The sequence below is a fragment of the Schistocerca serialis genome, chromosome 7 (assembly GCF_023864345.2).
Source record: "Schistocerca serialis cubense isolate TAMUIC-IGC-003099 chromosome 7, iqSchSeri2.2, whole genome shotgun sequence".
In the NCBI taxonomy this organism is placed as follows: Eukaryota; Metazoa; Arthropoda; class Insecta; order Orthoptera; family Acrididae; genus Schistocerca; species Schistocerca serialis.
This window is the reverse complement of record NC_064644.1, coordinates 350,243,415-351,360,204: the sequence shown is the minus strand read 5'-3', so window position 1 is coordinate 351,360,204 and position 1,116,790 is coordinate 350,243,415. Positions and strand designations below refer to the sequence as shown.

General features: G+C 42.5%; 1 long non-coding RNA gene and 1 pseudogene across 1 annotated transcript; one reads left to right on the top strand and one right to left on the bottom strand.

Moving 5' to 3' along the window:
• Positions 1-143,230: 143,230 nt before the first annotated feature.
• On the bottom strand, positions 143,231-742,822 carry LOC126412457 (uncharacterized). Its single transcript, XR_007575288.1, has 4 exons — positions 742,748-742,822; positions 624,114-624,160; positions 344,779-344,901; positions 143,231-143,846 (listed from the first exon to the last, which is right to left on the bottom strand). It is a non-coding gene; the product is annotated as an uncharacterized LOC126412457 (long non-coding RNA).
• Positions 742,823-893,291: 150,469 nt separating this feature from the next.
• On the top strand, positions 893,292-893,409 carry LOC126413522 (5S ribosomal RNA; annotated as a pseudogene).
• Positions 893,410-1,116,790: the final 223,381 nt, after the last annotated feature.

Here is a 1,116,790-nt window from a genome sequence, read left to right as displayed (position 1 = left end):
ACGTGTTGCAGCGTTTTTGGAAGTTCAATGACTTTGGGGGTTAAACAGTCGGTGAAAGTTTTTTTGGAAATAAATCATTATTAATGACCTTTAAAGTTACATCTACGAAAACTGGTATTTGACTTCTCGGTTAAAATTACTTGTTTCACTGTTTTTGGAAATTCAACTCCTAAGGGGATGAAGTAGGGGATGAGAAGTTTTATGAAAATATTTCATTATGAAATTATTTTTAAAGCTAATTCTATGAAAATTTGAAGTTGACTTCTCGGTTGGAAATAAAAAAGTTACATGTGTCAGTGTTTTTGGAAATGAAAACCTAAAAACTTGAAATTTGGTGAGAATGTTGATCTTACACTGGTGGGATATTTTAGCTTTTGATGGTTCGAAACTACACCCCTAAGGGCGTGAAGTAGGGGATGAACGGTTTTTGAAAATATGTTGCTATTTAGGAAATTTTGAAGACTGGTATTTAGTTTCCTGGGCAGAAGTAAAAAAAAATGGTGTTTCAGAAATTTTGGAAAGTCAACCACTAAGGGGGTTAGACAGCTGAAGGTTGTTGTGGAAATATTTCATTATGAAAGCATTTTTTAAGCTAAGGGTGTGAAATAGGGAATGAAAATTTTTGTGGAAATATTTCATCACGTTAAAACATTTTTAAGCTAAACCTATGAAAATTTGGTATTTCACTTCTCGGTTAGAAATAAAGAAATATGTCTTGGGGGCTGAAAGTTTATTGCCACAAGAACTCAAAAGGCAGGATTAACAAAGATTCTCAGAATCGCTTTTCGGTTAGAAGTACATTCGGAAAAGACATGCTACTATGGTCTTAATTAGCGTGAAAAGTTTAGAAGATGTTGTAATTTGTGAACTAAATCAGAGGAAGCTCTTTATCAGTCACCACGACAGATCGGTATTGTCAGAATTGTATAGAAAAAGAAACGCCTTTTTAATAAATTACTTTTTCAGTAGGTCTATTATATTCGTATGTTCATAAAATTAATTTTGCTGTAGTTAACACGTAAAGTGAGCGAAGCAGCGATCAATAAGCTCGTATAAAATAAGACTTAGCGGAGATATTAGAAGAAAGTCTATCGTCAATTCTACACTACCATACTGCACTGAACGCTTAAAAGAAAGCGAGAAAACTAATTTCACAATTATGTCAGGACCGGTTTAAAAATAATTCAATTGATTTCATGCGGCAGTTTGTCAATGTGGATCCACCAATACACGTCAGAAACGATGCCGCTGGCAACCTTGCATCAAAATGGCATATTATTTTTAACTGACGAAAACGTAGCGGATAGTGTTTTCTGAAAAGCAAACGAAGTTTCTAGTAAATCCAAAATGAATCCTTCGCTGTGCAGAGGAGCTTGCGCAATTTGAAACTTTCTTGTAGTTTATAACTGTGTTCTGGACAAAGACAGTAACTAGAAAACTCTCCTCCTGCGGGCCTGCTACCCAGGCACTACTAACGCCTCACGGTCGCTGCAAATTTCTTGTAATAGCTCTTTTTAGAGTTCCGTACCTCAGTCGGAGAAAACAGAACCCTTATAGGAGCATTTCGTTTTTCATCTGTTAGTCCTATTGTTGAGACTCCTTTTTCTCAAGAATGTGTAGAGATATCAAGTTGAAATTTATGTTACATATTAGGGTTCAAATGGCTCTGAGCACTATGGGACTTAACTTTTAAGGTCATCAGTCCCCTAGAACTTAGAACTACTTAAACCTAACTAACCTAAGGACATTACACACATCCATGCCCGAGGAAGGATTCGAACCTGCGACCGTAGCGGTCGCGCGGTTCCAGACTGTAGCGCCTAGAATCGCTCGGCCACCCAAGCCGGCTTACATATTAAGGTCTACGATTCCTTGGCTGTGTAAGAAGTTTAAGCTTCTAAGTCAATGCAGTCAAAAGGTACGCCTATTTTTGTCACATGTTTAGATACTCGCAAATTTACTCATCAAAACCGATGGGATACTTCCTACTTACCTAGACCACACAATTTGACAAGAAGCAACGTCTCACAGTACAAATAGCTGAAAAAATACCAAAATTGTTAATTTGTAACTTTATCACACAAAAGATAATTTTTGTCCTTCGTTATCCATCGCTCTGTTACGCATCCTTTTTTCAAAAACAGGTCTAGGTATCATATTGAAATTAATGTCAGGTATTAAGGTCTACTGTCGGTTGGCGGTGTAAATAATTGAAGCTTCTAAGCCAACGAAAAGATACAGCCATTTATGTGACATGTTTTGATACTCGCACTGTCGCTATCGATACCTGTTACATGAATCACTTACCGCAGAAACGAAAGTAGTTGATGGTTCTGAGTGGATCAATGAATTGTTTACCGCAAAAAGGAAACCTATATGCCTAATAACACCGGACATGTTGCCTCTGTGCAACAAGCAATGAGAGTGGTCATCCCCGAAGATCTGGTGCATTAGCGCAGACTCAAACAGTTGTACACCCTCCCCCCCTCCCCTTCGCCCCATCCTACGAAAATCACCGCCAAATATGTGAAGGTAATGTTGGAATCTGTATTGAATTCATTGCCAACGTCTCTCCATTTTTCATTCCCATTCAGGACACCTATTACTTGAGGCAACTGTTTTGTGTGTGCATAACATGGCTTCACGGAAAATGAAGTTTTCATCTACCATGAAGGTGAGGGAGGAAAGGGCTCAAATGAAGTGTGTACGATGTTGAACCAGTACATCGAACATAAGATCGACAAGGACGAGAAAATTTTGTATGTGTAAGGGGCCAGAACAAAAACAATGCTCTGGTTAGGATGACGATGACGCTGCATAAAATGTTAACATTCGGTGGCATGAAAGTTATCTTTCCCATTAGTGGTAAGTCGTCAGTGTCCAACCTTGGGAACTTGGGATAGTTATGGGTGTTGTGTACTACCTCGTATACAACGGTAAGTAGACGTGGACTACAGAGTGGTGCAGCAACTGTTGTCATAGGGTAGCTGGACAGGAGCAGAAATGATCAGCGAATACGTAAGTACAGTAAACAGAAGTTTTACTTAACTTGCACCTTCCTCCAGCTGTCACAGTTCGTAGTGACAGACGGTAAATCATCGAGTAGAACAGAAGTGATATCTGGCATTCCGCAAGGTAGTGTCATAAGCCCTCTGCTGTTCCTGATTTATAAAATGATCTAGGTGATAATCTGAGCAGCCTTCTTAGATTGTTTGAAGATGACGCTGTAATTTACCGTCTAGTAAAATCATCAGATGATCAATTCCAATTACAAAATGATCTAGAGAGAATATCTGTATGGTGCCAAAAGTGGAAATTAGCAGTAAACAAAGAAAAGTGCGAGGTCATCCACATGGGTACTAAAAGAAATCCGATAAATTTTGGGTATACGATAAATCGCACAAACCTAAGGGCTGTCAATTGGACTAAATACCTAGGAATTACAATTACGAGCAACGTAAATTCGAAAGACCACATAGATAATATTGTGGGGAAGGCGAAACAAGGACTACGCTTTGTTGGCAGAACACTCAGAAGATTCAACAAATCCACTAAAGGAACAGCCTACATTACGCTTGTCCGTCCTCTGCTTGAATATTGCTGCGCGGTATGGGATCCTTAACAGGTAGGATTGACGGAAGACATAGAAAAAGTGCAAAGAAGGGCAGCTCGTTTCGTGTTATCGCGCAATAGGGATGAGTGTGTCACTGATATGATACGCGAGTTGGGGTGGCAGTCACTGAAACGAAGGCGGTTTCTTTGCGGCGAGATCTATTAACGAAATTTCAATCACCAACTTTCTCCTCCGAGTGCGTAAATATTTTGTTGACACCCACCTACGTAGGGAGAAATGGTCATCATAATAAAATAAGAGAAATCAGAGCTCGAACGGAAGGATTGAGGTGTTCCTTTTTCCCACGCACTCTTCATGAGTGGAATGGTAGAGAAGTGCTATGAAAATGGTTCGATGAACCTTCTGCCAGGCACTTAAGTGTGAATTGCAGAGTAACCGTGTAGGTGTAGATGTAGAAACTTAAGAAAAGAACGGAGAGTAGTAGAGTCCAGCTATCACAAGAAGCAATTAAAAAGCGTCGTGCGCCCACTACTAGTGCACGAGCGAACTGTCGAAGACTCCGACTGAGATTAGGCCATGTGGCTGGTGCAGGTCATTCTATATCGCGGCGACTGAGGGCGCTCATAGTCGAAACCTCCGAATGCATGCCTCAGCAGGCGCGCATCAATGGATCCACCGGGTCCCAACGCGATCGCTATTGGCGTCTGCAGGAAACGTGCGTTTCTGTTGACAACTATGAGACGCTGGTGAGGGTAGTATCGATCTATAATATCACAAGGAGAAAGCTGAAGAAGGAGGAAAATACCATCCAGTGGATGACCATGTTGGACTCACAAAATATTCCCAAAAAAACAGTAACAATGTTCCCACTGTTCAAATTAAGTACTATTCTTTTATCGACTACTGTTCCTGCTTTCTACGAAATAACCCGCCTGAGCGATGATTAGTAAGGTAAAGCCGATCCTAGACACCTGAAAAGGGTTCTCACTATTTCAAAATACCATTAGATGACCTTCTCAGCTGAAACTCCGCTTTGTGTTACGAACCAAAGAAATTTTATTGGTTTGAGGTTGGACGCTTTTAGGATGAGAAAAGCTGTACAACCTTTGCAACTACTTTCAAAGAAAGCCTACATATCTGTAGTGCCTATAAGTGACAACAAAATGGATGACATCAAGAAATATTTGATCTACATCCCTCAATACAGTTTTGGAATTCATTCACTTCATGGCCGGTAACAACGGCATCTCATGATGTAGATGAAGACATCTTAGTGATGCACTCGAACAACGTCAAATATCGTTCAAAAATATGTAACAATGTTTATTGCAATAAATGACGCTGATATGTACACTTCTATGCTAAGTAACTTAAAAATGTTTATTGCAATAAATGACCTTTAAATGTACAGTTATATGCTAAGTAACTTAAACCTAAAATTAATTTGAAATTCCAGTGTACTACAGAAAGGAAACATGTCCAAAACCACCAAATTCGTCCCCTCTTCCCACTTATGTCCTGCTTGACTTTTAAATGTATGTAATACGCCAGTATACGTACATAAAAAATCGGAAATAAATGTCACGAGATAAACTGCATTAAACCAGTTTTATTTAGTTTTTTGTCTCTACTGTAAAAGCAAGAAACGTAGAGACATCGCCTTGCTGCTGTACACCTATCTGGTCTGGTGGTCTAACCAGCACGGCAGCTCAGCGTGCCCTGTGTAGTAAAAAAAAATGAGTGAAGTTTGCATCGTTATGTCATTCGACACCCGCTCAGAACTGCTGATGAAAAATGACGATGAACTATATAAATTGTATAAAAATAGTGGTAAAGCGCATGCCTGGAAACCGAGAGTTAGCGACATGGCATCTAGCTCGGACCACGGACTTTTTCAGTCTTCGTTTTTAACTAAACTTTTCCTCTCAAGGGAGTGAGAAGTCGCCAGAAACAACAAGTGGTTCGGTTCCACGTTAAACAGTATGTCCCCCTTCCTCGGTTGGGTCACTGGGGTGGGATGGCGACATGCAAATCGCTGAAGTCCAATAGAAAGGCTTGCACCAGACTACGGAGTCACACGTAATTATAATTATTTTCTATATACATGCCGACGCCCCTTCCGCAGTGGTAACACCCGCTCCCGTCAGACCGCCGAAGTTAAGCTCTGTCGGGCTGCACTAGCACTTGGATGGGTGACCATCCGGTCTGCCGAGCGCTTTTGGCAAGCGGGGTGCACTCAGCCCTTCTGAGGCAAACTGAGGAGCTACTGGATTGAGAAGTAGCGGCTCCCGTCTCGTAACTGACATACGGTCGATAGAGCAATGTGCTGACCACATCTCCCTCCATATCCGCATCCGGTGACGCCTGTGGGCTGAGGATGACAAGGCGGCCGGTCGGTACCGTTGGGCCTCTCTGGGCCTGTTCGGACGGAGTTTAGTTTAGTTTTTTTCTATATACAGAATTATGTTTCTACGAAACCCTCGAACGCGAGTTATACTCGCAATTGCCTGTTTTTCTTTACTATTACTTTTCTAAGCGCAATACAATGTGTGGTACACATTAGTAACTACTGTGTACCATCTTCACAAAAAAAATTTGAGAAAACACCTGGATAGCAAGGGGAAGAAATCATATTCGATTGGGAAGACATACCTGCCCACAAAGAAGTTTTGGCAGTGGGAAAACTGAGGCGTTTCAAATAATTGGAACACTCCGACTTTCAAATATGTTACTGATCAAAAGTATCCGAAGAGCCCTATGCAATGCAGGACTGGCCACTGGGTATTACGAGAGACGTATCTGCCAGTATAAAAGGAGGCGGAGAGCATCGTGATAGTAGAGAAGTGGTACCAGCAGAATGGGTCTGTTAGGAGAGCTCAGTGACTTCGATATGGCCGGCCACTGTGGCCGAGCGGTTCTAGGCGCTTCAGTCTGGAACCGCGCTGCTGCAACGGTCGCAGGTTCGAATCCTGTCTCGGGCATGGATGTGTGTAATGTCCTTAGGTTAGTTAGGTTTAAGTAGTTCTAAGTCTAGGGGACTGATGACCTCAGATGTTAAGTCCGATAGTGCTCAGAGCCGTTTGAACCATTTGAACTTCGATATGGATTAGTCACTGGATGTCACCTGAGTAACAAACCCACAGGGAACACTTCAACCCTCCGAATCCTGTCCAAATTGCCTCTCTGAGATGTGACTGTAGAATGGAAAAGCAGAGGAAGAACTGTAGCTAAACCAAGACCAAGCAAACTTGACGTACCGGCGATAATGGGCCGGCAAACATTGTGGAGGGTGGATGTAATTGTAAATTTGTGATAAGATCTTATGGGATCAAACTGCTGTGGTCATCGGTCCCTAAGCTTACGCACTACTTAATCTAACTTAAACTAACTTATGCTAAAGACAACACGCTCACCCATGCCCGAGGGAGGACACGAACCTTAAACGGAGGGAGAAGGGGGGGGGGGGGGGAGTAAGCCGCCCTGAACCGTGACGAGACCACGTGGCGAGGGTGGATGTAACATATCACATGTACTGAGAGGAAGCAGTCACTGGCGAGTCCCAAAGTGCTGCCAGCAATCCAGCTACCACTATCACTACGTAAGAATTAAAAACAATGGGGTACAACGGTCGAGCAGCTCCTCATAAGCCACACATTACTGTAGTCAATGCAAAGCGACGCTTGAAGAGGTGTGAAGAGTAATGCTATGGGACAGTCGATCATTAGAAGCGATTGTTTTGGAGTGATGAATCACGTTATACCCTGTGGCAATTTAGAAGAGGAACAGCCCGGATACATTGTTTGTTTGTAGCAGCATGATAAAGCATGCTATCATAAAGTAGCGTCTGTGAGACAATGATTTGTGGACAGTAACGTGCTTGAAATGGAGTGGCGCGCCTGGAGGCTAGCAATGAATCCAATGGAATATCTTTGGGAAGAGTTAGAACGTCGACTTCTCTCCAGACCATAGCGTCCAGCATCACTATCCTCTCTGTGCTTCGGCTCTTGAGGACTGATGGACCGCAGAAGACTACTGCTACCCCAACTCTTGATGCACCGGGTGGTAAGAGAATAGATATAGCAGTTTGTGGCAGCCAGAAACGTCGGACCGAGTACACATCTGCCATGAATGTGTACGTACGTCAGGAGGTAATAGAGACTGTTAAATAAGAGGATCATCAATCTCCACCACCAGTCCAAAGACTCGGTCAACTTAACGCCGCAACCACCAAACGACAACGCAACATCCGATAAAATCAGTCACAACCATCTCCTCCGCCAAGTACGAGGGTTGGAAACTTAAAAGTGGCAACTATTTATTCACATCTCGTACAAAATAGGTACGTTTTTCAACTTTTTACTGACCTTCAAAGTAGCCATCAGCATTATGTATAACCTGTTGCCAGCGATGTGGAAGTCGTAGAATACTCTCATCAGTGCCAGTTATGTTGACGGTTCGAGCGGCGCGGTCTATTGCCCGTCTATACGAATTTGTAGCAGTTTTGAAGCTAATGCCGTGAAGTTTTCTTTAAGTTTAGAAATCGAGTTGAACTCACGAGGGCTTAACTCAAGGGAGTGCAGCAAGTGGTATAGCACTTGGCAGCCCCATCAGTCAAACAAGTCGGTAACAGCTTGCACTGTACTTGCTTGAGCATTGTGCTGCAAATTGATGGTCAGGCCTTGCAGAAAGTGTCATCACTTCTGTCTCTGTGCTGTTCATTTTTGGAACACAACATACGACCAGCTTCGAGAGAAGTGATGACGCTTTCTGCAGGACCTGACCATCATTTTGCAGCACAATGCTCAAGCACGTACAATGCAAACTGTTACTGACTTGTTTGACTGACGGGGCTGCCAAGTGCTGTACCACCTACTGCACTCCCGTGACTTAAGCCCTCGTGAGTTTAACTCGATTTCTAAAGTGAAGGAAACATTTCACGGTATTTGCTTCAGAACTGCTACAAATTCGTCGGGCAATAGACCGCGCCGTTCGAACTGTCAACATAACTGGCACTGCTAAGAGTATCCTACAACTTCCACATCGCTGGCAACGGGTTACACAACGCTGGCGACTATATTGAAGGTCAGTAAAACTTTGAAACAAGTATCTATTTTGTACGAGCTCTAAGTAAATAGTTGCCACTATTAAAGTTCCAACCCTCGTATAACCTCCTGCAGAAGAATAGATGTTCGGAAGGCGGAGTATAACACGCCGGTATGTTTCCACTGTGGGCGCCCTGGAAGCAGAGAAAGAAGACGAATGTTGACAACTCTTGCGCCGCAAGACGTCACCCGTCACAACACTACTATTCACGTCACTCAAGTGCAGATGACTATAGTCGGCCTGTGGGAATAAGCCCATCGCCGCACTCTGAACAATGTCGCTCCCCAGTACGTCGTAGTTGTTTACTGCCGTCGTACAGAGGCTCTAACTGCTCCCCTAGCCCCGGAAAGCTAAGCAAGGCGACTATCTATGTAAGTGAGGCCGCCACAGGTAAAAATCCTGCATGTACGCCAGTTACCAAGATGTCAGTAAATGTTACCGACGTCTTCGTCGACGCCCAACCTCTCTGTGCGCTTGTCGACTCAGGGGTTCCTTCTTCTGCGAAATCGAAGACTGAGGTGACAAAAGACATGAGAGACCTTCTTTTTCACGGCGTAGTGCAGCAACTAGATGTGGCGTGGACTCAAACAATCGATGGAAGTCCCCTGCGGAAATAGTGAGCCGACAGTAAATGTGAAAGTATTGCCGATGCAGGATTTTATCGACGAACTGACCTCTCGATTATGTGCCACGAATGTTCGATGAGATTCATATCGGGCGATCTGAGTAGCCAAACGATGCGCTCGAATTGTCCAGAATGTTCTTCAAACCAATCGCGTGCAACTGTGGGCCGACGATATGGCGCATTTTCATCTATATAAAATGTCTACACATGGTCTCCAAGTTCATTTAGACCAGAGGACCCACATTGTAAACACAGCTCACTCTGTTATGGAGCCACCAACAGCTTGAACAGTGCATTGCTGACAACTCGAGTCCATGGCTTCGAAGGGTCTGCGCCGCACTTGAACCCTACCGTCAGCTCTTCCCAACTGAAACCGAGGCTCACCTGACCAGGCCACGGTTTTCCAGTCGTCTAGGGTCCAACCGATATGACCAGGAGAGGCCCTGCATGTCGTGACGTACTATTAGCAAAGGTACTTGCTTTGGTTTGGCTGCTGCCATAGGCCACTAACCCTAAATTTCCATGTATTGTCCTAACGGGTACTTTCGTAGTACGTTCCACTTTGATTTCTGCTATTATTTCACGCACTGTTAGTACTGACAACATTACACAAACTCCGCTGCTCTTGGTCATTAAATGAAGGCAGCAGGCCACTGCGTTGTCAACTGTGAGACGTGAGGCCTGAAATCTGTGTTTTTGGCTCTCTTTTTACACTGTAGATCTCAGAATATTGAATTCCTAACGATTTACAAAATGGAATGTCCTATTCGTCTGATTCCATCTACCATTTCGCGTTCAAAGTCTGTTAATTCCTGTGGTGTGCCTGCAATCACGTCGGAAATTTTTTCATGTGGATCACCTAAGTACTAATGACAGCTCCACCGTGCACTGCCATTTTACACCTTGTGCACATGTTACCACCGCCATCTGCTTCTCGCGAGCCATCTAACCCCGCTCCCCACGCACCACGTGCCTTCCTTGTACGTCGGGCGACCACGACTCAAGCATGCAGACTGGCTATCGGTAAATCGAAGTTGGCGAGGTTGTTCAGGGAAAGGCCACCGTCATAGTCGTTATGAAGCTAAGGTGTTCCATTTTCGAGCGTATGACGGACGACATTCTTCTACACCTGAAATGGTAGGGTGTCTTTGCTATGAGGATGACAAAGTCGTTTTTTCAAAGATGTTTGAAGTACGTCTAAGGCATCCGATGACAATACTGTATTGTGTTCGAATCCGAAAAAGTGCCTCTTCGTTACCCAAGAAATAAAATCTTTGGGCACCTAGTTAACGTCGATGCAGTTATGTCGCGATGCAGTGAAAGTAAGAGCAGTTGCGTGTTTTCCAACTCCTTGGCACATTCGTGATATGAAAATTTTTCTCAGAATATGCTCATACTGCTGATATTTGCTAAAGGACTTGCGTACGAAGGAACATCTCTTTTAACAACTACACTACTGGCCATTATAATTGCTACACCACGAAGATGACATGCTACAGACGCGAAATTTAACCGACAGGAAGAAGATGCTGTGATAAGTAAATGATTAGCTTTTCAGAACATTCACACATGGCTGGCGCCGGTGGTGACACCTACAATGTGCTGACATGAGGAAAGTTTCCAACCGATTTCTCATACACAAACAGCAGTTGACTGGCGTTGCCTGGTGGAACGTTGTTGTGATGCCTCGTGTAAGGAGGAGAAATGGGTACCAGCACGTTTCCGACTTTGATAAAGGTCGGATTGTAGCCTATAGCGATTGCGGTTTATCGTATCGCGAAATTTCTGCACGCTTTGGTCGAGATCCAATGACTGTTAGCAGAATATGGAATCGGTGGGTTCAGGAGGGTAATGAGGAACGCCGTGCTGGATCGCAACGGCCGCGTATCACTAGCAGTGGAGATGACAGGCATCTTATCTGCATGGCTGTAACGGATCGTGCAGCCACGTCTCGATCCCTGAGTCAACAGATGAGGACGTTTGCAAGACAACAACCATCTGCACGAACAGTTCGACGACGTTTGCAGCAGCATGGACTATCAGCTCGGAGACCATGGCTGCGGTTATCCTTGACGCTGCAACACAGACGGGAGCGCCTGCGATGGTGTACTCGACGACGAACCAGGGAGCACGAATGGCACAAGTCATTTTTTCGGATGAATCCAGGTTCTGTTTACAGCATCATGATGGTTGCATCCGTGTTTGGCGACATCGCCGTGAACGCACATCGGAAGCGTGTAATCGTCATCGCCATACTGGCATATCACCCGGCATGATGGGTGACATTGGTTACAAGTCTCGGTCCCCTCTTGTTCGCATTGACGGCACTTTGAACAGTGAACGTTACATTTCAGATGTGTTACGACCCGTGGCTCTACCCTTCATTCGATCCCTGGGAGACCCTACATTTCAGCAGGATAATGCACGACCGCATGTTGCAGGTCCTGTACGGGCCTTTCTGGATACAGAAAATGTTCGACTGCTGCCCTGGCCAGCGCATTCTTCAGATCTCTCACCAATTGAAATCGTCTGGTCAATGGTGTCCGAGCAACTGGCTCGTCACAATAAGCCATTCACTACTCTTGATGAACTGTGCTATCGTGTTGAAGCTGCATGGGCAGCTGTACCTATACACGCCATCCAAGCTCTGTTTGACTCAATGCCCATGCGTATCAAGGCCGTTATTACGGCGAGAGGTGGTTGTTTTGGGTACTGATTTCTTAGGATCTATGCACCCAAATTGCGTGAAAATGTAATCACATGTCAGTTCCAGTATAATATATTTGTCCAATGAATACCCGTTTATCATCTGCATTTCTTCTTGCTGTAGCAATTTTAATGGCCAGTAGTGTACTTCAGGGAGATTCAAAATTTTCCTGGAATGAGCTGCAAGAAAAAACGTTCATTGTCTTTAATAACGGGATAAGTGCAGTTCCAGCACAAACTGGAAGAGTGTGATAGCTTATCCTCACAGGGCACTCTCCAAGTCCGAAATGAACAACTCTACAACGGAGAAATAGTGTCTTGCAGATATTTGGGCCATCAAGTTCCGCCCATATTTATTTGGCAAACCATTTATCGTTTTGCCAGATCGCCATTCTATATGCTGGCTGACTAGTCGGACGGATTCGTTGGATCAACTAACGAGGTGTGCTTTAGGATTTAGGAGTACGACATCATAGCGGTATACAAAAGCGGGTACAAACATGACATCAACTGACTTTTAGGGAGTCATTTGGCGGTTCACAGCAGTGAGAAAGAAATCTCAGTAATCGGTGCGTGATGTTAGTGTGATACAGCGGTACTGAGAACCACAGAAATCGGGAAGAAGCATGTGACATGTTTTAGAGCACTAAACGGCAAGATAATCGGCACCATTTAAAGAAGAAGGAACCGACCAAAGAAGAATTCCAGTTAATAAACGGAACATTGTGTAAGAGAAACTTTGATTCAATGGTGTGTAAATCGTTGTTAGGCATCCCAGCTCATCTACTACCAGTGTTAGTTATCCAGTTTTTCCTGAAACTGTCACCAAACATATTTCAGGATATTGTTATGCTCTTTTGCCTTGGTCAAGTAGTTGAGAACGAACGCCACGTGATAACTGCAATCAATATTCAGTACCTCCAGTGACTGTTACTTTTATTGTTTTCTGTTCATTTATATTTTTAATACGATGAAGGGACTGCATAGCTGGGAGCCTAAAAACGTACCTGCAAGAGATAAGCCCTTTTAAGAGGAGCTGGCTATCATAAAAATGTTTTGAGTCTGAGACAAAATCACGGCCTCAGGCAAACAGACCAGCATTCAGTTCCCTCACGATATGCTTTTCAGGCGGGACATGGGACGACCCTTTCTGTTGAAAAAACACCGCATTGTTCGTAGAAGCCTTTTAGCAAGATACGGTATCTCTAGCCTGGTGTCGATTTCCAGAAGTTAGCATGTGAATCTTCGTTACCTTAGAAGTGGCGCCATGAAATAACGCTTAGTTTGAAGTTTCAGACTCCAGCGCTCTGGTTGTTTCTTATTGTTATTTTCCGTAGAGCACACAGTTTGCGAACTGTGCCTACCAGTCAGCTATCTCGTAGGTCTGTTTCAAAACTGTTATAAGTAGTGAGAGAGATTTTCTGCCTTCTTTCCCACTCCAGAGCACTATTGGTTGGAAACACCAAAGATCCACAAGAGTAGGAGATTCCTTTACACGTCTGTACTTGAGTTTTACAGGACAGAACTCGCAATGTCTGCCGCAGTTAACTGGCGAATTCCTGCTCTGGCGAAAAACAGCAAAGTTACAGGGCGTCCGGAAAGAGGACACTTTTTGCTAGGCTTTTGGAGAGTAATGAGTTCTTGCCAGGCGACGGAAGGGTAATGATTTCATGTTAGGAGTTTGAAGGGTAATGGTAGAGACTGTTGGAAGATAGATGAGGCGAGGCTTCTGGTAACAGTGAAGGGTGTATTCACTCGAGCACCAAGTAAAGAAAGGGAGTTGAACTCGGAGCATCCTGTCGCTACTGCGACTGTCTTCCGCATTACACTACGTGGTAAGATGGGCCATCGTTGTAATCAGCGGTTCCATAAGGACGTCATATTAGTTCACTCCATTCAGCAGCCAGTTATTCCCTTTTAATGCTTCACAGTCCGCCCCGGTAGCTGAATGGTCAGCGTGACGGACTGCCGTCCTAAGGGGCCCGGGTTCGAATCCCCGCTGGATCGGGGACTTCCTCCGTTTAGGGACTGGGTGTTGTGTTGTCCTCGTCATATTTAAGCCCCATCCGGCTCACAGGTCGCCCATTGTGGGTCGAATGTAATAAGACCTGCACCAAGGCGGCCGGACCTGCCCCGCAAGGGGCTTTCCGGCCAATGACGCCAAACGCTCAATACTTCACAGCCAGATAGTCAGCTTTCAATATGTGCTTTGGTGATCTCGCTGGTGTTCGGAACTACGATACTATTTTTCCGTGTTTTTCCCGTAATTTACTAACTGTGCTCACCACACAGCATTCGCGTATTATCTGCATAACTTTGCGCTTATCGTGTTCATCCATTTGAACCAAGGCTTGATTCCACCATTAGAAAAACTTCGTCTAAGAATTTAATGTTCAGTTGTTTTTCTCAGTGGGTAACTCATGTGTTTTACTTTTCCACAGTAAACATGACTGTTGTTGTGACCGTTTCTTTCTATTATAGATTGGATAATTCTTCCTCATATTAATATTTCCATGTACGTGGTGTGGTACCCATATTGTCGTGTTTGATTGGGCCCGTCCTATTAATTACCACATCGTAAGATGTTTCCTTTGTGTGAGTTTATTATTTACTTTAATTAACTTGCATGATCATTTAGGATGCTTCCCTTTTCTGTAGGTCACGAGAGATCGATCTTCATCACAGGGAAATACAAAACAGCACAACCAACACCCCACACCTCGTGTTCTGAAGTACTTCCAAAAAATTTGGTCAGCTGAACACGAAAAAATTTCGAAGGCTGGCTGATGGATACGAACTGTTTCATAAGCAAATATACTGGCTAGTTTGCATCAACAGACATCCCTTGTTTCCGAATAGGCAGAAGAGCGCAAAGTGCCCCAAAAGTTAGAGGAAAAGTAAGGCATGATAAAGTTACGAATTGTACTAAGAGAAAAGTAAACTTCTGACACATATTTTGCAACTTTGTCACATGGAACCCTCAACTGAAGGTATTCTAATATCAGAAACATTAACAATTGTTGTTAATGTCATTGTCGCTGTAGTTGGGCAGCAATGGAGAGGATGCGTCGGTGTTCACAACACGGCTGAAATCTGAAGAGATCGGACGTGTTGCAAGAGAAAGCCCCACAGTTATCGTAAAAACACTTTGTCTTTGTAAATATTGCATAAATCATGTACCTGCAAGTCAATTCGCGTAGGAAGCGAATACTTTTGGTTTACAGGAAGGTATCGTCATTGATTGACTGCAGGAGGATAAAAGATGGCTTAAATAAAATTTCTAGGTGGTGTGGCCAATGGCAGCTAGTTCTAAATGTAGACAAATGTAAGTTAATGCAGATGAGTAGGCTATGAGTAGCATTAGTAGTGTACTGTTTGACACAATCAAGTCGATTAAAAATGTAGGCATAACGTTGCAAAGCGATACGAAATGGAACGAGCATTTAAGGACGGAAGTAGGGAAGGTGAATGGTTGACTTCGATTTATTGGGAGAATTTTGAGAGGGTGTGGTGCGTCTGTAATGGAGACCGCTTATAGGACACCAATGCGACCTATGCTTGAGTACTGCTAGTAATGTTCCAGTGTTTTTGGATCCCCAGCAGGTCAGATTAAAGGAAAGCATTAAAGCAATTCAGAGGCAGGCTGCTAGATTAGTTACTGGTAGGTTCGAACAACGAGCAAGTATTATGGAGATGCTTCGGGAACTCAAATGGAATGGTCTTTTCGAGGAATAATACTGAGAAAATTTAGAGAACTGGCATTTGAAGCTGACTGCAGGACGATTTTTCTGCCGCCAACGCAGTTTTCTCGTAAGGACCACGAACATAAGAGAAATTAGGGCTCATATGGAGGCATATAAATGGTCCTTTTTCCTTCACTCTATTTGCGATTGGAACAGGAAAGAAAATTACTGGCAGTCGTACAGTGTACCCTCCGCCACGCACTGCACAGTGGCTTGAGGAGTATGTGTGTAGATGAACATTATAAGCATTTTTGATTTGCGACAAAGTCGCTGGCTTAGACGATGTCGTGCTATGTGCAAAGCATCTGTTAGTCGCGGTGCCATTACTGCAATTTTTATAGGTAAGTTAAATGTTTCCGCTATCCCAATGTTTGCTGCCTCAGAGTTGTTACTTTATCGTCGCTGCTGATCATTTGGTTATGACGGATAGAAAATTCAGTTATTTTTTATATATTCAGAAAGTTCCAGCATGTTCTGACCTAACTGTACAGGCGGTGAGGAAGGAAGATCTTCTTGGCGGGTATAGGTTTCAAAGCAGATTAGAATTGTGACAGGTTAGTGTTGTGCTTTCGAGGACAAGTAACTTTCGCTTGCGTGTCGGGGCAAGAGTCAAAAGATATTAGGTCTACAAATTTTTCCTCCAGCGTTTTTCACTAGATGGCAGCGGCGCCAAGAGGTGGTGTTAACGGTAAGTCGTAACTGAAAACAAGAAGCTTAAGTATTTGTTAACATAAAACCGTCAAAATGTTACTACGTCTACAACTTTGCTTGCGCCGTTTTGCGCTAGATGGCAGTAGCGACAAGAGATGGTACAGGCGGTAGGTCGTAATTGTCATACAATAAGCTTAGGCATTTGTAAACATAAAGCCATCGAAATACTAGTTAATTTGTGATTGCATCATGAAGTTATTGTCGATTGAAAATGTCAACTTACGACCCCAATTCTCGTCATTTACACGCAGTTAAAGTTTTATGCTTTAAAGTGAAGAAATCTGGGGCTGTGATACATAAAATGATGGGTAAGACCTGTGACGAGGAAACCTCCCCCTCCTGTTTATCTTCTCCAGTTCGCTGATGACACCGCCTTCCTAGCCATTTATCCTACCCTTCAACGGTCCCACCTTGACCAATTCACCGCTTGGTGCAACCAGTGGTTCCTCCGTGTTAATCCCTCCAAGACCCAGGCGATCATCATAGGCCGCACCACCCGTTCCTTCCACCTCCATGATTTCTACCTCACCATTTATGGCCGTCCTATCCACCTCACTCCTACCCACAAATACCTTGGATTCACACTCGACCGCCACCTCACCTGGACTCCCCATCTCCTTACCATCCAAAACAAAGCTCACAACCACCTCCTGAAACTCCTGTCCAGCTGGACGTGGGGTCTGCATCCTTCCACCATCCTTCACACCTACAAATCCTTGATCCGCTCCATCCTCTGTTATGCCAGCGTAGCTTGGATTTCCGTCCCTCCCCGGTTCTATAAAGCCCTCCAAATCCTTGAACACCATGCACTCCACCTCGCCTTCCGCATCCACCTTTTCCTTGAACACATCCGCACACTATATATTGTCCGCCGCCCTGATCCCCCTCACCCCCTGGTGTCTCCCTTCCTCTCCACCCCCACCCAGTTGCCGCGCCTTTACTGTTGTGTCCCACCCTCTCTCCATCTCCACACCCTCCATCTCGTTTCCCAATGCAACTTCCACAGTCTACACCTCCCGGATGATGAGCTTCACCCTGACATCTACCCTTCCTACCAACTCTAACCCCATCTTCCTGCCTCCTCCTCATGGCTCCCTCTCCTCCCCCTCTCTCCTCCTGAGCGGCTTCCCCCTCCTACTCCCCCTCCATCTCTTGTGCCTCCTTTCAGTGTCTCTGTACTCCCTCCTGCCCCGTCTTCCCTCTTCATCTCCCACCCACGTGTCTCCTGCCTCTTCATGTACCCACTGATGCCCCTCCTCTCTTCATCCCGCCGCTTCCCCTGCTGCCCCTTGCTCTCCCCTCCTTTTCCATCCTCTCTGCCATTTCCCTCGGCAGGTCCCGCCTTGCAGTTTTATTCTTCGTCGTTTGTGCTCCACGTGGGTTTTAAGTGTGTTGTTCTGGAGTGTTTTTACTACTGTGGCCGACTTTTAACGTGTGCATGTCCATTCAGTGTCATCTCTGAGTTTTGAAGAATCGCCAACTGTGTTTTTTAACTTCCGGTGACTTTTTTTTAACTGTCCTCCATGAACGTCTCCATGTTAGTCTATTTTTTACATCCATTTTCTCCCATTATTCTGTTTTAAGTTCCCCTTTATCACCTTACGTATGTAACATTTTATTCTTATTTTAAGTTGTCATATCACTCAGCTGAAGAGTGGCGGATTGTGCCACTGACAGCCCTCCCCCGCCCATATGGGGCAGGGGAATGAAATCACAATAAAGAAGAAAAAAACTGTGGCGAGGCGCCTATTAGTGCAAGAACGTGCAAATAATGGTTTCAACGCTTCATGGACGGTGATGAAGTTGAGAACCGACTTGGTGGTGGAAGAGAGGTTTTCGAAAGTGCTAAAACCGACGGAAACAATCAAAGGAGATCGTTATAGACGCCGACACCAGTAAATGTATGTATCAACAGAGTGATTTCGTGATTATGTTTCAGACTTTCATGGATAATGGAGACGGATAAATGTATCTCTCTCTGAGTTATGGGTCCCATGTTCGGAAACGAACGAGTCGAAAGTTACAAGCGAAAATCATTGTGATGCCTCTGAAAATGGAATACAGGTACCAGTACGGTTGTCACTAAGAATGGATGGTGTGCAAGTTTCAGTGGTGGTAATATAGACCACGATAAAAAAGCCGAGTAAACATGGGTTCTAAAATGCATACCTGAGGACCAATGAGCACTTATTCATCTTCACTAGTGTGAATGTCATCTCATCTATCGAGTAAGTCCTCATAGCTCTTAAGGTGTTCGCTACAAATTTTTCATTGCTTTAGTCCATAATACCACCTCTGAAAGTTGCCTACTCTACAGTCTTAGCAACAATAGACCCTACCGGTATCACTTTCAGAGGTATCAAAACGGTTTTCACAAACCACGATTTAGTGCCGTTAAGACGATCTATTTAAACGTCACAAGACTGCACATAGGTGCAATCGATTTCGAGGTGAAAAGTGTTTGTTATCTTACTTTTGTGACAGGTGGGAATAAGTGATTTCCAAAGACTTTTTATTTTACTGAAAAAATATTTTGTCACAAAGTAACAAGGTAAGTGATTTATTCGTATCTATTTTGTAGGAAACTGTAATCGTGATAGAAGATTATATACCTGAATGTTTGACACAACTGGTAGGAGAAAACGCTGCATATTAACCACACCCCGCGCCTCCTCACCGTATCCTCCTATGACACGAACACGGGATTCTCCTCGCATACCGCTACAGAGCTGTTCCTAGCACAGCTGAGAATTGGCAACATCGTCACAAACATTAGGCAACACTGTGACAGGGCAATCACTTCCGCGTGTGGTACTGAATTGACTAGCTAAATTCACTTGATATTTCCTTTCCATTTGAATGACTCGTGCTATATAATCCTCATGTAAACTAAGACACTGAGACAGAAAATTCAGTTTTTTGCCTAAAGAAATGCTATTCTTCACATAAGTGACAACTTTTATTATCTTTCACGATGCGTTATGAGGCTGAGCGTCCAATACCACGATGAGAGCGTCGTAGAGACAGCAATGGGTACGTAGACCGGTCGTACCGCCCGTGTGTCGGGTCAGAATGGCTCAATCAGTCATCAGTTCTAACCGTGGTAGGGGCAGCGTGTGCGAGATTTTTTTTCTGATATATTATATGGAGCTGCGAATTTCCAGAAAAAATTCTGTATCGAAATCGGAAGAAAACCTTTACACATCAAATCCTCTTGGTAGTTCGACTTAGTAAGTTGTGTTAATGGTCATAGATCTTGGCTTTGTGACTGCCAAGCTGCTTCGCAATACCAGCGTCTCTGAAGAAATTCGAATCGACCATCAGCGATGCGAATTTCAATACCGTTCTTCACTGAAGACTCACATGCCTGGGTGATAAGTATGAAGGGAATGAATCTCTTGATTACTATAGGGCCTCTATGCTAAATTTCCACGGTAGCAATTATGAACTCCCTGCAGACATTTGCTAACAGCGGCTCTAGCAACTTACTTTTTCTCTGGCTAGCTTCAAATATGGGCAATTTTGTCGCCTTAAATCCAATTGAATATTTTAAATATCGCTTGTGAACAGCGTTCACTTCTCCATTAATTAAGGTATAGATCTCAAAACAAGCAATTTGCCTGAGTAGCTATAGAGCAGGTTCTGATAGGTATCGACACAATCTTTTGCATCCATTTACCATAGAGAATCAAAGAAAGAAACCAAACACATTACATTCCATTTACTCTCTGTGCATTGACTAAGACATATGAATCCATGACAAAAATAAATTATTTGAGGAACCTCCCGTAAAAGGAAAAAGAACAGAATGCGACGCTTTAATTGTAGTGCACTGGATCAGAAACAATGAAATTAATTCTGTGTCACATTGATGTATTGCATTCTAGTATAATAAAATAATCATCAAATAAAAACGGTTTTGTGCCTCCTTTGCTATCAAGAGTGAAACACAAATCGTAGACAGATTTTATGGGTCACCACTCCACACCTTTAAAGCATTTTACATGGTCGAGAGTGCGGAGTGGAGCAGACGTTGTCGGCAAAAGGCGACACAATACAGTGCCTCAGCCCCCGCCGGTAGGCAGTAAACGGGTCCCAGAGAACTCAGACGCATGCGGTGTTCAGAGGCAGATGGTCGGCAGAGAAATCTTTCGCTAAAACATTGTTGGACCAAACTATTATTACCAGTGTGACAGAAAGCGAAATCTATTGTAGATTCTCTTGAATTACACTCATAGCTTCAGCACCGAGAGGAAAGGGGCGATAAAAACTTTGTCGACGTGTGCTTTTAGTTACCAGACGTCATATTAGCTAGTCTCGCGTTTTACCTCAAGATTCTGGTCGTAGTCAAGAATAAAGTACTAAGACTGAAGTCAAGACTTCCTCTGGGATGTGCCGCAGTCTAAAATGTTGCCAGATCGAGCATATTGCCGGACATAGGATTCTGAGAGGAGCACAACTGTTTTGCCCACCTTATGTGAACGACTCGGCTGTCAATTTATTGCTCTAAGACTGTATCTACAACACATATTGCACGCTGAAGACCCGGAAGAATTAAAAAACAAAAGTAGTTTATGGGAGCAACGTTAACTATAGCGTTCGAAGTCTTCATAGTATTGTATACGTGTGTGTAAACGCCTTCCAACGCCCACTCAAGGAAGACAAGGATACACAGTCTAGCTTCAATATTATAAATTCGCCTCAGTTTGCGGATGAACTCATAATTATGTTGATAATCATTTTGAATATTTAGCAGTACTGTGCCCATTGGTGTTAAACTCGTTTTCAACCAATGATTCCCACAGCTACAGGAACACTACTTGTGATACCTCATAGACAAAATACTTACACAGAAAAGATCAACCTGAAACAAACTGTGGGAAGTTTGTTTTACAACCTTCGTACCTGGATAATGAGCTTTTTCCTATTTGAGATGTCTGTGAACGTTGTTGCTTGAGATGATTTAGGACGAAACTAAATTCCTTCAGCTACGACAATGTTTAAAGAAATCGATTTAACGGCACTAAATCGTGGTTTGTGAATCATTTACCGGCCGTACTCTACCGCATTTCACTGGTTGAAAGGCAAAAAGCTTAGTGACAAATTTCACAGAAGGAAAAGGGGGGCGAAATGTCTCCCACTGGAAGGTCATGTTGTTTTATTCAAATGATTACAAAATCAGATAAAACAAACAGTAAGGTTGTCGGTATAAGCACTTTACTGTTGTCAGTATGATTTTTCACTGCCCACGGCCTGTAATGACAAAGGGAACGCTTAGGTCAGGCATATCGTATACAGAAGTGGAAGAGAGAGCACCACTAAATTCTAATCCGTATGCATTGCATACACACAGAAATTACTGTTACAGTGTACCTATGGAGCCCAATGAGTGAATTGCGTATTTCCCGGTGAGAAAGAGCACTAGCAAACAGTCTTCGCTACATTACGTTACTTAAACTGGTGTCACTCTGAGCTAGAATTTATGGTCAGCGACTAAGTGTAAGGTCAATGAGTCGGCTGCGAGTTTTGCAACTGTGAAATACTTTCCTACATTATAAAAGCGAATATTAAATTTGAACTAATATTGCGAAAATTATGTAGTTGCAGCGCTTAGAATGAAAATCTTTCTGTTTATTGCAAAGGAAAACAATTGATTTTCTAAAACATTGTCTGTCATACACAACTTGAAACAGGTCATGTCGACCAAATCATATGGAAGGACTGACAGCGACGTATATCGGAAGGCAGTAAGATCTCTTTGCCTTTTGGCAACACACACACACACATACACACACACACACACACACACACATTCTTTCTTTTTTATTTGTTTGTTGTTCTGGACTAACGGCGAGGCACGAAAACGTCTGTGAATGAATTTCTTAGTTTGGAGTACACTTACGAAACAAACATAAAAACAACTATGAGAGTTACTGATTTATGATGCTTAGTTTGCAGTCAGTTCTGAGTATTATTAGTAACTACTCTCCAGTCCGTAAATCTAGTTACAGAAATGCGAATCAGACGCATTACGTATTCCAGGCCGTACCAGCCGCGAGTTGGAGACACCAGCTATGGTCACTTCCCAGCCCACTGTAAGATCACATCGGTTTGTCTTCTCCCTGCTGGTATTGTAACATAAATCCGTAAGAGTACGAGAGGGTGGAGATCTCTTCTGAACAGCACCTTGTAAGACATCTCGGATATCCTCAATAATGTTCATGCCTGGGGAGGTTGTTGGCCAGCGGAAGTGCTTAAGCTCAGAAGAGTGTTCCTGGAGCCACTCTGTAGCAATTTTGGACGTTTGGGGTGTCGCATTGTCCTGCTGGAATTTCCCAAGTCCGTCGGAATACACAATAGACATGAATGGATGCAGGTGATCATATACGATGCTTGCGTACGTGTCACCTGTCAGAGTCGTTTCTAGACGTATCAGGGGTCCCATATCACTCAAACTGCGCACGCCCTACACCATTACAGGGCCTCCACTAGCTTGAACAGTCCCCTGATGACGTGCTGGGTCCATGGATTCAAGAGGTTGTCTCCATACCCGTACACGTCCATCCGCTCGATACACTTTGAAACGAGACTCGTCCGACCAGGCAACATATTTCTCGTCATCAAAAATTCAATGTCAGTGTTGACGGGTCCAGGCGAAGGGTAAAACTTTGTGTCGTGCGGTAATCAAGGATACACGAGTGGGCCTTCGGCTCCGAAAGCCCATATCGATGATGTTTCGTTGAATATTTCGGACGCTGACACTTGCTGATATCCCAGCATTGAAATGTGCAGAAATTTGCGGAAGGGTTGCACTTCTGTCACGTTGAATGATTCTCTTTAGTCGTCGTTGGTCCCCTTCTTGCAGGATCTTTTTCCGGCCTCAGCGATGTCGGAGAATTGATGTTTTATGGGATCCCTGATACTCACGGTATGCTCGTGATATGGTCTTAAGGGAAAATCCCCGCTTCATCGCTACCTCGGAGATGCCGTGTCCCATCGCTCGTGCGACGACTATAACCACACGTTCAAACTCACTTAAATCTTAATAACCTGCCATTGTAGCAGCAGTAACTGATCTAACAACGGCACCAGATATTTGTTGTCTTACATAGGCGTCCAACTGCAGCGCCGTATTCTGCTTGTTTACATGTATGTATTTGAATACGCACGCCTATACCAGTTTCCTTAGCGCTTCTGTGTAAATGAATTTGCTGTCCCTTGGCAGGCTATGACATTGACTATTTGTCTGAAAGTAGTTATGCAGACACCCGCTTGAATGAACGTACTGCTCCGTAAAGAGCGACTGATAAGTCGGAACTGTTGTCCTCTGAACGGAACTCGTGGCACTGCACTCCATCGCACAATGCAGGAACTGAAATGAGCTGGCAGCGGGCACTGAACTGTCTGGCTACGAGATCGAAACTGTGAGTGTGTCCGTGGCATGTCGTCTTTTCTGCCTGTTAGAAGAACAATTTCCATCTCTGCTAGTACTAGTGGAAGTAAAATAGTCCCCAGTTGACAGAGCTCTCCTTGGCAGCTGACAACACTATGAACACCATGCGCTGATGGACGTCGCATCGCATCGCAATTTCAGGGAACATCAAATTCCGGTAAGTTGTAGGATGAGCTGACGACGCCTTTCCTACTTCGCCCTTGGACTGATGGACTTATTCATCTCCTTGAGGATAATCTTCTGGGTTGCGTAGCAGTTGTGGGGCCTTATCTTCTCTTGCTGCAGCGTGTGGTTACGCCAGGAACAGGTTAGGCCATATCGTGGGTGGGCGACAGTGAACTTGGTCGCCCAAGCCACGAATGAGGGCGTTCTGCGCTTGCTGCGCGGCCGCGTAAAATCGTTACGCCGCTTGCCGGAGTCGATCCTTTAGTTTAGGGATTCCTGCCAACCTGTGGAGTTCTCCGATGCTGAAGTCACATGGGAGGTGTAGCGCTATCCTAAGCTGGTTTCGCTGATGGATGTGGCGCGGAAGCAGAAAGTGGTCCGGATCTGTGAGCGCCATCTGGAGACTGCTTCGCGGGATGGAGAGAAGCCAAACGAGTGGTTGCGCCTGTGTCGTGGCGGCCTCTCGCGGTATTGTGTACCCTTGTTTGGTACTCAACACTACGCTAGAGCCTGACTGATTTACCTCTTCATTCTTTTCCGATCTGAGTTCGTGCCCGAATAATTTCCTTGTCGATGGGACGTTAAAGTCTCATGTCCCTGATTTGTGTAAACACTTAGAGAACAAGTGTTCAGGGACGCTCTGCTCAGACGGACATAAACAAACTCGGCATCGTCATAGCTCACTGGTCTCGCTGGAGTGCTGCCAGAAGCATTCACAACCTCCACATTTTCTGTTCTATTACTTGGCGCTGCTCACCTCTTTGAAGTAATGAGTGCTCTCCGAGCCAACAGCAAGTGACCCAATCGCTTTCCGAGAACAGAGTACGCTCTCCCTCTCCCCCCCCCCCCCCCCCCTTCCTTCCTTTTGCATGTTTGCCATATTTAAACTGGCAACAATTGTACTCCATTTTCCTAAAAGAGTGTCTCATGAAGTTCCTCAAGAGTTAACTTCTTTCCAAGAAATACTGTTCCTTCTATGTTTTCATAGTACCTGGCACGGTCAAGTCTGTGGAGTGGGTGATCTTAATAGTTTGTTTTGATCTCACATTTATAAAGTGATGACGCGTTTTGATTGCTCAAGCAGTCACCTTCGGTTCTAAAATAGACGGAAAAAACCTTGTTTTTAAAGAGATGTACCTATTTACAATAATTTCTGTATGGAAAGAAAAGGGAGTGACAGAAAACATACTCCTTAAATTTCGTTACAGTAAGTAACTTGTCTCATAGGGCATAAAGAAATACTGTGTCATTAAAACTACTCTGGGTTTTATGATGCTGCTATTCTGCAAGAGGTCCCAACGATGTTCACTATTATATGATTATATTTGAAGGGCTTCTTTCAATAGTGGTACAAGTCCAATTTAGTTGATTTTGAGATACAGAGTCCTAAAGTTAAATGAGCGCTGAAAAATCTGTAGATGAGGCACCAGATATATTCAAGTATATGGCCTCTTGCTAGAGATGAACCTTTCTTTCTGTTTGTTTGGATCATTAATTTCAGAAGCATTATAGGCAGAAAAGTGGAGGTAATGGACTTGTACCACTATTGAAATAAGCCCTTCATTTAACGTACAAAAACAAAAGTAATAAAAATAAACAGAAGAAGAGCGTCCGAAGTTTAACTTAGGGTAGTACGAGTAAAAGAATTCCACAACTAATAAAATCTGGGAAGAATATATGAGAAGATAGAACTCATATTCTACATGAGCAGGCTGCCATTTGATAATGGAAAGGCGCACATCAGTAAATTATTAAGTAATTTAACAAATACAATACAAAGCACGAAAGCAGAGAGATGGAACGTTGCATCACCGATGAACTCTTGTCGCCGATGGGCTGTAGAAGAGAGCAGAAGGAGCATGCTGAAGCTCTCTCGGCGTCTCCTTAGTTTCTCACGTGGTAATGGGCATCAGAAGCAGCCTTGTTGCTCTATATTAATGCACCATATTGTAACCCACGACATTAAAATTCTCAAAATTGTCGAAGTGCTATTTTTGATGAAATACGTATTGTTAACTTAAATTCTGCTCTGGAGAGAACGTTCTGTTGCTGCAGACTTAAATTTCCTTTCCCTCATCGAGCAGTCTTCCATTGGTTGACGTATGTAGCACTTGCATGTTGTGTTTTGTGTTTGTTGTGGGGTTTTCATTTTCAGCAAGGTGTGTACCGAAAGCCGTTTTATTTTGGGAGCACGTATGGTCTTTAATGTGTATTTTAAAGGAACTTCCTGCTTGATCACAACTAGTGCAGTTTGCCTTACACACCACTGAGTTCAGGAACTTGTCAGTTTAGGTGCAATCTTTTGAAGAACACGTAATCTCAAAGCGTCGTTTGTTTCGAAACTGTTGTATTGTTTGATATTTTGAAACATTTCTCAATTTTTTTTGATATTTCACTGTTATATGTCACAGCAATATGCTGGATATTTGTTTTATGGTCCCTATTCGTGCTGGCGTAGCTCTTTATCATTAATTTAGAATCGCAATTTTTCTGTGAATGTTACTAACATCAGTGTTATTATAACAATTCGCTCCGGCAGTTTGTTTCAGTAGAGAGAATTGAGATATAATGAGGCAGCTAGGGAAAAGCCAAATAACAATGACACTTTTGATTGTTAGGACTACAGATTTATTTCAGTGAAAGATAAAAAAGGGTGAACAACATACAAGAACTACAAGATTATTATTTTTTGTTAGTTTAAATTTTATTCGGTACAACTTCACACAGGGTTATAAATATAAAATCAAATACTGGTAATGCAGGAAAAGGACCGAGGGAGGTGACACTGTAGTTAGAACACTGGACTAGCATTCGGGAGGACGACGGTTCAATACCGCGTCCGACCATAGTGATTTAGGTTTTCCGTGATTTCCCTAAATCGCTCCAGGCAAATGCCGGGATGGTTCCTTTGAAAGGGCACGGCCGATTTCCTTCCGCGTCCTTCCCTAATCCTATGATTGGCTGTTTGGCCTCTTCCGCCCAAACAATCCAACCCACCCGCAGCAATAGGTTTAATAATAAATAAAGAAACTGGAAAGCGGACAAGCTACTTTCAACATCATAGTGAACGCATTATTGTAACCAAGATAGACACGGAGCCCACGCGTACCACAGAAGTACAAGTTTATATGGCAACTAGCTCCGCAGATGAAGAAGACATGTATGATGCGATAACAGAAATTATTCAGATAGTTAAGGGGGTGAAAATTTAATAGTCATGGGGGACCGGAATAAATTGTAAGAAAAGGAAGAGAGGGAAAAGTAGTAAGTGAATATGGACTAGGGCTTGGGAATGAAAAGGGAAGCCGCCTGGTAGAATTTTGTACAGAGCATAACTTGATCATAGCTAACACTTGGTTTATGAATCATGAAAGACACTTTTATACATGGAAGAGGTCTGGAGACACTGGAAGGTTTCAGACAGATTATAGAAGAGGTTTAGGAATCAGATTTTAAACCGTAAAACATTTCCAGGTGCAGATGTGGACTCTGATCACAATTTATTGGTTATGAACTGTAGATTCAAACTGAAGAAACTGCAAAAAGGTAGGAATTTAAGGAGATGCGACCTGGATAAACTGAAAGAACCACAGGTTGTAGAGAGTTTCAGAGAAAGTATTAAGCAACAGTTGCCAGGAACAGGGAAAAGAAATACAGTAGAGGAAGAATGCAGAGCTTTGACAGATGAAATAGTGAAGGCAGCAGAGGATCAAGTAGACAAAAAGACGAGGGCTAGTAGATATCCTTGGGTAACATATTGAATTGAATTGATGAAAGGAGAAAATATAAAAGTACAGTAAATGAAGCAGGCGAAAAGGAATACAAACGTCTCAAAAATGAGATCGACAGGAAGTGCAAAATGGCTAAGCTTGGATGGCTAGAGGACAGGTGTAAAGATGTAGAAGAGTACATCACTAGGGGTAAGATAGATACTGCCTACAGGAAAGTGAAAGAGACCTTTGGAGAAAATAGAACCACCTGTATGAATATCAAAAGCTCATATGGAAAACCAGTCCTAAGCAAAGAAAGTAAAGCAGAAAGGTGGAAGGAATATATAGAGGGCAATATTATGGGAATGGAAGATGACGTGATGAAGATGAAATAGGAGATATGATACAGCGTGAAGAATTTGACATAGCACTAAAATACACTAGACTAAAAGTCTAAACAAGGCCTCGGGAGAAGACAACATTTCATTAGAGCTCCTGATAGCCTTGGGAGAACAAAACTCTTCCATCTGGTGAGCAAGATGTATGAGACAGGCTAAATACACTCCTGGAAATTGAAATAAGAACACCGTGAATTCATTGTCCCAGGAAGGGGAAACTTTATTGACAGATTCCTGGGGTCAGATACATCACATGATCACACTGACAGAACCACAGGCACATAGACACAGGCAACAGAGCATGCACAATGTCGGCACTAGTACAGTGTATATCCACCTTTCGCAGCAATGCAGGCCGCTATTCTCCCATGGAGACGATCGTAGAGATGCTGGATGTAGTCCTGTGGAACGGCTTGCCATGCCATTTCCACCTGGCGCCTCAGTTGGACCAGCGTTCGTGCTGGACGTGCAGACCGCGTGAGACGACGCTTCATCCAGTCCCAAACATGCTCAATGGGGGACAGATCCGGAGATCTTGTTGGCCAGGGTAGTTGACTTACACCTTCTAGAGCACGTTGGGTGGCACGGAATACATGCGGACGTGCATTGTCCTGTTGGAACAGCAAGTTCCCTTGCCGGTCTAGGAATGGTAGAACGATGGGTTCGATGACGGTTTGGATGTACCGTGCACTATTCAGTGTCCCCTCGACGATCGCCAGTGGTGTACGGCCAGTGTAGGAGATCGCTCCCCACACCATGATGCCGGGTGTTGGCCCTGTGTGCCACGGTCGTATGCAGTCCTGATTGTGGCGCTCACCTGCACGGCGCCAAACACGCATACGACCATCATTGGCACCAAGGCAGAAGCGACTCTCATCGCTGAAGACGACACGTCTCCATTCGTCCCTCCATTCACGCCTGTCGCGACACCACTGGAGGCGGGCTGCACGATGTTGGGGCGTGAGCGGAAGACGGCCTAACGGTGTGCGGGACCGTAGCCCAGCTTCATGGAGACGGTTGCGAATGGTCCTCGCCGATACCCCAGGAGCAACAGTGTCCCTAATTTGTTGGGAAGTGGCGGTGCGGTCCCCTACAGCACTGCGTAGGATCCTACAGTCTTGGCGTGCATCCGTGCGTCGCTGCGGTCCGGTCCCAGGTCGACGGGCACGTGCACCTCCCGCCGACCATTAGCGACAACATCGATGTACTGTGGAGACCTCACGCCCCACGTGTTGAGCAATTCGGCGGTACATCCACCCGGCCTCCCGCATGCCCACTATACGCCCTCGCTCAAAGTCCGTCAACTGCACATACGGTTCACGTCCACGCTGTCGCGGCATGCTACCAGTGTTAAAGACTTCGATGGAGCTCCGTATGCCACGGCAAACTGGCTGATACTGACGGCGGCGGTGCAGAAATGCTGCGCAGCTAGCGCCATTCGACGGCCAACACCGCGGTTCCTGGTGTGTCCGCTGTGCCGTGCGTGTGATCATTGCTTGTACAGCCCTCTCGCAGTGTCCGGAGCAAGTATGGTGGGTCTGACACACCGGTGTCAATGTGTTCTTTTTTCCATTTCCAGGAGTGTATTATATTCTTCTTGCAGTCTGAAGATACACTCCTGGAAATGGAAAAAAGAACACATTGACACCGGTGTGTCAGACCCACCATACTTGCTCCGGACACTGCGAGAGGGCTGTACAAGCAATGATCACACGCACGGCACAGCGGACACACCAGGAACCGCGGTGCTGGCCGTCGAATGGCGCTAGCTGCGCAGCATTTGTGCACCGCCGCCGTCAGTGTCAGCCAGTTTGCCGTGGCATACGGAGCTCCATCGAAGTCTTTAACACTGGTAGCATGCCGCGACAGCGTGGACGTGAACCGTATGTGCAGTTGACGGACTTTGAGCGAGGGCGTATAGTGGGCGTGCGGGAGGCCGGGTGGACGTACTGCCGAATTGCTCAACACGTGGGGCTTGATGTCTCCACAGTACATCGATGTTGTCGCCAGTGGTCGGCGGAAGGTGCACGTGCCCGTCGACCTGGGACCGGAACGCAGCGACGCACGGATGCACGCCAAGACCGTAGGATCCTACGCAGTGCCGTAGGGGACCGCACCGCCACTTCCCAGCAAATTAGGGACACTGTTGCTCCTGGGGTATCGGCGAGGACCATTCGCAACCGTCTCCATGAAGCTGGGCTACGGTCCCGCACACCGTTAGGCCGTCTTCCGCTCACGCCCCAACATCGTGCAGCCCGCCTCCAGTGGTGTCGCGACAGGCGTGAATGGAGGGACGAATGGAGACGTGTCGTCTTCAGCGATGAGAGTCGCTTCTGCCTTGGTGCCAATGATGGTCGTATGCGTGTTTGGCGCCGTGCAGGTGAGCGCCACAATCAGGACTGCATACGACCGAGGCACACAGGGCCAACACCCGGCATCATGGTGTGGGGAGCGATCTCCTTCACTGGCCGTACACCACTGGTGATCGTCGAGGGGACACTGAATAGTGCACGGTACATCCAAACCGTCATCGAACCCATCGTTCTACCATTCCTAGACCGGCAAGGGAACTTGCTGTTCCAACAGGACAATGCACGTCCGCATGTATCCCGTGCCACCCAACGTGCTCTAGAAGGTGTAAGTCAACTACCCTGGCCAGCAAGATCTCCGGATCTGTCCCCCATTGAGCATGTTTGGGACTGGATGAAGCGTCGTCTCACGCGGTCTGCACGTCCAGCACGAACGCTGGTCCAACTGAGGCGCCAGGTGGAAATGGCATGGCAAGCCGTTCCACAGGACTACATCCAGCATCTCTACGATCGTCTCCATGGGAGAATAGCAGCCTGCATTGCTGCGAAAGGTGGATATACACTGTACTAGTGCCGACATTGTGCATGCTCTGTTGCCTGTGTCTATGTGCCTGTGGTTCTGTCAGTGTGATCATGTGATGTATCTGACCCCAGGAATCTGTCAATAAAGTTTCCCCTTCCTGGGACAATGAATTCACGGTGTTCTTATTTCAATTTCCAGGAGTGTAATTCCAATCCCAAAGAAAGCAGGTTTCACAGTTGTGAAAATTACCGAACTATCAGTTTAATAAGCCATGGTTTGCAAAATACTAACACGGATTCTTTATAGACGAATGGAAAAACTAGTAGAAGCCGACCTCGTGGAAGATCAGTTTGGATTCCGTAGAAATGTTGGAACACGCGAGGCAATACTGACCCTACGAATTATCTTACAAGATAGCTTACGGAAAGGCAAACCTACGTTTCTAGCAATTGTAGACTTAGAGACAGATTCTGACATTGTTGACTGGAATACTCTGTTTCAAATTCTGAAGACGTCAGGGGTAAAACGCAGGGAGCGAAAGGCTATTTACAATTTGTACAGAAACCAGATGGCAGTTATAAGAGTCGAAGAGCATGAAGGGGAAGCAGTGGTTGAGAAGGGAGTGAGACAGGGTCGTAGCCTATCTCCGATGTTATTCAATCTGTTTGTTGAGCAAGCAATAAAGGAAACAAAAGAAAAATTTGAAGTAGGAATTAAAATCCATGGAGAGGAAATAAAAAGTTTGAGGTTTGCCGACGACACTGTAATATTGTCAGAGACAGAGAAGAACCTGGAAGAGCAGCTGAACGGAATGAACAGTGTCTTGAAAGGAGGATATAAGATGAACAACAACTACAGCAAAACGAAGATAATGAAATGTAGTCGAATTAAATCAGGTGATGCTGAGGAAATTAGATTAGGAAATGAGATACTTAAAGTAGTAAATGAGTTTTGGTATTTGAGAAGCAAAATAACTAGTGATGGTCGAAGTTGAGTGGATATAAAATGTAAACTGTGTAAGTGGGCTGCTTCTGTCTTGGCAGCTCTGTGTAGCGCTTTGCATTGGATCTCTGATTGCGCTTTATTTGTAAGAGACTCTAAGATGGTTGGACTTGTTGGAAGTTAATCGCCAGTAGTGTTGGGCAGTTGGAAGTTAGTCGCCAGCAGTGACGGAAATACTGTTGAGTAGTTGGAGGTGAACGGCCAGTAGTGATGGATGTTAGATGTTTCCCTTCTTCAGAAGAGCTGTTTACTTCACACGTCTTCTGACAATTTTTGGTGTCAAGGACCTGGAGTCCTTCAAGAATTTTCTCTTACCTTGCTGGAAAGATGCTTTTGTTGCATTCAGTTAGCTGTTGTACAGAGACTCCGTGGTCAGAGCGCATTTCCAATTCACCTGGTTGATGACGGTCTCTCGTAATGGGGAACAGGCGTTACACTCTCCGGTGACACAATGGATAAAGACCTTGTCTGCAAGTCAGTCGACGGACCAGGTTGTGGAGGAGAAGCAGTGACTGACTCTGCTGTGTTCAGGGAAGCTGGCATTATGATTTCGTCGTGTCTGGTAGCGCAAATTAGTCTTCGCCAAGGGCATTTGCATTAACCAGGAAAATGAACGGCTTTTTAAGCCCAGTTATAAAATTTCGCATTGCTGCTACTCTAGCACATTCAAGTCCGAACAGCTGAGCTATTTGATAGTGGGTTACCATTTTTCCCGGATGAGTGATAAAACATGTCTTAATTTCGTGACGGTGGAAAGTGCTTAGAGATCCCACGAAGCTGAAGTCGAGCAACTTGCGGGTGCGTGTTATCTTGCAAGGTCGATAACCTCCAGTTTTGCACGTGAGCTGCATGGCTGTCGAGCTGCAGAAGAACTGGTTCCTCCTTGGAAGCTCTAGTGTGAGAAACAAGGGATACAACCATTGGACGAAGATGTCAGCTTGCATCCATCCACTAGGACGATACACTGCTACTTTTCCTGGCTTTCCCCCATATAAAAGTACCTCTTTCATCCTAACTCTAGGAAATACTATAAGTGGAGGAATATAAAGGTCTGCTGCAGAGAAATAAATTGCTGTAGTTACCAACTCCTCTAGCTCAGTTGACGTCAAGACTTCCACCTGTCTGCTTCCTTTTTGGGCTATGATTCTTAAATGAGATTTTGGGGCTGTTGTCAAAGTATAAACATTGTTGGGTAGTAATTTGTACTTTTCGAAGCATTTTAAGATTTCAAAACGTTTGCAACACATGTTTCATTTACATCTATTGCAAACGAAGCCGAAGTTGGCTTTCAGAGTGTGAATAGTGAAATTGTGCTTGAGATTATACTTCCCTACCAGTTCATACGCCAGGGGCCTGATGTCTTTCACTGACAGTCCAAATAAATGGCATTCCATTAACTTGATGTAGGACACCAATTGAGCTAACTGATCTACAGTGAAGACTGTCTTCAAACAATCCAGCCCTTAAAAGACAAGAAAGTACAATTAATGCTCAGACTGTTTAAATTATTTTAATAAACAAATTACGGCACTTAAACTGACAAAATACATCTACCTTTTTGCTGCTTCTTCTATAGGTGTACCGTTCCCTCCATTCTTAATTCTATCTCCTAATTTCGACTACCTTTTTGTAACTCATGTTTTTTTTTATAACTCCATCAACTGCCCTTACCGTGTTCTCCTCTTTCCAATTCTGGCGTTGCTTTGACGTTTGTACGTCATTGGCATGCTGAAAATAGACTATTTATTCTGAAATGATATTAATAATAATAGCAATAACAACAACATAGACGAAATTGCGAATTATTCTTTAGATACCCTAAACAAAATGAAATATACCTCTTCAACAAGGAATAATTAATCAAAGTATTAATGACAACAATAATCCAAAAATCACGCAGTATAATTGTAAATTTTATATGTATTATTAAACTGTAGTTGAAAACGAGTACACACGATTAACACAGTGTTATAATGTATAAACTTCGTACGTCACTCTGTGAGTTATATGCATTGCACTCACGGGGGTGATATTGACTAGTTTCGGCTGTATCCCGTTGCTCCTGCCTGGTTTCACCCCAAATCTGCTATTTCTGTAAAATGTTTTCGGCCTAAGGAACAAGGTTAATAATGGTTTAACATAGCATATATCCACGAAACCTATTTCAAGTATTATTCATTGCAATTACCAGTTACAACTTGTAATACGGCGGTATAAGTTCTTTATGGAACAGAAAAAGTCACAAAATAAGATATGAAACCATAAAATTCTTAGAAATTATTTTGCTCTACAACAAAGCGTGTGACGCTACCGAGCCTCATGACGTTAACGAAACAGCCAGCTGCTTTCAGGGTCTAACGCCAAGATACAATGCTACCAATTCGCAAAGAGATAATGAGGGTTCCCAGTTTCACCCTCATACCCGATTACACCCAAATTCCCCCTATATCGAGTTCTTTGTTCATTTCGCTTTATTGTAATGTTAAACGTGATAGATGGTGTATCGTGGAAATGAAAAAGGCTGTTTTACAAGTTTGGGGATTACATGAAGCGATCATTATCATAACGCTCCAGGTTGCTTTTCTGTAAATTTCGTTGATTACTACTAATCCAGAAAGTCAACGCAGTTGTCAAGCTCTAATTCAAGAGTGAAGTTGATTTTAGGGTGTGTAGAAGTCGAGTATGTCTGCCATACTACCTTTAAGGAGTAGTTTCTGTACTCCGAATCGTCAATGAATATTTCTGTCAATGTGCCGGTTACACTAGGATTAACACACGTCGTAGATTTTACGGACAATCCGCGATTTTATGCTATGAGACGAATGTCCTGGACGAAGAGATGAAAGTCCGCTAAAGTAGTGAGGATTAAAAATTTCTTTTAGTGACTTGAGTTTTATCGCCATCCGTTGTTCAAGATGTTGGCGAATTTCAATACCGTGGGTGACGAAATAATCAATATTACTTTACTCACTGATCGAGACCATCGATACAGCGCCGATTTTCCGCTAACAGTGACGACTAAAACTATGCAATTATCGACACTGTGAATTTTGCAGTTTCTGTTTCCTATATTTCTGCCTGCCTGGTGTTTGCATATCGTTCTGCGGTTTGAAAGAGGTTAGCTTTTCAGCCGTGTGGAATATAATGCTGAACCTGAACGCAATCCAGAGTTACTGAAGGCATCATTATATGGAATTTTAAAATCAAAATGTTTACGAAACGGAAAGCTCACTTCCGTGAAGAATGTTTCAAGCATGAAACATGAAACAAATGAACAGGAGGAAGTGTGTTGTGGATAAGTAAGAACAATAAACACACTAAAAAGTAAGGCTGTTTCATGTCTATTGAAATCAACAAGTAACATTTAATTACGAGACTTTTCTATTATAATTGGCAGGGAAAACAACGCAAGAAATAGTATATCAAAACTGAATTATGTCGGGATCAGTACAGATGCCAGTAATCAGACGCATGTAACAATGTTTCCTGTTCTGGACCAATATTTCGATATCGCAGAAGGTATTCAGAGTAATTTGTTACACTTAAATGAGTGTGTCAGTGAAACCTCCAGTACAGCATCTGAGTAAATATGATATATAAAGTAATTTCTGAATTCTGCTTTAGTGATTAATATAAAGTAATTTCTGAATTCACCTTTAGTGACTGTGTTTGTGTTACTTGTGGGGTAATACTAACACTAACATTGGAGGCGTTTGAAGAAAAGGGGAAAAGAACGTATTCACAAAATACGGAAGCAAACTAAGTAAGTCTATAGGAGGGGTATGTTGCCCAGTCTATTTATTACATAACGCGATAAAAAGTGGAACAACCATACTTTCACAAAATAATCAAAGTATAATTATTAAAGTGTATAACCACTTATTAATTCATACTGTTAGTGTAGCAGCACTAGTGCATTTTTGTGATTTCCTGGATATGACACACGGGATTATTTCCTACAACTGAAAGGATCATATGTATTTTTCAGGCTCTTAAATCATGCCTTCTATCTCTTGATAAGTGCCCATGTCGTCTCAAGGCACTTTTTCTGATTCTTGTGGAGAAATTTATCTAAACTTTATGACTGCCCGGACGAGTCCATTTCAAAAAGCAAAGAAAGAGGATATACACTGAGGTGACAAAATCCATAGAATGGCGATAAGCACATACGAGACACAGATAGCGGTAGTATCGTGTACACAAGGTATAAAAGTGCAGTGCATCGGCGTAGCTGTCACTTGTACTCAGGTGATTTATGTGAAAAGGTTTCCGACGTGGTATGGCCGCACGATAGGAATTAACAGATTTTGAAAGCAGAATGGTAGATGGAGCTGCCGGCCGTTGTGGCCGAGCGGTTCTAGGCGCTTCAGTCGGGAACCGCGCCGCCGCTACGGTCGCAGGTTCGAATCCTGCCTCGGGCATGGATGTGTGTGATGTCTTTAGGTTAGTTAGGTTTAAGTAGTTCTACGTTCTAGGGGACTGATGACCTCAGATGTTAAGTCCCATAGTGCTCAAAGCCATTTGAACCATTTTGTAGATGGAGCTAGACGCGGAAATCCTTTGGGGATTCAATATTCTGAGATCCACAGTGTCAAATGGGTTACGAGAATGCCAAATTTCAGACGTTACCTCTCACCACGGGCAACACAGTGGCTGACGGGCTTCACTCAACGGCCAAGTGCAGGAGCTTTTGAGTAGAGTTATCAGTGCTAACAGACAAGCAGTAATGAGTAAAATAACCGCAGAATGTGGGACGTGCGACGAACGTATCCCTTAGGACAGTGCGGCGAAAAGTGGCGTGAATGGGCCATGGAGCAGTCGCCTGACTCGAGTACCTTCGCTAAAAGCACGACGTCGCTTGCAGCGCCTCTCCTGGGCTCGTAACAGTATCGGTCGGACCCCACACGACTGTAAAACCGTGGTCTGGTAAAATGATCCAGATTTCAGTTGGTGGTAGGTTTAGAGTGTGACGCAGACGCCACGAAGGCACGGAGCCAAATTGTCTACAAGGCACTGTGCAAGCTGGTGGTGGCTGCATGATGGTGTGGGCTGTGTTTACATGAATGAGCTGTGTCCTCTGGTCAAACTGAACCGATCATCGACTGGAAATGGTTATGTTGACCACTTGGAGATCATTTGCATCCATTCATTCCCAAACAGCGATGGAATTTTTATGGACGACAATGTCCCGTATCACTGGTCCACAATTATTCGTGATTGGTTTGAATATTATTCCGGACAGTTCGTGCAAATGATTTGGCCACCCAGATCGCCCAACATGAGTCACATCGAACATCTGTGGGACTTCATAACGAGCTCAGTTCGTGCACAAAATCGTGCACTGGCATCAGTTTCTCAATTATGGACCGCTACAGAGGCAAAATGGCCCAATATTTCTGCAGGGGCTTCCAAAGATTTGTTAAGTCTATCCGACGTCGAGTTTCCATACTACCCCAGGAAAAACGACATGTAATTAGGAGGTATCCCATAACTTTTGTCACCTCAGTTTAAAGAATTAATGTCTTATTGACACAATATCAGCTGTCAAAATTTCAAGAGGAAGTCATGGCATTTTACCAAACGGCTGTAGATTGCCTGATGAAATTGAGCAAGCCTTTATCCCAACTTGACATTTTGACTGGATACTATTGAAGGTTGTACCTGATTAGGAAAATGTAGTTTCTTCATTGAGCCGCGCGGGATGAGCCGAGCGGTCTAGGGCGCTACAGTCATGGACTGTGCGGCTGGTCCCGGCGGAGGTTCGAGTCCTCCCTCGGGCATGGGTGTGTGTGATGTCCTTAGATTAGTTAGGTAGTTCTAAGTTCTAGGGGACTGATGACCTCAGAAGTTAAGTTCCATAGTGCTCAGAGCCATTTTTTGCTCTTAAAACCAAAAGAAAATGAGCTGCACCTATTTTCGTGGAAAGAGGGAAGGAAATCGACTGCTCCTTTTTTTCGTGGAAAGGGGACTTTTGTTATGATCACGATTATGTTTTCGTTTTTAATAAATCTTGATTATAAGAGAAGTGTTGATGTTGAATACAATTGTTACAGTGCAGCGTTCTCCCCCCCCCCTGACCAGAACGGTGTGCGCCTTGCTCTCGTCAGGACAGTCCTCATTTATCTCGTTTTTGTTCTGAGGAATGCCGGCATCGTGCTCTATTGTATGTGTAGTTTTTGTTGGCGTCGATAACGCTGCCCATCCAGCCTTGTGCTTGTCAGGGATGCATTGTACTGAAGACTCTGCAACCAGATCGGTAGGAGGCTGCTCCGGGGTCTGCGGTCGCTTTAGGAGAGAGAGGTATTCTTGTTTACCAAGCAGCGGACATTTGAAAAAGCGATCTGGAGAGGTCTCTGAAATTCCATTGTTGTTGCACGGGGTGGCAGAAGGGGGATCCCGTCTTTCTGAGAAATACTTTTGAAAGATCCCTGAAGTGTCTTGCTCTTGCCTCTTGTCTACCTGTGACTGATTTCCAGTTTCTCAATGCAACCAGAAGGATCTCTTTTTGGACTACCAGCAACATGATAGGACAGGCATCTATCCATACCTATGATGTGGAGAGGGAGAGATGAGGTTTGGAAATTGAGGGTGGGGGAGGGTGGGGGGGGGGGGGGGAGGGTAAGTTGGTTAGTTCTTGAGCATCCGTCGAGAAAGACACATGTGCAACTGCTGCCCCTCTGCAATCTTTTGGGGGTCGGTTTCTGCAGTAGTTGTGTTATTACGATGACTTTTTTCCCAATCCCCAGTACATGTGCTGCATTCTGACTTGTTGACTATGAGCGCAGTTTTTTCACAACAATTTCTATGTGTAATTAGAACAGTGATGCATTTTCCATCAGTTGTGGTAGTGTGTATTGGATTTGATTACCTGGGCTGCAGGATGATTGTCGAGCAGTCGTCTGTAGCGAACTCTGACGTCAAACAGCAATGGATACAGTCCTCAGCTGTATGCTTACAGGTAATACACTTATTAAACTCTTCTCTGTCCAACACCAGCATCTCATCAGTCAAATATATTTCCCACCAAAAAAAATAAAAAAATAAATAAAAATAGTACGTAACACACCGGCCTTTTTCCTGCCAGCTTGTACATGTAGGGCAGAGTTTGAATGCGTCTGCCATTAGTTTCGAGTCGTATTGTGAAACTTTTTCCCAGGAGTATAATACAACTGGGCGGCGTTGTCAATTTTTGAGCAGTATTGCGATTTTAGTCAGTCTTGTGTAGAGCTAAGCAAATACTTGTGTAATTAGGCCCAATCTTTATGACTAATTACATAATTGGGATATTGATCTTTACTTCAGTTTCCCAACCAAAGTACACTAACCTATCCTTCCTCTCCTGCATCTGGGTAATTTCCATGTGTTTGGGGGAGGGGGGGAGAGATAAGTGCACTTGGGCTTTCCATCCAGAAGGACCAGGGTTTGAATCCCAGAAAAGGAACCGCAATTTTGAATTTCCCACCAATTCCCTGGTGTGTGTGTGTGGGGGGGGGGGGGGGGGGAGAGGTGGCGTGGGATGTCAGCACAGCCTAGGGAAAAAAGAAATTCGTACAAAAATTCGAAATTCCCATCAAAATTCGAAGTTTCCACCAATAGAGTAGGTGGGGGTGGGGAAGGAGTGGGATTGGGGGATGCCTGGGGGTACTTAATTGATCAAGTTAATTAATTTGCATATCAATTTGATATTAAAATTGGGGTTCTGCCGCCCTGACCCGAGTAGTGACATTTATGAACAACAAGAACCTGTCTATAAAACAATTTAACAAGATAAGAAAAAGATACATTAAACATCTACACGACCAACGGAAAAAATGACAAAACCTTACAAGAAGTTGTGCTATAACTACAAGTTAACGGAGCAAGAAGAAATGGACGGGGGAATGAGGTTCAGGTAATTAGAATAAGTTTTAAAACAATGACAAACAGAAAGGCGGTTGCATTAGAGGACATTAACAGCAAATTATTAAAATGTAGTGAAATTCTCCTTAAACTAGGATTATTTTACATTTCCTAACTTTATGCTGGGCGAATGCAAGAATACCGAAAATCTGATCAGCAGTTGCTGTGTTTTCAATTTTTAAGAAGGGGGGTCGAAAAGACTGTAACAGGTACAGCTGAATAAGAGTTTTAACATCTGGATTAAAAGTTTATGCAAAATTTTTAACTCTAAAGTTCAGGCCAGTAGCTGGAACAATTTTAAGTGAGGACGAGTGAATTGAGATTTGGACGAATAACAATTTACCCTAGTATATTGATTAAAAAAAGAAAGAGAATGCAGTAATATTAGAGACACATAGCTTTTATCGATTGTGTCAAAGCGTTAGACTCAGGACAAAACTCTCGTCAATATTAGAAGAAAATGGGATACAATGACTCTTGATATGATAAATAAGAAGCTTTTACAGTGTAACTAAATTTGTAATAAAAACAGTGAAAAAATAAGTAAGAATGGCATTATAACTAATCATGGAGTTAATAAGGTTCCAGTCTTCAGTATTATTCAATTTGTATATAAATGACATGGTTCAAAAATGAAATGAAGAAACAAAAAACAACAAAAGGATAAAACTAGTTAAGGACCATTATGTAAAAACATAAATGTATGGTGACGCCCAGGCTATAATAGCCACATCATAACAAGAACTAGAAAGATTTTTTAAAAATTACACTGAACTGTCAAAAATTATAATTTCAGATTATCTATAGAAAGGACAGAAGTAATGTCACTCTGAAAAAAACAACAGGTGGGTTCAAAAACAGCGATAAAAAAGATAATCATCGATCAAGCGAATCATTGTGAGTATTTGGGGTGCTGTATTTCTTATGATTGTGATAAAGGCATAAAAACAAAACGGCAAAATTTGAGGTGTCTGTGAAACAATAGTACGTACAATGACAGAAAAAAGTCAAGACATATAACCAGAAATGAAGGCAATGAAGACAGAAAGCATCAAGGCAGATAACCTTAAAAAGATTTGCAATATACGCTCAAAGGTGTAAGGGATGCAGTTCGGCCCAGGAAGCGATGGATCTAAGACTTTGAAGCCGGCACTGGTTCCTTGAACCTAATCCATGAATGTATATGAAGGTGATTAATAAAATAAACAACTAATTAAGTAAATAATTGTGCACAAGCGTGTTTTTTTAACTTACAGTTACGTTTTAGTATTGTACTAAGCTGACAAGTCTAATGTAATTTTAAAATGATGTTTAGATGAATAAGCAATTAACTGACTATCAAGTTATGAGTGCTGTTCTCGTGAATTTTTCTCGTTGTCTTGGTCTGTGTATTCCATACGTCCATAGGTGTCTGACTTAAATACTGGGTAGTTAAATTGCAGACACCCACAGCCACACACCGTTGGGTGGCTTGCGGAGTATAAATGTAGATGTAGATGTAGGTGCAGTGTGGCTCGTAATTATCGTATGGCAGTGAAACTTGATGGGTATTTCAATGCGTTAATGCTGAACCGACTTGCGCTGAAAAAAATTGGATCCAATTGGGCCACCAGCAGCAAATCTGGCACTGTGAATCTAGAAGACGTACAGAAATGTTTCTGTATGTAATGGATTAGGAACGGGACCTGGGTAGAAAAGGTAAAACAAGTGGATAAAGGCATAATTTTGATTTTATTGTTAACATCTGCTTACACATTTTGTTCAGCATTAGCACTGTAAACGTCGACGAGATGGTGCAACCGTGAAACAATGTGATCAACAGTTTCTTGCAGCAGTTCCGGTGGAATCTGTGCAACGTCTTTATGTATGCTGTCCCTCAGATCAGGCAGACACCTAAAACGTCCCTAATAAACTCGTTGTTTTAGATATTCCCAGAGCCATAAGTCACATGGATTCTGATCAGGTGATCTTGCAGGACTTGCATCTGAAAAACATGCAGAGATAAAGCGTCCGTGGAAGATTGCATTTAAGCAGATCTTTCGTTGGACGAGCAACATGAGGTGTTGCCCCATCTTAGATCTTCGAAAGCAAGATACACCTGAAAGCCATCTGGGTGTATACTCTCGAAAGAAGAACAGTGCTTGCGAACCCATACCACACAGGTCATGTACAGTAATTGCAATGACTCTTCGTGCACAACATGCGCTTTAACAGAGCCGCAAATTTGGCATTCCTGTGTAGGCCTATTCATTGCACCGTGTAGTGTAAAGTGTGGCTCGTCACTCCTAGAATATTGCTTGTGCACATGTCATCAACTTCAGTCCATGCCAGAAACCGAAGAGAAAGTTCAGAATGTTGCTGCGGATTATGACGTCTCAGCTGCTGCACCGATTGAATCTTGTACAGGTACCAGCGTAAAATAGACCACAAAATTTTCTGTGCTGTTGATCATGGGGTGAACAGTTCTCATGACACTACACGAGCAGTAGCACTACCCAGGGCTGCATGGTCATTGACAGCAGCCTCATCAAAAAAATGGTTCAAATGGCTCTGAGCGCTATGGGACTTAACATCTATGGTCATCAGGTCCCCTAGAACTTAGAACTACTTAAACCTAACTAACCTAAGGACAGCACACAACACCCAGTCATCACGAGGTAGAGAAAATCCCTGACCCCGCCGGGAATCGAACCCGGGAACCCGGGCGCGGAAAGCGAGAACGCTGCCGCACGACCACGAGCTGCGGACCAGCAGCCTCATCAATAACTTCCTTGGGGGTAGGGTGCCTTCCTCTTCCAGGTGTCACACCGAGCTCAAACGTGTTTTCGGATGTCATTATCATCTTCCTTAAACCATTTAGTGACACCGGCCCTCTCCTCATATTTTCAGTCGGTGATACTCTCCTAATGGCATATTGTAATTGCTGCATTTTACACAAAACCGTTTCACTAACAGTTCACGGTCTCTCTTCTCGATAGCCATGATGTTCTCTCGCGTTATCGCTTGCCAAATGACGGCGTGGATGACAGTCGTACAGAGTATGTACGGCGCCAGATTTGCACCTGGTGGCCAAATTTGGAACTATTTTTTTCCAGCATAAATCGGTTCGGCATTAACGCATTAGCGTATCTAACAAGTTTCGCTGCCGTACGATAATTACAGCCCACGCTGGTCCTCCGTGAACAGCTACACTTTAATTAAAAGCAGCCGGTATCTCCTAGTCGTGGGTGTTATACCGTCTGTTACCTCATAACGAGGAAGCCAGCCTGCAGCTGTCCCGTTTGTGAGTCCCCGCATTTCTTCATCCCGAGTCTCCGGCTGCCGAGAGGTGAGTTCCGCAAGCCTGTCGTGGTCAGATACAGACAAATTGGTGCCGCTTGAAACAGCGTGACGTCAGGGCGTCGGGAAGTTGGACCGCGGTCTGCAGCCGCACACGCCAGCGGCGAAGATTCTGGGTGCGGAGTGAGTGCACTCGTAGAAAGTGCTTGTACAGGTCTTCTGTGAGTGCATCCGGCGCGAAGACGGGAACATTTAGGCCAAAATACCAAATTACGTGTACCAAAGTGATTCACCACGGAAGATCACAACACAGCCCCTACTTTATACCACCTGCATCTACATCTACATCTACACTCCTGGAAATGGAAAAAAGAACACATTGACACCGGTGTGTCAGACCCACCATACTTGCTCCGGACACTGCGAGAGGGCTGTACAAGCAATGATCACACCCACGGCACAGCGGACACACCAGGAACCGCGGTGTTGGCCGTCGAATGGCGCTAGCTGCGCAGCATTTGTGCACCACCGCCGTCAGTGTCAGCCAATTTGCCGTGGCATACGGAGCTCCATCGCAATCTTTAACACTGGTAGCATGCCGCGACAGCGTGGACGTGAACCGCATGTGCAGTTGACGGACTTTGAGCGAGGGCGTATAGTGGGCATGCGGGAGGCCGGGTGGACGTACCGCCGAATTGCTCAACACGTGGGGCGTGAGGTCTCCACAGTACATCGATGTTGTCGCCAGTGGTCGGCGGAAGGTGCACGTGCCCGTCGACCTGGGACCGGACCGCAGCGACGCACGGATGCACGCCAAGACCGTAGGATCCTACGCAGTGCCGTAGGGGACCGCACCGCCACTTCCCAGCAAATTAGGAACACTGTTGCTCCTGGGGTATCGGCGAGGACCATTCGCAACCGTCTCCATGAAGTTGGGCTACGGTCCCGCACACCGTTAGGCCATCTTCCGCTCACGCCCCAACATCGTGCAGCCCGCCTCCAGTGGTGTCGCGACAGGCGTGAATGGAGGGACGAATGGAGACGTGTCGTCTTCAGCGATGAGAGTCGCTTCTGCCTTGGTGCCAATGATGGTCGTATGCGTGTTTGGCGCCGTGCAGGTGAGCGCCACAATCAGGACTGCATACGACCGAGGCACACAGGGCCAACATCCGGCATCATGGTGTGGGGAGTAATCTCCTACACTGGCCGTACACCACTGGTGATCGTCGAGGGGACACTGAATAGTGCACGGTACATCCAAACCGTCATCGAACCCATCGTTCTACCATCCCTAGACCGGCAAGGGAACTTGCTGTTCCAACAGGACAATGCACGTCCGCATGTATCCCGTGCCACCCAACGTGCTCTAGAAGGTGTAAGTCAACTACCCTGGCCAGCAAGATCTCCGGATCTGTCCCCCATTGAGCATGTTTGGGACTGGATGAAGCGTCGTCTCACGCGGTCTGCACGTCCAGCACGAACGCTGGTCCAACTGAGGCGCCAGGTGGAAATGGCATGGCAAGCCGTTCCACAGGACTACATCCAGCATCTCTACGATCGTCTCCATGGGAGAATAGCAGCCTGCATTGCTGCGAAAGGTCGATATACACTGTACTAGTGCCGACATTGTGCATGCTCTGTTGCCTGTGTCTATGTGCCTGTGGTTCTGTCAGTGTGATCATGTGATGTATCTGACCCCAGGAATGTGTCAATAAAGTTTCCCCTTCCTGGGACAATGAATTCACGGTGTTCTTATTTCAATTTCCAGGAGTGTACATCTGCATCTACACGATTAGTCTGCAATTCACAATTTTGTGCCTGGCAGACGGTTCATCTAACCTTCTTTAAGATACTTGCACTCTCGAACGGCGCCCGGGAAAAATGAACACTTACATGTTTCGGTACGAGCTCTGATTTATTTTGACGATCATTTCTCCATATGTAGGTGGGTCCCAACAAAATATTTTCACACTTTGAGGAGGAAGCTTCTGATTGAAATGACGAATAGGAATAAGCGGGGGCGCAATCGGAAAACAGCTCAAGACGGTGAATGGAAAGAGAAGAAGATGATGGTTAACCTCCAGCGGAGCAAGGATAATACGAGGACGAGGAATGATATCGACAATGTCTTTTATTCAAATCATCCCAGTATTCTGTTTTATCGATTTAAATTAACCACAGAAAATCAAGACGTCCGGCGATTTGAGGTCTGATCTTCCCAAATTACACTTCAGCGCCTTGTTAAAGTAGTTTTCCATCTAACTGAAGTTACGAAATGCAGAAATACTTGTAAGATAGCCGTAACTTGGAGCAAAAACTAGCACCTCACAGCCAACATACTTAAACTTTTGGTCGACGAGAAGACTTGATATCGCTGGGACGCTGGGAAAGATCGAGGATCGGTCAGAATCGTAAGGCGTCTAGGACTATATTGCTATCGATTTAATATCGGACGACTTAAATCTATTCTGGTGGGGGAGGAGGGGGGGGGGTGCCAGGTCTCAGAATGAGATTTCGCAAGAGTCCTAAAGACATGTGATACATCGACGAAGAAAACACGGTAGCTTACAACAGTCTCATTCAGTCAATGTTTGGGTACTTTTCGGCGGTTCATTTACTGAAAGAGGGAACATCAAAAAGAAATGCGTGCTTTGTCAGAGGTTTGTTTAAGCGGCAAGAGATTGTCAAATAAATATTCAATAAACTCTACAAGTAACGCGCTTGATTTCTCTGAGAGATTTTGTTCCAAACAGCGAAATTCAATATCAGTCAAGAAATTTTCTCATACGTCATGTAATGACCACGGAAGGAAAAGTAGAGATTAGTGCGTTTACAGACGGATACAAAACAAATTTATAGTCCGCGCCCCATTCACTAATGAATGGGAAAGGGGTAACCGGTTCCATTTCATTATGTACACAAACCATAGGGTAGCTTGCGATGATTTTTAAACTACACAAAAAGTATGCTCGTATTTGGCACTTTATTAGCCGAGAGCATAAGCGGGCCCATTACTTTTAAACAATAAAGTTCCGTATAGTAAAATGCTAGCGTAAATTTTTTCGACTGTCCAGTCATTATCAGTAAATATTGAGTACACCATGTCCTGGTGTAGCTCTCGGCCTAGAAATACTTATTGGCCGCTGATAACGACTAGCCGATCGAAGCCGGTTTAACTATTAAAGAATTTAACGATGTTGTTCATATCTTACATACACTGTTTGATCCAAGGTATTCGGAGACTCCTATGTAATGTGGAATTGGCCTCTAGATGGCACGAGGTACGTACCGGCCAAAATAAAAGCAAACGGGGACCATCGCGTTGTCAGCAAAGAAGCAGTAACAGGAAAAAAAATGAAATGATCGTATGACATTGTTCGCCGGGAGACCCCATCCGGGGAAGTTCGGCCGCCGTGTGCAAGTCTTATTTCAGTCGGCGCCACACTGGGCGACTTGCGAGCCGGTGATGAGAATAAAACGATGATGAGGACAACACCCAGTCCATGAGCGGAGAAAATCTCCAACCCGGCCGGGAATCTGACCCGGGCCTGCTGCATGGGAGACAACCCCTTTACCACTTTTTTGTTTGTTGATCTCATTTTGTTCGGTATTGTTCATAGCGGACGTCCCATGACACCTGTTCAAGTTCATTGTTGATCCGTTCACTCAGTTTTTTATTACGGAGGGTAGCTAACCCTTTGAGCGAACACGGTGAACTACCGTGCCGGCCACATTGAGCTAAGCAGGTGGACTAGTAACAGCAAAATGGGTCGGTCAGCAGATCTATGAAGCGGATTTTAACCCTTATAAAGCAGCCCATTACAAGGGTTAAAATCCGCTTAATAGATCTGCTCTTCCGACCGACGCATTCTGCTATTACTGCTCCTGTGCTGACAACGCAATTCTCCTCTCTTGCTACTAACTAGGCAGCAAAATAACCAATGGCGAAAGGAGCAATGAGGACATCAAATGGAGATCAGCACTGGCGAAAATAGCATTCGTGGCCAAGAGAAGTCTCCTAGTATCAAACATAGGACTTAATTTGAGGAAGAAATTTCTGAGAATGTACGTTTGGAGCACAGCGTTGTATAGTTGTGAAACATGGGCTGTGAAAAATCCGGACCAGAAGAGAATCGAAGCATTTGAGATGTGGTGCTACAGACGAACGTTGAAAACTAGGTGGGCTGATAAGGTAAGGAATGATGAGGTTCTGCACAGTATCGGAAAGGGATATGTGGATAGCACTGACAGAGGGGACAAGATGATAGGAAATCTGTTAAGACATCAGGCAATGACTTCCATGGTAATAGAAGGAGCTGTAGAGGACAAAAACTGTAGAGAAAGAGCCGGCCGCTGTGGCCGAGCGGTTCTAGGCGCTTCAGTCCGGAATCGCGCTGCTGCTACAGTCGCAGGTTCGAATCCTGCTTCGGGCACGGATGTGTGTGATGTCCTTAGGTTAGTTAGGTTTAAGTAGTTCTAAGTCTAGGGGAAAGATGACCTCAGATGTAAGTCCCATACTGCTTAGAGCCATTTGAATCATTTTGTAGAGAAAGACACAGTTTAGAAAACATACAGCAAACTAGCAAATAACTGAGTACTTAGACTGCAAGGGCTACTCTGAGATGGAGAGGTTGGCACAGGAGAGGAGTTCGTGGCGGGCAGTATCAAACCAGGCAGATGGTTCATGACACAAAAAAAAGAAAAGAAAAAAGCCGTCTAAGTTGACTGTTGGTGATGTAATTATGAAGTAGAAATGCGGAGGATGAACCCCAGCTAAAGAACGGTCAGGCAGACCTCATTTATTGAACGGACAGTGACCGTCGAGCGTTTAGGAGGTTGGTTTTAAAAAATCGCATGAAATCGGATAAAGAAATCACTCTCTAGTTCCAGAGAGCTGCCAGCGTGTAACATGCCCAGGGGTACAAATGGGTGGGGTACTTTAAACTGGTTGTCGTTTCGGACCGTGCGCCCTGTCCACACCACGTACCTGATAATCCCGCGGCGGTCGTACTGTTCTGCTCCACACTGCTGCTGGCTTGCCTGAAATTATCTATCGAAATAGGCAAGCGGGTTTAGGGGAGCCACTCAACGTTAAATCCAACACTGTCCTATGTCTGGTCAGAACATCTATATTCTGAGACGATATGGAAACCACAGGTTGCACTGTTTACACTCTAAATCGTAAATGTTTATCCCAATTAACAATCTTGATGATTATCTGTCCACAATATCATTTGAACGAGCGTACGCGTAACCGACACGACGCGGGTGATTGTTGATGATGCGGAAGCCGAATGATCGCACGAAATTCTTACGCTCGTCAGGCATAATCAGACATCTGGTACAAGTGCTCCTTGACACTAGTAATACATTTTAACACTGTTCACAAAGTTAAGTTTTACAGTTCACAGTTCTCAGTTGTACGAGCGTGCGCGTAACCCTCGCGGCGCAGTCGATTGTTGATGATGCGGAAACGCGATGATCGAACGCACGTCCTCACGCTCGCTACAAGACACTGGCACTTAAATGCTCTCTTTTGTGATAAATAGTATTACTGATTCACATTAGTTCATTCTTGGAGACCGAACACGGCGCGGATGATTGATACTGTACGGTACAACACGCAACGAGAGGATACACAAATACGTTATCGGCAGCACTTTCCTCTGAATCATTTCCATATTTCATCACTTTACTGTAATAGCACTTGTAGCAACACTTCAACTTCCATACTAACAATGCCTCTCGCATGCAGAGCTACCCACAACACAACATAATAGTTCCGTGTCCCGCGCTCGGCTCTGCAAACGCGCTGCCCGCAAAGATACTCCACAACCAAGCCAGCGATATGACAATACGCTTGCAAGCTGACCACCTACAAGTAGGTGTAATGGTCGAACAGCTCTTCATATGCCACATATTTCTGCAATCAGTACTAAACTTTGCTTGAAGTGCTCTAGAAAGCGACGCCAGTGGACGTGCTGTACCCTGTCGCAATACGAGAGAAGTGTTTAGTTTTGGCGAATGCCTGGAGAATGTTACCTGCCGTCGTCTGTAGTACCAACAGTGAAGTACAGAGGAGGTAGTTTTCCTGTGAGGGACTGGATTTCTAGGTTAGCGCGTGGCCCTCTTAAGAAAACGCTAATGTGGACCAATATCAGCACATTTTCCAGCATTGTGAACTACGTACAGTAGAGCAGCAGCTCGTTGACGATGGTGGTATTAGCATGATAATGCGTCCTGTCATTTAGTAGCATATATGAGGCAACGGATTATGAACAGCAACACTCCTGATATGGACTGACATCATTCGATGGAACATCTTTGAGATTGGGTAGGAAGTCGACTTTGCTCCAGACTACAGCGTTCAATATCACTACCTTCTCCGGTTACGGCTCTTGAGGCGAAATAGGCTGCCATTTCTCCACAGACATCCAGCACCTTCATTGACAATGTCCCCAGTAGAGTTCAAGCCGTCATCAAGGTGAATGATGTACACAACCCCCACATTAAGGTCCACTAATAGGTATGCTTACACGTTTGATCAGATACTGTGAGTACTCGAAAGCTGACCACTTTATTTAGCACATGGTATTTATTTTATACACACATCAAAAAAACCTGTACAGAAAATTGGAAAAGAGATCAACATAAACATCATTTCCGCCCTTTTTATTGCTCATGAAAACCACACATATGATGTTGTACCATCATGTAGCGGGACCTTCAGAGGTGGTGGTCCAGATTGCTGTACACAACAGCTCTAATACCCAGTAGCACGTCCTCTTGCATTGATGCATGCCTGTATTCGTCATGGAATACTATCCACAAGTTCATCAAGGCACTGTTGGACCAGATTGTCCCACTCCTCATCGGCGATTCAGCATTGATCCCTCAGAGTGGTTGGTGGGTCACGTCTCCACAAACAGCCCTTTTCAATCTATCCCAGTCATGTTCGAAAGGGTTCATGTCTGGAGAACATGCTGACCACTCTAGTCGAGCGATGTCGTTATCCTGAAGGAAGTCGTTCACACGATGTTCATGATGGGGGCCCGAATTGTCGTCCATGAAGATGAATGCCTCGCTAATATGCTGCCGACATGGTTGCACTATCGGTCAGAGGATGGCATTCACGTATCGTACAGCCGTTATGGCGCCTTCCATGATCACGCTCGGCGTACGCCGGCCCCACATAATGCCACCCCAAAACATCAGGGAACCTCCACCTCGCTGCATTCATTGGGCAGTGTGTCTAAGGCGTTCAGCGTGACCGGGCTGTGACAAGTGTCCGACGGTTGTCTGGGTGAAGGCATAAGCGACACTCATCAGTGAAGAGAACATGACGCCAATCCTGAGCAGTCCATTGGCCATGTTGTTGGGCCCATTTGCACTGCGCTGCATGGTGTCGTGGTTACAAAGATGGACCTCACCATTGACGTCGGGAGTGAAGTTGCGCATCATGCAGCCTCCTGCGCACAGTTTGAATCGTAACACGACGTCCTGTAGCTGCACGAAAAGCATTATTCAACATGGTGGCGTTGCTGTCAGGGCTCCTCCGAGCCATAATCCGTATGTAGCGGTCATCCACTGCAGTAGTAGCCCTTGGGCGGCCCGAGCAAGGCATGTCATTGACAGTTCCTGTCTCTCTGTATCTCCTCCATGTATGAACAATATCGCTTTGGTTCATTCTGAGACGCCAAAACACTTCCCTTGTTGAGAGCACAAATTAACAATGCGGACAGGATCGAACCGCGATATTGACCGCCTAGGCGTGATTGAATTACAGACAACACGAACTGTGTACCTCCTTCCTGGTGGAATTACTGGAACTGATCGGATGTCGGATCCCCTCCGTCTAATAGGTGGTGCTTATGCATGGTTGTTTACATCTTTAGGCGGGTTTACTGACATCTCTGAACAGTCAAAGGGACTGTGTCTGTGATACAATATCCACAGAAACGTCTATCTTCAGGAGTTCTGGGAACTGGGGTGATGCAAAACTTTTTTGATGTGTATATTTTCATCGTTGTAACGACGTTGTCCACCTTGAGAAAAATATTCCTTGCCCAGGGGTCGTATTGCGACTGTGAACTTTATCACGTTCAGAGGGCACTCGATTCTGCTAATTCTGTCTGCCACACACTGGTAGTTACAATCGCTAAGTAAGCGCTGTCCAAGACCAAGCTAAGTGGTTCTTGCAGTGTTGCTACTCGGTTTACTGTAGTATGTTGTATCATAGCAAGTCGGTCAATAATTTAAATAAAGGAACAGAAGAACAGTTCGCTAGAAGATTGTCTAAAGTCTTGTCAAGTGCTCTTCACGCAGATGTATTGTAATGAAATAAACTTGATGAGGGACGGAGGCCTCATGCTGGAGGCCACAAAGGAGTGAATAGGATTTACTGAGGGACTGTTAAGAAAATGAGGTCGCACCATGCTGGGCACCAAAATGTGTAGAGCTGAACTGAAAAATGCTGAATACATGGAAAAAAATTACGTTATTATTGTAACGCATTACTTGCGTTTAATTAATTTGGATGGAAGGACCGAGCCTTAAGGGATTTAACATCACTGGTAACGACTATACACATAAACATTTATTAATAGCATCACAATTTTTTATTACCTTACAGTTGACTTATTGAGCAAAAATGATTAAGCAAAATCAATCAAGGAAGCAAAAACCGGAGCATATAAATAGGTTTCTTAGACTTTCTTCCCCTATTTTCTTAAAAAAGGTTAACATAAATTTTGCAACCCCTTCAAATTTCACAAGTTAAACACAGTTTTGTGGGTTTTACAAAATTCACAAGTATTCTTTTAAAAATTCATAAGCGAAACACAAGCACTGCAAACTTTCGAAATTTCGATCGACGTAATCAAATTAATTCATGACGAAATTTACAACAAACATGACAATTTGACACACACCAGCAAAATGTGACATAAATGTAACAAATAAGGAAATGGTTGGGACTAGAGGTACCAGCCCGATGTCATAGGAGAAATTAACAGCATCGGCAACCTGGTAGAGCTGGGAGCTACCTCTCCTGCAACACACAGTAAAATATCCTTTAAAGCAGAGGCATTTTAACATTAAACGCCAACGGAAATGTAGGAAATACACAGCACATATTAATTACAAGGCTAAAGGATTTCTTCACTTCCCGCTTAAGCTCAAACCACACTACTACAGCTTAAGATAAATGGCACAGGCCAACAGCCCCTTTAAATTCTCTTAACAGTGTGCTCAAAGAACCAAACAGTTTCCCACAAAATGACAATAGCCCTTTAACCCACAATACACTAAGGAAGTATACTGAAAACAATTAATGAAAATAACTTAATAGAGTAAAATGTCAGTTAGGCCGTAGATCCAGTTTAATTAGCAGGGAAACTTATAAACGTTAGAACCTTTTACTATTTAAAGGTTCCTAAAGACCAAATTATGCAGGCTTACAAAACGAGAGGCTGAGCAGAGTATGTAGCAGGCTTCGACAGTCGGTTTCAACACGACTCAAGACAACGCCGGGCAAATGTGCGCAAGATAACCTGGCCCCAAAACTATTCCAGACGGCAACGAATTGACTGACTGGCTAACATCAAAATTTTGGGAAGGTTAAGCAGCTCACAAATCACCAAGCAGTACAGAAAAATCCGCTCACCTAATAATCAGACGCTGTGGCGACGCTCAGACGCTCAAGACAGGATAGAACCGTGCAGAGGACACAGGCGCTAAGAAGGTGCAGTTGACAGCAAGAAGCCACGGCGTAAGACGGCTGAAAACTCCTCTGGGAAGGTGGGAGTAGTGCAAGCTCGGGCGATGTAGCCTTCGTCACGTGCCCAAGGCGTGGCTCGCACGCCTCGACTCACAAGGGAAGGCCCCCAGCAGTGGGACCGACATTTTGAATACAACCATACGCTGATGTAGGTGAGGATCCCTGTTATCACAACCTGCAGCTGTTAACCCGGTTGGGTCCCCGTTAGCGAGTAATCGTCGAAAAACGTTTCGGGGTTCACATGCCGCGCTACAGCTTTAAAAATGAAACCCAAAGTAGATTGGTTCAGTAGCATAATGGTTATACTATAAACCTATTACGCAAGAGGTTGTAGGTTCGGATCTCATTCTTATCAAAATTATTTTGATCGTTACTTTGTATTCAGTAAATTGGTTCAAGTGTATTTTTTATTTCTATTCCTTTGTCACATCATTTTAATCACCGTATTAAGTTTTTAACCTGTTCTCATTTTTCGTTCCTATAATTCATTTTGCACGGAAACTTTGTCCATGTAATTTTAATTATATCCATATATTGACCCCCCCCCCCCCCCCCCCCCGGTAGCTGAGTGATCAGCGCGACAGACTCTCAATCCTACGGGCCCAGGTTCGATTCCCCGCTGGGTCGGAGATTTTCTCTGCTCAGGGAGTGGATGTTGTGTTGTCCTAATCATCATTGTTTCATCCCCATCGACGTGCAAGTCGCCGAAGTGGCGCCAACTCGAAAGATCTTCACCCGGCGAATGGTCTACCCGTCTGGAGGCCCTAACCACACGACATTTCCATTTCCAACATCGATTTAATTTCTTACGTTTCCTCATCCTATATTTTCGTCTGTGTTATTGTATTCGTTATTCCTAATCATTATATCTTAATTTCGTTTCACTTATAACCCTTTCTGGCGTTTAAAAGTTCGTCTGTGCTACTTTGACCACAGTGCAATAAAAGTTTGTTTTAAATGTTTGTATGACAATTACAATCCACGAAAATGAACATCTTGTAAAGAAAATTGCATTTTTGACACTACTGCATAGTCAGTATAAATGAATTATTTCATCTTTTGTTTTTTAACCGATCGCCTATTTCAAGTGCTTAAATACTACAATAGATGAATAAAAATAATTAAATTCACATGCACAAAGATTCCAGCTGTAAGAAGAGTAATGGGAAGAAAAAATGAGAGCAACTGTAAAAGGTAATATGGTGATTAAAACGATGTGACGAAGGAATTAAATAATGAAGTTATATTTAAACCAGTTAATTGGATAAACTAATGATCAAAGTCGTTTTGACAAAAATTTAACTACAAAAAAATTCAAAACAGTGGAAGAGATTCGAACGTACAAGCTCTTGCATATTATCACCAACTGCGACATAATCGCGTGTACAAACAGTGATCCAATACTGTAAAATGATTTTTTATTCCAATCTCTGATCACAAATGAATTCTTTAGACGATGACCGGTTTCAGTCTGCAGTGACCTCCTCAGATCTTTTGTACACTTTAGGACATGGTGTAAAGAGATATGAGGATGGTCATTACAGACTGAAACCGGTCATCGTCTAAAGAATTCATTTGTGATCAGAGACTGGAATAAAAAAGCATCTTGCATGTTAGGCTTGTCCTATAACTCATATGCTACCGAAACAATCCGCGTAGTGCTTCTTTTTTAAAGTTCTAGAGGCGCATGCAAAATTTTCGAAACTTCTTTTCGTCAATTACTGGCAAACGAGGACCCACCAGGCTGCAGGGTGTATTACCAGCGGCCTTAACCGACAATACTGCATAGATGATTAAAAAAAGTCGCCCCCACCAGCGGAACCTCTCCTTATCAGTAAGACCCCGGACGCGCCACTGCCGGCGCCGCACAGCCAACTCAGCTAACACGCCGTAGCCAGGACTGCCTCCGTCCACTTCCTACAAGCCCGCTACTAACCAATTGAGAGCCGCCGTCTCTGCTTACTGCCCCGCACAATTTCCTCCTCGCTTACGCAGAGATTTTATTTATGGCGTGACGCGACTATCGATGGACATGGCACACCTAACAGAGCTACAGTATAAATATAATCTCAGGACCAACTCAATGGACACAGAAAGGACTCAATAACAGTCTAAGAAAAGGGTGGGGAGAGCGTTGCAAACCACTTCAGGTCACCATCCGACTAAGTCGATGTTACATGAAGGTGTGTGTGGCTGATACGATGTTGGAACAATATATGAATATCCTCATAAGTCGTATGGCTTTGATTGACTGTCAGCAGTGTTTACCTACCGTGTCCTACGTATCTGTGGCGGTGATCCGAGCGAGGTCAACCCCTTCCTGCCTGGTCAACTATCAGAGGTAGTGACACTTTCGTATTTGGAGGCTCAGGTCACACAAGGAATATACAGTTGGAAACTCAGACTGCGACATAGGATCCAAAGAAAGTCCATTTGACATGGTTCTGAAAATGGGAACGCCACAAAGTGGCGATAGACACTGGAAGGAATGTAAGGACCCAACTCACAGTCTGAAAACCATACCAACGATGTAAGCTGACATGCCACTTGAGGGATGTTGGAAGGTTTTGTGCGAAAAACTACGTAAATAATTTCTTCTCAGACAGCTCTGAGTTTGTCAGCGACATTCGTTATCCTCTCACTGATTGTCTGATCTCGCCGAATTTCACATCGACTATGCTTTGTCACTGGTAGACTCAACCTGCAATCTCCCCTACTGAAAGATCAACACTGCGTAACAACGTCTACCAATATTCGTGCGGGACACAAACTTCTGCTCCCGTGATTCAAAAAGTTCCCAGCCGCCTGCTGGGAACTTCTGCATTGTTTTCTTTTCTAAAAAAATTGACGTACTGCGAACTGGAAGTAGGTGACTTTTGTAAATGTTTATATAGTAATTTATTACGTCACTATCACTTTAAAATCTATTAAACATTCGTGTTACTCATTTCGGGAAATATCGTGACATGAAAAAATGACTAACAAGAGGGACATCTGACATGTTAGCCACAGATATCGATTACTCTTAGCCAGTTCAGTCAACGAAGGAGAATTAGGGGAAAATATCGTGTAATTGCAAATTTTTGTAGAGGGCTGGGGTGGGGGGTGGGGGGAGGAGGCGGAGTGTAATGAATCCTGAGTGATAGGGCACGAGCGTGAGGGTGGGAGTGCGGGCTTTCAAAGGTCACTTTTTTACATTTTATCGACCATCTTGAAAACAGCGTTTTCTAGCGAAAATAATACTCAAACCAAATTAAACTACACTGAATTCCTACAAAAATGGTCAATTCATTTTTTTTCTCTAGGGTTAATAGTTTCTGCTCTGCAGGGAATCGAAAGGTCGCAAATTATTAAAAAAAAACCTCACCAATATTGTTAAATAGCGTGGATTAAGAACAAATGTTAAATGTCTATAATACAGTCTAAGTATAGTAAAACTGTATTAAGGAATAAACTGGGTTCTGGGAGTGTAACAAGGTGGAAAGGCGGGGGTGGAGGTTAGAAACGTGAGGCATGGTATGTCGCTAAATGGTTGTTATGCGTTTCCCTACAAAACTTTTGCAAAATGAATAGCGAACGAGCAATTCTTCATTCTCTGTACCACACTACGACACAAAAATCAACTACAGAGTGTTTTGCAAAGTTATGTCAACCGTATCTCGTCTTATGGATCACTGACGACGCAGTGTGCAGATATGTCCGAGGGCGTCTGTTATCCACAAAGTACGTTAGCGCTAAATGGATTCAGGTATGAACTTCTAATAAATCTAGCGCAAGAAACACATACGTACAGACTCGGCATAAATCTCTGTTCACTGTTCTACTGTACTGGAGGAAAATTGATTCTTAGTCATCCTGTGAGGCAGGTGCATCGTTCTTCCAGGAAAGGCAATTCCCTCAACACGAGTGTTGCTCACTTTTCAGTTTACGGACATTGTAGGGAAGCAGCCTACTCACGCTGTAGTAAATTCACATTAGTTTCCATTGTGTGCCAGCCAGTCTGCTGTAACTAGCTCTGACGTCATAAATGTTGCGCAATACCTTAAAAATCAAGCAAATGACCTAAAACTTTTCTAGCATGTCAGGAATAATACTAAATTAATGTGTGTTAAATATCAGTTCGATAACTTCAGCCATTTTCGAAATTTGGACGTTTTTCTGAAAAAAATCATTGGCGCAACAGAAAAGAGCTAGAGACTTCAAAATTTATATTTAGATTCATCTTTCATAATGATTTAATAAAAACAGTACTTTGGCTTTCACAAATTAAGATTTTAGTGGAAATTCATGATTTTCTGGTTTTCATCTCAAAACTGAAGGAAGCAAGATAGATTAAGTAGGCTAATAAATAAGGCTAGGATGTTTAGATTTAAATAGGTTGGAGCTCCTCTATGACTATGAAGATGTGAAAAGTTTCTTTTGAATACCTATAAAATTATAGCGATAGCGGATCTCAAAAGGGCCAGTTCAGAGCTCATCTACTGCGTGCAGTGTAATTAAATTAATTCTCTCGCCCAAAATATTTAACTTAATTTTATTATCAATACTTACCTGCGTGCTGAATGCACGTTTAAATTAAGAGCTTCATCGGCCATCAGCAAAAGAAGCTATAAATTATTATGTAACTTGAAGTGGTGCGTTACTAGCCCAGCGGCTAGTCGGGAGAGCCGACTTGATCAGGCGTTCCCTTAGCCGTCCGCACCGCGGCTTTATATATAAGAACGCTGCGCGAGGAAGAAAAGGCCCCAGTTCTCTCCAGACGCTGAATGACACGCCATCTGTGTCGGGAGTCGCGTCGCATCGGTATCACTGCTACAAACAGCCTCGGGTGCCGTATGAAGTTACTAGAGATACGCGGAACCATGAAAACATTTCAAGTGAAGTGTTAATTCTGGGATGATTTTCATTATCTAGCAGTTTGCGTATTGTCGTATTTTCACGTGCCGTTGCGGGACAGACATTCTACCAAATATTTAGCGTGGCGTTTGATGAAATATTTTCATCAAATTATGGCGAGCATTCTTTTTAACATTTAATTCGGACATTTATAGTTGCATCAGCGCATTAGACTCTGAACTGCTCTGTTAGTTAGGTTGTAGGGATACTTGTGTTTTTTATCAGTGAATTTCAGAATATACTCAACTATTTTGGAAAACCGTTTTTGATTAGAAATCCCGGACAGTCTCCTAATTCCTCAGAGCTATAAGCTGCAGCTATAATGGTATTCTCAGATGAAGTGGGCACTAGGATCTCTAAGTACTGGCTTCACGTTTTGTTAAATCACTTTCTGGGTGCTAAAAAGTAAATAGAGAGCCAGTGTTGAGAACGGCGAAAGACAGCATTAACAACATTCTAAAAGCCTGAAACTGATTCAACATGCAAACATTTATACAGCAATTTATTTTTACAACTTATTCGCCGCCCCACAACATGTTATACCTCCTCAGCACTTACCACCCAGCTCTCCAAGGCGAGTACTCAAAAATTCACTGAGTTCTTGTTCATATAGTGTATTAAGCGAATACTTGAAACGCCTTTGCATTTAAAAACTTTAACCAGACCGAGCACTCCTGCAAGAAAGGATACTACAGAGACACGGCTTAGCCACAGCCGGATGATATTTCCAGAACGAAAATTTCACTCTGCAGCGGAGTATGCGCTGATCCGAAACTTACTGGCAGACTAAAACTTTGTACTGAACTGAGACCTTTTCCTTTCACGGACAAGTGCTTTGCCGACTGAACTACCCAAGCGGAACTCACGACTTCTCCTCACAGCTTGTATTCTGGCAGTACTTCACCTCCTACATTCCAAACTGCCTTCCAAATTAAGCCATGCCTCGCCAGTGTCGTTTCTTCCAGGAGTACTTCTTCAAGAGTCGAAGGACACCATATGTGAAGTTTGGAAGGTAGGAGATGAGCTACTGGCGGAACTAAACCTGTGACGATAGGACGTGAGCCGTGCATGGGTAGCGCAGTCAGCACAGCAATTGAACGCGAAAGGCAATGGTCTCGAGTTGGAGTATCGGTCCGGCACACAGTTTTAATTTTCCAGTAAGTTTCACATCAGTGCACACTCAGCTGCAGAGTGACAATTTCACTCAAGTGCGTATTTACACTACTGGCCATTAAAATTGCTACACCACAAAGATGACGTGCTACAGACGCGAAATTTAACCGACAGGAAGAATATGTGATATGCAAATGATTAGCTTTTCAGAGCATTCACACAAGGTTGACGCCGGTGGCGACACCTACAACGACCTGACACGAAGAAAGTTTCCAACTGATTTCTCATACACAAACAGCAGTTTACAGGCGTTGCCTGGCGAAACGTTGTTGTGATGCCTCGTGTAAGGAGGAGAAATGCGAACCATCACGTTTCCGTCTTTGATAAAGGTCGGATTGTAGCCTATCCCGATTGCGGTTTATTGTACCGCGACATTGCTGGTCGCGTTGGTCGCGATCCAATGACTGTTAGCAGAATATGGAATCGGTGGGTTCAGGAGGGTAATACGGAACGCCATGCTGGATCCCAACGGCCTCGTATCACTAGCAGTCGAGATGACAGGCATCTTATCCGCAAGGCTATAACGGATCGTGCAGCTACGTCTCGATCCCTGAGTCAACAGATGGGGACATTTGCAAGGCAACAACCATCTGCAAGAACAGTTCGACGACGTTTGCAGCAGCCGGCCGGTGTGGCCGAGCGGTTCTAGGCGTTACAGTCTGGAACCGCGCGACCTCTACGGTCGCAGGTTCGAATCCTGCCTCAGGCATGGATGTGTGTGATGTCCTTAGGTTAGTTAGGTTTAAGTAGTTCTAAGTTATAGGGGACTGATGACCTCAGAAGTTAAGTCCCATAGTGCTCAGAGCCATTTGACGTTTGCAGCAGCATGGACTATCAGCTCGGAGACCATGGCTGCGGTTACCCTTGACGCTGCATCACAGACAGGAGCGCCTGCGATGGTGTACTCAACGACGAACCTGGGTGTACGAATGGCAAAACGTCATTTTTCGGATGAATCCAGGTTCTGTTTACAGCATCATGATGGTCGCATCCGTTTTTGGCGACATCGCGGTGAACGCACGTTGGAAGCGTGTATTCGTTATCGCCATACTGGCGTATCACCCGGCGAGACGGTATGGGGTGCTATTGGTTACATGTCTCGGTCACCTCTTGTTCGCATTGACGGCACTTTGAACAGTGGACGTTACATTCCAGATGTGTTACGACCCGTGGCTCTACCCTTCATTCGATTCCTGCGAAACCCTACATTTCAGCAGGATAACGCACGACCGCATGTTGCAGGTCCTGTACGGGCCTTTATGGATACAGAAAATGTTCGACTGCTGTCCTGGCCAGCACATTCTCCAGATCTCTCAACAATCGAAAACGTATGGTCAATGGTGGCCGAGCAACTGGCTCGTCACAATACGCCAGTCACTACTCTTGATGAACTGTGGTATCGTGTTGGAGCTGCATGAGCAGCTGTATCTGTACACGCCATCCAAGCTCTGTTCGACTCAATGCCCAGGCGTATCAAGGCCGTTATTACGGCCAGAGGAGGTTGTTCTGGGTACTGATTTCTCAGGATCTGTGCACCCAAATTGCGTGAATATGTAATCACATGTCGGTTCTAGTGTAATATATTTGTCCAATGAATACTAGTTTATCATCTGCATTTCTTTTTGGTGGAGCAATTTTAATGGTCAGTAGTGTACTTAACCATAGCGCGTTAAGAATCAACTGTAGTTAGTGCAGAAAGCTCTAGAGCAGAAACACATGATTACACACTGAGTTGGTGGAGGTGTGACTCACTTGGAAAGAGGACCTGATTGTAGGAACACAGTTCCAAGTACTTTAACTGCGTACCCGTTGACTGTAAACGCAGAGGTCAGATCGACAAAAGTTCAGTGTGTGGGTATCAAGCGAAATTTGGCCTCAGTTGAGGACTTTTTGGTATGAAGGGAGGACCCTAACCGATAGTTCTGTAACAATCCTTAATTTTCTTTCCCATTCTCTAGTATTTTATTTTTGTCAGCGATTTGTTTGTACCCATGAGATGCTAAGCTAATTGTGCAATAGCCGTTGCAATTAACTGCTCTTGCTAAAAATTGTGAGGAAGATATTTTACTGAGAATCTGGTGGTGTGTCCTCAACCTCACAGTTTCTATCCACAGAATTGAATAGTCACTTGGTTTCCACTTATCCCAATGATTTTAGAAATTCAGAAGGGATGTTAGTTTTCTATGCTTTCCGTCTTATTTGACTGCAAGCCTTCCAAAGCTGTCTTAAACGCTTACTCTTATACTTGATCCTCTATGTCTTTGACATCGATTTCTCTTTATTCTTCTGTCACGTCAATAGTGACGACATACCGCTCGTAGCTGCTGAAATGTATCTTGTAAAAGAGGTATTATTTTTATTTTAAAAGATATATTATTATTCATTTCTTAAAAACTCTTACGATGAAATGATTTCTCCGAATGAGAACTGTGTCATAAAAATGAACAAAATGGCAAGGATAAGAGAGCTAATGTTGGTTATAATTCACAGCAAGTGTATACGACAAATGTTAAAGATTAAAATGGTTCAAATGACTCTGAGCACTATGGGACTTAACATCAGGGGTCATCAGTCCCCTAGAACGTAGAACTATTTAAACCTAACTAACCTAAGGACATCACACACATCCATGCCCGAGGCAGGATTCGAACCTACGACCGTAGAGGTAGCGCGGTTTCAGAGTGAAGCGCCTAGAACCGCTTGGCCACACCGGGGCTGTTAAAGATTATATCTACGTCTCTTTCTATTGTAACTTGATAGTTTGAGAAGCGAGGACTTCCTCTTCTTGTACTACACTTCAGTTGTACCTGCCAGACGATAAGAGGTAAGTGTAACTGGCTTTATGTACAGTCTTACTTACTGCCGGTCGGAGTGGCCGAGCGATTCTAGGCGCTACAGTCTGGAACCGCGAGACCGCTACGGTCGCAGGTTCGAATCCTGCCTCGGGCATGGATGTGTGTGATGTCCTTAGGTTGGTTAGGTTTAAGTAATTCTAAGTTCTAGGGGACTGATGACCTCAGAAGTTGAGTCCCATAGTGCTGAGAGCCATTTGAACCATTTTTTTCTTTCTTACTGGATAGTAATTACATGAATGAGTGGTGTCTGTTCTTTCAGACATAACTGATTCTCCCCAATGGGCAATAATCAACAACCTTCAGCCCGGATGCACATCAACGCTCGACCTCCGGCGGAAATCTAAAACTAGCGAGCATGGGGGTATGGACAGGGGTCGGTAGGTGGGAATGAGTGGCGACCGACGAGCTTGCCGAGGTGGTCCATGTAGTTGCCATAAACACTGCGTCCGGATGGCGCAGTGGTTAACGCAGGTGCCAAGCTAGCAGGAGAGCGCGGGTTCGAGTCCCTGTCCGCCACACGTTTTCACTGGTCGCCGCTGATTCTGCATAAAGTCTCGTTACAGCTGATATCGTTAGTTCCTTCGGTATCCTTTCCTTTCTCCCTTCTCCACCTTCAATTTACATACTATGAATAATAACTATCACTTTTCTGGTAAAAATGTCTGCAGTCATTGTAGGATCCTTTTAGAGAGAACATATTATTTTTTTAATGTGAATTTCATATTACAGGTCGAGGTATCAGGACTGTGAACATATTGTTTGAGAGCGTAATGAGTGAAAACTTGTCGCGTCTTGTTGTTTAAATACTACGTTCATACAAAGCCGTATTAATACTTATTTCCACTTTTTCGTGTAAATCAGTACAGTATTTTATAGGTCAAAATGTTTTTAAAAATTTCCTTCTGATACATCAGAAGGAAAGCTAAAATGCGATGGTCTACGAAAGTCAAAGAAGGTAGTATAATACAACGTGCGCGTGTCTGACTAGCGGTCATTCTTCGCCAGCTGATGATGCTTTGACCTGGACGGGTTTATATCGACAGTATGTGGGTGGTCATAATAATCTGACTGATCAGTGTAATATAATAAGATAAATGATTATGATTTTATGTGTGTTATAGTAGCAACCGTGTTGTTCCACCCTTTTAATACATTACATACATTTTACAAGATTTAATGTTTTTTCCTAGTTTTTATTCTGCCAATAAGGACTGATGTGTTACATTACATTCGGTGTACCCTTTCCACCTATTTGTTTTTTCCTCTGCTATTAATAGTGTAATTCATCTGACTCTCTTAATGTTGACGCCTATGCTTTTAATTCCATTGAAATTACCTTGGCCCGCATCTCGTGGTCGTGCGGTAGCGTTCTCGCTTCCCACGCCCGGGTTCCCGGGTTCGATTCCCGGCGGGGTCAGAGATTTTCTCTGCCTCGTGATGGCTGGGTGTTGTGTGCTGTCCTTAGGTTAGTTAGGTTTAACTAGTTCTAAGTTCTAGGGGACTTATGACCACAGCAGTTGAGTCCCATAGTGCTCAGAGCCATTTGAACCACTTTTTTTTTAAATTGCCTTGACTTTTTTATGTGTTACATTACTACTTTTGACGACCATTTCTTTTTCCATTTCTTCGCATTTCTCCTGCAGATATATCGCCTTGGCTTTCCTGCACTTCCTTTTTATTTCCTTCCTAGATAATGTATTGCAACAGTCCAGTGTTCTCCTGAACTATTTTCTGGTTTCTTATTTCATCGATCAATTGGAGTATTTGTTCCGTTACCCAAGGTTTCTTCGCAGTCAGTTGTAACTATATTTGTTGAACTTCAGTGATGAGCTTTCTAATGTGGTATTCATTGTCGCGGTATGTACAGCCTTAGGAAACTTCAGATGAACATCATTCCTCAGTACTTAACTATCTCATCTCTTTCCACATTGATGTTTCCAGATGATTTTCTTAAACTTGAGTCTACTCTTCAAACATTACTAAATTATGATTCGAGTCTATATCTGCCCCTAGATACGCCATACAATCCAGTATCTGATTTCGGAACCTCTGTCAGACGATGATGTAATCCAATTGGAATCTTTCCGTATCTCGAGGCCTTTTTCTAGTCCATCTCCTTCTATTATGATTTTTGAAGAGTGTATTTTCTAATTCAATTTTACTGCACGATTCATTTACTGGTTCTCATCTCTCATTCTATCTACCGAATACCTATTTTCCCGTATGACTTCTGTTCCTTCCTTCTAACGCGTTCCAGTCCTCGTGGCTACTAGATTTCCATGTCCTTTCATACTTTTATATACAGAACTGCTTTTTCAGTATCCTCATTTTTTTGTCGCTTTTGCTCATGCTTGTAACGTCGGCACGTTGGCCTTATTTTGCTGTCGATTGTGACGAGAATAATCCTATCCCCGGACTGTTCACAGTACCTCACTCTTTGCCCTGTCTTCCTGTTCCTAACGAATCCTGCTATCATTATTCGATTTTCTGAAACTGCTGATATTACCCTGTCTTCGTCTCACCAGAAATCCCTTTCTTTACATTTCTCTTCACTCAAACCCTCTGTATCTATGCTTAGTTTTTGCATTTCCCTTTTCAGGTAACCTAGCTTACGACTTCTAAAATTCCACGTTCCGAAGCGTACAATGTTATCTTCGGTCTATGATTCAGACTCCACCTTGGTAACGATTTCCCGTAAATTCCAATGGTCGACTATTAAAGAATATTTTTCCAGTGGAGAGATCATCGTAAGCCGCCCGGAGTTTCAGTAGTTCTAAGTTCTAGGGGACTGATGACCACAGCAGTTAAATCCCATAGTGCTCAGAGCCAGCTAGATCATCGTAAAACTATTCAGTTACAGGCTACATGTCATCTGGATATACTTTATGTGTCTTTCATGTAGCGGTTTCCATTGCGATCTGCATCCTCACCTCGTTGGTCGTTGCCAATTCCTCCTTCTTTTAGTGGCAGTTTCGTACCCAAAGAGCGAAAAGGGTGCCCAGAACCTCTATGCGAGCCTCCGTCCTCTTTGACATTCGATTTCTAATCATAGCCTCTAGCCCAACACGAGGGTAACGGTATCGAATATGTTATGGAAATGACACATAAGCTGCTAAAAGTAGCTCAAGACGACGATAACGGTATCGAATACGTTGTGGAAATGAGACATAAATCACTAAAAGTGTGCCTCTGGAGCAAATAATTGTATGGAAATGTTACGTGGGGCACTAGAAATTAAGAAAAACAAACTGATAGTTTTGAAATCTGTTGCTACCGAAGAATGTTATAAAGCAAATAAAAACTCCGAAATTGAGACACAGAAAATAGAGTAGCAGGGGAAATGCCTGCGGAAGCCCTTTGACTGAAGAAGGGGTCGGTTTGTCGCACACCAGCTACGACATTCAGCTGGCGCGCTGGAAGCGGCAGTGCAGAGGGAAAGTTGCAGGGGTGGACAATGAGCAGAATATATTAAATCAATAATAGAGGATGTTGGGTGTAGTTGTCACGTACATTTGAAAAAGTGGCGCAGGGTAGGAAAATAATGACGACAGCATCAATGTAGTCAACTTAAAAAATGGTGTCAGATCGACAGAATAAAAATTCTTACGTGACGACAGGAGCACAACCTGTATTTTAGTTTTCACCTTTATGAAAGTCAACCGCAGATGCTTGGTATGTGAAAGCTAGGAGATTATATGACAACCACGAGTTGTGTATCAGAAGCTGCGTTTGTACATTTACGAGTAAACCAATGGACAGTCAATGGTCGTATCGATGAGGAGGCTCAGTTGGCAGCAGTTGTCTGTTTACGTACGTCGTCAGAGCAGTCGCTGCCTGTTCTCTTACGAAAAGCATACAGCGTGATTCACGCAGCTGACGCGTCCCACGACAAATGATCGGCAAACAGATAAAGCGCGTGACACACGTACAAGGGAAAGTCCCTCGTCATCGTGGTCGGTGTTCACATTGCACCTACGTGCTGAATGATTAGCAGACGCAGAGGGCGCTGCAAGTCTGTGTTCACAACCTGTTATGACGTCTTTGAGTCTCACAATTAGGGAAGCACCGTAAGAGTGTCCAGGGAGAAACGAAGTTCACCTTGTTTGAAGATCGGATAGTCAAATGATTCTTGGAAATTTGTGGTAAGGTCTTATGGGACCAAACTGCAGAGGTCATCGGTCCCTAAGCCTACACACTACTTAATCTAACTTAAACTAACTTGCACTATGGACAACACATACACCCATGCCCGAGGGAGGACTCAAACCTCCGAGGGGGAGGAGCCGCACGGACCGTAACAAGGCGCCTAAGACCACGCGGCTACCCCGCGCTGCTTCAAATGATTCTCACAGGAGCGGAGTTGCAGGTAAACATGAGAACGGCGTCTCTACTTCAACAATCCGCACATACTACGAAAACCAAAACTTCATCGAACTGGAGGTAAATAGCGACTGATTTTTTAGCTAAAAGTTATATTTGCAAGTTTAGCTCGTGCATTCACAACAGACGCGATCGCTTGGATGGGATATTTTGTTTGGGACTCTCTCTGGACGATTTTTTTTGGAACGTCCTCTAAATCTAGCAAACTGTGCGGGTAATCTGATTCCACACTGAAGAGACAAGAAAGTGGTACATCTGCCTAATATCGTGTAGGCCCTCCGCGAGCACGCAGAAGTGCCACAACACGACGTGGCATGGACTCGACCAATGTCTGGAGTTGTGCTGGAGGAAATTGACATTATGAATCGTGCAGGGATGTCCATAAATCCGTAGGAGTACGACGGGGTGGAGATCTCTTATTAACAGCACTTTGCAATGCATCCCAGATACGTTCAGTAATGTACATATCTTAAGAGTCCGGTGGCCAGCGGAAGTGTTTCAATTCAGAAGAGTGTTCCTATAGCCCCTCTGTAGCAATTCTGGACGTATGGGGTGTCGCACTGTCCTGCTGGAATTGCCCAAGTCTGTCGGAATGCACAATGGAAATGAATGGATGCAGATAATCAGACAGGATGCTTACGTACATTACAGCAGGCGGAGTCGTATCTAGACTTAACAGGGGTCCCACATCACTCCAACTGCACACGACCCACAACATTGCAGAGTCTCCACCAGCTTGAACAGTCCCCTGCTAACATGCAGGGTTCACGGGTTCTTGAGGATGTCTCCATACCCGTTCACGTCCATCCGCTCGATACAATTTGAAACGAGACATGTTTTCAGTCATTAACAGTCCAAAGTCGATGTTGACGGGCCCAGGTGAGGCATATAGCTTTGCGTCAAGCAGTCATCAAGAGTACACGGGTCGGCCTTCGGGTCCGAAAGCCCGTATCGCTGGTGTTTCGTTGAATAGTTCGGACGCTGACACATGTTGGTGTCCCAGCATTGAAATCTGCAGCAGTTTGCGGAAGGGTTGGGCTTCTGTCACGATGAACGATTCTCTTCAGTCGCCGTTAGTGCCGTTTTTCCAGGGTCTTTTTCCGACCACAGCGATGTCGGATATTTGATGTTTTACCGGATTCCTGATATTCACGGTACATTCGTGAAATGGTTGCACGGGAAAAATCCCCACTTCATCGCTACTTCGGAGATGCTGTGTCCCATCCCTAGTGCGCCGACTACAGCACCACGTTCAAACTCACTTAAATCTTGATAACGTGTCATTATAGCAGCAGATACCGATATAACAATTGCGCCAGACACTTGTTCTCTTATACAGACGTTGCCGTCCGTAGCGCCGTATTCTGTCTGTTTACATATCTCTGTATTTTAATACTGATTCCTATACCAGTATCTTTGGCGCTTCAGTGTATGTATTTAATTCAGATATAATTTATACAGGTTTTAGTTAATTTTTACATTAATATTAAGTCTGCTAGTGAGAGCGATGTCAGAGTTATGACACTAAGTAGATCTATCTGTCGCTTTATCGAAGTGATTGAAGTATTCCACAGAAAATTCCATGCTGAATGGTGGCATCGAATTTTTTATTACGTTGTATTTTAAAAATGAACATTTATCAACAGATAAGGTAAGAAGTATTTATACTGTTTCCTCTACGCTATTGCGCGTATAACTCGAGGCAGGCTACGTTTTCCTTGAGAACATGTGTGGGCGCTTGTATAAAAAGAGAGCAATTACAATTACTGGTAGGTTTTATTCTGTGTCGTCACTTGCTCGCAGGTATCAGATTGCATTTCTTTTTGCGCTTAAAATGGGAGTGATTGTTGGCACGTTGCATCAGCTTTTAAATGGTTCTTCTAGACAGATCAATAGGTCAGCTTTAAACCCTGGAACTACGTGACCGTCATGTGATACTTTATCTTACAAGGTAGCTGTTTCACTGTATGAGTCGTACTTGAGTGAAACGTGAATACTGCTCTCGTTTCGTGTCGCTGGTTACAGTGGTTGTCGTTCGTTGTTGAGAAGATCCCTGGTTTTCGAATTATATGGATACTTCATTTGTGAACTACATGTCCTTGTTAAAAGTAAATTTAGGGCATAATTAGACTACAAAAAGAGCTCGGGTGATGGGACACATCGCGAGACGTTAAGGATCACCAGTGTCGTATTGGAGGGGGGTACAAATTGTACAGCGAAACCAAGAGATGAACACAGCAAGCATGCTCGAGAGGATGTAGGCTGGAGATGTACTCGGAGATGAAAAGACTTGCTCAGGATAGACTGGAGTGGAGAGCTGCATCCAAGCAGTTGTACTGAAGCAAACAAGAACAACAACAACAACACCATGTCCAACACCAACAACCACATCACTTCACTGCATGCTGTATAGTATTGTGAGAGGGGCCTTTACTGTACGTGCATATAGGCAGTTCCCAATGCTGTTATCATGCATAAGGAACTAGCCGTAGTGCACTAGTGCGTATGTATAAGTCCTAGATCATTCTGACTTTATGATCTTAAATAGCCAAGTAAGTTTAAGTAGCACTGCAATATATACGCAATCGTTCTATTAATATATTTATTCTTCCAGTTCGAAGCTAACAAATTAATATTGCAGACTTTTGTTTTCCAACCAGCATGTGTTACATAAATCCAGTTCATGTCGTGGAAATTTTGCGAGTCTATGTGGCACAGTCAGCAGTCTATCATAATGCGGTGGGAGATGGAACTGGAGACTTTCCTTCTGCGAATGAACTATTCGAATTCATTAACGACAAGTTCTTTGGAGAAATATATCTGATTGTAAATGATACATTACATATTTTCGATGAGAATGCCTTTAAGGGGCCGCAACAGTTGAAAGTGGGAACTGTACAAGCGCGTATGAACCATCAGCACCAGACAGATCTAAGCGAAACAAAAAACACTATAAAGAAGTATAAGAAAAAGTATGTACATGCATAAAAGTTGAAAAAGAAGTGTAACAGAAAATATGTATCGGCGACCTCAAAGAAGTGTAATTGTACAACGAATGTAGTTAATATAGCGGTAAAATTTTGCAACAGCCCCCCAAAATCACGTCAATATTCTTTAGCAAAAAATAAATATTTGAAATTGGTCTATTACTTCCTCAGCAAAACGCCTTGCGTCGAAAACTGTTGTAAACATTTAGTTCCCACAAAAAACAGAATTTGTCTCTCGAAAGAAATGAAGGACGAAAAAGACATGATGGAGTCTGCTGCAGCATTTGTACACAAAATCAGTGCCATAATCTCACGTGAAGAGTGTAGTGGAAGCAGTGTTTTCAATACAGACCAATCACGACATGAATATTAAATGACAAGTGGACGAACTTGTCTAATTCAGGAGGAAAGCATTATGTCGTGAAATCTATTTCATCTGTAACACATTCTTATACTGTCCATATGTCATCTAGTGGATTTCTTGGTACAAAGATGTACATGTGTTTTCAGGAAGAAAATGGACAATTCGGATCAAGAATGAGACAGCTAGTAACACGAGAAAAAGTTTACCAGAGGCTAGCACCTCTGGTAAAGTTACACGGAACCATGTCATCCTTTGGTTAAAAAGTTGTAATTCCAGATTTAAAAGACAGCATTTTATTATTGCTTTCCTATTGGATTGGGCAAACCGATGAAGTCACATTTCAAGAGCCAGAAATTCAGGAATCCTTAAACGGAGAAGATATTCGCACTGTTCACGAATCACTAAATTCATCCAGCCGTTATATGTCTATTTCTTCAGATAATATAAACGTGTTGTTCGCAGTCCTGAAGATTACGTTAGAAATAAATTTATTTTGGAGGCATGGCAAGCGACATTACATGACCGAGTATTGATAATGAAAGTTCATTCAGTTGTTTGGCCGGCCTTTGTGGCCTTGCCGTTCTAGGCGCTTCCGTCTGGAACCCCGTGACCGCTACGGTCGCAGGTTCGAATCCTGCCTCGGGCATGGATGTGTGTGATGTCCTTAGGTTAGTTAGGTTTAAGTAGTTCTAAGTTCTAGGGAACTGATGACCACAGATGTTAAGACCCATAGTGCTCAGAGCCATTTGAACCATTTGAATCAGTAGTTTGTCACCACATGTCTTTGCTAGTTTTCACGGACATGATCATTCATGCTTGGCATACCTGTGGGATAGTGACAAGAGGAAACAGTAACGAATTTCAGTAGCTTACTAGAATCAATGTTACTTTGGTGATTTTGGTATCAAATATTCTGAAGACGGCACTTCTAATTGTTGTACACTTCTCAAAAGTTCTGCTCGGAACATTTTGTTACAAGACCTCATTATCACATATGAACACCATTGTACGATGTTGCAAAATACACCAGTATAGAAATCCCATTTTACGATAGAAAAGTACACCTCCGAATTCGAACGTTATAATCTTTAATGATTGCAAATGAACATAATCCTTGTACGTGTGATTATGCGTGTATTTATCTACGTATTTGTGTATGAATGTACCAAAATAAATGTGTCCGTTAGTGTTTAAACAGTTTTTTCCGTTACAGAGTGTACAGCGTATTGTGGAGTTAACAGTGAGGCGACAAAAGTTATGGGATAGCGAAATGCACGTATATAGATACGATAGTATTACGTAAACAAGGTATAAAAGAGCAGTACGTTAGCGGAGCTGTCATTTGTACTTAGGTGATTCTTGCGAAAAGATTTCCAACGTGCTTATACCCGCACGACGGGAATGAACAGACTTTGAACGCGAAATGGTTGTTGGATCTAGATGCATGGGACCTTCCATTTCGGAAATCGTTAGGGAATCAGGATCCCGAGACCCACAGTGTCAAGAGCGTGCTGAGAATACCAAATTTCAGGCATTACCTCGCACCACGGACAACGCAGTGGCCGACGCCTTCACTTAGCGACCGAGAGGAACGGCACTTGCGTAGAATTGTTATTGCTAACAGACAAGCAACACTATGTGAAATAACCGCCGAAATCAATATGCGTCGTACGACAAACTTATCCGTTACGACAGTGAGGCGAAATGTTGATTTAAAGGACTATGGCAGCAGACGACCGAACCGAGTGCCTTTGTTAACAGCACGACATCTCCTGCAGGGCCTGTCCTGGACTCGTGACCTCTTCGGTTGGTCCGTGGACTACTGGAAAACCTTAACCTGGTCAGTTAAGTCCAGATTTCATTTGATATGAGCTGGTGGTAGGGCTCGGGTGCGGCGCAGATCCTACTAAGCCGTGGACTAGGTGGTCCACAAGGCAGTGTGCTAGCTACTGATGGTTTACATGGAATGGACTGGGTCGTGTGATCCAACTGAACCGATCACTGACCGTTTGCAGCAATTCATGGACTTCATGTTCCCAAACAATTACGGAAATGTTATGAATGACAATGCGCTATGGCACTGGCCCACAGTTGCTAGTGGTAGATTTGAAGAACATCCTGATCAACTCTAGCTAATGATTTGGCCACCCAGATCGCCCAACATGAACCCCGTCGAACGTTTATGGGACAGGACAGTTCGTGGACAAAGTCATCGCTCAGTATTTCTGCAGGGGACTTCCAACGACTTGAGTCTATGGCAGATTGAGTTGCTGCACTGTGTCGGGCAAAAGGAAGTCCAACACGATATGAGGAGGCATCCTAGAACTTTTGTCACCTCAGTGTATTTTCTTGAGGGAGTAACCCTGCAATTTTCCTGCAAACCGGGCATATGGCACTTGAATGCATAGGCTTATTGCTCGAAAAACAGGCACTTCCTTCAAAACGGATCTTCGCCACAGCGTTCACGGACTCAAAATAAGCCTGATATACGTGTTTCATCCAAATACGTCTTATGAAGTTGAAAGCCTGCCTCGTTAGTGTATTTCTTCTCCCGAGAGGAGAATAAAGGAAATAGTTATCTTCATTTCTTAGTTCTTCTGCTTCCCTCTGAATCGTAACTCCGTGTAGTCAGCGTGAGATTTTCCATTCTGCACGCTTTATGATTAATTGTGGAATAAGCAGAAAAGTGTAAATATTTCCGTATAATTTTCGTAGTTTTCATGCATCATGCGTACATAACACATTCTTATGGGCAAACACACTACATTCATGTGTATTTATGCGACTCCCTATTTTCGAAATTACTCTAGTCGTTATGGGAATCAAGAGAAACATTTACTGTTTTGAATTTGGAAGTCTTCTCGCCATGGGTTTGAGTATAAGTAGAAACAAGCTTTGAATGTTTGCTTACCTTTTCTACCTCAGAAATTGTCAAGTGTAAAAAATTCATTTCGCAGTGCTTATGCTAGCATTTGCGGTAATAGTAAATGTGTTTCATGTGTTGTATGACATAATACGCAGATAGTAGAGAATCTTCAACTTCGTTTAAAACCGTATTGTTTCATAGCGAGTCGCGCACACGTACACACACACACACACACACACACACACACACACACACACACACACACACCACCTTATCATGAACAGTCCTTGGTTGTAACCGCTCTAATTGTCCCTTGTTCTTGTTTGTAACTGGACGTTACTTTGAACCCTCTGACGGCAAGGACGCGTGACTCAAAGGAGCAAGGGCTGTGCCATCACAATCCCGTAGCAAGGAGGTCGCGGGTGACACAGAACGTAAACAGGGGCACGTATCTTCTGCAGACTGAATGGGCCTCAGGTCTTTGCACAATTTCCAACATTCGTTTATCAAAAACTGTATAACTCCAACTACGTAGTATGTGAGAAAAGGAAGAACAAATCATCATGGTTTTTTCTTCACATCTTCGCTGCAGACAGGAGCTGTGAAAAGAGCACTACAATCGAGCTTGATGTGAAGTGAAGAGAAGAAGGCGCAGTGTCTACATCTACATCTACATCTACATTTATACCCCGCAAGCCACCCAACGGTGGAACTATCCACTTCTATTTCACTACAGGATAAACTACTACTAACAGCGACGAACACTCCACCACCGGTTGCATGCAATCTATCCTTTCTAAATACCGTCTGTACCTTTGTACAGAGTGTGCTCCGTGCCGTCGTTGGATAAGCAGCTGCAGCAGCAAGTCGTTTACTCCTAGCTCACTCATTTGTTACATAGTTTAATTCTTACTTTCTTTGCGTGTTTTTGGTACTTGCATTGTTTAATTCATAAATTTCGGGCGTATTATAGTATTTGAGAGTTGTAGCATCGCGTGGGTGTGGGTGTGTGCGTGTTTTTTTTTTTTTTTTTTTAAGGTTGTGGAGCACCTCCACGCCCACACCGGTATGATGGGCAACTCAAAAGTTCTACTGCCAAGGGCGTCGCAGGATGTGGATACTATGTTTATTTACGTCTGGTTAAGGTTAACCATTAATACGCGCTCATATAGAGATAGACGGGGTCGAAAGTCGAACGAAGGGTAGAGGTTTGAAGGGCAGAGGGGAAAAATGCCAAGGCAAGAGCCAACAGAAAGAAACTTCTGCGATAGTTAGGTCGGGTAGTAAGAGCAGTAGCGGATGTCTTGCTGCCTGCGACAGGTCATGCAAGGGTAGGCTATGTTAGTAGTGGGTATCATGCAGTTTCCCACAGTAAGGATGAAAGGATTGTTCGAGTGTCTCGAGTTTCTGTATATCCATTTGGCGTGTTTTTTGAATACTTCTTTGAGGGTTTCAAGGCGGTATTCATTGCGAAGATCGACGGTGCTTGTGTAGCGTGGAGCGTTGCTAATGATGCGTAGCATTTTGTTCTGTATGATCTGCAGGCGGGGCAGGCGTGTAGAAGCTACGTATCCCCAGACGGGAGCTGCATACGTCATCAGAGGTCTTATCAGTGTCACGTATATGGACATCGATACCCTCCTATTCAGTACACTTTCCCAGTAGAGAATTGGGTAGAGTTGTTTGAGCCTCGCGTGCGCTCTGTTGGCAACGTATTCGATGTGGTCCCCCTACGTTCGTTCCGGTCCAGCCAGTCACCGAGATGTCTCTTTCTCTCGGAAACGTATTGGACGTGTATGTAGTGTTACCTGACTACAGTGCTGATGTTTGCGCAGTAGTTTCGGTCTGCGTGTGAACAGAATTGCTTCGCACTTTGTCGACGTTTACTTTCATACGCCATCATTCCAAGCAAGGCTCGGCAGTTCTGAGAGCCTTCTGTATGCGTCAGTTAATGTAAAACGGGATCCAGTCTTGCGTAAGGATGGCTGTGTCGTCTGCGTAGACGGCTAACGTCGTGTTTTGTGTTGCTGGGAAGTCGTTAATGTACAGGCTGAACAAGATGGGCCCTAGGTTGCTTCCCTGGGGTACTCCAGCTTGGATACCGTGTTTTATCGATTGGTTGCCGTGCACGTCAGTGTTAAAACCTGTTCGTGAGATATGAGTGTATGAGACGCACGAGTCAGTTCTGGTTAGCTTCGTTTAGTCTGATTATAAGGCCGTTGTGCCAAAGACGGCCGAAAGCGTTTTCGATGTCCCGGAACACGGCCCCTGTGGCTTTGTTCATGTTGTAGCCGTGTGGCTGTTTCAAATGGCTCTGAGCACTATGGGACATAACATCTGAGGTCATCAGTCCCCTAAAACTTAGAACTACTTAAACCTAACTAATCCATGGATGTGCGTGATGTCCTTAGGTTAGTTTGGTTTAACTAGTTCTAAGTTCTAGGGGACTAATGACCCCAGAAGTTGAGTCCCATAGTGCTCAGAGCCATTTGAATCATTTGAACCTAACTCATCTAATGACATGACACTCATCCATGCCCGAGGCAGGATTCGAACCTGCGACCGTAGCGGTCGCGCCGTTCCAGACTGAAGCGCCTAGAACCGCTCGGCCACACCGGCCGGCTAGCTGTGTGCTATATGTTCGACTATGCGGAGGAGTTGTTGTGTTGTTGAGTGGTGATTCCGAAAGCCGAATTGCTCCGGTCTTAGTGTGTCGTTGGCGATGCAGTGCCTTGTGATGCGTTTTAATCGTGCCTTCTCAACAATCCTGCTGACCGAGCACAGCAGACTGATAGGTCGGTAATTTTATGGCAGAGAGTGGTCTTTCCGTGGCTTCCTGAACATCAGGAACTTGTCCGTCTTCTAAAAGTCAGGGAAGCGTTGGTGTTTTAGGATGGCATTCGTTATGTGTGCAAGGTCTTCCACGGCTCTATGCGTGAACTCCCGGAGGGCTCGTTTTTGATCTGAAGGAGCCAGATTCGGCGTGAAGGACGCTGCTCTGCCTTCTCCGTCGCGGAGTAAGCAGGGCCGTCTGGTCCTTGTAGAGTGGGAATGTAATGTTTCTCCCTGGTGGAGTGTCTGGCTACCTACCACACGCCAGGACGTGTGGTATCTAGCCCTGCGAGTTTCTGTCCCCATTGTTCGACGAGAAATGTTTGTATTTTGTCCCGTATTACACCCTGAAGTTTATAGAAGGGGCGCCTGGTACGCTGCCAGAATCTCCTGAGGCGGTTCCTCATCGAGATAAATGGTTCAAATGGCTCTGAGCACTATGGGACTTAACATCTGAGGTCATCAGTCCCCTAGCACTTAGAACTACTTAAACCTAACTAACCTAAGGACATCACACACACCCATGCCCGAGGCAGGATTCGAACTTGCGGCCGTAGCGGTCGCGCGGTTCCAGACTGTAGCGCCTAGAACCGCTTGGCCACCCCGGCCGGCTCATTGAGATAGGGCCAGAATTTACTGGGGCAGGGCCGTCAAATGTTGTTTTGGTGCCGTGCGTGGTATGGCGTCAGTCACTGCGTCTTGCACGGCAGTAGTAAGAACCTCCACCACCTCATCAATTTGTTGCGTGTTGTTAATTTCGTGGGTGGCCGGAATACAACTATCAAGCGTTTCCTTGAATAGATGCCGTTGATGAGGGCTATGTCTAACTCGTCAGACATTGTGTCGGGCCTGTGTAGGCACGTACGTGGGAACGTTGGGCCCAAGTATAATGTATTGTATTGTTTGATAACCGGGGACCTAGAAACGACGGAGAGGCTCCGTCCCCGCCGCATCCGCTGTGGTCCACAACCCCACGACGACTACCGCAGTCCACTTCACCCCTCCGCCGCCCCACTACGAACCCAGGGTTATTGTGCGGTTCGGCCCCCGGTGGAGCCCCCCAGGGAACGTCTCACAGCAGACGAGTGTAACCCCTATGTTTGCGTGGTGGAGTAATGGTGGTGTACGCGTACGTGGAGAACTTGTTTGCGCAGCAATCGCCGGCATAGTGTAACTGAGGCGGAATAAGGGGAACCAGCCTGCATTCGCCGAGGCAGATGGAAAACCGCATAAAAACCGTCCACAGACTGGCCAGTTTACCGGACCTTGACACAAATCCGCCGGGCGGATTCGTGCCGGGGACCAGGCGCTCCTTCCCGCCCGGAAAGCCGTGCGTTAGACCACACGGACAACCGGGCGCGCTAAGTATAATGTAGTTTCGGCGTAGTGCACGTTCGTATAGATTTTTGCCGTTGGAGGTACGTATTCTTGAGTTCCAGTCGGGGTGTTTTGTGTTTATATCTCGAGTGGTGATTACCCGCGGTGCTATGTTGAGAACTGTGCTGATATCGCGTGTTACTATGTTTTCAGGAGGGTTGTACTGCGATACCAGTGCGGTGTTGGCTCCGTTGAACTTGACTCTGACGGCCGTGGCCTCTAGTCTCTCAAGCGCAGCGAGCTCGATGTTCATGTGTTATTTGTCTTTGTGTATGATGATCGCTGTGCCTCCTCCCCTCCTGCGACCACAGCGGCTGCGGCGGGACGGAGCCTCTCCGTCGTTTCTAGGTCCCCCTTCGGTCGATACGATAAAAGCAATAGCCTGGCTTGTTTACTGTTCGTGAGTCGTAAGCAATGTTCCGTTCACCAGGGCGATTCGGATACCCTTGCACTTCATGAACGCAACCATTTCGCCTCTTTTGTTAGTGATCCCGTTGACATTCCAAAACAGGACCTGTTAGTTTGTGTTGGCGTCTCTGTTTCGGGGATGGTCTGACGTGTTATCCATGAATTGGTGTGATTAGTGGAGTGATAATGGCTTGTGTGCTAGTCCAGTTGAGCGAGCCCGACATGAACTGCGTGAAGAGTGTGAGACACACCCCATAATCTTCATGACTACTTCGGTGGTCGTGAGTCCGCGGAATAATGTCTTCGGAGTGTTGACGTAATTTTGGACATGTCGGCCTGTGGGTTGTTGGTTATGCTGGCGGCCGCTGGTACTTGTGTTGGCGTCTCGTGTGGGCTGGCTTGTGCGTTAGCTGTTTGAGTGACGGTTGTGGGCGCCTGAGTGGTCTCTGTGGTGAGTGGGTGTGTTTTGTGGGTCGTTGTGTTGGAGTCCGAATTGTGTTCGTGCGTGTTGGTGTCATGTTGTCTCTGTGCTTGTTGTGGTCTCCTGTTCCGGTTGTTTCTTCTTCTCCTTCTTTGGCGTTGTGGCTTTCTCTGTGTCGGTGCGCCTACTGTAATCTGTGGTGGGCTGCAGTCCAAGATCTCAGGGGATAGGGTGGTGGTGTTATTTTGGTGTGTGGTGTATCTGGTGCGGGTGTGGTGTTGGATGTTGTATGTATTGGTTGCGAGTCTGTTGCTGGGGATGTTTGTTGTGCGTGTGCGGAGCTCCGAGGTTCCTCTGACCATCCTGCGCTTCTAGGGCTATCAGCGACAACTCCAGCAAAGCATATTCTACTCCTTACCAGGCACGGGGGCGGTAGTTTTAGTGTTTTTCGCCATTTTGCGCCTCAGAGCTTCTTTGTACGCATTACACCCCTTGTAGTTAGCCGGATGGGCCGCACCACAGTTGGCGCATTTGCGTGGTGCTGTGTTGGGAAGTTTACTCCGTTGTGTCGTGTAACCACCAGCGCATTTGCGGTAGCAGATACCCGCGTGCGCAAAGCGCTGGTAGTTGTGGCATTGTTGGGGGGTGGGGAGCGGGGGGCGCGGCGTGTTGTAGATTTCTACATTGACGACCATGTGAAGAAATAATTTTAAGCTCAGCAGGTCCCGGGGCTTGACCGTGTCGGTATCTGCGGTATCAGGACACCAAATCTTCAGTTACTGTGCAGTGAAATTTTCAAAGACAGCGGAAGCACCTGGTAGAATGGCTATTTTCGCGTCGTAGACGAAGTTTAAACAGATCGACAGTGTGATTTTCCGCGGACAGGGCGGCCTCTGTGATCTAAGTTTCATGAGGTCCGGATAAGACACATGTTACAACCAAGTGATGGGACTTGTCAAGTAACTTTTGCGACTGAGATATTGGCACGAATCGACATCAGCAAATAATATCATCAACAGATTTGTTTTTCAAGTGAGGCTAGTTTCCACATATGAGGTAAAGTTAACAAGCACGATGTGAGGAAATGGGGTTCGGGAAGTCCACACGCTGCCTTAGATGACGTTGGGAGGTTCCCCTAAACTGAATATGTGGTGCGGTTTCATGCACAGTAGGGTCACTGGCCCTTTCTTTTTTGTCGAATAATCAGTGACAGCTGCTTGTTATTTGGATACACTAGAACAGTGTGCGGAAGCGCAAGCGAGAGACTTACAGCCTGATGTGATTTTCCAACAAGATGGTGCACTATCGCATTAGTGATTGGACCTTAGAAATTTTCTTAGTGGAACATTTACCGACAGGTGGATTAGACGTGCTGGTTCCACTGCTTGGCCAGATCAGCAGACATAACGCCTTTAGATTTGTTATTGTGGGACTACGTAAAAGACAAGTTTACGCTACACAAGTAACTGATGTGGATAGAAGAAGGATGACAGATGCAGTTGGTGGTGTTACATAAAGATTGTTTCAATCGTGCGATGTGAAATCGGATATCGATTAGACATACTTCGAGAAAAAATGGCTCACATGTTGAAGTAACAAAAACTTGGCGATCTACTCTTTCCTACATCACAGACAACAAATTCGTAAGTCCCATACTTTTTTAAAACTAAATATTGATAGCTGTGCAAAGACTTTAGGCCCTCCATGTATTCTAGAGTACTCCTATATCCAGAAACCGATTTCTTGATATGATTAGAAGAAATTAATAACCATTCTGAGTCGCATCGACATCGGAAATCTTAGTAGCAGATTTGACTCCTGACGCGTGAACGTTTTAATTCATGTCTAACTTTAGAGAATGCGGAGGTTGCGAGACCGTGATGGTCTCTTCATGCCGAGGTTTCAAATATTCCTGGACGGTGTTCTCTCGCTGTATTTGTTCTTTGAAAATGAGAGGGTCTGCACTTGTCAAAATATTGGAGGTTGTCAAAGACGTGACTCGGCTGCAACGTTTGAACGTTTTGTACTGAGGGAGGCACTAACGTTTCACAAATGAATATAAGCCTCCCATCTGCTTTACCTACGGCTTAATATATGCGATCATTCCATTTCATATCCGTACAAATTGTTATACCCAGACATTTTCAGAGCTTGACTCGTTCTAGTTGTAACCCTTTGAGGCCGTAGTCATATTACGTCTTTTCGTTTGTGAAGTAACACGTATGTTCGATACAGACATACCTATTTCATTAGCGTATCGTTTAATGTGATATCGGTGACACTATGTTCTTTGGTTCAACCTCTAAGTAAATTTTTGTTCATATTTCCTGTAAATTATTTCACAAGAATTTATGTATGTATATAGTTTTAAGCCGGCCGGAGTGGCCGTGCGGTTCTGGGCGCTACAGTCTGGAACCGAGCGACGGTTCGAATCCTGCCTCGGGCATGGATGTGTGTGACGTCCTTAGGTTAGTTAGGTTTAATTAGTTCTAAGTTCTAGGCGACTGATGGCCACAGAAGTTAAGTCGCTCAGAGCCATTTTGAGCCATATATAGTTTTAAAACCTGTGTTCTGTTAAGATGTATGTTAAAACAGTATTTGTAGAACTGATTTATGCGTAGGGCATATAGGTTTGGAGGCAAATCTCTCCGCTATGAAACACGATAGGTGGGAATAGAAAATGTGTATTTGTCGGTAGAATCACAAAGAGAGAGTGTGTGTGTGTGTGTGTGTGGGTGTGTGTGTGTGTGTGTTTGTGTGTGTGTGTGTGTGTGTGTGTGTGTGTGTGTGTGAATTCCTAAGGGGCCAAACTATTGAGGTCATTGGTCCCTGGACTTACATACTACTTTAACTTAAACTAACTTATATTAAGAACAACACACACACACACACACACACACACACTCATGCCCGAGGGAGGACTCGAACAACCGGCGGGACTGAAGGAGCGTTTATGGCACGAGAGAATCGATGGCAATATAGAGTAATAATACATCGAATGTGGAAGACGTCTGGCTATTTATTCTTGGCATTTATTGGTTGGCTCTAAATCACAAATCCGGCGCCACGAAGATAATTTCCAGAGAACTTATACCCCAGAGCCATGTGTACGTATGCCGCCTTTACTTTAGCGACAAAAGAGCGCCACGGTCTCCACTTTCTACATCTACATCTACATGGATACTCCGAAAATCACATTTAAGTGCCTGGAAGAGGGTTCATCGAACCACCTTCACAATTCTCTAGTATTCCAATCTCGTGGAAAGAACGAACACCTGTATCTTCCCGCACGATCTCTGATTTCCCTTATTTTATCATGGTGATCGTTCCTCCCTATGTAGGTCGGTGTCAACAAAATATTTTTGCATTCGGAGGAGAAAGTTGGTGACTGGAATTTCGTGAGAAGACTCCGGCGCAACGAAAAACGCATTTCTTTTAATGATTTCCAGCCCAAATCCTGCATCATTTCAGTGACACTCTCTCCCGTATTTAACGATAATACAAAACGTGCTGCCCTTCTTTGAACTTTTTCGATGTACTCCGTCAATCCTATCTGATAAGAAGCCCACACCGCGCAGCAGTATTTTAAAAGAGGGCGGACAAGCGTAGTGTAGGCAGTGTCCTTAGTTGATCTTTTACATTTTCCAAGTGTCATGCCAATAAAACGCAGTCTTTGGTTAGCCTTCCCCACAACATTTTCTATGTGTTCCTTCCAATTTAAGTTGTTAGTAATTGTTATTCCAAGGTATGTAGTTGAATTTACGGCCTTCAGATTAGATTGATTTATCGTGCAATCGAATTTTAACGGATTCCATTTAGCACTCTTGTGGATGACCCCACACTTTCCGTTACTTAGGTTGAACTGCCACTTTTCGCACCATCCATATATCTTTTCTAAATCGTTTTGAAATTTGTTTTGATCTTCTCATGGCTTTATTAGTCGATAAACGAAAGCGTCAACTGCAAAAAACCTAAGACAGCTGCTCAGATTGTCTCCCAAATCGTTTATATAGATAAGGAACAGCAAAGGGCCTGTAACACTACCTTGGGGAACGCCAGCAACCACTTCTGTTTCACTCGATGACTTTCCGTCAGTTACTACGAACTGTGGCCTCTCTGACAGGAAATCACATTTCCAGTCACATAACTGAGACGATATTCCACATGTACGCAATTTCACAACAAGCCGCTTGTTTGGTACAGTGTCAAAAGTCTTCCGGAAATCCAGAAATACGGAATCAGTCTGAAATCCCTTGTCAATAGCACTCAACACTTCATGCGAATAAAGAACTAGTTATGTTTCACAAGAACGATGTTTCCTAAATCCATGTCAACTGTGTGTACATAGACCGTTTCCTTCGAGGTAATTCATAATGTTCGAACACAATATATGTTCCAAAATCCTGCTGCATATCGACGTTAATGATATGGGCCTGTCATTTAGTGGATTACTCCTACTACCTTCTTGAATTTTGGTATGACTTGTGCAACTTTCCAGTCTTTGGGTACGGATCTTTCGTCGAGCGAACTGTTGTATATGATTGTTTAGTATGGAGCTAATGTATCAGCATACTCTAAAAGCAACCTAATTGATATACAGTCTGGACCAGAAGACTTGCTTTTATTAAGTGATTTAAGTTGCTTCACTACTCCGAGGATATTTACTTTGACGTTACTCATGTTGACCGCTGTTCTTGATTCGAATTCTGGAATATTTACTTCGTCTTCTTTTGTGAAGGCATTTCGGAAGGCTGTATTTAGTAACTCTGCTTTGGCAGCAGTGTCTTCGATAGTATCTCCATCGCTATTGTGCAGAGAAGCCATTGATTGTTTCTTGACGCTAACATACTTCAAATACGACCAGAATCTTATTGGATTTTGTGCCAGTTTTTGGGACAAAGTTTCGATGTGGAAACTATTACAAGCATCTCGCATTGAAGTCCGCGCTAAATTTCGAGCTTCTGTAAAAGTTCGCCAATATTGGGGACTTTGCGTCTCTTTAAATTTGGCATGTTTGTTTCGTTGTTTCTGCAACAGTGTTCTGACCGTTCTGTGTACCAGGGAGGATCAGCTCCGTCGTTTGTTAATTTTTTTGGTACAAATCGCTCGATTGCTGCCGTCACTATTTCTTTTAAATTTCGGCTCAAGTCAAAGTTTAGAATTTTATTTGCTTGCATGTACCAGCAATTTGCTTCAGATGCGTGTAATAAGAATTGTATGGTCACCTTTTTGTGGACAATATTGATCGTTTCTTTAGTCATTTTACCTAGACAGGATCGTTTTCCTGATGATGCAATACAACCGAGTGTCGTGTTTTACAGTGCTGCAGAGTAATTACAGCTTTAATTGTGCTTTAATAGCGCTCATTAACTTTTGTGTAGTAGTAAATTCCTTACGTTAGTTTCAACGAGGCGCCTGGTTCGGTGAAACAGGATTTTGCTAGGATTCGTAATTCAACAGAACAAGAGGGCAAGTTTGATTCCTTGGCGATAACTTTTTGTCATAAACGTCGATATTCAGGAAGGCGTTTAAGAAAGACTGCCTTCATAGAATGAGTTTAGGGAGTAAATGCATAATTATAACCTTCTAAAAGCAAGCATCCTCTTTCACCTCATCAAGTGAAATTTGATTTCGATATGATGCCTTTACTAGAAGGAACGGTATTCAACTAGTCTTCGTACGCGCAATGGTCGGAACAATTCTTTGAAATGTAACGAACTCACAGTTGCACTACAAAACGCGAGATCCGTGACGACAGTACGAAAACCAAATGCTATTTTTACGAATTTACTTGTTTTCCTTTTGGAGGCCACCACAGTTGCTTTGCAAATGGTTGGAGTTGTATGTCATTAAAATAAGGAAGTTCCAATATCCGTTTATTACAGCAAACCTCAGTGTTGATTATAAACGGAACTTGATTAGCGTACTGCAGTTTAACATCATATCTGCATGAAAACTTATTTACGCAGTCAGATCCCTCAGTAAGGAAGCGAGTAACATAAAGGCGAGGATGACAGAGCTTGACCGTTTCAGCGAGAAAATCACGTTATTGGTTACAAGGAAATGAAGATTAACGTGTAGACGCCATGAAGATAGATACACCGGGAAATAAGTCGCTACAAGGAAGGAGAAATAATAAATGAGGATCTTTTCCGCATGCGAGGTAAATTACCGGAGCAGTCTTCACACGATCTGTAACTTACTACAGTGCACATGATGGGTTCCTCAGCCACTTATAATTATTGTTCTATTATGTAATATTGAAACCAACAGCTCGCTACGTATTAAAATCAGTAATAAAACGAAAAGCTCATGTCTTGCAAAGAAGTTAACAGTTCCAAAAATATTCGCTGCACTCACGAAATATGTAACCATACAGGTCGCTGAAGGCGGAAAGCGGATGAACTAACTTAACATGGTTATCAAGCGTCTTCACGTGCATGAGATTTAACTAACGGACAGAGTTTGGTTGCTGAGTTCCACACAACTCAACATTCAATTAATTTCACACGCAAAAGGATAAAAAATTGGGGTAGCAACAAGAAAGCGCTCATGTTTCCAAGTACACGGGATTCGTGACTTGATACACGCATCGCGACTTAATCACAATCTGTGTCCACTAGGAACGCATGGGTACCCTTCGCAGGCAGGAACACAACTCCTCTACCGAAGTCAACCTCTCTGCCCCGATTCAAACTGGAGTCGCGACTTTGTGCAGACAGAAAGCGGCGCTTGCCATTCTGGCTAATGATGGCGCGCAAAATTGTCGCGAGAACTACAAGCTGTTCCGGGAGTAGCCCGAATGCAGCAAGATGGCTCGTGATTCGCCAAAATTTCGGTAGGAGGAACTTTTTGCGTCACCGAACATACAGGTGAGACAAGTCTCGTAGGTTGGTACTGCTATTTGTGACCGCAAGACCGCTACGGTCGCAGGTTCGAATCCTGCCTCGGGCATGGGAGTTTGTGATGTCCTTAGGTTAGTTAGGTTTAACTAGTTCTAAGTTCTAGGGGACTAATGACCTCAGCAGTTGAGTCCCATAGTGCTCAAAGCCATTTGAACCATTTTTTTGCTATTTGTGACAGCAGGTAAAGGGACTTCTTTCGCACATACAAGGCACTCATACGAACAAGCAACGCTAAAAAACTAAAGAGTCTTGGCAGGAAAAGGACTCAGTTGTGGATACCTGAGAGAGACTGCAGTTTCCAAGAAAATAACACAGAAATACTAGCTAGCTCCCATCCTCTTTAAAGTATTAATGTGTTTTTAGGTGTAGAAAATAATGGTCCAAAAAGGCATGACATTGCCAGATCAAGATGAAAAGATGCCATTGCAGATTACAGATTATAAAAGATATGAAAGGAGTGCGAAAATCGTACGTTTTTAAAGTTTCGTTTCCGAACTACTAAACGTGACCTGCATAGGTAAATATTTAAAGTACTGCAAAAGAGTAAACGCCAAGGAAGGAATTAATTGCTTTGTTTGATTTTCATTATTACGAAAATCTAAGTTCAGTATTAAAAATAAGTAAATATAGTTATCATGAAATGCGATTATTAGCGATTACAATTTAAGGGCTAACACGATGAATAAAAGCTTCACAGGTTTGTAAAAGTGTTATTTTTCATGTATTTGTGTTTCTATGTATCGTAGCCAACACAGCAATGTTTCGCAATCGGAAAACGTGCATGAGAATTGGATGTAAGTCCTATCTCCGTCTCCCCCCCCCCTTTTTCTGTCCAACTCCTCCTCCTCCTGTTCGCAGCTCGTGGTCGTGCGGTAGCGTTCTCGCTTCCCACTTCCGGGTTCCCGGGTTCGATTCCCGGCGGGGTCAGGGATTTTCTCTGCCTCGTGATGACTGGGTGTTGTGTGCTGTCCTTAGGTTAGTTAGGTTTAAGTAGTTCTAAGTTCTAGGGGACTGATGACCATAGATGTTAAGTCCCATAGTGCTCAGAGCCATTTGAACCATCTTCCTCCTCCTTTCTTCGTCGTAAGCCTCCTCCTCCTCCCTTTCTCTGTCCATGAGCTCCTCCTCCCTCTCTCTGTCGTTACCTTCCTTCCCCCTTTCTCTTTCCATCTCCTCTTAGCTCCTTTCTTTGACTTTGAGCCTTGATTATTGGAATTGCAAAGGTAACCTTGAACTGAAGTTAAAGTCGCTTATAATGACTGGTTAAATGGGTTGGGATCACTGGTATACCGGATATGCGAGAGAGAGAGATCTCTCAAACGGCTGGATCTGTGAGGATAGTAGCTTCAACAATAGTATTTCTAATGGTTTTAATATGCGAACGGGTAGGATTACAAAGTTTCGAACTACTCAGATCCCGTAGTAGTATTCTAAACGTAAGCCAATAAACCATAAATACAACTTTTCTATTTTCTGTTAAAACCTACAGCCAGGAATAAAAAACAATATATTGTTGTTTACGAAAATTTTGTTTAAAATTATATGTAAGCAGAAACAATTTATTTAGGAGAAACAAATTGTCTAATGTTTTAAATGCACTTATGTCGTAGTTCAAATAGAATACGAGAAAGGCCGGCCGAAGTGGCCGTGCGGTTAAAGGCGCTGCAGTCTGGAACCGCAAGGCCGCTACGGTCGCAGGTTCGAATCCTGCCTGGGGCATGGATGTTTGTGATGTCCTTAGGTTAGTTAGGTTTAACTAGTTCTAAGTTCTAGGGGACTAATGACCTCAGCAGTTGAGTCCCATAGTGCTCAGAGCCAATACGAGAAAGAAAATTTTTACAGCGTAGCATTATTTCTTGCAGTTTAGTAAAGTATCGACTAAAAATTTGAAGTGAATGGGTCAGGAACTTTTTGAGATTTTTGGCAACAACATTAAACATTGGCCTGTCTTTTTGTAGTAGTACAGATATACCTGCATGCATTAAAAATATAATTCCTATGTCCATCCAAATGTTTGTTAGAGTACCGTATAAATTTGAAGTAAATTGGTCAACAACTTTAACAAGTTTGTTTGTGTGGCCATCCTCCGCAGCAAGCAAAGAAATACTTGTTTTGCAAATCAAACTACCTTTTCCTGCTGCTAGTTACTTTATTTATCCCATACGCGTTTCGCCTTCTCCTGTTCTAAGGCATCATCAGTGGGATCTATAACGATACAGTTTTGTTAGTTATAGATTATCAAAAAGTTCACTTCGCGATTTTTTTGTAAAAAAAGTAATTACTTACCATTTGCTGATCTGCGTTTCCTGACATCCGGTTCGGAGGTCGCACTACTACTTTTATCACTGTTCTATATTCACATCTTTGTGTTTTCACCATCCTCACACTGTTCACCATGTTTCTCACATTTTCCACCACAAAAAGGGTGAGAAACGTGGTGAACAGTGTGTGATGGCGAAAACACAAAGATGTGAATATAGAACAGTGATAAAAGTAGTAGTGCGTCCTCCGGACCAGATGTGAGGAAACGCACATCAGCAAATCGTAAGTAATTACCTTTTTTTACAAAAAGTCGCGAAGTGAACTGTCTGTTTGATAATCCATAGCTAACAAAACTGTATCGTTATAGATCCCACCGCTGATGCCTTAGAACAGGAGAAGGCGAAACGCGTATGGGATAAATAAAGTAACTAGCAGCAGGAAAAGGCAGTTTCATTTGCAAAACAAGGATGGTCAACAACTTTTCGGGATTGTATCTAATGTTCCTCCTTCCTTCCATCCAAATGTTTTTTAGAGTATTGTGTAATAATGTGCAGTAATTCACTTAAGAATATTACGAGATTTTTGGTAAGGACGTTTTTATGACATATTTATACATTATATATATTGAAAAGGATATACTCTGTGTGCGCCTGAATGCTTGTTAGTGCATTGTGCTGAATGTGTAGCCTATGTCTGCCCAAAAATATATTAGAGTGACATGGTAAAACATGAAAATAAATCGATTAAGAACTTTTCGGGAATTTTGGTAACAACTTTAAACTACAACTTTTATATAGTAGTGTAGATTCATAGTCTGTCCTACCAGATGAGTTCTGCTTCCAGTCACATGAAAAGGTAGTTTACAGGCAAACCATACTAAATGTCGAACCAGTATAACCATTACTACAGTAAAAGTACTTACGAAGTGCAGCAGTCATTTTTGAAGATCTTGTGTTCTTAAAAGATTAACTGACTACAGCTTGCTCAGACTATAATAGATCCTAAGCTCCCATTTTTCACTCATGCTCTACTTAATGCAAAGAAGTATGTGCTCCATTTGAAAACACACAGTAATCATATCATTCAGTACAACAATTTTAAGGTTATTTCTATGTCCGTGGTAGAACCTCCAGTTTAGTCGTACTCCTCCATTATGTACTGACAAACTGCAGTGAATATTAGCTTTCTTGGTTTGACTTTCTTGCTTCGAACACAGAGATTATATGTTACTGAGAGACGATTTGTTGCCACAACATTTTTAGTTTATAAGTGTACTGATCATGACACAACTTTTCGAATACCTGTTGTATTGTGCTGCTTGAGCCATGGCACTCAGTTCGATATATCACTTGCAGTCTGGCTCGCAATATTTGGATAGAGTCCAGCTTGCTGTGATATAGGTAGAGCACGAGAGGTATGAGTGTTAGAGAGGCTAGTGAGGCCACGGGAGATAGAGGGAGCACCATGCTGCGAGAGGAGGCCTTTTCTGGACTGTCAGCCGATGTGGTGGGTTGCAGGCGTCGAGCCGCAAACAGGTGCTGTGCTGTAGTCAGTCAGTCACGGCCTTTGTGTTGGCATGTGTGGCTCTGGTACGCCGATATTGCCACTGGGAAGAGCGACAGCCTTCTGCTTCAGCCTTTCCATCAAGAACTTCTCAGAACGAACTGTGAGCATGTTAATGTGTAAAGGGAACGTCCTGTAGAGTCGGCACAAAATACTGTGGCTGGTAGATGTGCAGTCCGCAGGGCAGGCGTGGGGAGAGCGGTAGTGGTGGGGGTTAAGGGCAGGCGCTTTAGGGGAAATGCTGAGCGCTGGAGGCAAAGTGCCATTCTAAACAGATGCTCACATTTTTGGTAAGTATTAAGTGGAGCGCCTCCACACTCCTAATTGAACGGTGACCATTCAAATATATCTGTCACCACTGCTTTTTTAGTATCTAAAAAGAATTCCTCTGAAAATGCAGTTATTTATTTTCGCTTGGCTTGTTACCTATTTGTAACTTTCAGAAAAGCGTCATGAGTGGTGAATTTTATTGTCAAGTTAAAATTTGCTTCTTTTGTCAAAACACAGCGGAGTTTAGAAAATGTCACTTCACTGACATATTGTGCTAACATAGCTGTGAGAGAATTCTGTAACAATGGTTTATGAAGTGAGGAACTGAGGAAAAGTAGGTCAATAGCCTATGAAAAAGCACATCCTTGGTACAAAATAAACATGTAATACCTTCAATTATGTGGTTCCCATACCCATAGCATTTCTCGTTTCACCAGCTATTGATGGCCCTTAAAAATTATGAACTCTGGCTTCACAGGACAGAGCGGATCAAGTTGTGGAAAGGGGCCAAGGTGAATTACTGTTAGTTATACAAGAACACACACAACTTTATTCCTCAAACCAATGCACAGTTTTCTCTTTAACACAACAAAGATCAATTCGCAGCTCAGGGCCCAAGCAACTTCTCCAGAATAAGTTTAAAAGATTGCGTTTAAAACACCAGGATTTAGAGTACCGGCTGAAGGCCTTACTTAAGTAAAATTGCGATATCTTCTCAGCTGAAATAATATTTCAGATAAGCTAAGGAAATTTTTTAGAAGCCAAGCATTTTCAATTTTCGGGTAAAGGCCATATTAAGGGAAAATTCAAGTAAATTCTTCGGCTGAAAGCCCAATAAAATTTTTTATATAATAAAAGAGAGGCTTTAAAGATAAGCCTTTACACAGTACCATAAAAACATCTTAAGAAAACTTGAAATAACTTGTTGGCTGAAGGCCCAAACAATTACTCAAGAATAATTAAAGACTACCTTAAGATGAACATTTACAGAACACGGCTGAAGGCCGTTTCAAGAATTCAAGATAATTAAAGTGAAACCTTACAACCAAGGATTTACATATTAAAGCCACAGATTCTGAAACAAACACGTCTGAAGTCCTAAATACAGAGCAACAAGAATAAAACATGGATGAAGGCCTATTCTTAAAATAGTTGTCATGAAGTCGGCTGAAGCCATATACTAAACATAAAACAGACAATATTAATACACGGCTGAAGGCCGGGGACAGTACCTGCCACCAACTAAAATGACAATCACAAACAACAAACAGTGGTACTCAGAAGTGTTCCAAGGGTCGGCTTGGGGAGGAGAATCTAACCACAGTTTAGGTGAGACAGGCAGCCAAGCGTAACACTAAACAATCGGGTTTCAACACGACCTAGGGACGGCTGAAGAACCAACCAACAACCTAATCACTTCCTTCTGTCGCAACCGACCAACTGCCTATTCCAGCACGCAGACAGCATTCATGTGCTCAGTGGAAATCACAGAAGCTACACACAGTTCGACGTAAACACACTTGTTCAAGAACTCGAACAATCGTAAAAGCAATCACTGTGGAACAACAAGGACGAATCAATTCGACACACAGATAGTTTCTACAAGCGGTCGGCGACCAAATACACGTCGTCCGATGAGACGACCGTCCGAACGACCAACCCAGGTCGTTCCCACTCAAGTTACGTGTGTCAGCAACGGTCAGGCGAGTCTTGGCTGTCCGAGGCTGACTACAGCTCCAACCCGACTCAACTCCATGTCCATTCGGAACTCGGCGACCCGTGCACCCTGGCTCGGACCCATCCATGCAGAGGTAACTCTTGCCCATTGGCCACGACATCTCTGCACAAGGAAGGAACCGACCTACGTCCGGCAAGATGACTAAGTGACAAGGCCCAGAAACGGTCAAAAGATCAAATACACGTCGCCCTATGAGACGACCAACCGAACGACCAACCAACGGTCGTCCCGCTCCAATCTCCTTCCGTCGGACAGTTCATGTGAGTCGCCAGCGGTCGGCGAGCACTGGCTGTCCGCATCTCACTGGCGCTCCGTCGCCGACTGACTGCTGCTGCGTCCCGACTTCACTCCTGCAGTGTCCGGACTGAGCTCCCAACTCCACTCCAGACACACGACGACCCGGAAATACTTTAAAATGGCTCTGAGCACTATGGGACTTAACATCTTAGGTCATCAGTCCCCTAGAACTTAGAACTACTTAAACCTAACTAACCTAAGGACATCACACACATCCATGCCCGAGGCAGGATTCGAACCTGCGACCGCAGCAGTCCCGCGGTTCCGGACTGCAGTGCCTAGAACCGGAAATACTATCGGTCGCTCCAGTGCACTAATCGATAAGCGCTTCTGCTGCCATTGACGGGCAGGTAAGGCAGGAAGTTAGTGATGCAAGTAAATGGAATAAGAAAACGAGGCGGCAGTACCGTTAGAGAGGATGACAAACAATAAACGGGATGAACACGAGCCGCGCACGGCTCAAATTAAATTCTCTCATTAAAAAAGTCTGCAGTTAGTGGAATAACATGGTAGATAATGAAGTATTCCTCTTTGTGCGCTATCATTTGCCAAAATATCTTTCCGCTGTCTCAAATCTATGAAATGTGAGGAATGTTGTGGGTATTTCACTCTAGTTGTATCACTGGCGCAGCCCGAACGCAAATGGGTGTTCTACATCAGATCAATTTTCTGGAGACTGGTGACAGATTAAGGTCTCCATTCAAGTCTTAAGAAAAATTCCATATGTTGGCTAACTTTCATATGCAGTCACATATTATGTAATATGCAACAAACGCAAAATCTTATCGACTCCTATCTTTCATTGCGAACTATTTCAAATTTATTGCAGTGTTTTACTTGCATGTACATATCACAATAGCTATGAACATTAACGAAATGATGATCACATTGTCATGGACCCGACATACACAACTATAAATAATGCAAGAATGAAATTTTTTTCTATAAAATCGTTTGAGAAACATTGCAAGGTGTGCGCCTCTATTACGTCATCGCCGACCGGCCGAAGGGTGGTAAACACCGTCGGACTTCACTTCTGAACAAACGAACAACTCGCCTAGCACTTTGAACGAATATTGGTCACTGTGCATCGGCCACCGTATCTTGCGCGAAACCTACTCCTTGAAGTTCAAGGGGAGCTTGGGGACAAGCAAGCCAAGTATTTAGTACTGATGCAGTAATCCAGCCCATGAGATAGGCAATGTTCCAAGAGAGTATTATACGAGGTAGTTCGGAAAGTAAGTTTCGTTTGGTAATAAAAAAGGAATCGAATACAGATAAGGAAAGCAATTTATTTCACAAAAATCGACAACACTCACACTATTTTTCAACAAAGCCCCCGTAATTTTCCAGGCATTTATCATATCGTGGTAGAAGTTTATGTGTTCCTTCATCATAGAATGTTGCCGCCTGTTGTCCTAAGAAGTTTAGGCACCCAACATGCGAACGATTTACGTAAACTCAGTTTTTCAGTAACAATCTCGTAAATTAGTGTTTGTGAAATTTGTGGAAGTTGACGAGCAATAACATCAATCGTAAACCTATGGTTTTTCTTAATCATTTCTTCGACTGCACTACTCAGTTTATCAGAAATATGAACATCCGCTTCCTTCTTCATCATGCACTTGATTACACCCTTCCTGAAACTGTCGGAGCCATCTTCTCACCACTGAATCACTCATTGTATTTTCTCGTAAATCTCGCAGATTTGTTGATGTACGTCACTTGTTTTAATATTCTTAGAACTCGGAAAATGAAATACAGATCTCAATTCACAGGCGGCGGGATTGTTGATAAACGATGCCATTATAAGCAATCTCTACGAACTTCACGCAAAACACAGCGAGCTCGAAATGGCGTCATTTCGTTCTGCTTGAACCAGAGATATTACTGCGCATGACCAGACCTGCGATCATAGCAGTGCCGTGGAGAAAAATCGAAACGGAACTTACTTTCTGGACTTCTCTTGTATTTGTGGTGACAACGATATATAATCGCGACCCTCAGGCTGCTTGCAGTGCCTATGTAAGCCTACTATTACACTGCAAAGTTTTGTAGCCTCCATTAGTATTCTGGAGCGAATTTATTGCCTGATTTGTGGTTTGAATTTTTCCGTCTCTTGTAAATTTAATTCTAAAGATTGGTTATTTGTAAAGGGGCTTTTCATATGATCTATTACAGGAAAGTAATTGTCATTTCCTTTGAGGTGAATTGGTCTTTATTCCCCATTTGAAATTGTTCAAACTTGTAATTAAGAAACAACTAATTTAGAATTTAGAATTTAGTCTGTTTTAGGTGAGTCCCAGCTGTCGGCCCGTGTCATACCCCTGTAGACAGACAAGCATTTGCGGCGTTTTCCGCTGTCTGGTTGGCCATGAGTTTAGTGGTGCCTCCTTGCCTGTTTGAAACGGCCAAGCGATCTCATGTCGATCCACCAATAGCTCAAGGCCGGAGCCATAAACCTGTATCTCATAATTTTGTCGTATGCTGTGTCTTATTTCTTAAACGTATTTGACCTTATTTGTGCGGTCGTTAGTTCTTATATTTCAGACTTGTTTAACATTGGCCAGGTCACTCTTACTTACTGGGGTAATGTGAGCTGTGGCGCATTTTCCTTAAACACAGTTTTCAATTAAATTGTTATGAATAAAATAATCTAGTGGGCGTGTGGCGCATGTTTCATAAATACTATTTTGACTAAATTGTCATGAATAGATTTCTGTGTTGGACAAGTTAAATTAGTAGTTAATGATGTAATGAACCCACTGGCACATTTTTCTAAACTAGTAATTATATTTAAGGTGTTCGCAAATCTTCATGTTGGGCGAGTTACCCTTAGTAAATAGCGATTCTGATGAGCTCTGCGACGTATATCTTCCAGGAACACAAATTTGATTTAGTCTCCTGGACGTATCTTCCTGTTGAGTAAGCTACGCATGGTAATTAGTAATTTCGTGAGCGCTATGGCGCATTTCTCTTAAACACAAATTTATTTGAGTAATTCTGGAGAGATTTCATGTGGTTAAAGTTATGGTGACTAATCAGTAATTCCATGAGCAGTGTACCCTTTTAGAAAATATTTTTTCTTATCTGGAATTGCTGTTAATACTAAAATTATAGTCAACCTTCAGGTAGGTTAAACCATTGCTGGATAATCAATAATTTGACTATTGTGGACCATTTCGTAAATTGTGCGACATAAGTCTGTACGACTCTTATATTTTCTTAGCCATTTTACTAGAAAGAAATTTGCATAATTCGTGACCGCATAATAACTGATGAAAGTTATGTGAATTAATTTGTGTTGTAACGCAAAATGTGAATAATGTTACTGTTTCTGGGGTAACCCTTCCACCCCTCAGCCTTGTGCGTTGACCATTATGATCTGCTCTTCTTAGCATCATTTCACTACCGTTTCGTGTCCTACTTGCAGAACAGATTTTTGTACCAAGTAAAGCAATATACAGTAGTTAATTTTCTTGATAAAGTGTATAATTATCTGGTATCCCTTTGCCTAATTAGCCTGGCAACTGTCTTTTCATTTACATAATTACAATTTACTTTCAATCTACCATAACCTTGTTTCGGTCCCCGTTATTCAACTACTGCTCCCTGTCAAAAGTAACAGTTCAGGTAACGAAACTTAGTCCGATACCTTAACCATTAGCACTGAAACACTGTCGCTGTAATCCCTTCCATAGGAGTAACATTAACGGCAAATTGCTCATGTCGTAGTGCCCACTAGTTCTATAAAGTGCACAATTCCACATTTCTTAACATATAAAGCAAGTTACCAGTATTTGCAAAAATTGTCAACAACAAAGAAGCATAGAGGAGGAAAGCGGAAGGAATAAGAGGAAGAGCTAGGAAATGAACTGGAATGATGGATGACATTAGAAGAGGACGAACATAGAAACAGATCAAGAAAGATGCTCAGAACAAGGAACGATGTAGAGTCTCCAGTTGAAGCTCGTCAAAAGACAGATACACCGAAGAAGAAGAAGAAGAAGAAGAAAAGAAGAAGCGGCTAACTGCACCATCTACAAAGAGTCTGATGTTACTGGTATTGTCCAGCTGGAAATTAATATAAGTATAAACAGCAAGGATCAAACCACACCTTTGTGGTGTGCATTTGAAGTTACTGCTATTTCTGTCGATGACTTTGCATCCAAGAGAGCATGCTTCGTCCTCGCTACCAAGAAATCCTAAGCTTAGTCGCTAATTACGTGTAATACCCCATATGATTGTATTTTAATTAATAAGAATTTTATGGTACTGAGCCAAATGTCAAGAAATACTGCATCTCCCTGATTGCCTTGTTCAACTCGCGAATTGGGTTCCCCGTTAGCGCTGTTTTCGGAATCCAAACCGGTTGTCATGGAGGAGGCAACTCTGCACGAGGTGCCTCACTGCCTATGAGGGAATATCTTATGAGAGTCTAAAACACATGGCTGTCAACTATGTTTCACGGTAGTTACTAGGGAGACTTCCCTTACGCTTCTTGGGGACGTGTAACCTGTGCATCTGTTCGACAGGTCATTTTTTTTTTTGAGGGATGTACCATTTATTACTACTAAAAGACGAAATAAGCTGTAAGTTCTGTATATAATCTGATAGGGATTCCATGGTTCTATGAAGCCCTGTTCAATTTCAGCGATTTCAGCTGTTTCTCAACGCCACCCCAACACTGGTACTTGCAGCTGTGCGAGGATTAAACTGGGGCAGTACTCCTGGAAATTCCTTTGTTGGACACATCAGAACATGGAGTTCAGCATTCCTGATTTCACTGTTCTGTCCTAAATCACAGTACATGTGTCATCCAAGAGTGTCACGACACTAAGTTTCGTACCACTGACAATCTGTGTGTATTACCAGAGGATCTTTGGATTTAATGAGAGATCTTTCGGGATGATTATGCAACGGTAGACATTGAAGGCTCCACGCATAACCTTTTCGTCTCTGAAATGCGTTTCGCTTATTATTTTACATCTGTAGCCTTATGTTTTGTTTTAGACCTAATGTGCAGCACCTCAGCCACAGTTCCTTTACGTACTCTTTTCCACATTGCTCGTCATTAAGATATTGTCTCTTTTCCAGTTTTCTCATCATATAAATCTTTCTATTTGGTAAAGTTGTCTTCTGTAATTTGGTAATCATTTTTCTACAACCGCCTCATGTTCACTGATTGTTTCAAAGGGGTATCCACCTGACGGAAGATTGCCTTTATATCTAATATACACTGATAAGCCAAAAAATTATGACTACTGCCCATCGCAAACTTTGGATGCCACCTGGTGGCGCTGCGACCACGTGACCTAGTTACAAAAAACTGTAAGCGGAGTAGATACGGATGGGGGATCACTCTAAAGAAGATATGGGCTGCAAATGGGAAAATACATTGAGATAAGCGACTTCGACCAAGAGCAGATTACTATTACGTAGAGTCTGTGAACGAGACCAAGCTGGTCGAACGTCCACGTGTTACTGCGCGAGCATTTAGAGAAAAGGAAGAAGGACAATGAAACTACCACTAGGCGCTAAACGGTTGGACGCCCACGACTCTTCACAGAAGGTGGGGTTCGGATACTTGTCTGCTCTGTAAAGTAGGATAGATGATGATTATGGCATCTCTGCCAAATGAGTACAATGCTGGTGTACGGACAGGTGTTTCGGAGCGTACCGTTGATCGTGCATTTTTGAAAATGAAGTTCTGCAGTTGCAGTGGGCACGGGACCACCGAGGTTTGAACGTCGTTCAATGGAAACGTGTCGGCTCTTCGGATGAACCATATTTTTGCTACACTAGGTCGCTGGTCGTCCCCAAAAACGCCGTCATCAAGGTGAACGGCGGCTCGAAACGTGTAGCGCGCCACGGATACAGGCTAGTGGGAACAGTATTATGCTATGGGAGACATTCTCTTGCGCTTGAACGGGACCTGTGGAAGTAATCGAAGACACGCTGACAGCTGTGAACCACCTGCATTCTTCACTCTTGATGTCTTCCGCGACGGCGATGCCATCTTTCAGCAGTATAATTGTCCGTGCCTCGCAGCCAGAACGATGCTACAGTGATTTGAGGAGCATTATGGTAAACCTACGTTGATGTCTAGGCGAATAGATTCGCCTGATGTGAAACCTATGGAGCCCATATCGGTCTCTATCGGGTGCCATCACCGCCTACTCAAATCCGCGGCCCGTTATTTACGCGTATTACATGAGCTGTGGGTAGATATTTAATGCCTCATACTTCCACAAACCTACCAACAAACTGTCGTACCCCTTATAAGCGGAATCAGTGACGTATTTCGTTCCAAAGACAGACAAAGAAGTTATTAAGCAGGTTCTCGTAAATTTTGGCTCATCAGTGTATGAACGTCAAGAGTTGGCCTTTCGACGTATCTGAAGTTTTCAGAACGCTTTTAGTGTTGTTCCACAGATTCTCTTATCACGTCAATCGCTTATAAAATTTTTAACTATCCCAAGTGGGTGCATGTGGGATCCCTTAGACGTATGGCTGGCTGCAAGGAGGGAAAGGAATCCAATGCGCACGCTGTGTGCATACCGAGAGTAATCATGCCAGATGTGGAACGGGTGCTTCCGGATGCCATGAAGAGCGCACGGTGCAGCCAACTGCAGGTGGAGGCTCATGTCGATACCAACGATGTGTGTCACTTCGGATAGGAGTCCGCCCCAGTAGCTGAGTGGTCAGCGTGACGGATTGCCGTCCTCTGGGCCCGGGTTCGATTCCCGGCTGGGTCGGAGATTTTCTCCGCTCAGGGACTGGGTGTTGTGTTGTGTTCATCATCATTTCATCCCCATCCGGCGTGCAGGTCGCCCAATGTGGCGCCGAATGTAATAAGACCTGCGATATGGCGGCCGGACCTGCCCCGCGAGGGGCCTCCCGGCCAATGACGCCAAACGCTCATTTCATTTCCACTTCGGATAGGAATAGATTTTCTATGGTTTCAGGCAGCTAGCTGAAGTAAAGACTGCCAGTCTTGCTTCCGAGACGAAGACAGAGTTCACCATCTGTGCTTCGTCAACACAACCGATGACTTTTGGCACAGTGCCGACAGGAGGATCTGAATCAGAGGCTCAGACGGTTCTGCGTCCGTCTAGGCTACAGATTCCTCGACTTGGGCCCTAGGGTGGTGGTTTTTAGATGTCCGCTTAGTAGGTGGGGGATCCAGTACACAGAGGAAGGGGCTACACGGGAGTAGACCGGCGGTTTTTTTACGTTAGACATTTAGAGGGTCGCGGGAAACTACAGGAAAGAGTAACGGTCTAAAAAGGTGCGGGACAAACACAGGACCTAGCAACAATCGGTATTGTTCATGGTCGTAACCATGTTAGGGAAGAACCAGAGCTCCAAGCGCTAATAGCACTGAAGCTCAGATCGTTATCGGTACTGAAAGCTGGCTAATGCCGGTGATCAGTTCAGCCGACATTTTTACAAAACACCTGATCAAGTTAAGAAAGGGCAGATTAAATACAGTTGGTGGTGAGTGTTTCTTGGTCTCAGAAGTAGTTTTCCTTGTTGTGAAATTGAAGTAGATAGCTCCTGTGAGTTAGTGTGGGTAGAGGTTATACTTGACAACCCGAATAAATTAATAATTAATTCCTTTTACCGACCCCAACTGAAATGATACAGTTACTGAACAGTTCAAAGAAAACTTGAGACCCATTTCAAATTGCCATCCGACTCATACAACTATAGTTGGAGGTGACGTTGATCTAACCTTGATATGTTGGCGAAAATGCAGACTCAAACAAGTGAAAAAGAATCGTCCGAAATCGAACTGAACACATTCTCCCACAGCTGTTTAGAGTGATTTGTTCAGGAATCCGTCCGGAGTGTAAGTAGTTGTGAAAGAATACTTGACCTCTTAACAACAAATAATCCCTAGCAAATACGGAACATCATGAGACATTGAAAGGTGGCTACACTGAGCCACAGCGCCAGAGATTGCGCCAAAGAGTATTATTCAGCCGCCTCCACTGGCAGTACTTGTTGAGAACTCGTAGTAGTCTGTGCTTGCTGAGATGTCGTAGTGAAAAGTTCTCGTCGAGAAGTCGTAGTGGACAGTGCTTGTTTCATGTTTTATGCAGTTGTTTGATGGGATAGACAGCAGATGTTGTTCTAATGGAGATATTGTAATGATTAGGGTGCTTTTCATCAATATATATGAAGGTAACAAAACTCGCTTTATTTTTCATTATTTTAATGTCGTAAATAATGCGTCATTACAGGTTCAGTCAACAAAGCATCTGGCTTGTGTTCTTGTATTAGAGTGTAATTCTGGTTTTCTTGCGCAATTATAGTATTTCTAATTTTTTTATCACTTCAGTATAAATGGTATTTTAAGTTTCTTGTCTTATTGAAGAGGAACCGTGCCAGATGTGTACGTTGAGTCATACTTCCACACACAGAACAGTTATACTTGTGCTTTGGTTTCGTAGGTTTTATAGTTGCTGGGGACTTAATTAATCAGTTGTGTTAACGAAAATTTTCATTTCATTCTTTGTTGTTGTTCTATGCAGTCAGATTGCGTACAAAAACTAGTCAGGGCCAACCGTTTACGAGACTTCGTAATCGGACAGACGACAACTACTAAAAATTTAAAAAGTATTTGCATTACATATTTATACAATTAAGCCCCTATGCACGTGGCGACCGCTGTTTCGGATCGTCCCTTGGAATTCTTCTGATTGTAAAAATAGTAGTAGTATTGTTGTAGCAATTTGTAGTTTAGTAATTGTAGTCTATATTGCATGTGTAGATTTGGTAATTGTCTTTCTTCTAATGGTATTTTTTTTTTGCAGAATTTAATTTTGTTGTCTTGTCTACGGGTTTGACAATTTAGTGCAATTATTTCAATTGTTTGTTAATCGTGTTTGAGGGAAACATTTCGTGTGAATGGTATTGTTGGAGATAAAGAGTCATTGTGTGTAATTTTCGTACAGTGACGAGTTTTGTACATTTTGTAAATGATTACGCGATCGATGAAAAAGGCAAAAATGATGGATAGTGTGAATGACGAAATTGTTGACATGGCGAACTCGCCAACACAGGACAACAGTATGATGAATAATGAAGTTGAAAACAATTTAATAAGTCGGGAAAATAGTCCGGAACCAATTCAAATTTTTTCACAATCAAAAAATTTTCAGAATACGAGATTAACGACAGAATATTCTGGGATAGTATCGAACACAGATAGCTTTACAGCTATGACAAAGGAAGTTAGTTTTACGGGAAATGTTAGGGGCGAAAAGAATTTCGAACAAGTTAATATGGAGCAGTTGATGAGTGCAATATTAAATTTTCGATCTGAATTAAAAACACAAATAGGAACAATTAGAACTGAGATGGGAACAATGGAAACACGGTTAGACTCACAAATAGGAACAATTAGAACTGAGATGGGAACAATGGAAACACGGTTAGACTCACTTGGATCACAGTTAGGATCTGAATTAAAAACAGAGATAGGAACAATTAAAACTGAGATGGGAACAATGGAAACACGGTTAGACTCACGAATAGGGACATGTTTCGAAAATATGAAAGATGAATTAAAGAAAGAAATCAGAGAAGAAGTACAACCGATTTTGAATTCTCACAATAATAGATTAATTGCAGTAGAGATTAGACAAAAGGAACAGGATAGAGAACAGGAAGAAAGAGATCGCCTGATAGTACAAAAATTTTCAGAGTTAAATTTACAACGTGCACACGATAAGGAAGAAATATTTGAGAGAATCGAGGAATCCGTACCAAATGACAGATTAAATAACTTAACACAACAATATGAACAGTTAACTACCAAATGTGTCAATACTGAAACCCGAGTCGCGACACTTACGGAAGACGTAAATAAACAGAAAGAACAATTAGGTGACTTATCGGAAAGAGTTGAGGAGATTTCAGATAAATTGACAAGTCTTAGTTTAAATGGGGACAGAGATTCAGATGATACAGCACCATTGCCATTTGCAGAAACCGAAGAATACCAGAACATAAATAAGCATGTTGAAAATCAGGGAAAATTTAATGAACGCGTTAAAAGGGAAGTTGAGGCATTACGAAAGCAAGTCAAACAAATTGAAGGCGAAATCGTAGGAAAAGACAGCAGAAGAAATTTAGAATCACAGATAGCAGAGGGCTTTGAAGAAAATAATTTATTTCATTTACGGGATGCAACAAGGGAGCGCCAGGCGCGTGAACTTGACAATAATCGACATCCGGACTGGGACAGACGCGGTAGATCTTTGTCGCCACGAGGAGAAAACTTTGACTATAAACACTTTTTGACTGTTCGGAAATTTAAGATCTTTCGCAATTCTAAGAATGACATACATCCATGTTCATGGTTAGATCAATTTATGTACGCACTTCCACCAAATTGGCCATTAAGTCACAAACTGGAATTTATTTGTGGATATTCAGAAAACGAACTGGCGACGCGGATGCGCGCATTCATTAGAGATTGTAATAATCTAAATGATTTTTATCATGCATTTCTATCGGCATATTGGTCAGAAAACACGCAAGACAGAGTCAAACACAGTCTTATTATGCAGCGTAATTTTAAACAGTCTGAGTTCCGCACGCCGGCAGAATACTTTGAAGACATGATTCGAAAGAATCAGTTCCTGTCCAACCCTTATAGCCCGACTGAATTAATTCGCATTTGTTTAACTAAGCTGCCACAATCAATAAGACAAATTGCTTTAGCCGGAAGATGTAAAGACGACATTGAGACTTTTAAGACTTTGCTACAAGAACTTGAGTAGGACAACGTCGACGGGACTTCTTGTAATTTTTTCAGTAACAGTAATTACAATAGATTTTCAGAGAAAACGGATAGTGATCGGAACGGACGTTATAGCGGTAATTTTGAGAATGACAGACGAAACAGACAGGACAATAGATACCAGCCTTATGACAATAACAGACGTTCTAACAGAAATTACACAGTCAATTATAATAACGGTAATTCCTACCGGAATGATCAATCATACGCAAACAGTAATCGGTATCATCAAGACAGAAATTATTCATACAGTAATAGAAATTCTTACTTCAGAAATAACCAGGGTAGTAGGTCTAACAGTAATTTCAGAAGTGACAGTCGAAATTACACAAGAAATAGTTATGCAGACAGACAGGAAAACAGAAATTTTAATAACAGACACAACCAAGAATTTGCATCTAACAGACAGGAAGGACCTAATTGGCATCCTCCACGTGACAGAACTTCAGAGAGACAAGTGCAAATAGTAGAAACTGATCCGCGAAATGACGCAAATTATCAAAGACGTGACGCAAGCAATCGACAATGACTTGTAGCTTCGGCTTCTGGCAACAATATAGACGGTTCAGAAAGTAATGACACTACGACCTTACACTACGTACGCCTGGAAGACATGAGAGACATTTTGCTAGACGAAAAGGAAAATAATGTAGACGCATTTTTACATCCTGTTATTGAAGTATGTGTGGGTAAGAATAAGTTCACTGCAGTTTTATATTCTGGGAGCCCACTGAATGTCATCAGTGAATCAGTTTTTCGTATATGTGTAAGAACTATTGCTTGTCCTGTGTTACCTGTTTCTAAAACTACAATTCGAGGAGCGATTTCTGGAAAAAGTGTGGAAGTTAAACAACAGACCAACTCAAATTTCACTTGTCAAGGATACGAATTTTCTGCTAATTTTATTATTGTTCCATTACTCAGTACACAAATTATATTAGGTATGGAGTTTCTTAACGCACATAAGGCAATTTTGAACTTTAAAGAAGGAGGTGTGAATTTGACTGTTGCCGGGATGCCGATATGTTTGAAATTTTTCGAGTGTTTAACAAGATCTGAATCAGATACAAAATGTTTAAGGTTTCTTTCTTCTGATGTTTTCGTTGAGCATTATGACGACAGTGTGTTTATTCATGACAATGACAATAGATACAGAGACGCGATGGATGATATAATTAATAGCGAAGAATTAATTAATGAAAAGGTTAAGAAAGCTGAAGTGCCAGATGACGTTGCAAGAGAAGAGCTGCACCACATTTTGACTTCACATGCTACAGTATTTAGTCATCACACAGGAACTATACAAGGCCTACAATATTTATTTAAAGTAAAAGAACACACACCATTTCAGGGGAAAACGTACGCTATTCCTTTGGCTTACAGAGACAAGGTTAAGAGTGAACTTCAATACATGATAGATCAAGGCATTATTGAGCCAGCAGTCAGTCCTTATACCAGCCCATTACACGTTGTTCTTAAAAAGGATGAGTCAATTCGTTTGGTTCTGGATTCCAGACAGATAAATAATATCATCATTCCTGAAACCGACCGTCCACAAAATTTAGATGAACTTCTTCAACATTTCCATTGAATTAAAGTTTTATCCACGATTGATATGCGCGCAAGTTTTTGGCAAATAGAACTCGACCCTGATTGTAGAAAATATACTGCCTTTTTAGCCTTTGGTAACTGTTACCAGTTTCGGAAATTACCGTTTGGACTTACTGTATCTTCTGCAGCATTCATTCGTAGTTTAAACGAAATCTTACCTGTTTATCTTCGTGACAATATTACTTCATATGTTGACGACATTCTTATTGCTAAACGTTCTTGGAGTGAGCATAACAAAATTTTGGATTCATTATTACGTATTTTTGCAAGAGTAGGCATTACAGTGAACTTGGAAAAATCTGAATTTGGTCGTTCTCAGGTGAAATTTCTCGGTCACATTATTTCTACAGAAGGTATTCTTCCTGATCCAGAGAAACTAGACGCTATTCGTAATTATGCTGTTTCTACTACAAAACGTGATGTTCGTAGTTTCCTTGGTGTCTGTAATTTTCTTAGACGCTTTGTTAGATTGGACAATTTGGCTACACCTCGTTTATGTGAACTATCTGGAAAGAAATATAATTGGTGTTGGGATGAGGAAGCTCGGTCAGAATTTGAACAACTTCGTGATGCTTTAGTTGCTGCTCCACTTCTTTCACATCCGGATTTATCTAAAGATTTTTGTTTGGCGACGGACTCATCATACAAAGGCCTAGGTGCACATTTATTTCAAGAGATAGAAGAAAACGGGGTTGTAGTGCAGAAGACTATTGCATTTGGAAGTCGTGTTCTCTCTAAATCCGAAAAGAATTATTCGTTTACGGAACTTGAAGCTTTAGCTGTTGTTTGGGCTTTTGCAAAATTTCGGACATTTTTGTTTGGCAGACATACTAAGGTTTACACCGATCATCGAGCTCTGGAATTTCTTATGTCAACAAAATTAACTCATGGCAGATTGTCACGATGGGCGTTGTATCTACAGGAATTTGATTTTAGTATTGTTTACATACAGGGCTCCTCAAATATTGTTGCTGATGCTTTATCACGTGCACCTGTGGGTTTGAAACAAAGTGCTGAAGAGGACTGCATAGAAAACAATTATTGTTTGATGTATATTCAAGGTGTTGCGTTTGAGAACTTTATTTCGTCTTCGCTCCAGGACATCGCTAAGGAGCAAAATAAGGATCCAATCTGGAAGGACATTAAGGAGAAGTGGAGTAAAAAGGAAAGCGTAGCGATTAGACAGCATTATTTAGTTCGCAATGACAGTCTTTTTAAACGAAAATCGGTTGACAACTCTGTTTGGTTAGTTTGTATTCCTGATGAGTGGGTCAATAAATTGATTTGGTACACACATTTCAGTTATGCACACTTTGGTCCCAGAAAATGCTTTCACAAATTACGAGAAAATTGCTACTTCAGTAATATGGAAAAACGTATTCGGTCTGTTCTTGCCAAATGCAAATTATGTCAAAAGGCTAAGCCGCCAACTATTTCTCACAGAGCACCGTTGTTTCCTATCATTCCAGCGAAATTAAAGGACATGGCTGCAGTCGATTTCTTCGGTCCAGTGGTTCGTTCTACTAATGGTTTTGCGTACATTTTCGTAGCAGTGGAACTGACATCAAAATATGTGTGTTTTACACCTTTACACAAAGCAACAGCTCGTTCAGTATCTAAAGCTTTCATTAAACATTTTCTTAAAGAAGTGGGTCATGTTGATAAGGTTATATCAGATAATGGATCACAGTTTCGCTCTAAAATTTGGCTTCGTACTCTACGGCGTCGTAAGATTAAACCAATTTTCATTTCACTTTTTCACCCTCAATCTAACGCTTCAGAGAGATGGATGAAGGAAATCAATAAATTGTGTCGTCTTTATTGTCATCAGAATCACAGAACGTGGGATCAGTATCTTCATATTTTTCAAAACATTCTGAACGAACTCCCTAATGATTCAACTTCTTTACCGCCTATATTGATATTAAAAATTAAAGCACCGACAAATCGCATTTCTGAAATCGTTCCTTTTCCGCCTACACGGAAACTGCGACATTCTGAAGTTGTCAACCTGGCTCTACAAAATATTGTGTCTGCGGCTGCTAGAAGAGAGAAATCAGCTAAGCGTCCTGGTCGTTTAAAAACTTTTTCAGTTGGCCAAAAGGTGTTAATTAAATCTCATCGTTTGTCTCACAAAGGAAAAGGCTTGTGTCGCAAATTTTTTCTGCTTTATAACGGTCCATATAGAGTTCGCAAAATTATTCATGGTAACACTGTCGAAGTAGAAACTCTTATATCTCGGCGCTCTAAGGGAATACATCATATATCTAACGTTAAAATTTTTGTGGAATGACATACTTTAGAGAAACTAACAGCTACGTGTAAACATGCAGAGAATACAAGGATACCGCGCTGTGTTTTGGCGGCGGCACATACTCAAAGCAACAGTCAAGTCTGCGCGCCGCACAAGGCAGTCGTTGACCGCAAACAATTACTTCCTACGTCACGCGCCTACAGCTGATCGAGCGCTCAGTGCGAATGCACTGACAGCCGTAAACAAATACACAGTCTAATTTCTCCGATTAAATTCAGTATAAAACTATAGTGACTTGATGAATTATGTTATTAACGTTCAGTATTTTTCAGGATACGGTTCTATAATATATTTAAGAACTTCAGGTAAATTCTGTGCGTGTCCGACGTTAAGACGACTTGCTATCGAGAAAATTTCAGGAAGAATGTAATTTCGAAGAAGAAACTAATAAACTAAAAAGTTAACTATTAATTGAATTTATTTTTCAGGTAACATATTTCCGCTTAGGTACGTACTTTAGACGTAATTTTCTGCTCGCGATTATGTGATTCATACTTTGTGCTAAATTTCATGTTCTATGAATTTACTTGTGAAGCGACGTGCTTGCGTACATTAACTGATTTTGACAATGATTGATTAATGAACAGTGTTGTTGTTTGTATATATTATGCATCGCTTGGCTGCACTGCTTTTTCACTGATGTCATATTTTTTTTTATTATTTGCCTGCTGTGCTTATTTATTTAAATTATGATTGTCACCTGATTAATTGTGCTGATATGGTTATGTATGTAAGTTATGCTTTGTGATTTATCTGCTTGCGCCTTCATGTTTACTTATTAAGATTACGTATGAACATTTATTTGCTTATGCTGATATGATGCTAATGACCTGTTTATTATGTAAGATATATATTTGCTGCTTTGCGTATGGATTGCATATTTATACATTTCTGTTTGTTGTCATAACTACTCTTTAATTTGGTATATAGAAATGCTGATATACTGTGTACAAACATAGAGTTTAGGTCACACTATGGTATTAATTATAGATTGTTCACTTGGCAGAGCCTCGTTGGAGGAATTGTGCTGCATACACTTGTTGACATTCTGTTCTCTACTGGTATATTTACTCGCTATTGCATGTTTTGCTTATGCTCAGTGCCTTATATTTTTAAGATAAGAAAATGAACTGCTATAATTCTACGAACGACATTAGTACAAGAAACTTCATACAAGTCACATGAGCTGGAGGTTTTATGAAAGCTGTATAAATTTATGCTAATAGGAAGGAAGCTAACGAAATGACATACCAACACTAGGGTTAGACCATTGACAGTTGTTACACTGCATTCTTCGTGAGCAATTGAAATAGCAAGTGACACTTGACACAAAAAATACTCCACATGTTTGCTTCTGCCATAATTCTTGAAGTTGTGTACCCACTGTGAATTATTACTATCATTCATACTCCGTACTCGTACTTACTTACTGAAAGTTATTCGAACTAAAGGCTGTTAGAGGTCATGTATGGATTTCTCTTATTTAATGATGGACAAGGTAACCAAAATGTATTTTATAATTCATAATCAGTAGAAGATATGGGTCAGATGGATTACACAGAGGTTGTGTGTGGACATTGTGTCTACGGATTGTATGGGATGATGAATTGAAGTTTGCACTAGAATTTTATCTGTACTTGTTCGAGGAGACTGACTAGAGGAAAGAGTTGCTATGGAAGTGAAATGATATTGGTAATAAGGTTTATATGTATCGATGTATTGAAGAGGTATTATTGAGGTATTGAGATTATGTGAAGTTGATGATTATTGGAGTTTTGGTGGACAAGAGGTAAGGTAAATGATATTGATGATAAGATTTATATGTATCGACGTAAGAGGTATTGTTGAAGTATTGAGATTATGTGATGCTGGTGATTATTGGAGTTTTGTTCCATGAGAGGTAAAGTAAGTGAGGAGCATATTTTTTTTTTTGTTGGTCTATATGGAACAAGGAGGATGAAGATAGCAGACAAGAACACTAAAGTGGAAGGAAGATTGTCTACACACACTTTGTTAAATCAATAAGCAGTACATACCTTTTTTTTCGGAGAGAGGAAGTAATTGCATATCTTGGCTCACTGGCAGTTGTTCAGCAACCATACATTTTGATCTGGCTTGGCAAACATTGGTCTTGACATGATGACTATGACGTTGACTAACTATTATTGACTGTTATACATTGCTGCCACTACTACTTGATACACATGATGGACATCAAATTTTGACAGAATTGCATTTACACAGTTAACACTATTCAATTACACAGTAGCACTAATCTGGACGAAAGATGAGTGAGTGTGTTTTGTGTGTTTTCCTTTCCCAAACCCAAATTGGCACCGACCTATCTTCTAAATATTATTTTACTTGTTTGTTGTGGCTTGCACTGACACCCATAAATATTATAGGTTTACTGTTATTTGTGTATTGTATTAGTTAATATGACAATTATCTGATATCATTTGTGTGTTTATTATAATTTGTATGTTTAGAATAAGAGCATCGATAATAATTTTGTAAAAGCAATTGTGTGTGCATTCAAACTGTTGTTCCACACCTGCACCTGTTCAACATTGATGTGTGACACTTAGAAATGTTTAATTTCTGCTGATGAACTGTCTGATTAGTGATAGGGAATATTATGGACTGTTACCTGCACTTGTTCAAAATTGGTGGGTGCCACTTAGAAATGTTTAATTTCTGCTAATGAACTCTGATGAACTGTCTAATTAGTGATAGTGAATATTATGGACTGTTACCTGCACTTGTTCAACATGATGAGTGCCACTAGGAGATGTTTAATTTCTGCTTATAAACTCTGATGAACAGTGTGATTAGTGATAGTGAATATTATGGACTGCTGTCTGCACCTGCTCAACATTGCTGGGTGCCACTGATGAAACTGTTTCTACTGACATAATGTCACTTGTTGCTGTCTGCACCTGTTCAACAATGCTGGGTGCCACTATTGGAACTGCTTCTACTGAAATGGTGTTACTTCCTGCTGTTTGCACCTGTTCAACATTGCTGGGTGCCACTAATGGAACTGCTTCTACTGAAATGAAGTCACTTGTTGGTGTCTGCACCTACTCAACATTGCTGGGTGCCACTAATGGAACTGCTTCTGCTGAGAAATGTGACTTGTTGCTGTGTGTACCTGTTCAACATTGCTGGGTGCCACAGATGGAACTGCATCTACTGAAATAATGTCACTTGTTGCTGTCTGCACCTGCTCAACATTGCTGGGTGCCACTGATGGACTGCTTCTACTGAGATAATGTCACTTGTTGGTGTCTGCACCTGTTCAACATTGCTGGGTGCCACAGATGGAACTGCTTCTACTGAAATGAAGTCACTTGTTGGTGTCTGCACCTGTCAACATTGCTGGGTGCCACTGATGGACTGCTTCTACTGAGATAATGTCACTTGTTGGTGTCTGCACCTGTTCAACATTGCTGGGTGCCACAGATGGAACTGCTTCTACTGAAATGAAGTCACTTGTTGGTGTCTGCACCTGTCAACATTGCTGGGTGCCACTGATGGACTGCTTCTACTGAGGTAATGTCACTTGTTGGTGTCTGCACCTGTTCAACATTGCTGGGTGCCACTATTGGAACTGCTTCTACTGAAATGATGTCACTTGTTGCTGTCTGCACCTGCTCAACATTGCTGGGTGCCACTGATGGACTGATTCTACTGAAATGAAGTCACTTGTTGCTGTCTGCACATGTTCAACATTGCTGGGTGCCACTGATGGACTGCTTCTACTGAGATAATGTCACTTGTTGGTGTCTGCACCTGTTCAACATTGCTGGGTGCCACTATTGGAGCTGCTTCTACTGAAATGATGTCACTTGTTGCTGTCTGCACCTGCTCAACATTGCTGGGTGCCGCTGATGGACTGCTTCTACTGAGATAATGTCACTTGTTGGTGTCTGCACCTGTTCAACATTGCTGGGTGCCACAGATGGAACTGCTTCTACTGAAATGAAGTCACTTGTTGGTGTCTGCACCTGTCAAGATTGCTGGGTGCCACTGATGGACTGCTTCTACTGAGATAATGTCACTTGTTGGTGTCTGCACCTGTTCAACATTGCTGGGTGCCACAGATGGAGCTGCTTCTACTGAAATGAAGTCACTTGTTGGTGTCTGCACCTGTCAACATTGCTGGGTGCCACTGGTGGACTGCTTCTACTGAGATAATGTCACTTGTTGGTGTCTGCACCTGTTCAACATTGCTGGGTGCCACTATTGGAACTGCTTCTACTGAAATAATGTCACTTGTTGCTATCTGCACATGTTCCATGTTCAACATTGCTGGGTGCCACTGTTGGAACTGCTTCTACTGAGATAATGTGACTTGTTGCTGTCTGCACCTGTTCAACATTGCCGGGTGCCACAGATGGAACTGCTTCTACTGAAATAATGTCACTTGTTGGTGTCTGCACCTACTAACATTGCTGGGTGCCACTAATGGAACTGTTTCTGCTGAATGATATCACTTGTTGGTGTCTGCACCTGTTCAACATTGCTGGGTGCCACTGATGGACTGCTTCTACTGAGATAATGTCACTTGTTGGTGTCTGCACCTGTTCAACATTGCTGGGTGCCACTGATGGACTGCTTCTACTGAGATAATGTCACTTGTTGGTGTCTGCACCTGTTCAACATTGCTGGGTGCCACTAATGGAACTGCTTCTACTGAAATGATGTCACTTGTTGGTGTCTGCACCTGTTCAACATTGCTGGGTGCCACTGATGGACTGCTTCTACTAAAATGACGTCACTTGTTGGTATTTTCACCTGTTGACCATTGCTGGATGCTACTGCTGGAACTATCAGCTACTTGTTTTTTTTTTTTTTTTTTTTTTTGAATCATTCAAAGCATTTTATGTGTACATTTGTATAAACTGATTTTTTGTGTATTGTGTGAACTATTATGTAAAGTCACATGTATGAAAGAATTGTATTGCTTACTGTATTTCATATATTAGATTATTGAAAGGTCAGTGCAAAGCCAAAAAATTTTATCTAATTATGTGATATTTGCATATTAATATTATCTTTTATTTTTGTCTGTATTTTTGTGGACGAATTTGGTGGTATTTTCACACCAATGCTGGCAAAAATACCATCCAATTCTGGCCCGTGGAGGAGGGGCATATGAAAGGTGGCTACACTGAGCCACAGCGCCAGAGATTGCGCCAAAGAGTATTATTCAGCCGCCTCCACTGGCAGTGCTTGTTGAGAACTCGTAGTAGTCTGTGCTTGCTGAGATGTCGTAGTGAAAAGTTCTTGTCGAGAAGTCGTAGTGGAGGCTGCTTGTTCCATGTTTTATGCAGTTGTTTGATGGTATAGACAGCAGATGTTGTTCTAATGGAGATATTGTAGTGATTAGAGTGCTTTTCATCAATATATATGAAGGTAACAAAACTCGCTTTATTTTTCATTATTTTAATGTCGTAAATAATGCGTCATTACAGGTTCAGTCAACAAAGCATCTGGCTTGTGTTCTTGTATTAGAGTGTAATTCTGGTTTTCTTGCGCAATTATAGTATTTCTAATTTTTTTTTATCACTTCAGTATAAATGGTATTTGAAGTTTCTTGTCTTATTGAAGAGGAACCGTGCCAGATGTGTACGTTGAGTCATACTTCCACACACAGAACAGTTATACTTGTGCTTTGGTTTCGTAGGTTTTATAGTTGCTGGGGACTTAATTAATTAATTGTGTTAACGAAAATTTTCATTTCATTCTTTGTTGTTGTTCTATGCAGTCAGATTGCGTACAAAAACTAGTCAGGGCCAACCGTTTACGAGACTTCGTAATCGGACAGACGACAACTACTAAAAATTTAAAAAGTATTTGCATTACATATTTATATAATTAAGCCCCCATGCAAGATACAGAGATTAGTGACGTTTGACAAAGACTGAATACTGTAACATCCAAATCCACCAAAAATAAACGCAAAATACATCTATTTAAAAAAGCAGATAAAACTTCACGTCTCTCCCTCCTAAGACACAATTTCCATTTATTTTCAAACTGGCTGTGTAAGCCTAAATCGGACGTAGAGAAATAATATCTACGGCAGTTACGGGATATATACGGAGCAAATTAATAAAAGATGTTTCTGATTCCCCATTATACACAAAACAGGTCAGACCACTGTTGCAGAAGCCAAAATCTTCAATCAGGTGGTGTTTTATTGAAGCTCGAAACTTAGCATGGACTTCAAAACGAGATACTTTTAATAACTTCCACAACGAAACACTGCGTCGAAACACGACAGAAAATCCAAAGATATTCTGGTAGTGTGTAAAGTACGAGACCTTGGTGAAAACCGAGTCGCCAAAGTGGCTGCCGAACGACCCCAAATGGGGTCTCCTGGCGAATAATGCCATATGATCATTTCATTTCGTACATGTGGAGGTGGACCTGCGGTGAAAACGGCAACGACAGTCTATGACTATTAGTTGAGTCTCTAACCCTGCACGCGAACCACAAATGTGCGAGTGTCGATAAATGAATTAATAATATTTGAGAAGTGATAGAGAGGTGTGTCACATATGGAAGTTTAGGTCGGACCGAAGCGTGTGCTCGGATACCCTAAATAGTACAGCGACGGCTCGTGGTAAGCAGGAAATCCGGGTTCGAGTCCCGGTCAGGCACAAATTTTCACATTTCCATTAGCTAGCACATATGTATACGTATTACAGTTAAGTTGACTTTCAGGAATAGAACTCAAGCATATCACTGTGGTTAGTAATAAAAAGTCAAGTGATGTTCTTAACGAACATGTACAAATTCACAAACTATTACGGAAGAAACGTGACGTGAATACCTTCTTTTCTATACCTAACAAGTCGTTATCTGAAACTCTTAAAGTGCCAATTATTTTTCAAGGTATCACATGATCATCAATTTCAATCATTAACCGGTAGGCATGTCGAAAATTAGGACCGCCTAAGTTAACAGACTTTAAAAGTTCACTGTTCAGTTACATTAATTAGGAGATTTCAGTGAAAGGACAATTTTCAACAGATGTTATGTATAAACAGTTTACGAAAGTGGCTACAAGCATGTGTTGTAAATTCAAATAAGGTGACGAGTTTTTTAGGACTGGATCTCTTCAATGCTACGGGCTATACCATTTCGAGGGAGCAAATCATATTTATAGTGACATTCTGAATGGAACGTTAAATCAGTTGATGTAAAAATATAAAATTTTTTTGGAACCAACAAGCAGTAGCAAAGATTACGAGGCCCATATTGTGCTGAAGCCGAATGCTGTGCCGAAGTTTTGCTTTAAAAGGTCAAGTAAAGCACGAATTCGACCGTCTTGGACATTATAACCAGTAAATAATGGGCAATACCGATCGTAGTCGAACAGAAACCAAACTGATGGTTAATTCTCAATTATTTTTTATTCATACCCTATTCCTAAGACAGAAGAACCAATGTCGAAATTAGGTGGTGGTTTTTGCTTTGCCAAGGTGGATCTTAAAGAAGCGTATTTGCAGATAATTTTAGACGAAGACACCAAAAATGCATGGTGATACATAGTCTATTTGATCTCTGCCGATGTAAAAGGTCGCCATTTAGAAGAGCCAGCGCACCGAGTTAGTTCCAGCAGTATTTAGAACAAATAATTCGGAAAGCTGTGATCGCTATGAGAACTGGGCGACATAACTGTCTAAGGCACAACTCCAGGGACGGTTACAGTATTTGGAATCTGTTTTCTAGATGACCCAAGCGGCAAACCTGAACTAGAGCAAAAGACAAGTGCATCTTCTTTCCACGCGAAGGTTAGTACTGTATGCACATGGCATCAAGCCGACGCAGCACCATATTTGCGCCATTAAAACATTCCGGCTTCCAAGAACAAGCAACTACGTCCCATATGAAGACAAATAAAGTACTCTCTGAAGTTTCTCCCCCATCAGTGAACCACTGCAGTAGACACCAAACGGAACAGGACCCGTGAATGCGAACGCGCATTTAACAAATTAAAATAACACTTGCTTGATGCCAAACGTCTTCACGATGTATGATCCGGGTAAAATGATTACAGTTGCTGCAGATGCTTTAGACTCTGGTATGTCGCATTGATATGACGGTTTTGAAAGACCAACAGGATTGGCCTCAAACACTATGTCAGTTGCACAAAGAATTACAGTCAGATCGAGGAGGAGGATCTCGCGATTATATTTGCAGTCAAGAAATTTTTAATTAAATTTATGATTGCAATTTACCCTCCTCACGGAACAGAAACCTTTAATGGCCATCTTTGAGCTGAATAATACTTTGCCACACGGACACCTCAACTTTTGAACCACTGGGCGCTATTTCTTTCAAATTACGACTATGAAACTGTATTCAAGGCCACAACGCAATTCGCATACGCAGATTTGATTTCACGTCTGCCAATAGGCCATGTGTGTTTTACAATGTGTGTAGTCAAGATACTGTGGAAAATTCCCCTCTAAACTCAAATAGATTCTGTTTTGTCTGAGATCAAACAGTACATGCAATCGGAGTGGCCTAATGATCAGAAGTCACTTAATCAGACATTAAATCTCATTATAATATGAGGCACGCACCTATGGTGTACAAAGGTGTCATTCTACACTCCTGGAAATTGAAATAAGAACACCGTGAATTCATTGTCCCAGGAAGGGGAAACTTTATTGACACATTCCTGGGGTCAGATACATCACATGATCACACTGACAGGACCACAGGCACATAGACACAGGAAACAGAGCATGCACAATGTCGGCACTAGTACAGTGTATATCCACCTTTCGCAGCAATGCAGGCTGCTATTCTCCCATGGAGACGATCGTAGAGATGCTGGATGTAGTCCTGTGGAACGGCTTGCCATGCCATTTCCACCTAGCGCCTCAGTTGGACCAGCGTTCATGCTGGACGTGCAGACCACGTGAGACGACGCTTCATCCAGTCCCAAACATGCTCAATGGGGGACAGATCCGGAGATCTTGCTGGCCAGGGTAGTTGACTTACACCTTCTAGAGCACGTTGGGTGGCACTGGATACATGCGGACGTGCATTGTCCTGTTGGAACAGCAAGTTCCCTTGCCGGTCTAGGAATGGTAGAACGATGGGTTCGATGACGGTTTGGATGTACCGTGCACTATTCAGTGTCCCCTCGACGATCACCAGTGGTGTACGGCCAGTGTAGGAGATCGCTCCCCACACCATGATGCCGGGTGTTGGCCCTGTGTGCCTCGGTCGTATGCAGTCCTGATTGTGGCGCTCACCTGCACGGCGCCAAACACGCATGCGACCATCATTGGCACCAAGGCAGAAGCGACTCTCATCGCTGAAGACGACACATCTCCATTCGTCCCTCCATTCACGCCTGTCGCGACACCACTGGAGGCGGGCTGCACGATGTTGGGGCGTGAGCGGAAGACGGCCTAACGGTGTGCGGGACCGTAGCCCAGCTTCATGGAGACGGTTGCGAATGGTCCTCGCCGATACCACAGGAGCAACAGTGTCCCTAATTTGCTGGGAAGTGGCGGTGCGGTCCCCTACGGCACTGCGTAGGATCCTACGGTCTTGGCGTGCATCCGTGCGTCGCTGCGGTCCGGTCCCAGGTCGACGGGCACGTGCACCTTCCGCCGACCACTGGCGACAACATCGATGTACTGTGGAGACCTCACGCCCCACGTGTTGAGCAATTCGGCGGTACGTCCACCCGGCCTCCCGCATGCCCACTATACGCCCTCGCTCAAAGTCCGTCAACTGCACATACGGTTCACGTCCACGCTGTCGCGGCATGCTACCAGTGTTAAAGACTGCGATGGAGCTCCGTATGCCACGGCAAACTGGCTGACACTGACGGCGGCGGTGCACAAATGCTGCGCAGCTAGCGCCATTCGACGGCCAACACCGCGGTTCCTGGTGTGTCCGCTGTGCCGTGCGTGTGATCATTGCTTGTACAGCCCTCTCGCAGTGTCCGGAGCAAGTATGGTGGGTCTGACACACCGCTGTCAATGTGTTCTTTTTCCATTTCCAGGAGTGTAGTATACTCTGAATCAGGCAAGAAACGGATGGTTATCCCTGCGGTTCTTAAATCAATGCCATTGGGGCATAGTTCATACAAAACGCATTGCCAGAGAGCGTTGTTACTGGAAAAAAATTGACAAAAAACACTGACATGATGTTGGCTAACGTTACTTATGTCAAAAATGCGATTCAGCTCAGTCTTCGCAGTTTTTTCCATGGATACAGGTATCACAATTCACATCACGTCTGATTTTGCGGGTTTGTTTCTCGGAAGCTACTGGCTCATTCCTATAGATGTTTTCTCCAAATTTCCGTTACTAATATACAGGGTGTCCCAGCTATCTTGTCCACCCAAAATATCTCTGGAACAATAACAGCTATTGGAAAACGACTTTCACCGGTATCAATGTAGGGCTGGAGCCCATGAATGTACATATTTGGAAACATTCTAAAACGAAAGCATATGTGTTTTTTAACACAAACTTATGTTTTTTTAAATGGACCTCCTATATTTTTTCTTCAGCTATCCATAGCATGACAAAGCACATACACAATGGCGTTGATTGCATCGCAATATTCCCATTACATCCCGAGATATTGAGACGCGAAGTTGACGCTTGAAACACCCGACATGCGCTGCTAGCTCACGTCCTGAGGCTCAGGCGTGAACTCCATGCTGCCCGTAATCGCGATGTGATTGACATCTGGCACACAGTGTTCACTACAACTGTGCGGACTATGTCGGCACACCTCACAGCCGGCCCACCAAGCGTCACATATCGGTAGTCGCTGGCCATTTCCTCCGTTCTCGCTACCCAGAGATTCCCGCAGGGGCTCGGACGCACTGAAGGAGGTGGATCCATTGCTCATATATCAATTATATGAATGCGTGGTGTTCGTGCATTCGAACTGTTTCGCCTGCGGGAGTAGAGAGTATGGAGGAAATGGACTGTGGATAGGTGGCACTCGGTGGGAATGTGGGTCGAGGAGGCGAGCTGAGATAGTCCGCGCAGTTGCGATGAACACTTTGTCCTGTATGGTGCAGCGGTTAACCTACCTCCCTTGTAAAACAGGAGATCCTGGTTTCGGGTCCCGATCTGGCACACATTTTCACTCGTTGTCGCTAATTCTGCATAATATCCTAATGCAGCTGACATCAGTAATTCCTTTCATTTCCTTTCTTCCCTCCCCACCTTTAATGTACATATAATGCAACACAGCTGCGGATTCTGCGTCGTGACTGTTCTTTTGGAAATGTCTGAAAGAACAGACACCACGCATTCGTATGTAAGATACATCAAAGTTATTTCGATTTCATTGCATTAGGTATAGGACATCAAGTGCCACACATCAAACAACACCAAATTTAAGTGCTATATTGTATCATAATTTTTAATAAATGTTTCTGATTATTTTTCTCTTTGTAGTGCCACATTTCTGTTCTAGTACCATCGTGTCAAGCAAGTGTTTGGCAGTTACAACGCGCAATACGTGTCATGTAAAGAACCATTGCAGTAAAACCACTTTTCTGCTGCCGTGAACATTTTGGGTTGAATTAATTGAAACCTTCAGATACAACATTCCCAACATGCAGAAAAGACCTGAAGAAGGTTGACGATTGGCGCAGAATCTGACAGTTCTACACACAAATCTAAATAAAACTCCATAGGGAGCACCACTAGTAGTCATTTCCTTTCCTGTGTCATTCGAAAGAGCAGTGACAGGAAAACTACTGTTTGTATGTCTCCGAAAGAGCCCAATTATCTCTTATCATTTATTCCAAGTCTTCAAGAAAATGCACATTCGCGCAATAAAATCGTTCTGCAGACAGCTGCAGGTGCTGGTTGTCTAAATTTTCTCAACAGTGTTTCGCGAAAGGACGTCATCTTTCCGCCAGGGATTACTATTTGAGTTCACGAAGCATCTCCGTAATACTAGTGTACTGATTGCCAGCTACAAATCTAGCAGCACGCCTCTGAAGCGCTTCGAAGTCTTCGTTTAATCCGACTTTGTGAGGATCCAAAACACTCGCACAATATCCAATAACAGGTCACTCTAGAACTCGATAGGTGGTCTCCTTTATAGATGAGCTATGTCTTTCTAAAATCATCCCAATAAATCGAATCCCGTAGCCTTCTCGACTACCGACCTTACACACTTGTTCCATTTCATACCGCTCTGCAATACTATGCCTAGATATGAGGGTACGTGAATTATTATCGCAAAGTAGTTATAATATTTTATTGTAATCAAATAGGAAACTTACAAGAACATCATTTTTCAACGCACTTGGTCCATCGTTGTACAAGCTTCTTGATGCCCTCATAAAAGAAGGTTCTCGGTAGAGATGCGAGCCAGGAATGCACCGCTTCTTTCACTGCTTCATCCGAGACACATCGACGGCCCCTTAATGCTTGTTTGAGTGGACCAAACAAGTGATAGTGAGAAGGGACAAGATTGGGACTACTTGGAGGATGATCCAGTACTTCAAATTTGAGTTTCTGGAGCGTTTCAGCAATGTGGACAGCGGTATGCGTACGGGCATTGTCGTGCAACAACACAACACCTTTTGACAGCAGTCCTCGGCGTTTGCTTCTAATTGCCAGGCTTTAGCCTGGCAGTAAGCATCTCACTGTAACGTACACTGTTTATTCTTGTGCTCCTTTCCCCATAATGTTCCAATACTGGACCTTGTGCGTCCCAAAAAACCGTAAGCATCAGTTTTCCTGCGCACGGCTGGGTCTTGAACTTTTCTTGCACGGTGAATTTCGATGTTTCCATTCCATACTCTGCCGTTTAGTCTCCGGTTCGTAATGATGGATCCACGTTTCGTCACCAGTAATGTTCCTGTCTAAGAAGTTGTCGCCTTCATTACCTTAGCGATCCAAATGTTTTTTGGAGGTGTCCAAGCGCGTTTGTTTATGCAGCTGTGTGAGTTGTTTCGGTACCCATCTTGCACAAACTTTATGAATCCCAAGTCTGTTGTGGGTGATTTTTTAGGCATAACCGTGACTCATTTTCAGACCGTGTGCCACTTAGTCAATAGTTAATCGTCTGTCTAAGAAAATCATTTCACGTGAACGCTCAATGGTTTCTTCATTTGTCGTGGTAAAATGTCGTCCGGCTCCTTCAGCGTGCGTAACACTTGTGCTTCCATTTCGGAAACCGAAAGTCTTCGATGAATTTCGGCCCCTGATACGCCTTCCGAGCACAAAAAACGGATCACAGAACGTTGCTCTTCTTTGGTGAAAATAGACAGCGGAGCAGCCACGATTAACAGCACAGCAGCGATAACGGAACTAACCTAGCAGCTTGAAAATTGCGAATATATAGCAACAAATAAACAAAGCAAGCGTCATAAACGTAAAACGACAGTACTACCAAAATAAAAATATAACCCCAATTGTGGATAATAATGGACTTACCCTCGTATTTAATCGACGTGTCTGTCTCGAGCGGGACAACATGCGAGCTGTGTTCGAACAGTACAGGCTTGTTTTTCCTATTCGTCTGCATTAACTTAGATTTTTATACATTTAAAGCAAGCTGCCATTCACCACATCATATAAAAACTCTGAATCCAACTACACGCACTCAACAATTATACTTTCCCGTGTACAGCGTCACCCGAAAACAGTCGGAGATTGTGGCTCACTCTACCCCTCAGATCATGAATGCACACTGGTGTCCAACACGCAAGGACAAAGGTATTATCGCATGATGTGGCATGGGATAGGACCGTAAGTAGAAAGAACTGCTACAGTGCTGTACAGTACCTGAAGTAACTTAGCAGTAAGACGGACGGAAATAGCACTTTTATTCAAAATAATAATTACTGTTGTAACCTCCCCCTCACTTAATGACAGTGAAGAATTAAACCGCGTGTACCTAATGGAAATTTGGGAAAAACAATCGTCACCAAAGTTAATCTGTCGGTGAAGAGGGAGGAAGGGTTACATCTAAATGAAAGGAAAAATGCAAATGAAATTGGTGGAAATTAATTTTGAAAAAGGGTAAAGTTAATAAAGAAAGTAAATGTGCGGTCGTTACGTAATCAAATAACTGGCGTTAATTAGATATCTGAGATTTGGGGAAAATTACGGTCGCCAGTCCTATGGACGACTACAATAATAACTGAAAAAGAAAGGTTTATGCACATATAATTAGCACTAAAAGCGTGGCAACTGAAGGGTGACACGTGTTGTGTGAAAACTGAAGGTTTGTCAAAAGTAATAAATTTCGCTACACTCTGACTTAATTTAGCAAAAGAATTAATGAAACTGGAATATTGAAAGTTGATTTAGTGACTGAAATTAGTAGTGAACTTTGTATCTGAAACACTAAGAAATAAAATAAAATAAGGTTAGTCTTGGGCTACCTCAACAATAATCTCAAAAGCAACTTGTATCTACGCAATTTAGAAATAAGAGATTTAACTTTGAACTTGAATTAAATGATTTTGAACAATTAACAATAGTAAAATTTAGTACGTACCAAACTGAGCTGCAGTCACAGGTAAGCTAAAATATGATAACAAAACTCACACTCTTAATTTGTGCTTGTGTAATCTAAATATAGTTCTGTTTGGTTATTGTAGCCAGCTATGAATACTTTAACTGAACTTTGAAATTAAAGCAGTGAAATGGAATGATATTACTTCAATGCTGGCGTTTGAATTTCAACGACACTCGGGTTCATTTCGGAAAAGGAAGGGATCCTGCTTGGTAATGCAGTTGGGACAATGAGCAACAAAGGTTTATGCTAAGTTGCTATATTTTAGTGATACAGATGGAACAGTTTGAAAATCTGAGGTCTGCCATACAGTTCTAAAACTCTACGTCCTTTCAGTCTTCCTTGCTGTTTGACTGAAGATTTGAAGTCGTCGATCGAGGAGGAGGCGACAATAGTAGGCCGTCGCTTTTCCAGAAGCTGGATGTTGGTGCGCCTTCTTCTCGACACGGTCACCAGGCGAAACGGGCTCTTGATGCGTGCCAGCTAATGTTTCCCGTTCTCGACACCGTGCCAGAAACTATCGTAGCAAGTCGAGCGCAATTACATGCTGCCAAACCCCGAAAGCCGCGGCAACTCGCGGGAGCGTTACTCAACACGCCTGCTCCACCGCCCTACTCCAGCCAGACTCTGCTCTGCCCGCGCTCCACGCGGCAGAGTTAACAGTACCCAAGATCCTAAACACTTTGGTTCTTCACACAACCTATCGATGTAATCGTTCGGTAACATAGTTTTCCCTAGGCAAGTCCCAGCGTAAAATTACAAATAATATTTACAAATCAAACCAATTATATATCGACATAAATGCATAAATATATATACACAAATTGTAAAACAATCACAATATATAAAGACTCAGAAATGTCATATCTTCAGGTAACATAATAAGGAAAAAAATTTGTAGTACAGTAGATGGAAATAGGAGGATATGCATTTCCGGCGTTACACACTGAAGTCCCTGTGGTTCCCAGGACATTAGAAAAGGCGGGGCACGGTTCTTAACTCTGTGTGTGATCACCACGGACGGCAGTGCATGCTCTGCAGCGTGCTCCCATACTGGCCACAATGTTGGTAAGGCGTTCTTACGGTAGGGCGTCCCATTCCCCCACCAAAACAACTGACAACTGCTCAGCGGTCTTCGGCGCATGTCAACGTGCTGCAGTTAAGTCTCCCAAACGCATACCCCACGTCTTGGATCGTTTCTCCAGGAAATGGCAGGCCAATCCATTTGCCGAATATCCTCCTTTTCCAAGAGCTCCATCACCTGCGCTGTTCGATGCGGTCGCGCGTTGTCATGCATAAAACGGAAGCGGAATGTACCCCAGAAAAGACGCACATGGCGAAAGAGTACAGTATCAAATACTATTGACTAGTGAGTGTACCGTGTTCAATGATTTGGAGCTCAAAACACCCATACAGCATTACGGCTCCTCATACGGTAACACCACCAAAACAACAATGTTGTGCAATCTTCCTGGGTGCATTACGTGTTCCTACCTCTCGCTATATGAGGACACCTCCAGAATCAATAAGACTGAATCTGCTCTCACCCGAAAAGAGCTTGTGTCCATAGTCCTCGTTGGTCCAGTCGGTATGGTCTTGGCACCATCGGAAATGGTGCCGCAGATGTGCGGGTGTCAAAGGAACACAACATACTGGCCGTCGGGCAAGTGGACCAACCATATGCAGTCGCCGTGCCACTTTCGAGCGTGAGACTGGGTGCCTCGCTCTCCCGTTAAATGTGGCTGCAATTGCACATGCTGTTTGATGTGGATCTCGTCTTCCCTGCTGCACAATGTAGGGGTCACCTGCTGCGGTAGTTGACCGCGGTCGACCACCTCCTCTCTGATTTGATTCATTATAAATGGTTCTGAAAGCCTGCGACTGTGAAAACAACAGGTTTGTTTGTAAACAACTCATCTGCACCAGTCACGATCTTCTTTATTTTATTTTTCGCACGACGCGTTTTCAAGTGAGTTTTTTGTGTTTGTTATGCCATTTCTATGTGATGTTGTCGATGTGTAAGAGTCTGCTTCATTTCGTTGACTTTACTGTAATACATAAGAAAATAGGCGATTTTTAGTTGGTTGACGATCTTTTTGTGAAGTTAGTGGTGAAGATTAGAAGAAAACTGCAAGTACAAGTTCTTCTAAATTTCGCCACTAACTTAACAAAAAAAGGCGTTTTTTCTTATATACGGCAGCAAAGTCAACGGAATGAAGCAGACTCTCACACATCGACAACATCACATAGAAATGGCATAACAAACACAAAAAACGCACGTGAAAATGGGAATCATTGCCCAAAACGCGTCGTGCGAAAAGTAAAATAAAGAAAATCGTGACTGGTAGCAGATGAGTTATTTATAAACAAACCTATTGTTTTCACAGTCGCAGGCTTTCAGAACCATTTATAATGAATCAAATCAGAGAGGAGGTGGTACCCATCTTTCAAATATTAATAGTTTTTCCCTTTCTCGCTTAGTCATGCTCCACGTTTCTGCACCGTACATTACTGCTGGGCATGTCCCTGTATTGTAGATTTTCATCTTCGTGTTCACTGAGATCGATTTAGAGCCAAGCGTCTCTCTGAGGGTATGCATGCATTTCGTTCCCACAGCTATTGTTTTCTTGATGTCCATTTTTATGTTGTTGTCCGTGGTAAATGAGTGCATAATATTTCGAACAGGAACTCATGTCCGGAAACGTACCGTTTCCGTGCTACAGCCGTTTGAAAATATGTTTGCTAAGTAGGTATGCAACAAGGTAGTCATGATGGCGGGCATCGGCTGTAGTCATTTGAGGTCTATCTTATCTCTCTGACGTGGTTAGAGCCTTATTCACGTGTCTGTGAGTGCTAGAGCAACATGGTTGAGTACACATTTGTAGAATACCTTGTGAGTGGCGAAGCTCACGGTAATGGAAGAGCTGCTTGTCGCCTTTATCGAGATCGTTATCCACAACGCCCAACTGCATTGCATACCATTTTCGCAACAAGAACCAGCGGCTTTCAGAAATGGTACCTTCACGGTCAGCAGGCGTGACTGTTGTACTCCAAAGAGACTGTACGATTCCGGGCATGTGTTCCAAATGAAAATTTTATCTACTCACTCCCTCTACAGGACCTAAAAGTTTGTGACGGGAATTCCCGAACACACTGTATAAATTGACTGCCTTGTGGTTCCTGATCGCCTTCTGCAAGATCTATTCTCCTGTTTTTAGAATTTTCTTCAGTGATTTTAAATAGTTTAGCTAATGAATTTTTGATTAAAAATTTTTTGTAATTGTGTTAAAACGCCTCCTTCCTTTCCTGTATTCATTTTGGAATTTTCTTCGTAGGTTTAAAAAGGTTATCTGCTGATTTATTGATTAAAAATTTTGTAACTTTGTGTAAAACAATTGTCAATAAAATATTGTTCATTGTTCCTGGCAAATAAATGTACCTCTGGTAGTTTCCACTCTATTTCTGACCCCCTCCCCCCCCCCCCCTTTTCACGTGTGTAATTCTGCGGGTGCGTTGTTTTTCCTTTCTATTTGCTGTCGTCAAGTCTTTCCGCTGCTTCTCTCCGCCAGAGATGTCTGTTACAACGTCCTCCACACGGGAGTCGGAGTGACGGTCAAACGACGGTATGTTTATGCGATCCTGCAGCGTAACTGATTTCTTAACACGAAATTAAGAACTCTAGCTTTCGTTTCGCTGTCTTCTTTTGCCACACTACACGGGGCAACGCGTGTGTGGAGAGAAGCCTTCTAATGGATCTGTTTATAGAAGCACTAATTTCAGTTGACCATCGTTACAGTATTGTATTGCGCATTAATAGGCAGAAAAAAGTTTATGTTCAATTACAGTGTTGGCAACGAGTAATTGGAAACAGCTGCAATTGAAAAACCTCTAAGATCACCCTCCCGCAGCGGAACGGCCATAGAAATCTCGTTGTAGGATAATCGGAGTATAGGTAGAGATTTAAGGGGGAACGACAGGGTGGCGGACGAAAATATTGCTCAAATTCAGAATTTTTTTTTCTCCGTACTGGAATGTAGTAGACAAATGGGGTTTCCTGCAAGGAATAAAATGTACGCTTAAGTTTGTATTGATATTTTTTATTGAAAAATAGTAATATAATCACTGTGTAATTGGGATTTTTCCGAGACAGCTCTGTACTGGCTTTTGTTGAAGTTTCGAGAACATATCTTCACCGAGGGGTCAAGCAGTATATTGCTCCCTCCTACGTATATCTCGCGAAGAGAGCATGAGGATAAAATCAGAGAGATTAGAGCCCACACAGAGGCATACCGACTATCATTCTTTCCACGAACAATACGAGACTGGAATAGAAGGGAGAACCGACAGAGGTACTCAAGGTATCCTCCGCCACACACCATCAAGTGGCTTGCGGAGTATGGATGTAGATTTAGATGAAAGGAGGTAGATCGATGGTTGTCGTTGCAACTCCGGTTGTGGTTATCTGAAAAATGAAATTAACATATCACCCTGATCCTTACAGATGTAATTTTAGTTCATCGTAGTGTTTTGCAAAAAACTCTTTTTGGCGAAATTATAGATATTTGGAAAATGGACATTTTTCGGACCTCTCTTTGTTGGTCGAAAAAATATTAAATACCAACATAAAAAAATCGGCTACGATGAAATGAAGAGAATTCAGTTTGCTTCCAGGCACCACCAAAAATCATTAAAATCGGATGAAAATTCAGCGTGGGCGACGACAATCATGCTGAAAAGCATGATTTTGAGATACACGAGTTTAAAGCTTGACAAGTATTTATCATATAAAGAAAGGGACAAAGCTTGAAACTTACGTGATATCATCGATACCTGCTCCATTATAACTATCGCCGCGGCCACTGGACGGCCGCTTTCTGCTACTTTGACCTGATAGCACCTTATTTTCGTCCTCAACGCCCTTTTCGTCACTGAGCGCATCGCCGCCGGCATCTCTATCTTCACAGAACCAGAGCATTTCATCGCCGATTTTGATCTGAAGGGCATTTGCCACGTGCATTAATGCAGGATGACCTACAAAGAATGGACATAATGCCGAAGTTGTAACAATGTTGACAGTTTCGGTTCGGCTGGATGCTATTTTTGGACCGTATCTCCAAATGAGACTGTTGAAACTTTCGTTCACATTCGTTCACATTTTGAGTAAAACCGCCCAAACAAAGTCTCAAGAAATCAGGTTAATTAAGTCGGTATAAACAGGGAGCGCGAGCGAGGAACCGGTTCTCTAAAGCCTAGGGGTGCCGTGCACGCTCGGCTCCAAATGCTCACAGAATCGTTACTTTTTGGAGTTCGCGCATAGCATTTTGGGGACTAATTCTTCAATATACATACATTCGAATACCGTAAGAAAAAATTTCGGTTTTTTCGACCGTTACCATGTCGTTTCCCCTTAACGGAAGAATCTGAAGGGAATGTACGAGTACATCCAGTCCAAACATTCGTTCGACCAGTTCTTCATTATTGCTTGTCAGACTGGGAGTGATGAAGTAAATGGAGAGGATCCGAGAAAAAGCGGAATGCGTTACGGAGGCTCAGAAAGCTCCAGTGATAACGCTGCAAGCAAGACGTGGGACACGGAGAGGTTTACAGTTTACGTTGCAACAAGTTTCAGGCAGCATATTACTTCATTGCGCAATGTCAGTTACGCTAAAATCAGAAAAATTAGAGCTAATGCAGATGATTACTGGTAGCTATTCCTTTCACGCAAAATAGAAGAGGAAATCGGGGATATCATAGTAATGATATTTACGTCTACCTTTATATTCTTCATGTGTGGCGAAGTGTAGTTGTGTTCCACTGTCACTTCACCCTTTTCCTGTTACAATCGCGCGTGGTTCCCGGAAAGAACGATTGCAGATGAGCCTGCTTGTGGGATCGAATCGCCCTGATTTTTTCTACTGGTCTTTTCGCGAGATATACGTAGGAGGAAACAATATATTGGCTGACTTTTCTAGGAACGTACACTCTCGTAATTTTAACAGTAGACCGTACCGTGGTGCAGAAAGCCTCTCTCGCACCGCCTGCCACTGGAGTAGGCTGAGCTGCTTCGTGGAACTGGAGGTTGCAGCTGAGTGTCACTAAGAAGGAAGTCTCAATGTTTCACCCAAACAACAAGTCGGCTAAAAAGAACCCACAGTTTACTTTGAAGGAAGGCTACTCAGACATAACAGAACCGAAATATTTAGGGGCCACACTTGATAGAACGCTCAACTACAAAGAGCACCTATTAAGAACAACCATCGACATTGCATACTGAAGCTCTTGGAATGGTTTTCCCAGCAGCATAATATTGCTTTCCAGCTTGGATTGACAGTACTCGCCGGCCACGGTGGCCGAGCGGTTCTAGGGGCTTCAGTCGGGAACCGCGCTACTGCTAGGGTCGCATGTTCGAATCATGCCTCGGGCATGGATGTGTGTGCTGTCCTTAGGTTAGTTAGGTTTAAGTAGTTCTAAGTCTAGGGGACTGATGACCTCAGATGTTAAGTCCCATAGTGCTTAGATCCATTTGAACCATTTTTTGACAGTACTTGCACAAGACTATGTTGACACACAGTAAACACACAATGCGTCTTATAAATGGTACAATCAGATCTACACCTACTTTCTGGCTACCCCTGGCTCGACACGTGCGGTACCGCCTCCATCTCCTTGGTGGGAAAACGGAAAACCTAAAGAAAAAGCTTCAACTCCCTGTTCATGCAGACGTTCCAGCTACATGTAAAGGAAGTCTTCACTCACGCAACCCACCTCTGGAAACTGTAAGGATGTTAGTTGGCAATAGCTTTAACACCAGTGACTGATGGAGAAACACACGGTAGGTTATTGCTATAATTGAACAATTTATGACACCGTATATATAGACCAAGCCACCTGGCTTTGATTTGCCACGCAAGATCTGGTCGGTTCTCGATCGAATAACAACTGAGATTGGTAGGTGTTCAGGGTCTTTGCACTGGAAAATAATAATTTCCTCCAAATTGATAATGTGACACTGAAAAGAAGACTGTTTATCAAGTAATTCAGAGACCTTTCCCTGGCGACTCAGTACAGTTTTTGGTAAAGACGAGGGATAAATTGACCACATTCGTGGCCTGGACAGTAGTTTGTAACTGAGATAATTGTAATCTGTAATTTACTCAGTCAATAATAAATCTCTTACTTGGGTTATCCTATCAATTTCGTTTCCCTCGAATTCGGTCCAGTGCCTTAAGTTACTAGATCTCAGAATGTGTCCTGTCAACCGGTTTTTCTTTTAATTGGTTCTCCCACAATTTTTCCCCAATTCGGTCCAGCACTTCTTCATTAGCTACTCAATTTACCAATATATTGTTGAGCATTCTTCTGTATCACATTTCGGAAGCTTCTATTGTTGTCTGAACTACTTATCGTACATTTTTCACTTCCATACAGTAGATTTACAAATAGCTTCATGACATGCAACTTTATATTAAATATTAACAGGTTTCTAACTATAGATATGTTTTTCTGATAATCTACATTTTATGTCGTCTGTAACTCCGCCATCACGCGTTTTGCTGCCCAGATATATCTTAACTAATACTTTTAGTGTATTTTCTAATTTAAAATTCTCATCATCATCTGCTGTAGTTTGACTACATTCTATTTTTCTTGTTTTACTTTTGTTAATGATCATCTTATGATCTATTGTGAAAACGCTATCAACTGCTCTTCCAAGTCCCTGGTTGTTTGTGACAGAAGACATTTTTGTTCTATCTTTCTGAACTTTAATTCGTTTCCCAAATTTGCCCTTGGTTTCATTTACAGCTTGCTCAATCTACAGACTGACTTATCCTGAAAGATAAAGTCGTAGTATGAGTACTTTTCCTATAATTGGTTCAAATGGTTCTGAGCACTATGGGACTCAACTGCTGTGGTCATAAGTCCCCTAGAACTTAGAACTACTTAAACCTAACTAACCTAAGGACATCACACACATCCATGCCCGAGGCAGGATTCGAACCTGCGACCGTAGCGGTCGTGCGTTTCCAGACTGGAGCGCCTTTAACCGCTCGGCCACTCCGGCCGGCTTTCCTATAATTCTCCGGTGGCCAGGATGACCTTCCGTGAGGTCGGCCTTCGCCACTTTTTCCATTCTTTTTGAAGCACAGCTATGAATAGAAGCGGAATACTGAAAGACTTAAATTGCGTCATGGGCCCTGGAGTAGATGACATTCCACATTAATTGTTGGGATCCCTGAGAAATCAAGCCATGACAAATCTACTCCACCTGCGTGCAAAATATATGTGAGACGGTTGAAGTGCCCTCAGACTTCAAGAATAGTGCAAAAATTCGAATCCCAAAAAAGGCAGGTACTGACAGGTTCTTTTCCATAGCTTGCAGCTTACGTCCTCAATTATTTGCTGGATATATTCCAATATTTGTCTTCCTTACAATTTTTAGCCTCTACAGCTCCCTCTAGTACCATGGGAGTCATCCCCTCGTTTCTTAACAGATGTCCTATCATCCTGTCCCTCTTCCTTATCAGTGTTTTGCACATATTACTTTCCTCTCCGATTCTGCGCAGAACGTCCCCATTCCTTTCCTTATTAGTCCACCTAATTTTCAACATTCGTGTGTAGCACCACATCTCAAATGCTTCGATACTCCTCTGTTCCGGTTTTCCCACAGTCCGTGTTTTACGACCATAGAATGCTGTGCTCCAAACGTACATTCTCAGAAATTTCTTCCTCAAATTAAGTCTATGTTTGATACTAGTAGACTTCTCTTGGGCAGAATGTCCTTTTTGCCAGTGATTGTCTACTTTAGATGACCTCCTTACTCCGTCCGTGCCGGCCGCGGTGGTCTCGCGGTTCTAGGCGCGCAGTCCGGAACCGTGCGACTGCTACGGTCGCAGGTTCGAATCCTACCTCGGGCATGGATGTGTGTGATGTCCTTAGGTTAGTTAGGTTTAAGTAGTTCTAAGCTCTAGGGGACTGATAACTACAGCAGTTGAGTCCCATAGTGCTCAGAGCCATTTACTCCGTCCGTCATTGGTTATTTTACTGCCTTGGTAGCAGAAGTCCTTAACTTCATCTACTTCGTGACCATCACGCCTGATGTTAAGTTTATCGCTGTTCTCATTTCTGCTACTTCTCATTTTTTCATCATTCTTCGATTTATTCTCAATCCATACTCTGTAATCCTTAGACCATTCCATTCAGCATATCATGCAATTCTCTTCACTTTCACCCAGGATAGCAATGTCATTAGCGAATTGTGTCATTGATATCCTTTCACCTTGAGTTTTAATTCCACTCCTAAATCTTTCTTTTATTTCCATCAGTGCTTCCTCGATGTACAGATTGAACAGTAGGGGCGAAAGACTACTTCCCTGGCCGGCCGCGGTGGTCTAGCGGTTCTGGCGCTGCAGTCCGGAACCGTGGGACTGCTACGGTCGCAGGTTCGAATCCTGCCTCGGGCATGGGTGTGTGTGATGTCCTTAGGTTAGTTAGGTTTAAGTAGTTCTAAGTTCTAGGGGACTTATCACCTAAGATGTTGAGTCCCATAGTGCTCAGAGCCATTTGAACCATTTGAACTACTTCCCTGTCTCACACGGTTTTTAATCCGAGCACTTGCTCTTCCACTCTTATTTTTTTCCTCTTGGCACTTGCACATGTATACTATCCGTCTTTCCCTATAGCTTACCACTATTTTCATCAGAATTTCGAACATCTTGTCCCATTTGACATTGTCAAATGCTTTTTCCAGGTCGACATATCCTATGACTGCGTCTCGATTTTCTCTAGTTTTGCTTCCATTATCAACTGCAACGTCAGAACTGTCTCTTAGGTGTCTTTACATTTCCTAAATCAAACCTGATCGTATCTAACATTTTTTCAATTTTCTTTTCAATTTTCATTTCCATTTTTCTGTATATTTTTCTTGTCGGAAACTTAAGTGCATGATTGTGCGGTAATTCTCACACATGTCGGCTCTTGCTATCTTCGGAATTGTATGTGAAATATTTTTCCGAAAGTATGATGTTATATCACCAGTCTCGTATGTTCTACACACCGACGTGAATAGTCGTTTTTTTGCCACTTTCCCCAATGATTTTAGAAATGATGAAATGTTATCTATCCCTCCTTTCTTAAGTCTTGCAAGGCTCTTTTAAATAATGATTGTATTACTGGATTCCCTTTCTCTTCTATATCGACTCCTGTTTCTTCTTTTATCACGTCATCTGACAAGTCTTCGCCCTCAAAGATACGTAACGTTATCTACAGGAGCTTACTGTATACCGCCGAGGTGGCTGTGAGCCTTCAGAAAGTATAGCACATGCTTTGGAGCATTGCATGAGACCCTTTACAGTCGTTGTTGAGTGGTCCGTGGAGAATCGTGGCGCCTCAGCGTACACAGCTCTGATAACAGCAACTTCCGTCAGTCGAGAGGTCACACATTTTGCTTCTCTCACTGATCTCACAAGTATGACGAAATACGGCTTGCTTGAAAACTACGACCTGACCTCTCACAAATACACTACTAACCCGTTGCGGTTACCCTTAAGTAATTTTATTCACAAAACGCATCGTTATCATATTACAACTGATTGCCTCACTTGACCTCTCGAGGGAATTGATAGTTGCACATTTTCCCTGATTAATGGCCGCTGGTAGCGCCGTTCGCGTATCTTTGGCGTAGAAAACTCTTTACCCTAACTGCAGCCGATGGAGAATGTGATCCGAAACCTCTGAACGCCTCGCTAAAGGTGCTCTGTGTGACTCCAGACTTCATGTGGTACGGAATGGAAGGTAAAGGCATTTTGTGAGACAAATGAATGGAAACAATTGAGCTTTTTTTATTTTTTGAAGGACGATATTATTTCTGCCAGCACAGTATATTTTTCGTAAATAGTCTTTATTTGTGATACTATTGGCCTGTTTTGGCTATAGAACGGTATCCAGGTCGACCTAAAAGATTATATCTAATGTAAAATAGTTTTTTTACAAAATTTACGTCGCATGAATATCGTTGAGTATTTAGAAGTTACCAGGTAAGATCGTGCAACGAACTGTTAATCAAGATACATATGTGTGTGTAATACTTTGTAATTACAATAAAGAAGCTATGTACGGCAGCAGATTAAAATGAATTTTACAGCTATTTCCCTCCGTAATTTTATATTTAACAAAGAACTATTGTTCGTCTCAGTATATACTTTGGGAAAGGCTTATATCATTATACGCCAACTTTCAATAGAAATGTAGATGCTTCTTTGAATATTAAAGATGTTATTAACGCCTTTTTTCATTTGTAATTTTGCTAAAGGTTTTTAAAATTTTGTGAGGAGAACCCTTCGAGAAGATTTTTTAAATATTTTAAAAATATAGTGTTGTAATTAGCATGTAAGTGTAAATGCACAGTCACGAGGTGTAATTCCATTTGGTTGTTGCAATAAGATTTTTGTCTGTTTCTATGTAACAAATGCAATTACATACACTGGTGTGCAAAACTTGGTGTGCGAAACTAACTTCCGCATTATGTGTCACTGCGAAGTGACATAACTCGATGAAACGTGGATCACATATAAAAGGAACTGCTAAAGTATGTACCAAAGATAAGTGAATAAGAAAGTGATGAGACGAACAGAAATGACACTTTTATTCAAAGACAATAAATGTACCGAAATAATCATGATTTATGATGGTTCCCTAGACATTACAAAATGCGGGACATGGTTCTTAATAGGATGGGTGATCATCACAGGCGTACCAAAACTACTCCATCTGGCCCGTCCGATGCGGTTGCGCTCTGTCAGCTACAAACATGAATTTAGACCTGAAAAGAGGCGCATGGTGAAGGAGTACGCTGTCACTAACTTTGACCGATGAGTCTACTATGTTCGAAGATTTTTAGGCCAGCACGCCCATGCGACATTATGGCTCCCCACATCACAACAACTGGACCGCCAAAACGATCACGCACAACAGTGTCCCATGGTGCATTAAGTGTTCCCACCTCTGCCCGCATAAGGGCACGTCCAATATCAGTACTCAGACTGAATCTACTCTCATTCGATAAGAACGCTCTAGGCACCATCGCAGACAGTCTGCCGATGTGCGAGTGTCAACGGACCACAACATACTGCTCATCGAACACTGTGGAGCGTGAGATGGCTTGCCTTCCAGTCCTGTTAAGTGTTGCTGCAATTCCACCCGTTGTTTGGCGTGAGTCCCTCCTTCCCTGTTGGACAGTGTAGAGGGCTCTAGTTGTCCGTAGGCGACCGCCTCCTCTCCTTCGAGCAGCGATGGCTTTGATTCGGAATGCCCTCCACAACGGTGGGAGCAATACAAAACACCTGGACTACATTCATCGGACTTCGTCATTTTTCTAGTTTCCCTATGATTCTTTGCCGTGTGTGAACTCATCCAGAGTTTGTCTCCGGGTCAAGTTGTAATGAAGTCATCGTAACTGCTCGCTCATTGACACACGCTGCATTTTGCAGTTCCTTCAACTGCCTCGTGTTGCAGGGTCAGTCCCGTTTGGCTTTATAGTCAGGCTGACTTCACGCCATGTGACGTCTCACTTACTGTGCCCCATTGCGTGCTTCTGGCAACATACTCCCGCACCTTCATTCATTTCCACCTAGTAACATATTTTACGTTACTTTGTCTAGCTAGTAAAGTTTTGCACCGTGGTGTTTTTTATACTTAGACAAGTCTCTGCTTCACTATCACACCAACTTCCTGATATTGTTCCAAATGTTCAGCCGGTCGGAGTGGCCGAGCGGTTCTAGGCGCTACAGTCTGGAACCGCGCGATCGCTACGGTCGCAGGTTCAAATCCTGCCTCGGGCATGGATGTGTGTGATGTCCTTAGGTTAGTTAGGTTTAAGTAGTTCTAAGTTCTAGGGGACTGATGACCTCAGAAGTTATGTCCCTTAGTGTTTAGAGCCATTTGAACCATCCAAATGTTCAATTGTGTGTGAATTATTAAGGGACCAAACTGCTGAGGTCATCGGTCCTTAGACTTACACACTTCTTAAACTAACGTGTGCTAAGAACAACACAGACACCCATGCCCGAGGGAGGACTCGAACCTCCGGCGGGAGGGGCCGCGCAGTCCATGACTAGGCGCCTCAAACCGCGAGGCCCTGATTTTGTCTTACCCAACATACATACGGATTCCGTTCGTATGGTTAAATCCATTTTACGCTCGTCAGCCACATTTATGACCTCTATATGTTGTGACTTTGTGACTTGGGCATGTCAAATAGTTATTTACACGGCGTCTCTGTAGACTATATACTAATGTTAGAATATTATTGTCATAAGTGCACATCTCTGCGCTGTCTGCTGCAGTGCACGGGCAACAACGTTTTGCTTAACCCCGCGACGGAGAGCGTGACTGCTTAGGATTAAATTTTACATGACGTTTACCGACTGTGACAGATGTTCCATTATTTTTTACATGCGCGTTGTATTCTCAGATATATAATGTTAATTGATACCGACAATGTTTAGTTATGCCAGTAACTACAAATGGCTCGGAGCACTATGGGACGTAACATCTGAGGTCATCAGTCCCCCAGAAATTAGAACTACTTAAATCTACCTAACCTAAGGACATCACACACATCCATGCCCGAGGCAGGATTCGAAACTGCGACCGTAGCGGTCGCGCGTTTCCAGACTGAAGCGCCTAGAACCGCTTGGCGACAACGGCCGGCTTGGCGGTAACTACATGGCATTTTGGATGTAATTTGACCCGTGTTCGTAGTCTTGTATATATAATAAGTTTCTTTTAACTGCTAAATTGTCAACGATTTTGACGTTTCATAAATTTTATACACACCTATTGTATACTGGGCGTAATTTTTTGTAAGTCGACGCGCCTTCATAGCAGAAATAGGCCAAGAGTGCTACAAATATAGACTATTCTCCGAAAATAAACTGTACTCAAGGAAATAAAGTCGCCCTTCAAGTTGTAAATCTTTTTCAGTCGGTTACTCGTTTTGAAAACTAACCAGTGATACGAGAAATGAACTATTTTGATTCGTTTTCAATTCATAAGACAATCCTCAGATTTGTACTTCTTAAAATAGTCTACTTGTGACCTTGTTTGAAAAGACTCCGAGACTGTGTAATCTTGTAAATTTGACAGACGACTCTCTTACGGTTGCGATTTCACTATCAGTGTCCGCGCGATTTCTTGGCACACTTTTTGTTGATCATATTTGGGTGACATCGTTAAGAGCTAGCTTCCGAAGGATCTCTAATTCGTATTCAGTGTCACTTTCTTGTAACTGAAAGACTGCGATTTTATATAGCGTTACAGGGCAAAATAACTACAGTTTGCGGATATGGCAACACTCAGAAGGAATAGTCTCAACTACTCCAAAATCGGAGGATGTGTAGAACAGACGAACCATAGAAAGTGACAGACTGTAAAGAGATGACATCCACGTAGACCCAGCAGCGGTCCGAGTTGTGGTACCGGTCAGGATAGTGTTGCGCCACGCTCAGCTGGTGCAGAACCATCAAACGAAGGGGAAACCAGTAAGTACGTGACGGTATGCCTCGTGATGTAATTTGTGGGGAGGGAGCTGAAACGGAGCAGAACGACTGGTTCCCGGAGAACGGGTTTCCTGTGCGGTGACGTTGCGGCTTGTGCGTGTCACACTGCCATGACAGTTATGCGTGTGTGGAACCAGTAGATAGGAGAGGATCATACACAGCGACAAGTGGGTACTGGAGCACGCGTTGTGAGGACAGTCAGGGATGACCACCATCTTATCAGCACGGCCGTGACCGAGAACAGTTTCGTCCACAGTGTTCAGTGGATCACCGCAGCGGGCGTGGGCATTTCAGCGTCGATGGTTAGACGCTGTTTACTGGGGGCTGGCCGCACTGATGCCAGGACCATGAATACCGTGACTGGCATGCTGAGTGGTAAACCGCAATGTTTTTGCGCGAGTTCCACTTCAACTTTTCCTAAAGTGACGACTGTGAACGTGCAGTCGCTACTATGGAAAACGCGGAGCGGCAGTCTCGATTGTGGAGAGGTACAGCGGTGGTGTGGTGGTGCGGGTCCCGACTGGTCATAGCATGTTATCTCGTCCCCTACTTAATTGGGCGAAATCTGAATAGCAACAGCTATATCACGGACGTTTTAGAACCCTAGGCATTGCCTCTTTTGCACTTGCTGTATGCCAGCAGGCCAGTGACCAGCCACATGTGGTGAGAAATGTTCAAGTGTTAGAACGACGGGTACCACTGCTTCCCTGAGTTGCACGTTCGCCTCACACGACGCCCATAGCACATGTGTTGGATGCGGTCGGTCAGCAACTTGGTCCTTCTGGTCCTCCCGCGATTACTGTCGATCCCTCGTGGACACGCCTTTAAACAGCGTAGCAACGTGTTTCCCAATGCATATCCCGGCCGCTTTTCATTCGATGTCACGGTCTCTAGCGGCCACCATAAGGTCCAATAACAAGAAATGATGGTCTGCGGTACTATTTGCTTTTATAGCAGGACCCCATCCACGCCACCCTTACAGCGCAGCGGTATGTCGACGATGTTCTACGATTCGTTTTGTTTCCCATCATGGCACGTCATCTTGGGCTTGAATTTCGGGAAAATAATGCCCGCCCGCACACGATGAGAGTTTTTACCGCTTGTCTTCGTGCCTGCTAAACATTACCTTGTCCAGTAACATCGCCGAAAAGGACCCTTCAACCAATTCGGGATTTTGACGATCTAACGATCCAGTTGGACAAAATTTGGTACGATATCCGTATGAAGGACACCCAACAACTCTATCAACCAGTGTCAAGTCGAATAACTGCGTGCATGAAAGCCAGAAGTGAACAGACGGGCTATTGACTTTTGTGAAGCTCTTTCTGCTGAATGAAAACATCCCGTTTTTCTGTCATTGCAGTCATTTATTTGTGTGTAGATGTGCATCACACCTGTCGTTTTGCGTCACATTCGGATAATTCCTCCGAGGTACGTCTTTTCTTTTTTTTTTTTTGTCTCAGAGTGTAGTGACGATATAAGTATTGCAATCAATCCTAAGGCAGGACCCCTAATACTTGAAAACGTAAATAACATTGTCTTGAAAATCAACAACTGGGTATTTGCAAATGCGCTGCCGCTAAAATTGAGTAAAAGACATATGCGCAATTCAGCATTGCGCAAATCCTGACCACATCTTTAAAAATAATGTACCAGGGTAAACTAATAAATGAAACAAAATACTCTATATCCTTGGTTGTTTATATTGATAAGAACTCTAACTGGAAGTATTATGTTACAGAGCTTCTTAAATGTCAAAGCTCTGCATCTTTTGCGTTACGGATGATATCAGATTTTGGAGTTTAAAAAGTAAAAGTAGTTGAGTTGCTTTACCTATTCTGACTCACTAACGTATTATGGTCTCATGTTCTGGGGTAAATCGTAATTGGTGAAGAACTGTGTAATAAGGATAGTGTTTGGTGTCCGCTCTAGAGCCTTTGTAGGCAGCTCCTTAAACATTTAGGCATTTCCTCCTTTACCAAGTTTGTTATCAACAACCACGGTTTCAAAACAACAACATTAACTCATTAGTCCCCAAATTGATTATCTGTTTATTTTGTCTTTACATATATTACATTTACCTTAAGTGTTACACTGGAACAGAGGTATATAAAGTGAAAACAATTTCTGGTTTTAAATTAATATGCCGCACCGTAAGAGTAACGCTAAGCACTATTGAGGCAACATTCATATGACAAGATTACATATTTTTCGACTGATGAATTGAATTAAACATGAATACTAATTACAAATCAAGAACACAAACAATAAATTACTTTATATGATAAGTCGTGAAACACGTATGTAACGTAGCAGCGATGGTGAGGCATGATAAAATCTTTGACCAGAGAGCCATTTATCGTGGTTAGTCTGCGCTTGACCGCGCGAGAGTTGCGAGCAGTACTCGAGTAGTCGTCGTGCAGTGCACTCTGTCGGTAGCAGTAGCTCAGTTCAGTTGCGTCCAGTAGTCGGTCGGTAGTAGTCGTGCAGTACAGTTGCGAGCAGTCTGTCAGTGGGCAGTCTGTGAGCAGGGCAGTATGTCGGTAGTAGCAGTCGAGTGCAGTTGTGTGTGAGGAGTCGGCGGGCGTCGACACGGCATTCTGGTCAAGATTCAGGACGAGGTATATTATATTTTAAACAAGGTAATGAATCAGAAATGCGCTCAGCTAATAATGTAAATTAACTGTAACTAATTTGTGCAATAATCGCCCCAATAATAATTTTGATTTCAAAGCAATCTTTTACAAAAAAAAACCATTTAATTGAACCAATGATTTCCTTCCATTTCCCTTAAAGAAAAGTTTCAATTAAATTTCAAAAAAAAAAAAATATATATATAAAAAAAATATTTCTTGCGATGCAGTTCCTCCAAGCCGTGCCCAACAATAAGAGCAGAAATTTGACAAGCAATTTCAATGAGGTAAGAAATTAATTCTGATTTTTGCACAGGGCCAAAGACCGATATTTCGGTTTAATTGAGTTATCATTATCACTGAAGTTTCATTAGCATTAAATTGTCTTTTATTATTTTTTTTTTGTGGGAGCTTACACCAGAGTCAGATTGCGATTCTCATTTTTATTGTCATTAAATTTAATTGCTAAGGAGGTTACGCTTGGCTCCCATTTATTATTTCTGTCCTTTTAAAATTTTTGTGGGGAGGTTACACTTGACTGCTCACAGACTGCCCACTGACAGACTGCTCGCAACTGTACTGCACGACTACTACCGACCGACTACTGAAAGAGAACTGAACTGAGCTACTGTTACCGACAGAGTGCACTGCACGACGACTACTCGAGTACTGCTCGCAACTCTCGCGCGGTCAAGCGCAGACTAACCACGATAAATGGCTCTCTGGTCAAAGATTTTATCATGCCTCACCATCGCTGCTACGTTACATACGTGTTTCAGTGGTAGAACATTCAACTCACAGTCTTACATTACATTTCTTGCACTCGGTATGTTCTGATACCTTAGGCTTTACTACAACACATTGTCTTCTTTTTTTTATTTCTGGTATTTTCACAATCAGGTGCTTCATTCCATTAAACCAGAGATCACGTGCTGCAGTACTGGTGCGCATGAGTCGTTCAGGCACCTTCGGTGGCGTCGCCCACCTCAAGCGCAGCTGCGGAACTTCTGTTCGGAAAGTTACATGAGAGATTGCATTTACACTTATGCGGCAGAGTATCAAGACATTGTGTACGGAGGCATCCAATAACCAAATGAAAATAGCCGAATACTGTTTCCTGATGAGAATATTTGTCTTGCACTGATCCACATCTTTATCTATACAATCATATCCGCCGATGTGTTATTGTCGTATTCTGTCAGGATTGAGGGTCGAGGAACTTTGATGTGTTTTCTTGACCATTGAGAATATCTTTTAACATTAGTCGCTGGGTTCACACCAGTTGTATTTGATGCACAGAAACAACGGAGTTGTCATGCCATTTATAGAGAAACAGAACATTTTTGTTTTGTATGGCGAAATGGATAGTACCTCTTTAGTATAATTCATTTCCTTCTTCAGTATTATGAGAAGGGCAGTTGCTACTCACCATATAGCGGAGATGCTGAGACGCAGACAGGCTCAACAAAAGGACTCTCTCAATTAAAGCTTTCGGCCATTAAGGCCTTCGTCAACGATAGTTACACACACACACGCACACACACACACACACACACACACACACACACACACACACATACAAACACGACTCACACACATGGCTGCAATCTCAGGCAACTGCTATGGTTTATCTTTCAGAATTCAAACTACATGGCTCAATGAACATTTTCAGGTGTATCTACACTTTTCATTTGTTATGAAGTCCTGGTATATTCATACACAAGAGACCATTGCAGTTCTTAAGGTATTTTTAAAACTACATCTAGGGAAATTGGTATTTGACTTCTCGGTTACTACTAAAAGATACATGATTCAGTGTTTTGGAAATTCAGCACCCAAAGGAATGAAACAGGAGATAAATGTTTCAAGAATTTTTGAAACAATCTACGAAAATATGAATCTGGCATGTCTGCTGGAGATAGAGAATACTTGTTTCACTGGATTTTCAAATTCAGCCCTTATGCGAGCATTTTTTAAAGCTAGACCTACGAAAATTTGGTTTGGCAACTCTATTAGAAATAAAAAATATGCATTTCACTGTTTTTGGAAAGTCAACCACCAAGGGGTCAAATGCAGTCAGACTGATTCACTGACTCATCAACGTCTAGCCCAAACCGCTAAGGATAGAAATTTGAAATTTAGAGAGAATGTGTATCTTACATTTTCGTTTAAGAAGGGATTGTTCGAAGTTCCTCTCCCAAAGGGATGAAAGTTGCCTGAGACTGCAGTCGAGTGTGTGAGTTGCATCTGCTTGAGTGTGTGTATGTATGTGTGCGTGCGTGTGTGTGTGTGTGTGTGTGTGTGTGTGTGTGTGTGTGTGTGTGTGTGTATTGTTGACGAAGGCCTTAATGGCCGAAAGCTTTAATTGAGAGAGTCTTTTTGTTGTGCCTATCTGCGACTCAGCATCTCTGCTATATGGTCAGTAGCAACTTTCCTTATCATTTTTTTACTTTCCATGCTGGATTTTCTATTGTTTGATTTCATTTCCTTCTTCTTTGGAACGAGACCATATTGGAGAATACGATTTTCTTTCACAATCCAAGTGACCACGAAACCTTGTTCTCCAAGGAAAAATTAACAAAATGGAACTTGTAAACAAGCTGTCAAAATAGAAGTAAAATTATTGAAGTGCTTTCATGTGTGCTTACTGTTACTTGAATGTAACGCTGAAAATGCAGCACATGTCCCTGTGATAAAAACTATGTTGCATCAGTTTCAGCAAAACGGCCTGTGAATGCTAGTTTATTAAGAAACTATTCGGAGTTTTTCATTCCATGGAATGATGAGATTTCAGCTGTTGAAAAAAATGTTTGAATTCTATTGCTAATTGTTCTCTGTAGCGGACTGCGTCTCGAAACTACTGACTCGATGCTGAAAGAACAGATGTTAAACAATCCTTAAATGAGCATAAAAAGATTATAGAAGTTCATTGTTGTGCAAAAAAACAACAATAAATGTCCTGTAACGCTGGGCACTAATGGGTTAAAATACATAATACTAGGAGGAGAAATGACTTACACCATCTATCACTCAGCCTTAGTGTGACACAGGAAATAGTGAATTGTTCAGCCGGAAAAATCTTTAAACTGACTCGAAACAAAAAATGAAGGTACATTGCTTGACAACTTCTACACCGTAGAATAATGTTTGAATGTGTAGTAGTATGGTTTTAATATGTGTGTATGTTTGAGAGAGAAACACTTAACATAATTAAGCATAAATGACCACAACCATGTACATCGTCAACATGTTACTATTTTTTCACTCGGAAGATGTATTATACTTGTAAAATTGGCTCATTACATATCGTAGTAAGAGGTTGCTGTTATGGTTATTTCATGGATGATAAAACTATCTTGCTGTTCGCGAATATGCGTCCAGTATCTGACACCTACACCTGTTCGATCGGCATGCTTCCACGTAATGCGACATCTGCAATGTAACACTGAATGTTACGCCTTGAAAACAGATCTGAAAGATAAAATCGAAATTAAGTTTGATTCACTTAATACAATCCGAGTACTGTTTACTGAGGTCAGTTGTTTATGTAAAGGGTACCGCTAAGAAATCCAGTCGGCCATCAGGCTGTTACATAACTCCAGCTGGTTTCCGACGTTATTGGTTGTCGAACGGAACTAGTTGGCCGGGTAGGGAAGTCACAACGGAACATGTTTCAGCGTTCAAGGATCCAGTCGCTCTCAAGTGAAACAGCGCCCAAGCGGTACGTGCACTGTTTTTAGGGCAGTGTGTTTACCCTAAGTGTTCGCCCTGCTTTTCATAGAGCATGGAAGCAATTTGTCACGCTCAAGTGCGGAATCTGGATGCTACAACTAAGCTACGCCACAAAGTTGCGGCCGTACTAGACCGTTGAAGATATTCGTCAGAGATGTTTTACGAAGCATTTTATAGAATTTTGGACAAAATACTGGAAACTTTATTGTCTTTGGGGGCATTCTTGCTTTTATAAACGCTTAGAGGAAGATATTAAACATTATAATAATGCTATTAAACGTATTTAAATTCCGTCGGCGAAACTACCAGAAATTGCACATGTAAATCACTATAACCGTTTCGTTTTATTGATATAAAACGTCATTCGTGTCTGTAATAAAATGCTTTTTCAATTCTAGTGAGCTCTCCAGATCTAAAGCCGTTTGTTCTAAAAGATATTAAGCTGTGACTTTTCAGTTCGTTTGAAGCAAGAAGTGTCATCTTCTTCCGTATTTTTCAGGTATTCCTTCGTTTGGCATTGATTTATTTTATCTGATCTCATGTCTGCAACAGTGTATATTTCCTGATGTTAAATGCATGAAAATATGGTACCGATAGTGACAGTTTGCATACTCCTGATTAATTTTGAGTATGCTAACAAACACTAGTGGTGCTATGTGGTGTTGTGTTTCACATAAATACTCGTAAATACGTAGTGTTGAAAATAAACGTGCGAGTAGGCAAAACCCATCAGAAACAAAAGCAGGAATGCCTCAAAAATGTCCATGAGGGAGGATTACACTTCCTGACTTAAGCGAAAATTCGGTCATAAAATAAGTGAAAAACCGGAACTCAATACCTTTTACAACGAAATGTTTTAGGTCTAAGAAGCTAACCGGAATTATAAATATGTTTCATTGGAAACCACTGTCGTTGCGTTATATCAATAAAGGCAATCTGTATAAAAGTCAGTCACCTGACTGAAGGGCTCATCATCGCCCAGCTCAAACCGCTCAGGACAGAAATTTCAAATTTGGAATGGGTGTTGATCTTATCCTGTAGTCGTCATTTAAGAAGGGATTTTTCGAAACTCCACTTCTAAGGGCTGAAATAGAGAATGAAAAGTGTATAGAAAATATGCCGCTATCAAGGCAATTTAAAAGCTAGACCTAGGGGATGAAAGTTGCTATAGAAGTATCATCAGAAGAACGCAAAAGGTGTGGTCAACAAAAACTTTAGATTCTAGCTACTAGAACTGCTTTTGGTCAGAAGTGCATTCGGAAAAGATCATGCTTGTACGGCCTTCATTAGCGTGAAACGTTTAAAAGATGTTTCAGTTTGTGAACAACATAAAAATTCATTTAACTAAATACAAGAGAAAACAGATCATACAGTCCTTGCGAGCTAACCGCCAGGAGCTAAGCTAATGGAGATATACATACGCTTTTTCTGGTAGTTACACAGTCGGAATTTAAACACCTTTAATAATTGTAAAGCAGCTGTGGACAATATCGTCACACAACTGAAATTTGTAACAAAGATGTACGACGCTTTCGGTAATTACTGTCATGCACTCGAAGGAACGCAGTGCTGCAATTACTGGAAGTACTATGGCGAAGTGTGCGAAGAAGACTGCATGAAAGTACGGTTTAAAATTATGGCGATGACAGAAGATCGTAATCTAATGGAGATAAGAAGCTAATAGTCGGGGATGAATATTTCAGGTGATAAGTGGTCTTGAATGAATAATGTGAGCGTCACTGCTTGTGTTTCATTACAAACAACAGCCTGCCTTATCGACGTTGGTGGCGGTATGTTCAAAAACAATTAACAGTCCTCTGCGCTACGTCTACAATGGAATTTAGCACTGCTGGCAATTCATGTATTGTTGTGGAAGGTGGACCATTCCTCTTTACAGAAAGTTGCAGGCATATATTTAATGTATGGTGCAGCAGTATGTACAGTAGTTGCCAGAAAACGAATCTACAGCGAAAAGGTTTGGTATAAGTCGAATCTACGCAGTTCAGAGTTCAAGGGACCGCAGAAAAAGTTCGAATAATTGAGAGTTTGGTTTAATGAAAGATTAACGGAACTGTCTGGAATCAAGAACTAAGGGCACCAAGTTCAAAAAGATTAAAAAAGAAATAAATGATCTTTCCTGTTACAATGACCTTCAGAGTGCTTGGCCTATCACATTTTTTATTGCGACCAAAGCCGAAAATACATCATCGTTTACTTTATTTCTAACTATGTATCGTCTAAGACAAAAAAGCACAATGAAGGTCGTATCTAAATGGGATGGAAATTGGTAGATGTTATGTGCATGTACAGACATACAAATGATTATGATTTCAGAAAAACTGTATGATTTATTCAAGAGAAAGAGGTTCATACATTGGGCAAGTCAATAATGCGTTGGTCCATCTTCGGCTCTCTTGCAAGCTGTTATTCGATTTGGCATTGACTGATAGAGTTGTTGGATGTCCTCTTGAGGAATAATGTGCCAAATTCTATCCAACTGGCTCGTTAGCTCGTCAAAATCTCGAGATGGTTGTAGGGCTCGGCCCATGATGCTCCAGACGTTCTCACAACTGGGGAGAGATGCGGCGACCTTGCTGGCCAAGGTACCGTTTGGCAAGGACGAAGACAGGCAGTAGAAACTCGCGGCGTGTGCGAGCGGGCATTATCTTGCTGAAATGTAAGCCCAGGACGGATTACCATGAAGGGCAACAGAACGAGGCGAAGAATATAGCAGACGTACTGCTGTGTTTTAAGGGTGCCATGGAAGGCAACCAAAGGCTCCTGCTATGCAGAGAAATGGCACTACACACAACCATTCCTGGTTATTGGTCCTTATGGCGGGCAACAGTCTTGTTTGGTATTCCATCGCTGTACGGGTCTTCTCCACACACTTCTTCGCTGGTAGTAGTGGCTCAGTACCACGCGGGACTCATCACAGAAGACCTACTCCAGTCAAAGTCATTCCAGGACGTTTCTGTTCCATTCGGATAATTCCTTCGTGGTGCGCCTTTACTTTTCGACTTCGTCTGTTCTTCCTCCGCTTTCAACAGAATCGTTAAAATGTACCTGAAATGTCACATCTGTATGACTAAATGACTAAAATGGCCATCCGCTTCCAGTTCCAGGTTATCTGTCTTCGATGTTTGATACAAATTATTGAACGAATCTATAAACTTAAAATACTACCATAATCTACTCATTGAAGAAGTGTACTCTAACGTTACTCATTTAATAAGCAACTCAATTATTAAAATTAGAAACTGTTCCTACGTCTTAGGCAGTAACTTACGCATGCAAATTATCCAGTGTTTGAGAATGAGATCATTTAGAGACGTGCAACAGACTTTACAAGTAATTTCAAACCTTTACGGAACTGTTTCTCTGTGAAACGTCTTACAAAATACTGAAAAGAAAAAGTTTATCGCTCGCTCATTTTCACTGTTCATGCAGTGAAAAAATCCCAGTATCAGGCATAGCGTTTTAATTCATTACCTTTTTTTTACCACTATCTTAATAGCAACATATCTGGCAGATGGTATCCACTTGAATCACTAAATACGCCTGCAAAATTATATCACTGTACGACACAGTTCAGGAGATATGAGTTTTGTACATGGGAGTTCGAATCCTTAAGGAATCGGAGGCGTGATTTACTGGTTTTCTCCTCCATCGGGAAGATAGCTATGGGAGAGGAAGAGATTTGTACTTATTTGAAGTCTTTTTTCAACACGTAGTTCGATATCGTTGCTTGATTAAACAAAAGAATGTCACGAAGAGTTGAATGCATGACAAAACAAATGCCGAAACCACTGACGAAACTTTCGAATTGCCAAGCGATAGATGGTCGCTGCCTTCGAATTGTAGATCGTTTGCCGGTGTAATGTCACGATAATCGCTTCGATTTATCGAGGATAACAAAAATTATTCAGCATATCGAACCATTTTTTTTTTTTTTTTTTTTTTTTTTTACAAGACAGGGCTGTTAGTTCTATTTATGCAGAAATTCGATTAATTGAGGACTGAATTACAATCGACTGTAGGTGTCATACAAATTTGAAGGAATCGTCAGTGAGCTGCTTAAGGTTCTCTAAAAAAAAACTGTTTCCTCAGCAGGTTCTGAGGAAATGTTCTGTACTAGAAGATTCGTCATTATATCCATATTATTGCACACTGCGAAGAATACAATGTGGGGAGTAATGGCAGAGCAGCAATTACACCGATATCACAGACAACTTTAACAATTAATGGGGCCAACTGGTTTCGAGACCCGAGTCAATTCTGTCAATGGATTATCCAGCACTTGGACTCTGAACAATCACTGAAATCCTGTTTTCGATGTAAGCTGCTTATTCCAAAACGAAAGTGAATAATAATTTTAGACAACTTCCTCGTTGTCTCCCCTAGTACTCAGTCTGTAAACAATCAATGTTTTTTACAAACATATAATGTAATGTATTTATGTGATTGCTGTAAAACTACGTAATTAACCCATGCTGTGTCCCAGTTAATTAAAATTTGTCTCAATCTGTAAACAATGGGACTTGTCAGGGCATAGGATCTCTAAGGAAAACGGTTAGGAGATGGTCTTTCGAAGTTGCATGTAAACAGAACAAAAGGACTCTGAGTGACCTACACCAACACTTTACCGCTTTTCATTCGGATGAAGTAGGCTCGAGACACTCGCCAATGAGTGCGAGGTGTGCAGAAATAATTGCGAATCAATCAGTTTTTTCTGTTCATTTGCGTTCACTGTCCTGCAGTACTTTAGAAGTAACGTTTTACGCTTCGGCTGTAAATAAATGTAATAAAACCATTTTTCTTAGATACTCCATATTTTACTAAATTTCAGTTACGTAAAATCATGTAAAAACACCGTCCTGTCACGTTAAGGTGACCACCAACTATGTTCAACGTCAACGTGCGATAACCACTGACAGATGGCATGAGGAAACACTAGCAGAGGAGAGTATATAAAATGTGTCCAATGGAAGCCGATAATAGTGCAGTCGTTGTCGTAATGCGAAACGGAGCGCTTTATCTTATGTGCAGGAGGGCACGAGCACTCCATTTCGGGCCAAGAGCGGCAGCATCCCCGAAAAGGCAGAGTTTTTAAAGTGTTCGGTTGCCACCGTGGTTAAAGTATACCGTGCATGGCAGAATGGCGCTATCCGCAACTGGCACCGAGGCAACTTTGACGCACCACGAGCCATTGATGACAGGGCTGAACGACGGCTGCAGAGAAGTGTTTACGTGAATAGACGTGCAATTGTTGAGTAACTAACCACCCAGATGATCCAAGCATCTATCAACAGTGCCTGATCAACGACAGTTCAGCGAACGTTCATGGGTGTGGGCCTCTGCAGTAGGCGCCTGGTTCATGCACCCACTCTGCTGTTCACCGACGACGAAAGCAGCAGTTTGCACACCGGTACCGCAAATGGATTTGCACACACGGTCGACTATGGCCATCGTATGTTCAAATGGTTCAAATGGCTCTGAGCACTATGGGACTTAACATGTATGGTCATCAGTCCCCAGAACTTAGAACTGTTTAAACCTAACTAACCTAACACAACACCCAGTCATCACGAGGCAGAGAAAATCGCTGACCCCGCCGGGAATCGAACCCGGGAACCCGGGAGTGGGAAGCGAGAACGCTACCGCAGCCATCGTATGTTCAAATGTGGCTGAAATCTAATGGGACTTAACTGCTAAGGTCATGAGTCCCTAAGCTTATACACTACTTAACCTAAATTATCCTAAGGACAAACCCCCCCCCCCCCCCCCCTCCGTGCCCGAGGGAGGACTCGAACCTCCGCCGGGACCGGCCGCACAGTCCATGACTGCAGCGCCTTATAGACCGGATGGCCATTGCAGATTAACCGTTTTTTGTGCTCCATGGGATACATGGCCGTTGGCGTCTTCGGCGTGAATCGTCTGAAAGCAAATACCCTGCAACAATCGTTGGAAGGGTTTAGGCCGGAGGGCATGACCTGGCTCGTCGTTCTGGAAGGTACAAAGGATCAGTACTAGTATGCATCTACCCTTGGGGACCATGTCCACACCTATATGCAGTTTGCTTCTCCTCAACACGAGGATTTCTACCAGTAGGACACTGCAACGTGTCACACAGCTCACAGTGTACGTGCGTGGTTCGAAAAGTACCAGGATGGGTTTATCGTACTCCCCTGGCCACCAAACTCTCCGGATTTAAACCCAGTCGAGAACTCGTGCGACAACCTCGATCGGACTGTTCGCGCCATGGATGCTCAGCCTAGAAGCCTAGCTCAGCTGGCCACGGCACTGGAGTCGGCTTGTCTCCACATCCCTGTCGGTACCTTCCACAACCTCACGTCTCGCAGCGGCTTTCGCTGGAAAATTCAGGCTTTCACAGTGGGTCGCAGTGTTACTGGACATTGTACACTCATGCTCATAAATTAAGGATAATGCTGATACATGGTGAAACAACGCTCTGGTCGGCGGTTTGCGGGTTTAAATCACCTCGGGGTACGACCATGTTGTGCATCTGACCTGCGGTCGTCGCAAGGCAGCAGTCCACAAACGTAGAGGTATGTTGGTGCATGTCAGAGTGTGGTGCAGCGAGTAAGTGTGCAGACGTTTTCAGCCGTTCTAATGGTGACTGTGTGTTGAAAATGGTTCAAAGAGCACATACTGACGGCGTTATGAGGGGTAGAATACTAGGGCGACTGGAGGCTGGTCAGACACAGCAGGTCGTAGCATGGTCCCTCTGTCTGATCTCAAGATTATGGCAATGATTCTAGCACACAGGAAACGTGCCCAGGCGCTACAGTACGAGACGTCCACAGTGTACAACACCACAAGAAGACCGATATCTCACCATCAGTGCCCGCAGACGGCCATGGACTACTGCAGATAGCCTTGTTCGGGACCTTACCGCAGCCACTGGAACAGTGGTCTCCAAACACACAATCTACAGGCGACTGAACAGACATGGTTTTTTCGCCCAGAGACCTGCAAGGTGTATTCGACTGACCTATGGTCACAAGAGAGCCCGTAAAGCCTGGTGTCAAGAACACAGTACATGGTCATTGGAACAGTGGTCCCAGGTTCTGTTCACGGACGAGTCCAGGTATAGTGATACTCACCGGGTTTTCGTCTGGGGTGAACCCGGAACCAGATACCAACCCCTTAATGTCCTTGAAAGGGATCTGTATGTAGGTCGTGGTTTGATGGTGTGGGGTGGGATTATGATTGGTGCACGTAGACACCTGCATGTCTCTGACAGAGGAACTGTAACAGGTCAGGTGTATCGGGACATCATTTTGCACCAGTATGTCCGCCTTTTCAGGGGTGCAGTGGTTCCCACCTTCCTCCTGATGGATAATAGCGCTCGGCCCCATTGAGCTGCCATCGTGGAGGAGTACCTTGAAACAGGCGAATGGAGTTCCCTGCCTGTTCTCCGGATTTAAACCCAGTCGAGAACTCGTGCGACAACCTCGATCGGACTGTTCGCGCCATGGATGCTCAGCCTAGAAGCCTGGCTCAGCTGGCCACGGCACTGGAGTCGGAAGATATCAGGTGAATGGAGTTCCTTGCCTGTTCTCCAGACCTAAACCTCACCGAGCACGTCTGGGATGCTCTCTGTCGACATATCGCTGCACGTCTTCAAACCCCTACGACACTTCAGGAGCTCCGACAGGCACTGGTGCAAGAATGGGAGTCTATACCCCAGCAGCTGCTCTACCAGCTGATCCAGAGTATGCCAACCCGTTGTGCGGCCTCTGTATGTGTGCATGGTGATCACATCCCATACTAATGTCGGGGTACATGCGCAGAAAACAGTGGTGTTTTGTAGCAAACGTGTTTCGGGACGGTTTTCTCAACTTATCACCAATACCGGGGACTTACAGATCTGTGTCCCGTGTGTTCCCTATGTGCCTATGCTATTAGCACCACGTTGTGTGGCACCACATTCTCCAATTATCGTTAATTTATGAGCATGAATGTATAAGAGCAAATACGCAAGTGTCGAGTGCTTTTCATTTTTAATCTATAGACTATTTTGGCATGAGGCAACGAATCAGCCAATAGACGTCAAATCATGTAATATAAGAGCATTACAGATTCTGTCAACTCTCGTGTTCTGACTATGTGAAACATGCCTTAGATAAATCAGGCAACGCTAACGATCTGCGTTATTCGATGTGGGAACACGCTCGTTACGAGACCAAGATACAAGTCTGGGAAGAGGAAAGGGTGAAATAGGTGAAAAGATGACGTTATACTAGGTACTTACATTAATTTAAGTAACTCTGTCATAGGAGCTTCCGGATTTCCAGTATTTTGCTGGTAGACGATTTGCTACATTGAAAGCGGAAAATGAAGACTTGGGTTGAATAGCTCTTCGAAATGTGTTGCAGGCAGAAGAATCAGCTTGTTCAATCAACAGTATGTACTTATACTTCAGTGAAGCTTGCCGCATCGAAAGCTTCACAACATCCATTTCTTTACGGCAACTCATTGTTAATAAGGGAGGACAACGCTGTTCTTTTACTTCCCCTTAGTTCCTATTAAAGAAGGCATAGTCGTACTTGAGTTGGTCGAAAGTTGGCTTGGAGCTGTCGTGTATTGATTATAGGGCAGTATTTTAGCCTGGGTTTACATTACGTGGGGATTGCTATAGATATCTATGCACTTCAAATACACTTTTTGATCGGATTAAACTTATTGTGTGAGTATATGAAAAAGTATTACTCATCGAAGCAAAACAGATTTCGGGTTCTGAGTAATATGTTGTGTAGAGTAAGTGACCGTTAGGTGGCCACTAACGAAAGCGCATGTCGAACAAACAAGGGAGCGTTCCAAAGGTCAATATGCAAGCTTGATGAAACTTGGCGGGTGTGCATATGGGGCAAAATATTGCAATATGTAGGCCTATTGTTTACTTTGTGCCAAATTTCACTTCTAAGAGCTTAAAAACACCCAGGAAGGTAAGTTGACATTTCAGGTTTAGAGGGAATATCTTAAAACGATGATATTTAAAAAATGTTTTTATATGGAATTTGATATGTAATTAATGTTTTTGAAAACTGTATCAACTTCTGTAATAATTTAAAATATTGCAAAATACTCCATCATTAATTAATTTTGAAAACCGAAAATTCATTTACTACATAAATTAAAGAAATTTTCAACGCACAGACATCCCTGTATAATAAAGCTGGTTTCAGAAATCCATTTTTTGAAAATAAGTTGTACACAATATGCTGGCGAAGTATTTTCAAAATCCCTAGTTAAAATATCTAAACATCCATTGTTATTCTAATTGTTTATTTTGCTTATATTTGTTTTATGTTTTAAACTATTCTTTTACATTTGCCATTCATGGTTTTATGTTTTTTTCTTAATTTATTGTTTCCCATACGTATAATTTGTTAATGGAAAACAAAAAGTAACTAATTATTAAGCTAGAAATTAATTAAAATAATGATATTCTGTTCTGAAATGCTTTAACATAAGTTTCTTTTACACCATGCAATAAAATGCCAAATTTCTTCACGTAATATACATTACAGTGAAGTCAACGTAAAGCAGAATTTCAGATCGTCATGGACGATCCTCTACACATCCTGATTTATATCAGGCCTTTTTCAGTACATTGGTAGGCCTTTATCTATATCTTTCAAAAAAACAAAAAAGAACAACAGAATATGACAGATGCAAAGAATGCCCTGTAATAACTGAAAACTGCTTGTGGAAGAATAAGAAAGGCTACAGAAATAGAACATCTAGGTGAAATAACAAAATCAGATGCTTTGCACTGGAGCGTGGTGCAGGACCATATGGTAGAGCGGTTGGTTGAGTTCCGTGACATTTGTCCAGTTCACTTTTAATACACGCCATTTCGTATAGCAACACGTTTAGAAGCAGTATCATATAGAAAACAAGACATTAGAAAACAATCATTTAACAGAAAGCAATGACCCACAGTTACGAATCAGCATGATAGCAAAACTAATTTAAAATTCAATAACACGTGACTCCTGCCCCATGCGCTAGGCTGAGGTTAAGATGTGGGTACCACACTTTGCAGTAACTTAAACAGTAAATAGAAGAACGACCATTGGGATTAAATTTGAAAAAAGACGAGAAGTCACTTAATCAAAAACCAAGAGAAGCTACCTCACACCAAAGTTTTACATTTAACTTATTTAATCTTGACAATTCTCAAATCTCCCTTAGTTTGCAATTTTACCAAATTAAAAAAAAAAATAACCCAACCATAAGCATCCCTCCCCCCTCCCCCCCCCCCCCTCTCTCTCTCTCTCTCTCTCTCTCTGCGCAATCACATAGATTTAAAAAACGAAAGACAGACAGTCCTTGAAATCTAGAAATATTCAACCTTTTCTTAAAAGAAAATATGGCATGACCACGTGTAAAACAGTTAATCCTGACTCCAGTTTTAGACTAAGAGGTGTTCAAACAATGCTCGACAGGAAATATTTAACAGGGAGACTACAGCCCCTGCCTTAATACTTACAGTAGATATCGAAGCCTATAAGAACCGGTTTTTTCCCTTATTTGTCAGACGGTTGGCATCCCTGGTTGCATGTTTTTACATCTAGTCCTTTGGCATCCCCTCTCAGTGGGCCGTTCAAAACACCGCAGATCCCACCGAAACAGGTCAATGTTAGACCCAAGCAACACACAGTATATTGGCTCTGGCGCTGCCAAGAACAAATAAAGAGCACCAAACGCAAGTCAGTCGGCACAGCGTACATGAACGTCAAAATGAAACCTCATCATAATAGAGAGGGCAGCAAACCAGGATCATACCAATCAAAAAACCACATCCCACCATCAAACTGAGGCCACAGAACCGGTGAGAACCGCGGAATTTTTATAATATAAAAACACAAAACAGGACAGCCATCAAATCGTGCCGCACTGTGGGTGAACGAAAGACAGAAATTGTGGGGACGTGGCCACCTGTACACAGTCATGAATAACACTGCACAATCCAGATGCAATGACGACACCGGATTTCCTGTCTGGTGGAATATTTCACGTGCAAGTATTTTCATTCGCAGTCTCCTCGTGCTCCAACTGTGCATCACCATGCGACGTGCAGCGTCTAGCTGCCTCTTTCCACGGGCACTTCAGTAAAACAGACTGTCAATTTGGTGCGCCGGGCAACAACTTCCACCTCCTAGTGCACGCGGCCGCCACCCTTCCTGTGCTCGTTTCAGTTACCTAGCTTCGTGCTCGGCCAGATAAACCGCTTCTGGCCAGAGAGGTCGAAGACACAGTTGGGAGGAATCGTGGTAAACTGGGCGTCTAGTGCCAGTCCAATCTGATAATGCAGAGACGCTAACTTAAGAGTATCAAGGGGAATGGAAGTGGATGTTTAATTAACAAATACCAGTATAACAAGAAATCTCTGTTCACAAATGTCGAACTTTGGCACTACAACACTGTCATTTGGCCAGAATACCTGTATGCGTCTGAATGCATTTCGTTAAATACAGCCAAATAATTACATGAACTAGATAGGAAAGAAAGGAATATAATCAGAAAAATCTAGGATCCAAAATATGGTAATAGGAAATGGAAATTAAGAAGTAATAACCAAGCTTATGAAAGAATAGAACGACTATTAGACACAATGAGGAAGAGATAAGTTGTGTACTATGCACATCTTAAAAGGCTAGATGGAAAAAGAATAACAGTAGGTCTTCGTAACTATTTTGACAGAAGCACAAAAACATCAGCGACGTGGCTCACAAAAAAAAAACAGACCTGGGGGAAATGAAAATAACCGAGGAAGAAATTAGAAAGAGAAAACTTCAGAGCAAAAATAAAAACGTTTCGAGGTCTTCCAGGAGAAAACAAGGAAAAAAGGACAAGCACTAGTGGACAGAAGAAAGAGGACAGCAACACAAGAAAAGAACGAAAAATTTCTGGAAACATAGAAGGGAGAAGAGAAACAACGCGTAAGGTGTTGCATGTGGTCCTTGGTAGGCCAAACCAAAATATACAAGGTGATTCTTGAGCCGTGCGCCACTCGTGTTCATGCCGTTTCTTGCTTGACAGCTTCTCTTTACGGAACTGTCGCCTCGTTTCTTATTCTATTTACTGGCGTCACTAAGTTGCTGGTTTGCCTGCCCGTGAGTGGCAGCAGCAGCGCGCTTCGATAAGAGCACTGTCGTATTATGTTTGACGCGATCGCTAGTATTTCCGGCTCGTCGTGTGTCGGGGGTTCAGTCGGGACGCAGCGCCAGTGAGGTCCGGACAGCCAATACTCGCCGACCGCTTGCAACACACATGCACTGTCCGACGGAAGGACACTGGAGCGGGAACGACCGTTGGTTGGTCGTTCGGTCGGCCGTCTCATCGGGCGACGCGTATTTGGTCTTTTGACCGTTTCTGGGCCTCTTCAGTTGGTCATCTTGCCGGACGTGGGTCGCTTCCTTCCTTGTGCAGAGATGTCGGATGGCCAATGGAGAAGTGTTATCTCTGCATGGTTGGGTCCGAGCCAGTGTGCCCGGGTCGCTGTGTCTCCGAGTTCCGAACGAACATGGAGTTGAGTCGGAATGGTGCTGCAGTAAGGTCCTGACAGCCAAGACTCGCCCGACTGTTGCTGACACACATGACTTGAGTGGGGACGACCTTGGTTGGTTGTTCGGTCGTTCGTCTCATCGGATGACGTGTGTTTGGCGCCGACCGTTTCGGGTTCTCTGTGTGTGTCGACTTGTCATTCGTCCTGGTTGCTCCACAGTGATTGCTTTTACAATTGTTCGAGTTCTTGTGGAAGTGTTTTCGTGGAACTGTGTCTAGCTTGCGTAACTTCGACTGAGTAGTTATGTTAATGCTGTCTGCGTACTGGAGTAGGCAGTCGGTCGGTTGGGACAGTGCAGTGAGGAAGTCTCCGCGGCGAGGGCATTGCGTAGTGTTCCGCAATGTGTTTTTCCTCGCCGTGTTGATGCTGTCCGTACCTCGTCTAGTTTGACGGCCTTTAGTGTTGTTCATATTTTTGAGTGGTTATTGTGCCTTGGCTGTTTTTAGACGCCAATTTTGAAGACGTAGTGCTGCTGGTATCTTTGTCGTCGGCTGATATGTTACGTTGTCGTGCCGTTGGTCGGCGCAGCGGAATTGATCAGGTTGTTGGTCGGTCCTTCAGCCGTCTCTGGGTTGGGTTGCCATCTGATTACTAACAAGGGAACCTCCCCATCGCACCCCCCCCCCCCCCCTCAGATTTAGTTATAAATTGACACGGTGGATAGGCCTTTAAAAACTGAACACAGATCAATTGAGAAAACAGGAAGAAGTTGTGTGGAACTATGAAAAAATAAGCAAAATATACAAACTGAGTAGTCCAAGTGTAAGATATGCAACATTAAGGACTATGCAAGCTGAAGAGCGCCGTGGTCTCGTGGTTAGAGTGATCAATTGCGGAATGAGAGGTCCTTGGTTCGAGTCCTCCTTCGAATGAAAATTTTACTTACTTTACTTTCGCAAAGTTACGATCTGACCGTTCATTCATTGACGTCTCTGTTCACTGTAATAAGTTTAGTGTCTGTGTTTTGCGACCGCACCGCAAAATCGTGCGATTAGTAGACGAAAGGACGTGCCTCTCCAATAGGAACCGAAAACATTTGATCGCAAATTCATAGGTCAACCGATTCCTCCACAGGAAAACACGTCTGAAATATTCTATACGCCACTGGTGACGGCGTGTGCGTCACATTACAGGAATATGTTGTCGACCCACCTAACTTGCACACTTGGCGAATGGGTAAAAAGATTCTTCTACCTTGCCCGATTTAGGTTTTCTTGTGGATGTGATAATCACTCCCAAAAAAGTGATGAAAACATAAGAGTTTGTCACATAAATGGCAACAAATGAATGCAACAGTTTCACAGTCGCACAGTTCTCCCTGTGCTCTGTCAAAACATACGTTTTTAACGTTTTCAAGTTTTTCCGTGTGTAGACCGTCAAATCCTGCATGTGTCCAAGCAAATCTGAACATGTCCTGCAATTTTGGAGAGCGAAGTTGATCATTTCTGAGTGCATGAACTTTGATAATTGTCTGAAAATAAAAAATTAAAACTTTTCACTCGAGCGAGGATTGAACGAGGGACCTTCCGGTCTGTAGCTGCTCACGGTAACCACGGGACCACGGTGCTCCTCAGTGTACACGTACCTTGATGCGGCTTATCTTGCACACGGACTACTCAGTTTGTATATTTTGCTTATTTTTTTCATAGTTCCGTACAACTTCTTCCTGTTTTCTAGATTGATCTGTGTTCAGTTTTTCATGGCCTATCCCTGTGCCAACTTATAACTAAATCTGAGGGGGTGCGATGGGGAGGTTCCCTTCTAAGTCTTATTCTTGGCTACCTATCTCACCAAACCTTACGTTAGAGTTACCTTCTCAGGCCGACCCTTGAACACCTCTGAGCATCATTGTTCTGTTGTTTTTAGACTGTGATTTTTGCCTCAGGTACGGTGCGAGGCGTTCAGCCACCTATTATTTTAATATGTTTTAATTTTAAAATAAGGTCTTCAGCCGTCTTAAGTTAAAACTTTAAAGATTCTTGTTTGAACCAAATTTTGTTAAAAGAGAGAAAGGGGTATTTTGCGTTACTGCAAATTCTTGTTATCCAGGCCTTAAGGCGTTCTATGTTCAGTATGTGGCCTTCAGCCGAGCTTTTATGTCAAATATTTTTAAGATACAGCCTTCAGCCGTCTTAAATTAAAATTTGAAAATTCACTTGTTTAAAACATTTTCATATTTTCTTCTCTATTCGAAATTCTTGTTATCCAGGGCCTAAGCCTCAGTTCTTCTGTATCCAGTGTGTAGCCTTCAGCCGAGAGTTTAAGTAAGATTTTCTTTTTTAAGTAAGGCCTTCAGCTGCGTGTGTTCCTTAAAGCAACTGTAATAACTCGTGTTCGGGCTTTCAGCCGTATTGTATTGAATCTTTTTAAGGCATGTGTGAGTAAGTATTTTTGGAAAATAAAGTTTGTGTGTTTTGTGCAACTGACAGTAACTGATTTTGGCCCCTTTCCACAACATGATGCACTCTGTTCTGCGAAATTCCAGATTCCAATTCTTATTAACGTTTAAAAATATCTAATGCGACGTAGGTGATGCTGACACAAGAAATTCATTATATAACAGATGGAGCCGCAAATGTCGGGAAATATCCCAAAAGAGGCTGACAAATGTTCAGCATTTGACGTCACCGTCAAGTGGTTGTCGACAATACCCTCGACAATAGGGGCTAGTGCTTCTCTTTCCGCCGCTAGGGCACTCTGTATTGGTTCTTGCATTATCCGAAGTTGTATAGTAGTGTTCGCGATGGTGGTAATACAAGACTCTGATGAATCGCCTTACATTCCCGATGTGTGCCCGACAATCCTACTAGTGTGACGTCACTTGTTTGGTGCAGGGCCCGTATATCTCGTTGGTCTCTGCCGAACCCCTTCGTTCACCGGCTCTGGTAGAGTTATATCTGAAATAGGCTTAATGTTGCTGCATTATTTAAAAGTTTATTTAATAAATATGAAGAGATGGTTCCAATGTGGAAACGGAATGCTACTGTTATCTATGGAAAGCAGAAGTTCATAAATTAATTTTGCAAAGAGAATTCCATCTACCATTTATTTCAAGACGTTTGAAATACCGGATTTTAGGTACTGATTAAGCAGAGAGATTTTATTTATTTATTAATTTATTTTACTCACTGGTAGTAATCCGTCTCTGGTTTTGGAGTTTATGACAAACGTTTGCAGTTCTAAGATTACCTTTATTTGGCCGTACCTTGCTAAGAGACATTGTAACCTTTACCGCTTGGTTTTATATGAAGCTGTTGCCCGCATCTCGTGGTCGTGGGGTAGCGTTCTCGCTTCCCACGCCCGGGTTCCCGGGTTCGATTCCCGGCGGGGTCAGGGATTTTCTCTGCCTCGTGATGGCTGGGTGTTGTATGATGTCCTTAGTTAGGTTTAAGTAGTTCTAAGTCCTAGGGGACTGATGACCATGGATGTTAAGTCCCATAGTGCTCAGAGCCATTCGAACCATTTTATATGAAGATTTTGTCGGTTGAAAAAGATATTTGGTGACAGGCTCAGAGCACTATGGGACTTAACATCTGAGGTCATCAGTCCCCTAGAACTTAAAACTACTTAAACCTAACTAACCTAAGGACATCACACACGTCCATGCCCGAGGCAGGATTCGAACCTGCGACCGTAGCGGTCGCGCGGTTCCAGACTGAAGCGCCTAGAACCGCTCGGCCACACTGGCCGGCTTGGTGACTGGGCGCGCCATCGCAGCGTCACAACAGGATTTCATGCTACTGCAGCTGGGGAGTCAGTGCGGATAAATATTGTGAGATACCTTCAAGCAACGGAATATAACGCACGTGGAGGAATACGAGTAAATGCGACGGCTTAGAGGCCACCACTATTGTAATCTACCACTTCCTCCACACCCTCCCTCACCCCCATAAAAAAATCAGAAAATCGTGGTCTAGTGATTGCACATGCGCTTTTCAGAAATATGCGCTTCCACCAGGGAAACTTTCCTTGTCAGTTTGAAGTGGTGGATGTCCGGAACTCCCAAAACTTTGTTCGTCGACCCATAATTAGAAGGTAAAATTTTTCTCATACCTTTGTTCAGCATCTGCGCAGAGTCGGCATGATTATTAACGGATTTCGCAGTTAGTTTACAGGGTGGCCGGACGCCCTTCCTGTCGCCACCATGTTATCCCCCAGGATGGAAAATGTGTACACCATGGTCAGCGTGAAGTGTACTCATGTGAAAGAGAGCTAAAGTATTCTGAATGTTTGCGAATAGTGGAACTGAGGCGGCACTTGGGAACCAACCCTGTATTCACCTAGTGGGATGTGGGAAACCACCTGAAAACCACCACCGGCTGGCTGACACACCGACTCTGGCCGTTAAGCGCCGGGCGGATTCGTAATGAATCGGCGCACGGCTATGTGGACGGGTATGAGAACAAAGTGATACAAATCACATACTAATTTCGTTTACTTGGCATCACGAACTGCTTCATCTATTTCTCACTATGCTGAAACCAGAAAATGCAGTAACTTACAGACCTTCACTTCCTTAGGAATAACAGCCAACTAGTTGCAAAATAAAGTTTTATTAAAGCTTGACCATGGTTTCGACGGTTGTAAAACCGTCTTCTTTAGAAGATATTGGACGTAAAATCACATTATCTATGGTCAAAGTGGGAGTTGTTGACTGTTTAGTACATATCATTCACTTAAGATGTAATTATATGCCGGCCGGTGTGGCCGTGCGGTTCTAGGCGCTTCAGTCCGGAACCGCGTGACCGCTACGGTCGCAGGTTCGAATCCTGCCTCGGGCATGGATGTGTGTGATGTCCTTAGGTTAGTTAGGTTTAAGTAGTTCTAAGTTCTAGGGGACTGATGACCACAGGTGTTAAGTCCCATAGTGCTCAGAGCCGTTTTTTTGTAATTATATTATATACAAGTAATAGCCGTCTACTGTCTTAAATCTTTTAATTTTTTAAAATATCACATATTTGACGCAGGACACAACTATATATAGTAAGTAACTTGAGAGATTTGTATAAAACGTGGCATCAGATCATATAGAGCGTCATTGTGTCACGTTTAGAACTAGCGTACCCTGCGTGACATATGTAGTACATAAAAAAAATTTAAAAGTTCAAAGACAAGGTCCTACAGAAGACGGCTATTACTTTTATATAATGTATTTACTTTGTGACTAAGTGGATAACATATATTAGACAGTCAACGACTCCCACATTGACTACAATGTGATCTTACGTCCTACATCTTCTGAAGAAGACGATTAACCGTCGAAACCACGGTCAAGGTTTAATACACCTGTAATTTGCAACTGGTCGGCTGTTATTTCTAATGCGATGAAGTTCTTGCATGCATAGTTGCTGAAGCGCAACCATGTTCAAAATCTTGTAACTTACAGAACTTTTTATGACATTGTTATTGAAAAAAAAATTCAATACCTCTGTACTAATGTAAAAGGCATTACAGTTTTGTAAATGAATATCTGATCCTTTCCAAACATAGGACACCATCGTCAAATGTTACGATATATCATAGCATCTGTGATACTCATATGTTTGTAAGCTCTTTGTATGTATCAAAACATGTGGTGCGTGGTTGAAATGATCTCAGCGACAAATCTAAAGTGTACAGTGAGAACTACTACGTGTACAACAATGAGGATGCAGTGGGAATGCATTTACATCGATTGGACGAACGTTATGAAAACAAACACTCGAAACCGACGTTTCACGTAAGTCACATACAACGAAAATCTGTAACGCAACCATCTGTGTGTGGCGTGTTTATAATTATGTTTTATTTGTATTTTAGGACAATTAAACTATAAAAACACACCAAATGTCATAAAGGAAGCGTGTAAACCGTCTGATGATGAATCACGACGATTCGAAACCGGTAACGGTTTCCTTTGAATAAAGGAACTCAAAGTAAATTTGTGGCTGGTTGCTGTCGTAACACCATCAACATTTGTCTTCAAACAACAGCCACGGTCTCCAACATGTCATCATGTGACAAAATTGCATATTTGAATAGTTATTTACCGTCTTTTTCTCCAAAAGAATTGTATTGGTTTTCTGTTAACATTATGTAATAGTGATAGATTTACTTATCTGTGAATAACTTTTACAAGAATACTGGACACGACGCGGTAATGAACTTTAAGAGCAAAAATCATGTATTATCTATTCCGGCATTTACATGCTTACTGGGCCGGTTTGATAAAGATGAGACAAGCAGTCGCCAGTCTGCCGTCGCCTTATTACCCTCATTGAGCAGAGGTAATTTAAAGGAAGCACCGAAAACCTATAGGATGGCTGCATATGGATTGTAGATTCCATCTTACCGAATACAAATGAGCTTGTTTCAAGCAGTTCGAATTCGTTTGGTGTATCCTTAGTCTACAACACTGTTTTATTTAGATTTTCTTGGAAAGAAGTTATCTTATGATGTAAAAAGCTGTTGTTACAGTTTGCAATTATTTTGAAACACCAGTGTCTGAACATCATACACTCACTCACTCACTCACTCACACACACACACACACACACACACACACACACACACACACACACATACGTACCATCAGCTAATTTCAGAACCACGAACACGTTGCTATTCATTTTGTGATAGTACTATATATTTCAGAATAAAAACACCCTTGGTTGCGAAGTTATTTAATATCAGTGACACGTTTCACCCTTTTGGGGCATCATCAGACTGTGTATAGGTAACTGGATGTGTAACCCATCAGTCATAAAGCCATATAAAATGGAAAATAGACGCTACAGTAAATGGATATGAAACCCATCAGGATCTAGTTACCGTTGGGTCCATTTTCTATTTTACATATATGGCTTTATGGGTTATATAATCAGCTACTTTCACACAATCTCATGATGCCCAAAAAGGGTGAAACTCGCAATTAATGCCTAATAATTTCACACCCAAGATTATTTTTATTCTGAAATAATTCTAAACTGGTTGCTGTAGCACCCTGCCATACTAGAAGGGGAAATTTTTTGTATTACTATTGCTTTGTATGTAAGTACATAAATTCTAAGCAGTACCACTTGCATAATATGGTAGACCTATTCACTGCAGGGAATGTATATGTATCCCCAAGAAAACTTATATAAAAAAGCGTTATACGTCCATTCAAGAAATTCTGATTTTCCACGGATCTACACTCCTGGAAATTGAAATAAGAACACCGTGAATTCATTGTCCCAGGAAGGGGAAACTTTATTGACACATTCCTGGGGTCAGATACATCACATGATCACACTGACTGAACCACAGGCACATAGACACAGGCAACAGAGCATGCACAATGTCGGCACTAGTACAGTGTATATCCACCTTTCGCAGCAATGCAGGCTGTTATTCTCCCATGGAGACGATCGTAGAGATGCTGGATGTAGTCCTGTGGAACGGCTTGCCATGCCATTTCCACCTGGCGCCTCAGTTGGACCAGCGTTCGTGCTGGACGTGCAGACCGCGTGAGACGACGCTTCATCCAGTCCCAAACATGCTCAATGGGGGACAGATCCGGAGATCTTGCTGGCCAGGGTAGTTGACTTACACCTTCTAGAGCACGTTGGGTGGCACGGGATACATGCGGACGTGCATTGTCCTGTTGGAACAGCAAGTTCCCTTGCCGGTCTAGGAATGGTAGAACGATGGGTTCGATGACGGTTTGGATGTACCGTGCACTATTCAGTGTCCCCTCGACGATCACCAGTGGTGTACGGCCAGTGTGGGAGATCGCTCCCCACACCATGATGCCGGGTGTTGGCCCTGTGTGCCTCGGTCGTATGCAGTCCTGATTGTGGCGCTCACCTGCACGGCGCCAAACACGCATACGACCATCATTGGCACCAAGGCAGAAGCGACTCTCATCGCTGAAGACGACACGTCTCCATTCGTCCCTCCATTCACGCCTGTCGCGACACCACTGGAGGCGGGCTGCACGATGTTGGGGCGTGAGCGGAAGACGGCCTAACGGTGTGCGGGACCGTAGCCCAGCTTCATGGAGACGGTTGCGAATGGTCCTCGCCGATACCCCAGGAGCAACAGTGTCCCTAATTTGCTGGGAAGTGGCGGTGCGGTCCCCTACGGCACTGCGTAGGATCCTACGGTCTTGGCGTGCATCCGTGCGTCGCTGCGGTCCGGTCCCAGGTCGACGGGCACGTGCACCTTCCGCCGACCACTGGCGACAACATCGATGTACTGTGGAGACCTCACGCCCCACGTGTTGAGCAATTCGGCGGTACGTCCACCCGGCCTCCCGCATGCCCACTATACGCCCTCGCTCAAAGTCCGTCAACTGCGCATACGGTTCACGTCCACGCTGTCGCGGCATGCTACCAGTGTTAAAGACTGCGATGGAGCTCCGTATGCCACGGCAAACTGGCTGACACTGACGGCAGCGGTGCACAAATGCTGCGCAGCTAGCGCCATTCGACGGCCAACACCGCGGTTCCTGGTGTGTCCGCTGTGCCGTGCGTGTGATCATTGCTTGTACAGCCCTCTCGCAGTGTCCGGAGCAAGTATGGTGGGTCTGACACACCGGTGTCAATGTGTTCTTTTTTCCATTTCCAGGAGTGTATATTAAGTCAGCTTCTTCAGTGACTCAAACAGGCACTGAAAAATTACTTTTTTTGTCAAATGAAGAACTGCATAGCATCATGGCATAGTGATGACATATCTCGACACGAAGGAGTCATACTTTTGGCTGATGGGAGGGAAAAGTGGTACACTGTTGCTTCATATGTCTCAAGCACAGTGATTATGTTGTCAAGTAATCAATACCCCTATTAGGTGTCTGTATAAAATCTGTCACACTCGTCTTGAGTTCCCAAGCTACCGAAAAATAAGAGAAGTATCTCTCTTATCTCGTTGCCAAGGCAGCACGGAGTGGGCGTTCCACCGAAAAACCATGCAGTATCTATATGAGAACGTAACGGGAAAGTGTGTAACGTATCATAATGGGTTGAATCTGTCAAATTGTGTCTATCAGTAATTGAAGGTGCTCTGGCTTATGAATAAGTGGTACTTCACCGAGTAGGTGAGTACTTTTCCTCATTCTTAATTCCTACACTTGTCAGTCAAGATACTCAAGTCAATGCTGGTCGATAAATGGATAAAAGGACTGTTTTAACAGAGTTAGTACAGAAACTTAATAACAATTGCTGTCCAATCGTTATTGGAATAAAAAAGGAATGATTAATGTCTGTGGCACCCTCCACGTACGCTACGTGGTAGTTTCTGGTGTATTAGAGCTGACAGACACCGACGAGGGTCTGATTTAAATGGGAACATATTTTCGGAGTTGGAGACTGAGACCAAACCCTACAAAGACAGAGACGGCTTGCTCTCATCTTTGCAACAGAGCAGCGAGCAGACAGCTCCAGGTCCATTTAGCTGGCAGCCTACTCACCACGATAGCCACCCAAAATATCTAGGAGCTTCACTGGACCGGACACTGTCCTACTCGAAACATCTGGAAAGCACCACAGGAAACACACGAACCAGGACAGTATCCTACACAAGCTGTGAGGAAAAACCCGGGGCTCCGCTGGTGAAACTCTGCGCACCTCACAACTTTGACTAGTGTACTCTGCTGCGGAATACGGTGCCCCTGTTAGGCTCAATAGCGCGCGCACACACAAATGAGAATTATCAGTGGTACGCTAAAGATCAACGCCCGGTGAGTATCTGTCCATATTGAGCCATATTCCACCCCCTGCCCTTCGACGGAAAGAGCTATTTAAACGCATACAAGGCAACACGGAACTCCCAGTCCATCAAGACGCGGCTGTACTAGAAAGACAGCAGCTTTAATAAAGAAAACCATCCATGAAAACAGCCGTGAACTACACATCTCAATTCACTTAGCCGATTCACGGGAACGAGAATGGACAAAAGTTTGCCCTCCACATTGCCAAAACTTGCACTCCATAACAAACAATACTCCAGCCTTCGACCAATGGCGCGGAAAATGGACAACGGTTAACAGAAAAGACACGCGTCATGGCAGAAGCTCCGGTTGCTGAGGAGCAGACATGCAAGCCGTTCCGGCATATCGTGGAATTTTCTACGATTTCATGGCGCCTTCGAATTACGCAGTGGATTACATCAAAATCTTAAATGACTGCAAATTACGTGTTATATGTGTTTTATTTAATATTATGCTTCAAACAACAATATGACAAAAAATAAAACAAATGGCATTGCGCTATCTTCAGTGTATTTGATTTAATAGTGAAGCTTTACCTAGTAAATATCACTGAAAATTCGAGTTTGACATAACTATCCATGGATAGGAATGTAAAGTTTGCCTAGCTTTGACAGTTCAGCTGAAAGCATTATCTTCAGCTAATTAAACAAGTAATTGAGCTCTTTAGCATAACAGGTAATAGCTGGGACAAGTTAGTTTCAACGCATAGACCTCCAAGCGCTCTTTGCTGATTGGCCGTATTTGTGGTGACAGCTTCACAACGGTTCATTTCCTACCAACGGTTATTTGAAAAGTTTTGCTCAACTGGACGTCGCTTGTCCCGCTCTGGCTTATCACCAGGACGTTTATCTCCATCCTAGATATGTGGCCGACCTACATTATGGTAATGCGTATTTCCAGCGTTCCTCTGGAGGAGAAAATCCGAGAAATTAGAGCTAATACGGAGGTGAACTCGGATATTCGAAAAATAAAAGATGGTTATTGGGAGCGATATACAAATGGTATGGAACGAGACCTTTATGGAACGCAAAAGAAATTGTGGTAGGTGCTCCGAAAGCAAAAGAAGGATATCACCGAACACAGTCAGATGCAGAATTGGAAGCAAAATACGGTGGCATAATTATTTTAAATTATAGTATAAGGACGGAACAAATGTGGCAATTGAAAGTAGACACCAAACGCGGGAAATCACAACCAAATAGACTTCTTAATGGACGAAAAATACACTGCAATAAAAAGACTTAAAATAAAAAATCTCTATGACCAGATAGCGTATACAATAAATTAATAAAATACGGGAGGCAGGTATTGTATCAACAGCTCGGTAGTTTATTTAGCAGCATTACGAAGGAAGATAAGATGCCAAGGGAATGGAAAGAAAGCATTACAATTCCAGCTTGCCCAGCTCTACGCACCTTAAAACTGTTAACATTAGTAATAAGACACAGAATACAGAATAGTACAGATATACCAATCACTTTGTACGAGGCGCAATCAAAACTCTGATGATACATTTAAAACGATGAAAATTGCAACAGCTGCGGCAAAATGATTAATTAATCACGACTGGTTTCACGACATTATAGGTACATCTGCAGGTAACAAACTGTTGACCTTTCAGTACATAATGCCCTTAAAATCTCCTTAAGGGTAAATAACAGAGCCCTCCCCCCCCCCCCCCCAACTCCTGTACAGAAGTAGTGTCATAAAGTACGCAATCGTCATGAATAAAATACCCAGTGGAATTAGACGTAACCCGGATATATGTGGTACGTCTTCTCAGGTACGATGGCCAGCACCACTACTGCAACACAGACCCAATAACCATGCCCCGTCCTACGAAGACATTATGTGTTGAATGATCAACAGTTTTTCGTCCGCAGATGTGACTGTAATGAAACTAATCTGGATCAATAAATCATTTTGTGCATTTTCATCATTCGAAAGGGTATGAAAATAACAGAAGAACAGCAAGGAGTCAGGAAAAACAAGAGCACAATAGATACTATTTTCGCTCTAAGACAGATTATAGAGAAATCCATAGAATTTAGTAATCCAGCGTACTTGGGGTTTGTTCACCCATCAAAAAACCTTTGATGGGTTTAGAAAAAAGATGTAATTTAAACTTTAACAAATAAGAGAGTGTCAATAGCTACAGTAATAATCGTATACTGTAGATACGTAAGGGGGAGTCAAATTAAAATGAGACAGATAGAAAAAAGTAAGTAAAACGTTTATTATTTCAAAAGTAATTGCTAATACATTTATCCCACTGTGAGACAAGACAATCGATGCCTTCATGGAAAAATGTTTGCGGTAGCCCACGGCCCATGATTGTACCCAAGCGTACATCTCATCGTAGGGAGTTACATGTTGCCAAAGTTGTTTTGACTATGCTGCAGAAGGTTCGCTTTGAAGCCGTTACACACCCTCGGTACAGCCCCGATCCCTCCCCATCCCTATACCACAGTCTTGAAGCCCAAAAGAAAGACACTGGTGGTCGTCGATTTGCTTTAGGTGAAGAGGTGCACGCTTAGCTATACTCATGGTTCCGTGTGCAGCCGCCAACGTGTTTCCATGAAGGCATTGACCGCCTTGCCTCTCAGCACGATAAATGTATTGAGTCAAAGCGACTACTTTTGAAATAATAAATAGTTTACTTACTTTCATTCTATCTCTCTCGTATCCATTTGGCTATTCTTTATACAGAGGGTTAAAAGATGAGACTGTTTGTATGAAACAGGTTTTGCTAGGATTCGTAATTCAAACAAACAAGAGGGAAATGTTATGGTACCTTGATGAAAACTTTTCGTCATAAACGTCAATATTCAAAAGGGCGGTTAAGGAAATCTGCCTTCAAAGAATGTTCTTAAGGAATAAATGCAGAATTATGATCTTCCAAAAGCAAGCATCCTCTTTCAGCACATCAAGTGAAATTTTATTTCGCGTCTAGCAATAAGACACAGTACTTCTTTTACTAGAAGGAACAGTATTCAACTAATCTTTTTCATGTGCAATGGTCGGTACGGATCTTCAAATGTAACGCCCTGACCTCTAGGTTTAATTTAGCAAAACAGTAGCACAACGACAACTCGAGATACGTGACGGCTGTACGAAGACCAAATGCTATTTTTATGAATTTATTTGTTCTCCTTGCGGTGGCCATGACGGGTTCTTTGCAATTCGTTGGAATAAGGAAGTTCTAACATCAGCCGGCCGCGGTGGACAAGCGGTTCTAGGCGCTTCAGTCCGGAAACGCGCGACTGCTACGGTCGCAGGTTCGAATCCTGCCTCGGGCATGGATGTGTGTGATGTCCTTAGGTTAGTTAGGTTTAAGTAGTTCTAAGGTCTAGGGGACTGATGACCTCAGATGTTAACTGCCATAGTGCTCAGAGCCATTTGAGCCACTTTCCGGCATCAATTTATTACAGCAAAACCTCAGTACTGATTACAAATGGGACATGATTCGCCTGTCACAGTTTAACATTATGTCTGTATTTACACTTACTTAAGCATTTAAGTCTCTCAGTAAGGAATCGAGTGAGAAAAAGGGGAGAATGGAGGAGCCTGACCGTTACTACAAGAAAGTCACGTTAGTTGTTACAAGGAAATGGGGAGGATTAACATGCAGCCGCCATGAAGATAGATAAACCGGAAAATTGGAAATTTGTGGTAGGTTCTGTGGGACCAAACTGCTGAAGTCATCGGTCCCCAAGCTTACACACTATTTAATCTAACTTAAACTAACTTTCGTTAAAGACAACACACACCCCCATGTCCGAGGGAAGACTCGAACCTCCGACGGGGTGAGCCGCGCGAACCGTCGTAATATGCCCTCGACCGCGCGGCTACACTGCGACGGATAAACCGGGAAATAACTCACTGCAGGGAAGGAAGAATAGCAAAGGCGGATCCCATCCACATGTTAGGTAAATCACTGGAGCATTCTTCACACGATCTGTAACTTACTACAGTGCACGTGATGGGCTCCTTACCCACGTATAATTATTGTCGTGTTAACCAGTACTAAAACCAACCACTCTCCACGTAGTTTTAAAATCAGTAATAAAGCAAAAAGCTTATGTCCTGCAAAAAGTTAACGCTTCCAAAAATATTCACTTCACTCGCAAAATACCGAATCATGAGGTCGCTAAAGGCAAAACAAATGCAGGAACAGCCGATGAATTTACTTAACGTGGTTATCAAGTGTCTCCACGCACATGAATCTAACTAAAGGACAAAGTTGGTGTGCTGAGTCCCACACAAGTTACCATTCAATGAATTTAACGCACAAAAGGATAAGAAAAATTAGATAGAAGAACAAGAAAGCGCTGATGCTTTCAAGTTTACGGGATTCTTGATATAATACACGCATCACGACTTACTTTCACTCTGTATTCACTAGGAACAGATGCGAACCCATCGACGGCAGGAACAGAACTCCTCTACCGAGCCGGCCGAGGTGGCCGAGCGGCTCTCGGCGCTACAGTCTGGTACCGCGCGACAGCTACTGTCGCAGGTTCGAATCCCGCCTTGGGCATGGATGTGTGTGCTGTCCTTAGGTTAGTTAGGTTTAAGTAGTTCTACGTTCTAGGGGACTGATGACCTCAGAAGTTAAGTCTCATAGTGCTCAGAGCCATTTGAACCATTTTTTTCCTCTACCGAAGTCTGCTTCTGTCCCGTGGTGCAAAGTATAGTCCCGACGAAGCGAGAGGCGGCGCTTGCCATTCTGGCCAATGATGCCTCGCAAAATAATCGCGAGAACTACATGGTGTTCTCGCAGGTAGACGGAATGCGGCAGGATGGCTTTTGATTCGCCAAAATTTAGGTAGGGGGACTTTTTTTGCATCACCAAACATACAGGAGAGACAAGGTCTCGGAGGTTAGTACTGCTCTTGAGAGAATAAGTCAAGTGGTTTCTTTGGGCCATACAAGACATTCACACGAAGAAGCCATGCCTTCAAGCTAAGCGATCTAGGCGGGAAAGGTACTCGATTATGGCAACAGCAGTTTTTAAGACAAAAAACAGAAATACCTTGCTCCCATCCTCTTTCACGTATCAGTGTATATTTAGCTATAGAAAATTAAGCACCGACAAGATACGACATTGCAAGATCAAAAATTATAATGAGAGCACATTGCAGGATTAAATATCATACGCAATATGAAAAGAATGCGAAAACGCACGTCTTTCAGGGGTCAGAAACAGTCTGCAAAGCTTGTAAACATGTTGCAGGGTGGGTTGTTCTGAGAAATAACTGTTAAGGAAAAAAAGTTTCCGAGTTAATTAGCACTGAAGTCAGCAATCAGGACGTTGCGCGTGCAGATTCAAGCGGTCCGCCAGAGATGGTGTCGCGAAATGTGTCCTTCCTTTGGTTTCCTAAAACCGAACCAAGAGCAACAGAAAATTGGACATGGGACTGTAGTAAGGATCGAAACTGAGCCAAAAGCTGCCCAGTCTCGTGCGCTGTCATCTACGCTATGAGAACAACTAATTGTGTCTGGCGGGCGCACCGATCTGATTGGCTAACTTGAATGCTAAATAACTCGGAAATGGCGCAAAGCATTGATTTTTTTTCTTAACAACTACTGCTCAGACAGTACACCCTGCTACATCCTTACTAGCTTTTCAGACTGTTTCTGACCACCCTGCATATACGGGTAATAAAACGAGAATTAAGACAAACGAAGAATTGACAGACGGAATTATAATAGGTAAAAGAATTAGACAACAATGGACCGCATTATTGACACCGTAAGACAGAAACCAGGATATGACACGGGAAATAAAGTGGTAATAACGTAATGTTAGTTGATGACGTTGTACTGGTAGCGGATAATCAAGATAATTTACGAAGGTTACTTCACAAATTCAGTAAAACAGCTGAGCAATAGAACCCCGAAACTGCATCTAAACAGTCAAAGAGCACGGTAATATCAAAAAGACCCGTAGATCGTAAATTAGAAAATGATGGTGTGTCAACTTAATTATTTTAATTTCATTATGTAAGCATTGCTATCACATGCTGTCTAGATTTAACCATGGAAGTGGAAAATCAAGACACAAAGGCAGTAAGGTAGCCGGATGCCTGCGAATTAGTGTATGGAGAAACAATTTTCGTGACAATTAAGGGCAAAATAAAAATATGTAGTACAGAGGCGCGTCCTGTTACTACGTATGCAGCAGAAACTAGAGCAGAAACGGAAAAAATAAAACTAAAGATAACAGCAGGGGAAATGAAGATACGAAGGCAGATACAAGGTGTTATTATGTGGGACAAGAGAACAAATGCATTCGTAAGGGATCAGTGCGGAACACAAGAGGTAAATAAATGGATGAAGTCATGAAAAAGGACCATGTGGAAAGGATGCAGCCCACAAGACTAACTAAAATTTGCAATCGACTGCCCGCACGACCACTCAAAAAGTGCGACGAGAGTTGGTCCAATACATCAAAGGAATGAGGCCGACAAACAGGGGAAACTCTAGTCAGCAGGAGAAGATGGAGACCAACAATTATTTTTCCCATGCGCCATTCTCGAATGGAAGAGAGGAAAGGGGATCAGATAGTGGTACCACACGTAATAGTGGTACCAGATACACGCTCCAACACACACTGTAAGGTGGCTTGTGCAGAATAGATGTAGGTGTAGATGTAAATGAAGTTTCTAGACACGATTGCCGTACCTAAATAGGCAGGACACTCCATCAGCTCCAACAGGTAGCAGCTTTATTCCGGGAGACTGTGATGGTAACAGTAGTCGAAAGCTCAAGAATGTTACTCGTGGTGACGTGGTCGAAAGCTCAAGAAGGTTATTCGTGGTGACGCGACTTGAATAACTAAAAGGCTGTCTGAGGCCGGTCTGTGAAAGACTGCAGTTAGCGGTTCATTTACCCTCTGTGCAGAGGACACGAATTGATTCCTACCGAAGCGCCACACGAGAGAATTCTGCCACATTCCCAGGCAAATGCTTCTCTTTGTTGGGTGTAGCTGGTCGTATGCAGTTCCGACCTGCCCATATCTGCTAGCAGGTTGTTCGCAACGTACTTGGAATGTCGCACATGTTAGCTGATAAACGCTCGCACGTGATAATGCGTCTCGTTATTGCTAGAGCACGTACCGCACTCGGAGCGTCGCCCCTTGAAATGATAAGAGCTTCGTTCTTGCATAACTGCAGCGGTCCCCACAAAGAGAATGAGCCTACCGCTCTTAAACCGTCGGAAAATAATCTGGTCTGAAAATAATACATATGATAAGAGCGCCTAAGACCAGTCAGATTCAGGGCAGCTGTAAATGATGGATTCTTTTTCAAACTTCTATATTCTCCGAAGTATGACCTATGACTGATGCTTGAATAGAACATTAAAATCACCAATTCTGCATTTTGCACTCTACAAATGTTCTGTGGTCGCCGCTCTGGTCACACGATACACGTCCAAGCGGTAATCAAGTTCGTCCCATACCTAATGTAGAAACATCCTTTCAGAGGTCACCACAGCAGCATTGATGTGTTCTCTGAGCTGATCCAGTGTTGTTGGTAGGGCGAGTACGTAAACACGTTTCTTAGTGTACCAAATGGTTCAAATGGCTCTGAGCACTATGGTACTTAACATCTGTGGTCATCAGTCCCCTAGAACTTAGAACTACTTAAACCTAACTAACCTAAGGACGTCACACACATCCACCGTAGCGGTCACGCGGTTCCAGACTGAAGCGCCTAGAACCGCACGGCCACATCGGCCGGGTGTACCTCCAAATTAAAATGCCGCAAGGCATTTGGTCAGGCGGACTGGGGAGGTGGTTGTGGTGATGGAGAACCCACATCAGCTTCACCACTGCCTCTGTCCAATGACGTTCGTTGTTTAGGTAGCGACGAACATTCATGCTCTAATGAGGGAGTGACCCGTTCTGTTGGTAGATTCTCGGAAACGTCAGTCAGCTGTCGAAACAACCACAACTGTAACACATTAATGTAAGAAGTACCGGTCACACCCTTCTCACAGAAGAAAAATGGGCCATACAGCTTCGCTGTTACGTTGCACAGAAGACATTAGCTTTCGGCTTATCTCCTTAATGAACTACAGTTTCATGACGATTTCCAGTGCCCTACAGTCTAACATTGTGGCGACTAACCTTTACAGATAAATGGAAAGGTGCTTCGTTGCCAAACATCAGCTTGGATGAGAAATATTCATGCTCAAGTGCTCCTAGCATTATGACACAAAATTGAAAGCGCCACCCATTGACTTTCGGATTTAATTACTGCACGAGCTCCAGACGGTACAGTTAGAAATGTAGCCGTCGTCGCAAAATCTTCCTCACACTTTGCTGTGGTGTTCTAAGTTCGGTGAAATTAAAAGCAAGGGTGATAAAATTAAGAGGGCAACAGGAATTCCACTGAGAGACAGGGAATAGGTAGGAAGAGTGCGTTGAAGGCATGTATGAGGGGGAAGATTTGTCTGACGTGTTAAAAGAAGAAACAGGACTCGATTTAAAAGAAAGGGGGTTCCAGTATTAGAATCAGAATTTTAGAGAGGATTGGAGGACTTACGATCAAATAAGGCAGAAGGGACAGATAAAATTCCATCAGAATTTCTAAAATATTTCGGGAAAGTGACAACGAAACGGCTATTCGCGTGGTCTGTATGAGTCTGGTGTCATACCATCTTACTTTCGGAAAAATATCATCCACACAATTCCGTAGACTGTAAGAGCTGACAAGTGCGAGAACTATAGCACAGTTAGATCAACAGCTCATGGATCCAAGCTGCTGAAAAGAGTAATGTACCGAATAAAAGAAAACTGAGGGTGAGTTAGATGACGATCAATTTGGCTTTAGGAAAGGTAATGCTACAAGAGAGGGAATTATGACGTTGCGATTGATAATGGAAGCAAGATTAAAGAATAATCAAGTCACATTTTTAGGATTTGTCGTCTTGGAAAAAGCGTTCGACAGCGTAAAATGGTGCAAGATATTCGAAGTTTTGAGAAAAATAGGGGTAAGCTATAGAGAGAATAAGCACAAGAGCCAAGAGGCAATAATAAGAGTGGACGACCAACAACGAAGGGTAAGGATTAAAAAGGGTGTAAGACATGGATGTAGTCTTTCGTCCCTACTGTTCAATCTGTACATCGAAGAAGCAATGATAGAAATAAACGAAAGGTTCAGGAGTGGGATTAAAATTCAAGCTGGAAGGACACCAATGAAAAGATTCGCTGATGACGGTGCTATCCTGAGAGAATTATGTTATGTTATCTTCTGAATAGAAGGAGCAATCTAATGAGAGTAAATCCTGACAAGGCGAAGAGACAGGATGATAGAACATCAGTTAAGACACCAGGGAATTACTTCCGTGGTATGCTACAGAGCTGTAGAAGGAAAAAACTTAGAGGAAGACAGAGATTGGAATACAGGCAGAAAATAGTTCAGGACGTAGGTTGGAAGTCCCACTCTGAGATGAAGAGGTTGGCGCAGGAGGAGAGGAATTCGTGGCGGGCCGCATCAAAACAGTCAGAAGACTGATGACTAAAAAAAAAGAAATCCAAGTTCGCAGCTTTTTTTTTGGATTGCGCACGAAACTTTCCCTCACCCTCTCCACGGTTGCACCTGTCACAGTAAGTCAACAGGTACTGTCCTGTTTAAAGGGACTACCAGTGTCTCTAAATTGTGGATGCCAACGCATAATGCTCTACCTACATGGTGGTTCTTTTCGATGCACGCTGGACTGTTGTAACACATAAACATCTTACAATGCACAAAAGCTCTTTTCTTGCTGTGTCGTCGTTTCGTCAACGCACAGCAATCATAACGCCAACTGGTGGGCACAATGAAAACTCTATGAGTTTATGGTTCTCACATCAGTCGTATTTGTGGATATAATACTTTGGTCATTTATAGTAGCCCTGTATATTAAAATCTTATTTGCTAAACGTTCGGTGGATGAGAATTTGTCACGTTAAATCAATAAGCCAAACTTCTCTAACGGATGTAAATTTGCCTTTATTTCAATCAGAATGCTGTAAAATTCTATTAGTTCGAAGTTAAAGGACTATATGGTAAATAGTGACCTCAACAGAGTTCAGCAAAGTTTCTACAAGCAATGTGTAACCGGTTAGTTCTTTTCATACTCAATAACCAAATGCAACTGATACAGGTATATTGCCGGTTTAATTTCTATTTTGGCCCACCGAAAACCTTCTCATACAGTACCATACCAAAATATTCTCAATAAAACATATTTGAATGGGATTTTAAGGAAGGCTCCCTCGACTGGAGAATTTCCGAGAGACAGAACTCACAGCGTTATCCAGATGGACAGTGATACAGTCATTCACTTACGTAGAAGGAATATCTGGTCCAGGTAAGTCACACATTAACTACTTATCAGACAGTGCTAATTATTGTCCCACAGATTCCGTAGTTAATGCAGTTCCTTATCATGAAGTTTAATGGTATAAAATACTAGTAATATCTAGTTATATCTCGAATAAACCGTGAACGAGATTAAAACAATGCCACTTCTTGTTGTTGTTGTTGTGGTCTTCAGTCCTGAGACTCGTTTGATGCAGCTCTCCATGCTACCCTATCCTGTGCAAGTTTCTTCATCTCCCAATACCTACTGCAACCTACATCCTTCTGAATATGCTTAGTGTATTCATCTCTTGGTCTCCCTTTACGATTTTTACCCTCCACGCTGCCCTCCAATGCTAAATTTGTGATCCCTTGATGCCTCAGAACATGTCCTACTAACCGGTCGCTTCTTCTTGTCAAGTTGCGCCACAAACTCCTCTTCTCCCCAATTCTATTCAATACCTCTTTATTAGTTATGTGATCTGCCCATCTAATCTTCAGCATTCTTCTGTAGCACCACATTTCGAAAGCTTCTATTCTCTTCTTGTCCAAACTATTTATCGTCCGTGTTTCACTTCCATACATGGCTACACTCCATACGAATACTTTCAGAAACGACTTCCTGACACTTAAATCTATACTCGATGTCAACAAATTTCTCTTCTTCAGAAACGCTTTCCTTGCCATTGCCAGTCTACATTTTATATCTTCTCTACTTCGACCACCATTAGTTATTTTGCTCCCAAAATAGCAAAACTCCTTTACTACTTTAAGTGTCTCATTTCCTAATCTAATTCCCTCAGCATCTCCCGACTTTATTCGACTACATTCCATTATCCTCGTCTTGCTTTTGTTGATGTTCATCTTATATCCTCCTTTCAAGACACTGTCCATTCCGTTCAACTGCTCTTCCAAGTCCTTTGCTGTCTCTGACAGAATTACAATGTCGTCGACGAACCTCGACGTTTTTATTTCTTCTCCATGGATTTTAATACCTACTCCGAATTTTTCATTTGTTTCCTTTACTGCTTGCTCAATATACAGATTGAGTAACATTGGGGAGAGGATACAACACTGTCTCTCTCCCTTCTCAACCACTGCTTCCCTTTCATGCCCCTCTACTCTTATAACTGCCATCTGGTTTCTGTACAAATTGTAAATAGCCTTTCGCTCTCTGTATTTTACCCTTGCCACTTTTAGAATTTGAAAGAGAGTATTCCAGTCAAAATTGTCAAACGCTTTCTCTAAGTCTAAAAATGCTAGAAACGTAGGTTTGCCTTTCCTTAATCTTTCTTCTGAGGTAAGTCGTGAGGTCAATATTGCCTCACGTGTTCCAATATTTCTACGGAATCCAAACTGATCTTCCCCGAGGTCGGCTTCTACCAGTTTTTCCATTCGTCTGTAAAGAATTCGTGTTAGTATTTTGCAGCTGTGACTTATCAAACTGATAGATCGGTAATTTTCACATCTGTCAACACCTGCTTTCTTTGGGATTGGAATTATTATATTTTTATAGAAGTCTGAGGGTATTTCGCCTGTCTCATACATCTTTCTCACCAGATGGTAGAGTTTTGTCAGGACTGGCTCTCCCAAGGCCGTCAGTAGTTCTAATGGAATGTTGTCTACTCCCGGGGCCTTGTTTCGACTTAGGTCTTTCAGTGCTCTGTCAAACTCTTCACGCAGTATCGTATCTCCCATTTCATCTTCATCTACATTCTCTTCCATTTCCATAATATTGTCCTCAAGTACATCGCTCTTGTATAGATCCTCTATATACTCCTTCCACCTTTCTGCTTTCCCTTCTTTGGTTAGAACTTGGTTTCCATCTGAGCTCTTGATATTCATACAAGTGGTTCTCTTTTCTCCAAAGGTCTCTTTAATTTTCCTGTAGGCAGTACCGCTAGTGAGATAAGCCTCTACATCCTTACATTTGTCCTCTAGCCATCCCTGCTTAGCCTTTTTGCACTTCCTGTCGATCTCATTTATGAGACGTTTGTATTCCTTTTTGCCTGCTTCATTTACTGCATTTTTATATTTTCTCCTTTCATCAATTAAATTCAATATTTCATCTGTTACCCAAGGACTTCTACTAGCCCTTGTCTTTTTACCTACTTGATCCTCTGCTGCCTTCACTACTTCATCCCTCAGAGCTACCCATTCTTCTTCTACTGTACTTCTTTCCCCAATTGCTGTCTATTGTTCCCTTATGCTCTCCCTGAAACTCTGTACAACGTCTGGTTTAGTCAGTTTACCCACTTCTTAATGTAGAGAAATGTAAAGCCTTGATAGACACTCCCATTTATACAGAGCATAGAGGCCACCACCATATGTCACGTGATGCTGACTGTGTATCTCTGGATGGCGTCATCGTTCTCGACTAAAAATAATTAATTGACATTCTCTTGGCACAAAGTCGACATTCTATTAAAATTGTTATGATGTTCATGAATCTCTGTTCCTCTCTACATCCGTATATGATGATGCGATGTCCTTGCTAAAGCGTTGGTCTCACTGAATGTTATTTCGTGGTTCCCACCTCGAAAAACATGTTCTGCTACAGCCGATTTTTCGATATGTCACAGACGACAGCCCCTTTTGCATTCGGCTGTGCGTATATTGAAACTTTTTTCGAACTCTCACTTTATACCTGTCCACAGATGCAAGGAATTTTATATGCCCAGGTTGTGCTGGGGTTGCCTTGAAACTTTTTTCGTTCTTAAAAATTCATTTATCTTTAGAACGACAAAAGTTGCAAGGCAGCCGCTAGCAATACCTGGGCATATACAATTCCATGTATTTATGGACAAATGTCTATTGGTACTGTGCAGTAAGTATCAACATACACTATGTGATGAGAAGTATCCAGACACCCCCAAAAACATACGTTTTTCATATTAGGTGCATTGTGCTGCCACCTACTGCCAGGTACTCCAAATCAGTGACCTCAGTCGTCATTAGAAATCGTGAGAGAGCAAAATGGGGCGCTCCGTGGGACTCAAGGACTTCGGACGTGGTCAGGTGCTTCTGTGTCACTTGTATCATACGCGAGTTTCCACACTCCTAAACATCCCTAGGTCCACTGTTTCCGATGTGATAGTGAAATGGAAACGTGAGGGGACACGTACAGCACAAAAGCGTACAGGCCGACCTCGTCTGTTGACTGTCAGAGACTGCCGACAGTTGAAGAGGGTCGCTATGTGTAATAGGCAGGCATCTATCCAGATCATCACACAGGAATTCCAAACTGCAACAGGATTCACCGCGAGTACTATGACAGTTAAGGTGGGAGGTGAGAATACTTGGATTTCATTGTCGAACGGCAGCTCATAAGCCACACATCACGGCAGTAAATCCAAAACGACGCTTCGCTTGGTGTAGGGAGCGTAAACATTGGACGAATGAACAGTGGGAAACGTTGTGTGGAGTGTCGAATCACGGTGCACAATGTGGCGATCCATTGGCAGGTTGTGGGTATGGCGGTGAACGTCATCTGCCAGCCTGTGTAGTACCAACAGTAAAATTCGAGACGGTGGTGTTAGGGAGTGGTCGTGTTTTTCATGGAGAGAGATTGCACCCCTTGTTCTTTTGCGTGGCACTATCACAGCACAGGCCTACATTGATGTTTTAAGCACTTTCTTGCCTCCCACTGTTGAAGAGAAATTCGGGGATGGCGATTGTATCTTTCAACACGATCGAGCACCTGTTCATAGTGCGCGGCTTGTGGGGGAGGAGTTACACGACAATATCACCCCTGTAATGGACTGCTATGTACAGAGTCCTGACCTGAATCCTATAGGACACCTTTGAGATGTTTCGGAACGCCGACTTCGTGGCAGGCCTCACCGAACGACATCGATATCGGTCCTCAGTGCAGCACTCCGTGAAGAATGGGCTGCCATTGCCTAAGAAACCTTCCAGCACATGATTGAACGTATGCCTGCGAGAGTGTAAGCTGTCATCAAGGCTAAGTGTGGGCCAGCACCACATTGAATTCCAGAATTACCGATGGAAGGCGCCACGAAATTGTAAATCATTTTCAGCCAGGTGTCCGGATACTTGTGATCACACAGTGTACGCATAGCCGAACACAAAAGGAGCTGTCTTCTGCGACATAACGAAAAATCGGCTGTAGCAGAATATGTTTTCGGGACTGGGACCATGAAACGAAATTTAGTGAGACGAGCGTTTTAACAAGGACAACGCATTATCATGCACACATCTAGAGACAAATAATAGAGAACCACACACACCATAATAATTTTAATAGTAAAGGAGAAGATTTGTAGTTAGATAAAATTTGGATATCGACTTTGTGCCAACAGAACGACTAGATTGTTTTTAATCGAGAATGACGACGCCATCCACAGATAGTCATACAGTCTGCATCATGTGGCGTATAGTGGTGCCCTTATGCGCTCTATAACTGCGAGAACCCCTCGAGGCTTAGTGGCAGTAGCCGTTTAACCTCGGAAGATGTCTCCTGCAATTGGAGACCAAACGTTAGGATGTAGCTTTATACATCGACCACAGCCTCTCGGCCTGGAAGCCTTAACTGAAGAAACCGTTGAATTGTCGAATCATTTGTCACATGGGCTAACCTGTTACTACGATCGTTTGCAGGCTCGCTAGCTGAAGCTTGTAAGGTCTGTGAGACAGGCACCTGGGTGTAGGCTTAAGCTGCAGAGCTACACCTCCCCTACCGTCCTGTCTTGTCTAGAAGGGAACCCCCACCACTACCATTGTCCGGAGTATTGCAGTCTACCTATCACACTCGCATATTCGTTTGTTGGTATCTTGTAATGGCTGAACGAACAAATGTACTGCTACTGCTATTTACATACACATTTATTTTCACTTGCACTTGTTTTCGATCACACCATATTTTCAATTTAATTCTGGGACAATGTACCCCAGCCCAAAATGTCAAGCCTAGAGTATGAGAATGTTGATTTTTCAATGTGCACACAGAGGAAAGGCAATGAATTGCTCGATATGTGAAGTGTAGCTACACCGCCGCCGATCCTGGCTGTAGCGTCTGAGTGACCAGAGTTACACAGAGTGTAAAGAAAACTATCCATACAAAATAGCGATGTTTTAGAGTAGATAAAAAGAAACGCATTTTTTTTTATATGACGAAATTGTCACAAGTGCATCATTTCGCCGCTATTGGTTAATGAAGGTTTTCACATTAGTGAAGTTCAGAGACGACGTTCGAACGGCCTTGTGATGAATATTGCTTCAGAGATGTTTCTGAAAATGTCCGTTTACAGTATCGCAGAACTATCATCTGTCTAACACACAAAATTGTTTCACGTATAATGGCTGCAGCTTCACTAGCATCAAAATCTTCATGAGACCCTAGCGGTGAAACGGCGAACCGGTGAAATTTTTATCACATAAAAATGTTTCTTTTTGTCTCGTCAAAACTCTCTGAAATTTAGTGTACATAGGTTTCTTCCACCCTACATAGGTCGCACAAGCAAGAAGTGACTGAGAGCTTAGCTGGCGGCAGTGTGTATTGAACTGGGACCTAGAAACGACGGAGAGGTTTCGTCTCGCCGTAGCCGTCATTGGTTCACAACCCCACAACAGACCACAGCAGTCCACCCGCCCCAGCGCCGCCCCACACCGAACTCAAGAGTTATTGTGCGGCTCGACGCAGAACTGGAAGATAACAGCATACGGGTGAGCGGCAGGAAGCCCAATAGTCAAGATGTGGTATCGTTCCCAAAGAGTGGCAGTCAGTCGGGTTAGATTAAAAAAAGAATAAAATCCCTGCCTCAATAAAATTACAATCTCGATAACAGTCGTCATTTCGTCGCAAGGGAAACAGCAGCTGTATAGTGCGGTGTGTCTCAGTTACATAAGTATCCGATGACTAGTTTCGATCATAATTATAATCTTCAGATGTTAGTCTTGACAACTGATGATCTGTCAAACTCGAAATCTTTCTCCCATTTCCAATTGAATTAACATATGCTAAAAGCGCCTTAGTCCTTCCAACTTAATTTCGAGAAAACTAATAAAAATGCAGTTATACTTAAACCATTCTTTGTTTTCTCTTGAAAAAAAAAATGTCGGTAATGCTAAATATTGGTGTGAATACCAGAGTTCGTGTCACATTGAAAAAAAATGTGTAAACTTCATGGTTGATGTCCTTTCAAGCATGTTTCGAGATTTTGTATAGAACACACACACTCTGGAAGATGCGAGGTGCAGCGGGCTCCAGTTATACTTAAACCATTCTTTGTTTTCTCTTGAAAAAAAAAATGTCGGTAATGCTAAATATTGGTGTGAATATCAGAGTTCGTGTCACATTGAGAAAAAATGTGTAAACTTCATGGTTGATGTCCTTTCAAGTATGCTTCGGGATTTTGTATGGAACACCCACACTCTTGAAGATGGGAGGTGCAGTGGCCTCCATTGCCTCCCATGCGTTGAGTCTGGCATATCTGCCAGCGGACCCCTATTGGTTCTCAGTGCAGCAAGGTCCTTACAGTCAATATCTTGTTATCTCGTTCCCAAGGAGCGGCCGTTTACCGCGTCAGACTAAAAAAAAAGAATAAAATAAAGTCCCGGCCGTCATTTCATTGCGAGGAATGTGGCAGCTGTATTGTGTGTCTTAGTTACATTAATCTCTGATCACTTGTTTCGATCATGATGATCATGTTCAGATCATAGTCTTGACGATTGATGATCGGTCAAAGTCTATATCTTTTGTCCGACCTCCTACTGTGAACCCTCAGATCTCGATTGATGCAAGAGTTAACAAATATTGTACCCCCCAGCATACTGTATTTTGGGGAAAGCACCGTTTCGGCATCTTGAAATGAATTCGATCATTTTTAGTTAGGTTTTACCGTGACTATTTCTGCCATCGAATGAAACAACAAGTTTAATCTAACTATCGACTATTTACTAAGCTCCACGATTTGTTTGGAAGCTTAAACCTTCATCACCGGATGAATATATGTGGTCTGAAGCGACATGTGTGCGTTGGGCTACAACTGTGGGGTAATTGTGTTATATCACAAATATCATTTACCTTGTTTCTTTTGATTGAAAATCCTCTTTTGTGTTATGTAACACGACAGGAAAAGAGCCTGCGACCACTTCAGACTATGTACCAGGTCATCTCAAACTCGTAACAAAAAACATTCACATACACCATCTGATCAAAAAAGTCTGAAACTGATTTTAGTCCTGGAGTATAAGCAACGTTAGCGCGGTAAGTAAAGTGGCAGCTTGAACTAACAACTTTATGCAACGGATTGAGTCAGAAATCGCAATGCAGTAACATCTCCCAGACAAATGTTCAATATATTGTCCATAACGTTTCGAAAAAGACAAAAATGTGAGCAAACGCAGTCCTGTACGCCTTGACACTCTGAAACATAGACGTCTGCTGTGACTTGATTGAAATGCAAAACGCGGACAATTTTTTTCTGTACAAAATCATTATGGGTGACGTGACTTAGTTTTATCAATAAGAACCTACTCAAAACGACAAAGCGTAGAAATTCACATTAAGGGTCAGCGCTTTGAGGACATAAGTATTCAAGTCAGATGTGACGCACCGCCAGTTGAACAACAAACCCAAAGAAGGACTTTTCTGACAATTTCGTACGGTTCTATGAACGTTCTGTGCGTTGAACCCGAGTTGGGAGCGACTATCTAGAGCATGATTAAATCCATCATCTTAACTTTTCTCCACTTTTTATCAATCCAGTCTCGAAACATTTTGGGCTGATGTGGTGTATCCACCTGACGGCAGACGTTTAAACCAACGAAGCGCGTAGTGGAAACAAACTGCGACTGCCAATGGTAAGGTTGTTGTTTCAGTCAATGGGTATCATTCATTTAAGCTCTGAAACACGCTGCAAAAATGAATTTTTCTTATAGTCCCAATCACATAAAGTTTTCTCCGAAAGCTCGCCCGTTCACGCTCGGGATCGATATATTACTAAAATTTATGTGATTCGTTTGTATACTGTATTGGAATCTGCGCCCAAATGGAAGTGCGCTTATGTCGTAAAAGAGAGACTGAAGGAATAGCCCCTGCAAATGAAATGAGAAACGGCCGTTGGAAGTATCGCGGCGTATCAGCCAACTGAATCATTCTTTAGTGCTACTCTCGTCGTTCTTTATTTGTAAAGTATAATAAAAGGGCAATACATTCGACGTCAATGTGTTCGTTTTCCAACTGTGAGTGTGTGGGTTTTACTTTGTCAAGTTGCGCAATGGACTGATCCAACAAGTACCCTTTGGTTCCTGCAAGAAACAATTTCCACCTCACACTACTACAGAAGTCAGACAGACGCTCCTAATGTACCAACAAGAAGTGCTTGAAAAGCATTCAACAACATATATATCTTCTGGAGTCGTCCGCTGTAAGGAAAAGACACAAAAATATTCTGTATTCTTACATAACTAGTGGAATAGTTGGGCACTGGAGTATTGCTAGTTAGTGTAAGAAAAACATTAAACGAACAAAAAATATTATTTATTTCAAAATATTCTGAGAAATCGAGTGAAAGTTTTTCTTATAAATTAATAAATTTCCGGGTTCTTTTCAGAACAGTAGGTTGCCTCTTGTGGATAGGAATGCTATTATTTTACAAAGTATGGAAAGGTTCTTTTCTCCTTTTTCTTTAGGAATGTTATTTACTTGGCAGAATGGCTGAGAGCCGCGCCTACTCAACTTGAATAACTTTTCTAGGTATGGTCAAGGCTGTCGTGTGAGAAATGTAATGGAGTGTACCTTTATGGAGGACAGATGGGGCTCACATACGCTGTAGCGCACAATACCGTGAGCTGCAACGAATGCTGCCTGCGTCGCTTGCTGTTGACAAATAACACAACTATCTCTTTGTATCTGGATTGAATGGCTCTGAGCACTATGTGAATTATCTTCTGAGGTCATCAGTCGCCTAGAACTTAGAACTAATTAAACCTAACTAACCTAAGGATATCACACACATCCATGCCCTAGGCATGATTCGAACCTGCGACCGTAGCGGTCGCTCGGCTCCAGATTGTAGCGCCTAGAACTGCATGGCCACTCCGGCCGGCATCTGGATTGACCTTCGCCAATAAAACTCTCCCTATGCCTTGATGAAGTAAGGGACTCCTATCCGCCCCTAGTGTAACTATTGGTACACCTGTCAGATAACTAGTCCACCGCGATGCTACTCAATATTTGCTCGCACGCATTTAACTAGTACTCTGTCCGTGCTCACACCGCACAATAAGTGTGGCGGCCAACACGTGAACAACGCTTAATATAGAGTGTCACTCCGATTCTCTAACGACAGAGGTGCTCTCCCAGTGAAGTACTGAGGAGAGACTTTGTTCCTCATACTTTGCGTACACATACAAACGCACTCGCTCTCGTTACGTGTTCCCGCTGCAAGAGCGACAACGGAACAGCCCCTTTTTGTGGAAAAGTTGCAAGGGTATATCATTCGCGGTCTTCCCTCACTACTCTGGCTCTTTGCATCAGAAATATTCCGCCAATCAGCGTTGCTCTTTTAGACGGGAGGATGACTTTTCGTTTAAGTCGACCAATGTAGAAATATGTAGCGTCTCTGTTAGGTGTATACTGTTCTCCTGTGAAAACTACGCAGTTGGTCCGTGAAAAAATGTGTCTCCTGGGTGCTCCCACACAATGTAGCGCAATTTGCTTTTAAGTCGAACACGGGGGTCGTTATCCCTTCGCTCTGGCAAAAGCTGTCCTCTATCTGGGCGGTCGAAGCTGTGCTCTCTCTGGGCAGTCGCTCCAGCTGACCCAGTGGGCTGGTTGCCTCTTTAGAACGATAATTTCTGTGGCCGTCATATTGTGTACGCCAGCCTCGACTTTTTCAACTTCGGTGCGCACTTGCGAGTTGCTTATTAGAATTGCATATCGCTTACATGAATTCATATGAAATTGACTCTACCTTATCGAGTTTGGGTTCGAATGAAGCGTCTTGATGTGCGGAATACGATTGTGAGGACGAAATATGTAAGAAATGAAGGTCAGGAGACCACGCCACCTTACACAACGCTAAGGCAGTTACAATTTATGTTTTCACAAAAGCCTGCTGCTAGAGAGTCTGTAAAATGAACATATGTGCGCCGTCTAATAGTACACAATATATATATATATATATATATATATATATATATATATATATATTTTAAATGCAGATACTCTTTGAGATGCCACACTAGACAAAACCACATGCAAAGCAGATATGTATGTTCAGAGACAGTAAGAGTACAAGATATTACCAAATGGTTCAAATGGCTCTTAGCACTACGGGACTTAACATCTGAGGTCATCAGTCCCCTAGAACTTAGAACTACTTAAACCTAAATAACCTAAGGACATCACATACATCCATGCCCGAGGCAGGATTCGAACCTGCGACCGTAGCGGTCGCGCGGTTCCAGACTGTAGCGCCTAGAACCGCTCGGCCACTCCGGCCGGCCAAGATATTGTCGCACACAACTCCAGACAAACATGTTTTGCGACTGAATGTGGTATTTGCATACTCTAAAGTTTCCCAGTTTAACCACTTCGAATGAAGGTGACAGCAGAATTTATCTATTCCCCTATAATTCCCCATGGAAGTTACTACCTTCGTCTCTCCATCAACGAAGTAGCAGTTACTGAAGTAGAGTACTGGAGTCAGCACTGAAGGAATGATACAAAGGGCCAAGATTCGGAACAGAAGTGATGTTTAATTTGTGCGTTGCAGAGCTACTTAGGGATGTAAAGGCTTATTTCGGCATGGGACTTATTTCGTACGGACACAAAAGTGTTGTGATAGCATTAATCATGGACATAGCAGTATTCACTGAAATTAAACCAAAATTGAAACGGGTGTTTAATGAAGCCTAATGGCTATAGTGAGCATGTAAAATAAATAAAAAATCAAAGCAGCAATAAGAAAGCAAACGTTTTATTACGATTTTTTAACTCTGATGAGAACAATTTCAGTGAGGTATCTGTGTGTCAGTGGAGGAATGGCAGTCCATTCTTCCTCAGGGACCGAAACCAGCGAAGTTAGTGATGTTGGCCACATTCGGAAGTCTTTCCATTAGCGTTCAGAACGGGACACTGGGCGGTCAATCAGTTTCAAGAATTTTACTTTTCTTAAACCGTTGCCTCACAGATGCTGCCGCATGATAGGGTGCATTGTTACGGTGATATGATCATAGTGTCTGAACTGTTTCTCCGCTGTGCGCAGTACACAGTCCTGTAAGACGTGTTAATATCATTACGAATTTAGCATTTTCTTAGGCGCAATTACGAGATCAGACTGTAACCAGGAAAAACTCCCCCATATACGGTAACATTACCTCCCCTGTACCTCTCTGTTGGCATTGTACATGGTTGACAGGTAACAGTCTCACCAAGTCTGGATATAAGGACACGGAACAATAGAGCATTTGTTTGGTGTGTGGCCCCATACAGGTATGAATTTGGTAAACAGGAAAACAAGAGAGAAGGCGGATAGAAACGCTAAAAATTTTGTTCTACACAAGGATTTTAAAGATCAGATGGTGACACAGAGTTACCAATGGAGAAGTGCCATGAAGAATACAGGAAAAAATCTCTCTCTAAACAAGAAGAGACAAACTCGCAGCAAACGTTTTAAGACACAATGACATCATTGTTGCAAAGAACTATTGAGGGAAAGGATCGCCGTGGACAAACAATGGTGTCACACATTCAGCAGATTGAGATGTAGGATGTGATACGTACTCGGAAACGAAGAAGAAGGCAGAAGGAAAAGAGGAATGGCAAAATGTTGCAAACCTACCTCCGAGTTGAAAGCTAAAGATGAGGAGGAGGAGGAGGAGGAGGAAAAAGAAGGAGAAGCTTTAGGAATAAAAATCCTCATTCTCCCGTTTTTCAGTTAATGTCTCATATTACAAAATGGTTCAAATGACTCTGAGCACTATGGTACTTAACATCGGAGGCCATCAGTCAGCTAGAACTTAGAACTACTTAAACGTAACTAACCTAAGGACATCACACACATGCATGCCCGAGGCAGAATTTGAGCCTGCGACCATAGCGGTCGCGCGGTTCCAGAGTGAAGCGCCTAGAACCACTCGGCCATGCGACCGGCTTTCATATTACACATTACAACTATAAAACACTACGACAATTACTTTTTTTGCCCTGCAGATATATCAAACTGTCATTAGGTTGTATACCTACAAGATAAACACAAACCTCGTACTGATTAATTTCCGCAGCAGAATAGGGGAACGATAAAGAACCTAAGCGGAATATATAACATGAACTTAAGATGTGCTGGACGGAATTCAGGTGTTTAGGCTTCTGGTAGGACGTGGCATACCGAAGATCTAAAGTGTATCATAAAAATTAAGAAATTAAAAAAATAGAAGGAATGCAATTCATACATTAACAAAATTTCTAACTGAATCTTATTTTGTCTTCCATTATTAACAATCCTCTTCATATAGGGCGTACTGAAAAGTAATGCCTTCGAATTTTTTATTCTGTTCTCAATACCAGCTGTGGCACTGCATTTCATGCATATTACTCTATCGACTTTCCCGCTACACTGATGCAAGCTTCAACCCTCTTGCGCAAGAGGACTCCGAATTGTTGCGTGTAGCGTGGCGGCGCGTAACGTAATTATTTCGGCGTGTGAGAGATCCTCAGAAAACTGAAAGCACGAATTCGAACACATGAACCTCCACATCCTTCAGCATGAAAATGCTAAACCATACCCGAGCGCCCCGCCAACAGACTGACGCCTTGGGTTCACTTGGCCACATGCGATTTTCAACTTAAAGAACGCCTTCGAGGACTTAACTTTGACCGTGATGGAGCGGTGTAAGCAGAGGTGAGTTTGTGGCTCCATCAACAAAGTTAAACATTCTACAGGGACGGTATCAATGTTGAGAAATAGATATGTGGACATGAGGAAAGAAAATAAAGAATATTAATAACGTTTGGTTCATTTCAAAGGCCTTAAGAGTTTTCACACACAAAATCCAGAGGCATTACTTTTCAGCACCCCTTCGTATATACACCATCTCTATAGCAAAAATCTACTGATACCAGTATTGCTGGCCCCTGTTTTGATCACAACCGAGGTAGAATCTCCCTACACGTCGTTCAGGGGCCTGAATATGGCGTAGTAAAACGCTGAAATTGGTTGCCAAATAAAATAAGGTTGGAAACTACACGGCTGGAAGGTGTTTAATTTGACATACTACACACAGAGATAATCCGTAATATTTAAGGGCAAAGTATCTGAGGTCACCGAAACACATTAAACGTCACGGTTGTGGTCGGTTTTCGAATACCTCTTGAATCGGCACAACTGTGTGATGTGACATAGTATTAGTAGTGCGCTGTTAACTGCATTCACAGCGTCTCTTGTTGTTACCTGGGTACTGAATATTGCTTAGGCATTGGATTTGAGCGCACAGTATAATACCAGAAGACGATTCCTTCTGGTCAAAGAGATAACATAAGGATGTATCAAATACTCATGTATCATATCCTGTATCAAATAGCGCACAGTAAGACTGAGTAGTATTAATTCAAGTTCCTCCTCCGAATAGTTTAAACAGCCATTAAGCTATTGGATATTCCGTACCTCAGTAATTAGTAGTGGTATGAAACTACCAGTTACAAAATAGCTGTTCTTGCTTGATCGTGCTATAATTGTTGAAAACTAATTTGCAATAAATTTTATTGCTTGATCAATGAAGTTTCATGGTACAACATGCCCTAGAACGTACTCGTCACGGACACTAAAACCGGGAAATCCACTTGGTTTCTGTTCTTGAAAATCCTGACGGGCCTCACTATCTTTGACGCACTTAAAATTTAAAACAAAGAAGCTCTGGAGGTCGAACATGTCTAACCATGCAGAACCCTACAGCTACGATGATGCCAAATGGAAGTATTATTTTTCTTTATATGGATGAATAGTCTGTATTCATTCTAAAACAGCTATAAAAAGTTATTTTAAGGCTTTTGGAAGCATGTGTGAAGGATTCCTAAAAATCCGTGAGAAGCGCTATACATGAACCTTACAGTAATTTCCACAGTCAGATACTCGCAAAAGATCTACTAGGAAATTCTAGGAAATTCTGGTCATGTGTGGACGAATCCAAACGTTCCATTCAGTCTCTCGGGAATCAGTATGTTCCTGGAACTGAGAACAGGGACAAAGAGCCGAAATATTAAATTCCATATTTAAAATTATATTCACCCTTATCAACGTTTGACCGCAGCACACTCTCACAAAAGGGAAGTATCGAAATTAGAGCGCTGAGGATAGAGAACAAGATTTCTCAAATCGCAAATAGTTCGCTGCGGAGTTAGTCCATTTTTTAGACTATATCTATTGAGAATCGTTAGCTTGAGACACAACTTGCCCTAATTTTGCTCGATATCCTGCAAACACTAGCTGTGTGGACAGATAGTGTCTCTCTTCCCAGATATCCAGAACGTGTCTGAAACTGCACTGCGTCACAGTAACTGTTTACGATGGAGGGTCCCTCCCAGCATGCTCCACTCGCTACATATCTATCAAACGCTTAATCAGCTAATTTTGTCAACTTGCGCCAAAGTTTCTCTACATGTCATGCCCGGAACTAAAGGTTTCGGGTTATTTCTTGAGATATGGTGGATTCGAGAAATTTGCGGCAAACTGGACGAATGCAAACGTACACGAGGATGCTATTTTGAGGAAGATTTATTCAGGTAAAGACAATCTGAATTACTGTTCCTTATAAAGTGAATTGTAAAAACTGATTTTCTGTAAATAAATTACTTTTTTCGTGGTTCGTTAAAATTTTCAGAAGTTTCTCGTCTTTGCTTCTCTCAATCTGTGCACTTCCAGACATCAAGTTCCTGCAATGTGCAACACAATTAAAGGACACTGTTTCGAAACCACGTAATAGTCTCCTACTGAGAAGCAGAAGATTGAGATGTGGTTCTAAGGTGCCTACAGCGTTCCTGTGTAATGATGCAAAAGCGTGAGGCCCTACGACTCCAACCCCCAGTGTCGACACATACGAAAAAAAAGCCCAGAGCTCAGACGTTCAAGTGAGTTTTAAGGTGGGTGGAGAGAGATCAAGATTGTATGGAGGACGTGTAAGGGATTGCCAATGAAACTTTTGCATCATAGTCAAAACTACCTTGGAAACGTGTTGTTTCGATTACGCTGCAGAAGTTTCGTTGGGAATCCCTAACACCCACCATACAGTTACGATCTATCCCGATGCAATTTCCATGTTTTTGGAATCCCGAAAAAGACATTCGGGCCGTCGATTTTCTTCGGTCCGCGCCTTGGTAGACTGATGATTCCGTTGGCAACCGCAAACATCTTCCCGTAATGCCGTGTGCATGTGTGTTTGGAACTTACAGGGCTCAAAGGCGAGGTTATCAGGCTTATTTTCAGGCTTACTAACACAAACGAATGTGGTTACAGTCTCTAAAATTGTTGCACACAGTGGGATTCACTGAATCCCACCGCACTCGCCTTGAGACACACCACGACTATCTATCTTTCTCACATGCCTGAAGAAAAATGAGGAAGGGTGAATGGTGCTATATGTGGAATTAAAATAGATGTAAAACCATAGAAAGCCATTGTCTTGTCTCTTTGTGCGATAAATGCCTTAACACTTAGTTTACTCATTTTTTAAAAATATATCTTGTTGTCATTTGACTGTGCCTGATATATGTCAGGTGTCACATGAGTTAGATCAAAATTAAGCAAACGACAGAAGATTCCAGACTGAGTAAAGTGAAATAAGAAATTGATTACTGGAAATAAATATTCATAAAATCATCTTTCAGATTCAACAAGTTTTACGAGGGTGGTTTGAAAAGCTCTCGGAACGGAATAGAAAAAAGTACTTACATCACTTAAACTCTTTTTATTTTTCAATGTAGCCTCCTCGAATATTAATGCACTTGGCCAACGATGTTCCAGTGCCTCGATCCCATCTCGAAAATGAGGTTCCTCCAGGCCTGCAAACTAGTCGTCAACTCCGGGTATCGATTCTTCGTTTCAAGTGAATCTTCATCCACCAAGAAAAGTGTTCAGTTTTGGGAAGAGATGGAAGTCTGATGGACCCATATCAGGTGAATAAGGTGAGTGTGGCAACAATTCATAACTTAGTTCGTGTAATTTTGACATGGCGATGGCACATGCGTCTTTGATCCAGCGTCAAGAGTCGCGGCATCCAGTTTGCAGATAATTTTTTCATTTCTGATTCTTGTGTTAAAATGTGACATACCCTTCCAGATGACATCTGGCGAGCATGAGCAATTTCAAGCATTTTCAATCGGTGATCCTCCACGACCATTTTGTGCACTTTTGCAATGATTTCTGGAGTAGTAACACATCTTGGTCGACTACTGCGCGGATCATCATCTAAGATCTCCCGACCAAATTTATATTCATTTGTCCACTTGGCAATAGTTGACTATGAGGGAGCAGGGTCCCGCATTGTATTCTGGATGTCGGCATGAATGTCCTTTGCTTTCATACCTTTCTTTACGAAGTACTTAATCACTGCTCGAATCTCGATTTTTTCCGTCTTTGCAAATCACTACGCGGGAACAACAACAGAACCCAACCCACCGTCACAACTCTCTTCCATGAGAAATGGCGTGTCACGTGTTTACAGGCAACAGTCCAGTGAATATCATGTGAACAACTCACTGCGCTAGCGCTGACCTTTCATGGTGATTCCTAGAACTTTTCAAACCACCCTTGTATTTACCAAAACATACTGGCGCAACATCAGATGGCGAGAATTCCCTAAATCCGGGATGATTTCTTTGAAAGGGCACGGCCAACTTCCTTCCCCATTCCTCCCTAACCCGATGGGACGGATAACCTCGCTGTTTGGTCCCCCCCCCCCCCCCCCCCAAAAAAAATTAACGAATCAATATCAGACGCTTTACAGTTGAATGTACGTTAATTTTGATTAATAGTGTAGTGAGTTTTGAGTTTTATTTACTTGGTGCCAGTGACGTTATGTTTCCAAGTTTGTCCCTGTCCAAAAAGAATGATTTATTGCAGTTTGGACTGTTATCTGTGTTGTATGTTTAACTAATGTCAGCGATTACATTTTCGGCGGAATATCCTTATCTGGTACACACAGCACGAGAACAAATACTACACCATCACTTCTTACTGTCACATATGGTTGTTTACATTTTAAAGATTCTTAACTGTTAAGATAAAACGTATTTAAGTTAGTAAGATATTACTTACACTAAGAATACAGAGTTTCTTTGCACAGGCCTAATCATATTTTCGTCATGGCACACGTTACGCTGTATGATTGTTAAGAGTTTATTCATTTATTCATTATTATTTGTAGCTTTTTAAATACAGATGTATAACAGCTATGTTAAGGGAGTATGGGATATTATTTACCTTTGATATCACTAACACTCTTTAAAACTGATAAAACAAGCGCTCCACATAGAACAAATTTTTGAAGAAACTTAGAGCACTACTTTGTAGCCAGTCATTTACCAACTTTATACATTGTCGAATGAAACAATAATGACGGTAAAGTCTATCCTAAAACGTTCCCATTTCTTCTTACAATGTACCAAACCACAGATGAAAATTTCTAGTTCTTCGTATAAGCTGATTTGGTGTCCCTCCTCTGTTTTATATCATACACGAGTATGAAGCGCATTCACTACTATCCATGAAAGTGTGGTCAGAATCTTTAATGTGGGTGGCTACCGGTGATTTAACATAATTATTTGTATGGTAGGCTAAATGAATATTTAGTTTTTATTGATATAAATAACTTACATACATAACAACTGTACAAAGTAACGACCGACAATCTCGTACACATAAAATTTTGTCATACTCTTTGCAGTATCCCCGTTGTTCAGTGAGGCATGCAGTTAAGACCACTTCAACCAGTTCCTCTGAGTTTTCACACATCAGCGACTGCTTATAACCCCCGTGAAAAACATCCATCATGGGCACATTATGTATTGTTTTTCGTGGTAGCCCTACAACTTCTATATAAGAAATTGTAATAAACAGCAACGTTACAGAACAACGTGACAAATTCTTACATTAAATGTACAGACAACACAAAGCAAATAAAGTAAGAGCACTGCGAAAGTCACGGAGCATTAGAACCCGTTTCCAATAAAGTGATTGTCCACTGCTGCTGAGCGTACCATTTCTGATGGAATTACTCACAGCGTAAGAGCACAGTTAAACGTCGCTCACCAACGAACCATAACAAATTGTATCTTAATATCGAGAAGAGTCCCATTCCTTTTATCTTTGATGAGAAGCGCTTGCAGTGGTGACCGAAATGGTAGTTCATATCGGGTAAAGACCTGTTGAAACAGCTTGGAATACTAGCTCCACCATGTGAGTGCATCAGTCAAACTGTTATGCGCATTAGGAAGAACTCTAACAATTATGTCACAAACATGAAATAAGAGCGAGACTCAAAATTTAGCAAGAGTAAACAAAGAACAAAAATCTGCATTCCCTAACTGATAATAAAATTGTACAATAAGTTATCCAATGAGATTAAAGAAACAACTACACTCCAAATATTTAAAAAGGCAGTTGAAGTATTGCTCTTAAATAACTCATAGTACAAGGTCAACGATTACACAGATAACAAAGAATAGGTACGGTAAAAATTGACATTACTTAAGAATAAATAACTGTCATTTTGCAGTAAACTGTCATGATTTTTTACTGTAAAATACTATGTCTGAGGCCTGTGATCGGCAGTTCTAACTTACTTCCATTTTCTTGAGCTCGACGTCCCATCTATTGTTTTGATATGCTAACTCCTTTTTCAGGCGGGCGAAGGGGACAACAAGAAGTCAGTAGAATGGCGGGTGTATCATCAAGGTCCTGATGAAAACCGAAAGTGTGGGTACATGTACCTGTGTGTGCGTGTGAGCGCGTGAGCGCCTGTATGTGCATTGTGTGTGTGTGTGTGTGTGTCTGTGTATATGTGTGCAGTGCAATGCGGTAGAGTGTAGACAGTGTTTGTGACTAGAATGGGCAGTGACCAGTCATGTGATACAAATGAATAATTTTTTTCGTAAGATAATATTAATGAGTGCATAAACTGGAATTTTTTAAAAATTGCTATCGTTTTCAGTTAAGGTGACGTGCCTGATATCATTTTGTAAATGATATCTGGATCATTAAACAACTAACAAACTATTTATGATACATGGTTACACACATCAGCCACATGGAACCATTTCTTATGAGCCCTGCGGCTACTGCAATTGGCAATCAATCTAGACACAAATGATCTCCTTAGACGGTGAAATACATCAAGTTTGTTAATAGATCCCTTGCTTTTCTCGGGGTACAAGGCAGAATGTTTTTTTATTCTATATTTATTCTGAAAAGGGTTTGTTTTACATACAACCGAGAAACGGTAAGAGAACTTACGGCGAAATATTTGACAACATAGGAACACCCTCTATATTTTTTTGCAATTTCTTTAACCAAAGCCGAAAATTAAAACAGAATATTCTTGCGTATTTGAGTTAAAAAATATGCATAAAAGCTGGTCTCGAAATCTGCGGCTTGAAGGCATCGCTTCACTGAGTTGTTCCAGTAATTTATGCTAATTAACCGATGTGACAAGCAACCAGTTACTCACTCTACCCTTCCTGATACCCCGCTTGCTGGTGATAAGCAGCTATTGTCGATAACAAGACTTCCCCGGCCCTATCTGTCGAATGACCTTACTTCGTCGTAGAGAAGTTCTTATCCGAGTAGATCTGTTTCCATATACTCTACATAAGGCAAACTAAAATGATTATATCGCGAATATTTACTAAACCATGTATTTGTTCCTGACATTTTCTGAATCCTTTCCCTAAATACACGCGGCAGGGAAAAACAACTTCTGAACTTCGCATGTCGATAAAAATTTTGCAAACGATCACATGTCGGAACTACACATCTATGGCCGGCCACTCAGCGGCGATGGCGCGGGCAAATGTCTGGCAAGCGAACGTTTTCGGGTGTGTCTAGTAGCGATATTCTGCTGACTAAGATACTGTTGGTGTTGTGTTGTGGTTTTTGTGACTGTCAACTTTGTAGCGATGTTGCAGGCATGAACTTCGTACAAAAAAGTAATTTCGGCACACAAAAAGTTTAAAATTAACTTATGTGGTATTTTTTACCGTTGCCTTAATTCAAACTTATTGATGTATTTCTTACAATAAAACTTCATTAATTCTCTCTGTATATTATGAATAATTAAAATGAAAGACATATTTGTCAACGCTATCAGATGTTATAAAAAATGTTATAAAAAATTTAACCTATATCGACCATCTTCGGACATTCGACAGATGTCTTAGCATCTTGCATTCAGATGTAATAATCATATTTACCTTAGTATTGACTGAAATGGGCAAAGGTCAGGAAGTTTATTTACACGAAGGTGGATGAAAAGTAATTCCTCCGAATTTTCTTATGTGAAAACTGTTTAATGAATTCAAATTAAACAAATGTCGTTATCATACTACACGTTTATTCTTCATGTCTGCACATTTGCAACCCTCGACTGCTGGAGAGCTCCGAATTGTAGGGTGTAACATGACGATGTGTAACGCAACTATGCCAGTGCGTTAGAAATAGCGTTCTGAATTCGAGTTTCAAATTCAAAGAGTTTGCCCGCACGTGGAGAGCCCTCTCCTTTAGAATAACTATGGCAGACCACACACGAGCGACATCTGAAAAAATCCGACGCCTTGGGTTCAGTGTCACTGATCACAGTCGCGACTTGGGCGCATCCGATTTTCGTCTTTTGAAAGACATCATGCTTACGCCAGTGACTGTTAAACTTCCTACTTCCACTATTGCAATTTCGGCCTAAGGCCATTATCAAGTGCAGATGTTTTGGCTTTAAGTCATGTCAACTTTATACAGGCTGACGCATTTACATATCATTGTCATTTTCTGACAACGACATATAAATAATCACTAACTTCAGTGTTCGTTTGAAGGAAGTTAGGAAACGAAATGGTGGACATATTGAGCATGTGCTGAGTTAGAACAAATCTCCATGGACGGCTCTTCGTTGTAGTATATGTTCCTTTCAGATTGTATTGACAATAAAGTTTACATTCAAAAACAAAATGGTAACAAGTTTCGTGCGCCACCTTGTAGTTTAAATTGTGGAAAGAGCCAGAATAAGCGGCTGCCAGTTACACTCGAATATATAACTTTATTTATTTGACCAAACATTACAAGAACGAAGAAAGTTAAAAAAAACCACAACATTAATTTCTTGGAACTTAATTACCAACTGAATGAGCCATACAGTCTCGTGCATTAAGGGCAAGAGCACTTTAATTTAAAATCGGCTAAAAGCCTTAACTTAAGACACAAACAAAATCAGAAACGTAAAAGGCAGAAGGCCTTATCTTAAATCAGTTCTTTCAATTAGGCTGATGGCGCAAACAATCTTACACCTAAAGGAAAAAAAAAAAACCTTAATTTAAAAATCGGCTAGAAGCCATACAAATACCAACAACAAGAACAAATAAGAAAAGGCAGGAAACCCAACGGCACTCAAAAGTTTCCGAGGGTCGGCCTGGAATTGAAACACGAACGCTCGCTTAGGTGAGAGAGGCAGTCGGCTCGACCATTCTCGATCCGACGACAACCCAACCGACAGACAGTCAACGGACCCACCGACAAGATATCTTCCGCTCCACCCGACCAGTACACAATAGGGAGTTCAATGGAACAACGTAGAAGGTATTGGCGCCCACAACCAAGTGTACATTGAGCTGTCAAACTACACACCGTGCTGGACAACGACAACACGATGAGGAAAATACACTGGCTGAATTTACGTCAACGGCCAGGGCAGGTAACCGGAACGTTAACGGCCACAAGGCAGAAGATTCCACTGGTGCACTTCAATTCAAAATAACCAAGCACAGTTAACTCCACCGGAGGGTGGCTAAAATTTGCCAACTTGAAAACACACGTTGTTGCTCGCGGCAATGTCCCAACAGCCGACAACGAAATCCAAACGACACAATGTGAACGGTAGTGACTTGCAGGCAGATTAAGTCAAAACACAACTTGCGTGTCCAGGATCGGTGAGCCACGAACCTCGTAGCAATGGGAACAGCACCGCACACTAGGACCGCGTGTGGACGCCGGCAGAGGCCTCGGCCAAACGACGCGCTGCGGAGATTTCCTCGTTGCTCCACGCCAACCGACCAACTGTCCAGGCCCGGAAACGATGAAAGGACTAAGTATACGTTGGCCGATGAGACGGCCAACCGAACGACCGACCAACTGTCGTCCCGCTCCAATCTCCAACCGTCGGACAGTTCATGTGTGTCGCCAGCGGTCGGCGAGCACCGTCCCCCCCGACTTCACTGCTGCTGCGTCCCGACTGCACTGCTGGTCCGTCCCGAACTGACTCCAGACACGCGACGACCCGGAAATACTATCGGTCGCTCCAGAGATGGCACGACAGTGCACTTATCGATACGCCGCTGACGGGCAAGTAAGGCAGGAAGTTAGTGACGCCAGTAAATGGAATAAGAAAATGAGGCGGCAGTACCGTAAGAGTAGATGACAAACAATAAATGGGATAAACGCGAGCCGTGCACTGCTCACGTAGTTTATTCAGCAATGAGGCTTTACGTAGTGTGGGAAACTCTGCGACGCACAGCCCATGACCGGTGTACTGCTCTGACTGTGCGTGCAGTTACGGCCTTTCTTCGTCATGGCACTAGGAGTGGGAGGGGGCGGGCTCAACGCCCTGGCCGCCAATAAAGATATGCGGTGTTCATTTGATTGCAGGCCGAGTGGAGAGTCCTGGAGGGACTGCAACGACGAAAAATCTCCACCCCTACCAGGTACTGTAATTAATCCAGATCACAGCGATAACCCTAAGGCGCAGCGGTTCAAACTTATGCCATACAACACGCGATACGACGCAGAGGCAACCCACATCGGCGGAGCGCATGGAAACATAATGGAAGCGACTTAACTGGTCTACACTGAGACGACAGTGGTAAGACACAGACAAGCATCCCTACCGCATCAGCCGCGCGCAACACGGATTGCTCGTCAATCCATGCAACTCGTATCATACGAGACGCGGTAAGTGAAATTTTAAGTCATCCGATTTGCTTCAAAAAAATTCTTATCTGTAGCTATATCCATCTTTGCAATTTATTTTCAAGTAAAGCTTTTACTTTTAGCGTGAGAAAATAAAAACTCTATTTTAAGATTCGAGTCCGTTCTCCGGTACGTATTTTTCTCGTTCGATTGTGAGGAAGCTGTTCCGTAAAAAAAATATTTTTCTGCATCTTTTGTCCACGCATCACAGCTCACAGCTTTACAATGAACTGGTTTTCTTTTCTTTATTGCCCGTAGTTATTGTGATTCTTTAACTAAAATGCAGCACCGCGCCTATTTTGAAACGTTTGCGGTGAAAAATGTAGTCGCTGGCCAGTTTAGGTCTGGTGCATTTTACGGCGCACAAGGAGTCTCCATAAGAGCGTGAAAAAATGTAACAGGATATAGAGAATGCTCCATTGTACAATTAGGGGTAGGAAAGCCGGGATCGGAGAAGCCAGTTTAAGGAAATATGGAAGTAACCTTGTCTACTGCTTTGTCTAGCATTACTGTTTTCCAGTCCGCAGCTCGTGGTCTTGCGTAGCGTTCTCACTTCCTGCGCACGCGGTCCCGGGTTCCTGCCTCGAGATGACTGGGTGTTGTTGTGTTGTCTTCATCATCATCATTCATCCCCACTACGGTCGGAGGAGGGCAATGGCAAACCACCTCCGCTAGGACCTTACCTAGTATAACGGTGTGGGTCTCCCGCATCGTCGAATACGCTCCTCGGAGTATGGGACGTCATCATCATTACAGATTTATGGACAGCCCTGCAGGATTAATTGTGTCAGTTCCCTCCAGCACTACTTCAGACATTAGTCGAATCCATGACACGTCGTGTTGAGGCTCTTCTGTGTGCTCTCGGGGGCCTTACACGATATTAGACAGGTGTACCAGTTTCTCTGGCTCTTCAGTGTAGCTGTAAGTCTGTGCTTTGCAACGGCAGTTAAAGAAGGGACATTTGCATATAACGTCGCTTTTTAGGGTTCCGTGCCTCAATGCATAATCACGTAAGGAACTCTTATAGCATTATTTTGTCAATAAATTCGTTTCTCAAACCCAAGAAGTCAAATATAAATTAAACGTAGATCAAAAGAAACGAAGCAATTTCGTTAAGATTTTAATTCACAAAGCTGAATCAGTAAATCCGTACACCCTAACCAAATATTGTTGTATTTGTAAAGGTAAGACTGCGGCACAATACTGTCACTGACGTAAACTTCCGAAGAAACTTCTGTCACTGAACTAAAAAAAAAAAGGAAGAGCGCCATCTAATGATTCTTGTATACTACGGCGTGATGATCGTGACACCAACGTAAACAAACATCTGAACTACTAATCTAAGTAACTCCTAAAATGTTATGTTACAATGTATTTTTTTCGTAATCCAATTTTTTTTTTACTAAAGCATATACAGAACAGTGGCAACGGCCTTGCCACAGTGGATACACCGGTTCCCGTGAGATCACCGAAGTTAATCGCTGTCGGGCGTGGCCGGCACTTGGATGGGTGACCATCCAGCCGCAATGCGCTGTTGCCATTTTTCGGGTTGCACTCAGCCTCGTGATGCCAATTGAGGAGCTACTCGACCGAACAGTAGCGGCTCCGGTCAAAGAAAACCATCATAACGACCGGGAGAGCGGTGTGCTGACCACACGCCCCTCCTGTCCGCATCCTGACCTGAGGATGACACGGCGGTCGGATGGTCCCGATGGGCCGCTTGCGGCCTGAAGACGGAGTGCTATATAGAGAACAGTGTATTTGAGCTCCGCCTATAGCTGTTGTTTCTGCAAACCGCAATGTTACGTCGCCTTCAAAAATCACGTGGGAGGTATTCATATTCCCTCGCTCGCTAGGCGCGAACTACTAGTTCCACAGAAAAAAAATCAGGACTTTTTTTGGAGGAAATTTGACATGGTTAATTTTTTTTACCGGAATACGTTTTCGCTAGAATCCTTAGATTTCGAGTTATTGAAGGAAAACCAACACCCACACTCCCACACTCAGTTAAAACCGGTATGGATTTCTAGCACTCTCTCCTACCAATGTACAAAAATACGCCACTGCGCGAATTATTTCACGCATTCGACCTTTTTTGGTCCCCATGGATTGGCCTTACTACACGGTGACAATTATTGAATTATATGAAATAAAATCGTCATAACTTCTGAACGGTTTGCGTTTAAACGTACAAACTGCACGATTGGCAGCAGGGCATGATGCAAATTATTATGGTTTGGTTCAGCGAAGAAGTCCACTTGAAAGAGTTCGTTAATAAGCAAAATTGACACATTTGAAGGACTGAGGAATGGTATTTCGAGATCGAGAAGTGTCTTCACCCTCAACGGGTGACTCTGTGGAGTGCTGTGTCCAGCCACGGAATGATCGGTGCGATATTCCTTGATGGCACTGTGACAACCGAAGAGTACGTGAAGGTTTTGGAAGATGGTTTCATCCCCATTATCCAAAGTGACCCTGATTTCGAAAATATTCGGTTGATCCAAGACGTAACTCCACCCCATCGCAGCAGGAAAGTGTTTGATGGCGCAATTTGGCTCTGGGGTACCCAGAGGCCACTGGTATGGTCCTCGATTGGCCGCCATATTCTCCGAATCTTTGGGACTGTATTAAAGGCAGGGTGTACAGCAATAGCCCCAAAACCATTGCTGAGCTGAAAACAGCCATTCAGGAGGTCATCGCCGGCATCGATATTCCGACACTTCAGCGGGTCATCCAGAATTTCGGTATTCGTCAGCGCCACATCATCGGCAATGATGGCAGGCGTATCGAACATGTGATAACCTAAATCGGAATATCTGTAGTGACGTTTACATGTTGAACAAAGTGTGTGCACGCCGTAGTTTGAAACTAATTTACGTTTCTTTCGTATAGTTCAATAATTGTCAGAATGGTTCCCTGTTTCCAGATTTCCGTGAGACTTTTCTCACCGTTCCTAAAAAACGACTCTTAATCAAATTGTATACATCTGGAGTATCGTCTCAGTTATGCGACTAGATTCATGATCTGTTTCAGAAAGGCTACATTTCGTGGTGACTGACGGAAAGTCATCGAGTAAAACAAAAGTAGTATCCGCTGTTCCTCAAGGAGGTGTTACAAGCCCTCTGCCGTTCTTAATCCGTATAAACGATTTAGGAGACCTGAGCAGCCCTCTTAGATTGTTTTGCGGATGATGCTGTTGTTTACCGTGTAGTAAAGTCATCACAAGATTTAAAGCCAATAGAAAATTGGTTTAGACGTCCAAAAAATGGCAATAGACTCTAAATATTGAAAGGGTGAGCTCATGCACATTCCACGATGGAGCTCGTAATTGTAAAGTCTGACAATTCAATTAAATACCTACGGATTAATTACGAATAACTTAAACTGGAACACAAAGGCGAACCATAGACTGTGTTTTATTGGCAAAGCACTTAGAAAATGCAAGAGGTATGCTAAAGAGACTGCCTAGCTACGCTTTTCCGACCTCCTCTGGAGTATTGCTGTGCTTTACAAAAACGTTTCGGCAAATTATTTTCGAGAAATTTCAATCACAAACGTTCTCCTCCTATTGAGAAAATACTCTTGTTTGTTGACACCCGTCTGTGAACGGAGGGATGATCACCGTAACAAAGTAAGAAAAATTTAGAGCCTGCACGGAAGGATTCAAGTGTTGTTTTCCCCACGCGCTATTCCGACATGGAACATAGTAAACTACACCGGTGTCCAAAATTGAAGCAACAAGCCGCTATTCCCCTGCGTCTAAAAATGGTTCAAATGGCTCTGAGCACTATGGGGCTTAACTTCCAAGGTCATCAGTCCCCTAGAACTTAGAACTACTTAAACCTAACTAACCTAAGGAATCACACACATTCATGCCCGAGGCAGGATTCGAACCTGCGACCGTAGCGGTCGCGCGGTTCCAGACTGTACCGCCTTGAACCGCTCGGCCACTCCGGACGGCTCCCTGCGTCTAATTCAGGATATAATCAACAGGTGTCCGTACGATCGTGTTCTACACGGAGTATGGATTCCGGTCCACGGACAACCACGCCAACTATAACGTGAGGCCCCCTATCAAATGGAGTAATGTTTGCGGGCTAGGCTCACATCCACAATCACTGTGTACACAATCACAGACGGTCCAGTATGGCACAGAGAAGATGCCTAGAATGCTCTCTGCGGTGGAGGGCCATAGGAAGCAGGACATTCGGAAACTGATGTGGACCGATTGTTTAATGTAAATCTACTTAGATACACCGTAAATCACATTTCAGTGCATGGCAGAGGATTCATCTAACCACCTTCAAAATAATAATTCACTATTATTCCAGTCTCGTACAGCGCGCGAAAAAAATGAACACCTATATCTTTCCGTGTGAGCCCTGATTTCCCTTATTTTATTATGATGATCGTTTCTCCCTATGTAGGTTGGCATCAACAAAATATTTTTGCATTTGGAGTAGAAAGTTGGTGACTGGAATTTGGTGAGAAGATTCCGCAGCAAAGAAAAGCGGATTTGTTATAATAATGTTCACCACAATCCTGTTTCATTTCAGTGACACTTTCTCCCTTACTTCGCGGTAATACAAAACTGCTGCCTTTCTTCGAACTTTCTCGATGTACTCTCTCAGTCCTATCTGGTAAGGACCCCACACCGCGCAGCAATATTTTAAAAGAGGACGGAAAAGCGTAGTGTAGGCAGTCTCATTAGTAGGTCTGTTACAATTTCTAAGTCTCCTGCCAATAAAACGCAGTCTTTGGTTAGCCTTCCCCACAACATTTTCTATGTGTTCCTTCCAATTTAAGTTGTTCGTAACTGTAATTCCTAGGTATTTAGTTGAATTTACCGACTTTAGATATGACTGATTTATCGTGTAATCGAAGTTAATCGGATTCCTTTTAGCACTCAAGTGGATGACCTCTCACTTTTCGTTTTGTAGGGGCAACTGCCAATTTTTGGACCATCCAGATATCTTTTCTAAATCGTTTTGCAGTTCGTTTTGGTCTTCTGATGACTCAACTAGTCGATAAACGACAGTATCATCTGCAAACGTCAGACGGCTGCTCAGATTCTCTCCTAAATCGTTTATGTAGATAAGGAACAGCAAAGGGTCTATATCACTACCTTGGGGAACGCCAGAAATCACTTCTGTTTTACTCGATGACTTTCCCTCAGTTACTACGAACTGTGACCTCTCTGACAGGAAATCACGAATCCAGTCACATAACTGAGACGATATTCCATGTGTACGCAATTTCACTACAAGCAGCTTATGTGGTACAGTGTCAAAAGCCTTTTGGAAATCTAGAAATAGGAAATCCCTTGCCAATAGCACTCAACAATTCGTGCGAATAAAGAACTAGTTGTATTTCACAAAAATGATGTTTTCTTAACCCGTGTTGACTGTGTGTCAATAGATCGATCTCTTCGAGGTAATGCATAACGTTCCAATACATTATATGTTCCAAAACCCTGCTGCATATCGACGTTAATGATGTGGGCCTGTAATGTAATGAACCACGCCTACTACCTTTCTTGGATATTAGTGTGACCTGTGCGACTTTCCAGTTTTTGGGTACGTATCATTCGTCGAGCGAATTGTTGTATTTGATTGTTAGTATGTAGCTATTTTATCAGCATACACCTAAGTGGTGTACAGCCTGTACAGGAAGATTTTCTCTTGTTAAGTGATTTAAGTTGCTTCACTACTCCGAGAATATCTATGGTACTCATGTTTCCAGCTGTTGTTGATTCGAATTCTGTAACATCTACTTCGTCTTCTTTGGTGAAGGAATTTCGGAAGGCTGTGTTTCGTAACTCTGCTTTTGCAGCATTGTAATCTGTTGTTTCTTGTATGTGATAACAGGGAAAGTATGTCCCGAAGACTCCACGTGTGACTTCAGAAAGAGAGAACCGTTATTTGGCTGTAAGGGCACGACCGCCTTAGTACTGAACGGCAACTGGCATCTTACCTCGCAGTATCCACTGGACGTGTTGTATTGAGGCAAAGTGGCCCTTATAGTCGGAGGCCTGCTGTATGTGTATCTCTGACGCGTCTTCACGGAAGGGAACGTCTAGAATGGAGTCGTCAACATGCTAGCTCGACGATAGAGCAGTGGACCAATGTTCATTTCATAGATGAGTCCTGATTTCGTCTGGAGAGTGATTCACATCTGGAGAGACCATGGAACTCGTTTTCGGGACCCAAACATCGTGGAAAGAGACCGATATCGACAAGGATCCCTAATGGTGTGAGCAGGGATTATGTTGACCACTCGAAAACCCCTTCATGAAATTGAATTGTACGAGTGAATTGACAAGGTTTAACTGTTGTCAGGTAACGTGACGAGATCTTGGGACCTTATGTGCGGTTGTTGCGAGGTGCTGTGGACCAAGCTTTCGTATTGATGGTCAATAATCCTCGAAGAGCACAGGTAGCTGATGTGTTCTTGGAAACGGAACATATTGCACCAATGGGGTAGCCTACACACATTCCCATAGGAATCCTATAGATGGTGGCTCAGATGCACTAAGAAGATGGGTTGCATCACGTCAGTATCCACCAACCGACTTCCAAGACTTGCGAGCACCTCTGCAGGACGAATGTGCGTTATTGCCTCAAGATGAAATTGATGACATCAATCACAGCATGCGCTGTCGTTGTCAGGCCTGTATTGCTGATAGATGTGGTCACACTCCATACTGACCATATTAACCAGTTGTGCAAATTTGTTCAGTTAGAAAGAACGAAGAATATTTTTGTCTATCGTTGTGCATGTTGCATTGTTTGCATTTTGTATTCTTTACAATTTTTGCTACTTTGTACTATCACCCACTTATACTGTTTTGTGGAAGAATAAACGCAACCTTCCAAAATTTCGGTTTGCTGATTTTTTTTTGGACACCAGTGTAATTTTAAGATGGTTTGATGAGACCTCTGCGTGCACTTAATTATGTATTGCAGAGTAGTTGCGTGTGTGTATAGGGAATCCAGAAATTATGAATCAATTTTGTTGAAATAATTATTGTGTTCGTATTATTTATAGTGGTACACGTTTACAACATGTCGCGTTCAACATGAGCACCATTCACACCCCGATACAGCTCCCACCTGCTGACTGTGGACGAAAGACATCCCGGAGCACTTGTGGTGTTATACCAGCAGCAGCTTGACTAATTGGATCTCGGAGCTCCGCCAACACATGTCCCATGATAAATCCCCAGACGGAGAAGTCCATGCGTGTGTGGTCGGGAGAATGCGCCTCTCAGGTCACAGGTCCCGTCCGCTCAATGTATCTCGCAGGAAACACATCATTCCGGAACGTACGTACATTTCTAACATAATGGTATGGTCCTCGGACATGGTAAACGAAACTGTTACAGCATGTCCAGGTACTTTGTCCCATTGATGGAGGTTTCGGTGAAGAAGAATGGCTGTAGATTTTACCAGTGGACATTCCTATCCACACACTAATTTGAGCGAGTCTCGCTGGATTTCCTACGGTAGTGTGTCAGCCCAGATGGTGCAGTTATGCCGGCAAACCATTCCACAACTATGGAAAGTTTCCTCGTCGCTGAATAGGATGTGGGTGAGAAAGTTGTGATTTGCATCTGCTTCAAGCAAATCCTGGCACATAGTACGCTTTGCCAAATCCTCGTCATATAATTGGTGGAAAACCTGAAGATGGTACAATACCTTACGTACCGCCGAGCGTGGAATGTTCAGCTCCACCGACAGTCTCCTCACCGATTTTGGACTGCGTTCAATGGATGTTCTAATGCCTTCAGTTCCGTCAGCAAAAGTTGATGGACAGCTCGTTATTAACGATACTAATGCTCTTAAATTTGTTCAGTAATTGTTGAATTGTCTTATCTCTAGGTTCAGGTTTATGGAATCAGGGATCAAATCTCATCCGAATTTCACTGTTCGACAACCTCTTCAATCAACCCACCACAATGGCTATCATCTGCTGCACAGCTAACATCACGCCTGTTCCCTTACCTGCAACAAACTATGTTTAGTTGTGACAAGAGGCGAATCCATCGTTTTCAGCAACAGTTACAGTTTACGTCTACAATGTACTTGCAATGCACTAGCGTATACATTGTAACCTTACACCATCATTTTCTACACAATTAATGTTTCATTTCTGGATACTCTGTATGTGCAGACACATTTCATGTGCATTTTGTGTGTAGGAGTTAAGCTTCCCAAGTAAGTCTGTACATCCTCATTGCATGTGCTGCGCCTGTAAGGGTGGTCACATTACACTATGAATCATGCCATGGAGTTACAAGGTGTAATCGTGACCTTGTATTCATTCAGATCTTCGTTCAAGCTTCATCATTTATATATTTATTTTGCGCAATGGAAGCTGTTCCTATTTCTGAATAATTCAATGAAACAGTGTACGAGGTTCCTCTTATTTTGGGCAGTATTTTATTTTATAAATTTTACATTTAACTGGGACACTGCAGCTAGCAGAAGTAATTCGCTTCCTTACGTGGCACTGAAGAATTCAACAACAGTGCAGGCATCGGTAAGGGATGTACCACGTGGGGCGGTAGTGAATCAGTGGAGTGAGGCGAAGTAAGTGAGCCATGAGAAGAAATCTTACCTTCGATTTATACATCGGGGAGCCACCACTTCTCGGGCATGAAAACTAAAACTTTTCTGTAATAAATATAATCAAAGTCCACGTTTGGCAGAGTAAATGCCAAGAGGAGCCCAACTGCAATGAAAGCTATGATACTAGTACAGCATTATAAGTTAAACCCTAAATCTGAAAACAAATGACAATTATTCAGCTACTGAACACATACAAATATCTACGAAATTGTATCAAGTTGTAAGTAGGCTGTTTAGGTTTTTATGTTGGTAACGCCATGTAGCGCTCTATATGAAAATCACTGTGTTGTATGCAGTCTGTGGCTGGTTTGCATTGTTGGAATTAACTATTGTAGTGTTGGGCTGTTAACAGCGCATAGCGTTGCGCAGTTGGAGGCGAGCCACCAGCAGTGGTGGATGTGGGGAGAGAGATGGCGGAGTTTTGAGAGCGGATGAAGGTAAATACATTGTTTGTTCTCTATCAGAGTCTTTCATTTGCTAACTATGCCTATCAGTAGTTAGTGCCTTCAATAGTTAGAATCTTTTATTCAGCTTGCAGTATTGGCGCACGCTGTATTGCAGTAGTTCGAGTAACGAAGATTTTTGTGAGGTAAGTGATTCATGAAAGGTATAGGTTATTGTTAGTCAGGGCCATTCTTTTGTAGGGATTTTTGAAAGTCAGATTGCGTTGCGATAAAAAATATTGTGTGTCAGTTTAAGCACAGTCATTTATAATTTTTTAAGGGGACGTTTCAAAGTGTACATGGGATTTCTGCTGCGTGCCAGTCTCATCAGTAGACAATAGGTTGAATCTGAGTTGGAATCTGAGTCTGCTCTCTCTCTGTACTAGTCGCCCTAACGTGCTCTTGATTTTTAGTAATTTTTGCGATTAATTGTTTCGACTACTTGTATATAACTTAAAAGTATTTTACGGTATTCGTTAATAGACGCGCCGTAATGGCACCCCGAGACTTATTTCAAACATGTTAGGTACCCGTATTCACGAATTACAGCCACACAGGAGGTCTGCTTGCATCCCTGAGCGAATCCAGTGTGCTATATGAACTGCTTAAAGGGACTACATCAACGACAGATCTACAGGTAACATGTAAGAGGAAGTCACACGCGCCGATTCGTTTATGTAACACAGGAAAGGATTAACTTTCGCCGCCTTGAGAGGGAAGACACGACCAGTTATGCTGTACGTTGTCTACATCGTTTTCGACAGGCTCCTGGCTAAACTGAGAAACATTTAAGGAGGTTTGCTAACACGAGGAGATCATGGGAGTGGTTAGATTGCGTTAACAGTTGTTCTTGGAATGTATATATATCGTGAATGTTTTCACGATAATTTACTGAAATCACTTGTCTTATGTCTTCAGTGAATTCGAGGAAAAGGAGTAGGAGGCGTTCAAGGTGATAAACTGAAATAATTAGTTGCACAGATGAGACCTCTCCACACGATAAATGCTGGACCAGTTCGTGACTCATCGAGAACCTCTTTTCCTAATTATTTTTATAGTTAGACGTAGGTCACATGATCGGTAACCCTATTTCATTTAAAGAAGTAGATGGAATATTCTTGTAACGCCGCACTGTTCGGCTGTGTTCATCAATGTAAAAGAAACAGTTTCCTCATCCTCTGAGCCTGCCGATGGAGCTCCGTCGCTGAGCAGACTGCTTTTTCTTCTTCTCTGAGTGTCTGAACCTTCCTGACGAACCACTGGTCACTGCCAGCCTGCAGTGCCACAGCAATGGGGCGACCTAGCGGTTCAGCACTTAACTTATCGGGAAACAGATAGCGCACAGGCCGAGAAGGCCGTCCGGAACACATTAGTATAATTGTGTGAGCAACGCAGCAGTCATCGCCTACGTTACAAGCAAAAGGCGGGGCCAAATCTCTTTCTCCAGTATAATGTATGTGTGACGTAGGAATTATGTACTTAAAATTACTTATAAGGTGATTCTGTAAGTTGAAGACTTTGACGCTGTTAGTGAGCTACGTGTGTAAGTCACGACCCGCGTCCTTAGCCAAGGGCATCACTGCACTCTATTGCATTATTACTCAACCCGCAAGAAGTGGCTGGAGTCGTATCCACTGAAGAAATTGACATCAGAATTTTGCTGGCGAAAGGTAGGGGGTTAAGGGTGACGACTTTTGTTAGATGTTCATCCACTTCACGGGTTCAATTCCAAACTTCTCGGCAGTGTTCGCCGGTAGGATGGACACACTAAGCTCAGTCTTGGTGCAACTCCAGGGTAAGCTAATACAGTTTTCGTTTACTTTCAAGAACCCATTCATCTTCTACACTAATAATAAAACCGTAAAACCGTCGTGTGTGCCTGTCTGTTTGAACACGCTAATCTCCAAACTACTAGACGAATTACCACGGAGCTTTCACAGGTGAGTACAGCGTAGCTTGGAGTAACATATGCTGAACTCCAAGGAAGTCGGACTTCCTTTTGCTCAGCAAAGGGCAGCAGATCGATGCGGCATAGACTCAACAAATCGTTGGAAGTCTCCAGCAGAAATATTGAACCATGCTGCGTCTGTTGCCAGTGCAGAATTTTGTGCACGAACTGACCTCTCTATTGTGTCCCAATACTCTGCTCAAGAATCACAAGAGAAAGAGGTAAACTTGGAAAAGGCCGGGAAGATTTTTTAGATTACCTAATGGTCAGATAGAGATTCCAAAATCGGTTACTGGATTGTAAGGCATACCCAGGAGTGGATATAGACTCAAATCACAATGCAGTAGTCATGAAGAGTAAGCTGAAATTTAAGAGATTAATCAGGAAGACGTAGGATACAAAAGTACCAAAGGATAACGAAGCACACTTGAAGTTCTCTAAGACTACAGAAACAGCAATAAGGAATAGCTCAGTAGGCAGTACAGTTGAAAAGGAATGGACATCTGTAAAACGGCAATCACAGTTTGAAAGAAAAACGTATGTACAAAGAAGGTAACTGCGAAGAAATCCTGGGTAACAGAAGAAATACTTCACATGATCGATGAAAGAAGGAGGTACGAAAATACTCAGTGAAACTGAAGTACACAGATAGTCAAGTCACTGAGGAATGAAATAAACAGAAAGCGCAGGGAAGATAAGACGAAATGACTGCATGAAAAATGTCAAGAAATTTAAAAAGAAATGACTGTCTGAAGGACTGACTCAGCATATAGAAAAGTCAAAACAACCTTCCGTGAGTCCGCAGCTCGTGGTCGTGCGGTAGCGTTCTCGCTTCCCACGCCCGGGTTCCCGGGTTCGATTCCCGGCAGTGTCAGGGATTTTCTCTGCCCCGTGATGACTGGGTGTTGTGTGATGTTCTTAGGTTAGTTAGGTTTAGGTAGTTCTAAGTTCTAGGGGACTGATGACCATAGATGTTAAGTCCCATAGTGCTCAGAGATAGAATCTTCGGTGAAATTGCCACAGAGGTGGCAACATTAAGAGCGCTACGGAAATTCCACTGTTAAACGCAGAGGAAAGAGAGAATACGTGGAAAGAGTACACTGAAGGCCTATTTGGTGGGGGAGATTTGTCTGATGTGGTAGAAGAAGAAACAGCAGTCGATTTAGAAGAAATAGGCGATCTGGTATCAGAATCAGAATTTAAGAATGCTTTGGAGAACTTAATATCAAATAAGGTACAGGAGATAGATAACATTCAATGAGAATTTCTATAATTGTTGGGGGAAGTGGCAACAAAACGACTATTAACGTTGGTGTGCAAAATTTATGAGTCTGGTGACATACCATGTGACTTTAGGAAAAATATCATCCACACAGTTCCGAAGACTGCAAGAGCCGGCAGGTGAGAGAATTATCGCCCAATCAGCTTAACAGCGCATGTATCCAAGCTGTTGACAAGAATAATATACAGAAGAATGGCAAAGAAAACTGAGGATGTGTTAAATGACGGCTGGCCGGGATGGTCGTGCGGTTCTAGGCGCTACAGTCTGGAACCGCGTGACCGCTACGGTCGCAGGTTCGAATCCTGCCTCGGGCATGGATGTGTGTGATGTCCCTAGGTTAGTTAGGTTTAAGTAGTAGTAAGTTCTAGGGGACTGATGGCCTTAGAAGTTAAGTCCCATAGTGCTCAGAACTATTTGAACCATTTTTGTTAAATGACGACAAGTTTGACTTTCTGGCTTTAGGAAAAGGAAATGTACCAGATAGGCAATTCTGAAGTTGCGGTTGATAATGGAAGCAAGATTACAGAATAATCATGACGTGTTCATAGGATTTGTCGACCTGGAAAAAGCGTTCGAAAATCGAAAATCATGGAAGGTGTTCGAAATTCTGCGAAATATAGGGGTGAGCTATACTAAAAGCCGGGTAATATACAATACGTATAAGAGCCAAGATCGAATAATAAGAGTGGGCGACCAAGAACTAAGTGCTCGGATTATAAAGGGTGTAAGGCAGGAATGTAGTCAAGTATGTAGTCAGTATAGCAATGTCATCAGCGAATCGTATCATGATATCCTACAGTAGTGTAGGATATCATGATACGATTCGCTGATGACATTGCTATCCTGAGCGAACGTAAAGAAGAATTATGTGTTCTGCTGAATGGAATGGACTGTCTGATGAGTATAGAATATGGACTGAGAGTTAGTGGAAAGAAGACGAATGTAACGAGCAGTAGCAGAAATGAGAACAGCGAGAAACTTAACATCACGACAGATGGTCACGGATGAAACTACAGAATTCTACTACCGAGGCAGCAAAATAACCAATGACGGACGGAGCAAGAAGGAGATCAAAAGGAGACTATCACCTGAAAAACGGGAATTCCTGGTTAAGAGAAGTCAACTAGTATCAAACATAGGGCTTAATCTGAGGAAGAAATTTCTGAGAATGTACGTTTGGAGCACAGCAGTATATAGTAGTGAAACATGGACTGTGGGAAAACCGGAACAGAAGAGAATCGAAGCATTTGAGGCGTGGTGCTGCAGGCGAACGTTGAAAATTTAGTGGACTGGTAAGGAAACGACTGAGGAGGTGCTGCGCAGAATCGGAGAGGAAAGGAATAAGTGGGAAACACTGACGTGGAGAAGCGACAGGATGATAGGACGTCTGTTAAGACATCAGGGAATGAGATCCATGGTAATAGAGGGAGCTGTAGAGAGAAAAAACTGTAAAGGAAGACAGAGATTGGAATTCATCCAGCAAATAACTGATGACGTGGGTTGCAAGTGCTACTCTGAGATGAGGAGGTTGGCACAGGAAAGGAATTCGTGGCGAGCCGCACCAAACCAGTCAGAAAACTGATGACTAAAAAATAAAAAATAAAAATAAAAAAAACAAAAAAAACCTATATTTATGTTCGATTACAGCGCCATCTGTGGCGAGTCGAAAAAAATACTTCAGGAAAAACGTATTTAGATTTTTCCGTAAAATCGTAATCTGCAGTCAAAACGAGGATTCCCATTGAGTATTTCAAAGTTGCCACCCACGCATGGGATGAAATGGGGCCATTGGGTGTCCGCCTCCGGAACAAACAAATTGGAATTATATTTCTGATCCCATATTTACTTTTCGAGGTATTTTAATGTCTCCAGTTAAAATGAACACCCAGCACACATATTTGTAAAAAAAGACGCTCTTAATCAGAAGCAACGTTGTGTCCAAATTTCATAGCAATCGCTGAAGAACTTTTTGAAAAAACAAACATTTACAATTTTATATAAATAGATAACGTACATAGGACTCTAAGTTATCGTCTTAAAAGTCCCGAAAGGACAAAATACTGTAGGTCATTCAGAAGGCGACCCAGAAAATTGAACAATTTAGTTAGTTATCAAGTCGGAGACTCAAAAATGTTCAAAATTTTCTACGTATACTGCTACAAAAACATGAATTTTTCGAATGATGGAGTGTCCCAGTCTTTCAAACAGTTGTCTACCGTGTCAGCTAGGTATCAGAGATTCCACGTTAATTCTTGAAGCTTCTTTGCCCTAGAAATATGAGCTACGTGAGTTAATTGTTTTAGTTGCTCCCACAGATATTGCTCCTTGGACTGAGGTTGGAAGAAAAAGTGTCACGGTGCTCCTTCGCTTTTCAATCCACGTTAGATATACGTTGTACCTTGAATTTAGGCCTACTGAAGCTTAGTGATGTGGGAACGATAAACTTCCTTTCATTGATTGGGGTACAGGCAGTAATATGTCTGAAAGAGTGTTATGAATAGATTCTTCGTATGTAACATGTGTAAACGTGGGAGAACATATAAACGTGCCAAAAGTCTACATATTACTTTTAAGTTTCTGGTGACGTCTAGCCTGATTTGCACTTTGAACTAACGTTGAATAAGTTCGAATACTCGATCTCTTCCAAATTTTGACTGAGCTGCAAACATTACTGGAGACAGTATCAACTGAATACAATTCCAACAACAAAGCCTCCTCAAAAGCTGTCCTAAAATCTGCTATTGGAAAGCGAAACATCCTGTACAGTATCGAGATAACACGAATACTTTTTCTCCCCGTGAAGTACCGATCATGCTGTACCATTAAATGTACCACGTGCTACGGCGAGTAGAAAACATTAAATGTACCACATGCTACTGCGAAGAGTTGTGCACTCATAACTTAATGTATAACCTCTGCCTTAGAGAGCACTGTACACAAATAGACAATGCACGCATCATACCACACAGATCAAAGTTTATACGATTTACATAAAGAACAGATACACAACTTTCCTCCATTATGTTAACTGATTACTAGGGGCTGTGACAATCGAAGAAAACAATCTCCAACAATGACGCAGCGCTTGGTGGCAGTAAAATTACCTCTTCAAACATTTGTGTTGACATTCCTGGCGGCAAGGGGCTACAAGATATGTGACTAACCCATTCTCTTCCTGTGTGCAGAGAAGCTTAAAAATGGGAGAGAACTTACAAACGAGAAACTGTTGAAATAAAAGTGAAGTAACTTGTAAATTTTAATTTATCCGTTAATTTACACTATTTAATACAGAGCAGTCACATATTGGCTGATCCCCCTCCACCCTTCCCCCGTTCACCAACTTTACCAACATTAGCAGTTTATAGAATTAAAAAAGAATTTTCTTTGATCACATTTATTTTTAGAAAGACGAAAGATAAATGATCATTTAACTTCTGTAGATTCTTTGTTGAATCACGAACTAATGAGTCAATGAGACAATTGATACTGCTGATTTATAACAAACTTTTCTTACTGGATGAAGAGCAATGCTCATGCATTTTGAGTGCTACCTGCACTCCTTCATAGAGAAGAAAGGTATCTACGCTGAAGCTAGACACTTGTTACGAAACGTACTTCTTCTGCACCACTTCTCTCCATACCTTGCGCTCTGATTTAAAAGCAACCACGTTAAAATATGTGCAATACGTTTATTCTTCGAATACCATTTGGTTACTGGCTTCTTTACTTCTGTACTGATAGAAACTGAAAAATGTCAGTCTGCAAATGATTCATGCCTGACCATTGCCACTAATAATAATAATAATAATAATACAGTGTAGGCCCTCCAGCAGTGTGGTAGCTATTACATAGTTCCTGTTGTACTGTCAGTTCGTTTATCCTCTGTGAAGTGAATAATGAAACAATTTTTGAAATTGCGGGAACTACCTACAGCACGAAGTAGGCATTTTCGTGAGGTTTTTAATCATATGTAACGTATATGTCTCAATCTTATTGTCATAGATGCACGATACGAAGCAGAAAGTAGGTGTGTAGTGGGTGGACCATGTGAGGAAGATGTTTGTACATTTGTTTCACAAGCTGTAACTTCCAACTCATTGTGTCACACATTGATTGTATTACTTGTGAAAAAAATGTAGTTATTTGCAACTTATGTAATCAGTATTATAGCCTATGAAACAGTAATGATCTTTGAAAAATAATGTAGTTTCGTGACATAAACGCAGTCGAACCCTCTAGTTTTTAACCCGGGGGGGGGGGGGGGGGTAATTACCCCTAGGTTGAAAATCACTGATTTAGTATGATAATGATAACTACAACTGACTCAAGTAGAACGTATGCAACATGCATATTTCAAGTACTTTTATACCGATATAAATCTATTAATTATACAGCTACGTAGCATGTGACTTACATGACGGTATTACCTCTGTCGCTTTGGATCTCTCATTTGTTAAACCGACTTGACACAATACATACTGACATTTCATTTTTACTTTCGTTTCAGTTCATTACATATCTCGCCTCGCGGTTAACCAAAAGATCAAGAGATTTTTTTTTTAGAGGAAAACAGGACTGTGGCGGCAAGAAGAATATACGAACACAAAGATGGCCTAACAGAACCTTTATAATTGATGCCCAGCCGTGCTACTTACTGTCTATGCTGTATTCGTTATGTATGATCTTAACTTCTGGTCATTATGATTGACCTTTGCTCTCAATTCATCGGTCTCCGTGTTTCGAGACAGATAATGGATAGGATGACAGAACATGTTATAAGACGCTACGGAGCAGCTTCCGTGATTTTAAAAGGAGCTGAAGAAAGCAAAAACTGTAGAGGAGGATAGAGACTGGCGTGCATACAACAAATAATTGATATCGAGATGAAGATGTTGACACAGAAATGGAAATCTGATGGCAAACAAATCTACGGTTGTAATTGCAGATGAAGCGGTCACTCCGGGGAAAATAACTCCGCCAGTCGATTGTGAACAACAACAGCAACTGATTGCTTTTCAATCGGAGTACGCGCAGTATGGGTGAAGCAAGCGTCTCCCGGGAGAGAAGTAGTGCAGAATAAGTATGTTTGTAAAAAGTGGCTAGTCTCAATGTAGGTACCTTTCGTTTCTGAGAAGGAGTTATAGGTAACACCCAGGATGCACTGAGAAATGTTTCTTCATTCAGTAAGAAAAGATTGCTAGAAATCAGCAGTGCCAATTATCTCACTGACTCAGATACCATCCAGTATCGCTACTCGTTAGAGAAGCCACCGCCTCACCCGACTACGACTGCTCCAAGTATAGACGCAGAAACATAGTCATTCGACACTCGCGTCATGAAGTCCGGATCTCTTGCGCTATTACTAGGTGGAGCTGGATTTACATTCAGTAAATTATAGGGACAGAGAATACAAGGCGCCACGATGATGCTGTACAAACATTTTGCTCGTATGGACTTGATGAATTAGATTACACATGTCTGTCACGCTGAGACTATTGCGCAACAAGAGTGGCGGATTGCTTCCGGTTTCTTGCAGAGACAGTTCTGCTGCGTTACGGACAACAGGTGCGCCACAGCGTGCGACTGAAATGGCTCGGCGACTGGCAACGTACTCCGAAGTTGAAGAACGTTGGGCAGTAAGTTTTTTGTGGACAATAGTCTAAATTGAACACAGATTCAACCTTGAAATTATGGCGATGTGTGTGCCAAATGCAGTACCATCTGTTTCAACAAGCGCGCACTGACATGGGAGATGTTGATTGGGATGTACAGTGCTTCTATCACGTGATTTCCATCTTTTCGGCAAGCTGAAGGAATGTCGAGGGGGGCGGGAGGGGGGGAGGGAGGGGGATTTCCCAATAATGAAGCGTTTCTAGAATGGCTCTGTGACCAAGGAACGGATGCCTTAACGTCAAGGAAACAAACAACTGGCAGAACGTTCCGACTGCTGTTTGCAGAGACCTGGTGAGTTTGAAAAACAGGGTGATGTATCTTCGTAACTATTAGGTGTAGCACAACATTCATGTATCTGTGTCACTAGCAAGTGTAGTATAGCATTGGTAAAATATATTTGGTCTACTATAATAATGGTTAGCTTACTTTTTCCATCTACGTGGATACTCCGCAAATTACATTTACGTGCCTGGCAGAGGGTTCATCATCACCTTTACAATAATTCTCCCTTATTCCACTCTCGAACAGCGCGCGGAAAAAACGAACACCTGTATCTTTCCGTACAACCTCTGATTTCACTTATTTTATTATGATGATCGTTTCTCCCTATGTAGGTTGGCGTCAACAAAATATTTTCGCATTCGGAGGAGAAAGTTGGTGATTGAAATCTTGTGAAAAGATCTCCCCGCAACGAAAACCGCCTTTGTTTCAATGATGTCCACGGCAAATCCTGTATCATGTCCGTCACCCTCTCTCCCTTATTTCGCGATACAAAACATGCTGTTCCTCTTTGAACTTTCTGGATGTGCTCTGATAACCATGTCTGGTAAGGATCCCAGACCGCACAGCAATACTCCAAAAGAGGACAGACAAGTGTAGCGTAGGCAGTCTCTTTAATAGATCTGTTACACTTTCTAAGTGTTCTGCCAATAAAACGCGGTCTTCGGTTTGCCTCCCGACAACATTTTCGGTGTTATTTCCAATTTAAATTGTTCGTATTTGTAATTCCTAGGTATTTAGTTGATTTTACAGCATTCAGATTTGACTGATTTATCGTGTAACCGAAGTTTAACGGATTCCTTTTAGCACTCATGTGAATGACCTTACAATTGTCATTATTTAGGGTCAACTGCCAATTTTTGCACCATACACATATCTTTTGTAAATGGTTTTGCATTTTGTTTTGATTTTCTGATAACTTTACTAGACGATAATCTACAACTTTACTAGACGATAATCCACAAACCATCTAAGACAGATGCTCAGATTGTCTCTTAAGTCGTTTATATAGCCAAGGAACAGTAGAGGACCTATAACACTATTTTGGGGAACGCCAGTAATCACTTCTGTTTTGCTCGAAGGTTTTCCGTCAATTACTACGAACTGTGACCTCTCAACAGGAAATCACAAATCCAGTCACATAACTGAGACGATATTCCACAAGCACACAATTTGACTACAAGCCACTTGTGAAGTATGGCGTCAAAAGCCTTCTGGAAATCTAAAAATACGGAATCAATTTGAAATCCGTTTTCGATAGCACTCAACACTTCTTGTGTGTAAAGAGGCAGTTGTGTTTCACAAGAACGACATTTTCTAAATGTGTGTCAATAGACCGTTCTCCTTGAGGTAATTCGTGATGTTCGAACACAATATACGAGGTGTGACTGTAAAATTTTAAGAATGGATCCGCCACTGCTAACTGGTTTGGCGGGCAGGTACACGGAGAGTGGGGAGTGAGTCATTGCCTTGTCCTTGAACGCCCTCTGACATCAGTTCGTTGTGGCAGCTGGTTGAGTGCGGGTCTGTTAGGGCTTGTTGCCGGATTCTGTCCGCGTGAAAATGGATGTAAAAACGGAGCAACGAGTTTGTGTGAGATTTTGTTTTAAAACGAGGAAATCAGCTTCTAAGACTTACAAACTTTTAAAAACTGCTTTTGGAGATAATTGTATGAGCCAGTCAAATGTTTTTGTCTGGTTCGCGACTTAATGCGCTCTGATCGTAGACTTACAATTAGGGAGATGGCCGATCAACTTAATTTAAGTTTCTATGAATTTCAGGCAATTTTAACTGAATATCTGAACATGCGTCGAGTGTCCACAGAATTCATTCCAAAAGTTTTGTCAAGTGACCAGAGACAGTACCGACTTGAAATGTGCCAAGAACTGATTAATCGGACTAAAAATGACCCAGATTTGTTCAATAGGGTAATTACAGGTGACGGATCGTGGGTATATAGATATGATCCTGAAACCAAAGTGCATTCTTCGCAGTGGAAGACTCCAGGTTCACCACGACCGAAGAAAGCACTGCAAAGTTGGTCGAAGGTGAAGACAATGTTGGTGATTTTTTTCGATTATACCGATATTTTGTATCATGAATTTACCCCTGGAGGACAGACAATTAACCAGGAATACTACAAATGTGTCCTTGAGCGTTTGCACGAAAAGGTGCAGAAGAAAAGGCCTGCATTGTGGAATCAAATGGTTCAAATGGCTCTGAGCACTATGGGACTTAACTTCTACGGTCATCAGTCCCCTAGAACTTAGAACTACTTAAACCGAACTAACCTAAGCACATCACACACATCCATGCCCGAGGCAGGGTTCGAACCTGCGACCGTGGCGGTCACGCGGTTCCAGACTGTAGCGCCTAGAACCGCTTGGCCACCCCGGCCGGCTGTATTGTGGAAAGACAGCAGTTGGGTGCCAAACCATGACAATGTTCCGGCTCATCGTGCCTTCTCCATCGTTGAATTTTTGACCAAATTCAAAGTTCCTGTGCTTCCACAACCGCCATATGCCACTGATTTGGCCGCTGCAGTCTTCTACCTGTTTCCTAATCTAAAATTTTCACTGAAAGGGAAGCGATTTGACTCGACTGAAGACCTCCAGGCAAATACAGAGAGCGCCCTTAACACACTCCAGGAAAAAAATTTCCAGGAATGTTTCCAAAAGTGGAAACAACGTTTGAATCGGAATATTCAGTAAGAAGTGGACTATTTTGAAGGAGATGAGTCATAGTAGCATGTAGCACCATTGTACAATTACAAGCCCATTCTTAAAACTTTCCAGTCACACCTCGTATGCTGCAAAATCCTGCTAAATTCGACGTTAATGATGTAGGCCTGTAATTTAGTGGATGACTCCTGCTATCTTTCTTGACTATTGGTCTGACTTGTGAAACTTTCAAGTCTTTGGATACGGATCTTTAGTCGAACGAGCGGTTGTATATTAATGTTAAGTATGGAGCTATTGCATCAGCATTCCCCGAAAGGAACCTAATTAGTATACTGTTTGAATTATAATCGTAGCTGGATGAAATGTCACATTGTGTTGCTGAATTCTGTATCCTGTTAAAAGAAGGCAACTATTATGTCGGACAGTGTACTGCCTACAAATATCCAACCAACAAATTCCATGCACGGGATCGTTTTGTGACAACTCATCATAGTGAGACATCCGCTCCTCGTAGATTTGAGGCAGATAATCTCGGGTGGGACTGAGCAAAGGGGAAGCACAGGCATGCACATAGGTGTCACTCAGGACAGACGTCTAACATGCTGCCAACATGTCAAAGTACTGATGGGAAACAGGTGGGCCAGCTGCGGAGTCATCAGTATTCTGATTGGTTCGATGCAGCCCGTCACGAATTCGTCGCTTGTGCCTGCTTCCCCATCTCAGAAAAGAACTTGCACCCTTCTTCCTCAATTGTTAGTTGGATATATTCCAGTTTATGTCTTCCCCTATAGTTTTCACCCTCTACAGCTCTCTCCAGTACTATGGAAGTTACTTCCTAATTTCTTTGAACATGTCATACCACCCCGTTCCTTCTCCTTGTCAATGTTTTCCACAGATAGTCTCCTCATTCCTTATCAGTTGACTCAATTTTTAAAATCCTTCTACAGCACGACATTTCAGACGTTACAGATTTCTTGTTTTCCGGTTTTCCTACAGTCCTTGATTCAGTACATACAATGCTGTGCTCCAGATGTGCATCCTCAAATAATTCTTCCTTGGACCGAAGACTATGTTTGACTATCAGATTTCCCACCCGGGAATGCCTATTTGCTCGTGGTAATCTGCTATTTATGTCCTCCTTGGTTTGTCAGTCTTGTGTTACTTTCCTTCCAAAGCGGCAGAATTCCTAAACTCTCTGTACCGCATGGTGTCAACTATACCCGCTACTAAATCCGACGTCCACGATTCCACACGTCCGTGGAGTTGTGTACAATAGGCTTCTCCACCCAGTTCTGGGGTACGCTTACGTCGTTTGGGAAAACGCGACCATACACAAATCTATCGCTACAGCAGAAGCAAAATCAATCGCGCAAACTCACTTTGCACCTATATCGGGATTTCCCTACGGAGGAACTCAGTCAGGTAGCCGGAATAACTTGCCTCCGGTAAAAGTTTAGGCCTTCGTCGGTGACTTCTAGGAGAAATGTAAGCAATCACACAATCGACGTATCTGAAATCTCGCCACCAGATTACAACACCAGGCGGCCTTACATGATATCAGAATAACATGTTATTGTAACATGTTCATCTAAATCTTTTGGGATGTTCGAGACTCACATCCGTAAGGAAGGGAGAAGAAGAAAAATAATGGACGTCGAATGACTGAAGGAACAGCCCGGAGGGCTAAGACTTCGCCGAACATCGGGAGAAGCGGATTTGCCATTAAAAAGATCGAAGAGTTGTGCCAAACAAAGTGACGGAAACATACTTCAGACCAGAACATGCCGCCGTCTTCTTCAAGTGATGTCTGACCCGTGTGATGAGGATGGAAACAGAAATATATCCAATACACTGAGACACTGTTCTAAAATCTGAAGGAAAGAAGATTATGGTTTAACTTGAGGCTGACATCGAGGTCTTAATACACGGAGCACGAGTTCTTTCAAGGATGGAAAAGGAAAACGGCCGTGCACTTTCAAAGGTACCATTCGGGAATTTGCTTGGAGAGCTTTAGGGGAATTGCGGAAACACTGGCCGGACGCGGATTTGCACCGTCGTCCTCCCGGATGTGAGCGCCGTGTGCGCCAACCACTGCGCCACCTCGCTCGCTCTCTTTAACACTTGAGGCATCAAAATATGTGTTGGCTAGTATAATCTCTAGTGATTTAGTTTAATGTCGCTGTGTGTGTACTGTCGTCACACTGTAGTGCTACGTGATCCTTCTCGGGATGCTGTTCTTAACATTATCATTTTAAATTCACCAGACCGTTGAGATACTGAGTCTGGTACAGATTCATCTAATCCACATCTACAAGAGTACTCTGCAACTGACAGTTACGTGGTTTAAGGGACTCCGGAAAGGCTCAAAATCATGAAAAGTTCAATTTTTACTTTTTTGCGTTTTCTGAATCTGCAGACTATTACCTTTTAATAGATATATAATTTATTCAATTCCGAAGACTACAACTATTTCTAAATTTTTTTTGAAATGTGTTCTACATGGGCGTGACCCACTGTGGCGCTGTTAAACTGCTGTCAAATGGTGTTATTATTAACGTCCGTGTTCATCAGGTACATTTTAGTGATGTGAGATAAAGTATGTGTTATGGCTAACCTGTGATGGTTCAATATATATCGCTGGTGTGATAGTCGATTGTTACATGTTTATTTACTCTGTCGTTATCTCGAAAATATTCGTAATTAATTCTGTTTCTTGAGTCTCTGTTTTGTTGAAGTATAATAATGAGTAAAAGTAAAGTTATTATAAATCCTCTGAAGGCTTTTAAGAAAAGGAGAAATGTTGGAAAGCCAAAGGTATGTGTTATAAAGACGATAACCAAGTGAGTGAACCTAACCTCTCAAGTACACCTGCCCATAGCAGTCAAAGTGGGAAAGAAAATACTTCACAGAAGAAGCTTGGATCAATGAGTGAAAACTATGAATGTTTTATGGGCGAATCGGATGTGAATGAAATATTTGATATGTCGGTTCTCAAAGGAATTTTTTCAAACTGTGTAAGATGTATTCATCGTAGTGAAGTTGGTCTGGAACTCTCCATAATAAAGCACGTAGGACTTGCTAGTGCAATACAACTGAAATGTGATAAGTGTTCATACATGACCACCTTTTGGAACAGTGTTGCAGTAGCTGCAACTGAAGAAAATGGTAGCAAAATCTACGAACACAACAACGAGCGATGCTTGCTTTAGACAAGGAACGCCTTCGGGCTGCAGACAGGGCTGTAAAGAGTCTAGAAATACAAGCAAGAGTAAACAGGAGGAGGAACAAGAGGAAGCTGGAGGAGGAGTTTGCAGAGGATGAAGGTAATCCATCCTATGGACCTGGAATGCACTAAAAAGTTAATCAAATCTTTGTCGCTCTATTCCCAAAACTTTTATTTTCTCATACTAATTACATGTTTTCTAAGGATCTTCCAAACATATTTGTTTCAAACTTTCAGTAAATGTTACACAGTACCTTCTGCATAATTTAACACAGCCTTTTTCCAAAAAACTGTATATTTTTGAATATATAAATAAAAAATTGCAAAAAAATGTTGTGAATTTTCATTACAATTGAAAAAAATCATCTTTAATAACTGAACTAAAATTTTGTAAAATCCCTGTGTTAAGTTGTAGCCCATATTCCAATAAATAATTTGTAAGAAGTTCAACTTCCTACCTCAAATACTTTGTGAGGAAAGGCGTAATTTATAAGCGTTATTTTAACATTGCAAGTATAGAGCGTTCCGGAGCCCCTTAATCTGCTTCGTCATACCGAGGTCATCAGCTTCCAAGATACTCATGTTGACAGTTAAAAACTGTTAATTAATCATTTCTCCCCTATCCTGAACAGAAAAGTCCATATTAAGACAATAATACACTAATTCTCCACAGAAGTTTTATTACGGATTTTTCATTTTGAATTAGTGTAAAATCCTAGGAAATAATTTTGCTGACGGTAATTCCTAATGCGTGGATTTGTCCTTCGGTAGCTTTCTCTTTACCTTCGAAGTTTGAAAGATCAAAATGTAAACTGGGCGTAAAGGTTTACATTTACACCAACTTCTATACCATCTCTGTCGATGTCTTTCTATTTCTATACGCTCCCCTCGACTAAAAAAATAATCACGCTCTCTATACCAAAACACCTCCACTATGTTCTTTAATGCCAGTGTATAACGTGACTTTACTCAAAATATTACATTCACTTGCACTGAACGGAGAGCTTCAATTGCAGTACCCTTATGTTGCAATTTCCTATACAGAATCGCAATGTCGTAAGTATCCATCTCGAAGGAAGGTAGCAATTGATCTTGACTGTAGATAAAATAATACATTTTTGTATGTAGTTTTATTGAATTTTGGCTGGAAACAACACATCCATTACAACTGCTTATTAAGCTTAGTGAAGAGCATTTCACCATAAGTACACACCTATTTCATACATACATAAATTACCTGTGGTCTAGGGGTAGCGTCTGTGATTCATAATCGAAACGTCCTCTGTCCCGGGTTCGAAACACGTCACAGCTTAAATACTAACTAACAATCAGCATTGGCGGCCGAAGAATAAGAAGTTACCCTCATTCTGCCAACGGCCTTGCCAGAGATGGTGGAGGAGCGGACAGAGGTTCAGGGCACTCTCTTGGCCCTGGGGTAGGAAACTGCCCCTAAAGGCGGAAGAATCAGCAATGATCAACGGCATGGGGGTGCAGAAGGCAATGAAAACGACTGCATTAAAGACACGTAACGTGTATCCGCAGGACATGTGGCCTCTAATTGAGAAAGTGTCATGATGATCACTATATTGCAAAATATTCCGGAATAGTCCCCCATTCGTATCTCTGGGAGGAGACTACCAAGGGGGAGGTGATCATGAGAAAAATATTGAATAATCAAAGGAAGGATGACGTTCTACGAGTGGAATGTCAGAAGCTTGAATTCGGTAGTTAAGTTAGAAAATCTGAAAACGGAAATGCAAAGGCTCAACTTAGATACAGTAAGGGTCAGTGAACTGAAACGGAAAGTAGACAAGGATTTCTGGTCATATGAGTGTAGGGTAATGTCAACAGCAGCAGAAAATGGTATAACGGGAGTAGGATTCGCTATGAGTAGGAGGGTGGCGCAGAGAGTGTGTTACTGTGAACAGTTCAGTGATAGGGTTGTTCTTAGCAGAAACGACAGCAAACCAACACCGATAACGGTAGTCGCAAGCTGAAGATGAAGAGATAAAGTATATGAGGATATTGAAAGGATAATACTATACGCAAAGGGAGATGAAAATGTAATAGTCATGGGGTACTGAAATGTAGTTATAGGGAAAGGAGAAGAAGAAAAGGTACAGGAGAATATGGGATTTTGACGAGGAATGAGAGAGGAGAAAGACTAATTGTGTTCTGTAATAAATTTCAGCTAGTAATAGCGAATACTCTGCTCAAGAATCGCAAAAGGAGGAGAGAAAAGGCCGGGTGTTAAGGGGAAATTTCAGTTAAATTACGTAATGGTCAGACAAAGATGTGTAACATCCACGTGATAAATTTCTGGCTACAGTGCGACGAGAGGAAATTATGCCTCTAACAGTTATAAACATTAACTATTCGACGTATGAAAAAACAGTGAAAACGATGATAAATACTAATTATTTATATCATATTCTATGATGTAATTGGACATATCGATGTGTACCATACAAAGACAATGATAATTGTAAATTACTTTTATGATCTGCGTTTCTCTTCCTTTGTTTTTACCTTTTGTTGGTTGGCTTTTGTAGGTTGCGGACGCATATCGAACTGAGGTATGTTAAGAAATTGTAATTACTTGTTAATTATTACTTGAAATATAGTTAATTATTATCATTAATATCAGTGAATAATTATTTGTAACTTTAATTCCTCTCTCAGTAAGCATTATCTGTGTTAATTATTTCTTTCCGCTGCAAGGAGCGCAGCCATTGATGATAGCGATTTGTATCGCATTTTTGTCTGTGTTTTCCTTAGAAACAAATCAAATGTTTGCTCGATGAAGTCTAAATAGTGCACAATACGAAGGTAGATTTTATAGCGTTTAATAAGCATTTTAAATATTTACTTATTTGCTCTAACAATAGAAAGTCTCTATCAATTGTCTGCCGCCATCTTAACAATTATCTCAGCGGCAAATTCAAATTTAAATTACGCAACTCTGCAGAATAAATGCCGAAGGTAATACAAATGTGTAAAAATAAATGTGCACCGGTGGTCCCGAACTCATTTGAATGAAAATGATTCGAATCAGATTGGTTCTTTAAAAACAGTGCTCATAGCACGATCCTTATAAGAAACTTTTCTAGCTGATGTATGGAGCCGAAATTAATTACGCACGAGTTGCGAAGAATATTGTTTCAGGTAACATAAGTCAGTGTTGTGCGCGGCTGATATTCGGTGGCTTTAATGATCATTTTGCTGAAGATAACTGCTTCCATCTTAATCAATAGTTGTAAGGAATCTGTTGTATGAACTGTGATTTAGTGACACTTACACAACTTACAGACAACACTTTAACACGACGTTAACTTGGAGTTCTGTAGCAACTTGATCAAATCTTTAGCCGGGAGAAAAAATTATTTAGTAATTACTCAATGTAATAAAATAAGATTATCATTTCCATTTACAAATTAGTTAAATACCAAACCACTGAATAACACAACAAACGCCACAATTGCGAAATCGGATTCTGGATTGTAAAGCGTACCCAAGAGCAGGCATAGTCTCAGATGATAACGAAGTAGTGATGAAGAGTAGGCTGAAATTTAAGAGATCAGTCAGGAAAAATCAATACGCAAAGAAGTGGGATACGGAAGTACTTAGGAAGGACGAGATATACTCGAAGTTCTCTAAGACTGTAGATGCAGAAATAAAGAATAGTCCAGTAGGCAGTACAGATGAAAAGGAGTGGACATCTCTAAAAAGAGCAATCACAGAAATTGGAAATAAATACTTCACCTTAGCGATGAAAGAAGGAAGTACAAAAATGTTCAGGGAAATTCAGGAATACAGAAATACAAATCACTGAGGAATGAAATAAACAGGAAATGCAGGGAAACTAAGACGAAATAGCTACATGAAAATGTGAAGAAATCGAGAAAGAAATAATAATCGGAAGAACCGACTCAGCATGTAGAAAAGTCGAAATGACCTTCGATGAAAGTGAAAGCAAGGGTGGTAACATTAAGGGTGCAACCGGAGTTTCATTGTCAAATGCAGAGGAGAATGCAGGTAGGTGGAAAGAATACATTAAAAGCCTCTATGAGGGGGAAGATTTGTCTCATGTGACATAAGAAGAAACAGGAGTTGATTTAGAAGAGATAGGGGTTTAAGTATTAGAATCAGAATTTTAGAGAGCTTTGGAGGATTTAAGATCAAATAAGGAAGAAAGGATAGACAAAATTCTATCAGAATTTCTGAAATCTTTGGAGAAAGTGGCATCAAAACGACTATTCGCATCGGTCTACATCATCCACACAAGACATCCACTGTAAGAAATGACAAGTGCGAGAGCTATCGCACAGTTAGCTCAACAGCTCATGCATCCAAGTTGCTGAAAAGAATATCATACAGAAGAATGGAACAGAGACTGAGGATGAATTGATGACGATCGCTTTGGTTTTAGCAAAGGTGAAAGCACCAGAGAGGGAATTCTGACGTTGCGACTGATAATGGAAGAAAGACTAAAGAAAAAACAAGACAAGTTCATAGGATTTGTCGACTTGGAAAAAGCGTTCGACACTGTAAAATGGTGTAAGATATTCGAAATTCTGAGAAAAACAGGGGTAAGCTACAGAGAGAGATACGTACAAGAACCAAGAGGGAATAATAAGAGTGGATGACCAACAACGAAGCGCTCAGACCACAAAGGATGTAAGACAGGGATGCATCCCTTCGTCACCACTGTTCAATCTGTACATTGAAGAAGCAATGATGGAAATAAAAGAAATATTCTGGAGTGGGATTCAAATTCAAGATGATAGGACACCAATGATACGATTCGCTGATGACGTTGCTATCCAGAGTGAAAGTGAAGAAGAATTATATGATCTGCTCAATCGAATACGTAGTCTAATAAATAAAGAATACGGACGGAGAGTAAATAAAAGGAAGATGAAAGCAACGAGAACAGCGAGAAACTTAACATCAGGATTGATGGTCACGAAATAGACTGAAGTTAAGGAATTCTACTAACTAGACAGAAAAATAACCACTAACACACGGAGCAAGAAGGACGTCAGAAGCAGACTGTCACTAGCAAAAAGGGAATTTATGGCCAAGAGAAGTCTACTAATATCAAACTTAGGCCTAATTCTGAGAAAGAAATTTCTGAAAATGTACGTTTGGAGCTCAGCATTGTATGATAGTGAGACGTGGGCTGTGGGAAAAACAGAACAGAAGAGAATCGAAGCATTTGAGATGTGGTGCTACAGACGAATGTTGAAAATTATGTGGACTGATAGGAAATGAGGAAGTCCTGCGCAGAACGGGAGAGGAAAGGAATATGTGGAAAACACTGACAAGGTGAAGGAACAGAATGAGAGTACATCTGTTAAGACACCAGGGAATGACTTCCTTGCTACTAGAGGGAACTGTAGAGGGAAAAAAATTGTAGGGGAAAAGTGAGGCTGGAATACATGCAGCAAATAATTCAGGACGTAGGTTGCAAGTGATACTCAGAGATGAAGAGGTTGACACGGGAGAGGAATTCGTGGTGGGCTGCATCAAACCAGTCAGAAGACTGATGACTAAAAAAAATTGCAAGTTCGCAGCCTTCATGGACTGTTGATTTTTTGGATTACGCACGAAACTTTCCTTCACGCTCTCCACGGTTCCACCTGTCACAGTAAGTCGACCGGTACTTCCCTATTTACAAAGACGACCAGTGTCTCTAAATTTTGGATGCCAACGCACAATGTTTCATCTACATGGCGGTTCTCTACCATGCATGCTGCACCGTTGTAACACATAAACGTCTTGCATGTTGCAACACACAAAAGCTATTTTCTTGCTCTGTCGTCGTTTTGTCAAAGCACACCACTCATAACGCCAACTGGTTGGCACAATACAAACTTGGTCAGTTTATGGTTCTGTTCACGCATCAGTCGTACTTGTGCATAGGGGATCCAGTACTACAGTCATAATGTAAGAGAGCTGTGGAGGACTTAAGATCAAATAAGGCAGAAGGGATAGATAACATTCCATGAGAATTTCTAATATCGTTGGGGGGAGTGGCAACAAAACTACTATTTTCGTTGGTTTGTAGAATGCATGAGTCTGGTGATAAACCATCTGACTTTCGGAAAAATATCATCCAAGCAATTCCGAAGACTGAAAAAGCTGCAAAGTGCAAGAATTATCCCACAGTCAGCTTAACAGCTCATGCATCCAAGTTGGTCACAAGAATAATTTGCAGAAGAATGGAAAAGAAAACTGAGTATGTGTTAGATGACGATCATCTCGGCTTTAGGAAAGGTAAAAGCACGAGAGAGGCAATTCTGACGTTGAGGTTGATAGAGGAAGCAAGACTAAAGGAAGGCTAAACTTGTTCATAGGATTTGTCGACCTAGACAAAGCATTCGAAATGTAACACGGTGCAAGATGTTCGAAATTCAGAAAAAAATAGGGGTAAGCTATAGGAAGCGGTGGATAATGTACAGTATGTACAACAACCATGAGGGAATAATAAGAGTGGACGACCAAGAACGAAATGCTCGGATTAGAAAGGGTGTAAGACAGGGGTTTAGTCTTTCGTCCCTACTTTTCAATCTGTACATCGAAGAAGCAACCATGGAAATAATACAAAGGTCCAGGAGTGGAATTAAAATTCAAGGTGAAAGGGTATCAATGATTACGATTCACTGATGACATTGATATCCTAAGTGAATGTGAAGAAGAATTACATGACCTGCTGAATGGAATGAGTACAGAATGTGGATTGAGAGTAAATAGAAGGAAGACGAAAGTAATGAGAAGTAGCAGAAATGAGAACAGCGAGATCAGGATTGATGGTCACGAAGTAGATGAAGTTAAGGAATTCTGCTACCTAGGCAGTAAAATAACCAATGACGGACGGAGCAAGGAGGACATCAAAAGCAGATCAGCACTGGCAAAAAGGGCACTCCTGGCCAAGAGACGTCTACTAATATCAAACAGAGGATTTAATTTGAGTAAGAAATTTCTGGGAATATACGTTTGGAGTGCAGCATTGTATGGTAGTGAAACATGCACTGTGGTAAAACCGGAACAGAAGAGAATCGAAGCATTTGAGATGTGGTGCTATAGACGAATATTAAAAATTAGGTGGACTGATAAGGTAAGGAATGAGGGGGTTCTGCGCAAAATCGGATAGGAAAGGAATGTGTGGCAAACACTGACAAGGAGAAGGGACGGGATGATAAGCCAGCTGATAAGACATCAGGGAGCTGAAGAGGGCAAAAACTGTAGAGGAAGACAGAGACTGGAATACGTCCAGCAGATAATAAAGGATGCATGTTGCAATTGCTATTCTGAGATGAAAAGGTTTGCACGGAGGGTAATACGTGGCGGGCTGCATCAAACCATTCAGATGTCCGATGACTCAAAAAAAAATTAGGAATGTCAGTGTTTGATACTTCTCTTCTTTAACTCAATTAGTAGATTGTCCTGTTTGATTAGCATTTTCAATTTCATTTTTTTTTTTTGTTGAGAATTTAGGAACAATCGGCAACAATGTCGCAAGTAGTCGAAATCTGTTATCGTCTTCTGACTGCAGACTCGCACCGTGCCATCATCTAGCAGTCAGCTACTCGCCCTGTCTCTGACTTGCATAGGATGGATTTCAATCCGCCGCTTCGTTCGGTGAAGCACGAAACAGAAAAACATGCTTAATAGCTGTATAAAATACACTACTGGCCATTAAAATTGCTACACCAAGAAGAAATGCAGATGATAAACGGGTATTCATTAGACAAATATATTACACTAGAACTAACATGTCATTACATTTTCACGCAATTTGGGTGCATAGATCTTGAGAAATCAGTACCCAGAACAACCACCTCTGGCCGTAATAACGGCCTTGATACGCCTGGGCATTGAGTCAAACAGAGCTTGGATGGCGTGTACAGGTACAGCTGCCCATGCAGCTTCAACACGATACCACAATTTATCAAGACTAGTGACTGGCGTATTGTGACGAGCCAGCTGCTCGGCCACAATAGACCAGACGTTTTCAATTGGTGAGAGCTCAGGAAAATGTGCTGGCCAGGGTAGCAGTCGAACATTTTCTGTATCCAGAAAGGCCAGTATAGGACCTGAAACATGCAGTCGTGCGTTATCCTGCTGAAATGTAGGGTTTCGCAGGGATCGAATGAAGGGTACAGCCACGGGTCGTAACACATCTGACATGTAACGTCCACTGTTCAAAGTGCCGTCAATGCGAACAAGAGGTGACCGAGACGTGTAACCAATTGCACCCCATACCATCACGCCGGGTGATACGTCAGTATTACATAGACGAATACACGCTTCCAATTTGCGTTAACCGCGATGTCGCCAAACACGGATGCGACCATCATGATGCTGTAAACAGAACCTGGATTCATCCGAAAAAATGACGTTTTGCCATTCGTGCACCCAGGTTCGTCGTTGAGCACACCATCGCAGGCGCTCCTGTCTGTGATGCAGCGTCAAGGGTAACCGCAGCCATGGTCTCCGAGCTGATAGTCCATGCTGCTGCAAACGTCGTCGAACTGTTCGTGCAGACGGTTGTTGTCTTGCAAACGTCCCCATCTGTTGACTCAGGGATCGAGAAGTGACTGCACGATCCGTTACAGCCATGCGGATAAGATGCCTGTCATCTCGACTGCTAGGTCGTTGGGATCCATCACGGTGTTCCGTATTACCCTCCTGAACCCACCGATCCCACATTCAGCTAACAGTCATTGGATCTCGACCAACGCGAGCAGCAATGTCACAATACGATAAACCGCAAACGCGATAGGCTACAATCCGACCTTTATCAAGTCGGAAACTTGATGGTACGCATTTCTCCTCTTTACACGAGGCATCACAACAACGTTTCACCAGGCAACGCCGGTCAGCTGCTGTTTGTGTATGAGAAATCGGTTTGTAAACTTTCCTCATGTCAGCACGTTGTAGGTGTCGCCACCGGCACCAACCTTGTGTGAATGCTCTGAAAACTTAATAATTTGCATATCACAGCATCTTCTTCCTGTCGGTTAAATTTCGCGTGTGTAGCACATCATCTTCGTGGTGTAGCAATTTTAATGGCCAGTAGTGTACATTTTTTCGATCTCATTCGTTAGAATAAGAGTGCCGAATTTCCCTTTTGTGACGCTGTAATATCGTGGAGTGTTGCACAATACTTCACAGCACAGCGACACAAATAAAAGAAAAAATATGTTCTGCAAACACAATATCAACAACTCTCGACAAGTGAATCCACACAGAGAATCAATACCCATTTGTGCAACTATTCCGTTTCATTAAGTACCTTTCTCAGGTATGCTATAAGGAAACTTGAACGGGTCTACGAAGTACTCCGTGTAGTGATTTTCGTGGTACTGAAGGAGGAAAAATTGCTTCAGTTGCTCCGTCTCGCCGGACGGCTAGCAGAAACTTGAATCCGAGGCGGCCTCTGGGAATCCCCCCAGTAGCGGCCGCCAGAAGCGCTTAGCGGGAAGAGCCGACCCGCGCCTTCTGAGTCACTTCGCGGAGCCTGCCGATCCGGTACGAAGCAGATCCGCGAGTGTCAAAGTGCTGCTTCACTGCAGCCGGCACAGCATCACGAATAGCGCCGGACAGGACAGAAAGAAGGTCAACACCGGTCGTAATATCACCTGAATTTTATTGTAGATATAGATTTCAGCTAACAGCGTGGCTATCATCAGTGCGATGAATACAAAATAACACAGGAATCAAACAACAACGAAAAAGCGTACTAATCAAGAGCCATGTCACAGTTGTACAACATACCAATTGCACAATTACATAATGTTACAGGTAGTCATGTAGGCTCAGCATAGTCATCACGACACATATTACAATATAAATTCGGTATGTTCGAGAATCAGTCAACCTCAGGCCGCTGTTTATAGACCCACACAGCTAACGTCGGTTTTGCCAAGTTGGACGGGCAAAGTCCTCTATTTCCAATCCCATGTATAAAAATATGGCTTTACATGAAATTTATACGTAAGAATAAAGTGGATTCAAATAATAATTATAGTAAAATATAATTCTGTCAGGAGGCTTATGAATTAAAACAAGTATTACGACAAACATTGCAGTACATTGAATCCATTATCGTGAAATACATTAAAATGTGTATGAAATTTATATTCGATAAATATTAAACAGGAGTAACGTACTGGCATAAAAATTATAATTTTTCACTCTTTTCTTTATTTTATAATCTAAAAATATAAGATGTAATCACCAATACAAATTTCTGTAGACAGTACAAAAGGAAATTTTGAAACCAGTGTCATGATTGCCTAGTTAAAGTGAAAACAATAAAATATTTATAATATGCTTGTTATCAAATTTCATAAAAGATAAGCAGCATACATTGATGATAAAAACTGCATTGTAATGTATACTATCTGTAAATACTGGAAAGACCACCGAGATTTTTTAGTTCGACAGTTCGTACTCATATGCTACACTGTCAAACTTTATTACTTACGGATGGCCTATACACTTCATCAAACTCCCTATCCCAGACGATGAGATCCGCCCCGATATTTAACCCTCCTACCATCTTTAACCCTTCCCCACCTATCCCAATCCACATCAGCGCTCCTCCCTCGTTTTCCCTCTCTATCCATCCCCATCACTCGCCTCTTGTAACCACTACCCTACCCGTACACATCAGTCGTCATCCCCTGTCGTTCCTACAGTCTGTATTCCCACTATCCACCTTAACTCCAATCATCTCCATAGTTTTCCAAGTAACTAACCCCCATTTTTTTACCCACGCCCCTCACCCCCAAGAAACCCATCCTTTCCTCCTGCGATACTTCGCACAGCGCAGATCGTTCAGATTTTAAGTGAAAGTGCATTGCTCTAGAGCTTTTTTTGTAGAAGAATGTCACCACGTTGCAACTGCGTTTTTTTAATTGTAAATATTTTTCGTTCTTTTAGCTGCCCGTCTTTAATCTTTCTAATTTAAATACGAAAGACAGTCCTCATATTTTCCTCATCTTTGTCATAGTTTTAAGAATGCTGTTGGCTGAGAGTGGAATATTGTACCGCCCAAATGAGGAAAGGGCTGTGGACGAGCGGTTCTAGCCGCTTCAGTCCGGAACGCGCTGGTGCTACGGTCGCGGGTTCGAATCCTGCCTCGGGCATGGATGTGTCTGATGTCCTTAGGTTAGTTAGGTTTAAGTAGTTCTAAGTCTGGGGGACTGACGACCTCAGATGTTAAGTCCCATAGAGCTTAGAGCCATTTGAACCATTTTAAATGGGGCAAGTAGGATGAAACAACAACGAAGGAAAATAATAGGTTGATACGCCCCGCCTGGATCGCCACCAAGCCTACTATCAAAACCGAGCGAGGTGGCGCAGTGGTTAGCACACTGGACTCGCATTCGGGAGGACGACGGTTCAAACCCGCGTCCAGGGATTCAGATCTAGATATTCTGTTATTTCCCTAAATCGCTCCAGGCAAATGCCGGGATGGTTCCTTTGAAAGTGTACGCACTATTTCCTTTCCCCGTCCTTGACACAATTCGAGCTTGTGCTCCGTCTCAAATGACGTCGATGTCGACGGGACGTTAAACTCAATCTTCCTTCCTTACTGCTATGAAGAAGGCGGCTTTCAAAAAGTATCCATAAGTATGTGCTTTTTATTGCCACTTGTTTACTGATTAAGACTGTTCGCCTGCTTAGCTGGGTGGTAGCGTGCATGCCTTCCATGCACTGGACCCGCGTTAGATTCCCGGCCGGGTCGGAGATTTTCTCCGCTCGTGGACTGGGTGTTGTTTTGTCCTCATCTTCATTTCATCCTCATCATCGTCCACAAGGCACCCAATGTGGCGCCGAATGAAATGCGATTGGCGGCCGAACCCGAATGGGACAAAATGGTTCAAATGGCTCTGAGCACTATGGGACTTAACTTCTGAGGTCATCAGTCCCCTAGAACTTAGAACTACTTAAACCTAACTAACCTAAGGACATCACACACACCCATGCCCGAGGCAGGATTCGAACCTGCGACCGTAGTGGTCACGCGGTTCCAGACTGTAGCGCCTAGAACCGCTCGGACACTCCGGCCGGCCGAATGGGACATCCTGGGCAACAATGCCATACGATCATTTCATTTCATTCGGAGTAAGACAGCGGGAGGAAATCTCTGATGGCAAAAAGTCTCCATCTCCTCAAGCAAATTTAAACGTCTGCCCTTCTCATCCCAAGGAAGCTGGTTGGTACTTCTGTCCTGGATTACATCACGGTCGTGGCGAACAATTATTCGCACGGAAGCAAACCTGATATTGTTTGTTTTGTTTTGGGAGTGTATTCATCTTAGTTTGGGTCACCAAGGCAAGCCGGGAGGAGCAAGGAGAAGAGTACATATTTTGTCCATACATTAATTTCGAAACTTCTCAGCTAAATTTCAGAGAATAAAGTGACTTGATGATTAGAAATTAGCAAGGAATTTTAAAACATGAAAGCTACGTTTAACACAGCGAACTTTTCAGTTGTGTAAAGGGCGTGGTCTCGTGGATGGTTCTGCGGCCTGCGTGCAACGTTCAGCCAAGTAAAGGCGCCCATTCACCGGCTGCCCAACCTGCCGTCAACGACAAACCCAACACGGTTCGTGGGTCGACAGGTGGAACTTGCAGACCACAGTAAACAGAGAGTACAACAAAAGCGGGAAGACTCTTCACTACGAAGAACAAGTAATAGGTCGAGTTACGAGGATCGTCAAACAAGCAAGATTCCCTATTTCATTTCTCTGAAAAATAAACTGTGCCGTGGTATGTGTGGGCTGGCGAGGTTGGCTGGAAAGTGTTGATAACGCTCACACCGGCTTACGATGCGTACCGCACTATCTTCCCAGTACGCTGCCAACCGGCATGGAGCTACCACTGCCATGTGTGTCCTCTTGTGAGCTGCGCTCTGTCATTAGTTTTTTAGCAGCAGAAGATCTGCTGTCGGTATCCGTCGGGAGTTAACCTCTGTCCAAGGGGAGGGCGGTACGAATATCCAAATGGTTCGACGCTGATGTGTACAGTTGTGGAAGGGCGAGAAGCTGTGTATGACGAACAATGCACGGGGAGACCCACTACAACGGCATGTGATGATGTTAACACTGCAATTCGCAGTGTTGTGGAAGAAGATCGTCCCGTTACCACTGACAAATTGCTAAAGTTTCTACCTCCTGGGGGTGCGATTGGACTCTCATACATCGAAAAGAGTCTGACAGACCATCTACACCGCCATAAAGTCTGTGCAAGATGTGTGCTATGTTTCTGGGTGACATCCACAAGCGGATGGATTTGGCCGAAATGTTTCCGAATGTGCATCAGAGAGAGGAAGAGATGCATCTCAAACGGCTTGTCACTGGGTCCATCATTGGACTCCTGAGACAAAAAGTCAGGCCGCTTTGTGGAAGAAACCTTATCCGAGCTGCCGAAATAATTCAAAAGCCAAGATCGCTTAAATACTGTTTACTGGATAACCGGTTTCAACACACTAACGGTGCCATAATCGAATCCGTGACGATATAACATGACAGGTTTGAGGGAGGGCTCACATGAGTTACACCATATACATTATTATTAGTATAGTACCACATACCTGAATGTAGATTAAATTTTAAAACTATTTGGATATAACGATACATGAGGTAGACCAGCTGATATAAAATCAGTTACAAAAAAACAGCTGCCCTCATTGTTATTCTTTTCCATAAGATATAGAAAAACGAAGTCACAAGATAAAACTATTTGGTACATGATCGCCGCTCGACCAGCAGCGGTCCGCACCACACTGCCCTATTCCGCACAGGTATCCCTGCTGCGATTCTAGTGTCTCACAATCGGCCAGTAGATAGCGCTGTCCAAGAAGTGCACATACAGTCCCACGGTATAACCACTCATTACTACTACACTACAACTTTACTGTTATTGCTAATCAAATACCCACGCAAAGAACACTTTCGCATACACTTACTGTACGTACTATACATGCTATGCATACTATACATACTATACACAATATATAGTACGTCAATTAAGAGAAAAAACATCTGAAGCAAAGGCATTGTGCATATTAAAAAAAGCACTCGTCTTCAGGCCAGATGTGGCCCATCGGGACCATCCGGCCGCCGTGTCATCCTCAGGTCAGGATGCGGATAGGAGGGGCGTGTGGTCAGCACACTGCTCTCCCGGTCGTTATGATGGTTTTCTTTGACCGGAGCCGCTACTATTCGGTCGAGTAGCCCCTCAATCGGCATCACGAGGCTGAGTGCACCCCGAAAAATGGCAACAGCACATGGCGGCTGGATGGTCACCCATCCAAGTGCCGGCCACGCCCGACAGCGCTTAAATTCGGTGATCGCACGGGAACCGGTGTATCCACTGCGGCAAGGCCGTTGCCATTATGCATATTAGCACTATTCAAAACTATACATTATAACTTACCCTTATTCATATATGGAAGTCAGGAATTTACGCATAGTAAGCTGACATCTTGGGTTGTTGGGTGTTCTGCTGGAGACAACTAGTCACCTGTCTTAATCTAGTGTGCCTAGAGGCACACTAGATTAAGACAGGTGACTAAGTCAGCCATTGCTGAACACTGTCTAGATCTAGATCATGCCATGAAGTATGAGGATACCAAGATTCTAGCACAAACACCCAGATTTTGGGACAGTGTTATAAGAGAATCGATAGAAATTAAAATGGGTGACGATCTTATGAAGCGTGACACAGGGTACCAGCTAAGCAGAGCCTGGGACCCGGCTCTGGAATTGTTAAAGGAGCAACGGAGCCAGCTGCAACACTACACAAACAGAAGAACCAGAGCATGGGGATGGAAAACGAGGCCCTGACGGACTGCCAGGCACACCAGACCGAAGATGGAACACCCAGAAGTGGGACTGGTGGGCGCGGACCGCAGAGGAAACATCCAGAACCGCAGCGGACGAAAAACGGAGCGGCAACGCTCCAACAGGTCGTGGTGAGCGGGCGCGGACCGCAGGGGGAACGCTTGGTACCCCAGACCGTGGATGAAACCCCAAGGAGCGGGTTTGGTGGGCGCGGATCGCAGAGGGAACACCTAGAACCGCAGCGGACGGAAAACAGAGCAGCAACGCTCCAGCAGGTCGCAGGGAATGGGCGCGGACCACAGAGGAAGCGCCTGCAGCCGTTGGTGTAGGGGGAAGGCCATAGGCATAAATACTGGACCAGGTCCACTCGAGGAGCAGTCTCAGGTCGCACCTGATGAAGGTCACGAGCTACGTGACCGAAATATCGTGCAAGTACGACGCTGATATCCGGCGGAACACCCGACAACCCAAGATGTCATTAGATCGCCGGGAAAGCCTGAAGAGTTACATAGTAAGCTGTTCATAATACGACTTAGATACACTGCTTGGACAGCGCTATCTAGTGGCTGATTTTGAACCACTAGAATCGCAGCAAGTAAACTTGCACGGAATAGGGCAGTGTGATGCCGACCGTTGTTAGTCGAACGGCGGTCATGTACCAAATAGTTTTATCTTGTGACTTCGGTATTGTATATCTTATGGAAAAGAATAACCATGACAGCAGTTCTTTTTATTTTTTTGTGACAATGATTTCATATCAGCTGGTCTGCCTCATGTATCGTTATATCCAAATAGTTTATAAATGTTAATCTACATTCAGGTATGTGGTACTGCGCTAATAGTAATGTATACAGTGTAACTCATGTAAGCCCTCCCTCATACCTGTCATGTTATATCTTCACAGATCCGATGATGGCCCCTGTTGAAACTGGTTATCCAGTAAACAGCACCTAAGCGATCTTGGCTTTTGAATTATTTCTACAGTTAGGAAGTGTTGCCACATTAACCATGTTCACCATATCTTGTCCCAAGTCATTTTCATATGTTCCCCCAACAAAGATGTCATCTCGGAGCTAAGCACTTCAGTGCCGATGATGAAGTCGCCTCAACAGCGAACAGCTGTTTACGAGCACAGGACCGAATATGGCACAACACTGCTTTGGAAAATTTGTGTCACATTACAAAAAGTGCTTGGAGGACCATAGCGACTATGTGAAAAGCGCAGAAGCGTTGTATCATGTCAATAAAATCATTTAAGCATGATAAATTGTGTGTAAAATAGCCCTCTTACATCCCACATGTAGGCAGAAATTACTGAAAGAAACAACATTCCCCTAATTTACGTGCTCGTATAACTATGGCCTTCAGACCATTGTTTCTAGTCGCAGCGCTTGGTGAAGTACTGACGAGTTCCCGAGGAAGCCCAGGTGAATGTCCCCCGTAACACTATATCAACCCCAGTGGCCTGCGTCCGTGACACAGCCTCCACGTTTTGGTCATCCGTTCACTTGGCGTCCGCAGCTTGTGGTCGTGCGGTAGCGTTCTCGCTTCCCGCGCCCGGGTACCCGGGTTCGATTCCCGGTGGGGTCAGGGATTTTCTCTGCCTCGTGATGACTGGGTGTTGTGTGACGTCCTTAGGTTAGTTAGGTTTAAGTAGTTCTAAGTTCTAGGGGACTGATGACCATAGATGTTAAGTCCCATAGTGCTCAGAGCCATTTAAACCATTATTTCACTTGGCTGACTGCGTATCCGGCACGACTATCGACCTGGTGTAACAAGAAACGAGATTCATCCGATCAGCTGACACGTTTCCACTGATCCACGATCAAACCTCGGTATCGTGCCTACGAGGATTTCATTGTGTGAGCTTGGAAGGCCTTTTGTATCGTCTGTTGCGAAGCATCATATTCAAGGAAGTGGGCCGAACGATGTGCTCCGAAACAGAATTGCACTCTGTCGTCAGAATTGTCCTGCTTTAGAGAGTGGACCTGTCTCCAGCCTCCAAATTGTGTGAGGAGGGACGTCCAACACCTAGTCGCCCACACTTGGTTCCGTTGTCATTCAACCACATCCCACAGACTCTCACGGCAGTAGCAACCGAACAACCGACCAGCTTCTCTGTTTCCGAGAAGCTCATTCACAGTTGTAGGGTCTCGGCAATCTGCGCTTTGTCAGAGTCGCTTATGTCACTGGATTTCCCTACTTTCAGCGTATTGTCGCTAGAATAATGCCCACTCCTCTCTCTTCTACTTATAAACTTTCCTTATTACCTTGTTACGTATAAGCAAACCCCTAGGCGACATTAGATCTCGCTGTGGATGCTGGTCGCAATGTTTCGGATCATCAGTGAGCATCTTATTATGGGGTTGTTACTCTACACAATGGAAGAGGAAGCTATACCGGCCGAGGTGGCCGGGCGGTTCTAGGCGCTACAGTCTGGAACTGCGCGACGCTACGGTCGCAGGTTCGAACCCTGCCTCGGGCACGGATGTCTGTGATGTCCTTAGGTTAGTTAGGTTTAAGTATTTCTAAGTTCTAGGGTACTGATGACCTCAGAAGTTAAGTCCATAGTGGTCAGAGCCATTTGAACCATTTTTTGAGGAAGCCATGAACGATCTCAGACAAGAAAGCTAAATCCAGTGTTAAATAATATTTGTTTCTATAGGAATGAAGGCAGACTGCACCACATGTCTTCCGAATTCACAATTCGGTGCGAGCTCGATATTGAATAACACTTTTAAATCACTATGCTCAGTGCCAGCAGGAGAATGCGGATACTTAATACGGGGTGTTCAAAAAGTCTCTCCGCAGTGCCGTACGATTGTTAGCCGCGCGTGCCGTATGCCGCTATGAATATACCGAAATGAAACTCTGAGAAAAACAAGTTATTAATTTATTGAATATTCATTTTTACTTAAACATTTTCACATTAAATGTTGAAAGTGGCCCCCCTGTTGTTGAATACACAATTCAATTCGCCTAATCGTGTGTCCAAACACAAGCTGTAACATTTCTTCTGTAACAGAAGCAGTGAAAGTGGATATTGCAGTTTTCAATTCATCGATGTATTTTGGGCGGTTTTTATAGGCAGTTGCTTTCGCTGCACCCAAGAAGAGAAAGTTAAGTGGTGTTAGGTCAGGCGATCGTGAAGGCCAAAGCCCCTGTGACCTGTGAAATCATGCGATCACCAAAAACATCAGCAAACGGTGACACTGAAACGGGAGATGTGCGCACGGTTGCACCATCTTGCTGAAAATAACCGTTCAGTATTTCACGTAACACAAGCTCCCCTGTGAATGGGTACAGAATATCACTGCAGTATCGTCGTGCGTTTATTGTTTCGTTGAAAAATATAGAACCCACAATCCGGCGTCTAGAAATTGCAACCCAAACTCCTATTTTTACAGCATGAAGTGATGCCTCATGAGTACACAGTGGATTTGCAGTACTCCACATACGAGAATTTTGCGAGTTCATGTATGTGGATAAATGAAACCACGCTTCATCAGTGAAAAACCTTTCATTAAGAATATCTCTTCCATTTTGTTGAACGAAATTTTTGAACCATTGACAATAATGCAGTCTCTTGCCATGATCAGTATTTTTCAGTTCTTGCACGACTGTCACTTTGTATGGGAAAAGTTCTAATTTTTTCCTTATAGCTGTGTGGGCCGTTCCGATACAAACATCGATTTCCTGACCGAGTTTTCTTCCTGACTTGTTCGGACTCATGGACATTTTATCGGAAATATGGAGTAGTTCATCCTCAGACAAAACGGTAGGACCACCATTTCTCGGTGCATCTGCCACTGAACCCGTACTTCGAAATCTATTAATCAAATCTCGCACAGTATCGCGATGTGTGAGTGTTGTCTCTGGGAAAACTGAATTACATGTTTGACGAACTGAAACTGTGTATTTACAGCCAGCTTTGAACACTTGTTCGACTGAAAACACACGTTCTTCCATGGTTAGCATTTTAACAGTGACAAAAACGAAACAAACGAACAAAGCAACTAAAAAACGTTCACGTCAACACGTAACGACACACACCAACGATACGGCCGCGCTTCTAACAATCATAAGACACTGCGGAGAGACTTTGAACACCCCGTGTTTTGTTTGCGGATGACAATCGAACGCATAATCCTTATTGAGTGTGCGATAATAATATTTTCATAACTTATCCATCTTTTTTTTCGGGTTTTGTACTTCAGTCGGTAAGAATGGTGCCCCTATAGGAACACTTTATTGTGCATCCGTCAGTCATTCTGCCTGTCTGTCGGACTTGAGACACCTTTTTCTCAGCAACGGGTAGAGATATCAAGTTAAAATTTATGTCACATACCCAACGTCTACGGTCTCTTGGCAGTGCCAAATGGAATCAAAAGATAATGTGATTTACGTCACAAGCAAGACCCGGTCACACTAATGAGACCAGCGCCTACGTTCGACGACAACGTGTAGTAACCACTCACAAGACGGCTGATGACAGCACAAGTACTGGAGAGCACATAAAGTGCGTTGGAGAAACGGGGATAATGTTGCGTTCGTTGTCGTAATTCTGATGTATCTAACGTCCAAAATGGCATGCGCTTTGGCTTTCGGGCCAAGGGCAGAAGTGCCACCGAAACAGCTAAGTTCGTAAATTGTTAGCCTGCCACGGTGGTTCATGTATACGTGTTTTGTGCGTGACAAAATGTTGTGATCCAAATCCGGGGCTGAGGCAACCTCGGCCATAGATGTCAGGGGAGAACGATGGCTGTGGAGATGTGTACATGCGTAATATACGTGCAACTGTTGAGCAACTGACCGCCCAGATGAATTAAGAGCCTACCAACAATTTCTTCTCAACGACCGTTCGGCGAACGCTACTGCGTGTGCCCATCCGCAGCAGGCGTCTGGTTCATACACCCACGCTGACGGAGGCTTTTTGCAGATGAAATGCTGTAGTATGTTGAGAGGTTGTAACAATGGAAAATTGTATTGAAATGCAGGAGGATCTGCAACGAATTGACGCATGGTGCAGGGAATGGCAATTGAATCTCAATGTAGACAAGTGTAATGTGCTTCGAATACATAGAAAGAAAGAACCTTTATCATTTAGCTACAGTATAGCAGGTCAGCAACTGGAAGCAGTTAATTCTATAAATTATCTGGGAGTACGCATTAGGAGTGATTTAAAATGGAATGATCATATACAGTTGATCGTCGGTAAAGCAGATGCCAAACTGAGATTCATTGGAAGAATCGTAAGTAAATGCAATCCGAAAACAAAGGAAGTAGGTTACAGTACTCTTCTTCGCCCACTGCTTCAATATCGCTCACCAGTGTCGGATCCGCACCAGATAGGGTTGATTGAAGAGATAGAGAAGATCCAACGGAGAGCAGCGCGCTTCGTTACAGGATCATTTAGTAGTCGCGAAAGCGTTCGGAGATGGTAGATAAACTCCAGTGGAAGACTGCGCAGGAGAGACGCTCAGTAGCTCGTTACGGGCTTTTGTTGAAGTTTCGAGACCATAACTTCACCGAGGAGTCAAGCAGTATATTGCTCCCTCCTGCGTATATCTCGCGAAAAGACCATGAGGATAAAATCAGAGAGATTAGAGCCCACACAGAGGCATACCGACAATCTTTCTTTCCACGAACAATACGAGACTGGAATACAAGGGAGACCCGATAGAGGTACTCACCGCCACATACCGTCACGTGGCTTGCGGAGTATGGATGTAGATGCTATTCAACGGCGATGAAGACAGGAATTTTCACGGCCGCAGCTGGACGGCTACTGAGTGGCGACAGTTTTCCATATTATAATGTTTTATGCACCATGGGACATGACCCGCCAGGTTAGCCGAGAGCGCTACTGTGCTGGTTCCTGGACTCGGACAGGCGCGTCGGCCCCGGATTGAATCCGTCCGGCGGATTAACGACCAGGGCTGGTGCGCCGGCGAGCCTGAATGTGGTTTTTAGGCGGTTTTCCACGTTCCACTAGGTGAATACTGGGCTGGTTCCCACGTCCCACCTCAGTTACACGACTTGCAGGCAGTTGAAATCGTTCGCACTATTTCATGGTTTACACTAGACACAGACAGCTGGGGTACACTGATTCTGTCTTGGGTGGTATGGGGTGGCGGCAGGAAGGGCATCTGATCACCCTCTGACACTAACATCGCCAAACTCATAGTAACAGTGCCGACCCCGCGGGAAATTGGGACAGAGGTCCAAAAAAGTGATGATACTCCATCAAACATATGGCCGTTAGCATGTACGGTTGAAACGTCTGAAAGCAAACACCTTGCATCAATCGTTGGAAGAGTGCAGGTAGGAGAGGGCAGCATTATGGTCCGGCGAATGTTTTTGTGGCATTTCCCGGGTGATATCTTTGTGTAACGCAAGGGGCTCAACACAAGTATGGATCTATACTTGAGGAGTGTGACCACCCCCACATGCAGTTTGTTTTTCCTCGGCACCATTCCGTACAACTTGTCACACAGCTCGCAATGTATGTGCGTGGTTCGAAGAGCACTAAGATCCATGGACCCTCAACTGAGAAACCTAGCATAGTTGGAAACGGCACTGAAATCGGTATGGCTCCACATCCCTGTCCTGTCTGTACCATCCAGAACCTCATTGACACTCTTCCTGCACCCCTCGCGGCGGTTCGTGCTGTGAAAGGTGGTTATTCAGACTTTCGACTGGTGGTCCCATTACTATGATGGACAATGTGTTTCGATACTCGCAGACTCACTTATGAAAACCTATATGATACTTCCCGTTGACATGGAATCATAAAATTTGGCTAGAAGCATGGTCTCACAGCATAAGTAAAGGAAAAAATACGAAAATTGTTGACTTGTAACTATAGCGCACAAAATATTTTATTGTCCATTGTTGTCCGTCTGTTTGTTATGTTAGACCCCTCTTTCTCATGAACGGTTAGAGATATCAAGTTGAATTTTATGTCAAATACTAAGCCCTGCAGTCCCTTGTCGGTGTAAATGATTTATGCTTCTAAGTCAATGCAGTCACGAGATACGGCCATATATGCCATCTACACTATTGGCCATTAAAATTGCTACGCCAAGAAGAAATGCAGATGATAAACGGGTATTCACTGGACAAATATATTATACTAGAACTGACATGTTATTACATTTTCACGCAATTTGGGTGCACAGATCCTGAGAATTCAGTACCTAGAACAACCACCTCTGGCCGTAATAACGGCCTTGATACGCCTGGGCATTGAGTCATACAGAGCTTGGATGGCGTGTAAGGTACAGCTTCCCATGCAGCTTCAACACGATACCACAGTTCATCAAGAGTAGTGACTGGCGTATTGTATCGAGCCAGTTGCTCGGCCACCATTGACCAGACGTTTTCAGTTGGTGAGAGATCTCGAGAATGTGCTGGCCAGGGCAGCAGTCGAACATTTTCTGTTTCCAGAAAGGCCAGTACAGGACCTGCAGCATGCGATCATGCATTGTCCTGCTGAAATGTAGGGTTTCGCAGGGCTCGAATGAAGGCTAGAGCCACGGGTCGTATCACATCTGAAATGTAACGTCCACTGTTCAAAGTGCCGTCAGTGCGAACAAGAGGTGACCGAGACGTGTAACCAATGGCACCCCATACCATCACGCCGGGTGATACGCCAGTATGGCGATGACGAATACACGCTTCCAATGTGCGTTCAGCGCGATGTCGCCAAACACGGATGCGACCATCATGATGCTGTAAACAGAACCTGGATTCATCCTAAAAAATCACGTTTTGCCATTCGTGAACCCAGTATCGTCGTTGAGCACACCATCGCAGGCGCCCCTGTCTGTGATGCAGCGCAAGGGTAACCGCAGCCATGTCTCCGAGCTGATAGTCCATGTTGCTGAAAACGTCGTCGAATTCGGGCAGATGGTTGTTGTCATGAAAGCGTCCCCATCTGTTGACTCGGGGATCGAGACGTGGCTGCACGATCCGTTACAGCCATGCGGATAAGATGCCTGTCATCTCGACTGCTAGTGAGTGACACCAAGCCGTTGGGATCCAGCACGGCGTTCTGTATTACCCTCCTGAAACCATCGATTCCATATTCTGCTAACACTCATTGGATCTCGACCAACGCGATCAACAATGTCGCGATACGATAAACCGCAACCGCGATAGGCTACAATGCGACCTTTATCAAAGTCGGAAATGTGATGGTACGCATTTCTCCTCCTTACACGAGGCATCACAACAACGTTTCACCAGGCAACGGCGGTCAACTGCTGTTTGCGTATGAGAAATCGGTTGGAAACTTTCCTCATGTCGGCACGTTGTAGGTGTCGCCACCGGCGCCAACCTTGTGTGAATGTTCTGAAAAGCTAATAATTTGCATATCACACCATCTTCTTCCTGTCGGTTAAATTTCGCGTGTGTTGCACGTCATCTTCGTGGTGTAGTCATTTTAATGGCCAGTGGTGTACTTGCAACAGATCATTGGGGTACACGAATTTGTTATTGTTATTATTATTTACGTCGGTAATTAAGTTTTGTAAGGAATCCCCAGACCGCGAGTTCTATTCTTCTAGCTAATACGTTAGCAGCGTCAAAAACTAGCTTCCACACTCAGTATTTATGCTTATACGGAGTTTTTTGTGGCCTGTGATCTGCGGTGAAACGTGACGAATACTATTATTATAAAGAACTTCGAGAAACGAAAACCATTTTAGAATAGCTGCTCGCCAGTAATTTAAGCCCGTAGAAGATACAGTGAGGCAGCGACAGTTTCGTTATCCTGTATTTCGATTTGAAGAAAGACAAATTAAACTATACTTTTCGCAGTCTTTTTGTGCGAATGAATCAGTATTCCATGCACTCAATTATCAACTGATGCTTTCCGATGTCACTGAAAAGCCACTGAGAAAAACGAACGAAAAGGTAATTTGGGCAGCGTTGTCTTCGTTCGGACATTTACTTTTGAAACGTACAGGATACTCGAGGAGTCTCTATCAGTTTATAGGAAGGATCACTTTAATTGAAATGAAACGCTTACAATATGAAACAGTATGAATGTAACATGGGAGAAGACAGCGTAATTCGGTGTAATCACTGCTGTTCGACATGACTGGCCTGCATACCGAAGCAGAGTTGCTATCCTCACCTCGGTACACGTCAACAAATGCTGCAACACTGCTGGGGTAATTCTACACACCGCTGTAGAAATGTTTTCACTCAGGCGCTGGTCGTCACCAGGTACACCAGACTCTTGAAGGGGCCCCATGTGTAAACGTCCAAGGCCGTTACGTCAGGCGATCGTGCTACCGAGAAACGTGGTGAGCCTCGTCCAATCGTGCCTTCTGGGAACTTATCGTTGAGGTAATTACGGACACTGAGCGCAAAGTGTGGTAGGGCGCTGTCCTGTTGAAACCGGATCGGTTCTAGAAAGTTGCCGGGAAACAGTTGGTGGCGCAGGAATCGCTCAAGCATATCCGTCTATGATGTGATTGTTGCATCTTCAAAAAAGAATGGAACGTAATTGCTCTGTTGGGTGATGCCCAGCCACACATTTACCTTTGGAGTGTTACGTTCAAATTACATGGCAATAGGTGGATGAACAACCACCAAGCTCCTGCAGTTGGGGTGATTGAGGAGGCCACAGGTATGAAAGGTAAGACTCATCATCGGATGTGTGACAACAAATGGCTCTGAACACTATGGGACTTAACATCTGAGGTCATCAGTCACCTAGAACTTAGAACTATTTAAACCTAACTAACCTAAGGACATCACACACATCCATGCCCGAGGCAGGATTCGAACCTGCGACCGTAGCGGTCTCGCGGTTCCAGACTGAAGGGCCTAGAACCGCTCGGCCACACCGGCCGGCTGTGACAACAAATGTTCATTGCTTATTGCCTCAATTAAGTCGTGGAAAATCTCCAGGCGTGACTCACATTGCTGAGGTTCAAAATCATGGACCACCTGGATGTGATAAGCCTTTTTCTTCAGTATGATATCCAAGCTTTGCCGCACAGTGGGGTTTCAGATGTCGTGTTCCCGACCGAAAAGACGTGTCGACGGTTTTTGTCTCTGCTCGATAACCTTTCGTATAGTGTCCACAGCTTCCTGCAACGACGATGACCGACTAGAATATTTCTCGACAGAGACATCTGCAGCTTGCTCGAACTTGTTGACCTAACCACTAATGGTTTCTCGCGTTGGGAATTCTGTACGGTAACGCAGATGAAACCATCCTTGAACCTCAGTTAAGGGTACTCCACGGAGTCTCCAACTTACAGCGCCGATACGTTATTCTGTGGTCACCTGCAATAAAGAGAGAAAAATTAGCGTTGTTCCGTGAACGATTACCGACTTCTAGGGCATTATGCTTTTTGTACACACCCCTTCAAAAATGTCAGAACATTTTTTCTATGTTAGCCTACTTTCGTTTATGTTGTTAGCAGGTTCACTGATGAAGGTGAGTTTAGGCGAAGAAATGTAAAGGCGTAGTTACATACGTTTTTATTTTTTTTATTTGTGCGACGGTAAAATATTTATTTCAGATAGAAGAAAGATACTGATACGTGGTGAAATAAGGGGTGGCAAATGGAAAAAATGTCGTTTTATCAATGTTCTGATACATAAAGCCGTCAAAACGCTACAAATGACTAAGGTGAAAGTGGTGGAGATGTGAGACACTCATCTAAGAGGTGACATCCACAATTCAAGTTTGTCACGAAAAAGAAGACAGCTAACTGAAGTGTGTATTCACCAGTCTTAGCTTTCTATCCACTGGCGTGCTATATGTTTGGGCCAGGCTAGGGTTGCTGAACTTAACTGATTCAGTACGGAAGGTAGGAGATGAGGTGCTGGCAGAAACAAAGCTGTTAGGACGGATCGTGAGTCGTGCTTGGGTAACTCAGTAGCCAGAGCACTTGCCCACGAAAAGCACGGGTTTTGAATCTCGGTCCGTCACACAGTTTCAATCTGCCAGCAAGTTTTATATCAGCGAGCACTCTGCTGCAGCGAGGAAGTTCTTTCTGGAAACATCGTCCAGTCTGTTCCTAAGACGTGTCTCGGCAATATCATTTCTGCCTGGGAGCTTCTGTGAAGTTTGGAAGGTAGAGGCTGAAGTACTGGTGGACAAGTGGTGAGTCGTACTTAGGTAGATCAGTGGCTAGCTCAGCATGTTCATTCGGTAAGAAGGGTGACCACCATCTGTACTAGGAAAAAAAGGACCTGTTTCGAGTTCGAGTCTCCGTCCGGCACATAGTTTTAATCTTTTAATCTGCTAGGAACTTTCATATCAACAAATACGCAGCTACAGAGTTTATATTTCATTCTGTGGATCGATTCATGTAAAAAAACTGCTAGGAAGTACAGTTCTACATGGGACAGCGCCTGTATTCTTATCAGATTTTGTGCTCAGGGGTACCTCGTTTCCTTTATATAGTGAACTGAACTGAAAATATTCTAATTTAGTATCCAGTAATGCAGTGTGCATTTTATTTATTATCAATTACATCACGCAGCTGGGACCAGTATTTATTCTTAGTTTTTCATTTTGTATTCTTTTGGAGCTCAGTCATGGCCAGAGCGCATTTTGGGGCACCTGTCATGATTTTTATTCTGGTAAGTTAATATTTCCAGGAGTTTTATTTAGGCCCCTGACAGCAACAGTTTACCCGATTCAAATTATAAAACTTCAACTCAAGAACTCCGATCACAAGCGTTATTCAGTTTTTCTTAGGACAGTGCCGCCACAGCGCAGAGTAAAAATCAGTGAAACTTGATTCGCGCGAAACCTTCGAATCCACTGAGCATTGAAATTAAAAGCCTTATACCTGAGCACCTCATAGGACTTGAAACGACATATTTTATCGAAGGTTTTGGCAATATCGCTCTCATTAATGTCTCACATTTACAGTCTTGTAATTACGCGGCAAGGAGGTGACGGGGTGAAAGCGGCGGACGGGAAAGGGGAAGGACGGACAGAGCTTTGCGAGAGGTGTAGAGAAGATTCAGTTCCATTATTCTTTCGAGGCTCTCCCGTTTTTTTTTCCTTTTTTTCAATAGCGTCTCGCTGATAAATATGAAACTGGCTTTCAGTTACTTAGACTACTCTTATCACAACTGTCGTTCAAAGTTAATTACATTCCTCCGTAATTTCTGCTGGCAGTTTCGAATTACCATGCACACGCTGTGTGACTAGCGACTACAGGTATTTGTATGAAAACATTTCTAACGAACGTTGTACAAAACCTAACTGAGAAGGTGTGCGTGAGAGAAACATTTACAAGATGTTATTACGGCTGTTCTTAGGTCAGAGGCTTCTGACGAAGGATTCACGCACATGCGGTTCACTTGTTCGTGATTTCTTATTCTTATTGCAGATGCTCACACCGCATTTTTTTTGGAACAATTCAGAACACGCATCATGTTTTTTGTGAAATTCAGTCCGAAGACTGTGTTGGCGTAGTTTCCAAACTACCCTGCATAGCTACAAAAGCTTAGATACACATGAACCTTTTTGCTGTTTAATTATTCCTCAATACCCTAGGAATTGGTTCTTTAATTTATCCCGTATTTGAGCCAACTTCTACCTTGAATCTCATTTTCCTCCGTTACATTTCGTATCTCTTCAGTACTTACTCTATCTAGCCATCTAATTTCTAATGTTCTTATGTAACACAACATTTCAAACTCTTCTGTTCTTTTCTTGTCTGTGTTGTTATCGTCCACGTTTGACTTACATTTATCGCTGTTGTCTAAATTCTTTCAGGAAATGTTCCCCTAACTGGTATTACACAGTACTGTTAAGACTTCTGTTGTAAAAGTCTAAGACTACCACGTTACTCATACGAGATTCCTTAACTAACAGAGGCATCAGTTACTTTCCCCTCAGTGACTTGACCTCCCTTTATCAACGTTTTAGGTAAAGATCCAAAACTTCAAGTATGATCCTCTGTTAGAGCAAAAATATTGCCTGGTATACTGTACGACGTTCTTCACATTAAAATGCTTCGTGTTCTTTGGTTTAAATTCTAGTTCAAGCTGTAGATCACCACATAACTTGTGTTGCGAACAGGTTCTCTAGTTGTAATATATTCAGCAGTCTGTATAAGTTAAAATGTCATCATTAATCGTTAGTTTCCTCACTACAAAATATGATACAAAAGCTGGTTCCGGAGTAATAAATCTTTGGACTTCGGTTTAAGAGAAAATAGGAATGCAGTTTCCAAAATGAGCAAAACAGTGATTCGTGTAATTAGACGCGGATGGCACATCCTCATCATATCGCCGAACATAAGCTTGACGGCGATAATAAACTGCTGAAACGTTAAATACGTGGTTATAAATAATCATGGATACTGAACAGATACGTTTAAATACTATTAACTCACAATATGTGAATATTATGGTAATTATTCCATTCAATTTAAGACCCTTTGAATTGCTACATCATTCTGCAGTAGCCATTCAAAGTGCCATTAGGTGGGTCGTTTCACATAAGATAGGAAAATATACACAGTACTTACATCATCTTAAAATACATTGGACTATGCTTTTTGTTAATCAGAAAATATTCAAAATTATTAGGAAATAGAATTCAGTTCTTTGTGGAAATGCGCAATACAGTGTCTTTCTGTTTATCGTTCATTTAGTTAAGCAAGATGCTCACCTTTTATTCGTTTAATGGTTTATGAATAACATTTCTTTTTACAACAAAATATGCAAGGATATATGGACCTGCACTTCATAGTCTAGAATGTTCACCAAATACGTAGTTAGTTTTAAATATTTTCACAATTCGTTTGTACTGGTTACGTCTTTCATCTGTTAGAGTCATGGTGCATAACAAGGGGATGTTATTTGCTTTTGGTAAGGCGAGTAACGTTATATTTCATGTGCTGCAGGATGTCAGGATCGGACACGCAAAGGAGGGTACCAAAGGAATGGCTCAGGCAATGTTATTCGATGTGTTAAGGCCCATCTTGGAAGCCAGTCTATGGATTAAAGGCTGTAGGCTGGAACAGTACGCAGGAATCATGAATACGTTTTGTTCGACAACTCTTGTTCATCCTAGTTCGTTCAGCAGCTCGGCGTGCATGAGACAGGCGTGCCACAGAATTCCTACCACGTAAGGCATGACCTGAGCAAATTACAGTAAAACACAGATAATACTTTACACAAAAAGGAGTGAAAACATACAGTGCGACGCAAAACAGGTGCTAGAAAATTTTGTCTTCGACGTAACAAGTGGTGATACACTTATGCATTCTTGTTGTCGTATTTGTGCTGCAGCAGATAACCTGAAACAGAATACAGAAGGTTTTCAAAGTGGTTTCCTTTTGCCGCAGTAAGTGTGCAGCACCTTGAACTGAATTCTGCAATGACTTTCTGAAGAATAGCATTTCCGGTTACACGAATCTCTCTGGAAATTGCAGTATGAAGATCCTTGAATGTTGGAGATTCTGTCCTTGAGATATTGTTGTTGTCGTTGTCTTCAGTCCTGAGACTGGTTTGATGCAGCTCTCCATGCTACTCTATCCTGTGCAAGCTTCTTCATCTCCCAGTACTTACTGCAACCTACATTCTTCTGAATCTGCTTAGTGTGTTCATCTCTTGGTCTCCCTCTACGATTTTTACCCTCCACGCTGCCCTCCAATGCTAAATTTGCGATCTCTTGATGCCTCAGAACATGTCCTACCAACCGGTCCCTTCTTCTTGTCAAGTTGTGCCACAAACTCCTCTTCTCCCCAATTCTATTCAATACCTCCTCATTAGTTATGTGATCTACCCATCTAATCTTCAGCATTCTTCTGTAGCACCACATTTCGAAAGCTTCTATTCTCTTCTTGTCCAAACTATTTATCGTCCGTGTTTCACTTCCATACATGGCTACACTCCATACAAATACTTTCAGTAACGACTTCCTGACACTTAAATCTATACTCGATGTTAACAAATTCCTCTTCTTCAGAAACGCTTTCCATGCCATAGCCAGTCTACATTTTATATCCTCTCTACTTCGAGTAGCATCAGTTATTGTGCTCCCCAAATAGCCAAACTCCTTTACTACTTTAAGTGTCTCATTTCCTAATCTAATTCCCTCAGCATCACCCGACTTAATTGGACTACATTCCATTATCCTCGTTTTGCTTTTGCTGATGTTCATCTTATATCCTCCTTTCAAGACACTGTCCATTCCGTTCAACTGCTCTTCCAAGCCCTTTGCTGTCTCTGACAGAATTACAATGTCATCGGCGAACCTCAAAGTTTTTATTTCTTCTCCATGGATTTTAATACCTACTCCGAATTTTTCTTTTGTTTCCTTTACTGCTCGCTCAATATACAGATTGAATAACATGGGGGAGAGGCTACATCCCAGTCTCACTCCCTTCCCAACCACTGCTTCCCTTTCATGTCCCTCTACTCTTATAACTGCCATCTGGTTTCTGTACAAATTGTAAATAGCCTTTTGCTCCCTGTATTTTATCCCTGCCACCTTTAGAATTTGAAAGAGAGTATTCCAGTCAACATTGTCAAAAGCTTTCTCCAAGTCTACAAATGGTAGAAATGTAGGTTTGCCTTTAGATAACCTTGTAAGAAATAATGACACGGGCTGAGATCTTGACTATAACTGCGTCGTTCCATATCTTGTCTAACGAATGCCAAGGTGTCCAGAGCGATTACCGATGTCTGAATGTCGCATAAAGAAAATGGAAGACGTCTGCATTACGGTACGAATGTGTTCCATCCTGCATGAGCCAGTAGTTTCACAGCATTCGGCAGCGTCGTGCATTCGGTGCAAATTCATGTTTCAGGACTTGATGTATTTGTCTTCTGTAACAGACTCCTTAATAAAAGTGAGACCAATAATGCACTGTGCGCTAATTGCGCATGCGAACAGTGACTTATTGTGAATGAACTGGAGCAGCAGCTTGGATATGTGTATTAACAGTACCGCTATTTTAATGTTAGTGCTTACATTCTGACATGTGAGTTGGGACATCAGTGAGTGAGCTGTTGAATTTTCTGAGCCATAATAACGACAATATCACAAGCAGAATCTTTTACGGCATACGATTACCCCACAGCAGACAAACACTTCCTAACACGTATTTACATACACAGTTATTATAGACACGATAAATCCTAAGTAATTGTGGGAGGTACTTAAGTTCATTACAATCAGAGCGGGACATCTTGTTTTTTAGGTAAAAATGGAAACGTCGTGTGGCTAGGGCCTCCCGTCGGGTAGACCGTTCGCCTGGTGCAGGTCTTTCGATTTGACGCCACTTCGGCGACCTGTGCGTCGATGGGGATGAAATGATGTTGATTAGGACAACACAACACCCAGTCCCTGAGCGGAGAAAATCTCCGACCCAGCCGCGAATCGAACCCGGGCCCTTAGGATTGACAGTCTGTCACGCTGACCACTCAGCTACCGGGGCGGACGTTTTTTAGGTACCTGACATTGTCAGAAGGCGAAAACTTGCAAAACAGGACGTTTTATTGGCCGGATACATATCCTGATTACTTGTTTCACCAAAGTTACACCAACATCATCAGATTATCGGATTTTTTGCTTTGTATTATCAAATAGGCTACGCAACATGCTATTCATGTTAGATCTGAATTCCGTTAACGAATGAGCATGCGCAGTTCTAGCGTCCCTGCTGAACTTCTTATGTGGTTTTATTCCGAATTTAAGTCAATAACAAAGGCGCGACAAGTAAAGGCACCGACAATCAGAGCTGACGTACAGTAAGTGGAGTGGTTGGCTCAATCCACTCGCAATTGTCTCACGCTTGACGGCTGCGCGGAAGTCTGTAAAGAGTGCTCGTGACTTCTTCGAGTTCAGCACACATCATTTCCACGTGACAATAGAAGTAAAATATGAGTCCCTAAGTACATCATAAGGTAAGTGCCGTGCAAACACAGTGCATACACCAGCGACACAATTTGTCGTTCGTAATGCAATATTGCAACACCGCAGCCGTATCGTCGAATTTCACACAACATTCGTCCATCCCAATTTCTTCAGTTATCGTATTCACTATTACGGTAACTCTTTGACATTTCACTTTAATACAACACAATTTGTCAGTAGACTACATAGATGATGCTCTGGTCAACTCTCCCACGCGAATTCCAAGATTTTCTCTTCAAATATTTCTGGGCGACATATTTACAAATTCATTATGTGCATATCTTCAAATAAGAATATTTTCCTGAGATTAATTTCCATATTTACAATCATTTCTTAAATTACTTCAGCGAACCTGACCTGCTTACCAAATCCTACATCAGAAAAGTGTCATGTTACCTCAGGACAGGACAACACTGTCTATCACAGGTTAAAATTCAATTTCTGGACAGAGTGTCACCTGTAGAATAAAATACGAAAAACGACGGAAAGCGATAAAACAAACGCTCGAAGCTCAGCAGAGGTTATATGATCGTGAGAAAAAGAAGTACAGTAGTCATTGAATGCTTGCCTAATCTCTAATCCTAATTTGTACAAACCTTTGACATGAGTGGTGTTGATATGTGATGTACATACACCAATTAGTGGGTTCATCCACCTCTCTCTCAGTTTTACGTTTGAAATAGTGATCATTCGTATGACTATTCTACTCCCATCTCTACTATTTACATACTTATATACAAATTAGTAAATATTATGAGGCACTTAAACGCCTAGTAATGAGTTTCTCTGCTAGTCTGGAGTTAGCACACTTCGGTTAGGTTTAACTAAATAAATATCTGTTGCTTCAAGCCTCCTTTTGCCTCAAGTACTTGAGGATTACCCTCGCCCTTGCGATAGTGTCCTTCCTTGTGGAGCAAAATTCCTGTGAATGTCACGACTTAACTGTTTACAAACTACCTCAAAGTCATATTCATAAGTGATATCACATGTAAATATTCAAGACTCATTACTTATTAAAATGTTTCTTTAAATATTGATGGGAATATAGTCCGTTAATTTTGTCAATTTCAGGATTAGCTGTAAGATAGTTCCTTGGATGTGGTATTTGTACAGTCCTGTATTGTAAGGTCCAGTATATAGAAATTGCCACTTGCAATTCCTCTTGTGCAGAAGCGATGATACAGGGTGTGTTCTTAAGGACAGACATAGTGCAAAAGGCATTCTTGTCCTTAAACATATATAGGGTGGCCCATCGATCGTGACCGGGCCAAATATCTCACGAAATAAGAATCAAACGAAAAAACTAAAAAGTACGAAACTTGTCTAGCTTGAAGGGGGAAACAGATTGCGCTATGGTTGGCCAGCAAGATGGCACTGCCATAGGTTTTTAAAAATAGGAACCCGCATTTTTAACACATATTCGTGTAGTACGTATGAATATTTTTGTTGGACCACTTTTTTCGCTTTGGGATAGATGGCGCTGTAATAGTCACAAACATATGGCTCAAAATTTTACACCAACAGTTGGTAACAGGTAGGTTTTTAAAATTAAATTACAGAACGTAGGTACGTTTGAACATTTTATTTCGGTTGTTCCAATGTGATACATGTACGTTTGTGAACTGATCATTTCTTAGAACGCATGCTGTTACAGCGTCATTACCTGTAAATACCACAGCAATGCAACAAATGCTCAAAATGAAGTCCGTCAACCTCAATGCATTTGGCAATACGTGTAACGACATACCTCTCAACAGCGAGTAGTTTGCCTTCCGCATTGTTCGCACATGCATTGACAATGCGCTGACGCATGTTGTCAGGCGTTGTCGGTGGATCACGATAGCAAATATCCTTCAACTTTCCCCAATGAAAGAAATCCGGCGATGTCAGATCCGGTGAACGTGCGGGCCATGGTATGGTGCTTCGACGACCAATCCACCTCTCATGAAATATGCTATTCAATAGCTCTTCAACCGCACGCGAGTTATGTGTCGGACATCCATCAAGTTGGATGTACATCTCCATTCTATCATGCAGTGAAACATCTTGTAGTAACATCGGTAGAACATTACGTAGGATATCAGCATACCTTGCACCATTTAGATTGCCATCGATAAAATGGGGGCCAATTATCCTTCCTCCCATAATGCCGCATCATACATTAACCAGCCAATATCGCTGATGTTCCACTTGTCGCAGCCATCGTGGATTTTTCTTTTCCCAATAGTGCATATTATGCCGGTGTACATTACCGCTGTTGGTGAATGACGCTTCATCGCTAAATAGAACGCGCGCAAAAAATCTGTCATAGCCCCGTAATTTCTCTTGTACCCAGTGACAGAACTGTACACGACGTTCAAAGTCGTCGATATGCAATTCCTGGTGCAAATAAGTATGGTACGGGTGCAATCGATGTTGATGTAGCTTTCTCAATACCGACGTTTTTGAGATTCCCGATTCTCGCGCAATTTGTCTGCTAATGATGTGCGGATTAGCCGCAACAGCAGCTAAAACACCTACTTGGGCATCATCATTTGTTACAGGTCGTGGTTGACGTTTCACATGTGGCCGAACACTTCCTTTTTCCTTAAATAACGTAACTATACGGCGAACGGTCCAGACACTTGGATGATGTCGTCCAGGATACCGAGCAGCATACATAGCACACGCCCGTTAGGCATTTTGATCACAATAGCCATAAATCAACACGATACCGTCCTTTTCCGCAATTGGTAAACGATCCATTTTAACGCAGGTAATGTATCACGAAGCAAATACCGTCAGCACTGGCGGAATGTTACGTGATACCACGTACTTATACGTTTGTGACTGTTACAGCGCCAACTATGACAAAGCGAAAAAAGTGGTCCAACTAAAACATTCATATTTCTTTACGTACTACACGAATATGTAATAAAAATGGGGGTTTCTAATATAAAAAAAATTCGCAGTTGATATCCGTTTGACCTATGGCAGTGCCATCTAGCGGGCCAACCATAACGCCATCTGGTTTCCCCTTTCAAGCTAGACGAGTTTCGTTCTTTGTAGTTTTTTCGTTTGATGCTTATTTCGTAAGATATTTGACCCGGTCTCTATCAATGGACCACCCTGTATATCCTCAACAATATTACAGCTAAAACAGTTAAAACTTGAGATTATTATGTACAACATAATGCTTGATGTTCTATGCAAATTTTGTTTGAAAATGCGCACCGTCATACATCTTACAAGGATTTGAATTTTTAATTACCATTGTTTCTATAATGTACCACTTCTCGTAAACTAATTAAACAATAAAACTGGATTTTCACAGTTTTTCCCAGAAAAAGAGGCTAATAAAACGAGTGGAACAGATTTTTGTTTAATGTCATAGTTACTTTGAAATTAATATTTCAGTTTGTGCTACCTGGGACTACTCTATTTTTCTCAAGTTTTAAAGGAGAGCTTCTACCTTGTAAAAGGTAACGGGATAGTGCTACACAGGATTATTCAGTAAGTAATTCTTAAGAACTATGCCAAATTTCAGGATTCTAGCTTGTATAGATCCTGAGAAAAGGTACACTACAGCTCAATGAAATCAGTTTACAGCAATTCGCATTTAAAGTTTTTATTTCAGCTTTTGACAATATTGCTGTACCTCTTAGTGACATTATCTTTATTCTCTTTCTTGTCTTTCTGGAGTAATCTCTTCCCATGGCTACTTTGCCTGTCCAACTTTTGCATGTTTTCTTCTGCTGCCTGAGCTTTGTTCAGTCGCATTTCATCGATGATCCTGCGTGTCTTCAGTGTGAATGCACCTGGATCGAAGACTAGTCTCTGCAGGCACTTAATCCTATTTACACTTCCACTACTGAACACTAGACAGGCATCACATGCAACTATCTTTTCAACAATCGAGTACACATTGTTTTGGACAACGTACCCATATAAGGTGATAGTACCTCTCATTTGTATTTTGTGTTTTCCTATATACACATTTTTTAAGGAGCTCGGGATTGGCTTGCTACCTGAAAATTGGTTTTATAACATCTAAAATAGCAAGTGGCAAACTATGTTTAAAGGTTATGGCTTTCTACTGGTTTCTGCCTGAAGATATTTGCAACATGATGTCACAAAGAGAATGTTGAGGACTATCATCTGTGGACAGTTAGTGAAAGAATATTGCCCACACCGCTTGCTGCATTGTTTTCACGAGATGCAAGTTACCTCTGGTACCTTTTCCATAGTACAGAGTAGGCCAGAAAAAAATGTATACACACTTTAAGGAACGAAAAGTATTACTTACTTGTTTATTTTACAATAAATCATTGATCTCACTCAGTTTAGCACATGGTTACTTTAAATGTTCAAAAGGTTCACCGTTGGCGGATATACACATAACAGAACGACCTGCGGTCGCTGCAACTACGTTAGTCAATGTTACAGTGGAGATCGCTACACATGTCACTGTAATCTCCTGGCCAAGTTCCTCCAGCGTGAGTGGCTCACGTCGACAGACGTTATTTTGCACAGTTCGTCACAAGTGAAAATCCATAAGTGTTAGATCTGGCGACCATGGAAAGAACTCAATAGGTCCTCTTTGTCCAATCCAGTGCCCCGGGAACTGTCATCCAGGAAAGCTAGTCCGGCTACGTGGTAGTGTGGTGGCGCCCCGTCTTGTTGGTAGAAAACCTCTGCATCAGCTCCATAGAGCGCACGTATAACTGGTAAAATTTATGTGCGTAACATTTCCAGGTACACTTCTCCAGTGACAGTAGCATAAGAGAAAAAGGGTCCTACTAAGCTCTATATGATAGTCCAGACCACAAATGAATCCGTGGTAGACTGGCCGCTTTATCAACATAAACATGCGGATTTTCAGGTGCGCAGTACACACTGTTATGCCGATTGACTGTTCCATTAAGTTTAAATTGTGCCTCGTCACTCCACATGACCTTCGTCACAGATTGTTCGTCATCAGTTACCATTTGCTGATACCATTCGCAAAATTGCATGTGGCGATCAGGGTCGTCATCATTAATCGCGTGCAGTAATCGGGGAATGTAAACTTTCTACTCTGCAGCTTTCAGAATTCTTTGACACTTCTACCGCTAATCCCCGTTTCACGCGCACATTGCGCAGCAGACTTCTGCGGAGAATTAAGAAACGTTTTCAACACGAGAGCCGACGAAGCACGAATTGTAGCTGTACGCTGTCTTCCTGATCTTCCTTTGTGAATATCACAAGTCTTTCCATACAGTTCAAACTTGTCAATGATGCGTTTAATTGCCAGGTGTGTTGGCGTTCTGTTTCAACCTCCTGCCTCCACTGATGTTGCACTTCAACGACATTATCAAACTTGAAAAACTATTTCACAACACATTTTCGTTGCTCGAATGTCAAGGGTGCTCCAGCCATCTTGTTGTCTCAGTACCGAGATGAATGTACTAACATCTGTTGAGCCAAAGAATATACTACAACACACTCATAACTCAAATCGAACGACAGTATCGATATCTCGATAGAGTCTGACAAAATAGTGTAGATATTTTTCTGGCGGTCTCTGTATATTTGTGAAGCGTCAGTTTCCATGTCTGCCAGTTTGTTAACAGCTCCCAGCGATGTTCCATCTTCTAATTTCTCTCCTCCATTTCATTCTTCATTCTGAGAAGTCCGCCATCCATTCGCTTTTGAACAAGCCCCACATGATCTAGTTTTTGAGTTTCAATTTGTGAGCGATAAGGATTGCTTTCTAAAAGAGTCTTAAAAGCACTGGAATCTCCAGCACCTAGATACTTCACGTATCTAACACCATACTGCCCAACTGACCTTTGGAATATTAGTTTCATTCCAGCTGCTTCCATCCTATCACTTGACCCCTGGTAATTCTTGCTGCACTCTTCCTTGTGCTCTTGCTGTCACCTTACTTCTTCACTGCCATCATTGTTCTTTCTTGTGTCACTCAGAGAGATATTTGTTCGTTACTTGGAAGTCTAAGATACCGCATGAAATGATGTGTGGCCCTCTTCATCCAGTTTCCATCATAAGATCTGTCTTCACTACAAGTACTCTTCTTCCCCTTCATTGTTAATATCCACAGCTTCCTCAACAACTGCTTTCATGTCCTCTTGCACTTAACTTCAAGAGCACTGAGGAGTGTTCTGTCACAATCACTGAATCCAGTCACTGATGCTGCCATGTCAATCAAGCCACAAAGCAAATTTGTGCCTTCTCTACGCACACCTAAGCATCTCATGGCGTAAGGCAATCTTGTGTTCGCCTCATACATCTTCCCATGGAGAGCAGAAGTCTTGAAATTAACATCATATTTAAAAACTTTACACATAATATGAATATTACTTGCAATGCTAGTTCTGTCACTGTCATCATACATTCTAAGCAACTTTGACCTACAATACCAAATACTCACAAAAAATTAATCATATGGACAAGTAGTTCCAAATCGGTTAACCCAAATCCACTGGAAAACTCATGTTTGGCACTGTTCACAGCATCACCAACTCCTTTACTAATTTTCTTCTTGATGAACTTAGGAACTCTGTCGAAAATTTTTCTTCACACTTAGGAGCAACATCTACAACACTATTATTTAAATTTCCTGTACTTCTTCACGTGAAATTCAACGTTTCCTGATTTTTTTTGAATATGTCTGCGCTGTTACGAATCATTTAGATCAAAACATGTTTATATATGCAAAACAAAAATCTGAAATGAATTTGTAGCATGTACTGTTAAAAGAAACGTTGTAAACAAAGGAACAAGCAAAGGTAAAGTTCCTTACAACCTTCTAGAGTCATCTGCAGTTCGTTTCGACTGTGTAAACGAAAAATTAACGTACAAAAAATTTCTAGCTTAGAGAAAGTGTGGATCACAGTATAGAAAAAGGGGGCTTGGAGGGCGCAGACGTCCAAACAGACTTTTCAATACGTATTTCTAGGCAGAATTCGATTATGAAACTTTGCGATGTTATTCTTAAAGAATCAGTCTAATAAATCATGAAATAAAAACTTCGAATTTTTTGCAGTTTTGGCCTACATCTGCCTTTAAAATAACATATTCTGCTGCTTTGTATGTCTGTATCTAACGTATTTTCCTGTCATAGTGTAACTTAGGTAAACGTGCCTGTTGTGTGATGGCAATTAACAATTTCCTTATCTTCCCCTCCCAGGGACATTCTCTGTATATACTGCGGGCAGTGGATCTATCAATTTATTCTTCTCCCTAGATTTACTTATCAGATCAGTTTCAGTAAACTGTGTGTTATGCAAGAGGAGATTGTTTCCCACTAGTTCGAAAAGTTCCCTACATGCCACACAAACATCTATTTTGTTTCAGTACACACTGCTGCTTACTTTGACCATACATATGCATGCATTTATACGTATACAGCGATCGCAGGCTCTGCTTCCACAAACTGCCTCCTTTCCTTTCTGTTTTGTGCTCGGTTCCTCCAGGTGCCTTCAGTCCCTCGACTGCCAGGTCCTTCGCCAGGTCGTTCATGGAGCGCCGTTTTGGTCGCCCTTTAGGCCGTCTCGTGTCTGGTTCCCATTCAAGTGCTTTCTTCACCTGTCTTTCTTTTAATAATTTTTTCATAATGTGGGGCCACAGTCATAATATATTTATCTAAAATAATTGAAAAGCCACGATCGCTTCAGTCGTTTATTAGACGACCGGTTTCAGCACTCTGAAGGTGCCATAATCAGATCTGTGAAGGTATAACATAACAGGTTTGAGGGAGGGCTTACATGAGTTATCTATATACATTACAATTATTACAGAACCACATACCTGAAACGTGGATTAACATTTATAAAACCATATGGACATCATGGCATATGAGGCAGACCGTCTGATAAAATCATTGTCACAACCAATAAAAAATAATAAAAAACTGCTCTCATGGTTGTTCTTTCCATAAAATATGAAACTGAAGTCCCCAGATGAAACTACCACTGCTCTCCTAACTCCGGTCGGCATCATCACTGCCCTATTCCGCGCAGGCTTACCTGCTGTGATTCTAGCGGTTCACAAACGGCCACTAGATACCGCTGTCCAAGCAGCGCATGCGCAGTCCCACGGTGTAACCACTCACTACTACTAAAACACAACTTTACTATAACTGCTTGTGACATACCCATGCAAAGCCCAAATTTGCGCTTACATTTCCTGTACATACTACAATCACTATAAAGTACGCCAATTACAAAATAAAAGCATCTGAGGCACAGACATTATCCATTAGAATCTTACAAAACTACATATTATAATCTGCCTTTATTCATATAAGGACGTCAGGAATATGCACACAGAAAGCTGTTCATAACACGACTTAGGTACAACGTGACGAGCGATTAAAACCTGTATGCTGGGATTTACGTGTCTAGGCACTATTGTCTTAGGTATTGTAAGCGCTAAAAAAGAACATATTCACTTGCTATAAAGTCTCGCACCATCTATACATTCGTTATGAGCAAGGTACGAATCAACTACGAAAACCTGCATAGGCACATGGAATTAAGGAATGCCAGGTCAGAAGCAAACCGAAGGGCACAAGAACAGGGGGGAAATGACATGCGGACCAAGATGCACAGTGACTCCACGTACGCTCCCATCGGCGTGGCACTCGTTGCGTCCATGGGCCTCACCGAATGGGGAATAGTGACGAACTATATTACTTTGGTGGCCAGTTGTGAACCGCTGGAATCACAGCAGGTAAGCCTGCGCGGAATAGGGCAGTGATGATGCCGATCGGTGTTAGGCGAGCAGTGGTAGTTTCATCTGGTGACTTCAGTTTTATATTTTATGGAAAGAACGAACATGAGAGCAGTTTTTTATTATTTTTTAATCGTTGTGACAATGATTTCATCAGATGGTCTGCCTCATATGCCATGATGTCCATATGGTTTCATAAATGTTAAACCACGTTTCAGGTATGTGGTATATAGTTAACTCATGTAAGCCCTCCCTCAAATCTGTTATGTTATACCTTCACAGATCTGATGATGGCACCTTCAGAGTGCTGAAACCGGTCATCTAATAAACGACTGAAGCGATCGTGGCTTTTCAATTATTTTAAAAACAGAGTGATCGCCCCACGACACACCATGTGTTCATTGAAAAATATTTCTTTATGGTCAGTACAGCCATTAGACTGTTTTTTTTTTTTTTTTTTTTTTTTTGCACGATCATGATTTCGGCTTTAAATTGCCATTATCAAGCGTTTAAATGTTATACAGTGCCTAAGATGGCATACTGTCGTATTTAAAATACACTATTAGACACATTGTCTATGGGTCATTATTTATGGTAAGAGCCTATTGCTTTGTTTTATCACTGAGTATACCATCTTGACTGAGTGCTATGCGTGTTAATGTTTACTTTGTTAATGAACACCTGAATTATTTCATTGTCACACAGATAGTCATCGAATAATGTTAATTGGGCAGAAAGCACTGCCCATACACCATATGTTAATTACTTGGCGAAGGACGTATTTGATGAGTTTTGTGTATGAATGATTCCCTGAGTAGCGCAGCATAAACTTCCAGAAGGCAGCACATCCGATACCATCTGTTTCACATCGGACGGTTCTCGGTGTACCCTACGGATTTGTTCTGCATCTGACGTTGGTTTGGTAACATTTCGCTTAGTACACTTTCAGATGGTTTCACTTCAGGCTTAAGAAGTTTATCCGACATGTCATACTGAGTGAAAAGCTCAGCAGCGGAAGACTGCAATATTTGTGTCGGTTCTGAATTTAATTCTGCATTTCTGGTATTTACCATTTCATAGCTTCTAATTCAAGTTTCAATGTCTACAATAAGAAGAGATGGTACTGTATCTAACTGTTGTTTAACATTAGCCTGCTGTTCGGTAGTGAATTTTTCTACTTTTAGATTTAATTTACATACATACTTTTCAGTATTTTTGTGGACTTGAAACAATCGTCTCATTTTATAAGGCAAATCTTTGTATCTTTCAACGTAACTACTTTAGCACTAATTTCATTTTGCCGCATCAATATCTCATTTTGTTGTCAAATTATCTACATCAGTTGCGGGGGTATTGTAGTGTAACGTTAATTTTGATACGTCCGTAGACAAATGAGCTATTTGTGTAGAATTTTCGTTACGAAACTCGTCATGTTTCGTGGAAATTTCATTTTATAACTCAGCTGTCAATTTATCAGACTTATAAGACAAATCAGCAGACAACTTACAGGAAATTTCGGTGGACACTTCACTCCGTAAAGTGGACATTTCAATTTTTACTGCACATTTTACTATGTAAGATGGGCATTTCTCTTTCGATAGTGGACATATCACCACCTAATTCAGAAGACAGATGTTTCAAAACATTCACCAAACTGGATAACTGTGCAACGCTCGTAAGCTGTACCTGACTAGCTGTTGAACTAGCCATAGGGTTCACTATGGCTGTAACTAGAGAATTATTGGTATATTATTCAGCCTTCGATTCACAGTCGCGTGCTGAAGCGGTCGTGTTATCTACGACTATATAATAAAACACCACTATGTTGTCAGGTTACCTATTTTGATTTGTAAATAATAGATTTCAGCTATGACTCGTCCTTTAGAATATTGACCAAAAAAGAACAGTGCTTTGAGAATGGCTAGTTGCTAGCCGAAAACTAGATCTGCCAATAAATATTCCAAAGGACAACTGATAGCTGAAATCTATTATTTACAAACCACTATGTTGTGTTGCTGGATCCATATATGCCCGCTCACCAACCGTCGTCGCGACTGCACAGATATCGCTTCGAAGTTTCCCCCCCGGCAGCTGAGCTGATCTCAAAAGTTTGTGTATATATTGCCCCGGCTAGTTAAGAAAAATTCCCAGCCGTGTGAGTCGGGCATAAAACATTTCTGAATCACGTTGTGATTCTAGTCGTGTGAACTAGCAGTTGAAAACTGATCGCGTTTTTCCGGAGATAATTCATGCACTTTCAACCATGACGGATCCAAACACAGTTTTGTTTTTTATTACTCTGAGTCCCAGTCTATTTTGACTAATTTGTTTCCCTGAGTAATTTGATTTAGTTACTTTAGCAGTCTGTATGCATTCGTTGAATCCTATTAAATATGTTTGTAAAACATTTATCAGCATCCCTCAATAACCATTGAATGTTCACAGATATTATTTTCTGTGTATTAGCTGATTATGGAATTTAGTAAACACGGGGAATGTCTCGTATATTTATGTTTTATTGACACAATTAAGTTCTTAAATTAATGAGAGATGGCACTGGGGGATCAATGAAAGGAGAGTTGACCTTAGTATATTGTTTTGGTATGATAACAGTCAGTCAGGACCACATTCCTTCGTGTACCTATCGCCAAAGATATGATTTCCCATGAAACTGTCTTTTGTAATAAATGTCCGATAAATTATAAATATGTCTCTGGATCTTACAATGTCTTAGCTTCTCAATTCTCACGGCACGATATTAATTATGGGTTCGAATCCTTACAATGTCTATTCAGCACAAGTTCAGTCTTTCAACGGGCACTATTTTTCACTTCTCGTTTATTAGAGGAATCACCTTGACAACGAGCGGCAAAGATACTAGTGTGAAAAGTCCAAAATATTTTCGGTCCCAATACTCTCTAATAATTCGCATACAGCGATAAAGTCCCCATAAAAGCTTCTGTATTGTCAATAAATCTCTTCATAAACCTAAGTATACCATCGTAGCGTTTAGTTTAACACGTACAATCACCATTCACGTGAATATCAATGTTCGTACACCCAATCACCTCTAATTGACTTCGTCTCTAAATTTATCCCAAAATGATCTATTCTCCACCACTCCAATATCTAATCCAGTTCCAAGAAAGCAATTTCATTGGGCTTCTAATCCAAAAATTCCGACTGCCACGGAAGAACTGCGAACACACTCGCCATCCCTGAAAACAAAAACTCAAGAGATCTAACAACGCTGCACATTGGTTTATATATTACATTCAAAACAAAATGCAGTTCTGTTATGTCTTCCTTGTATTCCCTTTGTACTACTTAGCGTTACTATATTTCGAATATCTACTCTTTGTAAAATTTTAACTAACTATTACTTCGAAATACTACTACCGTTTTTTTACTCTTAGGTCGTTTCGTATTACATAATTTAATCTAACACTCGTTTCTGTATAACCACTCTCTAAAGAGCGGTTATACATAGCAGTTAATTTTCCTATTTTTCCCACAACAGTGTAATATTATTGAAATTTACGTATTTCAAGAATAAGAGAGTTAAGTGAATTTATTGTCTTAAGTATTGGGCACGAATGATGCAAGATGCTTAAGCTAAAACAGTGAAACATCGTCGCGCCGTTACACGCTCCCATGACATGAATTCCTCCACGTTTTTCTATCCATTACTTGCTATTGTTAGCAATTTGAAAACAAAATTGTCTAACCTACGGCCATAAACAACCAGCCTAGGGAGTAAAAATGGCTGATAAAAATTTTCTAAAAGAATGAGGTATGTGTTCGTACGAAATTCCCCCACAATCGGTTCTGCGCTTTTTCTTGTTACCCTTGATGTTCGAGGAAATGTGTGCAGGCGCAGAGCACGTTGTGTAAGTAGGCTGTTTAGGTTTTTATATTGGTAACGCCACGTAGCGCTCTGTATGAAAATCACTGGCTGTGCTGTGTGCAGTCTGTGGCTAGTTTGCGTTGTTGTCTGCCATTGTAGTGTTGGGCAGCTGGATGTTAACAGCGCGTAGCGTTGCGCAGTTGGAGGTGAGCCGCCAGCATTGGTGGATGTGGGGAAGTGAGATGGCGGATTTTTGAGAGCGGATGATCTAGAAGTGTGTCCATCAGAATCAGTACATTCGTAAGAATGGATGTCATGAACTGCTATATATATTATGACTTTTGAACACGCTAACTATGCCTATCAGTAGTTAGTGCCTTCAGTAGTTTGAATCTTTTATTTAGCTGGCAGTAGTGGCGCTCGCTGTATTGCAGTAGTTCGAGTAACGAAGATTTTTGTGAGGTAAGTGATTTGTGAAAGGTATAGGTTAATGCTAGTCAGGTCCATTCTTTTGTAGGGATTTTTGAAAGTCAGATTGCGTTGCGCTAAAAATATTGTGTGTCAGTTTAGTGTTGATCAGAAAAGGTAAAGAGCGAAATGTCTGAGTACGTTCAGTTTTGCTCAGCTGTTTGAAAATCAAATACTGTAAGAGATTTATCAGCACAGTAATTCAAAAATTTTTTAAGGGGACGTTTCATATGTCGACCCTTAGCCGAGGATACTTCACTGGAATCTTCTGATTTGTTCTTGTAGTTTGTGTAATTAGTGTAGCTTTTGTTTATTGCTGGCGCGTAATTGTAGAGAGAATTTCCTTTGTAGTTGCAGTCTTTCATTGTTGTACAGTAAAACAGTTGTGGCATGCATGTAGATTTGCACCAAGTGTTTCGCAATTGCTCTTGCAATTAACTAGATATTATTTTCAGTGCTATGTTAATGTGTTCTCTTATTTTTTCTCTACAAATTGTGCTTTTCTGTGTTATCGTGTGAAATATTGTGACAATAATGGCGTGTGAAAAACGTAACACAAGGCTCCACAGTAAACTGAGAAATAATAGTGACGACGAGCGTAGCTTATCAGCACCACTGTGTAATGAATTGACAGACATTCAAAGCAGTAATTTTGTAATAGTGCATAGGGAAATGAAGCGGGTCAGGAATTCGAAATGACAGAACAGAATATTGCAAATACTGTAGACTCAGGTTTTGGGTCCTCACCGTTTTCTCAAATGAGTCAAGACACATTTTCTGCTTGTCAAAATGTGAATGTTGCCGGTGAAAATGCACTGACAAAAAGCATAGGAAACAGATTCCGGACACTAATACATTATTATTGCAATTAATGCAACAAATGGAACAAAAACAGAGACAAACACAGCAACAGCTTCAATAGTTAGACACAATGGAACAAAATCTTCGGAAGTTAGACACCACGCTTGAACAAACACGTGAAGGTTTAACTACTGAGTTACATAACATTGAATCGAAATGTCAAAAAGTCTGTAATGACGTAAAAACACAAATTTGTGAGAATTTTCAACTTATTCTCTCGCGGCATGAAAATGCATTACAGAATCACGAAGCAGCCATAAAAGAACTACAAACTATTGTTCATGACAATCATGAGACCTTGAAAGCTAAAATTGACTCAGTTGCATCTATCGATTCGGTTACACAACTTGCAAAAACTCAGGAAAACTTAAAGGACACAGTAGATACTCTGAAAATTGGTTCAGAAAGACACATGGAGGAAATTAGTTCATTATCAGATAAAGTAGTTGAACTTTCGGATCAGCTAAATAATTTATCTACGAAGGTAGATGATAATCTGAATGACACAAAACCGGTAGTCTTTAATGGCACAGAAGAGTGCGAACAAATTAGGAAATTCAAACAAAATCAGAATCAAATTAATACGCAACACCAAAGAGAAATCCGGGAAGTACAAGATCAGTTGACACAGGTAATACAAGAATTACATATTTTAGAGGACACTCGCGCTCCAGTACGGGAAGAGGGACATAGAAATACGGAACAGCCACTAAATAATAACACGGGGTACTTCGGAAATTATGAAAGAAATTCGCGAGGTACACCGAATTTTGAGATAGAACCGCCGAAACGAAGTAACAATGACCGACATGCGACTCGCCGACATGATGATTTTGACTATAAGCTGTTTATTACTACACGTAAATTCAAAACATTTAAGTATTCCGGCAACGACATTCATCCACAAACGTGGCTTCATCAATTCTATCGTTGTTTTCCTCCCAACTGGTCATTAGAGCACAGATTAGAATTTATGTGTGGCTATTTAGAGAATGAACCAGCTGTAAGAATGCGATCGGTCATTCACGATTGCCACAGTGAAGGAGAATTTTATCATGCCTTCCTGTCAGCATACTGGTCTCAAGCTACACAAGACCTAGTAAAACATAGCATCATAATGATGAAACATTTCGAACAGTCTGAATTTTCCAGTCTTGTGAAATATTTTGAAGACATGTTGCACAAGAATCAGTACCTGTCAAACCCATACAGCCCCTCAGAACTCATCCGCATTTGCTTAATCAAATTACCTGAACATTTACGACATATTATTTTGGCAAGACGTTGCAAAGACGACATTGAAGCTTTTCAGGGACTCTTACAAGAATTAGAAATTGAAAACAGGAACACAATTACAGGTCACATCCGTCACAATTCCGCAATGAAATAAATAATAACTGGACACGACAAGTCTATTCTTACAACGCAAATCGTGACCAAAACAGACAGCACCTGCATGACAACCGTTGGCAGAATAATAGTTACAGAGAAAGATCGTATTTCCATAGTAATGAATGTGACAGAGACAACCATAGAAACAGAGAATATGATAACCAAAACAGTTCTTATCAAGGGAGACAGAATAACTTCAGACACAACGGTCCTCCCCGCAGTTACGACTCAGGGAGAAGTTCTCCACCATGAGACCGACAAGAAATTAATTACAGGAATTACCGACATAACGACAGACGATATAATCATAACGACAGACCTGAATTGCATCAGAACTGACGGGATTCAAACAGGGCAGGGCCCTCTTGACAAGGTGAATTTGTAGAAGTTAGGTCTCCTAACCCCAATAACGACACGCGCCAACAAAGAGACAGACAATGACTCGCACCGCAGACAGCTACGTGCGCCTGCTGGCTCAGAGAAAAATAACATAGACGCTAAGCTTGAAAACTGTTAACATGCGGCAATGTTTTGAAGTTAACTATCCAGTCAAGAACCAAGAGAACTCATTTAAACAGAAATTACGAATGCATTGTTATAGTGAACAGACGACACACTGTTGTTATTTGTATATTCTTGCTTGTTAGTTGCACAATTACGTAACGACTATCAGGCTTACATACTTAGAACATATACTTCTAATGAGATTATAATGCAACATTTTGGTTTACTTGAACAGACATTCTTTATTTGAAATACATTCTGTGAGATTAAAGATGACTGAGCATTTGGTTTCTCTGGCAACTACATGATTATATCACGATGCTACTAATGTGTGACACAATTTACATTGTTGCTTTTGCGGTGTATCTGTTTTATATCTGCACAGTTTTTCTGTATTATTCTGGAAAGTAAAACATGTTTTAGTAGTAACTTTTGTGGTATAGCTACAATGAGACAGCCTTTCCCGTAGCACAACAATAGATTACAGCACAGTACTTTCTCCATCATGGAAATAAGCGTAATAACTACGTTATCTATAGGCAAAGCAATTCGCTTTGTTTATTACAAGGTAAGTACATTGACTTCTACAGAACTTTGCTTATGGACGACGATAATTACGACACTTGGCACATTTTTTTACCCTTAAGTAATGACAGAGATTATCTTACAGCAAGACGCACATTTAGCGCTACAGGACACACATTTGAGTAATTAATTTTGTACTTAAACCGTTTATTTTTCAAGATTTTTGAATTACAAAGAAAGTTTTCCATGATACATTTCATTCCAGTGCTGGAATCTGTAACACCTAAGGGTATAATTACATTAATCCTCAGGGGGGTACACACTTACTTTGTGTATCATGTGTTTGGCAAGCAGAAGGAACCCTAGCTAATATGGTATTTGCTTATACAACATTATACATCGGTACCATATTTCTCTAACATATAAATTACACAGCTATCTGATAATTTAATTGAGAGAAACAAACATTTATTTTACTACATCAGTGACAGATGTTTACGTAATTACACCGTTGGATAACTTCACACATATGAAATTGTATTTTGTCTGTACTTTGTGAACTCTTCATATTTTTTCAGAACCATTGTGACACTATGAGAGCTTTGAATGATGTATTTGGTATGAGATCATGATTTTTAAAGTACGTTTGAGGTAGATGACACTATTGAAATGAGCAGAGAATATTTTTTAGGGTTTGAAATTATTGCAGAAAGCTACGACGTTTTTGAGATTTGGCTGAGGTTTTATGATGTTATTATTTTGATGACAATGTATATTATGCTGTTGAGGTATGTTTACGATCAATAAACTGATGATATATGAGGAATTTGATTATGCTACATATTTATTATGATGAAATATTGAAGAATTGTCGACGAGTATGTACACTCCTGGAAATGGAAAAAAGAACACATTGACACCGGTGTGTCAGACCCACCATACTTGCTCCGGACACTGCGAGAGGGCTGTACAAGCAATGATCACACGCACGGCACAGCGGACACACCAGGAACCGCGGTGTTGGCCGTCGAATGGCGCTAGCTGCGCAGCATTTGCGCACCGCCGCCGTCAGTGTCAGCCAGTTTGCCGTGGCATACGGAGCTCCATCGCAGTCTTTAACACTGGTAGCATGCCGCGACAGCGTGGACGTGAACCGTATGTGCAGTTGACGGACTTTGAGCGAGGGCATATAGTGAGCATGCGGGAGGCCGGGTGGACGTACCGCCGAATTGCACAACACGTGGGGCGCGAGGTCTCCACAGTACATCGATGTTGTCGCCAGTGGTCGGTGGAAGGTGCACGTGCCCGTCGACCTGGGACCGGACCGCAGCGACGCACGGATGCACGCCAAGACCGTAGGATCCTACGCAGTGCCGTAGGGGACCGCACGGCCACTTCCCAGCAAATTAGGGACACTGTTGCTCCTGGGGTATCGGCGAGGACCATTCGCAACCGTCTCCATGAAGCTGGGCTACGGTCCCGCACACCGTTAGGCCGTCTTCCGCTCACGCCCCAACATCGTGCAGCCCGCCTCCAGTGGTGTCGCGACAGGCGTGAATGGAGGGACGAATGGAGACGTGTCGTCTTCAGCGATGAGAGTCGCTTCTGCCTTGGTGCCAATGATGGTCGTATGCGTGTTTGGCGCCGTGCAGATGAGCGCCACAATCAGGACTGCATACGACCGAGGCACACAGGGCCAACACCCGGCATCATGGTGTGGGGAGCGATCTCCTACACTGGCCGTACACCACTGGTGATCGTCGAGGGGACACTGAATAGTGCACGGTACATCCAAACCGTCATCGAACCCATCGTTCTACCATTCCTAGACCGGCAAGAGAACTTGCTGTTCCAACAGGACATGCACGTCCGCATGTATCCCGTGCCACCCAACGTGCTCTAGAAGGTGTAAGTCAACTACCCTGGCCAGCAAGATCTCCGGATCTGTCCCCCATTGAGCATGTTTGGGACTGGATGAAGCGTCGTCTCACACGGTCTGCACGTCCAGCACGAACGCTGGTCCAACTGAGGCGCCAGGTAGAAATGGCATGGCAAGCCGTTCCACAGGACTACATCCAGCATCTCTACGATCGTCTCCATGGGAGAATAGCAGCCTGCATTGCTGCGAAAGGTGGATATACACTGTACTAGTGCCGACATTGTGCATGCTCTGTTGCCTGTGTCTATGTGCCTGTGGCTCTGTCAGTGTGTACATGTGATGTATCTGACCCCAGGAATGTGTCAATAAAGTTTCCCCTTCCTGGGACAATGAATTCACGGTGTTCTTATTTCAATTTCCAGGAGTGTATATGTGTAATAAGGTAAGGAATAATGAGTAGTGGTTAGGGACTCTTATTTGTGAAAAAGGATGTTGAAAACCAAGAATCGTACTTTAAGAGTTATGAAATGTGTGTAAATGATTGAATATATCACAATTCCGGCGAAAACTTTTTGGGCACTGTTATATTTAAAGGATTTTGTTTCTGCACATTTCTACTGCAATTTCTCGACTTGTGAAATTTTATTTGTATCAAACTGTCACTGTAGCAGAAACTTCTGTTGTAAATTTCGGTAAGAAAGCTAAGTGACCTGGACGTAATGCGTCGTTGACGCCCAGCTGTGCGTCGCCTGGAGAAAAAGCCATTAGGTGGAGAAAAAAGAGGCCATTAACCTCGACATTGACAGTTCTTTGTAGAAAGCATCGCAAATACGACACGCTCAAACTTGAAAACATGATTACACTGTAGAGTTCTTAATTTACGATATTTACTGAAATGAAATGATGAGAAACATTTCACGTCTATTATCTTGCTAGTTGAAAGATTTTTTACTCCAATATGAAATGCCATATGGCTAGTGAATGACGTTTCACGCCTTGCTTTGCCTATTTTGTTTAATTTCTAGTTTCTAGCTGCACTGCAGCATTGGTTAAAATAAAATTTTATAGATGTACTAATATAAATATTATATGCCTACAGATCCAGTAAATAATAACTTTATGATCTACTTCCAAAAAAAAAAAAAAACGAGGGAGCACAAAAAGACAATTTCCTTCACAGGAATTGCATACATAATTTTCTTTTCATGTACTTGGTAATTTTTTGTAGAATAAGTTTTTGTAGTGCACCACTTTAATTACATAGACATTAAGATGTGAACAGACATTTCCCTTATCTGCATTATTGTCTTTAGTGTACTATTTTTTCTGCTTGAGCTTTGTCATGTTTAGATATAAGTTATTGCATTTGCTGCTGCTGTTTGTCAGGCATAGTGCTACTGAATTTCACTTTGTATTACTCTGTTAAGCCAGTTTTACTACTGATTTATTATTCTTGTTGCTGCACATGGGCTCATATTAGTTATAATGTTGCATTTGCTTTGGTAATTTATGTTTATTGCTGCTAACTTTGCCAATTTGCATTTTTTTGTCATTGCTGTTTGTGTTAATTGTTCTGTGCTGCTGCATTGCCTCGTCCCTTAATTTATGCATCTGAGCTCAGTAGATTTAAGTTAGCTTAAGATGAGGTAGGCTATATAAGAGAACGAGTTGTGATGAATTGGAATAAATGCATTGAGAAGCTATAAGAAAATGGTTTGGCGTAAAAAGTGTTTTGAAAGAGGATATGAACAAAAAAGTAGGTTTTAGGGACAACAGGTTTAGGTAGGATTTTCTTGGAAACAAATGATGAGGTAAGATAATGGAAAATAAATAATGAGGTAAGAAATGTGTGAACATATAAATACAGAAAGCATGCTTGGATAGGATTTTTTGGTGGAAACAAATGTTGAAATAAGACGAAAGATCTATGTAATGAAGTTTTGGGTTGGACTGCAGTACCAAATGTTACACTGAAAACGAACCCTGTCCTTTCCTTTTGAGTTATTCCGCTATGTGTTTGTGTACCCTTGTGTATTTGTCTTTTTCCTGTCTTTATGTGTTTAGCTAATAAGATTTATGTTGTAGAATTTTTCAGATAATATGTTATTTACTTTGTAAAGATGTTTACACATTATTTATTCTGTTTTGTTCCTCATGTGTGAAGTTGATGTTTCAAAACTTATTCTGATCTTTTATGTATGTACTTATGTCATAATTCCTGTGACACTCATGTATATGTTATTTCGATTCTTTTGTTAAGCCCGTATTACTACAAATGTTATCTGTACTGTTCTGTTCTTTAATGATGTATTTTGTACTTTTGTAGTGGTATTCTTATGTTGTAAATTTATAATTGTATAGACACCAGTTCTTCAAATTAAGTTACATTTCACTGCACATTTTCTGTTGGTCATAGCATATGCACAGTATGTGAAACATTGGGACTGTTAGTGTTTGCACATGTGTTGATAATTCAGCAAGGGACTGATTGACAGCATTGCTGGTTCTAAGGACAATTCCAAAAACTTTGTGAGTGCACAAATGGTGGTTTATGTACTTGCTATATTCTCTGCAAGACTCTTCGATGGTGATTGTGCACCTGCACAGTCGCAACAGATGGCTGCTGGCCGTCTCTACAAGGACTACAGTGGGTCTGTACCTTTGATGGCCCACCAATACAATTATTTCTACAAGGACTACAGTGGGTCTGCACCTTCGATGGCCCACCAATACAATAATTTCTACAAGGACTGCAGTGGGTCTGCACCTCTGGTGGCCCACCAATACCATAATCTCTACCAGAACTACAGTGGGTCTGCTCTGTGATGACCTACCTACCAATATTCTTCAAAACTTCGACTGACTCTGGTGTGGGTTTGCTCTGTTGTGGCCCATTACCTGTCTACATGTCAAGAGTCAGCACTGTCTTCCCGTTGGAAGGACAACACTACTTCTTCAAGACTGCTTGGAAATCCACAACTTCCGTGTGCATTTTCTTTTACTGCTTAGACTTTGAGAAAAACACTGCAATCTTACTGTGATGAATGATTGGGACTGTCTTTATGGACTGTGAGAAAGTTTTAGCTTTTGACCAACATTGTATCAATAAGTGTGTGCATTTGATTTCTTTGTTATTGTAATTGTGAAAAAATTTTAACAAATATGTATTGGCCAGTGCCCAAAACAATTTGTAAAATTTTTTGTGGGGAGCATGGGGGCTATGTAAGTAAGCTGTTTAGGTTTTTATATTGGTAACGCCAAGTAGCGCTCTGTATGAAAATTACTGGCTGTGCTGTGTGCAGTCTGTGGCTAGTTTGCGTTGTTGTCTGCCATTGTAGTGTTGGGCAGCTGGATATTAACAGCGCATAGCGTTGCGCATTTGGAGGTGAGCCGCCAGCAGTCGTGGATGTGGGGAAATGAGATGGCGGATTTTTGAGAGTGGATGATCTGGACGTGTGTCCATCAGAAACAGTACATTTGTAAGTATGGATGTCATGAACTGCTGTATATATTATGACTTTTGAACACTATTAAGGTAACTACATTGTTTGTTCTCTATCAAAATCTTTCATTTGCTAACTATGCCCATCAGTAGTTAGTGCCTTCAGTAGTTTGAATCTTTTATTTAGGTGGCAGTAGTGGCGCTCTCTGTATTGCAGTAGTTCGAGTAACGAAGATTTTTGTGAGGTAAGTGATTTGTGAAAGGTATAGGTTAATGTTAGCCAGGTCCATTCTTTTGTAGGGATTTTTGAAAGTCAGATTGCGTTGCGCTAAAAATATTGTGTCAGTTTAGTGTTGATCAGAATAGATAAAGAGCGAAATGTCTGAGTACGTTCAGTTTTGCTCAGCTGTTTGAAAATCAAATAATGTAAGAGATTTATCAGCAAAGTAATTCAATAATTTTTCTGAGGGGATGTTGGACAGCAGTAAGTCGGGTGACGTGCAACCGTGTAATAATGCAGTAGAAAACGACGAAATGCGTCGCAATGCACAGTAATAAATCTTCGGACTTCGTTGTAAGTGCAAATAAGACGTCAGTTTCTAAACTAGCAAAGTAATGATTCAAGTAATTATACGCAGATGGCGCGTCGTCATCACATCACTGATCTCACGCTTCACAGAGATAATAAGATGATGAAACATAAGATCATATAAGTAATAAAGAATAGAAGACAGGTATGTCTGAATAACATTAACTCACATTATTTGAGTGTTATGATAATTATTTCATTCAATTTAAGACTACTACAATAGACATCTTACATGTTAAACATGCAAAGAGAGAAAGAGAAGTCTGAAGGACTCGCATGTGTGTTCATTTATCTTACAAGAGTAAAGACGACTGATTATTGTCTATGAAGTGAGTAGATACAAGATTAACACTTTACAGAGAAGTCGAAAAGGCATGCCATCATCAATAGAACAATATCGAGTTGAAGGAAATTGCTTTTTAAATTGTAATGAGTAACGATGTCTGATGAACGTTTCAAGGTGGAGTAAAATTGATAGCTACAAAATAGTCTTGTGTGTGGAAAAAAAGAATTCCTTACCCACACAATTAGGTGAGTTGTTAGCAACGCCCCAACGGGTTTCTTTTCATACCCTTGTTTCACTTTAGGACTATCTGTGCACCTCGCAATTAAAGGGTTTAGCGAGTAGTATGAAAATTAAAACCAAATATTTGTCTTGTGTTGAGAGAACTTGCACAACTAGGAAATCATTATAATGCAAACTCTATCACTTGACTCTCTACAAGGCATAACCTACATTCCTAAGATATAAGTTTGGACGTATCGTTAACCTTGAAGAAGTTTAATTTTTCAACTTTCATGTACGCAGTGTTATCTACACGGAAAGAAAACTGGTTGACGCTGATTTTGCAGCGTTCTTTTGCTTAACGAGAGTTTTGGAATGTGCCTTATCAGAACATACTGAGGAGCTAGAACTTCCACGTAACATCAGTGTGGGCGCTGTTTTGATTCGTGCGTGTTCAGTGGGCTGGATGATCTTTGTGAGAGTGGTGTACGGAAAAACCAGTTGGTCCGAGATGGATGCGAACATGAACTTGAGGGTTGCATATGTAATAAAGTCTCCATATTTGTGAAAAGCTGTGAATAAACTACTCTAGATGACAAGCCTCAAATGGTAAACAATGAGTCAGCAAATAGTTTGTCACTTGCTTCGTGTGTGTTGGGATGGTGAAAGAGAACCATTAGGCAAAAATGCAAAATAGTTTCACGACCCATTGGAGCAAAGTAATATGTAGAATTCGTACTCGTTAGGTGTCGACTGGTTTCTACATGAGAGTTCGATTCTGTACAGAATTGGGGGTGGGAAGAGGATTGCTGGTGTTATTGCTATAGGACCGCGTGTGGGGAGCGATATAACAGTAAAAAGTGAAACCTCACACTGCAGAATCATAGCAGGGTGAAGATAAAACCGCCGGGTCCAGCAGTCTGCGGTGAACACGTATTCTTGCTGCGACCTGTTTTCACTTCAATGCAGACGCCACAATCGCCATGAACAGCCTCATTTCAGAAGAAATACTGTTTTGTATTCCATCATTACATACCCTCATTTATGATTTCGACAACAGGTGTAGAGTGCTGCCCCGTGTCCAAAGTACAAAGAGCCAAACACATACAGCGACGTACAATTTATGTGATGTTGCCTGCAACAATTTTCGCGAATTAAACATGCAGTGCACATAAAAAAAATAAATTCATTTCAAGGGAAAGTGACAGGAATAAACTGAGTAGTTGAAGTGCTATGAACTTTTTGACTTCTTTCTGTGCTGTAAACGAAAGGAAAAACCCGTGATATTAAGTCATGTGAGAAAGAATGGTTGCAAGTAATGAACTCTGTATATGCCTCACTAAAACAGTAAAACACGTATGGTGAGAAAAAAATATTTATTTGCAGATAACCTAGGAGGAAAAATTACTCTTTTTCAGCTGTTCAGCTTCTATAATTCTCACCTACTTATTCATTTCGAATTTCACTTACTAACGTAATTGATTAGATGTTCGACTTTTATACTTTCAGGGAACGAAACTTTTATATCATAGGATTGTTCTGTCTCATATCTTTGGACAAACTTGTTCTCATCCTCGGTAATCTTTAGTTATTGTATATTTCCGGCTCAGAAATGGAACTCACACAAGACAGCCCTAAAACATCACTTTTCCACTCGATAACACTGTAAAAATATGTACATGATCCGTGAAATTGTAAAACATTCCTAAATTTTCCGGAATGGAGAATATTTACTGGGAATTGTGACCATACATCTGGCAATAATTACGAAAAAAAAATGAGACCAGGCAACAGAGGTAATGGTGGCACAACCAAGTCGCTACATGTTATACATATGCTTGCCCAACCGTTCATTCCATGTCATAATGTAGAATAAATAAAATCTACACCAGAGTAAAAACTTCCAAAGATTCTTACAATGTGTCCTGCTATGACACAACGATCGTATGACTGATATAAATTCACAAGTCGTAATTCAGCAATACAATCATATGGCTGACATAAATCTTCAAGTCGTAAGTCAGCTATACAATCGTTGTGTCACAGCAGGACACATTTCAAGAATCTTTGATAGTTTTTACCCTGGTGTTGTTTTCATCTATTCTACATTAGGACATGGAATGAACGGTTGGGCAAGCATGCGCGTACCTTGTAGTGATTTGGTTGTGCCAGCATTGCCTCGGTTGCCTACTCTCACTATTTTTCGAAATTGTTGTCAGATGCATGGTCACAATTCCGATTATATATTATCCAACTGATGTTTTGCAATTGAAAATGACGATGTAGTTCGTTGAAATCGTTAATGTAACCCTTTCCTTAAAGAAAAAATTTATGTACTCTGACTGTGGCTACACTGTTGTTGCGTCAAATAAATTTTTACCTTATATTTTAGTCACATTCCTTTACGACAATTATGTTGGAATATAGAAAAACTTTGAGATTTGCCGATGACATTGTAATGCTGTCAGACTTGGAAGATCAGTTGAAAGGAATAGACACTTCTCGAAAAGAGTATATGAAATGAACGTGCCCGCAGCTCGTGGTCGTGCGGTAGCGTTCTCGCTTCCCACGCCCGGGTTCCCGGATTCGATTCCCGGCGGGTCAGGGATTTTCTCTGCCTCGTGATGACTGGGTGTTGTGTGATGTCCTTAGGTTAGTTAGGTTTAAGTAGTTCTAAGTTCTAGGGGACTGATGACCATAGATGTTAAGTCCCTTAGTGCTCAGAGCCATTTGAACCATTTTTTTGAAATGAACGTCAGCAAAAACAAAAGGAGGATAAAGGAATACTGTCGAATTAGATCAGGTGATACTGAGAGAATCAGATTAGGAAATGACAAAATTGAAGTTGTAGATCAGTTTCGCTATTTTGGCAGTAAAATAACGAATGACTGCCGAAGTAGAAAGGATATAAAATGTAGTCTTGCAGTGGCAAGAAAAGTGTTTCTGAATACGAGAAATTTGCTAACATGGAGTATAGATTCAAGCGTTAGGAAGTCTTCTATGACAGTATTTGTATGAAGTCTAGTCATGTATGGAAGTGAAACTTCGTTGATAAACTGTTTAGGCAAGAAGAGAATACAAGCGTTTGAAATGTGTTGCTACGGAAGAGTGCTGAAAATTAGATAGGTAGATCACGTCACCAGTAAGAAGGAATTGACTAGAATTGGAGTGAAAAGAAATTTGTGCCACAACCTGACTAGAATAAGGGATAGGTTTTTAGGACACATTCAGAGACATCAAAGGATCACCAATTCTGTACTGGAGGGAAGTGTGAGTGTTAAAAATCGTAGAAGGAGACCAAGAGATGAATACAATAAGCAGACTCAGAAGGATATAAGTTGAAGTAGCTATTCAGAGATGAAGAGGCCTGCACAGGATGTAATAGCATGGAGAGCTGCATCAAACCAGTCTTCGGACTGAAGACCGCATAGTTTATATAAAGCTATCATTTTCGATAGTACTGCTGGAAACTCCATGGCCCATCATTTAAAATAACTTCAATATGCTGTACATTTTCCTTTCCTTCCTTTCTTAATAAATGACGGAGTACATAATCTGAGCAGTGAAAGCTGTGAGTGTGACAGACACCTTTCTGTTAGTAACACTTGATATTTCACGCTTAGGTAGTAGGTGGATATCGCATGAAGTGAGAAGTCGAGGAAAAGGAGTTTTGTATGTACTAAGGAAGTGTTCCTTTTTGGCGGCAACTGCTGTTGAGCAGAGCGATTTATGTATGAATTACGAAACGATAGCCGCGCGGGATTAGCCGAGCGGTCTAGGCGCTGCAGTCATGGACTATGCGGCTGGTTCCGGCGGAGGTTCGAGTCCTCCCTCGGGCATGGGTGTGTGTGTGTTTGTCCTTAGGATAATTTAGGTTAAGTAGTGTGTCAGCTTAGGGACTGATGACCTTAGCAGTTAAGTCCCATAAGATTTCACACACATTTGAACATTTTTTTTTGAACGAATCGATAACAGTTCCGATGAAGTTTCTGCAGATTAGTTGATTTCAGTTGGGGGTTCGAAAATTGCGATTACCCGCAACATAAATTAATAATCCAACAAGTGGTCCTGAATATGGAAAGATATTTCCGGCAGCAAATGTAGACAACAATTTTCGCTGTTACCAAGAGCGGAGCATTGATTGGTGTTTGAGCCACGCTCCTATCAATCTTGCTCCCTACGGATGTCTTTATCTTTGAAGAAGTGTCACGCTAGGGAGACTAGAGGGCGTGTGTGGAGGGCGAAAGGTGGGATAAGCGAATAGTGTTCGGACTGACGACGAGCAGTCATGAAGTGGTAGCTTTGCCAGGCATCAGGAAGTTAGCAGCAATGCCGAGTGGAAGCGCGGCCAGCCCGGGCCAGTTGCTGTGGGGTGGCTGTAGGTGTATGTTTTAGGCAGCTGGCTGCCCGGGATCCTACACCGAGTCACCTGCATGGTTAATGGGATGTACCACGTGGCCATCGTCGGTGGAACACCTTGCTCTGGATTTCATGCACATTGATGTCAATTGCTTGTACATGAGCGCTGCGCGGGGTAGCCATGCGGTCTATAGCGCCTCGCCACGTTTCGCGTGACTCCCCCCGTCGGAGGTTCGAGTCCTCCCTTCGGGATGGGTGTGTGTTGTCCTTAGCGTAATTTAGTTTAAGTCAGATTAAGTAGTGTGTTAGCCTGCGGACCGATTGCCTCAGCTGTTGGGTTTCGTAGTACACATCACAAATTTCCAAATTTTCCAAGAATGAGCTTGTATTAATTCACTTGGCTTTTTTCAATTCTACAAAATAATTTGGTGGGAAGTTTTGTTGTTTGTGTAACGCGGCACCGCGTTCTGCATGTGGTTTGCAGGTGTGTGACTCAGATTTCGGTTGACGGTGAAACCTGCTGTGGCATCTTGCTCTGTTTCATGTTTTGGAAAACACTGCAAATTTAAATGGCATATGATTCCGCTCATGTCTGAGTTCTAGCGAAAGTTGTTTGGGTGAATGTAATGCATGGAATATGGATGGTAGCGTTCGCCTGTTTGTTATTTAGTAACTAACGTGTAAACATGAATTGAGACCAAGCTGTTGAGCGAATTTTCTCAGTGTTGATTTCAGGTTTCATTGTGCTTAATAAAGTTTATGTGTTCCGTTAGCTGAAAAGCTGTTGTGGAGTCTGAATCAGATTTTGGTGTCATAACAGAGCGCTGTGCTGTGTGTTTGATACCTGTTCCGTTACGTAGTTTAATTCACAAACGGCAGTTGACACTGAAGGGCTGTTATACGGCATTTTTCATTTAATTGTGGGTAATCAGATCAGTATAATATCTGCTGCACAGCTAGCAGTTGCCGTCCTGAGTTTCTTATAGTTATTAAACATCAAACTGGTGTATATTCTTAAGTTAACAATTTTAGTGATTTTTCAATACATTTATTATGATCAGAGCCGTTTAGAGGCAGAATTAGATTGAAACTTTCTTAAAAAGATTAAGTTTAAAAAAACTAGATCTAAATTATTTGTGGTCATTTATGCCAAGCCAAGCTCAATTAACAAAATTTTCTTTTATTTACCTGATTTTTCTACTGTGTTGTGGCTTAAGATTTTAAAGCGTATTAGCCTTCTTGGTCAGAAGAAAAGTTTTGTTGGGGCTCTGTTTGTGTTTGAAATGTAATCTTAGATTTTAGTCAGTTGTAGTGATTTGACTGAGAGTGAGAGCCCTTATGCCCGGGCTCCTGGGTCTTGTTGGGTGATGCTGTTATGGCGACTGGCACAACTGGACTGTTAGTATCTTAGATGGCATATATTTAAAGATTCTTGTTCTAAATTTGATTATGTTTTCTCAAGGAAAACGGTTACAGACAAGATATAAATAATTTCATTACAAGTAATGGATAAAATACCCTTTAAAAAAATTGTTTATTGAAATTTGTTAATTGATTGTTAAGAGTGCCTGAAACATAATTTCCGTCTACTACTTGCGGCCTGGCACTCCCACCAAACAGCTAATTATGCTGAGCAAGTGGCCATCAATGTTTCACGTTGTTCCGATGCAGAATCTAACGATTACAGAATTTATTTTCTTTTCGCGTTTTCTGCCTTCCGACGGTGGTTACCATTAGATTAATTCATTTTACCGAACCTAACCCTACAATACGACGCAAAAATGTTCGCCAGTTGTTCCGAATTATACAGATGCTTATTGTTTTCAGTCATCGTAGATTACCTACTGAAGCTGGAGAACGACTGTAACTTTCAGCGGGTAGTTACCATGGCAGTAAGAGGCAATAAAACGAAAAAGGTTCGGTTAGAGAAAGCTTTTATTTAACGCCTACATTCCGGATTAAATTTTACCAAGATAAAATCTTTAAAACGTATCGTCACTACTTTCGGAAGATTCGCGAGAGTCATATCTTGAAACACTACAGTGACGATCGACATGAATTTGTCTTCAGTTTCTACCATGCTCTCTGATTCATTATCATTGTTTACTTGTCTTCCTTCGGGCTAAGGAATGTACACTGACGAGCCAAATCATTATGACCACCTGCTAAATAGCTTGTTTGTCCGTCTTTGGAACGGAATCTATCACTGATTCTGCGTGTCACGGATCTGATAGGTCGTTGGTAGGTTTGTGGAAGTACGTGGCGTTAGTTGTCTATGCACAGGTCATGTAATTCGTCTAAATAAAGGGCCGCTGATTTGTGGACGCGGTGATGGTGCCCAACAGCGACCCAAATGGTTCAGAAATGGTTCAAATGGCTCGAAGCACTATGGGACTTAACATCGGAGGTCATCAGTCCCGTAGACTTAGAACTACTTAAACCTAACTAACCTAAGGACATCACCCACATCCATGCCCGAAGCAGGATTCGAACCTGCGACAGTAACAGCAGCGCGGTTCCGGCCTGAAGATCCTAGAACCGCTCGGTCACAGCGGCCGGCGACACAAACGGGTTCCGTACGATTAACGTTAGGCGAATTTCCTCGCCGAGACATCAACGTGAGTTCACTATAATGATTCTGAAACCACTACAGCACGATTCAGGTTCCGAGACACGGACAATTGTACTGCTGTAAAATAACATCGCCGTCAAGGAAGACATCAGGCATGAAGGACTCCAGGTCAGGTGGTTCGCAGCTGTCGGCGTGTTTTCGATTATTGCCACAAGTCCCATGCAAGCGGAGGAGGATGTCACCCGTAGCACAATACTACTCCCACCAGCCTGCGTCCGTGGTGCGCTTCACGTTACGAGTTTCCGTGTTCCTAGATGACGGCATTTCTGGAGACGACCTTCGACCAAGTGATGGAAAAAGTGAGTCACCTGAAGAGCCGATACGGTTCCTTTGATCAACGTTGAAATCTCGATGGTTCCGTGCCCGCTGCAATCGTAGTTGATGACGTCGTTGGGTCAACATGTGGACATGTAGGGGTGGTCTGCTGTGGAGCTTCATGTTCAACAATGTGCGATGAACGGTGTGCTCCGAAACACTTGTGCGTGCTCCAGTGTTTTGTTCTGTCCACAGAGACGGCAGGGATCACCATTTATCCTGCTTAACAGAGCGGACAACCCTCCGAACCCCACGTTCTGTGAACAGTCGTGGTCGTTCAATCATTTAGCTCTTAGTTATAGTTTCACTGTCCTTCTACCTCTTTCCGTAGGTGGCCACATCAGCAGCAAGTGAACATTCGTGATAATCGTTCAAGGGATCTGCGTAATATAATCTGCCCTTTGCGAAAATCGTTTATCTGACATGATTTCCCCATTTGCAGCCGCATCTTCCCTAGGGTGATGCCCCGTTCGTGTCTGCTCCACTTATACAACTTCTCTTACCGCGTCACGTGCGGGATGCATCAAATGTCGCGATGGGCAGTGATCATAATGGTCTTTCTTAACAGGGTACGTTACGTCCTTGTTTTCTACTGGAAGGGAACGCTTATGAGAAGCTAGCATTCTGGTTCAGTTAGTAGCCTAATTGTTTCCCAGAAAAATAGTTTATTGTAATCCAAGAGGACAAATTCCATTTTTGAAGCAGTAAATCAATAATAAGAGATATGGCTATTCTTGGGAAAACAGATGTTAGAGATTTCGATTCTCATATTGCACTTTTTGCTTAGATATTACGGCCCGGGAAATACCTCGTATGTTTTCAAGTATTGTCTCCAAATGGACGCGTTTCAGTGATCATAACACAAATTTGGTAGCACTTAGTAAGTTTATATCACGAGATTGTTGACCTCTTGTTGGTGATGTGAAGGAATATGGCGATATTTTAAACATGTCATTTATTAACAAATTATTGATTTCGCTAGTCTGAGAGGATAGGTGCGTCCATACAAACGCTGATATACGACGAAGAACAGAGGTCGGTGCAAGGCAAATATCCAAGATGCATATATGGCTAAGAGTTCAATACGCGCCACCATCTACACATGGCTTACTGCAGTAACGCCGCAGTTACATGTATGAATACCCAGTTTTCAGTGTCGTCACTGCAGTACTGCCTCTTTCAACACGGTCACTAAAAGCCAGAGTCGGTTGCACTTAGCAGCTAACCTTCGCCAACCACTGAATACCACTGTTCGACTGTTCGCTGGTGTTTGTATTTCGAAACACCGGCATTCTGTCCCAGTTGTCGTGGATAATAGTTGCTGTGGTCCGTTCGATAGTAGTGCGTTTTCATTTTGTTATTGGTCAGCAAAATAGGAGAGTTGCAGGTAAAATTTTCCGTAACTAAATTGTTGTTTAATTTTATGTAGTAGTAATTGTGTCTGTTTATGTGTGCATTTGTATTCCTGCGCAATATTTTTAAACTAATGATGAATCCCGCAATATGCAAATACCTTCTAATGACTGAATAAAATATATGTGAAACTGAAGCAGTGAGTCATACGAAGACTGTGTCTGGTGACCCCCGGACAGCTGTGGTTACCTATCTGACAGTCGCCCGCTATACTGCCCAACAGTCAGGAGTCAGCCATCCTGGGTTTACAATTCAGGAACATAGTGCCCGCCCACATATGGCGAGAGTTTCTATTGCGTGTCTTTCTGTTGGGCAAACCCTCCCTGGGCCAGCATTGTAGCCGATCTTTCCCAACTAAGAAATTGTGTAGTATTATAGTGAGGGCCCTCCAACCAGCTCGGAACTCTGACGACCTAACGAGTCAATTGGTCAGAATGTAGCACGATATCCTTCAGGAGGCCTTCCAAGAACTCTGTCAGTCAATGCCAAGCCGAATAACTGCTTGCATAGGAGCCGGAGGTGGATCAATGTGTTATTGACTTGCTCAGTTTGTGAAGTTCTTTCTCTTGAATAAGTCTGAGAAGTGGCGCCATTAATTTAGTAGAATCTTCTGTCTGGTGCCACTAGCTCAGGGGCAGTATCGACTATCTCTCTTGCGGCCTCGTTGCCAATATCTATGATGAAGAGTTAGTATCTGTGGGTTGTGCCCTCAGAAGCTGTTTGCTTGCCGATATACATACACTGGTTTGCTGGCTAGAGAGAGGAGGCACCAAGTTTGGGGATTGGCGGTAGCATCGCTACTAGAGGTGGTCACGAAGTCCGAGCGGCCGAGGGCCTGCGCAGAGGAAGCATACCTGAGTACTTCACCGGGGTCAGCGTCGACTACAAGCAGCAGGCCGACATCCCGTCGGTTGGTCGGCAACATTAGTGTAGGGTGACCGCTCTTGGCCTGGCTGCCCGCTTCTACCTGGCTGTCATCGGCACCACTCAGCAACCGCCACAACGCACCGTGGATCCATGGAGCTGCTTGCTAATAAAGGGGAGTAACATTCTGTAATCGTCATGGTGATTGGTGTCATTGTCTAGCCCATCTCACAATTAATTTCTGGTTTGCACCAGACCCTCAGAGTTTTACTCGGTCGGCTCTTTGGTCGTAAATATTGGCCGTAGTATTGTACTAAGACACTGGCTGTCGTTTAAAAATTTGCCCCGTTACTATATTGCCTTTCCTTATTACTTTCTGGTTTGTTCCGGACCCTCAGAGTTTTCCTCGGTCGGCTCCTTGGTCGTAAATATAGACCATAATATTGTAGTAGACACTAGTTGTCGTATGTAGATTTGCTACACTAATGCTAATAAATTAAGGATAATGCTGATAAATGGTGAAACAACGCTCTGGTGGGAGGTTTGCAGGTTTAAATCACCTCGGGGTATGACCATGCGGTGCATTTGACTTGCGATCGTCGCACGGTGGCGCTGGCAGCAGTCCACATACGCAGAGGTGTGTTGGTCCATGTCAGAGTACGGTGCTGCGAGTAGGTGTGCAGACGTTTTCAGACGTGCTAATGGTGACTGTGTGTCGAAAATGGCTCAAAGAAACATTGATGACATTATGAGGGGTAGAATACTAGGGCGACTGGAGGCTGGTCAAACACAGCAAATCGTAGCATGGGCCCTCCATGTGCTACAAAGTGTGATCTCAAGATTATGGTAACGATTCCAGCAGACAGGAAACGTGTCCAGGTGCTAAAGTATGGGACGTGCACAGTGTACACCACAAGGAGACCGATATCTCACCATCAGTGCCCGCAGACGGCCACGGAGTGCTGGAGGTAGCCTTGCTCGGGACCTTACCGCAGCCACTGGAACAGTTGTCTCCAGACACACAGTCTACAGACAACTAAACATATATGGTTTATTCGTCCGGAGACCTGCAAGGTGCACTCCACTGACCCCTGGTCACGGGAGAGCCCATAAAGCCTGGTGTCAACAACACAGTACTTGGTCATTGGAACAGAGGTCCCAGGTTATGTTCACGGACGAGTCCAGGTACAGTCTGAACAGTGCTTCTAGCCGGGTTTTCATCTGGCGTGAAACAGGAACCAGATACCAACCCCTTAATGTCCTTGAAAGGGACCTGTATGGAGGTCGTGGTTTGATGGTGTGGGGTGGGATTATGATTGGTGCACGTACACCCCTGCATGTCTTTGACAGAGGAACTGTAAAACGTCAGGTGTATTGTGACGTTATTTCGCACCGGTATGTCCGACTTTTCAGGGGTGCAGTGGGTCCCACTTTCCTCCTGATGGACGATAACGCACGGCCCCACCGAGCTGCCATCGTGGAGGAGTACCTTGAAACAGAAGATATCAGGCGAACGGAGTAGCCTACCTGTTCTCCAGACCTAAACCCCATCAAGCATGCCTGGGATACTCTCGGTCTACGTATCGCCTCACGTCTTCAGGCCCCTAGGACACTTCAAGAGCTCCGACAGGCAATGGTGCAAGAATGGGAGGCTATACCCCAGCAGCTGCTCGACCACCTGATCCAGAGTATGCCAACCGATTGTGAGGCCTTTGTACCTGTGCATGGTGATAAAATCCCATACTGATGTCATGGTAGATGCGCAGGAAACAGTGGCGTTTTGTAGCACATGTGTTTCGGGACGGTTTTCTCAACTTATCACCAATACCGTGGACTTACATACCTGTGTCGTGTGTGTTCCCTATGTGCCTCTACTAATAGCGCCAGTTTTGTGTAGTGCCACGTTGTGTGGCACCACATTCTGCAATTGTCCTTAATTTATGAGCATGAGTGTAGTTCCTACCCGATCTTTAATGTTTCAACGAAATACAGTCGGAACAATTGTACCAAGGCACAGGATGCCGTTAGACAAACAGGGGTCTTGTGGTTAGATTGTACTAAGCTGTGCGTTACTGTCTTTGAAAGACCGGGTCACTATTGGTGCATGTTTAACTGGATGTTGTGGTTTCGTCGAGTGAGTTCTCTTGTAATAAGTGCTTATACGTAATGTTTTAAAAAGTTCCTTCAGAGCGGCCTTCATCACTGAGAAGCAATTTAACATTTTATACATATTAACAGCCAACCGTCACCAGGGCTTTAGTCAGAATAAGATTGTCAAAAGAGTCGGGTGGGATCCAGCAGCACCTTATTGGTGATTGAAATCAAAAGGTTGCTCGCTTTGAAGCAAGCCTTATCATTGTCATAATTGTTTCCTAATTTCTTTAACCTTTAAGCATAGGTGCGCATCTTAATCCCGAATCTTTCGACATACAGTTTACAAATAAAAAAATTAAATTGAAACACTCTTGTCATCAATATTACCTATATGTTTTCATGTGTTGCAGAAGAGCATTTAAGAAGAGAAACTGTGGCCAGCGCGGTAGTAAACACCGCGGTTTCACCCGATAACGGGTGGGCTGCAGGTCCGGGACTTTGTAATTATTTTCATGTTGTTCTTATTTTGCTTTCTCTTGTAAAAGCTTATTCATTTCACAAATTTGTTAATTCTTAAAGAAAACAAATTTATGATTATGTATTGTTAAATAAACAGGTTGTGTGAGAAGAAAGTTACATAGGTGGGTCCTCCCTTCCACGTTTTCCTTAATACCAGTAAATACCACGTCTCAGAGTCATCAAATTTTTCTGAAAATGTAATAATTTGTTTCTCTGTAGCTGTACATCATATCTAGCGATTTTCGTCCCATTCGGGTAATTCATTCATGGTGCCACTTTTTCTTATCTCTTAGAGTGTATGTACAAGGCAGCTGTTGCTGGTTTATCATTGCTTTTTCGTCGTCGATTATTATTTCGTTTATGGATGTGTTTATTGTCCACATTTTATTCCTGCGATAAAACTAATTACAGGCTTAACTTTTCGCGTTATTTTCCTTGTATTTGATTCTTGCGTCGATTCTGTCACCCTAAAGTGCACCATGTCCGCGCGAATGACCTCAGCTGACGCCATACTGGAAATTTGTGTCATTACGTAGAATCTGAAGGAGAAATTTCAGAAGATGTACTTTAGGAGCACAGCTACAAGCGGTAGTGAATCATGGTGTGTGACAAAGCCGGAAAACGTGTCTGCGATGGGATGTTATAGAACGTTGTTGGAATTAGGACTGATAATGAATGAGGAAGTTCTCTGTAAAATCTGTAAAGAAAGGAACATATTTAAATTGCTGACAAGAAGAAGATACGGGATGTTAGCGCAGTTGCTGAGACATCAGGGAATAACTTCCGTGGTACTGAACGGAGGTGCAGAGGGTAAAAACAGTAGGGGCAGACAGAGATTGAAGTACACTTAACAAATAATTGAGAACGGAACGCTCGTCTGTTGTGCAACCTGCAACTATTCGGAATATTGATCTGACTGTAAGAAACCAAATTTCATTTAGCGTAGTTTCGATGTGCAATGCAAGACGTAATCTCACCAATTTTCACAAAAAAGCCTGTGCAGCACACAACTCGCAGTATGCAATGCGAGTATACAAAACACATGCATAAAGGTAATGAATGAAAAATGAGGAACTTAACGACTGATAAATAAGAAAAAAAACTCCAAATACAACTATACTTCATTAATCCGTAACAGCAACATACTATTTTATGGAGTTCTTACAACTAAACAAGTTTGCAAAATATTTCTTAATAACTTTCCTAGACACTATTTCAATTATAAGAGAAATCCACATGCTCCACTATAAAATTTTTACAGTAAACTTTAACCATACACAATCTTCTAACAAGAAGAAACTATACAATTACGAATATATTAAAAACTAGATCACCTTATAAAACTCCTTTCTAACATCCTTGCATGCTTATCATCTCAGTTCCACAATTTGTTTTTCTCAGAATATATTAATACCAAATCCTTTTTAAGTAATGCTGCCTCCACCACACGGAAGGTCGTTTCCATCCTTTTCAAACCAAGTACATCGCCAAATAGTCTAACATGCAGTGACATGGTGGTCCTTCGAAAGACGTAACCTCACTGACCAACATCTGTGGTCCCAAGAACAGATTTACAAGGAACATGGTTGAGCACATTTATCAAGTTCACATCTTCCTTTACAATTATGGTCAAAATCTCCTGAAAATCGACATTGCAAGTAGGACAGTTACACTTTGCGTATATGTTCACAGACAGTTCTACTCTGTTGGCAAAATATCGACGACAAATGTATGTGAACGTTTACGCAAAGTGTATGCCAATCTGAAGATGACAGCACGATTCTGTCGAAACTAGTAATTGGTATCAATGTCTTAAAATCAAGCGATCTTGGCTATCACAAAAATTTATTGAAATAAATCTTTTACTACTGGAAATAAGCATGGCATAAAAGACGCTCTAGTACTCGTAATAACCCCTATAGCGGCAAATTGCTTACACGTAGTCCCACATGGCAAATAAAAATCCAAAAGTGTTCTGAATGCAGAGTGCTAGAGCAAAACTTGCCTTCTGGCTTTCACGGATGGATATATTTGCGACGATCCCTAATTTGGGCACAGGCTGAATCCCGAATTTGATAGGATGTAGCAGTACTTGGTACCGAAACCAGAATAAAGCAGCAATTTGGAGTGACAAGATAGGACACTTTTGCTCCTGCAATCTTATCGGAGGAACTGCCGTTTAGGCGTCGTGTAAGAAGGGCTGTTACTGTTGCACTCACGGAACACGGGGATGTGGCTAAAGTTATGTGATACCAACTGATCACTTTGTTTTTCAGTATGGCTAGAAATTTTGTCTACTTACGAATGGCGTTGCCTTGGTTCAAGTCTCAGTTAAATACTCTGTAAGTTAGAGGCACCACATAGAATACCGTTTCCCTGACTAAGGTTCATGTGCATTAGAATGTACTTATTTTTCTTAGATTATTGGCGTCTGTTGGCGACCCTATCATTTAACATACTCGTAAGTGTTGTTTGGGAGTTACCGCCATTATCTCTTTCGGAATGTACATTTGTTACAACACAGTAACTGCGAGCCACGTGAAGTAGACATTCTACCGCGAGTACATGCAAGCCAAGGACAAGTCATTCTCCGCATCTACTCCGTTATCTTCTAGTGGCAAGAATGCCGTGTAAAACTCTTAACAGTCACGAGTTAGTGGAAGTGCCACATACTCACTTGGTAGCCTAGAAGATGCCTTCACAAAAGAAGACAAAGTAAATATTCCAGAATTCAAATCAAGAACAGCTGCTAACATGACTTACGTGGAAGTAAATACCCTCGGAGCAGTGAAGAAACTTAAATAGCTTAATGAAAGCAAGTCTTCTGGTCGAGACTGTGTACCAATTAGGTTCCTTTCAGATTATGCTGATGCAATAGCTCCATACTTAACAATCATATACAACCGTTCGCTCGACGAAATATCCGTAGCCAAAGACTGGGAATCTGCACAGGTCCCACCAGTATTCAAGAAAGGTAGTAGCAGGAATCTGCTAAATTATGGGCCCATATCATCAACATTGATATCCAGCAGGATTTTGGAACGTATATTGTGTCCGAACATTATGAATTACCTAGAAGAAAACGGTCTATTGACACACAGTCAACATGGATTTAGGAAACACCGTTCATGTGAAACACAAATAGCTCTTTACTCGCATGAAGTGCTGAATGCTATTGGCAAGGGACTGCAGATTGATTCCGTATTTCTGGATTTCCGGAAGGCTTTTGACGCTGTATCATACAAGCGGCTTGTAGTGAAATAGCGTGCTTATGGGATATCGTCTCAGTTATGTGACTGGATTCGTGATTTCCTGTCAGAGAGATCACAGTTCGTAGCAACTGACGGAAAGTCATAGAATGAAACAGAAGTGATTTCTGGCTTTCAGCAAAGTAGTGCTGTAGGCCCTTTGCTGTTCCTTATCTATATAAACGATTTGGAAGAGCAGCCATCTTCGGTTGTGTGCAGATGACGCTGTCGTTTATCAACTAATGAAGTCATCAGAAGATCAAAACGAACTGCAAAACGATTTAGAAAAGATATCTGTATGGTGCGAAAATTTGCAATTGGCCCCAAATAATGAAAAATTAGCACACGAGTGCTAAAGGGAATCCATTAAACTTCGGTTACACGATAAATCAGTCAAATCTAAGTGCCGTAAAATCCTCTAAATACCTAGGAATTACAATTACGAAGAACTTAAATTGGAAGTGTGTTATATTGGGGACACTTACAAAATGTAACAGACCTACTAAGGAGGCTGCCTATACACTACGCTTGCGCGTCCTCTTTTAGAATACTGCTGCGTGGTGTGGAATCCTTACTAGACAGGTTTGACGGAGTACATCGAAAAAGTTCAAAGAAGGGCAGTAAGTTTTGTATTATTGCGAAATAGGGGAGAGAGTGCATTGAAATGATACAGGATTTGGGGTGGACATCATTATAACAAAGGCATTTCTCTTTGTGGCGGAATCACTCACGAAATTCCAATCAGCAACTTTCTCCGCTGAATGCGAAAATATATTGTTGACTGACCTAAGTAGGGAGAAACGATCGCCTTGATTAAATAAGGGAAATCAGAGCTCGTACGGAAAGATATAGCTGTTCGTACTTTCCGTGCACTATATGAGATCGAAATAATAGAGAATTGTGAGGGTGGTTCTATGAACCCTCTGCCAGGGAATTAAATATGATTTGCAGAGTATCCACGTAGATGTAGATGTAGATGGTAACAAAGCAAAAAAAACTAAATTCCACCAAATCTGTGGGGACTTACATATACGTTAGAGATTTGTAAATATCCTAAATGTAGCACTTATGACAGGAAGAATGCCATAGAAGGAATACCACACGATCCAGCTCTTTCACGGCACTGAATGATAATGTTTCTGCTTTTCGCACTCTGTATTATTAAAAATAATTACAGGAATGTGCAGGTGATAATGGGATGAATCTGCCTTTCTGTAAGACTCAAACTTAAGCGTTTAACAATGTCCGGAGACACAATTATTGTTACCACTTTTGATGGGTGATAATTAAGCGAAATCCTGACCAGAAAATTCAAGAAAAAAGCCCTGTCAACATAGAACTGGAATGTTTTACACGCGTCAACATGTCGCAGTAATGTAAAATTGCTTCCGATTACATTAACACAGGGTGATAAACACTTCAATCAACTGTCATAATGTCCAGGAGCTAGTCATTTCAACTTCTGCAACGGTTCTGAGGAAACAATGAAACACGCAGCCTGGCTCACAATAACTAATGTTTACCAAGCATATGGAACAATTTATTATTGGAACACGTGAGAATCCGTCAAAAATTACGTTTAGTCGAACGGAGATTTTAGTTCAGGGAGGTATATAAGAATGTACGTAAATTGAAGGGGGATCACTGCTGTCAGCTACAGCGGAACATTAAGCAGAATCATCGGCCATGAACGAAAATGTGTACCGGACCGGGATTAGAACCCGGGATCTCTTGCTTACTTTTGGGGATGTGGTCCAAGGTATGAAACATACTTTTTATATTTTTTTTTTATTTTTTTTTTTTAGTTTTTTATTTGAGCTCTTTTTTAAGTCTATTGATTTTTATTGTCTTTCATAGGTGCTAAATACAGCATACCGAAACTAAAGGTGCCATTCAACACATCCACACGTGAAAACGGCTCCTAACGCCGACTAGATTTAAAGAGTTCACTAGAAAAAGAAAGAAAAGGAAATGGGAGCCTGCAACGACCCTTTTGGCGTGTATCCACGTCGGCTTCTTGCTAACTTACAAGCTGTATATAGTCCCCTGAATACATCAGGCTTGAACGTCAGTTCCTGAACGTTGAGTTATCTCCTCATTTCACTTCTCATACGCGAAACACCTCAGCTAGCCGGAGGGTCCGTGAAAAACGAACCTAAGTAATTGGAAAATCATGTTCTATATTTCACGGGTCGCCGCAAGATATCATGTTGCTCTTGCAGTATGTTTCAGAAGTGCCGGCGGCGGTGGCCGTGCGGTTCTAGGCACTTCAGTCCGGAACCGCGTGACTGCTACGGTCGCAGGTTCGAATCCTGCCTCGGGCATGGATGTGTGTGATGTCCTTAGGTTAGTTAGGTTTAAGTAGTTCTAAGTTCTAGGGGACTGATGACCTCAGATGTTAAGTCCCATAGTGCTCAGAGCCATTTGAACCATCTTCTAGAATCTGACACGCTGTCCCATAACTTAAATGGAGGAGCTTACTGACAATTCCTGTAGACCATCCTTCCTAAACATCTGAAAAATCTGCTGCTCACTGGGCGCAGAGGTCTCTGGTACCAGCAAGAAGGAGCTGTTCATTGTTGATGCGTGGCCACGCCTCAGTTTACGCCCCTTGATTACTTTCTTTACGGACATTTCAAGAGCAAGGTTTACGTTACTGCGATTGCTACTAGAGCTGATAGACCGAATTACTGATGGATTCCACCAAATCCGACAGAATACTGACGTATTCTCCAGGTTTGGACGGACATTGATACGAAGGTGTATAGCATCTATTGAGGCACCACGCGGAATGTTTGAACCATTCATGTAAATTACTGTCAGAACATGCCTAACAATAATAAAAGGTACTTTTGGTAAGTGTAGTTACTCATACCTCTTATTTGATCTTCATATATTCTCTTTCTATAATATTGTTCTGGAGTTTGTTTTCCTTACATAGACTCTTTGTTCATGGTGTTACCGAACCTCACCGACAAACTTTGAGGGATGATAGATCACACAAAAAGGATCATTTGCTATTAGGGAACTTAGTCTTAAACGCGTCCTTAAAGTTATAGTAATGAGTAACTACAATTACCAAAAGTACCGTTTATTGTTATTAGGCATGCAAAAGTGACTTTAGATAGCCCAATAGGAAATTATCAACGGGACTCAGGCCATGAAATAGGACCTCCTCTCCCAATCCAGTGACTGGGAAATGCAGCATTCAGATGATTGCGGACACCCACTCTGAAGTGAGGCGGTGTCTCGTTGTGTTGCACCCATATCATCTCACGAACAGCCAAGGGTACATTCTCCAGTTACTCAGGTAGAGGAGGTCATTCAGATGGCCAGGTAGAAGACATGGTTCAATGAGATTGTTGCCTACAGTGCCGGCCCAGATACTCAGAGCAAAACGTAATTGATGGCGTTACTCTGCTATAGAGTGAGGGTTTTTCACATCCTTCACACGGCTGTTTCTGCTGTTCGAAACACCTTCATGTGTAAGGTGTCAGGCAAATCCAACACCTTCCATGAAAACCCTGACATGATAGCAAATTCGGCAGTATGTCACATAGCTCCGAATAAATCCTGACATTAAATTAACCAAAGTAATACGATCAACTAGTGAGCAAATGGAATACCACAGACTAACACAATAACGCCTAAATGCATGTCATGCCTTCCCACTGTGAAACAGACGCAGTTCCGAGGGGAGAAACGAGAACAGAAGCCGAGAGCAGAGTCGTGTAAGCTAGAAGGCCCTACGATAAGTGACACCCACATCCCCGCCGCCCACCAAGACCACCCCCAGCCCATGTTAAAAGATAGAGCCCTCGAGAAGAACAGTATAGATCTTACGATAACAGTAAAAGGGCCACACCTGCTTCAAGTTTTAGCGTGAGACTATACGCGTCTCTGTTACGTTGCAAACATTAAAAACATTGCCACACCACGAAAAGTATAACGTTTCCTATTGCATAGACAGAATTTTTGCAGGCGGAGCTTAAAGTTAACATTGAGACGCTGATTGGTCAGTTGAAAACACAGCCAGACACCTTTTCTTAAACCAACTTCGGCAAAATTGTACTAAGGAGAGGTTAGAGAGGGTTGCTTCCGTGACGGCGAGGTGTGTGGAGCTGCGCCGCCCGCCGCCCCCTGACGCTGACTAATCACCGACAAGGTAATTAACGCACGCAATGCCGCGTAAGAGCGCATAAGGCTTCACTCAGAACTGCAGAAGTCTCATCTGTTACACCCCCTTTATTTCGTAATACTAGTGTCGATCGTCAATTAAACTTCGTGGTATTCACATTTACTATTAGAAGTTAAAATCTGAAATGCAATGATTTTTCTGTTATATAATTATTGAGAAGCCACATCAGCCACTGTAATTTACGACAAGTTAAATAAGTAATTAAAGATAATTGAGGGTCACTGTAGACCATTTTGATAGTTTTCTCTTTTATGAAACTTAGCTTAAACCTAGATTATAGATGTGCTATGGCATAGGTCATCCTTAGATCCATTATAGAACTTGGAAACACATTCAGGGAATATTCGTTCACATTTTTGTTGAACGCAGTTGGTTTTTATCATCCTGTATTAAAACATTTCCTTTTATCAATAGTGCAATTTATAAACAATGTTTTGTGAGTAGAATAAAAATTCCAATGGTAAACTTAACTACTTTCTCGACGTTATTTTACCAGCTAACTAAAAATAGGAAAGCCTTGAACCCCTTCTACTAAATTCAGTTAGTATTAAGATTCTTTTACAGGGAGTGCAGTGGAGCTGACGCTGAAATCATTAAGTGTTTGATTTTATCATCGCTAGTCTCATTGAACTCTTCTGAACTCTACATGTCATGTGTGGCCTGGCGTCTCCTTACCAGCAACAGGTCCCAGGTTCAAACTAGACAATTCTCTAAAAAATACGCTCAGAGCGTCGTTGCGCGAAAGTGGTAGGGAGACACGACTTAGAACAAATAGACACCACGCAGAATGTTGGACATGATCATATGAGGCCTCGTCAGTAAACAGCACGATTTGGAGGAAATATGGTCGATCAGTTCATTGTTGCAGCAGCCACTGACAGAACACGACCGTTAGTGCAGTCAGTCACAAGCATTGCAAGGACTCCACACGCTAGTATGTGCAGTGCCCATTTCACGTGCAATTCGACGAGTACTAGTAGTGAGGTACACTGCAACACGTTCCAACATCTCTTAAAAATCGGGTGTGCGAGTGGTCCTCATGTTGCCAGGTCCCTCGTTTCTTCTTTCCAATGAACCAGTCTCCCGCATTCACCTATCGAGAGAAATAAATACTCGTCGTGACGGATGACGTATGTTGGGAAATCGTTCCCTACACAGTCTTTGGGCAGCGAGAGTACTGCAACGTACTTCACCATACACAAGGTGTATGTCAGTAAGCTCTGCGAAACTGTAGCGGTACAGCTCCATGGTATTGTACTGTACATCCCTGACTAGCACTGGGAAATAAATGGGTCTGTCGTTGATTCATAGCACGTTCTGTCATGGGACAATGTAAATACGGTACAAAAGAGTCACTTTATGGACAATTAAAGTAAACAAGACCTGCACCATGACTACGGGACTTAACTTTCGAGGTCATCAGTCCCCTAGAACGTAGAACTACTTAAACCTAACTAACCTAAGGACATCACACACATCCATTCCCGAGGCAGGATTCGAAAGTGCGACCGTACCGGTCGGGTGGTACCAGACTGTAGCGCCTAGAATCGCTCGGCAACCCAGGCCGGCCCTACTAATCAGGCTCATCTTTCTTGTTTCCTTGCAGAAAATAAAGACTATACATGTAAATAAACAGCACAGTACGTGCAAACTTGTAAGTATGTTAGTTGTAAATAAGCTGGAAAACAGTAATGTTAGACAACGCGTTAGACAAGTTTAGCCGCGGTCTCTGCCGCTGGAGGTTCGAGTCCTCCCTCGGACATTGGTGTGTGTGTTGTTCTTAGCATAAATTAGTTTAAGTAGTGTGTAAGTCTAGGGACCGATGATCTCAGTAGTTTGGTCCCATAGGAATTCACACACATTTTTTGAACAAGACTAGTTTACTTCCATATTTGCTTAAGCTGGCTTCTTCGAACCCAGGTTCCCTACCTCAAATTGTTCAGTGGAGCATTCTCTATGTACTGCCACATTTCTGCATGTTGTTACAGAAACACGCTGTATATTGTATAGCAGGAAAACAGATTACGGTTTCTCGTGGAATGAAAACGTCTATATTTAAAAAGTTTTTATTTTTTAACGTACAATTTATTTCTTTCCCGAAGCGTTGGAAAGCTTAGACAGAACGAGTGAGTGTAGGTAGTGAAATGGGGACAGTGGGTGGAGGAACGACCATCTCTAGGGTGTGCTAAGGTGGCTGTGTGACGGCTGAAAGCAATAAACTGCGGTGTTCATGATTGTAGGCCACGGCGATGCCACTGCTAATTAGGCAATCCCATTAGCGTGACGTCACTTCGTGGCGCATGCGCCCATCGGTAGCCAGTGGCGCACAGCGGCAAGATTCACAGCCGCTGTATAGAGTGCACCAAGTGTAAGCTCCAGGCGCGACTAATTTCGAGCCGGGAGTGGGCGACATCTGTTAATCCTGGCAGCACTGCTGCACACACTGGCCGTGCTCAGTTTAGTGCCCGTTTACATACTCTGTGAGTCACGGCTGTTGTTAACCTCAGAATTCACATATGCGTGGAAGATATCAAAGCTACCTTTCCAACAAGTAACATTAGCTAAACAGTAGAAAAATAGTTTTTTTATTAACAGGCAAGGTTATGAGAGCCCTGAAAATAGCAGTATAGACTTGTTATTGGCGTGAAGTGAAACAAGACGTAAAAGAGCCAAGGACATGAAAACAACAGCACGGTATCACTTATCTAGCTGCTTCAGCATCAGGTAATGGCGGCGAAACATGAGTAGGACCTGTAGTCTCGCGTTTCATACTAACATATTACCTGTCCATTATGCGAAATGTTGCACAACAATGGCTTCTGGTGAGTAATACAAGGTGTACAAATTTGCTTCCGCCGTTTGCCGATAGGCGGCGACAACGGTAAGTAGTGGTCGAAAGAAACAGATTGCAGACGTCAGGCAGTTAGCTTGGACCTCGGTCAACATAACCTCATTGAAACATTAGTCGATTTGTGTCTAAATCATAAAGTTGTTCTTCATTGAAAATGTCAGTTTACGAGCCTAATTCTCGTCATTTGCGGGAGGTGCTACTGTTTTGTTTCAGTATGAAGAAAACAGCAGCTGAGTCTCATCGAATGCTCTCAACTAAGTATGGTAAGAACGCTATTAGTGAAAGAACGTGTCGTGTGTGGTTTCAACGCTTCAAGAACGGTGATTTTAACGTCGTAGACCGGCATAGTGATGAAAGAGAGAATGTTTTCGAAGATGCAGAATTGGAGACATTGCTGGTGAAGACTCGCGTAAAATTCAAGAAGAATTGGCACGATTAGTGGGGGTGACACAGCAAGCCATTTCAAAACGTCTCAAGGCTGTCGGCATGATTCAGAAGGAAGGAACCTGGGTCCCGTGTGAGCTGAAACCAAGAGACGTTGAACGGCGTTTGTGCGTTTGTGAACAGTAGCTTCAGAGGCAAAAACGGAAGGGATTTCTGCATGGCATTGTGACCGGGGACTAAAAATGGGTTCATTACGAAAACCCTAACGCAAAAAGTCATGGGGCTATCCCGGACATGCTTCTACGTCGACGGCCAAACCGAATTTTTACGGCTCCAAGAACATGCTCTGCATTTTGTGGGACCAGCTCGGCGTCGTGTACAATGAGGTGTTAAAACCATGTGAAACAATCACAGGTGCTCATTATCGTAAGCAATTAATGCATTTGAGCAGAGCAATAACGGAGAAACGGCCGCAACACAGCGAGAGGCACGATAAAGTGATTTTGCAGCACGACAACGCTCGACCCCACGTTGCAAAAGAGGTCGGAACGTACTTGGAAACGTTAAAATGGGAAGCCCTACCCCACCCGCCGTATTCTATAGACATAGCTCCCTCTGACTATCACTTGCTTAGATCAATGACGCATGGCCTGGCTGACCAACACTTTCGATCTCATGAAGAAGTCACAAATTGGATCCATTCGTGCATCGCTTCAAAAGATGAACAATTTTTTCGACGCGGATTCGTACGCTGCCCGAAAGATGGAAGAAAGTAGTGGCCAGCGATGGAAAATACTTTCAATGATACTTGTGTAACCAATTTGTTTCATTAAAGCCGCAAATGTTGGAGTAAAAACGGTGAAAGCAAAGTTGTACACCTTGTAAGTGAAATTTGTTTCCATAAAATATGAGAGTTTTTTTTACGGCGTATACAGTTCACAGCTTCATCTATATACAAACTCCACAAATCGCCGTACGGTGCATGGTGGAGGGTACGTTGTAACACTACTAATCATCTCTCCTCCTGCTCCACTCGCAAACAGAGTGAGGGGAAAACGACTGTCTATATGCCTCCGTAAGCCCTAATTTCTCTTATCTTACAATCGTGGTTCTTACGCGAAATGTACACTGACGGCGATAGGACTGTTCTGCAGTCAGCTTCAAATGTCGGTTCTCTAAATTTTGTAAGTAGTGTTCCTGGAAAGGAACAGGAACGTCGCCTTCTCTCCAGCTATTCCCATTTGAGTTCCCTATGCATTTTCGTAATACCTGCGTGTTGATCGAACCTACTGGTAAAACATGTAGCAGCCCTCCTCTGAATTACTTCGAAGTCCACCGACCCGTGTGACTGAGCGGTTCTAGGCGCTTCAGTCCGGAACCGCGCTGCTGCTACGGTCACGGGTTCGAATCCTGCTTCGGGCATGGGTGTGTGTGATGTCCTTAGGTTAGTTAGGTTTAAGTAGTTTCTAAGTCTAGGGGACTGATGACCTCAGATGTTAAGTCCCATAGTGCTTAGAGCCATTTGAACCATTTGAACTTCGAAGTCCTGCTTTCATCTGACACAGTGGGGACCCCACACACTCGAGCATTACTCAAGAATTGGTCTCGCTAGTGTTCTGCGTGCTGTCTCCTTTAACGATCGACCACACTTTTCTAAAACTCTCCCAATAGACCGATGTCGACCATTCGCCTTCCCCACTACAATCCCCATTACACAATGGGGTGTAGTGTCGTAATTCACTTTATCTTTGCTGTTGACAGTGTTTTGAACACACCTGCGATGGGTTACTCATTGCCGTCAAGGGTCTCGTGTGAGAGGAAAACCGCCTGTCGCAAGGACAAAGCGTCTGTCACGACAAAATGTGGCCAGACAGGGAGCAGCTTTCTTTTCTTTTAATTTTTTTTTTAATTTTAGAAAAGTGGTACCCTTTTCAAGAACCTGAACCGTATCCAGATTAGATTCAAACGCTTAAATTACGCGTTGAAGTCAACAGTTTTAGTGATAATCGAAATAGCAGAGAGCACAGATTTGGTAAGCTGCTGGTGATACAAAAATTGGAGAGAGCTACTAGTTATACAAAAATACCAACTTTTAATCTCTTTATTTTATCCAGCAGCATTAAGTATTATGAAGAATACGAACTATTAAGTTGCAGAAAATGGGAGTAATTAAAATGACCAGAGGTATTTAATCAAGAGTTCAGCTTCTAGCAGATTCTTAAATTACATCAGCATTAAAAACTTGGTACTGTTAACAAGTATTCTGCCAACTTGCAAAACAAGCGTTACGATAACTACAATCCTAATGACACTTTAACATGAAGAAAAATTTTAAGATTCCGAAAACAAGAAGCTCACGCAAACTGACTAAGAAAATAACTGTTAACATGGTACAAAACTTTTGCGAGAATAATCACAAAAGAACAAAATAAGTATTTAATTAACAAAAAAAAATGGTTCAATTGCTCTGAGCACTGTGGGACTTAACATCTAGGGTCATCAGTCCCCTAGAACTTAGAACTACTTAAACCTAACTAACCTAAGGACAACACACAACACCCAGTCATCATTTAATTAACAGATTTGGAGCAGAATTGATGGGGAGCCAACATATTACCAGCTTGAGCTCAGACCACTCATTACAAAGTAGCTTGGTGCAGCTCAGAGTCTGAAACACACATATTAAAAGTACATAACAGAAATAAATTACAGATCGCTCACGGTTCTTTGGCCTTCCAATAACGAAAAAGTCCGAGAAACTCACAGTTATTTTAAAGCGAACGAGCTGTTGGAATTACAAATGTTTTACAATAGTTATAACACCCTAACACTGAGGATAAAGCGCACTTACAATTTCAGGGAATCCATGCACGCGTGCTTTAAGGTTACCAGTCAACTGAAAGTACAGATGTTTTCTTAACACTTTGAGCACGTGAGCATTCGGAATAAGACACACAGAATTTTAAGGAATCAATTTCTAGGCATTATAAAGTAAAACTGAACTATGACTGGGCCATATGTGAAACATTTTACACCAGTCTTAAGAATAACTCGGGCACGTTCCGATTACCATGAATACTGACCCACATTAAGAACCGGCCAAAACAACGGCCACCAACGAAAGCTACACAAAGCTACAGACAAGAACCCAAAACAAAACTTCAGTGACAAGGAGTAAGCAATAGAAGAGTCGTTTTCGCGAAGCGCATCCGAGACTTAATCACACATCATTGTTTATTTCGACGCGGGACCTAGGTGAATGAGGAATGTTAGCAGGACCACATTCACCAACCAAAGCAGCAGAAATGGGAAGACTCAGTCCGCTATCGCCTAGACAAACGGAACCAGTGATGCTTCAAACATTATCTGTACGTTCTCCACGGTAAACGATTGGCAGCCTCAATACGGAGACCGGGCCTCCGACCTCGGCGAGCGACCCTGTTAGCTCATGGAACAGCTAACAAATCAAGACCACTCAGAGAGCCACACGTACCATTAAAGGCCTTCAAAGAACTGCAAGGTTCCCCCCAATCCCGCGCCCCTCCTCCCCCCCCCCCCTCCGAGGCATCACGAAAGTCATTGCTAATAAACGAAATTCAACGAGCAGCCAGAATCGATATGAGCACACGAACGCCTCAGTGATCAGTAATATTAACTGAAACGTATACCTGGCAACAAAAAATGATAAAGGTGTTCAGCCCAAAACTGTTATGTGCTAGTACTGCAAAACTATTAAAAATGTTCTGACTATGTAAGCTTTTCTAATGTCTTAACTGATATATTCTTATTTATATTTATTTGTATATTTATTTGCATATCCTTTCTTGTAATAGATGTCTTCGACTGTACAGTATGAGATGAAACTTAAAACACCTTCAGTCATCTCTTTAGCATATAATTTATTTATGTAACCACTTTCGGTGTTCTATTACATCACCTTCGGCTACTGGTTATTTATGTTGGTTCCTGTTACGACTGTACACGACATTGGTTTCCACCAAATTTACGTTGGCCAAAGAGCGTGAAGAACGTGTAATGGACCACCGAAACTGGTCGCGTAAACAAATTAAATACGAAAGAAACGGCTACAGGTGTTTTAATTTTCATTTCGTATTCTTATTTCGTCTGCATCCGGATCGCACAATAATCTTGACACGGTATCACAATGGTTCATCTGGCAGTCATCTTTAGGTGTGAATACTGTTTGCTAAATCTCCTCGGATCCGATTCCTAACACAACCACCGACCATTATACGCTCCGCCGAATGATCAATATCCAATCATTAAGTTTACCATGGACGTGGAAAAGGATAGGGAATTTATTTTTCTGAACGTTGCAAAGGAAGTCTTACACTATTTCGGACGCCGAAACCTTGATACAAGAACTAGGAAACCTTAAGTTTGCGTTCAAGCAGAGTGGTTACGCTGAGAAATGGATCTGTCGTGCTTTGAAGTTTGGACCTTAACGGGAACCAGCAGAAGACGAAAATGCCGTAGAATGGTCGACTTCCTGCTGGAAGCTTCAAAACTGGAGGCGATTTTAACAATATATAATATTTGAAGCGTGTTTCATCTGCCAGCCAAGGTTAGAGCTCTCTTTGACTCTGTTAAGGATGATCTAGGACAGAGGAAGTCCCGTGTTTAAAAATTCCTCACCATAGTGACAAAATGTATATTGACCAGACAATTTGTACCGTTCATGGATTGAGCAGTATTGCCAAATACGTTTACCACAACCTGGGAAATCAGGGACACACAGAATGGTGAATGATGACTGATGACACACTCGCAGTTACTTCTGGGACATAATGAAATCAACTAAAATTAGGCTACCGGATAATATTACAAATAGTCAAAAATGGTCCAAGTGGATCTAAGCACTATGGGATTTAACATCTGAGGTACTCAGTCCCCTAGACTTAGAACTACTTAAACCTAACTAACCTAAGGACATCACACAAATCCATGCCCGAGGCAGGATTCGAACCTGCGACTGTAGCAGAAGTGCAGTTCTGGACTGAAACGCCTAGAACCGCACGACCACAGTGGCCGCCTACAAAGAGTCCCCTGGGCTATATTTTAAGTATAAAACGTAACCGTATTTTATCGAATACTAGCTTTTTACTCACAGCTTTGCCTGCAATCGTGTTTGTGACGTATCCTGCACACATCTACATCTCCCTTTGTCTGTTCTCATACCTGTCCCCCTTCCCTTCTCTGTGCCCATCTCATCCTCCTCTCTCTGTCCATCTTCTACTCCTGCTTCCATCTCTCTGTCGTTTCCCCTCAAATGTCTGCCAGTCTCCACCTTCTCCCCCCACCTCCTCCTCCCACCTCTCCCTCTCCTCCCCCTCCTTCTGCACCTCCTCCTCACTCTCTTCCTTACTCCTCTCTCTATACCAATCTTCTTCTGACCTCTGTCTGTTTCTTGCTCTCACCTATCTCTGTCCTCCTCCTTCTCTCTGCACATCTTCTCTTCCTTTTACTATCCATATCATCCTCCCCCCCTCTCTCTGTCATTATCCACCTCTCTCTGCCTATGCCCTCATCAAGTCTGTCTATTTCCTCTTACATTTACTCTCTATCCATCTCCTGCTTCCCCCTCTCTCTGCCCACAACCTCCTCCCCCCTCTCAGGATCTCCTCCAACCACTGTGTCAAATCTTCTAATCTCTCTATCCACCTCTCTCTGTCCTCCTCCACTCTATGTTCATATCCTGGTCCCTCTATCCATGTGTGTCTCCATCTCCCTCATGTCAACCTCTCCTTCCCCCTCTCTGTCACTCTCCTCCTTCCCCCTCATTCTGTACATCTCGTCCTCTCTCCTCTCTCTACCAATGTGATGCACACTTCCCTCTCTGTCCATCTCTTGTTCCCTCCTATCTCTGTGCTTCTCCCCCTCTCGCTGTCCATCTTCTCCTCTTCTCTCTGTCCATCTTCTGTACCCTTCTCTCTCTCTGGCCATCTCCTGCTACCCAGTCTCTCTGTCCCCCTCCCCCTCTCTGCCCCTTCCTCACTCTCTGCGCATCTATCCCCTCACTCTAACCATTTCCTCTTCCTACTTCTCTATGCGCTTTACCTTCCCCTGTGTCCGCCCCAGTAGCTGAGTGGTCAGCGTGACGGATTGCCGTCCTCTGGGCCCGGGTTCGATTCCCGGCTGGGTCGGAGATTTTCTCCGCTCAGGGACTGGGTGTTGTGTTGTGTTCATCATCATTTCATCCCCATCCGGCGTGCAGGTCGCCCAATGTGGCGCCGAATGTAATAAGACCTGCGATATGGCGCCCGGACCTGCCCCGCGAGGGGCCTCCCGGCCAATGACGCCAAACGCTCATTTCATTTCCATTTCCTTCCCCTGTCTGTATTTCGTACTGCTACGTTTATCTCCTCCCTGCTCTCCATCCATCCTTGTCTCTCTTTCCTTCTTCCCCTCCCTCAGTCTTTCTGAAACATCATATCCATCACAATGAAAACGAGGTTTTACTTGGTCCATAGTACTTTTTACCAGACAATTAGCGTTATGTGTACCAAGCTCCAGTGGTTTAGGAAACGTGGAAGTCACATACAAGCACACTTTTTGAGAGTCATTCGTCTCCTGAGCTTGCCACGAATTCCTTTCCTGTGCTAGTCTCTTCCCTTCAGAGTAGCACTTGCAACGCACATCCTCTATTTGCTATACGTATTCCAAGCTCTGTTTCCCTCTACAGTTCCCTCTAGTATCATGGAAGCTATTCCCTGAAGTCTTAGCAGATGTCCTGTCATCCTGGCCCTTCTGGTCAGTGTTCCCTTACATTCCTTTCCTCGCCAATTATGCGGAGAATCCATTCATTCCTTATTCTACCAGTCCACCTAATTTTCAACATTTCTCTGTAGCACCACATCTCAGGGTCTTCGATTCTCTTCAGTTCTGTTTTTCTTACAGTTCATGGTTCACTACTACGCAATCGTGCACTCCAAACGTACATTCTCAGACATTTCGTCCTCAAATTATGGCCTATGCTTGATACTAGTAGACTACTCTTGGCCGGGAACTCCCTATTTGCCAGTGCTAGTCTGATTTTCATGTCATCCCTGATCTGCCTAACACTGCGTAGGTAGAAGAATTTCTTAACTTCATCTACCTCGTCGGCTCCATCTCTGATGTTAAATTTCTCGCTGCTCTGATTTCTCCTACTTTTTATTCTATCGTCTTTCTTCGATTTACTCTCAATACACATTCTGTAATCACTATACTACTCATTCCACTAAACATATCCCATAGTTCTTCTCCACTTTCACTGAGGGTAGGAATGTCATCAGCGAATCTTATCACTAATATCCGTTTTTCTTGAGTTTTAATCCCCCTCTTCAACCTTTATTTTGTTTCCATCGTTGTTCTTAGATGTATAGATTGAACAGCACTGGCGAGAAAATAGATTCCTGTCTTACTCCCTTTTCAATTCGAGCACTTCATTCTTGATCTCTCACTCTTAATGTTCTCTGTTGGTTACTGTACATACTGTATATTACCCGTCTTTCCTATAGCTTGTGCCCCTGTTTTTCTCAGAATTTCGAACATCATGTTTTATTGTTCAAGAATCAAGTTAGCGAAGATCATCAGCAATTTTTCTTATTACTACGGCCAGTCTAAGCTGTCATCATCATATAATATTATTAGTTGTACATGATTGGCTAACATCATTCTTCAAGAATAATGTAGCTCTCAGATCGCCTCCAAACTGACGCAGTGTCAAACATATCGAACATCCTGCACCATTTTGCATTGTCGAACGCTTCTTCCGGGTCGACAGATCCTATGAACATGTCTTGATTATTCATCGCTCTTGCTTCAATTAGCAACCGCAACGTCAGAACTACTTCTATGGCGCTTTTACCTTTCCTAAAGTCAAACTGATCGTTATTTAACACATCCTTAATTTTCTTCTCTATTCTTCCGTATTGACTATATAATAACTGTCATTGACTATATAATAACAGATCAGGAATTCAGGAAGGCTGTGAGGGACACACGTGTATTCAGGGGATTCTTTGATGACACTGATCATTATTTAATCTGCAGTAAAATTGGGATTGTGAGGCCGAAAGTGCAGGAGGTCAGGTCCATATGTAGGAGGATAAGAGTGGAGAAACTTCAGGATAAGGAAATCAGGCACAAGTACATAACAGCGATCTCAGAAAGGTACCAGTTAGTTGAATGTAGTCAATTACAGTCATTGGAAAAGGAATGGACAAGGTACAGGGACACAGTACTAGAAGTGTCTAAAGAATGTCTTGGAACAGTAGTGTGTAAAAGTAGGATGAAGCAAACAGCTTGGTGGAATGGCACAGTCAAGGCAGCCTGTAAAAGGAAAAAGAAGGCGTATCAAAAATGGCTACATACCAGAACTCAGGTAGACAGAGAAAGTTATGTCGAAGAAAGAAACAAAGCCAAACAGATAATTGCAGCATCCAAGAAGAAATCTTGGGAAGACTTTGGAAACAGGTTGGAGACTATGGGTCAAACTGCTGGAAAACCATTCTGGAGTGTAATTAGCAATCTTCGAAAGGGAGGTAAGAAGGAAATGACAAGTATTTTGGACAGGTCAGGAAAACTGCTGGTGAATCCTGTGGATGCCTTGGGCAGATGGAGGGGAATATTTTTAAGAGTTGCTCAATGTAGGTGAAAATACGATCAGTAATGTTTCAGATTTCGAGGTAGAATGGGATAGGAATGATGATGGAAATAGGATCACATTTGAGGAAGTGGAGAAAATGGTTAATAGATTGCAGTGCAATAAAGCAGCTGGGGTGGATGAAATTAAGTCGGAACTCATCAAATACAGTGGAATGTCAGGTCTTAAATGGCTACACAGGATAATTGAAATGGCCTGGGAGTCGGAACAGGTTCCATCACACTGGAAAAAAGCAGTAATCACACCAATCTTTAAACATGGAAACAGAAAAGATTGTAACAACTACAGAGGTATCTCTTTAATCAGTGTTGTGGGTAAAATCTTCTCAGGTATTGTTGAAAGGAAAGTGCGAGTATTAGTTGAGGACCAATTGGATGAAAATCAGTGTGGGTTTAGGCCTCTTAGAGGTTGTCAGGACCAGATCTTTAGCTTGCGGCAAATAATGGAGAAGTGTTATGAGTGGAACAGGGAATTGTATCTATGCTTTATAGATCTAGAAAAGGCATATGACCGGGTTCCTAGGAGGACGTTATTGTCTGTTCTACGAGATTATGGAATAGGAGGCAAACTTTTACAAGCACTTAAAGGTCTTTACATGGATAGTCAGGCAGCAGTTAGAGTTGACGGTAAATTGAGTTCATGGTTCAGAGTAGTTTCAGGGGTAAGACAAGGCTGCAACCTGTCTCCCCTGTTGTTCATATTATTTATGGATCATATGTTGAAAACAATAGACTGGCTGGGTGAGATTAAGATATGTGAACACAAAATAAGCAGTCTTGCATATGCGGATGAGTTAGTTGTGATGGCAGATTCTATTGAAAGTTTGCAAAGTAATATTTCATAGCTAGATCAGAAATGTAAGGACTATGGTATGAAGATTAGCATCTCTAAAACGAAAGTAATGTCAGTGGGAAAGAAATATAAACGGACTGAGTGCCAAATAGGAGGAGGAGGAGGAGATTAGCGTTTAACGTCCCGTCGACAACGAGGTCATTAGAGACGGAGCACAAGCTCGGATTAGGGATTGATGGGGAAGGAAATCGGCCGTGCCCTTTCGAAGGAACCATCCCGGCATTTGCCTGAAGTGATCTAGGGAAATCACGGAAAACCTAAATCAGGATGGCCGGACGCGGGATTGAACCGTCGTCCTCCCGAATGCGAGTCGCCAAATAGGAGGAACAAAGTTAGAGCAGGTGGACGGTTTCAAGTACTTAGGATGCAGGATGGCAACATAGTGAAAGAACTGGAAGCGAGGTGTAGCAAAGCTAATGCAGTGAGCGCTCAGCTACGATCTACTCTCTTCTGCAAGAAGGAAGTCAGTACCAAGACTAAGTTATCTGTGTACCGTTCAATCTTTCGACCAACTTTGTTGTATGGGAGCGAAAGCTGGGTGGATTCAGGTTACCTTATCAACAAGGTTGAGGTTACGGATATGACAGTAGCTAGAATGATTGCAGGTACTAATAGATAGGAACAATGGCAGGAGGGTGTCCACAATGAGGAAATCAAAGAAAAACTGGGAATGAACGCTATAGATGTAGCAGTCAGGGCGAACAGGCTTAGATGGTGGGGTCATGTTACACGCATGGGAGAAGCAAGGTTACCCAAGAGACTCATGGGTTCAGCAGTAGAGGGTAGGAGGAGTAGGGGCAGACCAAGGAGAAGATACCTGGATTCGGTTAAGAATGATTATGAAGTAATAGGTTTAACATCAGAAGAGGCACCAATGTTAGCACTGAATAGGGGATCATGGAGGAATTTTATAAGGGGGCTATGCTCCAGACTGAACGCTGAAAGGCATAATCAGTCTTAAATGATGATGATGATGATGATGATGATGATGATGATGATGATTCTTCCGTAGATTATTCTTGTCAGTAACTTGGATGTATGATCTGTTAAGCTGACTGCGATAATTCTCGCAGTTGTCGGTTCGTGCTATCTATGGAATTGTTTGAATGATGTTTTTTCGAAATTCTGATGGTACATTGCCAGTCTCATACATTCTACACACCAAAGGTGAATAGTTGTTTTGTTGCGACTTCTCCAAATGATTGTAGAAATTCCGATTGAATGTTATCAATTAGATCTTAAGTAGTCCAAAGCCCTTTTTAATTTTAATTCTAGTACTGGATCCCATATCTCCTCCCTGTCGACTTCTGTTTCTTCTTCTGTCACGTCATCAGGCAAGCCCTCCGCCTCACAGAGGCCTCCAATGTACACTTTCCACCTATTCGCTCTCTCCTCTGCATTTGACAATGGAATTCCCATTGCACTGTTAATGCTACCGCTCTTGCTTTTAATCTCACCGGAGGTTGTTTCTACTTTCCTATATGCTGAGTCGTCCTTCCGAATATCACTTCTTTTTTTCTAATTCTTCATATTTTTCATACAGCCTTTTCACCTTAGCTTCCTGCACTTCTATTTGGTTCATTCATAAGTGACCGATATTTTTCGCTGTCAACCTCGATGCTGAGCGCCTGTAAGTTCTTCCAACCTGTATTTCTGTATTCCTGAATTTCCATAAATGTTTTGTACTTCCTTCTTTCATTTTTCAATTGAAGAATTTCTCCCATAGTTCCTTCACAGTTACCTACTTTGTACCTATTCTTCTCATTCCAGCATTTATGATTGCCCTTATTAGAGATGTCCGTTCCTCTTCAACTGAACTGATTACTAAACTATTCCTTGTCGCAGTATCTATAGCGTCAGAGAACTTTAAGCGTATCTCTTCATTCTTTAGCGGGTAGTACTTCCGTATCCTATTCATTGGCGCATTAATTCTTCCTGGCTAATCTCAAACTTCAACCTACTCTTCATCACTAATAACTTGCGATGTGAGTCTATATCTGAACCTGGGTACACTTTAAAATGCAGTACCCGATTTCGAAATCTCTGCCTGACTATGATGTAATCTGACTGGAGTCTTCCCGTACCAACCGGCGTTTTCAAGTGTGCCTTCTCCTCTCTCGATTATTGAAGAGGGTATTCGTTATTACTAACTGACATCCAACAGAGCTTCCCTACCACGTAAAAATTTCTGACATTGCACGCCCCGACTGGTAGAAAGTTATCCTTTCGTTGTATATTCGATCTTTTTCTTATGGTCATCTCCTACTTGGCACTCCACTCCCGGAGATATGAATTCGGAACTAGTCCGGCATATTTTGCGAAAGAGGAGAGCATCAGGAAACTATTTCAATTACAGGCAACATGTCCTATGGATACACATTATATGTCCTTAATTCAGTGCTTTCTATTGCCTTCTGCATGCACACACTGTTGATCATTGCTGATTCTTCCGTGTTTTAGAGACAGTTCCTCACCTCAAACGCAAGATACTGTCCTGAATATCTGTTCGCTCCTCCGCTCTCTTTGACAATGCCGTTTACAGAATCTTAGACTTCTTATGCTGACAGTCTCCGGACACCATTCCTGATGATTTTTGTTAAAAAAATTATGCTAACGCAGTGTTCGATTGCAGAACCGTAGACGTTTTGCTATCTAGGCAAAGACATTGCTCCGTTTTTCTGCTGGTCGTCCCATGAATCCAGTTTAAGTTCATCGTTGATCAAGTATTTTTTTATTAATGACGGCAGCTAACCCTCTGACCGAACACGCTGAGCTACCGTGGCGACATCCCCTATACAATATTTTTCTTCTTTTTTGAAATTCTGTTATGTGCTAAAACATAATGAATTACGATGTTATGTAAAATTTGACACAATCTCAAACACTATGAACCCATCTCCAAACTGTACGTTAATGAAGGAATTAATTTTTAAAAACAAAATAAACAAACAATAAATGAAGGACAATGTCAGCCAGTATTCCTATCCACAGCGTGTATTTATTTCAATTTCTTCTTGAAGAATTTATTCACTATTGTACATTGATGAGTTACTTGAACTACATTTAGATGTAAATTAGGGAACAGAATTTTAAAAAAAAGCCACAGTCACATAATACACTCCTGGAAATGGAAAAAAGAACACATTGACACCGGTGTGTCAGACCCACCATACTTGCTCCGGACACTGCGAGAGGGCTGTACAAGCAATGATCACACGCACGGCACAGCGGACACACCAGGAACCGCGGTGTTGGCCGTCGAATGGCGCTAGCTGCGCAGCATTTGTGCACCGCCGCCGTCAGTGTCAGCCAGTTTGCCGTGGCATACGGAGCTCCATCGCAGTCTTTAACACTGGTAGCATGCCGCGACAGCGTGGACGTGAACCGTATGTGCAGTTGACGGACTTTGAGCGAGGGCGTATAGTGGGCATGCGGGAGGCCGGGTGGACGTACCGCCGAATTGCTCAACACGTGGGGCGTGAGGTCTCCACAGTACATCGATGTTGTCGCCAGTGGTTGGCGGAAGGTGCACGTGCCCGTCGACCTGGGACCGGACTGCAGCGACGCACGGATGCACGCCAAGACCGTAGGATCCCACGCAGTGCCGTAGGGGACCGCACCGCCACTTCCCAGCAAATAAGGGACACTGTTGCTCCTGGGGTATCGGCGAGGACCATTCGCAACCGTCTCCATGAAGCTGGGCTACGGTCCCGCACACCGTTAGGCCGTCTTCCGCTCACGCCCCAACATCGTGCAGCCCGCCTCCAGTGGTGTCGCGACAGGCGTGAATGGAGGGACGAATGGAGACGTGTCGTCTTCAGCGATGAGAGTCGCTTCTGCCTTGGTGCCAATGATGGTCGTATGCGTGTTTGGCGCCGTGCAGGTGAGCGCCACAATCAGGACTGCATACGACCGAGGCACACACGGCCAACACCCGGCATCATGGTGTGGGGAGCGATCTCCTACACTGGCCGTACACCACTGGTGATCGTCGAGGGGACACTGAATAGTGCACGGTACATCCAAACCGTCATCGAACCCATCGTTCTACCATTCCTAGACCGGCAAGGGGGCTTGCTGTTCCAACAGGACAATGCACGTCCGCATGTATCCCGTGCCACCCAACGTGCTCTAGAAGGTGTAAGTCAACTACCCTGGCCAGCAAGATCTCCGGATCTGTCCCCCATTGAGCATGTTTGGGACTGGATGAAGCGTCGTCTCACGCGGTCTGCACGTCCAGCACGAACGCTGGTCCAACTGAGGCGCCAGGTGGCATGGCAAGCCGTTCCACAGGACTACATCCAGCATCTCTACGATCGTCTCCATGGGAGAATAGCAGCCAGCATTGCTGCGAAAGGTGGATATACACTGTACTAGTGCCGACATTGTGCATGCTCTGTTGCCTGTGTCTATGTGCCTGTGGTTCTGTCAGTGTGATCATGTGATGTATCTGACCCCAGGAATGTGTCAATAAAGTTTCCCCTTCCTGGGACAATGAATTCACGGTGTTCTTATTTAAATTTCCAGGAGTGTATTTGTTTGTCTGAAGATTTTTGTTGTTATCCTGCGCCTATTCTTTCAAAAACAATTTTAAGCATGGTCATTTTTGTGATCCGAGTACTTGATAATTTTATGTAATTAATACTTCATATACACGTGGAATTCAGTTATATTTTCATCTCCCAGATAATTAGTGACGCGATTCACATACTTTCCCATTAACCAGTGAATGGAAGTGTTTTTAAAACGGGAAAGTATCGACTCTGCGGCCTGTCGAGCATTATAGATATGAAAAGGTCTGCTGAAGATCCTGTAAGAAATGCTATCTTGTACCTGAGCAATAACCAGTTTTATATGTTGCCGGCGCATGTAAATGTATGTACTATTGTATCTATAAGATCCACTGTGCAGTATGTCTTTGGCCGTTATCTGTTGCGAAGTAGTGATATCCTTGTTGAGGTGTCTTATTTCCACAAAATATGTCCTTAAGTGCTGCAGCCGTCGGTTTATATTTTTGCACATCTACCGGGACTTGGAGGCTGTCGGGCCTGAAATTTCATATAATTTAGATGTAATGCTGTCTGCTTTTTCTTTTGAAATAACAGCGATTCTTTTATAAAAAGTGCAGAAGCCTTGTTTTTTATGTCAACTAATCCTAAACCTCCGGTTTTGGTATTCAGAGTGCCTGTTCTTGTGTCTACTCTGATTACTTCTCCTTCCCACAGGTAGTTGGTGAAGGCTGACATAATCTTCCTGGCTATCATTTTGGGAAACGGAAAATGTTGCACCGTGTAGAAAGCTTTCGAGAGAAAGCAGTTGTTAATTTCATTATGTGCGTTTGGTTTATATTACGACGTAGATAATCTCTTGTGCCTCCCTGAATTTTCCATAAAGTATTTCTCCAATTAATAGCTGTCATTTTCAGCGACCGCTACAGACGCAGGTTCGAATCCTTCCTCGGGCAAGGATGTATGTGATGTCCTTAGGATAGTTAGGTTTAAGTAGTTCTATGATCTAGGGGACTGACGACCTCAGAAGTTAAGTCCCATAGTGCTCAGAGCCATTTGAACCATTTTTTGTTATTTTCATTGGACAAGTGGTGAGAGTTGTCCCAAGTGCCTTACATTGACTTACTGTCTTTGCCGATTCTATGTTAATTTGGTGGAAGACCCGTAGATTTTCTTTTATTTCCACTGGTATTTGCTCCTGACACAATACAGTAATTTTTTTATAATTATTTCTAATTTGGAAATATCATCGCAATTTCCCAGTACGACCTCTACATCATTGGCATACTCTCTTAATATTGTCTGGTACTCTGATAACTTTATGCCTGCTAATCTGACATGAACATTATGGAGGAATGGATCTAAGTATAGGACAAATAAGAGCATAAGGAGAGGGATTCATTGAGGAACTCCACGTCTTAACTCTACCTGTTTCGTTTTCTGACAGTTTACTGATATATTAGCACTGATTCCCGTTGCACAGTTCTTGATTACAGTTAGGACTCGTTCCTGAAAACTCATTTTCCTCACAGTTTCAATAAGAAACCTATGGTCCAACTGGCCAAAACTTTCTGAAAATTAATAAACATGAGTTTACATTTTCTATTAATCACGGAGGTTGCTAAGCTTTGGAATATGGCCCTGCCACATGCACGCGACTGATATTGACTTACAATCTTTTTGGCCAAATGTGAAAATCTGCTGTGTATTATTCTTGATATTATTTTACAGTCGGAATTAAGCAAGTAAACAGGGCGAAAATTGTGTAAGTTTATGTTTGCTTTAGTGTTTGGGACTAATACTGTTATGCTCTTTTGAATTCATCTGGTATCGATTTTCCCTGAACAACTTCATTCGCCATCTGAGTAAATTTTTCACCCAGTATATTCCAGTACCGTTTACAAAATAGGCAAACCACCTGGTGCTGGAGACTTTTTTAAAGGTGAGTTGACCATCCGGTCATGGAGATTTTTGTAAAGCTGAGTTGCAGACGGTCCCGTGTATTTCCTCCTCACTGAATTCAGTAAGAATATCTTCATTTTCCTCTTCTGACAACTGTGGGAAAATTTAGGATATTTAATTTCCCAGGCATTCTTAAGTTTTTTATGTCAGTAATTAGGCGCTTTAATTCATCAGAGACAGTAAAATTCGGAATCTGATCTTCGTTGTTTAAATCGCGATTAAAATCATCTTCAATTAAAAGATGTTTCTAATTTAGTCGTAATAAATGAATAATTTCTTCTTTAAAACATCTTGCCCTGTCCTTTTTGTTGGAGGTTCCAGAAAGAGCATACAGATTAACAAGGGTGAAGTCAAAAACTTGTGAAGTCAAAAACTTTTATACCGATTGCTCTACCGGATTCTAATCTTTCAGTTTCAGAAACAGATATCCCTTCGCTGATTAAAATGGCAGTCTCCACGTTTGTTTCCAGTGCATCATTAAGTATTTCAACATATCCTGCAATTTTTAAATCAGACATCACAACTTCTTGCAACACGGCTGTATCTATCCGTGACTCATATAAATATTCTTTTAGAGCAGTAACTTTTGGTTCTGACGATATCCTCCTAAAATTTAGAGTTGTAATCGTATCGTCTAGCGTCATTTTAATTTCGTTTTAGAGGTGAAAGATATACAAATCAGCAAGAAAACAAATAAATAACTTCTCCAATAATAAACTAGTATATGAGTACATGAACGATTAAACAGAAAAGTTAATAAATCAGAAATCCAGCTGGCACTTAAATTTTCAGTAAGATTTTCTCGAAGAAACATACTTCATTTTTAATTTACTTTAGATGTCTCTTTTCGACGTTGATTTCATCATAACGAGGGATTTCACGTCGCTAACTTGTTTTGAATTCCTCTCTTGATATCCTCTCCCCCTATCTCGTAATGTAAATTTTTAGACTTCGTGTTGTCGTTCTCAAGTTTTTGTTTCCCTTGATTAAGACAAATTTTGGAATTAGGTTGCGATCTGATCTTGAGTCGATCGACTTCTTGCGTCACCGTGTTTGCCTTCGAAGTCTCTTTGTCTGATAGTGTTTCCGTAGTGATCGCTACAGCTTCGTATTTGGTTGTTCTCTTTGGCTGTTAATTTTCTTTTGCAATTTAGATTGGAATGGCTCAAATGGATCTGAGCACTATGGGGCTTAACAGCGAGGTCATCAGTCCCCTAGAACTTAAAACTACTTAACCTAACCACCATAAGGACATCACACGCACCCATGCCCGAGGCAGGATTCGAACCTGCGCCCGTAGCGGTCGCTCGCTTCCAGACTGAAGCACCTAGAACCGCTCGGCCACACCAGCCAGGTCGATCGGAATGTCTGGGACTGATTCGTGTATTTCAACCACAACCCGAGGCTGTTTCTACTCTATCGTTTCTGGTTCTTCTGAGCACGACATCCTCGTCACAGCTTCACGCATTATTATGTCTTCGGCCACGTCTTCCGTGTTTGTATCGACAGCTGTCAGTGACTGGGCTGCCTCTGCTCATACCATAAGTACCACTCGTGTGCCCTCTGTATCCTCAAATTCTTCCGCATTACACTGTTTCTGTTTACGAGCGGAATGCTATCTGCTGGAGGAGTCGTCATCTGAATAGCGCCATCTAGCGGGCCAACCATAGCGCCATCTGGTTTCCCCCTTCAAGCTAGACGAGTTTCGCTCTTTGTAGTTTTTTCGTTTGATGCTTATTTCGTGAGATATTTGGCTCGGTCACTATCAATGGACCACCCTGTATAGGTGACACAAAGATGTAGAATTCTCATAGGCAAATGATTTCGTCTTAAAAGTTTAAATCACGTACCATATCGTTCAAATTCAGTCTGGCATATGCCGGATTGTTTCTCGATGTTTATCAAGAACCAATGAAGGTGGAGCTGGATCAAATGACGGGAGAGCTGCGGCGCGAGCAGATCAAAACCGAAACTGGAACGCTACAGTACGAAAACGTTTAAGAACGTTACAGAGTCCATCTAGCAGACTGTACAGAAAACATGATTATAATTACCTTTACATGATATAACACTGGTGACGAAAGGAAGGCGTCAAATTGTCCGGCTGGTGGTGCGCTTTTTGACTTCTAGGCTCCTAACACCTCCAAAACGCAAATAACTGGCCAATTCCTGGGAACCTGTTAAAAGAAAGTACTCTCGAATTTGCTTTTTTTGAGATAGTTCGTAGTTTTAGTACATGCCTGAGAGAAGAAGTTCGCCGCACCTTGTAAACTACAGAAGTGCCAATAATTGTTTTTAAAAGTTGATTCAGTTCTTTATATTAATTACCAATGGTACTACAAAAAATAATACCACCACATGTTTTTTATTTTCTAGGATAGACACAAACTGCATTGAAGAAGCAGCAAAGAAGCATGCTGCATTTTTTATAACCAGTCTCAGAAAAATCACAAAGTGTGGATAATTTACTTTTATCTCCTAAAGACTTGCACTCAAATTCAGAAACGAATGAAGCTTCAAAATCTCCATCTTCGCCAAAAGTACAATTATACTTGTCGAGAAATGAATGTCTGAAGGTTGAAGTAATTTGAGCAATGTAATTCTGTGAATCAAATTATTCTTTTCAGTCATGTACAAATGTTTCCTCTTCATTTATAAATACGTTTGCTTATTGCAAAATAGCGAAATATTTCAGTTCAGGTGCCTATCTCTTTTGTTTTGGTATTGCACTACATTTGAGACAAAGTTTGTTTAAATGCTTAAATTCTGTAGATGAGTACACACTTTCGTATTATGGAACTTAAAGTACGTTCACTCAGTCTAAGCAGATGGACATTTCATGAGCTGAACGAAGAGGTTCAAGCATTAGACAGCCAGATTAAATGCAAAACTGATGAACTTAGAAACATGTTATGATTCACTTTTTATCTATAATGTGGCTTTTTAAATTTATTATTTAGTCTTTGTAAGTTTTCTTAATGACTATTCAATCTCAATTTCATTGAAATTCACACATGTGGAATTACTTTTATGCATTATTGTATGATAGAAACTGTCAGTAAGCATACGTGAAATGAACGATATTGTTGGTAAGTTTTTAAAGAATTTGCCTAATTGGAATAAGGCAATTCTGTCAAGCTTTATTATAGTGATATTATACTGAAGTTATCATATATTTGAGCAGGTTCATTTATTCTTGACCTCACTACAGCACTGAATGAAATTGTCAGTAAAGGAAAGGTGTTTGTTTAAAAGTCCTTAATTTTTAGTTTGTAAATTCAGTAAAAATCCTCGGAATGCTGACTGAAAATGTTACGGGCCTGACAGAACAGCAGAAACAGTTTCCTTCATTTCATCAGAGGTCATAAATGTAGGGTCTGTCAATGCAGGTATACAAACTGTAAGTAATGGTGTTAATGACAATACTCTGACTGTGTGCTTTAGCAGCTCGTTCTAATATTTGTCATCGTCTCATCATCCAACACTAAAGGCAATGCATTGCTGATGTAGCCATTCTTTTCTGTCTCTCGCCATCTGTACTATTTTGTTGTAGTTGCTGCAGTTCATTCCACTGATGACGTTGTATAATATGGATGTTCTGAGCTTACCTCTTCATTATTTTTCCTGTGTGTTTCCTTCCAACACGTATTTTTATGAAGCTGATATGACAAATTAGGTGTCCAATTAATCGACTTTTCCTTTTCTGAATCATGTCAATCAGTGCCCTTTTCTCCATAATTTCTTTTAGTTGTTCATTAGATATCTTTTCACTCCAGGGAGTTTTGTGGCTCTTCTCCATAACCGCATTTCTATTGCTTCCAATATTTGTCTTGTTTTGTTTCCCCAAAGTCCACTCCTCACAATCATAGCTTAAAATGCTCCAGATAAACGTCTTGATGAATTTCTTCCTTTTTCTGTATCAAGATGGTCGTTAACAATTTGTTCTCATTTAGAAATGCTTGTTTACTCGTTGCAGTCTTCTTTTAATATGCATTACCGTTGCTAAAAGGTATCAGATAGATTATATAATGGTAAGACAGAGATTTAGGAACCAGGTTTTAAATTGTAAGACATTTCCAGGGGCAGATGTGGACTCTGACCACAATCTATTGGTTATGACCTGTAGATTAAAACTGAAGAAACTGCAAAAAGGTGGGAATTTAAGGAGGTGGGACCTGGATAAACTAAAAGAACCAGAGGTTGTACAGAGATTCAGGGAGAGCATAAGGGAGCAATTGACAGGAATGGGGGAAATAAATACAGTAGAAGAAGAATGGGTAGCTTTGAGGGATGAAGTAGTGAAGGCAGCAGAGGATCAAGTAGGTAAAAAGACGAGGGCTAGTAGAAATCCTTGGGTAACAGAAGAAATATTGAATTTAATTGATGAAGGGAGAAAATATAAAAATGCAGTAAGTGAAACAGGCAAAAAGGAATACAAACGTCTCAAAAATGAGATCGACAGGAAGTGCAAAATGGCTAAGCAGGGATGGCTAGAGGACAAATGTAAGGATGTAGAGGCCTATCTCACTAGGGGTAAGATAGATACCGCCTACAGGAAAATTAAAGAGACCTTTGGAGATAAGAGAACGACTTGTATGAATATCAAGAGCTCAGATGGAAACCCAGTTCTAAGCAAAGAAGGAAAAGCAGAAAGGTGGAAGGAGTATATAGAGGGTCTATACAAGGGCGATGTACTTGAGGACAATATTATGGAAATGGAAGAGGATGTAGATGAAGATGAAATGGGAGATACGATACTGCGTGAAGAGTTTGACAGAGCACTGAAAGACCTGAGTCGAAACAAGCCCCCCGGAGTAGACAATATTGCATTGGAACTACTGACGGCCGTGGGAGAGCCAGTCCTGACAAAACTCTACCATCTGGTGAGCAAGATGTATGAAACAGGCGAAATACCCTCAGACTTCAAGAAGAATATAATAATTCCAATCCCAAAGAAAGCAGGTGTTGACAGATGTAAAAATTACCGAACTATCAGCTTAATAAGTCACAGCTGCAAAATACTAACACGAATTCTTTACAGACGAATGGAAAAACTAGTAGAAGCCAACCTCGGGGAAGATCAGTTTGGATTCCGTAGAAACACTGGAACACGTGAGGCAATACTGACCTTACGACTTATCTTAGAAGAAAGATTAAGGAAAGGCAAACCTACGTTTCTAGCATTTGTAGACTTAGAGAAAGCTCTTGACAATGTTGACTGGAATACTCTCTTTCAAATTCTAAAGGTGGCAGGGGTAAAATACAGGGAGCGAAAGGCTATTTACAATTTGTACAGAAACCAGATGGCAGTTATAAGAGTCGAGGGACATGAAAGGGAAGCAGTGGTTGGGAAGGGAGTAAGACAGGGTTGTAGCCTCTCCCCAATGTTGTTCAATCTGTATATTGAGCAAGCAGTAAAGGAAACAAAAGAAAAATTCGGAGTAGGTATTAAAATTCATGGAGAAGAAATAAAAACTTTGAGGTTCGCCGATTACATTGTAATTCTGTCAGAGACAGCAAAGGACTTGGAAGAGCAGTTGAATGGAAAGGGACAGTGTCTTGAAAGGAGGATATAAGATGAACATCAACAAAAGCAAAACAAGGATAATGGAATGTAGTCTAATTAAGTCGGGTGATGCTGAGGGAATTAGATTAGGAAATGAGGCACTTAAAGTAGTAAAGGAGTTTTGCTATTTGGGGAGCAAAATAACTGATGATGGTCGAAGTAGAGAGGATATAAAATGTAGGCTGGCAATGGCAAGGAAAGCGTTTCTGAAGAAGAGAAATTTGTTAACATCCAGTATTGATTTAAGTGTCAGGAAGTCATTTCTGAAAGTATTCGTATGGAGTGTAGCCATGTATGGAAGTGAAACATGGACGATAAATAGTTTGGACAAGAAGAGAATAGAAGCTTTCGAAATGTGGTGCTACAGAAGAATGCTGAAGATTAGATGGGTAGATCACATAACTAATGAGGAAGTATTGAATAGGATTGGGGAGAAGAGAAGTTTGTGGCACAACTTGACCAGAAGAAGGGATCGGTTGGTAGGACATGTTCTGAGGCATCAAGGGATCACCAATTTAGTATTGGAGGGTAGCGTGGAAGGTAAAAATCGTAGAGGGAGACCAAGAGATGAATACACTAAGCAGATTCAGAAGGATGTAGGTTGCAGTAGGTACTGGGAGATGAAAAAGCTTGCACAGGATAGAGTAGCATGGAGAGCTGCATCAAACCACTCTCAGGACTGAAGACCACAACAACAACAACCGTTGCAATCTGTTGTTGTTCTTTCCAAGTAGCAAAATACATTTTCCTGCATAAGCATTTTATTTAATATCTCAATGTTTGTTCTAATTTGTCAATCCAATTTATCTATCGCTGTTATTTTAGTGTAGTTTCCGTTTATTTTCAGTTTATAGTTATGGAAGGTGCCAGACAAAATTTTTAACATACAGTTCATGTCCTATTCAGAATATGCTAAGGTAGCTACATCATTTGCAAGATGAAAATAATGTATTTGTTTGTCATTAGTTTTGACCTCTTTATTGCTGCTTTTCATTCTTTGTATTCATTGTACGTATTAAATAAATAAGGAGAGAGAGAACATTCTTGTTGAACACCTGTTTATACCCTATCTCCTTTCTCAGCACCGTTGACATCTGCTTCTGTGCTAATGTTTCTGTATGGATTTTAGTCAATCTTTTATCCTATCTATTGCAATTTTATTTACTTTACCAAACAGTATCTTCCGGTCCATCAAATTCCGGTGTACGTCAATGAATGTAGCATATGTGTTTCTGTTCGTTTCAATTCTTATTTCTAAGAACATTAGTTGCGCCGTCATTGCTTCCCTGGTTCCTTTTCCTTTCCTAAATTTAAATTGGCCTTCTCCTAAGTGTTTATTAATTTCAACTGTTAATTTGTTCTTAACAATATAGAGCAGATTTTTTGAAGCATGGCTTAGTAACTATCGACTCCGGCAAGCCATTGCTACGGAAATTAGTACAACCACCTCTGCTACGGCTACTTTCAACGAGTTCACACCGATGCCTACAGAGGGCAGCCTACACATAAAACTTAAAATATGCCTGTTATTACGTTTCGTTATTTTAAATAGATTGATAGGATTTGTTGGGAGCAATTATTTATGTAATTATAGGATCTTTTGCGAGCCACTATGCATGCAAGTTTTGTTTGTTTTTTGTATCCATTTGTTTTCTAAATTCCAACTATACCATTCAATGCAAGAGACGTCACGTAATGAGTACAATATTGGTTTTCAATGAGACAGAGCCGTATATTGTAGGCGGAGCTTACTGTGCATACTCTCGAGTAATGCTGCCTTATCTAGCCGTTGACGTCCGTTTTCTTAGGGATCTTGCTCGTCCATCACCACCAGCCGCCATCGTAGGTATAAAGTCTTTTATTTTAGCTTTTATTCTAGATGTTTTAGGCAATGGTACCATCTCTCTGTATAGAAACCCCCTGATTATGTATTACTATCGTGCTTGAGTGCATACCCCCTCCTCCGCCTCCCGCACTCTCCCTTCTCTCTTTCCTCTCTCCCTCCCCTCTGACCCCCACCCCCCCTCCCTTGGCAGGTCCTTCCACTTTTAATTCAGTTACTCTCGGTCGTATTTTGGTGCTCGCGCTGTATGTTACATAAGTGCAGTGTGTGTTCAGTATCGTCGTCCCATACAGTGAAGGCCGTTTTTAATTGGACTATTCGTGCCGCAAGTGTTTAAGTGCTAGATCTTCGTAGAAAGTCATTTTAATTATATGTGGATTTTATGTAAACATGTCTCGCCAAATTACACCCTTTATTGCATATTTTAACTCTAATTGTTTCACTTCCTCGTGTGTAAACTTAATCTTTTATCCCCGTATTTGATATATGTACCTGTGATATTTTTTATAGTCCCTTGACTGAAGAGCGGCGGAATGGGACGGTGAGAGCCCACCCCTACCAACATGGAGCAGGGGTATGAAAAAAAACTGGAGTGATTATGGCCTGCAGATGGTCCAAATTACAGACCGAAACTGGGTGCCAGCTATAATAAATATCTGTAGCGACTGAGACGGTTTTACTGAATTTTAATGTGTTAATGTAACTATGCTAACCTTAAATATGCCGTTTCATAAAGTGTCCGAATTGGCGTGTACTGTCGATAGTGTGGTTGTTGCTGTAACATCAGTTGCTGCCAGTACTGCAAAAAACAAAAAAAACAAAAAAAAACAAAAAATGGTTCAAATGGCTCTGAGCGCTATGGGACTTAAATTCTGAGGTCATCAGTCCCCTTGAACTTAGAACTACTTAAACCTAACTAACTTAAGGACATCACACACATCCATGCCCGTGGCAAGATTCGAACCTGCGACCGTAGCGGTCGCGCGGTTCCAGACTGTAGCGCCTAGAACCGCTCGGCCACCCCAGCCGGCCGGTACTGCAACCACAGTATCCAAATTACAATGGTTCAAAACGAAACGCCTTTTGGGTGCTGCACATTAAGGTTTTTTGTGTATCTTGAGCATTCAGACGCGTTTCGCCTCAAATACATCTTCAGTGGGAGTCCTGAAATCTCACACGATTTTTTCGTTTGCATGGAAGTTAAATTTCTATACGTTGAAATCAGTGACAAAAAGGGAAAATGCAAACTTTTAATTAGTTTGCCACAAGACGGAAAGCTGTATGGCTTAGAAATAATAAGCTGATCTGTGAGTACCTTTCCGTTTTATTGCAAAACTCACAACGATCTGTTTTCAGTCTGTAACCTCTAAGCGCCCTGAGAAGATAGTTTTAGCTAGTTTGCGTATTGGTCACTGTCTTTTTAGCCATCGCCATATGGTAAGTGGTGCTTCCCCACCACTTTGTGCTCAATGCCCTCAATATTTGACGGTTCGCCATTTCCAGACGAAATGCCATTTTTTTAACCACTTACGTTATCATTTATGTTTGCAACTGAGTTGGCGGCCGTTTTAGTTAACGACACGCGTGCATTCGACCGCCTTTTACTTTTTATCTGTCATAGCACTATGGCGAAGGACATTTAACATTTCCTTCAGGACCTCCGTTTCCCTATATCGTATTTTTGGGCCTTTCTCCAAGGCCCTATTTTAACGGTCTTTCCTTCCGTCGACTGGGCTTAACGTGTAGTCGTTTGTTAAGTCCTCCTTTTCTCCCCTCCCTTATTCTACGGTTCTGATATGGGCGCGTATGACCCTAGTTGTTTTAGCGCCCTAAAACAAAACACAACGATAACTTCCACGTTTGATATTTCAGGACATCCACTGAAGGTCCCTTGTAATAAGGCGAAAAGCATGTGGGTGCTCAAGAGAAACAAACTTAATGTGCAGCACGCTAAAAGAGCTTTCTTTTGAACGACTATAATTTATATAGAGCTGCTGTGAAGATGGCCAGAACAAGAAACAATATGAAAAATTTTACTTCGATGATGGACTGATAAATGCACAAGGCTTTGTGTCCTCACCGCTACCTAAGGTTCTGTTATTCATAAAAGAAACACACGAAGCAGAGTCAAGACCAGTGGACCGTGTGGAAATCCTCCCAGCTCCTGTCCAGAGCAGGAGAGACCGATGACGATAAACTGCTGCCAGCACGTGTCCAATCAATGGCCTAGCACACAGCGAAGCAACTTCTATCGCCACACACACCTAATCCAAATAGAGATCTGTAAACAAGTCTAAGTCCAAGAAAGGTTGATATCAGTAAGTGAACGTCGGTTGAATAAATATCCATGAACGGCTATTGTTTCCTGTCGAGAACTTGTGGGTCTGCTAATGGTAAATACTTACGTAGATCGCGTTTTATTGTATCTGATGTTGGGGTAACTGCTGCCCATTGTGGTGAAACGGGTCTTTTTTTAATGATAAGATTTTCATAAAAAATTTCCCACAGTGAGTTGTCCCGCGATCCCCACAACCTCGTCTAATACTTGACACAGTTTCAGTGAATGTCGTTAATTTCTAAGCTATCTTTAGATTAACCCCATCTGCGGATGGCAGAGAAAGCAAAATTCTTGTCTATGGCCCCTTTCGGATCTTTCCGTAAAATTCGGTTATTGGTTTTCTCCGTTGCCCGGACAGCCAGAGATGCATTTCAAATAGGCACTCAGCGTGAACGGTGAATCGTTGGTATGTGCGCCAGCAGTTTCACTTGAAATTAGTATTTCCCAACATTAATATACCACCGGAATATTTACAAGGAAACAGAAGTGTATATTTTTCAACCACTTACAGTTCGTAGAGTCCCAGCACCCGTAGTCTAGGGTTAGCGGCTTTGATTAATAAACAAAACGTCCGAGGTCCCGGGTTCGAACTCCGCCACTCACAAATTTTAAGTGAAATTCATCAGAATTAGCGGTCGAAGACTTCCGGCATAACGAGTCACACTCATTCTGCCAACGACCTTTTCAAAGAGGGCGGAGGTGTTGACAGAGGTTCAGGGCACTCTCTTGCCCTTGGGGTGGAAACTGCCCTAAAATTATTAACAGCGTGAGGATGCAGAAGCCAATGGAAAAAACTGCATTAAAGACACATACAGTGTATCCACAGGATATGGTGACTATAATTGAAATATTGTCATGATGATCTCTCCACTGGCAAACGATTCCGGACTAGTCCCGAACTCGGATCTCCAGGACGGGACTGCCAAGGGAGTGGTGACCATGAGAAAAAGACTGAACAACCAAGTAAAGGATAACGTTCTACGAGTCGGGGCGTGGAATGTCAGAAACTTGAACGTGGTAGGGAAGCTAGAAAATCTGAAAACGGAAATGCAATGGCCCAGTGTAGATATAGTGGGGGTCAGTGAACTGAAATGGAAAGAAGACAAATATTTGTGGTCAGATGAGTTCAGGGTAATATCAACAGTAGCAGAGAATGGTATACAGGAGTAGGATTCCTTATGAATAGGAAGGTAGGGCAGAGAGTTTGCAACTGTGAACAGTTCAGTGATGGGTTGTTCTCATCAGAATCGAAAGCAAACCAACACCGACATTGATAGTGCAATTATACATGCCGACGCCTCAGACTGAAGTGATAAAGTATATGAGAATATATCCAGTATGTAAAGGCAGACGAAAATCTAGTAGTCACGGGGGAATGGAACGTAGTTGCAGGGGAAGGAGCAGAAGAAAGGGTTACAGAAGAATGTGGGCTTGGTTCTAGGAATGAGAGAGGAGAAAGGTTAACTGATTTGTGCAATAAATTTCATCTAGTAACAGCGAATACTCTGTTCAAGAATCGCGCGAGGAGGAGGTATCCTTGGAAATGGCCAGGCGGTACGGGACGATTTCAATTACAGTGCATCATGGTCAGGCAAATATTTCGAAATCAGATACTGGATTGTAAGGAATGCTCAGGAGCAGATATAGACTCAGATCACAATTTATTAGGGACGAAGAGTAGACAAAAGTTTAAGAGATTAGTCAGGAAGAATCAATGTGCAGAGAAGTGGGCTACGGAAGTACTAAGGAACAAAGATGTACGATCGGAGTTCTGTGATGCTGTAGATACTGTGATTAGGAATAGCTCAGTAAGTAGTTTTGTCTAAGAGGAATGGACATCTCTAAAAAGGGCAGTCACAAAAGTTGGGAAGAGAAAAATATGTACAAAGAAGGTAACTGTGAAGAAACCATGGGTAACAGAAGAAATATTTCAGTTGATCGATGAAATAAGGCAATACAAAAATGTTCATGGAAAATCTGGAATTCAGAAACAAAAGTCGCTGAGGACTGAAATAAATAGGAATTGCAGAGAAGCTAAGGCTAAGCTGCTTCATGAAAAAATGTGAAGAAATCGAAAAAGAAATTGTTGTCGGAAGGACGTACTCAGCATCTAGTCAAATCAAAACAACCCTCTGTGAAACTAAAACCAACGGTGGTAACAATAAAAGTGCAGTGGTAATTCCACCGTTAAATGCAGAGCAAACAGCAGATATGTGGAAAGAGTATACTGAAGGTCTCTATGAGGGGGAAGATGTGTCTGATGTGATAGAAGAAGAAACAATACTCGATATAGATGGGGGATCAAATGTTAGAATCAATCTGAAAGAGCTTTAGAAGACTTATCGTCAAATATGACAGAAGGGACAGATAACATTCCATCAGAATTTCTAAAATCATTGGGAGAAGGGGCAACGAAACGACCATTCACGCTGGTGTGTAGAACGTATGAGTTGCAATATAACATCTGACTTTCGAAAAAATATCATGCACAAAATTCTTAAATCTGCAAGAGCTGACAAGTGTGAGAATTATTGCACACTCAGCAGCTAATGCATCCAAGTTGCTGACAAGAATAAAACGAGAAGAATCGAAAAAAAATTGACAATGTGTCAGATGAGGTGACAATCAGTTTGGTTTAGGAAAGTTAAAGGCACCAGAGAGCAGTTCTGACCTTGGGGTTGATAACGACTAAAGAAAAATCAAGACACATTCATAGGATTAGTAGAGCTGGATAAACCGATGTCAAATGATGCAAGATGTTCGAAATTCTGAAGAAACTAGGGATAAGCTATAGGGAAAGACCGGTACTACGCAACATGCACAAGAGCTGAGCGGGAATAATAAGACTGGATGACCAAGAACGAAGTGGTCGGATTAAAAAGAGTGTAAGACAGGGTGTATTGTTCAATCTATGCGTCAAAGAAGCAATGATGGAAATAAAATAAAGGTTCAAGTGTGGAAGTAAAATTTAGTGTCAAAGTATATCAATGATATGATTCGCTGATGACATTGCTGTCCTGAGTAAGGTGAAGAATAATTACGTGATCTGTTGCCTGGAATGAACAGTCTAATGAGTACGAAACATGAATTGAGAGTAAGTCAAAGAAAGACGAAAGTAATGAGAAGTAGCAGAAATGAGAACAACGAGAAGCTTAACACCAGGAATAACGGTCACTAAGTAGTTGAAGTTAAGGAATCCTGCTACCTAGGTAGTAAAATAACGAGTGACAGATGGAGCAAGGAGGACATCCGATGCAGACTAGTACTGGCAAAAAGGGCATAGGGCATTCCTGACCAAGAGAAGACTGTTAGCATAAAACATAAGCCTTAATTCGAGGACGAAATTTCTGTGAATATGCGTTTGGTGCACAGCTATGTATGGTAGTGAAACGTGGGTTGTGGGAAAAACGAAACAGAAGAGAATCGAAGCATTTGAGATGTGACGCTACAGACGAATGTTGAAAATCGGGTGGACTGATAAAGTAAGGAACGAGGAGATACTCTGCAGAATCGGCGGGGAAAGGAATATAGGAAAAACACTGACAAGAATAAGGGGCAGAATTGTAGGATATCTGTTAAGACATCGCGGAATAACTGCCATGGCACTAGAGGGATCTGTAGAGGGTAAAAACCTTAGAGGAAGACAGAGTTTGGAATACATCCAGCAAATAAATGAGGACGTAGGTTGCAGATGCTACTCTGAGATGAAAAGGTTGGCACAAGAGAGGAAAGAGAGCAATTCCTGGAGGGGAATCAATCCAATCGGAAGACTGATGACTCAAGGAAAAAACGGTTTATAGCTCCTTCCGATACTTGAAACACCAAAATATACTTCTTCTAAATCCACGTCGTCGATATATTAACAAGTTAAGATTTCCATCTTCTAGCACTTCTGAAAATTAAGTAACTTGTTTGTATGAATCTAGACAGTTTATTAAAATTTTCTAATACCTCAACTACAATAATCTTCGACTTAATTATATAAGGAATTACACGTCATTTAAGAGGGTAGACCAGAACAGAAAATTTTTATCTTCATTTTTATACTGGCTTAAAATGTTTCTAGGTTAAAATTCCTTCGTATAAAGTGTTCCATAAATGTTAAAATATGTCAAAACCGCGTATTACAGCATGGGGTTCTGGCGCATCCGAGCGCTCGAAGGCAACCAATGTAATACTACCATAGTTACCACCGGAATAGGTGCCCTATTAGTTTCGGATAGAATAATAGATGGCACTAGTATCAACTAAAGTACCGTTCTGAACACGATTTCTCTTCGAACAAGATTGGTTTGTGGTAAACAGTCTGAAACGTGCTTGCCTCGCGTCAGCACGTCATTTCGCTTGTTATAAACGAAGTACAACGTGAATGCTTGAAAATGAGAAACAAATGTATTTATACGGATAGAAAACTTTCGGAAAGTAATCCCAGTTTTGCGAAAAACGCTGCTATTTGTAAGCGGAAGCCGGTTAATCGATATAATCTGGAGCGTCTCGACATCGGCGAGAGAAGGCCACCTGTACGGTGCTAGCACTCCTGTTTAAAAGTTTGTTCAGTTTCAATAAGAACACAAGTTGATACTTAAATCGCTTGTTTTTCCACAACAATTTTTAAACTGGCAGAAGTTATAGCTCATGGAATATACGTGCAATTACATAATACCTTTCCGTAACTTGAGTGAGCGTTTTTTCTACTGTAGTAAGTAGGATTTTTGCAATATATTTTAATATCCAATTTGGTTCACATTTTTATAACGAGTTCTTTGTCGAAAATATTGACTTATTTCAGAATGCCGCCATTTTGTTAAAAACAATTTTTTAAATATCTCTATGTACTAAGTCAGACAATATCATTGTTCTCGGTTGAAAGCTATGTCGTCCAGAGCTCCCACCAACCGCCCACAAAGGACTGTAGTCGAAGTCTTGTAATGCCATATAGGTACAAGTTTCTTGCTTAAGAAAATACATAATGCAATCTGCAGCTTGTACAATAAACATCTAACGTCAGTTTTATTATTTGTTTATTATTTATTGGAAAACGTAAATATCGGTTTCAAAATCGGGCGTCACCCTGGTCTACCCCCTTAAAGCATATTACTTATTTTTCATAAAAGACTTGATTTATTTCCACTAGCGAAAATAAACTGCATTCGATAGTGGCCAAGACTTGACTGAATACATTTTAAGAGAGGTACTTGAATATTCATTCATTTATTTCATAATAAGATTATAATCGCTCCAGGAGCGTGGTATAATTTCACGTTTCTTGCTGCAGTTTACGGCCATCGACCACACGGCTAACTGTATAGGGCGAAATGATAAACTTGTGCCACGCGATGTATAATACTCAGCACTCACGACATCCCCCGTCGTACACTCCACACCAAAGGAAATTAGACCACTGTAGACAAAACTGCAGAAATTTGGACCATTTGTTAATAGCAGCAGGAAAACCGGTCCACAGAGTGACGTCAGACGAAGCGAGTCGTTGATTCAGGAAATACGAGATATCCGACGCTCACTGTGTATTCACCTATGTCCCGTGTGCTAAGGATTGCTTTCTAGACTGGCTGGCAGAGGACACTGCTCCAGATCATCTTGTGGCTGCGAGACAGATTATGGACCTGATGACGTTTCAATCAGAGTGACAGCAAACGGATTCCAATAAATATGCGTCGAGAAAGTGTAAAACAGGGCTCGCTGCCTGTCATTCGCGCGTAACTAATGCGTGATAACTAAGAATGAATGGCTAAATTTACCTAAATTTCTCTGTGGGTTTCTGTGTCTCAATCGGGAAAAACTGAACACTTATAGCATCACTTTGTTGTCCGTCTGTCTATCTGCCCGACTGTCCGACTGTTAAAATCCCTGTTCCTCTGGAACACGTAGTGGTATCGGGTTGAAATTTGTCACATACTGAGGTCTATGCCCCTTCGTTTCTGAGTCAACGCAGAAAATTCGGCCTACTTTGATACTAGTAAACTCAACGTTTCACAGTACAAGTAAAAAAAAGAAATCCAAAAATTGTTAATTCGTAATTATGTCACATAAATAATTTTTTTGCCTTTACAAACCATTGCAAACTTCCAGTGAATTCCTAATGCGACAAAAATCTCATGAGCTACTGTAGATATTTTGATCTGTTTTGGGAGTAGTAGGTAGAGTGATTCACGAGGAAAGTTTGTATGTGCAATTTACAAATATTTCGTACTAATTGTCTGAGCTACGAAGATATGAAGCCCCTACAATTCTAAAAATTATGACACCGCCACCGAGCAGTGATGGGCAATAGGGCACTCAAATACCCTGCCATACCGGTGCGAAAATCACAGGTTCTTTACGAACTGCTCTTTCTATGCACAAGGCAACGGCCTTGCCGCAGTGGATACACCGGTTCCTGTGAGAGTACCGAAGTTAAGCGCAGTCGGGCGTGGTCGGCACTAGGATAGGTGACCATCCAGGCTTCCACGCGCTGTTGCCATTTTTCGGGGTATACTCAGCCTCGTGTTGTCAATTGAGGAGCTACTCGACCGAATAGTAGCGGCTTCGGTCAAGAATACCATCATAACGACCGGGAGAGCGGTGTGCTGACCCCACGCCCCTCCTATCCGCATCCTCCACTGAGGATGACACGGGGTCGGATGGTCCCAGTAGGCCACTCGTGAGCAGAAGACGGAGTGTTTTCTACGCGCAAACACACTGATGGTCTATGCCTACGACATATGCAGCATCTCTAATGTTTCGAAGCAAAGTAATACTGGCAATTGATGGAAGAGTACAGTTCCATCATTTGGGATGAGGTTCTGATATCCTATAAAATATCTGTTGAAACATTCTACAGAACAGCTCGACATTTGCGTAACAACACTTGCCGTATGGTCGGCTGTACCCAAATTTCGTGGCTTATAGACGTAAAGAAGGATTTACCGAAGTTGGGAATGATACAAAAACTCAAGCGAAAGGTACAAAAATGCAAGGGTTTCCAGAAGAAAAAGCAAGAAAAGTGACACAGGAAAGAAGACAATAACAGATACCAAGAATGAAGAAGCACTGGGAAGCCAGAAAGAAGGAAAAGAATATTGGAACTAGTGCGTTTGTCGTCTCTGGTCAGGAGGGCAGCGAGCCCTTGACCTGCATTATGATGTGACGTTGCTGTGTAAATGTTGTTGCTGATTACCTCTGAATACTGCAAGGTCGTTAATGAAATTATCAGGAAACAACACAGCAAAGTTATAATCCTAGGGGAAGTTGACACAGCTCTCCCTAGTCAACAAACAAATCTGTAATCATAGAAGAAAAGCGCGTGCAAATTCGCGTTACCTTCACTGAATAATAAGTAACATCTAACGTCAGTTTTATTATTTGTTTGTTATTTTATTGAAAAACGTAAATATCGGTTTCAAAATCGATCGTTGAGTTTGGACACTGTACACAACGATAACGTCGTCACAGAGATAACAAGAAAATTGGGTGAAAAAAGATTGTATTTGGTGGTGGTGGTGGTTAGTGTTTAACGTCCCGTCGACAACGAGGTCATTAGAGACGGAGCGCAAGCTCGGGTTAGGGAAGGATTGGGAAGGAAATCGGCCGTGCCCTTTCAAAGGAACCATCCCGGCATTTGCCTGAAACGATTTAGAGAAATCACGGAAAACCTAAATCAGGATGGCCGGAGACGGGATTGAGCCGTCGTCCTCCCGAATGCGAGTCCAGTGTGCTAACCAGGTTGTATTTGATTTGATCCATTACAAATGGTTCTGAAAGCCTGCGACTATGAAAACAATAGGTTTGTTTATCAATAAATTGTAACTGGTAGCAGATGAGTTATTTATAAACTAGCCTAAGGTTATATTTGTTATTAGTGGGTCGCTCAACCACGGAAAAAATGTAGGGTAGTTAAAGAATCTTGAAATTTTAGTCAAGCACGCCTGTAACAAATTTTTATGTGCTATATTTGATGGACGTAATTCACAACAGAGCAAAGTTCTCTTAAATCTCGATTGAATTCTCATATAATAAGCGTAACACGGAAGGGATGTATCAGATTTATGGAATACTGCACAGAGAATGCAACACCGTATCCTTCTCTGGGCAGTTTAGGATTTCAAGATCAGTGAGACAAAACAGAGCAAGAAATCAAATCGGCAAGTTGCTTAACAGAACAACTAAGTAGCGAGCTGCTCGGAATATGAATCGTGCTACCGTGAATTGACACACATTTCTCCAAAATCAACAAGGTATGTGCCTGTCAGTACCAGATAGAGGCCAGAAGATGAAGACCCAAGAATCTTAGTTCTCCTGCCTCAACTATTTACCATGTTGTTGTTGTTGTTGTGGTCTTCAGTCCTGAGACTGGTTTGATGCTGCTCTCCATGCTACTCTATCCCGTGCAAGTTTCTTCATCTCCCAGTACCTACCGCAACCTACATCCTTCTGAATCTGCTTAGTGTATTCATCTCTTGGTCTCCCTCTACGATTTTTACCCTCAACGCTGCCCTCCAATACTAAATTGGTGATCCCTTGATGCCTCAGAACATGTCCTACCAACCGATCCCTTCTTCTAATCAAGTTGTGCCACAAACTTCTCTTCTCCCCAATCCTATTCAATACTTCATCATTAGTTACGTGATCTACCCATCTAATCTTCAGCATTCTTCTGTAGCACCACATTTCGAAAGCTTCTATTCTCTTCTTGTCCAAACTATTTATCGTACACGTTTCACTTCCATACATGGCTACGCTCCATACAAACTTTCAGAAACGACTTCCTGACACTTAAATCTATACTCGATGTTAACAAATTTCTCTTCTTCAGAAAAGCTTTCCTTGCCATTGCCAGTCTACATTTTATATCCTCCCTACTTCGACCATCATCAGTTATTTTTCTCCCCAAATAGCTAAACTCCTTTACTACTTTAAGTGTCTCATTTCCTAATCTAATTCCCTCAGCATCACCCGATTTAATTCGACTACATTCTATTATCCTAGTTTTGCTTTTGTTGATGTTCATCTTATATCCTCGTTTCAAGGCACTATCCATTCCGTTCAACTGCTCTTCCAAGTCCTTTGCTGTCTCTGACAGAATTACAATGTCATCGGCGAACCTCAAAGTTTTTATTTCTTCTCCATGAATTTTAATACCTACTCCGAATTTTTCTTTTGTTTCCTTCACTGCTTGCTCAATATACAGATTGAGTAACATCGGGGAGAGGCTACAACCCTGTCTCACTCCCTTCCCAACCACTGCTTCCCTTTCATGTCCCTCGACTCTTATAACTGCCATCTGGTTTCTGTACAAATTGTAAATAGCCTTTCGCTCCTTGTATTTTACCCCTCCCACCTTCAGAATTTGAAAGAGAGTATTCCAGTCAACAGTATCAAAAGCTTTCTCTAAGTCTACAAATGCTAGAAACGTAGGTTTGCCCTTCCTTAATCTTTCTTCTAAGATAAGTCGTAGGGTCAGTATTGCCTCACGTGTTCCAACATTTCTACGGAATCCAAACTGATCTTCCCTGAGATTGGCTTCTACTAGTTTTTCCATTTGTCTGTAAAGATTTCGCGTTAGTATTTTGCAGCTGTGACTTATTAAAATGATAGTTCGGCAATTTTCACATCTGTCAACACCTGCTTTCTTTGGGATTGGAATTATTATATTCTTCTTGAAGTCTGAGGGTATTTCACCTGTTTCATACATCTTGCTCATCAGATGGTAGAGTTTTGTCAGGACTGGCTCTCCCAACGCCGTCAGTAGTTCAAATGGAGTGTTGTCTACTCCGGGGACCTTGTTTCGACTCAGGTCTTTCAGTGCTCTGTCAAACTCTTCACGCAGTATCGTATCTCCCATTTCATCTTCATCTACATCCTCTTCCATTTCCATAATATTGTCCTCAAGTACATCGCCCTTGTATAGACCCTCTATATACTCCTTCCACCTTTCTGCTTTCCCTTCTTTGCTTAGAACTGGGTTTCCATCTGAGCTCTTGATATTCATACAAGTGGTTCTCTTCTCTCCAAATGTCTCTTTAATTTTCCTGTAGGCAGTATCTATCTTACCCCTAGTGATACTCGCTTCTGCATCCTTACATTTGTGCTCTAGCCATCCCTGCTTAGCAATTTTGCACTGCCTGTCGATCTCATTTTTGAGACGTTTGTATTCCTTTTTGCCTGCTTCATTTACTGCATTTTTATATTTTCCCCTGTAATCAATTAAATTCAATATTTCTTCTGTTACCCAAGGATTTCTACTAGCCCTCGTCTTTTTACCTACTTGATCCTCTGCTGCCTTCACTACTTCATCCCTCAGAGCTACCCATTCTTCTTCTACTGTATTTCTTTCCCCCATTCCTATCAACTGTTCCCTTATGCTCTCCCTGAATATCTGTACAACCTCTGGTTTAGTCAGTTTATCGAGGTCCCATCTCCTTAAATTCCCACCTTTTTGCAGTTTCTTCAGTTTTAATCTGCAGATCATAACAAATAGATTGTGGTCAGAGTCCACATCTGCTCCTGGAAATGTCTTACAATTTAAAACCTGGTTCCTAAACTCTGTCTTACCATTATATAATCTATCTGATACCTTTTAGTATCTCCAGGATTCTTCCATGTATACAACCTTCTTTTATGATTCTTGAACCAAGTGTTAGCTATGATTAGCTTATGCTCTGTGCAAAATTCAACAAGGCGGCTTCCTCTTTCATTTCTTAGCCCCAATCCATATTCAGCTACTACATTTCCATCTCTCCATTTTCCTACTACCGAATTCCAGTCACCCATGACTATTAAATTTTCGTCACCCTTCACTATCTGAATAATTTCTTTTATTTCATCATACATATCTTCAATTTCTTCGTCATCTGCAGAGCTAGTTGGCATATAAACTTGTACTACTGTAGTAGGCATGGGCTTCGTATCTATCTTGGCCACAATAATGCGTTCACTATGCTGTTTGTAGTACCTTACCCGCATTCCTATTTTCCTATTCATTATTTGACCTACTCCTGCGTTACCCCTATTTGATTTTGTGTTTATAACCCTGTAGTCACCTGACCAGAAGTCTTGTTCCTCCTGCCACCGAACTTCACTAATTCCAACTATATCTAACTTTAACCTATGCATTTCCCTTTTTAAAGTTTCTAACCTACCTGCCCGATTAAGGAATCTGACATTCCACGCTCCGATCCGTAGAACGCCAGTTTTCTTTCTCCTGCTAACGACATCCTCTTGAGTAGTCCCCGCCCGGAGATCCGAATGGGGGACTATTTTACCTCCGGAATATTTTACCCAAGAGGACGCCATCATCATTTAACCATACAGTCAAGCTGCATGCCCTCGGGAAAAATTTACCATTCAAAAGAGAAAATCCGCATTAATGGTATGAGGTTGGTGCCAGCTTGGAGCAGTGTTACTTGAATTAGTTGGTTTCTGTACGCCAAACATGGTGGCAAGAGTGACATATTCGATTAGATACACCAAAATATTTAGGCTGAAAGCAAACGACTTTCTTGCATTGGCCAGCCATGCTGCGACATCTCGTCCTTTGACGTTCACGCAGAAAAGGCAAAAAAAGTCATGCTCAGTTATTCTCTGGAGCAGCCAGCGGCGGCACGGTATCCTCTACCCTGAGTGAAGACAGGGACCAGCTCTGCCCACTAAAGCACGAAGCGGGTCACAGCGCCACTCCTGTGAAAACTGTTTGTCTCCATGGGGAGCCTCTCCTCTCCTTATAAGATTCGTTGACTGACCTCTGCTGACAAACAGGAACACGTACCATACCAGAACTGCAGCTTCCCAGTGACGAAAAGCCAAAATGCCCCCCCCCCCCCACCCCCAAACCTCCAGCACACATCTCCAGTACTCTCGTTAAAATAACCAGTAAATAGTGGTAGAAATATGGAATTATATCGCTAAGCGATGTGTGACAGTAATGACAAAGTATGATATCATAAATCAGGTTTCGCTTAGTCCTTAGTTGGGCGAATTCGAAAAATAAAAAATCTTTTGATTAATTATATACAGTACTATACACTGTGGAGACCACCAAGTTTCCTGAGATAATGTGCAACATACATATCACTGCACCTTCTACTCTGTCAAAATCTATGAATGGCAGGGATTTTTTAAAGGTACCAGTCGTTCGACTGGTTTCATTCTGATCTCCGTTTTCCGTATCTTGTGTTAATGTTTTGATACCCTTTCAGCTATTACCATTAAAACATTACACAATGTGTCACATGTTCCATTCTTGGCCTGCCTCTAGTACTTACGCCCACAGCTGTTGCTCCATCGACAGTTGGTTGCTTTAGGGCGCAAAACAGCTGAAGTCATTATTGCCCGTGTCAAAGCTTAAAATGGTCAATTACCAAATGACTTTGAAGTCTTATAATACTCAAAGCCTATCCGACTGGCGTAGAGGGATAGCTAAAAACGGTCACTTTCCCTTTGAGGAGGTTGTTCAAACGGTTGAAAATTAAATTTCCTTTGCTATATTACTGTGGAGAATAAAAAGTTAATTGCGATCTACAGCTCGTGTTGTATCTGCTAAACTATTCAGATGGCAAACATACATTAAAACGTTATCGGTTATAACATCGGCACCGTGTCAGAAAATGGCGCACTGCCAATGGTTGGCTGCAGCAAGCACTAAGTGGTGCGGGATCTCCACTTAACGAACGACGGTGGGCCAGCCGAAGTGGCCGTGCGGTTCTAAGCGCGTCAGTTTGGAACCGCAAGACCGCTACGGTCGCAGGTTCGAATCCTGCCTCGGGCATGGATGTTTGTGATGTCCTTAGGTTAGTTAGGTTTAACTAGTTCTAAGTTCTAGGGGACTAATGACCTCAGCAGTTGAGTCCCATAGTGCTCAGAGCCATTTGAACCATTGAACGACGGTGACTGAAACGACAGCGCCCAATAGGCAGACCATCTAAAGGCATCTCCTAGCGACGAAGGGGGCGAGAGGAGTCGTCCAAGCCGTTGGGAGGTGCCTGTTTCTCACTGTATGTCCCATATAGAAAAGACCACTGTTCATACTAGAGTGAAACAATGTTCCTACGTGGTGACAGAGATCGTCTCAACGGGCAGAATAGCTAAAACGTCTAGGTAGTCGGACTGTAGTCTTAGCAGTAGCAGGGGCAGCTAAATTCCCACTCTCTGACGTGACCACGGACCCACATGCACATCACGTTGGCTCCATAATAAGCGAGCGAGTGGAGGCGTTCTCGGATTCGATGAACTAATGGGCGGCATGTGTATAGCACACAGATGCTCTGGAGGACACTAAGTGAAACGGAAGATAATATAAAATTGAGAACCCTGTGTCGTCGGATGTACTGGGTGGCCTGATAGAGTGCGAGAAACTCTGCTGTAAAAATCGAGCACCGTTCTAGAAGCCGGTATCTGAAATGTTTGACGCCAATGACAAATTCGCATCCGACACCACGGTCAGTCATAGAGCCATCAGTGCAGACGAAGGTGCTGCCTCTGTGTTGCGTGCAACTATCGAGAAACGTAGAGCGATAGGTCGAATATAGACTAGCGTTCGTGGGAAGCGAATTAAGTGGAAAATGAACGCTGACCTCTGCACGAAGCCATGGCGGTGAAGGGCTCTCACTCATCGGGAACGTGGCAGGTAACGCAAGGTTAAGTTTCCTAAGCAGTATACGAAAACGAACTCTGGGAGGCAACAAACAAGTTAACAAGTACTGGAGGTTAAGCGAGTCATCAAAAATGAAAGCATAGCATGGAATATTGGCCACAGAGGACAGGCGGCACGCGTATCTGCTGAGCAGAACATCACACCGGCACGACGGCGGTAGTTCGGCGGCGTCTGCATAGAGACTCACAACGAGGCTAGTGTAGAAAGCTCCAGTGGCCAAACGTATGCCTCGATGGTGGGTTACGTTGAGACGGCGTAAAACAGACGGTCTTTCCGATGATAAGTCCGTTTTTGATCGGATAAGAGTTTGCTGTGAGCGGAACAGGATTTTACGATCCGCTCCCCGTGAGGTACCGGTTAAAACACGTAGGATATTTAGGGTACTCCATCGCTAAGTTGACTCTCCCTCGAATGAGCAGAAGATGCTCCAGTAACGTGTCCCTCCTGGTGAGATCTTCCATAAACTGCTTTACTCACCGAGTCTTTTTAGTGTGTACTTCATTTCAGTCTATCCACTTTCACACACCACATTTCAAATGGTTCCAGTTTCTTTCATCTACCGATTCTTGATCACCCACATTTCGCTTCCGTCCTGTACGAACCCTTGCTTTTCATTTGCATAATAATATTTTGAAAAATTAGAGATCTTTTACTGCGTCAAGCTTTCTTTGCAGAGTTACAAAGGCCATAATGAGGATTTGTTTGTGGGAGGGTACTGCAATCTCCTTAGTGGATGAGTCACGCTTCCTAAAAAAGCACGGGATTTGTCCTAACAATAATTATAAGTCTACGGTGATTTCACGAACTGTTTCAGATCGGTTTAAGGAGGTGCAGGACTCCTGTCGTGCCAGTGCATACTGGCGACAGTGCAGTAGAAAAGACAGAATCTTTTCACTTGCTTATGTGCTTCAGCTAGATATTAATAGCCAGTGTCTGCACCACTGGTTTCTCACTTGCAGTTCTCCGTCAATATTGTACCAGTTTTCTAATGAGACCAACTTGGCATATAAGATAGCGTCAAAGAGCTACCAACTTTTATCGTAAAGTGAGCTATCGGAAATGTCCTTTAGGACCATGTGGGTAGTGATGATCTGTTTTAACCTAAATGAGTAGGCACAGGGCGTGGCGCTAGTGGTATTCAATGAACGAAATGCTGTAGGGTGGAGAGTCTCAGTCGAATCAAAGAGAAGTAATTGAAAAATTGCTCTGTTACCGCTTCCGTATCTCTAGATGAAAGCTATCTTACCTTAATATCTGTCATCTGACCATGGCAGATTCGGAAATCAAAGCTACAGTAGGTGTTACAGCCCCATGAAGTTATAGGATAAGAGACAAAGGGAAGGCCACAAACTCGACGATGAATCAGTGGAATAATAATACACTCTAGGACAATAAAAACGACACACCACGAAGGAATTATCCGAGTTGGACGGAAATCGGAAGATGTGATACACGTATGTGGACAAAAGATTACAATTTCAGAAGACTTGGATGATTCATTCAAGAGAAAGAGCTTCACAAATCGACTGATTCAGTAACACGTAGGTCCACTACTGGCTCTTATGTAAGCGTTATTCGCCGGGCATTTATTCGTAGAAGTTGGACGTCCTCCTGAGGGATGTCGTGCCAAATTCAGTTCAATTGGCGCGTTGGGTCGTCAAAATCCCGAGCTGGTTGGAGGGCCGTACCCGTAATGCTTCAAATTTTCTCAGTTGGGGTGAGTTTTCCAAGCACGAAGACAAACTGTAGAAACTATCACCCTGTGTGGATGGCCATTACCTTGCTGAAACGTAAGCCCTGGATGGCTTGCCATGTAGGAAGGGGTGCAGAATGTCGTTGACGTACCGCTGTGCTGTTACGGTACCACGGATGACAACCAAAATGGTTCTGCTATGAACAGAAATGGCACCCCAGACCCCCAAATCCTGGCTGTCGGGCATTAAGGCGGCCGACCCTCGGGTTCATATCCCATAGCTGTCTGGGGCGTCTCCAGAAACGTCTTCGGCCTAGAACCTCATTGACTTGAATATGTCTTCAGCGATGAGTCAGGCTTCGTACTGAACTCCGATGATCAGCGAAGACGTGACTGGAGACCCTCGGGAGGACTTTCAACAATTCTCTCCATCAATAAAGAGCCGAGTAACTGCTTGCAGGAGGGTCAAAAGTGGACTAACACATTTTGACATACTTCCTCTTGAATAAATCATTGCGTTGTTTTGAAATTGTAATCATTTGTTTGCCTGTATTTGTACAACACATCGATCGACTTCCGTCCCATTCGGCAAATTCCTTCGTGGTGCGTCATTTTTGGTCTTAGAGCGTATGTCAGCCATTTAAAACACAGCAACGAAACATTTTAAAGCATGGGACGACACCAACCCACAATTCTGGATTACCCATCGAACAACCAGTCTCTCGCGGAAATTTGAAGTTACAAGAGGAAAGCAATTAAACAAGAAATAAATGTTCGTCTAGCCTCTAGACCTACGTAACTAGCAAAATGTGGGAAACCATCTTAAGGAAAGATGGGGGATATTGTTGACCATGAGAGATGCGAGACTCGAATATGGCTCTGAGCACTATGGGACTTAACTTCTGAGGTCATCAGTCCCCTAAAACTTAGAATTGCTTAGACCTAACGAACCTAAGGACATCACACACACCCATGCCCGAGGCAGGATTCGAACCTGCGACCGTAGCGGTCGGCGGTTCCAGACTGTAGCACCTACAACCGCTCGGCCACCCCGGCCGGCAGACTCGAATACAAACGTCAGCAAGTGTGGCAACTCTCATTCCATCATAGGTGAGTAGCGTCAGTCAGCTAGCAGAACAAGCTGCGTGCGTGTCGATCGAGAAAGCCGCATGCACTCTCTTGCGACGAGACCGGATTCCTACCAACGTGATTCTGCAGGCGACTGAAAATGGTTCAAATGGCTCTGAGCACTATGGGACTCGAACATCTGAGGTCATCAGTCCCCTAGAACTTAGAACTACTTAAACCTAACTAACCTAAGGACATCACACACATCCATGCCCGAGGCAGGATTCGAACCTGCGACCGTAGCAGTCGCGCGGTTCCGGACTGCAGCGCCTAGAACCGCGCGGCCACCGCTGTCGGCTGCAGGCGACTGACTACAGAGTAATGGAGGCCACTACATATTCCTTAAATACTAGAAAGGTCTGCGTTAAAACCTGCATCCACATTGTCTGTTTCAAGAAGATGTGTCAGAATGGGCTTCGAGTGTTCTGAAAAAAAAAAAGTTGTTCCTTTAGCCAAACATACCAGGAGGCAGCGCTGCCGATTCCTGTGACATTTTAACCAGAGTGGTGGGGGAAGATTCCCTAGCACTTAAGTTGGTCATTCTAAGATGGCATCACGGCACCCCCCATGAAAAATAGTCTCCATCCAGCGTAGCATGTCTGCACCACTAGTATGAATGCAATGGCTCAGTTCTTTAATGATTTACGCCGTCTTGTGACTTTCTCAAGCGATCGATGAATATTAAAATTACTTTGCCGCCGCCATCCGATGATCCGCGCAACACATCGATCGGTCCAGAACACAAAGAAAAATCCGTATTTTAATTGAAATATGCACATAAATTTTTCCCCACTTGTTAAATATTCACGCAATTGGCCTGTGATTGGAGTAATTGTATTTATAATTTTTTTATCCTGTATGAGTCCGTGATTGGAAGTATTGTTAGTCGAACAACTAAGTAGTATTTCTTTGGAAAGGTCAGACGATAGAGTCGTCGAGGCCTTTTCGATTGAGGTGATACGTGACAGACAAGCCTCACGCGTACAAACGGAACGATAATACAGTGGCCAGTGCACTATCCATGCCCACTTTTTCAGAGATGACAATCCCCCCACTTGGATCCTTTCACAACTACAAAAAATGGTTCAAATGGTTCTAAGCACTATGGGACTTAACATTTGAGGTCATCAGTCCCCTAGAACTTAGAACTACTTAAACCTAACTAACCTAAGGACATCACACACATCCGTGCCCGAGGCAGGATTCGAACCTGCGACCGAAGCAGTCGCGTGGCTCCGGACTGAAGTCCTAGAACCGCTCGACCACTGCGGCCGACTTCACAACTACACTCACATTTAATCACGGTAGTTTCTGCAGACTTTTATTAGAATGTGCCCTAGGTAACTCTTTCACCTCAAGTGTACTTTAGCACTGTAAGGATATATTTTGATATGCTGCACATCGTAAATAAACATTTATCTTCTTGTGGAGAAAATGGGTTTAAAATTCGGATCGAGGAGGGAGCATCCCATTGTAATCCATGCAGTTGTGCGAACCGCTATGCCAACGCGGCTCAGTGGCTAGCACACTTGCATTGTGGGCAGGAGACCAGGGTTCGATTCCCGGCCTTTGTAGAAATTTGCAGTCGCCGCCTAGGATACCTACATAAATTTTAAAATTGCGTGTCCTGACGAAATCACAGCATTTCTGTTACACTCGTGGAATCAGAACATCCGACCAAAGGTGGAGATCTGTATGACTACCCAGTTAGCAGTGCATTATTACAGAATTTACGGCACGTTCTTTGGATACACTGGCACCGTAGGCATACCTACCTGACAGCAACATAATGCTTTTAGAAGACTGAACGAAATCGTTTTGTAATATTTTAATTTAAATCCTTTGCTCGCGTTGTTTGACTGGTTCGTAAATATAGGTGATTTTTTTTTTTTCGTTCCTTGGTGTAATTGTGTGCACAAAAGCAAACATTCAGATTAATGGTCGGAACATGCACATAAACTCTGTAGGTTATATTATGGATAAGCTGACTGTATGGGGCCTGCTGTTAAAAACAAATTAATAAATAAAGAGACTATTTGATTTGTCTGACGGAAAATTACAAGATCAATATGCCTTTAAAAATAGGATTCTTTTATCATTTTTGTCTGAGTTGCACTGACTGACTGTTCCGTCGGTTCTTCGTAGAGTGTTTTATACATTATCAATAAAAGATACACAACACTGGGGAAAATATTGTATAGTATTTATTATTTACTTCACAAACCGGTTTTCGACTGTATTGCCACCATCAGGGACAAATATATTTATCTTTGTATTTGATGATGGCATAACAGTCGATAACTGATTTGTGAAATAAAAAATATTGTGGAGTACTACACCAGTGTTGTGTGTTTTCATTCACTGTTTTTGTGATAAGTTAAATCGCATGCCTCTCGGACGTCGCTGTGACTCCTTGTTGCCATTTCACACTGATGAGAATTATGTGTTATCAATGCTAATATGAAAAGGGTAAAAACGCCGTTTCTGTTCGTCTGATCTCCAGAGCTACTAGTCGATTTTTCCTGAAGTTTCCAGATGTAACTCAACCATAGTTTGAGGTAATATGTAGGCTTTATTTCTCAGACTCAGATCACGGAAGAAAAGATGTCTTCATTTAAAATTTTATCTAAGACCGTCGTCTCTGAATACGCCAATCTCCAAAACTACTAGATAAATTTTCATTGGGTTTCATACGTAAGTTGAATGTAGCTTAGGGCAATATACAGCCTTTATTTAATGAAAATCGGAACACGAAAACAAAATTATAATTTTAAGCTTCATCTAAAATCATCTGCTCTGCTTTATAGCTCGGCTGTTTAATCATCGTGATGTAGCACACCGAAGAAACAATGGCTGAGTTCAAATGACTCAAATGGCTCTAAGCACTATGGGACTTAACATCTGAGGTCATCAGTCCTCTAGACTTAGAACTACCTAAACCTAACAATGGCTGGGGCGATTAGTTTTTTAACTCAGTGACGGATGTGTTTTCAGAAGATTCCGTTAGTGACAGAATAAAAAACGCGCATTTACATGAATAGGATACATGGATTTACTGATTCCGTTTCGTGTACTAGGTACTTAGCGACATTGCTTTGATTGTTTCGAAAGTTTTTATTTATATTCTTTGCTGGGAAAAACGAATTTATTAAGCTATATTTATGATACGGGTGTTTAGTCATTACATTTTTATTTTATTTTGTGTGCTAATGAAAGTGCCTAAAAAGCAGTTGAGTCTTCCTGAATACGTCAGAACAGCTAAAAGACTGAGGACTATGCGATCCCAAGAATCCAATGAAGATAGTGAGACGGGAGAACATGAGTCATTAGCTCGCTCTTTGGAAACCCCTTGGGAAAGCGAGGCAATACGTAACTCTGATAGGCGGAAGTTTTGACGGGAAGTGGCGCAGGTAAGCGAGTTTTTATACCTTGTGTACCACATATTCATAACAATTCACTTTCAAAGTGTTGGCTTGTAATATGTCACGACCGTAAATAAATCACGAGGACAGACGCTGTGTATTGCGAGCGCAAACTTCAGCGTCAGTTTCTTTTCGTTCTGGCAGCCCTGTGTGGTTCCCTCCCGTGTTAGTGAAGCAATCAAATGGTTCAAATGGCTCTGAGCACTATGGGACTCAACTGCTGAGGTCATTAGTCCCCTAGAACTTAGAACTAGTTAAACCTAACTAACCTAAGGACAACACAAACATCCATGCCCGAAGCAGGATTCGAACCTGCGACCGTAGCGGTCTTGCGGTTCCAGACTGCAGCGCCTTTAACCGCACGGCCACTTCGGCCGGCTAGTGAAGCAATCAAGCTGTTTTTCATGTCCCCAATCATATTACTTCAAACGTTCTATAGAAACAAGCTCTGTAAGTCCAAAACAAGTTCCATGTATACGGTCTTAGTCACAGTTGTCAATAGGTATCTGGGTAATGCATGTAGTAAGACATAAACATAGAATAGGTTTACCACAAGTATCAACGTCTCCGAACAGAGAACATCACACCAGATTCTCTTAACCGTATCTATAAAGCATGTTTAAAGCTTTCCAGTTTCTGATACCCGTGTTAGGCCTTGCATCTATCCTGGACGATATTCATTGTCAAGTAAATATTGTATAAACTGGTGAACGGTGCTACAGAAAAACAATCTTTCACTCAGCAACTTCATACGGACAAAGTAACTACATTCCTGAAATAACTTATTAGGAAGCAAGGCAAAATATGGATAGCTCCATTTGAAGAAAGGAGAAAATTGGAAAAAATGTTGTTATCTCTATATTTAATTATTATGACGTTGCCAATGACGATAAGGAAAATGGTCACCATCATTTCCATTACCATCACCATCACAACCATCATCACCACCACAATCTCAATCACCTTAATGTCCATCACCGCAGGTGTTCTCCCTGCGCAGATGGACCTGTTCCACGCCAGGGACTCTTACGTTCACTGAGGAATGTAAGATCCGAAGACGACGTCTTAAAAACTCGATCCAGTCACCTGAAAATAAAAATAAACAACTTCAATGCGATCGCGACTCTTTATATTGAAGCAAGTTGTAATGTTATACAGAACGCTATTTTTCCCATAACAATTTCCCAAAAAATTTTGAGGTGATAGTTTTGTTTTGATCCACCAGTGTTTGCTGAATCAGTGTCCACTTTCTGTAAGGCTGTTACCATAGATTTCGTTGAAACCGAGTCAAGTGTTTCGAATATCTATAAATCTCAGACAAATGATGAATAATATTGAGTGCCTCGTTCTATAATTTTGTTCGCAACTAGAAAATTGGTCACTGTAAAGTTTCTCTTAGTAATATACAAAGACTATTTCACAATTCTGTTGCAGACTGGTAGTGGACGGAGAGGGGAAGTAGCAGATAATAATTGTGATAAGAAACCTACAGCCAGAAATGTGCCAATAAGTTTGTAGATTGGGTCAGTTTCAAATCTCCCACTTCGCCGTTCGCACACAAGCTGAGAAGAGCACGCCGTCACCTGTCCCTGTTTTATTTATGACGTCACATACCGTGCCATAACCCGAGAAACTGATTCGTTCGCAAATAGGAGAGTCGACTGGGATGCCCCATGGACGCGCTGCACTCTCGACTTTGAATAGGACGTCCTTTGTCACTTAGAAGATTTCCCAACGACGAGTTGTAGAACAACCGTGCTTGTCATGGGCTCCTGCAGAGCACACAGGTGAGGCCACATTATCTCCACTCTGTGCGTACCGTGAAGTCGGAGATTTCAAAGTCATCCGACATTCAAACTTATTTTCCTCAAAACGGTACGTTTCTAGACAAGGAATTCTCATCAAAACTTGTTCTACGAAGATCCCTTTACGGCTCCCAGGATTATGTAACACGAATTGTGGAGGATGCTGTATGTAGAGGGTGAATCAAAACTCCATCGACAAACTTTCAGAGGTTGTCCAGGGATAACTCCTGCGAATTTTGCTTGAAGGGATCCATAGTCTCCGACGGCTTGTCACGGATTTATTGAATTTTGCTTGGTTTCTTGCCGTAATGGGTTTCGTATCTGTATTGCACTGAAGAATGTGCACAATAGTGCAGACGTCGACGGTAACCACTTTGGGTCTTGTTTCCGTTGGCGCACGGTACCTGCTGTTGACCTCAAGTTTGTATTCAGTACTGCTCGCTTCTGTCCACGGTTAAGTTTTCCGGCAGTGCAAGTTACACGCTAATGTGGTAAAAAGCTAAACTACAAACAGGTTTACTGATTAAGAGTTGACCGATATGCACCTCGTGTATGGGCTCACAGAATGCAATGGGACGGCGGCACAATGACGCTTTGGTGAGCTGTCGCTGCCCCAAAGGCAACCACTTAGCGGTAGTTTCGCATCAGTACACAATCGTCTATGAGAAACTGGATCCTATCGTGTTAGAGTGGAAGGTACTGGCTTGTAGAGTATGCTGGTACAGCCGATATGGAAGAGAATGTGTTACTCGCGATTGGTGGCAATCTTCCCTCTAGCATTCGTTACGTTACACGAGGTCTTGCGTGATTTCAATTAATATGAAGCGGTGTTTTGGCCCTCAGCTACGTACCCACATACTCAGAGGTCAAATATTAAAAGTTTTGGCTGGGTTCGTTGTCTAGTGGTTGGGATACGTAGCTGCCGCATTACAAGCCAATACTGCTGACTATAGAGTATACCATATGACTGTACACATGAACACTTATTGCAGTCGGTGGTCCAGCAATTAAATAAAATATAAGTTGAATTACAGGGAACAATAGATTCCTACTTCACGTAAGTAGTTATAAACAACAACACAGCTCGCGAAATATTCACTTATAAACTACGTCTTCATTGCAGAAGCCACGGAAATCTCACAAGTGCACTAGTCGGCACTACGAAATATTTCTATCTCCCGCGGCCATGCGCAAACCGCTCCACACCCTCCAAGTCTCTCCAGCTACCGTCCCCCGCGCCGCACTGTTCAGAACTCTCCGTGTCCCGTGCCGTACTGTCCCTCGCGCTGCATCGTTCAGAACTGCCTCCCCCACTTCCATACATTCTCACCACGTGTCCTTTTTGGATCGATCGCCTGTGACTGGTTAGAGTGCTCCCGCCCTGTCTCCAAGCCAACACACATCTACATCTACACCTACGTGATTACTCTGCTATTCACAATAAAGTGCCTGGCAGAGGGTTCAGTGAACCACCTTCATGCTGTCTCTTAACCGTTTCACTCTCGAAAGGCACGCGGGAAGAATGAGTACTTAAATTTTTCTGTGCGAGCCCTGATTTCTATTATTTTATTGTGACGATGATTTCTCCCTATGTAGGTGGGTGCCAACAGAATGTTTTCGCAATCGGAGGAGAAATCTGGTGATTGAAATTTCATGAGAAGATCCCGTCGCAAAGAAAAACGTCTTTGTTTTAATGATTGCCACTCCAATTCACGTATCATGTCTGTGACACATTTCCCCTATTTCGCGATAATACAAAACGAGCTGCCCTTCTTTGTACTTTCTCGGTGTCATACGTCAGTCCCGCACAGCAATTCTCCAGAATAGGGCGGACAAGCGTGCTGTAAGCAGTCTCTTTAGTAGACCTGTTGCACCTTTTAAGTGTTCTGCCAATGAATCGCAGTCTTTGGTTTGCTCTACCCACAATATTATCTATGTGATCGTTCCAGTTTAGGTTATTTGTAATTGTAATCCGTAATGAAACACATTCGAAATACTGGATTTACATTTAAACAACTTAAAATTAGATAAATATTCCTATGGCTGGACCATAAACACGCTCTAACACACATTATTAAATACATAAATAGATTAAATAAACATGTATCAAAGGAATAGGACAGAAGTAATCCAGTAGCCTAATGTCTCTGTGCTTTCTAAAACACAGTAAATATTTGACTAATTTGTTCATGAATAGTATATATCGGATATAAACAAAGACGTAGACCAGTAAATATATTTATATACATGCTGCTACCGTTCTTTCGTGTCACTATGAGGTACTTACGGCCTGACGTTATCGTTAGTAATCGCCCACTTTTACCTCCAACAGCTCATGTACTGTTCAAGTTTCATGCCTGTAATTTATAGCAATTTAGGTTTATACTAAGATGGTATCTGTTCTTTCGGACAAGTCCGAAACCATCGGTGACCCTGCAGCTCGTTAGAATGAAATTACAATGAAATGAACACCCTTAGCTGCTTACAGGCGTTGACATACGTCAACGGGGACAGATGAAAATGTGTGCCCCGGCCGGGACTCGAACCCGCGATCTCCTGCTTACATGGCAGACACTCTACCCATCTGAGCCACCGAGGACACAGAAGATAGCGCGACTGCAGGGATTTAGGGATTTATCTCTGGCACGCCTCTCGCGAAACCCACATTCTCAACATAGGCGGGGGCACTACGAATGTAGTATGGGACTATATGTTGAGAATGTGGGTTTCGCGGGAGGCGTGCCAGAGAAAAATCCCTGCAGTCGCGCTATTCTCTGTGTCCTCGGTGGCTCAGACGGATGCCGGCACGGTAGCTCAGCGTGTTCGGTCAGAGAGCCGGGTGGCGTCTGTAATAAAAAAACAGAGTGGAAGGATCAACCACCGAACTTGAACAGGATGTCTTGCGACGTACGCAACGACCAAACACAACGATTAAAAAAAAAAATTGGATAGAGAGTCTGCCATGTAAGCAGGAGATCCGGGGTTCGAGTCCCGGTAGGGGCAAACATTTTCATCTGTCCCCGTGGACGTATGTCGACGCCTGTAAGCAGCTAAGGGTGTTCATTTCATTGTAATTTAGGTTTATACTAATAGCTTTCTAAAGACATGTCGATCGACAAAATCGAATGAACCGTAGAGATTTTGGAAATTCGTTGCTGGGTGTTACTTGTATAATTTATCGTCAGGCACTAAACTTTAAACCAATAAAGATATTGAAAATCTTATTACGCCATCAGAATCGTCGTGCAAATAATGGTAAGGTACATGTTTCTTTTTGAGGTATCATGATTCATCTGGCTACTATTAATTTCTATACGAAATGTGAAATGTCTGCCATTAAGGTTTCACCAAGTCCGCCATCTTTGGCACTCCCGGCAAGTCTCCTTCATTGACAAAGCATCACCGTGGAATTCCCAGCCACACGGTCCCTGGACCCCGGCTAACATTCAGCACCACGTGGTCGCCGACGAGCTACTGCCCGCCGAGAGGCCCCAGCGCGGCCACGCCAACTCCTAACTTAGAATATTTTCAGGGCGCCACAACTCGCCAGTACCTCACAGTCTGAACACAACCCAACCAACTGTTTTGAGAGCCTTACATGAATAAAAATTGCACCCTTATTATACACGGAAGGTGTAATCATTGTAGCCATCGGAATTGTCATTTCGAGTGTCATTTGCAAACTGGTTGCTTCATCAATTTCCCTACTTTCGCGTTGTCTTCAGGCGAGGCAAGAGAGGGCGTGCACAACAGTTGAAATAGTTGTGTATGTTATGATGAGGATCCGCTCACACTGATGTGTCGATCCTAGCAATAGACGTTTGCTGTGGATGTATGGGCTGGTAACGATATTGTAGCGTATTTGATTGGTAATCAAAACCTCAACCGTACCGTGTTCGAAACCAGCCACCGCTTAATTTTGATTAATAATCAGCATTGACGGCCGCAAACTTCCAGCACAGAAGTCACCCACATCCTGCCAACCGCCTTCTCAAAGAGAGTGGAGGAGGTTCAGGGCACTCTCTTGTCCTAGGGGTGGGAAACTGCCCCTAAAGGCGGAAGAACCTGCCCTGATCAACGGCATGGGCATGCAGAAGTCAATGGAAACCATTGCATTAAAGACACATAAAGTGTATCCACAGGACATGTGACCTGTAACTGAAAAAGTGACATGATGACCAGTCCATTAACAAAAAGTTTCCGGATTGGTTCCCCATTCGGATCTCCAGGAGGAGGCTGCCAGGTGGAGGTCGTCATGAGAAAAGGATTGACTAACCAACGAAAGGATGACGTTCTATGAATCGGGGCGTGGAATGTCAGAAGCTTGAATGTGATAGGGGAGCTTGAAAGTCTGAAAAGGGAAATTCATAGGCTCAAGCTAGATATAGTAGGGTTCAGTAAAGTGAAATGGAAAGAAGACAAGGATTTCTGGTCAGACGAGTATAGGGTGATATCAACAGCAGCAGAAAATGGTACAACGTGAGTAGGATTCCTTATGAATAGGAAGGAAGGGTAGAGAGTGCGTTAAGGAGAACAGTTCAGTGATACGATCGTTCTTATCAGAATCGACAGCAAACCAACACCAACAACGATAGTTCAGGTACACATGACGACTTCGCAAGCTGAAGATGAGGAGACAGAGAAAATTGTGAAATAAATAACTTGTACAGACATCGGTGAATGTGATGTCGTTAAAAAACTTAGATAATGTTGTGGAGAAAGTGAACCAAAGACTACGATTTATCACCAGAACACTTAGAAAATGCAACACGTCTACTAAAGACACAGCCTGTCCGTCCTCTTCTGGAGTACTGCTGGGTGGCGTGGGATTGACGGAGGACATGGAAAAAGTTCAAAGAAGGGTAGCTCGTTTTGTATTATAGCGAAGTAGGGGAGAGAATTCTATGGATAAGTTGCATTGTTAGTTGAGCAGAGAGTTTCACAGTGAATGGACCGTTGTTAAGAAGTTGCAAACTGTGTTATTTTGGGTTGTGTCGTTCTTTGAACTGGCCACTAAATAGCAGCATCACACTTCTATTTGGGTTACTTTAGTCAATCAAAGTAAGCGTAGGACTGCTTTAAATGATCATTTCAAGGAATTTTACGTTACGTCAGTTTTAATGAATGAACTGAAATGTTCCATATCTGAGCTTTTGTCCTAAAAAGTTTGTGATTTTCTACTTCAATGATTGCTAGCCATTCTAAGTAAAGAGGATATCCTTTGCTGAAGTGTGATTTGTAGTATTTTCGATGATGTATGGTTGTTATTTTGAGTTGTTTCACAATAGAAGAATTATTTTAACGTTCTCAGTTGCTTCGGTTTTCAAGAAGTAGAGTAGGCCGGCCGCTGTGGCCGAGCGGTTCTAGGCGCTTCAGTCCGGAACCACGAGACTGCTACGGTCGCAGGACCGAATCCTGCCTCGGGCATGGGTGTGTGTGATGTCCTTAGGTTAGTTAGGTTTAAGTAGTTCTTGAAGTCTAGGGGACTGATGACCTCAGATATTAAGTCCCGTAGTGCTTAGAGCCATTTGAAGTAGAGCACGATGTTTTGAGTTGTGTCATTTTTCAAGAATATACTCATCTTTTCTGTTTGCTTCTCGTGGAGAATAATGATGTTGTCATATTGCAGGAAAATAAGGAGAAGGGACATTATGCTAATCTGAAAAGTGAGTGGAGAATAATGATGTTGTCATATTGCAGGAAAATAAGGAGAAGGGACATTACGCTAATCTGAAAAGTGAGTGACCGCGCGGTCATGGATTGCGTGGCCCTTCCCGCCGGAGGTTCGAGTGAGGCTTGGGTGTGTGTGTTGTTCTTAGCATACCTTAGCTTAAGTTACTTTACGTAGTGCGTAAGTTTACGGACCGATGACCTCAGCAGTTTGGTCCCTTAGGAATTCACACACAGCTGAATATTTTGAACGCCCATGAAACAAATCCGAATGGTGAGGTAGCAAACGAAGAACATAATAAAATACTTCACCAACTACATTGCCATAGAAATGCGTCACGCGTAATGAATTCCTATAATGAAATAGGGATCAACTGTTGCTGCTACCAGTTCCGATGGGGTTCATTGAAGTGACATACGTACTGTTACAAACAGATCAGAATGTTGATTGTTTAAAGCTTACTCTAACCAGTTTCTTCTGCCTGAAAAATCTCGATAAAAATATCATTCCAAAGAATTCTTATAAAGATGTTCACAGATTAGCTGAATATTTGAACTGTTCTTTATAATTCCAACAGTTTAACGTCTGATAACTGTTCGATTAGTATAACGCTAAATGACAGACTATCATTTGACTTAAGAGTATAGGTCTGCGTTTGTGAAAGGTTTGGTTAAATCTTCGTTTGCAGCAAAGAACACCAAAAACCTAACCTACGCAATACGCAAGGTAATTAGAAATTAAACATTAATAAGCACAAATGGAACATTAAAAGTGACAGACTTATAGGATTTATTTTAGAAAACTGTCAAAACTCTAAATAATAAAAAGCCATATGCAAGGTGACAGAAGTCATGAAAGTGTCCCATTACTCCTTTAACTTCAGCATACAGCTGTTTATTGTTTAGAGTTTTGACTATTATCGAGTTGGACCTCCTTTTGCCCAGTGTAGCGCAGCAAGTCGACGTGGCGTGGTCTGAAGACGCTGGAAGTTTCTGGCAGAAATACTGAGCCACACTGCCACTATAGCCTCCTACAATTGCCGGTGCAAGATTTTGTACACGAACTGACCTCTAGATTACGTCCCATAAATTTTCAGTGCGATTGATGTCGGGCGATCTGGGTGGACAACTCAGTCGCTCTAATAGCCAGGAATGCTCTTGAAACCAATCGCCAACGATTGTGGCCTGGTGACATGGCGCATTGTCATCCACATCATGAAATCTATGGATGGTTCAAACTGGTCTCCAAGTAGCAGAGCAGAACATGACCATTTCCAGTTAATGATAGGTTAAGCTGGACCAGTGGACTCAGACAAGTAAACACAGCCCACACTATTACAGAGACAACCCCAGATTGCACAGTGACTTGCAGAAAACTTAGGTCTTTGGCTTCGTGGGGTCTGTCCCAGTCTCGAACCCTACCACCAGCTCTTACCAACGGTAATCAGGACTCATCTGACCACGACGCAGTTCTCCAGTCGTCTGGGGTCAAACCGATATGGTCACGAGCCCAGGAGAGGCGGTGCAGGCGATGTGGTGCTGTTAGCAAAGGGACTCTCGTCGGTCGTATGCTGTCATAGCCCATTAACGACGACTTTCACCGCACTGCCCTAACGGATACGCTGTTCGTACATCCTATATTGATTTCTGCTATTATTTCTCGCAGTTTTGCTTATCTATTAGCACTGAGAACTTGACGCAAACGCCGCTTCCCTCGATCGTTAAGTGGAGGCCGCCGGCCACTGCTTTGTACGAGCTGAGAAGTAATCCCAGACATTTGGTATTCTCGGCACACTCTTGACACTGTGGATCTCAAAATATTGAATTCCCTAATGATCTCCGTAAAGTCTCGTGCGTCTAGCTCCAACTACCATTCCGGGTTCAGTGTATTACGAGGGTCACTCCAAAAGAAATTCACACTATATTTTTTTAAATCTATCATTTATTCTACAGCTTTGAAAGTTTTACAGTGTGTAGATACATCCTTTAGGAACAATATTTTCATTTCTCCACATAGTTTCCATCTCTCTCTCTCAACTGCCTTACACCATCTTGGAACCAGCGCCTGTATACCCGCATGGTAAAATTCTGGGCCAAACTGTTGGGGCCACTGTTTGGCAGCGTGCACAAGGGAGTCATCATCTTCAAACCTAGTTCCACGAAGAGAGCCTTTCAGTTTCCCAAAGAGATGATAGTCACATGGAGCCGGGTCAGGTCTGTAAGGCAGGTGTTTCAGTGTTGTCCGGCCGAGTTTTGTGATCTCTTCCACGGTTTTTTGACTGACATATGGCCGTGCATTGTCGTGCAACAGCAAAACATCCTGCTTTTGCCGATGTGGTCGAACACGACTCAGTCGAGCTTGAAGTTTCTTCAGTGTCGTCACACGTGCATCAGAATTTATGGTGGTCCCACGTGGCATGATGTCCACAAGCAAGAGTCCTTTGGAATCGAAAAACACCGTAGCCATAACTTTTGAAGCAGAAGGTGTGGTTTTGAATTTTTTTTTTCTTAGGTGAATTTGCATGATGCCACTCCATTGATTGGATCTTCGTCTCTGGTGAAAAATGATGGAGCCATGTTTCGTCACCTGTCACAATTCTTCCAAGAAATTCATCTCCACCATTCTCGTACTGTTCCAAAAGTTCGCTGCATACCGTTTTTCTTGTTTCTTTGTGAGCCACTGTCAACATCCTGGGAACCCACCTGGCACAAGCCTTTTTTAACGCCAACACTTTCAGTATTCTGCAAACACTTCCTCCCCCTATCCCAACGTAGCGTGACAATTTGTTCACTGTGATGCGTCTGTCAGCTGTCACCAATTCGTTAACCCTCTGCACATTGTCTGGAGTGTCTGCAGTACGAGCCTTGCCACTGCGAGGACAATCCTCAATATTGCCGTGCGCACTTTCATCACGTAACCTGCTTGCCCACCGACTAACTATACTGCGATCGACAGCAGCATCTCCATACACCTTGTTCAACCTCTTGTGGATGTTTCCCACTGTCTCGTTTTCACAGCACAGGAATTTTATGACAGCACGTTGCTTCTGACGAACGTAAAGTGTAGCAGCCATCTTGAAGACATGCTGTGACGGCGCCACTCACGGGAACAGGTTGAACTAAGTTTGAAAACAAGCGGGAATGATGTATCTACACACTGTAAAACCTTCACACATGCAGAATGAAAACTGTATTTTTACAAAAATAGTGCGCATTTCTTTTGGAGTGACCCTCATAATTCCCGTCGTCAGACCTTTTCACGTGAATCATATGAGTACAAATGACTGCTCCTATACTGCGCTGCCCTTTTATACCTTGTTTACGCGACACTAGGGTGACCAGATGCAATTGTTTAAAAAGGAGGACAAACAGCTTCGAAAAGGAGGACGAAGGAAGAAAAAAGAGGACACATCAAACGGGTCAACTGCAGAAAAGGATACCACTCGTCAGCTTTGGACAAGTCACATGTCTGCCGGGAATTACCGGTAAAACTAGTAGTTAATTGTTACTGATGGCCAGGTGGTCGTTAACTTAACAATATAAAAACAATTAAAAACATTGATTGTGGTGACAGTGTGGCGTCAGTTGTTTTATTATGTCAACAACACGGAATTGTTTACAAAGCGAAAAACATAAGACCATTCACCTCCCTTCATTCGACGCACCGCTACCAACATCTACAATTCAAGAAGCAGCTGACCACATGTAAACTGCACTGTAACCTTCCGAATACAAACAAATTGAATGACCATAAAACAATGAAATAAAACCATGACAGTTAATCTGTCGAGTTATTTCTTACCTTTATTGGCCACTGAGACGTACGTTCCAGCTCCACATATCTTACATTCCGATTCAAATTCATTTTTCCCTTTCTTGAAAGCCGGATATTTGCAGGAAAGGACATCAGAAAATGTACACTTTCGTTTAGGTTGGTTGGTTGGTTGGTTTCGGGGAAGAGACCAAACAGCGAGGTCATCGGTCTCATCGGATTAGGGAAGGACGGAGAAGGAAGTCGGCCGTGCCCTTTCAAAGGAACCATCCCGGCATTTGCCTGGAGTGATTTAGGGAAATCACGGAAAACCTAAATCAGGATGGCCGGACGCGGGACTGAACTGTCGTCCTCCCGAATGCGAGTCCAGTGTGCTAGTCACTGCGCCACCTCGCTCGGTACTTTCGCTTAGGCATAGCCAAATACACTCCTGGAAATGGAAAAAAGAACACATTGACACCGGTGTGTCAGACCCACCATACTTGCTCCGGACACTGCGAGAGGGCTGTACAAGCAATGATCACACGCACGGCACAGCGGACACACCAGGAACCGCGGTGTTGGCCGTCGAATGGCGCTAGCTGCGCAGCATTTGTGCACCGCCGCCGTCAGTGTCAGCCAGTTTGCCGTGGCATACGGAGCTCCATCGCAGTCTTTAACACTGGTAGCATGCCGCGACAGCGTGGACGTGAACCGTATGTGCAGTTGACGGACTTTGAGCGAGGGCGTATAGTGGGCATGCGGGAGGCCGGGTGGACGTACCGCCGAATTGCTCAACACGTGGGGCGTGAGGTCTCCACAGTACATCGATGTTGTCGCCAGTGGTCGGCGGAAGGTGCACGTGCCCGTCGACCTGGGACCGGACCGCAGCGACGCACGGATGCACGCCAAGACCGTAGGATCCTACGCAGTGCCGTAGGGGACCGCACCGCCACTTCCCAGCAAATTAGGGACACTGTTGCTCCTGGGGTATCGGCGAGGACCATTCGCAACCGTCTCCATGAAGCTGGGCTACGGTCCCGCACGCCTTTAGGCCGTCTTCCGCTCACGCCCCAACATCGTGCAGCCCGCCTCCAGTGGTGTCGCGACAGGCGTGAATGGAGGGACGAATGGAGACGTGTCGTCTTAACGATGAGAGTCGATTCTGCCTTGGTGCCAATGATGGTCGTATGCGTGTTTGGCGCCGTGCAGGTGAGCGCCACAATCAGGACTGCATACGACCGAGGCACACAGGGCCAACACCCGGCATCATGGTGTGGGGAGCGATCTCCTACACTGGCCATACACCACTGGTGATCGTCGAGGGGACACTGAATAGTGCACGGTACATCCAAACCGTCATCGAACCCATCGTTCTACCATTCCTAGACCGCCAAGGGAACTTGCTGTTCCAACAGGACAATGCACGTCCGCATGTATCCCGTGCCACCCAACGTGCTCTAGAAGGTGTAAGTCAACTACCCTGGCCAGCAAGATCTCCGGATCTGTCCCCCATTGAGCATGTTTGGGACTGGATGAAGCGTCGTCTCACGCGGTCTGCACGTCCAGCACGAACGCTGGTCCAACTGAGGCGCCAGGTGGAAATGGCATGGCAAGCCGTTCCACAGGACTACATCCAGCATCTCTACGATCGTCTCCATGGGAGAATAGCAGCCTGCATTGCTGCGAAAGGTGGATATACACTGCACTAGTGCCGACATTGTGCATACTCTGTTGCCTGTGTCTATGTGCCTGTGGTTCTGTCAGTGTGATCATGTGATGTATCTGACCCCAGGTGACGTGCAGGTTTCCCCTTCCTGGGACAATGAATTCACGGTGTTCTTATTTCAATTTCCAGGAGTGTATGTTACGTAACTCACTCGGTTAAAAATTACACTCACAAATCAAAGCGAAGATACGAAACGAAAATTTTAAATAATGGAGATTTGCATTCGCTTATAGGTCGATCAACGATAACATCGACGATCCTGGTGCCACCTACTAACACCGCCTTCGTGCGTGTTTATCACGAAGGCTGTGCCAAAAGTTAAAGCATTTAAGAAAAGAACAATAGAACGGGACGAATTGTAAATTTAACTGTATTACGCTCAACTTTGCGAAAAAGCCGGACACTGTAAACATCAATGGTTCAAATGGCTCTGAGCACTATGGGACTTAACATCTATGGTCATCAGTCCCCTAGAACTTAGAACTACTTAAACCTAACTAACCTAAGGACATCACACACATCCATGCCCAAGGCAGGATTCGAACCTGCGACCGTAGCAGTCGCGCGGCTCCGGACTGAGCGCCTAGAACCTGTAAACATCCGCCCGGACCCCGGACAAAGAGCTAAAAAGGAGGACATGTCCGGATTAATCCGGACGTCTGGTCACCCTACCGGCTTGACTACAGCTTTCAGTACAGCTGCATATCGCCATACCAGGAGTTTTGTGACCGCAGTGTTTGTCTGATAAAGTCAACAAAAGTGATATAACTAAAATATAGGGCATTTCTTTGGAGTTAATGCTAGAAATTACTAGCACACAATTTGATCTTGGTATTTTGTCCGTTGTCGTTAGTGCTGAAAATTTGTCTGTGTTAATAATATGTGGTTATTGCCAAAAAAGTTTATTCCTGATTTATGAAAAACTTGACATTTGCGTTGTGCTGCTTTTGTAGCCAAGAAGCCAAGTAGCCTTATTGTACGACGAACAGCCGGCCGAAGTGGCCGTGCGGTTAAAGGCGCTGCAGTCTGGAACCGCAAGACCGCTACGGTCGCAGGTTCGAATCCTGCCTCGGGCATGGATGTTTGTGATGTCCTTAGGTTAGTTAGGTTTCACTAGTTCTAAGTTCTAGGGGACTAATGACCTCAGCAGTTGAGTCCCATAGTGCTCAGAGCCATTTGAACCATTTGTACGACGAACGCATGACCTTGAGAGTACCCCACGAAATAATCTCGAGATCTACATCTACATCTACATGATTACTCTGCAATTCACATTTAAGTGCTTGGCAAAGGGTTCATCGAACTACAATCATACTATCTCTCTACCATTCCACTCCCGAACAGCGCGCGGGAAAAACGAACACCTAAACCTTTCTGTTCGAGCTCTGATTTCTCTTATTTTATTTTGATGATCATTCCTACCTATGTAGGTTGGGCTCAACAAAATATTTTCGCATTCGGAAGAGGAAGTTGGTGACTGAAATTTCGTAAATAGATCTCGCCGCGACGAAAAACGTCTTTGCTTTAATGACTTCCATCCCAACTCGCGTATCATATCTGCCACACTCTCTCCCCTATTACGTGATAATACAAAACGCGCTGCCCTTTTTTGCACCCTTTCGATGTCCTCCGTCAATCCCACCTGGTAAGGATCCCACAGCGCGCAGCAATATTCTAACAGGGGACGAACGAGTGTAGTGTAAGCTGTCTCTTTAGTGGACTTGTTGCATCTTCTAAGTGTCCTGCCAATGAAACGCAGCCTTTGGCTCGCCTTCCCCAAAATATTATCTATGTGGTCTTTCCAACTGAAGTTGTTCGTAATCTCAACACCCAGGTACTTAGTTGAATTGACAGCCTTGAGAATTGTACTATTTATCGAGTAATCGAATTCCAACGGATTTCTTTTGGAACTCATGTGGATCACCTCACACTTTTCGTTATTTAGCGTCAACTGCCACCTGCCACACCATACAGCAATCTTTTCTAAATCGCTTTGCAACTGATACTGGTCTTCGGATGACCTTACTAGACGGTAAATTACAGCATCATCTGCGAACAACCTAAGAGAACTGCTCAGATTGTCACCCAGGTCATTTATGTAGATCAGGAACAGCAGAGGTCCCAGGACGCTTCCCTGGGGAACACCTGATATCACTTCAGTTTTACTCGATGATTTGCCGTCTATTACTACGAACTGCGACCTTCCTGACAGGAAATCACGAATCTAGTCGCACAACAGAGACGATACCCCACAAGCCCGGAGCTTGATTAGAAGTCGCTTGTGAGGAACGGTGTCAAAAGCATTCCGGAAATCCAGAAATACGGAATCAACCTGAGATCCCCTGCCGATAGCGGCCATTACTTCGTGCGAATAAAGAGCTAGCTGCGTTGCACAAGAACGATGTTTTCTGAAACCATGCTGATTACGTATTAATAGATCGTTCCCTTCGAGGTGATTCATAATGTTTGAATACAGTATATGCTCCAAAACCCTACTGCAAACCGACGTCAATGATATAGGTCTGTAGTTCGATGGATTACTCCTATTACCCTTTTTAAACACTGGTGCGACCTGCGAATTTTTCCAATCTGTGGGCACAGATCTATCGGTGAGCGAGCGGTTGTATATGATTGCTAAGTAGGGAGCTATTGTATCGGCGTAATCTGAAAGGAACCTAATGGGTATACAATCTGGACCCGAAGAGTTGCCCGTATCAAGCGATTTGAGTTGCTTCGCAACCCCTAAGGTATTTACTTCTAAGGAACTCATGCTAGCAGCTGTTCGTGTTTCAAATTCTGGAATATTCCATTCGTCTTCCCTGGTGAAGGAATTTCTGAAAACTGCGTTCAATAACATTCCTTTGGTACTTGGTAGGTACTGCTGTAGGCAGTAGGACGGCAGCGTGGTTCTGCTCCGGTGACCGGCTTTACGCGTTCCGCGTGCGCGCACGCTAGTCATGGGCAGAGCGGCGCGCGGCCACGGCGTGGCAGCCGGCGCGTGCACTGCCGACGCAGATAAGCAGACACTGATAAGCGGCGTGACGCGGCGGCCGGGCCCGTATCGCCGACCGCGGCTGCACCGCCAGGCCGACCCACTGAGCCAGCGGCCACGCAATATGCTCGTCGCTGCCACGTTACAACATCTTCACATACGTTCGCCTGAAGTTTGGACTCACGGAAACTGATTCACATCATAAGTTTAAAGTGATAGACACCCAGTGGGAGGGGGCGGGGGCGAGGACGGTATGCGCAGTTGTGGTCCGCGCCATAGGTTACACAGGTCCGGAAAAAAAGAAAGAAAAAATTTAAAATTGTTTGAAATTTGGTAACTGACTTTTATGTACTTTTCAGTGCTGATTTCAAAAATGCAATCCTTTTTTTTCCATCCCGTCAGGTTTTTCTCACAAAAAAGGGGTACAATAACAAAATTCGAGAAATTTATCACTTTTTTCAGACGTTATAAAATTTTATTAATAAAACATGTTCTAAAATTTCCAGTACACTTACCTTTCTCTTTAAGCTCGTAAGTCCTTGGTTCAAATGGCTCTAAGCACTAACATCAGAGGTCATCAGTCCCCATGAACTTAGAACTACTTAAACCTAACTAACCTAAGCACATCACAAACAACCATGCCCCAGGCAGGACTCGAACCTGCGACCGTAGTGGTCGCGCGGTTCCAGACTGTAGCTCCTAGAACCGCTCGGCCACTCCGGCCGGCTCATAAGTCCTTGTAATAACGCTTTCGCTTTCTATCGAAGCTTCTTTTATTGCTTTTCCAGCTGTGGACTCGTTGAGGATCATCTCTTTTTATCATCCAGCAGTAGTCCGCTATCATGTTGACGTTCCATCTTCCTTGATATCTTCTTTCCATTTGTTTGCCGGCCGGAGTGGCCGTGCGGTTCTAGGCGCTACATTCTGGAGCCGAGTGACCGCTACGGTCGCAGGTTCGAATCCTGCCTCGGGCATGGATGTGTGTGATGTCCTTAGGTTAGTTAGGTTTAATTAGTTCTAAGTTCTAGGCGACTGATGACCTCAGATATTAAGTCGCATAGTGCTCAGAGCCATTTTTTCCATTTCTTTGATGTCTTGGTGGAATCTTTCGCCCTGTTTTTCATTTACCTACTACACCAAGGTTTGCAGGGAAGTAGTCAAGATGTGAGTGGACAAAATGAACTTTAATGCTCATGTTGCAGCCCAGCTTCTTAAAGTTGTCGAGCATGTCTGCGACGGTTGTCTTGTAGTTTGGAGCTCTTTTGTTTCCTAGGAAACCGGTAAAAACTAATTTAAAAGAAGTCCGCGCTGCCTTTTCTTTTGTTTCCATTTTGTCCACAAAGTTGGGATCTGTCATGAGGTTTCTAATGTCTGGTCCGACAAAGATTCCTTCCTTTAACTTTGCCTCGGATAAACCAGGAAACTGTCCACAAAGATATCTGAAACACTCCCCTTCTTTTGGCAATGCCTTAACAATTAATGTGAATTGGTGGAAGTAACACCTTTTTGGGATCCACAAGGCTTTTCCTCTCAACATTTTTAACCCGCACTTGTAAGTTTTTTCTCAAGGGCCAAGCTTTTTTATGCAGTTTTGCTTTCTGTCTCTACTGCACTATTCACAGAGAAAGTAAGCAAACTTTGTATAGCCACTTTGTTGACCAAGCAGCATTGAAATCACTTTCAAATCACCACGTAGTGTCCATTAGTGGTCTGAATAGCATAATTTGCTTAAAACCAGTTCAAGGTTTTCGTAAAACTAAAGCAAGCCGAGTGTCCAACTGGTATAGAAGCACACTTATTGCCATTGTGCAGAAGTACTGCTTTAAGGTTCTTTTTGAAGAACCAATAAAAAGTCTCCACTCACCAGGAGCATATTCTATTTTGAAACGTGCCGTAAGTCCAGGAACATTACTGCAAAACACCAGGTCACCTTCTTGAAAGAAGAAAGATAAAAACTCATTTTCCCTGGATCGATACCAAGAAAAGGATGTACCCGAAGCCAACATATGTTTATCTTTCAATTTTGATCCTTAAACCTCTGCCAATTCTTTAGAAAGGCCTAGGTCTCTAACTAAATCGTTCAGTTCAGATTGTGAGAATGGAATGGGATCGGTTGTGCCAGGATCCTAGCAATCTCTGTCTTCTTCACTATCACCCTGCTGAGCCAATGGCTCGTGATCATCCATATCATGCAAAGAATCTGGAGGAGAGGGTATTGGTACTTCAGGTCCATGAGGAACAGGGCGAATGGCTGATTGAATGTTAGGGTAAGAAAATCCTTTTCGTTTTTCAAATTGAATCCTCGTACGTTGCAAGAACAAAAATAGCAGTCATTACTATGATTTTTGGGCTCCCTCCAAACAATTGGTATTCCAAAACGTCAGGACTGCTTTTTACGTTGAAACCGTTGCCTCAGTTCTTCAACACACACTGAACGAACTTTGTGTAGGGCCCAAGGCTTATCTTTATCGCCTAACTTTATACCAAAACAGGGGAAATATACTTTTTGAACAAAATCGGAAATGTTTCTTTGTTGCTTTTTAACGGTATAGTTATCACAAATGTAGCACAATCAATCTGGTGAGTTTACACATCCTCTGGTAGCCATTGTCCATTGTCGATAAAACAACTTCACAACACAAGAAAGCAGCCACTACTATAAAGCACTAGTAACAACAATACGTGAACAGCACAGTGTGAAGAGGTACTGTGAACTGAAGGACAATAGCAGAAGCTCACTGCATGGTGATGGCGGGGGAAGGGGCACCGCGACAGACAGGCATTGACAGGAAAATACTGCTAGTTTCTCCTAATTACTCTTTGTTTTACGTATACCTAGTATAAAAATGGCTAAATAACAATTTATGGAGATCCTAAAACCCAAAATTCAAACTCACTAGAGTCTTGAAATATTGAAAACCGCTAAAACTATACAAGCAGTTTGTGAAATAACTGTACGTGATGGAATTTTTTCACTATTTTTCCCGAAATCAACGTTGAAAACACTATAAAGATCACTTAATAAATTTGAAACCATTTTTATGTCGCAGACCTGTGTTATCGGAATAAAATCGTAACAAGTGTTACGTATTAACAGTGTGTTGTGTCCGCTAAAAGGAGATAACTATACTGCTGATGAACATGAAACTAAATCCAAGCGCAGTTAGACAGACAATGATACATGTGCTGCGCAATCTACCAGTTTTAAAGACATGTTGTGATGAGCGTCGATTAATAAACGAACTTTTTAGGCTACTAATGGCCAGTTCCTACCCTTATACACTGACAGAAAAAAAATCACAGCATCAAGAAATAATAACGTAGAGTAATGAAATTCCAGGAATACATGTTTCTAGGAAATATTCCCAGCTCCCCTTAAAACGGCCTTTCCTATTGACACTGTCGAAAGCTGCTTGAAAGTCCAGAAACTGTAGCGTACCGTTGCATTGTATTTGAAATAGTTTTCCATAATTAATGTAAGGGAAATCATCTGATACGATGGTGCTACTATACCCGCACTGATGTTGCCCAGCCATGGCTTCTACGTATGGTCGTAGTTTCTTGTTCAACCCCAGAAAGTTTTTTGTAAACTGTACCCACTAATGCCATTCCTCTACGGTTAATGCAAACTGTCTTATCGCGTTTCTTACGTACGGGTATAATAATGGAAGCGTTCCACTTCGTTGGCATTTTTCACTTCTATAAGCATGGGGGAGTGGAATTCGATAGCAGGAAAAGGAAGAGAAGGAAAAGTAGTACGTGAATATGGAATGGGGGTAAGGAATGACAGAGGAAGCCGCCTGGTAGAATTTTGCACAGAGCATAACTTAACCACAGCTAACACTTGGTTTAACAATCATGAAAATACGTGCAAGAGGCTTGGAGACACTGGAAGGTTTCTGATAGATTATATAATTCCAAGACAGATATTTAGGAATCAGGTCTTGAATTGTAAGACATATCCAGGGGCAGATGTGGACTCTGATCACAATCTATTGGTTGTGAACTGTAAATTAAAACTGAAGAAACTGCAAAAAGGTGGGAATTTAAGGAGATGGGACCTGGATACACTGAAAGAACCAGAGGTTGTACAGAGTTTCAGGGAGAGCATAAGAGAGCAATTGCCAGGAATGGTGGAAAGAAGCACAGTAGAAGAAGAATGGGTAGCTCTGAGGGATGAAGTAGTGAGGGCAGCAGAGGATCAAGTAGGTAAAAAGACGAGGGCTAGTAGAAATCCTTGGGTAACAGAAGAAATATTGAACTTAATTGACGAAAGGAGAAAATATAAAAATGCAGTAAATGAAGCAGGCAAGAAGGAATACAAACGTCTCAAAAATGAGATCGACAGGCAGTGCAAAATTGCTAAGCAGGGATGGCTAGAGCACAAATGTAAGGATGTAGAAGCGAGTATCACTAGGGGTAAGATAGATACTGCCTACAGGAAAATTAAAGAGACATTTGGAGAGAAGAGAACCACTTGTATGAATATCAAGAGCTCAGATGGAAACCCAGTTCTAAGCAAAGAAGGGAAAGCAGAAAGGTGGAAGGAGTATATAGAGGATATATACAAGGGCGATGTACTTGAGGGCAGTATTACGGAAAGGGAAGCGGACGTAGGTGAAGATGAAATTGGAGATTTGATACTGCGTGAAGAGTTTGACAGAGCACTGAAAGATCCACAGTAAGTCGAAACAAGAACCCGGTAGTAGACAACATTCCATTAGAACTACTGATAACCTTGGGAGCCCTGAGAAAACTCTACCGTCTGGTGAGCAAGATGCATGAGACAGGCGACATACCATCAGACTGCAAGAAGAATATAATAAATAATTGCAATCCCAAAGAAAGCGGGTGTTGATAGGTGTGAAAATTACCGAACTATCAGTTTAATATGTCACGGCTGCAAAATACTGACACGAGTTCTTTACAGACGAATGGAAAAACTGGTAGAAGCCGACCTTGGGGATGATCAGTTTGTATTACGTAGAAATATTGGAACACTTGGGGCAATACACACCCTACCACTTATCTTAGAATACAGATTAAGGAAAGGCAAACCTACGTTTCTAGCATTTGTAGACTTAGGGACAGCTTTTGACAATGTTGACTGGAATACTCTCTTTCAAATTATGAGCGTGATAGGGGTTAAATACAGGGAGCGAAATGCTATTTACAATTTGTACAGAAACTAGATGGCAGTTATAAGAGTAAAGGGGCATGAAAGGGAAGCAGTGGTTGTAAAGGGAGTGAGGCAGGGTTGTAGCCTCTCCTCGATTTTATTCAATTATTGAGCAAGCAGTAAAGGAAACAAAAGAAAAATTTGGAGTAGGAATTAAAATCGGTGGAGAAGAAATAAAAACTTTGAAGTTTCCCGATGACATTGTACTTCCGTCAGAGACAGCAAAGGACCTGTAAGAGCAGTTGAACGGAATGGACAGTGTCTTGAAAGGAGGCTATAAGATGAACATCAACAAAACCAAAACGAGAATAATGGAATGTAGTCTAGCTAAATCAGGTGATGCTGAGAAAATCAGATTAGGAAATGAGTCACTTAAAGCAGTAGATGAGTTTTCTATTTGTGGAGTAAAATAACTGATGATGGTTCAAGTATGGAGGATATAAAATGTAGACTGGCAACGGCAAGAAAAGCGTTTCTGAAGGAGAGAAATTTGTTAACATCGAGTATAGATTTAAGTGCCAGGAAGTCTTTTGTGAAAGTACTTGTATGGAGTGTAGCCATGTATGGCCATGTATGTGAAACGTGGACGATAAATAGTTTAGACAAGAAGAGAATAGAAGCTTTCGAAATGTGGTGCTACAGAAGAGTGTTGAAGATTAGATGGGTAGATCATGTAACTAATGAGGAGGTACTGAACAGAACTGGGGAGAAGAGGAATATGTGACACAAATTGTCTAGAAGAAGGGATCAGTTGGTAGGACATGTTCTGAGGCTTCAAGGGATCAGTAATTTAGTATTGGAGGGCAGCGTGGAGGGTAAAAATCGTAGAGGGAGACCAAGCAGATTCAGAAGGATGTGGGGTGCAGTAGTTACTGGGAACTGAAGAAGCTTACACAGGATAGAGTAGCACGGAGAGCTGCATCAGAGCAGTCTCTGGACTGAAGACCACAACAATAACAACAAGCTTTTCGAACCAGTCCATGTATTTTCCTTTGAAAAAAAAAAAAAAGAAAAGCTCCATATCACCATACTTAAATATTTCACTTGGTATCTTATCTTCCTCGACAGCCCTGTGGTTCATCTCATTAACAGCTACCTCTCCACTGTTATTGCTAAAAGCTTGTTCCAGCTGGTCCTCGTCTTCAAATTCCCGGATTTCCCCAGATTTCAATAGTTCTCTAAAGTATTCTTTCCATGTTTCTATAATTCTGGTTCCACGTCCGACCAGATTTCCTCCTTTGCTTTCCTGCATATCGTTGCCGGAGGCTGTCATCCTAGTTTTTATTTCTATTTTACAGTATATCCTTAAAATTCTAACGTTCTTTTCATTTCCGAATTCATCGGTCTTTTTATGTATTTTTTTTTTTCAAATTCTCTCTTTTTTCCTTCTGTTAGACAAAACGCACATGCGCCTACGGTGGTACGGTGAAGCCATATCCAAAACAAACACTGCTCGACAAACACGTACAGACATGACCTACCCATTGTAATCTCAATTGTTGTTTATACATCGTTAGTATAGTGGCTGCTAGCGATTCAAATCTGAGCGTATTTCGGCACAAAAGAAATCTTGAATAGAAGGTTTCACGTAAAAAAAAAGAGAGAAAACAAGAAGAAAGCTTCAAGTCGTCACACCAACGTCAGAAGTCAAAATGACAGATATCGAACTGTGCATCACGGGATAGAAAAGCAACTGAAGTATCTCAGAAGAAGAAAGGCCATTAACGGGATATCAATACTATTCTGCATAATACGAAAGAACTTGCTCTTTTCATAGTAGAAGTATATCGTAGTTTGCTAGAGGAGCAAAGCTGAAATGAATATACTTTTTTTTTTAGTAACTTGTTTCCTTCGGTCTTTGTATACAGTAATTTATTCAATCTCCAGTTTTATTGTGTAAAACGTCTTTCATATTGTTAATGTATGTTTTGTGAGAAACTGTAGAATTATATTTTGCTGTTTTTCACACTGGCAAACAGCGTCTAGCTTTTGATTATAACATGATACGAAAATATTATTCTGTATGTAAGGTATGTTAGGTAAGGTAAGGCGTTGGTCCATGTAGGGATATATTTTACCATTATAACATGGAGATGGAGGACATTTTGGTTGGAACGGGAGAATCGGGGTTATTTTTTCGGACGGATGACTTGCACGAGAGTTGCAGAAGCGCTACGTGGACATTTTAATTTGACTCTGAAATAATCTGGTAACGGATTTGGCCTTTAACTGGCAGTAGTTTCTGGAAGAATTCCGCAGATACCCTTTTGGCAATCCTTGATTAAGTGAAGAAGACGTGGATTCTGTGAAATAACACTTTCGTACGGCACATCATTGTGGAAACAGAGGTTTCCGATGGGTTAAACACGAAGATTATTTCAGCGTTTCGCTCGTGAATTGTAACTGTGTGGGGGTCAAAGTTTAATAAGAGAGAATTTCTGATAAGAATTGTGAACTGTGTTAATTAGTTGCTGAAGTACATCGACCTGTGATTTGTCCATTATGACTATTTTCGGAGAGACTAAGATTTTAAGCAATCGACGGAAGTTTAATCAGAAGGTGACCGATTATATGGACAAATCGGGGATTTTTACATGTTGTGTCTGTGGAATATAATAAATGCGGGCGCTTTAATAAAATAAACTTGGAAACTGGCGTATACTGTTGGGTATATTAACCATGTTTTCCACTAACTGAACACCAAGCTCCTATCCTAGCATCCATCCGTGATTGTTGAAAATTCCAGAATTCCACATTGAAAAACGATGGACTCCCTGCGCAGAAGCACATAACACTAAAATTTACCTGTTTTTTTTTTTATTCTTATAAAACAGTGCAGAAACGGCATTACCAAGATTTTGTCTTGGTGTAATAGCGGTCATAAATTTTGTTGTAGTACCACCGAGGCTACTTCGTCGCCATTTAGTCTTCTCTGATGTCTTTCTCGTCTTTCACGGAACTCATCGGTGACAAGAAAAGACGGTGCAGCTATTGACAGCTTTGTACGTCACTGTATATTTGTGAGAATCTGTAAACAGATACTAAAGTACAATAAGAATCAAAGATAGCAAAAGACTAGAGAGGTTATCACCGTCTAGATGAAACTCATTTCTAATAAAAAAATAACCCTTCTATTGTAGAATGTTACGTAATGTAATCAGTCACCTTTTGCGCGGAGAGCGAAGTGTTTGACTGACAACTTGACACTATCATTCGACAAACCATTCATACTGAATAGGACTGCAGTATCGTTTATTTATTCATACAGATGGCTGCAACATAGCAGAAAACGTGATTGTTTATCACGTAGTTCTGAAGTGCCAATATTGAATGTCATATAAAATTATTTCTCACAGTTGTCTGCTCTCACGACTCATTAATCAAGCAAGCGTCAAAATTACATTCAAGTTGCTTAACAGTTTTCGTCTCTAAACTTTATCTCTTACTTTCTTAAATACGCCAAGTTATTTGTATACCTTATTGCGTAGTATGATCGTGATGGAGCGTATGTGCTGCGTGACTGTGCCACTCACGCTTATGCCTAACAGGTAATAAGTGACTCAACTCGAACCTCCGACGGGTGGAGGGGGGGAGGGGGGGGGGGGGGGGAAGCCGCGCGAACTGTGACAAGGCGCCGCAGACAGCACACAAGGCCTATATCGTTGACGAGTACTGGAAGGTACGAGAAAAGTACTCAGTGTAAGTGGTAAGTGTAGGTTCTGACTTAAAGTTTTCACTGTTGTTTATGTATAAGCGTGGCTTGCAGGAAGTAAATGGAGATTACGTGGCTCCAGTTAGTGTGGATAATTTTAGCTCTGTCAAAGGTATTCAGTAGAACACATGTGCAATACTGCAAAGAAAAATAAACTAAATGTGGCAGCACAGGTCCAGTGGAAACAAATGGGCGGAAGCCACACATACCTCTGAAATTATTCTACTTATTTACTGACTTTGCTGACTACTGAGAGTGAAGAAGAACAATCTTGTGAAGTTAAAATAAAAGTATTGTCAAACAACTGCCTCGTAAAGCTAGCCCAATAGGCCAACCGTGAGACTGTTGAAGGCAACATCAGCAAAGCTAGGAGAGTAAAGGTGTTTGATCGAGCTGACTGGCCCACACTAGCATTCTACTTACAAGACTATCATTTATATCGAATATGACTATGGTTAACGTTCAGATACATCGTATTTGCCACTTTAGAGAAATATGAGGGCGTGCTGGAACGTAGTGCCTCCGAATTTTTTATGTGAAATCACTTAAAGCTGTTTAAATAAAACGACCGTTATTAACATTTACATCTCTATTCCTCGTGTGGGTTGTAGCGCTCTGCCGCTAGCGAGGTGCAAATTGTAGCGTTTAACACGTCAGTGTGCAACATAACTAAGTTGGTGCGTGAGAAACAGCATGCTATAATCGAGTTTCGAATTCGAAGAGTTAATCGACAGATGGAGCACCGTCTCCTTCAGCACAGCAGTACCAACCCAAACAAGAGCATTGCGACAACTGCAACAGTCTGACATCTTGTGTTCACTGTCGTCGCTCATTCTGCATACTGCCCAGACTTGTGCCCATCCGATTTTCATCTGTTTCCAGAACATAAAGGAGTTCACTTTGACAGTGACGAAGTGGTGCAGCCAGAGCTGAGGATGTGGCTCCGTGAACAAAGTCGCACATTCTACAGTGGCGGTATCAACAATCTGGTCTATCGTTGGAGGAAATGTGTTCCTCGTCAGAGTGACTACGTTGAGGAATAAATATGTAGACATGAAGAATGGAGATGTAGAATGATAATAACGTTTATTCCGTGTAAAAAGGTTGAAGAGGTGTCACAAAAAAGACTCGGAGTCTTTACTTTTCGGCACACCCTCATACACACTGAGCGAGCTAATAAAAGATATGAAAGACCAATTTTGGTTTAATGCAGCTGTTCGACGAACGTTGCCCACAAATAAATTTCTACACTTTCGCTATAAAAGATAACTTAATAGAGCGTTAAAAACTTGAATAGCAGATCCTGCATAAGCAGGAGTGGCTAATCATGTACATGACGCTCCACTTGACGCTTTACTTGCCATGACTGAATGGGAGATAGCTGCGGTCACGGATAAAGTGTCATACTGCTGGAAGCGGGTCAGACTGGGGCCGGTCACAAAATTTAAATCAGAAGTAAGCTGCTGGACCAACCACTGTTACCACTCCGTCGAATAGTACCACACAGCCTGGCTTAGTATGGGGAACAGAGCTGTACCATCATCGATGCAGAAGCAAGGCAGAGCCACTGTGGCGTGGGTAACCTGACGCCACTCGTCCGAGCCGTGGTTTACAAGATGGGAAACAATGGCTTGGCAAAACAAGAAAGGGCCAAGACAAAGCAGATATTCCATTAAGTTTCGGGTGTGCAGCCGCAAGAAATCTCCTTCTTCTTCTAATATTTCGGCTGTAAAACGTTCAGCCATCTTCAGAGTGAGCCGCAAGACTGCCGCTCCAGTTTTTTTTTTCTTTATTGAGTTTAGATTCCGCCGAAAGGGGGCGGGCTGGCAGCAGCTTATTACGCCGCTCTGCGGCCTACAGAATTTGTTTTAAAAAGATAAAGATAATGAAAAAATAATAACAGTTGGCGATAAAATCGGTGACTTAAAGGTAAAATGGCAGAAAATTCTGGAGCTTAAAACATAAAACACAGGGTTGATGATGCTAATAAAATACACAGGAAGCAGAAAAATAATAGACAGACAATTAAAAAACACGGCGACAATCTGGGTTCTGTTCGCAAGAGATATAAAATGCACACCCAGCGACAGCATGATTTCTGCTCGCAACACTGTGGAAAGACGCACAACACTGAACACTCACGTAAACACTGCATTAAAAAGTTGGCACAAATATGACATACCACACCCGAGAGTAGGTGGTCAGATGACGGGAAAAAAAGGGGGGGAAGGAGAGGAAAAGTGAAGGGGGAGGGGGGAAAGGAGCCAATGGAAGATGATGATCCATAAGAGGGGTGGGGGGTGCTGAGCAGACGTGCCAGGTTGTGGGGAAGGCAGAGGAGGGGAGTACAAAAGGACTCGGAGGGGGAGGGGGGAGAAAGGAGATAGGGAGAGGGTAGGAAGGGAGAAAACACAGGATGGAAGGGGGGAGGAAGAGGGAGCCCAGGGAAAGGACGGAGGAAAGGAGGGGGGTGACGATCAGAGTTGATAGGAGGGACAAATGGAGGGAGAGAGGGCACCATCCGGGAGGGGGAGTTGATGGAAGCCACCTTGGGAAAGGAGATGTAGGGTGAAGAGATGGAGGGTAGGGGGGATACAATAGTGAAGACGTGGCAGGGGGCGGGGATGGGAGAGGAGAGGAGCAACCAGGGGGTGAGGGGGTTCAAGGTGGCGGGAGGTGTAGAGGATGCGGATATGTTCGAGGAAGAGGAGCAGATGGGGGAAAGGAATGAGATCATAGAGGATCCGCATGGGGGATGGGAGGTGTATACGGAAGGCGAGGTGGAGTGCATGATGCTCAAGGATCTGGAGGGACTTATAGAATTTGGGGGGGGGGGCAGATATCCAGGCAGGACTGACATAACAGAGGATGGGACAGATTAAGGATTTGTAGGTGTGGAGGATGGTAGAGGGGTGCAACCCCCACACCCGGCCAGAGAGGAGTTTGAGGAGTCGGAGGCGGTTGTGGGGTTTGGATTGGATGGAGCGGAGATGAGGGATCCAGGTGAGGTGACGTCAATGGTGAGGCCAACGTAGGTGAGGGTGGGGGTGAGGCGGACAGGACGGGCGCAAACAGTAAGGGAGAAATCCAGGAGCTGGAAGGAGCGATTGGTATGACCTACGATGATTGCCTGGGTCTTGGAAGGATTGATTTTCAGGAGCCACTGGTTACATCATGCAGCAAAAAGGTCAAGGTGATTCTGGAGAAGGATTGGGACTGTTGGAGGATGGGAGCGAGGGCGAGGAATGCGGTGTCATCAGCATATTGCAAGAGGTGTACTGGAGGGGGGGGGGGGGTTGGGGCATATCTGCCGTGTACAGGAGGTAGAGTAGAGGGGAGAGGACAGAGCCCTGGGGCACACCCGCAGAGGGGTAGAAGGTGTGGGAATTGGCATTATGGATGGGCCGCTCCAGTGCTTGCTTCGTTCCTTTATACTGTTGTACCGCGCGACTGCACATGCGGCCACAGATGCAAATGCGCCAGAGACGTTGGTCGGCGGCAGAGACGTGCATAATGTGCGAGTTGTATCTATGACTCCACAGTTGATCTTTGTTGGCATATCGATATATCATTGTGAGCTGCACTGTGACGACGTCTTTGCGAGTTTATTACAGCAATTGCCGGATTCCAGGATTTATCAAGATTGAAACCACTGTATCTGTTAATTAAGTTCGTCGTCAAGCGAATTTCAATTGCCTCCTTTACTATCGAGTCCCAAAATGACGATGTAGTTGCCAAAATTTCGACGTTGTCATACAACATATTGTGACCATTATCAATACAGTGCTCTGCCACGGCCGACTTGTTTGGTTGTAAAAGTCGTGTGTACCTCTGGTGTTCTGTATATCTTTCTTGGACAGTACGAGTTGTTTGTCCGATGTAAGAGAGGCCACATTCACGTTGAATTTTGTAAACTCCACATATTTCTTATTTAACAACGAATTTTTTGAACAGACGGACGGAGTCGCCATGGGTAGTCCCTTATCCCCTCTGGTGGCCAATTTATTTATGGAGGACTTCGAGGAGAAGGCGCTTGAATCTGCTGACTTGAAACCCACGGTATTCTGGAGGTATGTTGATAACACCTTTGTAACTTCCTGGCAGATTAAAACTGTGTGCCCGACCGAATCTCGAACTCGGGACCTTTACCTTTCACGGGCAAGTGCTCTACCAACTGAGCTACCGAAGCACGACTCACGCCCGGCACTCACAGCTTTACTTCTGCCAGTACCTCGTCTCCTACCTTCCAAACTTTACAGAAGCTCTCCTGCGAACCTTGCAGAACTAGCACTCCTGAAAGAACGGATATTGCGGAGATATGGCTTAGGAGGGATGCCTTCCATTCTTGGATGTTTTAGTTCGGCGCAGAGAGAATGGCACTTTGGGACATGAAGTGTATAGGAAGCCGACACACACCGATCTGTATTTACGTGCAAATAGCTGCCACCATCCTGCCCAGACAATGAGTGTTCTCCGAACTTTGACTCACAGAGCGCATATTATTTCTGACGAATGCAGTCTGCAAGATGAACTTTCCCACTTACAAAGAGTGTTTGAAGACAGTGGGTACTCTCCACAACAAATACAGAGGGCACTGAAAATGAAACCGAAAGATGCCACAAAGAAAGCAGAAGAAGATGAAGAAACCTTTAAATCGATGGCCTTCCTGCCATATGTGGGTAGCCTCTCATCAAAAATAGGACGCATTCTCGGCAGACACAAAATAAAAGTGATTTTTGTCCTCCACCTAAGACAGCTGCACTCGTGGGCTCCGTCAAAGATGATTTGCTGCTCCGAAAATCTGGAGTTGACAAAATTCCATGTGAATGTGGCCTCTCTTACATCGGACAAACAACTCGTACTGTCCAAGAAAGATGTACAGAACACCAGAGGTACACACGACTTTTATAACCTAACAAGTCGGCCGTGGCAGAGCACTGTATTGATAATGGTCACAGTATGTTGTATGACAACGTCGAAATTTTGGCAACTACATCGTCATTTTGGGACTCGATAGTAAAGGAGGCAATTGGAATTCGCTTGACGACGAACTTAATTAATAGAGACAGTGGTTTCAATCTTGATAAATCCTGGAATCCGGCACTTGCTGTAATAAACTCGCAAAGACGTCGTCACAGTGCAGCTCACAATGATATATCGATATGCCAACAAAGATCAACTGCGGAGTCATAGATACAACTCGCACATTATGCACGTCTCTGCCGCCGACCAACGTCTCTGGCGCATTTGCATCTGTGGCCGCATGCGCAGTCGCGCGGTACAACAGTATAAAGGGACCAAGCAAGCACTGGAGCGGCCATCTAGATGGTTGGATCCTCTCCTTCGTAAGCGGCCGATTGCATAGCCTGGGCTACTCTCGGGGTGGAATCTCTGTCTTCGAAGATTGTGTTTGTCTGTCTGTCTGTCTGTCTGCCCGCCGCTTGCTGCTATCGCTGTTCGTTCGTTCGTCCATCCGCCTGCCTGCTCGCTGTCCATCGCCGTCGTCGTAACCACTGCCGCCGCCGCCGCCGCCGCTGCTGCCGCCGCCGCCTGCTGTTCGTCCGTCTGTTCGCCGCCGATCATCACCGCCGCCGCCGCCGCCGCTGCCTGCTGCACGTCCGTCTGTCCGTCGCCGTTCGTCTGCAATGAGTACTCCCACCTCCACCGTCATCTACACCTCCCCCTCCCCCTCTCCCACAGTCACTTCCTGGAGTGCCGCCCCTGGCCTCCCTCCTTACACCTCCCCTTCCCTTCTCCACTTACCCATCCCCCAATCTCCTCCCCTGCTGTATACCCACACCTCTACACCCTTCCTCCATCCTCTACACCCTCACCAGCTCCCACTACCACCCCCGCCCTCACGTACGCCTCTGTTGCCGCCTCTGCTGCCGCCCCTCAGGTGGTTGGCTTCCCCTCTCTCACCGACCCCGTCGCTTCGTTTTCTGCATCTCCCGCATGCATCATGACGCGCCGAGCCACCATCGCCACCACTGAACCAGCTGCTTCTCCCGGTGCCTCCACTACGCCACAGGGATCTGCCACCCGCCACCTCTCCTCCCCATCCCTCTCCCCTCCTCCCAGCCTCCCGTCTCCAAAAAACCCCAAAAGCGCGTCCTTACCGACTCTGCTCCCGCCACTTCCCACAAAAAATCAACACCACCTCCCCCTCCCCCTGCCATCACCATGGACACCACCCCTCCTCCTGCCACCCATACCTTGGCCCCCACCCTCCACACCTTTGTCCTGTCAACTCCCGATCCTAAGTTCCTCGACGCTCGTACCCTCACCAAGGAAATACGAAAGTACTTACCTGGTGCTCCCATCTCCCAGCTCATTCCCCACAGGGACTCAGTCCTTATCAAGTCCCCGTCCCCATCCTTTCACACAGACCTCCTGCGAAAACTCCCACGAGTTATGTTTGGCTCCCACGCCTCTCTGACACCCTTCCTTTCCGCTTCCACTCCTCGTCAGCCCCAGCCTCCCCATCGCCCCCCCCCCCCACCTACACTGCTGTGATCACCAAGCTCAGCCCGGTGATCACAGAGGATGAAGTGTTGGTAGAACTGAACTCCCACCCGGACTTGGAAATCCGCTCTGCCCACCGTATCCACAATGCCTCTGGTCCCACCTACCTCATGTGGGTATACTCTGAGTCTTCCCCATCCATAGACCATCTCCTCACCCAGGGTGCCTTGATATACCCTGTTGAATCCTCCAAATCCCCTCCCCAATCCTACCGTTGCCAGCGGTGCCTGATGTACAATGACCACATGACTCCCAACTGCAAAAACCCCCCACCTGTCCCCATTGCAAGGCCTCCTACTTTCTTAAGAACTGCCCCAACCTCGCTGCTCCTCCTTCCTGTAATACCTGCAATGGCCCCCATCCCACATACTCCCACAAGTGTAAAGCTAAACCCCCTCCAGCCCCCCCTGAACTTACAGTCCCAGTTCGTCCCGTCGATCCCCCTGTCCATCCCAACAATTCCCTCCGTCCACCCCCCACGGCCGAGGGCATCATCAGGTTCATTACCGTTGTACTCCAAAACATTCACCCTTTTCAGCGCCCCCACACCTTCCAACAAATTTCCCTTGCTGCTCGCTCTGTTTTCCACCTGAACACCTTCGCCACTTACTCCCACAACCACGCCCACTTCACCTTCACCCGCCTCGACACCCTAGTTTGTCTCTTCCCTTCCCTCTCTCCCCCCCCCCCTTCCTTCCCGTCATGGCGCGGCACGAGTCTCGCATCCTCTTTCAGAACATTCGCTCCTTCTGCTCCAACAAATACCTCCTCATGCACACCCTCTTCCACCACCAGGTCGACACCTTCCTCTTGAACAAAACCTTTCTCCAGCCCCACCATTCTATCCGCACCTCCCCCTATATCCTCCATCACACTGACGCTCCTGGTCCTCGTGCACAGGGTGGAGTCACGATTGGCCACCTTAAGCATATCCCCGTCCGGCCACAACCTCTCCTCAATGACCCCACTGAACACCTTATCCTTAGTGTCTTCTTCCCCTCCATCACCATTACATGTGCTACCATCTATGTCCGCTCCACTGCTCCTCTTCCTTATGACTTCATCTCACACATTGACCACACCTTCTCCATCTGTGTGATTGCTGCCGACCGCAACATCCATAGCTGCACTCCTGCTGCCCTTCGGCGGTGGCATCAGTTCCTCTCCACAATCCAAGGTGACCTTGTTCCCCTTCCCCAGCACACCCGACCCGAAAGTGACACCACCCCCGATGTTGTCATTGCCTCCGCCAACCTCCTTAGGTGTATCGCTGTCGCCGTCCTTGACCCCACAGGTAGCGATCACCTCCCTGTCCTTCTCACCAGAATGTCTGCTCACCGCCCCCCTCCGGCTCCGCACCCTGCACCCCCTCCCAAGGTCGTCCATGACTATCGCCGTGCCAACTGGGATGCCTACAGGGATTCCATCTCCACCCAGGTCGAAAGCCACCCTCTTACCCATCGCCATCCTGACAACATCATCCACGCCTCGTCCTTCCTTCAGAAGGTAATTACTGACGCCGTGGAGGCCCATGTTCCTACTAAAACCATCCAACCACACCGTCCCACTCTCCCTCCGTGGGCTGTCCTCCTCCTCCGTGAATCCCGCCGCTTCTATCGCTCCTTCCTGCGCACTCGTGACAGGGATACACTCCAACGCCACCAGAAAATACAGCTACACGTACGGAACCTTATTACAGCAACGAAACGCTGCGACTGGCGCCAGACCTGCATGCGACTCAACGCCACCCTCCCTATCAACTCCTCCAAATACTGGTCCGCCTTCCATCGTCTTACTGGTTCCCTTTCCGCTCCCCACTACCCCCTTCTCCATAACGATCGCCCCCTTCCTGACAACCTCAGTAAGGCCAACCACTTCGCTTCCCACCTTTCCGAGGTCTTCTCCATCCCTGATGATCCCCACTTTGATTATTCTCTTTTCCCCACAGTCATGGAACGTACCGATACCTCGGTCGCTCCACTTGCTCCTAGTCTTCAGTACTTGGGGCAGTTGCCCCCCTCCGACATAAACACTCCCATCACAGCACACGACATTAAACTTATCCTCCGGTCCAAATGCACCACGGCCCCTGGTCACGACTGTGTCACCTACCGTCACCTTCGCGAAAGCCCCTATTCCTTCCTGACTGTCCTCGCCCATCTCTATAATGTCGTCCTCTCTACTGGCTTCTACCCTGACCTGTGGAAGACCTCCCACGTCCTCTTATTCCTCAAACCCAACAAACCCCCTTATGCCGCCTCTTCCTATCGTCCCATCTGCCTCACCTCTGTCTTCAGTAAGGTCTTTGAATCCATCCTCTCCCACCGTATCCATCAGCACCTTGCTCAACAACACCTCCTCCCCCCTACCCAGTGTGGCTTCCGACCCTCCTTCTCTGCTGACGATCAACTCCTCAACCTTGTTCACCTTCTGTCCCTCCAGCTCAACTCCTGTCGCTCCGCCATTTTTGTTTCCCTTGACCTCCAAAATGCCTATGACTGTGTCTGGCATCCCGGTCTCCTCTTTAAACTCCAAACCTACGCCCTGCCTATCAATTTTGTCCGTCTGGTCACTTCCTTCCTCTCGCACCGTCCTTCCTATGTCACCCTCCACAACACCAACTCCCGTATCTTTTGTCCCACGGCTGGCGTCCCCCAGGGTTCTGTCCTCTCCCCTCTCCTTTATCTCTTGTATACAGCTGATATGCCCAAGCCACCCCCACCAGTCCACCTTCTCCAATATGCTGATGACACCGCCTTCCTGGCTCTCTATCCTACCCTTCAACAGTCTCAACGTACCCTCCAAACCCACCTTAACCAGTACACCACTTGGTGTAACCAGTGGTTCCTCCATCTCAACCCCTCCAAAACCCAGGCAATCATCATAGGCCGCACCACTCGCTCCTTTCGCCTCCATGATTTCTACCTCACCCTTTATGGTCGTCCCATTCAGCTCACCCCCACCCTGAAATACCTTGGCCTCACCCTTGACCGACACCTCACCTGGACCCCTCATCTCCAGACTGTCCAGCAGAAAGCCCATTCCTGCCTCTGCCTTCCGAAACTCCTGTCCGGCCGGACATGGGGATTGCATCCTTCTGCCATCCTCCACACCCACAAATCCCTCATCCGTCCTATCCTCTGTTATGCCAGCATTGCCTGGATCTCCGCACCCACCCGCTTTTACAAGGCCCTCCAAATCCTTGAACGCCATGCACTCTGCCTTGCCTTCCGTATCCGCCTTCCTTCCCACACACGGCTCCTGTATGAACTGATCCCCTTCCCCCACCTCCTCCTGTTCCTCCAACATCTCCGCATCCTTTACATTGTCCGCAGGCTTGATCCCCCCCACCCCCTGGTTTCCTCCTTCCTCTCCACCCCCCACCCGTTGCCGCGCCTCTATCACTGTATCCCTCCCTCTCTCCACCTCCACACCCTCTATCTCCTTCATCAGGGCAATTTCCAACGCGTCCCCCTCCCGGATGACGAACTTCGCCATGACATCTACCCTTCCTTCCAACTATAACCTGGCCTTGTTCACCCCCCCCCTCCCCAGAGCCCCCTTTTCCTCTTTCCTCCTTCTCCCAGAGCGGATTTTCCTCCCTCCCCCCTCCCCTGAGACCCTGCACCCCATACTTGCCTCTCTCCTTCCCACATCCCTCCCTACCTGGCCTTCTTCCGCACGCCCCCCACTCACCTCCCCTATCTCTTCCCCTCATTCCCTTCTTCAGGTCTTCTTCATCTCCTAGCGCCTGGTAGATCCTCTGTATTGATCATCATCAGTGTGCCACATCAGTGTTGTGTTTAGTGCTGTTTCTCGTGTGTGTCTAGAGGTATGATTTTAATTGTGTACTGCCTTGAGGTTCTCCGTCAGTGTTACGTTATGTGCTATGCCATCCGTCGCTACCTTTATGCTCCTGTCGTACTGTGCCTTGTGTTCTTTTAACCGTCGCAGTGTGTGGCTTTTTGTGCTACTTCTAAACAGTTTTTTATCTCCATTTTACAGTCACCCCGTTTTTTGTCTATTGCCTTCCATGATGTTCCCCCTTTTATATATCTATGGTCACCTTATTCTCTCCTTTGCTGTTTTTAAATGTCTTCTATTGTTTTGTTCTATGTCTTTCGGCTGAAGAGCAGCGCCTATGCTGCTGCCAACCCGCCCCCAATGGGGAATTGAAATACAATAAAGAAAAAAAAAACTGGAGCGGCAGTCTTGCGGCTCACTCTGAAGATGGCTGAACGTTTTACAGCCGAAATATTAGAAGAAGAAGGAGATTTCTTGCGGCTGCACACCCGAAACTTAATGGAAGTCTTTGCGCCGCCAAAACCTGAAGATTCACAAAGCTGATATTACTCACTTGTAGACAGAAGTATGTAGTCAGCAGCCACCAGCTCCCAGAAGGAACCTGTGACAGTTTACGAGTCCATATGGATCAATTCCTCCCCCCATGAACCATGGACTTAGCCGTTGGTGGGGAGGCTTGCGGGCCTCAGCGATACAGATAGCCGTACCGTAGGTGCAACCACAACGGAGGGGTATCTGTTGAGAGGCCAGACAAACGTATGGTTCCTGAAGAGGGGCAGCAGCCTTTTCAGTAGTTTGTGGGGCAACAATCTGCTTGACTGACCCATCTAGCCTTGTAACTTTAAACAAAACGGCCTTGCTGTGCTGGTACTGCGAGCGGCTGAAAGCGAGGGGAAACTACAACCGTTATTTTTCCCGAGGGTATGCAGCTTTATTGTATGGTTAAATGACGATGGCGTCCTCTTGGATAAAATATTCAGGACGTAAAATAGCCCCCATTCGGAGCTCCGGGAGGACGTCGTTATGAGGAGAAACAAAACTGGTGTTCTATGCATCGGAGCGTGGAATGTCGGATCCCTTAATCAGGCAGATAGGTTACAAAATTTAAAAGCGGAAATGGGTAGTTTAAAGTTAGATATGGCGGAAATCAGTGAAGTTCGATGTCAGGAGGAACAAGACTTCCGTTCAGGTGAATGAAGGGTTATAAATACAAATTCAAACAGGGGTAATGCAGGTGTAGGTTTAACAATCAATAAAGCAATAGGAACGCTCATAAGCTACTACGAACAGCATAGTGAACGCATTATTGTAGCCAAGATAGACACGAAGACCACTCCTACCACAGTAATACAAGTTTATATGCCAACTAGCTCTGGAGATGACGAAGAGATTGTAGAAATGTATGAGGAGATAAATTATTGAAATAGTTAAGGGAGATGAAAATTTAATAGTCAAGAGGGACTGGAATTCGATAGTTGGAGAAGGAAGAGAAGGAAAAGTAGTAGGTGAATATGGAATGGAGGTAAGGAATGAAAGATGAAGCCGTCTGGTACAATTTTGCAGGGAGCATAACTTAATCATAACTAGCAGACAAGAAACATGAAAGAAGGTTATAACCGTGCAAAAGGGCTGGAGACACTGTAAGGTTTCTGATAGATTATACAGGGTGAGTCACCTAACATTACCGCTGGATATATTTCGCAAACCACATCAAATACTGACGAATCGATTCCACAGACCGAACGTAAGGAGAGAGGCTAGTGTAATTGGTTAATACAAACCATTAAAAAATGCACGGAAGGTTGTTTTTTAACACAAACCTATGTTTTTTTAAATGGAACCCCGTTAGTTTTGTTAGCACATCTGAACATATAAACAAATACTTAATCAGTGCCGTTTGTTGCATTGTAAAATGTTAATTACATCCGGAGATATTGTAGCCTAAAGTTGACGCTTGAGTACCACTCCTCCGCTGTTCGATCGTGTGTATCGGAGAACACCGAATTACGTAGGGATCCAAAGGGAACGGTGATGGACCTTAGGTACAGAAGAGACTGGAACAGCACATTACGTCCACATGCTAACACCTTTTTATGGGTCTTTTTCACTGACGCACATGTACAGTACCATAAGGGGTGAGGTACACGTACACACGTGGTTTCCGTTTTCAATTACGGAGTGGAATAGAGAGTGTCCCGACATGTCAGGCCAATAGATATTCAATGTGGTGGCCATCATTTGCTGCACACAATTGCAATCTCTGGCGTAATGAATGTCGTACACGCCGCAGTACATCTGGTGTAATGTCGCCGCAGGCTGCCATAATACGTTGTTTCATATCTTCTGGGGTTGTAGGCACATCACGGTACACATTCTCCTTTAACGTACCCCACAGAAAGAAGTCCAGAGGTGTAAGATCAGGAGAACGCGCTGGCCAATTTATGCGTCCTCTACGTCCTATGAAACGCCCGTCGAACATCCTGTCAAGGGTCAGCCTAGTGTTAATTGCGGAATGTGCAGGTGCACCATCATGCTGATACCACATACGTCGACGCGTTTCCAGTGGGACATTTTCGAGCAACGTTGGCAGATCATTCTGTAGAAACGCGATGTATGTTGCAGCTGTTTGTTACAACACGCAACTGAACGTCGGAGGTTTCAAGCGTCGACTTTAGGTTACAATATCTCCGGATGTAATTAACATTTTACAATGCAACAAACGGCACTGATTACGCATTTGTTTATATGTTCAGATGTGCTAACAAAACTAACGTGGTTCCATTTAAATAACATAGGTTTGTGAGAAAAAACATACTTCCGTGCATTTTTGTATGGTTTGTATTAAACAATTACACTAGCCCCTCTCCTCACGTTCGGTCTGTGGAATCGGTTCGTCAGTATTTGATGTGGTTTACGAAATATATCCAGCGGTAACGTTAGGTGACTCACCCTGTATAATAGTAAGACAGATATTCAGGAATCAGGTTTTGAATTGTAAGACATCCAGGGGCAGATGTGTATTCTGACCGCAATTTATTGTTTATGAACTGTAGATTACAACTGAAGAAACTGCAGAAAAGTATAAATTTAAGAAGATGGGACCTGGAGAAATTGAAAGAACCAGAGGTTGTAGAGAGTTTCAGAGAGAGCATTAGAGAACGATTGACAAGAACAGGGGAAAGAAATACAGTAGCAGAAGAATGGGTAGCTTTGAGGGATGAAATAGTAAAGGCAGCAGAGGATCAAGTAGGTAAAAAACGAGGACTACTAGAAACCTTGGGTAACAGAGGAGATACTAAATTCAATTGATGAAAGGAGAAAATATAAAAATGCAGTAAATGATCAGGCAAAAAGATATACAAAGGTCTTAAAAATGAGTTCGACAGGAAGTGCAAAATGGCTAAGCGGGGATGGCTAGAGGGTAAACGTAAGGATGTAGAGACATATATCATTAGGGGTAAGATATATTCTGCCTATAGGAAAATTAAAGAGACTTTTGGAGGAAAGAGAACCACCTGTACGAATATCAAGAGCTCAGATAGAAAACCAGTTCTAAGCAAAGACGGGAAAGCAGAAAGGTGGAAGAAGTATATAGAGGGCTATACAAGAGAGGTGCGTGAAGAGTTTGACACAGCACTGAAAGACCTAAGTCGAAACAAGGCCCCGAGAGTAGACAGCATTCCATTAGAACTACTGATAGCCTTGGGAGATCTAGCCCTGACAAATCTCTTCCATCTGGCAAGCAAGTTGTATGAGACAGGCGAAATACCTTCAGACTTCAAGAAGAATATAATAATTCCAATCCCAAAGAAAGCAGGTGTTCACAGGTGTGAAAATTACCGAAATATCAGTTTAATAAGTCATGGTTGCCGAATACTAACACGAATTCTGGACAGACGAATGGAAAAACTGGTAGAAGCCAACCCCGGGGAGGATCAGTTTTTCCGTAGAAATGTTGGAACACGTGAGGCAATATTGACCCTACAACTTCTATTAGAAGGTAGATTACGTAAAGACAAACCCACGTTTCCAGAATTTGTAGACTTAAAAAAAGCTTTGGATGATGTTGGCTGGAATATTCTGTTTCAGATTCTGAAGGTGGCAGGGGTCAAATACAGGGAGCCAAAGACTATTTACAATTTGTACAGAAACCATATGGCATTTATAAGAATAGAGGGGCATGAATGGGAAGCAGTGGTTGGGAAGGGACTGAAACAGGGTTGTAGCCTATTCCCGATGTTATTCAATCTATATATTGAGCACACAGTAAAGGAAACAAAAGAAAAATTCGTAATAGGAATTGAAATTCATGGAGGAGAAATGAAATCTTTGAGGTTTGGCGATGACATTGTAATTCTGTCAGAGGCAGCAGGGGACCTGGAAGAGCAATTGAACGAAATGGACAGTGTCTTGAAAGGAGGACATAAGATGAACATCAGCAAAAGGAAAACGAGGACAATGGAATGTAGCCGAATTAAATCAGATGATGCTGAGGAAATTAGGTTAGAAAATGTGACACTTAAAGTAGTAGATGAGTTTTGCTATTTGGGGGCCAAAGTAAGTGATGATGGCCGGAGTAGAGAGCATATAAAATATAGACTGGCAATGGTAACGAAAGAGTTTCTGAAGAAGAGAAATTTGTTGACGTCGAGTATAGATTTCAGCGACAGGAAGTTTTTTCCTGCACTGTTGCCATCCGTGTAGTATCAACAGTATGAGAGTGATGAGTGAATTGTTTGATTTTTGAGACTTCTTGTTTTGTTTTGTACGTACCTATGACGGCTAGAATCGGTGTGCATAGAAACATGAACGTACAATTTGTGAAACCTGAGGGATCTGCCGATTTGTCACAATGTAAGGAGCAATCACCAATTATACGACATTGCAATGCCTGTGTTGTTCCGAAGTATGATGTAATGTTCGTTTGGACTTGCATGCATTGTCAGTGAGATATTAAAATTGTAATTTGTTGAAACACTAACTACAGTGTACGTAGTCAGTACCAGCTACATGTAGTACATGACAGTGTTATGGGTCTGAGCTATATCATTGTTGAGGATCTAGATGGACAATGATCCACTGTAATAATTAAGTTCTTTTTTTGTCGTTCTCATATCCTGTTGTTAGTAGTTGCTGACACTGTTTTGATAATTTGTGGTGTACTTCTAGAGTGTTACGTTTGAGGTGCATAGATTGTGAACAGATGCTAGAATCACAAACATGATCCATGTCGACTCAGGAAGCAATTGAATACTTGCTTACTTCGTTAGTAGAGCTGAAGGTTAGTAATTCCACTTTGCTAAGAGAAATGATAGATGACATACCTATGCAGAAGAGGAAACAGCTTCATTTTGTGTATCCGTTCCTTCTGTGGATTCAACTGCAGCTAGTGAACCCTTTTTTTAGATATGCCAGTGTTACTCAACACTCTGGAAGTTGCTACGAGTCTAGGTGATTGGTTGGACGAAGTAATGTGTCACACTACCAACAACTTTAATCTTAGCACAACTGAGTGGACCTGTTGGTGACGTGACGCATTACTATAGAAACAGAAATAAAGTATCTGTCGTTTCCTTGAGAAAATAAAAAATAATAAATATTAGACGACAGCAAAAAAGAAACCTATTTGGTCACGGTAAATGACCCATCCCAAGTCATCCAGATACTGATTCACCAACAGACACTGACATCTCAGGGGAGCTTTCTACATGGCCAAATTACGATTGCCAGGAGAGGCAAAAATTTACATGATATGTCATGAGTGGTTGCTACACAGCTAGAGGAAGCAGGCACAGCAACATGGGTACAGGACAAATGGAGTATTTTTTCGTCAGAAGGGAAGTTTAGTAGGCGTTGATGTGTGTACCACATTCAGAACCATGGCGTCAACCACACCAGTACGAGTGTGAAATTGTAGGACACTATGTGCGAGATTGTCAGAAAAAAAAGGAAAATGGGCGACATCGTTCTAAGGATCCTTTAAACGCCAATGGGAATTATTCAATTGCTAGATAGCATCCCCAGTGAAACGTGCTGCTACAAAGGTGTATGCAGAGGTGGATTGTGGCTTGGTGGGCATGATATATGGAACGGAACGAGAATTTTTGGTGGACACAGTGGTTCATGTGTCAATAACTTGTCTGTATCCCTTAGTTAGGAAGAGATGAATTGTCTATGATGTGATTACGTGAACTAGGGGACATGATGTGGCATCATTAGGGTCAGTGTTGCTCAGTTTCTGTTTTGGACCAAAGGATTTTAGGAGATGTATAGAAGTAGTGTCCCATGTTGGTGAGGGGTACTGCACAAACTTGCGGCTGAATTTCATAAATAAGTATCACGCAAAAATAGCTCTTTTGCAGCACACTGTAGAAGTCAGTGGGACATTGTTCCAGCTGGAAATGGTCACTGCAAATGACGCACTGTTGCGAGGTTCGCCGAACATGAAGATGGGGCTGAGTAAGCCATTTACACAATCATCAAAGCTCAGTTCACATGATAGAATAGCAGAGGGTAAGGGGATTCTACCCTGGGTAAGTGGGGGTTCTCACCTACTGAATGATGTTTTTTGTACTGTAGAGCCACTGGAATACAAGGAAGAGTTGAATACGTTTCACTGTTGTGTGAATACAAGCGTGGAATGAAGGACGTGAATGGAGATTATATGCTTCCAGTTAGTGTAGATAATTTTAGTTCTGAAAAAGTGGATCTGCCAAAAGGATTACTGATAGCCAATGTGGAGATACTAGATGAGGACGATTTAAACTGATTGAGTGGAGACCTTTATCGCAAGCAAACCATCAATAAATCCGCATTATGAAATAAAATTTAGCATTTAAAACGGAAAGATACGACATCTATGAAACTCAGGTTGTACTCACAGATTTCTTCAATCCTAGTGAACCCTTACCAGCGACAATTGTGACAGAGCACAAAATTCTGTGAGGGGATAAATCACCTGTCTTTAACAAACCATACAAAATAACATGGCATTTGCAACTGACATGGGGGAATTTATCAATAAGCAGCTTGCTGTGAGTTATAGCCCATGGGAAGCATATTTGGCATTGCACCTAAAAAAAAAAATTATTAGATGTGACGAAGAAATGCAGGTTGTTTTGGGATTATCAATATATGAATGCAAGACAATGAGGGATAGATCTATAATACCCACTGCATAAATTCATCATTGAGAAATGATGAATTTATGCAGTGGGTACTGTAGATCTATAGTTTTTAACAACAACAACAACTCACAGCCGTATGCAATAGAAGTGAGCCAAGCACGAGAATTACACAGGCGTGAGAAAACATTAACTGGAGAATAAAATTCCAGGTAGAGTCCGATCACACGCTATGTCGACCTGTAATGACATGTAACTGTCCAAGTGTGTGAATAGAAACTTCGTTCAGCACGGCTGATACACAAGAGAATGAAATCGTGCTGGTGATGTGCTGCTGAGAACACTCGTCAGGCTGTGGCACTGCCAGTGGGTCAAGCAGATTCCCTTGTATTGCTTTCATGCAGACCGTGCCGAATGTGAACGTTGTTGTCATTATGGCGTATTATGTGGGCATGCTGCCACATCTCTCCCATCCTCCAGGGAGTCAACAAGGAGGGCGTCAGTGAACAAAGGTGGCGAACCAACCAAACAAGTCCGCCAGCAATGGGCTGGAATTGCTGAGGGGCCACAGGGTCTGCCCAGGTCCCCCATCGGCAGCTACCGTGGTGATTGTCTCGATCGGCTTGTCTGCACCTGAGGCAGCGTCACCATCGTAAGGTTGCACTGTCAGATGTTTGCAGTCCGGTGAGCCACCTGGCCAGAAGTCACCAGGACAGTGACGGGCAGGGCGCAGTAACGACTCTGCAGTTGGTGACAATTTAGCAGAAGAGCCAGAAAGAGATTTTCACTCTGCAGCAGAGTGTGCGCTGATATGAAACTTTCTGGCTGATTAAAACTGTGTGCCGGACCGAGACTCGAACTCGGGACCTTTGCCTTTCGCGGGCAAGTGCTCTACCAAGGTTCGCAGGAGAACTTCTGTAAAGTTTGGAAGGTAGGAGACGAGGTAAAGGCAGAAGTAAAGCTGTGAGGAAGGGGCGTGAGTCGTGCTTGGGTAGCTCAGTTGGTAGAGCACTTGCCCGCGAAAGGCAAAGGTCCCGAGTTCGAGTCTCGGTCCGGTACACAGTTTTAGTCTGCCAGAAAGTTTCATAGCAGAAAAGCGACGGTGGTGATGAGCGAATACCACGATGATAAAGAAAAGGAGGACCAGTGGCCCCGTGGGAGGGCAGCATCCATGCAGCTGTCGTCGGACACTGGCAGAAGGCCCAGAGGGGCAGTTGTGTATCGAGGTCTCCATCGTCGAACAGGACATCAAACGGAGGTGGTGGTTTGGCACTAGCAGGAGGGCCCACTGGCTGCTGCAGTAGCTATGGAAGAAGTAGTTCAGGACCCCAACGAGACTGCAACTGTTTCTGAAGGCGGGAGAAGGCCACTCTGCAAACTGTATGTCGTATGCACTGACTCCACTGCCCAAGCAGGCCGCCAGCCAAAAGTGCGCGCCCATGCAGGTCACCGACAGTATAACGAGAAGGACGCGATCGTACCTCAGGTCGTGGCACAGGGCTTCAACCACATGAATTACAGAAGTGGCCTGTCAAGTCGACATGGACCTAGTCCTGTAGGACAGAAAGCGTAAGTCTGTTCTGGTGCTGTGTACTGTTTGGTGCACTGTTTGCGCTCATGGAAGAGTTTCTCAATTCCGAGTCAATGCCAGATCAGTAGGCAAGCTGTCATGCAAGGATTTTCACAAGGATTTTCACGTGGTCGTGCCCCAGTAATCATAGTGGCACAAACTTGCAGAGCTGGAGGGACAATGATGCGGAAGTCATCAGAGTTGGTGCTAGGGAGTAGCCCATCGTCGACGACTGTCAGCCAATGGCGGAGGCAGAATTTGTTACGTAGCAAGCCAGACATCTTGATGGGCCAATGTTCGGGCTAACCATCACACACAAACTGAACCCCTGACAGAGCACGGGATCCTCACAGGTGGGGCATGCAATAGGCATTTAATGGATGCTGGTCAATCGCTTGCTGCAAACAATCATCGGTCAGCTTTCTCGAAACTGAGTCGTGTCCCGTGGGCAAGCACGACAATGCGTCTGCATTCACATGCTTCGCTGTCGATCTGTAATGAATCTCACAGTGATAAGCCCTCGGAAACAAATCTCAACGCTGAAACTGTTGTGTAGTCCTACCAGGAAGGTGCGAACAAGAGCCTAAAAGTGCCACAAGCAGCTTGTAATCAATGATAAGATGGAATTTGTTGCCATAGAGGAGGACATGTAACTTTCAAGCTGCATACACAATGGCCAGGGCCTCCTTCTTGCTTTGAGAATAATTCCGTTGTGCGGCTGTCAACCTCTTCCTTCTCCATCCCTCACTCCTTGTCCATTTTATCCTGCACTTCTCTCTGCCTATCTCCTGCTGCCCCTTCTTTTGCCTGAATGATCTTTCTCCCTGACCATCTCCTCCTCCCTCATTCCTCTGCTGACTCTCGATACGCAATGTTGTTGTCCGTTCAGCTCCAGAGGACGTCTTTATTTGGACTTCGTGTCCTTGCGTGTGTTTCCACAGCCTAGGCGTCGTTCACTGACGGCCACCTCGTGCATACAGTTTCGCGCCATTTGCAGTCAGACGGAGCCCCGGTCTGACACCGGTTCCCCTTGTGTCCAGATTGTTTCCGTTAGTACGCCCGAAGTCTCTGTCAGCACCGCACGTATGGAGCACAGCTTGTCTTAAACACAGTGATGGCAGCTGTTTGCCATAGCTATCCATGCATGTTACACCCATGCATGGCCAGACTCTAGCATTCCCAACAAGATCTATATTACGTTGCATATTTAGCAAAAGTCGTTACTTTCCAGGTCGATACCGGGGTCACTGTGTCTCTAGCGAACCTTGAAACCTATCATTGCTTTGATCACCTGATCACCTTACTTTTTCCCTAACATTCACCATTTGGTCGGGTATGGCAAGCAGCCCATTCCTGTTCGTGACCAGTTCACGATCGACGTTAGGTGTCAGCGTATCACGAGGGCGATCAGGTTTTTGGCAGTCGACAGTGCGACGTCAGAAAACATTTTTCACGGTTTTTGCAATTTGCATTTAGGATTCTGTGCACCTTGTTTCTGACTGCATTCCATTCCAGGCATTGGACGAACTCTGCCGCAAGTTCAGGACTCTGTTTTCGCCTGGGCTGGGCGCCGCAATGGACTACGAGGCTTACATCACCATCAAACCTTCGGCCATACCCAATTTTTGTCGTGTTAGGCATATACTTCTGCTCTGCGACTGGCTGTCAAGGCTGAATTGGACAGGTTTGCGAGACATGGTCATTATTGAATTGGTCCCTTCTAGCCAATGATCTACACCTCTGGTTGTTATTCATTAGCCTGTGGGGCCGCTTCGTTTGCGTGTGGATCTTAAGTCCACTATCAATGCTCAGGCGATAGCCGGTAGCTGCTCAGTTCCTCACATCGACTATATTCTCGCGAAGTTGGCGGGCGATTAGCGTTTTTCGAAAATTCTCTTGTCAGAGTCGTACCTGCAGGTTGCTCTCGATTCTGCGTCTAAACAAATTATCGTCATTAACATTCCCTTCGGGTTTTACCGACCGCCAGTGTCCCCGCCATGTTTCAGAGATTTTTGGAACAGTTAACTTGGGGTCTACCGCGCTGTGCAAACTATCTTGATGATATCCTTGCCACTGATCGCTAATGACAGGAACATCTCGCTAACCTTTGTATCACGTTCCCAAAACTGCAAGGCGCGGGCCTTAAATGGAATTTGTAAAAAGTTGAAGATTTTACAGACTGAAGTCGAATATCTGGGGCACTTTCTTTCGGAGGGTGGCGTCAAACCTATAGAACAGCACGTGGTAGCGTTTGCCAACCTACCTCCACCATTGAACCTGAAAGAACACCAGCTGTGTATGGATGAAGTCAGTTTTTATTCCTAATTTCTCCACAACGCAGCAGATATAATTCATCTACTCAACGACTTGCGTAAGAAAATGATGTTCCTTTTATTTGATAGGCAGACTGCGACAAAGCATTCGCCCAGATCAAGTCGCTGCTCAAGTCATCGCTGTGGCTCGGCGCTTTTATGCCAAGTGAAAAGCTTGTTCTTGCCACAGATATCTCACCATAAGCTGCTGTGTCAGTTTCTCTCACTTTGTTAGTAAATTCAGTGATATATTTAAATGATGTCTGTAAAATGTGTCGCGAATACATTTAGGAACAAAGAAGTAATAAATTAAAATGGCATGCTTCATGCGTCTTTTATTACTGCATGAACGGCGAAAACATAGTGGGTAGTAAACGTTGTTTTTTTCCCATTCTGTGGGGATTGCCAGCAAGGAAAAGTTTCGAAAAGGTTTGAAATTATGTGCAAAGTTCGTTAGAAGTCACTGCGTACTGTTATTCTCAAATACTTGATAAATATATGGCTATTTGCGCGTCGTGAGCTACGCCATGTTTTCACCCCCACCTCCACTCCTTTGGTAGGCAGATGGCTCTTACCCATAAGTGATTCGTTCTAGCCAGTAAGTGATATGTGTTCCAAGTTTGGTTGAACTCGGTCCAGTGGGTTAGGCGGAGATGTGGAACATACATGTATACATGCATACATGCATACGTACGTCCACTTCTGTAACGTGTATGGATTTATCAGATAGGGTTTGCAGTACTCACATATTGTTCGCTGACGATGCTACAGTTCGCAATAACGTATGGTCGTAGGTTGATTTGGGGGGAGAGGACCAAACAGCGAAGTCATCGGTCCCATCGGATTAGGGAAGGATGGGGAAGGAAGTCGGCTGTGCCCCGTCATAGGAACCATCCCGGCATTTATCTGAAGCGATTTAGGGAAATCACGGAACACCTAAATCAGGATTATAATTGAAATAAATGGGCCCTCGGTCACAATTTTTTAGTCTTATTAACCAGGTTTCAACACTTCTAAGAGTGCCTTCATCAGAATTTAGACACTTAATGTGGTCTATAACAATTACAAACTTATGGTAAAAAAAGTTTTATATAAAAAAAATTAAGTACTGACTTACAATACAAGACAGAGACAGTACTTGCATGTCACGAATAAAATAAATAAAAGGACAGAAGGGCTTTAGTCACAAAATATTTAAAAGGAATCTGTGAAGGCGAGCCTCAAAGGGCTGCTCGTACCTGTACAGCCACAGGTTGCAACCTGTCGCTGTACAGGTGTGAGCAGCCTTTTAAATATTTTGTGACTAAAGCCCTTCTGGCCTGTTATTTATTTTATTCGTAACATGTAAGTACTGTCTCTGGCTTGTATTGTTAGTCAGTACTTGCACTTTTAATATAAAATTTTTTCCCATAAATTTGTAATTATGTTCTAGACCGCTTTGAATGTATAAATTCTGATGAAGGCTCTCTTAGAAGTGTTGAAACCTGGTTAATAAGACTAAAAAATTGTGACCAAGGGTTGATTTGTTTCAAGTTTAATTTATAAACGGTCACTGAACTAAGCAGCCGTGTTCAAAACTTTGCTAAATCATGATGGCAGGACGCGGGTTTGAACTGACGTCCTCCTGAACGTAAATGAAGGCTGATTTGAAGAGAATTTTCACGTGGTGAGTGGAGTGAAAACTCGTTTGAAAAGCGGGTGTAGGATGAAAGTAGTCGTAAACAGAAAATAATCCGGTAGCATTGGATTCCAAGATCAGTCTTTTACTTCAGAAGCTGTTAGCAAGTCTTTTGAATGTTTAAGGGGACTTCTAACAAGCGAAAAGGAAGGATTCTGTAAAATGGGTCGCATACATGTCGCTGCTTCACCTGACTAACATAAGTGATCTTGCGTTTGTAGCCGTTATTATGTATGCACAACAGTGGACATTGAAAGAACTCAAGGAAGTGCTGTTAGGATGCGAAACAGCCGAATAGGCCATGCGTGTATGCTCAGAGGAAGTGAATCGGAAGTTTTCGACAAAATGCAGCAATGTTATCGTGAAACTCCATTGTATAAACTTAAAGAGACCGTTTCAGAGTTAAACTGTGCCACAGATATTCTACCACCACAGTAAAACTCACGTACAGATTATAATATAAGAGGGAGTAGGTCACAAACGGAAGCTATAGACATTCACCCTTCTTTCGATTAATGAGAGTGTGAAATAAGACTGAAAGTAACGAAATAGCCACCATTATTCGTCCTTCACGAAGTACGTGCATAGATCCAGAACAAAAAAAGAAATTATAAGAATGCAAGGAATAAGGTAGGTCGCTTATAAATGATGGTGATGACGATGATGGTGAGGTCCCATACTCTGAGTAACGTAAGGGACGATGGGGAGACCCGCACCGCTATACTTATAAGTGAAACTGACAAAAGCACAAACAAGAAACTTCACAATGAATGAGACAAAGCCAAAGAGAAAAAGTTGACCATAGGAAAAATTTACGCAGAGTATAGGCAGTTTAAGTACAACTTTGGAGGAATAACAAGTAAAAACGTTGATCTACAAGATGCAAATTGTAAACGCTTACTTAGTCACAGAAAAGGCAAATAGGGAGGACTCCATAAAGCTCTGGAAAACTGTCCTGACATGTAATACAAATGTGAAGACAATTAATATCCAGAAAATTTAGTAATCGTGGCTAAAATACCTTGAATTCAGTATCCAAAACCAGGTTTTAATGAGATACCTATAGCACACGAAACGGCTAAAGCCTTTCGAAAGTTAGTAAACATCGCAGCTGCAGGAAATCTTGAGCAGCAGATGCGCGATAATGCAGGACCAATGAGCGGAGGCCGCTCGCCTTCGCAGCGTGGTTGTTCCGTTTAACAGGCACAGATGTGAAGTTCAATTAGTCAAGTTAAATGTCACGCCTCTGGGGCTCCTGATACCCGCTGTTTACGACAATGTTATTGGCACAATGCCCGACTCGGCTAGTGGAAACCGATAAAGGAACTCATTACACTGTTCTCTGAAGCCAGTCCAGTAGCCGAGCAGAGTTACTCTAAACTAGTGTTGAATGAACCATTTAACCTGCCAATTTCAGTCTTAGTGTAGATAAATCCTCATAAATATTGCACAGGTTGAATCTGGAAATAGCTTGAATGTTACCACTTGAATAAGACGACCTAAGGTAAAATGTATGCCTACCTGAAGGGAAATAAACTATCTGATCAAAAGATCACGGATACTCCTATGTGAATATACCACTAGATGTCAACAGAGGCGGAGCCGCCTGTACAAAAGGCGTTGGGATATATTGTGTCAGCAGGGAACTAGTAACAGCAGAATGGTGCGATCAGGAGAGTTCAGTGAAGGTGGAGTAGCCATTGTGTGTTACCTGAGTGACAAATCAACCAGAGACATTTCATCCCTTCTAAATCTTCCAACGTCAACTGCTGGTAATGTGATGGTCAAGCGGAAGCGCAACGGAATAGCAACAAAAAAAGAAATGTGTGTGAAATCTTATGGGACTTAACTGCTAAGGTCATCACTCCCTAAATTATCCTAAGGACAAAGATACACACACACACCCATGCCCGAGGGAGGACTCGAACCTCCGCCGGTACCAGCCGCCCATTCCATCACTGCAGCGAATAGCAACACCTACAATAAGACTTTAAATATCATGTACTGACGTGTCGGGTGTATCGTGCATTCCAAAGAGCGGTTGTAAAATATGCATGAAATCAGAGGAAGTATGAAACGTCCCCTTGGAACAATTTATACAAGACTGTGCTTAAACTGACATACAATATTTTTTAGCGCAACGCAATCTGACTTTCAAAAATCCCTACAAAAGAATGGCCCTGAGTAACATTAAACTATACCTTTCAGAAATCACTTACCTCACAAAAATCTTCATTACTCGAACTACTGCAGTACAGCGAGCGCCACTACTGCCAGCTAAATAAAAGATTCAAACTACGGAAGGCACTAACTGCTGATAGGGATAGTTAGCAAATGAAAGATATTAATAGAGAACAAACAATGTGTTTACCTTGATAGTCATAATATATACAGCTGTTCATGACAAATTACAAAACTCCGCCATCTCTCTCCACATCCACCACTGCTGGCGGCTCACCTCCAACTGCGCAACGCTACGCGCTGTTCACATCCAGCTGCCGCTGCCCAACACTACAATGGCAGACAACAATGCTAACTAGCCACAGACTGCACACAGCACAGCCAGTGATTCTCACACAGAGCGCTACGTGGCGTTACCAATAAGAAAACCTAAACAGCCTACTTACAGAAGGAATCACTGAGTTCCGAAGTGCTATCACCAGTCTGTCTAGCACAATTACTGTGTATAAGGAGTTGAAAATAATGGTGCGCAGTGATCCGGTAGCTACTCGTAGGCCACAGATTTCTGCAATCAGTGCTACTTGACGCTTGAAGTGTTTAAAGAGCGTCGGCACTGGTCAGTGGATGACTGGAAATGAATGAATCGCGCTATATCCTGTAGAAATCCGATGGAAGGGTCGCGGATTGGCGAAGGTTATTTTCCATCAGGTTTAGCGTCAACAGTGAATTTCAGACTAGATGGTGTTACAGTGTAGTGATATTTTTTGCGGTTAGGGTGTGGTCTCCTTATTGCGCTTCAGAAAACGCTAAATGCGGAGTAATATTTGCACGCTTGAGAGCGTTATGTATTGCATTAGAAGAACAGTCTGGAGAGTGTATCAGCTCGACAATGTGTCCTCTCATACAGCTGCGTCTGTGAGTCAATGGTTTGTAGACAATAACATTCATGAAATGGACTAGCCTGCCCAGAGTTTCGATCTGAGCCGAATGGAACATCTTTGGTTAGAATGTCGACTTCGCTCCTCACCCATGCGCCAGCACCATTACATTCTCTGGCTTCAGCAGCTGAGAAACATTGGGCTGCAGCTCCTTCACAGACATTTCTTAGAGCTGATTGAAAGCGAGCGCATCAGAATGAAAGCCCTTATAAACTTGAAGGGTGGGCACATCCCATATTAACGTCAATTAATATATGTCCAGAGAATTTTTATCATACACTGTACGGTCTTAAGCGCAGGAAGAAGTAAGACATCATTCGTCCTTTCTTCCTCTACCATATTCACAGCAATATTCAGTTTCAAGGTATGTGCAGAAGTTACAAGCAGTAGCTGAAATATTGGATTACTTTTTTACTATTTTTTACAGACGATTCATTTTCAGAAGAGGAGTGTAGAACTTTATATAGTGTAGCGTGGGATTTAGGTGCACTGTGGTTTGGGGGTGGGTGTGTGCAGTCGCAGGGCTCACTTTAAGTTATTTTACCAATCATTCAAAATTTCAGCTAACAAAATACTAACTGCCTACAATAAAACAAAAGATATATTTCTGTAGCCCGAAAGAACTTTAAATAGGGCTAAATCAACCAGTAGCACTAGTGTCCTTATAACAATAGTAGAACATGAAGTGCAAGGTTGTGGAGTGTTAATAAAGTCTGTTTTATTAAGCTTTAAGAATTTTCACAGAAAAAATCTGAGGCATTACTTTTTAGCACACTCTCATATTCTTACTACTGTCACCAGATAATTAAGACACCAGCAATCCACAACACAGCCAAACCACCCATGGTTATGTCTCAATAACTCCTTGTAGAATAGCACATGTAACAGTTCTTTCACAGAAAAGCACCTAAAAACAAAATTTTAATACAACAGGGATGGACCACAGGCTCAATCACATGAAATCAATAACACAAACGCTTAAAAGCACTGGAGTAAACAACTGATAGTAAACAACTGATTTACTTTTTGACTCAACAGCAGTCTTGTCTGGAATTTATTCTTTTATTAACAACGTTTTTCGTGGTCGTGAAGCATCGTCAATTTATCAATAGGGATAACAAAAATAACCAAAAATTGTGGTATGGTCCCATGATGCACGATTCTAAATATGAATACGGAATTGTTGCTACAATTAAAATTTACCTTTAACAACATTGTAAAAACCATGAAAGTGCTCTTTACTGGACTGAAACACGCAGAAAACTCGATGAACTCGCAGAGGCCTAGTCAGAAACGACTAACGCGTAATGGTGTCACGGCGGAACAGAATGTTAAATAAATAATCTAAGTGAATGGAACATAAAGTAGTAATGTCATGCCAGCAGGCCAGATAGGAGCATACTCACAAAGAAGTATGCACATTTAAACAGAATAGACAGAGGTGCCGCTGCAACTCACTGCAGGAGCGTAAAGCAGCACTCTGGTGGGCAATGGAATGAGATTTTAAGGCACTGGATGCTGAGGACTCACACTGGTGGCGCTCAAGACAGATATATAACAGTCAGCATTTTTAATTTTTACAAAAACAATCTCAGAATGGTTGAATCACTGTAATGCCATTAAGAGAGTAGATTACTCAAAATATAGTCGCACATGAAGGGAAACTTTAAAAAACTGCAAATAAATAAAATGGTGACACCAACTGTAACTAAATAAAACCGTAAGACAACCACAAAAGATGGGCGCCATGCCGATATAAGGGGATAAGACAAACTCTTAAAACATAAAGTTCCCACTCGATCTGAAAAGTATAATGTCTGAGAATGAAGCTATTGGGTGTGGAGGGGGGAGATTAATAACCGGAATAGAAACCCATTAGGAGACAATAGCCGAATTATGTAAAGGATTTAAAAACTGACATCCTTAATCGTAACAGCCTTGGTTCCTACTAGAGCTGCTCGGCCAGCAATTGTTCTTCGACTGTACGTGTATGTTTAAGGATTTCCAGTTCTTCCAATAAATCAAGCTTTTTACCTTTAGAAGCACAATGTAAGATGCAAAGATCATCGACCCTGAGTGGCTGGTACTCCGTAGTCTTGAGGTGTTCAGCAAATGCAAAGTGCTGCTTTACTTTGCCTGTTTTGGTTGACAAATGGTCGCTAAATCTCGTTCTAAAGATCCTGCCAGTCTGACGAATGTCGAGTTTATGGCAGACATTGCATTCCGATTTGTAAACCCCAGAGGAAGCGCACTAATCTCTAGTAGGCTGCTCATTATGCACCTAAGAATTATGAGTTTCATTATGTGATGAAAAGGGCAACGGCCCTACCGCAGTAGATACACCGGTTCCCGTCAGATCGCCGAAGTTAAGCGCTGTCGGGCGTGACCGGCGCTTGGATGGGTGACCATCCAGGCTGCCATGCGCTGCTGCCATTTTTCTGGGGTGCACTCAGCCTCGTGATGTCAAGTGAGGAGCTACTCTCGACCGAATAGTAGCGGTTCCGGTCATAGAAAACAACCATAACGACCGGGAGAGCAGTGTGCTTACCACACGCCCCTCCTATCCGCATCCTCAACCGAGGATGACACGGCAGTCGGATGGTACCGATGGGCCACTTGTGGCCTGTAGACGGAATGCTTTTATGTGGTGAAAAAGCTACACGGACCCTGAGTTACGCAGACAGTGATAAACAATCAAATCAGATTAATACAGTCACACCTACAGTGCGTAATAACATAATTAAGCCTGCTCTAGCTCGAAGCACGCACTGTAGCAGGCACCACATGCCATAAATAGGAGCAACTAGTGATGCAGCACCCATGAATGTCCGTGTATGAGGTTCTTTACGTAAGGCTACACTCGATGCACTGTTCTCACATAACGTAGTACATCGCCTCAATCACATTGCTATCAGGATTCTACCGTTAGCTGCAAGAGCACTCGGGTAGTGGTCCTTATGACACGCAGAACCCGTTCTCTCTCCTCCACTGGAATCCCTGTGCATCAAACTGCGAAAGACAGCTCCCACTCCACGAAGTTGTTATGCACACCGCAGCCCCGCCTGTCCTGACTGACGTCACGTTCAGCAACCGTCCCCCACAACAGCCCCTTAGGCCCTTGGAGCCGTCTCTGCCCAAAACTGTCTTCTTCGTGTCACTGCAGTGCCTGGTAACGCCTCTATCCATCACGTGACCACGCCGTTCTAACTCTCGTGGCTCGAGGGCGACACTAGACTCGAAAAGAGTCTTCTCGTAATATCGAAATCGACCACTGAACACTGAAAGTTACTTCACTATGACAAGTTGCTTCACTGTGACAAACCCGTGGTCTAGGGGTAGCGTCTTTGGTTAGTAATCAAATGTCCTCGGTCCCGAGTGCGAAACTCACACCACTGAAACTTTCATTAATTATCACCATTGGTGACCGAAGACGTCAGGCATAAAAAGTCACCGTCTTTCTGTTAATGGCCTTGTCAAAGAGAGCAGAGGAGCTGAGAGAGGTACGAGACACCCTCTTGTCCTTGGGGGTGGGAAACTGCCCCTATGGGTGGAACAATCAACAATCATCAAGAGCATGAGGATGCAGAAAGCAGTGGCCGCCACTGCATTAAAGACACTTAATGCGTACCCATGGGATATGTGGCCTGTAATTGAAAAAAGTGTGATGATGATCTCTACATTGGCAAAAGATTCCATACGGATCTGTGGGGGGGGGGGGGGGGGGGTGGACGACGACTGCTAAGGGGGAGGTGACCATGAGAAAAAGACTGAATAACCAACAGAAGGATAACGTTCTACAAGTTGGGGCGTGCAATGTCAGAAGCTTGAACGTGTTAGGGAAGCTAGAAAGTCTGGAAAGGAAAATGCAAAGGCTTAATCTAGATACACTAGGGTCAGTGAAGAGAAATGGAAAGAAGACAAGGATCTCTGTTCAGATGAGTACAGCGTAATATTAACAGCAGCAGAAAATGGTATAACACGAGTTGGATTCCATATGAACAGGAAGACAGGGCCGAGAGTGTGTTACTGTAACCAATTCAGTGAGAGGGTTGTTCTTATCAGAATCTACAGCAAAACGACACCGACTCCGACAACGATAGTACAGGTATACATGCCGACGTTGCAGGTTGAATAGATAAAGTGCATGACGATAATGAAAGGGGAATACAGTACGTACAGGGAGTAGAAAATTTAATGATCATGGGCGACTGGAATGCAGTTGAACGGGAAGGAGTAGAAGAAAATGGTGCAGGAGAATATGGGCTTGGCACAAGGAATGAGAGGGGAGAGAGACTAATTGAGTTCTGTTCGAGAATCACTAGAAGAAAAGGTATACTAGAAAAAGGCCGGGTGATACAGGGAGATTTCAGTTACATTACATTATGGTCAGACAGAGATTCCGAAATTTGATAATGGACTGTAACGCGAACCCTGGAGCAGATACGAACTCACATCACAATGCAGTAATGATGAAGAGTCGATTGAAGTTTAAGATTTTAGTCAAGAAAAATCAATACGTAAAGAAGTAGTATACGGAAGTACTAAGAAATGACGAGATACGCTTAAAAGAATCTACGGCTATGGATATTGCAATACGGAATAGATCAGTAGGCAGTACAGTTGAAAAGGAATGGACAACTCTAGAAAGGGCAATCACAAAAGTTGGAAAGTAAAACATGGATAATAGAAGGTAACTGCGAACTAACCATAGGTAACATAAGAAATACTTCAGTTGATCGATGAAAGAAGCTAATACAAAAATGTTCGGCTAAAATCAGGAATACAGAAATACAAGCGCTGAGGAATGAAATAAACAGGAAGTGCAGAAAAGCTAAGACGAAATGACTGCATGAAAAATGTGAAGAAATGAAAAAAAAATGATTGTCGGTATGACTAAGATATATCCAACCTCGCATGAGCAGCGCCTCTTAGACGCAAGGGGTCCGACAACCGATCAGTTCCAGTCATGCCCTCAGGAAGGAGGTACACGGCTCGTGTTGTCTGTAGTTCAACCATGCCTAGACGATACCGTCCGCATTGTTACTTTCTGCCAGGAAGGGCTCTCAACAAGGGAACTGTGCAGGCGTCTCGGAGAGAACCAAAGCGATGTTGCTCGGACATGGAGTAGATACAGAGAGACAGGAACTGTCGATGACATGCCTCGCTCAGGCCGCCCAAGGGCTACTACTGCTGTGGATGACCGACGGATTATCGCTTGAAGGAACCCTGACAGCAACGCCACCATGTTGAATAATGCTTTTCGTGCAGCCACAGGACGTCCTGTTACGACTCAAACTGTAAGCAATAGGCTACTCCCGTCGTCCATGGCAAGATCCATCTTTGCAACCACGACACCGTGCAGCGCGGTGCAGATTGGCCCAACAACATACCGGATGGACCGCTCCGGATTGGCATAACATTCTCTTCACCGATGAATGTCGCATATGCCTTCAACCAGACAATCGTCGGAGACGTGTTTGGAGGCAGCCCGGTCAGGCTGAACGACTTACACACACTGTCCAGCGAATGCAGCAAGGTGGAGATTCCCTGCTGTTTCGGGGTGGCAATAACTGGGCCAACGTATGCCGCTGGTGGTTATGGAAGGCGCCGTAACGGCTGTACGATACGTAAATGCCATCCTCCGACCGATAGTGCAACCACATCGGCAGCATATTCGCGAGGCATTCGTCTTCATAGACGGTAATTCGCTCCCCCATCGTGCACATCTTATGAATTACTTACTTCTGGATAACAACATCGCTCGACTAGAGTGGCCAGCATGTTCTCCAGAAATGAACCCTATCGAACATGTCTGGGATAGATTGAAAAGGGCTGTTTATGGACGACGTGCCCCAGCAACCACTCTGAGGGATCTACACCGAATCTCCATTGCGGATTGGGACAATCTGGTCTAACAGTGCCATGATGAACTTGTAGATAGTATGCCACGACGACTACACGCATGCATCAATGCAAGAAGACGTGCTACTGGGTATTAGAGGTACCGATGTGTACAGCGATCTGCCGGCCGAAGTGGCCGTGCGGTTAAAGGCGCTGCAGTCTGGAACCGCAAGACCGCTACGGTCGCAGGTTCGAATCCTGCCTCGGGCATGGATGTTTGTGATGTCCTTAGGTTAGTTAGGTTTAACTAGTTCTAAGTTCTAGGGGACTAATGACCTCAGCAGTTGAGTCCCATAGTGCTCAGAGCCATTTGAACCATTTGTACAGCGATCTGGACCACCACCTTTGAAGGTCTCACTGTATGTTCGTACAAAATGCAATGTGTGGGTTTCATGAACAATAAAAAGTGCTGAAATGATGTTTATGTTGATCTCTATTCCAGTTTTCTGTACAGATTCCGGAACCGAGGTGATGCGAAACTCTTTTTGATGTGTGCAGCAGAAGTAGTAGTTTCATGTTCAATCATTTTCACGATAAATCGCAATGACAGTGAACGAGTGATTTTACATTTACATTTCAGATTATTAATAATAATAACAGTTGTTGTAGTAGTAGTATAATTATTCGTTAACAGTTCTCTTTTGAAGGATATTGGACATGTCTTTGTATTCCAACGAACGACAGAAATAAAGTGATGCTCATATACAGACACTTATAGATTTACAGGACTAGCATGAAAAGGTTGGGACGAGCAGTCGGCCGTGGCCTTTAAGTAGGAACCATCCAGGCATTTGCTTGGACTAATTTACGTAAATCTCGGAAAGTCTAGCTCCACATGGCTGGATGAAGTTTGGAGCCTCCATCCTCACCAATACAAGGCCACTCTGTTTGCAACAGTGCTGCCTCATTCGGTTTACCCTGGTCTACAATACTGTTTTACAAAAATATTATTTAATAGTGAAAATGGCTAAGATGGAGCGCTAACGATCTGCAGTTCACATCTTCCAATTTATTTGCAGATGAAACTGCAACTGCTGTGTTCGGATGCAGGCTGAGTTGGCATCCCTTCGCTCCCAGCTTCAGGCAGTGTTGGCTTCGGTCACACAGCTTGAGGCTGTTGCCAATGGGCATCACTGTGGGGGTCGGGATGGGGGTTTGTCGGGGACGGCCAGCTCGTCCCACGCATCCCCTGATCGGACTACGACTGTGGTTGCCCGGGATACTGCCCGCATTGAGGCTGATCCCTCACCTGTGGTAGAGTGGGAGGTCGTTTCAAGGTTTGGCAGGGGGCGAAAGACATTCCGGAGGGCTGAACGGAAAGCCTCTCCAGTTTGTCTGACGAACCGGTTTCAGGCTCTGTCTCAGGCTGATACTGATCTTCGGCCTGACATGGCTGCTTGTCCTGTTCCAGAGGTTGCCCCTCAGTCTGCAAGATCCGGGCAGTCGCAGAGGGTGGGCTTACTGGTAGTTGGGAGCTCCAACGTCAGGCGCGTAATGGGGCCCCTTAGGGAAATGGCAGCAAGAGAGGGGAAGAAAACCAATGTGCACTCCGTGTGCATACCGGGGGGAGTCATTCCAGATGTGGAAAGGGTCCTTCCGGATGCCATGAAGGGTACAGGGTGCACCCATCTGCAGGTGGTCGCTCATGTCGGCACCAATGATGTGTGTCGCTATGGATCGGAGGAAATCCTCTCTGGCTTCCGGCGGCTATCTGATTTGGTGAAGACTGCCAGTCTCGCTAGCGGGATGAAAGCAGAGCTCACCATCTGCAGCATCGTCGACAGGACTGACTGCGGACCTTTGGTACAGAGCCGAGTGGAGGGTCTGAATCAGAGGCTGAGACGGTTCTGCGACCGTGTGGGCTGCAGATTCCTCGACTTGCGCCATAGGGTGGTGGGGTTTCGGGTTCCGCTGGATAGGTCAGGAGTCCACTACACGCAACAAGCGGCTACACGGGTAGCAGGGGTTGTGTGGCGTGGGCTGGGCGGTTTTTTAGGTTAGATGGCCTTGGGCAAGTACAGAAAGGGCAACAGCCTCAACGGGTGCGGGGCAAAGTCAGGACATGCGGGGACCGAGCAGCAATCGGTATCGTAATTGTCAACTGTCGAAGCTGCGTTGGTAAAGTACCGGAACTTCAAGCGCTGATAGAAGGCACCGAAGCTGAAATCGTTATAGGTACAGAAAGCTGGCTTAAGCCAGAGATAGATTCTGCCGAAATTTTTACAAAGGTACAGACGGTGTTTAGAAAGGATAGATTGCATGCAACCGGTGGTGGAGTGTTCATCGCTGTTAGTAGTAGTTTATCCTGTAGTGAAGTAGAAGTGGATAGTTCCTGTGAATTATTATGGGTGGACGTTACACTAAACAACCGAACTAGGTTAATAATTGGCTCCTTTTACCGACCTCCCGACTCAGCAGCATTAGTGGCAGAACAACTGAGAGAAAATTTGGAATACATTTCACATAAATTTTCTCAGCATGTTATAGTCTTAGGTGGAGATTTCAATTTACCAGATATAGACTGGGACACTCAGATGTTTAGCACGGGTGGTAGGGACAGAGCATCGAGTGACATTATACTGAGTGCACTATCCGAAAATTACCTCGAGCAATTAAACAGAGAACCGACTCGTGGAGATAACATATTGGACCTACTGATAACAAACAGACCCGAACTTTTCGAATCTGTATGTACAGAACAGGGAATCAGTGATCATAAGGCCGTTGCAGCATCCCTGAATATGGAAGTTAATAGGAATATAAAAAAAGGGAGGAAGGTTTATCTGTTTAGCAAGAGTAATAGAAGGCAGATTTCAGACTACCTAACAGATCAAAACGAAAATTTCTGTTCCGACGCTGACAATGTTGAGTGTTTATGGAAAAAGTTCAAGGCAATCGTAAAATGCGTTTTAGACAGGTACGTGCCGAGTAAAACTGTGAGGGACGGGAAAAACCCACCGTGGTACAACAACAAAGTTAGGAAACTACTGCGAAAGCAAAGAGAGCTTCACTCCAAGTTTAAACGCAGCCAAAACCTCTCAGACAAACAGAAGCTAAACGATGTCAAAGTTAGCGTAAGGAGGGCTATGCGTGAAGCGTTCATTGAATTCGAAAGTAAAATTCTATGTACCGACTTGACAGAAAATCCTAGGAAGTTCTGGTCTTACGTTAAATCAGTAAGTGGCTCGAAACAGCATATCCAGACACTACGGGATGATGATGGCATTGAAACAGAGGATGACACGCGTAAAGCTGAAATACTAAACACCTTTTTCCAAAGCTGTTTCACAGAGGAAGACCGCACTGCAGTTCCTTCTCTAAATCCTCGCACAAACGAAAAAATGGCTGACATCGAAATAAGTGTCCAAGGAATAGAAAAGCAACTGGAATCACTCAATAGAGGAAAGTCCACTGGACCTGACGGGATACCAATTCGATTCTACACAGAGTACGCGAAAGAACTTGCCCCCCTTCTAACAGCCGTGTACCGCAAGTCTCTAGAGGAACGGAGGGTTCCAAATGATTGGAAAAGAGCACAGATAGTCCCAGTCTTCAAGAAGGGTCGTCGAGCAGATGCGCAAAACTATAGACCTATATCTCTTACGTCGATCTCTTGTAGAATTTTAGAACATGTTTTTTGCTCGCGTATCATGTCATTTCTGGAAACCCAGAATCTACTATGTAGGAATCAACATGGATTCCGGAAACAGCGATCGTGTGAGACCCAACTCGCCTTATTTGTTCATGAGACCCAGAAAATATTAGATACAGGCTCCCAGGTAGATGCTATTTTTCTTGACTTCCGGAAGGCGTTCGATACAGTTCCGCACTGTCGCCTGATAAGCAAAGTAAGAGCCTACGGAATATCAGACCAGCTGTGTGGCTGGATTGAGGAGTTTTTGGCAAACAGAACACAGCATGTTGTTATCAATGGAGAGACGTCTACAGACGTTAAAGTAACCTCTGGCGTGCCACAGGGGAGTGTTATGGGACCATTGCTTTTCACAATATATATAAATGACTTAGTAGATAGTGTCGGAAGTTCCATGCGGCTTTTCGCGGATGATGCTGTAGTATACAGAGAAGTTGCTGCATTAGAAAATTGTAGCGAAATACAGGAAGATCTGCAGCGGATAGGCACTTGGTGCAGGGAGTGGCAACTGACCCTTAACATAGACAAATGTAATGTATTGCGAATACATAGAAAGAAGGATCCTTTATTGTATGATTATATGATAGCGGAACAAACACTGGTAGCAGTTACTTCAGTAAAATATCTGGGAGTATGCGTACGGAACGATTTGAAGTGGAATGATCATATAAAACTAATTGTTGGTAAGGCGGGTACCAGGTTGAGATTCATTGGGAGAGTGCTTAGAAAATGTAGTCCATCAACAAAGGAGGTGGCTTACAAAACACTCGTTCGACCTATACTTGAGTATTGCTCATCAGTGTGGGATCCGTACCAGGTCGGGTTGACGGAGGAGATAGAGAAGATCCAAAGAAGAGCGGCGCGTTTCGTCACTGGGTTATTTGGTAACCGTGATAGCGTTACGGAGATGTTTAATAAACTCAAGTGGCAGACTCTGCAAGAGAGCCGCTCTGCATCGCGGTGTAGCTTGCTCGCCAGGTTTCGAGAGGATGCGTTTCTGGATGAGGTATCGAATATATTGCTTCCCCCTACTTATACTTCCCGAGGAGATCACGAATGTAAAATTAGAGAGATTAGAGCGCGCACGGAGGCTTTCAGACAGTCGTTCTTCCCGCGAACCATACGCGACTGGAACAGGAAAGGGAGGTAATACCAGTGGCACGTAAGGTGCCCTCCGCCACACACCGTTGGGTGGCTTGCGGAGTATCAATGTAGATGTAGATGTAGATGAAACAGGATTCACGCAGAATGGAATAACGTTTATGTGGATATAAATACTTTAGCGATCATGGAAGTAAGGCGTCAGATTTTCGTTAGAATCAATGCATGCACACGATCGTAGGTGATAGACTCGAAGCACTATGCACATTACCGGAAAAAATGATAGATGTTATCATGAAACTTCCGAGCGCCAAATTCGCTGCGCTGTTAGAGGTCGTTACCCCCACGGAAATACTACGGATGTGGTTTATTTTGTACGTTTAATTAGCAGTGAATTGAACTCACCGCTCATCTGACTTTATTCTCTTAAAATTTTTGCTAAGATCACACGAGTTTGTGGTTTATTGAAAAGGTGATCTGAAGATTCTGTAAGAATATGTGACAAACATGTTGTGACGGTGTCAACAGAGAGACGGTTATCATAGGACATAATGGTCGATATCTCAACAAATATTTGTTTCCTGGCACATGTTTATGAATTTTAATCTGTTCTGTCTCCCGTAAAAATATGCGATATTTTTTTTTTGAACACCAAAGATATATGTAAGTAGGAACACAAGAGATATGAAGCAGTTTCATTATTTCAGCATTAAAAAATAGTGAAAACACGTTGTTATTTTCTGTACGCTATTAACATGTTTATACGACGAAATTTGTAGGTGGGTCGTAATGACTTAGCACACTTCTTGTGTCCGCTGTTCCCTCAGGGTCAACAGTAAAATCATGGATGGTTACTTACTATGGTTTTCTCCATTGTCATTTTCCTTTTTTCTCATAAAAATATGTTTTCGGATGGCATCACACAGCTGTATATGCTAAGCAAGGAGCCAATGTGAACGAATGGGTTTATAAACCTGGGCTGTTTTTTCCGAAAAGGTTTTGACCTGTTACGAAGCTGCGTCAGGTCAGGAAGCATAACTGTTGACCTTTCTTCATGGGCGCCAATTACACAGCACACTGCGTTATCAATGAGACGCAAGCAGCGCCTGCTTACCCGTATTTCAAAACAAAAACAATTCTGCGATTGTGAATTACTTGAACTGAGAAAAATCTAGGGCACTTGACTGTTTGCGTCATGGGGCCGCCCAAAATTCTAAGAGAGATAGAGATAGCGTGAGTGAATCACGGAGCACTGCTGCTCCGACACCGACTAATAGCCAGCTGACTGAGTCTGGGTGGCGGGGCGTGGTGTGGGGAGGGCAGCTCTGTTGGGCTCTCATTCGATCATTTTCCCAACAGCTCTACGTCGAGAATGACCTGTCCACAATTAGCATTCTACGGTGTTGGGACGTAAATTTATCTACATTATTTTCTTTCTCCGAAGTGTACCTATAATGGTTGCTATCCAAGATCCCATATAGTCCAGAAAATAAGCATGTTGCCCGTGTTCATCACAGTGAATTCTAAATACCTAGTTTCCTGTCCACTGCCCGTCTACCATTGTTATTCGCACCACTGTTCACTTCCATTCGGAATTTCCTAATGCTCAGTTGCACATCGATCAACACTTATGCTCTCCCTCAATTTGGAATTTTCTACTGGTCTTTAGCACATGAATTAACACAATCGCCATTACTTTTTATAGGCCATTCTTGTCTGTCTAGAATGATTTCGACTGTTTAAAATGTCTCACTTGTTATTCAGTTTGAGTATTTCATCTTACTGCCTATAGTGATGAGTTACTTCTCTACTACTTACGCTACTGCACTCGTAATACAGCGGTTCGCTTCAAAATGTAAGATTGTATAAATAGTAGGGAAGCTTTGGTACAGAACCAATGGGCCTATTGTTCTTCTGATGTAAACATTGACATCACTTGGCCTTGGTCCCAAATTACACACATGCTCTTCCTAATGTAAATAATGATATCACCTATGTAAACAAACGACTCAGTTGACTGAGACCCTTTTACAAACAATAAAATTACTTATGTAAACAAAATGGACACTTGTGCACTCTGGTGTACCCATCGTTTATTAAAGTCATGATGTTCATCCCCTCTGAACTGCTGCCTCCTACGTTCCTCTGTAACGTCTCCTGGAAAGCCCTATAAAAATTATACTAAACCTATACCAGACATGTAAATGAGAAGAGTAAAGAAAGTATAAAACTGAGTGTATTTGTGTCGATAAAGACTGTAGCTAATACGACGGGTAACTATAAAACCTAGAACCTTCTAATAGGATATTTTTGTGGCAAAAATGTTAATAAAATATTATTTTAGTATCAAATCGTTAGTATACAATGTAAAGACATTCTTTTTAACCTTGGATATCTTATCTCATTAAGGTTAAAGGAGACTCGGTTCAAAAATTGGATATTACTTTTGTCTGCTGTCGAAGAATTAAGTCGCTTAGCTGTTCTGACGCATTTAGTGTTTGATGTACGTATTTTCTGTTACAATATATGGAAACAAGAGAATTTCTCCTGCTCTTATTCAAAACCTCTCTCCTTGTGGAAATATTTAAGAGAAAATAAGTATTTAAAGTGAGTTGTACAGAATATTGCTCATGTGGCTTTCTTTTGTTGTAATGGCGCACAGGCGGCCATTACGTGGAATTTAATGAAAATGAGGTTGCAATTAATTATTTCTGTCAAGGAAATGCTTAACCTTAAATGAAGCCAGTGAGATTTCAATTAATTTATTTATCGTTAGTACAAATCCTTGTGCTATATAGGTGATTATATCGGCTCTCTCTTCGCAGCAGTTATAATAACTGGCAATAGCACCAACAGTTTCATGCCACTTCTGATTGTTTTTGAGATAGCCGCGAATTTGGATAGCGTAATTAAACCGTTACAAGCAAAACTGTACCAATTTTTAGTGATATATGTGCCTGCATAGCAATCTTGATTATAGTCCGCGTATATGTCAGCCGCACATACGAGCGTGCAGAATACATGCAACGCCAACAGTGTACGTGTTAAATATCCGTTACCCTTTTCCCAACAGTCCTGGCCACATCTTGCATTAAAATAAAAAAACTTCAATACCAAAGAAGAGAGAGGGACGATTTGCCTCCTCTATCTCATTCCACTAGCCCAGTTGGGTGATGTATATTTGGTATGACAAGCTGAATTACTATGATTTGTGGTGCCAGACACTTTGAAAGTTGAGTGTATCTATGAAAAAAACGGTAAGGCGCTATCCTGTTGGCTGAATTACTAAAATTTAATGACGTCAGGCGCTTTGACTCTACAGTGGATGTGTCATGAAGGATGCATCGACCAGCACAGTGCTACTGACAGTTTTGGGGCTACTTGTTACAATACCCACAAGACCGTCTTCGCCGGCCGGAGTGGCCGTGCGGTTCTCGGCGCTACAGTCTGAAACCGAGCGACCGCTACGGTCGCAGGTTCGAATCCTGCTTCGGGCATGGATGTGTGTGACATCCTTAGGTTAGTTAGGTTTAATTAGTTCTAAGTTCTAGGCGACTGATGACCTCAGAAGTTGAGTCGCATAGTGCTCAGAGCCATTTGAACCAAGATCGTCTTCCAAAGACACGCTTTAAATGTTTTAACTATTACCACAATGCATTATCGAAACAAATAATCCTGATATTCTGCCTTTAGAACAATTGACACTTTATTGTGACCTACAAAATGAATACTTAACATTGATTAAATGTGTACCAAGGTAGCAACTTGTTCTTGGATGATTAGTGTGTTGAAATACTTCACAGTACACTTTCTAATGCGATAAAATATATTAGTATTCACTGTACAGCTATAATTAAGACCGTTTTAATGAGATTATTCTCTCACAAATGTTTAAGCGCGTAACTGAAAGTCTTGCAAGGTCCACACAAACCTGACGAGATAGATGTTGGCAGAAAAGAAGGAAAAGAAGGCAGACATACTATTTGAGATTTCATTAAACATTACAGTCATTGTAAGATATATGGAACATACAGTGTCAGCATGGGTCCACCGTATATGCTATAATTTTAACGAAGTATGCAGCACAGGTTGAACATCGGAAGAACGTCGGGTTTCGTGGAAACAATGTTCTTAAAACCTTCAAAACTCGACAAGAATATTGTGAAAGATACAGAAATGTATGCTGGAATATTACATATAACTAATGTACATACACTGTTAACTTTTCCAAGCAGAAGATATGTTTTGTTGATGCAACACAATTTTGAATGACATTAACTGAGGCTGTAGTGTTCATCTGTGGCACGCCAGCACAGAATTTCTTGCAGAATCAGCTAAGAAAAATTCTGAGCATTTTGTGTCCTTATTTACAGACCAAAGGAGAATTCTGAAATTTCCTTTCTGTGAGACAGCCTGTGTCATATTCGTTGGCCAGTTGTAAATTCTAGATTCTAATATTTTTCAGTTTGTGTCGCTTCTGCACATTCTTTCACTGATTGTGTCGGTAGTTGCGTGCATCGTTATATTTGGGAAATTTCGAACATTTGCTAGTGCTGCACTACACTCATAGATGAATTTTAGACCTAAAATTGCAAACTTTTACAAAATGTTGGCAACAGTAGGCCAATTCTTGTTCAAAAACAATGATTGCCTACTTTCGTTATATAATCACGTGAGAAATAACTTTAATTTGAGAATTTTTGGACACTTACGAAGTATACTTGTGAAAAATATCTTTAGTTCAAATGGTTCAAATGGCTCTGAGCACTATGGGACTTAACATCTGAGGTCATCAATCCCCTAGAACTTAGAACTACTTAAACCTAACTAACCTAAGGACATCACACACATCCATGCCCGAGGCATGCAGATCAGCAGATCAGCGTGTATGACTCACTGTTACTGTCACATTCTGTTGTAAATCAGTATGAATAAATGAAGATTTTTGAGAATTTTCGGAAGTTACTATTGTTTGGTGCATATGCTATTTCATAGTAGATCAGTGTTTAGTTACTGTAGCACATATTATAAGTAGCATATCATGTTGGAACTAATTTTTTCTTTTCAAGAAGAGTGTGTATTATCTACATTTATCGTAAATAAAAGCAATTTTCGAATTTGTTTGCTACTGTAACCTAAAGAAGTTTTAGGAGACTTGTATTTTACCACAGGTTGTTCTGTTGACTAGATAGTAGTTCGTTTTTTGTACTAGTTGCTTCACTTATTAAGGGCAACCAATAATATTTTTAGCTCAGCAGATAAAAAGGTAACAATCACGCTTAATTTAAAGCTATTTGTTCACTATCCTGTATAACATAGCACGAGCCACAATGCAGGAACATACGAATGCTGGTCTAGACCACGGTATGAGTTAGGTGACGTTCGTAAGCAGCTAGAAACTTCCCTCTCTACTGTCGGAAAACAGCTGCTGCCAACTGTTGTGTTCGGAGAGCTCCCAAGCGTCCTGCACCACACGTACCACAGGTACATCAAGTACTATTCCCTTTTCTGAGGCTTCTCTTGACATGGCAGCGTAAAGTGGAACGTTGACAGCAGTGTGCCTTGTGGCAACAACGAACAAAGTAGTGGCACCACATCGGCTTTTCTGATGAACCCCAGTTCTGCATACAAAATCATGACGGATATCTCCATGGGTAGAGGCTCCAGGGAGAATAAACGTTGAGAGATTGTATTCGTGACCAACATACGGGATTCAACACCTTACGTCATGTTACAGGGGTCATTATTATTTAGATTGTAATAACAATTATTTTAGTACAGTATTTAGGGTTTCACCTTTCTTTACGTAATAGCCCAGAAAATGTGAAAAGATGGAAAGTCGGATGGTAGTCGTATTTTGGTTTATGTTTGTCGTTTGTTTACCTTATTGGCGCAGTAAACTCTCAACATACTAGTGGACGCCCGGCGTACTTTGCATGCATCCTAATAATAGCTGTCTTTATGATACCAAGATAAACATGTATGTGCAAAACCACAGATTAATCTTAGCTTAATTAAACAACAATAAAATAAACTTACTTAATGTCAGTTAATGCACTGTTTAATTAAACAGTAATTAAATGAACTCTCCTCATATTACTTTGTTATAGCAGCTAAGACTGCCAGATAACAGTTGGGAATAACCATGTCTGGCAGGTAACCAGCCGTAGTAACTATGACTCGCACCTAACCGGCAGTAGTAACTATGACCGGCAGACTCAGATGAGGAAAAGAATTCAAAATGATATATATGAAAAATGTACATAATGAAAAAATAACTAGAGTTATGTATAAGAAAATTAGGACAAGTCAGAACCATGATCCTAGTTGGAGACTAGTAAAAATCGGATTAGGTAGAAAGAACTATGAAAAATTAGACAAATATTGCATTGTATTTAGGATTAACTTTTTAGAAGAACAGCTCCAGATTCTGATAACTTATTATCCCACAATAATGACACACTCGAAGCCTTTAAAAGCTGGATTCCATTAGATCACAGCCAACGCCATAATCGATTACTAATTATTTCGCAGACAACTGCCTCATTACGGGATTGTGCTGCTGGCTCGTAATCTGAGTCATTTTGTTGCACAGGTTGTAATTTTTTTCTCACTTACCTTGCTGTTCCTTTTAATTACTGCAGTTCAGTTGGACATACGACAATAAAATTTGTCACTTTCTTGGCTGAAGCAATAATGAAGGAATAGGTGTGAGCTCGCAACTGTGAAACAACAATGAATTGGTACAAAACACTTTATACATAGGCGCACCCGCTCGAGGGTTAACTGTTCTGCTTTTCTGTCCAGCAATATACATAGTGCCTCTCCTTTCATTATTAAGTTCCTATATCAGGAAAGTGCGTAAAATATTAGGTTGTTTGACTTACAAACTTTTGTACTAATACACCGATTAAAAAAATCACAACACCAAGGAGGAGATGTGCGACATAAACGAAAGGTGGTAGGCCTTTTCTACATCTGAAAGATGATAGCTGTTCCAGTTTCGCACCGGTCCCATAAGAGTGACATTAGTAGCGTTACTACACTACCGGCCATTAAAATTGCTACACCGAGAAGAAATGCAGATGATAAACGGGTATTCATTGGACAAATATATTATGCTACAAATGTGATTACATTATCACGCAGTTTGGGTGCATAGATCCTGAGAAATTAGTACCCAGAACAACCACCTCTGGCCATAATAACGGCCTTGATACGCCTGGGCATTGAGTCAAACAGAGCTTTATGGCGTGTACAGGTACAGCTGCCAATGCAGCTCCAACGAAATACCACAGTTCATCAAGAGTAGTGACTGGCATATTGTGACGAGCCAGTTGCTCGGCCACCATTGACCAGACGTTTTCAATTGGTGAGAGATCTGGAGAATGTGCTGGCCAGGGCAGCAGTCGAACATTTTCTGTATCCAGGAAGGCCCGTACGAGACCTGCAACATGCAGTCGTGCAATATCTTGCTGAAATGTAGGGCTTCGCAGGGATCGAATGAAGGGTAGAGCCACGAGTCGTAACACATCTGAAATGTAACGTCCACTGTTCTAAGTGCCGTCAGTGAGAACATGAGGTAACAGAGACGTGTAACCAGTGGCACCTCATACCATCACGCCGAGTGATACGCCAGTATGGCGATGACGAATACACGCTTCCAATGTGCGTTCACAGCGATGTCGCCAAACACAAATGCGACCATAATGATGCTGTAAACAGAACCTGGGTTCATCCGAAAAAACGACGTTTTGCCATTCGTGCACCCGGGTTCGTCGTTGAGTACACCATCGCAGGCGCTCCTGTCTGTGATGCAGCGTCAAGGGTAACCGCAGCCATGGTCTCCGATCTGATAGTCCATGCTGCTGCAAACGCCGTCGAACTGTTCGTGCAGATGGTTGTTGTCTTTCAAGCACATCTGTTGACTCAGGGCTCGAGACGTGGCTGCACGATCCATACAGCCATGGGGATAAGATGCCTGTCATCTCGACTGCTAGTGATACGAGGCCGTTGGGATCCAGCACGGCGTTCCGTATTACCCTCCTGAACCCACCGATTTCATATTCTGCTAACACTCATTGGATCTCGACCAACGCGAGCAGGAATGTCACGATACGATAAACCGCTATCGCGATGTGCTACAATCCGACCCTTATCAAAGACGGAAACGTGATGTTACGCATTGCTCCTCCTTACACGAGGCATCACAACAACGTTTCACCAAGCAACGCCGGTCAACTGCTGTTTGTGTATGAGAAAACGGTTGGAAACTTCCCTCATGTCAACACGTTGTAGGTGTCGCCACCGGCGGCAGCCTTGTGTGAATGCTCTGAAAAGCTAATCATTTGCATAACACATCTTCTTCCTGTCGGTTAAATTTCGCGTCTGTAGCACGTCATCTTCGTGGTGTAGCAATTTTAATGGCCAGTAGTGTATGATAATGCAAATTAGGTTGGCTTTTGAGCCACACCTTAGCAGTCGTGAGCGTTAATTACCATTGAGATTGGACGTGGTGAGTTGATGTTATTCAAGAATGTCCTTAAGGTGAGAAAAGTGCCATTATCAACACCTCATTCAGTTTGACCGAGATCTTGTAATAGGGCTACAGGAAGCTGGATGTTCCATGTGTGAAACTGCAGAATCATTTGGCAGAAATGTAGCCACTGTACATGATTGCTGGCAGAGGTGACCACGAGAATGTACGGTCGCGTGAAGACTGGACTCCGGACGGTTACATAGCACTACTGAGAGAAAACACCATCGTATTCGGCATATGGCTCTGGCGCATCGTACCGCATCTGCAGCAGCAGTTGACACCACAATGACACAACTAATTGTTACAAATAGGTTATTTCAAGGACAGCCCAAAAGGCGTCCTGAAGTGTGCATTCCACTGACCCCCAAACCACCGTCAATTCCGACTTCGGTGCTGTAAAGCGAGAGCTCACTGGAGGGCAGGGCGGAGGTCTGTTGTGTTTTGTGATGAGAGCAGATTCTGCTTCCGTTCCATCACTGTTGTTTAGGAGGATGTCAGTTGAGGCCCTGCAACCAATCTGTCTGGGTGCTAGACACACACGACCTACACCTGGAGTTACGGTCTGTAGTGAGATTTAGTATGACAGCAGAAGCGCTCTCGTAATTATCCCACGTACCTTGATTGCAAGTTTGTACATCAGTCTGGTGCTGTCATTAATGAACAGCATTCCAGGAGGTATTTTCCAACAGGATAACGCTCGCTCACACATCGCTTTTTTAACCCAACATCCTCTACACAGTGTTGACATGTTGCCGTGGCCTGCTCGATCACCAGATTTATCTCCAATCGAGCGGATATGGGACATTAGCGGACATCAGCTCCAGAGTCATCTACAAACAGTATTAATCGTCCCAGTATTGACTGACCAAGTGCACTAGGCACAGAACTCTATCCCGCAAACTGACATTCGGGACATGTACTACACAATGCATACACGTTTGCATGCTAGTACGCAACATCATCGCCGTTACACAGGTTATTAATGTACCAGCATTTCACATTTGCAATGGCTTGTCTCGCTGTTACATTAACCTGTGAACTTGCAATGTCAATCACTGAAATATATCACCTAGACGAATGTATTCGCGAAATGTCGTTATTCTTCGTTAATATTTTTTTGGTGTTACGATTTTGTTTTCCGTCAGTTCTCTTTGTGTACATACAGTTTTCATACCATAAACTTACGTTAGGTTACATTCTATTATGAATAAGTTAATTAACAGATGCCGCAGTTACGTTGGTGCTTAGCTATTGTGGTTAGAGGAAATAATTAACTTTTTACGTTATATTGTACGCCTTTAGACCGTTTTCGGCTCGTAAATCGCGAAACTCATGTAGTGTAAAGCGTATTACGGGATTTAATTTATTCTAATCGTGTAATCAGTGTTGCATTGCGTGATAAGTGTGGTTATTACCGTAGAATGCACTGAGAAGGACTGGTATGTGTAGACTGTTGGTTGGAATTTCACTTGGGTGACTGTAGCGGGTAACTGAATGGCGAGCTCAATGAAGCTCTCTCATGAACCAGTAGGCTCTGCAAAAAAGACAAGAGAATCACTGAACAGGAGGAAGAAATTTGTGCCGTTCAGGTTGAATTAGGACACGTGAAAATTGAAATAGATGGATTGAAGGGGGAAAACATCATGGGAACTGGATAAAGGAGACAAGAAATCGGCGAAACGGGAACAACTTTTCTATTTCACCTATATTTCAGCTTACAATATTGAGTAAGTTTGTCTTGTTACAGTAAGTAGGAGGAGAAGGGCTCATCTAAATGTAGACCACAGTAGGGTGCAGCAGATTTCCAGCAAATAAATTAACTTTAGGTCGCTATCCAAAGAGAGCAGGAAAAAAAGTCTTGCTACCAGATATTAGCCATGGGAGGATGTAGTCTAGATGGCACAGGGCAAATGGAGGACAAGGAACCAGATCACTAGTACTGTGAACCAAATTGTTATCCTTAGCCAGGTGACAGAGGACATAGGAATTTGTGTAACTATTTTGACAAGAAGGATTGGCTTATTGTAGTGTGTGGAGCAGGGAACAGTCTGGCTAAGGACAATAGTTACAGCATTAGGGATTGTTAGGACCAGATGAAACTAGAGTCATCCAGGCATAACTGTGTGTTCATTGATTGCTCTAGGAGAGGGATCATCGATCTACAAAATATGAAACATTAGTTCACTTTATTACATGAATGACAAAAATATTTACTTAAATTCATACAATCCTTTACCATAGGAGTGCCTGGTAATTTGAAAATGCCATTGACTATTACAGCATCTTTTGACGCACATAATTGCAGCTCTTCTCTTGAAGTACAATGTTCAACATTTAAAAAGTGCACTTCCGTATGAGACTTGAATAACTCTTCAGTCCTTCTTGATAATGTTGATTGCTTCAGTTGACGTCACGAACCGGGGCAGAGTGCTTCCAAGCTCTACTTCATGTTAACCTCCATGCGAGGGTGCGGCATTGCTGAGAGATGGGTCACATGCTCCTTGCCCTCTCTCATCAGGCGCTGCAGACCGCAGCAACACATTGCTAATGTCTGTGGCACTGACGCACGTTGCCGAGGTACTGATGCACATTGCCGACTGTGGTGTGGCATCGCGATCTTTGGACGATACCACAGGAGTTCAATGTTCAAATGTGTATGAATTCCTAACGGACCAAAGTGCTGAGGTCATCGGTCCCTAGACTTACGCACTACTTAAACGAACTTAAACTAACTTATGCTAAGAACAACACACACACTCATGCCTGAGGGAGGACTCGAACCTCCGGCGGGAGAGGCCACGATATCCGTGACATGGAACCTCAAATTACGCGGCCACTGCATGTGGCACCACAGAAGTGACTTGGATGAAATGCGAGTAGCAACTACACACAAAACTGTGAGCTTTGTTGTCGTCTAGCACCATGACCAGACATAGGTGAAGTGCCTGTTGATACATTTAGGAGATGGAGATATACTGGGCACTGTCTGCACTTGAAGAGGAGAGGGAAAGGTAGGTTGGCTGAGTATTTTGAGTTAATTGCAGAAAATATCTGGGAGAGGGGGGGGGGGGGGGCACCATCACACAAAGCAAGAGCTCTGTGGTCACTAGCGTCAGAGAGGTACCTTCTTTAGGTCAGAATCTTGATTGAAGCACATTTGTTTTTAAAACAGTCAAAATAACAGAAGAGCCCCACAAAATGCTTAAGAATGCACAGAAAAGTAAGTTTAGTTTATTTCATCAAATTATCAGAGGATTGGATGATAAGGTAGTAGAACTTCTTGTCTGTTCGGAAAATTTAGAGAGCTCTGAAAAGATACACTTTTGTCCCTATCGGAACAAGATTAGATAAGTTATATATTAAAGATTACACTCCACTATCTTACTTATGCAGAACTAATGTGGCGAAAGGAGAAATTGTCACCTATATTAAGACACAAAACAAATTAAAAAACACTGAGACATGCAGATTTGTTAGCGATCAGCACATAGAAGTGTGTAAATGTGAATTAATTTTGAAAAATTGTTCACTTTTAATTGAAACTGTATATAGGGCCACACTGAGAAATTTTTAACTATTTATGAGGAATTTAAGTTCCTTACGATGCCATCTGTTGGATAGCAGTAAGTAGCTCATAGTCCATGATGATTCTGTGTAGATTCTTTAAAGGAATCTGATAGGAACTTGGAAATTTGTGGTAAGTCCTATGGGACCAAACTGCTGAGGTCATCGGTCCCTTGGGTTACATACTACCTAATCTAACTTAAACTAACTTACACTAAGGACAACACATATACCCATGCCTGAGGGAGGTAGTGTGCAAACTATGACAAGGCGCCTCAGACCACCTGGCTACCCTGTGTAGCAATCTGATACGAAAAATGATCTGGAAACGTTATTTTCATCCAAAAATTTGACCTCAGTGACTAACATTCCAAGACAGGTGGATAAAGATAGTAGGTAACTATGAATTGATAATGATTTTTTTTTCTTTTTTTGGGTGAAGCTCAGAGTAAGAAAATAACTCTGTACCCTGCGAGAAATGCTCTCAAATAATGACAGACAATTAGTTAGGATACAGTATTGTTACAAATCAGTGGAAATATTTTAGAATTATTATTGATTGCAGGACAAGTGTTTTAAGAACAGTTTACATGAGATCTAAATGAACGAAACACTAGCATAAAATTCAATTTGTTCCATGGTAAATTCATAGCGTTATTTGAAAATAGTTTTCTACATAAGGTAATCAGAAAAGATATTAAGCAACAGCGTAAAAAACTTTGGGTGAAGAGGGGGATTAATGTACACTACTGGCCATTAAAATTGCTACACCAAGAAGAAATGCAGATGATTAGCGGCTATTCATTGGACAAATATATTATATTAGAACTGACATTACATTTTCACGAAGTTTGGGTGCATAGATCCTGAGAAATCAGTACCCAGAACAACCACCCCTGGCCGTAATAACGGCCTTGATACGCCTGGGCATTGAGCCAAACAGAGCTTGTATGGCGTGTACAGGTACAGCTACCCATGCAGCTTCAACACGATACCACAGTTCATCAAGAGTGGTGACTGGCGTATTGTGACGAGCCAGTTGCTCGGCCACCATTGACCAGACGTTTTCAATTGGTGAGAGATCTGGAGAATGTGCAAGCCAGGGAAGCAGTCGAACATTCTCTGTATTCAGAAAGGCCCGTACATGACCTGCAACGTGCGGTCGTGCATTATCCTGATGAAATGTAGGGTTTCGCAAGGATCGAATGAAGGGTAGAGCCACGGGTCGTAACACATCTGAAATGTAACGTCGACTGTTCAAAGTGCCGTCAATCCGAACAAGAGGTGACTGAGACGTGTAACCAATGGCACCCCATACCAACACGCCGGGTGATACGCCAGTATGGCGATCACGAATACACGTTTCCAATGTGCGTTCACCGCGATGTCGCCAAACACAGACGCGACCATCATGATGATGTAAGCAGAACCTGGATTCATCCGAAAAAATGACGTTTTGTCATTCGTGCACACAGGATCGTCGTTGAATACACCATCGCAGGCGCTCCTGTCTGTGATGCAGCGTCAAGGGTAACCGCAGCCGTGGTCTCCGAGCTGAAAGTCCATGCTGCTGCAAACATCGTCGAACTGTTCGTGCAGATGGTTGTTGTCTTGCAAACGTCCCCATCTGTTGACTCAGGGATCGAGACGTTGCCGCATGATCCGTTACAGCCATGCGGATAAGATGCCTGTCATCTCGACTGCTAGTGATGCGAGGCCGTTGGGATCCAGCACGGCGTTCCATATTGTCCTCCCGAACCTACCGATTCCATATTCTGCTAACAGTCATTGGATCTCGACCAACGCGAGCATCAATGTCGCGATACGATAAACCGCCATCGCGATAGGCTACACTCCAACCGTTATCAAAGTCGGAAACGTGATGGTACGCATTTCTCCTCCTTACACGAGGCATCATAACAACGTTTCACCAGGCAACGCCGGTTAACTGCTGTTTGTGTATGAGAAGTCGGTTGGAAACTTTCCTCGTGTCAGCACATTGTAGGTGTCGCCACCGGCGCCAACCTTGTGTGAATGCTCTGAAAAGCTAATCATTGGCAAATCACAGCATCTTCTTCCTGCCGGTTATATTTCGCGTCTGTAGCACGTCATCTTCGTGGTGTAGCAATTTTAATGGCCAGTAGCGTATCTTGTGGAAGGGGAAGGGAAATGTATCTGTTGGCAAGAACATGTAAAGTACCTGAAGTAGCTGCACACTACAAAAACCACGCAAAATTACCAAGAGAAGTTATTGGGAAATCAAGGAATATACCGTGCACATAATGTCAGCAATCAGTGATTCCAAGAAGAGACTTAAGGTTTTATTGATTGTAATGAAACGAGAGACAAGACAATCAGCCGCATAACAGGATAACATCACTACTGAACTGACAGAAGGGCTGTAAATGACAAGCCACACGTAACAGATATATTTAACAATCATTTCTTAAATATTTTAGAAAGTATAGAAAAAAACAATTCAAGAGAAAAATCATAGCAGCCGGCCGCGGTGGTCTAGCGGTTCTAGGCGCGCATTCCGGAACCGCGCAACTGCTACGGTCGCAGGTTCGAATCCTGCCTCGGGCATGGATGTGTGTGATGTCCTTAGGTTAGTTAGGTTTAGGTAGTTCTAAGTTCTAGGGGACTGATGACCACAGATGTTAAGTCCCATAGTGCTCAGAACCATTTGAACCATTTTTGAAATCATAGCAGCGTGCTGAAAAACAGTGCCCATAAGATTCAGTCACATGAATGTTTCACCAGCTTTCCCTTATAAAATTAAGAACATTATATACTCTCTCAAAAATAAAAGCTCATCTGAATTTGATGGCGTTATCAATAGGTTACTAAAGATTTGTTCCCTTACAATAAGTCCTGTCTTACACAAAGTACCTGACGCATCACTAAATGAGGACTTTTTCCAGAGTTCCTGAAATATGCCGCTTTCAAACCTCTCTTTAAGAAAGGTGGTAGGAGAGATGTCAACAACTACTGACCTGTTCCACTACTGACATCATTTTCCAAAATATATGTGAAGGTGATGAATCCTAGAATAGCATCTCACTTGAGCAACAATAATATCTTCAGCAAATCACAGTTTGAATTGCAGAGGAGTTACTCTACTGAGAATGTCATTTACATGTTCACTCACCAAATTTTACTTACATTAACTAATAAATAGGCCACTTGCTATTTTCTGCATTTGACTGTGTGAATCACAATATCACTCTACATACACTGAAGTTTCGCCAGGATGATGGTGTAACCAATCAATAGATAATGTTATATCTAACCAAAGGAATGCAGAGAGATGTGCTTAGAATTACACAAATGTAGTGTGGGGGCATTATTCTGAGTGAAGAGAAGTCACACATGGGTTCCCAAACACTCTGTCTTGGATCCGTTAGTTTTCCTCACTTATGTAAACGATCTTCTGTTAAACATACAACAAGGAGAATTAGTTCTTTCTGCAGGTGACACTACTATTGTAATCAATTCAAGAATATATACAGCAACAGAAAAAATGGTAAACAAGTTTCTTAAAAGTACCATTGACTGGTTTTCTGCCAATGGTTTCACAATCAATTGTAAAAAGACACAGCACATTGAGTTTTGCACATCTATGGGTATTACACCACTGATAAGTGTAACACATGGTGAAGAAATGTTAAATAGATTGGAAACTTAAAAATTCTTAGGTTTCCATACTGATGAGAATTTAAACTGGAAAAAGTACGTTTTGGAAGTCCTAAAACAACTTAGTTCAGCCACTTTGCACTTAGAGCCACTGCAAATGTTTGGGGAAAAGTAATCACTAAGTTGAAATGTGTTGCACATTTTCATTCAGTAATGTCATGTGCAATAATGTTCTCTGGTAACTAACTTATCTTAAGAAAAGAATGTCTTCATTGGTCAAAAAATTTGCTATAATATTTACATGTGGTGCTCACTCACAATCATTTTGTAGACATCTGTTTAACGCATTGGCGATTCTGACTACCACTTCACAATGTATTTATTCCCTCATGAAGTTTGTTTTAAAGAATCACTATAATTCAAAAGGAACTATGATAGACTTAATTACGACGCCAGAACGAAAAATGACATTCATTACTCCACATTAAGGTTTCCTTTAACCCAAAAATTGTGTACATTTTGCAAATAAAACGTTTGCTAAATTACCTGGAGTATAAAAGTACAAATCTGATAATGAACTGAATAAGTTTGCCTTCGACAACTCCTCCTGTTCTGTAGAAGTACTTCTATAAAGTTCAACATATAGCCATATTTACAAACTAATTAGTGATGTGAATGTAAAAGACAAGTTCTACTTCATTATGGTTTGTCATGCATATGACCTATGGAAAACGAACTGAGGGAGGTACAGATTTATCATTACTAGTCCACTTTATTGCCAGTGGTGTATCAATGGTAGTTCTAGGCACTCTGTGCAGATTAGAAAAATACCAGGGAGGACTCAAGAGGATGCAAATGCAAAAGAGTGGAGGGTCTATTAACTGAATGGGAATATTGAGAAAACCCACATGTCCATTTTTTTGACAAAAGTGAGTTAGCAATGATTTTGTACTTTAAACATATAAGCCCATCACAATATAGAGAAACCCCATTTGTTGTGACATTTTATGTGTTGTTAGGCAGCCACTGCGTTATCTAAACTGGAGAGAGACACAACATATACAAAAGATTTGGGCTATAATTTCATTTGAAAAGTTTCCATGGACAGTAATTAAAAATTTGGGAAACCACAAGTGCACACATGTTCTACCTGTGAGTATCTCAAGTAAAAATCAAAAGCCTTTCTCTGAATAATGCTGCTAAAAGAGCAGCAACATCTGAGTTATTAACGCACAAGAGGTGTACTGATAAATTCTTCATGAAATTACAAGCAGTTAAAGAGAAACCAAACAGATCTACCAAAGCATTTCTCTCATCTGATTTTATGCAGAACCTGCAGTTGTCTCACATACCAGAACAAAACAAGTTGTATGTGCATCAGCTTTCAGTAAATGTCTATAATGTGGATGAGCCAGGTTTTAGCTCTTGTCACGAAGGAATAGCATGAAAAAGCCCTCATGGACTCTGTTCATTTCTTTTTGATTACGTAATTTAAAATGTTGGTAAACATGTTAAATATCTACACCTATTCTCCGATTCTTGTGGAGGCCAATATAAAAACATTCTATGGTGAGACAGTGTTTAATGCTTGTGGCACAAGGACAATTTCAGTTCATCACTAGCTGTTCTCCAATAAGCGACTGCTTTTACCTTCCATGTGATAGATATTTCAACATGGGTATATTTGCTGAAAAAATATGTGTGATTAATAACACAATCCAGCAAAAAGATGAATTTTGAAATGAAAACACAAAAGCAAAAGACACTAAATCTTAAGGAACAGTGACCAAATTTCTACCAAAAGAATGCTATTTCTGTTGACCCTCAAGGAAGGGTTGCAGAAAGAAATAATAGTGTTCTTATGTAACACATTTCATGTGGTCCTGTTATTCACGCGAACGTCTTGGTGTTGTTTAAGTTAGGCCATTCACTGATGGAGCAAAAGAGCATACGTTCCTACTCGATGACACATCTATAATTTCACCAAGCCCTGTAAGTCCGGCTTATCAAGATCATGTGCCTATAAATGAGACGAAATTGCATGACCTAAGTCGATTTATACCACGCCTACCAAAAGAAGAAATCCTACAGAAATTCTACTCTGTTGTATACAATTGAGCAACATTTGTGAAAGAATTAAACATATGCGGAGTATAACACCAAATTGAATGTAAAGTATTCATAATTTCTTTGTTTTTTGTCCACATTGGCAGTAAAGTATGAGTTAAGTGATGATTGATGTTTATTTATTACAACATATTGAAAACGCCCGCATATTCACTATATAAATTTTAGCTTAATGTCAAGAAAAGTATCAGGTTTGTTTACATTGCTTTGGCAGTCATCCCTCTACATTCATTTTAACAAACTACAGGAACTAAAACGAAACTTCAGCGTAACTTGAGGGCTGGCATGCTTTTAGTATCTCCTGAAAAGTTAAGTTTTATGGACAAGTGGGGTTTCTCAATATTTCCATTCACATATCAGGATTTCAAACGAATGGTGAATAATGGTACCCCTTGGGGAAATGGCATTATGGGACAGAAAGGAATACCATGTGCATTGAATGTGTATGCCTTGGGGCATCATTCAACATGTTGAAGAGGCTATTCCGATAGCCACTGAATGATCAATTTGCAACCAACTGCAGTTTGTGGCGTACGTTGGAACAAACTATACCTGTCGTCTCGGCTTCGAGTTCATACTTCGATCATTCCAGTGACTAGCAAAGAAGTTTAAGAAGATCAGCCTTGCACATAGAGTTGCAACGAAGCTCACAATTTGCAGCATTGTCCTCAGAACTGTTCATGCTCTCCTGGTTCAGAGTCGAGTCATGAGATCGAATCAGAAACTGCGGAGGTTCTCTGACAAACTGGCCTGCGACTTCCTGAACTTAACCACAGGGTTGAGAACTTTAGGGTCCCCATAAATGGGTCTGGTGTGCACTAAACATCAGAAGCTTTATCCAGGTTGCTGACACAGTGTGCAGGGTTTACACAAGGGAATATTAGATTAGGAAACTCTCTATCTGGTCCAGATAACGACAGCTGTAGGAGACCTGGCTGTATCAATGTAAGATCCAAAGGAGTGTCCTCTACCCCTATAGGTGAGAGTATTAAAATCCTTGTAGTTAACTGTCGAAGTATTCACAACAAAATGCCAGAGTCTGAAGCGCTCCTGAAAAGCACTGAGGCTCACATAACGCTATGTACAGATATTTGGCTAAAACCTGAAGATGACAGCAGTGAAATATTTGGAAAAAATTGTGTATCGAAAGGATAGGCTAATGGAAAATTAACTAGGTGTATTTGTCATTGAAGACAAGATATTCAAATTCACCGTGACAGAAACTGAAGCTACATACGAGATTGTCTCGGCAAGACTGTCTATCAATTGGATCCTTCAGTCGACCACCAGACTCAACTCCAAATGTAACCTAAAACTTTAGCGAAAAGGTCAGTTCGCTGGTTCCACAGTCATACTGCCGTCATTAGTGGAGACTTTAATTACCAAACAATCAATAGAGAAAATTACAGTTTTATTAGTGGTGGATGCGGCAAGACGTCGTTTGAACATTATCAAATGCCTTCTCTGAAAACAGCCCTGAACGGGTGGTTAGAACCCCATTCATGATGGAAATATGTTAGATGTAATTGTAAGAAATAGACCTGGCGTCATTGAGAATGTCCACACCGATACTGGTAACAGTGACAATGGTACAGTTGTGGCAACAATGATTAATAAAGTACAAAGATAACTAAAACAAGTAGATAGATATATATCTTCAGTAAGACAGATGAAAAAGCGTAGGTATCATACCTCAATTAGGAACACGAAACTTTTAGCTCTAAACTTTTAGTTTAAAGGAAAAATCTACCTTGCTCTGGACAGATATGAACCCAGTAGTACAAATCATAATGAGAGGCACCGTACATGGTATACATCCATTGTAAATAAACTTCTAAAGAAACAGAAACTATTGGATAACGGGTGTAAAACAAAGCATTGGGCTACAGATAGAGAGATACTGAATGAAAGGTGTTTAGCTATAAAGAGAACAATGCAAAAAGCTTTCAGTGAGTGTCGGAACAAAATTCTGTCAAATGATTTCACAAAATACAAAGAAATTCTGGATGTATTTGAAGTCTATTTGTGGTGCCAGTCACTAGCGGATGAGATAGGAACTGAAACTGAGGACAGCAGAGCAAAATCAGGAACGTATAATAGTGTTTTCAAATGTTCCTTTACAAAGGAAAACTCAGGAGCATTGCTCCAGTTTAATCCTTGTACTACTTAAAAGATGAGCGAAGTAAGTATATCTGCCATTGGTGTTGAAAACAACTGAAATCATTAAAACGTTCATACTGACTTTGCGACTGAGTTAGCCCTTTTCTTGACTTTAATCCATCGTAGATCCCTTGAAGAACGAACAGTGCTCAGTATTTGGAAGAAAGTAATGGTCACATCTGTTCACAGGAAGGATGGTGGAAGTGATGCACGAAAGAACTATCCAAATGTTCTTGACATCTATTTGTTGTGGAATCTTAGAATATAGGCTAAGCTCATACATAATGAGATATCTCGACTATAATCACCTCTTCTAGGGCAACCAGCATGAATTTTGAAAACATTGAACATGTGAAACCCACGTCATACTTTTGTCACTTGAACTACTGGAAGCTTTGGATCATGGTAGTCAGATAAATGCAATATTTCTTGATTTCTAAAAGACGCTTGACTCAGTACCATATCCACACTTAGTATCAAAAGTACAATTATTTGGAGTATCGAGCGATATTTTTGACCGTATTGAAGATTTTTTTTGGTAGGGAGGACGCAGCAAGTTAATTTGCATGCAGAGTCATTGACAGATCTGGTAATAACTTCAGATGTGGTGCAGGGAAGTGTGTAGTGAACCTTGATGCCCACGTACTATATTAAAGATGTTGGGGGAAAATTTTAGTAGTAATTTCAGACTTTTTGCAGATGATGCAGTTATCTATAATGAAGTACTGTCTGAATGAATGTGCACAACGATGGGCGACTTGTTTTAAATGCTCAGAAGTGTAAAATTGTGCACTTTACAGAATGAAAAAAAAACATAGTATCCTATGACCATAATATCAATTACTCACAGCTGGAATTGATTAAGTTAACAAATCCCTACACTATGTAGGGGTAATAAATGAAATGATCACATAGGCTCAGTGTAAAGCAGGTGGGGACATATAATCAGCTACATAAGAGACAGCTTACAAATCACTTGTGCGACCCATCCTAGAATAGTACTCAAATGGGTTGGACCTATACCAGATAGGATTAACATGGAATACTGAAGATATGCAGCACAATTGGTTACAGTGTGCCATTAGTTAATTCAAGCACCCTACCCAAATTGCCATGGCTCATTAGGGCGTTAGAACAGAAATACAAACAATGATATGTGATATCCTCTCATGGCATCCGGTAATCATGTGTATAAAATAGTTTGTTCATTAAAAAACTCAACTACTCCTCCAAAATTAACACACATCTATATATTTTTCGAAATTGAAAATTATTCCCCATAAAAACTAAGCCAAGAAATTCTTAACATAAATATAACTGTACAGTTCACATATACTGGTCAATACACCTAACAATGCATATCTTGCACAAAACTCTGAAAAACTTCCACAGTGTCTCAAAAATTTTAAAATTCCTCCAGATGTTAATTACTAGAATGGGAACAAGTTTTAAAATAAGAAGCATAAAACAGTTTCTAAAAGTGCAAAAACATTAGGTAAGCCTGTTCAGTTTTGATAACAAAATACACAACCATTCAGTAGTACAATAACAATTTTACAAACAACGACAGAGTGACTGGAAGGCAATTTGATCTATCGAAAAAACAATACACTTTACATTATTCATTCCATATATGCTGAACGTCTCTTAACGATCAGAGGGCTAGTGATAATTGTTTTTATTACAACACAAAACAGATTCACAGTATAACTTTGAATATGATTTAATCCATTTCCTGAAACATGCATACTTTAGAAACAGGGTAATGGTAGATAATACAAAAGCGAGAGATTGCCAGTACCGCTTGCTGGACAGCAATAACTTTTTCAAATCTCGTCCACATATGTGAGAACATCAGTCTTTTAAGATGAGGCGCAATGGTTCCAGTATATCATCATAAGATCCAGCGAGACACACAAAACACTTCTAATGACGCCTCAGAAATATATATTAAAACCTCAGCCGTAACACAAGCCTTACATTTACTTGATAAGTTTTATATTAGCTGCGACAGTACAGTTCACGTGCCACTGTTTTACCTGGTGCCACAGTAATATTGTACAAAATAAAAAATACAATATTCTTAAAATCAGTTAATATGAACCATCATTATCCTTGTGCATCTTGAAGCAAGCAGAAGTAATTACTACTTTGATTACAGATGTAATTGCGGCATTATACTTTAGACTAGACACACATGCGCAAGAGTACACAGTAAATATTTGTAGTACCTGCCCACAGAATACCATAAAACAGCCTCCAAAGCCAGACCCCCATGATCACATCATCATCCAATTCAAATGTGACCTGACAAGCTTCACACAAGAGAGCCCACTCGCTGCTCCCCAGCGCACCACTATTTCTCGAATGTGGCTGTAACTTTCTTGTGGACACACAAGCACATGCACACTCAGGCACTCCATAATAAGTATCTGGAAATAATTTTTCCCACTTTGGAAGCACTCGAATTTCGCTGCCGACCAGGAAATATTAACCAGGTGCTGTTTACCACAATGCAGCTAAACGTGGTTCTTTTCGACGGTGTAGCAACCATTGCCATTCCCTGAGCGTTAACACCCTACCCTCGGCACCATTTCCATTTAAGAGACCAGTAAACACAATTCTTATGAGTGGTGGGCTCCATGTGGTTCCCAAGTCGTGCACCGACCGTAAATGATAAAACCTTTATGTTTGACCTCTGCTTAAGACAGTATTACTACTCAAGGCACATATTCGTTGAAAGCACCGATGATGGCCGTTAATCAGTTGAAATTGATTTGCAAAAGTGAATAAATAAAACATGATTTTGCGACTGGTTGCTGCGTATTTGGTAATTTTCAACACAATTCTGTCACTCCAATCTGAACGTCCACAACCATCTGTTACTTGTTCATCACTCCCACTCCTCAAATAACGTGTCTAAGAGGTCACCTGACCTCACGTCTTTGACATGGTCACAGTCTGCTGCAAAAGTGCCAACTAATGGCACGTGATACCCTCCTTATTAACGATCAATGTCGCTTGACAGAAACTATTCCTCCGCACAGGTACTAGGTTTGATTTGGGAAAGGTGAGCTGTTATAATATTTTCCTCCTTATGTTTCACTAAAACCACTGCGACTGGCGTTATAAAGCTTTTGATTTCAAATTGCCCAGTAAATAGTGGTAGGAGCTTTCTGGCTATGTTGTAAATGTTTTTGCTAGAGGCGTGGAAGTTCTTAACGAAAACCTGATCTCTGTGATGTGGGTTTGGTTGTTGTCCGCTATTGTAATGCTTTGCTTGAAGCTGATGTGCCCTAAGAATATCCTGTTTTGCTCTCTTTCATTAGACCACTGGCCGCCTCGTAACGTGCGGCGACAGCAGCACTCATAGCGCATGAAGTAAGTGCTACAGCATCCGTGATGTCAATGTTTTCGATCGATATGAAAGATACCAATTTCCCGACACGGCACATCAACAAAAAATGGCTCTGAGCACTATGGGACTTAACATCTATGGTCATCAGTCCCCGAGAACTTAGAACTACTTAAACCTAACTAATCTAAGGACAGCACACAACACCCAGCCATCACGAGGCAGAGAAAATCCCTGACTCCGCCGGGAATCTAACCCGGGAACCCGGGCGTGGGAAGCGAGAACGCTACCGCACGACCACGAGATGCAGGCTGCCCACCAACAGATCGTGGTTCAAAACACGCGTTTTTGAGAGTACATTCAGTTTACGCTGAGGTGACAAAAGCCATGGGCTGCCTCCAAATGCAGCGTCGGACCACATTCTGCGCGACGCAGTGCAGCTGCTAAACGTGACTGGGACTCAAGAAGTCATTGGAAGTCGGCTGCATGAATATTAAGCCATGTGCCTCTATAGCCATCCATAATTGTCAAGGTGTTGCCGGTGCAAGATTTTGTGCACAGACTGACCTCTAGATTACGTCCCATAAATGTTCGACGGAATTCAGTGGCGAAACCATTCGTTCGAATTCTCCAAGATGTTCTTCAAGCCAATCGTGAACAACTGTGGCCCGGTGACACGGCGCATTGTCATCCACAAAAATTCCATACATGTATGGGAACACCAAGTCCATGAACGTCTATAAAGGGTATCCAAGTAGCCTAACTTCCAGAGGTCTCAATCTATTCCATGTAAACGTGGTCCACACCATTATTGAACCACCACCAGCTTGCACAGTGCCTTGTTAACAAATTCGTGGGTCTGAGCCACACTCGAACCCTACCATCAGCTCTTACCAACTGAAATCGGGACTCATCTTGTAAGGTGTCAGGGAAATCCAACACCTTCCATGAAAACCCTGACATGATAGCAAATCCGGCAGTATGTCACATAGCTCCAAATAAATCCTGACATTAAATTAACCAAAGTAATACGATCAACGAGTGAGCAAATGGAATACCACAGACTAACACAAGAACGCCTAAATGCATGTCATACCTTCCCACCGTGAAACAGACGCAGTTCCGAGGGGAGAAACGAGAACAGAAGCCGAGAGCAGAACCGTGTTAAGCTAGAAGGCCCTACGATAGGGGACGGACACCCACGTCGCCAGCTGATCGCCAGGACCACCCCCAGCCCATGTTAAAAGATAGAGACCTCCAGAAGAACAGTATAGATCTTACGATAACACTAAAAGGGCCACACCAGCTGCAAGTTTTAGCCTGAGGCTTTTCCGCGTGTCTGTTACGTTGCAAACGTTAAAAACATTGCCCCAGAATTTTGTAGGCGGAGCTTAAGGTTAACATCGAGACCCTGATTGGCCAGTTGAAAACACAGCCAGATAGCTTTTTTTAAACCAACTTCGGTAAATTGTAGTAAGGAGAAGTTAGGAGAGAGTTGCTTCCGAGATGGCGAAGTGTGGAGCTGCACCGCCCGCCGCCCTCTGACGCTGCCTAAACACCGACAAAGTAATGAACGCACGCGATGCCGCATTTTTGAGCGCATAAGGCTTCACTCAGAACTTGATAAGTCTCATCTGTTACATCCCCTTTTTACGTAATACTAGCGTCGATCGTCAATTAAATCTCATGGTGTTCACATTTACTACTTGAAGTAAAAATCTGAAACACGATGATTTTTCTGTTATATAATTATTGAGAAGCCACATCAGTCACTGTAATTTACGACAAGTTAAATAAGTAATTAAAGATAATTGAGAGACATTGTACACCATTTTGATAGTTTTCTCTTTTTATGAAACTTAACTTAAACCTAGATTATAGATGTGATATGGCATAGGTCATCCTTCGATCCATTGTAGAACTTGGAAACCGATTCAGGGAATATTCGTTCACATTTTTGTTGAACGCAGTTGGTTTTTATCATCCTGTATTAAAATATTTCCTTTTATCAATAGTGCAATTTATAAACAATGTTTTGTGACTAGAACAAAATTTCCAATGGTAAACTTAACTGCTTTTTCGACGTTATTTTACCAGCTAACTAAAAATAGGAAAGCCTTGAACCCCTTCCACTAAATTTAGTTAGTATTAAGATTCTTTTACAGGGAGTGCAGTGGAGCTGACGCTGAAATCATTAAGTATTTGGTTATATCATCGCTAGTCTCACTGAACTCTTCTGAACTCTACATGTCGTGTGGTCTGGCGTCTCCTTACCAGCAACAGGTCCTAGGTTCAAACTAGTCAATTCCCTAAAAAACACGCTCAGAGCGTCGTTGCACGAAAGTGGTAGGGAGACACGACTTAGAACAGACACCACGCAGAATGTTAGAATCTGACCAAGCAACACAGTCATGTAGGGTCCAACAGGTATGGTCACAAGGCCAGCAGAGGCGCTGCAGGCGGTGTCGTTCTGTTAGTGAAGGCACTAGCTTTGGACTTCTGCTGCCATCGCCCATTAGCGCCAAATTTCGCCGGACTGTCCTAACGTATGTGTTCGTCGAATGTCCCACATTAATTTATGCCATTATTGCGCGCAGTGTTGCTTGTCTGTAGCACGAAACTCTACGTAAACGCCGCTGTTCTCGGTTGTTAAGCGAATGCCGTTGCACACTGCGTTGTCTGTAGTGAGTGGTAATTCGGTATTCTCGATACACTCTTGATACTGTGAATCTCGGAATATTCAGTTCTCCGAAATGGAATGTCCCTTTCATCTAGCTCCTACTACCGTTCCACATTCAGAGTCTGTAAATTCCCGTTGTGCAGCATCAATCACGTCGGAAACCTTTTCACATGAATCGCCTGAATACAAATGACAGCTCCACCAATGCACTGCCATTTTATAGCTTGTGTGTATGATGCTACCGCCATCTGTATAAGTGCACATCGCTACCCCATGACTTCCGTCATCCCAAGGTATGTTCACCTCACCTTCAGATCTCTTCATTAATTTCCTTGCTGTAAACGTTGTTTATTTACGTAAGACGTTTCACAAATAGCTTTTTTAAATGTTTGCACAGCAAAATTCTATAGCGACTCGCCATCCCTTCCACACATTTCTTCCGCGGGCCGGACTGAAACCAATCGCAAGACCAATCTGCCAGTTGGCCACATGTGAGCTAGATCTGTACTTGCTCCGTCACAAATCATACTGAAAATTCAACACATGTTATAGAAACGACGGCTGAAGATGACATCCGAACAAATCTGTTATTATAATATTCCAACGAACAAAAAAAGACTTGTCAATGGTAGAGGTGTGTTGACGGAATGAAAAGCTCCAATGTATTTGGTACTTAGACTAGATAACGGAGCCACTTCAGCTATCTTCTAGCAGCTAAAGAGAGCTGTTCTTGAGCCGAAAACCTATTAGCCAGAGCAGCAAGACGATACTCATGTTATCTTGGAGATAAAGATTCGGACACCCGCCAACAGTAAAGAACTTTTCCTATGACGACAACTCAGCTGCCAGAACAATTTACAAGTAACTAACTATAAGAAAAAACATATTCTTCTTATCTTCCTTATTTCTGTAGGGCAATATAATGAACAGTATGTAAACGATCTTGTTGTATACAGGTTACAACTCCTCTTCCTGACAGACTTATACGTACAGATGTTACTGGCGATCCTTAACAGAATACTCCGAGATGACCAAAGTCATGGGATACCTCCCAATATCGTATCGGACCTCCTTTTGCCCGACATCTCTACGTGACATGGACTCAATAAGTCGTCTGAAGTCCTCTACAGAAATGTTGAGCCCTGCTGCCTTTATAGCCGTCCATAACTTGTCACGGTTCGCACCGCTACCCCCGTCGGAGGAGGTTCGAGTCCTCCCTCGGGCATGGGTATGTGTGTTGTCTTTAGTGTAAGTTTAAGTTAAGCTGTGTGTGTAAGCTTAGTGATCTATGACCTTAGCCGTTTGGTCCCATAGCTCTTACCACAAATTTCCAAATTACAGTTTAGGTCCATGGCTTTGTGGGCTCTGCGCCATACTCGAAACCTACCATCAACTCTTACCACCTCAAATCGGGACTCATCTGACCAGGCCACGGTTTTCCAGGCGTCTCGCGTCCAAATGGTTCAAATGGCTCCAAGTACTATGGGACTTAACATCTGAGGTCATCAGTCCCCTAGACTTAGAACTATTTAAACCTAACTAACCTAAGGACATCAGACCCATCCATGCCCGAGGCAGGATTCGAACCTGCGACCGTAGCAGCAGCGCGGTTCCGGACTGAAGCGCCTAGAACCTCTCGGCCACAGCGGCCGCCGTCTCGGGTCCAACCTACTGAGCCCTGGAGAGGCGCCGCAGGTATACCTGTTAGCAAAGGCACTCGCTTCGTTCGTCTGTTGTCATAGTCCATTAAAGCCAAACATCGCCGCACTGTCCGAACGAATACTTTCGTCGTACGTCCCACATTGATTTCTGCAGCTACTTCGCGACAGTGTTGCTTGTCTGTTAGCATTGACAATTCTTCGCAAACGCCGCTGTTCTGGATCGTTAAGTGAAGGCCGGTGGTCACTGCATTGTTGCCCCTGGTGAGAGTTATTGCCCGGGAAGTTGATATTCTCGACACAGTCTTGACACTATGGATCTCGGAATATTGAATTCCCCAACGATATCCGAAATGGAATGTCCCATGCGTCTAACTCCAGCTACCAATGTGCGTACAAAGTCCGTTAATTTCCGTCATGCGGCTACAACCAAATTGGAAACCTTTTCACATGAATCACCTGTGTACAAACGACTGCTCCACCGACGCGCTGTCGTTTCATACCTGGGACATACGATACTACTACCATCTGTTAATGTTCACATTGCTGTCCTATGACTTTTGTCACTTCAGTGTAAAGTAGCAAAATAATAACAAAGAAGGATTAACATATCCTTGCTGCTAGGATTTAAAAAAAGCCTTGACGTTATGTACAGCGTAAAAACTTTTAGAGCTTCTAGAGGGGAGTGACTATTTGATATTTTGGTTAGGAACCCATGTGCGTTCTACGACACTTTCAGTTCAATGTTTAACTCGTTCGCTTCTGCTTGAGGAACTGAATTTCTCGCATGACGCAGTACAATTATTAGGAAACAAGGCAGACGTCATCCTGTCTACCCTATTGCATACCAGGACTTTTGTCTTTCCTTCAGCAGGCATGGAGGCGTTACACGTATGAACTGAAACCATCGTAGAGAGGAAATGGTACACTTCCGGACACGGGTTCCTATTCAAAATACTTTTGTACTCACTCCCCACTACAAAAAATGGTTCAAATGGCTTTGAGCACTATGGGTCTTAACTTCTAAGGTGATCAGACCCCTAGAACTTACAACTACTTAAACCTAACTAACCTAAGGACATCACACACATCCACGCCCGAGGCAGGATTCGAACCTGCGACCGTAGCGATCGTGCGGTTCCAGACTGTAGCGCGTAGAACCGCTCGGCCACTCAGGACGGCCCCCACTACAAGTCCTAGAAGTTTGTAACGGAGATTTCCCAACACCCTGTATCAAAAAACTATTCGTAGCGAGGAACAGTGAAGATTACCAACAGAATAGGAACTCGGAAGCCGTATCTGCATTGCTAAATGAAATATTAAATCAAAAATTTCAGATATTTCTGATATGGGAAATATTGAGCAGCTTTTGACTGTGTGAATCGTATTCAAGTACAAAGGTAAATTACTATGAAATTCTCTATGCAGCATTTTCGTGATTTGTGTACTGCTTGTATTGTAGATAGTATTATGTATCAGTTTTATGTACATCACATAGAAATCAACTTGAAACATTCGGGAATGCTCTACTATAGGACATTGTCTAGGGCCATTCCCTTAGTAACTCTCCTTCTCTCTCTTTATATCTTTTCTCATACGGCGTAAAAAATTCAAAATTTGCTCATAGTCTCGTCTGAGAATAAGTATCTCAGCGGAAAATTCGACGCAGAGATTCGTAGTACTGTCCTGTCCTCATCTTTAAACGTACTATTTTACAAAACGAAATAAACTAGCCGGACTATCAACTGCATTCTCCGCTGGTGCTTCACACAACATCAAATTAAAACGAAGAAGGTAACAGTTTCATGATGCCCTGCAGAATACTCTGAATTTTAATCCAGCTATTGAACTTCCCTTTTATTTCCGTTATTGCTTCTTCGATGCGCAAGTTAAACAGTACAGGAGCAGGATTCTATCCCTGACATACAACATTTTCAATCCGAGAAGTTCTATCTTGGTCTCCTACTGCTATTTCTTCCCCCGCTAGAAATGTCTTTTGTATTATTTATCACTATGTGAATTGCAGGTCACTAACGCGGTTCAAAGACTGTTATGCAGCGGTTTTATCTGGGAAGGAAATCACATCTCTGGTTGTATAGTGAAGCATATATACATGCTGTACATTGAAGCTAGAGCCCTGTCGACGAATCAGGTGACTAGACGGTTAAGTTCCGTGTTCGGATGGCCTATGAGAACGCAGAACAATACACTCCAATGCGGGACTCTGCATGGGGGCTTAATTATTATTAATGGAAATACTTTCTATTTTTCGTATCTGTCTGTCCGATTACGCAAGTCTCGTAAACTGTTGGCCCTGACTAGTATTATTACGCAATCTGACTGCATAGAATAACAACAAAGAATGAAAGAAAATTTTCGTTAACACAAATAATTAATTAAGTCCCCAGCAACTATAAAACCTACGAACCCAAAGCACAAGTGTAATTGTTCTGTGTGTGGGAGTGTGACTCAACGTACACATCTGGCACGGTTCTTCTTCAACAAGACAAGAAATTTTAAATATCATTTATACTGAAGTAATTAAAAAATAGAAATACTACAATTGCGTAAGAAAACCAGAATTACACTCTAATACAAGAACACAAGCCAGATGCTTTGTTGACTGAACCTGTAATGACGCATTATTCAGGACATTGAAATAATGAGAAAAAAAGAAAAGTAGTTTGTTACCTTAATTTATATTGATGAAAAGCACTCTAATCATTACAATCTCTCCACACCGACTCGTTACTATCACATCTCAACCAGAACTCTCCAATATCACATCTCAGCAAGCACTGCCTACAAACACTCTCTGCTACGAGTTCTTAACAAGTACTGACTGCTACGAGTTCTTAACAGGCACTGTGGAGGCGGCTTAATAATACTCTTTGGCGCAATGTCTGGCGCAGTGGCTCAGTGTAGCCACCTTTCAACTCATGCTCTTGCCCTGGTCTTCGCGTGAGTGGCGATTGTAGCAGTAACTTGGTCTACGTGTTGAGTTCAGAAGTTAACGTGTTGTGTATTAGACAGATGGGCATTTCAGAGCTGCAGTATTTCGAATTTCTGTTGAGAGCGTTACTTGCAGACGTTGCATTGACGTAATCCTATATTACATGATTTTCCAGCTTTGTGATGCGTTTTCATTATACGCGAAGTTACATCTCTTTGTCCCGATCGAGGCTTTGTCCAGAATATAAGGGTCACATAGCGGACTTGAATTAATTCGCCCTTGGATCTAGGTCGCGTTTCATGTTATTTTCCCACTGAATAGTATTGCGAGGATTTGAGAACATATGGGGTGCTTTTCTGATTTTGAGAAATGTGATATTGCATTTACACATGCTCCTATGGCGGCTACTTATATCTACTGGTTGTGAATTTTCACTGTTACTTGTTGAATAATAATGAGAGTTAATCTCAGGTTTGTCCTTTATTATATTTCCTTCCCTAGTCATTTCTAAACTTTGGTGTTCAATCCACAGGTGCGTGTTTATCCCTTGTCCACGTTCGTAGCTGATGCGAGCACAAATCAATGAAAAAAATCTGCCTACCGCGGTCAGCATGAGATACTACTTTCTGCAGAGAGAATGCTTTTCTTCTTTTCGTGCATATATCAGCCATAACAAGGCAAATTTGAACCGTATAGAGCTTCGAGCCAAGAGGCGCAGTCCTCAGTCTGTCAAGAGTTGATTTTTTATGAGCCGTGCTTCTTGTTATCGGGTTTTACGCAATAGAAGGTGCAGTTTATATATACATTGCACAGCTTTTCTCTACAAGAGAAGACCAACTACACTTATGGATAGTGTGAAAATGACTAAACACATTGGTCATAATTTTGTATTATTTTAAAATACGTAAAGGCCCCTTCATATATTCCGTTGCGCTAGGAAATTGTCCTTTTTACGCAATATTTAATCGGTGGAAGTCAGCTCGCGTGCTCATTCATGAGTCAAGTTTTTGGACGAGAAGGGGAATATTTTCAGGGAATTAGTACCAGAGACATAACAGTCATACATTCACTGTTAGGTCTTGTAGATATTGTTTATCACTAGTTTTTCCTTATAGCTTGTACCCATTTTCCCGACAACATGAAGTTTATTGCAACATTTGATATTGTGGAACGCTTTTTCTAGATCCCTTGTAACACCATAGCTCTAATGTTGTACTGATATATTTCGCCTTTGTTTCATTTAATGTTACATCGCTGAGCTTTTGTAAATGTGTGTGATTGAATCGATAGCATAAAACTGTATATTTCTTTCTTTGCACAAACTTTGATGTCATGATTTGGTTCTATGCAGTCGTTTAAATGCTTTGTCCCATTTGGAGGGAACAAAACTTACTGTATATAATTGTAATTTTGTGTGAATAATTTTTTGTAGAAATGGCTATATGTGCAAATGTTCTGTTTTGTTTAAAATGATTGTTTGTTGTTATGTAAACTGCTGATCCTCACTTAGGGTTCCTAGTTAGTTTGTATGTAAAAGGTGTAGTGGTTCCCCTCGGGAACGGAACTGTGCAGCGCGCGCAAATTGTCGTTGGCCTAGGTGGAAAAGGTGGAACTGATAGTCAGTCGGGGACGAGCCACCGGTCGGAGACGAGCTACGAGTCCGTGCACTGCCATGTAAAAGATGCATATTGTGCTGGTTCCGAGAGAGGCTTTTCCTGCTACTTTCCAATGCCTCGGATGGATGGATAAATAACTGGAACTATTCTGGAATTTGTATCTATCATCGCCACAAAGAAATGACAGAGTCCAGCAATTCTGTCTGCGAATCCACCTACCAACGTGCAGTTGTCACCACATTGCGCAATCATTGCATCGTAATGCTATAATGATGTACAGTGAAGGATCAGCTTAATGGATGTGTTATTGTGCTCAAATATAAGGTAATTTATATCTGAATTTATGTACCTACCTTGATTTCTCTCCTTATCATAACACCTCTCAGGTTCCTCTTCGTTTGAACTAAAGTGATATCCGAGTGTCCGTACTAAAAGAAATTAAAGCCTAGAGTTTTGCTAATTAATGCCTCTTGAACTTAGTAAAAAGAAAGTTAAAGTTAATGTGGCAAGAGAGTGAAGAGTGAGTTAAAGTAAATGTTGTTTGCTGAAAATAATTTTCCTATTAAAACTGCTTATTAAAGTGCTGTTGCTAACTTCAAAATTAAAAGTTCTTAAGACTGAGGCTTATAAAGCAAATGATCACATTGCTGTCTGCAGTAAATTCTAAAAGGTGAGTCAGTTTCTTGCAATTTTGTCAACATTGTTTTTCGCTGTAGTAAAAGTGAGAAAGCTGCAGTTGTGAAACGTTATATACTCATGTTTGCTAAGTGTTTGTCTCCCTTGTGTATTAGAAGTGCATATTAATAGTAATGTTATAAAAACCATTCACTTTGTGTAAGCCCTGAAAGTAACAGTGTGTTTCGGTATCTGTTATAATTTTGCAAATAGTTTCTGCTGCTCTAACTGCTAGCTTCATTCTTAACGTAAACGAATGTATGTGTCAGAGTTCACTCTACTCCCGTGTGACAAAGTATAGGTTGTGTTTATCCACTAAAATTACTAATAACTATTTTCTTGAACGAGAATGTTAATCATTCTCTTGCCTAGTTAGGCTGGCGACCGTTTTCTTTATCCATTAAACAGTGCAGATAAACAAAATTTTGCCCGCATCTCGTGGTCGTGCGGTAGCGTTCTCGCTTCCCACGCCCGGGTTCCCGGGTTCGATTCCCGGCGGGGTCAGGGATTTTCTCTGCCTCGTGATGGCTGGGTGTTGTGTGCTATCCTTAGGTTAGTTAGGTTTAATTAGTTCTAAGTTCTAGGCGACTGATGACCTCAGCAGTTGAGTCGCATAGTGCTCAGCGCCATTTGAAACAAAATTTCGTTTGTTACGGTTCAAATATTTACGTATTTCTGACTTTCATTTCCGATAAGCCACCTCCGTTAGGTACAACACGGTCAACATAACAAAATTCCTCTCAGAGGGTAACACTGCTCTGTTGCTTTATACCATAATTGCTTCAACAAAATAATCATATTTTACGACCTGCCTCCTACTTTAAAGTTATGGTATAGCAGTAGCAGACAAGAAGTGTTATACCCTCTTGGGTCTTATACATTTTATATATCGTCTGTAGGTTACGATTACTAGCATTTAATGAGTTCCAGAGAGATTTGTTGTTGCTCTTATTGTCATACAAACTATGTACTACAATCGTGAAGAAGAGGCATAAAATCGATGACCGACTAGTCAGCTCGCTACTAGCCTGCAGTGACTAATCACAGAGCTATGACTGCTTAATCTTTTCTCGTGAGTCCAACGTCAATCTGGAGACCCTCAGCATGACAGTGCTGAATCAGGCGAAATATTTTCTAATCTAATCTGTTACACTATCGAAAAAGTAAACAAAAACGACAACTTCCTGTAGATGCCGTGGATTGCAACTGCGGTAACAAATTCACATAAAAATTTTCTTGTGCGCTATGTCATTAGCTCTGTGTTTCTTCGCCCTGTTGCGTAAGGAACGCAACCGAATGTCAAATCGACGATCGCAGTCGTGTGTCAAAATTTAAGTCAGTTTTCTGGCGAAGCAATGTGCCCCACTCTAAGGTATGTGGAAGCGTCAATCAAGCATTCAGGTGTCACGTCATGGCACGCTTGCATTTGAAAAGATGACATTTCGCAGATCGTATTGCGTGTAGTTCAACATCTGCAAGATACAAGGAGGCTTTCCTCCAAACATCCACTGCGGAGCTTATCCCTGCCAATGAGCGATCATTTTCTCCATTTAGGACGCAGTCATATGAAGGTTAGCAGTAGGAGAATTTGTTGATCAATGTTAAATTCTGTTTGTAACGTTGAGTTTCAGGTTACTGCGACTATCGTTTGTATAGTTCCAGATAAATTTACGAACATACGGAAACACAGCTTGAGCAAATGCTGGAATATAAGTGCAGGTGCTAGGGAAGCCTCCAGTTTGCGCTGTGTATTTGAACATGAAATGCACCTATGTAATGTCCTCAATACGTTGCAAGTGTTATTCGTGATCAGAAGACTGTTCTTTGTGGTTCTGAGTGTGTTATTTTTTCCGTGCTAAGTGAAGTCGAACGTTAGCATATTGTCGGAGTTCGTGTAGCAGATGCTTCCGTAACCAATATAGCCACAGTGTTTGGTGTTTTAAGAGGAAGCACATCGAAGAGGTAAATCTCGTACGGTGAAAGCGAATACACATTATCCGTTACGTCACAACACGGACGGAAGTGCGAGCTGCGTGAACGTGACAGACTGTCACTGAAGAGAATTAAGACGAAGAACAACAGGACGACAGCTGAAAAAGTCACTGGAGAGCTGAATGTCGCTCACGCCAACCCTGTCAGCAACAAAACAACGCGAACGTATCTCCACGGGGGGAGGGGGGGGGGGGGGGGGGGAATTGCAGGGCGATCATAAATTCCAAAAGCACACATCAGCGATGCAGAGGCCCGTAACGAGAAAGCGTAGTGCCGAAGTGATAAAATCTGGACCGTGGAGCAATGGAAGAAAGTAATCTGGTTGAATGATTCGTGTTGCACAGTGTTGCCAACTTCTGGGTGAGTTTACGCCGCAACTGTAAAACATGGCGGGGGTTCAGTGGTGGTTCGGGCAGCCATATCGCGGTATTCCATGGACACTATCGATACTGTGTAAGGACGCATTTCTTTCACGGATTGTGTGACCATTTTGGCTGATCAGGTGCATCCCTTGGTGCAATATACACTACTGGCCATTAAAATTGCTACACCACGAAGATGACGTGCTACAGACGCTAAATTTAACCGACAGCAAAAAGATGCTGCGATATGCAATTGATTAGTTTTCAGAGCATTCACACAAGGATAGCGCCGGTGGCGACACCTACAATGTGCTGACATAAGCAAAGATTCCAACCGATTTCTCACACACAAGCAGCAGTTGACCGGCGTTGCCTGGTGAAACGTTGTTGTGATGCCTCGTGTAAGGAGGAGGAATGCGTACCATCACGTTTCCGACTTTGATAAAGTTCGGATTGTAGACTATCGCGATTGCTGTTTATCGTATCGCGACATTGCTGCTCGCGTTGGTCGAGATCCAATGACTGTTAACAGAATATGGAATCGGTGGGTTCAGGAGGGTAATACGGAACGCTGTGCTGGATCCCAACGGCCTCGTATCACTAACAGTCGAGATGACAGGCATCTTATCCGCATGGCTGTAACGGATCGTGCAGCCACGTCTCGATCCCTGAGTCAACAGATGGGGACGTTTGCAAGACAACAAACATCTGCACGAACAGTTCGACGACGTTTGCAGCAGCATGGACTATCAGCTCGGAGACCATGGCTGCGGTTACAATTGACGCTGCATCACAGACAGGATCGCCTGCGATGGTGTACTCAACGACGAACCTGGGCGCACGAATGGCAAAACGTCGTTTTTTCGGATGAATCCAGGTTCTATTTACAGCATCATGATGGTCGCATCCGTGTTTGGCGACATCGCGGTGAACGCACATTGAGAGCTTGTATTCATCATCGCAGTACTGGCGTATGACCCGCCGTGATGGTATGGGGTGCCATTGGTTACACGTCTCGGTCACCTCTTGTTCGCATTGACGGCACTTTGAACAGTGGAAGATACATTTCAGACGTATTACGACCCGTGGCTCTACCCTTCATTCGATCCCTGCGAAACCCTAAATTTCAGCAGGATAATGCACAACCGCATGTCGCAGGTCCTGTACGGGGCCTTTCTGGATACAGAAAATGTTCGACTGCTGGCCTGGCCTGCACATTCTCCAGATCTCTCACCAATTGAAAACGTCTGGTCAATGGTGGCCGAGAAACTGGCTCGTCACAATACGCCAGTCACTACTCTTGATGAACTGTGGTATCGTGTTGAAGCTGTATGGGCAGCTGTACCTGTACACGCCATCCAAGCTCTGTATGACTCAATGCCCAGGCGTACCAAGGCCGTTATTACGGCCAGAGGTGGTTGTTCTGGGTACTGATTTCTCAGGATCTATGCACCCAAACTTCGTGAAAATGTAATCACATGTCAGTTCTAGTATAATATATTTGTCCAATGAATACCGGTTTATCATGTGCATTACTTCTTGGTGTAGCAATTTTAATGGTCGGTAGAGTATGTTCCCCAATGATGATGCTGTGTCCCAGGATGATCTTTCGCATCTGACCAGAATATTATTAACCTTTGCGATCTATTTTTGATATGAGGGTGCGTGATCGCCATTCACCTCGATCATCGTTACTTGAACTTGCAACTATTTTGGTATACTGTTTCTTTGAAAATCATGTAGGACCTGTGTCTATCCGTTCCAGGGCGACGGGAAGCTGTTTTGAATGCCAGTGGCTCTCCGACTCTGTAATAGTCATCGTAAAGTGTTTCCTTATTTTTGTTCACTGGTACGTTTTGCGTAATTGTTTGTGCAGCTTCATTCATTTCTATTGAAACACCGTTGACTGTGGGGCACTTTTTTCATTCTTCGGACGGTTTATGAACTTCATATGGCATTATTTCCAAAATGTCACCATTTCTATTGCTAGGTATCTGTCTTCCTAAGCCTTCTCTTGAACCCTCAATAGCCACTTGTGCTTGCGTAAGGTATGTGTGTAACATCTGGTTCGTTGATCACGTCGGTCATTCCTGTAAGCGGTGGACAAAAATGTGGAAACCCCAACGACACAACACATTACCATGTCTAATACTATCTAGGTAAGCCCTTGGCACTCAAAGCAGCTTCCAGCCGTCTCGAAATGAATAAATACAGGTGTTCAAGGGAGTCTTATAACATTCTTCCTGCAAGACAGTGGCAAGTTCAGGGAACGATGATGGAGGTGGATAGCGATGACCCACGCATCTCGCATACGTAGACCACAAAGGCTCAGTAACACTGATCTGACGACTGCTGAGATGAGGTACGACAATTCATCTTCATGCTCACAAAACCAGTAATGGACGATGCGAGCTATGTGAACAGGGGCCTCGGCGTCTTGGAACACAGTGTCACCATTGGGGAACAAGCACTGTACATAGCATGGGATGGATCTGATAATCCAAATTAGTCACATAATTCTTGACAGTAACGCGATCTTGCAGAGAACCCATGGGCTCATGGAATACCAATATGGCTGATCAGATCTTCACCGATCCCCTGCCATGTTTCACTCTTGCGACGCAAACTCGGCCAGTAGTTGGAAACAATGTGACACAGGATTCATCCGACCAAATGAGTTTCTTCCATTGCTCTTTGGTCCCGGTTTTATGGCTTCGGCGATGAGTGGTTTTGAAAATCGAGCTTGCCCTGCATTTCCCTACTTCTGCAACTCCCTTTGTGTTGTTTCGGTCCTGACAGGATTTTCAAGTGCGACACAGAGTTCTGCAGTGACATTTGCAGCTGTCATTTTTCGTCACAATCCTCTAGACGGACCGTCTGTCACGATCAGTCGGCACAAACTTTCGTCTGCATTGTGACTTATCGGATGATATTGTTGAGGCCACATGTAAGCGTTGCTTCACGCAGTGGAGAATGGCAACACAGAGGCACGCCGGCGACCGAGGCGTTCCGAAGTAGGCCGGCACAGATAGCCTTGATGACAGCAGCAGTCTACCAACAGACTGATGCAAGGACGCACATAAACCGAGCGTCGAGCGAAGCCTGGAGAGTGCTGAGTAACTGGAAGTGAGGCCAGCACGTTAAGTTTCACTGCATTATACTGCGGGAGCAATAACAAAAAGCTACCACCGAGGGTAAAAAACGTCCTCCTGCCGGATATAAATGGTGGAGCGCAGGCAGCAACAGACAGAAGCTATTAGGAAGAAGTTCGGATCTGAGGACGGACGTTGTCCGTGTCCGAATGTTCAATCTTCACAGGTGACGATTCCGGAAGTCTGTTCCAGCTCGCAGGAGTCATCCGTTCGCCGCCAGATGTTAACTTCAGCTCTCGAGGTCGGCCCGAGTTGTGTCGGCACCATGGCTGACTAACTACAGCGAGAACTTCCAGCAGGACCGGCCGCAGCGCGGTCTTGGTCACGGGCGCCGCCGAGGACTGACGCCCGGACTTCACAGTAACCTGGTCCCACGGCGCGTGGTCCGTCCATGGCGGCGACGTGGCTCCGTGGGCGTGCCGTAATGGGGCGTCGGGCGGCTACGAGTTCATCTCAACCACAGGGCATCCCGACTTCAGCGGAGCACTGGTGGCCTGAGGCTCCCGAGTGCGATCAGCGGCGCGCGTTGCGCGCATTATCGGAGAATCTACACAGCAGCAGCCAGGCGGAGGGATCCGCAGGGCTGGGCAGCGACGACGAGGGAGAAATTGTAAAGAAAGTTCGATAAATAATTGTAAAACTCCATAGCGTCTCAGTCTTTGGCACAGCCACTGTGTCTGCTGCTAACAATGTTTTTGGGCTTTCCCTGTATGCGGCAGAAATCTTGGATACTGTGCCCCTTGAAACATCAAACAGTTCCTTTCCCTTGATTATGGAAACAGCCACCTTATGAGCAACAACAATTTTCCCACGTTCGAATTGTCTTAGCTCTGACATAATTCACTCACAACTGCACAGAACGCCGTTCTGACCCCGACTGACCCCTGCAACGTACTGAGGACACTGCGCAGGACCCGTTGGTGGTCAAATAAAACTACGCAACCTGCAGGTTTGGCAAGAATCTGGATTTATATTCAAACACGCATTTCGCGTGATGTGTCCATATTTTTGGCCAGCATTGTACGTCTGTTAGAGTGGACGCGACGGGATAGGCGATGTGATCTCCACAGACTTTTTTATACGGTTTCTTAGTCACTGGCGTCCTCGATACTGCTTCTCAAGTTCAGGATGTATTCTGATACATAACAATAAACATTTCGCCATCCTCTTCTCCATTTAAACTATACTGCACTGGAACAGTCTATGCAGTCACGTCTTATCCAAAGTCCCTCTGCATTGCAGAGCAGACTAAAACTTTATCAGCTCCCTATGGATATATTCCAGATCTATTCTCTCTGTCGAAAAACAAACTAGTATTTCTGCCACATCTCGAGTACTTTATGCTTTCCTTATAGCTGTCTATATCTTTTTTCTCTCATTCACCTCATTTGGAAAGCTTACTCTGTTAATCATCGATTTTCGCGGGACCAGTTTCGTTATACATTTCTTGAAACCTACGGTATATCTATTATCAGTTTTTCATTATTATTATGTACTGTTCAGGTACCATGCATCTTCTGATTCTAACTCAATAAGAGTATCTGATTCGATGTAAGAGGGGCATGAAGGCCTTAACTTTACCAGGTGAAATATACGCACAAGTAAAAATACAGAGCCTCGCGGGGTAGCCGCGCGGTCTAGGGCGTCTCGTCACGGTTCGGTCGGCTTCCCCCGTCGGAGATTCGAGTCCTCCCTCGAGCATGGGTGTGTGTGTTGTATTTCGCCTAAGTTAGTTTAAGTTAGATTAAGTAGTGCGTAGGCTTAGAGAGAGTTTGGTCGCATAAGACCTTGCCACAAATTTCAAATTTTAAAAATACAAACATTTGAAGATCACGTGAATTCCTCTAAAATGTCCTCTTTGTTAATTTCTGTGCCGTCGTAACTTATGTACTGTGATTTACATTGTGCTTCGTGCCGCCCTCTCCAAAGAGATATGTATAATTTTCATCTGCTTGAGCACCCACGTTTCAAGGGTGTCGACAGACGCAGAAACCGTTTCTGGTAAACAAGCGAGCACCAGCTAGCCTTTCACGAAGGAACGCGCTCTAGTAATTCGTACCACTGTTTTTGCACGCGTGTTAGACGACAGTCTGAACAACTCCTGTAGTCACGTGTCTCTCAGTGTCATGGTTTACATCGTCCTGTGCCTATCTTTGAGACTAATAGAAATCATTCGCTTCCGTGTAAGATGTTTTTTTAGGGGACCAAACACTTGGAAGTCGTATGGCGGCATGTTAGTACTGTAACATGGATGCTTAACTTGGGCCTCTGTACTTTGTGTGACCTCGGAGACGTATGGTTGCGTCGTCTTGGAGCAGTCCGCCCCCGGTAGCTGAGTGGTCAGCGTGATAGAATGTCAATCCTAAGGGCCCGGGTTCGATTCCCGGCTGGGTCGGAGATTTTCTCCGCTCAGGGACTGGGTGTTGTGTTATCCCAATCATCACCATTTCATCCCCATCGACGCGCAAGTCGCCGAAGTGGCGTCAAATCGAAAGACTTGCACCCGGCGAACGGTCTACCCGACGGGAGGCTCTAGTAACACGACATTTCCATCTTGGAGCAGAATCACTCGCTCCGCGATCTTGGAAAACATTAATTGTTTCCACACGGCTCCACTATACAACGAGAACACTGTGCTGGTAAAAATACTGCCTTTCTTTAAAAATTAATCGCCCTTCTGGCGAAATTGAAAGTGGCTAATTTTCGGCTTCTATACAACCGTTAAAAAAGCCAATGGTAGCAGCTTAACTAATTTACCGCACTGTCCTTGCCTAGTTGGAAGTTACGTATTATTTCTCTTGTTAGGTTTCGGTCTGTCGTGTGACAGTTAACGTACTTATCGGGTCCTAATAGTAGTTCTGAAATAATGACGGACTTCGTTAGACAGCCCTACTGCGGCCTATCGCTGTCTCTTACTTGTAAAATCAGCACTCGTGTGATACCTTTGAAGCAGTCCGTACTTTCTTTCTCGTCAATTTATGAAGCCTGTCCGGTTTTAGGCGCGCTGCCGGCCCGTTAATTCTCCAGCTCGCCGAGCTGCGTGCAACTTGTCACCTCTGCTGCATAATGTACTGCGACCGTAAGCAAAGCTCTGTTTTCTCTTCTTTATTGTTGTTTCGATTCTCTACACATGAGCAGGCAGGCAACAGTTTAAGTTTTCGTGTTTGCTTGCTTCACTGTGGTGCCAGTTTACCAATTATTTACAGCAAGTTAAACTACCCACACAGGTAGTCTTCTTCATTGTTAGAAGAATGTATGTGATACCGCCGGCCGGGGTGGCCGAGCCGTTGTAGGCGATACAGTCTGGAACCGCGCGACCGCTACGGTCGCAGGTTCAAATCCTGCCTCGGGCATGGGTGTGTGTGCTGTCCTTAGGTTAGTTAGGTTTAAGTAGTTCTAAGTTCTAGGGGACTGATGACCTCAGAAGTTAAGTCCCATAGTGCTCAGAGCCATTTTTTGTATGTGATACCGATAGCAATTTGTTATAGTCTGAGTAGATTCTTCGTACTCTTGTTTTTATTTTTTGAGTCATCAGTCTCTGGTTCCATGCGGCCGCCATGAATTCCTCTCTCTTGTGCCAACCTCACAGTAGCATTTGCACTCAACGTCCTATATTAGTTTTTGGATGTATTATAATCTCTGTCTTTCCCTACAGTTTTTACCCTTTAAAGTTCCTTCTAGTACCATGAAACTTATTCTCTTGATGTCTAAACACATGTCGTATCATGCTATATCTTCTTCTCGCCAATTTTTTCCATACATTCCTTTCTTCATTGATTCTGTGGAGAACCTGTCCATTCCTTCTCTTATCAGTCCACTTAATTTTTAACTTTATTCTGTAGCACCACATCTTCAAACGGTTCGATTCTCTTCTGTCCCGGTTTTTCCACTGTCCGTAATTCACTACCACACAATGCTGTAGTCCAAACAAACATTCTCAGAAATTACTTCCTCATATTAAGGTCTGTGTTTGGTACCAGTATACTTCTCTTGGCGAGAAATGCCCTCTTTGCCTACGCTAGTCCGCTTCTCACGTCCTCCTTGCTTCGTCAGGCATCGGTTACTTCGCTTCCAAGGTAGCAAAATACCTTAACTTCATCTGCTTCGTAATCACCAATCTTGATATTAAGTTTCTCGTAATTCTCATCTCTGCTACTTTTTATTACTTTTGTCTTTATCCGGTTTATCCTTAATTCATTTCTTGCACTCAGTAGACTGTTCATCTGTTCAACAGATCCTGTAATCCTTTTTCACTTTCACTGCGGAAAGCAATGTCATCGGCGAATCTAATTACCGATAGCAATTCAGTCTGCGTTTTAATCCCAATCTTGAATATTTCATTTCCATCATTGCTTCTTCGATGTACAGATTGAACACTGTACGTGGAACACTGTCTTACACACTTTTTAATCCGAGCAGGTCGTTTGTGGTCTTTTATAACAATTGTTACGTCTTGGTTCTTGTGCATATTCTATGTAATCCTTCTTTCCCAGTAGCTTACTCCTAGTTTTCTCAGTATTTCAAACATAATACACCATTTTACACTGTCGAACGCTTTTTGTAGGTCGTCAATTCCTACGAAGATCTCTTGATTTTTCTTCAGTCTTGTTTCCTATATCAAGCGCAACGTCAAAACTGTCTCTGGTGCCTTTACCTTCCGAAAGCCAAACTAATCGTCAGCTAACAGATCTTCAATTTACTTTTTTATTGTCCTCAGTTCTTAGATGCATGGGCCATTAAGCTTATTTTTCGACAGTTCTCGGACGTAGCATCTATTTGCTATCTCCGCGATTATGACGGTAATATTTTTTCCGATATTCTGATATTATGGCTCCAGACTTATTCTTATTATCAAGCATACCGTGGCGGAATTAAAGGCACTGCGTTCTTTTAGGGTGGGAACGCTGATAATTACCTTGTAAGATTCCATTCGCACCGTGGCACACGACGTGGAAGTCGTATTTTCTGCCCATAAGTTTAAAGACTTCCAGCCTCTCCCAACAGACGTATCATTTCAGCATCATTCTGAAGAATACAGAACATGCAATAGACACTTACTACTAGCAACTCACCACTCAGTCCCACCTATAGTTCGTGCAACTCAATGCTAAACTCCATTAAACTCCCTCAGACTCGCAAATTACTCATTTTATAAGTATGGAACTTCCTTTAATGTGTCCAGGAAGAGCTGCACTATGTTTTTATTTTAGTTTTGTTTAAAATAAACATATTACTAAGTTCACGAAAATGCACATTTTGACGACGTTCCCGAATTTTTGACATGCAGGAAAGTCAGGTGAACACATTAAGCCACTATGATCTTGGGAATGTATCAAATTTTCATCTACTCCATACCATAAATCTGCCAGGGCTTTGTAATACGTGATAATTTCAGTTAAATATGACGCACAATGGTCCGCTCGCGCGTCAAGTACTAAGAAGTCATCCGTATGGTGTTGTTACGAGAAACGGATCGACAGTTTTGTAATTAACTTGTTATTAATTTTTATGATCCACTAATTACTTCTAACATAAAATATAAGATTTATGCGTGTTTATCACGGTGAGAAAGCGTTATCTTAAAATAGAACCTCTGTAAGTCCATCATGGTTGAGGGACGTTGTTCAGTATTAAATGTAAAATAAAAAAAACATTCAGTTACATTCGAAACATAGATGACTGAGGGTGTTTATTTAAATTTTAATTTTACATTTTTTCTTAAAATAGGCCAACCCGTGCTGGGAGAAACTACAACAGAGATACAAAAAAAAAAAAAAAAAAACATTACTTTACTATTGCAGCAATTGTATTGTACATCTCATGTTGACACGAACTTCGTTTGGAGTTATTTGCTGATAAGGTCTTCTTATTACTATGTCAAAACTTATGAAAATATTATTTTGTTTGAACCTACTTACCATTGTAGATTGCGCACTTCAAATTGGCAGCTGAATCTACCTATACTTAATTTCAGTGGTGATAACGGAAAAACTCCACTGACGTCACTGTCCTCACTATGACAGCTGCTTGAAGTATCACTCTAGCTGTCATTGTCCTTATTTAGCGAAACGAAAAAACTGTGCCGCGTGGGATTAGCCGAGCGGTCTCAGGCGCTGCAGTCATGGACTGTGCGACTGATCCCGGTGGAGGTTTGAGTCCTCCCTCAGACATGGGTGTGTGTGTTTGTCCTTAGGATAATTTAGGTTAGTGTGTAAGCTTAGGGACTGATGACCTTAGCTGTTAAGTCCCATAATATTTCACACATTTGATTTGAAAAAAACTGTGAGCGACTAACTTCAAAAAGATCAAGTTCCTTAGGGATGACCAACAAGTTGGTCAGTGTCGAATTTTCCTTTCTAACGAAGAATTGCGCCCTCAGCAAATAAACTACATTGCCAATCCACTTATTCATACTGCGATTTTCCCAGGAGTTTCAATCTTCCACGTTTTCCCGGCTTCCTTTTACTTCTCGACTACTTCCTTGCCAATCTTAACAATATTGTTATAGTTTAGGTACAGATTTGCAATAGTTCTATCGATAACATTGTTAACGGAGAGCACGTAACGAGCAAACTATTTCTCGACTGACCTCGTACGTTAATCCGCTGTCCAAGAGAACGATGCTGGTCGGCCGGTGTTGCCGTGCAGTTCTAGGCGCTTCAGTCTGGAACCGCGCGACCGCTACGGTCGCAGTTTCGGATCCTGCCTCGGGCATGGATGCGTGTGATGTCCTTAAGTTAGTTATGTTTAAGTTGTTCTAAGTTCTAGGGGACTGATGAGCTCAGATGTTAAGTCCCATAGTGCTCAGAGCCATTTGAACCATTAGAACGACGCGGAACTTTTGCTCTCATACCTTTCGACGAACTTCAGTCTGAAATTGTTCAGTGCCACACTACAAATAACGGGAAAAATAAATAAAATAATAAAGCCTGCAATAGCAAAAAAAAAAAACAATAAAAAACAGGGTGCAACGATCACACAGGACAGCAAGCTGCCTGCAACAGTGTTGTGGTAGTGAGGTGAAGCTTTGACAACTTAAGTGGTTACTGTGGCTACATGTCTCGGAGGATTAGCGGAATACGGTCCCTGCCCCCTCCGTGGTCTCACGGGCTACTGCTTCCGTTTTGGCTGTAATTCCTAAAGTGATTTTGAACAGATATGATATATTCTCGAGTCACTCAGAAAGCTGGATAGATGTTCGGTATCAAATTGTTTTGTTCAGTTGACGTGGAACTGAATTTAAAACATTTCTAAAGCCTAGTATTACGGAGTCTCCACTATCGCACTGATAATATCAAATGTGAAGAATGGAAGTCGAATCTCGCATAATCAGTTTTTCCGGAACGTAAGTTAGTTTCCATGTAGAATGTTATTTTGTTCCAGGCAGGTGATGGTGTTTGACCTCTGTATAAACTCCTCCCGAACAGGACATGAAGGCCCTACGGTTTCGACCGAACGCCGTGTCATCCTCAACCATAGGCGTCACTGGATGCGGATATGGAGGGGCATGTGGTCAGCACACCGCTCTCCCGGCCGTATGTCATTTTCCGAGACTAGAGCCGCTACTTCTCAAGCAAGTAGCTCCTCAGTTTGCCTCACAAAGGCTTAGTGCACCCCGCTTGCCAACAGCGCTCGGCAAAGCGGATGGTCACCTACCCAAGTGCTAGCCCAGCCCGACAGCGCTTACCTTCTGTGACCTGTGGGAACCGCTGTCACCACTGAGACAAGGCCGTTGGCTGACCTCTATATACACTGGTGAAAAACAAAGAAAAGTACTATAGCGAGTCGATTTTGATCCGATGACGGCATATGCTGCCTGGGGAATAGTAGATGTACTGATAATGATTTCAACGACGTGCAGCAAAAGATAGCGTAGTGGCACAGGTACCAGAGCGCCGTTTATGTTTCCTCGTCAATAAGGAATGCTCTCAAGGAGAAGACTCGGTATGGTGCAAACATGTGAAGCAAGCCAAATGAGTGACTTCTGAAAGTGGCCAGATGGTGGCCTTCCGAGTGGCGGGATGGTCCTTTCGGAGAACTGCCACACTAGTTGGACGTGCTGGGTCAGTTGTGCAACGATTCTGGTATCAGTGGTCACGGGAACATTCTCACACCTGTAGAGGAGGACTGGACATCCACGCAGTACAGATGCCCGTCAGGATTGGCGTACTTTACGGGGAACAGTGACAGATCGTACAGTTACCGGAGCACGGATAAGAGAGCTTGTGAGCCCAGACATGTCAACACGAACTGTCGTGAACCGGTTATTAGCAGTGGGATTAAGGGGAATCAGACTCGCGTCACAGCATCGAAATGCGCGGCTCAACTGGTGCCGTCAGAGAGTCATTTGGAACGGCGTGTCGTAGTCTTCAGCGATTAAAGCAGATTCTGCCTACGATGTAGACCTTGTGAAAGCTGTATCGTGGAGTACATTCGTCTCAGACACACTAGCCCATACCGAGGCATTAGACCTATAGTCTATGGTGCTATAAGCTACAACTCTGGTTCATCTTTGGTGTTTCTGGAGGAGACGCTAACCAGAACTCGTTATGTGCAGCATGTTGTTAGATTCACTCTTTTGCCGTTATTCAGACGGAAAAGTGATGTGTTGTTTCAACTGGATGTTGCTCGGATTTGTCTGCGATCGAGCACGTGTAGGATATAATGGGACGTGAACTGTCTCTTGAGACTCATCAACCAACGTCTCTTACATAACTACATGACTAGGTCGAGCAGGTGTGGAATAACGTATCCCAGGACGGTATTCGTCATCTGCCAGATCGCTTGGATGCCACAGACAGCACATGCACTGCTGCCCGAGGAGGCTGCATCACGAACTAATGTGCGTCTTTCAGTATATACACTACTGCAACAATAAATCCTGAGTGAATTGGAAGCCTCTTAAAGAGTGTACTATTTGATTTTCGTCAGTGTATATCCTATAATTCTGCTGAAAATACATCTGATTGGTACGAGGCGGTAGTTCTTTGTATAAGATGGGTGTGACCTGTGATTTGCAACAGTGACTCCATTAAGCCGGCCGCTGTGGCCGAGCGTTTCTAGGCGCTTCAGTCCGGAACCCCGCAGCTGCTACGGTCGCAGGTTCGAATCCTGCCTCGGGCCTGGATGTGTGTGATATCCTTAGATTAGTTAGGTTTAAGTATTTCTCAGTGTAGGGGACTGATGACCTCAGATGTTAAGTTTCATAGTGCTTAGAGCCATTTGAACATTTGAACTCCATTAAGGTCTTGCTATTTCTGTACCAATAATAATACGTAAGTTTATAGTATTTGTAGGTTTAGTGAAAGCTTACGACAATGTTGACTGGAGAACTCTCATTGAAATTATCAAGGTATCAGTGATAAGATGCAGGGAACGAAAGGTTATGTACAACTTGTGCAATTATAAGTGCCGAAGAACATGAGACCCAAGCAACAGCTGTGAGGGAAATCAGGGTTGCAGTCTATCACTAGTTTTCTTTAGTCTGGACGTTGAGGAAGCAGTAAAGGAAACCAAGACGAAATTTGGAAAGGGAATCAAGGGTCAGGGAGAACAAATAAACGTTCTACGGTTTGCCAATGACGAAATTCTGTCAGAAGTTGCAAAGGTCTTAGAAGACCAGATGAATGGAATGCATAGTATCCTGAAGAAGACGCTGTCATATGATTATCAATAAGAATGAAACGAGTGTTTGAGGTGGAGAGACTATCTACATGGTCGAGACAGTGGCTTCTTAAACGGTAGCGGTTTTTTCTTCGCGAATGGACGTAGAGGCAGATAAATCCTCTATTGACGCCCTTAGCTCCTCGTACAATACGGCAAAATACTTGTTTGAGCAGAGCATTTTCACATGAACGTCTGATAGTGACGCAGCGATTCCTGGCAAGAGGAGGAAATTACAAGAATTCAGAATATTTTCCACAGCAACGTCCAAACAAGCACTTATACACAACATGTACGAAGCTATCGTATATTGTCCTGAAGAAGCGTTACATGAAGGCAAATAAAGCACCTCATTCATGTACGAGGGTGAGTCAAATGAAAACCTTAAATTTTTTTAAAAATATTATTTATTGTGCAGAAGTGGTACAAAGCTGTATCACTTTTCACTGTAATCCCCCCACGCTCAATGCAAGTCCTCCAGCGCTGAAAAAGTGCATACATTTCTTTAGAAAACATTCTTTTGGTAGTCTGCGCAACAACTCATGCACCGCGTGGTTTACCTGTTCATCAGAATGGAACTTCTTTCCTCCCATTGGGTCTTTCAGCGGTCCGAACATATGGAAATCACTTGGGGCAAGGTCTGGTGATTATGGTGGATGTGGAAGACACTCAAAATGCAGGTCTGTGATTGTTGCAACTGTTGTACGGGCAGTGGGGGGCCTTGCATTGTCATGTTGCAAAAGGGCACATTCTAACAGCAATCCACATCGCTTTGATTTGATTGCAGGCTGCAGATGATTTTTTACATCTGTGTATAATGCACTGGTGACAGTGGTCCCTCTAGGCACGTAATGCTCCAAAATGACGCCTTTTTCGTCCCAAAAGAGAGTCAGCATAACGTTCCCTGCTGATGGTTCTGTACGAAACTTCTTTGGTTTTGGCAATGAGGAATGGCGCCATTCCTTGGAAGTGAACGCAGGTTTCGTCCCCAGTGACGATTCTTGCAAGGATTCTTGCAGACACTTTGTGAAACTGGAGCGCATCATGCACAATGTGGTGTGCTGACCCATGACTAATCTGTAAACATGCTGCAATGTCATTCAGTGTTACTAAGCGGTTTTCCTTCACTATGGCTTCAACTGCTGCAATGTTCTGTGGAGTCACAACTCGTTGTGCCTGACCTGGACGAGGAGCATCTTCCACTCAAGTCACACCATTTGCGAACTTCCTACTCCATTCTTAGACTTGCTGCTGTGACAAACATGCATCACTGTACTGAACCTTCATTTGTCGATGAATTTCAATAGGTTTCACACCTTCACTACGCAAAAACCGAATAACAGAACGCTGTTCTTCCCTGGTGCAAGTCGCAATTGGGGCGGCCATCTTTATACTGATACTGCGACGGTATGTGTGAATTTGCCCTATGCTCTCACCTACTGGCCATTCTGCACGCTGTTTGTAGCACGCTTACCAACTTACAGGATAACGGCGCGAAATTTCGATTTGTTATTACAAATTTAAGGTTTTCATTTGACTCGCCCTCGTATATTCTAGAATTCTGCTGCAAATATATGTGATTGGTAAGAGACCGTAGTTCTTTGTATAAGATGGGTGTGACTTGTGATTTGCAACAGTGGCTCCATCAAGGTCTTGCTATTTCTGCACCAATAATAATACATAAGTATTTGTCGGTTTAGTGAAAGCTTACGACAATGTTGGCTGGAGAACTCTCATTGAAATTATCAAGGTATCAGTGATAAGATGCAGGGACGAATGGTTATGTACAGCTTACACAGTTATAAGTGCCGAAGAACGTGAGAGGCAAGCAACAGCTGTGAAGGATGCCAAGGTTGTAGCCTGTCACCAGTGTTCTTTAATTTGGACGCTGAGGAAGCAGTAAAGGAAATCAAGAAGAAATTTGGAAAAGGAATCAAAGATCAGGCAGAACAAATAAACGTTTTGCGGTTTGCCAATGACGCAATTCTGCCAGAGATTGCACAGCTCTTCGAAGAGCAGATAAATGGAATGGATAGTGTCCTGAAGAAGAGGCTTTCATATGATTATCAAAAAGAATGAAACGAGGGTAACTGATGTAGTCGAATGAAATGAGGAAATAGCACACTAAAAGTAGTATCAGTAGATGGGTTTCATTATTTGCAGTGCGAAATAAATGCTGTTGGCCGAAGTATACGTAGATCAGCAAAGGCAGTAAGCGTTTCTGAAAAAGAAATATTGGGTAACATCGGATACAAATTTAAATCTTTTCCGAAGTTATATGGAGCGTAACCTTGTACTGAAGCGAAACGTTGACAATAAACTGTTCAGACGAGAACTGAATACAAAGATTAGATGGGACAACTGACGAAAAGCTACTGAATCGAACTGAGGAGGAAAAAACGTGTGGCATGATTTGACTAAAAGAGTGGATATTTGATGGGACACATCCTGAGGCAGCATGGAATCGTCAGTTTGGCAATGTAGGGAAGTGTGAAGGCTAAAAATAGTAGACAGAGTCCAAGATTTGACTACTGTTTAGTACGTAATAACGGATGTACGTTGCAGTAGTCATATAGACACTAGAGGCATGAAGAGAACACAATAACGTGGAGAAATGTGTCAAACCGCTTTTCGGAGTGAAAACAACAACAAGTAAGAAACGTAACGCCACACAATACCATACCGTCATAGAAAATTTCTGGGGTTAGCAAACATGTTGGTATGCAAAGACGAAAGAATGAACTCTTAGATAGGAACATAATTTTACAGAGCGTTCTTGGAATATCTGCCTGGGAGGCAGATAAGGAGTTGTAACATCTGCTTTTGAGACGAATATCGCTTTTTTCTGTCTTACATTAGTCAATTGTTGAGTACTGAGATGAATCTAAAAATTTGATTCTGACATATATTAATCAGTTGTTGAATACTGAGATCTATCTAAAAATGTGAAATGAATGGAGTGTTGAAACTAGAAGATTTTTTTTAAGTTTCAGAACGAAAATTCATCAGTCTCATATGAAGTATTATCAGTCTTGTACAGTATTATAGCTGTACAGAAATTACGAACAGAGTTGATCCGTAGCCGTGAGATAAATTAACAGAAGAATACGGAGTGTGTGTGAATTTGGAGGGTCAATTTCCGTGTTAAACGTTTCTATAGTCGCGCTCTACGAAAACTATGGTTCGGTAATTTAAGTGCAATACATAAATGTGGCAGTAGATGGTGGGTTTAGCAGTAGTATTGGTAGCATTCGTAGAGAGTGAAACAGAAATGAATGTGTTAGAGAGAAACTGGGACACGACAACTTCTCCCTGTTTTACTGTTTGCCTGATTATCTGACCTGCTCATAATAAGCAATGCACTTATACACACATCAAAAAGTTTTGCATCACCTCGATGCGAGAGTTCCGAAACCTGTTCAGAAAATTGGAATAGAGATCAACATAAACATCATTTCCGCCCTTTTTATTGCTCATGGAAAAGACACATTGCATGTTGTAACACCATACAGTGAGACCTTCACAGGTGGTGGTCCAGATTGCTGTACACACCGCTACCTCTAATACCCAGTAGCACGATCTCTTGCTTGGTGCGTGGCTGTATTCGTCGTGGCAAACTATCCACAAGTTCATCAAAGCACTGTTGGTCCAGATCATACCACTCCTCTACGGCGATTCGGCGTAGATCCCTCAGAGTGGTTAGTGGGTCAGGTCGTCCATAAACAGCCATTTTCAATCCATCCCAGACATGTTCTAGTAGAGCGATGTCGTTGTGCTGATGGAATCATTCACGAGATGTGCACGATGGGGACGCAAATTGTCGTCCATGAAGACGAATGCCCCGCCAATATCCTGCCTATATGGTTGCACTGTCAGCCGGAGGCCTTCCATGACCACCAGCGGCGTACGTCGGCCCCACATAATGCCACCCCAAAGCAGCAGGGAAACTCCACCTTGCTGTACTCGCTGGACAGTGTGTCTAAGGCGTTGAGCTTGACCGGATTGCCTCCAAACACGTCTCCGACGATTCTCTGGTTGAAGGCGTATGCGACACTCGTCTGTGAAGAGAACGTGATGCCAATCTTGACTGGTCCATTCGGCATGTTGTTGGGCCCATCTGTAGCGCGCTGCATGGTGTCGTGGTTGCATAAGATGGACCTCGCCGTGTATGTCGGGGGCGACGTTGCGCATCATGCAGCCTATTGCGCACAGTTTGAGTCGTAACACGACGTCCTGTGGCTGCACGAAAAGCATTATTCAACATGGTGGCGTTGCTGTCAGGGTTCCTGCGAGCCATAATCCGTAGGTAGCGGTCATTCACTGCATTAGTAGCCCTTGGGCGGCCTGAGCGAGGCATGTCATCGACAGTTCCTGTCTCTCTGTATCTTGTCCATGTCCGAACAACATCGCTTTGGTTCACTCCGAGATGCCTGGACAATTCCCTTGTTGAGAGCCCTTCCTGGCACGAAGTAACAAGGCGGACGCAATCGAACTTCGGTGCTGACCGTCTAGGCGTGGTTGAACTACAGACAACACGAGCCATACACCTCTTTCCTGGTGGAATCACTGGAACTGATCGGCTGCCAGACCCCCTCCGTCTAATAGGCGCTGCTTATGCATGGTTATTTACATCTTTGGGCGGGTTTAGTGACATCTCTGAACAGTCAAAGGGACTGTGTCTGTGATACAATATCCACAGTCAACGTGTATCTTCAGGAGTTTTGGGAACCGGGGAGATGCAAAACTTTTTTTGATGTGTATACATAATTACGAGTCTTTTGTACTCAATAGAATGTTCATCATGATTGAAGACAAGAGTTTTCTATTGTTATAGATAAATGCGTAAGTTGTTTATGAATAAAAGGAATATGTTTATATAATTTCGACGAAGTAAAGAAGTGTTTTTTAATATAATTTTGTGTGTATTGATATTTTACCTTTTTTGTGTGGAAGTTGCATTTCTAGCGTTGTATGATAACGCTGTATTTTTCTTCAACATCCCTCTCTCCATTAGAAATCAATAATTTTCGAGTTCAACCTCAACTAAGCACTGATAATTTCAATTTTGTTGTAAGTACCGTGCCGGCCGGAGTGGACGAGCGGTTCTAGGCGCTACAGTCTGGAACCACGCGACCGTTACGGTCGCAGGTTCGAATCCTGCCTCGGGCATGGATGTGTGTGATATCCTTAGGTTAGTTACGTTTAAGTAGTTCTAAGTTCTAGGGGACTTATGACCTCAGCAGTTAAGTCCCATAGTGCTCAGAGCCATTTGAACCATTTTTGTAAGTACCGTTTATTTCTATGGAACAGGCATGAGGATAACCGCGTAGAACAAAAATGCCCCGAAGGCTACTCAGCCCTTGTTTGTACTTTCGCTCGGTTTCTAGATGGGAATCTAGTAAGACTGATTGCATAAATAAAAAAGCGATGTTGTAAGGTATTCAACACATCTAACATACAAGTAACGTGGGTAGGACCTTAACTGACCGAAGCTACCAGGAAAACTACTGTAGTGTACACTTTCTTATGATAGTTTACGGTAGTTTTATAGCTCTGTATTTGACACATTATCATAGTTGAGATTGCTCTCTTTTCAGTTGGGTGGTGTTGGTTGGCTTTAGTAGTAATAGTTCAACTCTCTTCATATTCAGTATTGTGATCCAGTTCGTTTTCGGATATTTCTGGACCTGTGTCGTGTTCTACCGTTGACAGATCGATTTCATCAGGAACATATAAATCACTGGAGTCCAGAGTCTTCAGAAAACATCACTGTCATTTGCATAATTCACAGACACATATGCAGGTATTTTCCAGCCATTATGAAAGTTGCTAGCTCTATCTTCTTATCTCGTGTTTTCTACTGAAAATCTCGTGCTTGTACTCTTGTTAACTTTACTATTACAGAGATCGCCTAAACCTTATTTTTTATTGATTGGTCCTGTGTGCAACAAATAACTTACTTGGTCTTTCTGCTGCCACTGCTTGATCTACTGCATTCCATTACTTAACAAAAACATAAGAAAACCTATTATTCTTGCTGAGTGCAATGCATGTTCTGTATGGCGGCTCCTGCTGTTGCTGCGGCTGCTGCTGCTTACTACAACTACATATAACTCAAGAGAAAGGGTTTAGTCAAATCTAAACTGGATAAATGATAACCGAAACACATAACTCTTTTTTTCTCCACAACTATATTCTGAAAGCGATTCTTTCTCATTCAATTCAAAACGCTATAAGCTCTTTGAACAATCGCTTCGTATGTAAATCTGCCTCCAGTGGCATTAAAGCAATATTGCAAATTAATCAAACTCTTGAGACAGACTGAAATACTTGTCAATTAAATACATAGTGAAACAATTCCCTGACAATTACAAAAGAAATCAATGACAAAAATCAATACTTAATCTAACAATGGTTTCCCTTAAGAATTCAACTCCTATCATTATCAAAATTACCGTCTGCTGCTACGCACATACACAAACCCTTTTCTTTAAATTAATAAGCGCGCTGCAAATTATAAAAAATATCAACTAAATACCAAATCCTGTGTCGCTGCTGGCGGACACGGCAGTACGGCAGCTCGGCGACGACCCCTCGCCCAACACACGTGTGCACCAGAGCAGGCGGGCTCCTACACTGGCATACAATTTGCTACTAGTTAATCCGTGCGCTGCGAAGCGCGACAACAATATCTTAGATTCCAGAGCTTGTGTATGCGCACTGTAGCCAACCTTTACATCCTAAGAGAGTATTGCCAACTCTCACTTACACTATATATATGAAGGCCTTAGCAAGGAACCAACATATATTAGTACTGACTTGTGGAATGTAATTAATCACACGAGTTGTAGAAGAAATAGCTACCTATCTTCACAAATTAGCGATCAGTCAGGAAACAATGGTAAAATGAATAAACCATAATAAATCAGACAGAATTGATACTCTGTAAAGTAAATAGCTGTATACAGAAAATATTCCGAACGAGTACAATTGTGGTTATAAAGAAGTAGAAATAACCTAAAACTAACTGAAACCACACTTAAAAGTAATTAATATTGTGGTTTCGATTTTATGAACAAAGTTATTCCCTCCAAATTTCTCTAAGCAAACTCAATAAATTGTAAAGTAAGCTTTAGCACAGTCAGGTAACTAAAAATGTCATCTAAATGAAACTCTTGAAGTTGGGTTATCCACCCGTGAGATGCAATAGGTCGAGTTCAGGAACACCACTCTGGAAGGTGGGTGAATATTTGCTCTTACGTGGAACAACTACTTATGAGGCGATCTGGATCTGGAATGGGAGCAAGTGACCTCCACTGCATTATGACTAAATACCAAATGAGGCTCTTGTAGCTTGCTACAATCGTATGGTGATTTTCAGTGCCTCTAGGAGAACGAACAGAAACATTCCAACAAGGGAAACTCGCCCTCGCATCCCTCTCAGATTTAGTGGTAAGAAGACCCTGTGGATAGCCCGTCAGAAACTGAACACAGATCAAGCATGAAAGCAGGAAAAAACTGTACTGAACTGAGAACGAAAATCAAAACAGAAACAATGAATGGTCCAAGAACAATAAGTGCAATATAGAGTAGCTGGAAAGAGAAATGGCATTGTGGATAAGTGGTCACGTTGTTGGAGTGCCAAGTGAGCGAGCCGTGTTCAAAATTCCCTTTTGCCTTTTTTTTTTTTTTTTTTTTAGAGCCTACAAAATAAGCATTTCAAATAGGATTTTTTTACAAAGAACGGTAGGAATACGTTTAAAACGTGCATGCATGTTTTATTTTACAATACTGGCTGTATTTATTAACAGTCTTTGCTTATTTTTGCAAAAATTCATTCTATTTTACGCATGTAAAGTACTGTATACAACTAAAATTAAAATTCACTGGTATTTGCAGTTCTGCTTTTATGAGCTCAGGGGCACATTTGTGGAAAATTCAGTCTTTTTACGGTTCGTTAGGGAGAAAATACTTTTTGCCTCAGCTTTTGAACTAGGAATAATTCTTAATACCATGTCAACTACTTTTAGCAGATTTGGAACCTGAGCATTTATGGCTCTCAAGATAAAGAAAAGATTAAGCCACCTTCTGTTTGCACTCCCTTCCATGCACAATCCTTGATTCAAAATATCTTCTGCATTACAATGTTCATCATACAGACTATATTCAACCACATCATCTAACCGAAATGAGGCAATTACTTCCTGAGAATGCTTAAATTTTAGCTTGGACCATAGGCAAAGAGGCACGCAAGATTGTACTGCCATTGGCAAATGATCTTCAAATTTGAAGTTCTTGACTAAACATGTTTTCAGTTAGACTTAAAAGTCCATAAGCTTATCTTCAAGGCGTTTTGTGAAACAGTAACTTATTAAAAACTTTATTTGCTCCATTACCAAAATATCTCATTCTTTGCTCAGTTTTACTAATCAGAGTCTTGGCTGCATCAGAAATTTCCATTATACTAACTTCAGAGTGTTCTAAATAGTTAGAACATTCTAAAACAACTGCACCAATATAGGAAAAGTGTTGAATAAATGTCTGAGGTTAACTGTGTTTCAATGTCGTCAGAATTATTTAAAAGTAACTTCAGAGCTTTGGAACAACCATCACGTGACTTTTAATGGGCTCCCAACTTGTAATGATTCTGACCACTTCTCGTATTAAAGATAGCCTTCTGGTTGGTAAATGTAGGAGAATTTCATTGCATTCTACATCTACAAATTCAGAAATGGACTTTAAAACTTCCCTTCGCTTTGCAGAAACGGATAAGTGACCATACAGATTTAGGAATGGTTTACTTGTTCACCACAGGGGTAGAGATTGAAGAGAAGCCATGGCGGGTCAGGCGAAATACATTAGTTTAACTATCATTGCAAAAGTTAGAAAAATGAATTAGAAGTGATTCGCGGCACGGTATCTGACAAAAAGAGCCGAAATGCGGGAAATACGGGATAGTTGTCAACCCTAACGTTACCGTTGGATGTAACTGTGATTAATAATGAGAGCAGGCTCGATACCACACAGACGTCTCACAGAAATGAAAACAACAAATAAACGGATATGATGTAACAGTAAAGGAATTCAAGAGTCAAGGCTTGCAAAACGGAACGCAACTTCGAAAACGTTAAAGACGTATGTTTTAACAGAGCGCAGACAAACTATGTGATTGTGAAACGGTTGCGTTCATTTGTTGCAGCTTATGTGACAAACTGTTATGTTTTGATCATTTCCTTGGGAGTCATCACATTCACGTCCACACGAAAACCTACATTGGGCAAGGACGCGTATCTCACTCACGTACCGGTCGTACAAATTAGGTGAGTCGATAAGAGATTTCTGTCGAATGACACACGCACTGTCACTAATGCCGTTTTATGATACACCAGACGAGTTTACCGGTGGAGGAGTCGGTTGGCTTGTCGCCTTTTCATCAAAAGTCTGCAGTTCTCATTCGAAAGCCACTTCCTTTCGGCTGCCAATAGAATAGCTGTGCAGACTCAACTGTCATTATAGGTCCCTACCTTACACCTCCCTGTTGTAAACGGACTTTACGCCACACAGATTTGAATAAAGCGAACAGCGAAAAAAAAAGGCAAAACGAAGGTTTGAACACGACCCGCTCGCGTGGTCGCCCATCACCGTAGCCACGTCAACACGATGTCATTTCTCTTACCAGTTGCTCTATGTTTTTAGGTTTCATCTGTGTTCAGTTTTTGACAGGCTGTCCAATGGGATCTCTTACAACTAAATCTGGTCGGTAAGCGATTAAGACTTTCCCTTTATACGGTAGTATGAGACGCAATGAAGTATCAAACAAGCATCTGATGACTGTGGGAGAAATCATTTTGGTTCCGTAATTCACGACACATCTCTAACCACAACTTCCCGCAGCTCGATACATGAATCATCGAAATGCAGGAGCGAGAACTTTATCTGTGAAGTACCATCTTGCTCTCATTTTTATTGAGATTGCTGATACAGTAAGTGACGAGCGCGAGTAATCCGAAAGCCGGAAGACTGCCTCAGCTTCCCGTCACTGCGAGATACGTGGGTGCCACGCTGGCTGCCATGGCCGCCTCTGACCGCGCGTCACGCCCGAGCCCTAGCCGACGAGATAAGCGCGTGTGCGCATGCGCGAGGCGGCAGCTGCCTTTCTCGTGAGTCTACACTCTCGTGTCAGCGCCGTGCACATCGGCGCGCACTCCTGACCTACCTGCATCCGCTGCAGAGTCCGCGAGGTCCAGGACAGTAGCGTGCGCTCAAGGACGTATCACCGTAGCTGCTGCAAGTTTTATTACAGAACCTGACAAAGCAGCTACGTCTCAGCATTCGAGCCAGTACCGAAAATACACTGAAGCGCCAAAGGAACTGCTATAGGCATGCTTATTCAAGTACGGTGATGGCGTCCTCTTGGGCAAAATATTCCGGAGGTAAAATAGTCCCCCATTCGGGTCTTCGGGCGGGGACTACTCAAGAGGATGTCGTTATCAGGAGAAAGAAAACTGGCGTTCTACGGATCGGAGCGTGGAATGTCAGATCCCTTAATCGGGCAGGTAGGTTAGAAAATTTAAAAAGGGAAATGGATAGGTTAAAGTTAGATATAGTGGGAATTAGTGAAGTTCGGTGGCAGGAGGAACAAGACTTCTGGTCAGGTGATTACAGGGTTATAAACACAAAATCAAATAGGGGTAATGCAGGATAGGTTCAATAATGAATAGGAAAATAGGAATGCGGGTAAGCTACTACAAACAGCATAGTGAACGCATTATTGTGACCAAGATAGATACGAAGCCCACACCTACTACAGTAGTACAAGTTTATATGCCAACTAGCTCTGCAGATGACGAAGAAATTGAAGAAATGTATGATGAAAGAAAAGAAATTATTCAGATTGTGAAGGGAGACGAAAATTTAATAGTCATGGGTGACTGGAATTCGAGTGTAGGAAAAGGGAGAGAAGGAAACATAGTAGGTGAATATGGATTGGGGCTAAGAAATGAAAGAGGAAGCCGCCTGGTTGAATTTTGCACAGAGCACAACATAATCGTAGCTAACACTTGGTTTAAGAATCATGAAAGAAGGTTGTATACATGGAAGAACCCTGGAGATACTAAAAGGTATCAGATAGATTATATAATCGTAAGACAGAGATTTAGGAACCAGGTTTTAAATTGTAAGACATTTCCAGGGGCAGATGTGGACTCTGACCACAATCTATTGGTTATGACCTGTAGATTAAAACTGAAGAAACTGCAAAAAGGTGGGAATTAAAGGAGATGGGACCTGGATAAACTGAAAGAACCAGAGGTTGTACAGAGTTTCAGGGAGAGCATAAGGGAACACCTGACAGGAATGGGGGAAAGAAATACAGTAGAAGAAGGATGGGTAGCTGTGAGGGATGAAGTAGCGAAGGCAGCAGAGGATCAAGTAGGTAAAAAGACGAGGGCTAATAGAAATCCCTGGGTAACAGAAGAAATATTGAATTTAATTGATGAAAGGAGAAAATATAAAAATGCAGTAAATGAAGCAGGCAAAAAGGAATACAAACGTCTCAAAAATGAGATCGACAGGAAGTGCAAAATGGCTAAGCATGGATGGCTAGAAGACAAATGTAAGGATGTGGAGGCCTATCTCACTAGGGGGTAAGATAGATACTGCCTACAGGAAAATTAGAGAGACCTTTGGAGATAAGAGAACGACTTGTATGAATATCAAGAGCTCAGATGGAAACCCAGTTCTAAGCAAAGAAGGGAAAGCAGAAAGGTGGAAGGAGTATATAGAGGGTCTATACAAGGGCGATGTACTTGAGGACAATATTATGGAAATGGATGAGGATGTAGATGAAGATGAAATGGGAGATATGATACTGCGTGAAGAGTTTGACAGAGCACTGAAAGACCTGAGTCGAAACAAGGCCCCCGGAGTAGACAACATTCCATTGGAACTACTGACGGTCTTGGGAGAGCCAGTCCTGACAAAACTCTACAATCTGGTGAGCAAGATGTACGAAACAGGCGAAATACCCTCAGACTTCAAGAAGAATATAATAATTCCAATCCCAAAGAAAGCAGGTGTTGACAGATGTGAAAATTACCGAACTATCAGCTTAATAAGTCACAGCTGCAAAATACTAACACGAATTCTTTACAGACGAATGGAAAAGCTAGTAGAAGCCGACACGGGGAAGATCAGTTTGGATTCCGTAGAAACACTGGAACACGTGAGGCAATACTCACCTTACGACTAATCTTAGAAGAAAGATTAAGGAAAGGCAAACCAACGTTTCTAGCATTTGTAGACTTAGAGAAAGCTTTTGACAATGTCGACTGGAATACTCTCTTTCAAATTCTAAAGGTGGCAGGGGTAAAATACAGGGAGCGAAAGGCTATTTACAATTTGTACGGAAACCAGATGGCAGTTATAAGAGTCGAGGGACATGAAAGGGAAGCAGTGATTGGGAAGGGAGTAAGACAGGGTTGTAGCCTCTCCCCGATGTTGTTCAATCTGTATATTGAGCAAGCAGTAAAGGAAACAAAAGAAAAATTCGGAGTAGGTATTAAAATCCATGGAGAAGAAATAAAAACTTTGAGGTTCGCCGATGACATTTTAATTCTGTCAGAGACAGCAAAGGACTTGGAACAGCAGTTGAACGGAATGGACAGTGTCTTGAAAGGAGGATATAAGATGAACATCAACAAAAGCAAAACAAGGATAATGGAATGTAATCTAATTAAGTCGGGTGGTGCTGAGGGAATTAGATTAGGAAATGAGACACTTAATGTAGTAAAGGAGTTTTGCTATTTGGGGAGCAAAATAACTGATCATGGTCGAAGTAGAGAGGATATAAAATGTAGACTGGCAATGGCAAGGAAAGCGTTTCTGAAGAAGAGAAATTTGTTAACATCGAGTATAGATTTAAGTGTCAGGAAGTCATTTCTGAAAGTATTTGTATGGAGTGTAGCCATGTATGGAAGTGAAACATGGACGATAAATAGTTTGGACAAGAAGAGAATAGAAGCTTTCGAAATGTGGTGCTACAGAAGAATGCTGAAGATTAGATGGGTAGATCACATAACTAATGAGGAGGTATTGAATAGAATTGGGGAGAAGAGAAGTTTGTGGCACAACTTGACCAGAAGAAGGGATCGGTTGGTAGGACATGTTCTGAGGCATCAAGGGATCACAAATTTAGTATTGGAGGGCAGCGTGCAGGGTAAAAATCGTAGAGGGAGACCAAGAGATGAATACACTAAGCAGATTCAGAAGGATGTAGGTTGCAGTAGGTACTGGGAGATGAAAAAGCTTGCACAGGATAGAGTAGCATGGAGAGCTGCATGAAACCAGTCTCAGGACTGAAGACCAGAACAACATTCAAGTACGGAGATATGCAAACAGGCAGAATAAGGCGCTGCGGTCGGCAACGCCTATATAGGACAACAAGTGTCCCTGGCGCAGTTGTTAAATCGGTTACTGCTGCTACAATGGCAGGCTATCATGATTTAAATGAGTTTGAACGTGGTCTCATCGCCGGCGCACGAGCGATGGGACACAGCACCTCCGAGGTAGCGATGAAGTGGGGATTTTCCCGTACGACCATTTCACGACTATACCGCGAATATCAGAAACCCGGTAAAACATCAAATCTCCGACATCGCTGAGGCTGGAAAAAGATCTTGCAAGAAAGGGACCAACGACGACCGAAGAGAATCGTTCAACAGAAGTGAAACCCTTCCGCAAATTGCTGCAGAGTTCAATGCTGGTCCATTAACAAGTGCCAGCATGCAAAATATTCAACGAAACATCAGTGAGATGGGTTTTCGGAGGCAAAGGCTCACTCGTGTACTCTTGACGAATGCACGACACAAAGCTTTATGCCCCGCCTGGGCCAGTCAAAGGCGATATTGGACTGTTGATGACTGGAAACATGTCGCTTGATCGCACGAATCTCGTTTCAAATTATACCGAGCTGATGGACGTGTACGGTTATGGAGACAACCTCATGAATCTTTCGACCCTGGGCGTCAGCAGGGGACTATTTAAGTTGGTGGAGGCTCTGTAATGTTGTGGGGCGTGAGCAGTTGGAGTGATATGGGACCCCTAATACGTCTAGATACGACTCTGACAGGCGACACTTACGTAAGCATCCTGTCTGATCACCTGTGTGCATCCATGTCCACTGTGCATTCCGACGGACTTGGGCAATTCCAGGAACAGTCCACTGAGTTCAAACACTTCCACTGTCCACCAAATTCCCCAGACATAACATTATTGATCATATCCGCGATGCCCTGCAACGTGTTGTTCAAAAGAGATCTCCAAGCCCTCGTATTCTTACGGATTTTTGGACAGCCCTGCAGGATTCATGGTGTCAGTTTCCTCCAGCCCTACTTCAGACATTAGTCCATGCCAAGTCGTGTTGTGTCCCTTCTAAGTGCTCGAGAGGGCCCTATACGATATTAGGTACCACTTTCTTTGGCTTGTCAGTCTATTACCCGATAGTTATAGTAAGGGGCGTTCAAAAAGAAACGAACCAGAGGCTATAAAATGAAAACTGCTCAATGGATCGTATTGCCATTGCCTACTGTGAGGTCCCCTCTCCGCTGCGTGCTGGTGTTGTCGACGCCGTGGAGCTGTTACTGCTGCAGCTCGGTCGGTGGAGTCGAGACGCGATGCGCGATGATGGATGTCTCCGTCGGTTAACGAGAGACAAGATCTGATAAAGCTCTTAAGAAATCGTTCCTCGCCTATTGATTAAAGTTTTATTGCTAGTCCGCACAGTTTCTTTATCAATGCGAACTGCGCACTCTGATTGTCTCTTATGGTTTGTTGAATTAATATGTGCCCAGTTAACACTTTAGTGCCGTGATTGATGAATATTCCCTCATGCACATCGTCCACATCACCAAAAGCTAGGAAAAAGTTCAATTGCAGATCGTATTGGTCGTTGTTTGTTCGTTGCTAAGTAAAATTGTTCGCTCCATATGACGCGAGGTTCACATTATGTATGTCCATACCTTCCTTGTCGCAACTGACAGTCCACGAATTTACTTCCAAGTTAGTCACTGTTCATTAACTTTTGATGAGCGATTACCAAATATTCATAGAATGATGGAGGCGACACGTTGAATTTCTACTTTCGATGAACAATTTTAATGTTCCTTTTCGCTAAATACTTTATAAACTTCACGCCACACGCACACACTGTTAATTAGCCCTGGCAGTTCTGTTAGTTACAAGTATCGTGACAATTACGACAGCTTTAACCCTCGGCGTAATTGTATCTTCTTCATGTATTCGTGTCAATGTCTCCTTCTCGAGACTAAAGGTGTATTATAGTCTTTTGAAACTTTGTCCATTCCTTTCTATAAGTTCACTTATATGAATTTTGAGTCCAATATTGCCTACTTCCGTTAATAAGGTCCAACAAGTCGGTATACACAGTCAGCATACTATCTCGGTTCAAGACTCTAGTCTGAATATCAGTTCACAGAATCCGTGCGTCTACGTCACTCAACAACAATCTCGTCGCGCTCCGTTCGCTCGCTGGCCGGGGTGGCCCAGCGGTTCTAGGCGCTACAGTCTGGAACAGCGCGACCGCTACGGTCGCAGGTTCGAATCGTGCCTCGGGCATGGATGTGTGTGATGTCTTTAGGTTAGTTAGATATAAGTAGTTCTAAGTTCTACGGGACTGATGACCACAGAAGTTAAGTCCCATAGTGCTCAGATCCATCCGTTCGCTCAACTATAGCAAGAGCTGCTCTCGTATGACTTGATAGCACGATAGCTAGCAAGCGACTTAATTTTTCCGTGAATGAGTATTGTAACGCATTGAATCTCTTCGTTTCGTTTACAACTCTCTTCCACATAAAAGTTATCTCTGACCGACATTTCTTTGGACTTAACTTCCATGGTATTAATTTGCAATTATTACTTAGATGTTTGGCAAAGATGACTTTTCTTTCTTCTTCCTTTCTACCAAAACACACTCTGTAATGCTTAATGTTGGTGTTTATCAAGACTTTCTGGTGTTATATCATCGGCAAAGTTGTCGAACATGTCAGGATAACTTTTCCCTACTTTACATCATGATGGTCTTTCCTAATTGCCGGCCGCGGTGGTCTCGCGGTTCTAGGCGCGCAGTCCGGAACTGTGCGACTGCTACGGTCGCAGGTTCGAATCCTGCCTCGGGCATGGATGTGTGTGATGTCCTTAGGTTAGTTAGGTTTAAGTAGTTCTAAGTTCTCGGGGACTGATGACCACAGCAGTTGAGTCCCATAGTGCTCAGAGCCATTTGAACAATTTTTTTTTTTTTTCCTAATTGGGTTTTGGGGTTCATTAGGGTGTTACACTACGGAAGGACATAGTGGTCCCTATAAAAACGCTGAGGCCTCAGACTCGTTGCTGGAGGGACGTGGACACACATCCCCGTGACGACAAACAACCATAGTGCACTCGTCGACCGTCTGCCGCACCCAGTTGCACTGATAGCAATGGAGGCTTGAAAACTAGACGAAAAGCATGTAGTGCGTATTCTGACAGAGGAAGGATTTCGGGGAACGGAAACCAAACAAATATTCTGTTCATCGTAAGAATAAACCTGATGTAAACATTAAGCTATGTATTCTACTGTGTTTGCTTGAACCTCATCGGATTTCGTTTCACGTGGAGTGGAAGTCAACCTGTGTCGAGTACCGTCAAGTACGATTATAAGGATACGTTTTACTCTGTGTACCACGCACATAGACAGAGCGGTAATGCGAGACGACACCTATACTGGCGCATTAAACTTGGACAGCACTGGCCAGTCAGCTGGTCCAACTATCCTGCAAATGATGTGGACAGTTAGAGTTCAGAAGTAAAATAAGACGGGCAGAGAAAAAATATGTTTTCGAATGTCACATAATTTTTAAAGAGAATGAAATAATATTCGGCAAAACTCCACCACTAACGCAAGCTTCTTAGGTGACCCTACGGAAAGCATAAAAATCTCTCGTTCTCACCTGACGTAATATTCTAATTACAAACAAGCGTGACGAAAATTCCTAACTTAAACACAAAGTATCTTTTCTGAGCGATCTATGAGCGATGCAAAAGCATACTGCAGAGATTTCACCGTACTGTTGAATACTGAAGCCACTGAAGGTATTAACTACAGTCAGATGTCTGGTAATCTCTTAGCTCCTTCCTTATCCGAGAAATACATTTCAGTTTTGGAACTCTTATCTGGTACGTTGATAAAAAGTCGGTCAACAACAGAATCCACGAAGCCATTCAGGCGCCGCATTTTCTCCCCTTCTTTTACGACGCGCCGTTCTACGGGTATATCCCGCCATCGTTCGACAAAGACATGTGAAAAAGCTGCGTGCATTCGTTCCGATATGTCTGGCAACTTAACAATCTTGTTATTTCTCGTGACAAATCCCTTAACTTGACTCCAGATCGGTTCTGTTGGGTTCAAATGGTACAGAGGCAAATGTAAAAATGCAACATTTGTATGGTGCGCCCAATGCTGTGAAAATGAATGTTTTTCGTGCTTCTACGACGCTAATCACTCTCGTTCGTGTGAAACTACATCTGTGGTATAAAACTACTGCCATAGTCCAAGTAAAGAGTGTTTTGTTTTTCGTTTTTGCCCTGCAAATTTAACTGTAATGTTTTCTTTGTTTGAGCACCCTTATTAACAATCTTTCACAAAATATCGATAGTTAATAATCTATATTTGAAATGAAAACAGGAATTCCGCGTGCAGTGTATAATTAGAAACGAGAAGACGTACATTACTCATAAAAAATGATGAATTTTACAATTACGGGATGTAGGTATTTAAAACTGAACGTAAAAAATGACTCGAAGGCGATTCTAACCAGCAATCTACGAACTGCGCTAGATTATCTATCCACTACGCTACCGATTCCCCTATGCATACAGTTTGTGTTTGTGACTCAACTGTACGACATACATTCCACTGGGAAATTTCAAAGACCATTTTTTCTGTAAGTTTTATGGAAAACGTTAAGAATAACCTATTTCTCGACATTTTTTAAATAAGCTCCACAAGCGTGTTTCTTCACGAAACAGGAAGCTGCCTCAGCCATTTTCATACTGCGACAATCAGAGCACAACAGTGGAGAGACCGTGACTGTATACGATTTTTGAACTAAAAATTACATTGCTAAAGCATGATTAAGAAGCACGTCGATGGTTGTTAATACATTATATCTTAAATTTTCATTTAACGTAGCTTAGTAATGTCTAATACATAAGTAGGACCTACTTCCAAGAGCGTAACAACACCAATGTACGTGCGCTACGGCGTCTGACCAATCACTGCCTTTGTGTTTGTTTACATCAGGTTGAACGCAGTATAGTATACTGTGAGCACTACATGTCCACTGTAATTTCGAAGCCCAATCGGACTTCTGGGGCAACGGCTGCCGATGTAACTCGTGTGTCTTCAGTAAGTAGAGCATCCACTTTCTTGGCAGTGGTACCGGTAATGTGGTATGGCGTTCCAAATCGTGCGTCATATACCAGCGACATCCGCCCTTCCTTGTGTGGCTTGCGCCACGCCTTTATTCTTGCAATGGACATACGAGGTGTGGCTAGAAAAAAACCGGACTAGTACTGGTGAAACAATAAAACGAATGCAATAAGGCTGAAAGTCGCGTGGCCTGTCACGTGACTCTCGCTCCGCCTACTGCTCGAGTTTCATCTGCCTCCTGCACTCAGTCTGCCCGTGGCGTCTGTTTTAAGTAGTTGACGTTTTGTCTGTGCGTCGGAAAATGTTAAGTGTACAGAAAGAACAGCGTGTTAACATCAAATTTTGTTTCAAACTAGGAAAACCTGCAAGTGAAACGTTTGTAATGTTACAACAAGTGTACGGCGATGATTGTTTATCGCGAACACAAGTGTTTGAGTGGTTTAAACGATTTAAAGATGGCCGCGAATACACCAGTGATGACACTTGCACTGGCAGACCATTGTCAGCAAAAACTGATGCAAACATTGAAAAAATCGGTAAACTTGTTCGACAAGATCGCCGTTTAACAATCAGAGCAGTGTCTGAGTTAACAGGAGTTGACAAGGAAAGTGTTAGGCAGATTCTTCATGAAAGTTTCAATATGAACAAAGTGTGTTCAAAAATGGTTCCAAAGTGTCTCACAATTGAACAGAAGGAACGCCGAAGAATGATTTGTTCTGACATCCTGGAAAACATTGAAAGTGATCCCACCTTCTTACAAAATGTTATTACTTGCGATGAATCGTGGTTTTTTACTTACGATCCCGAAACTAAACGCCAATCGATGCATTGGAAAACTCCTGGTTCTCCACGACAAAAAAAAAGCTTGAATGTCAAAATCGAAATTCAAGGCAATGATGATTGTTTTTTTTTTTTTTTGACATCAAAGGGATTGTGCACATTGATTGGGTACCAGAAGGACAAACAGTGAATCAGCATTACTACATTAGCGTCCTGGCTACCCTACGTGAGCGAGTACGGAGAAAACGGAACGATTTGTGGAGAAAAAAGTCATGGATCCTTCACCAAGACAATGCCCCAGCTCACAGTGCGTTGTCAGTGAAGACGTTTTTGGCAAAACACAACATTCTCATCTTAGATCATCCACCCTACTCACCTGATTTGGCCCCCTGTGACTTTTTTCTTTTCCCTAAAGTCAAGTCAGCTTTGAAAGGAACTAGATTTGAGACTGTTGAAGCAGTAAAAGAAAAAGCGACGGAAGTAATGTATGGACTTCCCGAAAATGATCTGCAGCATTGCTATGAACAGTGGAAAATTCGTACGGAGGAGACCGAGAAGGAGAGTACACTGAAGGAGATAACATGAAATTGTAAATAATTGTAAATAAATGTTTTTTCCAGCATCAGTCCGGTTTTTTTCTAGCCGCATCTCGTACAGAGCTCTGCTTAAACTTGCCCCATTCTTCGATAAGTTTCGATTCCTCATACTCCTTCCGCTGTACGGGAATCCAGTGCTACGCCCCTTACCTCTTCTCAATTTTGAAGCCTCCATTTCTCTGTTTTCAGCACTACTGAGTGCACCTGACGGTTGAAGCGTGCACGTACCCGCTCTGTTGGCACGTGGGTGTTCGACGCGTTCCTCTAGCGGAGAGTTTGGGACCTCAGCGCTCATACACCGACCACACCTTTGTCTGTAGGCAATGGTCTTAAGATGTCCTCTTCAGCTTTCATTTTACAGCCTCCGGGTAGTTTGTTTTTTTACTGCCCTTTATGTTTACCACAACATGTTTTATGACAACATTATCCCATTATCAAGATCGTAAAGTAAAACGCCCTTAGGCCGCGTCCTACGTAATCGACAGAAGCGACCGACAGCGCGTGACAGCTTCAGACGACGAAACACCACCGCAGGTGTTGTTACGGAAGTGTCCTACGTGGGCGACTTCCATGGCGCTGCCTATGCTTTGCTACAACTAGGCGACGTTTGAATTCAAACGTGTTTGAATCTCGCCGCTGCAACACGCGCGACATAGAGAACGGTGACTACGTCTTCTCGGCAGAGCAGTGGAACGGATGCGCAGGCAGCTATGAAATACATATCATCCAATTTTAAGGAATCTATTCGGTGAAAAAAATTGGTTCTTCCGTGTCCTACAGTTTGATGTCTTCGCTCGAAAAAGATCTGAATTTATTTTCGTTATTCGTCATAGTTACTGTGTTGCACAAAACCGAGTACATGGCTGCACGAAATTTTTAAGTTTGCAAAGGTAAAATCGCATCGTATAGACTTTCCGTATAGGTCATTTTAGACCATGCATTATTGAGTATGAAATGTAACCAATATATCTAAATTGTATTTAAAGTTGAGAGCGGAATGATATCTCTTTTCATTCTTGAGATATTGGTTGAGTTGTTATATCCGCGGACGGGTCGCTCGCGGCGCGTCCGAATCCTTTCTTGCTCATCGAGATCAAGTGGTCGTAAAAATCATCGTTCAAGATACGGTTCAAGATATCGAAACGACGTTTTCTTGGAAATGAAGCACGCAGAAATGACTGTGTTATCGTATGATTAACAATCGATACGTGTGAGCAGAGCGAAAACAAGACCCCCTAATTGCATCATGAGGTTTTGTCCGAATTTTCATAGCCAAATGAAGAGAGAGAAACATGCAAACGGGGTATAAAAGTGACCAGCATTAGATCTACTCTTGCATGAAAATATTTAATTGCCTGAAAGTAATCAGGGTAATCAAGGGAAAACTTAATTACTGAATTGAGGAAAAACTGAAATATTTCGCGAAAAGCTGCTGCAAAGCTATGCAAATGAAGTGGCGAACAGTTCATCTGCTCGAGGCCTGGCTATTGTTCACATGAAAAGATACATTGGTGCGATAGTTAAATCTCGAAAAGGCTTCCTTCGTATCAAGTACCAAAGTTAGGATTTTCGAGAACAGAGGACGTTAGGAAGGCAAATGAGGTGTCAGTAGGATCGCGCATTTTGAATAAACCTTCGAAATGAAAAATGAAAGAAATGAGTCAAATATTTTGTAAAATGCTTTGTGTGAAAGAAATAAATAGATCAAAGAAACATTCTACGTGCCTTTGAACGATGTTCGAAATCATCAACAGAAAATGAGGTGCACCAAATATATCTCTAATATTATTTATTTCATACTTTTAGACAAATTATTTCACAAAACGTTTGACTTTCTTTTGAAAAATTTTATATCCTTTACTTATGCAGACTATTTAAATTAACTGAAATGCTTGGCCTCAACAATGACTGCTGATGAATGACGTTCGCAAAATCAAATATCTGTAAAATTTCATGGTTGTTCATTGGGAATTTAATGTATGTGATATACTGGGATACGTGTGTATACACTTAAAGATCAAGTACTTTGGCATACATAAAACTTCAGTACACAGAAATGTAGCTGAGTCAGTTAAAATATAAATAGCATCTGTGATCGAACCCAGGTCCTTTCATCAACCGCAATTATCTATCCGGGAAAGCTACTGTTACACCACAGCTACCTCGCAAGTGCTGTCCTCATTCTCTTATATTTAAAGTAGTCACTCGATCTTCTGCATTTATCGGCTGTTGAAAGTTCTTGATCATGTAAAAAAAAAAAAAAAAAAAAAAAAAAAAAACATTGGTCCTTAATTTATTGATGAGATAATCGAATTCTCCTCTACTCATTCACGTGTTCGAAGAATTTGTCTGGTGATCTTCGTAACTGACGATATAAATTATGAAATTCTCCAAGAAGATTCCTTCCCTTGTAAACTTCATGCACGGCGTTGATTTCGCTTTATTTTGCCGAGTAAAGCTAAATTTGTAGCCTTACTCTCGAGCTACAGTATTGTACAGTTTAGGGGCGCCGTTTTATAGAAACAGCTGGTCGGGTCTAAGTAGGCACCTTGTAGCGGGAGGTGGCCGCTCGCACGCAGGACACCAGAGCTTTTCGCCCGGTGCTGCTGCTTGTCGCTCGAGTGTCGCGTATCCAGACGTCGCTCGCTGTCGGTCGCTTCTGACGCTTACGTAGGATAGGAATGGTAATGGCCCCATACATACCACTTCGCCAGGAAGCAATTGAGTCCTTGTTTACAACATACGAAGAATATATGATTAGATGACTTGCCAAAAAAAAAATACTTAACTTGTATATTTTGCCATTAAACTTATGATCACAGGCTCAATAACAAAAACAGGCCTAGAAACAATTGTCCCACTTAGTGGCTTACCCTCTCCAAAGCGGTACACACAATCGTGACAATTTTAGACAAACGAGGGTACATCAAGATTTAAACATTAATACAGTGATGAATAAATACCCAGAACATATCACCATAATTTATTGATGAGATAATCGTATTCTTCTCTACTCATTCATGTGTTCGAAGAATTTGTCTGGTGATCTTCGTAACTGACGACATAAATTTTGAAATCCTCCAAGAAGGTTCCTTCCCGTGTAAACTACGTGCACGGCGTTGCTTTTCGCTTTATTTTCCCGAGTAAAGCTAAATTCTTAACTTGTATATTTTGCCATTAAACATGGTATAAAGGTATAAACTTATAATCAGAGGTTATATAACAAAAACAGGCCTAGAAATAATTGTCCCACTTAGTGGCTTATCCTCTCCAAAGCGGCACACACAATCGTGACAATTTTAGACAAACAAGGGTACATCAAGATTTGAACATTAGTACAGTGATGAATAAATACCCAGAACATATCACCATATCTCTCTTTTTAAAATTCTTTGGAAGTAAAGCACAGATGCGAAGCCCCTCTCAAGACGCCCATCTAGACGTCAAACCCTATCACACAAAAAAACAGCTGGCCGCGCAGCTCACTTTCGCCCCACTGCCCGTTCTCTTCCCAATCGACTGTCTCCACGCCCACGGCCCCTTGCTCGATCATGTGGTCACCGACTTCCTCCAGGCCACCACCATCCAAATGTCGCCGTCGCTGTCCTTATATACACATCAAAATCACGAGGCCGCACGTCCCCTGACTCGAGACAAGAAAAATCGATGCTTGCAAAAAAAGAGCCGAATCTCGATGGGCAGGCATCAACCTGCTCTCACCCCCCCCCCCCGGGCCTCCGCTCTTCCCAATAAAACCAATAACCAGAAACAGCACCAAAAAGGTAGGCACAGCTGGGCTCTACTCCTCCATCCCCCCTTACCCAATTTTATCTGACTGTTGTTGTTGTGGTCTTCAGTCCTGAGACTGGTTTGATGCAGCTCTCCATGCTACTCTATCCTGTGGAAGCTTTTTCATCTCCCAGTACCTACTGCAACCTACATCCTTCTGAATCTGCTTAGTGTATTCATCTCTTGGTCTCCCTCTACGATTTTTACCCTCCACGCTGCCCTCCAATACTACATTGGTGATCCCTTGATGCCTCAGAACATGTCCTACCAACCGATCCCTTCTTCTGGTCAAGTTGTGCCACAAACTTCTCTTCTCCCCAATCCTATTCAATACTTCCTCATTAGTTATGTGATCTACCCATCTAATCTTCAGCATTCTTCTGTAGCACCACATTTCGAAAGCTTCTATTCTCTTCTTGTCCAAACTATTTATCGTCCATGTTTCACTTCCATACATGGCTACAATCCATACGAATACTTTCAGAAATGACTTCCTGACACTTAAATCAATACTGGATGTTAACAAATTTCTCTTCTTCAGAAACGCTTTCCTTGCCATTGCCAGCCTACATTTTATATCCTCTCTACTTCGACCATCATCAGTTATTTTGCTCCCCAAATAGCAAAACTCCTTTACTACTTTAAGTGCCTCATTTCCTAATCTAATTCCCTCAGCATCACCCGACTTAATTCGACTACATTCCATTATCCTTGTTTTGCTTTTGTTGATGTTCATCTTATATCCTCCTTTCAAGACACTGTCCATTCCACTCAACTGCTGTTCCAAGTCCTTTGCTGTCTCTGACAGAATTACAATTTCATCAGCGAACCTCAAAGTTTTTATTTCTTCTCCATGAATTTTAATACCTACTCCGAATTTTTCTTTTGTTTCCTTTACTGCTTGCTCAATATACAGATTGAACAACATCGGGGAGAGGCTACAACCCTGTCTTACTCCCTTCTCAACCATTGCTTCCCTTTCATGTCCCTCGACTCTTATAACTGCCATCTGGTTTCTGTACAAATTGTAAATAGCCTTTCGCTGCCTGTATTTTACCCCTGCCACCTTTAGAATTTGAAAGAGAGTATTCCAGTCAACATTGTCAAAAGCTTTCTCTAAGTCTACAAATGCTAGAAACGTAGGTTTGCCTTTTCTTAATCTTTCTTCTAAGATAAGTCGTAAGGTCAGTATTGCCTCACGTGTTCCAGTGTTTCTACGGAATCCAAACTGATCTTCCCCGAGGTTGGCTTCTACTAGTTTTTCCATTCGTCTGTAAAGAATTCGTGTTAGTATTTTGCAGCTGTGAATTATTAAGCTGATAGTTCGGTAATTTTCACATCTGTCAACACCTGCTTTCTTTGGGATTGGAATTATTATATTCTTCTTGAAGTCTGAGGGTATTTCGCCTGTTTCATACATCTTGCTCACCAGATGGTAGAGTTTTGTCAGGACTGGCTCTCCCACGGCCGTCAGTAGTTCTAATGGAATACTGTCTACTCCCGGGGCCTTGTTTCGACTCAGGTCTTTCAGTGCTCTGTCAAACTCTTCACGCAGTATCATATCTCCCATTTCATCTCCATCTACATCCTCTTCCATTTCCATAATGTTGTCCTCAAGTACATCGCCCTATATACTCCTTCCACCTTTCTGCTTTTCCTTCTTTGCTTAGAAATGGGTTTCCATCTGAGCTCTTGATATTCATACAAGTCGTTCTCTTATCTCCAAAGGTCTCTTTAATTTTCCTGTAGGCGGTATCTATCTTACCCCTAGTGAGATAGGCCTCTACATCCTTACATTTGTCCTCTAGCCATCCCTGCTTAGCCATTTTGCACTTCCTGTCGATCTCATTTTTGAGAAGTTTGTATTCCTTTTTGCCTGTTTCACTTACTGCATTTTTATATTTTCTCCTTTCATCAATTAAATTCAATATTTCTTCTGTTACTCAAGGATTTCTACTAGCCCTCGTCTTTTTACCTACTTGTTCCTCTGCTGCCTTCACTACTTCATCCCTCAAAGCTACCCATTCTTCTTCTACTGTATTTATTTTCCCCATTCCTGTCAATTACTCCCTTATGCTCTCCCTGAATCTCTGTACAACCTCTGGTTCTTTTAGTTTATCCAGGTCCCATCTCCTTAAATTCCCACCTTTTTGCAGTTTCTTCAGTTTTAATCTACAGGTTATAACCAATAGATTGTGGTCAGAGTCCACCAGGCGGCTTCCTCTTTCATTTCTATCCCCCAATCCATATTCACCTACTGTTTCCTTCTCTCCCTTTTCCTACACTCGAATTCCAGTCACCCATGACTATTAAATTTTCGTCTCCCTTCACAATCTGAATAATTTCTTTTATTTCATCACACATTTCTTCAATTTCTTCGTCATCTGCAGAGCTAGTTGGCATATAAACTTGTACTACTGTAGTAGGTGTGGGCTTCGTATCTATCTTGGCCACAATAATGCGTTCACTATGCTGTTTGTAGTAGCTTACCCGCATTCCTATTTTCCTATTCATTATTAAACCTACTTCTGCATTACCCCTATTTATCTGACTGGAGCGGACTAATTCCCTTGTGCTTACATGTGTCCTCCACCAGGCTCGTGATCGGATCCACACTCTTAACCACCGGATATGGTCCCACATACGTCGGCGACGTCTTATCAGTCAACCCCTTCTCCTTCTTACTTTGGTCCCAAACATTACAAACAAAAATATGGTCTCTTACTGCAATATGTGCCACATGCCAGCCTCTGTTATGGTAGTGCTCTTATTTTTGATGGGCTAATAACATATCCCTTCTCGCTGCCTTCCACTTTGCCTTAAGATCGTCGCGGTTAACAAGCTCTGGTATAATGTCATTAATGGGCCACAGATTACTTAGAGAGTGTTCACCTAGTACGGGGGCATTAATTCGCACGGGGTGCTCTTATGCCAAACTACAGATTCGTCCCACTTCCTCTGCGAGCTAGAATAATAAATAATCGTAACAGCTTTCAAATTCCCGTAGATCTGCTCAGTGAATGAAGGCTGAGGGTGATATGGCGTGTTGGTAAAATACCTAGCTCCATAACGAAAACAGAAACTTCTAAAATTGGGGAGGTAAATGCCGGGGCGTTATACTAACCAATTCCTTACGCGGCCCAGAGTTGGAAAATATAAGAGACAGATGTCGGACAGTATTGGCTGTCGTCACGCCTCGGCTAATTAAAAACCACACAAACCTGGTAAATTCGTTCACAGACACGAACGCATAACATTCGTTCACAGCCACGAACACATAATAATTCCCATCCTTCGTGCATAGGAGAGAGCACAAAAAATAGACGAAAATTTAATCGAGCGTCCAGAATGCCCTTGTGGGTTGCAAGCTGCCATAGCGTGGACCGGTCTTCTGTTTCCCGATCTTACAATCCCAGCACCTCTGCACCAGATCGTGAATGTCATACTTAGTACACTATCAGGTCAAATGTTAACCAATATTTGTATACGTCTTGTGTGCACCTAAGTGGTCACTACAAACCGACTGACAAAAATACGCCCAAGATAAACAGTTCCTGCGCTTGCCATCACCAAACGTTCGAAGACAAAGCACCCCACGTTCAATAGAATATCTATGAGCCGGATGTTCCTCCCTAATGCTTCTACGAACTTCATCCAATTCTGTGTCCCTCTCCTGCTCTTCCTCTAAATTAATATACAGTTGCAGAACCTCGATGAGAATGACTTCAACTACCGGGAGCTGGCGTTCTTCTGAAGTGCCTGTGGACTCGGAGCTTTGCTTTTCTCACTTGGCTCTATTTCTTGCTCCTGTGAAAACATCTGGTTGAGAGCATGGGCCACCTGATGCTCACCTCTGCTGATGTGTAAAACATCAGACTGGAACAAGAAATCCTTATTGCTTGAAGCGCGCTGTCCACCTGGTCCTGGGGGGACGTGTCAAAACGCAGCTCTACGCTTGATTATTCATTGGAAGTCTAAATCTCCAATATTTGAGATAAAGCTGAAATCGTTAAAGTGTGAAGAGAACCACGAGATCCCGAAGCTCGTCTACAGAGTACCGCGCCCCTAGACCAGTTAGGGAGCGTGATGTGAAGGTTAACGGCCTCCGCTTCGACCCACTCCCTTGCTCTTGCAAAAGAACGCCTGCAATACCGGAACAGGACTCATCCGTCTGGGCAATGAAGAGACAGTTCAAATCGGGAGCGTTACTAACAAGGGAACCTCCCCATCGCACCCCCCTGAGATTTAGTTATAAGTTGGCACAGTGGATAGGCCTTGAAAAACTGAGCACAGATCAATCGAGAAAACAGGAAGAAGTTTTGTGGAACTATGAAAAAAATAAGCAAAATATACAAACTGAGTAGTCCATGCGCAAGATAGGCGACAACAAGGGTAGATTGAGCTCACGAGCGCCGTGGTGCCGTGGTTAGCGTGAGCAGCTGCGGAACGAGAGGTCCTTGGTTGAAGTCATCCCTCGAGTGAAACTTTTACTTTCTTTATTTTCGCAAAGTTATGATCTGTCCGTTCGTTCATTGACGTCTCTGTTCACTGTAATAAGGTCAGTGTCTGTGTTTTGCGACCGCACCGCAAAACCATGCGATTAGTAGACGAAAGGACGTGCTTCTCCAATAGGAACCAAAAACATTTTATCGCAAGGTCATAAGTCTACCGATTCCACCACAGGAAAACACGTCTGATTTATTCTATACGATACTGGTGACGGCATGTGCGTCACATGACAGGAATATGTTTTCGACCCACCTAACTTGTACACTTGGCGAATAGGTAAAATGATTCCACTACCTTGCCCGATTTAGGTTTTCTTGTGGATGTGATAATCACTCCCAAAAAAGTAATGAAAACATAGGAGTTTCAAAATGGTTCAAATGGCTCTGAGCACTATGCGACTTAACTTCTGAGGTCATCAGTCGCCTAGAACTTAGAACTAATTAAACCTAACTAACCTAAGGACATCACACACATCCATGCCCGAGGCAGGATTCGAACCAGCGACCGTAGCGGTCACGCGGTTCCAGACTGAAGCGCCTTTAACCGCACGGCCACACCGGCTGGCTCATAGGAGTTTGTCGCATAAACTGCAACAAATGAATGCAACAGTTTCATAGTCGCAGTTTTTCCTTTGCTCTGTCAAAACATATGTTTTTATCGTTTTCAAATTTTTCCGTGTGTAGACCGTCAAATCCTGCATATGTCCATCGGACGGACGGACGGACAGATAATAATTGACTGAAAATAAAAAATTGAACCTTTCACTCGAGGGATGACTTGAACCAATGACCTCTCGTTCCGCAGCTCCTCACGCTAACCACGGGGCCACGGCGCTGCTGAGCTTTATCTATCCTTGTTGTCGCCTATCTTGCGCATGGACTACTCAGTTTGTATATTTTGCTTATTTTTTTCATAGTTCCACAAAACTTCTTCCTGTTTTCTCGATTGATCTGTGTTCTGTTTTTCAAGGCCTATCCACTGTGCCAACTAATAACTAAATCTGAGGGGGTGCGATGGGGAGGTTCCCTTGTAAGGACACGTTGCGGGAGCGGTACTAAGGGTCCTCTTCAGCCCTTCGAACGCCGCTTCTTGACTTTAGCTCGAGATAAATTTTCCCCTTTGCATCGTAGCTGGTTGAGGGGTGCCGCTGTACCAACAAACATGAAAACAAACTTACGAAAAAAAATTGTCATACCTATAAATCGTGCCACGTCCTTCTTTTTGAAAGGAACGGGGAAATTGTAAACATCTGATTAGAGGCTTGGTTAAGGTCCAAAACAGAGAAAATTCGTGCCCTCGCAAACCATTTTCACAGCACTGAGCGCACAATACAAATGCTACATTTTCGCCGGCCGGAGTGGCCGTGCGGTTCTAGGCGCTACAGTCTGGAACCGGGCTACCGCTACGGTCGCAGGTTCGAATCCTGCCTCGGGCATGGATGTGTGTGATGTCCTTAGGTTAGTTAGGTTTAATTAGTTCTAAATTCTAGGCGACTGATGACCTCAGATATTAAGTCACATAGTGCTCAGAGCCATCTGAACCCCCTCTGCTACATTTTCACAGTTGCCACTGTACTATTACAATAGGAACCCAACACAATTGATCTGCAACTAAGTTATGGGATTTGTCACGAGAAATAACAAGACTGTAAAACAGCTATGTAAGTGCGCTACTGGAACGGATTTGAGGACAACTTTCTGGTTAAGACGCCAGTAATCCACTACTGGGCGGTACCAAACCCTATGGGCGAAGCGTACAGAGACACCGAAGGCCTAATGACACCATCTTTTCAGAGCTGCTCCGTAGAGCATTTTGGGCGGCGAAAGCTGCTAGAGGGTCTGCCTGAACAGGCTCTGATCATTTACTTTAATCTTTATTTTGTTGGTCAGACCCAGTCTATGAGAAATCGCCGCAACAATTTCAACAAGCGCCCCCTTTCACCTGCCGGCAGATTTCCTACCCAACAATCGGCTTCCTCTTTCTGAACATTACAAACACTAGTAGATGTAAGATGCTGACACAAACCTTGCTTCAGGACAGAAAGTAAAGAATAAATCTCATTTCCCGTAGTTTAACACAAACTGAGTACGGACTAGGAAATTATATCTTAACAATAACCTAACCACAAATTAACCACGACGTAAACTCCCCAGTACCGAGTTTGATTCGGCATTGCCCAATGATCTCAAGAGCCTCTCTATCGGCGGTAAAAACGCCCCTCTTTCCCTGATTGCAACTGGGACAACTCCGCCACACGCCCATCAGCCTCAAGCCAGTCAAAATCAAAGAGACACTGCTTCCAGAATCTAGCAAGATACACACTGGATCGATAACCACACCAGCACATACCGAGCGCAAGTGCGTTCCAATGACAACACAGACCTTCCAGCACCCACGCGATGGGCGGGCCGTTTTGGTTGCCGGCTGCAATGCCTGGCGTCATGGACTGTCGTCCCGTTCTCGCGATACTCGCCCTGTCTTACTAAGTGTTCAGCACTCCCACACCTGGACAATACTACAGCCTCACTTCACGCCCCTTGGATTTGGTGTCAGGTTGCCACACTGATTCCCGGTGATAGCTCAACTCTGACGCTACCTCACGTTGTTCGTCACAATATACAATGTTGCCAATGCTAATAACCATTTTATCCAGATCGGAGAACGATATTGGTTTCTCACCAAAGACAACACGCAAACAATCAAACGCATCCCTTCCAAAATATAGTGGACGGCGTCGGTTTCAAGAGACCTCAAGAGACAGGGCAATACAGGCTACCCGCATCCTCTTGACATACTGTGCCAGTGCTTCATCAGTGGTTTGCACTCTATGAAGAAAACTAATCAGAAAAGTGCTTTCTCCGACGTGAACACAGACACTGCTCCATAAATATCTTCCGGAGAGCCATTACATCCATTTCTACTTCCGGTACTTCGACAACCAAATGGCTTAACGCCCTGTGTTAGCGGATTAATTGCACGACAAATCACTGTACCAAAGCTTGAAAGACGGCCATCTGCAATTTAACGGTGAACCACATTATCCTTTTTATACTACACTCCTGGAAATTGAAATAAGAACACCGTGAATTCATTGTCCCAGGAAGGGGAAACTTTATTGACACATTCCTGGGGTCAGATACATCACATGATCACACTGACAGAACCACAGGCACATAGACACAGGCAACAGAGCATGCACAATGTCGGCACTAGTACAGTGTATATCCACCTTTCGCAGCAATGCAGGCTGCTATTCTCCCATGGAGACGATCGTAGAGATGCTGGATGTAGTCCTGTGGAACGGCTTGCCATGCCATTTCCACCTGGCGCCTCAGTTGGACCAGCGTTCGTGCTGGACGTGCAGACCACGTGAGACGACGCTTCATCCAGTCCCTAACATGCTCAATGGGGGACAGATCCGGAGATCTTGCTGGCCAGGGTAGTTGACTTACACCTTCTAGAGCACGTTGGGAGGCACGGGATACATGCGGACGTGCATTGTCCTGTTGGAACAGCAAGTTCCCTTGCCGGTCTAGGAATGGTAGAACGATGGGTTCGATGACGGTTTGGATGTACCGTGCACTATTCAGTGGCCCCTCGACGATCAGCAGTGGTGTACGGCCAGTGTAGGAGATCGCTCCCCACACCATGATGCCGGGTGTTGGCTCTGTGTGCCTCGGTCGTATGCAGTCCTGATTGTGGCGCTCACCTGCACGGCGCCAAACACGCATAAGACCATCATTGGCACCAAGGCAGAAGCGACTCTCATCGCTGAAGACGACACGTCTCCATTCGTCCCTTCATTCACGCCTGTCGCGACACCACTGGAGGCGGGCTGCACGATGTTGGGGCGTGAGCGGAAGACGGCCTAACGGTGTGCGGGACCGTAGCCCAGCTTCATGGAGACGGTTGCGAATGGTCCTCGCCGATACCCCGGGAGCAACAGTGTCCCTAATTTGCTGGGAAGTGGCGGTGCGGTCCCCTACGGCACTGCGTAGGATCCTACGGTCTTGGCGTGCATCCGTGCGTCGCTGCGGTCCGGTCCCAGGTCGACGGGCACGTGCACCTTCCGCCGACCACTGGCGACAGCATCGATGTACTGTGGAGACCTCACGCCCCACGTGTTGAGCAATTCGGCGGTACGTCCACCCGGCCTCCCGCATGCCCACTATACGCCCTCGCTCAAAGTCCGTCAACTGCACATACGGTTCACGTCCACGCTGTCGCGGCATGCTACCAGTGTTAAAGACTGCGATGGAGCTCCGTATGCCACGGCAAACTGGCTGACACTGACGGCGGCGGTGCACAAATGCTGCGCAGCTAGCGCCATTCGACGGCCAACACCGCGGTTCCTGGTGTGTCCGCTGTGCCGTGCGTGTGATCATTGCTTGTACAGCCCTCTCGCAGTGTCCGGAGCAAGTATGGTGGGTCTGACACACCGGTGTCAAAGTGTTCTTTTTTCCATTTCCAGGAGTGTATATGTATCATCAATTGAAGGGTCCCTGACACTCTGAATGACTGGTAAAAGTGGACTGGGAAGCTTCGCGAACTGAGTAGAATAATAACCTCTTGCAATGCCTGTTTAGAGGGCGCATCTTTACGATAAACATCTAACAACTGAAGGTCATTCATTCTATTTATCACCTGGTCTATCAGAGTGTACAATCCCAACACCTGGGCCTTAGTAGGCGTAGTACCTTCCAACGAAACTACCCCCTCGAGCATTGCGCCCAACACAGTGAAGCATGCGGCACAGGAGGTATTCACCTCATCTGCTTTTCTACTGCGACCCGCAAGTGTAGACACAGGTCACCGACAGTGCCGTGGTCACACTACCCTAAGCTATACCTTCCTCGTGTAATTTATCCCGAGAACACTTCTGGCTGGAGAACACTAAAAACACAAAAGAATTTTACAACTGGAGCTAAACAGAAGTCCACCACATTGAAACAATTTAACAGTTAATCCCTGTCTTAATTAAATTATGTCCAAATGTCAAGTGCCACACTTATATGTATATAAAAAAAAACAGTACCATGCTCTGCTATCATTTGATATCCCTTCTGTAGGGCAAAGGAAGTTGACCTTAGAGCTGGTCAAGCTACGAAACAAGATTCGTGAAATGGAGGTGGCAGGATGTTTCGACAATTTTTTTTTATTTGTAACACTTGTTACTATATTAGCATTGGTCATAATGATTAAGGAAAATACCTTTCATCAACACTCAGCACTAGCCGTACAAGCTAATTCTTTAAATTAAAATTTACATTCCAAAATTAAAAACAATTAAACCATGCAATGTAAAAAATTGAGCCTCTTGTGGAATTAAATTATTACTTGCTCCAGATCCTCAAGAACGACTTCTAAAAGTTTAAATTTAATAACAACAGAGCAAGCACACCAAAATCGGAATACCAAAGCTTAATTTTCAAACTCTGGCAACAAGCTCGCCCAGTATTCTTGCTAAGCAATAACAGGATGAAATGGAATGATCGTGTGCCATGGATGGCAGGGATAAGCCATCCAGGGAAGTTCGGCCGCTGCGTTGCAAATATTATTTCAGGTGACTTGCGTGTCGGTGATGATGAAAGGATGATGAAGACAACACAGCACCCAGCCCACGAGCGGAGAAAATTTCCAACTCGGCTAGGAGTCGAGCCCGGTCCCTGTGCGTAGTAGACAAACACATTACCACTCACCTACGCAGGCGGACAATAACAGGATAACTATTAGGTTTACATTGGAATCCAGCCCGGTTGTAGCCATAGACAACGATTTAGGTACGAGTTAATATACCAGAGTTTCAACAGATACTTCTTATTAGCAACTTGTTGTTGTTGTTGTGGTCTTCAGTCCTGAGACTGGTTTGATGCAGCTCTCCATGCTACTCTATCCTGTGCAAGCTTCTTCATCTCCCAGTACCTACTGCAGCCTACATCCTTCTGAATCTGCTTAGTGTATTCATCTCTTGGTCTCCCTCTACGATTTTTACCCTCCACGCTGACCTCTAGTACCAAATTGGTGATCCCTTGATGCCTCAGAACATGTCCTACCAGCCGATTCCTTCTTCTAGTCAAGTTGTGCCACAAGCTCCTCTTCTCCCCAATTGTATTCAATACCTCCTCATTAGTTATGAGGTCTACCCATCTAATCTTCAGCATTCTTCAGTAGCACCACATTTCGAAAGCTTCTATTCTCTTCTTGTTTAAACTATTTATCGTCCATGTTTCACTTCCATACATGGCTACACTCCATACAAATACTTTCAGAAACGACTTCCTGACACTTAAATCAATACTCGATGTTAACAAATTTCTCTTCTTCAGAAACGCTTTGCTTGCCATTGCCAATCTACATTTTATATCCTCTCTGCTTCGACCATCGTCAGTTATTTTGCTCCCCAAATAGCAAAACTCCTTTACTACTTTAAGTGTCTCATTTCCTAATCTAATTCCCTCAGCATCACCCGACTTAATTCGACTACATTCCATTATCCTCGTTTTGCTTTTGTTAATGTTCATCTTATATCCTCCTTTCAAGACACTGTCCATTCCGTTCAACTGCTCTTCCAAGTCCTTTGCTGTCTCTGATAGAATTACAATGTTATCGGCAAACCTCAGAGTTTTTATTTCTTCTCCATGGATTTTAATACCTACTCCGAACTTTTCTTTTGTTTCCTTTACTGCTTGCAACTTAACCACATTAAATAATTGTTAGTTGCATAGGAGTTAAGTGGCCTCTTAGGACAAACTGCTATTGGAAAAAGGGTGTCACAAGAACACTAGCTCCACTTCTTAATAACAAGATACGATGACGTGCGTGACAGGCAACACTCAAGATTAAGCAGAATGCTAAATCACGTTAAACCATTAAACACAATACAGTTACCGAATGCGGTCGTCCTTACAGCACTGGCTGACAACAGTTTGACTGCCTAACGCACTGGTAGGAACGGCACTGGCCCCACACACATCACTTCGCCAGGAAGCAATTTAGTCCTTGTCTACAAACATACCAAGAGTACATGATTATATTGTGGTATCGATAGTTCCGATGCCACAGCATAGGTGCACGCTGGTAGGTTGGCACTACGAGAGCGGACCACCTACGCCGATCACAGCGCCCTCTACCCGACGCTGTGGAGCTCAAAGAACGCCACTCCGTTTTCCGAGTTGATCAAGAGCAGACGAGCTAGCAACTTATCTTCTACTTGTAGGGGGGCTAGCGATTATAGACTTTGCCTTTGTAACTTCTAGTAACTGTTGGGTTTGATACATGAACGGCTTCGCACCTACGTACTCATCTCTACCAAAAGTTAAGTAACGTGTTTGTATATGTTTATACACCAGTAAAGGTGCTTTAACTTCACTTGCACTACCGAAGTACTTTACCTCACCTGCTCCTACCGGCTTCCTTCATTCGGCCTATTTTACAGATCTCAGGAGAAGACCCACGCGCCGCCTTCCAGGTGGGATACAAAATAAAATATATGACTTGCCAAAACAACATTTCTTAACATGTACTTGTTCATGGATACGCTATGTAACTTCTCAATAACAATAAAAGACCGCCGGCCATTGTGGCCGTGCGGTTCTAGGCGCTCCAGTCTGGAACCGCGTGACCGCTACGGTCGCAGGTTCGAATCCTGCCTCGGGCATGGATGTGTGTGATGTCCTTAGGTTAGTTAGGCTTAAGTAGTTCTAAGTTCTAGGCGACTGATGACCACAGATGTTAAGTACCATAGTGCTCAGAGCCATTTGAACCAATAACAGACCTAGAAATAATTGCCACACTCTCCAAAAGGACATACAGAATCCTGACTATTTTAGACACGCAAGGATACGTCAAGATTTAAATATTATTACTGTGATGAATAAATAGCCAGAACGTCTCACGACATTTTTCTTTTCAAAGACCTTTAGAAGTAAAACACAGAGGTGAACTCCCTCTCAAGACGTCCGTCTAGCCGCCAAACGCTGACACACAAACAGCTGGCAGCACAGCTCTCTTCCGTCCTGTTGTCCATCTTCACCACGACTGACTGTCTCCACGATGACGGCTCCGCGTTCGTTCAAGTGGCCAGTAGTTTTCTCCAAACCGCTACCACCCAACTGTTGCCATCACTGCCCTTACATACACACGATAATCTCGTGGCCCCCGCACTGCGTACGCCGCCCCCACGACCACCCCTCGCCCCCCCCCCCCCCTCCGCCGACGCTCGAGACAAGAGAAATGTCACACAAAAATCTATTCTTTGAACATTTCATGCTGGCACTTAGCACTCAATAGTTAGGTGAGTCGTTCAGTGATACGTGCTTACATGAGACGTTCAGGGAGCTCCAGAAACACTTCACCGTCTTTAAAATAAAAGAACAGTTTTTGGGAAAGTGTAAATATTTCATATTTGATAAAGAGAAATTATCCTTTTTATGGAGACTGAATGTTCATCCCTATTTCTTGAAAATAACATTTGGTACGTGCCCATCATACCAAATAAGACATTTGTGAGAGATTAATCTGGAAGAGGTAACGTAACTCGCCGCAACATTTCGTTTGCAATAGCGCACTCACAAATATTATATTTCAGGTCGTATACACTGATTGGGCGTTGCACATAAATTTTGTTTCTGAGATGGCACCACAAAAAATATTGAGGTCCTGTCAGGTCGGCCGAAGGAGCAGACCAGTTGGTGTCTGTGAAGCCAATCTCAGATGTCTTGCCTGTTCACGCGATAGTTCCCTTGAGGTCTCTGTCGTGTACTAGCCGGGTTCCCTGCAGGGATCTCTACATGTTTCCCGTGATAGATTCGGCGTTATTTTTCTTGTGACAAGTAGCTGGATTCCTTGCATGCTGCCTGTGCACGCTAATCAGGAATCCTATTAGGCAACTGACGTCACAGCTTATAGGGCGGGAACTGCGAGACAACGCCAGGTACCCCTCGAGACCCAACAGAACGTTACGTGCTCGCCGGCAGCACTGGGATTTTCCTAGCACTTCTTTAATGATCATACACTGAAGCGCCAAAGAAACTGGTATAGGCAAGCGTATTCAAATACAGAGATATGTAAACAGGTAGAATACGGCGCTGCTGTCGCCAACGCCTATCAAGACAACAAGTGTCTGGCGCAGTTGTTAGATCGGTTACTGCTGCTACAGTGGCAGGTTATCGTGATTTAAGTGAGTTTGACGTGGTGTTATAGTCGGCGCGCGAGTGATAGGACAAAGGGGCCGCAGCTCGTGGTCGTGCGATAGCGTTCTCGCTTCCCACGCCCGGGTTCCCGGGTTCGATTCCCGGCGGGGTCAGGGATTTTCTCTGCCTCGTGATGCCTGGGTGTTGTGTGATGTCCTTAGGTTAGTTAGATTTAAGTAGTTCTAAGTTCTAGGGGACTGATGACCATAGCTGTTAAGTCCCATAGTGCTCAGAGCCATTTGAACCATTTTGATAGGACAAAGCATCTCAGAGGTAGCGATGAAGTGGGAATTGTCCCGTACGACCACTTCACGAGTGTACCGTGAACATCAGGAATCCTGTAAAACATCAAATCTCCGACATCGCTGCGGCTGGAAAAAGATCCCGCAAGAACGGGACCAACGACGAGTGAAGCGAATTGTTCAATGCGGCAGAAGTACAACCCTTCCGCTAATTGCTGCAGATTTCAGTGCTGGGCCATCGGCAAGTGTCAGCGTGCGAACCATTCAACGAAACATAATAGGTATGGGCTTTTGAAGCCGAAGGCCCGCTCGTGTACCCTAGGTGACTGCTCGACACACAGCTTTACTCCTCTCCTTGGCCCGTCAACTTAGACATTGGACTCCTCATGACTAGAAACATGTTGACTAGTCGGATGAGTCTCGTTTCAAATTATATAGAGCGGATTGATGTGTACTGGTATAGAGACAACCTCATGAATCCACGGATCCTGCATGTCAGCAGAGGAATGTTCTAGTTTTTGGAGGCTCTGTAATCGTGTGGGACATATGCAGTTGGAGTGATATCGGACCCCTAATAGGTCTAGATACGACTCTGACACCTGACACGTACGTAAGCATCCTCTCTGATCAACTGTCCATTGTACATTCCGATGGACTTGGGCATTTCCAGCAGGACAATGCGACGCCCCACACGTCCAGAATTGCTAGTGGAGTTGCTCCAGGAACATACTTCTGAGTTTAAACACTTCCGCTATCTACCAAACTCCCCAGGCATGAACATTATTGAGCATATCTGGGATGTCTTGCAACGTGCTGTTCAGAAGAGATCTCCACACCGTCATACCCGTACAGATTTATGGAGAGGGCTGCAGGATTAATGGTGTCAGTTCCCTCCAGCACCACTTCGGACATTACTCGAGTCCCTGGCACGTCGTGTTGCGGCACTTCAGCGTGCTCGCGGGGGTCTTGCGCGATATTAGGTAGGTGTACCAGTTTCTCTGGGTTCTTTAGTTTATTTATTGTGACGTTTCAGGATTAAATAAACTACAGCAAGAATTTCGGAATGTTTGCAGCGAAAAACAGAAATCGCTGCAGCATTTGTTACATGTTAGGCCATATGTTGCTGCATATGAAATGTAGCTAACATACTGAATTTTTCTTCGAAGGATACTGCTATCTTTCACCAATCTTGAGAAAATGGATCCTATATAAAATGCTTCATCCAGAGGTCGCGCACCAGAGAAAAAACCGGAATGGAATATTCACAAAATTCCTTAGATCTCATAAACGGTTTCAGATATCGAAACAAGATTTTCCCAAGTTACAGTATGCAAAGAGGAGAGAAATTTCGAGATATCATATGCGAAACTTCCAAATCTACCGCGATATTCAGGCAACTACAGATTTTTTTCAATCAAATGATGTGATGTTTGTGTGACATCGACAGTGGTGAAATGAGAATTACTGTGGGTTTGGAACAAAATGTGTGTGAAGAAATTACCGTTTATTTTTATATTAGGAATGGATATTTTCTTAAGCTACTTTCATGTCCTTACATCAGCCTCTTTTTTTTATGATTCTGTCGCAAATTTCAACTGCATTAGCATGTTAGTCGGATGCATATTTACAAACAAAGCTGTTTTTTTGGCGAAAGAAACCAGTTAATATGGCAAAAAGGAGTCTTACATGTTACTCAAAACTCGTCACTGGTAACGTTTTCCCGAAGAAAAATAAAAGTGATGATAAAATTAGGGGAAAATAAATCGCTATTTCTGTTGAAATTTCGGAAATTATACTCCCCAAATTTTTTACCAAGTAGGACCGTTACAGTATTGCACTCATTAAAAAAAATTAAGACCGCTAATGCGATCGGAGGAAATGGTGCGCTATACTGCCTCTTTTGCCGTACGCATACGACGCTCCAGAGATTCACATGGTATGTGTGGCGCCCAGTACTGGCAGTTCTGATGGTTTACTTTCCCAAACAAGTGAAAATGAGCCTATTGCGACAGCAATAACCCATTCAGAATGCCCTCTTCAACTTGCAGAAGCTCTAAGAAATCGTTACGAAAATGAAGTCTCTTCGTTTTTATCCGTTTATCTTGTAGGTATGGTAGTGAAAATCTTTGTGTAGGACACAGCATCACGTTTTCCGGTGCATGTGCCGAGCGAGGATATCCTGCAGGCATACTGTCTTTCGTCGTTTCTTCTTGACACCATTTCGATACCCATAGCAACAAAGTATTACGACCGGGTGCGTCTCGTCAGCCAAATTTAAGTCGAAAGTTTCTTTTTTTTTTCAACGTAAATTAACTTCAACACCAGCCGTATACTTTAAGATATTTTATTTTATTTTGTTCTGAAAGCAACCAGTTCCGGCAATTGTAATTTTGCATCCTCTGGACCCATACGCTTTTATCAAAATAAACGAACTTATCGTATAGTGCCATAAAGCACTGGATATCATGAATTTCAATCGTTATGCAAATGCTTCATACGAACACGTGACAGCAACTGAGCCCACCTACATTCCATGAACATCGTTGGATCACCAGTTCACAATATCCAGTGTTTCATGGCGTTATACAAGTTCGTTTATTTGGATAAAAGCGTATGGGGCCTGAAGATAGCAAAATTAATTGCCGAAACTAGCTGCTTTCAGAATAAAATAAAATACAGGGCTATTACAAATGATTGAAGCGATTTCATAAATTCACTGTAGCTCTATTCATTGACATATGGTCACGACACACTACACATACGTAGAAAAACTCATAAAGTTTTGTTCGGCTGAAGCCGCACTTCAGGTTTCTGCCGCGAGAGCGCTCGAGAGCGCAGTGAGACAAAATGGCGACAGGAGCCGAGAAAGCGTACGTCGTGCTTGAAATGCACTCACATCAGTCAGTCATAACAGTGCAACGACACTTCAGGACGAAGTTCAACAAAGATCCACCAACTGCTAACTCCATTCGGCGATGGTATGCGCAGTTTAAAGCTTCTGGATGCCTCTGTAAGGGGAAATCAACGGGTCGGCCTGCAGTGAGCGAAGAAACGGTTGAACGCGTGCGGGCAAGTTTCACGCGTAGCCCGCGGAAGTCGACGAATAAAGCAAGCAGGGAGCTAAACGTACCACAGCCGACGGTTTGGAAAATCTTACTGAAAAGGTTAAAGCAGAAGCCTTACCGTTTACAATTGCTACAAGCCCTGACACCTGATGACAAAGTCAAACGCTTTGAATTTTCGGCGCGGTTGCAACAGCTCATGGAAGAGGATGCGTTCAGTGCGAAACTTGTTTTCAGTGATGAAGCAACATTTTTTCTTAATGGTGATGTGAACAGACACAATGTGCGAATCTGGGCGGTAGAGAATCCTCACGCATTCGTGCAGCAAATTTGCAGTTCACCAAAAGTTAACGTGTTTTATGCAATCTCACGGTTTAAAGTTTACGGCCCCTTTTTCTTCTGCAAAAAAAAACGTTACTGGACACGTGTATCTGGACATGCTGGAAAATTGGCTCATGCCACAACTGGAGACCGACAGCGCCGACTTCATCTTTCAAAACAGGATGGTGCTCCACCGCACTTCCATCATGACGTTCGGCATTTCTTATACAGGAGATTGGAAAACCGATGGATCGGTCGTGGTGGAGATCATGATCAGCAATTCATGTCATGGCCTCCACGCTCTCCCGACTTAACCCCATGCGATTTCTTTCTGTGGGGTTATGTGAAAGATTCAGTGTTTAAACCTCCTCTACCAAGAAACGTGCCAGAACTGCGAGCTTGCATCAACGATGCAACTTGATTATCGGCTTGATGTCTGCCGAATCACTAAAGGGGCACATATCCGGCATTTGTGAATGCCAAAAAAAACTTTTTGAGTTTTTGTATGTGTGTGCAAAGCATTGTGAAAATGTCTCAAATAATAAAGTTATTGTAGAGCTGTGAAATCGCTTCAATCATTTGTAATAACCCTGTATATTAACGTATACTGTTGTTGGTGAAGTTTATTGATATTGAAAAGTACTTACCAGCCGATGTCCCCTGGCCGTTATGGAACAACGGAGAATAAGTCGAAAGCTGTGCAGCTGTGATAAATTCCACAGACTCCTCTACCACTGTGTAACATAGATCAGCGCTCCACCTCAACTCGAGTGATGAGTGACCAATATAACGTGTAGTATTACAGCGCCATGTGGTGAGTGTCCTGCAAATGAGAGTATAAAGACAGGTATTTATGAACGAGGAAGAGATTTATGTATTTGACAATATATGTCTCGTGCTCGCTTTTTATCTTTCACGTTGCCCAATGACATAACTTAAAGAACTTCATAATGGGGTAATGTAGTCCCTAAACATCATGTGGTAAATAAATCACGCAGTTACAACTGCCGCTTGATATTCACAGTGCTGATGTACTATACAGCTGTGCGAGGGTTAGCCGGCCGAAGTGGCCGTGCGGTTAAAGGCGCTGCAGTCTGGAACCGCAAGACCGCTACGGTCGCAGGTTCGAATCCTGCCTCGGGCATGGATGTTTGTGATGTCCTTAGGTTAGTTAGGTTTAACTAGTTCTAAGTTCTAGGGGACTAATGACCTCAGCAGTTGAGTCCCATAGTGCTCAGAGCCATTTTTTTGTGCGAGGGTTACACTGCAGATATCAGCATTAAAAGATTAGATTCACTTTACATAGATGAGTATTTCACACGGCCATTGAATAAGAAATAATTTAAACGAAATATCGGATGCAGACAGTGTTAAGTTTTTGAAAATCCAAATACTTAAAATACTAAACTGTAAATTGGACTTTATGAACAAGTTGTTATAAGTTTTATGTTCAGGGGTTGGATAAAAATATGGAAACATCACTGACACAACACATTAACATGCATGAGAAAGCTCTTTGACAATCGAAGTATCTTCCAGTCGTCTCGGAATGGAAACAAAAATAAAAATGGGTTTCAAGGAATCTTATACTATTCTTCCTGCGAAATAGTGGCAAGATCAGATAACGATGTTGAAGGTCGATAGCGATCACATACCTTTCTCTCCATATACATCTACGTTATAGTCCTTCTGGTCAATACGCGAGATGTTTGTGGGGGGAAGTAATATTGAAAGTATCATGCCCAAAATTATCTTTAAAAGTGAAAGTATCTAACCAAAAATTGTTTCCATTTTAATTAGTAAAAGTATCAAAGATAAAATTGTTCCAAAATAATTATTCAACAAACGCACATCTGACAACGTCTGTGAACCTGTTTCGTCCACTCCTCCATTTTGCCAGTAATGAAACACGTATTTGACTCAGCAATCAAGTTTAAGAGAATAATGCCATTTGTTCAGTGGCATTAAGATGGTACTGAAAGTTTAACTTTTGGCCCTGATGTTTACTCAATGAGATTTTATCTTGACTTGAATAATGCCAGTTGTGCAATGGCATAAAATTAGTTATTTGAAATAACTTTGCTCTGATAACTTTCGTTATACCAAAATCGATTTCAAACCATGAACTGCACATATACAGAGTGGTCAGAAAATGTCTGAAACGCTTGTCGTGATGTTGTAGGGCACATTGTACTGAGACATAAATGTTAAGAAAAAAATGCGATACGTTGCACCGTTTCCGAGTTATTTAGCATCGAATTTTGCCAATCGGGGCGTCGCGCGCTCGCATTCAAGCGGCTTGCCAGGGGCGGCGTTGCCCAACGAGTGCTCTGTCTCGTTAGCTGAAACTTGAATTCGCGCGCGCAGCGACCTTATTGGCTAACTTCAATGCTAAATAACTCGGAAACGGCGCAACGTATCACATTTTTTTCTTAACATTTATGTATCAGTACAATGTGCCCTACAACATCACGACAAGCGTTTCAGACATTTTTTGACTACCCCGTATATTGCATAGAAGCCTCATTTTCTTTACGTTCTTTCATTTGGTGGGTAACTTTACAACTCATTTTCATATTCAATACAAGCAAAGGATGTGGATTATGATTCAGGCTGTTAGATTTAAACACAATGTTGATCATTGTTAAAAATTTAAGTCATGTACAAAAACTACCATTTCCAACATTTTTGCAGCACGAACCACACTTACAAAAAAAATTTCAAAACGCTTACTGCGTCAAAACTTGGACATACATTATCTAACAAAAACCATTTTGAAATCATTTTATAGATTCTTTTATTAACGTGCTCAAGTTTGCTCAGTGTACAACCTGAAAACTGCATAGTGCGAATCCTACCTTAAAGCTGTCACCACACGTTTACTTCCTCCTGGCACCTAGCTGCGACGACCGAGTTTTTTACTGCGCGCGCCCGGCTCTCTTAACCATCAAAGATCCTCCTACTCAAAGATATTATAGTCATTCTACCTTGCTGTTGGCAACTATCGACTTTATTTTCTGGATCTAACCTGATTTGACATTAGCACATACCTTTCAATATGTTGTCCGATTCCTCCTGAAAAGCGCTGTCGCGAAATTTCAATTATAAATCTCTCCGTGATGCACAACGACTCTCTTGTAACGTTTGCCAGTGGAGTATGCTTAGCAACTCCGTAGCGCTCTCTCGCCAGCAAAAGATATCGTGACGAAACGCGCCACTCTTCGTTGGATCTTCTCTATCTCCTCTATCAGTCCAGCCTGATAGAGATCCCAGATAGATGAATAATACTCAAGAATCGGGCAAACAAGCGCCTTATAAGCCACTTCTTTCGTGGATGAGTTACATTTCCTTACGATTCTTCCGGTGAGTCTGAGTCTGGTGTCTGCTTTTCCCACCATCTGTTTTATGTGGTCATTCCACTTAAGGTCGGTCTGGATTGTTATGTCTAGATATTTTACGACAGACGCTGTCTCCAGCTGTTTATCATCAATAGTGCTGTTGTACAGTAGTGGATTTCTTTTCCTATCTATGCGCAATATGTTACATTTATTTACGTTCAGGGTCAACAGCAAAAGCCTGCACCATTCACCAGTTCTCTGCAGGTCGTTCTGCAAATTTTTACTATCTTCTGGCGTTGCTACTTTCTTATAGACAACTGCGTCATCTGCGAATAGCTCTGAAGAGCATCCGACGCTTTCCACTAGATCATTTACTTATATTGTAAACAGCAGCGGTCGTATCACACTTCCCTGTGGTACTCCGGATATTATTTTTTCATCTGTCGATTTAGTTCCGTTAAGAGCTACGTGTTGAGTTCTGTCTGCAAGAAAGTCTTGAATACAATCGCAAGTCTGCTCCGATACTCCGTAAGCTCGTTTTTTTTTTTTTTTTCATTACACGGCAATGAGGGACGGTGTCAAATGCCTTACTGAAACCAAGGAACGCGGCATCAACCTGAGCGCCGTTGTCCACTGCGGTGTGGATCTCATGGAGGAACAGAGCGAGCTGAGTTTCGCAGGATCTCTGTTTGCGGAATCCATGTTGATTTTTATAAAGGAGATGTTCATTCTCCAAAAACGTCATAATTCTTGAGCGTACATGTTCCATAATTCTACAACAGATCGACGTCAACGATATAGCTCTATAATTGTGTGGTTCTGTGTGACGGCCTTTCTTAAAAATGGGAATGACCTGTGCTTTTTTCCAGTCGTTGGGTACCTTTCGTTGCTCAAGCGATCTACGATAAATTACAGTTAAAAGGGGAGCAAGTTCTTTCGCATAGTCTTTATAGAATTTTGTAGGTATCTCATCCAGTCTTGACGCCGTTCCACTACTAAGCGAGTGTAGCTGCTTTTCAATTCCGCAATCGGTTATCTGTACATCTGCCATTTCGACGTTGGTACGTCGATTGAAAGGAGGGACTGTGTTACGACCTTCCGCGGTGAAACAACTTCGGAAGACCGAATTCAGTACTTCGGCTTTGTCTCTGTTATCTTCCGTTCCGGTGCCAGTGTGGTCGTTGAGAGAATGAATAGATGATTTTCACCCACTTACTGATTTTACATACGACCAAAATCTCTTAGGCTTCTTACTCAGGTCGGTTGACAACGTCTCACTTTCAGAATCATGGAACGCTTCTCTCATTGCTCTCCTTACACTCATTTTCGCTTCGTTCAGCTTTTGTTTGTCAGCTAGGTTTTTACTTCTCTTGAATCTGAGATGAAATGCTCTTTGTTTACGTAGAGCTTTTCTAACACGGCTATTAAACCATGGTGGATCTTTCCCGTCCCTTAAAACCTTACTCGGAACAAACTTGTCTAGGGCATACTGAACGATGCCTTTGAATTTTTTCCATTTGTTCTCCACATCTTCGTCCTCATCACCGAATTTTTGAAGCTGACTGCTGAGAAATTCTGAAATTTGTATCCTGTCACCCCTGCTGAGCAAATATATCTTCCCACCTTTCTTAAAATTCGCTGTAGGACCCGTCGTCATAGATACTGTCACAGCCTCATGATCACTAATACCTTCCTGTACGTTAACTGATTCGATAGGTTCAGGTCTGTTTGTTGCCATGAGGTCTGAGACGTTACCCTCAAGAGTTGGTTCTCAAACTATCAGCTCAAGGTAATTTTCGGACAGGACATCCAGAACAATACCACACGAATCCCTATTTCTGGCACCAGTTTTGATGGCATAACCCTCCCAATCTATAGCTGGCAAGTTGAAGTCACCCCCTACTACAACGGCATGATCGCAAACATTAATAATGATTTTCAGCTATTTCTGTCTGAAGCGCTCTACAACTACAGATCCTGATCCAAGTGATCTATAAAAGCGTCCGATCACTATTTTTGACCGTTCTTTGATAGTCAATTTCATCCGTGTTAATTCACATTCGGAATCCGCGATAACCTCGCTAGATTTTATGTAATTTTTTACTGCAATAAGCACGCCGCTACCATTGGCGACTAACCTACCCTTACGATAAACATTCCAATCTGAACTTAAGATTTCGTTGCCATTGATTTATGGTTTCAACCAGCTCTCTGTTCCTATTACTGTCTGTGCATTACAACCTTCAGTAAGCAAAGCAAATTCTGGGATATTTCCTTGGATGCTCCTGCAGGTTACTAAAATCATATTAATCTTTTCTATCTCTGATCTGCGAGGACCAAGATTCTCTGAGGTCACCGCCGCTGATTTAACATGAAAATCGTTTGTGATCCCAAGGGAGACGTTCTGTGACCTAAAAATGCCACGTGTGCACGTCACACGTACTCTGATACCCTAGAAGCCGCTTCGGTCTACAATTCTGCACCCAATAGCGGAGGTCGAGAAATTCGCATCCGATATCGTCGCGGAGTCGTCTCAGCCTCTGGTTTAGACGCTCCACTCTGCTCCAAACCAGAGGACCGCGATCAGTCCTGGGTACGGTGCTACAAATAGGCAGCTTAGCCTGCACCCCGCATGGGTTGCTATTTGCCTTCACCAGATCAGCCAGCCGACGAAAGGAGTCGAGAATGGCCTCAGAACTCAAGCGACAGGCGTCATTCGTGCCGTCATGTGCCACTGCATGCAGCCGGTTGCACTCAGTGCAGTCGATAGCCGCCGGCAGGGCCTCTTCCACATCACGGATGAGACCTACCGGCAAACATACGAAATGCACACTGGAATTCTTTCCCGCTTTGCCTTCTATCGCCCTGAAGTGTTCCATCACCCATCTAACATTGGAGTTCCCAATGACAAGCATGCCCACCCTCTGTACTTGTCCAAAATGGCTCTGAGCACCATGGGATTTAACTGATGAGGTCATCAGTCCCCTAGAACTTAGAACTACTTAAACCTAAGTAACCTAAGGACATCACACACATCCATGCCCGAGGCAGGATTCGAACCTGCGACCGTAGCGGTCGCGCGGCTCCAGACTGTAGTGCCTAGAACCGCTCGGCCACTCTGGCCGACTGTACTTGCCAGCCATCCGCCTAGTGACACGTGAACCCACCACCGTCTGCCATCCAATCTGGAGTGAGGACGGACCGGTCTGATGTTGCATATCAGAAGCCGCAACGACGTCCGGGTCACCAGGGGATTCCAGTGGCATCAAAGGTGTAGCAGGTCTCGTTACAGGCGCCCCGTTGTCACCGCAACTTTGAGTATTAGCTAGAAGCTTGTCGACGTCAGCCAACGCAGCTTCCAACTGTTTATGGACAGCAGCCAACTTTACTTGCGTCCGCTCACAACAAGCACAACCCCTAGCCATATCGTACAGTGTATAAAACAGATATATGGTCTAAAATGGCGTTACTGAGTCTGAAATGTATACAAAAAGATACCAATGGAGAACGAAGCAACACTAAAAGTTGCTGTGCAGATTTCTCACTGTACTCTGAGACCGCAAGCTATTAAACAAAAATAAATTTTGCTACTGAAGTTGATGTATTTACAGATATCTGTTATTAGAAATCCTATGTGAATTTTAAAATTTTCCCGGCGAATTGACTGTTCAAACAAATTTCGGGCTTGCAGCCGGTCGTCGTTCAATACTTCGCACGATATTTCAACTGGGCACCTGCCAGTCATCTTCAGGTGAGCCGTCGCAGACTGGCGAAAACGCTACTGCACGGAAGATTACTGAGAAGGCTAGTCATGCTATTGTCAAGGAGAGGATACAAGGCGAAGGTTAGATGCTATTTCAGCAGAACTTTACCAGTTACATCTGAAGGTTGCAAGGTATCTTTCTCCTGTATCATGGGACTGGGTTGATGGAGTGACTTCGGCCAAGTTCGAGTGGATCCACAATGAAGCTAAATGTCGGCAGATATCAAAATTTGATCGACTGTTGCCACAGAAGCCGTCGCCAGAAGGGATAATGGTACGACGTTCCGTTGTCAATCTCACGGAGAAGAATTTGGACGACGCTACGCTGTCTGTATTAAGCAAGGGACTCAATTTTGCACCTACACCTACAGCACCGCCATTAATAAGTATTTTGAGTGGTGTTGAAGAAGCTGTACGACGTCTTCCTTTGGATGCTGCAGACGAAATAAGAAGGGAAACTTGCCGTGCTCTGTTGAAGGCTCCTACTCAACGCAGTAATTTAACCTCTGCAGAAAGGGCTGCATTACGAAATCACACTGGACTCGCATTCGGGAGGACGACGGTTCAATTCCGCGTCCGGCCACCCTGATTTAGGTTTTCCGTGATTTCCCTAAATCGCTCCAGGCAAATGCCGGGATGGTTCCTTTCAAAGGGCACGGCCGACTTCCTTCCCTGTCCTTCCCTAATCCGATGAGACCGATGACCTCGCTGTCTGGTCTCCTTCCCCGTAACAACCAACCAACCATTACGAAATCTGAGAGAGGACCCTGACGTAGTGGTATTGAAAGCTGACAAAGGTAATGCAACTGTTTTGTTACCTCGTGGTGTGTATAAAGATAAGATGTATGGTCTGCTAAGTGACTCTATCTATAGGAGGATTGATTACGATCCTACAGGACGTGTGCAACGAAAAACTTCAGCACTATTAAATTCCTCCTCCTTACCGCAAGAGACCATCAAGAGGTTAAGACCACATGGTTGTGTACCTCCAAGACTGTATGGCCTTCCGAAGATTCACAAAGAGGGTCTTCCTCTGCGTCCAATAGTGAGCAACATTGGAGCTCCTACATATGATTTAGCTAAACATCTCGCTTCCTTACTGAGACCTTTCGTAGGCAAGTGCCCACATCACATACGAAACTCAGCTGATTTTATCAATAGACTGGGGGCTCTTCGTCTTAGCGGTGTAGACCTTCTAGTAAGTTTGGATGTGGTCTCACTTTTTACAAAAGTTCCTCTTGCAGGTTCTTTGACACTGATTGGTAACATGTTTCCTGTTGATATCACTGCTTTGTTCAGGCACGCTCTTTCCTCAACTTATTTTATGTTTAATCAAGAATATTTTGAACAGACTGACGGTGTCGCCATGGGTAGTCCCCTGTCTCCTTTGGTGACCAGCCTTTTTATGGAGGATTTTGAAGAGAGAGCGCTTGAACCAGCTGCCCTGAAGCCAACAGTCTTTTGGCGGTATGTGGATGACACCTTCATAGTGTGGCCTCATGGAGAAGATAAATTAATGGAGTTTCTACATCACCTCAACTCCATTCATAGCAACATCCTGTTCACCATGGAAGTAGAGAAGGATGGTTGTTTGCATTTCTTGGATGTCCTGGTTCGAAGGAAGAATGATGGTTCTTAGGGCATTCAGTTTACCGGAAACCCACTCATACTGATTTGTACCTGCAAGCATCGAGTTGCCATCAACCATCGCAAACCATGAGTTTGCTTAAAACACTTGTTCATAGAGCTCATACTGTCTCAGATCTAGATAGCTTACCTCAAGAACTTGCTCATCTAAAGACAGTATTCAGCGAAAATGGGTATTCCATCCGGCAGATTAACAGGGCACTAACAGTTAAAACTAAGAAGCAGGAAGCGAATAAAGAAGAGAACATGCCGGAACAATCTTTAGCTTTTCTTCCTTTCGTTGGAAACATTTCGTTTAAAATAGCAAGAATACTCCGAAAATTTCAGGTAAAAGTGGTTTTCCGCCCACCATCGAAGATTGCGGACCTTGTGGGATCAGTTAAGGACAATCTGTTACTACGAAACGCCGAAATTTACAAGATACCGTGCCAGTGTGGTATGGCTTACATAGGTCAAACCACACGCACCGTGAAAGAACGCTGCACTGAACATCAACGTTACACCCGCCTTTTGCAGCCAAGCATGTCCGCTATTGCTGAACATTGTATTTCTACTGGACATTCAATGGATAATGAGAAAACAATGATTTTGTCCACAGCAACGTCTATCTGGGACTCCATTATTAAAGAATCCGTAGAAATACGACTGGCAGAAAATCTGTTAAACCGTGACAGCGGCTACCAGCTGGACAGTGCATGGAGTCCCATCATCTCCACGATTCGCTCAAATCGAAGACGACAGGGTGCATCGACGGCCGTAGCAAACAGCAACGCAGAGGGCGACTGAGTTCCGCTATTCCACCAGTGAGGGCGCTGCCGGCGGGCAGTGTGGTTCAACTATCAAGTTTTCCACGCATGCACAGAATAGTTACATACACTATATATTGCGGAACGGAGGACGTTTTCGCCTTTAAACTCCAAACCTACGCCCTGCCTATCAATTTTGTCCGTCTGGTCGCTTCCTTCCTCTCGCACCGCCGTTTCTATGTCACCCTCCACAACACCAACTCCCGTATCTTTTATCCCATGGCTGGCGTCCCCCAGGGTTATGTCCTCTCCCCTCTCCTTTATCTCTTGTATACAGCTGATATGCCCAAGCCACCCTCACCAGTCCACCTTCTCCAGTATGCTGATGACACCGCCTTCCTGGCTCTCTATCCTACCCTTCAACAGTCTCAACGTACCCTCCAAACCCACCTTAACCAGTTCACCACTTGGTGTAACCAGTGGTTCCTCTGTCTCAACCCCTCCAAAACCCAGGCAGTCACCATAGGCCGCACCACTCACTCCTTTCGCCTCCATGGTTTCTACCACACCCTTTATGGTCGTCCCATCCAGCACACCCCCACCCTGAAATACCTTGGCCTCACCCTTGACCGACACCTCACCTGGACCCCTCATCTCACAGACTGTCCAGCAGAAAGCCCATTCCTGCCTCCGCCTTCTGAAACTCCTGTCTGGCCGGACATGGGGATTGCATCCTTCTACCATCCTCCACACCTACAAATCCCTCATCCGTCCTATCCTCTGTTATGCCAGCATTGCCTGGATCTCCGCACCTACCCGCTTTTACAAGGCCCTCCAAATCCTTGAACGCCATGCGCTCTGCCTTGCCTTCCGTATCCACCTTCCTTCCCCCACACGGCTCCTGTATGAACTGATCCCCTTCCCCCACCTCCTCCTGTTCCTCCAACATCTCCGCATCCTTTACATTGTCCGCAGGCTTGATCCCCCCACCCTCTAGTTTCCTCCTTCCTCTCCACCCCCCGCCCATTGCCGGGCCTCTATCGCTGTATCCCTCCCTCTCTCCACCTCCACACCCTCCATCTCCTTCATCAGGGCAATTTCCAACGCCTCCCCCTCCCAGATGACGAACTTCGCCGTGACATCTACCCTTCCTTCCAACTATAACCTGGCCTTGTTCCTCCCCCCCTCCCCAGGGCCCCCTTTTTTTCCTCTTCCCTCCTTCTCCCAGAGCAGATTTTCCTCCTTCCCCCCCCCCCCTCCCCTGAGACCCTGCACCCCATACTTGCCTCTTTCCTTCCCACATCCCTTCCTACCTGGCCCTCTTCAGTGCGCCCCCCCCGCTCATCTCCCCCATCTCTTCCCCGCCCTCCCTTCTTCCAGTCTCCCTCATCTCCTTGCGCCTGGCAGATCCTCTGTTTTGATCATTATCAGTGTGCCACATCAGTGTTGTGTTTAGTGCTGTTTCTCCTGTGCGTCAAGAGGTGTGATTTTAATTGTGTACTGCCTTGAGGTTCGCCGTCAGTGTTTGTTATGTGCTACGCCATCCGTCGATACCTTTTATGCTCCAGTCATACTGTGTCTTGTGTTCTTTTAATTGTCGCAGTGTGTGGCTTTTTGTGTGTGCTACTTTTAAACAGTTTTCACAGTTTTTTATCTCCATTTTACGGTAACCCCGTTTTTTTGTCTATTGCCTTCCATGATGTTCTCCCTTTTTTATATCTATGTTCACCATATTCTCTCCTTTGTTATTTTTAAGTATCTTCTATTGCTTGTTCTACGTCTTTCGGCTGAAGAGCAGCGCATATGCTCCTGCCAGCCCGCCCCGATGGGGAACTGAAATACAATAAAGAAAAAAAAAAAAAAACGTTTTCGCTAGTCTGCGACGGCTCACCTGAAGGTGACTGGCAGGTGCCCAGTTGAAATATCGTGCGAAGTATTGAACGACGACCGGCTGCAAGCCCGAAATTTGTTTCAACATTAGAAATCCTTTTTACTGAAAAGTTACTGCACGAGATAAATATTCAAACTACACACATCAAAGAAAGTTTTGTATCACCTCGGTTCCGAGAGCTCCGGAACCTGTACAGAAAATTGGATTAGAGATCAACATAAACATCATTTCCTCTCTTGTTGTTGCTCATGAAAACCACACATTGAATATTGTACCACCATACAGCAAGACCTTCAGAGGTGGTGGTCCAGATTGCTGTACACATCGTTACCTCTAATACCCAGTAGCACATCCTCTTGCATTGATGCATGCCAGTATTAGTCGTGGTATACTATCCACAAGTTCATCAAGCCACTGTTAGTCCAGACTGTCCGACTCCTCAACGGCGATTCGGCGTCGATGCCTGACAGTGGTTGGTGGGTCACGTTGTCCATAAACATACCTTTTCCATCTACACCAGGCATGTTCGATGGGGTTCATTTCCGGAGAACATACTGGCCTCTTTAATCGAGCGAAGTCGTTATCATGAAGGAAGTCACTCACAAGATGTGCACGTTGGGGGCGCGAATTGTTATCCATGAAGACGAATGCCTCACCAATGTGCTGCCGAAATGGTTGAACTATCTGTCGGAGGATGGCATTCACGTATTGTACAGCCGTTGCGGCGCCTTCCTTGACTACCAGCGGAGTACGTCGGCCCCACATAACGCCGGCCCAAAACAGCAGGGAACCTCAACCTTGCTGTACTCACTGAACAGTGTGTCTAAGGCGTTCAGCCTGACCGGGTTGCTTACAAGCACGTCTCCGCCGATTGTCTGGTTGAAGGCATTTGGGACACTGATCGGTGAAGAGAACGTGATGCCAATCCTCAGCGGTCCATTGGGCATGTCGTTTGGGCCATTTGTACAGCGTCGCATGGTGTCGTAATTGCAAAGATGGACCACGCCATGGACGTCGGGAGTGAAGTTGCGCATCATGCAGCCTATTGCGCACAGTTTGAGTCGCAACATGACGTCCTGTGGCTGCACGAAAGAATTATTCAACATGGTGGCGTTGCTGTCAGGGTTCCTTGAAGAAATAATACGTAGGTAGCGGTCATCCACTGCAGTAGTAGCCCTTGGGCGGCAATAGCGAGGCATGTCATCGACAGTTCCTATCTCTCTGTATCTACTCCATGTCTGAACAACATCGCTTTGGTTCACACCGAAACGCCTGGACACTTCCATTGCTGAGAGCCCTTCCTGGCGGAAAGTAACAATGTGGAGGCGACCGCGGTATTGAGCGTCTAGGTATGGCTGAACTACAGACAACACGATCCTTGTACCTCCTTCCCGGTGGAATGACTGGAACTGATCGGTTGTTAGACCGCCTCCGTCTAATAGGCGCAGCTCATGCATGTTGTTTACATCTTAGGGTGGTATTAGTGACATCTCTGAACAGTCAAAGGGGCTGTGTCTGTGATACAATATCCACGTCTATCTTCTGGGCACCGGGGTGATGCATAACTTATTTTGATGTGTGTAGAACACACTGATCTAGACTGCATGCTGTCTACTAGCACAAAATTAAAACTTAATGAAGTGATGGTGTTTTTGGCGACGGGAAAATTTGCTCTAGGAAGCCGCCCTACACAAGGATGCTCACAAGACCTACGCAAAAGGAAAAACTACCGTTAATTTTCTAACCACTAGTCTACACAGTAAAATACACACTTATAGTTCACTTCCTTGCAGAAGCACGTGAAAAAAAACAAAGACTAAATTACTTTACTGTTGATCATACAAGTGCTGCTGCTGCTGCTGCATGTCTTCTCGGCTTTTAGACTACAAAATTCAATGATCAGTAATACTGAAATCTGATGACTGTGGTGGACAGGCGAGACGCAGCAAATCGTGGTCGTGCTCACAACACCTGGACGATGCGTGCTGTGCCGCTGTCGTTTTGGAATAGAGCATCACCATTGGGGAGCAAGCACTGTACCACGAAATCGACCAGATCAGTCAAAATGGTCGCGTAATCCTTGGCAGCAATGCGACCCTCGGGGCCCGTGGTAACACGCATCTAATGAATTCGAACACTCTTGTATGGAGGTGCTGTAGGCGTGGCTCGGCGGGCACGCACCATTGAGTACACCAGATCGCACGGGACCGTTACCGGCATCTGACAGACACTTGCAACTCCGCTTCCAGTGGGGTCATATCAATACGTGATACCAGAGACTCTTTTACAACTTCTCTAGTCGAATGTTGAGAGACTAATGCCTAGATAATAGCTCCATGTCGAGGAGACTCCATTATTCAGTTTCTGTAGGTACTCACCCGGTGTTTTTCCTGTGGACCTTTCTGCGAGATCCGTATCTCTTAGGATCGAGGAAATATTTTGCCACAGTGGCAGAAGTGGGCCACCATGGCAGGACGCCCTCAACACTGTTGCTGGGATAGCTGTTGCGTTTTTTAACTCACTTAGACACCCACACCAAGCTGCTTCGTGCGCGAGCGGAGAAACAGCGTCTGATTTTGGGACGCTGGGGATGACGCCAGAAGACGTACCGGCGGGCGCCTGTTACATGTAATGGAAATCAACAGGATTGGAGGAACGGAATTTGCCCGTCTTCTGGAGGGATACTGTACTGAGAGCGGAGAATTAGGCGGCTGACATATTGAAACATTGTCGCATTGTTATTGGTTGTTTTAGCTTTCCGAGGCTACTCCATATGGAACTTTCTGGAAATCATAATGGAGAGACTGAGAAGTGGAGAGAGAGAGCTTCGCCCTCTAGACACGAGTAGATCGACCCACGCTGTGGCCTGGTGTTTTTGTTCGCTCTGGTGTCGGCTGCGAGGCAGGTCTGTTTGTATATTCGGGTTTGATCCGGAGCGATGGCCGCGGATCCTGGGACGAGAGAAGGAGACGGAAATACATAGTTCGAGTTAACGCAGAGGCGCTATGGTGGAGGCACTGCAGTTTCTTGCAGGTGTACGGTGACCATTTCGCAGCTGCGGTGGATTAGGAACCTTTAAGGTGAAGTTTTGCTGTCCGTGGCATGCTTCTTCAAATAGCAGCATTCGCTCTACCGCTTATGCCTATCATGGTAGCTTGAAGCTTGGCAGTTCACAATCAGTGTCGTTCTTGTGCTTTCCATAAAACAGATACTTAGAGAAAGGAAATTGGATATATGTATCAGAATTTGGGAATTTACATTCTTTGCATATGCCAGATTACTGGCTAGAGAACGAAATAGATGATTGAAGTGTAGATTTAAATCATAAGTTAAAAATTAGTCTGTATGTTATTAGGACTACATCGAACAAAATGAGTCGTTTTCTGTGTGTAAATATAAATTCAAAAATTAAAAAGTTTTTGTACGAGAATAATTGCTCCGTTATTCGAGGTCCCGCCAAAAATCGTATAAAGTGTCCTATTTACTATTGTTTAAATGTATGTTTTTTGGATTGGGAGAGGAGGAGGGGAGGGGGTTGATCTTGAAAAGAAGATACTAGGCAGCTCAAAGTGTAGTGAGCCCCTTTTTGTACCTACATGAAGCGACTGCATCAACGAATGATGATATAATATTACAGTAACTGTATTAAGGAATGATAAATGTATCAGACAAAAAGCTGCTACTGAATAAACAGTAATATCAAAGACACCCATGGGAAACGTGGTATATAGATTCCCTTTTTTCGTGTTGCTAGTAATAGCATAAAAAAGTATCTCTGTATACGTTTTTAGTCATTCTCATTAAAGTATTTTTGTACAAAAACAAATTTATACAAAAAAATGTTAGATATTGTGGGTGTTTCTAAAACTGTGACCAAGAAAAAATAATTTACAAAAAGAAAATTGGTGCCAAAGAGAATGTTATGAATAAATGAAGATTTGTTACACCACTGCCCTGTTATTGTTTGCAAAATCATTCCTTTATCCCTAACAACCCTGCCATACTGGCAGTTCCTACTGCAAATAACTGCTACAAAAGGCTTTCCTACTGCGTACAAAGTAATGTATAAAAAAAGAGAAAAATAAGTTGATGCGTGTGTGCAGACAAAATTAGAGACAGAACTCAAGTGAGGAGTCAGTCTGACGTGGCAAGAGACAGGTGGGAGATAAATCCTTATTTTTTGGACAATAAATCTTTATAATTAGGCATTAAAAAGTTACAGTTGACAATTTTACATGAGAAAAGGATGAAGACTGGAGGACTTTGACACGTGGCCTTGAAGGAGGACGACTTTAGCCAGCAGCTTTGAAAGACAACTAACTGGTTCAGGACAGTGATCCATGAACTTGACCTTAGTTGTTGACCATTCATTGGGGTCAGACGAGCATGGCCCCCCTACTGACGTTCCTCAAAATAGGATGTAAACTTGCTTCAAGTCCAGTATCACGAAGTTCTAATTGATGTCAAGTTGAGAAATTCTGTTGATACATGAAGGGGTGTAGTCTCTGTAATACAGTGTGTTGAATTCTGCTTAGTCGTCAATTCTGGGGTGTCTAGTAACCTACTTTCTCGGATCGCTAGACCAGAATTCAAGAAAATCGTATTAATGAGTTTTATTACGAAAATAAAATTAGAGTACTCAACTTTGTGTTAAACAGATGTGCCGCAAGCAAAGGGTGACAGACAAAATAAGCAAGTTTCTTCAGTACGTACAATTCCTAATACAATTGAAGTAATACAGTTGACGCTTCTATTCAGGTCGCTAGTCTAGAGGCTTCTGTGGAACGTATGTCGTCTTCGCATAGAGGCCGCTGCTGCCGCATTGTCGTCCTGGAGAAGGGTCGATCAGCGTGCGATTGGCTGACGGCCCTCTCTGTTCTCTCGTTCCCGACTGACGGGCTGGCGCTTGACTTTACGCCGTAACATAGTACTCTGTGATGGCACATCTTATGGTGGTAAATAATTTTTCTACCACGCTTCATGTTTCATAAGACGAAGCTAGTCTTATGAAGCATGAAGCGTGGTAAAATAATTATTTTATTTATTTTGTTTATTATTTTATTTGTTATCAAAACTGCATACTCAGAGTAGGTTGCGGGAATAGTTCATTCACCTTAACACGTCCGACATTGGAACCCAGTCTTTTGAAACGCGTAATACATGAAGAAATTAAAGCATAGTAGTAGAGGCTGAATATTCCCTTTAGAACTGCTTATTCTCGGGGTGTCATGGCGGTCATTTCACCGTTCCAAGATGGTTAAGCTTGTCAGAATGCAAATATTTTGCTTTATTGTCACCAGTTTGAAATTTATCGTTGTATTACTCCCTTCCCCATGAACCATGGACCTTGCCGTTGGTGGGGAGGCTAGCGTGCCTCAGCGATACAGATGGCCGTGCCGTAGGTGCAGCCACAACGGAGGGGTGTCTGTTGAGAGGCCAGACAAACGTGTGGTTCCCGAAGAGGGGCAGCAGCCTTTTCAGTAGTTGCAGGGGCAACAGTCTGGATGATTGACTGACCTGGCCTTGCAACATTAACCAAAACGGCCTGCTGTGCTGGTACTGCGAAGGGCTGAAACCGAGGAGAAACTACGGCCGTAATTTTTCCCGAGGGAATGCAGCTTTACTGTATGGATAAATGACGAAGGCGTCCTCTTGGGTATAATATTCCGGAGGTAAAATAGTCCCCCATTCGGATCTCCGGGCGAGGACTACTCAGGAGGGCGTCGTTACCAGGATAAAGAAAACTGGCGTTCTACGGATCGGAGCGTGGAATGTCAGATCCCTTAACCCGGCACGTAGATTAGAAAATTTAAAAACGGAAATGGATAGGTTAAAGTTGGATATAGTGGGAATTAGTGAAGTTCGGTGGCAAGAGGAACAAGACCTTTAGTCAGGCGAATACAGGGTTATAAACACACAATCAAATAGGGGTAATGCAGGAGTAGGTTTAATAATGTATAAGAAAATAGGTTTGCGGATAAGCTACTACAAACAGCATAGTGAACGCATTGTTGTGGCCAAGATAGATACGAAGCCCACGCCTACTACAGTAGTACAAGTTTATATGCCAACTAGCTCTGCAGATGACGAAGAAATTGAAGAAATGTATGATGAGATAAAAGAAATTATTCAGGTAGTGAAGGGAGACGAAAATTTAATAGTCATGGGTGACTGGAATTCGAGAGTAGGAAAAGGGAGAGAAGGAAACATAGTAGGTGAATATGGATTGGGGCTAAGAAATGAAAGAGGAATCCGCCTGGTAGAGTTTTCCACAGAGCATAACTTAATCATAGCTAACACTTGGTTGAAGAATCATGAAAGAAGGTTGTACACATGGAAGAATCCTGGAGATACTAGAAGGTATCACATAGATTATATAATGGTAAGACAGATATTTACGAACCAGGTTTTAAATTGTAAGACATTTCCAGGGGCAGATGTGGACTCTGACCACAATCTATTGGTTATGAACTGTAAATTAAAACTGAAGAAACAGCAAAAAGGTGGGAATTTAAGGAGATGGGACCTGGATAAACTGAAAGAACCAGAGGTTATACAGAGTTTCAGGGAGAGCATAAGCGAGCAATTGACAGGAATGGTGGAAAGAAGCACAGTAGAAGAAGAATGAGTAGCTCTGAGGGATGAAGTAGTGAAGGCAGCAGAGGATCAAGTAGGTAAAAAGACGAGGGCTAGTAGAAATCCATGGGTAACAGAAGAAATATTGAACTTAATTGACGAAAGGAGAAAATACAAAAATGCAGTAAATGAAGCAGGCAAAAAGGAATACAAACGTCTCAAAAATGAGATCGAAAGGAAGTGCAAAATGGCTAAGCAGGAATGGCTTGAGGGCAAATGTAAGGATGTAGAGGCTTATCTCACTAGGGGTAAGATAGATACTGCCTACAGGAAAACTAAAGAGACCTTTGGAGAAAAGAGAACAACTTGTATGAATATCAAGAGCTCAGATGGAAACCCAGTTCTAAGCAAAGAAGGGAAAGCAGAAAGGTAGAAGGAGTATATAGAGGGTCTATACAAGGGCGATGTACAAGAGGACAATATTATGGAAATGGAAGAGGATGTAGATGAAGATGAAATGGGAGATACGATACTGCGTGAAGAGTTCGACAGAGCACTGAAAGACCTGAGTCGAAACAAGGCCCCGGGAGTAGACAACAGTCCATTAGAACTACCGATGGCCTTGGGAGAGCCAGTCCTGACAAAACTCCACCATCTGGTGAGCAAGATGTATGAGACAGGCGAAATACCCTCAGACTTCAAGAAGAATATAATAATTCCAATCCCAAAGAAAGCAGGTGTTGACAGATGTGAAAATTACCGAACTATCAGTTTAATAAGTCACAGCTGCAAAATACTAACGCAAATTCTTTACAGACGAATGGAAAAACTGGTAGAAGCCGACCTCGGGGAAGATCAGTTTGGATTCCGTAGAAATGTTGGAACACGTGAGGCAATACTGACCTTACGACTTATCTTAGTAGAAAGATTAAGTATAGGCAAACCTACATTTCTAGCATTTGTAGACTTAGAGAAAGCTTTTGACAATGTTGACTGGAGTACTCTCTTTCAAATTCTAAAGGTGGCAGCGGTAAAATACAGGGAGCGAAAGGCTATTTACAATTTGTACAGAAACCAGATGGCAGTTATAACAGCCGAGGGGCATGAAAGGGAAGCAGTGGCTGGGAAGGGAGTGAGGCACGGTTGTAGCCTCTCCCCGATGTTATTCAACCTGTGAATTGAACAAGCAGTAAAGGAAACAAAAGAAAAATTCGGAATAGGTGTCAAAATCCGTGGAGAAGAAATAAAAACTTTGAGGTTCGCCGATGACATTGTAATTCTGTCAAAGACAGCAAAGGACTTGGAACACCAGTTGAACGGAATGGACAGTGTCGTCAAAGGAGGATATAAGATGAACATCAACAAAAGCAAAACGAGGATAATGGAATGTAGTCGAATTAAGTCGTGTGATGATGAGGGAATTAGATTAGGAAATGAGACAATTAAAGTAGTAAAGGAGTTTTGCTATTTGGGGAGCAAAATAACTGATGATTGTCGAAATAGAGAGGATATAAAATGTAGACTGGCAATGGCAAGGAAAGCGTTTCTGAAGAAGAGAAATTTGTTAACATCGAGTATAGATTTAAGTGTCAGGACGTCGTTTCTGAAAGTGTTTGTATGGAGCGTAGCCATGTATGGAAGTGAAACGTGTACGATAAATAGTTTGGACAAGAAGAGAATAGAAGCTTTCGAAATGTGGTGCTACAGAAGAATGCTGAAGATTAGATGGGTAGATCACGTAACTAATGATGAAGTATTGAATAGAATTGGGGAGAAGAGGGGTATGTGGCACAACTTGACTATAAGAAGGGACTGGTTAGCAGGACATGTTCTGAGGCATCAAGGGATCACAAATTTAGCACTGGAGGGCAGCGTGGAGGGTAAAAATCGTAGAGGAAGACCAAGAGATGAATACACTAAGCAGATTCAGAAGGACGGGGATTGCAGAAAGTACTGGGAGATGAAGAAGCTTGCACAGGATAGGGTAGCATGGAGAGCTGCATCAAACCAGTCTCAGGACTGAAGACCACAACAACAACACGTACTCTAGATGCCTAGCTTGCTCATAATGTTGTATACATGTTTCCCAATTGACCTGCTTCGAGAAATGCGATTATGACGGGTTTGGATATAATAATGGAAGTATGTATGACGCAACGTTACTGGTACAGGAGTATACATAGATGCAGGAAGGAAAACATGTTATCACGTTAATGTAAATGAGCTTGTTGGCATCCAGACGGCCTTTAAGGAGACCTTCTCACGGTATACCTAGAAAGTGACGTCGTGTCACGGGCACTGCTCCAAGGGAGTGCATTTCTCACGGAGGGTAGCGGCGAATAAGTAATTACGGTAGAACAACTGCCTGATAGGTGTACTGCGTCATCAACGCGTGAAATGTCCTTCAGGACAGACAATCTTCGCAGTTACGCGCTTCCATATATAAGAATCGATATTGCAAGTTACCTTTGGACAATTTTACACAGAATTCAGGATGACTTCGCAAGCACAGAATCCCTCGATGAGATGGCGCAGTGGTTAGCACAGTGGACTCGCATTCGGAAGGACGGTGGTTCAAACACGCGTCCGACCATCCAGCTTTAGGTTTTCTGTGATTTCCCTAAATTACTCTTGGAAAATTCCAGGGTAGCTCCTCTAAAAGGGCACGGTCGATTTCCGTCCCTATCCTTGACGCAATCGGAGTTTGTGCTCCGTCTCCGATGGTCTCGATAACGACGGGACGTTAAACATAATCTTCTTTCCTTCTTCCCGGACTACCACAAATTTTCTTAGCTTTAACGTAGAAGCTCCCATCAGGTGCACAACTCCATTAACAGCACTGCTGGACATTAAAATTGCAGTACACTCAAGCGGCATGCATCGAACATTAAACTGGGATGATGTGTGGTACATGTTTAGGTATGCTGAGACTGTTTACACAACGCTTGTCCGCCCTATTCTGGAGTATTGCTGTGCGGTGTGGGATCCGCATGAGGTGGGACTGACGGATGACATCGAAAAAGTACAAAGAAGGGCAGCTCGCTTTGTATTATTGCGAAATAGGGGACAGACATGATACGTGAATTGGAGTGGCAATCATGAAAACAAAGACGATTTTCGTTGCGACGGGATCTTCTCATGAAATTTCAGTTTTCTCCACCGATTGCGAAAACATTCTGTTGGCGCCCACCTACATACGGAGAAATGATAATCACGATAAAATAAGAGAAATTAGGGCTCGTACAGAAAAAATTAACTGCTCGTTTTTCCCGCGTGCCGTTCGAGAGTGGAACGGTAGAGAGACAGCATGAAAGTGGTTCATTGAACCCTCTGCCAGGGACTTTATTGTGAATCGCAGAGTAATCACGTAGATGTAGATGCTGATGACCAGCATCTGAAAGCCTCCTCCGTCGTATTTAAATTTAAACTGAGTACGTAACTTATAGAACTTCAGTATTTATGTCCTAAAATATAATCTCCTTGAATAAAATTTTGATCCATAATGAATGCCAACACGATCTGACTTCTACTGACTAAAATATTCGATAGTAGGCTCGACTTCCATGGCACTACGCAAAAGATAAGATCTTCCACCTGTGTTTAAGTAATACGGAACTATGAACAAAGCGAGCGATCATTCTAACACGATCTGAAAGTGTGAATGTGCTCTCCCGTAAAGAAAGATATTGACTGATCTTTGTATAGCCTGACATCCATCCATAAATAGCTTGAGTGACAAAGAGTCGGTCCCTACATATTCAGAATGGCAGTACGTGTCTCCAATATTTCAACAGGTCAAAACTACCGTGTATTTGCTGTAATGTAAGTGCAGAGATGTAGATATTTTATATGTCTGACAAAATTTACTGTAACTGCGGCTCCGCTGAAGACAGCGTGACATATATAAAGGATAAGTGAGCAAATGTAATTAAGCATAAAAAGCTTCATAATTCAACCCTCCATGAACCATGGACCTCACCGTTGATGATGTGACTTACGAGCCTCTGTTTCTTTCAGTCATCAGATTGGTTTGACGCGGCCGTTCATGTATCCGTATACTGTGCCAACCTCTTCGTAGCAATTACAACCAGCATCCTCAATAACTTGGTGGATGTATTCCAGCCCCTGTCTTCCTCTGCTTCTCGCAAATTTATTCCTCAAATTGTATCCTATGTTTGATATTAGTAGACTTCTCTTGGCCAGGAATGCCCTTTTTGACAGAGTTAGTCTGCTTTTGGTGTCCTCCTTGTTCCTTCCGTTATTGGTTATTTTGCTACCTAGGAAGTAGAATGCCTTACCTTCATCTACTTTGTGTCCATCAATCCTGATAAGTTTCTCGCTGTTCTCGTTCCTGCTACTTTTCATTATTCAAGTCTTTCATCGATTTACTCTCAATCTATATTCTGTATTCATTAGGCTGTTCATTGCATTCAGCAGATCATGTCATTCTTCTTCACTCAGGATAGCAATGTCAGCATTGAATCGTATCGTTTATATCCTTTCATCTTGAATTTTAATTCCATTCCTGAACCTTTATTTTATTTCCATCACTGCTTCTTCGATGTACTGACCGAACAGTAGGGGCAAAAGACTAAACCCCTGTCTTACACCCTTTCTAATTCGAGCATTTCGTTCTTGGTAGTCCACTCTAATTATTCCCTCTTGGCTGTTGTACATATTGTATACTACACGTCTCTTGTAATGCATATATCCATTCCCTTCACGTGTTTAAGCGAAGTATTACGCACATTTATGCGATCGGGAATGCTCAGTAGCAGCCAGGCTACATGTACATTTGACAATTAAGCGTCAACAAGGAGCATTAGTGATGAAATCATAGGAGGCAATGTTGTGTAACCTTAGTAGGGACAAGATCCGTCTATTCGGTAGTAGGATCTTACAATCTGAGACAGTGTTCCGAGACAAACGTCTGTCACAACGTCCGAAAACGTGACGTCAGATCCGCCTAGCAACAGCGAACGCCCCGTCGACATCGAGGTCATTAGAGATGGAACAGAAGATCGGATTTTGTCAAGGATGAGGAAGGAAATCAGCCGCGCTCTTTCAAAGGAACCACACCGGCTTTTGCCTGTAGCGATTTAGGGAAACCACAGAAAACCAAAATCTGAATGGCCGGAGCTGGGTTTCAACCGTCGTCCTCTCGAATGCGAGTCCAGTGAGCTAACTAATGCACCACCTCGTTCGGTGGAAAGACAGGAGAAGGAAGGAAAGTTAGTTTATTGGCGTATTAGTTGGCCTGAATGATGAGATGGATATGAAGGAGAAGCTCGGATGGGTAGCGAGGGGAAGGCAACCGGCTTATTCCTTTCAAAAGGGAGCATTCTGATATTTGCCTCAGGCTGTTTAGAGAAACCACGGTAAATAAAATGTGGAGGGCCAGATGGTAATATAAATCCATGTGCGCCACCTCTCTGATTGTGGCTTAATGAAAGAGACATTTACCAACGCTAAGCAAAATTTCGATCCTCAATTAAAGTGAGAAAGAATAACAGGACCTGCTGAGTGGAATGGACAGTCACATGCATTCACACTTCGAGTATGGAGTAAATAGTAAATGAGGCTCTGGACGTCCACGCAGCACAGTCGCCTGCCAGGATCATCGTACTTAAAGGGCAGCAGTGGCATATCATACAGGCACCGCAGCACAGATAAGAGGGCTCATGAACTCATCACTCACGCTACAGCGTCGTCGTGGACGGCTAGACTGGTGCCGTCAGATGACCACTTGGAAGATGAAATGGCGCGCCCTGGTCTTCAGCGATGAAAGCAGATTCTGCCTGCATTCAAATAATTGTCGTTTGCGTGTAAGACGTAGACCTGGTGAGTGCTGTTTCGTAAAGTACAGTCGTCGAAGGCATTCTGGTCCCTCCCCAGTCCTTATGGTCCGGTGTGTGATGATAAGCTACAGAATGAGATTCTCACTCTGCAGCGGAGTGTGCGCTGATATGAAACTTCCTGGCAGATTAAAACTGTGTGCCCGACCGAGACTCGAACTCGGGATCTTTGCCTTTCGCGGGCAAGTGCTCTACCATCTGAGCTACCGAAGCACGACTCACGCTCGGTACTCACAGCTTTACTTCTGCCAGTATCTCGTCTCCTACCTTCCAAACTTTACAGAAGCTCTTCTGCGAACCTTGCAGAACTAGCACTGCTGAAAGAAAGGATACTGCGGAGACATGGCTAAGCCACAGCCTGGGGGATGTTTCCAGAATGAGATTCTCACTCTGCAGCGGAGTGTGCGCTGATATGAAACTTCCTGGCAGATTAAAACTGTGTGCCTGACCGAGACTCGAACTCGGGACCTTTGTCTTTCGCGGGCAAGTGCTCTACCATCTGAGCTACCGAAGCACGACTCACGCCCGGTACTCACAGCTTTACTTCTGCCAGTATCTCGTCTCCTACCTTCGCAGAAGAGCTATTTAGAGTTCTCCAGAAACACCAAAGGCGAACGAGATTTGTAGCTAAAACTTCCTGGCAGATTAAAACTGTGTGCCCGATCGAGACTCGAACTCGGGACCTTTGCCTTTCGCGGGCAAGTGCTCTACCATCTGAGCTACCGAAGCACGACTCACGCCCGGTACTCACAGCTTTACTTCTGCCAGTATCTCGTCTCCTACCTTCGCAGAAGAGCTTCTGTAAAGTTTGGAAGGCCTTTGGTGTTTCTGGAGAACTCTAAATAGTGTTATTAGTTGTTATAGTGTTATGTTGTTAGACTCGTTCCTTTGCGTTCTTACAACAGGAAGCTGATATGTTGTTCCAACAGGATAATGCTCGCCCTCACACTGACCGTGCTCTGCAAAACGTTCGAGTGTAATGACTTTTCTGGAGACTAGAAATCTACTCTGTAGGAATCAGCATTGGTTTCGAAAAAGACGATCGTGTGAAACCCAGCTCGTGCTATTCGTCCACAAGACAGAGGACCATAGACACGGGTTCCCAGGTAGATGCCGTGTTTCTTGACTTCCGCAAGGCGTTTGATAGTTCCCCATAGTCGTTTAATGAACAAAGTAAGGGCATATGGACTATCAGCCCCGTTGTGTGATTGGATTGAAGAGTTCCTAGATAACAGAACGCGGCATGTCATTTTCAACGGAGAGAAGTCTTCCGAAGTAAGAGTGATTTCAGGTGTGCCGCAGGGCAGTGTCGTCGGACCGTTGCTATTCACAATATATATAAATGACCTTGTGGATAACATCGGAAGTTCGCTGAGGCTTTTTGCGGACGATGCTGTAGTATATCGAGAGGTTGTAACAATGGAAAATTGTACTGAAATGCAGGAGGGTCTGCAACGAATTGACGCTTGGTGCAGGGAATGGCAATTGAATCTCAATGTAGACAACTGTAATGTGCTGCGAATACATAGAAAGAAAGATCCTTTATCATTTAGCTACAGTATAGCAGGTCAGCAACTGGAAGCAGTTAATTCCATAAATTATCTGGGAGTACGCATTAAGAGTGATTTAAAATGGAATGACCATATAAAATTAATCGTCGGTAAAGCAGATGCCAGACTGAGATTCATTGGAAGAATCCTAAGGAAATGCAATCCGAAAACAAGGGAAGTAGGTTGCAGTACACTTGTTCATCCACTGCTTGAATACTGCTGACCGGTGTGGGATCCGTACCACATAGGATTGACAGAAGAGATAGAGAAGATCTAACTGAGAGCAGAGCGCTTCGTTACAGGATCATTTAGCAATCGCGAAAGTGTTAAAGAGATGATAGATAAATTCCAATGGAAGACTTTGCGAGAGAGACTCTCAGTAGCTCCGTACGGGCTTTTGTTGAAGTTTCGAGAACATACCTTCACCGAGGAATCGAGCAGTATATTGCTCCCGCCTACGTATATCTCGCGAAGAGACCATGAGGATAAAATCAGAGAGATTAGAGCCCACTCAGAGGCATAGCGACAATCTTTCTTTATACGAACAATACGGGACTGGAATAGAAGGGAGAGCCGATAGAGGCACTCAAAGTACGCTCCGCCACACACCGTCAGGTGGGTTGCGGAGTATGGATGTAGATGTAGATGCAGACGTGCAGCAACTGTACTGGCCAGTGCGATCGCCGCACTTGTGTCCAATCGAGCACATGTGGGATATTATGAGACGAGAACTGACTCGTCGACTCGTCAGTCAAAAACTTTTACATAACTGCGTAAACAAGTCGAGCAGGAATGGCGAAAGTTATCGCAGGACAGTATTCACTATTTGTACAATCCACTGAATGCCAGAGTCAGCGCCTGCAGAGGCTACACCACGTACTAATAGCCGTGGTTCAGCATGGGTCGATACCTACCTAGTACCTCAGAACCACTCGTGCTATTGATCTGTAATTGTAATCAGTTCGGTCCTGGCGGAGGTTCGAGTCCTCCCTCGGGCATTGGTGCGTGTGTTTGTCCTTAGGATAATTTAGGTTAAGTAGTGTGTAAGCTTAGGGACTGATGACCTTAGCAGTTTAGTCCCATAAGATTTCACACACATTTGAACATTTTTGTAATCAGTTCCTGTACTTCACATGCACTGTTGCCTCAATAAATCTTGAGTGAACTGGGAAACTACCCAATAATTTTTTTTCCGGCCGTGTATTCCTACTTAAATGAAGATATTAATGAAGGTTTACGTTCAACGCCTCACATAGTAAAATCTGACAAGTGAAGTTTGTTTCATATTTAGTGACCTTAACCCCTTAACACACAACTACGGGTGAAACTCGTGACCCCGTACTCGGGTAAAATGTGATTATCGGGAGTGTGACCCGTGCGTGGTACGTCCATCAGGCGAAATGTAAACATCAAGGGCCTGGCCCGTGGTACAACGGTCGCGACTTGTGATGTGTCGCTCCATACACAGCAAAGGGCAGGCTCGTGATGGTTTCTTATTATCTCTTCGTGTCACTCTTAGTTACATGTTATTCTTGTTCACGTTCGCACGCCGAAATGTATATTCTTAAATATTAGGTATGTATCACCACAGAATGTTTTCAAAACGAAAATATTTTGGTCAGAACTGTGAGCATGTTGTTGGTATTTCTGCTACCGACAATGCCAATGCGAATATCATACGTCCTGTATGACGAAAATGCAGGCGGTTAGTTATTGAGCATTACACTGCTGAGGAAGATCAACTTCCAGAGACCTTCAAAATCTTGATGTGTGACTCCTGGCATAAAAGAGGAGGAGTAAATAAAAGAGAACTAGATATATTTAACATATTTAGTTAACATTTCCGGGAGAATACTGTAAACGAAACAATGATTAAGAAAATATTAAAAGATTTTTGCACTATTCATAATAATGACGCAGATGAAAGAGCAAAGAAGTCAACCGAATAAGTTGAAGAATGCTATTAAAGAAACGCCCATATTTAGAAAAATAATGCCGTTAAAGATATCCGAAAATTACAAGATTTTCAACTTTAGCAATTATTGACCTGGTTGCGAATACATAAAAACTGAGGGAGATAAGGTCTGTGGATAAGTATGTGAACCAAAAATTTAAAGAAATATACACAATGAAACAGGACAGTATTATCGATGAAGATCTCATGAAATTTAAGGGACTCATATCTCACAAAAAACTCAATACAAAAGGGCACGATCCGGTATTAAATTTTAAAAATTATGTTAATCAGATTCAGGTTGTTGCTTTGGCTTTAAAATATATACGGGCCATGATAAAATAAATTGTGGTCATAGCGCCTTCGAAAGTATTGTCATAGACCTATCACATTCCGTGTTACGCAAAGGACACACTTTATACCTAGATGGTTGGTGCTCTTAACCAAAATTATTTATGAAACCATCGCATAATTATAGAACAAATGCCACTGGTACAGTAATTTTGAATAGAAAGAATATGCCTAAAGATATCTGTAAAGTAAAATTAAAGAGGGGGGGAAATACAGAATGAGGGGCTGCTGTCGAGTATTTGTTGTAAAATGGAAAGATAAGCAAGATGTTGATGTTAAGACGACACAACACGAAACACTAGTAATGATTACACAAGGATCTAATCGTACTTCAAAATAATGTTCTGTTATTGAATACAAGCAGGGAAAGACTGGAACTGAACGCAAGCCCAAATACTAGCATGCTTCCCAACCATGAGAAAATGTATGGAAGAAAATTGAAAAAATTTATTTTATCTGTTCGATATTGGGCTTTTCAGTTCGTACATTTTGTTCAAAAAAGTAAGTAACGGGAGAAAAGAAAGTTACGTTGATTATAATATTCAAATAACCGAATCATAACTGAAAAATACACCAAAACAAACGAAACATTGGACCCATTTTCTAAGCGTATTGACCCAACTGCATCAAAACTGAGGCCATCAAGACTCAGTAAAGTTCGCACGAAAATTGAAAAATACTATAGAAACAATGTGTGAGTCCAAGTGAAAGTTCCGTTACATGTGGCAGTATGTTTCGAACAATAACCTATCCTTGAAGATTACTGATTTGTGTTGTTGCATTTTGCAAAAGTGCTAATTATGTGAATTGTGAATACATTCAGGAATTGGAGATACATAGTATTGATTTATATTATATTATATTGATTGATAATAAATCTCTTGCGGTATTTGTAACACAGTTATTACATGAAGTTGTAATTAGTTATCTGATTGTTGTGGTCTTCAGTCCAGAGACTGGATCAAAAATGGCTCTGAGCACTATGGGACTTAACTTCTGAGGTCATCAGTCCCCTAGAACTTAGAACTACTTAAACCTAACTAACCTAAGGACATCACACACACCCATGCCCGAGGCAGGATTCGAACCTGCAACCGTAGCGGTCGCGCGGTTCCAGACTGTAGCGCCTAGAACCTCTCCGCCACCCTGCGAGAGACTGGTTTAATGCAGCTCTCTACTTATCTGATATTTCACAAAATTAAACCAGTTTGATCTTACACACGCACTTTCATTCCGTAAGTCTTGCGCGACTGGTAGAATGTCGGACTGATTTGGCGAACCGTGGAATGGCTCGGAGGCCGGGCGAACGTTTATACATTTTGGACCCCGGCCGTCGGAAATTAAATCATAACTTCAGAGTTTAAGCAGTCAAGTCAGTGTTCTGAAGAATTCGTTACATCCTTGGTGGTAATGTGTTACCATGGACACATGTTTGTATTTGATGTTAGTGAACATTTGAGGTTAGTATGTTTGGCATGTTTCACGTGTGGAGTGCGGTAATTTCAGTGAGACACGTGAAATTGGCGCTGCTGTATCAAAACGCTTTTCCACACAGAGAGCAGCTCGCGTTCGTGAGACAAGATCCGCAGTACCAGAAACGGTGAATCGAGGTAGGTCGAGATTTGTCACATGCCTGACCATGGAGAAAGCGTTTTGAAGGCTGTCAGTGATATAAAAACGGGTATCAACAGACGAGACGTTGGCAAGCCATGTGTGTCTTAGGACCACTAGGCAGTTCGTGTGTTATTATTTGTAACGTGTGCAGGTTCTTTTTCTCTTCGAGTATCGAAAATAGAATAACGTTCGACGGTAGTTCTTTTTTAATTTTGGATATATTTTTTTTGCAGATGAAACAGTATTTGAAGCATGTCGAATAGAATTTTTCGAGTAACTTATATAGGGAAATGTTAGTCATTGTAGAATTCGGGCTAGATACCAGCAGGAATTTAATATTAGTACGTGATATGGAATCGTGCTTGAATGGCTGGTATAAGGAGTGGAAAACATGGAAATATGGAAACACCACAAACACAACACTTCACCGTGCTTAATACGGCGTAGGAAAACCGTTCTGACGTTCAAAAAAGCTTCCACGCGTCTCGAAAAGCATGGTTTCCAGGTAATTCGTATACCATTCTTTCTACAAAACAGTCGCAAGTTCTGGTAACTATGATGGAAATGGATAGCGATTAAGCGCTCTTCTCTCAATAATATTGAGATCTAGCGACCGTGGTGGCCGGGAGAAACGCGACATTCATCCTCGCGCTCACAAAACCTGGATTAAGCGAGCTGTGTGACGAAGAAGCCTCTCGTCTTAGAACATAGTGTCACCATTGGAAAACAAAAATTTCACCATGGGATGGATCGTATCAGCCAAAATGATCATATAATCCTTGGCAGTAACGTGACGTGGCAGGGTAATCATGGGACCATGGAATACTGCGATATGGCTGTCCAAATTCCACTTTTGGAACCTAAACTTGGACAGACTTTGGAAGATAGACTCAAACGATCAGATGACTTCCTTCTGTTGACACTCAGTCCAGCTTTTATAGATTCCGGACCACGTTTTCCAGCTACGAACGTTTGCAGCAGCTGATGACTGGTTTTGTAGTTTCTGATCGCTTCTCGTTTCTTATGGAGCTCCCTTGTGTTGTTTTGTTGCTGACAGAGTCCGCCAGTGTGACATTTAGTTCTGCAGTGATTTTTGCCGTTTCGTCCTTTTATTTTTTATGTGAGTCGTCTTCGGTGACGGTGCGTCACGATCACACGACATACACTTCCATCGTCATTGTGACTTAGGAGATGATGTTTTCCTGCTTACGGTACGAGCGGTAAATCTTCCATGCGGTGCTTCCTCAGACACTCAACACTTTGGAATAGTTGGTTACAGAAGCACCCAACGTACGAGCACGATCAATTTGTCCACGTTCGAGTTCACTTATCTCCGACATTATGCACACACGGCTATGCAGAACACTGTTGCCCACGCCTGACACTTGCAACTTGCTGAGAACATTCCGCAGACTCTGTTGGTGGTTAAATACAGCAGCACAAGCTGCAGGCTTCGCTAGGGTCTTCATTTATGTTCCATCATGCATTTATCGCCGTGTTTCCATATTTTGTCCAACCTCTGTAGGTCAACATGTTCTCCTACCACACTTTACTTGTATTGCCTATGCTGTGACCGAGTGGTGCTAGGCGCTTCAGTCCGGAACCGCACTGCTGCTACGGTCGCAAGTCGAATCCTGCCTCGGGAACGGATGTGTGTGATGTCCTTAGGTTAGTTAGGTTTAAGTAGTTGTAAGTCAAGGGGACTGATGACCTCAGATGTTAAGTCCCATAGTGCTGAGAGCCATTTCAACCATTTTATTGCCTGTGAGGACACTGTTAAACACTTGTTGGAGAACGTGAACCAGTGAATAAGAGAAAGCATGCAGGTAATACACGATGGGAATCCATCACGTTTCAATCGTATTGCTCGGGACACACAGTGTGAGATCTACTGTAACGTATAAACAGGGAGAGAGAGACTGTTTTCAAGGCTCTGTCATTTATTGTCCGTGGATTTATGCAGCCGACATTCCTAATTGAATGTCGTTCCATCAACGTTTTATGGTAGCCTGCAAAAAATTCGACACCATTCAAAGGTGTATGAGCAGGTGCAATAGTGAATGATGCGACGAATGGATGCATCCGTAGAGGGCCGCGGAGGACATTTTGAACATACGCGTTGTCGACCTGAGAACTTGGAACAATGTTACCGAGGGAAGTGCCGCAGTGTTTCCACACTGTACACGTGTTATGGAGTACGGATATTCAAGTCCCCAACTGGACATCTAAGTTTACGTTTCAAATAGTTTCCCTAAAAAGCTCAAGGCAAATGTCCCAATGGATCTTTTGAATGTGCACGGCCACCCGTCATCAATCGGAACATGTGCCCCTTGTTCGTCCCTAAATTTATTTCTTTATTTAACCTGACAAGATCAGGGCGATCAGTCCGCTCTTACACCTGACTAGGCGTCCTACATATTCACATTGTACACAGACCGGGATGCTGCCTGTAGCCCGTACTGTTCAGTCTGAACCTCAAAGAAGCAATGGAATAGTCTGTTGAGTAAAGAATATGGACTGACAGTAAATAGAAGAAATACGAAAGTAATGAGAAGCAGCAGAAATGGTAGTCACGAACTAGAGGAAGCTAAGGAATTCTACTACCTAGGCAGCAAAATAACCCATGACAGATGGAGCAAGTTGGATATAAAAAGCAGACTGGCACCGGAAAAAGGGCATTCCTAGCCAAGAGACGTCTGCTAGCATCAAACATGGACCTTAATTTGAGGTAGACATTTCTAAGAATGTACGTTTGGAGCGTAGCAGTCTATTGTGGTGAAACAAGGACTGTGGGAAAACCGGAACAGAAGAGAAGCGAAGCATTTGAGATCTGGTACTACAGACGAATGTTGAAAATTAGGTGGACTGACAGGGTAAGGAATGAGAAGGTTCTCCGGAGACTCACCAAGGAAAAGAATATATGGAAAGCACGGACTAGACTTAGGGACAGGATGATAAAACATCTGTTAAGACATCAGAAAATAACTTCCATGATAATATATGGAGGTTACAGGGTGAAAACTGTAAATGAAGATAGAGATTGGAATACATCCAGCAAACCATTGAGGAGTTACGTTACAACAGCTACTCTGAGATGAAAAGGTTGGCACAGGAGAGAAACTCTTGGAGGGTCGCATCAAACCAGTCTGAAGACTGATGACTAAAAAAATATTGCAGTAAGCATGTTATACTAAACTCAGAAAAGTTAAAGTTACAATATATCAGAGATGAAAGACACAGTTATATTCATACCTGGTAAAAACAACAATAATTACAGATGACAGTAACGTAGGTTTTTAACTACGAGTGCTAGCAGTAATGGGCATGGAGAATGAGACAGACGAGTGGGGGGGGGGGGGGGGGAGGGAGATGAACATGATAACACACAGTTAAACAATATCAGGAAGGAAGGTGGTGTGACAGAGAGAGAGAGGAAAACAAGTAGGAGCATAATTGGGATAACAAAGAGCATTGGCTTTGCTATTTGACAGAGGGGAAGTTTGACATGCATTTATTAAGTGGTATGAGAATGACAGGAGGCATTTCTTCAACTTCTTCTGGAAAGTAGCAGGACATAGAATGTGGCGAAGACTGCAGGACAGCTTGTTTCAGAGGCGGACAGCAGTGACAACGAAGGAGTTTGCAAATCTTTTTGTTCTATGAGTCGGCACAGCTGGAATAATAGATAGGTAAGACCCCGTATTTATGTCACGATTGCTCGAAAGATGTTTAATCTCTGAAGCGAGGTTCTGGGCTGCTGGTGCACTAAGGTGCCTGTGAAGTAGACTGAGAGGCTGGTAAAGACATAACTTATCTGATCGCAACCACTCTAACTGGGTGAACAATGCACTGCTACGGTCATACTGAAAAATTTTGCAGATGTAACACACGCGTGCATTCGTGGTTAGCTCTAACCGTCTTGTGTTTTCACTGCTTGTACCGTACTGGATGACATCACAATAGTGGAGGTCCAGTAGAATGAGTGATTGCACGAATTTACATTTCACATCCTGTGGAAATACGTTTCGAAACTTTTTGAGGGCATAGAGGTAAGCGGAAGTCTTCCAGCGTATGGTGACAGTATATGTCCCAATTAAATGCCCACCCATAATTCTGATACGGTATTGGGATGCTGTCAAGCTAAAAGGGAGGAAGCTGATCGTGGAATTCTGGACATAATAATTTTTGATAGGGTAGTAAGATTACCTGCGGCATTTTTCCATTAAGTTTGTGTCTCAGGTTTTCGCCCATGTTACCACTGAAGACAAGTCATAATTCATCTAGGCAAACGCAGACATTTGGGCCTGGTATTAACGTTGAGCTGGACGTCGTCGGCATAGAAACGATATTTACAAGAAGACATAACCGATGAAATGTCATTGACACACAAGGAAAACAAAAGTGAGTCTAAGACTGACCCTTGTGGCACTGGTGAAAGAATATGTTTCCTAGAAAATTTTTCATTTTCACAGACGACACTTTGCTGTCTGTTTTTCAAGTGGCTTTCAAACTACTTTAGCGCACTATCTGAGGAACTCAGGTGTCGTGTTTTTCTAAGGAGTTTATCAAAGTTTACAGTGTAAAAAGTTATGCTGAAGTCAAGTCGAGCCAGTATTGTGGCCTCAAGATTGTCTACGGCATGCTCCAGTTATCATAATTAGCACATTGTTTGTGCTATTGTGTTTACGAAAGCCGGACTAATATTTGTCAAAAAAGTTAAATTCTCACAAATGCTCTGCAATTTGGTCTTGAACAACATGTCCCAGGGCCCTGGAAACAGCAGGTAATGTCCTGGCTTATCGGTAATCACAAGGCTACTGTGGGTTTTCGATGTTACAAATAGGTCGCCCTATGCTTCTTTTCGGTGAAGTGGGATCTGCACTATCGGCTACGTCCTCAGTCATGGTTAATGCTAATACCATCGTTGCCTATCACTTCAGAAGAGGTTCTCGTTATTGGTTTTATTGTTATGTGTTTTAGATGTCGTGATTAGTTCGTAGATTCTTGTGGGCACAGTTCTCTGCGGCATAGGGGTTGATAGATGCAGAGAAAAATTCATACTGTTCGTGGGCTGCGATCTGAAAAGTAGTTTCCGATTTTGTCTTTCAAAACCCAAACACAGGGACGCAGGTGTCGTGTTGCTGCACACAAAGGAAGGATCGTGCCTGATTTTGGCGTTGCGAACGCATTGGTTTAGTTTGTTATATCTCATTCTGTATTCTTTTTCGGGTTGCGGATTTCCCTTGAATTGTCTATGAGAAGCATCCCTATTGTTCACAATTTGAAGTAATTCTGTTTTCGTGGAGCAGGGGATTTTCTTACACTGCATGTTTGTCGCATAGAGCAGTGAGATTATTGGTAAGTTCATGATTTTTACTATCACTTGTGGGTCCTCTGATTATTTGATACCATGAGGTTTCTAAGCAGCCGACTGTTAGAGCACCATAACCATGCTTAATGTTCCTACGTGTTATAGAACGCGATTTCAGCTATGGGGGACGCGTGGAGGAGGTCATAAATAATACATCGCGTGCTCAGAGGCCTCGAGCCGAAGTTTGACCTACATCTGTTACCGTGTCGATCTTTTTCGTTGCGATCAAGTCTATAAGAACGTGACTGCGCGCCGTAGGATGTGTAGTTTCTCATGGAAGTATGTTCATGTTGTTGCATCTAAAGAATCTTCTTAGATTTGTTGTGGAGGGAGTGTTTCTCAAAAAGTCTAATACAGGTCTCACATTATGATGACGTGTTCGTATTGACCATGGGCATCACCACTGGCTGATGGGACTGGGGGTTGGGGGGGGGGGGGGGGGGGGAGGGGGCGACCGGGACGACGTATCCTCTCCAATACTTTCTGAAAAGCAATTTCAGTTTTTTTGAGTTATAGTTGAAAAAATACACCATTGAACGAAGTACCCAAGCTTAATTAATTTCACATACTAAAACCTCTTGTGTATTGAGAATTAATGGGTTGCAGGATATCCTAACTACCCAGTATTTTCGATGCGGCCCGCCACAAATTCCTCTCCTATGCCAACCGCTTCACCACAGAGCAGTACTTGCAACCTACGTCCTCAATTATTTGCTTTATATATTCCAATCTCTATCTGCCTCTACAGTTTTTGCCTCTACAACTGCCTCTAGTACCATGGAAGTTATTCCCTATTCCCATTCTTAACAGACATCCTATCTTTCTATCCATTCTCTACATCCGTGTTTTTCACACATTCCCTTCCTTTCCGGTTCTGCGCAGAGCCTCCACATTCCTTATCGTACCAGACCACCTAATTTTCGACATTCGTCTGTAGTACCACACCCAAATGCTTCGATTCTCTTCTGTTCCGTTTTCCCCAGAGTCCACGTTTCACTACCATACAATGCTGTGCTCCAAACGTACATTCTCATAAATTACTTTCTCAAATGTTTGATACTAGTAGACTTCTCTTGGCCAGGAATTCCGTTTTCGCCAGTGCTAGTCTGCTTTAGAAGTCCTCCTTGCTCCGTCCGTCATTGGTTATTTTATTGCCTAGGTAGCAGAATTCCTGACTTTGTCAACTTTGTGACCATCAACCCTGATGTTAAGTTTGTCGTTGTTCTCATTTCTGCTACTTCTCATTACTTTCGTCTTTCTATATTTACTCTCAATCCATACTCTGTAGCCATAAGATTGTTCATTCAATTCAGCGGATCATTTAATTCTTCTTCACTTTCACACAGGATAGTAAGTCATCAGCGAATCATATCATTGATATCCTTCCACCTTGAATTTTAATTCCACTTCTGAATCTTTCTTTTATTTCCATCATTGCTTGTTCGATGTACGGATTGAACAGTAGGGGCGAAAGACTACATCTCTGTCTGATACCCCTTTTAATCCCAGCACTTCTTTGTACGTCGTCCACTCTTATTATTCCCTCTTGGCTCTTGTACATACTGTATATTACCCGTCTGTCCCAATAGCTTACTCCTGTTTTTCTCAGAATTTCAAACATCTTGCGACGTTTCACGTTGTCGAACGATTTTTCCAGGTCAACAAAACTTATGAACGTGTCTTTTCTCTTGGTACAGCTAAAAGTGACGAAAGAGGGCAGTATATAAGCTGTTGTAGGAGGGGTAGCCAGGAGGAAGACGGCTAACAATCGAACGTCACGCGACAACCACAGTCTGGTGTTCGTACAATAATGACGTTATAGTCAGTGCATGTGCCATGAGGAATTGCTATAAAAGGAGTTCAAGCCAATTCATCAATAATTTCGTTTTTTAAAATGCTAAGGAATGATAGTAAGCAAATATTTACTTCAAAATGTATGACAACATTGACGAAAGCAGACATGAATTGGGATCACTAAGGGTGAGCCTTGTAAAATTATTTTACCTTATGCTTCGGCAATGTATTTAATTATCGTTTCGAACTTCTTAGCTACTTACATTTTTCTTCCTAGCTTTCACGGTTTCCCGTTTGAGTTTTCGAATGTAATTTTAATGTTTGAAAAATAAACTAATAAAATAAAACTTCGCCTGAAGGTGGAAAGTAAGCAACTTGCTGAAACGTTGCTGGAAAACAACACATTGACTCGGCTGTCAACTCGAGAAGATTTTATCATCGAGATTCACCGAGAAAGCCTGCATTCTCATAAAACTAATAAAATGCTGTATAGAATAGGCTATTTGTTTTATTTCCAATAAAAATAACGATGAATTTACTTTGAAAAACTATTCGATTTGAAGTAATTTCCACAATTGTTTATGACATGATACATAATAATCATACATACACTGTCGATAAATTTAAATATCAGTGTTACATAACTTTTTATAGCAAAATACTCGTACATTTTAATCCATGTTCAAATTGGCACACTTTAGGAGTTTTAAGTACTATTTAAATATGAGGTCCAAACACCTCCAGAAAGTGCTTTTAGGCCCTAATTTTTTCAACTTTTTTCAAGAGGATCTCTCGTTTAGATCCCCCTTGTGATCTACAACTTATCTATTTAGTCCCCCCCCCCCCCTCCCTCACTTACTACTTCAGCGCAGGTGACGCCCGTAACATTGGCACTATGGTGAATGTAATTCCGACGAAAGGGAGGCAGGTTAAGTACTTCTGTCTCTGTACACTGATTGTGGACTTGAATTCAGCCTGTCTTTCTTCAGTAATGTTTGATGTGCTTAAGACATTGGGTTAGAAATTAGTTCGTACATATGGCCTTGTTGCCGACGGGACGCTAAAATCTAATATTCCTTTTTTGCTTAGAATATGTTCTTTGATTTATGAATTTTGGTACGTACTCTTTTCATATTCCATGAGGTTCCGGGATTGCAAGAGGATGACGTCATCTCGCTACGATATTTCGGCTGACAACTATTGTGTCATCATGAGGTGAGTGTTTTACACTGGGGACCCTGTTTATACAAAAAAAAAAATCGACGCGGAGACGCATGCACGTAGATTACCGCTGTATGAGTGTTCTCTGTTGAGTTTATCGCCCTCTTCGAATGTCTCCATCTGTGGCGCGCATGTGGATGCGTAACGGCGATATTCCGTGTGGGCGCACTGTAGAATTGCAGTTCTGCAGATTTAAAACTAATGTGCCAACAAATAAAATTAACTGTCGCTATACGAGTAATTAGGAGTAAAATATATTTTCTTCTGAAGATATTTAACTCTTTAACTACTGTATACGAGTTACTCACGCTCTGCTGCCACTCCCCCCCCCCCCTCTTCCCCAGCCCCCAGCCCCCAGCCCCAACCCCCACAGGTGCTTAGAAGGTGTTTAAACGCAGCCCCTGAGGTTTACTGAAGTGCTGTTGAAGTGTTTACGTGTCCCATTTCGCCGGCCTCTCACTGCTGTGTACGTGTTACTCCCATATCGAGTAGTTATCACACAGCATTATGTGCCTCTTTGCTTGCTATCATTTATAAAATATCTCGTTTCGATATCTTGAACAGGTTACGAAATACGACGATTGTTATTACTGCACAATTCGCAATGTGCAGGGAGGGAAATGGACGTATTGCGTGCGACCATTTGCCGGAAATAAAAATTAATAAATCGGGAATGAAATGAGATATCGTTCTGCTCTCAATTTAAAATAAAATTTCGCTAGCTTAGCTTCATTTCACACGCTCCAATGTATGAGCTAAAATTCACCATAAGTAAAGTTTACACAGTATGTTTTTAACGTCTGCAAGATCTTTAAAATTTCGTGCATTGTCTTATCTTACTTTCGTACACTGCAGTCACTTGAAAAGAAATCCAGTCCTTTATCGGACGAAGATATCGGACTGTAAGACGTGCGAAAATCAATTTTTTTTCACCTAATAGTTTTCTTAAAATCGGATGATAAGTGGTTCATAATTGGTGTAACACCGTCTCTCAGCACAGGATTTGGCGAGTAGTACAGCCACAACAAAGGCGCGCCCAGAGAGCGAGCTGCTGACAGCGAAAGGATTAAGGAACTGCCAGATCCCTGCTTGTTATCCAGTTGATGATGGCTTTCAACTTTATAATCCCGAAATCTAATGGAATATTCATTATGCCAGGAAAAATTCAAGGAATTTCCTCTAGTTTTGGTGTGAGGAAACAACCAAAACTCTCGCTAACGTCTGATAAACTCTGTATGCAGCTTTCTTGTACCGCCACCCTTACTCAGCATACTTCGTAATTTATCGTTTACGCCTCTTAGCGTGCACGTGTAGCGCCAGATGGGCATTTCTAGTTTTTGGGGGTAAAATTATTTTTACTGCGTATTTGTTTAGTGTTAAAAGTCATGGCAACCGCTACTTTGCTCACTGGACATCTGTTTTACTGACGACTAACGTGAAAACAAACGAAACTTCTTTGCCTCGTTGCATACTGTCACTTTCTCGAATATATGTTTCTTTATACTGAAACAGTTGTACAGTTTTAAATGAGTTCGAATGGTACTTGATCATAAACGTTTCTTTCTTTCTTTCCCTTCGGTGTCCGTTTTTTGACCTACATGTAATTTCTTTACAGTTACCTCAAGAGGCTACGTCAACGACGTTCCAAAGCATAAATTGTCGTTCCTATGTTCGAATGACAACCAGACGAAAATACGTCGACACCATTCCGAACAGGACGGGGAAGAGAGAGTACTGCCGCTGCAGATCTTTTTTTCCTACGATTTTTTTCTGCCAGACATTGCGTCCTTATCCTATGAAAATTTTTTGTGTTCGTGAAAAAGGTGAAGGGTAGTTTGAAGCCAGTCACTCATTGTTTCAGATTATTTGCAGAAGATGCCGGCGTTTAACGTTTAGTAAATCCATTAGAAGATCAATACAAATTACAAAATGGTTTATGCACGATATTTCTGTGATGCGATAGGTGGCAATTGATCGTTATCAATATAAAGTGCTAAAAAGAGTCCGTTAAATTTTGGTTATGGTACGCTTAGAAGATTCAACAGATCTGCTAAGAAGACTGCGTACAATACTATTGTACTTCCTCTGATAGAGCAGGTTTTCCCAAACTGTCCTCCACGTTACACTTGTGAACCGCGGGAAGCGACAAACTGTTCCGGGAAAAACTTTTAATAACATAGCGTTCTTTTTTCCCCATTTCGTATTTTTAAATTTTTTTATTAAGATTTACATGTTATTAGTTATGATTTAAAATGGAGGTAGTTACTGAATAAAACTAGCATTTCATATTTAAAAAAATTATTAATTTTATTTTCCTTCAAAATAAAAAAGGTGCTAGGATTGTCAAAGTGTTGCGTCAGAGCAAAAGTTTGGGAACCCCTCGGCTAGAATATTGCTGAGCAGTATGGGGTCTTTACCAGATAGGATTGACAGAGGGCATCAAAAAAGTTCGAAGAAGCTGTAGATGTAGATGTAGAAACAGATGGATAAATCATCCCACAGATCGGAGGAAGGCATACGCATTCCGCCGGCGAAAGGACCATATCGTGTCTTATAAAGCACTGCGATGCTAAAAGCAACCTTCAGCTTGACAGCTTTGTTTAAAATGTTTTAAAACTTACTATAATTTCAATTAATCTCAAAACTAATTTGTTAGCTGGTAACAGCGCTGGGAGAACACGATTGAGAAATGATGAGAACATATAAGCCCTCATTTTTATGTCTTTCCACATACGAATTCTTCAATACTTCTGAGAAAACGCACTTAGAAAACACGATGACTGATGATTAGCGAGGGCAAAGTTATACGATACTTACCAGCTGATGCCTGGCCTGTCAGCGGCTAAGTCTGAGGACATTCCAATTCAAATTTTGTGTTTTGCAGTGTGACAAATTTTATAATTTTTCAACCATTTTGCTTAAAATGAGCGTGCACTCCCGCGCTCTACGTTAGGTAATTATGTGTCAGACTACAAAGTCCAAGGGGCTGTTATCATTCTCAGCTGCTCGTAGGATTTTTTCTATTATTTGCCGTTTTTTCACCTTTCAGCATTGACTTTTACATGTCAAAAATGAGGTTATGTTGCGCAGTAATCCTTGATCTCCTTCATATTGATGGTCTCCCTTGGCCGACCAAGTTAGTATAGTTGTTGGATGAATAATACTAAGTCCAGGACTTATCACAAAGTTCTGTTTCTTTTAAGACCTTGCACCTGCTGCTGTTCAGTTACTACGAGCGCTATGCAGAAGTTCTGTAGTCATAACTAGGGCCAATTGTGCCATGTAAACATCTGAGACTAGTAATATGAAGAGGACGAAGTGGAACGATCACAGTCTCGACTATAGTCAAATCAAATGGCAGAGGGTGATCAGTTAGTAGTCTGTGGAAAAGACTGTGAACGAAGTTGTTAGTTAGCTAGTTATGTATTCCAAATGTTATACTCTGTGATGTGGATCATATCAACTGATCAAATACAGAATACATTGTTTTTACAAAATGAAAAAAAAGTGTGGTGAGATATGGGACATGCTCGCCATTTGCAAGTTTTTTAGTGTATAGGTAACTAATTATTTCTGTTAAAGAATTTTTATTTTGCATGAAAGGAGTTGTTAAGGAGAAACAAACGTTTCCTACATTTGAAAACACTTGTGCTGTCTGTCATATCAAGGACTTTGTTTCCTGGTGGAGGTTATCAAAGTGTTTTATATCTGTATACTCGACACCTTCCTGTGACAAAGATAGTTTTATCAAAGAGTAATGTAGAAAATTTTTCATTCCAGTGTTGTACTTGTGAATATTTGTTATTATGAACAGTCAGATAAATTGTTACTAACTAATTTCGAGCCGGCCGGAGTGGCCGAGCGGTTAAAGGCGCTACAGTCTGGAACCGCACGACCGCTACGGTCGCAGGTTCGAATCCTGCCTCGGGCATGGATGTGTGTGATGTCCTTAGGTTAGTTAGATTTAAGTAGTTCTAAGTTCTAGGGGACTTATGACCACAGCAGTTGAGTCCCATAGTGCTCAGAGCCATTTGAACCATTTGAACTAATTTCGATAGAGAATAAAAGTACTGCGAGACTGTGTTTAACATTCCCAGTTGCTGAAAGAGATCATTGAAAGACACCAAGCAACATTCCGATTACGTTTGACGAACGTATACTTTTCTATCTAATTGAGAAGTCCTCCAACCGGAAGCGACCACACTTTTATAAGCTTTATGTGTACGTTGGAGTAACAGGGTAGCATGATTATAAAGGGAATGGAGATGCAAAATGTCACTTCCGAAACAACCCGTTCTCATTCCAAACATGTAGATGACTTTCAGAGGCTGTAACAGCAAGTTGATTTGTAGTACAAAATTGTTAAGGCTTTCGTGGCCACTTGTTGACAAACTGGCTGCTGGCCTCTGTCTTGGGTTCTTCGGCCGACGATCGTCTGATGATTTTTCTGACGTTTCGCCAGTACGAGTGGTACGCTGGCGCGACAGGTACATTATATCCTGCAACCGCGAGCTGGTTTCGTGCATTGTTGCCAAAACAAGTTACTTCCTACATTGTTGATATAAATGAATATGCTCTCCTGTGTTATAACAGGTTCATAGAAGTGAAGCTACATATCTCAAACATTTTTGTTTGTTTCGCAACAGAGTTTAACGCAAATGTCGAAATGACTTAACAGACAAGAAAAGGCGCAGTTCATCTAACGAAACACAGTTTAGGAAGCCGACTTCTATCTCAGGCACTAGGAATCATCTTGATATTGCTGCATATTTGGAAAGGAGTTAAAAATTCACGGAGAAGAAGTAATAGCTCTGAGGATTGCCGATGGCAGAGACGAAAAAGGTGTTGGAAGAGCAGCCGAACAGAAAGTGTAGTATTGAGGAACAAGGACAATGGAACGCAGTCAAATTAACCCTAAAGAGACAGACACCTCTTCTTCTTCTTCTTTCTTCTTTATCGTCGCCTTGTCCCACGTCACGTACGGTCGGCGTTGCTCTTCTGGATCCTTCTCCTCCATAGTACTCTATCCATTGCTTCTTCCTTCTTCCATCCTTTCTCCCTTAGGTCCCCGCATATCTTATCGTTCCACCCCATCTTCGGTCTTCCTCTCCTTCAATCTTTGTATCTTCAACTCTGTTTCCGATATACTCTTCCCCTTTTCTCTCTAAGTGTCCGTACCACCTTAGTCTGCTCTCTTGTATCTTCTTCCCCATGGGTTCCACTTTCACAGCTCCTCTAACAAATTCATTTCTAATCTTGTCGCTCCTTGTTACCCCACACATCCACCCCAGCATCCTCATTTCCACCACTTCCATCTTCCTTTCCTGGGCTACTGTGATTGGCCATGTCTCTGCCCCGTATATCATAGCAGGCCTTACCACTGACTTGTACACTTTCCCTTTCAACCCAATGCTCACCTTCTTGTCACACAACACTCCACGCATTTTCTTCCAGTTGTTCCAACCACAATTTATTCGGTGTTTTATCTCGCTTTCCAGTCCTCCGTCCCTCCGTATGTACGACCCCAGGTATTTAAATTTGCAGACCGATTTCAGATCATCATCCTGGATCTTGCAAGACCTAATCTGCACATCCTTCAGTGCTAAATATTCTGACTTTGTCCTGCTAATTTTCATCCCTCTTTCTTCTAGTGACTTCCTCCAATCCTCCAGCATTTCCTCAAGTCTGTCGATGCTCTACTCACAAAGAACCACATAATCCGCAAACATCATATTCCACGGCGCTTCCTTCTTCATGTCTTTCACCAGCACATCTATAATCAGGTCAAAGAGGTAGGGACTAAGCGCAGACCCTTGTGTAACCCTACTTTTTCTGGAAACTGGTTTTCCATGCCCACACTACTTCTCACCTGTGTCATTGCTCCTCTGTTCATTTCCTTCACTAACCTCACATACTTCTCTGGCACGCACTGCTCTCTCATGCTTCTCGATATTTCGTCCCTTGGGACTCTGTCATATGCTTTCTCCAAATTAATGAAAGCCATATGTAGATCGTCTTGTATCTCCCCGTGTCTCTCCACTATCCACCTTAAAGCATGTATTACATCAGTCGTTCCTCTTCCAGGCATGAACCCAAACTACACACAACAGTCTCCTTGAGTAATCTTGCTAAAGAGACAGATACAATGGGGTGTTTAACACCCCAACAAATTTTATTTTTTCCGTAGTTCCACATTTTAGCGAGAGGGAAATTTTGGTCCCACTCTAAATTCAGTTGGTAGCATTGCCTACAGCCACTTACCACTGCCATTGATTACCGCTTTTTCTCTGAGTCACCAGCTTTTATTGTTTTTCGCTTGGGGTGTCGTACACCCCAGTGTGTCCTTTACGTGCTCGTATTGGGGTTTTAAACACCCCTGTGTGTCAGTTACATAACACTATTCTTATAGTGTGTTTAGTGTAGTTTTCGTGATAATATGACTTTAGGAAGTGATAGTATCAGAGACTTGCTCATGGACGACGACAGCAATAATCAAAGTGTTGACGATATCTTTGTTGGTGATGATACAGATGAAGATCCAGACTTTATGTTTGAAGAAGGTGACTTTTCGGACGAAGTAATCGCCAATGAAGAAGCTGACTCAGAACCACCACAAAATAAAAGTAACAGAGACTGCTTCAGTGCCACTTGCAAGAGTTAGAAACGCAGCTGCTCACGTTGGAAGAAATGAACATATATGGAGCGTGCAGGAACCTGAGCGACGAGGCCGAACACTAGCGAGAAATTTGGTCACACACTTGCCTGGAGCGAAAGGATTGGCTAAGGATGCAAGTAGTCCTTTCTCATCTTGGAATTTACTAATAGATAATACAATCTTTGACGAAACTGTACTATGAACAAATCAAGAAATAGAAAAAAGTCCAAGAAATTAATACAAAACAAAGCTATCACGGGATTTCAACCAAAGAAAAACTTTTGGCATTTTTAGGTTTATTTTATTTGTCTGGGGTACAACGAGTCTGCCATGCAAGTTTAGAAGAACTGTGGTCCGTTGCGTTCGGACCATCTGTTTGGCGCTCAACTATGTGTTTGAACCTTTCAAATTTATAGCATCATGCCTGCGATTTGATGACAAAGCCACAAGACAAGAAAGGCAATCGACAAACAAATTTGCAGCAATGGGTAGTATTTGTAGAGAACTGTAACTTCTTGTATATACCGTCAGAGTACGTGACGATAGATGAAAAGCTTCTACGATTTAGAGGTAGATGTTTATTTAGACTGTACATGAGAAACAAGCCCGATAAATATGGCCTGCAGATTGTTATGATGAACGATGCTAAAACAAACCCACAAATAAAGAACCAATACCATCCTATTATGTAAGAACTTGGTCTGAGCCAGTCCACGGAACTAATCGTAATAGAACAGTTGATAATTGGTTCAGTTCTGTACCTTTATTCCACCATATGCTTCAAGATCATAAATTAACTATGGTGGGAACCCTCAGGTGAAATAAAGCACAAATACCTCCATCGTTCCCGTCAAGAAAACCAGAGAGAACTTCTTGCTTTGCTTTTGATAATGACAAAATGCTTGTTTCATATTCCCCAATGTTGTTGTTGTGATCTTCAGTCCTGAGACTGGTTTCATGCAGCTCTCCATGCTACTCTATCCTGTGCAACCTTCTTCATCTACCAGTACATACTGCAACCCACATCCTTCTGAATCTGCTTAGTGTATTCATCTCCTGGTCTCCCTCTACGATTTTTACCCTCCACGCTGCCCTCCAGTGCTAAATTTGTGATCCCCCGATGCCTCAGAACATGTCCTACCAACCGGTCCCTTCTTCTTGTCAAGTTGTGCCACAAACTACTCTTCTCCCCAATTCTATTCAATACCTCCTCATTAGGTATGTGATATACCCACCTAATCTTCAGCATTCTTCTGTAGCACCACATTTCGGAAGCTTCTATTCTCTTCTTGTCCGAACTATTTATCGTCCATGTTTCACTTCCATACGTGGCTACACTCCATACAAATACTTTCAGAAACGACTTCCTGACCCTTAAACCTATACTCGATGTTAACAAATTTATCTTCTTCAGAAACGCTTTCCTTGCCATTGCCAGTCTACATTTTACATCCTCTCTACTTCGACCATCATCAGTTACTTTCTTCCCCAAATAGCAGAACTCTTTTACTACTTTAAGTGTCTCATTTCCTAATTTAATTCCCTCAGCATCACCCGACTTAATTCGACTACATTCCATTATCCTCGTTTTGCTTTTGTTGATGTTCATCTTATATCCTCCTTTCGAGACACTGTCCATTTCGTTCAACTGCTCTTCCAAGTCCTTTGCTGTCTCTGACAGAGTTACAATGTCATTGGCGAACCTCAAAGTTTTTGTTTCTTCTCCATGGATTTTAATACCTACTCCGAATTTTTCTTTTGTTTGCTTTACTGCTTGCTCAATATACAGATTGAATAACATCAGGGAGAGGCTACAACCCTGTCTTACTCCCTTCCCAACCACTGCTTCCCTTTCGTGCCCCTCGACTCTTATAACTGCCATCTGGTTTCTGTAAAAATTGTAAATAGCCTTTCGCTCCCTGTATTTTACCCCTGCCACCTTTAGAATTTGAAAGATAGTATTCCAGTCAACATTGTCAAAAGCTTCCTCTAAGTCTACAAATGCTAGAAACGCACGTTTGCCTTTCCTTAATTTTTCTTCTAAGATAAGTCGTAAGGTCAGTATTGCCTCACGTGTTCCAACATTTCTACAGAATCCAAACTGATCTTCGCCGATGTCGGCTTCTACCAGTTTTTCCATTCGTCTGTAAAGAATTCGCGTTAGTATTTTGCAGCTGTGACTTATTAAACTGATAGTTCGGTAATTTTCACATATTCCCCAAAACCTAACAAAAGTGTTTTGTTGTTATCTTCCATGCATCTCAGCAAAGAAATTGATGAAACCACACAAAAACCAGAAGTTGTTTTATTTTATAATCCAACAGAAGGAGGGACGGGTTCATTCGATCATTTATGTCATTCATACACAGTCAGCAGGAAATCCAACAGATGGCCATTACGAATGTGGTATGATGGACCAAAGTGGTGTAAATGTCATGGTCCTTTACAATTTGCGGCCACAAAACACAAAGATGAAGAGACGTAAGTTCTTAATGGAGTTATCACTGTCAATGATAAAACCATATATCCCAGCAAAATTGGAAGTTCCTACACTCAGGAGAAGTATCCGCAACTCAATTTGTGAAATACTGGGTATGCAAAATAATGAAGCAGTGATTCGCCTACAAGATGATGGACCAGCTCTTCAGAGACGATGTAACTTCTGCCCCAGAAATAGAGACAGATAAACAAAGACTAGATGTATTTCCTGCAATAGGCATACGTGTGACGAACATTGTGTCAAAACCTGGTACGAGTGCGAAAATTGAAAATGTAGGATAGTTATTGTCCAGGAGAGTCACACTATTGTTTGTACCTTAGAATTTTGTATTTTTATGTAATTTTATTAATTTATTATTGCCCTAAATCAATTACAAAAAATTACAAAAAAATCCAAAACCTACCATGTACATATGGTGCAAAATAGGACACTAAAGGGTTTTCATGTAATAATACATAGAGTATTACTTATAATCTAATAATTTTATACACACACAACAACAATAGCCTAAAGACAAATAATAACCAATTGGGTAAAGTTATATGTACTTATATGACAACATACCGTTAAAATTAAAATTGGGGTGTCTAACACTCCGGAACGTCTGCTGTGTTAGCATTCTTAAGTGTGTCTCATTAGGATTAAATCAGGTGATGCTGACAGAATTAGGCTAATAAATGTGACACTAAAAGGAGTCTTTGAGTTTTACTATTTGGCAACAAAATAACTGAAGCTGGCCGAATGAGAGAGGATGTGAAAAGTAGACTGTGTTTCTGACAGGAAGAAACATCATGTGAGACACAAACTTCAGTTCTAGGAAGTGCTTTTTTGAAGTATCTTTACGGGGAGAAGTCTTGCATGAAAGTGTAAAGTGGACGATAAGCAGTTAGCATAAGAAGACAATTTGAAATGTATTGGTACAGAAGAATGTTGAATATTAGATGAGCAGATCGAGTAACTAACTAATGAGAATGTACTGAATCGAACTGGGAGAAAAGATATTTTGGGCACACCTTCACAAATAGGATACAATCCTGAAGTACAGACAGTTGGATGATGGAAATAAGTTGTGGAGGTAAAATTTGTAGGGGATGACCAAGCTTCATTTGTAGAAAGCAGACTGAATTTGCTGTAGCTTGTAGTCGTTAATCAGAGATGAAGAGGGTCGCGCAGAACAGGCTAGCATGGCAAGCTGCATCAAAGCAGTCTTAGGACTCAAGACCACAAACAACAGCACATGTAGAGAACAATATTCATCTACGTACATATTCCGCAATATATCGCAGCGTAGATTACCTTGTACCGCCAATTACTTCCTGTTCTATACTCCTCCTAGGAGCCCAGTCATATGTTATCTTCGTGGTTCCTACCCGAAATGTACATTAGAGGCGGTAGAATCATTCTACAGTAAGCTTCAAGTGCCGTTTGTCTAAATTTTTCCAAGAGCGTTCCCCGAAAAGTACGTCGACTTCCCTCCAGCAATTCTCATTTGAATTCTATACGTTTCCCGTAATACTTTAGTGTTGATCGAACCTACCGCTAACCAATTTAGTAGCCAACCTTTGCATTGCTTCGATGTCTTTTTTTAACCTGTCCTCGTAAACTCGAGCAGTACTCAAGAACGAGTCAGACTAGTGTTTTATACGCGGTCACTTTTACAAATGAACCACTCTTCCCTAAAATTCTCCCAACAAACAGAAGCTGTCTATTCACCTTTCCTACTACAATCTTAACAGCACGTTCCTTTTCATATCGCTTTGTAGCGTTACGCTTCTACGTGTAACCGACTTGACTGTATCAGGCAGCACAGTATTAATGCTGTTTTCGAACATTACAGGATTATTTTTCCCACTCATCTTGATTAACTTACATGTTTCTACATTTAGAGCTAGCTGCCATTTATCATACCAACTAGAAATTCTGTGTAGGTCGTCTTGCAGCTTCCTACTGTCACTCAATGGCGACACCACAGCATCATCAGTTAAAAGCCATAAATTGATGCTGACGCTGTCCGCCAAATCATTTATGTATAGCGGTCCTGTCGCAGTTCCCGGTGGCACTCCTGACGATACCCTTGTCTCTGACAGACAAAGAACTGGGTTATGCTACTTAAGAAGTCTTAGATTCATTCACATATTTTAGGACCTGTTCGTATGCTTGTACCTTCGTTAACAGTGTGTTGCGGGTAACCTTGTCAAACGCTTTCCAGAAATCTAGGAATAAGGAAAAGGAATCTACCCGTCACGCTCCATACATGTTTCGCAAGATATCACATGAGAGAAGGGCAAGCTATAGTTTCGCACGGACTAAGCTTTCTACGAGTAAAACATAGCTGATTTGAAGACAGAAGCTTCACCCTCTCAAGGCAACTTGGTATACGCAACCTCACAGTAAGTTCAATAATTATGCAGCAAATCGACCTTAAGGATATTGGTCTGTATTTTGCAGGTCCGTTCCTTTACGCTGTTAATGTAGCAGTCACATGTGCTGTTTACCAGTCTTTTGAGACACTGCAATGGCGAGAGATTCATAATAAATGATAGCTACGTAAGGGGCCAAAGCCGTACTCTGTGTAAAATCGTATCGGGATTCCACCTGGACCTGGTGCCTTACTTGTTTTCGACCATTTCAGTTGCTTCCGTACGCCAGGGATGCCCATTACTATGTCCTCCATACGGGAGTGCGCGCAATGGCCAAACGATGGTATGTTTTTCCGATCTTCCAGAGTGAACGATTTCTTAAACGCGAAATTTAAAACTGCAGATTTTTCTTTTACTGTCTTCTGTTGCCTCATCACACTGGTCGACGACTCATTGGACAGAAGCTTTCGAATCGCTTAGCGATTTTACGTAGGATCAAAATTTTCTCGGTTTCTCAGCAAGATCTTTTGCTAAGGTGAAATGGAAATGCCGTGTGGCTAGGGCCTCCCGTCGGATAGACGTTCGCGTGGTGCAAGTCTTTCGAGTTGACGCCACTTCGGCGATTTGCTGTCAATGGGCATGAAATGATGATAAGGACAACACAACACCCAGTCCCTAAGCGGAGAAAACCTCCGACCCATCCGGGAATCGAACCCGGGCCGTTAGGTATGACATTCCGTCGCGCTGACCACTCAGCTACCAAGGGCGGACCTTTTGCTAACGTATGACAATAGTAGTTGCTGCATGCTTGGCGCAACGCTCTTTTTACAGACACACGAATCTCTACTTCCTTTAGTGGCCGAGCGGTTCTAGGCGCTTCAGTCTGGAACCGTGATACCGTTACGGTCGCAGGCTCGAATCCTGCCTCGGGCATGGATGTGTGTGGTGTCCTTAGGCTAGTCAGGTTTAAGTAGTTCTAAGTTCTAGGGGACTGATGACCTAAGATGTTAAGTCCCATAGTGCTCAGAGCCATTTTTTTTTCTACTTACGTTTGCCTGTCGTCATTTGCAAGTTCTCTTTTGAACCGACAGTGCAACAACCTTTGCTTCTTCAGCATTTTTCCAGTTTCCCTATTAAACCGCGGTGGAGGTTTTCAGTCCTTAATCCATTAACTAGGCGCCTAATTCCCGAAAGCGCAATTTACAGTCCTTTTAAACTCTGCGCATAAAAATATAAAAAAAAGATAAAACCAGATGTTACTGATAGGCCATATAGATCTTTAGGGAGTTCATCACAACGGTAAATACCTATGAAATTTCTGCTTGTGTCACAAAGAGGATTAAACTCCTAAATCTATACTCGATCTCGCAAAAAACTGTGCTTACAAGCTAGAATGTAACTAATCTATTGCTTGCGGATCAGCCATCTGAATTCATACAGAACGTGAATCACGAATTCGTTGCGCAATCCTTATCACTCAATAGGCTTCGAGGAATCGACGGGGATTCCGAGAGACGGGTGCGCAGCTTTTTCCTGGTGCCCGAGACGCGCCGTGAATGGCTGTTGTCAAGTAGTGGGAGGTGTCTGCCCACCTATGTCCTGGCTAGATGGGCGTGGTTTAGAGGCGGCTGTCTGCAGGCAAGCTGTGTCACGCAGTGCTCCGCACCTCCTCGACTCAGAGCGGCGTTTTCTCCGCACGTACCGCATTCTGCTCGGAGAAGAGCGTTTTTGCAGCTCGAGATCCCTCACCGACATGAGAGTGCACATACTTTTAAAATGAATTAGCGATAAGGCGCGCTAAGAAGGGGTCGATGAACTTTCCTCATCGGTTTGATTCATATAGGCAGGGTGTGTAGGTAACGACAGGAACATCAACATAAACTCACCGGACAGTAAAATTAATCACCTCTAGTGGAATTACACGGTATTGAATCATGTAGGTAGGTCGCATCCAGGTTAAGCCTCTCGCTGAGGGTATGATCGCCCAATTCTGCTAAATTGCGGGGATGCTGATGGCGTTTAGCATCAGCTCCAACATGTCCCACAGATTTCCGAAGGGGATCAAGTCAGGTGTCTGTGCAGGCGAGCCGAGGTATATGCTGAAGGAATGTTCAGAAAACCAGTCACATATTCAATTTTTGTATGCCCATTCTTGTGCCAGGAGGTCTGGGGATTACGGCCGTTCACTGTTGCAAGAAAATGAAACACGTACAGCCGTCCTTATGTTGTCATTTATTATGTAGCTATCAATTTCGCCGCTTCAGTCCACCATCTTATGGTCTTAGTTTATGCTGAAGGGGTTATCACGATCCATATATACGATGCATCAGCGGACAGCAACTGGTTTACGCAGACTACTTGTAACTGTGATGTCGTCTCTTCAACCACAAACTTTCAACCAACAGTTGGAGGGACGACATCACAGTTACAAGTAGTTTGCGTAAACCAGTTGTTGGCCGCTGATGCATCTTATATATTAATCGTGATAACCCCTTCAGGATCAACCAAGGCCTGAAGATGGTGCACTGAAGTCCCGAAACTGGTAGCTACGCAATAAATGACAAAATAAGGACTGCTGTAGGTGTTTCATTTTCTTAAAATATTCACATATTCTTCCAGTCCTATGAACTTTGCTGTTTTCTTTCTGTGCCTGTGGCCTCTTTAACGTGACCGAGTACAAATGTTCATTTCATGCACTTCCTGTCCCTATGTTCTCTCTATAAAGGGCTGCGGTGGCCTGCGGCAATTGCTGTCGGGCCGGCAGGGGTGGCCGAGCGGTTCTAGGCACTACAGTCTGGAACCACGCGACCGGTACGGTCGCAGGTTCGAATCCTGCCTCGGACATGGACGTGTGTTCTGTCCGTAGGTTAGTTAGGTTTAAGTAGTTTTAAGTTCTAAGGGACTGATGACCTCAGAAGTTGAGTCCCGTAGTGCTCAGAGCCGCTTGAACCATTTGAATTGCTGTCGGGTTGGGGAGCGATTTTGATTGACTAGCTGTGAACCGCGCCTTCAGTTCCTCTCAGTCAGGACCTAATTTCCAACCACAAATCTGACGTCGTGATACATGACCATGTGTGTTACACCACTGTTTGTAGACACGTTGAGCAGTCCGCCGCGAAACACCAACAAATCCAGCAACTTCACATTCCGTGTGGCCGCGGTGACGGCCAACACGATGGGCCCTTTCTGTCACTCTGTCACGTTCTTGTGTCACCTATGCTTCCGCACAATATCCGCCTGAAACATTAACGTCTCACTAATCACTACTCCCTTACGCTGACGTAGAGGCAGTTCACTCGCGGCTGAGCACGTGACTCGTTCCTTCTGCCATCTGTAAAGGCTTAACCATTCCTCTGTGCTTGCTCATTGGGGTGACTACATTTTTGCCCCGTGAACTTATCTAAAAAGGAAGATTCAACTTTCAACTGTTTCCGGGAAAATCGAGTTTGAAAATTTTTGGGTGTGCTACACTGAAGCGCCAAAGAAACTGGTACACATGCGTGTTCAAATAGAGATATGTAAACAGAATACGGCGTTGCGTTCGTCAACGCCTATATAAGACAAGTGTCTGGCGCAGTTGTTAGTTTGGAAACTGCTGCTAAAATTGCAGGTTATTAAGATACAAATGAATTTGAACATTGTATTATAGCACAACATCTCCGAGGTAGCGATGAAGTGATGATTTTTCCCGTGCGACCATTCTACGAGTGTACCGTGAATATCAGGAATCCTATAAAACATCAACTCTCCGACGTCGCTACAGACGGAAAAAAAGATCCTATAAGAACGGGACCAACGAAGACTGAAGAGAATCGTTTAACGTGAAAGACATACAACCCTTCCGCTAATTGCTGCAGATTTCTATGCTGGGCCATCAACAAGTGTCAGCGTGCAAACCATTCAACGAAACGTCACCGATATGGCCTTTCGGAGCCGAAGGCCCACTCCTGTATCCTTGATAACTGCACGACACAGAACTTTACGTCTCGCCTGTGCCCGTCAACACCGACATTCGAGTACTGGTGACTGTAAACACACTGCCTGGTCGGAAGAGTCTCATTTCACATTGTATCCAGCTGACGGGCGTGTAGGGTATGGAGACAACCTCATGAATCCGTGGACCTTGCATGTCAGCAGCGGAATGTTCAAGCTGGTGGAGACTCTCTAATCGCGTAATATGGGATCTCTGAGACGTCTAGATACGGGTCTGACAGGTGAAACACACGTAAGCATTCTATCTGATCACCTGCATCCATTCATGTCCATTGTCCATTCAGAGGGACTAGGACAATTCCAGCAGGACAATGCGACACCTCATACGTCCAGAATTGCTACAGAGTAGCTCTAGGAACACTCTTCTGAGTTTAAACACTTCTGCTGGCCACCAGACTTCCTAGACATGAACATTATTGAGCATTTCTGGGATGCCTTGCAATGTGCTGTTCAGAAGAGATCTCCACCCCCTCGTACTCTTACGGATTCATCGACAGCCCTGCAGGATTCATGATGTCACTTCTCTGCAGTGCTACGTCAGACATTAGCCGAGTTCTTGCCAAGTCGTGTTGTGGAACTTCCGTGTGTTCGCGGGGACCCACACGATGCTAGGCAGGATGTTCAGTGTAATATAGTGCGTATAGTCAGTAGAAGAGCGACCAAGCGCTTAGTTTCATAAGCGTGAGGTCTCTGGAATGAATCTCGCTGCCGGAATTTTTTTTCATAACCACAGAATTCCATCAACAGATTTATTACGAATGTACAGATTATAAATACACACGTCACAAAAAGTTTTGCACCAATCGGGTTTCCAGAACTTCTTAAGATAAATGTTGACTGTGGCCATTGTATCACAGACACAGGCCCTTTGACAGTTCAGAGATGTCACTAAACCCGCCAAAAGATATAAACAACCATGTATGAGCAGCGCATATTAGACGAAGGGGGTCCGACAGCCGACCAGTTCCAGTCATTCCACCAGGAAGGAGGTACACGACTGGCATTGGTTGTTCTTCAACCATGTCTTGACGGTCAGTACCGCGGTTGGATAGTGTCCGCATTGTTACTTTGTGCCAGGAAGTGTCCTCAACAAGAGAAGTGTCCAGACGTCTCGGAGTGAACCAACGCGATGTTATTCGGACATGGAGGAGATGCAGAGAGACAAGATCTATCGATGACATGCCTCACTGAAACCGCTCAAGGGATACAACTGCATTGGGTGAACGCTACCTATGGATTATGGCTCGAAGGAACCCTGACAACAACGCCACCATGTTGAATAATGCTTTTCGCGCAGCCACAGGACGTCGTATTACGACTCAAACTGTGCGCAATACGCTGCATGATGCGCAACTTCACTCCTGGCGTCCATGACAAGGTCCATCTTTGCAACCACGACACCATGCAGCGCGGTACAGATAGGCCCAACAACATGCCGAATGGACCGCTCTGGATTGGCATCATGTTCTCTTCACCGATGTATGTCTCATATGCCTTCAACCTGACAGTCGTCGGAGAGTGTTTGGAGGAAACCCGGTCAGGCTGAACGCCTTAGACTCACTGTGCAGCGATTGCAGCTGTTTTGAGGGGGCATTATGTGGGGCCGACGTACGGCGCCGGTGGTTGTGGAAGGCGCCGTAACGGCCATAAGATACGTGAATGCCACCTTCCGACCGATACTGCAACCATATCGGCAGCATATTGGCGAGGCACTCGACCTCATGGACGACAAATCGCGCTCCCATAGTCTACATCTTATGAACGACTTCCTTCAGGATAACGAAATCGCTCGATTAAAGAGGTCAGCATATTCTCCAGACATGAACCCTATCGAACATGCCTGGAATAGACTTAAAAGGGCTGTTTATGGACGACGTGACCCACCAACCACTCTGAGGGTTCTACGTCGAATCGCCGTTGAGGTGTGGGACAATCGCCGTTGAGGTGTGGGACAGTCGCCGTTGAGGTGTGGGACAATCCAGTGCCCTGATGAACTTGTGGATAATAGGCCACGACAAATACAGGCATGCATTAAAGCAAGAGGACATGCTACTGGGTATTAGAGGTACCGGTGTGTACAGCAGTCTGGACCACCACCTCTGAAGGTTTCCTGTGTGGTGGTTCAACATGCAGTGTGTGGTTTTCATGAGTAATAAGAAGGGTGGAAACGATGTTTATGTTGATCTCTATTCCAATTTTCTGTCCGGGTTCCGGAACTCTCGTAACCGAAATGTTGCAGTACTTTTTTTGATGTGTGTATTTAATGATTCATTTACTATTTTCATAATCTTTACGCTGAAAAAGGAGAAAAAAGTTCGTGAGGAGGTCGGAAGTAAAAAAAACCTTACAAGTGCCAGTAAGGTTCCGTTCCGTACATAATTATGTAATTATGTGTACAGACAGTTCATCTGTAAGTTTTTCTGAGTGACCTTGCGAGTGTGAAATTAATGGTCGTATCTTTTGACTGGACTGACTTCGAAGCCTAAATTTCTTACAACGCCAAGGTAACGTAGCCCCTAGTATTTGGATAAATATCAGCTTCTAGCCTCCTCCTGTTCCTGAGAAATAGGGGTCTTAACAGAGGGGCGGACAGACAGCCGGATAACAAAGCGGTCCCATAAAGGTTCCGTTTTTACCGACTGAGTTAGGGAGCCCTAGAATATCTACATACAACACTGAATTAAATCAGTATACTCAGTTTATTTATGTTACAGTACCCATATTTCTAACAAGTATAACGTGAGACGTATGGAGTACTGCACGAATCACGATGATACTGTTCAAAGACACATGGATTACATTAATTATTGCGACACAGACCACACGTAACGCTCGTCGGATTTTTGCATGTGCATAATTTTGTCAACGCGTGTATTGCAAAACAGGCTTGGGTTGCATTCATAAACGGTTCTCGGTCATCACACAATTTCGTAGCTAATGCTGGTGCAAACAATTGATCATGTACTATTGACTGAATTTTTTTTTTTTTTTTGCCCTCTTTTCTGAAAGAAATCACTCTATTCTCCTTGGTGGTGTATTCACAATTTTCTAATCGTTTTATGAGATTCTCCTCCTCGCTGTAAAAATAAACGTCGCAAGGTTGTACTAGCGGAGTACATTTTGGAGGAATTAGTTTAATATTCCATGTTGGCCACCCTCTCCATCCTGAAAAGTTTCGTCTAACAAATCCGGGTTCGTTTGCCTTCCACATAAATCAATGGGAACCTTGCTTAGTCCAGCAATAAGGACCTGTACAAGAACGAATTGCAGGATCAGGCCTCCGACAAGTAATTCACAGCAAGGGAAAGAAAATCCTTCCAATCACAAAATTTGCAGCAATTTTTTTTACGCTTTTCGCCACGCAAGGGTCCAGCTGTAGAGAGTTAGGTACAATGAAGTGCTGTCTAAAAAAGTTGCACAAATATTCAGTGACAGCTAGAGTAGATTTCAGAGTGGTGCAAAGATTGCCATCTTCCTTCATATCTTCATCTACATAGACACTGCCCAAGGCACCATAAGGTATTTCGCGGAGGGTACACTGTACCACATCCCTCCTGAGCGAGGGAAAAACACTGTCTGCAGCGCCCTCGCACGGAGGCGCTCTGCCCCTGTTTCTGACCTCAGCTGAAGCAGTCAGCTTCCGTGTGAGCCCTAATTTCTCGAATCCGGTCCTATAAATGTTCTCAATAGTGCTTCCCGAAAGAAACGCCGCCTTCCCTCGAGGGAGCCCCATTTGAGTTCCCGACACATCTCCGTAACACTTATGTTTTTTTTTTCGAACCTGCCGATAACAATTCTAGCAGCCCACCACTGAACTGCTTCGATGTCTTCCTTCAATGCGACTTGGTACGGATCCCAAACACTCGAGAAGTACTCAAGAACATGTCGCACCAGCGTCCCATATGCGGTCTCCTTTACAAGTGAACTACTCTTTCTTAAAATTCTCCCAATAAACCGAAGTCGACCGTTTGCCTTCCCTCCCACAGTTTTGACATGCTCGTTCCACCTCATATCGCTTTCCAACGTTACGCCCAAATATTTAAACGACTAGACTGTCAAGCTAGACACTAGTAATACTGTATCCTCAAATTATAGGTTTGTCCTTCCTACTCATCCTTACTAACTTACTTTTTTCCACATTTAGGGCTAGCTGCTATTCATCAAATGGTTCAAATGGCTCTGAGCACTATGGGACTTTACATCTGTGGTCATCAGTCCCCTAGAACTTAGAACTACTCAAACCTAACTAACCTAAGGACATCACACACATCCATGCCCGAGGCAGGATTCGAACCTGCGACCGCAGCGGTCACGCGGTTCCAGACTGAAGCGCCCAGAACCGCACGGCCACACCAGCCGGCTGCTATTTATCACACCAACTGGAAATTTTTGTATGTCCATCCTTTTAACAGGAGGTCTCTGGGACGACGGCCGTTTACTATCTTGACAAATAAAAACGCCTAAAGCCGTCCTTTTGATTTTATTTTATTTGTCGCTATCAGTTTCAACGCTTCAGTGCGACATCTTCAGGCTGTTTTTGATGCGGTAATGGGTTGCTATGATCCCCATGCATAACACATCAGTTGCCAGCATTACTGGATACACAGATAATGTGTCAGCACTCCAACCATCAACTGCCAGTTGGGAGCACATGCTCGCACTTTTCTATGTTAAGTGTTGTCTGCCAGTCTTTACGACTGACCGATATTTTGTCGAATTCTAATGACATCACGGAAATTTTCAGTGCAAGGAGATCCTGATAGGTAACTGCACAGGCCACACCCGCCGACTATTAGGCAGCTGAGGTGATCCACAAAACCACCATCCAATATCTCTGAAATTGTTGTGAAGCTTAGAACATACTTGAGTTCTCGAACAGAATGACCTGTTCCATGCCAAACAGCATGGATCATGAGAAGCCCAACTCCCAACATTTCTCTCGTAACATCCTGAAAGCCATGGAGTATTACCGTCAGAAACATGCAGTATTTTTGGACTTCCCAAAACCATTTGACTCAGTACCATCCACACGCTTATTGCCGAAAGTACGATCGTATGGAATATGAAGCGAGTTCTGTGATTAGACTGAGGACTTCTTCTCGTGGAGAGCGCAGTATGTTATCTTGAATAGAGAGCAATATACGTAATTTCCCTGGGGGACGTACGAAGTTTGTTGAGACCATTGCTGTTCATGTTGTATATTATAAGGAGACGACCAAACAGTTCCCGTTTGAGAGCGTCGCTGCAGTGTATATGCAACGCAGAGCGACTCCAATGCAGGTGTATAAGCACCGACACGTAGGGGTGAAATCATTGTCCCTTTTGTGTCTTTCTGACATGAGGTAAATGGGGCCACGTGAACTATAGCGATGTTGTTACTGCAGTATCATCCGAAGAGCCTGGTGCCATAGCAGAGCCGGCAACGCACGTCCATACCACAGACATAAGCGATGTCTCGGTGTAATCCGCAACGTCGAACGGGGGAGGCTGAAGACACGCCCCCTCTCTCAGCACAGCAGCGCCCTTGCACGGAGGCGCTATGCTCCTGTTTCTGACCTCAGCTGAAGCAGTCAGCTTCATCGAGTAGGAATAAAGTGTCATTCAAGTCTCGGATGGAAATGTGCTGCTGTGAATGTTGCACATTGTACTTCGAAAGAACAATTTACTAATTAGTGCACCAGCTGATGCATTCGTAGTCAATGACAGTTGTAAATTGTAACGCTCTCCTGTGGCAAAGAACTGTGTTAAATAAAGTAAATATTTTTACCTGTTCAAGTAATAAAGCGAACTAATATTTTGTCTGTTTTAGTTAAAATGAGTTATTTCGCAGCAATCAAAGATAGTTTTGTCGGCCGTGGTTGCCAAGCGGTTCTAGGCGCTACAGTCTGGAACGGCGTGACCGCTACCGTCGCAGGTCGAATCCTGCCTCGGCATGGTTCAGATGGCTCCGAGCACCATGGGACTTAACATCTGAGGTCATCAGTCCCCTATAACTTAGAACTACTTAAACCTAACTAACCTAAGGACATCACACACATCCATGCCCGAGGCAGGATTCGAACCTGCGACCGTAGCGGTCGCGCGGTTCCAAACTGAAGCGCCTAGAACCGCTCGGCCACCCAGGCCGGCCACCTCGTCATGGGTGTGTGTGATGTCCTTAGGTTAGTTAGGTTTAAGTAGTTCTAAGTTCTGGGGGAGTGATGACCTCAGAAGTTAAGTCCCATAATGCTCAGAGCCATTTGAACCATTATAGTTTTGTCTGGTCATAACAATTGCCAAATGCGGCCGAACAGGTACAGCGTGCTATCATTCTTTTCTTTGCTGCCAAATAAACGCCAATGAAGGTGGCCAGGGAGGCAGTGGATGATTTGGGTCTAACTATTCTAACTGGGTAAAGGAGGAGCGAAAAGAAGATGCATGTATGCATCTTGTCATGTAGGAGGTGGCAAGTAGACATAGAGATAGATAGATAGATACAGAGAGAGAGAGAACACACATTTCACGCTCTGCTCACATGCTCCTCACGTGACGTCCTTCCACGTTTCCTATTGGCGCGTTACTGTAGGCGATACATTATGACATGCCTCGCTAGCAACATCCATCATTGGGAAACATGCTTAATCTAGCAATATGTGCCTCTACAGGAACGAGTTACTTGAGCAGGCTTCCGACAAGCTGCTCTCGACAAGGAAAAGAAAATCCTTCCGCTCACAAAACTTACAACACATTTGTTTCCGCCTTTCGGCAAGCGAGTGGCGTACACTGTTATCTACAATGAGGTACAGTCTACGAAAAGCCTCACAAATATTCAGTGAGACCCTGAGAAGATTTCAGAGTGGTTCAAAGATTGGCAGCTTGCTTCAAATGTTCATTTAAAGAATGATTATAATTAAAGTTAAACTTTAAAACCGCTGTAGAAATAACACCATTGCTCAGAATGATGTCAAATTTGCAATGGAGTATTATCGGAGAAAGGGGAAAACTAATGGCAGAAGAAAAATAAATACACTCCTGGAAATGGAAAAAAGAACACATTGACACCGGTGTGTCAGACCCACCATACTTGCTCCGGACACTGCGAGAGGGCTGTACAAGCAATGATCACACGCACGGCACAGCGGACACACCAGGAACCGCGGTGTAGGCCGTCGAATGGCGCTAGCTGCGCAGCATTTGTGCACCGCCGCCGTCAGTGTCAGCCAGTTTGCCGTGACATACGGAGCTCCATCGCAGTCTTTAACACTGGTAGCATGCCGCGACAGCGTGGACGTGAACCGTATGTGCAGTTGACGGACTTTGAGCGAGGGCGTATAGTGGGCATGAGGGAGGCCGGGTGGACGTACCGCCGAATTGCTCAACACGTGGGGCGTGAGGTCTCCACAGTACATCGATGTTGTCGCCAGTGGTCGGCGGAAGGTGCACGTGCCCGTCGACCTGGGACCGGACCGCAGCTACGCACGGATGCACGCCAAGACCGTAGGATCCTACGCAGTGCCGTAGGGGACCGCACCGCCACTTCCCAGCAAATTAGGGACACTGTTGCTCCTGGGGTATCGGCGAGGACCATTCGCAACCGTCTCCATGAAGCTGGGCTACGGTCCCGCACACCGTTAGGCCGTCTTCCGCTCACGCCCCAACATCGTGCAGCCCGCCTCCAGTGGTGTCGCGACAGGCGTGAATGGAGGGACGAATGGAGACGTGTCGTCTTCAGCGATGAGAGTCGCTTCTGCCTTGGTGCCAATGATGGTCGTATGCGTGTTTGGCGCCGTGCAGGTGAGCGCCACAATCAGGACTGCATACGACCGAGGCACACAGGGCCAACACCCGGCATCATGGTGTGGGGAGCGATCTCCTACACTGGCCGTACACCACTGGTGATCGTCGAGGGGACACTGAATAGTGCACGGTACATCCAAACCGTCATCGAACCCATCGTTCTACCATTCCTAGACCGGCAAGGGAACTTGCTGTTCCAACAGGACAATGCACGTCCGCATGTATCACGTGCCACCCAACGTGCTCTAGAAGGTGTAAGTCAACTACCCTGGCCAGCAAGATCTCCGGATCTGTCCCCCATTGAGCATGTTCGGGACTGGATGAAGCGTCGTCTCACGCAGTCTGCACGTCCAGCACGAACGCTGGTCCAACTGAGGCGCCAGGTGGAAATGGCATGGCAAGCCGTTCCACAGGACTACATCCAGCATCTCTACGATCGTCTCCATGGGAGAATAGCAGCGTGCATTGCTGCGAAAGGTGGATGTACACTGTACTAGTGCCGACATTGTGCATGCTCTGTTGCCTGTGTCTTTGTGCCTGAGGTTCTGTCAGTGTGATCATGTGATGTATCTGACCCCAGGAATGTGTCAATAAAGTTTCCCCTTCCTGGGACAATGAATTCACGGTGTTCTTATTTCAATTTACAGGACTGTAGTTATAAAATGTAGCAATAGATGGCGCAGCTAGCATCATAATTTAATAGTAGTCGACTACGAATGACAGATGAATCACACAACAATGCCTAAGGTGTACGTTTGACGTTAAACAAATTGTACTACCAGTGTGAATGGGTGTACAGGTGTGATACTGTTAGTTACGTAAGCCCATCCACCACGGCAAGGTCATATCACATCGGATGGGAAAAATCGGTTTTTAATTGTCCTGAGGCCAAAAACCGCATAAAAAGCATCAATGAAAATCAAATCGGATTATTAATTTCTGTGTGACTGTTGCAAAACATGTTCAACATGTTGTCCACCATTTACTGCAACAAGTTGAATTCGAAAAACAACATGTTCCACAACTGATCGAAGTGTTTACGGGGTCACGTTCTGTATGTGTTGCTCAAAGCGTGTCTTCAACGTAGCTAAGTTTGGAATAGGAACACCGAACATTACATCTTTCAGATAACGGCACAACCAGAAGTCAACGCGAATTAAGACCAAGTGGTCGGGACGGCCAGGCTGTAGAGAAATTGCGGCTGATATTGCTAGCATTTCCAAAATGGCGCCTCAGCAGCTGCTTAATTGGATTTGCAATGTGCTGAGATGCGCTATCTTGCATAAAAATGATCCCGTCCACACATACACGCTGTTAGAGAGATGAAATGACGTGGTTGCGCAAAAGACACTCATAGCGCTTACCAGTGACGATACAGGTAACGAGACCCGAAACACCTGTCTCTTCGAAAACATATTGTCCTATGATAAATGATGCCTTAAACCGGCATCACACAGTGACCTTTCAAGATGAACTGGTACTGGTTGATTTGCGTGTGGATTTTCTGTTGCCCATATTAGACAATTCCGTGTATTGACATATCCTGTCAGATAGAAGTGGGCTTCCACAGTCAGTCATTGTCCACTTACACTCGAGCAATAAATTCTAAACCTGACAGGTCAGGCGAACATCGCAGACGCGAAAGGAAGAAAAGCCGTGTACCAACTCCAATGGGTCGTGCGCATGACAGGTATTTTCATTTACGTATTCTGACACCTACAGCGCCATCTATCGATCAGTTTTCATACAATTTTGTTTTGTTCTTCCATACGTTTTCCACCTTCTCCGATAATGTTTCGTTGCAATTTGAAGCCATTCTTACCAATGGTATTATTTCTGCAGAGTTTTGAAAATTTAAATATAATTAATCATCTGTGAGTAAAATTTTGCACTTTGCAAAATGGAAAAACGTAGTATCCCATGACTACAGTAACAGTGAGTCACAGGATGGAAGCGGTAATCTGAAACAAATACCTGGATGTGACTAACTACAGGGCTACAAAATGGAACTATAACATAAGCTCTGTTGTAGGTGAAACAGGTGGCAGACTTCGGCCCATTGGTAAAAGGCTAGGAAAATGCAGTCAGTCTACCACGGAGATTGCTTACAAAAACTCGGCTGAGTCAATATAGAACATAAAATACTGTGAGACCTGGACAAGTTGGGCTGCCAAAGGTTTATATCTTTTCATTTCGTTACCGTTTAGCCCGTCTAGGTCAAGCTCCGCTGTTCTCTAGTTCTGGCAAATGCATTTTATTTAATCTAACGACCTGATATCTGTCCTGTCGCCACAGTCGCAGTTACCTAAGGGAGATAAGTCGTGTTCACCACCTATCTGTGAATTGCGTGAACTTTGCTCCGTGTGTTATCGTTCGTTAACTTTGTGCATCGTGTTATCTGAAGCTAAAATGGGTACCAGCCCAGTATAAGCCTAAACTAGCGTGGGAAACAGCCTAAAAACCACATTCAGGCTGGCCGGTGCACACCAGCCACGGTCGTTAACCCTCCACCTCCCTGTCTCGCAAGACAGCACGCTATAGGTTACGCTTCACGAGTAGCTTAATATGAGATATTGAAATACTCAAAGAAGGCAAGAAGAAGTGGCACAGATTTGTTTGATCCATGGGAGAACGCCACGATAACGCTGAAAGTACTGAACTGCCAGAGCATGAAGGCAGAAGCAGACTATCCGGTAAATCCTACATTCAAGAACTAACTTTAAGAGGTGAATCTAGAAATATACTACAACCTCTGTCTACCGCCCCCGTAAGGGTCGTGAAGGCCAGATTAGCCTGATTGCAGGCGTTTAAGTGACCATTCTTCCTACTCTCAGTACCTGTCTGGAATGAGAAAAGCCATTATAACTCGTACAACGTGAAGTACCCTCTATCGAACACTTCACAGTGGTTTTCTGAGTGTGTATGTAAGTGTAGACGCAGGTACACCCTCTGCGATGAGACTAAGACTGCAAGAAATGCTATCCACTTGGGCAACAACGGTCCTATTATACTGCCACTGAGGTCACCAGTAATAACTTCAGTGGGCACAGATAAGATAAATTCTGCTTCTTACCTATTAAGAAATTCTCAGTCCAATAACGTACTTTGTTCGGTAACTAGGAAGAACACAAAATCTCGCGAAGGTGACGGTGTGATACTGAATCAAATCTTTTCGAAAAGCCTAGAAGTATGGAATATTTGTAATTTATTGTACAAAACTACCTATTTTTCTTCATTTTGACTCTGTGTAAGTGAGGGAAGCTATAGATAAAAAGCAACCAAATGATTACGATACGATACGATATCGCAGCACCTGCGTCGTCCAGAAGGACGATGTACTCATGTCCGAAGGAACAGGCACTGCGGCGACTGCAGCTGTTACATAATACAAAAATGTATTCGCAGTTGAGAATATGGATAACCGACAGCGGTATAATGCAATGACGACAATGAAAATTCGTGACAGGCAGGGACCCGAACCCCGATTTCCCTCTTATGGCGAACGGTTGCCTTACCATTCTTTTCTTTTTTCCTTTTTTTAAAATTTAAATTTTCCATTATTAATAAAAGAAGGAAGTTTAAGTTGTTGTTTTATATATATACTCCTCATATTGCTTTATTTTATTAATTTTTTTAGTACAACGAAAACGAAAGACAAGTGACAATCCTCGTCACAGGGAGGAGTCGAAAGAAAACAGTCATCAGCCTCGGATTCCTAGCAGTACGCCGTGACGTATCACTAAATCCTAAGTCCAGCAGGATAAACTTGATTACTGCCCTCATTGGGGCGGCCGACGATTTATCAAATGGTTCAAATGGCTCTGAGCACCATGGGACTTAACATCTTAGGTCATCAGTCCCCTAGAACTTAAAACTACTTAAACCTAACTAACCTAAGGACACCACACACATCCATGCCCGAGGCAGGATTCGAACCTGCGACCGTAGCGGTCGCGCGGTTCCAGACTGAAGCGTCTCGAACCGCTCGGCCACACAGGCTGGCGACGATTTATCGGAACGTTATGTGAGTCGTTACCGTGTCGCATCGTTCGTTGTACCCGCAAACATTATCCACTCACTTATGGCGCCAACAGCAGGGGGTGCCATGCACGATGTGCCAACATGCAAAACCGAGCACGTTATCGTCTTTAAACGCTCCGAACAGACGAGTCATCTCATTCCCGGGACACCACAGCTGCCGTGTGGATTGTGAAATACGCTTCCTAAATAGCTGGCAATGTAAATTCTGTAGTTCGTATCACAACGTGTGAGCTCATGTTGTTTGAAACGAACGCTAAACCCGCAGACCAGAACAGATGATTAGGATTGTGGAAAGGGTCATATAAGGTGGCGGTCAGTTTCACTTCAAAATTGTAATTTAATAACACATTTAAACCAAAACGGCACATAGCCGAACTTTACCACTACGAGTTTGACAATCCAATTCTTTCACGGCTGAAGGCCTCCAAACAAGAAATCTTGTTTTGTATTGCAAACATAAACAAGGTGCAGTACAAACGGCTAAAGGCTACAATTAAATTTCAAATATATATAGGCTGAAAACCGCAAGACAAAAGTGAAGAGAACAAACATAAACAAGGCGCAATACAAACGGCTAAAGGCCACAATTAAATTTTTAAACTATATTACCATAATCTTTTAAGGCAGAAGGCGGCAATGTTTTTGCTTAAGGGGAAATTTTAAGAATAAGGCTTTAAGCGGCTGAAGGCCCACTGTTGATTTCCCAAAAATTCAAAAATATCTTAAACCTTAAAGTCTTAAGTGGCGAAAAGCACACTAAATGAAAAAGCAATGAAACGACAGTAAGTAAATTTAAGAATAAGGTTTTAAGCGGCTGAAGGCTCACGATTGATTTTCCAAATATTCAAAATACCTTAAACCTGTAAGTTTTAAGTGGCTGAGAGCGCACTAAATGAAAAGATAGTACAACAACGGTAACTTTCAGCAAAGTATCCACTTGCCAGAATTCAACTTACTTATACGGGCTAAAGGCCTTTGATTTACATAAAACACAATAATTTTTTTATAAGCATTGGCTGTAATAGATTACCAACAGACCATTAAACACCCATGAAAAGGACAGTAGAGACAACGGCACTCTGATGCCTCGGGGAGGGGAGGGGGGGGGGGGAGGGGAAGCTGCCCTCGAAACATTAACGTTCACTTAGGTGAGAGGTGGAGGGCCCAACCAAGAGACAGTCACGGACCGACCGACCTAACGACTTTCTAGGGTAACTCAAAGACCAAACTGTTACGGACGTGATTATCCACGATGGTATATAAACTACACACCGTGTTGGACAGCGACAACAGGTGAGGAAAGGACACTGTCTGAAATTACGTTAGTGGCCACGGCAGATGAGCGGACAACTAACGGCCACAAGGCAGATAATTCTGCTGGTGCACTTGGATTGCAGTGAATCAATATACACTCCTGGAAATTGAAATAAGAACACCGTGAATTCATTGTCCCAGGAAGGGGAAACTTTATTGACACATTCCTGGGGTCAGATACATCACATGATCACACTGACAGAACCACAGGCACATAGACACAGGCAACAGAGCATGCACAATGTCGGCACTAGTACAGTGTATATCCACCTTTCGCAGCAATGCACGCTGCTATTCTCCCATGGAGACGATCGTAGAGATGCTGGATGTAGTCCTGTGGAACGGCTTGCCATGCCATTTCCACCTGGCGCCTCAGTTGGACCAGCGTTCGTGCTGGACGTGCAGACCACGTGAGACAACGCTTCATCCAGTCCCAAACATGCTCAATGGGGGACAGATCCGGAGATCTTGCTGGCCAGGGTAGTTGACTTACACCTTCCAGAGCACGTTGGGTGGCACGGGATACATGCGGACGTGCATTGTCCTGTTGGAACAGCAAGTTTCCTTGCCGGTCTAGGAATGGTAGAACGATGGGTTCGATGACGGTTTGGATGTACCGTGCACTATTCAGTGTCCCCTCGACGATCACCAGTGGTGTACGGCCAGTGTAGGAGATCGCTCCCCACACCATGATGCCGGGTGTTGGCCCTGTGTGCCTCGGTCGTATGCAGTCCTGATTGTGGCGCTCACCTGCACGGCGCCTAACACGCATACGACCATCACTGGCACCAAGGCAGAAGCGACTCTCATCGCTGAAGACGACACGTCTCCATTCGTCCCTCCATTCACGCCTGTCGCGACACCACTGGAGGCGGGCTGCACGATGTTGGGGCGTGAGCGGAAGACGGCCTAACGGTGTGCGGGACCGTAGCCCAGCTTCATGGAGACGGTTGCGAATGGTCCTCGCCGATACCCCAGGAGCAACAGTGTCCCTAATTTGCTGGGAAGTGGCGGTGCGGTCCCCTACGGCACTGCGTAGGATCCTACGGTCTTGGCGTGCATCCGTGCGTCGCTGCGGTCCGGTCCCAGGTCGACGGGCATGTGCACCTTCCGCCGACCACTGGCGACAACATCGATGTACTGTGGAGACCTCACGCCCCACGTGTTGAGCAATTCGGCGGTACGTCCACCCGGCCTCCCGCATGCCCACTATACGCTCTCGCTCAAAGTCCGTCAACTGCACATACCGTTCACGTCCACGCTGTCGCGGCATGCTACCAGTGTTAAAGACTGCGATGGAGCTCCGTATGCCACGGCAAACTGGCTGACACTGACGGCGGCGGTGCACAAATGCTGCGCAGCTAGCGCCATTCGACGGCCAACACCACGGTTCCTGGTGTGTCCGCTGTGCCGTGCGTGTGATCATTGCTTGTACAGCCCTCTCGCAGTGTCCGGAGCAAGTATGGTGGGTCTGACACACCGGTGTCAATGTGTTCTTTTTTCCATTTCCAGGAGTGTTGTTAACTCCACCGCACGGCGGCTCATTTCACCACTACAACCACTCGGTGTTGATCACAGGAAAAGCTCCCCAACAGCGAACCACCGAAACGAACGACACAACACGCCTTCGGTACTTAAGATACCACTCAACTATGACGTCCTGGATCGGTGAGCCACGAACCTCGTAGCGATCGGACAGCTCCACACATGCTCCGACACTGCACAGGGACCGCAGGAAATGCCAACATGCATAAACCGAGCACGTTATGGTTATATGCACAAGGCTAATGATAGTACACGTTGCAAATATTGATACACATCGCTGCTGCCACACGTAAGAAGAGGAAGAAGCACGGCATAACCGCAACAACGGCGGGAAACCAAACGCAGATAGACAGCCACGTTCAAGGAAACGCATAGTTCGGAGTGACCACGGCTCATTGTTTTTGTAGGTATATCCAATAATCCACATCATTATTGCGTCGCGTGTCCAGCGATCTAGTTGACTGCATGCGTGTTATGTTTGGTAACGAACGTCGTGTCCAGCAAAAAAGTGCATCTGACGTGACTTCTGTATCGGTGGTGCATCAAGGGAGGCCATTACTCGACGTGTCAGCATCCAAACGTCCTCGGCACGGCGCACCCTAAGCCATGTTCCTCCGTGACCAAAAAACTACAGGCTACGCAAAGGGATTCCGTACTACAATTTTACCGTTGATGAGGATATACCACGTCGATCGTGCTGCTATTGAGAGCAGTGGCGTGTGCTGCTAAGCTCTGGTTGGATGTTTGATTTCCATGACGTTGCCACCGTGGTGGCTCATCAAACACGGAGCAGGGAGACGTGTCCTGAATCGTGTCTGTTGTCATGGAAGAAACTTCCGGACGAACGTAACTATAAAAGAAATGAGGCTACTTGTCCAGCTGAAGGCGAGGAGTTGCCCACCGCTATCGGAGGTTCGAACGACGGTGGCAGAAGTTCATCCATCAGAACTGATGTTTTCACGTGTTTTCGCTGTTGCACTTCCGAACCATTGCTTGCAGATAAAGTGCCAATGATCTGATGCACACGTTTGTAAGAATGAGGCTCCCGTTCCACAATGGTAGGGCTAGCGCGTCTTAAAATAATTGACATAGCATCCAAAGATAGCCATGAGGCGGTCCGCGATACGCTTCGATGTCGGTAGGGCCTGCGCTAAACGTTGCAGTCTTGACGCGAGGTGAGCGTTAATGTACGCTACACACTGGATCAAGGGAGATAGCCCTAGATGTCGCCAATTTAACACTAGGCCGTCCGGCGACAACACAGTGGAGTCGTGCGCGAAATAGTGGTCAACGGCCGGCGACACCACAGTGGTGTCGTCTGCATAGTATTGCTCAGTGGCCGGCGACACCAGAGTGGTGTCGTGAGCATAGTATAGCGTAGTGACCGGCGACAGCACGTTAGTATCTTTTGCATTCTGTTGGTGTTTTGTCTAGGTAACAATAAGTTACACACGTCAACAAGTGTTTTGTCTTTGTAAGTACTTGTTCCCTTTCATCATGGCGGATGAAAGAGACGATACGATTATTTACGATGAATGCGCGGACGTCTTGTCTGACGTTCCGGACGACTTGGCCGATTGGGAAGAAGACACTGGATATCAAAATAATGAAAGTGAAGCAGAGTCATGGGAAGATAGTGAAATACGTCCAAGAAGAATTCGGCGAACGCTGCGGTTGCCAACTGATTCGACTGAATCAGACGAAGAAGACAGCACGCACAATGGTCAGACATTGATTTACCGAGGACCAATAATAAATTTGAAGGATTCCCGGGTCCAAACATATTTCCCAAAGATACACAGAGCGTCGAGGATATCGTACAATTATGTATTGGGAACGATCTATTTGAATATATTAGCAACGAAACCAAAAAATACTACAGTCACAATTACAATAGAAGGAAACTGGATTTTAAAAAAATGCCAAATTTGTCAACGTTATGGTACCCGAGCTTAGAAAATGATTTGTGCTTGGTATCCTTATGGGAACTGTAAGAAAAGCAAGGATCAGTGATTATTGGTCAACGAATCCGTTGATAGACAAACCAATAGTTCGCAAAACGTTGTCCCGCAACCGATTCAGACAAATTCAATTTCTTTTACATTTTTCCGACAGCAACAATAAACTGGATAATGCCAAGCGGCTTGTCAAACTGCAATTCGTAATTGATTATTTTTCCAAAAAGTTTAAAGAAACGTTTAATCTAAGTCAAGACATCTCAATTGGTGAAGGAATGATACCGTGGAGTCGACGGTTACATTTCAAAGTTTACAATCCGTCGAAAATTACGAAATACGGCATACTCATTCGGATCCTGTGTGATTCGAGTACGGGATACATTTCCTCATTCAGGATATATTCCAGCGCTGGGCAGCCTTTAGCAAAAACAGTGATGGAACTATTGACACCTTCTGGTGGAAAGTGGTATCACCTCTGCAAAACAGTGTAGAACTTGCAGAGAAGTTACTTGAAAAGAAAATTCCAGTCTGCGGAACGATACGGCAAAATAGAGGATTTCCGGAAAATTAAAGCGCGGTAAAGTCAATGTGTTTCAAGCTTGTCATCAACGGAAAGGTGACAAGCGGCCGGCTGCAAGCCAAGTAATCCGACTTAGCGCTGCCGGCGCCAAGCTAATAAATTTGTACGAGACGTGCAGACGGCAAAGTTCAAGACGGGACGCTAGTAGTCGTGCAAAGATTTTGTAGTCGTTGTTCCGCTAAGTGAGTGGCCGATACTGATTCGCACTACGGCTTCCCTCCGACTTTCGAATGGAAAAAAAAAAAAAAAAAAAAAAAAAAGAACCGTCACAAAATCTGGCGACAAGCGCATGTCAGGGCGCATCAACTCACTGCCTCTCCTTTCTTGAGTGCCTCCCGTTATTTCACCTTCTGTGAGTGGGTCAATTACGGCAGCCTTATCCATCTCTCCCAGTCTCGTTGGAAACTGTTGTAACTTACTAGACATGAACCGTACCCGGCATATTTTTGCCGGTTCGGGAAGGGAGCTACAGCATCGTGTGACTGTGGCGCCATAGAGGGCGCTCCAGACCATATGGTGTACGAGTGATCCCTTTTCGATGACTTTACATCATAACTAAGACGAGAACTAGCCAATCGCCACACGCAGCATCTGCTCAGGCAACAAGACACATTTCACAATTTGAACGAACTATCAAATGAAATATCAAGCAAAGTCCTACGAGGATTTCAAAGGAACACCCAAAACTAGTATAAAATCCAAATTAGACTGCGTGCAACCGTCCTGTTCCTCCGGCGTGTGGACTTGGCCAGGCTCCTCAAGGCTGGGATCCCCCACGTCTCGAACTAGGGGGAGGGTGTACAATCCACCGATCTTGACAAAGCACCGAACTTCACAGTAGAAACAGGAATTAAGTTAGTTGTAGCTTAAGACAGGATAATTTGCTAGTATAGAACTGCAGCCAATGTAACATCTTGGGTCAGCCCGGTGCCAGGGGCATGACCACTGGGATTAGCTCGATGGACACGGACAACAATGTAGGTTTGTACAACATGCTGGCACACCTGGAACGCTGCAGGTAGTGTAGATTAGTTCAGGTGTTGTACAATGCAGCATACGAATAGAAACAGACGTCAGTGAACTAACCTCAAAGGTAGCTTAGTAAGTCTATAAACACAACATGTAGTCAATAATGTATGTAGCTGCCGTAATTGTGATGTAAAAGTAAAACTTAGGACCCACTAAAGTAGTTAGGTAGAGGTTTAATCATGTATCAATTATTATTTCAATAAAGAATCAGAAACAATAAAAAAGTTGTTGTAATACATCCTTTCCAATCTGATGGTCCGTCGGTGCGCCGGCAAAGAGGTGGCGGAAATGCTCCAAAACTCCAGCTCCAGCCGCAAATGTCATCAGTTGACAACCTTCTGAGTCGTGGAGCACTGTGACTAATGACAGGCGGTAATGGTGCATCGACGTGCGTTCCCTGCGATGTTGTCGAGACATCTTGCGCAGATCGGGATGCCTCCCAGTCGAAGTCGCCTGATCGATAGGATACGTCCGTTGACACGATGAACTTCTGCATGTTGTTCTGGACCCGGATCCCGAAATGACAAATCACGAAGCACCGTGTAATAATAATCAAGAGTGTTCCTTACCCCAATTGCATTGTGTAAGGGCTCTTCGTATGATCGGTTTAGCACATACTAACCACCAGTGAAGCACCGAGGCGTAAGCTGGAATGCAGCGTTGACACGCCGCCCATATGTCCTCGACCCGCTGACGACATTGGGGAGCTTTGTTTAAGCTCCCTTATCTACACCTCCGGTGCTGCTGAATCCTTCAGCTGCTGTTGCATCGCCGTTGCCACAGCGTCCGTGAACCTCGTCCACTTCAGTTTGTATAAATAACAGATGCGACCATACGTTACGAAATGTTGGCACTGTTAATTTTTTTTTAAGGAAAAGTGCAAGTAATTGTCGGAGGAGCAGGTCACGACACAAATTTTGGTATTTAACGAGAGACACTGACGCACCACTTGGTGATCAGAGACGTCACTGATTTTCCATTTTTACGCGAAAGTAATTGTGATGATACTTTCTGTCACTGCCAGAGCTAGATGTAGGTGTTGCAGAGTTGCAGGCAAGTTGCCTAACATCAACGTTACGAGCAACAAAGAAGTAATACAAGTGATAGGATTATTTACCAGAATTATTTACGGTGCCAGACGAAGAGTACTCAAGCAAATCGGATTGCAGGGGACGTAGCGTACAGTAGTCGACCTTCCGGACAGTCGTGTTCATTAGGACACCTGTTTCGGGTGTCGTGGAGGCAAGTCGGCCCCGATGCACCTCTGGCCAGGTCGCTTCAAAAACTGGACATAATAGAAAAAAATATACAAAACTAAAAAAACTGTGTCTTTTTAAAAAAAAAAAAATATGGTCGTGATTAACTTATCCGATGTTTGAACTACAAAATTCAAAATGGCGGATCCAGTTTGGCGGATCAATGATTTTCAAATTAGCGGATTCAAGTAAAACTTCTTATATACATTTGAAGGTCATTTACGCCGAATTAGGAGTCGAAACTGCTATTCTGAAATATTTTATTCGATACTTTAGACTTTCCCATCGAAAGAGAAGTCACAATCGTCACTTGCGTCATTTTCGCTATCAGACGGGTCCTGTCGGGTTGTCCACTGGGACATGGTTCGAAAACCAGATCTTTTACCCCAGGTATATATTCTTCAATTGTCATTTTCTGCCGGCCGCTGTGGCCGAGCGATTCTAGGTCTTTCAGTCCGGAACCGCGCTGCTGCTACGGTCGCAGGCTCGAATCCTGCCTCGGGCATGAATGTGTGTAATGTCCTTAGGTTAGTTGGGTTTAAGTAGTCTAGAGGATTGATGACCCACAGTGCTTAGAGCCATTTGAACCATTTGGCATTTTCTGAGATCTCGAGGTGAATTGATCCGAAGACGACAGAAGCCGATGGAATGTGTCGGACATCGTTTTCTCATGGGAATACTTGCTTTTAAAATCTTCTCGGTGACGCCGGATATCCTTATTCCGATCTTCTCGCGCATTTTCATACAGCCGACCAGTCGGCAACGGAACAGCTTCCATGGCTTATCTGTGCATCAAAGCTACGTGTAGCGATGTCGAATTGTGATGCAGAATATTGTGCATCACTCCACAATAATTACACTATTAAGGAAATAGGACAGCCATTTACAAAACCGAAACAACGAAGAGGAAACATTGCAGCCAACGTTTTGGGTAATATCGATTACAGTTTAGTTGCTGGCCGGAGTGGCCGAGCGGTTCTAGGCGCTACAGTCTGGAACCGCGCGACCGCTACGGTCGCAGGTTCGAATCCTGCCTCGGGCATGGACGTGTCCGATGTCCTTAGGTTAGTTAGGTTTAAATAGTTCTATGTTCTAGGGGACTGATGACCTAAGAAGTTAAATCCCGTAGTGTTCAGAGCCATTTTTTTGAACAGTTTAGTTTTAAATCGATATACGTCTTACACTGGTTACAGATGTTGTAAACGCACCTTTTGGAGTGCTACCCACCTTATTTTACCCTGATAGCTGGGCGGGATCACTGTCGTATTCCATACAGCCACAAAACAGTAGTGACAAGTCGGTCTGTTTACCGGCATCTATTACGGCACAAGTTTAAAAAAAAAACGGTTCAAATGGCTCTGAGCACTACGGGACTTAACATCTGAAGTTATCAGTTCCCTAGAATTTAGAACTACTTAAACCTAACTAACCTAAGGACCGCACACACATCCATGCCCGAGGCAGGATTCGAACCTGCGAACGTAGCGGTCGCGCGGTTCCAGACTTAAGCGCCTAGAACCGCTGGGCCACACCGGCCGGCACGGCATATGTTACTTAAGACGAGTGGCTGCAATGCCAACGCAGCATTGGACAAGTACGCACAAGTGCAATCTACTTAAGTCTACTGTCACATTTTCGTGTTTCTATTCTGATCAGTTTCTGAAGCGAGTTAGCCCACTGTATAGCGGGTTAACTAGGAGGGTCGGTGCTCTGCCCGTTCTGGATGTCGTTTTTAGAAGATTTATCACATCTAATTTGGTGAACACTGAGCTGGTATCCAAGTCCAGCGTCAGATAAACGATTCGCAAACATACCGAAAAAATTTTCCACACTTTCACATGGGGTAACTCTAGACGGAACATATGGGGTAAACAAATTCCGTGGGGTAGGGAGTGGCGACAGGACGGCCACTAACATGTCGAAATCCAGGCTAAGATACGGGATAAGATCAGAAAAATGGAGGAGGGTAAGTGTATAGTAATCATGCAGAGGTGTAAAGACTAACTACAAAGATAGAAGAGACAGCTGACACCAATTTACAAGCTGAAAGGCCGATGGGAGAATGAGAATGAAAACGAGATAAATGATTTTGTTGTAGCGTTACTGTGCTAACAAGCCTCCAGAACTACTGTCAAGCCAAAATATTATATTTTGCTTGAATTATTTATTACCCTCCGCACAACATGGCTACAAAAGAGATTAAAAAACATCCATCATCGTAAAGCGTAGCCAATGATATGTTCAATGAACGGACAGCCTCAGACACAAAATCGAAATACCCTGAAGAGCCAAAGAAACTGGAACACGTGCCTAATATCGTGTAGGGCCCCTGCGAGCATGCAGAAATGCCACAAAACGACTTGGCATGGACTCGAGTAATGTCTGAAATAGTGCTGGAGGGAACTATCACCATGAATCCTGCAGGGCTCTCCATAAATCTGTTAGAGTACGACGGGGTGGAGATCTCTTCTGAGCAGCACGTTGCAAGGCTGCAAGGCATCAGAGATATGCTGACTAATAGTCATGTCTGGGGAATTTGGTGACCAGCGGAAGTGTTTAAACTCAGAAGAGTGTTCCTGGAGCCACTCTGTAGCAACTCTGGACATGTTGGGTGTCGCATTGCCCTCCTGGAATTGCCCAAGTCAGTCGGAAAGCATAACGGACATGAATGGATGCAGGTGATCAGATAGGATACTTACGTACGTGTCACCTGTCAGAGATGTATCTAGACATATCAGGGGTCCCATATCACTCCATCTGGACACGCTCCATACCATTTCAGAGCCTGCACCAGCTTGAACAGTCCCCTGCTGACATGCAGGGTCCATGGATTCTTGAGGTTGTCTCCATACCAGTACATGTCCATCCGCTCAGTACAATTTGAAACGAGACTCGTCCGACCAGGCAACATGTTTCCAATCATCAGCAATTCAGTGTCGGTGTTGCTGGGCCCAGGTGAGTCGTAAAGCTTTGTGTTGTGCAGTCATCAAGGGTACACGAGTGAGCCTTCGGCTCCGAAAGTCCATACCGATGATATTTCGTTGAATTGTTCGCACGCTAACGTTTGTTGATGGCCCAGCATCAAATCTGCAGCAATTTGCGGAAGGGTTGCACTTCTGTCACGCTGAACGATTTTATTTAGTCGTCTTTGGTCTCGTTCTTGCAGGATCTTTTTCCGGCCGCAGCGATGTCGGAGATCTGGTGTTTTACCGGATTCCTGATAATAACGGTACACTCGTGAAATGGTCGTACGGGATAATCCCCACTTCATCGGTACCTCGGAGATGCTGCGTTCCATCGCTCGTCCGCCGACTATAACACCGCGTTCAAACTTACTTAAGTCTTAATAACCTGCCATAGTAGCAGCAGTAACCGATCTAACAATTGTGTCAGATATTTGTTGTCGTATAATAGCGTTGCCGACCGCATCGTCGTATTCTGCCTGTTTACATATCTCTGTATTTGAATAGGCATGCCTTTACCAGTTTCTTTGGCACTTCAGTGTACATCTAGTGTAGCAAAGAGATAACGATTTTTTCACACTCTTCAAGGAATAATGTCTCATCATAATAGAGACAGTCCTTTGGTAATGTATTTCCTGCTCACTACCAGACCGTGTTTTATGCAGCTACTGGTCACGCCAAATGTACACTGACAATACCTCGTTTCTCGAAATCGATAATTTCAATGACGTAAGCAATTTATCATTCGATGGCCTTTGGAATTTGTACAATAACATGACATGGCTATCATAAAACCTTCATGCCATAGATTGACAGAACGTAAATACAGTTTCTGTGAATATGTAGACTTACGTCGTCGGTAACAACTTAGTTGGATAACATATACAGGGTACATGTGTACACGACATTCCGTGAGAACTACGGATAGCCTTGGGAGAACCAGCTATAACAAAACTCGTCCATCTGGTGTGCAAGATGTATGAGACAGGTGAAATGCCCTCGGTCTTCAAGATGAATACAATCATTCCATTTCCAAAGAGAGCAGGTGATGACAGGTGTGAACATTATACCAAACTATCAGTTCAATAAGCCGTGGTTCCAAAATATTAGCACGAATTACAGAAGAATGGAAAAACTAGTAGAAGCCGACCTTGAGGAAAATCATTTAGGATTCCGGTGAATTGTAGGAACGCGTGAGGCCATATTGACACTACGACTTCTCTTAGAAGATAGATTAAAGAAAGGGAAACCTACGTGTATAGCGATTGTAGATTTAAAGAACGCTTTCGACAATGTTGACTGGAATACTCTTGGTTCAAATGGCTCTGAGCACTATGGGACTCAACTGCTGAGGTCATTAGTCCCCTAGAACTTAGAACTAGTTAAACCTAACTAACCTAAGGACATCACAAACATCCATGCCCGAGGCAGGATTCGAACCTGCGACCGTAGCGGTCTCGCGGTTCCAGACTGCAGCGCCTTTAACCGCATGGCCACTTCGGCCGGCTGGAATACTCTCTTTGAAATTCTGAAGGTAACAGAGACAAAATAAAAGGAGTGAAAGGCTATTTACAACTTGTACGGAAACCAGATGGCAGTTACAAGAATCGATGGGCACGAATGGGAAGCAGTGATTGAGAAGGGAGCGAGACAATGTTGCAGACTATCCTAGATATTATTCAATCTGCACACTGAGCAAGCATCAAAGGAAACCAAAAGGAAACCAAAGAAAAAATTGGAGTAGGAATTAAAGTCCACGGAAAAGAAGTAATAACTTCGAGGTTTGCCGATGACGTTGTAACTTTGTCAGAGAGAGCAAAGGACTTTCAAGACAGTTGAACGGAATGGACAGTGTCTTGAAAGGAAGATGAACATAACAAAAGTAAAGCAATGATAGTGGAATGTAGTCGAATTAAATCAGTTGATGTTGAGGAAATTAGATTAGGGAACGAGACGCTTGGAGCAGTAGATGGGTATTGCTTTTGGGCAACTAAATAACTAATGACGGTCGAGGTAGGGAGGATAAAAAATGTAAACTGGCAATGGCAAGAAAAGCGCTTCTGAAAAAGAGAAATTTATTAACATCTGATGTAGATTTATGTGTCAGGAAGTCTTTTCTGGAGGTATTTGTATGCAGTGTAGCCATGCATGGAAGTGAAACATGGACGATAAACAGACAAAAAGAGAATAGATGTTTTTGAAATTTAGTCCTACAGAAGAATGTTGAAGATTAGATGGGTGGATCACGCAATTAATGAGGACGCACAGAATACAACTGAGGAGAAAAGAGATTTATAGCACAACTTGACTAGAATGGGGGATGTGTTGGTAGGACACATTCTGAGACATCAAGGGCTCACACATTCAGTACTGGAGGGAAGTGTGGAGGATAAAAATCGTAGAGGGAGACCAAGAGATGAATACAGTAATCATATTCAGAAGGATGTAGATTGGAGTGGTTATTCTGATTTGAAGAAACTTGTGCGGGATAAGAGCATGAAGAGCTGCGTCAAAGCAGTCTTCGGACTGACGACCACAACATCGACGTACTTACAGTTCGATTTTCAGGGGAAAAGGACTTTTCTTCTTTCAGAAAGAGTTGCCGGAATTCCTCTGACAGAACAAATAAGTTGAAGATCTAGTGGGAGCTTCAGACGTGCCGACACCCTGAGCCGGTTGTGGGCTGTGCTCAGCGGGTTCAAGCGGAAGGGCGCGTCTGCAATGAGCACACCTCCGATCTCAAGTCGCGATCCTTTATCCTGTTTCAACTTCCAAAATATTACCAATGAATATGTTGCTCGTGTAAAAGGACGGTACGGATAATTTATCTCGGAGAAACTTTACTTTTCACAACAATGCTATTGTCGTAAGTGTAACCATTAGTTGTCCTTGAGGATTCTTGGATCAAAACCCGCTGGCTGGCTTAAAAGGCGTCAGGTGTGTCGTTCGCATCAGAACGCAAACATCGTTGAACTGGTAACAGAAAAATAGACAGCCCTTTTCAGCAAATTCTTTCTTGCTTACGAAAATATTTTTATCGCATTAATTATACATGTTTAACGGGTTGGTTGACCCATTAACAGTATATTGTTAGCGTTGAGACTGCTGTATACATTCAGGGAAACTCTGGGAAACACAGTAACCAGATGCGATTGCTATATTTGAAACGTTTATTTGCCTATTACCTACCTGTCATACCTCAACTGGCTAATTATATGGTGGAACTCAGAGAATGTTAGTGCGTACATTATCACTAATGGTCAAATGACAAGATACGGAAATTATAGCTGACTACAAAGTCGTGTGCTGATAAACTGTGTCCGACAAGTACGTATTTTATCGCTGTGAAGGACGACCTTCAGCCAAATGTAATCCTGTGCTCTATCATAATACGATATGCTGAGTTGTGATAAGTATGCAATAATTGCATGAGGAAAATGATAGTTATAGCTTGCCTTTGCTTCTAGTCTCTCCGCTATGTATCTCGTCCACTAGCCAGATTCATACCAACACTTCACGAGCCAAAGTACAGAGTGCCATCGGTAAATCACATTGCGCGCTCATCCTATTAATTCCACAAGCGGAACGCAGGTAAAGTGAAGTTCAATACGTCTCTGTATAAAGTCGAGCTTAATTTTTTTTTAAATTTTACCTTCATAGTTGTGTGTTCTCTTCGCAAACTGTGTGAATTCCAAATTGCCTTCTACGACTTTCGTTGTTATGCCTAATAAAATAATAGTAACATAAAAAAAATTCATAACACTGTGTAAGAGATAATATGAGGTATTAATCTGATTGGTCGATTGTCTTAGCTTCGTAATTCGATTCGCCAGGTTCTACATAGTTCTTAAAATTAGTCGTCTGCGGAAACTATTTTTGGACTTAACACATTTCACGCAACAATCAAAGAACTTTGCTTGAGATATGCGGAGGACGAAGTATGTTTCTTTCCTCACTTTGGAATATACACTCTCAAAATTTAAACACTAAGATTTAGGTGGTGCGCTGTTGCACCATTTCAGTGCAGACCAGTTGCTGACTAAAAAGTTAAGAGAACCCCTGACAAGTCAAGCAGCGTTTCTAAGTGACGTATGTCTGCGATATCAATTTACCTTTCTGTCTGCGAAAACAGCAGATATTCTGCATTACTCTGACTGCACGGAAGTTTATTATTAAAGCAGTACAACTTCATTTCGTGCAAATTTTAACTGCAAAAGATGGCCGCCGTGTAAGATACAGAAGTATATTTCATACGCAAAAGGTACTTATTTATGTGTAAGTACGGTTAAATTTAAATTGATTTTGTTCTGTATATTTGCAGTACGATCTGTTCTTGTTACAAAAGTGAATATTTAGTGTTCCTGTTGAGCTGCTTCTTAAAAAAACAACTCGCGTTTTTTCGAATCCTGACAGTCATGACGTCGGCCGATAATTTGGGTGACATGAATTTTATTTAATTTTTCTTAATTGCAAAAATTTCTTTAATACAAAAGAGCTACTGCTCTCCGTAGTGCCTATTTTTGCCATAAAAGCGTAACAGAACGTTTATAAATCGATTTCTGAACACATTTCGTATTATTTATTACTTAGATAGACGCGATCTAGGGTTAAATTTTCCGGACTACAAATGTTTAAAAACCCGACCATCCAATCTTAGTAACGCGAAGTATCTGAAAACAAAGTAGCTACTAACTGATTCTTCTGTCATTGGACGAGCATCTAGATCAGAAAAAAAACTGCAGCATCAGCACAAACCACTTCAGTGTCCTGTTGTTTACTTATTGCCAACCTCGCGTCGTTGCCAAACTTTATACCTTCTTTAAAGTTAAACGTAATTCTTCTTTCGAAACTGAGCATGAGTCAAATATGTAGGAGGTGTTTTAGTGTACTGAGAAGAGGGATTTGTTGCCAGTGTTGTAGGAAATATTTTCAATGGCGGGGATGCACTGAGGACATCGTTTGGAAGACTGAAAAGACTCTCTCCTGGAACAGCAGAGTATGCAGTGGGAACATTCTGACTGTGGATCATGAAGAGGAAATTCGTGCCCTTCAACCACAGTTGGAGGAAGCTTGATAGGAACTGATCAGTATCTAGGGCGCTTGGAAAATGGCAGTTGGTAGGAAAATAGCGAGAAACAGAACGTCCTGTCCTAGTTTTATTATGAACAGGTATTTACCACTGCCAGAGTTAAGTGGAGAAGCATGAAGTGTGCAACACCCCTCAACCGATATCAGAAAGCCTAAGAACGTGCCCTTTGACAAGAGCCAAACCGGCATTTGCCTGTAGCAGGATGGCCGGACGCGGGTTTGAACCGTCGTCGTCTCGAATGCGAGTCTCATGTGCTAACCACAGCGCCACCACGCTCTGTTAACCACGTAGTTATATTGGATGGGGCAGAAAAAAGTTTGGGCAGGGTAGGGCATTTGACGTAACAGTAACATGAACTAGTCAGCTTGCCTGCTTAGTGCCAACTTTTCTATCACAAATATTAAACAATCTGAATTAAATTTTTACAGGAAGCAGTCTTGATGTGTTTGCATACTTCTGTGCATTAATATGATCGAAAATACAGTCGTATCAAATTTATGTACCGATAATTAAAGAAAATTTAAGGCTGAAATCTGAAATAAATACTGAATTACTAATATTTCTCATAAAATGAATGCACAGAACCGTTGAACTATATCTCGTGAATGTACGTACAACATCTGGCACGTGAAAATTGTGGTGCGATTACGAAAATTTGGTTTTCAAGAATACTATGAAAATCACATTAAAAACTCAAAACTCAAAAACCGGCGAAGTTATGGACTTCAAAACTTGGTTATTGCTGTAGCTGTATACAATAGTCACGATTTCAAAATTGGGTTGCTTTAGGCAAAGTAGAAGAAAAACTAAATTTTTGGATGGTCTCCCCTTAGGCACTGTGTCGTACACTGATGAGCCAAACATTATGACCACCTGCTTCATAGCCTGGTTGTCCGTCTTCAGAACGAAATACATCACTGATTCTGCGTATCAGGTATCGGACAGTTTACACAACGCCAGTTAAGTCACTCCTTGTTTGTTTGTGTAGTTCACTATATACTGGTGCCCATTGTAAATCAGTTAAGGCTTCCCTTTGGTCTCAGTGAACGCCAATACCTCAGCACTAAAACATGGAACACTACTTGCTAGTCAGGGGTCAGCTGCAGTACTGGACCCTGGGAGAAAGCCAGGCACACTACGAACTGGTGCGGGGGCAGGGAACGTCGCTCAGGAAATATGTGCTTTGCCTTTGCCCAGAATATGTCGCAGGTGGAGGCAGACAGGCTGGTGTATCCTACTTCTGGAACACCCTGTGCACTACCTACAACGTCCTAAGCTCCGTGCAGATGTCAACACATTCCCTTTCTTTACAAGTGTCACTCGGTGTAAGTGTAACAAATTCGTTCCAGTGTCATAATCAGCCACACTTTAATGGAGCTCTGAGGCGGATTAATGCGGGGTTAGAGATTGGACTGATGGTAGCCGACTTTGCTCATGTTGCTATGGTGCTAATCAGGACCATCAATAGACAGGGTATGATTGGGTGTGACCTACAACCAAACATGACTGGCAGGGGATAACTGGCGCAGCTGATTCATGAAAGTATACGGAGTGGATCCTGGACCACGCGTGAGCAAATACCTGTTGTCATGGGTAGGAAAAGTAGCTTGTTTAGTATAAATTCGGACGACATGTGAGGTGGCTTAATTATTCGTGTAGCACCACGCTACATATTTTATTGAGATTTTTATGCTCTAAATTCCCCAGGTACATTAATGTAATGTATGGGTAGCTGAGAAGTTCTTTCCATAACCGCGAAATAGTTCAAGACGCTCGATGGTTTTAACTTCGCGCAGTTAGTCGTTTCGGTAACTGATGACAGCTCTTAGGTATTTAATTTGCAGGATGCACTTTGCTTCTGTGAACGGCGTTCATTCTTACGAGGTCACTTTTCATTATCACTTTTTGATTCGCGTTTCCCTTGACCATTGGCAATATCCATTACACGATCCTAAAATTGGTATCAACATCGGAATTAGACATAATTGTCCCTTTAACTTTACATTCATTGTTCTATTGTTGAATATTTTCCCACCTAAATGCATGTTAATGGAAACAAATACATCTAATTTAAGCGTGCATTTTCATTCAGTAGTTAAATTCCTCCATTAACAAAAATGGGATCTCGTGTGGTGGATGACCTGTGTATTAATTGCATGACTGTTAACTTTTCATGGGCTTACCTTGTGAAATACAGATTTAATAAGATGTTAACCGTTGCTAGACTTATTTCATTACCTTCAAAAAGTAAATTCGCATGATTTTGTAGGTTTCCGATGACGGGGAATTCAGTTTTGTATCTCAGGGCTACGCACTGCTACAACCACCCCACCCCACTCCACACACTATGACAATTGTTTCCAGATTTTTACGAATTTCCGCGACCTTTCGATAGTCGAGATTTAACATCAGGAATAAATTAATTAGAGTAAGCCACTGCGAGTGTACTAATTTGTGTTTCTCTCCAGTCTAGTAAAAGATGAAGACGAGGTTGCTTTGTACAATCCGTCGGTTTGTATAATCCGTCATTGTTCATTATAGCGTTACAAATCTTGAGTGAATTTGTTTTTAAATGTTCGAATTTGTTTCATGTGTTATTGTCTTGATCTTGGGGGAACTTTTTTTTGTCAGGATTTCATGTACACTACTGTGTTTTAAATTATGTCAGTTGTCTCCACGCGCCTGAATTGCCGTGAGCTTAAAAATGTATGACACTTCTATTTCGCATTTTGGTAATAAAGGTATAGTACTTGACATTATAATAAATGAGCAAATCTTAAGTTGTTATAGTTCATTCTTTGATTTTTTCAATGATTTACTTGTAGATAAGAAAAAATAATGGGTCCCCATCTGGCTCATATCGTTAAACTTTCACTATGTGTTATGCAATTTTAATGATGCTTGTAATTTTGTTAATCAATTGTCTTTGATAAGTTTTGTGAATGTAATGATGGCATCTAACAGTGAGTTTATGCTGTGAAATCTGTACTGTTGTACTATATTTTGCTTTTGACTTTCTTGCACAACAGTGCAGTGAAAATGAACTAATTTTAATCACCTTTGCCTAATTTAAAAAGTTGTTTTAATTAACTTTGCTTCAGATATGATGCCCTCCAATTATGAACAATCAGATGGTGTGGCTCTATATGATGTGGTTATTATTGAATGTCTTTTATTATTTTGCTGTATTTCATAGCTGATCTTCATGCATATTGGTGCTGACTAAACTTTTATTATTTTATCTTAATGTTGCTATGTTACGTGTTATCAGAAGTGCTGCTCTATAGCTATAGAAGTATATGTTATGTTTCTGATAACTACACCTTGTAACTGTAATTAACTACTGGTTAGGTTTACTCTTTGTACACGACAACACATGTTTTGCTTGACCTTTGTACAGATGTTATTCAACATTCGTGTCAACGTTTGAAATGATCTTAAATGATATTTATTTGTGTTCTTCAAAAATGTACACAATTTATATCATTTGAGGTTTAAATAATCCCATTTCTTTGATTATGCTGTATTGTATGATATTACTTGCACTTGTCTTCATTATTTGTGATCAGGTCATTTGATGATGTGCTACAACCGAAACGCATCATGAGCACAATAAAGGATTCAATACCATCTGAATCTGTATTACTTACGTGACTTACCACTTAAATCCACATTCATAGTTATTGCAGTTTTTGGTATGGTGTCCAAAAATGCAATTGAAATGGCGTAAGGTGCATTTGACAATAAGGATTAGCATGTGCTGAACAGTGTCTCAAACCAAAACTAGTATTGTTCTATGTATAATAATTATTTTTTCCTTTACTGTATTTTACAGGGATATTAACAATTGTTCAATAACAGTGTGTCAATAGAGAATAAACTTTTTCTCAGTAACTTTTATTGTAGCATACATGTGAGTTTAGCTGTCAGGTTTAACAATGTGTACATTTCTCTGCCACATAGAAACATGATTGTTTGTAGAAGAGATGATGAGTTTCAATTTGCTATCTCACAGTTAGAAAAGTGTTTGGAAACAACACATTATTTTGGTATTCCTTCTCTTGTCTGATAGTGTCATATTGTGATGTTATGTACAGTTGATATGTATTGATGAACAAGATATAAAAGTAGTATGTAAGAACTTTCTAAAGACTTGAAAATATGGTTTCTAATATGTACTGTAGTATGTTCAGATGTTATGTAAAGTTAATCTGTGTTCATGAAAATAGTTGTAATACAGTACATAAGAACTTCTCTAATGTGATTTATTTTTACTCTGTGATTTTAATTTTGTACTTTGTGTCTGTGATGTCACTACTCTGTATGATTAATATTGTGATTTCTTGTTGTATGCCCTCATCTGAGAGAGTAATGACGTTGATTTACTGTAATTTTCCTTCTTTTTTGCTCATGTGAAAGTATATTGTGAGCTAAAACAATTGTTGTTGTTGTTGTTGTGGTCTTCAGTCCTGAGACTGGTTTGATGCAGCTCTCCATGCTACTCTATCCTGTGCAAGCTTCTTCATCTCCCAGTACCTACTGCAACCTACATCCTTCTGAATCTGCTTAGTGTATTCATCTCTTGGTCTCCCCCTACGATTTTTACCCTCCACGCTGCCCTCCAATACTAAATTGGTGATCCCTTGATGCCTCAGAACATGTCCTACCAACCGATCCCTTCTTCTGGTCAAGTTGTGCCACAAACTTCTCTTCTCCCCAATCCTATTCAATACTTCCTCATTAGTTATGTGATCTACCCATCTAATCTTCAGCATTCTTCTGTAGCACCACATTTCAAAAGCTTCTATTCTCTTCTTGTCCAAACTATTTACCGTCCATGTTTCACTTCCATACATGGCTACACTTCATACAAATACTTCCAGAAATAACTTCCTGTCACTTAAATCTATACTCGATGTTAACAAATTTCTCTTCTTCAGAAACGCTTTCCTTGCCATTGCCAGTTTACATTTTATATCCTTTTTACTTCGTCCATCATCAGTTATTTTGCTCCCCAAATAGCAAAACTCCTTTACTACTTTAAGTGCCTCATTTGCTAATCTAATACCCTCAGCATCACCCGACTTAACTCGACTACATTCCATTATCCTCGTTTTGCTTTTGTTGATGTTCATCTTATATCCTCCCTTCATGACACCATCCATTCCGTTCAACTGCTCTTCCAAGTCCTTTGCTGTCTCTGACAGAATTACAATGTCATCGGCGAACCTCAAAGTTTTTATTTCTTCTCCATGGATTTTAATACCTACTCCAAATTTTTCTTTTGTTTCCTTTACTGCTTGCTCAATATAGAGATTGAATAACATCGGGGAGAGGCTACAACCCTGTCTTACTCCCTTCCCAACCAATGCTTCCCTTTCATGGCCCTCAACTCTTATAACTGCCATCTGGTTTCTGTACAAGTTGTAAATAGCCTTTCGCCCCCTGTATTTTACCCCTGCCACCTTTAGAATTTGAAAGAGAGTATTCCAGTCAACATTGTCAAAAGCTTTCTCTAAGTCTACAAATGCTAGAAACGTAGGTTTGCCTTTCCTTAATCTTTCTTCTAAGATAAGTCGTAAGGTCAGTATTGCCTCACGTGTTCCAGTATTTCTACGGAATCCAAACTGATCTTCCCCGAGGTCGGCTTCTACTAGTTTTTCCATTCGTCTGTAAAGAATTCGTGTTAGTACTTTGCAGCTGTGGCTTATTAAACTGATAGTTCGGTAATTTTCACATCTGTCAACACCTGCTTTCTTTGGGATTGGAATTATTATATTCTTCTTGAAGTCTGAGGGTATTTCGCCTGTCTCATACATCTTGCTCACCAGATGGTAGAGTTTTGTCAGGACTGGCTCTCCCAAGGCCGTCAGTAGTTCCAATGGAATGTTGTCTACTCCGGGGGCCTTGTTTCGACTCAGGTCTTTCAGTGCTCTGTCAAACTCTTCACGCAGTATCATATCTCCCATTTCATCTTCATCTACATCCTCTTCCATTTCCATAATATTGTCCTCAAGTGCATCGCCCTTGTATAGACCCTCTATATACTCCTTCCACCTTTCTGCTTTCCCTTCTTTGCTTAGAACTGGGTTTCCATCTGAGCTCTTGATGTTCATACATGTGGTTCTCTTATCTCCAAAGGTCTCTTTAACTTTCCTATAGGCAGTATCTATCTTACCCCTAGTGAGATAAGCCTCTACATCCTTACATTTGTCCTCTAGTCATCCCTGCTTAGCCATTTTGCACTTCCTGTCGATCTCATTTTTGAGACGTTTGTATTCCTTTTTGCCTGCTTCATTTACTGCATTATTATATTTTCTCCTTTCATCAATTAAATTCAATATTTCTTCTGTTACCCAAGGATTTCTACTAGCCCTCGTCTTTTTACCTACTTGATCGTCTGCTGCCTTCACTACTTCATCCCTCAGAGCTACCCATTCTTCTTTTACTGTATTTCTTTCCCCCATTCCTGTCAATTGTTCCCTTATGCTCTCCCTGAAACTCTGTACAACCTCTGGTTCTTTCAGTTTATCCAGGTCCCATCTCCTTAAATTCCCACCTTTTTGCAGTTTCTTCACTTTTAATCTACAGCTCATAACTAATAGATTGTGATCAGAGTCCACATCTGCCCCTGGAAATGTCTTACAATTTAAAACCTGGTTCCTAAATCTCTGTCTTACCATTATATAATCTATCTGATACCTTTTAGTATCTCCAGGGTTCTTCCATGTATACAACCTTCTTTCATGATTCTTAAACCAAGTGTTAGCTATGATTAAGTTGTGCTCTGTGCAAAATTCTATCAGGTGGCTTCCTCTTTCATTTATTAGCTCCAATCCATATTCACCTACTACGTTCCCTTCTCTCCCTTTTCCTACACTCGAATTCCAGTCACCCATGACTATTAAATTTTCGTCTCCCTTCACTATCTGAATAATTTCTTTTATTTCATCATACATTTCTTCAATTTCTTCGTGATCTGCAGAGCTAGTTGGCATATAAACTTGTACTACTGTAGTAGGGTGGGCTTCGTATCTATCTTGGCCACAATAATGCGTTCAATATGCTGTTTGTAGTAGCTTACCCGCATTCCTATTTTCCTATTCATTATTAAACCTACTCCTGCATTACCCCTATTTGACTTTGTGTTTATAACCCTGTAGTCACCTGACCAGAAGTCTTGTTCCTCCTGCCACCGAACTTCACTAATTCCCACTATATCTAACTTCAACCTATCCATTTCCCTTTTTAAATTTTCTAACCTACCTGCCCGATTAAGGGATCTGACATTCCACGCTCCGATCCGTAGGACGCCAGTTTTCTTTCTCCTGATAACGACATCCTCTTGAGTAGTCCCCGCCCGGAGATCCGAATGGGGGACTATTTTACCTCCGGAATATTTTACCCAAGAGGACGCCATCATCATTTAATCATACAGTAAAGCTGCATGCCCTTAGGAAAAATTACGGCCGTAGTTTCCCCTTGCTTTCAGCCGTTCGCAGTACCAGCACAGCAAGGCCGTTTTGGTTATTGTTACAAGGCCAGATCAGTCAATCATCCAGACTGTTGCCCCTGCAGCTACTGAAAAGGCTGCTGCCCCTCTTCAGGAACCACACGTTTGTCTGGCCTCTCAACAGATACCCCTCCGTTGTGGTTGTACCTATGGTACGGCTATCTGTATCGGTGAGGCACGCAAGCCTCCCCACCAACGGCAAGGTCCATGGTTCATGGGGGGGCTAAAACAATTATGTTGATTTATATGACGTCTCTCGAAATATTTTTCTGTTTTATATGGTTATGTCATAATGTAATGGTGTCATGTATTTAGAGTAGTCAGAGAATTGTATTAATAAGTTACATCTGTAAAGTAAATGGTATGAATGGGTGCCGTTTACTTTAAAATTTTCACTTGTGTGAAAGGGGTCATGATAACAAGCCATCCAAGTGGGACTCATAAAATGTTCTGCTTCCAAGCACACTATTTTTATGTACAATAAACTGACAATGTTTACTAAAATTATATGTGAGGTTCATTTCTGGCTAATGCATTTTTTTCTAATTATGTGTGTCATTAAATAAAAGAAAGTAACCCTTTATCACCAGCATAACTGAAAGAATGGAAGAGGCTTGACAATTATGAGTGACGATAGTTAGGATGTTTTTTGGCGGCAGTTTACAGCATTAAAAGAAGTCTGCTAAAAACTAAAATGAGTTGCCCCAGACCGCAGCAAAAGAGTAAGAGAAAGTCTCCTTGCTCAAAATATGCCATTATTTAACCCTTGCACTACTTCATCTGCTGCCATTTCGGGACAACTGAGGTGTATTGTAAGGTGGCTTCATTATTCATGTAGCCCCGCCCTACGCATTTTATTCATATTTTTTTGCTCTAATAACACTCCCCAGGTCTATTACATAATGAATGGGTAAGTGAAATGTTCTTTACATAATTCATGCAACTACTTGCGAAATGCATATGTAATTAATTACACATGTTGCCTATGGTCACGATAGGAAATGAATTAGCTGTTCAATTTCCCTTGTGAGAAGCTGTATTTATCCGTTTATTCAGCAGAGCAGCCTAGTAGAGAGATGCGGTGGAGGCACACACGCTTTCGACATTCGCCACAGCCGTAAATGTGAAGCTCTAAGCGGTCTTCAGGGCTGACGCAGCCTCCATCCTCACTGCGTACCACAACTCAGTGCTGGACGTGTTAACATGGTGGGAGGCAACGCGCCAAGGAGCTAGAAAGCACTTGTGCAAAGGCGCGATGCCTACATGGAGGAGTGTCTCCTTTATTTGAAGAAAGCAGTGGTTGAAAGTTTCTCTGGGAACCACAAGACACAAAGTCTCAAGGGCTTCTCTGCCATGTGACTAAATAGGCCATTAGCTTCTGCCCTTGCACCCGCAAAATTAAAAAAGAAATGTTCACTCATGTTGGCACTCTGTCGAAATCTTGATCTTTCATTGATGTCATGGTCTCAGTCTCTGCAGATCTAGACTAGAGGTAGGACAACGCTCGGAAACATTACCGACATTGGTCGATGACATGGAGCTTTTCCAAAACTTAAGAGTTAGAACTCCGTTTAAGACACCTGCCACCAAAAACGACGGCCTGCCAGCGCCTCGCAGGCCCCACATGCGAAGATGGACCCAGTATGTGATTAACTGCCAATCACAGACGGCACATACACACACCAAAGTACTGGAAGTTAATTTGGTGAGACTTGGTCAGCATTGGTTTACTGAGGAATAGATCACGGGGCCTGATATTTGTTAACTTTGCAGAGGTAGTCATTTCGATAACCGATGACCTTTATTAGTTGCTTGACTTGCAGGATGCATTTTGCATCCGTGACTATGTTTGTTCTAACTAGTTCACTTTTATAAGAACTTTCTGATATGCTTTTCCCTTGACCATTCGCAATATCCATCATACGATCGTAAAATTAGTACCAATATCGAAATTAGACATTGCAGTTTTTTTAAATTTTTCATTCGTTGTTATCTCATTGAAGTGTCTCCCACCCGAATGCGTTACGGGAAATAAATAGCGTCTTTTACATGCTTTCATTTTCATTCAGTAGTTAGATGCCTCTCTGAACTAAAATGGGATGTCGTGTGGTGGTTGACCTGTGTATTTAACGCATGACTGTTAACATTTTAAAGTCGGCCTGAATCTGTTAAAGTCAGATTTAATAAGACATTATTCGTTGTGTGACTTGTTTCATTACCTTTCAGAAATAAATTCGCATCATTGTGTAGGGAGTTTCACTCCATTTTCCGATCACAGTGACTTTATTTTTGTGTCTCAGGGGTAAACACCAGTACAGCCATAACTACCTCACCTCAAAGATGACTGTGCCTAAACCGTATTTACAACAATTTAAAAAAATTCTGAAACATCACTAACAAGGTAAATTCTGATACACCAAATGACACATATACTATGAGTCATAAACAAAAAGGAACCATTGGATAAAGTAACGTGGGACATATCACAGATGTAACAATCCTTCACCAAAACATGCAATCAATAAAAAACAAAATACAACCATTTGAATTTAAGCTCCAACCTTTGAACTTCAGAGTAGTCTCTGTCACTGAACAGTGGTGCAGAGGCACAGGAATTGAATGTATAGTGTTATTGTTGTATGGAAGAACAGACTCTTAGTAGGAATACTTCTAAAGGTGGAGTATGATGTACAGAGTGGACAATTTTTTCAATAAAGTAACAGAAGTGCTAGATAATCCGAGGTACAAAAGTCAATATTATTTATTTATATTATTATAAATACAAATATCATAAATGAAACTAGTAGCTCCCTCAAAAATATCTTTAACCGTCAATAAACCAATACTGGTTACTACAGTGACTGCATCAGAAACTGAGCATGTGGCCACATACATATATACAGGGAACTGTGTGTTGTAGCTGTAAAAGATCTTGGACATTTTGACCATTTCTGCCACATAATAACTATAACATTAGGTATGGACAAGTTTCCTAAACTGCAGGCCTAGAAAATAACTTTGTCAGAAATAAAAATATAATTTTGTTTCCACAGAGCTACCAAATCCAAACTAGTATTATGTTTGTAGAGAAATCCATGTAAATGTGCAATTCCTTGAATTCTCAACATTATTTAAACTGAACACAAAAAGATATTTCGAAAAGTACCCACATTCGCATCAACGTCTTACAAAAACACAGGGATTAAGAAGTCCTCCCAAAACCTTAAGTACCTCAGTACTATGTAAAAGGGTCATAATGAGCCGAAGTCTTATATGTTAATAGCTGTAGAAAAGTTCGTTAATGGAAAATTATGCAGAGAATACAACCAAAGCCATTTGAGGTGTCATAAGAAAGGAACCAGGGAGAGACAAACTAAGGCATCAAGAGGAAAGAGGATAATAAATGATCCCACCTATCTAGAAAACTATGCGAATGAGTGTTTTTCAAGTATTGCAATGAAGTACCAGCAAAAACGTCCTGAAACAAACGTACATATTTATACACTATGTACAATGACGTTACTACCAACCACAGAGCACGAATCCACTACAACTGAGCACAACCTAAAAAATAAAATGAAGTAGGAGTTTGAGTACTGAATTAATATGTGGAGGGTATACAAGCTCCATTAACAAACATAATACATCGACCCTTTGCATCAGAGAAATGCTGAACATTTATAAGTTTATACTACTTTCTTATTATTATCATTAAATAATATACATGTGAGTCAGTAACCCCTACCCATCACCTTTTACACATTACAATAAGAGAAACTCTCCTAATGATTAGGAGTTGCCAAGGATAAACATTTTCAGTTTGTTTTCGAATTTCACTTTGCTGTCTGTCAGACATTCTATATCACTGATAATTCATCAAATATTTTAGTTGCGACTTTGTGCATCCCTTGTTGTGCTTAAGACAAACTTAGTGTGAATTAATGAATGTTATTTTTCCTGCTGATATTGTAAATAAGTACATAAATAAGGATATCATTGTACATTTTGAACTAAAGGGGATTACTTGTAGAAATATTTGTGAGGGAATAAATATACTGTAAAGCAATAGTCAGAATGCTCAACTCCATAAACAGATGCCTACAAGATGATCATGGGTGGGTATCATATGTTATTCTTACAGCATGTTTTTTTAAAGATTAGTTATCTCAGAACATTATTCTGTATGACATTATGAATGAAAATATGTCAGATTACTGATTTGTCCCTCCCCAAGATATGCAGTGATTCTAAGTGCAAATGTGGCTGAACTACGTTGTTTTAAGAGTTCCAAAATGTTTTTTTTCAGGTTAAAACCACATCAATATGTACACCTAAGAATTTTGAAGATTCAACGGTATTTATTATTTCGTCATCATGTGTGACACTTATATAGCGTCTTTTTAAAACTGGGGCTGCGACCATGCAGAGAAAACCTGTCAATGACACTTTTAAGAACATTGTTTACCATTTCTACTGTTTCTGTATGTATGCTTGGATTGATTACAATACTGGTGTCATATGCATAAAGAACTAATTCTGCTGTTGTTTATTAGATGAAAGATCAGTTACACATGAGGAACAATAGTGGATCTAAGTCTGAGCCCTGGAGAACCTTATATGTTATTTCTCTTATCAGTAAAGTAGTCCTGGTTGAATTACTAAGTCACAACCTTTTTCATTATTTTGCTCAGATATGAAATTGTACATTGTTTGGCTATAGCATCGGTTGCACAAAACATCAGTATACTGAGATTCACACAGTCAAATGCCTGAGATAGGTCACAGAAAATATCAACCAGTGCTGTTTTATTATTCAATGCTTGCAAAATTTGGTTACTGAGCATGTAAAATGCGTTCTCGACAGAGGATCCCTTCTGATATCCAAATGGGGGTTTGCTGCGAATATTTTTATTGCTCAGGTTACGTTCTGTCCCAGATTACACTACCTTCTCAAAAGTTTTGTAAAACGATATCAGTAGTACAACAAGTTGGCAATCTTTGACATATTTCCTATGACCTCTCTTAAGCAGGGGGTTCACAGTATCTTATTACAGTCTCTCTGGAAATATAATGGGTAGCTTTGAGGGATGAAATAGTGAAGGCAGCAGAGGATGAAACAGGTAAAAAGAAGAGGGCTAGTAGAAACCCTTGGGTAACAGAAGAAATACTGAATTTAATTGATGAAAGGAGAAAATGTAAAAATGCAGTAAATGAAGCAGGGAAAAAGGAATACAAACGTCTCAAAAATGAGATCGACAGGAAGTGCAAAATGGCTAAGCAGGGATGGCTGCAGGACAAATGTAAGGATGTAGAGACTTATCTCACTAGGGGTAAGATTGATACTGCCTACAGGAAAATTAAGGAGACCTTTGGAGAAAAGAGAACCACTTGTATGAATATCAAGAGCTCAGATGGAAACCCAGTTCTAAGCAAAGAAGGGAAAGCAGAAAGGTGGCAGCAGTATATAGAGGGTCTATACAAGGGCGATGTACTTGAGGACAATATTATGGAAATGAAAGAGGATGTAGATGAAGATGAAATGGGAGACACGATACTGTGTGAAGAGTTTGACAGAGCACTGAAATACCTGAGTCAAAACAAGGCCCCGGGAGTAGACAACATTCCATTGGAACTCCTGATGGCCTTGGGAGAGCCAGTCCTGACAAAACTCTACCATCTGGTGAGCAAGATGTACGAGACAGGCGAAATACCCTCCGACTTCAAGAAGAATATAATAATTCCAATCCCAAAGAAAGCAGGTGTTGACAGATCTGAAAATTACCGAATTATCAGTTTAATAAGTCACAGATGCAAAATACTAACGCGAATTATTTACAGACGGATGGAAAACCTGGTTGAAACTGACCTCGGGGAAGATCAGTTTGGATTCCGTAGAAATGTGGGAACACGTGAGGCAATACTGACCCTACGACTTATCTTAGAAGAAAGATTAAGAAAAGGCAAACCTACGTTTCTAGCATTTGTAGACTTAGAGAAAGCTTTTGACAATGTTGATTGGAATACTCTCTTTCAAATTCTGAAGGTGGCAGGGGTAAAATACAGGGAGCGAAAGGCTATTTACAATTTGCACAGAAACCAGATGGCAGTTATAAGAGTCGAGGGGTATGAAAGGGAAGCAGTCGTATCTGTATATTGAGCAAGCAATAAAAGAAACAAAAGAAAAGTTCGGAGTAGGTATTAAAATCCATAGAGAAGAAATAAAAACTTTGAGGTTCGCTGATGACATTGTAATTCTGTCAGAGACAGCAAAGGACTTGGAAGAGCAGTTGAATGGAATGGACAGTGTCTTGAAAGGAGGATATAAGATGAACATCAACATAAGCAAAACGAGGATAATGGAATGTAGTCGCATTAAGTCGGGTGATGCTGAGGGAATTAGATTAGGAAATGAGACGCTTAATGTAGTAAATGAGTTTTGCTATTTGGGGAGCAAAATAACTGATGATGGTCGAAGTAGAGAGGATATAAAATGTAGACTGGCAATGGCAAGGAAAGCGTTTCTGAAGAAGAAAAATTTGTTAACATCGAGTATAGTTTTAAATGTCAGGAAGTCGTTTCTGAAGTATTTGTATGGAGTGTAGCCATGTATGGAAGTGAAACATGGACGATAAACAGTTTGGACAAGAAGAGAATAGAAGCTTTCGAAATGTGGTGCTACAGAAGAATCCTGAAGATTAGATGGGTAGATCACATAACTAATGAGGAGGTATTGAATCGAATTGAGGAGAAGAGGAGCTTGTGGCACAACTTGACTAGAAGAAGGGATCGGTTGGTAGGACACGTTCTGAGACATTGAGGGATCACCATTTAGTATTGGAGGGCAGCGTGGAGGGTAAAAATCGTTGAGGGAGACCAAGGGATGAATACACTAAGCAGATTCAGAAGGATGTAGGCTGCAGTAGGTACTGGGAGATGAAGAAGCTTGCACAGGATAGAGTAGCATGGAGAGCTGCCTCAAACCAGTCTCAGGACTGAAGATCACAACAACAACAACAGGAAATATGCCACTAATTAGCAATGGATTACATGTTGAAGATAAGACACTCTATTGGAAACACTGACAAAACTGGAGGAACTTTTATTTTTGAGAGAATGAATAGTTTTCTTAGTTTCAGAAGGATAAGTCGGTGATGCATTCATATGATTGCATGTTATGAGAGTTCATTTTCAACACACTGCTGTAGTTTTTATCTTGAACTTGTTATCTCTATACTTCCTACTATATTTAGGAGATGATCATTAAATATAATTGCTACCTGTGACTCATCACTTATAGTCCTTCAATTCAGTTCAATGATGATGTTATCGTGCTCTGTAGTTGATTGTCCTGTCTCTTGTTTCACTTCATTTCGTATATCCTTAAGCCTGATGCCATAATTACTTATTTCTGATGTTATGTGCATGTTCCTTGATTTTAATAACTTTTCTAGGTAAATTTATGTAGTTTATGTAGTGTGCAACTACTACAGGATTTCTACTTTTTCTTGTCAACACACACACATTTCTCTTTTCCTTTAAAATGATATTTTAATCACCCTAGTGATCCATTGTTTTCTAATGGTCTTTAGTGCTTTTTTGATTAGATTATGCAGAAAGCTACTTCCAAATAATGATATGAATTAATCATGGTATGATTAAATTTTATAGTAGCAGTTGGTTCATTACCAACTCCACCTATTGTAACCTACTCTTGAGAACATTTGTCCTGGAGTAATTAATTAATCTAAATGATTTCACTGAGCATCCATACTGTTAAGCACACTGTTATTTACCATAATTAATTGTGTACCATGATCACAGACAACATTTGTTCCTGGGAAAACACTTATTTTCTTGCTTTGAGCTTCATCAAAGAAGACATTATGAATTAGGGCCCTACAGTCTTTATCTACCCATATTGTAAAGTTAATTACTGAGATCAAATTGTAGGATTCAAATAAAGATTCCAGATCATTTTTCCTATCAGAATCTAGTAGAAAATCTACAGTGAAATAACCACAGACTACTAACTATTTGCTACTGCCTGATAGATAGCATAGTAAGGAATCCAAATCCCTCTTAAGCGGTTCACAATTTCCAATTGGGAATTTATATACAGTTACAATTAAAAGTGAGCTGTTTTCCAGTATTACATCAGAATCACATATTTCTACTTGTTGATCACTAATAAACATACTTATTTCATTGTATCGGAACTTACGTTGTGTCTTAGTGTATGTAATAACTCCTCCTTTTCTATATTTGTGCTGTACGAGTAAACAGCTAGAGTGTAATCTTTTGTGTACAGAATTTATCAACTAAAATAGCCTTGCTATGCTGGTACTGCAACTGACTGAAAACGAGGGAATAGATTACAAAACTTAAAAAGGGAAATTAATTCTTTGGAGTTAGATGTAGTGGGCATTAGAGAAGTTTGTTGGCAAGAAGAATAGGATTTCTGGACGGGTGAGTACAGGGTTTCAAATATGAAATCAAATAGGGTAATTATGGGGTATGTTTAATAATAAATAAGAAAATAGGAATGTGGGTAAGCTACTATAAACAGTGTAGTGAAAGAATTATCATACTCAAAATAGATAAAAAGCAAATAGCCATCACAATACTACAAATTTATATGCCAACTACTCCGCACATGGTGAAGAGATTGAAGAAATGTATGATGAGATAAAAGAAATTGTACAGATACTTAATAGACACAAATCTGTAATGGTTTTGGGGGATTGGAATTTGATACTACGAAAAGGGAGGGAGGAAAAAGAAGAGTAGGAAATATTGTAGGTGAATGTAGGCTGGGGGAAATGAATGAAAGAGGAAGCCACCTGGTAGAATTTTGCACACATAATATTTGATCACTGCTAACACATGGCTTTAGAATCATGAAAGAAGATTGTACTTGTGGAAGACACTTGGTGACACAGAAAGTTTTCAGGCTACTTAATAATGGTAAGACAGAGATTTCGGAACCAGATTTTAAATTATAACACATTTTCAGAGGCAGATCTGGACTCTGATCGCAATTTGTTGGTTATGAACTGGAGATTAAAGCTAAAGAAGTTGCAAAAAGTAGGAAATTAAGGAGACTGGACCCGGATAAGTTGAAAGAACCAGAAGCTGTTGAGAATTTCAGAGGGAGATTAGGCAACCATTGAGTAGAAGAGGGGAAGGAAATAGAGCAGAGGGCGAATGGGAGCCTTTGTGAGATAAAAAAGGGACGGTTGTAGAGGATCTAATAGGCAAAACCATAAGGTCTAAAAACCATAAGGTCTAGTCAGAGTCTTAAGATAACACAGGAGATACTGAGTTTAATTGACAAAAGGAGAAAATAAAAAAATGCAACAAATGAAGCAGGAGAAAGGAAACATCTAAAAATTGAGATTGACGGGAAATGCAAAATGGCCAAGCAGGATTTAGAGGCATATTGCACTAGGGGAAAGGTAGATACAGCTTACAGCAAAGTTAAAGAGGCCTTTGGAGGAAAGAGAAGCAGCTGTATGAACAACAAGAGCTCACATGGAAAACAAGTCCTAAGTGAAGAAGGAGGAACTGAAAAGTGGAAGGACTATCTAGAGGGGTCCATACGAAGGAAGATTAAACTGGAGGCGGTATTATAGAAATGGAAGAGGACGTAGATCAAAATGAGATGTGAGATATGATACTGCGTGAAGAATTTGACAAAACACTGGAAGAACTAAGTCCAAATAAGGCCCTGGCAGTAGAAGAGATTCTGTAGGAACTAGTGATACCCTTGAGAGAGCTAGCCATGACAAAATTCTTCCATCAGGTTTGCGAGATGTATGAGACAGGCGAAATACCCTGACATCAAGAAGAATGTAACAATACCAATTCCAGACAATTCAGGTGCTGACAGGCATGATTATTAGTGAGCTATCAGTTTAATAAGTTATGGTTGCAAAATACTCGTCCGAATTCCTTACAGAAGAATGGATAAAATGGTAGAATCCGACCTCAGGAACGATCATTTTGGATTCCAGAGTAATGTAGGTACATGCACTGCAATACTGACCCTACTACTTATCTTAGAAGATACTTTGAGGAAAGACAAACATACGTCTATAGCATTTATAGACTTAGCGAAAGGTTTTGACAATACTGACCGGAATACTCTGTTCAAAATTCTGAAGCTATCAAGGGTAAAATACAGGGGTGAAAGACTATTTGCAACATGTAGAGAAATCAGATGGCAGTTTTAAGAGTCGAGGGGCATGAGAGGAAAGCAATTGTTGAGAAGTGAGTGTTGTAGCCTATCGCCAATGTTGTTCAATGTATACACTAGGCAAGCAATAAAGGAAACAAAAGAAAAAATTTGGAGGGTTGCCGATGACATTGAAATTCCGTCAGAGACAGCAAAGGATATGCAAGAGTAATAGAAAGTGACTTGAGGGGAACGATAGTAAAGATAGGGTAATGGGATGTAGTTCAATTAAAACGGTTGATGCTGAGGGGATCAGATTAGAAAACGCGAAACTTAAAGAAAAAATATGAGTTCTGTGTTTGGGCAGCAGACTAACTGATGATGGCCGAAGTAGTCAGGGTATAAATTGTAGACTGACCATGGCAAGAAAAGCGTTTCTGAAGAAAAGAAATTCTTTAACATCAAATATATATTTAAGTGCTAGGAACTCTTTTCTGGAAGCATTTGTATGAAGTGTAGCTTTATATGGAAGAGATACACGGATGATAAACAGTTTAGACAAAAAGAGAATGGAAGCTTTTGAAATGTGCTGCTGCAGAAGAATGCAGAAGATTGGATGGGTAGATCACGCGAATAATGAGAAGGTACTGAACATAACTGAGGAGAAAAGACGTTTTAGGCACAACTTAACTAGAAGAAAGGATCGGTTGACAGGACACATTATGAGACATCTAGGGATCACCAGTTCAGTAATGGAGGGAAGTGTGGACAGTAAAAATTTTAGAGGGAAACAGAGAGATGAATTCAGTAAGCAGATTCAGAAGGATGTAAGTTGCAATTGTTATTCAGAAGTGAAGAGGCTTGCACAGGATTGAGTAGGTTGCAGCACTGCATCGAGACAGTATTCGGACTAAGGGCCACAAAACAAGGTCTTTGGTACTGTTGTTCATAAGATACTACAAAATAAGCTAGAAGCACATGGAATATGAGGGATAGATATTCATTGGTTCTGATCATACCTAGAAGATAGGGTACAAAGAATAGAAATAATACATACCTATAAATAAGTTCCAACTTTTACGCTAATCACAACCAAAACAGATTGTTAGAGGAGGTCGTCAGGATACCATATTAGGACCAAAACTGTTCCTGATATACATCAATCACTTTCCCAGTGTTGCTAGTTTTTGGGAAAAAATTATCTTTGCTGATGACAGCAACATCGTAGTCACTGAGAAAAAAAGAGAACTCTTTGCAGAGCAAGCAAATGAAAACCTCAAAGTAGTTTACAATTGGCTAAAAAGCCTTAAAGTGACACTGAACGTAAAGAAAATTAATGCCATGAAGTTCTGTTTTAAGAAGGTAAATGATACTGTTAAAATAAATGTTGATTGCAGCTCTATAGACTGTGTAACGAATGCTAAATTTTTAGGAGTTAATATTGATTCTCAGTTGAATACGTGTGAACACACAAAGATAACTGCAAACAGAATGTCATCAGCATGTTATGCCCTTAGAGTCCGGTCGGCAGTGAGTGTGAACAACTAACTCTTAGCTATGAAATCCTTTTCTTGAGAACATACACACAAAATATGAACAAAATTTTCAAACTACTGAAAGGGACTTTAAGAATAATCGAAAGTAGTAGTAGAGCTCATCCTAAAGATCTGTTGAAAACATTGTAGATTTTAAGTGCACAATGTGAAAATATTTACCAGACAGTGCTACACACAAAAATAATTGTACACATCGAAAATAACTTTTGTTATTACTGCCTAAACAGCTTTGTCCACCAACATGGAACAAAATCGAGATCGAAGTTACATTAACCAAGAAAGTATAAGCATAAAACACAAAACAGCATTTTCTATCAAGGAATAGAAGTGTACAATAAATTACCCGCAGAGAGTAAAGAAACTGCTAAAACAATGTTATTTAAAACGTCATTATAAAGACTGTGTCAAGAAATGTATTCTATACACTGAAGGAAGACAACACAGAGTAGGGGTTTGGTAAAAAATGTAACACAAGTTAATAATAGTAGGTGTAATAGAACATCTATGATTCCATATAAGCACCAAACTATGTTTCTTTCCTCCTTGTTTTCTTTTCTGGGAAACCTTACTCCATATCATATGCAATGTATAATACTAACACCTTATCCTCTTTCTGAACTCAGCATCTCACTTGTTGTAGAGGGATGCTGACTCAGGTTTTCAGCCTCGTGAGCGGTAAGTTGCGGTACACTAAATGGTCCTGATGTCAGTTGATAATGTGTGTAGTGTTATGAAACGACGTGGATATAGTATGTGCAGTGTGCATAGTGACGTGGAATGTGAAATGAAGGACCAGTGTAGAATTAGCCTTTTACATGGTTAAATAACTTATTTGTAAACCAGGATTGTGCACTAGGGATAAACATAATAAGGTAGCACTGTTTTATACAGAGTGGCCTTGTATTCAGAAAGGTGGAGTTTCCAGAATTCATCCAGCCATCCTGATTTGGATCTTTCGTGATTTCCCGAAATTATTCAGACAAACGCCGGGATTGTTCCCACTATAAAGTCATGGCCGACTCTCTGTCCAATCGTTCTCATACTACTCCTGTAAATCTGGGTGTGTGCATTATTTTATTCTAGCTGTTCTTAAACTGTAAGACCAAGAGACGTTCGTTCAATATTGTTGTAAACGAGATCTACAGGTGAATAAAACTGTCACCAAAACTACTACCACTACTACTACTACTATTACTACTAAAAAAAGCTTTTCGTCTTACCTTACGAGCCTACGTTTAATGCACAGCATTTCCGTAAAAGGCAATGGTATGCTGTTCAGCTTATGACCACTGCACAACTGTTAAATGATAACCATACGATTAAAATACTTGCAATGTGAATTTTTCTAATATTATGTTGTCTGCAAACACTAATCTGCAAACGAAGTATATTAACTCCAATAATTCCTTCAGCGACGGACTGAATAGAAAATAGAAGTAGCGATCGTCTTTTTTAAACTGATACTTTTTTGAAAAGTTAACATTTCCTGAAAATCTTTACTTCGTGGATAACCGTGATGTAAAAAAGGTGCTGTATGTGTGAAACCCTGGTCCGATGTAAGAAAGGGACTGATGGCCCAAACCAGATCGGGCTAAATAAAGAAGTACAGTAAAAGTCATGTGCATATGTATGGATTAATTTTTCAAATATGGAACCAGTTCAGCATGGGGTTTGATGTAAAAGCTCCCATGAAGATAAATAAAATACGTAAATTGAAGAAATATCATTCAGCAAGCTAGTTTCATAGACTTTATAACTGGCTTATGTTAATCTGAAGAGGGGCAGCAGCCTTTTCAGTAGTTGCAAGGGCAACAGTCTGGATGATTGACTGATCTGGCCTTGTAACAATAACCAAAACGGCCTTGCTGTGCTGGTACTGCGAACGGCTGAAAGCAAGGGGAAACTACAGCCGTAATTCTTCCCGAGGGCATGCAGCTTTACTGTATGATTAAATGATGATGGCGTCCTCTTGGGTAAAATATTCCGGAGGTAAAATAGTTCCCCATTCGGATCTCCGGGCGGGGACTACTCAAGAGGATGTCGTTATCAGGAGAAAGAAAACTGGCGTCCTACGGATCGGAGCGTGGAATGTCAGATCCCTTAATCGGGCAGGTAGGTTAGAAAATTTAAAAAGGGAAATGGATAGGTTGAAGTTAGATATAGTGGGAATTAGTGAAGTTCGGTGGCAGGAGGAACAAGACTTCTGGTCAGGTGACTACAGGGTTATAAACACAAAATCAAATAGGGGTAATGCAGGAGTAGGTTTAATAATGAATAGGAAAATAGGAATGCGGGTAAGCTACTACAAACAGCATAGTGAACGCATTATTATGGCCAAGATAGATACGAAGCCCACACCTACTACAGTAGTACAAGTTTATATGCCAACTAGCTCTGCAGATGACGAAGAAATTGAAGAAATGTATGATGAAATAAAAGAAATTATTCAGATTGTGAAGGGAGACGAAAATTTAATAGTCATGGGTGACTGGAATTTGAGTGTAGGAAAAGGGAGAGAAGGAAACATAGTAGGTGAATATGGATTGGGGGACAGAAATCAAAGAGGAAGCCGCCTGGTAGAATTTTGCACAGAGCACAACATAATCATAAGTAACACTTGGTTTAAGAATCATGAAAGAAGGTTGTATACATGGAAGAACCCTGGAGATACTAAAAGGTATCAGATAGATTATATAATGGTAAGACAGAGATTTAGGAACCAGGTTTTAAATTGTAAGACATTTCCAGGGGCAGATGTGGACTCTGACCACAATCTATTGGTTATGACCTGTAGATTAAAACTGAAGAAACTGCAAAAAGGTGGGAATTTAAGGAGATGGGACCTGGATAAACTAAAAGAACCAGAGGTTGTACAGAGATTCAGGGAGAGCATAAGGGAGCAATTGACAGGAATGGGGGAAATAAATACAGTAGAAGAAGAATGGGTAGCTCTGAGGGAAGAAGTAGTGAAGGCAGCAGACGATCAAGTAGGTAAAAAGACGAGGGCTAGTAGAAATCCTTGGGTAACAGAAGAAATATTGAATTTAATTGATGAAAGGAGAAAATATAAAAATGCAGTAAGTGAAACAGGCAAAAAGGAATACAAACGTCTCAAAAATGAGATCGACAGGAAGTGCAAAATGGCTAAGCAGGGATGGCTAGGGGACAAATGTAAGGATGTAGAGGCCTATCTCACTAGGGGTAAGATAGATACCGCCTACAGGAAAATTAAAGAGACCTTCGGAGATAAGAGAACGACCTGTATGAATATCAAGAGCTCAGATGGAAACCCAGTTCTAAGCAAAGAAGGGAAAGCAGAAAGGTGGAAGGAGTATATAGAGGGTCTATACAAGGGCGATGTACTTGAGGACAATATTATGGAAATGGAAGAGGATGTAGATGAAGATGAAATGGGAGATACGATACTGCGTGAAGAGTTTGACAGAGCACTGAAAGACCTAAGTCGAAACAAGGCCCCCGGAGTAGACAATATTCCATTGGAACTACTGACGGCCGTGGGAGAGCCAGTCCTGACAAAACTCTATCATCTGGTGAGCAAGATGTATGAAACAGGCGAAATACCCTCAGACTTCAAGAAGAATATAATAATTCCTATCCCAAAGAAAGCAGGTGTTGACAGATGTGAAAATTACCGAACTATCAGCTTAATAAGTCACAGCTGCAAAATACCAACACGAATTCTTTACAGACGAATGGAAAAACTAGTAGAAGCCAACCTCGGGGAAGATCAGTTTGGATTCCGTAGAAACACTGGAACACGTGAGGCAATACTGACCTTACGACTTATCTTAGAAGAAAGATTAAGGAAAGGCAAACCTACGTTTCTAGCATTTGTAGACTTAGAGAAAGCTTTTGACAATGTTGACTGGAATACTCTCTTTCAAATTCTAAAGGTGGCAGGGGTAAAATACAGGGAGCGAAAGGCTATTTACAATTTGTACAGAAACCAGATGGCAGTTATAAGAGTCGAGGGACATGAAAGGGAAGCAGTGGTTGGGAAGGGAGTAAGACAGGGTTGTAGCCTCTCCCCGATGTTGTTCAATCTGTATATTGAGCAAGCAGTAAAGGAAACAAAAGAAAAATTCGGAGTGGGTATTAAAATTCATGGAGAAGAAATAAAAACTTTGAGCTTCGCCGATGACATTGTAATTCTGTCAGAGACAGCAAAGGACTTGGAAGAGCAGTTGAATGGAATGGACAGTGTCTTGAAAGGAGGATCTAAGATGAACATCAACAAAAGCAAAACAAGGATAATGGAATGTAGTCTAATTAAGTCGGGTGACGGTGAGGGAATTAGATTAGCAAATGAGGCACTTAAAGTAGTAAAGGAGTTTTGCTATTTGGGGAGCAAATTACTGATGATGGTCGAAGTAGAGAGGATATAAAATGTAGGCTGGCAATGGCAAGGAAAGCGTTTCTGAAGAAGAGAAATTTGTTAACATCCAGTATTGATTTAAGTGTCAGGAAGTCATTTCTTAAAGTATTCGTATTGAGTGTAGCCATGTATGGAAGTGAAACATGGACGATAAATAGTTTGGACAAGAAGAGAATAGAAGCTTTCGAAATGTGGTGCTACAGAAGAATGCTGAAGATTAGATGGGTAGATCACATAACTAATGAGGAAGTATTGAATAGGATTGGGGAGAAGAGAAGTTTGTGGCACAACCTGACCAGAAGAAGGGATCGGTTTGTAGGACATGTTCTGAGGCATCAAGGGATCACCAATTTAGTATTGGAGGGCAGCGTGGAGGGTAAAAATCGTAGGGGGAGACCAAGAGATGAATACACTAAGCAGATTCAGAAGGATGTAGGTTGCAGTAGGTACTGGGAGTTGAAAAAGCTTGCACAGGATAGAGTAGCATGGAGAGCTGCATCAAACCAGTCTCAGGACTGAAGACCACAACAACAACAACATGTTAATAATGTTACAACGAATATAATGTAAGTTCATTTGATCATTGAAGGTCAATGTATAACTTTTGAAGACAAAAAAGTCACTGAAGATCAATGAGTAACTTCTGAAAATACAAGTGAAGGCAAAAAAGTCTCAGGTCCAAAGCAAATTCTTTTAACAGTTAGCGTCGTTTTAAATTTAAATAGGATGGAACCCGTCCATGCCTACATCGGCCTGATGGCTAACATAAAAGGTCTACTGCCATCTCTGCATACTCGTTAGTTTTCACTAAGTGAGGTCTTGCAGTATGTAGGTACTTCGATGTTTGCGTACGTCTGGTTATGATTAACCATTAATATGCGCTCATCTGGAGATAGTTGAACGAAGAGTAGCAATTTTTGAGCAGAGGAAAAAAAGAGCCAAGACAAGGGACAAACGAAGGAAACCTCTGCGTTAGTTGAGTCTGTTTGTAAGAGCAGTAACGATTTCTCGGTGTCTGCGACATGTCATGAAAGGGTAGGCTTTCTTAGTAGTGGGAATCATGAAGGCGGATACCTCTGACGTTGTGCAGCTGTGTGACTCGGCGGCAGCACCTGGGTTCTGGTGTTGGTATTCGTGGTCAGCATCAGAATACCTGTAACAGTTGTCTTCGTCATCGTTAAGTGTCCGATAGGTCATACATCTAATTTACAGAATAGGGTTGTGTTGGCGGTTTGTTTGTGCGTTGCGAAATTGTCGGCTTCGCTGCTGTAGCCTGTTGGTCGGCTTTGATTGCAAGTGGCCTATCCAGTCAGTATTTCTGATGGGAGGGACTTGCCGATGTTGTCGCTTGTGTGTGTATGTTAGCTCGTCATAGGTGGTTGCGCCCTGGCTAGCAGTGTCTTTGGCCGGTTGTGCTTCCACCTATGGTTGTGATTTTAGTTTCCCAGAGTAAGGATGAAGGGATTGTTCGAGTGTCTCGAGTTCCTGTGTAGTTGTTTGGCGAGTTTTTTTTAATAGTTCCTAGAGGGTTTGAAGGTGGTATTCGTTGTAAAGATCCACGGTACGAGTGTAGCGTGGAGCGTTGCTAATGGTGCGTATCACTTTGCTCTTTATGATCTGCAGGTGGCGCTGGCGTGTAGTAGCTGCGTATCCCCAAACGGGAGCTGCGTACGTCATCAGAGATCTAATCAGAGCTCGACACCCTCCTATTTAGTGTACTTTCCCTGTTGAGCATTGGGTAGCGTTGTTTGACCCTCAAGTGCGCTTTGTTGGCAACGTATTCTATGTGGTCCGCCCACGTAAGTTTCCGTTCCATCCAGACACCGAGGTATCTGACTTTCTCTGGGTGTGAATGTTGTGTTACCTGTCTACAGGGTTGTTTGCGCATTAGCTTTGGCCTGCGTGTGAACAGAACTGCTTCGCAATTGTCGACGTTTACTTTAATACGCCGTCATTCCAACCAAGGGTCGGCGGTTCTGAGTGCCGTCTGTATTTGTGAATTTATATTCGACGGTTTCCAGTCGCGCACAAGAATGGCTGTGCCATCCGCGTAGTGGCTAACGTCGTGTTTGTCGTATTTTTTGTTGCTGGAAAGTCATTAATGTTGAACTCGATGGGCCTCACAATGCTTCTCTGGAGTACTCCGGCTTGGGTACCGTGTTGGGTAGTCTGTGGCTTGTTTACATTCTGTAAAGCACGTGAGAGTAGTTACCTGTGGCAAAGTTGGTAAGACATAAACAATCTTATCCAAAGTGCACCAGGCGTAATCCTAAGGAATCAAGTAAATGGAAACGAGCGCTTGGCGTCATTGGCCACGTGGCCCCTTGCGGGGCAGGTCCGGCCGCCATGGTGCAGATCTTTACATTCGGCGCCACATTGGGCGACCTGCGCTTCGCATGGGGGTGAAATGATAATGAATACAGCACAACACCCAGTTCCTGACCGGAGAAAATCCCCGACCCAGCCGCGAATCGAACCCGGGCCCGTAGGACGGCAATCCGTTACGCTGACCACTTTTTTTTTTTTTTTTTTTTTTTTTTTTTTTGTCATCTCATTTTGTTCGTTTCATCTGCTCGGTGCGGATGTCGCAAGACACCCGTTTCAGTTCGTTGTTGAGCCATTAACTCAGTTTTTATTACAGAGGGCAGCTAACCCTCTGACCGAACACGCTGAGTTACCGTGCCGGCTGTGCACTGAGCTATCGGTGCGAACAAAGGAATCAAGTAACTGTAAGTAATGCTATTAAGTTCGACAATATAAGATGGTGCAAGCTGTTCGAGATTCTGAAAAAAGTAGGGGTAAGCTGTAGGGAGAGACGGGTCATATACAATATGTACAACAACCAAGAGGGAATAATGAGAGTGGACGATCAAGAACGAAGTGCTCGTATTAAGAAGGGTGTAAGACAAGGCTGTAGCCTTTCGCCCCTACTCTTCAATCTGTACATCGAGGAAGCAATGATAGAAATAAAAGAAAGGTTCAGGAGTGGAATTAAAATACAAGGTGAAAGGATATCAATGATACGATTCGCTGATGACATTGCTATCCTGAGTGAAAGTGAAGAAGAATTAAATGATCTGCTGAACGGAATGAACAGTCTAATGAGTACACAGTATGGTTTGAGAGTAAATCGGAGAAAGACGAAGGTAATGAGATGTAGTAGAAATGAGAACGGCGAGAAACTTAACATCAGGATTGATGGTCACGAAGTCAATGAAGTTAAGGAATTCTGCTACCTAGGCAGTAAAATAACCAAAGACGGACGGAGCAAGGAGGACATCAAAAGCAGACTCGCTACGGCAAAAAAGGCATTTCTGGCCAAGAGAAGTTTATTAATATCAAATACCGGCCTTAATTTGAGGAAGAAATTTCTGAGGATGTACGTCTGGAGTACAGCATTGTATGGTAGTGAAACATGGACTGTGGCAAAACCGGAACAGAAGAGAATCGAAGCATTTGAGATGTGGTGCTATAGACGAATGTTGAAAATTAGGTGGACTGATAAGGTAAGGAATGAGGAGGTTCTACGCAGAATCGGAGAGGAAAGGAATATGTGGAAAACACTGATAAGGAGAAGGGACAGGATGATAGGATATCTGCTAAGACATGAGGGAATGATTTCCATGGTACTAGAGGGAGCTGTAGAGGGCTAAAACTGTAGAGGAAGACAGAGATTGGAATACGTCAAGCAAATAATTGAGGACGTAGGTTGCAAGTGCTACTCTGAGATGAAGAAGTTAGCACAGGAAAGGAATTTGTGGCGGGCCGCATCAAACCAGTCAGTAGACAAAAAAAAAAAAGGTCCATAATGGATAAAAATTTTACATTTGAGTTGTTCGGAATGTAAAATCTCTGTTATCTTTTCCTTCTAGCTCGAGCTGACCTCCTGTCTGAACGGAATGCGATTGCTGCAGTAAAGACCGACTGTCTCGCCGCTGTCGTGTTAGTTGTGCTGTGTGTGACATACCGTGGCGTCATGACTGTGAGTTAAAATATCGTTCGACGTGGATCTGTGTACAGAGGTAGGTTGGGTGCTTCTATTCCTCGCCAGAGAACTCGCAAAGTGTGTAGACATGAAGTGAAATGATTACCTGGATTCGAGTAGTGAGTTCCAGCAAGAGCGCAGGGATGTGAACGATAAGCTAATTCACTGACGGCACCGTTTATCAGTTATTGAGATCGCCCCTCTTTCTACAGATCAGCGGATTGCGACCAGGAATTTCAGATTCTTCAGACGCTCAGTAAAAAAAATAAATGGACACTTCCCTCTGCCTTCTAGTAGCAAACTATTTTGATGAAATATTTTGATGAGATGCTACTAGAGACTTCTGGAGATGCGTGTAGATGATACTTTTGTAGTGTGGCCCGATGGCCAGGAGAGCTGTCACGAATTTTACAACAGCTAAATTCTGCCTATGGGGATATCCGGTTTAGAATGTAAGCGGAGAAAGGTGGCCGTCTTCAGTTTCTAGGCGTCAAAGAGGCATTAGGAATTCCATTACTAACGGAAACAAATTCCCTTTATGAGTCCGCGATCATTGTTAATATTTGGCGAATAAACCCGTCAATCTTGCTTAGAATATTTGTTTATTTACTTCGTCGTTTCGGCTACTGCCATCTCCACATGACAACTTAAAACTTGTAAAACAAGGTTCAGTGACAGTAGCAATTGAAAGCTGCACCTAGTCGGGGGATCAACTCAAGTTGCCCCGTTGAGGTATAGCTTTAAATTGCTGCTGACACTGAATCTTGATTTACGAGTTTTAACTTTTGATTTGATGACACAGTAAATAAAAAAAATTAAGCAACCATGACTGATTTACTGACAAAATATTTGGACATTCCGTTAACCTTAATTCTGCACACACGGGTCTGTTTTTACAGGCGTCTAGCTATCACTACACTAGACAAACTATGGGTGTGAACGTTGGTGCACCGTATACATGTGTCTCACAGCTACAACCTTGCAGATGAGGTGGAACTCCTTTAATCTGTGTTCAGTCTTCACATCAGCTTAGGACAGATTTAACGAGGAGTAAAAGCAACCAAGCACAAGACAAAGAACAAAAGGGGCTGTTCGAGCCCAGGGCGTTCACTACATACGTGGGCAACATTTGATCTGAATTAGACAGAATATTAAGAAAATATGTTAATCTTTCGGTGACCCACAAAGACCCGTGCTCTTTCCGGCTTGGTGAAGGATAATCTGAGTATGCGCATGGCTGTAGTCTATAGAATATCGTCAGACAACACGCATAATTCATTAAATGTGCATGGGACATGATCGCCACACTCGTCTTTCGCAGTTTAGTAAGTCAGCCACAGCCGAACGTTGTACCGCCACAGCACATTTTACGAGTATTTCGCCAGAGAAATCTTCGACACGAAGATTCAATTATTAAGAAATGTATTGATACATTTTTGGTGGTAGACATTATGAATCATGATGGCGGGTTTTTTTTATTTGATCATTCTTGGGACCGAGCGATTTCTCTAATATTTTCAGTAAGACAAAATACTACGGCAAATGACACGTCCAACGGCACTATGCGTCTTTGTTTTCCTTTGCAAATATTTGACAGAGTCATGCAGCGAAACCTATTCACAAGTGCCAGTTTTCGATATTAAGTCAGCGACGTGCACCAGCAATCTCCAATGTATAATTCATGTGATGATGAATGAATTGTTGTTCCAAGTAAATGCGTGATGGTTCCTGCTATAAACCCACGGCCGACTACATGTCCCGTCCTTGTCAAGCTAGATCTGTAAGTATGTAAATGCTTGTACGTAATTTTAGTTCTTTGAGGTGGATTCCTAAGGGCTGTGAAGCATCAATATGTCAACCGCAAAAGAATCCACATATAGGTATCTGCAGGCCAAATGATGTGAAAAGCTTTTTGAGACAAGGGGGTAGTGATTCTTTTGAGCTTCCCAGAGCCTGGAAAAATTTCTATAAGAAGGTACTGGCTAAAAGTTAAAGGTAGAACTGAAGTGTTAGTTCTAATTTGCCACCAAGCGGCCCAGCCGCAATGCAGTAGCAACAAGAGAATAAAAACGTACAGTGGTTCAAATGGCTCTGAGCACTATGGGACTTAAATTCTGAGATCATCAGTCCCCTAGAACTTAGAACTACTTAAACCTAACTAACCTAAGGACATCACACACATCCACGCCCGAGGCAGGATTCGAACCTGCGACCGTAACGGTCGCGCGGCTCCAGACTGTAGCGTATAGGCCACCCAAGCCGGCACGTAGAGTGGGAGTGGATGCTAAACCGGTACGTTGGTTCAGAGTGGCCGCTATTTAGAGATATGTAAGTCAAAATTCGTCATAGATATATTTGTGAGATTCACTCTTCACCAATGACGACACATTCTGTGGCTCTCGTAGAACTGGGAGAGCAAATGTCTTGTCGTTAACAATTATATATCGAGTTTTCTATAGCTGTGGAAGCGTACAGTGATTCTCTGATTTTTCTGCTCTATAGATCGTATACTGCAGCCCAAGTGCTACTACTGCATTTTGGTTTCTGCAAATTTTATTACTGATTATATGACTATAATTTGACTGTGTCTTCCTAAAAATAAATATGTAAGAATGTATTCCTTTCGTCTGCTTGAAATCGCTTTAATGACTGAAAAATTATTTCAGCTGAAATGTAAGTATATGTTGAAAAGTACCTGTTTGTTCCTAAGTTTATCCCGGCAAAAGGCCGCCGTGAAACGTAACTGGTTAGTTCCAGGGAAGGGCTTCACAATCAAAAATTAAGAGCTTGTCATTGTGCAAAGGTAAGTTATGCGATACTATCACCAAGAAACGAGACAGATAATTAGCTTTATAAGCTACGGTTATGTGCATGTTGAAATCAAACAGAAAGTATGCGAACATTCTGTCACTGACTGTACCATAGTTAACATGAATAATAACTACATCAGAAGTTGTCACTGACTGTACCATAGTTAACATGAATAATAACTACAACAGAAGTGGAGGAGGTCGAAAGAAGTCACAATAGGAGTTTTTGGTTGTCCTTCTAAGGAACATCTTGCCAAATTCTGTCCAATTGGCGTGCTATACCGTCAAAATCCTGAGATGGTTGGATGACCCTGTCCTTAATACTCCAAAAGTTCTCAATTTCGGAGGGATGCGACGAATTTTCTGGCCAAGTTAGGGTTTGACAAGCACGAGGAGAGCAATAGAAACTCTCGCCGTGTGTGGGCGGGCATTATCTTGCTGAAATGTAAGACCAGGATGGATCGCCACGAAGGACAACAAAATGGGACGTAGTATAGCGTCGACGAACCGCTGTACTGTAAAGGTGCCGCAGCTGACAGCAAAGGAGTCCCGTTATTAAGAGAAATGGCCACCAGACGATCACTCCTGAATGTAGGCCGGTGTGGCGGGCGACAGTCGGGTTGGTGTCTGACCATTCTCTAGGGCGTCTCCAGACACACCTTCGACTGGAATCTCATTGACTGGAAGAATTGGAAGAGGATTGTCTTCAGTGATGAATCCCATTTTGAATTGAACCTCGATGACCAGTGACATCCAAGCTGGTCCAAATGGTTGAAATGGCTCTAAGCACTACGGGACTTAACGTCTGAGGTCATCAGTCCCCTAGACTTAGAACTACGTAAACCTAACTAACCTAAGGACATCACACACATCCATACCCGAGGCAGGATTCGAACCTGCGACCGTAGCAGCCGCGTGGTTCCGGACTGAAGCGACTAGAACCGCTCAGTCGTGGCGGACGGCCAAACTGGTCCCACATATTTTCTATTGTGGACAGATTTGAGGATCTTGTTGGCCATATGAGATATCAGGAGACAGTTCATAAACACGCGTACCATGTGCAGACGAGCATTGTCCTGCTGAAAACATGAGATCACGGTGCTGTCATGTATTTGGACGCAGCATGTCTGTGAGGAGCCCTTGTGCCGCCAGAGTCCTTTCAAACACTACCAGCCCGGATCTGAAGTCATAGGCGATGGCTCACTACATCATGATGCCTGGAGTAACACAGCAGGGCCTCTCCAAACGTCTGGAAGAATGGGAACTCTCCCAAGGGCGCCGCCATAGCCGCCAAAGATCGTCATCCCAGGCAATGCAAGCCACGATTCATTACCGAACTCAATGCAACCCCATTCATCAGCAGTCCATGCTTTCCAGTCGTTGTATCATTACGAACGCAGCCGCTTGTGTTGTGTTAACGATAGCCTACGCAAGGGACGGTCATTCTCTTGTCCTGTTGCTGTTAGTCACTCACGAATAGTGGAGGATTACACAGAATATTGCAGGAAGCCCATAACTTTTTTTCTGGGATGTTGTATTGAATTGTATTGTATTGTATGTTAACCGGGGGCCTAGAAACGACGGAGAGGCTCCGACCCTGCCGCAGCCGCAGTGGTCCACAACCCCATGACGACTACCGCAGTCCACTTCACCCCTCCGCCGCCCCACACGGAACCACTCTTTCAGGGTTATTGTGCGGTTCTGCCCCGGTGGACCCACCCAGGAAACTTCTCACACCAGACGAGTGTAAGCCCTATGTTTTCGTGGTGTACGCATGCGTGGGGAACTTGTTTGTGCAGCAATCGCCGACATAGTGTAGCTGAGGCGGAATAAGGGGAACCAGCCCGCATTCGCCGAGGCAGATGGAAAACCGCCTAAAAACCATCCACAGACTCGCCAGTTCACTGGACCTCGACACAAACCCGCCGGGCGGATTCGTGCCATGGACCAGGCGCTCCTTCCGAATCCGGAAAGCCGTAAGTTAGACCGCATGGTTAACTGGGCGGGCTCTGGGATGTTAGGTGAGGATGTGAAGGGTTACCATGTGCTTGATGCACAATTCGGCGATCGTTCCTTATAGTCAGACGTGGACAACCGGAAGTTTATTGACGGGTATGCCTGCCTCACGTTCAAATGCTGTCCAGCATCGTGGAATCACATATCCGAAACCCCGTATTACACCATACGATCAACCGGTAAATGGTGACCCTCATTGATGTCTCTTTCAACGCCTGTACGGCGCTAATAACGCTGTCTCAAACGAGTACTTTCCAGTAATCACTCGACATCCGTCATTGTTCGCGTCCCTTATATACCTTACCGGGCCACTAAACACTAACAACACTATTACACTCTGGTGACTACTTACGTGTCAGTATAATTGCTGCTCTTAATGATTTATATACCCTCCAAAGGTGTGTACACACGGGAAATTACATTGACATCCGACTACGTCTTGTAAGTGCTTCACATTTTTCTCAGGTAGTGTATTTGTAAGAAGTGGTTATTTATAACCCAAGAGCTGAAGCAAGGATATACTCCTTCAATTTGTTTCTGGATAGGTTCCACCTCGAACAAACACAACTTTTCTTCTCTTTTATCCAAACATACTTCGCTGAAGTAACGGCAGCTTCAGTGGATTTTTATTTTTCTTTTATCAAAAAATGCTTTTTACTGTCTTTACATACAGAATTTCAGTTTCTACATTCAATATTCACCAAATGAAAGAAAATTGTACGTTCTTAAACAAACTTTGGTTTCTGTAGTTTTTTGTAGTTTTGCAGTATAACTGTCATTCTTTTGCAGTTTGTCATAGCAGTCACACACAGCTTAGGACAGAAGAGTTATTTACATCTACAAATTAGGCCACCTGGAATATTAAACTGTTGCGGTTTACATTATTTTACTTTGTGTGCTTGCGTGTGCGTTTTTGTGCGTGTGTGTGGGAGAGAGAGAGAGAGAGAGAGAGAGAGAGAGAGAGAGAGAGAGAGAGAGCGAGAGAGAGAGAGAGGAGTGTGAGGGTTTGGATCGTGTCCTCTGAGCTGCTTTCCTCATTTAAGTGAGAGTGTGCCGTTTGTTTGTTGCTGTGGGTACTTCTTGTTCATGTGTGTTTGTGTATGTAATCTAGTATTTGTATTCTGTTTGCTTAGGACATACGCATCCAATGTGACGGGTCAAAAGGTGATGTTTTAATTTTGTTGAAGTCATGGTAGTTTTGTCGTCTTAACCTATTGTTGCAGCAGCGGAAATTTGCGATGAAGTGGGTTCAATATCAATGGTTATTTATTGTAATGTTACTTGTACGTGCGTTTATTCAGTAAGTTTTAGAGTACCTATGCAGAGGCAGAAAAATGTTTTAACACTTCCAGCTGCAAAGATCTTACTTATATCGGTGGTGGGCAACAATCTTTCTTAAAACTAATGGTATCGCTCTACCTTTGTCTGAGTAAATGGTACCAAAATTGTTTAACGTGGATGTTACTGACAGTTGTAAAAAGCACTTTTCCTGAGGTAGTTACTCTGAGGAGCGGTTTAGAGTAGTTGTTTGAGAAGTTATAGGGAGAAGAGCGGAACAGTTAAGTCCACTTTCGGGCATTCTCAGTGTAAGAGACGTGTGGCAGTTACAGTAAGGTTAGCACAGACGGTGTCCGCCTCTGCGAGTTTACACAAGTGAAATACTGTCTAGTGGTAGGTCTGGCTATGAAGTGGTAAAGAGGTGGCTTGGTTGAAATATTTGCTAGTGAGAACTATACTGAGAGCAAACGTTAAGTTTGATAAGTGATTGGATTTGTGACAAGATGCTGATTTGGATTGTTCCGTATACCCTAGCTCGCGTTCTTGTTCAGCAACTCAGAGTTGATTGATCTTGTTAAAATTTTGTTTGTACGGTTAGCGCACTCTGTGTAATTTTAAGATTTGTACACACTGCACTCTTGGTGCGAAGAACAGATTTTGTAGTTGTATTGATCGATAGTGAAGCATTGGCTACGTTCTTGGTTAAACAGCCGCTAGGGAACTTCGAAACAAAGCTATATGTTGTTGGTGTAGTGTTAATCGTCTATAACTTGCCAAGGTCTTTCCCTTAACTATAAATAGTGAAATATTGCAAGCATTTATGCAAGCACGTCACAGCTGTATCATTGCTTACAGATTTGAAGCGGTTAGTGACCATTATATTAGATAAAAACCGTGAGTCGCGATTTGCCAACACCTGAAGAGGTTAAAATTTTGCTTCAGTTGTATATTTGCAGAGCCCAAAGTGGTGGTGATATGCAGGATTTTTGTCTGTATTTTTTCAGAATGTCAAATCACTATTAAAAAGAATAGAGAACTAGTGGCACTTTTTCTTACCGTTTACTTCTGCTGTACAGGGAAGTTAAAATAAAGCCCCGGTAGGCCAAAGTTACAAAAAACAGTTCCCGACTATTATTTTCACAAATTTAATGTTAACCTCAAAATAATTTGAGTTCTCGAAGGAAGAAGAAAAGTTATTTTAAGCCGACAATAACCTTCAAAAGTTTGTAAAATAGGTAATTGTAGTGCAAAGATATTATTGGTCTATTATATGCTAAAAAAAAGGAAAACAACAATTCAGAGATGCACTAATTTAGCATTACGCTGACTTTATGATAGCATTTCACACTTATATGAAAATATTTTGACAAGGTAACGTTATCAGTAAAGGTGACTCACATTTAATGGCATAATTTACCGTAAATCTTGAGAAAAAATGTAGCAAAGATGAATTAAATTAAACATTTATTTTCTACCGAAACAAAATATAGCGAAATGTTATCGAAAAAAAAGTGCATGGTTGACTTAGGGTCTAATTATCTCTTTAGTTTGAAATGGTCGATATTTTTTCACAACCTAAGGAGATGTCGTACCATTACGTATCATTATATACTGAAAGTAAAGGAAATTGATTAAGTGGTAGGTCTGCTTTGAATCAGTTAACGTCGAGTGGTAGGTGATATCGTGATAAGACGGCATAGTGCTCATTTATAAATAATTTGGCTGAGCACAACTGACAGATATCACTTAGCAAAAATTTTACATTGTCTCTTATTACATTTCTTGCTTTATAGAACTCTAAAGCAAATGTTGGATAATGCTACATTATCGTTAAGACAATTAACAGTAGCGAATGTCTCTATTCTTTATTTACAAGTCCAACTACGTAGTTGCAACTTACTGAAGACACCTGGTTATGTTAAGCAGCGGGCTGTTCAGACGCCATAAGGCAGGCAGTTGCTACTACGAATTTTAAATAAAATAAAAATATATTTGCGCTGGAACGGGTACCATCAAATTTATTCACAGGCCATACATACGTTGTCACATTTCTTAACATACTAATGCACGTCGTAAGTGTTGTTTACTGAGTCAATGGACGTGAAGCACTATTCGCTAACAGGATATACTTCTTCTGAAACAGTATTAGAGGCATTGATTGCTGTCAAAGTACGCAGTAACGATTATTTGAGACGTAATTACGTAGTTGCTCGTTTGAAAGTACAAAGGAAGTATCGACTCTGTATTTCCCAGACGTTACTACTCGTACAGTGTCTATGGTAGGTGTCCCTTTTAATTATATTTCAATTTTGTGATTCAGTTTCTCTATGATGTTTGCGTTATATCCACTTTCAACAGCTGTTCGTTTTTTCTATAGTTAATTTTGGTAGTTGTAATCCATGAGTGGTGTTTTATTCTGTCTGTGCAGCACGTACTAATAACAAACATAGTTTTCATGTAACTCGGTGAACATTTAGAAAATTTTATTGTACTTTTGACGTATTGGCTACAAATTGTAAAAAGTAATTTCCTTCTCAATTAAAGCGGCACAAAATATGAAGAACTCTTGAAAGGTGACGTTTCGACACAACTACATGGGTTTCTTTATAGATTATAGAAACCCTCACCGCCCCTTGGGAATAGAAACAAAGTGTCTGGCAAAATGGAAGAAGCACCAACGAGAGTGTTCTCACAGAATGTTTGCCCTTACTGATCAGATATAGAAACTGGAGGAAAGACTGCAGAATTACTACAGCTTATTGATGATTATGATATCCAGGTAGTATTAGGAACAGAAAATTGGTTGAAACCGGAAGCAAACAACAACGAAATCTCAAGTCCAAATTGGAATATCTGACGTGGGATGGGTTAGTCACCATTGATTGTGGGATATTTATTTCAGTAAGGAATTCGATAATCTCTAGACAAATTAGCACGGATTCCGGATGTGAATTAATCTGGGCCAAGTTAAGGATCAAAGGTCGGCCGAAAATGGAAGTCGGGTCGTTTTATACACCGCCTGGGTCAGAATTCTGAAGAATTTCATTAGTAAATTCCTGATCACGCCGTTGTAATAGGAGGTGGCTTCAACTTGCCAGGTCATGCTATCAAAACTTGACAGTAAAATTTTGTCAACGGATGTGAAAAAGACCCACAGGTGGTTTTAGTCTTGCGTAAAATCAGTGAGTGGCTCGAAATCATCTATTCAGCCACTCAGTGACTATACCGACACTGAAATAGAAAATGAAAGAAGGCCGAAATACTGAATCCGGTCCCTTCTTTTAACCATTGTACGAACGTCGAAATGGCTGATGTTATAGAACCGATCGCGGAATATAAAACCAAATACAGTGGCTTAGTAGTGAAAAGCCACCAAGCCAGATAAGTCACGTGTAGGATTCTACAAAGATTGTGTGCAAGAACTTGCTTCACTTCTAGCAGAAGTTTAAAGTAGATCACTGGAGCAGCGAAGGGTACATAGCGACAGGAAGAAGAGCACAGGTAATTCCTGTTTTCAAGAAGGATCGTAGAACACATGAACATAATTGTAGGCCTCTGTGATTGATGTCAGTATGTTATAGAATAACGGAACCTGTTTTATGCTCAAGAACTATGACGCTTCTACAAAAATGAACACGGATTCAGCAAATATAGATCATGCGAAACTCAGCTCGCTCTGTTAATGCGATTCATAGCGTTGCAGGTAAGGTCGTTCTGATTAAAACGATGTTCCTTGATTCCAGGAAGGCATTTGACAGCGTGCCGCACTGCCTTTTAGTGAAAAAAATACAAATACGAGCTCACCGAGTATTGGACCGTATTTGCAACTGGATTTAAGACTTTCCTTCTGACAGAACTCAACCCGTTTTTCTTCACGGAAGAAATTCAAGAGATGTAGAGGTGATTTCCGGAGTGCCCCAAGAAAGTGTTCAGGACCGTTACTGAAACTTCCTGCCAGATTAAAACTGTGTAATGGACCGAGACTCGAGCAAGGGACCTTTCCCTTTCGCGGCAAGCGCTCTACCATCTGAGCTACCCAAGTACGACTGACGATCCCTCCTCACAGTTTTAATTCCTCCAGTGTCTCATCTCCTACCTTCCAAACTTCTAAGAAGCTCTCCTGCGAAACTTGCACTCGTACAAGAAAGGATATTGCAGGAACTTGGCTTAGCCACAGCGTGGGGGATGTTTCCAGATTGATATTTTCACTCTGCAGCGGAGTGTGCACTGATCTGAACCTGCCAAGGAGCTTCATATCAGCGCGCACTCCGCTGCAGGGTGAAGATCGCATTCAGAACCTTTGCTGCTTACTATAGCAGAAAGCTCTGGAAATGTCCGCCCCAGTAGCTGAGTGGTCAGCGTGACGGATTGCCGTCCTCTGGGCCCGGGTTCGATTCCCGGCTGGGTCGGAGATTTTCTCCGCTCAGGGACTGGGTGTTGTGTTGTGTTCATCATCATTTCATCCCCATCCGGCGTGCAGGTCGCCCAATGTGGCGCCGAATGTAATAAGACCTGCGATATGGCGGCCGGACCTGCCCCGCGAGGGGCCTCCCGGCCAATGACGCCAAACGCTCATTTCCATTTCCAGCTCTGGAAACTCTTTAAGACTGGTCGCAAGTGAAGCAGTTGTCTATAAGAAACCAAGAACGCCAGAAGACAGTATCAATTTGCCAAATGACCTGCAGGAGATTGATGAATGCAAAGGTCTCTGGCAGTTGAGCCTGAAGAAAAAAAAGCAACATGTTGCACATACAGAGAAAAAGGAATCCATTACTGTACAACTACACCATTGTTGACAAATTGCTGGAAACAGTATCTAACGTAAAATATCTAGGTGTAACTATCGAGAATAACATTAAGTGGAGTGATCACATAAAACAAATAGTAGGAAACGCAGACGTCAGACAGATTCATAGAAAGAATCTTAATGAAATGTAATTCAGCCACGAAAGAAGTGGCTTAGAAGGCGCTTGTGTGACCTGTTCTTAAGAATTGCTCATCAGTCTGGCATCCTTGCCAGAAAAGACTGACAGAAGAGACAGAGAAGATCCATCGAAGAGCGGCGCTTTCCGTATAGGATCGTTTAGTCGGCACGAAGGCGTCGCAGAGATGCTGAACTAACTTCAGCTGCAGACGTCACAAGAGAGGCGTTGTGGTCAGGAAGATGTTTACTATTGAAATTTCGAGAGAGCATTTCCCTGGCAGCGATGGAAAACATATTATTTGCTTCCACATATATCTCGCGGAAGGATCACAAGATAAATCGAGAAATTAGAGTCAATATAGTGGCTTACCAACAAACTGTTCTTCCCACGCGTAATTCTCGAGTGGAACAAGGCAGAGAGGGTTCAGTTTATGGTACCGGATGTACCCGCTGCCACACTGTCAGGTGGCTTGCAGAGTATAGACTTACGAGGGCGTGCTGAATAGTAAAGCCTGTGAATTTTTAATGTGCAAATTTTTCAAGTAAAATAAAGGTTATTAATATTCTACATCTTCATTCTTCATGCCCATATATTTATTCTCAGCATAGTCACCCTGTTGACGAACACATTTATCCCAACGAGAGATCAGCTTGTTGATAGCGTGATTATAAATGTTTGACTTTTTCGACTTAGCCACGACCTCACCTCTAATTGCACCGCTTCATCACTAACAAAATGAAGTCCTCGATGGTGTTCTTCACGGTACAGTTGAAAAAAGATGAAATCGGATTGGCCCACGTGGGGACCGTACACTGGATGGCCGATGAAAGTTAACCCAAGGCGTCGGATTGTTGAGGCTGTCACTACGCTCGTCTGTGGTTTGGCACAGTTGTGCTGAAGGACAGGGTGTTCCATGTGTGGAATAACTCTTTGAATTCGAAACTCGATGGCAGCACACTGTTTCTCAAGTACCGACATACTTACGTTACACGCCGATCTGTGGCACAGTACAATTCGGAGCTCTCCAGCGGCAGAGGGCTGCAAATGTAAAGATGAAGAATAAATATGTGGAATGTTAATAAAGTTTGTTTCATCTGAAAAGCTTTAACAGCCTTCATATTAAAAATTCTGAGGCACTCCTTTTCAACACGGCCACGTAGATATGGTCAATTTCCCGACAGATTAAAATACTCTCAAGTCCGTCTTTATACAGGCGGTTGCTGATCAGTATAGAATGTCGAATCAAAGCACCTTTCAGCCGTCTAAATTTACAATTGTCATTTTATTTGAGCAACAAGTCTCGGTGCTACACTGCGCCTTCTTCAGGTCCCATGACCGACAAGTAGGATGATTTCCATCTCTACTCCAGTCGGCAAGTGATGATCGAAGGGACCGTGTGTCAAAAATCTACAGATACCAGTCACTGAATGCTGGCCCCTATTTTGATTGTACCAGCGGCCTGAAGATGGTGCAATGTGACGCCGAAACTGGTTGCTCAAATAAAATAAAAATTGGAAATTTAGACGGCTGAAAGGTGTTTCGATTCTACATTCTAGATTGGAATACTCTTCAGTAAAACGACTTTATAAAATAGTTGAAACATATAATTTAGACCATTATCTGCCTATTTCCAGGCTACCAGTGCTATTAAAAGGTTATGAGAAAGATATATAGGACAGTACCGGCACATTCCATTACACATAATTTGCTGTCAGACTATTAATCTGGCTTCAGAATGAGAGTATCCACAGAAAATGCTGTTTTTTCTGTTATTTGTGAAGCATTAGATGGGCTAAGCATTTGATTGTATAGACCATACAATACTTTTGCGTAAATTGGACTATTAGAGGCTTAGAAGAAAAGGTCAAGCATGGTTCGCTTCGTATCTGTAAAGCAGGAAGCGCCCTCTTGCGTAATAAAACAGGGAGGAGGTCTGAATCTGATGGGGGATTCCACAGAGCTCTCTTCAAGATTCATTGCTCTTCTTGATGTACTGTATATCAGGAATCACTCACTAAACATGATAGACGACGCAAAAGTTGTTCTCTTTGCAGATTACACAAGTTTTATAAGACACATGGAACGTAATGGGAGCCAGGAAAAAATGGTTCAAATGGCTCTAAGCACTATGGGACTTAACATCTGAGGTCATCAGCCCTCTAGACTTAAAACTACTTAAACCTAGCTAACCTAAGGACATCACACACATCCATGCCCGAGGCAGGTTTCGAACCTGCGACCGTAGCAGCCACGTAGTTCCGGACTGAAGCGCCAAAAACCGCACGGTCACAACGGCCGGCACGCGAGTCAGCAACATCAGCACTTGGCCTTCAGTTGACTATCGTCATTCATCGCTTCCTGCTCCCTGAGAAGCCAGTGTCCATCAGTATGGTTTTGAATGTCTGAGGATGTTCGTGATATGATCGAAACCGGTCGCCTTGTAATAAAGGTGCCTTAATACGACCTAGAGAGTTTTCTAATTAATTTCCAACAGATTAACGCTCAACTATATCCGAAGGCAGTGGATACTATTTACAAGAGGGACTTCTTGTGAAAGCGAAATTTTACTGTCCGAAGGTAGTTAGCCAGTGACATTGATCCTTTTATATTCCCAGGAATGAGAACAGATCTTTTCTTGAAATTATAACATTCAAGGTGTCAGGCAAATCCAACACTTTCCATGAAAACCCTGACATGATAAGCAAATCCAGAAGTATGTCACATAGCTCCGAATAAATCGTGACATTAAATTAACCAAAGTAATACGAGTAACGAGTGAGCAAATGGAATACCACAGACTAACACAAGAATACCTAAATGCATGTCATACCTTCCCACCGTGAGACAGACGCAGTTCCAAGGGGAGAAACGAGAACAGAAGCCGAGAGCAGAACCGTGTTAAGCTGAAGGCCCTACGATAAGGGACGGACACCCACGTCGCCAGCCAACCGCTAGGACCACACCCCACCCGCAAGTTTTAGCGTGAGACTTTTTCGCGTCTCTGTTACGTCAGGACCACCCCCCAGCCCATGTTAAAAGCTAGAGCCCTCCAGAAGAACAGTATTGATCTGACGATAACACAAAAAGGGCCACACCAGCTGCAAGTTTTAGCGTGAGACTTTTTCGCGTCTCTGTTACGTTGCAAACTTTAACACCATTGCCCCAGCACGAAAAGTATAACGTTTCTCATTGGATAGACAGAATTTTTGGTAGGCGGAGCTTAAGGTTAACATTGAGACCCTGATTGGTCAGATGAAAACGAAGCCAGATAGTTTTTTTTTTTTTAAACCAACTACGGTAAATTGTAGTAAGGAGAAGTTAGGAGGGAGTTGCTTCCGAGATGGCGAGGTGAGAGGAGCTGTGCTGCTCGCCGCCCCCTGACGAACACCGACAAGGTAATGAACGCACGCGATGCCGCATAACAGCACATAAAGCTTCACTCAGAACTGCAGAAGTCTCATCTGTTACACCCCCTTTTTGCGTAATACTAATGTCGATCGTGAATTAAAGCTCATGGTGTTCACATTTGCCACTTGAAGTAAAAATCTGAAACGCGATGATTTTTCTGTTATATAGTTATTGAGAAGCCACATCAGCCACTGTAATTTACGACAAGTTAGATAAGTAATTAAAGATAATTGAGGGTCACTGTAGACCATTTTGATAGTTTTCTCTTTTGTGTAACTTAATTTAAATCTAAATTATAGATGTGATATGGCATAGGTCATCCTTCGATCCATTGTAGAACTTGGAAACCCATTCAGGGAATATTCGTTCACATTTTTATTGAACATAGTTGGTTTTTACCATCCTGTATTAAAACATTTCCTTTTATCAATAGTGCAATTTATAAACAATGTTTTGTGAGTAGAATAAAATTTCCAATGGTAAACTTAACTGATTTTTCGACGTTATTTTACCAGCTAACTAAAAATAGGAAAGCCTTGAACCCCTTCCACTAAATTTAGTTAGTATTAAGATTCATTTACATGGAGTGCAGTGGAGCTGACGCTGAAATCATTAAGTATTTGGTTATATCATCGCTAGTCTCATTGAACTCTTCTGAACTCTACTTGTCATGTGTGGTCTGGCGTCTCCTTACCAGCAACAGGTCCCAGGTTCAAACTAGTCAATTCCCTAAAAAACACGCTCAGAGCGTCGTTGCGCGAAAGTGGTAGGGAGACACGATATAGAACAAACAGACACCACGCAGAATGTTAGAAGACCTTCTGGAGAAACTAACCGCTGCTATCTTCGCGATAAGAGTGAACTCAAATGTCTCTGGCATTGAAACAAGAAGGCTTGTTGCTTTGCATACTTTCATCGTATTATCTCGCATGTTGTTATATTTTGGGATAACTCTGTGTACTATCCAAGAATGTTCATAGTCCCGAAATGGACTATCAGAGTGACCTGCGGTATCATTTCACGAAATTTGTGTTGACCGTTGTTCGGGTGTCTCGAAATTCTAACTCTGCCGTCCCTGCTGTGTTGTTGAGAATATTGGCTCATTCACAAGAAAGTGCAACATACTCAGTGAACACTATGCGGGAAAGCGATATTCACTAGGATGACACTTTTGAAGCGGTAGACGCAATGATGTGCGCTACTTAGCATGTTTCATTTTCAGTAGGCTTCCAGCAGAGTTGAACAAACTGAGTGATAAACGCCAAGTATTCAAATCCAAGTTGAAAGGTTTTCTTGTGGCACACTCTCCTATTCCGTACAGAAATTCCTCGCAGCAGTTGAAATCTTTTCTCTATAATGTGTTAGTTATTCGCGTACTCTGTTTTTTCGTGTTTTAGTAAGTCTTTGTTCGTAATTTCTCCATCCACTTTCTGTCTACCATGCACTGACTCGTTCATTGACCAAGTTGCTTTGGCTCGCTTGATCCCAAAGCAACTGATAAATAAATAAATAAAATTGACAAACGAAGGTTGTGCTTTTCTAATGATGATATCGTATCGTAAAGTGTTATCTGTCAAACAGACTGAGCTTTCCTCTTTATCTAAAGCCAGAGCTCCGCCTTAGAAATATCAGTTGACACTTGTTGTATGCGTTTCCTGTGAAACCACTTTCTTCTGGTTCGTACGTTGCGAAAGGATATGTAGCTAAATTGGACGTACTTCACAATGCTCAGTCTCAAAGGTACGGGCGATAGCGACAAAGTGACGCGCAATACACGCACAGAGTGTCACGTAGCCGTGCCCTCTCCAGTGTGGTTGTTCAAATATCAGCAATACAATACTCATTTCGTTTACTGTTAACAAAATTGCTGTGCTAGTAGCGAGTGTGTTCAATTTGCTACGGTACTAAGTCTTCGTTGGTTTCAGTTGGAAAGATCATATGAAATAAAATTTAAACATTGCCTCTTCATCGCACTTCTACTGCCGTTTTGAAATCTTCATCTCCTACACTACTTCTTCGACACAGTAGAAAAGCGATAGGGAGGACAAAGTAGGAGTTTCTACCTCCTGCATTGTTTAATAAAGTATTGACTATTTATTTTGCCTTGTTATTCTCCCATTTAGCTTCAGCAGAGATGAGAATTTTGGGATAGAGGCTACTCACTAATTATGAACTGCATTCTTAAAAACTGTGAGATATGAAGTTATATCACATTCAATTAGCAGAATATCTTCGAAATGTAACTCGCACAAGGAATTCCCGTGTTTTTGACAGCCCGCTGAATGAGGACGTGTCGTCAGGAGATACTAGAGCGTAACTAGCTTTCCCTCTTGCCCCCCCCCCCCCCTCCCTATGTCTCCCACCCTCTCTCTCTCTCTCTCTCTCTCTCTCTCTCACACACACACACACACACACACACACACATTCACTCACTCGCGCCCGCACGCAAACGCACATACTTACGCAGGCAGCGCAGCGTACGTAGGGTGGACACTTTCTTGAACGTCATGTCGTGCGTCTACTGTGACGGCATCGAAAATCCGCGACGCCACTTCACCACTACTTCTACAATATACATGAGGTGAATACGTACGCGGAAACAACGTACCACGCACGTAGTCAGTAGTCGGTACTGAGAAGTGTCGACAATTTGTGTGTCATTATTGGCTATGAAAAACTACACAAAACGTCAAGCGTTACAGGGACCAGATCTGCAACAGTTTTAAGCCTCTAACGATCCTGCGCTTTGTTAAAAGATATTGTTCTGTTACATTTTTTTTTCAGGCAGCCGTTGGTCATATTACCCGTGTACAGTATAAAAGACACTGTTTCCGTTACTAGGGAACTATCTTTCTTGGCAGACTAGTGTGCGACCAGCCTCTGTAGCCGAGATCACTAACACATGCCTGTGCGGTGGCGCTCGAATCCTATTGATGGATGAAACTGCCAGTATTTGGCTGGCAAGAGGAGGAAAGATGTTGGCGTAAAGTTTCTGAACACTAGTCTTTGCGGCCAATGTCATGGATTAAATTCCAAATCATTCCGCAGAGTCTCATCGAGAGAGGGCACGTGAAGCTGCTGATGGTGATCCGTCCGTGGGCGGGAGCTTCAAGCTCGACGGCCCCCTTGGTGTTTTCAGAGGAGTACGATATGTGACGGCACCAGGTATCACCTCCTTCCTTCTTTTCACCCACATCAACAATGACCCAACACTACACCGTAGAAGCAATCAACACAGTCATCTACACAACACAGATATACACTTGACACTTCGTAACAGGTCGGAGGAAGACAATGGCGAACCACCTCCACTAGGAACTTGCCATAAGCGTCGGTGCAGGATTCCTGCATCTGCTCCCTTTACGGTCAGCTCATGCCCTCAGTATGAGACTATTTCTTTTCTATTAGTGTGCGACTACTTTTCAACTTTCAATCGTGTCCTTACGTTTTCAACATTGTCATAAAAATCTATCTACGTTATGACTTGCTTTAGAAGTGTTCTTGCGCCTCCACCGGAAAAGTTGTGCACGAAGTCTAGTCCAAAGCAAACGAGACTGATGCAGATTTCTGTACTTTACAGATATATTGACATAGGGTGGTGGCCTTCAAAGTAGGACGCACTTGAGTTCATGCGCATCTACATTTGTTCCTTCCAGTCATCTGGCGTGAAGCTGGTCAGTAACTCTACCGCTGGTATGTTCCGGCGGATCGTAAGAATTCATTGCCGCTGCGTGACAGGTTTTGATGAAACTTGTCACAGCGGAAATAAACAGTTCAGGGTCACAAAACAAGTGGGGCACTAATACAGCACAACAAAACAGTCCACGTTAGGTAAACGGTGTCGTTCCTTTCGTGCTAAAATAGAAATAGTATTCGCATCTCTGTTGTGGTTTTGTAATGGGCGTCGCCCGAAATTTTTCCAAGAGTAAGCAAGTGATTCGGTGAGTCTGAAGACTAGGGGTGCTCGAAGAACTAAATTTCACAAGAAATACTCAAAACTTGACGTGTCTCAAAAGACTGTTAACTATCTACTTGGTATTTCTGAGGTAGATTTCTTTGGTGCCCAATATTCAATATTTCAATAGTGTATGCAAAGTACAGCTTTTTGGTTCAAAGCACTGATATTGCATCTTCATACGATTTAATCCAGGGGTGTAACGAGTTAGGAAATAAATCTAGAAAACAAACACAAAAATAATTTGGTCTTCATCACGTTAGGCTGAAACTGAAAATTAAGATTGCGTTGATTGACTGTTCCGTCTGTTTCTGGTAGAATATTTTATACGAACGAAAACATACACGAGACTGGTCTAATATTAAAGAATATTTATTATTTATTTCACAGCACGGTTTCGGCTGTCATCAGGCACAAAGATAAATATGTGGTGCATAAAATTTCTTAGGATCGAAGATTTAAAACTACTGCCTCCGTTTCCAAAGATGGAAACTGTTACGTTTGATTTAGGACTAAAACTAGAGGACTTATTCAGTGAAATCGCGATGCAGGGTTATTTAACTCAGATAAAATATGCGACATATTAATTAATGAACTGTACAACAATACAGCAATGATTCTTAAAAGAAAATAAACTGAACAATAAAGTTTGGCGACATGTCCTAAGGGAGTGGCTGGGTAAAACACTCTTCTCTTTAACAGGTAAGATATACTAGTGAGATTAGTCAGATAACTGAAGCAGCTGTGATTATAGAAATTAAAATTATGTAACAGACAAGAGAAATTAAAGTAGAATCTGCAGTTAGCCGTGACAAATAACGGAACTGCCTGGCCATTCAGTACGAAGCTTGGGCAGATGGACACACATTTATTAATTTACTTTTTCTCAAGATAATTCTTCATGTAATGTATAATGTAGTATTTCATGTTGTACCTTGTAATTACGAGCTTCTTTAAGCAAATGGTCTGCAAAAGTAGAGCTTCCTTTTCTATGTTTCCAACTTCTTCGGTGTTCCTTCGAGCGAGTCATATTGCCCTGCCGGACTGACCTATATGGAACTTCCCACAGCCACAAGTGATTTTGTATATTGCACTCTTTTCCGAAGCTGAAGTGCTGTCTATACCACTAGGCAAAAAATGTCTGACAGTGTTGTGCACATAAAATATCTTAAAGTTCCTGGATTTAAGCTTTCTGGCTACATTTGGTGAAGGTTTTCCTAAATTGCAACTGTGTACCATTTATTGTGTTCTCAACGTGATGAGTCAAGAACGCAGTAAAGAACATAAACCATCTGAAATAGAAAAGAATTTGGATGAATAAGAAAATCCTGTTGGATATCACTGCCCATTAATACCCATGGAAGTGGAAAACAGAGAAAAAACCCTTAGAATAGACGTCTTCAACTTTGATTACATCGGTAAAAAGTTGCTTATAAAACTTCACATCTGTTCACATTAAAGGATTTATTGCGCTACTATCCTGATTTCTATTTTTTAGTGCCGATTGGAAAAACTAATGGTGAGCAGAACGTGTTTCGAAAGCTACATTTACTATCTGAGTTGGTTAGTGCTCTTTGCACTTATAATGGCTTCGTGCATCGACTCCACCTTTCTTTCACCAGTGGAGATATCATTGGTCCGAAGATCGTCTTCGTAAGACTGAAACCGGTTACCGCAGCATAAAATAATCAGCATTTACAATCTGGACTGACTTTTGTTACATTACGACACAAGAGCGCTGACGTTCCGATTATGAGTTCAAAAATTGGTACACAAAGAAAGATAGAAAGAAAGCAAAAGATATCATACGTACAACAAAGGTCAGTGACGAAACAGAAAGTGTAAATGCTTTGAAGTGGCAGTGGGTCGGTCACATCGCTCGAGAAATGGTAGGCAGATGGAGAAAACAAGTACTAGATTGTAGCCCACTTTACCAAAGGAGAACAAGAGGAGGACCATCCGACCATGGGCTAAAAATTTACGAAAGACAATTGGACTCAGTTGCCAATAGGACGCTCAAGATAGGCAGAAATGAAAGAATCTGCTGGGATCCTATGTTGCACATCACCAAGCGACTGATTGGACTGATGATTCACGTCTCAAAGCCATAAGTTATTACTGGCAGTATAAATTCATCAAAAACTATTTTCTTCAGCTCAGACGACATCTTAAACTTGAAAACTGAGGAGTATCACTACTAAGCTTTCCATCCGTATGGGAAAACAGCTTTGCGATACAACTTGAGTAAATGAAGGGATAGATTGATACCACATGTCGTAATTCATCAAGAATTAATTGGCAACGAGGGAAAGTATTGGCGTCTAAAATGCAGAGACAGGCCATGAGCCGGCCGCTTTGGTCGAGCGGTTCTAGGTACTTCAGTCCGGCACCACGCGGCTTTTACGGTCACAGGTTCGAATCCTGCGTCGGGCATGGATGTGTGTGATATCCTTAGGTTAGTTAGGTTTAAGTAGTTCTAAGTTCTAGGGGACTGATAACCACAGCAGTTGAGTCCCATAGTGCTCAGAACCATTTGAACCATTTGAACAGGCCATGGCCCAAATACAACAAACAGGATCAAATGCGCGTAAACTGAAGCAGTTGCGCAGAGATGAAAATACATGCACGGGATAGAGCTTCGCGGAGAGTCGCATCGAATTAGTTTTGAGATTGAAGACTACAACAGAAACCAATTAAGTACAGCGCAGAGACAAACCATTAGTTTGTGTGAAAAGCCAAGTGGGAGAAATAAAAGTAGAAATTGGATGTACTAAGGCAGAAAGTTTGGTCGAGGTCGGCACAAGCAAAGAAAATTTACTTACAGAAATGAAGTCCATCGGCTTCGAAGACAGAGGTCAGAAAGCAGTCTCTAAAAAAAGAAGAAGAAATAATTTTGAATTATAACATAGTGTACAGAAAACGTCGAAAGATACTACAGGGAGCATCCTAAAGGTAGTAGCGTACTACAGAACATCGTTAAAACTTACGCCATCACAAAGTATTTCACAAAAAAGTTGTAGGAAAGTATAGCGAAGAAATAGATAGTACAATATCAAATTGGACAGTGTGCGGGTGAATACATGGCAGTAGTTATTGGGGATGCCGGTTGTAAATTCTATAGGAGGTAGAAGAGTGGAACCGTATTACAAAATGGACAGCATCAATAATTTAGCGAGTTCAGAAGTCGTTGATGTGAGAGCTAAATAGCGGAAAAGAGAGGAATAAACTGGGTGCAGTAACCAGTGCATCGGATCGGAGAAAACGGTTTTGAGATAAGGAAAGATCCACCTATATACATCTCACCTTCATGCATATTTTTCCCTTTATCATTAACAAAAATGACATTACAGAAATATGATTAAGTATATTTTCACAGGATTGGTAATAACTTCTTCCCTAGCAGAATGTGCTCAGAAACTATTCAGAAAACGAATGTCTATATGACTACTCGTGAAAGTGACGACAGGAATCGCACAGCCGCTGGACAGTGCGTCACCAACCTGTTTGCTCTGAATAAACCGTTAACCATTACGCTGTATACAGCTCACTCAGACGGAAGCTCCGTCAGCCTATCATCTACACGTTAGGCAGTTAGGTGACCCGATTGTAAATGAACGATCTTGAAGCTTGGCAGGGAAGTAGAGGGGTCAGAACAGTACAATACTCTTTTTTAGTTTTGGCCTCATTTCACTTTTAGGGGCTAAAACACAAGCCGAAAGGTAATTTGGTATATTAGAGTTAGAGGAAATATATTCGAACCATACTTAATCAATTTTTCAAAATGAACGTAACATAAATTAAAAAAGCTTTCATGCCACAGCCATCCATGTGGGCAAAGCTGGTTTCTGAAACATCATTTTTTGGAAAATAAATTGTACACAGAGGGGCGTCTGAGCAATTAAAATATCTAAAATTTCATTATTATTCTAATTATTTGTTTTACTTATTTTCGTTTTATGTTTTAAATTGTATTTTACGTTTTAAATTCATGTGTATCTTTGTTGTTTATTTACTTTTTCACAAATGTATTCTTTTAACTGAAAATAATAAGTAACTCACTATTATAATGCAAAATAATTACACTCATTATTCTTTCTGTGAAAAAACATCTAAAACGTAACGATTCTTCCGCCTTGCACGTAAAATAAGAGAAATTTATTCAAATAATACACAGGATGGGTAACTCAATACAAAACAAAATTCCACAGGATTCGCAAATTGCAGCGGCCAGTCCTCTAAATATCCGGATTTATAGCAGGCATATTGCAGTACATTGGAAAACGTTCTCGAAGAGAACTGAAAATGTAATGGACAGTGACAGCTTGATTGTTTTGTGTCTCAAGTGCAGATTGATATGATAATCATTCAGCAAAACTAGATCTGAAAATCCTCTTACAGATTTCTTCCAACATCGAAAGTTATATACCTGCCCAGTCAAGTTTTATGGGATCACTAGATGAACAAGTTCTTTGACCTCAGGTACGACGTTCAAAACTGTTCTTTCACACTGAATCTAACAAAAATACAGATTTTTCTCCCGCACTGGAACAGATAACTTTTGCCAAATATATTTTTACGAGGTCAGATCTCCATTAGGTGCTTTTAATACTGTGAAAAATGGGATGGGCAGTGTGGAAAAACCGTTTCGAGCGCATGCCCGAGGAGAATGAACTAGTCAATCCGGTGATCGCAAAAGGCAGGACAGGGCAGATGCAGCTACTGGACGTATACAGCTTTAGATGATGGAGGAACCACGCGAGAGTATTTTTAGATCTAGTTTTGCTGAATAATTACGACGCCAATCTACACTTGAGAAACAATATACTCAAGCTGGAGTCAGTCGTACATAAATAGTTCTATCCGCCATGCTTTTCTAATGTATAGAAATATGCTTGGGGTAAATCAGGGTATTTAAAGCATGGTCCACCACAATTCGAAATTATGCTGAATTTTGATTTACATTGTGTTGTCCATCGTGTGTATTATGTGAAGAAACTTCGTTCATTCTGTGAGCATGGTGTAGAAAAAGTTATGCGTTAAGCATGTTTTTACAGATTATCAGCAGGGCAGCGATTTCGTATCATAATAATGAGTTCCTTATTTATTATTTTCAATTAACAAAATATACGTACGTGAAACGGTAAAGTGAAATAATAAAAGAAAAAGAAACATGAATGTAAGAGATAAAATAAGATTTAAAATACAAAAGAAAATGAGAAAAATAAATAATTACGATAGTAATGAACTTTTAGATTTTTAACTAGGTATGTTGAAAATACTCCGACATACGTTGTGTATAGCGTATTATCCAAAAATAGTTCTTCAGAAACCGGTTTTATGAAACATAGGTGCATGCAGTGCAAAGCTTCTTCAATTTATGTTGTAACAAAAGCTTTCATTTTTCAAAATCAATGACGGTGAGGTCTTTTGCAAAATTACCAGTTATTATGAAAGGTGAGTACATGATTTTCAAGAACGTTCATTGCATTTCAGCTCTTAATATGACACACATTTTTATGACCGCGCGACCGCTGCGGTCGCAGGTTCGAATCCTGCCTCGGGCATGGATGTGTGTGATGTCCTCACGTTAGTTAGGTTTAAGTATTTCTAAGTTCTAAGGGACTGATGACCTCAGATGTTACGTCTCATAGTGCTCAGAGCCATTTGAACCATCCGAACATTTTTTATGTACTATGGTTTCGAATATCGTTTATTTACACTTGGAGACGTTGCCTGTCAGGTTGAAAACGACGGATGTTGTTAAAAATTACTATAGAACACCACCTACTGAATATTAACTACTTGTTAAAATTGTGTTCAAAGAAAATTTTCGGTGGTAGTTGTGAAGATCTTGGTGTGAAAGGTAAAACATAACGGTGTTGTGAAATTGTCATGAATTTTTGCAATTTTTTTGTCCATATTCCAAAGCTGTTCGAATGGAACGACCCACAGTCGTCCCGACAAATTCAGCTGATAATCACCGCTTCCCTCTGATTCTTTACTATACTGTGTTTTTGAGTGTTGTAAGTACAAAGAAAAGGTGAGATACAGAACAATAAAACGTAGAAAAATCCTTATAGTCGTAAAACCAATCGTTTTTGCTCATACGACGTTTTCACAAGCTCAGTACTGACAGAGTTACAACGCTGTTAGTGTCTGAGGATGATGTTTCTTATCGTGAAGGAATGCGTTTGTAATACAACCATGATGATTCACCGGTCCACTTTTTTGTGACAGTTCCGGAGTAAGTAGCACGAACCCTCGACAAGTGTGTCGATAGTTGCTCGCCGTTACGATGGCGTCTCGGGCCCCCGACTTGGAACCGCTGGAACGTCGAAACGAACGAATTTCGGATGGTTGTCAATACATTGGGATCAGGCCTGGTACTTTTGAATGTAAATGGGCACCGATGAGGGGACATTCTGAAGCCTGCCTTCGCACGAACGGTGTCCATGTGTCACCCCTTTGTTCTCAAGGGTACAACTGTAGTTTGCATTATCGGGGACTCAGTTATAACTTGTTCATTGACGCAGTCATACTACGTTGATCGGGGAAACCAATGATTTCCAGTTCTATATTTAATAAGATCTTTTGCTTGTTTCACTGTCTTTTACTCCCCCAATTCACTTGTGCCTATAGTACTCAAATGTCCTGTATACTGAGGGAGAGTCCACCCACTCTCTAATTTACAGTGAAGCGCCAAAGAAACTGCTATAGGCATTCGTATTCAAATACAGAGATATGTAAATAGGCACAATACGGCAACGCTTATATAAGACAAGAAGTGTCTGGCGCAGTGGTTAGATCCGTTCTGCTGCTACAATCGCACGTTATCAAGATTTAAGTGTGTTTGAACGTGGTCTTATAGTCGGCGCACGAGCGATGGGACATAGCATCTCCGAGGTAGCGATGAAGTGGGAAGTTTCCCGTACGACCATTTCACGAGTGTACCGTAAATATCAGGAATCCGGAAAAACATCAAAGATCCCGCAAGAACAAGACCAACGACGACTGGAGATAACCTTTCAACGCGACAGGAGTACAACCCTTCCGCAATTTGCTGCAGGTTTCAGTGCTGGACCATCAATAAGTGTCAGCGTGCAAACCACTGTACGAAACACCATCGATATCGGCTTTCGGAGCCGAAGGCCCACTCGTGTATCCTTGATGACTGCACGACGCAAATACTTACACCTTGTCTGGCGTGAGGTCAGTCGCTTGACGGCGCGTTTCGGCCGGGCCCGCCCGTGTCGGCGCGCCGTAAGGCACGGAGGTTCGCACTGGGGCGTATCGCTTCTCAGTCGGGTGTGCCGCGGCAGTCCTCACAGCCTCATAGCCTCTCCTTCCCAAGTGGCTCTTTCCGCCTTCCCGTGGTGCCGGACGTTAAGCTTGGCATTCTGCCTTGCGACGAAAGGGAGAGCTGCGACCCAACCCGATGCGAAAGCGAAGGGTGCGTGGCACAGGGGGAGCTGTGTCAAGGGACCGAACACCAGTCCCTTTCTGTTCGCAGGGCACAGACCAGCAGGTGCTCTGCATGCCGGCGACCTCGTTTATCGGCGTGGGATCGCGGCGCGAGTCGGCAAGGGTGCTTCGCCGCGCCCCTGGGTAACCGGGGCGTGTTCTGCCAAACCCAGGAGTTGGTGACATCGCCTGGGCTAGGTTAGATGGGCCCAGACCGCCGAACGACTGGGGGACCGACCCACCACCTGAGTAGGAGTGGGTCCTTGGCCTTGAGGTGGAAACTCGGGCTAGTAGGCGGCGAAGGGCGAGGGGTGCATCCGCCTCTCCGGAGTGCGGGGTGCACTTGCCGAGGAGCGTCGAGTGAAATCGTCGACGACGAGGCCTTCGACGGGGACCAGTGCGCTGGCAACGGCGCGCTGAACCCTGCAGCTCAGGAGTGCCCTTGACCTAGGGGCGAGGTCGGTGGGCGAGCTGCAACAGTCCCCCCCCCCCCATGCCAGAGGAGCCGGTCCGGGGCAAGAGACGGGCTCCCAACCTTTTTTCACTCGTTATCATCATGGCTGAACAGGAAACGAGTGATTCGAGTGCTATTTCGAGGGCAAGTATGTCTACTGTCCCTACCTCGCAGGAGGAAGTGGGACAAGATGATGAAAATGTTTATGACAGACATTGTCGTATTAGTCAAATATTAGACTCTAGTATTAAGAACGGAAAAATAAGCCAGGCTGCAGTTACAGCAATAAAGAACGAGCTCGCTGCCTGGGCTATCGCAAACGCTAAGCTTGAGGGACGTCTTGAAGAGCTCGAGAAGGAGAATGCCAGATTAAGACAACAGCCAGTCAAGACATGGGCCGGAGTGGTTGCGCAACCTGCCACAAAAGCCCAAACAACTAAAGAAACAATTGCAAAGATCTCAAAAAAGCCAGACACGGCAGTCTTTTTAAGACCCCTGCCTGGTCAGACTATTAAAAAGGTAAAGGAGATCTTCACAACAACAATTGACCCAGCAAGGGATAAAATAAAAATAAACAAAGTTAAGGCCACAAAAAATGTAGTTGTTGTAGATCTCGCAACAGAGGAAGACAGGGACAAAATACTAAATAACACCAAACTCAATAAGGCCATTAAATGTGAACCTCCCAAGAAAAAAAATCCTCTGGTAATATTGTATGACGTACCTGTGGCATTAACTGAAACTGACATCTATGAAACGATGTATAATCAAAATTTTGAAGATATAGAATGGGAAACATTCAGAAACGAATTTAAGTTGCGTTTCAAAACGGGACCTCGGGAACGAGATGTTGTCCATCACGTGGCCGAGGTCTCCGGCAAGATATGGAGAAAACTTACCGCTATGGGGAGAATCTACATTGGATTTCATGCAATTAATGTTAGGGACTATCTAGTAGTCCCCCGATGCCACAATTGTGGTGATTTAGACCACGTTCATAAGCATTGTGAAAGGAAGCCGGCCTGCTCCAGGTGTGGGGCTGAGGACCATACAAGAAAAAACTGCAATAAGAACGCAACCTGCATTCCTTGTACCAAAAGGGGAAGGAAACCATGTAATACCACTGGAAGGAACTGCCCGACGTACAGGATGCTAGAGCAGAGACTAATTTCTCGAATTGATTATGGCTGAGGCTACACCTGAACTCAGGAAGCCTAAAAGGAAATCCCCAAGCAAGAGGCTGAGGGACGTTCTAAGGGCAAATAAATTCAAAGAATTCTTACAAAAAATCACGCAACCACGATCTTTGATGATAATAATGAAAGATGTTTGCGTACAGACTGACCCATGTGAAGAAGACGTTCCCTCTCCTCCTTGCTGGGGACCTGGGTCGAAACAAGAGCATTCTCGACCACAGAGGCATCCTGTACTTGGGAGTTCACAATTACACAGTGAAGAAGTAGTAACCACCAAAAATGTCCAGTATAATGAAGTGAGTAGCTCAAACTCACCCTCTGACTCACCATCCCGGGGTGTACTGGGGATTGATCCCCAACGAATATACCCCAACCTGGAGCATGCTTTGCAGCTATCAAGACTAGAGGAGCCGGCAATCCTCACAACTGCATTGAGACATGTGGTACGTGTCGGCCACGAGTATGGTAGAGATGTCACCTTTCCAGTGATGGAGGCAGTAGACAGAATCCACCTCAAGACAATGAATCTCCCCACCGACTTCGGGGCCCTGCGAGAACTGGTTAAAAAGGTTTTCGAAAGAAGAAATGAGAAGTTTGACTTGAATGAATTATATTGTCAATCAGTGATAACAAATGGCAGAGTAGCCCACGACTGGTCTAAAAACTGGCCAGAATCACACATCCACACTTACTACCCACGTGAGCCAACTAAACGTGGGTCAAATAAACACTCACAATAGCAAACTAGTCTTGCAGGAACTGCGGAGGGTGGTGGAGGAGAAGAGTCTAGATGTACTCTGCCTACAAGAACCGTACTCCCACGCGGGACGGATCCCATTCATGGCTGCCAATTGGCAAATTATACACTCTGATTTAGAGCCTAAAGCTGCAGTTGTAATTATTAATAGATCAATCAGAGCCACAGTCCTTGCGCAATTCTCAGGCGAACACTGCAATGTCGTGGAACTTCAAACACCCACAGGAGTGATTTACATCTGCAATATATACTTTCAGTATGGTAGAGGAATTGACGAGTTTTTAGAGTTACTCACACAAGTTACCACGGCATTGCGGGGACGCAGAATGCTCGTAACGGCAGACATAAACGCAAAGCCCCCCCTGTGATTCAGTGGCACGCACGACGATCGGGGGCTAAAAGCTGAGGAAACTATCATGGCACTGCAACTGGTGGTTGCCAACCAACAAGGGAACCCCCCCACCTATATTGGTGGAGGGGGAGAAGGCACAAATATTGACGTCACTTTAGTGACACCAAACCTGGCCACAAAGGTTGACACATTCATCATTGGGGAAAGGGAGTGCCACTGGGACATGAGGTGGGAGCTGCAGCTAAACTACAACAAGACTAACTGGGACCGACTCGCGAGGGAGTGCAACATTCCGACATTGCTGGAGGGTGACGAAAACGTGGAAGAAAGCGCCAAAGGACTGGTACAAGCGATCACCAGGGCGGTGCGAGCTGCTGTACCAACCAGGAGGAGAGCCGTGGCGGCCACCCCCACACCATGGTCGAATGAATTGGGACAGATGCGACAGGCTGTAAGGAGGGCAAGGAGGTACTACCAGCGGAGTGTCGTCTGGAGAGAAAAACAAAGATGGTTGCAGATCTACCGAGAGAGCAAGGAACAATTCCAACAGGAGTTAAGGGCAGTTAGACTCAGAAGTTGGGAGAATTACGTTAAAAGCCAACTGGCTACAGACCCATGGGGAGTCCCGTACAAATTGGTTCGAGAGAAGTTAAGATCACCTATGGTGTTATCCACCGTCAGGGACGGGGACCGAATGACGGGCATGTGGCAAGAAACTGCTGAGGCCCTACTTCGGGTCCTGTTGCCTGACGATGTGGAGGAAAATGAGACGGAAGAACAAAAAAGAATCAGGACAGAAGATCAAGGGGACTACATCAACAACATCAGAATCTACCCCTTCTCTGAGGAGGAGGTTGCTGCCCAGATCAAGGCCCTCAAAAGAGGAAAAGCTCCTGGCCCAGACGGCATTACTGCGGAAGTGGTGCAATTCCTTGCCCCCCAGCTCGTAGCTCCTCTCACTAAGTTATATAACGAGTGTCTGAAACTCGGGAAATTCCCAGAAATATGGAAAAAAGCTAACATAATTATCATTAAGAAGAGTCCAGACAAAGATCCCACAGAAATTAAATCGTACAGACCTATCTGCTTGTTAGATGTACTGGGCAAACTTTTTGAGAGGCTACTGGCAGACAGACTGACAGCACACCGCATGCTGTGCGGGATGAGTGACAGGCAATTCGGCTTTCGGTCTGGGCGTTCTGCGTCCGACGCAATCGCCCTGGCTGCCGAGGTCTGTGGCTCCACCCCGCACAAGTATGTCGTCGGCATCATGGTAGACATCAGTGGCGCCTTTGACAACCTGTGGTGGCCCTCACTCTTTTCCTGCTTGCGGGAGAAGAACTGTCCAGGGCTGCTATACGGCTGTCTGAGGAGCTATTGTGTAGACAGGGAGGTCTGGCTATCGGCCCCTAGCGGCACAGTCAAGAAGATTGTTACCAAAGGATGTCCTCAAGGCTCTGTCCTAGGACCTCTCTTTTGGGACATTAATATGGAGCCATTACTTGAAGATCTAAAGAACTGCGACGATGTGCTAGAGGTCATAGCATACGCCGACGACCTCCTCCTGCTGGTCGGCGGCAGAAGCCGCGAGGATCTAGAGCCAAAAGTGGACAGAGCCATAACTATTCTCACATCGTGGTGCCATAAAAGTAAAATGACGATTGCACCCAACAAATCCACGTACCTACTCCTCAAAGGCCAATTGGTCAGAAACCCCACAGTAAGAATAAATGGCATACCAGTTCTTCGGCGCCGCGAGGCCCGATACCTGGGTGTAATCATCGATGAGAGGTGGAACTTTGCATCACATATAGACACCGTATCTCAGAAATCCCTAGTTCTATTAAACAACCTCATCGGAATTGGACACAAGCGGTTTCACCTCCCACCAGATCTAATAAAGTTATACCATAACAGCATACTAACCTCAATAATAGGATACGGATCAGGAGTCTGGGCACACAGACTCACGAGGGTCATGCCTGCCATGGCCGTAAGAAGAGTGCAGCGGAACATGATTTTACGTTCAGCAGGAGCCTATAGGACAACACCTGGGGGAGCGTTGTTAGTGCTAATGGGAATCTGTCCATTAGACATAAAAATTCGTGAACAGGCTGCCTGGTACTGGGTAAAGAAGGATAACAGAGACAAAATTAGGGAGATACTAGGGGTTTACGCAGGGGACAAATACACCATCAAAAAGAGAGGGACAGAACTGTGGCAAGAACAATGGAACAACGAGGATACAGGTCGCAGAACACACGAATTGCTACCGGATATAGAAGAAAGATTAAAACTTAAGTTTTTCGCGCCAACGAGAGGAATGCTGCACTTTCTTACTGGACATGGACCATATCCAACATACCTATGTAGGTTTGGGAAGCAGGCTACACCAGCGTGTGATTGTGGTGCAGTGCAAGGCACCCCAGAGCATGTGGTGTACGAGTGCCAGCTCTTCGATGATGTAGCCCAAGAGCTGAGACAACAACTACCAAACAACGACACATACCACTTGTTAAGACGTGACAACACCTTTGACACCTTAAACAAACTCACAAATGAAATATCAAAAAAGATAATTAAGAACTTTTTAAGGGACAATCGCCATTAGAAATCAAAACTTTCACCGACTTTGACTAGTGTACCCTTCCTGTACCGCCGGGTAAGGACTGGCCAGCTGCTTGACGGCTGGAATCCGCCTTGTCATGGATTAGGAGGGAGGGGGGCACAAATATACCGGACCAAACGCACACCGATAATGACTAATGTAATTAGAGTAGATTAAGAAGCTAGGATAATATTGTAGAATAGACTGCAGCGACACCAAGTCAAGGGCCAGCCCAGTGCCAGGGGCATGCCCACTGGGATTAGCTCAGTGGGCCAGGCCAACAATTAGTAGGTTTATAGTAGCACTGGCACACTTGTAATCGCTGCAGGTAGTACGTAGTTTCCTCGTAGATTAAGTAGTTAGAGCCTCATAGCGGTAAGATTAGAGTAAATAATAATAACAATAACAAAAAATACCTGTAGTGTAGAACTAACAGCTGCATTTACCATGTATAATATTAGGACCCACTAATGTAGTCAGGTAGTGGGTTATCATGTATCATGTAATAGATTTAATAAAGAAATTTTTTTTTTTTAAAAAAAAAAAATACTTACACCTTGCCTGGGCCCGTCACCACCAACTGGAAACATGTTGCCTAGTCAGACGAGTCTGTTTCAATTGGCATTAAGCGGATGGACACCCTCATGAATCCATAGGTCCTGCATGTCAATAGGGGACTGTTCAAGCTGGTGGTATCTCTGTAATAGGGCGAGGCATGCTCAGTTGGAGTGACATGGGACCCATGATACGTCTAGATACGACTCTGATAGGTGGCACGTTCGTAAGCATCCATTCATGTCCCTTGTGCATTCTGACGGATTTGGATAATTCCAGCAGGACAATGCGACACCCCACACGTACAGAATTGCTACAGAGTGACTCCAGGAACACTCTTCTGGGTTTAAACACTTCCGGTGGCCACCAAACTCCCCAGACATGAACATTATTGAGCATATCTGGGATAGCGTGCAATGTGCTGTTCAGAAGAGATCTCCACCTCGTCGTACTCTCGCGGATTTATGGGCAGCCCTGCAGGATTCATGGTCTCAATTCCTTCCAGCACTACTTCTGAGATTAGTCGATTCCATGCCATGTCATGTTGCGGCACTTCTGCGTGCTCGCGATGTCCCTACACGATATTGGGCAGGTGTACCAGTTGCTTTGGCTCTTCAGTGTATATAATAGAGTTAGCTTTACAATGAGAGAATGTTTTTAAAAGAAAATGGACCTACTTGGATTTGAAGTCATTTTTTAGGTCAAGAAACTAAGTCCGATGTTTCTTTTAAGTAAATCGATTCCGTCGATGATGTGCTAATCATAAAGGTTTGGAAAATAACCACTATGGCTTCTGTGACCTGATATCGGACACTGAAACATTCTCCAGCCCCAGATTTCCTTAGAGATGGGACTCAGGATCGCTTCTCACACATTTACCCACACAGGTATCCCAGAAGACTTGCACAGAATTTGTCTCTTATTGATTAACCCGTTGTAAGGTAATGCTGAAAAAGAATTCCTGGTGCATGCCATAGAATACTATTCGCTAAAATATCTTAATGTACAAATTCGACCTTGTTGCATCTTAGTGCCTGGCTGTGGAGTTCCACGTACTACTTCGTTGGTGTTTTGTTTCTAACGTGAAGTGGTGAACCAGCGATCCATGCAAAGTAATATATCGACGAATAATATCAGTTTCTTTTTATAACGTTCCAAATACTGCTCAAAAATTTGTTTCAAATACTGTTTTGTCAGAATTTCAAAAAATCTTACAAAAAGCTTTTGACATAGTCAGGTTTCGAAACACACTTCTTCTGACATGCCCATGACGTTATCTATTTAATACCCTTATGGGAGTTATCGACACGACGTCTTCCTTTAGAGACCAAGAGTTGTCGGAATACAAGTACTCCATAATTCCCACACATTGGTTAATGATTTGGAACTTTACTGAAACCCTATAGTATTTGTAAGTTGACTGAAACCCTGCACTAAGAAAACCAAGTCAAGCCACCTACAAAAGTAACAATCAAATGGCGAAGTTCACCACAGTGAATATGTTTGGAACTTTTTGCACAGTAATGCGCGCTACTGTATTTCCACACTAATAATTTACGTAATCCGCTGCAGATGTTTTCCAACTGCGAATGTAACTGAAGATGGAACTCTGAAAAGTCTTTAACTTCAGTGAAATATTTTAAATGAATAAAATCTTTGTTCTTGGAATTTTATCACTTTAGTTCAATAAATTACGACTAAACCTCGCTCTGTCAATTGAAATCCAATTAGATTATGTTCTCACGGTGAATGTGATTTCGTATGTTCATCGAAGCTGTGCTGCATCAGAGTTGAAATGCGGTAATCATAGTAAATTAACAAAAGCGTTCCAGTCAATCAGAGTGACTTTTTACCATTAGGGTATATTCATACCATTGGCACTTTTATTTCAAATAGCTTCTGCGCAATTTGTTTTCATTATTTTGTACTTAAAAGTAACAGTTTCCCAACCTCTGCGATTCGTAGTTAGTATTTCAGTTGTCTTCCCAACTTCTTACAAGTTATTATGCTTGCGATTATCTTTTAATTGCATTGGCTGTGAAGAGAGCTTCTGGCGACTGTGATTATTAATTTTTTCTTTGTAATATCAGTAAACCTGCAGTACTGAATTGACAGTGTTAGTTTTCACTTCTTACTAACGCCTGATGTTCTTCTGGCACTTGTCTAAAGTTGTCCTGAATGACATTATAACTTTGTACCAGCATGTATACTGGAATGTTACTCTAATAGGGCAATAGTTAGTACACATTATCACCTTTTTAAGGCACTAAGTAACCACAGATATAGAATGTTACCATGTCTGTCGTGATGTGTAATTTAGTTCGCATCCAGTGTTTTCAAAAAATTGTGGAAGGTAATACAAACTTACCCCCACTGACTGTCACTCTTCCATTCTCCGTTGTGATAATAAGTATCAAAGAGTCAGTATTAGTGCCATTGCGGCGCTCAGCTTGGAGAATGAACGGCTCGTTAATTAGCTGTACTTACGAAATTAAATTACGTAATCAAACGAATTTCTCAAAAGGCAACGATCTTACGGTAATACATGCTCTGTTTAACCTGTTATCCTTCACACAGCATCACACAGTAATTAGAAATAAATCTTTAAACGTGAAAACTGAGATCCATACAATTCCAAGAAAAACGCTTGTCATGTACCTGAAAATTAATACCATACACTCTCAAAGTTAGTCGTAATAATCCCAAACGTTTATTAGTCACTATCGCAGTTCAAAACTCGTCCACATTCGAAAGTAATTCTGTCAATGACAGAATATCAAGATGTCCATCCATGATAACATATTCTGGCAACTGCATTCAGTATCTCCACAGAATCTCAGACTATATTAGTCCCAATTCATTGCAGTTCTCTCCCCCTTAAAATGAACAAAGTAAAACGAGTAAGTCTTCTCCATTCTCTAGAGAGCATAACGCTCTGTTGAAATAGTATGTGGTATGTTATCTCTGGTTGCGCGCTGTCACTCAGCGTGTCATTACATAAAGCTAGATGTTTTCACATTTTCAACAAAGTTCCCAGAGCAAAACACGAAATTAAATGTCGTGGAAAACAGGTCAGAGAAAGGGGATAGCATCGCTCAGTTTTCTTTCTATCGCCATGATCCCTCCATCTCATTGTATTATCTTTTAGCTTGTCATTAACTGAAAATATTTTTAAATCTGACTTTGCTTCTGTCCTTATTTTATCCATTGTATTACAGCCCCTGGCATATCTCATAAACATTTCTGCTGCCTGTATAAGTGATTTTTGTTGTTGTTGCTTTCTATGATTTGGAACCATAACAGGAGTAGACACAGCAACAGCTTTGTAGAATTTCATTTATTTTTCCTTTCTTGGCATCCTTCCAAAATGTCTTTCAGTGGTTCCGCAGATAACTTGAAATTTGCTAACCTTCTTCTCAATGTGTTCGTCGTAGTTAAAGCTAATACCACAACCTAGATAAGTAAAGTGAAAAATTTATTCTAAAATTTTCTCATTAATTAAAATTTTCTCTCTGACTGGATCCTTCCCTTTGAAATCCATTACCTTTGTTTATTTGCAGATATAGTTAAATTGTAATATACTGCGTTTTGGCTCAATCTACATATTTCTCTTCTTAAACTATCTGCTCTTTTCTGTGCAATTAATTGGTTATCAACGTATAATAGAGTATTTAATGTTTTTGTAGATCCCATTTTGGTTCCTAACTGTTTTAATCGTTCTACTTCATAACTAGTTGGTCAGTATAAGAATTAAATAAAGTGGGTGATAAACAACACGCTAGTCGAACGCCCTGGTTTATTAAAATTATATCCAAAATTTTCACACCTGAACTTGCAAGTACTGTTGTATTTCCATGCAGAATCTTTATGGTATTAATAAAGTGTATAGGAAAACAGCTAATTTTCAATATTTTCCACAAAATGCGTCTCGTTACTTTATCAAAAGCTTTATCGAAATCAGTAAACACTAAATGCGTTTCTACGCCAAATTCTTGATGTTTTCCAATGATTTGTCTTATTACAAACATATTACCATTGTATCAGCGTCCCTTCGTGAAGCCTCATAGAAATTATTGGGTCAGTGGAAGTTTGCAATCTTCTTTTAAGAATTATCTGTAAATTTTATATCCTGCGTTTAGTATACTTATTCCTCTTATTATCTCCTGCATCTTTTCTATTCCATTTTTTAAAATACATAGAAATGACAGCAGCTTCGTTCTGTTCTGCAGACATGGAACAGTTCTCCAATCATCTACTTAAAAAATGTGGAAAACAAAATTCTTAAATAAATCATCCATATTTAATTAATTCATCATTAATTCCATCTAAGCCACTAGCTTTTCTATTTATGGTTATATGTACGGCTGCCTTTAATTCTTTTATGCCTATTTGATCTCAAGATTTATTACCTATTTCTACATACAACTTTCTGCACTATCTTAATCATACCATAAATTTCTGTAATATTGTATCCTCTGATTTACTGATATTATATTAATGTTTGTAGTATCTTTCTCTGTTTCATTCATATGTTTCAAAAGTTTAAACGCTATATTTTGTCTTCTGTCGATTTAGCAATGTATCATTCCCTGGGATCACTGGGGTGCCCTTGTATTAAATTATATTACTCGTTTTCTGAACATTCCCTAGGGTTCATTCATTCATGTTTGTAAAATAGACATTAAACGTGTATTCATTTTCTCTAATACTGTTGGCTATTTTGTGTATTCCGCATTTTAAATATTTTTCCTGTTTGATACTTTACATTTCCCCAGTACCTCGTTAGCTGTTCTCAGTCGTCAGTCGTTCCCAGCCGCGCAGGGTAGCCGCGTGGTCTAAGCCCTCTCGTCGTAGTTCGCGCGGCCCCTCCTCCTCCCCCCCCCCCCCCCCCCCCCCCACGACGGAGCCGTCGGAGGTTCGAGTACTCCCTCGGGCATGTGTGTGTGTGTTGTCCTAGTTTAAGTTAGGTTAAGTGGTGTGGTGTGTAAGCTTAGGGACCGATAACCTCAGCAGTTTGGTCCCATAGAACATACCACAAATTTCAAATTTTCAGTCGTTCCCATTCTCCTTTACTATTGCCTTTAGTTTCAACCGTTTGCATTTCGCACGTGTTTCTTTCTTTCTTTGGGCCTTGTCCCGCTTCCAAGCGGGGTCGGCAGTGTTAGTACGGATTTGGCAATGTTAGTTGTAGAGGCTGGCTGGATGCCCCTCCTGCCGCCATCCCGAACCCCCCGGGATGAAAGTAGTGTACCCCAGCTGTCCGTGTCTAGTGTAAGCCAGGAAATGATGCGAATGTCTGCAAGTGTCTGTGAGTCGTGTAACTGAGGCGGAACTTAGGAACCAGCCTACCTAGTGGGATGTGGAAAACCACCTAAAAACCACATACATGTTGGTCGGCATACTGGCCCTCGTCGTTAATCCGCCGGGCGGATTCGATCCGGGGCCGGCACGCCTACCCGAGTCCAGGAAACAGCGCATTAACGCTCTCGGCTATCCTGGCGGGTTTCGCACGTGAGCCTCTGTTGAAAAAAAAATGCGTTTTCTTCATGCATAAGATAAACTGCTCTCGGCTATCCTGGCGGGTTTCGCATGTGAGCCTCTGTTGAAAAAAAAATGCGTTTTCTTCATGCATAAGATAAACTTCCGATTTCAAGTTCTGGCACAGGGCTTTATTTAACCTTGTTTGTTTCCTCCACTTTGGGCGTATTTCAATCACTGAAGTAATTAGGAAATGATTAGAACCTCTACCGTTACATCCAAATACTTGCATTCCGCATTTTTTTCATTCTAAAGAAGGTATTTCTAATTTCTAGCTGTTTAAATGTTATGTACCTCTTAATGTCTGACCATTTTCGTTTGAAGCATTTCACCAAATGTGCCTATTGTCTCCACTATTGGCACTTCTCCTGTTTTTCATATTTTGCGCTGATCAGTAAAACAGTTTCCATCACGAGTGTAGCGTTCTCGAGTAAGCTACCATTCTCAAACTATTCGTAGCAACTGAATATGGAGAAAGAATATGGAAAGTATTTTTGAAGCATTGCAGAAATGTCGAAGAATCACTGATTCACCGACAGCTTTAGGGAAATTTTCACCCAAAAGAATTCGCCACCACTTCTTATTCACCCGTACGTTCAATTTGTGTTAATTAATCAGCAGCTGCGAAAATGTGGCGAGGACCTATGACTCTTGAAAACAGTACAAGCGTAGACTGGTTTGCCTACTATTCACGTATCCGATCCTGACGAGCTCGATTAGGAGTCTTGCGAAGTAATGCTCGACGTAGTATCATTTTGAATTTACTTGTTCGACAGCTCACACGCGAGAGAAATATCTTAGACGTCGTCTTATTGAGAGTGTCCGAAAGAGACATGAATTAGCAACAGTCTTCTTTTATCTTCTGCCTTTGTCACTCATTGGCGCAGGGTCGGCAAGATTATTAACGGATTTAGGGTGGTTAATTTAAAAGAATACCCCTTCCTGTCGACACACCTCCCTGAGACGGAAAATACGCACCCCAGTTGTCTGGGTGTGGTGTTACTGTAGTGAAGTGAGTGAAACTGTTTATCGTGTAAGTGAGATATAACGTGGGCAACAGTACGGTATTCACGTAGTCGGATATGGGAAACCCCTTAAATAGAGCACCCAGGTTGGCCGGCACACCGACCTCCGTCGTTAATCCACCGGGCGAACACGATCCTGGGCCGGCGAACTTCGCGGTTCCGGAAGCGGCGCTATCAACGCGCACGCTGCCCAGCACCCCATCCCCTATACGGGTGCGTGCGTGAATTAGCTACAATGAAGCTAATATACAGTGTGACAATTATTAAACTACATGAAATTTTTCCCGATGGCATGCAGCTTTACTGTATGGTTAAATGATGATGGCGTCCTCTTGGGTAAAATATTCCGGAGGTAAAATAGTCCCCCATTCGGATCTCCGGGCGGGAACGACTCAACAGGACGTCGTTATCAGGAGAAAGAAAACTGGCATTCTACGGATCGGAGGGTGGAATGTCAGATCCCTTAATCGGGCAGGTAGGTCAGAAATTTTAATAAGGGAAATGGATAGGTTAAAGTTAGATATAGTGGGAATTAGTGAAGTTCTGTGGCAGGAGGAACAAGACTTCTGGTCAGGTGAATACAGGGTTATCAATACAAAATCAAATAGGGGTAATGCAGGAGTAGGTTTAATAATGAATAAAAAATAGGAGTGCGGGTAAGCTACTACAAACAGCATACTGAACGTATTATAGTGGCCACGATAGACACGAAGCCCATGCCTACTACAGTAGTACGAGTTTATATACCAACTAGCTCTGCAGATGTCGAAGAAATTGAAGAAATGTGTGATGAGATAAAAGAAATTATTCAGGTAGTGAAAGGAGACGAAAATTTAATAGTCATGGGTGACTGGAATTCGAGAGTAGGAAAAGGGAGAGAAGGAAACATAATAGGTGAATATGCATTGGGGCTAAGAAATGAAAGAGGAAGCCATCTAGTAGAATTTTGCACAGAGCCTAACTTAATCATAGCTAACACTTGGTTCACTAATCATAAAAGAAGGTTGTATACATGGAAGAATCCTGGAGATACTAAAAGGTATCAGATAGATTATATAATGGTAAGACAGAGATTTGGGAACCAGGTTTTCAATTGTAGGACATTTCCAGGGGCAGATGTGGACTCTGACCACAATCTATTGGTTATAACTGCAGATTAAAACTGAAGAAATTGCAAAAGGGTGGGAGTTTAAGGAGATGGGACCTGGATAAACTGACTAAACCAGAGGTTGTACAGAGTGTCAGGGACAGCATAAGGGAACAATTGACAGGAATGGGGGAAAGAAATACAGTAGAAGACGAATGGGTAGCTCTGAGGGGTGAAGTAGTGAAGGCAGCAGAGGATCAAGTAGGTAAAAAGACGAGGGCTAGTAGAAATCCTTGTGTAACAGAAGATATATTGAATTTAATTGATGAAAGGAAAAAATATAAAAATGCAGTAAATGAAGCAGGCACAAAGGAATACAAACGTCTCAAAAATGAGATCGACAGGAAGTGCAAAATGGCTAAGCAGGCATGGCTAGAGGACAAATGTAAGGATGTAGAGGCTTATCTCACTAGGGGTAAGATAGATACAGCCTACAGGAAGATCAAAGAGACCTTTGGAGAAAAGAGAGCCACTTGTATGAATATCAAGAGTTCATATGGAAACCCAGTTCTAAGCAAAGAGGAGAAAGCAGAAAGGTGGAAGTATATATAAGGCGATGTACTTGAGGACAATATTATGGAAATGGAAGAGGATGTAGATGAAGATGAAATGGGAGATACGATACTGCGTGAAGAGTTTGACAGAGCACTGAAAGACCTAAGTCGAAACAAGGCCCCGGGAGTAGACAACATTCCATTAGAACTCCTGATGGCCTTGGGAGAGCCAGTCCTGACAAAACTCTACCATCTGGTGAGCAAGATGTACGAGACAGGCGAAATACCCTCAGACTTCAAGAAAAATATAATAACTCCAATCCCAAAGAAAGCAGGCGCTGACAGATGTGAAAATTACCGAACAATCCGTTTAATAAGGCACAGCTGCAAAATACTAACGTGAATTCTTTACAGACGAATGGAAAAACTGGTAGAAGCCGACCTCGGCGAAGATCAGTTTGGATTCCGCAGAAATGTTGGAACACGTGAGGCAATACTGACCCTACGACTTATCTTAGAAAATAGATTAAGGAACGGCAAACCTACATTTCCAGAATTTGTGGACTTAGAGAAAGCTTTTGAAAATGTTGACTGGAATACTCTCTTTCAAATTCTAAAGGTGGCAGGGGTAAAATACAGGGAGCGAAAGGCTATTTACAATTTGTACAGAAACCAGATGGCAGTTATAAGAGTCGAGGGGCATGAAAGGGAAGCAATGGTTGGGAAGGGAATGAGACAGGATTGTAGCCTCTCCCCGATGTTATTCAATCTGTATATTGAGCAAGCAGTAAAGGAAACAAAAGAAAAATTCGGAGTAGGTATTAAAATCCCGGGAGAAGAAATAAAAACTTTGAGGTTCGCCGATGATGTAATTCTGTCAGAGACAGAAAAGGACTTGGAAGAGCAGTTGAACGGAATGGACAGTGTCTTGAAAGGAGGATATAAGATGAACATCAACAAAAGCAAAACAAGGATAATGGAATGTAGTCGAATTAAGTCGGGTGATGCTGAGGGAATTCGACTAGGAAACGAGACACTTAAAGTAGTAAAGCAGTTTTGCTATTTGGGGAGCAAAATAACTGATGATGGTCGAAGTAGAGAGGATATAAAATGTAGACTGGCAATGGCAAGGAAAGCGTTTCTGAAGAAGAGAAATTTGTTAACATCGAGTATAGATTTAAGTGTCAGGAAGTCGTTTCTGAAAGTATTTGTATGGAGTGTAGCCATGTATGGAAGTGTAACATGGACAATAAATAGTTTGGACAAGAAGAGAATAGAAGCTTTCGAAATGCGGTGCTACAGAAGAATGTTGAAGGTTAGATGGGTAGATCACATAACTAATGAGGAGGTATTGGAGAGAATTGGGGAGAAGAGGAGTTTGTGGCACAACATGACAAGAAGAAGGGACCGGTTGGTAGGACATGTTCTGAGGCATCAAGGGATAACAAATTTAGCATTGGAGGGCAGCGTGGAGGGTAAAAATCGTAGAGGGAGACCAAGAGATGAATACACTAAGCAGATTCAGAAGGGTGTAGGTTGCAGTAAGTACTGGGAGATGAAGGAGGTTGCACAGGATAGATTAGCATGGAGAGCTGCATCAAACCAGTCTCAGGACTGAAGACTACAACAACAACAACAAAAATGAAATGAAATCGCCATACCTTCTGAACGGTTTACGTTAGGTCTTTCAAGCTGCTCGATTGGCCGCGGGGCATGAAGCGGATTAGTATATGGACTGAAAATCCGCATTTCGCGATCGACAAGTCTCTTCACCATCAACGGGTGACCGTATAGTGTGCAATACCAGTCCCGGAATAATCGGTACTATATTGCTTGATGGCACGGTGACTACCGAACGGTACGTGAAGGTTTTGGAATATGACTTCATCCCCATTATCCAAAGTGACCCTGATTTCATGCAAGACGAAGACATTGGCTTGGGCCTCGATTGGCCACCATATTTTCCGGATCTGAACATATGAGTCTTCTTTTGTGAGGCTATATTAAAGAGAAGGTAAACAACAATAACCCCAAACCATTGCTGAGCTGCAAACAGCCATACAGGAGATCATCGACAACATCGAAGTTCCGACACTTACGCGGGTCATTCGTCTGCGCCACATCATAGTTAATGATGGCAGGCTTATCGAACAGGTCATAACCTAAATCTGAATTTTGTAGTGACGTTTACGTGTTGAATATAGAGCGTGCACGCAATAATTTGTAACTAATTTACGTTTTTTTTCGTATAGTTTAGTAATTGTCACCCTGTAGTTACCACGACAAAAAATAGAAAACATTCAGCACGAAACGTGGCAGACTGTTTGTTTTCAGCACTACTGACAAACATTTACTAGCCTCGAACTTATAGGACGAAATGAGGATATTCATTTCAAATCTAACAGAAGCAGAGGACTTGTGATAAAATTTCAAACATACAATCAGTAAAGCTTTTAAAAAAATACCATAGAAGTAAGGTAATAAAAGACAGGAAAGTCGCACAGTAGTTTACTATTAACATTTAAAGAGTACTGTGGAATAAATTATTGCTAATGAAATATTTTCCGATTATGAAGCAAGTAAGCACGTCGTTTTAAAGTTACAAGACGAAGTTGTTTCTTGCTGGATAATCCGAAAGGATGTAATTAGTGAAGTTCGAAGAAAATGCATCTGCAAGTCTGCTAAAATGATGTTTGGATTGTGATGATGATATTTGGTTTGAGGGGCGCACAACTGCGTGGTCATCAGCGCCCGTACAAAGTCCCAATTTTTACACAGTCCAATGTTTTTTACCCAGTCCAATCTAGCCACTGTCACGAATGATGATGATGATGATGATGAAATGATGAGGACAACACAAACACCCAGTCCCCGGGCAGAGAAAATCACCAACCCGGCCGGGAATCGAATCCGGGACCCCGCGATCTAGAGTCAGCAACGCTCGGCAATAGACCACAAGCTGGGGCACTACTAATATGATTCATTCGTTTTTAAAGCTCTATAATTTCCAAAGTATAACATGTACAAATATGATTCGCGCCTAAATAGAACTGTAATCCCACAGCGTTCCCATTGTGTGCCCACCAATTGGCGTTACGAGTGCAGTGACTTGACAGAAACAGTAAAACAGTATGTGCGTTCAAACACGCGAGATGTTTATGAGTTATAACACGGCAATATGCATTCGGAAGGTTTTGCCACATTGTGAAATTTGGGCCACTGAAAATCCTCATGAAATTGTAGCGCATGAACGATTTCCGCCGAAGGTTAATGTTTATAGCAGACGATATTCTCTTGGCCTCCAAGGACAAGGTCACCTGACCTAAAGCTTACTGACTTTTTCATCGTCGCTGCTGTGACTACCATGGAAAGGATGCTGCTACATAAGATGTGGAACGAGGTTGACTATCGCTTAGAAGTATGTGGTGCGACCAGAGGACACTCACAGAACATTTATAGAGTGCAAAATGCAAAAAAACATGGTGAGTTTACAGCTCTATTCATGAATCAGTAATAATTCGGAAGTAAAGCTTGAAAACAGATTAATGTATCATCCAACTGAAGAGCCAAGGAAACTCGTACACCTGCCTAATATCTTTTAGGGCCACCACGAGCACGCAGAAGTGCCGCAACACGACGTAATGTGGACTAAAATAATCTCTGAAGCAGTGCTGGAGGGAACTGACACCATAAATCCTGCAGTGGTGTTCATAAATCCGTAACAGTACGATGGGGTGGAGATCTCTTCTGAACAGCACGTTGAAGTGTTTAAACTCAGAAGAGCGTTCTTTGAGTCACACTGTGGCAATTCTGGACGTGTGGGGTGTCGCATTGTCCTGCTGGAATTGCCCAGGTCTGTTGGCATGCACAATGAACATGAATGGATGCAGGTGATCAGACAGGATGCTTACGTGCGTGTCACCTGCCAGAGTCGTATCAGGGGTCCCATATCACTCCAAATGTACACGCCCCAAACTATTACAGAGCCTCCACCAACATCAATAGTCCCCTGCTGACGTGCTGGGTCCATGGATTCGTGAGGTTATCTCCATACCCGTGCACGACCATCCGCTCTATACAATCTGAAACGAGACTCGTCCGTCCAGGCAACATGTTTCCAATCATCAACAGTCCAATGTCGGTGCTGACGGGCCCAGGCGAGGCCTAAAGCTTTGTGTTGTACAGTCATCAATTGTACACGAGTGGGCCTTCGGCTCCGAAAGCCTAAATCAATGACTTTTCCGTGAATAGTTCGCACACTGGTACTTGCCGATGGCCGAGCATTGAAATCTGCACCAATTTGCGGAAGGGTTGCACTTCTATCGCGTTGAACGATTCCCTTCAGTCGTCGTTGGTTCCGTTCTTGCAGGATCTTTTGCCAGCCGTACGATGTCGGAGATCTGATGTTTTACCGGACATTCACGGTACACTCGTGAAATGGTCGTACGGGATAATCCCCACTTCATCGCTACCTCGGAGATACTGTGTTCCATCACTCGTGTGCTGTTGTCGATAACGTGCGATTGTAGCAGAAGTAACCGATATAACAACTGCGCCGGACACTTGTCTCATACAGGCGTTGCGGACTGCAGCGCCGTATTGTGCCTATGTACATATCTGTGTATTTGAATACGTATGTCTATAGCAGTTTCTTTGCCTCTTCAGTGAACATAGATACGATAGACAGAAAACATGTTTTTAAAAGTAAATTACAGAACTTTCTTCCTAAATACTCCTTCCATATCATTGAGAATTACTTGAATAATACACTCCTGGAAATGGAAAAAAGAACACATTGACACCGGTGTGTCAGACCCACCATACTTGCTCCGGAAACTGCGAGAGGGCTGTACAAGCAATGATCACACGCACGGCACAGCGGACACACCAGGAACCGCGGTGTTGGCCGTCGAATGGCGCTAGCTGCGCAGCATTTGTGCACCGCCGCCGTCAGTGTCAGCCAGTTTGCCGTGGCATACGGAGCTCCATCGCAGTCTTTAACACTGGTAGCACGCCGCGACAGCGTGGACGTGAACCGTATGTGCAGTTGACGGACTTTGAGCGAGGGCGTATAGTGGGCATGCGGGAGGCCGGGTGGACGTACCGCCGAATTGCTCAACACGTGGGGCGTGAGGTCTCCACAGTACATCGATGTTGTCGCCAGTGGTCGGCGGAAGGTGCACGTGCCCGTCGACCTGGGACCGGACCGCAGCAACGCACGGATGCACGCCAAGACCGTAGGATCCTACGCAGTGCCGTAGGGGACCGCACCGCCACTTCCCAGCAAATTAGGGACACTGTTGCTCCTGGGGTATCGGCGAGGACCATTCGCAACCGTCTCCATGAAGCTGGGCTACGGTCCCGCACACCCTTAGGCCGTCTTCCGCTCACGCCCCAACATCGTGCAGCCCGCCTCCAGTGGGGTCGCGACAGGCGTGAATGGAGGGACGAATGGAGACGTGTCGTCTTCAGCGATGAGAGTCGCTTCTGCCTTGGTGCCAATGATGGTCGTATGCGTGTTTGGCGCCGTGCAGGTGAGCGCCACAATCAGGACTGCATACGACCGAGGCACACAGGGCTAACACCCGGCATCATGGTGTGGGGAGCGATCTCCTACACTGGCTGTACACCACTGGTGATCGTCGAGGGGACACAATAGTGCACGGTACATCCAAACCGTCACCGAACTCATCGTTCTACCATTCCCACACCGGTAAGGGAACTTGCTGTTCCAACAGGACAATGCTCGTCCGCATGTATCCCGTGCCACCCAACGTGCTCTAGAAGGTGTAAGTCAACTACCCTGGCCAGCAAGATCTCCGGATCTGTCCCCCATTGAGCATGTTTGGGACTGGATGAAGCGTCGTCTCACGCGGTCTGCACGTCCAGCACGAACGCTGGTCCAACTGAGGCGCCAGGTGGAAATGGCATGGCAAGCCGTTCCACAGGACTACATCCAGCATCTCTACGATCGTCTCCATGGGAGAATAGCAGCCTGCATTGCTGCGAAAGGTGGATATACACTGTACTAGTGCCGACATTGTGCATGCTCTGTTGCCTGTGTCTATGTGCCTGTGGTTCTGTCAGTGTGATCATGTGATGTATCTGACCCCAGGAATGTGTCAATAAAGTTTCCCCTTCCTGGGACAATGAATTCACGGTGTTCTTATTTCAATTTCCAGGAGTGTAGTAGTTATCTTTATACAGACTGTCCCAAAAAGCACCGGCAACACACTCTCAATGCAAACAGAATTTCTAGTGGAAACTGATTGACAATTTGTCTGCCTGTACAAAAATGGCTACGTGTTGGGCTTGTAGCAATTTACATAGTCTGACACCAGTGAAACACCTACACGAAAATCCAGAAGTTACTGCCGCGTGTACAATCGACAAACGGACCCTACTCTTCTATTTGGTCTCTCGGTGATCCGTCTGGCGCTGAAGCTGAAGACTACAGAAAAATGGAAATACTAAATTCCTAGTTTGAAAAATCATTGACGCAGAGAGACGTTAGTGCCCTATCAATGTTTGACTGGTGCACGAAGTAGAAAATGGATGACAAATAATATTTAAAAAAAAAAAAGAAAGACTTCTTTGCTGAAAGACAGTTAAAACTAAAAGCGGCCACGTCAGCAGGACCTGACGAAATTAATAGTAGGTATTAAGTTGAATACGTTGTGAAAATCGTTCTTTGCCTGTTTCTTGTTCAATGAGAATTTCTCGTGCAACAAAATGGACTGCAAAAGAGACAGGCTTTTGCGAAATCCCCTTCACCACAGCGTCCAAGTGCACTTGGTCCACGACGTAATGTTCCCGTAACATCTCCATCTGGCGATGAGCCTGCAGCGGCTCGGAAACTAGTTACTGCTTCATTTAATCGTATCTAAAATTCGAAAAAACCGACTGGGTGTATATTTGTAAATAGACAGAGCGCCAGTTTGAATCACAGTTGCAGTTTGACATCCATAATGGATATGCTAAAAGAAGGCACTTCCGTTTGTGACAGGGATAAAAAATGAACACAAGGGTTGCAGATCAACACCAAAAGTCCATCTGTAGCCATAGAGCATCACAGTGTTTGAACACATTAGAAACAACACTGTTTCAGTTTGCCTCTGTAGCTGCGTGGTGGCACGGTAGCTCGGCGCGTTCGCTCGGAGAGTTAGCCGTCCTCTGTAATGAAAAAATTGAGTGAGCGGATTAACGCTGAACTTGAACAACCATCATGTGACGTCCGCCCCGAACAAATCGAACAATAACGGACTGCCACACTGGGGGCACAATTTCAATTCTCGAGCGGGTCAAGTATTTTCTTTGGTCCGAGACTAGGTACTGTCTTATCCTCGCTATAATTTCGTCATCGTGGACACGCAAGTCGCCGAAAGGGGTTTCCTTGCCAAAACATGTCATACGCATATTTCATCAGTGTCTCAGGAAAACGACAGTCATGAGACGTAGAGTGCTTTATTTCATATACGATATAAACGAATAGCAGAATCAAGTGTAAACGTGGATTTCGTCTACTTAGATTTCTGAAAGACGCTCGAGACTACCACATTTGTTCCTGCAGCCCAAGATGCGATATGCCCGAGTACCGTTACAAATACACTGCCTGACAAAAATAGTGTAGCACCTAGAAGGGGAGGAAGCAACAAAATGGAACTGCAAGAGTTGAGAGGCAGTGTGATGTTATTCCGATAATTGCGATATCGAGTCTGGTTATAAAGAACTTGGGAGCACGAGCCTTCATATCTTTATGACGGTGCACATTTTCTGCATCGATGAATGCACTGTTTCGGTTGGGAAGGGTGCTATAAAGTCGTTGTACCCTCTCCTGTCGCAAACTGACCCACAACAGTTGAAACTGATCCGTGATTGTCTGGACACTGGAGCACTGCGGCGGAGTTGACATCCGAGCTTGTCCCAGACACGTTATATCGCTGACAGACAATACCCCAACATCACGCAGACCGCTCAAAGAGACATGTACTTTGTGTGCACGAGCACAGCCTTGATGAAAAATGCCACCATGATACGGGCACATGAGAGGAAACACTTGACGGTGCAGGATGAGCGCGACGTACCGCTGTGCCATCAGAAGCTCCTCAATCATGGCCAGTGATGACCTGAAGCTGTAGCCGGTGGCTACTCATACCACGACGTCAGGAATAACACTGCTGTACCTCTTTAAAATATCGGAAGACTGGGACCCCCGCCACCCCCCCCCCCCCCCCCTCCACCCCCTTGGTCGTACGATACTCGCTGACGATCGTTATCCGGGGTAATGCAGAACGGCGATTCATCCAACGCCTCTCATTAGCCTTTAACGCTTCACTGTCAGGGAACCACTCCAAATTCGGCAGTCTGTGTTTTGTTGTTAACGACAAAGAACGGTAATTCCCTGCTGATGGTCTCCCACAGGTGGTGCAGTGTGACACAGAATGTTTCTGGGAGTCCATTAATTGTTCTTGGACGGAAGGCGGAAATGAGAAAGGCTTACGATGCGTTTGGTGTATAGTACTGCGTTCCTCCTTGCAGTGGTCAGACGTGGTCGACTGGAATCTTGGTGACGAGTATGACTGCCCTCATGTTCGCATGCTGTCTAACATCGGGCCACAGCCACATCCGAATGCCCCAAAAATCTGGATAGTGCACGATTTGACCAGCCAGACACATGGAGAACCGCAGGAGGCCCCTTTAAAACAGTGTTCGGTGTAAATAACGCCGTCTGACACGAGTTTTAGGCATATCCGCGTCCTTCATAGTGATCAGTCAACACGTGATGCTGTTCACGCTCATTATGTATCCTACAAGTCCTGATAACACTGCTGAAGTGTGGCTGACGTTCTGCTTGTCACGGAGAACTGCCACTCCAAGCATATACATGCTTGATGTTTAGGTGTACGACGTTATACTGACATCGGACGATGTCTTCTGGGGCATCACTTTATCTGGCAATGTACGTAGCTGAATAGAAGACTTCTCACGAATAGAACTCAGTACGTTCATTATAGCGTGTGGCGATTGTTCAACGGAAACGGAAAAAGTTCGGGTGTGCTTCAGCGCAGCACAAGACAGCTCGTAATGGTGGTTTACGTGAACTAGTGTTTAGTGACAGCGGTAAACCAAGACATTTTAGTGGAGATCCTGTTGTCTGGAGGAAAGCGTCCTCATTATGGCCGTAGTAAAATACAGAACAAGGACAAAGCTGGCGTTTTATTGACTCAGTATTCTAAATAGCATCTCCCGTTAAGCGTCGTTAAGCACAGGATAATGCCCAACATAGCAGTAACTGTGAAGCGTCTGAATAAAATGTAAGCGGCAGATTTATGGAACCGACCACATCGTCTACGTAGATACGAGAGCTCTGTATCTCTAAAGGAAACCAAGTACCAGACGTCAGTGCAACCATCCTATGAGTACTGCACCACAGTTTGAAGTCTTTGTGGAGTACAGAAGACAGAGATATCAAATGAGTTCATAGATAACTGCTGGAGGCGTAACAGGGTGGCGGCGATTCTCAGTTCGGCAGTTTGTGTTGGTTATCCATAGCGCTAACATCTGCCTCCGCTGACTGATGAGACCAACAAACATTACCAGAGGAAAAATGCCTCTATCTCAGCAGAGGAAACCCGAATACGTTCCTGTTTACGTAAAAGACTGACTGAAAAGTGGGTATCAGCTGCCTCATTCTACCGTTCTCAGCACGTTTAAAAATTTTCCCAAATATTTTGACATGTGTTTTTTTTTTTTTTTTTAAGCAAGCAACTCACATTAAACGCCCACAAGCGCCCCTCCCTCTCCCCCATTACAGCTCACACCCATTAGTCCATCGCTGTAAGTCGCTCGTACCCACCAGCTCCCAGTTGCCCTTTCACCCACACTCATTCAGCCTCAGTTACTTATGTCATAATTCCTGTAACAGTGATGTATATGTTTATTTCTATTCTTTTGTAAAGTCTGTGTTACTACAAATGTTATCTGTACTGTTATGTTCTTTAATGATATATTTTGTACCTTTGTAATTGTATTCTTATGCTGTAAATTTATAATTGTATAGACACCAGTTCTTCAAATTAAGTTTCATTTCAGTGGACACGCTTCTGTTGGTCATAATATATGCACAGTATGTGAGAAGTTGGAACTCTTAGTGCTTGCAAGTGTGTTAATAATTCAGCAAGGGACTGGTTAACAGCATTGTTGGTTCCAAGGACAATTCCAAAAACTTTGTGAGTGCACAAGTGGTGGTTATGGACTTGCTATATTGTCCGCAAGACTCTTCGATGGTGATTGTGCATCTGCACAGTCGCAACAGATGGTTGCTGGCCGTCTCTACAAGGACTACAGTGGGTCTGCATCTTTGATGGCCCACCAATACCACTATTTCACCTCTGGTGGCCCACCAATACCATACTTTCTACCAGGACTACAGTGGGTCTGCTCTGTGATGACCTACCTATCAATATTCTTCAAAACTTCGACTGACTCTGCTGTGGGTTTGCTCTGTTGTAGCCCATTACCTGTCTGCATTACCTATCTGCATGTCAGCACTGTCTTCCGGTTGAAAGTACAATACTACTTCTTCAAGACTGCATGGAAATCCACTACTTCCGTGTGCATTTTCTTTTACTGCTCAGACTTTGAGAAAAAAAAAACACTGCAGTTTTATTGTGATGAATGACAGGACTGTCTTTATGGACTGTGAGAAAATTTTAGCTTTTGACCAACATTGTATCAATAAGTGTGTGCATTTGATTTCTTTGTTATTGTAATTATGAAAAATTTCTTCAAATCTGTATTGGCCACTGCCCAAAACAATTTGTAAAATTTTTTGTGGGGAGCATGGGGGCTATGGAAGTAGGCTGTTTAGGTTTTTATGTTGGTAAAGCCATGTAGCGCTCTATATGAAAATCACTGACTGTGCTGTGTGCAGTCTGTGGCTGGTTTGCATTGTTGGAATATTCGCCATTGTAGCGTTGAGCAGTTGGCTGTTAACAGCGCGTAGCGTTGCGCAGTAGGAGGTGTGCCGCCAGCAGTGGTGGATGTGGGGAGAGAGATGGCGGAGTTTTGAGAGCGGATGATCTGGACGTGTGTCCATCAGAGATAGTAAATTTGCAAGACTGAATGTCATGAACTGATATATATATATTATGACTTTTGAACGCAATAAGGTAAATATATTGTTTGTTCTTTATCAAAATCTTCCATTTTCTAACTACGTCTATTAGTAGTTAGTGCCTTCAGTAGTTAGAATCTTTTATTTAGCTGACGGTACTGGCGCTCGCTGTATTGCAGTAGTTTGAGTAACGAAGATTTTTGTGAAGTAAGTGATTCATGAAAGGTATAGGTTATTGTTAGTCAGGGCCATTCTTTTGTAGGGATTATTAAAAGTCAGATTGCATTGCGCTAAAAATATTGTGTGTCAGTTTAAGCACAGTCATTTATAATTTTTCTAAGGGGACGTTTCTTTCCAAGGGGACGTTTCAAGAGTTACAGTCGCCTTTGTTCTGTCCTTCTACTACGCCCTCCTCTCACTGCCACTGTCTCTCCCATGCTCTCTTACTGCTAATATCTCATTCCTCCCTTCCTGCTACTGCTATCTCTTCTCTTTGCTACTATCTCTCTCCTTTTTCAATCTCTTTGCCACTCCTACTGTCTTCTCCTCCCTGAGTAGAAAAAAGCTCGAATATATTCGCCTACCAGAACTTTTAGGTAAATTATTGTTAAAGAAACACGAACATACTCGCACTTGTTGTGCTCCGGTTGGAGCATTTTTCCAATGGTTCCCTTCTTTTCCATGCTGCAACATGGCATGTAACTGATATGAAAAGAAATGTACTGGCCAGTAAAATTTAGATAGTTTACTTATGAGAAAATGGAATAACGCAGTTCTACATCTCGCCGGCCGTTGTGGCCGAGCGGTTCTAGGCACTTCAGTCCGGACGCGCGCTGCTACTACGGTCGCAGGTTCCAATCCTGCCTTGGGCATGGATGTGCATGATATCCTTAGGTTAGTTAGGTTTAAGTAGTTCTAAGTCTAGGGGACTGATGACCTCAGATGTTAAGTCCCATAGTGCTCAGAGCTATTTGAGCCAGTTCTACATCTCAGACTGGATCTTAGGTACAAAACAATTTCACATATGCTTCATTACTACAATAAGGGGTTCTCAGATGATAACGGAGCACTTTGTAGCATGTTTCTCCGTCATACGTCATTTTATAAACTATGTTTTCGGCTCACATCGCATTTTACGTGTACAAGTAGAGTAACTTTGAAACTTTGTACCCCGGAAACGGATAAATAAAAGGAGATAATTTTCGACGTTGTTCGAGACTGGGATCTTAGGAATTGTTGTTGTTGTTGTTGTGGTCTTCAGTCCTGAGACTGGTTTGATGCAGCTCTCCATGCTACCCTATCCTGTGCAAGCTTCTTTATTTCCCAGTACCTACTGCAGCCTACATCCTTCTGAATCTGCTTAGTGCATTAATCTCTTGATCTCCCCCTACGATTTTTACCCTACACGCTTCCCTCCAATACTTGATGCCTCAGAACATGTCCTACCAACCGATCCCTTCTTCTAGTTAAGTTGTGCCACAAATTCCTCTTCTCCCCAATTCTGTTCAGCACCTACTCATTAGTTTTGTGATCTACCCATCTAATCATCACCATTCTTCTGTAGCACAACATTTCAAAAACTTCTATTCCCTTCTTGTCTAAACTATTTATCGTCCATGTTTCACTTCCATACATGGCTACAGTCCATACAAATACTTTCAGAAAAGACTTATTGATACTTAAATCTATACTCGATATTAACAAATTTCTCTTCTTCGGAAACGCTTTCCTTGCCATTGGTAGTCTACAGTTTATATCCTCTCCAATTCGACCATCATCAGTTATTTTGCTTCCCAAATAGCAAAACTCATTTACTACTTTTAGTGTCTCATTTCCTAATCTAATTGCCTCAGCACCACCTGATTTAATTTGACTACATTCCCTTATCCTCGTTTTGCTTTTGTTGATGGTCATCTTACATCCTCCTTTCAAGACACTGTCCATTCCGTTCAACTGCTCTTCCAGGTCTATTGCTGTCTCCGACAGAATTACAATGTCATCGGTAAACCTCAAAATTTTTATTTCTTCTCCGTGGATTTTAACTCGTACTCCAAATTATTCTTTTGTTTCCTTTACTGTTTGCTCAATATGCAGATTGAATAACGTCGGGGAAAGACTACAACAGTGTCTCACGCCCATCCCAACCACTGCTTTCCTTTCATGTACCTCGACTCTTATAGCTGCCATCTGGTTTCCGTGCAAATTGTAAATAGCCTTTGGCCCTTTTCAGAATTTGAAAGAGAGTATTCCAGTCAACATTGTTTATAGCTTTCGCTAAGTCTACAAATGTTAGAAATGTAGGTCTGCCTTTCCTTAATCTTCTAAAATAAGTCGTAGGGTCAGTATTTCCTCACGTGTACCAACATTTCTACGGAATCCAAACTGATCTTCCCCGGATCACTCAGCCAGTTTTTCCATTTGTCTATAAAGAATTCGTGTTAGTATTTTGCAGCTGTGACTTATTCAACTGAGAGTTCTGTAAGTTTCACATCTTTCTACACCTGCTTTCTTTGGGATTGGAATTATTATATTCTTCTTGAAATCTGAGGGTATTTCACTTGTCTCATACATCTTTTTCACTAGGTGGTAGAGTTTTGTCAGGGCTGGCTCTACCAAAGCTATCAGTGCTCTGTCGAATTCTTCACGCAGTATCATATCTCCCATTTCATCTTCACCTACGTCCTCTTCCATTTCCATAATAGTTCCCCCATGGAATACATTGTAAAAATTACAGCCATTTGGTGTGAATATTCTTCTCGGAATCCGCAGCTGGGTTTTAGTACCCAAAAGACAAGGTTTGTGGTGTCTTTCGGTAGTGTATAAAGAATTTTGAAAACGGGGAGATGGTTCAAATGGCTCTGAGCACTATGGGACTTAACATCTGAGGTCATCAGTCTCCTAGAACGTAGAACTACTTAAACCTAACTAACGTAAGGACATCACACACATCTATGCCCGAGGCAGGATTCGAACCTGCGACCGTAGCAGCAGCGCGGTTCCGGAATGAAGCACCTAGAACCGCTCGGCCACGAGAGGAGATGACTCTTCAAGATAAATGCTTAGTGAATATACCGCTAAAATCTGACCAATTTGCTGCTGTTATTTAATATTCAGATTTCTCCTCATGCTTGTTTGCTTCTGCATGGTATTGTAAGAGTGAAGATCAAAATTATGCACGAAACTGTTTATCTTTTTTAAGATGGTTTCTAATGTAAAGCTTGGCATTTCGTAGATAAAAAAGGTGAGGCAGTAAAATGAGATTATTAAGTATTGGCCTACTGAAGCCTCCGTAGTGAGCTTTTTTACTGTGACAATCTTTTTCTATTGTTTAAAGGTTTTTTCTACTTACTATAGACTTCTCCTCAAAGAGAATCCCATATATCAGCAACAACGAAAGAACACTGCCATAGTACGTTATTACCACTGATGGACGGCTTCTCTTTGTGTAAGGATTCTTACAACATATCAGTGCATTCAGATTTTTATTTTGATTATTCAAGAGTATAGCCTTTTTCAGCTTCCCTGACTATGTATAACTAAAAATTTTGTCACTCAGCTAAATAGGCATTGCCCTGTGGAATTTTTATTAAATTTACAAACGGACTGCTGCTACCTTTCTAGAATTTATCCAACGTCTGTTACTTTTTGACCATTATGTTAAATTTTGTTTTACGATACCAGTTGTTTCCAGTAGACTGATTTTATCACATTAACTAATCAGATAATTGTGTCATTCGCATAAAAGTACTGTGGTCTCATTGATTACGTTTTTCTGATAGTGCATCAACGGAAAGAATTAAGAGAACGGACCGAAGAACTGGCCCTTGAGGGACTACATCTCTGACTTTTGAGTGAGTTGTTGACAGCGGAGGTAATAATGAATCTATCTGTTTGGTAGGCCTCAAATTCCATCTCGATATTTATTTCCTGCACCAGGTTGTCATAATCAGTTGTATCAAAAGCTTTGCTAATATCAAAGAATATACTAGAAAAAATGTTACTTATTATACGGGGTGAGCACAAACTCTTGCCCTGATTATAACAATGTATTACACAAAAGCCGTTTGACATAATAATTTACATTTGATGCTGTTAGATAGCTTGGTCTTACTAGGTTTTTTTAAGACCAGTTACGTTAGTAAACTTCAATGTGTGCTCCCTTGGCAGCTCGGAGAATGTCGAGGCGGTATTCCAGTTCCCGCCAGGTGTTTCGTAACATGTGTTCTGTCACAGTACCCACAGCAGCTTGTATCCTAACCTTCAGTTCGTCGACTTTAAGCAACTGGTGTGACGAAAACGCTGTCCTTGATATAGCCCCAGAAAAAAATGTCAAGGGGCGTAATGTCTGGTGAGCAGGGTGTACAGGGTGTTGGACCATTCCTTCCAATCCACCGACCCGGACATTACTCCCCTCTCCAGACATTACGCCCCTTGACTTTTTTTCTGGGGCTATTTCAAGGACAGAGTCTTCGTCACACCAGTTGCCAACGTCGACGAACTGAAGGCTAGGATACAAGCTGCTGTGGATACTTGACAGAACAGATGTTACGAAACACCTGGCGGCAACTGGAATACCGCCTCGACATGCTCCGAGCTACCAAGGGCGCACACGTTGAGGTTTAATAACGTAAGTGGTCTTCAAAAAACTAGTAACACTAACCTATGTAACGGCATCAAATGTAACTTATTATGTCAAACGGCGATTCTGTTGTAAATTTTTATAATCAGGTCAAGGCTCTTTGCTCATTTTGTATATTAGAGTTAATTTTTTTTAAATCATCGGTCATCTGGCTGGTCTGTTGCGGTCCGTCATGAATTCCTGTCCTGTGGCAACCTCTACATCTCAGAGTAGCATTTGCAACCTACTTCCTCATTTACTTGCTGGACGTGTTCCAGTCTCTGTCTACCTCTCCAGTTTTTACCTTCCACAGCTCCCTCTACTACCACACAAGTTATTTTGTGATGCCTCAACAGATGTCCTAACATCATGTCCCTTCTTCTTGTCAGTCCATATATTCAGTTCCTCGCCAGCTCTGCGGAGAACCTCCTAATTCCTTACATTATCAGTCCACCTAATGTTCAGCACTCTTCTGTAGCACCACATCTCAAATGCTTCTCTTCTTTTCCGGTTTTCCCGCAGTCCATATTTCACTACCATACCATCGTTTCTTCCTAAAATTAAGTCCTTTATTTGATACTAGTAGATCTCTCCTTGCCAGGAATGCCTTTTTATGTCCTCCTGTCTGTCCTCAGCTACTTTGCTGTATAGGTAGCGGAATTGATTAACTTCATCTATTTGATGATCACCAATCCTAATGTTAAGTTTCTCGCTGTTCTCATTTCTGCTACTTCTCATTACTTTCGTCTTTCTTACGTTTACTTTCAGTGCTCTGTACTCATCAGACTGGTCATTTCATTCAGCAGCTCCTGTAACTCTTCTTCACTTTCACTGACGATAGTAATGTCATCAGCGAATCCTATCAAGGATATCCGTATGAGTCTTGTACATATTGTATATTACTAGTCTTTTCCTATAGCGTACGCTATTTTTCTTGAAATTTCGAACACCTTTCACAATTTGACATTGTCAAACGCTTTTCCCATGCCCATAAATCCCATGAAAGTGTCTTGATGTTTCTTTAGTTTTGCTTCTATTATCAACTGCTACGTCAGATAATATTCCCGTCAGCAACTTGGATGCATGAGCAGTTGAGCCGTTTGTACGATAATTCTCGCTCTTGACGGCTCTTGCATTCTTGGAAATTGTGCGGATGACGTCTTTGCGAAAGTTAGATAGTATGTCGCCAGACTCACAATATTCGTTTTGTTGCCACCTTCCCGACTGGTTTTACAAATTCTGATGGAATGTTACCTATCCCTTCCGCTTTGTAAGATAGGGCTATTGGACTTCATTGACTGCCTGAGAGGTTGGTGAGGCGCCGCCCCCCCCCCCCCCCCCCCCCCACACACACACATGCAAACCAGAGGTCCTTTGTCGGCATTGCTTTAATTTCACAAAAATGTATATGTAATTTTCTGTATACTCAGTCAGTCCATCCGACAATAACTTCTTTTCCAGTTTGTTTACATTTTTAAGCAGCTATTTCGCTTTAACTTCCCTGCACTTCCTATTTATTTCGTTCCTGAGTTCCTTTTATTTCTGTATTCCTGGATTTCCCTTAACATTTTCGTACTTCCTTCTTTCATCGATCAACTGAACTATTTCTCCTGTTACTCACGGTCTCTTCGCATTTACCTTCTTTGTACTTATGTTTTTCTTCCCAGCTTTTCTATAGACGCCCATTCCTCTTCAGCTGAACTGCCTACTTAGCTATTCCTTATCGCAGTGTCTACAGCCTCAGGTAACTTCAAGGATATCTCTTCATTCCTTAGTATTTCTCTACCCCAGTTCTTTACACATTGATTCTTCCTGACTAGTCTCTTAAAATTCAGCCTACTTCTTCGTGACTACTAAATTTTGATCTAAATTTATATCTGCTCTACTGTTTAGTGTCTGCGCTCGAAATCTCTGCCATGACACTATCTAACTGAAATTTTCCAGTATATCCCGTACCTTTCCAAGTATACCTCCTCCTCTTGTGATTCTTGAACAGATTATTCGCTATTGTCATATGAAATTTATTGCAGAACTCAACGTTCTCCTCTCTCATTCGTACTCCCAAGCTCATATTCTCTCGTAACACTTTCTTCTAACCCTTTCCATTGAACTGCATTCTGGTCCCCCATGCCTGTTAGATTCTCATCTCCCTTTACGAGGTGAATTATCCGTTCAATTTCCTCATTTACTTTCCCTATCTCTTCACGTTCGGCTTGCTATGTCGGCATGTATACCTGAACTACTGTTTTCAGTGTTGGTTTGCAATCGATTCTGATGAGGACAACTCTATCGGAAGTGACTGAACTGATCACAGTAACTCGCTCCGTAACCTGCCTTCCTATTCATAACCATTTTCTGCTGCTGTTGATAGTAGCCTCTGTTAATCTAACCAGAAATCCTTGTCTTTTGGCCAATTCGCTTCACTGCCTCCCACTATATCTACATTGAGTCTATGTATTTCGCTGTCTTGATTTTCTAGCATCCTTACCACGTTCAAACTTTTGACTCACAGAATGTTATGCTTTTGCTGATTATTCAATCTTTTTGTCATGTTTACCTTCCCCCTTGACAGTCCCCTCCCGAGATCCGAATGGGGGCTGCTCCGGAATCTTTTGCCACTGCAGACATCATCATTACACTTTAGCAGTTACAGGCCACATGTCCTGTGGATACAAAATTAGGAAAGTAAAAATAGCTGACTCGGTTGATCAGCGGATCCGAATGGGGGCTGTTCCGGAATCTTTCGCCACTGCAGAAATCATCATTACGCTTTTTCAGGTACATGCCACATGTCCTGTGGGTACAGAATTAGGGAGGTAAAAATAGCTGATTCGGTTGACCTGCCTTGTACAAGAGTAGTGACGAAGAAGAGGAAAACACCACTTTATTATTATTATTATTATTATTTTGGATGCGGGGGAGGAGAGGAAGGGGATTGGACAAAAAGAGGGAAACACCAAAACCACAACACATTACCACGACCAATGTGTTGTAAGAAAACCAGTGTCATTCAAAAGAACTTCCAGTCGTCTCTGAATGGATAAACACGGTTTCTGTATAGTTTTCAAGTCTGTCTTGTACCAGTATTCCTGCAAAATAGGGCCAACTGCAGTTAACGATTATGAGGGTGGATAGCGATCACACACCCTTCTGCTAAAGCAGGCCGCAAAGGCTCAGTAATATTGAAATATGTTGACTGATGGCCAGGCGAGATACGACATGTCATCCCCGTGCTCACAAAACTAGTCATGGACGATGTGAGCTAAATGGCTAAGTTTAAAAGGGACCCTGTCGTCAGTATCACCATAGGGGAAAGAGCTTTGCACTAAGAGATGGGCCCGATTATCCAAAATGGTCGTATAATCGTCGGCAGTAATGCGACCTGGTAGAATAATCATGGGCCTATGGAATACCACGGAATGTCTGCCCAAATTATCACTGAAACCGCGCCACGTTTCACTCCTGTGACGTAAACTCGGCCAGACGTTGGAAACAGAGTGCAATTAACTTTCTCCCACTATTCCATAATCAAAGTTTCATGTCTCGACACCACGTTTTGCTGTTATGGGCATTTGTTTCATTAAAAAAAAACACTCCTCCCGAACAGACCATGAAGGTCCAACGGTACCGACCGGCCGCCGTTTCATCCTCAGCCCACAGGCATCACCGATATGGAATGGCATGTGGTCAGCACACCCTTCTCCCGGCCGTATGTCACTTTCCGAGACCGGAGTCGCAACTTCTCAATCAAGTAGCTCCTCAGTTTGCCTCACAAGGGCCGAGTGCATCCCGCATGCCAACAGCGCTCGGCAGACCGCATGGTCACCCATCCAAGTGCTAGCCCAGCCCGACAGCGCTTAATTTCGGTTACCTGACGGGAATCAGTGTTATCACTGCACCAAGGCCGTTGTCATTTCTATCACTGGTTTTGGCAATTATGATCTCCTTACAGTTACCTGCTCATGGTGCTCCCATCGTGTTGTCTGGTGCTGACAATTTTAGTAAGTGCGACATTCATTTCTGCAGTGGCTTTTCCAGCTGTCGTCTTCTTATTTTTCGTCACAGTCGTGTTCAATGACTGTCCGTCACTAACACTCAACATACACTTTCGTCCGCGTTGTGATTTAGCGGATGATATTTTTCCGTTTTCCCTGTATGCGGTATAAATCTTCGTTGCGGTATCTCTTCAAACACAAAACAATACGGCTACCTTTGTTGCGGAACAGCTCGCCGTATGAGTATCAACAGTTTGCCTACGTTCTCATTCACTTAACTCCGACGTAACGCACTTGCAATTACTCAAAACACAGTTCCGAGCATGACTGACAAAGTATTGAAGATGTTGCACAAGTGCTGTTTGTGTGCAAATATAAGAGCGATTGCTAGACTTGGCTAGCATTTGCATGTATGCTCAGGCATACATTTCTCGTTTTGTTTTCCATTCTTTTGTCCATTCCCAGTAGATATAACATGAAATCTGTGTCACGAAAGCCGAAGCGACGGATTAAAGGCAACGTACGATTTCGGTGACACGCTGTAACAGGAATGCTCAGGGTACTATAATGGAATTCTTTGGAATAAGGGGACGTTATTTTCGCTAGATTCAGTGGTATTCGGAGAACAATTTGCGACCACTCCGCTGCCAATTGGTATGTTTATCGTAGGGATTACGAGAATAAGAGAGAATAGAACGCTTACACGTAGCCATTTATCCTTTCTCAATAACGGTTAGAAAGAGGACGGAAAACAGCTGTGCTTCAAAGTAGCCTCTGAAACGAAATCTACTGTGGCTTGCGGAGTGTACAAAATCATCGGGCACAAAATCAATGCTCCCCTACCCACCTTAAAGGAGCACACTGGTCGCTTTAGAGCGTTGTATATACTGTGCAACTGGTTCTAGGCTACACTGTGGGCCCCCACCACTAGAGCCGGTATTACGCTATCAAATTTCTTTGTCCGATATCTTTGTCAAATATCTTTGTCAAAGAAATTTGAAGGTGTAATAGGGAACTTTGTCAAATGTCGTCAAATATTTGATCAAATCTAGGGCCTCGCTGTATATTTGATCAAAGAAGTCGCTTGTCTTCTGTTCACTGCAATGTGGAGCGCTAGCATCGTTGCAGCGTTCTGTCATCTGCAATGTTTTTATAAATATTGCCGGTAAATACAATTGTTGTGTACCGACAACTACAAAATTAATAGAGATGTAAGAAGCTGCTGATGCGCTTTACAACGTGAGGCACCCTGAATACAAAAACAGATTAAGAAGATTGGAGATCTGACTTGACCTAACCTAACTCTCTCCTGTACCAAGGAATCGGAGTGTTACAGTGAACCTGTCTTCTGCAGATACAGCAGTTCTTAGGTGAGTATTGTGCTTTATGATATGAGGATACACTTCACTGAGCACATGGAGAAATGTATGCTCCTCCACTCTTAAGTAATTGATGTACGACTTGACGGCCTCCACTATAAGCTCACGTAACAAGTTTTATTGAATGCTTTTAACGTGTCGTCGTAAAACTCAACAGCTTCACTCAGGTACGTTTCCTTTTTTTCCCCCGCTTGTCTTCCGCATGCGCCCACAGTGCAATTCTGGTATATGCAACTGCTGCGGTTAATAAGAAGTTGCTGTTGTCAGCCTTTTTGAACTTTGACGAAAAATATGATGACAGTGTAATACCCCTTTTTAGCGCCACGTCTAAGATCTTTGTCAAATATATTTGTCGAATATTTGATCACATCTTTGATTAAATCTTTGACAAAGAAATTTGAAAGTGTAATACCGGCCTAAGGTAAGTCATGGCACGTAGAGAAGTAGTGTGCATGTATACACTAGTCGGTTGTACCAAGTCTGCTCCGCTAGATAGGTAAACGTGGAGACGTTAGAGTGGCAGAAAGGAGCTGTAGTGCCTGGACAGTGAATGAAGTTTCTTGATTTGGTGGTGTAGCCAAAGCAGACTGTCTGTATTGTCTACAAAGAATGGTATATCACTCATAGGCATGTAAAGCAAAGTAAGAGCAGTGGTTGTTTAAAGATTCTAACCTGGATGGACCGAAGACGACTGTCATCCGTTGTCGATGGCAATTAGTTTCAAGTCCGAAAGTATTTGCTGCTTTCAGTGCACTCAGATCCATCTCGATCCGTTTCCTAGCGACCATAGCGAAGCGAACTGCCTGCAATGGACCTTTGGAGTAAGATACGTCTCCTAGACCGGCGGTGTTTTACTGAAGCTAGAAACTTAGCAGGACTTCAATGCGAGGTGCTTTTAACAGCTTCCACAAAGAAACTCTGCTCTCGAAGTCTGACGGATAATCCAACCGCAAGACACTACCAATAACTCCACTGTGCGATACCGATGGTAATATTACCGATGACAGCACCCCTAAAGCGGAGCTATTAAACACTGTCTTTCGAAATTCTTCACCAAAGAACACGATGTAAATATTCCAGAATTCGAATCAAGAACAATTGCCAACATGAGTAACTTAGCAGTAGATATCCTCGGTGTAGCGAAGCGCTTATCACTTACTAAAAACAAGTCTTCCAGTCAAAACAGCAGATCAATTACATTCCTTTCAGGGAATGCTGATACAAAAGCCCCATACTTAACGATCATATACAACCGCTCGCACGACGAAAGATCCGTATCAAAAGACTAGAAAGTTTCACACGTAACACAAATATTCAAGAAAGGAGCAAACTGCTGAATAGCAGTCCCATGTCATTGACGTCGATTTGCAGTAAGTTTCTGGGACTTAAACTGTGTTCGAACATTATACGTCATCTCGAAGGTAACGGTCTATTGACACATATTCAGCACAGAGTCAGTAAATATCGTTCTTGTGTAACACAACTAACTCTTTATTTCAACGAAGTACTGAGAGCTATCGACAGGGAACCTCGAACGTGATTCCAAATTTATACATTTTCAGAAGGCTTTTGACGCCGTTCGTCACGAGAGGCTTCTAATCAAATTGCGTGCCTATGGAGTATCGCTGCAGCTTTACTACCAGATTCGTGATTTCTGTCAGAAAGGTCTCAATACGTAGTAATCGACAGAAAATCATCGAGTAAAACATAAGTGATATTCGGGGTTCCACAATGAAGTGTTATACGCCCTCTGCTGTTCGTAATCTATATAAAAGATGTAGAAGACAGTGTGAGTGGCCAACCATATTGATTAGAAATGATTTATCATCTCGTAAAGACATCAGAAAATCAAGACACCGAGCGAGATGGCGCAGCGGTTAGGACACTGGACTCGAGAGGACGATGGTTCAAACCCGCGTCCGACCATCCTGAGTTTGGTTCTCCACAATATCAGACAAATGCTGGGATTGTTCCTGTGAAGAAGCACGGCCTACTTACTTCCCCATCTGTGGTATCGATAGCTATGATGCCACGGCGTAGGTGCAAGTTCGTAGGTTGGCACTACGACACCGACACCGACGACAGCGCCCTCTAGCCGGCGCTGTATAGCTCTACGAACGCCGCTCTACATTCAGCTCATTTGATTCCGAGTAGACGACCAAGCAACATTGTTTCTATTTCCTAGTGGGCGAGCTACTACAGATTTTGCCTTTGTATCTTCTAGCCCATGTTAGATTTGATAGATGTACAGCTTCGCACGTTCGTGCTCATCGCAGCCAAAGTTACAATTCATGTATTCAAGTTATTGTATTGTGATGTAGTAAAACCACTTTTAATTGCAGTACCGAGAGTTCTACCTCACCTGCTCCTCCTAGCTTCCTACATTCGGCATACCCTTGAGTTACAGGAGCAGAACCCCCGTGCCACCTTCAAGGCGGGATACAAAACCATCCATCCCTAATCCGATGGGACCGATGACCTCACTGTTTGGTCCCCTCCCCCCAAATCAACCAACCAACCAACCAAAATCAAAATGAACTTAAACATAATGTAGGCAAAAATCTCTAGGGTTGGTTAAAATGGCTCTGAGCACTATGGGACTTAACATCTGAGGTTATCAGTCGCCTAGAACTTAGAACTACTTAAACCTGACTAACCTAATGACATCACACACATCCATGCCCGAGGCAGGATTCGAACCTACGACCGTAGCGGTAGCGCGGTTCCCGACGGAAGCGCCTAGATCCGCTCGGGCACACCGCTCGGCTATCTCTAGGGTCTATGGTTCGAAAAGTGGCAGTTGACCCTCATAGTCGAAAGTGTGAGGTTATTCACATAAATAGTAAAAACAATCCGTTACATTTCATGCGCCATTAGATAGTGGAACGATAGAGAAATAGGACGAAGGTGGTTTGAAAAACCCTCTGACAGGCACGGAAGTTTGAACTGCAAAGTAGTCATGTAGATGTAGACCTTTTGTTACAGTATCACAAAAAGCTGCACATCTTCAGCGAGGCAAACAACAAAAAACTGGACAGTGAATGACTGAAAGCGTTTAGCATGGTCCGACAAGTCGCGGTTTTACGTACGCAATGCGTCGAGTGCACGGACGGCCAAATGAGGCGTTTAACTTTTGGTGTGTGGAGGGTGTAGTTCGGGTCGGAAGTGGTTCGGTGATGTTTCCGGGGTGTGCCCACTATGCTCACTAAATCCGTTTACTGTGAACGTGGACGGCGGTGTGTATTTCAGCACTCTTGGCGACTAAGGGACATCCATTCTCTTACATCGACTAGTACTCTATGGACCCTCCTGTGTACCAAGATGCCAGCATTTGTGTTCATAGGGTTCCTGTTTCGACAAATATTCAGTCACCCCATCGCACGGCGGCTGGCCCGCTAAATTACCCGACCTTAATACCACAGAAAAACAGCAAGTGAAACTGTAGCAATCAAAGTCCCCACACTTTGGTAGCCCTATGGAATTTAATCGTCAATGCTATAATGGCATACTTCAAGAAACATGTGGACTCTACTTCTCCGATTTGAGACCATTATCAAGGCTAGAACTTGAGGCGATATTACAGAAAGAGAAGAGGAATACGACGTAGGAGATATAATACTGCAATAAGAATTTGACAGAGATCTGAATGAAGTGAGTCGAAAAAGTTCCCCTTTGTTGAAGACATACCCTCAGAATTATTGACGACCTCGGGGAAGGCGGCCTTAAGAAAACCATTCCACACAAAATGTAAGATCTACGAAACAGGTGAAATATCATACTTCTAGAACTTTATCGTACAACATGGTATGTGTTTGCACCAATCCTTTTATTAAGAGAAATTATTTAAGGTTCACGCATAAATATGTTGTTTAAGGGACTATATCAAATGAATCACGAAAAAGTTTTATCCATCAGTTGCAGCAATTTAAGCTGTTCTCTAGGTTTCTGGCTAACCACGCAGACGTAAATCGCCACGTATTAGGAAATAAAGGGCCAAATATTTGTGAGATGGAGGAATATAAATTTTATTGCAGAAATTGAAACTGTCCGCAAACAACACACTTAGGAATCGCCACGTATTTATTTCAGCCTTCATTCCTTGAGCAGATGGAAATATAAATATCATCGTATATTTCAAAATATACTTGAATTAAATTCATAAGAAAGTATCAGAACGTGTTAACAAAAAGTATCAGAACGTGTTAACAACGCTAAGATGAAAAAAATTGCATGTAGCGCAATGCGAACACACGTCCATCTACTCCATAAACCCCTAAGCTAGAAATTTGCCATGTGTTAGTAGTCTGCTCTATTGGTTACCACTGTACGTCTTGAAGGCTTATATCTTTGACGGATTAATAGCTGACTTTTAATGATAATGGTGACATGTTCGTGATAAATCTTCTGTGCGCCGTTCCTAGAAATGGTATACTGCAAGTTATAATACGAGCGTGTTTCAGGCTTAATTAGTGAATTATTGACGGTAGCAACTTGCACCTGAGACAACACACTTATATGAAAGCATTAACCGTCGCTAAATCATTATGTGATGTTTAACTATTAGAATCATTATAATAAATCGTACCAAGAAAGGCGAGTTTTCGTGCATTCCCGATACGCTTGCATAAAGTCTTGTGAGAGGCCCGTATCGAACGCTAACGAAAGTCGATAGCAGTTCCTGTGACTGTCTATAATGCACGTGACGTCAAAATGACGTTATGTTTGTAGTAAATCTTGTGAAATTAGTGTTACCCATCTTACCTTTCAAAGGATGTGCACAACGATTATTACTTTAGTTTCCTTCGGAGGCTTAACGAGCATGGACCTATGTATTGGTAGCAGCAAATTTGTACTACCGGTGGCCTTTATTACGGTCTATATTCATTCCAAGTCAATCTTTCGACAAAAATAGTATCCGAATGATGTTATCTCGATTTAAAGTAGTGCAGTATTTTCAAGAAAACAGAACAGCGAAAGTTTAATGAACACACTATTTTTGCTGTCCAGAAGTGACTGATCTTAGTAGTGCGCACTGAATATTGCTAGGATATTCGGACATTCATTTCTAGATGTTTCCTGGCGAATCTACGAGCACGGTTATTTCATCGAGAGAATTTATAGTCCGTTCTTATTTTGTAGAAATCTACGTATCCGACTAGGACTTCAGTGAGTTGGCTGAGTATTGTAATTACAACCGTACAGACTCCGAAGATTCTATGTGTGGGAATAAATACAATATCCAGTTTCAGGCGAATGTATGCTATATAGCGAAGTGCATCTAACCAGCGATATCTTCGCTGATCAGCGCATCGATTTCTAGAAAGTCTCTGAAATTTTGTGGGCTATTCAAAATACACTGAACTAACGTCATTAATAAATAATTAAATTAACAATAGCTAAATAATAAGAGAACTAAATAAGCTAGTACTTACTAACTAAGAATAGTAATAACAATAATAACTAAAAAACGTTTTAATAGTAACTTAAAATCATCTTCTGAAATAAAATTCAGAGACGTGGCGTAACTCATAATCAGAAGGTATGATTCCCATTACAAAAAAAAAAAAAAAAAAAAAAAAAAAAAAAAAAAAAAAAAAAAAAAAAAAAAAATTTAAAAAAAAAAAAGTGCAGATAAAGTGTGATTGTTACTGAACCAACAATTTAGTAAGTCATGGTTACAAAATGCTGACACCCATTGTTTACAGAAGAATGAAAAAACGTAGAACGCTATCTCCGGGAGGATCAGTAAAGGGTTCCGGAGAAATGCAGAAACAAGCAAGGCCATGCTGACTGTAAGACTTATCTTAAAAGATAGAATGAAGCAAGGTCAAACCTACGTTCATAGCGTTTGTAGACTTAGAGAAAGCATTTGGCAAAGCTGACTGTAATGCGCTGTCCGAAATTTTGGAGATAGCCAGGGTAAAATACATGTAGCAAACAATTATCTACAGCTTGTTCAGAAACCAGACTGCAGTTATACGAGTGGAAGGGAATCGGAGGGCGTGAAAGGGCAGTAGCATCTAGAAGGGAGAGAGGCACGATTTTCCAGTCTGTTCATTGAGAAAGCAGTAAACGGAACCAAGGACAAGTTAGAAAAATGAATGTAAGTTCAGGAAGAAGAAACGAAAATTTTGTGGTTTGCTGAAGAGATTGTAATACTGCCGGAGGCTACAAAGGACGTGAACAGTTGAACATAATGGCTAGTATATTGAAAAGAGCCTACCCCCATGAAGCATGGACCTTGCCGTTGGTGGAGAGGCTTGCGTGCCTCAGTGATACAGATGGCCGTACCGTAGGTGCAAACACAACGGAGGGGTATCTGTTGAGAGGCCAGACAAACGTGTGGTTCCTGAAGAGGGGCAGCAGCCTTTTCAGTAGTTGCAGGGGCAACAGTCTGGATGATTGACTGATCTGGGCTTGCAACACTAACCAAAACGGCCTTGCTGTGCTGGTACTGCGAACGGCCGAAAGCAAAGGGAAACTACATCCGTAATTTTTCCCGGGGGCATGCAGCTTTACTGTATGGTTAAATGATGTTGGCGTCCTCCTGGGTAAAGTATCCCGGAGGTAAAATAGTCCCCCATTCGGATCTCCGGGCGGGGACTACTCAGGAGGACGTCGTTATCAGGAGAAACAAAACTGGCGTCCTACGGATCGGAGCGTGGAATGTCAGATCCCTTAATCGGACAGGTAGGTTAGAAAATTTCAACAGGGAAATGGATAGGTTGAAGTTATATATAGTGGGATTTAGAGACTTCGGTGGCAGGAGGAACAAGACTTCTGGTCAGGTGAATACAGGGCTATAAATACAAAATCAAATAGGGGTAATGCAGGAGTAGGTTTAATAATGAATAAAAAAATAGGAGTGCGGGTAAGCTACTATAAACAGTATAGTGAACGCATTATTGTGGTCAAGATAGACACGAAGCCCATGCCTACTACAGTAATACGAGTTTATATGCCAACTAGCTCTGCAGATGATGAAGAAATTGATGAAATGTTTGATGAGATAAAAGAAATTATTCAGGTAGTGAAGGGAGACGAAACTTTAATAGTCATGGATGACTGGAATTCGAGAGTAGGAAAAGGGAGAGACTGAATCATAATGGGTGAATATGGATTGGAGGAGAGAAATGAAAGAGGAAACCGTCTGGTAGAATTTTGCACAGAGCATAACTTAACCATAGCTAACACTTGGTTCAAGAATCATAAAAGAAGGTTGTATATATGGAAGAATCCTGGAGATGCTAGAAGGTATCAGATAGATTATATAATGGTAAGACAGAGATTTAGGAACCAGGTTTTAAATTGTAAGACATTTCCAGGGCAGATGTGGACTCTGACCACAATCTATTGGTTATGAACTGTAGATTAAAACTGAAGAAACTGCAAAAAGATGGGAATTTAAGGAGATGGGACCTGGATAAACTGACTAAACCATAGGTTGTACAGAGTTTCAGGGAGAGCATAAGGGAACAATTGACAGGAATGGGGGAAAGAAATACAGTAGAAGAAGAATGGGTAGCTCTGAGGGATGAAGTAGTGAAGGCAGCAGAGGATCAAGTACGTAAAAAGACGAGGGCTAGTAGAAATCCTTGGGCAACAGAAGAAATATTGAATTTAATTGATGAAAGGAGAAAATATAAAAATGCAGTAAATGAAGCAGGCAAAAGGGAATACAAACGTCTCAAAAATGAGATCGACAGGAAGTGCAAAATGGCTAAGCAGGGATGGCTAGAGGACAAATGTAAGGATGTAGAGGCTTATCTCATTAGGGGTAAGATAGATACAGCATACAGGAAAATCAAAGAAACATTTGGCGAAAAGAGAGCCACTTGTATGAGTATCAAGAGCTCAGATGGAAACCCAGTTCTAAGGAAAGAAGGGAAAGCAGAAAGGTGGAAGTATATAGAGGGTCTATACAAAGGCGATGTACTTGAGGACAATATTATGGAAATGGAAGAGGATGTAGATGAAGATGAAATGGGAGATACGATACTGCGTGAAGAGTTTGACAGAGCACTGAAAGACCTGAATCGAAACAAGGCCCTGGGAGTAGACAACATTCCATTGGAACTACTGACGGCCTTGGGAGAGCTAGTCCTGACAAAACTCTACCATCTGGTGAGCAAGATGTACGAGACAGGCGAAATACCCTCAGACTTCAAGACGAATATAGTAATTCCAATCCCAAAGAAAGCAGGTGTTTACAGATGTGAAAACTACCGAACCATCAGTTTAATAAGGCACAGCTGCAAAATACTAACGTGAATTCTTTACAGACGAATGGAAAAACTGGTAGAAGCCGACCTCGGCGAAGATCAGTTTGGATTCCGCAGAAATGTTGGAACACATGAGGCAATACTGACCCTACGACTTATCTTAGAAAATAGATTAAGGAAAGGCAAACTTACATTTCTAGAATTTGTGGACTTAGAGAGAGCTTTTGACAATGTTGACTGGAATACTCTCTTTCAAATTCTAAAGGTGGCAGGGGTAAAATACAGGGAGCGAAAGGCTATTTACAATTTGTACAGAAACAAGATGGCAGTTATAAGAGTCGAGGGGCATGAAAGGAATGCAGCGGTTGGGAAGGGAGTGAGACAGGGTTGTAGCCGGTCCCCGATGTTATTCAATCTGTATACTGAACAAGCAGTAAAGGAAACAAAAGAAAAATTCGGAGTAGGTATTAAAGTCCATGGAGAAGAAATAAAAACGTCGAGGTTCGCCGATGACATTGTAATTCTGTCAGAGACAGCAAAGGACTTGGAACACCAGTTGAACGGAATGGACAGTGTCTTGAAAGGAGGATATAAGATGAACATCAACAAAAGCAAAACGAGGATAATGGAATGTAGTCGAATTAAGTCGGGTGATGCTGAGGGAATTAGATTGGGAAATGAGACACTTCAAGTAGTAACTGAGTTTTGCTATTTGGGGAGCAAAATAACTGATGATGGTCGAAGTAGAGAGGATATAAAATGTAGACTGGCAATGGCAAGGAAAGCGTTTCTGAAGAAGAGAAATTTGTTAACATCGAGTATAGATTTAAATGTCAGGAAGTCGTTTCTGACAGTATTTGTATGGAGTGTAGCCATGTATGGAAGTGAAACATGGACGAGAAATAGTTTGGACAAGAAGAGAATAGAAGCTTTCGAAATGTGGTGCTACAGTAGAATGCTGAAGATTAGATGAGTAGATCACATAACTAATGAGGAAGTATTGAATAGAATTGGGGAGAAGAGGAGTTTGTGGCACAACTTGACAAGAAGAAGGGATCGGTTGGTAGGACATGTTCTGAGGCATCAAGGGATCACAAATTTAGCATTGGAGGCAGCGTGGAGGGTAAAAATCGTAGAGGGAGACCAAGAGATGAATACACTAAGCAGATTCAGAAGGGTCTAGGTTGCAGTAAGTACTGGGACATGAAGAAGCTTGCACAGGATAGAGTAGCATGGAGAGCTGCATCAAACCAGTCTCCGGACTGAAGACAACAACAACAACAACATTGAAAAGAGAGTATCAGATGATAATCAACGGAAGTAACTAGTGTAATGCAGCTTACTCGAATTAAATCAGGTCATACTGATATACTCGTAATTAAGCAAATGAAACACTAAAAGTAGTCGATGAATTTTGCTATTTGAGCAGCAAAATAACTGACGGTCACCGAAGCAGAGATGATATTAAATGTAGACTGACAAAAGCAAGAAAGGCGTTTCCGAAGAAGAGAACTTTGTAAATTCTTAACATAAATATGTGTTACGGAGTATCCTCTGAAGTTATTTGTACCGGTTGTAGCTTTGCACCGACGTGAAACATAGACGACAAACAGTCCAGACAAGAAAGGAGTAGAACTTTTGAAATGTTTTGCTGCAGATGAATGGTTCGAATAACTAATGTGTACTGAATGTAATTAGGGAAAAAGCAATGTAGGGCACTAACTGAATAAAACGAAGGAATAGGTTGACAGGAACTTTCTGATTTTTCATCTCCACCATAAGAGACACATCCTTAACCCTTCGGAGGAAACAGAAATGTTGAAAAGTTTACACCCTGTTCTTTGCAGACCTTTTCTAGGGGTTCTTGCATCTTACGTATTGCGTATTATATCTATTATTTTCACATGTTCCAAGTGGTCACAAACCCTTTGTTCCCTCCCTTCCCATCCTCATCCCCCTCTCCCTCCTCCCACGTCTACTATTACATATCTATTCTTCTATGCATTTTCCTTTCATATCATCGAAACTACTTTTGTTTTCGGTTTCTTTTTTATTGTTGTTCATATTTATACATTACAGTTATACTGAATATTGTTATTGATATCAAACTAGTGATAGTGGTTTGCTGTTCCACCTTTCCCTCCCACCTCCCCCTTTGAGAGAGCAGAACCGTGTTAAGCTTGACGGCCCTACGATAAGGGACGGACGGACACCCACGTCGCCAGCTAACCGCTAGGGCCACACCACCCGCAAGTTTTAGCGTGAGACTTTTTCGCGTCTCTGTTACGTCAGGACCACCCCCCAAGCCCATGTCAAAAGATAGAGCCCTCCAGAAGAACAGTATAGATCTTACGATAACGCTAAAAGGCCCACACCAGCTGCAAGTTTTAGCGTGAGACTTTTTCGCGTCTCTGTTACGTTGCAAACTTTAAAAACATTGCCCCACCACGAAAAGTATAACGTTTCTCATTGGGTAGACAGAATTTTTGTAGGCGGAGCTAAAGGTTATCATTGATACCCTGATTGGTCAGATGAAAACACAGCCAGATAGTTTTTTTTAACCAACTTCGGTAAATTGTAGTAAGGAGAAGTTAGGAGAGAGTTGCTTCCGAGACGGCGAGGTGAGCGGAGCTGCGCCGGCTGCCGACCCCTGACGAACACCGACAAGGTAATGAACGCACGCGATGCCGCGTATCAGCGCATAAAGCTTCACTCAGAACTGCAGAATTCTCATCTGTTACACCCCCTTTTTGCGTAATACTAGTGTCGATCCTCAATTAAAGCTCATGGTGTTCACATTTGCCACTTGAAGTAAAAATCTGAAACGCGATGATTTTTCTGTTATATAGTTATTGAGAAGCCACATCAGCCACTGTAATTTACGACAAGTTAGATAAGTAATTAAAGATAATTGAGGGTCACTGTAGACCATTTTGATAGTTTTCTCGTTTGTAAAACTTAATTTAAACCTAAATTATAGATGTGATATGGCATAAGTCATCCTTCGATCCATTGTAGAACTTGGAAACCCTTCAGGGAATATTCGTTCACATTTTTGTTGAACGCAGTTGGTTTTTATCGTCCTGTATTAAAACATTTCCTTTTATCAATAGTGCAATTTATAAGCAGTGTTTTTTGAGTAGAATAAAATTTCCAATGGTAAACTTAACTGCTTTTTCGACGTTATTTTACCAGCTAACTAAAAATAGGAAAGCCTTGAACCCCTTCCACTAAATTTAGTTAGTATTAAGATTCTTTTACAGGGAGTGCAGTGGAGCTGACGCTGAAATCATTAAGTATTTGGTTATATCATCGCTAGTCTCACTGAGCTCTTCTGAACTCTACATGTCATGTGTGGTCTGACGTCTCCTTACCACCAACAGGTCCCGGGTTCAAACTAGTCAATTCCCTAAAAAAACACGCCCAGAGCGTCGTTGCGCAAAAGTGGTAGGGAGACACGATATAGAACAAACAGACACTACGCAGAGTGTTATAGATTTTATATCTTTCATTCTTCCACCCTCACTTCAATTTTAATTTTTATTGTTAACTATTTGTGAGCGTTCGGGCTAGTCAGTTGTCGTAGTTCTTCATTTCCGTCTCCCACCACATGGTGCCTCTTCTTTCCGGGCGCTCTTACCGATCGCTCATTAAACTCTCAAGTCCGGCAGTATCAAGATGTAGTCCGGTGACTACGGTATGCGAGCACCTCGCAGCCGACTACTTGAGTTCCTCTTTCTGTTGTTCAGTTGCAGTGGTTCAAATGGCTCTGAGCACTATGGGACTTAACATCTGAGGTCATCAGTCCCCTAGAACTTAGAACTATTTAAACCTAACTAACCTAAGGACATCACACACATCCATGCCCAAGGCAGGATTCGAACCTGCAACCGTAGCGGTCGCGCAGTTCCAGACTGAAGCGCCTAGAACCGCTTGGCCACACCGGCCGGCTCAGTTGCAGTGCTTTCAATTTTTGCTTTTCTGTACTCCTTCCTTTTTAAGCAGATTAACCCCATCGCACTTTTTAGCTTATGCTTGTAAGTGAATTACCATTGGTAGTCACTTTTTTACAAGTCTATTTTCCTCCCTTATTTCGGTTTCGGTAAATTTGTACACCTGAAGATGGAAATGTTATCTTCCCGAAACGGGTCGTGTTCATAATAAAACAAAGGCTCAACTGAATTGGATAATTTTGATGTCACCATCAAGGAACTGTCAAACTGGTAACGAAGAGAAGTGTTTAGCGTAAAAATTGTGGACGGAAACCAAAGATAATGCAATAGACAAACTAGAATGGACATAGGTAGCGGCGTTTATGCAGAGATGCCGGGACTTGCACAGGATACTGTAGCATGCTGCGTTGCGTGAAACGGGTGTCTGGACAGAAGACCCTCATAACAACAACATCCTCATGGTTGGAAGAGCTTAGAGATAATTCTCTTTTATTGTTCCGTCTCAGTTGCACATTTTAAATTAGATTACATGTTTCGATCACTCCGGATCATCATCGGATCTAGTACAAGGCGGGACAAACGAAAGTTGTCCGTGAATGTGTTACAGTTACTTCCCACAGGATGGAGCAACTGTCTAAACAGCCGGCCGAAACTTAGAGGAAAGGTCGCGGCCGTAGCTTGCCACCCAGGTCACCTGAACTGACAGTGTGCGATTACTTTGTGTGGGGAGGCCTCAAGTCTAAGCCGTATCGCAACAACCTTCACAGTCTTCAGGAACTGCAGCGGAACTTTTCGGATGAGACTGCAGCAATTCCAGCAGTCCATCTTCGATCTGCCTTCAGCACCAATCTAAACAGGGCCCATAAGTGCCAAGAGATGAGATCTGCTATAGTCAGGTTAGTACTGTGTTTCCTTTGCTCTGCTGTGTTTCTTTGTAGCCTGGAAATCTGTTCTCCGGACCACTTTTATTTGCCCACGCTGTATTTGCGACAGCAATCTATTTTGTCTTTTCAGAACCACACTCTGATATGTGGTTCTGAGCAAACAAGACGGACTGTTGACTCAACTACTTAGATTCGACGATGATCCACAGCGATCAAAACATGTAATGTAATTAAAAATGTGCAACTGAGACTGAACAATAAAAAAAAAAGTATTTTAAATATACAGTTGCTGAATCTCTCAAGACCATTATGTGCTACACGGTATTGGGACGAATTCTCCTGGGTTTTCCAGTTCTTTGACTGGCACGTTCTTATGGAGGAGAGTGCACGGAAGTCCGCTGCGGCCTGTGGCTACGCGCCGTCCAGAAGCGACAAGTGTCTCCCGTGGTGACCGCGGCCGGTCCTGCAGCGGCCCTTCACAGCCACCACTCGGGTCTCCCGTGGGAGAGGGCGTGGCCGCATGTGTCCAGCACATGGCTGTCGCGCTTGACAAAAACGCGCCGGGCGCCGGCGGAGCACAAACAGGTCTCGTGGTCACAAAGGAAGCGCTAACACAGCGAAAGGGTTAACCGTACTGAGGGAAGCGGGCCGATTCACGAGGAAGAAAGGCTAGGTGACTGTTGTACCTAAGAAGGGTGAACGAGTGGACCTGCAAAATTATCAGTCCAATATACTTAACATCGGTTTGTGGAATATTGCAAGTTCGAATATGATAAATTTCCTTGAGGCATGTAAGTTTACGTACACATTTTAGAAAGCACAGTTCGTGCGAAATCCAGCTTGCCCTTTTCTCGGTTGATATCATGCGAACAATGGATGAATGGCAACAGACAGATTCCATACGCCTAGATTTACGGATAGCGTTTGACACACTGCCCCGCTGCAACCTGTTAATGAAGGAACGAGCGTATGGAATACGCTTCCAGGTATGTGGGTGGCTCGAAGATTACTTATTTAGTAGGACCCAGTATGTTGTCCTAGATGGCGAGTATTCATCGGAGACAGGAGTAAGGTCAGGAGTCCTAGAGAATCGCTCTTTTTCTCTATATACGTAAATGATCTCGCGGATAGAGCAAGCAAGAACCTGTGTTTTCTGATGACTGTTTAGTAAACGGGTAAGTGTCGCCGTCGAGTGACTGTAGAAGGAGACGGGATGAGAGATAGAATTTCTATTTGATATGATGATGACATCTTGCTCTAAATGAAAAAGGAATTTGAGTTAATGCAGACGAGTAGAAAAAACAACCCTGTAACGTTCGAATACAGTAATGGTGGTGTGCTGCTTGATACAGTCACGTCGGTTAAATATCTAAGCGTAACGTTGCGAAACGATGTGAAATGGAACGAACACGAATAGTCAGCAGTACGGAAGGCGAATGGTAGACTCCGATTTATTGGGAGAATTTTAGGGAACTGAAACTCATCTATAAAGGAGACCGCTTTAGAGCATTAGTTTTACCCGTTCATGAATACTGCTCAGGCGTTTGGGATCCCCACCATATCGCATCAATGGATATATCGAAGGAATTCAGAAGCTAGATTTGCTACCGGTAGGTTCGATCAACACTTGAGCAGGACGACGATACTTCGGAATCCTTTGAGGGAAGAGTACGATCTTCTCGCGAAACGCAATTGAGAAAGCTTAGAATAACGGTATTGCCAGCAGCATTCACCTTCCAAAGACAAGAGAAATTATGACCCGTACGGAAGCATTTAGACAGACTTTTCCCCTCGCTTCATTTGCTAATGGAACAGGAAAGGTATTGAGAAGGCACCCTCCGCTATAAACCGCATGAAAGCTTGCAGAGTATGCATGTAAATGTAAATGAAAAAAGAAAAAAATTTGTTTTTAAAAACCTGTCTTCTGCGACGTGCAAGCTAGTGCGTCCAAGCTGCCTCCTATTCCTAGATCACAAGAAGTGTAGTTTATACCGTTTATTGAGGTACTTACAGATAAAAACTAGAAACGCAGCCATCAATGTGTGCATCTTCGTGCCTTACACTGAGATCTGTACTCTTCCTTCTCTTTGGCACCGTGAAGCATCTCAAAGCCCATGTTTCGGAAGTTTTTCTCAACTCGTTTTCCCAAAACTTAGTAAGTCTTATAGTAACGATGAACTACATGGGACTTGATTAATTCCAATAATAAGGTGAATGACGTAGTAAAGGCGCGGGCTGGTATCATCATGACATCATGGTCCATACCATAACATGAGGCGGGTTCTTTTACAACTCTCACACATAACGACTATTTTCCTTTGACCAGAAGATGGGATTCCTCCAATGTAAACTCCGATGTATGCCACATTCATTGGGAAATAACATTCGAGAGCGATAGGTGTAATTTGGAAACTAATCACGGGAGGCTGCGACTTCCTGTTCCATGTGGTTGTCAGATATTTCATTCACTAACTTAGTTTGTTGTTAGTATCCAAAGCGTTTTAGCTATGCGACTTGTAACATCTACTGACTCTTTTCACTGATTGGGAAAACTTGACTATTATCTAGTCCTTAGGTTTAAACCTAACATTACTTCTGCAAACTGCAGGTCGCAAAATTGCCAACTACTTGCGCTACTCCAAAATCAGCTCCAAGTTTTACGATAAGCAGCTCATTTTCAGCATTTTACGGTATTTTCTCACACTGATTGCCGTTCCGCGGTAGTCCATTTTGACAATGATGTATTGCGTAAAGTAGTTTGTCAAAAAGCTTTGTCCGCTGAAGGATTTCTTTCACTAAAGGGTTTCTCAATCTGATTCTTTGATAAAATATTTTGTAGATGTTCTATTAATTTGCAGCTTTCAAGCTAAATACCTCACGAAGTAAAATTTTAAGTTATATTTAAATTTATTGACAACAGAGAATTAAAATTATTTACGAAAGATTAAGTTCACATGATTTGTAAGTCCACTGCATTTGATCTTAAGTGTCAACTGATGGAGAGTATACGATGAGTGTAAATAGAAACGTAAGTTGCGTTAGTTACGACCATTAAACAATCGAAATAAATTGTAAGAACCTTGCAGTTTACTTTTATTCAGCTAGTAGTGACGTGCTGACGTTTTAGTAAAAACTAAAACTTGAAATTGTTGGATTTCTCAGTCGCCATGTAGAGGTTGTTTGAAGACCTCGCCGTCAAACTTCGAGGAACAATAATTAACTCTCTGACGATCTTTTCCTTTCTGTTAAAAAATCGTTCTTTTCAATCCGTTTATAAGTTAACGGCTTGAGACAACCATAAGACTACGAAGATGAAAAACACACAGCAATTGTATCCAAATTATATGTTATCTAAGTCATATTCCAAAAAAAAGAAAAAAAAGGAGCAGATGTGCAGCGAGCGAAGGGTCACAGTGGTTATCAATTTAACGCTCATTTGCAAGTCGTTGGGTTAAAATCCCCATCCGGCCTTCCTGATTTAAATTTTCGTTGGGTTCCCTAAATCGAAAAAGACTGATACTAGGATGGTCCTTTGAAAAGGACACGCCCAGTTCTCTTTCTAGTCTGAGCTTGTGCTGCCTATCTCTGCTTGTGCTGCCTCTCTCTCCAATGACGTCATCATTAACGAGAGTTAAAACAAGGTGTTCCCTCGTTTTCCTTTTCTGTGCATTGCTTGATAGCTGCGCTGGAATGACCAACCAAATCTGTCGAACATGGCAAGCTTCTGTATAGTATCAACAAATGCGTAACTGAAAAGGGCAATTAGCTCAACTTTAGTAGCAACTGGAGTATGTACACCACATTTTCTAAAAAAAACTGAAAAAGTTAGGGTCCGTTAAATCAGATGTAAATAATGACAAAGCAGCAGGCCGTGCTTCATTCAACTAATAATCCCAGAAATCGACTGCTGTGCTCGTCCATCCTCGTCAAAATTTCCTGTGGCACAGTCACGCTAAAACCAGAGATGTGTGCACACAATGAGGAGTACCATATTGTAGTCATTCTGTGAACGATGCAAAAGTAGAACTTGATAGTAAATGGCTTTTGTTAAGAAAAGTGACAGAAGTACAGAGCGTAGAAAATGTTTACCACGCAATTTAGACCAAAAGCTCAGGAAAAACCATTGTCGACACACAACAGCAGTCGCACGTGTTTCTCATAGTCCTAGAATTGACTATTCTGTCACAGTATGTGACCGACGCCTCTGAATTACCCATCGTGCGTGAAGAACAGCAATATAAGAATTGCATATAAGGCTCGCAATCGGGTAGTTTTGACAACTTAACCTGTTGCAATATCGTTAAAACGGTAATATGATCTGTGCTCACACTGTTATTGCTATTTGAGTATGGAATGGTAAATCTATTTGTAAAGAGTGGCAACGGTGTAGTAGGGTGCTGCTGGTAAATGAGGCATATTTTTCAAAACTAAGCTAAGGATGTATAAAGAGATCAGTGTCTATTATCGGTTTTGGTTTGTAACCATGGTACATGCACTTTTAATGGAAAATCCATTCAAAGCAGACGAAGACTGTAACAGGAAAAACGTCTGATGTAGACGTTATACAGAATTAAAAACATTATCAGAGGATAGGAAAAGAGCATTAGTTAACTTCCTTAGAGTTAACTTCAAAAGAAATAAGGGGAGAAAAAGGTCTTGATAATCAGAACGTGATAACGTGTAATAAATAATATTGGTGGATGAAGTGTGTTTTTCAGATATAGGAGGCTTTCAACAAATGAAAGAACTGTGACAGTGAGCGGTGTTTATGTTAGAAGAGGGAACAAAAGAAGAAAAAATTTATTACATTCTATAAGCGTCTCCTTAGTAAGCTCCTGTGGCACTATCACAACAGACTGTATAATAATTAGTGGTGGTTAAAAGAAAAAATAGAAAATCAGCGTATACTTAAACCTGTAGGCATTTTTGTCCAAGCGACAGTGATGAAAAATGCATGGAATTGAGACAGTTTGCAACTTATGGTGAATAGAAGCTGGTGCATGTTATCTACAAACAAAGATATTCACTAATAAACTCGGAGCACAGGAGTTACAAGTTACAGTAGCAGGACGCCCTCAGAAGATGTCTCCCGCAGATGGAGACGGAACGTCAAGTGGAAATCTTACACATCGACCACGGCCTCTCAGCCCGGAAGTATCAACTGAAGACAACACCGGCCGTGAAAGCCTACATTGTATGAGTTACAAGATAAGTTAAAAATTATGTAACAATTATGGTAAGCTATCAAATCTGAGCGAAAGTACTCCTTATTTTAGTTTCTTTGCTCACAGTGACCTCCCTATAGAGTTGTGGATATCATCTTTACGACTTTGTCTTGATATTATGAAAAAATTGTTACCGTTTCAGCTGTCGGATTTTGACAATGGCTCTATACCGTGTAGAGCCCTCGTGCTGCAATGGCGCACTACATACGTGGGCGCGCGAAGTGTAATTCCCCACACTGTTTTATGTGAAAACTCTCAAAACTTTTTAAAGAAAATAAACGTTATTAAAATTCTACATCTTTATTCTTCATGTCTACATATTCGCAGCCCTCTGCGGCTAGAGTGATCCGAACTGTAGTGTGCAACATAGCGACGAGTAATGTAACTATATCGACGCGTGAGAAACACCATCCTGTAATCGAGTTTCGAATTCGAGGAATTCCTCCACTCATGGAACAGCAGCCTCTCCTTCAACATGAAAATGTCAGACGACATAAGAGCGCTGCGACATTTGCAACAATCTGACTCCTTTCGTCCAGTGTCACCGATCACCCTACATACAGTCCCGACTTGGTACAATCCGATTTTCATCTCTTTCCAAAACTTGAAGAACACCTTGGAGGTCTTCACTTAGATAGCGATGAAGCAGTACAAGCAGAAGTGAGGTTGTGGCTGCATCAACAAAGTCAAACATTCTACAGTGATGGTATCAACAAACTGGTGTCTCACTGGGAGAAATGTGTTCGTTGCCAGGGTGATTATGTTAGGAAATAAATTTCTAGATCTAAAGAATAAAAATGTAAAATGTTAAAGACTTCTGTTTCGTTTGAAAGTCTTTAAGAATTTTCACACAAAAAAATCGGAGGCATTACTCTTCAGCACGCCCTGGTACAAAAACAGTCGCATTTTTTCTGCTGTTTCGACAGAAATTAGCAATTTTGTTTTTGGAGCGTGTAGCGGGGGTCAGCCCAAGTGGGATTTTACGTGCCCTTCGATAGAGCGCTCGCATATTACACCAATTATAGCCCTCCTACCTCTCTGGCTAATTGGGCTTTTCTATATGATCGAAGCTTATGAAATGTGGTGCTACAGAAGAATGCTGAAGATTAGATGGGTAGATCACATAACTAATTAAGAGGTATTGAATAGGATTGGGGAGAAGAGAAGTTTGTGGCACAACTTGACTAGAAGAAGGGATTGGTTGGTAGGACATGTTCTGAGGCATCAAGGGATCACCAATTTAGTATTGGACGGCAGTCTTTAAGAATTTTCACACAAAAAAATCGGAGGCATTACTCTTCAGCACGCCCTGGTACAAAAACAGTCGCATTTTTTCTGCTGTTTCGACAGAAATTAGCAATTTTGTTTTTGGAGCGTGTAGCGGGGGTCAGCCCAAGTGGGATTTTACGTGCCCTTCGATAGAGCGCTCGCATATTACACCAATTATAGCCCTCCTACCTCTCTGGCTAATTAGGCTTTTCTATATGATCGAAGCTTATGAAATGTGGTGCTACAGAAGAATGCTGAAGATTAGATGGGTAGATCACATAACTAATTAAGAGGTATTGAATAGGATTGGGGAGAAGAGAAGTTTGTGGCACAACTTGACTAGAAGAAGGGATTGGTTGGTAGGACATGTTCTGAGGCATCAAGGGATCACCAATTTAGTATTGGACGGCAGCGTGGAGGGTAAAAATCGTAGAGGGAGACCAAGAGATGAATACACTAAGCAGATTCAGAAGGATGTAGGTTGCAGCAGGTACTGGGAGATGAAGAAGCTTGCACAGGATAGAGTAGCATGGAGAGCTGCATCAAACCAGTCTCAGGACTGAAGACCACAACAACAACACAATATGATCGTGTACTTAAAGCCCGTAATCTGTGGTGAAAAGGCATCTAATCCAAAGAATAAAGCAAAACCGAGAGAAGTAGATGAAGTTATAACTGAATCACCACTGCTCAGTATTTTAGCAATTACGATTAGAAACAAAGGTCGGTCAACTTTATATTCTTTAATTGTGTAAACTAGTTTCTTAATTAACGGTAGTTAGTGAAAACTTTGGAAGGAAGGCTTTCAAACTATTCCATTAATGAAATAACCAATGGTCGCCAGTTCCTCACCGCAACAAGAATAATGAAACTGAAACTTAACTTTATAATCGTAAATATTTTATGTAAGAATAGTTATTGGCGTCATGACGTAGGAACAGTACCTAACGCATACTTTCGGGTACTTCACACCATATATGTCACATTAGTCATATAATAATCAAATAGCAAAAACATACAACATATCATATTAATTTTCAAAGATCAATTAAAGTAAGATTGTTTACTGGCTGTGGACAGAAACTTAAATTGGTTACGTTACCCATCGTAATACTGACTCGTAATTGTAGCAAGCAGAAAGATTGTTTGAATTTACTCATTGGTAAGGGCTGTCATTAACCTAGCAGTTACTTTGATATTTCTTTGTAATAAACGTTATAAATTATGGCACAAGTTATAAATTAGAACTGTGCTTTGACAATGAAATTCAATGTCCAAGTTAAGGAAGGTTTTACTACCAATTTTTTTGTAATGAAAGTTACTCTGTTTTTAGCAAATGAATTAATACTGGCTTTTACATCATTCTATTTCTGACATTATTCATACTACAACCAAACATTTCATTATTACGTAATTGTCCAAAAGCTGGAAAAAATATTTTTGGATAGGCCTAATCTAATAAATTAATGTTCACTTCATTTTCAGTTCATTTTCTGATTATCTTGTTTCATACAAGGAACAAACTGTGAACAGAGTAAATAAAAAGAATGTAAAAATCTTATTGGGAGATTTCAATGCTCAGTTGGGAAAAGAAAGGAAATATAAAGATATAATTGGAAAATGGAGTTCACATAAATTTACAAACAAAAACGGTCAAAGACTTGTAGAACTCTGCAGAGAACACAACCTTATATCTAAATCAACATACTTTAAGAAGAAGCCAAGTAAACTTAAAACATGGAAACATCCAGACTGGAGGAAGGGCGAGTGTTAGCTAGACCATGTCTGTATGGAAAAAATGTTCATAAGAAGATCCACAATGTTAAAGTACTGAGAGGAGTAGACACAGGCTCAGACCATTATATGGTTAAAATTAAAATCAAATTCACACCGTTAAAGAAGAAGACTGGAAAAACTAATAAAATAAAAAGGAGGTTTGACCCACATCAGCTAATTAAAAATAATAAATACCGACAAATAACACAAATCATCAAATTAACAGATGATCTAGAACAACTAGGGCCTAATCTTAAAAAAGAAGCTGAGAATCTAGCTCCCTTGAACCCACGAAGGAAACATGCATGGTGGACATCAGAATGTGACAAATTCCGTGAAGATAGACACCAAGCATGGTTAAAGTTTCAAACACATAAAACTGAAGAAAATGCCATCAACCTAAAAAATGAAAGAAAAAAATTCACTCAAAATATTAGAAGAATCAAGAGAGGATTTCATAAAAATATTATAAAGTCTATAGAAGGTAATTATCATAAAACCAACTCCAGGAACTACTACAAAATCTTTGGGAAACAACTACAACAATATGAGGCCCCTACACTAATACTGAAAGATGTAGATGGAAGAATGACACACAGTAACAAGGAAAATGCAGAAATCATGGCAAAAGCATTTTACAAACTTCTGAATTGCGAGGAACCCAAAGAACCCTTACAAATCAACATAAATACCCAAATAAAAACCAAACCTAACAAACTAGACCCTCCAACTTTCCAAGAAGTAGAAGAAATTCTTAAAGAACAAAAAAATTATAAGGCATGTGGAGAAGATCAGGTTTTTGTTGAAATGTGGAAATATGCAAGTGACACAGTCAAGACCTCCTTACACATGGCTCTAACAAAAATTTGGGTAACAGAACAATTTCCCGAACATTGGACCACAGCTATCATCCACCCACTACACAAAAAGGGAGATAAGAGGAACCCAGACAACTACAGAGGAATCTCTCTCCTAGATTGCACATATAAAATTCTATCCAAGATCCTATATGAAAGAATCAAGGAGCAATTAGAACAGGAGTTAGGGGAATATCAGGGAGGTTTCAGACCATGGAGAAGCTGTGAAGAGCAGATAATTAGTTTAAAATTGATTATGGTATACTACAAGAAACGGAACAAACCTCTGGCAATAACATTTGTAGATTTTAAGAAGGCATATGACTGTCTCCACAGACCTTCAGTATTAAGAATTTTAAGAAATCTAGGACTCCATCCAAAACTAATTAAAATAATACAACTCACTCTAACAAACACCAAATCAAAAGTGAAGTTTAGAGGAGAAATTTCGGAACCATTCCTCATAAAACAGATTTAAGACAAGGTGACTGCCTATCACCATTACTTTTCAACTGTGCACTGGAATACATAATGAGAGAATGGTACAAGGACAATCCAAAGAGGATAAGAATTGGAAGTGCAAAAGATGATATTAGCTTAAACTGCTTGGGATTCGCTGATGATCTTGCTCTTCTAGCCAACACCGTTCAAGAAGCCAGGCAACAAGTGAAATCACTACAAGAAATAGCAGAGAAAGTAGGCCTTAGAATCTCATGCGAAAAAAACGGAGATTATGCTAACTGATCCACCACTTGCAAACAAAATTACAATAGGAGAACAGGAAATCAAAATTGTTGATAAATTTAAATATTTAGGCGAAATAATAACATACAATCTAAATGAGAAGCCATCATGGCAAAATAGAACAAAAAACTGAACTATGCAAATTACATTACCAAAACTACATACAACAAAAAAGCCTATCTATAGATGCAAAATTAAAACACTATAAAACAGTTACACAACCAGAAATAACGTATGCAGCTTAAACTATCTTCAAAACAACTAATACAGCAGAAATTGACAGAATACTAAAAATAGAAAGAAGAATAATTAGGACATGTATAAATAAACAGCATAAAATAAATGGACATTGGAAAATAGCATCAAATGAAACAGTATATAAGAAAATAGAACCAGTCATGAGCAAAATCAGGAAGAAACGCATCTCATTCTTTGGACATCTGATGAGAACTCCAGAAAACAGAATTAGTAAAAAAATAATACAAAAATTGCGGAATAGCAAGAGCGACATTAAATGGATCACAGAAATTAAGGAAGATATAAAAGAACTTCAAATTACAGTAGATGACCTAAAAAACAAGACAGAGAAAACCAGAATACTGCAAGACCCGCAAACCAGACTACAAATGAAAATCAATAAAAGGAGTACAGGAAGAGTTGTCTCAGATGAAGAAAGAAAGAAAATATCTGAAAGAATGAAGAAATATTGGGCAGACAGAAGAGCAAAACAGCTTTCATATAAGAATATCCTCTAATAATTATATTACCTAATTATATAAAGTTATTGTCGAACCAAATTGTATCCATGTGTAACAACACAACTTTGTATTTTTGACTACAGTGGTCCAATGAAGGCCATAAAATAAATAATAATATAAAAGAAAAACAAGGAGATAGGACGGATACTACTTGGATAATGACTGGGGAAAATTATTTACGTGACAATGTGCACAAAAACAATGTTATTAAGGCAATAAAATTCCAGCTACGCTGGTCAGTCTATTACACTTTTAGTTATAAAAAGTCTAGATCATACTTGACTTCATGATGCCGGTGGTTTGTCGAGTGGCTTCATTTAGCAGTAAAATATGCCATACCATAGTCAATAACAAGGGCCCACAGTACTCTTGGTATTATGTTTATTACTCTTGCTGCATTTGTGATGTGCCTAATAAATGCCATGAGTTGCCCATATTAAATATCGGCCAAAACAACCATTTCAGTTTTTATTGCTCCGCACTTCGGAAACAGCCTTTTTGTCTCCGCACTTTTGGTATAGCCACACCGGCGAATACACACAACCAACGACACCAATCGTCGCCTCGCGACTCCACACTGCTACTAGTTTTGGCGCGCTCGCACGTCCAGCGATATCGCATTTACAATTTATTACAATTTTTGACAATAGCTTTTCCCTGACTGGCCCAGCGTGTCTACTCACAAAATGTTAACATCCCATGCGTTTTCTTTTTCTTAAATAACAAATTGCATTTCTAACTTGACAACATATTTACAAAAAAAATATTCAGCGCAACTAATAAAGCAAACTTCGCAGAACACGTAGAAAATGTATAATCATCCTCAGAGTTATGGTGTTACAAAGTGCGCTATTCATTTTATCGATATATATTAACAGGGATAGTGAAACAGGAAGAATTGTCAGTATCCAGCAGCGACAACACCGCTCCGACTCGCTCTGCCCGCTACCGCTATGGAGAAGTGCGCGTTGCTCAGTCGCTGCTAGAGTACTGAGTATTCTTCCTTTTTCACTGTTCCCGTTAATATATCTCGATAAAATAAGTAGCGCACTAGTCTAATCTGGAAGTGCTCTATCGAATGGGCACGCAAAATCACACTTTAAAAATAATTTTGTTTATAATGGGAAACACAGCGACGCTTCCCTTCATCGCTGGGCGTCGTATGAAAGACTTGATACGCAGGTTTTATTCAGGCTGACCCTAGCTACACGTTGCAAAAACGAGATGGGAAATATCTACTGAAACACCAGACAAAATGCTCCTGACGGCTCATAAGACAGACACCTGAGAGATAAATAATAATAATAATAATAATAATAATATTCAAATGTGTGTAAATTCTTAAGGCACCAAATTGCTGAGGTCAGCGGTCCTTAGACTTACACACTACTTAAACTACACTACTGGCCATTAAAATTGCTACACCAAGAAGAAATGCAGATGATAAACGGGTATTCATTGGACAAATATATTATACCTGCAACATGCGGGCGTGCATTTTCCTCCTGAAATGTAGGGTTTCGCAGGGATACAATGAAGGGTAGAGCTACGGGTGCAGAGATCCTGAGAAATCAGTACCCAGAACAACCACCTCTGCCCATAATAACGGCCTTGATACGCCTGGGCATTGAGTCAAACAGAGCTTGGATGGCGTGTACAGGTACAGCGGCCCATGGAGCTTCAACACGATACCACAGTTCATCAAGGGTAGTGACTGGTGTATTGTGTCGAGCCAGTTGCTCGGCCACCATTGACCAGACGTATTCAGTTGGTGAGAGATCTGGAGAATGTGCTGGTCAGGGCAGCAGTCGAACATTTTCTGTATCCAGAAAGGCCCGTACAGGACCTGCAACATGCGGTCGTACATTATCATGCTGCAATGTGGGGTTTCGCAGGGATCGAATGAAAGCTAGAGCCACGGATCGTAGCACATCTGAAATGTAACGTCCACTGTTCAAAGTGCCGTCAATGCGAACAAGAGGTGACGCAGACGTGTAACCAATGGCACCCCATACCATCACGCCGGGTGATACGCCAGTATGGCGGTGATGAGTACACGCTTCCATTGTGCGTTCACCGTGATGTCGCCAAACACGGATGAGACCATCATGATACTGTAAACAGAACCTGGATTCATCCGAAAAAATGACGTTTTGCCATTCGTGGACCAAGGTTCGTCGTTGAGTACACCATCGCAGGCGCTCCTGTCTGTGATGCAGCGTCAAGGGTACCCGCAGCCACGGTCACCGAGCTGATAGTCCATGGTGCTGCAAACATCGTCGAGCTGTTCGTGCAGATGGTTGTTGTCTTGGAAACGTCCCCATCTTTTGACTCAGGGATCGAGACGTGGCTGCACGATCCGTTACAGCCATGTGGATAAGATCCCTGTCATCTCGACTGCTAGTGATACGAGGCCGTTGGCATCCAGCACGGCGATCCGTATTATCCACCTGAACCCGCCGATTCCATATTCTGCTAACAGTCATTGGATCTCGACCAACGTGAGCAGCAATGTCGCGATACGATAAACCGCAAATGCGATAGGGTACAATCCGACCTTTATCAAAGTCGGAAACGTGATGGTACGCATTTCTCCTCCTTACACGAGGTATCACAACAACGTTTCACCTGGAAACGCCGGTCAACTGCTGTTTGTGTATGAGAAATCGGTTGGAAACTTTCCTCATGTCAGCATGTTGTAGGTTTCGGCACCAGGCGCCAACTTTGTGTGAATGCTCTGAAAAGCTAATCATATACAAATCACAGCATCTTCTTCTGTCGGTTAAATTTCGCGTCTGTAGTACGTCATCTTCGTGGTGTAGCAATTTTAATGGCCAGTGGTGTAACTTATGGTAAGAACAACACATACACCCATGCCCGAGGGAGACTCGAATCTCCGGCGGAAGAGGCCGCGCAGTCCGTAACATGGCGCCTCAAACCGCGCCGTCACCACGCGCGGGCACCTGAGAGACATAGAGAGAGAGAGAGAGAGAGAGAGAGACGGAATGGAAAGGAGAATAGAAAGCAGAAACAAATAATATGCTTCTCATCATAATAAAATCATATCGAGGAGTACGGTGACAGTTTATCAGTTAACTTAAATAATCTGAATGCCTTTTCGCAATGTCCTTAGGAGGCTCGCTGGCAGTCAGTCCTATTCCCCTTTTCACCAACTACAGTTCCTTCTGCCCCTAGTACTGTGACATTATGAGCAGCATGCCCGCTGACAACTGCATGTGAATGCAGGATGTTTGGCTGAGCCATTTGTGGCTGACAAGTCGCTGAGATTTGGCTGGGCCAGGAACGTCTGGCCGGCCGTGGAGAATCCAGATGGCAGGTAAGAGCGACATGCCGAGTTGGGAATTCCAACTGGAAAGTGGTGAGAGGTATGCCGCTGAGCGATTAATATCCCAAGGTTACTGAATTTGTTTAACTGAAATGCAATATATTCACAGAACTACTAACAGACATGCTACGAAAACTGTAAAGAGAGCATCTGATTCGCAACAGTGAGATGAACTCACTGAAATTATTATCATGTTTATAAAATTCTTAATAACAAAATTATTAATATTTAAAAATAATATTGTTTTTAAAGTAAATAACATACGATACAGGCACACAATGTATCCATGCACACACCGTTATGTAGCATTTAACATATTTCTTATTGTTAAATACATTTTCTGCGAATGGGCTTGCTCTGAAATTTGAAATAACACAGTACATCCAATTTTCTGCTGCAGAAAGTCTAATTCCTTGAATAAACATAACACATCAAACTAAGTCAGTAGCCAGGGTAGAGAACACTAAGTTTTTGGGTGTACATATAGATGAGAATCACAATTGGAAAAGTCATATTTTGGATCTCCTAAAGCGACTAGGTTCAGCAACTTTTGCAATCAGAATAATTGCCAATTTTGAGGATGTAGAAATTAGTAAGCTAACATACTTTACATTCTTCCACTCTCTGATGTCATACGGAATAATATTCTGGGGCAACTCAACACTTATGCAAAAGGTATTCACTGCTCAAAAGAAAGTAGTTAGAACAATGTCTGGGGTTCATAGTCCCACATCTTGTAGGCATCTGTTTAAAAGGTTAGGAATTCTTACAACTGTGTCACAGTACATTTACTCAGTAATGAAGTTTTTTCTCAACAACATGGACCAGTTTAAAGTCAACAGCGACATTTATGATTACAATACCACAGAAAAGAAAGACCTACGCTATCCTTTGCTTAACCTATCTTTGGCACAGAAAGGGGTAAAACATGCTGCTATAAAACTTTTTGATAAATTACCAGATGAAATAAAATGTCTGACAGACAGCAGTAATAGTTTCAAAAACAAATTTAAATCAGATCTCCTCGACAATTCCATCTATTCCATAGATGAATTCTTGTGTATGAGTAAATAAATCTGGAGACATAATATATGCATTTTATGCCATTTAAGGGAATGGGATGGATAACAGAAAAATTTAGCTATAACATTATAATGAATAAAAACCTTGTTTCCTGTGCGCATTTCTTGTACATTTGACACGATCCACATCATAACGGTTTTTCCGTGCTATTGACCAATGGAACACGTGACTAACTAACTAATTAACTAACTATCAAATAGTTATCAAATATTTGTTGGAGAAGGATATACACAAACTACCATCACCAGCACGAGAGAGCTGTTTATAAAGCTCCTCCTTTATTAAATATCTTTCCTAGTTGATTTTTGCAGCTATTGGACTCAAGTATGAGAACTTTACATAGACACTATGCTTCGTTAAGAAAATGGCCTAATATGTGTCTAATACGAATTCGTGTCGGTTAAACGTTACAGATATCGAAATTATTTAATTAAATAGCAAAACATGTCACTTAGAAACGATAAAAGTACTGGTCGAATTGTGGTGTCACACGCTGGTACCATCCCATGGCGTATCGAGATTGGTAATGGAACAGCGAGTTTTCGTCAGACGCCGAATGGTGCACGCACGCAGGGCCAAACCTCCATACTGCGAGCGCCCTCTCCTGCCGCCATATAGGACGACCGACGGCAGCCACCCATCCATTTGCTCTCTCAGCCACTACCCTACGACGCCATCATTTGTGCTTCATCCTTGTTCACACTGTGATGGCTAGACTTTATTTCTTGCTGCATTATTAGTAATTATTCTTCGCTAACTTCGAGACACACAAGCTAAGTGAATCTCCTGTTTTCTGTGATAATGTGTTTATTAATCATACATGCTCGTGTCCAACTTTCCCACGACGACAGTCGCCATACTACTCGATGGTCCACCCCTCCTTACCTTTGTGTACCAACTCGTAGACAACATAAATAATTTTGGTTTACTGCTCGTTGCTTCACGCTACACACTTTCCTAGCAGTGCCTACTCTAATCCAGTCTCGTTTAACACTTACGTTCGTTTCAAGTTCACACTATTGCTACGTAGTGTTTCCAAATTAACTGAACAGTTAAAACAGATTACAGAAGCTTTTTTAATTTGCGTTTTGCTATTGACATGTTTGTCCACTATAAACATAAGTTTCTAAATTAATCTTGCCGACCATTCCACGAAATACCTGAATTCTATTCTTCTACAAACCTACGTAACACTTTCAACTATCAGTTCTACTTACTACCAAATTCCGCACATTACTTATGCGTGGCGCACCAGTGCGCGACCGGATCCACAAGGAAGCTCAACACCGCCTTTGCTGCCCACGACAAGACGGTACATGACTGCTAGCACTGGTGCATTGTTATCATTATTCTGCAAGACAGTGCTCTCTCAAAGAAAAATGTGGTCTCGGTTCCGGTAGATCCAGAGTCTAGCGATAAGTAAGGAGGGCAAAATCGATATGTTATGAGTTCAGACACCCGTGGTCTAAGGGTAGCGCCTTTGATTAGTAATCACAACGTCTTTGGCCCCAGGTTCCAAATCCAACGCTGATTGCAGCAAAATAACTATTCACATCGGTATGAGGAATGTATGTGACTGGAAATATCAATTTTCGGAAAAACATCAATCACAATTGAATGAAACGAAATATATTCACAAGAATGGAAAAGAAAATTGAGGATGTGTTGGATGATGATCAGTTTTGGCTTTAGGAAAGCTAAAGGCACCAGAGAGGCAGTTCTGATGCGGTTGATAATGGAAGCCAGACTGAAGAAAAATCATTGGATTTATCGATTTGAAAAACACGTTTTACACTGTCAAATGTTGCAAGATGTTCGAAATCTGGGAAAAAGTAGGGTAAGCTATCCGGAAAGACGGGTAATTATATATACAAAAGCCATGAAGGAACATGGCTCCTAAAGAGTGGAAGACGAACAACAGAGTGCACGGATTAAAAGGGGTGTAAGATAGGGATGTAGTCTCTTGCCTCTGATGTTCAATCTCTACGTCGAAGAAGCAATTTCAGAAATAAAAGAGAGGTCCAAGAGTGGGATTGGAATTCAACGTGAAACGATACTAAAGTCACCAAAGTTGAGATTCGCTGATGACGTTGCTATTCTCAGTTAAAGTGAAGAAAAATTGTAGAATCCGTGGAACAGCATGAACTGTGTAATGAGCTCAGAATAGGGATTGAGATTAAATAGAAAAAGATGAAAGTAATGAGAAGTAGCAGAAACTATAACAGCGAGGAAGGTAACATCGGTATTGATGATCACGAAGCAAAACGAATTAAAGGAATTCTGCTATCTGGGCAGTAAAAGAAGCCCTGACGGACGGAGCAAGGAGGACATCGAAACAGACTAGCACTGGCAAAAAGGGCATTCCTGGCCAAGAGACGGCTACTAGTATCAAACATAGGCCGTCTTTTGAGGAAAAAATTTCTGAGTATGTATGTTTGGTGTAGCATTGTATGGTAGTGAAACACGGACTGCGAGAAAACCGGAATAGAAGAGAATCGAAGTATTTGAGATGTGGTGCTACAGACGAATGTTGAAAATTAGGTGGACTGATAAGGTAAGGAATAAGGAGGTTCTTCTCAGAATCGGAGAGGAACGAATCTTTGGAAAACACAAGTAGTAGGGGCAGGATGACGTGTCACCTGTTAAGACATCAGAGAATAATTTCCATGGTACTAGAGGAGGGAGCTGCGAAGGGTAAAAACTGTTGACGAAGACTGAGATTGGAATAAATCCAGCAAATAATTGAGGACATAAGTGGCAAGTATTACTCTTAGACGAAAAGGTGGAACAGGGAGGAATTCGTAACGGACCGCATTGAACTACTTAGAAGGCTGATGATTAAAAGAAAAAGTGTGGGGGGGGGGGGTACTAAGATAGCAGTATTCGTTACATGTTCCGTTATCCCTTGAATACATATGTTTATTTAATGAGATGTGGTTGCTTAATATACACGACTAGCCATTAGAATTGCTACACCACGAAGATGACGTGTTACAGACGCGAAATTTAACCGACAGGAAGAAGATGCTGTGATATGCAAATGATTAGCTTTTCAGAACATTCACACAAAGTTGGCGCCGGTGGTGACACCTACAACGTGCTGAGACGAGGAAAGTTTCCAACCGATTTCTCGTACACAAACAGCAGTTGACCGGCGTTGCCTGGTGAAACGTTGTGATGCCTCGTGTAAGGAGGAGAAATGCGTACCACCTCGTTTCCGACTTTGATATAGGTCGGATTGTAGCCTATCACGATTGCGGTTTATCGTATAGCGACATTGCTGCTCACGTTGGTCGAGATCCAATGAATGTTAGCAGAATATGGAATCGGTGGGTTCAGGAGGGTAATACGGGACGCCGTGCTGGATCCCAACGGCCTCTTATCACGAGCAGTCGAGATGACAGGCATCTTATTCGCATGGCTGTAACGGATCGTGCAGCCACGTCTCGATCCATGAGTCAACAGACGGGGACGTTTGCAAGACACCAACCATCTACACGAACAGTTCGACGACGTTTGCAGCAGCATGGACTATCAGCTCGGAGACCAGAGCTGCGGTTGCCCTTGACGCTGCATCACAGAGAAGAGTGCCTGCGATGGTGTACTCAACGACGAACCTCGGTACACGAATGGCAAAACGTCTTTTTTTCGAATGAATCCAGGTTCTGTTTACAGCATCATGATGGTCTCATCCGTGTTGACGACATCGCGGTGAACGCACATTGGAAGCGTGTATTCGTCATCGCCATACAGGCGTATCACCCGCCGTGATGGTATGGGGTGCCATTGGTTACACGTCTGGGTCACCTCTTGTTCGCATTGACGGCACTTCGAACAATGGACGTTACATTTCAGATGTGCTACGATCCGTGGCTCTAGCTTTCATTCGATCCCTGCGAAACCCCACATTGCAGCATGATAATGTACGACCGCATGTTGCAGGTCCTGTACGGGCCTTTCTGGATACAGAAAATGTTCGACTGCTGCCCTGACCAGCACATTCTCCAGATCTCTCACCAACTGAATACGTCTGGTCAATGGTGGCCGAGCAACTGGCTCGACACAATACACCAGTCACTACCCTTGATGAACTGTGGTATCGTGTTGAAGCTCCATGGGCCGCTGTACCTGTACACGCCATCCAAGCTCTGTTTGACTCAATGCCCAGGCGTATCAAGGCCGTTATTATGGGCAGAGGTGGTTGTTCTGGGTACTGATTTCTCAGGATCTCTGCACCCAAAATGCGTGAAAATGTAATCACATGTTAGTTCTAGTATAATATATTTGTCTAATGAATACCCGTTTATCATCTGCATTTCTTCTTGGTACAGCAGTTTTAATGGTCAGTAGTGTAAGTAAGCTTGTGATCTGACTAACGTAAAACTGTGGCGCCTAGGTGACTAAAATACTAGTTGACTCGTTTTACTGTAGCTCCGTTTGTGGCGTATAAAACTGAATAAAGTCAGTTGTTATTGTTATGGTTAAAATTGAGTAATGTGGTATGAAGGCGTATATATTGAAAATGTATAAATGCTGTAATACGTCTAATATCACAAATGATAGCCGTATTGGAAGTTTCTGTATTGAGTAAGGCAGTGCTCACATGACCAAGGGTTTAAGTGAGCATGCAGAGTAGAGCTCGTGGTCTTTCTGCTTCGTCTTTTGGCGAGCGAGGCTGGTTTTGGTAAGCATTTCCAAGTTATTATGTGGCCACACGCTGCTTGGGCAGAAGTGTTATTTCGTATTTACGTAAATATTTGCAATGAGCACCAGTTTACAACAGTTGTGCGCCAGCACGCCCCACGAGAGGATACAACTCAATTATTACGCCGTTCCTAACCAACTGAATGCATGCTTCCAGGCCAGACGGGTTGCAGCGTCATACTGACAGGTGGTCTCATTCTGTCAATTTATTTATAAATTTTACTCAATCCTGTAATCACTGAAATGTCTTCACATTACCCTCTCAAACCGTGAAGCTTCATTTAGTTTCCTCCTGGCCTTCCAGGTACTACAACTTAGCTGTCAGGCAGTGGATATTCTGGTCCATGGAACACCATTTCAGATATAGTAATGCCTTGTAAACACGACAAAGCTGTGTTATGATATTAATTCCATGATAAATGGTTCGTTTCCTCACAGCTGTAGAGGCTAACCATATGATTAGTTTGAAAAGTACGAGAGTATGCCATCTGCTACGGAAACATTCCCATTGCTGCGCTGCCGTGCTGAAACCAACTTTATTGCTTTTCTTATTTTAATCTGAGATCAATGAGTACGAACACGCTACGTAGTTGAACAGATAACTGAAATGGAAGAAAAATATATTACTTCGGTATTGTCTTACAGGAAATGTGGAAGACCAAATGACGAGGATTTTAGTTTACTGCACACTTTCCATTATGTTTTTGAATGATAAGGCGGCTCACGAAAACTGTCACATGCCTGCTGATTCGTGCGTCTCGTAGACACGCCTACTACCTATAAATCACCGTTTCACAAGAAGCATACTTCTTCTGAGCTTATCAGTCACAGTAAGAACGACTTCAACACGTTAGTAACAAGTGAAACGTGCGACAACACACGGATATTTTGCTGATTTCCATATTAATCGTCAAACGACCTTCAGTTTCTTTTGTTTCAGTTGCCGTACTCTTTGAGAAAATCCGTGAAAAAATGTAGGCAACTGGACGACGATTTGAAACCCTGTTTTTCTAGAATACTTTAACCAACGTTAGGTATTACTCGGTATTTTATTGCAGAAAGTAAAGAAAAAGAGCAGTCAGCACAACATTAACGACGAGAAAAGACAGAATTACTATTTTCGTCTCTCTAGCACCTAGACAAAAACAGAAACTCACCGTTCGAATTAATGTCCCATCGACTGCGATGTTGCTAGACACGGAGCACAAGTTCGGAATGGACAAGTTTAGATAAGGAAATCGACCGCCTTCCTTTAAAAAAACCATAGCGTTATTCGAGTTACGCACTTTAGGGGCACCTCGGAAAATCAAAATCCTTACTGCCACGGCCTGAATCTACCTTCAAAGTTCCGTAGTGCTTAGAATGATTTCAACCATTTGAGACAGTGTTTGCGTAGCAATCGCCGGCATAGTGTAACTGAGGCGGAATAGGGGGAACCAGCCCGCATTCGTCGAGGCAGATGGAAAATCGCCTTAAAAATCATCGACAGGCTGGCCGGCACACCACTCCTAGACACTAATCCGCTGGGCGGATTCGTGCCGGGGACCGGCACGCCTTCCCGCTTGGGAGGCAGTGCGTTAGATCTCGCGGCTAACCGGGCCGGCAACAGTACGGTGCTGGACAATGGATGAGCAAGTTAACAATTCATACTCGATGCGACAGGCATACCAAAGGAAATAGACTGGCATTTCTTGCACGGAGAAATAATTTTTAAAAGCTGCATGGAAGACGCGTGTAACACATGTTGCATGCTAAGGAAAGCATGAAGTGGAAACCAACTTCTCAGTGATGTTTGTCCCGCTGACCCACTGACCCAGTCTACCGACTCCTTATGGGCTGAGCAGCCATCGCTTCATTCGAGCAACTCAGTGAGTGGACGCCAGTAACAATACTGCAGGAAGGTGAATTCATTTTTATCTGACGGAAATACTACGGTCAGTTTGTTCCGGATTCTTTTGCCGGTTGCCTTTCTAGCGTGAATTACTACCCCATTTGCAAAATATAGAATATTAATTACTGTAGTAAGGAAATATTATGAAGCAGGCGATTTTGTTGTAGTAAATACTGCAAACACGCTAGTAATATCTCCACATGCTATCACTGGAAGTAGTTACGTTAACAACGACGATTCAAATGTTTACGTTTTTCCTCTTAATGTTCCACCGCCTGATTACAATTTTCTGTTTAATGAAACAGGTGAATAGACTCTAAATTAATATTAGTCCACGACATGTTAAGCTAGAAAAATGCTGGACACTGTAGTACCTCACTGAGCACCAAACTGAAAGAAAGGCATACTGAGTTACAGACTAACAGATACTAAGCTACACGCTTGTAACCGTAATTACCTTCCCAACATTTTGACAAAGTATGTAACTTTTTTGTTTGTGACGGCTTAATTTACAATAAATTTAACGGAGCAGAAACAACTTTAAACAGAGATTTTATGACAGACTACTTGATATTTTTAAGTAAAGTAATTACACCTAGCCAGCCGAGTGGCCGAGCAGTTCTAGGCGTTACAGTCCGGAAGCGCGTGACCGCTACGGTCGCAGGTTCGAATCCTGCCTCGGGCATGGATGTGTGTGAGGTCCTTAGGTTACTTAGGTTTAACTAGTTCTAAGTTCTAGAGGACTGATGACCACAGCAAATGGCTCTGAGCACTATGGGACTTAACAGCTGTCGTCTTCAGTCCCCTAGAACTTAGAACTACTTAAACCTAACTAACCTAAGGACATCACACACATCCATGCCCGAGGCAGGATTCTAACCAGCGACCGTAGCAGTCGCGCGGTTCCGGACTGCGCGCCTAGAACCGCGAGACCACCGCGGCCGGCTGATGACCACAGCAGTTAAGTCCCATAGAGCTCAGAGCCATTTGAACCATTTGAATTGCAGCTATGATAGTTCATTAACTTTTCGTTTTACTAACAAAATTACATTTCCACGACCATTTTTACTACTTCTAATTTAATAATTTCTTTACTTACCAAGAGCCTTGACATTTCTCGATAAATCTGAACCTTTATTTTTTCAGTACAGGTAGTTTTTATAAATCGTCATTTATAAAATGCATTTCCATAATCGTGCGTGTTATAGATCGATAGTCTCGTATTTTGTAAATGACATCGAGGTCCTCTTTTGACAGTAAAATTATTTACTTGTGGAACCCACAATTGCCACTTCGGCCGACTTTTCACCATCAAGTGGAAATAATTCTGCTTTAACGTATGTCAAAAATTAAAAATTATGGTGGCCTTGATACCTGTGCTGTCAGCGCGGTGGACTGCCAATAGAAGGCGCCCGAGTTCGATTCCTGGCCAGGTCGCAGATTTTCTCCGCTCGGGAGTGGGTGTTGTATCGTTAATACGTTCGTATCGTCATATCTGACATTCCGCTATTGAGACGGCTGCGTGGGTACGTCGCGAAAGCCAACAACAGATGCTTAAAAAGAAAAAAAAAAGAAACTAACCTCCTTGCTTCATACCTAGTTATCCTTTGTACAGTGTACATGAGTTATGATTTGATGTGATACATGTAAAAGATGTTGACAACCGTTAAATTAAAGACCAGACATACGGATGTGAGAGCAACATGCACGTATGTCACATGATTTTGACAAGAGTAAAATACAAATATTTCCACTTGATAATGGCCACACAGCTGAAATTTGCAGTAGTGAGCTGTTTAAGCAAATAATTTTGCAGTAAAAATGCGGTCATGGCGTCATTTACAAAACGCACATTGTTCGTTTACCCTAAAAAGAGACTGAAATTGTAAATGAAGGAAATTTCACTGAGAAAAAAATCAAAATTGAGAAAAATCTTTGCAGAACTAAAAGACAATGTAGAAACTCATCATCATCATCATTTAAGACTGATTATGCCTTTCAGCGTTCAGTCTGGAGCATAGTCCCCCTTATGAAATTCCTCCATGATCCCCTATTCAATGCTAACATTGGTGTCTCTTCTGATATTAAGCCTATTACTTCAAAATCATTCTTAACCGAATCCAGGTACCTTCTCCTTGGTCTACCCCGACTCCTCCTACCTTCTACTGCTGAACGCATGAGTCTCTTGGGTAACCTTGCTTCTCCCATGCGTGTAACATGACCCCGCCATCTAAGCCTGTTCGCCCTGACTGCTACATCTGTAGAGTTCATTCCCAGTTTTTCTTTGATTTCCTCATTGTGCACACCCTCCTGCCATCGATCCCAACTACTAGTACCTGCAATCATCCTAGCTACTTTCATGTCCGTAACCTCAACCTTATTGATAAGGTAACCTGAATCCACCCAGCTTTCGCTCCCATACAACAAAGTTGGTCGAAAGATTGAACGGTGCACAGATAATTTAGTCTTGGTACTGACTTCCTTCTTGCAGAAGAGAGTAGATCGTAGCTGAGTGCTCACTGCATTAGCTTTGCTACACCTCGCTTCCAGTTCTTTCACTCTGTTGCCATCCTGTGAGAATATGCATCCTAAGTACTTGAACCTGTCCACCTGTTCTAACTTTGTTCCTCCTACTTGGCACTCAATCCGTTTGTATCTCTTTCCCACTGGCATTACTTTTGTTTTGGAGATGCTAATCTTCATACCATAGTCCTTACATTTCTGATCTAGTTCTGAAATATTACTTTGCAAACTTTCAATAGAATCTGCCATCACAACTAAGTCATCCGCATATGCGACACTGCTTATTTTGTGTTCACCTATCTTAATCTCACCCAGCCAGTCTATTGTTTCCAACATATGATCCATAAATAATATGAACAACAGTGGAGACAGGTTGCAGCCTGAAACTACTCTGAAACATGGACTCAATTCACCGTCAACTCTAACTGCTGCCTGACTATCTATGTTAAGACCTTCTGTAATGGTAAATTATGAGTAGGAAATACACCTTCGCATCGGGTTTTACAATTGTTTTGTGTATCGTGTTACTCAATATTACTTGATTTTGGCAGTTACATTACACCTTGGGAAGGGTGAACCATTTCCTAAGGAATATTACACAAGTCTTCTGGAACAACTGGACGGTACTCTATGCGAGAAGCCGTGATTGCAAAAGGATGCGTCAGTATATTACGCCTCATCATTGTACGTACTCCACATGTATTACACTTTCTAGACCCATATTTGGCCACAGAGGAGTGCGTTGGTAGAAACATTGGCCAGATCTTCGGCAGAGCACGAAGCTAGGCACAGACTGAATTGCAGCAGGTGGTCTGTATGTCAACACCACATTCGCATATCTTTGACTGAAGTATGTAGTCTCAACTGCGTAAGTTGGATTAGGACCTTGTAACACTGCTTCGAAGTCCACAGAGTGTCTTCCAAGTGTCCCAGTCTTCTGTGAGGTCAGGGGACATTCTCTCCTCTGGTCTTATGTGCTGCGTCCTGATGCGTCACTCATGAAATCTTGCTTGCTTAGATTGTTATGCATGCTCCTCGGTTGTCCTCGGGAAGCTCTTCCTTGATCTAAGTCTTGTTGTGCTGGCTGGTGGACTGCAGATATTGTGGCTTTGGTCCTCTCTTTCCTGGTTGCCGAAAGCCTTGTCTGGGAATACTGTTCCAGCAAGGCAGTTCAGCTTCTGCAGAGGTGAGATGCGGGATGTTTCATTAAGAGCTACATCCACAGCTCTGGAGTAGCAGGACACTGGGCAGGCGTATTCTGCCGTGAAGTAGCACAACACTAATGGTAATGTTTTCACCGTCTCAGCCTGCTACCCCTCAGTTGTTCCTCGGCCGCTGTACCACATTGTACTGTGGAACAAAACAAGACAAGAATGCCTAGTAAACATGGGTTCCAAAATTCATGCCTTAAGAGCTACGAGTATTTGTTCATCTTTGCTACTGTTAAAGACATCTCTTTTACTGAAACGCTTTACCAGTACAAACCTAAGGCCTGCAGAATGAGTAAAAAAATGAGCACACATTCTGTTACTGCGAAACAGCAGAGATTCAAATGTAATTTGCATGATACTTATCGCCTGTGTTTGTGAGTCATCGCTTAAGGAGGTGTTAGACGTGGTGTACATCATTCATAGTAATACAATCTTCTTCTGAAGTATTATAAAACCATACACACACACGCACACGCACACACACACACACAACGAAAAATTCGACGGTGGTCACGGTTGCACTGATAGGCATTCATGGTACGTTCATGTAATGGTTATGCATCCCTAAAGGGCTTGTAAACAATAAAGATTTCAAGTGTCCCCATAGCCAAAACTCAAAAGAGATTGAGATTAGGCCAAAGAACTGGTCAGCGTACTGGACCTCCGTGGCCAATACTACTGTGAGGTGTTCCTAGGACATTACGGAGTATGTGAGCTGGTGCACCATCAAGCAACAACTTCATTTCCAGTAATTGTTGGAATGGTGCCTTCTCTGACTGGACAGGCAAGTAGTTTGAGGGGAACTGACAATACCATGCGCCAGTCAACCTGTTAGGCAGTATGCAAGGTATTTTCTGTCTATCGCCAATAATTCCTGTCCTTACTGTAACTGAAAACCGGTCGGGATGCCTCGCTTCTTCGACTGCGTGTGGATTTACATCAGACGACACATGTCAACGAGAAGCAAGCCGCGTCTGTGACCAGTATCTTTGTTGTCAAAAGAAGATCTTCGCCACATCTTTGCAACATCCAAACTGAGAACTGCACTCTGGCAGTCTGATATTGTGGTCGAAGGGCTTTGTCAGACTGCATATGATATGGCTGTAGCAATTTTTCATGCAGGATCCCCCAGGCTAGAGGATGACTAGTCTCGATAGCTGCTGAATTGTGCATACACTAGCTTCAGGACCTTCTTCCATTCATTGGAATATTCGCTCCTCCGCAACAGGCGTACCAATGATGAGAGGTCTGACCCAATCGGCCGTTGTTGGAGCTATGGAGCCAGAGTTTGCAAGTCGCTGGTAAAGACGGCTAAGTAATTGTACTCTCTGGATATTTCTGAGCGTACAGGACACGTTTGCTTCCCTTTGCCAGACCATAATAAAAGATCATGTCTGTCGTTTCCTGTGTGGAGTAATACCCTTCCATTACGCTGGTAAGTGCGAAATGCATGATCCAGTCGCATTAACGTGACCACCGCCTATGTTCGACGTCAACGTGCAATAACTACTCGCAGACTACAGGTGGCAGTACTAGCAGTGGATGATATATAAAACATGTAGAGGGAGCTGGGAAGAAATGCAGTCGTCGTCATAATATGGAAAAAGAAGCGATTCATCTGACGTTCGAAAGAACATCATCTTTGGACTGCAGGTCAAGGGTGGAAGAATTTCTGAAGCGGTTTAGTTTGTAGACTGGTCGTGTGCCGCCGTGGTTACTGTACACCGTGCATGGAAAAATGGCGTTATCCAAAACCAGAGCCGAGGCAACAGTGCCATAGCTGCCAGGGGTGAACACAATGGCTGTAGATATGTGAATATATCCTCATTTGTCTACTGAATTCTGCAGGTCATTTGTAATAACAAAGAACTTGCAGCAGAAGAGAAATGTTTCACGACAGTGAAGATGGACATGTGATCATAGCTCTTACCGTAGGTATTTTGGAACTCATGTTTACTGGACTTTTTGTCTTGTTTTGGCCCATATTACCACTTCTCAAAATATGGAATATTTCTTTTAACTACCCACATATGCGTATATATGCGGATTAGACCTTCCAATATCAGACAGAAGTGATGGAATCTACTCGCTGAATAAACTTTAGGCAAAGTACATTGACCCTTACGATTACTACATGAAAAAGTAACTTCTTTCTCTGATGACAGCTTTTCACACTTTCTGGTAGCCTATGTACGTGATCGATCTGTATAACATATCTTACACATGCATTTATCCAGAAATACTTACTTCCGTATGGCGAGTCTCTAAGTAATATGCACCAGAATACGATTATTCAGATGTAGTCACCAGCTGATAGACGTAGACCGTCAGATGAAGACTTCCAGCAGGCTTTCGGTCTCGCAGCTGTTCACATCCATTTTGCTCCTGCAAGTTTCCTGACGTCACCTTGTCTATCGTCTTATTTTCAAGAAACCAGCAATCGTCCGTCGACCACGCGCTCACCTGGAGAGATGTCCCACACAATTCCATTTAAATTTGATTAGAGCTATAAGAACGTCTCACAAATCAGTTGGTTGCCCTATCCATCCGGTTGTTTTCTTGTCTGTCTCAGTAATTCCAATCAAACGTCTCGTCACTGCTCGTTGAGCAATACTCAATTTCTTAAAGGTTTTCGCGTTTACCGACCACGTATCTCGGCTATGAAACGAAACCGGTATCACCCACTGATCTTGTAATTTCCGTTTAGACATGGCGCAAGGGTTGAAGCAGATTTGCGGTGAGGGTTGCTTGGATCAGCGGTGGTGACATGTCTCCTTGCCTGACTAATCCTTCAGCTTTGAATTTCCCACTGTTCTGAGGAAGTTCAATGAAAAAATACGAAGAAAGAAAAATAAGGGTTTTTACGTCCGTCGACCACAAAATCTTTAGAGAGACAGAGTACAAGCTCGGAGTAGGGAAGGTCGAAGACGGCAAATCAGTGTTCACTTTCATAGGTACCATTTAGATAGCAACGTGTTCCATAAATTATATTGACGATAAACGTTAAACGCGTAATTTATAAACTGAAGTGATATTTGTATGGATACATGATGGACAATTTAAAGCTTTTTTAAAATGTTTGTCCCAAAAAATCACCGACAGCGCTTAGTATGTTGTACGGGAAGGCACAGTCATAGGTTTTCAATGAGGGACCCGTATACGGAAAAGCAAGGCTTGGGCGCTGGAGAGCGTCGAACTCTGACATGTGTGTGCGTTCCAGACGACGTCAACGAATCCAACATGAACAGCACATCGTGCTGTCTACATCGCAAACGGGCTTTGAACTGCGTACCTCCTAAATCAATGCAGAGGCTAAATCGGTGGTGCGGAGCCTCACGCACATGAGACAGTACAGGCGGTAGTCTGCAAAGTACTTCAGTGGCTCCCTCAACTCGAGCAATAAGGTCTTCCGCTGACGTTACAGAGTATCATATACTCCTTATACTATCCCGCAGAAAATAGTCGAGAGGTGTTAGACACTGGAGGTCATGCTGGCAGCCGAATTCGTCCACACCTTCCAAAGTTGAGATGTCCGCAGCTCGTGGTCGTGCGGTAGCGTTCTCGCTTCCCGCGCCCGGGTTCCCGGGTTCGATTCCCGGCGGGGTCAGGGATTTTCTCTGCCTCGTGATGACTGGGTGTTGTGTGATGTCCTTAGGTTAGTTGGGTTTAAGTAGTTCTAAGTTCTAGGGGACTGATGACCATAGATGTCAAGTCCCAAAGTGCTCAGAGCCATTTGAACCATTTTTGAACGTTGAGATCATTCCGAACATCGACATCAAAGAGTGCTGGAGCTCTGTCGTGTTGTAGGCACGGGTCCATTTGAATACTTAGTGGCACTACATATAACAGAGTAGGCAAATATCTCTAATAATTGAGGTACATCGGTCCTCTTAGTCTCTTGGGCAGTACATATGGTCCAGTGATATTGTCACCAATTATACCGAAACAGATGTTAATACCACCCTGTGTTGGTGATGCTGAATCACCTCGCACGCGAATTTTCGTCCGCCCATACATGCATACTGTGCAAGTTTAATATTATATCTATAATAAACATGCATTCATCTGTGAGCAGCACCAAACTCGGGAGTTGCTATTGTAACTACCGCTGTTAGTAGTCCTTCTCCTGCAATGCTTGTACTTTATGCAGATGGTATGGATGGAGCCAGTGTTCATATACAACGCTCCACATTGCACTTTCACCTGTGTGCAGCGCCTGTGACACTTGCCAAGTTCTGGTGGCTGGATTCTCTTTGAACATAGTCTACAACTGTAGTGTTCGAGCCGCGCGTGGGCGACCCGCATCACGTTTCGGCACCTATTTGGGGAAAAATAGTAGACTGGAGATAGTATTTGCAAATACCAAACACGGAGTGAACTAATTTACCGTACAACGAACACACCTCGGGCAGCACATACTTACGAGCAACTATTCGGCCTCTCTGAGGCGCCTCTCGATGGCCATCAACTTGGGTACATGTGGGGTACGTCTGTTTGGAAAGCGTTCTGAATACAGTTTTGTAGCACCTCTGCCATTTCAATCCGCTTTTCCTTGTTCAAGCACCATGTCGGTCATTTCCAATGCTACGGACTGGTACTTGTCGCACCGTTATTAATAACTTCACTACAGCCGCGCGGGGTAGCCGCGCGTTCTATGGCGCCATGTCGAGGTCCGTGCGGCTCTCCACGTCGGAGGTTCGAGCCCTCCCTCGGGGCCGGCCGCGGTGGTCTCGTGGTTCTAGGCGCTCAGTCCGGAACCGCGCAACTGCTACGGTCGCAGGTTCGAATCCTGCCTCGGGCATGGATGTGTGTGATGTCCTTAGGTTAGTTAGGTTTAAGTAGTTCTAAGTTCTAGGGGACTGATGACCACCGATGTTAAGTCCCATAGTGCTCAGAGCCATTTGAACCATTTTTGAACCTCCCTCGGGCATAGGTGTGTGTGTCGTCCATAGTGTAAGTTAGTTTAAGTTAGAGTCAGTAGTGTGTAGGCTTAGGGACCGATGACCTCAGGAGTTTGGTCCCATAAGACCTTACCACAATTTTCCAAGTTTTCCAACTTCACTACAATGGTAGACCAAACAGCGTCCGCAGTAGGATGCGCACAAGGACTAGGTGTATGTGCAGCAATTTTATTATGCTCAGGTCGTCTATCCAGAGCGACGCCGGTGGATAAAGGGTTGCATACTTTCCGTATCCTGACTCTAAAACGAATCTTAACGAACCGACGTACTCAGACTTCGATGGTTTCCAGCGATCAAGCTCGACATTTTCGGATATGGGTTCCCTCTTGAAAACAGATCAGCTTGCCTACCTGAACAACAACTATGCGTTGCTGATATTTTTTGGGACATTGTCTATACAGATAGCTACTTTTATTCAAGGAATCCTTTATGGTATAGAAGGAGTAATTAAGGAAGAAGATCTATAATTTACATTTAAAAACATTTTTGCTGTCAATCAGACATTCGATATTAATGTACACTGATGCGTCAAAGAAACTGATATAGGCATACGTATTCAAACACAGACATAAGTGAACAGGCAGAATACGGCGCTGCGATCGGCAACGTCTATATGAATCAACAAGCGTCTGGCACAGTTGTTAGGTTGATTACTACTGCTACAATGTCAGTTTATCAAGATTTTCGTAAGCTTGAACGTGGTGCTATAATCGGCGTACGAGCAATGGGACACAGAATCTCCGAGGTACCGATGAAGTGGGGATTTTCCCGTACGACCATTTCACCAGTGCACTATGAAATTCGGGAATCCGGTAAAACATCAAATCTCCGACATCACTGCGGCTGGAAAAAGATCCTGCAAGAACGAGACCAACGAAGACTGAAGAGAATCGTTCAACGTGACGAAAATGCAACCCTTCCGCAAATTGTTGCACATTTCAATTCTGGGCAGTCAACAAGTGACAGCGTGCGAAACATCATCGATATGGGCTTTCGGAGCCGTAGGCTCACTCGTGTACTCTTGATGACTGCACGACACAAAGGTTTACGCCTCTCCTGGGCAGTCAACACCGACATTGGACTGTTGATGACTGGAAACTAGTTACCTGGTCCGACGAGTCTCGTTTCAAATTGTATCGAGCGGATGGACGTGTACGGTCATGGAGACAACCTCATGAATCCATGGACCCTGCATGTAAGCAGGAGACTGTTCAAGTTGGTGGAGGCTTTGTAATGGCGTGGAGCGTATGCAGTTGAAGTGATATGGGACCCCCGAAATGGCTATATACGACTGTGAGAGGTAACACATACGTAAGCATACTGTCTGATCACCTGTATCCATTCATGTCCATTGTGCATTCCGACAGACTTGGGCAATTCCAGCAGGAAACACCCCACACGTCCAGAATTGCAACAGAGTGATTACAGGAGCACTCTTCTGATTTTAAACGCTTCCGCTGGCCACCAAACTCCCCAGACATGAACAATACTGAGCATATGTGGGATATCTTGCATCGCACTGTTCAGAACGGATCTCCACTCCCTCGTACTCTTACCGACTTATGGACAGCCCTGCAGGATTCATGGTGTCAGTTGCCTCCAACACTGCTTCAGCTATTAGTCGAATACATGCCACGTCATGTTGCGGCATTTCTGCGTGCTCTCTCGGGCGCTACACGATATTAGGCAGGTGTACCAGTTTCTTTGGTTACTCAGTGCATAATGTGTAGAATAGTTTTATAGCTGCTTATTTCACCCCTTTCTGTGTCCAAGTTAGATTTAAATCACTTAGTTCGGATTTAGATCATTTTTTCCTACTAGTGTTGCCCTTGTGAATATCTCTATTATTCTTAAATTCGGATTGTTGATAATAAATTTGATAAGTATATAAACGTATTGTGAGACTGTGGTTAAAACGCCTAGGTGTTAGAAAGATGTACATGCCTGAACCCCACTCATAATTTTAATTAATTCTTTTTTTGCAATGAATACTTTTTTATCCGAAGTGACATATATCCTGTAAATGATAAATATCCTGTAACACATCACCGAATGAAAATGGGCAAAATACATCGAGATAAGAAAAGACATGTGTTAGAGATATGCACATATAAAGATGACCGTAGTATCACGTACACAATGTAAGGACTGTGCAATGGCGGAGCTGTGTCTTGTACCCAGGTGATTTATGTGAAAAGGTGTCCGACGTGATTACGGCCGCACGCAGGCAATTAAGAGATTCTGAACGCCTAGTGGTAATTGGAGCTTGACGCATGGGACATTCCATTACGGAAATCATTAGGGAATTCAATATTCCGAAATCCACTGCAAGGAAGGAATGGCACACAGCAGCCATTCGCAACCCTATTAGTTTTCATTGTTCTTGCAGATCTAGATTTCGGCCGTAAATAATCTTCAGCGCATTTTTGTCACAATTCAACAGACTCGCGGCAGTTCTTGTAAGCAAATGTTCTTACAGATGTATAGGCAGAGGGACACTGAGGCGGTTGTTTTCGAAAACAGTCCATCCGATGTTTCGCGAGCTCTGTGCACTAGTGTCTATTTAGAATACTTTTCCGGCGAGAGATGATATGACAGCTGGAGGCATGCAAGTGCAAATCGGTATGTGCTGGCTTACGGTAGCCGCTATGCGCTAGTGTGCCATCCCGTCTTCGCTTGACTAGCACGTCCGGAAATGGAACTTGTTTCCTTATGTCTGCATCGCGAAACTGACCTACCAGCAAAGCGAATTCAGGCGTTCCAGGAAGTCTTGTATGTGATGCCGTCCGTGTGGTTAGATTACGTACATATCGTCTACATACTTACGATAGGACAAGGGCTTGTAGAAAATGGTTCAAATGGCTCTGAGCACTATGGGACTCAACTGCTGAGGTCATTAGTCCCCTAGAACTTAGAACTAGTTAAACCTAACTAACCTAAGGACATCACAAATATCCATGCCCGAGGCAGGATTCGAACCTGCGACCGTAGCGGTCTTGCGGTTCCAGACTGCAGCGCCTTTAACCGCACGGCCACTTCGGCCGGCCAAGGGCTTGTAGACTGCCGACTCCAGGGGACGCTTCCTCAAATGCCTATATAAGCAATTGCCTACCACTGATGATAGTGGGCAACATACCCGTACGCCGCCTGTTTGTTTTGAGTATTTTATGTCGAATAGAAAGTAGGCTGTCCTAAATAGGAACAGTTTTGTTAGCACTGGCCCAAAATTTTCTCCTTTGAAACTGGGGGAGACTCTAAAGAGAAATATCACGTCGATGCTTACCATGAGATCTTCTTGGTCCAGTCGGAGAACCTGGAGCTGCTGAATGAAACACGCTGAATTTTACATGCGGTGCTGGCTTTTGCCCACAAAGGAGCTAAACATCGCTGTCAGGTTGTTTGCTAATTTATGTGCTGGTGTGCCAGTGTTGCTCACGTTTGGACGGAGAGGCATTCCCTCCTTGTGGACTCCACGTAGTCCGTAAAGCCTAGGTGGCGCAGCTTGTCATGGGCGATGTTTTTCACCTTATCTAGGCCAAAATATCCGAAGAGTAGAGGAGAGAGACGCACTGAGCATAAACGGCACACAGACAACGTGTAGCAAACGAAGTCCGATGTGACACAGCACTGCATCTCCTACCATGACACCAAGTTCTTGCTACAGTCCGACACCTGACACTGTAATCTCAAAAAAGCTTTAGAGATCCGACTGCTTGATGACCTAATAAATAAAGGCAGCGCATTTCAGTTAAGCAACGCCTGGGACCCAGTCTTGGCCGGCCGCGGTGGTCTCGCGGTTAAGGCGCTCAGTCCGGAACCGCGTGACTGCTACGGTCGCAGGTTCGAATCCTGCCTCGGGCATGGATGTGTGTGATGTCCTTAGGTTAGTTAGGTTTAAGTAGTTCTAAGTTCTAGGGGACTGATGACCACAGCTGTTAAGTCCCATAGTGCTCAGAGCCATTTGAACCATTTGAACCCAGTCTTGAGCATGATCAAAGCGAAGCGTGGAAATCCGCTGCCGTCATGACAGCTGATGAAAACGAAGACGCATTGTCACCCCGCCAGCAGAGATCCGCGACCGGCGCTCGCCGCGGCAGGGCTGTGAGGGTTGGGTTGGGGTTGGGTTGCTTGGGGGAGAAGACCAGACAGCAAGGTCATCGGTGTCATCGGATTAGGGAAGGATGGGGAAGGATGTCGGCCGTGCCCTTTCAAAGCAACCATCCAGGCATTTGCCTGGAATGATTTAGGGAAATCACGGAAAACCTAAATCAGGATATCCGAACGTGGGATTGAACCGTCGTCCTCCAGAATGCGAGTCCGGCGTGGCTGTGAGCCCTGGATCAGCTCCCGACATAGCGCTTTTCACACCAAAGTACGAAGTCCAGCGGCAGGTCGGAGCTTGTGAGCAGAGGGATGGGGGATGGGGGGAGGGGAAAGGAAATTAAAAAAGACTGCACCAGCAGACACGAATTAGTCGTCAGGGGCGCCTTAGTCAACAGGGTTGCCTGAAGATGGCAAGAAGTTGGTTCGCCGATATATCTCCCCTTTTGGACGACGTCACCTAGCTGAATATCCGAGAAATTATTTTCCTAGGCCTTGAAAACATAAAATTACAAATTCAGTCTTAAATTTCTACAAGTAAATAACATCCACTCCCATCCTCAACATACCGCCATCCAGTCACATGACGAAATCATTTACGCATCATTAAGGAATTTTAGGGGCAGGCGTAAAGGAAAGTATGTTAGAGCTAAGCTGTATTTTTCCGCACCCGATGAAGAGAAGGCTACATTTTGTAGGCACAAGTCAAAATAAGTCTTTGACTTACGCCCTCGGAATGTACTGTAGAACAAAAAGTGTAAATATCTACATAAATATGTTTACTTATACCATGCTTCAAAAACCATGTATCCACCACTGGAAAATGGCCAGAATTAACCTGAAACTGGAAAAAAATCGATGTAGACTATCAAAACCCATGAGCGCATTGTGCTTTTCAAATAAAATCACGATTGTGACTGAAGGCGGTTGAACTTTATTTTACGGTGATACAGCCACAGAAGAAACACGGGAGAATAGAAATCTACTCTGTAGGAATCAGCAAGGGTTTCGAAAAAGACGATCGTGTGAAACCCAGCTCGCGCTATTCGTCCACGAGACTCACAGGGCCATAGACACGGGTTCCCAGGTAGATACCGTGTTTCTTGACTTCCGTAAGGCGTTCGATACTGCTCCCCACAGTCGTTTAATGAACAAAGTAAGAGAATGTGGACTATCAGACCAATTGTGTGATTGGACTGAAGAGTTCCTAGATAACAGAACGCATCATGTCATTCTCAATGGAGAGAAGTCTTCCGAAGTAAGAGTGATTTCAAGTGTGCCACAGGGGATTGTCGTAGGACCGTTCCTATTCACGATATACATAAATGATCTTGTGGATAACGTCGGAAGTTCACTGAGGCTTTTTGCGGTTGATGCTGTAGTATATCCAGAGGTTGTAACAGTGGAAAATTGTACTGAAGTGCAGGAGGATCTGCAGCGAATTGACGCATGGTGCAGGGAATGGCAATTGAATCTCAATGTAAACAAGTGTAGTGTGCTGCGAATACACAGAAAGAAAGATTCCTTATCAATTAGCTACAATATAGCAGGTCAGCAACTGGAAGCAGTTAATTCCATAAATTATCTAGGAGTAGGCATTAGGAGTGATTTAAAATGGCATGATCATATAAAGTTGATCGTCGGTAAAGCAGATGCCAGACTGAGATTCATTGGAAGAATCCTAAGGAAATGCAATCTGAAAACAAAGGAAGTAGGTTACAATAAACTTGTTCGCTCACTGCTTGCATACCGCTCACCAATGTGGGATCCATACCAGATAGGTTTGATTAAAGAGATAGAGAAGATCCAACGGAGAGCAGCGCGCTTCGTTACAGGATCATTTAGTAACCCCGAAAGCGTTACGGAGGTGATAGATAGACTCCAGTGGAAGACTCTGCAGGAGAGACGCTCAGTAGCTCGGTACGGGCTTTTGTTGAAGTTTCGAGAACATACCTTCACCGAGGAGTCAAGCAGTATATTGCTCCCTCCTACGTATATCTTGCGAAGAGACCATGAGGATAAAATCAGAGAGATTAGAGCCCACACACAGGCATACCGACAATCCTTCTTCCCACGAAAAATACGAGACTAGAATAGAAGGGAGAACCGATAGAGGTACTCAAGGTACCCTCCGCCACATACCGTCATGTGGCTTGCGGAGTATGGATGTAGATGTAGATGTAAATGAATAGAACTGAGTCTTCTTTTTACATGCATTTAGGTACCGACGAGAATGTGATCCCGTTGGTCAATATATCTACATCAGTGTCACTGATGACGGGACTGGAATGTTAGACAATAGACCGCTATAGGACCTACAAGGGTTTGTTTCTATCTGTGTTCTGAAGAGCGTCAAATTTCTTCTGTTATTGCTTCAACACACGATAGTTCTAGGGATTTGTCTGTAGAACAACCTTTCAGCTTTCTCCCAGTGTCTGCTGTCTATGGCTTGGGAAAGATGTAAGCTCATAATTCTTGTGTTGTCGGAATGAAGCTCACTGCATCTGCCTCGGACCCTTCCAAATAAGAAAACTTCGTTCACGTGCAGGCAAATGGACTTTGTCTCTGTGTCTCATGTAGATAAGAAGAAATACACTTTTTTAAGTGAATGTTTGTTTTTGACCAAACATGTTTTGGCTATTCATACGAAGCATCATCATTGCTCTATGACAGCACCGGTTTAAGGCCAAGCGGAACAAGCGGCCGCTTACGGCGCAAGTCGAAAGGAGCATTTGAGGAGTTGCAGTGCATACCTGTTATACACGCTGGAAAAGAATAATCAAAGAAAATTGCGCCCTTGGCCTAGAGGATGGCACGGTAACGCAGCGTGTTCGGTCAGAGAGGCGGTGGCCCTCTGTAATAAATAAAAATAAAAAAAATAAAAAACTGATTAAAGGAATCAACGATCCACGTGTACGGACGTCATGTGACGTCCACCCAGACCAAACTCAACCAACAACACCGAACGGAATAAAGAAAAAAAGGGGGGTTGCGTCTGTGATTAGTAATCAAAACGTCATCGATCCTGTGTTCAAAACCCACTACCGCTTAAATTTTGATTGAGCCGAAGACTTCCAGCATAAGAAGGCACCCTCATCCTGTCAACGGCCGGACGAACAGACAGAGGATCAGGGTACCCTCTTGTCCTTATGGTAGGAAACTGCCCATACAGGCAGAAGAATCACCAATGATCAACGGCATGAGGATGCAGAAGGCAATGGAAACCACTGCATTAAAGACACGTAACGGGCATCCACAGGACATGTGGCCTGTAACTGAAGAAGTATGATGATGATTTCTCCATTGGCAGACGATTCCGGAATAGTCCCCCATTCGGATCTCCGGGAGGGGACTGCCAAGGGGGAGGTGACCATGAGAAAAAGATTGAATAACCAACGAAAGGATAACGTTCTACGTGTCGGGGCCTGGAATACCATTACTATGAATGTGGTAAGGAAGCTACCAAATCTGAAAAGGGAAATGCAGAGGCTCAATCTTGATATAATAGGGTACAGTGAAGTGAAATGGAAAGAAGACAAGGATTTCTTGTCAGATGAATGTAGGGTAATGTCAAAAGCAGCAGAAAATAGGATAACGGAAGGATTCATTATGATTAGGATGGTAGGGCAGGGACTGTGTTACTGTGAAAAATTTAGTGATAGGGTTGTTCTTACCAGAATCGACAACAAACCAGCACCGACAACGATAGGTCAGGTATATATAACGACGTCGCAAGCTGAAGATGAAGAGGAAGAGAAAGTATACCAGGATATTGAAAGGGTAATACAGTACGTAAGGGGAGATGAAAATCTAATAGTCATGGGCGACTGGAATTTAGTTGTAGAGGGAAAAGTAGAAGAAAAGGTTACAGGAAAATATGGGCTTGGCACAAGGAATGAGAGAGGAGGAAGACTAATTGAGTTCTGCAATAAATTTCAACTAGTAATGGCGAATACTCTGTTCGAGAATCACAAGAGGAGGATGTGCACTTGAAAAAGACCTGGTGATACGGGAAGATTTCAGTTAAATTACATCACGGCTACGCAGAGATTCCGAAATCAGATACTGGATTGTAAGGCTTACCCAGGAGCAGATATAGACACAGATCACAGTTAAGTAGTAATGAAGAGTAGGTTGAAGTTTAAGAGATTAGTCAGGAAGAATCAACATGCCAAGAAGTGGGATACGGAAGTATTAAGGAATGACGAGAAACGCTTGAAGTTCTCTAACGCTTTAGGTACAGCAATAATGAATAGTGCAGTAGGCAGTACGGTTGAAGAGGAATGGACATCTCTAAAATGGCAGTCACAGATATTGGAAAGAAAAACACAGTTACAAAGACGGTAACTGCGAAGAAACCACGGGTAGCAGAAGAAATACTTCAACTGATCGATGAAAGAAGAAAGTACAAAAATGCTCAGGGAAATCCAGGAATACTGAAATACAAGTCGCTGAGAAATGAAACAAATAGGAAATGCAGGGAAGGTAAGACGAAATGACTGCATCAGCAATGTGAAGGTATCGAAAAAGAAATGATTGTCGGAAGGACTGACTCAGTACATAGAAAAGTCAAAACAATCTTAGGTGAAATTAAAAGCAAAGATGGTAACATTAAGAGCGTAACGGGAATTCCACTGCTACATGCAGAGGAGAGGGCGAACAGGTGGAAGGAGTACACTGAAGACGTCTATGAGTGGGCGATGTGTCTGATGTGATAGAAGAAGAAAAAGGAGTCGCTATAGAAGAAATAGGGGATCCAATTTTAAAATCGGATTTAAGAGAGCTTTGGAGGACTTAAGATCAAATAAGACAGAAGGGATAGACAACATCCCATCAGAATTTCTAAAATAATTGGGGAAAGTGACCACAAAACGACTATTGACGTTGGTGAGCAGAATGTATGAGTCTGGCGACATACTATTTGACTGTCGGAAAAGTACCATACACACAATGTCGAAAACTGCAAGAGCAGAGAAGTGTGAGATTTATCGGACAACTAGCTTAACAGCTCATGACTCCAAGTTGCTGACAAGCATAATATACAGAAGAATGGAAAATAAAATTGAGAATGTGCTAGATGACGATCAGTATGGCTTTAGAAAAGGTAAAGGCAACAGAGAGGCAGTCCTGACGTTGCGGTTAATAATGGAAGCAAGACTAAAGAAAAATCAAGACAGGATTTGTCGACCTGGAAAAAGCACTCGACAGCGTAAAATGGTGCAGGATGTTCGAAATTCTGGGGAAAATAGCGGTATGCTAAAGGGAGAGACGGGTAAAATACAATATGTACAAGAGCCAAGAGGGAGTAATTAGAGTGGACGACCAAGAGCGAAGCACTCGGATTAAAAATGATGTTCAATCTACACATCGAAGAAGCAGTGATGGGAATAAAATAAACGTTCGGGAGAGGAATTATAATTCTAGGTGAAAGGATATCAACGATACGATTCGCTGATGACATTGCTATACTGAGTGAAAGCTAACAAGAATTACATGATCTGCTGAATGGAATGAACGGCCCAATGATTACAGAATATGGACTGAGAGTAAATCGAAGAAAGATGAAAGTAATGAGAAGTAGCAGAAATGAGAACAGCAAGAAACTGAACATCAGGATTGATTGTCATGAGGCAGACGAAGTTAAGGAGTTCTTCTACCTAGGCAACAAAATAACCAATGCGGGCGGAGCAAGGAGGACATCAAAAGCAGACTAGCACTGGTAAAAAGGGCATTCCTGGCCAAGAAAATGAAACATAGACCTTAATTTGAGGAAGAAATTTGTGAGAATCTACGTTTGGAGTACAGTATTGCACGGTAGTGAAACATGGACCGTGGGAATCCCGAAACAGAAGAGAATCTAAGTATTTGAGATGTGGTGGTACAGGCGAATGCTGAAAATTTGATAGTCTGGTAAGGTAAGGAATGTGGAGGTTCAGCCCCCACTGAATTCAGTACGCCGGCCGCTGTGGCCGAGTGATTCTAGGCGCTTCAGTCCGGAACCGCGCTGCTGCTACGATCGCAGGTTCGAACCTTGCCTCGGGCATGGATTTGTGTCATGTCCTTAGGTTAGTTAGGTTTAAGTAGTTCTACGTCTAGGGGACTGATGACCTCAGATGTTAAGTCCCATAGTTCTTAGAGTCATCTGAAGCATTTTTGAATTCAGTACGAATACTGTCATAGTTAGTACAAATGTATTTGAAAGGTAAAGCTATTCCGTTAAGTACTTCTGGCTCAGTGGTTCCTAACGTCCACCGTCCCCCCATCCACACCGACACGTGCTTCACACATACCGAGCGAGGTGGCGCAGTGGTTAGCACACTGGACTTGCATTCGGGAGGACGGCGGTTCAATACCCCGTCCAGCCATCCTGATGTAGGTTTTCCGTGATTTCCCTAAATCGCTCCAGGAAAACGCCGGTTCCTTTGTAAGGGCACGGCCGACTTCCTTCCCTAATCCAATGAGACCGATGAACTCTTCCCCCAAAACAACCCAACCCCCAACCCGCTTCACACATACTCTGCACCGCCCATTTAAAATCAGGCAAGTTAAAACGTATGGAGTATACTTACTGTTAGGAAATCACTTGATTGCTGAACTCTTTACTTCCGAATGGGAGACACTGGATGACTTCAGGCTGTCAATTTTTTGTGTCTCTCCAAAGTCGCTAATAACAATAATAATGCCATGTAGGCACTACAGTACTGTAGTAGCCTTCATACACTTACTGTTCCGCTGTACTATTTGTTCATTAACTGTATCGAAGTGAACAATGAAGCAATTTTTTGTCTACTGCGGAAACTGTGTGTGTGTGTGTGTGTGTGTGTGTGTGTGTGTGTGTGTGTGAAATCTTATGGGACTTAACTGCTAACGTTATCAGTCCCTAAGTTTACACGCTACTTAACCTAAATTATCCTAAGGAAAAAAACCTACAACCATGCCCGAGGGAGGACTCTAACCTCCGCCGGGACCAGCCGAAGCGGAAACTATCTACTTACCCATTTGATAATGACTGACCCCTGTCTTTGAGCTAGTATTCTGGTTACATTGCATGACAAGCATAGATGCATTGTACCTAGCCGGAAGAGAGAAATTTTCTTTGCACAGCTTAAAGACACAACCATTCTCTACTTACAGGGGATTTTCTTTCGTTTTAAATTAGTCATTTTGTCGTAATAATGGCGGACGTAGATAGCCGCAATTCGCTTGAAGGTGATACGAATGAACGCGCCGAATTGCGTAATGCTAGTTCTGTTATTGCCTTTCACAACTCTTATGTTTTTATACATATAAGTCTACATAAAGCGCTAATAATACATGTTTCATTTATTTGCTTTTACGTCGTAATGCCACGCGTACTCATATTTGCCAAGGTGCCGCATATCTGAACAGTATTTCCATTTCAGTGTTCATTATCGCGGTGTTTACTTCGAGGCTTCCCGTGAGATAGAAGAAAATCGTGCTGTCATTAGTTGTTTAATACTTGTGTGAGACAATCTTCAGGGAACAATTAGTTTCCTTGTACTTGTGTGAGGCCACGCATCATTTACAAAGTTGTAAAAAGTCCATGTTATCAGTACACGAGCTTACTTTGCGGCCGAAAACGAACAAGGCGTGACCAGTTCCGTATCACAGCCAGTAAAGAGATCTTCTGAACGTCGCGGTATCAGTGAAAGTACAGTGAAGCGAATTTAATGAGAATACAGATAAACTTCATGTCTTGTATCACCAGAAAGGAGCACTAGCAGGCGACAGATGTTTGCATTGGACGAGTCTACGCAGGGGGTCGTAAGAAGGAAAATCAACAACTCCGGTGTGGAAAAGAATTTTCCAACAGTAGTAGGTGTACTGAAAAAACTGAAGACTGGAATGGAAGTCTTTCCTCATATGAATGAAACAACTCTTTGGTGTGCTAGTCTGAAACTGAACTTGAGGTACAAAAAGTTCAACGAAAAACCCATGCTGATGGAAAATAACCGAGTAGCAGGAAAAAGAAACGAGAACTTGCGGTAAATAATACACTTGCCCAACACTGAATGAACTATTTAATACACTGATGAGAGACGGTAATGAGAGACGGCGTAATGCAAATCATTCCAGAAAATTTGGATTACAGGAACGGAAATGCTTTATGTAGCACAAAATGTTACGACTGAAGCAGAGAAAGTGTTCGAAAGCGGAGTAGCTGGAAAGGAAGAATTCAAACTCTGTCTCAGTGTGGACAAAATATTATAACGTGCCACATTGTGAATGAAGATTGGTTCGTGCAAAATGCCGGCTTGTGTTTTATTGGTCAAAAAATGAGGTGCGAATTATTATTCTGAAATGAATGCCAGACACTAAGAAGATTGATTTAGGAGCGTTCTTGTCAAGTTATCAAACAGGTCTGCTTTTGTCACATATCAGGCTCCGTACCACACAACGATAAATCCAGTATAACGAAATCCACAAGTGAAATGGCGGAAGGGTTCTGTTATTGAATAAACAGAAGACCCTCCATCTAACATCAAGTCATGTGAGGAAGTTATTAACGTTGGCCTCAGTGGAAAAGGAAAGTCAACGTCTGTGATTGCCTGTGACACACTGAAAATTCGATTGTAACTGAACTTATTTGGACTTTAGCGAGAACAAGGTAGCACAGGACATCATGTATTTTGAGATAAATTATACTATACCGTTGTGGAAAATTTTCGCTGAAGTGCCTGGAAGAATTCAGGGAGCCACGCTCACATACTTGAAAACAGTCGCGCACGAAGAGCCCACTATCTTGAAATTGCAATGTAACAATCGCTCATCCAAGTAGACGATTGCAATAACAACAGCGACACCTCAAACAGCCGCCAAAGCAATTAAGGTAGTTTTTCTTACACTCATTCTCTTGTCTGCAAAATTTATTCGAGGTAAGCGATTTTTCATTTACTGTTAAAATGTACAGTACCCTTCACTGTTCATTTATTGTGGGATGCTTGTACATCGAGCGTTCACATGGAATTTCTCATGTTTGTGCCGCCTACTTGCAATAACAAATAAACGCGGCAATGCTGTATGGCATGTTAGTACGAAATTGCCGTTCTTCGTTGGTGAATAGGCACTTATCGCGCATTGTAACAATAGCAGCACGCTGGTATGACAACTACACACCACCACAGGCTCGCATACACTGCAACCACTAAAGCAATTGATTTATAGTTTCTTAACTGACAGACACGGGGAGTATCCATTCGTAATTACATACGACACAATCACGAAAGTTCAAGCTTTGCACTCGTAATTCTCCGCCGCAATAGCTACAATGGTAAGTTCAACCTCAGCGTCTTGCATTTGACAATATAGAAAATAACGAAAATCCTCTTGCCTCCTGTCTCTAAACTGTGCAATGTAAATTTTTCTCCTACTTATAGTCTGGTTTCTATGTCTCCACAAAGTTGACAATCGTCAAGAAAATGCTCAAAATTTGCTGTTTCTCTTAAATATTACCACGTATGTCCCCCCTTTTTAATTTAAATACGATATTCATACACCAAATAAAAGTAGACATTTCCACAATTCCGACGTCGATATTCGTCAAACGATGCCACCAGAATATGAGCTCAAAGCCAGGGGTTAGTCGCTATGAAATGGCTAGGAAAAGGCATTTTCGCGAGATATTTAAGCGAATATTTTCCTGTTGAAGACGTATACTACAAACGTAGAGGCGAGAGTATGTGAGGAAGAAGTTCATACATTAGTTTCACAAGCTATAACCTCCATCACATTGTGTTACGCGGTAATTCTAGTATTCGAAGAAAAGAATATAATCATTGGTAAGTTATGTAATCAAGTATTACAGTTTTACGAAATAGTGATGATCTTTTAAAAAATGTTTGTTTTGTGATTGAAACTATTGAACCCTTTTGTTTTTACTCTTCAGAAAATTTCATTTTACCCCACAGGGAGTAATTACCCACAGCTTTGGAATCACTGCAACTGGTCTCAGGTTCCATGCAATGCCCACACGCTGCTTCAGTATGTTACATGCTGCAATTTGCAGTGAACTCGTATCTGTTAACAGAGGTGATCCACGTGTCCTACTCACATGTGGGTAAAATACGACATTTGTCTCTGTTGTGAGCTACTAATTTTTCAGACACCTCGTATCATCTCATAAATCTTGACAAACTGTACAATTTTCTACTGCTATTCTTCAAAATCTAAAGCACTGAATTCAGGAGACATTGGACAGGTTGTCTTTGTCCGGTCCATCTTGTCTTGTATCAGCACCAAAATCTGTCTGTGCCCTATCATGCAGGTGCACCATTCCTTAGCTTTGCGCAAGGTAATTAATTTCATTTATTGCATATTTAAAGAGTTAATGCATGATATTTTAAGAAAAAGGTCGTACGTCATACTTTTTATATGTAATAAAACATTGTTCCAAAGTACTAGCAAATTCTTTTGAGCAATAAAACAAGATTAATAACGATGAATTATGAAGAAAATTAAATTAGTTGTAGCAAACCGAGCGTTAAAATAATATCTTTCAATAATTCAGACGAATAAAAAAAAGATAGGAAAGGGACGATCTACAAATTTTCTTTTACTGTTAAAACCAAATGTATCATAAATTATGGTTCGTGTTATTGCTATTCCAGATGGATGGGCCTCAGTAGAAATATCCAGCCTGCCCCACCTGAAGTAGCATACAAAATTATGTTTTATATTAATAAGTTAAATATGTCATAAGTGACTGTGTGTGTGTTTGTTTCCATTTTCCAACAACTAGTACTGCTTATTACATGTTTTAGGCGCTTCTTTAGGGCATATCCATTGCACCATTTATGTTGCTATATCTAGGAGGAGGTGTGCTACATGTTGTATGTTTGTGTGCTTGATGCTGTTTGCCTTAGTCAGTGCCATAGGGTGTAGGGGAGCGTCGGATTTCCCCATATGGCATACTCCTTAGATGTTATGATTTTCTCTTTGCTGATATTAATGATTTTCCTCTACATTATTTAGTTATCATATTTAAAGTGCGGTTTAGACACATGAACCATTCACGTGCTATGTCTGCTTTTCTTATAATTATCTTATTTATCTATTTTACGTGTTATACTACTGATGTTATTGGTCTGTGTCTGACGCTGCTGTTGTATTTCTGTCATTTTCTGTGTTTGCATCTACGTCAGTGTCTGTGGCTGGCTCTGAGTTTGTGTCCTCCCAAGGATCCTGGTGTCGTGTTTGTTGTGTGTCTGTTCGAGATTTGCCGTGTGGATTTTCAGGTCTATGGACGTCATGCAGTGTTCTTGAAACCTTACCAGCGATATTGCATATAGCGCACCATTTGTCTGGATCTCGTATCATTTCCTTCGTGTCATTAAATTCTGTTCAAGTCTTACGCATGTGGGGATGTTACAATGTAATGACTCGTATTCAGGGGACCCATATGCCTCACATGTGCACGTAGCTCTCTGGCTGTGCTCCACGCGCTTCTAAGGTGCTGGTTATGCCCATGGCCGCTCAAAAAGTCACCCTGATACGACTTGGATTCGCATGCTTCAGCTTTTACCGTTCCCGTGAACTGCAGATGAAGAAGAAAACGTGACAGCCTTTGTCGGCCGGCGGTTTAATTGACGCATGTATGCAATGTTTTCCCCTGTTATTTCTCGAATCTTGTCGTGTCTGATCCTCTTTAGCCAGTATGCCTCTGTTCTATGGCGGATGGTAATGTCAATGGGGCAAGTCCCCAGAAGCACATCCAAGGATTCTACTAATGTGGTGCCGAAAGCATCCGACATTCTGAGTAGTATGCTCCTCAGTCCTCGCCTCGCCTCCTTGCCTTGGACGTAATGACAGTGGCACGTAAAGTGCCCTCCACCACACACCGTTGGGTGGCTTGCGGAGTATAAATGTAGATGTAGATGTAGATGTTTGTATAGATCACTAAACACGGGCCGTCCGCCCATGAACTTGCCGCAAAGTATACTACGGCTTCCATCAGAACTGTGTGATACTTCATAGCGTCTTCAAAGGCGATGTGTGTTGTGTAATATTTAGCCTTGCAAAGTAACGTAGAGCATGGTGAATTTTGGACCCAATTGCGTGAGAGAGCTAATCTAAAAGCTTACAATCCAAATTGATTTCTACTAACTATGGCAATATTTCAGACTGAAATCAGCGACAGTTCGAAACCACACATATTCAATTGTCTCGAATGTTTACCGGAACTTTTTTGCTTTTTTTACCATATACTTTTATACCTGTTAGCTTTCGCCTTTAATTGTGAATCGTCCAGTATATACAACCACAATTCTTTCATTACGTTCCTTTATAGGTCTACGGAATTACGTTAAATGGGAATTGTTCCTTCTTTTAATATTTAGCATGTAAGTAAGTATACAAATAGCATCTTTTATATTTATATTTGAAGGTTTTATTAAGGGCTCAGAGAAAGCTAAATTACGGAGGTGGTGGGAGGGTGGCAGGGTGCCAAATAACATTTTGCTTGTTGGAAAAAGTGTTCTCTAACTTGCCCACGTCTATAATATGAAGAGAACTATATAAATTTTAAAACTGGATTTTTGTGGGGGTCCAGTGTCATTGTGTTCTGAGAATGAAAACATGTTCTTATGTACCACACAAAAACAGTACAAAAGTTTAAACGAATACGTCCATTAGCCGGCACTGACAGATGCTGTACTGTTTTTGTGATACATACGCACAGAAATACAATGTATACATGTCCACGTATACCAGTGATGTATTACGATGTGGAATGAAATTGAAAGCTTAAAATATGTGTTCGAAAATGACCTGCGGTTGAAATTAGCCAATTGCACGGATAACGAAAAGAATACAACCTACATAGACCATGTTTTCATTCTAAAAATAGTTTAAATATACATAATTTATTAGGAAATGGTTAGTATTTCACGGCAGAATATTTAAATTATCTATTTACAAGAATATGTTATCTAATCACCACCACACTGGGATAAAAACGGACATGGCAGCCTTATGCTATAATAACAAAGGAAGAGAATGCTCACTCATCAGGAACAGTGTTCCATAGAATGTTGTTTGTTGTGGTCTTCAGTCCTGAGACTGGTTTGATGCAGCTCTCCATGCTACCCTATCCTGTGCAAGCTTCTTCGTCTCCCAGTACTTACTGCAACCTACATCCTTCTGAATCTGCTTAGTGTATTCATGTCTTGGTCTCCCTCTACGATTTTTACCCTCCACGCTGCCGTCCAATGCTAAATTTGTGATCCCTTGACGCCTCAGAACATGTCCTACTAACCGGTCCCTTCTTTTTGTCAATACTTCATCATTAGCTATGTGAACTACCCATCAAATCTTCAGCATTCTTCTGTAGCACCACATTTCGAAAGATTCTATTCTCTTCTTGTCCAAACTATTTATCGTCCATGTTTCACTTCCATACATGGCTACAATCCATACAAATACTTTCAGAAACGACTTCCTGATATATATATACTCGATGTTAACAAAATTCTCTTCTTCAGAAACGCTTTCCTTGCCATTGCCGGTCTACATTTTATATCTTCTCTACATCGACCATTATCAGTTATTTTACTCCCCAAACAGCAAAACTCCTTTACTACTGTGTCTCATTTCCTAATCTAATTCCCCCGGCATCACCCGACTTAATTTGACTACATTCCATTACCCTCGTTTTGCTTTTGTTGATGTTCATCTTATATCCTCCTTTCAAGACACTGTCCATTCCATTCAACTGCTCTTCCAAGTCCTTTGCTGTCTCTTCTCCATGTATTTTAATACCTACTTCGAATTTTTCTTTTGTTTCCTTTACTGCTTGCTCAATATACAGATTGAATAACATCGGGGAGAGGCTACAACCTTGTCTCACTTCCTTCCCAACCACTGCTTCCCTTTCATGCCCCTCGACTCTTATAACTGCCATCTGGTTTCTGCACAAATTGTAAACAGTCTTTCGCTCCCTGTATTTTACCCCTGCCACCTTTAGAATTTGAAAGAGAGTATTCCAGTCAACATTGTTGAAAGCTTTCTCTAGGTCTACAAATGCTAGAAACGTAGGTTTGCCTTTCCTTAATCTTTCTTCTAAGATAAGTCTTAAGGTCAGTATTGCCTCATGTGTTCCAATATTTCTACGGAATGCAAACTGATCTTCCCCGAGGTCGGCTTCTACCAGTTCTTCCATTCGTCTGTAAAGAATTCGTGTTAGTATTTTGCAGCTCTGACTCACTAAACTGATAGTTCGGTATTTTCACATCTGTCAACAGCTGCTTTCTTTGGGATTGGAATTATTATATACTTCTTGAAGTCTGAGGGTATTTCGCCTGTCTCAAACATCTTGCTCACCAGATGGTAGAGTTTTGTCAGGACTGGCCCTCCCAAGGCCGTCAGTAGTTCCATAGAATAGGCCAGAAATAAAAAAGAAAATATCTTAAATGACAAAAAATCAGCACAGAAGGACAATGTTCAGACTAAGTTATAACCTAACATAAATATAAAAAATACTAATTTCATTAAAATATTTATTAAAAATTAATATACGTTAAAACAAAGTAATAAGTAAAAGAAAGTTAAGTAGACACAAAAACAATGTGTGCCACCACCATCCAACCTCCCTTCATCTGTGTGTTTTGTGCAGTAGGTAAGAGTATGGGTAGTGAAATTGTATAAATTTGATACATTGTCTATTGCAAGCCTGTACTGCGTGTATCTAGTGCCTGCAGAGGAACCCAAGGATACAAGAAAATAGTAAAAAAGTTGAAGTTAATTACACATCACAACCACACATTCTTAAAAAAGTTAGGTAATTTAAATGTACTACCAATCAAGATTACTGTTCTCCTAAAAAAACAATGAAATCGAATTAAAGAATTTTATTTATATTGTAGACAACTAATGCCTAGCATGAATAGTCGAAACACGTTTAAAATAAATAACGAGATCTAAACGACAGACTTAATGTTACTTACATGATAAACTTAACTGACCGAACCGGATAGCCGTGCGTGATAACAGAGCTACTTCTGTGACGAGGGGATGGAGGGGGGCAGTAAGCTTTCGACGTATCAAATACGTTCCGTGGATTAAGGATGACGGCCAATGTGATGGTCAGTGTGGAAGTGGTTTATTGGCGGTTTTCCACAACCCGATAGGTTAAAACTGGGCTGGTACCAAAGTGCCACCTCACACAATTCGCGAACGTTTAGAAAGTTTTCGCTGACTTTCACATGAATAACACTATATGCAGACAGTTGGGGGACAAATATTCCGTCCCAGAATATAACGGGGCGGCGGCAAGATGAGTATCAAGCCACCCCTTAAATGTTTCTGGTGATCAGTCTTCTGACGAGTTTGTTATAGTCCGCCACGAAATTTTCTCCTGAGCCAACTTGTTCATTTCGGAGTAGCGTTTGCACCCTAGGTCGTCAATTATTTGCAGGATGTATTCCAATCTTTGTCTTCCAGTAAAGCTTTTTTACCTATATAGTTCCTTCTAGTAACATGGAGGTTATTCTCTGATTAGCTAACACATGTTCTTTCATACGGTCCCTTCTTCTTGTCAGCGTTTTTTATATGTTACTTCCTTCGCCGATTCTACAGAGAAATTTTTCATTCCTTATCTTGCCGGTCCACCTGATATTGAAAATTCTTTTGTAGCACCACATCTTAAACACTTTGATTTTCTCTGTTCCAGTTTTGCCACTGTCCACGTTTTCACAACCATGCAATGCTGTGCTCCGTACATACATTCTTAGAAATTTCTTCCTCAAATTAAGGCCCATGTTTGGTACCAGTAGTAACTTGGCGTGGAAGGCCCTTTTTGCCTGTGCTACTCTCCTCATGTTTTATTTGCTTCATTCTTCATTGGCTATTTTGCTTCCAAAGTAGCTTAATTCCTAAACTTTGTCTACTTTGTGACCAATTTTTAAGTCAAGTACCAGCTATTCTCATTTCTGCTAAATCTCATTACTTTTGTATTTTTGTGGTTTATTCTTAAACCACATTCTGTGCTCATTATATTGTGTATTTCATCAAACAGATGTTGGTTATTCTTCACTTTCACTGAGGACGTCAATGCCACAGTGAATTTCATCATTTATATCCTTTAATCCCGAGTTTTAATCCCTCTATTGAAAATTTCTTTTATTTCCGTATGCTTTTTCGATGTATAGATTGAACTGTAAGGGCAAAAGACTACATCCTAGTGTAACACCTTTCTTAATCGGAGTACTTTGCTTTCGGTCTGCCAGTATTATTGTTGTTCCCTTTTTGTTTTTGTACATGTTGTATACCACCCGTGTCCCTCTATAGCTCACTCCTATTTTTCTCACATTTTCGAACATTTTTTTCTAGATCGACAAGTCCTACGAGGGTATCTTCGTTTTTCTTCAGTCTTGCTTCCATTATCGAGCGCAAAATCAGAACGAACTCTCCGGTGACTTTACCTAAAGCCAAACTGATCGTCACCAAGTAGATCCTCAGTTTTATTTTCCATTCTTTGCATGTTATTCTTGTCAGCATCTTGAATGACTGAGATGTTAAGCTGATTGTGCGATAGTTCTTGCACTTATCTTGACTTGCTATCTCGAAATTGCGTGGACGATGTTTTTACCTCACCTCTTGTAATAACCCCCCAAATCCGTAAATAACCATGCCGGCCTAGCACTGATGCCGGACAAAGGCACAAGAATAACAAGAGAAAGAAGGTATGATTAACGTAAGTGCGGTAACAAAGGAGGAAGAATTTCTGCATGTATTAACAAAATATAGTTGGCTTCGCCCAGACTGATGTGCGATGAAATGTTGGTACCACCCCCACATCCCAACCTCTCTATGGGACGTAAGATCGTTCAGTAGTTTCCATTAGTTGATTCTTAGTGTCTCTAGCTATGCATGATTACCTCGTCATACAAGTTCATTTACATCTACATGGATATTCTGCAAATCACATTTAAGTGCCTGGCAGAGGGTTCATCGAACCATCCTCACAAGTATCTATTATTCCAATCTCGTATAGCGCGCAGAAAGAATGAAGACCTATATATTTCCGTACGAGCTCTGATTTCCCTTATTTTATCGTGGTGATCGTTCCTCCCTATGTAGGTTGGTGTCAACAAAATATTTTCGCATTCGGAGGAGAAAGTTGGTGATTGGAATTTCGTGAGAAGGTTGCGTCGCAACGAAAAACGCCTTTCTTTTAATGATTTCTAGCCCAAACCCTGCATCATTTCTGTGACACTCTCTCTTATATTTTGCGATAACACAAAACGTGCTGTCATTCTTTGAACTTTTTCGATGTACTCCGTCAGTCCTATCTGGTAAGGATCCCACACTGCGCAGCAGTATTCTAGAAGAGGACGGACAAGCGTAGTGTAGTCTTTGGTTAGCCCTCCCCACAACATTTTCTATGGGTTCCTTCCAACTTAAGTTATTCGTAATTGTAATACCTAGGTTTTTAGTACAATTTACGGCTTTTAGATTAGACTGATTTATCGTGTAACCGAAGTATAACGAGTTCCTTTTAGCACTCATGGGGATGATCTCACACTTTTCGTTGTTTAGGGTCAACTGCCACTTTTTGCACCATTCAGATATCTTTTCTAAATCGTTTTGCAGTTTGTTTTGATCTTCTGATGACTTTATTAGTCGATAAACGACCGAAGGCGGCTGCTCAGATTGTCTCAAAAATTGTTTATATAGATAAGGAACAGCAAAGGGCCTATAACACTACCTTGGGGAACGCCAGAAATCACTTATGTTGTGCTCGATGACTTTCCGTTAATTACTACGCACTGTGACCTCTCTGACAGGAAGTCACACATCTAGTCACATAACTGAGACGGTATTCCATAAGCACGCAATTTCACTACGAGCCGCATGTGTGGTACAGTGTCGAAAGCCTTCCGGAAATCTAGAAATACGGAATCGATCTGAAATCCCTTGTCAATAGCACTCAACACTTCATGTCAATAAAGAGCTAGTTGTGTTTCACAGGGACGATGTTTTCTAAACCCATGTTGACTGTGTGTCAATATACCGTGTTCTTCGAGGTGATTCATAATGTTCGAACACAATATATGTTCTAAAATCCTGCTGCATATCGACGTTAACGATATGGGCCTGTAATTTAGTGGATTACTCCTACTACCTTTCTTGAATATTGGTGTGACCTGTGCAACTTTCCAGTCTTTGGGTACGGATCTTTCGTCGAGCGAACGGTTGTATATGACTGTTAAGCATGGAGCTAATGCATCAGCATACTCCGAAAGAAACCTAATTGGTATACAGTCAGGACCAGAAGACTTGCTTTTATTAAGTGATTTAAGTTGCTTCACTATTCCGAGGATATTTACTCCTACGTTATTCATGTTGGCAGCTGTTCTCGATTCGAATTCTGGAATATTTACTTCGTCTTCTTTTGTGAAGGCATTTCGCAAGGTTGTGTTTAGTAACTCAGCTCTGGCAGCACTGTCTTCGATAGTATCTCCATTGCTATCGCGCAGAGAGGGCACTGATTGTTTCTTGCCGCTAACATACTTCACATACGACCAGAATATCTTTGGATTTTCTGCCAGGTTTCGAGACAAAGTTTCGTTGTGGAAACTGTTATAGGCATCTCGCATTGAAGTCCGTGCTAATTTCGAGCTTCTGTAAAAGATCGCCAATCTTGAGGATTTTGCGTCTGTTGAAATTTTTTACATGTTTGTTTCATTGTTTCTGCAACAGTGTTCTAACCCGTTTGGTGTACCAAGGAGGATCAGCTCCGTCGTTTGTTAATTTATTTGGTATAAATCTTTCAATTGCTGCCGATACTATTTCTTTGAATTTAAGCCACATCTGGTCTACACTCATATCATTAATTTGGAATGAGTGGAGATTGTCTCTTAAGAAGGCGTCAAGTGAATTTTTATCTGCTTTTTTGAATAGGTATATTTTTCGCTATGTTGTTCAGACATAAGCACGCATTTATTGATTGTAATTGTTAAGGTCGAGGAGAGATGTGGGGGACAGTGTACATTGATAAGATGGGATAGAAGACAGAGGCTATGGAAGTCTCTGCGCCTGGCTGCACGCAGCCGGGAAGCTGTGTATATTCTGACGAAATATCATCGAAGGGTCGAACACCACAGACATAACGAACACAGGCATTCATAACCGGTTCAAAGAGTCATGAGCTTTCCTCAGAAAGGCGTTTCAGGGTAACATCCCCATAATCAATAATGGGAATTATAAGCGGTTTTACAAGTCACTTTTCAGATCAAGAGGGAAGAGCGTTTTGTATTTTTGCAGAACATGGATAGGTGATTATGTATTCTTACAAATTACATTTACGTGACCAGTCAAATTTAGATTGTCATCTATTATTACTCCCATACTTTTTGCTGAAGAATAGAGTTTGATATTCGTCTCATTTATGGTTAAAGGTAGTAGGGATAAGCGATATTTCGGGCTAATGAGCCTCGAATGACCAACCAGTACCACCTGGGTTTTGAATGGGTTGGGCTTTAACCTGTATCCCACGCCCGTTTCGATAGCGCACACAAGTCTGTAATGAGATTCTAGATAGCTGTCTTAGGATTTATTGGTTTTGCATTTAGATACAACTGCAGTTGTCAGTGTGCATATGGTATTTACAGGAGGACAAAACTGATGACACACTTTTAACGTGCAATGAAAAGAGGATCTAATACCGAACTCTAGGGCACACTTGATACTGTCTGTCTCAATTGTAACGGCCGGACATAAAGCACTGCTGGTGAGGCGTCAGGTATGAGCGACATCATTTCAGTGCATCTGTGGAGAAATTTAGGCTCGTAAGTTTGGTAAGTAAATTGTTGAAGGCTCTGCTGAAATCTAAGAAGCACATGACAGCTGCCTCTTGCGCATCCATGGTAAGCTTCAGGTCATCTGTTACCCTTATTAAGGTAACAGATGCGAGAAGCTTGTATGAATACGCAAGATTTTGTGCTGCGATGTTAACGACCTTGGACAGTACAGGAAGAAGGCAAATACGTCGGTTTACTGTGGTTAAGAAGATAACTGTTATGCGGGATGTGGTTAGCCTCTTTTACGTATCAATATGGCGCCTGCGCGACCTTTTTTCGGCTTGTAAACAGAATGTTGTTGTATTTGAAATCGTGCTGCAGGCTGTGTTTCTGTAAGCGTATATTTTATCTTTCATAATATCACGGGCTACGAATGTGTTTCCTAAAGGAATATTTCGAGGTAATATGTACACGAGAGCGAAAGAACACGGACTTACTAGTGAAGATATTGAAAATAAAAATGCTAGTGCGTTACAAAAAACAGTTCCACGTGATCTTCCTTCTCCACCAAGCACGCCAAGAAAGATGATTTGTAGTTTGAATGAAAGTGTAAATAGGCATTCCGTGGAACCACAATCTGTAAATAACGGTAACATTGTTAGTATAGATATTCTTTCTACATTTGTAAGTAATAATACTAGCTGTAAATATTGTTCAGATGCAGGTTCTTTGCACCTACTAGGTGATAAATATGTTAGGTGGGGATTGTGTAGCAAGTTGGCGTTTAAGTGTAAAATTTTCAATGAATCTAATTCAATAGGAACTTCAGTGCCTATAAGACACAAATACTATGTATAAATTTTAATAATGGTTTATGGCTTGAGGTGCATTGAAAAATGACAGCGTAGTGCAAATTTATTGTGTGGAATACTTGATCTGCCGTCTCCATCGTCCAAGTTATCCAATTACTATGATGTACTTTTAAGAAACCTGTAAGTGAAGAGAGAGAATAGCTGCACAAGAAGCTGTGGCATCAATTGATGGACTGACTTTCATTCGTTTACCTGTCGGTGGGACCTGGACGAAACGTGGGAACACCTCTCATCTTAGTGTTGTTGTTGCCCAATCATCTGATAACTGTAAAGTTATTGATGTAGAAGTTCCAACAAACTATTGTCGAGTGCCTAATCATGAACATAACAAAAAGTATGTTGGATCTGATGGAGATATGGAGGTCCAGGCTGCTGTAGAAATTTTTAAACGATCGATACATGAATGTGGTAAGCGTTATTTGAAACACCTTGGTCATAGTGACTAAGGCTTACAACAAGGGTAATGAATCAAAGCCATATGGTGAGATTGTAAAATTGGAGTGATTAGGACACGTCCAAAAGAGGATGGGAACAAGGGTACGAAATAAAACTAAAATAAAAAAAAAATCGCCGTACCTGAGTAATACCCTTGTGTTTCAGATCTTCATCATGTTGTAATGGAGGAGATCAAAAGAACAGAGACGTCATGCAGTCGGCGGCTATATTAAGTATGGGAATATCACCACGATGTTGAGGGATACTGCATGGGAATTTTTCGATGAAAAATTACGTTCTCTTAGTGACATACAATAGGAGAAGTGTAAAGATCTACTGCCTCCACCGTATAGTATGCAGAATGAACTTAACAATAAGATGAGAGAGATTAGAAAGTGAATCGAGGCGTAAAGAGAGTCATTGTTCCCGAGATCTTTTCACGAACAGGCCAGGAAAAGAACGGCCAAGCAGCGGTACGAAATCAATGCTTACTAAAGTGGCTTGTGGGCTATTTCTTATCACACAATTTTGAAGAATAATTTAGAAAGAAAATGTCTGAAGGAATATTTGTGGAAAGAAAATTAATTTGGACAACGACAAGGTTACAGGGACAGAAAATATCCCTGCTGATGTTGTAAAGAATACTGCAGAACAAAGTGAAAGAACAGCTGTACCAAGTTTAAACAGTTTAATATGAGGATACACCAGTGCCAGTGAAACTTACAAAAAGAATAACAATTAGCAAACTTTGGAAACGAAATGGCACTGAGTTCCAAAATAAATACAGGACTTTCGCCTTTGGCTACCACACACTTGTTAAACTCATGTAAACACAGTAAATAAAGACTGTTATTGTTGTTGATGCAGCCTTCGGTCCAAAGATTGGTTTGATGCAGCTCTCCATGCTAGTCTATCCTGTGCAAGGCTCTTCATTCCGAGTAACTACTGCCACCTACATTCTTCTGAATCTGATCAGTGTATTTATGTCTTGTTCTCCCTGTACGAATTTTACCCTCCACGCTTCCCTACAATGTTAAATTGGTGATCCCTTGCTGCCTCAGAACGTGTTATGCCAACCGATCCCTTCTTCTAGTCAAGTTGTACCACAAATTCCTCTCCTCCGCAGTTCTATTCAGTACCTCCTCATTACTTACGTGATCCTCTCATCTAAACTCCAGCATTCTTCTGTAGCACTACATTTCTATAGCTTCTATTCTCTTCTTGTATAAAGTGTGTATTGTCCATGTTTCATTTCCATAGCCGGCCGGAGTGGCCGAGCGGTTCTAGGCGCTACAGTATGGAACCGCGCGAACGCTACGGTCGCAGGTTCGAATCCTCCCTCGGGCATGGCTGTCTGTGATGTCCTTAAGTTAGTTAGGTAGTTCTAAGTTCTAGGGGACTGATGACCTCAGCAGTTACGTCCCATAGTGCTCAGAGCCATTTGAACCATTTGAATCAATTCCATACAGGGCTACACTCCGTACAAACACTTTCGGAAAATACTTCCCGCCACTTAAATGTATACTTGATGTTAACAAATTTCTCTTCTTCAGAAACGCTTTTCTTGCCATAGCCAGTCTACATTTTATATCCTCTCTGCATCGACCATCATCAGTTATTTTGCTGCCCAAATAACAACACTCATCTACTACTTCAAATGTCTCATTTTCTAATCTAATTCCGCTCAGCATCACCCGATATAATTCGAATACATTCCATTATCGTCGTTTTGATTTTGTTGATGTTCATCTTACATTCTCCTTTCAAGACACTGTCCATTCCGTTCAGCTGCTGTTTCAAGTCCTTTGCTGTCTCTGACAGAATTACAATGTCATCGGCAGACCTCTGGGTTTTTGTTTCTTCTCCCTTGATTTTAATTACTATCAAAATTTTTCTTTTGTTTCCTTTACTGTTTGCTCAACTGACAGCTTGAATAACATCGGGGATAGGCTACAACCGTGTCTCACTCCCTTCTCAACCACTGCTTCCCTTGCGTGCCCCTCGACTCTTATAACTGCCATCTGGTTTCTGTACAAATTGTAAATAGCTTTTCGCTCCCGGTATTTTACCTCTTCCACCTTCAGAATTTGGAAGAGAGTATTTTAGTTAACATTCTCAAAAGCTTTCTCTAGTAATGATTAAGCGATAATATTAGCTGACATGTAATTAAATGTCAGTATGTACTTAAAAAAGAAACGAAAGCAGACGTATGCTAATAACAAAACTGTAAAACCACCGTGCCTATCTGTTTGAACACGCTGATCTCCAAACTATTAGACGAATTTTCACGGAGTCTTCACAGGTAAATTGACCGTAGACTGGGGTAACGTATATGCTACTTTCATTAAAATGGGATCACGAGGAAAAAAATATATATCGTAATTTACAGTTTTATCTAAAATCGTCTGCTGAGCTCAGCAGTTCGGACATTTGATCATCACGGTTTACTACAACAAAGAACCAACAGATGGTGCTATTGGTTTTTTCAAAACAATACCTTAGGAAGTTGTAAATCAGTGACAGGCTCAAGCGCTGCAATTTTATCTGTATGAATACAAACTAACAGTGAGGTTGTGCTGTTTAAGACTTTCCCGACGTAATAACTGCTTCATTGGTTCACGGGTGTCGCGTCAGATAATGCTGTGCAAGCTGCACAGTATTTCGACGAGACAACTGCTCGTCATTCTCAGTGAGCACCTGAGGATGAACCAAAGAAGCAACAGTGAATTTACTTGGCTAGCATGTATGGGCGTAATGATTTCGCTTCGCGCAAAAAAAACTTAATGACACTGCTTTGCTTCTTTCGATAGGTTTTATTTACATTCTTTGCTAAGAATTACAAGTCTATTAAGTTTGCGTTGTGATTTGGGTGCCTACAAATTACATTCTGATTTTGTTTTGCTACGAATAAGAATGTATGGAAAATAGTCGAGTATTTATGAATGCGCTAGAGGTCTGAAAGACTAAGAATTATGCGGTCCCAAGAATCCAACGAATATCGTGAGGCGTGACTTGCCGTGGCTCGTGAACATCAAGCTTTAACTCACTCTTTGGAAACTCCCTCCGAAACCATGGTCTCACGTATCCTCAGAACCCTTCACTCACCAAGGCTTAAAGGTACTTCTGTGTAATGTAACATCGTAGAAGCGGAAATTTTGATGATAAGTAACATCGTAGATGCGGAAATTTTGATGATAAGTGGCTCTGGCGAACGATTTTTTTGTACCCCGAACCCCACATACTCCTAACATTTTACCATTTCACTTGAAATGTGTACAATCCCCAGTGAGCTTATCTTATGACATGACCATAAACAAAGCAAAAGGCCAGACGCTGTGAATTCAGGCATGGGGTTAGTGGCAGCTTGTTTTCTAATCGTCAGGTCTACATGGCTCTCTCTCATGCTAGTGAAGCAAAAAGGTCTTCGTTCATGTGCCCAGTCATATCACTTAGACTATTGTATACAAACACGCTTTATAAGTCAAAAATAAATTCCAAACGTACGTCTCGGTCACGCCTATAAATAGATATCAAGGCAAAGAAGGATTTCTCATCTATTAAACTATAAAACCACTATCAGTAATTTTGAAGAGATTAATTCAGACTTATGCCACATTCAATGACATTTGAGAGAGCTGACGGTTAGTTGTTGCTAAGGGATTTAACTAAATTTAACTTCTTCGCCGACATGAAGAGAATGTAATCAACCAGGATACAGTCAATGAAGTAGCCATGACACGGCAAACGTTCGTAAATACTGAAACTGCAATTTAATAAATATGTAGTGATAAATGAAACGGTGCCCAGCAGTGTGTCGAGCATAGAACTACCGCTTTCCGCGAGCAGTCACCTTAACCAGTAGCCAGTTGGAGCACGAGTGGAGGTTCCACTCACGTTTTGTCACTGATATTTCCTGCTGTTATTCTGAGCACTACTACCACGTTCTCCCACTACTAATGTGGAACTATGGTCCCTAGAGAAACGGAGCTATTAAGACAAAGTCTGTGGGAGAAACTTTGCTTGAAGTTTTCGCCAATAAAAGAAGGATACATGAGAGACAATGAAAATTTGAATGAGGCCTAGAGACGTGCTGAGATAGGCCAACGAATAAGGCAGCTGCTCTAAAATGCAAGAGATATAGTTCCGAGTCTTTGCCAGCACACAATTTTCATTTCTCAAGTCATAAAATCGGAGTAAACCAGAGAGATGAAAAACTGATTTTCAATTTACACAAAAGTTAGACTACAGAAATAGACATTGATGACATAATGAAGGAGGTTAAATAAAGATGAAGGGTAAAAGTGAGGGAAAACGTAACATTACAAAAAAATGGTTCAAATGGCTCTGAGCACTATGGGACTTAACATCTGAGGTCATCAGTCCCCTAGAACGTAGAACTACTTAAACCTAACTAACCTAAGGACATCACACACATCCATGTCCGAGGCAGGATTCGAACCTGCGACCGTAGAGGTCGCGCGGCTCCAGACTGTAGCGCCTAGAAGTAACATTACATTTGCGGTTGACATTGATTTAGAAATGTCAGGAAATGACATGAATTACTGGTTATAAAATTTGATATTTCTCTATTATATATATATTAGGCAATTGAACAATTGTAAAATTGCAGTTTATTAATGCTGAAACATAACAAATGGAAGAAATGTGTATGTGGGGACTTTTAAGCTGTGGCTTTGAAGGGTGGAGTTTAGAGACAAAAGAAGGAAAGAGATCTAATATTGCGGGTATCGAGAAGAGCCAATTTCGGTTTTCAGATGAAATCTACCAGGCAGGAACTTAAAAAAAAAGAAAATGGATAACACCGATTAGTGATTTAATTGGGCACCTCATTCGTTTGAAATCTTTGTAAAGAGTTCTCTGAATGGAAATTATTGAAAAAAATTCATAATCCAAATTCCTGATCAGTGGAATGAGTTGCAACAATTGTAACAGTAAGGTACTGATGGGGAGAGAGAGAGAGAAGGAAAGAGAGAGAGAGAGAGAGAGAAAGAGAGAGACGGTGTCCTCAGTCGACTAGGCGCTGATTTTAATGGATGTTGATGACCAGTCTTCGTATGATTGTTAAGGTGAACTTAGGCAAAGCATTGCTAACACAGATAATTCCGAGTGACACACAATATCAGATTTCACTTGTCACACGAGATCACCTCACTCGCGCTAATTTTTCCGTAATTAGACGAATGGACGCGGAGTTAGTTCACGTATCGAAAGAAACCGAGGACTTATAGTGCCTCAAATAAAAGATCCTTTTGCTTCATGGTTCATGAGATTCTTCATGAGAATAGCCGTAGATTTAATCAAGCGCGTAGCTTGTAGTGGAAGAACGAAATAGAGAATTTTGGCGTCATGTAGACATTAAGAGCGACAAAGATGGAGAGTTGCCTCTTATTGGGCGGGAAGGAGGGAGGAAATAGTTCTGATCTTGGTACTGAGTCTGTGCCACATTCACCGAAAATGGTTTTTGGCACAACACAGAAACCTAAAGTCGGAGTAGGTGGAGAGCTAGAAGACGATTTTAAAAATCTAATGAGAGTCCCATATGTTGATGTTGCAGGGGACATTCTAGGATATGTAGATGATAAAGATGAAGAAGAGAGGTGCAGGTGCTACTCTGTGATGAAGAAATCGCTTCGAGAAAGGAAATCATGCGCGGGTTGCATCAAGCCAGCCCCCCTAAAAATTGTTTACTTCAACGCCACGACATTCGATACTTGTACTGACATAATCAGTGCAATACTGTAACGCATATCCTTGTCTGAAAGCATACGAATAACAAACGTTTGGAACTGAAATAAATGGTTGTAGCTCCGTCGTAAGTTGCATTGAGAAGCATCATTTCTTATTTCTTGATGGTGTCTAGTTTCGGACACCTTTGTTCATTTTCAAAACGTCCGTATCGTAATTGTGAGAAATACTGGTGATAGCCTTTGTGAAAATACTACATTTACTGTTCTTCAGTCGGCCACAGTATAGCAGCTTTGATCATCACTGCAGGGGCAGTTTTTGTATATAGGCTATCGCCTGTATTTTCACACTTACGATGTGATGGTTTGAAAATGGACACAGGTGTCTTAAACCAGTCACCACCAAGAAATAAACAAAGATACTTCTCAATGCAATTTATGACGGAGCTGCAACGATTTATGTCAATTAGAAAATAAGTTGCGCGTCTATTTTTCATCTGCACCATGCTGCAAGTTCGCAAACGCTTAGAAACTAGAACAATGGGACACAATTACACACCAGAAGTAAAAAAGATAAATTTCGTAAGATAAACTAAAAACAAAATGTTTCAGCTTGTTCTATGGTTCGTCATCGGCGAACATGACTGTCTCTTACGAGAACCCAGCCGAGCGCATGCTTTGCGCACAGTACTATAGTTTGTGTCCAGTGCTCTACAGTAAACCATGTGTCGTGACCTTCGTCTGACTTATCATCCTTTTTTCTTATAGCCATTTGAGAAAGAAATGTTAAGCGAGTAGTGTTTATTTGTAATTGCGAAGGCGTCATCCTAACGTCTATAATCTTTTCAAGTTATCGGTCGTTCACTTTCTACTAAATTTTTAACGTCTATCCTGTGCGAAAATATTAATACTCATACTGGCATTAGAAACAATAATAAATTCACAAGATGTTAAGTCTTATCATCGAAGTGAATTCACCTTTTGCCTCAGCTTAAAATTTTTCTGGAAATTCGATCATTGATGTTTCGTTAACTGACTGGCAGTCCTATCCAGTTCAGGTGTATCAGTCTGGAGTCAGTTGTAGATTTTAGAACAGAAAAAAATCCTGGAGGCTCCATTTTACAGAGTCGTTGCTGCATACCAACGTCGGCGTTCTCTGTTTCACATACACTAAATACATCTTAATTTCAGTACACATAACCATCATAATAAATGGAACAATGTTTCCATAAACAACAGCTTATTGGACGTTATTTTACTTAACAATGAGAAAGAAGTGGAGCAATCGCTCACTGAATGTCTGTTACCAGTAAATAACTTATTTTATATACGTTAAAATACAAGATGAAAATTAGAGGACATAAATGGCAAGTTGGGCGCCGAAGTATTGATTTGTGTACTAGTTATTGCATAATACCCTAATCTCACAAGCAGAATTCCTCATACGATGTAGAAACAATGAAGATATAACATTAATGAGGCTAATTTATTGACAAGTTTATCACCAAAATTTGCAATAATCCTAATAGCATAATTCAATCCCGTCTCCGGCCACCCTGATTTAGGTTTTCCGTGATTTCCCTAAATCGTTTCAGGCAAATGTCGGGATGGTTCCTTTGAAAGGGCACGGCCGATTTCCTTTCCCAATCCTTCCCTAACCCGAGCTTGCGCTCCGTCTCTAATGACCTCGTTGTCGACGGGACGCTAAACACAAACCACCACCACCACCTAATAGCATAAGTAGCTGAATCTAACCATTTCAACAGATTAACAATGTGTTTCTTCCATTTCAATTTCTCATCAACGCACACACCCAGAAATTTTGAATATTCTGCCTTAGCAACAGTTCAAGTCTATATTTATTTACTGTACAGAATTGTATATAACGTGTTTTCTCAAAATTTAATGACAGTTCATTTGCAGAGAACCGCTTACTAATTTTCTGAAATACATTGTTTACAATTTCCTCAGCTAATTCTTGCTTGTTGGGTGTGATTTCCATACTTGTATCATGAGGAAAAAGAACTAGCTTTGCATCTTGATGAATACAGAGTGGTAAGTCATTAACATACATCAAGAACAAGAAGTGACCCAATACTGAACCCTGTAGGACACCTCCCCCAGTTGGATGACTCTGCTGATTTATGCAGACTATCTGTACTGTTAATTTCAACCTTCTGCATTCTTCCAGTTAAATATTCATTAAACTTGTGCATTGTCCCACTCATACCACAATACTTAAGCTTACCTAGAAGATTTTCATGATTCACACAGTCAAAATCCTCTGAGAGATCACAAAATATCCCAGTGGGTGATGTTTGGTTATTCACAGCATTTAATATTTGATTAGTGAGAGCTTGTATAGCATTTTATGTTGAAAAGCCTTTCTGAAAACCAAACTGACAATTTTTAGTACTTCAATTTTACAAATATGTGAAGCTGCTCTTGAATACATCACTTTTCAAGAAGTTTGGATACGTCTGTCAGAAGTGAGACTGGGTGGTAGTTGTTAGCATCAGACCTATCCCCTTTCTTACGCAATGGTTTAACCATAGCATATTTCAGTCTGTCTGGAGAAATGCCGTGTTTAAATGAGCTACTGCATACGTGGCTAAGAATCCTACTTACCTGTTGGGAACAATCTTTAAGTAGTAGTCTGTTGGAAATGTCATCAATTCTATGCGAGCTTTTACTTTTGTTGAATAGGAGAGGTAGATTGAATTTCAGTTTTATCAAATTGCGTAGATATGCCTGTTCCACATACAGCCTTGCTTTTTCTAGTGAACAGTTGGATTTTTTTTTCTCTATTAACACTTAAAAATGATTATTAAAAATATTTTCTGCTCCTTTTTGTGAACAAACTTTTCATTGTGTCTGATATAAATAATCTTCCTTTGCTCTCGGTTGCTCTTTTACCCTTGTAACAATATTCCAAATTGTTTTAATATTATTATAAGAGTTACTAATCTCAGATACAATGCACATACTTCTGGACTTATTAATAACTTTTCTTAAAACAGTGCAATAGTTTTCATAAATTTTGACATTTCCTCCTTCTAGCTGTAACATACATTTCCCTTTTCTGTTCATAACACATTTTTATACCTTTAGCACGCCATGGCTTTTTAGATGCTTTCTTACATTTATGTTTCAGTTTTCTTAGGGAAACTGTTTTCAAAAACGCTAACGAAGGTCTCATGAAAAAGGCTAAATTTTAAATTAGCCTCAGGATTGCTGTACATCTCACCCCAGTCTAAATTAGCAATTGTTAAATCCTTAATTCAACGCACTATTTTGAAGGACTGATCTGCGTTACTGTTTGGAGCTGTGCGTAACGATCGGACAGACCATTCTTAACACGAGAAGGTGTCTCATCGATTTCTCGGATTTTCATTTCCATATGGGACCATAGAACAAAGCATAATTTTGTTGTTCTGAGCTACTCAATTGTTATCTAGAGTTGACAACATAATTTAGTGTCTACATCATGTGAATAGTGGTAATACTTCATAATCTGAAATGCATAGCAGCATCTGATTAACGAAAATGACGATAACGAGAACCATGGGGTGTTGAAATAGGTCATAATTATGTGAATAGTGCATTTAGTGTCAGTTCTTTGTGTTCTGGTTCTAGTTTTAAGCTAATTACAAATTTTATAACTGTCGAAAGGAACAATTGTCATAAGCCTAAATCAGTAAGATTTGTGAATTTATGTTGGTAACTCATATAAATTGCGTATTAATTAATATTTAATAGGAGGTATTGGACATTGAGACTTCGTTAAAAAACATTTCAGACATATGTGGCTGTTGGTAAGTCTATAAATTGGATTTTCACAAACATCTATTTTCTCAGAACTTAACTGGTGTGCTTTGGACGCTTAGCGTTCGAGTGCCTCCGTTCGTTAAATGTATGGCATATTTTATGCATTATCAGTCGTTTTATGAATGTACACAGAAAACAATATTTCTGATAACACATGCTAAATTCTTGATAGTGCTTGTGATATAACAATGACAAAATATCTTTCCTCATAGAATTAAAAACTGAAACGATCATCGCAGATGTTCCATAAATGAACCTCGATGAAACGTGTAGGAACGTGGAAGAATACATTGTAGCACTACAGTGTAATAAAAATGAATAATAGGTGAAGCTGCGACTGAGAGTTATGGCCCCGTTTACGTCAGCAGAAAGTAGGGAACCGACAGATGGGTTCTACCAACTCTTTCCGCTAGGATGAAGATAAAAACGACAGCTTGAAAGTATGAGTCTTTTATAAACACACCATGCGTTACGTAAGTCAACAAAGATAACACATCCTGTCTGAACGAGTTGTGCCAATCATCTCCACAGGAAACATCATGGTAAACGTAATCATGTTAAGGTTCCAGTCACGTGTAGTATTGAAGAAGCTTCCGTCCTGTCTTTCATTGCTAATCGGCGTAGATAAGTAATGGAGAAAAGTTTGTTTCCCTTACCTTAGAGTATGACGTCAAGGTTATCCAGAAGTGTATCCCGTCTGTGTTTTGAACATCCTGCCGGAACCACTAGCGTCGGCTGACTGGCTAAGGAACGAGGAAAACCGCAGCGAATGCTGCCGTTAACAGACAAGGAAATGGTCCCGGGGCGCTCCAGTGCTCGTCTTAAAGTCAGTTTACATATTGATAGTAGTCTCGGAAGACGGCACAGCGGCTGAGAAGCAAAGGTGTCAGCTACGGACGGGATTGCCAAGAACATCGATATCTGGCTGTCTTCGGCAGTATACTTCAGTTCTATAACCTTACTGCAATGAGTCCTAATTTCGGAGTTGTAACATCATGTGATTGCCTTATCATTTTAAATCATTCACTAATCGAGCAGTCGCTCGGCAACAGCTACAGTTAGCAAATAATGTTGTGAGAATGTAAAAGGTGAACGACCTGTGACGTAACTTGTTTATTGTCGAAGCGCCGTCAGAGATGCAGTGAGTTATTGACTTTGAAAACCGCGGCGCGAAAAATGGACAGAAGAACACTTTTACACTTTTTTTTTTATGTACGAGATATTCTCGATGATCACTCATTTTTTCTCTTGTCTCTTGTAACTTGTGTCGGACGTGCATGTCTTGCCGCCGTATTATTATTGTTATAAAATAATATTATTGTAGTGTAAAGTAAAAGTGCAATACTGCATAGCAGTAGATTTACTGTGCGACGTGTATGTGAAAACGTCAAAGGAATTAATTTCATTACGAGAAGTGCCAGTCAAAACGGCATCCATGTTAAATCCTTCATTGCAGTGTAATTTCATCGATTAATTGCCATAAATTCAGAGTTAAATGGAACTGGTGTATGGACTATTTCTTTCTTATAGAATCTATGTCTCACTCTTTCATGAATTTATTTAATTTTCTTTATGTTTCTGCCAAATAGAGAGTTCACAGTCGCGAATTCTTTCGTCGAAATCGGACGGAAGTTGCATGCGGCGAAATATTTTCTCCGCGCCATATTCTACTGGTAAATGCATGATAAACTACGGTCCCTTAGGAAATTCATGTTGAGCTATCCAAAAATAATTATATTTTGAATAGGCATTTACTCTCCTCTGCAATGCAACTTCCGACTGGTCAGACGATCCAACAAGAAACAGCCGCACACGGTCGGCGTTCGCTCAAAAATGGCTCAAATGGCTCTGAGCACTATGGGACTTAACATCTATGGTCATCAGTCCCCTAGAACTAAGAACTACTTAAACCTAACTAACCTCAGGACATCACACAACACCCAGTCATCACGAGGCAGAGAATCGGCGTTCGCAAATATATTTGCACCGCTGATTATAGCTATATGTTACAGCACAAAAGTAAACATATTGTTATAATTAGCGACGACGAACGGGGACATTTATAACTGTATGTTTATGTACATTACGTAAACATATCGTTATAATTGGCGCCCGAACAAGGACGCGAACTAAAAAAAAAACTCAAAGGAATAAAAATTTATATAAGATACGCATTGTGGAAATATTGATAAAGAATTGTAGCTAATCTTGCGCTTTTTATTTGTTACATGGTATCAAACACCATCCAATAAAATTTCCATTGAGCGAAAGAAACAAGATATTCAGAGAAAATTACGGAAGAGAGATTTTTTTTTGGAACAGAATTTGTGCGAAAATCTAGTTGCAACGCCCAGGGCAGTCATCAGCGACGTAAGTTAAAGTTTCGTTAGCCGTAGCCAAGGTTCCTTAATTTCAGCCGACATTAATCAATTTGTGACGATCTTTAGCAGTTGCAGTAAAAATTTGCTTTGAATTCAGTAGACTGCATTTAGTAGATTGGTAATTTCTTTAAGTATTGTTTAAATTCCATTGTTGTCTATTGCATATCACTTGTTTTTAAATGCCTGCTGCCTGTTCACGGAGCTGACCAGTCTTAGTTTTCATTTATTTTGGCCAGTGTGCATCCATACTTTCTTTTCGGTCCAGAATAGTCTCTTGTTCTCGTGACGTGCAACTCCCGACATTCCGATCTTCTGACGTAGCAGTGACAACCGACTCGCAACCGATAAATTACATCTCTGTCGACAGCTGACGGCCGTAGCTCAAACGAACTGCAGTGACTTACTTTTTGTAAATAAGTGAGCTATGGCAGACGATAAAATGTCATCACTAGATTCAAATGAACAGAACGAAACGAGTGAAGTGTCTCGTCGCTTACCGTCCCGCAGGATAATTAATAGGGCTGAGACACCAATCGAAACAATTGTAGAAAGTGAAGTGGGAAATTTAATGGACTTTGATGCCTCACACCATAATGTTGCCGGTACTGAACTAGACAATGCCAGCATAGTTTCTGCCACTAGTACTTGTAGCCACATACCGGTTACAAGGGAGGCAGGTGAAAGCAATTCAGGGGTAGTGACAGACGGTGTATTCAAACAGCTACTGAGTCAAATAAGTCAAATGATGCAGGACGGAAATCGCCAAATGAAAGACGAAAATAGACAAATGTTACCCTCGCTTGAAGATAAACTTTCTACAGTAATTGAAGATAAACTTTCTACAGTAAGCGAAGAAATAAAAACTGTTAGAGAAAACGTAGCCAAAGAAGTCGCAAAGCAAGTTAAGGATGCTGTTTCTCAAATGCGAAGTGGAATAATTTTCGAACTGAATGACACTTAAGCTACGATGCGAAGCGAGACAGCTGATATCCGAAACGCAACCAAGAATCTTGACTCCACCGTAACCACGGTTAATCACAGATTAGACAGAACAACTACGCAGGTAGAAAAACTAGCCGAGGGAATGTCAAACTTGACTCTGGAAACTGAAACGAAAGTAAAGGAGAGGCTAGATAGTCATGAGAGAGTATTTAGAGAAAAGTATGAGAACTGGATTGCTGGAAAAGACAAATTCGTCGAAAATAAAATTAACAAAGACCTAGTAGAGACTGTGAAAGCAACCACTAATGGTATCTTGTCAGCTCCTGGAAGCTACGGAGATACCGTAATGTCTGAACTCGGTAGCATTAGGCGTACCCTTCAGCAAGAATAACCAAATTGGAAGCAAGAGGTAGCGGAACAGCTAAATAACCTGAAGGCACAAGTGAGTAGTAGTTCCCGAATACAGAGACCGAATTGTCGTAACTCTTTAGCCTCAGAGGAAGAAGATGAATTATTTCGGCAATTCCGCAATACCTGTTGTATCTAATGAACACACTTCACCACCACATATTCCAGTTAGTTACCGGAACCAAGAATCTGACTCAATAGTAAAAATGATGAAGGAAGAAAGCATGATAAAGCATCGAGTTTTTCAAACCTTTAACCCGGAAAAAACGAAATATCCAACCAATTGTTTTTCTTCGTGGATTCTCTGGCATTTTTCAAAATTCGGGGACTGATAGACAGCGTATCCAATTTGTTACCGGATATATAGGTGGCGAATCGGCAATATGGGGAACCGAAATGGTTGATAAGTGTCGAACGTATGAGGAGTTTGAGCACTGTTTCCTCAGCAAATTTTGGAGCGAAGGTGTTCAGAAGCGCCTTCGTAAAGAAGTCTATAATGCAGAACAATTTGACCCCAGGAATAGTAGCCTGAGAAAGTACTTCGAAATATATCTTGGCAAAATCAGGTATTGGGATAACCCTATTAATAGTAAAGGTGTAATTATGATTCTCAAGTCTAATTACCCATATCGATTCGTGAAAAGGTGATAGCCATACCAGATGATAATCCAGATACCTTTCTGTCGATATTAGATTCCCTAGACCTGATCTATGAGGACATGAGAGCTAACAAACCGCGGAATACTCCGCACAGTTCTTGGCCACAACATTACGAGAGTAACGGCCATGAAAAGCCAGGGAACGGTTACAAAAATAGTAACGATTGGCAAAACGGAAATAAAGGCAATGGGTATCCGCACAAAAGGAATAGACTTAATCAACACAACCGATTCAATCCCGTCTATAACACGACTGCTAACCAGTACGGCAATCAACCGTACAAGCAGAAGTTTGGAAATGGTTTCAGTCAAAAAGGTTGGCAACAGCAGAGCGGATCGCAATGGAATGCACCGTACTCGCGCGGCCAACACTCAGCTTTCAGACAGCAACAAACAGCTGAAAACGCCCACTCATACCAACACAACTCCGCGTCTAGTAAAAATCAAGCGCAGGGAATGTACAGAAACACACAGTGTAACGGCAAGCCACAGTGTGAAGGTGGATTTCACAGTAGCAATTCCATAAATCATAATAGTAATAAAAATCATCAGACCCCGCGAAAGCAGTACAATCCCCCTGTATTTTTCACAAAAACGGAAGACAGTAATACGTATTGGACACCAGAGCAAACGCAGCAACATTTTGACACAAGGTTTGTGCATAACAGTAATTTTGTTCCTCAGTGTTCTCATAATGTCAGATTGGTCGAACTTTCTAATGATGAAGGCCAATCAAAATCACACAAACAGGAAAACTAAGTTCAGCATCTGAAAGCTCCCTAAGTAATGCTGTGAGACAGAATGGGGGCGACCACTTAGACGGAGGTACTAACCATGACGTACTTGTACTGAGGTACACTGACGAGATTGACATGAGACAAGAATTATTACAACAGAAAGAGACGACTGACGGTGATGAACCGATAGATGAGCAAGTGCAAGCTACGACAAAACTGCCTATAGCAGGAATTTTGACGACTGTAATCCTAGATACAGGTGCAAATATTAATACTATGTCCTTATGTTTCTATAAGCAAATTAGTACATTAATTAAAATCCCAACATTACTCGTCCAAGGATGTTCAATAACAGGAGCCATCGGCTTCCAGACACAAAGGGTCAGTATACAAGCTTGGGTACTACTGGAGATTCAATCAATACCCATAAAATGTATTTTCCTCGTTGTCAAAATTTGGCAGTGCCATGTCTCTTGGGAATGGATTTTCTACGACGATATAGAGCCCGAATAGATCTTTATACAGGCATTTACACACTGTAAGTTGCTAAAAACACACTTTAAACCATCGTTGCTCTTACGCAAAAATCGAAGATGGCAAAGTCTTTTTGAGGGACCTTACGAGATCCTTCTTATACCGCACACAGGTTGTTATCTAATTTCTGATCCCGCAAATGGAAAAATAAAAGGGTTATACAATCACTCTGATCTTAAAAAGTATCATGCTACAGAATAAGTCTAAAGGAAAGCTTTGTAATGGCAAGAGAAGGTTAGCCGCTAGTGACTAAGTGACAACTGATCTGACTTCGTTAAAGAAATGCTTAGAACAAATTACACGACAGTGAGTCTATCTTACTATACAGCAGAGAATTTAAAATATGTTATCTTGAGCCATAATTTAAGTACGGACAAGCTGATAAATAAAAAAAATCTTGTTTAAGAAAGAAAGTGATCATCCCTAAGAACTGTAGTTTTAAGATGTAGTTTTAAGGAGATAATATTTAAGAGACAAAAATGAAATATGAAGCAAAGGATGTGCCTAACAATCCGGCTTCTGCGATATGAAATAGTAAAGAAGTGAAAATAAAACATAGTATGTAAGAAATTTTTTTAAGTTCAAGGAGCAATGATCGAGAAGCGAAATTTATTTTCGTCAAGGACAAGGGTCGCTTGACAATTATTGGTTCCTGATCCCACTAAAAAGGAAAACAAGTAACTAGTTTCTAAGTCAGCTATGTCTAGATTAAGTTCTAATGTACATAGAAATCTGGAACAGGTTCATCTCTGCATTAAAATGACGTAATGTTTACGAAGCATGTGAGTTACTTGTAAGTACCAATATGACCACGAAAGCGCTATCCTTCAGGTAGATAAACAAAGTAGCATTAATTGTAATTGTAATACGCAGGTGAGATACATTCAAAGCCATAAGTGAAATAAATACCACGTACAAGAGCGTAAGTGACAAGGACAAAGCAATGATGACTTAAGGTCATATATAGAGGTCAATGCAGTGTAGCGCAAGCAGGCGTCAACGCGAGAATAAAATGACAATGAAACCGCCAGCAAAACAAAGCAGCTAGTTCTTGATTGCAACGCGTACGCAGACATACGGCGAAAAGGGAAATTAATTTCTGAGTATTAAGGAACAAGGAGTTGTTTCCTAGATTTCTTCTTCTATGTACTATTATATCTATGTCTTTCTTCTGAATTTGTGTAAATATCCTAACCCACCCAAACCCGTCCCGTAGACTTGACGTCACAGATTGAGAAATGCGGTTGACGTGGAAGGCTGGTTTGGCATACGATTTTCAAAAGGAAACGTGTGAACGAAATCGGGAAAAGCTAGTTTTGAAATGTCTTTATTTTTCCTTGTAAAATGTAAATCCGAGACGCAAACCGAGATCGCGATAAGGAATTTGAATATTTTCTTCAATGGCGTTCTGTTCTCATGCGAGAGGGCGATCAAATGTGACTGATTGATCCTCACATCTAGTAAAAAGGAAATTTTGGTTGAAATGACAGTGATAACTCAAATGAATCTAATGAATAGAAAGAACGATTCAAATGAATTAAAATAATAATAATAACCATGGACCTTGCCATTGGTGGGGAGGCTTGCGTGCCTCAGCGATACAGATAGCCGTACCGTAGGTGCAACCACAACGGAGGGGTATCTGTTGAGAGGCCAGACAAACGTGTGGTTCCTGAAGAGGGGCAGCAGCCTATTCAGTAGTTGCAGGGGCAACAGTCTGGATGATTGACTGATCTGGCCTTGTAACACTAACCAAAACAGCCTTGCTGTGCTGGTACTGCGAACGGCTGAAGCAAGGGGAAACTACGGCCGTAATTTTTCCCGAGGGCATGCAGCTTTACTGTATGATTAAATGATGATGGCGTCCTCTTGGGTAAAATATTCCGGAGGTAAAATAGTCCCCCATTCGGATCTCCGGGCGGGGACTGCACGCGAGGACGTCGTTATCAGGAGAAAGAAAACTAGCGTTCTACGGATCGGGGCGTGGAATGTCAGATCCCTTAATCGGGCAGGTAGGCTAGAAAATTTAAAAAGGGAAATGGATAGGTTGAAGTTAGATATAGTGGGAATTAGTGAATTTCGGTGGCAGCAGGAACAAGACTTCTGGTCAGTTGAATACAGGGCTATAAATACAAAATCAAATAGGGGTAATGCAAGAGTTGGTTTAATAATGAATAAAAAAATAGGAGTGCAGGTAAGCTACTACAAACAGCATAGTGAACGCATTATTGTGGCCAAGATAGACACGAAGCCCACGAATACTACAGTAGTACAAGTTTATAAGCCAACTAGCTCTGCAGATGACGAAGTAATTGAAGAAATGTGTGATGAAATAAAAGAAATTATTCAGATAGTGAAGGGAGACGAAAATTTAATAGTCATGGGTGACTGGAATTCGGTGGTAGGAAAAGGGATTGAAGGAAACGTAGTAGGTGAACATGGATTGGGGCCAAGGAATGAAAGAGGAAGCCACCTGATAGAATTTTGAACAGAGCACAACTTAATCATAGCTAACACTTGGTTCAAGAGTCATAAAAGAAGGTTGTATACATGGAAGAAGCCTGGAGATACTCACAGGTTTCAGATAGATTACATAATGGTAAGACAGAGATTTAGGAACCAGGTTTTAAATTGTAAGACATTCCAGGGGCAGATGTGGACTCTGATCACAATCTATTGGATATGTACTGTAGATTAAAACTGAAGAAACTGCAGAAAGGTGGGAATTTATGGAGATGGGACCTGGCTAAACTGAAAGAACCAGAGGTTGTACAGAGTTTCAGCGAGAGCATAAGGGAACAATTGACAGGAATCGGGGAAAGAAATACAGTAGAAGAACAATGGGTAGCTTTGAGAGATGAAGTAGTGAAGGCAGCAGAGGACCTAGTAGGTAAAAAGACGAGGGCTAGTGGAAATCCTTGGGTAACAGAAGAAATACTGAATTTAATAGATGAAAGGAGAAAATATAAAAATGCAGTAAATGAAGCAGGCAACAAGGCATTCAAACGTGTAATGTTGTTGCATTAGTTCGTTATGAAAGCGGTGCTGATAGACAATAAAAGCGGGTTAAATGCTGTGAGCTGTCTGGGGAAGTTAACCTTGCGTTACTGAGCAACTGTTTCACCAGGTATCCAGTCTAGCTTACCAAATTCCCAACCAAACTAACATTAATTATAATCTTTTAATCGTCATACGACAATCGGTGATATATATATAAGAGAATTTAAATAAAAAGAAATAAATCAGTTTATATTTGGAAATTTATTTTAACATTGATCATTGAAATTTCAGCATATTAAACTTGATTCATAACTAAACTGGTGCCTTATTTAGGATTGTGAAAATGTGATTTTTTTAATCTTATGGAACACATCAAATAGGGAGCCAAGATTGGGAGACTACATACAACACTGCATTCATAAAATAACACACGTTGAAACATATCCAAGAGGAAATTAACCGCAACCAACCGATTCAATTTTCACCCAAAGAAGTTACGTTCATAGGACAATCCTGTCCATCATGAAATTACCACACACTGGTATACTAAATGCATACTAACTCTCTGTGAAATGTTCCCGAAAAGAATAGCTGAGGGCCACTTTGATGCTGACACCACATGCTTCACGGGGTCAACTTGGTTTACACAAAGAGTGTAACTCCACAATAATTTTGATAATTAAAATAAATTACATCGAAAGGCAATTTACAAAAGAAAAGCCTCGAACTGGTTACTATCGTCTCACTATTAACCTGATGGGTCAAACAATTGTATCAGCACGTGGTACTGGTCTCACAAAGTACACCCCACGTGGGTTGAACATAAAGAACAGTTGCTATATTGAAAAATATTGTCAAGACGAGACGTTATAATCTCACGCACATTTGCATTTGATATTGATGATCTTAGTTGGAGTTACTGATCAATACATTGTTCCACTTTACTCACAAAGTAGTGACAAAGCAACTACTGGAAGATATTCTGAACTTCACACTCGAAATACACTGCATTGCAATTTAAGATAACATTAGATATTTTAGAGCTAAACCTGAAATAAAGGTGATTAAATTTTCAGTTAGGCTGAACTTAAGAAATCCATTGTCCTATGGACTTAGCAGACACGCGCTTAGCTGGAGATCTTATCACTTCAGACGCTCGCCGCGGACATACTGGCAAGTGCATCTACCGAGGGTGCTTCACAGATACAAACGGAAGTGACCAGAGAGGCAGCTTCCTATACCAACATGACAAGGGACAGACAGGACCATACCAAGAATAGAAACCTCTCTGCTTTTAGAAAGCGTAGCTACCTGTTGCGACGTTGGTCCTACTGTTCTCTAGCAGACAGGCTTGTCTGCTACCATCAAGCATGCAACTAGAATACATTTGCTCACTCATCCTCTCACACAGAAGGGAAGGTGGATGACAGTATCTTATCATATACAGTATATAAAAGAAAGCGGATGTAGGTTCCGTATGAGACTGTGTGACATGAATTACATATAAACTGTGTTTTAAAGTGTAGTAGTGTGACAGATCGTTCTTGTTTATGTGTAAAAGTAACACGTTTCACTGCTCAGTCTCCTCCCAGATAGTCAGAAACACCACAGTAAATTTAGAAGAGGAATTTATGCCGTAAATGACAAGGGATTTAAGAAATTAACATGAAAGGAATCCAACAGAGACCTTTCAAACGTATCAAAAACAAGATCGACAGGAAGTGCAAAATGGTTAAGCAGGGTTGGCTAGAGGACAAATGTAAGGATGTAGAGAGTTATCTCCCTAGTGGTAAGATAGATACTGCCTACAGAAAAATTAAAGAGACCTTTTTGAGAACAGAAAACCACTTGCATGAATATCAAGAGCTCAGATGGAAACCCAGTTCTAAGCAAAGAAGGGAAAGCAGAAAGGCGGAAGGAGTATATAGAGGGCCTATACAAGGGCAATGTACTTGAGGACAATATTATGGAAATGGAAGAGGATGTAGATGAAGATTAAATGGGGGATACGATACTGCGTGAAGAGTTTGACAGAGCACTGAAAGACCTGAGTCGAAACAAGGCCCCGGGAGTAGACAACATTCCATTAGAACTACTGACGGCCTTGGGATAGCCAGTCCTGACAAAACTCTACCATCTGGTGAGCAAGATGTATGAGATAGGCGAAATACCCTCAGACTTTAAGAAGAATATAATAATTCCGATCCCAATGAAAGCAGGCGCTGACAGAGTGAAAATTACCGAACAATCAGTTTAAAAAGTCAGGGATGCAAAATAGTAACGCGTATTCTCTACAGATGAATGGAAAAACTGGTAGAAGCTGACCTCGGGGAAGATCAGTTTGGATTCTGAAGAAATGGTGGAACACGTGAGGCAATACTGACCCTACGACTTATCTTAGAAGCTAGATTAAGAAGGGCAAACCTACATTTCTAGTATTTGTAGACTTAGAGAAAACTTTTGTCAATGTTGACTGGAATACTCTCTTTCAAATTCTGAAGGTGGCAGGAGTAAAATACAGGGAGCGAAAGGCTATTTACAACTTGTACAGAAACCAGATGGCAGTTATAAGCGTTGAGGGACATGAAAGGGAAGCAGTGGTTGGGAAGGGAGTGAGACAGGGTTGTAGTCTCTCCCCAATGTTGTTCAATCTTTATATTGAGCAAGCAGCAAAGGAAACAAAAGAAAAATTCGGAGTAGGTATTAAAATCCATGGAGAAGAAATAAAAACTTTGAGGTTCACCGATGACATTGTAATTCTGTCAGGGACAGCAAAGGACTTGGAAGAGCAGTTGAACGGAATGGACAGTGTCTTGAAAGGAGAGTATAAGATGAACATCAACAAAAGCAAAACTAGGATAATGGAATGTAGTCTAATTAAGTCGGGTGATGTTGGACGAATTAATATGGAAATAAGACACTTAAAGTAGTAAAGGATTTTTGCTATTTGGGCAGCAAAATAACTGATGATGGGCGAAGTAGAGAGGATATCAAATGTAGACTGGCAATGGCAAGGAAAGCGTTTATGAATAAGAGAAATTTGTTAACATCGAGTATTGATTTAAGTGTCAGGAAGTCATTTCTGAAAGTATTTCTATGGAGCTTAGCCATGTATGGAAGTGATACATGGACGATAACTTGTTTGGACAAGAAGAGAATAGGAGCTTTCGAAATGTGGTTTTGCAGAAGAATGCTGAAGATTAGATGAGTAGGTCATACAACTAATGAGGATGTATTGAATAGGATTGGGGAGAAGAGAAGTTTGTGGCACACCTTGACTAGAAGAAGGGATCGGTTGGTAGAACATGTTATGAGGCATCAAGGGATCAACAATTTAGTATTGGAGGTCAGCGTGGAGGGCAAAAATCGTAGAGGGAGACCAAGAGATGAATACACTAAGCAGATTCAGAAGGGTGTAGGTTGCAGTAGGTACTGGGAGATGAAGAAGCTTGCACAGGATAGAGTAGCATGGAGAGCTGCATCAAACCAGTCTCAGGACTGAAGACTACAACAACAACAACAACAACAATTGCTGACAGATCGGAGGAACTGATGTATTGTGACTGTGAACTAAAAGCATAATTAGTCTTAGAGAAAGATGATGAACAATGTAAAGCGAAATGTTAAGGTAGTTACCAACAAAGCAACAGAAATTGAAATGGACATGATAATCGAAGCTCTCAATTAGCAAGCTACAAAGTGAGACAAACTATTTGAGTATAAACTGTAAAACATTTGTGTACATAGTAGTGTATAATTGAAGGCTTAAAATTCTGTGGAAGTCTGCCACAGACACGAAGCAATGCTTCGTTGTTATAAGTAAGTGATAATTTCGTTCATTATGAAGATAAAAAGTGTTAAACGTGCAGATATGCCGACGGACAGTGATAGTCCGGTTGTGTAACCGAAGGCGGTGATGTGATTACGTGCAGTGCATCGTAAACCAAGTGTGTTAGCTGCTTTGCAAAGGGCGAGCGCTAGCCTACCTTAAAATCTTCAAAATCGGCTGGAAAATGTGGAGGCAGGGATGGTTTCAATGGAGTCTCTGTTCCTGGTAATCCTCGTCCCTCCGCACCAGCTCAGAAATCCACAAAATACCAAACACCATCGACGCAGCGTGTTCACTGAACCGTGCGCGGAAAAGCTGAAATACCGCGTGGAGGCTAGTGAGCGCCTAGAGTTGCGATTCAGCTGTAACAATCAGTCTGTGCCAACGTCCATCGACGCAACAAACGCGTTATATTTAAAGTGATGTACTAGCACAGCACTCCCGCTGCAGTTCGACGAAACGGACTTTCGATGAAAGCCGCTCCCAAAATAAAAGACTCTTATATGAGTACCCAACATTTCACATACTATGCTAATGTTACATCCCGTGAATGAAATGCGAACAGCCAAACCACACGCGAATAGTGACAAAGTCAAATTCCTCTGAACCCCAGACCTAAAATTAGATTTAAGCTTAGTTTTAGACTAGTGGGTATTTATATTTTTGTTACATGTAACGTGTGTACCTAACGTGCGAGCGAGACTCGCCGACCAGAGCTGATGAAAAGTTTTCTACTCGGAGAACGCAAAGTAGCGATCCAACTTCTCAAGGGATAAGCTTCACCTGGAGAAGAATCAAATTTTAACTTACTTGTCAAATACACAAACAATGAAAGCGTAAGAATCATGACAACTAGTGAGCAATGGAAAATGGACATGTGTGAGAAATTCCATGTGTGAGAATTATATGTATATAAAAATGGACACGTGTGCAAAATTCCATGTGTGAGAATTATGTGTATAAGTGTATAAAAAGATGAATCCTATGTGTTTTCTTTCAGAAAAAAAAAAGAGACTGTAATGAGCATAATGTATAATCTCCATTGTAAATTTTGTAGATTTATTGTCTTGGTTTTTAATTTTTTTGTGTATCTTTACATTAAGAATTGTCTTAGTCTATGAATGAGAGATCACCATATTTGAATAATCCTAATAATCAAATGACAGGAATACTGTGTTTGATAAATGTAAGTCTGTAAAGTACTCAATCCCATAATGTTGACGGCGACATGTGAATCTTGGTAATCTTCTTGATTTCCAAGATTCCCATGGAAGGCAATGTAACATTATGTGATTGTCTTATCATTTTAAATCATTCACTAATCGAGCAGTCGCTCGGCAACAGCTACAGTTAGCAAATAATGTAGTGAGAATGTAAAAGATGAACGACCTGTGACGTAACTTGTTTGTTGTCGAAGCGCCATCAGAGATGCATTGAGTTATTGACTTTGAAAACCGCGGCGCGAAAAATGGACAAAAAAATAACACTTTTACACACTTTTTTTTTTTGATGTACGAGATATTCTCGATGAATAGTTACTCATTTTTTTCTTGTCTCTTGTAACTTGTGTCGGACGTGCATGTCTTGCCGCCGTATTATTATTGTTAAAAATAATATTATTTTAGTGTAAAGTAAAAGTGCAATACTGAAAGTGCAATACTGCATAGCAGTAGATTTATTGTGCGACGTGTATGTGGAAACGTCAAAGGAATTATTTTCATTACGAGAAGTGCCAGTCAAAACGGCATCCATGTTAAATCCTTCATTGCAGTGTAAGTTCATCTATTAATTGCCATAAATTCAGAGTTAAATGGAACTGGTGTATGGACTATTTCTTTCTTATAGAATCTATGTCTCACTCTTTCATGAATTTATTTAATTTTCTTTATGTTTCTGCCAAATAGAGAGTTCACAGTCGCGAATTCTTTCGTCGAAATCGGACGGAAGTTGCATGCGGCGAAATATTTTCTCCGCGCCATATTCTACTGGTAAATACGTGATAAACTACGGTCCCGTAGGAAATTCATGTTGAGTTATCCAAAAATAATTATATTTTGAATAGGCATTTACTCTCCTCTGCAATGCAACTTCCGACTGATCAGACGATCCAACAAGAAATAGCCGCACACGGTCGGTGTTCGCAAATATATTTCCACCGCTGATTGTAGCTATGTGTTACAGCACAAAAGTAAACATATTGTTATAATTAGCGACTACGAACGGGGACATTTATAACTGTATGTTTATGCATACACATTACGTAAACATATCGTTGTAGAGTCCGTTATTTGCTTCAGACATTATGGAAAGAGTCCATATTTTATTCTTAGATGAATCTTTAAACGAAATAATTACAGTATTCAACTACGTCTACGCCTATATTTTGAACAGTTTGCTTGGTTCCTTTTTTAAATTTTCCACTTGCACGCTAAATGGAGATAACGCGTGGAAGTACGAGCTACGCTGGAAACGAAGGCACGAAATCTAGGACGTTACTAGCGGAGCACTAGTTCAAATAGGGAAGGCAAGTAACGGGATTCGTCCGCCTCCTTGCTTTAAGGAACCATCCCATCATTCGTCTCAGGTGGTCAGAGGAAACTTTGGTACAACTTAAGCACCCCCTCCTGGAATGCAAGTCTCGTGGCCGTGCAATGTTGCTGGATCCTCATGTGTGCGTCCGCAGCTCGTGGTCCATTGGCTAGCGTTGCTACCTCTGGATCACGGGGTCCCGGGCTCGATTCCCGGCCGGGTTGGGAATTTTCTCTGACCGGGGACTGGGTGTTTGTGTTGTCCTCAGCTTTCCATCATCATTCATGAAAGTGGCTAGGTAGGACTGTACAGATTTGGAATGTGTACGGATGCTGATGACCGCGCAGTTGAGTGCCCCACAAATCAAACATCATCATCATCCTTATGTGTGATATCACTAAAAGTGCCACACCTCTTACCGACCACACATGCCCCTATCAGTGAGGAGGCTGGGAAAACGACCGTTACCAGTGCAAACTGATACGCGTTGACGGCTATTATCAACAACAGAATAGATCAAAAACCCTTGCGAGGCAAAAAAACGGACTGAAACAATGTCAGCTAGTAGAAATGACGAGGTTCTACATGGCCCATATCTTCCAGAAATTTGCTATAAAGACAGAGATCTGAATTTTTCATATTTAGTTATTGTCATAGTGTGCGTTTTTTGTTACAGATTTCGTGTAGTGGTCATCACTGTTGTACTTTAAAAGACGAAGAACTGAGTCATAGCGATATGTTTTGGTGTTTAGTAAGTCATAAGACATAAACATCTGCTATATACGGTATCTGAAAAACGAACAGCTTATATCTCTATTGATCTTTCGTTAAATATAAAAGATAGTAATTTATAACTTTTTAAACTATAAATAGGGCGTAGTAGAGCATAGCTTTCTATAATCAAAAGCTTTTAGAAGAAACAATGATTATGCTCGTCAGTGATCTTCTATGGATTCAAGTACGCCAGATTGATATTGCCTTTCCATATTTTGTACCGATACAAGTTTTGAGATGAAACACACGTCCGGCTGCAAGACAGTCGTGATGACGTTCCTACAGAAGATGTCATACTGGTCTCTAGTGGCATTTCAAAATATAATTGTGAGCAAAGCGCCAGCTCATTTGAGTTTGTCGAAATACTGTTTGAACACGTGTAAAATCTACGTTATTCGAGAACAGGATACGACAGATCTGAAGACTAGTTACCTGACAATGTGACCGCCAAGTGGCTTTCACAGAATGCCTCCTACAATAACACTAGAGCGTCAATGTAATCAAAGTAATTAATCTAACGTGTTGATGTTTAGAACTGTCATGTTGTACAACCTCTGGAACGAAAGAAGGCGTTGAAACATTGCGAGGGCGTGAGTCGAACAGTACGGAAGCAGACTAGAAACATCCAGAAAATTTAGAGGGCAGAACCTATTTGTACGAGGATAGTTGGTCGAAGTAAATGACGCTGCTTGCACCATATGAATTTTATCCTTATATTTCGAACTTAAGTCTTGTCACAATTTGATTAAATAACTCGAGCCATTATTTTGGTTGATTTCGGCAAAATATTTATGGTGACTGCGTGTTGTCGGTGTTGAAGAAGCACAGCAGCAAAAGTTAATAATTCAGTTCAGCCACCTTAACATAGCAGGCTGAGTAGCTGTACCAGGAAGAAAATCTGTTCATGTCGTCGGAAGAGGTGGGACAAGAAATATTTTTTATTGTTTATTTCTTTTTACTGGAAACAAACGTACGCCACAGTAACTTAACTACACCCCAGTGTGTGTGTGTGTGTGTGTGTGTGTACATTACTAAATTTAAGATTCAGATGTGCAAGCATCTTTCAAGGTCACAAGGGAGTAGAGAGAGTAGAAACTCTTACAAGATCATAGGGGCAATAGTGCTCCACATTCGACTTGATATTTAGCTATTGCTGTTGTTGTGATCGTCAGTGAGAAGATCACAATAATGTGAAAATATTTGCATATATACATAACTACTGCAACATACACCCATCTGAACCTGCTTGCTACACTCAGCACTTAGTCTTAAGTTTTTACCCACGAAATGTGGCCGAGCGGTTGTAGGCGCTACAGTCTGCAATCGCGCGACCGCTGCGGTCGCAGGTTGGCATCCTGCCTCGGCCATGGATGTGTGTGATGTCGTTAGGTTAGTTAGGTTTAAGTAGTTCTAAGTTCTAGGGGACTGATGACCTCAGATGTTAAGTCCCATAGTGCTCAGAGTCATTTGAACCATTTTTATCCACGAATTTACCTTTCATTACGAAACTGTCGCTTCCTTGATGCCTCAGTACGTGTCGTATCAACCGATCCCTTCTCACAAGGGACCCCTCGAGCGGGAGGTCGTAAAAGGCCAGAGCCATTTACGGCATTCGACTTCCCACAATATTGGCTACTAACGGTAGCAGGATGAGGGGGGCCGGAGGTATCAAATGGTGAGAACAGCCTGAGGCTACGGAGCCTAGTTGAACAACTTAGTCGAGGACTAATTCACGACAGTGCACAGGGCTAGTGGTGTTGATAACAAATCAGAGAAATAGTAACGATAAATGAAGGAAACATTCCATTAGATGTACGACGAAGTTAACGAAACTGAAACCCAAGAAAATTCGCAGAGTGAAGAAGAAGAGGCAGATGAAATACTGACGTTTATGCGAGCTGAGTCAGAGTGGAATGGGTGCTGTCTTATACGTTCGACAGTGCGGACAACGTACTTGAGGGGTACAATGAAGACAAGCGACTAACAAATGAAAGTTATATTGAAAAAGGAGTCGAGCGCTGTAGTTCATCATCTTTGCCGAACAGGGAGCCACAAATCCCGTCTCCAGTGAAACAAAGTAAAGGACAGTCGTTGTCCGAGTAGCGGGTACTAGTCGTAATTACCTACGTGGAAGATCATTCCCAGCATAGCAAAAACAAATTATGAACAGTTTTTGAATTAATCCGTGCAGTCCATTAGGAAAACTACGGATATTCAATGAGGACAAGGCACACTTGTTACAAAAACTGGTGTTTGTGCGTTTCAAGGACGCTCGATACAATTTGCAGGACTTACATGTGTAAGTAGGCTGTTTAGGTTTTTTTATTGGTTACGCCACCTCTGTATGAAAATCACTGGCTGTGCTGTGTGCAGTCTGTGGCTGCTTTGCATTGTTGTAATACTCGCCATTGTAGTGTTAGGCAGCTGGCTGTGAACAGCACGTAGCGTTGCGCAGTTGGAGGTGAGCCGCCAGCAGTGGTGGATGTGGGGAGAGAGATGGCGGAGTTTTGAAATTTGTCATGAACTGCTATATTTATATATGATGATATCTAGGTAAATACATTGTTTGTTCTCTATTAATATCTTTCATTTGCTAACTATCCCTATCAGTAGTTAGTGCCTTCCATAGTTTGAATCTTTTATTTAGCTGGCAGTAGTGGCGCTCGCTGTATTGCAGTAGCTTGAGCAGCGAAGATTTTTGTGAGGTAAGTGATTTGTGAAAGGTATAGTTTAATGTTAGTCAGGGCCATTCTTTTGTAGGGAATTTTGAAAGTCAGATTGCGTTGCGCTAACAAAATATTGTGTGTCAGTTTAAGCACAGTCATGTATAATTGTTCAAAGGGGACGTTTCATACATGATAGTGACTTACTTCGTTATGCACATCAAATTGTAGGCTACGTAGGTTACAGTTATTTCAAGGCAAACAGTGGATGGCTGCATAACTTTAAACAGTGCTACAGAATTGTAAGACGTAAGATGACGACATTCCAAACCAAACGTCAACTAGATGATGCACAATAAACTACTGAAACGGCCAGAAAATTTGTAGATGAGATAAACGAACTTACCCCATCGTTCAGAAGGGAATTTGTTTTCAACTCCTACCAGTTAGGATTTGAAGTGGAAATGCATATGAAAGGAACCTCGGAAATTAGAAATACCAAGAGAGTAGTATCAAGATCAAATAACATCAGTGATTTAACGCATGCGTATACAATTATGCCGACTGTTAATCTGGATGTTAAATTGGATGGAAAGTTATATATTGCGCGGCGATTCTTTCTCGTGTGCGTTATCTTGCGAGGTCAGTGGGGAGTGTTTTTGTCACAGGAGGCAAGAGTGGGTAAATGGGCGAAGAGAGCTTCACCTGTGGTATGAGCATTGCTTTTGGCCAACAGCTGGTCAAATTAACATTCTTTTTCTTGAGTCCTGGTCTGCGTCTAAAATCCGACCTCCTTTAGGGCAAACTACCTCTCCTGAAAAGACATTGCATTTCATACCACCTGGAACCACTGGGCAAATTCATCTTCTGGATGCTTGTTTTTTCTGTACCTGTAAAACATTACACTGTCTGCAGCTACACCTTGAAGGCTAGCCAATTTCACGACAAACTCGACGACAGATTGTTTCGCATTCGGTTGCATTCCAAGACATTGCACTAGTCCTCATCACTCCGTTACACCAAAATGATCCTACATGCATTCCTTAAGAGTGGTTACCTAGCTAAACGTCCTGCTTGGTTTTTAACTCCCAAGAAGTTCGCCTTCGATCTTGACGGTGCGAACCTCTAAGATCACTGTGGCTGCCTTTTTTCATTCGGTGTTCATGGCGCAAGTTAATGATTTGTTTTGAACATTCCTTTAATGACGATAAAGACCATTTTGTGACGAGTAATAGACACATCCCATTGAAAGTTGATCTCTGCTCCTCCCAGACACTCATTTTCTGTCGCCATGGTGAGATATTAGCAGCTAATATTTTTCCTGTCGTCATTGTTAACTAAAGGTTAAGCTTGCGACCTCACACTCAAAGGGGTCCTTGTGAGTCTAGTTGGTCACAAATATCTTTTCTAAATAATTCGCTTCCATGCCTCTACATCTGTTATACCATCTAATCAGCATTCTTCTGTGGCACCACAACTCAAAACCTCCTGTTCCTCTTTGACTGAAGTGGTTATTGTCCGCTTTTAACATTCGTACATGCTACCTGGACAAAAATCTTCCATAAAAACTCCCTAACATTTAAACTGATGTTGGCTGTTAACATGTCTTTTTTTTGTGAAATACTTTACTTATTAATGCTAGTCTCCATTCTATATTGACCCCATTTCGGACTTCGTCAGTTATTTCGTTGCCAAAATAGCAAAACTTATCTACTACTTTCAGTGTCCCATTTCAAAATCCAATTCCCTCGGCTTCGCCTGTTGTAACTCGGCTACATTCGAAGCAAGGCGGTCACAAAAATTATAGCATTTCTGTCTCCCTCCCTCTCTCTCTTTCTCACTCTCACTCACACAGAGACGCACACGCACGCACGCACGCATGTACACACACACACACACACACACACACACACACACACACACATGTTTTTGTTCATTGTCCCAAATATAAATTAGATATGGTTAAAATCCTTTTCTGTCGACAAAGGTTTTCGAGAGAACTGGAAATGTCCTCCTCTGTCACTCATTTGTTAATGACTGGAATTCGGGTGGAAAGATGTTACACGAAGGCGTGCTGCCGGCCTGTGTGACCGAGCGGTTCTAGGCGCTTCAGTCTGGAACCGCGCGACCGCTACGGTCGCAGGTTCGAATCCTGCCTCGGGTATGGATGTGTGTGATGTCCTTAGGTTAGTTGGGTTTAAGTAGTTCTAAGTTCTAGGGGACTGATGACCTCAGCAGTTAAGTCCCATAGTGCTCAGAGCTATTTAAACCATTTTTGAAGGCGTGCTGAAGTGTAATGGCTCCAAATTTTTTATGTGAAAACTTCTTAAGGCTTTTTAATAAAACAAACGATATAAAAATTCTAGATATTTATTCTTCTGGTCTACATATTTACTTTTAACCATAGCCACCTTGGCGACGAACAAGTTTCTCCTAACGAGAGACCAGTTTTCTGATACTGCCACTGTAGAATGCTTGTAACCTCCCAACAGTATGGAGTATTACAGAACATTATTCATAAGTCATCTCAATACAGTAATTATTGGCAGTCATTGGCCAGTCACAAAGCATTTTTATGCATTACTCAGAAGTCATCATTCAAAATGAGTTAATTATTGGCATAGCATTTATGCATAAGTCATCTAATTATAGTAATCATTGGCATCATGAGACATCTCATTACAGTAATTATTGACATTCATTGGCCAGTGACAAGGCATTTATTATGCATTATTCAGAAGTCATCATTCAAAACAGGAGTTATTGCATGTAGCATCCAATTGTAGTGTTTATACATGATACCATGCAAGTGACATAAGACATATTTAATATGTAACACACTGTAACTATTACTCAAGGTCTGTAGTCTAATAATACATAGATATAATGGATTCAATACAACAGAGAAATTTGTATTATATTTAGGACTAGAAATATATCTTAAACTGGCAGCATTATTTAGTTATATACTGGTAATAGCTGGGACTGGTAATAAAAAAAATTTTTTGCTAGCAATGCATTGCGTTGGGATCGATAATTAATTGCTGTGGCATGAAAATATTTGCTTTTGACTTATTTCTGGAAATAAGGATTAATAACATCATTCGTCATGAGTCAGCTGTACCAAGGTTATCAAACAAGTAGAGTATATGTGATCACATTCATGAATGATACAGAACTGGGTGAAGAAAATGAAAGGACTAGAACAGGTTTAATAACTAAATGCTTATAGCATATTAATATCATGAAAAGCTTCTCCTGGAAAAAATACAAAATGGATTATTGGCCTGAAAGAAAAAAATGTATATTATGCTGAAAAGTAGTAAACTTCGAATTAACAGGTAATGAAACGTGTACTTAATATATACGTACTCTAGCTGTCTTTCCCAAAACATTCAATCATTATACTATGCGACATAAGACATACTGCCAAAAGGAACTGGAAGAAATACTTAAAAAACTACATAGCATCTCTTAACTAATAGTAAATATATAAACTTCATCATTATCCTCATCTGCAAAGAAAAACTTCATTATTCATATTACCATCGTTATTTATTATCAACTGCAAATATATAGACACTTCATTATTCATATTAATATTACCATTTACTTCATACAACTATTCATTATCATTCATTACTTCGTATAGTATAGAGTTTCTTACTTCTAGCATATATCATCTTTAAAATGAACATGTGTAGTTCTGTCTGACAGCTTGCATCAATCGCCTCGTATTCTGAAAGAAAAATAATTAGTCAAGACTGCTATCATACAGTGTTTGTAGTATATTCTTGTTAATGCTTGTTAATTCTGATCCAGTTACTCTTCATGACACGGTATTGCATTTTCTTTCGTTCATTCCGATGGTGAAATTTCCATTTCATAGGAAACCACTGTGGTTGTATAATTTATTTGTTTTACATGGGATTGCTTTCTGAAAATGACGAATATGGATTAATATATTGCATTTAAATCATATACCCAATAAATAAAAACTTGTTTCTAGTGATATAACTAAGCATACAGCGTAGCATGAGAGAAAACGCATTATGTCAAAAATATTGACAATTTTCAAGTGCAAAAATGTACACACAGTATCATAATGTAGTAGCAAAAAATGTAGAATAGACAAGATATTGAGATGTCATAAGGCGAAATATCAAAGTCAACTGGTGTTTGTTATATCTTAAAGATTACATAGCGCATACAGACAAAAATGCTACTTTCGATAGGAAGACAATCATACACTTGCGAAGAAATAACATGATCATCATCAGTAAGTGGTCATATATATATCTGGAAATGGCATTACAGTGTGATAAATCATAAAGTATGTTCACTCAATAAAGGGTTTAATATTGGAGATATGGTGATTGCCCTTGCTCTTTCTGGTTCTCAAAGGTTCGACGTGTACTACATTGGAGTGAGGAATGCTGCGAATTCTGTATGGACCTGCGTATAGAAGCTCAAATTTACTGCATCTACTCTTTTCTCTGTTGGATAAATAATGCGTACGTACTAATATCTTCTGTCCAATGTGAAAGTCACGGCGTGTACAAACCTGTTTCTGCTGTCGTCTCCAGCGCTCTGCAGCACGTTTGATGTTGTTGAGCGCAATGTCAATTATTTCATGGTAACGTAGTCGACGAGATGTAGGAAAAGATACTAATTCTTTAATTTTGTTACGTGGTTCAACATTTTTCAATATAACAGTCGGAGATAGCATAGTAGATTCATTTGGTATGGAGTTAATTACATCCTGGAATGAGAGTATGTGTGTGCCCCAATCAAAATGTTTTTTATGGCAGTATATTCTACATAGTTTAGCAATTTCTTTCATCAGTCGTTCACAAGGATTCGAAGAAGCGTGATACTTGGATATATAGATCGGAGAAATGTTTCTAGCTCGTAACATACGAGTCCATATCGCAGATAGAAACTGTGGTCCATTGTCGGAAATTACTTTCAATACATACCCTACATGAAACAGAAAATGTTTTACAAATGCATTCGAAACAGATTTCGCAGTGGCTTTGCGTAACGGAGTGAAGGTAACAAATTTCGAAGTGAGTTCAATAGCGACAAAGATGTAGCAAAAACCTCTAATAGTTCTGGGAATCGGACCAAAAATGTCTACAGCGGCCATGTGTCTCAATGTAACTGGTACAATGGGATGTAACGGAGGAATATGTGAAGTCGTGTCTGATTTAGCTTTCTGGCAGATTTTACAAGACGCTAAAACTCGTCGAATACGTTTCTACATGTTGGCAAAATAACAGTTCTGTCTCAGTATAAGAAAACATTTTCTGGTTCCATAATGTGCGTAACTTAAATGAGTATACCAAATTAATTTGTTAACAAGTTCGTCAGGAATACATAATAACCAGTTGTTGCTGTCAGGGTGAGAGTGGCGAAAGAGAATGTTCTTGCGTACAGTATAATGGTTTCTAATGGTAACATTATTCTTATCTTGCCAAAGGCGTTTAATTTCTTTCCACACGTTGTCTTTGCTCTGCTCTTGTGCTATGTCTCGTAATGACGATGAAATGAAATTTTCAAATGACGCTAGAATTTGCTTGGCAGAAGTTGGTTGCGATGTCTTGCTGATTGTTGCTGAGAGAACGGGATAGTGCGTCTGCTACAATATTTTGTGTACCGGGAATGTGAACAATTGTAAAATTAAATTCCTGTAAATAAAGTTTCCATCTGCTTAACCTGTCGTGTGTAAATTTTGTGGAAAGTAAAAACTGTATAGCTCTATGACTGTGTAAACGGTAGTGTGTCTTCCATAAAGAAAATGCCTAAATCTGGTAAATGCCCATACAACACATAATGTTTCAAATTCTGTAACAGAATAATTGCGTTCAGCAGGTGACAGAATGCGACTTGCAAAGGCGATGTTTTTAATTACTGTATTACCGTCTTCTTCAATTTCCTGAAAAATGTGTACGCCTAAAGCTGTGTTAGAACTGTCGGTAGCAATGGAAAAATTTCTGGTAAGATCTGGGTGTGATGAAAGTGATGCGTTCAACAAAGCTTGTTTTAGATTGACAAATTCAGACTATGCTTGGCTATCCCAGAACCAAATAGCATTTTTACCTGTCAGCTGGCATAATCTAGGCGTGTCTAAAGCAGAGTAATGAATAAATTTGCGGAAACATTAATTAATCCCAAAAAGCTGCGTAGTTGTTTCTTTGTCGTTGGAACAGTAATGTCACGTAAAACTTGAAGTTTTTCCGGGTCAGGCTCAATGCCTTCTGCTAAAATTACATGTCCAAGGAATTTTATAGAAGTTTGGCCAAAGTGCGATTTGCTAAGATTAACTGTAAGTCCTTGTGCACGAAAAGTTTGCAACAGTTGTTCAAGAATCAGATTGTGTACAGACCAGTTAGCTTCTGCAATAAGAATGTCGTCTACATACGTTGTGATTCGGTCTTTAAGTTCTGTCGGAAGTATACTATTCAAACCGCGAATAAATGCTGCTGAAGAAATAGTTAAACCGAACGGTAATTTGCAAAACTGGTAACAATCACCAAAACAGAGAAATGCTGTGTACTTTCTGCAGTTCGGATGGAGCTGAATTTGCCAAAATCCCGATTTTAAATCTAATGTGGAATAAATAGCAGTACCATGAAATTTCTGTAGAAGTTCTTCTAGTGTCTGTGGGCGATCTGTTTCATTAATAATAATGTCGTTGACATGACGCGAATCAAGTACGAGTCGAAGTGATCCATCCATTTTCTTAGTTAGTCCGTACATAAACCCGCTCCATATAGGCGGGTTTATGTACGGACTAACTGCCGATTCAATAATTCCTTGGTCTAGCATAGCTCGTAATCCTTTCTTAACTTGTTCTCTGTAGATATACGGAATAGGATAATGTTTGGCTTTAAACGAGTCACGCTGTTTAACTTGAAATTCATACATAAAACCGGACATAGTACCAGGGATGTTGTCAAAAACTGGAGCTGTAAAAGAATATTGCGTAGTTGAGTACGTTCGACGTCTGTAATTGCACCGCTTTGTTTTACTTTATCAGAAATCATTTGCATAACGTCATAGTCGGCTTCGTTGGTGTATTATAGTTGTGTACGTACGTATCTGTGAACAATGTGGAATGACAGTCCGTGTTACGCGATTTAGAAAAGACCTGTGTTCGGTTAATTGCCTGTTCATCTGCAGATAAAGCGTGCTGAAATTCTAATGCCAGTTGTACATTCTCATCCTTTAACATTAAACAGGAATTTTGAAAGTCAATAATTGCGTCATGTTGTACCAGAAAATTCGTACCTAAAATAACGTCTGTTGTCAATAAGGGAACAATCCAAAAATTTGAGTGGAACGTATGACCTGCAATACAAAACGATAAGTGTGTCTGTAATTTTACATCTACACCTTTACCAGATACTGCTCCTTTTACTTTAATTTTGCCTAATGGTAACGTTGGATAGGTATTCTCTTTGTTACATTCGTTGAAAGTTTCTTCATTTATAACTGACATAGGTGATCCAGAATCAATTACTGCTGAAAATGTGGATGATCCAGTCTTTACTTCAGTGACAGGGTGGGAAATGTTTTTTTGTATAACTGGTTTTTCATGTAAAAGAGTGTCTCGGATGTCGTGAAAAGTAATAACATTTTCGTGAACAAGATTCTGTGTGTCAAAAGTAGTGCTTACGTTGCTGGAAGATTCATTCTGCACTGTATCTAGTCAAATTCTTTCTGACGTGCTGTTATTTGCGGGAGGATGCTGTGGCATCTCGACTATTTGTACTGTTCTGTTATTTCGTCCTGACGTATTAGGTTCGGGATGATACCGACTGTCTCGTTCATTCATGATAATCTGTTGTTGTGGTTGATTATGCTGCTGGTAAGACCGACTGTTATTAAACGTACGCTGAAAACTGTGCTCTTCACTTTTACGTCTGTCATAGTAATCGTTGCTATACGGCGCATTGCGATATGAGTTGAAATGGTGTTTTCTGTACGTAGTGAGTTCCTTGTTGCTATGTGGTGGAGCCAACTCTATACTTGTAGGCGGCGAAACGTTAAAGCTTGGTTGACCTTGCAGACTACATTGTTGGTTAGGTATGCTAACCGGCTGGTTTTGTTGATATTGTGGGGAATAGCCTCTATTGTTGCCAAACTGTCTTTGCTGTTGCTGATAACTATGAGGATACGGACAATTAAAATTTTGTCTGTTATTGAAGTTCTGGTGGTTGTCATTCCTGGACAGTCTGTCACCTTAGCTGTTAAAATAGCGTGGCTGATAGTTATTTCCGTATGCTTGTTGGCCTTGGTTATGATGTGAAAATTTTTTGTTAATGAAGGAGTAGTCTGATTGCTGAGCTTCCAAAAGCTGTAAAGATCTCTAAATGCCGAAATACTTTCTTTCTGCTGTCCTGTTAAAAGTGATACTCTCAACGGTCGTGGTAATTTAGAAATACATAATTGGATAAGTGCTGATTCACTGTATGGCTCACTTAAGTATTGGTTGTGTTGGACCATGTGTTCAAAAAATTGCGTGACAGTGGGAAAATTTGAGTTTTATAATTTGGTAAGCTAACTAATTGATCCTTGATTCCGCGCTGTGTCGTCTTCGACCAATACGCTGACAGAAAAGCATTCTGAAATTCTACAGAATAGCATTGTCTCGCGATCGGTCTCATACGAGTTGCCGGTTCGCCTTCCAAATAACTGCAAATAAATTCAAGTTTGTGTGTTACGGACCAAGTTGATGGAAAAGCAAAGCTAAATTGTTGTATCCAATCCATAGGGTGAATCTGTGTTCTGTCATTTTTAAATACCTTAAATTTCCTAATGGATAGAAAGTGCCTGTAATCAAAATTTTCGTCTCTGAATGTCTGAAAGTGCTTCTAATCAAAATTTTCGTCTCTGAATGTCTGAACAGGTTCAGGATTGTATGACAATGTGTTTGTCTGTGACTGTTCGGAATCTAAGTCACGTACTCTCTGTAAATTACCTAAATTATACTGGCTGTATGAGTGTGAGGGATGTTCGGAGAGTGGCGTATGCTGTGTCGTGATAGAGGAGGAGGAGGAGGAGGAGGAGATTAGTGTTGAACGTCCCGTCGACAACGAGGTCATTAGAGACGGAGCGCAAGCTCGGGTGAGGAAAGGATGGAGAAGGAAATCGGCCGTACCATTTCACAGGAACCATCCCGGCATTTGCCTGAAGCGATTTAGGGAAATCACGGAAAACCTAAATCAGGATGGCCGGAGACGGGGTTGAACCGTCGTCCTCCCGAATGCGAGTCCAGTGTGCTAACCACTGCGCCACCTCGCTCGGTGTGTCGTGATAGAGGCTGAGACATTTTTCATCTCTGTCACTTCTTGCTGTAAAGATGACAATTTTCTACGTAATATATTATTGAACGAACCTATCTCACTAATTGTCTGCTGTATGTTTTGGAATTCGGGTGTTTGATTAAACGAAACTGGTGACGTATTATCTGATTTGGTGTCATTGTTATTTTCGATAACCTCAATACGACTGGCCAATTCATCAAATTTTTCAGTCAATGCTTTAACCTGATCATCATTTTTAGTGTCACAAGCATTAATTTGTTTTTGGATTTTACGTGTGGTTTTGCTTAATTTCTTAACGTCTGCTTTAATGGCATCGGGATCCTGTATTAATTCCAATTGTTCAAGTCTGCTGGTCACTGTCTGAAATTCTACTGTGTGTGTGTGTGTGTGTGTGTCTGTTTTTGTTTTAAGACCAGAGATTTCATCATGCAGTTCGGTGTTCAACTGTTTGATAGTACTGATTTCATCTGATACTGCAGCAGCGTTGTTGCCTACGTATGTTTTTGCTTTCGTAACCAATTTACGCTTATCAACCTGTCTCTGTGCAGTAATTGTTTCCATCACTTGTTTCTTTACTTTGTTCTGTTCCTGTATAAACTTACGGTAACGCGTTTCACTGTTTTGTAGGTGGTGATTAAAACGTTCGTGAATTTGGCTGTTTTGTTGTTCAAATTTCGTATCTACTTTCGCATCTAGTGTCCGTGAAAGTTCTGATGACATCAATTTAAACTCGTCGCGTAACTGTGCTGCGTTTTCAGAACATTGTTTAGCGACTGCACTAATTTCATCTCTAAGTAATTTCGTTGTGGCTGCATGTGTATTACTTAATTCTTGTGCAACAGATCTAATTCCTTCACTACTGTTCCTAGCACAAGCCTTAATTTCCTCATGTAATTGTTCTTTAGTATCGTGACATTGCACGGCAACGGCTGTAATCTGTTCATTAAGTTGTTTGTTCTGTTCATTAAGGCTGTCGTGTTTTTCATTCAACTGTTTAAGATTTTCGTTACGTTGTTTGAAGTTGTTGTTTTGTTTATCATTCAACTGTTTGAAGTTTTCATTAAGGTTGTCTTGTTTTCATTAAGCTGTTTGTTATGATTGCCGTATTTTTCATTGAGTTGTAGTAATAATGCCATAACTTGATCCAACCCGAAATTAGCGACTGTGCTGTGTGATGGTGTATCTGCACATTTTGTGTAACCATTTCATCATTGTCTGATTCACGAAAAGGTCTGCTAATTGGATATGCACTGTTGGTCACTGCATCGGAATAAAGTAAATTTGACGTGTTTTGTGTATATTGTTCACGTTCGTTAGAAACATTTATCTGTTCACTGTGTAAATTTTGCAAATCAGATGTGTCAAACTGGCAGCGTTCATTGTCACGGAACGTGCCGCGTCATCAATTGTTAAATTCACTGTGGACATAATTGAATTTGTTTGCCCACCATTAGGATTTAAATCAGTACTAGTGATCGGCAGGCACTGATTTTCTGTAATTAGAGGATTATAACTATTACACTGAGTGTCACTAGTATTATCGGTCAAATTATTCGAGTCGGCTTTTTCACTCATTGCACATCGCGATGTACTGTTACCAGTTTTTCGCGGCATTTTCACAAATCAAAGTTAAGCACAAAATCAAACAAAGACAAAGCAAAAATGGAACAAATATAATACCAACAAAGAGCAATAAATTGCCGATGATCTGTGAAAGAAGGAGTGACAAATTAGTAAATGCGTTGCGCCAGATGCAACCTACATTTAGCGTTAGGTAAATAAGAGCAGATATATAACTGACTACTACCCCGAAATTCACAAAGAAATACGATCCTGGCCGGTTGTCGCCAAGTGTAACCTCCCAACAGAAAAATTCCGGAACCTCAAACAGTAAAAAAATACAAGTATATAATTCACATTCAGTGTAACCTCCCACAGATAAATTCCGTAACCTTGTAACAATAAAATGTGACTAATCTCCCAATTAAAAAATTGTGACTCATAGATAACCTTTCATTAATTGGTTCAAATGGCTCTGAGCACTATGCGACTTAACTTCTGAGGTCATCAGTCGCCTAGAACTTAGAACTCATTAAACTTAACTAACCTAAGGACATCACACACATCCATGCCCGACGCAGGATTCGAACCTGCGACCGTAGCGGTCGCTCGGCTCCAGACCTTTCATTAATTGCCTGTGAATTTAAACTGGTAAATTTTGGACGTCAGCAGGATCATTCTGAATAAATTGAAAAATCTTACCTCAATGAAGTCGCCGGATAACGCATTTATATCTGCTCCTTTATGAAATTTTTCTGGTACATCCCAGTGCAATGCAGGCCGATAGATTTCTCACGTATAAAAAGAACAACTGAATTTTTCTTTACAATAATCGGGATGACCATGGACTGGAGAAATTAGTAAATTCTTTAAATTGAAATGAATGACTGACAAAAGTTACTTTTTATGAGAAAGATTATTATTAAGAGATTTTTTAAAAACATTTACATGGGACTTGATATAACAATACTACATATGCGCGAGGCTGCTTTTACCTTATATTATATCGTTCAGGCTCCGCCATCGCTCCCCACGACCGGCCCAGCCAACTTCATACACACGAATGCTCGCTACTACTACACAGTTCCTACCGCATACAACACTGCTCTCTGGTCTGAGATTCTCTTATACCTTACATATCGCAGGCAGCGCGTGAGCAATCCATCGAAATTACCTCTGCTCGAGTGCGCTAGCAACAAATTTCTTAATCATGGACCTCTTACATGCTTGACTTTATTGACGAAGCCACAATCTCCTCTGTTGCACCGATTCGTCGCTATTGGAAAGACGTCGTCGGAGGTGTTTTTTTAGGTTTTACAAACAGGCGAAAATCGAATGGAGCCATGATGGTCATGTATAGCGTATGATCGATGGCAGTGAACCCAAGGTGTCGGATTCTTGCAGTTTTCGCAGCACTCACGTGACCTGGCGTTGTAAGGTAGAATGTGAGGACGCTCCATGTGTGAACCGTTTCTCACGCAACAACGTAGTCACGTTGTAACAATGAAAACATTGTCCAACCAGACTGTACTCATTGTATGTGGCATTATCAAATTTCGACCGTCGGTCATATTCAAGCAGTCTTTATGAAAGTCCGTTGGTATCGGAACATCTTATCCCGTTCCGATTCTGGAAAAGATTTTGGAATTTTGTTCTTGTAGCCGTCCATAGTCTGAATACATTTTGAGAACGACAACATGGTCTAAGCAGGCTCCAATCTATTTATTGTCTTTGTTATTAGTAAATTTCGACCGTCGATGATGAACAATCCTTATGAAAGTCCGTTGGCATCGAATCTTTTTACGCCGCGCCGTGTCAGTGAGGCTGTGGACCCACAAGAACCAAATTCTAAAAACTTTGCCAAACATGGCGCTGGGTGAAATGATCCGATACCAGCAGATTTGCATAAACATGGTGCTTGAAAATGATTGACAGTCTAACTTATCTAACAGCACAGACAATAAATAGACTACAGGCTGATTCATCCATGTTTTAGTTCTTAAAACACAATGAGGCTGTGGGTTGTCACAAGAACAAAATTCTAAATAGTTACCTTACAGACAGCCTTGTTACACCCTACAATTCGGAGTCATTAAGCGGCAGAGGGCTGCAACTAAGTAGACATGAATAATGAAGATGTAGACTGTTAATAGCGTTTGTTTTATTTAAGGCGCCTTAAGAGTTTTCACTTTTCAGTACGCCCTCGTACAACGACCCCATGTGTTCTCGTGATAAAAGAGGGAAGAATCTTTCTTCAACCACAATAATACTTTATTAGCCACGGTCCAACTGGGCATGGTTCCTTTGGTATTTGTACTGTCTGGGTCAGGTAGCTGTAGGGGGACCTACTATTTAACCAAAATTCAGAACCGAAATACAAGGTGACAGTTTTCACATTCACAAATCATTTGCAGAGATTTTGATGCCACAACCGACAGAAAATTTCTCAGCAATCATAGGAAAGCAACCTCTCATCTTTGGATACGTCGTTCGGCTCCTAGGCGCAGAGCCTCCCGCTCTTAGTAGTATCAAACCATCGTTTACTGTAAAGTGGAGACCTCACTTTTTTCTTGGGGAGCTAGAACGGGAAGCACTCAGTTTGATGAAGACGGTTGGGGAGCAGGGGGGAGAAATTGGAGCAACAAAAAGAAGTTGTCTAGATTCGTGTTTAGGTCAGCCATAGGCGTCCACAGGGGAGTGGGAGCGGGGAGGCGCTTTTCCCCGCCCTTCTCCTCACACCGACCCACCTGGAATCTGGAGTAGAGACGTTCTCTTCTTCTTGCATTAACATCTTATAAGGACGACGTACCATTTTCAATTCTTAATTATTTGTTGTTCTTTTATTTGCTTCCAGTATTAGTTCATTGTTCCACTAAGTTTCTTTTATCTGTCTTCAGGGCACATTGTGCAACTTGCCTTGTGATCTTCCTAATTTTAACACTTTTCCCATAAAATCTCTTTCCAATATTTCTTCTCTTATTCCTTTCAAAGTCTTTCCTAAACTCTTAGTGTAGATGGTTCTTAATTTATTTCCTGTGAGCTATTTGAAGATCTACTTCGTGAATTTATAGCCACCCGTTCCTAAACTGTTAATGTAGGTGGTTGTTAATTAACTTTCTTTAAGATATTTCTGTATCTTCCTGGTGAATTTATGCCATCCGTTCTGCAAATATGTACCAAAAATTGTAATCTCCTCTTCTTGTGGTTTCTGACACGTTTTCCGTGATCTAATAAATTACTTCGTTAATTCTTAATGGCCAAAATGCTACATTTTTCTGAGGACGTAATATTTTTTAATATTTCTAATCTGTCAGCTTTATAGTTCAATATTAGGCGTTCACTAGCATACAGGCATTCTGCTTTCACTGCTGTGTTTTAGTCTTTATTTCAAGGTTTATAGATAAGCACTTTTTGTTGTGGGTATCCTCAGTTGTACTATACGCTTTCTCAATCTTACGCATCCTTTCCTCGAAAACGATTTTTCTGAACAGTTTTCTTATATACTCTTCTCAAAATATTTTATTTGTTTTAGGTTTTCTATTTGTCCAACATATGTTATTAAATATTTTGGAGCACTAGTTTGTTTTCTCTGCAGAGATTCTTAAGCCAGTTACGTTGGCTCTCTCTTGGACTGTTACGTCTCGAAAATATGGCCGAAATCATTCACCAATGCCAGGCAAATGTTCTAACCACTTGTGCCACCAGACTGGCATTCAACGAAACCCTTGGCAGATTGTGACACAGTGACTGATCGGTAGGCAGCACGTAGTTCATAAACATAGTATTGTAATCACTTACAACAGGTTGAAGGTTGTTTCAGACGAGAGCTTTTCCGTCAACGACGAGGTCAACACAAAAAGTCTATTACAAGTTTTCTATAATGAGACAGAACGCAACTAAAGCAGAAATCTCATCAGGTGCTATTGAAATCCTGACAAGAAAGGCGGACAGTGTCTCACGTAAAACTAGCTGCTGCTGTATTTATTACCTGTAGGTTCGGTCAACACGCATGTATTACGGAAAAACTCAGTGAACTAAAATGGGAACGCCTAGAGGGACGAAAATTTAGAGAACCAGCACTTTAGGCTAACCGCAGAAAGATTGTACTGTGTTTACATTTCGCTTAAGGACTGCAAAAAAAAAACAGGCCAGAGAAATTAGGGCTCGTGTGGAAGTGTATACACAGTCCTTTTCCCATCGCTCCGTTTGCGAGGGCAACATGAAAGGAAATGTCTAATAACGGTACAAGGTAACCTCCGCCACGCACCACATGGTGGCTTCTGGAGAATTTACTTAGACATACGGGTAGAGTAAGAGTGTTGACGTCTCCAGCACAGATGTTTACTGTGGAACAGCAAAAGTTTCTCGCGCGCACGAATAATGCCATTCATTGTTGCCAGTGGCGCTATTGTGATTTCTAAGAATCAAAGAACGCCGAGTTTTCCTTGTCAGTTCGTCGGGCACAATGCACCACGTTACTTGCTTGTACAGTGCCTTATCGAAACTACTCAGGTGTGCCAAACAATTACCTATAAGACGTTTGCCAGTAGCCACTTATAAGAGAGATTAATTACAGTTAATATCTGATTGCCTGTGGCTTTACCTGGTCAATGGCGAATTCTTCTTGAAACAGACTTCGCTTCGTGGATAAACTGTATGGCGACTAGGTAGGACACAACCGTGACATCCTGTGAGGCCACGAGGTGAGACATTCAGTGATACTTTCCCTATTGGTAATCGCCTTGGTGAGTCACGCTTTACAATGTTCCTCTCTACCGCTCGCACAAGCTTGCAGATCGACGTGACTAATTGTGCAGTCTTTCCTTTTTCAGTTTGCTGAATTTCTTCTCCTTAGGTCTTCAACTATCAGTTGGTTAGCAGCAGCTCGCCATGCATTTTTGACTTCGGTCTTTATTTTGAAAGAGAGAGATATGCTGTAACTGATATCTTCCATGATTTGGTTGATGTGTTCTAGTCTGGATCTGCTTGTTCCATCATTCTCTTCTATTATCGCTTCAGTGATACTTTTAATAATACCACCATGTCTCAGCATATGGCCGACCCCAGCCTCCCTTCTTTGATTAGCTTCAGGAGGCAAGGCTTCTCTTCCCCCACTCAGTGGAGTACCTCTTCGTTTGATATCTTGTCTATTCAGGAAATCTTGACCATTCTGCAGTAGCAGCGCATCTCGAAGGCTGTTATTTTTTGTTTTCCTGCTTCACCGTGTGTCCATGTTTCACTTACGTACAGTCATCAGTGTGAGGTATTTCCTAAGGTGTTGGTCTGTTCTACATTCGCAAAGGTTTCTTCTCTTACCAAAAGCAGCTTTAGCCTGGTGGATTGGGCTTGCAATATCCTTTCTCCACCTGATGTAATTTTGCTCCCTAGATGGGCAAAGTATTCGATTGTGTCCAGTTGTTCATTGTTAAGGGAACGCCGACCGCTGTGGAAGAGTGGCTTTAGGCGCTTCAGTCTGGAACCGCGCGAACGCTACGGTCGCAGGTTCGAATCCTGCCTAGGGCATGGATGTGTGTGATGTCCTTAGGTTAGTTAGGTTTAAGTACTTCTAAGTTCTAGGGGACTGATGACCTCGGCTGTTAAGTCCCATAGTGCTCAGAGCCATTTGAACCATTTTGTTACGGGAACAATGGGCAATGGTGTTTTGTCTGCTAATCAGTAAAATTTTTGTTTTACCTTTACTAACTTTCATATAATAGGAAGAGATAAGGGTGGTTTCCACCTGGGCCAGTATCACTTCTAATTGTTCTGCATCTTCACTTAACATGCGATTTTATCGGCGTATCTCTGCTTGTCCGTTTTCCCACCATGAATTCTAATTCCTCCTATAGCTCCTAGATTCTCTCTAGCTTCATCTGTTGCCCTCTCAATGTATCCAATGGTTAAGACACGGCCGGCCGCTGTGGCCGAGCGGTTCTAGGCGCTTCAGTCCGGAACCGCGCTGCTGCTACGGTCGCAGATTCGAATTCTGCCTCGGGTATGGATGTGTGTGATGTCCTTAGGTTAATTAGGTTTAAGTAGTTCCGAGTCAAGGCGGCTGATAACCTAAGATGTTAAGTCCCATAGTGCTTAGAGCCATTTGAACCATTTTGACAAGACAAGGATATAAGAGCAGGCCTGTCGTACACCCCGCTCAATAGTAGCTTCTTGTTGATATTCTCTACATCTTATCACAGCCACTTCTTCTCTATACAATCTTTGCACTATTCTTCTGACCTCAGCGTCTTAAAAGGCCTTCAGTAGTCTTATCCTGCTAAATGCTTTTTTAAGTGGATGAAGGCAATATATGTGTCTTGAGACTTCCTTATTCTTTTCTCGATAACTAACTGTAAGCCGACTTTTCTCGATATCTAACCGTAAGCCGAATACTGCTTCTCGGGTGCCTACACCACTTCTCAAGCCAAACTAATAGTCCGTGATCATTGCAACTATCCTGCGTTCGATCCACTTTAGAATGTTACACGGTGTTTCAAAAATGACCGGTATATTTGAAACGGCAATAAAAACTAAACGAGCAGCGATAGAAATACACCGTTTGTTGCAATATGCTTGGGACAACAGTACATTTTCAGCCGGACAAACTTCCGAAATTACAGTAGTTACAATTTTCAACAACAGATGGCGCTGCAAGTGATGTGAAAGATATTGAAGACAACGCAGTCTGTGGGTGCGCCATTCTGTACGTTGTCTTTCTGCTGTAAGCGTGTGCTGTTCACAACGTCCAAGTGTGCTGTAGACAACATGGTTTATTCCTTAGAACAGAGGATTTTTCTGGTGTCGGAATTCCACCGCCTAGAACACAGTGTTGTTGCAACAAGACGAAGTTTTCAACGGAGGTTTAATGTAACCAAAGGACCGAAAAGCGATACAATAAAGGATCTGTTTGAAAAATTTCAACGGACTGGGAACGTGACGGATGAACGTGCTGGAAAGGTAGGGCGACCGCGTACGGCAACCACAGAGGGCAACGCGCGGCTAGTGCAGCAGGTGATCCAACAGCGGCCTCGGGTTTCCGTTCGCCGTGTTGCAGCTGTGGTCCAAATGACGCCAACGTCCACGTATCGTCTCATGCGCCAGAGTTTACACCTCTATCCATACAAAATTCAAACGCGGCAACCCCTCAGCGCCGCTACCATTGCTGCACGAGAGACATTCGCTAACGATATAGTGCACAGGATTGATGACGGCGATATGCATGTGGGCAGCATTTGGTTTACTGACGAAGCTTATTTTTACCTGGACGGCTTCGTCAATAAACAGAACTGGCGCATATGGGGAACCGAAAAGCCCCATGTTGCAGTCCCATCGTCCCTGCATCCTCAAAAAGTACTGGTCTGGGCCGCCATTTCTTCCAAAGGAATCATTGGCCCATTTTTCAGATCCGAAACGATTACTGCATCACCCTATCTGGACATTCTTCGTGAATTTGTGGCGGTACAAACTGCCTTAGACGACACTGCGAACACCTCGTGGTTTATGCAAGATGGTGCCCGGCCACATCGCACGGCCGACGTCTTTAATTTACTGAATGAATATTTCGATGATCGTGTGATTGCTTTGGGCTATCCGAAACATACAGGAGGCGGCGTGGATTGGCCTCCCTATTCGCCAGACATGAACCCCTGTGACTTCTTTCTGTGGGGACACTTGAAAGACCAGGTGTACCGCCAGAATCCAGAAACAATTGAACAGCTGAAGCAGTACATCTCATCTGCATGTGAAGCCATTCCGCCAGACACGTTGTCAAAGGTTTCGGGTAATTTCATTCAGAGACTACGCCATATTATTGCTACGTATGGTGGATATGTGGAAAATATCGTACTATAGAGTTTCCCAGACCGCAGCGCCATCTGTTGTTGAAAATTGTAACTACTGTAATTTCGAAAGTTTGTCTGCCTGAAAATGTACTGTTGTCCCAAGCATATTGCAACAAACGGTGTATTTCTATCGCTGCTCGTTTAATTTTTATTGCCGTTTCAAATATACCGGTCATTTTTGAAACACCTTGTAGAAGTCACGACTTTCGAGGCATGTGTTGCCAAACTGAGGATCCTCTATTGTTTGCATTGCTAAATTTATGAAGTCAAAAAATGATAGTCGTAATGTTTGGGAAGTCGACAACGACGTCCGTACAAATGTTAATAGGAACCTCCAGTTTAATGAATTGCAGAGACTTTTTCTTGCCTATATTACCTAAATATGATTTTGAACAAGTGCGTCATCATATGTATCTTTAATTCATACACGAAATTTTGAAAATATGTGTTGAGTAACGACTACAATGAGGAAAGTTTTTCTCTGTTGTGATTCTTGCCTTTTGCGTTAGTAAATATCTTATTAGGCTGTAGTACTTATTATTCTCTTTGGCTGGGTAGCATGTCGCCCATAAGCAGATGATTTTTTTTGCAAAATAAGCATTAATTAAAGAAAACCGACTTAAACCAATGTGCCAAATCAGTTATTTAGTAATTATTGTGAAACAAACTAACCTAAAAGTAAAAATTCCAAGCCTAAATTATCCATCGTATCATATTATAAAGACATGTTTTTGAAATGTCAGATTGATGCTGGGACAGATGTGCAGTAATACATTTAGGTTACGCTGCCAGTCAGAAATTTGTTTTTTTTTTCTTTTTTATCAAATTAGATGATTTATGTTGCTATCAAAGTTAATTATATAATCATGGGTAGCATAGGTACTGCAAAAAAATCAGTCGCTGAAGCACTCTATTTCAAATTATACCTAAAGCGTGAAATGGAAAAACTGAATCCCTTTCTTTAATGCAGGTTTAGCATACTCTACCTCTAAGTTCGAGTCAAACATTGGTTTCGCTCTATTCGCATCAACTACAGTACAATTCAAATACAAGAAAGTGAGTAAGGTCTCCTAATCACTATATCAACGAAGCGTTTTAGCATGAAAAACATTAAAACAAGAATATTTTTGACGTGCAAAATTTTCCATTAAATGCTGGGAAATTGCGTATTTGAGCTCGTAGGTGAACTCATGTTAACCAAGGCTACTTTCAGATCCCAGTATTCAAGATTTGCAATCGTTCATGATAGTGGAAAAGAAACACAGCTGCAGTCACACCTGCTACACAATGTGCAACGAAAAAGCTCAGTGCAGTGTCGTCTAATTAAAGTTCTGGAAATATTAAGGCTTGTGTGTAAATGAAAGGTAACCCTAAAAATAGACGTCAACCTTAGGCGATATGTCTTGTGCGAAATGGTTGTGGTGCATCTTCTTTTGTGCTGCACCTAAAGTACCATTATGATCCATTACTTGCACCACACATTGTAAAAGGTACATCACACTTTTCCGTCACAGCACGAAGCACCACATATTATACAATGTACAACAGATTTATTCAGTGCTCTCGCTCGGAGGTATATTATTCTCGTCACTTTTGTAATAAATAAGCGCAGAACACTAGGCCAGTAAAACCCTAGAATGTAATGAAGCTACATATCTGAGGATCTGTAATGTATCAGAACTTGAAATGTAATTTTATGTTGTCGAAACACGAGCTTTCGGTCCGAGGAGGTTTCTTCAGATCACAGATACTTTTTTCCCTCTTTAGACCGTGACTAAGATTGATACTTCACTGTACCCTAATCTTAGCAGGTGGACGGAACACATCCTTATTGTTAAAATTCCTTAAAATTCGCCCAGTCTTAAACAATATACCTCCAGCATAAGGAAGAAAGGCCACCGATCTATGTTCCTCTTCTTGCACCCCTGGAGATTGTCCAAACTCCATAGCCCGACGAATCTGCTTCTCAGAGTATCCATTTTCCTTAAAAACAGCCATCAAATGCGCAAGTGCTTGGGTTAAGCTATCCGCGTCGGAAATGGCACATGCTCTCCGTACCAAAGTCCTAAGGACGCCACTGCGTTGGTGTGGTGGATGGCAGCTCTTAGGATGCAGATACCAATCTGTGTGCGTCGGCTTTCGGTGAACACTGTGTCACATTTCCGACGCGGATAGCTTAACCCAAGAACTTGCGCATTTGATGGCTGTTTTTAAGGAAAATGGATACTCCGAGAAGCAGATTCGTCGGGCTATGGAGTTTGGACCATCTCCGGAGGTGCATGAAGAGGAACATATATCGGTGGCCATTCTTCCATATGCTGGAAGAATACCGTTTAAGACTGGACGAATTTTAAGGAATTTTAACATTAAGAGTGTGTTCCGTCCGCCTTCTAATAAAGATTAGGGCACTACTCGGCACTGTGGAATATGATTTGGGCTTAGGAAACCCGGTGTGTACAAAATTCCGTGTCAGTATGGGAAAGCTTACGTTGGCCGTTCGATTCGCACAGTGCATGACAGGTGTGTGGAACATCGCCGTCATACGAGGCTACAACAGCCGGAAAAATCGGCAGTAGCAGAACACTGCTTAAATGGGGGACACAGTATGAAATTTGATGAAACTGTGGTAGTAGCCAACATTTCCGGTTTTTGGAACAGTGTCTGTAAAGAGACGATTGAAATTATGTTGGCGGATAATTTAATCAACAGAGACAATGGGTTTCCTCTTAGCAAGACGTGGAATCTTGTATTGTCTCGCACCAAAATTGAACGTTCTTCGGTGCGGCCCTGAGTGCGATATATCGTTGCCAGCACTGTTCCACTAAGGGCGGCGCCACCTCCCTGTCTTGGAGGGCAGCATCCGTGATGGGCGGCGCATGTGCCGTGTACTGAAACGTGGCCTATATAGGACGTCGATTTGCAGCCTGGCGTCAGTTCTCAGCGGGAATCATCAGCGGAAGCATTATTCTCCTGAAGATGTCGACCAGCTGGATCGCCGAAATATCGAGTCAAGTTGATTTTAGGATCCGGCAGCAAACCTGAAGAGACTTTCAAGTCTTGATACTTCGCTACTTGTCTTAAGTTTCCTGCTTAAAATGTTTTATATGGCCCATAACTACGAAGAGTAAGAGATAAGTGCTCTGTGTGATAATCTCCTTGTAGGTGAAACTAAAAAGGTAAGGTAACTAAATGTTTATTGTATGTTACATATACAACCTGATTATGAGAAACAGCTTCATTCTATATCATAGTAATAAGTAGCACATAGAAATTGAATGTGAGTATAATTAAAGGTAAGACAGTTTCATTAAAATGCGTATGAAAAATCTTAGGGTACAAAGCTTCCTGGTAGATTAAAACTGTGTGCCGGAACGACACACGAACTCGGGACCTTTGCCTTTCGCGGACAAGTTCTCTACCAACTGAGCTACCCAAGCAAGACACACGCCACGTCCTCACAGCTTTACTACTGCCAGTACCTCGTCTCCTACCTTACACAAGCTCTCCTGCGAACCTTGCAGAACTAGCACTCCTGAAAGAAAGGATATTGCGGAGACATGCCTTAGCCACAGCCTGGAGGATGTTTCCAGAATGAGAGAGTTTCTGTAGAGTTTGGAAGGTAGGAGACAAAGTACTGGCAGAAGTAAAGCTGTGAGGGTGCGCCGTGGGTCGTGCTTGGGTAGCTCAGTTGGTAGAACACTTGCCCGCGAAAGGCAAAGGTCTCGACCTCGAGTTTCGAGTCTCGGTCCGGCACACAGTATTAATCTCTCAGGAAGTTTCGTATCAGCGCACACTCCGCTGCAGAGCGAATTCTCATTCTATTGGGATACAGTCTATCTGAGAGTACATGGCAATATTAATTTTATATTTGATGGACAAGGTTGCTACTTGAAAGTAGTTTCCACAGTAAGTCAATTAGAAATAACGTTAACATTACGGCCTTTTGAATGGAAAATTAGAGGTTACAATTACAACAGCTGACACGAAAAGTGATCTGGTATAGATCCGTACTGTAGAATTTTGCCCAGTACGTTAAGAAAAAAAAACAGTGTTCTAGAAGTTTGCTTAAGCCCATACATTTGCATCATGGAACTCATTGTTATTTCTATGTGGAATATAGTGAAACGAGAGACGGGGCAAGTAGTCATATATCAAAATACTACAATGACTACGTTGACATGAACATTTGTAAATACTAATTGACTGGTAGGCAAAGTCATTAACAATCACTTTTCAAACGTAGCACGGAGAATAAAACTGAAGATACAGGGTGTTTCAAAAATGACCGGTATATTTGAAACGGCAATAAAAACTAAACGAGCAGCGATAGAAATACACCGTTTGTTGCAATATGCTTGGGACAACAGTACATTTTCAGGCAGACAAACTTTCGAAATTACAGTAGTTACAATTTTCAACAACAGATGGCGCTGCGGTCTGGGAAACTCTATAGTACGATATTTTCCACATATCCACCATACGTAGCAATAATATGGCGTAGTCTCTGAATGAAATTACCCGAAACCTTTGACAACGTGTCTGGCGGAATGGCTTCACATGCAGATGAGATGTACTGCTTCAGCTGTTCAATTGTTTCTGGATTCTGGCGGTACACCTGGTCTTTCAAGTGTCCCCACAGAAAGAAGTCACAGGGGTTCATGTCTGGCGAATAGGGAGGCCAATCCACGCCGCCTCCTGTATGTTTCGGATAGCCCAAAGCAATCACACGATCATCGAAATATTCATTCAGTAAATTAAAGACGTCGGCCGTGCGATGTGGTCGGGCACCATCTTGCATAAACCACGAGGTGTTCGCAGTGTCGTCTAAGGCAGTTTGTACCGCCACAAATTCACGAAGAATGTCCAGATAGAGTGATGCAGTAATCGTTTCGGATCTGAAAAATGGGCCAATGATTCCTTTGGAAGAAATGGCGGCCCAGACCAGTACTTTTTGAGGATGCAGGGACGATGGGACTGCAACATGGGGCTTTTCGGTTCCCCATATGCGTCAGTTCTGTTTATTGACGAAGCCGTCCAGGTAAAAATAAGCTTCGTCAGTAAACCAAATGCTGCCCACATGCATATCGCCGTCATCAATCCTGTGCACTATATCGTTAGCGAATGTCTCTCGTGCAGCAATGGTAGCGGCGCTGAGGGGTTGCCGCGTTTGAATTTTGTATGGATAGAGGTGTAAACTCTGGCGCATGAGACGATACGTGGACGTTGGCGTCATTTGGACCGCAGCTGCAACACGGCGAACGGAAGCCCGAGGCCGCTGTCGGATCACCTGCTGCACTAGCTGCGCGTTGCCCTCTGTGGTTGCCGTACGCGGTCGCCCTACCTTTCCAGCACTTCATCCGTCACGTTCCCAGTCCGTTGAAATTTTTCAAACAGATCCTTTATTGTATCGCTTTTCGGTCCTTTGGTTACATTATACCTCCGTTGAAAACTTCGTCTTGTTGCAACAACACTGTGTTCTAGGCGGTGGAATTCCAACACCAGAAAAATCCTCTGTTCTAAGGAATAAACCATGTTGTCTACAGCACACTTGGACGTTGTGAACAGCACACGCTTACAGCAGAAAGACGACGTACAGAATGGCGCACCCACAGACTGCGTTGTCTTCTGTATCTTTCACATCACTTGCAGCGCCATCTGTTGTTGAAAATTGTAACTACTGTAATTTCGAAAGTTTGTCCGCCTGAAAATGTACTGTTGTCCCAAGCATATTGCAACAAACGGTGTATTTCTATCGCTGCTCGTTTAGTTTTTTTTGCCGTTTGATATACATCGGTCATTTTTGAAGCACCCTGTATCTGAAGGGCAAGCGAGACCGCTGACTGAAAAATGGATTTGGCAATAATCTGATTAACAGGAGGGCTTTTCCAATGTCCATTCTCAAATTATGAAAAATCTTTAAGATTTCACAAATACAAGGGTTGGACAAAAACATGGAGAAAGCTTGAGAAATGCAAGCCTGAACATAAACGCAGATGCTAGCTGAGACTGCAGGTTGCGCTGTTGTGTTTGACAATGAACGCCATCTGCGCGGTGTGCTCTATATGTGAGACGTGGTCAGAACAGTGCTGTGGGTAGCTGTGAATGCATTATGTCGGAGCTGAGTGAATTCGAACTTGGTCAAACTGTTGGTACTCGTATGGTGAGTGCTTCCGTAAACAAGGTACCCAAAGTGTTTGATGTGTAAAGAGGCACCGTATCGAAGGTTTACACCACATATTGGAAAAGTGGAAAAACATCATCCGCTATGTAATAACGCGGACTAGAGGATGTGTTGAGTGATCGTGTCACACGGTCATTGAAGATGACGGCTGCAAAAGTCACTACAGAATTGAATGTTGCACACGTGTACACCGCCAGCACCAAAACAGCACGAAGGACGCTACATAAGCAAAGAATTTTAGGGCGAATTGAAATTCCGAAACCATTCGTCAGTGATGTAAATACCCGTAAGAAGAAAATGTAGCGCCGAGGTCGAAAAACCTGAAATACGGAAAAATGAAAGAAAGTTATTTGGTCGGATGAGTCTTCTTCCATACTCTTTCCACTTCTAGCCAGATTTAAGCTATAAGAGTGCAATATGGCAGGTGTTGGGTGATGCTCTGGGCAGCCATGTTGCGGTATTCAGTGGGCCCCATGTTTACTCTGCAACGTCTCCTTACTGACAAGGATTATGCGGCCATTTTGGTTGATCAGGCCCATCCAATGGTATAATGTTTGTCCTACAATGATGATGCTGTGTTACACGACAGGTCCTTACCACACGGCTCACATCGTCCAAGACTGATTTTGTGAGCACGCTGGCCAACAGATCTCAGTATTATTTGGCCTTTGTCCAGCTCCTTCTTCGTTACTTGACCTTAAAACTATTTTGAACAGGAAGAATGGTACAAGATTTTCTTTAAAACCATACAGAGCCGACAGTAGCTCTTTTGAAATCCACGTGTTTTCCTGCACCGTATTAGCCATGGTAAGGCGTTTCATTCTTCGATGGTGCTTCCAAAAGTGCACTGAAAATTACTCTCAGACGGCTTTTTATGAGGTATTTCAATGTGTCATACGTTGAAATCTGTTTACATGATAAATATTGTTAATTGCGAACCTGTTTCGTTGCTAACATCAATCTAAACCTATTGTTAGTACAGTCAAGAATAGTAGATCTGATGATAATATCAGTAACATACGTACTGTCAAGATCTTGATTTCAAGACAGTTATTCGATAGATAGGCCGTTGACAAATTTACGCCTAAACTACTGCAGGCAATTAAATTTTGTATTATTTTTAATATGAACAAGGCAACTAAATAGCTAAGACAGAAATCCTAAGGTAATATAGATTCGATTATTTAACGAATGACCGATTATTTATTTGCCATTAACGTAAGCGTAATTTGCAACCAGTCGCTTTTTAAAATTCTGATGCGGCTTGTTATACGATTAGCTGGTTTTGAAGCCACTGCAGGGTCGTCTTGAAATATATGTTCTTACAAGAGCGTTATCTGAATCATAGGCAACTAGACTTCATGGCATTAGTGTTGCAAAATTAACGGAAATTTAGTTAGTGAAAAATTCATGAAACAGAAATATTGTTATGTGTTAAGACAGTGACAAAAGTCATTGAATACCTCCTAATATCGTGGCGGACCTCCTTTTGCCCGGTGTAGTGCAGCAACTCAACGTGGAATTCATCCACAAGAAAAAAAAAATTATCTGTAGAACTCCCCTACAGAAATATCGCGACATGTTGCCTTTATAGCCGTCCGTAATTCCGAAAGCGTTGCAATCGTGGATAATTGTGGCCCGTCGACATGCAGCATTGTCATTCATAAGCATTCCATCGTTGTTCGAGGACATGAAATCCGTGAATGGTTGCAAATAGTCTCCAAGTAGTCCAAAACAGCCATTTCCAGACATCGATGGCTCAGTTGGGCCACAGGACCCAGTCATTCCATACTAAGATGGCCTTCACCGTTACCGAGGCACTACCAGCTTACACAGTGCCTCTTTGATGACTTGGGTCCTTGGCTTTGTGGGTCTGCGACGCACTCGGACCCTACCATTGGCTCATACCAACGGAGATCAGGACTCATCTGACATGGCCACGGTTTTCCAGGAACTATTAAGTGAAACGTATTGAAATAAAGTAATGCATTAAAACTAACGATTAATTCAAATCATGGAGAAAAGTAATGATGCAATACAAATGAAACGAACCTTACGTCTATTCTTTGTAGTGTTTATGAGAACAATTAGCTTCATGTGTCCTCGCAATGTCTTCTATGTTTGGACATATATTTGAAAGACAAAACTTCATTTCCTCGTCAATACAATGAAGAGTTCCACTCTTTGCATTTAATTGTGGTGAGGGCAGAAAATTCTAAGTCACATAAATATGACGTCGAAAATTGAAGTAAAATGTTCGAAACCTTTATAGATATGCACACATATTCTTCTTTTATAGAAATCCAAGACGCTTTAAGAGACAATTCCTTATGCTTAATCATCAGTCCACGATCAGTTGATATACGTGACAGTTCTTCTTCTGTTAATGGTAAGCCGAAATACCTGAAGTTTCCATGAATGGGTTTCCAATCCAGTCGTACTGTTCAGTATTGAGGGTTGGAAAATGTGAACTTAGTTTCTCTTCTAAACTTATTAAATGATCTACTAATATTGGAAGTATTTCATTTACGCACGTGTTCCTTACTGACGGGAACATTTCCAAGTTACCTTGAACAGCTTTTATTTTCCATATCTGTAGTTTTTTTTTTTTTGAAACGCTTTAATTTTGTCGGTGGATGTGAGGATATTTTCTTCTTTCCCTTGCATGCTAGTCTTCAAAATACTGAACTGCTGAAAAAAATCGGCCGAGTACTGCAATCTACCAAACCAAATTCACTCCGAAGGAGGTTGCAAAAATATAAATGTGTCATTTCTCCGAAAAACACGAGAAGTTCTTGTCGTAGCTCACTCACACGGGTAAGTACTTTCCCCCTCGACAACCATCTGACTCCTGTATGTAAAAGGATCAATCTGTGTTCTGATTCCTTGTCGATACAAAGTTTTTTGAATAAACGGGTTTTGAACGGTCTTGTTTTAATAAAATTTACTATCTGAACAACTTGCTCTACGACTTCTCTCAATTTTTCTCTCAATGTTTTTGCTATTAATGCTTCCCTTTGAAGAAAGCAGTGAGTTACGGTAACATCTTCATTTCGTTCTTTTACAAAAGAAATAAGGCCCTCAACACAGCCCACCGTTGAAGGGACGCCATCTGTACAAATACCTACACACGACTTCCATGTTAACTGCCACTTATTAAGATACTCATTTAAAACGTAGAAAACGTCTTCACCTTTAGCAGACACACATCACTCTTTGCAAAAAAAAACTGATTTACTACTTGATCTTCATTAATGAAACGGACAAATACTAAGACGTGCAACTGGTTGATAATATCTGTTGATTCATCAACTTGCAATGTAAAGTTTGAGTGCTTGAGTTTATTACAGCATACATTTTTCTCACTATCAGTTGACATTTCTAGAGTAAGCCTGTGAATTGTGTCATTTGACAACGGAATCTGGATTATTTTCATAGCTGCTTCATTTCCTAACATCGTCATGATCATTTTTTGCAAGCGGGCGAGGTAAGTGACTCACCTATAGTACGAGCTTTCATACTCATTGCTACTAGTTCAGAGACTTCGAAGGAAGCGATCAGAGCTGTGTCAGAAACATACATTACACTTTTAAAAGAATTTGCTGCCGTTGTTTGCTGTTCAGAGTCTTGAATTAGCTTACAGATTTATCTTGCAAATGTGAGTGCATTGTTTAAAATTTTTGCTCAGTTTACAAGGAAGCAGAGATTCATTTGCCATTTTATACCCACATATTAAGCAATGTGGGAAAGGATAATCTTCATCTCCCAGTCCAAGTGAAACCATAGCTTAAGTAGCTTTCATTGTACTTACTTTACTTTTTCGTGTCCGGAAACTATAATTTGTTTGCCAAATATTGGGCAATGTCCAATGCTTCTTCTTTAGCCAGCCATAGATCGTCGAGGGTGCATCTGTGCGGGCAGGCAGGGCATTGTAGGAGATGTTCCATGTCCTGTCGAGTGCCGCAGTCGCATTTGTCGTCAGTTTCGTCCAACAAACCCCATTTGATCAGATTAGATTTCACAGGAGCCACCCCAGTTCTGATGCGGTTAAACATTCTCCAGGTTTTTCAATCACCAGAAACGCCTCTTGGTGGGTCCTCTCTTAGTGGATAGTAGATGGGGGGCTCATCTAAGGCGCAACTTAAGACAACGGCGTCTGGATTTGAGTCTGCTGGGGCCACACTCTAGGCCAAATATTGAGTTACGAGCATCAAAGGTTTGTTTTAGCTTCTCGGTATGTTCATGGGCTTTCCTACGTGAGTCAGGGTTTGTGAAACCTGCGGCCCTGTAAAGATTTTCTATGGGGGTAGGTTTCATGCAGCCTGTCACTATCCTGCATGTTTCATTCAAGCTAATATCTACACTCCTGGAAATGGAAAAAAGAACACATTGACACCGGTGTGTCAGACCCACCATACGTGCTCCGGACACTGCGAGAGGGCTGTACAAGCAATGATCACACGCACGGCACAGCGGACACACCAGGAACCGCGGTGTTGGCCGTCGAATGGCGCTAGCTGCGCAGCATTTGTGCACCGCCGCCGTCAGTGTCAGCCAGTTTGCCGTGGCATACGGAGCTCCATCGCAGTCTTTAACACTGGTAGCATGCCGCGACAGCGTGCGAGGGCGTATAGTGGGCATGCGGGAGGCCGGGTGGACGTACCGCCGAATTGCTCAACACGTGGGGCGTGAGGTCTCCACAGTACATCGATGTTGTCGCCAGTGGTCGGCGGAAGGTGCACGTGCCTGTCGACCTGGGACCGGACCGCAGCGACGCACGGATGCACGCCAAGACCGTAGGATCCTACGCAGTGCCGTATGGGACCGCACCGCCACTTCCCAGCAAATTAGGGACACTGTTGCTCCTGGGGTATCGGCGAGGACCATTCGCAACCGTCTCCATGAAGCTGGGCTACGGTCCCGCACACCGTTAGGCCGTCTTCCGCTCACGCCCCAACATCGTGCAGCCCGCCTCCAGTGGTGTCGCGACAGGCGTGAATGGAGGGACGAATGGAGACGTGTCGTCTTCAGCGATGAGAGTCGCTTCTGCCTTGGTGCCAATGATGGTCGTATGCGTGTTTGGCGCCGTGCAGGTGAGCGCCACAATCAGGACTGCATACGACCGAGGCACACAGGGCCAACACCCGGCATCATGGTGTGGGGAGCGATCTCCTACACTGGCCGTACACCACTGGTGATCGTCGAGGGGACACTGAATAGTGCACGGTACATCCAAACCGTCATCGAACCCATCGTTCTACCATTCCTAGACCGGCAAGGGAACTTGCTGTTACAACAGGACAATGCACGTCCGCATGTATCCCGTGCCACCCAACGTGCTCTAGAAGGTGTAAGTCAACTACCCTGGCCAGCAAGATCTCCGGATCTGTCCCCCATTGAGCATGTTTGGGACTGGATGAAGCGTCGTCTCACGCGGTCTGCACGTCCAGCACGAACGCTGGTCCAACTGAGGCGCCAGGTGGAAATGGCATGGCAAGCCGTTCCACAGGACTACATCCAGCATCTCTACGATCGTCTCCATGGGAGAATAGCAGCCTTCATTGCTGCGAAAGGTGGATATACACTGTACTAGTGCCGACATTGTGCATGTTCTGTTGCCTGTGTCTATGTGCCTGTGGTTCTGTCAGTGTGATCATGTGATGTATCTGACCCCAGGAATGTGTCAATAAAGTTTCCCCTTCCTGGGACAATGAATTCACGGTGTTCTTATTTCAATTTCCATGAGTGTACCTTTTTTGCGTGGGCGGATCTGCACCATACCGGGCAGGCATATTCGGCAGTTGAGAAGCACAAAGCTTGGGCTGAAGTTCTGACCACGGTAGGTTTGACACCTCATTTGCTGTTGGACAGCTTTCTTATTAGGGAATTTCGTGCTTCTACTTTTTGCGTGTTTTTTCGCAATGATATTTGTATGTCAATGTTCTGTCCAGCAGGACGCCAAGGTAGGTGGGAGTATCTGTGTGTTCTAGTAATGTCCCATCCCAGGTAACATTGAGCCTGGACTTTGCCTGCCTCGAGTTCGCTAAAAGCGCATTATTTCTATCAAAACTTGTGAAATTAAGGTACGGCTGTTGTAATGCAGTTCTAGTGGAAGGAGTTGAAGAAAATGGGATTTGAGGCATTTATTAATTATGAACGACCATGAAGCATTATGCTGTAAGAAATTTGCAGACCATGGTTGCATTTCTGGACTGCAAGTTTTTTATAACAATGAAATAAGTTACTGTGTTTCCACATCAAACTTTACCAAGGATAAAGTGTTGCATTTATAAATACAATTTGTGACAAACGACTATCTGTATGTCTCCATATGATGGCTACTATCTGTACTTTTATCTTCATAGCCGGTCGGTGTGGCCGAGCGGTTCTAGACACTTCAGTCTGGAGCCGCGCGACCGCTACGGTCGCAGGTTCGAATCCTGCCTCGAGCATGGATGTGTGTGATGTCCTTACGTTTGTTAAGTTTAAGTAGTTCTATGTTCTAGGGGACTGATGACCTTAGAAGTTAAGTCCCATAGTGCTCAGAGCCATTTGAACCATTTCTTATCTTCATTATCCTTGCGCTAATTGTATGTTGGCAGTTGTAGAATCGTTCTGTAGTTAGCTCTAATCCCGTTTCTCTAAAGTTTCTATACATTGCTCCTCGAGAAGAAGGTCGCCTTCCCTACGGTGGTTCCCAGTTGAATTCCCGAAGCATCTCCTTAATACCTGCAAGTTGTTCGAACCTACCGGTACAAATGTAACATCCAGTCTCTGAATTGCTTCGATGACTCACTTTAATCCGACTTGGTGGTGATCCTAAGAACTGTAACAGAACTCGTCAATGGGTCACACTGGTATCCTTTATACGGCCTCCTTTGTATATGAACCACACTTTCCTAAAAGCTCCCAATAAGCCGAAGTCGACCATTCGCCTTCCCTACTAAAATCCTTACACGCTCATTCCATTTCATACTCTTTTGCAGCGGTACGCCTAGATATTTAACTGACGCGACTGTGTCAGCAGCACACTAATAACACTGTATTCGAACGTTGTGGGCTTGTTTTCTGCATGAACTTACATTTTTTCTACGCTTAGAACTAGCTGCCATTCATCACATCAACTAGAAATTTTGTGTAAGTCACCCTTTATCCAGCGACAACGAGTTTCCATACACCTCAGCATCATCAGCAAACAGCAGCAGACTGCTCTTACCCTGTGCGCGAGATCGTTTACGTGTGTAGAGCATAACAGTGGTCCCATCACTCTTCACTGGGGCACTGTTGACGATAGCCTTGTCTCTGATGAACACTGTCCGTCGAGGACAACACACTGGGTTCTGTTAAGAAGTCTTCGAACCACTCGCATTGCGGGCAACCTATTCCGTTTGCTTATACCTTTTTTAACAGTAGGCAGTGTGTCACCGAGTCAGATGCTTTACAGACGTATAGGAATATGAAATACGCCTGTTGATATTCGTGAATGGTTCGCAGGCTCTCATGTGAGAAAAGGGCACGCTGAGTTTCTTTCTAAAACTGAGCTGTTTTGTGGGCAGAAGCTTTTCCCTCTCAAGGAAATTGTTATCTTCGAACTGAGAATACGAGGGTGAGTCAAATGAAAACCTTAAATATTTATTTAAATATTATTTATTGTGCAGAAGTGATACAAAGCTGTGTCACTTTTCAACATAATCTACCCCACGCTCAATGCAAGTCCTCCAGCGCTTACAAAGTGCATAAATTCCTTTAGAAAAAAAATTCTTTTGGTAGTCCGCGCAACCACTCATGCACCGCGTGGCGTACCTCTTGATCAATACGGAACTTCTCTGCTCCCATTGCATCTTTGAGTGGTCCAAACATATGTAAATCCCTTGGAGCAAGGTCTGGTGAGTATGGTGGATGAGGAACACACTCAGAATGCAGGTCTGTGATTGTTGCAACTGTTGTACGGGCAGTGTGGGGCCTTGCATTCTCATGTTGCAAAAGCAAACCTGCTCACAGCAATCCACATCGCTTTCATTTGACTGCAGACCGCAGATGATTTTTTAGGAGATCTGTGTATAATGCGCTGGTGACAGTGGTCCCTCTAGGCATGAAATGCTCCAAAATGACGCCTTTATCGTCCCAGAAGAGAGTCAGCATAACCTTCCCTCCTGATTGTTATGTTCGAAACTTCTTTGGTTTTGGTGATGAGGAATGGCGCCATTCCTTGCTCGCTCTCTTCGTTTCCGGTTGGTGGAAGAGTACCCAGGTTTCGTCCAAGTAACGATTCTTGCAAGGAAGCCATCACCTTCTCGTTCAAAGCGCCGAAGAAGTTCTTCACAGGCATCAACACGTCGTTCTCTCATTTCAGGAGTCAGCTGCCGTGGCACGCTTCTTGCAGACACTTTGTGAAACTGGAGCACATCATGCACAATTTGGTGTGCTGACCCATGACTAACCTGTAAACATGATGCAATGTCATTCAGTGTCACTCGACGGTTTTCCATCACTATGGCTCCAACTGCTGCAATGTGCTGTGGAGTCGCAACTCGGTGTGCCTGACCTGGACGAGGAGCATCTCCCAGTGAAGTCACACCATTTGCGAGCTTCCTAGTCCATTCGTAGACTTGCTGCTGTGACATACATGCATCACCGTACTGAACCTTCATTCGTCGATGAATTTCAATAGGTTTCACACCTTCACAACGCAAAAACCGAATAACAGAACGCTGTTCTTCCCTGGTGCAAGTCGCAAGTGGGGCGGCCATCTTTATACTGATACTATGAGGTATGTGTCCATCTGCACTATGCTACCACCTACAGACCACTCTGCACGTTTTTTGCAGCACGCTTTCCAACTTACAGGATAATGGCACTAAATTTCGATTTGTTACTACAAATTTAAAGTTTTCATTTGACTCACCCTCGTATGTTCAAGGATTATGAAGCAAACGATGTTAAAGATATTGGTCTGTAACTTGGCGCGTCCGTTCATTTACGCTTCTCGTATACGGGAGTCACCCGCGCTTTTTTCCAGTCCCTTGGGACTTCGCGCTGGGCGAGAGATGCAAGATAAATGCAAAGAGTGCTCTTCGTAAGACCTGTCAACGTTTTCACTTTCAACTCATTCAGTTGTTTCGAGAGTCGGATTGGAGGGGAACACGCGTGGACGCCGTCCTCTCACTTTTTTTCTGAGGAGTACACCGTCCCCTTACTACTTTATATGGAGAATAATTTCTTATTACCGTAATTCTCTTTCATCGTCTGTCCAAATTAAATTAACACCAATTATGAGCTATAACTCGTGGAACGTATTAGTTGTGAAATCAACTGAGCATTGATAAATGGCCCAGACAAACGACGCATTAAAAAAGAACAACGAACATCATGCGCGTGGGGTGGGGCACCCGCGCAAAGTCAAGAAAATTCGACGCAGAGCGGCTCTTGTGGACGTCGAACAGTGCCGCTCTCCACAACAATGAAAAGTTGCGTGCAGGATCGGAACATCAAACGAAAAGCGCGCTCTGTTTGAACGGCATTTTTGCTTAGTTATTGACACAGGCGCGCGCACACTCTGGAGCAATGCGGGGCACCTACAAAGACTCAGCTCCATTCTTGGCAGTTCTGGGCTGCTCTGCGATGTTCTGCGCCGACCTGAGCGACGCTGCGTGGCGTTGCACATCCGATGTCGACTCAGATGCACACATCGCGTGACATGATAATAACGTCTGAAAACAAGTAATTCCCTTCTTCGGCACGCTGACTTAGTATGTATTCTTCAACCTTCTGGCTCTCGCGTGGGCAGCATTTACATCGGCTCTTGAACATATGACATTTACTGGTTATCTATCGGCTCACCTTATGGCGCGTGACCTTAACGGTGATTTATTTGACTCTACAGCCTGATGTAATTATGTATGGGCATTCGAAAACGAAAACCAATTCGTGGCGATAAAAATGTCGCCACTCTAGCGCTAACGTTGCCTCAGATTGCGCGAGCGCCTGAAAGTTAATATAACGAAACATGGCTCCTGTCTGAAACCTAATCTGTAAGATAAGATATAAGTAATATAAGAACATTTCCCGCTTTCTTATGCTGATATTGCAGTCTTCAATGATCCAACCACAATATCGAATATCGGCTCTTGACTTGACCCTCTGCTACGATATTATTACAGTAAGCATAATTTATTGTTTGGAGTCACTGTCGTACCTTTTGTTCGTGCGTTTACAGTCCGATTGTTAACAGCAGTTAGCCACTACACGACCGTAACGGGCATTGTTGTTCAGTTTTTATTTTCAGTGAAGTTAGAGGTATTGTACTGAACAGCTCTGTTGATTCCCTCGGTCCTACGTATTACTTTGTCGTTGTAAAGCCTGGTATACTACATTTTTAAGTGAAACGTGTACAAACTGTACTAACAATTGAGAGGTATAATTTTTCAGTATGAAACGCAGTATAGTACTTCAGTAAATCTAGTTCTGGGGATTCAACTACAGAAGATGATCCGTGTGTTTCGAAAAAACGTGAAGGTAATAATGGTCCATCCACTTCATACACGAATAGCAGCACCCGAACAGGTACTGCTGGAGATAAAGGTGAAGATTTTCCTTGTTATTTGGATCTCCAAAACTTATATAATGATAATGTTTGTTGGGAAGACAGTACATGGAGAGAATTTAAGAAGTAAAAGTGGTTAGTGTGTTTGGAAGGCAAATTGGATTGCTTAGAGTGGAAAAATGCGCAGAATATTGGAGTGAGTAAATCACAGGGAGTGTACATTTCTGAAGATTGGAGTAGTATTTCGGTGGGTCCAGTTTGTGGAAGTAAACAAGCACAGTCAACATCACTGAGGAAAAAAATTCATAAACATAGGAATTTCGAAGCCCATTTAACTGCATGCAGACAACGAAAACAAAGACAAGAGAATGTTTTAGAATACCTCGTAGTTGAACAGCAGAAAGTACAGAGAAAGTGTGTCTCACAGCTCATTTTGCAGCAAAAAGTAACAAACCATATTTAGATTTTCACAAGCTTGTGGATTTCCAGATTCAAAATGGTGTCCACATGGGCAAAACACTACATAGTAAACTCAGTTGTGCCAATATAATACACTGCACTGCGGACTCTACGAGGAAAAAGCTCTGTTCGTCTATTAATATCGAAGAATTCCAAGGTCTCTGAACTCATTGATGAGTCTACATCTGTTGCTTCACAATCAGTTTTAATAGTGAATTTAAGGTCCGAAATCAGTGATTGTTTTGTAAATACCTTTGCTGAACTTAAAAAGAACAGATGCAGAACAATAGAAGCAGAACTTCTAAAGTGTATCTCGAAGCATGGTTTTTCTTCAAGTTATTTGAATGTCAATTTGACTGCAGCATGCAGATGGTGCTAGTGTAACGCTAAGTCGGAATTCACATGTTTTAGAAAGATTTAAGAAGAACAAACTATTCAAATAGCATTGTTTGTGCCACAGAACTGAATTAGGTGTTGCTGATGAAGTCGAGGAGGTTCCTGGCGTGAATCAAATTACCATCTCTTTTAACAAGCTGTATGCATTCTTATCATGAATGTCCAAAAAATCAGCATGAATTGTAGGTGTTGAACAAGAGTTAGGTACAAAACTTACGAAGGTACATTGGATGGCCTCAAGCTTTAGAGCAGTATGGAAATCCTGTCAGACTCTGAATGCTCATTTCAATAGATGTTCGAATGATATTACTAGAAAGTCGTAAGGGAAGAGTTCAAGGGACTGCAGAAAACACTATCAAGCTGAAAGAAATAATTTTAGTTTACTATTACCTGTCCGCTTCTTTGTGGTATGATTGGTTTCATTTAATGCAGTTTGAATGCGCCGCGGCAGCGGCTCGTTCGTGGCGCAGCTCTGCACCACGAATAATATTTAAATAACGGAAAATGTCTTAAAAGGATGGGATAAAATACCAGGCAAGCTTATTACACATCATAACGCAAGTTTTCACCAAGCAACTCTATTCAAAACATTTAAACAGATTAAATTATTACACACCTTTACAATGAGTATGTAATGGCGTACGTCACGCAATCTTGACAAAAGAATGCTACGCAAGCGTACAATATAACGTCACAGGCTCTTCCTACTCACATAACTCCAAGAAGACGACAGAGAAATTAATGTTCGGTCATTAGTATTTATACTAGTCACATATTCTCATCTTTGTTTGATATTAAGTAAGTATCGTCTGTGGCGGTTTCAGTACTCGCCGACACAGATATTATTTTAAAAAAATCTGTACATAATTCTATACAAGAACAAGACATGACACATAATGCTTTCACTTTTTTACATAAAGTTCACACAATCGTTGTCGACTCAATTACAATCATCCGGTTCAATTATTCTTTTCTCCTTTTCTTTTTTACCACATATAATACGTCTTTTACTAAGAGACGTTACAACTGGTTGTGTCTCTACATTAGCAATGCTTATTACTATGTCCTCTATACGGCAGTCTCAGCGTCGGGCAAACAATACTATGTCTGTATGGTTCCCCTGCGTGAACGATTTCTTAAATGCGATATTTAAAACTTCGACGTGAGGCCACTACCCATACTGTGATGGAAGGCGTGGTCTTCAGTAGCTCCGCCCATATCTCGTTGCGGATTGCAGCGGGATCTCGATGTGGTATGTGGTATCCGATTCGCGTTGCCAACTGTGGTGTGACAACGCCGTCTCGGTACGATACCACATTTCTCTCCAGAAGATTCTGGAAACCTAATTAAGGATGGCTATAATCTGGTGCTTGCTCCTTCGGAATGCACCCCTGTGTGATTATGGCAACTGTAGTGAAAACGTGTCACGAACCTCGTCCCGACCACAACTGGCTTGGAACAGAATTTTTGATAACAAGTCAGCCTGCGTTAGGGCGCGAGTGCGCGTGGCAGGTGCGCTGCTTGCACGTTTGCCTGAAGACTGGCTGAAGAAGGCGCGGCCTTGAGACCGCCCGCCGGTAAACTGGTTAATGATTGCAGGCGAGGCGTAAATATTCAAGGCAGCGTCACGGGCCAGCTCGTTTCCCTAACGACCTGACAGATCTTGTTTTCGGGCAAAGCTTCTTCCAGAGACGGGTCTACGCTCGATAGTGCCATTGTCGTTTAAAACACGTCGTTAGTTGTGCTGCTATTGTTCCAAAGCACTGGAATTGCTGTGAACGTTGACAAAGGAATGGGGTCGCTCCTTAACATAGGCGCCCGCAACGGGAGTCAAGAAGGCGCGCGTGCGCCCGCCCCGCCCCCCTCCCCCCCTCCCACTTACAAGGGAACCTCCCCATCGCACCCCATCTCAGATTTAGTTATAAGTTGGCACAGTGGATAGGCCTTGAAAAACTGAACACAGATCAATCGAGAAAACAGGAAGAAGTTGTGTGGAACTATGAAAAAAATAAGCAAAATATACAAAGTGAGTAGTCCATGCGCAAGATACACAACATAAAGGATAATGTGAGCTTAGGAGCGCCGTGGTCTCGTGGTTAGCGTGAGCAACTGCTGAACGAGAGGTTCTTGGTTCAAGTCATCCCTCGACTCAAAAGTTTACGTCCTTTATTTTCGCAAAGTTATGATCTGTCCGTTCGTTCATTGACGTCTCCGTTCACTGTAATAAGTTTAGTGTCTGTGTTTTGCGACCACACCGCAATGGGAACCGAAAACATTTGATCGCAAGGTCATAGGTCAACCGATTCCTCCACAGGAAAACACGTCTGATATATTCTATACGACACTGGTGACGGCATGTCCGTCACAAGACAGGAATATGTTTTCGACCCACTTAACCTGTACACTTGGAGAACGGGTAAAAAGAGTCTTCTACCTTGCCCGATTTAGGTTTTCTTGTGGATGTGATAATCACTCCCAAAAAAGTGATGAAAACATAAGAGTTTGTCACATAAACTGCAACAAACGAATGCAACAGTTTCACAGTCGCACAGTTTTCCCTGTGCTCTGTCCAAACATATTTTTTTTTAAAGTTTTCAAATTTTTCCGTGTGTAGACCGTCAAATCCTGCGTATGTCCAAGCAAATCTGAACATGTCCTGGAATTTTAGAGAGCGACGTTGATTATGTGTGTGTGTCTGAACTTTGATAATTGTCTGAAAATAAAAAAAAATCAAACTTTTCACTCGAGGGAAGACTTGAACCAAGGACCTCTTGATCAGCATCTGCTCACGCTAACCATGAGACCAAAGCGCTCCTGAACTCACATTATCCTTGACGTTGCCTATCTTGCGCATGGACTACTCAGTTTGTATATTTTGCTTATCTTTTTCATAGTTCCACACAACTTCTTCCTGTTTTCTCGATTGATCTGTGTTTAGTTTTTCGAGACCTATCCACTGTGCCAACTTATAACTAAATCTGAGGGGGGTGCGATGGGGAGGTTCCCTTGTTAGAATGACGAGTACAGAGTGTTTATTCATATACAGGGTGTTGAATTTATTTGAAGATATTGAAATATCGGATCCAAACAATTTATAGTTCGATTTTGTTCGTCTCTGAGGGGGACATCATTGATTTCAAACTCGACCACACACCCTACCCCGTCTGTGGGGGTGGGGAGGCATCTTCGAAATCTTAAGTGTGAGCCCCATTTCCTTTCATTGAAGATCGGATTCTACGGAAAAAGATAGGTAAGTTTTATACGGAACATTTTTTTTTTCGTTTTGTCGCAGATGGCGATGTAATCAGAAAAATAAAAATTCGTAGAAAATGGTGTTTTTCAAAATGCTGTCCAATGACACTTGAATTAACACACCATCTCCATGCTGTTACAGTAGGACAGGCAATGATTCCTAAATTTAAAGAGAAACCCCAGTCTCAACGTCGTATACCTCCGACAAAGCTTGACGGGCCACTGTGACCGTGTAGCGACTTACGACTTCTCATCAGGCAGTGCAGTTTCAGTAAAAGTTATGAAACAATCTCCTGCCAACCCTCACACAGTGAAGTGTCATTGGATGGCATTTTGAAACATACCATTTTCTACCACTTTGACCTTACGGATTACAGCGCCAACTCTCACAAAACGAAAAAAAATATTCCAGACAAAACTTACGTATCTTTTTCCGTAGAATTCAAATCTGCATTAAAAAAAAATAGGGTTCCCATTTAAGATTTCATAGGTCTCCACTCCCAAACACAGGCTGGTGTGGGGCATCGAGTTTGGTATTTAATTGTAAACCTGTTAAATGTAATGTGTTATTTTCGAGATATTTCATTGTCTTCAGATAAATTGAACACCCCATATAGAGCGTATAATCATCACCTCTGTGAGACTGGGTCACCTACAACATTTAGTTCTTGTAGCATTACAAGTCTCGAAACTGAACAATTCGTTTCTATAAAACATGACAGTTTTAACCCCCCTCCCTCCCCACCACCACACACACACACTCCTGTAAAACTTGTTTGCTAACGATTTTTTGCAGTTTTACCTCTGATGCTCGTTGTTCTGTTCTAATTTACATTCACAGTGTGAAAAATACGAATCTATGGGGTGCAATTTTTCGTCTTATTAATGTAGCAGAGTGAGACGTAGATTATCCTGAAACTTCAAACTGAAGTCTTGGTTTGGATTGTTACATATAAACCATCAACATTCCAGCTTTGTCCGTTAATTACAGAAAAATTTACAATATAAAAAAATGCTTTATTTTACCCCACACAATAGCGTAAAGCCGCACAGTGGGGGGGTCTTTTTCCCATTTGAGGTAAACGTGGTTAAAAAGGATGACTGCCTAATAAAATACCTGAAACGGAATGAGTGGTTTGTCCCTGCACTTTTACTACAGTGAGGTAACTGAGGCATAGGGACATCTGATTCTTCCTTGATTTTTGCTATTACTCTCTTTCGGATACTTCTTCACCAAATAATAAGTCCATATCTACATCTGAGCTACTGTCTTGATACGAAAAGTCTGAATCTGACTGTGAAGAATAATCAAATGGCTGTTTCATTTGTACTCTTCTCCTTTGGCATTGTTCTAATGAAGTGGACATCGCTTTGTTTTTCTTTCTTTGGCATGTCTTTCCTTCTCAGTAACAAGCTTTTGTTTTCCCATGCATTGTTCTTCCATTAGCTCTTCATTCGGTGTCGATATAAGAAGCACTGATTTCAATGCTTTGCCAGAACGTTTCCACTAAATGTTTAGTAGACATTGCAATTCTCTCTTCAGGTGAGATGGATTCGCGCAGTATGAGCTGAATGTCATCTTTTACGGGAGTTATCATTCCAGAATTGTCGTAAGATATTGGAGCTGCGAGGACTCCGCTCATCTCGCCAATTTCTGTCAAATGTGCCAATTTTGAGTTTGGGGACCAGCAGAAACAATTATTTCATCGTAAAAATGAAGTTTAAATGCAGTAGTGTGAACATGTTTATACGTTTCTTCTTCATTTCAATCCCTCCAATACACAATGTTCAAGTAAAACTTTACAAATGTTACGAGTAAGTAGCCAAAATGCAGACTTGCACGGAGCAATAAGTTACAATAAGAAAAACCTGCCATATGCTCGTCATCACCTGAATGGATGGCAGTCACTTCAAAATGTCGGTGCGGGTGTTTATCCCGCGTTGTGATTTACCCTCAACTACCCCTCCTTAAAATGGTTCAAATGGATCTGAGCACTATGGGACTCAACTGCTGAGGTCATTAGTCCCCTAGAACTTAGAACTAGTTAAACCTAACTAACCTAAGGACATCACAAACATCCATGCCCGAGGCAGGATTCGAACCTGCGACCGTAGCGGTCTTGCGGTTCCAGACTGCAGCGCCTTTAACCGCACGGCCACTTCGGCCGGCTACCCCTCCTCTTATTCGCGTTTCACTTATGAAGTACATCTGAAAAAGGAAGTTCGTTTTATAGCACCTGATCTGGGGAAAACTGCTACCAGTGATTTTAAAATGTTTTCAAAGTCAATATGTAGAACCTATAATGCAAAAAGTAAGTTACTTCAAAAACTTTAACTGCAGGCAGTTCTCCAATCCACGGTACAGAAACATAGTTGAAGCAGAAGTATGAGAGCAGTAGAATAATCTTGAGTACTGGCAATACAGTAGTATATCGTATAGGCTTTTGCATCTCGTACACCCATACCTACATGTAGACATTCCACTGCACTTGTACCAAAGATATTGTAATGCATACGTGCATTCCCTTCACGTGTTTAAGCCAAGAATTACTCACATTGATGTCATCGGGAATGCTCAGTAGCAGCACATTTGACAATTAAGCGTCAGCAAGGAGCATTAGTGATGAAATCGTAGGAGGCAATAATATGCAAACTTAGTAGGGACAATATACGACTATTCGGGAGTAGGATCTTACAATATGACGCAGTGTTACGAGACAAACTTCCGTCACAATGTCCGCAAACGTGACGTCAGATCCGTCAGAACAGCGACCTGAATATATATATATATATATATATATATATATATATATATATATATATATATATGTGTGTGTGTGTGTGTGTGTGTGTGTGTAGGAAACGAGCGAACTATCCTTATTGGCTAAGGGTGAGTTGGTAGCGAGGCACCGTTCAAAACGGGGGCGGCTCCAGAAGAACGGTCGCGAGTAAATATTTCAGCAGTTAAACAAGATATAAAGTGAAGGTATTAGTTATCAGAACGCCGCGTGTCGTGGGCAGTGTCTATCAAGAGTATGGAAAGGTAGAACTTGTTAATGTGAAGGGTTGGGAAGGGCGTAGCCCAGAGCCGCCATATTGCAAATTCTGTGACGTGTGTGCCAACGTATTTTCTTTATTAAAACGATTATAGTAGAAACGTTGTTAACAATTAACAACTGGCATCCCTAAACACTCCACTTCAGCAGGAACTCAACCTACATGGCACCTGGCGCCTGAACACTACTGTGCGACGAGGGACTACCGAAGCAGCAAGACACCAGGTTAGTGATTCAGCGATCAGAGAAGTACTTACTTCTCGCTACACGCCACTAAGGGCATTGTAATATACCAGTTCTTGTGCATCCACTGATAGGCAGAGCAGCTGCAGACATACGACAGGTGCAGAAGAGGGAGCACTGCATGATGTGGAAGCATTCATGGGGTACTCACATTCTCTCATGCGTTCATACCAAGAAAAGAAAACAAATTCTACTTGAAGCCAAACTCTATAATAAATAAAGCAGAGAAAACTCAAAATACAGTAAGTCAAACTCATACAGAGATGCATTGCCACTCTATATGAAACATAAAATACCCAGAGAACTTCTGCAGAAGTAAACATATTCACAGTATTTACCTAACACATAACAATGAACAAGAACACACATTGCCAATCTAAGAAAGCTGAAAAAAGGTAAGAAAATTGGGCTATTATGTTGTGGTTCCATTTTTCATATTAAACTACCTTTTATTTCTGTATTATGTTCTATGGCACTAGTCATCATCTTTATGCTGTATTTTCTTTTCTCTACTTTGTTACTTCATAAATTGCTGTTTGCATAGAAAACTGTCTTTTAAGATCTGCAGGACGAGAAATGGTGATTACTAGCATAAGCCACATTGCACTACAGAGCAGTGGTTGTCAAACATTTTTGCTCAGGAGCAAGTACTGACATTGTGGGGCGCCACTTCAGGCCGCATAATATTGTTATTATTAATTGGTAACATACACAAATAGATATTTTATGAGCTGCCAACAGACTATAGCTATAGTAAGCGGGTTGCCCACTGGCCCCCAAGTACTGAGCGTTGAAGACCACATCATTTGGAGCACGTCTTATCGATTGTTCTGTGTCAGATTGCTGCCATCCTAGGCCACCCCTGTCGGTGTGACACTATAAATGACGGACAAAGTGTTATGTTGTCTCTATGAGTAGATGACTGATTAATAACAGTTGTTGTTGTTGTGGTTTTCAGGCCTGAGACTGGTTTGATGCAGCTCTTCATGCTACCCTATCCTGTGCAAGCTTCTTTATCTCCCAGTACCTACTGCACCCTACATCCTTCTGAATCTGCTTAGTGTCTTCATCTCTTGGTCTCCCTCTACGATTTTTACCCTCCGCGCTGCCCTCCAATGCTAAATTTGTGATCCCTCGTCAAGTTGTGCCACAAATTCCTCTTCTCCACAATTCTATTCAATACTTCATCATTAGTTATGTGATCTACCCATCTATTCTTCAGCATTCTTCTGTAGCGCCACATTTCGAAAGCGTCTATTCTCTTCTTGTCCAAACTATTTATCGTCCATGTTTCACTTCCATACATGGCTACACTCCACACAAATACTTTCAGAAACGACTTCCTGACACTTAAATCTATACTTGATATTAACAAATTTCTCTTCTTCAGAAATGCTTTCCTTGCCATTGCCAGTCTACATTTTATATCTTCTCTACTTCGACCATCATCAGTCATTTTGCTCCCCAAATAGCAAAACTCCTTTACTACGTTAAGTATCTCATTTCCTAATCTAATTCCCTCAGTATCACCCGACATAATTCTCCATGGATTTTAATACCTACTCCGAATTTTTCTTTTGTTTCCTTTACTGCTTGCTCAATATACAGATCGAATAATATCGGGGAGAGGCTACAGCCCTGTCTTACTCCCTTCCCAACCACTGCTTCTCTTTCATGCCGCTCGACTCTTTATAACTGCCATCTGGCTTCTGTACGAACTGTAAATAGCCTTTCGCTCCCTGTATTTTACCCCTGCCAACTTCAGAATTTGAAAGAAAGTATTCCAGTCAACAGTAGTCGTACTTATATAGAAATGCATTATGCAAGATGAGAACGATAACAATATTATACTAAATGTTTTGAATTTTTTTTTGTGCTTATTGTGTTGCACTACAAAAACCTCGTAATTTCATACTTCTTGCGACAAATATGTATCGCATTTTGAGATGATCGTTTCTATAATGTATATTCACGAATCAATGTTACTTCCGTGTCCAGATTTATATCACAGCAGGTGATCGGCGCGCGTATGCACGTGAGTTGTGTGAAGTAACCGCCCAGTGGGCGCGCTAGTGACGCCATTGCCCTTGTGATAAGCGGCAAACTTTACTTAGCTCATGGCCCAGTTCACCAGCCTCAGTTAAAATTAAACACATTTCAAAGCACTACTGTCTCCGTATTCGGTTTCTTGCTGAGCAGGAAAACTACGCTCTTGAGAATCACTGAAGTTAGTTGATATTTTGAATTCGGCTGTTAAGTGCTAGATTCGTATTGTTATACAAGGTGCGTTTGAAAAGTTCGGTGAACGAGCTAAGTTCAAATGGTTCAAATGGCTCTGAGCGCTACGGGACTTAACATATGAGGTCACCAGTCCCCTAGAACTTAGAACTACTTAAACCTAACTAACCTAAGGACATCACACACATCCATGCCCGAAGCAGGATTCGAATCTGCGACCGTAGCGGTCGCGCAGATCCGGACTGAAGCGCCTAGAACCGCTCGGCCACATCGGCCGGCCCGAACGAGCTAAGTAAATAAAGAAAACAAGATTTACAGGGTGACAATATTGAACTATGCGAATAACAAGTAAATGAGTTACAAACACTTCATTCAACATGTAAACGTCACTACAGATATTCGAATTTAGGTTATGACATGTTCGATATGCCTGAAATCAGGGAGATGATGTGGCGCAGACAAATAGGGAAGTTCTGCATGACTCGCTGAAGTGTCGGAATATCGATTCCGTCGATGACCTCCTGAATGGCTGTTTTCCGCTCAGCAGTCGTTTTGAGGTTATTGCTGTTCACCTTCTCTTTCATATAGCCCCACAAAGAGGAGTCCCATGTGTTCAGGTTCGGAGAATATGGCGGCCTATCGAGGCCCATGCCAGTGGCCTCTGGGCACCCCAGAACCAGAATGCGATTCCACAAGAAGCGTTCGCCGACTGTCTTCAGTTCCTTTGCGACCGGTGTCAGAAGTGTGCGTTGTAACTGATGGTGATTACTCTGAAGGCCCGCAAAGGTATTTCGTATGTCCTCCTTTAGGACATCGGACACTCTTCTGCTTCGATGGGGGTCGAGTTCCATCTTACATAAACCACATCTTGTCGAAATCAGGGCCACTTTGGATGACGGGGAAGAAATCATCTCCCAAGACCTTCACATATCGTTAAGTAGTCACCATGCTATCAAGGGATATCGCACCAATTACTCCGTGACTGGGCATTGCACACCACACAATCACTCGTTGAGGGGCGAGAGACTTCTCGACCGCGAAATGGCGATTCTCAGCCTCCCAAATGCTCCAATTTCGCTTATTGACGAACCAATCCAAATGAAAGTGGACTTCATCACTAAACCAAACCATACATGCGCGTACTAGTTCCCATTATGCTCCGCGGTCAACAGTGCAATTTGAACGTCCTAATGCAAACCGTCCATAAGGTATGACGATTTTATTTCATATAATTCAATAATTGTCACCCTGTACAAACAAAATACCTTTACTGGCCTTCAAAGTGACGACCATCAGGTACGACAAACACTTCTGATACGCGCTGCCGGATATGCACAACGTCTATGTGCTCAATTTTCTCGCTCAACACCCTGTTTCTATTCTCCAGACTGCTTTTTGTTCCTCGGCCATAAATTGCCTATGGAAAGGCTTGCGCTTCGCAACCGTTGCGTCGTGCTTCGAGCGATTCCACAAGAAGCGTTACCGAGCGCGGTGGCGCAGTGGTTAGACACTGGACTCGCATTCGGGAGGACGACGGTTCAATCCCGCGTCCGGCCATCCTGATTTAGGTTTTCCGTGATTTTCCTAAATCGCTCCAGGCAAATGCCGGGATGGTTCCTTTCAAAGGGCACGGCCGACTTCCTTCCCCGTCCTTCCCTAATCCGATGAGACCGATGACCTCGCTGTCTGGTCTCCTTCCCCACAACAACCAACCAACCAAGAAGCGTTCGCCGACTGTCTTCAGTTCCTTTGCGACCGGTGTCAGAAGTGTGCGTTGTAACTGATGGTGATTACTCTGAAGGCCTGCAAAGGTATTTCGTTTGGAACTCTTGTTCCCTTCATTTGCTGAGACCATCCATCGAACTTCTTAGATGCACCCTGTAGAACACAGCTGAGAATATTGGGCCGCAAAAATGACTGATTCGGGCCACATGCTGCCGACGGGCCGCAGTTTGACGATCACTGCTATAGAGCCACAGTTGGATCATGAACAATATTTGCAGAACAAATTCACTGTTTGCAACCAAATCCACAAAAGCACATGTTTCATACCAAAGTAAATTGTTCAGAAAAGGAAACTGTCAGTAAATTCCTCAAATCAGATACACTGAGATAAATATTGCTGTATACGGACCAAATGCCATCCATATCTATATATGTAAGAACAATAAGTGGAAATGTGTGCACAGTAAAACATATTCTCTCTCCAACAAACCAAAGAATTCATCAAACATTCACACAATGGTTTCCAAATCTCTCATTAAATATAGTCAGACTAATGTAATGTACGATGAGAGAAAAGAAATGATTGAAATAGAGAAGGGAGACGAAAAATTTAATTGTCATGGGTGACTGGAATTCGATAGTAGGAAAAGGAAGAGAAGGATACGTAGTAGGAGAATATGGAATGGGGGTAAGTAATGAAAGAGGAAACCGCCTGGTAGAATTTTGCACAGAGCATAACTTAATCACAGTTCAAGAATACATGGAGGATGGCTGGAGTTACTGGAAGGTTTCAGATAGATTATTTAATGGTAAGACAGAGATTTAGGAACCAGGTTTTAAATTGTAAGACATTTCCAGGGGCAGATGTGGACTCTGACCACAATCTATTGTTTATGAGCTGTTGATTAAAACTGAAGAAACTGCAAAAAAAAAAAAAAAAAAGGTGGAAATTTGTGATGGGATCTGGATAAACTGACGGAAACAGAGGTTGTAGAAAGTTTCAAATTTTGAAGATGGCAGGGGTAAATACAGGGAGCAAAAGGCTATTTACAATTTGTACAGAAACCAGGTGGCAGTTATGAGTCGAGGAGCATGGAAGAGAAGCAGTGGTTGGGAAGGGAGTGAGACAGGGTTGTAGCCTATCCCCGATTTATTCAATCTGTATATTGAGCAAGCAGTAAAAGAAAAAAAACGAAAAATTCAGAGTAGGAATTAAAATCCATGGAGAAGAAATAAAAACTTTGTGGTTCTTGGACAATGTCTTGAAAAGAGGATATAAGATGAACATCAACAAAAGCAAAAAAGAGTAATGGAATGTAGTCGAGTTAACTCGGTGATGCTGAGGGAATTAGATTAGGAAATGAGACACTTAAAGTAGTATATGAGTTTTGCTATTTGGGGAGCAAAGTAACTAATGATGGTCGAAGTAGAGGGGATATAAAATGTAGAATGGCAATGGCAAGTAAAGTGTTTCTGAAGGAGAGAATAGACTTAAGTATCAGGAAGTCGTTTCTGAAAGTATTTGTATGGAGTGTAGCCATCTATGGAAGTTAAACGTGGACGATAAATAGCTTAGACAAGAAGAGAATGGAAGCTTTTGAAATGTGGAGCTGCAGAAGAATGCTGATTACATTGGTAGATCACATAACTAATGAGGAGGTACTGAACAGATCTGAGGAGAAAAGAAATTTGTGGCACATCTTGACTAGAAGAATGATCGGTTTGTAGGACATGTTCTGAGGCATCAAGGGATCACCAACTTAGTATTGGAGGGCAGCGTGGAAGCTAAAAATCGTAGAGGGAGACCAAGAGATGAATACACTAAGCAGATTCAGAAGGTTGTAGGCTGCAGTAGGTATTGGGAGATGAAGAAGCCTTAACAGGATACAGCAGCATGGAGAGCTGCATCAAACCAGTCTCTGGACTGAAGACCACAACAACAACAATGTTACGTTGTCACAGTTGTATGTAAACCAGAAGGAGGGTGTCACTTCTCCTTACGTCTATAACAGTATAAGTGCAAATCTTCAAGCACAATAGGCCAGTACTAAACAAATAAATGCCACGAAATATACCCTATAAATACCAAAAATCAACTCATCTCACTCAGTACATCATAGTTTCTCTGTTCTGTTCACACACAAGCCGCTTCAGTCCGGAACCGCGCGACTACTACGGTCGTAGGTTCGAATCCTGCCTCGGTTATGGATGTGTGTGATGTCCTTAGCTTAATTAGGTTTAAGTAGTTCTAAGTTCTAGGGGAGTGATGACCTCAGGTGTTAAGTCCCATAGTGCTCAGAGCCATTTTCACACACAAGTAGAAAATTTGAAGACTATATCACTGGCAATATCATAGCTGTTCATTCACTGTATATCCTTTACCCTTTCTGTATGAAACAAACTGTTCCACAGGATTTTGTAGTTTCACTCTATATTCCACACTTACCTTAATACACACTAAAGTGCCAAAAAACTAGTATAGGCATGCATATTTAAACACAGAGATATGTAAACAGGCAGAATACGTCGCTGCGGTCGGCAACACCTATATAAGACAACTGTCTAGCGCAGTTGTTAAATCTGTTACTGCTGCTACAACGGCAGGACATCGTAGCGGCTAGAAAAAGATCCTGCAAGAACGGGACCAACGGCGACTGAAGAGAATCGTTCAACGTGACAGAAGTGCAACCCTCCGCTAAATGCTGAAGATTTCAGAGCTCGGCGATCAACAAGTGTAAGCGTGCAAACCATTCAATGAATCGATATTGCTTTCGAAGCCGAAGGCCCACTCGTGTACCCTTGATGGCTACACGACACAAAGCTTTACGCCTCCCCAGGGCCTGTCAACACCGACGTTGGACTGTTGATAACTGGAAGTATGTCACCGGACGAGTCTCGTTTCAAATTGTACCGAGTGGATGGACGGGTACGAGTACGGAGCCAAGCTCATGAATCCATGGATCCTGCATCTCAGCAGCTGTTCAAACTGGTGGAGGCTCTGTAATGGTGTGGGGCATACGCAGGTGGAGTGATATGGGACCCCTCTTATATCTAGATACGACTCTGACAGATGACACGTACGTAAGCGTCCTGTCTGATCACCTCCGTTCATGTCTATTGTGCATTCCTACCCATTTGGGCAATTCCACCAGTACAATGCGACGTACCACACGTCCAGAATTGCTACAGAGTGGATCTAGGAACACTTTTCTCAGTTTAAACACTTCCTCTGGCCACCAAACTCCCCAGACATGAACATTATTGAGCACGTCTGTAACGCCTTCCAGCGTGCTGTACAAAAGAGATTTCCACCCTCTCGTACGTTACGGATTTATGGACAGCCCTGCGTGATTCATGGTGTCAGTTCCGTCCAGCACAAGTTCAGACATTAGTCGAGTCCATGCCATGACGTGTTGCGATATTCTGCGTGCTCACGGGGCCCTACACGTTATTACGCAGGTGTACCAATTTCTTTGGCTCTTTAGTGGATTTTCAATATAGGTCTTAAAATGTTTCACTGTATAGAATGAACTGCAGGAATATTTATCATATCTCACAAATGTACCAAAATGTCACTAAAGTTAACCCAGAAGTAGAAAGTCTCATGCTGCACTTCCCAGGAAGTATAATGAGATAAGTGTAATTATGTGTCATGACACGAATAAACAAAAGCTATTCAAGAAAATGCTTAACATGTGCAATGTGACCCTAACCTCTGGATTTTTTTCGTGCATAAAGTTTCTACCTGTATTGCATTTTCATGTGGAATTTGTTTGATCCTGTATCTTCGCTTGTACAACAGGAAGAATTTATTGTTTAATGACTTACCCTTGCTGGGGATGTGATGTGCTCTAATTAGTACGTTCTGTCCTACTTTAAACTTTCTTAGCTTTAGCATTATGGAGTAGTAGACGTTTTTCTGCTCCATCCTTTATATGAGTGACAGCCATTTCAGTAACATCCTTGAGTCTTAATTTTCTCACATGAGGAAACTGTTCTAAACCTTATATTTTTTGATGGGTTCCTTGTTTTTTTAAGTCCAGAATGGATGGTAAATATGTAGAGTCATGGAGTAAATCATTTAATATGGCTTGAAATGAGGAGATGTATTTGTCCCAGTTCGTATGTTGTTTATGGCAGTATGGTCGACAAATTTATTAATTTCTTCCATAATCCCCATTCTCAGCCTCTCTCTGTCTCTCCTTATTACCTTATCGAGTGAGACATTGGCGGAAGAATCATCAGGATAAGTGTTTGCATTTTTCAAAGTGTCATCATAAAAAAAGTAAAGTCGATTAACTTCCTCGTCTTGACTACTTAGCCCGTCCTCAAACTTTAACCTAACTGTTCACCTGAGACTGTGAGACTAATCTCACCATTTTTGAAATTCAAAACAGCATTGTACTGATTTAGGAAATTGACACCAAGAATCACTTGTGTATTATGAAATTGCCCAAATTAAAAGTTGGTGGCAAAAGAATGACCATGGCAACTAAACTCAATGTATCTCTCGCTTTTAACATAAAGACTTTCTTGAGATTGCACGTAGGATTTTAATCTTTCTCGGCGGTAGCTACCGGAATCAAACACAGCAGTAACAGTGTGATTGCCAATTTTGGTTGTAATAACAGGATGAGCAAGTGGTTTAGTCTGTGTTTCCTTTTCTTCTAATAGGGTGCCGGTAATGTCCTTAAAGTCCACGTAATTTGCTGTTATGGCAGCGGACGGTTCTTTTGAATAACTGTTTTCGCCAGCTGCCGGAGTTACAAGTCATTGTTTGCCTCTCTAGGTGCTCTGGTTATCGTTTGGCTTGGGATTGCGCACTTCAACGATCTCTACGTACCTCTCTTGGTTGAACTGTCCTGAATTTTTCCACTATTGTTGATTGTGTTGGTTGTATTGGCCCGACCTAAAGTTTTAACGGTTTTGTTTGTGCCAGGAGTTACCTTTGTTTGAATGATTATGTCGCTGACTGATGTCTGTTACCGTTGTGTTGTTTGTCATTATTCTTATTAGCGTTACCATACTGATTTTTGTTTTGATTCTGGTGGTTATGACTCTGAAAATTTTGACGATCTTAGTAGCGTTCTGATGCCAGATATTCTTGTTATACAGGTGGTGTTGTCGGTTGTGTCCGAAATTTCTTTTGTTGTGAAACCTACCGTATGACCCGTAGTTTCTGCATTGATTACGAGAATACACGGTGTCATACGTTTCAAACTTTTCTGCTGCTTCTTTGCCAGTCAGTTTACCGTCACCGTCAAGCTCTAATTCTTGTAATAAACAAATTCCTCAACATTGCCTTTACATCTGCTTGCAGTGATAATTTGGCGTAAATGTGCTGGTAATTTTATTAAACAAATTCTGATCAATTAAGGAAAGGCTGAGTAGGTTGTAAAGGTATCTGTTGCGTCTGGTTATATCTTCAACGTGCTGTGTTGGGGTGGAAAAATCTGATCGTTCGAAGTTTTGCTACGTGATTATGCTGTGCTAAATTTGATACTGTTTTTCTGGTGACCAGTACGCTAAGAGGAAAGCGTTGTAAAAATCTTGCTCAGAACGGTATTCGCTAATATGTGTTCGCATTCATTCTTACAGCGGGTTCGTTTTCAGGAAATCTGCACATGAATTCTGACTTGTGTTCCAAAGGCCAAGTAGGTGGAATAGCATAATAAAACGGGTTCACCCAAGCTTGGGGATGTAATTCGTCGTTATAATAACGTAATGTTTTAAATTTGCGAGTTTATAGTCGAAAGTTTCCTCGCGTCTTAGCGCGCTGAAATTTCGACTCCGCCAAGCGCTACGCTCACTGTGATGCTGTGGCGTACTATATAGCATTAGTTGGTGTTTCCCAAGACGCCAGATGTGGTGATAGTTTTCTGTATTCTCTATTGCTGGACTAATGAAAGAAGGAGAAGGTTCCTGCTCTCGATCATTCCCGTTAATCTGTTTTAGATGCGTTTGAGCTGTGCCTAAAGCCGCCTGTTGTCTTCCTTCTGCTGTTCGTTAATCTTCTTTTCCTTTGAAGTGTTTAAGTGATTGATATCTGCCGTTTCCAAAAAATACACTGGTGTCGTATGAACTGAATCATTGTGAGTTGGTGGACTAATTTGGCACTTTATTTGCTAATCCCTTCTACTTGCTCTGTTATTTCAATTAACCATCAGTTTGTGTATCTGTCAAGGTTTGCAAACTTTCTACTTGGGCAGTTACCTTGTCGACCTGTTCCCGATGTAGCGTGATGCGTTGTTGTACTTGTTTTACCATTTCATTAAGTACAAGGCCTGTATTTTGCTAAGATTCTCATCGTTTTCGATCTTTTGCCTGTTTTTCGTTTGCTCGACTACCGTCTCTAATATTTGCACGCGATCGATTACACGTTGTAATTCAGTTTTGAGCTCGTTTTTTATTTATTTTGACATTGTTTCTAGCTTCTCTTGGGCATTGTTTCAGCTATTAGCTAATGAGTCAAACCCTGTAATGGCTTCTTCCCTAATTTCGTCTAATTTGACAAATTTTCGCCCGGGTTGTGAAAACATCCTCTGAAACATCGATATCATACTTGGGCTACCATCCGCATTTACTAAATTTGTGTAAGGATTTGTACCTGTAATGGTTTCCGTTACGCTTCCTTAACCTATTTTGCTAACGGTATTTGCAATGGATCCCGGAAATTTGATATTACTTAATTCTTGGCGGTCACCATATAGCGGAGATGCTGAGCCGCCATAGGCACAATAAAAAGATTCACACAATCATAGCTTTCGGCCATTAAGGCCTTTTTCAGCAGTAGACACACATACACACACACGCACACACACTCAGGCAAGCGCAACTTCCACACACATCTCATGTGTCTTGTTTCACATTGTTTCCAACTTCTGGTCAAGTCTACGTCCGAAGAGTGAAACATGGCGAGAGTTCGGTCATGATTTGAGCAGCCATATCGTGATATTCCTTGGGCCTTATTGGTACTGGCACTATTTCCAATAATTATGTGACTATTTTGCCTAATGAGTGCCCAACTCGAGGTACGAAGTTTGTTTCCCAGTGGCGATGCCGTATTCCAAGAAACAGGGCCCCTGGTCACACAGCTTGCATCATCCAGGAGTTGTCTTGCGAGTAGGAGGATGAATTGTTACATCTCTCCTGCTCACCACAGGCTCAAGATATCAATATTATCAATATCTGGTCTACTTTCGAAAGAATTGTGTTCGCTATCCACCTTCGTCATCGTTACCTTAACTTGTCACTAGTTGAAAGGTGGCTACACTGTGCCACTGCGCCAGAGAGTGCGCCAAAGAGTACTATTAAGCCGCCTCCACAGTGCTAGTAAAGAGATCGTGGCTGTCAGTGGTTGTCGAGAGTTCATGGGAGTCAGTGCTTGTTAGGAGATCGGAGAGGACAGTATGTGTTAAGAGTTCGTGCCGAGATGTGCTAGTGGGCACTGCTTGTCGTGAAGTCGGAGTAACATGTTGTAGTAAAGAGTGTTGTTCCATGTGTTATGCAGTTATTTGATGGGAGAGATAGCAGATGTTATTGTAATGAGTGCATTTCGTCAATATATATGAAGGTAAAAACTACAATGTTCTTTTATTGATTGTGTGTCTGAAATAATGCGTCACTACAGGTTCAGTCAACAAAGCATCTGGCTTGTGTTCTTGTATTAGAGTGAATTCTGGTTTTCTTGCGTAATTATAGTTTTTCTAATTTTCTTTTGTCACGTCAGCATAGTTGGTATTTAAAAATTCTTGTCTTGTTGGAAAAGAACCGTGCCAGATGTGGACGTTGAGTCACACTCCCACATACAGAACAGTTACTCTTGTGCTTGTTGGCTTCGTAGATTTTATAGTTGCTGGGGACTTAATTAATTAGCTGTGTTTACGAAAATTTTCTTTCATTGTTTGTTGCAGTCAGATTGCGTAATAATACTAGTCAGGGCCAACCGATTACGAGACACTGCGTAATCGGACGGACATACAAAAACTAAAAAATATTTTCAATCAATCATATTTATTTAATTAAGCCCCCATGCACGTGGCGACCGCTGCTTCGGATCGTCCCTTGGATTCTTCTGATTGTGAAAATTGTAGACTGTAGTATTGTTGTAGTAATTTGTAGTTAGTAATTGTAGTCTATTTTGCATGTGTAGATTTGGTAATTGGCATTCTTCTAATGATATTTTTTTCTCAGAATTTAAATTGTTGTCTTGTCTACGGGTTTGACGATTTAGTGCAATTATTTCAATTGTTCGATTGATCGTGTTTGAGGAAAATTTTTCATGTAAATGGTATTGTTAGAGATAAAGAGTCACCGTGTGTAATTTTCGTACAGTGACGAATCTTTCGTATATTTTGTAAATGATTACGCGATCAATGAAAAAGGCAAAAATGATGAATAGTGAGAATGACGAAATTGTTCACATGGCGAACTCGCCAACAGAGGAAAACAGTATGGTGGATAATGAAGTGGAAAACAATGTAATAAGTCGGGAAAATAGTCCGGAACCATTTCAAAATTTTTCTCAATCAGAAAATTCACAGAATACGAGATTAACGACAGAAGAGATGGAGCAGTTGATGGGTGCAATATTAAATCTGGGATCACAGTTACGATCTGAATTAAAAACAGATATGGAAACACAAATGGAAACAATTAAAACTGAGATAGGAACAATTAAAACAGAGATAAAAACATTTAGAACTGAGATGGAAGCAATGACAACACGGTTATGCTCACGAATAGGGACATGTTTCAAAAATACGAATGACGAATCAAATAATGAAATTAGAGAAGAAGTACAACCGATTTTGAAGGCTCACAATAATAGCTTAATTTCAACAGAAATTAGACAAGAGGAACAGGACAGAGAACAGGAAGAAAAAGATCGCGTGATAGTACAGAATTTTTCAGAGTTAAATTTACAACGTGCAAAGGATAAGGAAGAAATATTTGAAAGAATCGAGGAATCCGTACCAAATGACAGAATAAATAATCTAACACGACAATATGAACAGTTAACTACTAAATGTGACAACATCGAAACACGAGTCGCGACATTTACAGAAGACGTAAATAAAGTGAAAGAACAATTAAGTGACTCATCGGAAAGAGTCGAGGAGATCTCAGATAAATTGACAAGTCTTAGTTTTGCAGAGGGGTTTGAAGAAAATAATTTGTTTCATTTACGAGAAGCAACAAGAGAGCGCCAGGCGCGTGAACTTGACAATAATCGACATTCGGACTGGGACAGACGCGGTAGGTCTTTGTCGCCACGAGGCGAAAACTTTGATTATAAACACTTTTTGACTGTCCGGAAATTTAAGATCTTCCGCAACTCTAAGAATGACATACATCCATGTGCATGGTTAGATCAATTTATGTACACACTTCTGCCAGATGTGCCACAAAGTCACAAACTTGAAATTACGTGCAGTTATTAACGTCCTCAGGGGATTCACTACTCTTAAGTGAATATGTGCCGTAGCGAGCATAGGGCCCCGAGCTGTAGTGGTGCTATTTCTCTTTTAGTTTTCTGTACCGCTGCCTACTCTTTTACTATTCTTTGCATCTGTCAAACCAACTCTTCGACTATCAATCTATCTAGTGAGTAAGTAAACAATAACCTGATATGACTGTTTTACCCAAAAGTGACTTTGGAATTTACCGTTTGGACTTACTATATTTTCTGCAGCATTCATTTGTAGTTTAAAGGAAATTTTACCTGTTTATATTCGTGACAATATTACTTCGTATGTTGACGACTTTCTTATTGCTAAACGTTCTTGGAGTTGAGCACAACAAAATTTTGGATTCATTATTACGTATTTTTGCAAGAGTTGGCATTACAGTGAACTTCGAAAAATCTGAATTTGGTCGTTCTCAGGTGAAATTTCTCGGTATTCTTCCTGATCAAAAAAAAAAAAAAAAAAAAAAAATAGACGGTATCCGTAATTATGCTGTTCTTATCACAAAACGAGAGGTTCGTAGTTTCCAAAATTTTTGTGGAATTATACACTTTTAAAAAAATTTTGTGGAATGACATACTTGTGAAAAACTAACAGCTAGATGTAAACATGCGGAGAGTACAAGGATACCGCGCTGTGTTTTGGCGGCGGCACATACTCAAAGCAACAGTCAAGTCTGCGCGCCGCACAAGGCAGTCGTTGACCGTAAACAATTGCTTCCTACGTCACGCGCCCACAGCTGATCGAGCGCTCAGTGCGAATGCACTGACAGCCGTAAACAAACACACAGTCTAATTTCTCCGATTAAATTCAGTATAAAGCTATAAGGACTTGTTGAATTGTGTTATTAACATTCAGTATTTTGCAGGATACGGTTGTATAAAGTATTTAAGACCTTCAGGTAAATTCTGTGCGTATCCGACGTTAAGACGACTTGCCATCGAGAAAATTTCAGGAAGAATGTAATTTCGAAGAAGAAACTAATTAACTAAAAAAGGTAACTATTAATTGAGTTCATTTTTCAGGTAATATATTTCCACTTAGGTACGTACTTTAGACGTAATTTGCTGCTCGCGATTACGTGATTCATACTTTGTGCTAATTTCATGTTCTATGAATTTACTTGTGAAGCGACGTGCTTGTGTACATTTACTGATTTTGACAATTATTGATTAATGAACAGGGTTGTTATTTGTATATATTATGCATCGCTTGGCTGCACTGCTTTTTCACTGATGTCATTTTTTAATTATGTGCCTGCTGTGCTTATTTATTTAAAGTATAATTGTAACCTGATTTATTGTGCTGACTGTGATTATGTATGTAAGTTATACTTTGTGATTTATCTGCTTGCGCCTTCATGTTTACTTATTAAGATTACATATGAACATTTATTTGCTTATGCTGATACGATGCTAGTGACCTGTTTGTTGGTATGCGTATGGATTGCATATTTATATATTTCTGTTTGTCGTCACAACTACTCTTTAATTTGGTGTATAGAAATGCTGATATACTGTGTATGAACATAGAGTTTAGGTCACACTATTGTATTAATTATAGATTGTTTGCTTGGCAGAGCCTCGTTGTAAGAATTGTGCTGCATACGCTTGTTGACATTCTGTTCTCTACCGGTATATTTACTCGCTATTGCTTGTTTTGCTTACGCTCAGTGCCTTACATTTTTAAGATAAGAAAATTAACTGCTATAATTCGACGAACGACATTAGTACAAGAAAGTCATAGAAGTCACATGAGCTGAGGTTTTATGGAAGCTGTATAAATTTATGCTAATAGGAAAGAAGCTAACGACATGACATACCAAAGCTAGGTTTAGACTATTGACAGTTATTACACTGCATTTTTTGTGAGCAATTGAAATAGGAAGTGACACTTGACACACGAGATACTCCACATGTTTGCTTCTGTCTGCCATAATTCTTGAAGTGGTGTACACACTGTGAAATATTATGATCATTCACACTCCGTAATCGTACTTAATTACTGAGAGTTATTCGAACTAAGTCTGAGAGGTCAGGTATGCATTTCTTTTATTTAATGATGGACAAGGAACCAAAATGTATCTTATAATTTATAATGAGTAGAAAATTTGGGTCAGATGGATTACACAGAGGTTGTGTGTGGACACTGTGTCTTCGGATTGTATGGGATGCTGAATTGAAGTTGCATTAGGATTTTATCTGTACTTGTTCGAGGAGACTGACTAGAGGAAAGAGTTGTTATGGAAGTGAAATGATATTGGTGCTGAGGTTTATATTTATCGACGTATTATTGAGGTATAGAGATTATATGAAGTTGATGATTATTGGAGTTTTGGTGGACAAGAGGTAAGGTAAATGATATTGATGATAAGACGTATTGAAGAGGTATTATTAAGGTATTATTGAGATTGTGTGAAGCTGATGATTGTTGGAGTTTTGGTGTATAAGAGGTAAAGTAAGTGAGGAGCATATTTTTTTTTGTTGGTCTTATGGAATAAGGAGGATGAAGATAGCAGACTAGAACACTAAAATAGAAGGAAGATAGTCTATACACACACTTTGTTAAATAACTAAGCAGTATATACTTTTTTTTGGAAAAAGGAAGTAATTGCATATCTTGGCTCACTGACAGTTGTTCAACAACAGTACATTTTGATCTGGCTTGGCAAACATTCGTCTTGACATGGTGACTATGACGTTGACTTAACTATTATTGACTGTTATACATTGCTGCCACTACTAGTTGATACACATGATGAACATCAGATTTTGACAGAATTACATTTACACAGTTAACACTATTCAATTACACAGTAGTATTTAATGTGGATGAGAGATGAGTGAGTGTGTTTTGTGTGTTTTCCTTTCCTAATCCTACCCACCTATCTCCTAAATATTATTTTATTTGTTGGTAGCGGCTTGCACTGACACCCATGAATATTATAGGTTTACTGGTATTTGTGTATTGTAATAGTTAATAGGACAATTATCTGATATCATTTGTGTGTTTGTTATGATTTGTATGTTACTGTAAAAGCATTTGTATGTGCATTCAAACTATTGTTCATGCCTGAACTGTCTGATTAGTGAAGATAAATATTCTGAACTGTTACCTGCACTTTTTCAACATGATGTGTGACATTTAGTCATGTTTAATTTCTGCTGAAGAACTGTGTGATCAGTGATTCTAAAAAATTATGGACTGTTATTTGTACCTTTTCTACATGATTGGTGCCACTAGGACATGTTTAATTTCTGCTCATAAACTCTGATAAACAGTGTGATCAGTGCTAGTGAATTTTTTGGAACTGCTTCTGCTGAGAGATGTGACTTTTTGCTGTCTGCACCTACTCAATATTGCTGGGTGCCACTGATGGACTGCTTCTACTGAAAAAATGTCCCCTGTTGCTGTGTGCACCTGATCAACATTGCTGATGCCTCTGATGGACTGCTTCTACTGAAATAATGTCACTTGTTGCTGTCTGCACCTGCTCAACATTGCTGGGTGCAACTGATGGACTACTCCTACTGGAATGGTGTCACTTGTTGGTGTCTGCACCTGCACTCAACATTGCTGGGTGCAACAGATGGAACTGTTTCTACTGAAATGAAGGCAACTGATGGACTACTCCTACTGAAATGGCGTCACTTGTTGGTGTCTGCACCTGCACTCAACATTGCTGGGTGCAACAGATGGAACTGTTTCTACTGAAATGAAGTCACTTTTTGCTGTCTGCACCTACTCAACATTGCTGGGTGCCACAGATGGACTGTTTTTACTGAAATGGTATCACTTGTTGGTGTCTGCACCTGCTCTCAACATTGCTGGGTGCAACTGGTGAACTGCTTTTACTGAAATGAAGTCACTTGTTGGCGTCTGCACCTGCTTAACATTGCTGGGTGCATCTGATGGATTGCTTCTACTGAACTAATGTGACTTGTTGCTGGGTGTACCTGCTAAACTTTACTGGGTGCCACTGATGGACTGCTTCTACGGAAAACATGTAACCTGTTGGTGTCTTTTTTTTTTGTATAAACTAATCATTGAAAGCATTTTATGTGAACATTTGTATAAACTGATTTTTTGTATATTGTGTAAACTATTATGTAAAGTCACATGTATGAAAAGAAGTTGTATTGCTTACTGTATTTCATATATTAGGTTAGTGAAAGGTCAGTGCAAAGCCAAAATTTTTAACTAATTATGTGATATTTAGGTATTAATATTATCTTTTATTTTTGTCTGTATTTTTGTGGACGAATTTGGTGGTATTTTCACCACCAATGCTGGCAAAAATACCATCAAATTCTGGCCTGTGGAGGAGGGGCATATGAAAGGTGGCTACACTGTGCCACTGCGCCAGAGAGTGCGCCAAAGAGTACTATTAAGCCGCCTCCACAGTGCTAGTAAAGAGATCGTGGCTGTCAGTGGTTGTCGAGAGTTCATGGGAGTCAGTGCTTGTTAGGAGATCGGAGAGGACAGTATGTGTTAAGAGTTCGTGCCGAGATGTGCTAGTGGGCACTGCTTGTCGTGAAGTCGGAGTAACATGTTGTAGTAAAGAGTGTTGTTCCATGTGTTATGCAGTTATTTGATGGGAGAGATAGCAGATGTTATTGTAATGAGTGCATTTCGTCAATATATATGAAGGTAAAAACTACAATGTTCTTTTATTGATTGTGTGTCTGAAATAATGCGTCACTACAGGTTCAGTCAACAAAGCATCTGGCTTGTGTTCTTGTATTAGAGTGAATTCTGGTTTTCTTGCGTAATTATAGTTTTTCTAATTTTCTTTTGTCACGTCAGCATAGTTGGTATTTAAAAATTCTTGTCTTGTTGGAAAAGAACCGTGCCAGATGTGGACGTTGAGTCACACTCCCACATACAGAACAGTTACACTTGTGCTTGTTGGCTTCGTAGATTTTATAGTTGCTGGGGACTTAATTAATTAGCTGTGTTTACGAAAATTTTCTTTCATTGTTTGTTGCAGTCAGATTGCGTAATAATACTAGTCAGGGCCAACCGATTACGAGACACTGCGTAATCGGACGGACATACAAAAACTAAAAAATATTTTCAATCAATCATATTTATTTAATTAAGCCCCCATGCATAGTTTGTAGGAAGTGTGGTACAAGATAACCCTGAATACTATATGCAAGCTGTAATTATCCAATTCTGAGAGGACGGGGAGCTGCTTCGAATGCCACTGGTTTTTCTACACCGTGTTAAAGCATGTTAATGTGTTGTGTTAGTGGTGTTTCCATATCTTTGTTCAACCCCAGTATAATCTTAAAAGTATTTTCACTAATCAAATGCATATGCTCTGATGATTAAATATTATAATTTATCAGCAAAGGCGAAATACTGAAGCAAAGGGTCGGTGTCACTCTAGTTGATGGCACTGATTGCTCGGAGTCATGGGGCTAAGGACGAACATCAGTAGCTCATGTGTTAGTTACGGCTGATATGGAGGATTATCATTGCATCTAATATATTTCATTACTAGGAAATGCTATTGGTTGAAGGAGGGTCACAACGAAAGAGTTAGGGTACACATAGAGAGACTGTAGAACGTTATTTAGCGCCCCCAGTCGTGCCACACTGCACTGCTATCTTCGGAAGTCATTCTATGGTTGTTTCGAAAGAGAAATTGTATGTGTGCGAACTTGTAAGATAAGACGTTACAGAAATCATACCTAACGTTTGCGCGGCGTATTACTGCACACAGAAAAGCAATAAAACTACAAATATATCGTATTTCAAGTGAATACTGTTTAAAGATGTTGTTTGTTATTGTTTTTGTACGTCTGTGGTATAATCTAGTACATAAAGAAGCTTCAAGTGTTTTACCTTATTTGAATACGTCAGTTTATTACTTTACCCTAGGTTTCATACTTTGCTTACGGTCTGTCAAGTATAATGCCTCTTCGTTTGGTTTCCGAAAACGTGGCGGAGGGTTGTTCATCTTGCTCCGCTCTAGTCACGGTGTTGCCCCTCGATGGAATGTTGCCTCTGTGGCGATGACATACTCGACAACACGTGGAGGTTAGACACTTGACAGAAGTGATATTCAAACGTTCTAGCTTAATCTTATAGCTTCCCTTTAACTCCTTTGCCGCCATTAAGATACAAAGCTGTCAGAGAAAAGAGGAATTAAAATTAACTGACGTGTATTCAGTGGTTCATGAATGGACGATGCAGAGTTATAATGCACTATAGCAGCCATTTACTACCTGTGAATGTCGCAATTAGTTCTCAGAAGGAACAAGTACACAGACTGCCTACTCCATCTCCCTTTCACAAAAGGACAATGTGAACGACAGGTAACAAGGACAGGTACATGCACAAGCATTCTCGAGTTAAATAAACAAATAAATAACAAGTCTCCAGTGAACTCGTTTCTGTGCTAAACGTTAAGACTGCTCTCTTAATTATGGGGATCCAGTGATCACGCAATGAAATTCAACAGTATAAAATAAGCACTCAAAAGGAATGAAAAACACGTCTTTGTGTGACCGTGTATTGTGCCAAAGACATATAATTATGTAACTGATTATATTATCAATGCATTTTTTTTTACAGAGATCAGTGTTATTCGCGTAACACCCGTAAAAGACATCAGGCAGACAAATTGTGAACCCGAACAGTTCGTGAAAAAAGTAAACGTTTTTCAGGATAATATCATTAATGGAGTCGCATATGTTTCAGACGTACTTCCTGTTGTTTACGAATGAATCGATGCTCCATACAAACGAAGAAGTGAAATGAGTTGTGGTTGCTGACTATACAACAATAAGTTCATGAGGATTTGAATTAAGGCTAGGTGTTGTATTGGAGAATGATATTTGAGATATCAGAACTTGCGCCGAGCTGAAAGTGGGAAGCAAGATGGCCAAAACATACAGTTATCACCGTACTTTTTTATGACTGCCAGTCGTTTGGCCCTCCTGGAGGTAGTTCTGGCACGGTAATCCATGTATCATCGTGTACCTCGATTTGTAGAACACCGCTGCCACAAAATTGCTATGAGCAATAATCTGTTGTTTGTAGGGGCCACCGGCCACTATCGTGGGTTATAACAGCGTATAGACGGATATATTTTCTTTTTCTTTTGAGTCGTTAGTCTTACCACTGGTTTGATGTGGTGCGTGACGAGTTCCTCTTTGTGTCAGTCTATTCATCTGAGAGCGGCATTTATACCTTATGTCCTCAGTTCTTTGCCGGATGCACTGCAATTATTGTCTGCCCCTACAGTTTGTGGCTTCTAGAGCTCCCTTTAGTCCCTCTGTTTTAATACATATCCTTTCATCCTTCCCCTTATTTTTGCCAGTGCTTCCGTATTCGTATATTCACAGAAATTTCTTCCACAAGTTAAGGCCTAGGGATTGGATTTATTTTGACCAGAAAAGCGCTATTTGGCTGCACTAGTCTCTTTTTCATGTCCTCCTTGCTTCGTCCGTCACGTGTTATTTTGCTTTCAAAATTGCAGAATTTCTCTGCTTCATAATCACCAATTTTGTCGTTAAGGTTATTCCTAAAAAAACAAAAATAAACATTATGGACACAGAGCGAACGACACAAATAGCGCTTCATTCAACTACACACGGAAGAGAAAATGTGACAATCACAATATGCCATTGAAGCATAATATCATGAGACACCTCCAATGGGGCAATCAATCGGCCTTCCCATGGACAGCATCTGAAAACAAATAATAAAGGCGGCAGGGCAATACATGCCACCTCAAATGATAAATAAAACTGAAAATAGGCCGTGTAATCATGACCGTGAATGGGCGGCTCGGAACTATGAGTGGTACTTGTAGAGCAGGGGAATAATGACTGGACAACTGAATTAACAAACAGAGCCAGCCTCTTTGCACCTTCCGGAAGTGGCTAGTCTTAAAGAGAGAGGCGAAACATTATTAGAAGTAAGAGTGCTATGATCCAACGATGGGATGGACATTCTAGAAGAATTATTAGGAAGTCCGTGTGGGCATAGAATAACTCCTACTGAAATGGTACAGGCAATAGCCGAAGTTCCAACAAATAACGAACCTGTAAATATACTGCTCAATACTGAAGCGGCTTTTAGTGTCACGAGCGTTCGTCTGTTTAAACATTTGAATAGTAAGCAAAAATTACCTGTGTTGCCAGTTTCAAACTGTACACTGTCAGGTGCGTTGAGCACTCATTCCGTTCCTGTGAAGTCGCAGGTCCAGGTAGAAGTGGCTGCGCAAGAGGAAAGACTGTTAAGCACCTTCTTGTTAAGCTCCTATACTATCTTATCCTTGCATCTGGGATATTCACAGGGACAAAATTACAGTAACTGACCTCTTAAAAGGGATAAGCACCATACCCAAAGACAGGCGAATTATTGTTTGGAACCTGGTGTGGGGAGTGGAATTGCACGGTAAATTCTGCCAGAGGATAATGATTAATTGTGTAGGTACTAATAAATTATATTTAAATGTCAATTGTGGACTAAGTAGTTTGCCAGCAGACAACTCATCGGACGTTGAAAACATTATCCAGAATAAAGCAGTCGAATCTCAATATTTAACTGAAGTGCAGAGGAATTAATTAGCTAGCATGTTAAAGGAATGTCTGGAAGTCTTCGATCAGAAACCTGGTATGATCAAGGATTATGCTTATGAGTCGGATGTCTGTTCACATCTTACTTATTGTAAAGCCTCTTGCTCTGTTCCGTGGGCCAAAAAGGAAAGAATCACAAAGGATATCAGGAAAATGATAGAATGGGGCATTATCAAACCATCTAATTCGCCATTTAGTAGTCTCTTATGCAGTAGACAAATCTGACGGGAGTGTTCACCTCATATTAAACGCAAGGGATGTAAATAAAATTATTAAGATGCTCACACTTGTTAAGAGGTAAGACCTACTAATTACAGCACTAAGTTAGTACTACACCCAATAGTTCTATCAGAACTTTTAGCGATCGTTTCTTGTAATGTGATCGAGTTACTTCCGACTGCACAATGTAGATTTAAATATGTAATTGCCTTTTATGACTTGTTTTCAAAATAAGTTAAAATGTACCCAATAAGATCTACTAACTTTAAGCCTGTCTTGAACAACTTACTTAAAGGCTATATAGATAAGGCTGGTAAGCCGAGTGCTGTTCTATCAGATAATGCATCATATTACACCAGCAAGGCTTGGAAGGAGTGTATGTTAAAATTCGACATAAAGCGTGCCTTGATATCACGATATCATGCAGAATCGTCGCCAGTTGAACGTATATTGAGAGACTTTAACCGATTTATTCGTTCTTATGTTGCAACGCAAGAAAATAAGTGGTTAGAGTAAGTGTCGGTCTTTGAAGATTTTCGCAATGACATGCCACACTCATCCACCAGGCATACTCCAGCGGAGATAATATACAACAAGCCGGAATATAATGTGTGGATTAAACCTTCCTTACCGATCTTGGTTGAACCAAACAAAGATAGTAAATCGTTGTTGGATGACTTGCGTGAATCACTAAAGCATCCTGCGCAACTAAGGAAAGCCAAATTCGATCGTGAATTGGGCCTATTTGTGACATATATCATAGGCTCTTAATAGGTTAAAGGTGAAATAGCAACATGTTTACGCCAGACCATACCGGATCATTCGCATTCCTCGTGAGGGAAGCCTTTGTTAGCTAATGAAGATAATGGGGACCAAACAAGGGTTTGTTTCCACACAAAGATTTGAAAAAAAAATTATGGATGAAACCTTTAGTGGTTCTAGGCGCTCCAGTCTGGAACCGCGAGACCGCTACGGTCGCAGGTTCGAATCCTGCCTCGGGCATGGATGTGTGTTATGTCCTTAGGTCAATTAGGTTTAAGTAGTTCTAAGTTCTAGGGGACTGATGACATCAGCAGTTAAGTCGCATAGTGCTCAGAGCCGTTTTGAACCAAACCTTTAGTGACAGTTAATGGAACACTGATTGAGAAGCTTTACTCAAGTAGGTTTTTGTAGTTTAATAATATTACGATTTATTGTTTTAATAATATTCTGAAGTTAGTGGATATAAATGTATTTTTTGTTTAATAGTGTTGTGGTTAATATAATTTGTTAATACTTGGTTCTGTAATTGTTTGAATGCCTCACATGTAACCTTTAGGGAACGGAAACCTTAGATTAAGGAAAAGCACAATGAGTTATCGAATTTATTTGCATATTAAATTGGCGTGCTGTTTATTGCCCAGTGAAGTGACAATTATTTCAATAGAGTTGTGTCCGGAAATGAATAGGATAGAATCTCGGCATAACCACCTGGAAGTGAAGTGACGGAGTCATTAATTCAATAGGATTGTGCCCGAAACTGAATAGGACAAAATCTCAGCACCAACTGCGGCAATGAAAGTGATTTGACCATTACAGAATAACTGTGAAACAATGTAATATCGTTTGTGCAAACAGTTAGTGTCTGACACTAATGGGAAAATGAATGCTGTGAACTATTAGAGAGACTGAAGCATTGCATACATTAGTCAACAAGAATATTGGTTTCTGGGGATAAAATTTAATGACTGACATTGCCATAACTTATATTTACCCGTACATGTCATGTCTATATGCGATCTTTATGTCCTATATTCGTCATTCTGGGGCATGTGTGGAGACATCTTACCCATCATTGAGGCTGCTGAGGTATTGCTGCTGTTAGCTCATGTTGCGACTCATCTTTTCGCTGCACGGCTCCGGAGACGTTAACTGCGGGCTACGAGACATCCCATGACTTAGGCGGAGGGCGTCGACATCGGGAATTCGCTTGCCTTGCAACCTAGAGCCGGAGCAAGAACAAGCAAACAAAAACGATTCGCCCGAAGTTCATCACTCTAAGACGTAATACAAGAATCGAGCTGTCCTTTGATGTCAACCCGAAATTCTGATCGTCATTTGATCAAGAACATTACGGAGGTCTACAAGCAGAATCAGTGTAAATCAGATGAAGAATTTGAAGGAGAAGAAGACCCTACCGCAGAAGGTCGGCAGCTGTAGGCAATCCGAAGACCGCAATACGAAGCTTAACAATAGAGATGAAGAATCGGCAAATGGAAACTGAAGAGAAATAAAAATCTAAAATTACCGATACTCCCCATGTCCCACTGTTACAACCGCACAGATGGCCTGCAGAAACCAAACGATCACTCTGTGCGGTCGCTCAGGGGCGGCGAGATGAATGGATATCGCAGACCTCGCGGGGCAAAACAACACACAAGACTACAATCAAGTCCCAAGTTTGTTAATGACATATTTAAGACTATACATAGATTGGAATGTGTAATTAGTATAAACTAACCTGTTCAGTAAAAGACATAGAGTGAACGTTTGTGCCTAGTATTTATATTACCCACTCATATGTGTTGTTATGTGTGTGTGTGTGTGTGTGTGTGTGTGTGTGTCTGTGTGTGTGTGTGTGTGTTACGTACTGCCGCTCTATCATAAAAAGGAAAGAAGAAAAAAGAAAAAAATAGGGTCCCAAGCAAAGATCCAAAACCCTGATCTACATAAAAAGAGACTAGAGTCCCAAGTCAAAGTCAAACATAGTTAACGAAGAACCTCAACTCCCTAAGAGAAAATCTAAATAGGCGTAATATTAGCATATCTCGCAGCTACCTTAAATGATGTTAACTTAATTAAAATAAAGTAGCCATCGTTGGGTGGCTGTGTAACCCTTCGTTACATATCTGATCTTTTATGAAACTAAAATTTAATCCAACTGGCCGTGAACGATTCCCACATTTCATATACGTAATATCACGAATTCTCGTTTTAAAGCAGAAAAATTACATGAAAGAATAATAAGAGCAAATGGAATACATTCAAAGTAGCAAGGGGCTTTATTGAAAGAATTTCTAACGAACGTTCTTTTTGTTTCATAACTATTATATAAATCCAACGCACGTATTGTTAACGCCTCTAGCGTCTGTTATTGTTAACGCCTCTAGCGTCTGTGCGTATTTAGCGTCTGGATGTCTTTGGGGCCTGGGAGTGTTTAGCGTCTGAGATATCAATGGCCGAGCTTTTAGCGTTGGAGTCGTAAATATTCGTGTCTCTTAAGTTCATTCGCCACATAGTTAACCTCGTTGGAGGTCGGGCTAGTTAAAAGTAAATTTCTTTGACTTTCTTTGACTTTCGATTACAGACCCTGTTTGCACATTCGTCTTAGTGAATCATACCAAAGCAACTGTCTTATTAAAAACCGAGTTGAGCGAAAACTATTGTGTTCTACGATATCGAACAGCGTATCACGGGAAGTGACCGTATACTGAATTATCTCTGGACAATAATAGTAATAATAGTTTGTTCCATAGTTATATTAAAGAGAATAATTTTCAACGGAGAAAACATTGTGATGTGTTAAGTGAACCCCATGACGTCTGAAGGAATTAATTCGGTGCGCATGTGCTACGCAAAATCAAAGATATCAATTCATTTTGAAACACGAATCGGCCGCCTAGTAACTGTTAATGAGCATTTCTGGCGGTAACCGCTAAAAACGCGGCTAGCCAAAGGCAATAAGTTGAATTTAACCTTATTGATCAACAAGTATTGACCACAATGACAGATGATGCTGTGTCTGTACTGGCTGGGTGTAGAAAAAGGGCATTGCACATTCGCTGATAGTGGAAGTGTCAACAGGCAGCCATAGGAGTCGTCACAATGGGAAGTAGGGCCTGTCATACATCTGCTATTGTCTCTCATGGTGAAAAGGTATACCTGGATTCGTCTATTCGGCTACAGCAGCCTGCAGACGACATGAACCCTCAAAATGAGAAAGCACCATGCTTTCGTATTGTGTCAGAACAGTTAAAAAACCCACTGTCAAAATAAGGATACCTGTGTAAGAATCCAAGTTAGATGATTTCAGCGGGGGCTACCAAGAACCTCGGACGCAGCGTCCATCAACATCCGTGAGCTTGGAGGTGGCTGATCGGTCATGGATCGTCCCCCAACTTGTTCATTGTCTCATAGAGGAGACAAGTGACTCGACACCAGTTGCTGCGGATGGCATGAGCAGCCCCCAAATTGTTTATAGATGATGCTATCATTCACCGTCTTTTAAATTCAACAGATGATCAAAACTGATATCAAAATGATTTATAAAGGGTACATGTATTGTACGAAAGGTGACAATCGACTCTAAGTAGTGTAAGAGGTGAACCACCTTCGTAAGTATTAACAGGAATCCGCCAAATTTAGGTTACATGTTAAATCACACAAAAATAAAGTTTTAAAACGTTTGCCAGATATGGAACGGGGTGAAATATTATATTATCATCAGACGTTCACAAAAATGGTAAAGTTGAACGACTGTATCCGATCTAACAAAAAATGTTTACAAACCGCAGTCATCCCTACGTACTTGAAAATGATCTACAATTTAAATCGGCGAACTGCACAGAAAATAAAAAGAATACGGCTACTTGGACTACGTTGACATTCTCATAACACGTTGAAGCTGTGAACTTCCACAAGAACAAAATTTTACAGATGTATAGGTTGTGAATTCAGCTAAGTATTTAGGGATTACAACTACGAATAACTTAAATTGGGACCACCAGATGGATAACATTGTGGGGAAAGTGAACCAAAGACGGTCGTTTATTGCCCGAACACTTAAAAAATGAAAGTCTACCAAAGAGACTGCCTACACTACACTCTCCTGGAGTGCTGTTGCACGGTGTGGGATCTGCATGAGATTGACGGAGGACACTGAAAAAAGTTCAAAGAAGGACAAAACGTTTTCTATTATAGCGAAACATGGATGAGAGCTCCACAGATATGATATGCAAATTGAGGTGACACTCATTAAAAAAGGTGTTTTTCGTTAAGGCAGGATCTTCTCATGTAATTTCAATCACCAACTTTCTCCTCCGGATGCGAAAATATTTTGTTGGCGTCTACCTAAACAGGAAGAGATGATCATAATAATAAAATAACAGAAATCAGACCTCGCTATAAAAGATTTAAGTGTTCCACTATCTCACGCGCAGTTCTAGATTGGAACGGTAGACAGATAGCGTGAAAGTGGTTCAATGATCCTACATCCGGATACTTAATTTTAAATAGTAGAGTAATCAAGTAGATGTAGATAAAGATGTATAGGACTAAAGAACAGAGATTTGTAAATACTTAGTAATAAGAAAGACGCCGCCTATTTGCGCCATGACCTATACACCATTCGCTGACTAACAAAACGTTTCTGAAAAGTTTCAGACAATAGGTAATAAAATTCAAAGCTGTAAGTGAGTGTAATAACAGTAGTACCAACAACTAAAGCAGAATAACAAATAGTTCCGGAGACTGCTGAAAACGCTGCCGTTAACGTGTGTTACGCTGCTGCTGTTTTGAACTGACATAGATAGAGGTTCCGCTATCGCAGATCTGCTGACACAGGCCACACACTGATAACCAGTCGATGTGTTTTCCCTTGCGATGTCTCTGTCTGCCCCTCTCTGTCTCGCAGTCGGAAACGCTCAGTCATTCGTATAATCGACGTTTGGAACTGCAGGAACCGTCAATCATTTCAGTTCGTTCGATAAATCGTGAACATGCACAAGGAACAAATACGCACTTCATACACACACACATACACACACACACACACAAACACACACATTATTGGTTTTAGTCTAGGACGCTACACAAATTATTACATTTCCAATCCGCCGTTCCCCACCAAGGCATGTGGAGAGTTTTCCTCGCTTGTAACTCAAATGCCGGGACTGGTAGGCCCTCCAATTTAATCCCAGTTGGGATGTCCCATGTGCACCATTATTAGCTCGTCTCATAAGTGGCTGAATAGAACCGCGACTCTTTAATGGGCCACATTTGGAATTTGGAGTGAAGAACGAAAAGATTAAAAAAACTCCTATCTCATCGTTGGAAAATGCGCCAATAGGTGTAATCAAATTCATCAATAATTGTGTAATGACACCTCTTCTTTTCAGGTATTAAGCGAAGTTGCCGGGTATGGTACCCACGTTTTCGGAATCATCCCCTGCCTCTCCTTCCTTAACAGTTATAATTTCTAGCCTTTAAATGTAGAGAAGTGTGGAAACTAATAGTTTTGTAAAATTTAACATGAGTATCCTAGGTTTTTTTTTTTTTTTAAACTGTCTGATGATTGTTTCACATACCCTTCTGAATTTACTACGTTCATTTCTGTATCTTTCCTGTATCCATATGTCACCCCACATCCTAGGTAACTGAAGTGGTCTACTTGCTCTAAAATCTTATGATCTATCTCTGTTTTGCTTCTATGTGCTCTTTCCCCACGAAGGCTATAGTCTTAGTTTTTTCTGTTGAGATTTCCAGGTCAGATTTTTCACTTATTTGTTTCAGTAAGTAAATTCCTTTCTGTTGTTGCTCTTCTTTATCTCCTTGCATCACTGCGCTATCAGTATCTAGTAGATTATTTGCAAGAATCATGCTGTCTAGCTATATACCTCTTTGACATTCTGTTTTCAATACATGCATTATTTGAGGGGCTCGGCTGTAAACAATGGTACGGGACAGTCTTTGAGGAACAGAGATATTAACTGTGAAATGTCAGCGAAGGCATGTTTCATTCATATTAGTAAAAAGCTCCATGAAAATCCGACAGATGGCACCACTTTGTCAACTTTCAGATTTTCACTGTTGGCAGCTTTTTCGATTCGTGTGCAAGTAAATAATGGTAAGTGCCTAAAACACGGTGGCAAGTGAGAGTGAAGTGTCCAATCTTCGTGTGAAAAACATGCTTATCAGTGAGTTTTTGAACCTGGATACTTATGACTCTGATAAAGACCAGGAATACGTTCCTGAAGATGAAAGCACCTCCAGAGGAGTTGATAATCAGGTAAGTATGAACATTTATTTCTGCAACTAAACAGTGTTAAGTTACGTCCCTTTACAGTATTTACATGCATTTACTTGACAATGTGATGCTAATAATGTTAAGGGACATCTTTAACGCTACTTACTTGCCGTAGTAAGAAATCCAGATTAGTTTTCTATGAAGTATTACGGTTTTTGTAAATGCAGCTATATGTTAATACCTAGCCTTTTAACAGCAATCGGTATTATGGAGAAACAATGGAGTTTCTCTATTCCACATGCTCATCTTTTTCAAGATTTTTTTTCAAGAGAATGTGTGTGGTAGAACGTCAGTGCATATGTTACATAATAGCAACTACAGTGGATGTATAGTTTTAGACGTTTCATTATTCTTAGAACTGTGCAGAATGTTAAACTTATGAGTTTGATTTTTTTGTAGGTTCAGAGGCTTCTTGGAGGTAGATGTTCCTCCGAAGATACATACAGTAGCGACGATTATATTATGAAGCAGACACTAAACATGTTTTAACGATCATCAGAGCATACGGAAAGGACGAAAGAGGCTAAAACGTGGCAGTGTGCAAGAGCAGATGAAGAAATGAGTGAAGGAAAGCAGTATACGAAGTACAGAGGTAAGGGTACTGTTGTTGGAGAAAAATGTTTAGGCCAGCCATGCAAATGCCCTAAAAATTGTTTCCATCTGACCAACGAAGTAGAGAAACAAACATTATTCCGAAATTTCTGGTAAATGAATTGCAATGACACTCAAAATGCTCACTTTCAAGGTTGTTTACGATCAAAAACTGCTATCCTAAAGAAGACAAAACAGGAGACATCTAGACGCAGTCAAACAATTCTATATACAATAAAAACTGCCGGAAAGGATGTCATTGTTTGCAAATTTGCATTTCTTAACGTTCATGGACGTTAGAAAAATAGAGGGTGTGTGGAGAACATCGTGAAACGATTGAAAAATGGTGCCGTTTCACACTACTTCTTATGGCAGATATGAGCATACCAGTCATCCTAGAAAATATTCAGAGGATTTCATCAACGATGTGAAAGCATTTATTGACATACTTCCAAAGTATAGAAGTCACTACACTCGAAAAGATCCATCGCGAGAGTACTGAAGTATCGAATATTACATGCAGCTCTGTTATGACAAGTACGTTGAGGAATGTCCGTTGGCAGGCAAAAGTTCTGCTTCTATAGACAAATTTCTACGAATATTTACCGAGGAACTCCATACAAGTTCAAGAGCCCTAAAATGGACACCTGTCAACAGTGTGATTCAATTTATGTATCCATCAAGCATACTGAGAACTGTGAAAACAAAACTGAAATACATTTGAAACGTCCCCTTAGAAAAGTTATACATGACTGTGCTTATAAATCTCTTACATTATTTGATTTTCAAACAGCTGAGCAAAACTGAACGTACTCAGACATTTCGCTCTTTACCTATTCTGATCAACACTAAACTGACACACAATATTTTTTAGTGCAACGCAATCTGACTTTCAATAATCCCTGCAAAAGAATGGCCCTGACTAACATTAACCTATACCTTTCACAAATCCCTTACCTCACAAAAATCTTCGTTACTCAAGCTACTGCAATACAGCGAGCGCCAATACTGCCAGCTAAATAAAAGATTCAAACTACTGAAGGCACTAACTACTGATAGGCATAGTTAGAAAATGAAAGATTTTGATAGAGAAAAAACAATGTATTTACCTTAACAGTGCTCAAAAGTCATAATATATATAGCAGTTCATGACATCCATTCTAACAAATGTACTGTTTCTGATGGACACACGTCCAGATCATCCGGTCTCAAAAATCCGCCATGTTACTTCCCCACACCCACCACTGCTGGCGGCTCACCTCCAACTGCGCAACGCTACGCGCTGTTAACACCCAACAGCCCAACACTACAATAGCGAATATTACAACAATGTCACCCAGCCACAGACTGCACACAGCACAACCAGTGATTTTCATACAGAGTGCTACGTGGCGTTACCAATAAGAAAACCTAAACAGCCTACTTATATTGCCCCCATGTTCCCCACAAAAAATTTTACAAATTGTTTTGGGCACTGGCCAATACATATTTGTTAAAAAATTTTCACAATTACAATAATAAAGAAATCAAATGCACACACTTATTGATACAATGTTGGTCAAAAGCTAAAATTTTCTCACAGTCTATAAAGACAGCCCTGATCATTCATCACAGTAAAATTGCAGTGTTTTTTTTTTCTCAAAGTCTGAGCAGTAAAAGAGAATGCACACGGAAGTAGTGGATTTCCATGCAGTCTTGAAGAAGTAGTGTTGTCCTTCCAACGGAAAGACAGTGCTGACTCTTGACATGCAGACAGCTAATGGGCCACAACAGAGCAAACCCACAGCAGAGTCAGTCGAAGTTCAAGAATATTGGTAGGTAGGTCATCACAGAGCAGACCCACTGTAGCCCTGGTAGAGTGTATGGTATTGGTGGGCCACCAGAGGTCCAGACCCACTGCAGTCCTTGTAGAAATAATGGTATTGGTGGGCCATCAAAGATGCAGACCCACTGTAGTCCTTGTCGATATGGCTAGCAGCCATCCGTTGCGACTGTGCAGATGCACAATCACCATCGAAGAGTCTTGTGGACAATATAGCAAGTCCATGAACCACCACTTGTGGACTCACAAAGTTTTTGGAATTGTCCTTAGAACCAGCAATCCTGTTAACGAGTCCCTTGCTGAATTATTAACACACGTGCAAGCACTAACAGTCCCAACTTCTCACATACTGTGCATATATTATGACCAACGGAAACGTGCGCACTGAAATGAAACCTAATTTGAAGAGCTGGTGTATATACAATTATAAATTTACAACATAAGAATACAATTACAATGGTACAAAATACGTCATTAAAGAACATAACAGTACAGATAACATTTCTAGTAATACGGGCTTTACAAAAGAATGAACTAACATATACATCAGTGTTCCAGGAATTATGACATGAGTATATATATAAAAGATCAGAATAGCTTTTGAAACATCAACTTCACACATGAGCATTAAAACAGAACAGAATAAATAATGTCTAAACATCTTTACAAAGAAAATAACATAGTATTTGAAAAATTCTACAACATAAATCTTATTAGCTAAACACATAAAGACAGGAAAAACACAAATACACAAGGGTGCATAAACACATGGCGGAATAATACAAAAGGAAAGACAGGGTTCGTTTTCAGTGTAAAATTTGGTACTGCAGTCCAACCCAAAACTTCATTCCATAGATCTTTCCTCTTATTTCAACATTTGTTTCCACCAAAAAAATCCAATCCAAGCATACTTTTTGTATTCAGATGTTCACATATTTGTTACCTCATTATTTATTTTCCATTATCTTACCTCATCATTTATTTCCAAGAAAATCCTACCTAAACCTGTTGTCCATAAACCCCACTTTTTTGTTCATATCCTCTTTCAAAATGCTTTTTTGGCCAAACCATTTTCTTATAGCATCTTAATGCATTTCTTCCAATTCATCGCAACTCGTTCTCTTATATAGCCTACCCCATCTTAAGCTAACTTAAATCTACTGAGCTCGGATATACAGGGTGAGTCACCTAACATTACCGCTGGATATATTTCGTAAACCACATCAAATACTGACGAATCGATTCCACAGACCGAACGTGAGGAGAGGGGCTAGTGTAATTGGTTAATACAAACCATAAAAAAATGCACGGAAGTATGTTTTTTAACACAAACCTACGTTTTTTTTAAATGGAACCCCGTTAGTTTTGTTAGCAGATCTGAACATATAAACAAATACGTAATCAGTGCCGTTTGTTGCACTGTAAAATGTTAATTACATCCGGAGATATTGTAACCTAAAGTTGACGCTTGAGTACCATTCCTCCGCTGTTCGATCGTGTGTATCGGAGAGCACCGAATTACGTAGGGATCCAAAGAGAACGGTGATGGACCTTAGGTACAGAAGAGGCTGGAACAGCACATTACGTCCTCATGCTAACACCTTTTTATTGGTCTTTTTCACTGACGCACATGTACATTACCATGAGGGGTGAGGTACACGTACACATGTGGTTTCTGTTTTCAATTACGGAGTGGAATAGAGTGTGTCCCGACATGTCAGGCCAATAGATGTTCAATGTGGGGGCCATCATTTGCTGCACACAATTGAAATCTCTGGCGTAATTAATGTCGTACACGCCGCAGTACATCTGGTGTAATGTCGCCGCAAGCTGCCACAATACGTTGTTTCATATCCTCTGGGGTTGTAGGCACATCGTGGTACACATTCTCCTTTAACGAACCCCGCAGAAAGAAGTCCAGAGGTGTAAGATCAGGAGAACGGGCTGGCCAATTTATGCGTCCTCCACGTCCTATGAAACGCCCGTCGAACATCCTGTCAAGGGTCAGCCTAGTATTAATTGCGGAATGTGCAGGTGCATCATCATGCTGATACCACATACATCGACGCGTTTACGGTGGGAGATTTTCGAGCAATGTTGGCAGATCATTCTGTAGAAACGCGATGTATGTTGCAGCTGTTTGGGCCCCTGCAATGAAGTGAGGACCAATGAGGTGGTCACCAATGATTCCGCACCATACATTTACAGTTCACTGTCGCTGTCGCTCTACCTGTCTGAGCCAGCGAGGATTGTCCACGGAGCAGTGATGCATGTTCCGTAGATTCACTGCCCCGTGGTTTGTGAAACCCGCTTCATTGGTAAACAGGTAAACTGCAACGCAGTCTCTGTTAATGCCCATTGACAGAATTGCACTCGATGATTAAAGTCATCACCATGTAATTGCTGATGTAGCGACATATGAAACGGGTGAAAGCGGTGACGGTGCAGTATGCGCATGACACTACTTTGACTCAGTCCACCGGCTCTCGCAATGTCCCGTGTACTCATGTGTGGGTTCATGGCAACAGCAGCTAACACACCAACTGCACCCGCTTCTCCTGTGACGGGCCTGTTACGGACCCGTTTGCGTGCTACGACCATACCTGTTGCATACAGTTGGCGGTAGATGTTTTGCAATGTGCGGCACGTTGGATGCTCTCTGTCCGGGTACCGTTCTGCATACACCGTGCAGGCTTCAGCTGCATTTCGTCGACACTCGCCATAGATGAGTATCATCTCCGCCTTTTCAGAGTTCGAATACACCATGGTCACAGTTCCTACAACACTACACTATCGCAGACGTCTGGTAACACGGTTTACTACAGTTGGTCTGCGTGCGGAGACGAATGCAGAATAACAATAGCAGCAAGCGCTACGTGCGGACACTGCGACAGCTAGACCAAACCACAACAGTGCACTACAGCCACACTTGTAAACACGGTCGTCATCGTAAACATGTCCCTGCAGATGCTGCTCGCCGACCGTGGCCCGTATTTGTTACACACGCAACTGAACGTCGGAGGTTTCAAGCGTCAACTTTAGGTTACAATATTTCCGGATGTAATTAACATTTTACAATGCAACAAACGGCACTGATTACGTATTTGTTTATATGTTCAGATGTACTAACAAAACTAACGTGGTTCCATTTGAAAAAACGTAGGTTTGTGTTAAAAAACATACTTCCGTGCATTTTTGTATGGTTTGTATTCAACAGTTACACTAGCCCCTCTCCTCACGTTCGGTTCGTCAGTATTTGATGTGGTTTACGAAATATATCCAGCGGTAACATTAGGTGTCTCACCCTGTATATACTAAGGGACGAGGCAATGCAGCTGCAGAAAACAATTAACACAAACAGCAATGACAAAAAATGCAAATTTGCAAAGCAAGCAGCATTATAAAAATCAGCAAAGCAAATACAACTAATATCAGCCCATGAGCAGCAGCAAGAAAAATAAAACAGTAGTAAAACTAGCTTAATACAATGTAAAATTCAGTAGAACTATGCCTGGCAAACAGCAGCAGCAAATGCAATAACTTATACCTAAACATGACAAAGTTCAAGCAGAAATAAAATTACAGTAAAGATAGGAAATGTCTAATAACTATGTCAGATCTTAACACTAGAGTGATGCATCACCTTAACTTACACTACTAAAAAGTTACCAGTCATTGACAAAAATTATGTATGTAATTCCTGTGAGGGGAAATGTGATTTTGTGCTCCCTCGTTTTTTTTAAAGTAGATCATAAAGTTATTATTTACTGGATTTGTAGGGCATAAAATATCTATATTAGTACATCTATTAAAGTTAATTGTAACCAATGCTGCAGTGCAGCTAGAAACTAAATATTAAACAAAATAGGCAAACGTATATATAAAGCCACATATGAAACGTCATACACTAGGCAAATGGCGTCCCGCAAGACAAAACATTGTCTCAACTAGTAAGACAATAGATGTAAAATGTTTCTCATCATTTCATTAGGTATTTTAGTAAGTATCATCAATGACGAGCTCCACAGTGTAATCATTTGTTTTCAAGTTTGATCGTGTCGTATTTGTTATGCTTTCTACAAAGGAATGTCAATAGCGAGGTTAATGGTCTCTTTTTTCTCCGCCTAATGGATTTTTCTCCAGGCGACTCGCACAGCTGGTCGCCCATAACACATTACGTCACGGTCACTTACCTTTCTTACCGAAATATTTACGACAGCAGTTTCCGCTATAGTGACAGTCTCATATAAAAACAATTTCATAGGTCAAAAATTTGCGTTACAAATCTGTAGAAACAAAATCCTATAAAAAGAACAGTGTCCAAAACATTTTCGTCGGCATTGTGAAACATTCACGCATGTACACACAATTCATAACTCTTAAAGTACGATTCTTGGTTTCCAACATCCGTTTTCACAAATTTGAGTCCCTAACCACTTCTCATTATTCCTTACCTTATTACACATATACATATTCGTCGACACGTCAATCTTGCGTCGACGCTTCAATATTTCATCATAATAAATAGTAGCATAATCAGATTCCTCATATAGCATCAGCTTATTGATCATAAACGTACCTCAACAGCATAATACACATCGTCGTCGTAATAATAACATCATAACCCCTCAGTGAAATCTCAAAATCGTCGTAGCTTTCTGCAATAATTTCAAAACCTAAAAAGAATTCTCAGCTCACTTCAATAGTGTCATCTACCTCAAAAGTACTTCAAAAATCGTGATCCCATACCAAACACATCATTCAAAGCTCTCATAGTATCACAATGGTTCCGAAAAAATATATGAACAGTTTACAAAACACAGACGAAATACAATTTCATAAGTGTGAAGTTATCCAACTGTGTAATTGTGTAAACATGTGTCACTGATGTAGTAAAAAGAATGTTTGTTCCTCTGTCAAATAAACAGATAGCTGTGTAATTCTTTCTTGGAGAAATATGGTACCGATGTGTAAAGTTGTTTAAGCAAATACCATATTAGCTAGGGCTCCTTGTGCTTGCCACACACATGGTACACAAAGTGAGTGTGTACCCCCCCCTGAGAATCTTTCTTTGTAATTCAAAAATCTTGAAAAATAAATGGTTTAAGTACAAAATTAATCACTCAAATGAGTGTCCTGTAGCGCTAAATGTGCGTCTTGCTGTAAGATAATCTCTGTGGAAGTGTCGTAGTTATCGTCCTCCGAAAGCTAAGTTCTGCGGAAGTCAATGTACTTACCTCATGATAAACAAAAGTGAAATGCTTTGCGTATAGATATCTTAGTTATTACGCTTATTGCCGTGATGAAGAAAGTACTATAATGCAACGTATTGTTGTGCTACGGAAAAGGCTGTCTCATTGTAGCTATACCACAAAAGTTACCACTAAAACATGTTTTACTTTCCAGAATAGTACAGAAAAACTGTGCAGATATAAAACAGATACACTGCAAAAGCAACAATGTAAATTGTGTCACACATTAGTAGTGTTGTGATATAATCGTGCAGCTGTCAAATAAACTAACCACTGTATCGTCTGGTATCTCTCAGAAAGTACTTTAAATCCATATTGTGTTTTCAGGTAAACCAAAATGTTGCAGTAAAATCTCATTACCAGTACTGGTATATGTTCTAAATATGTAAGCCTTATAGTCGTTACGTAATCGTGTAACTAACAAGCAAGAATGTACACACACAGTAACACTGTGTCCTCTGTTCACTATAACAATGCATTTGTAATTACTTGTTTAAATATTTTCTCTAGGCACTTGACTGAATAGTTAATTTTAAACATTGTCGCATGTTAACAGTTTCTAAGTCTGACAAAGCATACTAGTAACGTGAAGTGAAAAATTTTATAGCAAAGACTAAGTTAAAAAGCATATTATCTTTCAATAAACGGTTTTACATGGGAAATGTGGTGCAATCCTTTACTCTTCCTAGTACGCAGAGTTTCAACTTCAAAGTAATTATCATATTGTATACGTCGGTAAGGAATGCTAAAATTTTTCTCAAGGTTAGCGTCTATGTTATTTTTCGCTGAGCCAGCCGGCGCACGTGGCTGCCTGCGGTGCGAGTCATTGTCTGTCTCTTTGTTGGCGCGCGTCGTTATTGGGATTAGGAGACCTAACTTCTACAAATTCACCTTGACGAGAAGGCCCTGCCCTGTTTAAAGCTCGCCAGTTCTGATGGAATTCATGTCTGTCGTTTTGTCGGTAGTTTACATAGTTTCTTGTTTGTCGGTCATGTGGTGGAGAATTTCTCCCGGAATCGTAACTGCTTGGTGGACCGTAGCGTCTTAAGTTATTCTGTCTCCCTTGTTAATAATTATTTTGGTTCCCATATTGTCTGTTTCTATGGTTGTCTCTGTCACGTTCATTACTATGGAAAAGCGATCTTTCTCTGTAACTATTATTCTGCCAGCAGTTGTCATACAGGTGGTGTCTGTTTTGGTCACGATTTACGTTGTAAGAATAGCCTTGTCGTGTCCAGCTATTATTTCTTTCATCGCGGAATTGTGACGGATGTGACCTGTAATTGTTGTGTTCCTGTTTTCGCGTCCCGCGATTGTCAGTGTCGATTTCCAATTCTTGTAAGAGTCCCTGAGAAACTTCAATGTCGTCTTTGCAACGTTCTGCCAAAATAATATGTCGTAAATGTTCAGGCAATTTGATTAAGCAAATGCGGATGAGTTCTGAGGGGCTGTATGGGTTTGACAGGTACTGATTCTTCTGTAACATGTCTTCAAAATACTTAACAAGACTGGAAAATTCAGATTGTTCGAAATGTTTCATCATTATGATGCTATATTTTACTCGGTCTTGTGTGGCTTGAGACCAATATGCTGAGAGGAAGGCATAGTAAAATCCTCCTTCACTGTGGCAATCGCGAATGACCGATCGCATTCTTACAGCTGGTTCATTCTCTAAGTAGCCACACATAAATTCTAATCTGTGCTCTAATGACCAGTTGGGAGGAAAACAATGAGAGGATTGATGGAGCCACGCTTGTGGATGAATGTTGTTGCCAGAATTCTTAAATGTTTTGAATTTACGTGTAGTAATGAACAGCTTATAGTCAAAAATCATCATGTCAGCGAGTTGCATGTCGCTCATTGTTACGTCGTTTCGGCGGTTCCATCTCAAAATTCGGTGTACCTTGCCAATTTCTTTCATAATTTCCGAAGTGCCCTGTGTTACTATTTTGTGGCTGTTCCGTATTTCTGTGTCCCTCTTCCCGTATTGGAGCGCAAGTGTCCTCTGAAATACGTAATTCTGGTATTACCTGTGTCAGCTGATCTTGTACTTCCCGAATTTCTCTTTGGTGTTGCGTATTAATTTGATTCTGATTTTGTTTGAATTTCCTAATTTGTTCGCACTCTTCTGTGTCATTAGAGACTACCGGTTTTGTGTCATTCAATTATCACCTACCTACGTAGATAAATTATTTAGCTGATTCGAAAGTTCAACTACTTTCTCTTATAATGAACTAATTTCCTCCATGTGTCTTTCTGAACCAATTTTCAGAGTATCTACTGTGTCCTTTAAGTTTTCCTGAGTTTTTGCAAGTTGCATAATCGAATCGGTAGATGAAGCTGAGTCAGTTTTAGCTTGCAAGGTCTCATGATTTTCATGAACAATAGTTTTCAGTTCTTTTATGGGTGCTTCGTGATTCTGTAATGCATTTTCATGCCGCGAAAAAATAGGTTGAAAATGCTCAAAAATTTGTGTTTTTACGTCATTACAGACTTTTTGACATTTCGATTCAATGTTATGTAACTCAGTAGTTAAATCTTCACGTGTTTGTTCAAGTGTGGTGTCTAACGTTTGAAGATTTTGTTCCATTATGTCTAACTTTTGAAGCTTTTGCTGTGTTTGTCTCTGATTTTGTTCCATTGTGTCTAACTGTTGCTGTGTTTATCTCTGATTTTGTCCATTGTGTCTAACTTTTGAAGCTTTTACTGTATTTGTCTCTGATTTTGCTCCATTTGTTGCATTAATTGCAATAATAATGTATTAGTGTCTGGAATCAGTTTCTCTATGCTTTTTGGCAGTGCATTTTCACCGGCAACATTCACATTTTGACAAGCAGAGAATGTGTCTTGACTCATTTGAGAAAACTGTGGGGACCCAAAACCTGAGTGTACAGTATTTGCAATATTGTGTTCTGTCATTTCGGATTCCTGAGACGAGCTGTTGCCGACCGATCGATCGATAATGCTTCCCTGTTCACCACTTGTTTCACTGTCCACACCATTATTTGCCGCCCGCTCCATTTCCCTATGCACTATTACCAAATTACTACTTTGAATGTCTGTTAATACATTACACAGTGGTGCTGATAAGCTACGCTCGTCGTCACTATTATTTCTCAGTTTACTTTGGAGCCTAGTGTTACGTTTTTCACACGCCATTATTGTCACAATATTTCACACGATAACACAGAAAAGCACAATTTGAAGAGCAAAAATAAGAGAACACATTAACATAGCACTGAAAATAATATCTAGTTAATTGCAAGCGCAGCTGCGAAATACTTGGTGCAAATCTACATGCATGCCACAACTGTTTTACTGTACAACAATGAAAAACTACAACTACAAAGGAAATTCTCTCTCTGATTACGCGCTAGCAATAAACAATAGCTACACTAACTACACAATCTACAAGAAAAAAATTAGAAGATTCCAGTGAGGTATCCTCGGCTAAGGGTCGACATATGAAACGTCCCCTTAGAAAAATTATACGTGACTGTGCTTATAAATCTCTTACATTATTTGATTTTCAAACAGCTGAGCAAAACTGAACGCACTCAGACATTTCGCTCTTTACCTATTCTGATCAACACTAAACTGACACACAATATTTTTTTAGCGCAACGCAATCTGACTTTCAATAATCCCTGCAAAAGAATGGCCCTGACTAACATTAACCTATACCTTTCACAAATCTCTTACCTCACAAAAATCTTCATTACTCAAGCTACTGCAATACAGCGAGCGCCACTACTGCCAGCTAAATAAAAGATTCAAACTGCTGAAGGGACTAACTACTGATAGGTATAGTTAGATAATGGAAGATTTTGATAGAGAAAAAACAATGTATTTACCTTAATAGTGCTCAAAAGTCATAATATATATAGCAGTTCATGACATCCATTCTTACAAATGTACTGTTTCTGATGGACACACGTCCAGATCATCCGGTCTCAAAAATCCGCCATCTCACTTCCCCACAACCATCACTGCTGGCGGCTTACCTCCAACTGCGCAACGCTACGCGCTGTTAACAGTCAACAGCCCAACACTACAATAGCGAATATTACAACAATGTCACCCAGCCACAGACTGCACACAGCACAGCCAGTGATTTTCATACAGAGCGCTACGTGGCGTTACCAATAAGAAAACCTAAACAGCCTACTTACACATTCGTTGGGAATAAAGCAGGAGATTCACCATCGAAAAGCAGAAGCTAGCCAATCTGCAATACGTGAAGCAATGAAAGTAGCAAAACAAAAATGTTCATGGAATCACGTTCGATTTGCAACAGACACTACCCGCGCCTAATCTGACTACTGGGCCAATGTTTTATAAGCGTAAAATATGGTGCTATAATTTTAGTGTCCATTCTTGTGCAGATAGCCAAGGACAGCTTTTTCTCTGGGATGAAGCAACAGCTAAAAGGGGACCAGACGAAACAGCAAGGTGTTTAAAGATGTACTTTGAAAAGAATGACATCAAAGGTGAACCTGATTGCGTTTTCCGACAACTGTGGCGGACAAAACAAGAATTAGTTTTTCCTCTGTAGTTACTGCATCGGATTTAGTATTTTTTTTTTTTAAAAAAATTATATCACACTATCGATGTTCCAGTCTTGGGGGATGCTCTTGCTCGTCCATCTTTCATTTCATTTAAGAGAAGTAGCAGACGTAGATATAGCATCATTTCTCCAAGTTTTAAGAATTCAGTTTTAATAGCATCTCTTCATGACGATTTTCTGTTCTTAATTAATGATAAGGTAAACATTATTTCGTCAGGCTGTATTTCATCTAATCCATTCTCATCTATTACTTAAATTTCAGTTTCTTGTACTGTATCGTCATTCCATAACCCTTTTTAATATTTACCCATTGTTCTTTTTCAATGTTATTTATCTGTATCTTCTCTTTTTTTGTTGTGCTCAAAATTTTTAAAACCTTACAGGCCATTTGTTGTCTCCCATGAACATCATTATTGATATTACAAACAAATCTGTCCCACTCTTCTTGAAGTGCTTTTATTATTACAATTTAGCGATACTTCTTTTCTCCTTATATGATTGCGTATGTTCAGCTGTGGGGATGCTTAAGTATTTTATATAAGCATCCGGTTTCTCTCTGACACCGTTCTTTGTATCCTCATTAAATCTTAAGGCCCTTTCTTTTCCTTTTTACCGAGAGCTTCTCCGGCTACGGTGTGTATCACATTCGTTAGATTTTACCATTCTTCTTCCATATTATTTTAAGTTTGTAAGTTTTCTAACTCTTCATCTGCTTTTTTAAAGATGTTTGATGCTGTCCTCTTCGAGCAAGTACACTTTAAAAGCGCTCTGACATCGTTGGTTATTTACTCGTATTTGTTTTGGCATTTTCTTCCATTTAGCAAATAGATCTATTCTGGAGATTACTAGAAATGATTTGTTCCTATATCCTGTCTTCTACGAACTATTGTGTCCCTTATTTGACCAACTAGCTTCTAATTTACTAAAATGTAGTCAGTAATATTGTGTAGGTTGCTCTGTATATTTGTTTCTGTCTGAAATATAGCCCAACTTTACAGAACCTAATGTGAAGTGAACTGAATGAAATGCGCAACAAAAGTAAAACAGTTATCTGGCCCCAATCTAAATTTCCACTTACCTCGTGTCTTGACAACATTGTTGCAGATTACTCGGAAGTGTAACACCAAACAGCAAGCAGGCAGCCTCCAAGCTAGATTTTTTTGTTTCTAAATACATGTTCAAACTGTTACATGTTATAATGCGTAGTGACATACAGCGGAGTGAGTAGAATAACTATTCCTATGAAATGATATGGCAAGACACCGATTTTAGAGTGAAATATATATTCAAAAAGACAGAGAAAAGCTTCGCGTGAACTTCAGACATGACATGGGTTTGAACAATACTATGAATAACAAGGTTAACAATGATTTAACAAAAGGTACAAAGTAACATAGAATTTCTATAAAAATCAAACAGCTCAATCAATTAATATGCAAATCCATGACTCAGGGAAGTGTGGAGGTCATTCTCTCAGTTCTGAGCAAGTTAACTGACGTTCCTAAGTGTGCACTGCTGCAGTCTTACCTCAAATTTCTTCTCTTCAAAAATAGTACACCGTTCAAAATTTTTATTCTTTTAATTTTTGAATGTGTCCATTATAGTCATCCTTTTTCACTAATATATACAATCACAAATCCACACAGCACTACTAAATATGTCCATCATCTGCCAGACTTCAACAAGAATGTTTCAGACTGCACAGAGGCAAAGACGGTGCCACGAGAAGACCAAAGATTATTTCACAAGCTGCGATATAGTCGCGAATACCAACAGCATTCCAGGTTCTGTCAATTTTTTTTTTTATTCCAGTCTTTGATCACAATATAAAGTCCTTCGATGACGACCAGTTTCAGATCTACAATACAAAAAATATACAATTAGTGGGCAGTCTATCTTTCAAAACAATACAGTATCCTATACAACAATAAATTCTCATATAAGCTGGGAATGTGCAGACAAAATAAGGTAAAGCATACCCACTCACACCATGTCCTAATATGATAAAGCTGTAATGCCATCGTCAAAACGTACACATTCACTCACCTGATATGGCTCAGTCAGACTTCCCCATCTCTTCCCAAAACTGAAAATTTTTCTTTGTGGACGAAGATTCACTTCAAACGAAGAACTGATAGACAGAGTTGACAACTAATTTGCAGGCCTGGAGGAAACTCATTTTCTAGATAGGATCGAGGCACTGCAACATGGTTGGACCAAGTGCATTAATCTGCAAGTAGACTACATTGAAAAGTAAAAAAAAGTTTCGGTGCTCTAAGTACTTTTTTTCTATTCTGTTCCGAGAACTTTTCAAACAACCCTCGTATATTCTACAGTTTGTGTGTAACTCTATTTGCCAGAAACTTACACGGAGGTCTACAGAAGATAAAACTTTTACCCCATAAAATTTTGCAAAAGTTCTTCTAATGTTGGTAGTCTGTCTGTTTCCGTTGAAACGATAGTGTTAATCTATGCAGAATCTGCTACAAGTCTAATTAAGCCATCTTTCTTCTCACGATATGTAGTGGGTTGTTATATGAACTGACTGCAGGTTCTGTGATTGCCTGTTCTAGCATGGATTGAATTTCTGCCTTCACTTTCTCATAGCAGGCTGGAATGATGTATGGTTTAACGTAAAACATATTGTGCCCTTTGACGTCGAATTTATATTGAAAAGCCTTAATAGGTGCTGTACGCAGTGGCGGCGTTAGGCGCCGGCGACGTCGGCGACCGCTGACGGCCTCGCGCCTGTGGGGGCCTCGCAAAAGAGTTGTTGAAGCTGTTAAAATTTTAGCTACTTAATTGTACGTCCCTATTTCCGTTCGAGTGTATTAGTGTTTATATAGGGTCGTCTGGTAACATTATGACAGTTAAGCCCCATTGCAAGATGCATTTAAGGAGTACACCTACGCGGTAGGGCGCCAAGCGTACAAGTTTGGGACTGCAGGCTGGTTCTGATGGTATTACACGATTCGTGCGGGATATACCTGTCACGAATCAGCGCATGCGCACTAGACGGCAGTAACGCATGAAACTGTTCTGTCTGTTTTGTTCTAGTCTTTCATACAGGCTAAAAATATTTTATAAAATAAATTACTAAATTAAATACATAGAGAAGAAGCAGATCGCCGTATTAAAAATTGGCTCTGAGCACTATTCGACTTCTGAGGTCATCAGTCGCCTAGAACTTAGAACTAATTAAACCTAACTAACCTAAGGACATCACACACATCCATGCCTGAGGCAGGATTCGAACCTGCGACCGTAGCGGTCGCTCGGTTCCAGACTGTAGCGCCTACAACCGCACAGCCACTCCGACCGGCCGCCGTATTAAAGAAAGATGCATCTTAAACGGAAAATATACTTACTTTTCTTTATACCATACTCACAACCCGCTTGGTATGCATAGTTTTTCCAAATTGACACTTCGATGTAACAACAAGCAAATTCAACAATGGTTTGTGGAAGAAACAATACAGGCAGAAGCATTGTCTTGGCCAGTAATGCCAGTTCTCTGAAACCAATCCTACCAAGTGACACTTTACTCCTTTTTCAAGTTGTTGAACTGTTATAAGTGAACAGTCTTCTATCAATGAGTACCAGTTTCAGCCATACATACTAAAGAAGCCCCATCCTAAGGTAAGTCAGTACACAAATATATTTCTTGGAGTATTTATTTGGCTGCTATCATACATGACAGAATATAAGAAATATTCTGCCTTGTGTGTTAATCATACAGCCTATTCGCTCTCTGCTATGACACTGATTACTTTAAGTACCCTACTGTACTTATCATAGTACTTCGCACAAAATGTTTTTTAGATCATCACGTCTGGAAGACCCTCAACAGACAGATACATAGGAAGAAAATGGGTATCCGGTGCATCAAAAAGAAAAAGAATGGCTGAGTCGATTATATCCAGCCAAGCTTTGAGTTCGAGCTTGTTGAAACTGCTTCAGAGGCCTTCGATGAAGCTCTTATCCAAGTGTCTGAAACAGAACCAGCTTCAGGGTCGAATGAATCTGTTATCCTTCCCGATACAACATCAGAGTTGGATGAAACTGCTGTGATCCGAGATTGTGAGCCGAATAAAAACCTCAAAAGTGATAATCGAGAGCAAACCATTCACGTAAGAGAGTCAGTTGTCGAATTAGATCCAGGAAAGTGGGTATTTCCATTAACAGATCCACAGCGTCATGATTTAATTCAAAATTGTCCTCACCAAAACCTCGAGAAACCTGATAAAAGTTATCCTAACGATCCAAGTAAGAGAAATTTTACTAAATTTCAATTTAATAGCAAATTGACTGACGGGGGAAAGCAACATCGCAGATGGTTAGCTTACTCCTTATCTTAAGACAAAAATTAATGCTTTCCATGTCGACATTTTTCACTTTTGCAGACACAGATGGTAAAAGAAGGATGTTGTGACTGGAAAGATCTGAGTAGTATTTCGCAAAGACATGAACAATGTCAAGGACACATGGAGTGCATTATTAGATGGATGGAATTCTGTAAAGGAATCAAATACGGAAAAACAATAGATAAAGAAAACGAGCGGAAATGACGGCTGGTATTAACTACGACGTAATCTTAAAAAAATTCAGAGGCGAAAAACCGGAAGTTTTGTTTATTTTAATGTGTGTTTGTTTAATGTAACTTTTGTCATTGCAACAATTCCTGTATATTATATTAATAAAATTTGTATATAATTGTTGTTAGTGTATAATTAAGCTCATTTAATTTAACATTTTCTTTCTTATAGGAAAGTGAAAGGGGCCTCCCAAAGCTGATTCGTCACCGATGTTCAGTTTTCACCTAGCGCCGCCACAGCCTCCACGATGCGTAAAAACAATGGATCCTTTCTGTCAGTTTCTGTACATTGCTCTACTCTATCCACCTATTCCTGAATGGGATTCTGTATACCGATTTCCTGGTCCATGTCATCGTAAAAAGTATGTGCACAACTTGTGTCATTACGAAAGTACTCGAATGAAATTTGCGATGCGTTATCTGTCAAAAACGTTAACAGTTTATTTCTTCCCCATGTTTCGAGATCCAGTCTTGAAATGTTAATGAAAGTGACTTACCTTCGGCTTCCACTCCTGCTTCGTTCAAAATGCACGAAGTTGGAAGTTCCAGCAGCGGTGTGTTACGTGTGATGTGCAGGATTGCTCGCTGCCGGAGACGCGATTCATTGTCTTGTATTGCTTCATCGTCGTTGATTATCTCGTGGATCTGGTCATCTAACTTATACTATTTCTATCTATCGCACTGGGCTTCCCTTCCAGAATTTTGCCAATGTGAATTATGATGCTGATTACTGTGACTGTGTGCGTGTTAGTTGCTTTTTGCATAACTGTTGTTGTGCCACGTATTTTGCAGATGCAATCTGCCTGAAGTGTACCTACGACAATTTTCTTGAACACCATTTGAGTTAGAGTACTGTCTCTTGCCTAATTTGATTGTTATGATGTACATGGTTCTCATCGACGTCATTAATGCAATGTCTATTTTTATATTCGTAGTCAGAGCTCCGGACATTACTTCTACGCAATAATCATTATTCAGCTACGAGTATTCTGCCTCATACGGACGATGTCGGTTATTCCGTCTGTAATCGTTTCTGTGTTTGCGTTTGTTATGCGAATTCCCATAGTTTTTGTCTTCACGTGGTGCAAAAGCGTCATGCTTGTCATATTTCTATAGTGATTACTGTAGTGTCTTTTTGTTAAACCGTTGTCACTGTCCAACTGTTCCAATTCCTGGAGTAATGTTCAAGATGCTTCTAAGTCATCCGTACATCTGCCGGCCAAAATTACGTGTCTCAAACGAGTAGGTAACTTTGTTAAACAAATACGAATTAGCTCTGATGGACTGTATGGATTTGATAAGTACTGATTTCTGCGTACCATGTCTTCAAAGTATTTTGCTGAACTCGAGAAGTCAGACAGTTCAGAGTTCACTAACATTATAATGCTATGTTTTACTCGATCTTGTGTGACCTGCGGCCAGTAGGCTGACAGAAATGGTTGATAGAAATCATTTACACTATCGCAATCTCTCACTGTTGAGCTCATTCCTGCCGCAGGTTCATTTCCCAAATAATCACAGAGAAATTCTAATTTGTGTTCAAGTGGCCAGTTTGGTGCTAAAGAAAATAGGAACTGATGAGTCCAAGTTAGGGGGCGAATTTCGTTACTGTAATTTCTAAAAACTTTGAATTTGCGTACTGTTAAAAAGTGTAGTAGAAATCACCAGTTCTGTATAAACCAGATTTCTCCCTATTGCACCACATCGGCGCTTCATCGTCGCATCTGGATGTGTGGCACTGTTCTCGAGGAAAATCGTCTAAACGCCATAAATTTGTACGGTCACCAAAGTTGTTTTGGATGTGAATGTACTCGGTCAAATTCGTCTTTTTCACTGTCGAGGTTATGCTTTGTTTCATTTCGCTCAAACTTTTCATTCATGATGTTCCTGTAACGTTTATTTTCCCTATTAATTAGTGTTAAACAATCTCTGCCAAATTTTTTTATTCCAGTCTTTGATCACAATATAAAGTCCTTCGACGATGACCAGTTTCAGTCAGTAATGACCATCTTCAGATCTACAATATAAAAAATATGCATCTAGTGGGCAGTCTATCTTTCAAAGCTATATAGTATTTCGTATCACGATATACTCTCATACAAACTCAGAATGTACAGATAAAATTAAGTAAAACGTACCTCTTCCACACCACGTCCTAATGTGATAAAAGCGTAATGGCATCGTCAAAACATATAAATACACTCAGCAAAGCATCGTCACGTAGAACTAAAATATGGTGTAAAATAGGCTACATTATCCACTCAGTCATTTTGCAACTGGCGTTACTTTACAAAAGATATGGATTGTATGGCCAGACTATATAATCTTGCAGGGTGTAAAGAAAGTCCAGGAACACTTCCAATTATTTATTGCACAAGAACTAAACACTGTACAGATGTCATACATACTGCATTCTGAAGAGAAACTCTGAAAGCCTTTTTTTACAAACAATCGATATGCGATCCATGAGTGACCCGGCAGACATCAATACAGTAATCGAATTCTTGCCATATCCGTCCCAGCATGGAATCTCAATTGTGGCAGTCGCTTCCCATGTTCTCTCCCGGAGCTCTGCTACATCACGTGGTAGAGGCGTTACATACACCAGATCTTTAATGTGTCTCCACAGAAAAAAGTCACATGGAGTGAGATCTGGTGATTGGGTAGGCCATTTCATGAAACAGTAGTCCCCTTCTGTCTTTGTCGTCGTCATTGAGCTTCTGCACTAGCTCCAATTTGAATGGTTTCATAGACAGCTTCCGTCGCCAGACATTCCACACTGTTACTGGAGCCATTTGGAGTTCACGGGATGCACGACGCACCGATTTCTTTAGACTCTTTATGAATATCTCTCGTATGCATTCCACATTAACTTCACTCACACTGGGACGTCCGCTTCTCTTTGCTTGGCAGAAGTAACCCGTCGTAACGAATTTGTTGTGCCAGTTGTAAATGGCCTCCCTTGTTGATGGCTTCTTACCGTAATTGGTCCTCGACATCCGTTGAACAGCTGTAGCACACTTGTTTTTGTCGAACCCCAAAATACAGAAAGCTCGCGCCGCACCTGAACTCGCCATGTTTGCGACTAGCACTGACTATCGGCAAATTATCCTGTTGGAAGAAAATCCGCAACTGAGCATTATATCAGAGGTTGAAAATATTGCTTCAGTTATAAATTACTTTATTTTCACACGACCCGTTTCGGAGTGTTATAACCCCATCCTCAGGTGTCGTACTGGAAATAGCAAGAGACGGGAGATAATTTTCAAAGGCTGCGCGTGTGTTGCGGCGTGTGAAAATTATCTCCCGTCTCTTGCTATTTCCAGTACGACACCTGAGGATGGGGTATAACAGTCCGAAACCGATCGTGTGAAAATAAAGTAATTTACTAATGAAGGGGTATTTTCAACCTCTGCTATGGCAAATTACCAAACTACGCTGTGTCGGTATACATTAAAAAAAAAAACTTTCAGGTTTTCTCTTACATTGACATATATATGATGTCTGTACAATGCTTGGATCTTGTGCAGTAAGTAATTGAAAGTGCTCCCGGACTTCATGTACACCCTGTGTTTATTGACCGTTAGTATGTTGCATACACCTTCTCTGTGGGAGACATATCACGATGTACGAAAAGCCCTCTAACGATTAAGCTCTTACGATCGCTGTGCGCCTATGTAACATCCTGGCAGCCGAGCAGAGGGTGCTGATCATTGATCTGTCTTTTGTTCCATAGAGTTGTTTTGTCATATAGACATTTTATCTTTCATAGGTAATTTATAGGTGCTATAGGCAGTGTATTATGTATATTCAATTTTCTACTGTAAATTCACCATAAAAGTGTCAGACCTGTTATCTTTATATATTTCCTTTAAATAATTTTAAATATTTAATTGTATTCGTCTTTTATTTTATTACAGTTGGTTTCTATAATAGTTAACAAAATTTAAGTCTGCTACACGTATCTTACCTACTGTATTTACAACATATCACGGTTCATACGTAAATGAAGAATACATATAAGCCCACAGTTATGACATCTATGAATCATATAGGCAAACATATTTATTGTAGCTACTGCACTTCCGTATGTTTGTACAGTAACGCCAATTGCAAAATGACTGTGTGGACAATGTGGCCTATTTTACACCATATTTTAGTTGTACGTGGAGATGGTTTGCTGAGTGTACTTGTATGTTCTGACGATCCCATTACGGCTATATCACATTAGGACATGGTGTACAACGGGTACGCCTTACCTTATTTCCAGTTTATATGAGAGTATATCGTGATATAAAATACTGTATTGTTTTGAAGGATAGACTGACCATTAATTGTATATTTTTTATATTGTAGATCTGAAGGTAGTCATTACTAACTGAAACCAGTCATCATCGAAGGACTTTATATTGTGATCAAAGACTGAAATAAAAAACATTTGACAGAACCTGGAACGCTGTTGGCATTCGCGACTATGTCGCAGCTTGTGCAACAATCTTTGGTCTTCTCGTGGCACCGTTTTTGCCTCTGTGCAGTCTGAAACATTCTTAGTGGAAGTGTGGTAGATGATGGACGTATTTAGTAGTGCTGTGTGGATTTGTGATTGTGTATATTAGTGAAAAAGGATGAGTATGATGGACACATTCAAAAATTAAAAGAATAAAAATTTTGAATAATGTATTATTTTAGAAGAGAGGAAGCTTGAGGTAAGACTGCAGCACTGCACACCTAGAAATGATTATTGTCACTTAACTTGCTCAGGGCTGAGAGAAAGACCTCCCCACTTCCCTGAGTCATGGATCTGCATATTAGTTGATTAAACTTTGATTTTTATAGAAATTCTGTGTTAACTTTGTATCTTTTTTAAAATCATTGTTAACCTTGTTAATCATAGTATTGGTCAAACACATCTTATGTATGAAGATTATGCAAAGTTTCACTTTCTCTTTTTGAATGTATATTTCACTCTAAAATTATTGACTTGCAATATCATTTCCTAGTAATAGTTATTCTCCTCCCCCTTCTCCCCCCCCCCCCTACTGTTTGTCACTAAGCATTACCACATGCAACAGTTTGAATATGTATTTAGAAACAAAAAAACCTAGCTTAGCCGCTGCCTGCTCTCTGTCTGCAGTTGTACTTTCGAGAAATCTGCAACAATGTTGTCAAGACGCGAGCTAATTGAAAATTTTGATTAGCGTCAGATAATTGTTTTAGTTCTGTTGTGTATTTAATACAAAGTCAAGCTGCATTCTGTTCAGTTGATATTAGGTTCTGTAAGTTGGGATGAATTTCAAACAGAAGCAAATATTAAGAGCAAGTCATGTACGAGGTGCGACAATAAAGTAATGAGACTAATGTGAAAAAAATGTTGCTTACCGTTTTAGTTAAGTTTAGTGTTGTCTCCTTCAAAGTAGTTCCCTTCTGACTGCACACACTTTTTCCAGCGTTTCTGCCATTGATGGTAACATTTCTGGAATTCATCTTCTCTAATATCCTCCAAGACCCTCGTTACGGTATTTTTGGACATATTGTGTTTTTTGAAAATGGCGTCCCTTGACCGCCGTTTTGAGTCTTGGAAATAGAAAAAGTCGCACGGAGCGATATCTGGTGAATAAGGTGGCTGTAGTAGTACTGAAATTTGTTTTGAGGTTAAAAATTGCTGTACTGACAGAGCAGTATGGGATGGCGCATTATCGTGATGCAGAAGCCAATTATCAGTAATGTTAGCACGTACACAAAGAACTCTTTTACAAAGTCTTTCTAAAATTTCTTTGGAGTAATATCGGTTAACTGTTTGTCCGGGAGGCACCCACTCTTTATGAACAGTTCCCTAGGAATCAAAGAAGCACACAAGCATGCATTTCACTTTTGACTTTGACATGAGAGCTATTTTTTGTCTGGGTGTTCCCTTTGAGCACCATTGCGAACTTTGGCGTTTTGTCTGTGGGTCGTATTGAAAAAACCAACTTTCATCACCAGTGATAACATGGCTCACCAATTCTGGATAGATTTCCGTTTGCTCTAACAGATCGGCTGCCACATTTTTCCGTGTTTCTCGTTGTAGTGGCGTGAGATTTTTGGAAACCATTTTTGCACAAATGTTTCTGATACCCAGATCTTCACTTGTTACTAGACGAACCGTTTCTTGATTGATGTTCAGTTCTCTTTTAATCATTTTCACGGATAATCTTCGATCAGATCGTACGAGTTCCCGCACCCAGGCCATGTTGACATCCGTCCGTGATGTTGATGGTCGTCCACTGTGGTCTTCATCGTCAACATTCGTTCTGCCTTCACTAAACATTTTATGCCAACGAAAAACTTGAGCTCTTGATATAATCTACTCTCCAGATGCCTTCTGAAGCTTACCGCAAGTTGTTGTCGCATTTTCACCCAATTTAGCGCAAAAAGAAATGGCAAACTGTTGCGCAATATTATGTGGTTCCATTTTTGTGACGAGAGACACAAACACATCTTAACTTATTACAGCACAACTCACGACTGAGCACTTGCATCGATGTGCTGCTTGGACTAGAAGCAGCTTATAGACCAAGGACAAAGATATTGTGCCTACCCAGGCCTGCAGGGTTCCCACATCTTGCAAAGAAAATCAGTCTCTTTACTTTATTGTCACGCCTCGTATATCTCTTTTTTTAAAAATGTAAGTTTGTTATTTTTAGATTATTATACGTGGCCAAATCTCAGTATTTTCTGATTTTCGTTACATGCTTTTTCTCCAACTGGTCCTATAATATTCGTTACTGGGATATTTCCTATTCTGGCATTGAGATCAGAGTTTTTTTTCATCTCTTATCCAGGAGTAATGCTGCACCTTAGCTTGATCTAACGTTTTGTTCGACTCCATTATCGAACATAATGTAACTGGTCACGTATTTCTTACCCATCATTTTCATTTTCATTTCTGTGAATGCTATGGCATCGATATTCACATTTTAGTATATTTACTATCTCTGTTTGGTAAATTTCTCTGATCTCCTTTGTTGCTTCTATGGTATATCCAGTGATCCATTTTCGTTTGACCTTTCCCATAGCTTTGCTGTTGACCTTGAGACCATACTGTTTCCAATGTTCGTTATGGTGTATTAAGTAGTGTGTGTTTTCTAGGGGTAGGTTACCAGTCATCTGCTCAACTCCCTTTCTAGGAGGACCGGATTTTCTTTCTGGGTTATCTCCCTTGGCCGGTATGTTTTGGTTATTTAAAGGCGCCGGAAAACACACCTTTCATCCTCTCCCGTTGACTCATATTGTACAGCCACTGTACGACTTGCATTGCACAAGTGTCACGCGACTCGTGTCGTTTGGACGTGGGGTAGCATTTGTTGGCAGAGCTGCCTTGAATTCTTCAAAGTCTAATTCATTTATCAAATATCAGTGCACTTTTCTCAGAGTTTTCATTCTGAAAAGGTATCGGCAGCCTAAATAGACTCTGGGATCCTTTGGCAACCTTTGACCGTTTGAGATAGAAAAGGGCAACGAAAATGAAAGATAGTCTTGCATCTCGAAATATGATACTGTTTGGGTTGAAAAAACGAAAGTTGGCCACAGGAGGCCGACAGAAAATTAAAACAAATAAATAAATAAAAAGGAAGCACAAGTAAGTGGAAGTAATGTCAGACTTAGCTAAGGGCCCATGTGGCTGCACCCACATGTTCCCAAGAACGGAGCCCCCTATGGAGCCTACTCTTTGTCTGCTCTCTCACCAGCTGACCACTCTGGCGTAGGTGATGCTGCCTGGAGCAGTACACCTCAGTATAGCTCAGTGGATCGTTGAGACACACAAATCTCATCACCTGCGTTAAGGCGGTAGAGTATGGGGACACGTAATGACACTTATTAACTTATTATTAAGATCTGATAAACTATGAACTCGAGAATGGGTTATATTTTCCTTAACAGTCGCATCAAAGGCGAAAGTCAGTTTGGAATCTTGTATCAGTAAGTGATTAAATCTACGTTTCGTTTCGTATCTGTTTTAACCACAATGGAAATAAATATTTATAAGTCATCGGTAAAGACGGACAACCAGTATACAGAACATTCGTGTAGCGCAGGCACGTGGAATATGAGTGCAGGTTTTCAAGGCGTTCATTACTGATGTTCCTTTTTCTGGCTTTAAACCGAGTACTTCCTTAATCTTCGTTCGAAAGAGAAGGCAGAAAAATAGATTACCACAGGAAAATTTCCACCCTACAGCGTTATTAAACATTCAAAACAGTGACAAACCTGAAGAAGCTGTGAGTCTCATCCGTGCTCATGATTATGTGATTTCTGCCCAAGGCAGTTTCAAGACGTGAAAGAGACGCCTCTTCATTCATATCTGTGAATTTATTCCACAATATATAGTCTAAATTATGAACCAGCCCTCACCATAACTTCACAGTTATTGGTTGCCACACCGCTTCTTTCTCACAGACAAGAGATGATGTATAACACTTGAATTGTTAACTGAGCACTGATTTCCACTACCGAGAACAAAGTACATCTTGCTTCTCTAACACATTTCCTGATTAATTCCAACTGCACTACTTTGACAAACTCTACTAAAAGAAACGTAAGGCATCAGTGCGGCTGCTGTACGTCTTTTAACGCATTCTTCCAAATCTCTCATTGCCTGTCTCTCCCACTCTCGCTTTCGGATTCGTCTTAGATTTTAGATATAACAAAATTAATTTCGTTTGGGTGTAGCTGATTAAAGTCTATACAAGGAGTTTCACTTTTCATACAATGTATACATTTATAAATATAATTAAAATAAATGTTAACGGATTTGGAAATCACATGAGTTCCGATACAATTCCAGTGCACGGTCTCTCTTCAGCGGACAAAACAGAATCCAACTGGTCTGTCAAGCGCCTCTCTCTCACTCTTCTAGCCTAGTAGCCTCCGCAGGGAGCCGGTACGTGCAAATAGACAGAACACAACCTCCTCTCACTAGGATTGCATCCTGCCCGTCTTGCACGCTACCAAGCGATGTGACCGTGACTTGCCTCACTCAATCTCTGAGATAGCCCAGTCAACGAAGACCAAAAAAAGGCTGAATAAAAAATTCGTATGGCTGCGATTTTTTTACAGCGGCAGGAGGGAGTGTGATGAACATCATACTAAAAATCTTCACCGGCGAGATATGTGCGCGGGGATTCGGGCGTCGATGGATGGCAGCATGTGAAGGTCGGTTATTTTATGCATTTCTTGAATAACTCGAGAACCACGACATTAAATTTCCTACAAAAAAACTTTGTATCCAGTTTCTCTAGCACTAACACTGAAGCGACAAAAGTCATGAGATATTTCCCAATATCGTGTCGGACCTCCTTTTGCCCGGCTTAGTACAGAAACTCAAAGTAGCATGGACTCACCAGGTCGTTGGAAGTACCATGCAGAAATATTGAGCCTTGCTGCGTCTCCAGCCGTCAGTAATTGCGAAAGTGTTGCCGGTGCAGGATTTTGTGCACTAACTGACTTCTCTCCTACGTCGATCTAGGTGGCCAGATCATTCGCTCGAAATCTCCGGAATGTTCTTCAAAGCAATCGCAAACGATTGTAGCCCGTTGACATGGCGCATTGTCACCCATAAAAACTGCATCGTTGTTTGCGAACATGAAGTCCATGAATGGCTGCAAATGGTCTCCAAGTAACCGAACATTACCATTTCCGGACAATGATAGTTTCATTGTTTTTTCTTTAAAGTCAGTACCGCCATTAGACTGTTTTTTGTTTGCAGTGTTACATTTACACTATCATGATTTCGGCTTCAAAGTACCATTATCAAGTGTTTTGATGTTATACAGTGTCTAAGATGACATTTTGAAGCTGAAATCACGATTGTGTAAATGTAACACTGCAAATAAAAAACAGTCTAATGGCGGTATTGACTTTAAAGAAATATATTATGATTGTGGCCCCACATTATGAAAAAAATGTTAAATGATCGTTTCAGTTGGTTGGGCCAGAAGACCAAGTTCGCTCCATGTAAACACAGCGCGCACCATTACGGAGCCACCAGCAGCTTGCACAGTACCTTGTTTACAATTTGGGTCCATTGCATCGTGGAGACTGCACCACACTCGAACCCTACCATCAGCTCGTACCATCTGAAATCAGGAGTCGACTGACCAAGCCATGGTTTTCCAGCCGCTTAGGGACCAACCGCTGTAGTCACAAGCGCAGGAGAGGTGCTGCAAGCAATACCCTGCTGTTAGCAAAGGCACTCGCAGCGGTCGTCTACTGTCACAGCCCATTAACGCCAGATTACTCCGCAGTGTCCTAACGACTATATACGTCGTGTATCTCACATTGATTTCTGCAGTCATTTCACGCAATGTTACTTGACTATTGGCACTGACAACTCTTCGCAAACGCCGCTGCTCTCTGTCGTTAACTGAAGGCCGACGACCACTGCGTCATCTGTTCAGATGGTTCAAATGGCTCTGAGCACTATGGGACTTAACATCTATGGTCATCAGTCCCCTAGAACTTAGAACTACTTAAACCTAACTAACCTAAGGACATCACACAACACCCAGTCATCACAAGGCAGAGAAAATCCCTGACTCCGCCGGGAATCGAACTCGGGAACCCGGGCGCGGGAAGCGAGAATGCTACCGCACGAGCGTCATCTGTGGTGAGTGGGAATGCCTGAAGTTTCGTATTTTCGGCACACTCTTGACACTATGGAACTCGGAATATTGAACTCTCTAACGATTCTTGAATGGAATGTCCCATGCTCCTAGCTCCAATTGCCATTCCGCATTGAAAGTCTGTTAATTCCAGTCGAGCGGCCATAATCACTTCGGAAACCTTTACAAACGCATCACGTGAGTATAAATGACAGTTCCGCCAATGCATTGCCCTTCTATACCTTGTGCACGCATTACTACTGCCGTCTGTATGTATGGGTATCGCTATACCATGACTGTTTGTCACCTCAGTGAAGTTTCCGCGTTCCAGGATATGGAAGAATCGTAGGTCATATAACTATTGTTTAAATCGTACAAAATTATTTTTGATTGTTAAATGAAGTGGATTAAAAACAAATTTCAAACGTGTACGCTACATATACGTGCAGTAGAGCGGAGGGTGCAACAGGATGGAGAGGAGAGGGTGGGGATAGGTAGAAGTGTTTACAGAGGCAGGTCGCCTGAACGGATTCTGGTCATGGACTTCCCTCCTTCATAGGTCTGAAGCAGAATGAGCAGGCGATTCCCTACTGTCTCTGACGCTCTACGTCACAAAAACCAACTACAGCTTGGTTCAAAAAGCTGTCCTGACTTTTCGTCTGTGTGGATTATGAATCATGACACAGTGCGCAAATTTTCTTGGAGCGATTTTTTTTTCGGGGTGGGGGGGGGAGAGGGGGGGGGGGAGGGGGGGGGAGGAGGAGAGCGTATATGTTTTCCACAAAGTGCGGTAACACTACAAAGAATACAGATATATATATATATATATATATATATATATATATATATATATATATATATATATATATATATATATATATATAAAACGACCTCCGCGTCCAGGCACGTTTACCGATTGCCGTGTCATGATCTGCCTTTCGGCGTCATACGGATGCGGTATGGAGAGGCATGTGATAAGCACGTCGCTCTCCTGGGTTACAGACTTACCAGACCGTGGAGCCGCTGCTTTTCATTCAAGTAGCTCCTCAGTTGGCATCACGAGGCTAAGTGCACCCTGTACGAGTCCTCCCACCAAAGAAACGTCCTTGGTAACACAGGGAATCGAACAAGGGTCCTCCTGTGGTAGCTACCTAAGCTGACCACTCAGCTATGGAGAGAGGTGCTATACTTTAAAGCAGGGGTCTCCAAACTTTTTAGTCCGCGGGCCACATTGACTCCTCCACAACGTCATAAGGGCCAAGATCTACCTAGTGGGATTAAAGCACCTTAGCACTCCATGATCACCGTAATATGAGGCTAAAGGAAAGATGAAATCGCAAAAATCTAAGGTTGTAGGAATAGCTAGCACTGAAACGAACAACGATTTTTTTTAATTACATAATTTTGATTGGTGGACGTACCTGACCGAAATTCTGGCGTACTTTATTCTGGCGAATTTCACAGACAAAAAAGTATGTCACTGAACATTTTTCACGAAAGCGTCCTCCAAAGTTAACGAAATCTCAAAATCACTGTTAGCAACACTATTACTGCAAGACGTAACAGAGGTAGAGTATGTCAACGCATTGTTATTTCAAGCAGCGCAACAGTATGGTTCAAATGGCTCTGAGCACTATGGGACTCAACTTCTGAGGTCATTAGTCCCCTAGAACTTAGAACTAGTTAAACCTAACTAACCTAAGGACATCACACACATCCATGCCCGAGGCAGGATTCGAACCTGCGACCGTAACGGTCTCGCGGTTCCAGACTGCAGCGCCAGAACCGCACGGCCACTTCGGCCGGCAGCGCAACAGTAAGTTTAGTTATGTAGTCCTGTAGCTAGTAGCAGAGCCAATGTCGGGGTGTATTGGTCGCGATAGGCCTCGAAACTCAGTTGTTGGCAGTATAGGCACCACCTCAAATATTTGGCCGGGCGGATACCGGGGATGTCCGGCCTTGCCGGCCCTCGCGGGCCGGTTTCGGCCCGCGGGCCGTAGTTTGGAGACCCCTGCTTTAAAGTATAGTGACCTATGTAGAGGTGATGAGAAATGAATCGGACTGGTAAATGTGGCACCTTAATTGTGTTGTAGTCACTTGGTGGTGAATTAATGACTGACACGAAAGTTACAGCACTTCTATCAAAATTAACTGTGTTACTCCTAGATTTCATAAATCTCTTCCATTCCGGAACTGCTGGACTTGCAGAGCGGACTGCATTGACTGGATCCACAGTATATCTGGCAAACTGCACGTGATTATGTCTCACGGAAAAGGACTGATCGTGTTCAAGAATAGAACAGTAATATATGCATTGCTCGACTTTTTTTTGGTCATCAGTCTACTGACTGGTTTGATGCGGCCCGCCACGAATTCCTTTCCTGTGCTAACCTCTTCATCTCAGAGTAGCCCTTGCAACCTACGTCCTCAATTATTTGCTTGACGTATTCCAATCTCTGTCTTCCTCTACAGTTTTTGCCCTCTACAGCTCCCTCTAGTACCATGGAAGTCATTCCCTCATGTCTTAGCAGATGTCCTATCATCCTGTCCCTTCTCCTTATCAATGTTTTCCACATAATCCTTTCCTCTCCGATTCTGCGTAGAACCTCCTCATTCCTTACCTTATCAGTCCACCTAATTTTCAACATTCGTCTATAGCACCACATCTGAAATGCTTCGATTCTGCCGGCCGCGGTGGTCTAGCGGTTCTGGCGCTGCAGTCCGGAACCGCGGGACTGCTACGGTCGCAGGTTCGAATCCTGCCTCGGGCATGGGTGTGTGTGATGTCCTTAGGTTAGTTAGGTTTAAGTAGATCTAAGTTCTAGGGGACTTATGACCTAAGATGTTGAGTCCCATACTGCTCAGAGCCAGCCAGCCAGCCAGCTTCGATTCTCTTCTGTTCCGGTTTTCCCACAGTCCATGTTTCACTACCATACAATGCTCTACTCCAGATGTATATCCTCAGAAATTTCTTCCTCAAATTAAGGCCGGTATTGATATTAGTAGACTTCTCTTGGCCAGAAATGCCTTTTTTGCCATAGCGAGTCTGCTTTTGATGTCCTCCTTGCTCCGTCCGTCATTGGTTATTTTACTGCCTAGGTAGCAGAATTCCTTAATTTCATTGACTTCGTGACCATCAATCCTGATGTTAAGTTTCTCGCTGTTCTCATTTCTACTACTTCTCATTACCTTCGTCTTTCTCCGATTTACTCTCAAACCATACTGTGTACTCATTAGACTGTTCATTCCGTTCAGCAGATCATTTAATTCTTCTTCACTTTCACTCAGGATAGCAATGTCATCAGCGGATCGTATCATTGATATCCTTTCACCTTGTATTTTAATTCCACTCCTGAACCTTTCTTTTATTTCCATCATTGCTTCCTCGATGTACAGATTGAAGAGTAGGGGCGAAAGGCTGCAACCTTGTCTTACACCATTCTTAATACGAGCACTTCGTTCTTGATCGTCCACTCTTATTATTCCCTCTTGGTTGTTGTACATATTGTATATGACCCGTCTCTCCCTATAGCTTACCCCTACTTTTTTCAGAATCTCGAACAGCTTGCACCATTTTATATTGTCGAACGCTTTTTCCAGGTCGACAAATCCTATGAAAATGTCTTGAATTTTCTTTAGCCTTGCTTCCATTATTAGCCGTAACGCCAGAATTGCCTCTCTCGTCCCTTTACTTTTCCTAAAGCCAAACTGATCGTCACCTAGCGCATTCTCAATTTTCTTTTCCATTCTTCTGTATATTATTCTTGTAAGCAGCTTCGATGCATGAGCTGTTAAGCTGATTGTGCGATAATTCTCGCACTTGTCAGCTCTTGCCGTCTTCGGAATTGTGTGGATGATGCTTTTCCGAAAGTCAGATGGTATATCGCCAGACTCATATATTCTACACATCAAAGTGAATAGTCGTCTTGTTGCCACTTCCCCCAATGATTTTAGAAATTCTGATGGAATGTTATCTATCCCTTCTGCCTTATTTGACCGTAAGTCCTCCAAAGCTCTTTTAAATTCCGATTCTAATACTGGTCCCCAATCTCTTCTAAATCGACTCCTGTTTCTTCTTCTATCACATCAGACAAATCTTCACCCTCACAGAGGCTTTCAATGTATTCTTTCCACCTATCTGCTCTCTCCTCTGCATTTAACAGTGGAATTCCCGTTGCACTGTTAATGTTACCACCGTTGCTTTTAATGTCACCAAAGGTTGTTTTGACTTTCCTGTATGCTGAGTCTGTCCTTCCGACAATCATATCTTTTTCGATGTCTTCACATTTTTCCTGCATCCATTTCGTCTTATCTTCCCTGCACTTCCTATTTATTTCATTCCTCAGCGACTTGTATTTCTGTATTCCTGATTTTCCCGGAACGTGTTTGTACTTCCTCCTTTCATCAATCAACTGAAGTATTTCTTCTGTTGCCCATGGTTTCTTCGCAGCTACCTTCTTTGTACCTACGTTTTCCTTCCCAACTTCTGTGATGGCCCTTGTTAGAGATGTCCATTCCTCTTCAACTGTACTGCCTACTGCGCTATTCCTTATTGCTGTATCTATAGCGTTAGAGAACTTCAATCGTATCTCGTCATTCCTTAGTACTTCCGTATCCCACTTCTTTGCGTATTGATTCATCCTGACTAATGTCTTGAACTTCAGCCTACTCTTCATCACTACTATATTGTGATCTGAGTCTGTATCTGCTCCTGGGTACGCTTTACAATCCGGTATCTGATTTCAGAATCTCTCTCTGACCATGATGTAATCTAATTGAAATCTTTCCGTATCTCCCGGCCTTTTCCAAGTATACCTCATCCTCTTGTGATTCTTGAACAGGGTATTTGCTATTACTAGCTGAAACTTGTTACAGAACTCAATTAGTCTTTCTCCTCTTTCATTCCTCGTCCCAAGCCCATATTCTCCTGTAACCTTTCCTTCTACTCCTTCCCCTACAACTGCATTCCAGTCGCCCATGACTATTAGATTTTGGTCTCCCTTTACATACTGCATTACCCTTTCAATATCCTCATACACTTTCTCTATCTGTTCATCTTCAGCTTGCGACGTCGGCATGTATACCTGAACTATCGTTGTCGGTGTTGGTCTGCTGTCGATTCTGATTAGAACAACCCGGTCACTGAACTGTTCACAGTAACACACCCTCTGCCCTACCTTCCTATTCATAACGAATCCTATACCTGTTATACCATTTTCTGCTGCTGTTGATATTACCCGATACTCATCTGACCAGAAATCCTTTTCTTCCTTCCACTTCACTTCACTGATCCCTACTATATCTAGATTGAGCCTTTGCATTTCCCTTTTCAGATTTTCTAGTTTCCCTACCACGTTCAAGCTTCTGACATTCCACGCCCCGACTCGTAGAACGTTATCCTTTCGTTGATTATTCAATCTTTTTCTCATGGTAACCTCCCCCTTGGCAGTCCCCTCCCGGAGATCCGAATGGGGGACTATTCCGGAATCTTTTGCCACATGTCCTGTGGATACACGTTACGTGTCTTTAATGCAGTGGTTTCCATTGCCTTCTACATCCTCATGTCGTTGATCATTGCTGATTCTTCCGCCTTTAGGGGAAATTTCCGACCCCTAGGACAAGAGAGTGCCCTGAACCTCTATCCGCTCCTCGGCCCTCTTTGACAAGGCCGTTGGCAGAATGAGGCTGACTTCTTATGCCGGAAGTCTTCGGCCGCCAATGCTGATTATTTATCAAAATTTAGGCAGTGGCGGGGATCGAACCAGGGACCGAAGACGTTTTTGATTATGAATCAAAGACGCTACCGCTAGACCACGAGTAGAAGGCTTACGCTGCAATATCTGAAGTTCCTTAACACTTAGGTGACCTGGTTCTGTCGTAGGAGCAGTCAGTTGAAGCCTCAGCCCGTTCAGATGTTGGAAGAGCTGAGGCTGGGCTGATGCATTTGACACGCATCATATTGTGAAAACTATTCAGGCCATTGATAGTAGAACAGGCTCTTCAGTATGATAGACGACAGCTCCAGCTGTTGAACTTTCTTGCATAATAGCTCAATTAACAAATACAAATAAGTACTCACTTAGTAAACTCAAAATACCTTCACTGTATAAACAGAAGTGAAGCGAAGTTATTTTGTCTTCTCACCTAACAGAAGTGCACAGGAAATGATAGGGAGATGTGGTCTGTAAACTGAAACGCGAGAAGTGCTTGTGGTGGAGGAAGTCGCCTGTCCAAGAAGAACGCTACAACTGCTGTACCTGATGACTGAGAATCAATTTCTCCTCTATTAGTGTACGACAGAGTACAGAGCTTTACGTAGTATCTGTCCATGTGCGTTTCTAGCAAAAATGGTTCAAATGGCTCTGATAACCTAAGAACATCACAAACATCCATGCCCGAGGCAGGATTCGAACCTGCGACCGTAGCGGTCTTGCGGTTCCAGACTACAGCGCCTTTAACCGCACGGCCACTTCGGCTGGCTGCGTTTCTAGCATATGATTTGTATCCTATGTCTATATTCCATGCCGCATTAATGCAATTCGTGGAAAATAACCACCCCCTGTCCTGTCGAACATTACGTCGCGTTTAAAATAAAGTTGGAAAAATGTCAGCAGCGCTCGAGGCTGGTAATCCCTGGTTCGAGTCTCGTTTTGGTCATTATTTTTCCGTTTTCTCCGCTCAGTTCGAATACCTACAGAATTAACTATAAAATTTATCAAATATGCATACTAATTAACAGATATCTAATTTTCATTTTCTTTGTATTTCGAATTGCGTATTGTACAAAAAAACCCAGTTTTAAATACAGGTATAAATTCTTTACCGATCTCATATGAAATATTGTTGAAATCATAAAAACGTTAAAAATGAATTTTTTGTTCGTAGTTACGTATTTTATGCTCCGCAGAAATGTTCATGGAAATGCACCTCTATTTAAAACTTTTGTGGATGGGGGTCGAGCCTGGGGCACCCACATTTTAGAGGGTATTCTACCGCAAAGCCACGCAGTCCATGAGAGAAACGGTATTATTAAAGGGTATTAGGCAAGCTCGGAAAATTTAAAAGGAGATTTTGCTGAGGATTTTTGAGAGTTGCAGCCAAGTACTTTGACTGATTGATACGAACATCGCGTACCTTAAATATAAAAAAATAGTAAAGCCCGCATTCCATGAGGTCTCCTTGTAAGTTCCACACGAGATGAGCTCTGAAAAGTGTGTGAGTATCGAAGCATAGGAGTACGAGGGGGTGGACATCTCTTCTGAACCGTACGTTGCAAGGCATTCCAGATATGCTGAATAATAAACATGTCTGGGGAGTTAAGTGGCCAGCGGGAGTGTTCAAGTTCAGGAGAGTGTTCCTGGAGTCACTGTGTATCAATTCTGGACGTACGGGGTGTCGCATTGTCCTACTGGAATTGTACAAGTCCATCGGAACGGACAATGGACATGAATGGATGTAGATGATTAGACAGTATTCTTACTTACGTGTCACCTGTCAGAGTCGTATCTGCATGAATAAAGGATCCTATATCACTCCTACTGCACACACCCCTCACCATTATAGAGCCTCCGCCAGCTTGAACAGTCCCCTGCTGACATGCAGGATCCATGGATTCATGAGGTTGTCTCCATAGCCGTACACGTCTATCCGCTCGATACAATTTGAAACGAGAGTAGTCCGACCAGGCAACATGTTTCCAGTCATCAACAGTGTAATGTCGGTGCTGACGGGCCCAGGCGAGGCGTAAAGCTTTGTGCCGTGGAGTCATCAAAGGTACACGAGTGGACCTTCCGCTCCGGAAGTCCATATCGACGATGTTTCGTTGAATGATTCGCACGCTGACACTTATTGATGGCCCAACACTGAAACGTGCAGCAATTTGCAGAAGGGTTGCACTCCTGTCACGTTGAAAGACTCTTCAGTCGTCATTGGTATCGTTGTTGCAGGGTCTTTTTCCGGCCGCAGCCATGTCGGAGATTTGATGTTTTACCGGGTTTCTGATATTCACGGTACACCCGTGAAATGATCGTACTGCAAAATCCCCACTTCATCGCTACCTCGGAAATGCTGCGTCCCATCGCTCTTGCTCACGTTTAAACTCACTTAAATCTCGATAACCTGTCATTGTAGCAGCAGTAACCGATCTAAGAAGTACGCCAGAGACTTGTATTATATAGGCGTTTCCGACCGCAGCGCCGTATTCTGCCTGTTTACTTATCTCTGGATTTGAATAAGCAACTCTATACCAGTTTCTTTGGTGCTTCAATGTATTTACGGAATTAGTACACTGTTAGAATGAAACATAGTTGTGTACTTTCAATAGATTCATCACACACAAAATACATATTCTCGACTGTCCTGACTAAGTGCCGTCAGAACTGAAATAACGGACATTTTTACTTGAGCTGGTCTAGCAACCCCTGTTAAGATGCTCATCTATATAGTAGATGGGTATGCCTACCAAAAAGTCTTTCAAACTCTGCTTAAATTGTGCTTTAACGAAGACAAATGTTTAATGTTTGAAAGTAGCAATGTAAGTCTCGAATCAAGTATTAAGCAATATATTAGCTATAACTGTGAAGTATATACATTCTCCGGTAAAGGGAAAGTGAACAAAAACGTGGAAACGTTGCAGATGATGATACTGAGCATATTCAGAAACCTTTGCTGTACTGACAGATAATCTAGTAACCTAGTGAACAACCACTGGAAAAAATAAGCGGAGTGAAAGACAAACTGATTGGGCAGTAAATTCGGCATAACGAGTTCATAAGGAGTAAATCTGAATAATAAAGATAAGGAAGAAAGTCGGGAATCCAAGCTAGAATTATCACTGTATCAAGGGTAACCAGTGCCGTAGTTACAAACTGAGTCTGTAGACCATGGCTACGTCAACAGCGTATTACCTTTACGCAACAAGAATGATGATCACACAAATAGGTGCAGTATGTAGATATTTCTGTGAAATTGTTTTCAGTGTTTAGCTCATGGCGATAGTAATATTTTTGGCTGTTAATTGCAGATAGATAATTACGACTGCTAATGTTGTAGTAATTCGGGTAATGGTACCTTAAATTTAGCAAAGCTACGTTATTCCTCAGTTTATGCATCACTTTATTATTTTCACAGCGTTCCGTAGAGCCAGTGTACTCCATTACATTCATAAAATCATCATTAAAAAATAAACATTGTTTTTCATCATTTTTTTCTGTTTTTCTTCTGCACGACGACAGCTTGTTATATTGTTCTCAATACTACTTAAATTACATTTACGTCTGACGCCTGAATTTTTTTATTCTAATAATTAATACTCCCATATAGTGACAGCGAGCTGCCTTGTATTGACTTTGTTATGACTCATTTAGACATGTCATGGCCGGGATGTAGGACACAATGTTGCCATCTTAACAGATAGAGTGTCATTAGCCGCTTTCTGGGGTCAACTGCTTGTGTTTCAGTTAGGCATTCGCACATGTGACGATTCCAACGTTTCCTTGTCACTACAAAACCATAAATCGATATATACGTTAATTGTAGTATTAAATCTCCCTCCAAAAACATTCAAGTGTCATTACAAGTAAGTACATTGCATTACCCATATTACAAGGCACTCTTTATTTAAATTAGTGTCCCGGAAAGTATTTTTTGATCTTTTAGTGAGCACATAAGTGAGAATTTGGTACCAGATGATCACGTCTCCATACACAAAGTTTCAAACACCGCTCTCAGTGTGGATCAGCTCCTCAGACGAAAAACAAACATATTGCTAGAAAACGGGTACATACAGAACCACCGAGCAATCCAGTCGCAAATAAATGCTTCCGTTTTACCCCCGCTGTCTTCACTCTGTGAACAAAAGATTGTGTGCGTTACAATAGACTTTCAGAAGCTACAACCACCACGCTGAATTGTACTAACGAGCTGTGCGAATTACACAGTGGCATTATGCCACTTATTCTAGAAACATCTCCCACTTCTCTAATCTTCTTCGAAAAAATGAAAAAGGTTTCTTTATAGGAATATTTCTACAGTAAATTTTATACTATAAGATTAAAGCTTAAGCATTCTGAAGTACACTGCTATTTCAAATAAAAATGAGGACGAATGAAGAGGAAGAAATTTTTTAATATGAATCTGAAATCTACCAACAAAATTTAGGAGGTTCTTCAGAGATAATATCCGAGTCCGTCGCTTGTTACAAACAATAATACACTCTAAGACAAAAATGGAAAAAAAAACAGAAAAATCGACGCACCACGAAAGAATAGTCTGAACGGGATGAAAATCAGTAGGTTTGATATACATATACACAAAACAAATTATTGAAATTTCAAAAAAACTAGGGCGTTTTACGCAAGAGACAGAGCTTCACAAATTGAGCAAGTCAGTGACGCGTTGGTCCACCTCCAGCTTTTACGCAAAGAGTTTATCGGCTTCGCATTGATTGACAGAGTTCTCGGGTGTTCTCCTACGCGATATCGTGCCAACTTCTGTCCAATAGGGGAGTTAGATTGTCAAAATCCCGAGACGGCTGTAGGGCACTGCCCAAAATGCTTCATATGTTCTCAACTGGGGAGGGACCGGGAGACCTTTCTGGCCAAGGTAGGGTTTGTCAAACAGGAACACAAACAGTAGAAACTCTCGCCGTGTGCGGGCAGGAATTATCTTGCTGAAAGCCCGGGATGGCTTACCACGAAGGGTAACAAAACGTGGCGTAGAATTATCGTCGACGAACCGCTGTGATGTGAGGATGATAATCAAAGGGGTCGAGCTATGAAAAGAAACGGCGTCCCAACCATCACTCCTGCTTGTCGGGCAGTTTATGGCTGCCAACAGTCAGGTTCGTATCTCACCACTGTCGAGGGCGTCTCCAGACACGTCTTCGGCCTGGAATCCCATTGGCTGGAGTAAAATTGTCTTCTGTGATGAGTCCCGTTTCAATTTGATAACCCGACGTCTAATGATGACGTGTCTAAAGACACTGGAAGAGTGCGTCATGTGCTCCAGTGTTACATTTCCATCAAATAATGTTGATGTATGATTATCATGATGATGATGAAGGTAATTACAGATGTAATACCCAGTGGAGAAAAGATCATGAATTACGCAGACTATCTGGTCAATCCCACGCATGAACCAAGGACCTCGCCGTTGGTGGGGAGGCTTGCGTGCCTCAGCGACACAGATAACCTTACCATAGGTGCAACTACAACGGAGAGGTATCAGTTGAGGGGCCAGACAAACAAGTGGTTCCTGAAGAGGGGTAGCAGCCTTTTCAGTAGTTGCAGGAGCAACAGTCTGGATGACTGATTGATCTGGCCTTGTAACACTAACCAAAATGGCCTTGCTGTTCTGGTACTGCGAACAGCTGAAGGCAAGGGGAAACTACAGTCGTAATTTTTCCCGAGGGCATGCAGCTTTACTGTATGGTTAAATGATGACGGCGTCCTCTTGGGTAAAATATTCCGGAGGTAAAATAGTCCCCCATTTGGATCTCCGGGCGGGGACTGCTCAAGAGGACGTCGTTATCAGGAGGAAGAAAACGCGTTCTACGGATCGGAGCGTGGAATGTCAGATACCTTAATAAGGCAGCTAGATTAGAAAATTTAAAAAGGGAAATGGATAGGTTAAAGTTAGATATAGTAGGAATTAGTGAAGTTCGGTGGCAGGAGGAACAAAACTTTTGGTCAGGTGAATACAGGGTTATAAATACAAAATCAAATAGGGGTAATGCAGGAGTAGGTTTAATAATGAATAAAAAATAGGAGTGTGGGTACGCTACAACAAACAGCTTAGTGAACGCGTTATTGTGGCCAAGATAGACACGAAGCCCATGCCTACTACAGTAGTACAAGTTTATATGCCAACTAGCTCTGCAGATGACGACAAAATTGAAGAAATGTGTGATGAGATAAAAGAAATTATTGAGGTAGTGAAGGGAGACGAAAATTTAATAGTCATGGGTGACTGGAATTCGAGAGTAGGAAAAGGGAAAGAAGGAAACATAGTAGGTGAATATGGATTGGGGCTAAGAAATGAAAGAGGAAGCCGCCTGATAGAATTTTGCGCAGAGCATAACTTAATCATGGCTAACACTTGGTTCAAGAATCATGAAGAAAGGTTGTATACATGGAAGAACCCTGGAGATACTAGAAGATATCAGATAGATTATATAATGGTAAGACAGAGATTTAGGAACCAGATTTTAAATTGTAAGACATTTCCAGGGGAGATGTGGACTCTGACCACAATCTATTGGTTATGAACTGTAGATTAAAGCTTAAGAAACTGCAAAAAGGTGAGAATTTAAGGAGATGGGACCTGGATAAACTGAAAGAACCAGAGGTTGTACAGGGTTTCAGGGAGAGCATAAGGTAACAATTGTCAGGAAAGGGGGAAAGAAATACAGTAGGAGAAGAATGGGTAGCTTTGAGGGATAAAATAGTGAAGGCTGCAGAGGATCAAATAGGTGAAAAGACGAGTGCTAGTAGAAACCCTTGAGTAGCAGAAGAAATATTGAATTTAATTGATGAAAGGAGAAAATATAAAAATGCAGTAAATGAAGCAGGCAAACGCCTCAAAAATGAGATCGACAGGAAGTGCAAAATAGCTAAGCAGGGATGGCTAGAGGACAAATGTAAGGATGTAGAGGCTTATCTCACTAGGGGTAAGATAGATACTGCCTACAGGAAAATTAGAGAGACCTTTGGAGAAAGGAGAACCACTTGCATGAATATCAAGAGCTTTGATGGAAACCCAGTCCTAAACAAAGAAGGGAAAGCAGAAAGGTGGAAGGAGTATACAGAGGGTCTATACAAGGGCATTGTACTTGAAGACAATATTATGGAAATGGAAGAGGATGTAGATGAAGATGAAATGGCAGATATGATACTGCGTGAAGAGTTTGACAGAGCACTGCAAGACCTGAGTCGAAACAAGGCCCCCGGAGTAGACAACATTCCATTAGAACTACTGACAGCCTTGGGAGAGCCAGTTCTGACAAAACTCTGTCTGGTGAGCAAGATGTATGAGACAGGCGAAATACCCTCAGACTTCAAGAAAAATATAATAATTCCAATCCCAAAGAAAGCAGGTGTTGACAGATGTGAAAATTACCGAACTATCAGTTTAATAAGTCACAGCTGCAAAATACTAACGCGAATTCTTTACAGACGAATGGAAAAACTGATAGAAGATGAGTTTGGATTCCGTAGAAATGTTGGAACACGTGAGGTAATACTGACCCTAGGACTTATCTTAGAAGAAAGACTAAGGAAAGGCAAACCTACATTTCTAGCATTTGTAGACTTGGAGAAAGCTTTTGACAATGTTGGCAGGGGTAAACTACAGGGAGCGAAAGGCTATTTACAATTTGTACAGAAACCAGATGGCAGTTATAAGAGTCGAGGGGCATGAAAGGGAAGCAGTGGTTGAGAAGGAAGTGAGACAGGGTTGTAGCCTATCCCCGATGTTATTCAATCTGTATATTGAGCAAGCAGTAAAGGAAACAAAAGAAAAGTTCGGAGTAGGTATTAAAATCTATGGAGAAGAAATAAAAACTTTGAGGTTCGCCGATGACATTGTAATTCTGCCAGAGACAGCAAAGGACTTGGAAGAGCAGTTGAATGGAATGGACAGTGTCTTGAAAGGAGGGTATAAGATGAACATCAACAAAAGCAAAACGAGGATAATGGAATGTAGTCGAATTAAGTCGGGTAATGCTGAGGGAATTAAATTAGGAAATGATACACTTAAAATAGTAATGGAGTTTTGCTATTTGGGGAGCAAATTAACTGATGATGGTCGAACTAAAGAGCATATAAAATGTAGACCGGCAATGGCAAGGAAAGCGTTTCCGAAGAAGAAAAATTTTTTAATATCGAGTATAGATTTAAATGTCAGGAATTCGTTTCTGAAAGTATTTGTATGGAGTGTAGCCATGTATGGAAGTGAAACGTGGACGATAAATAGTTTAGAGAAGAAGAGAATAGAAGCTTTCGAAATGTGGTGCTACAGAATAATGCTGAAGATTAGATGGGTAGATCACGTAATTAATGAGGAGGCATTGGATATAATTGTGGAGAAGAGGAGCTCGTGGTACAACTTGACTAGAAGAAGGGATCGGTTGGTAGGACATGTTCTGAGACATCGAGGGATCACCAGTTTAGTATTGGAGGGCAGCGTGCAGGGTAAAAATCGAAGAGGGGGACCAAGAGATGAATACACTAAGCAGATTCAGAGGGATGTAGGCTGCAGTAGGTACTGGGAGATGAAGAAGCTTGCACAGGATAGAGTAGCATGGAGAGCTGCATCAAACCAGTCTCAGGACTGAAGACCACAACAACAACAACAACAACAACATCTGGTCAATCAATGGATGGAAACTTCTAGTATGCCAATTGAAATGCGGGATGTTTTTAACCGGCAACACAGTACCTCGAATGCTGTCGAAGGCTGGCGTAGAAAACTAAACTCAATAAATCACGAACATCTGAAAGTGTAAATTTTGATAATTAAGCTGAAGGTTGAAGCTATGTTTCAAATTAAAAAAAGATTCCATTGGCTTACCTCTTCAGGACAGAAGAATGAGATACATAGATCTTAACAGTAGGTTGAAAGACATAAAAATATATAACGACTCGAGGTATTTATGGTGATACGTGAAATCTCCGATTTTCTTAAAAAAATTAGTGAGAAATTAATATTCATAAAATAAGACAAGAAGTTAGTCTGCAGAAAGAAAAAAACCTAGACATTAAAAAAATTAATACTAAGAATTAACAAAACATTTAAACATGCCTGTACAGTACGTGCATTGCTAGTCCTACTCCTGGATAAAATGTAAATGGATGTTCTTCTTACAAAACGGTAGGAAGAGCTTTTCCCGCTGTCGCGACTTCCTTTGATGGTCGGAAAACCCGCAACTAAATATTTGTAGTCGGAAACACCACGATGACATCATACGTCGCAAAGCCGACGGTAGGAAACTCCCGACACCCTGCCAGGAAGTGCTGTCGAGTGAGTGCTAAAGTTAATGAATATCGGCGTGCTGTATGCCGCACTCAGCCGACGCCTGCACTCAGGTGACTGAGTCCATAGAAAGCAGTGATATGGTGATGGAGGACAAACTCTGACGGAGACTGCTACTCGAAGATGGATAATCACTGCTGCCCTGAACACGGACAGTATGTCGGAATATGCCATCTAATACAATGAAGACCAAATAAATTGGTATACGCATGCGTATTCAAATACAGAGATATGTAAACAGGTAGAATACGGCTCTGCGGTCGTCAACGCCTATATATGACAACAGGTGTGTCGCGCAGTTGTTAACTCGATTACTGCTGCTACAGTCGCAGGTTATCAAGATTTAAGTGAGTTTGAACGTAGTGTTACAGTCCGCGCACGAGCGAAGGGCTGCAGCGTCTATGAGGTAGCAAAGAAGTGGAGATTTCCGCGTACGACTATTTCACGAGTGTGCCGTGAATATCAGGAATCCGGTAAAACATCAAATCTCCATCATCGCTGCCACCGGATAAAGATCCTGCAAGAAAGGAACCAACGACGACTGAATAGAATCGTTCAACGTGACGGAAGTGTAACCCTTCCGCAAATTGCTGTAGATTTCAATGCGGGACCATCAGCAAGTATCAGTGTGCGAACCATTCAACGAAACATAATCGATATGGGCTTTCGGAGCCGAAGGCCCACTCGTGTATCCTTGATGACGGTATGACATTAGGCAGATGTACCAGTTTCTTTGGCTCTTCAGTGTAGCTAAAATCTTGCTAAATACTTGATTCGGGACTTATATTCGTACTTTCAACCACTGAAAACTTGGATTCAGTTAAAGCACAGATCAAACATAGTTTGAAAGACTTTTTTGGGAGGCAACTCCTTCTACTATATAGAGAAGTATCTTAACAGGGGCTGCCAGACCAGCTTAAGTAAAAATGTCCGTTAGATTTCAGTTTTGACAGCACTTGGTCAGGACAGTCAAGAATAGGTATTCTGTGTACGATAAACTTATTAAAAGAGCATAAGTATGTTTCATTCTGACAGTGTATTACTTCTGTAAATATTAACAGTTCCATCTTTGTGTGATGTATTAACATATGTTGACCATCTCCTGACAAATGATCAGGTAAGTGAGTATTATACTCAAGTATACTATGTTTTTTACATTATACTTTCCAGCACGTTCCACATTCACGGGAATCATCTCACTTTTGGTTCTGTTGAACCAAATATGAATCTAATCTATTCTTTCCGGAATGAGTTTATTTAAAAAACTGCCTTCATTTCTGAAAGCTTCTTTTTATTCCTTGAAGTTGATTGGACAACACTTGACATCAATTCCTGTACAAAAGAAGTAGCACAATTTTTAATTTCGTTTATGAACTTTCCACGATACGATAATAGCCTTTAAGCCATATCTTAAACCTATCGTGGCAGTTTTAGAGATTCCGCAATTTTCGAAGTTCCCTTTACAAACGACATCGCAACGTGCATAGAAATTAATTTCAGATCGTAATAATAATAATAATGTCTGGTAATTAATTCATATAGGAAATAGCGAGAAACAATACGAAAGAATAATCAGAAGACGTAATGAAAAAACACAGCGCAAACGGATGAAAAAAAAAGATAACGGGACAAACCTAAGGAAAGCCGGACGGGTATTGGCAATCGATCAGAGATACTGGTTCAGTATTGTCCATAAAGAAGACAAACGAGATATCCCAATATAGGGGAATAACTAACGATAAGAGAAAAAACTTTTATCCGTTGTTGATATCAGAGTGATTTTGAAACGATCACAAACAAGCAAGCGGGTAATTTTGATCACCTACGTATGAATCAAACGGAGAAAGAGTTGGAGAGTAAGAGTTATGCATAGGTAGAGCTAAGACGCTGAAGGTATCATATTGTATTTCAGTTATGTAATGATGACATATATGTTATATCTGGGAAAGTGTAACTAGGAAATAGACGAATGACAGTGAGTTTGTGATAATCACATGGTTTATCCTGAAGTAGCCACCGAAACTGAAAAGAAGAATGGCTAACTGGTGCGAAAATTTCTCCTGGGTACTTCGGTCGTCTGGATTCATCAGTATTTGATCCGTACTGGATTGCGCCACAGCTATAGATATGTTTTTAGTGCATTAAGAGTTTTTTCCGCTGAAGTTTCGCCAACGGAATTCCCAGTTCGGCCGAGTGGCCGAGTGCGTCCGCAGGGGTCGCAGATGGCTCGACCGCAGCCGAGAGCGCTCACGGACCGAGATAACAGGACCTGGCCGCTTTCTCTGCGCGGGTGCAGGAGTTACCGAGTCACGCTGTTGTGATAGGCGGCGGGCAAGGCCGCCTCCAGAGATTACACGTCACACAGCGTGCAGAGCGCTTCCCTCCTGCAGTTCAGTCTCGATTACCAATCCCTGTGTTCTAATGGCGCGGCTTCATCGACTGTTTCATAATCAGTAACTGTGTGTCAGGTCGTGCATAAATTTAAGGCTCCTGTTAGCACTTCATAAATAGTAACATATACTGATACGTAAAGACAAGTTACCGAAAGTTCTTTACCAATTTTGCTCAAATTTTTAGGTGTTACGCTAATAAACGTAAGATGGCCTTAGGTTACATATCTTAAATAGGCTAGGATGGATATATATACAGGGTGTTACAAAAAGGTACGGCCAAACTTTCAGGAAACATTCCTCACACACAAAGAAAGAAAATATGTTATGTGGACATGTGTCCGGAAACGCTTACTTTCCATGTTAGAGCTCATTTTATTACTTCTCTTCAAATCACATTAATCATGGAATGGAAACACACAGCAACAAAACGTACCAGCGTACCACTTTGTTACAGGGAATGTTCAAAATGTCCTCCGTTAGCGAGGATACATGCATCCACCCTCGGGTCGCATGGAGTCCCTGATGCGCTGATGCAGCCCTGGAGAATGGCGTATTGTATCACAGCCGTCCACAATACGAGCACGAAGAGTCTCTACATTTGATACCGGGGTTGCGTAGACAAGAGCTTCCAAATGCCCCCATAAATGAAGGTCAGGAGGCTTGAGGTCAGGAGAGCGTGGAGGCCATGGAATTGGCACATACTGACGAAACTAAAATGAGCTCTAACATGGAAATTAAACGTTTCCGGACACATGTCCACATAACATCTTTTCTTTATTTGTGCGTGAGGAATGTTTCCTGAAAGTTTGGCCGTACCTTTTTGTAACACCCTATATATATATATATATATATATATGTGTGTGTGTGTGTGTGTGTGTGTGTGTGTGTGCTTGTGTGTGTGTGTGTTGTTGTGGTCTTCAGTCCAGAGACTGGTTTCATGCAGCTCTCCATGCTACTCTATCCTGTGCAAGCTTCTTCACCGCCCAGTACCTAGTGCAACGTACATCCTTCTGAATCTGTTTAGTGTATTCATCTCTTGGTCTCCCTCTACGATTTTTACCCTCCACGCTGCCCTCCAAAACGAAATAAGTGATCCCTTGATGCCTCAGAATATGCCCTACCAAGCGAACCCTTCTTCTAGTCAAGATGCGCCACAAATTTCTCTTCTCTCCAATTCTGTTCAATACCTCCTCATTAGTTATGTGATCTACCCATCTAATCTTCAGCATTATTCTGTAGCACCACATTTCGAAACCTCCTATTCTCTTCTTGTCTAAACTATTTATTTTCCACGTTTCACTTCCATACATGGCTACACTCCATACAAATACTTTCAGAAACGACTTCCTGACATTTAAATCTATAATCGATACTAACAAATTTCTATTCTTCGGAAACGATTTCCTTGCCATTGCCAGTCTGCATTTTATATCCTCTCTACTTCGACCATCATCAGTTATTTTACTCCCCAAATAGCAAAATTCCTTTACTACTTTAAGCGTCTCTTTTCCTAATGTAATTCCCGCAGCATCACCCTATTTAATTCGACTACAGCCCGTTATCCTTGTTTTACTTTTGTTGGTGTTCATCTTATATCCTACTTTCAAGACACTAGCCATTCCGTCCAGCTGCTATTCCAGGTCTTTTGCTGTCTCTGACAGAATTACAATGTCATCGGCGAACCTCAAAGTTTTTATTTCTTCTCCATGGATTTTAATTCCTACTCCGAATTTTCCTTTTGTTTCCTTTACTGCTTGCGCAATATACAGAGTGAATATCATCGGGGCCGGCAGAAGTGGCCTTGCGCTTCTAGGCGCTGCAGTCTGAAACCACAAGACCGCTACGGTCGCAGGTTCGAATCCTGCCTCGGGCATGGATGTGTGGGACGCCCTTAGGTTAGTTAGGTTTAATTAGTTGTAAGTTCTAGGCGACTGATGACCTCAGAAGTTAAGTCGCATAGTGCTCAGAGCCTAGTGGTATGAGCCTGTACATCCTTACATTTGTCCTCTAGCCATCCCTGCTTAGCCATTTTGCACTTCCTGTCGATCTCATTTTTGAGACGTTTGTATTCCTTTTTGCCCGCTTAATTTACTGTATTTTTATATTTTCTCCTTTCATCAATTAAATTCAATATCTCTTCTGTTTCCCAAGGATTTGTAGTAACACTCGTCTTTTTACCAACTTGATCCTCTCCTACCTTCATTATTTCCTCTCTCCAAGCTACCCATTCTTCTTCTACTGTATTTCTTTCCTCCATTCTTGTCAATCGTTCCATATATATATGGTGGTCGGGCCAAATATCTCACGAAATCAGCATCAAACGAAAAAACTAAAAAGAACGCAACTCTTCTAGCTTGAAGAGGGTAACCAGATGGCGCTATGGTTGGCCCGCTACGCTAGATGGCGCTGCCATGGGTCAAACGGATATGAACTGCGTCTTTTTAAATAGGAACCCCCATTTGTATTACATATTCGTGTTGTACGTAAAGAAATATGAATGTTTTAGTTGGACCAATTTTTTCGCTTTGTGATAGATGGCGCGGTAATAGTCACAAACATATGGCTCACAATTTTAGACGAACAGTTGGTAACAGGTAGGTTTTTTAAATTAAAATAGGGAAGGGAGGTACGTCTGAACATTTTATTTCGGTTGTTCCAATGTGACACATGTACCTTTGTGAACTTATCATTTCTGAGAAGGCATGCTGTTACTGCGTGATTACCTCTAAAGACCACATTAATGCAAAAAATGCTCAAAACGATGTCCGTCAACCTCAATGCATTTGTCAAATGCGTGTTACGACATTCCTCTCGACAGCGAGTAGTTCGCCTTCTGTAATGTTCGCACATGCATTGACAATGCGCTGACGCATGTTGTCAGGCGTTTTCGGTGGATCACGATAGCAAATATCCTTCAACTTTCTCCCACAGAAATAAATCCGGGGACGTCAGATCCGGTGAACGTGCGGGCCATGGTATTGTGCTTCGACGACCAATCCACCTGTCATGAAATATGCTATTTAATACCGCTTCAACCGCACGCGAGCTATGCGCCAGACATCCATCATGTTGGAAGTACATCGCCATTCTGTCATGCAGTGAAACATCTTGTAGTAACATCGGTAGAACATTACGTACGAAATCAACATACATTGCACCATTTGGATTGCCATCGATAAAATGGGGACAATTATCCTTCCTCCCATAATGCCGCACCATACATTAACCCGCCAATGTCGCTGATGCTCCACTTGTTGCAGCCATCGTGGATTTTCCATTTTGCCCAATAGTGCATATTATGTCGCTTTACGTTACCGCTGTTGGTGAATGACGCTTCGTCGCTAAATAGAACGCGTGCAAAAAATCTGTCATCGCCCCGTAATTTCTGTTGCGCCCTGTGGCAGAACTATACAAGACGTTCAGAGTCGTCGCCATGCAATTCCTGGTGCATAGAAATATGGCACGGGTGCAATCGATGTTGATGTAGCATTCTAAAAACTGACGTTTTTGAGATTCCCGATTCTCGCGCTTGTCTGCTACTGATGTGCGGATTAGCCACAACAGCAGCTAAAGCCTACTTGGGCATCATCATTTGTTGCAAGTCGTGGTTGACCTTTCACATGTGGCTGAACACTTCCTGTTTCCTTAAATAACGTAACTATCCGGCGAACGGTCCGGACACTTGGATGATGTCGTCCAGGATATCCAGCAGCATACATAGCACACGCCCGTTGGGCATTTTGATCACAATAGCCATACATCAACACGATATCGACCTTTTCCGCAATTCGTAAAAGGTCCATTTTAACAGTGGCGGGATGTTACGTGATACCACGTACTTATACATTTGTGACTATTACAGCGCCATCTATCACAAAGCGAAAAAAGTAGTCCAACTAAAACATTCATATTTCTTTACGTACTACACGAATATGTAATAAAAAATGTGGGTTCCTATTTAAAAAACCGCAGTTGATATCTGTTTGATCAATGGCAGAGCCATCTAGCGGGCCAACCAGAGCGCCATCTTGTTTCCCCCTTCAAGCGAGACAAGTTTCGTTCTTTGTAGTTTTTTCGTTTGACGCTTATTTCATGAGGTATTTGGCCTGGTCACTATCAATGGACCACCCTGTAGTTATCATCACATGAAGGACTTGGCTGATTTTGTGAGAAAAATTAAGGACGTACAATTACAAAGGGATGACATTCTAGTGAGCTTCGATGCTACTTCGCTCTTCACGAAAGTACCTCTGCAAGTTTCCTTGACCTCAAATAAACTCTTTGAGCGGCGCGGAACTAGCCGAGCGGTCTAAGGCGCTGCAGTCATGGACTGTGCGGCTGATCCCGGAGGAGGTTCGAGTCCTCCCTCGCGCATGGGTGTGTGGTTTGTCCTTAGGATAATTTAGGTTAAGTAGTGTGTAAGCTTAGGGACTGATGACCTTAGCAGTTAAGTCCCTTAAGATTTCACACACACACACACACACACACACACACACACACACACACAAACGCTTTGAGCATGCACTAACAATCACCTACCTTAAGTGCATTGGAGAGCTTCATGAACAGACAGATGGAGTGACAATGGGGAACCCCTCTTACTCCAGGTATCGCAAGTCTATACGTGGAACATTTTGAGGAGGTCTGCTTCCGAACTGCTCGCCAAAAACCCAAGCACTTCTACCGCTATGCTGACGATGCATTTGTGGTTTGGGAGCATGGCAGGCAGACACTGGATGACTTTCTGGACCACCTTAACAGCATCGATGAAAACATCGCCCTCTCTAAGGAGATAGAGGAGAATGGTTATCTCCAATTTCCTGGTATACTAATAAAGAAGAAGGCAGGTGGCATATTAGGCCATTCAGTACGAGTCTGCAGGAAGACGATTCAGACATACCTGTTCCTCTATGCCACAAAGTGCTACCATGTAGGGCAGGGCAAACAGTACTCTCCACCTTGGAACACAGAGTGCAGGTCATCTGTGACGAAGAAAGCCTCTCAGACGAGCTGCAGCACCTGAAGGAGATATTTTGCAAAAATAGGTACAGATTAGGATGCTTTCAAGACGAGACAGGTCGCGAAAAATCGGGAAGAGGGAGAGGACAAGAAATTCTCTTTTCTCTCGTATTTGAGACCGCTGTCAGCCAAAATTGGGAGGCTTCTGCAGAAATCGAACGCAGAAATCGTCTTTCTACCACCGCCGAAGACGAAAGAGTTGCTTGACTTGAAGTCAACGTGCGACGAATTTAGAGCATCGCCCGCGAAAGAGGTCAGCAATACATTGGACAAAGGAACAGATGTATTTCTAATCGCTGCGAGGAACATATAAGGCATTTTCCTCTGGAACAGACAGAACACAGCATCAACGGAGACCACACATTTCACTTGGAGAACACCAAGGTGCTCGGTCGAGCCGCCGGCTATTTGGAAGCGTCATAAAAGAGTCCGTCGAAATCCAGATTCATCAGAGTCTTGTAAACAGAGACGAAGGTTACCAACTGAGTGCGGCATGGAATTCGGCGATAACGGCAATTCGTTCAGATCACGCCCATCACCGTGCTTCCCGCGAGACGGGTCCAGAATGCTCTTATATGCGAACGGTGCGTCTGCTACCCCCACCACCGCCATTTCATCACCAATCCGTACGCGGGATTCTCTGTACCCAGCCTCCCGGAGTCAGGTGGAGAGAGGAACACTGGAGATATAAGTAGGACGGCATCCATAAGATCCCGACACTTCCCCAGAAGATGATGAGTATGTCACTCATCGAAACGTCGCTGTATTACAGTACTGTCACCCAGCTGGAAACGCGGGAGCTTTTCATTAAATCAAAGAAAAACGAAAGTAACGAGAAGCAGCAGAAACGGGAACAGCGAGGAACTTAAATCAGGATTTGTGGTCTCGATGTAGGTGAAGTTGAAGACCTCTGCCACCTAGGCAGCAAAATAAGCGATGACGGACGGAGCAAGAAGGATATAAAAAGCAGACTAGCACTGGCAGAAAGGGCATTCCCGGCCAAGAGAAGGATGACCTCAATGGAATGAATAGACTAATGAGCACAGAATATGGATTGAGATTAGTCGAAGAAAGACGAAAGTAATAAGAAGTAGCAGAAACGAGAACAGTGGAAACTAAACATTAGGCTTAGTGATCACGAAGTAGATGAAGTTAAGGAATTTTGCTACCTAGGCAGCGAAATAGCCCATGAAAAACCAGCAAGGAGGGCATGAAAAGCAGATTAGCGCTGGAAAAGGGGCATTCTTGAGAAGAGATTTCTAGCAGTACCAAACATAGCCCCTAATTTGAGGAAGAAATAAATTACAGAGAATGTATGTTTGCAACACTGGTCGTGGAACATGGACTGTGGGAAAATCGGAACATAAGAGAATCTAAGCATTTGAGATGTGGTGCTACAGAAGGATGCTGAAAATTAGGTGGACTGATCAGATAAAATGAGGAGGTTCTCCACAGAATCGGCGCGGAAAGGAATATATGGAAAACACTGAAAGGAGAAGGGACCGATTGATAGGACATGTGTTTAGACATCTGCGAGTAACTTCCTTGGTACTAGAGGGAACTGTAGAGGGTAAAAATTCTTGAGGAAGACAGAGATTGGAATACATACATCAAATAATTGAGGATGTAGCTTGCAGGTGCTACTCCGAGATGAAACGGTTCACACAGGAGAGGAAATCGTGGTAGACCACATAAAATCAGTTAGAAGACTAAAAAGAGAAAAAGAGAAAAAAAATTCTACATCACTCAGGACTACAATGATTCTGCGAGTTACCGGCTTCCTATCGGAATAGTTCTACGGAATCTGAGTTGTCCGAAACTTTGTAAACCAACCCGTTTGCCGATTACAACTATTCGAAATACTGTCACTGAAGCTCCAATGCTCACTGATACGGCAGCATTCATTTTAGCGACTTCTGTTCCCAGTCAAAGTTTAGTTGCCAATAACAATAATCTAGGCTCATGTTTAGACAGACGGCGTAAGAGGAGTTGGACAGAGAAGGGGGCTATGGATGTAGAGAGAAGGAAGGAGGAGATGGGCAGAAAGAGTGGGGAAAGTGGCGATGGAAAGAGGAAGGGAGGGGAGGAGAAAGAGATGGGCAAAGAGTGTGGAGAGGAAGAGATGGATAACGAGAGCGCTGGAGGAGAATATGAACAGACTGACGGGGACGGACATTAGGACGTATATCCGACTACTATACATATTTAGCAAATGTGAACATGGCCGGGTTTGTTAGTCATTTATAAGATAAAATAATTATACTACATCTTAATTGACGGTACGTCTCTGCAAGCCGTAATCTCTGTAGATATAATGAGTGAGTAACATCTGCTGCACTAATTTGTTACATTAATTATCACCGTTTTCGATCTAACTAGCATGTCATCTTCAGATCTAAGATGAGAAAAGAAAGAATATAACACAATAAATAATACCTTCTATGGTACCACAGATAACATTGAAACTTCCGGAACTCGTTCCTACCTAGCCCTGTAAGATTCATTTTGTTAGTAGTAGTAAGAATGTAAAATTATAATAGGAAAACATCGGGCAAGTCAGTGCAGAAAAACCTTACCATACCGCCTAAAGCCGGCCGGAGTGGCCGAGCGGTTCTAGGCGCTACAGTCTCGAACCACGCAACAGCTACGGTCGCAGGTCCGAATCCTGCCTCGGGCATGGTTGTGTGTGATGTCCTTCGGTTAGTTAGGTTTAAGTAGTTCTAAGTTCTGGGAGACTGATGACCTCAAAAGTTAAGTCCCATAGTGCTCAGAGTCATTTTTTGAACCGCCTAAAATACAGCATACTTTATATATAAAAATAAATTTGTGTTTGCCAATGGCATTGGTTAGATCATGATAATTCAGGATATTTGTTTTTATTATTGGTGTTGGTTACATTCGAAACTGCGCTATCCCAAACTGTGCATGGAACCATACAGCAATTGCGTGAGATGTTACGTATGCCTTTGGTACAGGACAAAATTGATGAGGAAACTGAGATCCTGAAGTAAATATCGGGAGCAAATGGTTACGACAGCACTACAGTTTCACGTATAGTAGATGGTTCAAATGGTTCAAATGGCTCCGAGCACTATGGGATTTAACTGCTGTCGTCTTCAGTCCCCTAGAACTTAGAACTACTTAAACCTAACTAACCTAAGGACATCACACACACCCATGCCTGAGGCAGGATTCGAACCTGCGACCATAGTAGCAGCGCGGTTCCAGACTGTAGCGCCTAGAACCGCAAGGATAGTAGAGGGGGCAGGGGTGGGGGTCAGAGACAGTTGTAAGTAGGCTGTTTATGTTTTCTTATTGGCAACGTTACGTAGCGCTCTGTACGAAAATCACTGGCTGTGCTGTGTGCAGTCTGTGGCCAGTTTGCATTGTTGTTTGCCATTGTAGTGTTGGGCAGCTGGATGTGAACAGCGCGTAGCGTTGAGCAGTTGGAGGTGAGCCGCCAGCAGTGGTGGATGTGGGGAGAGAAATGGCGGAGTTTTGAAATTTGTAAGACTGGATGTCATGAACTGCTATATATATTATGACTATTACGGTAAATACATTGTTTGTTCCCTATTAAAATCTTTCATTTGCTAACTATGCCTATTAGTAGTTAGTGCCTTCAGTAGTATGAATCTTTTATTTAGCTGGCAGAAGTGGCGCTCGCTGTATTGCAGTAGTTCGAGTAACGAAGATTTTTTGGTGAGGTAAGTGATTTGTGAAAGGTATAGGTTAATGTTAGTCAGGTCCATTCTTTTGTAGGGATTTTTGAAAGTCAGATTGGGTTGCGCTAAAAATATTGTGTGTCAGTTTAAGCACAGTCTTGTATAATTTTTCAAAGGGGACGTTTCATATGTCGACCCTTAGCCAAGGATACCTCACTGGAATCCTCTGATTTTTTCTTGTAGTTTGTGTAATTAGTGTAGATTTTGTTTATTGCTAGCGCGTAATTGTAGAGAGAATCTCCTTTGTAGTTGCAGTCTTTCATTGTTGTACATTAAAACAGGTGTGGCACGCATGTAAATTTGCACCAAGTATTTCGCAGCTGCGCTTGCAATTAACTAGATATTATTTTTAGTGCTATGTTAATGTGTTCTCTTATTTTTGCTCTTCAAATTGTGGTTTTATGTGTTGTCGTATGAAATATTGTGATAATAATGGCGTGTGAAAAACGTAATACTAGGCTCCAAAGTAAACTGAGAAATGACAGTGAAGACGAAAGCAGTGTGTTAGCGCCACCATGTAATGAATTAACTAATGTTCAAAGTAGTAATTCGGTAATTGTGCATAGGGAAATGGAGCGAGCTGCAAATAATGGTGTAGGCAGTGAAACAATTAGTGAACAGGGAAGCATTATCGATCTATCGGTCGGCAACAGCCCCCCCTCAGGATTCCGAAATGACAGGACACAATCTTGCAAATACTGTAGATTCAGGTTTTGCGTCCTCACCGTTTTCTCAAATAAATCAAGACACATTTTCTGCTTTTCAAAATGCGAATATTGCCGGTTCAAATGCACTGCCGAATAGCACTGAGGAACATGTTTCAGGCACCAGTGCACTGTTATTACAGTTAATGCAACAAATGGGACAAAGGCTACAAAAGTTAGATACAACGCTTGAACAAAATCAGAAACAAATGGGACAAAATCTCCAAAAGTTAGACACAATGGAACAATACCAGAGACAAACACAGCAACAGTTAGACACAATGGAACAAAATCTTCAAAAGTTAGACACAATGGAACAACACCAGAGACAAACACAGCAACAGTTAGACACAATGGAGCAAAATCTTTGGACGTTAGACACCACACTTGAACAAACACGTGAAGATTTAACTACTGAATTACATAACATTGAATCGAAATGTCAAAAAGTCTGTAATGACGTAAAAACACAGATTTGTGAGCATTTCCAACCTATTTTTTCGCGTCATGAAAATGCATTACAGAATCACGAAGCAGCCATAAAAGAACTGCAAACTATTGTTCATGAAAATCACGACACCTTGTCAGTTGCATCTACTGATTCGGTTACGCAACTTGCAAAAACTCAGGAAAACTTAATGGACACAGTAGATACGATTTCAACACAAATGGACACTCTGAAACTTGGTTGAGAAAAACACACAGAGAAAATAATTTCACTAACGGATAAAGTAGCCGAACTTTCAGATCAGTTCACTAACTTATCTACAAACGTAGATGATGATCTGAATGACACAAGACCTGTAGCCTTCACGGACACTGAAGAGTATGAACAAATTAGAAAATTCAAACAAAATCAAAATCAAATCAATACACAGTACAAAAGAGTAATCCGGGAAGTGCAAGATCAGTTGGCACAAGTAATACAAGAATTACATGTTTCAGAGGACGCTCGCGCTCCAGTACGGGAAGAGGGACATAGAAATACGGAACAACCACAAAATAATAACACAGTACACTTCGGAAATTATGAAAGAAATTGGCAAGGCGCACTGGATTTTGAGATGGAACCGCCGAAACGAAGTAACAATGAGCGATGTGCGACTCGCCGACACGATGATTTTGACTATAAGCTGTTCATTACTACACGTAAATTCAAAACATTTAAGAATTCTGACGACATTCATCCACAAGCATGGCTTCATCAATTCTCTCATTGTTTTCCTCCCAACTGGTTATTGGAGCACAGGTTAGAATTTATGTGTGGCTACTTGGAGACTGAACCAGCTGTAAAAATGCGATCGGTCATTCACGATCGTCACAGTGAAGGAGAATTTTATCATGCCTTCTTCTCAGCATATTGGTCTCAAGCTACACAAGACCGAGTAAAACATAGCATCATAATGATGAAACATTTCGAACAATCTGAATTTTCCAGTCTTGTGAAATATTTTGAAATGTTGCACAACAATCAGTAGCTGTCAAACCCATACAGCCCCTCAGAACTCATTCGCATTTGCTTAATCAAGTTGCCTGAACATTTACGACATATTATTTTGGCGAGGCGTTGCAAAGACGATATTGAAGCTTTTCAGGGACTCTTACAAGAATTAGAAATTGCCACAGATAGTCACGGGATGCGAAAACAGAAAAACAACCACTACAGGTCACATCCGTCACAATTCCGTGACGACAGAAACAATAACTGGACACGACAAGTCTATTCTTACAACGCAAATCGTGACCGAAACGGACACCACCCATATGACGACCACTGGCTGAGTAATAATAGTTACAGAGAAAGATCGCATGTTGCATCGTAAATATGACACCCTCAAACTTGAAAACATGATTACACTGTAGAGTTCTTAATTTATGATATTTACTGAAATGAAATGATGAGAAACATTTCATGTCTATTGTCTTGCTAGTTGAAAGATTGTTTACTGCATTATGAAATGCCATATGGCTAGTGAATGAAATTTCACGATTTGCTTTGCCTGTTTTGTTTAATATCTAGTTCCTAGCTGCACTGCAGCATTGGTTAAAATAAAATTTTATAGATGTACTAACATAAATATTTTATGCCTACCGATCCAGTAAAAAATAACTTTATGATGGATGTACTCCAAAAAAATGAGGGAGCACAAAAAGTCATTTCCACTTCACAGGAATTCCATACATAATTTTTGTCAGTGACTTGGTGACTTGTCTGCTAGAGCAAGTTACAGTGATGCATCACTCTAGTGTTAAGATGCTACATAGGTATTAAACATGGCCATTTTTACTGTAATATATTTTCTGCTTGAGCTTTCTCATGTTTAGATATAAGTTATTGCATTTGCTGCTGCTGTTTGCCAGGCATAATGTTACTGAATTTGACATTGTATTACGCTGTTAAGCCAATTTTACTACGGATTTATTTTTCTTGTTTGCTGCACAGTGCCTTATATTAGTTGTAATATTGCAATTGCTTTGCCAATTTGATTTTTTTGTCATTGATGTTTGTGTTAATTGTTTTGTGATCTGAGCTCAGTAGATTTAAGTTAGCTTAAGAGGGGGTAGCCTATAAGAGAATGAGTTGCGATGAATTTGAAGAAATGCACTGAGAGGTTATACAAGAAAAGTACAGAAAGCATGTATAGATAGGACTTTTTGGAAATAATGAAGAACGAAGGGAGATCTCCGAGAAGTAAACAAAGTTTTGTTTGCAAGATACTGCAATAAAACAAACCCTGTCCTTTCCTTGTGTTATCCCACTATGTGTTTGTGTACCCTTGTGTATTTATGTTATTCCTGTCTTTATATGTTTATCTGATAAGACTTATGTTGTAGAATTGTTCTAATACTCAGCTACATGAACTATGATGAGGAATGCTGTTATCCTCAAATATAATTTGCATTAATAATATGTTATTTACTTTGTAAAGATGTTAGACATTATTAATTCTGTTCTGTTTTAATGCTCATGTGTGAAGTTGATGTTTCAATAATTATTCTGATCTTTTATGTATTTACTTTTGTCATAATTCCTGTAACACTGATGTATATGTTTATTTCTATTCTTTTGTAAAACCCCTATTACTACAAATGTTATCTGTATTATTATGTTTTTAATGATGTATTTTGTACCTTTGTTATTGTATTCTTATGTTATAAAATTGTAATTGATAGCAGTTCATCAAATTAAGTAACTTGTAAGTTACATTTCACTGGACACGTTTCTGTTGGTCATAGTATATGGACAATATGTGAGAAGTAGGGACTCATAGTGTTTGCACGTGTGTTAATAATTCAGCAAGGGACTGGATAACAGCATTGCTGGTTCTAAGGACAATAAAAAAAATTTTATGAGTGCACAAGTGGTGGTTTATGGACTTGCTATATTGTCCGCAAGACTCTTCGATGGTGATTGTGCATCTGCACAGTCGCAACAGATAGTTGCTGGCTGTCTCTACAAGGACTACAGTGAGTCTGCATCTTTGATGATCCACCAATACCATTATTTCTACAAGGACTGCAGTGGGTCTGCACCTCTGGTAGCCCACCTATACCATACTCTCTACCAAGACTATAGTGGGTCTGTTCTGTGATGACCTACCTACCAATATTCTTCAAAACGTCGAATGACTCTGCTGTGGGTTTGCTCTGTTGTGGCCCATTGCCTGTCTGCATGTTGAGAGTCAGCACTGTCTTTCCGTTGGAAGGACAACACTACTTCTTCAAGACTGCATGGAAATCCACTACTTCCGTGTGCATTTTCTTTTACTGCTCAGCCTTTGAGAAAAACACTGCAATTTTACTGTGATGAATGATCAGGACTGTCTTTATGGACTGTGAGAAAATTTTAGCTTTTGACCAATTGTATCAATAAGTGTGTGCATTTGATATCTTTGTTATTGTAATTATGAAAAATATTATCAAATCATTATTGGCCAGTGCCCAAAACAATGTGTAAAATTTTTTGTGGGGAGCATGGGGCCTATGTAAGTAGGCTGTTTATGTTTTCTTATTGGCAACGTTACGTAGCGCTCTGTATGAAAATCACTGGCTGTGCTGTGTGCAGTCTGTGGCCAGTTTGCATTGTTGTTTGCCATTGTAGTGTTGGGCACATGGATGTGAACAGTGCGTAGCGTTGCGCAGTTGGAGGTGAGCCGCCAGCAGTGGTGGATGTGGGGAGAGAAATGGCGGAGTTTTGAAATTTGTAAGACTGGATGTCATGAACTGCTATATATATTATGACTATTACGGTAAATACATTGTTTGTTCTCTATTAAAATCTTTCATTTTCTAACTATGCCTATTAGTAGTTAGTGCCTTCAGTAGTATGAATCTTTTATTTAGCTGGCAGTAGTGGCGCTCACTGTATTGCAGTAGTTCGAGTAACGAAGATTTTTTGGTGAGGTAAGTGATTTGTGAAAGGTATAGGTTAATGTTAGTCAGGTCCATTCTTTTGTAGGGATTTTTGAAAGTCAGATTGGGTTGCGCTAAAAATATTGTGTGTCAGTTTAAGCACAGTCTTGTATAATTTTTCAAAGGGGACGTTTCACAGTTTGAAACGCTTGCCATGATGTTGAAGGGTAATTTGTGCTGAGAAGTAATTGTTAAGAAAAAAGTTCGATACGTTGCACCGTTTCTGAGTTAATCGGTGCTGGAGGTAGCCAATCAGGCTGCTGCGCATGCAGATTCAAGCGGCCCACCAGATACGATTAGTTCAAAAATGGCTCTGAACACTATGGGACTTCACTTCTGGGGTCATTAGTCCCCTAGAAATTAGAACTACTTAAACCTAACTAACCCAAGGACATCACACACATCCATGCCCGAAGCAGGATTCGAAGCTGCGACCGTAGTGGTCACAGATACGATTAGAGTCAATTGTTCTCATACCTGCCCATGTTAATACATATCGACGAAACGAATATCGCAGTAGACTAATTTGGAAATGTTCTGTGGAATGGGCACATGAAATCACGGTTTAAAGATCATTTTGTTTGTAGCAAGATACAAACTGACGCTTTCCGTCGAAACTGGGCCTCGCATGAGAGATAAAATGAGTAATGTTTGTTTGGACTCAGTCCAGCTACTTATCGCAAGAATGAAATTGCAAATACCTGCTGAAACACAACACAAAAGCTATATTATCGTCCTATCTGAACTGTTTATCGTTCACGTTTCACTTCTCTACAAGGATGCAATGCACACAAATACCGCCAGAAAAGACTTTCTAACCCTTAAATTTGTATTTAATACGAGTATTTTCTTGCCATAGCCAGTCTCCATTTTATATCCTCTCTACTTTGGCCATCAACAGTTATTTTTCTGCCCATTTATCAAAACCTGTGTTCTAATGTTACTGTCTCATTTCTTGCTTTAGTTCCTCTAGCATAGCCTGATGTAATTCAGCACATTTCATTACCTTTGTTTTGTTTTTGTTTATGTTCATATTATCTCTTTTCAAATCACTGCCGATTACGTTCAACTATTCTTCCAAGTCCATCTCAAGAGAGATCTACAGTGTCATTGGCAAATCTAGAAGTTATTTGCTCTGATGGACAATACGTTTTTTTCAAAATTGTCCCTAGTTTTCTTCACTGTTTGCTAAATGTACACACTGAATTAGATCGCCAATAGGCTAAAGCCCTATGTCACTTCCTTGTCAACCTGTGCTTTCCTTTTACGTCCTTCATTCCTTAAAATTGCAATCTGATTTCTGTAAAAGTCGTAAGTATCCTTTCTATCCAGATATTTTACCTTCTTTTCTTCAAAATTTCAAAGAGTATGGCCCGGTCATTATTGTAAAAAAACCCTATCTTAATCTATAAATGCCATGAACGTGGGTTTGACTTCCAGGAGAAATCGTAGGATCAGTATTGTTTCGCGTGTTCCTACATTTCTCCAGAGCCCCATGTCGACATCTACCAGTATTTCCTCTTCTCAGTGAATAATTCGTACCGATATTTCCCTTTTAGAACAGAAAATACTCTAGGACTTTGGATTCGTCAAAACATCTTACAGGGAAGGAATAAGTATTTACAGTACAGTGGTTACAAGATGACATATGATGACTGTCAAAAAACTATACTGCACAGAAGGGTCGAATATTTTAAATGAACTTAAATTAACATGCTCTTACGCAAAGTAAAACTGTGTTAGATACACATCTATCAACACATAATCATAATGTCACTAATATAGACAATTAACAGGGACATTTTTGCATAGAGTTAATTAGGTCTCGGGCAACGGCCTTGTCGCAGTGTTAACACCGGTTCCCGTCAGATCACAGAAGTTAAACGCTGTTGGGCGAGGCCGGCTCTTGGATGGGTGACCATCTGGGACTCCATGCACTGTTGCCATTTTTCGTGATGCCAATTGAGGAGCTACTCGTCCGAATAGAAGCGGCTCCGGTCAAGGAAAACCATCATAACGACCGGGAGAGCGGTGTACTGAGCCCACGCCCCTCTTATCTGCGTCCTCAACTGGGGATGACACGGAGGTCGGATGGTCCCGATGGGCCACATGTGGCCTGAAGACGGCGTACTTTGCTTTAATTAGGTCTCGCGTCTTGGTGTGCTTGAAGAGCTGGAAATTTATGCTTTCAAAAGAAATTAACCTGATTAGAATGTTAACCCTAGAACACTTAAGGACCAACGGCCTTGCCGCTGTGTTAACACCGGTTCCCGTCAGATCACCGAAGTTAAGCGCTGGCGGGCTGGGCTAACACTTGGATGGCTGACCATCCGGTGCCGAGCGTTGTTGGCAAGCAAGCGAGGTTCACTCAGCCCTTTGAGGCAAGCTGGGGAGCTACTTGATTGAGAAGCAGCGGCTCCCGTCTCGTTAACTGGCATACGACCGGAAGAACGGTCTGCTGACCACATGACCCTCCATGTATGCATCCAGTGAGGCCTTTGGGTTGCAGATGACACGGCGGGCGGTCGTTACCGTTGGACCTACATTGCCTTTTTTGGCGGAGTTTTTAGAACAGTTAATGGATGGGAGGGGGGGGGGGTGAGAATCTAAGGTTGTTACTAAATCATTATTAATTTTACTACTCCATGCTGTAGTTAATTACATTTGCAAGGTTTCCAGTAGTATGTCAAATACAAAATGTCCTGTTTTACACTCTATACTAACGATAACAGATTGGCGGGAACTGAGAATTCTTACCAATTACAATCGTAAATTTTGCGAGGGGTTCGTAATGTATGGTTAATGGAGAGAGAGAATATTCCCTCAACCCTTGTTTTAATCTTTACGATGACGTTCTTCACTGAATGTGTGATACCCAATGTGCAAACTTGTTCCGCTATCATGAACGTGTTTGTCAGTCTGCTGTGAATGGACACATGTCGGCACAGACTCCACACTGCAGCAAGCGCAAATCCACTGGTGCCTCGCTCGTCCTCAACCCGCGTTGGTATGTGGCACACCCAGAGGGCCACTGTTGTTCCCATCTTGCATTATCTTCCAACTCGTCCTTTAATACGTACACTTATTAATGTAGCTTTCTAAGAGTTACAACTGTTTTTGAACGGATACCTTTTTCAATCTTAACGTAGATTAAATGAAGAATTCTGAATATACACTGAATACCCCATGAAACTGGTACACCTGTCTACTATCGTGTAGGGCCTCCGTGATCACGCCGAAGTACCGCATCACGACGTGGCATGGACCTGACTAATGTCTGAAGTAGTGCTCGAGGGAATTGACACCATGAATCCCACAGGGATGTCCATAAATCCGTAAGAGCATGACGGGATGGGCATCTCTACTGAACAACATGTTGCAAGGCATCCCAGATATGTTCAGTAATGTGCACATCTGGGGAGTTTGGTGGTCGACAGAAGTGTTTAAACTCAAAAGAGTGTTCCTGGAGCCACTCTGTAGCAATTCTGGACGTGTCGGGTGTCACATAGTCCTGATGGAATTGCACAAGTCCGTCGGAATGCACAGTGGACATGGATGGATGCCGGTGATCACACAGGATGCTTACGTACGTGTCACCTGTCAGAGTCGTAACTAAACGTATGAGAGATTCCATATCACTCCAGCTGCACACACCCCACACCATTACAGAGTCTCTACCAGCCTGAACAGTCTCTTGCTGACATGTAGCGACCGTGGCTTCGTGAGGTTCTCTCCGTACCTGTATACGTCCTTCCACTCGATATATTTTGAAACGAGATTCGTCCGACTTGACAACGTGTTTCCAGTCATCAACAATCGAATGTTGGCGTCGACGTGCCAGGCGAGGCGTAAAGCCTTGGAGTCATCAAGAGTACACGAGTGGGCCTTCGACTCCGAAAGTCCTTATCTATAATGTTTCGTTGAATGATTCGCACGGTGACATTTGTTGATAGCCCAGCGTTGTAACCAGCAGCAGTTTACAGAAGGTGTGCACTTATGTCACATTGAATGATTCTCTTTAGTCGTCGTTAGTCCCGTTCTTGCAGAATCTTTTCCCGGCCGCAGTGATGTCGTAGATTTGATGTTTTACCGGATTCCTGATGTTGAAGGTACACTGGTGGAATAGTCGTACGGCAAAATCCCCACTTCATCACTACCTCGGAGGTGATATGTCCCATCGCTCGTGTGCCTGCCGTAACAACTCACTTAAATCTTGATAAATTGCCGTTGTAGCAGCAGTAACCGATCTAACAACTGCGCCAGACACTTGCCTAAAATAGGCGTTGCCGACTGCAGCGCTGTATTCTGCCTGTTTACATATCTCTGTATTTTAATATGCATGCCTATACCGGTTTCTTTGGAGTATCAGTGTATTTGTTTTCTCCATGAAGGCAAGTTCTCCAAGTTGTATTTTAAGAGATGGAGAACACAAGTAAGCGAATTATTTGAGTTGGTTAATTTCGCTCTTTCCGACTTGTGCACATGTCGTACGACTGAGTATTACGTTCCCAACTGCGAACCCTGTATTTTTACACTGTTTTACGTTGCATTTTTACTGTTACTAAAAAAACAGCAGCTTGTAGCACTACGTGCGAAGAAATTAAGGATTTTTTAAAGTTATTTGTGGTGAAATTGTCGTTATTGATGTTAACTGCTAACGGCAGCTAGCACTGTCAGGCTTGGCTGGCACTTGAATGTGTGATTGTTCGCGCGTGCCAAGGTCTGTTGGCAAGCAGGATCCACTCAGCTATTGTGAGGTAGTGGATCCTGTCAAGGTAGTGGAACCTGTCACGAAAACTGACAATGGTCTGGAGAGCAGTGGGCCGATCTCAGGCCCTCTGTACCCGCATCCAGTGACGCCTATCGACCGAAAATGACACGCCGGTCGGTCGGTACTGTTGGGCCTTCCAAGGCCTGTCATGACGGAGCTTACTTTATTGTATTAATCCTACCGTTGCACCTACATAATTTTAATATTATCTCGCATCATTTTCCCCTCTTTCTAGCTTAGATCTGAAGGTTCCAAGTGATCCTCATCATGCCTTTCACGAAGAGTACATCGAATGTTTGTACCCTTTGCTAGAGGAATTATGATTAGCTGGTATGCACATGATCACCTGGTATCATAGAAGACCTGAAGATGATGCTGTTTAACACCGAAATCTATTTCAAATAAAATAAGATGTACAAATATAGCTGAAGGCGTCATTCCTACCACATAAAGAACCAGGAACAGCTGTCGCCTCATGATTTGTCGGAAGACGGATGTACAGAGACGAATGACATAGTTTGAGTCAGGCGTGGAAGGGGTGCTCAGATAGCTTCATGACTTACTGAGGGGGTGCTCAGATAACTTCATGACTTACTGCTCGCGATGAATTAAGCAGGATTTGAGACCTTGTCGTGAACAAATTTTCGACTGTGATGTAATGCAGCACCGAAATCGATTGCGAATAAAAGAAAAGCTGGAAGTGTCATTTCTACTAGATGAAGGTTCGCTCTGATGTTTCCACATATTGTTTGTGAACTCTATTATTGAAGGTTCTCAAAAGGGGGAGTGGGAGGGCAGAGGATAGGGGAGGAGGGGGGAAGGGGGAATACCACCCACCGGGAGAATGGTGTCTATAATTTCATCTCGGCACATTTTCATAGATTTCGTATCCATTGATCACTTGATTCGACTCGAACGCATTTCATTAACGTCACAATACACTTGGATTTTATATTTAGAGTAAGTGATTTAACACATTTTTCTTGTACAGCCCTACAGCCCCCTTCCTCTACCCCTTTCGCCAGCCCACCTCACAGTGATCGCGAACCTAACCACACGGCAGAATACACTGCCATACGATAACTGCGACGACGTCGGAGGGAGATGTAGTGAGGCCATAATGACACATGGGTCCAGAATGAGAGGCAGCAACCTATTCAGGAGTTACAGGGGTGATGTGGGTGACTGATCTGGCTTTGTAACATTATGATGACCGTGCTATGTAGGTACTGCGGCAAGTAATAGGAGACAAGGGTCATAATATTTCTCGACGCTGTGTGGTTCTTATGTATGGTTGGGTGCCGATGGCATCCTCCTAAGTAGATAATTCGTTATCGGTATCACCTCGAACAGTTTCCAGCCTCAGGCTGGGTCTGTTTGTAACATAAGCCTCGCCATCTAATTCTGTTTTGCCATCATCTTTCTGTGTTCACTCTGGACCATCCCTCACCATTGTTTACTACACTCTTTAGCACACTTTTCCAAATTTTCAGCTATCCATCGCTTCGTCTTCCTCTTGGTCGTTTCCTTCGCATCTCCATTTCATCTACCTTTTTTGGGACCCTTTGGCTTTCTATTCTCGTTAAGTGTCCATACTGTCTCTGTCCTGATCCTACTATCCCGCTCTGCAAGTTTCTCTTTCACTATTTCCCTTATCTTTTCATTTCTCATCTTGTCTCTCCTGCTTCTGAGTAACTGCTTTCTTCTAAAACACGCTCCTAACATCTCGCAGAAATGCTTCTGCCCGTGTGCTGCGTTCGCTGATCTCTTTCTCATTCCTTCCTTTATCGGCTATCGCACTTCCCAAATACTTCTCATTTTCCACCTTCTTCTATTGTTTCGATCCAATCCTCATTCCGTTGGTTGGTCTGTCTTTTTTTCTAGTTCAAGCCAGGACCTCACACTTCTTCTAATTAAATTTCATTCCATACTCTCTCACAGTTTCTTCCCAAACATCCATCTGTTCCTGAATCTCCTCTTCCCTGTTTCCCCAGACCATCAAACCATCCGCCAACACCATTGCTTTCATCTTGTCTTTTCCAGTTTTTTGCTGCCATTCTAGTCATTATATCATCCAAGATCACAACTGAAGAGGTGGCATCGCACTGCCCTATTTCTGACCATTTGTTTTCTGCAACCAATCCGTCCCTTCATTCCCACTTTCACACAACTCAGATTTCGAGAGTAAGTACATCTCCTCAACACTACTTGTTATCTCTTTTCCGACTACCTTTTTTCTAGTAATTCCCAGTACTTTGTTTCATGGAGGCTATCAAAGTATTTTCTGTCGCGACAAAAGCCCTGACAAGGTCTTCCCCAAATACATAGGGGCGCTCCTGGAGCCGCCTCACTGCAAATATGAGGTCAGCAGTTGACCTCCCTGGTCTGAAGTCATCTCTTAATTTGCTCTCGATCCTTGTTCGGATCGTGCTCTCCAGCATCTTGTCATATACCTTGGCATAGTATGGTCTCAGTGTGACTCCCCTGTAGTTCTTACAAATCTTTGTACTCTGTTCCTCGAATATAGGGCAATTAGTGATGCCTCCTACTGCCGCCTTCTACTCTTCTGGAGCCTTATTCTCATTCCACACATCCCTCCCCCTCCCCCCCCCCCCCCCTTCCCTCGTCATCACACGATACAACCACTGCTTCCCAACCTCCCTTGCTGCCTCCACCATTTTGACACTTACTTCGTCCATACCTGGTGCCTTTTCTCCTTTCATCTTGCCTAGTGCCATTTCCACTTCTTTCCATGTCAGGTCCTTTTCCTCCCCAGAATTTAATTCTACCTTCTTTGGTATTAGACTCATCTCCAAATCCGCGGGGACTTAGCATGTTCTCAAAGCACTTCATCCTCACTATTTCTTCCCCATTTCAGTCCATGATTGTTGCATTCTCCTTCAAACATCTCCTTTTACTTTTGACCACTCCATAGTATTTTCTTTTTCATCTGCTGTCTTCCTCCGTCATCTTTGTCCATTCTTCCATCCACTTTCTTCTGTCCTCAGCCACTGTCTTGTTTGTCTCTTCTTCTTTTCTTATTATTCTCTCTTGCTAATTCAGTTCTTAATTAATTAGGAGGTAGAATAGTCTCAATTTGGATCTCCGGATGTATCTAGTGAGGAGGACGGTATCATCAGGAACCAAGTATGAAAAGTGAAGTGAATAGGTTGAAGTAAGACGTAGTGGCAGGAGCACAATGTTTGCTCAGGTGAGTATGTTATCATCGACACAAAAATAAACAGAGAGAACGAAGAGGAAATAAGAATCGAGTACCATACCATCAACCAGCAAAGTGAAGGGACCAACATAGCCAAGATGGACAGAATGCCACGATACCAGCCACGAAGCGATGAAGTGACTGAAGAAATGTGAGATGAACTGAAAGCAATTATTTAGTACATTAACGGAGAGGAAAATTAAATAAGGATGCAATTCGACTGGCGTTCTATAGTATGAACAACAAGGAGATAAAATAGGAGGTGAACGTAGACTGGGAAAAGTTTTCCAATCTGCTAAAATTTAACATACAGCACAACTAAACCACTGCGAATACCTATTTAAAAATCTAGAAAGAAGTAAGTGTGCTTGGGAAGAGAACGGAGATACTGGAAGGTTTCCAATATATTATAAACTATATTTGTGACACAGAGATCTAAAAACTAAGTTTTAAATTCTAAAACCTATGCAAGAGCAGATATGAATTATAACAATAGCTTATTAATCACAAACTTATAGCTGGACGCAGAGAAACAGGAAAGTAAGGAGATCAGAATTGTGTAAGCTGTAACAACTAGAGTTCGTAGAGTTTTTGAAAGGAAAAAAAAAAAATACAACGTTAGATGAATGGTCAGGTTACAGAGTCGAAACTGCGGAGGCCTTGGAAGAGCAACATGGCAACAAAAGACAACATTCAGCAGAATTCACTGGGTAATATAGGACATATTAAACTTAATTGATGAAACGGAAAAATATAAAAATGGAGAATGTAAGTTCGTGAAAGGGAATATAGACGTCTAAAAAATTAGATTGAGAGAAGTTACAGAATGGGAAAGCAAAAATATTAGCCGAGACATATAAAGCTGAAGAATGATGACTAAAGGAAAAGTAATTACTGCCAACCCGAAAATTGAAGAAAACTTTGGGGAAAAGAGAAACAGCTCTAGGAATGTAAATAGGTGAGAAGGGAAGCCAGTACTCAGCACAGAAGAGCAAGATTTCATGGAACGACTGTATAAAGGAACGATAGTAAATCAAGATAAGATTTGCGACATAATACTGTGACAATAATTTTCAGGACACTGAAAGACCTAAGTCGACATCCCTTTAGAATTATCAAGATATTTGGGAGAACAAACCACGCAAAATTCACACACACCAGGTAAGAAGGATGCATAAGAGTTCAAGAAGAATAAAATAATCCAAAAGTGAAATAAATTAGGTGCTGACAAAGTGAATACTTCCAAATCGTCAGTCTCACAAGTCATGCTTACGAAATACTAACAAAAGGTATTTACTACTACAGTCCAGTCAGAAGGCAGCAGAGAAGTACGCAAGTATAATACTGAAAATAGAAATGCCTTAACAATCCTTCATCCAGTATCGGCAGTGAGTTGTACAGACTTTAAAATGTTTGACCAAATACCTGACGATAAGGACCTAATAGATAACAAAACCTGATACAAACAGTAACTGAAATCATTTCTTACGAAAACTAGTTCCGCTCCATTGAAGATTTTCTGATTGTGTATTACTTTAATTTGTGTGTGTATGTGTGTGTGTGTGTGTGTGTGTGTGTTTGTGTGTTTGTCTGTGTGACATAGAGTTAAGCATAAGTCAACATCTGTAAACATTAAAATTTGTTGAGATTAATGAAAAAGTTTATCATGTATAGTTTCCGCATGTTGTCCCACTTGTAAACGAAAAGTTGCGTTACATTTGTTAGTTAACTAACCCACATGCCCTAGTGAGATATCGCAGCTATGAGACATCGTAGTTACCATTCATGGAGCATACACATAAGAATATTTTCGTTTGTTCTCCACTAGAATAGTATATGTGTGGGCTCTTAATTTTCCGTTATTAGATTTTGCACAAATTAATTCAAGAACCTCTTATCGCGCCACATTGTCTCCAAGAATGGTGTGTTTTCGCAGATCTTAGAGCGTATTACTGCTGATAAAATTGAAAAATGTCCTTAGTAGTCGCGAACCACGCAGATATTCTGAATAACTCAATACATGAAAGAGCACAGTTAATTACAGGAAATCCCTGTAGTGCTGTCTTGAGGAAAAAGCTTCCCGTGATGCGGTACTCTGAAAATATTACTTATACGGCCAGTACGAGGTAGTCCTGCACTGAACCACATATCCAGCTAAGGAAAATCACGTAAAAAAAAAGCTGTAAGCGGCGAGGTGCTGCAGCATGGCTTTATTTCTTCAACTACTAGCTCCTATAGCATTACGATCTTCTCAGTAAATGAAGCCATGTTGCAACTCCTCAGTGATCATGTCTTCGGTTTTGAAGGACTTAGAACTTACGCAGCACCACGTGCACAAATATACTTTCAGTAAGAGTGATCCCATTATACTGGGGTGCCTTCCTGTCACCCGAGAGCCAACTGTTTGGGAAAGATATTTACCATTTCACTTCGAGTCAGAACCAATGTACAATTCGTCATTTCTAATGTATGCAGAGCGTTACAACTATGAAATTGAAGTGTTTGATAAAATGAATCTAGTAACAACCAGAGATGGAGCCGCAGATATTTTCCTAAGTACTGGGACCTATTTTGATTAATTGAATGTAAGTTATACGGACACCACATACCAGACAAGCTACGTGCCCTTTCCTCTAGCTGTTGGACATGTATATGTTATATGCCGTCATCTCCAACGGCAAATAAAGAAAAACTTGCTGGAACCCAATGTAATACTGTTTAATCGTCGTAGGTGACATACAGTTTTCGTGGTTTACCAGCACAGAACTTGGTGCGTCACCGTACCTGGATGTGGGAATGAAGGGGCTAAGCGACAGAATGTAGCTTCATAATGTTTCGTAAATTACAGCTTCCGCCAATGATCGAATGATGGCGACGTTACTTACGCCATTACTTACACGCTTGCTGAGAATTTTTCATTTAGTGAAATTACACGTTCTCATGTCACCTTACATTATGAAGAAGGTAACAACAAAGTGTGGTTGCTCCTAGCTTATTGAATTACTTATCACGTCTCACTACCCTGCTGAACTAATACGTGTGAAGTGGGTTAATGGGTATCCAGGACACTTTTTGATCTTGAAAAAAATTCTATCATCCCCCCCCCCTAAGGTCAGTGATCTTGATGACGTCATTATCTCCATAGTGTCAGAACCAAGTGTCAGCCGGACGCCATTCCCCCCCTCCCTCCCCCCCTCCCCACCACCATCGCCCGTCCCTCGTAACACCGGAAAAAATTTACTGAAGACATCTACATCTACATCTACATTGATACTCCGCAAGCCACCCAACGGTGTGTGGCGGAGGGCACTTTACGTGCCACTGTCATTACCTCCCTTTCCTGTTCCAGTCGCGTATGGTTCGCGGGAAGAACGACTGTCTGAAAGCCTCCGTGCGCGCTCTAATCTCTCTAATTTTACATTCGTGATCTCCTCGGGAGGTATAAGTAGGGGGAAGCAATATATTCGATACCTCATCCAGAAACGCACCCTCTCGAAACCTGGCGAGCAAGCTACACCGCGATGCAGAGCGCCTCTCTTGCAGAGTCTGCCACTTGAGTTTATTAAACATCTCCGTAACGCTATCACGGTTACCAAATAACCCTGTGACGAAACGCGCCGCTCTTCTTTGGATCTTCTCTATCTCCTCCGTCAGACCGATCTGGTACGGATCCCACACTGATGAGCAATACTCAAGTATAGGTCGAACGAGTGTTTTGTAAGCCACCTCCTTTGTTGATGGACCACATTTTCTAAGCACTCTCCCAATGAATCTCAACCTGGTACCCGCCTTACCAACAATTAATTTTATATGGTCATTCCACTTCAAATCGTTCCGCACGCATACTCCCAGATATTTTACAGAAGTAACTGCTACCAGTGTTTGTTCCGCTATCATATAATCATACAATAAAGGATCCTTCTTTCTATGTATTCGCAATACATTACATTTGTCTATGTTAAGGGTCAGTTGCCACTCCCTGCACCAAGTGCCTATCCGCTGCAGATCTTCCTGCATTTCGCTACAATTTTCTAATGCTGCAACTTCTCTGTATACTACAGCATCATCCGCGAAAAACCGCATGGACTTGGGATTTCGTTAAGGTAAACTGATACGGTGGTTCGTGTATTATGTGCTTGTTGGTCCAGAAAAGAGTGAGTGGAGCCGTCATTGGTATGATACATAGATTTTTGCCCCTGTGGCAGTGAATCATGAAGGTCAGTCAATCTGAAGGGCAGGTTACGGTAGGAATCTCAAATTGTGCTGAAGAAGCACATTATCTACAAAAATTTTAAGATACATCGAAAATACCATCACAATGAGTCACAACTGGGCAAGTATACAAATATTAAAACAAGAAAGCAACTGAGTATATTAGTGCGTGTGTGGGTAGGATTCGCGCTGATGGTTCCGTACAAACTAAATTATTTATGAAGACAGTTCATCCATTGTGGGAATGGAAAATCTCGTCAATTTATATCTGTTTTCGACATTGATACTGACAAGATATCGGTTCCAGGTATTTCATGTTTTTTGAGAATGTTTTAATTTCAGTAATGTGAACCTGAAATAAAGTCATGCAGAAGGCAGGCAATCATTATTATAGTTACCAGTAGTTATTTATTCTGGTTGACTGGGTCGCGGTGGTAAAAGTCAAATATCAGGGAACGAATGACTTTATTGGTCATATGACGCTTTTCGGAATTAATCCAGCATTAGATATCCAGAAGAGATTACTGCACATACATACGGCACTTCAAGTTAAGTGCCAACACGTCAGCCTGAATGTAGAGTTACAGATAGTTTTAATTTCAAATTTGACGTCGGGTAAAAATGACGAAAAAATATTTTTCGTGTGATATAACTACAAATTAACAGTTTTAGGATTTTTTGCCTTTACTTGTACTGTCAAACCTCGCTTCTTGCCACATTTCACGATTCGGGGTCAACAGAATGTACCCTATAGGTTTTGATGAGTGAGTTTGCGAGTGGCAAACTATGTGACCAAAATGGCCGTATCTTTTGACCACATTGACTTAGAAGCTTCAATGATATACACTACCAAGAGACTATAGACCTTAGTATGTGACATAAAGTTCAACGTAATTCGTCTACACGTTCCTGAGAAAAAGAGTATTAAAATAATTGACATGAATGCCCGTATCAATTGATTGCAGTGATTCGAAAGCGCCAATATTTTCCACCGCCAACAGACTGTAGACCTCCGTAGGTGATACAAATTTCATCTTGACACGTCTGCTGCTTCCTAAGGAAAAGGGGTCTCAACTTACGGAGAGTAATATAATAAAATACTATAAAAATATTTTTTTCATGCGAGACAATTACAAATTTAAAGTTTCCGGATTTTTATATTTGTTGTGTAACCTTATTGTGTAACCCGTGACGGATTGTCAATTATCTGGGCCCGGGTTCGATTCCCCGCTGGGTCGGGGAATTTTCTCCGTCCAGGGACTGGGTGTTGTGCTGTCCTCATCATCATTCTATCATCCTCATCGACTGCAGGTCGCCAAGTGGCGTCAAATTGAAAGACCGTCACCCTGCGAACGTCCTGCCCGACGGGGGGCCCTAGCCATACGATTAAATTAAATAAATTGTGTGACCATATTGTGTAACCTTCCTTCTTGTCAAATGGTCCCAGGCCAACGAGAAGTACTACTTAGGTTTTGATGAGTGAGTTTGTGATTATTAAAATACACTGACAGAAAAAAAATCGCAGCACTAAAAAATTATTATTGTGGAGGAACGAAATTACGGCAGTACATTTGTCTAGGTAATATACAGTGAAGAGCCAAATAAATTGGTACACCTGTTTAAAGTCGTGTACGGCCCACGCGAGCAAGCAGAAGTGCCGCAACACAACGTTGCATGGACTCGACTAATATCTAAGTAGTGCTGGAGGAACTGCCACCATGAATCCTGCAGGACTGTCTATAAACCCGTAAGAGTACGGGGGGGGGGGGGGGGCTGGATATCTCTTCTGAACAGCTCGTTGCAAGGCATCTCGGATATGCTCAATAATGTTCATGTCTGGGTAGTTTGGTAACCAGTCGATGTGTTTAAACTCAGAAGAGTGTTCTTGGTGCCATACTGTAGCAATTCTGGGCGTGTGAGGTGTCGCATTGTCCTGCTGGAATTGCCCAAGTCCGTCGGAATGTGCAATGGACATGCATGGATGCAGGTGATCAGATAGGATGCTTACGTACGTGTCACCTGTCATAGTCGTATGTAGATGTATCATGGGGCACCATATCACTCCAACTGAGCATGTACCACACCACTACAGAGCCGGCACGAGCTTGAACAGTCCCCTGCTGACATGCAGAGTCCATGAATTCATGAGGTTGTCTCCATACCCGTGCACGCCCATCCACTCGATACAATTTGAAACAAGACTCGTCCGACAAGGCACGTGTTTCCAGCCATCACCAGTCAAATGTCGGTGTTGAGGTGCCCAGCTTTGTGTCGTCCAGTGATCATGGCTACACGAGTGGGCCTTCGGCTCCGAAGGCCCATATCGATGATGTTTCGTGCACTGACACTTGTTGATTGTCCAGCATTGAAATCTGTGGCAATTAGCGGAAAGGTTGAACTTCTATCACGTTGAGCGATTCTGTTCAGTCGTTGATGGTCCCTTTCTTGCAGAATCTTTTTCCGGCCGCAGCGATATCGGAGATTTGATGTTTTACGAGGTGCGGCTAGAAAAAAACCGGACTGATGCTGGAAAAAAACATTTATTTACAATTATTTACAATTTCATGTTATCTCCTTCAGTGTACTCTCCTCCTCGGTCTCTACACCGCTCCATACGAATTTTCCACTGTTCATAGCAATGCTGCAGATCATTTTCGGTAAGTCCATACATTACTTCTGTCGCTTTTTCGTTTACTGCTTCAACAGTCTCAAATCTAATTCCTTTCAAAGCTGACTTGACTTTAGGGAAAAGAAAAAAGTCACAGGGGGCCAAATCAGGTGAGTAGGGTGGATGATCTAAGATGGGAATGTTGTGTTTTGCCAAAAACGTCTTCACTGACAATGCACTGTGAGCTGGGGCATTGTCTTGGTGAAGGATCCATGACTTTTTTCTCCACAAATCGTTCCGTTTTCTCCGTACTGGCTCACGTAGGGTAGCCAGGACGCTAATGTAGTAATGCTGATTCACTGTTTGTCCCTCTGGTACCCAATCAATGTGCACAATCCATTTGATGTCAAAAAAAACAATCATCATTGCCTTGAATTTCGATTTTGACATTCGTGCTTCTTTTTGTCGTGGAGAACCAGGAGTTTTCCAATGCATCGATTGGCGTTTAGTTTCGGGATCGTAAGTAAAAAACCACGATTCATCGCAAGTAATAACATTTTGTAAAAAGGTGGGATCACTTTCAATGTTTTCCAGGATGTCAGAACAAATCGTTCTTCGGCGTTCCTTCTGTTCAGTTGTGAGACACTTTGGAACCATTTTTGAACACACTTTGTTCATGTTGAAACTTTCATGAAGAATCTGCCTAACACTTTCCTTGTCAACTCCTGTGAACTCAGACACTGCTCTGATTGTTAAACGGCGATCTTGTCGAACAAGTTTACCGATTTTTTCAATGTTTGCATCAGTTTTTGCTGACAATGGTCTGCCAGTGTGAGTGTCATCACTGGTGTCTTCGCGGCCATCTTTAAATCGTTTAAACCACTCAAACACTTGTGTCCGCGATAAACAATCATCGCCGTACACTTGTTGTAACATTATAAACGTTTCACTTGCAGATTTTCCTAGTTTGAAACAAAATTTGATGTTAACAAACTGTTCTTTCTGTACACTCAACATTTTCCGACGCACAGACAAAACGTCAGCTACTTAAAACAGACGCCACGGCAGACTGAGTGCAGGAGGCAGATGAAACTCGAGCAGTAGGCGGAGCGAGAGTCACGTGACAGGCCACGCGACTTTCAGCCTTATTGCATTCGTTTTATTGTTTCACCAGTACTAGTCCAGTTTTTTTCTAGCCACACCTCGTATCTGATTCCTGATATTCACGGTAAACTCGTGAAATGGTTGTACGGGAAAATACACACTTCATCGCTACCTTAGAGATGCTGTGTCCCATGGCTCGTGTGCCGACTGTAATACCACGTTCAGACTCACTTAAATCTTGATAACCTGCCATTGTAGCAGCAGTAACAGGTCTAAGAACTGCGCCAGACACTTGTCTTATATAGACTACAACTGGGCGAGTGCTAGGAAGTTTCTCTAGACCTGCCGTGTGGCGGCGCTCGGTCTGCAATCACTGATAGTGGTGACACGCGGGTCCGACGTATACTAACGGACCGCGGCCGATTTAAAGGCTACCACCTAGCAAGTGTGGTGTCTGGCGGTGACACCACAGAAATTAGACTGAAGATGTGAACTGAGTTTGTGGGAGGGAGGGCACTGGAGTAGGATATGGTGGTGCTATGGTGGTGTAGTGACTAACACATCTACCGAATAAACAGGAAACTAGGTTCAAGTGCAGAGCCTGGAAAACATTTTAATTAATTTCTTCTACAGATATGGTTGATTATTATTGTATCACCATGGTGCATTTTCGGTTAGGTTGAAGGTATTTCAAAATGGCCGTCTTGTAAAGATCAACAGATTCTTCCTCAACAGTGTACTTCTAGTGCATACCGTTACGACGAGCGGAAGAGTGTAACTATTACTATTAGCGTAGTTTTTATTTGTAGATGCCTGTATAGCGCAGACAGCTTATTATGTAAGGTGCAGATCCTTCTGCAGTGAGAGCGCTGTAATTTGAAATGACTCGGAGGTATTTCTGCTGCCGCGTGAGCGCAGGGACGCTCCTACTGTGCCAACAAACAGCCTGCAACCTGAGGTCGCGCTCCAGGGTCAAGGTCAGCCGGCCGCTTCCGCGGAGACGGCGCGGCACGGCACTTTACCGCCGCCGCGCACTGCATCAACGTCGCCGCCGGCTGTGGCGCAATGACTCTGCTGGTAAGCTAGCTCTTCAGCCTGTGGGCGGGTTAGGCAATTAGCGAAACAGTGCGTATCGCTGTCACCTAATTGGTGTCTTGACATATGCAGACACTCTTCTACACCTGACACACTTCACAAAAGGCAGCAGATAAACGTTGAAGTGGAGAGCACGTACGTGGATATCCGACGGTGTTTCTATCTCCTGAGAGTTAGCTCATTTCTAATTTTTTCCTCGTCCTGCTTGCCTTAAGAAATTTTCTCCTGGGGCAGAGCACCTAGGGTAAATAAAGTTTTTATTCAGCAAATGCGATTAAGTATAATGTGTAAAGTAGATAACTAACAACACGTCTTACACAGGAATTTTTACCAATCTTGACACTCATACACTCATTCAGCTACTTCACGGTTTTTGCTGCGCGTTTTTATAATCACTTGAACTGTTACCTACTCACCACTTTTTCTTCTTTTGAGTCTTCGGAGTTCTGACTGATTTGATGCGACCTGTCAAGGACTCCTTTCCTGAGCCAACCTTCTAATTTCAGAGTAGTACTTGCAACTTACATCTTCAATTATTTGCTGAACGTAATCCAATCTCTGTCTTCCTCTAAATTTTATACCCCTTGCAGTTTCCTATACTACCAACGAAATTATTTCCTGACGCCTTAACCCATCTCTGTCATCCTGTCCCTTCGCCTTGTCAGTGTTTTCCATATTCCTTTCCTCTCAGAGGCTGCACAGAACCTCCTCATTCATTTCCTTATCAGTCCACCTAATTTTCAAGATTATTCTGTAACACCACATCTCAAATCCTTCGATTCTCTTCTGTTTCGCTTTTCTCACAATCCACGTCTCACTACCATACAATGTTGTGCTCCAAGCGTACATTCTCAAAAATTCTTCCTCAAATCAAGGCCTACGTTTGATACTAACAGACTTCTCTTGGCAATGAATGCCGTTTTGGCAATGCTAGTTTGCTTTTCATGTCCTCCTTGCTCCGTCCGCCATTGCTTATTTTGTTGCCTAGGTGCGGAATTCCTTAACATTATCTAAATTGTGACCACCAGTCTTGGTGTTAAGCTTTTCAATGTTTTCATTTCTACTACTTCTCATTACTTACGTCTTTCTTCGATTTACTCTCAATCCATATTCTCCAGTCATTAGACTGTTCATTCCATTCAGAAGCTCCCGTAATTTTTCTTCAAGTTAACTGAGGATAGCAGTGTCATCAGCCAATCTTATCATTGAAATCATTTCACCTCGAATTTTAATTCTACTCTTGAACCTTTATTTTATTTCCATCGTTGCTTCTTCGATGTATACACTAACAGTCGGGTGAAATATTACGTACCTGTCTTACACCTTTTCTTAATCCAAACACTTGGTTCTTGGTCTTCCACTCTCACTGTTCCTTCTTGGTTCCTCTACATATTGTGTATTATCTGTCTTTCCCTATAGGTTACTCCTTTTCCTCTCAGGATTTTGAACGCATAGCACGATTTGACGCTGTCGAATGCTTTTTCAAGGTCGACATATCGTATGAACGTGTCTGGATTTTGCTCCAGTCTTGCTTCCATTAACAACCACAACGTCAGAACTGCCTCTTTAGTACCTTTACCTATCCTAAAGCGAAACTAAGCGTCATCTAGTAGGTCCTCAATTTCCTTTTCCGTTCTTCTGTATGTTATTCTTGTCAGCACTTGGATGCATTAGCTGCTCTGCTGAGTGTGCGACATTTCTCTCACTTGTCGGCTCTTTCAGTCTTGGGAATTGTATGGATGGCATGTGGATGAAGCGTCATGGTATATCGCCAGTCTCATACATTCTACACAGTAACGTGAATAGTCGTTCCGTTGCCACTACCCCCCCCCCCCTCCTCCCCAACCCCCTATGATTTTCGAAATTCAGAGGGTATGTTATCTATCCTTTCTGCCTTATTTGACTTTGTCTTCCAAAGCCGTTCTAAATTTTGGTTCTAATACTGGATCCTCTATCTCTTCTATATCGACTCCTGTTTCTACTGCTATAACATCGTCAAGTATGTCCCTCTCCTTACTGTAGTCCGCAACTATGAGGCACAAAAACGATTTTCACGTAGACTTCATCTACTTGTACGGAGTTAATAGTGGACAACTCCGGTGCAAATTTATTCCACAATATTCCATCTAACATGAAATGTGGCATTCGTAATCCCAAAAAATTCCCAAGAAAATTAAAACCCTACCCTAGTGGTCATTACTTTCACAAATTATCTGAATAGAAAGGTTCAAGGACTGAACATTGTTGTAACAGTGTCTATTATAAAGCTTAATGACAAGTACTTGTGTATTGTAAACAATACTGATGCACTTAACAAGCTTACTTGAATAATACCTATGTAATAAGTAAATATTATGCGAACACGAGCGACAGACAGCAGCTTTTTAGCATACGTGAGGATTTTAATAAAGTAAAGAGATTTAATTTATATGATTTGATTCTCCTGTGTTAATGTTTACCTTGACTAGTCCACCATCCCGAAATGTTATCTTTCTCTATGGTCATACAAAACACGACGATTAAACTGATGCATGAATGGGTGAATGAATGAATGAGTGTAGTATAGATGAATCCTGAAATCCTTCGTATATAAAAAAAATGCAACTTCATCCTTATTGTAAGTTTACTTTAAATCATGGATCATCTACGCACAAATTTCGTCTCACAAAAACCGCATTATGGATGTGAGTGTGAATGTTACAACCAAAAAATTTCCTTGGCTTTCAGTGTCAAGACTTCTATAGGCCATTCAGAACAAAACGTTCTATCATTATCTAAGTTGTTTCTATTATGACAAGGGAATTGTAAAACTTATTGTGAGAAGGCAAGCGAATCATTTTGAGGTTGACAACTCTGATCCACAAACTATTGCGTCAAATATTACGAAATCAAAATTCTTGATCGATAACACTGCAAGATCTGTGAAGCCACAATTCAGTATTCATTCGATGTATTATAATGATTTATTACGAGCCTGCGTGCTACAATTGTAGGACAGGTGAACCCTATCAAATGGTTCAAATGGCTCTGAGCACTATGGGACTTAACTTCTGAGGTCATCAGTCCCCTAGAACTTAGAACTACTTAAACCTAACTAAGGACATCACACACATCCATGCCCGAGGCAGGATTCGAACCTTCGACCGTAGCAGTCCCGCGGTTCCGGACTGCAGCGCTTAGAACCGCACGGCCACCCCGGCCGGCAGTGAACCCTATCACATGTAGGCTTACATCAGTAGTGATGCAAGAAGAAAACTCCTCTAATGCAGTGGAAATGGCAGGACATGTAAGCCACTCTGATGTTGTGGGTGCTAATGTTAAGGCCAGTAACACTGTAATCTGTCTACTGTCCAATAGTCCTAGTGAAACGTCACTGCACCAGGTTGCGGGAATAGAAAAAAGCATTCTAGCGCAAGAGCGAGAAAATGAGAACATTTAGGAGTAACAGAGAGCAAATTGAACTAGTAGTCAATCTGACAGGCTGTATCGGTCGGTTCTAGACGCTACAGTCTGGGGCCGAGCGACCGCTGCGGTCGCAGGTTCGAATCCTGCCTCGGGCATGGATGTGTGTGATGTCCTTAGGTTAGTTAGGTTTAATTAGTTCTAAGTTCTAGGCGACTGATGTCCTCAGAAGTTAAGTCGCATGGTGCTCAGAGCCATTTGTATCGGTCGAAGTAGTCACAAAGAAAACATTCGATGCATGTTATATATCTATATCTGCATCATACTCGGCAAGCTACCTGATCGTGTGTGGCGGAGGGTACCTTTTGTACCATTAACTGTATCCTCCAACCCTGTTCCACTTGTGAATAGCGCGTGCGAAGAATCTGTAGAGAAATTAAGAGAGAGGCGAGGCTAGTTGTTCTGTAACAAAACGAGCTCAGAGTACATCTTACTCTACCGATGCAAGGAAATGAGAATGTTTTGGAGTGAGAGAGAGCAAATTGGATGATTAGGTAACCCGACAGGCTGTATCAGTCAAAGTAGTCGCAAGGAAAACTTTAGACGCATGTTACGTTTCTGTCATAGCAACTGAGAGAAATGGGGCTCGTTCTGCTATAATAAAACGAACACGGAGTACAGCTTCATCTGCCAGTCGACAAGGGAGACCGTCTCCCTCTTGACAATAACATTAATTGCTAGTTACAGTGTTCGAACGGCTCTGGGGTTGTACTTACCGGTAAGACAGAACTTTTTACGGCAACAAGTGAGCATGAAACCGGAGCAATGCCACTTTCAGCTACTATTATGAATATCACACCTTGTGCAAGATGTGCACATATATAAAATTAGTACGGAAATGTGACTACTTGGAGTTTTGTTATCGTCAGCATACCAACAAACCAAAAACTTCCTTCGTCCATCTGTATACTATTCACCTGCTTACAAACCGCCCCCAGCTCCATTTCGTCTTAATTGCTGTTGCAGTTATGTCTCCCATTACACTCTGTTCCCAATTCAAAAATTTCTCTTTCCCCCACGAATTCCCGATGTACATTTCTCGATTCACTTCTGAGCAGCCCTCAGTTTTTGAACGACTGGTAATACACGATAGTTGTAGGCTTTCGTTTTCAGACAGATCGGAAGCCTATTTTCGATGCATTTATGTAGTTTCCCAGAAGCATACCATGCCACTTTCATTCCTTGGCTTGCTATTCAGCCAATCTATTATCGTAGATGCACTGCTGCTATGTGTTTATTTCATTTTAATTCGCGCTAGTTTCTTTTCATTATGTCGTTGACACAGTATTTTGCACTTATTCCTACCGACTGCCAAGAGTGCAGATAATTATTTCTTCTCGCGGAGGCGGATTTAGCTCTGTTCAAGTACAGGAATGTCATTCAGATCAGAATCCCAAAACATTTGTTGCTGAACTATCATTAACTGTTTCAACGTTTAGAATTGGAACACAATTTGCATTTACTGAAAATCTGATACAACTGAATGGAACTGAAAACACTAACAGAAAAATTGTGATGTTTACTGATGATTTAAATCACGCCGTGAATAGCGAGCATTTAGCACGTATAAGCTGAACACTATGCGACAGTCCACTTCAGACTCTTTCTTTCTCTACTTAGTTACCCACATAGTTTTTAATATTTCAAATTGGTCACCATCGCTTAAGTTCTTCTGTAAATAAACGAAAAGAAGTCATTTTGTACAGATGGAGTTGAAAATGGAGAAACGTTAACACAATCGTACCTATCTACATATCTTCTCAGCTGACTACATCAGACTGAGAACAAGAAGTGAAACTAGAGCCTGTATTTCTAACATATCTTCGCCATGTTCTTGAAGGCCTTCTTTGGGTGTTTCTAGTTTTGCTAATTTACTTTGAAAAAAAAGATTTAATTGATGCTTGCGAAGATCTTTTTTGAGCTGTTAGGTCGATAATAGTAACTAAAGTGAGGTAATAAACTTGTGAAATGTTCAGTGTTGAACTTCTGCGGCACTGCAGGGCTGAAATAATATAAATACTGTATGTGAAAATAAAAGAATAAAAGCAGTCTAAGGTGATTCTCTAGAATATATGTTTTGTAATGCATAATATTGAAAAGTGAGAAATTACATAGAATGAAATTTTCAAAAATTCCACAGACTGACTTGCCCAATACTCCAAAAATTAAAAAAAGCACATCATCGTAATTTTTTATTCGCTACAACACGATAACTATTAACTTTGAATGTATTAGTATAGCAGTCGGAGAGTTATATTTTTCATTGATTGATTAACCCTGTCAGGTAGATTAATGACATTGATTCTGGTGTGGCGAGTTATGTTTCTATGACTTAAACTTCCAGTTTGAAGTATTTTGAGTTTAAATGAAGAGATGTGGTTGCCAGACCCCCGCTCACACATAACTCTTTTTTTTTTAAGAAAAAAGAAAAAGAAAGAAAGAAAAGCTTACCTATCTAATTGAAAGTAGTGGACGACTAACATATCATATCCTTTCCTTTCTAACTCATGTAACGGCGATCCAAGCAGCTGACCCGTATCGTACGTAAATATTTGTGTCAAGTAACCTTGCAGGTCCTTCCTTTGCACTCTAGGGACCATTGCATTCCTGTAACGGGACCCTACTGAGCCTGCTAAACTTTTCCTGAGGCAATGCTCCCTAGTGGTTCCAAGAAATTCCGAAGTTTTCGTGACTCTTGCGACCGTGGTTGCCAATGTACAGCTGACACTAAGTGGCACTTCACTAGCCTTTATGCAATAAAGTGCTTGACTTCTAGCTGTGGCATTAATTTAATTTAATTTCATATTCATAGCCACAAATAAGTACTAGATGTGAACATGAACATACGTGTAACGCGCGTTCATGGAACCCTGATACTTCGTTGTCTCATTTGCATCACAGCAAGTGGTCAGATCTTAACGTGAGCTGCAAATGTTGTCAGCACTGCGGGAGAGTCCCCTCCACCCCTCCCCCCGCCATATACCATTCCACTAAACAAGCTGTACTGCTAATGGCTTGTGGCAGATATACTGCTCTGCCATAGTGGATTTCCGTGATTTCGCCGTATTTAAATGTTTCAGTTCCTTTCACCATGTTATCAATTTTTGCTGTTTTCTGGATGATTATAATTTGAAAATACTCTCAAAACCGCATGTTTTAAGGCATAATTTGTAATTATGGCATATCAGCGAAAGGATCGACAGCCCTTTGCAACTACTACTGAAATGAAATATGAATCGACTGCTAAATTATATATTTAGGTATACGACTATAGGGAGGCTTCTAAGTGGCCTACTCTTCCCCCACACAGCAGGCGCTTAGTTACAACCCTGTTAGTAATTTAATAGTGAAACATTTTGAGTTCATTTACGAACACTATTCTATAAATTACAGCACGTATAAAGTCACACGTCCATTCTTAAAGTATTTTTTCCCCAACAGGTCTCTATTCTGGAGCATTATCCTCCTTTTTATTGCAGTTAAAAGGCTACTATATGAAGCTGGTATCTGTACAGATATCATTAGTCATCTTGCAGCTCTCGAAGAATGAAGTTATAATGAAATCTAGACCATATTTATCAACGCCTGTAAGCAACGAAAGATCTAAATTTCATTATAACTTTGTTACACTATTTCCGGTTTATTTAAGTGGTAGCCCCTAACCTTAATTCTGAATGGATTACGTAAAGGTTAGATTTATTGTCTTGTAAGATCAACGTGAGTAAATTAACACAATTTGTAAGTAGGCTGTTTAGGCTCTTATACTGGTAACGCCACCGCCACGTAGCGCTCTGTATGAAAATTATTGGCTGTGCTGTGTGCAGTCTGAGGCTGGTCGGCATTGTTGCAATAGTCGGTATTGTAGTGTTGGGCAGGTGAGCCGCTAGCAGTGGTGGACGTGGGGAAAGAGATGGCGGAATTTTGAGAGCGGACGATCTGGACGTGTGTCCATCAGGAAGAGTAAATTTGTAATATTGGATATCATGGACTGATATATATAATGACTTTTGAACACTATTAAGGTAAATAGATAGTTTGTTCCCTATCAAAATCTTTCTTTTGCTAACTATGCCTATCAGTAGTTAGTGCCTTCAGTAGTTTGAATCTTTTATTTAGCTGGCAGTAGTGGCGCTCGTTGTATTGCGGTAGTTCGAGTAACGAAGATTTTTGTGAAGTAAGTGATTTGTGAAACGTATAGGTTAATTTAGTCAGGGCCATTCTCTTGTAGGGATTATTGAAAGTCAGATTGCGTTGCGCTAAAAAATATTGTGTGTCAGTTTAAGCGCAGTCATGTATAATTTTTCTAAGTGGACGTTTCAAATTATTTAATAACACTTCACTCTTCCAAAATATAATTAAAGAAACTTACCATATCGTACCACCTCAGGTGAACCAGACACACAACATAATTCCAGTCACGCAATGTGCTGAAACTGCCTTCTTACTAGCAGTGTGAGGAAATATTTTTAAATTTTCACAGACTCTGTTCGTCGTTTAACCCTCAAGTAAATAAACGCATGCTCACTGATTGGTCAGGGGCATTAGGACACAGCCAACAGGGTCTTGTTACGCAACTGGAAATAGGCCCAACTTATGTATTATGTATACTCATGGGCGTTCTCAGAAATTTTTTCAGTGGTGGAGTTTAGAGGTCCGTTTTTTTCATATAAATGAGTTGGTCAGTTTCGAGACTTGTCATGTTATACGAGCTAAATTGAATATCTGCCGTAGAAAACATTCATCACAGAGATTTGACGGTTACTCACTTGGTAAATGAATAAGAACTCTGTATTCCAGATTCCAGTGGGAGAAGGTGGAGTGGGGGAGGGGGGGGGGGGGAGGGAGCTCGCGAGTGAAACCTGTTGCCACTCCTTTGCTGACGCCTGTGGGTATGCTGTTGTTATATCACTACAAATTACACTCTGAGCCACTCTATGGTCTAAAGCATTAAAAGCAAGTTTTTGGCAGTCATTGTCTTGTTTAAGTCATGTTTCCTTTATTTCAAGTCTTAGTGATCTCAGACGCCACAGTTGTGCTCTATAGATACCAACAGAAGTCGATTTAAGTTGTTGGTGCCAAGTTAAGCTTCTAAATCAGTGGACTGTGAGATGCGGAGAAAGCAGGAAGGTGAATTTTGTTCCTACTTCGGGTGGGACGTAATAGGGGGAACGTTCTCTGTCTACGATACAGTGATGCCACTTTAGACATGCATGCATGCCCGCAGAAAATCAGCAGCTTTGTTGTAAATTACACACGGAATAACAAGGTTGCCTGAAAGCAGATCGCCGGCCGCTGTGGCCGAGCGGTTCTAGGCGCTTCAATCCGGAACCGCGCGACCGCTACGGTTGCAGGCTCGAATCCTGCCTCTGGCACGGATGTGTGTGATGTCCTTAGGTCAGTTAGGTTTAAGTAGTTTTAATTTCTAGGGGACTGATGACCTCAGATGTTAAGTCCCATAGTGCTCAGAGCCATTTTTTGGAAGCAGATCATAGAGGTGTGATTGTGTTTAAGCACACGCGCTACACTGTTTATTTTTCTGTTGATAAACACAGCACGAGTTCGTCGCGCTACTATAGTGCTACAACTGTTACGTCACTAGAGTCGGTGGCATGAGTCGTTAACATAAGACGACATGAAGTCTGTCGACATGTACCGATAATGAACAGAGAGCCGAAGTTCAAGGTGCGTCCACACGATGCCTTCTTTCTGTTCAGTTTTGCGCATGCACATTTGTCCACACGTAATTATCTGGAAATGGAGGCCGTGCGTTAAGCACATTGCTTACCGCCGTCGGTAGCAGTCTTTGCGCTTCTCAACAGGCTACAGGCAGCTACGGCCCATGCGTATTTCGTTGCGTACTTCGATGAAGTTATGCTGTGAAGCGATCCATGTACAATCATGTCTGTTGTCTCCAAAGGGAGCACGCTTAAATTTATGGATGATTACGAAGAAAAGTCATATGGAATGCCGATGCTAAGGATTATTTGAATAAAAATTTGAGATATGATGCTCTGAGCGTAAAGCACTAGATGAGAAGTCTCCGATCATATTGCTATAAAGAATGAGATACCGTAAGTTTCGAAGTAGGAAAACAGAGATGAATAAGCAGAAATTTATGAAAATTGTGGACGAATATTCATGCAATGGTGACGTAATAGCACAACTGAGGAGCCTGACATTTGAACGAAAGAAATGATAGGTTATGTGTAGCACCTCAACGGTCTACTGGAAGTAGAAATGAAGGACATTGATGATGTAAAAAATTCAACATTGGAAAACACGTCCTCCGTACTAGATACTTGCGTGTACGAAATTCAAAAAAATTTTCGAGTCTGAGGATATCAATCTACCCATAATCTTCACGATTAAAGTTGTGAATATAACATTACAAAAATAAAATAAAAATTAAGCACTGCAAGTTGGACATGCCTTTAGCATCGCAACTTGTAGCCATCATGCCACTCCTTGTTGATGCTAAACTTCGCAATCTAACAATCAATGTAAGTCTTCAACAGACGTAATTCAATCTCATGTTTATTACAACTAATATTTGACATATTATAATGTGAGTGACTTTAAAGCCGATAGAAAAAAGTCTTCATGGCACAGGGGGGAATGGGGGGGGGGGGGGGGGGCGGAGAGTTTTGGACGCCACGGCACATAGTTTGGAAGATACGACGTTATATATACACAGAGTATCCCAAAATAATGTATACACTGGTTTAAACTGAACAACTCTTTAACGAAAGGAGTTAGAAATACAATTTTAGTGGTGTTAGGTGCCTCATTGTCCGACTTAAGATGGTAAATGTTCAAATTGGTGTCCGTCCATCGCAATACACCGTCGACAACGACTTACGACTGAGCGAAATGCCAACTTTATTGTTTACAACAGGGCAGCTCAGTTTGCTCTCTAAGATCATCCAGTGTGAATGATCTCGCAGCGAAGACTGTGTTCTTGAGAGTACTCCACAGAAAAAAGTCTAGAGGAGTTAAATCTGGATATCGAGCGGAATACTCCACACTCCCTTTTCGTCCTATCCATCTGGCAGGGAATGTACGATTGAGAAATGCCCTCACATCCAGGTGAGATTGAGGTGGTGTCCCATCCAGTTGAAAGTAATAATCTTCATTTCCAAGGAGTTATCATTTCTAACATTTCCAAGTACACTCGCCCTTGACAGTGTTGTCAAAGAAGTACAGCCCGATTAACCCTCTAGAAGACAGACTACACCAGACTGTTACTCCTGGTAGATTAACATGTCTTTGCTGGGTTACGTATGGATTCTCCCTGACCCAGTACACACAACTATGGCGGTTAATTGTTGCATCAAGTTTGAACATCGCTTCATCTGACCAAAGAATTCGATCTTCTAAACGTTGCTCTTCTTCCACATCTGTTAATGAGCCACTCACAAAATTCGCTTCGCCTATCAGGATTACCCTCGTTAAGAGTTTGGGGAAGTCTTGGAATGTAACGCTTAAAGTTCTGAGCTGAGACCGCAAAATTCTATGAACACTGCTTCTGCAGATCCCAGTCTCACTAGAGCATTGTTTCACAGATATCTTCGGGGATCGTCTGTATGCATCGATTACTGCATCAACACTCTCATTTTTCTATTAAACTTCTTCTCCGTCCGCTATGTCCCTTCTTCATATCTCTGATTTTTGTAATTGTTACTCTTGTCGGTTGTGGTGTTCCAAATTCAACTCTGCCAACTCTCCAAAGTCAGTGTACGGCACTCACATTCTCTGTTTTCCAGTAACACTTTAACACCTATTTCCGTTGTTCAAGCGATAACGCCATGTTTTCTGACAATCCTGAAACAAAAGAAAGCAATGGTATGTTTTCCACCGCCTTCAAAATTATTACCCAAAAAAATTGTGTTTCTGTCTCCTGTAATTAAAGATACGTTCTGTTTCAAAGAGTGTATACATTATTTTGGGACACCCTGTGTTTGTGTGTGTGTGTGTGTGTGTGTGTGTGTGTTCGATTCTTTAAAGGAGGTTTGGCAAAAGCGAGCACGACTGCTTAGTACATGCGACCCAAGTCTCGGCCTTTCTCTACTTTGGTTGGACCTGCAAAACTGTTATCATTGTACCACATATAGTTCGGAATATATGACGTTTTCATATGCAGGTGTTCGATTCTTTAAAGCAGGCTTGGCAATTACGAGCATGTTGTGTGAACTGTATGCAGGCCGAGGCTTGGCCTTCATCAACTTTGCTCGGACCTGCATTACTGTTGTCTTTGTACGATACATGGTTCGGAAGATACATTTTACTTATATATAGGTGTTCGATACTTTAAAGAAGGCTTGGGAAAAGCGAGCACGATGTGCAGACTGCACGCAGTCGGAGTGTCGGCCTTTCTTGGCTTTGCTCGGTCCTTCTCGGAAGAACCCAGTACAGCGCCACATATCATTTTCAATTCGACAGGTCTTTCTTCAAGGAAAAGGAAGATCACAGGTCCAGTGCTTTTTTGTAGAAAAAGAGGTAGTCTAACGATCTATCGTCACAAGCCCATATAATTCAATGGGAATGATGGAGGGATAGGAATTCTCAATATCATATAACAAGTATACAGCCGCATAATAGACGTGTTCACAAATTGCTATGGAATGACGTTATAACACCAGGCAGAAAGAATTTAACGATTTAGTTGACGATAACAGAGCAAAAAATTACGATTGACAGACAGGATTCCTTGTTCTGTACATCAAGAAGCACCTTGTGCTGAATTTGCAGCCATGGAGCACTCGATGAAATCGGTGGTACGAACAGCAAATTTTCTAAAGTCATATATATTATTCCACTGTCAGCTGCAACAGTTTCTAATGGAACTGAACGAAGATTATGGAGACTTTCTGTATTACTGCAATGTACATTGGTTAAGTCAAGAGGCACATCTGGTACGATTTTTCGATTTAGAACCTACTACTCTGGAATTTATGAAAGAAAAAGAAAAGCAGGAACGAAATTTAGAACTTTCGGAAAAGATTACAGACCTCGCATTTTAGGTGTACTGGTCAGTCCACCTTAAGATATTGCAAGGTGAGAAACAACTAACTTCTGCAGAATGAGATTTTCACTCTGCAGCGGAGTGTGCGCTGATATGAAACTTCCTGGCAGATTAAAACTGTGTGTCGGACCGAGACTCGAACTCGGGACCTTTGCCTTTCGCGGGCAAGTGCTCTACCAACTACTCGCCGCCACACCAAAGCAACGTGTTCGAGGATCGAAGGATCAGGAAGAGGATGGAGCGGGTTTGTCTATGTTGTTTTGTTTATTTATTTCTTTAATTTTTATAACATTTTTAATTTTAAAAAATTTCATTTTCTATTGTATTTATAGATTTATTTTTGTTTCATTACAAAAAAAAGAAGATCCTAGAACTGCCGTAGCCGAGCGTCCGAGTCGTCTTCTCATCTGTTGGGAGGGGTTCCCCCCTATTCCGTCCGTAGAGGATCAATATGCTCCAGGATTCTTCTTCAGTTTCAGCGTCTCATACCCGGAACGCCCCAGTGAGCAGGAGGATCCGCAGATAATTTGCGAAACGAGTTCTGTACCTCGCTGTAAGCTGCATGTGTCGTCATCAGTATGGACCAAAAGTCGAGTGTGCCTTTGGGAGCACCGCAAAATATGTAGTAAAGGGCCATGCCTTTTAGCCAGCTAACGGCGTTCGTCCTGGTTGATGGAAAGTATACGCCGTCGGGGCGCAATATATCATCAGGGGAGATAGACTCCGGCAATCACCGCAAGAGTAATGCCAGCATGCGCCGCGTCAGTAGCCAGCACTCGCTGGTCGCGGCACAAGTCAGACGGTGTGCATCCGAGTCAACGACTCAGCATGTCGGACACCAGGGGTCGTCCGTCAGATGTATGGAATGTAGCCTCTGACGAGTAGCGAACTTCCCATTCACAACCACGTACCACAATGAACGCACCGTCGTAGGTAGAAAAGGCATGTGTACCGCACGCCACGCCGTGTTCCAGGCAACTTCAGGATGTCTGTGGGCGACCGTATTTACAGGTTGCTGCTGTTGATAGAGGCGATAATAGTCTTTCGTGCTGGGCTTCCGTGTCGTCGGAAGTTCTGACCGTAAGTAGCTGAAGTCAATCAAGAACTCTCTGATGTGGGTGAGTGCCGGTGAAATGTGTCCTACAGAAACCGGGGGATGCAGAGAGTGTGGTGCCACTTCCGCTATCAGGGTGCCCGTCAGAGTGGCGTGGGCGGAGGTCCACGTGCGATGCATAGTGTTGAGATTAAGCGCTCGCGCACGGTTATATACATGAATTAAACCGATACCGCCTGCCCGCTGCGGCAGTGTCAGGGTGGCGAATCGGACTTTAAAAACAAGACCGGTGCTTACGAAATGTCCATATGCTGCTTGAAATTTGTCGGCAATCGTAGCCGTCAAGGGAAGGACATGCGCAAAATAGTTCAGTTTTGAGACAAGATAGGTGTTGACACAACGTGTTCTGAGGAGCATATCCATGCGACACAATTTGTTGTCCTGCAGCAGAGCACGTGGCCGGTGTAGGAGCCGGCGGTACGTAGCCGCCGCGGTGCGGCGGACATTGCTATAGAATTGCACTGCTAAACACTTGAGTACGGGCACCTTGTGAAAGGGCACCGCCGTTGCGTGGGAAAGCCCCCTCCGACATCCATGTATTTTGTCTACTTCAGTGGCCAAGCGGTTAAAGGCGCTACAGTCTGGAACCGCGCGGCCGCTACGGTCGCAGGTTCGAATCCTGCCTCGGGCATGGATGTGTGTGATGTCCTTAGGTTAGTTAGGTTTAATTAGTTCTAAGTTCTAGGCGACTTATGACCTTAGAAGTTAAGTCGCATAGTGCTCAGAGCCATTTGAACCATTTTTTTTTGTCTACTTCACGTTGATGACGCTCCCAGCGACCGCCCCGTACTGGCGTAGCCACTGTAGCGCCATATGCATTTCATCCTCTGATCTGGCCAGGAACACCACGTCATCGGCGTATGCACCACAACGAAAGGTCACGTCCCGCATGGAAATACCAGGTAATCGCTGCCATAGACCATGTAAAGCTGGTTCAAGCGCTGCCGCAAATAACATACCTGACAGGGGGCACCCTTGTCGCACTGACCGTCCAACAACAATGACTGATAACCGTTGACCATCATGCGGGAGCGCGCTCCGTGGACCAGTCGAAGGACCACCTGTGCAGACTCTGGAGAGAGGCCCATGTGCTGCAAAACTGCGCGTAAAAAACCGTGGTCGACGCGGTCGAATGCGTGGTCAAAATCTACGGCGACAAGGGCGCCTCATATTTTGCAGGCCGCCGTCAAAGCAATTACGTCGCGGTATGCTCATAACGCCGTATGAATGTTGCTGACACCACCTAAACATGTCTGATCGGTGTGGATAGCTTTCCCGATAGCGGTGTGGAGACGCGGGCGGAGGATGCGGGCGATGATCTTGTAGTCGTTGTTGAGGAGTGTGAGTGGGCGAAACTCCTGCCACCTACAACCACCATTCGGTTTCGGTCCTGGGATCAAGATGCCGTCTGTAAATTCTGTGGGGACAGTGAAATCAGGACGGATCTTGTCTTGGAACATTTGGAGCCACTTGTCGCCCATAAGGTCGTAAAATGTGCGGTAGAATTCCAGGGGTAAACCGTCCGGTCCAGGCGACTTGCTCGGTGCTCCACGTGCCAAGGCCGATGTCAGCTCGTCGGATGTAATGGGCAACAGCAGACTCTCATCAGGTACCACGTCCCAAGGGGTGGGAAAATCGTGCAACAGCTCGTCATAATCACTTACGTTTCGAAGATCTTCCATGTACAAGGTCCCATAGTGTCCGGCGAACGTGTACGCTATGGCCGTTTGTGTCACTGCGCGGCCGCCCTCCTCCGTGTTTACCGCCGCAATGAGCTGACGTTTGCGGTGGCGCCTCTCGCGCACAATGTGATAGACTGACGCCGTTTCGTTGGGGATACAGTCTTGCACTCGCGCACGGATGCGGACACCTTGTAGCTGCTCCGCCCTGATGCGAAGTAGACGAGCTTTGATGCGTTGTACGGACATCTGACGTTCGGAAGACCGCAGTTGCGTCGCCAGCTCAAGTAACGCTGTATAGTAAAATTCCGATGTTGCCATTTGCCAGTTCGATCTGTCACGCCCGTAGGCCATCAGGGTCTTTCGGAGTGCAGGTTTGACACATCCCAGCCACCACAGCAACGTGGAAACATACATCGGCAGGCGCCTGATACATCGACGCCACGTGTCAGTAACTGCTCGCCGACACGCTTCCTCGCGAAGGAGGGAGACGTTCAGCGTCCACGGGCCCCTGCTGCGTCTTGTGAGTTGTCGGGGTAAGGCGATAGTGCAGATGTACGCGAGATGATCCGTGAAGGCCGTCGGCCAGAGTTCTGCATCACGGGTTGCTGTGCGGAGGGCACGCGAGACGTATATCCGGTCCAGACGACTGGCAGACTGGCTGGTAAAGTGCGTATGTCCACTGTGGGTCCCATGATGTAAGAGCCATGTGTCGTGGAGCGCAAGGTCACGTATCAATGCTTGTAGAGCCGGACATGGGACGTAATGCGGTATCTGGTCCCCGGGGCGCAGAACACTGTTAAAATCGCCGCCCACTATGTAATGGTCCATATTTCCTTGCAAGAGTGGGGCTACCTCCTCCGAATAGAAGACATGCCTGTCACCACGGTCTGAATTACCGGAGGGAGCGTAGACGCTAATGAGGCGGACTGCGCCAAGTGTGAGAGCGATGCCTCGCCCGTTTGGCAAGTACGTCACGTCCGTCTCGGAGAAGGTTGGCCGTTCCTCCTGCGCCATCACCTGGGGGTTGGCTGTAGGTGGTGTAGCCATATAGGTCTAAACGCAGCTCGGGACGGACCTCCCGGAGAAGGGCAATGTCCAAGTGTGCCGCTCTGATCATGTCGTGTAACATGCGGGTCTTGACAGTGGAGTGGACACCATTTACATTGACTGTTCCCACACGGTATGACTGAGACATATCAAGTGGCGGAGGCAGTGTGCTGGCGCAAGCCCACAGTGATCTCACACACCACACAGCCATCCAGTTGCATGCTGTGCATTACTGTGCCGTATGATTCCCTGACTGGCAGAGCCCTCCGGGTTCAATGTCAGCCATGGGCTCTGGTGGAGATATCAACGTTTGCCGTGCACCATCGGCATCCATATCGTCTGCCCAATCACCAAGAGAGGATTGTGATGGCAATGGTGGCTGGTCGCTTTCACGGGAGCCCACAATTTGGGAGTCGACGCAATGCGCCTCGTTTTCTGGGCCACCCGATGTAGGAGAGTGTGCAGGCGCCTTCTGGTGAATGATGCCACTGGAGTCCGTTGCAACTGTGGACGAGTCAACGATGTCGATGTCTTCCGCCGGCTTCACATCCCTGTCCCGTTCGTCAACTAAAAATCGCCTCTTCTTGTGTCGCTTGGGTGATTTTTGCTTTCGGGTCCGAGATTCGACATCCACTGGAGGGCGGGGCTCGACGCAGTCTCGGTCACGAGGAATCCCTGTGTCCGATCCCGACAGTGACGGCGGCTGGGTGCCCAGGACGCTGCGATGGGCAGAGGCTGTAGGAGCCTCTGCACCGTTTGGTTGCGGCGTAGTCGACGGCGCTGACTCTCCAACGGAGCTGGCAGCGGCTTGAGGAGGTAGCAGGTTTTGAACATCCATCACATTATGTTGTGCCGCCTCCACATACGTTAGCGGGAGTGAGGTCATAGTGGATCGTTGGGGAAGTTCATTACGGGGCACCTTAGCGAGGCGTCGCTGCAGACACTCAGTTCTAACATGGCCCTCCTGGCCGCAGCCCGAGCAGGTCCTCGGTTGTCCATCATATATAACAATTGCGTGGCAGCCACCAACGAAAATATATGATGGACCGTGCTTCTTAAGTTCTATGCGCACTTGTCGTACCCCGTTAAGGACAGGGTACGTTTCGAATGTGGTCCATTTCTCCTCTGTGTGGCTCAGAACTGTGCCGTATGGCCGCAGCGCATCAACGACAAGGTTGGCAGGAACTTCGAAAGGTAGTTCAATGTGCGCACGGCACGCACCCCCAGACCAGCATGGTCAACTCCTACCACGCTCACATTACCGTCTGCGTGACAGAAGCGAAAGCCGTTTGCAGATCGTTGGAATAGTCTGTCGCAGACCGCTTCGTCAGTCGGTTTGAGGTACACTGTGCTGGATACAATAGACAAATGAATGCCTATCAGTTCTTGCGGTTCTATGTGCATGATGTCTCGAAGAAACCGTTCAATTTCATGGGCCTTCGGTCTCGTGTACGATGCGTTGAACGTTCGTTTGATTGTAGCTTTTAGATATGAGAACGCCATGGCGGGTCGGTACAGGTACTATAAGGCAATACAACGACGCGACCGCGCGCTAGCGGGTAAACAACACCTGCGGAGCACTGCCCGGCGCGCCAAGCCCGTCCGCACGGTATCACGGCTGAAAGTGGACTGGATCTTTGCCTTTCGCGGGCAAGTGCTCTACCAACTGAGCTACCCAAGCACGACTCATGCCCCGTCCTCACAGCTTTAATTCCGCCAGTACCTCGTCTCCTACCTTCCAAACATTACAGAAGCTCTCCTGCGAACCTTGCAGAACTAGCACTCCTGAAAGAAAGGATATTGCGGAGACATGGTTTTGCCACAGCGTGGGGCACGTTTCCAGAATGAGATTTTCACTCTGCAGCGGAGTGTGCGCTGATATGAAACTTCCTGGCAGTTCGAGTCTCGGTCCGGCACACAGTTTTAATCTAACTAACTTCTGATTTGATGGAGCTGTATTTTAAAAAAATCACATTGTGGAAGGAACACATTCTTACAAAGAACACCATCCATTTCTCTAAGCACATTGGCGCTAAGGAAAACGCAAGATTTAGAGACTTTATTTTGGCCTTGAAAGAATTACAAGAACAGTGTCTTAGTTTTGAGGACTTTACCAGTCTTAGGTGCGCCCTAAAAACACTAATAATTTACCAGTCTTACCTCTGCTTTAGATCTGTTGTTGAGTCCATTTGCCGTTTCACTTGAAAGTGCCTCTGTACATGTGCAGCTGTAACTGACTGACCTGCATTGTAATTCCTGTTAAAAACACAAGTTCTTTTACAATAAAACTGTCCATGAGATTTATGTTGTTTTTCTTGCGAAGGTTTTCCAGGTTTTCATAATGAGGCTGTAAAAGTAATGAAATATTTCAACCAACATATGTGTGCAAATAGATTTTTCGACTATGTAACTAAATAACTAGGCAACCTGCGTTCTAAAATCTGTGAAACTGTCTGCGTCTGAACGCATACCGAATAAAAATTATATTATGTCTTTAGCGGACTAAAATAATTAAATAACACCGAAAATTTGTTGTTATGAGACCTATGTTGTTGAGGAATATGAAATATGCAATCACGTCATATGCAATGCAATTCCATTGCCACCTAATTACAGCCCTTTCGCAGTTTCACTCTTCCACCTCCTCATGCTGCGACATGTTTGAGCCGGCCGGAGTGGCTGAGTGGTTCTAGGCGCTACAGTCTGGAGCCGCGCGACCGCTAAGGTCGCAGGTTCGAATCCTGCCTCGGGCATGGATGTGTGTGTTGTCCTTACGTTAGTTAGGTTTAAGTAGTTCTAAGTCTAGGGGACTGATGACCTCAGAAGTTAAGTCCCATAGTGCTCAGAGCCATTTGAACCATTTGACAGTTTGCATTGAGGTGAGAGACCTATGGCACACGAGCAAGAGCACTGCTCACATTCTGAGTTCTTGCCCATACCTGCTTTAAGGAATGGGGAGGGAGGGAAGGTGGGGGGGTTACCGATTCACTCTATTACATTACTTCTGTTATATCACTCCACTCTACTGATACTGAGCCAAACTCCTTACACAAAAATCGCGTGAAACCTACATTTCCCTCATAAGTGAGGGGTAAAAGATATTATATTATTATCGATTAAATTTTACATTAACTTAATGTTCTCCAGATTTAACCTTCTAAATCTCCCGGCGGTATTACAGCGTGGGAATTCAGTGCGCCACTGGGCTATGGCCAGATGGAAACTGTGCCTGGGATCCATATCAAGTGAACCACCTCTATTTGGACAACACCTCCCACTGATTCAGACGTGATGTGGCAGATTAATGGCTCTGACAAATGTGGCGTGGGTGTCATCCTTTACAAATTAATGATAGTGAATGGATTTAAGGGGTGCATCTAACTACCAAATTCAAAGGTGGTTTCATTTTAACCAACATTTATTGTTATAAAAAATTAGACAAAAAGAAAAAAAACATTATTTACGATAAGAGGAAACTGGATTACAGAATCCGTTCAATTTTCATTAAATAAGCACAACACAGTGCAGCAAGTCTGGGGGAATGAGAACGAGTTTCACCAGAAAGAATTACAGACATGATTTTGAATCAGACAAGATGATTGCATCGTTCATTGTAGGTAAAGAGAAACCCTGCCACTGAGTCATGAATGAACCATTAAGCACAATGTAATTCAAAACATGATCCCCTCAATTTTATAACAATGCCAAGCGTAAAGCCCCAAGCGAATGGAAAAGAAAACATAGATGACTCCCAAATGTAAGAAAGGTGGAAGAACCGACCAGCATAATTCCAGACAAATATTGTTAACATCGGCTTGCTGCAGAATTCTTGAACACGTTCTGATTTGGAATGTAATACATTTCCTTGAGACAGAAAAGCCTTTGTACATGAATCAACTCAGACTTATATAGCATGGCTCATGCAAAACTCAGTTTGACTTTTCTCACATAATATCCTACAAACCTAGGATGGAAGGCAACAGGCAGATTCCAGTTTCCTAGATTTCCGGAAAGCATTTGACACGGTGCTCACTGCAGATTGTTGATAATGTTTCGAGCATACGGGTTCGGGTCCCAGGTACACTGAAGCGCCAAAGAAACTGGGATATGTAAACAGGCAACGCCTATATGAGACAGCATGCGTCTGGCGCAGTTGTTAGATCGGATACTGCTGCTACAATGGCAGCTTTACTTCTGCCAGTACCTCTTCTCCTATCTTCCAAACTTCACAGAAACTTTCCTGCGGGCGTGAGTCTTTCTTGGATAGCTCAGTTGGTAGAGCACTTGCCCGCGAAAGGCAAAGGTCCCGACTTCCAGTCTCGGTCCGGCACTCAATTTTAATTTGCCAAGAAGTTTCATATAAGCGCACACTTCGCTGCAGAGTCAAAATTCTCATTCTCGAAGATTTAAGTTTGAACGTGGTGTTATAGTCGGCACCCGAGCGATGGGACACAGTACCCCTGAGGTAGCGATGACGTGGGAATTTTCCCGTACGACAATTTCACCAGTGTACCGTGAATAACAGGGATCCGGTAAAACATTAAATCTCCGACATCGTTGCTGCCGGAAAAAGATCCTGTAAGAACTGGACTAACGACGACTGAAGAGAATCGTTCAACGTGACATAGTGCAACCCGTCCGTGAATTGATGCAGATTTCAATGCTGGGCCATCAAAAAGTGTCAGCGTGCTAACCATTCGACGAAACATCATCTATATGGGCTTTCCTGTATCCTTGATGACTGCCCGACACAAAGCTTTACGTCTCGCCTGGACTGTTGATGACTGGAAACATGTTGGCTGGTCAGACGAGTCTCGTTTCAAATTGTATCGAGCGGATGGACGTATAAGGGAAGAGAGACAAACTCATGAATTCATGGACCCTGCATGTCAGCAGGATACTTTTTAAGCAGGTGGAGGCGCTGTAATGGTGTGGGGCGTGTGCAGTTGGAGTGATATGGGACCTTGATACTTCTAGGTACGCGTATGACGGGGGACACGAACGTAAGCATCCTGTCTGATCGCCGGATCCATTCATGTCCATTCTGCATTCCGACGGACTTGGGTAATTCAAGCAGGACAATGCGACATCCCAAAAGTGCAGGATTTCTTCAGAGTAGCTCCAGGAATACTCTTCCGAGTTTGTATACTTTTGTTAGCCGCCAAGCTCCCCAGACATGAACATTATTGAGCATATCTGTGATGCCTTGCAACGTGCTGTTCAATAGAGATCTCCACCCCCTCGTACTCTTACGGATTTAGGGGCAGACCTGCAGGATTCATGGTGTCAGTTCCCTCCAGCGCTACTTCAGACATCAGCCGAGTCCTTGCCGTGTTGTGGTACTTCTGCGTTTTCGCGGGTACCCTAAACGATATTAGGCCAGTGTACCCGTTTCTTTGGCTCTTCAGTGTATATGAGTGGTTGGAAGATTTGTAAATAACAGAACCCAGTACGTTGTCCTCGATGGTGATTGTTCATCAGAGACAACGTCATCCTCAGGAGTTCCCAAGGGAACTGTGATAGGACCGCTTTTAACCGCTGTTATTCTCTATATACATAAATAAATGACCCTACGGACAGGGTGAGCAGCAATTTGCGACTGTTTGCTGATGACGCTGTGGTGTATGGGAAGTTGTCGTCGTTAAGTAACTGAGGAATACACAAGATAAACAAAATTCATAGTTTGTGTGATGAATGGAAGCTTACTCTAAAGGTTGAAAAACATAGGTTAGCTCGGATAAATAGGATGCAGCTTAACCACTCAGTACTATTAAATATCTTGGCGTAACGCAGTGTGATATGAAATGAAATGAGCACGTGAGTTTGGTAGTGAGGCAGATGGATGCTCGACTCCGTTTTATTGGGAGAATTTTGGGAAAGTGTAACTCATCATAAAGGAGACAGCGCATAGAACACTAGTGCGACCAATTCTGGGAGACTTTTCGAGTGTTTGGGATGCCCACCAGGTAGGATTAAAGGAAGACATCGAAGCAGTTCGGAGGTGGGCTGCTAGATTTGTTAGCAGTAGGTTCGATCAGTCTGGGAGTATTACAGAGAAGCTTCAGGAACTTAAAGAGGAATCCCTGAATGGCATTATAGCTCAAATTTAGAGAGCATTTGAGGCTGGCTGCAGAATGATTATAATGTCACCAGCGTACATTTTGCGTTATTACCATATACTTAAGATCCTAGAAATCCGGGCCTGTACGGGAGCTTTTAGACAGTGGCTCTTCCCTCGCTCTATTTGCGAGTGGAATAGCAGAGGAAATGACTAGTAGTGGTACAGGGTACCTTCCGCCATGCCCCGTACGTGAGCTTGCGGAGTATGCTTGTAGATGTTGTGATACCTCTGCCCAGGGTTTCCTCTCTGACTCATACTTTCAGCAGCCCAGGAAGAAGCCGGCCAGACCCATGCGGCGAGGGTCTGAGAAGCGGACTCTTGAGCCATTCTGCAACCCCTCAGGAGATAGGCGGGTGGACACCCTCGCCTGGCTTAAGAATGAACACTTTTAAGAGTAACAAAGAAAACCCACGGTTGAACCTGGAGCGAGACAGGAGGTTGAGAAAACAATCATGGAATTCAAGGATACATACACATTCCTACCGGGAAGATTTCGGTAAGCGGTCCACAAGTTTAGAATAAAGTGTGACAAGGAAAGCGTACTCAGTGACCTGGAAGCACCAGAGAAACGATACGGGAGATGAAGGCAGCTGGGGTCATATCGCGGTCCGCGTGAAATATGTGAATCCGCTCAAGAATGCGCCTAAGGAAGACGGATCTGTTCGTTGTTGCCTCGATGTGAGGGTGTTAAATATTCACGTTGAGACAGACGAAACAATGCCAGAACCTATCGACAGACTGCGCCAATTCTCCTGAAAAATTTGGCTGTCAACCTTTGACAGCCGGTTTCAATCAAGTTGAGCTCGATCCATCCTTCCGAAAGTACACTGCCTTCTTATTCGAAGGGGGATAGTACATATACACTCCTGGAAATAGAAAAAAGAACACATTGACACCGGTGTGTCAGACCCACCATACTTGCTCCGGACACTGCGAGAGGGCTGTACAAGCAATGATCACACGCACGGCACAGCGGACACACCAGGAACCGCGGTGTTGGCCGTCGAATGGCGCTAGCTGCGCAGCATTTGTGCACCGCCGCCGTCAGTGTCTGCCAGTTTGCCGTGGCATACGGAGCTCCATCGCAGTCTTTAACACTGGTAGCATGCCGCGACAGCGTGGACGTGAACCGTATGTGCAGTTGACGGACTTTGAGCGAGGGCGTATAGTTGGCATGCGGGAGGCCGGGTGGACGTACCGCCGAATTGCTCAACACGTGGGGCGTGAGGTCTCCACAGTACATCGATGTTGTCGCCAGTGGTCGGCGGAAGGTGCACGTGCCCGTCGACCAGGGACCGGACCGCAGCGACGCACGGATGCACGCCAAGACCGTAGGATCCTACGCAGTGCCGTAGGGGACCGCACCGCCACTTCCCAGCAAATTAGGGACACTGTTGCTCCTGGGGTATCGGCGAGGACCATTCGCAACCGTCTCCATGAAGCTGGGCTACGGTCCCGCACACCGTTAGGCCGTCATCCGCTCACGCCCCAACATCGTGCAGCCCGCCTCCAGTGGTTTCGCGACAGGCGTGAATGGAGGGACGAATGGAGACGTGTCGTCTTCAGCGATGAGAGTCGCTTCTGCCTTGGTGCCAATGATGGTCGTATGCGTGTTTGGCGCCGTGCAGGTGAGCGCCACAATCAGGACTGCATACGACCGAGGCACACAGGGCCAACACCCGGCATCATGGTGTGGGGAGCGATCTCCTACACTGGCCGTACACCACTGGTGATCGTCGAGGGGACACTGAATAGTGCACGGTACATCCAAACCGTCATCGAACCCATCGTTCTACCATTCCTAGACCGGCAAGGGAACTTGCTGTTCCAACAGGACAATGCACGTCCGCATGTATCCCGTGCCACCCAACGTGCTCTAGAAGGTGTAAGTCAACTACCCTGGCCAGCAAGATCTCCGGATCTGTCCCCCATTGAGCATGTTTGGGACTGGATGAAGCGTCGTCTCACGCGGTCTGCACGTCCAGCACGAACGCTGGTCCAACTGAGGCGCCAGGTGGAAATGGCATGGCAAGCCGTTCCACAGGACTACATCCAGCATCTCTACGATCGTCTCCATGGGAGAATAGCAGCCTGCATTGCTGCGAAAGGTGGATACACACTGTACTAGTGCCGACATTGTGCATGCTCTGTTGCCTGTGTCTATGTGCCTGTGGTTCTGTCAGTGTGATCATGTGATGTATCTGACCCCAGGAATGTGTCAATAAAGTTTCCCCTTCCTGGGACAATGAATTCACGGTGTTCTTATTTCAATTTCCAGGAGTGTACAACGGAGTGCCATTCGAGGGTTAAAAACTCAAGTTCAGCAGTTGTGCGGTCACTGAATGGTATAATCATACTAGAGATGAGGGAATTTTCTGTTGCCTACATCGAACACCAACTGACGTGTCTGCAACATTTGCAGAACACACGTATCACATAATCAGCCGCTGTCGGCACTCGGGAGATATGCCGTGACACTCAGATGTGCCAAGCGAACCTGTGCACAAACAGAGTGGTATTTCTCGCGTTCGAGATCTCGCTGGAAAGTATCTGTCCGGAACAGTGCAAATTCATGGAAGTCACGAAAATCTCGCGTACGAGGATTGAGAAAGTTCTTGGGGTTGATTTCGTTTTACAGGGGCACATAGTCAACTTGGCACAGATATTGAGTCCTTTATATGCACTTTTCAGAAGAGCAAGAAATGGACCTGGAGTAACGAGGACGAAAATGCATTCGGGAAGGTTTAGTTTACATTCCATAACAGTATTTGTTTGACCTGTCCTGACTTCTCGGTACCTTTCCAACTTTTCAGAGACGCAGGTGCACAAGGTGGGGTTGTCCACAAAAGGAAGTCAACGATGGTAATGTGCATGCAAAAAAAAAAAAAAAAAAAAAAAAAAAAAAAAAAAAAAAATGGTTCAAATGGCTCTGAGCACTATGGGACTTAATTTCTCAGGTCATCAGTCCCCTAGAACTTAGAACTACTTAAACCTAACTAACCTAAGGACACCACACAAACCCATGTCCGAGGCAGGATTCGAACCTGCAGCCGTAGCGGTCGCGCGGTTCCAGACTGTAGCGCCTAGAACCGCTCGGCCACTCTGGCCGGCAATGTGCATGCAGCAGGAAACTACTGGGAGCAGAGGTATAGTCACTACCGAACTTGCAATACCCATTGTCAATGTAACAAAACAGTTTAAGAGTTACATGATCGACCGGAAAACTCGTTTAAGTACAGACTACCACGCTCTAACATTTCTGAGAACCGTCAGGTACACGGGTAACAGTGTGATGCTTTTGGCCTGGAGATTCAGGAATTCGCACTGGAAATCGCTTATTGCCGGTGGTTAAGGCGAGCTCCTCCGCAGGAGGACGGCGATGAAGATGAGACCTGAGTTTCTCCTGGGTTATACAACTTTCAAATAACTTCCGGGAATTCAGCTAGGTAACACTTTCAGCGACCGCCGATATTTCGGCGGGAGAACACCCCGCAATTTTCAAGGCAAACTGCAACGGCAATTTTACAACAATGGGACCGGGCATGTATCCGACAATATAGGAGGGAGTTAGCCGCAGCACAAGACCAACTGCCAGAAATCCAGAGCGTAAAGGACTTGTCTGATGCGCGGCGTTGGCGGAGACGATGTACGAATGAGGAATACTGCTCTAATGTGCACGGTCGAGCGATGGGTAAGTTTTCGTTGGCATGTGAAAGAACAAAGGTGGAAAATTTGGCTACCTGACGCTCTTTGGAAGATTTAATCGAGCGCTATCATCAGCCACTACGAAGCGACGAGGTTGTTTGCGACAGTCGTCAGGGAGTGGGAACATGCCGCAGTCTCACGGAAGGATGCAGAGATAGTTAGGATATGCGACATGTGCCAGCAAGTAAAACATCATAAGGCGATTGTCCTAGGTAAAATGCATGCCATCACACCAGACGCACCAAATTACCTGGTTTGTGTTGATCATTACATCCTTTGCCGATAAAACAGTTCGGGAGATAGTTTATTTTCGTTGTTGTGGACGCATTTACTAAGCGCGTCAGCCTTTACGCCGCAAACCGCACCGCAACAAAAAGCTGTGTAAACATGTTGACAGAAGATTGTGTGTATACATGTGGTAGGCACAAGAGAGTCCTCTCACATCATGCTAATATTTTCACATTTAAAAAAGGAAGGGATCAAAGTGACATTCTCCTCAATTAGAAATATTCAAACCAATCTCGCAGAACAATACATGCGCCATCTGAGAATTCTTTAGGATATCGATTTCTGGTAGATACAGTGTATGGGCCCAGTACCTACCGAAGATAGAGAGGTACTTCAATGAAACCGTGCATTGCACTACGGGATACAGGCTACAGTTCAAGAAACTGGACGGGTCCATGCCTGACAGGACTGTCAAACTTCCGACTGGAGGAGAGGCAGGGACACGCCAGCAATGGGTCAAGTGGGGCCGAGAGCTCGTGGTGGAGAAGGCGACGAAAACAATGGAAAGATAGCAGGAAAAAGGATGAAGACTTAAGAGGTCGGGGACAGAGTCCTTGTGAGAAGGCATAGGCCGTCAGATGGCGAAAAGAAAATGATAGCAAAGTTGCTCCACTTGCAAGAGGTTCCATACCCTGTGCGACAGGTAGTAGCACCGGTTTCGGACTGTTATAAGCCCATCCTCAAGTGTCGTAGCTGTGCTGTGGTCCCCGAGCGCCGCGTGTACCAAACTGAATAGTCATGACAAGGAGCTGTCTGTTACTTCCTGCTGGGGCCTCCTTCGCTGACTCACACCGCCAGCGCCCCTGGAGAAAGCCGGCCAGATTCCACGCGCCAACCGTTCAAGAAGCTAACTTAGGAACCATTCTGCAACCCCACAGGGTGTAGGTGGACAGACGCCGTCGCCTCGTTTAAGAATGAACGCATTGCGAAGAGCCTGGTGAACAATGAGAAGCGTGCCGAGAGCTGATGGACCCCTGCAGCCATTAGGATGGAACGTCAAGCATGCGCTCCAGAAAGCATGTGAGTTCTCACCAGGCAACACTCGGTTTACCTGTCTTAGAGAGTAAGACTGTGCCGACAATTCCAACACACAACAGTCACTGGGAGGAGCGTACACAAAGTGCTAAGAATTCGCACAGGCACGCGTGTGAAAGAAATCAGCCTCCTTAAAAATATGTTTTCTGGACAGTAAGGACGTTCCTTATAAATCACGGTCGTCAGCAGACTCTGAGACGAAGCACATACATGATTCTGTGCAGGCCTCACGCAGGGATAGCGGCTACAGGGATGTGTTGTATGGCTGCGTTCGCAACAACTTCGGAATGCAGGAAAACGTCATAAGAATGTGAAATCGTGAGAAAGAAGCCAAATCCCGAGCCACGCACACCAGCTCGCGCTACACTGGAAGCCATTGTCATGAAAAGGCGATCAGTCATTGGCTGGCATAGAAAATTTTGTCCGCCAATGATAACGCCGAAAGGAAGTAAATTTCGAAAAGTAGTTGAGCTGAGAGATGGATGAGGATTGAAGGAGGCAGTCGGTGAGATAGCGCGGAAGCAAGAGGACATGGGGGCTCTTCTATTTGCCGCCAACATCCGCCTTCCGACAACGTGATATCGCTGCTTTGGCCACGCACCCCACAACGGGCAGACAACGGGGATCGATCCTGGGCCTCACACCGAAGCCGCGATCACCAATGAGAGCAGCCGATTGCGCTGCACGTCTCCGAGACGACGCGCCGTACCGACGGAGCGCCTGCAGCCGACAGCACTAAACGACGAATGATCACGAACAATTGAGACATGATTCCCCTTAATAAATGACTCGTGTCCATTCCCAACCAAATCGGCCCTGAGATCTGTAATTTAGTGTCGGATTTTGTAAATGGTACTAAAGTAAATACATTTCTTTCATATATAATCATCTAAGCAATCTGTTCCTTTCATACCCCTTTTTACCCCTTAATATAATTCAGCTGGTGCGCTGCTGGCGCCAGTTTCCATCGATTGTCACCTCGATCGTTGTGAGTCGATTTTCGATGCCTGCTTGTCTTGTTCGCATCTTTGACAGGTCGTTATTTAATAGCGGGGCTGGAGTTCGGGTATCAGCTGTGTGACCGACAGTGGCGTGTGGCGCTGTGGATGTATGCAGCGTGGCGAGTGGCCGAGTCGGTACGACGGAGGAGCGTGGGCACCTGCTGCGGCGTGTTTAGCCGTGTGAATGCAGATCCGTTGCCGACGGTGACTGGGATTTCCTTGAGATTTTGACATGTTTCCTTCCCATCTCTTACATGTTACTAAAAGTGAATGATCTGGAGTCATCCAGTTGTTCCTTGGTGGGTTCTGTTCATGTTACCTGAATACCCGAGTCCACTGAAAACTTTCTTGATTGTTTCAGTTACTTGTCACTGCATTTGGTCTGGCCGCCTGATATGCTGACGGCGTTTAAGGGAGTGCTAGCTACGCACAACAAATAGACATGAAGCCGTGCTTAATGCGTAGCTAGAGGTCATACCAAGTGGTGCGTAAGTCTGTGCCTGGCGTTCGAGAGCGGGCCGAAATAATTTTCCCTATTTCCTTTTTCTATGTTTTTTTTTTTATTTGTTTCTTCTAGAGAATTGTCTAATCGAATTTTAAGAGCCGTTACTGGGCAAGCAGTCACGTAGGTTAGTTCTGCTTGGGTTAATTTTGTGCCGTGTATATTTAAAGGTTTATTTATAACCAGTTGGCCAGATATATTTTGTGTATCTGATTCGCCATAATGTTGTCTGCCGGTGATGTGTTTATGTTTCAGATAATTGGCAGTGGTCGACGCGAGCTAACTCCGATCGGGGTATCACGGTGGAAGAGGGATATTTAAGGACCTGGATCGGTGTCTGTGGTTACGTTGTCAGTGTCCTGCAATTCCATCTTTCCGGTGGAGCGTTGTGGTTTTCCGCAAGCTTAATTGTAGCTCAAAGTTGAGTATAGTTCTACTTCACCTTCTGGTCCGTGAATCTCCTGCATCTGTTAGAACCTTTCGGTTTGCTCACGTCCATCACTAATTTTCAACGTAAAACTGAAGACTATTTAATATGCCATTATTATATTCTGGGGATGAAATGTATGCGAACCTCGAACCTGTAAGTAATACTAAAGAGAAGCCTAGTTGAGTGTTCAATCTGATAATACTTTTAATTTGTCAGAATTGCTTAAGATCAGTCCAGGGAATATGTCGTAGTTGTTGGAAGCAATTTTAGAATTTGATATGAGTTACGTGAAAACCAGTTTCTATGTGAGTCATGAAGCATGTTTAAAATGTGTGTGTGAAATCTTATGTGACGTAACTGCTAAGGTCATCAGTCCCTAAACGTACGCACTACTTAACCTAAATTATCCTAGGGACAAACGCAGACACCCATGCTCGACGGAGGACTCGAACCTATGCCGGGACCAGCCGCACAGTACATGACTGCAGCGCCTCAGACCGCTCGGCTAATATCGCGCGGCGATGTTTAAAAGGTTTGTGTGATTCATTTATGTCAGTTAAATTTGATTAATGGTGGTTTTATAAACAATCTTTTAATTAGTGGAAATTGGTTGAGTAAATTTTGAAAGATCTGTGTCTATCGGACTTAAATGCATTAATGTTTTAACCTGACCCCTGCTGGTGGTTCGGTAGGGTAGGTGCCTTTTATTATAATCGTTGTTATAGTTAATTTCATTAAGAGCGTGTGTTTGTAATGAAGAAGTGTATGACAACTACAAACTGGTTATGCGTTTAATTTCGATGTTTCGAAAGGAATAACACATCAATCATAACTTTTGTGTTTGATTTCATTTAATTATTAATGTTACTTAACTTGGTTCCGACCGTGGAGCGCTCTCATTGGTAATTATCATGCTATGTGATGGCACGAACAGTTTCTCGAGTTCGCAACAATGTAGATGTAGATACAGATGTAACACTGACTCAACAGTATCAACCCGCAGTCACATTGGCAGCGTGGACCTACGATGGTGCTGTGTTACATGAAGCTAGGTTACAACCTAAGTAGCTGCATAGGCCGGAGTTATAGCCATTGGCAGTCAACGTGCCTCGGCAAAAGTGTCCGCAGAAGAGTCATGTGAAGAGTTCTGGAGAAGAGTATGTCCAAAAGCCGGCCGAGGATTCACCACTAAAAGTGTACCTAATAATGATGCTCCTCAGCGATCTAGAAGGAGTTGCCGAAAACTGTCTGCCAGTTCGCAAGGTCGTTAGCCAAGCTCCAAATGGGATTCTGCGAAACAAGCCTTTCCCTCTTTCCTCAGAAGAAAATTGTTTATCTGCTAGCTAAGCTTTGAATTTTGGAAGTGTAAACCAAATGTTACCAATACTGTACAGACTCCCACTCGAAAAAATGTTGAAGCTCAGACCAATGCGGGATAACCCACACTTTCTTTCCTTGGAAGGAAGGCGTCATCGCTCCCACTCTGTGCACTTTTGTAGACATCGACCTATCTTAGTTCTCCCACTCACTACGACATGAGACGGTTCAACTACCTATGAGTCCTGGCTACACAAAGACGCGGCAGCATTTCAGAAAACAGGCCCAACATTCCATAAGCTTAACGCTATCATGGATCTGGCGATGTTATTTAGTGATTTGGCCACACGTAGTCTGTTCGTTTTGTGAGTAGAGACCGCCGTGCAACGAGCAGACGCTACAGAGGGCGATTTGGAAGAATAGAACAGACAGTAAAAGAACGAAATTCCTACAATTTCTTTATTCCATAATACCGTGGTTGACTTTTTGAGGAACCTTAAAAAAAAAAAAAAAAAAAAAAAAAAAAAAAAAAAAAAAAAAAAAAAAAAAAAAAAAAAAAAAACACTGCCAGCAGTGACTGGCGCTGACCACCCCCTCCAATGGCAAAGCTCTCAGAACTCGTGAAATCCCGAGAGGGACTGAACCTCCTGCACAACGGGCCACCTGATACCGCGAAGGCCTGCAGAGACCCAGCGAATTTGTCAGCCTAGTACAACATGTAAATCCCAATTCCTAATTAGTCGGAATGGGCGCGCGGGGTAGCCGGGCGGTCTGGGAGGGCCTTGTCACGGTCCGTGAGTTCCCCCCGTCGGGGGTTTTAGTCCTCCCTCAGGTATGGGTGTATGTTGTCCACAGTGACCAAAGCGTAAGTTAGTTTAAGTTAGCATAAGTAGTGTGTAGGCTTAGGGACCGAGGTCCTCAGCAGTGTGGTCCTGTAAGACCTTACCACAAATTAAATTAAATTAATCTGAATGACGTAATTAGAGATATGTTATGACCTCTGTAAACATCTATGTACCAATTACAATGTAAAATACTGTAGCACTTATCAGGGAAAAGAAAACCGAACGTAATCACGATATGATGGAATAATAAAAATGAAACACCCGGAATGGTTCCAGCTTAACGCGTTTCCTACCTTAATGTCTCAGAATATACAAAATTGTAAGATAAATGCAGTTAGTCAAAGAGACGTGTTAAACAGCGCAACTGGAAAAGAATGACGTTAGTGCCAATGAGCAAGTGTGTAAAAGAAGTTTTCTACGATTCACCTGACACTGCTGCCAACGCCTGAGCTGTGGGAAGTCTGTCTTCTAGCGAGAAGTCAACAGTATTTATCTAGACGATGTAAGCTACGATTTCTCAGAATCAGAACCAGGAAAAAGCGTTTCAGTGAGAACAAGTAAGCTACCAATACATTATGTATTCCTCCACTCACCCAAAATGAAATATGCAAAATTAAGGAAGCGTCAAAGAACCCGGTACAGGCATACGTATTAAAGTACAGAGATACGCAAACAAATACAGAAATTTGTAGAATTGCTTTCGACAAGGCCTATACATATAAGACAACAAGTGTCTGGCGCAGTTGTGTGATCGGTTACTGCTGCTGCAATGACAAGTTATCGAGAGTTAAGTGAGTTTGAACGTGGTGTTAAAATCGGAGCACGAGAGATGGGACACAGCATCTCCGAGGTAGCGATGAAGCGGGGATTTTCCCGTACGACTATTTCACAAGTGTATCGTGAATATCAGGAATCCGGTAAAACATCAGATCTCCAACGCCACTGTGGTCGGAGAAAGATCCTGCAAGAATGGGACCAACGACGATTGAAGAGAATCGTCCAACGTGACAGAAGTGCAAACCCACCGCAAATTGTTGCAAATTTCAGTGCTGGGCCATCAATAAGTGTCACCGTGAGGACCATTCAACGAAACATCATGGATATTGGCTTTCGGAGCCGAAGACCTTCTCGTCTACCCTCGATGATTGCATGACACAAAGCTTTACATCTCGCCTGGGCCGTCAACACCGGTATTGGACTGTTGATGGCTGGAAACATGTTGCCTGGTGGGACGTGTCTCAACTGTACTGAATGGATGGACGTATACGGGTATGGAGATAACCTCATGAATCCATGGGCCCTGCATGCCAGCAGAGTACTGTTCAAGCTGGAGGAGACTCTGTAATTGTGTGGGGCGCGTGCAGTTGGAATGATATGAGACCCCTGGTACGTCTAGATACGACTCTGACGGTATGACACGAACGTTAGCATCCGGTCTGATCACCTGCATCCATTCATGTCCATTGTGCATTCCGACGGACGTGGGTATTTACAGCAGGACAATACGACACCCAAACGTCCAGAATTTCTAAGGAGTGGGTCCAGGAACATTCTCTTCAGTTAAAAAACTTTCTATGGCCACAAAATTCCCCAGGCATGAACGTTATTGAGCATATCTGAGATGCCTCACAAGGTGCTGTTCAAAAGAGTTGCCCACCCCGTCATGCTCTTACGGATTTATAGACAGCCCTGCAGGATTCATGGTGTCAATTCCCTCCAGCCCCACATCAAACATTAGTCGAGACCATGCCACGTCGTGTTCCGGACTTCTGGGGGCCCCGGGGTCCTATACGATATTAGGCGGATGTACTAGTATCTTTGGCTCTTTAGTATAAATACATACAGATATATTATATATTAAGTTGAAGCGACCAAGTTAAAGTGCAAACGTTTTCTGATGTTCATTTCATGTGTGCTGTTACAGATGCAGGAAACAATAATTACTGTCCGCTGGACTCTATGGGGCTGTGGCTTCAACAGAATGATCAACCATCCCAATTACATTCTCATACCCTGGGCGCCGGAACAAGACATCTACATCTACATGTGTTGGATAAAAAGAGCTGAAATCATGTTTCTAATTTATTTCATGCCCTGAGTATAATCGCCCGCATCTCGATCGCCTTGCCCCACATAGAGATGGAAGGCGGTGTATGCCGTTGATGCATCCATCTCTGTCGATGTCTCGCAAGGATCGCGCTGTGGCGCAGATGATGACTTCTCTCGCGTTGGGTACATCATGTAATGACCGAGGTGCAACAATGGAATTGTTATGCACTTGCAGATTAATTGCTCAGTCGCTACCACAGGAAGGACTGTCGCTGTGGAGGAAAAACTGGATTCGGTCGTACGAAACACTATTAAAGCGGCAGTCCAATGAATGGAAACGCCATGGTTCTCCTCGCCCACAGAACGTGTGCTGTGAACCAGCTGGTAGCAAAGTTATGGTTATTATGGCTCGCGATATACATAGGTTCATTCTGCATCCCGTTGTACCGCAGGGAAGACGGGCACTTATCACTGCTACTGTGGTTGCTTGCTCCTTCACATTCATCCTGCCCCTCATCATCTTTCAAGATGTGCACGATGCCACACGGAGAACCCCGTGCAAGAGCTTCTGTGTCCGAAGGGGTGGGAGATACAGGAACATCCACCGCTTCAGCAGATATGACTCCGTGTGATTACGACCTGTTCACCAAAATGAAGGAACCTGTTGTAGCACGCGCTACAACACAAGAGAAGACATCATCCGTGCCATAGGGCGGTCCTTACGAGATATCAACAGAGGTGTCCAGGAAACATCTCAACGACCTGTCAGGTTTCGTAGCGGCATTTATATACATCGTTTTTGGCAAAATTTCTGTTGCTATTCTCTGACCTACAGGCGAGTACACCTTGGATATTATTTAGGTTGTGTTTGTGACAAAGTCGGAATGTTTTTGTGTGACTGCATTTTGGCTGTCTTCTTGCGAAACTGCAGTTTGCTCTCTTGCCTATATTGCCAAACCATATCAAGGGGTTTGGGAAGATGCACCGTTGTGGATCTTAGGCCATAAAACGATAGCCAGCGAACGTGCCACGTCAAGTGACGGTGTTACTGGTTGAATACCTAATAGTAATTGTTTGTACTGAAGATTCAGAGCCAGGGAAATGAAAATTTCCTACCCACTGCTGGTTTCGTCAGACACTGTCTTTCAGTGATCTTTACTGGGTAGAGTTTGTTAAGAAAACTATGCGAAAAGAGATGTGTCGGTTGTAGAGGTGGCTAGTCAAGACAATCAACCGTCTACAAAAACATAACACTTTAATAAGCGTATTTACAATAGGTAAACTTAATAATTGAGATTTACTAGGTCTGTGCGAGTGTTCGTAGCGTTTTTGTTTTGGGTGTTGGTATTCTGCTTGCTATGGGTTTATTTATCGGTTGTCATTTTTTATTTTTACTTCACTGTTGCTATTTTAATTTACATATTGTCATTTTATCTTTCGGAGGTAGTGAGTAGAGCTGTGAAAGCTAGAAAACGGAGTGAAGGAATCGGAATATTTCCGACATATTCTTCTGTTTGAGCTCAATAGGCGGCAGCCGAGGCAGCCACAAAAATTTGCGTCTTGTGTTGGAATAATTCCATCGAATGAGGCACGGCAAGAAAATGTTTTTGTTTTGTTTTTTGTTTTAAGTTTTAACATTAGTGACTCTCCACGTTAAGGAAGGTCTTCGGACTTCGACGGAAATCGTTTGAACACCTTAATCCATAACGACCTTCGTCTGTGTACTCGAGAATTGGCAAATGATCATTCCACCATCGTGCGATATTTCCATGCAATGGTGAATGTCCAGTAATCGGATGTACGGGTACTGCACGCTCTAAGCCAAAATCACAAAAATCCGAAAGTGCCCATAAGTACTTCTCTGCTTGCTCGTTATTAATTGCCTCGTGAACAGCACAGACCATTCCTATCGTGTATCGTTACTGGCGACGAGAAATTGTGTCTTTGTACTAACGTAAGGAAAAGAAAAGAACGGTTGAACTCAAACACAGCAGCAACTTCCCATACAAAACCGAGCGAGGTGGTGCAATGGTTAGCACACTGGGCTCGCATTCGGGAAGACGACGGTTCAAACCCGCGTCCGCCATCCTGATTTCTCTTTTCCGTGATTTCCCTGTATCACTTTAGGCAAAAGCTGGGATGGTTCCTTTGAAATGGTACGGCCAACGTGATGCAACCGATAACCGCGAAGTTTGGTCCTCTCTCCCAACCAATCAAACAGTACAAAGACCTGTGCTTCCGTCAGATGCAACAATCACTGCTGACATTTATTGTCAACAACAGAGACGTCTTGCAGACGCAGTCCAAGGACAACGACCGGGAAAACGGCGTGAAATGATTCCACTCCACAATAACGCCCGCCCTACTGAGAGAAACAGTATACAGGAGTTGCGTGAAATGTATTCCCAGTTGTAAATGTGGGCAACCATCAGCTGTGTAATAGAACGACGACAACGAAAATCTGTGCCGGACTGGAAAAAGGATTTCCCGCGTATCGCGAGTGGTCGCCTAACATTTGGCTATCCGAGCAGGACTCACGGACCGACCGTAGCTTCCATATATTGTCAGTCCGTACTCGTACATCCATTTTATATATTCCTGCACAGGGGAGACATTTTACTTGAATGTCATTTGCCCGGTGTCGGCAGTTATATGCGATATTGCACTGCCAGTGTTATTCCGAATCTGAGGTACCCCGCCCCGTTAACTGCTGGATTATGACGTTAAGAAGCTGTCTTCTTTCGTAATATACACCTCTGCCTACAACGTGGACCGTGTGTACCGCAGAACGAATCCTCGGTCGAAGTTTTTATCTTTTCTAGGGGATAAATTTTATCGCTAATTTAACTCCGCATTGAGTTGATTAAACTTCGCAGGACCGTTTTATGGCCTAGAGAGAAGGGGATGTTCAAACTGTGGTTTGTATTGCACCGCCGAAAGACCCAAGCTGTATAATGTTACGTAAAATAATGCAGCGTCGAGGTAGCAAAATTCAATCAGCGATATTATGTAACTGCGCTGTAGCGTAACGGTTAACTCCCTGTGTTGAAACACGGTTTGTCGTAAGTATTTAGTCACTGTGATTTGGTTAAACAGCGGTTTATGCCTTTAATTAGTTTTGATAGTTACGTCTGATTTTCCAAAAAAGGTCTTACGAAACGAACTATGAAGTTCTTCACGTAGCTTATAATAGATCGACAATTTCTCACTGTTGTGGTCTTCAGTCCTGAGACTGGTTTGATGCAGCTCTCCATGCTACTCTATCCTGTGCAAGCTGCTTCATCTCCCAGTGTGTACTGCAGCTTACATCCTTCTGAATATGCTTGGTGTATTCATCTCTTGGTCTCCCTCGACGATTTTTACCCTCCACGCTGCCCTCCAATACTAAATTGGTGATCCCTTGATGCCTCAGAACATGTACTACCAACCGATCCCTTCTTCTAGTCAATTTGTGCCACAAACTCCTCTTCTCCCCAATTCTATTAGTACCTTTTCATTAGTTATGTGATCTACCCATCTAATCTTCAGCATTCTTCTGTAGCACCACATTTCGAAAGCTTCTATTCTCTTCTTGTCCAAACTATTTATCGTCCCTGTTTCACTTCCATACATGGCTACACTCCATACAAATACTCTCAGAAAAGACTTTCTGACACTTAAATCTATACTCGATGTTAACAAATTTCTCTTCTTCAGAAACACTTTCCTTGCCATTGCCAGTCTACATTTTATATCCTCCCCACTTCGACCATCATTAGTTATTTGCTCCCCAAATAGCAAAACTCATTTACTATTTTAAGCGTCTCATTTCCTAATCTAATTCCCTCAGCATCACCCGAGTTAACTCGACTACATTCCATTATCCTCGTTTTGCTTTCGTTGATGTTCATCTTATATCCTCCTTTCAAGACACGGACCATTCCGTTCAGCTGCTCTTCCGAGTCCTTTGCTGTCTCTGACAGAATTACAATGTCATCGGCGAAGCTTAAAGTTTTTATTTCTTCTCTGAATTTTTCTTTTGTTTCCTTTACTGCTTGCTCAATATACAGATCGAATAACATCGGGGACAGGCTACAACCCTGTCTCACTCCCTTCCCAACCACTGCTTCCCTCTCATACCCCTCGACTCTTATAACTGCCATCTGGTTTCTGCACAAATTGTAAATAGCCTTTCGGTCCCTGTATTTTACCCCCGCCACCTTCAGAATTTGAGAATATTCCAGTCAACATAGTCAAAAGCTTTCTCTAAGTCTACAAATGCTAGAAACGTAGGTTTGCCTTTACTTAATCTAGCTTCTAAGATAAGTCGTACGGCCAGTATTGCCCCACGTGTCCCAATATTTCCACGCAATCCAAACTGATCTTCCAACGAGGTCGGCTGTAAAGAATTCGCGTTAGTATTATGCAGCGGTGACTTATTAAAGTGATAGTGGGTAATTTTCACATCTGCCAACACCTTCTTTCTTTGGAATTGTACTTATTATATTCTTCTTGAAGTCTGAGGGTATTTCGCCTGTCTCATACATCTTGCTCACCAGATGGCAGTGTTTTGACAGGACTGGCTCTCCCAAGGCTGTCAGTAGTTCTAATGGAATGTTGTCTACTCCCGGGGCCTTGTTCCGACTCAGTTCTTTCAGTGCTCTGTCAAACTCTTCACGCAGTATTATATCTCCCATTTCATCTTCATCTACATCCTCTTCCATTTCCATAATATTGCCCTCAAGTACATCGCCCTTGTATAGACCCTCTGTATATTCCTTCCACTTTTCTGCTTTCCCTTCTTTGCTTAGAACTGGGTTTCCATCTGGGCTCTTGATATTCGTACAAGTGGTTCTCTTTTCTCCAAAGGTCTCTTTAATTTTCCTGTAGGCAGTATCTATCTTACCCATAGTGAGATAAGCCTCCACATCCTTACATTTGTCCTCTAGCCATTCCTGCTTAGCCAATTAGCACTTCCTGTCGATCTCATTTTTGAGACGTTTGTGTTCCTTTTTGCCTGCTTTATTTATTGCATTTTTATATTTTATCTGTTCATCAATTAAATTCAATATTTCTTCTGTTACCCAAGGATTTCTATTAGCCCTCGTCTTTTTACCTACTCTATCCTCTGCTGCCTCCACTACTTCATCCCTCAAAGCTACCCATTCTTCTTCTACTGTATTTCTTTCCCCCATTCTTGTCAGTTGTTCCCTTATGCTCTTCCTCAAACTTTGTACAACCTCTGGTTTAGTCAGTATACCCAGGTCCCATCTCCTTAAATTCCCACCTTTTTGCAGTTTCTTCAGATTTTATCTACAGTTCATAATCAACAGATTGTGGTCAGAGTCCACATCTGCCCCTGGAAATGACTTACAATTTAAAACCTGGTTCCTAAATCTCTGTCTTACCATTATATAACCTATCTGAAACCTGTCAGTATCTCCAGGCTTCTTCCACGCATACAACCTTCTTTTATGATTCTTGAACCAAGTGTTAGCTATGATTAAGTTATGCTCTGTGCAAAATTCTACGAGGCGGCTTCCTCTTTCATTTCTTAGCCCCAATCCATATTCACCTACTACGTTTCTTTCTCATCCTTTTCCCACTATCGAATTCCAGTCACCCATGACTAATAAATTTTCGTCTCCCTTCACTATCTGAAAAATCTCTTTTAGCTCATCATGCATTTCTTCAATTTCTTCGTCATCTGCAGAGCTAGTTGGCATATAAACTTGGACTACTGTAGTAGGTGTGGGCTTCGTGTCTATCTTGGCCACAATAATGCGTTCACTATGCTGTTTGTAGTATCTTACCCGCAGCCCAATTTTTTATTCATTATAAAACATACTCCTGCCTTACCCCTATTTGATTTTGTATTTATAACCCTGTATTCACCTGACCAAAAGTCTTGTTCCTCCTGCCACCGAACTTCACTAATTTCCACTATATCTAACTTTAACCTATCCATTTCCCTTTTCAAATTTTCTAACGTAGCTGCCCGATTAGGGGATCTGACATTCCACGCTCTGATCCGAAGAACGCCAGTTTTCTTTCTCCTGATAACAACGTCCTCTTGAGTAGTCCCCACCCGGAGATCCGAATGGGGGACTATTTTACCTCTGGAATATTTTACCCAAGAGAACGCCATCATCATTTAACCATACAGTAAAGCTGCATGCCCTCGGGTAAAATTACGGCTGTAGTTTCCCCTTGCTTTCAGCCGTTCGCAGTACCAGCACAGCAAGGCCCTTTTCGTTAGTGTTACAAGGCCATATCAGTCAATCATCCAGACTGTTGCCCCTGCAACTACTGAAAAGGCTGCTACCCCTCTTCAGGAACCACACGTTTGTCTGGCCTCTCAACAGATACCCCTCTGTTGTGGTTGCACCTACGGTACGGCTATCTGTATCGCTGGGGCGCGCAAGCCTCCCCACCAACGGCAAGGTCTATGGTTCACTAAATAGCTCAAAATTGTACTCAGGCACTTTTTGATAGTTAAGCTGTTTAATTGTGTATCACTTTTAAAAATACTGAATTACCATTTTCTGCCTGTCTGAAATTAATGAAATCACTGTTATTAAGACACTTTCTTGCAAAACTGTCCCACAATCAAATTCATGAAAAAATTCAGTCTGCTTCAACTTTGTGAGTTGCGTGATACAAAACTTTTCAGAAAACACTGTTTAATTATGAGAAATTTCTTTAGAAATTTCAGTAGGCTTGTGTTTCACTATACATCTCAGTATTGCCTTTCAACTTGCAGTTACTTCAGTAAACTCAATGTTAAGGAAAATAATTCTTCACTACCTTATTCAAATAAAGATTCCTACGACAACAGCATGTTAATGGTAAACTGAGTGTTTTATTTTTCAGAATACAGCATACTCTGTACAGTTCGGAAGTTCAACTAGAAGTCTTTACATTTTACACCTTTCTTGTGATACAGTTTGAAGTAACCACACCCAGCCCGCATCTCGTGGTCGTGCGGTAGCGTTCTCGCTTCCCACGCCCGGGTTCCCGGGTTCGATTCCCGGCGGGGTCAGGGATTTTCTCTGCCTCGTGATGGCTGGGTGTTGTGTGATGTCCTTAGGTTAGTTAGGTTTAAGTAGTTCTAAGTTCTAGGGGACTGATGACCATAGATGTTAAGTCCCATAGTGTTCAGAGCCATTTGAACCATTTTTTTGAACCACACCCAAGAGCGGGAACGCCTTAGGCTGCGGATCGGAGGCGCCAGGCGGGGAAGCCGCCGGCGGTGGAGCACGCACCACCGGGTAAACACAGGACGAGTCGGACGACAGACCAACGACACTGGCAACAACCGACCCCGACCGACTATGAGCGACGCAACGAGGAAGAGATAAACAACGGAGGCTTGTGGAAACCACAACACCAAACACCAAACGTAAATTCACTCGGAACCAGAGCCAGTCAAATGTCAACAACGAGCAACGACCAGAACGCAGTACCGCCGAGGTAGAAACGAGATCCAGAGCGAGTACCAGACTGGCTGGACTAGGTTTTTTTTCTTTCTTTTTTTTTCTTTATTGTTATTTTTAAACCTGTTTACAGGCAGGCCAGCAGCAGCATACTACGCTGCTCTTTGGCCACAGAGAAACACACAAGAGACAAATGAAGACAATTAGAGAAAAACATGGTGGACATATAAACGGAGACAAACACTTTGTAAAATACATGGAGCCGTTAACGAGCGTAGAGTCCAAGATAAAATTTGTTCAGACACTTGGACAAATACATAGACGAAAATTGTCACACGCGAGGTTAGGTGCACAAAACGAATAACACTGAACCACTTAAGCGCAAAACGACGGCACACACAGAAACACGAGGCGTTGATCTCCAGCGCGCGAATGTTCACTAAGCGTATACGAGTCTGGGGATCTGCCAAGAGATGAGGACGGGGGGGGGGGGGGGGGGGGGTGGGAGATGGAGAGGGGAGAGCAGAGATGCCACGGGCAGCGGAGATAGGGGGAAGGGAGGAAGGGGGAGGGGAAGCCCAGGGGAAGAGGGGTGGAGGAAGGGGGGATGGGGGCGAAAAGGAGAGAGAAGGGAGGGAGGGTGCCTAAAGGAAAAGACACAGGAAGTGGGGGGGGGAGGATCAAAGTTGATAGGAGGAGGAGATGAGGAGGACATCATCAGGGAGGGGGAGCTGGCGGAAGCCACCTTGGGAGAGGGTAAGGAGGGTGGAGAGATGGAGACCAGGTGGGACATGGGAATACAGGCACGGCTGCGGGTGGGGGTGGGAGAGGATGGGCGAGACAAGCGGGTGAGGTGGATCGAGTTTACGGGAAGTGTACAGGATCTGTATCCTTTCAAGGAAAAGGAGGAGGTGGGGGAACAGAATGAGATCGTACAGGATCCGCGTGGGGGAGGGGAGACGGATGTGATATGCGAGGCGGAGAGCATGGCGTTCAAGGATTTGAAGGGATTTATAAAAGGTAGGGGGGAGGGCGGAGATCCAGGCCGGATGGGCGTAACAAAGGATAGGGCGGATGAGGGATTTATAGGTGTAGAGTATGGTGGAGGGGTTCAGACTCCACGTAAGGCCGGAAAGGATTTTGAGGAGATGGAGTCGGGAGCATGCCTTGGCTTGGATTGTCCGGATATGGGGGGTCCAGGCGAGGCGACGGTCAAGGGTGGCGCCAAGGTACTTAAGGGTGGGGGTGAGGGCGATAGGACTGCCATAGATGAGATAGAAATCAAGGAGGCGGAAGGAAGGGGTGTTTTTGCGCACAATGATCGCCTGGGTTTTGGAGGGATTGACCTTGAGCAACCACTGGTTGCACCAAGCGGTGAACCGGTCAAGATGGGACTGGAGAAGGTGTTGGGAGCGCTGCAGGGTGGGGGCAATGGCCTGGAAGGTTGTGTCATCAGCAAACTGGAGAAGGTGGATGGGGGGTGACGGCAGCAGCATGTCCGCTGTGTACAAGAGGTACAGAAGGGGGGAGAGGACGGAGCCTTGGGGCACACTGGCGGAGGGAAAAAGCTGTAGGAATTCGTGTTATGGATGGTGACGTAGGAAGGACGGTGGGAGAGAAAGGAGCCGATCAGACGGACGTAGTTAATGGGTAGGGTGAAGGTGTGGAGCTTGAAGAGGAGACCGGAATGCCATACACGGTCATATGAACGTTCGAGGTCCAGGGAGAGGAAGATTGTGGAGCAACGAGAATTAAGCTGTTCAGAAAGGAGATGAGTGAGGTGAAGGAGAAGGTCGTCGGAAGAGAAGGACGGCCGAAAGCCACACCGGGTAACGGGAAGGAGGCTGTGCTGGAGCAGATGCTAGTGGATGCATCAGGTGAGGACAGATTCCAAGACCTTGCTGAAGACCAAGGTAAGGCTGATGGGACGGTAGGAGGAGACAGCGGTTTACCAGGTTTAAGGAACATCAGGATATGGGAGGTTTTCCACAGGTCAGGGTAGTAACCGGTGGACAGGACTACATTGTAGAGCCTGGCCAGGGTGAAGACGAAGGAGAGAGGAGCTTCACGAAGGTGACGGTAGGTGACACGATCGTGACCAGGAGTGGTGTTGCGTTTTGTGTGGAGTGTAGCAATGAGATCCTGTGTAGTGATAGGGGCATTGTGTTCCGTATGTGCAATGTTGTCCAAGTGCTGGAAACCAGGTGTGAGGGGAGGGACAGAGGGGTCAGTTCGATCGCGGACATCCGGGAAGAGGGAGTAGTCGAACTGGGGATCATCGGGGATGGAAAAGACATCGGAGAGGTAGGAGGCGATGTGATTGGCCTTACTAAGGGTGTCTGGAAGGGGTGATCATAATGGAGAAGAGGATAGTAGGGGGAGGGTTTAGTTCCGGTAAGGCGACGGAAGGCTGACGAGAACTTGGACCAGTTGATAGGTAGGGTAGCATTTAAACGGGTGCATGTCTGTCGCCAGTCTTAGTGTTTCTTAGCCGTGAGCAAATTTTGAATGTGTCGCTGGAGTTGCCGGTGGCGTCATAGTGTGTCCAGGTCATGTGTGTGGAGGAAGGCACGGTAGAGACGGTGGGATTCACAGAGGAGGAGGATGGCCTGAGGGGTAAGGTAGGACGGTGGGGGTGGATGGCGCCAGTAGGGACGTGGGCCTCCACGGCCTCAGACAAGGTCTGCTGGAGAAAGGAGGCAGCATGGGTTACATCGTCAGGGTGGTGGTAGGTGAAGGGGTGGCTATCGACCTGGGTGGAGAGGGTATCCCAGTAGGCATTCCAGGTGGCATCGGAATAGTCATGGATGTACTTTGGGGGAGGGTCTTTCGAGGGTCGTGGTGGGGGCGACGACCGTCTGAAATGGTGAGGAGGACAGGGAGATGGTCGCTTTCAATAGGCTCCAGGACATCCACCGTTATGCGGTCAAGGTGGTTAGGGGAGGAAAGGATAACATCGAGAGTGGAGTTGGATTCGGGACGGGTGTGCTGGGGGATGAGGATGAGATCGCCTTGAAGGGAGGAGAGGAACCAATGCCACCGCCGTAACTGGGCGGCGGATCGACTATGGATGTTGAGGTCGGCGGCGATCACGTAGGAGGAGAAGGTACAGTCAATGTGGCAGAGGAAGTCGAAGGGAATAGGGGCGTTAGGGCGGACACAGATGGTGGCGGAAGTGACGGTAAGGCCAGGGAAGAAGAGACTAAGGATCAGGTGTTCGGTGGGGTCGCGAAGGAGAGGGTGGAGCCGAACCGGGATCTGGCGGTGGTGGCCAATGGCAACTCCACCACGCGCAATTGGGAGGGGAGTATCGGAGCGGTGAAGGAGGTAGGGCGAAGTGTGGACAGTGTGGTGGGGTTGGAGGAAGGTTTCATTGAGGAGGAAGGCATCTACGCAGTGGGTGGCAAGGGTGTGCAGGGTAGGGAGTGGATGTTGTTGAAAAGGATACAGTGCTGTCGCATCATGACAGTGATTTAGATGAGGGTGTCAAGACGGGAGAAGGTGAAATGGGCCTGGTTGTTGGAGTAGGTGGTGTACATTTTTAGGTGGAAAACGGAACGGACGGCGAGGGATATCTGTTGGAAGGGATCAGAGGAGGCGAGGCAGGGAGGAGCCGGGGATGGAGCAACAGAAAGTGAGGGAGATGGGTGAGTGAGGAGTGGGGGATGGACTGAGGGGGGGGGGATTGGGCACACCACGTGATAGTGGTGGCGGCGGCGGAGGGAGATGTGTATACTATGGCAGTGGTGATGGCTGTAGTGGTGGTCGTGGGGGTTGACATGGTGATAAGGGGAAAAACACAGGACAGGACAAAGAAGCAAACGAGGGACGGACAAGGCGACGAGACACAGAGTAAAAGGGACGGAGAACGATGAAGGAGACTGGGGCCGAAGCCCCACTCTGCTGCTGCTGGCGGGGGAGGCGACCTGGCTGGTTGGCTGTTGCTGTTGCTGTTGCTGTTGCTGTTGCTGTTGCTGTTGCTGTTGCTGTTGCTGTTGCTGTTGCTGTTGCTGTTGCTGTTGCTGTTGCTGTTGCTGTTGCTGTTGCTGTTGCTGTTGCTGTTGCTGTTGCTGTTGCTGTTGCTGTTGCTGGAGGCTGGGTGGGACCACTGCTGGCTGGGACCACTGCTGGCTGCTGGCTGGGACCGCTGCTGGCTGCTGGCAAGAACCGCTGCTGGCTGCTGGCAAGAACCGCTGCTGGCTGCTACAGGGACCGCTGCTGGCTGGGACCGCTGCTGGCTGGGACCGCTGCTCGGTGCTGGCAGCTGGCTGCTGGCTGGACTGCTGCAGGGTGGCTGGCACTTGCAATAGACCTATCGCTTCGATTAGAACCGGAAAGGCACAATCGAAGGGCGGTGTCCTTCCGGATTACCGCCGGAGATGACCCTGGACTAGGGCAGAGCGGGACCCTATATACGAAACCGGAGGGAGCGGCTATTGGCCGTTGTCTGCACGTGGCTTAGCGGTGGCGCCCTCGCTGCGTGAGAGCCGCTGCGCGGAATAGCCGCCGCGGAGGTGGAGCCCTCTATGGGCTGACCACGTCCATTTGTTCTGCCGCGTGTTCGACTTTCGCGGCGGAAGGTAGTAGACAGTATTTTAAAATAAATTTATAGAATTTTAACAAAGGTGGAGCGATGTTTTCCCCCATAACAGGTGTCGGCTCCACCAGATGAAGTGCGCCGCACCACAAGACGCTCATTAGGGGGACAACACCGCTGGAAAGCCATGTCGGAAACTTCCTCGAATTCATGTAACAAAAACACATTTTAGTACACACTTAACATAATCTGATTGTGCAAATTATTACAGAAACACGGCTTACCTGAGTTCGCTTAAGCATAGAACTAAGGACAGTGCCCATCCAAATAATCGCATTACAAATTATGATTTAGAATTCTGTCGGACATGCATGGATGTCCTAAGGAACTTTGAATCGTAGTGCGGAATAACACAGGGATTGCAACATCGTGTACAGGAGTTGGGTTGGGAATCGTTGTGCATCAGTTTTATTCACCTGAATTTGTACTCTCAGATTTTCACATTTTCGCTCTCTATCGAACTTCCTTTCCGGATGAAAATGTGCTCAGAACAAGATTCGACGAGTTGTTCGCCAAAAAAAACCTCAAAAACACGTGATTTCTACAATCGTGGAATTGGAAAGTTACCCAGCGTTGACAATCTGTTGCAAATAGTGAATGAGAATGTGTTATTGTTGACTAAAGTCGCTGTTATGTCTTTGTTGTATTTTTTAAACGACGGAAAAACGCTACGAAATTATACAGCAATCCAATACATAACTTCGAACTGCTATAGGCTCCTGCTTGGTGCGAATGTTGTTCAATGAGACTAATGTTTTTCATAGAAACAAAACTATTGAATACTAGTACACTTAATCTCTGAACATCAGTATTGTTTAGTAGCGTGTTGATACGTCAATATATTGTCTTCACTACATTCTTTTGTATTAATGAGGATAAGTCTACTGATGCACTGAATCTGGGGACGAAGCTCGAGTGCGAGTCAGTTTAACGTCATCTAATGGCGCGTGTGCCTGGTGCCACCTATCGGAGATCACGAGCCACGGGAGAGCGAACTCACCGAGCGCTAGTGCTGGCGGGGCGTTCAGAGGCGCCGCCTCCTGCTTGGCTGTGAGCGGCGAGCGACCCGCCGACTGCGGTAGACGTGCGAGTGTTGCCCCGAAAGTAACTCACCGCGTTTGTTTTGTCAGCCGAAAACAATGACATGAATGAGAAACGTTAGGTATCTACACTACTGGCCATTAAAATTGCTACACCAAGAAGAAATGCAGATGATAAACGGGTAGTCACTGGACAAATATATTATACTAGAACTGACATGTGATTACATTTTCACGCAGTTTGGGTGCATAGATCCTGAGAAATCAGTACCCAGAACAATCACCTCTGGCCACAATAACGACCTTGATACGCCTGGGCATTGAGTCAAACAGAGCTTGGATAGCGTGTACAGGTACAGCTGCCCATGCAGCTTCAACACGATACCGCAGTTCATCAAGAGTAATGACTGGCGTATTGTGACTAGCCAGTTGCTCGGTCACCATTGAGCAGACGTTTTCAATTGGTGAGAGATCTGGAGAATGTGCTGGCCAGGGCAGCAGTCGAACATTTTCTGTATTTAGAAAGGCCCGTCCAGAACCTGCAACATGCGGTCGTGCATTATCCTGCTGGAACGTAGCGTCCCGCAGGGATCGATTGAGGGTAGAGCCACGGGTCGTAACACATCTGAAATGTAACGTCCACTGTTCAAAGTGCCGTCAATGCGAACAAGAGGTGACCGAGACGTGTAACCAATGGCACGCCATACCATCACGCCGGGTGATACGCCAGTATGGCGATGACGAATACACGCTTCCAATGTGCGTTCACCGCGATGTCGCCAAACACGGATGCGACCATCATGATGCTGTAAACAGAACCTGGACTCATCCGACAAAATGATGTTTTGCCATTCGTGCACCCAGGTTCGTCGTTGAGTACACCATCACAGGCGCTCCTGTCTGTGATGTAGTGTCAAGGGTATCCGCAGCCATGGTCTCCGAGCTGATAGTATATACTGCTGCTAACGTCGTCGAACTGTTCGTGCAGATGGTTGTTGTCTTGCAAACGTCCCCATCTGTTGACTCAGGGATCGAGACGTGGCTGCACGATCCGTTACAGCCATGCGGATAAGATGCCTGTCATCTCGACTGCTAGTGATACGAGGCCGTTGGGATCGAGCATGGCATTCCGTATTACCCTCCTGAACCCACCGATTCCATATTCTGCTAACAGTCATTGGATCTCGACCAACGCGAGCAGCAATGTCGCGATACTATAAAGCGCAATCGCGATAGGCTACAATCCGACCTTTATCAAAGTCGGAAACGTGATGGTACGCTTCTTCCCCCTTACACGAGGCATCACAACAACATTTCACCAGGCAACGCCGGCAACTGCTATTTGTGTATGAGAAATCGGTTGGAAACTTCCCTCTTGTCAGTACGTTGGAGGTGTCGCCACCAGCGGCAACCTTGTGTTCCCGTCACTTCAGGCAAGTAGCGTACCTGCAGGACAGTTTCAAAATGGCGTCTATAGATGAAGTACGTTACAAGCAAAGTGTTGTCATTTAATTTCTTTCTGCAGAGAAAGAAACAGTGGGGAATATTCACAAACGCTTGCGCAAAGTGTATGGAGCATCTGCTGTCGACTGAAGTACAGGTAGTTGCTGGGCACAGAGGGTGAGGTCATTAATAGGCGGTTCGCTGGAGCTCCACGATTTGCAGCTGTCGGGGAGACCATCCCCGGCTGTCATACCTGACATGTTGCCGCGATCCGATGTCATTCCCGAGGACAGAGGCATTACGACTCTGTAGTTGCCGCTGCACCTGTCAATCAGCAAAGGAAGTGTGGATGCAATTATCCGCACTCTTGGTATTCAAAAGTTTGTGCAAGATGGGTCCCGAGGTGTGTAACGGTGGATCACAAATAGCACAGAAAAAATATTTTTCTTGATTTTTGCAACGCTTTGAAGCTGAAGGGGAGGCCTTCTTGTCCCGGACAGGTGATGAAACATGAGTTCACCATTTTGCACCCGCAACAAAACGACAGTCGGTGGAATGACGCCATTCCCACTCCTCACAGTCTGAGAACAGCTGAGGACTGCTGAACACGTCGCAAAACATGGCTGTACAATGCTACCCCATCCATCTTATAGCCCCGACCCAGCCGCCTCGGACTTCCACGTGTTTGGGCCATTAAAGGATGCCACTCGTGGTAGACATTTTCGTACCGACAGGGCATACACACCCCTGTTTCGCACTGGAGGAAAGTCATAGAACGGGATGGAGATTACGTGGTAAAATAGGGTGTGTAGATAAAACACCATTCTTTCGTGTGTCTAATTCTCATTCGGTTCAATAAAGAATTGTTGAAGAAAAAATGCGGTGCGTTAATTTGTAGGCAACTCTCATAGATGGCGTCGATAACGCAAAAAAGTGGCGCAGTTCCATTACTTTGTAATAAATAAGTTGCACTAAACGAAACAGCAAGCTTATTGTCACCAATCGATGTGTATTTAATTCCACAAGGTGTTTCGAAGGTTTAAATTGTGAGGGGTCCACTTGTAGGTGGAACTCGACTTTATAATATAATTCATGAAAAAAGACCTGAAATGATTGTCATATGAAGAAGAGATTGTATCTTTGACACCACAGAACCAAAGATGTTGCCTGAGTGGCAGAATCGATTGTAAGTAGGAGCACGCGGAGCACAGTAGCAGTTGCCGTTATAGGTAGGATGTAAGACTTAAGGCTAGTGGCTAGCTGTGAGAACTTAGTTGTTGGTCTATGGATGCAGCATGATACAGTTTTTATAAAATGAAGTGATGAATGATATTGTTTATGCTCAGACAGCGCAAGTAATTGTTAGGTAGTAGTTATTTCTATGAAAGTGTAAAGTGTGTATTATTAATTTGTGAGGCTATAAAATGGATGTGTGTGATGTGCTTAGGTTAGTTAGGTTTAAGTAGTTCTAAGTTCTAGGGGACTGATGACCTAAGATGTTAAGTCCCATAGTGCCTGGAGCCATTTGAACCATTTTTTTGAGGCTATAATATTATCACGAATTGAAGTAATACTGATCGTTAACAAATTTATCCATAGTCGATGGCAATTATAGAACAGTAATGAATTTATACTGTAACTCCAAGGAAAAGCAACTGGAACAAATTTATAAGCTAATGAAATCTTGTATATTTAGTTTTAAGTATGCAGCATCGCGATATGTGGATTTGGCTGAATTTTACGATACTGACCCTTGACTGTAGGAAGCAAGTATTTACCATCAGATTTAATGTATAGGTTGATTAGGTATATCCCATTTGTAATATGGGGAAAGAACCAGAGCTTCAAGCACTAATAGAAAGCACTGAAGGTCAAATAGTTATACGTACGGAAAGCTGGCTAAAGCCCTAAATAAGTTCAGCTGAAATTTTTCAAACTACATAACAGTTTTCAGAAAGGATAGATTAAAAGCAGTTGGTGGTGGAGTATTTACTTCTGCCAGAAATAGTCCAGGTTGTACTGAAATTGAAGTAGATAGTTCCTGCAAAAATAGTATGGGTAGAGGCTATACTTGACAATCGGACTAAACTATTAATTGGAGCGTTTTTCATTTCAAATAGGGACCCCACTCATACAATTGTAGTCGATGGTGACTTGAATGTACCATCGATATACTGGAAAAATTACACGTTTAAAGCCGGCGACAGGCATAAAACGTCATCCGAAATTGTACTGAACGCTTTCTCAGAAAATGGTTTGAACAATTACTTCATGAGCCCACTCGAAGCGTAAATGGTTGCGAAAGCATACGTGACCTCTTGGAAACAATAATCCTGGACAAATAGGAAGTATCATGACGAATACAGGGAATAGCGACCACGAGGCAGTTGCTGCTAGGCTGAATACCGTAACACCTACAATCATCAAAAAGAAACTCAAAGTACATCTATTTAAAAAAGCGGATAAAAATGTTTTTAACGCCTTTTTAAGAGATAGTCTCCACTCTTCCGATCTGATCACGTAAGCATAGAAAAAATGTGGAATGATATCAAAGAGATAGTATCGCCAACAGTTGAGAGATATATACCACATAAATTAATAAGGAGTGGTACTGATCCCCCATGGTACACAGAACGAGTCAGATCGCTGTAGCAGAAGCAGCGAAGAAAGCATGCCAAATTTAAAACAACACAAAATCATCAATATCGGAAAAGTTTTGCAGAAGTTCGAAGTATAGCGCGTGATTCAATGCGAGATGCTTTTGATGATTTCCACAACGAAACTCTGTCTCGGAATCTGGCTGAAAACTCAAAGAGATTCTGGTCATACATAAAGCATACCAGTGGCAAGACCCAATCAGTATCTTCACAACGCGATAACAACGGTGAAGTCACTGATGACAGTGCTGCTAAAGCAGAGTTATTAAACACGGGCCCGCATCTCGTGGTCGTGTGGTAGCGTTTTCGCTTCCCACGCCCGGGTTCCCGGGTTCGATTCCCGGCGGGGTCAGGGATTTTCTCTGCCTCGTGATGGCTGGGTGTTGTGTGCTGTCCTTAGGTTAGTTAGGTTTAAGTAGTTCTAAGTTCTAGGGGACTGATGACCATAGATGTTAAGTCCCATAGTGCTCAGAGCCGTTAAACACGGTTTTCCGAAACTCCTTCACCAAAGAAGACGAAGTAAATATTCATGTATTCCAATCAAGAACAACTGCTAAGAAGAGAAACATAGAACTAGATATCCTCGGTGAAGCAAAGCAGTCTAAATCACTTCATAAAGGCAAGGCCTCCGGTCCAGAATGTATACCAGTCAGGTTCCTCTAAGATTATGCTGTTACAATAGCTCCACATTTAGCAATTATATATAACCGTTCGCTCACAGAAAAATCCGTACCTAAAGACTGGAAAATTGCTCAAGTAACACCAATACTCAAAAATGGAAATAGGAGTAATCCGCTGAATTCCAGGTCCATATCACTAACATCGATTTGCACTAGAGTTTTGGAACATACGCTGTGTTCGAACATTATGAATTACCTCGATGAAATGATTTATTGACACATAGTCACCACGGATTCAGAAAACATAGTTCCTGTAAAACACAACTAGTTCTTTATACTCATGAAGTAATGAGTGCCATTTTGAGATTTCCAGAAGGTTTTCGACACCGTTCCTCACAAGCGTCTTATAAGCAAACTGCGCACTTTGGAATATAGCCTCAGTTGTGCGACTGGATTCATGATTCCCCGTCAGAGAGGTCACAGTTCGTAGTAATAGACGGAAAGTCATTGAGTAAAACAGAAGTAATATCCGGAGTTCCCCACGAAGTGTTATAGGCCTTCTATTGCTCCTGGTCTATATTAACGACACAGAAGACAATCTGAGTAGCCCTTTTAGATTGTTTGCAGATGATGCTGTCGTCTTGTAAAGTCATCAGATGACCAAAACGAATTGCAAAATGATTTTGGTAAAATATCTGTATGGTGCGAAAAATGGCAATTGACCCTGAATAAAGAAAAGTGTGAAGTTATTCAGATGAGTTCTAAGAGAAATCCGCTAAATTTCGATTAAGCGGTAAGTCACACAAATCCTAAGGCTGTAAATTCAACTAAATACTTAGGGATTACGATTACAAATAACGTAAATTGGAACGATTACATAGATAATGTTGTGGGTAGAGCAAAACAAATATTGCGATTCATTGGCAGTACACTTAGAAGGTGCAACAGGTTTACTAAATAGACTGCTTACACCACGCTTGTCTGCCCTTTTCTGGAGTAGTGCTGTGCGGTGTGGGATCCGCAACAGGTAGGATTGACGGATGACATGGAAAAACTTCAAAGAAGGGCGGCTCGTTTTGTACTGTCGTGAAATACGGGAGACAGTACCGCAGACATGATACGTGAAATGGAGTGGCAATCGTTAAAACGAAGACGTTTTTCGTTGCGAAAACATTCTTTTGGCACCCACCTACATAGGGAAAAATGATCACCACGATAAAATAGGAGAAATCAGGGCTCGCACAGAAAAATTTAAAAGCTCGTTTTTCCCGCGTGCCGTTCGAGAGTGGAACGGTAGATGGACAGCATGAAGGTGGTTCATTGAACCCTCTGCCAGGCACTTTATTGTGAATAGCAGAGTAATCACGTAGATATAGATGTAGTTTTTAGTAGTTTTTGTGTGTTTGGTAATCCCGATACAGAGAAGTTAAATTTTGAAATCAAACGATGTCAGCCATTTTCTCATATAGCAATCTAAGAATTTTTAATTCCGACAGTGACAATTGTAGAACGGTTGAGAAGTTCAGTGATTTTTAAGTTAATGTAAAATGTTTCATATCAGATTTTGTCAAGGTGAAACTTTATTTAGAATACAATTTTGAAAAGAAACAAGTGAAACTTTCCTTTTAATACAAATTTCAAAGTGAAGCATTCGATCTCAACATGTCCCCTTATCAGTACCTTATTCTCTTCCATGTTGTGTTAATCAAATCCAATGAATATTTTTTTAAAGAAATCATTTTTCAATAAGAATTAGAAAAATTATAATGTACCAGAATGATACAAGTATTAATGTTTGTAACAGTTTCAATGCGGGCAGTATGAGCAAATATCCAGTATTTTCTCTGAAAATTTGCAAGGCTATTCATTTATCATCCAATTATTTGTGTGAAGATACTTTACGGTCGGCATTGCACTTCGCTCTGCCAAGATTGAATATTTTCTATGTCTACTGTGGAGAGAAAAGAAAACCGAGATTACATCCTTTGCGACTCTAGGGCTAATGAAAATATATTTCATTGTTTATCTGCATAAGGAATTTTGTCATTTATTGTACAGGGCGATAGAACACGGTGCTCACGAGACTGGGTAAATTTCGGAGGGATTGATTTCACTATGGGCATTGTGTATTGGTTTTTCAGATTAAATTGTTTAATTTTTTTGCATTACAGTAAACCTGATTAAACAGACCATTTGTTCAGCAACACATCAGCAGTTGGGAGATGCCGGCGTCACTCCAATTTTGAAACTAATATGCAAATTATTTAAATTGATCAATTAATCCTCCACCTCTGCCCACCCCAGCCAACCCCAGCCCCCGACCACGCCCACCCCAACCCCCAGATGACGTCAAGTGTTTTCTCAACCTGCACGTGTACATCCCCCCCTCTCCCCAAACCTACCCAATTGGCGGGAATTTCGAATTTTGGTAGGAATTTTGAATTTTGGCGGAAATTTCGAATTTGGCGGGAATTTCTTTGCCCCAGGGCTGTACTGACGCCCACTCCACACCCTCCGTAGAAACCGGCGGCAAATTAAAATTAATGGAACCCATCCACGAGTCGAACCCTGGTCCTTCCAGGCGGAATAGCCAATTGCACCTCCTAGCACAATTATACCATCAGAGGCTCTTGGAATTGACATAAATTTAAAATTAGCGGTACTGTTTCTCGACTCGAACCATTGTCCTCTGGACGGAAAGCCTAAGTGCACCCCCACAACACATGGAAACTGTCCAGCGGAGCATGGAATTGACGGTAAATTAAAAATGGCGGTGCCCTTTCCAGATCTCGAACTCTGATTCTACTGGATGGAAAGCCCAAGTGCACACCACCAACACATGGAAACTGTCCAGATGTGTGAGAGGAATGTTAGGTTAGTGGACTTTCTTTATTTTGATCAGGAAACTGAAGCAAAGATCAGTCCTAATTACGTAATTAATTACAAATATCGGGCCTAATTACACAACTACAGGGTGTTTCAAAAATGACCGGTATATTTGAAACGGCAATAAAAACTAAACGAGCAGCGATAGAAATACACCGTTTGTTGCAATATGCTTGGGACAACAGTACATTTTCAGGCGGACAAACTTTCGAAATTACAGTAGTTACAATTTTCAACAACAGATGGCGCTGCAAATGATGTGAAAGATATAGAGGACAACGCAGTCTGTGGGTGCGCCATTCTGTACGTCGTCTTTCTGCTGTAAGCGTGTGCTGTTCACAACGTGCAAGTGTGCTGTGGACAAAATGATTTATTCCTTAGAACAGAGGATTTTTCTGGTGTTGGAATTCCACCGCCTAGAACACAGTGTTGTTGCAACAAGACGAAGTTTTCAACGGAGGTTTAACGTAACCAAAGGACCGAAAAGCGATACAATAAAGGATCTGTTTGAAAAATTTCAACGGACTGGGAACGTGACGGATGAACATGCTGGAAAGGTAGGGCGACCGCATACAGCAACCACAGAGGGCAACGCGCAGCTAGTGCAGCAGGTGATCCAACAGCGGCCTCGGGTTCCCGTTCGCCGTGTTGCAGCTGCGGTCCAAATGACGCCAACGTCCACGTATCGTCTCATGTGCCAGAGTTTACACCTCTATCCATACAAAATTCAAACGTGGCAACCCCTCAGCGCCGCTACCATTGCTGCACGAGAGACATTCGGTAACGATATAGTGCACAGGATTGATGACGGCGATATGCATGTGGGCAGCATTTGGTTTACTGACGAAGCTTATTTTTACCTGGACGGCTTCGTCAATAAACAGAACTGGCGCATATGGGGAACCGAAAAGCCCCATGTTGCAGTCCCGTCGTCCCTGCATCCTCAAAAAATACTGGTCGGGGCCGCCATTTCTTCCAAAGGATCATTGGCCCATTTTTCAGATGCGAAACGATTACTGCATCTCGCTATCTGGACATTCTTCGTGAATTTGTGGCGGTACAAACTGCCTTAGACGACACTGCGAACACCTCGTGGTTTATGCAAGATGGTGCCCGGCCACATCGCACGGCCGACGTCTTTAATTTCCTGAATGAATATTTCGATGATCGTGTGATTGCTTTGGGCTATCCGAAACATACAGGAGGCGGCGTGGATTGGCCTCCCTATTCGCCAGACATGAACCCCTGTGACTTCTTTCTGTGGGGACACGTGAAAGACCAGGTGTACCGCCAGAATCCAGAAACAATTGAACAGCTGAAGCAGTACATCTCATCTGCATGTGAAGCCATTCCGCCACACACCTTGTCAAAGGTTTCGGGTAATTTCATTCAGAGACTACGCCATATTATTGCTACGCATGGTGGATATGTGGAAAATATCGTACTATAGAGTTTCCCAGACCGCAGCGCCATCTGTTGTTGACAATTGTAACTACTGTAATTTCGAAAGTTTGTCTGTCTGAAAATGTACTGTTGTCCCAAGCATATTGCAACAAACGGTGTATTTCTATCGCTGCTCGTTTAGTTTTTATTGCCGTTTCAAATATACCGGTCATTTTTGAAACACCCTGTATATGCATAGTGCTACACAAGGACGGCATAAAATCGCAATACAACTCAAGAACTGACGATGCCATACAAGTGGTGTTATCTTGTTGGGAAAAAAATTCGCAATACCCCTTGAAACTCCATCCTACACCTAGAAGCTTGTGGGAAAAAAGCAGGGATGTAAGGTACTATATTTATTCTTTTTGGCAGGAAATACACTATGTGATCAAAAGTATCCGGACATCCGCAAAACATACGTTTTGCATATTAGGTGAATTGTGATGGCACCTACTGCCAGGTACTTCATGTCAGCGGCCTCAGTAGTCATTAGACTTCGTGAGAGAGCACAATGGGACACTCCACAGAACTCACGGTGTGAATGTGTGGGTGCTATTCTGTCATTCTGTGCAACGGATTAATTTGAGATGTATCCTTTACCCTGTGGCTCCTGCAAGATGCAATTTCCACCCCCACACTACCACAGAAGTCAGACAGACGCTCCTAACGTTCTAAAGAGAAATGCCTGAATAACTTTCATCAATAAATATCTTCTGGAGTCGTGTAAGGAAATGACACAAAAATTCACAAAATTTCTCACGTAACTAGTGGGATACTTGGGTACTGGAGTAATGCTAGTTAGTGTAAGAAAAACATGAAACTAACGAAAATTATTATTTATTTTGCAAAAGATCTGAGAAACCACAATGGCAATTTTAGTTATGAACTGAAAAAGTTATTTCAGGGTTCTTTTCGGAGTGTGAAGTTACCTCTTAAGGATAGGATTCGCTAATGAAATTTCTGTACAGAGTTTAAGATTGTTAGTGACTTGGCAGAATGGCTGAGAGCCGCACCTACTCAACTTGAATAATTATCTGTTAGAATATTGCTAGGTATGGTCGAGGCTGTCGCATGTGAAATGCAGTGATGTGTATTGTGGAGGAAATATGGGGCTCGCAAGAGCTGTAGCACACAATACCGTAAGCTTGATGACTGCTGTCTACGCCGCTCACTACCGACAAATAAGATAACTCTCGTTCTATCTGGATTGACCCTCGCCAATCAAACTCTCCGTACGCCTTGATGAAGTCAGGGACTCCTACTCGCCCCTAGTCTAACTATTGGGGTGGTACACCAGTCAGATAACCAATCCACCGCCATGCTACTCAAAAATTCGCTCGCAGGCGTTTAACTGTAACTCTGTCCATTCACACCGCACAATAAGTGTGGTGGCCAACACAGTGAACAACGCTTAATTGCAAGGACTCAGTATAGAGTCGCACTCCGATCCGCTCTCGACAGAATTGCTCTCCCAGTGAAGTACTGAGGAGAGACTTGTTCCTCACTCTTTGAGTACACGTACGAGCGCGCACGCTCTCGTTACGTGTTCTCGCTCCAAGAGCCACAACGGAACGGCCCCTCTCCACACCAGAGGTGAAGGGGTATATCTTTCGGTCTCTTCCATTACTCCTTCAGCTCAAGGTGTCAGGAATATCGTCTGCCAATCAGCATTGCTCTTCTAAAACGGCAGAATGACGGTTCGTTTAAGGCGACCAATCCGAAAATCTGTAGCATCGGCGTTTGGCGTTTGCTGTCTCCCTGTGAAAACCTCTGAAACTGCGTGCTATGTTTCTAAAGAATGTGTAGGCTGGGCACTCCCACACAATGTAGCGGAATTTGCTTTTAAGCCGAACACGGGGTCGTTCTCCCCTTTCACTCGGGCAAACGCTGTCAGCTCCACGGGTGGTCACCGTCGGGCGTAGATAGGTTGAATCATCCTCTGAAGGGACCGGCCTCTCGGCGTGTGGTCCACCTCTCCTGAACTAAAAGCTCTTGTGACCATCGTGTCTTGAATGTGTGTGTGTAGGCCAGCCTCGAGTATCTCAACCCCAGTGCCCACTTGTTATTTGCATATCGTTTACATGAATTCATACAACATTGACTTTATCTTATCGAGTTTGGGTTAGAATGAAGCGTCTTGATGTGCGGAATATGAATGTGAGGGCGGAATACGTAAGCAATGAAGGTCAGGCGACCACGACGTCTTACAATGGACTTTGACACGGTCAGGTGATTGGGTGTCACTTGTGTCATACGTTTGTACGTGAGATTTCCACACTCCTAAACATGCCTAGGTCCACTGTTTCCGATGTGACAGTGAAATGGAAACGTGAAGGGACACGTACAGTACGAAAGCGTACAGGCCGACCTTGTCTGTTGACTGACGGAGACTGTCGACAGTTGAAGAGGGTCGTAATGTGTAATAGGCAGACATCTATCCAGACCATCACACAGGAATTCGAAACTGCATCAGGATCCACTGCAAGTACTATAACAGTTAGGGGGGAGGTGAGAAAACTTGGATTTCATGGTCGAACCGCTGCTAGTGAGGCACACATCACTCCTGTAAATGCCAAACGATGCCTCGCTTAGTATAAGGAGCGTAAACACTGGACGATTGAACAGTGGAAAAACGTTGTGAGGAGTGACGAATCACGGTACACAATGTCGCGATCCGATTGCAGGGTATGGGTATGGCGAATACCCAGTGAATGTCATCTGCCAGCATGTGTAGTGGCAACAGTAAAACTCGGAGACGGTGCTGTTATGGTGCGGTGGTGTTTTTCATGGAGGGGCTTCCACATCTTGTCGTTTTAAGTAGCACTATCACAGCACAGGCCTACATTGATGTTTTAAGCACCTTCATGCATCCCACTGTTGAAGAGCAATTCGGGAATGGCGATTGCATCTTTCAAAACGATCGAGCACCTGTTCATAATGCACGGCCTGTGGCGGAGTGGTTATACGACAATAACATCGCTGTAATAGACTGGCCTGCACAGAGTCCTGACTGGAATCCTATAGAACACGTTTGGGATATTTTGGAATTCCGACTTCATTCCAGGCCTCACCGACCGACATCGATACCTCTTCTCAATGCTGGGCTCTGTGAAGAACGGGCTGCCATTCCCTAAGAAACCTTCCAGCACCTGAACGAACGTGTGTCTGCGAGAGTGGAAGCTGTCATCAAGGCTGGGAGGGTGGGCCAACACCACATTGAATTCCAGCATTACGGATGGAGGGCGCCACAAACTTGTAAGTCGTTTTCAGCCAGGTGTCCGGATATTTTTGATCACATAATGTACGTTCATCTGAAGAGATGCTGGCGTTGGACAGAGGAGTTTAAAAAGTGTATTATCTGTAAGCATACGGTATATGTCTGTGTTTGACGTCGAAGTTCTCTACAGACGCCAACTCAAAAACAATCCTTCAGCCAAGATAATCGAAACTAATACACACTGTCGAAACTGATGGAGAAAAATGCGTCATAGTTCTAATTACACTCCCAAATTGTGAAAATACCAGCAGTCGTAATGAACAGGTCATAATGCAGCACATGTACTGGGGCAAGCTGTCGTCATAAAAGACTGCAAACGGGGTTTTAGCTGAACGTTCATTCTGCTCGATACACAATCACAAACTACTGAAAACTGTGGCCCTCTCCCCTCCCACTCTTCCTCTCCCCTGCCTCCCTCCATCCACCCGTGGGGAGGACACATGCTTTTTCAAACTTTCAAATGCTCTGCAGTGCGTCTCAGACCCAAGCTACCATTCCTCTAAGGACGATGGCCAAACCAGGTGTTGCGCTACCCTCCACGGTTGCTCGTGACACACGGTGTACCTAAGCATAAAAGGAAAATTTACTAGCTTAATCCCTGAGCTGTGGCGCCATTGAGTTACTAGATTGTTCTTTCTGGCACCACTAGCTCAGGTGCAGTATCGACTATCCCTCTTGCGGCCTCATTGCCAATATCTATGTGGAAGAATTGGTATCTGTGGGTTGTGCCCTTAGAAGGACGTTGCTTGCTGATATACAGGGTTCGCTGGCTCGAGAGGCAGCCACCAAGTTTGGGATTGGCGATGGCGTCACGACAAGAGCTGGTGACGAGGTCCGAGCAGCTGAAGCCACGAGCTGCGCAAGGAGGGCCAGCGCAGAGAGAAGATACCGGAGTGCTTCATCGGGGTCAGTGACAACTACAGACAGGAGGCCGACATCCCATCGGTTCATTGGCAACATACGTATCGTAAGACAGCTCCTGGCTTGGGTGTCCTCTTCTACCTGTCTTTCATCGGCACCACTCAATAACCACTGCGACACACGGAGGATCCATGGAACTGCTTGTTGATAAAGGGGAGTAACATTGTAAAATCCTAATGGTGATTTTTTTATTGTTTACCTGCCCTCACTATCTTCTGGTTTGTATCCGACCCTAAGAGATTTACTTGGTCGGCTCATTGGTCGTAAATATAGGCCGTAGCATTGTACTAAGACACTAGGTGGCGTTTGACAATTTGCCCTGCTGTTAAATCACCTTTCTTTTCTGGTTGTACCCAATCATTAATGTTCTAATGAATCAGCTCCTGGTCATAAATACAGCAAGAACAGATGTACTAAGGCATAGGTGCCGTTAAACAAAAGAGGGACCTTGTGGGTAGATTTAGATGTTAACCGGTTCAAATCTTTGGTTGTAATTACATTTCTCGGTCACTAGTTATAATTTGAAGAACCTGTTGTACTAAGCTGTGTGTTGCTGTGTTTGAAAGACTGGGTCATTATTGGTGTATTTTAGCTGGATCTTGTGATTTGATGACTGGAGTGACCGAGCGGTTCTAGGCGCTACAGTCTGGAACCGCGCGACCGCCACGGTCGCAGGTTCGAATCCTGCCTCGGGCATGGATGTGTGTGATGTCCTTAGGTTAGTCAGGTTTAAGTAGTTCTAAGTTCTAGGGGACTGATGACCTCAGCAGTTAAGTCCCATAGTCCTCAGAACCATTTAGTGCTCAGAGCCATTTGAACCATTTTTTTTTTTTTTTTTTTTGGTACTGTGATTCCGCCAAAGGAGTTCTCTTGTAATAAGTGTTCACAAGTAATGTTTTAAGACGTTTCGTCAGAGCGGTCTTAATAACTGACAAGCACTCTAATTTTGAAATTATTAACAGCCAACTGTCACCAGGGCTTTAGTCAAAATAAGAGTGTCAAAAGGGATGGGTTGGGATTCAGTCACACATTATTTGCCGATTGAAATTAAAGGGTTGGTTGCTTTGAAGTAAGCCTTATCATTGTCATATCGTTTCCTAATCTGTTTAACCTTTAAGCACATGTGCCCATTTAACCCTAAAATTTCCGACATACAGTTTCCAAACAAAAAGTTACGTCATCTGTTTTGAGTAATTGAATCACTCTTGTCATCAATGGTGCTTATATAGTTTTCATGTGTTGCAGAAGGGCATTTAATAAGAGAGACTGTGTCCAGCGCGGTACCAAACACCGCTGTTTCACCCGACAACGGGAGGGCTGCAGGTCCAGCCGCTTTGTGATCATTGTCATATTGTTTGCTGTTTTGAATTCTTTTGTAAAGGCTTATTCATCTTAAGGTTTAAAGTCAAAAGAATTTGGCAAATTGTTCATTTTTTAAAAAAAATTTCGTTATATATATTGTTAAATAAACAGGTTGTGTGAAAAGAAAGTTATATTGATGTGTCCCCCCTCCCACGTTTCCTTTAATTCCAGCAAGTACCATATGTCATTGGTAGCTGAGCGTAATTATCGACCCGTTAGTGGATTTTTGTCACGCGTTTCATTTTATGCAACCTGATCCAGTATAAATTTTGTACTTTATTCTTTTGGGATATTGTCTAAGTGTACCCTTTTGTTCACAGACACACCATGGATCCACGTCAGTGTCCCGGTATTTCGTACATAAACCGGGATCGGATCGAATATGAACTGAGCATTAGGCAACAAAAGGTTCACTGCACGGTGGGGGAGCTGGCAGCCACGTTACGTGCAGTGTTGTTAACATCACTCTCCGTTTCTGTCAGCACGGTTGGCAAGGTGAACCAAAATTTACAGACCATCACGGAAGGATTGAATCATTTACAAGAATACCTCTCCTTTCTCCAAAATAATCAACCAACCTTGAGGCAGGTGAAGCACATTCGCGCACAATTAATCAGCCTGGGCAACAAAGTAAAGGATCTTAAACTTCTACAACTGAGCCCTGAGCAGATAGCACGTGTTATTCAGTTAAATAATAATTCTGTTTGATTTGCAAATCCAAACTGCAGCTTTAGGTTTAGAAGATAGGGCCTATACAAATAATATAGAACGTGTTTCTCACAATCCAATAGCCGAATTTGGATATGTCCAAGTGATCAGTCTGGGGAATATTTTGCCCGCCTCCCTAACCCGATGATGTGTCTCTTAAACAGTATTCAGGAATTGTCAATTGAATCCTTAGAAAATATACAACAGGTATTGTGGCTACTTGTTAAGTTTAAGTCGCATGCTGACGCATTAAGGATCCCCTATCACGTAGTACTTATCGCACTCTAAACATCAGCACGTGGTAGCTTAAGTAATCTGCTGGGTGGGTTGGGATTCAGTCACACCTTATCTGCCGATTGAAATTAAGAGGTTGGTTGGTTTGAAGTAAGCCTTATGTCATATTGTTTCCTAATATATTTAACCTTTAAGCACAGGTGCGAATTACTCTTGTCATCAATGGTACTTATATAGTTTTCATGTGTTGCAGAAGGGCATTTAATAAGAGAGACTGTGTTCAGTGCGGTAGCAAATACCGCTGTTTCACCTGATAAATGGCAGGCTGCAGGTCCGGCCGTCTTGCAATCGTTGTCATATTGTTTGCTGTTTTGAATTCTTCTGCAAAGGCTTGTTCATATTAAGGTGTAAGGTCAAAAAAATTTTACAAATTTGCTCATTTTGAAAAACAATTTTTTTTGTTATATATATTGTTAAATAAACAGGTTGTGTGAAAAGAAAGTTATACTGGTGGGTCCTCTCTTCCACGTTGTCCTTAATTCCTTTAATTCCAGGAAGTACCACGTATCAAAGGTGATCACCATATCAGCTGTACCCATACTGCATGAACAAATTGTACCATCTAGTGGAAGGTATGTTGCAGCAACGAGTTACTCATCCTTTCAAATCACTTTATTTTGAACACATATTTCTTGTGCTTAAGTAATCTGCCAAATCAAGACTGGTAGTAGATTACAGAGTTCTTAATAAAATGGTAATTCTCCATTACATCCCGTTGCGAGACTTACATCCCTGTGTTTGCTGGCTCGGAGACACCTTAGTTCATTAGACTGCAACCAAGCATATTATACAATTCTGTAGGACTAGGAATGGGCGTTTGTGAATTAATATTGTCCCTTCTTGTGCCAGTGAGAACGGCAGCCAGAGTGCATAAGTGTTGTTCGTGTTTAGTGTCGTTACAGGCCTAGTAGGCTGTATAAGGGGAGTGAACAGAGTCAGGTGTTCAGTGGTGACTGTGAATGATGCGGAGATGCCACATACATCTCTGAGACAGCGTTAAGCATATGACAGAGTTTGAAATGGGCTTTATTGTGGAGCTCCATCTCACTCTCCGGTCGAATCGTGCGATATTTAGATTTTTGGAGCATTCGGATATGACAGCGGCCATATGACGGACTGCAGGGGAACCTGTGGACTGGCATACTCGACGTCAAGGTTCAAATCGACCACATCTGACCTTCACGGAAATGATCACCGTATTGCCCACTAAACACATCGTAACCCTTTCACATCTGCGCCTCGTATCCATAATGGGCTCCCTGCAAAATGCCGTGTCATACAGCACCATTGATCGTATGCAAGCGTCAGCCCACTACGTAATTACCGTCCCACACGTAGGCTGCCGTTAACACTACGACACAGATAGCTGCGTTTGGCAGGAAGACTGGTGATGAATGGCGTCACAGTGCGTTCATCGATAAATCACAGTCCTGCACTACCCTGCATAATCGTCGCCGATCGTAGTGGTAGCGTGCAAAGTAGTTTCATTTTTCCAGCGTACTGGAGAGGCAGAGCGGCTTCTTGGTGTGAAGGAGATATCGGGTATGAAGTCAGGTCATTGCTGGTGGTGACTGAGAGAACTCTAACGAAACGATGGTAAGTCACAGACATACTGCATCCTCGTACGTTACCTCTCCTGTGACAGTCCCGTGGTGCCATTTTTCAGCGACACAGTGCCGTTCACACTCGGCACGTACGTCGATGAACTGTCTGGACGATACGGAGGAACTTCCGTGCCAAGAAAATCTCCGGATCTGTCCTGACAGAACATGTGCGGGAGCAGTTCGAATTCCACTGTATCACAATATTAGTCTCCAAGATGTCAACGACCATTACATTAGTTCTCCAGTTTCCCAACCGAATCAATACCTGCATCAAGACCGGATGGGTTCAACATCATATTGATAAATGATCTAATACTGTCAAGTGTTGTTGTATATTCGATTCGATTTTGTAACTAATATAATAACCTCAGATGCCCTCCAGGCTGTGAAATTTAATTTCATTTCCCTCTTCCCTTTCGTGTGCTTCAGTTCTTTTTTTTCCAGGCAGAGTATGTCATGTGCTCCCTCGCAGGAGGTGTAATGTTTGTACACATGATATTCAGTTAATCTAAGGGTAGCAATAATCCATAGTCGCTGCGTCTCACATGCTTGGATGTAGGGGAAAGGCTATCACCAGACAACCATGTTGCAGCTGACCACCCCAAAGACACTGTAAGGATGGACGTTCATTTCGCTGGATTCACCTGTACACGTGGGTGATAACGTACAATTGAGGAGGCGCTAGAAGAACCGAACAATGTTTACGACTTGGCAGAGTTAATCCCAACTCCACTGTGGGAAGCCTTTACAATATACATTTTTTTGGAAAATGTGTATTTCTATTAGCATGGATAAGAGTCTTTTATGCAATAGTAATGAATGTTGCTAACAATAATTCATTTGGCAAGATGTACAATCTGAGCTGACCATGCTAAAGGAAGGAAACTCACAAGAAGTCACTTTGCAGCTAGGACTGCGATAGAACACTTTGACGTCTGTTGGAAGGTTGCTCAAGACTTGGGTTCTGCCATCCAGAATCGTTGCTGACAAATGTTGAAGCAACCCCCGACATTGTCTTCATGTACTACACCTGCTGCCTAGAAATTTTCACGCATGTACGAGCCTCTCAGCATCAACTCATAAGCAGTGCAGTACATGATAAAAATACATTACGGCACGCCCATTAACGTGCACTTACCAACGTTCTATTTATAGCAAAGTAATAAGCAACGTACGTGAAAGGGAACCCGAGATAACTGTTAATACAGTGCGTGTATTACTATTTGATTTTTAACCATAGTATGTGATGAACGGTTGTTAACTGTTAGAAAATAATTTTTGAAAGGTTCATAACATTAATTACTGTTAGTCTAGAATAAGGTTAGTTCTAGAGAAATAGGATAAATTGCAGCATACTTTAATTAAATCATTACCATGCAACCAGCTTCAAAACGCGAACGAGAGTATCACTATAAATAAAATCTATTAATGAAGCTGTTCAGTCTGTACGATTCTTAATAGCACATAAGCTGTAGCTTACTTAATAGCCCAGGTGGTTCCTTCGACTAAGCCACGGCCACTGCTTCTCGACACCCTCCTCCGTCTCTAATAAACTCAATTCCACGCCCCTAAAACTCTAATCTACCACCTTTTTTGAAAGTGCGCGTGTAAGATACGCAAGATCTCTGTAGCAGACTGAGAATTTCCATTTATGAGTACGATCATAGCGCAAACTCAGATCAGTTATTGGTGGATGTCGTTCTGACCAAATAAATCCGAGACGGTACACTTCTGAACAAGATTAGACGTGTTGGCAGTATTCATAGTTATGAAGATGCCGTGGATTCCTTGTTTTTAGAACGGTTTGGATCTGCTTACTCCTGGCTTATTCGGTGAACTGGAGAACGTATCTGTCAGTTTTTGATCGGCAGAGAGGTTTCGTGTTTCCCATATCTTTTCTCCAACTGAAATAATGAGTTCGAGGTATTAATGTTGAAGTGCAATTAATTAACCCAAAAAAAATCATTGGGTTACATTCAAAATCTTAGCTTGTACCTTGTCGTCTTAAGTCCGTTACACGTTCTAATAGCTTTCTGTTCTTTTCTTTAATGTCCAAATACTACTAAAGAACTTCGCAGAAGCGCAACTGGTCGATTGGCATAGTACCATAAGACGTAGTTGTTACCCGAGTATGCGGCTCATTTCGGTCGAAGATATGAGCTGTCAGCGTATACTTGTAAAAATATGTAAAGAATCAAATGTTATAGGGCGTCAAGGATACTGCAGATTAATGGATGTCCTGGTAACGCACAGCGAAGTTTTTTAATGGACTGTGTCCACACACGTAATATATGGTAACGGCCGCCAGGAAATGGTGCAAGGTAACGCTTGTAGCTTAAGATTTACTTACTCTAAGTGCAACGTAAAGCGTAAGCAAAAAGTCGTCCTACTTCACTGCCGTATACGTGTCCAGCTCTGATCGTAATTACGTGGACCTTTGTCACGGGCAAAGGCAGGCCGAGAGAATTCGAAACCTTGCAGCGAAACTCATGAAAGTATAATTCGTACAGTTCTTTCCTGGAAAGACACCGTACGTGCAAATAAAAGCGTCAGTTAACCCGCTTTCTGGAAATTATTGCAACTGTTATTTTTCATTCAAGTATAGAAAGCCACTGATGGCACTTCTCAGTTCACTCTACGAACCATAGTAACTGCGTAAGACTGCAGCGTCATCAACAACAGTCTTTAAAGGGACTAACGAGAGGCTGTACGGAAAGAGATAGAGATGAAGTGTTACAATGCCATGAACCGGTTCCAGTACGCTCTGTGGATCTGAAACCTGATTCCCCACAAAAAATTATATTAGCAGAACACAGGCTGCAGAAAATGAGAAATCTCCGTACTACAAATTGTGCAGCGGAGAAGATCGCTTCAGAAATGAAGACATTAGAAATGAATTACAGATTGATCCAGTACGCAAGAAAATAGAGCTGAAAAGAAATAGATGATGGGAATTTGTAGATAATTGCGTGGAACTATATGTTTCAAAACAAAGTCTTGACTAAAAACGAAGATGGGCAAGACAAAGACCACGGAAGAGAAATCTGGATCTTGTTGAACGGAACATGTGAAATCACCTAGTCCATCAAGGAAGAAACAGAAGTAGAAAACAAATGGCTTTGATTGTATATCTACATGTACATCACACTCTGCAAATGACTGCGAAGTGCCATACAGGCGGTACTTCATTTGTACCTATTATTAGAGCTTCTTGCACTTCCATTCCTCTATGGAGAGCGGGAAGAGTAATACTGCGTAAACGCCTTAGGACGCGCAGCGGTTAATCCTATATTCGCGGTCCCCACGGGAGCGATACATACAGGAACTATGTTCCTAGAGTCATCACTTTAAGCTGGTTCTTCAGACTCTGTGAACCGAGCAAGGTGGCGCAGCGGTTAGCACACTGGATTCACACTCGGGGGGCGACGGTTCAACCCGCGTCCGGCCATTCTGATTTAGGATTTCGCTGATTTCTCTAAATCGCTTCAGATTAAATGCTGGGATGGTTCCTAGGAGAGGGCAAGGTCGACTTCCTTCCCCATCCCTCCCTAATCCGATGGACCGATGACCTCGCTGTTTGGTAGCCTCCCCCAAATCCACCAACAACCAACCTACAACCTCTGTAAGTGGGCTGTCACACAGTAGTTGGCGTGTACCTTCAAGAAAATGACAGTGCATTTTCTTGTCTCCGTGTCGCTCTCCCAGGGGGTCAAACAAACCTGTGATAGTGCGCTGCTTTTCTCTACATATGTTCGTTATCCCCTGTTACTCGTAGTGTTACAGGCCCCGCACACTTCAGCAAAGTTATAGGATTGAAGCACGAACTTTTTCTATGCAATCTTCACTCCATACTGTTTTTTCTTAGTTTTCTACAAACGAATCGAAGCCATGCTTTACCTACGACTGAGCCTATTTATCGTACCAATTAATGTTACTAAAAATTCTTACATTTAGTGCCGATTTTCCGGAAAAAATTGAAGGGGTTTAATATCCATGAGTGGAATGTGAAATGTAACTGATCTTTGATCGTATTCTCGTGATTCTGATAAAAGGGACTTCATCGTTAGTAAAATAATTATTGTCAACGACATAATTTACACTACTGACCAATAAATATGCTCACCACGAAGATGAAGTGCTACAAACGCGAAATTTAACCGACAGGAAGAAGATGCTGTAATATGCAAATGATTAACTTTTCAGAGCGCTCACACAAGGTTGGCGCCTGTGGCGACACCTACAACGTGCTGACATGAGGAAAGTTTCCAACCGATTTCTCATACACAAACAGCAGTTGACCGGCGTTGCTTAGTGAAACGTTGTTGTGATGTCTCGCGTAAAGAGGAGAAATGCGTACCATCACGTTTCAGACTTTGATAAAGGTCGGATAGTACCCTATCGCGATTGGGGTTTATCGTATCGCGTATCGTGTAGTGTCGGTCGAGATCCAATGACTGTTAGCGGAATATGGAATCGGTGGGTTCAGTCGGGTAATACGGAACGCCGTGCTGGATCCCAAAGGCCTCGTATCACTAGCAGTCTAGATGACAGGCATCTTATCTGCATGGCTGTAGCGGATCGTGCAGCCACGTCTCGTCCCTGAGTCAACAGATGGGGACGCTTGCAAGACAACAACCATCTGCACGAACAGTTCGACGACGTTTGCAGCAGCATGGACTATCAGCTAGGAGACCATGGCTGCAGTTACCCTTGACGCTGCATCACAGAAAGGAGCGCCTGCGATGGTGTACTCAACGACGAACCTGGTGCACGAAAGGCAAAAAAATTTTTGGATGAATCCAGGTTCTGTTTACAGTATTATGATGGTCGCATCCGTGTTTGACGACATCGCGGTGAACGGACATTGGAAGCGTGTATTCGTCATCGCCATACTGGCGTATCACCCGGCGTAATGGTATGGGTTGCCATTGGTTACAAGACTCGGTCACCTCTTGTTCTCATTGACGGCACTTTGAACAGTGGACGTTACATTTAAGATGTGTTACGACCCGTGGCTCTACCCTTCATTCGATCCCTGCGAAACCCTACATTTCAGCAGGATAATGCACGACCGCATGTTGCAGATCCTTTCTGGATACAGAAAATGTTCGACTGCTGCCCTGGCCAGCACATTCTCCAGATCTCTCACCTATTGAAAACGTCTAGTTAATGGTGGCCGAGCAACTGGCTCGTCGCAATACGCCAGTCACTACTCTTGATGAACTGTGGTATCGTGTTGAACCTGCATGTGCAGTTGTACCTGTACACGCCATCCAACTCTGTTTCACTCAATGCCCAGGCGTGGCTGTTCTGGGTACTGGTTTCTCAGGATGCACCCAAATTGCGTGAAAATGTAATCACATGTCAGTTCTAGTAAAATATAGTTGTCCAATGAATATCCGTTTATCATCTGCATTTCTTCTTGGTGTAGCAATTTTAATGGCCAGTAGTGTAATATTTCGTAAAAAATTATTTGCCAATACCCATGTAATAAGATAACGAAAATCTTAATCTCTTGATATCTATGATTTTTGCAGAAAAATTCTTCTTCTTGTTGGAACTGTTGTACTGATAGGATGTGATTGATGTCTCGTAACAAAGATGTAATTAAAAAACTGTACTTAAGTATTGTTTTGTTGCTAACTGATATTTGAAAATAGAGACTATGTGTTACGGAAATCGATCTTCTTTGTTTGGACTTTTTATTTCATTGTAAGTCTCGTCCTGTATAAATGTTAAGGTTTCAGCTCAGCTACCAAAGAGCGCAGCCGTTTACACTTTTTACCTACAGCGCAGTTTATTTGTAAATAGTGAATAGTAATGTGTCACGAAACATTGTGAAATATTCTCGAATGTTAATGTACATAGTGAAGGTGAGAAAAGATTTAATATATATTATTTATTACGAGTAAAATACAGCATGAAGCAGAATCGATAGGTTATTGTCTTATGTTAGTAGCCATCTTGGTGAAATATTGCAGCGGCAGTTTTAAATTGATTTTGTGTGCAGACGTAAATGTTTTGGTTATAAATGCAATAATAATTGTGTACTAGAGGGCGAGGACCCACTCTCAGCTAATAAACTCGAGTTGTACCGTGAACATATCGAACCGCTATGAATGCAAACAGCATCTCAGGTGATATAAATTTCTGTCTGCTGATATGTGAAGCCTGGTAATTTCGTAACAACTTTTATGAAATATTTCGACAGGAACACACATTATTTTTGTGTACGTGTGATACCGTGTGACAACACTGTTCATTTTGCTTTAAGAGAACTGTTGCCACCTCGGGATAACAGTAACGTTAATTTCGATAAACGAACTGCAACTACCAAAGAGTCTTTTAAACAACAGCACTGAAATTACTAAAAATCATTACTCTTGTTTAGTTCAGATTACTCATCATACATTTAGTGTGTTCTTTGGTTATAAGTGATTACTTTTGTGAATGATCTTAGTGACATTTGCACTGCTTGACAGGCAACATTGCTACAAAACTTACTGGCAGATTAAAACGGTGTGAGACTCGAACTCTGGAACTTTGCCTTTTGCGAGCAAGTGCTCTGCCATCTGAGCTACCCAAGCACGACTGACAACTCTTCCTCGCAGCTTCAATTCTGCCATTACCTCGTCTCCTATCTTCCAAACTACACACAAGCTCTTCTGCGAACCTTCCAGAACTATCACTTCTGGAAGAAAGGAAAGATGGTAGAGCACTTGCCCGCGAAAGGCTAAGGTCCCGAGTTGGAGTCTCGGTCCGGCACACAGTTTTAATCTGCCAGGAAGTTTCATATCAGCGCACACTCCGCTGCAGAGTGAAAATATTATTCTGGAAACATTGCTACAAGTTCCCAGGTGGAGATTTCTTTAACAAAATAGCGCTAATTACTTGGGAAAATCAATGATTAAATAAAATCTCATGTTACACTAATAATAAGTAGTTTTATTGTAATCGTTCTGAAATTGTACAAAACAATACACGACATTACGCCACAAGCCACAGGGTACTCATAGTGAACTGTTACGTGGTCGGTCTCACAGAGCACAGACGATTTCTCCACCTGCCCCAACCTGCAATGTCGTTAATGTTCTGTAATCCTAGTGTTGATCGTTCGTCCAGTCATTCCAATATAAACTTTTTCACATGTGCATGGTATGCGGTATCTTCTTAGTATCGCAAGTGGGTCCCTTTTCTGCTTTGCCGATCTGAGACACTCTTTGATTTTCTTTGTTGGTTTGTAAACAGCCATTACGCCGTGTTTGCGCAATAGACGGCCGATTCTATCCGTCACTCTGATTTCTCACCTCACCGAGTGTTTGGCTCCGTTATACTTGTAATATCACTTGTGCAGTACCCGTTGGTCCTCAGAACACTTTTCAAGTGTTTTCGCGTCTGAAGTGGTGTGGCTCACACATTCGTCTTGCCCACGTCACGACGTCTTAATATGCCTCATTTCTGGCTCGGGTAGTGATTTGATTATTTGTGCGGGTATCGGTCCGTGTGTATCGGTTTTCGATATACGCTGTGTCCCAGGTTTTCACCATACCTTGTGACCAGCACATCTAGAAATGGTTGCTTTTTGTCCTTCTCTACTTCCATAGTACATTTTATGTTGACATGGAGGCTGTTCAAGTGTCTTAGGAAGCCACCGAGCTGTTCTTCACCATGGCTCCACACAATGAAGGTATCATCGACGTATCTGTACCACAAGGTTTACATGGTGCCAAGTCATGCATCAAAGAGTTTTGTGATGTCTTGCGGGAAGATGGAATCGATGTGCTCCAGAGAGTCCCTGAGTGGCACTTTTGTAAACAAAGAAACAACAGCAAAGCTGACCAGGATGTCGTTTGGCGCTAGTTTTAATTTCTTCAGCTTCTCAATGAAATGTGCTGAGTCCTTAATGTATGTGTCAGTCTTCCTTACGTGTGGATGGAGCAGAGAGGCTAAGTTTTTGCCAGTTTATACGTCGTTGAGCCAGGAGCGTTAACAATCGGTCTTAGTGGAACGTTTATATTGTGGATCTTAGGTAATCCACACAGCCGAAGTGGTAGGGTTTCTGTGTTGCGCAGGTTCCTCTGTATGTCCATCGGCAGAGAAGACGTCATGACAAAAAAAAATGGTTCAAATGGCTCTGAGCACTATGGGACTTAACTGCTGAGTTCATCAGTCCCCTAGAACTTAGAACTACTTAAACCTAACTAACCTAAGGACATTACACACATCCATACCCGAGGCAGGATTTGAACCTGAGACCGTAGCGGTCGCGCGGTTCCAGACTGTAGCGCCTAGAACCGCTCGGCCACTCCGGGCGGCTCTTGATAAAAGATTCGCATTCCGCTTGATATGCTGCGTCGGATCTGCGCTTAGTTTTCGGTACTTCATCGGAGCTAATACATCCCGGATCTCATAATCTTCGGTCTTCATTATGATGGTCGCATTCCCCTTATCGGTAGGCAGTACCAATATACTCTTGTCGGCGTTGTTAATGGCTTGTTAATCTTCTTTTGTCGGGTTGCCAGCTAGTGGTTTTGCTCGGTGCAGTATCCTGGCTGTTTCAATGCATATTTCCTCTGTTCCTTCACAAGGAAGTGTCCGAATGGCCGCTTCGATATTAGCTAGACAACCGCATCGGAAATGACAGCGGAGAAGCCCTCGGACATTGGCGCTCCGGGTACAAGTAGGATGCGGCCGCGAGCTCGTCTCCAGTCCACCATCAGCAATGGCGGGTGAAACTTTGACAGTGCCAGCCATTCGTGATGGCGAAATGTCAGAAAAATATCAGACGAACGTCGGCCGAAGAACCCGAGACATAAGTCAACAGGCAGTTTGTCAACACGTGGCCACGAAAGTCTTAACAATTTTTTAATATCTCGAGCTACATCACGTACTGCGGACACCATACCACAACACAACAGGGTCTTTCATAGTTTAAGTAGACATTTGGTAAATGTTAAAGGGAGTCCGAATGCCTGCCACTATGTGACAAGATGGTGAACCATGTTGTTGCACCTTTCATGATCAAATGAAATTCCAGCAGGATAATGCAAGAGTCTGTACTACAGTATACACCGCAAACACCTTGCTGCATGTACAAGTTCTTGAGTTCCCAATCTGATCCCTTCACTTATCACCCACAGAACATGTCTGGTATGTTATAGAATGAAATTACTTTCATTCCAGCCACCAATCATCAATCTTCATGAACTGACACTGTGCTTTTCAGGCGCAGCAAGAAATTCCTCAAGATGACAATTTCACAGTAGCATATGGAAATTTGTTGCAGTTTACCGTAACAAAGGAAATTTGTTACAGTTTTTCTCTGTCGTAGATAAATGGGTATAGTTTTGCCATAACATGAGTGAATTTGTTACAATTTTGTTGTAACATGCCGATGTTTGAAGAAATTTGTTAGGAGGAGTTTACTACCTTCTCTATGACATGGGGCAATTTTTTATAACTCTGCTGTAAAATGATGATCCATTGGGTGAAGAGTCACATAGTTTCCACTGTGCGATAGCACAGGATGACAAACGTTTTGTACTACGAGATAGATTTAATACTCTAGCATGAACTTAATATTTTGCTGACTTTGAAAGTAAGTAGTTGAAAGCTTAGGTGATCCTTATTTCTCACCTATATGAATGTATATTACTAGTGTTCAGTATGCTGTTCATCGAAGTGTAATGTAGTTTCCATTGTGTGACATCAGGAATCGATAACGATTAGAACTGCCAGATGAAGTTAATAGCCTGTCACTTGGGTCAATATAATACTTGGCTGAGTTTGATATCGGTTTTGGAGAAGAGCTTTTGGCAATTTAGACATGGGAATAATATTATTTACCTTGATAATTCTCATCAACAACTGTATTTTAGGCTTTAGATTAGATCTGCAGTAGTGCTCATGTGTCTTTCATTGTGTTATAGAAGAAATTTTTATGCATTTTGATAAAATTCGTGCATATTACTAAGGTAGAATCATTCTCATTGAAGAGCTTATAATTTATTTCAATAGTTTCAATAAGCAAGCCACAAACATTTTGATAAGTAACGCAGACAATTTAGATATGGAAATATTTGATTTGTGAGTCCATTGTGCTAGCAAAGTGTGGTATGTATGTCACACTTTCGCATCAACAAGTGATGTTTGGTCTGTAAAATTTATCAGTAGTACCAATATGCAAGTCATATCTGTCCTTTTAATCTTAGAGAATCATTAAGTTATGATGGTAGTGACATGTGTCTTATGCATGCATGTGTGACTGTGTATATATATATATATATATATATATATATATATATATATATATATATATATGTGTGTGTGTGTGTGTGTGTGTGTGTGTTTTGTGTGTTTTGTCAAAACCTTTAATAATTTTGGTATATAATTTTATTTTGGTGCAGCGATTGTATTTTTGAGATATCGATCTTCATCTCTGTCTTGTTCCACCATTCCACCATTATCTTCGGCATTGTGTCATCTCTGTGTTGTTCCACCACTGTATTTGGCCGTGTTGTGTGGAAATAACTAGAATTTCGGTATTGTTTATTATTTGATTATGGAAATACAGTGTGTAAATGTCTTAGAGAGCCTTGGTACCATAGTTTTGAATGGTAATGTTACAGTTTTCCTCAAAAATTCGTTTTTGTGAATAACATTCAGTAGACTTGGTTCAACTGTAATATAAAGTGATATTAGCTGGTCAGTAACATCGATTACATTTTGAATAAATGTAATATAAACTGATATTAGCTGGTCAGTACCATCGCATACATTGTGATTATGATACAGTATATTTTTCCATCTAAAATGAAACTTTGTAAGGTGATGCATTACTGAATACCTTGTAAAAACGTCAACTGATGACAGTTTGCTCTATGGACCACCAACACCATAACTTGCCACTGTGGAGGTACCATTGGAACAACACTTGAGATAACCATTGTGTTTGTGTTTGAGTGTGTGTGTATGTGTGCTGTTCGTATATTTCTTGACAAAATTTAATTTAAGGATCCTCTGTGTCTCACACAGAGTGCAGGCCTGAAGGTTCAATGTCCGCTACCTCTTTGGGATGTTATTTTTTATCTGCAAAATCTGTAAATATCATTGATATAAACATTTTGTTGCTGACGAAATTTACAAACTTTTTGGAGACATGGAGACATCAACAAGAATAATGTGTTTTGCACAATAGTTTAGGAGTGAAAATATTTAATTTCAGGGTCAACTGTGCCTTACAACAAGAGTAAGACTTTTATTATCAGCTGCCTGTTTAGGATGTTGCAGTTTAGCCACTTGTGTTTTTAACGATTTACATAGCCAACAGTCGTCTTCCAGGTATCTGTTTTGACTGGTGTCTATGCGCATGCATGTATGTATGCTTGTGTGAAAATGGCACTGACAGAAACATTGCATTTTTGTGCTGATGATGTATTTTTGCAGATATTTTAGAAGTTTTGGCATTTAATAATTTAGATGCGGAAATGACATGTGGGTGCTTAACTTGAGAGTCCACAGCCATGTTTTAAGAATCAGTATTAATATACTATGGATATTTCTATTCACAGGTCATGCACATTAGCATGTTCTTCAGATTAACATTTCAGTCACATCGGTCCAGCATGTGTCCTGTTGCCTAGTAGGCTCAGGATCCGCTCTGGGCCCTGCTGACTTGTTCCATACCTGATGACATCGATGTGTATAGGGTATAAATGACGTCCTGCGGTATAGCGATCCATGCTGCATTCACCTGGTTCCAAAGTTCATCTGTGGCGGCTAGCAATATGTCATAGCACTGCCACATCGTTTCCCCATATCCCACACGTTTTCAATTGGCGACAAGTTTGGTGGTGTGGCAGGCCGGGACAAAAGGCTGACATACTGTGGCACCAAGAAGACACATATCTGTGCAACAGCGTGTGGTCGTGCATTGTCTTGCTGGAAAATGGCGTCTGGGGTGTTCTACAAAAATGGCACAGCTACAGATTGCAAGACGTATTCGCATAGGTCATACTGGACACAGTACTCTAGACATGCACCAACTGTGATTTGTGGTTGTACCCACACCATAAGGCCTTGAGTTGGTGCTGAATGTCATTTGCGAATGCAGTCACCATGATGTCACTCCCCTGTCTGCAGCAAACCAAAATGCGGCCATCGTTTTCAATCAAACAAGACCTGGATTCGTCTGAAAACACAATCTGATGCCATTCCTGTTCCCAGGGACATCGTTCCATGCACCATTGCCGTCTAGCATATTTCTGTACCTCCGTCAAAGGCAGACAGATAAGTAGACAACATAATAAACGGCAATGCGCTGTTACCCCTGATACTGTACGATATGTTACACTGTTCCAGTGTTGCACTAGCGCCAAGTAGGGCACAAATTTGTCCTGAAATGCTATTCAGATGAGGTGTCGATCCTCGCGATGAGGGGAGCGTGTGGTCTGGGTGGTGCAACCTGACCCATCTCATCATATTCTACGTCCTTCCATGAACCATTGCATTGCTGAAACACTTCCTCGCACACGGGCAGTAATTTCCCGCATGGACGCATTACTTTCTGTCATGCCAATAATGCGCCCTCTTTCAAACTCAGTGATTTGACGGCACGGTACGTTCCAAATGGCTCTAAGAAGTATTGAACTTAACAGCTGAGGTCATCAGTCCCCTAGACTTAGAACTACTTAAACCTAACTAACCTAAGGACATCACACGGATCCATGTCCGAGGCAGGATTCGAACCTGCGACCGTAGCAGCAGCGCGGTTCCGGATTGAAGCGCCTAGAACCACTCGGCCACAGCGTCCATACATCTGTGAGGCATCATGCCTGTCTGCTCAAGTCACACTGATCCATTACCTTCGGTTTATAGTGACAACAAGAGCCGCAGGTACATTTTACCGGTAGGTGGCGTTGCACCGCAATATCGATATTGACCTTGAATCCACGGGCCGAAATGGTTCAATTAGTAATCATTTCTGCAGAACATACTAATGTACATGCCGTGATAATAACAACGTCTAGTCGTTAAAGGTGTTCTGGTTTTTTTTCTGAACATGTGTGTGTGTGTTTTTTTATATTTTACTGACGATAGAGGTTAGATATTTTATAAGTGAAAATACTGCAAATAACATCCATAACACGAATTTTTTGATTATTACTTTTGAACATACCACTAAAAATATAGATAGTTTAGATACTTTTTGTTGTGGTCAGTATGGTGGCTCTGGGGCTACATTGTGATTGGCTATTTCTTTTGGGTGAAGTACTGGGATGTGATTGATTGTTTCATTTTAATGGTGGTTAAAATATTAAACTCTTGTTTGTGGAGAGGGGAAGGGACAGGAAGTTGAGTGGGAGGAGTAGAGGAGGGGGTTAGGGGTACATAATGTATTCATGATCATTGTACCTTCCCTTGATTTTTTTGTCCAGTTGCGCCATATAGTACCTTTCTACAGTGCTGGCAGTGTTTCATGCAAAGGATCCATGGTACAGCGAAAACGCCGTAGTGCTGAGCAACCACTGGCTACAACTCACGGATATTACATGCCATAATGATACCTCCAATACATTTTCAAAAGGTGGTGTTCCACAGCTCGTAAATATTTGCAGAACATCTCGATGATTGTCAAGAGCTAGTCATAAAATTTCTTCAATTAACAACTATTTTCGGTCCAGAGACTATCACCATGAGTATAACAGCATTTACAACATCGTATTAGGCGTTATAAAATCATTGGCGTCGGGTAAATAAAACCATGAATTCGTCACTGTTGTTGTGTAGTAATAGAAATTACATCGTCAGTCATAAACTGCGCCCATGGAAATTCATTCATGTTACATCAATAGTTAGCCTTAGCGCTAGGAACGGGGGTGTTCTACATGCTGATGAAGCTGTGTAGTATCTGAGAAGTATTACGCAAACCATTCTGACACAGTTGTTAAGCAGTGGGATATTACGTTTTGTTGAAGGTACCCTTCAAGACACTCTATGCGAGTAAATAGATAAACATGATTGAACAGAAGATATATTTATCAGTCACTCGCTGGCGATGATGGCAGTCATAGAGGTCTTATTCCACTTCATACACTTATCAGCCACTGATCAGAATGGTGGGATTCTAGTCCAGCATGACATTGGATAGGGCTACTTAGAAAAATCGGCAGGTCATATAAAATGGTGCGAGATTTTCGAAATTCTGAGAAAAATATGAGTAACACACGTGATGTTACAATATGTAGAAGAAGCAAGAGGAAACAATATAAATAGAAGACCAAGAACTGGGTGCTCGGATTGAAGGGCTGGAAGACGGGGTGCAGTTTTTCGTCCATACTTCAAAAATGGTTCAGATGGCTCTGAGCATTATGGGACTTAACATCTATGGTCATCAGTCCCCTAGAACTTAGAACTACTTAAACCTAACTAACATAAGGACATCACACAACACCCTTTCGTCCCTACTGTTCAATCTATAAATCGAGAAAGCAATTATGGAAATATATGGTCAAAAGTGGGATTAAAATCCATGGTGAAAGAGTAGCAATGATAAGCTTAGATGATGACTTATCCTCAGTTAAAGTGAGAAAGAACTGCAGGACCTGTTCAATGCTATGAGCAGTCTAATGAGCACATAGTTTGGATTGGAGTAAACCTAAGAAAAACGAAAGTAATAAGAAGTATCAGAAATAGTGAAGTGTTGGCAGAAGAGCCAACACCGTGTTGCTAGAGGAGGCCGAAATGCACGCTTTTAAGCTCACGTAGATTGGGGTGAGGTCTGGAACAAGGTAAAGTAATTATCCTATAAAGAAAGGAACGTAGTTCTTGGAAACTTAACTTTAATCCACAATTGGTGTACATCGCTCTTGACGGTACATGTTATAACCTCAATATAAACTGGTAATGGCGCCTTGCTAGGTCGTAGCAAATGACGTAGCTGAAGGCTATGCTAACTATCGTCTCGGCAAATGAGAGCGTATTTGTCAGTGAACCTTTCCTAGCAAAGTCGGCTGTACAATTGGGGCGAGTGCTAGGACGTCTCTCTAGACCTGCCGTGTGGCGGCGCTCGGTCTGCAATCACTGACAGTGGCGACACGCGGGTCCGACGTATACTACCGGACCGCGGCCGATTTAAAAGCTACCACCTAGCAAGTGTGGTGTCTGGCGGTGGCACCACAAATAGTACTAACGATAAACGTAAAATTGGCGACCTCAAAGTAGATTATATTAAGGAACTCTGCTACCTCTGGAGCAAAATAACATATGACAGCAGACTAGGACACGCAAAGGGAGCATTCCGTATCGAGAGAAAATCTTCATCATCAAAATCATCATCGTAATCATCTACATTCATATTTATAGGAACCTGTTCTACCTTCATTTTGTTAGCTTCGTCGTTTTATGGACTGTCCTACACTGAGCAGCCACAACATAATGAACACCGACCTACTACTGATATAAACCGTCCAGGCGCTAGCAGCGTTACCTGGCGAGAAATGACTGCTAGTCAGGCACAAGCACGGTGCTGTAATATAGTGGACGTCTCATCCGTGTGGAGAACGAGGAAGGCGTGCGATCTATCTGAATTCGATCGAGGACAAGTTGTCATGCGCCGGGGTCTTAGCACGAGCATTTCGGAAGCTGCACGACTTGTCAGGTGTGTGGTGAGTGTCTTCAGCACAAGGCGAAACCAAGGTAAAACCACTTCAAGATGTCGTGTGGATGGGTGGCCACCCCTCATTCCAGATTTCGGACGTCGTAGGCTGGGCATCTGGTAAAACAGGACAAGCGGCGAACTGTGGCGAAACTAACGTCAGACTTTAATGCTTGGCAGAGACCAAATGCGTCTGAACACACTTAATGATGGGCCTCTGCAGCCGATGACCCATGCATGTGCCAGTGTTAACACCACGATATCGGCAACGACGGCTGAAATGGGTCCGTGACCATCGGCACTGGACGTTGGCGCAGTGGCACAGTGTTCCTTGGTCTGATGAACCCCGATACATTCTTCATCATGCCGAAGGGCGCGAATCCATCGACTTCCAGGGAAATAGCTCCTTGATACCTGTACTGGGGGACGGAGACAAACTAGCGGTGGCTACGTTATTCTCTGTGGAACATTCACGTAGTCCAGTGGAGCTCGTGCAACGCACCGTGATGCCTTCGGAGTATCGCACACTGGTTGCAGACACCCCTCCATCACGGTCATGTTTTCCGACGACAGTGTCATTTCTCCACAAGACAATGCGCCTTATCACAAGGCCAGGAATGGGAAAGAGTGGTTCGAGGAACACAGCGGCGAGTTCCAACTAATGTGCTGGCCCCCAACTCATCAAATCTGAACCAGATGGAATAAAGCTGACATGTGATTGAACGTGTAGTCAGTGATCATCGCTCCGCACCCCGGAATTCATGGGAATTAGGTGACTTTATTGTACAGGGGGTGCCAACTCCCTCCAGCAACCTACCAAGTCCTCATTGCTTCCATGTCACGAAACGTCACCGCTGTTATCCATTCCAAAGGTGGACCTGCTGGCTACTAGGTACGTAGTCATAATGTTCTGTCACCGCTCTGAATATTGGTTGGGACCAGACTACAAGGCCATCAGTCCCGCTCTGAATATTGCAAACTTTTTTTTAGGAGATCTGCTTGCTGCATTCTTTTTACATATGACTTCCATTTCTGCTTATGTCTCTCGAATTTCTCTGTTACTGCAAATATTTTAAGCTCATTTTTAATATCTGTGTCTCTTAACCTATCTTGTACTTTACATCCTTTAATTGATTTGACAAATTATATTTCCAACCTCACGTCACTATCCGTTTTATCTCTTTCTTGTTTGATATCCAAGCCTCATATCCGCGAAGTAGCACAGGAGCATCTGGTGTTTTATAGCGATTCAGTTATTTTTTTCACAGGCACTCAGAAATTTGGCTTTGTTATTCTTTTCATATTTATCATAATCAAAAGCAATCTCACAGTCCAATTAATTAAAGTGGCTGACTTGCTCGTTTATTTTGTTGTCTATCAATCTTTTTGTTGGAAACTTGTTTCTCTCGGAAAGGCACTACATTTGCCTTTCCTATAGATACCTGTAAATTAGATTTTCACTAATTTGATCTATTTAAAAATATTTCCTTGTAATCCTTCTTCTGAAGCAGCTATTACAATCTTGTCGTCTGCATGTATTAATGTTCTGGTAATTTCCAAGAATGTTTGCTTATCGAGCCGCGAACCACAAAAGACAGATATCGATCGTACGATTCTAAATCGACCACTGTAGTGGTGGGAGTTATGAGCAGTATTTACAGTGGTCACTAAAGCAACGACAAAAGAAGAAAGTTGACTAAAATATTTGTAATTACAAAGGAAACGACTTACCTCATTCGGCATCGCCGTTGTTGTCATGGAAAAATCCATTTGATGTGTATGCTACGGGAAGTATTCCCATTTTGTCGTAACGTGGGTAGACTCAGCCTATGTCACGCAAAAATATGGGTCCAGAATCACTTGAGTCAACTTTTCCTTGCAACCGCAAGCTACGGAAATACAGACACCGAAACAAGTAGAGTTGGTCTCTTTCTCCTTGATGCTCTTCTCTTTTAATGGAAGATTTAACTGATATCCACAGCCTCTAGATGTTCTGCGTGTGCGCACTGGGATCATAGGAAGACACAAACTCTACACAATGGTTCATGAACTCGTGATTGAATCCTTCTGCTGTTAATGCCTTGTAGGATTGAAAGCCGTCTGTAATAACTTTTTTACCGGACAGTATAAAGTGCTTTATCAAACCGACTAAAGTTACCTTGTATCTGGAGAACACTCTTACCACAAAGCACTTCGGGACTCTGGTTCGATGCCACCGAATACCCAAATGTGTTCGATTTCATTGTTTACAGGTCGTCTTCTCTGGTTTTTATTCTTGCTTTATGCGACCCATCCAATTCAACAACTTTATTTGGTCCACCGATCGGTGCACTGTCGTTTGTAACTATTATATAACAGTCTTCTCTGCAAAACCCGAAATTGTCGCACTCGTCAGTGTCTGACGCTGTCGCTTGCAAGGTGTTCTCTCTAATGCAGCAAGATATGAGAATTATGCTGGTCTGGATGGATAATTTTGAACAGTCAAACCATGTGTTTTTCCTGATAGTCGTCCTTTTACCACAGTTTCCACAATGAAATTTAAAGGTACTTCACTGTCATAACTCTTCTTACGAATTTTTATAGACTTTGCCCCACCGCAATCTACATAATGTCTCCTTTCATCATCCGGTATTAGTCCCTATTTCCTACAAAAATTAAAACAATTCTATGCATTACGTAAGTACGAAATTCAACTATTCCACGTCAGGCAATTGGCCACAGAAACGTCTACAACACCAGACAACCCAAGTCACTACCGACATAAATCGTATATGTTTCCGTAGCAACTCGCTAATTATTTATCACGACTCCCGACACCACAGTCGCGTGTTCGATTTAGTATCGTACGTTCGAGTTCAATAATTTGGGGCCTGCAGCTTCGATAAGCAAACATTCTTGGAAATTACCAATGTTTTATATAGTGGTCTTATTTAGTTTTGTTCCTTTGCCACATTTCTTTCCGCATTTTACTTAATCATTTCATTTATGTATAAGTTGAAAAAGGCCGGGGAAAGACTGCAGCTTTATTTATCTCCATGGTTAATTATAGTGCCATTCTTACTTTCTCTGTTCTCTGTTTTTAACGGAAATTTATTTTCATTGTATAAGATTTTCACGGTTTTAATCAAGTGTCGCAAATTCCATTATCTTGTAATACTGATCAAAGTTTTGTTCTGTTTATTCTGTCAAACAAATTTGGCATAGTCGATAAAAGCTACATGTCTCTCGTAATTATGTGTTTTTCCTAATTTACCAATATCTTCAAACTGAATACACTATCTCTTGTTGCTCAACCTAATCTAAACTCACTCAGGTAATCAGTTACAGTTCTTTCGGTTACTGACCTTTTAGAGTACAAAAGAATTCCATATCCTATATACAGAGGTACTAAAACACTAACCCCCCTACAGTTATCACAGTCCTTTCGATCGGCTTTCTTAAAAATTGAGTAACACCACAGCTGTCGACCAGGTTTCTTTCTTTATCTCAGCAATAATTTAGGTAATGTAAAAATTTTAGTTGAAGGAGAATTCTGCCGTTTGTTAATAACTCACTGTTAATGCCATCTATATCAGCTGCCTTTCTGTTTTCCATTATTTTTGAAGCTTTATGTAATTTGCTACTGTTAATACATCTACCCCTTTCCCACCTCCTTAAATTTTTGCTTGTTCCGTTAAATTTTGGTTGTATCACAACTTTTTTTGTTTTTTGCCCATGGTTTTTCGTTGATTGAGTTAATGTTTAATGTATCTTTTTCTTGTATGCTTAAGTGTTTGATCCACTAGTATCACGTATAGGCTTTCATTTCAGAAGGAAATTTGTCAAAATTTACGTTTAGAGTACAAGCATTATATGGTAGCGAATGATGGACTTCAGGAAAACTGGAACACACGAGAATCAAAGCATTTCAGATGTGGTCCTATAGAAGGAAGAAATATTCGCTGTGTTGGTAAAGAAAGAACATATGGAAAGCACTGACCTGAAGAAAGGAGAGAATGACAGGATATGTGTTAAGACTTCGAGGGTAGCGTCCGTAGTGGTAGTCGCAGGGGCACAGGGCAAAAGTTCTAAGAGAAGAGAGATACTAAAATATCTCCAACAAATAATGGAGGAGGCCGGGTGTTAATGACGGCGCCCTCGCTGACAAGCTAATTGGCGTGCTTGGTTTCGAGCTGTGAGCATAAGTATACGTGTGCGACCTTGGTTTCTTTACACAAAGCGAAGGACTGTAAGGCAGCTCATTATTTGATGTTGTTATTCGGCACTGAACTGAAAAGTATTTGCCGCACTGTGTTTCGTTTATTTACTCTACAATCTGCGGTAGGCGAAAGCGAGACTGTGTTGCCGGCGACAGTTAATTGGGGCGGTAGCGGTTCACCTCGAATCGAGATATTCGGAACACGTGCTTCAGACAATGACTCATGAAAGCTTCCGAGATGGTGATAGGGTGTTCTCATGTACTCAACACCCATGAGTTGGTTGCAATAAAATTCCTTGATATCGCACGTATTGCTCTCTTTGGACTATCCTGCAACTGTAACGACTAATAGGCCATGTGACTTGCCAAACTGTGCTGCGCTGTGCTGCCCTCCCTAAAACTCAGCTGTTGCCTCTAATTGAATTTCTTATGATCGTATAATTGACTGTTAGCAGGAACCATGCAGTTTACTTATATCTCATCTGTCCGTAATAAAGAATTTAAATAAAAGCTGTGAATAGCTGTGAGATAGACTCTACAAGCACACATTCAACTGTTCCTGTTACAACTTAAGCGAGTACTGATTAGACATCGCCCCCTAACATTTAAAACATTTCAGCGAATATACAATTACGGAGATTTTTATCCCTTCGAAGTAGTATACACTGAAGAGCCAAAGAAACTGGTACACCTCCCTAATATCGTGTAGGGCCTCCGCGAGCATGCAGAAGTGCCGCAGCACGACGTGGACTCGGCTAATGTCTGAAATAGTGCTGGAGGGAACTGACACCATGAATCCTGCAGGGCTGTCCATAAATCCATGAGAGTACGAGGGGTTGGAGATCACCTTACAAGCCATCCCAGATGCTCAATAATGTTCATGTCTGGCGAATTTGGTGGCCAGCGGAAGAGTTTAAACTTAGAAGAGTGTTCCTGCAGCCACTATGTAGAAATTATGGACGTGTGGAGTATCGAATTGTGCTGCGGGAACTGCCCAAGTCTGTCGGAATGCACAATGGACGTGAATGGGTGCAGGTGATCACACAAGATGCTTACGTACGTGTCACCTGTCAGAGTCGTATCTAGGCGTGTCGGGAGTCCCGTATCACTCCAACTGCACACGCCCCGCACTATTACAGAGCCTCCACCAGCTTGAACAATCCCCTATTCGTGAGGTTGTCTCCATACCTCTACACGTCCATCCGCTTGACGCAATTTGAAACGAGACTCGTCCGACCGGTCAACATGTCTCCAGTCATCAACAGTCCAATGTCGGCGTTGGCGGGCCCGCCGAGGCTAAAAACTTTGTGTAGTGCAATCATCAAGGGCACACGAATAGGCCTTTGGCTCCGAAACCTATATCGATGATGTTTCGTTGAATGGTTCGCAAGCTGACATTTGTTGATGGTCCAGAACTGTAGTCTGCAGCAATTTGCGGAAGGGTTGCCCTTCTGTCACGCTGAGCGATTCTCTTCAGTCAATGTTGGTCCCGTTCTTGTAGGATCTTTTTCCGGCCGCAGCGATGTTGGAGATGTGATGTTTTATCGGATTTCTGATATTCACGGTACACTGCATCGCTACCTTGGAGATGCCGTGTCCCATGGCTCGTGCGCCGGCTATAACACCACGTTCGATCTCACTTAGATCCTGATAACCTGCCATTGTAGCGGCAGTAACTGATCTAACAACTGCGACAAACACTTTTTGTTTTATATAGGGGTTGCCGAACGCAGCGCCGTATACTGCCTCTCTCTCTCTCTCTCTCTCTCTCTCTCTCTCTCTATATATATATATATATATATATATATATATATATATATATATATATGAAAACGCATGCCTATACCAGTTAGTTTGGCGCTCCAGTGTAGAATGATGCGGCAAGTATCCTATGTTCTTTTCATTTATCGTTGCTTTCAGTGGTGTATCATTTTATACTTTCACTGATTTTTATAAATAGCAGATGTAAACTGCGTATATTTGAAACTGTATTTGGAAATTTATGAATTTGTTGTTGTACTCTTGTGTAATATTAATGAAAAAAGTTGTGATTTATGAACAAGAAGAACTATTCCGGTTAGGACAAAATTTTTATCTATCTAATTAAATGAACAAGGAGACAGTTGAGAGTGAAAAGAAAGTGAGAGACATGGAGGTACCTTATGGGAGGATCAATTTATGTATTGAGAAAAGAACTCTTTTCAGGCAAGGTTTAGACTGATGTGTGGGGCACAAGAAGCAAGAAGTGCTCTGTTGAGAAGGAATTAATGTGACGCGATGTTTGACGCATTTCAGACGCAACGAAGCGTGTTGTCAGAGACTGAGCAATGGCGTCTTAGCAGAATGTATTGGCGAGCTTGTAACTGAATTGACAGTGTTTTTCTAAGTGCAATCTTACGTGAACTTTACTGGTCAGCGATGTGAAAGACGGCCGAATTGTAGCAAACTTACAAACTGTGTTTTAGTGGAAAGACAAATGTTACGTGAACTGTTCTACGCCCGAGAAAATCTGAATCAATTTACAACTAGGGTATAGTGCATTTGGGTAGAGCTTTTAAACAAATGTGAACTTCGTCAATCAAATACATCTCCTGTTACCACACTACTGAAATTCCTTCACCAGTTCAACGATGTATTCTAACAGTAAGATACAATTTGTATGAAAGTAACTAATTAAGTTCTTTTACGAATCGTACTTGCGAGCTGCACATATTCCAGAACTAGTTGTTTCATTATAATAGACCTGTCCACACGCTTCTTTTCCTTTATAATCACTTTTCAATATTTAATATTAACCAGTGATTGAGAATTATCTCTCCACTTACTACAGTTACAGCTTCCAGCCCCATGAACCACTTCGCACTTTTGTTGATAGGTTCCCTGCTAGCATGCTACTGACCTCACTGCAGCAGTTTGGAGATAAGTCACCAAATGTCTCATTCATAGCACCACTTTTCGCTGGTATTAACTTATTTTATTTATCACTACGTCTTTGTACAGGGTGAGCCACTAAATATTGCCACCAAGAATAACTCCGAATGTATGATAGGAGCTGAAAAATTTGTGGGGCAAAAGTTGTATGTGACAAGGTGGGTATCTCATTAAAAAAAAAAAGTTGAACTTCATATCTCTGTCGCAACCACAGCTAGCAACAAAAAATAAAAGTCATATTATGGCCCCCGTTGTCCCATGGAACATTTGTCCGACAAACTTTTCAGCTACTGTCATACTTTCGGAGTTATTGTAGGTGGCAACAGTTAGTGACGCACCCTGTATATCTGTTTTTACACTGCTTATGTGCACACGGCGTGAGTGGGCGTATGTGAGTACTAACACATGTCATCAGTGGACACATACGAGACAGTGCAGTAGTGGAAAAAGTTTGACTATCAGTGCTTATGGTTATCAATTGAACATTTCTAAGGAGACTAATAACGAGTCTTCCACGTGTGCCAGAGGAGTAGAGTGTTAGAAGAGTTACTACAGAGTTGACAACTGCTTTCTGCTTATTTAATAACACAGTAGAAAATGAAAGAGAACGCACGTACAAGCGAATTATAGGAAGTTCAACACCGCTTTAAGAAGACAGAAACAAATCTGTTACAAACTGACAGCACGCAGAAATGAATCCAAAGCAGTTCAAAAATGTTCAAATGTGTGTGAAATCTTACGGGACTTAACTACTTAAGTCTTCAGTACCTAAGCTTACACACTACTTAACCTAAATTATCCTAAGGACAAAGACACACACCCATGCCCGAGGGAGGACTCGAACATCCGCCGGGACCGGCCAAAGCAGTGAAAACATTCTTAAAGCCTTCTTAAAGCCATATATTGCCTTCATTAAAACATTTATATCTCGTAAGATAGCTTAAAAATACGTTTTTATCATATGCCACCAAAGCTGAATTCAGACTCACAAACATTGCCTTTAGGAGAAATGCAGAAGTAGCACGTAAATCAAGAATGGAAGGGTTCCACCATTGTCACCAAATGGGGGCAGGGACTGCTGGGGACACAGCAACCGTTCTAAATACAGTGAGGTGACGAGATTCTTGGGATAGCGATATGCACGTATACTGATTACGGTAGGACCGCGTACGCAAGGTATAAAAGGGCAGTGCATTGGCGGATCTGTCAGTTGTACTCAGGTGATTTGCGTGAAAAGGTTTCCGAAGTGGTTATGGCTGCACGACGGGAATTAACAAACTTTAACGCCGTGTGGTAGTTGGAGCTAGAGGTACGGGACATACCATTACGGAAATCGTTAGGGAATTCAATATTCCAAGACCCGCAGTGTCAAGAGTGTGCCGAGAACACCAAATTGCAGGCATTACCTCTCACCAAGGACAACGCCGTGGCCGACGGCCTTTACTTGGCGAGTGAAACCAGCGGCGTTTGCGCAGAGTTGTCAGTGATGACAACAAGAAACACTACGTGAAATAACCCCGTAAATCAATATGGGACGAACGACTAACGCATCCATTAGGACGGTGTGGCGAAATTCGTCGGTGATGGACTATTGCAGCAGACGACAGATGTGAGTGCTTTTGCTAACAGCACGACACCGCCAGCAGCGCCTCTCCTGGACTCGTGATCACATCTGTTGGGCCCTACATGACTGGAAAACGGTGGTATGGTTAGATGAATCCCCATTTCAGTTGGCAAGAGTTGATGGTAGGGTTCGAGTGTGGCGCAGACCCTACGAAGCAATGGACCCAAATTGTCAACAAGGCACTGTACGAACTGGTGGTGGCTCCATGACGGTGTGGACTGTTCTTATATGGAACAGTGACAGGAGATGCTTATGTACGGCTATTTGGAGACCATTTGCAGCCATTCATGAACTTTAAGTTCTCAACTACAGTGGAATTTTTAAGATGACAGTGCACCATATCAGTGGGCCACAATTGTTCACGACTCGTTTGGAAAACGCTCCGGACAGTTAGAGGAAATGAGTTGGTCACTCAGTTAGCCCGACATGAATCCCGTCGAATGTTTCGGAGACATAATCGACACGTTAGCTCGAGCACAAAATCCTGCGCCAACAACATTTCCGCAATTACGGACGACTGTAGAGGCAACGTGGCTCAATATTTCTTCAGAGGGCTTCTTAAGAGCCGGCCGCTGTGGCCGAGCGGTTCTAAGCGTTTCAGTCTGGAACCGCGCTCCTGCTACGGTACGGTCGCAGGTTCGAATCCTGCCTTGGGCATGGATGCGTGTGATGTCTTTAGGTTAGTTAGGTTTAAGTAGTTTTAATTTCTAGGGGACTGATGACCTCAGATGTTAAGTCGCATAGTGCTCAGAGCCATTTTGAACTTCTGAGACTTGTTGCGCATATGCCACGCCAAGTTGCTGCACCAAGCCGGCCAGAAGAAGGTCTGGCACGATATTAGGAAGTATCCCGTAACTGTTCTCACCTCAGTGTAATACAAATATAACAGAATCGCAAGACTCACTCAATTGGTCTTGCCTGTGAGACGTGAAAATTACAGTATTCACCGAAAAAAACCGATAAACTTAGTTACTGAAATTCAGATTACGATGTAGTAATTTACAGCTGTTGTCCTTGTGGTAAAACTTTAAGGGGTAAAAAACATATTTCGGTACATTAAACAAACACAAAACTATGTGTGTTGGATACAAAGTTTACTGTATGCTCTATTTATGATTAAAGTATGAATGCCATTGGGAACGTGAGATCTCTATCTATATGCACAAACCACGTAGCAGCATAGTCCCTTATAACATCTCGTGAAACAAGCGGAAAAATCAGGAATCCGAAAGTTAAATCGCATCTGCCGCCGTTGGATAAGCAGCTGCAGCAGCAAGTCGTATACCCCTAGCTTACTTATTTGTTACATAGTTTAATTCTTAATTTCTTTGCGTGTTTTTGGGTACTTGCATTGTTTAATTCATAAATTTCGGGCGTATTATAGTATTTGAGAGTTGTAGCATCGCGCTTTAGTGTTTACTTCGTAGATTCTTACTTAAATTGCGTGTGAGTTTCGTATAGGAGGTGTAATTTCGAGTTTTAGTTACTGTAATCGTAAATTCACGCAGATTGTAGCGCAGTCGTTAGGCATTTGTACAGGTTAGTTAATACATTCCTTGCGTGTTTCCCTTGCGTTATCTAGGCACGGACTCGTGTTTCAGTAACTGTTGTTCAACATCGATTAGAATGGACAGAGACTGTGATTGCTGTGTTCGGATGAGGGCTGAGTTGGCATCCCTTCGCTCACAGCTGCAAGCGGCGCTGACTTCGGTCGCGCAGCTTGAGGCTGTTGCCAATGGGCACCACTGTGGGGAGCCGGACTTGGGTATCACGGGGATGTCAACCTCGTCCCGTCTGTCCCCAGATCGGTCTGCCGCTGTGGTTGCCCCGGTTGCTGCCCGCAGTGGGGCTGAGCCCTCGCCTGTAGTTGATTGGGAGGCCGTTCCAAGGCGTGGCAGGCAGCGAAAGACGTCCCCGGAGGCTGATCAGAAAGCCTCCCAGGTACGTCTGACGAACAGGTTTCAGGCACTGTCTCTGGCTGAGCCAGATGCAGCTCCCTGCCCTGTTTCAGAGGATGATTCTCAGCCTTCAAGGTCCGGGCAATCACAGAGGGTGGGCTTATTGGTAGTTGGGAGCTCCAATGTTAGGCGCGTAATGGGGCCCCTTAGTGATATGGCGGCTAAGGATGGGAAGAAATCCAGTGTGCACTCCGTGTTCATTCCGGGTGGAGTCATTCCTGATGTGGAAAGGGTCCTACCGGATGCCATGAAGAGCACAGGGTGCAGCCAGCTGCAGGTGGTGGCACATGTCGGCACTAATGACGTGTGTCGCTTTGGATCTCTCTGGATTCCAGCGACTTTCTGATTTGGTGAAGGCTGCCGGTCTTGCTTACGAGATGAAGGCAGAGCTCACCATCTGCAGCATCGTTGACAGAACCGACTGCGGACCTTTCGTGCAGAGCCGGGTGGAGGGTCTGAATCAGAGGCTCAGACGGTTTTGCGACCGTGTTGGCTGCAGATTCCTTGACTTGCGCCATAGGGTGGTGCGGTTTCGGGTTCCGCTGAATAGGTCAGGAGTTCACTACACTCAGCTGGCGGCTACACGGGTAGCGGAGGCTGTGTGGCGTGGACTGGGCGGTTTTTTTAGGTTAGAAGGCCTCGGGAAAGTACGGGGTGGGCTGCAATCTCAAAGGGTGCATAGCAAATACGGGACGTGCTTGGATCAAGGAACAGTCGGAATTGTAGTTGTAAATAGTTGTAGTGGTGCTGAGAAAGTCAAAAAATGGCTCTGAGCACTATGGGACTTAACTTCTAAGGTCATCAGTCCCCTAGAACTTAGAACTACTTAAACCTAACTAACCTAAGGACATCACACACATCCATGCCCGAGGCAGGATCCGAACCTGCGACCGTAGCGGCCGCGCGGTTCCAGACTGTAGCGCCTGCTGAGAAAGTCCCTGAGCTTCAAGCGCTAATAGAAAGCACAGAAGCTGAAATCGTTATAGGTACAGAAAGCTGGCTAAAGCCTGAAATAAGTTCTGCAGAAATTTTTACGAAGTCTCAGACGGTGTTCAGGAAAGATAGATTAGACATAATTGGTGGTGGAGTGTTTATGTCTGTCAGTAGTGGTTTATCTTGTAGTGAAGTCGAAGTAGATACTCCGTGCGAATTGGTATGGGTGGAGGTTATACTTAACAGCCGAACTAAGTTAATAATTGGCTCCTTGTACCGACCCCCAGACTCCGATGATATAGTTGCTGAACAGTTCAGAGAAAATTTGAGTCTAGTAACAAATAAATACCCCACTCATACGTTTATAGTTGGTGGGGACTTCAACCTTCCCTCGATATGTTGGCAAAAATACCTGTTCAAAACCGGTGGTAGGCAGAAAACATCTTCCGAGATTGTCCTAAATGCTTTCTCCGAAAATTATTTTGAGCAGTTAGTCCACGAACCCACGCGAATTGTAAATGGTTGCAAAAACACACTTGACCTCTTAGCCACAAACAATCCAGAGCTGATAGAGAGCATCTTGACTGATACAGGGATTAGTGATCACAAGGTCGTTGTAGCTAGGCTCAATACCGTTTCTTCCAAATCCACCAGAAACAAATGCAAAATAATTTTATTTAAAAAAGCGGATAAAGTGTCACTAGAAGCCTTCCTGAGAGACAATCTCCATTCCTTCCGATCTGACTATGCAAATGTAGACGAGATGTGGCTGAAATTCAAAGATATAGTAGCAACAGCAATTGAGAGATTCATACCTCATAAATTGGTAAGAGATGGAACTGATCCCCCATGGTACACAAAACAGGTCAGAACGCTGTTGCAGAGGCAACGGAAAAAGCATGCGAGGTTCAAAAGAACGTGAAATCCCGAAGATTGGCTAAAATTTACAGACGCGCGAAATTTGGCACGGACTTCAATGCGAGATGCCTTTAATAGGTTCCACAACGAAACATTGTCTCGAAATTTGGTAGAAAATCCGAAGAAATTCTGGTCGCGTGTAAAGTACACAAGCGGCAAGACGCAGTCAATACCTTCGCTGCGCAGTGCCGATGGTACTGTTACCGACGACTGTGCCGCTAAAGCGGAGTTATTGAACGCAGTTTTCTGAACTTCCTTCACCAGGGAAGACAAATGGAATATTCCAGAATTTGAAACACTAACACCCGCTAGGACGAGTTTCTTAGAAGTAGATACCTTAGGGGTTGCGAAACAACTCAAATCGCTTGATACGGGCAAGTCTTTAGGTCCAGATTGTATACCGATTAGATTCCTTTCAGATTACGCTGATACAATAGCTCCCTACTTAGCAATCATATACAACCGCTCGCTCACCGATAGATCTGTACCTACAGATTGGAAAATTGCGCAGGTCGCACCAGTGTTTAAGAAGGGTATTAGGAGTAATCCATCGAACTACAGACCTATATCATTGACGTCGGTTTGCAGTAGGTTTTTTTTGGAGCATATACTGTATTCAAACATTATGAATCACCTGGAAGGGAACGATCTATTGATACGTAATCAGCATGGTTTCAGAAAACATCGTTCTTGTGCAACGCAGCTAGCTCTTTATTCGCACGAAGTAATGGCCACTATCGACAGGGGATCTCAAGTTGATTCCGTATTTCTAGATTTCCGGAAAGCTTTTGACACCGTTCCTCACAAGCGACTTCTAATCAAGCTGCGGGCCTGTGGGGTATCGTCTCAGTTGTGCGACTGGATTCGTGATTTACTGTCAGGAAGGTCGCAGTTCGTAGTAATAGACGGCAAATCATCGAGTAAAACTGAAGTGATATCAGGTGCTCCCCAGGGAAGCGTCCTGGGACCTCTCCTGTTCCTGATCTATATAAGTGACCTGGGTGACAATCTGAGCAGTTCTCTTAGGTTGTTCGCAGATGATGCTGTAATTTACCGTCTAGTAAGGTCATCCGAAGACCAGTATCAGTTGCAAAGCGAATCAGAAAAGATTGCTGTATGGTGTGGCAGGTGGCAGTTGACGCTCAATAACGAAAAGTGTGAGGTGATCCACATGAGTTCCAAAAGAAATCCGTTGGAATTCGATTACTCGATAAATAGTAAAATTCTCAAGGCTATCAATTCAACTAAGTACCTGGGTGTTAAAATTACGAACGACTTCAGTTGGAAAGACCACATAGATAATATTGTGGGGAAGGCGAGCCAAAGGTTGCGTTTCATTGGCAGGACACTTAGAAGATGCAACAAGTCCACTAAAGAGACAGCTTACACTACACTCGTTCGTCCTCTGTTAGAATATTGCTGCACGGTGTGGGATCCTTACCAGGTGGGACTGACGGAGGACATCGAAAGGGTGCAAAAAAGGGCAGCTCGCTTTGTATTATCACGTAATATGGGAGAGAGTGTGGCAGATATGATATGCGAGTTGGGATGGAAGTCATTAAAGCAAAGACATTTTTCGTCGCGGCGAGATCTATTTACGAAATTTCAGTCGCAAACTTTCTCTTCAGAATGCGAAAATATTTTGTTGAGCCAAACCTACATAGGTAGGAATGACCATCAAAATAAAATAAGAGAAATCAGAGCTCGAACAGAAAGGTTTAGGTGTTCGTTTTTCCCGCGCGCTGTTCGGGAGGTGGAATGGTAGAGAGATGGTATGATTGTGGTTCGATGAACCCTCTGCCAAGCACTTAAATGTAGATGTAGATGTAGATCTTTGATGAATGATTTCCTTGGGCACGCTTTGAAAAACAGAAAAAAAACCGTGCATCAGACTACGAAACCAACTGCCTAAAATGCGAAAGCACGTAATACGAGTATATGGGTCAGATAGGAGGACTGGTTCATGTTGTAAGTATGCGGTTATCGATCCTGTACTTACGCTTCTTTACTACACCGCAGCGACATTGCTGACGGGGATGCCACACAGTTCCAGAAGGGAAAGAATGGCGCCTGAAGATCGTTTGGCGCGAAGGAATGAGTTAGTCGCACCAGAACCATCACGAGAGTAGGACACGTATGTGTTTGACAGACGCGATCATTGTCAGAATAATAATTTTGAAACTCAGGATTAAGTTCGCATCGGGGGAGTGGTTATATACTTGAAATCGACAATGGTAAACATATAAGCTTGTGACTGATGCTTGATAAGTGTAATTGTAGTGTGAGTGAGATCACAAGAAGAAGACACATAGTACTTAAATTTAAACTGAAATAAATTAAATGTGTCGTACGAAAGTGTTCACATATTGCAACTTCTTCATTATTAATAGAATTTTTGGAAGCCAATGAGTTATAGAACAGTGTGGGCATGCATCGTAGGCGCACGTGCCGCATATCTTGTGAGTAGGTTAGCACTCCAAAAGTGGCTACTTATGAAGGACCGATGCCAAATTTTCCAACCAGGCAGACTACAGCAACTAACAATCAAGTATAAATCAGTATATAGTACAGAGTGTCGGCTGACAACTACACAACAAAAATGTAAAGATCTAACCGAATAGCATTAGCTGAACATTCAAATTCTGTCAGTCATACCAAAGGAGAGATTGAGGATTACATGTGCGTAATCTACGAAGCGGATGAAGGTTTGTTGTTAAATTTGCTAGAGGAACTGGAAATATTTACATAAATTGAAAAAATCCACAAAACTAATAAACAAACAGAAAGAATTCAATTTGAACGGATTTTTCAGCCCTATTCGACAACGAATTGTAAAAGATTATGCTAGCGTATGGTTTGTACATGTCGAAACGACTCCTACGCTGCTAATTAAATCTGACGATTTCCGTAGTTGTGCTATGGTTATACACTCGAGTAATGACCCTACAGAAGCCATTACAGATCTAGCGTACGCCGCTTTCTGTTTAACTGTGCCACGGATATAGGTGGATTTAAACATAATTCTCTGGCTATTTGTGGAATCCGCAACATGTAAAAATGTTTTTCTTACCATTCTTTGTTGGTTTTTCTTGTGTATATAAGCTATGATTGTCTTCTCGTTCATCCGGTTTGTCCTGGGTCAGTTTCAATTGACTATGTACCTAGTTGTTGTAGCCATCTTATACGGACGCTGCTCTGAATTGTTCGGCAAAGCGCCTACATTTTCGTGTTTTGTGATCACCGTGTTTTTCTCGTAAAGCATGTGGCAGGCGCTCTACAGCGATCCCTTAGATGTGAAATCTGAGCCACGTTATGAAACTAATCTGTCGGGAAGTCCCAGACGACGGTTCTGCAGTCTTTGTAGCATCTGTATGCGCATATCGGAGGTTTGACCAGAGACGAAGACAGCGTATTCCAGAGTAGGGTAAAGCAGAGAGAGATCTGTACAACCGGATATCAAACAGCGGCGATAGCGTGAAAGATGCATTCAGCAATGCTGAGCCGATCGTAGGGTTTGTTCCCTCTGTCTCGGTTGCGCTACCTCCACATAGGACGGCGGTCTAGAATGACATCAATCTGTTTCACCGTGTTACTTAATGAAACAGGGCTGCCTTCGATACTGATGGCCGGCAGACTTGCAGGGCTGGCGCAGTGAGTTATTATTAAGGAGTAAATCAACATAGAACAAAGAATAACATACACTACTAGACATTAAAATTGCTACTCCACGAAGATGACGGGCTACAGACGCGAAATTTAACCGACAGGAAGAAGATGCTGTGATATGCAAATGATTAGCTTTTCAGCGCATTCACACAAGGCTAGCGCCGGTGGCGACACCTACAACGTGCTGACATGAGGGAAGTTTCCAACCGATTTATCATATACAAACAGCAGTTGACCGGCGAGTCCGGTGAAACGTTGTTGTGATGCCTCGTGTAAGGAGGAGACATGCGTACCATCACGTTTCCGACTTTGATAAGGGTCGGATTGTAGCCTATAGCGATTGCGCTTTATCGTATCGCGACATTGCTGCTCGCGTTGGTCGATATCCAATGACTGTTCGCAAAATATGGAATCAGTGGGTTCACCGAGGGTAATACGGAACGCCGTGCTGGATCCCAACGGCCTCGTATCGCTAGCAGTCGAGATGACAGGCATCTTACCCGCATGGCTGTAACGGATCGTGCAGCCACGTCTCGATCCCTGAGTCAACAGATGGGGACATTTGCAAGACAACAACCACCTGCACGAACAGTTCGACGACGTTTGCAGCAGCATGGACTATCAGCTCGGATACCATGGCTGCCGTTACCCTTGACGCTGCATCACAGACAGGAGCGCCTACGATGGTGTACACAACGGCGAACCTGGGTGAACGAATGGCAAAACGTCATTTTTTCGGATGAATCCAGGTTCTGTTTGTAGCATCATGATGGTCGCATACGTGTTTGGCGACATCGCGGTGAACGGACATTGGAAGCGTGTATTCGCCATCGCCATACTGTCGTTTTCATCCGGCGTGATGGTTTGGGGTGCCATTGGTTGCACGTCTCGGTCACCTCTTGTTCTCATTGACGGCACTTTGAACAGTGGACGTTACATTTAAGATGTGTTACGACTCGTGGCTCTACCCTTCATTCGATCCGTGCGAAACCCCACATTTCAGTAGGATAATGCACGACCGCATGTTGCAGGTCTTTTACGGCCCTTTCTGGATACAGAAAATGTTCGACTGCTGCCCTGGCCAGCACATTCTCCAGATCTCTCACCAACTGAAAACGTCTGGTCAATGATGGCCGAGCAACTGGCTCGTCACAATGCGCCAGTCACTACTCTTGAAGAACTCTGGTATCGTGTTGAAGCTGCATGGGCAGCTGTTCCTGTACACGCCATCCAAGCTCTGTTTGACTCAATGCCCAGGCGTATCAAGGCCGTTATTACGGCCTGAGTTTGTGGTTTTGGGTACTGATTTCTCAGGATCTATGCACCCAAATTGCGTGAAAATGTAATCACATGTCAGTTCTAGTATAATATATTTGTCCAATCAATACCTGTTTATCATCTGCATTTCTTCTTGGTGTAGCAATTTTAATGTCCAGTAGTGTACATAGTAAATCGATATTATTTTAAATTCAGTTGCGTTGAATGATAAATGTTTTATCTGTACATTTTTCGTACGTCTTTCAAGAAACATAAAAGTCTTAATTCATTGCACTGTTCGTAATTCCATACGAATAAATATAATTCTGCACAGTGCAACCAGTACAGTTTCATTTGGCGCGCCACTTCATTCCTACACTGTGATCCATCTGTTACACGAACTGGGTCTGCAAGAAGCCGTGAACATGTACCCTCTTTTCAAATGAGCTATACTTGTTGCACAATAGTCTTAACGTTGGACGGAATGTGTAGCTACCTCTACAGCTGAGGACGTTCCAGTAAGAGAGACCTAGGCGGAGATAGTGCTCTATTATGGCGCCTGGTTCGGTCATTACTAACCGCATCACTTGTCCAGTAATGAGAACACGTTAATGAAGCGTAAAGCAGTCTTCGAAGATGATATCCGACTGATGTGCGACAGTATTCAACACAACTGCAAGACCGTTAGCTGAGAAATATAAGTCGTTGCCGAAGGCAAATAATATAACATGTGAATATAATTTGAGTCACGAGGGACCTTTGCTTCAGTATCTACAATTTGTATGGTACCTGTAGACTGAACAGTTTGACACTAGAACGGAGCGTCCGTCAGGCAGGCAATCCGTGGTACCACGCGATAAACTGGCAAGGAGGTGCGTATTTTTTCTTTGGTGTTCTGACAGAAATATACTATTACCTCGTAATTCTCTGGTTAAGAGCTATTGTGTCACTTTACTGCTATCTTGCAGGGGAGTCCCACAACTCTCGCCTTGTAAGCTGCCACTGGAGAGAAACAAGAGCAAAGGATCGCCTTGATTCGACTAAACGCTACTGGGCGACCTTGGCGTCAGAAGCAAGAGAAGCTTTCTAATTGCGCCCGTGAAGACACGAACAAAGCCGACTTGCGTTGCAAAACGCTGCGTGTGTTCGAAACTGTTAACCTGATTCAGAAAGTTAGTTACTAGACAGACACACCTTTGAGACCCAGCTGAATTAAGAGACCAAACTGATTAACAGGTAATACGATTAAACGTTAAGGCCCTAGCTGTGGAACCAAAAGTGGAGAGTTGCATAACACTGAAAGCGATATTAATGAAAGGTGACTACAGAAACAAGTTTTAAATGAACACATTAATTTATTCAAAGAAGACACAAACATGAACCGCATCTGACTACCTGAAAATATTAAGTTAATATTACAAAACTGCACTGTATGGTTTGCTTCTCAGTTACTTGAAGGGTTTGAGATCGTTCCCTTACAGACGCAACTGACGTTCTGAAATGAGACGTGGGTTTATAACTAAACGAACACAGTTACTGTTTACTTGACTGTTAGACTGATAAACGCATGCGTCTACCATACAGTGCTGGACATGGTTCAGGTAACTGCAATGAGCTGACCAAATTCTAATGTTTCGTCCTAATGTGCCGATGCAGCTAATGATGCTTATCGTAAAATATCGGCTTGGGATATGTAGAATACTGCCAAATACAGTTTTACCAAATCCACTTTGCGTTGCAGCAAGCGGCACAGTGGTCAGCGTCTGTTCACCGGTGCTGAGGGTGAAATTTTATATTCTGGAACTAACCCTTCCAGTCTTAACACTCCGAATGCAGTCAATGAGTCTACTAAACCCCGCCTCATTCCATGTACAATCATCATGGAGCATTTTGATAATCACAATATTACCCCAGGTGGTCAATCCTCCGCGAATAGTACTGGCGCAACTGTTCTTTCGCGTTCTGGGGCGGCCGGGTTAAAATGCAATGTGATTCAGTAGAGGAAGTCGGAGTCTTCTGGCCAACTTAAAACCAAAACAAATACATCTTTTGCAACACTTAACATACAAACACTCTTGCAACTACGTAAACTTCATAAATTTGGGAGATACATTCACAGCACCGAAGATTCAAATTTTGGCACTTCTAGAAACACGAATGACGGACAATAACGCCATAAATTTCTGCAATTATCGTCTTTTTAAAAATAAAACTGGTGAAAGAATACTTAATAAAACACCGCAACTGGGAACGCAGTCCGCAAACATTTTCTAAATTCAATAACGGAGGTAAAACCCATTAGTTATAGACTAATGACAATTTCTATTAAATGCGCAAATAAAGCATACACTTTAATTAATGCCCATATTCCAGTCAATGAGGAAACAGTAAAAAAAAAAAAACGTGAGGTTAATGAAGTTTGGATAACGTTAGAAAGCATCATGTCGATAATTCCCTCAAACTATGTTAAAATTTTAGTGGGTGATTCTAATTCTCAATTAGGTAAGGAGAAAAAACATAACAAAACGGTGGGTGGATTTCCTGCGGGTAAATGGTCAAACCAAATTGGCCAAAGACTTGTCGAAACGTGCGAAAATTTTAACCTAAGAATCATGTCAGTACATTTTAAAAAGAACCATTCTCAACACCCAACACATTTATTGGGGAATTCCAAATCGATCATTTAGCAATTTCTTATCCTAACCACAAAGAAATTTTGAATTCCCATGTTAGGGAGGGGCCTAATATTGATTTTGACTATTATTTAACGCGAGTAAAAGCAAAACGTCAACGTAAAAAACCCTTCAAAAGAAAAAAGTTTATCCCAAAATTTGACACTACTGAAAAAAAAACCCATATCTAAAAAGCGAACTTGACAAAAAACAATCCAACAGTTGACAAAGCCAAAAGAAAATTTAATCAAACCAGCACAAAAAACACCCTTAGTGGAACGTGGATTGTCAAACAGCAGTTAAGTATAGACATAAGGCTTCAAAAATTGGAATAGTAACATAAATGAAAATAAATATGACGTCTTTCTAACAGTAAGAAAAGGAACATCTAAATTAATCCGACAGACTAGCTACGAAAATGCCCAACTTTTAGAAATTGGAAAAGACTTCCAGAAGAACGATAAAAGTAACTTTTATAAAACATTCAAAACAAAACTAACCGGTTATGAACCTCAAAGTCTTTGCTTCAAAAATGGAAATGGCAGTTTGGCTCTTAAAAACCAGGAAAACTGTAAGGTACTTGCTAATTATGTTAAAAGACTATTAAACTGTCCAGAACCAGCGAATAAATTCCGACCACAGGAAACTAATAACACCAACCGTAATTCTAAAGAACCTGACGAAATCGAAATAACTAAACAACTTAAGAAAGAACAATGAAGCATTCGGAGAAGACGGTATAATTGCAGAACTACTAAAATAAGCTGGCCCTAACACTATAAAAGAGATCACTCAGCTAACATATCTGGCAAACTGAGAATATTCCTGAGGACTGGAAAAATGCCATAATTCATCCATTACATCACAAAAAGGGGATAGAATCGATGTTAATAATAACCGAGACATCTCTCTTCTCTCAGTCACGTATAAAATACTCTCACAATGTTTACTTGATCGAGCCCAAGAACAGTTAGAACCTGAAATTGTGGAATAACCAAGCAGACTTTATATCAAACAGATCCTGACCGGAACCAGTTCCTAATTTAAAACTAATCTTCAGGCACCAAAGGATTTCTAGTAACGGTATTGTGTGTACATTTGTGGATTTTAAAAAGGTCTCCTACTCAGTTGATCGTGAATCTCTTTTCCAGATTATAAAGGAACAAGGGCTGGCTAATAAAACTCTAACTCTGATGAAGGAAACGTTAACCGACACTAGCTCTAAAGCTAAATTCATGGGAGAAATTTCTGAACCATTCGATATAAAGACTGGTATTAGACGGGAGATGGAAACTCTCCATTACTGTTTAACTGTATTTTGGAAAAGATTATTACAAAATGGTGAGAGCAAAAGTCGTGTCAAAATATAGATCAATCAAGTTAGGTAGATGTAATATTAGGTAGAAGCAATATTAGAGTAGATTGCTTCGCCTTTGCAGATGATCTGGCAATTTTAACGAGGGATATTGCTACAGCTCAAAAACAAACAGAAATTCTTAAAGAAATTGCGGAAAAAGTAGGACTACAAATATCACTAAAAAAAAAAAACGAAATATATGGCATGTAAGAAAGAAGCACGAAAGTTTTCGAACACGAAATATGGAAAAATAGAAAGGTTTTCTCAGTTTAAATACTTGGGGGGAGTCATACACGAAAACGCTCTGGAAAAAGCTTCAAACGAAGTTCGCTGGCGGAAGATGGCAACTGAAGTTAGATTAACACAAAATATTTATTACAAAAAATCACTTTCTAAATTCAGTAAACTTAGGCATTACAGCACTGTAATCAAACCTGAACGTCTTTATGGAGGAGAAATTTTAATTTTAAATAGAAAGAGGGATATTGAAGAAATTCAAAAGAAAGAAAGAAAGATGGTTAGCAAAATATTAGGCCCCGTAATTACTGATGAAAAAACGTGTAGGCTGAGAGGTAATAAGGAAATAGAAGAATACACAGACATACACGGTGACATGAGAAAACGAAGACTTAAATTTTATGGGTACCTTAAAAGAATGGCAAGTGCTAGGTTGATCAAACAAATAGCAGAATTGTACGAAAATGCCAAAACTGAGCCAGTTAAATCGCTGCGATTAAGGAGGATCTTAAAGTAGCCGGTATAACTCAGGCAGGCGTTACAGCTGGAAAATCGTTCAGACAAAAGATATTTGATTAGAAAGTAGGTCAGAGGGATATTAGAAAAAGACCTGGAACACCGTGCTCTGATGAAAGGACTTCGTTATGAAAGGATGAAACAAAAATGGACACAAAGGAAGGCCAACCATCAAAAGCGACATTGATGGACGATACCTCGCGTGGTCGTATTGGGCCCATACGTGGATATTAATAATTGCCGCGCGACTGTGTTTCTGAAGTACAGTGTGAGGGTGGTACTTCTGCTGACAACAGCCCTGTGTTATGACCAGGCGAAACTGCAGTCGTCCGGGCATAATAGTGGCTTCTTTGATTATTCTGGGAGGCGGCTCACTGGAACTACAAAAGGGGGAATATTAATTCACATTATTATGTAAATGAATAAAAAGTTTTAGTAACTTTATGCAGTCCTTTGCCACAAGAGTCCTTGATAACTTACGACTGTCACCGACTATTAAAGCATTACTTGATGCCATAATAAACAGACTCCACTCTTGAAGTACCTTGTTCAACAATTACTGAAGTACATTTCCAACTGATACTGGAATAGCACTTTAATCCTGCTGAAGAGTGAATATGTAGAGAAAGACTACATCCAATACCAAATTTCTAGGTGGTAATTAAAAGTTGTGACTCTCGAGAAAGTCGTCATGTATGTAACTTTGCTATTGAACGGTGCACATGCACCCTGAAGACTAATGGAAGGCTGCAGGGGCATATAGTCGACATACAGTGACGACAACTTCATTAGCAGTAGATAGGATTTTATTTTTTAATCATATCTTCTAGAACTTAGTCGTTCATGCTACTGCATTCGGTTTTCCCGAAATGATCCTCTTCTGACAAAAAATGCCAGCTGTAGCTGCACAGGTACGAGCAACCTATAGTGGCTCGCCTTCACGCATTCCTTTACACAGGGTTGTCCATTGATAGTGAGCAGGCCAAATATCTCACGAAATAAGCATCAAGCGAAAAAATTACAGAGAACGTCTACTTGAAAGAGGAAACCAGATGGCGCTATGGTTGGCCCGCTAGATGGCGCTGCCATAGGTCAAACGGATATCAACTGCGTTTATTTAAACAGGAACCCCCATTTTTATTACATATTCGTGTAGTCCATAAAGAAATACGAATGTTATAGTTGGACCACTTTTTTCGCTTTGTGATAGATGACGCTGTAATAGTCACAAACGTATAAATACGTGGTATCACGTAACAGCCGGCCGGGGTGGCCGAGCGGTTAAAGGCGCTGCAGTCTGGAACCGCAAGATCGCTACGGTCGCAGGTTCGAATCCTGCCTCGGGCATGGATGTTTGTGATGTCCTTAGGTTAGTTAGGTTTAACTAGTTCTCAGTTCTAGGGGACTAATGACCTCAGCAGTTGAGTCCCATAGTGCTCAGAGCCATTTGAACCAGTTAAGTCCCATAGTGCTCAGAGCCATTTAATTTTATCACGTAACATTCTGTCAGTGCGGACGGTATTTGCTTCGTGATATTTTACCCGTGTTAAAATGGACCGTTTACCAATTGCGGAAAAGGCCGATATCGTGTTGATTTATGGCTATTGTGATCGAAATGCGCAACGGGCGTGTGATATGTATGCTGCTGGGTATCCTGGACGACATCTTCCAAGTGTCCGGACCGATCGCCGGATAGTTACGTTATTTAAGGAAACATGAAGTGTTCAGCCACGTGTGAAACGTCAAACACGACCTGCAACAAATGATGATGCCCAAGTAGGTGTATTAGCTGCTGTCGCGGCTAATCCGCATATCAGTAGCAGACAAACTGCGCGAGAATCGGGAATCTCAAAAACGTCGGTGATGAGAATGCTATATCAACATCGATTGCACCCGTACCATATTTCTATGCACCAGGAATTGCAAGGCGACGACTTTGAACGTCATGTACAGTTCTGCCACTGGGTACAAGAGAAATTACGGGACGATGACAGATTTTTTGCACGCGTTCTATTTAGCTACGAAGCGTCATTCAGCAACAGCGGTAACGTAAACCGGCATAATATGCACTTTTGGGCAATGGAAAATCCACGATGACTGCGACAAGTGGAACATCAGCGACCTTGGCGCGTTAATGTATGGTGTGGCATTATGGGAGGAAGGATAATTGGCCCCAATTTTATCGATGGCAATCTAAATGGTGCAATATATGCTGATTTCCTACGTATGTTCTGCCGATGTTACTACAAGATGTTTCACTGCATGACAGAATGGCGATGTACTTCCAGCATGATGGATATCCGGCACATAGCTCGCGTGCGGTTGAAGGGTATTGAATAGCATATTTCATGACAGGTGGATTGGTCGTCCATGGCCTGCACGTTCACCGGATCTGACGTCCCCGGATTTCTTTCTGTGGGGAAAGTTGAAGGATATTTGCTATCGTGGTCCATCGACAACGCCTGACAACATGCGTTAGCGCATTGTCAATGCATGTGCGAACATTACAGAAGGCGAACTATTCGCTGTTGAGAGGAATGTCGTTACACGTATTGCCAAATGCATTGAGGTTGACGTACGACATTTTGAGAATTTATTGCATTAATGTGGTATTTACAGGAAATAACGCTGCAACAGCATGCGTTCTGAGGAAATAAAATGTTCAAACGTACCTACGTCCCGTATTTTATTTTAAAAAACCTACCTGTTACCAACTGTTCGTCTAAAATTGTGAGCCATATGTTTGTGACTACTACAACGCATTCTGTCACAAAGCGAAAAAGTGGTCCAACTAAAACATTCGTATTTCTTTATGTACTACACGAATATGTAATAAAAATGGGGGTTCCTATTTAAAAAACGAAGTTGATATCCGTTTGTCCTACGGCATCGCCATCTAGCGGACCAACCATAGCGCCATCTGGTTTCCCCCTTCAAGGTAGACAAGTTTCATTCTTTGTAGTTTTTTCGTTTGACGCTTATTTCGTGAGATATTTGGCCCGGTCACGATCAATGGACCACCCTCTATATGTATTTTGCTACTAAAGCCCTTCTGGCTTGTTAATTATTTTATATGTGACATGTAAGTACTGTCTCTGTCTTTTATTGTTTGTCAGTACTTACATTTTTAGTACAAAAAATGCCTTTTCTCATAAATTTGTAACTATGTTATAGGCCATTTAAATTGTTTTAATTCTGATGAAGGCATTCATAGAAGTGTTGAAACCTGGTCAATAAGACGAAACATAATAGTGACCGAGGGCTCATTTGTTTCAGTTCACATATGTACCGTCAGATGGGTAAAATGTTGATTTTAAAATTTATTTACAACACAAGGAGGTTCATGCTATATGCAACTATCAGAATCGATCGGATTTAAATGTTTTTTCTCTGTATTAATTTTTCTCTTTATTTAAATATCATGATGGGTATGTTGTTCCTCTTATTTGCTGAATAGTTCGTAGATGGCACCAAATGCCATTAAGATGGATAGTTGGTGTGACTTGGCATTCCGTTTCAGATGTAGAGAGTACTAGTCTCTGTGTCTCTTCAAACAGATTTTAATTATTAATACAATAAAACCAAAGCACTGAATAGCTGTTATTAACAATGTACATGCATTTAAACTAGCGTACCATGGAGAAAGTTCTGCAGGTTCAATGTTATAACCATTGCACCCGTACAGTATTATGTTAATGGCTGCTACATATTGGCAAGACGGCAGGAGCTACTTCACCCTTTCCCCAATCGCCCTCGCTGCCCTTCCATCTTCCATCTTACCACCTATGAGACATGCTCCCACAACCAGGCCCACTTCACCTTCACCCCCCTCACCACCCTCGTCTAACTCTCCCCTCCCAGGGCACAACAACCGTACCATATCCTGTACCACAATATTCGCTCCCTGCCCACCCACAAACTCCTCTTCCTCCACACCCTCCGTCAGCACCACGTGGATGCCTTTGTCCTAAGTGAAACCTTCCTTCAACCCCGTATCTCCATCTCCACAGCTCCTTGCACACTACACCGCACTGATAACCTGTACCCTCTGGCGCATGGCGAAGTTGCTATAGGCCACCTCAAGAACCTCCCTGTCTGGCCCCAACCTCTCCTTAACAATCCTGCCTAGCATCTCACCCTCAGCCTCTTCTTTCCCACCCTTACCGTCAGCTGTGCCACCATTATGTCCGTCCTCGCACCCCCTTCCCATACGATTTCCTGGCCCACATTGACTGCACCTTCTCCACCTACATGATTGCCGCAGACCTCAATATCCACAGCCGTGATCCTGCCAACCTCCAGCGGTGGCATCAGTTTCTCACCACCCTCCAGGGACACCTGGTTCCTCTGCCTCAGCACACCCAACCCGAATCCAACACCACTTCCGATGTGGTCCTTGCCTCTCCCAACCTCCTTTGGCGCATCACTGCAGATGTCCTTGACCTCATTGGCAGTGACCATGCTCCTGTTCTCCTCACTATCTCTAATGGTCGCCATCCCCGCAATGCTCCTCGCCTTGACATCCCTCCTAAACTTGTCCATGACTACTCCCGTGCCAACTAGGATGCCTACCAGGACTCCATTCACACCCAGGTTGATGGCCACGACCTTACCCTCCAATCTCCTGATGACATCTCTCGCACTGCTGCCTTCTTGCACCAGACCTTGTCTGACGCCGTCGCCACCCATATCCCCACCAAAGGCATCCACCCTCACTGCCCCGCCTTGCCTCCACAGGCCATCCTTCTCCTTCGAGAGACCCGCCGCCTCTACCGCTCTTTTCTCCACACTCGTGACCAGGATACACTTACCCGCCACCGGCAATTACAACGACACATCCGCAACCTGCTTACTGCAATGAAACGCCGTGTCTGGCGCCAGACATGTACACAACTCAACACCACACTCCCCATAAACTCTTCCGAGTATTGGTCTGCTTTCCACCGCCTTACTGGGAACCGTATCACCCCCCAGTACCCTCTCCTCCTTGATGACTGTCCCTTTCATGACAACCTCAGTAAGGCCAACTACTTTGCCTCTCACCTCTCAGATGTTTTTTCCATCCCAGATGATCCCCACTTTGATTATTTCCTCTTCCCTGACGTCATGGACCATACGAATACCTCTGTTCCTCCCCTTGCTCCTAGATTCTAGTACTTGGGCCACACACCACCATCTGAACTTAACACTCCCATCACTACACAGGACATCAGCCTCACACTCCGCACTAAACGCAACACTGCTCCCGTCCGCGACTGGATTACCTACTGCCACCTGAAACACTGCCCTCCCTCCTTCCTTTCAGTCCTTGTCACCCTCTACAATGTCATCCCTGCCACTGGCTTCTATCCCAACCTGTGGAAAACCTCCCATATCCTGATGTTCTCCAAACCCAACAAGCCTCCATCTGATGCCTCTTCCTATCGTCCTATCTGTCTAACATCAGTGTTCAGCAAGCTCTTGGAATCCATCCTTTCCCGGCGCATCCATCACCACCTCCGCCAAAACCACCTCCTCCCCAACACCCAATGTGGCATTCGACCTTCCTTCTCTGCCGATGACCAACTCCTCCGCCTCACTCATCTCCTCTCCCTCCAGCTTAACTCCCATCGCTCCGCCATTTTTGTCTCCCTTGACCTCGAAAAGGCCTACGACCGTGTCTATCATCCCGGTCTCCTGTTTAAACTCCAAACCTACACCCTTCCTGTCAACTACATCCGTATGATGGCCTCCTTCCTCTCCCGCTGCCCCTCCTATGTTACCATTTATAATGCCAATTCCCACACCTTTACCGCTCTGCAGATGTACCCCAGGGCTCTGTCCTCTCCCCTCTCCTCTACCTTCTGTATGTACATGGCAGATATGCCTCAACCCCCCCCCCCTCCAGTACACCTCTTGCAATATGCCGATAACACCGCATTCCTCGTCCTCGCTTCTACCCTCCAACGGTGCCAAAGCCTTCTCCAGAATCGCTTTAACCTTTTTGCCACATGGTGTAACCAGTGGCTCCTGAAAATCAGTCCTTCCAACACCCAGGCAATCATCGTAGGTCGTACCACTCGCTCCTTCCGGCTCCTGGATTTCTCCCTTACCGTCTGTGCCCGTCCTGTCTGCCTCACCCCCACCCTCACCTACCTTGGCATCACCATTGACCGTCACCTCACCTGGATCCCTCATCTCCACTCCATCCAATCCAAAGCCCACAACCGCCTCCAACTCCTCAAGCTCCTCTCTGGCCGGACATGGGGTTGCACCCCTCTACCATCCTCCACACCTACAAATCCTTTATCCACCCCATCCTCTGTTATGCCAGTCCCACCTGGGTATCTGCCCCCTCCAGATCCTTGAGCGTCATGCACTCCGCCTCGCCTTCTGTATATGCCTCCCGTCCCCCACGCGGATACTCTATGACCTCATTCCTGTCCCCTGTTCCTCGAACATATCCATATCCTCTACACCTCCTGCCACCTTGATCCCCCTCACCCCCTGGTTGCTCCTCTCCTCTCCCATCCCTGCCCCCTGTCACGTCTTCACTGTTGTGTCCCCCCTACCCTCCATCTCTACACCCTTCATCTCCTCTTCCAAGGTGGCTTCCATCAACTTCCCCTCCCAGATGATGCCCTCTCTCCCTCCATTTATCCCATCAACTCTGATCCTCACTCCCCCTCCTTTCCTCTGTCCTTTTCCCGTGCTCCCTCTCCCTCCTTCCATCCTCTTTTTTCTCCCACCTCCCCTCTCTCAGCCCCCTTCTCTCCCCGAAGTCCTTTTGCCTTTTCCCATTCCCTCTTGCATCTGCCCTGCCCCTCTCCCCCTTTATGAGTCCTCTCCCTCCTTTGTTTCCCCACCTTTTCGTTTTTTACTCTCCTCCCTCCTTGTTTTCCCCCTCCTCCAGGTCCCTCCCCCTCATCTGCCCTTGGCTAGGGAGTGTCATCTTTGTGCCGACATTTTCATGCAGTGTTTTACAGAGAGTGTTTCACAGTGATTGTTCCGTGTTGTATGTCTTTTGGGAAGTGTTGCGAATGGCCATCATACTATCGCTGGGTGTGATTTTTTTATCTCTTGTGAACAGAAACCAGACTGTAGCCATATTTTTTTAATTGTGTGTCTACTATGTTACTTGTCTGATTCCTGTGTATTTTATTAACATTGCCAACCCCTTTGCTTTCTGTTTTAACTTTCCACAATTTTCTGCCATTTTACACTTTAAGTCAGCATTTTATCTCCTGTTTTTCTTGTTTCCTTTCTTCTTCCATTTTTTAAAAGTCTGTATCATTAATCACGTTCCTGTCGGTATTTATGTGATGGCAAAAGATTTCTAGCTCTCCTAGGAGGTCGAGTAATCTGCCTTTCTCGCCTTTCAAAAAATGGTTCAAATGGCTCTGAGCACTATGTGCCTTAACTTCTGAGGTCATCAGTCGCCTAGAACTTAGAACTAATTAAACCTGACTAACCTAAGCTGGGGAAACTGCAGCCGTAATTTTTCCCGAGGGCATGCAGCTTTACTGTATGATTAAATGATGATGGCGTCCACTTGGGTAAAATATTCCGGAGGTAAAATAGTCCCCCATTCGGATCTCCGGGCGGGGACTACTCAGGAGGATGTCGTTATCAGGAGAAAGAAAACTGGCGTTCTACGGATCGGAGCGTGGAATGTCAGGTCCCTTAATCGGGCAGGTAGGTTAGAAAATTTAAAAAGGGAAATGGATAGGTTGAAGTTAGATATAGTGGGAATTAGTGAAGTTCGGTGGCAGGAGGAACAAGACTTCTGGTCAGGTGACTACAGGGTTATAAACACAAAATCAAATAGGGGTAATGCAGGAGTAGGTTTAATAATGAATAGGAAAATAGGAATGCGGGTAAGCTACTACAAACAGCACAGTGAACGCATTATTGTGGCCAAGATAGATACGAAGCCCACACCTACTACAGTAGTACAAGTTTATATGCCAACTAGCTCTGCAGATGACGAAGAAATTGAAGAAATGTATGATGAAATAAAAGAAATTATTCAGATAGTGAAGGGAGACGAAAATTTAATAGTCATGGGTGACTGGAATTCGAGTGTAGGAAAAGGGAGAGAAGGAAAGGTAGTAGGTGAATATGAATTGGGGCTAAGAAATGAAAGAGGAAGCCGCCTGGTAGAATTTTGCACAGAGCACAACATAATCACAGCTAACACTTGGTTTAAGAATCATGAAAGAAGGTTGTATACCTGGAAGAACCCTGGAGATACTAAAAGGTATCAGATAGATTATATAATGGTAAGACAGAGATTTAGGAACCAGGTTTCATATTGTAAGACATTTCCAAGGGCAGATGTGGACTCTGACCACAATCTATTGGTTATGACCTGTAGATTAAAACTGAAGAAACTGCAAAAAGGTGGGAATTTAAGGAGATGGGACCTGGATAAACTGAAAGAACCAGACGTTGTACAGAGTTTCAGGGAGAGCATAAGGGAACCATTGACAAGAAATACAGTAGAAGAAGAATGGGTAACTTTGAGGGATGAAGTAGTGAAGGCAGCAGCGGATCAAGTAGGTAAAAAGACGAGGGCTGGTAGAAATCCTTGGGTAACAGAAGAAATATTGAATTTAATTGATGAAAGGAGAAAATATAAAAATGCAGTAAATGAAGCAGGCAAAAAGGAATACAAACGTCTCAAAACTGAGATCGACAGGAAGTGCAAAATGGCTAAGCAGGGATGGCTAGAGGACAAATGTAAGGATGTAGAGGCTTATCTCACTAGGGGTAAGATAGATACTGCCTACAGGAAAATTAAAGAGACCTTTGGAGATAAGAGAACGACTTGTATGAATATCAAGAGTTCAGATGGAAACCCAGTTCTAAGCAAAGAAGGAAAAGCAGAAAGGTGGAAGGAGTATATAGAGGGTCTATACAAGGGCGATGTGCTTGAGAACAATATTATGGAAATGGAAGAAGATGTAGATGAAGATGAAATGGGAGATACGATACTGCGTGAAGAGTTTGGCAGAGCACTGAAAGACCTGAGTCGAAACAAGGCCCCCGGAGTAGACAACATTCCATTGGAACTACTGACGGCCTTGGGAGAGCCAGTCCTGACAAAACTCTACCATCTGGTGAGCAAGATGTATGAAACAGGCGAAATACCCTCAGACTTCAAGAAGAATATAATAATTCCAATCCCAAAGAAAGCAGCTGTTGACAGATGTGAAAATTACCGAACTATCAGTTTAATAAGTCACAGCTGCAAAATACTAACACGAATTCTTTACAGACGAATGGAAAAACTGGTAGAAGCCAACCTCGGGGAAGATCAGTTTGGATTCCGTAGAAACACTGGAACACGTGAGGCAATACTGACCTTGCGACTTATCTTAGAAGAAAGATTAAGGAAAGGCAAACCTACGTTCCTAGCATTTGTAGACTTAGAGAAAGCTTTTGACAATGTTGATTGGAATACTCTCTTTCAAATTCTAAAGGTGGCAGGGGTAAAATACAGGGAGCGAAAGGCTATTTACAATTTGTACAGAAACCAGATGGCAGTTATAAGAGTCGAGGGACATGAAAGGGAAGCAGTGGTTGGGAAGGGAGTAAGACAGGGTTGTAGCCTCTCCCCGATGTTGTTCAATCTGTATATTGAGCAACCAGTAAAGGAAACAAAAGAAAAATTCGGAGTAGGTATTAAAATCCATGGAGAAGAAATAAAAACTTTGAGGTTCGCCGATGACATTGTAATTCTGTCAGAGACAGCAAAGGACTTGGAAGAGCAGTTGAATGGAATGGACAGTGTCTTGAAAGGAAGATATAAGATGAACATCGACTAAAGCAAAACGAGGATGATGGAATGTAGTCGAATTAAGTCGGTGATGCTGAGGGAATTAGATTAGGAAATGAGACACTTAAAGTAGTAAAGGAGTTTTGCTATTTGGGGAGCAAAATAACTGATGATGGTCGAAGTAGAGAGGATATAAAATGTAGACTGGCAATGGCAAGGAAAACTTTTCTGAAGGAGAGAAATTTGTTAACATCGAGTATAGATTTAAGTGTCAGGAAGTCATTTCTGAAAGTATTTGTATGGAGTGTAGCCATGTATGGAAGTGAAACATGGACGATAAATAGTTTGGACAAGAAGAGAATAGAAGCATTCGAAATGTGGTGCTACAGAAGAATGCTGAAGATTAGATGGGTAGATCACATAACTAATGAGGAAGTATTGAACAGCATTGGGGAGAAGAGAAGTTTGCGGCACAACTTGACCAGAAGACGGGATCGGTTGGTAGGACATGTTCTGAGGCATCAAGGGATCACCAATTTAGTATTGGAGGGCAGCGCGGAGGGTAAAAATCGTAGAGGGAGACCAAGAGATGAATACACTAAGCAGATTCAGAAGGATGTAGATTGCAGTAGGTACTGGGAGATGAAGAAGCTTGCACAGGATAGAGTAGCATGGAGAGCTGCATCAAACCAGTCTCAGGACTGAAGACCACAACAATAACAACAACAACCTAAGGACATCACACACATCCATGCCCGGGGCAGGATTCGAACCTGCGACCTTAGCGGTCACGCGGTTCCAGACTGAAGCGCCTTTAACCGCACGGCCACACCGCCGGCCTTTCTCGCCTTTGTGCATTAACGTCACATTATATGTCGAAGTCGGCAACTCATGTTTTGTTGTAAATAAATGAGCAGCCATACTCGATTTCTCCGTGGTATCTTCTCTTCCCAACGCGACATGTTCCCCAAACCTAATTTCCAGCCTGTTTGGCCAACATAACAGGCGCTATAATCGCGGCAATCAATTTTATAAACTCCTGAAGCTTGAAAGAAAATAGTAAGTTTGTTATTTTACCCTTACTATGGTAAAATGTGTACAAGAACTGCAACTATATTTAGAAAGTACAATGTGACAATGTCTTTTGGAACCAAAAATAACTTAGACTGTATTTTGCAACACACTGTAGATGCACAGAACATATTTCATGCTTTCGGAGTTTATAAAATTGATTGCCCAGTATGATCGGGCAAGAGCAACAAACGACACTGAATGGTAACAGAGCAGAAGGTGGTCTCGCCAATCGTCACTGATAGTGTCGCCCGCCAAATCTAGAGGTCAGCATGGTTCCTGCATTAGGCCGAAGTCAGTCATGAGTGATGTAGGTTGCCACATACACCAGCCGAGGCAGCAGGGAACACACCAAAGCACACAGCAGTGTGTAGCCTCGTCACCTCGCAGAGAGAGTAAGGCCCCAACCCTTCAGTAGGCGAAGGCCCGGATCGCAATACATTGGCACAAGCCATTATTCCCAAAACAACGTCTCCATCAAACGACCAGCTTCCTGCCGACCTCTAACCAACGGCCCCCTGAGAAGAAACCCCAGCTGCGAGCCGTGCACGCACTTAAATCGTCGTCGCGTTGCTGCAAAAGCGCGATCACGCTGGACGCCCTAGAAGACGTGACAGTTATTGAACTAAATGAAATAAAACCGTCACAACTTTGTACCGATTTACGTTAGGACATTCAAACTGCACGGTTGGCCGCGGGGCATGATGGGAATTAGTATCCGCATCCATAGTTTGGTTTAGCGACGAAGCCCACATTCATTTGGATGGGTTCATCAATAAGCAAAACTGCCGCATTTGGTGGTCTAAGAATCCGCATTTCACGATCGAGAAGTCTCTTCACCCGCAACGGGTGACTGTGTGATGCGCAGTGTTCAGTCAAGGAATAATCGTTGCAATACGGTACGTGAAGTTTTTGGAAGATGATTTCATCATCATTATACAAAGTGACCGTGATTTCGACAAGATATTTCAGATAAGAGGGAGCTCGATCCCATCGAAGCAGGAGATTATTTAATGTCTTGGAGGAGCACTTTGGGGATCGCATTCTGGCTCTGGGTTACCCAGAGGCCACTGGCATGGGCCTCGACTGGCCGCCATATTCTCCGGTTCTGAACACATGCGGCTCCTTTTTGTGGGGCTATATTAAAGATGTGCAACAATAATCTCAAAACGATTGCTGAGCTGAAAACAGCCATTCAGGAGATCATCGGCAGCATCTGTGTTCCGACACTTCAGCCGGTCAAGCAGAATTTCGCTATTCGTCTGCGGCACATCATCGCCAATGATGGCGGGCATATCAAACGCGTCGTAACCTTAATCCGAACATCTGTAGTGACTTTTACGTGTTGAATAAAGTGTGTGCACACCGAGTTTGCAACTAATTTACGTGTTTTTCATATACACTCCTGGAAATTGAAATAAGAACACCGTGAATTCATTGTCCCAGGAAGGGGAAACTTTATTGACACATTCCTGGGGTCAGATACATCACATGATCACACTGACAGAACCACAGGCACATAGACACAGGCAACAGAGCATGCACAATGTCGGCACTAGTACAGTGTATATCCACCTTTCGCCGCAATGCAGGCTGCTGTTCTCCCATGGAGACGATCGTAGAGATGCTGGATGTAGTCCTGTGGAACGGCTTGCCATGCCATTTCCACCTGGCGCCTCAGTTGGACCAGCGTTCGTGCTGGACGTGCAGACCGCGTGAGACGACGCTTCATCCAGTCCCAAACATGCTCAATGGGGGACAGATCCGGAGATCTTGCTGGCCAGGGTAGTTGACTTACACCTCTAGAGCACGTTGGGTGGCACGGGATACATGCGGACGTGCATTGTCCTGTTGGAACAGCAAGTTCCCTTGCCGGTCTAGGAATGGTAGAACGATGGGTTCGATGACGGTTTGGATGTACCGTGCACTATACAGTGTCCCCTCGACGATCACCAGTGGTGTACGGCCAGTGTAGGAGATCGCTCCCCACACCATGATGCCGGGTGTTGGCCCTGTGTGCCTCGGTCGTATGCAGTCCTGATTGTGGCGCTCACCTGCACGGCGCCAAACACGCATACGACCATCATTGGCATCAAGGCAGAAGCGACTCTCATCGCTGAAGACGACACGTCTCCATTCGTCCCTTCATTCACGCCTGTCGCGACACCACTGGAGGCGGGCTGCACGATGTTGGGGCGTGAGCGGAAGACGGCCTAACGGTGTGCGAGACCGTAGCCCAGCTTCATGGAGACGGTTGCGAATGGTCCTCGCCGATACCCCAGGAGCAGCAGTGTCCCTAATTTGTTGGGAAGTGGCGGTGCGGTCCCCTACGGCACTGCGTAGGATCCTACGGTCTTGGCGTGCATCCGTGCGTCGCTGCGGTCCGGTCCCAGGTCGACGGGCACGTGCACCTTCCGCCGACCACTGGCGACAACATCGATATACTGTGGAGACCTCACGCCCCACGTGTTGAGCAATTCGGCGGTACGTCCACCCGGCCTCCCGCATGCCCACTATACGCCCTCGCTCAAAGTCCGTCAACTGCACATACGGTTCACGTCCACGCTGTCGCGGCATGCTACCAGTGTTAAAGACTGCGATGGAGCTCCGTATGCCACGGCAAACTGGCTGACACTGACGGCGGCGGTGCACAAATGCTGCGCAGCTAGCGCCATTCGACGGCCAACCCCGCGGTTCCTGGTGTGTCCGCTGTGCCGTGCGTGTGATCATTGCTTGTACAGCCCTCTCGCAGTGTCCGGAGCAAGTATGGTGGGTCTGACACACCGGTGTCAATGTGTTCTTTTTTCCATTTCCAGGAGTGTAGTTCAATAATTGTCATCCTGTTGCAGCAAAACCAAAGAGGGTCAACGAACGCCAGAATCGATATCATGGAACGTGTACAGCCCAAACTGGGTACTGAGTTTCATCATACACATATTCATAGCTCGAAGAAATAAGTATAAAAAAACTATACACTACTTTTTGTAGTGGATTTCCAGTTTGTTATGCGCTATTTTGAAAAGATGATGTCTGTAATATTCGAACGTCACGTTTGTTTATTAAGCACAAACTTTAGAACATAATGTTTATGGTAGAATAGTATCATCTCTCTTCTACAGCAGCATATCGCTACATATTATTCATCAGTTGATCATAGTGTTATAATTCGTGTCAGTATTACACATCCATAAACACAATACGTGCCCTCGAACTTTCTACACCAATAGTAGTTCAGAGACATAGTGGAAGGAATATCGATGGCAACTGTCGTTGCAAACTTTTGAAATTGAGTTGCATCAGGCACTTACTCTGTCGTAATTTTTTTAGAGGAAGGTGTGAGTGTGTGTGTGTGTGTGTATGTGTGTGTGTGTGTGTGTGTGTGTGTGTGTGTGTGTGTGTCTGCCATGGATGGAGTGGACTGCATTACTTGCTTGCTGCTTGTGCCTGACAGCTTGCGCTGCGCTCAAGGGTTGGAGCATATAAAGATCTTGGTAGCTCGTAAACGCCTCAAATAATCCTATGCTCTCACGACCACTTGTACCTTCACATCCTTAATTCTCGTTGCCCTAAGTTCGTAGATCTCGAGGACATTGTCGAGACAAGCTACAAGGCAACCAAGGTTGTCTTTCCGCTTACACTCTTCATTGCAGAGAGGGATATGGTGCCCTTGTAACAAGGGTGTAAAAATTAATTTCAAAAGAAGAATCATGACTAATCTTTCTCTCTTATATAGCAGTAACTATCAATCTACAATACACCTCTTGAGAGATCGAGATGTCAGTGAGATTTGTTTCACCTGTTGAAAGTATCACGCTGTCATGTGATTAGCATCATACGGTACTCGAGCATGTCGGTGAGGTTTTGCTTCGATAAGCACCTCAGTGCAGGTGGGTTTAAAGCTGAACGGTGACGTTCGGAATTAGTCAAAAAACGGTTCAAATAGCTCTGAGCACTATGGGACTTAACATCTGAGGTCATCAGTCCCCTAGAACTTAGAACTACTTAAACCTAACTAACCTAAGGACATCACACACTCCCATGCCCGAGGCAGGATTCGAACCTACGACCGTAGCGGTCGCGCGGTTACAGACTGAAGCGCCTAGAACCGCTCGGCCACCACGGCCGGCCGGAATTAGTCGCTAATATAAAATACACGCAACTGTGACAGAAATTTTGAATAAGGAATTAGCAAATCGAAGTTTCTGGTCAGTTGGGGACGTCTATTAATTACACGGGAGGTTTCCTTTAAAATATGGGCGCCCATCGCCCTTGGTGAGATGTGATGCTTCGCCGCGCCCCTTATCGCTGACTCGCTCACATGAGGTTTAACCTGCAATCGGATGAAAATAAGTAAAAGTGAAATTTTTTATTTGTCTTAAAAAATAAGTGGAAATGAGCGTATGGCATCGTTGGCCGGGAGGCCCCATCCGGGGAAGTTCGGCCCCCAAGTGCAGGTCTTATTTCATTCGACGCCACATTGGGCGACTTGCGCGACTGTGATGAGGGTGAAATGATGATGAGGACAACACAACAGCCAGTCCAGGAGCGGAGAAAATCTCCAACCCGGCCGGGAATAGAACTCGGGCCCGCTTGCATGGGAGGCAAGCACGGCACCACCCAGCTATGCAAGCTGTCTTGAACATTGATTAAAACACTTTAATAAAACTGTCTTTTATTTATGGTATGCATAACACAGTGTTTTTAACATGTGATTAAAATTACTTTAGTTTAAGCATTCCAACTCTGAGTAGTATTCAGACAGCACACAGAGAAAGACAGACAAAAAGGCTCCACGGAAATAGTATTAACTGGTTTGACGGATCCCTAAAAAGAGGATCTTTTATTGGTATGTTATTTACTTCAAATTTCATTGGACCTTAATTCTCTTTGCGAATGAGCGACAACATTGTTTGTACCTTCCTTTTATCTAAATATGATTACGCAGTTTAGCAAACCCTTGGTTTTTATGACCACTAAGGGAATTCTTGTCGGCGACTTTAAGCAGAGTTACACTCCAAAAACGATTAACTTTTTTTTGCTAGCTCGGTATGCCGCTGAACATACTCATTGCAAAAATTTTGATTCAAATTCATGTTGAGCACAGCAACATTCGCTTGATATGCGTTGCAGAATATCACAACTGACTGACGTGCAACGATTTGTATTAGCACGCAGACCAGACTTAACACTAGGCGGCACTTGTTTCAAATCGGGAAATACCGGGCATTGACAGGAGTGAAGCATTGAGTTCACTTCAGTTTAGAGAGATCATAAGGACTGGTGGGCACTTTCATATTCTCTACGCGTGAGATTAATATTATGAAACCAAAATGTTATCCGTTATAAAACCGTGCATTGTCTGAATTAAAAATCTGACGTGAAATTTTTATTGGCCACTACCACCCTTAAATGAGATTTGTCGAGATTTTGCACTAAGTCCCCCCCCCCCCACACACACACATTTTGAGCTCACGTAATTAACGGACGTCCGCTTTCCCAACATACTGTTGGAACCACGTAAGTTTACTTTCCTTCTTCACAGATTTTTAATAAGCCATCGTCACATTTCATATGCAAGTTTCTCTTCTTTATGGAAACTTGATGTAAATTATCTCCACTCGCCGTTATACCATTTATTTAACGCACAAAGCAAACAAAGAAACGCCGTCGGAACAGGCGTTCAAGGCCTAAAGGTACCGACCGACCGCCGTGTCATCCTCAGTTCTTTGGTGTCACCAGATACAGAGGTACGTGTGGTCAGCACACCACTCTCCCGACCGTTGTCAATTTTCGTGACCAGTGCCGCTACTTCTCAGTAAAGTAGCTCCTCAATTGTCCTCACAAGGGCTGAGTGCAGCCCACTTGCCAACGGCACTCAGCAGACCAGGACGGTGATTCATCCAAGATTTAACGCAAAAACAAATTCACCTCTTACTCTCAAATAGTAGTTCATACTTTCATTCCACTTCAATTTGGCGATGCTGAGGATGATTACATCAAACAGATCATCACCCGAAATTTGAAGGAAGACAACTGGTACGACGACTGGCAGACATTACCTACAAAGCCAAAGACGATGACAGTACATCGAGGAGACGAAAGAAGAGAGATGTAGTCGGCGTGAAGCTCTGTCACAGTCACGAGGCGCATATCGATAGGGACATTCGACAGAAGGAACATGAATACCCGTCTGCGATCAGTTCGTGTCGATGAAAGTAAACCCATGTGAACGCCGTCTAGCCATGAGGATTTGACAGCAGATTTAGTGCGCAAGGATCCACCAGTGTAGCCATTCGAACGTCCACTGGCTACAATCAGTTATAGGATTTTATTGTCCACCACTAAACAGTGGGTCAGTGTTTCACCGAACAGAAAAGTGAGCAATCCTGTGGTGCAGCGGTTATACTTCCTGATTGGCGAATTGTGGCCCCGTGGATCCATTCTCGTCAATTGCGATTATTTATCACTTAAGATCTGTTATTTCTTTAAAATTCTGAGACTTATTTATTTACGGCACTTAAGAGTGTATTCAGTTGTTGCTCTTGTGTCCCTCAGCCCAAAGACTGGTTTGATGTGCCTCTCCACGTGGTCTGTTCTGTGCAAGCCTCTTCATCTCTGCATAACTACTGCAGCCTCATCCATTTGCACTTGCTTACTGTACTCAAACAATAATCTACCTCTAAAATTTCACACTCCCCACTTGTCTCCTAGGAAACTGACGATTCTTTGGTTCCTCGGGGTATATTCCATCAATGTCCCCTAATTTTAAACACGTTATGCCATAACTTCTTCTTTTCACCTACTTGATTCAGTACGTCGACATTAGTTTTTCGATCTGGAACACTCTTGTGTACCATCAGTTTTTAAGGTCGTGGATTTTCATCTTGTCACAAGTATTTATCGTACACGTTTCGTTTCTGTACAGGGCTACACTCCAACAACTATTTTCAGAAAATACTTCATAACATTTAAATTTATGTTCGGCATTAACAAATTTCGCTCTTTCAAAAACGTTTTTTTTTTCTCGGTGCTGTCAGTGTGCATTTTATGTCTTCTACACTTCGGACAACGCCAGCTTTTAGCAGTCCAGACAGCAAAATTAGTGTACAACTTATTTCCTAATCTAATCCTCTCAGCATCAACTGATTTGATAGGACTATATTCCATTCCTCTTATTTTACTATTGTTCACATTCATTTCATCGCGAACAGAACGATGTACACTACTTTCAAATGATCTTTCAGGTTCTTTGCCGTTTCTAACAACCTAACAGTACTGATTTAATATCTTGAACTTTCATTCGTTCTCTAAATTTTTCTTTCATTTTCTTTACTGCTTGCTCAGAGTATCTAGTAAATAACTCTGGCGATATACTATTACTCTTCTTAGACACTTCTTCCCTTTCAGAACCTTGAGCTATTACAGCTGCAGTCTGGCTTCTGTAAAATTTGTACAGGTTTAGTAGATAAATTTCCGCTCATCCCTTCTACTTTCAGAATTTCAAAGAGAATATTCCAGTGGAACATATCATCGGAGTAATGAAACAACTTAAATCACTAAATAATACAAGTCTTCTGGTCCAGACTGTATATCAATTAGATTCCTTTCAGAGTAGGTGATGCAATAGCTCTATACTTAACAATCATATACAACCGCTCGCAAGACGAAAGATCCGTTCCCAAAGACTGGAAAGTTCCACAGGTCACACTTATATTCAAGAAAGGTAGTATGAGAAATCCACTAAATTACAGGCCCATATTATTAACGTCGATATGCAGAAGGTTTGGAATATAAGTTCGAGGTTTATGAAGCACATCGAAGAGAACGATCTATTTCTTCTCAAAATGTTCGAACACAATATGTGTTCCAAAATACTGCTGCATATCGAAGTTAGTGATACTGGTCTGTAATTTAGTGGATTACTCCTACTACCTTTTCTGAATATTGGTGTGACCTGTGCATCTTTCCAATCTTTGGGTACGGATCTTTTGTCCAGCGAACGGTTGTATATGATTGTTAAGTATGGAGCTATTGCATCAGCATCCTCTGAAAAGAAACTAATTGATATACAGTATGGACCAGAAGACTTGCTTTTATTAAGTGATATAAGTCGCTTCACTACTCCGAGGAGATTTACTTCTACGTTACTCATGTCGGCAGCTGTTCTCGATTCGAATTCTGGAATATTTACTTCGTCTTCTTTTGTGAAGGCATTTCGGAAGGCCGTATTGTCTTCGAAAGTATCTCCACTGCTATCGCGCAGAGGAGGCATTGATTGTTTCTTGCCGCTAACATACTTCGCATACGACTAGAATCTCTTTTGACTTTCTGCCAGATTTCGAGATATAGTTTCGTTGTGGCAGCTACTATAAGCATCTTACATTGAAGTCCGCGCTATGTTTCGAGCTGCTGTAAAAGATTGCCAATCTTGGGGATTTTGCGCCTGTTTAAATTTGGTATGTTGGTTTCTTTGTTTCTGCAACAGTGTTCTAACACTTTTTGTGTACCAAGGAGGATCAGCTCCGTCGTTTGTTAATCTATTTGGTATAAATCTCTCAATTGCTGCTGATACTATTTCTTTGAACTCAACCCACATCTGGTCTACATTAATTTGGAATGAGAAGAGATTGTCTCTCAGGAAGGCGTCAGGTGAATTTTTATCTGCTTTTTTGAATACGTATATTTTTCGTTTTTTTTTTTGTGGAGGGTCTGGGGGTTTCAATATTCAATTTTGCTACCACAACCCTGTGTTCACTAATCCCTGTATCCGCTTTGATGCTCGTTATTAACTAGGGATTTTTTGTTGCTAATGCAATGTCTGCATTTTTGGGGCATTTGAATGAACCAATGGCTCGATGTTAGACTACATGGGGACGTGAGGGCAGCCGTAATGGTCGCCAAGGTACCAATCGACCACGCCCGACCGCCGCAAGAGAGGACAGATGTATTGTACACCCAGCATTTTGTAACACCTTCATATCTGTGTCTGCCATCCGAAAACAGCACTTCGCGTCATCCCGCACTATTGGTCGTAGATTAGCAGCAGCCGGACTAGGAATGTTAAGCGGTAACCACGAAGCACGGACTACTGACGAATGAAGTCGAATTGTGGTCAGCGGAGAATCGCGTTTCTGCACTTCACTGGGTGAACTTCGTCGGCTACGTATTAGAGGGAGATTGCTTTCTTCCATCGATCTGGATAGGCACAGCGGCGTTATTGCTGATGTCATGTTGTGGGGATCGACCCTGCAGAACTTCAGGCCATGGCTACCTCTCATGCTACGGGTAACGTGGTGCCGTTTCTCAACGGAACAGTGCACGCCCACACGTGCCCCGTGTTTCCGTGAGCTGTCTGTGTGATGATAAAGTGCTCCAGTAGTCAGCAACATGCTCAGATATGTTTGTGATAGTAGCAACGAGCTTCTACATCAACTCGGTACCAGTGCTATTATCCAGTATATGAAGGACCGAAGGACCTGTTACACCGATTGTGTGCCATATTGCTACAGGAGAGGATACAACGGCTTTATGGGAACCTTCCCTATAAGCCGTCTCCCTAAATGTTATGAATAGACCTCGGACTTTTAGGCTGTAAAAATCTTAAATTAGGGTCATAAAATATGTTCTATCACTTACAAAAATAGGTTATAAAAATCAGAAAATAGGTAACCAAAATCTGACATTTTATTGTCTAGAAAGATATACAGATTGACAAAAATCCGCTTTGTATTATTGGCCATGTCCAACTTCAGTCACAGTAAACAACACTTTACCCAGATTTTCCGTTGAGAAAACTGCATCTCTTGTCTGTTAATAGCATATTATATGCCGAGAATGAGCATTCCACGTCCACAGATATGACCGGAGCATATTTAAATGACGGTATTAGGCGCAATGGGACCGCACACTCATGTTTTGTTGATTTACCTGTTAAGATGTCAGCCAGTGTGCGGGCTGTTCCGTCAGGGCACGAAGGTTTCGGAAGCAGATCACAAGGCTCCTCCGTGCCCTGCCGGGCCAATTGACGGTTCACAGAGAGCGACAACGCTTTGCGGAGCAGGGCGGCCTGGAACAGCCTGGCGCATGCTGTCGCCGTCTGACTCGCGATTGGCGTTCACGCGTGCAAACAAACCAGTTATCATTCAATTACTGTTTTCTAAGTAGCCGAGAAGACCAGAAAAGTAGTTTTACTCATACAAATTTTATTTGACTGGATTTTTAAAGTTAGATAGGTTCTAACATGGAAATAGGTAATTTAGGCTTTTTAAAAATGAGGTACAATCAGGTTCTAACATGAAATTAGGTATTTTAGATACTATGAAATTACAGTTTTCAATAAAATACTTGCGTAGTTCTTAGCTGGGAAGAGCCGGCCGCGGTGGTCTCGCGGTTCTAGGCGCGGAGTCCGGAACCGTGCGACTGCTACGGTCGCAGGTTCGAATCCTGCTTAGGGCATGGATGTGTGTGATGTCCTTAGGTTAGTTAGGTTTAAGTAGTTCTAAGTTCTAGGGGACTGATGACCACAGCAGTTGAGTCCCATAGTGCTCAGAGCCATTTTTTAGCTGGGAAGACTACGAGAGAATGTTAGTCATAAAAAATTTTATTTCATTGTATTTTTAAAATTTAGGTACAATCAGGTACTAGCCTGAAATTAAGTATTTGTACGTGCTAAAAAACTACCGTTTTCGATCATAAATTTGCGTAATTCATGTATGTACAACTTTTATTGCTACTAAAATGTAGACTTTCACGGCCGGAAACGTCATATCCATTATAATTATCCCGGCTGTTATGCCGTGGTCGGTTGATGAATTCTGTGTCAATTCCCAACGTTTTGTCCCCGTCTGCGGAGGACATCTTCAAAGGGGTCTGCAGCTTGATGGAAGGTCCAATACACCCACTGGCTCGCTGCTGACTCATTAGCGATCCAGTTGGTGTGTTGGACCTTCTATCGAGCTACAGACCCCCTTGAAATGTCCTCCGCAGACGGGGACAAAACGTTGGGAATTGACACAGAATTCATCAACCGACCACGGCATAACCGTCCGGATAATTATAATGGAGATAACTTTTATTGCCTTTATTTAAAGAGGAACAAAATAGGTTTTTACCTAAAATGAAGGTGAAGACGACGGAGCCTGCGTTTGGGTTTCGTATTTGCTTACATGGAAATATGGACGATAAATAGTTTAGACAAGAAGAGAACAGAAGGTTTCGAAATGTGGTGCTACAGAAGAATGATGTAGATTAGATGTGTAGATCACGTAACTAAGAGGAGGTACTGAACAGAATTGGGGAAAAGAGGAATTTGTGGCACAACTTGACTAGAAGAAGGGATCGATTGGTAGGACATGTTCTGAGGCATCAAGGGATCACCAATTTAGTATTGGAGGGCAGCGTGGAGGGTAAAAATCTTAGAGGGAGACCAAGAGATGACTACACTAAGCAGATTCAGAAGGATGTAGGGTGCAGCAGTTACTTGGAGGTGAAGAAACTTGCACAGGATAGAATAGCATGGAGAGCTGCATCAAACCAGTCTCTGAACTGAAGACTACAACACAACATTTGCTTATAAATCAATACTATGAAGGCGAGAGGCATAAACTGTTTAATTATCTGTATTGCTATATCTGGTAAAAAATACGATGATGTAATAACAAAATAGGTGCACAATCAATAATCCTGACCCCACGTATAACATGATTCTCCTAGTCATTACACGTAGAAAATGTCTCATTATCTCCACAGAATCAGACCAAAGAGTTTCTTTAACAGTATCAAAATAACAGCCCTGACCCTGATTCATCCACAGTTTGAATATTATCGTTGGTTAGTATGCGATGTCACTTCGAAATTCAATCCTTCATATAAACAGTAATAAAATCATTTTATCACTTGTAAGTGATTGAAGTCGATTCAAAATTTACTAATACTAATAACTCAGTGACCGTCTTTCAACTACTACTGTTATATGCCAAAGTCAGTTTCTGTCTATCATTAGGAAGTTTGTATTTGATACTGAAATGAAAGAATGTAAAGCAGTTAAACATACATTTTCACTGAACGCAAATTACACACTTCTGATTATTCTTTTCCGCAGCTAGACCATTATTCAAATACACTAAGTAGCTGTAAGATAATACCCGCCAATACCATAGCATCATCAATGTAATCGATACTATCATCCGCTGTTACTATGAGTCTGAACACTGATGTGCGAACAGGAAGGTAGCAAAGCAAACGGAGCGAACAAAGCTATGACAAATAAATACTTATTATACTCTAAACAAAAATCTTCTACCGTAAAGCTAACAATTATGTAATGGCACTTACATTGTCTCTGTTGTCGTACTTTATATACTTTTGTACGTATATTTACTTACTGTTATTACATTATTACCTTGTAAACAATCATTATCTTAGAATTCAAATAATTCACATGCGTTATACATGTGTGACCAGATCATGCATTCAGGTCAGACGGGGTGCAACGTCATAGTGGTAAGCGGGCTGATACTATCAAGTTGTTTCTAAATTAAACTTGATTATGTAATGACTGAAAAAACTTCATACACCCCACCCCGTCAACCCACAAAGTTTCGTTTCCTCCTCCATTCCAGGTGCTCCACTTTTTTCAAGGCAGTGTGTTGAAAACCATTGCTGTGAGAACCCTACAAGAAGACCATATGAACCATCGACATGGCAGTGAATGTAAACATCAGAGCGTAGCCCCATGGGCAGAGGTAATTGCTTTTTTCGGTAGACAAGCAGTTTGCATGACTCCCAAAGCAAGGAGTATGAGTTTCTAAGTTGTCATTTAAATATTCATTTCTATCCCAGAACATTACGACCACCGACCTGCTATCGATATAAACCCGTCCAAGCGATATCAGCTTCATCTGGTGAGGAATGACTGCTAGTCAGACACACGCACGGAGCATATAATATCAGTGAGCGTGCTGTTCGTGTTTAGAATGGGGGAGGCGTTCGATCTATCTGAGTATGACAGAGGCCAGAGTGTGATGAACAGGAGGCTCGGCACGACCATTTCGGAAACTGCATGACTCGTCGGGTGTTTGAGGAGTGCTGTGGTGAGTCTCTTCAACACGTGGTGAAACCAAGGTGAAACCACGTCCATACATCTTGGGATTGGGCGGCCGTCACTCATTACAGATTTCGAATGTCGTAGGCTGGGAAGATCGGTAAAACAGGACAGGCGCCGAACTGTGGTGGAACTACCACCAGACTTCATGCTTGGCGGAGTCCAAATGTGTCTGAACACACAGAGCACCGAACACTCCTAACGAAGGGGCTCTGCAGCTGACGAGTTAACACCACAGCATCGGCAACTACGACTGAAGTGACCATCAGCACTGGACGTTGGCGCAGCGGCAGAGGGCTGTATCGTCTGAATGGTCTGATGAATCCCGATACCTTCCTCATCACGCGGATGGAAGCGCGCGTCTTCCAGGGGATCAGCTGCTTAACACCTGTATTGCGGGATGGAGACAACCTGGCGGCGGCTCCATTATGCTCTGGGGAACATTCACGTGGGCATTCACGTGGGCCTCCATCGCTCCAGCGGAGCTCATGCAAGGTACCCTGACGGTCAAAGAGTGTCGTACACTGTTTGCAAACGACGTACATCCCTTCTTGACCATTATGTTTCCCAATAGCAATGGCATTTTTCAACAAGATAAAGCGCCAAGTCACAAGGCCAGGAATGGATGGAGTTATTTGAGGAACACAGTCGCGAGTTCCAATTGACGTGCTGGCCCGCCAACTAGCCAGATCTGAACCCAATCGAACACATCTGGGATGTGATTGAACTTGGCGTCAGAACTCATCATTCACCTTCCAGGAATTTACGGGAATTGGGTGAATTTTGTGGGTAGATATGATGACAACTCCCTACCCGACAGGGTAGCCCAGAGCGCTAATGCGCTGCTTCCTGGAATCGGGTAGGCGCGCCGGCCCCGGATCTAATCCGCCTGGCGGATAGACGACGAGGGCCGGTATGCCGGCCAACCTGGATGTGATTTTAGGCAGTTTTCCACATCCTCCCTAGATGAATGCTGGGCTGGTCCCCACGTTCCGCCTCAGTTACACGACTCACAGACATTTGAAACAAGTTAGCACTCTTTCATGATTTACACTAGATGCAGAAATCTGGGGTACACTACAGTGTGTTAACTGTAAGACGGCAGAGTTGTGAGGGGAGTGCGGGGAGAGGAGGAAGCAAGCATTGGCTGGCGAGGGGAGAGGAGCCGTTTGGGAGGACAAGGCACGCCTACCAGTTGCAGTGCTGGCACTACAAATTGCAGACGAAAGGCTTGGAAGTAAAACTCGCCTTAAATGTGTTGTTCGTAAACGAAACTGAAATCGTCATATATATATATATATATATATATATATATATATATATATATATATATATATATATATATATATATATGTTTGTCTACTATACATTCATAAACTATTCATCCGACTGCAGTGAAACTTTATATATGTTTGTCTACTATACGTTCACAAACCATTCATCCGACTGCCGACTGCAGTGAAACTTTGGTGAGTTGTTCTCCGAACGCCCGAAAACAGTAATGGACAATGCTTCAACAGTTAGGTCACTGCAGCATGTGTAGCGCAATTGATTAGGTAAAGGCCTGTCATGCAGCGGACCTGGGTTAGATTCCCACTACTCGCAATTTTTATTGCATTCCCCGCAATGTTAAACTATTAATTATAAAATTTAAATATACTTAAACTGATCATATAGTATAACGTAAACGTCTATCTCTATCTATAAAAATGGATGTTTGTATGTCTGCCCTCTGTGCGTTCCCAAACCATTCATCCGATTGCGATGAAATTTTGGTGATTTGTTCTCCGTACGCCCACGAAGGTTCCTAGCCGAAAAAAAAAGAAATAAGACACATTCTTGAGGAGATATGACGTCATAAGGAATGAAGTGGCACCGCGGGAAAATACCCAGATTTATGCATCCACTATTTCAGAATGAGAGCACTTAGCGACTAGCAACAAATGTTACATACAGTTTCAAACCTTTACGAAAATTTTTCTCGCTCACACCCCCCACAAAATAACGAAAGGAAGAAAGGTTGTCGCTTACTACATTTTTTCAGTACATACCGTAAATCTGCCGCAGTAGGCATGGCGTTTTAATGTACACTCCTGGAAATGGAAAAAAGAACACGTTGACACCGGTGTGTCAGACCCACCATACTTGCTCCGGACACTGCGAGAGGGCTGTACAAGCAATGATCACACGCACGGCACAGCGGACACACCAGGAACCGCGGTGTTGACCGTCGAATGGCGCTAGCTGCGCAGCATTTGTGCACCGCCGCCGTCAGTGTCAGCCAGTTTGCCGTGGCATACGGAGCTCCATCGCAGTCTTTAACACTGGTAGCATGCCGCGACAGCGTGGACGTGAACCGTATGTGCAGTTGACGGACTTTGAGCGAGGGCGTATAGTGGGCATGCGGGAGGCCGGGTGGACGTACCGCCGAATTGCTCAACACGTGGGGCGTGAGGTCTCCACAGTACATCGACGTTGTCGCCAGTGGTCGGCGGAAGGTGCACGTGCCCGTCGACCTGGGACCGGACCGCAGCGGCGCACGGATACACGCCAAGACCGTAGGATCCTACGCAGTGCCGTAGGGGACCGCACCGCCACTTCCCAGCAAATTAGGGACACTGTTGCTCCTGGGGTATCGGCGAGGACCATTCGCAACCGTCTCCATGAAGCTGGGCTACGGTCCCGCACACCGTTAGGCCGTCTTCCGCTCACGCCCCAACATCGTGCAGCCCGCCTCCAGTGGTGTCGCGACAGGCGTGAATGAAGGGACGAATGGAGACGTGTCATCTTCAGCGATGAGAGTCGCTTCTGCCTTGGTGCCAATGATGGTCGTATGCGTGTTTGGCGCCGTGCAGGTGAGCGCCACAATCAGGACTGCATACGACCGAGGCACACAGGGCCAACACCCGGCATCATGGTGTGGGGAGCGATCTCCTACACTGGCCGTACACCACTGGTGATCGTCGAGGGGACACTGAATAGTGCACGGTACATCCAAACCGTCATCGAACCCATCGTTCTACCATTCCAAGGGAACTTGCTGTTCCAACAGGACAATGCGCGTCCGCATGTATCCCGTGCCACCCAACGTGCTCTAGAAGGTGTAAGTCAACTACCCTGGCCAGCAAGATCTCCGGATCTGTCCCCCATTGAGCATGTTTGGGACTGGATGAAGCGTCGTCTCACGCGGTCTGCACGTCCAGCACGAACGCTGGTCCAACTGAGGCGCCAGGTGGAAATGGCATGGCAAGCCGTTCCACAGGACTACATCCAGCATCTCTACGATCGTCTCCATGGGAGAATAGCAGCCTGCATTGCTGCGAAAGGTGGATATACACTGTACTAGTGCCGACATTGTGCATGCTCTGTTGCCTGTGTCTATGTGCCTGTGGTTCTGTCAGTGTGATCATGTGATGTATCTGACCCCAGGAATGTGTCAATAAAGTTTCCCCTTCCTGGGACAATGAATTCACGGTGTTCTTATTTCAATTTCCAGGAGTGTATTATTTCGTCACTATTAACTCTAATCGCAACATATTTCGCATACAGTATCCACATATATCAGTAAATGCGCCGGCAAATTTATATCTCTTTATGAAATATAATTCAGGAGATATGACGTGGTAAACATCGAGATGCGTGAAAAAGTGCCTCGTCAGGCATGACGTTTTGTTCTATTATTTCTTCACTACTAACATTATTCGCAACACGTTTCGCAAACGTGTTAAAAAAAGTATATAAAACCACGGGCGTATTCCTAAAAAAACTCCTGAGATGGGCCAGCAACTGCCTCTTCACTCATTTTGATAATGTTTATCACAACTGCACAATAAAAACACGCAGAACAGTACAGCGCAAAACAATAACGAAGCAGACGACAATGGCTACCTTGTACAACACATTCAGCTACATAATGTTGGCAGCAGTCGAAACTGCGTGCCTACCGAAGACCCCCGACGTTTACCGACTTCTACCGATTCAGGACTAGGGAGAGGTCTGCCATCTTAAAGTTTACACACTGTACTTGTGTCCCAGCGGGGCTCGGGGTGGCGGCAGGAAGGGCATCTGGTCATCCTCTGCAACCAACACGGCCAAATCCACAATAACACGGCCGACCCCGCGTAAAGCGGGGCAAAGGCCCACGAAAGAAAGAAATATGATGTCAAATCCCTCCAGCGACCAACCAAGGTCCCATTGCTTCTATGCGACCGCGCGTAGCCGCTGTTACAGTGCCAAAGGTAGACATAGAGGCTGTTATGTAGATGGTCATAATGTTCTTGTTGATCATTGTAGATGTGTACATAGAAGCGTTTAAACGTATCTCGTACGGATTATCGGTTTTCATATCTACGAAAATCAATGAAGCCGCAGATCAAAATCCAGTAGTGATGCATAGTCAGATGCATTCCTGAAGGACGCAAACGGCCGAACAAATTCGCAGAGAAGCTAAAACGACCAACTCAACAGGTAGAAGAAAAGGCCGTGTCGAATGCAACGTCAGCTCAAGGAGATCGTGTTTAAAGGTCGTAAGGGTATCTAAATATACTCCAAGTTATTATACGAGCTGAGTGATAGACACCAAGAGAGTGGTTCTGACGTCAAGAGTAATATGTGCCCGATTCCTGGGAACAGGGGACCGCGACGCCAGCCTATGTTAATGACACGACGCCGCAGACGTCAGCCGGTCTCGCACGGAGCTCCACTGGTCGCAGAACGCCCGCCGCCTGGCTTGCCGGCGTCTAAAGATAGCTTGGGGGGAAGCACTGGCCGCCGTGCGTCACGGAGCGAGTGAGACTGCGTTGCGTCGCGAACGCCAAGGACGCCGGTCGCCGCCGGTCGCCGGCGATTGCACGCTGCTCGAGGGCTGGCCGAGGGCTCAGCCTTTCTGGTGACGTAACAGGCGTGGCCGTAGTATACGAAGCGCCAAAGAACCTGTGACTTGCCCCATGCATCTAGTAATGCATACGAGGGCAATTCAACACATCCACCTACCGACCGACCAACCGCCCAATTTCTTGTACAACCTACATACGTCCCCGACGGACTTCATTCATCGATTGCAGCGCAGCTCTGTTCTTGTTGCTGGTTGTCAACTGTTTAGAGTTGCTTCAGTGAGGTTATGTTCGACGAGATGTGTCTTGATTTTACACAGAAACTAGCACTGGGATTTGTCTTTACTATTTTAGAGGCAATGAGGCCAAAGAGAGCTGAGAAAAAGCTGTGGAAAAGAAGTGGCTGTGGAGAAGGAAGAAATTCACCTATTCTCTCCAACTTAAGGATCTGGGAGCCGATGATTTTTGTAATTATTAACAACGCATGAAACATGCATTCCGGAGCTGCCGAACGTTTTTAAACTAGAATGAGATTCTCACTCTGCAGCGGAGTGTGCGCTGATATGAAACTTCTTGGTAGATTAAAACTGTGTGCCGGACCGAGACTCGAACTCGGGACCTTTGCCTCTCGCAGGCAAGTGCTCTACCATCTGAGCTACCAAAGCACGACTCACGCCGCGTCCTCACAGCTGTACTTCTGCCGGTACTTCGTCTCCTACTTTCCAAACTTTACAGAAGCTTCCTGCGGACCTTGCAGAACTATCCTTCCTTTCAGGAGTGCTATTTCTGCAAGGTTCGCAGGAGAGCTTCTGTAAAGCTTGCAAAGTAGGAGACGAGGTACTGGCAGAAGTACAGCTGTGAGGACGCAGCGTGAGTCGTGCTTGGGTAGCTCAGGTGGTAGAGCACTTGCCTGCGAAAAGCAAAGGTCCCGAGTTCTAGTCTCCGTCCGGCACACAGTTTTAATCTGCCAGGAAGTTTCATTTTCAATCTATTCTTAACGAGAAAGAATACAATCGCGACAGAGGTTGTAAGTAAGCTGTGAGGAGAAGCTGTTAGCTACATTACGGTTTTAGACGAAAATTCAGTCGTCAGCTGCTCATATATTTTTATTTCGCTTTACTGGTTTCAACAAATTAATTTTTCATACGCAGTTGCCTACAAAATTAGGGATATTCTAAATCACTACACCTTGTCCAAATCTTTGTATAAAGTGTAAGAAACGTATTGCAGAAACTTAGTACTTGTTTATCAGATGTCAATATCTGTTTCAAAGAAGACTAATGCCATGTCCAAAACTATACATATCTTGTGGTATTATTGCAAACGCAGATTGACAGATTCATAATTTACAGTATATGAATCACATCTGTGTACATTTCAAATGCCAAGGTTATATATAATATATTTGCCTAACATGGAAATTTTGCATATGATATAAGGGCTACAAAATGAACCTTTTAGAAGAATCTGAAACGGGTAAAAACTCATACCTAAATTCAAAAGATTTGTTGAATGATTTATTCAATGATCAGCTTGAATTACAGAATAGACTCTATTTTGATTTCGTAGCATCTCGTAGAAAATGTGAAAATTCGCCCGTTCCTTTTGGATGTTAGAACTGTGTACCGTGATTTTCATATGTATTATAGACAAATTTCTTATACACCTTATTATACTTGTATATATATCGCTTTCTACTCAACAACTTGAAATTTGGCATGCGCTTAGATGTGATTCATTTAGTTTAGATTATCAATTTGTCAATCTGAGTTTACAATAATAATATATATGTACAGTTTTGGACATGCAATGACATTATGCTTCTGGGAAGAAGATGCTGACGTCTGCTAAACCAGTACTAAGCAAGTCTCTGTAATACACTTCTCATACTTTGCATAAATGGATGGCCACGGTCTTACAATTTTATAATATTTGTAATTGTATAGGCTTCTGAAGACGGGTGGAACTGACGACTGAATTTTACTCTGAAATATGTACCACAGTTACTGAAAAATAACAGCTGTGAATAAATGAACACATTACAGTTTCCAACAACTGGCAGAGGTTACGAGGACCTCGAATTGTATCTCCACGATTTTCATCCAATATCATAGCAACCTCGCAAAATTTCCGTTTGTTGTTTTAATCTTGAATAACAGTGTATTTATGCATGTGGTATAAATATCTCTCCAGTACGTTTAAGAAACTTACTTAAAATTAGGACAAGAAAGACCACACATGGTGCTGGCGCACATCGTCTAACAAATACAACAACAGATACATAAGAAATGAAGCATTCAACAAGTGTTGCAAGTGTCAAAAAAGTATTACATTTTGCTCTTCACAGCAGAAGGTTTGGAATTGGGCTACAACTTTTAACACTTCTAACAGGCAAGTGTATTTGCTGAATAAAAGTCCGTAGACGGTCTATAGTTTTTTCTTAGACTTTACTTCCTCTACGTATCGGAACTGAAGTTTAAGATGTAATCTATTTATATTTCGGTTTTAAGATTTCATTTCCACAAGTATCAGAGACAGAACCTAAAAAATTGAAATGCAGGAGGTCGATTGAGTTATATTCACGCAGTATACAAGGGTGTGCTGAAAAGTAATGCCTCCGAAGTTTTTGTGTGAAAAGCTCTTAAAAATTTTAATTGACACAAGCGTTGTTAACATTCTACATAAAAGTCTTCATGTCTACATTTTTACGGCTTAACCTAGTCATCCTGGAGCAAACGCAGTCTCCCAAGCACAGACCAGTCTATTGATATCGTCGCTGTAAAATGTCTGACTTTGTTGACGAACCAACAACCTCACCTCCGCTTCCACCGCTTCATCACTATGAAAATGTAGTCGCTGAAGCTGTTCTTTAGGTTTTAGAAACAGACAGAAATCGGACGGGGCCAAGTCGGGACTTGTATGAAGGATGATTGTTCTTCACTGTGAACCCAAGGCGTAGGATTGTTGCAGATATCGCAGCGCTTCTATCTGTCTAGCATTGTCATGCCGGAGGAGAGGGTGCTATACATGTGGGAGAAATTTTGGAATCTTAAACTCGATTACAGCACGCTGTTTTTCACGCACTGACACAGTTGCGTTACACACCGCCATCTTATATGCTGGAATTCATACCTCCTAGCGGCAGAAAGCTACAAATATGTATAGACATGAAGAATAAAGCTGTAAAATGTTAATAACGTTTGTTTTATTGAAAGAACTTTAAGAGTTTTCACATAAAAGTGAGAGGCATTATGTTCCAACAAGCCCTCTTATATCTTTCTCTCTCTGTGTGTGCCACATTAAACCATTATGGATTCATTACAAAATGGAACACTTGCTTCATTTATGCCATCGCTGTTGCTATTCTCCTCGTACGACGTGTTCCACAAAGGTCTGCAGTCTTTTAAATTGTTTTATAAACTCTGTAATTGAAGTTTTCATCCACTATGCACTCTTTCATATATATTAGAACAGCAGTATGACGAAAAGAAGTGGTGGGGATCTGGAGAACTGGAAGGGGTTGAAGTGAAAGGGGGCGGGTTTCGTATGATGGGTCGTCGTACCCAACCGAAAGTACGACAAGAGAAGTTGGTCAGCTCGTTACACACATCCAGTTTGTCTTTTAGCCCGTCGGTCGGTTGGAGCTTGTGTAGGGTCCTTAAGAGTGCGAGAGGAGCCCCACTGCTCAAAGAAACCATGAGAGCATGTAGAATTTCTTTGTTTTCTGTGGCTGCCTCCCGCCGGGTTCAAGTCTTTTTAGTCAACACCACGAAGGCGACTTGCGTGTCGGTGATGATGAAATGGTGGTTGTGACAACTGGTCCGACCGGTGAAAACTTCCATTGCAGCCGGGAATCGAACCTAGCTCCTTCAGCTGGCTTCCAACCATGCTGTCCTTGCAGCTACCGAGGCGTCCAATGGGTAGACGGAATAAGTAAACTAAAACCTTCTAAGAGAGGAAAGACCTGTCTGATGATGTAACTGAGGAAGAAATGTTGGTTGATGTGAAAGATGTAACAGATACAATATTAAAGGTTAACAATGCTTTGGAAAACTAGCAACAAAATAAGGCACATTGCTTTGGAATTTATCACTGGGGGAGGGGGGACGGGGGAAGTGTGAACAAAGAGACTATTTTAGTTGATCTATAGACTACACAAATCTGGAAGCATAATGTCAGACTTTCAGAGGAGTATCAAACATACATTCCCGAGGACACCAACTGGAGATAACTGCTGAATTACTGCATCATCGTAAGGGTTCATTTTGACCACTTGCTGACAAGCCTAATGTTGTGTACAACTTTGTACGTAATGGAAAGGAGAGGAGGGTTATAGAGCAGTGCGGCAACTGTTATCATAGGAAAGCTTTAAAGGAGTCTACTGGGGCACACTTGTACTCGTATGTGGCACCAGAATAAGATATGAATATTAATAAATTAAAATGAAACTAGTACACTATAAACGATGAATGTCTCTGGTAGGCTCCATAATGCGGATCGCTGACTGTGCGCGACCACAGAGCCAGAGATGCTGCTTATGTTCTGAGGTTGTATGGCTCTGAGCACTATGGGACTTAACATCTGAGGTCATCAGTCCCCTAGAACTCAGAACTACTTAAACCTAACTAACCTAAAGACATCACACACACCCATGCCCGAGGCAGGATTCGAACCTGCGACCGTAGCGGTCGCGCGGTTCCAGACTGTAGCGCCTAGAACCGCTCGGCCACCCCGGCCGGCTTTGAGGTTGTAGTGTTAGAGTAAGAGAACGCTTGGCGCTCAGTTGTAGGTAGCTGCCTGTGATGGAAAGACGTTGGAGTAGGCACTTTTTATGGTGTACTGTGTTAAGCCACCTGGTGTTAGACTAATTTAGGTATGTCAATATTGCTGAACTTAGAAACAGAAGTCTTCATGCAAGCAAGAACCAATGCACCAAAGTCTCATTGTATCTAAACGAGACACTATGCTCATAAATAGAAGCACGTGGAAGTGCAGAAAATGCAATACATAGAAAGCATGACAAAGGCAACTTATGTGGAATATTAAACACCATTGACACTTCTCACACTGTTTCCTGGCAGGCTTTTATAACCATCTTCCTACTGGTGCCGGCCGGAGTGGTCGAGCGGTTCTAGGCGCTACAGTCTGGAGCCGCGCGACCGTTACGGTGGCAGCTTAGAATCCTGCCTCGGGCATGGATGTGTGTGATGTCCTTAGGTTAGTTAGGTTTAAGTAGTTCTAAGTTCTAGAGGACTGATGACCTCAGCAGTTAAGTCCCATAGTTCTCAGAGCCATTTGAACCATTAGAACCAATTGGTGTACAAGGTAAATAAGGCAGATTGCTTATTTTTAGGATTAAGGATTTTTTTCTGCATTGTGTGTTACGTATAAGAGTATTGTTAGATTATTTACTGAGTGTTCACGTCATGCGCTGCACCAAATTTTTGAAATAATGATGGGATATTGATGTTTAATGAGTGTTAATGCCCTGAGCTGCACCCCAGTAATGATGATTATATTGATATACTGATGATTTTTCTATAGTGATACTGTATAATGTTGATACATATATCCTATATACAGGATGAAAAGTATTTAAACCGACAAACTCTGGGAGGTTGTAGGGGACATCAAAAGAAATATTTTTCCATAATGTCATATTTTCGTATAAGGAGTAGTTAAACCGGTTGAGGAAGATTTCTCTGGCCGCAAATTAATTAAACCAACAAATACTTTTCCATTTTTTTATGGCCAAGAGACAACACATTAACACAACACAATTTCAATTACAGTAAATTTTCAAATATGCCTCCATTGACACGTAAACAAAGGTTACACCGTCGGATCATGTTCTGATACGGGCCAGACCCCAGGAGTATCCTGAATTGATCCTGCTGCTGCTACTATCCGGGCAAACAGATCCTCTTCTTATGCAACAGGAGTTGCGTAAACAAGGTTGCGCATCTCTCCCCACACAACAAAGTCCATAGGGGACATGGTACAGAACCAGCTCCACTAATCCACGTTTCTGGGAAACGTCGGTCCAGGAATCGACGGACACGACAACTGAAAAGTGCCGGAGCCCCATCATGTTGGAACCACATGCGCTGTCCTGCAGGGAGCGGGTAGTTGATAAACCCGCTGTGCAGCTCGTCCGTTGTGGTGCGCTACGTAGTACGCACCAACCACATCAATGTACTCACTCCAGGCGTATCGCTCCATTTGTAAACAGAGACAATGCGCTACTACACTGGTGGGCACAAGTTGCCTATAACTGAAGAGCGTAATACGCCCTCTAACAACTGAAGATCGTAATACGGCCTCTAAGAACTGAAGAGCGTAATACGGCCTCCACCGGTTTATGAATCCTCATAGGAAAAAAAGACATTAGGGAAAAATATTTGTTTTGATGTCCCCTACAACCTCCCAGAGTTTGTCGGTTTCAATATTTTTCACCCCGAATTGTGTCCTTTCTAGAAAAAACTGTCTTACCTTGTGCCACATGACTGGAGTTGTTTGTGAGAGACTGTCACAGAAGCTTTACACCTAAAAACATTTTTTCACCATTCCTTGTGGGATTGGATATGATACTGCCTTCTTATGTCACCATGCATGACTTCCTTTTTTTCAGGTTACTTATCACATTTACAGGTTCCACTATTTCTGCAATCCATTCGCATCTTTATATATTTATCTCATGATTTACTGTGATGTATTACATTTATCTAGTCAGTAAGCTATATTGCCTTTAGTATTCCGATCTTTATGCTAGCATATACTATAATCACATTTTTTCTTTGCTTTGGACAGAACAGTTCTTGACCCAAGACGAATGATGATTGACTGTTAATCATTTTCTATACAGATGAAGTGCACTGCCCTTATCAATCATTCCCATATCCTTCCCTGTAATATGTACATTGTTAGAGATAAAGGTCATTTAATAGTTTTATGAAGCCCCGAGGGTGCTATACAACCTATAAATATTGTGTCTTCACTCACATGATATCAGACTTCGATTCTATGATCCTATTGGTCTAATATGCAATCCAAAAGGCCATACAGAGCCGCTCTTTATATAATACTACTTTTTATGCACTTTCTTCTTGTAAAAGCCATGTCGAGTTACATATTCTCATTATGAATTAAGCATAGGCCTCTGAGTGCCATATTAAGTTATAGTTAATTATATTTTATGATACTTTCTCAGCTTTGATGTTTATGCTATGTAAAATTAGGCCACCTTGAGCTAGAAAGATGTTTTCTGTCACGTTTTGCTACAGCATTTATGCATGTAAAAAGGCCACTTGGAGCCTCTGATTGATATTTTCTATACAATTGTTTAAGATTTGCATGTATCTCAAGTAGAAGGGCAACTGGAACCATTCATTTCTTTATTTTACTGTTAGGTTCTCTTAAGTAATTATGTCTCAAATTGCATACGCAAAGCCACTGAGACCACAGTATAATGTTATGTACCAGTGATATTCTCTCTCATGTTAGGTTATCCTATGTCTAATTGGTAGCCTGGTGCCACACTTATTGATGTTGTTTTATGCAGAATCCACTTTCAATGTTGCCTATTCCCTCTGATGTAAAGCATTGTTGCTTCATCCAGTCTCTAATTTGATTACGACACTGAACTTTTTTTGATCAGATAGATTACTCGGTGTTGACATAGGTATAAATGGTCATGTTCCACTACCTTACTTTTGCTACTTTTTTGTACCTTCCATCATCCAGTCTCCTACCTCTGTTCATGGTATTGGAGCAACTTACTATTGGTATTCATACTTCAACATAAGTGACTATATGTGTTTTTTTGGATTTCAGAAGAATCTCTACTATGAAGAACAGTGATGTTGCTAGGCATCACGTTACTGATATTATGATAATCGCCAACTACAGTTGTTGGTAATTTGTTGGTGAGTACCTCTTGTACCTCTTACATCGTATGACAAATACGGAGTTCAGATGTCTTGGTAGTCTGTGGCGATACACATTGGTCACTACTAAGTTGCTTAACCCGCACAAAACAAAAAGAAATGGACTTAATGATGCAGTCACTGCAACATGCTCATAGGCTTCAGCCAAGACTCTTCCTTTCCCTTGCCCAATCCTATACCTTTATCTTGATGATTAGGCTTGTATACTGATTCTGCTATACTTAATTTATTTGTCAGCAACATTGTTTATGAGACACTTTACTCATATTATAACCAGATTATGATCTATGCTAGCGCACCTGAGAGCACTATCAGTTCTTTCAAGTTTAACGATGTTATAGAGTTCGATAAATTTACTACACATTTGTTGTACAAGATACACTACTGGCCATTAAAATTGCTACACCAAGAAGAAATGCAGATGATAAACGGGTATTCATTGGACAAATATATTATACTAGAACTCACATGTGATTACATTTTCACGCAATTTGGGTGCATAGATCCTGAGAAATCAGTACCCAGAACAATCACCTCTGGCCGTACTAACAGCCTTGATACTCCTAGGCATTCAGTCAAACAGAGCTTGGATGGCGCGTACAGGTGCAGCTGTCCAGGCAGCTTCAACACGATACCACAGTTGATCAAGAATAGTGACTGGCGTATTGTGATGAGCCAGTTGCTCGGCCACGTTTTCAATTGGTGAGAGATCTGGAGAATGTGCTGGCCAGGGCAGCAGTCGAACATTTTCTGTATCCAGAAAGAGCCGTACAGGACCTGCAACATGCGGTCGTGCATTATCCTGCTGAAATGTAGGGATTCGCAGGTATCGAATGAAGGGTAGAACAACGGGTTGTAACACATCTCAAATCTAACGTCCACTGTTGAAAGTGCCGTCAATGCGAACAAGAGGTGACCGAGACGTGTAACCAATGGCAGCCCATACCATCACGCCGGGTGATACGCCAGTATGGCGATGACGAATACACGCTTCCAACGTGCGTTCACTGCGATGTCGCCAAACACGGATGCGACCACCATGATGCTACAAAAAGAACCTGGATTCATCCGAAAAAACGACGTTTTGCCATTCGTGCACCCAGGTTCGTCGTTGAGTACACCATCGTAGGCGCTCCTGTCTGTGATGCAGCGTCAAGGGTAACCGCAGCCATGGTCTCCGAGCTCATAGTCCATGCTGCTGCAAACGTCGTCGAACTGTTCGTGTAGATGGTTGTTCTCTTGCAAACGTCACCATCTGTTGACTCAGGGATCGTGACGTGGCTGCACGATCCGTTACAGCCATGCGGATAAGATGCCTGTCATCTCGACTGCTAGTGATACGAGGCCGTTGGAATCCAGCACGGCGTTCCGTATTACACTCCTGAACCCACCGAGTCCATATTTTGCTAACAGTCATTGGATCTCGACCAACGCGAGCAGCAATGTCGCGATACGATAAACCGCAATCAGGATAGGCTACAATCCGACCTTCATCAAAGTCGGAAACGTGATGATACGCATTTCTAGTCCTTATGCGAGGCATCACAACAACGTTTCATCAGGCAACGCCGGTCAACTGCTGTTTGCGTATGAGAAATCGGTTGGAAACTTTCCTCATGTCAGCACGTTGTAGGTGTCGCCACCGGCGCCAGCCTTATGTGAATACTCTGAAAAGCTAATCATCTGCGTATCACAGCATCTTCTTCCTGTCAGTTAAATTTCGCGTCTGTAGCACGTCGTCTTCGTGGTGTAGCAATTTGAATGGCCAGTAGTGTACTTCCAAATACGCGCCAAATTTGTTAAGCCGCACTGGAGTATTTTGAAAGGAGTCTACTGGGGCACCCTTGTAAGTGGCACTACAGTAAGATAAAAATATTGATAAATCAAAATGAAACTAGTATACTATAAACGATGAATGTCTCTGATAGGCTCCATAATGCCTATCGCTGACTGTGCGTGACAGCAGAGCCAGAGATGCTGCTTCTGGTCTGAGGTTGCAGTGTAGGAGTAAGAGAGCACTTGGCGCTCAGTTGTAGGTAGGTGTCTATGAGGGAAACACGATGGAGTAGCCGGTTATTGTGATGTGCTGTGTGAAGCCACCTAGTGTTAGGTTAATTTAAGTGTGTCAGTATTGCTAAACTTGGAACTAGAAGTCTTCATGCAAGCAAGATAAAGATGTTAAACATTTATGACTTCTTTTCTTTTTTCCAGTGCGTTCGGCAAATGGTTCAAATGGCTCTGAGCACTATGCGACTTAACTTCTGAGGTCATCAGTCGCCTAGAACTTAGAACTAATTAAACCTAACTAACCTAAGGACATCACACACATCCATGCCCGAGGCAGGATTCGAACCTGCGACCGTAGCGGTCGCTCGGTTCCAGACTGCAGCGCCTAGAACCGCACGGCCACCCCGGCCGGCCAGTGCGTTTGGATGGATGAGATGGCTGATGATTTGTAACTGTAGCGTAACTGCAGAATGCACGTAAACAGTTTTGATAAAAAGGTTAGTTAGATATTTGACTTTGTATTGCTTCTAAGATTTCTTAACAGAGCTCTTTTTAATTTGACGTTTTGCATTTATGTTGGATTAATGAAATTGGATAATACTTGCTGTATAAATATCATCGTGAGTAATGTAACATCAGTTGTCAGATGTTTTGAAAAGACAAACTTAACTTGCAATATAATTTTGCTAAGAAAAAAAGTCATTGTTAGTAGTTCACCACAATGAGTACCACCTCCCTGACCAGGTCATAAGTTTTTCAGAGACGTTGGATTTTTCATAATTGTTCTCGTTTATCAGCCAAAACAATTTCATGTGTATTTCGAAGTATTACAGCGAGCATTGCACATCGCTGAGCCTGTAGCTAGCATATTTATATTTTTTGTGAGGGACCAGAATATATAAAATTCTAGCGTTGCTGCTCTATAGGTCAGACAATTCAATTTATTTGTTATGTGCACAGGGACCAAAGTTATCAGTTTTGAAGAAGGCCATAGTATTCAGTGCCTAAGGTGCTGAATGTATTTTGCGGTAACTGTATTTTTTTATTGGTAATGGGTGTTGTATTGGCCAATCAATTCGTGTAAAGTTTTGGTAACTGTAGCACAGAGTAAGCATATCACTTGCAGTTACCACATGCAACATAATTCGATTTCAGTACAAGAGAAAGAGTCCAGCTATCACAGCTGTGACAATGATGACGTTGGAGCCGAGCCTATGTGATATCTGCGTAGCTTTATGTAATGATGTGGCTCCGAGCATGACTGGGCTGAGCTGCTGCCGCAGGCCATCCGGGACTGCGGTGGCGGAGGGCGCTCGAAGTACAGAGCTTCATGAGGTTGTAACCTCCCCACGAAAAATAATATGAATAGTATTCACATTTAGTGTAACCTCCCCACAATAAAATATAATATGAATAATATTCACGTTTCGTGTAACCTCCAAACAGAAAAGTTTCGAAACCTCCTAGCAGTAAAAAATATAACTATAACATTGACGTTTAGCGTAACCTCCCAATAAATAAATTGCGTAACCTACCAATAATAAAATGCGACTAATCTCTCAACAAAATTGCGACTCACTTATAACCTTTCAATAATTGACTGTGAATTTAACCTGATAAATTTGGACGTCAGCAGCGCTGCGTCATGGCCCTGAAAGATCATTCTGAATAAATTGAAATTCTTACCTCAATAAGGTCGCCGGATAACGCATATATATATCTGCTCCTATAAGAAATTTTTCTGGCACAGCCCTGTGCAATGCTGGCCGATAGATTTGTCATGTATAAAAAGAAACAACTGATTTTTCTTTTCAATAATCGGGATGACCAAGGATTGGAGAAATTAGTAAATTCTTTAAACTGAAATGAATGATTGTCAAAAGTTACTTTTCATGAGAAAGATTATTATTAAGAGATTTTTTTAAAAACATTTACATGGGACTTGATATAACAATACTACATATGCGCGAGGCTGCTTTTACCTTATACTACAACGCTCAGGCTCTGCCATCGCTCCACCACGACCGGCCCAGCCAACACGATACACCAGACAGCTCGCTAGCAACAACTACTACAACTGCTACACAGTTCCTACTACAGTCAACACTGCTCTTCGGTCTCAGATTCTCTTATAGCTTACATATCGCAGGCAGCGCGTGAGCAATCCATCGAAATTACATCTGCTCGAGTGCACTAGCAACAAATTTCTTAATCATGGACCTGTTACATAACCCTCCACTGGGGGGGGGGGGGGGGGGGGCAAAAATTTGACAGCGATGGTGAGTCAAATGGACTTGCCCTGAGCAACAAATTTTTCTATAATCTATTTAATTAACTTAGTCTACAGTCACAGAGTATATACATTATTGATAAGTGCAGAACATATTAAGAAATGAAATAGGGTGCACATGCACTGAGTTCAGAACATATTAAGAAATGACAAAATGTATACGCAATGTGCACACGCACTGTAAAACTCTTTAGCATTTTTACAAGAACTGGATACATTAAGAAATGAAATAAAGTGCACACACATTATAAAACTCTTTAGCATATTTGGGACAACTAATCATATCAACAAATGAAATGAAGTGCACACGCACTGTAAAAGTCTTTAACATTTTGCAAAAACTAAATACATTAAGAAAAGTAATAAAGTGCACACGCACTGTAAATCGTTTAGCATCTCTTTTTTTTTACAAAAACTGAATACATCAGGAAATGAAATAAAGTGCATACGCACTGTATAGGTCTCTAACATTTTACAAGAACTAGGAAAGGAATGGGAAGGACAGTATCATGGCTGTAGCACAGTAGGTTGCACGTAGCTGCACTGAAAGTCCGTATCTTTCTACAGAAGCACAACACCAAGTGAGCCACTTTGAAGTTCTCCTCCCTGAAGTATTTCTCAGTGTAGCCTAGACACTGAAATGTTGTATTAGTATTCAATGTTATCATTTTGGTAGTACATTAGGTACACCAAACAGTAGGACCATAATAACATCTCCATGGTTGAAGGTGGTGGACAGCTTGATACGTCAATGCCACATTCTTGTAGAATCCATACTCTTACATCAATGTAGAATTAGTGCAAAAACCATATAGTGCCCCATGATCATGGGGATGGATAGGACATACAGATATTGCAGTAATTGCTGGTAACTAGGTCAGAAGGTGAAGGACATTAAGTCTTATGCTAGTCATCATTCAGAATTACACTAATGTATCAACAGACCTGAATAATTATTGGCGTTCATTGGCTATTTACACAGCATTTAAGTACTATATATATATGGAGTATTACAGAACATTATTCGTAAGTCAGCTCATTACAGTAATCTTTGGCATAGCATTTATGCATAAGTCATCTAATAACAGTAATTATTGGCATAGCATTTACGCATAAGTCATCTCGTTACAGTAATCATTGGCATAGCATTTATAGAGTATAATAAAATATTATTTACAGAAATTATTGGCATAGCATTTATGGAATTAAGAGAACATTATTAATAAGTCATCTCATTAGAGTAATTATTGGCATAGCGTGTATCCATAAGTCATCTCATTACAGTAATTATTACAGAACATTATTCATAAGTCATCTCATTACAGTAATTATTGTCATCATGTCATCTCATTACAGTAATCATTGGCATCGTAAGTCATCTCATTACAGTAATTATTGGCACTCATTGGCTAGTTACAAAGCATTTTTTGTGCATTATTCAGAAGTCATCATCCAAAGCAAGAGTTAATTTTTGGCATAGCATTTATGTGTAAGTCATTATATTACAGTAATCATTGGCATTCGTTTATGCATAAGTCATCTCATTACATTGATCATTAGCATTCATTTGCCAGTTACAACGCATTTATTATGCATTATTCAGATGTCATCATTCCAAAAGAGGAGTTACTGGTGTGGCATCAAACTGCTAGTGTTTATATATGATATTATGTAAGTGACATAAGACATATTTAAAATGTAAGACATTGTAACTATTACTCAAGGTCTGTAGTCCAATAATACATAGACATAATGGAATCAATACATCAGAAAAATTTGCATTATATTTAGGACTAGAAATATATCTTAAACTGGTAGCATTATTTACTTGTATACTGGTAATAGTTGGGACTGGTAATAATTTTTATTTTGTGCTAGCAATGCATTGCTGGGGCATGAAAATATTTACTTTTGACTTATTGCTGGAAATAAGGATTAATAACGTCATTCGTCATGAGTCAGCTGTAGCAAGGTTATGAAACAAGTACAGTATATGTGATCACATTCATAAATAATAGACATAACTGGGTAAAAAAATGCAAGTACTAGAACAGGTTTAATAACTAACTGCTGATAGCATATTAATATCATGAAAAGCTTCTCCTGGAAAAATTACGAAATGGATTATTGACCTGAAAGAAAAAAAATGTATATTATGCTGAAAAGTAGTAAACTTCGAATTAACGAGTAATGAAACGTGTACTCAATATGTATGTACTCTAGCTGTCTTTCCAAAAACATTCAGTCATTGTACTATGCACCATAAGACATACTGTCAAAAGGAACCGCAACAAATACTTAAATAACTACATAGCATTTCTTAACTAACACGAAATTTATAAACTTCATCATTATCATCGTCTGCAAAGAAAAACTTCATTATTCATATTATCATAACTTCATCATTATCATCATCTGCAAAGAAAGACTTCATTATTCATATTACCATATTCTTCATATAACTGTTCATCATCATTTAACATCATCTGCAAGAACAAATAGACACTTCATTATTCATATTACCATTTATTTCATACAACTATTCATAGTATAGATTTTCTTACTTCTACATTTTTCATCACTAAAATTAACATGTGTAGTTTTGACAGATTGCATAAATCGCCTCGTATTCTGAAAGAAAAATAATTAGTTAAGACTGCTATTATACGATGTGTATACTATTTTGTTGTTAATGCTTGTTAATTCTGATTCATTTACTCTTCATGACAAGGTATTGCATTTTCTTTCGTTCATTCCGATGGTGAAATTTCCATTTCATAATAAACCACTGTGGTTTGTTTAATTTATTTCTTTTACACGGTATTGCTTTCTGAAAATGACGAATAAGGATTAATATCTTGCACTTAAATCATATAAATTAAATAAAAACTTGTGTCTAGTAATATAACAAAGCATACTGCATAGCATGACAGAAAACGTATTAGGTCAAAAACATAGACAGTTTTCAAGTGTAAAAAATGTATACACAATATCATAATGTAGTAGCAAAAAATGTAGAATAGTCAAGATGTTGAAATATCGTAAGGCAAAATGTCAATGTCAACTGGTGTTTGTTACATCTTAAAGATTTCATAGTGCATACAGAGAAAAATTCTACTTTCGATAGGAAAACAATCATTCATACACCAAAAAATGGAAAATGTGCATGGTCTCATATAAGACGACAAGAAAAGCGACCTGCTAACCTTACCTTGCCGGACACTTGCCGAGAAAAAATAAGGTAGTCGTCGGTAAGTGGTTACATAAATATAATTGCATAAGTGGTCATATAAATATCAGGAAATGGCATTACAGTGTGATAAATCGTAAAGTATGTTCATTCAATAAAGGGTTTAATATTGGAGACATTGTGATTGCCTTTGCTTTTTCTGGTTCTCAAAGTTTCGATATGTACTACATTGGGGTGAGGAATGCTGCGAATTCTATATGGACCTGCGTATAGAAGCTCAAATTTTCTGTATCTACTCTTTCCTCTGTTGGATAAATAGTGTGTGCGTGCTAATAACTTCTGTCCAATGTGAAAGTCACGGCGTGTACAAACCTGTATTTGCTGTCTTCTCCGGCGCTCTGTGGCACGTTTGATGTTGTTGAGCGCAATGTCAATTATTTCATGGTGGCGTAGTCGACGAGATGAAGGAAAAGATACTAATTCTTTAATTTTGTTAGGTGGTTCAACATTTTTCGATATAACAGTCGGAGATAGCATAGTAGATTCATTTGATATGGAGTTAATTACAGCCTGGAATGAGAGTATGTGTGTATCCCAATCAATATATCTTCTATGACAGTATATTCTGCATAGTTTACCAATTTATTTCATCAGTCGTTCAGAAGGGTTCGAAGAAGCGTGATACCTGGATATATAGATCGGAGAAATGTTTCTAGCTCGTAACATACGTGTCCATATAGCAAAAATGGTTCAAATGGCTCTGAGCACTATGGGACTCAACTGCTGAGGTCATAAGTCCCCTAGAACTTAGAACTACTTAAACCTAACTAACCTAAGGACAACACACACATCCATGCCCGAGGGAGGATTCGAACCTGCGACCGTAGCGGTCGCGCGGTTCCAGACTGCAACGCCAGAACCGCTCGGCCACCAGCGGCCGGCTGTCCATATAGCAGATCGAAATTGTCGTCCATTGTCGGAAATTACTTTCAATACATGCCCTACATGAAATAAAAAATGTTTTACAAATGCATTCGAAATAGATTTAGCAGTAGCTTTGCGTAACGGAGTGAAGGTTACAAATTTCGAAGTGAGTTCAACAGTGACATAGATGTAGCAAAAACCTCTATTAGATCTGGGAATCAGATCAAAAATGTCACAGCGGCCATGTGTCTCAATTTAACGGGTACAATGGGATTAACGGAGGAATATGTGAAGTCGTGTCAGATTTAGCTTTCTGGCAGATTTTACACGACGCTAAAACTCGTCGAATACGTTTCTCCATGTTCGCAAAATAACAGTTCTGTCTCAGTATAAGAAAACATTTTCTGGCTCCATAATGTGCGTAACTTAAAAGAGTATACCAAATTAATTTTTTAACAAGTTCGTCAGGAATACATAATAACCAGTTATTGCTGTCAGGGTGAGAGCGGCGAAACAGAATATTATTGCGTACAGTATAATGGTTTCTAATGGTAACATTATTCTTATCTTTCCAAAGGTGTCTAATTTCTTTCCATACTTTGTCTTTGCTCTGCTCTTGTGCTATGTCTCGTAATGACGCCGAAATGAAATATTCAAATGCAACTTGTTGAATATACATGACGCTAGAATTTGCTTGGCAAAAGTTGGTTGCGATGTCTTGCTGATTGTTGCTGAGAGAGCGGGATAGAGCGTCTGCTACAATATTTTGTGTACCGGGAATGTGAACAATTGTAAAATTAAATTCCTGTAGATAAAGTTTCCATCTGCTTAATCTGTCATGTGTAAATTTAGCGGAAAGTAAAAACTGTATAGCTCTATGATCTGTGTAACCGGTGGTATGTCTTCCATAAAGAAAATGCCTAAATCTGGTAAATGCCCATACAACAAACAATGTTTCAAGTTCTGTGACAGAATAATTGCGTTCAGCAGGTGACAGAATGCGACTTGCAAAGGCGATGTTTTTAATGACTGAAGTAGCGTCTTCTTCTATTTCCTGAAAAATGTGTACGCCTAAAGCTGTGTTAGAACTGTCGGTGGCAACGGAAAAATTTCTGGTAGGATCAGGGTGTGATAAAAGTGGTGCGTTCAACAAAGCTTGTTTTAGATTGACAAATTCAGACTGTGATTGGCTATCCCACGACCACCACGACCAAATAGCGTTTTTACCCGTCAATTTGCATAATCTAGGGGTGTCTAGAGCAGAGCAATGAATAAATTTACGGAAAAAGTTAATTAAACCCAAAAAGCTGCGTAGTTGTTTCTTCGTCGTAGGAACAGTAATGTCACGTAAAGCTTGAAGTTTTTCCGGGTCAGGCGCAATGCCTTCTGCTGAAATTACATGTCCAAGAAATTTTGCCAAAGTGTGTTTTACTAAGGTTAACTGACAGTCCTTGTGCACGAAAAGTTTGCAACAGTTGTTCCAGAATGAAATTGTGTTCAGAGCAGTTAGCTTCTGCTATAAGAATGTCGCCTACATACGTTGTGATTCTGTCTTTAAGTTCTGTCGGAAGTATAGTATTTAAACCGCGAATAAATGCTGCTGAAGAAATCGTTAAACCGAACGGTAGTTTGCAAAATTGATAACAATCACCAAAACAAAGAAATGCTGTGTACTATCTGCAGTTCGGATGGAGCTGAATTTGCCAAAATCCCAATTTCAAATCTAATGTGGAATAAACAGCAGTACCATGAAATTTCTGTAAAAGTTCTTCTAGTGTCTGTGGGCGAGCTCTTTCATTAATAACAATGTCGTTGACATGACGCGAATCAAGCACGAGTCGAAGTGAACCATCCTTTTTCTTGAAATATGGAGCGGCTTTATGTACGGACTAACTGCCGGTTCAATACTTCCTTGGTCTAGCATAGCTTGTAATTCTTTCTTAACTTGTTCTCTGTGGATATAAGGAATGGGGTAATGTTTAGCTTTAACTGTGTCGTGCTGTTTAACTTGAAATTCATACATAAAACCGGACATAGTACCAGGGATGTTGTCAAAAACTGGAGCTTGCTGTGAAAAAATATTGCGTAGTTGAGTACGTTCGACGTCTGTATTTGCACTGCTTTGTTTTACTTTATCACAAATCATCTGCATAACGTCATAGTCAGCTTCGTCTGGTGTATTATAATTGTGTACGTACGTATCTGTGAACAATGTGGAATGACAGTCCGTGTTACGCGATGTAGAAGAGACCTGTGTTCGTTTAATTGCCTGTTCATCTGCAGATAAAGCGTGCTGAAATTCTAATGCCACTTGTACATTTTCATCCTTTAACATTAAATAGGAATTTTGAAAGTCAATAACTGCGTCGTGTTGTACCAAAAAACTCGTACCTAAAATAACGTCTGTTGTCAATAAGGGAACAACCCAAAAATTTGAGTGGAACGGATGACCTGCAATACAAAATGATAAGTGTGTCTGTAATTTTACATCTACTCCTTTACCAAATACTGCTCCTTTTACTTTAGTTTTCCCTAATGGTAACGTAGGATAGGTATTCTCTTTGTTACATTCGTTGAAAGTTTCCTCATTTATAACTGACATGGGCGATCCAGAATCGATTACTGCTGAAAATTTGTATGACCCAATCTTTACTTCAATGACAGGGTGGGAAATGGTTTTTTGAATAACTGGTTTTTCATGCAAAAGTGTGTCTCGGATGTCGTCAAAAGTAATAACATTCTCGTGAACAAGAGTCTGTGTATCAAAAGTATTGCTTACGTTGCAGGAAGGTTCAATCTGTACTGTATCTAGTCAAATTCTATCTGACGTGCTGTTATTGTGGGAGGATGCTGTGGCATTTCAACTGTATGTACTGTTCTGTTATTTCTTCCTGACGTATTAAGTTCGGGATGATACCGACTGTCTGGTTCATTCATGATAATCTGTTGTTGCGGATGATTCTGCTGCTGGTAAGACCTACTGTTATTAAATGTACGCTGAAATCTGTGCTCATTACTTTTACGTCTGTCATGATAGTCATTGCTATACGGCGCGTTCCGATAGGAATTGAAATGACGTGATTTCTGTACGTACTGATTTCCTTGTTGCGGTGCGTTACTATTTGGTGGAGCCGACGCTATACGTGTAGGTGGCGAAACTTTAAAGCTTGATTGACCTTGCAGACTAGATTGTTGGTTAGGTATGCTAACCGGCTGGTTTTGTAGCTGTTGTGGTGCAAAGCCTCTGTTGTTACCAAAATGTGTTTGCTGTTGCCGATAATTTTGACGATATTGATAATTAAAATTTTGTCTGTTATTATAGTTCTCGTGGTTCTTGTCATTTCGGGAGTGTCTAATGAAAACTGTCACTTTCAGGTAAAACTTGTGATATCGGGTTTTCTTTACTCATTTCTAATCCTAGATAGATCGATAGTTGAAGAGTCATTTTGATAGATATAAAGGATAGTAAAAGAGTAGCCAGCAGTGCAGAAAACTAAAGATGAAACAGCACTACTACGACTCGGGGCCCTGTGCATGCTACGGCACATATTCATCGAAGTGTAATGAATCCCCTGAGGTCTCTTACGCGCTGCAAATAAATTTTCGTTTCTGCGTTACAGGCAATGGCGGTGAAAATTCAAAAGCAAATTGTTGTATCCAGTCCAATTCTTGTTTCTGCATTACAGGCCAAGCTGGAGAAAATACACTAGCAAATTGTCGTATCCAGTCCAAAGGGTGTATTTGTGTTCTGTCATTTTTAAATACCTTAAATTTCCTAACGGATAGAAAGTGCTTGTAATCAAAATTATCGTCTCTGAATGTCTGAACAGGTTCAAGATTGTATGAGAATCTATTTGTCTGTGTCTGTTCAGATTCTAAGTCACGTACTCTCTGTAAATTACCTAAATTATACTGGCTGTGTGAGTGTGAGAAATGTTCGGAAAGTGGCGTATGCTGTATCGTGTTAGAGGCTGAGACATTTTTCATCTGTCACTTCTTGCTGTAAAGATGACAATTTTCTACGTAATATATTATTGGACGAACCTATCTCACTGATTGTTTGCTGTATGTTTTGGAACTCAGGTGTCTGATTAAACGAAACTGGTGACGTATCGTCTGATTTGGTGTCACTGTTATTTTCGATAACGTCAGTACGACTGGCCAATTCATCAAATTTTTCAGTCAGTGCTTTTACGTGGTCGTCGTTTTTAGTGTCACAAGCATTAATTTGTTTTTTGTATTTTACGTGTGGTTTTGTTCAATTTCTTAACGTCTGCTTTGATGGCATCAGGATCCTGTATTAATTCTAATTGTTCAAGTCTGTTGGTCACTGTCTGAAAGGCTACTGTGTGTGTGTCTGTTTTTGTTTTAAGATCGGAGATTTCATCATGCAATTCGGTGTTCAGCTGTTTGATTTCGTCAGATACTGTAACAATATTGTTGTCTACGTATGTTTTGGCCTTCGTAAACATTTTACGCTTATCTTCCTGTCTCTGTGCAGTAATTGTTTCCATGACTTGTTCTGTTCCTGTATGAGTTTACGGTAACGCGTTTCACTGTTTTGTAGGTGGTGATTAAAACGTTCGTCAATTAGGCTGTTTTGTTGTTCAAATTTCTTGTCGACTTTCGCGTCCAGCGTGTGTGAAAGTTCTGCTGACATTAATTTAAACTCGTCGCGTAACTGTGTTGCGTTTTCAGAACTTTGTTTAGCGACTGCACTAATTTCATCTCTAAGTAATTTCGTCGTGGCTGCATGTGTATTGCGTATCTCTTCACTATTAGTCCTGGCACAGGCCTTAATTTCCTCACGTAATTGTTTTTTAGCTTCACTACATCGCTCCGCAACGGCTGTAATCTGTTCAGTAAGCTGTTCAATAGAGGTGTCAAGTTTTTCATTAATTTGTTTGAACGACCTGTCGTGTTTTTCAATCGACTGTTTGAAACCTTCATTAAGTTGTTTGAAATTGTTGTCTTGTTTTTCATTCGACTGTTTGAGACTTTCATGAAGTTGTTGTTTGAGATTTTCATTATTTTGTTGTTTGAGATTTTCATTAAGTTGTAGCAATAATGCCATAACTCGATCCATGCCAAAATTAGCTGCTGTATTCTGTGTGCTGTGTGATGGTGTATCTGCATGTGTCTCGTTTTGTGTACCGGTAACCATTTGGTCATTGTCTGATTCACAAAAAGGTTTGCTAATCGGATGTGCACTGTTGGTCACTACATCGGAATCAAATAAATTTGACGTGTTTTGTGTATATTGTTCACCTTCGTTAGAAATATGTATCTGTTCACTGTGTAAATTTTGCAAATCAGGTGTGTTAAACTGGGCAGCGTTCATTGTAACGGAAAGTGCCGCGTCATCAATTGTCGTTAAATTTACAGTGGACCCAATTGAATTTGTTTGCTCATCATTTAGATTAGAATCATTACTAGTGATCGGCACGCACTGATCATCTGTAATTAGAGGATTATCACTATTACACTGAGTGTCGCTAGTATTATCGGTCAAATTATTCGAGTCGGCTTTTTCACTCACTGCACATCGCGATGTACTGTTAGCAGTTTTTCGCGGCATTTTTCACAACTCAAAGTTAAGCAGAAAATCAAACAAAGACAAAGCAAAATGACACAAATACAATTACAACAAAGAGCAATAAATTGACGGTGATCTGTGAAAGAAAGAATGACAAGTTACTAAATGCGTTGCGCCAGATGCAAACTACCTTTAATAATAGTGTAAATAAGAGCTGATATATAACTGACTACTACTCAGAAATTCACAAAGAAATACGATCCTGGCCGGTTGTCGACAAGTGTAACCTCCCCACGAAAAATAATATGAATAGTATTCACATTTAGTGTAACCTCCCCACAATAAAATATAATATGAATAATATTCACGTTTCGTGTAACCTCCAAACAGAAAAGTTTCGAAACCTCCTAGCAGTAAAATATATAACTATAACATTGACGTTTAGCGTAACCTCCCAATAAATAAATTGCGTAACCTACCAATAATAAAATGCGACTAATCTCTCAACAAAATTGCGACTCACTTATAACCTTTCAATAATTGACTGTGAATTTAACCTGATAAATTTGGACGTCAGCAGCGCTGCGTCATGGCCCTGAAAGATCATTCTGAATAAACTGAAATTCTTATCTCAATAAGGTCGCCGGATAACGCATATATATATCTGCTCCTATAAGAAATTTTTCTGGCACAGCCCTGTGCAATGCTGGCCGATAGATTTGTCATGTATAAAAAGAAACAACTGATTTTTCTTTTCAATAATCGGGATGACCAAGGATTGGAGAAATTAATAAATTCTTTAAACTGAAATGAATGATTGTCAAAAGTTACTTTTCATGAGAAAGATTATTATTAAGAGATTTTTTTAAAAACATTTACATGGAACTTGATATAACAATACTACATATGCGCGAGGCTGCTTTTACCTTATGCTACAACGCTTACTTAGGCTCTGCCATCGCTCCACCACGACCGGCCCAGCCAACACGATACACCAGACTGCTCGCTAGCAACAACTACTACAACTGCTACACAGTTCCTACTGCAGTCAACACTGCTCTTCGGTCTCAGATTATCTTATAGCTTACATATCGCAGGCAGCGCGTGAGCAATCCATCGAAATTACATCTGCTCGAGTGCGCTAGCAACAAATTCCTTAATCATGGATCTCTTACAAGGTGTGGCTCAGCAGCCACGCTCCATTGGTTCCACAGAATCCCACACGACCACAATCGGTATTGGACGGGAACGTGCAATTCTTTGCCAACTACATTAGTGTGGTATCGATATGTGATACAACAATGGATATACAGAAGAACGAAGAAGAAAATTGATGATCGATTCGGAAAGGGATTAGAGACGCAATTCTGACATTGTGATTGATGATGGAAGAAACGTCAAGACGCGTTCATAGGATACGTCGGCCTGGAAGAAACTTTCAACAATGTAACATGGTGTAAGAAGTTCGAAATTCTGAGATATATACAAGTAAGCTATAGGGAAAGACTACTGATATGCAATACATACCAGAACCAATGGTAAACAGCAAAGTCTTAAACATGGCTGTAAATTCAGCAACAGTACGACGGTAAACTCTGAGAGGTTGCAAAACCGTCCATCTATTAAAGTACATTGAATAAAACCAAACGGCTTTTCTTATACAAGACATTCATCTTACGAACAGACCTAATCATAAACCACGACTTAAGACTACGCCAACATAGTATTCCAGAAATGAATATGAAATTCCAAGTGTAGTGGCCCTTCAATACAAGGCTCTTGTCGATGCTTACATTTATACCTTCCTAAGAAGACAGTTTTAAAACTGTCAGATCCTAGATGAAAGATTCCAGTAAACCCTTATTTGCAACTGGTTGGATGATTTGAAATCTTTCGCCCCTAATCTTCTAGCTACACATCATGAATCAATGATGGATATGAAAGACTGGGATTAAAATTCAGGGGCGGAATTAAAATTCAGGGCTGAAGGACATGAATGACAAGATGTGTTAGTAACAAGAACTTGGTTATAGACAACAAAACATTTTAAAACTGCCGGGCTGAGAGGCCGTGGTCGATCTGTAAAACTTCTTCGTTAAAGACGATGATCATGAAATAAAATTTAGTGCGAAGAGTGTGCTAGCCACGACATCGCATCATTATGCACACATGTATAGAGAAGCTATAGAGAGTCAGAAGCACTACAATAATTTTAATAGGAAAGGGGAAGGCTTAAAGTTAGATAACATATGGCGGTCGACTTTGCACCAACGATGTGACAATCGATTACTTTCAATCGAGAATAACGAGTTTAGTCAGAGATAGACTTACAGTCGTCCCCACGTGACGTACAGTCGTGCCCTCTAAGCGCTCTATATAACCGAGACCTCCACGGCCTGGCCGCTATTCGTTGACTCACCTCGGAAGATGTTGCTCGCAGTTGGCAACGAAACGCCAGGAAGAAGTTTTACAGATCGATCATGGCTTCTCAGCCCGGAAGTTTCAACTAATGAAGACGCCGGCCGTGACAGCATACACGTTATCATTGGATGCCTATACGGGGAATATATATCGGTTATGGTACGACGACTGGAGGGTCAACGTAAGAAGAAAGCTCAACAACTTTGTACGCTCACTATTTTGCTACGTTTTCGTGACACCGGGACAATTCCGAAGTTTTTGAAGGTGAGAAGAATATTTCATTCGGCGCAAGCTAGCCGGATGTACTCACACATGGAAGTGGCGATGCTACGGGAGTGGATTCATCAAACGCGTCGATGACTGGCGCTAAAATGCAGTCAACTGTTGAATTTCCATTTATTTATTAGTAATACAATGCAATTTTGTGACTGTAATAAGGCGGACAGGTTAACATTTAGATCTATGGAACTGAATGCAGAAGTGTCTTCTAATATGCAGAAGAAAAAGTTCGAGAGTTTACAGAAGGGCAGACAGGAAATACCAGTTACAGATTATTCCCTTGTGATTATTAATTTTTTGGGAAGGGAATTATCTAGGGAAAAAATTTCTGTTCTCTCGAACCGAGGAAATTTAGCAATTACTACATCAAAGGTTCCCACTGAGGATATTTTGGCTAATATCGAGGCGGAGATTCGTCAGTTATTACCACATTCTACTGATGAAATCAGTATGTTTCAATCGATTAATGAAAACGTCTTCCATTTCTACAAAGGATAAAAAATATCTATGCAAAACGGAAACTTACCGTCTGTTGAGTGGTACTTAAGATAGGTAAATAAATTAGTGAAATCAATGTGAAGTAGAAATTAGAAAATATATGAAAAACTTAGTTTAGTTTAGAAGAATTACACACTGGCAAACAGCGGGCAGAGCAGCAGAGGCAAAGACCGTGAAGTCGGCACGTTCAGGAGAAGCCATCGCCCTCCCCACATAACTGCACGCTGTCGATTCAGCCGTCAGGGCATCGCCCAACCGGCTCACGTGTTTCTCAATTGTCACATGTGATCAAAGGCCCTCGCTTACATTCCAACAGCCAATGACCGACATTGAGAAGATTCTTCGAGAAGCTTTTCAACGTGACAGAAGAGCCAATGACCGGCTCACATGTTTCTCAATTGTCACATGTGATCAAAGGCCCTCGCCTACATCCCAAGAGCCAATGACTGACATTAAAAAGACTCTTAGAGAAGCTTTTCAATGTGACAGAAGAGGCAATGACCGTGAAGTCGTTCATCTCCAGTGAACTGAAGTAAATAAATACGTGAGGCGCAGTGGGCCCGACAGTAGTAGTTTTCAGTTCACTTTCGGTGCAGAAGACCATCATGCAGGAAGTGACTACATCGTACACAGAAGCACCAAGTCCGCCGCTGTAATGGAATAGCAAGCAGCAGCCTCGCCGCCAGAACACAGAGGTTAGAAGGTAATTGAAGACTGATTTTTACGTACCCGGATGAGTCGTGAGGACGGGAAGGAGACGGCCTCACATCAGCAGTCACCTGTGAGCTGGTGATGAAGATCTGACAGCCGAAGACTGGCAAGCTGGAGTCCCTTGTTCGAGTCCGGGACACTGGCCTTCCCCCGCCGCACCACTCCGCTGGCCGACGCACAACACTGACATACGCGGCCGCATGGAGAAGAGAAACACTGGGACGCCATATCCAAGGTATCATCATCCGATTCACGACTTCGTTCTCAATAATTAAACGTGCCGCTTCACGATGCGAGACTCCAGTCAACTGGGCGAGACGGCGACACGGGATACACACCGGCAGGCGTAATCAGACGACGCCGCTGCCGCAGCAGAAGGCTTCGCAAACGACACAGCTGCCGCTCTCCCAGCCAGAACAATCCAGTAAGGAAACCATTGTACAAAACTTTCAATAAAAGATATCTTATGTAAAAATGCTGTTTCATTCTACCTCATACCCGAGCCAAGGAAGAACCCACCCTGCACACATGTTGTTAAGAGAGAAAAAGTGATTTATTTATTGTTTTTCACCCTGTCATAGTGCTTTAGAATCAAATGCCCTTTGCAGTAATGCTCATCCTGACAATTGACTAGCATCAAAAGAGAGAAAACCCAGATACACGTCTTAGACTACATTGGCTACTGAAGATACAAAGGGCGTCCAAAAAGTTTTTCACAGTCGTCTCTATTTTTTTCATTTTTTGCAGGAGGAGAATGAAATTTTTTGTGAATATACTTGGAACATTTAGCTATACATTGACTCTACTCAATGGCGCTTCCATCAGCTGTGACACATCTGGCCCAACGTTCTTTCCATGATGTAAATACACTTTGGTAAAATTCTGAGGATTGCCTTTTACACCATCGCTTGACACAGGAAATAAGGTCTTTCCCACTATCAAATGTTTTACCGCGCAGGTGGGCCTTCAGACGACCAAAGAGGTAAAAATCAAAAAATGGTTCAAATGGCTCTGAGCACTATGGGACTTAACATCTGAGGTCATCAGTCCCCTAGAACTTAGAACTACTTAAACCTAACTAACCTAAGGACGTCACACACATCCATGCCCGAGGCAGGATTCGAACCGGCGACTGTAGCGGTCCAGACTGAAGGGCCTAGAACCGCTCGGCCACACCGGCCGGCAGGTAAGAATCAGACGAAGCCAAGTCCGGACTGTAGGGAGAATGAGGAACAATTTTCCAAACCATTTTCCTGATTTTCTCCTGCTTCATTAGGGCTGTATGCGGTTTGGCATTGCCATGGTGAAGCCCGATGAGCTGACCCTGAAGGTGTGGTCTGTGGGTCTTGATAGCAAGTTGCAGCTTGTTCAATGACAAACAGTATTGGTCCTGGTTAATTGTGGAGCCATGAAGTCAATGAAAATGACACCACACTGATCCCAGAAGAAGCAGGCCATCACGTTTCGGCCTGCTGTTCGAGAAAGTTTTGGTTTCTTCTTCTGAGGGGAACCCAGATGACGCCACTCCGTTGATTGGGTTATGCTCTCAGGTTCGGACAAAAACAACCATGTTTCATCCTGGGTAAAGACGCCGTCAAAACACTGTTTCCACTATTGAGCAAAGGTCTTCATGAGACCCTCGTACATATTCTTCCTCATTTTCATTTCTCTTGTCCATTATCTAGGCACCCAACGTGCATAGATGTTTCTGTACCCTAGTGACTGTACCAGTGATACCACACTACCCAATGACAAACGAGTCATTTCAGCAAGCTGTCGTGTCCTTACACATCTGTCGTTTTGGATGATTTGATCAATGATCTCCTTATTCACATCACTCACTGCCGTCGATGGTCTATCGCATCGTGAATTATCCAGTAGAGAGAAATCACCTTCCTTAAACCTCTGCAACCAAGGCTGGACACTGCTGCGATCCACTGTGTCCTCCCCATAAACAGGGAGCAACTTCCTGTGAATCGATGTGGCAGAGTCATCGCCGGTCTTGAAGAGGAACTCCGTCACCGACCGTTGTCGCAACCTGACATCTACTTCACAGTCCATTGTGGCTCACCTGTAAATATAAGAAAATACTTTTATATACCAACTTATAGCTAAATGTACCAAGTATGTTCACAATAAATTTCATTCTCCTTCTGCAAAAAAACAAAAAAATTTTTTGAACGCCCTTTGTACATCCCATTGAGACCTATAGTGAGTGCTGTTGGATCGCCTACGCAAGAGTTGGCTAGACATCTCGCCTCCTTGCTACAACCGCATATTGGTAAAATTGATTATCACATTAAAAATTCTATCCACTTTATCGAAAAATAGAAGGAGGTTACTGTCAGCCCATGTGATATCCTTGGCAGTTCTGATGTGGTGTCCCTGTTTACCATGGTTCCTGTTGACGAAGCCATTTCGTACATAGTTGATATGTTTCACACTGACATAGTAGCTCCGTTTCGACACTGCCTGTCCACGACTTATTTCCAATATGATAATGAGTTTTACGAACAAACCGAAGGAGTTGCCATGGGCTGCTCTCTGAGTCCTGCTGTTGCTAATCTATTCATGGAATTTTTTGAACAACAGGCGCTTCAGTCTGACAGTAAAAGCCCTTTGAAGTGGTAGCGGTATGTGGATGAAACTTATGTGGTACGGAATCAGGATGAAGAGGAATTGTATGGTTTCTTGGTGCACCTAAATAGTATTAATCCCAAGATACAATTTACTATGGAGAATGAGTGCAATATACAGCTTAATTTTTTGGATGTATCAGTAATTAAATGGGCAGATGGGAATCTATGACATGAAGTGTATAGCAAAGATACACACAACGACTGTTACTTCCGTAAGGATTCGAACCGTCATCCCAGGCGGAAGAGAGGTATCACTAAAACATTGGTGGACAGAGATAATAAGATCTGTGAGACAGCTTATTTGAAAGATGAAATAAATCATTTGCGGACGGCTTTTAAGAAAAATGGATTCGCTAACGAGATAGATCGAGCACTCCATCAAAGAAGAAAAACGTCTGACAGCATTCAGCAACAACAGCTAGAAAAGTTTTTCTTCCATTTATTCGCAATATTACGGGCCGTATTGAGAACGTTCTGGCCAAGTATCAAGCTGAAACAATCTTTAGACCCTCCAAGAAAATTAGAGAGTGTTTTAGATCAGCGAAAGCCGAACTGCACCCATTATCAACTCCTGGGATGTCTAAAACTTCGTGTAGCTGTGGGATGTTTTATACTGGACCAACGAAAAGAAGTGCCAATATCCGCTTAACCGAACACAAAAGGAATTGTCGACTAGGACATACCGACAACATGTTTTTAGAGACGGTGATCATGAAATAAAATTTAGTGCTACGAGCGTGCTAGCCAGGGCATCGCATTATTATGCATAAATGCATAGAGAAGCTATAGGGATTCAGAAACACCTCCATAATTTTAATAGAAAAGAGGAAGGCTTAATGTTTGATAATATATGGCGGTCGACTTTGCACCAACGATGTGACAGTCGATTACCTTCAATCGAGAATAACGACGTTAGTCCGAGATAGACTTACAGTCGGCCTCACGTGACGCATGGAGGTGCCCTCTACGCGCTCTATGTAAACGGGACCACCAAGGCCTGGCAGCCAGTCTTTGACTCACCTCGGATGATGTTGCACACAGTTGGAAATGAAACGTCAGGAAGAAGAAGTTTTACAGATCGACCACGGTCTCTCGGCCCGGAAGTTTTAACTAATGAAGATGCCGGCCGTGAGAGCCCACACGTTAAGATGTGGATATTATTTCACTACTTTTTGATGATAATCAAGTAATTGTCATGTGGAATGAAAGTTACTTACAAGCAGATGTCTTCAAATATGTAAAATAGCCGGAGAATACAATCTGAACGCCTCCAACACGAAGACAAAACCAACGGCATTTTTCGGGCACCGTCCCATACGAGTTAAGATTTAAATTGACATGCAGATCATAGGACAAGTTAATACATTTAAATAATCAGGGGACAGTATTACATACATGCCAAACAATGAAATACAAAATAAATTAGACCTATTTAACGATTCTGTGTACCTTTACGCAGAATATTGGGAAAGCAAGTTCACGGATACTCAACTAAAGTTCTCTAGGGTTATTGCTATATCAGAACTGCTCTGCGGATGAGAAAACTGGATTCATCGGAACGGAGATGGAAAGAGAATAGAAGCGTGTGAAAGTAGTTTCCTTAGGTGCGTGGCCGCATATACTTCGATTGATAAAAAGACAAATGGTGACATCCGAGCTGATCAGAATATGCGAAATATAAGTAACACGACGAAACAATATCAGTTCAGATGGAAAGAACATGTAGACTGTATGAAACTTCCTGCGAATCTTGTAGAACTAGCACTCCTGGAAGAAAGGATATTGCGGAGACATGGCTTAGCCAACCCCCGGGGATGTTTCCACAATGAGATTTTCACTCTGCAGTGGAGTGTGTGCTGATTGAAACCTCCCGACAGATTAAAACTGTGTGCCAGACCGAGACTCGAACTCGGGACCTTTGCCTGCCGCGGGCAAGTGCTCTATCAACTGAGCTACCCAAGCACGACTCGCGCCCCGTCCTCACAGCTTCAATTCTGTCAGTACCTCGTCTCCTACCTTCCAAACTTCACAGAAGCTCACATTAATAAGTTTATCAAGTAATGCACACAGTAGAAACAGGTAAGCGCTCATCCAGAGCAATGAAACTGGTGGCGACTTCGCAAGCCAAACACACCTCTTACAAAAACCAAGGCAAATAATCTAACATTTCAACATATTCACCAACACAAATACTTCAGAACAGGGACACAAACAAGAAATCAAGAGCACGAGCCTTTCTTCATAAAGGGATAGAAAAACTTTACATGACTATATACAAGTTCTCAATACTGGAGACGCATTTCGCTCCACGTGATCGTCAAGTTCTCTTCACATGCAAATTTATCCGTCGTCGCCTCTACTGTCTCACTACCCGCATCAGCAGTCGGACGTTCCTGTTACTGTCGCCATGGCCCTCTTATTGGCTCTAGCGTTGGGTGATCTGATTAACCCTAGGATGCATGATGCCGAAAACACACATGAATGCATATGCAGGGCCTCCAAGGCCCTGCCCTAATTTAAAATTTTCCTCTTTTCATATAATCATTCTTTGGAGTTAAATTTATTTCTGTCAAATTTATTGTCATATTGAAAGATTCCTAAGATACAGTAGCAGAAACTGGATGGCCTGATTAACATTTTACTAATTTTTTTGAAAAACTCTAAGAGTGAATTTTTATTACTTACATCCATTTACATACAACATATACAAATAATTTTATTAATTCACTTATAAGTTGCAGTTTACATTTTATAACATTTATTACAACCTGTTTCTTCAATTTAAAGATACTCATTATTCACAATGTTATGTATATAGGCAATATTCTGACAAACAGTTATTATTCATTGCTCACATATAATTGCATTTTTCTTAGTTTTCAACTTGTGACGAACAAGAAGCACAAAGGACACCACTATTTTCCTTACAAATGTTGGTTTTACGCTTAATGCATGTCATAGCACTTTTCCTGTGTTTATTATATGGACAATAATTGCATAACAAACGCCTTTTAACACTTCTTCCACTATGATACGTCAGATGTTGGACGGAAAATAAAATTTCACTGTTCATTGCTGCGACGTTCATCATATTCATCCATAATGCAAATGGCCATCGTCTTGTTTGTCTCTTGCAAGTGTAATAACGAATTTTCTGGCCCATTTGATCTACTCCACCCTTCGTAGAGTTATAGAACTTTATTATATCTGGTTTCTTTTTTGCCTGAGTTTCATCAATGTTTCTGTAGTGATGCATTGTGCTAATGAGAATTACAGACTTTTTCTTTTTAGGAACATAACTCACCATTGTAAAGTCACCTCTAAATGCAAACAAAGAGGGATGAATCGGTTTTGAGGCAGATGGTTTCATCTCATTAGGAATTTCTGGCTTATTTTGTTTGATTGTTCCCACCACGGTAATTTGCTTCTGAAACATCTCTTCTGCCAGCTGCACACTAGTAAATAAGTTGTCAACAGTAATATTTTTTGATGATCCTTCCATGCTTTTACCAAGGTCTTTCACCACATTCAATCCAAGATTTTTCTGAATAGGATCATGGGGCTTCCTTCCCGTGTAAAGAATTCCGTCTAAAGTACATGCAGATGTAGCATCACATAACCAAAATATTTTTATGCCATACTTGGCTGGTTTAGAGGGCATATACTGGGTGAAGCTGCACCTTCCACGGAATGGGACTAGCTGTTCGTCAACTGTGAGCGAATCATTGGGAATCATTCTATTTCTACACTTGTCGAGAAATAGTTCCCATATAGCGAACAGCTGCAAGTTTGTCATCTGCAGATCGAGCTTCACGGGTACGCCTGTCATCAAATCTAATCATTCTCCTTATATCTTCGAATCTATTTACTGACATGGTGGCCTGATATGTAGGATTTGCCTTTTCAGCCAAGAATAATTCTCTAATAGGGACATCCCAACTCTTATCAGTACGAGAAAGCAGTAAAAGACCAAGAAAACCCTCCATTTCAGTAAGTGAAACGTTTTTCCATGTTTTACCACGTAAAGCAGCCACTCTTCTGCCTTCAATATTTGGGCAGTTGATGATTTCCTCTGGTATTTCCTTGGAGATGAAATAGTCCCAGGGTTTCAAACCACAGGCTGGATCAGGTGCCTTCATTACGATATTATGGACGGGCGTACGAAAAGTTGCAGGAGGATCTAATTTCCAGTTCGTTCCATTCCGACTAATGTGTGTGTGGTGTTCTATACCTTTTTGTGGTGGTTCTTCATTTTCAGACTCTGATGAAGTAATATTATCGGAAGGACTGTCATCTGCCTCAATATTCACATCTGCAGGTTCATTGGGTGATTCTTCACTACTTGGATCCTCAAAAATATTTCCTTCTTCGCAAGAATCATCTTCTTCAAACCACTGAGCCACAACACTTTCAAAATTAGCTGCATTTGCATGTACTGACTCTCTTGCTTTGCGTGTCGAAGCCATAGAAAAAGACGTGTCTCTCGAACAGCAGCCTGTGCAGCACTAAACGAGTCATACTCATAACAATATGGGCCTTGCAGCAACAAACAAACTACAGTAACAATGAGGTTGACAAGAGCAGCACAGGATAACAGCACTATGCAATAATAAATAATTTGATAACAAAAAGATCAATAATACACCTACATCGCCAATATGTGAAAGTAGTGTGTATTATTTTTTAGTTATACTATTACTACTACAGCTACTGCTGCTGTTGGCACTCCTGTTGCTGGAAATACCACTACAGGTATTGTTGAATTAATAACTGCTCCCAAACAAATGTTGAAGACAATATAGGCTAAAGAACATTCATAAATGTGTGAGGGATTCTGAAGCCCTGCTTATGCATTCACGGTGTATGGGTAAACGTATTGAATTATACAAAAAACTTAAAAAGGTATCTCATTCAGACTTGATAGGAGGAATGTCACAGTGTTAGTGAAAGAGTACTGGAAAGCAGTTCGAAATCAAACAAAAAATTACAGAATTTTTTTAAAAATGAAGACATACAAGGGCCTTGGAGGCCCTGTATATGCATCCTAGCGTTAACAGAGTTTGTACAAATGATCTCTCCAGGCCTCACCAGTTTTGATCGTGCCTGTCTCCGTCATTGAATCTCCTTCGGTTCCAAGTCTTGTGACTGCTGTTCCTATTATTTTCCGGTTTTCTTTCTCTCCAAACTTCTTTGTGATTCCAGGAACCATAGCGATCATATGGCTGGTGATGGTATTCCACACCTGCCGTTTAACATGGACCATTTTGGGTTGGCTTTTCTGCATCGTCATGTTGTTGTAAAAGACCGTGAAGCAAATCGAGCTCATCCTTACACCATCCTGCATGAATGATGTGACAGAGACGAAGAAGCAGTTCTGTGAGACATATTATGATCAACTCAGGCGGACTGTATAGATAGGTTTTTACCAAATACATTGGCAAGTACCTCGGCGGACTGGAGAGTTCAGATTTCTCGAAGTTTTTAACAAAATGGTTCAATGGCTCTGAGCACTATGGGACTTAACATTTGTGGTCATCAGTCCCCTAGGACTTAGAACTACTGAAACCTAACTAACCGCCGGCCGGAGTGGCCGTGCGATTCTGGACGCTACAGTCTGGAGCCGAGCGACCGCTACGGTCGCAGGTTCGAATCCTGCCTCGAGCATGGATGTGTGTGATGTCCTTAGGTTACTTAGTTTTAATTAGTTCTAAGTTCTAGTCGCATAGTGCTCAGAGTCATTTGAACCATTTTTGAACCGAACTAACCTAAGATCACAAACATCCATGCCCGAGGCAGGATTCGAACCTGCGACCGTAGGAGTCCCGCGGTTCCAGACTGAAGCGTCTAGAACCGCTCGGCCACCGCGGCCGGCGTTCTTTAACATTATTATACTGTATTTTAGTGTGTTTTGCATAGCTTCTGACCAGTACACGTTGAGAAACATATTAGCAAAAGTCATTACACGAGTGCCATCCTCGTGCCGCTAAATACAGGGCGTTTCAAAAAGAAAGAGCAGATTTCAAACATTTATTTCTCAAAAACTACAAATGATAGAAACACAATTCCAACGGTCCTTCACTCAATATGAGTACCAAATGTTACACAACAAATATCAAAACTGTACCTCAATATGAGCACCATTTGTTACACGACAAATATCAAACCGGTATCTCATTTCTTGCCACACACGACGCAACTGGTCTTTAGTTACCGAATTCACGGCCGCAACAATTCGATGTCGTACCTCTTGAAGAGTAGCGGGCATAGGTGGGACATAAACACAGTCCTTTATGTACCCCCACAAATAAAAATCGCAGGGAGTAAGGTCTGGTGACCTGGGAGGCCACAGACGATGACATTGATCTTGTGCTCCTGCTCTTCCAATCCACCGTCCTGGAATGGTGTTATTTAGGTACCGTCGTACAGGTTCAGAGAAGTGTGGTGGGGCGCCATCTTGCATGAAGATGAAGTGATTTGAATCTTCCTGAAGTTGAGGAAATAGCCAGTTTTCTAACATGTCCAGGTAAATGGTTCCTGTGATAGTTTTCTCCATGAAAAAGAAAGGTCCATAAACTTTGTTTACCGAAATTGCACAAAAGACGTTAACCTTTGGTGAGTCTCTTTCATGTTGAATAACGTCCCTCGGAGTTTCACTCGCCCAAATTCGTACGTTATGCCGATTAACTTTACCAGAAATGTGAAACGTTGATTCATCTGAAAAAATTAATCGTTCGGCAAAATTGTCCTCTTCCATGTCCTGTAGAATTGCAGTTGAAAATTCGAACCTTTTGTTGTGGTCGTCAGGACGCAATGCTTGCAATAACTGCAGTTTGTACGGCTTCATGTGCAGACGCTTACTCAGAACGCGCCATACCGTTGTTTTAGACATGTTTAGTTCGTGACTTGCCCGTGTCGTGGATTTTCTAGGGCTCCTTTCGTAAGCTGCACGGACACGCTCGACATTTTCATCCGATGTGCGTGGACGACCCGTGCTTTTTCGCTTGCAGATGCAACCATCTTCTACGAATCTGTGATGCCACTCATAAATTTGCTTATGACGAGGCGGCTGTTTGTTGAATTGACGGCGGAATGCACGTTGCACACCAACAATGGACTCTAACTTTGCAAATTGCAGCACACAAAATGATCGTTCCTGTGGTGTCGTCGCCATTTTCCTACAAACAAACGCCAGCGCCACTGCGGATTTGCATGGAACTTCTGCGCGGACCATTGAAAAACTTTGAACCTTTCTCTGACAAGAAACGTTTGAATTGTGTTTCTATCATTTGTAGTTTTTGAGAAATAAATGTTTGAAATCTGCTCTTTCTTTTTGAAACGCCCTGTATATTCGCGTGGCCAGTTCTCCTTCAAGATAATTATCCATATTGTTCTTATCTAGCCAGGTAGGTGGTAAACAGTATTCAAATAGCCCAGGTAGGTGAGCGCATCAGTCTGGCACCGTTCCTAAACACATGGAGCTTTTCCTCAGGCATAAACAGTGTTTGCGATAAAATTCTTCTCACGGTATTCTCTGATGCGCTGCCAAGCTTCCTCTATCTCTTGTAAACTTGGCTTCCCTATTCTGTCCCCCATTACAACCGCACCCGTACGTAGTACAGTAATCACTCTACAGAGTGCTTGTGAAAATTTGTCATAAGAATCATGCTGCACGCATTGCCCTCCGATGCAGCCAGTCCCCTCTTGCAAGTCACAGATTATTTGTGTATGATGACGAATGACTGAACATTGTCCGTCTACATCTACATCTACATCCATACTCCGCAAGCCACCTGACGGTGTGTGGCGGAGGGTACCCTGAGTACCTCTATCGGTTCTCCCTTCTATTCCAGTCTCGTATTGTTCGTGGAAAGAAGGATTGTCGGTATGCTTCTGTGTAGGCTCTAATCTCTCTGATTTTATCCTCATGGTCTCTTCGCGAGATATACGTAGGAGGGAGCAATGTACTGCTTGACTCTTCAGTGAAGGTATGTTCTCGAAACTTTAACAAAAGCCCGTACCGAGCTACTGAGCGTCTCTCCTGCAGAGTCTTCCACTGGAGTTTATCTATCATCTCCATAACGCTTTCGCGATTACTAAATGATCCTGTAACGAAGCGCGCTGCTCTCCGTTGGATCCTCTATCAACCCTATCCGGTACGGATCCCACACTGCAGAGCAGTATTCAAGCAGTGGGCGAACAAGCGTACTGGAACCTACTTCCTTTGTTTTCGGATTGCATTTCCTTAGGATTCTTCCAATGAATCTCAGTCTGGCATCTGCTTTACCGACGATCGACTTTATATGATAATTCCATTTTAAATCACTCCTAATGCGTACTCCCAGATAATTTAAGGAATTAACTGCTTCCAGTTGCTGACCTGCTATTTTATAGCTAAGTGATAAGGGATCTATCTTTCTATGTATTCGCAGCACATTACACTTTTCTACATTGAGATTGAATTGCCATTCCCTGCACCATGCGTCTATTCGCTGCAGATCCTCCTGCATCTCAGTACAATTTTCCATTGTTACAACCTTTCGATACACCACAGCATCATCTGCAAAAAGCCTCAGTGAACTTCCGATGTCATCCTGGGTGTGTCCACGAGAATTCATTCATCCCGTCAACGAGGTGGCCATGGAATGTGTGTGATCCGAAGTGCTGTCATTATTGAGCGCAGTATATACTGCCACACTTGCTAGCCCTTCATCTTTCCTTGCTTTTTTATTGTCGGTTTATCAGAGCTTGACTATACACTTCACACGAACCAGACTTTGTGCTGCTTATCATGTCTCGCAGTTGTGTCATCCACTCATGAGTTAAAGAGTGGCAGCTAACTGAATTAACGGAATGAAGCTAAGTGAAACCCGCGCTTCCATGAGTTCCATAATGCTTGACAAACTCGGCTCGGGCCTAGTGCCCTATTTAGTGATGTGCGTACTAAAGTTAAGAACAGAATGTCAAATTAAACACCTTTCAGCAGCCTAATTTCGAAAGTATTATTTTATTTGGTTACTACGCCATCTTCAGGCTTCCTGACCGACAGGTAGGAAGATTCCAAACTCGTTTCCAGTCACAAAAGTGGCCAGGATTCAAAGACTGGTATTTTTAGATTTGTGCTTGATACAGCGATGATGACTGAAGTGATCACTGTATCAAGTCGAAATCTAAGATGACAGTCTTTGAATGCTGTTCACTTTTTCGACCGGAACCGGAGCTGGAATCTTCCTTTTCTGTCACGGGGCCTGATTACGGTGTAGTAAATCGCCGAAACTGGTAGCCAAACAAAATAACATTTTAGAAAATAGACGGCTGAAAGGTGTTTGATTTGCTGTCGGGATTGAAGTCCCAGTGCCAGTGACCCTTCTGCCGCACTCGGAGTTTCGCACCAGAAAGTTTTTCGTACTTTCCATCTCAGTTCCACTGAGTCTCCTCTAAGAAAAACGCGTAGCTTGCTTTCTCCAGTCATAATCTTGCATCAACGGGTACGCTTGTGAAGCATAAGAGACGACAAGTTTCTGTCCCCTTCAACTTGAAGTTTAATGAATGGCCAGTCAGATTTTATCATCCGTGAGTGGAAAGAGGAAGTTGTTTATCGAACTGTGTAGCGCCAGTCTGCCATGTCTGTAACTACTCGTAGTTTATGAGCACAGGATTGCGACCACCAACGTCCTCTTGCGACATTGCCGTTATGCGAGTAGGTGTGGCTACAGTGCGGTCGGCGCTAGGAAACACATTGAGGAATGATTCGTGAAGAACAGCTACGGCAAGAGGAATAAGTGTCTCGTCCTAACCCTGTATCAAAAACTAACGTGCATCATACACCTTAATGTAAAAAGGTAAGCTAATCAAGCCCAAGAGCGCATCTGCAAAAGACAGGACGCCTTGCGAGGTATTATTGCCCCGGCGGCGGTCTGTCGGCCCACAAAGTCCCGCACGCCACACCACACGACTCCGACTTTTAGTGTCCCCACCACTGGGAGATGAACGAGGGGTGAGTTTCGCCGGAGTGCCTCGCATCCCATGCCTTCTGTCCAGACACTCAGAGCTCCTTTTCTTCATATTTGGTGTTTCATCAGCAGTCTTCTTCAGTGCATTTCTTACATTGTTTCGTTTCTCCTCAGTAGCTTGCGCTGCTTCTGTCTGCTGCAGATACCAGCTAAGTCGTCTTTGATACAGATCTCTTATACTATTTTCCATAAACGAATCTCCATTATAAACATCACCATTTGTTTGTTCCATGGGTAACTTCCTGTTCGTCTTCTATACTGTAAAAATGCCTGTTTGGGCTATTACTACAAAATGAGCTGGATCCAGGTTGTATCTTCTAATAATTTAATATTCCCTCTATTTTTTCGTTGACAATTACGAAATTTGTGGTAATCCCTGTTAATCACGTAAATTTGTGAATGCCGTTTGTTTCGAAACAGGAAATTCTTTTTATATTTTCAGTCAGTTAAAACAGGGAAATCTCTTAGCAAATTCTCGTTTACAGTTTTGTCCCACATTCTACTACTGCTGAGATGAGGGACTTTCCCATTCTGGTATCTACGTCCCTCAGAAGTATTGTTTTGTATTTATTGTTATATGCGTCTACCTTCGAGGGTGTTATAAAAATGTGTAGACTCATCAATTTTTCTCCTTTCCGTTGCATATATATTCCTGACCCTACGACTTATCGTAGAAAATAGGTTAAGGAAAGGCAAAGCTACATTTCTAGCATTTGTAGAATTAGAGAAAGCTTTTGACAATGTTGACTGGAATACTCTTTCGAAATCTAAAGGTGGCAGGGGTAAAATACAGGGAGCGAAAGGCTATTTTCAGTTTGTACAGAAACCAGATGACAGTTACGAGGTGTGGCTAGAAAAAAACCGGACTAGTACTGGTGAAACAATAAAACGAATGCAATAAGGCTGAAAGTCGCGTGGCCTGTCACGTGACTCTCGCTCCGCCTACTGCTCGAGTTTCATCTGCCTCTTGCACTCAGTCTGCCCGTGGCGTCTGTTTTAAGTAGTTGACGTTTTGTCTGTGCGTCGGAAAATGTTGAGTGTACAGAAAGAACAGCGTGTTAACATCAAATTTTGTTTCAAACTAGGAAAATCTGCAAGTGAAACGTTTGTAATGTTACAACAAGTGCACGGGGATGATTGTTTATCGCGAACACAAGTGTTTGAGTGGTTTAAACGATTTAAAGATGACCGCGAAGACACCAGTGATGACACTCGCACTGGCAGACCATTGTCAGCAAAAACTGGTGCAAACATTGAAAAAATCGGTAAACTTGCTCGACAAGATCGCCGTTTAACAATCAGAGCAGTGTCTGAGTTAACAGGAGTTGACAAGGAAAGTGTTAGGCAGATTCTTCATGAAAGTTTCAACATGAACAAAGTGTGTTCAGAAATGGTTCCAAAGTGTCTCACAATTGAACAGAAGGAACGCCGAAGAATGATTTGTTCTGACATCCTGGAAAACATTGAAAGTGATCCCACCTTCTTACAAAATGTTATTACTTGCGATGAATCGTGGTATTTACTTACGATCCCGAAACTAAACGCCAATCGATGCATTGGAAAACTCCTGGTTCTCCACGACAAAAAAAAGCACGAATGTCAAAATCGAAATTCAAGGCAATGATGATTGTTTTTTTTTTTTTTGACATCAAAGGGATTGTGCATATTGATTGGGTACCAGAGGGACAAACAGTGAATCAGCATTACTACATTAGCGTCCTGGCTACCCTACGTGAGCGAGTACGGAGAAAACGGAACGATTTGTGGAGAAAAAAGTCATGGATCCTTCACCAAGACAATGCCCCAGCTCACACTGCGTTGTCAGTGAAGACGTTTTTGGCAAAACACAACATTCCCATCTTAGATCATCCACCCTACTCACCTGATTTGGCCCCCTGTGACTTTTTTCTTTTCCCTAAAGTCAAGTCAGCTTTGAAAGGAACTAGAATTGAGACTGTTGAAGCAGTAAAAGAAAAAGCGACGGAAGTAATGTATGGACTTACCGAAAATGATCTGCAACATTGCTATGAACAGTGGAAAATTCGTATGGAGCGGTGTAGAGACCGAGGAGGAGAGTACATTGAAGGAGATAATATGAAATTGTAAATAATTGTAAATAAATATTTTTTCCAGCATCAGTCCGGTTTTTTTCTAGCCGCACCTCGTATAAGAGTCGAGTTGCATGAAAGGGAAGCAGTGGTTGGGAAGGGAGTGAATAGGGTTGTAGCCTGTCCCCGATGTTATTCAATCTGTATATTGAGCAAACAGTAAAGGAATCAAAAGAAAAATTCGGAGTAGGTATTAAAGTCCATGGAGAAGAAATAAAAACGTTGAGGTTCGCCGATGACATTGTAATTCTGTCAGAGACAGCAAAGGACTTGGAAGAGCAGTTGAACGGAATGGACAGTGTCTTGAAAGGAGGATATAAGATGAACGTCAACAAAAGCAAAACGAGGATAATGGAATGTAGTCGAATTAAGTTGGGTGATGCTGAGGGAATTAGATTAGGAAATGAGACACTTAAAGTAGTAAAGGAGTTTTGCTATTTGGGGAGCAAAATAACTGATGATGGTCGAAGTAGAGAGGATGTAAAATGTAGACTGGAAATGGCAAGGAAAGCGTTTCTGAAGAAGAGAAATTTGTTAACATCGATTGTAGATTTAAGTGTCAGGATGTCGTTTCTGAAAGTATTTGTATGGAGTGTAGCCATGTATGGAAGTGAAACATGGACGATAAATAGTTTGGACAAGAAGAGAATAGAAGCTTTCGAAATGTGGTGCTACAGAAGAATGTTGAAGATTAGGTGGGTAGATCACGTAACTAATGAGGAGGTATTGAATAGGATTGGGGAGAAGAGAAGTTTGTGGCACAATTTGACTAGAAGAAGGGATCGCTTGGTAGGACATGTCCTGAGGCATCAAGGGATCACCAATTTAGCATTGGAGGGCAACGTGAAGTGTAAAAAACGTAGAGGGAGGCCAAGAGGTGAATACACTAAGCAGATTCATAAGGATGTAGGTTGCAGTAAGTACTGGGGGATGAAGAAGCTTACACAGGACAGAGTAGCATGGAGAGCTGCATCAAACCAGTCTCAGGACTGAAGACAACAACAACAACACCATATTCCGATCACTACCAGGTTTGTTTCCGTTCTCGACAACAGTACTAGTATTCTGTTCGTAACGCAGTTTCGAGATGGTCTGTTGTAGATCATCCGATAGTCACCTGCCCTGCAATTTCTCCTTCATTACAATTATAGCCAATTTAAAATTTACTAAGGTTAACTAATTCTTCCTCTTTGTCTGCTGACCTCTGACGTACTAACTTCCAAGTAGCGACTTTTAGTGTTCTTGTGATCGGTTTCGTTTGCCCTTTTTTGACAGATGTATTCGTTCTATGGTGTAGCCAGTTGCATTCCAACGTATGTACGGACGTTTCAGTGACAAATAATGTCCTCTGACCGCTGAGTCTGATGGTGAGGCCGTCACCTTGACGCCTCCCTCCAGATCTGCCTCTTTTCTGTCAGGGCTGACTCCGAGAGCCGGGCTGCCCCAGTATTAGGCACTTGGTGCAGGGAGTGGCAACTGACCCTTAACATAGACAAATGTAATGTATTACGAATACATAGAAAGAAGGATCCTTTATTGTATGATTACATGATAGCGGAACAAACACTAGTAGCAGTTACTTCTGTAAAATATTTCGGAATATGAGTTCGGAACGATTTGAAGTGGATTAATCATATAAAATTAATTGTTGGTAAGGCGGGTGCCAGGTTGAAATTCATTGGGAGAGTCCTTAGAAAATGTAGTCCATCAACAAAGGAGGTGGCTTACAAAACACTCGTTCGACCGATACTTGAGTATTGCTCATCAGTGTGGGATCCGTACCAGGTCGGGTTGACAGAGGAGATAGAGAAGATCCAAAGAAGAGCGGTGCGTTTCGTCACAGGGTTATTTGGTAAGCGTGATAGCGTTACGGAGATGTTTAGCAAACTCAAGTAGCAGACTCTGCAAGAGAGGCGCTTTGCATCGCGGTGTAGCTTGCTGTCCAGGTTTCGAGAGGGTGCGTTTCTGGATGAGGTATCGAATATATTGCTTCCCCCTACTTATACCTCCCGAGGAGATCACGAATGTAAAATTAGGGAGATTGGAGCGCACTCAGAGGCTTTCCGGCAGTCGTTCTTCCCGCGAACCATACGCGACTGGAACAGGAAATGGAGGTAATGACAGTGGCACGTAAAGTGCACTCCGCCACACACCGTTGGGTGTTTTTTTTTTAATATAGATGTAGATGTATTAAGGCGCTATGGGCACTACTGTCAGCCCTTCCCGTTAACTACACCCCGTTTAGAGAGCACTTTCGCCTTCGTGGATGCAGAACACGGATTTATTGGCAGAGCTACTCAGAGACTGCATAGGCGTTTCCGGAAGTTTTAGCGCTTTGACCTCTTCGACAGAAGTCGGAGCCCTCACGCCCGTACCAAACTGCAGATCTCACCTGAAAAACATTACATTACCTGAGACGCTACTTTATAAATAAGTACATCACTTGATTATAAAAATCACATTTTATTGCAGTAATTGCAATGGGTATCGAAACAAAGGTGTGGATGTGGCACCTACAGGAATGTAATTGAAATATTTTTACAAGCTGCGATAAAAGCAGTGATCCGGGAAGTACGGGAATTTTTTTCTTCCATTGCTGTCTGTACTCATAAAAACTGTCGTCAGACTATCGATATTTGTCTATAGTGACAATCTTCAGATCTTATAAGACCATATCCTCTTAAATAGACTAATAATATTATATGTTACGTTTTGCTACATGTGAAGATGGTCTCTCTGATGTCGTCCGAAGAGCGGGGTGCCAAAACAAGTTTGGTACCTCGCAACGCTACCATATGAAACGACAGCCAACGGGAGCCGCATCGACGAATGCTCAACACCGGCGTACCCACCCCCACAAACGTTTCGCTACGACCCCGCAACAGATCTGCTACTTACGGACGAGCACAGTACCTTTCAGCCCATCCCCGATCTCTGAGTGGGACGACAGCTTCGCCCTCTAGTAGGCGGGCTGTGCAATCAATGTATTAGGCTTCCATCACGGAATATCTTACATTACGTAGCTACAAATAGCCCGAACCTTATCGACAATATCAATATATAAACGGGGATTAGCGACTATCATTACGGAAGCTAATACATCAGTCAAGAAGGCTAGGAGAGTGTTTTTGCTCGAGAGAAAAGATAAGCAGATGTTAGCGTCTCACTTAGACAGTAAACTGACATCAGTTAGTTCCAGTAAGATGTGCTAAAAGAATTATGGGCAAAGTTTAAGCAGACTGCAAATCGTGGTGTGGAGAGTTATGTGCCTAGTAAGTGGATAAACGGTGGAAAATACCCACCATGGTATAGTAAGAATTATGAAGGTGCTGCAGTCATGGACTGTGCAGCTGGTCCCGACGGAGGTTCGATTCCTCCCTCGGGCATGGGTGTGTGTGTCTGTCCTTAAGGATGATGTAGGTTAAGTAGTGTGTAAGCTTAGGGACTGATGACCTTAGCAGTTAAGTTCCATAAGATTTCACACACATTTGAACATTTTTTTGGAAGGTGCTGAGGAAGCAGAGGCTGTTGCACTCTCGGTTCAAAAGAGAACGCACAAATGACGACAAGAAAAGGTTAGTAGAGAGTCGGACATCTGTGAATAGATATGTGTCAAAAGAGTATAACAATTACCAACTTCACACCTTAGCAAACGATCTAGCAGAGAACCCGACAAAAATTCTGGCCTTATGTAAAATCAGTGAGCGGGTCTAATGCTTCCACTCACTCCCTTGCTGACCGGTCTGATGTGGCTGTAGAATATAGCAAGACGAAAGCCGAAGTCGTAAATTTCACGTTCAAAAAATCGTTCACACAGGAGACTCATACAAACATACCGTCATTTGACCATCGGACAGAATCCCGATGGACGACGTAGTAATAAGCAGCCACGGCGTAGAGAAACAACTGAATGATTTGAAAGCAAATAAATTACCCGGTCGGGATCGATTTCCAGTTCGGTTTTACAAAGGGTACTCTACGACAATGGCCCCTTACCTAGCTTGCATTTACATTGAATCTCTCGCACAACACAAAGACCCAAGCGACTGGAAAAAAGCGCAGGTGACTCCAGTATATGATAAGGGTAAGATAACCGACCCGCAAAATTGCAAACCATTATCCCTAACTTCGGTTTGCTGCAGAATCGTTCAACATATTCTCAGTTCGAATATAACAAACTTCCTTGAGACTGAAAAGCTTACGTCGACGAATCCGCATGGTTTTAGAAAGCATCGCTGTTGCGAAACTCAACTTGCCCTTTTCTCACGTCATATACTGCGAACTATACTCACATCATATGCTGATGGGTAACAGGCAGATTCCATATTTCTAGATTCCCGGCTAGCAATTGACACGGTGGCCCATTGCAGGCTGTTAACGAAGGTACGAGCATATGGAGTAAGTTCAGAGATATGTGAGTGGCTCGAAGATTTAAGTAATAGGACCTATTATGTTGTCCTCGACGGGAATGTTCATCAGAGACAAATGTATTGTCAGGAGTGCCCCAAGGAAATGTGATATGATCTCTGATATTCTCTACGTACATTGGCGGACAGGATGGGCAGCGGTATGCTGTTGTTTGCTGATGATGCTGTAGTGAACGGTAAGGTGTGACTGTAGGGAGATGGCTCTGGCTCTGAGCACTATACGACTTAACTTCTGAGGTCATCAGTCGCCTAGAACTTAGATCTAATTAAACATAACTAACCTAAGGACATCTCACACATCCATGCCCGAGGCAGGATTCGGACCTGCGACCGTAGCGGTCGCTTGGCTCCAGACTGTAGCGCCTAGAACCGTACGGACACCACGACCGGCTGTAGGGAGATCAAAGACGACTCAGAAAAAAGTTTCTGGTTAGTGTGATGGATGGTACATGGCTCTAAATGTGGAAAAATGTAAGTTAATGTGGATGAGTAGGAAGAACAAATCTGTAATGTTAGGTTACAGTATACTAGTGTCCTGATTGACACAGTCAAGTGGTTTAAATATCTGGGCGTAACTTTGCAAAGCGGTATGAACCGGACCGAGTATGTGAGAAGTTGTTGTTGTTGTTATTTTTGGGGAAGGAGACCAGACAGTGAGGTCATCGGTCTCATCGGATTAGAGAAGGACGGGGAAGGAAGGCGGCCGTGCCCTTTGAAAGGAACCATCCCGGCATTTTCCTGGAGCGATTTAGGGAAATCACGGAAAACCTAAATTAGGATGGCCGGACGCGGGATTGAACCGTCGTCCTCCCGAATGCGAGTCCAGTGTCTAACCACTGCGCCACCTCGCTCGGTGCTATGTGAGAAGTGGGGTAGAGAAGGCGTGTGCTCGACTTCGGTTTATTGGGAGAATTTTGGGAATGAGTGGATCACATGTAAAGGAAACCGCATCATGGAGGCCGGTGCGACACGTTCTTGAGTACTGCTCGAGTGTCTGGGACCCGTACCAGGTCGTACTGAAGAAAGACATCGAAGCAATACAGGGACGGGCTGCTAGATTTGTTACGGTAGGTTCTAAAAACACGTAAGTGTTACGAAGATGCTTCGGGATCTCAAATGGGAATCCCTGAAGGGAAGGCGACGTTCTTTTCGAGAAACACCATTGAGAAAATTTAGAGAACCAGCATTTCAAGCTGACTGACGAACGTTTCTACTGCCGCCAAAGCACATTGCGAGTAAGGACCACGAAGATAAAATTCGAGGAGATAGGGTTCAAACGGAAGTATACAGACAGTCCTTTGTCCCTCGCTCTGTTTCCGAGTGGATCAGGAAGCGAAATGACTAGTGGTACAGGCTACCCTCCACCACGCATCGTAAGGTGGCTTGCGGAGTATCCATGTAGATGTAGATGTAGACACTTTGAGAAAGTTATAGTCAAATGAACTCGGCGTGAGTGTCTCGTAATTTTTCTGTATCAAGAGATACGTCACTGAGTTGCAATAAAGCGAACTAATATTTTATGTGTATAGTATCCACTCATTCTCCTCTCAGAGCTAAGCATTGTACCGAATAATGTAGTTTCGTCTGGTACAACAGTCATTACACACTGAAATGGATAGTCTGACAGTTTTCTTCGTTCAAATTCTTCGTTTAAGGAAGCACATTTCTATAACTGAAATATACTAATTTTTTATTTCAATAAAGTTATTTCACTTTGTATTAGACTCAAAGCATCTTCAATTACCGTTTTCAAAATTTATGCCGTTTTCAAAATTTATGACTCCTCCTTTCAATCACAATAAGATAAAAAAGAATGCAATAAAATTTCCTTTCCATTAATGATTATCACAGGATTACTTCCCTTTTTGTTTGTTATTATTCTGAGAGAAATGGAAGAGTGGCAGGTGGGCTTTTGTGAGCGTGTTGCAGATACCTTTTACATCAATGTTTTTACTACCACTATTTCTCAGCACAATTCACTGCATGCCGCAGTGATATGGATTTTATGACATTATGGATGAGGTGCTTAGTTTCTCTGTGTGTGTGTATTATTTTCTTTATGGACGAGGTGCTTAGTTTCTGTGTGTGTGTGTGTGTGTGTGTATGTGTGTTATTTTGCAAACCAAATTCCAGTTCTGAAAGAATTTAGAAACATGACGCCCACCTGCCATATGTCCAACACTAAGAAGAGAACTGAAGACATTCCATTCTCAATAGGTTTGTTATGTAGAGATCAAGTGGTTATTCATCTAATAGTTACTATTAAACTCAGCCTTGATCACAAATTTATTTATCCTGGTAACCGGTTTCGACAACGCCTGTGACCATCTTCAGACCAAAATGCTGTATGAGCAGGGGCCTCCTTCTGGTGGTAAATCACTGTCCGCTCCCACGACGTATTCAAAAGAAATTAGGTTATTCATTTGCTGAACTCTATTCGTTTATTAGAGATAAAAGAACTGCCAATAACACTAATATTAGGCAGAATCACCGTTGGGTAGGAGATCGGATCATTAGGGATGGAGCTCATCTTTCGAATTTGGGAAGCGTGGGAAAGGCAGTTACAAATGAACAGTGCCGCAATTTGCATTAAGTGTTTTTGGGACAAGGCAGAGACCTAAAACTGGACGGTTCGATGTTGATTTTAACGGTCATTCGCACGAACAAAGATTCGTTGTCTTTCTCCTCCATTAAGAGTTGGAGCTCTGGTTCGCATTAAGTGAAAAAAAGAAGAACAGAAAACGATAGATGAGAAAAGACAGAAATATGCCACTTTTAATATAATGACAACGCCATAGCCCAGAGTCAGACTGGGTATGTGCTTCATTGCACAAGCAAAATTGTGTTTGGGGAAATCCATTCAATCAACTGGGAAAGATAGACGCAAAGCTTCCCTTCCGTATTACAAACACACCACAAGCAAAAGATCTTCAAGACGATCTTGGACTAAGATTATCTGGCGCCCACATCAGAAAACATCTCGTGTATTAAGATTTAAATAAAATAAGACCCCACTGGTGATGACACAGACAGATACAGTGAAGCATCGTTTGCGCGGCCCCCGTTAATCAGAGCCTCTGATTAACCCTGATCCTTTACTCTTTTTTTTTGTAGTACACTTACTGTACAGTATTTGAGACTCGTAGACGAGTCATGGCATGATAACAGTTAGCAAGTCAACTTTTGGTCGTACAGTACTTCGGTGCCCACATTTGTTGCGTGCGTAAAATAAAAGGAAATGAAGTTCGTAATGTTTAAACAATACGTTAGGCGCACTGCGTGGGACGCATAAGGGAGAGATGTTGAAGAATACTGCTGTTGAATTTGGTACTATCTTAAACGGTCTCAGATTAGAAAATTAATATCCCACGATGGTGAGATATAGCTGCTACCTGGCTGCGAAATAAGAATCTACAGTATGATTTCGGATGACAAAATTATTGCCGGTTGTTCGTCTGCGGACTACGGGGATGGATGGAACAGCGGAAATAGTTGGTACTCAGTCTCAACATATAATGACACACACGGTGGCAACAAAGCAACTGGACATAACAGCTTTAGATTGTTCGGAACGACAGGCGGAAACAACTTCGTTTGGAAAGCCAAGAAGGAACAATATCTGCAGGATGAAAGACAGTGGAATGCCTGTGTGACAGCGCTGCACATAAACATACCAGTCGAACCAGAAAAATACGTATTATTTAAGTGATATTTATTCTGTATATATGGTGAAAACGTATATGAAAATAATGTATAATTAGTGTGGTTACTTCAAATAAATGTAAAGAATGTGTTTACGGTAGTTAACCAAAGCCGTTTTTTTTGTATCCAGATTATCAATAAAGAAGATTACTTTTCAGTACCATCTACTCCTGATAAGCAACGTTTTACTGTATAGGGTGTCTACAAAGTACTGCAACCATTTCCCAAAAATCGTAATTTGGAAACTAGATAGAGTATCGTAACAATGTTCTAAAACGTTTAGCAGCTCTCACAGCTTTTCTTTCCGTTACGCCAGAATTTCAATTTGTACACCACTGCTCGCTCGTAGAACATCAAGGCGACATTCAAGTTCTGCACGTGCACAGGTCAGCATGCAGTGTCAGCAGTTCCGATAACTTCATTGATTCGTGCACGAAAGCTAGCAATGCCACTCACCGGTGTCGTGTACACGCTATTCTTAATCTAACTTAACAAAAATAGGTCTAAAGGTGTGACTTCGGGACAGCGTCTTACCTCAAATCTCTTCTCTTCAAAAATAATAACATTCTTCAAAATATATATTCTCTTTCAGTTCTAATACAATACTGGTCATTGCTCCACCACGACGATGACGTGCTGCAGACGCGAAATTTAACCGACAGGATGAAGATGCTGTGATATGCAAACGATTAGCTTTTCAGAGCATTCGCACAAGGTTGGCGACGGTGGCGACACCTACAACGTGCTGACATGAGGAAAGTTTCCAACCGATTTCTCATACACAAACAGCAGTTGACCGGCGTTGCCTCCTCGTGTAAGGAGGAGAAGGGCGTACCATCACGTTTCCGATTTTGATAAAGGTCGGATTGTCGCCTTTCGCGATTGCGGTTTATCGTATCACGACATTGCTGCTCGCGTTGGTCGAGATCCAATGACTGTTAGCAGAATATGGAATCGGTGGGTTCAGGAGGGTAATACGGAACGCCGTGCTGGATCCCAACAGCCTCGTATCACTAGCAGTCTAGATGACAGGCATCTTATCCGCATGGCTGTAACGGATCGTGCAGCCACGTCTCGATAACTAAGTCAACAGATGGGGACGTTTGCAAGACAACAACCACCTGCACGAACAGTTCGACGACGTTTGCAGCAGCATGGACTATGAGCTCGGAGACCGTACGGGCCTATCTGGATACAGAAAACGTTCGACTGCTGCTCTGGCCAGCACATTTTCCACATCTCTCACCAATTAAAAACGTCTGGTGAATGGTGGCCGAGCAACTGGCTCGTCACAATACGTCAGTCACTACTCTTGATGAACTGTGGTATCGCGTTGAAGCTGCATGGGCAGACGTACCTGTACACGCCATCCAAGCTCTGTTTGACTCAATGCATAGGCCTATTTAGGCCGTTATTACGGCCAGAGATGGTTGTTCTGGGTACCGATTTCTCATGATGTATGCACCCAACCTGGGTGAAAATGTAATCATATGTCAGTTCTAGTATAATATATTTGTCCAATGAATACCCGTTTATCATCTGCATTTCTTCTTGGATTTAGCAATTTTAATGGCCAGTAGTGTATATTTACCTTACTCATTCTTGGTGTCCTGTACTATCAATCTTTCTTCATTTGACAGAAACAATCACAATCCAGGACAGCACTACTGAATATGTCCATCACCTACGACACTTCAACTAAGAATGTATCAGACTGCGCAAAGACAAAGACTGTGCGACGACAAGGCCAAAGATTTTTTAACGGTAACGTACCTTGCCCCTCTTTGATGTGCACATCGATGACATACAAAAATTAAAATGACATGACCACTTTAGAAAGCTTACGAACTATCGTTCTTCCCACGAACCACACGCGACTGGAACACGAAAAGGGCGAAGGGATACTGGTACACAAATTACCCTGCGCTACACACCGTAAGGTGGCTTGCGGACTGTTGATGCAGACGTATCTACATCTACATACATACTCCGCAATCCACTATACGGTGCGTGGCGGAGGGTACCTCGTACCATAACTAGCATCTTCTCTCCCTGTTCCACTCCCAAACAGAGCGAGTGAAAAATGACTGCCTATATGCCTCTGTACGAGCCCTAATCTCTCTTATCTTATCTTTGTGGTCTTTCCGCGAAATGTAAGTTGGCGGCAATAAAATTGTACTGCAGTCAGCCTCAAATGGTGGTCTCTAGGCGCTCAGTCCGGAACCGCGCGACTGCTACGGTCGCAGGTTCGAATCCTGCCTCGGGCATGGATGTGTGTGATGTCCTTAGGTTAGTTAAGTTTAAGTAGTTCTAAGTTCTAGGGGACTGATGACCACAGATGTTAAGTCCCATAGTGATCAGAGCCATTTGAACCAAAAGGTGGTCCTCTAAATTTCCTCAGTAGCGATTCACGAAAAGAACGCTTCCTTTCCTCTAGAGACTCCCACCCGAGTTCCTGAAGCATTTCCGTAACACTCGCGTGATGATCAAACCTACCAGTAACAAATCTAGCAGCCCGCCTCTGAATTGCTTCTATGTCCTCCCTCAATCCGACCTGATAGGGATCCCAAACGCTCGAGCAGTACTCAAGAATAGGTCGTATTAGTGTATTATAAGCGGTCTCCTTTACAGATGAACCACAGCTTCCCAAAATTCTACCAATGAACCGAAGACGACTATCCGCCTTCCCCACCACTGCCATTACATGCTTGTTCCACGTCATATCGCTCTGCAATGTTACGCCCAAATATTTAATCGACGTGACTGTGTCAAGCGCTACACTACTAATGGTGTATTCTTTTTCCTATTCATCTGCATTAAGTTACATTTATCTATATTTAGCTGCCATTCTTTACACCAATCACAAACTCTGTCCAAGTCATCTTGCATCCTCCTACAGTCACTCAACGACGATACCTTCCCGTACATCACAGCATCATCAGCAAACAGCCGCACATTGCTATCCACCCCATCCAAAAGATCATTAATGTATACAGTAAACAACAGCGGACCTACCACATTTCCATGGGGCACTCCAGATGATACTCTCACCTCCGATGAACACTCACCATCGAGGACAAAGTACTGGGTTCTATTACTTAAGAAGTCTTCGAGCCACTCACATACTTGGGAACCAATCCCATATGCTCGTACCTTAGTTAGGAGTCTGCAGTGGGGCACCGAGTCAAACGTAGAAGCAGATGTACCATTGAGGCAGGTTTGGATTCTGCATATCGCGTAGCACATTGCACCTTTCCCTTCTCCCGGTCTGTTGTAGTTTTTTTGCACTGGAAATCAAATTTGCAACAAAGGACACGGGAAGGAATCTTTGTCAGCTGCTAAACATTTACATCTACATCTATATACGTGCTCCGCATGGCACCGCACGGTGCGTGGAGGAGGGTACATTGTACCTCTACTAGTCAGTATCTTTCCTGCTCCACCAGCAAATAGAGCAATGGAAAAACAACTGACTGTATGCAATCGTATGAGCCCTAATTTCTGATATCTTATCTTCGTGGACCTTACGCGAAATGTACAGGGGATACGCAAAATAATGGGAAAAGTGGTAGTAATGGGATGGTTGTGTTTGGCGGTCAACAACCCAGGTAAAGCATGTGTCGCACTACTCTGTGTGTGTTCAGTACGAGCTAGGCATCAGTGCAGTAGCACACTTTGTATTCGCATTCAGAGGTCGACGTCGACGTGTAATGAAAGACCTAGCAGAGCTCCAATGCGGGCAGATTGTGGTCGCCAGATCAGTAACCAAGACAGTCGACTTACTGAATGTCTCAAGAGCGACTGCTTCAACAGTCATGACAGCCTACACAAAACATGGAAAGACATCGTAGTGTGAACGTAATAGTGGGCGGTAATCGAAACTAATTGTGTGAAAACAACACAAAACGACAGCGGCTAAAGTGACTGCAGAGCTCAATAGCCATCTTCGAGATCCTATATCTATCGACACTGTGCACCGAGAGCTCCATAAAGCGAATATTCATGGACGAGCTGCTATACCAAAAGCTTTTGTCAAGAGCATAAATGCTGGACGGCTGATCAATAAAAATACGTCATATGGACCGGCGTGTCAACGTTTTCTTTAGTTCCAACATCGGGATGGGTTTACGTCTGGAGAACGCCACAAAAACCCTGATTGCTTGATTCCGACGGCTAAGCATGGAAGTGGAAGTGTGATGGTGTGGGCAGCCATATTAAGGTATTCTGCTCCCATCATTAGTCCCGTCCGCAGCTCGTAGTCGTGCGGTAGCGTTCTCGCTTCCCACGCCCGGGTTCGATTCCCGACGGGGTCAGGGATTTTCTCTGCCTCGTGATGACTGAGTGTTGTGTGATGTCCTTAGGTTAGTTAGGTTTAAGTAGTTCTAAGTTCTAGGGGACTGATGACCATAGACGTTAAGTCCCATGGTGCTCAGAGCCATCATTAGTCCCAAAGGCCGTGTTACAGCCAACGTGAAACGGCCCCTTCGAAAAATTAATGAATTACTGTACTGATAAACCTCTTACATTATTTGATTTTCAAACAGCTGAGCAGAACTGAACGTACTCAGACATTTCGCTCTTTACCTATTCTGATCAACACTAAACTGACATACAATATTTTTAGCGCAACGCAATCTGCCTTTTAATAATCCCTACAAAAGAATGGCCCTGACTAACATTAACCTATACCTTTCACAAATCACATACCTCACAAAAATATTCGTTGCTCGAACTACTGCAATACATCGAGCGCCACTACTGCCAGCTAAATAAAAGATTCAAACTACTGAAGGCACTAACTACTGATAGGCATAGTTAGCAAATGAAAGATTTTGATAGAGAACAAACAATGTATTTACCTTAATAGTGTTCAAAAGTCATAATATATATAGCAGTTCATGACATCCAGTGTTACAAATTTACTGTCTCTGATGGACACACGTCCAGATCATCCGCTCTCAAAACTCCGCCATTTCTCTCCCCACATCCACCACTGCTGGCGGCTCACCTCCAACTGCGCAACGCTATGCTCTGTTAACAGCCAACTGCCCAAATTCCAACAATGCCACCCAGCCACAGACTGCACACAGCACAGCCAGTGATTTTCATACAGAGCGCTACGTCGCGTTACCAATATAAGAACCTAAACAGCCTACTTACAGGGTGTTTCAAAAATGACCAGTATATTTGAAACGGCAATAAAAACTAAACGAGCAGCGATAGAAATACACCGTTTGTTGCAATATGCTTGGGACAACAGTACATTTTCAGGCAGACAAACTTTCGAAATTACAGTAGTTACAATTTTCAACAACAGATGGCGCTGCGGTCTGGGAAACTCTATAGTACGATATTTTCCACATATCCACCATGCGTAGCAATAATATGGCGTAGTCTCTGAATGAAATTACCCGAAACCTTTGACAACGTGTCTGGCGGAATGGCTTCACATGCAGATGAGATGTACTGCTTCATGCTTCAGCTGTTCAATTGTTTCTGGATTCTGGCGGTACACCTGGTCTTTCAAGTGTCCCCACAGAAAGAAGTCACAGGGGTTCATGTCTGGTGAATAGGGAGGCCAATCCATGCCGCCTCCTGTATGTTTCGGATAGCCCAAAGCAATCACACGATCATCGAAATATTCATTCAAGAAATTAAAGACATCGGCCGTGCGATGTGGCCGGGCACCATCTTGCGTAAACCACGAGGTGTTCGCAGTGTCGTCTAAGGCAGTTTGTACCGCCACAAATTCACGAAGAATGTCCAGATAGCGTGATGCAGTAATCGTTTCGGATCTGAAAAATGGGCCAATGATTCCTTTGGAAGAAATGGCGGCCCAGACCAGTACTTTTTGAGGATGCAGGGACGATGGGACTGCAACATGGGGCTTTTCGGTTCCCCATATGCGCCAGTTCCGTTTATTGACGAAGCCGTCCAGGTAAAAATAAGCTTCGTCAGTAAACCAAATGCTGCCCACATGCATATCGCCGTCATCAATCCTGTGCACTATATCGTTAGCGAATGTCTCTCGTGCAGCAATGGTAGCGGCGCTCAGGGGTTGCCGCGTTTGAATTTTGTGTGGATAGAGGTGTAAGCTCTGGCGCATGAGACGATATGTGGACGTTGGTGTCATTTGGACCGCAGCTGCAACACGGCGAACGGAAACCCGAGGCCGCTGTTGGATCACCTGCTGCACTAGCTGCGCGTTGCCCTCTGTGGTTGCCGTACGCGGTCGCCCTACCTTTCCAGCACGTTCATCCGTCACGTTCCCAGTCCATTGAAATTTTTCAAGCAGATCCTTTATTGTATCGCTTTTCGGTCCTTTGGTTACATTAAACCTCCATTGAAAATTTCGTCTTGTTGCAACAACACTGTGTTCTAGGCGGTGGAATTCCAACACCAGAAAAATCCTCTGTTCTAAGGAATAAACCATGTTGTCTACAGCACACTTGCACGTTGTGAACAGCACACGCTTACAGCAGAAAGACGACGTACAGAATGGCGCACCCACAGACTGCGTTGTCTTCTATATCTTTCACATCACTTGCAGCGCCATCTGTTGTTGAAAATTGTAACTACTGTAATTTCGAAAGTTTGTCTGCCTGAAAATGTACTGTTGTCCCAAGCATATTGCAACAAACGGTGTATTTCTATCGCTGCTCGTTTAGTTTTTATTGCCGTTTCAAATATACCGGTCATTTTTGAAACCCCCTGTACAAACGACTGAGTGAACGTTTTAGGTGATCAGGTGCAACTCATGATTCAAATGTATTAGAGTATGTCCAATAACTCGGTAGCTAATGGATATTAAGGAATTCATCTGTAACTCTACGGGTCCGTTCCTTTCTCTTTCTTATATACAGCAGGAACCTGCGGTTTATCCAGTCGCGTTTTACAAGCTACGCTTCTCTAAGTCCAAGAGTCCTCAAGTTACGGTTTTTTGAGATGAGAGCGACTTCCAAATCGTATAAATGCAAGTATCCTACAAACACCCTGAAAGGCTACAGCGATAAAGAAAGAGTATTGGGGCAGTGGATAGACGGCAAATCAGTTACAGAAAATGTTGAAATTTTGGCTAAGAAAAATATCCTATGTCGCTTACTGATTTCACTAATGACGCATTACGATTAAAAATACTTTGCTGCACAGGAGCATCTCGCCGGATGTAACGATGACTCAGTGACGATCGCTCAAGAATGCAACCGCTCCTTCCTGTGGCACTTTATCCTGAAGCTGGCATCGTACGCGGAGGCTGCCCTTTGACGCACGTCTGGGAGTGGAAAACGTCATCTCGGAAGCGGCAGCCTTCTGGAGTGAGAAATGTTAGACGAGCTCACCCCTTCCCCAACCCTTGTACCAGCAGGTGCCAGCCGGCACGGCGTTGCTCCTGCGCAGAACGGTTCTGGGAAAACCGCCGCCTCGACTGCCTTCTGCGCAAGAAGGCGCGTGGTGGGCGGCGTAGGGCGAGGTCGCGCAGCCGCCAGAGGCCGCCGGCTTCTGGGAACGGCAAACCGCTTTCTCCGACCGGAAAGTGGTGCGGCCAACCACGTGGTCCCAGCACGAGATCCCACTGCAATCTCTAGCGTTAACTCGATGGCACCATCGGCATATCATCAGCAGTGGCCGACAAACAGGTGCAAATACGTCACGTAGGAGGATGCAGACGCGTTTCTTACGCTTAGGCGTGGCTGTGACACCTGTGAGTCTCGCTATTCAACAGTCAAGGTCGTATGAATATTTATTTATTAAAAATAATAGGTTTCGACAGAGTTTGCTGTCATCTCCAGTTTTAAAACATCGTTTTGTTATTAAATGTGTTTATTTTACACTGGACCTCAACCCATGTGGTCACGTGGATAAAAACCAGCACATTATAAAAGATTTGTCGCAACTAAAATATTTAAAAACAAAGCACCTTGTGCACATGGCCATTTAAACAGATTTGCTGCTGTGTACTGTCTTTTTGTGAAGTAACAAGTATCTGTGAGCGATGTATATGTGGACATGGCCATTTGCACAAGGTGTTTTGAATTTTTAAATATTTTGCTTCTGACAGGCCGTTTATGACGTGCTAATTTTTACCCACATTACAATTTGGCGTGAGGTACAACGTAAAATGAACACATTTCGTAACAAAAAGGTTTTTGAGACCTGAGGTCGACAGAACAGTCTGTCAGAAGCGGTTGTTTGAGATAAATATATATTTTGAGATCCTGGCTGTTGAATGCTTTTAGTAAGTAAAACAGATAGCTCGTTCAATCTTTGTCAAAATGAGAAAATACAACCCGTGACTCTACAGGAACGTTTATCTGTATTTTACAGAGTACGTACTGTCTTAGGTCGTGATTTTACACGGGTCTCCACGGTATCTTATTTCCAAAACATATCTGCTAATATCGGGAAGTACACAGTGACTAAAATGTCGACAAGTTGAATAGTTGGAATTATTTAGATTTCTTGTACCACATTGGTAACTTGGGATGTTTCTGATATCAACTGGCACATTGCAGAAGACGAGACATAATGTCAAAGTATACGTACACGGCCTGTATTTCATCGATTGAGGGGGATTTGATGTTACTTCAATGATTACAAAATCGAGTCAAACTTAAAAATAACTTGGCATTATACACTGAAATGTCAAAGGAACTGTAGCAATTCTGGACGTGTGGGGTGTTGCATCGTCCTGCTGGAATTGCCAAAGTCCGCCGGAATGCAGAATGGACACGAACGGATGCAGGTGATCAGACAGGGTGCTTAAGTACGTGTCACCTGTCAGGGTAGACGTATCACATCTGCACACGCTCCACACCATTACAGAGCCTCAAACGGCTTGAACAGCCGCTGACATGCAGGGGCCACGGGTCCATGAGGTTTTCTCCCTACCCGTACACGTCCTTCCGCTCGATACAATTTGAAACGAGACTCGTTCGACCAGGCTACATGTTTCCAGTCGTCAACAGTCCAATGTCGGTGTTTACGGGCCAAGGGGAGGCATAATGCTTTGCGCTGTGCGGTCAGCAAGGGTACACGAGTGGACCTTCGGCTCCGAAGGCCCATATCGATGATGTTTCATTGAATGGTTCGCACGCTGACATTTGTTGATGGAGCAGCACTGAAATCTGAAGCAATTTGCGGAAGGATTGAACTTCTTTCACGTTGAACGTTTCTCTTCAGTCGTTGTTGGTCCCATTCTTGCAGGATCTTTTTCCGGCCGCAGTGATGTCAGAGAGTTGATGTTTTACCGGATTCCTGATACTCACGGTGTACTCGTTAAATGGTCGTACGGGAAAATCCTCATTTCATCGCTACCTCGGAGACGCTGTGTCCCATCGCTTGTGCGCCGACTATAACACCACGTTCAAACTCCCTTAAATCTTGATAACCGGCCATTGTAGCAGCACTAACCGATCTAACAACTACACCAGGCACTTCTTGTCTTACCTAGGCGTTGCCGACCGCAGCGCCGTATTCTGCTTGTTAACACATCTCTGAATTTGAATAGGCATGGCTATAGCAGTTTATGTGGCACTTCAGTGTATGTGAAGTGTACAGGATCACTGTTTCCAGCTGCAGCGGGACATTACGTGGAATCTGCGGTGACGAGTGAAAATGTGTACCAGACTAGGATTCGAGCCCTGGATCTCCTGTTTACCCGGCAAGTGCGTTCACCACTGCGTAATCCGCAACACAACGTTATCGCAACTGCGCGGACTATCTCGGCACGCCTTATGGCCGACCAACACTCCCACAGAACGCCGACAATGCGCTGTCCCTGTCCATTGCACTCCTGTCCGCTGCTCTGATTCCCACACGAGTTCGGACATGTTTGTGCATCCACACTGAAGAAGGTGAATCGATTGCCAAGCTAGGCGTATCAGTTTTATGAAATCGTGGTGTCTGCTCTTTCTTACCTCCCCTGAGGCAAGCTGGCCAATAATTTTAGTGAGTGGTTCGAGATAGGCTGCATACTGACTGTAGCACGGAATTCACGTCCCAGCTGGTCCCAGACGTGTTCTACCTGGAACACATCACCATCTCGGGATCTTGCTGGCCAGGAAAATACTTCCACAGTTCAGAGAGACACAGGTCACATGTCGATGAATATTTTCCTGATGAAATCAAATGAAAGTTGCGATTGAAGCATTTCGCCCGGGTGTCCCGTGCTGGGGAATTTGGACGCCTGATGCGAATCTTATTTTGACGCCACTTCGGTGACTGACGCTTCGATGACGATGAAACGATGACAAGGAGCTCACACACATCCATTCCTGAGCGCAGAAAATCTCCGACCGTGCAGGGAATCGAGCCCTGAATCCCGTGATCGGGAGTCAGGACTGCAGACTACGAGACCAGAAACTGGTGACTCGTCCTGTTGACACTGTAGCATGAGAGGTAACACACGATGACGCATGGTGCTCGTGAGGTTCCACTGTGCTGTCAGAGTTCCCTCAATCACTGTCATCCGTGACTTGAAGTCATAACCGATAACTCCCCATACCATGACACCAGGAGTAACGCCGATGTGTGTCTCTCTAAACAGTTTTACTTCTGTCCAGGTCGCACCATAGCTGTCGACGATGATCGTCCGAACTAGAGCAGAATCACGATTCATCGCTGAGCACTGTGCTTCCCTGTCACGGCACCATTCTAAATGCAGCCGTCCATGTTGTGGTATTAACGGCAAATGGAACGGGAGTTCCCTATTCCGGCTTAGTCTCTGAGAAGTGGTTTGGGATGAAACAGAATTGTGGCCACTGTGGCCGAGAGGTTCTAGGCGCTACAGTCAGGATCCGCGCTGCTGCTACGGTCGCAGGTTCGAATCCTGCCTCGGGCATGGATGTGTGTGATGTCCTTAGGTTAGTTAGGTTTAAGTAGTTCGTAGTCTAGGGGACTGATGATCTCGGACGTTAAGTCCCACATCGCTTAGAGCCATTTGAACCATTAGACACAGGATGCTGCAGGGAACTCTCACAGCCGGAAATGCCACAATTAATACAATATTCCGGGTTAATATGCCGTGGTCGAATCGATTTCACATTAACATCCAACGTTTCGTCCCCATCTGCGGAGCACATTTTCAAAGAAGAGCGTAGCCTCTTGCAGTGTCCGATTCACACCCTGGCTCACTACTGACTGCAGCAAAATTGCGTTTATGCGAATTCGTGCTCAGTGGCACGACGACTTATGCTTTGAATTCCCGAAGCCCAACTGGCCGTTGTCAGTTGCCGTCGTCCTCTGTTGCTATCATCCCATGGAAGACCAGTACGTATTTTCTTCATCATGTGGGTCCAAATGACATTCAGTTTCAAGCCTTCTTCCTCCGTACTGAAATTCCTATTCGATCTCTCTGTATATCCTTTCATGACACCCGCTTGAGGCTGCTAAGTCCTATCAAAATGAATGAGGTAGTCTCCTGGCTGCAAAGCATGTTCCCCAACAGTTGATCTACCAATCTCTCTAACTGCCCTTTTGCTCTTCTAGACGTTTTTTGACCATTCTATTTTTTGGTACCCAAGTACACCTCGCCACACCTACAATGAATCCTCTTAATTACCTGCTTTTTCCAGCGATTTGCGAGCATCCTTGGCCATTTGCAGATGATCCTGTATCTTCCAGGTGGGTTTGTAAATCACTGTGATGTTCCGTTTTGTCAAGATTCTTGCAATGCTGTCAGTAACATCCTTAATGAAAGCCAGGAAAAACTTCGATTTGACAAGCGCTTGTGAATCGCTATGATTTTTGCGCGACGGTCTTAACGCTATGTTCACATCAACAGACGATGAACCATTCTTGGGCAATACATCGGCGAGATGTTTTAATTCTGCATCAAGCAGCTCCACTTCGCACATGTTCCTTGCTCTGTCCACCAACTTTTTTGTGATTTCTCCCTTTTAATGTGTGTGTCTCCATGGTACCACAACTGAACAGGTTTTTCTAAACGCTCTGTTCGATAGAAGACTTTTTCTTTTTATAACCTGCATAACAGTTTTAAGAACTCTTTCAGTGGACTCTTTACTGAGTTTTCTACCACTCTGTGAATCTAATAAGTCATTAATATTACTATGATAGTTGGTCATACTACGATGCAAGTTACCACCACGACACAATATTTCCGCCATCTTCAAGTGAGAGTGCTGGTACACTATCTCGCCGGAACGTATTTCTCAGCGCAAGCGGCAGTCCCTATATAGGTCGCAGAAGGCCCAAAACGCGTGCGCGAGAAGGTGCCGTAAATGCCCTCTAGCGCAAGTAAACATACCGCGCCGCCAATGGTGGAAACAGGCGAAATCGAGATATAGCTATCAAAAATTAAAAGTTATTCCGACGATCGAAACACAGACCGTTGTTTTTTAATGTCTGATAACATCGGGTTCCAAGTTAAAAGGTAATCCTTGTCTCTATTAACAAGATTATCAGATAAACGAATCTCTATCGATTCTTTTAAAACACAGTCCCAACAGCGAGATGCAGGGGCGACCATTTGTGTCTCCTCATACAGCATTCTATGTCCCTCAGTGAGACAGTGCTCCGCCACTGCAGATTTCTCAGTTTGAAGCAACCATGTGTGCCGCTGGTGCTCAACACATCGGTCCTGAATGGTCCGGATTGTCTGACGAATACAAGACTTCCCGCGGTGGCAAGGGATCTTCTACACACCTGCCTTTCTCAAACTCAAGTCATCGTTAACAGAGCCAAGAAGCGCTCTAATCTTGGCTGGCGGACGAAAAATACTTTTGATATGATATCTTTTTAGAATTCTTCCCATCTTCGAGGAAATGCTCCCAGCAAAAGGTAGAAAAGCCACCGATTTGCAGGTATCTTCTGGTGGCTCACGCGAAGGTCCAATCTGGAAATCACGGCGGATCTGTTATCTGTATAGCCATTCTGCTTGAACACAACCTTAAGATGGTCCAATTCTTGTGTCAAGCTCTCTCCAGCTGAAATGGCATAAGCTCTTCTCGCCAACGTCGGCAGGACCCCCGTACGCTGGAATGATGGATGACAGCTAGAAGCATGCAGGTAACGGTCCGTGTGCGTAGGCTTTCGATAAACACTGCGTCCCAGTGTCCCATCATCCTTTGTGTACCTCAGAACACCCATAAACGGAAGCTTTCCATCACTTTCCACCTCCATGGTAAACTTGATGCTAGGGTGCAGGGAATTAAAATGATCTAGCAGACGGTCAAGAGCTTCTCTCCCATCAGGCCACACTATAAACGTATTGTCGACGTACCTCCATAAACAGGTAAGTTTTAAAGACGCCGTCTTCAGTGCCATGTTTTCAAAATCCTCCATAAAAAGACTGGCGACTATTGGGGACAATGGGCTCCCCATAGCCACTCCGTCAGTCTGTTCAAAATATTTGTCATTGAATAAAAAGTACGTCGACGTCAGCACATGGCGACAAAGATGAGTCAACAGATGGGGACGTTTGCAAGACAACAACCATCTGCACGAACAGTTCGACGACGTTTGCAGGAGCATGGACTATCAGCTCGGAGACCATGGCTGCGGTTACCCTTGACACTGCATCACTGACAGGAGCGCCTGCGACGGTGTACTCAACGACGAACCTGGGTGCACGAATGGCAAAACGTCATTTTTTCGGATGAATCCAGGTTCTGTTTACAGCATCATGATGGTCGCATACGTGTTCGGCGACATCGCGGCGAACGCACATTGGAAGCGTGTATTTGTCATCGCCATACTGGCGTATCACCCGGCGTGATGGTTATACGTCTTGGTCCCATCTTGTTAGAATTGACGGTACTTTGAACAGTGGACGTTACATTTCAGATGTGTTACGACCCGTGGCTCTACCCTTCATTCGATCAATGCGAAACCCTGCATTTCAGCAGGATAATGCACGACCTCATGTTGCAGGTCCTGTACGGGCCTTTCTGGACACAGAAAATGTTCGACTGCTGCCCTGGCCAGCACATTCTCCAGATCTCTCACCAATTGAAAACGTCTGGTCAATGATGGCCGAGCAACTGGCTCGTCACAATACGCCAGTCACTACTCTTGATGAACTGTGGTATCGTGTTGAAGCTGCATGGGCAGCTGTACCTGTACACGCCATCCAAGTTCTGTTTGACTCAATGCCCAGGCGTATCAAGGCCGTTATTACGGCCAGAGGTGGCTGTTCTGGGTACTGATTTCTCAGGATCTATGCACCCAAATTGCGTGAATATATAATCAAATGTCAGTTCTAGTATAATATATTTGTCCAGTGAATACCCGCTTATATCTGCATTTCTTCTTGGTGTAACAATTTTAATGGCCAGTAGTGTACATAGTCTTTTCGTAAATACTGTGGTCATTCTGTGAAAGAAGATAAACTACGCAGAAAAAACTGACATACGTTGTATGAGGAGTATAGGAAGAAAGCAGTTCACTCTTATTCGGAGTGTGTGGCATGAGTTTCCAACAGACGTCCACGATTTCGGCAATTACACACATCAAAAAATGTTTTTATTCACCTCGGTTCTGCGAACCTGTATAAAAAATTGGTATAGGTATCAACATAAACAACATTTCCGCCCTTTTTATTGCCCATGAAAACCACACATTGCATGTTGTACCACCGTAAAGCGAAACCTTCAGAGGTGATGGTCTGTTGACACCGGTACCTCTAGTACCCAGTAGCACGTCCTCTTGCATTGATGCATGCCTGCATTCGTGGTGGCATACTATCCACAAGTTCATTAAGGCACTTTTGGCGCAAATTGTCCCACTCTTCAACAACGATTCGGCGTAGATCCCTCAGAGTGGTTGGTGACTCACGTCGTCCATAAACAGCCTTTTTCAGTCTGTCCCAGGTTTATTCGATACGGTTCATGTCTGGAGAACATTTTGGCCTCTCTTGTCGACCGATGTTATCCTGAAGTAAGTCATTCACAAGATGTGCACGATGGGGACGCGAATTGTCGTCCATGAAGTGGAATGCCTCGCCAGTATGCTGCCGATATGGTTGCACTATCGGTCGGAGGATGGCATTCACATATCGTACAGCCGTTACGGCGCCTTCCATGACCACTAGCGGCGTACGTCGGCGCCACATAATGCCACCCCAAAACAGCAGGGAACCTTCATCTTGCTGCGCTGATCGGTTTGCCTGTAAACACGTCTCCGACGATTGTCTGGTTGAAGGCAAATGCGACACTCTTCGGTGAAGAGAACGTGAAGCCAATCCTGAGGGGTCCATTCGGCATGTTGTTGGACTCATCTATACCGCTCTGCATGGTGTCGTGGTTGCAAAGATGGACCTCGCCATGGACGTCGGGAGTGAAGTTGCTCACAGTTTGAGTCGTAACACGACGTCCTTTGGCTGCACGAAAAGCATTATTCAACATGGTGGCGTTAATGTCAGGGTTCCTCTCATCCATAATCCGTAGGTAGCGGTCATCCTCTGCAGCAGTAGCCCTTGGGCGACCTGAGCGAGGCATGTCATCGACAGCTCCTGTCTCTCTGTATCTCCTCCACGTCCGAACAACATCACTTTGGTTCACTCCGAGATGGCTTGACACATCCCTTGTTGGGAGACCTTCCTGACACAGAGTAACAATGCGTTCGCGATGGAACCGCGGTATTGGCCGTCTAGATGTGGTTGAACTACAGACAACACGAGCTGTGTACCTCGTTCCTGGTTGAATGACTGGAACTGTTCGGCTGTCGGACCCCTCCGTCTGATAGGCACTGCTCGTACATGGTTGTTTACATTTATGGGTGGGTTTAGTGACGTCCCTGAACTGTCAAAGGGACTGTGTCTGTGATTCAATATCCACAGTCAACGTCTATTTTTAGGACTTCTGGGGCCGGGGGTGATGCAAAACTTCTTTGATATGTGTATTATCTGCTAAACAAACATGGTGGTCAACTTTTTTTGTTGAATGTATTCACCAAGTTAGGTGTAAGTGGTAGTGTAATACGTGGAAAACCTAATGGAAGGAAACAGGTGACAACAGAAGAGAGAGAAATTAATGTTCGGCCGGCTGGTGTGGCCGAGCGGTTCTAGGCACTTCAGTCCGGAACCACGCGACCGCTACGGTCGCAGGTTCGAATCCTGCCTCGAGCATGGATGTCTGTGATGTCCTTAGGTTAATTAGGTTCAAGCAGTTCTAAGTTCTAGAGGACTTATGACCTCAGATGTTAAGTCCCATAGTGCTCAGAGCCATATGAACCATTTTTGAATTAATGTTCTTGCTGCTGGTACAGTCGATCCGCACGTTTTCTCCCGCGCAATCGCGCGATGAAATGTCTTGGGCCAGGCAAGTGTCCTACGTATTCTTCACAGACATGGGTTCCATCCCTATCACATCCCTGCCCATAGAGAGCTGCATGGAAACGATTATGGCAATTATGTTAAGTTCCGTATAAGGGCATTAAGACAGGATGCTCCAGACGTGTTATGTGTCTTGTATAGTAATGACGCTACATTTACCAATCAAAGTCAGGTAAGCCCTCGAAACCTGCGCAATTGGTCTTTTGACAATCCCCGTTGGCTTCCTCATGTGGAACGTCACCGTCCGCGGACTGTTAACGTGTGGTATGAGATAGTGAACCTTCACCTCATAGGAACACTGATGCTCATAACAGACCGTCTTCCAAGGATACTAGAAGACGTTCCTGTGCAGACTGGGAGCCACCATGGTACCAGCACGAAATACTACAGCACGTTGTCATGAGTTGCTTCCAAATCGCTGAATTGGACGCAGAGGACCTGTGTCTTGGCCGACTAGTTCCCCAAGTTTGACGCCTGCAATTTTTTTTCTGTGGGGAAAGCTGAAAGACGGCGTCTACAAGCTCATACCAACTACTTCTAATGATATGCAACGATGTATTACTGAAGACTGCTAGGCCATCTCTACTGAAATGCTGGCACGTACGCAGCAGTCGTTCCATACGATGCTGGAAGCTTGTACTGCACTACCGGTGGTCACTCTGAACACGACCTCTGATGGTCAGTTCTCTCATTACTGGGCAGAATCCAAATAACTATTGTATGCGCTTTTGTTGGCTTCAAATGGCTCTGAGCACTATGGGACTTAACTTGTGAGGTCATCAGAACCCTGGAACTTACAATTACTTAAACCTAACTAACCTAAGGACATCACACACATCCATGCCCGAGGCAGGATTGGAACCTGCGACCGTGGCGGTCGCGCTGTTCCCGACTGTAGCGCCTAGAACCGCTGCGATGCGCCTGTATTGTTCTTCAGTGTGTGCCACCACAGGTATTGAACGAGTGTCGATGTGGAGACTTTTCAAAATAATATATCTCGTAAACAACTCGCACTAGGATCCTGCAACTGGTGCCACCAACACACTAATTTAGCTTATTGCTGTCACTAGGTGTTCCTCCATTTCAAAAAGTGAACGTCTGCACGAAAACATTTCTATTATTAAAATCTGTTGATTGGCTAACAGTATGAGCCCCAGACTACCAATGCATTCTGTGAAAATGCATATCAATAGCATTTTCCATTTCTGCAGTATTTGCGCTGCAAGTTCTAGGTGATTCACGCTGTATAAGTGAACATTTCGATTTAATAATCAGTGCAAGTATTGTGGGGATGTATGTACTAGGTCGCTGTTGCAGGTACTTTCACCTGAATTGTAGTTAGATTATTACTGGAACATCGACGGTTGGAAATTTGTGAACAGGCAGCAGATAGACTGTTTTAAATAATCCTGCACAAAGGTAGGTAGGAGAAACGCCACACCTTCCGTCAGAAGGAACAAATGTCGTTTGTTTGTGGTTCCTCGGCATTCATATAGAGCTTACTTCATGCTAAGGGCTTAGCGATAACATAGTGGAAGATCGTTTCACTGTACGTATGTGCAGCATGTCCGCTATGCACTTCTGTCATGGAAGACGAAGCAGGCTTGGACAACGTGTTGCTAGACAGTTGAGCCAGACGTATCCAATACATGTACTACACTTTTAACAGCCGCACCAATCCCCCGATCGCTGTACATCGAATGGTAAGACCGACATCAATACTCCCGGTAATTGCGTGTAGCGACCTTCCAGAGTTGCCTGCTGCTGTGATCACTTTCGGAATCACTCAGCGTTACTGGCAGGTTTCATCACTATTAGGTATGGGCTCTTCTTATGCCAAAGGTTTTCTGCTGCTTACTTTGCACTTCTGAATATCTTCTCACCTGGAAATACTGTTGCTTGAGGTCCATACTTCCGTCCGACACTCCTCGTCGTTGTACTGCAAAAAGATTACAGGATCCCGCTCCCGGAATTACGTGGCTTCTACACGGATACAGCGAGGCTTGACGTCAATACAGCTGCAGTTTCCATCTGCGTACAGTCTATTCAATGGTCAGTAGAGTGATATGGATTTTCGAACGGGATGTTGACAGTAGCACATAAAGAATTAAAGATATTAGGGTACTGATTTACATCAATGGGGCAAGTTGAAAATTTGTGCCAGACTGGCATTCGAACCCGGGCCTCCGCTCACTAGGTAGAAGCGCTGAACACTAGGCCATCCGGACACAGCGGACACCACAGCCGCGTGGACTCCCCTAGCCCACTTCCTGTCAGAGCCAAATTCTCAACTTATGCCACACACTACTGGTGTAGTGCCCCTGCTCATTAGCCTCATTACTCGCGATAACTCGCCGATTTCCGGAAGATTTCTATATATAGTAGCAAATAAAGCTGCTAACGTAAGCTGGAAGCCCTACAAACACCTTTGCGTATAACTACATATCCAGTTTAAAACATCTGAATGCTTTCTCATAAAATCATTTTAGGAGATGTTTTACAAACCCACAAGAAGTATAAACGGTTGCAAAAACGTACTAGGCGTCTTAGCAACAAACAATCCTCAGCGAATAGCGAGCGTCATGGCGGATACAGGAATTCTCAAAAAAGAAACGCAAAAATATTAGGTTGGTGCATAAGTTCGTAGCATTTTTGTTTTGGCATGTTGGTATTCAGGCCGCTTTGGGTTTATTTATCGATTGTCGTTTTTTATTTGTAGTTCGCTGTTGCTATTTCAGTTTACATATTGTCATTGTGTCATCTGGAGGTAGTAAAGGTAGCTATCGACAATATAAAATGGAGTACGGAGTGGAGAAATCGGAACATTTCCGACATATTCTTCTGTTTCAATTCACTTGAGCAGTGACACCATCGGAGGCAGCCAGAAACGTTTGCACCGTGTATGGGGATAATGCCACTGGACAGATGATGGGAAGAAAAAGGTTTTCTCGTTATGAGGAGAATCGGTTTGACGATAGTGACTCCCCATGTTCAGGAAGACTCTGGGCTTTGATAATGATCGTTTAAACGCATTAATCCCCGACAATCCACGTCGGCGTACTCTAGAGCTACTAAATACGATGAACTGTGATCATTTCACGGCAGTGTGACATTTGAGTGCAGCGTATGTGCAGGTACAACATGCTCTAAGCTAAAACCACAAAAATCAGCAGGTTGGTGGCCACACGCGCGTCTCTGCTTGCTCGTCATCAGCCGGTGCATGATCAACACTGACCATTTCTATCCTGTATCGTTATTGGTAACAATAAACCGTGTCTTTGTGCTAACATAATAAAAACAAAGGGATGGTTAATCTCACACAAAGTAGCAGCTCCCCTTACAAAGACGTGCGCATCCTCGATAGAGAATGAAATGCATCTGGTGGAACAGTGACGGTGTGGTGTTCTACGAATTGCTTCCCCGAGGTGTAACTATCACAGCTGAACTTTATTGTCAACAACTGAGACGCCTTGCAGACGCAGTCCAAGAACAAGGACCCGGAAGATTGCGTAAAGTGATACTACTCCATGAGAACCTCTACCCGCAGTCTGCTAGACTGACAAACACTATACAGGAGTTGTGTGGGAAGCCATTCGTTATTCACATTATGTAGCACCCTCTTATTTTCAACTTTTCCGCTCTCTGTAGAATAATCTTCAAGGAACTTCCTTTCGGGAGAAAATGCGTACCGAACATGGCTCGATGATTTCTTCGCCTCGAAACCACTTGATCTCTACAGTTGCGTAAAGTTACCCCAGCGTTGGCAGAGTGTTGCAAGTAGTGAAAGAGAATAAACGACTGATGACTGGCGTCTCCGTTATGTGTATCTGTTGTGTTTATTAACTTATGCAGACACGCTACGAACTTGTGCAACAACCTGATATATCTGTTTAAGGAGCAGATAAAAATTTGAGTGATGCCATAGTAAGAGATAATCTCCAGTCCTTCCGAACTATGTAAGGATCGACAAATGTGGATTAAAATCAAAGAAACATACTGAAGGCAATTGAGAGTTTTATGCCAAGTGAATTTAAAAAATGGAGCAGATCAACGATGGTGTACGTAGCAGGTCAGGACACTATTGCAGAAGCAACGAAAAGGCATGTCAGATTTGAAACAACACAAAATCTCCAAGATGGGAGACGGGTTGCAGACGCTAGAAAGTAAGGTGGGTTTATTGGAAGATGTTTTTAATAGCTTTCACAACGAAAGTCTGTCTTGAAATCTGTTATAAAATCCAAAAATAATCTGGTGGTGTGTAATGTATACCAGCGGCAACACACACTCCATCATCGTGAGAAAGCTATTGCAACGTTACCAACAACAGTGTCACTAAAGCGCTGTTACTGAACACTGTCTTTCTAAATTGTTTTACCAGTTCAGGTGCAATAATAATTCGAGAATTCAAATCGAGAACAAATGCCAACGTGAATAATTTAGAGGTAGATAACCTCGTTGTAGCGAAGCAACTGAAGGCACTTTATAAAGGAAAGTCTTTTGGTCCAGATCGCGTGTTAGGTTTCTTTCGGAGTATATTGGCGAAATAGCTCCAGTTTTTAGCAGTCACATACAATCAGCCACTTAGGAAAAGATGGGTATTTAAAGACTGGAAACTTGCAAAGGTCACACCAATACACAAGAAAGGAAACAGAAGTAACAAGCTGAATTAAATATCTATGCCCCTGCCATCGATCTGTAGTACGATTTTGAAAAATATAGTGCATTCGAACATTATGAAATACCTCAATGAAAATGTTTAACTGAAACAAAACTAGCATGGATTCCGAAAACGTCATTCTCTTCAATCACGTATGGCTGTTTATTCACACGAATAATGTGTGAGATCGGCAGGGAATCTCAAGGTGATTACATATTTCTAGGTTTCTCCATAGTTTTTGACATAGTTCCACACAAGCGACTTCTAATCCAACCGCGTAACTTACTTGTGCCTCGGATTTGCGCGTACTCCAGGCGGATTCACCTGTAGTTGTTAATAAAATAATGATTTATTGGCTTCCAGAGTTGACTTCTATGTAACCATATGTGAAAGAAAGTCTTTCATGTTTTGTGAAATTAAAAGTAAATCTGACTGTACAGATGTTAACACTGTAATTCGGTTTTGTGAACTGTTTTTGTATCGAGAGAGAGAATGTTGTTGAAAGAAATTTTAGTTTATATAATTTCCAGTATTACCTGCTGGTGCCGGCCGGAGTGGCCAGGCGGTTCTAGGCGCTACAGTCTGGAACCGCGTGACCGCTACGGTCGCAGGTTAGAATCCTGCCTCGGGCATGGATGTGTGTGATGTCCTTAGGTTAGTTAGGTTTAAGTAGTTCTAAGTTCTAGGGGACTGATGACCTCACTAGTTAAGTCCCATAGTGCTCAGAGCCATTTGAACCATTTTTTGAACCTGCTGGTGTAACCAATATCTACTCAGGATCAGCGCTTCCAAAACCCAGGTAATAATTATAGGATGAACCACCTACAGCTTTCACCTCCATAATTTCCAACTCACCATCTACATCTATCCTATCCAATTAGCAAATTAACTGAAATATTTCGGGCTAAATCTTTATCGCATACTAACATGGAAATCCCGTCTATTAACCACTCAACAGAGAGCTCACAATAGGCTAAATCTTACGTCTGGTTAAACATGGTGATTAAACCCCTCTACACCTCCAAAACCTAGATCCGACCCATCCTCTCTTATGCGAATACTGCGTGGATATATGTCACTGTTAGTTTTATAAGTCCCTCCAAATAGTTTAACATAAAGAACTCCGCCTTGCTTTCTGCACGTGTTTATCCTGTCCCAAGTGGTTCCTCTCCCACGTGGATCCTCTATCCTCTCATAAAGTTCCCACGCCGGCTAACCCACGTCGAACACCTCCACACATCCTACGCTGTCCGCAAACTTGATTCCAATACGCCCATTGTTTCCCCTCTGATCACCAATCTTGGTCTGTTGACACGCTTTTGCAAACACATCCTACCATTTCTACACCTACACATACTTCGTATCTTATCCAAACCCAACATCAAAAGACTCCTTCTCCCAGACAATGAAACCCGCTTCGATATTTATCCATTCTACCAACTATAATTATTCTCCACCTATTCCACTCCAAACCAGGGCTCCCCTTCCCTCAGTTTCTCTTCATCCCTTCACCTCCTGGTATCAGGGATCTAACTACCCACCAAACTCATCTTCCTTTCTTTCTTCCCACTATTCACCCTACCTCCTGTCATCATTCCCAGGTACTGCTATATTGCCTATATACCCACACGCACTCACACCCCCTGCAGAACACTCAACCTTTGAGAATCATACATCTTCTTTACCCGGCGCAGGTTCCTACAGCTTTTCAGTGAAAGTGAATTGGTCTAATAAACGTCGCCATTCTTTTAAACGTTTTTTAAATGCCTATTTTGTCTTTTTATCTTTATCTCTTAGACTCTTTATCTCTTTGCTAAATTTTAAACGAACAAAACAACATGGTATTTTTGTAAATAGCATCATACAATCATCTACTTATAGAAATTAATTTTTTAAATATAATCTTGTTGTAATACACTTATTTATATTTTGTATAATCTTTTGGCTGAAGAGCGGGATGTTGTATCGCTGGCTGCTTCCTCCCCTCCGCCCTCTCCCATATGTGGCGAGGGGGTCAAATAATAAAAAAAGAGTCTAGTCCACAATTGTACTAGTGAATATTGGTAAAAGAACTTTAAGATTTAAAAAAATGACATGCAAAGAGGATTTACGAGTTTTCTTGAACAGTAAATAAGTGTCAAATGTGACGTCTCGTTTTGTCTCGGCTCAATGGCGATGGTTGCCGTCCCAGTCAAGATGATGTGGAACGGCGTCCGTCGGCCACGACAATGCCAATCTGTAACTATTATATAAACAAACTTCTTGTGCGGTTTGGTTATTTTTCAGATACTGTCTCTCAAAACTGATATCAATCTCTCGATGGAGCAACCAGCCGGAGTGTAATTAAAGCAATGGTGTTCGATGTCTATCGATCTTCTCCACTTATAAATATAGCGACTACACCACTCGATAACGCGATGACTCCCTTGATCTGAAATGATAATCAAAAGTCCTTTTGGTGTTCGCGACAGATTTTTCAGTTTACGCGAGCTTGCTGACTGTAGTTCTTATGCACGGTTTGAGAATGGGTATTCAAAAGTTGAAAATATAATTCTTGAATCATCAATCCATCACCCAAGCTGATGTCACATCATGTTTTTTGTGAGGATATTGAATTGTTAATCATCATTCCGTCGTCAAGGTGTCGCTACGTCGCGTATTCAACAACTACACGACGTAATTCCAGAGATAACATATCCTTGAGTAATGTTCATAATGCGTCGTATTTCGGTGTAAAATTATTGCTGTTTACAGTTAAATTGTCACTAAATCGCTTTTCACTTTAATGTTATCCGAAGAATCAGTTAATTCCACAAATAAACTTTAAATGTCCATTAAATGATGTATGCGACAGGAAGGATTAAAGTTGAATTAAAGTTTATTGTTCGTCGTAATTATTTGTCCCTACAATGAGCACACACACAGATTTTTCATTCAGGGAACTGCGTCTGTTAGCTTCAGCAACTCTGACTTTGACGATAATTTCTGACAACAGGGCGCAATTGTAAGTTCTTCGTGATTGCGTTTATCTGTTGCCTACTCCAGTCTAATAAGTGAGTTTATCTCGGCGATCAGTCTCTTTCTGTGTCCTTTGATGTTCGTGACCATTAAGTATCATGAAGACTAAGTCCCATTACAAATCAGCAATCACACGAGGTATCCTTCTGTCACATATATCAACGATCCCGCTATCGGTCAAAACGGTAAAAATGGTTTTACTTCATCCGACTTCAGACTAATGCTTCCAACCGTAAAACTTTTGAACTTCAGATCTGTTTTAAAACAATCTAGTAGCGCTTAACATGCGTACTACTAGTGCAAGAGTACAAGAGAGAAGTGAAGTTAACATCTCCATTGCCGATTTACATTGTACTGTAAGTAGGTTGTTTATGTTTTTATATTGGTAACGCCACGTAGCGCTCGGTATGAAAATCACTGGCTGTGCTGTGTGCAGTCTGTGGCTGGGTTGCATTGTTGTTCGCTATTGTAGTGTTGGGCAGCTAGATGTTAACAGCGCGTAGCGTTGCGCAGTTGGAGGTGAGCCGCCAGCAGTGGTGGATGTGGGGAGAGAAATGGCAGAATTTTGAGAGTGGATGAACTGGACGTGTGTCCATCAGAAAGAGCAAATTGGTAATATTGGATATCATGGACTGATATATATATATATATATATATATATATATATATATATATATATATATATATATATAATGACTTTTGAACACTATTGTGTGTCAGTTTAGTGATGATCAGAATAAGTAAAGTGAGAAATGCCCGAGTACGTTCAGTTCTGTTCAGCTGTTTGAAAATCAAATAACGTAAGGGGTTTACCAGCACAGTAATTCACTAATTTTTCTAAGGGGACGTTCCAGTACTCACAGCGAACTTACAGCTCGATGCGGCTACAACTCTCTTCCAGGATAAATGTTATCTTGGGTCAATTTATGGTCTGGGCTTTAACCTTCGTAAATAATATTTTTTTGAATCCTTTCCTTAAAGTTTCTGTTTCGTATCATATGGTATTCTTTCATTCAGTCCTTTCTTTATGATAAGCATTAGTATTTATATAACATTCTTGTTAATCAAACTGTCAAGAGTGTAAATTTTGTTGTCAGTAGCTGTCATCACTGTCAGAATGACTGATTTTTCTATTTCTTTTTGCAACAAAAGGGTGTTCGTTATGGGTCCTATAATTGGGGTGTTACACAAACGATAATTTGAAATGATTTTCCTAGTCGAAAACAAATGCACTTACTTTGATAACAGAAGAATCTAACCAAGCAGAACCTTTAATATAAGAACATTCCACGGAATAACTGCCTGAGGATCGCTTGCAATTTTGGAGAAACAGCGGCACGTTTAATTCATGCTAAGAAGAACCACTTGTAGTGCATCTCGATGGTAAAAAAAATTAGTTTCTCTCATTATGATTTGTATGCTTGACAGTTTGCGATCTCTCTTTGGTGTCGTGAAATGCAATAGTAGTAAAAAATTGTCGGTACAAGGATCAGACTTCGATACTTTATCTACTATAAAATAATGGAAATACCCCCAGATTATCTGCACGTGTTAGATTGTTAAAATTTAAACATAACTAAATGAAGGGAAGCTGCAATGAGATAATTAAAGATATAAAATGACTCAGAATCGAATATACTTGACCACGAATACCAGCTTCTAACAGTCATTTCCATTTACTGTTTGAAGACTGTGCGAGGAAATGAGGATGCAGAACCTATCATTAGTTAATGAAGAAGTTTGAAGTATCTGCTCGACTTCAAGTTTATGGGTAGCACAGCTGATCAACAGTTATACTACAAACACTCATTTTACAGATTGTTATACAATTGTTTTCTGCATTAAGTGTGCTAAGCCATTTACGGTTAGGTATACTTGCAGACTAATTTGTCCTATTTAGTGGCTGTTGGAAACTTGTTAACCACCCAACGCTTAGATGGCCTATGACATAAGCCAATATAACATAGGGGTACTTACACATTTGCTCGTCATATACAACACTAAAACTTATTCTTCTAAAAGGTATATTCTGTTCTTATTTTTTCAATCTTTAACATTATTGTACAATTTCTATTTGTATCTTAGTTGATCTTTTGCACCTTAGTATGGGTACAAAACCCCACATTTTGCTCAGTCATTAGTTCACTTAAGGTTCTAACAACAGCTCCAAAATTTTTTCTTGCATTTTAAATGAATTCCGAGCACAGACCAGAAGTCGGAAAGAGAATAGCGCTTAGCTGATCACTTAGCTATTAATTTATTTCTTTAACTAACCACTACTACTACAGTTATGCAAATTGCATTTTTTGTTAAAATGGGGGTGGGAGGCATAAAAATATGTGAGAGCTGAGCAGCAGTCGAGATGAGGCGGAGATCTAAGTGGAGAGTGGGAGAGAGGGACCTCCCACCCTAAAAAATGCTTTCAGACAGGAATCATTTACTCGAACAGTCCGCGGGTATACTGCCGGTTCATAGTGTCCAACGGGCACAATATTTCGGCGGTCAAACATGTCGCCATCGTCAGGTGCGCTGACGAACTGAGCTCCTGAGGGCGGGAGGCCGATTTAAATCCCCTCCCCCCGCGGGCCGCTCTCTTCGCCTTCCGCGCCCGCGCGCCAGCGGTCGCGAAGACGTGGGCGTCGGAATCTGTCGTAGCGTCGATGTGCTTGCTACGTCCGCCGTGGTCGCCAGTTCGTACTTCTTGCTGAGAATAAATCCTTTGCCAACTTCTTCATCTTAGAGAAGCAATTTCAACCTATTTCCTCAATTATTTGGTGGATGCATTCCAATCTCTTTCTTCCTCTACAACTCCTTCTAGTACCGCGGAACTTATTCCCTGATGCCCCAAGAGCTGTCCTATTCCCCTGTCCTTCTTATCAGAGATTTCCATACATTCTTTTCCACGGAATATGATTGTGAGGGCGGAATGTGTAAGTAATGAAGGTCAGCAGACCACGGCATCTTACAACCACTGGGCCACTTCTCTCGGTTCCGCCCTCCTTGAAAAGGCCGTCATGCCTTAAGCCTCTGGCTGCCACTGCTGATGATTTCTATTCAAAATTTAAGCACTGGTGGGATTAGAACCTGAGAACCAGGGCGTTTTTAGGTTCTATTTAATAGGTTAGGAGTCCACTACACACAGGAAGCGACCACACGTGTAGCGAGGGCTGTGTGGAAAGGACTAGGTAGTTTTTTTCTAGGTCAGAGGGTCTCAGGAAACCACAAAAAGGGCGTCCGTCTGAAAATGGGTGGGTAAAACACAGTAAAGTAAGTTTAGAAACGCTCGGTATTGCAGTTGTAAATTGTCGTAGCTGTGTTGGGAAAGAACCAGAGCTCCAAGCCCTAATAGAAAGCATTGAAGCTTAAATAGTTATAGGTACGGAAAGCTGATTAAAGCCAGAAATTAGTTCAGCCGAAATTTTTTAAAATGACCTAACAGTGTTTAGGAAGGATAGATTAAATACAATTGGTGGCGTAGTATTTATTGATGTCAGAAGTAGTTTACCTTGAAGTGGAACTGAAGTAGGTAGTTGCTGCGAAACAGTATGGGTAGATGTTAAACTTGACAATCGGACTAAAGTATTAATTGGATCGTTTTACCGACCCCTCGACTCAGAAGATATAGTTGCTGAACAGTTCAAAGAAAACTCGAGTCTCATTTCACATAGGTACCCCAATCATACAATTACGGTCGGTGGTGACTTCTATCTACCCTCGAAATGCTGGAAAAATTATACGTTTAAAGTCGGCGGCAGTCATATAACGTCATGCGAAATTTTACTGAATATTTTCTCAAAATGGCTCTGAGCACTACGGGACTTAACTTCTGACGTCATCAGTCACCTAGAACTTAGAACTACTTAAACCTAACTAACCTAAGGACATCCCACACATCCATGCCAGAGGCAGGATTCGAACCTGCGACCGTAGCGGTCTCGCGGTTCCATACTGTAGCGCCTAGAACCGCTCGGCCACCCCGGCCGGCAATATTTTCTCAGAAAATTATTTTGAACAATTAGTTCATGAGCACACTCGAAGCGTAAGTGGTTGCGAAAAGCATACTTGATCTCTTAGCAACAAATAATCCTGGACAAATAGGGAGTATCATGAAGGATACAGGGATTAGCGACCAGAAGGCAATTGCTGCTACGCTGAATACCGTAACACCCACAATCATCAAAAAGAAACGCAAAGTGCATCTATTTTAAAAAAAAGATAAAATGCTCTTAAAGCTTTCAAGAGACAGTCTCCACTTCTTCCATTCTGATCATGTAAGCGTAGAAAATATGTGGAATGATTTCAAAGAGATAGTATTTACGGCAATTGAGAGATATATATCAAATAAATTACTAAGCGATGGTACTGATCCCCAATGGTACACAAAACGGGTCAGATCGCTGTTGCAGAAGCAACGAAAACAGCATGCCAAATTCAAAAGAACGCAAAATCTCTAATATTGGCAAAATTTTGCTGAAATTCCAAAGAAAACTGCTCAAGTCACACCAATACCCAAAAAGGGAAATAGGAGTAATCCGCTGAATTACAGGCCCATACCACTAACGTCGATTTGCCGTAGATTTTTGGAAAATATACTGTGTTCGAACTTTATGAACTACCTCGAGGGAAACTATTTATTAATACATAGCACGTATTCAGAAAATATCGATCTTGCGGAACACAACTAGCTCTTTATACTCATGAAGTAATGAGTGCTATCGACAGGGCATGTCAAATTGATTCCATATTTTTACATTTCCAGAAATCTATCGACACCGTTTCTCACAAGCATATTCTAACCAAAGTTCGTGCCTATGGAATATCGCCTCAGTTGTGCTTCTGGATTCGTGATTTACTGTCAAAAAGGTCACAGTTCGTAGTAATAGACGGTAAGTCATCGAGTAACACAGAAGTAATATCCGGCGTTCCCTAAGGAAGTGTTACAGGTCCTCTATGATTACTGATCTATATTAACGACATAGGAGACAATCTGAGTAGCCCTCTTAGATTGTTTGCAAATGATGCCGTCATTTACTGTCTTATAAAATCATCAGATGACCAAAACTAATTGCAAAATGATTTAGATAAGATA